A 912,468-nucleotide genomic window follows, 5' to 3' on the forward strand; every position below is an offset into this window, starting at 1 on the left:
AGTTGAATCTAAAAAACAAAAATCCAAACTTGCATGATGTCATGATGTGTGTCCTTTTTTTTTTTTTTTTTTTTTTTGGAGACAGAGTCTCACTGTATTACCCAGGCTGGAGTGCAGTGGTGCGATCTCGGCTCACTGCAGCCTCAAGCGATCCTCCCACTTCAGCCTCCAGAATAGCCGGAACTACAGGCTGCACCACCACACCTGGCTAATTTTTTGTTTTGTAGATACGGGGGTCTCACTTTGTTGCCTAGGCTGATTTTGAACTCCTGGCCTCAAGCGATGCACCTACCTCCGCCTCCCAAAGTGTTGAGATTATGGGCGTCAGCCACTGCACCTGGCGGTGTATGTCTTTTTAATTTCATCTTTCTAGCAATTCATTCTTAGTATATTTAACAAACATATTGGTCCGTGACATGCTGGGAAATCTAAAAACAAATTAGTGTCTTTAAACAGAGAATGTGAGAAGCAATGGTCTGAAGCACTCTTGGGGGTCTTCATGGTGAGGACCAGTATAGGATGCTGAGTTCAATGACAGGGGAGCAACCTCTTAGTGAATCACCTCCCGCTTTGGAGGGAGCTCAGGGCCCAGGCAGGTGGTTGCTGGGGCTCTTTTAGCTTCCCGGAGAGCGTTGATCCCCAGCCCCTCATCGTTAGAAAGCCTGCCCTATCGCCTCTGCCATCACCCCTCCTTAGTTCCTCCCTTCACCTGCTCAGAGGTGCAGTTCTTTCAACCACCAGCATCCTCACGATCTCGGTTGACAGACTACAGCTAGGAGGCCACATGCAGGGCCTGTGGCTGGAGTTTTAAGCTTCTGAGTGTCACCTTGCACACTTCAGGCTAAGGTTCACCACCACCCACCTTCCCTTGGCCTCCAACCTTTCTGCTCACCCTGGCCCAAGAATTCTGGCCAGCAGACGCACTCACCTCACTCCCACCTCCAAACTTTTGCTCTTGCAGTACTGCCGGACAGGGTGCCCTCCTCCATCCACATACAGAGTCCTCTTGTTCTTTAATTCTACACCCTCCTATAAAAGCTTTCTCTTGCACCTGCAGTCTCTGACATCTCTGTATTCCTTTCAGAACCTGCAGTCTGGGAGAGTTCTTTCCCCTCCCCTCCAAATAGTTCACACAGAAGCTCTGCCTCTGGCCACTTCACCAGGGGACCCAAATTCGTTACTCTTAAAACTGCAGTGATGGTGAAACAGGTAGGAGTCAGGACTTAATGCCAGAGGTGGGGCTTGGACACCAGATTGAGGACCAAATTGAGGACTAGCTAAAACAGGGACTGGGTGGAAGCTGAGCATAAGATATGCCCACCAGTGTGTCATGTCAGTTTACCAGGGCACGCCCCCGGAGTTATCACCCACCTTCCATGGCAATGACCCAAGGCCCCAAAAGTTACTACCCTTTTCCTAGAAATGTCTGCATGAACTGCCCCTTAATCTGCATGTAACGAAAAGTGGGTATCAACATGACTGCAGAATTGCCCAGAGCTGCTGCTCTCAGCACACTGCCTGTGGGGCAGCCCTGCACTGCAGGAGCAGGCCCCCTCTGCTGCTGCTGGACACAGCCACCTCCATAAAAGTTGCTGTCTCACACCACGGGCTCTCTCTTGAATTCTTTCCTGGACAAAGCTAAAAACCCTGCTGGGCTGAGACCCAATCTGGGGTCTCACCTGCCCTGCATCAAAACTCTTCTAAAATTAGATATTGGTGATGGTTACATCACTACAACTCTGTAAATATGCCAAAACCCGTGAAATTTTACACTCTTAAAGAGTGAGTTTTATGGGTATGTGAATTATGTCTCAATAAAGTTGTTATTTTATTTATTCGTTTGTTTTTGAGATACAGTCTCACTCTGTCGCCCAGGTTGGAGTGCAATGGCGCAATCTCGGCTCACTGCAACCTCCGCCTCCCGGGTTCAAGTGATCCTCCTGCCTCAGCCTCCCAAGCCGCTGAAATTACAGGCACTTGCCACCACACCCGGCTAATTTTTGTATTTTTAGTGGAGATGGGGTTTCACCATGTTGGCCAGGCTGGTCTCAAACTCCTGACCTCAAGTGATTTGCCTGCCCTGGCCTCCCAAAGTACTGAGATTACAGGCGTGAACCACCATGTGTGGCCAAAGCTGTTGTTTTTTCAAAACTGCATTAAAATGGCAACCTCTTGTATCCTAATACTCTCCTACTTGGTTAATCATCCATCCAGCATTGGGCTATGAAATCTAAAATAGTGCAAGATATTTCTAAGTACAGTCTACATATGGGCAGTGTAGAAACAAATGCATCAGAGTCCAACTCAGCAGGGCAAAATTTAGACAGATTTTTACTGCTTTTGGCTAAAAGCCATTGAAAGGTTTCTGGGGCAAAAGAATGGGTATAGTGTGATCTTTAGAATAAATTATATTGTGTAAAAAATCAGAGCAAGGCTGTTGTTCTGCATAAACATCTGGAGAGTTTCCAGGTACATCAGGTAGAATGAAATAATGTGTGGGAGGCAATCTTGGATAAAAATTGTAGATCAATTCCTGATTCAACAAAAAGGAAACAACATTGCTTCTGCCAAAAATGCACAATATGGATAGAATCATGAGGAAATATTGCACAAACCCCACATTAACATTCTACAGGCTGGGCGTGGTGGCTCAGGCCTGTAATCCCAGCACTTTGGGAGGCCGAGGCAGGTGGATCACCTGAGGTCAGGAGTTTGAGACCAGCCTGAACAACTTGGAGAAACCCCATCTCTACTAAAAATACAAAATTAGCCCGGCATGGTGGTGCATGCCTGTAATCCCAGCTACTTGGGAGGCTGAGGCAGGAGAATCACTTGAACCCAGGAGGCAGAGGTTGTGGTGAGCAGAGATCATACCATTGCACTCCAGCCTGGGCAGCAAGAGCGAAACTCCATCTCGGAAAAAAAAAAAAAAAAAGGTCTACAAAATAGCTGACTTGCACTTTTCAAAAATGTCAGTGTGAAAAAAGGGCAAAGTAATGAAAGATATGGAAAGACTGAGAAGCTCTTCCTGATTCAGGGGGACAAGAGAGCTGCGAAACCTCATTGCAGTGCTCTGTTCTAGATTGGATCCTGGCCCAGAAAAAAAATTTATATAAAGAATATCGTTGGGACAATTGGGGAAATTTGAAGGAGTTCTGTAGATTCAATAATAGATTATATTAATGTTCATTAAATACCTTGAGTTTGAAAACTGAATTGTTTCTTAAGTGAATATCATTGATCTTAAAAAAATGTACACTGAAGTATTCAGTTGGTGCAAAAGTAATTGCGGTTTTGCCATTACTTTCAATGGCAAAAACCACAATTACTTTTGCACCAACCTAATATTTAAGGAATCATGTTTGAAATTTAAAATGGTTCAGTGTGTACACATATATAGGAACTGTATGTGTGTGTGTATATATATACACACACACACACACAGAGATATTGAATTAGAAAGCAAATGCAGCAAAGTGTTAACAATTAGTGTCTGGGTAAGACATGTATGGGAGTTTTGCAACTTTACTGTAAGTTTACTGCTATTAATTACCATTATCCACAGCTAATGACATTCAGAGGCCCCATAACAAAATAGCTGACTCCCTATTTGATCACCTGCCATTGAGGCCAATCAGGTTACTACCCACCACACACAGAACTTCCAACTGATGTTTTAGTGTCTCACTTCTAAATATTGAAGGATCACCAAACACTTGGGCAAAGCCTGTGACATGAAAGGCAAGGCCCAAAATAGAGAAAAACTGCTCACGGGCAACAGAGACAAGGCAAAAAGCAGAAAAATCTTCAAAGAAATCTTAATGCCCTTGAAGATATGAGAATAATTCTATGAAAAAGGGACAATAGACAATTTGAAAAAAAAGGAACATTCAGAGAATTAGATAATACTTCTTGAAATAAAAATTCTAACAGAAAAGTCAGAAGATAGAATTGAGAATTCTCCCAGAAAAACAGAACACAAATTAAAGAGATGGACAGTCGGGCGGTGGGGGGTAGGGGAAGGAAAAGAAAATCAGATGACCAATCCAGGAAGCACCCGGACTAATATGAGTTATATGAGAGAGAAAGAGAACACCAAACAAAATAAATTATTAAAGAAATAATCCAATAATATTTCCCAAACCAAAGGACAAGTGGCTCCAGATCAAAAAGGCACGCTCAAAAGTTAGAAAACCCGTACCAATGAGACATATTGTGAAATTTCAGAATGCTAAAGAAAAAGGGAAGATCCTAACAGCTTCTAGAGAGAGGGAAAGATTTTCAAAAAGGTCAACACAAAGATCATCAGACTTCTCAACAGCAACACTGGCTCTCATAAAGTAGTGCAGCAAGGCCTTGAAATGTCTATGGGAAAAGTATTTCTAACAATTCTATAATAAAATGTGGGGGCAAATTAAAGGTATTTTCAAACATTCAGGGACTAAAAACATTTTTACTTCTCATGCACCTTGTCTTGGGAACTTACTAGAGGATATACTCCAGCAAAACAAGGGAGTTAAAATATAAAAGGGGAGGCGGGTGTGGCGGCTCATGCCTGTAATCCCAGCACTTTGGGAGGCCGAGGCGGGCGGATCACTAGGTCAGGAGATGGAGACCATTCTGGCTAATACGGTGAAACCCCGTCTCTACTAAAAATACAAAAAATTAGCCAGGTGTGGTGGCAGGCGCCTGTAGTCCCAGGTACTCGGGAGGCTGAGGCAGGAGAATGGCGTGAACCCGGGAGGCAGAGCTTGCAGTGAACCGAGATTGCACCACTGCACTCCAGACTTGGTGGCAGAGCGAGACTCAAAAAAAAAAAAATATATATATATATGCACACACACATATATATACACATACATACACATATATGTGTGCGTATATATACACATATATATACGTGTGTGTGTGTGTGTATATATATATTATATATATATAAAAGGGGAAGACATGGTTTTTGGGAAACAGAGAATCTAATACAGATTATCAGCAAAGGGGAGTCTCAGCTTGACAGCTGTGCAGCAAAATTAGAGGGCAACTTGTCCAGATTAGAAGAAAAAGACAGGGAGCGGGAAGGAGAGAAAGATGAAGGGTGCTAGGAAGCAGGCCTCGGGTTGTGGGGGAGGGAATAATTAATGCATTTACTGATAACGTTTTTTTTTTTTTTTGAGATGGAGTCTCGCTCTGTCTCCCAGGCTGGAGTGCAGTAGTGCAATCTCGGTTTACTGCAAGCTCCGCCTCCCGGGTTCACGCCATTCTCCTGCTTCAGCCTCCTGAGTAGCTGGGACTACAGGCGCACGCTGCCACACCCGGCTAATTTTTTTTTTGTATTTTTAGTAGAGACGGGGTTTCACCGTGTTAGCCAGGATGGTCTCCATCTCTGACCTCGTGATCCACCCGCCTCGGCCTCCCAAAGTGCTGGGATTACAGGTGTGAGCCACCGCGCCTGGCCAACTGATAAACTTTTTGGAAAATAATATCAATGGACATTTGTCACATCCAATGGTACATTGGGGGGGGAAATTAAGACAATATATAGAAAAATAAGCAAAGGGAAAAAACTACAGGAAAAATGGGAAATTGTTTGAGAAAGAAAATGTACTAATGGCACATTGCTTGGCTCTGTAGTGGACAATATTTATATAATCATAATTTTGTAGGCATTATTGATTTAGGCCTGGTGTGTGGCTCACACCTGTAATCCCAGCACTTTGGGAGGCCGAGGCAGGTGAATTACTTGAGGCCAGGAGATTGAGACCAGCCTGGCCAACATGGTGAAACTCTGTCTCTACTAAAAATCAGCCGGGCTTGGTGGTGCGTGCCTGTAATCCCTGCTATTCGAGAGGCTGAGGTATGAGAATTGCTTGAACCCGGGAGGCGGAGGTTGCAGTGAGCTGAGATTGCGCCACTACACTCCAGCCTAAGCGACAGAGTGAGACCATCTCAAAAAAAAAAAAAAAAAGACATTATTGATTTTACAAAAAGTATAATTATTACTATATTGGGGGGATGGAGTGGGAGCAGTAGGGTTTAGTGTAAGAAAAAATGCATTATAAGCATAACATTTAAATATACAGAGACAAATACCAAAAGACTTGAAAGTAGAATAGGAGGGCCGGGGGTGGTGGCTCATGTCTGTAATCCCAGCACTTTGGGAGGCTGAGGCGGGTGGATCACCTGAGGTCAGGAGTTTGAGACCAGCCTGGCCAACATGGTGAAACCTCATCTCTACTAAAATTACAAAAATTAGCGGGGCATAGTGGTGGACCCTCATGTTAGGCAGGCTGACCACCTGGGGCCTGGGCCTGCCTCCCTCCTTGATGCTGACGATCATGGGCAGCGAGGCAGTCTCCGAGGCGTTGCACTGTCGCGGCCCCAGAAACGGCCACTTGAAGGCCAGGGCCTCCGGGGGCTGCTGGCAGGTGCCCACACACTCATAAGCCAGGAAGCCCGGGGGCTCCAGCACCCAGTTCTCGGCCCACTTCATGCCCTGCAGGTCAGTGTACATCTCCTGGCGGCAGCAGCGGGAGCCCTCGGTCACTGGTGCTTCAGGGTCACAGTCACCCTGAGCTGTGTGGGCAAGGGAGCAGGGTCAGAGGTCAGCTGGGAAAGCTGAGGTCAGAAGGCCTGGCGCATAGCTTAGTGGGCACCTGGGAGGGAGATTTATGATCCAGCTCTCACTGTGTTCTAAAAGCTCAATATTTGTGAGAAGATGAATGAATAAACATATTTGAATCATAAATAATTAAATCAGCTACTATTAATTAAAGGTCTCCTAATAGGCCAGACAATGAACTAGGTACTTCACATGCATTATCTCAGGTGATGTCTGCATTTCATCCTCAGGTAGGTTCCGGCATTAACCCCATTCCACCTGAGGCCACTGACACCCAGAGGTGTTCGGTGACGTGCCAGAGGACCTGCAGCCAGTGGAAGGCAGAGCTAGATGGAGGCCAGACCAACCGGTTCCAAGGCCTCTTCTTAACCACTGTACTATGCAGCCCCTGTCTGCTCCAGAGAGTTAACTTGTCCATGAGGAAAGAATTCATCAAAGCAGGAGGAAAGCTCATCTCCCCTAGTAACAGCTAAAGCTAGGATTTTTCAAAGATTTCATCACGGAGAAGGGTAAAGTGAAAGTAGATGATTACAATCGTGTATATGGAGTCAATGGCAATATAAAAATCCATTGAAAATTGTCAAAGATATTTTGCAATAAAATGAATAATGCAATTTCTTCCTTTTTTTGTTTTTTGAGATGAGTGTTCACTCTTCTTGGCCAGGCTGGAGTGCAATGTCTCGATCTCGGCTCACTGCAACCTCCACCTCCCAGGTTCAAGCAATTCTCATGCCTCAGCCTCCCTAGTAGCTGGGACTACAGGCATGCGCCACCGTGCCCAGCTAATTTTTGTATTTTTAGTAGAGACTGACTGGGTTTCACAATATAGGTCAGGGTGGTCTCAAACTCCTGACCTCAAGTGATCCACCTGCCTCGGCCTCCCGAAGTGCTGGGATTACAGGTGGGAGCCACCACCCTGGGTCTCTCTCTTTTTTTTTTTTTTGAGATAAGGCCTGGCTATGTTGACTAAGTTGGCCTCCAACCTCAGCCTGCCAAGGAGCTGGGACTACAGGTGTATGTCACTGTGCCCAGCTGCAAATAATTTTTTTCTAACATGTGGCTTGTCTTTTCATTCTCTGAACAGTGTCTTTAGAATAGCAGAAGATTTTAATTTTAAAGAAGTCCAGTTTATCATTTTTTTCTTTTACAGATTTTTTTTGGTGTTGTTTCTAAATCTTTGCCTAACCAAGGTCACAAAGATTTCTTCCTATCTTTTCTTCTTATAAGTTTTATGGTTTTACATTTAGAACTATGATCTATCTTGTTAATTTTTGTATATAGTACAAGGTAGAGCTCAAAGTTCGCTTTTTAAAAACATCTGGATATCTAGTTTTTCCAGCACTATTTGTTGAATAGACTTTCTTATCTCCATTAACTTGCCTTCATACCTTTTGATTTTTTTTTTTTTTTTTTTTTGAGATGGATTTCACTCTTTTGCCCAGGCTGGAGTGCAGTGGGATGATCTGAACTCACTGCAACCTCCGCCCTCCAGGTTCAAGTGATTTTCCTGCCTCAGCCTCCCGAGTAGCTGGGATTCCAGGCGCATGCCACCACACCTGGCTAATTTTTTTGTATTTTTAGTAGAGATGGGGTTTCACCATGTTGGCCAGGTTGGTCCCGAACTCTTGACCTCAGGTGATTCACCTGCCTCTGCCTCCCAAAGTGCTAGGATTATAGATGTGAGCCACTATGCCTGGCCACCTTTGACATCTTTATTTATTTATTATTTATTATTATTATTATTTTTAGATGGAGTCTTGCTTTATCACCCAGACTGGAGCACAGAGGCATGATCTTGGCTCACTGCAACCTCCATCTCCTGGGTTCATGCAATTCTCCTGTCCCAGCCTCCTGAGTAGCTGGGATTATAGGCATGCACCACCACGCCTGGCCAATCTATCACTGGTCCCCTGGACCCACTTTATGCACTCTAACTTGTCTTTTCTCATTCCTTTGACCCCGCTGGACTTTGTAGCCCCCACAGCCTGGTGTTGGGTCTGATCACCCCAACATTTCTGGCACCCAATGTGGGGCTATGAAGACCCCAGTGAAGGAACGCTAGAGCGTGTGGAAGCAGAGGACGCCTCATCAAAGGAAACCTGAGGACGACTGAAAAGAGCTTGGTGGGTAAGCTGGACGCTTGGAAGAACCAGGGTAACAATGGGACAAAATGAAAGTAAACATTCTGCTTATTTAAAGTTTCTTTTTTTTTTTTTTTGAGATGGAGTTTCGCTCTGTTGCCCAGGCTGGAGTGCAGTGGCGCGATCTTGGCTCACTGCAAGCTCTGCCTCCCTGGTTACGCCATTCTCCTGCCTCAGCCTCCTGAGTAGCTGGGACTACAGGCACCCGCCACCACACATGACTAATTTTTTTGTATTTTTAGTAGACAGGGTTTCGCCTTGTTAGCCAGATGGTCTCGATCTCCTGACCTCGTGATCCGCCTGCCTCAGCCTCCCAAAGTGCTGGGACTATAGGCATGAGCCACCATGCCCGGCCTATTTAAATTTTCTAAGGCATTTATTTTTAGTAGAGACAGGGTTTCACCATACTGGTCAGTCTGGCCTTGAACTCCTTACCTCAAGTGATCCAACCACCTCAGCCTCCCAAAGTGTTTGGATTACAAGTGTGAGCCACTACATCTGGCCCTTTTGATATATTTAATAAATCCGTTATCCATATATATGTGGGTCTGTTTTTGGGTTCTGTTCTTTTCCATTGATCTACTTGATTTCCTTGATGCTGTCTTGAATAACCGTAGCTGTGTAATAAGACCTGAAGGAAGGTAGTGTTAGTCCTTCAACTTTTTGCAAAAGTGTTCTTTTGCAAAGTTGTTTTAGCTATTCGTGGTCCTTTACTTTCCCACATGAATTTAGAATCAGCATGTCAATTTCTACAAAAAAAAAAAAAAAAAAAAAAGCCTGCTAGGCCAGGCGTGGTGGCTCACACCTGTAATCCCAGCACTTTGGGAAGCCAAGGCAGGTGGATCACTGGAGGCCAGGAGTTGGAGACCAGCCTGGCCAAGATGGCAAAATCCTCTTTACTAAAAATACAAAGATTAGCTGGGTGTGGTAGTGTGCCTGTAGTCCCAGCTACTTGGGAGGCTGAGGCATGAGAATTCCTTGAACTCGGGAGGTGGAGGCTGCAGTGAACCAAGATCACGTGAGTGCACTGCAGCCTGAGTGACAGAGTGAGACTCCATCTCAAAAAAAAAAAAAAGTATAATTTATTGATCTTTACTATATTCCAGGCACTGTGCTAAAAGCTTAAAATGGATCTTTTTTTTTTTTTTTTTTTTGAGACAGTGTCTCGCTCAGTCACCCAGGCTGGAGTGCAGTGGTGTGATCTTGGCTCACTGCAATCTCTGCCTCCCTGGTTCAAGCGATTTTCATGCCTCAGCCTCCCAAGTAGTTGGGATCAACAGGCGTGCACTGTTGGTAGGAGAGCTGAGGCAGGACTGGCTTATCTGTCATAATGTAACAGAGTCTAGGAAGATATCCGGGGTCCAGGGTTTAAAACCCCTTGTGGCCTTTGGAACACCAAGCTCTGTGCCAAAGGGTGCAAGGCTGCCCTGCCACACCGCAATCTAAGCCCAGGTCATAGGATCCCTTGTGGCTTGGATGGAACCCAGGGCTCAGGGCATAAAACCCCTTGTAGCCTCTGGAATGTGCACAGACTTGTTGGTTCCTTGCTTCTTACCTGTAAACATGTCCTCCATTATCTCAAGCAGCAGAGCATATACTATATGCGTCAAAGGAAATGCTAAACCGTCACAGCTAGGCTTAATGCACCACCTTTCTACCCCCACATCCTCACGCCCTCACCTGTTTGCCCTCACGTCCTCACCACCTGCTTCTTTGTTTGATCACCAATAAATAGTGTGGGCTCCCAGAGCTCAGGGCCTTCACAGCCTCCAATCTAGCGCTGGCCCCCTGGACCTACTTTATGCACTCTTAACTTGTCTTTTCTCATTCCTTTGATCCCGCTGGGTTTTGTAGCCCCCACGGCCTGATGTTGGGCCTGATCACCCCAACATTTCTGGCACCCAGCGTGGGGCTATGAAGACCCCAGTAGCTATAACGTGTGGAAGTGGAGGACGCATCATCAAAGGAAACCTGAGGACGACTGAAAGGAGCTCAGTGGGTAAGCTGGGTGCTCAGAAGAACCGGGGTAACAATGGGACAAAATGAAAGTAAACATTCTGCTTAAACCTTTTTTTTTTTTTTTTTTTTGAAACGGAGTCTTGCTCTGTTGCCCAGGCTGGAGTGCAGTGGCGTGATCTTGGCTCACTGCAACCTCCACCTCCCGGGTTCATGCCATTCTCCTGCCTCAGCCTCCCGAGTACCTGAGACTACAGGCGCCCGCCACAACGCCCAGCTAATTTTTTGTATTTTTAGTAGAGACGAGGTTTCACCTTGTTAGCCAGGATGGTCTCGATCTCCTGACCTTGTGATCCACCCGCCTCAGCCTCCCAAAGTGCTGGGATTATGGGCATGGGCCACCGTGCCTGGCCTATTTAAACTTTCTAAGGCATTTATTATGGAGAGGAGGAGTGAAAGTTAGTACTCAACATTTATTAACACTCTTTAGTACAGTAGAGCAGTTTTGCCCATGGTTCCCAGAACAAGGGACAATGGAGTTGGATGAATGGGAAAGAATTGGCAGAGATTTAAAAAAGGTGCATAAAGAAGGAGCCAAAATTCCAGTTTCTGTTTGGTCAGTGTGGGCGTTGATAAAGGTAGCTCTTGAGCCATTTCAAACAGATGGCGAGGCAGATTCAGATGAGAAAGAGGCAGATGAGTGTAAAAATTACCTTCAGATTCTGAATGTGAGGAACAGGAACCAGAGGAAATTAAAGAAAAGAAAGGGAAGCTGAAAAAGGTGTATTTTACTAGCCTGTCAGTTCCACCTGCTGAATTAAGTAAATGGCCACCTCCTTCCTCTCCCCATAATGGGCGAGAAGATGAATTAGCTGTAAAACTTACTGCTCTGGTAGCTGCAACATTAAAACCTGGAGCAATTGGTGGTGCCATACAAAATTTTATTCAGAAGGCTAGAGCTGAAGGAGACCTAGAAGCATGGCAATTTCCCATTACTATAACCCAACAAGGAGGACAACATATAGCTAATTGGGCCACTTTTCTTTTAAGTTATTGAAGGAATTTAAACAAGCCATTAGTCAATATGGGCCAAATTCTCCTTTTGTACAAACTTTACTAAAAAATGTGGCTCTTGATAATAGATTAATACCATATGACTGGGATACTTTAACAAAATCTGTTCTCACTCCGACCCAGTACTTACAGTTTAAAACTTGGTGGGCTGAGGCCGGGCGCGGTGGCTCACACCTGTAATCCCAGCACTTTGGGAGGCCGAGGTGGGCAGATCACGAGGTGAGGAGATCAAGACCATCCTGGCCAATAAGGTGAAACCCTGTCTCTACTAAAAATACAAAAATTAGCTGGGCGTGGTGGCGGGTGCCTGTAGTCCCACCTACTCGGGAGGCTGAGGCAGGAGAATGGCATGAACCAGGGAGGTGGAGTTTGCAGTGAGCCGGAGCTTGCAGTGAGCCGAGATTGTGCCACTGCACTCCAACCTGGGAGACAGAGCGATACTCCGTTAGAAAAAAAAAAAAAACAACAAAACTTGGTGGGCTGATGAAGCTCAAACTCAGGCAAGAGAAAACACACAAGCACAGCCGCCTGTGCCTGTTTCCTTTGAGCAGTTAATGGGGTTGGGCCCTAATTGAGGCTGATTAGATAGACAATCAAGCAGTAAAGAAAAATATTGCCATTGTTCAGTTATGCACTGTGTGCTTACGGGCATGGAAAAAAATAAATGTTACAGGGAAAAAATGTCCTTCTTTCATTAGACCTATGAGAGGGAAGGCTCATTTGGCTGAATATATTAAGGCTTGTGATGGCATTGGGGGTAATTTACGTAAGGCTACTCTTTTAGCTCAAGCTATGGCCGAATTAAAGGTGGGAAAAAATATGCCCCATTTCTCAGGGTCTTATTTTAATTGTGAGCAATTTGGACACACAAAAAAGGAATGTAGAAAAGGAAATCAAAAGGCAAAAACTATTACCATCAGTCAACAGAAAAGTCCCAGTGGATGCTCCCAGTGTAAGAAAGGCAATCACTGGGCAAATCAGTGTCATTCTAAATTTAGCAAAGATGGGTAACCTCTTTCAGGAAACAGGAAAAGGGGCCTGCCTTGGGCCCCTCAACAAACCAAGGCATATCCGGCACAGCCGGTGCCCTTATAAAGGTACAACAATCGTCCCCCGCCACAACAGGCAGTGCTGCTGTAGATCTTTGCAGCACAGTTCCCGTTTCCTTACCTCCTGGAGAGCCACCAAAGGTCCCCACAGGAGTTAGGGGCCTTTTACCCTCAGAAACAGTTGGTCTATTGCTTGGAAGGTCTAGTTTAAATTTAAGAGGTGTCACTGTACATACAGGAATAATTGATTCTGATTATACCAGAGAGATTCAATTAGTTATTAGTTCCTCAATTCCATGGTCTGCTTTCCCAGGAGAAAGAATTGCTCAGTTGTTGCTGTTACCTTATGCAAAACTGGGAAGCAGCACACTAAAAAGAATAAGAGGCTTTGGTAGTCCGAATCCAGCAGGAAAAACCTGTATATTGGGTTGATCAAGTGTCTGACAAAAGACCTATTTGTATAGTAAGTATTCAAGGAAAGGACTTTGAAGGGTTAGTAGATACTGGAGCTGATGTTTCTATTATTGGTTTAAACGAATGGCCCCAGCATTGGCCAAAAAAAAAAGGCATCCATTGGTATTATTGGGGTAGGAGCTGCCTCAGAAGTTTTCAAAGTTCTTTAATTTTGCCATGCCAAGGGCTGGATGGCCAAGAAGGGACAATTCAACCTATTATTATACCTATTCCTGCCAATCTACAGGGTAGAGACTTATTGCAACAATGGGGTGCTGAAATATCTATTCCTATGGACCAGTATAGTAATAACAGTAAATAAAACAAATGATGAGAAAAATGGGAAATCTCCTGGGGAAGGGACTGGGAAAAAATGAAAATGGCCAACCAGAACCTTTAGAACTAAAAGGACAAACAGATCGAACTGGATTAGGGTATCATTTTTAGGAGTGGCCATTGCTGAGCCTCCGGCTCCCATTCCTCTTGTTTGGTTAACTGCCAAACTGGTTTGGGTGGAGCAATGGCTGCTGAAGAAGGAAAAACTGGAGGCTTTAAAAGAATTGGTACAGAAACAATTGCAAAAGGGACACATAGAGTCTACTTTCTCTCCTTGGAATTCTCCTGTGTTTGTTATTAAGAAAAAATCAGGAAAATGGAGAATGTTAACAGATTTGAGGGCTGTTAATGCTGTAATTCAACGCATTGGTGCACTGCAACCAGGCTGCCTTCTCCAACAATGATCCCAAAATACTGGCCTCTCATACAGATAGATTTAAAAGATTGCTTCTTTACCATTCTTTTAGCTACCCAAGATTATGAAAAATTTGCTTTTACCGTTCCCGCTATAAATAACAAAGAACCAGTGGACAGATACCATTGGAAAGTACTGCCACAAGGCATGTTAAATAGCCCGACTATTTGTCAAACTTATATCAGAAAAGTTATTAAGCCAATTAAAGAACAATTTTACAAATGTTATATTATCCATTACATGGATAATTTTATGTGCAGCTGAAACTAGAGAGGAATTAATGCTATGCTACAAACAACTGGAAAAGGCTGTGACTGCAGCGGGATTAATCATAGCCCCTGATAAAATCCAAACTTCTACTCCCTTTCAGTATTTAGGAATGAAAGCAGAATAAAGTACTATTAAGCCTCAAAAGGTTCAAATTAGAAGAGATGATTTAAAAACTCTAAATGGCCTTCCTGCCTGCCTGCCTTCCTTCCTTCCTTTTGACGGTCTCCCTCTGTTGCCGAGGCTGGACTGTACTGCCGTGATCTCGGCTCGCTGCAACCTCCCTGCCTCGGGCTCCCGTGATTCTCCTGCCTTGGCCTGCCCAGTGCCTGCAGGCACGCGCCGCCACGCCTGACTGGTTTTTGTATTTTTGGTGGAGAAGGGGTTTCACCGTGTTGGCCGGGCTGGTCTCCAGCTCCTGACCTCGAGTGATGTGCCTGCCTCGGCTTCCCGAGGTGCTGAGATTGCAGACGGAGTCTCGCTCACTCAATGCTCAATGTTGCCCAGGCTGGAGTGCAGTGGCGTGATCTTGGCTTGCTACAACCTCCACCTCCCAGCTGCCTGCCTTGGCCTCCTGAAGTGCTAAGATTACAGCCTCTGCCCGACCACCACCCGGTCTAGGAAGCGCCTCTGCCTGGCCGCCCATCATCTGGGATGTGAGGAGCCCCTCTGCCTGGCCACCCCGTCTGGGAGGTGAGGAGTACCTCTGCCCGGCCACCCTGCCTGGGAGGTGAGGAGTGCCTCTGCCCAGCCGCCCATTGTCTGGGATGTGAGGAGTGCCTCTGCCCCGCTGCCCCATCTGGGAAGTGAGGAGCGCCTCTGCCCGGCCACCGTGTCTGGGATGTGAGGAGCGCCTCTGCCTGGCCGCCACCCCATCTGGGAAGTGAGGAGTGCCCCTGCCTGGCTGCTGTGCAATCTTCCAAGTGTGAAGTGACAGCCTTTCTGCAGGTGTAGCCAACAGCTCCGAAGAGACAGCGACCATCGAGATCGGGCCATGATGACGATGGCGGTTTTGTCGAAAAGAAAAGGGGGAAATGTGGGTAAAAGAAAGAGAGATCAGATTGTTACTGTGTCTGTGTAGAAAGTAGACATAGGAGACTCCGTTTTGTTCTGTACTAGGAGAAATTCTTCTGCCTTGGGATGCTGTTGATCTATGGCCTTTCCCCCAGCCCTGTGCTCTCTGAAACATGTGCTGTGTCAACTCAGGGTTAAATGGATTAAGGGTGGTGCAAGATGTGCTTTGTTAAACAGATGCTTGAAGGCAGCATGCTCTTTAAGAGTCATCACCACTCCCTAATCTCAAGTACCTAGGGACACAAACACTGTGGAAGCCCACAGGGACCTCTGTCTAGGAAAACCAGAGACCTTTGTTCACGTGTTTATCTGCTGACCTTCTCTCCACTATTATCCTATGACCCTGCCACATCCCCCTCTCCGAGAAACACCCAAGAATGATCAATAAATACTAAAAAAAAAAAAGTATGATGTTTGCAGTCATAGTATTGAAGAGTTGTAATCATGAATAGATAGATAGCGAGTGTGACCAGATTTCTCTGTATTTATTGAGGTAATCATGAGATTTTCTTCCTTATTCTGTTATTGTTGTTCATTATCAATGATGGTCACATATTAAACTAATCTTCTATTCCTCAGGAAAAAAAAACTCTAAATGATTTTCAAAAATTGTTAGGAGACATTAATTGGATTCATCCCACTTTAGGCATTCCTACTTATCCTATGTCTTACCTCTTTTCTACCTTACGATGTAATTCTAACTTAAACAGTAAATGCTTCCTGTCCAAAGAGGCATTAGAGAGACTTCAATTAATTGAAGAAAAAAATTCAACAGGCACAAGTGACTCGAATTGACCCTATGCAGCCATTAGTTTTTAGTTTTTCCTACTAAACATTCACTTACAGGAGTTACTGTTCAACAGAATTATCTGGTTGAGTGGCTTTTTCTACCTCACAATACAACTAAACGCTCACTCTATACTTAGATAAAATTGCTGTACTAGTAGGACAAGCAAGGCTGCACACAACAAAGTTAATGGGATATGATCCAAATCAAATTATAGTTCCATTAAACAAGCAACAAATTCAGTAAGCTTGTATTAATTCCCAGGAATGGCAAGTAATTTGACAGGTTTTATTGGCATTCTTGATAATCATTATCCTAAATCCAAAATATTCCAACTTCTTAAATTAACATCATGGATATTGCCTTCCATTAGTCAAAAAGCTCCTATTGAAGGGGGTCATCACTGTTTTTACTGATGGATCTAATAATGGAAAAGTCTCATTTGCAGGACCTCAACAGCAAGTTTTTCAAACTGACTTTGCTTCTGCTCAAAGGGCTGAACTTATGGCTATAATTATAGTACTAAAAACTTTTAAACAGCCAGTAAACATTGTTTCTGATTCAGCCCATGTAGTCAAGCCACACAAAATATTGAATGTGCCTTATTCAAAATGTGACTAATGACCAACTTAATCTTTTATTTCATTCTTTACAGCAAGCAGTACAACAAAGGCATTCCCCTTTTTATATTACTCATATAAAAGCACCTACTAACCTCCCTGGCCCTTTAACTAATCAAAGGGCGGATAATTACATGGGGAAGAGGATTTGCTTGTGTCTCTCCAGGTGACAATCATGTGCCTGTATGCGTGCCCACCAAACATCTGAAGATCTATCATGAACTACAGCAGGAAGAGAGGACTCTGGGAAGAGCCAAAACTCCCGATATGAGTGATGGCACAAATAAACCTCTCAGAGATGAAGGAGAAAACCAAGAATAGTCGTCAGGCAAATTCTCCAACATAGGGACAAATCAAGAAGTTGGCGCAGATGGCAAAGGACAACTTGAAAACACAGAACAAACTAAAAACAACTAGTAACCTGATGGTGGCCAGACTGGCGGTACTCACCATGGCAGCAAGCCTCCCTACTATAGGAGCAACTCAGAATTTCACTTATTGGGCATATGTCCCATTTCTTCCTTTAATTAGGTCTGTGAGTTGGATGGACCCTGTTATTGAGGTGTACACCAACAACAGTACCTGGATGTCTGAGCCCACAGATAACCAAGGGCCAATGCATCCTAATGAGGAAGGGATAAAAATAAATATATCCATAGAATATAAATATCCCCAATATGCCTGGGACCTGCTGTTGGAGGTTTACAGATTGACACACAGGCCTGGTTGGCAGTATTCCCCGAAAAAATAAATCACGGGCTGTTTTGCATATGATTTCAGGGCACAGTTTAAAATATAATCATTCCCATCCTAAAACCCTGAGGTTCCATCCGAATAAGTTCAAATATAAACAAAATAGAGTTTAGTTTAAAGGTGGGGATGCTTGAACTTGGGAAAAAATTGTATAGCAAGTTAAGGCTGAGGCGCTATAAAATAATTCCTGTGGAATCATCATTAATTAGTCCCCTAAGGGGATCTTTAAAGAAAATTGCACCAGAAGGCCTTCTTGTAGAACAAATGTAATAAACCGATAGAACCACTGGCAATTAAATAATACACAATATATTCGGACAAAAGCTGAGGTCCCTATCATATGGAGTCCTACTGGCATTGTCGCCCCTAGTCCAAAAATGGTATCTCCTGCCATAGGACAGGAACATTCTAAATTATGGAAATTAGCTATGGCTCAAAGTTCAATCCAAATTTGGGAGGGTAAATATAACAAGTATAAAGGGGAAGGAGGTAAAAATAAATATGCTCTTTCTTTTCTTTCCAACAGGACTTTTTGGATTCAAAGTTGTGTCCGGCCACCTTTTCTGCTAGCAATAGGAAATGTTACTCTTGATATAAATACATACTTTATTTCATGCCCCGAATGTCATTTGTTTACCTGTATTAGTTCAACTTTTAATAAAAATCAGACTGTCCTAATAATTAAAGCCAGGGAAGGAGTCTGGATATCTATGTCTTTAGACCGTGGGCTGCATCTCCATCCATTCATATAGTAAATGAAATCCTTAAAAAACTTTTATCCCGTTCAGAAAGATTTATAGTTGCTCTCATAGTTGCTATAATTGGCCTCATTGCTGTTACTGCTACTACTGCAATAGCTGTACATGAATGGCTCTACATTCATCTGTACAAACTGTTAAATTTGTCAATAAGTGGCAAAAGAATTCCACAAAATTATGGAACTTCCAACTCAAATAAATCAAAAAAACAAATTAATGATCTCCATCAGAAAGTGATTTGAATGGGAGAGCGTTATTGTAAGTTTAAAAAGTAAAATTCAAATGCATTGTGATTGAAATACCTCTGATTTTTACATTACTCTTCATCTGTATAATGAAACAGAGCATGAGTGGGAAAAAGTTGAGACATTTAAAAGGTCATACTGGAGCCGGGCGCAGTGGCTCACGCCTGTAATCCCAGCACTTTGGGAGGCCGAGGTGGGTGAATCACGAGGTCAGGAGATCGAGACCATCCTGGCTAACACAGTGAAACCCTGTCTCTACTGAAAATACAAAAAATTAGCCAGGTGTGGTGGCAGGCGCCTGTAGTCCCAGCTACTCGGAAGGCTGAGGCAGGAGAATGGCGTGAACCTGGGAGGCGGAGTTTGCAGTGAGCCGAGATCGTGCCACTGCACTCCAGCCTGGGCGACAGAGCAAGACTCCGCCTCAAAAAACAAACAAACAAACAAAAAGGTCATACTGGAAATTTATCTTTGGATATTGCAAAACTGAAGGAACAAGTATTTCAAGCCTCTCAGGCACATCTGACACTAATGCCAGGAAGTGAAGTGCTTGAAGGAGCTGCAGATGGATTAGCAGCTATTAACCTGCTAAAATCGATCAAGACACTTGGAGGCTCTGTGATTTCAATAATGATTGTGCTTTTAATCTGTGTTGTTTGTCTTTATACAGCCTGCAGATGCGGAAGCCGCCTCTGGAGAGAAAGCCACCGCCAAGAACAAGCAATGATAACTGTGGCGGTTTTGCAAACAAGGAAAGGGACACATGTTGGTAGAAGAGCTGAGGCAGGACTGGCTTGTCTGTCATAATGTAAGTCTTGAAAGATGTCCGGGGTCCAGGTTCTAAAACCCCTCATGGCCTTTGGAACACCAAGCTCTGTGCCAAAGGGTGGAAGGCTGCCCTGCCACACCACAATCTAAGCCCAGGGCATAGAACCCCTTGTGGCTTGGAGGGAACCCAGGGCTCAGGGCATAAGACCCCTCGTAGCCTCTGGAATGTGCAGACTTGTTTCCTTGCTTACTTGTAAGCATGTCCTCCATTAACTCAAGCAGCAGAGCATATTCTATATGCATCAAAGGAAATGCTAAACCATCACAGCTACGCTTATGTACCACTACCTTTCTACCCCACATCCTCACGCCCTCACCTGTTTACCCTCATGTCCTCACCACCTGCTTCTTTGTTTGATCACCAATAGTGTGGGCTCCCAGAGCTTGGGGCCTTCACAGCCTCCAATCTAGCACTGGCCCTCTGGATTCACTTTATGCACTTTCTTTTTTTCTTTTTGAGACCCAGTCTCACTCTGTCACCCAGGCTGGAGTGCAGTGGCGTGATCTCTGCTCACTGCAAGCTCTGCCTCCCAGGTTCACACCATTCTCCTGCCTCAGCCTCCCAAGTAGCAGGGACTACAGGTGCCCGCCACCACACCTGGCTAATTTTTTTCGTATTTTTAGTAGAGAGGGGGTTTCACAGTGTTAGGATGGTCTCGATCTCCTGACCTTGTGATCCGCCCGCCTCGGCCTCCCAAAGTGCTGGGATTACAGGCGTGAGCCACCGTGCCTGGCCCACTTTATGCACTCTTGTCTTTTCTCATTCTTTTGACCCTGCTGGACTTTGTAGCCCCCATGGCCTGGTGTTGGGCCTGATCATCCCAACAGTGTGCCACTATGTCCAGCTCATTTTTGTATTTGTAGCAGAGGTGGGGTTCCACCTTGTTGGCCAGGCTGGTTTCAAACTCCTGGCCTCAAATGAACTGCCCACCTCAGCCTCCCAAATTGCTGGGATTACAGGCATGAGCCACTGTGCCCAGCCTTGGATCATGATGTTTAATCTTAACAGTCTTACAAGGAAAGTACTATTGTTGGCCCCATTTCCAGAGATGAAAATGAAGGCTTAGAAAAGTATCTAGTCTAAGACCAGAGTTAGGAAATAGTGGAGCCAGGATTTAAAGCCAAGCAGTCTGACTTGGAATGTCTGTTCTTAACCACTCTGTTACAAGCTACCAGGACTCAAAGAACCCAAATGCCAGTCTCTCCTTTTCAGGTCATCTCGATAGTGTTAAATAAGGGGGAAAAAGGTCAAACCTCTCCCCTCCCCTGACGGTGATCCCATTAATTCTGGGGGGGAAAAAAAAACAAAAAGCCAAAATAATCCTATACTATTTGATGTTACTTTTCTAATTCAAGAAAACAAACTTGCTATTAACATATAGTGCAGAGAAAGTCATATAATATAAAGTACTGTGAAACAAAAAATTTGCTTTCAGCATTACTAGGCTCATTTTGGACTAAACGAATATAGTATATCCCAGCTCAGAAATCAACAATTTCTGAAAAGTTAAAAACTTCAGTCCCTCTCCCTCTCCCTCTCTCTCCTTCGGTCTCCCTCTCCCTCTCCCTCCTTCAGTCTCCCTCTCCCTCTCCCTCCTTCGGTCTCCCTCTCCCTCTCCCTCTCCCTCCTTCGGTCTCCCTCTCCTTCTTTTTTTGGTCTCCCTCTGTTGCCGAAGCTGGACTGTACTGCCGTGATCTCGGCTCGCTGCAACCTCCCTGCCTCGGGCTCCTGTGATTCTCCTGCCTCAGCCTGCCGAGTGCCTGGGATTGCAGGCGCGTGCCGCCACACCTGACTGGTTTTTGTGTTTTTGGTGGAGATGGGGTTTCGCCCTGTCGACTGGGCTGGTCTCCAGCTCCTGGCCTCGAGTGATCTGCCCGCCTCGGCCTCCCCAGGTGCTGGGATTGCAGACGGAGTCTCGCTCACTCAGTGCTCAATGTTGCCCAGGCTGGAGTGCAGTGGCGTGATCTCGGCTTGCTACAACCTCCACTTCCCAACCGCCTGCCTTGGCCTCCTAAAGTGCTAAGATTACAGCCTCTGCCCTGCCGCCACCCGGTCTAGGAAGTGAGGAGCATCTCTGCCCGGCCGCCCATCATCTGGGATGTGAGGAGCGCCTCTGCCCGGCTGCCCCGTCTGGGAAGTGAGGAGCGCCTCTGCCCGGCCACCCCATCTGGAAAGTGAGGAGCACCTCTGCCCGGCCGCCCCGTCTGGGAAGTGAGGAGAGCCTCTGCCTGGCCGCCCCGTCTGGGAGGTGAGGAGCGCCTCTGCCCGGCCGCCACCCCGTCTGGGAGGAAGTGAGGAGCACGTCTGCCTGGCCGCCCCGTCTGGGAAGTGAGGAGCGCCTCTACCCGGCCGCCCCATCTGGGAGGTGAGGAGCGCCTCTGCCCGGCCGCCACCCTGTCTGGGAAGCGAGGAGCGCCTCTGCCTGGTCGCCCCGTCTGGAAAGTGAGGAGCACCTCTGCCCAGCTGCCACGTCTGGGAAGTGAGGAGCACCTCTGCCTGGCCGCCCCGTCTGGGAGATGAGGAGTGCCTCTGCCCGTTCACCCAACATCTGGGAAGTGAGGAGCGCCTCTGCCCGGCCGCCCCGTGTGGGAGGTGAGGAGTGCCTCTGCCCAGCCGCCACCCCGTCTGGGAGGAAGTGAGGAGCGCCTCTGCCCGGCCGCCCCATCTGGGAGGTGAGGAGTGCCTCTGCCCGCCCGCCACCCTGTCTGGGAGGTCAGGAGCACCTCTGCCTGGCCGCCACCCCGTCTGGGAAGCGAGGAGCGCCTCTGCCTGGCCGCCCCGTCTGGGAGGTGAGGAGCGCCTCTGCCCGGCCGCCCATTGTCTGGGAGGTGAGGAGCTCCTCTGCCTGGCCGCCCCGTCTAGGAAGTGAGGAGCGCCTCTGCCCGGCCGCCACCCCGTCTGGGAGGAAATGAGGAGCGCCTCTGCCCGGCCGCCCCGTCTGGGAAGTGAGGAGCGCCTCTGCCTGGCCGCCACCCCGTCTGGGAAGCGAGGAGCGCCTCTGCCCAGCCGCCCCGTCTGGGAAGTGAGGAGCGCCTCTGCCCGGCCGCCCTGTCTGGGAGGTGAGGAGCGCCTCTGCCTGGCTGCCACCCCGTCTGGGAGGAAGTGAGGAGCACCTCTGCCCAGCCGCCCCGTCTGGGAGGAAGTGAGGAGCGCCTCTACCCGGCCGCCCCGTCTGGGAGGTGAGGAGCGCCTCTGCCCGGCCGCCCCGTCTGGAAGGCGAGGAGCGCCTCTGCCCGGCCGCCCGTCTGGGAGGCGAGGAGCGCCTCTGCCCGGCCGCCCCGTCTGGGAGGCGAGGAGCGCCTCTGCCCGGCCGCCCCGTCTGGGAGGTGAGGAGCGCCTCTGCCCGGCCGCCCCGTCTGGGAGGTGAGGAGCGCCTCTGCCCGGCCACCCTGTCTGGGAGATGTACCCAACAGCTCCAAAGAGACAGTGACCATCGGGAGTGGCCCATGAGGACGATGGCGGTTTTGTTAAAGAGAAGAGGGGGAAGTGTGGGGAAAGGAAGGAGAGATCAGATTGTTGCTGTGTCTGTGTAGAAAGAGGTGGGCATAGGAGACTCCATTTTGTTCTGTACTAGGAGAAATTCTGCCTTGGGATGCTGTTGATCTATGGCCTTTCCCCCAGCCCCGTGCTCTCTGAAACATGTGCTGTGTCAACTCAGGGTTAAATGGATTAAGGGCGGTGCAAGATGTGCCTTGTTAAACAGATGCTTGAAAGCAGCATGCTCGTTAAGAGTCATCACCACTCCCTAATCTCAAGTACCCAGGGACACAAACACTGCAGAAGGCCGCAGGGACCTCTGCCTAGGAAAACCAGAGACCTTTGTTCATGTGTTTATCTCCTGACCTTCTCTCCACTATTATCCTCTGACCCTGCCATATCCCCCTCTCCGAGAAACACCCAAGAATGATCAATAAATACTTCATAAAAATAAATAAATAAAACTTCAACACAAACAATATATATTTTATCTAATATTTTATTTACTGATCTCTCTGAAACATGCCAAAATTCATATAGCTAAGGGAACTTACCATGCTAAAATGTTGTTCAACATGACAAATTTATACAAAACATATTTCAATGTAGTGCCTTCATTTCATTCTTGAGGAATCAACATTACATTTAGGTGGTGAAATTTAGGATACAAATATAATTATCAAATATCATACTTCTAGTTTGCTGGAAAACATTAACAGTTGTGACAGTCACACCTAACACCTTGGTTAAAGAGAAAATGGGCAGGGGTGTCACAGAAGTATGCAAGGATTTGACAGTTCAACTAATCCATAGCCCTTCTGAGAAACTACAGATGGAAAATATGTAGTAAATATTTCTGTAATATGGTGGTTTCAGTACATCATAGTACAGTGATCATCATTCCATTCATGCACTCAAATAACTGCTGCTTCTGATCACTGAAAACTAGATTCAAAGTCATTGCTCAACAAGCCGATACTACAAATCCCTTATATTAAAAGGTAGTTTAAATGTGGAAATAAGGCAAAGCATACTTGTTAGTCACCATTACTTTTAGATATAATTGAGACTACACTGCTATACATAATTAGGTGCACAGTATGTATAACAATGCATACTATGGTGTGGAGTTAATTCCAATTACCATATTTTATATTTATTGGTCACAACAGCATACATTTTATGCTCCAAAAGAAATACATCGATCCGACAAAATGGTTACATTTAATGTTCTTTTAAAGAAAGATGAACTAAATTTAAGAAGAATTGGTTTTTCCTAATATCTCATTTTCAAATTACTGATACAAATTTTCCAGAAAAACAATTACATGTTTTACTTAACATCAAATAATCTCCCGTTTCCAAGACAGATGCATTTCTTGTTCAATTTCCAAAAGTAAATAAAGGCTTTCTAACTGAAAACATTTGCATCCCTAGCTCTCTAAAGTAAACATTAAAAAGAAAATTACAAAAAATGACCTCTAAGCTTCTGAATAGTCCACTTAGTTACGTAAAGTACTTTCTGTCCCAACACTTTCTCTAATTCAAAAGATATTTACTTCCTAAGTACACGACAAAGTCTTCATTTCAAACCATTCACTCAGTTTCCATGGTAACATTGCGGGCTTCCTTGGCTACCATAAGTCGCATTAGTTGACTGTGGAATTTCTCAATCTTCTTTACATCTTGAGCTTGGTCTGTTTTATACACCAAACACTGTCAGAAATTTTAGAAGTACACATTAACTATATAAAACTAGATATTGACAATGTAGAAAACATACAATTGGGTAAAATTTTGAGAGTTTTTCCTACCACTGTTTTGCTCTATTCTCCTTGGAGGGTCATACTAGGGAAATTGCACTCAAGTTTCCAAGCCTCCAGCAATTCCATGTCTTAAAGTACAGTAATTTAAATGCCACTGCTGTGGACAAAAAACTGAATGAAGTCTATTAGAAGCTTCTGAAAAATGTTAAATGTTAAATCCTGCTATGGTCTGATGAGAAGAACTCAAGGCTTAGAATTAGATATTTTCTCCCTTAGAATTAGGTATTAGATTATCTCCCTACATATTTTCTCCCAGCCATAAGTAACTGAGTTATGCTGGAAAAAAAAAAAAACACCAGAAATCTTAAGATCTCTTTTTCTACTGATGAAATTGGGGGTTTGATAATAATTTTTAGAAAAAAATCTAGAATTCTCTGTGTATAGCTGGTCAACACATAAACCAGGTAAATCTTGATTTTCTTGGCCAGGCGTGGTGGCTTACGCCTGTAATCCCAGCACTTTGGGAGGCCGAGGCAGGCGGAACACCAGGTCAGCACTTCGAGACCAGCCTGGCCAACATGGTAAAACCCCGTCTCTACTAAAAATACAAAAATTAGCTGGGCATGGCGCCTGTACTCCCAGCTACTTAGGAGGCTGAGGCAGGAGAATCGCTTGAACCCAGGAATCAGGGCTGCAGTGAGCCAAGATCATGCCACTGCACTCCAGCCTGGGCGACAGAGTGAGATTCTGTCTCAAAAAAAAAAAAAAAAAAAAAAAAAAAAAAAAAAAATCTTGATTTGCTGAAGATATGTATTTTTGAGACAGTGTCTCACTCTGTGGCCCAGGTTGGGGGTGTAGTGGCGCAATCTCAGCTCACTGCAACCTGTGTCCTGGGCTCAAGCGATCCTCAGCTTCCTGAGTAGCTGGGACTACAGGCACACACAACCACACCCAGCTAACTTTCCTATTTTTAGTAGAGACGGGGTTTCTCCATGTTGCCCAGGCTTGAAGATATTACTTTTAAATCAAACCAAATTCTTCCTTGTTAGCAGTTAAATTCTTCACCAGATACTTAAGATCTGTTTATGGTTGGTCATAAAGCCATTTGTTGTAGAATCTTCAAAAACAGCGACTTTAAGCTGGCAGCCCTTTCCTCATTTTGTAATATAGGTCCACTTTTCTTCGGCCCATCTTAAAGGTTCACATGAGTTTTAAACAACAGGAATTAATGATCCTATAATAAAAGTCAACAACTTAAATAACTTGAAGTTCAACCTCATCATGCCCAACTGATCTGAATTCATTCAGCCTTTTAAGCAACTCACTTAAAAAATTTTTTATCCACGCATTGTACAAATTTGTGCGGCAATCTTGTAAAAAGGCCGTATTAATCTTCATCATTAAAATTTTAGCGTATGTCCTATGAGAGAATGTACATACCTTCTCACTGAAGTTTCTGACAGAAAAAGATTTTAGGTCCATAGAAGACAGTATTATAAATCAATTATGGTATTAGAAAAATGATGCATACATGGGATTATAAAAAAGTCGAAGTTAACATGGATCCTTAATTATATTCAATCATTAACAGGGCAAAAAGAGCCATCAATTGGCGATAAGGCCTTTTGTATTAAAATTCGTTCTGCATTTATTCCCCTATTTTATTTTTTATTTTTTGAGACCGAGTCTAGTTCTGTTGCCCAGGCTAGAGTGCAGTGGCACAATCTTGGCTCACTGCAACCTCCGCCTCCCATGTTCAAGTGATTCTCCTGCCTCAGCCTCCCAAGTAGCTGAGATTATAGGCACCCACCACCACGCTCAGCTAATTTTTGTATTTTTAGTAGAGACGGGGTTTCACTGTGTTGGTCAGGCTGGTCTCGAACTCCTGACCTCATGACCCGCCCACCTCAGCCTCCCAAAGTACTGGGATTACAAGCATGAGCCACCGCGCCCGGCCTATTCCCCTATTTTAAAGACAGGACATAGGGGTTTTTCTTCAGCAAGTATACCTAACCACTCTGTGACAATCACAATTAAACTTTTTCTGTGTGGAATGTCAAGATTTAAGAAGTACTCAGTGGTTCACACCCATAATCCCAGTGGTTTGGGAGGCTAAGGCAGAAAGATGGCTTGAGTCCAGGAGTTCCAGATCAGCCTGGGCAATATAATGAGACCCTATCTTGACAAAAATATTTAAAAATTAGCTGAGTGTGGTGGTGCACACCTGTAGTCTCTGCTATTCAGGAGGCTGAAGCGAGAGGACCGCTTGAGCCCAGGAGGTCGAGGATGCAGTGAGCTATGATCATGCCACTGCACTGCAGCCTGAGCAATAGAGCAAGACACTGTCTCTAAAAAAAAAAAAAAGCAATCAACCAAACAACCAACAAACAAAAGAATACATGTACTCAATCTACCAAGGGTAAGCACTAATGTTAGATACTTTCATATATTTTTTTACTATCACTATGATACTTTACAGATGAGGAAATTGAGACCAGAAGGCTAAACTTTTGGCCTAAACTTTTCCAAGGCCAAAATGCTAGTAAATGACTAAGCTAGGATTCACATCTCTTCAATCTATGTCTAGTATATTACATCTCGATTCACTCTTCCTTTTTCACATGTTCAGCTACTCACTACATTCAATTGGTTCTTAGAAGACATGGTAATCACTAAAAGGTCTAACTTCATGCAATCTCATAATGGAACCCTGAACACAAATACAATATACGACCAAAGACAAAAAGTGATTTTTAAAATCACTCTATAAAATTTTTAAAAGAACTAATCTATTTTAAAAATGTTTACTGAGTGCTCTCTGGGTCAAGATATCATAGTAGGCAATGGAAATAAAACACATAAGAATATTACTGATCTACCTCTATTGTCTTGAAGGGCAGTCTATTAAAAAGACAAATGTGATAAAAGAATTGTAATACAGCACAAAAAGCCAAAATGAAAAGCAAGAGATGAAGTAATCCTCAAGTTGGGTTTTGAAAGATAAGCAGCAGTCTGGCCACATTAGGGGTGGAGGTGGGATTCAATATTGCAAAGGAGGAAACAATGTTCAAAAGCACTGAGGCCTAACACATCACAGCACATTAAAGGAGCTCTTACATAATACAGAAATGACAGAGATTAGAGGGGATGCAAGGGTGGAGTTTAAAGGTTTCTAAGTAAGGGAGTAACAATCAAATTAGCCTTTCAGAAATCACTCTGGGGCTGGGCGTGGTGGATCACACCTGTAATCCCAGCACTTTGGGAGGCCGAGGTGGGTGGATCGCTTGAGGTCAGGAGTTCAACACCAGCCTGGGCGACATGGTGAAATCTCATCTCTACTAAAAATACAAAAATTAGCTGGGTGTGGTGGTGCCCACCTGTAATCCCACCTACTTGGGAGGCTGAGGCAGGAGTATTGCTTGAACCCGGAAAGCAGAGGTTGCAGTGAGCCAAGAATGAACCATTGCACTCCAGTCTGGGTAATAGAGCCAGACTCCTTTAAAAAAAAAAAAAAAAAAAAAATCCAGGCACAGTGGCTCACGCCTGTAATCCCAACACTTTGGGAGGCCAAGGCGGGCAGATCACGAGGTCAGGAGTTCGAGACCATCCTGGCTAACAGGGTGAAACCCCGTCTCTACTAAAAATACACAAAATTAGCCGGGCAGGGTGGTGGGCGCCTGTAGTCCCAGCTACTCAGGAGGCTGAGGCAGGAGAATGGCGTGAACCCAGGAGGCAGTTTGCAGTGAGCCGAGATTGCGCCACTGCACTCCAGCCTGGGCGACGGAGTGAGACTCCATCAAACAAACAAACAAACAAATAAAAAGAAAAGGCCAGGCGCAGTGGCTCACCCCTGTAATCCCAGCACTTTGGGAGGCCAAGGTGGGCAGATCATGAGGTCAAGAGATGGAGACCATCCTGGTCAACATGGTGAAAGCCCGTCTCTACTAAAAAAAAAAAAAAAAAAAAAAATTAGTTGGGCGTGGTGGTGCGTGGCTGTAGTCCCAGCTACTCAGGAGGCTGAGGCAGGAGAATCACTTGAACCCAGCAGGTGGAGGCTGCAATGAGCAGAGACTGCCCACTGCACTCCAGCCTCGCAACAGAGCGAGACTCCGTCTAAACAGAAATCACTCTGGGCTGGGCACTGTGGCCCATGTGTGTAATCCCAGCAACATGGGAGGATTGCTTGAAGCCAGGAGTTCAAGACCAACCTGGGCAACATAGTGATATCCTGTCTCTAAAAAAAATTTTTTAATTAAAAAAAACCCCCAGATTTCTGACCACGTGGAAAATAATGCAACTAAAGGTAGGAAGGTAGGAACAGAAGAAGGAGCTAGTTTTTTTGTGTTTTTTTGAGATGGAGTCTTGCTGTGTCACCCAGGCTGGAGTGCAGTGGCACGATCTCTGCACACTGCAAGCTCCACCTCCCAGGTTCACGCAATTCTCCTGCCTCAGCCTCCTGAGTAGCTGGGACTACAGGTGCCCGCCACCACGCCTGGCTAATTTTTTTGTATTTTTAGTAGAGATGGGGTTTCACTGTGTTAGCCAGGATGGTCTCGATCTCCTGATCTTGTGATCTGCCCGCTTGACCTTCCAAAGTGCTGGGATTACAGGTGTAAGGAGGAGCTAGTTTAAGAACAGATGATAGGCCGGGCGGGGTGGCTCACGTCTGCAATCCCAGCGTTTTGGGAGGCCGAGACGGGTCAGGAGATCGAGATCATTCTGGCCAACATGGTGAAACCCTGTCTTCTACTAAAAATACAAAAAAAATTTAACCGGGCGTGGTGGCGGGTGCCTGTAGTCCCAGCTACTCAGGAGGCTGAGGCAGGAGAATGGCATGAACCCGGGAGGCAGAGCTCGCAGTGAGCCAAGATCACACCACTGCACTCCAGCCTGGGCGACAGAGCAAGACTCCATCTCAAAAAAAAAAAAAAAAAAAAAAAAAGAACAGATGATAAACTCCACTGTAGACAAGTGAATTTTGAGGGTATGTGAGATACAGATGCTAGTCAGAAAGTCAGAAGAATATGAACTAAACACACATTTGCAAGTAGACATAGGCAGATGCAGTATTAGACTCAACTAAATGAACTGCTCCAGAAGCTGTATGAAAAGACAATCAAGGACAGAATCCTAGAGAAGCACATATATATGGGGCACATAAAAAAAAAAAAACAATCAGCAAAGAAGAATGAAAGAACAGAAACACAGAATAGTAAGGCCAAGATAAAACAGAACCACAAGTGCCAAAATAATTATTTCTATGAAAAGAGTGGGCTTCTGTATCAAAAGCAGCAAGAAGGTCAAATAAGATATGAATAATAAGACCACTGGGTTTGAAAATAAAGGAGCTACTGATGTGCTCTCACAAAGAGCAGTTTCATTGGAGTACCATATGCAGAAAACAAATGGCAGAGGGTTAAGGAATGAATGTGATATGAGGAAGTAACAAGAGTGAGCGTATCAAAGACAGGAAATACAATAAAGCCTGTAACTTGTGTTCAAACACTGTCATTTAAAGGAAACTTTTACTCCCTTACATCCAATTTGGTCTCTACATTCCTGTTGCTTAAGGTCTGAAGACAGCACTTATTAAAGACACTTGACATAATGCATTAAGAAAGCAGGTTAAATTATTTCCTGAGGGTCTACAAAAGTAGCTGCTAGAATGAGGTTCTTCATCTTTGAATGAAATGCAAAATAAGCATCCTAATGGGTAATCTCCATAAACTCTAAGTAAATAATTTCAAACAAATAATTAACTCAAACAAATCTGAAAGTATGTAACAAATAAAAATGTATACTTACAACTAAATCATCTGTTACTTTAACACACAAGTTCCCATCAGAATGCCTATATTTGAGAACCACACGTGCCTGAAACAAAAATACATATTTAGAAACAGTGAAGACAGATGACATTTCTTACAAATAATTTAGTCTTCAGGTAGGCTGAAAAGGATCCTTTTAGAATAAATACTCCCAAACATCTAAAGGCATTTTTACTATAAACTAAACTGAAATGAGGTTAAAAAAAAATCAGCTATTTTAGTTCATTCCTTTGCTACCATTTATTTAAGACTTTAAAAAAGTTGGATATTTTATTTGCAGCCAGTTTGAAAAGATAGGTACTGAACATTCTCAAAACACATCCACATTCAGGGAATGTCTGTGAGACTTATAAGGTGGCATTTCTTGCCAGTAAGAATATACACCAACAGACCTAGCCACAGAGGAATGACAGGAAAAGGAGGAAAAACATTTAGCAGAAATGGCTAGTTAAAAAGTCCAAATCCATTCATTAGCAAACAGTGCTGCAGGTCAGTGCAATTCACTTTCCATTTTTCCACAGATCTTAGCAAGCGGATTCAGACTAAAATATTCAGCAAAATCAGGTCTTTATCATGAAGGTAGAACATAACGCATTATTACATAAAAGCAGAATTCTGCCTTGAAGTCCCCACCACCAACTTTTCCAAAAACAAGAATAACTCCTATACAGAAGTTTCATGTTACACAATACTTTATGTTCAATATTCTACAGATTGCCAAGGCATTTAGATATTAGCATATTCCTATAAGATATCTCCCAAGAACACTTCCATGAACATTATTTTTTTTCAGTGATGGATTCAAGCACAGTGTATCGCAGTTTTTCCCTAACCAGTATCAGTAACTCGTTTAGCTAGCTGTTTTAAAAACTGCTAAGTATTGGCCAGGCGCGGTGGCTCACGCCTGTAATCTCAGCACTTTGGGAGGCCAAGGCGGGTGGATCATAAAGTCAGGAGATTGAGACCATCCTGGCTAACACGGTGAAACTCCGTCTCTACTAAAAAATACAAAAAATTAGCCGGGCGTGGTGGCGAGTGCCTGCAGTCCCAGCTAATCGGGAGGCTGAGGCAAGAGAATGGTGTGAACTCGGGAGGTGGAGCTTGCAGTGAACCAAGATCGCACCATTGCACTCCAGCCTGGGGACAGAGCGAGACTCCATCTCAAAAAAACAAAAATAAAATAAAATAAAAACTGCTAATTATCTACAAGCCAGAACAGAAACATAATTTTAAAATGGTTACAATCTAGCACCAGAGGCCTCAAGACAATTCTGGAAACCAAATAAAATGGGCTAATGGAACTGCAACCTACAGCTTTCCCCATTATGGTCTTTGCATTCCTGAGATTGAAAAAAAAAGTTACATCACTATATGCAATTTGTCTGAGTGGAGGAGGAAAGGGAACTCATCAAGCATTTAAGCAGGTATAGATAGTAGTAACTAGGTTAATTATCTTTAGAATACCTGATTCTACTTATTGATCTAGTAAATTCAGTTTTACATATTTTAAAAATTCAGTTCTCTAGAAACGAAACACTTAAAAATATACTAAGCATGATAACTGTGTGAAGTTTTAACTCTCAGTTAAAGGAACACTCACTGGTTTCATTTAGGAGAAATGAGAGTTAAAAGGCCAATCATGGCTGGGCGCAGTGGCTCATGCCTGTAATCCCAGCACTTTGGGAGGGCAGGAGTTCACTCACAAGGTCAGGAGTTCAAGACCAGTCTGGCCAACATGGTGAAACCCCATCTCTACTAAAAATATAAAAATTAGCTGGGCATGGTGGCGGGTGTCTGTAATCCTAGCTACTCGGGAGGCTGAGGCAGGAGAATTGCTTGAATCTCGGAGGCGGAGGTTGCAGTGAGCTGAGATTGCACCACTGCACTCCAGCCTGGACAACAAAAGCAAAACTCTGTCTCAAAAACAAAAAAAAAAAAAAAGAAAAGAAAAAAGGCCAATCATGTTTATAAAGCGGTCCATTTGGTAATTTAGAGGGTGCCGAGTCACCATGTCAGATGCCATAAAGAAAGAAAAATCAAGGTTCTTTACCAAAAATAACCAAAACACAAGGACAAAATGAATTAAGTCCTATAAAGGGATATACAGATAAAATGCTAAAGAGAGAAAACAAGTAATTTAGACTGGGAAAAAGGAAAGTCTAAAAAAGGAGGTGGCTTTGAAATGCTTTTTTTTTTTTTTTTTAACCTTATAGAAGGCAGAAGAAAGGCTAAAAACCATTCTGAACAAGGATACAATTCGGTAGCTTCATGAGACTAGAGCTGAAGATCATGAAAATGGTGAGACAAAGCCAGAAAGACTGGAGATGGGTCAGACTGTGACTGGGAGTTAGGACTATATCCAGTTATCAAAGAACCAGTTTTTAAGCAGGAGATGAAGAATTCAACTTTTGTTTTTTAGACAGTTGTGGCAAGAGTGTTAAGGAACTAAAAAGACTGACAGACCAACAAAGAGGTTATTACATAATCCAGTGGTAATGCCATCTTCAATTATAGCAATGCAAGACAGAGTGGTAAAAAGATACTGGGTATAATCAACAGGTTAAATGTATTGCGGAGAGAAGACAGAGAATTTTGGAAAACAGATTCCAGAGACCTGACAAAATTTGTTCTTTAGCCCTAGCAGAAAGAGAATGGACTTGGGGTTCAAAGATCTGGGTCCAAATTTCATCTTAATCTCTTAAGAAACTAGGTAAATCACTTAACAGATCTAAAATCATTCATTTATATACTTTGATGGGTTGCTGTAATTGTTCATGTATTATGTATAAATCTATGTAAATACACATAAATATATAGTAAATGCCTGTAACATATAAACATATGTAAAATGCCTGTCACGTAGAGGCAGAGGTTGCAGTGAGCCAAGATTGCGCCATTGCCCTCCAACCTGGGCAACAAGAACAAAACTCCACCTTGGAAAACAAACAAAAAACTGTTAAGCTCTTCCTCTACGCTCATCCTTTCTCCTCTCAACATATCAATCAAGCCAGGCACCATGGCTTGTGTCTGTAATCCCAGCTACTTGGGAAGCTGAGGCAGGAGAATCACCTGAGGCAAGGATTTAAGACCAATCTGGGCAACAAAGCAAGACCCCCGTCTTTTAAAAAAAAAAAAAAAAAAAAAAAATTAGGCAGGCATGGTGGCATGTCTATAGTCTCAGCTACTCAGGAGGCTGAGGTGGGAGGATCACTCGAGCCCAGTTCAATGGTGCAGCGAACTGTGATTTGTGCCACTGCACTCCAGCCTGTGCCAACTGCAATTTTCTGACTGGGTAAGAGGTGAAATATTCTCTCTCTCGTCTATTCTAGACATACTTTGCTCACAGTGATGCTCTAATTATTTTCATTTTCCCTACCACTGCCATCACATTCTTACAGTACAGTTACTCTTGATGTGAATTTATATATTCTTTACTGTTTTTCAAGTATTTTTAGTTTATACTGTGGGTACTTCTGGATAAAAGTCCTGTGCGGTCTCAGTAGCATTGTCTGAATCAAGAAACAAATGACCCTGCCAACAAGGGAAGCTAACCAAATGAAGCAACCAGAAGTCACCAGTGTTATAAACAAATTACTCAATTTTAAAAATACAATGTTTCCATCATTTATTATTGTATCATTTTATCGTAAAAAATAGAACTAAGAATGTTTTACAGCTTGTTACTTACCTAGGTATTTCTGTGGGTCTAATACTGTTTTTAATCATAATTATCAACATTTCTTGCTGCACACTTTAAACTTATATGCACTATAAACAGTATGTGGCATTGGAGTTACAGGTTACCAGCTCACTGCATACACTTAAAACATAATTCATATTACTTAATGATCATCAATAGTTTCACACAGTAAATCCTGAGCCCCGGGCTGGGCGCAGTGGCTCACACCTGTAATCCCAACACTTTGGGAGGCCAACGCGGGTGGATCACGAGGTCAGGAGTTCCAGACCAGCCTGGCCAAGATGGTGAAACCCCGCCTCTATTAAAAATACAAAAAATTAGCCAGCTGTGATGGCAGGCGCCTGTAAACCTAGCTACTTGGGAAGCTGAGGCAGGAGAATCGTTTGAACCCAGAAAGTGGAGGTTGCAGTGAGCTGAGATTGAGCCATTGCACTCCAGTCCGGGCGACAGTGCGAGATTTCGTCTCAAAAAAAATAAAAATAAAAAAATTAAAAAAAAAAAAAAAGATCCTGAGCCCCGGTTTTCCGAGATTATCTGCTTTTAATTTTCTTTCTTCTCTGAGGGATACAGTCACAATACACTGTTATCTATAATACCCTCCAATACCACCAGCTCCTTAAGGGTTGAACGGAATCTCATTCACCTTTGTGTGTCCCACAGAACCTAATTTAACTTGGGGTCAGTAACACGAGAGTGGGAAATGAATGGAGCATAAAAGAGATGACTGAGTTACAACAAACAGAAAACAAAAGAAGCATCATACATAACCAGGTCTGAGGTTTCCAGTATAAAATCCCTTCAATATGCTGAGTTCTAAAAAGAAGTAGAACTTTTAATGAACATGAAGATGCTTCAAATAATTCTTAGACATGACAATAAAATAACCAAAACCTCAAGAGACGAAAAGTAACACCCGAATGCTAAACTCCCATCACTTGGACTCCTTTGCTTTTTAATAATGAGCTAACCTCTGACATCCACCTCCATTATAATTTTTGCGTGGGCTAAGAATGTATTTCAGAGGTCCATGAATCCCTTAAAATTGTTTGCAAACATTTACTTATACGTTCATTTTTCTGAGGAAAGGTGCAAATATTATTCTTATGTTCTCAAAGCCTGTGACTCCCAAAATACTAAGAACCAATATTCTGGGGGGTACAGATGCTTCCAAATTGGAATCTTTCAAGAATGTCTGAGCGGCAGTAGAAAAACATCATCAGTTTTATATACATGAGGTACCCTTACCGCCTAGGCGGTACAGGAAAAATGAACAAAGACAAAGGATAGGAAGCTGCAGGGGGAGGAGCCCTGGCTTCAGGGACTCGTAAAACAACCGAAGCCATAAAGGAAGTTGAGGGACTGGGGCGGGAAGACCGATTGCAGAAATGTTTAGGGCTGAGATGAACCTGGCTGTTGCCAGCTTCAGGGCCTCACTGGGCCGCTAGATCAGGGACGAAGGGGACGAGAGAGCAGAACATTTAACTTGGCAGGGTCCATTTGTGTTCATTCCCAGCACCTCCTGGGAGCGCTGGGGAAGCTCCAGGGGCCGAGTGGATGGCGGGAAGACATCCTGGGCTGGGGCCCAAAGCAGCGGCCTCGCCAGCGATTTACCTTCATAGGGTCAGCGAGGTAAAGCTTTTCGGCAGCGCGGCTGAACTCCTCCCAGGTCTGGTACTGCGGCATCGTGGCCTAGAGTGGAAAAGTAAAAAGAAGCAAGGCCTCAGCACCCGGCCCAACAAACTACCTACGTCCGGGAGTCGCCAACCGACGCGAGTCCCAGCAGCCCCAAGATGGCGGCGCCTCCTCGCACCAACGCCTCGCTCCATTGGACAGCCCCGTCCACGCTCGCCCAATGGGCAGGAGGGATGTTGTCAGGGAGTGGGCGGAGCCCAGGGCGTGTGGCTCGAGAGCTGAGCGAGACAAGTGGAGGGCACGGCAACCAATGCCGGCTGCCACAGCGCCCCCTGTAGGGCTGAATGGCTGGCGTCCGTCCCGTGGCCCTCAGGGCTGAACCGCAGCTGCCTTCGATAAAGATTAAGCGGCTCTGCGATAGGCGCTGCAGATACGAGGAAGGAGGCGACAGGGCCCAGTTGTCACAGCTTGGTGAAGAAGCCAGGAGAAATAAACACAAGAGTGCAACGGAAAACTTGATATGATAAACATTTATGTCGGGTTAGTGGAGCGCGAAGGAAGAAGGATCACTTGTGGGTGGGGGGAGACTCACAGGAGCGGTGCAAGCTCAACAGGTAGGCAAGGAAGGGCAGAACACGTAGGCGCATTTTAGATCTGCAGTGTATGTCAGATGACTGGTGTTTAGGAGATGAGGAAGAAGCCATATTATCACTTATGCGAAGATAAGAAATCTGATCCTCCAAGCAGGAGGATCTCTTGAGCCCAGGAGTCCAAGGTTGCAGTGAGCCATGATCGCGCTACGCACCCAGCCTGGGCTTCAGAGCAAGACGCTGGCGCAAAAGTAAATAAATAAAGAAGATGGCCTGAAGGGGACACCAGGTAAAGAGTATTATATTTTGAGATGGAAAGATTTTGTGCATGTTTATAACTTTTAGAGAAGGACACATAAGAGATAGAAAAATAAAAAACACAAGAGAAAGAAGAAAGCGAGGTCTCGGGAAATATGAAGGGGAAGACCAAAGGCCCAGATGAATAAAAACAGGTTCATTATTGCCTTTGATGGGGTGAGGAAGAAGGAAAAGTCGGGTGAGGGTATAGGTGAGCATGTAGATACGAGGGCAAGAAGGTATATTTTCTTGTCACCTAAGACAGGAGACCACCTTCGTAAATAGGAAGGGTGGTTTTGGATCTTTGAGGAAGCAAGGATGGGTTTGGATCCTTGAGGAGAAGGTTTGCAAAAGCCATTGTGAGAAATGAATAAGGAAGCCAATTAGAAAAAAGCAGGTGGGAAGCGGTGGCTCATACCTGCAATCCCAGCACTCTGGGAGGCTGAGATGGGCAGATCACTTGAAGTCAGGAGTTCAAGACCAGCCTGGTCAACATCGTGAAACCCCATCTCTACTAAAAATAAAAAAATTAGTTGGGCTTGGTCGTGGGTGCCTGTAATCCCACCTACTCTACTGGGGAGGCTGAGGTAGGAGAATCTCTTGAACCCAGGAGATGGAGGATGTAGTGAGCCAAGATCGCACCACTGCACTCCAGCCTGGGCAACAGAGCGAGACTCCGTCTCTAAAACAACAACAACAACAACAACAACAAAAAAGAAACTCAAAAGCAATATGTCAAGTAGAGTAAAAAGCTGAAACTGGAGATCATATCTGAGAATAGCCCCAATTAGGGTCTGTCTCCAGCAACACCCAGAAGCTTGGATTTTGGACTGGAAAAGACAGATATTAGGGATTTATAGGGTACATGAGGAAGAAGAACAAAGGGTCAAGAATGTTGAAGGTGGTACTGGCAAGAGAATGATTGAAATGATAAATTATGGGATCCACGCTAGATAGATGGTAATTAATTGGGTCAAAAGAGAGAAGTTAAGGAACCAGGATTAAAGGAAATCTGAATTCAATATAACAGGAAATAAGTTTTAGTCAGATTGGATATTGGGGTTTAACATTTTAGAGTAGCAATAGTCCCTGGTGAGGCTGGATTTATAGTTGGGTTGTCCACACAAAGTCAAAGTCTAGTATGAGTAAGAAAAGGAATAAGATGAAGGAGAAGGCTATCAGCCAGGGACCCAAATCCTCAGTTAATGAGATGTGTGTGTGTGTGTGTGTGTGTGTGTGTTGAGGGAAGCTATAAAGAGCAATGAGCAGAGGCAGAGAGGGCAGAGTTGGGCAGAATGACCCCCAGGTGTAGGAGTTTTTCCCTAAAGATGAAAACAATGGAAGTTAAGACAATGCCAACTTTGCCTTCTGTCACAAGGAACATAAGAGATCAGTTTCAATTCAATTCAGGAAAAAGTAAAACAAGTGTCCACCCTGGACAAACACCAGGAGCTGGGCTAGGCATTAGAGACCCAGCAATGAACAAGACAGGCCCAGTCCCTGCCTCATAGAGCTCACAGTTATGGAGAGAATGACAGTAAAGAACAGATCTCCATTGTGAGTGTCCCCATCACTGTGAGTTCCAGCATCTCCAAGCTTAGCCCAGCCTCAGCCCCTACAGAGGCAGAGAAATCAAGATAAGGAAGAAGTTATGGGAATTGCCCTTGATTATGCAAATGTCCTCAGTCACACTAGGATGCATTCTTTTTTAAAAAATTTAATTTTAGGTTCAGGGGGTACGTGTGCATGTTTGTTACATGGATATATTGCATACTGGTGGGCATTAGGCTTCTAGTGTATCCATCACCCAAATAGTGAACATTGTACCCAATCGGTACCTTTTTAACCCTTTCCATCTTCCCACCCTCCCCCTTTTGGAGTCCCCAGTGTCTATTATTTCCATCTTTATGTTGATGTGTACCCGTATTCGTCCATTCTCATACTGTTATAAAGAACTGCCTGAGATTGGGTAATTTATGAAGAAAAGAGGTTTAATTGAACTCACAGTTCTGCAGGCTATACAGGAGGCATGACTGGGGAGGCCTCAGGAAACTTAACAATCATGGCAGAAGGACCAAATCAAGTGTTTGGAAGCAAGCACTTCTTCACATGGCGGCAGGAGAGAGAGAGAGAGAAGGGGGAAGTGCTACACAATTTTAAACAACTAGATCTCGTTAGAACTCACTCACTATCACAAGAACAGCAAGGGGGAAATCCACCCCCATGATCCAATCACCTCCCACCAGGTCCCTCCCCCAACACTGGGAATTACAGTTCCACATGAGATTTGGGTGGGGACACAGAGCCAAGCCATATGAGTGCCCATTGTTTAGCTCCCACTTATAAGTGAGAACATGCTGTATCTGGTTTTCTGTTTCTACGTTCGTTGACAGGATAATGACCTTCAGCTCTATCCATGTTGCTACAAAGGACATGATTTCATTCTTTTTTTTTTTTTTTATGGCTGCCGGATGCATCCTTTAAACTAGGTTATTCTTTTCCTGCTGTGGCTTCTGAAAGGCTATCAGAGAGTGTCCTTTATAAATTGCTCACACATGCACAATGTCAGAAAAGGAAAAATTCCTTTCATTCCCAGTCAAGAAGATCAGGGCCTCTGTACCCTTTGTGGTTATCCTTTCTGCTTCATTTTCACACACATATCTTATTTGAGCTTTCATACAACTCTGCCAGGGTGGTCCGTGAGCCTTATTACAATTCCAAAAATCTGAAAAGCTCTGGAAAACAAAAGTATCTTGGTAACTCCATTAGTAGAAAATGACCTGACCTCAAGTAAGCTTGCTTAGTCTCTATTTGTTTCACTTGGTGTGTTTGGTTCCAGGGTGGGGCCCAGACCCTGCTGGTGGTATTATGTAATATACCACATGTGCACTGTATCACCTTTCTAGGATCCAAAAGGCTGTGAATTCTGAAATACGGGTCACCTCAAGGATTTCGGACAAGGGATTAAAGTCCTGTGCCACTCTCCTTTACAGGTGATGAAGAAACCAAACCTGAAAAATAAGTGACACTAAACAGATTGGCCCCGGACTTTGCTCCGGATTGTCCAGCAAATGGCAAAAGCCAGTGGATGTTAATCATAACCAGAAGTGACAGGATTAATTTTGATTTTTAGAAAATGTAACTAGTAGCAATACAGAAGCTAGATCGGTAGAGCAGAGCCTGGATGCAGGGTCAAAACCAAAAGCCCCTGCACTTTTCCTTATGTTCACTGCCTCCCGCGATTGTGTTCATGTCTTTGCCTCCCATTCCTGATCCCATTTCCGATCCCATTTCCACTGTATCTACCCTCTCACCCCAAAGTTGCTTTCATGGGTTCACCAGCTGACTATTATATTACCCACTCCAGCAGACATCTCTCAATCCTTTGTGACTAGATTATTCAGCTGTATTTGAGGCCACTGGCCACCCTCTAATCCGGAAAACTTCCCAGACCCCTGGCTTTTTTGGCCCCATTCTTTCTTGCTCCTCTCTGACTTCTGCTCTGGCTCTGTCCTGACCTCCTCTGCCTCCCCTGGTTCTGCAGGATTGGGATCCCAAGACACCAGTCTCTGGTTTTCACCCTCTCTAGTTCTTCCTAGACAATACCCTTTGAGTTTTAACCCCAACCTCCATGCTATGAGGCTCCTGGATTCCTACTTCGTCCAGGCTTCTTCCCTGAGCTTCAGATTCATATATCCCACTGCCTGCCAGGTCCAGAGCTAACCCCAGAGTTGAATTGTGGAAGGTGAAAACAATTTCTCACCAAATCAAAATTTCTAAGCTGTAAGTGTGATGTCTCTTTAAAAAAAAAAAAAAACAACAAAAACTTATTTTATTATTACCGTTGGCAAATTATTAGTAACATGCATATTTGACCACCAGAATTCAGTTAACTGTGTATGGCAGACCTTTTATAGGCCAGTCATTGTGCTGGGTAAGGCAATTTACAAGCTAGTGAGGTCAGGGGCAGAGATAATAAGGCAAGTTCACAAATGCCAATAGCTGAAGCTGGAGAGCGCGTCAAAGTGAGGGAGGAAGCAGTCTAATCCCTGAGGCTTGGCAGTACCTGTGTTCACTTCCCCTCCCTTTACATCCTGTTCTGTATCTTCCCAAAGGTCCGCGGAGGCATGCAAGAGGAGGAAAGTTTGGTGGTTGTTAAGATAAAGAGGAGTGACTGTTTTTGAACACTTTCTTTTGCTTAAGTTTTGGTGCCTCTTTGTTTTCCTCAGTTGTCTTCTAAAAACAATCAGCACTGTAGCTGCTTGAGACTGAGAACAAATATAGGTCCTTAAATGGATTCTTATATTAATAATCATAATACTAGTCCGAAGTGCTGCTGGCTTGCCAGGAATGTGTGTCATGTTTATTTTCACTTATTAAATATTTATTGACCCCGCTATATGCCAGGAGTGAAAGAAGACATTGTTCCTCTTGTACTTCCCAAGTTTCATGGATTCAATTCAAGGCAGACAGGGTAAAACAAACCTGGTAAGAGAAGCCAACCAAGAAACCGGTTTGCCCAGGAGGTTGTGTCCCAGATAGGGAGAGAAGGAAACCTGAGGGAGTCCTGACACCAACGTGGGCCTGGGGCAGCTTTGATTCAGTGTCCAGTGGAGGGCAGTGGTGTGCAGACAGTCACACGGAGACAGCCATCCCGGAGGGCCGACTCCAGCCTTTCTGGAAGGAAATGGTCCCCCATTCAGTACATCAGTACATACACCCAGCTTAGCTGAAAACATGTTGGTGGACTTGTTTACCTTTTGCTCAATCTCAACACTTCCTTTCACAAGGGCTCTCATTTGATTACCAGGAATCTCCAATCCAGTTTAATTTATTAATTCCTTACTGAGCACCTAATCCGGGCCTGTCACCCTACCAGGGGTGCTACAGTGACTACAAAGATATGCACAAGAAGCTTACAAGTAATGAAAGCAGGGGAGGGTGCAGGGATTAGGCGAGTTTACAAATAATCAAAACTGAAGGCAGAAATAAGCATGGATGAAGCACCTACCATAACAGGGCACAGTACACTGGGGTTTCAGAGAGGCCTAACCATTTCCTACCCTCATAGCTGTTTGGGGAAATCAGGAAGTAAACCAATTACAAGATAGAACAATATAAAGTATCACTGTATGAAATGCCAAAAAACGTTCTTCCTTGTGTATGTGTGGGAACAGCCCAGAGCTGACCCCTAGGGACCCACATTCAGTACTCCCTAGGGGATTCCGATCGGAAGCCCTGGAGCAAGGATTGCAGCCGGGGTGGGGGCTGGGGCTGAGAAAGGTGGGGAGGGAAGGGCAAAGAAGGCAGAGACAGAAGTCAACCTAAGAAGGTTGGGCATGGTGGCTCACACCTGTAATCCCAGCACTCGGGAGGCCTAGGTGGGTGGATCACTTGAGGCCAGGAGTTCAAGACCACCCTGACAAACATGGTGAAACCCCGTCTCTACTAAAAATACAAAACTTAGCCAGGTGTGGTGGCGTGCACTTGTAATCCCAGCTACTCTTGGGAGGCTGAGGCACGAAAATTGCTTGAACCTGGGGGCAGAGGTTGCAGTGAGCTGAGATCACACCACTGTATTCCAGCCTGGGTGACACAGCAAGACTCCATCTTAAAAAAAAAAAAAAAGGAAAAAGAAGTCAACCTAAGAAATATAGCCCCTCCAAGGGGGCTCAAGGGACCTCTAGACCAAAGACTGTACTAGCACCCTCATGCCACCCCTACCTACTAAGGCATCCCCCAGGGACATCTCAGAGTTCCTGGAAGCTTCTGTCACTGCCCCAGTTGCACCCCACTCCAAGAATGTGATCATTTCTATACTTTGGGTAGGTAATGATCCCTTTCAGATGAAACAGATTTCAAGCAGAACAAACACACTTCAAAAAACAACAGAGGAAAAAAAATCTTGGTTTTTTTTTCCAAGGATGTTGAGAGAGAACAGGCTCAGATTGAACCCTGGGTATCGCAAAGGCCACCCTCAATGCTGCCTCCTCTGGGGGAAGCTGGGTCAGGCCAGGTCACACACTGTCCAACCTCAGCTGCTGGCTGTTCTAGAGACCAGAGGCCAAAGGTGGGGGCACTGAGATTCCTGAGGTTCCTGGCTTGTCAGTTTCATCTGAAACTGATTAAAATGAAATGCAAACCCATATGGCTGGGAAGAAAAGGTCAAGATTTTGCCCCCACCTCCCACCTCCTCCCATCCCCTCCCCCTCCTCCCCTCCCTCCTCAGCATGCAGCTCTCTGGCTGAATCCCATCACCGCTCCAATTTCCCCTTCACCCGGGCAGCCCCGCACTGAACAGAAACTCCGCAGAATGGCCCCATTGTAGACCAGACAAACCAAAATAGCAGCATCTTCTGTTCTCCGCCTTAGAGAGATTCACTTAAAATCCCAAAGTCCCAGATGTGGACGACAATGGAAGCTGTTGTTGCAAATTAGTGATCCTGGAACAGCTGAGTGGTAGGTAGTCGGAAAGCAGCCAGTATAGTGAGTTGGGCTGTGAAGAGAGAGAGAACAATTATGCAGTCACTCCATTAACCCAATTAGCAAACACTGGCAGGAATTCTGTTAATTGACAAAGAAGCACAGTAGGGAAGGTGGGAAAGGGGGACAGCGACCTGGGTGGGGGTGCTACGGGGGAAGAGGGGTGTGATGGGGCTGGGGAGGGAAGAATTGCTGCTGGGATGAAAGGGCCAGGAATAAAACTTCAGCTAGGCTGGCATGGTGGCTCACGCCTGTAATCCCAGCACTTTGGGAGGCCAAAGCGGGCGGATTACCTGAGGTCAGGAGTTCAAGACCAGCCTGACCAACATGAAGAAACCCCATCTCTACTAAAAATACAAAAAATTAGCCGGGCGTAGTGGCACACACCTGTAATCCCAGCTACTCGGGAGGCTGAGGCAGGAGAATTGCTTGAACCTGGGAGGTGGAGGTTGCAGTGAGCCGAGATTGTGCCATTGCACTCCAACCTGGGCAACAAGAGCGAAACTCCGTCTCAAAACAAAACAAAAAAAAAACAAAAAAAACACTTCAGCTATTTCTATGCTGGCAAAAGTTATTTTTATCATTGTTTAAACGTTCTGTTTTTTTTTTTTAAACCATGCCCTGTAGCATTTGGATGAACAGTGTTTGCATTAATTAATAAATCAGATGACATCTCCACTCAGCAGAGGGCTTTGGTGTAGAAAAGCTCCCGGTGGCCTGCAGAATGGTGATTGTGGAATCTTGATTGATCACAGCTGTCATGTCATCAGTCATGCAGTCCAACATGGCGCAAGGGCTCACTTGGGTTTTGTGGAGGTTGTGGGGAGGACACAACATGAATAGGGTAATGTCTGCATATGCCACTAGCTATAATAAGCTGTGTTTACGATTGAGTCCCAAAATTCTGCTGAGCCTCTGCTCAGGTTCATTGGGACTGGTTAATTGGGGGTGGCAATTAGGGAAAGCTGCAGAGAGGAGCTGGATTTGGGAAATAAGGGTCAGATGATGACTGATGGAATGGTCAGGCTTTCAGATACAAGATGGGCATGAGAAAAGGCCCAGAAGACAAGCTTTTAGGAAGCAGATGCAGCCCTTCTTCAGGGGGAAGTTGGGGGTGGGAATACAGCAGAGATGCCTAAGATGACCGTTTGAGAAAGAAGGCGCTGGAGTGGGCAGTGAGGACTGGAACATGGTGTGGAAGGGCCTCCCACCTCCCTGTCTCAATTTTTTTTAGAGGCAACAGGGTTAGGGACTGGCCTGGGAGCTTAGTGAGGCACCCGGAGCTGCAAGAACCAGCATGCTGATAACCACAGCTTTCTTGCAGTAAGTAAAGGGAGAAAAGGGTTTGAGAACTATCAGAGCTCAGCGCCCTGAGCTGGGAACTGTGGGAGGACAGATGGAGAAGATAAGCCCAGAGAAGGGGGGTGAAATCATAACCAATTAGGCGCTTGTCCTGGATCCTTCTCGACTCAGACCTGAGAGCCATTGTTCCCAGCTCCCCTGGCTTATCACTCCATTATCACTTTCTCTACCCAATTTCTCTGCTTTGCTCTTATTCTCTTCTCACCTTATCCAGCTTTCCAGCCACTGTGAGAGAGAAAAATTGTAAAACATGTAAAGCTTTTGTTTGTAGTGCACAGATGAGGTGCACTGCATCTCGTTTGACCAGTTGCAAGCCTGGTGTGTCTGGTTGCTCAATCTCCAGCTATTTTGCTGCCTCTTATGATTGGTGCCTGTCATCAGGACGCAGGGCCCGGGAGGGCAGGCACTGGCCTTTGTGACCATAATACCTCTGACAGGACCATGCAGATAGTCCTGCTCAGTGGGTATTTACTGATGACCAAGATGACAACACATGGAGAAGATACCCACCCAAGTTTTAAGAAAATATTCTTTAATTGCTGATGGATAGAATTTCTGTATCCCCAGAGATGTTGTCTCAGGGCATACGTGTTGAGATCTGTGGAACTGTCTGTGCGTAGGGGTGAGGGCTGGCTTGGCTTCTGGGCCTCCTCCTGGGTATGGGTCACCAACAGCCTCATGGGCACTACCTTTCTCCTCACATTCCAGTTTGAAACCACCCAGGCCCCTGGAAGCCCCTTTCTCTGCACAAGGCTGGGATCGTGTTTGTGCATAAACTGTTGGGTATTCTATACCCACTCTGCGCCTCATCACACAATACCTCCCTGTTCTCAAAGCACCAGCCCAAAGTCACTGCAGCTTCTCAAGTTTCAAAACTGCCCAGCAAACTGCACCTGGCCCTTCTTCCCCTGGGGCTGCGAGGTTGGAGGCCGAGTGGATGGCCGCCTGGTTTTCCCCACTCCCTGCTCACACAAGTCCAGGCCCCCCAGGTGACTGGGGTTTTGGAGACTCATTCTTGTGCAAGTCAGAGAGAGCTTCTGCGACTCAGGACATCTTTCAGGAGGAAGCTACCTCTTGTTCTGTGCAGGAAGAAGCTAACCAGGTCTCAGGCTCACCTGTGGGCAGAAGTAGGAAAGCTACTTTGGAGTGCAAGGAAGTAGGGATCAGCAGTGGCATGGTGCCCTGAGAGCCCCCCAGCCCCGACCTAGAGAATTCCTGACCTACCTCCCAGCTACGCTCAGCTGTGAGGCACACGCTGAGCTCTAGGCCAGCCCTGACCTTGGAGCTTCCACCACAAGCACAAACAAGGCCTTTAAAAAGCTTCCTAACTTCCTGGGGCGGGGGTGGTTGGGGCCAGTGTGTTGATTGCCGTTGTGTCATTTTCTGGTGTGGTTCCAGGTGGCTGGCGCCACTGCTTCTCCTCCATCCAGATGCTGAGGCCAAGGGGGCTCAAGGGGGCAAGTTGCTTTGAAGCTCCCAGCGCTGACCTCTTGTGCCCCGTCTTGGTGTTGGGAAGCCTCACAGCTGTTCTGGGCCTGCAGAGCCTTCTCCTCGTTGACTTGGGGCTTTTTGGATCAGGATGTTGGTGAAGCAGAGTTTTGGCAAGAGCCTTGGCAGCTGCTGCCAGTAAAGAGGCTGAAGGAAGATAATTAGACCTGGTAATTGGTTGCTTTTTAGCGACTGTGGCTGGGAGAAGACACTGAAAAGCTGTCCTCTAGGACCAAGGCTAAACTGGCCCCATGCTAGGGGGAAATGCTGGACCCCAGCTAGTCCTGCATGTCTCGTCACATCTTACCTGACACATCTATCTGGCTGTGAAATGATTCTTGAATCCCATCCCACCCCCACAAAGCAATGTGGGTTTACCTCGCCTGTGTTCATGCTCTGTTACACCCAAGCCTGGGACCAGGCATCTGAAAACTTTGAATCCAGAGGTAACCTTTAGATGGAGTTCCTTAACTCTAGCTGCTCCAGAAAGATTCTGTCGGGCTTACTGCAAAGGACTTCATTAAAGGCTTTTGTTTTTGGACAGAGCTGACTCATCATTTCCCCCAGATAAGTTTGCTTCTGGGCAGTTTCCAGGCTCCCATCCCTCCAGTTGGCCATTTTGCCAGACCAGATGGCTCATATTAGATCTCAATTTACAACTTGCCACCCCTTGTGGGCATGTGTTCTGGATTTGTCCCAGCCTGAGCAGCTGATTCACTCGGATGTTCTGGGAAGCCCTTACCGTTTGATTCCACCTCACCATAGATGCCGTCCGTGGGTCTGATTTCCAGTTTCTGTGTGAATCCTGTTGACCTAAACCCCGACACAGAAGTGTAGCCCTGCGAGCCTAAAGATGGACCTCAGGCGGGGTCCCCAGCAGCTCTGTGTTGGGTCCTTGAGAGGGGCACTGCCTTAGGGAGGGCTGATCACTCAAAGTCTGTCAAAGGATGGACTAGATTGGAATCAAGAATCTGCTTTTGTGGCTATGTAATATCTTAGAGAAAAGCAGAAGAAAGAATGGAGGACCAGTCTGAGTTCTGTGATTTTAGGTTTAAACAGGTGGCTTTTCTGCTGGCGTCCCCTCCTGACCAGTTATCCATGCATTTGTTCAGATGCATGAATAGATGGTTATTGAGCATATACTCTGTGCCAAATGTAATGCCTAGGGCTCAGGAATAAGGATCAAAGGACAGTTCTTGCCTTCAAGGGACTTACTGACTGATGTCTGAGATAGGCAGGTGCTCACAACAAAGTGAAAGTTGGTATAGTGCAGCGATCAAGAATGCAGACTCTGGAACCAGACTGGCTGGATTCATATTCCTGCTCTGCCGCTTATGAGCAGTGTACCTTTGGGCATATTTCCTAACTGCTACATGCACCAGTTTCCTCATCTAGAGAATGGGAATAATATTGATACCTACCTCAGTAGACTTCAATTACTTAGAACTGTGCCTGGGAATAGTGAGGATGGTATACACTGGGGAAATTTTTAAAGCTATAGGCCAGGCACAGTGGCTCATGCCTATAATCCCAGCACTTTAGGAGGCTGAAGCAGGAGGACTGCTTGAGCCCAGGAGTTTGAGACCAGCCTGGGCAACATAGCAAGACCCCATCTTTACAAAAAATAAAAATTAACCTGACATGGTGGCATTTGCCTGTAGTCCTAGCTGTTTGGGAGGTTGAGGTGGGAGGATCGTTTAAGCCCAGGAAATAGAGGCTGCAATGAGCTGTGATTGTGCCACTGGACTCCAACATGGTCAATAGCGAGAACTATCTCAATAAAGTAAAATTGCCTTGGTGTGGTGGATCACACCTGTAATCTTAACACTTTGAGAGGCTAATGTGGGAGGATTGCTTGAGCCCAGGAGTTCGAGACCAGCCTGGGCAACATAATGAGACCCTGTCTCTACAAAAAATAAAATAATAAGCCAGGCGCGGTGGCTCACGCCTGTAATCCCAGCACTTTGGGAGGCTGAGGCGGGCGGATCACGAGGTCAGCAGATCAAGACTATACTGGCTAACACGGTGAAACCCCATCTCTACTAAAAATACAAAAAATTAGCCAGGCGTGGTGGCAGGCGTCTGTAGTCCCAGCTACTAGGGAGACTGAGGAGGGAGAATGGCGTGAACCCGGAAGGTGGAGCTTGCAGTGAGCCGAGATTGCGCCACTGCACTCCAGCCTGGGCAACAGAGTGCAACTCCATCTCAAAAATAATAATAATAAAATAAAATAATTATCCAGGCATGGTGGCGCACACCTGTGGTCTCAGTTCTTCGGGAGGCCGAGGTGGGAGAATTGCTTGAGCCTGGCAGGTAGAGGCTGCAGTGAGCCAGGATCGCGCTGTGCACTGGTCTCACAGAGTAAGACCCTGTCTCTAAAATAAAATAAAATAAAATAAAACAAAACAAAGCTACAGCTCCACAGGGAGCAAAGGACTTAAGAGGAAGGAAGGGGTCATACAGAAATCCCAGGAATCTGGGATTCTGGCATTTATAACCAGGAAAGCTGAATTTGAGTTTAGAGTCCATTACAATATATTTATTTGATTTTGAATAATTACAACCTTGATTTGCTCCTTGGTAAGGTAGAAATAGTAATATCTTCCTTTCCAACCTCAGTGGGAAAAAAGAGAGAAACCAAAATTTGTATCTATTATGTACCATATGGTTTCATTCTGAGAACTGAGAGAAATAACATATTTTAAGTGTATGTAAATTTTTTTTTTTTTTGAGATGGAGTCTCACTCTGTTGCCCAGGCTGGAGTGCAGTGGCGGGCGTGATCTTGGCTCACTGCAAGCTCTGCCTCCCGGGTTACGCCATTCTCCTGCCTCAGCCTCCTGAGTAGCTGGGACTGTAAGCACCCACCACCACGCCAGGCTAATTTTTTTGTATTTTTAGTAGAGATGGGGTTTCACTGTGTTAGCCGGGATGGTCTCGATCTCCTGACCTAGTGATCCACCCACCTCAGCCTCCTAAAATGCTGGGACTACAGGCGTGAGCCACCGTGCCCAGCCAAGTGTATGTAAATTTTAAAAATGCATTGTAAACAAGTGAACCACAGGATAATCATGATTTTCTCCCTGTTCTCTCCTGTCCCCCAGGTCGAGCATGTGGATAACTGAGAGATGATGAAAAAGGCAGGCACTCTGGGCTGACTTTCATTATAAATAGTAGGTACAGCTGTGGTACTGTTTTGCCTCCATGCGATTCTCCATGTTTTCCATGTTATTTAGTTCCTGATTACTAAAGCTTTGAGGTACCAGAGGAGGCTGGTGATTTCCTTTAGAAAGAGGAACTGGGAGCAGCAAGAATCACAGTGAGATGTGCTGAGCTTTTCAGAGGAAAAGTTCATGGATGATGCATCTGACGTGATGAGCACAAACATTTCTCAGCGCAGACCCGGGTCCTTCCAGGTCAGAAGGAGCTGAGTTCCTAGCTCCTGTGAGCCTCACTGTGTCTCAGGACTTCTGCAAGGCAGGTCCTGCATCTAGTGCAAGCTTATAAATGGAAGTGAGTGAGGGGGATGGCAGGCGTGATGGGGGATGCCAGCCTTGCTGTTTGCTCACAATCACAAGGAGCTTTCACTTGTCTGGGAGACTTCTTGGCAAGGCTGCAGAGCTCACCACCAAGATTAAAGTCCAGCTGGCCAGGCAATGGTAGAGGGGAGGAGGAAGTCTGCAACAGGACGAGCAGGCAGCATTTGGGCCTGTTTGGGAGACTGGCCAACAATAACGGGATTACCATCCACTGCCCTGATATCTGCCAGGAAATTGTGAAATGAAATTTCAAGGACCTTACCACAGAGTCAGAGAGTGTGTGGGATGACTTGGCTAAAAGCAAGAATCCTTGGGGAAAAAGGTCCAGTTTCCTGGTGTTCCATTTGTCTGTTTGCAGAACAGAAGCTCTGCCAATTCCCTGGCTCTCTTCTCAGTCTCTCCCAGGCCTCTGACAACCCTAGACTCTAAGGTCGAGAAGGGAACTACCTCGGAGACTTTTATCCAACTCTCAATAAATGGAGGAAAACAGCCATGACCCTGCCTGATGACTTAACCAATCTGAGCCTCAATATTCTCAGCTCATCTTACAAGGCTCTTATGAGGAGCAGTTGAAACAATGCATGTGGAAATTCTTTGTAAACTGTAAACTGCTTTAAATGGGGCTGGGGGCGTTGGCTCACGCCTGTAATCCCAGTTTTGGGAGGCCAAGGCAGGCAGATCACCTGAGGTCAGCAGTTTGAAACCAGCCTGGCCAATATGGTTAAACCCCATCTCTATTAAAACTGCAAAAATTAGCTGGCCTGTGGTGGCACATGCCTGTAATCCCAGCTACTCAGGAGGCTGAGGCGGGAGAATCGCTTGAACCTGGGAGGTGGAGATTGCAGTGAGCCAAGATCACGCCACTGCACTCCAGCCTGGGCCACAGAGGGAGACCATGTCTCAAAAAATAATTTTAAAAAAAGGCCAGGCATGGTGGGCTCACGCCTGTAATCCCAGCACTTTGGGAGGCCGAGGTGGGTGGATCACCTGAGGTTAGGAGTTCAAGACCAGCCTGGCCGACATGGTAAAACCCCCATCTCTACTAAAAATACAAAAACTAGCTGGGCGTGGTGGTGTGGGCCTGTAATCCCAGCTTCTCGGGAGGCTGAGGCAGGAGAATCACTTGAACTTGGGAGTCAGAGGTTGCAGTGAGCTGAGATCATGCCATTGCATTCCAACCTGGGCTTTGTAAGACTTTGTCTCAAAAAAAAAAAAAAAAAAAAAAGTGCTTTAAATGAAAGGAATTGCTCCAGGTATAGAATCAAAGGCCCCGAGGGTAAGAGGAGCCAGTGGAGCCTTTGGACCTGGCTGTCCAGTTCTGCCAAGTTCTACTGAAGACAGAGAAAAGGGATCTTTCCCATGGAACTTCTTTCTGGCTCTGTCAAATACGAGCCTCCTAGGGTCTCATTGGTGTTCTGGGTTCCTTAACAAAAAGGGGTTTGCAAAGATCACAGAGCTGACTGGTTTTCTTCTCTGGACAATGTTTACTGTGACTGCCTCTCTCTCCCGCCCCCACCACTGAACAGCATGGCAGCTTCCCAGTCCAGGGACCCGTGGGGGCCCTGTTTGCAGCAGGATTTGTGTTAATAGCACGACAGTGTCTTTACCTTTTATCTAGCAAGAGTGAGTAATCTGTTTGGGATATTTAACAAAAACCAGACATTACCTCACTGGTGTCTTATCCAGAGCTGCTCTAGTCTTCCCATTAATTCCAGCAATTCGGGGTCTTTTGCCACGTTAAGCAGTATAGGGAGAAATCCATGGACTCTTTTTCTCTGGATAAAGGGAGCCACAGAAGGCACACATTTGAAAAGCCCTATTCTAGTATTTGTATTCAGAGCTGTTCTTTTTCTCAGTAAATGTCTGTTTTCTTCATTCTGAGAACACGGTAGAGGGATTAACCTCAGACCATCCCCCAAACCATCCTGACTCGAATCGAGTTTCTCTGGCTGCCTCTTCCCTAAAGGTTATGAAGACTTTTATGTGTGAATTTCCAGACCTCAGAGGGAAGCACCGGTGTGGTTCCTGGGAACTATTGGCAGCAGACAGACCACCTCCTCTGAGGTAGATGGCTATTTTCCAACAGAAGTGTCAGAGACAATGACTTAAGTGGTCATATGCTTTGTAAGCAGCTGCCAGGGGTACAGACTGAAGCAGGCGTTGCCTGTCTCTCCCAGGTGCAGAAAAGCCTTCCTGCTTCCTGAAGAAGGACCTGCTGATCAGTCAGTAGTGGAATCACCCATGGGTCATCATCACGTAGGAAGGACAGCAATTGTAATCCCAGGCCAGGCAATGCAATATCTGTGTTTTGCAGCAGAAAAATTGCAGCCTCATTAAAAACTTCCAGGTATCCCAAATCACCATCTATTAGGTGATATGAAAGAATAGTTGTTAATTTTGATAGAAATCATCATGATTGGCACATGGTGACTATATAAGAAAATGTCCTTAGTTGTATAGGTGTTTAATGAAGTATGTAGGAGTGAAATGACATGCAATCTGGGATTACTTTAAAATATGTTAGCAGTAATATAAGAAAGAAAAAGAGAGATAAGGCAAGTATAGCAAAATCTTGTTACTTTTTGAGTCTCGGTAACAGACAATGTAGTTTCAATATATTGTTTTCTCAACTTTTGTGAGCAATTGAACATTTTCATAATTAAAAAAACTTGGCCTGGCGTGGTGGCTCATGCCTGTAATCCCAGCACTTTGGGAGGCTGAGATGGGCAGATCACAAGGTCAGGAGTTCGAGAACAGCCTGGCCAACATGGTGAAACCCTGTCTCTACTAAAAATGCAAAAATTAGCTGGGCATGGTGGCGGGCACCTGTAGTCCCAGCTACTTGGGAGGCTGAGGCAGGGGAATCACTTGAACCCAGGAGGGATTGCCGTGAGCTGAGATCACACCACTGCACTCCAGCCTGGGCAACAGAGCAAGACTCCGTCTCAAAAAAATGAAAACAAAAAAACCCTAAAGGCACAATAAATTGTGTTAGAAGGCAAGCCATAGACTGGGAGAAGACATTTAGAACACATGCAACTCACAAAAGATTCCTATCCAAAATACATAAAGAACTCCTATAACTCAGTAAAAGAAAGAAAAAGAAAGAAAAGAAAAAAGACCCTCAACCTCATAGAAACTAAGGACAAAGATTACAGTAAGCAATTTCATTCCTAGAAGAAGGGGCCCAAATGAAAATGTCCACACTCAGTGGTGATCAGAAAAATGCAAATTAGAGGACAAGACAATAATTTATGCCTGTTGGATTAGCAAAAATTAGAAATCTGGCAATATAAGTATTCATGGAGATGTAGAGTAGAATTCATGCACTTAGAAACCAATTTGGTATTATCTGTTAGAAATGTGTATATCCAGGCCAGATGGGGTAGCTCACACCTGTAATCCTAGCACTTTGGGAGGCCGAGGCAGGCAGGTCACTTGAGCTCAGGAGTTCGAGACCAGCCTGGGCAACAAGGCGAAATGTGGTGACATATGCCTGTAGTTCCAGCTGCTAGGGAGCCCGAGGCATGAGGATCACTTGAGCTGGGGGGTTGAGGCTGTAGTGAGCCATGATGGCACCACTGCACTCCAGCCTGGGTGACAGAGTGAGACCCCGGCTCAAAAGAAAGAGAAGAAATGTGGACTCTATACCCCCTCAGAAACTCTTGGGCAAGTGTGCACATATGCTTGGAATATACACTTGGCTGTCCGTTACAACATTGTTTATAAAAGCTAAAACTAGAAAAAATGGAGAAATATTTCATGACATATTCATGTAATGGCATACTATATAGAAGTTAAAATGAATGTACTTCACATATTCCTGTATATATACACATATATAATTGTGGATGAATTTCTAAAATATATGAATATTGAATAAAAGAAAAGTAAATTTAAAAAGAATATGGACATATATCATGTACATACTTTTTTTTTTTTTTTTTTTTTTGAGACAGGGTCTCACTCTGTTGCCCATGCTGGAGTGTAGTGGTGTGAACATAGCTCACTGCAGCCTCGACCTCCTGGGCTCAAGCCATCCTCCCACCTCAGGCTCCAGAGTAGTTGGGACCACAGGTGGATACCCCCACATCTGGCTAATTTTTAATTTTTTTATAGAGACAGTGTCTCGCCATGTTGCCCAGTCTTGTCTCGAACTCCTGGGCTCAAGCAATCTTCCTGCCTTGGCCTGCCAAAGTGCTAGGATTATAGGCGTGAGCCACGGCACCGAGCCCATACCTAATTTATACCTAGCATAATATTTTGGCTCTCTCTATGTCATAAGAGTACAAAAATAATTAGAAGGGTCACAGAGCAATAGAAGGATGGTACATATCTGTAGTGAAGGAGAGAAGGGAATGGAGATGGCCTTAATTGTATCTGTAATGTTTGTTGTTCCTTTAGGAAAAAAATATAAAAAAGAATCTGAAGCAAATATATCAAAAGAATGACATTTGAATATCTGGGTGGTAGGTATGGAGTGTTATTTATTATTGTTCTCTGTACTATTCTGCATATGTGAAATATTTTGTAATTAAAAATTTTGTTCTTAATTGAGGTCCTAAAGTTTCTTCTTGCTAAATCTCATCTTTTTTTTTTTTTTCTTTGCGACAGAGTCTTGCTCTGTGACCCAGGCTGGAGTGCAGTAGCGTGATCTCGGCTCACTGCAACCTCTGCCTCCTGGGTTCAAGTAATTCTTCTGCCTCAGCCTCCTGAGTAGCTGGAATAACAGGCTCATGCCACCACACCTGGCTAATTTTTGTATTTTCGGTAGACATGGGGTTTCACCACATCAGTCAGGGTGGTCTCGAACTCTTGATCTCAGGTGATCTGCCTGCCTCGGCCTCCCAAAGTGCTAGGATTACAGGCATGAGCCACTGCACCCGGCCTGTTCTTTTTTTGTTTTAGAGGTGGGGTTTTGCTATGTTGCTCGGGCTAGAGTGCAATGACTATTCACGGGCGTGATCATTATGCAGTGCAACCTCAAACTTCTGGGCTCACATGATCTTCTCACTTCACCCTCCCTAGTAGCTGGGAACAGCAGGTGTGCACCACCATGCCAGGCTAAATCTCATCTTTTTTCATGACTTTAGAACCCCTCGACTCAAGTTCACCTCTATGAAAATGATTCCTAAATCTGATTTTCTATCCTTTTTTTCCCAGCAGCATTTCTGTATCTCCACCCACTTAATGGCTATTTCTTCTATTTTGTCAAATTTATCTTCTAAGTTGATTATCTCTAGCACTGCTATCTCAAAACAGCTCTTTTAATTTTCTGTTTCTTGGCCAGGAGCCATGGCAACATGTCTGTATTCCCAGCACTTTGGGAGGCCGAGCAGGGCAGGCAACTTGAGGCCAGGAGTTTGAGACCAGCCTGGCCAACATGATGAAACCCCATATCTACTAAAAATACAAAAATTAGCCAGGTGTGGTGGCGCACGCCTCTAGCCCCAGCTACTTGGGAGGCTGAGACTGGAGAGGCTGAGGCTCACTTGAGCACAGGAGGTGCAGGCTGCAGTGAGCAGAGATCATGCCACTGCACTCCAGCCTAGGCGATGGAGCCAGACTCTGTCTCAAGGAAAAAAAAAAAAAAAAAAATTCTATTTCTGTCAATAGCACACTCAATAAATGGTAGTTTTTATTTTCATTAGTCCCTTCAACTTTTGCCTCTTCTCACTGAGTTCACTATATACAGAACTGCCAATTTATCTTCTGGAAATTCTGGTTTTCATTTTTTTCTGAAATGCTGTTGTGTTTTTTTTCCCCCTGAAATACTGTTTTGCATCAATTATTCCCACGCTTGAAAAACTTATGGTGGCCCACTGCCAGCATAAGATGGCCCAAAATCCTTAACCATTTGTGTACAACCTCAAAGTCTGGCCCAGCTTTGTTGCCCACTGCCCGCTGTCACTAAAGAGGCAGTCATCACCGCCCCCTCAGGCTGCTTGTTTTCCTGTCTTCTTGCATTTGTTCCATCCCGAGATGATTTGCCTTCCCACCCTTCACACTCAGGTCAAATCTCTTCTGAGTGAAACCTTTGCCCAGACCACTGCTGGAAGCATTTCCATGGCACCGTCGATGTGCTGCTGCAGGTGTGGACTATGGCACCTCTCCCTGTAATCTTGCCCTGATTCCTCTCCATTGATAATGAGCTGAATGATTCAGCAGACCCAGGAAGCAGAGGTGTGATGAATAGACACGGTTACCCATAAAGTATCTCATACATCTGCACACTAAACCCATCTCACTCCTTGCTTTGCTTTGCCTTTCTCTTTTCTTTTCTTTTTTCTCCTCTCCTCTCCCGTGCCCTCCCCTCCCCTCCCCTCTTCTCCTCTCTTCTCTCCTCTCCTTTCCTTTCTCTTTTCCTCTTTTTTTTTTTTTTTTTTTGAGACAGTCTTGCTTTGTCACCCAGGCTGGAGTGCAGTGGCGCAAACATGGCTCACTACAGCCTTAACTTCCTGGGCTTAAGAGATCCTCCTGCATCAGCCTCCTGTGTAGCTGGGACCACAGGCACATGCCACCACACCTGGCTATTTTTTTTTTTATTTTTTGTAGAGACTAGGTCTCCCTTTGTTGCCCAGGCTGGTTTCGAACTCCTGGGCTCAATGATCCTCCCGCCTTGGCCTCCCAAAGTGCTGGGAGTACAGGCATGAGCCACCGCATCTGGCCCCTTGCTTTTCTTTCTCCTAATTTTGTTTCTGTGATATCAGCTCTAAAGGAGGCTGCCTTACATCAGACTTGGAGAGACATAGGGTGGTGTTCTCTGATTTATGGCAAGAACTTGAGGAAAATGAGATTCCTTTCAGCATAATTTTGATAAATTCTAAGGTGTGCATTTTTCCCACTTTAAATAATCTCTGAAATCAGGGTGTATCTTACAACCAATGGAAGTTTGTTTTTCTTGATGGAATACAAAAGTAAAAAGTACCACTTATATTGGCGCTATCTCAAATTCGATAAAATAAGGTATATAGGAAAGTATTTAAAACGTATATAAATGCAAATAAACAGCTTTTATTATTTGATGTGAATATTAAATATCAGTGTTAAACATTAGATTTTGAAACATTGTTCTAGGGTGGCATAAGAACATAGTTCCAGGACAACATTCTAGCACATTCCCTTACAAAATCAGCACTGTGTGTATCTCTTCTCTATTCTGCCATATTTTGTAAGACGTTAGAAGTCAGAGATCCAGGGAAAGATACCTCTTGATATTCTCTACAAAAAGAGCAATAAAGAGCAGTCAGAAAGCCCTGCAAGTGAAATAATGAGCAAAAAGTTTGTATGAAAAAAGGAACTGGGCCAGGTGCAGTGGCTCACGCCTGTAATTCCAGCACTTTGGGAGGCCGAGTTGGGCAGATCACCTGAGGTCAGTAGTTAAAGACCAGCCTGACCAACATGGCGAAACCCCGTCTCTACTAAAAATACAAAAATTCACCAGGCATGATGGCGGGTTCCTATAATCCCAGCGACTTGAGAGGCTGAGGTGGGAGAATCTCTTGAACCCAGAAGGCAGAGGTTGCAGTGAGCCGAGATTGCCCCACTGCACTCCAGCCTGGGTGACAGAGGAAGACTCCATCTCAAAAAAAAAAAAAAAAAATTGAAGAAGAAGGAAGTGGCCAGTGGTGCTGGAGGTAATAAGTGGGTAATGAAGGATAGAATCCCTAGGCTTGGGGTCTCAGCCCTGGATAGACTGCTAGCCATCATCTACCTAGGCATGCTGCTCACCATGAGCAGAGAGCTGAACATTTTGGTTTCCCAGTAGTCACTCCAGGCCTGTGTTGTGACAACAGAGGTTATCTGACAGTTTGGTCAGGAATTCATTGTTTCTTTTATATTTTCATTATATTTTTCCCACCTGCTTCCATATCGCTACCACTAGGGATTTAGGAAGACCAGACTCTCCCTTTGTCGTCTGTCACCTCCTCATACCACTTCTCCCAACCAGTCATAGAGCCAGGGAGCCCCAACTTATGTCACTGTCACTTACTTGCCACCTTATGCCTCATTCACCCATTCTCTCCGAATGACTCAGGCAGTAAATTCCCCAGGGTGGTCACAATCTGCATGATCATGGGAGACCCTGAGTGCAGTATGTTACTCCATAAATAATTCACTGTTCTCATTTTGAAAGCAAGGAGATCTGAGTAACTGGAGAGGGAAGGCAGAGGGGTGATTGAAAACACACACGTGTGTACACACCAGAATGGGTCTTCTCAGTCGCTTTGTTACATGGCTTTCTGTACTTGACTGCTTTGGAAGCTGTAAATAGGACTGTGGCCAACGTGGTCCCTGGATGCTGGGGCAGGGGGCCGACTGCAGAGAACTTGTTCCTTCCAGGAAACTGTGGGTTCTGTCCAAGGCAGAGCCTAGGAGCTGGTGTGACTGCAGTAGTAGGAACGTAGGGATGAGAAGGATGTGAGGATGCAAACACGTCCAAGGGCAGGGAGTCACTTTGTGTGTGAAAGCCTTTCTTTGGCATCTCAGATGCATCTGCGTTGCCCTCCTTGGCATCTCCTGGATGAAGGGAGGTCAAGGAATACTATTTTGAGGGGCTTAGAGAGGGACAGGAGGCTGCTGGATATACAAGCATGCTTGTGGGAGGATGAGGGGAAAAAAGGCCTCATCAAGGCTGTGCTAAACCCAGATGCTGTTCTTTAACCTTCACTCCAGTTGCTGCATCACTCCTGGGTGTTTTGTCTTTGCCAAAACCACATAGGGAGGAAGTTACTAAGACAAAGGGGTGACTGCAGAGCCAATTTCTATTCCTAGCTTGTGGTTGACCCTGGCAAGTAACCTTGAGCAGGTCATTAACCCCTCCCTAGGGTGACTATAATGGATTCCAACCTTTGTCAGGAAAGTCCTGTGAAAATTGATAAGTTGAGACTTTTAAGTGCCTTGAGATCTTAGAAGAGATAAACAAACAATATCCCTGTGTTTTGTGAGTGTGTTATGGGCTGCCCTTGAAATCTGATTCTCCATGCACTGGCCATGCTCTGTTCTTTGCTTGGTGACCAGGTGTAGAACACACTTAGGAGTAGCAATAAAAACAGCTAACATCTATTAAACTGTTACTGTGTGCTGGGCACTGCAGTTTAACGCTCACAGCAACGTTCTAAGGTACAAATGATGAAACAGAGAGGTTAAGTAACTTCCCAAAGTTGCACAGTTAATAAGCCAGAGCCAGTATCTGCACTCCGGGCTCCAGAGTCCAGGCTCTGCTCTTACCCGAGATAAGAAGCAGATAAGCCGGGTGCGTTGGCTCACGCCTGTAATCCCAACACTTTGGGATCACGAGGTCAGGAGATCGAGACCATCCTGGCTAAAGTGGTGAAACCCCGTCTCTACTAAAAATACAAAAAAAAAAAAAAAAAAAGCCAGGCACGGTGGCAGGTGCCTGTACTCCCAGCTACTTTGGAGGCTGAGGCAGGAGAATGGCGCAAACCCAGGAGGCGGAGCTTGCAGTGAGCCGAGATTGCACCACTGCACTCCAGCCTGGGCGACAGAGCAAGGCTCCATCTCAAAAAAAAAAAAAAAAAAAAAAGAAGCAGATAAGAACCACATTTAGGCCCCATGTGGCAGCTCATGCCTGTAATCCCAGCACTTTGGGAGGCTAAGGAGGGCAGATCACCTGAGGTCAGGAGTTCAAGACCAGCCTGACCAACATGGTGAAACCCTCTCTCTACTAAAATACAAAAATTAGCCGGGCGTGGTAGTGCGCGCCTGTAATCTCAGCTACTAAGGAGGCTAAGGCAGGAGAATCGCTTGAACCTGGGAGGTGGAGGTGACAGTGAGCCAAAATCGTGCTACTGCACTCCAGCCTGGGTGACAGAGCTAGACTCTGTCTCAAAATAAATAAATAAATAAATATTTAAAAAAGCATATTTAATAACTATGTAATTTGTCATTAGTGAGCACTTGCTATATGTTCTGCACCAAGCTGGGGTGGTATGAGTGACATGGAACTATATAAACAAGCAGAAGACAGACGGGAGTTGGGTGCTAAATTGACGATACCAAAGTTCTTTTGAAAATCTAAGGAAAAGAGATCCACTATGGGCTGGACCTTTGGGGAAAATGTTGGAGAAAGTGAGGCTTGAGCACCCTTTTTTTTTTTTTTGCCATCTAAGCAGACTATTTAGACTCTCTGGGACTACAATTCTAGAAAGATGCTAATTTGTATTGCTTATGAGAAAAAGGGCATGGAGGAGGGGCTATTTCATGGTTAAATCTGGAATCTGCTGCATACATTCATAGTCTTGTGCAGATTCACAATGCACTTTGGCTCTCGGAGGCTCTGCAACATTGTGTGATAAAGAAATCTGCTTTTCTTGGCCGGGTGCGGTGGCTCACGCCTGTAATCCCAGCACTTTGGAAGGCCGAGGTGGGCAGATCATGAGGTCAGGAGATCGAGACCATCCTGGCTAACATGGTGAAACCCCGCCTCTACTAAAAATACAAAAAATTAGCAGGGTGTGGTGGCAGGCGCCTGTAGTTCCAGCTACTCAGGAGGCTGAGGCAGGAGAATGGTGTGAACAGGGAGGCGGAGCCTGCAATGAGCCGAGATCGTGCCATTTCACTCCAGCCTGGGTGACAGAGCGAGACTCGCTTCAAAAAAAAAAAAAAAAAAAAAAGAAAAGAAATCTGTCTTTTTTTTTTTTTCACTCTGGTTGGAGTACAGTGGAGTGTAGTGGCACAAACATGGCTCACTGCAAGCCTCAAATTGCTGGGCTCAAGTGATCATCTCATCTCAGCCTCCCAAGTAGCTGGGACCACATGTGTGCACCACCATACCTGGCTAGTTTTTTACATTTTTGTAGAGAGAGTCTTACTGTGTTGCCCAGGCTGATCTCCTGGATTCAACTCCTGGGCTCCAGCCACTATCCTGCTTTGGCCTCCCAAAGTGCTGGAAATACAGGCATGAGCCACCTCACCTGGCCAGAACATTTTTTTCATAGAACTCGTATCAACATTTTATAGATGAGTGCAGTGTCTCATGTCTGTAATCCCAGCACTTCAGAAGGCTGAGGCAGGAGGATCACTTGAGCCCAGAAGGTCAAGGCCAGCCTGGGCAACATGGTGAAACCCCATCTATACAAAAAATACAAAAATTACCTGGGTGTGGTGGCGAGTGCCTATATTGCCAGCTACTCAAGAAGCTGTGGTTGGAGGATCACTTGAACCCAGGAGGTGGAGGTTGCAGTGAGCCAAGATTGTGCCACTGCACTTCAACCTGAGCAACAGAGCGAGACCCTGTCTCAAAAAACAAAAACAAAAACAAAAACAAAAAAAACTGCTGGGTGCAGTGGCTCTCGCCTGTAATCCCAGCACTTTGGGAGGCCAAGGCGGGTGGATCACGGGGTCAGGAGTTCGAGACCAGCCTGGCCAATATGGTGAAACTCTGTCTCTACTAAAAATACAAAAAAATTAGCTGGGTATGGTGGCAGGTGCCTGTAATCCCAGCTATTTCGGGAGGCTGAGGCAAGAGAATCACTTGAACCCAGGAGGCAGAGGTTGCAGTGAGCTGAGATCGTGCCATTGCACCCTAGCCTGGGCGACTAGAGTGAAACTCTGTCTCAAAAAAAAAAAAAATCATTTTATAGACTTTTATGTTTGGGAAGCACTGGTAGAGGAAAACACCTTACTGGAAAGTAGTTTACAACCCTCAGGCAACTTAAAATCAAGTTCCCTGAACATTCTATGTAACTTTCACTTTTACAGAGTTGACATTCATCACCTATCAGTCTTTTGACATTTGGTTATTTTCCTCATGTGTACCATGTTACCACCCGAGCCAGACTATGAATATCTCACATGCAAATACTTGGCAGCCGCATCTTTTTATCTCTCAAGGCCCCTAGCTCACACCTTGTCTAAAAGAAGGTTGATAAATATTTGTTGGTTTAAAAACAGAGACAGAACAGGGGGAAGAAAATGAGGAGGGGAAAAACTCACACTTGAAGTGATAGCAATTATTGGTAATTTGCAACGATTACTTCATTGTAAATTGCTATTCACCAATCAGTACCCTTTGAAAGACTAGTAAGTTGTTTAAAATGCAAAATAATGTTGATTTTTGGCTTGGCTTTAGTTGGAGCTGGATCTGCAGTCAGAAATAGCTGGCTTTATGGCATGACCTCTAAATTATATCTTCCTTTATTAGCTCAGGGTGCTTTCTGCTGAGCTGGAAGTGCCTGGGGTAGGTCCCTCTGTCAGAAGATTGATGCTTAGACTGAGAATCTGATGAAGACCAAGTACCCCTGGGTCAGCATGACTGCAAAGGCCAACTGAATGGCTGCTTGTGACACCACTGCTTAGGGAAAAACTCACTCAGGGTGGTGGGAGCTTGCAGTTAAAAATACAAGAGACACATTTGGTTTGGTATCAGGGGCTGGTCTCAGATGCAGCCCCCTGTCCAAATATGCCTCCATCCCCTGCTCATCGGACCCAGTGCCCAGGGTTGGAGAGGGCACCATTTGAGCGATTTGTGGCTTTGAGGCTCTAAAAGCCTGACATTCTTAAAGGTTCTTCCCATGCTGACACCCTAACCCATTCCGTTTTGAAGCTAACCCAGCCTGGGAGAAGTAATTCATAAATCATTTGAAGCTGACACCTCAGAGGTGTTTTGATGGGAGTGGGACTTCGTCTCTTTTTTCAGGAGGAGGTGAGACAGGAGAGGAGGTAGAGTTCCTGCAAGAGATAAAGATGTCTCTGAACATTCGTAGAGACTTAGGAAAATTCTGGCTCCTGTGGGCAAGAAATTGATCTTGTTTGTTCTTTTCTTTCTTCTTGGTTGAGTTCCCAGTGTGGATCTTGCAGGCGTTTTGTTCTTGGTGTCAGAACCACCCAGGCTTGGTCGTCGCTGGGTCTGGAACCTCCTACAGATTCCACTGTCTCCCTGCCACAGAGGAAAGTCATGATTGCCCCTTGTGCAGACAGCAGGAGCTGGGTGTGGGGCTCAGGGAGATTCCTGCAGAGCCCTGCTGGGTGTTTGCTTCCCACCTCCCTTCTTCGGGGTCCCAGTTAATGCCGCTATTGAGAAAAGACTGGAAGGAGGGGTTGGTGAGACTCAAAGCCTTGAAATTGGATCTGTGGTTGTTTTTCTCTAAAACCAAATGTATACCCACCCACTACCCGGCCAGCTGGTGCCCTTTCAGTCAGGGCCTAGTGACCCTGTAAGGAGTTGCTGCCAGTGGTGGAGCTGGCTGAGGACATCCAGGCTCCATCCTGTTTGCCTGGCAAGTGTTCGGGAGCCAGTCTCATGTTTAGGCTCCACACGAGCCCTCCATGGGCATGTGGAGCCTGGTCCTCAATTTCCCATTTAACTCCCTCCTGATTGTACAGGCTTTGCACACAGTGGGCCTTCCATAAATGCTGCTGACAGACCAGGGAGGACTTGGGGGCTGGGAGGCTTCCTTTCATTTCCAGTGTTGAGGGGAGAGTATCAGAATCCTCATCTCTATCCTTGATTTCTCCAACGTCTGGCAAGGAGCCAGGGTGAGCACAGCTGTCAGTCTGTTTCTAGCCATGTTGCCAACTGTCACACCCATCGGGGCAAAGAAGAACGTCCCTCAGCAAGACGTTTGTGGACAGCAGGTGACTGTCCTGCTCAGGGGCTGGCTTCAGCACCTCCGATCTAGCCACAGGCTCTCTTTCTTGTGGCTTCCCTTGTCATCCGCCCCTCCTGACCATCTGGCCACCCTGACTTCTCCTGCCTGGTGGGAACGCTATCTGGTGGGTGGCAGCCTCTCCCTGCATGGAAGCTCCAGGCCAAGGGGCAGGGGGAGCAGCGGGCTGAATTGTCAGGGTTCAAACAGTTGAGCTAATACCAGTTTGCTCAGGGATTTCTGGCTGCCTACCCGGGAGCCCCAGGGCAAGGGGACCAAGCAATGTGCAATCTGCTCTTACAGCCCCCATGCTTCCAGAGGCTTTCCAGGCTGAGAAAACACATTTGAATGTAACCTCATCTTGGAGTTCCAGCAGCTTCAACCTTGATGGTGTCTTCCTCGGGATTCCTTCATTCCTGATCCGTGTAGAGGCTAACATTTACTGTGATCTTCCCATGTGCCTGACACCGTACCAAGAGCTTTCTGTGCACTATCTCATTTAATCTTCATAGTAACTCTATAAGGGAGCTTCAATTATCAATCCAGTTTCACTGACAAGCTAACTGAGGGCTGGAGAGGTTAAGTAACTTGTCCAGGATTGTATAGCCAGTCTGTGGCAGAGCTAGGAGTCTAACAGAGGCATTATACTACTGTCTCATGTGCATGAAGACTGCTTTGTCCTGGATTAAAGTGTTTACATTTTACCAAATCTGGATCTTGTATCTATTCATCTAGCAGATGGGTCAGCCAACTATGCCCACAAGCCAAATCTAGCCATGGTGTGGTCTGTTTTTTTTTTTTTTTGAGACAGAGTCTTGCTCTGTCACCAGGCTGGAGTGCAGTTGGCGCAATCTCGGCCTACTGCAACCTCCGCCTCCTGGGTTCAAGTGATTCTCCTGCCTCAACCTCATGAGTAGCTGGGACTACAGGCATGCGACCCCATGCCCAGCTAATTTTTGTATTTTTAGTAGAGACAGGGTTTCACCATGTCAACCAGGATGGTCTCAATCTCTTGACCTAGTGATCCGCCCACCCCAGCCTCCCAAAGTGCTGAGATTACAGGTGTGAGCCACTGCATCTGGCCCAGCTTTTTTTGGTTTTTGTTTGTTTTAGAATCAGGGTCTCACTTTGTTGATCAGGCTAGAGTACAGTGGTGTGATCATTGCTCACTGCAGCTTAAAATTCCTGTGCTCAAACAATCCTCCTATCTCAGCCTCCCAAGTAGGTGGGACTACAGGCACCAACCACCATGCCCAGCTATACCATAGTTAAAAAAACAAAAAACAAAAAACAAACAAACAAAAAAACGCCAGGTGCGGTGGCCCACACTTGTAATCTCAGCACTTTGGGAGGTCGAGGTGGGCAGATCACGAGGTCAGGAGATCGAGACCATCCTGGCTAACACGGTGAAATGCCTTCTCTACTAAAAATACAAAAAATTAGCGGGGCGTGGTGGTGGGCGCCTGTAGTCCCAGTTACTTGGGAGGCTAAGGCAGGAGAATGGCGTGAACCCAGGAGGTGGAGCTTGCAGTGAGCTGAGATGGCACCACTGCACTCCAGCCTGGGCGACAGAGTGAGACTCCATCTCAAAAACAAACAAACCAAAAACAAAGAAGAAAACGTGACAGAGACAGTATTTGGCCTATAAAGCCTAAAATACCAACTATTTACTATCTGGGCCCTTACAAAAAGAGTTTGCTGACTGCTGAGTTAGCATGCCACAGTATCCTGTCCCACCAATACGATCCAGAGTAAGCCCCAGCACCGTGTCTGCCAGCCTCCAATTCTCTTTGGACTCGGCCGCTTCCAAGAGTGCTCTGAACAATTAAAAACTCAATGAATACATTCAGTGCATGAAGACGGATGTGCCAGGGGAATTTTTAAATCTTCGGCTGCACCTTTGAGTGTGTGTAAACCTCGGGCCAGTTGCCTTGCAGGCCAGCCTGCGGCATGGGTCTTGACTTTCCCGATTGTGAAATGAGGATGAGAAATCTTGGCCTTGGAATGGAGGGAAATCAAAGAGGGGCATCTGATCGACTCTCAGAAAGACACAGGCAGGGAGCTCTGGAGGCTTCTTAGAAGGAAGAACCAGCCGGGCGCAGTGGCTCACGCCTGTAATCCCAGCACTATGGGAGGCTGAGGCAGGTGGATCACCTGAGGTCAGAAGTTTGAGATTAGCCTGACCAACATGGAGAAACCCTGTCTCTACTGAAAATATAAAATTAGCTGGGCGTGGTGGAAGGCGCCTGTAATCCCAGCTACTTGGGAGTCTGAGGCAGGGGAATCGCTTGAACCCGGGAAGCGGAGGTTGCGGTGAGCCGCGACTGCACCACTGCGCTCCAGCCTGGGCAACAAGAGCGAAACTCTGTCTCAAAAAAAAAAAGAAGGAAGAACCAATATGAATCACAAGCAACATTATTACCTTAGCAAGTGTTTGAGCCCCCAGTCTAAATGTGTAAAGTAATCTGCTCAGGCTCAAGAAAATCTCTTTTCCCCTATCACACTGGATGTATGAACACATGACCAGCAGAGGCCATCTAACTGAATGGGTTTTCATGTCTCCCCTCTCTGCTCAGGTGGTGAGTTCCCTGAGGCCTGGTCTGGATCTTATGTTTTACTTGTGTCTTCTCTGAGCTCTCAGTACCACACTTAGCAGCACACAGTGAGCAGCTCCGCATAGTGATCTGCCTGACTTACATGTTACAAAAAGGCCCTGAATGGAAACAGGCCTCCAGGAAGAGTGTCTAGAAAAGTAAGGGTCAGGCAGGGTGCCGGTGGCTCACGCCTATAATCCCAGCACTTTGGGAGGCTGAGGTGGATGGATCACTTGAGCCCAGAAGTGCGAGACCAGCCTGGGCAACATAGCAAGAACTTGTCTCTACAGAAAAAAGAAAAAAAATACTAGCTGGGTGTGGCAGCTCATGACTGTAATCACAGCGCTTTGGGAGGTTGAGGCAAGAGGATAGCTTGAGCCTGGGAGATTGAGGCTGTGGTGAGCCATGTTCATGCTACTGCACTCCAGCCTGGGCAACCTAAGAGACACTGTCTCAAAAAAATAAATAAAAAATAAAAAGCTAGGCATGGTGGCTCACATCTATAATCCCAGCACTTTCGAAGGCTGAGGCAGGCGGATCACTTGAGTCCAAGAGTTCGAGACCAGCCTGGGCAATATGACGAGACCCTGTCTCTACAAAAAGTACAAAAATTAGCTGGACATGGTGGTGTGTGTGTGTAGTCCCAGCTACTTGGGAGGCTGAGGTGGGAGGATCACTTGAGCCCAGGAGGCTGAGGCTGCAGTGAGCTATGATTGCACCACTACGCTCCAGCTTGGGTGACAGCCAGACCCTGTCTCAAAAAAAAAAGAAGAAAAGTAAGAGTCTTCTCTCTGCCCTCCCCCAGAACAATCTTGAGGCCCAGAGAGCAGGTGCGAGCTAGCTGGGGGGTCCTGGCACCTCAGGTGAGGGTGCTGGAGGCCCAGGCCCGAAGGCCCAGGCGCGCCCTCCCCTTTAGAAGCCCAGCTCTTCAGGCCCTCCCTGTATCCTCCACACCCAACCCTCTTCAGTCCTCCAGGAAACATCATGAGGGTTAATTATTTCTCAGGGCTGACTCAGACAGCAGTTTTCTGCCAAAGCATTCTGTCAGCCAAGCACGGTCCTGCTGTTACCCCCATGAGGGAGCCTTTGTAAGCTGTGTCAGGAGGAAACTCCACAGCAGGGAAGCCCAAAGCCCCGTAGCCTGGGGTGGGGTCCTGCCTGATCCCGTCGGGTGGGGCTGGTTGCTGGGAGGGCGCCCTCCCCAGTGTGAGAAGCCAGCTCCAGAATGCTCTCACCGCCAGGCTGCCTTTCAGCCAGTCCCTGTGGGGCAACGCTCGCCTTTCGTTTTGTTGATTGGACATTGTGTCTCTGAATAGAGCTTAATGTCCTTTTGAAATTGTCTGTTCTTTTTTATTCTTTTTTTGTTTTTTTGAGATAGAGTCGTGCTCTGTTACCCAGGCTGGAGTGCAGTGGCTCCATCCCAGGGCTCACTGCAACCTCCGCCTCCTAGGTTCAAGCGATTCTCCTGCCTCAGCCTCTGGAGTAGCTGGGATTACAGGCGCCTGCCACCATGCCTGGCTAATTTTTGTATTTTAGTAGAGAAGGGTTTCGCCATGTTGGCCAGGCTGGTCTCAAACTCCTGACCTCAAGCAATCCACCCACTTTGGCATCCGAAAGTGCCGAGATTACAGATGTGAGCCACTGCACCTGGCCTTTTTTTTCTTTCTTTTAAAAATTTCTCCTGCTTTCTCCATTTGGTTTAGATTGCTGCTGTGTTCCTAAATGCTGAAGGTGAATGATGGGGCGTCCGGAGGAGAGGGATGACACTCAAACAAAAACCGTCTGCCTAGGAGGCCAAACTGGGGGAGAGTGGGGGGGACAGAGGGGGTCTCTTGGAGGAAGGAGGCCTGGGAGATCTTCTTTCTCATATCAGAGAACCTGAGGGACTGGGATGGCCCTGAATGGAGATTCAAAGACGCTGAACTGTGCTTGAGACACCTGGGACCAGAAGCCAGGAGGAAGGAGGTAGAGAGAATTAGAACAAGGTAGCCCCGTGAATTCACTGCATGGCAGCCATTAGCTTCACCTGCCCTCTGACCAGGCCGACACCAGCATCCCGGGCACCCCATGTGGGTAGGAAGGTGTGTGGTGCTGTGCAAACCTGATTATCCCCCGAGTAACCCATGCCGCATCTACAGCTTCCTGCTGCTGCGCCAGAAGCTGTGCCCTCTTATGGAAAGAAGAGCACTTCCTTCATATAAAAGCAGCCAGGTGAAGGCAAGGCTATTCTTGCATGAGAAATGATGATTATACAGATCAATTCCATCTTCTGGAGGAACCCCAGACAGTGGTAAATTACACAGTTACAATTGTACCTTAAGCCCCGTCTCCCCACACCTCCCCCCCGCCTCCACAAAACAACAGAAAACCCAACAACCATGTTTTGCAGCAAAAATATTTACAGGACAGTTACTATGCACAAGGAAGTATTTTATATATTATGTCATTTAATCTTCTCAAGAACCCTGTGATGTATTTACCAATGAATGAACAGAGAGAGAAGCTAACAGCTAGCCAGAAATCACAGGGCCAGAAGGGTATGAAAGCTAGGCCTGGCAAGGCTGAGAATACAGCAGGACTTGGCATCTGGTAAGTGTTCCATAAATCCTTGTTGAAGGAATAAATGGGTCTGCCAGACTCCATGATCAGGGCTTGCCTACTGCTCCCTAAGCCATAATTCCCGTTCCAAGGATCTGGGTAAGTCAGGGCCTACAAATATGCCCCAGGGAAGTTTTCTAAGATTCTGTTCTCATCTTTCTTCTGTGCTCTCCTCTCCCCAGCTGCCATCCTGTATCCCTTCCAAGCAGGCATAGAATGGAGGAGTTAATTTGTTATTTGATGTACCAAGTATAGTATTTGAGTGCCTACCAATGGTGCCAAGCATTGTTCTAGATGCTGGGTCATAGGAGTGAACAAAACAGGTTAGGATCACATTCTGAAGATCACATTCTAGCCAGGGTACAGACTTGGCTGAGAGATCAGTTCTGGCTGAACTGATCAGGGAGGATTGAGGTAAGAGCTCTGTGACTCCTCAGCTATGGGCTGCTGTGTGCACATGGGGGCAGGCACCAGCCCTCCCTCACCAATGAGGTGCACTCTCGTCCTTGTGGTTGCAGAAGTGGTTTCAGCAGCTCTGCCTCTCTGTTGTGGCCTCTGCCCTGGCCATGGTTTTCATCCCAGGATGAGCCTCAAAGTGTCTTTGCCACACGACCTAGAATTGAGACTAAGAGATTCAGTCTGGGCTGAGCTCATGTTAAAACCCAGGAGGCCCAGTGCGGTGGCTCACGCCTATAAATCTCAGCACTTTGGGAGGCCGAGGCAGGCAGATCACAAGGTCAAGATATTGAGACCATCCTGGCCAACATGGTGAAACCCCGTCTCTACTAAAAATACAAAAATTAGCCGGGCGTGGTGGTAGGCACCTGTAGTCCTAGCTACTTGGGAGGCTGAGGCAGGAGAATCGCTTGAACCCAGGAGGTGGAGGTTGAAGTGAGCCGAGATTGCGTCAGCTGCACTCCAGCCTGGCCACAGAGTGAGACTCTGTCTCAAAAAACAAACAAACAAAACCAGGAGCTAAGGCATGGCCCTTATTTTTTACTTTTATTTATTTATTTATTTATTTATTTATTTTAAGTTCCTCAGTACATGTACAGGATGTACAGGTTTGTTACACAGGTAAACGTGTGCCATGGTGGTTTGCTGCACCTATCAACCCATCACCAGGTGTTAAGCCCAGCATGCATTAGCTCTTTTCCCTAATGCTCTCCGTTCCCCTGCCCACCCCCAACAGGCCCCAGTGAGTGCTGATCCCCCCGCTGTGTCCATGTGTTTTCACTGTTCAGCTCCCACTTACTAGTGAGAACATACAGTGTTTGGTTTTCTATTCCTGCATTAGTTTGCTGAGGATAATGGCTTCTAGCTACATCCATATACCTGCAAAGACATGATCTTGTTCCTTTTTATGGCTGCATAGTATTCCATGGTGTATATGTACCACATTTTATTTCTTTCCTTTTTCTTTTCTTTTTTTTGAGATGGAGTCTTGCTCTGTTGCCCAGGCTGGAGTGCAGTGGCATAATTTCAGCTCACTGCAATCTTCACCTCCCAGGTTCAAGCAATTCCCCTCCCTCTCAGCCTCCAGAGTAGCTGGGACTACAGGCATGCACCACCACACTCGGCTAATTTTTGTATTTTTAGTAGAGATGGGTTTCACCATGTTGGCCGGGCTGGTCTCGAATTCCTGACCTCAGGTGATCCGCCTGCCTCAGCCTCCCAAAGCGCTGGGATTAAAGGCATGAGCCACCACGCCCGGCCGCCACATTTTCTTTATCCAGTCTATCATTGATGGGCGTTTGGGTTGATTCCATGTCCTTGCTATTGTGAATAGTGCTGCAATGAACATATGTGTGTATGTATCTTTATAACAAAGTGATTTATATTCCTTTGGGTATATACCCAGTAATGGGATTGCTGGGTCAAATGGTATTTCTGGTTCTAAATCTTTGAGGAATCGCCACACTGTCTTCCACAATGGTTGAACTAATTTACATTCCCACCAACAGTGTAAAAGCCTTCTTATTTCTTCACAGCCTCGCCAGCAGCTCTTGTTTCTTTTTTAAATTTCATTTTATTGAGACAGAGTCTCACTCTGTCACCCAGGCTGGAGTGCAGTGGCGCAATCTTGGTTCACTGCACACTCTGCCTCCCAGGTTCAAGCAATTCACCTGCCTCAGCCTCCTGAGTAGCTGGGATTACAGGTGTGCGCCATGGTGCCCGGCTAATTTTTGTATTTTTAGTGGAGACAGGGTTTCACCATGTTAGCCAGGCTGGCCTCAAACTCCTGACCTCAAGTGATCTGCCCACCTTGGCCTCCCAAAGTGCTGGGATTACAGGTGTGAGCCACCATGCCCGGCCTATCTGTTGTCTCTTGACTTTTTAATAATCGCCATTCTGACTGGCGTGAGATGGTATCTCATTGTGGTTTTCATTTGCATCTCTCTCTCTCTCTCTTTTTTTTGAGATGGAGTCTCGCTTTGTTGCCCAGGCTGGAGTGCAGCGGCGTGATCTCAGCTCACTGCAAGCTCCACCTCCCGGGTTCATGCCATTCTCCTGCCTCAGCCTCCCGAGTAGCTGGGACTGCAGGCGCCCACCACCACGCCCGGCTAATTTTTTGTATTTTCAGTAGAGATGGGGTTTCACTGTGTTAGCCAGGATGGTCTCGATCTCCTGACCTCGTGATCCACCCACCTCGGCCTCCCAGAGTGCTGGGATTACAGGCGTCAGCCACCGCGCCCAGCCTTTTTTTTTTTTTTTTGAGACGGAGTTTCACTCTTGTTGCCCAGGCTGGAGTGCAATGGCATGATCTCAGCTCACCACAACCTCCGCCTCCCAGGTTCAAGTGATTCTCCTGTCTCAGCCTCCCGAGCAGGTGGGATTACAGGCGCCTGCCACCATGCCCAGCTAATTTTGTATTTTTAGTAGAGACGGGGTTTCTCCATGTTGGTCAGGCTGGTCTTGAACTCCCGACCTTAGGTGATCAGCATGCCTCAGCCTCCCAAAGTGCTGGGATTACAGGCATGAGCCACCGTGCCCGGACTTTCATTTGCATTTCTCTAATGATCAGCGATGTTGAGATTTTTTCCACATTTGTTGGTCATGTGTATATCTTTTTTTGAGAAGTTATTTTTATTTATTTTTTAGGGACACAGTCTCCCTCTGTCTCCCAGGCTGGAGTGCAGTGGCGCCATCATGGCTTGCTACAGCCTCGAGCTTCAGGACTCAAGCGATTCTCCCACCTTTGCCTCCTGAGTAGCTAGGGCTACAGGCATGTGGCACCACGCGGGGGTAACTTTTCTAGTTTTTGGTAGAGATAGGATCTTACTATGTTACCCAGGCTGGCCTGAAGTGATCATCCTACCTCAGTCTCTCAACATGCTGGGATAACATATGAGCCACTGTACCTGGCCTTTTACAAATTATTTATTTATCTTTTTTAAATTAAAATTTTTTTTTATTGGCCGGGCATGGTGGCTGACACCTGTAATCCCAGCACTTTGGGAGGCCGAGGTGGGCAGATCATGAGGTCGAGAGATCAAGACCATCCTGGCCAACATGGTGAAACCCATCTCTATTAAAAATACAAAAATTAGCTGGGCTTGGTGGCGGGCACCTGTAGTCCCAACTACTCGGGAGGCTGAGGCAGGAGAATCGCTTGAACCCAGGAGGCGGAGGTTGCAGTGAGCTGAGATTGCACCACTGCACTCCAGCCTGGCGACAAAGCAAGACTCTGTTTCAAAAAAAACAAAACAAAACAAAACAAAAAAACCACACACACATAAAAAACTTATTTTATGCAGGGACCATGCTAATCTTCTCTGTATTGTTCCAATTTTAGTGTATGTGCTGCCAAAGCGAGCACTATTTATTTATCTATCTATGTATTTATTTATTGAGACAGAGTCTCATTCTGTCACTCAGGCTGGAGTGCAATGGCACAATCTCAGCTCACTGCAACCTCCACCTCCCAGGTTCAAGCGATTCTCCTGCCTCAGCCTCCCAAGTAGCTGGGATTACAGACACCCGCCACCACACCTGGCTAATTTTGTATTTTTAGTAGAGACAGGGTTTCACCATGTTGGCCAGGCTGGTCTCGAACTCCTGACCTCAGGTGATCTGCCTGCCTCAGCCGCCCATAGTGCTGAGATTACAGGCGTGAGCCACTGCATCTGGTCGCGAGCACTATTTATTCATTATCATGTGGATTGGGGACTCCTGATACCTTCTAGTTTATGACTTTGATATCTTCATTCGACATTGCTGCTTTCCTGCCACTGGATGAAAAAAGAAAATCCTTACCTGTCCTCTGACTTATCCTTTTGTGCTTAAGCTGGCTTTAGTTGGTTTCTGTTACTTATAATCAAATACAGTCTCATCTTTTTTTTTTTTTTTCCTGAGACGGAGTCTCGTTCTGTCGCCCAGGATGGAGTGCAGTGGCGTAATCTCGGCTCACTGCAACCTCCGCCTCCCAGGTTCAAGCGATTCTCCTGCCTTAGCCTCCAGAGTAGCTGGGACTACAGGCACGTGCCACCACGCCCAGCTAATTTTTAGTAATTTTAGTAGATATGGTGGTTTCACCATGTTAACCAGGCTGGTCTTGATCTCCTGACCTTGTGATCCACTCGCCTCAGCCTCCCAAAGTGCTGGGATTACAGGCGTGAGCCACCGTGCCCAGCCAGTCTCATCTTGAATATAAACAAAAACTTAGAACTTGGGTTCAGGGCAGAAGCAGCAGACCTGGAGCTGCCTGGATCTGATCAGGTCTGAGAGTGACAAAGTCAAACGGGTTCCCTAGAGACCACTGATCACTGGGGAAGCTCCCTTGCCCTGCACTGCCTCTCTGCCAAGACCAAGGCCTAGGACCACATACTGACTGTGCAAACCCATCTGGATACAACCAGTCTGAATTTTCCCCAAATCTACTCTTGGTACGTAATCAGACTTCCTGATCTACACACTTTTTTTTTTTCCTTACTCTAGACCCTAGGACGGAGTAAAGTTTGTGGTAAAAGAAAAAGAAGGAAAAATACAAACTACCTTCTAAACCGTGGGTACGGTAACGGAGTGGCTACCAGTATTGATCACTGCAAGATCATTGCAAGCTTAGCAAGAATCAGCTGCTGGGTCATAGCCTGTTTGGAAAGACAACTGTAGCCCATTAAAAGGGATTGTGTATCATCCACAGAAAGCTCTTCATTTGGTTACTTTACATCTGACTGGCTCCTACTTGCCCTACAGGCTCCAGTTTTTTCTTGCAAGCCTTCTACAAGACTAGGTTAGGGAACTCCTCTGTTAGAGTACTTCCTTACAGTGCACATCTCACTTTGTTGTTTGTTTTGGAGATAGGGTCTCACTCAGTTGCCCAAGGTGGAGTGCAGTGGTGTGATCATAGTTCACTGCAGCCTTGAACTTCTGGGCTCCAGTGATCCTCTTGCCTCAGCCTCCCAAGTGGCTGGGACTCCAGGCACATGCCACTGAGCTTGGCTAACTTTTAAAAAAAAAATTTCTTGTAGAGACGGGATCTCACTATGTTGCCTGGGTTGGTCTCAAACTCCTGGACTCAAGCAATCTGCCTGCCTCGGCCTTCCAAAGTGTTGGGATTACAGGTGTGAGCCACTGCACCCAGCCATCTCACTCTATTAAAATACTCTATTTAAGTGTCCTGAGAGTAGACCCGAGGGTATCTAGCATGGTACTTCGTGTGTGGTAGGTGCTCAATATACATGTTCCACAAAAAATAGAATTCAGGCATTCATTTAGTATTACCTAAAAAGTCTCCACACCTACCCTTCTACAGGTGATCTATAACTTGTGCACAGACTATCAGGAAGACTTAGGTATGCGCCTTTAGGAGGTAGATAGAGCAGACAGGGCTCAGGTGACCTTGACTAGCTAGAAATTCCAGGTGCCTCTATCAAACAGAATCTGTCAGTTAGGATTAAGTTAGACTTTATACAACAGAAAACAAGGTTTATCCTCTTATGTAAAAGAATTCCAGGGGACTTCAGTTCTGGGCAGGAATAGTGGCTCCATGAAGTTAGCAGGAACCCAAGCTGCTTCTGGCTTTCTGCAGCACCATCCTAAGCACTGACTTCCAACCACAAGGCTACCTCATGGTTTAAGAGGGCAGTGGCATGCCAGCCATCATGTCTACATTCCAGGCAGCAGGACAAAGGGAGAGGGACAAGCGAAGCTACAAAAGGTTGGCCCTCTGAGTCAGCTCCCTCTCAGCAGACTTCTTGAAATTTTTACATATAATATTCCCTTATATCACAGTGGCCAGGAACACTTGGAAATGTAGATGTTAGCTGGGTACTTTGCTCCATATAAACTTGGAGTTTTATAATTAAGAGGGAAACAGATATTATGCAATAAGCTGCAGTCTCTCCCCCAGTCCCCAAGCAAAACTGTCAGGAAGGACCCTCCCTTATTTTGGTAAAAAATCAGTTGATCTATAGGCAGCTCCGCTTTGCTCTACATCTCAGTTTTCATTGATACAAGGACTAGTCATCAGTACTTTTTTCTCTGTATAAAGAACTACAATGGCTGGGCGCAGTGGCTCACGCCTGTAATCCCAGCACTTTGGGAGGCCAAGGTGGGCAGATCGCTTGAGGTCAGGAGTTCGAGACCAGCTTGGCCAACATGCTGAAACCCCATCTCTACTGAATATACAAAAATTAGCCAGGCGTGGTGGCGCATGCCTGTAGTCACAGCTACTCGGGAGGCTGAGGCAGGAGAATCGCTTGAATTCAGGAGGCAAAGGTTGCAGTGAGCCGAGATTGCACCACTGCACTCCAGCCTAGGTGACAGAGAGAGATGCTATCTCAAAAAAAAAAAAAAAAAAAAAAAAAAAGAAAAAAGAACTACAAGAGAAGGGTCCTCTCCCTTTCTCTGTTTCTTGCACTTACCACTCGCACTCATTACTAGATGGGACCACATGAAGAGTTCAATGCAGAACTGCAGAAAGGCTCTTCAGCATGTAGGCGTCTCTCACAAGGCCGGATTGAGCTGAAATGAGTTGACAATCATGTTGACTCTAAGGCAGTGCATTAGGGGCCCTGCTGTAGCAGTGACAGCCTGGGTGCTCTGCATTTCAGATGGGCAGGAAACGCTCTGAGAACACATAGGCCTGGGCACTGGTCTTCAGGACCAGGTAAAGGAGGAAGGACCCCATTCCCTTCACCCTCATCCTCCAAGGCAGGTAGCACCCAATAGCCATGCCTACAGCATATTCCCCATAGGTGTGGGCAGAAGACCCCACTCCCTTGAACTCTCTAGTTAGTGCTTTCTCAAACTGCAGTTTGATTTTCTCTTAAATAGGAAGTGTCTGAATGTAGGGCAACTGTGGGAAAGGAAGCACGGGAGAGTAATGATGAGCTTGGGTTGGAATCCTGGCTTTGCCCGTTGTTTTCTGTGTTACCTTGCTAACTTGTTTCACTCCCCCCAAGTGTCTATTTCTTGAGGTAAAATAAGAATGGTAATGACACCCCCCTTGCCGAGCTGCTCAGAGGATTAAACAAGATAATGTAGGTGAATGCATTTAGCACAGCGCCTGGGGTACAATAGGTACTCGATAAAAGAGAAAATAAAATGGAGATAGATGGCAAAAGCCATTGTGAAGACTCAACCCCTAAACAAAGCTTCCTCTGAAATTAGAGAAATTTGCAACCCTGGCATCTTGGCTGGAATCCCAGGATAAGATGGGCACTTACAGCAGTAAAGCCAGCCACACCCTGGACACCAGGCCCCAGAGGGCAGGGGCTACTCCCCATCCGAGGGCTGCCGAGCTCAGGAAACTGATTCACATTTTGTCCTGGGGACACTGCACTTGGAAAAACATTATTGCTTCCATGCTTCAGGTTGCAAAGGGAGGAAGAAAGATTGAATTTCATCACATAAAGCACTTATGCCTACTGTCCTTTCTCTTTAGAGAGGCACTTGACAATCATTTTCATTAGTGTCTCTTCTTAAAACAACCTCAGAGATAGCTTATCCCCATTTTATAAAGGCAGAACATACGAGAAATAACTGGCTGAAGAGCATGTGGCAAGGTGGCAAAAGTCAGAGTTCATGATCTCCAAATTTCTAGCATATTGCTTAACTAACCAAGCTTCAGCAATCCACTCCACAGATGCCTGGCGAGGGCCTCTCAGTCATATACTTACTGCTCAGATCAGTCACTCATGATCACCAAAAAAGGCAAACATGTAAATCTAGGCTACATGATTCTTTTTTCTTAGCAGCTTAGGACAGGAGATGAAAAGTGACTTTTCTAACCATATCACAAGTGGGTCTGCTCCAGCAAGTCCTGGAACAGAGATGTTGGAACTATTCCAGGATATATGTTACACCATAGAGCTCTGGATGCCTAGAAGCAATGAAGATGGGATGGGGGCAGTGAAATAGCCAGCTCCTACGCTAAGTGCAGCCCTCCCCACCAGGGCTGTAGCCGGGCTGCCCCCTCACCTGAGGAACTCACGCCTTTGATCACGGCAGCATCACAACCTGTCTCTGATACCAAAAGGAGAAACACTCTTGGCCTGTGCCCTCTTGGATGGATCGTTTTTCAGAGAACAGGACGTTTAGTGAGTTTGTCTCAAACTGCACGGAGAACATGGTGAACCTGCTAGGGCTGATTGCTGAGGGAAATTAAGAAGACAGGGATAATGGCTTTTCCTCTGTTGCTAAAGCCAGTATGTACCTGAAATGAGCCCCAAAGCTCAGGCCTGACTTCATGCCTTTCTTGTCCTGGGAAGAGGGTTTATCAGATTCCAAAGAATGCATTTCAGTTATCTTTGTTTCCAATACTGAAGCAGCTCCCTCTGCTCACCAAGGCAGAGCCCTTTCTATCTCTTTTTCAGAAAAATCCCAAGGAACAATTGTTTTGGATTACTTAGTGGACTTAGCGTGGAAACTGCTTGTGTGGCCCAGCTAGGTAGGGGTGTTCACAAGGAGACCTGACCTGGAGCCTCTGGGATGATTCCAAGGTATTGCATGCATGTGTCTGCTGTGTGTTCATTAACTGCTGGGGAAGAATCTCTGGGTAGTCACAGCCATCTACTGTCAGTTTTCAAGACAGGCTTCAGCAGGCAAGCAGCTTGGTGGGAGGCGTCCTTAGTCAGCTGGGAAAGTAAGGCTGACGCGCTGTCCGACCTCAGCGAGGCATGTGTCATACTCTTTCCATTCTCTGGCACTCTCTGGCTCTTCCTAAGGCCTTTTCTCAACCAGGCACGTTATGTGATGTAGACAGCAAGCAGGATGGGAGGCTGGCAGTCCCCAGAGCGGAGCTGGCAGTGGCCACTTAGACTCCCTCATATCACACCGTTGGCTTCCAAGCCCAGATGTAGGTGCCTGCCCCTCCCGTTGGGACCTTGCCAAATCTTTTGTAACATTTTAAAACAGCCATTGAAGTGCCAGATGATAAAATTTCCCTTGGAGATTGAGAAATTCTGATTGGGATGATGACAGCATTCTGGAATTTATGTCAGATTTGCTTCCCAGGGGCCGGAAGCAAGGAGGTCAAGACTCCAGGTCCCCATCCCAGCTTAACCAAAGAACCACTACTTTTTTTCTTTTCTTTCTTTCTTTTTTTTTTTTTTTTTTCTCAGACAGAGTCTTGCTCTGTCAACCATGCTGGAGTGCAGTGGTGCGATCTTGGCTCCTGCAACATCCACCTTCCAGGTTCAAGCGATTCTTTTGCCTCAGCTTCCGGAGTGGCTAGGATTACAGGTGTGCGCCACAACACCCAGCTAATTTTTGTAATTTTAGTAGAGATGGGGTTTTACCATGTTGGCGAGGGTGGTCTTGAACTCCTGGCCTCAAGTGAACTGCCTACCTTGGCCTTCTAAAGTGCTGGAACTACAGGCGCTTGAGCCACTGCACCCAGCCCCCTACTTTTTTTTTTTTTTTTTGAGATGGGGTCTTGTTCTGTTGCTCAGGCTGGAGTGCAGTGGCATGATCATAGCTCATTGCAGCCTCAAACTCCTGGGCTTGAGATCCTCCAGGGCCGGGCGCGGTGGCTCATGCCTGTAATCCCAGCACTTTGGGAGGCCGAGGCGGGCGGATCACGAGGTCAGGAGATCGAGACCATCCTGGCTAACACGGTGAAACCCCATCTCTACTAAAATACAAAAAAATTAGCCGGGTGTGGTGGTGGGTGCCTGTAGTCCCAGCTACTCTGGAGGCTGAGGCAGGAGAATGGCATGAACCCGGGAGATAGAGCTTGCAGTGAGCCGAGATTGCGCCACTGCACTCCAGCCTGGGTGACAGAGCGAGACTCCGTCTCAAAAAAAAAAAAAAAAAAGAGATCCTCCTAATGGCTGGGTGCAGTGGCTTACACCTGTAATCCCAGCACTTTGGGAGGCCAAGGTGGGCAGATCACTTGAAGTCAGGAGTTCGAGACCAGCCTGGCCAACATGGTGAAACCCCGTCTCTACTAAAAACAGAAAAATTAGCTTGGTGTGGTAGTGCATGTCTGTAATCCCAGCTACTTGAGAGGCTGAGGCAGGAGAATTGCTTGAACCTGGGAGGCGGAAGTTGCAGTGAGCCGAGATCACGTCACTGCCCTCCAGTCTGGGCGAAAGAGTGAGACTCCATCTCAAAAAACAAGAGATCCTCCTGGCTCAGCCTCCTGAGTAGCTGGGACTACAGGTGTGTGCACCACAACACCCAGCTAATTTTTGTATTTTTTGTAGAGACAGAGTCTTGCTATATTATCCAGGTTGGTCTTGAACTCCTAACCTCCCAAAACGCTAGGATTACAGGCATGGGCTACTACACCTGGCCTTTCTTTTTGGTTTTACATACTGAAGTTAGGCACAGATTTCAATTGAAAGAGGGTTTCGTTGCTTTAAAAGTGTTTTAAAAGCCCTGCCCTGCATTATCCTTATCCCCTCCATTAGTAACTATACAGAATTTTAAAAGAGGAAAAATCAGAGAGGGAAAGGTAAGTTACTTCTTGGGTATGAAGAAAAGCCACAGATGTTGTTTGGGCCTCAGCAGGGCATCTGTGCAGGTGTCTGCGCATTAGCAACACCATCTGCTTGGTTGTCTCTCAAAGGAAGAAGAATCCTGGTCTAATGAACTCCTCAAGCTCTCTTCTTTGGGAAATAGGAAGATCACAATTTGAAATCTTAATACAAGGTAATAATTGAATATATAAGCACCCTACATAATCCAGAGCTAAAAAATGTGAAATTACGTCATGAATTGCTTTCAAACGTAGCAGGAATCTTCTAGCCTCTTCCAGTCCTAAAAGGCACCACCAAATGCTGCCTCAGAGTCAAGCCCCCAAATAAATACATGCCAATAAGGCTGATTTTCCCTTTTCACTCTTCTCCTGGGCAGTATGGACCTTTGACTAGAGAGAGCCAGAAAGGAGCATCTCAACCCACTTAGGTGGTGGCCTCTTTTAAAGTGAAATGTGAAGCCAGGGCTCCAAACCGTCATTGTCCTGAGAGTTCCCAGGAAGGCTTTTGTGTGGTGACCTGGATGCCTGTCCAAATGGCCTTGGCTGGTCCCATCCCTCACTCTAGCTCCCTAAGGGTCCTGCTGCTATCAATTGACTGTGAACATTTCCTTTCAATGCCTTTTGCAAACTGCTGGGTGAGTGCCAAGTAGTAGCTTTGCAGGGTTCATTCACCTCAGGGCTGGGAGCTTTTCAGCAGTGTAGGCAGGTTATGTGTTTCAAATCAGCATAGTAGGGCAGAGTGATTTGGAAGCCATTTCATTTTTCAGTTCATCAAACTCCTACTCGCCGGGAATCTCTAAACCAGCGATATGAAACCTTTCTGGAGTTGTGACACCCTGTTGTCACTCATTTTATTTCATCAAACACCCACCCCTCTTAAAAATACCATGAGGCATGTATTTATTTTTAAGATGAAAGTGAATTAAAATTGGAAAATTACCTAAGAATTTTCTGGCACTCTAGCAAAAAGGGAGATCTACCAGAGGTGTTTGGAAGTCAGGATCTTCATTAAGAATCATCACTCTACACAGTGAAGACACTTGACGGAATTGAGAAGTAGGAAGAATTTGTCCTTGCTCCTTCCCTCTCCCACGATCTAATTCCCTCTCCATCTGCACATCCCTCCCCAGGCATCCGGGCACTCGCACTACCCAATACCTCCCTCCGTGGTACCTTGTGCAGAACTGGCCCTTACCACCCACCCCCCCAGCCCTGCTCTGCAACTGTTTCCTCTCAGTGCTCCTGTTAACATACCCAATGCCCACTCCTTCTGCAGGTAGTCCCTGTAGGTTAGTTGTTTCTTTAGAAAGGAGTAACAACTTCTATTCTTTTTTTTTTTTTTTTGAGATGGAGTCTCTCTCTGTTGCCCAGGCTGGAGTGCAATGGCGCGATCTTGGCTCACTGCAACCTCTGCCTTCTGGGTTCAAGCAATTCTCCTGCCTCAGCCTCCCGAGTAGCTGGGATTATAGGTGTGAGCCACCATGCTTGGCTAATTTTTTTGTATTTTTAGTAGAGACGGGGTTTCACCATGTTGGCCAGGCTGGTCTCAAACTCCTGACCTCAAGTGATCCACCCACCTCGGCCTCCCAACGTGCTGGGATTACAGGTGTGAGCCACTGCGCCCAGCCTAGGAGTAACAACTTCTAAGTTCATTTTCAGCACAAAAATGTTAGTGGAGTTAACCTTGATGATAATGCCTTGAAATCTTAATCCCTCCCAGGGATATCTGTAATTTTTTTATCCCTAGAATGCTCAGCAGAAGGGATATTTGTAATGTAACTAGAGACAATATCATACACAAAAGAATTAATTTCCAGTGGAATTTCAACGGGTAACAGAAAGGAACAGGAAGAGTGGGAGATTGGTCCATTCTGCCTTCTGGTAACAATGGCCCCCTCGCAGTGCAAGCATTCACTTTGGGATAATATAAAAGACACTGGGACTGGGCGTGGTGGCTCACACCTGTAATCCCAGCATTTTGGGAGGTTGAAGCGGGCGGATCACCTGAAGTCAGGAGTTCAAGACCAGCCTGGCCAATGTGGTGAAACCACGTCTCTACTAAAAATACAAAAATTAGCCAGGTGTGGTGGCATGCACCGGTAATCCCAGTGACTCAGGAGGCTGAGGCAGGACAATAGCTTGAACCTGGGAGGCGGAGGCTGCAGTGAACCGAGATTGCGCCACTGTTCTCCAGCCTAGGCAACAGAGCAAGACTCTGTCTAAAAAAAAAAAAAAAAAAAGACATTGGATAAGAGTGAGTGACCTGGATGTATTTCTGACTTAATCCAATTCAACCAATATTTACTAAGCCCCTCCTATATGCCTGGAATTTGGCTATGCCATTGGTATCCAAGATGAATATGACACATTCCATGTCCTCAGTGAAATCCCAGTCTATCAGGAGGCATCTGATACCATGCTAAATGCTTCTCTAGCAGTTAGACAAAATGCTATGGGAACACCATACAGAGGATGATTGATTCTGTCTGGAGAAAGCTGCAGAGAATTAATATTTGCATTGGCCTTTGAGGACGAGAACGAGTTCAGGAGGCTGGGAAAGGGAGGAGAAGAGGAGTGAGGTCAGTGGGGAAAAAACCACCAGAACAAAAGCACAGGGAGGCGATTGCTGGGGAAGTCCAAGTATCTGGAGCACAATAAGGGAAGTAGCGGGGATGAAGCTGAAAAGCAAGGCTAGGGTCAGATTTTGGAAAAGCTTTTACTGTCTTACTGAGGAGTGGAAGCATCAGCTGCAGACGATGGAGCCATCAGAAGGTTTTGAAACCTCCATAGACACATTCTGGAAACCGCCACCTTCTCTGAGGCAAAAGACAATGCAGGCTCCATCCAGGGCTATAAGGAGAATGGAAAGAAAAGACCCTGAGGATAGGATACATGCAAATAGTTGGATCCTTCGATGTTGGGGCTAAAGGAGAAGGAGAAGTCATAGGTTTTTTGCTTAGGCTTGCTAAGTAATGGCGATGCCACTAATTGAAGATAGGGATGATAGGAGCAAGAGTCCATGGAAAAGAACAATGAGCTCAATTTTAGGCCTGTTGGCTTAAGAGACCAAGGGCTAGTGTGAAGATGGTTGTTGATGTTGCTACAGAGGATTCTTCTCTTGTTTATGTGTTTGGTCTTCTTAACAGGACACTAAGTGCCTATCTTAGGCACATGTCCATCTCTAAGATGGCTCTTCTTCCAGTTCTGTCATTTCTTCCATCAGACAGGATGGTGTGAGTGTAGATAGAGTTTAAACAAGAGGCCTGGGACTGCTGCTGCTATTAAGCAGAGGCCAAGTCACATGGAAGCTTCTGGAAGCTCAGGTTCTCACTTGCATACAGATCTGCTTCTTTGCATTCCAAATGTTAAACTCCTCACCTTCCATTCATCTTTTGTTTTCAATTTATCTTTCTCAAATAATATCCTTGCTTGCAGAACTAATCATTGTCCCAAAGAGAACCTATGACTTCTTTCTTGCTCATTTCAGCATGAACATCATTGAGTGAAAACCTATAACTAGAACGCTGTTGTGGAGATAAAGTAGTTCAGGAAATGTTTGGATCATTAGGAGTTCATCTCAGAAACCCTAAAAATGTACATGCTCTTTGAGCTAGTAACCCTACTTTTTGGGATTTATCCTAGAGGAATACTGGACAAGTGGACAAATATGTATGTACAATATTGGCACTCTTTTTTCGAGACAGGGTCTCACTGTGTCGTCAGGGTGGAATCCAGTGGCATGATCATGGCTCACTGCAGACTTGACTTCCTGGGCTCAAGCGATCCTCCCACCTCAGCCTCCTGAGTAGCTGTGCTTACAGGTGTACACCACCACACAAGGCTAATTTTAAAACTTTTTGTAAAGATGGGGTCTCAGTACATTGCCCAGGCTGGGCTCAAACTCCTGAGCTCAAGCAATCTTCCTGCCTTGGCCTCCCAAAGTGTTGGGATTATAAGCATGAGCCACTGCACCTAGCCTCAATATTGTCACTCTTGCTTATTGTAGTAAAAAACTAAGCAATAAAAGTCCACAAATAAAAGATTAACTAAATTACTTAAAATGATCCATATAATGAAATTTAATAAAAATTAACTCATTAAAAATGACAGTGTAAGCTGGGCACAGTGGCTCATGCCTGTAATCCCAGCACTTTGGGAGGCCAAGGAGGGAGGATCACCTGAGGCTGGAGTTCAAGACCAGCCTGGGCAGTATAGCAAGACCCTGTCTCTACAAAAGTTGTTTTTAAAAAAATGACAATGTAGATTAACATTGATTGACAATTGGAAAGTTAGAAAGACATTCAAGATTTATTACTGGAAAAGAATAGATTATGTGAATTTATTATCAAAATGTTTAATGAAAAGATCTGAAAACCAAAATTGGCAAAACGTAAATAACAATTATCTGAGAGGACAGTGGAAGGAATTTCTATTGGTTTAATTATTTTTCTTTCTGCTGTCATTACCTCCTAATTTTTTTTTTTTTTTTTTTTTTTTTTGAGATGGAGGTTCACTCTTGTTGCCCAGGCTAGAGTGCAATTGTGCAATCTCAGCTCACTGCAACCTCTGCCTCCCAGGATCAAGCGATTCTTCTGCCTCAGCCTCCCAAGTAGCTGGGATTACAGGCATGTGCCATCATGCCCGGCTAATTTTGTATTTTTAGTAAAGACGGGGTTTCTCCATGTTGGTCGGGCTGGTCTCAAACTCCCAACCTCAGGTGATCCACCCGCCTCAGCCTCCCAAGGCGCTGGGATTACAGGTGTGAGCCGTTGCACCCAGCCTCCTAATCTTTTTTTTTTTTGAGATGGAGATGGGTGAGTGGAGAGGGGGTATCTCTATGTTGCCCAGGCTGGCCTTGAACTCCTGGGCTCAAGCAATCCTCCTGCGTAACTGGGACTACAGACATGCCCCACTGTACTGGCTTATTTCCTAATCTTTTTACAACAACTATGTATTACTGGTATAAAGAAATATCTGGCCAGGCGCAGTGGCTCATGCCTGTAATCCCAGCTACTCCGAAGGCTGAGGCAGGAGAATTGCTTGAACCCGGGAGGCGGAGGTTGCAGTGAGCCAAAATCACGCCATTGCACTCCAGCCTGGGCGACAAGAGTGAAACTCTGTCTCAAAAAAAAAAAAAAAAAAAAAAAAGAAAATCACGCCATTGCACTCCAGCCTGGGCGACAAGAGTGAAACTCTGTCTCAAAAAAAAAAAAAAAAAAAAAAAAAGAAAAAAGAAAAGAAATATCAGGCTGCGCGCAGTGGCTCACGCCTGTAATCCCAGCACTTTGGGAGGCCAAGGCGGGTGGATTACTTGAGGTCAGGAGTTTGAGACCAGCCTGGCTAACATGGTGAAACCCAGTCTTTACTAAAAATACAAAAATTGGCCGGGTGTGGTGGCACATGCCTGTAGTCCCAGCTACTCGAGGCACGAGAATCGCTTGAACCCAGGAGGCAGAGGTTGCAGTGAGCTGGGATCACACCACTGCACTCCAGCCTGGGCAAGACAGCGAGACTCCATCAAAAAAAAAAAAAAAAAAGAAAAAGAAAAGAAACAAAAGAAAAGAAATGTCTATGCTTCTTTCAAATGTGCTGGGGCCAACTTATCAGCTGTGCTCCCAGACAGGGCTAGGTTGAGGAGCAAAGGAAGAGCAGGAAAGCCCTCCAACAGTGGCTAAATTGAAAATTATGGCCCTGGAAGTATATTTCATGAAGGGACCTCCCTCCCCTTTCAATGCACACTCTGGGGGGTTCTTTGGAACGAGACACTCTTTGGTCATAGCTACGTGGAGAGTCACACAGAAGGTCCAGTTACCACACCTTCCTATGTTTCCCCTAGCTTTTCTAAAATCTTAGCTCTTCCACAATCTCTCAGATAGGAAAATCACCCAAGATCTAATTTCTTACCCTAAAATTATTGTTATTTTAAAATTCAACCTAGTTCTGTGCAGTTTACCTTCTAAACTGGGTCTGTTGCAGCAAGAGATAAATATTCCTGATGAGAGGGGTCAGGTGAAGGCGATCAGGTCTGAGAGTGATAAACACCAGCAGAAGCCAAAGGGGTGGCTGGAAGATAGACCTGTACAACATGGTCAAATCTAACTGGTAATCGTACATATGGAAAATAAAATGGTATCATTCTCACTATGCAGTGGGACACGGTTGGGAGAGAAAGATAAGACCCAGGGCTGGTAATGATGCAGGAAATGGACCTTCTCCTGTGTTGCTGACAAAAGTGGGAACGACTACAACCTTTCCGTAGAGTGTTGGCAAGAGGCATCCAAAGCTATACGCATGTGCATACCTTTTGACCCAGGAATTCTACGTCCAGAAATTCATCTTAAGGAAATAATCAGAAATGTGGATTATATGTTTACCTGTAAGAATATTCATCTGGGCCAGGTGCAGTGGCTCACGCCTGTAATCCCAACACTCTGGGAGACCGAGGTGGGCAGATTACCTGAGGTCAGGAGTTTGAGACTAGCCTGGCCAATATTAAAAAAAAAAAAAAAAAGAATATTCATCTGTTTTGTAACTGACATTTTTAACAATAGAAATAAGTCAATGTAATAGAAAAATCTGAGAAAAACTTAGTTCCATCAATAGGGAATTGGTGAAAAAAAAAAAAAGTAAGAGCTCAGCTTCTAGATTCTGAGCTCAAATCACAACTTGCTATCTGAATGAACCTAAGCAAATTCCCTGACTTTTTTTTTCAAGACAAGGTTTTGTTTTGTCACCCAGGCTGCAGTGCAGCGGTGCGATCACAGCTCACTGCAGCCTTGACCTCCTGAGTGAAGCAATCCTCCCACCTCAGTTTCCCTCGTAGCTGGGACTACAGGCGTGCACCGCCATGCCTGGATATTTTTTGTAGAGACAGGGTTTCGTCATGTTTCTCAGGCTGGTCTCGAATTCCTGGGCTCAAGCAATTCTGCCTTGGCTTCCGAAAGTGCTGGGGTTACAGGCGTGAGCCACTGTGCCTGGCCCTCGACTTTTTTAAGCCTAATTTTCCTCATGTGTAAAATGGATCACAATAATAATACCTTCTCCTAACCACTTTCTCCGCCACTACCTACCATTTCTCTGCTTTTCTTTGCAATAAAACTTCTCAAAAGAATAGGTGATATGCACTGATATGCACTCTCTTTGAAATCCACTCCAGCCAGGCTCTTGTCCTTGCTACTCCAGTAAAACTGATGTTATCAAAGTTGCTAACATTGACCAAGTTCAAGGAACAGTCCTTAGCTGTCATCATACTTGGTTTTTGGGCATAATTTGACCCAGTTGGGCCCCCCTTCTTCTCTGACACAATTGGTTCTCTTGGCTTCTAGGACCCTATTTTCTCTTAATTTCCCTCCTACCCCGCACTGGTCACTCCTCTATCTCCCTCCTCCCTGCCTTCTTAAGGATACAGCACCTGGGACATGGTCCTTGGTTTTCTCTTCTTCATCTATACCCCTTACCTTGGTGGTCTCTTCCAGTCTCAAGACTTTCTTTTTTTTTTGAGACGGAGATTTGCTCTGTCACCCAGGCTGGAGTGCAGTGGCACAGTCTTGGCTCACTGCAAGCTCCGCCTCCCGGGTTCATGCCATTCTCCTGCCTCAGCCTCCCGAGTTGCTGGGACTACAGGCACCCGCCACCATGCCCGGCTAATTTTTTGTATTTTTAGTAGAGGCGGGGTTTCACCATGTTAGCCAGGATGGTCTTGATCTCCTGACCTCGTGATCCGCCCGCCTCGGCCTCCCAAAGTGCTGGGATTACAGGCATGAGCCACTGCGCCCGGCCCAGTCTCAAGACTTTCAACCATGTCCGTGTGCAGATGATTCCAATTTATATCTCCAGTCCAGACCTCTCCCCTGAAATCCAGACTGGTACATCCCGCTGACTACTTGACATCTTTATTTGGATGTCTAATAGGCATCTTGAAATTCACATCCAAAATGAAATTAAACTCCTTATTTTCTATTCCCCCGTTCGCTCCATCCATAGCATTCCCCATCTCAATTCCATTCCTCAGGTGGTTCAGAACAAAAAACCCTAGAATCATCCTTGACTGCTTTCTTTCTGTCACAGACTACACCCAATGGCTCAGGAAATCTGTTGGTTCTAGCTTCGCGCTATATCCAGAATCAGATCAGTTTTTGCTGTCTTCTCCACTGCCACCATGGTCTGGGCCACTGTCCCATCTCAATGGATGACTGAAATAGAGTCCCTGCTAGTCTCCCTGTGACCATGCTTCCCCTTCCTACTCTTTTCTCAAGACAGCAGTCAGAATGATGCTTTCCATTTCAAGTTAGAGTGTATCACTTTTCCTTCTTTTTTTCTTTTTCTTTTTTCAGATGGAGTCTCCCTCTGTCACCCAGGCTGGAGTGCAGTGGCGTGATCTTTGCTCACTGCAACCTCCACCTCCTGGGTTCAAGCGATTCTCTTGCCTCAGCCTCGCTGAGTAGCTGGGACTACAGGCACGCGCCACCACACCCAGCTAATTTTTTTTTGTATTTTTAGTAGAGACGAGGTTTCACCATGTTGGCCAGGCTGGTCTCGAACTCTTGACCTCAGGTGATCTGCCTGCCTTGGCTTCCCAGAGTGCTGGGATTATAGGCGTGAGCCACCGTGCCTGGCCGTGTCACTTTCCTTATCAAAACCCTGCCATGGGGCCCACTCATAGTAAAAAGCCAAATCCAACAACGGTCTTTGGGGCACTCCATGATCTGGTCCTATTGTTGCTCCGATCTCATCTTCCTCCACGGTCTCCATTCCCTCCTTCCACTACGGCCACTCTGGCTTCTTGTGCTGTTTTTTGAATGTCCACACGGACATTCCTGCCTTAGAGATTTTGGATTAGCTGCCCTTTTACCTGGAATAATCTTCCTTCTTACTTCCTTCAAGTCTTTGCTCAAGTATCACTGTCACAGGTTGAGTTCTCCAGAAGCAGTCTCTAGACGGAGACTGAGTGGGAAGTTTATTGGGGAGTGCTCTTGGGGTCAACTCCTGTGGAAGGGAAGAGGAGGAAGCAGAACTGGACCGTGCAGTAGTCTCAACAGAGTCTTCAGCCAATCCCAAGAGGAGCTCCGAGGCTGGCAGGCTCTTCAGAGATGTCCTGAGTTAGGGTGAGGGGGCCAGGTCACTAGATGAAGGCAGCCCTAGGAAAGCGAGTAGACTGCTCTCTGCAACAGAGACGATTTCTAAGGAGTGCTCACAGCTGAGAGCTGTCCGCTTGCAGCACTCCCAAGCAGTTGCGGAGATAAGTAGTAATCAGTACTAACGGGGGTTATGGACGGCGCATCTCAGCGTCCGTTATAATTCACCCCTTGTGCTGTTCAGATCTACTTCAAATAAGTTCAAGGAGAAGTTCCTCTGGAATTCCAGTGGGCTTCTTTCCTGGGAGAAACTTATAACAGGAAGGTTAAGGAGATGAACAACAGCCCCTGACATTGCAGCTTGTCTTGAGGCTACGATTAATATTCATTTTTCCCTTCCACATTGATAATACAATTCTAGATTTCCCCTCACCCACAAATAGACTCTGCTGGTCTAGGTGGCCTATCTGGTCCGGGGACCTAGACCCTCATCCCTGAGCGATCTAGTTGCTCCCTGGTCACCAGGCCTTTCTCAGGCCACAGCTGCTGTACTTGTCCATTAGCTGTCAACACTGGGTGAGGACCGAGTCACCCAAGTGGATCACCTGGGTGCCAAACATGTTCTTCCTTGCCCCCAGTGTGTAGCAGTAGAGCTCCCTTCCCTTGCTGATCACAGTCAATTGCCTCTGTCAAGATGGTGACTCTTCTTCTTGTCTGCTGGTCCTGCTTAGCACAAATAGCTTAGCACCAAAGTGGCAGCCATAGTTTATAGTTCAATGAGATTTTTTCTGGGTCCCCCGGTGGAAGCTTCTTCTTGTCTGCGGGTCCTGCTTAGCACAAATAGCTTAGCACAAAGTGGCAGCCATAGTTTATAGTTCAATGAGATTTTTTCTGGGTCCCCCGGTGGAAGCTTTTTTTTTTGAGACCTTTTGTCACTCAGGCTGGTGTACAGTAGCACAATTGTGGCGGACTGCAGCATCAACCTCCCCATCTTAAGTGATCCTCCCATCTCAGCCTCTCAAGTAGCCGGGACTACAGGCATGTGCCACCATATCCAGCTAACTTTTAATTTTTTGTAGAGATGGGAATCTCAATATGTTGCCCAGACTGGTCTCAAACTCCTGAGCTCAAGCAACCCTTCTGCCTTGGCCTCCTGAAGTATGGGGATTACAGGCATGAGCCACCATGCCTGGCCAGCATTTCTCCATTTGAATGCCAGGACCTCTAACCCTGCAGAGCCCCATACAGAGAAAGGAAGCACAAATTCCCCAAGAAGGTGATTGAGAATGGTGAATAAATGGAGTCATTCTTGCTTCTGCCTCTTGGTTTCCAGATTGAAAGTTTGTTGCCATCTTTGCAATGCCTCCCAGCTGATGCTTCAACAGGCTACTCCACCATTCTCTCAGACTGGGTAGTATTATACTGTTATCGAAACACCAGGGGTTTGGTCTAGATCCTGCTGCTCGCTGCACAGAAAGCCAGTGATTGAGACGAGTATTACCAAGGAATAAGGAAAAAGGAAGAAGAAGAAGGCGTGCTATAGCCTTCTGTAGCTACAGATTGGGTGCTACAGCCGAGGAGATGGGAGCTTAGTCTCAAATCCATCTCCCTGCTGTACTAAAACTAGAGGTTTATATAGCAGGGAAGAAGTGTAACAATGTATAATAAAATAGGAACTAGGGAGGGGCAAGGAAGCAATCATGATGAATGAGGGATCCAGCATGTCATTGTCCATTGTCTGGATGTGGTGATCTGGTGAGTTTCAGTTCTTTTTTTGTTTTTGAGACAGAGTCTTGCTCTGTCGCCCAGGCTGGAGTGCAATGGCACCATCTTGGCTCACTGTAATTGCTGCCTCCTGGGTTGAAGTGGTTCTCCTGCCTCAGCCTCCCGAGTAGCTGGGAATACAGGGACACACCACCACGCCTGGCTAATTTTTTTGTATTTTTATTTATTTTATTTTATTATTATTATTATTATTTTGAGATGAAGTCTTGCTTTGTTGCCCAGGCTGGAGTGCAGTGGCACCATCTCGGCTCCCTGCAACCTCTGCCTCCTGGGTTCAAGCAATTCTCCTTCTCAGCCTCCTGAGTAGCTGGGATTACAGGGGCCCACCACCACGCCCGGCCAATTTGTTTTGTGTTTTTAGTAGAGATGGGGTTTCACCATGTAGGCCAGGCTGGTCTTGAACCCCTGACCTTGTGATCTGCCTGCCTCGGCCTCCCAAAGTGCTGGGATTACAGACGTGAGCCACTGTACCTGGCCATTTTTTTGTATTTTTAGTAGAGACGGGGTTTCACCATGTAGGCCAGGCTAGTTTCAAACTCCTGACCTCAATCCTCCTGCCTCAGCCTCCCAAAGTGCTAGGATTACAGACGTGAGCTACTGTGCCTGGCTGAATTTCAGTTCTTTGATAGTTTTTCTTCTTTTTTTTTTTTTTCCTTTGAGACAGAGTCTTGCTCTGTTGCCCAGGCTGGAGTGTGCAGTGGTGTGAACTTGCTTCACTGCAACCTCCGCCTCCTGGGTTTAAGCAATTCTCCTGCCTCAGCCTCCTGAGTAGCTGGGATTACAGGCGCACACCACCATGCCCATCTAATTTTTGTATTTTTAGTAGAGATGGGGTTTCACCATTTTGGTCAGGCTGGTCTCGAACTCCTGACCTCGTGATCTGCCCACCTTGGCCTCCCAAAGTGCTGGGATTACAGACGTGAGCCACTGTGCCTGGCCTGATAGTTTTTTGAGAGGCCTGAAGATTGCTTCCTGTAGAAGGAATGCAGATGAAACAAATATAAGGTTCAAGCTTTAAGACCAGAAGCATCAATTCCGGTGGTTTATCCAAAAAACTATGGGACTATTGGGTTGGTTTCAATATGTGATATGATGGGCATGGACCTACTCTTGCACCTCCTTTGTTGTAAAGTGGGTCTGTTGGTCTAATGCAATGCTATGTAGGATCCTGTGCTGGTGGATTCAACACTCTATAAGCCTTGTGATAGTGGTGCTGGTTGAGACACCGGATGGAGGAAAGCTGAAACCATCCCCAGAATGTCTATTTCCATCTAAGTTAATTGCTACTCCTTGCAAGGTGGCTGGTCAGTCCCCTCAAGGGATGATACCAAAGAAAGGACTCAGTGCTGGTAACTGTTGCTGGCAGATTGGACATGTAGTAGCAGGAGCTAGTGCAACCTTGGTGAGCCTCTGCTATTGGGCCCATGCCTAGCCTCCAACCCTTCCACCATGGCTGCTCCACGCATGTGTTGTGAGTGCTGTCGCATAGGCACTAACGTGCTAATCAATGATCTTTGCACTGCGCGTCCACTCCTGCATGTCATCCAAGTGCCTCTACCACATACTTCTTTGTCCCGATCTTCATATCTTTCTCTTTGAACGCCATTGACCAAGCCATTATCACTACCCACGAGTCCTAGTTTGTTCTAAACTCAAACCATTTGTTTTTGCATGTAAACCTGATGACAGATTCAGTGCCCATTGAGAAGATTTCTGCTCACCATTGTCTTTCAAGGTCATCCCTGAATGGCACTGTAGTGCAGCCATCACCCATTTTCAGTTCGTACCCATGTGTCGAACCAACTCATCCATCAACCACACTCAGTTTTTTTCCTTCTCTGTTAACTAATCACAATCAGGGATCCACATGGAACCATAGGTGTGAGCTGAGAGAGATGCTGGTATAACAGTGATGAGTGACTTGTGTGTCTGGGCTACCAGCTCATGCAGATCACATGTGCTGTTCAGCCTGCACCTGGTTGATCCTGGATATAACATTTCCGCCTTAGGATGGACTTCTGCTGGGATTGGGCCTCCCTCACCTTATGACTCCATGGCTCTGATAGAACCCAGCTCATGTTGAGCACTTATGGCTGCCTAGTTACTTGGTGTCCAATGGTCAGGTGCTCTGTGTCTAACAGGGCCTAATAGCATTCCAGGAGCTTTCTAGAAAGGCATTTAATTCTCTGTTACAGATAGCATAGCCCTGTTCCAGAACCTTGCAAATCTGCACTGTGATTCTCCCTTTGGGACTTGTCATAAATTTTCAACACTGATACCTCTAATAACATAGAGTCTGCTGGATCATCTGGCCCAAGCAGCAGGACTGCTTGCATTGTAGCCTGGACATGCTACGGGGCCCTTTCCTGCTGTTGGCCCTACTTAAAATTGACAGGCTTTCATGTCATCTGGAGTATGAGTTAAAGCGATAGTCCCATTTTTGGAATATGTTGCCTCTGGAACTCAAAGAGGCCTACTAGGTATTAGGCTTCCTACTTTGTGATGGGAAGTACAAGATCCAATAATGTATTCTTTCCTTTGAGGAGTAGTCTCAGCATGTCCCAGGCCCCTGGACCCCTAAAAATGTCACTGAGATGTTAGACCTCTGATGTCTAACATAGGGTTTTTCTCCTGTGCTCTGGAATGCATGTTACAGAGGTCTCTGATGCACTAGTCAATTCTCGCTTAGCTGGTTCGATTAGCATGATGTCATCAGTATCCAGCCAGCCCGTGTCTCTCAGGACTATATTATGCCAAGAGCAGGAGCATTATTAACACAGCCCTGGGGCAAGACTGTAAGTGTACATTTTCTTTTTTTTTTTGAGACAGAGTCTCGCTCTGTCACCCAGGCTGGAGTGCAGTGGCGTTATCTCGGCTCACTGCAAGCTCTGCCTCCCAGGTTCACATCATTCTTCTGCCTCAGCCTCCAGAGTAGCTGGGACTACAGGCGCCCACCACCATGCCTGGCTAATTTTTTTGTATTTTTAGTAGAGATGGGGTTTCACTGTGTTAGCCAGGATGGACTCAATCTCCTGATCTGTCCGTCTCAGCCTCCTAAAGTGCTAGGAGTACAGGCATGAGCCACTGCCCCCGGCCTGTAAATGTACATGTTGTCTGTTCCAAGCGAATCAACTGTTCTGATCCTCTTTTTGGTAGGATAGAAAAGAATGCACTCACCGGTTCAGTGGCCACTTATTATGTACCTGAGAATATGTTAATTTGCACTAGCAAAGATATCACATCTGGCACAGCAGCTACAGATAGGACTACTACTTGGTTGACTACAGTAACCTATTGTCATCCTCCAGGATCTGCCTGACTTTCGCAGTTTGGACGGGTAATTAAATGGATATGTGGTGGAGACCACCTACCTTGTATCCTTTGGGTCTTTCCCAGTTACTTTTTTTTTTTTTTTTGAGACAGAGTCTCACTCTGTCACCCAGGCTGGAGTATAGTGGCTCGATCTTGGCTTACTGCAACTTCCTCCTCCCAAGTTCAAGTGAGTCTCCTGCCTCAGCCTCCCAAGTAGCTGGGATTACAGGCGCCCACCACCATGCTTGGCTAATTTTTCGATTTTTAGTAGAGATGAGGTTTCACCATGTTGGCCAGGCTGGTCTTAAACTCCTGACCTCATGATCCATCTGCCTCAGCCTCCCAAAGTGCTGGGATTACAGGCGTGAGCCACCGTGCCCAGCCCCCATTACTTTTTTTATGAATGGCTGTCATCCCCAGCTGGGATGCATTATTTGATTTACTGTCTTGGCTCATGGGGGAAGGAGGGTGCCGGAAATGCAGTTTCAGAAGCTTCCACTTGACCTTCCCATTATAATAGCTCTTATTCCACAGGCCAAGAAACCAAGGTATGTCCATTCTAATGATATATTCACGGACTAGAAAAATGACCACTTGCTGAATCTGTGGACTTGGTGGGCACATGGTGGGCCACACCTAGGCCAGCCTCCATTTACTACCTGGCCCCCATGTGTACTTCAAACGTGTCTCATGATGATGTTTCCAGTCTCAGGGTCTCAACTAGGACCTCATGCCTAACAGTGTTTAAAAGAGTATTCCTGGCCGGGCATGGTGGCTCACACCACTTTGGGAGGCAGAGGAGGGCGGATCACTTTAGGCCAGGAGTTCAAGACCAGCCTGGCCAACATGGTGAAACCCTGTCTCTACTAAAAATACAAAATTTAGCTGGTGTGGTGGTGGTGGACTCCTGTAATCTCAGCTACTCAAGAGGCTGAGGCACGAGAATCGCCTGAACCCAGGAGGCCGAGGCTGCAGCAAGCCGAGATCATGCCACTGTACATCAGCCTGGGCAAAAGAGCGGGATTCCGTCTCAAAAAAAAGAGTATTCCCTTTTCTCAGAGTATGACTACCCAAATAAGTGGCCAGAGTTCCCTTTGGGGAAGAACCTGGGAAATGTCCACCATGTACATCAGTGTACATGATCTGACAGGGTACTTACTGGGTACTTACCATGTACATCATTGTACATGATCTGACAGGGGTACTTACTGGGGACCTGGTTTCTCTTTTCATCTATGGGTTCTGGGTCTGAAAACTAGTTCCTGTCTGAAACTGAGCAAATGATTGTGACTTTTTATTGGGGGCAGCTGCCGTTGGCTTGCTGATCAACTGTTCTTGATTTCTCTTTGTTGTACAGATTGAGCAGAACCCTTTTGTTTTGTTTTGTTTTTGAGACGGAGTCTCACTCTGTCGCCCAGGCTGGAGTACAGTGGCGGGATCTCAGCTCACTGCAAGCTCCACCTCCCAGGTTCACACCATTCTCCTCAGCCTCCCAAGTAGCTGGGACTACAGGGTGCCTGCCACCACGCCTGGCTAACTTTTTGTATTTTTAGTAGAGACGGGGTTTCACCATATTAGCCAGGATGGTCTTGATCTCCTGACCTCGTGATCCGCCTGCCTCGACCTCCCAAAGTGATAGGATTACAGGCGTGAGCCACTGTGCCCAGCGAGGAGAACCCTTTTGCCCAATTAGTTTTGCTATGTTCTAGTAACTATCGCCACAACTCTCTGAGGGTCAGGGTCCCCCAGCTGCCACCCCAAACTTGCTGCTCATTATGATAATTGCATCCACCTGGCTACTGAGGGCTAACAGCTTCTATTGTTTCAGGGTCCCATCATCCCCACTGCCATGCGTGAGTCTAGTTCTGTCTGATCATTAGCCCTGGCCTAGAGACTCTTGGTGATACTGGTGCCCTCTTATGTCTCTCCCAGCAGTGCATTTCTTATTGCTTTGGGATATCTTCTGGGTCTCCTGTGGGATATAGTCACCTTGCAGGCTTTCCTGCTGCATGCAGTATAGCAGTTCTAGCATGGCCATTTTTCTGAGCCTTTTCCGCTCTTCCATCTTCTGCTATGGCAATTCTGGCATTCCTACCTTAGTTGGTGTGGGCCATAATTTTCTTCAGGCTTCTAAGAGCCATTCCAGCAGTATGTTCCCACTGTCATCCCACGATCATGCCAAGGCATTCCCAAATTGATCATCTTTCGTTTTTAGAAATGTTTTGCCCCTGTTGATCCTGTGCCTTCTGAACATAGTCTCAGGCATACTCTTCCAGTCTCAGGGTCTCCCCTAGGACCCATGCCCAGCAGTCTGTCAACAGCTCCTGGTACATGTTGGTAGGTTCTGCAGCTCCTTCGCAGTAGAAGTCCTTCCTTCTCTTATGAGACCCAGCTTGTCTCTGGCCAAGTCATGCTGTGACTTTACCCTAGTTACTGGGTTAGTGGTCAGGAGGGCAGATGGTGGCAGATTCTACACGAGGTGCATATTGTCCTGCAGAAGAGAGTCCTCTGCATCATCTTTTAGCAAACCGGGAGTGCCAGCCCTTAGAGAAAGGTGGGCCACTTCTGCAGGCTCAGAGCAATCTGGGAATTCAAAATCTTTGGGTACATCCACTCAGATATTCACATCTCATGTATCAGAGTCCCATTCTTTCCCAACCAGGAACCTGTCCTTGAACTTTTTTTGGCACTCTGCTACTCTTTGTTTGTTTGTTTGTTTGAGACGGACTCTCAGTCTATCGCCCAGGCTGCAGTGCAATGGTGCAATCTCGGCTCACTGCAACCTCTGCCGCCCGGGTTCAAGTGATTTTCCTGCCTCAGCCTCCCGAGTAGCTGGGATTACAGGCACCTGCCACTGCGCCCAGCTAATTTTTGTTTGTTTTTTTTTTGTGTGTGTATTTTTGTATTATTTATTTATTTTTGAGACGAAGTCTCAGTCGGTCACCGAAGCTGGAGTGCAGTGGTACAATCTCAGCTCACTGCAACCTCCACGTTCCAGGTCAAGCAATTATCCTGTCTCAGCTTCCCGAGTAGTTGGGACTGCAGGCCTGTGCCATGATGCCCAGCTAATTTTTTTGTGTTTTTAGTAGAGACAGGGTTTTACCATACTGGTCAGGCTGGTCTCAATCTCCTGACCTCAGGTGACCTGCCTGCCTCAGCCTCACAGAGTGCTGGGATTACAGGCGTGAGCCACCGTGCCCAGCCGTTTGTATTTTTAGTAGAGATGATGTTTCGTCATCTTGGCCAGGCTGGTCTTGAACTCCTGACCTCGTGATCTACCCGCCTCGGCCTCCCAGAGTGCTGGGATTATAGGCATGAGCCACTGCACCCGGCCTGCACTCTGCTACTATTAGGATTACACCATGTACCTGGTCCTCAGCTTTCCCTTTCCTCCAGGTGCAGGGGATGAGAGTATCCCTATGAGCTCCACTCAGTTTTCAATTGCTGATGAATCCTTTTCAACATTTCATTATTTTTTTCAAAGTGTTAATTATCCTTAGCGAAAGCCACCTAATTGCATTGTCCTTGTGATAATTCCCCCCATATTTCTCAACCACCTGTTAGGTCACACCCTCTGGTGCATTTCCTTCCATGGGAATACCATTCTAGTTTACCACTGGCAAAAGTTTTAACAATTTCACTGCTATCTTGTGCTAGGGACTATATGTACTTCTTCTACTGCCACTGATGGGGCCTGCACTGCCAGCTGGATGGTAGGTGATCCAATTCCAAAATCTCATGTTGACTTCTCTTTCTTGGATCACTGCTGGTATAAACAATCTTGGGTTGAGTTCCCAGGGAAGGAGACACCGAGAGATATTAGCACAGAAGAAGTTTGTTATTAGCACAGAAGTTTGATATTAACACAGAAGAAGTGCTGGGAGGGAAGTGAAGGAGTCAGGACTGTGTATGGGAAGAGGTTGGTTGGACCACAATGAAGTCTAAAAGTCTCAGCCATGGGAAGCTCTGAAGCTGGGTGATCCTTCAGAGTAGTCTCAAGTTGGGGAAGGGGGACCAGGCCTTTGGGTCCCCATATTGGCCAATCATTGGATGTGGGTCCCAGGAGTTGGAGTGATTTTGGGTGAGGTGACTTTTTTATCCAATGCAATTCCCAAAGAGGACTGACAACTGAGGGCTGACCACACCATCAGCAACTGGGGAAACAGTCTCCAGTCCTGAAAGGCACCTAGACAGAACCAGAGCATCCACTATGATCACGGTAAACAGACAAATAGACCTGACTATCCTATTTACTACTCAATGAGGCAACCCATACCACCTCCTTTCCACCCCCATCCCTGTCTACGGCACTTAACATCTTCTAACGTAGTATATAATTAACCTATTTATCATACTGTTTAGTAGCAATTTCCCCTGCTAGAATGTAAAATCAAAGAAGACAGAGATTTTTATTCATTTGATTTACTAATGCATGCTAAGCACATAGCTAAGGACCGAACACATAATAGGGACTGAAAAACATGTTCTGAATAAGTGAACAAATAAATAAATAAATACCTAACTTGTTGGTTTTTCGTGAGGATTAAACTGAATTGATGAATGTAAAATATTTAAACAGGCCAGACACACACTCACCACTATGTTATCTATTATTATTATAGAGTTTAAAGTCTTAGACCAATATGTTAATAACGACTGTCTCTGATTTATGGGATTATAGGTAATCTTCATTTTGTTCTTTGGAATTTTTGTATCTTTTAAATTTTCTGTGATAGATAATCAGGAAAGGAAAAATAGTAAATTGTTAAGTTAAAAGAAAATTTGGTTGGTATACATTGGATAGCAGAGAGAATGAAAATTCCTGATGGACATCACCTCTCTTAGAAAGAGCAATTGATTTGACAGCAAGTTTTTTTGTTTTTTGTTTTTTTGAGACAGAGTCTTGCTTTGTCGTCCAAGCTGGAGTGCAGTGGCACGATCCCGGCTCACTGCAACCTCTGCCTCTCGGATTCAAATGATTCTCCTGCCTCAGCCTCCCGAGTAGCTGAGATTACAGGCATCCGCCATCAAGCCTGGCTAATTGTTGTATTTTTAGTAGAGCCGGGGTTTCACCCTGTTGGCCAGGCTGGTCTCGAACTCCTGACCTCAAGTGATCCACCCACCTCGGCCTCCCAAAGTGCTGGGATTACAGGCGTGAGCCACCACACTCGGCCTGACAGCAAGTTTTATATGGTTCTTTCTCAAGCTTGACCTCTACATTGTTGAGGGCCTGGAACTGTGCCTGGCACAGAGCAAACACTCAGGAAATACTTGCTTCTAATAAGGACAGAAGGAAATTGGCATCATGGGATTTGGGAGATACCTGTTCTACTGTTGAAAGCAGCACCATCAGGCTGAGGAAGTTTTAAAATTCACTGTTTGTGTCTCAGTTTTCCTGTCAAATAGATAATAAATAGTTGTTTCCCACTCTGACCTGTTAGTGGCCTCATGCAACTACTTCAATAATAAATGATTTCAACAATATCCCTATCAAAATTTTAGCTACCCTTTTGTACTTTTTTGCAGAAATTGACAAACTGATCCTAAAATTTATATGAATATATAAGGGACTCAGAATAGCCAAAACAATCTTGGAAAAGAAGAACAAAGTTGGAGGACTCACACCTCCCGATTTCAAAACTTACTGCAAAGCTACAATAGTCAAGACAGCAGGGTACTGTAATAAGGATAGAGATTAATGGCATATAATTGAGAGTCCAGAAATACACTGTCAAATATGGTTAACTGATTTTCAACAAGAGTGGCAAGACAATTCAATGAGGAAAAATAATCTTTTCAACAAATAGTGTGGGGGTAACTGGATTTCCTCATGCAAAACAATGAAATTGAACCCCCTACATCATATCATATCATATCATATCATATCATATCATATCATATAAAAATTAATTTAAGGCTGGGTGTGGTGGCTTATACCTGTAATCCCAGCACTTTGGGAGGCCGAGGCAGGAAGATCCTAGGAGTTCGAGACCAGCCTGAGCAACACAGCAAAACCCTATGTCTACAAAAAAATATATATTTTTTAATTAGCCTGGCATGGTGGTACAATCTGTGGGCCCTGCTACTGGGGAGGCTGGGGCAGGAGGATCACTTGAGCCCAGGAGGCTGAGACTGCAGTGAGCCATATTCATGCCACCTCATTCCAGCTGGGGTGCCAGAGAGAGACCTTCTCTATCTCTCAAAAAAAAAAATATTAATTCAAAGTGGATTGTAGGCCGGTACAGTTGTTCACACCTGTAATCCCAGAAATTTGGGAGGCTGAAGCGGGCAGATCACCTGAGGTCAGGAGTTTGAAACCAGCCTGGCCAACATGGCAAAACCCCGTCTCTACTAAAAATACAAAAATTAGCCGGGCGTAGTGGTGCACACCTGTAATCCCAGCTACTCAGGAGGCTAAGACAGGAAAATCTCTTGAACTCGGGAGGCAGAGGTTGCAGTGAGCCGAGATTGTGCCACAACACTCCAGCCTGGGCAACAGAGCAAAACTCCATCTCAAAAAAAAAAAAAAAAAAAAAAATGCTGGGCACAGTGGCTCAGGCCTGTAATCCCAGCACTTTGGGAGGTCAAGGAGGACAGATCACGAGGTCAGGAGGTCGAGACCATCCTGGCCAACATGGTGAAACCCCGTCTCTACTAAAAGAAAAAAGAAAAAAAAATTAGCCAGGTGTGGTGGTGCACGCCTGTAGTGCCAGCTACTCGGGAGGCTGAGGCTGGGGAATTGCTTGAACCCGGGAGGCGGAGATTTCAGTGAGCCGAGATCGTGCCGCCACTGCATTCCAGCCTGGGCGACAGAGAAAGACTCTGTCTCAAAAAAAGAAAAAAAAAAAAGGATTGTAGACCTAAATGTAAGAGTGAAATGACAAAACTCCTAGAAAAAAACATAGGAATCAATCTTCATGACTTTGGATTATGCAATGGTTTTCAAAATATGACACCATAAGCACAAGTAACTAAGGAAAAAAATGATACATTGAATTTCCATCAAAATTTAAAACTTTTATGCTTCAAAGGACATCATAAAGAAAGTGAAAAGACAGCCTACAAACTGGGAGAGAAGATTTGCAAATCATATATCTGATAAAGGACTTATATCTGGAATATAGACATAGCTCTTGTAAGAACTCTTACAACTTGGTAGTAAAAAGACAACCCAATTTTAAAAGGGATCTAAATAGCCATTTCTATAATATACAAATGGCTGATAAGCACATGAAAAGATGCTCAACATCATTTGTCATATGAAAAATGCAGGCTGAGGCAGGAGGATTGCTTGAGCCCAGGAGTTTGAAGTTGTAATGAGCTGTAATGGTGCCACTGCATTCTAGCTTGGGTGACAGAGCAAGACCCTGACTCTAAGATAAAAGAAAGAAAGAAAAGAAATAAAGAAAAAAAATGCAAATCAAAACCACAATAAGGTACCCCTTTAAACCCACTAGAACAGCTACAAAAAAAAAAAAAACAAGGAGGGCCAGGCGCGGCGGCTCACACCCGTAATCTCAGCACTTTGGGAGGCCGATGTGGGCAGATCATGAGGTCAGGAGATTGAGACAATCCTGACTAACATGGTGAAACCCTGTCGCTACTAAAAATACAAAAAATTAGCCGGGCGTGGTGGCACGCGTCTGTAGTCCCAGCTACTCGGGAGGCAGAGGCAGGAGAATTGCTTGAACCTGGGAGGCAGAGGTTGCAGTGAGCCAAGATTGCACCACTGCACTCCAGCCTGGGTGACAGAGCAAGACTCCGTCTCAAAAAAAAAAAAAAAAAAAAGGAATAAAAACAAGTGTTGGGGCCAGGCGCAGTGGCTCACACCTGTAATCCCAGTACTTTGGGAGGATGAGGCGAGCCAGTCACCTGAGGTCAGGAGTTCGAGATCAGCCTGGCCAACATGGTGAAACCCTGTCTCTACTACAAAAACCAGCCGGGTGTGGTAGCGCACGCCTATAGTCCCAGTTACTCGGAAGGCTGAGCCAGGAGAATGGCTTGAACCAGGAATGTGGAGGTTGCAGTAAGCCGAGATTTCACCACTGCATTCCAGCCTGGGGGATAGAGCAGGGCTCTGTCTCAAAAGAAAAAAAAGTGTTGGGGAGGATATAGAGAAATCAGAACCCTCTTACATTGCTGGTGGGAACATACAACAGGGCAACTGCTTTGGAACACAACTTGGTAGTTCGTCAAAAAGTTAAATAAAATTACCATATGACCCAGAAATTTCACTCCTACATATATATCCAAGGGAATTAAAAACCTATGTTGATGTAGAAATTTGTACACAAATGTTCATAGCAGTGTTATTCCTAACAGCCAAAACGTAGAAGCAACGAAAATGTCCATCAACTGATGGATGAATAAACCAAATCCATACAATGGAGGATTATTGAGCCACCAAAAGGAATGAAGTACTGATACATACAACATGGTTGAACTTCGAAAACATGCTAATAAGTAAAAGAAGCCAAATGGCCAGGCGCGGTGGCTCACGCCTGTAATCCCAGCACTTTGGGAGGCCGAGGTGGGCGGATCACGAGGTCAGGAGATCAAGACCATCCTGGCTAACATGGTGAAACCCCATCTCTACTAAAAATACAAAAAAATTAGCCGGGCATGGTGGTGGGCACCTGTAGTCCCAGCTACTCGGGAGGCTGAGGCAGGAGAATGGCGTGAACCCGGGGGGCGGAGGTTGCAGTGAGCTGAGATCGCACCACTGCAGTCCAGCCTGGGCGACAGAGCAAGACTCTGTCTCAGGAAGAAAAAAAAAAGAAGCCAGACACCAGGCAGACTATATATTGTATTATTCTATTTACAGGAAGTATCCAGAATAGTCAAATTTATAGAGATAGAAAGTAGATTGTTGGTTGCTAGGGGATGGGGACGGGGTAGGGAAATGAGAAGTGACTTGATAGGTGCCGGTTTCTTTTTGGAGTGATGAAATGTTCTAAAATTAAATAGTGGTGATGGTTGCACAATTCTGTGAATATACTAAAAACCACTTAATTGTACGCTTTAAAAGGGTGAATTTTATGGCATGTAAAGTACATCTAAGTAAAGCCGTTATTAGAAAAAGAAAAGGGGCCAGATGTGCTGGCCTATGCCTGCAATCCCAGCTACTTCTGAAGCTGAGGCAGGAGGATTGCTTGAGCCCAGAAGTTGGAGACCAGCCTGGGCAACATAGTGAGACACCATCTCTAAAAAATAAAAAAGAGAAAGGAAAAGAAAAAGGGTAGGGGGCAAGGGGAGGGATAGCATCAGGACAAATATCTAATGTGTGTGGGGCTTAAAACCTAGATGACGGTTGGACAGGTGCAGCAAACCACCATGGCACATGTATACCTATGTAACAAACCTGCATGTTCTGCACATGTATCCCAGAACTTAAAGTATTTTTTGTCTATATATATAATATATATATATAGACAAAAAAAAGAAAAAAGGCTGGGTGTGATGGCTCGCACCGATAATCCCAGCACTTTGGGAGGCCAAGGCAGGAAGATTGCTTGAGCCCAGGAATTTGAGACCAGCCCGGTCAACATGGTAAAAACCCATATCTACAAAAAATACAAAAATGTGTGGTGGTGCATGCTTGTGGTCCCAGCTACTCGGGAGGCTGAGGTGGGAGGATAGCTTGAGCCTGGGAGGTCAAGGCTGCAGTGAGCTGTGATCACACCACTGCTCTACAGCCTGGGCAACAGAGCAAGACCATCTCAAAAAATAAAAAGAAAAGAAGCAAATGACACACGGAGGTTTCTTAAACCAGAGCATTGGAAGTTGGACTAGTGCAAAGCTTTCAGGGGACCAAAGTCCCTGCAGGGTCACAGGGGCAGTCTGAGCCTTTTCCTTCCTGCCCCACAGTGCAGGCATTCCTGCCCCTTTCCCCAACATGAAACACAGCCACCTCTGTGGTCTCTATCAGGTTGCTAAATGATTTTCAGAACCTGAGTTAGCCAGCGGCCCTGTGAGCGGCCAGTCATGCTGAGTGACTGTTCTAAAAGGGCCTGAGCTCCTTCAAACAGCCCATGTAGAAGGTTCTTGTTCCCCTTGCCTGGAGTCTCCTCTGCCTACCTGTGCCTTAGCCCCTCCTTACTCTGCCTCTTCCATAGGGCGTTCTGCAGCCTCCTGTGGGCTTTTTTATCTACCCCTTCCTGCCCTGGGCCCTCTCCCCAAAATCACAAGTCACCTGCTTCACCAAATTTGGTGGATCAAAAACCCACCAGGCATGCTTTTATTTTTTAAGAGACAGATTCCTGAAATTCACCCCACTGAAATTCTGAGTCAGGAGGTTGGGGGCAGGCCTGGGACTCTCAAAGCTCCCCCAGGTGATTCTGATGATCAGCCAGATTTGGGAACCTTTGATCCGGTTCACCCTCCCACCCAGTGCTCCAGCATCCCTGCCAAGAGGTTGACTCAGCTTTTCCAAGAAGCATTCCCTGACTTGCCTTGCCAAGGTGGGAGCTCCACCCAAGTGCTTCGAAAATGCTGTGCTCATCATCAACCCCAATCTTAGTGTGAATCATGGATTGTCATCGCCTGTTTAAATGTCTCACTCCCCCACTAGACTCTTTGAAGAAGGGGACTGTGTCTTAGTTAATGTATTACCCCCAATACCTGACTTGTAGTAAGGACTTCGTGTATTTATCAAGTGAGTGAGTGAGTAAATGAACACCACTAGAAATCTACGAATATAATACAGTCATTATCTAAGGTATAATGATTTTGCTTGTACAGCATTTGGTGTGAAGAATTTGCCAGTGAAAATATTTATTTGGCTATTCTGTAAAAGGAATTAGATTTTGATGTATCAGCTCTGAAAATCGGGCTGGAAGCTAGCTGTCCTTTAGACAGGTAGGTCCAGCTGTTCTCACAAGTACGTCATTTAGGAAGACATACCATTCACTGGAAGGATTTGACATATTTCCTAGGTCCAAGAACAAGCTTTGACTTAGGCTCTGTAGTCTGTAAATGTGAGAGAAAATAAAGTATGAGCTGATTTAGGTTTATCCATATCCAGTCAAAGGCAGAGTCACATTTTGAGGGGCCTGAAGCTTGGACAATTTTGGAGGCTTTCTTTTAAAAAAGCTCTTGTTTCTCTACCACCCCCAAACTTCTAGTGCCAGGAGCCCAGGACAGGCTTATTTTGTGACATCACATCTGACTCTGTACCTTTATGACATGCCAGGTGGGTCTTTACAGTGAGTAAAGGAGTATTCCTGGACGTCATCCCTATACTGATAAAGCTAGCAATAACTTCATATCTACCTAAGTGACAGCATACCACATACGTCTCCCACATCCCATAAATATGTCCCCAACATCCCATACTAAATGTAGTCCCAATGCAACTTCCTCTTAGCTGGATATCCAGAATGCCCATGGCCTCTCCAGTGTCATTGACATCAGCGGAAAGTGGTAGAGGGGAAGTTAGGGTAGAGACAGAGAACTAGTTAAAGTATCTTACCTTTGAAATTTTTATAAAAACAGATTACCATGAGAGCACACAGTAGTCCCCTCCCAGAGCCACGAAAGAGGGCGTGCAATTGAGGGGCTATGAAGCTTAAACTCTGTTTAGTTTCATGATAAATGCACCTCTGCAAACATTTATTGAGCATCCCTTACATGCCAGGCACTGTTTCAGGCACTCAGAATGAAGTGGTGAATAAAATAATCAAAGCCCATGACCTCATGGGACGCACATCTAGTCTAGTTAAAATAGGTATGTTTTCCTGGTTTGTGAGGACAGGAACCTTGGATGTATTGGCCACCACTGCCTGACTCTCAATAAATATTTGTGGAATGAATAAATGAAAGATGGAATGAATGAAACATTTCAGAACTAAAAAGTATTGTGCTGTTGAGATTTGGTATGTCAATGAAATTCAGCACAAATTACAAAGTTGCTACAAAGCCTATGAAAAATTATAAGGATGATAATGACATGGGTGTTGCACCACAATTTTCCAGGACCCAAGCAGGACTATTGTTCTGACATGTATTAACATTGGCAGGTAACCAGAGATTCCACTTCCTTTCTGGAACTAAATTGGCACTCCAGCTAGTACACCTCTAAGGCAGGTCCTCCCTCAGGTTTGGAAGGTTAAGAACAGGGAGAGACAAGTGAGAACCAGTCCCAGTCCTGTGTCACCGACTCCTTCTTCTGCCCGCTGGCTGCCGGAGCTACTGGAGATGTGGCCCTCACAGCTGCTCATCTGTCACAGCATTCACTACAGGTGATTGGGTAACCTCTCCCTCCCATTGACCCCTCCACCACCCCCCCCACCTCCTACTTCACAGGAGATAGAGGTAATCAGAGGACAATGCCCACAGTCACCAAACCTGCAACATTACTGCACCTGAGTCCATCTTCCCCTTTACTTCTCTGTAAAGGATGGAACGAGCCCCAGCTGCATCATTTATTAGCTCTGTGACATGGAGCAATTGTGAGGGCCTCAGTTAAAGATTGTCCCCCACTTTTTTTTTTTTTTGAGGCAGAGTCTAGATCGAGGCTGCAGTGAGCCATGATTGCACCACTGCACTCCAGCCTGGGGAACTGAGCAAGACCTTGTCTCAAACAAACAAACAAACACAGATAATGGAAAAGGTACATGGTGCCTTGCACAAGAAACTTTCTTTAATTATTAATATTGCTGTTACTATTCTTATCATTTCTGTCCAAGGCCAATGCCTTCCATGGTATCTTGCCTTTTCAGAAACTCCACTCTTATCAGTTATTCACTCACCCTGTTCCTTCAGCCTTTCTTCTATAGCCTCCTACCCATCACCATATAAACAAATACAATTTACTTCAATCTTTAAAAATGACAACGTAATTAAGAACTTTCCTTGACCTCACCTGCCCCTCCATCTGTCATTCTTTCTCAACTGCAATCTTTGGAGAGTAGCTCGCATTCGCTGTCTCTGTGATACTGTTTTCCTCCCTTCCTTTCTGCATCCACCCAGCACTCCTCGGAGTCAGTCTTAGCAAGGTTACTAAAACCTCTCTGTGGCTTGATCCAGTGACTGCCTTGAGTCTTTTCTTCCTTGACCTCTCAGTAGCTTCCCAAGTTGCTTATTGTTCCCCCTTTAATGTGCTTTTCATCCCTTGACTTCAGGACGTCCGGCTCTTTAACTCTTTTAACTCCTACTTTCCCAGCCCCTCCTCCCAGTGTCCTGTGTGGGCTCCTCTCCCTTTGTGAGTTCTTCGGCTTCTGCTCATCCCTAAGTGGCTGTATTCTCTGCTGGTCTAGCCCTCGTTTTGTTCTTTTCTTGCTCTTTCCTCTCCTCTGGTTCATCCCAATGATTCTGAGGCTTCCATTATCATCCAAAGCTGGAGATCAATCATCCAGTGCCGCCAGTCCAGACCTCTCTTCCAGGCTCCAGACACATAAATCCAGCTGTCTGCTGCCATTCCCCATTTACATTCCCCACAGGCCCCTCAACATCCACATGCTCAAAATAAGCTCTTCATCTTCCCCCATAAACTAGTCCTTCCTCCTGTTTCCTATTTCAGTGAACAGCATCTCCCTTGACCCAGTTGCCCACGCTAGAAACTTGAGAGTCTCCTTTTACTTCTTCTTTATCCCATCAATTAACAAGGCCTGCCCATTATCCCGCCTATAAATCTCTCAACTCCATTTGTTTCTTTTCACTTACACAGTCACTACTCTCTTGTAACTGGCCTTCTTGTTTCCAACTCCCTCCCTTCTGCAGGATAAAACGCAGACTCTAGGCAGGTTGGGTGGGACTGGAGGGGCAGGCTCTGCTCCCTGTGATCAGCCCTTGCGTACCTCTCCGACCTCAGGTCTTTTCTCTTCTTTGCCACCTACCCTTTGCTCCAGCCACACAGCTCCACTTTTACTTTCCAAAAAGCCAGGCTCCTTCTTGTCTTTGGGCCTTTGATTCTGCCACTCACTCTAAATAGATTAATCTTTGCAGCCTTAAGTTTTTATTACCACTGGGGCCATCCCCCCAACAGCTCCCCTTATTTACCCTACTGTAGCATTCCCCACACTGTGCCCCAATTGCCTGTTTGCCTGTCTTCTCATCTAGTCTATGAACTCCTTGATGAAGGGACTCAGCCTCTTTTGTTCACTGCTGAACAAGGCTCTAAGTAGCACCTGGCTCGAGGTAGGTGCTGGACATGTGATTGCTGGGTGAATGAATGGAGGACACGTGATTGCTGGGTAAATAAATGGAGGACACGTGATTGCTGGGTGAATAAATGGAGGACACGTGATTGCTGGGTGAATGAATGGAGGACACGTGATTGCTGGGTGAATAAATGGAGGACACGTGATTGTTGGGTGAATGAATGGAGGACACGTGATTGTTGGGTGAATAAATGGAGGACACGTGATTGTTGGGTGAATAAATGGAGGACACGTGATTGTTGGGTGAATAAATGGAGGACACGTGATTGCTGGGTGAATGAATGGAGGACACGTGATTGCTGGGTGAATGAATGGAGGACACGTGATTGTTGGGTGACTGAATGGAGGACAGGTGATTGTTGGGTGAATAAATGGAGGACACGTGAATGCTGGGTACATAAATGGAGGACACGTGATTGCTGGGTGAATGAATGGTTCTTCTACATATCCATGTAGCCAGTAGAAACCTGGTCCTTGGAGGTTACTGCGTAAGCTTTTTAAGCACCTCTTTTCTGAAAGCTCATCACTGACCCACACATTCTTTCCACTGCCAAGCCTCAAACTCTGAGCCCAGGGGTGGAGGAGAGAAGAGGTGGGGTGACCTTCCTTTGGAAGAGAGGAACGTGGGTTCTGTCTCTTCTGAGGTCAAGTCTACCAGCTCCCTCCCTCATTCATTTCTTCTCCACCCCTCAGCATCAGTGTATCATCACTTACCCACCTTGCCTCCCTTTCTACGTCAGAAGAGGAGGGGTGCCTCCTTCCAGCCAAGGTTAGCCCTTCTATGAGAATCCTTGGTGTTATGCCTCTTAGGAACCATCATGCACCCATTGTCCCCTTCTCTTCCCATTTCACAGCATCCTCTCTGTGGTCTCCTTCCTTTCTACAGATATACAAGCTGAATGAAGTCTCTTCTATCTTGAAAACATTGTGAGTTTTTCTTTTCTTTTTCTTTTTTTTTTTTTTTTGATACAGGTTCTCACTCCTGTCACCCAGGCCAGAGTGCAGCAATGTGATCAAAGCTCACTGCAATCCCTACCTGCTGGGCCCAAGTGATCCTCCTGCCTCAGCTTCCCAAGTAGCTGGGACCACAGGCATGTGCCAGCATGCCTGGATAATTTTTGTATTTTTTGCAGAGACAGGGTTTCACTATGTTGCCCAGGCTGGTCTCGGATTCCTGGGTTTGAGTGATCCGCCCACCCTGGCCTCCCCAAGTGCTGGGATTACAGGTGTGAGCCACTGCACCTGGCCAACAAATTATTTCAAAAGGGATCTTCCACTATACTTTCTGCCTCCATCATTGTTTTCACCCTCTCGCTCTTTCCTCCTGGCCCCCTCTCCTTCCCGTCTATATTGAACACACTTTCTCTCTCTCTTTTTTTTTTTTTTTTTTTTTTTTTGTTGTTGTTGTTGAGATGGAACCTCGCTCTGTTGCCCAGGCTGGAGTGCAGTGGCATGATCTCGGCTCACTGCAACCTCTGCCTCCTGGGTTCACACCATTCTCCTGCCTCAGCCTCCCAAGTAGCTGGGACTACAGGCGCCCGCCACCATGCCTGGCTAATTTTTTGTATTTTTAGTAGAGATGGGGTTTCACCGTGTTAGCCAGGATGGTCTCAATCTCCTGACCTCGTGATCTGCCCGCCTCGGCCTCCCAAAGTGCTGGGATTACAGGCGTTAGCTACCGCTCCCAGCCGAACACGCTTTCTTTAAGGTCACAAATGACTTAGTCCAGCTCATGTTCGAGGCTTGCCCCTACTCTCTACTGACACATATGCCCTAGGTTTCTGCCTCACCTTCCCCATCGTCCAACAAGGGTTTATTGAGCACCTGTTCTGTGTGCAGCCCGGTGGTGGGGAAGGAAAAGTTATCAAAAAGTGGCCTCTGAACTCAGAGGTGTGACTAAGATACACGCATGGAACTCTACTGAACAGTGGATGGCAGAATATAAGTGCCAAGTTATGTGGCACAGACTGTGCTTCCTACCAGGGAAGAGAGAGAACAGCCAGGCTGGAACAGGCAAAGAAATCTTGAAGCTTAAGGTACGAGCTAAGCTAAACTCTATGATGGGCGGGATTTTGCGGAGTTGGGGTGGAGTTGGGGAGCAAGTGCCAGGTTACAGTAAGACAGGAGCAAGGCCTCTACCATCTAAGATGCCTTCAGAGGTTTTCTTCATATTAAAGTATAAATGACTGAGAAGGACTAAAAATGTAACCTATTTAAGTTGTACTTGCATTTTACATTAAAGACTTCAACTAAGAAGATGCAGTTTTTTGTTTTTTGTTTTTTATGTTTTTTTTTTTTGAGATGGAGTTTCACTCTTGTTGCCCAGGCTGGAGTGTAGTGGGGTGATCCTGGCTCACTGCAACCTCCACCTCCCGGGTTCAAGCGATTCTCCTGCCTCAGCCTCCCGAGTAGCTGGGGTTACAGGCACATGCCACCATGCCCAGCTAATTTTGTATTTTTAGTAGAGACTACCATGTTGGCCAAGCTGGTTTCCAACTCCTGACCTCAGGTGATCCTCCCGCCTCGGCCTCCCAAAAGTGCTGGGATGGCGTGAGCCACTGCACCCAGCCTGCAGTCTTAATGATAGAATTTCAGCCATTTCCTGAGTTAGAAAAAAATATAATAGTAATGAAAAAACAAAAAAAGAGTCATCCCTCTCTCTCTCTGTTCAGTTTGCAAGTTTTCCCCTATAAGAATTATGCATGAAGCTGGGCTCAGTGGCTTATGCCTGTAATCCCAGCACTTTGGGAGGCTGAGGAGAGTGGATCACCTGAGGTCAGGAGTTCGAAACCAGTCTGGCCAACAAGGTGAAACCCTGTCTCTACTGAAAATACAAAAAATTAGCCGGGCATGGTGCTGTGTGCCTGTAATCCCAGCTACTCCAGAGGCTAAGACAGGAGACTCACTTGAACCCAGGAGGCGGAGGTTGCAGTCAGCCAAGGTCACACCATTGCACTCCAGCCTGGGCAACAAGAGCGAAACTCCATCCCCCCCCCAAAAAAAAAAGAGGCCGGGTGTGGCGGCTCACATCTGTAATCCCAGCACTTTGGGAGGCCAAGGCAGGCGGATCATGAGGTCAGGAGATCGAGACCATCCTGGCTAACACGGTAAAACCCCGTCTCTACTGAAAAAACACAAAAAATTAGCCAGGTATGGTGGCGGGCGCCTGTAGTCCCAGCTACTTGGGAGGCTGAGGCAGGAGAATGGCGGGAACCCGGGAGGCGGAGCTTTCAGTGAGCAGAGATCGCGCCACTGCACTCCAGCCTGGGCGACAGAGCAAGACTCTGTCTCAAAAAAAAAAAAAAAAGAAAAGAAAAGAAAAAAGAATCACACATGAATATAACAGCTCTGCCGTGCAAATATTTTCCTTGATATGAGGTCAGAGCCAGGCCTCAGACACACACAACTGCATACCCTCCCAGCAAGCACTTTGCTCTCAGTGTAGGCTTGATACCATCTCTGTTCAGTGTGCTGTTATATTTGAGGTGTTATTTTAATCAAAACTGTTTTTTTTTTAAATCTTCTTTTATTTTTTGCAAAATGGTTTGCAAGTAATAATAATAGCAGACGCTTAGCTAGTGTATACTGGAGACAGATTCTGCACTAAACGCTTTGCATATAGTTGCCCCCACGTAATCTTTCAAAATAACACTGTGAAGAAAGTTCTTTTGTAATCCCCATTTACACATGAGGAAACTGAGGCAGCTGGGTTAAATAACTTGCTGGGAAGTTAAGGAGTTAGGATTCCACTCAGGAAGTGGGGGGTGTGGGGGCTATATGGTTTCCCTCTTGCAGGAGGTTGTTGTTGACCTGCCAGCTTCCCATGCTGCTGACAGTGGCTTCTGAGCTCCTGAAGCTTCAAAAATGTTCACATTTTATTAGTGTAATGATAGTTTGCAGTATCTAACCCATAGCAGTGTTTCTCAAACTGTGCGAAGGACTAATTTGATTTTTTTTCTTTTTTGAGACGGAGTCTCGCTCTGTCACCCAGGCTGGAGTGCAGTGGCGTGATCTCGGCTCACTGCAAGCTCTGCCTCCCGGGTTCCCGCCATTCTCCTGCCTCAGCCTCCCAAGTAGCTGGGACTACAGGTGCCCGCCACCACGCCTGGCTAATTTTTTGTATTTTTAGTAGAGACAGGGTTTCACCTTGTTAGCCAGGATGGTCTCAATCTCCTGACCTCGTGATCTGCCCGCCTTGGCCTCCCAAAGTGCTGGGATTACAGGGGCAAGCTACCACGCCCAGCCAATTTGATTTTATTTTTAAAAATTTCTGGGGGTCGGGCGTGGTGGTTCATGCCTGTAATCCCAGCACTTTGAGAGGTTGAGGTGGGTAAATCACCTGAGGTCAGGAGTCCAAGACCAGCCTGGCCAACATGGTGAAACCCCGTCTCTATTAAAAATACAAAAAAATAGCTGGGCGTGGTGGCGGACACCTGTAATCCCAGCTACTCGGGAGGCTGAGGCAGGAGAATTGCTTGAACCCGGGTGGCAGCGGTTGCAGTGAAATGAGATTGTGCTATTGCACTCCAGCCTGGGCGACAAGGGCAAAACTCCATCTAAACAAAACAAAACAAAACAAACAAAAAAAAAAATCTGGCTAGGCACAATGGCTTACACTTGTAAATCCAGCATTTTGGGAGGCTGAGGTGGGAGAATCCCTTGAGCCCAGGAGTTCAAGACCAGCCTGGGCAACATGAGACCCCCATCTCTTAAAAAAAAAAAAAAAAGAATTAGCTGGGTGTGGTGGCTCACACCTATAGTCCCAGCTGCTATTCAGAAGGATGAGGCAAGAGGATCACTTGAGCCCAGGAGTTCAAGATTGCAGTGAGCTTTGATCGTGCCACTGCACCCCAGCCTGGGTGACAGAGCAGGACCCTGTCTCAAAAAAGAAAAAATCTCCTAATCATTGCATACAATTTGATAATTGTTATAAGAGTTTCTAAATCCTCTCAATTTCTGACTTATCTTGTTGCAGATGAATAGTGAAGAGTTTGCAGGCCAACACCAGTTCGAGGACAGTATTTTGATGGGCACCAACATGTGGTATCAACAAAGCAGCTTCATACTTTTAAAATTTCATTTCATTCATTCAATACACGTTTTTTAAGTGCTTACTACATAGCAGGCACCCAACTAGGTGCTACAAATCAAGTAGGAAAAAAGAACAACGGGGCCTTCATAAAGTTAACATTCTAGCAGGGAAAGAGAATTGAAACAATTTACTGAAAATTAATTAATTTTTATAATTAATTATAAAAATAAATAACACTGGGCATGGTGGCTCATGCCTGTAATCCCAGCACTTTGGGAAGCCAAGGCAGGTGGATCACCTGACGTCAGGAGTTCAAGACCAGGCTGGCCAACATGGTGAAACCCCATCTCTACTAAAAATACAAAAAAATTAGCCGGGCATGGTGGCGGGCACCTGTAATCCCAGCTACTCAGGAGGCTGAGGCAGAGAATTGCTTGAACCCGGGAGGCGGAGGTTGCAGTGAGCTGAGATCGTGCCACTGCACTCTAGCCTGGGCAACAAAAGTGAAATTCCATCTCAAAAATAAAATAAAATAAATAAAAATTAAAAATTAATGCTAAGGAGACGATTGGAATACTCAGCGCTCCTATTGGAGTGCCCAAAGCTAGGCTGATGGGTAAGGGAATGCTTCTCTAAGGAACCCTTCATCTTTGAGCTGAAGAATAAGCAGGGGCTACAGGGCCCCAAATGGGGAAAGAGGGTTCTAGGGAAAAGGAGGGACAGAGAGAGAGAGCCCTGGAGCAGAGAGACACACAGGAGGCTGCTGAAATAGTGTCCTGCAGGTCTCTAGAGCCCATGCCAAGGATGGTGCATTTTATCTCAAGAGCTATGGAAATCTCCTGAAGGATTTTAAGCCAGGGATGGGCAAAATGGTCAGATTTACCTTTTAAAAATCATACTTTTACTTTCCCAATAATTTAAACACAGCAGATTTTCATAATAATTGTAACAGGGAACTAACAATTCATTACAGAGATTTTCGCATGCGAACAAAAGGTTTGGGGCTGCTAATCTATCCCAAGAGTTATTTGTGATTCCCATGGCTCTACAAACACATGATGTAGACAGTCACTTACATCTCCAAAGAGGTCACTATGCTCTTTCTGCCTCCTCCTCTCAGTCCCTACCATCCTCTAAGTAGCATCTTAAGAAGAGCGGCTGTGTGAGGTATGTGACCAAACTCCACCCACTCCTCTTCTTTTGCACTAACAGAACCACAATTTAGTTCAAGCCAGCAATATTTCCAGGAAAAACTCATTTTTAAACCTATTTTAAAATGTGACCATGTGACACAGTTCTGGCCAATGGGAAGACAGCAGAAATCTGCTGAGGATTCAGGGAAACCTTTTGCTTTCCAGATGAAAGGAAGCCGTCTGGCTAGTACAGTCCTGTCGCCTTCTTCCTACCTTAAAAATCAGTCGTGAGTCCCAGAGGTGCTGCAGCTATCTTGCCACCATGAGGCAACAAGCACAAAGATGACAATCCAACATGGTAAGGTTGATGGGACAGAAAGAAACTGAGTCCTTGAGAACTCGGCCTCTGTCCACTTCTGTTCTTCTTGTTACATGAGAAAAACCCCTATAGGCTGAAGCTGCTGTATGTCTGGTTTTCTGATGCTTCAAGTTGAAAGTAAGTGAGCTTCCCAATTGGAAATGGATGGTCCACAAAATCAGATCAACTTGCACAGCACAGTATTCTCCCCCCTGCGGCTGTTCCCATCTTTGAACGTTTAGATATTTCAAAGGAAAAAGCCTTTTCTATTATTTCTGACATCGCTTTGCCCTTCTCACCAGGAGCTGTAACGGGATAAGTAGGCTCTGTCACGGGTCCTTTGTTTCCTAAAAGGGGAAGGCCGGCGACGAGGCTTCGTGGAAAATGCTGAAATACTACACCACATCAGAATGTGCTGTTCTCATTTATTTTTTAATACAAACCCATCTTTGCATGTGGGCACTGGCAAAGAGTTGATGGTTATGAAATGTTGGGCGACAGTGGTAATATGGGAGGTGACACACAGCAAAGGAATCTCGTCTTCAAATTACACAGAACACAAAACCATTGTGGTTCATGACATAGCTCCCACATTCTTTCCGTATTTATCCAACGGGGCTCCAGTGAATTGGATGGTGCCTTCTGTTTGTTTAGTGAGTGTGTAAAACTCCTGGACGGGGTTGTGTGAAACAATGTGTAAAAGCCACAGTCGCCAGCCTGCTACCGCTACCTGATGTCCGTTTTCCTCTGTGCCACGAGCTCTGCGGAGAACCAATGAGAACAGTTGGTACAAAATTCAGGGAAGAAGTTCAGGAAGTAGTTGTCAGAAATGATGCACGCTACAGTTACTATATTCAGTGCCAAAGCAATTCATTTATCTTTACAGACACACACAAGCAGAAAGGGTGAATTCAAAGGTAGTCCTCTGGGCAGAGAAAACATTGCAATTCTAACACACACTGTCAAGAAGCCCATATGTCTGCAATGTAAAGGGCTTTTCTAAGATTATAAGCTGTCTTTCAAACACAGCAGCTTCTTCTAAAAATAATTCCATTTGATCAGACAAAGTGGGAAGAATGCTACTGGTTGGTATCTCAGGGGCAAAGATAGAATCAAAACAGAGTATAATCTCTCATGCCTACAAAAGGGCCCCAGGAAGGACTATTCATCAAAGAGGAGATGTTTTAAAGGAACACATACACTATGAGAGTGGCCAAAGGAAAATAGAAAATGCTGAAATATATGCGAAATGAAGCCTCTGTGGTTTATAATGAGGCTGAAATCTCACCGATGGGGTCTGGCTTAACTCTGAATTAAGAGAATGAAGCTGAAATCCCCATGACCTTGAGGCAGCAGCTGAAGATTTTAATGTATGTACATTTTCGGTCCCTCAACTTTTGTAACATCTGGAGCATGATTAATGCTGTAAGGGGTTTAAGAACTTTTATTGGCACTAATAGTCATTGGTTGCCACTAAAAAGTGGTCCTGCTGCCAGCAAAACAAATGGTTAGGGATTTAAAGCCCCTATCAGGGTGGAAAAGGGCATTTTGCCAATTCTAGTTTCCTCTTGGAAACCGTGTGGTCAATTTTCCAAACTATGTTTGAACTTCAAAAGTCCGTACTTGCTTCACTGGGTTAGATGGGCTTCCTGGTATTTCAAAGAAGTTTAAAAACTCTTTGGAAAGTCTAAAAGTTTTAAGATCACAATTTGGAGAAAAAAGAAATATTATCAATATATGTGCAGAAAAATACCTTAGGAAAATTTAAAATATTAACAGCAGTTATATGTGGAGTAGTAGAATCACTACTTCTTTACACATTTTGCATTTTCCAAAATTTCTGTTATAAACATACATTATTTTTATAATCAAAAGACTTTATAAAATACTTTTAAGAAGAAAAAAAATGTTTCAAGACTTCCTTCAAAAACAAGGCAGCTTTCTATAAAGAAAAAGGTGAGTTAGGCCAGGCACAGTGTCTCACACCTGTAATCTCAGAATTTTGAGAGGCTGAGGCCAGCGGATCCCTTGAGGTCAGTAGTTCAAGACCAGCCTGGCCAACATGGTGATACCTCGTCTCTACTAAAAATACAAAAATTAGCTGGGCCTGGTGGCACACACTTGTAATCCCAGCTACTCGGGAGGCTGAGGCAAGAGAGTCATTTGAACCCAAGAGGCAAACTTTGCAGTGAACCAAACTTGTGCCACTACACTCCAGCCTGGGTGGCAGAGTGAGACACCACTGCAAAAAAAAAAAAAAAGAAAAGAAAAAGGTGAGTTGGATTCCACCTCTGGCACTCACTAGTATGTAACGTTGGTATTAGAGATAAGCGTTATAAGATTAAATTAAATAGATATAAAGTGCCTGCAGGGGGTGCAAGACATATTGTAAATGCTTAATAAATGTGAGTTAGCATCATTATTTCACCTCAAACGATGTTCAACATTCAAAACAGTATTCAAAGGGCCCCAGGTATAGAATTCTATTCTGATGAGAAATTTATCTGAAATTTTTTTTTTTTTGAGATGGAGTCTCGCTTTTTCACCCAGGCTGGAGTGCAGTGGTGTGATCTCGGCTCACTGCAAGCTCTGCCTCCTGGGTTCAAGCAATTCTCTGCCTCAACTGGGATTACAGGCACCCACCACCAAGCCCGGCTAATTTTTTTGTATTTTTAGTAGAGACGGGGTTTCACCATCTTGACCAGGCTGGTCTTGAACTCCTGATCTCATGATCCACCCACCTTGGCCTCCCAGAGTGATGGGATTACAGGCGGATTTTTTTTTTTTTTTGAGATGGAGTCTCTCTGTGTCACCCAGGCTGGAGTGCAGTGGTGCAATCTCGGCTCAATGCAAGCTCCGCCTCCCGAGTTCATGCCATTCTCCTGCCTCAGCCTCCCAAGTAGCTGGGACTACAGGTACCCACCACCACGCCCGGCTAATTTTTTGTATTTTTTAGTAGAGACGGGGTTTCACAGACCTGTCTTGATCTCCTGACCTCGTGATCCGCCTACCTTGGCCTCCCAAAGTGCTAGGATTACAGGCATGAGCCACCAAGCCCAGCCAACCTGAATTTTTAAAAGGAAGGAAAACTGTCCTGAGAATAGAATTACAGAATAGTCCTTTCATATTGCCAAAGTATGGGAATTCTCCCTTTCTCTCCAACTCCATGGTAAGGAAGAAGGGATCATGATGAGAAATCTATGCAAATTGATTGGATGCCACTGTTTGGGATCAGAATCTGGCTTCCTTACACCTCCCATTGGCTTCCAGACAGATTAAAAATGTGAGACTCTCATGACCACTTGTCAGGGATCCCCATGCCTGGGTCAGGTGCAGTGACGTGGGTCACAGCAGCTGCCATTCCCACAGCTGTTGGCCATCAGCCCTGGCAGGGGCTATTTCAGGTTTTATTGGGTATTTCTTGCCCCACTAGCAAAGCTTTGAGAAATGCTTTGAACTATCCAAAGACCAAAAGGCCCTCCCAGCCTCCATTCTTAAGAGACCAGCCTTCTGCTAACTTAGCCTCAGTGACGGTAGGGTTTCTCTCCTGCTGGGCAGAGACTGTCCCCCCGCTAGGCCATAGCTTTCAGGGAACAGAACCATAAACCTCCTTTCTCCAAGTCAAAACTTTTTGGAAAGATTTTCTGCTCAATTTTTCTAGTCGTTCCAGCTAAATACGTCTAGTTTTAACTCTTTCCCTGCAGTGAGGGTAGTGAATCAGTGTCTGAAGAGTTGAGGAAGAATAATACTAGCTAGCATTGATTACCACTTACTCTGTGCCTGACATTGTGCTAAGCAACTTCTGTATTGCTGTAGATATGTCTCACAACAACCTCATGAGGTAGATACAGTTATTATTACTATTTTGTAGAGGACTGGCCCCAAATTACTATGACTCCACGGCCAACTTGTTGTATGTACAGGCCTAGGAGCATCCTTTGCTTTCTCTCTCTCTCTCTCATAAAATTTCTGAAATGATTACCAGTTAAAAATAAGCAAGTTTGAGCCAGACAGGTGCAGTGGTTCAGGGTTGTAATCCTGGTGCTTTGGGAGGCCAAGATGGGAGGATCACTTGAGCTCAGGACTTCAAGAGCAGCCCAAGCACCTATTGGGACTCTGCCTCTAAAAAAAAATTTTTTTTATAATTAGCTAAGCCTGGTGGCATGCACTTGTAGTTCCAGCTATTCTAGAAGCTGAGGCAGGAAGATCTCTTGAGCTCAGGAATTTGAAACTATCATTATCATGCCACTGCACTCCAACCTGGGCAACAGTGAGACTCTGTCTCAAAAAATAAATAAAATAAAATAAGTAAGTTTGGGTCTTTATGTATTCAAGGGAGCAACCTTTGTTAAATTATTTTCCTTTATTTCCACTCTCCCACCCCATTGATCCTGGGTACTTTTCTAGATGATCTTGCATCCAGGTTTCAAATATGATTTGTTTATGTCATGTCCCTAAAGACTGATGCTCTGAATTGTTGGCCTCAATTTTCCCTAAAAGCTATAATATTCTCTTTTATGGCCCAGGGAACAAATGTACCTTCCAGAATGACCAAAAGACAGGATGGGATAGAAAACTGGCCAGAACCATAAGTGCTGAATTTTTTAGTGTAAGGGGAGCCCTGTGGAGCCCATTATTCATTTATCACACAGGCATCCCTGGGCAACAGCTGACAAGCGCAAAACAATGCTCTGCACATTACCAGACTGTCAGGGCACTCGACGCAGGCCAGCCATGGCAGCCCCTTCCTCCATTCTCCCCTCCACCCCCATCCCTTGAAGCCTGCTCATGGCAAACATATGGGAGCCATTCAGGCTTACTCCTTCCTTTCCAATGTCCGAGTTATGTTGACAACAGGGGATTTACAACTGCCCAAAATGGAGCGTTGTGTTTCTTTTGGATTATTCCAAGTTTGGGGCCCGTTAAAAGTTTTGTAACTACATAAATATTTATCCAGAGTTTTTGGTTACTATATAAACATAGCAAACATGACATTGGACCTAAATGCTGTAAGTCACTTAAAAGTCTTCCAGTTAAGAAAGGGGGCAAACTAATAAAGGGCTTCAGAAATGATTATTTTTATTGTGAAATATTTTTACTGCTATTTTTATGCTGGGTTTTAAAAAGTCCAAAATATGTTTATCCTTGACTCTATGTAACTCTTCAGATCATCAGCCAACTTGCTTAAGCATGCTCCTGGCCTACAGAGACATGGGAGAGAATGTGGATGGTGCAGTACAAGGCTTCACCTTTGTGAATATGCTCAGGCCAACAGCTGGAAGCTTAGGATGAGAAATGCTACTCTGAGCTTTGTCACCTTTGAAGGCCAGAGATATTACTTTATGTTCAAATGTTGTATGTTCACATTTGTTAGTAGGTTCTGGTTGACGCTTACACATGCTAGGTACAAAGAGCTGAAATTTTTAATGCCCAGATATTAATTATTAAGGACAGACACCAAAGTACTCAGACCTAGGAAGGCTCATGTTGTTAATGAAAAACTGCGGGGGGAAATACTATGGTGCGTTATTTTCGTAACCCCTATGTTTGCCATGAAGTTAACCCTCCAGATATAAGGGGTGAAATTCATGAAGTGTGTGTGTGTGTGTGTGTGTGTGTGTGTGTGTGTGTGTGAAGTTTGTGTCCTTCAGAGCTGTTGGGGTTGTCTTTTTTTTCTTTCTTTTTTAAGACGAGATCTCGCTCTGTTACCCAGGCTGGAGTGCAGTGACACGATCACGGCTCCCTGCAGCCTCAAACTCTTGGGCTCAAGCAATCCTCCAACCTTAGCCTCCTGAGTAGCTGGGACTACAGGAGCATGCCACCACACCTGGTGATATGGTTTGGCTGTGTCCCCACCCAAATCTCATCTTGAATTCCTACGTGTTGTGGGAGGGACCCATTGGGAGGTAATTGAGTCATAGTGAGAGGTGACAGCGTGCTGGCAGTCCTCACAGCCCTCGCTCGCTCTCGGCGCCTCCTCTGCTTGGGCTCCCACTTTGGCAGCACTTGAGGAGCCCTTCAGCCCACCGCTGCACTGTGGGAGCCCTTTTCTGGGCTGGCCAAGGCCGGAGCCCGCTCCCTCAGCTTGCAGGGAGGTGTGGAGGGAGAAGCGCGAGCGGGAACCCGGGCTGCGCGGGGCGCTTGCGGGCCAGCTGGAGTTCCGGGTGCGTGTGGGCTTGGCGGGCCCTGCACTCGGAGCAGCCGGCCGACCCTGCCCGCCCCGGGCAATGAGGGGCTTAGCACCCGGGCCAGGGGCTGCGGAGAGTGTACTGGGTCCCCCAGCAGTGCCAGCCCACCGGCGCTGCGCTGGATTTCTTGCAGGGCCTTAGCCCTTCCCGTGGGGCAGGGCTCGGGACCTGCAGCCCGCCATGCCTGAGCCTCCCACCCCCTCCGTGGGCTCCTATGCCGCCTGAGCCTCCTCCACGAGCACCACCCCCTGCTCCACAGCGCCCAGTCCCATCAACCACCCAAGGGCTGAGGAGTGTGGGCGCACGGCGCCGGACTGGCAGGCAGCTCCATCTGCAGCCACAGTGCGGGATCCACTGGGTGAAGCCAGCTGGGCTCCTGTCTGGTGGGGAGGTGGCGAACCTTTATGTCTAGCTCAGGGATTGTAAATACACCAATTGGCACTCTGTATCTAGCTCAAGGTTTGTAAACACACCAATCAGCACCCTGTGTCTAGCTCAGGGTTTGGGAATGCACCAATGGACACTCTGTATCTAGCTGCTCTGGTGGGGCCTTGGAGAACCTCTGTGTGGACACTCTGTATCTAGCTAATCTGGTGGGGACGTGGAGAACCTTTGTGTCTAGCTCAGGGATTGTAAACGCACCAATCAGCACCCTGTCAAAACAGACCACTCGGTTCTACCAATCAGCAGGATGTGGGTGGGGCCAGATAAGAGAATAAAAGCAGGCTGCCCGAGCCAGCAGTGGCAACCCGCTGGGGGTCCCCTTCCACACTGTGGAAGCTTTGTTCTTTCGCTCTTTGCAATAAATCTTGCTACTGCTCACTTTTTGGGTCCACACTGCTTTTATGAGCTGTAATGCTCACCACGAAGGTCTGCAGCTTCACTCCTGATGCCAGCGAGACCACGAGCCCACTGAGAGGAACGAACAACTCCAGACGTGCTGCCTTAAGAGCTGTAACACTCACCGCGAAGGTCTGCAGCTTCACTCCTAAGCCAGTGAGACTATGAACCCACCAGAAGGAAGAAACTCGGAACACATCTGAACATCAGAAGGAACAAACTCCAGACGTGCCACCTTAAGAGCTGTAACACTCACTGCGAGGGTCCGCGGCTTCATTCTTGAAGTCAGTGAGACCAAGAACCGACCAATTCCGGACAGAATAGGGGCAGGTCTTTCCCGTGCTGTTCTCATGACAGTAAGTCTCACGAAATCTGATGGTTGTTATAAGGGGGAGTTTTGCTTCAGAAGTTCTCTCTTTGCTTGCTGTCATCCATGTAAGATGTGACTTGCTTCTCCTTGCCTTCTGCCATGATTGTGAGGCTTCCCCAGCCACGTGGAACTGTAAGTCCAATTAAACCTCTTTCTTTTGTAAATTGCTCAGTCTCAGGTATGTCTTTATCAGCAGCGTGAAAATGAACTAATAGACTGGCTTTTTTTTTTTTTTTTTGTAATTCTAAGGTCTCACTATGTTGCCCAAGCAGGTCTTGAATTTCTGGCCTCCAGTGATCCTCCTACCTTGGCCTCCCAAAGTACTGGACTTACAGGTGTGAGCTGCTGTGTCTGGCCTGTTTTTCTAATTAAGGAGGCACACACATAACCCTGGTCTTGGAGGAGGTTTCTGGCCGAACTCTCTGACCCTCTGTAGAAAGCAGTAGGTCCAGGGAGAAAGCAAATTCCTGGGTTCTGTCCTGCTTCCTCAACCCTGGCCTGGCACCATCTCCTACATCGTTTTTTGGCTCCCCGTTCCCTTTATCCAGTGGATAAGGTAAGGCGGGCCCTTCTTTGTTCTTTGCAGCAGATCAGACTGGAACCAGGAAACTGATTATTTTTCTATGTTTGCTGGTACTTGGTAAAAGGAAGCAAACCCTGTAGTGTTGACTTAAGGTTAAATGGGGCGAGTGCTGACGTTATGTGCTCTGGCATGATGTTATCTGTTGGAGATAACAGAGGCAAGCCCTGGAGTCTAGTAGAACACAGCAGGGCTGAAGCTTATACAGCTCTGCAGGGCCTTGATGCAACAAATGCTGGAGACTTCATTTCTTTAAAGGACTTAGCTAATGGTCAATTACTATTGTTAGAATATTATTAATCCCATTCTGTATATAAGTAAATGTTGACAGAAAATGGTTTAATGACTTGCTCCAAATTTCATAGCACACCAAGATTATAGTTACAGGAAAAAATAGCTAGATTTTCTCATTTTCTTTTTTTTTGGAGATGGAGTGTCACTCTTGTTGACCAGGCAGGAATGCAGTGGTGCGATCTCAGCTCACTGCAACCTCTGCCTCCTGGGTTCAAGTGATTCTCCTGCCTCAGCCTCCTGAGTAGCTGGGATTACAGGCGCCCACCACCATGCCGGCTAATTTTGTATTTTTTTAGTAGAGATGGGGTTTCACCATGTGGGCCAGGCTGGTCTTGAACTCCTGATCTCAGATGATCCACCTGCCTCAGCCTCCCAAAGTGCTGGGATTATAGGTGTAAGCCACTACGCCTGGCCTAGAATTTCTCATTTTCAAACCCATGCTTTAGCAGGGAGACTCAGCTGTAAATAAACATGCTTTACATGCACAGTAGGAAAATCAGAGAAAATAACATTGCAGAATCTAGCATCTTTTAGAACCTTTGGATGGAAGTTTCTTTTTTTTCCCCTGTGTACTGTTTGACAGTTTCACTGCTAACATTTTAACTCCTCCACTTCTGTATGCACCCTCTAAGAGGTGATGAGTCATCATTTTCTTTCCCTAAGGACCTGAGGGGCAGAGAGGTTAACAATTTAGCCCAGGACACATTTTTAGAGGTAGAACTATGACCGGAAATCCTAGATATCCTGACTTTAGATCAGGGCTTTTCTCACAATGCTAGAAACTGACTGCTTGAGTTCTGAGCAACTAGTACATACCTGCATGGATTTTGGACTGTGCTGGGTCGACTTGCTTTAACTGGAATGGTTTTCTCAAGTTCCTTTCTTTGTATGCCTCTGGGTGAGAGCTGGCCAAAAGAGAAATTTGTCCAAGATTAGGAAGGTGGAAGTAAAGCAACAGCCACTACTCTCTGAAGGTCATTGTGGTTTGATGCTCTGGCTGGCAGGTGCAGGGGTGCTGGTGGGTTCCAGTTTGTTCAGTTTCCCGTTCCACATCTAGCAACTCTTCCTAAGACCATTAATGGGGCTGGCTCACCATCAGAAACATAGGCTTTTCTACCAGCTCTACTTTCATGGTCCCACTTCAGCAACTGGATGTGCCTAGCTGCCTATTAGATTCCTTGGCAAACTTTGTTCCATCCACACCAGTGCTTCAGGAAGGCTGGTTTGTGACTGATCCTTTAACTCCTTGTCATGCACCATTCCTTAGCTTCTCCCACCATTGCCTAATATATTCTTCAAAATTTACACATGGTTCCGCTTCCCTGTTTGGGTCCTGACAGAGAGAATACCAACATGGGCTGGGCGTGATGTCCCACGCCTGTAATCCCAAAACTTCGGGAAGCCAAGGTGGGAGGATGTCTTAAGGCCAGGAGTTCTAGACCAGCCTGGGCAACATAGCAGGACCCCATCTCTAAAAATAAATAAATTTAAAAAGGGAAAAAAAGAATAAGCAACATGGTGCACCATGAGAGCTGCAGAAGAAACATAAAAGAGTTCCTGCCTTCAAGGGACACATGGCTATTGGGAAGATGGAGCATTTTAACACAGCCAGCTGGGGACTCATGCAGCTTATGGTAAAGTGACAAATGCACAATGCAGTCATTGCAGCCCAAGGTGTCTAGTGTCTCTTAGTGCCAGGCATGAGGAGCTGATTGGGAATGGTCATAGTCAGCATTTTCCATGACTGATGACCACATTTAGACCCAAGTGGAGACCAACTTTTCCTTTCTCTGTTCCAGGCTTTTAGGCTCCTTATCAACACAAGAATGGAAATCAAGTTACTTACATATTGGGCCAAAATATTGAGTACAGATGAAAATAAATGCTGACTTTGAAGATTTCCCATCCAGCCCGCAGAAATTCCCCTGGCCTGCCACACTTGGGTAACTTGAATTCTGGAATTCCAGACTTGCTTAACCCCAATCCACAAATTTGCTGGAGTTATGGAGCCGAGTGAGAGTACTGCTTTTCTATTATGCATTCCCAATATGTTCTGTTCTGAGCTGATACCACAGAATTTACTTCTCCCACAAGTTTAACCCACTGCATGGAGTGATCATGGCTCACTGTTATTTGGTAAATACCAAAATACAGATAACAGTTTTTCACAGTACAAATTTTATATCTGACTTGGCTGGAAACTTCCCCAGTCACTCCATCTAGTCGCCTCATTTTGTTGGGCCTTGGTTTCCTTCAGTTTCCTACTAAAACTTACCTCTTTGGGGAGGTGTGAGTATCAATGCTGGCTACCAATCCAGGTAAGGCCTCTGAATGAAAGGTGATATGGAAGGGCACAAACGATCTGGATACCTATCCCCTGGGAAAGTCCAGGCCTCAGGCCACAGCAATGCCACAGCTTCTGGAAGCTGCCTGGGAACTGAGGTTTTATTCTCCTGTGTGTGTCTACATGCCTGGAGTGTTGACTCTGAAGACCTATGAATACAGTAAATGACATCATAGGTAGCTCAGTACAATGAAGATTTATTTTTAGCTATGACCCTTGTCTGTTAAATGATCTGAATTTAAAAAGAAAGAGGACAGGGAAGAAGGAAAAGAAATGTGGAAGGCAATGAAAGAATATAAGATTACTGCTTGATCTTAAAAAGCACCAGAGCGAAAGTCAAGCACAGCTTTCTTATTTCTTTTCAACCAGAAAGGTGTTACAGGAGAAATGTATGAAGGGCGGAGGATATGCCCTCTTGTGAGAATTCTGTCTCTTCTCTGTAGTTACTCATTTTGAGAATGTGGCTCCCAGTGTCTACAGTGGAGGTGGGCTCATTTGTCCCTGGGCTTCTTTTTTATTTTATTTATTTTTTGAGATAAAATCTTGTTCTGTCGCCCAGGTTAGAGTGCAGTGGCGCCATCTTGGCTCACTGAAACCTCTGCTTCCCGGGTTCAAGCAATTCTCCTGCCTCAGCCTCCCGAGTAGCTGGGATTACAGGCGCCTGCCACCACACCCAGCTAATTTCTGTGTTTTAATAGAGATGAGGTTTCACCATGTTGGCCAGGCTGGTCTCAAACTCCCGGCCTCAAGTGATCCACCTGGGATTACAGTCATGAGCCACTGCGATCCCAGTGATCCTGCGGGGATTACAGGCATGAGCCACCGCGCCTGGCCTGGACTTCTTTAGATTGTGCTTTTCAGTAATCTGTCCCTGTTTGTCTTGGTGTCTTATGGGCTGACGTCTGAGGGATCCCTGGTTACTCCGCATTTTTATGCTGTACTGAGATAGGACAAAGAGAGAAAAGAAGTTGTGGAACTTCGGGAGGCCAAGGCAGGAGGATTGCTTGAGCACAGGAGTGTGAGGCCATCCTGGGCAACATAGTGAGACCCTGTCTCTACAAAAAAAATTTTAAGCATTAGCCAGGCATGGTGGTGGGCACCTGTAGTCCCAGCTACTCAGGAAGCTGAGTGGGGAGGATTGCTTGAGCCTGGCAGGTTGAGGCTACAGTGAGCTGTGATTGCACCACTACACTCTAGCCTGGATGACAGAGTGAGACCCCGTCTCAAAAGAAAAAAATATATATAAAAAAAGCAAGAGGCCAGGGAGTAGGATCAATCAGAAAGCTGGGTCTGCTAAGTAGAGGGAGGGAATGCAGAGAGTGCCAAAAGATGGAGAAGGGGGCCACCCAGCTAAGAGCAGTGCTCTAGGGAAGAAACTCCAGAAGGATTGTAAAATGTGGTCAAACATTTTGTCATGGTTGAAACAGAGAGGGCCCAAGGCTCTGGCCACCCACACATCCTCCTTGCTTTCATTGTCTTGGTATCTTAGGGAATGACACTGAGGGGCTCAATGTCAACTCAAAAGTTTTCCTCCAGAAGAGTTGGGTTCCAAGGAACCCAATTTGAGATATGGGAAGTAGAGCCCAATGCTACCACCAAGGATGATTCGTCAAAGCAAAACTAACGCCACCTATGAACACTACAATGATGAAATCATGCTCCAGATCATACCAGTGTCAGATATGAGCTGTACTCCTAATCTGGGTCATAATTATTACAGAGGCTTGTGTGTCACTTGATTTTTATTTTTATGATATTGGATTGGCTTTATATTATGATTGATTTAGTTAATAACACAAACCCCAATTATAACATGGTTACCCTGGAAAAATATCTGCTTTGTGAAGCGGTTGCATGGAATGCACTGCTACCAAAAGCACTGGTGGGAAAAGGCCCACCCTGGCCCAGAGACGGTCACAGAACAGCACTGCAGGGACCTGGACAAAAGGCATGAACAGGGGCTCTCTGGTCAGAGCATGGCTACCACCAGCACCCAGTGACCAGCATTTTTCTCTCTACTTATAGTGAAATATGCAGGAAGAATGAGGTGTGTGAACCAAAAGACCCAGAATTGCAGCTCAAGATTAAATTATGAATGACATTAAAAGGAGCTCCGGAGCATTCAGGAGCCCATAATCCCAGTGCCAGATGGGCAAAGGAGTAAGATACTCAGTTGAGGTCAAGGAGAAATGAGGCGGGAAATGGGGAGCGGGCCGCTGTTCATATTGAAGCAGCATCAATGAAGAATGGTTGACACTCTCCTTGCTACTGTCTTCAGCAGCTATTATACCCTCAAAAAAGAAAAAAAAAAAGGTACCAGGCCTAGCTAAGAGAGGGGAGTATTTCTGACACAGATTGATTCCTGACAAGAGGAAATACAAGGCTAAAACAAAAAATGGGGCCACAGTTTTCCTCTTACACCCGGTCAGACCAAATAAAGTTTCTTGACTCTTAATCCCTCCCCAAAGGAATAATCTTCCAATTTATGCCTGGATTAAATACACAAAATGCCATAGAATGTGATGCAAATTCTCCAACAGGTGCCTTGTAAAAATTCCAACAGAGCCAGGCACAGTGGCTCACGCCTATAATCCCAGCACTTTGAAAGGCTGAGGTGGGTGGATCACTTGAGGTCAGGAAATCGAGACCAGCCTGGCCAACATGGTGAAACCCCGTCTCTACTAAAAAGACAAAAACTAGTCAGTTGTGGTGGTGGGTGTCTGTAATCCCAGCTACTCGGAAGGCTGAGGCAGGAGAATCGCTTGAACCCAGGAGGCGGAGGTTGCAGTAAGCCAAGATCGTGCCATTGCACTCCAGCCTGGGCAACAGAATGAGACTTCGTCTGAAAAAAAAAAAAAATTCCAATAGAAAAAGTGAGCAAAAAACATGAATAGGCATTTCACAAAGTGGGTGAATAGATCCAAAACATATTCAAGCTGACTGGGCATAGTGGCTCACACCTGTAATCTCAGCACTTTGAGAGGTCAAGACCAGAGGGTTGCTTGAGGCCAGGAGTTTGACTCCAGCCGAAAAACATAGCAAGACCTTGTCTCTATAAAAAAAATTTAAAAAATAGCCAGGTGTGGTGGCATTTACCTGTAGTCCTAGCTACTGGGGAAGCTGAGGTAGGAGGATTTTTTGGGCTCAGGAAGTCAAGGCTGCAGTGAGCTGAGAAGGAAGTCAAGGCTGAGTGAGCCACTGCACTCCAGCTGGGTGACAGAGTGAGACCCTGTTTCAAACAGGGAAAAAAAAAAAAAAAAAAAAAAAAAAGATCTGCCAGCTAATTATTCCTCAGGTAATTGCAAATGCAGATGCAGCAAGATATTCTTTTACATCTACCAGATTAGCAAAAATTAAGAACGCTGATGATACCAAGTGTGGGAGAGGATGTGAAACTACAGGAATTGTTTCACATTCCTAATGGGCATGTAAATTCTTATAAACAGTTTGGTATAAACGATGTGTCATTTTGTTGTAAAGGCAAACATGCATATAACCAGGACCTAGCAGTTTCACTCCTGGGTATAGTATTCTAGATCTGGGTTTTTTGAAACATCTACAATTTGGTGGTACAAACAACCTTTTTTTTTTTTTTCTCTTCAGAGACAGAGTCTTGCTCTATCACCCAGACTGGAGTGCAGTGGTGCAATCATAGCTCACTGCAGCTTCCAACTCCTGGGCTCAAGCAATCCTCCTACCTCAGCCTCCTAAGTAGCTGGAACTACAGGCACACACCATTAAGCCGAGCCTAGCTAACTTTTTTTTTATTTTTGTGGAGATGGGGTTTCCCTATGTTGCCCAGGCTGGTCTTTTTTTTGTGTGTGTGACGGTGTCTCGGTGGGTCGCCCAGGCTGGAGTGCAGTGGTGCGATCTTGGCTCACTGCAAGCTCCGCCTCCAGATTCACGCCATTCTCCTGCCTCAGCCTCCCGAGCAGCTGGGACTACAGGTGCCCACCACCATGCCCGGCTAATTTTTTGTATTTTTTAGTAGAGACGGGGTTTCACTGTGTTAGCCAGGATGGTCTCGATGGTCTCGATCTCCTGACCTCGTGATCCCCCCACCTCGGCCTCCCAAAGTGCTGGGATTACAGGCGTGAGCCACTGCGCCCAGCCCAGGCTGGTCTTGAACTTCTGGCCTCAAGTGATACTCCTGCCTCGGCCTCCCGAAGCACTAGGATTGTAGATGTGAACTGCTGCTTCTGGCCTCAACCAACTTTTTTTTTTAAACAAGCAAAATAAAATTCAATAGAGTGGAAAAACTTAGTATAGTAAGAGTAAGTTTTACCAGCCTGGGCAACATGGTGAAACCTTGTCTCTACAAAAAATACAAAACTTAGCTGGGCATGGTGATGCATGCCTGTAGTTCCAGCTACTTGGGAGGCTGAGATGGTAGGATCACGTAAGTCTGGGAGGTGGAGGCTGCTGTGAGCCTTGTGATTGTACCACTGCACTCCAACTTGAGTGCTGGAGTGAAAAAAAAGAAAAAAGAGTAAGTTTTGTTTCATAAATTGTTGGTTTCACATATGTATGCACCATGTGTGTACAGCTTGTGATGTAAAGTATTTATAGTACTTGTAAAATATGTGTGTATAAAACATATTACAGTTTTTTAAAGTTTGGAAACCAATGTCCTATAGTGTAACTCTTTGACATACATACCTGGAGAAATGTAGAATGTTCATAATTCACAAGAGCAAAAAACTGCAGACAACTCAAATGCCCATTGCCAGGAATATGGATAAATAAATTGTGGAGCATTAACACAATTGTCTATTACACAACAATGAAAAGGAATGAACTATATTGCTACATGCAACAATGTGAGTGAATCCCAGAAACACAATACTGAGAGAAAAGAGCTGGTCACAGAAGACTAAAATAGTATGTTATTTTTACAAAACCCCCAACCAGCAAAACTAAACAAAACAACATACTCCATATGTGGCAAAACTTTTTTTTTTTTTTTTTTTTTTTGAGATGGAGTTTCACTCTTGTTGCCCAGGCTGGAGTGCAATGGTGTGGTCTTGGCTCACTGCAACCTCTGCCTCCCAGGTACAAGCGATTCTCCTGCCTCAGCCTCCTGAGTAGCTGGAATTACAGGCACCTGCCACCACGCCCGGCTAATTGTTTGTATTTTTAGTAGAGATAGGGTTTCATCATGTTGGCCAGGCTGGCTTCGAACTCCTGACCTCAGGTGATTCGCCCGCATTAGCCTCCCAAAGTGCTGGGATTACAGGCATGAGCCACTGTGCCCAGCCAACTTTTTTTATACCACATTTACTCCAAAAAATGTACAACTATGATATATCGATTAAAAAAGATAAAACTTTTTAAAGGCAAAGAAGTCACAAATTTAGGAGAGTGATTAACCCCTGGGGGAAAGAAGAGAGTTACTGGTAATATTCTGATTCTTAAGGTGTCGAAAGTGGTTTTCCCATATGTTTATTCTATTATTAGTTTATAATTTACAGATAGATTTCATATGTATATATACATGTATGTAATACTTAAATCTATTTGATATTACATAAAACTAAAATTGATATAACCATGAAAATGTCTAATGCACTGGCTCAAAAAACATCTGATTACAGTAAGCAAATATATTTCTTTCCCTCAAAATAGAGATTTCCATCAAAATCAACAAAAATGGACTAAAAAGGAGAGGAAGAAAAAGAACAGCCTGTCTAGGCTGTTGTCACTGGTTTTTTTTAAAGCATTGGCTACATGGATCAGTACTTACTGTCATAGTTGGTAAATGAATCAGGCGAGACCCGTGTTGAGGAGTAGAATGTTTTCTCCTGGGATCAACCTTTGAATGTTAAAGCAGAAAAGGTTCCAGAATAAATTCACCCAAGTTAGTAACAGACCATGTTCCCTGTCTACTTTTGTAGACTAAAACACATCATTTTCTTCAAGCTATATTTTTACACAAACCCATCTTTACCAGTAGGAGTGTAGCATGTAGCATGCACCAGACCGGACCAGGTTCTTTTGCAGACACAATTTTTTTTTGAGACAGGGTCTTGTTCTGTTACCCAGGCTGGAGTGCAATGGTGCAATCTCAGCTCACTGCAGCCTTGACCTCTTGAGCTCAAGTGATCCTCCCACCTTGGCCTCCTGAGTAGCTGGGACTACAGGTGTGTGCTGCCATACCCAGCTAATTTTTAAATTTTTTGTAGAGATGGGATCTTGCTATATTACCCAGGCTGGTATAGAACTCCTGGCCTCAAGTGATCCTCCTGCCTCAGCCTCCCAAAGCGCTGGGATTACAGGTGTGAGTCACCAGTAGACACAATTTATTTACTGCTATCACTCAAAATTCAGTTGAAATGGACCTATTCTTTAAACCAAATACAAGCAGTGGCTTTCAGGCATGCATTTTGCTCAATAATTCATGAAGTATTCATGATTACTTATTAGTGAGAATAAAATTAGCCACATAGCAGCCCAGGATATTTATCTGCCTAAGGTAATAAGCATTACTGCACTAAAGCAAATTTTCCTGTCTTAAAAGCCATCCCTGGTCCCAAGGATTTACTGGAATACAAGGATCAGTTATGAACTGTTGGGCTTGCAGAGATGGACCAAACTTTCATTATCTTTGTGCTGTGGGTTGAATTGCATGTTCCCCCTACCCACCCCAGCTCACATGTTGAAGTCCTAAGCCCAGTACCTTAAATTTCCTTATTTGAAAATAGGGTCATTGTGTAATGCTTAGCATCGGGGCTCTGAAAATAGGGTCATTGCAGAGGTAATTAGTTAAAGTATGATGAGGTCATACTAGAGTAGGCTGGGCCCTGAATCCAATATAACTGGTGTCTTTATAAAAAGGGGAAATGTGGCTGAGTGCAGTGGCTCATGCCTATCATTCCAGCACTTTGGGAGGTGGAGGCAGGAGGATCACTTGAGCCTAAGAGTTTGAGACCACCCTGGGCAACAAAACGTGACCCCGCTTATACAAAAAATAAGAAATTAGCCATGTGTAGTGATGCACGCCTGTAGTCCCAGCTATTCAAGAGGCTGATGCGGGAGGATCGCTTGAGTCTGGGAGGTCAAGTCTCCAGAGAGCTATCGTTGTGCCACTGCACTCCAGCCTGGGTGACAGAGGGAGACCTAGTCTCAAAAAAAAAAAAAAAAAAAAAAGAGCTGGGGGAACACAGACACACACACAAGCAGAATACCACGTGACAATGGAGGCAGAGACCAGGTGATGCGACAGAAGCCAAGGAGCACCAAAGATTGCCAGCAAACCAGCAAACCACCAGAAGTGAGAAGAGAGGCCTGAAACAGATTCTCCTTCTCAGCCCTCGGAAAGACCCAACCCTGCCAACACCCTCCTCTTGGACTTCTCGTCTCCAGAACTGTGAGACAACAAATTTTGGTTGTTCTAATGTCACCGGCCAGGTCCAGGTCCGTTCTGCCTGTGCACAGTAAATCAATCACTGTGACACAGGTTTTGCAAAAGAGAAAAGATTTGTGAGGCTGCCAAGCAAGGAGGTGGGAGAACAGTTCTCAAATCTGCCTCCCCAAAGATAAAGCTTAGGCATATTGATGGGTTAGGGGAGTGGGGTTGTCTAAGGTGCAGGGAGAGGTGATTGGCGGTGGGGAAAAATGAAGTAATGGGTTCATGTTGTGCAAACATAGTTGGGGTTTGTGGCATTTTATAGGACATATGCACAGAAAATGGTGCTGTTAGCATGATCAGGAGGGTGGAGTTTTGGGCCCTCCAACACCAAAAGGCCACCTCTCAGGCACTCGTGCGGGCCCGGTGCCTGCATCCTTCAATCTGAATTGAAGACTCCTCAAAATAAAACAGCTCTATTTGGGGGCATGAGCAATCTGTAATGAGAAGGAAAAATGAGGTTTTGGATGAGGACAAGAGACAGTTTTCGCACAGAGAGCAAGTTAGAATGAGGAGAGGACTGGCCGGGTGCGGTGGCTCACGCCTGTAATCCCAGCACTTTGGGAGGCCGAGGTAGGCGGAAGGGGCAGTCAGTGGTCTCAACTAGTTTGAACTGAACAGGAGCTGGCCCAAGTTCCTGAAAAACAACCGAAGCAGCCATTACCATGGTAATGTATGAATGTTATATATAAAGTAGCCAGTGAAGGGTAAGTTTCAGAGTTCAGTGGCAAGACCTTCAACTACCACGGCCTTCTGCTTCATGGAAAAAGGAAAAAAGAAAAAGCTAGTGAGCAAAAGCAAGCAGGGCAGGCAGACCTGATCAAATTAACCCCTCGATGCCACAAAGTCACCCCATTTGTGGGACTTTGTTCAGAAGCCCTACCAAACAAATACACTTTGGTTCTTTAAGATTTAAGAAAGTGCTTCATCTCTTAATGTAAATACTAAATATTGCCGTTAGGACTTCCGTAAGTTAACAGTCAATATTTAAAATCGGGAGACCTAGAATAAAGATTCTACTCTGGCTTTTAATTGGTCCGTTCAGCCTCAGATAAGTCATGTCCCGTCTTTGGGCTGTGTTCTCATGTGTGACTTGGTCATGATACTGATATTTACCCCTCACCTCTCACAGTGCACTGTAAGTGAGCCCAGTGAAGTCACCCATGGGAAAGCCTTTAAATTGTAAAGCCCTACAATACTATGTCAAATATTCTATTTTTCATCTATTGAAGTGCCGGCAATGATTATCAATTAACCTTCTAATATACTGTACATATTAGGATGTTGAATGCTGGATCCCCAAATACTACCAGCACAGCCTGTTGATAAGACATAGCCGAGTTTATTGCTTACTGTGGTTAGGGAGAACACCTCATCCATAGAGCTTTGATAGGGTCTTGGAGGGGGAAAGGTAAGGTTGGAATTTGTCGAGAATTTGAAATTTGGTTTAGTGCAGGTCTTTCGATGTGGCTTTGGTAGGATTAGGTAAGAATTACCCAATTCTTAATTTTTTGAAAGGGTGGTTTAGTGTTGGTGGCAACAGTTGGCTGAGGATTTTGAGACAGGGTTTCAAAGAATCTTAGGACATAAACTGTTGATGCTTTTTATTAAAAGAGTTGGAAGTTTCTGTAATAAACAATAAAGTTATTTGCCTGGGAAATCCCCTGAAATAGAAAAGCAATTCTGATAAACACGATAGAATCATAAAGTTGGGTTAATGTAGACAGCATGTGGTTTTGGTCCTCATGTCCAAACTGTATGGCTGGAAATGGAAGGAGATGGTTTCCTTTCTCATGTATAAAATGTGGGTACAGTGCTTGAGTTATTGGCTGGTGCCTGCCCATTCCTTCTCTTGTGAGCAGGCTTAGCTTGAGATGGAGTCTCACTCTGTCACCCAGGCTCGAGTGCAGTGTCACAATCTCAGCTCACTGCAACCTCCACCTCTTGGGCTCAAGCGATTCTCCTGTTTCAGCCTCCCGAGTAGCTGGGATTAGAGGTGCGGGCCACCGCACCCAGCCAATTTTTGTATTTTTAGTAGAGACAGGGTTTCACCATGTTGGCCAGGCTGGTCTCGAACTGCTGACCTCAAGAGATCCGCCTGCCTCGGCCCCCCAAAGGGCTGGGATTACCCGTGTGAGCCACCGCACCTGGCCAGTCCTCTCCTCATTCTAACTGGCTCTTTGTGCCAGAACTGTCTCTTGTCCTCATCCAAAACCTCATTTTTCTTCCTCATTACAAATTCCTCATGCCCCCAAATAGAGCTGTTTTATTTTGAGGAGTCTTCAATTCAGATGAAGGATGCTACGTAGACAATTCTGGAGGAACAACTGTCCTCTGAAGAGGATGAGAACGTGTTCTCCTTCTTTCACTGCCTCAGCCATGGCTTCGAGACAGAGGGGCAGAAGGTCACTTGGCCCCCTTAGCTTTTGCTTCTTCTGCTGGGGAGACCAGCTAAAGTGTTCATGAGTGTCAGTTGTGTTCAGTGTGATAGAGGTTTATTTATATTAAAAGCAGGAATAGGGCTGAGTGCAATGGTATACATCTATAATCCCAGCACTTTTGGAGGCTGAGGTGGGAGGATTGCTTGAGCCCAGGAGGTCAAGGCGCAGTGAGCTATGATCATGCCAGTCTGGGTGACAGGGTGAGAAAACAACAACAACAATGAAACATAGGAATAGGGTCCCTAGTTTAGAATTCAGATAATTTGAGTTTGGGAACTGGCTTCCAAGTCCCAGGTGGTCTAGGTCCAATTATTCTAGATCTGATTTCCTAACCTTTACCTGTTTCTAGCCCTCCTCACCCCAAAAGGTTAATTTCTTGCTTTAAAAAGCGATTTTGAAGAACCAGTAATTCTCTCCTTCTGGTGCTATCACAAGTGAATGAATGGCTCATTGTTAAAGAAGTCATTCCACTGAACAAAGCAATCTCTCCTTTAAACCAGGCTAGGAGTATTGGACCAAACATTATAATTAAATCAAGTATTCGTCTGCATTCCTTGTTATACAGCCCAGTGTATTCAGGCCTTTCAAAGTACTGAATGTTGGGATTCCTATCAACATTATTTGCCTTTAATACAAATGAATTTATAAATGAGCAGGTAGTAAAGTACCACAATACTGTCTTAATTTTTTGAAAGGGTACTAAGACACCTGAGATTTTTGAAAACTGAGACATTTTATAGGGAAAAGTAGCTAGCAGTTTCCTGCATTGCTAAGAGTATTTGCTAGAGTTTAGGTTACCAGCACAATTATATTTTCAGTATCTGACTAAATCCTACTTATCCACTTATAATTCCTGCTGATTGGTGAGTGAGAAATAAAGATATAATTTACTGGCTAAGCCAGTCCTATAATAAGTGGAACAAAGCAAGATATTCTAGAGAAGTAATAAGCACTTATCTTTAATTTCTAACACTTTGGTCAGGGAACTTGAATTGGTCCTGAGTTTCATCTTTTGGTGGGAGAAAAAAAGCACGTCACTGGGTGTCCTTAAACTTTCTGCTAAGAGATGTTACGTTAAAAAAAAACTATGGTAAAATATATCTAACATAAAATTTACCATGGTTATTTTTAAGTGTACAATTCAGTGACATTAAGTATATTCACATTGTCATGCAACCATCACTACCATTCATCTCTAGAACTTTTTCATCTGGCGAAAACTGCAGCTATACTCCTTAGACAATAATTTCCCATTCCCATCTCCCCCAACTTCTAGCAAAAATCACTCTACTTTCTGTCTCTATGAATTTGACTATTCTAGGTACCTCATATAAGTGGAAAGTGGAATCATGCAATATTTGTTCTTTTGTGTCTGGCTGATTTCACTTAGCATAGCGTCTTCACAGTTCATCTGTGTTGTAACGTGCGTCAGAATTTAATTCCTTTTTAAGACTGAAGAATATTCCACTGCATGTATAGACCACATGTGTTTATCTATTAATCCATTAATAGACACAGGTTGTTTTCACCTAAGATGTTACTTTCCATACCTTTTCATTTTCTGACGTCTCCCATTTCCAGATCGCTAGACAGAGCTGGACACAACTGGGGAGTCGGAGTAGGGAACGTGTTGGAGGTGAGGCAGGTGAGGAGAGAAAGAGGAGGCAGTGTGGGCGACCACATGTCTATGCTATGCGGAGTGAGGCAGGGAGGACCATGCTCGATTCAGGCTCCGTTACCCTGAGAGGCCAGGTAGGCAGCAGCAAGATCTGCCAGAAAAGTTCTACCAGCAGCAGTTTATCATAGGTATCCTTTTACCCCCATGTTTAGAACCCCTGGTTTAAAGAGATTCAGGGCCAGACACAATGGCTCACGTTTGTAATCCTAGCACTTTGGGAGCTGAGGTTAGAGGGTTGCTTGAGCCCAGGAGTTCAAGATTAGCCTGGGCAAAATAGTCAGACCCTGTCTCTTAAAAAAAAAAAAAAAATAGGCCGGGCGCTGTGGCTCACGCCTGTAATCCCAGCACTTTGGGATGCCAAGGCGGGCGGATCACGAGGTCAGGAGATCGAGACCATCCCGGCTAACACGGTGAAACCCCATCTCTACTAAAAATACAAAAAATTAGCCGGGCGTGGTGGCGGGCTCCTGTAGTCCCAGCTACTGTGGAGGCTGAGGCAGGAGAATGACGTGAACCTGGGAGGCGGAGCTTGCAGTGAGCCGAGATGGCGCCACTGCACTCCAGCCTGGGTGACAGAGCAAGACTCCATCTCAAAAAAAAGAAAAGAAAAGAAAAAATAGCTGAGCATGAGTACTTGTAGTCCCAGCTACTCCAAAGTCTGAAGTGGGAGGATTGCTTGAGGCTGCAATGGGTGGCGATTGCACCACCACGCTCCAGCCTCAGCAACAGAGTGGTACACTGTCTTAAGAAAAAGAAAAAAAGAGAGAGAGATTGAGAGATTTAGATGTCTTTAGAATTACATTAATATTTCTGGCTGGACATGGTGGCTCACACCTGTAATCCCAGCACTTTGGGAGGCTGAGGTGGGCGGATCACCTGAGGTAGGAGTTCGAGACCAGCCTGACCAACATGAAGAAACCTCGTCTGTACTAAAAATACAAAATTAGCCAGGCGTAGTGGCGCATGCCTGTAATCCCAGCTACTCGGGAGGCTGAGGCAGGAGAATCATTTGAACCTGGGAGGCACAGGTTGCAGTGAGCCGAAGTCATGCCACTGCACTCCGGCCTGGACAACAAGAGCGAAACTCCTTCTCAAAAAAAAAAAAAAAAATTACGTTAATATTTCTAACTAATAAAATTCCACAGAAGCCTACCAGAAAAACCTTTAACAGAACTAATAAAGCCAGTGTGACAATTTTAAAGCGAAAGATTTATACCATTTGAAGAGAAACCAGAGTATAGTGTGACCATTTTAATCTTGTCCAGATGAGCAATTAGGGAATGCAAGTTCCAATCCCCCATTACCTCTGAACAGCAATGTTTTAAACCTGAGTTTTCAATTTGACTGAAATGGGATTATGTTACAAGTTCTTCATGAATTAAAAAAAAAAAAAAAAAAAAGCAGGCAGTTCATAACATCAGGCCTTGGGCAAATTATGCTGTAAGACATTCTGTAAGTAAAAATATTGACAATTTCAGTACATTAACACATTCAACATGAATATTTTTACATCAATTTAAACACGAAAGCTTAAGTGTTGCTTCATTTGGTTTTCACAATAACCCTATGTGGAGGATAAGGCAGGTATTAACAAACATTTTACAAGTAAGGAAACTACATTTAAGAAGAGCTAGATGACATATCTAAGATTATGTACCTAACATATGGCAGCATTGGGGCTGGGCGCGGTGACTCTTGCCTGTAATCCCAGCACTTTGGGAGGCTGAGGCAGGCGGATCACTAGAGGTCAGGAGTTCGAGACCAGCAAGGCTGGGTGTTTCTGATCCCGGGAGAAGTGACAGAGGTAGGCTGAATACCGCTATGGACTGGGTGAAGTATTACTAGCTTGCAAGCTGTTTTCATGTTATCTCATGTGAGATAAATAACATCATTTCCACCTCTCATCCTTGGAAACTAGGGCTCAAGTAGCTGATTTGCCTGGGGACTAGTGAGCATAGAATGTAACCCAAACTTCCAACTGAAGTGTCCTCAACTTTTACCTACATTCCAGAAGCAGAAACTTTTTTTTTTTAAGTTTTGTTTATGGTTTTTCAAAGACAAGAGTATTCAGAATTTAAAACTAACAAAGGCAAAACTGCTCTGATCCAAGGGGCTAAGGACTCCAGAAACTTCCCCTAGGGGGGTGCTGTCCACAGGTTGACCTAAGGGATCCTAGGTGGAATCAACTGCTTGTTAGTTTGACCAGAACTTCCCAAGCCTTTATAAGCCTTAGGGAAGCTCACTTTGGCGCCCTCTCTCCCCTCAAGCCATCAGGGTGGCATTTACCTTTTGTGCGGCAAAGCTGGTTATTTCCCACCTCCCCGCTCCACGGCCCCCGCGAATCCTTCAAAACTGCTTGCTCTAAGAAAGTCACCCAACTCCAAATGGGGTTGTATCTCTCTGTTTCTGATGATCGCCCTGGGACCAGCCTTAAGTGGTCGTCGAGCACTTAAAATACTAAGCGCTACACGTATTAAATGGTTTGTCATCCAGAGGGAAAGAAAGGAGAAACAAGGGACTCCCTTTCGATGAGCAGGTGGAGTGGAAAGTAACGTGTGCAACTTGTGATTTCAACGAGTTCATCAATTCTCTTCCTAAGGGCCGGCGGCGGCTCCCGGGAAGGCCCCAGGGTCCGAGGAACCAACCCTCGGATAGCGGCTGTGGCTGCGCCTGCCCCCTCCAGCCCTCCGGAGAGGCTGGGCTGCTGTGGGGGTCAGTCCGGGCCCAGTCTGGAGGGCCGAAGCACCTGCCCGAGAGAAGGCAGCATCCCCGGAGCCGGCGCGACTGAATGAAGCCTTGCGGGAAAGGCTGTGACCGAGGCGCTAGCGAGGCTCGCCTCCGTGTGGGGTGGCTCAAATGGCTGCGAGCGATGGACAAATCACATCTCCTTTGTCTAGCACTAGGGGTGGAGAAAAAACTTCTCGGTATTGGTGAATTTTGATGAATCTTCCGGGTAACTGCAACTTCTTTCTTTAAGAACCGAAGCTGCAAATTTTTAAAACATTTTTGTTTTTGAAATATGTATTCCTTTCATTTACCCTGATGTGGCAGGCTCTTGGTCCTCGTTCCTGAGGCTCTTTCACTGTTCCAGCTCAGAACCTCTCAGGTGTGCGGGGCTCCTCTGCTACCACCATCTGCCCCACCCACCCTCTCCACCTGTTTGTAGGCGCCGGCTCGCTCTGCTATCGCACCCATTGCTACCTCTTGAGGCCTTTTTCTCTATTTTGCTGTCTTTAATTTGTATAGGGCCAGGGAGCCAGTGTCAAACTTCTCAGAATTGATTAATAAGTAACACTAATAAATAGCCCTGGAAGGCCGGGCACGGTAGCTCACACCTGTAATCCCAGCACTTTGGGAGGCTAAGGTGAGTGGATCACCTGAGGTCAGGAGTTCAAGACCAGCCTGGCCAACATGGTGAAACCCCGTCTCTACTAAAAATACAAAAATTAGCCGGGCATGGTGGCAGGTGCCTGTAATCCCAGCTACTCGGGAGGCTGAGGCAGGAGAATTGCTTGAACCTGGGAGGCAGAGGTAGCAGTGAACGGAGATCGTGCCACTGCACTCCAGCCTGGGTGACAGAGCGTGACTCTGTCTCAAATAAATAAATAAATAAATAGCCCAAGAAGTCCTCATATGAATATGTCAAGGCTGAGCTCTTGTACATCGATTTTTAAAACCATTCAAATGCCTTTTTAAAATTATCATTCTTTTAAATGATTGTGGCAAAATACACATAACATAAAATTTACCATCTTGGTTTTTTTTTTTTTCTTTGAGACAGAGACTCTGTCTCCCAGGATGGAGTACAGTGGCGTGATCTCTGCAGTCTTGGCTCACTGCAACCTCCACCTCCCAGGTTCAAGCAATTCTCCTGCCTCAGCCTCTCAAGTAGCTGGGACTACAGGCACACGCCACCACGGCTAGCTAATTTTTGTATTTTTTTAGTAGAGATGGGGTTTCACCATGTTGACTAGGCTGGTCTTGAACTCCTGACCTCAAGTGATCCACCTGCCTCGGCTCCCCAAAGTGCTGAGATTAGAGGTGTGAGCCACCATGCCCAGCCAAATTTTGTATTTTTAGTAGAGACGGGTTTCACCATGTTGTCCAGGCTGGTCTCGAACTCCTGACCTCAAGTGGTCCACCCACCTCGGCCTCCCAAAGTGCTGGAATTACAGTCGTGAGCCACCGCATCTGGCCAGTCTTGACCATTTTTAAGTATACAGTTCAGTGGCATTAAGACAGTTCACATTGTTGTGCAATAGTCACCACCATCCATCTCTGGAACTTTCATCTTGCAAAACTGAAACCCCACGCCCATTAAACACCTTTCTATTCTCTTCTCCCCGGAGTCCCTGCCAATCACCATTCTACTTCATGTCTCTATGAATTTGACAACTCTATGTACCTCATGTAAGTAGAATCATACAGTTTTTGACTTTTTGTGACTGGCTTATTTCATTTAACATACTGTTCTAAAAATTCATGCATATTGTAGCACGTGTCAGAATTTCCTTCTATTTTAAGACTGAAGAATATTCCATTGTATTAATAGACCACATTTTCTTTGTCCATTAATCCATCAAGGAACACTTGGGTTTTGGCTTTTGTGAATAATGCTGCTATGAAAATGTGTGTGCAGATATCTTTCTAAGACCCTGCTTTCAGTCCTTTTGGGTATACACTCAGAAGTAGAATTGCAGAATCACATGGTAATTCTATTTATAATTTTTTTTTAGGAGCTGCCATACTGTTTTCTATAGTGGCTGCACTATTTTATATTCCCACCAACAGTGCATAAGGTCTCCAGTTTCTCTAAATCCTCACCCACATTTGTTATTTTTCTCACAGATGCCTTTTTTGCTAATTTATTGGTTCTCAGTTGTCTTTTAGATAGTGAAAATTACTGGCTTTCAGATCTCTAGATTGGTGGGGGTGTTTCCAACATGAATCAGTAAGTTAGGTAGATATGTCTCACTTTGCATAGTAGTTGTGATAATAAAAATCACACACACACACATACACACACACACACACACATATATATATATATAGAGAGAGAAAGAGTCTTGTTCTGTCGCCCAGGCTGGAGTGCAGTGGTGTGATCTTGGCTCACTGCAACCCCCGCCTTCCTGGTTCAAGAGATTCTCCTGCCTCAGAGCCTCCCAAGTAGCTGGGATTACAGGCACCCACCATCATGCCCAGCTAATTTTTGTATTTTTTGTAGAGACGGGGTTTCACCATGTTGGCCAGGCTGGTCTTGAACTCCTGACCTCAGGTGATCCGCCCGCCTCGGCCTCCCAAAGTGCTGGGATTACAGGAGTGAGCCACTGTGCCTGGCCAAAAATCATATTTTAAATGTACAGAGTATCTAGCTATTTAAAAGAAGCCTATAATGGATTCTTTAAAAATATCTTTTGAAAATTAACTTATTACAAAATAATAGGTGTTCATTGTAGAAAATTTGGAAATTACAGAAAAGTAAATAAAAGAAGAGTCACCAATAATCCCACTGTTCAGAGATCATTTTAATGAACGTGTTGGTGCATCCCCTGCATTCTATATATGTATATATACACACATACATTCACACACACATCCATCTACGTGTGCACACACCGTGGTTTCTAAAAATTGTCGTCATTCCATTCTTACAGTTTGGTAGCCTGGTTTTCTCATTTCATAATACATTAAGAGCATTTCCTATGTCATCATATCTTCACATAATCTTCAGATACATACCATTTGTATCTGTGATTACCATTTGTATCTGTGGTGTGATTAATAGCTATATAGTAAGAATCCTTAAAATATAATCACTCATCATCTGTTTGGGAGGTTTTCACATACTTGACTTTCTTGGGGATACTACAGAGTTAAAAAAAAAAATTAAGACAGGTTCTGTGGCTCCTGCCTATAATCCAGGTACTCAGGAGGCTGAGATGGGAGGATCGCTTGAGGCCAAGAGTTTGAGACCAGCTTAGACAACATAATAAGACCACCTGGCTCAAAAAAAAAAAAAGTAAATTAATAAACCTGTTTTTAGTTTTTACAGGAGCGTTGCTAGGTAGACTCTTTTGCAAGAGTGTTACCTCCATTTCGCAGATGTGAAAGACACCCACAGAGGATCTCTAGATCCTGGATTCTAAATGGCAGGACTATTGGGCTACAATATTCGTATGGGAAAGAGATGTGCAGAATAGGTTAATTCAATGCAGCATTCAAACTGTCAGAGGAGGAAGAAAATCCGTAATTTGGACAAAAACTCTTTAAATATATGAAGGAGACCTGGAGGTTTATTAATTGTCCTATAATTCCATGAGCAGCTTTTGCTTCAGAATTAAATGACAGTTAACAGTAATCCCAGTGATGTTTTGACATTGTCAGACCTTTTGGGGCTCATGCCTTCATGTGTGTCTTTTTATAGAGCAATTAATAAATGTTGGCAGTGTGCTTGTGATGCTTCTGAAATGCTTGGGGAGGATATTGTCACTGCTGCAGCTTTGTGTGTCTTGGGTCTTACAAATGATTTACCACTTACTAAATCTGAAATCCAAATTGTAGATTTGGCTCTGGTTGTTGCCAGCTAACAGAAGCTATAATACTGGAAAGAAGTTAAGAAGCTATCACAGACTGCCTCAATGTCTAACTTTATCCAGGATAATCACGTAGAAAAGAAACTCCTGGATTTATAGGACAAAAAAAATTATAGAATGTTTGCATAATTTAAAAATAAAATGGAATATTTGTTATATTTTATATGAAAATAAGTCTTCATCATATATTTTATTATTTATTTATTTATTTATTTTTTTGAGATGGAGTCTCACTCTGTCACCCAGGCTGGAGTATAGTGGTGAGATCTCAGCCCACTACAACCTCCGCTTCCTGGGTTCAAGTGATTCTCCTGCCTCATCCTCCCGAGTAGCTGGGACTACAGGTGCCCACCACCATGCCTGGCTAATTTTTGTATTTTTAATAGAGATGGGGTTTCACTATGTTGGCCAGGCTGGTCTTGAATTTGCCTTGGCCTCCCAAAATGCTGGGATTACAGGCGTGAGCCACCGTGCCCGGCCTTCATTATATATTTTAAACTTGATATACTTGAGTAAACAACTTTTTTCCATTATAAATACTATAAATTACAATTTAAGTAATAATTCCTTATAAAACTAAACGGTAGATTACAGCTTTTAAGTATTATCATTCTTCTTCCTTTTGTCTTCTCCCAGACAATAAAAGAAGAAAAAAACCACAATATATAGACATATATAAAGGCATAAACTTATAGGAATGTGTGAGAATGTGCTGTTGCTGCTGCATTGTAGATTCAGACTAAAAATAGTGACAAATCATAATTCTTCATGATCACATCTGCTAGCAAAGTTAACTGAGGAAGGTCTCACTATTTTCATCTTATACTTCACAGGGAATAAGATGTGGCCCCTCAAAGTGTCACTGATAATCCAGCATTATCTAATTAGCACATTTGATCCATCATCCAGTTTTGGGATACATTCAAATATACTATTTTACTGGATTTGAAAATATAAACATAGAATTTAAAATACATTAGAAACAAAATAAAATAAATCAAATATATTAGAACTGGAAAGAGGCTGGGTATGGTGGCTCACACCTATAACCCAGCACTTTGAGTGGCTGAGGCAGGAGGATCACTTGAGGCTAGGAGTTCAAGTCCAGGGTGGGCAACAAAGCAAAGACCCTGTCTCTATGAAAAACAAAAAAAATTTAAAAATTAGCTAGATGTGGTGGTGCACACTTGTAGTCCCAGCTACTCGGGAGGCTGAGGTGGGAGGATTGCTTGAGCCAGGTGCTGGAGTCTGCAGAGCTATGACCACAGCCTGGGTGACAGAGCAAGATCCTGTCTCAAAAAAAGAAAAGAAAAGAAAAGGACTGGAAAGGTATTATAAATCAACGATTCTAGCTCTCTCAAATTACAGATAAGGAAATGGAGGTCTAGAGAGGGTAAACAATTTGCTTAAAGGCAGATTTCTTTCTTTCTTTCTTTTTTTTTGAGACGGAGTCACCCAAGCTGGAGTGCAGTGGCGAAATCTCAGCTCGCTGCAACCTCCGCCTCCCGGGTTCAAGCGATTCTCCTGCCTCAACATACCAGGTAGCTAGGATCACAAGCTTGCGCCACCACACCCAGCTAATTTTGTATTTTTAGTAGAGACGGGGTTTTACCATGTTGACCAGGCTGGTCTCGAACTACTGACCTCAGGTGACCCACCCACCTCGGCCTCCCAAAGCGTTGTGATTACAGGCGTGAGCCACCATGCCCGGCCAAGGCAGATTTCTTTTCATTTATTTCCTCGGTTATTCTTCCACACATTCAGTCAAGCATGTTACTAAGCAGGAGTTAATGTGAAGCCCTCGGGATGTAAAAAGAGTAAGATACCACCGTTGTTCTTAAGGAGTTAAGCTCTAGCAAAGAGAGACAGGAGCCCCTCAACCAGCTAATACAGTAAGGAGTCTGTGGTGAGGAGCTTGTGAGCATTACAGACTAAGAGCTACCAAAGAGCACAAATAGTTGTTGATTCTACTTCATGAGGCTGAGACGGCTTCACAGAAGAGCAGACCTATGAGCTGAGCCTTAAAGAATGAACATGCCATCATGTAGAAAAGAGCAAAGGGTAGCAGGTAGGATAAATAGCATGAGCAAAGCCACAACCCCATGAGCATGTGTGAGAAAATTAGGGAACAGTCAACAGTCCAATGTGCAAGTGTGGAGGGTGTGGGGTCAAGCAGAAAAGGTGAGGAAGAAAAATTACCCTACCCAAATTACCCCAATTAAAGGAAATTGGTCTTTTAGTCTTTCGTGGCTAATTTGGTAAAAGCCTTGAATGTCATTCTAAGAAGTGTGGACTTTATTCTGAGAAAATAGGGCTCCAGGGAAGGCTTATAAGTAGGGCTAGGACACAATCAGACCTTGGTTTATGCTGGAGATGAATTAGAATTTTACATTTTAGACAGGAGATGATGAGAGGCTTGTATTAGTCAGGGTTCTCTAAAGGGACAGAACTAATAGGATAGATGAACATATGAATGGGGAGTTTATTAGGAGAATTGACTCACAGGATCACAAGGTGAAGTCCCACAATAGGCCGTCTGCAAGCTGAGGAGCCAGGAAGCCAGTTCAAGTCCCAAAACCTCAAAAGTACGGAAGCTGATAGCACAGCATTCAGTCTTTGGCCAAAGGCCCAATAGCCCCTGGCAAATCACTGGTGTAAGTCCAAGAGTCTAAAAGCTGAAGAACTTGGAGCCTGATGTTAGAGGGCAGTAAGCATCCAGCATGGGAGAAAGATGGAGTCCAGAAGACTCAGGAAGTCTGCTCTTTCCATGCTTGCTTTTATGCTGGCAGCTGATTAGATGGTGCCCACCCAGACTGAGGGTAAGTCTGCCTCTCCCAGTCCACTGACTCAATTGTTTATCTCCTTTGGCAACATCCTCACAGACACACCCAGGAACAATACTGTGCATCCTTCGATCCAATCAAGTTGACACACAATATTAACCATCACAAGCCTAAATGTGGAAGAGTGGCAATAACGAGGAACAGAAAAGGTATATGGATGGCCAGTAAGCAGATCAAAAGATGCTCAACACCATTAGTCATCAGAAAAATGCAAATTAAAACCACAATGAGGGCTGGCGCAGTGGCTCACGCCTGTAATCCCAGCAGTTTGGGAGGCCAAGGCAGGTGAATCACATGAGGTTAGGAGTTCGAAACCAGCCTGACCAACATGGTGAAACCCCATCTCTACTAAAAATAGAAAAATTGGCCGGGCACAGTGGCTCACGCCTGTAATTCCAGCACTTTGGGAGACCGAGGGGGGCAGATCATGAGGTCAGGAGATTGAGACCATCCTGGCTAACACAGTGAAACCCCATCTCTATTAAAAATACAAAAAATCAGCCAGGTGTGGCGGCACGTGCCTGTAGTCCCAGCTACTCGGGAGGCTAAGGCGGGAGAATGGCGTGAACCCAGGTGGCACAGCTTGCAGTGAGCCGAGATGGCGCCCCTGCATTCCAGCCTGGGCAACAGAGCAAGACTCCAGCTCAAAAAAAAAAAAAAAAGAAAGAAAGAAAGAAAAATTAGACAGCCATGGTGTGCACCTGTTATTCCAGCTACTTGGTTGGCTGAGACATGAGAATTGCTTGAACCTGGGAGGTGGAGGTTGTAGTGAGCTGAGATAGCGCCACTGAACTCCAGCCTGGGAGACAGAGGAAGACTCTGTTTAAAAAAAAAACCCAAAAACAAACAAACAAACAAAAACCAAGTAAATAAAATAAATATAAATAAATAAATAGGCCAGGCACGGTGGCTCATGCCTGTGATCCCAGCACTTTGGGAGGCTGAGGCAGGCGGATCAGGAGATCAAGAGATGGAGACCATCCTGGCCAGCATGGTGAAACCCCATCTCTACTAAAAATACAAAAATAGCTGGGCATAGTGGCGCACGCCTGTAGTACCAGCTACTTGGGAGGCTGAGGCAGGAGAATCACTTGAACCCTGGAGGTGGAGGTTGCAGTGAGCTGAGATCGCGCCACTGCACTCCAGCCTGGTGACAGAGTGAGACTCTGTCTCAAAACAAAACAAAAAATAAATACATAAATAAAAATAAACCACAGTGAGATACCACTACATATCCACCAGAATGGTCAAAATTTTAAAAACTGATCATAGCAAGCGTTGGCCAGGATGTGAAGCAAATGAAACTCATATATTGCTGGTGGGAATGTGAAATGACACAACAATTTTGGAAAACAGCTTGGCAGTTTTCTTTAAATATACACTTACCATGTGATCTAGCCATTCCAATCCTAATTATTTACCCAAGGTATATGAAAATATATGCCCAAAGACTTGTATATGTATGTACATACCAACTGTATACATAATAGTCCCCAAACTGGAAACAAGCCAAATGTCCAACAATACACAAATGGATCAACAAATTTAAACAAATTGTAGGATATCCATACAATGGAATACTACTTAGCAGTAAAGAGGAATGATCTGCTGATACCCATGGTAACATGGGGAATCACAAATCCATTATGCTGAGTGAAAGAAACTGACACAAGAGTACATACTACGTGATTACATTTGTATGAAACTCTAGAACAGACAAATGTAATCTATAGTAACAGAAAGCAGACCAGGCTGACGGTGAGAGAAAGATTAACTAGGAAGGATTACAGGAAATTTTGGGGGGTAATGGGGTTGTTCTCTACCGTGATTGTGATGGTGGTCACATGATCATATACATTTGTCAAAACTGATAATGTACATTTAACAGGAACGTTTTATTATATATAAGTTATATCACAATACGTTTCATTAAAAATAATTGAATTTAGATGGTTAACGGAATAAACTGACAACACGGTAGTTAATCTGATTTTATAGGCTTTTCCCTTTTCTATGTAATTATGGATTGATGTCTTAATGCAGTCCAAACAGATGGAAACAAACTTAGAAAGGATTCTCACTCCCTTCAGCTAATCAAGGGGAGGGACTTATGCAGTAAAATTCAGTAGCCAATACGATACAGAGCTCCAGTTCCAATGTTAGCAAAAAACAACTCAACTAAATGTTAATGTGATATTAATAAGCTCCCCTAAAACTGGAAAGAATTTATTTTAAGGGCTTCTTGTACCCCCTTCCACTCCTTAGAAAAGTTTTTTAAAAATATTTTTCTGCATTTATTTATTTTTTCCCTCAATGTTGATGATGTCATTTTTTCTACATTCAAGTGCATCTCTGCTGCTTTATTCATGTATTTAGGCCTAATACAATGACCGGGTTATCTTTAATACTGCTGATTTCAAAAAATTATTTATTCTTTTTTATTTTCATTCTTCTTTTCACAATTTTTATTACACATCTGGGGAAAAGTAAAATGGGGTGATAAAGTGAAAAAAGAGAATGACATTGCTCAGAAAAGTAATCTAGGGAAAAAGTAAAATAGGGTGATAAAGTGAAAGAAAGAGAATGACATCGCTCAGAACTTATTATGCCATTATTTTAGGTTTTTCTCTATTATTTTCCATCTTACTCCTTAATGTGTGATCCACTGGGAAGCAGCAGAACCTGGTAAGAAAATCAGAACTTAGCATTGTTTTACTTCTTTTTTCTTTTTTTTTTTTTGAGACGGAATCTCACTCTGTCACCCAGGCTGGAGTGCAGTGGCGCAATTTCAGCTCACAATTTTTTGTATTTTTAGTAGAGACGGGGTTTCACAGTATTAGCCAGGATGGTCTCGATCTCCTGACCTCATGATCCGCCCGCCTCGGCCTCCCAAAGTGCTGGATTACAGGCATGAGCCACCGCACCTGGCCACATTGTTTTATTTCTATCTTCAGAGAGTAATCCCTCCCTTCTCTGAAGGAGAGTCTCTCTTCCCTGCCTCCAGGGGTATGATTTTAGGAGTGCTCTGAAGCTGGGCACGTGACCCAAGAAGAATCAGTGAAAGTACTTCACCTTCTGACCAGTGTTTGGGTGGATATGGGCACATGACCCAAGTAAGTCAATCAGAGCCTTTCCCCAGTTTCCCCCTGCCTACAGTTTATTGGGGGAAGAGTCCATCCTTCTCTGGTGGCCAAGGAAGAGGTGAGCCAGGAGCTGCTGGCTGCTGTGGTTACAGCTTTGTGAAGAAGCCAACCTGAGAGAAAGAAGGTAATACTCACAGAGAAGTAAAAAATGAAAGACAGAAAGAGTTCTGACCTGTTTGAGATGCTGTTCATCCCTGCCTTTCCTGAGAGTTCATTACATGAGAAAGAATTCTCTTAGTTCAAGCTGGCTGTCATTGAAATCTTTTTTAAAATGAGTAATTAATATAGGTTTCTTGGGCTGGGTGCGGTGGCTCATGCCTGTAATCCCAGCACTTTGGGGGGCCGAGGTGGGTGGATAACCTGAGGTCAGGAGTTCAAGACCAGCCTGGCCAACATGGCGAAACCCCATCTCTACTAAAAATACAAAAATTAGCTGAGTGTGGTGGCGGGTGCCTGTAATCCCAGCTACTCGGGAGGCTGAGGCAGGAAGAATTGCTTAAACCCAGGAGGTAGAGGTTGCAGTGAGCCAAGGTCATGCCACTGCATTCCAGGCTGGACTCTGTCTCAAAAAACAAACAAACAAACAAAAACATATATATATGTGTGTGTGTGTGTGTGTGTGTGTGTCTGTGTGTGTGTGTGTGTCTGTGTGTATATGTATATATAGTCCTCTGGCATAGATTATAATATAGTCAATCTTTCCAAAGCAGCAAAGGGTGGCTTGCTTCCCTAGTGAAAAAAACTGAGGGCTCCTCCTGTGAGGTTGGGTTTATATTGATATGCAATATAGTTGGTTCCCAGAACCCCTTCCAGATGGCTGCATACCATGGATTAGTAAAGAATTTCCCTCCCCCTCCTATTAGCCTTGATTCTTTCCTCTTCCTGACCCAGATATCAGCTTCTATTGAGATATAAGTGTCTTGAGCTCTCCGTTCCCTTATTACAGCCTTCTTGGATCTCAAATAATCTAACTTCACTGCAGTTACTCCACTGGACTGCTGCCTAGTAAGTCTGGAGGCCAAGATCTAAAATACTCTTCTGAGACCTCCAGGAATATCAGCTTCCTTCCTTCTTCCCCCGTTCGAGAGAAATGGCCTCATTGAACTCTTCTGAGGGATGACCTCAGTGTCTTTTTCAAATTGGAAAGAAACATGAGTTTCATCCCAACTCATGCCCGTCTCCTTAGCCATGACATATAGACAATGGACTCTCACTGAGAACTCTGCCAAGCATACCTGAGTAGGAGCTGATTCCTAAGTGTTTATTCCTAAGGAATTTATTAGGTGGACTAGAGAGAATATCTTCCTCTGCCATCAACCTGATAGCATGAGAGGGGTGCTGTTCTCCTTAGAAACTTGAACTTGAGCATGGACAAAGACTCTTCCTTTACTACCTTGTGGACCAGCTGAGAGCAATTTGGAACATTCCAACAAGACTTTACCAAAGATTTCTGGAAAACAAAAGGAAAATAAGCAGAGAGGGAAATAAGAATCTAGATCACCTGATATCAAGTTACAGCTCTTGCTCATGGTCTCAAGAACTCCTGTCTTCAACCTGGGTGACAGAGTGAGACCCTGTCTCAAAAATAAACAGGATTGGGCACAGTGGCTCAGGCCTGTAATCCCAGCATTTTAGTAGGCTGAGGGGGGCGGATCATGAGGTCAGGAATTCAAGACCAGCCTGTCCAACGTGGTGAAACCCTGTCTCTACTAAAAATACAAAAATTAGCCGGGCATGGTAGCGCACACCTGTAATTCCAGCTACTTGGGAGGCTAAGGCACGACAATCGCTTGAACTAGGGAGATGGAGGCTGTGGTGAGCTGAGATCGCGCCACTGCACTCCAGCCTGGGTGACTGAGTGGGACTCTGTCTCGACAAAAATAAAATAATAAATAAATAAATAAATAAATAGGGCCGGGCACGGTGACTCCTGCCTGTAATCCTAGCAATTTGGGAGGCCGAGGGGGTGGATCACCTGAGGTCAGGCATTCGAGACCATCCTGGCCAACGTGGTGAAACCCTGTCTCTACTAAAAATACAAAAATTAGCTGGGTGTGGTGGTGGGCGCCTGTAGTTCCAGCAACTCAGGAGGCTGAGGCAGGAGAATCACTTGAACCCGGGAGGCGGAAGTTGCAGTGAGCTGAGATCACGCCACTGCATGATGCCTGGGTGACAGAGAGAGATTCTGTCTCAAAATAAATAAATAAAATAAATAAATAAATAACAACTCCTGCCTTAACTGCATGTAATCTGGTGTCCTCAGTGGTTCCACCTTTTTATTATTCTCATCCTTCCCATCTTGGATTTCCTGCCCCCTTCTGGAGGAAGAACTCCAAAGAATATCAGCCAACGAACCAGTGGTGAGTAGTTGTGGTACATCAAGGCTCATGGACTCTGCGACATCTTAAGAATATGCCTGGATATGAGATCTTGGGCAAAAGTGAATATTTTTCTTTTTTTCTTTGCGTTTTGAGACAGAGTTTCGTTCCTGTTGCCCAGGCTGGAGTGCAATGGTGTGATGTCGGCTCACTGCAACCTCCACCTCCCGGGTTCAAGTGATTCTCCTGCCTCAGCCTCCCAAGTATCTGGGATTACAGGCATGCACCACCACACCCAGCTAATTTTGTATTTTTGTAGAGATGGTGTTTCTTCATGTTGGTCAGGCTAGTCTCGAACTCCCGATCTCAGGTGATCCACCTGCCTCGGCCTCCCAAAGTGCTGGGATTACAGGTGTGAGCCACCACACCCAGCTGAAAGTGAACATCCTTCAGTTGGAGCAAGAGCTTCAACCACAAATACTTCTCTCAGTGCAGGAGCCATTGCTCTATTCAAGGACTTATGGGAAGTTGTTGAAGAAGAGAATGGGTCTATCAGTTAGCTTTTATTGTAAAACAAACTGCTCCACAACTTTAGTGGCCTTAAAACAATGGGTTGACTGGGCAGTTATTTTGGTCTAGATGAGCTCACCTGGGGCTGGATGGTCTAGAATGGTCTCATGCAGTCTTTCAGTTGGCAGGCTATTGGTCCAGGGCCTCAGCTTGAACAACTTGATTCTACTCCATGAAGTCTCTCATTCTTCAATAAACCCGTCCAGGCTTCTTCACATGGCCATCATAGGTTTCCAGAGAGCAGCAAGAAAGGGTGGGCCCTGATGCAAAAAGCCCTTTACAAGTCTCTGCTTGTGGCACATTTGCTATTGTACCACTGTCCAAAGCAAGTCACAGGGCCAAGCTCAGGGTTAGTGAGGGAGAGGCCAACCAAAAGCATGGATATTGACAGTGTAATGATTGTGACAATTTTTGTAAAAAATCTTCCACAGTTAAGAAGAAGGGAAGGATAAGGGAAGGAAGAAAATGAGGGAGATCCAGGGACTTTGTGGTGCTGCGCCCTCTATTACTCTGGTCTATCATTCTGTTGAGGTGAGCAGGCTGTTGGCACAAGCTTAACTTCAAAGGAGCCCAGGGCATCTGTGGAAGCACCTATGGCTATGTTTGAACCTGTGGAAATATTACCCTCAGAGGTTTCTGCTTTCTGGGTTTGTTTGTTTGTTTTTGAGACAGAGTCTCACTCTGTCGCCCAGGCTGGAGTACAGTGGTGTGATCTCAGCCCACTACAATCTCCACCTCCCGGGTTCAAGTGATTTTCCTGCCTCAGCTTCCCAAGTAGTTGAGACTACAGGTGCGCACCACCACAGCCAGCTAATTTTTTTGTATTTTTAGTAGAGATGGGGTTTCACCATGTTAGACGGTATGGGATGGTCTCCATCTCCTGACTGTGTGATCCGCCCTCCTCAGCCTCCCAAAATGCTGGGATTACAGGCCTGAGCCACCGTGCCCAGTCTGTTTGTTTGTTTTTTGAGACAGAGTCTTGCTCTGTCTCCCAGGCTGGAGTGCAGTGGTGCGATCTCAGCTCACTGCAACTTTCATCTCCTGGGTTCAGGCGATTCTCCTGCCTCAGCCTTCTGAGTAGCTGGGACTATAGGCATGTGCCACCACACCCGGCTAACTTTAGTATTTTTAGTAGAGACGGGGTTTCACCATGTTGGTCAGGCTGGTCTCGAACTCCTGACCTCAGGAGATCTGCCCGCCTTGACCTCCCAAAGAGTTGGGATTACACAGGCGTGAGCCACCTGGCCCGGCCGGGTATCTGTTCTTTGTAAATTAACTCCTACCACCAAAGAAAAATCATTCCCTCACCCATTCCTCCTACCCGACTCAAGAATGTTGTTCTTGTTTAGTTAAACCCACGCTCCCTAGCTGGAGGCACTTTGAGTAGTTTTGGATTTGGTTGCCCAATATACTATTTTATGTCCCACCCCTTCCAGTAAGAGAGCTGTCTTCCTGACCAAGGGTGGGCCCATGATTTGGTTCTGGCCAATAAGAGAACCTCTTCACCCTGGTTGCAGCCAGTGGTTCAGGATGACCATGTGACTTCTGGTCCAATCAGAGAGAACTTGCAACTTGGACAGATTGTCCAGCTTTGGGATCACAGTACTGGTAGAAAGTGAAGTTGGGACTATATATAGGAGGAGAAAATAGGTCAAAACACAAAGAAAGGCAAAGATAGGCAGAACTAAGAGATGGAGAGGATGCCATTGTTTGAGCCCCTGGATCTAGCTAGCCGGAAGAGCATACTGAAAATATACAGTAACATTAAGCTACTTTGAATTGGATTTCTATCACCGGCAACCAGAATTCTAACAAAAAGACCAGATAGAAGGTAAAAGCAGAAAAGCTCTTTTTCTTTGATGGGGGTGGTGTAATGGTGGCAGTAGTTAAGTTGGCATCAGGTCCCCTTGTTATTATACTTCACTGACTGTTCTCTCTTGGAGCCCCATCATTGAGAGCCAGTTAAGGGCCTTATAGTTTTTTTTTTTTTTTTTTTTTTTTTTTTGAGACAGAGTCTAGCTCTGTCGCCCAGGCTGGAGTGCAGCGGCCCATCTCGGCTCACTGCAACCTCTGCCTCCTGGGTTCAAGCGATTCTTCTGCCTCAGCCTCCTGAGTAGCTGGGATAACAGGTACCTGCTACCACGAAGGGCCTTATATTCTATTGGTTGATGCCAAATGAATAGAACTTAACCAAGAGAGCAAATTGCCTCACTAACTTTATTTATTTATTTATTTATTGAGACACGATCTGGCTCTGTAGCCCAGGTTGGTGTGCAGCGGCACGATCTCAGCTCACTGAAACCTCTGCCTCCTGGGCTCAAGCCATCCTCCCAACTCAGCCTCCTGAGTAGCTGGATCTACAAGGCATGCACCACCAAGCCCGGCTAATTTTTGTATTTTTTATAGAGGCAAGGTTTTTCAATGTTGCCCAGGCTGGTCTTGAACTCTTGGACTCAAGCAATTGCCTGCCTTAGCCTCCCAAAGTGCTGGGATTACAGGTGTGAGCCACCTCTACCTAGACTGCTTTAATTCTTCCTTCCCTACTCTATCTCCTCATCTAGTTTTGGAACAGAGTTACTCTGGAAAGCAACTCTTGAATCAAACCTGACATAAACTATTAACTTAGCTAGTTACATCAACTTTCAAAATTAAACAGACTGTCCGATGCTTGGGATACCAGAAGACCATGAAGAATCACAGGCCAGCTTTCTTAGAAATTGCTTCTTAACTTAATTTGGGCATCATTCAGTAGGAAAAGAATGCCAAGCCAGACTTGATATTAAACAGAGGCCGGAAGATATAAATAACTCAAATAAAGCAAATCAAGAATCACCATCTCACTAGTAGGACGAGAGAAAATAAAGTGAAAAATAAGAAGGAAAAGACCAGACTGTGAACTTTTGAAGGGAAATATTATTTGCAAGTGAGAGACACTGAATAAAATCAAGTACAATGAGTTGCTCAGTGAACATTACAAAAAAACGCACAAAACAGGACCTATTTAATGACTAATTATGAGATGTTGACAGATATAAAATGCCACCTGAGTTAGACAAGAAAACCTGAATGGGAAGCTAGGATAGTGGTTTTCTATTCAGGGCCTTTCCCTGAAATATAAGCACCCTCATTGGTGATAAATTTTAAATGAGCAAGTCCTAAAAAAAAGTTTTTCACAAGAATATAAATGAAAAAATAGATGAGTTATTGTCAAAGATTTTGGTACATCTCATCCTAGAGTAAGACTTTTATGGCAAATTGCTTTGCAGACAACCAAAGCTAAATATAGCATCAGGTTACTTTTGGGGTACAGTATCCCTTAGCTACTCTCTGAATCTAATCAGAACGTTAATAAAGAGAATGCTAGGCATTCTCAGAACACCTTTAAAAACACACTGGTGCCGGGTGCGGTGGCTCACGCCTGTAATCCCAGCACTTTGGGAGGCCGAGGTGAGTGGATCACGAGGTCAGGAGATCGAGACCATCCTGGCTACCACGGTGAAAACCCATCTCTACTAAAAATACAAAAAATTAGCCAGGCGTGGTGGCGGGCATAGTCCCAGCTGCTCGGGAGGCTGAGGCAGGAGAATGGCGTGAACGCGGGAGGCAGAGCTTGCAGTGAGCCAAGATCACGCCACTGCACTCCAGCCTGGGCAACAGAGTGACACTCCATCTCAAAAAAAACCCAATAAAAACAAAAACAAAAACATTGGCTTACAGGTATATGCATATATCCAAACTCAGCAAATTGTATACATTAAATATAGGCAGTTATTTTTTTAAAAAATACAAAAACACAAGAGACAACACACACACACGCACAGGCTTGGCTTTATTTTGTTTATCACCCTGTGTTCAACAAAAACTGTTAGCATTTCTATGAGTTTTTTGTTTACTGAGTTGGTTTAAGTAACTCTACCCCTATAAGCTTTATAAAACCTCCACTAGTTGTATGCCTGAAATATCTAAGTTGAAGGAGTGGTGAGTGAATGAATGGCTACTGGCTACTTCTCAGTAGCATTACTGTTCTGGAAATGAAGTCCTAACATTAATTTGGAGTTGTAATTTGGAGGCTCATTTAACTCATTTATTGAGCCCCTACAGTGCACAAAGCCACAAGCCTAAGCACTAGGAATCAAATCTGTGCCTAAGGGAAGGCCTTATTTATTGCTTGGGAGATAGAAGTGTCATGATTTACCAGATAGGATATCTCTGTAGTTTCTAGTGGCAGAATGAGGAAGTTAAGGAATTGAGAGTATTTTGTTTGTTTTATTTTTACCTTCCATTTCCTAAGTGGGCCTTGAGGCTTTTTCTTCTTTTCTTTTTTTAATCAGAGGAAGTAAAGTGAAATAGAAGAGATCCTGTGGTGCAGAGGTTAAGAGTGTGGGCTATGAAACTGGCCTTTCTGGCTTTCTCATTTACTAGCTGTGTGACTTTGGGCAAGTCTCTTAACCTTTCTGTGTCTCACTTTCATGAGTTGTATAGCAGGCATGACTATAATGATACCCTTCATAGGAATATTGTGAAGATTAATGGAGTTAATATAAGTAAGTGCCTAGCAGGTGAGTAAATATGACTGTTGGTCAACCAATCACTTAGCTACATTCATCTCTTACATTCCTGCCACTCAAATAACATTATTTTTCTTAAATATAAAGCTTGTTTGTGTCAGACTCCATCTAAGGTAGGTATTCCCACAGAGAGGGGCCTGAAATAAGAGGCTAAATTTAAATTTTTCCCTCAATGGCTTTAATTATTGATTTGCAGTTCAATTCATTTACTACCAAATAGAGTATTCAATCACTGGCTACTTTGATCAAAGAACCCAACAGCTTCATATACGAAATAAGTACAATATCAACATTTTACTTCATTAAAAGTTGGTACTCATGATAAATGAGTTAAGGGTATTAGAATGTTTGGAGGCCAAATGAAAGTATTATAACTAGTGACACATAATGACATTATTTATCTGATTATTTCCTGCCTTTCAATTTTAGAAAGACTTGACTAGAGGCTGAATTTGGACATTAAACCCAAGAAAATGAACATTTGAAGATAATTTCTCAAAGTAGAATTTGGCCAGGTCACCATGCTTAGCAACTGTTTCAAAGAGAAAGATAATTGAGATTTTTAATGAGCTTTGAAACTTACCTGAAAGGTGGGATAAAAGTGTGGTGTTAAGCAGTGTGAATTAATTTTTTTTTTTTTTTTTTTGAGGCAGAGTCTCACTCTGTTGCCCAGGCTGGAGTGCAATGGCACGATCTCGGCTCACTGCAACCTCCCCCTCCCAGGTTTAAGCAATTCTCCTGCCTCAGCCTCCCAAGTAGCTGGGATTACAGGCGTACACCACCATGCTCAGCTAATTTCTGTATTCTTAATAGAGATGGGGTTTCACCACATTGGCCAGGATGGTCTCGATCTCCTGACCTCGTGATCTGCCCACCTCAGCCTCTTAAAGTGCTGGGATTACAGGTGTGAGCCACCGCACCCGGCCTGTGAATTAATTTTAGACAGCTTGTTTAGGATACATCCTAGTGGTAATATCTTTCTTCTTACTGTAATTAGCCAGAAAATAATCTTTTATTTAATAACATTTTTTCTGATCTCCTTTGAGGAAATACTCTAAGGTCAGTTGTCACCTGATCGTATTGTCTGTGAAAATTGAGTGGTATTCTCTAGTTTTATTACAATAAATCACTTCAATGAGAGAAAGAGGGTACCAATCTTTTTTTTTTCCTAGCTACCAGCTAGATTTTATAAAATAGGAGCTAAGAGTTCAGAATTAGATTATGATGATCGTTTCTCTTTCTCTCTCTCTCTCTCTCTGTCCTTCTTCCTTTCTTTCTTTCTTGACGGACTTTTGCTCTTGTTGCCCAGGCTGGAGTGCAATGGCGTGGCCTCGGCTCACTGCAACCTCCGCCTCCCAGGTTCAAGCGATTCTCCTGCCTCAGCCTCCCGAGTAGCTGGGATTACAGGCATGCGCCACCACTCCCAGCTAATATTTTTGTATTTTTAGTAGAGACAGGGTTTCTCCATGTTGATCAGGCTGGTCTCGAACTCCCGACCTTAGGTGGTCCGACTGCCTCGGCCTCCTAAAGTGCTGGGATTACAAGTGTGAGCCACCACGCCCGGATGGTGATGGTTCTTTTCTATTTTCTTTTTATTTTTTGGGACAGGGTCTTGCTCTGTCACCCAGGCTGGAGTGCGGTGGTGTGATTATGGCTCACTGCAGCCTCAACCTCCTGGCTCAAGCCATCCTCCACCCTCAGCTTCCTATGTAGTTGGGTCTACAGGTGCATGCCACCATGCCTAGCTAGAATTTTATTTTTTAGAGAGATGGAGTCTCACTATATTGCCCAGCCTGGTCTCGAACTCCTGGGCTTAAGTGATCCTCCTGCCTCAGCCTTCCAAAGGGCCAAGATTACAAGCATGAGCCACTGCACCAGGCTCGATACTTATTTTCAATCCAATTTCTATAGCACTATAATTTGATTGTTATCTAGATATGGGGCCCACCTGCCATATTCTTTAAATGGTGGCCATAGCTGAATTTTGTGGGAAAAAACGCATTGCATTTTATAGAATATGGCCTCTATAGACTAATGTTACTCCAAAACCATTCAGGCTATGGGAATCTTCTGCCAAATCTAAACACTGTAGAGCTAAGAAAAGAAAGAGACTCTGGGGAAGACGAAATGAAATTAACTGAATAAATCCTAATTTGGAAGGGAGAAAAATGACAAATGGAAGAAAAATGCAAAAGGCAGAGAGGCAAATAGTTTCCTCTAATGTCTGTGTCTCCTGATAATATTTTAGAGCCGACATTATATATGGGCAGCTAAAGCTGAAAGAGGAGAAATAAAAATATCTTGAATCCTACCGGAATATCATGTTCTACGTTATTTTTTTTTTTCCATTCTTGGGGACACAAACAAAAATTACACTGTGAACTAACTGTCACAAAAGAAAACAAAATACTGTTAGGTGTAAGCAGAAAGTGTACAATCAAGTTCACTCCAAACTACCTTCTCTTCCTCACCCATCTGTAAAGTAACTTAATTTTTCGAGGGAGAGCCTTTTTTTTGGGTGATGGGGGAGATGGTGCCTACAATCCTTAGCATTGATTTCCTAACTGCTGAGTAGCATTAGTCATGCATCCTCCTCATGCCCATAAATGGAGGACAAGCCTACACTGATGCTATCAGATGAATTTAAACAAGGCATGTTCCAAGTGAACCCTCAGAGCCAGACTGACAACACTCCTGCAGCAAACTCATCTTCAACAGAAGCAAATTTTATTTCCTTTTCTGAGTACACACTGCTAACAAATGTATAGGCCAGTGTGATGGCCCTGTACTGTACACCTAGGGCTTGGAGCAGGCCTCCTACTGTGATATTAAGCAGGGGTGGCTGGGCACGGTGGCCCATGCCTGTAATTCCAGCACTTTGGGAGGCTGTAGCGGGTAGATCACCTGAGGTGAGGAGTTCGAGACCCGCCTGGCCAACATGTTAAAACCTGTCTCTACTAAAAATATGAAAATTAGCTGGGTGTGGTGGCGGGCACCTGTAATCCCAGCTACTGGGGAGGCTGAGGCAGGAGAATCGCTGGAACCTGGGAGGAGGCTGCAGTGAGCAGGGCTCTGACCACTGCACTCCAGCCTGGGCAACAGAGCAAGAGTCCGTCTAAAAAAAAAAAGAAGCATGGGTGAAAGTTTATCTGAGAGAAAGTTGAGGTCTATATACTTGATGTTAACAACAGAGTATTTTTTTTTTTAATGAATAGTTTTCTCTTTAATTAGAGAAGTCATTCACTCATTTATTCATTCACCTTTTAAATACCTAGGTGCCTACATGATGGGCCAGCCATTGGGCCTTGGGCCAGCAACCCTTATGACAGAAGAGTTCAAATGATTTCCACTATTCAGCCAAGCCAACACAACCTCAGCTAATTTTTAGTTTTTAATTTTAATTGTTTAGAGACAGGTTCTGTCTCTCAGGTTGGAGTGCAGTGGCCAGATCATAGCTCACTGCAGCCTCGAATCCCTGGGCTCAAACAATCTTCTTGCCTCAGCCTCCTGAGTAGCTGAGACCACAGGGGCGTGCTACGATACCTGGCTCACATTGAGATGGAGTCTCGCTCTGTCTCCCAGGCTGGAGTACAGTGGCACAATCTCGGCTCACTGCAACCTTTGCCTCCTGGGTTCAAGTGATTCTCCTGCCTCAGCCTCCTGAGTAGCTGGGATTATAGGCACCCACCACCATACCTGGCTAATTTTTTGTATTTTTAACAGAGATGGGGTTTCACCATGTTGGCCAGGCTGGTCTCAAACTCCTGACCTAGTGATCCGCCTGCCTTGGCCTCCCAAAGTGCTGGGATTACAGGTATGAGCCACCGCACCCAGCTACCTGGCTAATTTTTAAAAAATTTTGTAGAAACGGCGTCTTGCCATGTTGCCCAGGCTGGTCTTGAACTCCTGGGCTCAAGTGATCTGCCTGCTTCAGCCTCCCAAAGTGCTGGGTTTACAAGCCTGAGCCATCATGCCAGGCCCAGACCTAATTTTTAAGCAGAGTTTATGAGAAGAGAATCAGCTTTAATTTTTATTGCCTTAGTGCACTCTCATCCCATAGGAAGGTAGTTTGATATAGTCGAAGGAACAATGGACCAAGAATTGGAAATCCTGAGTTTAAGTTGTGGGCAAGTTACTTAACCTCTCTGGGTCTCACGTTTCTTTTCTGAAAAATGAGTGGGCTGGACCTAAGATTCCTTCCATCTCTAAAATTCTTTTATTCTATATGGTAACACATTCCACAGCATTTCCTTTGTGATCAAAATTAGTCTGTGACTTCCTACCTCAAGTATCCCTTTGCCCTCTTTGAATGTTAAACCAAATATGAAGAAGAAGCAATAACATTTTGTCACAGCCAACAAATTGCCCTTCCACAGAATGACCTTTGGGGGTTAGGCCACCCATTGCAATATCTAAATCCAAAAGGCAATGCTATGACCAACTTGTGAGCTGGCAGGCTGCCATCCAAAAGGATGGAAATGGTTGTAGGCAGCCAAAATTCTTGGCTGGTACATTTTTAATAAACATAGAAAATAAGAACAGCATTTTCCACTTGGATTGCTTAATTTGGTGCCCATACCATTGGAACATTTGCTGTTAGAATAAAGATGATGTGATATATCACTTATTTAGCGCAGGATGGATTAACTTTTACAAATGAGAAGTAGGTTATGGAGTCATCTGTAAGGAATTTTTATCCTTGTTTCTTGTGTCTGGCAGGAGATAGCTTGAGTCATTACAGCACTCTCTCCACCCCTTTTGGCCCTTTGTAACAGTTTTCCCTGAAACATAAGCTCTGTCGGATTTACTGTATTGCTATGAATGGACTAAGGCAAATTGGTGTAACTTCTTTGTGGTCGAATATGTTTTATTAATACTTTTCCAAGATGGTTCAATATGTTTTAATTTTTCCAAGAAAAAAGTCTCCACAGCACATGTTCAAATACTTGAGGTATGTGTTTCAAACTACAGGGAGAAACTTACGTAAGACAATGACCCTCATAGTTGGTAGCCATGATTTTTAATCATGCCTTTTGCACTAATTGATCCAGTTACTTGAGCTCTATGTTTCCCCGTCTCTACTTGCAATATGGCAACTAGGACATTTGACTGGCAAGTTTGTTTTCTCTCCAGTGGTTGGAGATCCTTGAATAAAATGCCCTCTGTAATGGTAAGCTGTAATTAGATATGTGGGTGGAAATTAGCGTTCTTCAAGTACACCATGTTTAAGGCAGAGGCATCACGCTTTCTACTACCTGAGGCCACCTTGATTCTGTGCCATAGCTCCAGGTCACTGCTTCTATAGGGCTGTTGGTCTAAGGCTGCCGGTTCCAAAAAGAAAATAACTCGGTATTGAGCTCTGAAACCAGGAAGTTTTTTTTTCTTTTTTTTTTAGATGGAGTCTCGCTCTGTCACCTAGGCTGGAGTGCAGTGGTGTGATCTGAGCTCACTACAACCTCCTCTCCCCGGGTTCAAGCGATTCTCTTGACTCAGCCTCCCTAGTAGCTGGGATTACAGGCGTGCACCACCACGCCCAGCCATTTTTTTTTTAGTAGAGACAGGGTTTCGCCATGTTGGCCAGGCTGGTCTGGAACTCCTGACCTCAGATGATTCGCCTGCCTCAGCCTCCCGAAGTGCTGGGATTACAGGCGTGAGCCACCGCACCCGGCTGAAACCAGGAAGCTTTTTTTATGGTTAAAAATGGGCTACACAGTTCTATTATAGACAAATCAGGCATTGACCACGGATCACTATAACTTGTCTTTTCATTTGGAAGTGTACATTATCCCAACCTTCCTAACTATCTTTTGAATAGTACCTGCATCTTAAAACAAAACACCAAAACTTTTGAATGGATTCCTGGAGTCATGGTAGGTCCTCCATTTTGGATGAGATCCTTCAGCAATAGGATCCCTGTAGCAACAACCCTTTTCCATCCTCCTCATCTTTTACACAGAAAGTACATCCCTGTCTTCTGGACTAAAAGGGGGCCGTAATTCGTACAGTTAAACATTTTATTATTGGATTTGTTTTTAGATTAAAAAAAAACCGAAAACAAAACCTTCAACAACGATCAATTCTGGCTTCCTGGATGCCCTCCTCCCGGACTTGACTTGAAATGAAATTGCTTCGCCAGTATTTTATATCTACTTTTTAAGGGAGGTGACTTCAAGACCATTGGGAATGACGAAAAATTTAAAATTATCATTAGTTCCTCTCTCTCCCCGCCCCCTGCCCGGGATTCCCTCTTTGCTAATGACGCTGGAAAGCGGCTCCACTGGCTGCGTTTCTCTTCTTCCACTCTTGCGGCAACACACTGTTCCGCGCGCGTCTCCCGGCGACTGCGTTTCCCCGAGAGTCGGCTGCGTTCGTTTGGGGATGAAGTCATCCCTAGACCTAGTGTGCACATCAACTCGTTCCATCGGCGCAGCACGCTGGGATTCCTCGGGAAGAAAAGGAGCGAAGGGAACAATGATGACCATATTTTCCATTTATATGCCCCTCCTCAACTCCGCAGGAATCGCTGGGCGCAGCCGCGGCGAGGGCGGGCAGTTGGGCTGACCGGGATGCCCCCCGATTCCCTCATACCCGTCCTGAGACCGCAACAGGGCGGGCTGAGCACTCGCCCCGCGCGAGGGCACCCGGCCGCGAGCCGACCCGGAGTCTCCTGGCCCGGCCCTGTGCCCAGTCACGCGTCCAAGCTCCCCACGCCGGTGCCTACGGGTCCGGCGCCCAGGAGGTCTCGGCGCCTCGGTCTCCGCACCGCGGCCGTGGGGGAGGCCTCGGAGCTCCCCAAGTCTCTGGGGAGCGGGAGGCGACGGGGAGGGGGCCGACGGTCAAGGACAACCACGGGCGAGGAACCCCGGCCGACAACTGGCGGGAGGTGTTGGGCGGGGGGGGGGGGGGGGGGTGGCCCGCCCGAATCCCAGGGGGGTGCAGGGGGCGGGGTAGGGAGGCAACAAAGAGCCTCTCTCCGCCGCCGCCGCCGCCGTCTCGCTCGCTCCCTCCCAGCCTCGCTCTCCGCAGTCCGGCGGGGGCCCGGCCGCCGGCGCGGGGGAGCGCGCTCGGCCCCCTGCCTCCCCTTCCCTCCCCTCCCCCCGTGCCGCCCCCTCGCCCCCGGGGGAAGGAGGGGAGGAGGGCGGCGCCTGCGTGTTCCTCCGCCGCGCGCCCCGCCTCCTCCCGGGCTCCTCGCGGCGATCCCGACTCTCCTCCCGCGGCTGCAGCAGCTGCCGGTTGCACACGGCCTCGGCGGCGGCGCGGTGAGCGCGGGCCTGTGGAGCGGCGGCCGGGCGCGCGGCCCCGGCGGGCACCCCTCCGAGGGCGGCCGAGGAAGCTCCGGGAGGAGGAGCAGGACCACGAGGAGGTGGGAGGCGGCGGCCGCCTGGGGACCAGCTCGGCGCCTCGGCCTCTCCGCCCCTTCCCCAGCCTTTCTCTCGCCCTCTTCTCCCACACTCCCGGCCGGCGCCTCGGCTTTGTGCGAGGAGATGGTGTAGCCCCCTGGCCGCCGAAGGAGGAGCCGGACACTTGTCTCCCGTCTCCGAGCTGCTCCCCACCCCTGGAGGAGAGACCCCCCTCGGCTCGGCGCCTTCTGCGTCTCCCGGCTGGTGGGGAAGCCTCTGCGCCGCCGGCACCATGAGGTGAGGGGCGCGCGGGGCGGGGGCCGGGCGGGCCATTGTGCCGCGGGAGCCGCGACCCCCGTTCTCCTCGGACCCCGCCTTCCCTCTCCCGGCCCGGCGCGTCTTCCCTGGTCTCCGGTCTGTTCCTCCCCCCTCCCCCTTTTGTCCCTTCCAATTTCTCTTTCTTTCTTGGAAACCTCCCCAACCCGTGTGGTTTGGGGGTCTCGCTTCATCGTTCTCTCATTTTTCCTCAAATGCTCTTCTTTCACCCAGGATTTCCCTTCCTAAATTTAATTTGCGCCTGGCTCCCTCCCCCAAGCCTTTGCAAGCGAAACCCGGGAGATGGGGAGGGGTTCGAGAATCGAAGCGTGCGTGTTGCTGGGAAACAGGTATTTTTTCGTATATATGTAAAAATTTCATGCACTTTTGCCTCCGAACTCTCGTCTTTAATTAAAAAAGGAAGAAAAGTTTGAAAGGTCTGAAATCTCTGCGGGTAATAAAGTGCCTCTGGTAGGGGTAAGTGAAGGAGCTGTGAAAGGTGCAATTTCACGATGGTGGGGGAAGGGAAAGAATTGATTAGGTTCACGTGGTGGGGGCAGTAAAAGACTGGGATAAGTAAGTTGGTAGGGGTGTGTAAGCGGGGGCGGGGAAGGGATCTGTTTGGAAAAGCCTTTTCTCCCCTTTCTCTGTAGCAGCCTGTGTTGCATTGCAGCAGCTGCTTTTTCCCTTTGCTCTGTAATCAATAAAACAGGAGCTAAATTATTTTTGCGGCCCCGAAGAAGAGAATTGAATGTACTGTCGTAAAATATTTTTTTAATTGATACGATGAAACATATGGTGTGATATTTTTCTTTATTGTTTCTCAAATTGTGCAGGAGAATAAACCATGATGTGGTGTGTCATTCATTGGAGATTTTTTTTCCAGCCTTTCCTAAACCTGTTTTGTGTCCATAACCTTCTCATTTCGGATTGGTGCAAGACTTCGTGAGAAATGGGACTTGGTAGACTGAAGGCTGATCCATTCTGCGTTATCATCCTTAAAGGCCTTCCTTTTGGGTTAAACAATTGTGGATAAAGTAAATTACTCCATTTCTGTCTCCTGGAAGAGATAGTCTTACAGTTCATTTGGATTTGAATCTCCTTTGTGTTAAAGATTAATAGCCAACCGTTGCTAAGACCTTTATAATGTAATACAATGAGATTTGAATGATATAATCTACAAATTCCTTCGCTTTGGCAAGAAAATGTCATGTCATTGGAATTCTTTCTCAATTTCGGTAGTTTCCATTTTAAACTTTGCTTTTCATTTTTTTTTCTATCAAGGTTAAACGTGTTTCCATTTTGCTTTTATATATATATTGTGATATATCTTTGTTGAATTTTTACTTAGGCTTACTGTGAATTTGAATTTTTTTCTCTGATTCCAAGTTACCTGTATTTATGATGGCCTTAAAGAGTGAGTTTAATGTGGTGTCTCTAGGCGACTGACCCCTTTTCCCTTGATGATTTCACACAAGTTATTTTCAAATATAAGCGATCAGTTTAAATAGTAATTATAGCATACAAACCAAAAAACACAATCTTTGTAAAATATGGCTTGAAAACTTTGAGTCATATGTTTGAGCATGACTTTTTTTTTTTTTTAATCAAGTTACTGATGTCCTTGAAAACTCAGGAACTATAATATACATACTGTTATATCTTGTAATATTATATGTTGTTGGTTTCTGTTTTAGAGATCTAATGCCGTAGGGATCTTGCAGACCAGAAGTTATCAGTTGTTTCAAACTTTGGATAAACTTATCTTAACATTGAGAAATATAAAACAGGGAAAGTTTTTTTTTTTTTAAAGATGCAGTCTTGCTCTCTTGCCCAGGCTGGAGTGCAGTGGCGCGATCTCGGCTCACTGCAACCTCCGCCTCCTGGGTTCAAGCGATTCTCCTGCCTCAGCCTCCCGAGTAGCTGGGATTACAGGTGCGTGTCACCACGCCCGGCTAGTTTTTTGTATTTTTAGTAGAGACGGGGTTTCACCATGTTAGCCAGGATGGTCTCCATCTCCGGACCTCGTGATCCACCAGCTTCGGCCTCCCAAAGTGCTGGGATTACAGGCGTGAGCCACCGTGCCTGGCCAAAAGTGGGTTATTTTTAAATAAAAACAGGAATAGTCTAATTCAAAGATTGTGAACTAAAAAAAAGTTACCGTTTTGGGTATTCAGTAAAGTTTAATCACTGTCATGTATAGATGTCAGTCTGTCACAGGTAAATTATGTCTTCACTTGAAAGTTCCTTTTCTAATAAAAAGTAACTTCTGTTTTTCAAGCTCTTTTCTTGCTCTGTTCCTTATGAAGTGTAGAGAGAGAGGAACCACACTGATGTTTTCCAGTAACGTAAATATAGAACTTGGTACGCAGGTCTGAAAAGTTAAAGCAGTCTACAGCAATTCTTTGTAGGCTAATTTTGAATAAGAGCAGGAAAGAGGGTCAGCTTTTCACTTTGGAAGGAACTGGATTATTTGGTAGGTGGTTAGGTAGTACTTAGATTTGCTTAGATACCTATAAAAGTGAGATTGGTATGGGACAAAACGTTCTTGTGCTGCTTGCAAAAGTCTTTGGAATATTCTTTGGGATATTTTGGTGCTTAAGAAAGTGCTTTTCAGGTTATATTAATATATGCTTAGTCTTCATGCTTTCAAGTCCTGTGGGACATTAATGTTAGTCTTTTAAGTTGAGTCCTTTTTGGTTATATTAAGAGGTAGTTCTGATGTTTCAAAGGCCATCCAGAAATAGGAATGCCTGAACAGGAATTTCCAATTAAGTGGGTCAGAATCCTGAACAGAGGATATGATGAATATATTATGGTATAAATATTAGTGATATCTGTCAGATGACTGTAATTTTAGGGATAGCATGATCACTGTGTATAATCTTATACAGAAGAGAACTGAATGATAGTTTATGTTCCTGAAACAGTCATAGGCATTTGAGTAAAATGCAGTATATAGATTTACTTGTTAATATTTTGCTTAAAGATGAATATTTAAAAAATGAAAAAGCTTATTACTTATACAGGACAGCGGAAAGGTTGAGACCAAAAAGCTGGTACTTTTAGTGTCCTGTCTGACTGTTTAGTTCTATTCTTATTTTTCATTTATGCAGTGTTTCAAAAGTGTAAGATGCTATGTGATTAAAGTGTGCATGTATGTATGTGAATGCGTTTGTATGCATGTACAGTGTGTGCCTTTTAAGTGCATTTTTAAAATTAGTTGGTTTGTTACTTAAGGTTTTTTTTTTTTTTTTTTTAACTGAAAGAGGAGCTTGTTTGATCTAAAATAGTTGCATGTAGCCTAGTGGCTAAGGAGAACTCAGAAGATTTTGTATTTACATTCTTGGATCCGTATTAAAATAGTCCAGGCTTCCACTAGCTACTCTGACTTTCTCATATAAAAAGGTGTAATAGGGTTATGAGGATTTGTCCAAGCCATTTACTAGCTGGGTGACCTTGAACTAATCACATTATTTCACTGATGCATTTTTTAAAAATATGTAAAAATAGAGATAATTCTTAACTGAGTAGTGAGGATCAAATGATAATAGAAGGTACTTTATACACTAGTAAGCCTTAAATTTATGTTACTCCTCCTGTTTCCAGGCCTATTTCTGTATTAGACTATTTGGGTAAAACTTCTGGGCGGTTGGCTCCACCTTGAGACCTTATTTAGCTCAAGAATGTCAAAAAGACCACATTTTTATTATTTTATAGGTGAGGAAGCTGTTTCCTTCTTGTGTGTTTCCTTCCTTAGGGTCTTTGAAGTATCTTCATTTGTGGTAATCATAAATTTTATATACATTTTAGAGTGTGGTACAATCAAGGGTCAGAAGATCCAGGTTTTATATGCTGACCTGTTAATTGAGTAAACTGGTAAAAAAAAAAAAAAAAAAGGAGATAATCTTACATTTCACAGGATTGTTTTGTGAAGTGTCAAGTGAGATATCCATGAAAGGATACAAATAGTAGTCTCTTTGTTCCCATGGGTCTTCATTTATACTCGTAGCTGTTGGATGTGTGACTTTCCCACAGAGGTTTATTTTAGGAGCAAGAGCCAAATCTTCATTTTTTGAATGTCAGTATTGTAGGAATTTACTAAGTGAATAAATCTTGAATAAGAGTGTGGATTAATAGAGAAAATTCACTAAAGTTTATTCAGTATTCAAGGTGTTGGATACCTTGTTGGCCCAGTTGGATTGAGCAGAATAACTATGGAGGCACCATTTGGCTGGTATAGAAGAAATTACATACTGAATAGGTTTTGGTGATTTATCTTACAGAAGGCTTAAAATGGGTGATTGTATAACTTGTAAAACATCTCGTCTTTATCATGAGTGTAAGAAAGGTTTGAAAAAATGTGATTTCAATTTTTATATGGTTGTAGGGGAGTAAAAGGGTATTTAAACCCTACTTGTGCCAACTTAAAGTTGTCTTTTCCTCTTTTTTCTCCTCGTTTGAAATTGATGAATGGAATTGAGTGGAAGTAAAAGTTAGAGAATATGAGCTGAGGCTGTACTTCAGTGGATGCCTCTTCAGATAAGGGTTTACGAAATTTTCCTGACTAGAAACAAGAAGGGGATTCCTTGTCAGACCTGGGATATAGTCCTTGACTTGCCCCTAACATGCTCCCCCAATCCCCTCGTCCCCCACTATTCCTGTGTGTTCCAGTGCACTTTACATGTTTTTTTGCTATTGCATTTATTCTGTTTTATAATTATGTGGTTCTTTTTGTCCCTCTTCATTGTAAGTTCCTTGAAGACAGGGACTGCATTTTTATATTCATGGTACTAGCAAAATACTTGGCAAATAGTGGGTGGCCTGTGTAAGTGTTTGACTTTGTGTTGCTCTTTTATAGAATCTACTCACTAGCAATCCCATTTTTGGAATACCTGTAGTGTTCTAGAAGCTCTACTGGATATTGTAGGGTGTAGTGTAGTATTTGGTGGATACTAAATGTTAATAACATAATTTAATTAAGCAAGCAAAAACTCACATCCTGACTCCAGGAATAGGTGTAGAATTTGGTTTTCTTTTGTTCTTTTTTTAATTTTAATTTAATTTTTATTTTGTAGAGATGTGGTCTTGCTATGTTGACCAGTCAGGTTTTGAACTCACCTGGCCAGAATTTATTTCTTATTCTAACACAGAGCTCAGAAGTTGGTACAAGTGTCAGGATTGTCTAAATTCTAAGCCCTTTGGAGGATACCATGTTTACTTGACTTCATGATTAAATTCTGAATTACTGAAAGGACCATCAATCTGTTTTTAAGTCTCTTTGACAAAAGTACTTGAAAATATTTTCAAGTAACAAGCATATGCATCTCTATTGATTTAATTTATTTTTACCCCATTTAGTGCTTGCTTTGTTTTGATTCTTTTTCTGTTTTTGTTTTTTGAGATGGAGTTTCACTCTTGCCCAGGCTGGAGTGCAGTGGTGTGATCTCCGTTCACTGCAACTTCTGCCTCCCAGGTTCAAGCAATTCTCCATCGTCAGCCTCCCGAGTAGCTGGGACTACAGGTGCGTGCCACCACGCCCAGCTAATTTTTTGTATTTTTAGTAGAGATGGGGTTTCACCATGTTAGCCAGGATGGTCTCCATCTCCTGACCTCGTGATGCGCCCGCCTCAGCCTCCCAAAGTGCTGGGATTACAGGCATGAGCCACCGTGCCCAGCCCCACTTTGTTTTGATTCTTATCGGTGCTTCAAATACCAATCATTGGGTAGTGCATGATACTCTTGAAGTATTAGTTAGTGTGGGCTGCCATAACAAAATACCATAGACCAAACAACAGAAATTTATTTTTTATTTTTATTTATTTATTTTTTTGAGACAGAGTCTCGCTCTGTTTCCCAGGCCGGAGTGCAGTGGCGCGATCTTGGCTCATTGCAAGCTCCGCCTCCTGGGTTCACGCCATTCTCCTGCCTCAGCCTCCTGAGCAGCTGGGACCACAGGCGCCTGCCACCACGCCCGGCTAATTTTTTTGTATTTTTTAGTAGAGACGGGGTTTCACTGTGTTAGCCAGGATGGTCTCGATCTCCTGACCTCATGGGATTACAGGTGGGAGCCATGGCGCCCGGCCTGGAAATTTATTTTAAGGTTCTGGAGGCTGGAGGTCAGAGATCAGGTTGCCAGTGTGGATGGGTTTTGGTGAGGGTTCTTTTCCTGGCTTGCAGAAGATATCTATCTTTCTCTCTGTGTCCTCACATGGTAGGGTGGGTATAGGAATCCTGGGGTCGGGGAAATGGGGGGGGATCTCTCTCTTCTCATTTCATAAGGCCATTAATCCTATTAAATTAGGGCCCTACGCTTATAACTTAATTTAACATTAGTTACCTCCTAAAAGCCCTTTTTCCAAATATAGTCACATTGAGGGTTAGGGTATTAAACATATAAATTTTAGGGGAACACAGTTCAGTCTATAGCAGAAGATAACTACTTTTTTTTTTTTTGGTCAGTGTGTACAACTTTGGAAGAAAATAATTTGTTTAATGTTTAGGTGAATTTTAGATAAGTTTTAAGTAACCAAAAATCATTTACTAAAGAAGATAAATTAGGGGAGTTGATTATTTATACAAGATATCTGTTAAATTTTCTAGAACTATCTTTACATTGGGAAACTTCTATTTTACAATGATTTAAGTAAGTTTTATTAAGAGGCAACTTTCCCAAAGACTACTTTGGGTATGAGGCAATGTACGTATATCTAAGTGTAGAGATTGAATGGTGTAGGGTAAAGAGGACAGGCTTTGAAGTTAACTCTGGGTTTGACTCTAGTTTGACATTTACTAAATAATTTATTTTTGAGTGGGTTATAAACATTTTTTGGGATCAAATTTGTTATGTAAAATAGAGATACTTTGTGAATTATAGAGTTGTTGGGAAAATTAAATAAAATTCTGGCATAACACTTGGCACACAAAATGAGCTTGATAAGAGTAAATCCCCTACTTCTATGAAAGTCTGACATCTCAAGTTTATGTTAAGAATGTGAAAAACCATGTAAAATGGTGCAGCTGCTTTAGAAAACAGTTTGGCAGTTCCTCAAAAAGTTAAACATAGAGTTATCATATGACCCAGCAATTCCATTCCTAGAAATGAAAACATTTGTCCACAGAAAAACTTGTACACAAATGTCTCTAGTATCGTTATTCGTAATAGCCAAAAAGCAGAAATAACCCAGATGTGTCTCATTTCATGAATAGATCATCAAAATGTGGTATGTCTATACAACAGAATAATATTTGGCCATCAAAAGGAATGGAGTTCTGATACATGCCACAGCATAGATGGAAGCATTATGCTAAGTGAAATAAGCCAGACACAAAAGGCGATATATGCCATGATTCCATTTATATGAAATGTCCAGCATAGGCAGATCTATATGATAACACCAGAAGAAGATCTCATTTGCTTTTTACATGAGTTGTTTCTGACATTTTTATTACTTTGGATTAATATTTTAAATTGACATCTTCGTGCTATTTAAAGAAGAGAGATTGAAGATAGAACCACTGGACATTTCTCTGTAGGGAAACAAGCAGGTGGGAGTGCTGAGGTGGAAAGCTTGGTAGTGGTGCCTTTGAAAGGCCTGAACAAATTTTGGAGCTGTATCTTCGTGTTAAGGAGACAGCCAGCCATCTCTTTGGTAGGCCTGTTGTAAGTAAGGATGACTAAAGTCACCAGTAAAATGTGGTGAAGCAAATCCATCAGAATCTTCAGAAAACTTAAATCTGGGTGGTGATTTTCTGGGATTTGTTTACAGTAGTCTCAAATACCAAAAGTTTTGTCTTTGGGGAATGAGGTAATCATGATATTTTTAAATAAACTGAGCCCTTTTCCAGTGGTAAAGGCCTTATAGAACATCTGGTCGTGGTAAGAATACATCTGATGATGTGAAATCAAAATGACTACGTTTAACTGTGCCTTAGAGGTCCTCAGTCTTCTGTCCTTTTTGGTATCTGTTATATTTGCAACTTGGCGGGGGGGAACTTTATAAAGAACCAGGAACTTAAGTAAAATAAAATGAATAGCTCTTTAGGTCAAATCTCAAGGGAGTCCAAATTGCTCCTTTTACAGTTCAGTGAAGGGATCTTTTTATGCAGGCTTAATAATTATTAAATACTGGTTATTTGAAAATCTGCTTTGTTCTGCAGTCTTTCTCCTCCTCCCCCGAATTCTCATGTTAGACTGATATTGCAAGCAAAATTGTGACTGTTCAGTTTTTAACAATTTAAGATTTATGTATCTTAAGTTTTCATTTAAAACTTTTACTTACTGTCTACTTAATTGTGGTCTTTGCAGTATTTTTAGAAAAATAAATCAATTACTGTTGTCCATATGTCTGGTCAGTATTTTTTTAAATTACTTTTTTCCTTCCATTGTAAAGTAGTACAGATTTTGAACAGATTTTAGAAGGCATGGAAAGTATAAAACATTTATTTATGAAATGTTAAATCTAAGCCATCTAGTATTTTAATGTTTTAATGTGTAGATTTCTAAACTTTTTGTAGTGCATTTGCAGCCATCATTGTACATGTGCATATGATTATATATAAAAGTAAGATTATACTATTTAAAAATGGAATTATACTATATTTGTATTGTGTATTTTGTAACTCGTCCCTTTCCATATATAATATCTATACTTTTTACATTTTATTATTTTTATTTTTTAAATAGGGTCTTAAACTGTCACCTAGGCTGGAATGCAGTGGTGCAGTCATAGCTTACTGCAGCCTCGAACTCCTGGGCTCAAGCAATCCTCCCATCTCAGCCTCCTGAGTAGCTGAGACTACAGATGTGCGCCATCACGCCCTCTAATTGTTAAGATTTTTATGTAGAGACAGGGTCTCCCTATGTTACCCAGGCTGGTCTTGAACTCCTGGCCTCAAGTCATCCTCCCACTTCAGCCTCCCAAAGCACTCAGATTACAGGCATGAGCTGCTGTGTCCAGCCAGTAATTCTTGTTCCTAACTATATAGCTACATAACTTTAAGTGACTGCATAATATTCCATTGCTTTGGATGGATGACTTTGTCTACTTAAATCTTAAAGATGGACTTTTAGATTTGTTCCATTATTTTTGTTATAAAAAACACTGCTGTGAACATCTTTGGTTATATGTCTTTGTGTGCATATCTGATACTGTTTTAGGATACATTCCTAGAAGTAAAATCAAGAAGTAGTGCTGTTTTTTTTTTTTTAATTATTTTTTGTTTCTTTACTTTTCTGTATCCAGTCTATCATTGTCCTACCAGGTCACCTTCACTTGCTTCTGTCCATCTCACTGCCTCAAGTCCAGGCCACTGTTATCTCTTACCTGAACTATTAGTGTTTCCTCATTTCCATTCGTGTCCCCTATTCTTCATGCATCACTCAGAATACTCTTAAAGTGGAAATCAGATATTGTTATTTCCCACGTAAAGCCTTTGGCAGCATCTTAGGCTAAAACCCAAATTAGTCATAAAACCAAAATTATTAAGGTCTTGCATGACCTGGCTCTGCATTCCAAGTTGCCAGCACAGGCCTCTGTGAGTATGCAGTAAGTATTTGAGTGAATAATAAACAAAATGACTAAAGGGAATTGTATCCGTTTTTGATACACATTACCAGATAAGCAAGAGTAGATGAGATTTCTAGTTACCCCACATTCTGGCCAGCTCAGGCCATTATCGGTCTTTTAATCTTTGCCAATGTGATTGGCAAAAGGTGTTACCTCATTGGTTTAATTTGTATTTCTTTGATTACTTGTAGGGCTCTTTATTTGTTTATTGGACATCTTTATTTTTGTGTGGCTGTCTGTTCATGTGCTTTTTCTATTTTCCCAATGAGATGTGTAGTTTTTCTTCTAATGGTTTATAATAATGAGGATATTAACTCTTCATAGTGCATATACATATATCGTATCCGACATCTACTGCTGTTTAACAAAGCATCTCAAAGCCTAGTAAAGCTGTCACCCGGGCTGGAGTGCAGTGGTACAATCATAGCTTACTGCAGCCTTGAACTCCTGGGCTCAAGTGATCCTCCCACCTCAGCTTCCTGAGTAGCTGAGACTACAGATGTGCTACGGATTGGCTGGGCAGCTCTTCTTACCTGGACTCATTCGTGTGTTTTCCTTCACATAGGTTCATCTGGTGTGTCTATCCCATCCCTCTGCCTCATCGCTCCTCATGACAGCATGCCCTAGTATGAAAGCTCTTAACAAACCTCAGCTTTTATCCTGTTTGCTTATGTTTCTTTGCCCAAAACAAGTCATGGTAAAGCCCAAAGTCAGTGGGGGAGGCGATTACACAAGGACAGATCAAGAGGTGCTATTCATTGGTGGTCATAATGTAAACTTTACTATATGTATCTTCTTTTTTTTTTTTTGAGATGGAGTCTCACTCTTTCTCACCTAGGCTGGAGTGTGTGCAGTCATGCGATCTCGGCTCACTGCAACCTCTGCCTCCTGGGTTCAAACAGTCCTCCCATCTCAATCTCCTGAGTAGCTAGGATTACAGGCGTGCGTCACCATGCCTGGCTAATTTTTTTTGTATTTGTTCTTATTTTTATTTTTGAGATGAAGTCTTGCTGTGTCCCCCAGGCCGGAGTGCAGTGGTGCTGCAGTCTTGGCTCACTGCAGCCTCTGCTTCCTGGGTTCAAGTGATTCTCCTGCCTCAGCCTCCTGAGTAGCTGTAATTACAGATGCATGAGACCACGCTCAGGTAATTTTTGTATTTTTAGTAGAGACAGGGTTTCACCATGTTGGCCAGGCTGGTCTCGAACTCCTGACCTCAAGTGATCTGCCTGCCTCGGCCTCCCAAAGTGCTGGGATTACAGGTGTGAGCCATGGCGTCCAGCTTTTTTTGTGTTTTTAGTAGAGATGAGGTTTCATCATGTTGGCCAGGCTGGTCTCGAACTCCTGACCTCACGTGATCTGCCCGCCTCAGCCTCCCAAAGTGCTAGGATTACAGACATGAGCCACCATGTTCAGCCTTGTATCTTCTGTAATACCGAGTTTTCCATTCTTTTTTTCCTCCATATATTAAGATTTAAAACTTTATCTTTAGTGAAGTGTACGGCAACTCATTGATTTCTTTTTTTTAATTAAAAACTTTTTTTTTTTTAGAGATGGAGTCTTGCTGTGTTGCTCAGGTTAGTCTTCAACTCTTGGCCTTGAGTGATCTGTTTGCCTTGACCTTACAAAGTGCTGGGATTACTGAACCACAGTGCTTGGCTTAGTTTCTAGGTTTGACATGGTACCTTTAAAAAAATTGTTACATGTTTAGAAGTAAAATGCATAATTTTTTACTATATAGACATCATATAAAAGCATATGTAATATACTTTTAGCTTTTTTTTATCATAAGTACATTTGTTCTCATTTTTCTTTGTCTTAATTTTATTTAAAATGTATGTACTTGTATTTGGCCGGGCGCGGTGGCTCACGCCTGTAATCCCAGCACTTTGGGAGGCTGAGGTGGGCAGATCACGAGGTCAGGAGATTGAGACCATCCTGGCTAACACAGTGAAACCCCGTCTCTACTAAAAATACAAAAAATTAGTCAGGCGTGGTGGCGGGCGCCTGTAGTCCCAGCTACTCGGGAGGCTGAGGCAGGAGAATGGCGTGAACCCGGGAGGCAGAGCTTGCAGTGAGCCGAGATCGCGCCATTGCACTCCAGCCTGGGCAACAGAGCGAGACTCTGTCTCAAAAAAAAAAAGCATGTACTTGTATTTATACCATAAAACTTGTGTTTTTAAAAATGTTTTTCCTTTGCTAATTAACTTAATTTCAGTGTTGGCATTTATATTCTTCAGTTTTCTTAGAGTTTAAAAAAAAATGTAATCGCTGTTATTGAGTACTTACTGTATGAAACCTTTATTAACTCATTTAACACTGATAGAACTGTTATCTCCATTTTATAGATGAGGAAATTAAGCCACAGAGAGTTAAGTGACTTGCCCAGGGTCACCCAGTCAGTAGAGAGTGGAACTGGGATTCCATCTCAGGCAGTCTGGTTCCAGAGCCCATGGTTTTTAACCAGTAAGCTCTTATACATAACTCTTTGTAATGGTTAACTTTTGAACTGAAGCTTATATTTGAATTTTCCAAATGTTAACGTGTGAGTGAGTAATTTATTTTTCCTTGTGATTTCATTGTTTAGGGGGTCTTTACTTTCTGAAAATGATTGGCATAAGAACAAGATCTTGTAGGATGAATTGACCTAGAACATTTCAGAGATAATAGTACATAGTTGGGGTCGGGAGAAAAGGCTTTATTTGGGTTTAATCTTGAAAAATGAAACAAAATTATGAAAACATTCATGTTATGGTTGCAACTATGTGTTAAATTATTAGAACGAAAGAAGAATGAATCAAGTGTTGGTTGCTTAAAAAATCTTACCTAATTTTTCTGAGAAAATTGTAAGATCACATGAAACTATCCATGTTATGGTGGACTTTTGCAGTATGATCATAAAGACAGTCCTTTTTGCCAAAATATTCAAGGGCTTCATTAGTTTTCCTAACTTTACTTTGATTCTCAGATTTTCTTTTGACGTCCTGGTAATGTCATCTTTGTTAGTTCTCCAGTTATTAATTTACAATCTGTTAAAATGCTTTCAGCTCCAAGTAACTGTTTAAGACTTAGAGTGCTTAAATATTGAGAAAATTTGTCTCATGTAATTAGAGGTCCAGAGGTAGGGTAGGCTCCACACATACTACAGTCAGTGGGTCACTGATGTCTTTGAGGACACAGGTACATTTTGCCATCTTTGGTGTTCACTCATCTTTATATTGGTAACAAGTAGACGATAGGGCTTCCAGGATTCACATTGAGACCCAGTAATTCTTGGAGGAAGTAGGACCATCCTTCTTGTGTGTGTGTGTGTGTGTGTGTGTTTTAATCCCGCCATAGTCCATTTTGTGCTGCTATAACAGATACCACAGTCTGGGTAATTTATAAAGGAAAGAGATTTATGTGGTTCACAGTTCTGGAGGCTGAGAAGTCCAAGATCAAGGGGTTGCATCTGGTGAGGGCCTTCTTGCTGTCTCATAACATGGTGGAAGGCGTCACAGAGCAAGATGGTGTATGCTCAAAACAGAAAAAAGGGGTTGAATTCCTGTGGTAACTAACCCACTACCGTCATAATGTTATTAATCGATTGATGGGGGTGGAATGCCCATGGCCGAATCACTTAGTACTGTTACAGTTAAATTTCAACATGAGTTTCAAAGATTCAAACCATAGCAACTCTCTTAAGGTATCATTTACATAAAGCTAAATGCATAAATCATGTATACATATAGCTTGGTAAGTTTTTACTATGTATACATACCTGTGTAGCCACCAACCAGGTCTGGATATAGAACACACTTAGGCCATTAAGTTCCCTCATGCCCCTTCCCAGTCAGTATCTTTCCAAATACTCATTTTTTTCAGTTGCTTTGTAAAGAGTTTTCATCATTTTCAGTGACTTCATAAAGGCCTGCATCTTTTGGAATGTTTGCACTTTCACTTTGTAGATGATATGCATTGTGTTGCTTTGTAATTGAAATAACCTGTCAATCATTGAGAGACAGGGCAAAGGTGAAATGGCCTGACGTAGAGGCTAATGCTGCTTTGGGAGGGATGTTTAATGGGGACTGATATTATAAATGTTTAGTTCATTAGTGGATATTTTTGTGTTAAGAATACTTTCGCTTCCCTGGCAGCTTCTGTGTCTGATAATGAACTTTCATTTTAAGACCCTTGTACCTATTTTGTTCTGTATTACATTTTTACATATATGTTTTTCTAGATTCTCTAATTTATTGCATTGGTCTATTACTCCTATGCAATCTGTTAGCTGTGAGCCGTTAGATCTTTATGAAATTTAGATTTGATCAGCTCAGCCTTGAGTCTGAGCTACTTCAGTGCCTTCCCATTGCTCTTGGAATTAAGACCAAGCTCCACCAACTTCCTCCTCCTTATGGCCTAAGTCCTGCATGATTTTACTTTCTCAGTGATTCCAAAGTAAGTAAAATGACCCAATAAGAAAAATCCTCAACAATAACTTACAAAAAAGTAAAAATGTACGTAGAAATGACCCATTGCCTTAGACTTACAGTTTAGTGGGGGAGGAGACATTAATTTTCAAGAGCTGGCAGAGCACAGTGGCTCATGCCCATAATCCCAGCAGTTTGGGAGGCCAAGGTGGGTGGATCAGTTGAGCCCAGGAGTTCAAGACCAGCTTAGGCAACATGGTCTATCTCTACAAAAAATACAAAAAATAATATTAGCTGGGTGTGGTGGCGCACACCTGTAGTCCCAGCTATACTCAGGAGGTTGAGGTTAGGAGGATCACTTGAGCCTGGAAGGTTGAGGCTGCTTTTTTTTCAAGGTGTTTGCATTTTGGGGTTAGTCAAGTTTAATAGAATCAGCACTGACTTCAGAGCCATTCTGCTATTTACTGGCTGTGAAACCTTGACTTTCCCAAACCTTAATTTCTTTTTCTGCAAAATGGGATTAATAATTCATTGCCTTGTTTTGAGATTTGCCATAATGTAGTTAGAGTTTTTATGGATTGGGCATATTCTGTTTATTGTTTTCTTTGTGTTGTATGATGAGATTAAAACAAAAAATAAAGTTCAAGCTTCTGAATGTTGTTTTGCCTTTTTTCTTGCTTGCTTGCTTGCTTTTTCTTGTTTTGAGACAGGGCCTGACTGTTACACAGGCTGAAATGCAGTGGTGCGATCATAGCTCACTGCAACCTGGAACTCCTGGGCTCAAGCCATCCTTGCACCTTGGCTTCCTAAGTAGCTGGGACTGTAGGCACCTGCCATCACACCCACTGTTGCCTTTTTTTAACTTTTAATGTGAAAGTTTTTTTAACTTTTAATATGAAAGTTTCTGTTTTTTAGGCACTCTGAAAGCAAATAGCCAGTTAAATTCTTAGAGTACCTGTATTTTAAAATGTTTATGATTTAAGATGAATATTTAAATTAAAAACCAGCACCCAGACATAGAATGGTTATTTGCATTACTTAGAACAAGTTCTCCCCCTAGATCTGTCACCCTACCTTCCCTTCATAATGTGTGGTTCCCGTGTGGTCAGCCATCCTATCTAAACTTTCTCCTGAAAAAAAGGCCATGCACGGTGGCTCACGCCTGTAATCCCAGCACTTTGGGAGGCTGAGGCGGGTGGATCATTCGAGGCCAGGAGTTCTAGACCAGCCTGGCTAATTGGTGAAACCCCGTCTCTACTAAAAATACAAAAATTAGCTGGGCATTGATGGTGCATGCCTATAATCCCAGCTACTCGGGAGGCTGAGGTATGAGACTAGTTAGAACCCGGGAGGCAGAGGTTGCAGTGAGCAGAGATTGCACCACTTCACTCCAGCCTGGGCGACAGAGTGAGACCCTGTCTCACAACCAAGCAACAACAACAGAAAACAAAAAACAAAAAACCATCTACTGAAAAAAACCTTCCCCTGCACCCTGGGGCACACAGAAGAGATGTCTTAACTTGGCATTCAGGGCCCTCGAGAAACAGTTCAGTGCCTTTCAATACTCCCCATGTGAATTCACTTCAGAATGGTCGTTTATTGTTTTCCAAAGGTACCCGTGAAGTTTCAGTTTCATTACTTTTATTCTCTCTGTCTTCTGGAAAGCTGCCTTCTTTGTGCTCACCTCAATCCCATTCTTGCTTTAGTTTTCTCTTCTGGTGTGTCTTTAGTGATCGTTCCAGGCTGAGTCTCTCTGTTTTCATAGTCTTTGTTGACTAGCTCTTTTGGTATGTCATACATACATTTTTCCCTTAAAAAAATGGAGTATAAGCTCATGACACATTTCTCTGACTGCTTTATATCATGCTGGGTTCAATGAGACACTATTAATAACTTTTTTGAATAAATTAAAAAACTAAACTCTTGACTATTGATTGTTTTTGGCCTTCTCATTTTATTCTTTATTTATTGTAGAGATGAGGGTCTTGCTGTGTTGCCCAGGTTGGTCTCAAATTCCTGGCTTCTAGCAATCCTCCCACCTCAGTCTTCCAAAGTGCTGGAATTATGGCTGTGAGCCACTGCACCCTCATTTTATTCTTTAGCTAAATCATCTGATTTTTAATAAAGGTATTGGGACAGTACTTTAAACAATTTTATATTGTACATAGGATGTTTTGGTAAGTGACAAAGTGAAGATGTCATGGTGTATAACATTTTAACCAAAATTTTCAATATGCACTTGAAAATGTAAAGACAAGACATCAGAAATATTTGGTTTTATTTTTCCTGCCTGGAAATATTATACAAAATAAGAATCTTGTCACCCAATCAGCAGTTCTGTTTCCCTTTAACATATTGACTGTTAGTTTTTTCTGAGTCTGTAAAAAGTTACTAAATTAGAAACTAATATAGTAAGGGCTTTACAAAAACTTTACATAAATTTATGCAGATCTTGGGTACACTTCTGAGGTAGGCAGTTAATTTTTTGTGACCTCCACATCTACTCTTACCCTGTTTTCATAAATGCTCCCATCATTATCAGCTAGGGTTCTCCAGAGAAACAGAACCATTATTTGTTTATTTAAAGGAATTGGCTTACATGATTATGGGAGCTGGTAAGTCTGAAAATTGTAAGGCCAACAGGCAGGCTGGAAACTCAGGCAAGAATTGATGTTGCATCTTGAGTCTGAAATTTGCAGAGCAGGTCAGTAAGCTGGAAACTCAAACAGGAGGATTTCTGTGTTACAGTTTTGAGACAGAATTGCTTTCTCTGGCTTGGGTTTGCTGGCAGTCTTTGGCATTCCTGGGCTTCTAGGTCCATCACTTCAGTCTCATGCTTCTGCAGTCACATGGCTGTCTTTTCCTGTCTGTCTTCAGTTGATGTTTTCTTCCTCTTATGAAGACACCAGCCATATTGGATTAAGGGGTCCGGTGTGACCTCATCTTAACTAATTACATCTGCAAAGACCCTGCTTGTAAAAGAGGTCACATCGTGATGTACTGAGGGTTAGGACTTCAACATCAACCTCTTGCCTGAGTTTCCTCTTTGGGTATGGACCACAATGATCTCATTCATCTCTCTCATTAGTCAGATGAACTAATTGTCTCAGATGTCAGATACAGAGGGAGACATGCATGCACACATTAAAAATAAATATATGCAAAGATTCCACAGTAAAGCAGCTAGAGCTAATGAACGAATTCAGCAAAATTGCAGGGTACAAGATCGTCACACAAAAATCAGTTATTTCTATACACCTACGATGAACAACTGAAAAAAATTAAACCAATTTCAGGCTAGGTGTGGTGGCTTGTGCCTGTAATTCTCAGCACTTTGGGAGGCTATGATGGGAGGATCACTTGAGGCCAGGAATTTGAGACCAGCCTGGGCAACATAGACTGTCTCTTTAAAAATAAATTTTATATAAAAACAAGTTCATTTACAGTAGCATCTAAAGAAATAAACACCTAGGAATAAATTTAACCAAGGAAGTAAAAAACTTATACACTGAAACTATAAAATATTGCTGAAAGAAAAGGCTTCAATAAATAGACTTTGTCTTCATGAATTTGATATTGACTTGATAATTGTTAAGACATGATATTTGATAAGACTTGATATTGTTAAGGTGACAGTACTACTTAAATTGATATGCAGACACAATGTAATCCTTATCAAAATCCCAATGGCATTTTTTGCAAAAATAATTCATACGGAATTTGAAGGGACCCCAAATAGCCAAAATAATCTTGAGAAAGAACAAAGTTGGAGGAGACACTTCCCGATTTCAGTTACACTAATCAACTGCACTTCCCGATTTGCAGTTACACTAATCAAAACAAGTAAAGGCATAGTAAGGACAGACCTATAGACCAGTGAATAGAATAGAGAGCCCAGTAAACCCTCACATTCAATAGATTTTTGATGATGGTGACAAGAACTTTCTCCTGAGAGAATGGATAATCTTTTCAGATGACGCTAGGGAAATGATATTCCCAGGTCTTTTCAAAGAGAGTTTAGTGTTTTTTTCTTAAAACATCAGTGCCTACTTTCAGAGTTTCTCAACCTCAACACTATTGATGTTTGGGGCCAGATAATTCCCTGTTACAGGGTTGTACTGTGAATTGTGGGATGTTTAGCAGTATCCCTAGTTTGTACCCACCAAATACCAGTAGCACACCCCTTAACCTTTCTCTCCCAGAAGAGACAACCAGAATGTCTCTACATACTGCCAGATGTTTATGAGGGCTAAAATCACTCTTGGAGAACCTCTTTAAATTCTGTAAAATGTCAGCAACTACTATATAAGTTACACATTTAAAAAAATATGTTCAACATATTTTAAACTCTTAAATGCTTTATGTTTAAGTTAGATGAGGTGGCATTCATGCCGTTTCCTACTTTTATTACAAAATGCACATATCTGTTTGGTTGCTTAGACTTTAACAGGCTAGCCTAGTACCCCAACCACAATTTATAAGCAGTTTCAAGAAAGAAAATCAGTTTGTATCCTAAATATCATAAGCTCATTTATAAATTGGAACTGACTGAAGAAAAAAAAAATCAGCTTTTGAATTTTAACGTAAGTGAAATGGAAAAAATAAAACACTTTTAAAGAAGTTGAGGTACTTCATTGTTAATTTATTGCAAGTACTTAAAATAAACTTATTTTTAAAGATTAGCTTTTGAGTTCCAAAGACCTGATATTAAATGTCCTTACTGATCCAGAGGCCTGATAGCGGAATATCCAAAACATGCCTGCCACAGGGTATAAGTCCTTCGCCACAGACCAGAGTATCTCTGAGGCTAACCTTTGGGTAATGTTTGTTGACATCTGGTGCAAATTAAGTGGTCTAACCAATTACATATGATAACTTTGATAAGTAATATTAATAGATATTATTTGTTGAATATTTAAAGATAGGCCAGGCAACTTCACATGGATCATTTCATTTAATGGATTCGAATAAGCCATGAGATTCATGTCATCATTGCTATTTTACAGTGTAGAAAACCAAGGCTTAGGATACTTAAGTGACTTGGCTGAAGTCATACAGTAGATAAATGACAGCTGAAGTTCAGATCTAAGTCCTGCATAACTCCAAAGTCCTTGCTCTTAATACTTTCTATAGCCTCTTATTATTTTACCTTTCAATGCTGTTTCTCAAATTTCATTTTTCATCCTTAAGATCACATCCAGCGCTGTCTCAAGTCTCATGTTGGAGTTTGTGTTGGAAGCAGTAGGAAATATGGCAGTTGGGCTGGGGTGTTAAAGATTTTGAGTGACAGTTGGCCGGGCGCGGTGGCTCACGCCTGTAATCCCAGCACTTCGGGAGGCAGAGGCAGGCGGATCACGAGGTCAGGAGATCAAGACCATCCTGGCTAACATGGTGAAACCCCGTCTCTACTAAAAATACAAAAAAAAAAAAAAAAAATTAGCCAGGTGTGGTGGCAGGTGCCTGTAGTCCCAGCTATTCAGGAGGCTGAGGCAGGGGAATGGCGTGAACCTGGGAGGCGGAGCTTACAGTGAGCCAAGCTTGCGCCACTGCACTTCAGCCTGGGTGCTGGGCGAAAGAGCGAGACTCCATCTCAAATAGAAAAAAAAAAAAAAAAAAGACTTTGAGTGACAGTTTAAGGAACAGAACTAACATGCCACATACTTCCTGTACATTATGTCTTCCGGTCCACAAGCCACCATACAGGGGACATGTCTTCATTAATGTCAAGCCTGCATGGTTAGTAAGTAGTGGCACCTAGACCTGAACCCAGCTTTGTCTCATTTCCAAGCCTATATGCACCTTACCCTAAGTGTTTTATTCAAAATAATTTGAACTTTTCCAGTGGATTAATGACTTCCAGTTTGTGAGCCCTGGGGGGCATCTGCGCCATTCCTTTAAAGAATAGTTGAACCCCGAGTTATAGCAAGATTTGTCTGTAATCCAAAGATGCCAGCCTTTACATGCATTATATTTCAAGTATATGTAGATGCTTTTCTGATAATGTATAGATTCATTTAAAAGCTTGCAAATTTAATGTGCTTTTAAATCACATTTTTTTCAGTCAACATATACAGTATTAAAAGTAGAGCAATTATTCATGAAGTTGAAGGGTCTTTTCATCTTTGGAAATGTTGAAAACCACTTTTTTTTTTTTGAGACGGAGTCTCGCTGTGTCACCCAAGTTGGAGTGCAATGGCGCGATCTTGGCTCTCTGCAGCCTCTGCCTCCTGGGTTCAAGAGATTCTCTTGCCTTAGTCTCCTGAGTAGCTGAGATTACAGGCACCTGCCACCATGCCCAACTAATTTTTGTATTTTCAGTAGAGATGGGATTTCTCCACTTGGCCAGGCTGGTCTTGAATTCCTGACCTCAGATGATCTGCCCGCTTTGGCCTCCCAAAGTGCTGGGCTTACAGGTGTGAGCCCCTGCACCCAGCTGAGAACCAGTGTTCTACATAGATTTTTTCTCTATTTAATCTGTTTCTTAGGCGGATATTGGCAGCCATTTAACATTCTCAAAATAAAGGAGGAAACCTCTAAACAATGAAAGTATTTAAAGCTACGGCAAGAATAACTGCAATCTTGTTTTTTGTTCTCTAGGTGAAGTAGAATTTTGTGAAAAAACCAAAATGTTTTGTGAATTGTTACTAGTTACCTACAAAGGCAATCCATAAAAATAGTACAAACAAATTGTGAGTAGGAGAAAAACTTAAACTGTTAGGACATTATAGTCTTTTCTTATAAATTATAATTTTTAGAAAATAAACTGAAAGGATCAAATGATGTCTTTAAAATTAGGAAACAAAATCTGTGGGTATGCTATTACCTAGGATTAAAAAAACAAAACAACTAACTCTTGCTAGATGATGCTTTCAAAAGAAATGTAGTCGAAAAATGAGCACTGGCACTTTTTGCTGGTACATGGAGAAACTTTGAGAGTGAAGGCATATTAATACTTTCAAGTTGTAAATAGGCTGGAATTTGGGCTTGTGATTTTATAGTTTTAGAATTTATATCATTAGACTTTTAATATTAGATATTAGTTTATGCAATTTTTTTTTTTTTTTTTTTGAGAGACGGCATCTTGCTCTGTCACTCAGGCTGGAGTGTAGTGGTGCGATCTCGGCTCACTGCAACCTCCGCCTACGGATTTCAAGTGATTCTCTTGCCTCAGCTTCCCAAGTAGCTGGGACTACAGGCGTGTGCCACCACACCCAGCTAATTTTTTTTTTTTTATAGTAGAGACAGAGTTTCACTATATGTTGGTCAGGCTGGTGTCAAACTCCTGACCTCAGGTAATCCACGCGCCTCCCAGAGTGCTGGGATTACAGGCATAAGCCAAAGTGTCTGGCCTTTATACAGATTTGTTTTGCATACTTCTCAGCCTTGGTGGGGTTAATTGTGGCTTGGCAAATCAAGAAAAGGAGTTCTGTGCTGTTTTCAGACTGCAGAATCTTGTTGCTATGCAACAAAAATTGTCAGTCAGTATAGGGTATAGTAAATTGGTATTCTCTGTCCCTTTTCACCACATGCTCATTTTGTAATCTGAGAGAAGTGGTTTGGGGCTAGTTTGCAAGGTTTTATTTTAAAACAAGCATTTAAAAAATTTTGTTGCTATTTGTAATTGGTTATATTTAAGGTCTGTGAAGTCTTTCTGTACTTATTAGAAGATACAATAAAATGCTAGTGTTCAAAGGGTTTATAGATCTGTTTCCAAGTTGTTTCAGGTTAGAGCAGTATATTTTTGTTTTGTTGCTGTAACGGGTAATATTGCCAACTTCCAAAGAGTAAATTTTAGCTTGAGAATTCAAGTTGTATAATTTGAACATCAGAAGTTTATTGTAAGCACATCATATTATTTTAAAATTTATTTTTGAAAAACATGAACCCAAAGAAACGCTTTTAGTGATAAAGTTTTTTTAATAGGAACCCTAAACTTGTATGAAGTCTCATGTATGATAATTTATTTTCTGCCAGGAGAAATTAAAATGCCCTTATAGCAAATGGGTGATAGCTAATAGCCTTTTAAAAATGAGATAAAATATATATAACACAAAATTTACCATTTTAACCATTTCGAGTGTTTCACATAGTTGTGCGTATATCACCTGTTCACCTCCTGGATAACAATCTTCTGCATCCCATTTAGTAACTTAGTCCAGACTGTCTTCTAAATCCTTTAATTCATTTAATTTTCATAAGAACCCTATATGTATGATAAGTACTTTTGTTCCAAATGAGAAGAGTGAGGCACAAAAAGGAACACAAAAGTAGTAATTAGTGGAGTCGGAATTCAAACACCAACAGTCCAACTCTTCTGTGCTCTCAACTATTATGCGATGTTACCCTCTTTTGGAATTACTTTCTGTTTTGTTTAGTGGGTAAGAGCATTGATTTAAAAAAAATTACTTTCTGTAGCTTTTCCAAGTAAAGTTAATACAGTTTAACAGCATTTTGGACTGTTAACGAATTTAGTTTGGCTATAAACCTCTGCAATCTTCTAGACATTTTTTTTTCTAAATAGTTCAAAAGGATGCAGTTTATATTATTTTATATTGTGTTATTTGTATATGAAATTATACATATTATGGTTAATTATATAGAAAGGACTTACTTTCCTTTTTCAGTTTGTTTCTGGACCATTTTTCATGCCATTCCTTCCAATAGAGAATGCAAATCATTTTCTGGTCATTTAATATAAATAGGAAGGTACACTTGTTGTTAGAGAATTTTAATATTATGCCATCCAAAGACTAAAGCCAGTTGGCATTGCATCATCTACTTAGTATTCTCTAAATTTATGATCTTCTTTTTCATGAATAATCTGGAGTTAATTGTAGTATTGGCAGTTTAGAATAAAGAGCAATAGGGAGGAGTAAAAAGGGAGAAAAACATTGCAAGGAGTCATTTAACTTCCAATTGATGAATAGGGATGAGTTTTTGCAGACTCTGCTTTTTTTCTGCCATGTAATATCTCTACTACCATTCTTAAGCATCCTTAAGGAGCTTACCTTCCCTTCTTTGATTTTTTTTTCCCCACCTTCTACTTTTTTTTTTGGGACAGGTTCTCACTCTGTCGCCCAGGCTGGAGTGCAGTGGCATGATCTCGGCTCACCGCAACCTCTGCTTCCCGGATTCAAGCAATTCTCCTGCCTCAGCCTCCTGAGTAGCTGGTATTATAGGTGCACTCCACTACCACCTGGCTAATTTTTGCATTTTTAGTAGAGATGGGGTTTCACCATGTTGGCCAGGCTGGTCACGATTTCCTGACCTCAAATGATCCACCTGCCTTGGCCTCCCAAAGTGCTGGGATTACAGGCGTGAGCCACAGCGCCCAGCCTTTCCCTGCCTTCTTTTTTTTCTTCCGAGATGGAGTCTTGCTCTGTCACCCAGGCTGAAGTGCAGTGGCGTGAGCTCAGCTCACTGCAACCTCTGCCTCCCGGATTCAAGCGATTTTCCTGCCTTAGCCTCCCAAGTAGCTGGTATTACAGGCACTGTCCACCACGCCCATCTAATTTTTGTATTCTTAGTAGAGATGACGTTTTACCATGTTGGCCAGGCTGGTCTCGAACTCTTGACCTCGTTATCTGTCCGCCTTGGCCTCCCAAAGTCCTGGGATTACAGTTGTAAGCCACTGCGCCTGGCCCATATTTCTGTCTTGCTCAACCAGACTTACTCTCTAGTCAGTTTGCTTTTCATATCTGTTCACAGTTGCACCATCTTTTTTTTTTTTTGAGACGGAGTTTCGCTCTTGTTGCCCAGGTTGGAGTGCAATGACGCGATCTCCACTCGCCACAACCTCCGCCTCCCAGGTTCCAGCAATTCTCCTGCTTCAGCCTCCCGAGTAGCTGGGATTACAGGCATGCACCACCATGCCTGGCTAATTTTGTATTTTTAGTAGAGACGGGGTTTCTCCATGTTGAGGCTGGTCTCGAACTCCTGACCTCAGGTGATCTGCCCACCTTGGCCTCCCGAAGTGCTGGGATTACAGGCGTGAGCCACTGTGCCCGGCCTAGTTGCAGCATCTTTTAAAAAAATTTTCTTCTTTTATTTTTGTGCGTTTATATATGTGTGATTATACTTGATACATTTTTTGCCTTGTTCATTTGATATGTTTTGCATTTTCTATGTTTTTAAAAAACTTAGAATTTTATTAGTTGTATATTTCACTGTAATTTACCTACTTCCTTTAAAATGGCTATTTATGTGGTTTGCAGTGATTTTGTGTAATGAATAATGCTTTTATGAACCCAAAGGTTTTTTTCCCCTCCTAATTGCAGACTAATTCCTTAAGATGGATTTCCAGAAATAGTATTAGATCCCTGAAGAAATAGAAACGGTTTTAAAAGCTCTTGAATCCTATTGCCAAAATGCTTTCCAAAAGTGTTGTACCAGTTTTCATGCCAGCCAGCAAATATATGGAGTGTCCATTTCACCTCAGCCAGCAATAGGAGGGAATGTTTTGATGCTGACCTTTAAATCTAAGAATTGATTTACAGCTCTGCTGGGCTTCTATCCTGAATTACACCCAGAATTATAATCGTGGTTGAGATTGGATTAGAAAGAAGGAAAGCCTGGTTTACCAGTTTCTGCCCCTTCAGCTGCTTATATTCTGTTTTGCCCAGTTAAGGTGAATTCTTTTGGAAACATGAAGTAACTGCCTTTTTCTGCTTTTCAGTCCCCTTAATAATTTTGATAAGTTGGTAGGGGACAAAACAGTGTATGTTTATAGGTTGGTAGGGGACAAAACAGTGTATGTTTCACATGACATTTCCCTTGATTGCTGGGGTAGGTTTGGCTCTCTTCTCCACTCCACCACTGGGCTTGGTGTGTCTGGGGGCGTCTGAAAGTTACATTCAGTAGCCACCTTGTCCAGGGGTGCTAATTAGATGTAGCCTGAGTCACTGCTACTTCTTTAGCTAGAAAATCATTAACAACTCTGGAGGTAAAGTAGCTTTTCCCTAAGAACTTGTTAGATAATTTAGTATTAAGTATGGATGGAAAATTTTCTCCCTGAATAGGAGGGTCAGGGGACACCATTCCTACTGAAAGTTGATAACAGGAAGGTCTTATCTGGTCTCCTTTGGCCTCATAACAGCATTCAGCACCGTTGACCATTCTGGCCTCGAGCCACTTTGCAGTGATTTTAAGCTCCCTTGGTTCTCTCCTTATCTCATTGGCTGTATCTCTTGTTCCTTTCCTCCCTTTTCATTTTCTTCTCCCCATCAGTCTTCCCCTCCTCCACAATGTTACTCATTCCCTGGGCTTTACAGCCTGTGTGCTGCTTATTCCTAGATTTATTTTTTACCTAGCTCTTGCTCCTGAGCCCTAGATAAATAAGCTGGCACCTTAATTTTCTTTGTATAACTAATAGGCACCTTAAATACCAGGTGTCCAAATCAGGATGTTGTGATATTTTCATACATGCTTATACTTAGATAGGTGTTTGAGTAACATTTTTCCCAAAGTTTCAACCATAAAAATAACGTAGGGGGCTAAATTATAGATAATATCAATTTAAGACATATTGTATTAAAACCATCTTTCTCATTTTGTAAACTGTAGAGCCCACAATTTTTCTTCTGATAGGCCAGAAGAAAGTTTACCTATTTCTTTCCCAATGACTGAGAACAAAAATTCTCAGAGGATTTTATTTATGTGTTTTTCTCATATGATATGTACTTGTGTCATGAAATGCCATTCCTCTTTCTCAGTTTAGCGTTTCATATGTCAGCTGACAATGATTTGAACTGTATTGCATGGTGATACAATTTGCCCACTCAGCTCATTTTCACTAGTATCAATGCCTTTGTAGTGTATTTATTTGGATGCTATTGTGGTTTTGCCTTTATAAAAAAGAGTAGAGAATAGAAGAAAGGAAATGTTAATGCTAACACAGTTGAGATAAAGATGGAAGTCACTTGGTTTTCCAAAGTGGTAATGCTTCGGTGTTTTAGTCTGTTCTTGCTGCTATAACACAACATCCTAGACTAGGTAATTTATAAACACAAATTTATTTCTCACAGTTTTGGAGCCTGGGAAGCCCAATATTAAGTTGCCAAGAGATTCGGTGTTTGATTGAATGCTGCTCTCTGCTTCATAGATGGCGCCTTGTTGCTGCATTCTCACATGGTAGAAGGCGCAAAGGCAGGAGGGCCTAGCTCTTTTTTAAGGGCATAAATGCCATTCACGAGGTTGGAGGCCTTGTGACCTATTCACCTCCCAAAGGCCCCACCTTGCAATATCATCACCTTGGTGATTAGTTTCAACATAGGGATTTTGGAGAGACACATACATTCAAACTGTAGCATTTAATCTCAGTAGAATGATACCCAGTTTGTACTTAAGCTGACTGTTTATCAGACAAGATTTTTTTGTTGGCACTGATAGAAACTCAAGTTAGTTCTCCTGGTAGAGTCAAAGTGAGAGTTGCTGGAGCTAGGGCAGCTTGAGGACCTCAAGGATGAGAACAGAGCTGACCATTTTGGTTAAGTAGGAGTTACTTTCTCATATTTGCTTAGCTTTATTTTTTTTTTCCCTGCAGTCTTTCTTCATGGTTTTTCTAGATTGCCATTATTCCAGCTTTCATAAGTGGAGAGTCAAAGGATGTTTCCTGTAATCTTCAGGGAGGAAAATCCTGAAGAAGACTGGTAAGGTCCGACTTGCATCTTTGTCCCTTCTTCTCTAATGGAAGATGAGGTACTGTGATGGGCACCAATGAGTAGAAGGAACAGAGTTCTAAAATGGAAGAAGGAATGCTGGCAATGGATATCTATTATGATAATTCAACTAAAGAGGACAATAGCAAAATTAAGTTATATTTTAAAAATACAGGAGGCCAGGTGTGGTGGCTCATGCCTGTAATCCCAGCACTTTGGGAGGCCGAGGTGGGTGGATCACCTGGGGTCAGGAGTTTGAGACCAGTCTGACCAACATGGTAAAACCCTGTCTCTCTAAAAATACAAACAATTAGCTGGGCATGTTGGCACATGCCTGTAATCCTAGCTAGTTGGGAGGCCGAGAATCGCTTGAACCCAGGAGGTGGAGGTTGGGGTGAGCTGAGATCATGTCATTACACTGCAGCCTGGGCAACAAGAGCGAAATTCCATCTCAAAAAATAAACAAAAATACAGGAAACGTGTTGACTGTTTTAGTAATCTTTTATATTGACAGGACCATAGAGTTTGTGGAGGAATGTAGCTTGCAAGACTTCTTTTTTTAAAAAGAAGAAAAAGCGGGAGTTCAACTATGTCTTAAGATATTTCTTAAAGAAAATTGATAAGACAACGTCTCATTTCTTGCAAAGTGTCTGAGCAGTTTTTAAAAATTATTTTTGTCTGCTAAATATTGCTTGAGGTGTGCCAAGAAGACTAGAATTTGAGCTAAGAATTTAAGAAAATTAACTTTATCTGCATTTCATGTTTACTTTATCTTGTTTTAAGTGATCGCTTATACCGTAGCTTTTAAAACTAAACATTCATAGCCTAACTAAGGATTTTTCATATCTTTTGACTCTTGGAATGAAAACCCATTTTGAAAATAAGCCTATTGCTCAGCTCTTCTGCTTTCACATTCTTTTCAGGAACAGGTTATGTGTGAGAATAGGGACACTGGAATTCCGAACATCCAACATCCCCATTGTTGACCACAGTTCTTCACCATGAGCTGTCTGTCACATTAGGGGGTGAGCCATTTCACATCCCACCAGGTTAGGTGAGCACTTAGTCCTTAGCTTTCCCGTTTATTTGGTGATGCAGTCATGTAGAAACCATGTAAGATTGTGACCTGGGAAGAATCAACCCTGTGACAGATAACACAAGCAGAATCCTGGGGTATTTTCCTTTTAGGGGACCTTAATCTCGGCTTCTTCATCCCTGGTGGATAGAGTCCAGTGTTGAGATCAGAGCATCCTTTCATTGTCTAGGACAGGTTGTAGCTAAGATTACAGACCTGCACCACCATACCTGGGGAATTTTAATTTATTTTTAAAATATCTATTTATTTATTTATTTGTCGATTGATTTAGTGGCAGGGTCTTACTCTGTTGCCCAGGTTGGAATGCAGTGGTGTGATCTCAGCTCACTGCAATTTCTGCCTCCCAGGTTCAAGCGATTCTCCTTCCTCAGCCTCCCAAGTAGCTGGTATTACAGGCGCCCACCACCCCGCCCAGCTAATTTTTGTATTTTTAGTATAGACGCGGTTTCACCATGTTGGCCAGGCTGGTCTCAAACTTCTGACCTCAAGTGATCTGCCTGCCTCAGCCTCCCGAAATGCTGGGATTACAGGTGTGAGGCACCATGCCTGGCCATATTTATTTTAAAAATATTTCTTTGTCCTTTTCTTCCTCTATCAACTAATCTTAAAATTGTTTTTTCTGAAGACAGGGTCTTGCTGTGTTGCCCAGGCTGGTCTTGAACTCGTGGCCTTAAGCAGTTCTCCTGCCTTGGCCTCCCAAAGTGCTGGAATTATAGGCATGAGCCACTGTACCCAACCTATGAAGCTTTTAGTATTTAAAGTTTTTGTGTTTTTCAAGAGATTTGCTGCAGCCATAAAAAAAGAACAAAATCATGTTCTTTGCAGCTGGAGGCCATTAGCCTAAGCAAATTAATATAGAAACAAAAAACCAAATACCGCATGTTCTCACTTATAAGTAGGAGCTAAACATTGGGTACACACAGACACAAAGATGGGAACAATAAACACTGGGGATTCCAAAAGCAGGGGAGGAAGTCAAGAGTGAAAAACTACTTATCGGGTACTGGCTGGGCACAGTGGCTCACGCCTGTAATCCCAGCACTTTGGGAGGCCGAGGTGGGTGGATCACAAGGTCAGGAGATCGAGACCATCCTGGCTAACACAGTGAAACCCCATCTCTACTAAAAATACAAGAAAAAAATTAGCCGGGCATGGTGGCAGGCGCCTGTAATCCCAGCTACTTGGGAGGCTGAGGCAGGAGAATGGTGTGAACCCGGGAGGCAGAGCTTGCAGTGAGCCGAGATTGCGCCACTGCACTCTAGCCTGGGCGACAGAGCGAGACTCCGTCCCCCCCAAAAAAAAAAAACCCAACAAAAAACCCTACTATGTTCACAACTTGGGGGGCAGGAAGCCCAAACCTCAGCATCATGCAATGTACCTGTGTAACAAACCTGCATAACCCTGAATCTAAAAAAAAGAAAAATTTGTTAATGGAAGTATTATCATATTTTTGAATATACAGGTGAAATTATGAGTCTTTGCTGATAAAGACTTAATTTCTTTTTTTCTTTTCTCAGTCACCAGGTTAGTACTGGTGAGCTCAACAACATAAATGAGATAGCCTGTAATCTAACAGCCTTAGGGGAAGCATTTTTACGAATATTAAGCCAAACAGAAAAATTGGGAAATATAATTTAGAAAAACAAAGGAATGAATTTACTTTGCTAATTATAGACAAAATTAAAACCACCTTTATTTTTCTCTAAGCCTATTTTTTCGGAGATCTCTTAAATCCACAGTAAGAACTCTAGTGTCTTGAAAAATTCTAGCTGCCTTTCTTTTGCATTTTAGCATAATCCAGAACCTTTTCTGTAATAAAAAGTTCCCCTACTTTTAAAGCCTTAACTTGCAAGTTTTTCTGCTTCAAGTTGAGAAGGTTCTGTAAACTTGGCCATGGTGGGGGTGGTGGGGTGCAGGATTTCTCTTTATGTCTTATCCCTGTGCCCCTCACTGTTTCTAGTTTTTTCCTTTTGAAATCCATCCTTCGAGTTACTTCCTGGTGCAAATTACTCTCTCTGATGATCCCCTATCCCCCAGCTCTTACAAGCCGCCCTTAAATGCTGAAGGCTTGTGGTTATGTCATTCTGCCATAGTGCTATGGTCTGAATACGTGTATGCTCCCAAGATTCTTAGGTTGAAACCTAACCCCCAAGGTGATGGTATTAAGAGGGTAGGGGCTTTGGGAGGTGATTAGGTCGGGGGAGCTTGCCCCTTTTGCCCTTCTGCCATATTAGGACAAATAGAAGGTGCCATCCATGAACAGCGTGCCCTCACCAAACACCATATCTGTTGGCAATTTGATCTTGGACTTCCCCAGCCTCTAGAGCTGTGAGCAGTACACTCATGTTGTTTATAAATTACTCAGTCTAAGGTATTTTGTTGTAGCAGCAGGAATAACTAAGACACATAGCTTATCAAATATTTAATACAATTTATAACATTTTAACAGCTTTAAAAAAAAAAATAGAGATGGGGTCTTGCCATGTTGCCCAGACTGGTCTCGAACTCCTGCGCTCAGAGGATCCTCCTGCCTCAGCCTCCCAAAGTGCTGGATTATAGGCTTGAGTCACAGTGCCTGGCCAACAGCTTTATTGAGGTATAATGGACATACAATAAATGTCACATATTTAAGGTGTACAATCAAGATAGCAAACATATCTATCACTCCTAATATATAAACATATGAACACAAATTTGAAGGGACATCACCCCATAAGCCTAACACTCAATATGCATAATAACCTTCGGTGTCCTTTTTCAATGAACATAACCCATGGACACTTTTCCATGTTGTTACATGGTCTTAATAATAGTATGACTTTTTAAAGAGTTGAGCAGTGGCATGTTAAAAACATGTTCTTTACACATCTAAGATGATAGTACATAGTTTCATGTTAGAAGTAGAAACATTTTCAGCTTCTTTTGAAGTGAGAGATATGAAGAGAGAGGCTATGAGAGAATCAAAGAGAGCACAGAGAGTTCTCAATGGTCTCCCCTCTTCCAAGGCAAATACTCCTGTTTCCAAGGACTGAGTAGAGCTTTGAGAAGGCGGTTAGGTATGTCACAGAGAGCAACTAATTTCTGATTAGGTGAAACTGAAGCTGTGTACTGAGGTAAATGGTAAATTTAAGAGTGACTGCTTGGGATTTATTCAGTTAGAGGTCCATGTAGCAGGTGGGAAATGTTTGTATTTGATGTATGCAGTTAACAAAAGCCAATGAAGAATTTGGGAGATTGAGTGACTGGGCCCTTATGGTGTATATGTAAAATAATCTTAGTGGTTGATTAAGAGATAGAGTTAAAGAAGTAATTCCCATGGCCATACTGAGTCAGAAGGGTGGTAAGTATAATGAGAATGGTTGGTGTGAAAGGTCACACCAAGGTTCTGGAATTTGGTAATAGGATGATAGCATTTTCACTCTTAAAAAGATGATTAGGCAAATGGACATGGGCGAGGATTTTCCGAAGGAGATTTGTTTTAATTCGGGATACATTTTATCAAATGATAGTATATCACCATAAAGAAGGGGGCTTTCAAAGACTACAAAGGACTATCTCCACACTTTTTTTTCTTTTTTTTGACGGAGTCTAGCTCTGTCACCCAGGCCGGAGTGCAGTGGCGAGATGGCGGCTGACTGCCATCTCTGCCTCCCAGGTTCAAACGATTCTCTTGCCTCAGCCTCCTGAGTAGCTGGGAATACAGGCACCCACCACCATGCCCAGCTAATTTTTGAATTTTTAGTAGAGACGGGGTTTCATCATGTTGGCCAGGCTGGTCTTGAACTCCTGACCTCAGGTGATCCGCCCACCTTGGCCTCCCAAAGTGCTGGGATTACAGGTGTGAGCCACTGCGCCTGGCCCTATCTCCACATTAAGGAACTTATGATCTGATTGAAGTGAACATACCTTCAGAAAATAAGATAGATCTGATAGAAAGTAGCAGGCTGAGATTGAGGCTCCAGATTTGGTAATTGTGTGAAAACAAGAATGAATCAAGTATCCCAAGTTGCATGGAAAAGTAGTGGGTTGTATTAGAGGCCTGGGACCTTTTTTTTTTTTTTTTTTGAGACAGAGTTTTGTTCTTGTTACCCAGGCTGGAGTGCAGTGGCTGATCTGGGCTCACTGCAACCTCCGCCCCCTGGGTACAAGCGATTTTTCTGCCTCAGCTTCCCAAGTAGCTGGGACTACAGGCACGCGGCACCACGCCCAGCTAATTTTTGTATTTTTGGTAGATACGGGGTTTCACCATGTTGGCCAGGCTGGTCTCGATCTCCTGACCTTGTGATCTACCCGCCTCAGCCTCCCAAAGTGCTGGGATTACAGGCGTGAGCCACCACGAGAGGCCTGGGACTTTTCTAGTGATGAAGTGTTGAAACCAGTAGTGGTCACATTGAAAAGCATTCAGAGATACTAGATCACATTACATCTTAATTGCAGATAGTTCCAGCTTTCAAATCAGATTTTTGGTAGGAGCTTAGCACATATCTTTCTGTGGGAACCGTGTTATAATGAGGGCTAGTAGGTTCTCAGGTAGTACACACAAGGCCATTTAATGCATCGTATCCTTCAAGTATGTGTTACACTATTAGGCTAAACTATAAGAAATTACTGTTTTTGGAAGTCGCAAATCACCAGATGTTGGCAGTTTCACATGGTTCAATCCACTACATTTAATTATCACCAGACTTTTTTTTTAGTTTAGTGAATTTTTAAAATTTATTATCATTTATGTACTTTTTATTTCAATACTTTTAGGGTACAAGTAGTTTTTGGTATCACCAGACATTTGATGTCTATAATTTATTTGACAAAACACTGAGACTGCAGAATTGACCTGATAGCTGTGTTTTAAAAGCATTTCTCTGAGACCATTCAGGGTTTTAAATTGGGATGTCTGAGATTGAAGGCCCTTCTGCCCCAGGGATTCTCCTTAATCCCAAGGTTCTGATGGGTTTTCTCTCTATAGTCATCCTCCTTCCCCTGATCCCCAAAATAAGACTAGGGAGGTGGGAGTATTTTAGGGTGGTGTTTTTCTTTTCTTTTTTTGAGAGATGGGGTCTCACTCTGTTGCCCAGGCAGGAGTACAGTGGTAGGATCTCGGCTCACTGCAACCTCTGCCTCTCGGTTTCAAGTGATTCTCCTGCCTCAGCCTCCCAAGTAACTGGGACTACAGGCGCTTGCCACCATGCCCAGCTAATTTTAGTATTTTTTCGTAGAGACAGGGTTTTACCATGTTGGCCAGGCTGGTCTCAAACTCCTGACCTCAAGTGATCTGCCTGCCTCAGCCTCCCAAAGTGCTGGGATTACAGGCGTGAGCCACCGCACCTGGCAAGGGTGGTGATTTTCTAACTGTAGGTTAGTTTTTCTAACTGTAGGTTATTAACAGGATTTATCACAAATGAAAGAATAGAAAATATTCAAGAAACATTGCACATGGTAATGGCAAGTGTTGTTTCATGAAACATTTAGTCCCTGTGCATTTGTGTGTGTGTGTATGTGTATATACTGGGTTGTATATGCAGTGTATTTATTTATCACAGGCCTTAAACATTTGAGTAATGCTGGTTTGGGAGATGAATTGATGTAGGTTTGGCATCTTGGGGATTGAAGGTAAGCCATTGTAGGGGTCCTCGGACTTCTTTAACCTTCTGCCTTCCTATTGTGGGCCAGAAAGTAGGCCTTCTCTCTCTCCACTGGTGCCATCAAACTCCTCTGAACTCTGGCTCATGTCTTTCCTTTACCTGCACGTAACGCAGTGTAATTTAGTATAGAGTAGAATCCTTTGGAATTTTTTTAAAGGTGATTCCTGGTAGTTGCTGGTATAAAGGTGGTTAAAAACAGAAAACCTAAAGCACAGAGATAGTGTTCTCATTTAAGTGTTTTAAGTAGAACATGAAACTTTCTAAGTTGAGTTTTTGTAGAGTGATCACTGAGAATTCATCTATATTTCAGAGGAAAACAAGAAAGACTGGTAGGTAGGCACTTGATAGATTTGTGGAATGGATGGAGACAGTCCTGAGCACCTGTCTAGGATCAGTGAACTACGTATTAGTGAATATGAAGCAGAAGTGATAGTGGGAACAGAGAGGTGATTATCTTCCCCTTTTTTTCTGTGCTGTACTGTCTTGGAGAGGTGAGGAGAAAAAGCTTCCAAATTGGCCACTGGATGATTGAAAGAAGTCCCTGCGGCCAATTTTGTATCTGGATGACCATTCTTTTTTAAGAGAGATGCGTGAGCCTTTCATATAAAGAGCTGCTGGCAGGATATTGTTTTATTAGGTTTTAGGGATATTGGTCCATGGTTCACTTTTTCTTTCTTCCCAGTTTTTGGAAAAGTTGATTGCTAGTAAGGCTGATTGCTTTCAGGGAATTGTCATTTTCCTCCAGGGGGATGTTTGGATGAGAATGGAGACCAGTTTGGCAAGGGCAACAGCTGCTGAACAATCTGTTTAGGATTAGGTGCAAGTTGGTATGTAGTGGAAATCTGCCTCCTGGTTCCTGAAATTATGTTCCTTTGCCTCAAGGATAAATGTTTTCCTGCTCATTCCAGTTATATTCACTTAGTTCTGGCTGGTAATGCTTCTAACTGATAACTTTTCTCTTTTAAGAGAGCTTCCTTGAAAGAATAATTGATAGCTACGATGAACAATTAAAAATGTTATGCCTTCCCTTAAGATTTTGCTCAGGATTTAATCATAGGTTGGTGGTAACAGAACGTTTCAGTTCAAAATTAACTGTATATTATCTAACCATTTTGGTAATGAGAGAGACTTAAGGTGCTTTCTGATGGTTTAGATGGCAGTATCACATGAGATTTATTCATATTGTGTGTTGGAATGTAAATTCTAATAACCTTTGGAAGCATTAGTAGTAAAATTTACTTAGCTGGCTATTCTTAAGCTTACTAGTAAGTTGGAGTTGCATGGGTGAATCATACCTCTGACCAGTTATGATAATACAAATTAAGTCGAGTTTAAGGAAGAGACTAAATTAATTGCCGTCCTGTGACCACACTGTCCGCTTAGCACTGTACAGCTAAGATCCTTTCAGTTTTTTAAGTTTTAAGTTTTTTTAAAAAATACCTTTTTAATACCACAGATATAAGAACCTGCAATGGGTGCTTTTAATTTGGGTTTACGCCTGACCTTTATGTATCAGATAATGTGTCTAAATCCTGAGCCGGGATCCTAATAACCCCAGTTTCTATCTAAGCATAGCCTAAAAGCTGTCACTCAGTACTAGAACGTCTTTTGTGGTATGGAAGGATAATGTACAGGGCCTGGAAGTACATTTACATATTTGCTTATTTGGTTAGGTTGTTACTTTGTGAATAGAATTTAAATTCACTTTTAGAAATAATGTCATAGTTGTCAGTGTACATGTATATTTCAGCTAACTATAAGGATGACAGATGGAAATGTCCTTTTCTTTTTCATGTCTGAGAATGCATTTGCATTTGTTGGTCTGAGGTCAGCACTTAAGTTGGACATCTTCAAATCTTTTTTTTTTTTTTTATTGAGATGGAGCCTTGCTCTGTTGCCCAGGCTGGAGTGCAGTGGCATGATCTCTGCTCACTGCAACCTCCACCTCCCAGGTTCAAGCGATTCTCCTGCCTCAGCCTCCCGAGTAGCTGGGATTACAGGTGCCTGCCACCACCTCTGGCTAGTTTTTGTATTTTTAGTAGAGACAGGATTTCTCCACTTGGCCAGGCTGGTCTTGAACTCCTGACCTCAGGTGATCTGCCCTCCTCGGCCTCGCAAAGTGTTGAGATTACAGGCCTGAGCCACCATGCCTGGTTTCAAATCTTAATTTAATGGGTGGAGTTAGTTTTCCAATCACTAATAGAAACTCAGTAACCATAAGTTTTGAATGCTTGTATTTTATTGGAGTCTAGAATTACCACCTCCAGAGATATTTAGATTGACTTTGTAGTTGTGACTGGTGGTATCACTTTTGATTTTTGAGCATCTCAATTAGCTTATCTTTTCATAGAAGAATATTTTATCTTCAATTTTTATATATAGATGCAATATATAATTATAAATATATAACATGTACTTGTGAATCCGCATTTCAACCATACATCAACATAGAGTAGTTGTAGTTAGGTTCCTTTTTAAATGTATTTTAATTTGAAATTTACTTGTATGAATAAACTCATTCATTAAAATTTTTTTCTCAACATTATTTAATATTGGCATATTGTCACCAGTGAGTCTGAAATAATTCTCATGCCTTAAATGTGACTGTTTCAAAGTATTACTCTTAAGGATTTATTTGTATATGGAGAAGGGTATTGAGGTTGTGGAATAGAGGTAGGATTGGTGTTGGAGGAAGGGTTACTTACCTTATGGAATCGGAAATTTGAGACAGGTTTCTGAGTGTCTGAAAATAGGTAAATGTGGTATTGTAATATAATAAGAAATACGTATTTGGTCTCTGTTCCTGGTTCCTGGCACACAGCTCTTAAAACCCTTGGACTGACCAAAGTATTGTAATAAATGTCTTTTTGTATGCTAGTGAGATGACTGGTGGCTGGGGCTCCTGGATAGCTTCAGGGTGGGGGAGCTGGTTGCTAGGGGAACCAACCAACCTATCTCCTGGGAGGGGAAGGGGAGGAGCCTGAAGGATGAGTTGATAACCAGTGGCCAGTGATTTAATCAGTCATGTCTACATAATGAAACCTCTGTACAAACCCAAAGGATAGAGCCTGGAGAGCTTCCAGATGGATGAGCAAGAACACATCCAAGTGCAGGGATTGGGGGTACATCCCAGCTACAGGAGATCAGAAGCTCTTGCTCTTAGGACCCTTCCAGACCTTCCCCATCTATCTCTTCTCTGGCTATTCATTTGTATCCTTTAAAATATTAGTATTGGCTGGGCACAGTGGCTCACATCTGTAATCCCAGCACTTTGGGAGGCTGAGGTGGGTGGATCACCTGAGGTCAGGAGTTTGAGACCATCCTCGCCAACATGGTGAAACCCCATCTCTACTAAAAATACAAAAATTAGCCATGCATGGTGGTGGGCACCTGTAATCCCAGCTACTTAGGAGGCTGAGGTAGGAGAATCACTTGAACCCAGTAGGTGGAGGTTGCAGTGAGCAGAGATCGTGCCATTGCACTCCAGCCTGGGCGACAGAATGAGACTCCATCTCAAAAAAAAAAAAAAAAAAAAAATCTTTCTAATAAATGGGTAAACATAAGTAAAGTGTTTTCCTGAGTTCTGTGAGCTGCTCTAGCAAATTAAACTCTGGGGAGAGCTTATGGGAACCCTGATTTAGAGCTATTGGGCCAGAAGCACAGGTCACAACCCGGGGCATGAAACTGGCATTAGAAGTTGGGGTGGTCTTCTGGGACTGATCCCTTAACCTATGGGATGTGATGTTGTTTCCACATAGTGTCAGAATTGAATTAAATCATAACTCACTTGGTGTCTGCCAGAGAATCTGGTGTCAGAAGTGTGTTGTGTGAGAGTAGAAAAAACACTGTTTTTTTCCCCTATCTTTAATAATAAAATATGCTATAAGGTGTAGTAGAGCATTATCCCTTATTAGGAAGAGTTTATAATTAGTTATTTTTGTTGTTATGGCTGAACCAGACCTTTGCTTTGTTCTTAGAAAATATCTAGCAAAGTTATACATTTTCTTTAGTTCAATGTGTTGTTTGTTGATCTAGTTGTATATTTAAAAATAGTATTAAAAATAAAATATGTGCTTATTACACGTAAAATTGACAAACTGAAAAAGTAGAAGGAACAAGTTAATCAACAAATATTTATTATCTTCACAAATATTTATTATTACCGCCAGGCACTGTTCTCTGCCCTGGGGAAATGGAGTTAAACAAGTCATGTACCCAGGGGGCTTACATTCTGGTAGCTGAATGGAGGAGAAGGATGTACCAATAAGTCCGTTATTCTCAGTAAGTGTGAAGAAGATAAAATGTGTAGTGAGAAAAGATGGGTGGTGAAGGCAAGGCCTAACTTGGTTGGGGTGGTCACGGAAGGCTTCTTAGGGAGGGACATTTGAGTTGCTCTGAAAGATGAGGAGGCAGTCATTGGAGAGCAGGGAGGAGACTACTCTAAGCAGAAGAGGTCCAAAGGCCTTGCAATGAAAATGAGCTTGCTTTGTTCAAGGGACAGAAAGTAGGAAGAAAATAGTGTCCGTAGCAAAACCATAGGACACATACTTTGAGTCTTTGTAGATGTATACTTTGGCTTGTATTTATAGAATTTGCATTCTGCTATTTTAATATTTGCTTCATAATATGAACATTCTTCATTTCATATCTTAGTAAACATTTTTAGTGTTGACACAGTTAATTTTGTAAATGTATCGTGGTTGACTTACCCATTCCCCAATAGTTTGGCATTTAGATCCCTCCCCCCCTTTTTTTTTTGCATTATTATAAGTATTACAGTGAGCACTTTGGATATAAAACTTTTTTGCTTCTTACGGTTGGTCCTCAGAAGGCAAAATATAAACTGGGGCAAAGATATGAATTATTTAGTATTTATTGCCAGAATATTTGGCAAAAGCTTTAGTTTATGTTCCAATTACCAAAGTGTAGAGAGTGTTTACTGTATCCTGGCCGGCATTAAGTATTATTTTTGTTTTGAAAATTTTTTTTGCTGTGGGAAAATGCAGATAACATAAAATTTACCATGGTAGCCATTTAAAAGTGTACAATTCTGTGGCATTAAATAAATCCACAGTGTTGTGCAACCATTGCCACTATCTACTTCCAGAACTTTTTCATTACCCTAAGTGGAAAACCTTGTACCCACCAAGCAATCATTTCCCAATCCCTGTTCCCCATCAACTCCTGGCAGCCATGAATCTGCTTTCTCTCTCCATGGATTTGTCTATTCCGGACATTCCATGTAAATGGAATTATATATAGTACATGGCCTTTTGTGTCTGGCTACTGCTGTGACTAAGCATAAAGTTTTCAGGGTTCATCTGTGTCATAGCAGTGTCAGTACGTCTTCCCTTTTAGTGGCTAATATTCCATTGTTTGGATATACCACATTTTGATTATTTATTCATCTCTTGATGGACATTGGGTCATTTCCACCATTTAGCTCTTGTGAATAGAGCTGCTATGAAGATTTATGTACAAGTATTTGAATAACTGTTTTCAGTTTTTTCGGACATATATCTAGGAGTGGAATTGGCCGGGTTACATGATAGGTAATTTTCCATTTAGCTCATTGAGGACTGGCCAAACTGGTTTCCCCCTTGGCTGCGTGATTTCACATTCTCACCAGCAGTGGATGAGGGTTTTAATTTCTCCATATCCTCACAAATATGTTATTTTTAAATTTTTTGTGTTTTGTTTTTAATGATAGCCATCCTAGTGAGTGTGATTTTTGATTTCATTGTGGTTTTTTATTTTCATTTCCCTAATGACTAAAAATGTTCAGCATCTCTTCATGTGCTTGTTGGCCATTGAGTATTATCTTTCTGTCACTCTGTCACCCGTGCTGGAGTGCAATGGTGTGAACACAGCTCACTGCAGCCTTGACCTCCTGGGCTCAACTGATCCTCCCACCTCAGCCTCCTGAGTAGCCAGGACCAAAGGTGTGGGCCACCACACCTGGCTAATTAAAAACTTTTTTTTTGTCTGGGCATGGTAGCTCACACCTGTAATCCCAGCACTTTGGGAGGCTCGAGGCAGGTGGATCACCTGAGGTCAGGAGTTCAAGACCAGCCTGGCCAACATAGTGAAACCCCATCTCTACAAAATAAATAAAAATTAGCTGGGCGTGGTGATGCACGCTTGTAGTCCCAGCTACTCGAGAGGCTGAGGGAGGAGAATCGCTTGAATCTGGGAGGCAGAGGTTGCAGTGACCCGAGATCACGCCACTGCACCCCAGCCTGGGCAACAGAGCAAGACTGTGTCTCAATAAATAAATAAATACGTAAATAAATAAATAAATTTTTTTTTTTTTCTGTAGAGACAAGGTTGCCCAGGCTGGTCTAGAACTCCCAGGCTCATGCAGTCCTTCCACCTTTGGCTCCCAAAGTGCTGGGATTATAGGGACTATTATCTTTTTTCAACTTGAAATTTTTATTGAAGTATAAGATGTACAGAAAAGGGCACATAGCACCAACTCAGTACACCCATGTAACCATCACTTTATGCCCTCTTCCAGTCACAGTCTTTCACCAAAGAGTAACCCCACCTGACCCAGAAGAGCGTCGATTAGTTTTGCCTGCTTTTGTACTCATGTGAATAGAATCACATAGTACATATTCTGTATCTGCCTTTTGCGGCCTAATGTTAGATTTGTGCCTTTCGTCTGTGTCATTCATTTTATTCTATTGTGTGAAATACTAGTTTATTCATTCTAAGGCTGATGGACATTTGGATTGGTTGCAGTTTTTGGATCTTATGATGTCATGAATATTCTGCTATTTGTTTTTTCTTGAGCGTGTATGTGGGCCAAATACAGCTTTTGGAGTGGTTGATTGTACTAGCGTTAAAATGTCGCCATTGGTGTAAATAATTCCTCTACTTTGTTGGCTGTTTCTTTTTTTTCTTTTAATTTTAGTTCTGTTTAGGCACGGAGAAGTTGTAAGTGGTTTTCTTTTGTTCATTTATTTGGTTAGTTTTATGTTTGGATTGTGACCCCTTCATCCAGAGTTTTAAAATTGGAAGTCAGCTCTCTGAGTCACATAATCTTGGTATGAAGTTTAAGATGAATGAAATGCAAGCATACTTGGAAAAAAAGAGAATTTTTTTTTTTACTGGGGACCTATCATTCTTTTCTTACCAAATGTTAAGAGTATCCCCCAATATTTTTATAGTAATTATAAAATCACAAATTTATTATAACCCCACAGTAGGTCCTAGACACTAATTGGAACAGAAAGCAATATTGTTTTAATTGTTTGGTCTTTGAGCTCTAGTAACCTTCTATATCTTTTCTTATTTTCTTTTAAAATTACAAAATAATGCATACACATTATAAAAAATTTGAAAAACGTAAGAAAATCAAAATAATGCCACTACTTGAGAGAAAACCACTTTAGTATGTACACTTCCTGTTTGTTTTTAGGTAATACTAGCTTTTTTTATTGAACATAATGTTCTATAATGTGATTTCCTCTAAATATACTGTGAATACTTTTCCTCTGTAATTAAATATTATTCTAAAGCATGGGTTTAAAAAATTAGAGCATGATTCAAAAATTTAATTTTTATCAAAGTGGTATACATGTATATATTAATAATTTATAAAGTCATGTAGTTTTACAAGGCTAATAAAAAAAGTAGGCCGGGGGTGGTGGCTCATGCCTGTAATCCCAGCACTTTGGGAGGCTGAGGCAGGTGGATCACTTGAGGCCAGGAGTTCAGACCAGCCTGGCCAACATAGCAAAACCCTGTCTCTACTAAAAATATAAAAAATTAGCTGGGCATGGTGGCGCATGCCTATACTCCCAGATACTCAGGAGGCTGAGGCATGAGAACCACTTGAACCTGAGAAGTGGATGTTGCAGTGAGCCGAGATCGTGCCACTGCATTCCAGCCTGGGCGACAGAGAGACTCCATTTCAAAAAAAAAAAAAAATCGATTCCCTTTCCTGCTAGTATCCAGCTCTCAAGAGGAACCACTATCAACATTGACATGTTTCTTTGGTAGTTTTTTATTTCCAGATAACATGTTTAAACTAACCTTTTTTGACTCTTTCAATTTTAGATTTATCTTTTGACTTGCCGTGATGGAAGATAGTGGTTTAGCTGTTTTACATTTTCTCCTCCCCACGATGCATACTTTCCATCTTCTCTATATGGTTATATAACCAATTTTGGTTAATCAAAGTTTATATAACTATTCACATTGGAGCCATGCTGTGTACTGTTTTAATATGGTTACTTTTTTTTTTTTGAAACAGCTTTTTGTTTTAGCTGGATTTAATGAATCTTTGTGTTTATTTGTTTTGCATGCATTCATCACTTACTCAGCTCAGACTGTCCTACTAAAGTTTAACTCTCCTTTTAATATAATAAACACATCAGGTAATCTTTCAGTTTCTTTTTATTTTTTATTTTGGATATCTCTAACTTTGTGTTCCAGTTGAACTGATTGCCTTCTTGGCTTGCTTCCTGGAGTGGGATTTTTACCATTTTCATGGGAATTCTTTCAGCCTTATTCTGTTGCTTTTCATTGTAGCTCCCTTAGAAATGAAGCATGGGAAGCAAATTCTTTGAGACCTAAAATATTTAAGAATATCTATTAGAGGCTACTCTTGGTAGATAACTTGGCTGTATTTACAAGTCAAGGTTGGAAATTATTTTTCTTCAAAATTTTGAAGGCATTACTCAAGTGACTTGTTTCTAGAGTTGCTCTCAAAAGTCTGATGTTATTTTGATTCCAAGACCCCCCTCCCTTTTTTTTTTTTTTGAGACAGAGTCTTGCTCTGTCGCCCAGGCTGGAGTGCAGTGGTGTGATCTGTGCTCACTGCAACCTCCACCTCCTGGGTTCAAGCGATTTTCCTGCCTCAGCCTCCTGAGTAGTTGGGATTACAGGTGCCTGCCACCACGCCTGGCCAATTTTTGTATTTTTAGTAGAGACGGGGTTTCGCCATGTTGATGAGGCCGGTCTCGAGCTCCTGACCTCAGGTAATCCTCCCGCCTCTGCCTTCCAAAGTGCTCGGATTACAGGTGTGAGCCACGGTGCCTGGCCTCCAAGACCTTTATTAAGAAAGCTGTTTTTTTCTTTCTGGAAACCTTTAGGATCTTCTCTTATTCCTGGTGTTCTGCAATTTTATAATGATATTTCTTAATGTGAGTCTTTGTTAAAAAAAAAAAAAAAAAAAGTCCGTTGTGCTGTGCCCTTGATGGATCTTTTTATTCTAGAAACATATGCCCTTCAATGCTTAGAAAGTTGTTTCTTTGGTAATGGACTCTGAAAAGGGAGAACTCCTTGTTAGGGGGTTTTTGGGTCTTCTGAATTCTTTTATCTACTCTTTGCTGTCTGATTTTTTTTTTTTTTCCTGTTCTTTATATTCCAACTCCTTTATTGGATTTAAAGTTTCCGCTGTCTTTAATTTGAAAAGCTTTTCTTTTGTTTTATGAATGTTTCTTTTAATCATTCTTATTTCACGGATGCGTATCTTTTTTTCGACCCTTTGAGGATATTATGATTCTGTTCCTTGCGTTGTTTCTTTTTTACCCTTGCTCTGTTTTGATTCCTATCTTTCAAATTAAAGGTTTTCTTAAATGTTTGATGTTCCTTGCCTATCTGTTCAGACTTAAGCCTGAGGCTTTTAAAAAAGTTTTTATTTTTAAAGCAAGTTGGGAAGTCTTTCCATGGTATGGGCTTGTGACATGGTCTTCCTCTCTGAGGGATGAACTGGTGAATCTGGCTTTCCGTGGGGACCCTCAGCTGTCAGTGTCTTCAGGTCTCTCTTTTTTAGGCTGTTTTGTTTTCCTGTCTAAGCTTGACTGCTAGAATTCTGTGGTGAATTGGGGAAAAGGAGGGGGGTGGGTGGGTGGTTAGTTATCATTCAGTATTTAGGTTGGCATTTAATTCCCATCATACCTCCCTCAGAATGCCTTTGTTTACAGTCTCTCCTGTGTAAACTTCCGAGAGTAATGGGCTGAGTGTCTGATGGCATTGTTTGGGTTATGATATCTGGGATTTCGATGAATGGCTCCTTATCTAGAGTTTCAACCAGGTTTTTTTTTTTTTTTTGGCCCCCCCCCCCCGATTCCTGAACTTTTCTAGGCTTTATTCTTGGTACATTCCTTCAGTAATTCTGCTAGACAGTTTCTGTTTTCTTCAGTCTACTAAGTCAGTTACCTCTAATCCATCTGCTTTTCAGCTTTCAAAATTGTGCTTATATCTAGAGCAAGCTTGTCCAACCCATGGCCTGTGGGCCACATGTGGCCCAGGATGGCTTTGAATGTGGCCCAACACAAATTCGTAAACTTTCTTAAAACATGAGATTTTTGTTTTGCAATTTGTTTTTTTTAAGCTCATCAGCTGTCATTGGTGTTAGTGTATTTTATGTGTTGCCCAAGTCACTTCTTCCAGTGTGGCCCAGGGAAGCCAAAAGATTGCACACTCCTGATCTAGAGTCTGCTGTAGTGTCCTCTTCTGTTTGTTTGTAGTCTCTGCATTTATAAATTATTTATTATTTAGTGTTGGACTTGTAAGAAACACTCTGCTCCACTCTGCCGAGGAAAGGGTGAGCTGTTGTGGTGAGGCCTTCCCAGGTCTGTGTGCCTGGCACTCTCAGCTGCATTATTCAGGACCTTGGGGTGTGCATAGTTGTTTTATTGGATTTGTGTGAGAAGGGCTAGTTTTGTGATTGGTTAAGTTTATTGAAAATTGACTTTTTTTTTTTTTTTTTTTTTGAGACAGAGTCTTGCACTGTTGTCCAGGATGGAGTGTAGTGGTGTTATGTTGACTGACTGCAATCCCTGCCTCCTGGGTTCAAGGGATTCTCCTGCCTCAGCCTCCTGAGTAGCTGGGACTACAGGTGCACGCCACCATGTCCAGCTAGTTTCTGTATTTTTAGTAGAGATGAGGTTTTGCCATGTTGGCTAGGCTGGTCTCCAGGCCTCAACTGATCTGCCTGCCTTGGCCTCCCAAAGTGTTAGAATTATAGGCGGGAACCACTGCATCTGGCCAAAAGTTGACTTATTTTGAATGGACTACATTATAGCTTAACTAGATTCTACGAGTGCTTATCAACTAATATGTTAAAATATGGCAATTCCTTTTTTTTTTTTTTTTTTTGAGATGGAGTCTCGCTCTGTGTTGCCCAGGCTGGAGTGCAGTGGTACGTTCTCAGCTCACTGCAACCTCTGCCTCCTGGGTTCAAGCAATTCTTCTGCCTCAGCCTCCCGAGTAGCTGGGATTACAGGTACCTGCCACCACGCATGGCTAATTTTTATATTTTTAGTAGAGATGGGGTTTTGCTGTGTTGGCCAGGCTGGTCTCGAACTCCTGAACTCAGATGATCCACCTGCCTTGGCCTTCCAAAGTGCTGGGATTACAGACATGAGCCACTGCACCCGGCCAAAATATGGTAATTTTAATAGGTCACATTCAGGTGTATTTTTTTAAATGGTCTAACATTAAAAGTATTTGTGAAAAATTCCATTTTGGTATTTTAAGCATAATCTATCCAAAAGGAACATTAAAAAATAATAATAAAAGTGGAATGTGAGGTTTAGGTTTTTAAGATGTTCAGTATTTTTAGGTGAGAGTGTTGTAGTAGTTTGCTAGGGCTGCTGTGACAAAATACCACAGACCGGGTGGCTTAAACAGTACTTTCCTCACAATTCTGAAGGCTAGAAGGTCAAGGTGTTGGCAGGGTTGGTTCCTTCTGAGGCCTCTTTCTTGGCTTGCAGATGGCTCTCCTCTCTCTGTCCACAGTGATCTTCCCTCTGTGTGTGTCTGTCCTAATCTTGTCTTCTTATAAGGGCACCATTCATATTGGATTAGGGCCCACCTGTATACTCAGTTTACCTCAGTTACCTCTTTAAGGCCCTGTCTTCAAATACAGTCACATTCTGAGGTAATGGGGGTAAGCATTTTCACATGTGAATTTGGTGGTGGTTGGAGGGGCACAGCTCAGCACATAACAAATATTTTTATTATCTCATGCATTTAAAGGAGTGTCATTTCTGATACACTTCAGAAAGGAATGTATTAGTGTGATGAAGTGGAAATAGCTCGGACATTGTAGTCAGATAGGTAGGCCTGGTTTGAACTCTAGCCTTGCCTCTTAATAGTTCCCTAAATTTTTGTAACTTCTCTGAGACTTGCTTCCAAATCTATGAACTGGGAGTAACTGTACATCACAGAGTGATGGTAAGAAATTAAGGACGATGTATGTTAAAAGTGCCTGACATCGAGTTGACTTCTAAATATTATGTTCTTACTGGTCTTTTCTCTCCCCCACCCCCCAAAGTAGTGTTTTGTATCCTTCCCCCTTATTTAATATCAGAAGGTGTCAATTTTGAGTGTAGATATATATCATTTTAAAATTGCTTAGTCTTTCTATTCACAAGTGGTTGAAATGAGCAGTTTCTTAAGATTCAATCTACAAATGTATTTACCCAGTCGCTTGTCAGAATTTCCAATCATCATGTAGTTCGGTTTAACATTTTACATACTTTAAGTGAAACCTACAGAAGTGTAATCTGCTGAGTCAGTGGATATTCACGTTTCAAAGGTTCTTGATGCATAAGGACAAGAGCCTTTACTTTTTTATCAACAAGGTATAAGGATGCCCTTTTCCCACTCTAACATTACTGTTTTCTCCTAAGTATCAAAGTCTAAAAGGATATCTTGTTTTATTTAACTTGCATTTCTTTACTAGCTAGCTTTAATGTTTTTCATATCTTTATCAGCCCTCTCTAAATCTTTTATCAATTGTCCTTTTTTTGTTTGTTTGTTTTTGTTTGAGACAGGGTCTTGCTGTGTCGCCCAGGCTGGAGTGCAGTTGCGCAGTCTCGGCTTACTGCAACCCCTGCCTCATGGGCTTAAGCGATTCTCCTGCCTCAGCCTCCCAAGTAGCTGGGACTACAGGTGTCTACCACCATGCCTGGCTAATTTTTTTTTTTTTGGTAGAGACGGAGTTTTACCATGTTGGCCAGGCTGGTCTCGAACTCCTGACCTCAAGTGATCTGCCCGCCTCGGCCTCCTAAAGTGCTGGGATTACAGGCGTGAGCCACTGTGCCTGGCCACATTTGTACAATTTTAAAATATTGTTTTTTTCTAGTGAATAAGGCACACAATAGTAGTCTCCCTTTGTTTAATAGCTGTCTGGGGCATATTTTCCCACCTATTTATTTACCCCCATTTATATTAAGCCCTCATTTTCCTCCTTTAGCTCTGCCTGCCTCTTCTCCCTCAGCAAGTCATTGACATTTTCCAAAGTTAGGAGAAACAGTAATAACTTCACTGAATAAAAATAGTGAGAGAGCCTGGACTTTAATTATGCCTAGAATACCTCCTAAGAGTGTTATTTTCAAAGTCAAAGTGATAAGGAATTTTGGTTTTTATGTCTGCCACTGAAAGTAGCTTGTTTAAATTTGAGTTTAATTAGTAGAATGGCAGTGTTATTACTTATAGCGTGTACTGTTATTAAAGATTCTTTGGCATGCATGCAAGTTTTTGCTTATTAGAAGTTTCTAGTTGAAATTATAGCACTCACAAAAAGTTTTGAATAAATAAGATTTAGAATGAGTGACCCCTGAAAACCTGGTATGCAAAAGGCTACTGGGTAATAATTTCATTAATTTTATACAACACGTGTGATTTCACCATACTCTTTTTGTTCCTTATGGTTGATTCTAAGTGATCAGCAATTTTTATTTTGACCATTTAAACCCATAGCCATTAGCTACTTAAATTTGTGAAATTCTTTTTAGTGATTTCAGTTTTACAGGTTTGTATCTTGGCTGATGCTCCAATTTTGAAAACTTTACATTTGGTAGATACCAATGTTTTTCTTAATGTACTTTTTCACAGTCCTTCTGATTGATTTCAAAGTGTTGTCTTTGAAAATAAACATGACTCATAGCACTTGGGTAGCCAGAGCATGCCTGTAATGAATGCCTCTGTACATTTTGAGGCTGTGGTAGAATAAACATAGCAGTTCCTTTCCTTTTTGAAATGGAAGTTTGATACTAGTGCTGAATTTAAAGATGAACAGAGCTTAGTTTTGGAGAAAGAGAAAAGCACAGTTATATTTGCAGGTACACTTTTTTCTAACTTTCATTGACTATTTTTGAGTGTTAATGTGTAATTATTAAATTAATAAAAGTAATTTTATAGAAGCTGCAAATTACCATATTTCAATTTATTTCAGGGGTTATTCTTTTAATAATTTAGGAGCTTTAAAATATGTATCTCAAACTCTATATAATAAAGAGCCATCTGTGTAGTTAAACTTTTGAGCTTTTAAGAAGTTATACATATAATTCTAAATATTTGCTTAATTATTTATTTTTACTTAGGGAGAATGACTGTTTAAAGGTTGAGTCTTCACATTTTGGATAGCCGAGAACCATTAACAAATTTCTATTGTTTTTGCCATTGATTTGTGGGTACCTTTTAATCCTTTATTATCATTTAGTTCTTTGTGTCCCAGAATAAGTTCTTATTTAGTTCTATTTGGGCATTTGTTTTTGTGCTCATCTCTCTTACTGTTGGCTATACTTCATAGTATGTTTTAATATCTGGTCAAGCAAGTTTATGTATTTTTTTGAGGTTGATTTAGCTGTTGGTTAGCCTTTATTTTAGCATGAACATTTTAGGCTGTTTACTGAATTCTTTAAAGAATCAAACTGGCAGTTTGAGATTGCATTACATTTATAGATTAATTTTGGTGGAGAAATGTTATTCTATTTGTGGATTGTTTTGGTTCTTCTAGATAGATGATGATGTCATCGGCAGCAGTGACAGTTTTACCTCTTTCTTTTCAAATGTTACACTCTAATTTTTTACAGTGTTGGCCAGTCTGGCACTGTGCTAGACAGCATGGTCATATTTGTTGACTCAGGGAAAGACTTTTGAAGTTTCTCTATTTTATATTTGTTACAGGTTTATATATATATATCCTTTGCTAAATTAAGGAAACTCCCTTCTATTCCAGGTTTGCATAGATTAAAAAAATTATTAAGTAGGTTCTTCTTTTGTCCAGTTTTTTCCTGCTTCTATCAAGATAACCACCTGAGTTTTTTCTTTTAGCCTTTAATAATTAACAACAAAAAAACACTGTTGGATTTGATTAGTCAGTATTTTATTTAGGCTATAACTTTATAGTATTGTTATCTGGTTTTAGATTCACTACTAGCCTGATAAAAATGACCTAGGTAGCTTTTGTTCTTTTTAACTTTCGGAAACAACGTGTATAAGATAAGAATAGAATGTTTCTTAAAAGCTTAGTGGAATCCACCTATTAAAAAAAGTCTCATCGCGGAGTTGGTTTTGTTTTACTTTGTTTGGACAAGAGCATTGCCATTTCAGTTGCTTTAATCTTTTGATCTATTTTTCAACCTATTTTCTTTCTCTATTCAAATCCTCTTTATATCTTGTGATAATTTTGTCATTTCTTTTGGATCTTCTTTGTCTTTTTCTTGATGAATCTTACTAGAGTTTTATTTATCTAGGCTATTAATACTTACCAAGAAACAGCTTTTGGTTTTGTTATCTTCTTAATTGTTCATTTGGACAAGATTTTCATTGATTTCTGTTCTTTATTATTTCTTTCCTTTTTATTTATTTGGCTTTTCTTTGTTAGGCTTTTCTTTTTTTTCACCTTCTTATTTCTGGTAAATGTTTAAAGCCATATATTTCCTCTTAAGTTCTTCCTTGGCTCTAACATATATTTTCTAAATGTTTCCTGATTTTTATTGATTTCCTTTTTAACGTAAGGGTTATTAAGTTATATTTTTTTAGTTTCCAAATTTGAAGATTTAAAAAAATTATTGATTCCTGAGTTCATTGTATTATATCAGAACATAGTCTGTATGCCCTTGTGCCTAGTACATGGTTTAGTAATATAAATGTTTAGGGTATGTGAGAAAAAAAATGTATTCCCGTCCATTGGGATGTATTTCTTTGACCTAAGGAAGTGTAGGTCATTGCTTTTAGGCCTTTCTTTTTTAATGTAAGTATTTTGTAATTGGAACCTTCTCTTTTTTTTTTTTGGGAGGTGGAGTCTCACTCTGTCACCCAGGCTGGAGTGCAGTGGCGCCATCGTGGCTCACTGCAAGCCCCGCCTCCCAGGTTCACGCCATTCTCCTGCCTCAGCCTCCCAAGTAGCTGGGACTACATGCGTCCGCCACCACGCCCGGCTAATTTTTTGTGTTTTTAGTAGAGACGGGGTTTGACTGTGTTAGCCAGGATGGTCTCAATCTCCTGACCTTGTGATCCGCCCACCTCGGCCTCCCAAAGTGCTGGGATTACAGGCGTGAGCCACCACGCCTGGCAGTAGTTGGAATCTTCTCTTTGTACTGTTGAGGACTTGAATTTTTTTGCTTATATTTTGTCTGCTTGATTCAGTAGTCTGAACAGAGTTGATTAAGAGTAATTGTTGATTTTTCTCTGACAGTTCTGTTAATTGTTGAATATATTTTAAGACCTGTTGTTTGTAGTGGGTAGATATATTCTCTTGTCATTTTCCTCAGTATATAGCCTCTTCTTCATGTATTTTTAAATCCCTTTTAATTTGCTTTTTTTGGGGAAAAATTTCAGACCTTTAAGAATGTTGTAAGAATGTTACAAAGAAAATTATTTTGCTCATCATATAGATTTACCAATTAATATTCTTTCTTTTTCTTTTTTTTAGTCTTTTTTATTTCCTGGTAAATGTTTAAAGCTATATATTTTCCTCTTAAATCTCCCAGGCTGCAGTGCAGTGTTGTGATCATAGCTTACTGCAGTTTTGAGCCCAAATGATCCTCCCACCTCATTTCCCCCAGTAGCTGGGACTACAGGCGCACACCACATGCCTGGCTAATTTTTTAATTTTTTTGTAGAAATAGAGTCTCACCTTGTTGCCCAGGCTGGTCTTGAACCCTTGGGCTCAAGCAATCCTCCCACCTCAGCTTCTCAAAGTGCTCAGATCACAGGCATGAGCTACTATGCTCAGCCTTCTCTAACTTAAGAAGGAAGTTTACTTAGGTCGTTGCTTTTAGGCCTTTGTATTAGGTTGGTGGAAAAGTAATTGCGTTTTTTGCCATTAAATGTGGCAAAACCACAATTACTTTTGCACCAACCTAACATAAGGATTTAAAACTACAAATTTCCCAGTAAACATTACTTTAGCTGCATCTATTTTTTATTTATTTATTATTATTTTTTAGACAAGAGTCTGACTGTTGCCCAGGCTGGAGTGCAGTGGCACCAACATGGCTCAATGCAGCCTTGACCTCCTGGGCTCAAGTGATCCTCCTGCCTCAGTCTCCCGAATAGCGGTCTTACTCATTTTCTACGTGTGTGCTGAGTGCACCATTTGAGAGTTAGTCACAGTGTTTGTCCATTTTGTGTGGCTCTAAAGAAATAGCTGAGACTAGGTAATTTATAAAGAGAAGAGGTTTAATTGGCTCATGGTTCTGCAGGCTTTACAGGAAGTATGGTGCTGGTATCTGGTTGGTTTCTTGTGAGGCCTCAGGGAGATTTTACTCATGGCAGAAAGTGAAGTGGGAGTAGGCATGTCACATGGGGAGGGAGAAGAGGAGGACCCAGGCTCCCTTAAATAACCAGCATTCCTAGCTCTCAAGTGAGCTGACAGACCAAGAACTTACTTTATTTCTACAGGGAGGGCGCCAAGCCATTCCTAGGGATCCTCCTCCCCCATGATCCAGACAGCTTCCTCCAGGCCCCACCTCCAATAAAGGGGGTCACTTTTTTTTTTAGACGGAGTCTCGGCCCTGTCGCCCAGGCTGGAGTGCAGTGGTGCAATCTTGGCTCACGGCAACCTCTGCCTCCGGGGTTCAAGCGATTCTCCTGCCTCAGCCTTCCGAGTAGCTGGGATTATAGGCGCCTGGCTAATTTTTTTGAATTTTTAGTAGAGACGGGGTTTCACTGTGTTGGTCAGGCTGGTCTTGAACTCCTGACCTCAGGTGATCTCCCTGCCGTGGCCTCCCAAACTGCAAGGATTACAGGTGTGAGCCACTGTACCCAGCCGGCAATCACATTTTAACTTGAGATTTGGAGGGGACAAACATCCAAATCATTTAAGTCACAGCACTTTACTCCGCAGTGTGAATAACACAGGCATTCTCCTACGTAATCACAGTACAGTTATCATACTCTGGAAATTGAATATCATCTAATATACTTTCCATACCCAGATTTTCTTAGATTTCCCAATGATATTTCTTACTGTCCTTCTCCCTTTAGCCTTCCTCTTTCTCCATTCAGGATTCTACCATTACATTTCATTTTCATGTCTCTTCAGTCTCTCTTCAGCTTTGTTTTTCTTTCTTGATGTTGCCACTTTTAGGAGGCCAGGCCCGTTGTTTTGTAAAAGATCTATTGTCTTTGATATGTTTCGTTTTGGATTTGTTTCGTTGTTTTTGCATGAATGGATTCAGGCTAAACATTTTTGGGCAGGACTGTTTATTTTATTACCTAGTGATGTGTGCTTTTCAGTCCATCATCTGGAGGCCCCTGATGGCAGTTTTCCCAATATTGGGAAATTAAGTTTGATTATTTTGTTAAGGTAGTGTCCACCAGATCTCTCCATTTTAAAGACATCCTTTTCTCTAATTACTCAGTGGACTGTAGAGTGATGCTTTGAAACTGAATAACTAACACTCCCTAACTCAGTGATTTAGCACCCATTGATTTTTTTTTTTTGCCTGAATCAAATATTATTATAGTAGTTTTAAATGGTGATTTTCCATTTCTATTCTTTTGTTAGCTGCCATTCTTCTATAATTTTGTCTTTATATTTTACTGGGTGTTAAGATTGCTATTCCAGCTTTCCTTTGTCTTTTATACCTTTTTCCATTCTTTTATTTTTTGTCCATCCCTTTTTGTTCTGTTTTCCAATAGATGGATAGAATTTTCTTTCTCTGGTTTAAAGGTTATACATTTTTTTTGTGTGTGTGTATTCTTAGCCATTTGCCCTTAAAACATAGAGATGTTTATTCCTGTTTATTAAAAAAAACTCAATAATGTTACTATCTTCTCTTTAATAAGATAAGTACTTTATTTCATTCTGTGTTCTTGGGCAAGGTCTCCCCTCACCCAGTCAAGTTGATGTTAATCTAGAATTTTTAGTTTTTTAAATTATGGATATACTTTTTGTCTTTTCCTTTTTCACTCTCTCTGTATTTGTGCTTCCCCCCTTTACTCTCTTTCCCTTCATTCCTTCTTTCTCACTTTCCTGTTGTATTTTTCACTCTTGGGTAGATTATCTTTTAGAAAACAGCAAGATATTATATAATTTACTTTATATTCTCTTTCCAAATGATTAAAGTAATAATTAAAAATTTTTGATATGTGTGTATGCAAGGATAGGAATCCTCTTGTAAGTGGAAGAACTCTACCACGTGCATGAGTCATTAGTGTTAAACACTGGGAAGTGGCTGTAGGTCCAGCTGGGTGCTCTGAAGAAGGTAGGTTTCTTCAGTTCTTTACGTTAACTGTCTCGTTATCTTAAAAAAGGAGTGAAGAATACTGACTGCAGAGGTTTTGTGAGGATTCCGGTAACACAGAAGCATAGAACTAGAAAAGAATATTAATATTTGCAAAAAAAAGTAGAGAGAAACTTAAAATGTCATTGATTAGAAAGTAAGGATTTAAATAAAAAGTTAAACAGGTTGATTTCAGATCTAGCTCTCAGTAGAATATGATCTTAGAATGGACCTTCGGTAGGCCTTATGCATCATCTATTAATATTTTGTTCAGTTTCAGTGTAGCAAAAGAAGAAAAATACTCTTTTTTGTTTTTCTGGCCCAGGATTCAATTCACATGGCACATTGGGTTTCATTGTCACATCTCTTTAGTGTCTTTTTTTTTTTTTTTTTTTTTTTTTTTTGTGAGATGCTCTTGCACTGTTGCCCAGGCTGGAGGGCAGTGGCGCAGTCATGGCTCACTGCAGCCTCTACCTCCCAGGGGTCAAGTGATCCTCCTGTCTCGGGCTCCTGAGTAGCTGGGACTACAGGTGTGTACCACCATGCCCAGCTAATCTTTAAATTTGTAGAAACAGAGTCTTTCTATATTACTCAAGCTGGTCTTGAACTCCTGGGCCCAAGAGATCCTCTTGCCTCGGCCTCTCAAGATGTTGAGATTATAGGTGTGAGCCACCATGCCTGGCCTTCTTTGTGTCTTTTAATGTAGAACAGTTCCTCAGTCTTAACATAGACATTTTTGATGAATAACGACTATTTTGTCTAACATCTCCCACTTTAGGTTATATTTTATTTCAGTATTGACCTTGTTCCAAGGCACTACCATTATGAAACATGGAGACTCATGATTTAATATGGTATTAATGTTTAAATTCTTATATTTTACCATGGGTAGAATACTTGGTTCACGGCGGAATGGAAACATAAATAATAGGCTATTTTGGGTATACGTCCTACATGTAGGATTGATGTTTGGTATTTGACTTGAAGGCTTTTGTTGTCTTTTTAAAAAGTATGGGCAAAAGAAGGGGAGAGGTGGGAAGGGGATTTGGAAGTCTTCTATCCTAGATCTCATCAGAATGACAGAAACAGTACACCTAACAGCTGTGGCCACTTGTTCAATTTATTTGCCATTTTTATCCCACTGGTCAGATGTTTTAATTTTCATTTGAACATTTAAAGAAAGGTTGAAGTCTTAAGATGTCAGCTGTGTGTAAGGAGTAGGCTGTCCAACTGCAGATAAACAGTAGTTTTTAACCCTTCACTGCCCAAGTTGTACCTGTATTGCATGATTATGATGTTTTTATTTTGTGGCTATCTGTAAAATCAAGTTTTCAAAGTGTATTTCTAGAATAAATAAAACTTCATAGAAACGTTACAATGGATTTAGAGCAATGTATATATGCTAAATCACTTTTCAGGCTTAATAATTGGAGAAGAATATTTCTAGTCTTTTATTGTTGTTGCATAATTTAAATGCTATTTGAGGAGTACAGTTAAAATTGAATAGAGTACTTTGGAAGTCAGTTTTTTTCCCTTCCTCCTTCTTAATCAGAAGCTGTTTAGTTTTACTATGGCTGTATGTGGTCCTCCTAGTTTTGTAATGAGGCCAGTGTAATTTCAGGAACGCTTTTGTTTAAGAGATCAGGACATTGAAAACCAGAGAGGGCTAAACTCAACTTGAGTCCTGACTCTTCGCTGATTAAGTGCTAGTTCTGACTCGTAGAAGGATCAGTCAGGTGGGTTTGCCTGGCAGGCTTACCCTAAGTAAAATATAAATTCCTGGTTATCACTAAGGGGGTAAAATATCTGAAAATTCCGTTTTTCAATGAGGAGTACTTTGTGTTAGACATAGCTGTCTGTCTCACTAGCAATGGGATTTCCAGGGTAGAGTATTAAAGATATCATGAGTCTTTTGCAGCTAAGCAGCTTATGAGGTCAGTCAAGGAATAAAAAAATAAGCCAGCTTCAGAAGAGTGTTTCTTTGTTATTAGAAAAATTGTGGGAGGCTATAGAATTATGTCAAGATGTTGAGAAAACTATAGTTTCTAAATTTTTAACCAAAAGGGTATCCTCTTTAGTAGTAAGGAAATAATAATAAGAAAAAATGCTTAAGTTCAGTTGCAGACATTGCATATCTTGAAAAAAGAGGACACTTCTAAAATTAAAATATAGCCCATAACATTTTTATTTTTTATGAATTGGATTACTCATCATTTTGAATGTTGCCTTCTGCTAAATTACTCCTTTAGCATGAATTAACTGTATTCTTTTTCAGTCATATTCCTAAATGTTAGATGAAATTCATTTAATGTTTTGAACTTTATATTTTTAGCTATACTATAAAGATTACACAGCTGTTGCTTGGAGATGTATGTGAATTACTTGGAGCAGTAGGATCATGATTTGGGTCCTATGCCAGCTGAAAGTCAGCTGCTACAAATGAAGAGATCCTAACACATGGGAATAAAAATTCTTAAAGGGTATGAATATCATATTTTAAAATGTTCTGGGTAGTGCCTGCCCTTGTTTTAGGCACCTAACTATTTGTCATGACATACCACATTTCATGATTAGGAGACTGGCTTTAGGTTTTCTGTTGGAGAGCTGAGAGTATTCTCCCCTCATTTTGATAGCAGTTAGAGTAACTGGGACCAGCTACTCCTGTCAAGATAAATTGCATTACCAACTTCAGCTTTTGTATTTCATTTGATAATTTTTTTTTTTTTTTTGAGACAGAGTCTCGCTCTGTCGCCCAGGCTAGAGTGCAATGGCGTAATCTCAGCTCACTGCAACGTCCGCCTCCCGTGTTCAAGCGATTCTCCTGCCTCAGCCTCCTGAGTAGCTGGGATTACAGGTGTGTGCCACCACGCCTGGCTAATTTTTGTATTTTTAGTAGAGCCGGGGTTTCACCATGTTGGTCAGGCTGGTCTCGAACTCCTGACCTTGTGATCCACCTGCCTTGGCCTCCCAAAGTGTTGGGATTGCAGGCTTGAGCCACCGCGCCTGAGCTGATTAAAATTTACCTAAATACTTAGATTCTTCATGCCATGGTTGATTTAGTAGTGTTAAGATTGAGTTGCTCCCAAGCTACAATTAAATAGCTCTGATACTGTATGTGTTTTCCGTATACCTATTTTTTTCTTGATTGTATTAATTCTGCATTTATTGAGAGCATATGTAGTTTCTAACCTTCATTGATTATGCTCTGAGCAAAGCTGTCTGTAAAGTATTTTGTGCTTATAGCAAAGATGTCATAAAGAGAAACTTCAAATGCAGAATTGCGTTATTTTCATTGAAAGTGATCTCTACTAAAGAAAGTTTAAAAAGATTAAAATAGTGGTTATCCGTGGTTCCTGCTGGGCATTGTGTTCCATTTACTAATTTGACATTCAGCAGATGCTTGAATATGCTTCAGATATTAATATTGATGCAGTTCTCTACACTGGTAAGTGTATAGTCTCATCAACAAATCATCGTAATAGAGCGAGGATCATGCTATGGTAGGAGTATCCCTGCAGTTCTGTGGCGCTTGGAGACCTCCTGGAGGGATGTTTTTGGAAGAAGGCAGTCTGAGTAGACTACTTGGATGTGAACTGGGAGATACAATTGAGCAGTAACAATTAAGAAGGTGATGGAGGAAAGGAAGGATTTTCTTATTTGACAATCAGGAATAGCATGATTAAATGAGTGAAGAGAAGAGAGACTGTTGCCCCAGTAGGAATGATAGGATTTAATAGATTGTTGTAATGATGTAATTTCATTGAAATTTCCCCAAAACTGAGACTCTGCGCAGTGTTTGAAGATGTCCTTACTCAAATTAGAAGTAAAATATATTGCATGTGCCTGTCACTTTCACATCCATTTAAGAACAGTTTGTCCTTAAACTTTGAATCTAGCAGTGTTCCAGAGAAGCAATGTGATTGGTTCTCAAGATAACAAGATCATCTCTGAATTTCTAGCCTCATGCCAACATTTATGGCAGGCACACTCATTTCACCTTCTTCCTAAGGCAGATTGAAAAGGGAATTTTTATAGCTGAAAATCATGTAAGAATACCAAGTGTAATCTCAAGGCACATCAATTTGGTTACTTCTTCAGTAGGTTCCAGTAGTCTTTGCAAGCAACTGTTGATTGTTAATAACTACACTTTATTGATATTATCAGAAAAGCACAACATTAAGGCCTTCTTCTAGTCAAGCAGCTTTAAAAAATTGTAATAATTACTATTCTACCTTGTTTTAACCTTTTGTAGAAGCACAGGACAATAAGTTCCAGAATCTTTTGAATGTCATGCAGTTCGTAATTAGCTGAAGACAAATGATAAAAGTGGGCTGCTGTTTTTCAGATTACGGCCAGTAATTCTCTTTGGTTATGCCTGTGCTAAAATTACTTTCTGAACACATTGCCAAAGTGTGTGAACAAAACATCATATGCTAGTGATTCCCAAATCACTCTTAGCTTTCATCATATTTGTTCTGTTGGTAGTGTCAACTGCGTGACACTGCATTCTATGCTTATTCTTCCACCCCTCTCAAAGCATAAAGTTTTGGTCTTTACCTTAACATTCAGTCTTCTTCTTGTCACAAACACTCTTTGGTACTTCTGGGTTCTCATACTAGGGCACCCCCCCCCCCCACACACACACACACACAGGGGCAGGCTGCAGTGTGCAAGCATATGGAGCACACTGTAGATGACAAAAGTGGCATATCTACCTGGAAGATCAATTCTACTGAAAGATTTATGGAGAGAACATTATATTAAGATAGGCAGTGTAATGGGGTGAATTATAAAATACTCATTCAATTTTAATGTGAACTATGAAACTCCTGAGAAATCCGTTTGCTCTTCAGGGTGGCTAGACGTCTCTAGTCTGTGCGTGTGTGGAAGGTCTACTATGTGCTATCTCTTATCAAATAATCTTTTCTGGCATTTTTGTTATATGGTAGTTATAGCTAGTCTAGTCCTTGGAACTAAAGTATTTTGAACTTCGTTTGATATAGCAAATTTGTACCAGGGGTCATCTGGCATGTCATGTTTAGGGGCTGTATTCCTCATCTGTGTGGAGGAACTAGATGTGGAGAGAGCAAGAGAAATAAATACGTTTCCCCAGCTGTAGTGGACAGGCTGTTTTTCAGGACAGAATTTTACAACTTTCATAAAGTAGTTGTGAGCAGGAGTTGGCAGCTGGCAAATGTTGTATGTATTTGCCAAACTATAAATATCTGGTCTGCAGCCACAAATGTCCAAGAAAGGCTCTTGGAAAATTAAGGGTTTCCTTAGGATAATAGTAAAACCAGGCTTTCCTCAAGTTGTTATATTTAAGCATAAGAAGCAGCAGTTCATAATTGATTGTTATATTCATTTATGTTTTATTTCAAGTTGACTTTTAATCCAAATAGTAAAATATAACAAAAGACAATTTCTTAGGACTTGAAAAGTACATAAACCTTAAGTCACGTATAGTAGCAGTTAACTTAAATTGAAGCAAGAAGTTAGAATTGTATTTCAGTTCATAGAGATGTGCTAAACATCGCGGATTCCCAGATTGACAGATAACCACTGTAGCCTAGAATACCCACCACATAAAATGAGTATCCAGGGAAGAGTAAAAATGAAGAGAGCCTCATTGGGATGCACTTCATAGGAAGTTCACCAAGCTCATTTGCTGGATAGGGAATTGGTCACGTTCACTCCCCACGTATCAGACTGGCAGAATGGGAAGTTTAGATTCTTGTATTGGTCAGAGGATGGCTCAAGGCATGTGGGTCTTTGGGCTTGTTTGTTAACAAATCAAATGTTAAAGGTGTACTGTTTGATAGTGTTGAGCTCACTTGTGGTTCTAGCAAATAGCTAGATTTATTTATTTGCAGTCTCCATTTACCAAAATACTGTTGCTGCTGATAGTAATAGTAATGAGTAACATCGCTGAGTACCTAACATGTGCCAGATACTTGAATGCTTCATGTATATGGCTTTATTCTCACAACAGATCCATGAGGTATTACTGTTATTATTATACTTTAGAAATCAGGGAACAGAGGCTTAAGGAGGCTAAATAAAAACTTGTTTAAGGTCACGCAACTAGGAAATGACAGAGCTGGGATTGTAATTCACTTAGGTTTAACTCCATATTGCCTCCTCTTAATCCCCACGCTCTGGTGCTTCTAAAGAGACTAACACTCTGCCCTGAAGAATTTAGTACTGATGTTAAACATTTCAGAAAGACTTTTGAAGCCTTTTTTTTAGACGGAGTCTCGCTCTGTCGCCCAGGCTGGAGTCCAGTGACACGATCTCGGCTTACTGCAGCCTCCGCCTCCCATGTTCAGGCAGTTCTCCTGCCTCAGCCTCCCAAGTAGCTGGGACTACAGGCGCCCGCCATCATGCCTGGCTAATTTTTGTATTTTTAGTAGAGACAGGGTTTCACCATGTTGGCCAGGATGGTCTTGATCTCCTGACCTCGTGATCTGCCCACCTTGGACTCCCAAAGTGCTGGGATTACAGGCATGAGCCACCATACCCGGCTGTTGTTTTTTTTTTTTTTTTTTTTTAAACGGAATTTCGCTCTTGTCGCCCAGGCTGGAGTGCAATGGTGCAGTCTCTGCTCACTGCAACCTCCACCTCTGGGGTTCAAGCGATTCTCCTGCCTCAGCCTCCTGAGTAGCTGGGATTACAGGCATCACCACCACGCCCTTCTAATTTTTGTATTTTTAGTTAGAGACAGGTTTCACCATGTTAGCCAGACTGGTCTCGAACTCCTGACCTCAGGTGATCCCCCTGCCTTGGCCTCCCAAAGGGCTGGGATTACAGGCATGAGCCACCGCGCCTGGCCTGAAGCTTTGTTGAGGTATAGAATGTGTGAGAAAAAAATGTATAGTCCATGTGCCAATGATTCTGATAACACAAAATATGCTTAGCAACAATTCTATAATAAAATCATCATTGTCATCTGGTCTTAACTTAAAAAGTGTTATAGCATTAATAAGCTGTCTTTAATGGTTTACCTGAAAATAAGACCAATGAAGCCAACGGAAATGTAAATGTATTTTGTAAAATGTCCTAATTGAACTCTTCCTAACTAGATTCTCCTATGCAGAAATTGTAGGATGTTATATTTTCTAGGTAATATTTAGATGCTTATTCTTGCTCAGGAAGTAGATTATGGGGCTTCTAGGTGGAGAGGCTGGCAGTAGAAAGGCTGTTTTGGAGGCTGTTGTAATCTAGGAAAGAAAGAATTCATTAATGTAGTGGCACAGTGGAACAGAGTGGAGGAGGTGTTAGTAGAGATGTTTGGGTGGTGGAATTGACAGGGCTGGAGACTGACATAGGGATGTTGGCAGAGGAGTCATCTAGGGCACTCCAGTTTCTAGCTCGGGCCAGACAGTATGGTTTTGGTATCCTTCATCTGGGAAAGGGAATGGAGGGGAGAAAAATAGGTTGTATTTTGAGGTATGTATGATATCTAAGTAGAAACACATAATAGGCAGCTGTTTATGTGAGTTTGTTGCTCAGGAGAGAAGTATGGACTGTAAATACCTATTTGCATTTTTTCTTTTTTCTTTTTTTGAGACAGGCTAGAGTGCAGTGGTGCGATCTCAGCTCACTGGAACCTCCACCTCCCGGGCTCAAGTGATTCTTGAGCCTCAGCCTCCTGAGTAGGTGTGCGCCACCATGCCCGGGTAATTTTTGTATTTTTTAGTTGAGACAGTGTCTCACCGTGTTGGCCAAGCAGGTGTTGAACTCCTGGCCTCAAGTGATTCGGCCTCCCAAAGTGCTGGGATTACAGGCGTGAGCCACCACGCCTGGCCCCTGTTTGGCACTTTTTAACAGGTATTAGTTGAAATGGTGAATTTGGAATCTGTGTTTAAACCATGGCGGGGTGTGTGTGTGTGTGTGTGTGTGTGTGTGTGTGTGTGTGTGTGTGTGTGTGTGTGTGTGTGTGTGTTGAGTGATGAAAACCATGGCGGGGTGTGTGTGTGTGTGTGTGTGTGTGTGTGTGTGTGTGTGTGTGTGTGTGTTGAGTGATGAAGGGAGGCGATTAGTCACCACAGCATCTACCAAATTTTATTATCATTTATATGTTGTTTCTCAACCCATTTGATTTAAAATTCTTAGAATACTTACTTGAATGAATATGGGGAAACAAAACATGCCATTCTTTTCCCCTCTAATGAAGTCTGTGCGTAATTAGTTCTTTTATTAGAAAAAGCTGCACGGGGAGTGCACACATGCTTAATTTTCCCTTCAACATTTTATTATGAAAAATTTCAAGAATACAGAGTGGTTGAATTTTTCTGTTTACATGTATACCCACAATCTAGAGCCTACTATTAATATTAACATTTTACTATATTTGCTTTATCACACATCTGTCTCTCCATCCTTCTCTGTATACAGTTGGCCCTCTATGGGTTTCATATCCATGGATAAAAACTATTAAAAAACAATGCAACAATAATACACATAAAAATACAATGCAGTGTAACAACTATTTACATTGTGTTAGGTATTATAAGTAATCCAGAGATTTAAAGTATACCAGAGGATGTATATAGGTTATATGTAAATACTATACCATTTAATGTAAGGGACTTGAGTATTTGCAGATTTTAGTATCTGTGGGAGTCCTGTAGCCAATTCCTCCGAGGATACTGAGGGCTGACTGTAATTTATTTATTTATTTATTTAGATGCATTTCTAAATAAAAAGTAAGTTGTAGTCATCAGCACACTATTGCCTAAGTATGTCAGTATTTATATCGTTACCTAGGGTTCAATAATGCTTATATATATTTTTTCTTTTTGTGATATATATATAGCAGAATGCACAGATTATTGGGAAAGTTTTGACAGATGCAAACATGTGTAACTCAAACTTCTTTCAAGATTACAGAATGTTCTGGGGGTGATGGCAAAATTCCCTGAAGCTCCTTCCCATGTCACTCCTCGCTTTGCCTCCCCTGCTGCCCATACTGTTTTGTTTCTACTATAGATTAGCTTTTTTTTTCCTGTTCCAGAATTCATCTAGGAACCGTAAAATATATACTTTTGTGTAAGGCTTTCTTCACAGCATAATGTTTTTGCAATTTATCATGTCATGTATATCAGTTGTTTGCTTTTCTTGTTTTCTGATGAATCTTTGGGTGAATACACCACAATTTATCCATCCTCTTGTTGATGGATACCTGGGCTGTTTCCAGTTTTGAGCAATACCTAACATTGAAATTGACTTGGCAGAGGGTAGGTGTTTGTTTAATTCTGTAAGAAACTGCCAACTTTTTTCCTTTTTTTTTTTTTTTTTTTTTGAGACAGACTCTTGCTCTATTGCCAGGCTGGAGTGCAGTGGCACGACCTTGGCTCATTGCAACCTCTGCCTCCCATGTTCAGGCGATTCTGCCTCAGCCTCCTGAGTAGCTGGGACTACAGGCATGCGCCGCCAAGCCCAGCTAATTTTTGTATTTTTAGTCGAGACGGCGTTTCACCGTGTTGGCCAGGCTGGTCTCAATCTCCTGCCTTCATGATCCACCCACCGTGGCCTCCCAAAGTGTTGGGATTACAGGCGTGAGCCACTATGCCCGGCCCCAACTTTTCTTTCAAAGTTTGTTGAACCATTTTATACTCTCACCATTGCTGTGTGGGAGTTAAGGTTAAACCATGTTTTAGCCATCCTGCTGGTTATGTAGTGGCATCTTATTGTGATTTTAACTGGTGTTTCCCTGATGATTAATGATTTAACACAAATTTACTGAGCATTTATATATCATGTTTTGTGACATCTGTTCAACTTATTTGCCCAATGTTTTATTGGTTGTCAGAGTTTCAGAAATGTTGGATTCATGTCAGATTTATGTTTTGTAGATTTTTTTCTTCATCTGTGTCTTGCCTGTGTTTGCATTCTCTCCTTTTTTCCCTCCTCCCTCTCTTTCTTCCTGTAACAGCTTTATTGAGAGAAAATTTATATACTCTGTGCATTTTCTTAAAGGTGTCTTTTTATGGGAGAAAATTTTAATTTGCCTTTTTTCCTATGATTATTGAGAAGAACTTTTGCCTACCCGCGATGATTTTTCTCCTAGGTTTCCTTCTCCAAGTTTATGTGTCTAGCTTTTAGTTTTAAATCGATACATCTTGAATAATTTTTTTGTATGGTGTGAGGTATGCATTGAGATTTTTTTTCTGCATGCGTATCCAGTTGTTCCAGCACCATTTATTGAAGACTATCTTTTCTCCACTGATGTCTTTTTAAAAAATTAGTTGTCTTTATATGTGTTGATTTCTCTGTCCTGTTTCATTGATATATTTGTCTATTTTTGAGGCCACTACCATACCCTCTTAATTGCTGTAGCTTTGTAATCTTGAAATCAGATACTATTAGCCTTCTATCATTATTCTTTTTTTTTAAGTTGTTTTGGATATTCTGTGCTCTTTGAATTTCCATATGAATATTATAATTAGTTTGTCAATTTCTACAAAAATGGCTTGATGGGATTTTCATTGTGATTGCATTTAACTTGTAGATTAATTTAGGAGAGACTTGACATATTAACAATATTGAGGCTTCCAATCCGTGAACATTGTATATGTTTAAGTTTTTTAAAATTTCTCTTACCAGTGTTTTTTAGTTTTCAGCGTAAAGATTTTACACATGATATTATGAAGATTTTCTTTTTTGGGTGCTATTGCAAATGCAGTTTTTAAAACTTTATTTTTCCTGTTTGTTGTTGCTACTATATAAAAAATGCAACTGATTTTTTAAATTAAACTTGAATCCTGTGACCTTGCTAAATTCACTTACTAAATTTGCTGCTTTGTAGATTCCTTAGGATTTTCCATAACCAACAATTCGTCATCTGCATGTAGAGGCTATTTTCCCTTTCTGTCCTTTCTTTTTTTTTCTTTTCTTTCTTTGCCTTAGTGCAAAGGCTAGGACCACTGATACAATGTTGAATGGAAATGGTTAATCCTTGCCTTCTACCTGACCTTAGGGGGAAAGGAGTTCAGTATTTCAAAATTAAGTATGATGTTCTAGATATTTTTGTATATGATCTTTATAACATTAGGGGAAATCACTTCTCTTCCTACTTTTCTGAGAGTTTTTGTCAAGACAGACGTTGCATTTTATCCCTGCTTTTTCTGCCCCCCAGCCACCCACACCCCCACCTTTTTTTTTTTTTGAGATGGTCAGCCTCCTGAGTAGCTGGGTCTACAGGCATGTGCCACCACACCCGACTACTTTTTGTATTTTTAGTAGAGACAGGGTTTCACCATGTTGGCCAGGCTGGTCTCGAACTCCTGTCCTCAAGTGGTTGGCCTGCCTCGGCTTCCCAAAGTGCTGGGATAACGGGTGAGCCACCATGCCCGGCCTTTTTCTGCCTCTTTTGCATTACGTTGTTCTCCTTTATTCTGTTACGGTGAATTACCTTGATTTTCAGATGTTAAACCAATCTTGCATTCCTGGAATAAACCCTACTTTGTCATGATGTGTTAGTATTTTAATATTGCCAACTTTGATACTATTTTGTTAAGAAATTTCGTGTATTATTGAAGGATAATACAATTTTCTTTATTTGTAATATCTTTGTGTGGCTTTCATGTTGGGATCACGCTGGTCTCATGAATAAAGCTGGAAATGTTTTCTTCTTTATTTTTTTGAGAGTTTATATAATATCAGGGCTGTTTTGTCCTGAGCTATTTGACACAATTCACTAGTGAAACCATGTGCCTGGAGTTTTGTTTGTGAGGAGCTTCATACATCAATTTATTTCTTCTTTTTCCCTCTACTTTTTCCTTTTCCTTCCCCCTCCTCTCCCCTCTTTTCTTCCCCCTCCTTCTCCTCTTTTTCTTCCCTTTTTTTTTTTTTTTTTTTTTTTTTTGAGAGACGGTCTCACTCTTGTCTCCCAGGCTGGAGTGCAGTGGTGCGACCTCGGCTCACTGCAGCCTCCGCCTTCCGGGTTCAAACGATTCTTATGCCTCAGCCTTGAGTTCCTTGGCTCAGGTGATCCTCCCACCTCATCTTCCCAAGTAGCTGGGACTACAGGTGCACGCAGCCATGCCTGGCCAATTTTTAAATTTTTTTTATAGAGTTAGAGTATGACTTTGTTGCCCAGGCTGGTCTCAAGCTCCTGGGCTTAAACAGTTCTTCCACCTTGGCCTCCCAAAATGCTGAGATTACAGGCGTGAGCCGCCATGCCTATTCTTTTCTAATTTAAGAACGAAGGTTAAGTCTTTGCTTTTAGGCATTTCTTTTTCTCATATATGCATTCAGAACTATAAATTTCCCATTCGTCACTGCTTTAGCTGCATCTCATGATATTTTTCTTATTTATTTATTATTATTTTTTACACAGGGTCTCACTCTGTCTCCTAGGCTGGAGTGCAGTGGTACAGACATGCCTCGCTGCAGCCTTAGCCTCCTGGGCTCAAGCAATTCTCCCACCTCAGCTTTCTGGGTAGCTAGGACTACAGGTACACACCATCACGCCTGGCTAATTTTGTATTTTTTTAGTAGAGACAGGATTTCTCCATGTTGGTCAGGTTGGTCTCAAACTCCCGACCTCAGGTGATCCAACTGCCTCGGCCTCGCAAAGTGCTGGGATTATAGACATGAGCCACTGCACCTGGCCAATTTATTCAATATTTTTTTTATGACCCAGCATATCATCTATCTTAGTGATTATAGGTGTACTTGAAAAGAATGTGTATTCTGCAGTTGTTATGTATAGTGTCTTTGAAATATCAAATGAGTCAAAGTGGTTAATAACCTTCATTTATTCTAAGTGCTTGCAAATTTTTTTGTGTACTTCTATTGTCTAGTTTTATCAGTTTAAGGGGGTGTTAAAATTTACAACTAATACTGTGAAAATGTCTTTTTCTCTCTGTTTTTTTTTTGAGACAGGGTATCACTCCGTCACCCAGATGGGAGTGCAGTGGCATGAGCTCAGCTCGCTGCAACCTCTGCCTCTCAGGCTCAAGCGATTCTCCTGCTTCAGCCTCCTGAGTAGCTGGGATTATAGGCACACGCCACTACTGCCTGGCTAATTTTTGTATTTTTAGTAGAGATATGATTTCACCATGTTGGCCAGGATGGTCTTGAACTCCTGACCTCAAACGATCCACCCGCCTCAGCCTCTCAAAGTGCTGAGATTTTTCCCTTTAATTCTGTCAACTTTTGCTTTATGTATTTAGAGATGGTGATTAGGTGGCTGCACATTCAGGATTGTTACTTGTTTCTGATGAATTGACCATTTTATAATTTTGAAAAATTCCTCTGCTTAAAAGTCTACTTTATCTGATACTAATGTATTAATTCTGATATTACTATATGCGTACTGTTTTCATGGCATATAATATTTTGTTTGTTTACTTTGTTCCTTTTTTTATGTTACTTTGAAGATCTTGTTGCTTACCAATGTTTATTTACTTTGAACCTACCTGCTTTCTGTATATTTAAAGTGCATCTCTGTGGGCAGCATGTAATTGATTCTTTATTATCTAATGTCTGCCTTTTAATGAGAGTGTTTAGTCATTAACATTTAATGTAATTATGGAGAGGTTGGACTTCAGTCTACCATTTTAATATTTGTATTCTGTTTGTCCCTTCTGTTTTCAGTCCTTTGTTATTCCTTTTGTGCCTTTTTGGGAGATAAATTGAATACCTTTAGAATTCTATTTTAATTTTTCTACCGACTTTTTTGCTATACCTCTTTGCATTTTCTCTCCCCTGTTAGCTATTGCTTTCACTTTTACCATTTACTTAGAGTTAATGTTGTAGCACTTTGCATAAAACGTAGAAACCTTGCAACTCCCTAGGTTTGTTCCCCCCAGTTTGTTTTGCTATATTTGTCTGATATATCCTATCTGCATAATTTGAAACTTCTTAAGATAACGTTACAAGTTTTACCTTAAAAGAACACAATCTAATTTATATTTACCCTGTATTTACCTTTTTTGTTTTTGAAACAGAGTCTTGCTCTGTCGCCCAGGCTTGTGTGCAGTGGCACAATCTTGGCTCACTGCAACGTCCACCTCCCGGGTTCAAGCAATGCTTGTGTCTCAGCCTCCCAAATAGCTGGGATTACAGGTGTGCACCACCACACCTGGCTAATTTTTGTATTTTTAGTAGAGATGGGGTTTCACCATGTTTGCCAGGCTGGTCTTGAACCCCTGGCCTCAAGTGATCTGCCTGCCTCGGCCTCCCAAAGTGCTGGGATTACAGGTGCGAGCCACTGTGCCCGGCCTATATTTACCATTTTTGATGCTCTTCATTTCTTTTCTTTCTTTTTTTTTTTTTTTTGAGATGGAGGTTTGCTCTTGTTGCCCAGGCTGGAGTGCAATGGCGCAATCTGGGCTCACTGCAACCTCCACCTCCCAGGTACAAGTGATTCTCCTGACTTAGCCTCCCAGGTAGCTCAGATTACAGACATGCACCACTAAGCCCAGCCAATTTTTTTGTATTTAGTAGAGACAGGGTTTCACCATGTTAGGCTGGTCATGAACTCCTGACCTCAGGTGATCCACCTGCCTCTGCCTCCCAAAGTGCTGGGATTACAGGCGTGTGCCACCGTGCCCAGCCTAATGCTCTTCATTTCTTACAGACTATTTGAGTGTCTGGTACCATTTTCTTTCAACTTGAATAATTCTCTCTCTTTTTTTTTTTTTTGGATACAGGGTCTTCTCTGTCGCCCAGTCTGGAGTGCAATGGCACGATCTTGGCTCACTGCAACTCCACCTCCCGGGTTCAAGCGATTCTCCCACCTCAGCCTCCTGAGTAGCTGGGATTACAGGCACCCGCCATCATGCCTGGCTAGTTTTTGTATTTTTGTAGAGACGAGGTTTCACCATGTTGGCCAGGCTAGTCTTGAACTTCTGACCTCAGGTGATCTGCCCGCCTTGGCCTCCCAAAGTGCTGAGATTACAGGTGTGAGCCACCTCGCCTGGCCTCTTTTTTCTTAAAATATCTTTATTTGCCTTCATTTTTAAAGAATATTTTCCCTGGATGTGGAATTCTGGATTGGCAGCTTTGTATTTGAGCTCTTTAAAGATGTCGTTTTATTGTCTCTGTTCTCTTTTGTTTCTGCAGTACAATATGAAGATGTCTGTGGTCATCCAATTTATTGTTCTTCTGTATGTAAAGTTTCATTTTTCTCTAGCCATTTCAAGTATCTTCGTCTTCAACTGTGATATACCTACTTGTGGTTGTTTTTAGATTGAATATGCTTTGCTCTTTTTTGCGGAGAGTGGGTAGTTGTCCCAGACTGTTACACATATTAATATGTTAGCCCCAGTGATCCTGTCCCACAGATCTGTATAACTTGGTTGGACTCAAAACAGCAAATTCTGTCTTTTAGGCAGTAGGTCATATTTTGGTTCAGCTCTTCTAGTTACTTGGAAACTGCCCTACACATGAGTAGATCAGGGATCATCCAGAGATTTAGGCAGAGTTTATATACAGAATTTCGGGTTCCTTCCTGCCCACTGGCTCATTTTCCTCCCAGGAATTTCCTCTCATTTTGCAGCAGCTGTGGATTGCCCTGAACTCTATCCTTTTATCTTTAAGCTAGAAAGTCTGTGGGGGTTTCTGTTGGAGTTTTAGCTCTCCCATGTAGCACAGACCAGGACCAGTTGTCAGGCTAAAAGCTGTAAACATCAGAGAACTCTCCCCATATTATTCCTTTCTTAAAAGAGTTGACTCCCTTATTCTCGTTCTCCAGTGCCTTCCTGCATTAGTCCGTTCTTTCACTGCTATAAATAAATACCTGAGCTTGGGTAATTTATAAAGAACGGAAGTTTAATTGGCTTACGGTTCCATAGGCTTTATAGGAATCATGATGCTGGCTTCCGGGGAGACCTCAGGAAACTTACAGTCATGGCGGAAGGCAAAGGGGGAGCTGGCACTTACTGTGGCTGGAGCAGGAGCGAGAGAGAGAGAGAGAGAGAGAGAGGGGGAAGACAACCAGATCTCATGAGAACTTACTATCAAAGGAATAGCACCAAGGGGATGTTGCTAAACCATTCAGGAAGGACGACCCTCATTATCCTGTCACCTTGCACCAGGCCCCACCTCCAACATTGGGGATTACAGTGACATGACATTTGGGCAGGGACACAGATCCAAACCATACATTTCATATAGTTGTTCTATAAATTTTATCCAGAGATGAGGATTGCTTGAGCTCAGGAGTTAGAGACCAGCCTGGGCAAGATAGGGAGATCCTGTCTCTACTAAAAATTAAAAAAAAAAAAAAAAAAAATTAGCTGGGTGTGGTGGTGCGTGCCTGTGGTTGGTCCCAGCTACTTGGGAGGCTGAGGTAGGAGGATTGCTTGGGCCTGGGAGGTAGAGGATGCAGTGAGCACCACTGCATTCCAGTGTGGGTGATGGAGTGAAACCCTGTCTCAGAAAAAAATTCTTTTTAATTTTAATCCAGAGTTCATAGTTTTATCTATGGGAGGGTCATTTGGAAAGTTGGCCATTACTTGGCCAGAAGCAGAACCCTCCCTGCTTACATATTGAGAAAAATAGATTGAGATTCTATAGTATTCTGCTTTAGTTTTTCTTTCTTGATCTCATATGGTACTTGTCTTTGCTGACACTATTCATTCATTGAAATTAATAACCTTGCAAAATAAGAATATAAAAAGTCAGTGTGGCTCACCCTCCACCCGCACCCCATCTTTCATCCCGTTTTTATTTCCACGTCTGTCCTAACTTGGCTCTGCCTGGTGCCTTTATAGCTAAAATTAGCCACACTTGATATTTTTAACTCTACAGTGCTTGGAAAGTATTTTGAGAGGCTTTGCCATATAACTTCATGAAAATAATGTGAGGAAAAGAAGAACTACAGGAAACAGGTGAAATAATCTATTCAGTTACTGAGAAAAGTTTCTTATTAATGGGAGAATTTATTAAGATAGGGAAGTATGTGTTGCCAGGTGAAGTGTTTTCCCACATTTTTCTTTTTTTTCTGTGACCATTTCTAGATGTCTGTACTTTTTGTGAACTCTCATGCTGTAAATGACGGTTTAGGTTTGCTGGTGCACTGGGAATTGATCTTTGAAAATTATAAGTCCAGTTAAAAAAAGATGGGTGGCCAGACGAAGAATCTGAGCCCTGTGTGCCTATACGTGTGCTAAAAGTCATGGAGCTTATGAAATCTGAGGTAATCTTGGCTTTTGTTTTGTTTTTTTTTTTGTTTTTGGTTTTTTTCTTGAGACAAAGTCTCGCCCTGTTGCCCAGGCTGGAGTACAGTGATGCGATCTCGGCTCACTGCAACTTCCACCTCCCAGGCTTCAGCCTCCCAAGTAGCTGGGATTACGGCACGAGACACCATGCCTGGCTAACTTTTGTATTTTTAATAGAGACAGGGTTTCACCATGTTGGCCAGGCTGGTCTCGAAGTCCTGATCTCAAGTGATCCACCCACCTTGGCCTCCCAAAGTGCTGGGATTACAGGCGTGAACTGCACGCGGCCCAATCTTGGCTTTTAAGTAGTTTAAGGTCTTGGGGTCAGGCACGAGGGAGTGAAGGGGTAGTGTGTTATTTATAGCCACACAATAAATTACACTAAAAGTTTTAGTGGCTTAAAATGTCACATATTTATTACACAGTTTCTGAGGGTCAGGATTCTGGGTTTGGCTTAGGTGGATCCTCTAGCTCAGGGTCTTTCATAAATGCCGTCAAAATGTTGGCCAGGGCTGCAGTCTCAACTAAAGTCATCACGGGGCGAGGAGGATCTGCTTCTAAGCTCATTCACATTAATGGGTTGGATTTAGTTGCATGCCAGCTGTTAGACTGAGGGCCTCATTTTATTCCTGATAATTGTCTCTTGTGGGCCTCTCCATAAGGTGGTGGCAAGCTAGATGGAAGCTAGAGTCACTTCATAATTTAACCTTGAAAGTGACATTCCATATATATATATATATATATATATGTATTTTTTTTTCCATATTCTGTTCAGTAGAGGTAAGTCTCTGGGCATGAATACTAGGAGGTGTGGAGATTATTAATAGCTATTTTTTTTGTTGATGAGTTGAGGGTGTGGGGAAGAAGAAGGTGGTATAAATTTTTATTTCTTACAGTGTATACTTAGAGTAGGAACCAGAATCACACAGCAGGGTGAGAAATTTTAAAAGCAAAGTTTACCACTAGGAAGCTATGTGATGTCTTACATAGGAAGAACAGCAAAGCATCTCAAATAAAGGAACATAACAAAACTTTAAACATTGAAAGGGTCTTTTTCTGTAGTTTTAGGTTGAAGTTTTATCTTAATTTTCTAGTCAATATTTTTCTACACTGACTTGGATGAAAATATTTATAACTGAAAGTATATTATTTCTTTTTACCTATTCTTTTTGAAAGATGGAAAGACATATTCTTCTAATTGGCTAATAGATTTCAAAGTTCATGTGCTTCCTGTGCTTGCTGTAATGTGCTAAACTCATACATTGTGTAGCAACAAAATTGGAGTAGTTTAAATAAAATAATGGAACGATAGCTGCTATTCTATTCTTCATGTTTCTGTGTGCATGTCTGTGTGAATCTCTGTCTGTATCTATAGTTTGATGTCTAAAATGTTTCCCACAGATTTTGTCTTTCATGAATTCTTTGAAGAAAGTTGAGATTCTGTTTGAGGGAAACTTTCCCTGGAGTATTAATTTTATGAATAAGTTTCTTCCTACTGCCTTAAAAAAATCTGATATTCTAGACATGTTTTTGTTATAGGTTAACATTATATCTTCAGTAATGAAATCTTGTAAAGTAAATCTTGGTTATTTCTAAAAAGAACATAAATTTCGGCAAATAAATTATTTCCTCTTAGCTTCAAATTAAATATAACATGAAGTATAATGTGGAAATAATAGAAAATATATGAAGAGGTAATTTTGTGGAACTAATATAGTTTATAGTCAGAATCTTTCTTTTTTTAGTAGAGTGGTTGCAAGTCCAGACCTGGAAGCAGACTGGCTGCTTTAAGGTCCCATTTCTGCCTCTCCCTACAGTATGTCTTTAGTCAAGTTAATTCACTTCTTGTGTCTCCATTTCCTATCTGTAAAATGGGGATATTAATGGTACCTACCAAATAAGGTTGTTGAAGAGATAAGTGAATTAATAAAGGCTAAGCACGTAGAACCATATGTGGCACTTAGTAAGTACTATATACATATCCTTATTTTTTACTGTTATTAGTAGTATTTATTATTAGTATCAACACTGGCTCAGTAACTGCTTATGTCAATTGTCTCTGGGATTTAGGTCTTTCATAACATAAACCAAGAGATTTGGATTCTTTATAACTGCCTAACTGGGGAGCTGTTAGTCTCTATTAGATAGTAATTCACTGATAACATTTTTCCTCATTGATAGGATTTTTTTGTGCCTACAGTTAAATAATACTCTGAAATATGGGCTCTGAAATATTTATAGACAGTTGTAGAGTGCATTCTTCTGAAACTGTTGGTTTTAATTTTTCCAAGTAACGTTTGCTTTATCTTTGTTAATTAGTCTTTCATATTACAAGAAAGAGAGCATTGCTTGAATTTTTTCTGTGCTCCTTAGCAGCAGGCTGTCTTCGTCATTATGTGGCCAGCTAGAGTTGCACACACAGAGCAGGTTCCCACCCTAGATACTCTCAATCTTACTAGTTTGTTAATATTTCTTTCTTTTCTTCCTTTTTTAAGAGAGTGTCTCGCTCTGTTGCCCAAGCTGGAATGCAGTGGCTCAATAATAGCTCACTGTAACCTTGAACTCCTGGGCTGAAGTGATCCTTCTACCTCAGCCTCCCAAGTAGCTGGGACTACAGGTGCACACCATTGTGCCTGGCTAATTTATTTTATTTTTCATATCTTGTGGAGACAGAGTCTCATTTTGTTTTGTCCAGGCTGATCTCTAACTCCTGGGCTCAGGTAATCTTCCTGCCTTGGCTTCTCAGAGTGCTGGGATTGCAGGCCTGAGCCACTGTATCCAGCCTGTTAATGTTTCTTTTTATGTTTTTTGGTCTCCAGAGCTTTTGTAAGTTTTACAAGTTTCTCTGTCTCTCTTGTGGTTCTAAGAATATGGAAACTGTGCATTCTCATTGTCTTTATTATTCTCTGTCTCCAGGTATGTTGCAGATAGGGACAGGTTCTTTTTACTGCCTGAGTCACATTTATTGAATTTTGCAGATTCTGTGCTTAAGTAAGAGGAATTCATGATTGAAGTCAAATAGTACCATAAGAATTATTGAGAAAAGATTACTCCCTAAAAAGATTACTCCCTATTGAAAAAAAGATTACTCCTAAGCACACGTGACTACATGTGGTAGGCAGATTTTCTAAAGTACTTTTTCTACATATCATTTTATTTAACCTTAACGTTTTCGCCTATTTTAAGAGGTTTTTTCATCCTACAGAATGACCCAATAGGTTTGCTGAAATGTTTTCTTTTAAATCACGCCATCTTGCTTTCGATGATCATTTAGACTGACCATTTTCTTTGGTGAATCTGGATCAGTTATACTAGACTGCATTTGTACTTTGCACATGAATATAGGTGTTGTAGAACAAAGAGTTTAATAGTGCCATATTGATGTTTTTACCTTTTATTTATTATTCTATTTCTCAGAAAGATGAATGAAACATAAGTGTGGTCTTTAGAGGAAGTTTTGCCTTTCTGCATATTTGGTGCTGCTGCATTCCAGATGGTTTTCTTGCCTTGCAGAAAATAACTTTGTAGGCTGCCGTTATTTGCATCTGCTGTTTGTCAGTGGCATTCACAGTGTTTTTGTTGTATTCCTCAATCTCTCAGCCATTGTGGCAGAACCGAATTGTAACTAGCAAGCAAATTTTTTCCCCTGATTCTTAGCAAGATTTCTTTCTTTCTTTTTTTAACGGAATGGCAAAGGAGATAAGTTTCTAATTTGGTCTACTGGTGATAGTGGTTAGTTAGTTGAAATAAAGTTTGGTATCCTTAAAAATGACATATAACTTTAAATATTTATTTTTCATTTATTTTTGGAAGCTTAAACAGATTTTTAAGTTTTTTAAGAAGTTTTTTGAGATAGGGTCTTAACTCTGTCACCCAGGTTGGAGTGCAGTGGCACAATCTTGGCCCAAGGCTCCAGTAATCCTCCCACCTCAGCCTCCTGAATAGCTGGGATCACACATGCCTGCCATCCTGCCCGGCTAAGTTTTGTCCTTTTTGTAGAGATGGGGTTTTGTTATGTTGCCCAGACTGGTCTTGAACTCCTGGGCCCCAGCAATCCACCTGCCTCAGCCTCCCAAAGTGCTGGGATTCCAGGCGTGAGCTACTGCGCCTGGCCCAGAAATTTACTTTCTCACAGCTCTGAAAAGTCTGAGCTTGATGTGCTGGCAGGGCTGGTTTCCTCTGAGGCCTCTCTCCTTGGCTTGCAGATGGCCGCCCTCTTGCTGCCTCTTCATATGGCTGTTCCTCTGTGTGCTTGCTCCTGTGGTGCCTCTCACTCTTTAAATACTCTAGTCTCTGTTATATCATATGTGTTAATTCTCTAGTCTTTTGCTGTAAAGCTTTTTCTTTAGTGTTAGTCTGGTGATGAGAACTCTATATTGTTTTTCTTCCTAAAGCATGCCCCAGCAGATAATGACGTTTCAGCTTTGGTTTCTTTGAAGTGGAGAGAGAACTTAGACATATGCAAAGCATTCTGAATACAGAATTCTATTAGACTTGTATGATCCTTTTAGTGACCCACCTTGATAAAGATTTTTCAAAACATTTAACTTAATTTTTATAGTATTTCTGTATACTCACATATCAATTTATATAATATTTAGATTGCAGACTTACAAGTACAATTATAATGAATACATTTGGTCACAGACACAGCTGATTCTTTTTGTTTTTTGGGGGTTTTCTTTTTTCTTTTTTTTTTTTTGAGACAGAGTCTTAGGCTGGAGTCATGTCACCCAGGCTGGAGTGCAGTGACATGATCATGACTCACTGTGGCCTCGAACTCCTGGCTCAAGTGATCCTCCCATCTCAGCCTCCCAAGTACTTAAGACTACAGGCATGTGCCACGGTGCCCAGCTGATTTTTAAATTTTTCATTTCTGTAGAGGTGGGGGTCTTGCTATGTTGCCCAGGCTGCATAGCTGATTCTCAAGTGCAGTCTAACCTCTGGGAACAGAACAGTGCAGAGTGATGAGTTGAGGAGCTCTGAGCATTTAGAGTGCTAGTGGTATGGTTTGTGGATGGGAAGGGGAGGAGTGGAGAGATTGTCCATTTGGGCACTGGAGGTCAGAAAAGGAAGCTTTCACTGTCGTATTTCAGGGCTCTTACTCCAAGTTTACAGATTTGTACTTTTTACACTTAGTATCTCTCACCACTTTTCAGGCCCCTTCTCTCACAAATCTTTAATTAGGAGAGATACAGTGCCAGTCCTTCATGGGTTTAACATCAGATATTGGCAGAGATGATAAGCACAATATATTGTGAGAGCACAGGAAATAAGTTCTTGTTTTGGGGGAGTGTAAAAGCTTTCAAGAAGAGGTGATTTTCTGAATTCTCAAGGACAGATCAGAATTAGAAGGTATCTGGGAAGATGAAAATGGGGCAGATAGGAAGAGGGGAAGGCGTGTTATTGCTGTAGTTTTAGACTATTTTGAACACCAATGTGCTCCCAGTACTAGGATGGTAGAATAATGTCTGGCACACATTACATGCTTAATAAGTATTTTAAAGAAAAAATAAATGTTGAGGAAGACAGAGGCCCAATTATAGTGGACCCTGTACGTGATGCTGTGAAGCCAGAGTTTATCCTGAAATGAGTCTTTGAGGTGTCTTAACCAGAAGAGTGGCATGATCAGATTTTATTTATAAAAATATCCCTCTGGAAGCATTGGGAGGGGAGAATAAGATTGCAGTGAGAGATACAGGTAAGGAGATTTTTGAAATAATCCAGTTGAGGAACTAGGGAGGGCCCAAATTAAAGCTTTTGAGCATTGTGAACAAAGGGTACTGATGCATTGTAGGAGTCTTTTGGAAAGAGAATTGACAGGGCTTGGTGACTGTGTGTGTGTGGAGCAGTGAGGGTCACGGAGGATTCTGGAGTGAACCCTACATTTGTAGGATGGTGTGATTTCAGAGTGGTGGTGTTGGTGCTATGGACTAGGAAAAAGCTCGTCTAGTGCTTAACACAATGTATAGCACATGCTATTTATTGTTCACTTTACTATTTGAGAAAACTATGTTTATTATTCGTATCTGAGTGCACAATCTTTATTTTTTTATTTTTTATATTTTTTGGAGACAGAGTCTGACTTTGTCACCCAGGCTGGAGTGCAGTGGCGTACTGTTGGCTCACGGCAACCTCTGCCTCCCGGGTTCAAGCGAATCCCATGTCTCAGCCTCCCAAGTAGCTGGGACTACAGGCACAAGGCACCATGCCCGGCTAATTTTTTGTATTCTTAGTAGAGATGGGGTTTTGCCATGTTGGCCAGGCTGGTCTCGAACTCCTGACCTCAGGTGATCCACTCACCTCAGCCTCCCAATGTGCTGGGATTACAGGCGTGAGCCACCGCGCCCGGCCCACAATCTTATATAACTGAGATGGTCTCGCCCACTTTTACTATATGCCAGGACCTGTGTTATAAATGTGAACAATATTTGTGGAATTGAGTTGAAACCTAACACAATTGTGTTTACTGTGAGCCTCTTTAATCTTTGAAATGTCATAATATTGTAGACTTAGCCCAATAAATTGACATCAGAGAATAAGATGGAAATCCTGTCTTTAAAATTACAAAGTTTTTAGTGTTATTTCTTAGTATTTTACCTTCTGAATAAATGACATCTTAGTTCATAGAATGACTCAGTATCATAACAGACGTGAAGCTAATTCTCTTTCTTTAGGATATATTCTCTTAAGAGGCTGATAGTATAGTAGAGGTTATTGTGCACATGTTGATAACTCACTACAGACTAGGCTCTGTGCTGCACATAGGGGATTCAAGAAGGGATGACATATTTTCCATTTTCAAAGATGATGAAGACATGTTTCTAAATAAGTGAGTTGGGCCATGACTTTCAGTGGTGGTACATTTTAATACTTTACAGCATATCACATACTAACTGGGAGTATCATTAAAATGCTAGGTGCATCCATAATTTTTTTCCTCCTTTTGATTGCCTCTTCCTTTGCATCCTATCTATCTACAGATCCTTTCTGCTGTACTTGCAACATACATCCCCAGTGCTTTCCTCTCCCTCCTTTTTTTCTCATCCGGTATTTGTGCTTCTGTTCTTGATTTTGCTGCCACTTTCTTGAATTCTTTCTCTACATTGTAGCTACAGTTACCTTTAAAATGTAGGCCACGTTCTGCTTAAAGCCTTTCAGTGGCTTCCTGGTATACACTTGGAGTAAAACTCAAGTCTTTCTCATGGCTTAAATATTGCCTCCTCAGAGAGTCTTGTTTGTTGAGAGATTAGTGAATACTCTGAGAACTCGGAGGAAGGAGCAATTAGTTCTGGCTTTGGGAACCGCAGAAGGAATTAATAAGAGGAATAGTATTTGATCCAGGTCTTGATGAGTAGGATTTTGTTAGATTACAGTATGTGCTGAAAAAGCACTTAAAGAGTGCCTACTATGTGCTACATATTGTCATATTCATGCTTTCTTTGACAAGTAATGATTAATAAGTGATATCTTTGAAAAGAAATTGATATTTGTTAACAACTTGGTTTTACTGCAGTCTCAACAAATAGTATATACAAGACTAGCCTAGCAATCCTTAGTCTGCTTAAATACCAGGAAGTGCTTCATTCACTGGTACCTGTGAGAATAGAACTTGGCAAGTGTTCTCATCACATATACCTGCTCAGTCAACTTGACTATATTCAGAAATGAACTACCTGACAAAACTACAAAATTTTAATTTGGAGTCTTGGTTTTTAGACCTTTTTTCTTCTCTTTTAAACCAGCTGTCTCTAGCCTTTTAATGCCATATTTTATTTTAAAATACCAAAATTAACATTAGAAGATGAAGTATAATTAACTATATATACCAATTGCATTGGGTCATAAAAATGAAGTTTTTGTTTATAACTAATTTACTGCCTGATCTTCACAAAAGTACAGCTTGGTAATTTACTAATTTAATCTTTTGCGTAGTTGCTTCACTGACTCAGAATCTCGAAGACTTTGACTGGGTATTCATTTTGAGGCTTGTCATGATGCAGATAGGATGGTAGTAAAATGATGCGCATTGCTCTATTATTTGTTCACCAGTGTCCATGCAGCAGTACTGTCTCTTGTGGCTAAGGCCAGCCATATTTTAAAGCAGGCCCTTGGCTAAGCATTTCACTGGACCAGGGAGAAACGGGGGGAAAACAAAATCTACAGATAATAGAGGGAATTGTCTAGAAAGCTCAAGTTATTGCATTTAATGATTTGTCTTTGTTTTGAAATATTCCTATTTTTAGATTCCAAAAATATCATTTTAAATAAGTTATGTTGGTCCCCACCACCGCCCCATCGCATACCTGTCAAGTAGGGCAAAATATTGGCAGCCAGTTCTGTATTATCTAGTCTGCTTTTGATGTTCATGGCTCCATGAAGTCTAAAACTGCTTACCGCCAATTTATTTTGTGTATCACACTTGTAATCGGAGTTAGTATGTGAGTAGCTTTTTTCCTTACTTCAGCAGTCTCTTCTCCTTCACCAGCTAGGTGTCCAACAATTAGTTCACTCTGACACTATGCAGAGTTAACATAGACCTCACAGGTTAAGGGCTCAGTTCCATAAGGCTGCTCCTACTTCAGATACTAGCTGCAAATGGAGTGCCCAGGCTACCCACATCTGCTTAGCCAACTGCAAATACCGAGGTTCCTGAAACCATCCAACCCACATTTGATAATTTGCTAGAATGATTCCCAGAACTCAGGAAAGCGCTTCACTATTACCCATTTATTATAGAGGATATAATTTAGGAATAGCCAAATGGAAGAGAGGCACAGGGCAAGGCGTGAGGGTGCGGGGGTTGAGTCTTTTCCTGCCCTTTTCCAAGTGCAACTCTCCCAGCACCTTCGTATGTTGATCAACCTGGAAGCCCTCTGACCGCTGTCATTCAGGGTTTTTATGGAAGTTTCATTACATAGGCATGATCGATGAAATCATTGGCCATTGTGATTGAACTCGATCTCTAGTCCATCTCCCTTCCCCAGTTGTTGGCGGGGGGCAGTAATGAGGTGGGAAGTGTGGGCCTGAGTTCCAGCCTTCCAATCATGCCGTGATATTTCTGGCCGCTTGGCCCCATCTGAAGCCATCTAGAAGCCCCTTCAGCCAAGAATCATCTCAGTATACCAAAGACACTTTGAGGAGCCCTGTACTAGGAACCCAGGACCCCAGACCAAATACAGTTGACCCTTGAACAGTAGAGTTATAAAAGGTGAGTAGAGGGGTGCAGGAGGTTAGGGACTCTGGCCCCCAAGTGCAACTTTTCTTTTCTTTCTTTCTTTCTTTTTTTTTGAGACAGAGTCTCACTCTGTCGCCCAGGCTGGAGTGTAGCGGCGTGATCTCGGCTCACGGCAACCTCCGTCTCCTGGGTTCAAGCGATCTCGTGTTTCAGCCACTCAAGTAGCTGGGACCACAGGTGCATGCCACCATGCCTGGCTAATTTTTGTATCTTTAGTAAAGATGCGGTTTCACCATATTGGCCGGGCTGGTCTTCTGATCTCAAATGATCTGCCTGCCTTGGCCTCCCAAAGTGCTGGGTTTACAGGCATGAGCCACTGTGCCTGGCGCAAGTGCAACTTTTGAGTCCCCAAAAACTTAACTACTAATAGCTTACTGTTGAGTAGAAGCCTTATGGATATCCGTAAACAGTTGGTCAACACGTTTTGTTATGTCATGTGTATTTTATACCATATTCTTTTTGAGACGGAGTTTTGCTCTTGTTGCCTGGGCCGGAGTGTCGTGGCGCGATCTCAGCTCACCGTAACCTCTGCCTCCCAGGTTCAAGCGATTCTCTTGCCTCAGCCTCCCGAGTAGCTAGGATTACAGGCGCCCGCCACCACACCTGGTTAACTTTTTTTTGCATTTTTAGTAGAGATGGGGTTTCTCTATGTTGGTCAGGCTTGTCTCCAACTCCTCACCTCAGGTGATCTGCCCTGCCCGCCTCGGCCTCCCAAAGTGCTAGGATTACAGGCTTGAGCCACCACACCCGGCCTGTATTCTTAAAGTAATCTAGAGAAAAGAAAATGTTATTTAAAAAAAATTAAAAAACCACAAGAAGGAGAAAATATATTTACTATTCATGAAGTGGACATGGATCATTATAGAGATCTTCATCCTTGTCTTCATGTTGAGCAGGCTGAGGAGGGCAGGAAAGAGGAGGGCTTGGCCTTGCTGTCTTAGGAAGGATAAGGTGGGAGAGGAGAAGGAGATGGAAGGGGAGGCAGGCACAGTTTTTCCAGTGTAACACTGGAAAAAATACTGAAAAACACACTGGAAAAAAAAATCCATGTATAAGTGGACCTGCGCAGTTCCCATGTTGTTCAGTGGTCAGCTGTATTTTTTATTACATGACAGGATGTCTCTAGTGAGAAGAGGTCCTCAGATGCTGTGGAAAGGAATAAGAGGACTGAGTTGCATTTGTTGCTAAACCCCAGCAGGCAGTGCCGTCCTTTCCTGGCTGGGCCTTGATGGGGCTTCTCTGAGTGCCTAATGACTTTTTTTTTTTTTGAGATGGAGCCTTGCTCTGTCACCCAGGCTGGAGTCCAGTGGTGTGATTATGATTCTTCTGCTTCAGCCTGTGCCTGCCACCACACCCAGCTAATTTTTGTATTTTTAGTAGAGATGGGGTTTCCCCATGTTGGCCAGGCGGGTCTCGAATTCCTAAACTGAGGTGATCCACCTGCCTTGGCCTCCCAAAGTACTGGGATTACAGGTGTGAGCCACTGTGCCCCACCAGTGCCTGGTATCTTCTAGGACTACACAGTTATTTGGGTTTAGCCAATCCCTTCACAGTGTGCCACATACCCACGTGGCTATTACTACCTCTCCAATAACACCTCAGCTCTTACCCATAGCTTATTTTTTCTTCTCTTTATTCTCAGCTTTGTTTAGAATTGGAAATGTTTAACATTTCATTTTATTTCTTTTCATCTTCATCAGAAAACCAATTAATTTTTTGCATTTTTGACTTTTCTTGGCTACTTGGATATGTTCATTTGGAGAAAAAAAGTAGAGGAAAACTTTGGGGCCATTAAAGCTAACTTTTCTTGTTTTAGATTTCTTATACTTAAAAAAATTTTTTTGAGGCATGAAGTGACCTATTTACAAAACGAGGTATTGCTTTAGCTTATATGATCTTACTGACACTTAAAGAGACATGATTTAATTTTTTTTTTTATTATTTAAGTTCTAGGGTACATGTGCACAACGTGCAGATTTGTTACATAGGTATACATGTGCCATGTTGGTTTGCTGCACCCATCAACACGTCATTTACATTAGGTATTTCTCCTAAGCCCAGCTCCCCACATCCCAAGACATTATCTCTTGAATCTTTGGAATCTTAGAAACAATGTAGCTGCAAAAATATTATTTGAAAACTGGAAACTACTATCCTGTATTATTCTAGATTTGTTTATTGAATTATTTACATTTAGCAGTAAATTTGTTGCTTGAATTGTAAGCGGTAAGAGGCACTTTGCCTTAGCTTGTTTTGTGTAATCTTTCCATAGGGTTATGTAAATGTCATCACATAAAAAATATTTCTGCTGTGAATGATGGAGAGATTTTTCAACTGCTACTGACAAATGCCCTTTAATCTATCTTTTAAAAATAATTCAAGTTTTAGTCATTGGCTTGTTTTCATTCCCAGAAGTATTTTACCAAAAATGTCAGTGCAGCATAAAAATTTAGACATTACCATTGGGTTTGCTGCACAAATACTGTTACAAGTTAGTTTTTGTAAACATTTTTCTAATGGAAAATTACAAATAATTATAACCCTGTTGTTCTGAAGCAATTTTATTACTCAGTGCTGTGACCTCTTTAGGCCTTCAGTGATCTTCTGTCATCAAGGACAAGAATAAAACACATGGTATCTCCTGCAAAGTTGCATTTCATTATCCCTCTTGGATGGGTTAAGAGGTGGGGCACGAGCAAGAGGGGAGAGTGTGAGGGTGACTTTCTGTTTCTGAGAATTTTTAGGAAAGAACCCACATGATTTATTGTTTAAATTTTTTGAGATAAAATTGGTAGAATAAGCAGTGCTTTTGTGAAGGATGTGGTTGCATGAACTGCTTCAGAGGATTTCCATTAACGACTGTTAAGTCATCAGGAGTATCAGAAGGCTTGTCTGTATTGAGGTTGAGTTATTTTAATTGGGTTAATAGCATAGAGTTGATGTGCCTATTCTAATATCCTAAAATATTTGAAAGATGAACCCATTGCTTAAGATGAAATTGAGATTATATTTTATTTTAAATACAGAGACGGGGTCTTGATATATTGCCCAGGCTGGTCTTGAACTCCTGGCCTCAGGTTATTCTCCCACCTTGGCTTCCCAAAGTGCTGGGATTACAGGCATTGAGCCACCGTGCCTGGCGTCTCTATTTTATTTATTTGTGTATCTCAGTCTCGCTTGGTAACAAATAATTGAGATAGATGAAGCTAATATTTAAAGATTCTATGACAGAATTGGCCTTTTCCCCTTTAATATTTATCTGTGGAGGCTAGAATTTAAAATCTAGTGGGGTCTTTAGAAATTATCTCATTTTACATTTTCATTTTTAAATGAAGAAATTTGAAGCACAGGATGTTATCTTGCCCAAGGGGAATGAGGAATTTAGTTACACTGCCATCCATTGGTTGTTAGCGGCCACTCCATGTCTCAAGGGGCAGATGGTTGATATCAGACTTTGTTACAGACTTTAAGGCAAGCCTGAGGATAAAAATAATTTTCTCAGTAAAGAAGGTGTTATCACAGACAGGTCATCAATATACTAAACATGTATGCAATTAAGCAAATAATGATTAATTTACACTTGTATTAGGTTGGTGCAAAAGTAATTGCGGTTTTTGCCATTAAAATAGCAAAAAGTGCAATTACTTTTGAACCAACGTAATAGTTCTGTTCAGTTTAGTGAATGAATTAGATACTCAGATTCAGAAGAACCACTTCTTGTGTTGCTTATCTAAGTGTTCTTCGTGGATCCTGCTCTCCTTTTGGTCTTTTAATTATACTTTATTTTTTTTGGTTCGTCTTCACCATTAGACTCTACGCATAAAGACAGGAAGCCTCTGTCTTGTCCATTGTTGTTTCCAGCACCCAGTAACAACACTGATTGTTGACTGACTCCTAGGTTTATGTGGCTATGTGAAACACTTAGCATATTTTAAATATTGTAAGTTTGAATATTTTATTTTATTTTTACAGTGAACAGAGTATCTGTCAGGCAAGAGCTGCTGTGATGGTTTATGACGATGCCAATAAGAAGTGGGTGCCAGCTGGTGGCTCAACTGGATTCAGCAGAGTTCATATCTATCACCATACAGGCAACAACACGTTCAGAGTGGTGGGCAGGAAGATTCAGGACCATCAGGTAAGGCTTTACTACAATTCTTGTTAAAAATGATTTAGTATTACAGAAGGACTTGGTATATTCCGTAAAATAAAGTAGTTTTAAAACTCTAATCAAAATAGTCTCTCTGGGAAAAATGGAATATAAAACTGTCTCTCCACCCTTTCTACCTTTTATGAAGCCTGAACTTAAACGAAGATTTAGAACAAATTGTACAAAAAGAGAAATACGAGTTCTTTGATGATGAATTTTCATTAGATTTTCTGGCCTTCAATTAGTTTTTGAAATCTAAAGCACATTAAGGACAAACAGAAACAAAACTCTACTTAAGTGGCAGATTGTATGTTTATGGAATTCATTTCCTGCCAAAGTTTGGGATGTGGGGTTAGAGGAGGGAGTTGAAAGTATAGATAGTTTCAGAAAATACTGTTAAATTCACATATGGTAGAAAAATAGTAGGTATTGAGGTTGCTGGAATAGTTCAGCTTTTGCAGTTCATGTCTGGGGCGACAGCTAAGCTTTTACTAATTCTTCGCTCCGGATTTCTTAGAAAGTAGCTGGATTATCTGATTACTTGATTTCTTGGGCCTTAACAGATCAAGAGCAGTAGAGAGGAAAAGGCAGATAAGCTCTTACTAGCATTAACTATATACTAATAGTAAGAACTTTTATAAAGAGTAGATTTACAAAATACTTTGAGAAAAAATATTTACCAAAGATGTTGGAATCAACTGACTTTAAAAATCATCCTGCTACACATGCAGAAAGAATGTAACAAATTTTCTTCTTCATTGCCCAGCTGAGCTCTTATAAAGAAAGGTAGGTTCCTAGGTTCCCCTACATTGTGTGGTAGTGTGATGTAAACAGATGCTGCATTAGCCCTGGGTTTTAGGATGGTGATTATGGATTGGTAAGATTTGTCATGTATGCATATAGGGGCTGTGGGCCTACAAGAGGTTGGGCTGTGAAACTGGTATTTTGGCAAAAAAAACAAAACAAACAAAAAAAAAACAACCACACAAAAAACTAGCACTCTTAGAGGGGCTACACCCCGTAGAAAGCGGACTAAGAGAAATCCTCCTATCAGCACAGGGAAGCAAAGGAGTTTGTTGCTTTCTTAGCTGGCTTAGAAGCTCCCCCGAGAAATGAGAAACTCCTTTACTTAAGCAACTTAAGCCAAGAAATTAGGAAACACTGGTTGTAGAGCACTGAAACTGTTGGGGCACGTGGTAAAAACAAATGTGGTGCCTGCGTGGAGATGAACTTTCACAGCTCTGAGTCAATCTGTGGAAAGAGCAATTCTCTGAATTTACCAGATGTATCCATTTATACAAACGGTTTCGGCCTGCCCCTCTTTCTGCCCTCTCCGACTCCCTTCTGTCTGTCTCTCCCCTGTGCCCCGCCCTCTTACCCTCTTCTTTTCCCTCCGTAGTCTTCCTGCCTTTTCCTCTAGGCTCCAGTTTCCTTGTTGTGTTGCACAGCCTTTTTCTGGTCTCCCAGGCTTTTTACCAAGAGCCTCCTCTGTCCCATTTGTAGTCCAGGTTCTGGGGAGCACTCTCTCATCTTTGTCTTTGTTCCAGCAGCGACTTAGGCCAGAGATAAATCAAATACACCCCAAGATGTTATTATGGGGGGAAAAAAAGAAAACTAGACAACTAAAATTTTTAGAAATTGTTGAACCTTCTTAATACAACATTCCAAACTAATAGCTGTAAAGAAACTACATTTTTGGTAAATTTAGTGAATTGGTTATTTGAAAGTACTGATGAACAATCCTACATTTAGAGAAATGAAAAAGAATATTTGAAGATAATCAGAAAGAAATTCTTTTTTTTTATTATTTGAGGCGGAGTTTTGCTCTTGTCACCCAGGCTGGAGTGCAATGGCGCGATCTCAGCTCACTGCAACCTCTGCCTCCTGGGTTCCAGCCATTCTCCTACCTCAGCCTCCAGAGTAGCTGGGATTACAGGCATGTGCCACCCTGCCTGGCTAATTTTGTATTTTTAGTAGAGATGGGGTTTCTTCATGTTGGTCAGGCTGGTTTCGAACTCCTGGCCTCAGGTGATCTGCCTGCCTCAGCCTCCCAAAGTGCAAGGATTACAGGCGTGAGCCACCGTGCCAGGCCCGGAAAGAAATTTAAGCTAGGAAATTTGCATATGAAATACCAAAATTTTTATTTCTAGGAGAAGTAAACTATCCTGTGACTCTTAGATTTTGGCAAATAGAATGTTTCTTAAAACATTTAAAAATTTAAAACTGTGCTTCTAAATTGTGACATTAAGAGGAAATTATTATGAATATTAGAAAATATTTAGAAAATAAGAAAACACTGAGACCTGAGTGATATTACATATAGAAACCTGTAGGACATCTAAGCTGTCCTTAGATGGACAAGTCTTAATTGCATGTAGTAGGAAAAAAAGGGAAACTCAAAAAGAATGAGCTTAACCCAAAGAAAGCAGAAGAAAATATTAAAAAGATATTAATTAAATAAAAATAAATAGTATTTGTTAATACAAAAGCTGCTTCATTGAAAAGATAAACTAGCTCGCTCGGTGGCTCATACACACTGTAATCCCAGCTCTTTGGGAGGCCAAGGCAGGAAGATTGCTTGCCCGAGTTCAAGACCAGCCTGGTCAACATAATGAGACGCTGTCTCTACAAAACTATTTTTTAAAACTCAAACAGGCCAGGCGTGGTGGTGCTTGTCTGTAATCCCAGCACTTTGGGAGGCCAAGGCGGGTGGATCACCTGAGGTCAGGAGTTCGCAACCAGCCTGACTAACATGGTGAAACCCTGTCTCTACTAAAAAAAAAAAAAAAAAAAAAAAAAAAAAGTCGGGTGCGGTGGCACATGCCTGTAATTCGAGTTGCTTGGGGGCTGAGGCAGGAGAATCGCTTGTACCTGGGAAGCGGAGGTTGCAGTGAGCCAATATTGCGCCATTGCACTCCAGCCTGGGCAACGAGTGAAACGCCATCTCAAAAAAAAAAAAAAAAACAAAAAACAAAAACAAAAAAAACCCCAAACAACCAGCCGGGTGTGATGTGTGTGCCTGTAGTCCCAGCTACTCGAGAGGCTGAGGTGGAAGAATCACTTAAGCCTGGAAGGTGGAGACTGTAGTGAGTGTGATTGTGCCACTGCACGCCAACCTGGGAGACAGAACAAGACCATGTCTCAAAAAAAAAAAAAAAAAAAAACCTTGCAGAATCAAACAAAAAAAAGGAACAGTACAAATAACCAATTTTAGGAATGAAAAAAAGAATACCACTATAGTTACTGAAGGAAATACAATATTATAAAAAACTTTATGCCAATAAGTGGGCCATTTTGTAGAAAAACGTAACTTTTTAAAACTGAATAGGAAAACATGATAGACCTACAATCATGAAATAAATCAATAGTAAACAATCTGCCCCCCAAATTTTAAAAAGCTGCAGGAGAGTACAGAGCATTTTCAAATGAAATCTAAAATGTCATGATATTTTCTGTTTTATGCAACCATTGTAGAGAATGATATTTTATAAGGCTTGTATAATTTTGAAATCCAAAACATAGAACACGTTTAGGAGAGGAGCCAGTCTTCAGTTATGAATATATACCTAGATATAATAGTGCTCAATAAGATATTAGCAGACCAAATGTAGTAATGAGTAAAAAACAAAACCGCTTCTTGATCAAATAGGGCTTATCATTGTTTGCCTTAGTAATATAAGAATGGTTAACATTAGATAACTTACTAATGTTATTTCCCAGGAGAAGACCTACAAAAGCAAGAGGTTCTGGAAAAAGCATTTGATAAAATTTGAATCAATACATAACAATTCTCATCACATTAGGCATAAAATTAATCTTCTTAAGCTGATATGGGTGGATAATAGAAGCATACAGCAGGTATCTTACAGGATTGTACAGTGTCGAGAGCATTTCCATTAAACTTGTGAATAAATTGAGCATTTCAGCTCTAATCACTTTCATTTAGTGATACAGAGGAGGTACTAGATAACCTAGCCATACAAATTTAAGAAATAGAAGCAGTAAGAATTGATAAGAAAGAAACAGCTTGTTACTCACCAATGATGTAATTGTCTGCATAAAAATCTCCCAGGAGTATCTGCAGATAAACTATTAGAACTAACAAGATTTTCAGTGAGGTTGCTGGTTACATGATCAGTATGTAAAAGCCACTTGCATTTTTGTATAAGCAATAAACAATTAGAAAATATAATTTTATTAATATAATGATACTTAAGGAAACACCATCCCTAAGAATAAATCTCTAATAAATAATTGGTTTTCTGTCTTTCATTCTTGCTTTTTTTTTTTTTTTTTTTTTGACACAGAGTTTTGCTCTGTTGCCCAGGCTGGAATGCAATGGTGTGACCATAGCTCACTGCAGCCTTGACCTCCTGAGCTCAAGTGATCCTTCTGCCTCAGTCTCCTGAGTAGCTGAGATTATAGGCATGAGCCACTGTGGCTGGCCATCATTCTTACGTATCTTAATGGTTATCAGTCTGTTGTAAGTGGGCACATGTTGTTATAATTTACTAAACATCTAAACTTTCTATAGTAAGAGCTGTTAAAACCACCCACCATTTACTTATAAAATTGAATATGTACAATTATATAAATATGTTATATAAAAAAATACTTCATTTTCCAGCCTAACATTTATTAAGTGCTTATGGGTACTATGCTTGGGTGTGTTTTCTTGTTGTTGTTGTTTTTTTTTTGTTTTGTTTTTTTTGAGACGGAGTCTCGCTCTGTCGCCCAGGCTGGAGTGCAGTGGCTCGATCTCAGCTCACTGCAGGCTCCGCCTCCCGGGTTCACACCATTCTCCTGCCTCAGCCTCCTGAGCAGCTGGGACTACAGGCACGCACCACCACGCCTGGCTAATTTTTTGTATCTTTAGTAGAGACGGGGTTTCACCGTGATAGCCAGGATGGTCTCGATCTCCTGACCTCATGATCTGCCCGCCTCAGCCTCCCAAAGTGCTGGGATTACAGGTGTGAGCCGCTGCGCCCGGCCTATGCTTGGGTTTTATATAGAATATTGTTCCTGACCTTGAATCAAAGATGCAGTGAAGAATGGGGATGTTGGCTGGGCGCAGTGGCTTACGCCTTTAATCCCAGTACTTTGGGAGGCTGAGGTGAGTGGATCACAAGGTCAGGAGTTTGAGAAGAGCCTGACCAACATGGTGAAACCCAGTCCCTACTAAAAATACAAAAATTAGCCAGGTGTAGTGGCGCACGCCTGTAATCCCAGCTACTCAGGAGGCTGAGGCAGGATGGAGATGTTAAGCACATAAGCAAAGAACCACAGTAAAATGCTGCAGTTGTGATAAGTGTAAAATAGAGCACAGTGAGGGCATAAAAGCATCATCAGTTTGTTGGGAAGATAGGAGAAAGGGTCATGGATGACCTCATAGACAGGATAAGATAGTGAGCCAGGTCACAAGGAAGTGTGGGTGTTTACTGCACTGTTTATTCTGTTATGGTCAGGCTAAAAATGGATAGGCATGTGTGAAATGGAACATCACAACCAGTCTAGACTCAAGCTCACTGGATCTGAAGCACAGAATTTAGGATTATGATGTAGTCCAAACCTGACAGCATGCTCAGTGGACACCCAATAAGTAGTTATTAAGTGAAAATACTTATTTTTTTTTGAGACGGAATCTCACTCTGTCGCCAGGCTGGAGTGCAGTGGTGCCATCTCAGCTCACTGCAACCTTCAACTCCCTGGTTCAAGCGATTCTCCTGCCTCAGCCTCCCAAGCAGCTGGGATTACAGGCATGTGCCACCACGCCTGGCTAGTTTTTATATTTTTAGTAGAGACAGGGTTTCACCATGTTGGCCAGGTTGGTTTTGATTTCCTGACCTCATGATCCCCTCGCCTCCACCTCCCAAAGTGCTGGGATTACAGGCATGAGCCACTGCGCCCAGCCTGAAAATATTTAATTTTAATACTTTTAAAGATTATTTGCAGTACTGTCTATCCTCAATGGTTAGATGAGTGAAAGAATTAATTCAGATGAAAAAAATTGGTTTTTGTTTTTGTTTTTGAGACTGAGTTTCACTGTCGCCAGGCTGGAGTGCAGCGGTGCGATCTCTGCTCACTGAAACCTGACTCCCTGGTTCAAGCTATTCTCCTGCCTCAGCCTCCCGAGTAGCAGGGATTACAGGCATGCACCACCAAGCCCAGCTCATTTTTGTATTTTTAGTAGAGACAGGGTTTCACCATGTTGGCCAGGATGGTCTCAATCTCCTGACATGGTGATCTGCCCGCCTTGGCCTCCCAAAGTACTGGGATTACAGGCATGAGCCACTGCGCCCAGCCCCAGATTTCAAATTTTTATATTGGAAAAAGGAAATAGTAGTTTATATAATTTTGATCCTAGTAATATTTTCCACAACTTTTTCTAGCATTCTGTTATGAACAATTGAAAAAGTAAATGTAACACATCTTTTCTCGTTTGCCATTTTAAGCTATTTGCCAAGCAGGGATATTGATTTGCCTTAAAATGGGTCTTCTCATTTTCTGATAATGTTAAAATTTAGTAGCTTTGGGTTCTAGTGTCTTCTAAGGAATTGTGACAACCTCACCCCAATATTTCTAAAAACATCAGGAGGGTGGGCACAGTGGCTTGTGCCTATAGTCCCAGCTATTCGGGAGGCTGAGGCACGATAACTGCCTAGGGCCAGGAGTTCAAGACTGTCATATCCTATGATTGTGCCTGTGAATAGCCAGTGCACTCCAGCCTTATGGTAAAATGTGCATAACATTTTATTTTATTTTATTTTATTTTATTTTTTTTGAGACAGAGTCTCACTCTGTCACCCAGGCTGCAGTGCAGTGGCGTGATCTTGGCTCACTGCAACCTTTGCCTCCCGGGTTCAAGTGATTCTCCTGCCTTAGTCTCCCAAGTAGCTGGATTACAGGCATGTGCCACCACGCCTGGCTAATTTTTGTATTTTTAGTAGAGACAGGGTTTTGCCGTGTTGGCCAGGCTGGTCTCGAACTCCTGACCTCAAGTGATCCACCTGCCTCAGCCTCCCAAAGTGCTGGAATTACCATGAGCTACCTCCAGCCTTGGGGGACAACAGGAAGCCCCTGTCTCAAAAAAAAAAAAAAAAAAAAAAGTTCAGATTTGCCTAGGTTCTAGTAAACAGAGTGCTACCCATCCCAAATTGAGGAAGTCCCAGTGGGGATGTCCTGGTAGTGTGGGAAGGCTGGCTATGGTGCTGCTGAACAGCCACTTTGACTCAGTGTCTCCTTTGGCCAAGTTACAGAGCAGACTTTCTGGGCCAGTCCTGCTTCCCGACTTTGTCTCTGGCTGTTCTCAGGGATATTTCTCCCTTCTGGCACTCCCAATGCTTCCCATGGTTTGAGATGACAGATGGGTCTTTTGCCATGAACCCAGGATGGTGGAGAAGTTTGTTGTTTACCTTGATCTCACTTTTTCCAGTGTAGAAGGCGTGAGTTGGGGGAGATTTTCTGCGTGCTTGGTGCCAGCAGGCTGTGGGGAGGGCCATTGTGGATATGGAGGTTTGATTCTCTTACTGTCTGCTGAGAGTTTTTTTATTTCTCTGTGTCTCCAGGAACTGTCTGCTGCTCCTATTTGAGTTGTGGGATATTGCTGGTGCTGTATACTTGATTTTGTTTTGTTGGGGGGGCAGGGAGAGTAGGGAACTATTAGATTGGTGCAAAAGTGATGGCTGTTTTTGCCATAGGTTGCTTCTGCGCTGCCATTTTGGAACCAGACATCTCACAGTTCCTCTTGTTCTGGTTACAAATTTATGAGTCATAGCAGGAGACTTTAACTTACTTCTGTTAGTAACTGATGGAACAGGCAGTCAGAAAAAAAGGTCTATAAGAATGTATAGAAGGTTTGAACAATACAATTACCTCCCTAGCCTAATTGACATACATACCACATACCTTGGAAATGTACATGTCACAATTTCAAAATTGTATATATGCTTGGCCCTAAAGAAAGTGTCAACAAATTTCAAAGGATTAAAATCATACAAAGTGTATGGTCACCTCAGAATTAATCTAGAAATAAGATAATAGAGAATCCCATAGGTGTAGGTGTTAAGAAATACCTTTCTGAATAGTCTATGAGTCAGAGAAGAAATCACAATGAAATAAGAAAAATTGGTTGAGCTGAATAATGATGAACATGCCACATATTAACACCAATAGAATGCAACTAAACTTGTGATTAAAGTGAAATTTAGAGGCTAAAATGTTTATCTTGAAAAAGAAGTATTGTTGACTTTTCAGCCAGACTCAGGATGCTTCTCAAGAAATTAAATAATAGGCCATTAAAGACATATAGAATATTAATAGAAAGAGGGTAACAATAAAGATAAGAGCAGAAACAGGCCGGGCGCGGTGGCTTACGCCTGTAATCCCACCACTTGGGGAGGCCGAGGCGGGCGGATCACGAGGTCAGGAGATCAAGACCATCCTGGTTAACACGGTGAAACTCTGTCTCTACAAAAAATACAAAAATTAGCCGGGTGTGGTGGCGGGCGCCTGTAGTCCCAGCTACTCGGGAGGCTGAGGCAGGAGAATGGCGTGAACCCGGGAGGCAGAGCTTGCAGTGAGCCGAGATCGCGCCACTGCACTCCAGCCTGGGCAACAGAGTGAGACTCCATCTCAAAAAAAAAAAAAAAAAAATAGCGGAAATTAATGCAGTAGAAAGCAAACACACTAAGGAGGAGAGGTTTGTCTCTAAAGTCCTTGTGAAGGACAGCTCTTGAAAAAAAAAAATGGTTTAACCATTATGAAGAAAGAAGGGACATCACTGTGAATCTTACAGACATTTAAATGATTAAGGAGATATTTTGAGCTACTTTATTTTAGTAATTTTGAAAATGTAGATGTAGAAATTCCTACGAAAACACTTTAAAGAAATTAAGACTATCATTAAAAGAAGTAAAAGGAAGAAAACTTCGTTTAGCTGGCTCTACTGGTGGTGTCCTTTTCAACCAAACCTTTAACAACTAAAGAATATCAATATTACGTACTTTTTTCCAGAGAATACAAAAAGAGGATGCCTATCTTTTTGTCAACTCTACAGTGCCAATTCATTTTAAGTCCAGCATTACTTTGGTATCAAAACCTGGTATGAATACAATAAAGAGGAAATTACAGGTTAATCTCACTCATAAAAGTACATGTAAAAATTTCAAACAGCAATATCAAACAAAAATCCAGAGATTTATAAAAATTGATATGTGAGGACCAAGATTGTTTATCCTAGGAATGTAAGGTTGGTTTAATACTAGAAAATCATCAGTATAATTTACTGCATAAAAACAGAAAAACCAGTCACCTCAAGAGATGTTGGGGAGGACTTGATAAAATGCAGTATTCAATCATGATGGAAACCCTTAGCTATTAAGTAATAGGGTTTTCCCCCAGATAAAATATATCAATAAAATTATTACATGAAAGGTCATTTATTTATTTATGTATTTATTTATTTTTTGAGACAGAGTGTCACTCTGTTGCCAGGCTGAGGTGCAGTGGCAGAGTCTCAGCTCACTGCAACCTCTGCTTCCTGGGTTCAAGTGATTCTTCTGCCTCAACCTCCCAAGTAGCTGGGATTACAGGCACATGCCACCACGCCTGGCTAAGTTCTGTATTTTTAGTAGAGACGGGGTTTCACTATGTTGGCCAGGCTGGTCTCGAACTCCCGACGTCAAGTGATCCACCTGCCTTGGCTTCCCAAAGTGCTGGAATTACAGGCATGATCCACCTCGCCTGGTGTGAAAGATCATACTTTTAACAGTTTAATTGAGAAAGCTTTCCCTCTAAAATCAGAAAATAAAGATACTTGTTATGAACACTTTTTTTCAGCATTGTATTGTTATTTCTAGCCAGTGTATGAAGGTAAATACATTGTGAATGGATTGGAAAGGAAGAAATAAAGCTGTCCATTGCAGATCACATGGTTGTGTATTTAGAGGAAAAAACCTAAATGTAAATTATTAGGATTATTAGAAGATTCTAATACTTAGAACTCAATTAATAATAGAAAATAATAAATCTAATGAAAGATACTCAAGACCCCTATAAAGATACTTAAGAGCCTCCTCAGATTGATATGTTAGCTTTTATGCAACCTCAAAGTCCCCAAAATTTCTTTGGTAGAAACTGATAATCAGAATGTAAAACTAGCTGCACACAAAGGACTGAGAAGAGCCAAAGCAATTTTGAAGAATGAAACAGGAAGACACACTCTAATAGTCATCTAGATTTCATATAAAGCTACAACAATTAAGACATTGTAGAGTTGGCAAAAAGGCATATTGATCTGTAGGAGAAAATAGAGCCATATAGACACTTGATTTATGTGCTGCAGGCAAACCTGCAGCACAGTGATAGTGCTGGATCATTTGGACAGCCATATTGAAACAAACAGCAAACTTGATGCCTACCTCACACCATAGGCATAGATCAATTCCAGTTGGATTGGGGATAGAAATGTGAAAGGTAAAATAATAAAGCTTCTACAAGATAATATGGGACAATATTTTCATGACCTTGTGATTGAGAAACATTTGTTAAGCAGGGCACTAAAGCAGTAACTATAAAGGAAAAGATTGCTAATTTGAACAGAATCAAAGTGAAGAACTTACATCCATCGAGACACCGTTAAGAGTGAAACGGCGATTCATAGAATGGTGTGAGATATATGCAACACAGATAACCAACAATGATATCATATGTAGAATATATAAAGGGCTTAGAAATCAAAGAAGAAAAAAATTGACAACTCAGGGGAAAAATGGACAAGAGACTTAATTCAAGCAGATATTCATAAAAAGAGACATCTAGATAGCTAATAAAAATTGGAGAAATGCAAACTAAAACTGCAGTGATAAAGCATTCATACCCACCAGAATTGCTAAAATAAAGACTGACAGTACCAGTTGTAATGTTGCATAGTATGTGGAAGTAGCACAAGCTCTTGTATACTCTTGTGGAAGTGTAAATTACTAGAAGCAATTTGGAAAGCTACTTGGAATTTTCTACTAAAGCTGAACATATAACACATGTCCTGTGATATTTCCACTCCTGGGTACATGCCCAACAAAAATGAATGCTTGTTTGTACCAAAAGACATGCAGTAGAAAGTTCATAACATCGCAATTTTTAATAGCCCAAACTGCAAGTAATCCAATTGTTCATTAATGGGAGAATGGTTAAATAAATATGATTTATACAAAGGACTACCATAGAGCAATGAAAATGAATAAACCACAGCTGCATGCAACAAGTGGATGGCTCTTATAATTTTGAGGATAAGAGAGCAGATATATTATAATACATGTTGTATAACTCCATTTATATAAAATCCAAAAACCTACAAAACTCGATTAATAATAGGAAATAAATCTAATGAAAGATATGTAAGACCCCTATATAGATACTCAAGACCCTCCTCAGATTGATATGTTAGTTTTTGGATTTCATATAAATGTAGTAATTTATGATGTTAGAAGTGTGGCTAGTACCTTTTGGGAGGTGGAAGGAATTAAGAAGAGGGGCTTCTGGTGTTGCTGTTTGATTTCTTAATCAGGGTACTGACTTCATGTGAACATTCACGGAGATACACTCTTAGGTTGTGTATACTTTTTTGTATTTGTAAAACTTCAGCAAACAAGTTAAAATATATTTAATGAGGAAATTTTTTTTTTGTTTTGCTGATTTACTTTTTTTTTTTTTTTTTTGAGACGGAGTCTTGCTCTATCGCCCAGGCTGGAGTGCAATGGCACGATCTTGGCTCACTGCAAACTCCGCCTCCTCGGTTCACGCCATTTTCCTTCCTCAGCCTCCTGAGTAGCTGGGACTACAGGCACCCGCCACCGCGCCTGGCTAATTTTTTGTATTTTTAGTAGAGATGGGGTTTTACCATGTTAGCCAGGATGGTCTCGATCTCCCGACCTCGTGATCCCCCTGCCTTGGCCTCCCAAAGTGCTGGGATTACAGGCGTGAGCCACCGTGCCTGGCTGATCTACTGTTTTATGGCAGACCTTTGTAATCAGCAAAAAGCTTAACTTCTATCAGACTGATATTTCTGTAGATTTTACCCAGATAATTGTTTAAGCGATTTTTGCCAAGGGCTGTTAGGAACACATTTGAATGAATATATAGAATCAGCATTTGTTGACATCCTTGATTTTGCCAATTATTGGTTTGACTTTATAAAGAATTATTATTTTTTAGGTCGTGATAAATTGTGCCATTCCTAAAGGGTTGAAGTACAATCAAGCTACACAGACCTTCCACCAGTGGCGAGATGCTAGACAAGTGTATGGTCTCAACTTTGGCAGCAAAGAGGATGCCAATGTCTTCGCAAGTGCCATGATGCATGCCTTAGAAGTGTTAAATTCACAGGAAACAGGTAAGGTGCCCATGGTTTACTTGTATTTTCTTTCTTTTTCCAGAGACAAAGCAAAGCTGAAGGTTTACTTGTATTCTTGAACTGAAGTGCTATGTATATGTTAAAACAAACCTGTTTGTTAACTTTTAGATCTTGTATATATTTGAAGTAGTTCTTGAATTTTTATTTTCTATAGAAATGTGAACTTTTTATTGATGATAAATGTATAATCTAGAAAGATAATCCTGTGAGTTTAGTTCTCTTTAATTCTGTAACCCTTTTATTTGAAGTATTTAGATGTGTTTCATCCTGCTTTAGAAACACTTTTGTTGCAAGTACATGAAGCCCAGAGAATATGCAGTGGATAGGAATTATGCTTATTTATCATCTTTGTGTAAAGAAACACGTTTTCTGAAAGACATTTTTCAAACCATGAACTTGAAGTAGGACTGGGTCTCCTTCCCAGTAGGTAAAAATGTGATTCTCGGTTTTTTTTAAGATTTTAGGAGTGCCCTCAGGTGGTACCAGTCATGAATTGCATCTCCTCTGATAGTGCATATTGGTTAGAAATATATATAGAAATCACTTTTTAAAAAATCCCAATTTTTAAAAACTGTGTATATGTCAAGGATAAGCTCAGTTTTGTCTTGGTTTAAAAAACAAAAAAATGTACCAGTTTGTGGTTATTTCTTCGAAGAGATAGATTTTATAATCAGGAAATAATTGTTATACATAAAAACACAAATACGATTACTCTTGCCTATATTGTATATTTAGTAATGATTTTAATGATATAAATGTACTGTAAACAATATATATTTTAAGAGGAAAGAGTTGCAGTCAGATGAAAATTTGATACTTTGTTGAAAGTATAGAATATCAAAATCTGTTCAAAATGTGTTATAAATACATTAAAGATGTATATATTGCCTTATACTAAAAAGGATTGAAGCATATAGCTTGTGTGTTAGTCTGTCAAATACTAATTTCAGAGCAAGAAGACATTTTGGGATCTTGCAGAAACTTACAGTTGTTATGCCTTTAGATGTTTTGTATCAGATCTTCTTTTGAGGAAATTAATATCAATACATAACTTATACATAGGTTGCATATTTTGTCTAGTTTGAGAAAATAAACCACTAGAACTTGGCCTGGTGTGTCTCTTAAGTCCAGAAAATAGCATAGGAAAGTCTGTATAGTCTTGTATGTAGGTCATTTCTCTAAGTCTCTGTACTTCTCTTGTAGGTGTCAGTATTTTATTGGCATGCTATCATAGATAGAGAATTGCTTTTCATTTACTGTAGTTTTACCATAGGGAAGAAGCTAGAATTGTGATTCTTTTTTTTTTTTTCTTAATATCTGGTTGGATAGGTCAGTTATGTGATAAATAATTAAGGTACCAAAGTTTGGAGAGTAGACATTTGACTATCCCGTATTTTAGAACAAACTAGCATTACTTTTATTTCTAAACTTTCAAAAGTGTATCCGTTGATATTAGAAACTAAATGTTACTGATATTAAGAACTTATATTGGGAACTAAATGTTCCTTTTTTAAAAGTAGTTAAAATTATTATTCCTCATCATTGACTTTTGATTTTTAGTTTTTAGCCAAATGGAAAAGATTGTTTCTCTCAATGAGTAGTCGTATGGTTTGATTTCAAAGTGAAAATGCTAATTAATGGGTTTTTTTTTTTCTGATTTATTTATTTATTTATTTTTTGAGACGGAGCCTAGCTCTGTTGCCCAGGCTGGAGTACAGTGACGTGATCTTGGCTCACTGCAACCTCTGCCTCCCGGGTTCAAGTGATTCTCCCTCCTTAGCCTCCCAAGTAGCTGGGATTGCCGGTGCGCACCACCATGCCCAGCTAATTTTTGTATTTTTAATAGAAATGGCGTTTCACCATATTGGCCAGGCTGGTCGCAAACTTCTGACCTCAAGTGATCTGCCCACCTCGGCCTCCCAAAGTGCTGGGATTACAGGCATGAGCCACCGTGCACAGCCTTTTTTTTATCTTGATCTTTTCAAATTAATGAATCTTAATGTGGAGAGACTCAATTACATTCTCTATTGTAAAGTAATAAGCATTAAGAAACAATGTTCCACATTATAGAAAGTTTGGCAAATAGGAAAATCGGCCATCATTTTACAAAGTACACAAGCATTTTAGCGTGGGAAAAAGGCTTCTTGTTAGATGATTTTGATACTTTATTCTCTTCTCAGTCACAATCTCAACCACTCATACTAGGGGCTGAGGAAAGAGAGATAATGGTGGAAGAAATGAGTCCATCACAGCTGCCTCCTGGCATTGTGGATCAGGTCACTGGCAAGGAAGCTTTTAGTTCTGTAGTTTTTCATCATGGAAAAAAAACCATATAGAATGGCTAAGTTCTAAATAGTGTGATTTACTTAGAAAATGTCTGTTTTCATAAATTACTGTAGTTAAGTACTATTTCTTATTTTTGATGGCCTTAATTAGTGTGGAAGTAGAAGCATGGGAGAGAGTATGATGTTAAGAATCAGGGCCGGGCACGGTGGCTCACGCCTGTAATCCCAGCACTTTGGGAGGCCGAGGTGGGTGGATCACGAGGTCAGGAGATTGAGACCATCCTGGCTAACATGGTGAAACCCTGTCTCTACTAAAAAATACAAAAAAATTAGCCGGGCGTGGTGGTGGGCACCTGTAGTCCCAGCTACTCGGGAGGCTGAGGCAGGAGAATGGCGTGAACCTGGGAGGCGGAGCTTGCAGTGAGCTGAGATCGTGTCACTGCACTCCAGCCTGGGCAACTGAGCAAGACTCTGTCTCAAAAAAAAAAAAAAAAGAATCAGGAGTGTTCTTGGGAATAGATATAATTTCTTACGTAGATTCTCCAGTGTAGAAAAGGTATGTACCCTACCCCAACATTATATGGGCCACCTCCTCTTTGTCTAAACAAACATACCCAATAATGTCACCTCTCAGCTTGATCACACCCTGCCAAAAATCTTTGCTTTGGGTTCACAGCCAATTCGCTGCTGAAATCATCTACTGTCTTTCTTCCAAAACCAAATTGAAAAAGCTTAACTTACATTTCCCTTCCCTTTACAAACTGTAGCCTGATAAAACTGATGAGAAGCAGAACAAACTTATTGATAAAGCAACTACAAATATTAGTCTTGCCTGTTTCTTAATGTTTTACCACTTTTTAAAACATTTTTCCATATTAAACATTTCTGTTTGTATTTTTATTTATTAGGTGCTAATATCAATATTATCCACTGTTGTCATTGGCTAATCCTTCTCAGTGATTTTCAGACTTTTAAAAGTTATGGACATTTTTGTGCCATAACTTTGGTAGTTCTTTGTAGTTCAGTGTATAAATGGACAAAAAATATGGAGCTTCTCTGATTGATGTAGGGTTCCGGATCCGCAACCACTGAGATGCCTCCGTGGTTCTCTAGAACTGAATTTGAAAATTACTAGCTCACGTTTTGTGCTAAAACCAATAATCACATAATTTTCCTTTCCTCTTCTCCCATGTCCCCTAAGTCCTCAAATTTTTTAAATTTATAAAAAACAGCTTTCTGGGGGGCTAGTCATACCAACCTTTACAAGGTGCTCTGTGTGTTTGTGTAATATTTCCTTTTTTTAATGAAAATGGTGGGTGGCAGAAATGTTTTCCTTTATTTTGTTTTTAACTTGGTATGCAATTATCTAATATACTGGAAAGTACAGAAGGTGCTAAATACAGTGAGTTATATTTGGAAGTTAAAAAAACACAAATCACATGTTCCAACATTTTTGAAGAAGAGCTGAATTAGTGCTCTTCCTTTTATACCAAATGCTACAGTGTATTTTTTCCTTTCTCCATGGAAATGGATTCAATTTTAAATGGGTGTATTACCTAAAGTTATATTTTTGATTTCTCTATTATTTATCCAGTACATTTATAGATTTTTATAGGTAATAGTTATGGATTATATAAACTACAAAGTTAATTTTTGTGATAATTGGTGGAGGCAAATTTGCCCAACTGTTTTATTTTTTTAAAAGGTTTAAATCATTTGAAAATAGGAAATAATTTTTAAATCCAAAAAAAAGAAAATTATATGCATAACCAGTAAGATTATCCCACTGCTTTTGTTCTCAGCTAAGATGAAGCATGCCTTTTCAAAAAGAACACCCCAAAATAAGTATTTTACCATTATCTAAAAGACTACTTTTGCTGGGTTTTATTTTTTAATCTATTGAACATGAGAACATGATCAAAAGTCATACCTTTATTATGGTTGAAATTTTCTAGGGGTTTTATAATATTGAGATTTCACTTTTTTAATGATAATTTGGCCTGACATACCTTCCAGTATGTGCATTTGTATGAGTTTTATCACAGCATTTAAAAATCTCTTTATGTTTGGAATTAATAGGATTAAAAAAATCTCAATAGTTTCTAGAAATACTTTATAGTGACAGTTTTGTTTTTTAGTCTTCCAGATTGTTGATATTAATGCAAACAATATTAAGCTTATATCACAAAAATATTTTCAGTAAAGCGTATTTTTTACAAACTGTGTTAGGCACTGGGAATAATACAAAAATGATAAATAAAGCCTGTCCCTTGCCTGATGTCACAGTCGGGCTACAGCTGCCAGAAACAAGGCCAGCAAAATGAGGATACAGCTTGCGAATGTAGTGTGAAGAAAGGCCTTCGGAATACCAAAGAAAATTCTAGGGTCAGGGAAAGCTTTGAAGAGAAGGTGATATTTCAGCTATGTTTTGAAGAATGGGGAGGGTTCATCAGTGATAGAACATTCTAGATAGGTTTGGAAGCATGAGAGCATGGAGCAATTGGGAAATAACAAATATGCCATGATGTGGCTTGGACATGAGAATTTATGTGGTGGGGGTCAGGAGCAGGGCATCCCAAGAGATAAGGTTGGGAAGGGCCTGGTGCTGATGAGTGTGCATTTTATCATGGAGGTGGTGAAGAGTCATTGAAGGATGCTAAATAAAGGATTGATGTGATCGAGTTTGTGCTTTAGGACAAGTGTGGTGAGCATGCAAGTTTACAAGCATGAAGATCAATTCAGGACACTGTTGTAATAATACCAGTGAGAAAGATGAGGCCTGAACTGACAAAGAGAGAGGAGAGGAGCAGAATGAAGAGGTGACGACCAGCTTTCATTTAGTGCTGGCTGTACCTGCCACGGCAGTGTTCTAGCTTTCTACCTTTGTCCTCACATAGAAATTAAAGCCATTCTGAGGCAGAAATAATGATCTATTTATTGGTCACCTTCTGTGTGCCTGGTCTTAATCTGGCATATACATAACCAGTCATCTTTATAACAACCCTACAAGGTTGGTGGTATTATCCTTGTTTTAGAAATGAGATTGGCACTTACAGAAGGTCACTGTAGTGACGCGAGGACCCACAGCTAGACAGTGGCATTAGTGGCTTTTGTACCGAGATCTTAGAACTCAGCCTGTTTTCTCTTTGTCAGTAAGATGTAACGGGTAGGCTGGGAAGGAGAGAACAGTGTTTTAAAATGATGACCAGGTGTGTCAGTTTGGGCCCCCAGTAAAGATGGTACTGTTAACCAGAGACAGAGTGGAAGAGGATGGAAGAGGAAATACTGTGCTGTAGATAACATATTTGGTTCTGGATATACTGCATTTGGGGTTCTTTATTAATGCTTTCCTGAAATCTTAAAAATTTGGACCTGAGCAGAATCCCAAAGATAAACCTGGACAAAGTTTTTAGTTTAGCTTTCCGAAACAACAAATCTTATTGGAGAATTAACATTTTGAACCCTATAAAACCTATCTGTTCGGTCGGGTGCGGTGGCGCACACCTGTAATCCCAGCACTTTGGGAGGCCAAGGTGGGTGCATCACTTGAGACCAGGAGTTTGAGACCAGCCTGGCCAATATGGTGAAACCCCATCTCTACTAAAAACACAAAAATTAGCTGGGCGTGGTGGTGAGCACCTGTAGTCCCAGTTACTCGGAAGGCTGAGGCAGGAGAATTGCTTGAACCCGGGAGGCAGAGGTTGCAGTGAGCTGAGATCGTGCCACTGCACTCCAGCCTGGGTGACAAGAGCAAAAACTCTGCCTCAAAAAAAAAAAAAAAAAATCTGTTCACTAAGTATTCAGTGAGTAACAGGTTTGGGGATTGGGTAGGTGGGGACAGTCTTTTCGTAGGTCTGCCTGCTCTACTTTCTTCTCATACTTACCTATCACAGTCCTCGCTTTTGTGAATCACAGTAATGTGAGGTTAATATGTCTGTTGTCACTCCCAGTTTCCAATTAGAAAGATTGACATGGAAAGCTGGGATTTCCCCAGGCTGTCCATACCTAGAAAGGGAGGCACAAAGGGGATTGGGTTTTCGAGCCTTCAGGCCATTTCTTTTTACTGCGTTTGTCTGGCCTTCAATTCAGGATCTTCAAAGCATTTTTTAAAGTGCCTTTGAGGGAAGTCAGTTTAGAGTGAGAAATTAGGAAAGAGAAAATTTGAATTTACTTTTAGTTTTGTATTTTTAAGTAAAATGTTAAGGTCTTTATTGTGATTTAGTAGAAAGAACTTGAGTTTAGAGTCAAAAGAGTCTTGTTCTGTCTCTCTCTGGTGGCAGGTTGCCTTCTCTAAAGCTATTTCCTAATTTATAAAATGTGAGTCATGAGAATATTTATGTCAGGATATCGTGGGAATTAAACAAGGCAAAGGCATAGTATTAAACTAGAAAATGTTATTTTGAATGCTAATGTCCAAAAAAAAAAAAAGAAAGAAAATTCTATGTAGATTAACTTAGAGGTAAAAAAAAAGGTAGACTTTCAAATTTTCTCCAACATCTGCTTTGTCTTAACTGCCCAGTAAAGACATATCTTTTGGGTGGTTGTTTTTTTTTTCCTATAGAAAAATTAATTCATCCATCATTTGAGTGCATCTATATGCCAGGGCAAATTAGACACAAGTCTTGTCCTCACAGATCTTTCTCCTCTTACAGGGGAGATAAGGCACAACCATAACACACAAGAGAAACCCTGTCTGAGGACAGATAACATACTGTATTGGGTGTGTGAAGGGGATGAGGCTTCTTCTCACTGGAGCAGCCGGGAACATATTAGTGACAAGCTGACTTTCAGGTCTGGATTTTGAAAGTTGGACATACTGTAGGCATGGGAAGATGAGGGGGAAAGACATATCAGGCCTGAGGAATAGCATACATGTACAAAAAGCGGGAAGAATGAGCTGTGTTTGTAGAGCAGGGAATTGTTTGGCCTGGTGAGAATAAATTCAGAAAGGTAGGTGATCAAGAAGGGAGTTTGAGACCTTTGGGTGATAGAGATTCAGTGTAAGTTTTCAAGCAAGAGTGATAATGTGAGTAAAGCTGTACTCCAGAAAGCTAGCTGTGGTTTGAAAAGGGAGCTACTGGAGGCTGTAAGTCAAGCATTCAGTTCCTGAGTGGAGGCAGAAATAGAGAAGAAAATTCAAACAGTGGTAGAATGAGGTGAATTTAAACAGGAAACCAATATGATTCTGATTGTACTTCACTTAGGTAACTTCTTCATTAAAAAAGAATTCTGGCTACCCATTCTCACATGTTAATAGTAGAGGTCTTGGCCGGGTGCAGTGGCTCACGTCTGTAATCCCAGCACTTCGGGAGGCCGAGGCAGGTGGATCACGAGGTCAGGAGTTCGAGACCAGCCTGACCAACATGGTGAAGCCCCATCTCTACTAAAAATACGAAAATAAGCTGGGCATGGTGGTGTGCACTTGTAATCCCGGCTACTCAGGAGGCTGAGGCAGGAGAATCACTTGAACCCAGGAGGCAGAGGTTGCAGTGAGCCGAGATCGCGTCACTGCACTCCAGCCTGGGCAACAGAGTGAGACTCAGTCTCAAAAAAAAAAAAAAAAAAAGCAACAACAAATAATAGATGTCTCCGGGAAAGTATCATATATGTTTGAATATAATGTGTGTGACACCTAAAATTATTTCTACTATATGAAGAAAATCAGTACTTTGGGAGAAACAGGTAAAAATGAAAATGTAATTCAGCATCAGTTTGAGTTTCACTGTGAGCCCCAGTCCAGGTTTTAGAAAGAAAGGTACGTAGACACAATTCTGGCTTTAAATAGTTCACAATGTGGCAAAAGAAACTTCATTAATTTCTTAAGATTAATGATAAATACAGTTTCTTTGGGCAGATTCACTCTAAATATTGAGTTCAAGGGGGTTAATTACAGTATAAAAGGATTTCTAGCTGTTGAAAAGATTGGGAGCTACTGAATTAGGCCTCCAGATCATGTGGCCTACCTGTTATACCTCAAAGCCTCAATTTTCAGCCCCTTCCTTAGCCTTTCTCAACCAGGGTTGTGAGACAGTTAAGCTGTAAGGAAAATTGTTTGAGTAACTAAATCATTTCTCCCGAGGACTGTATTTAGGTATTCTTTACCTACCATGGATGTGTTAGGGCCAGGCTCTCTTGGAAAGATGCCTCTCTTCTGTTCTCTTTCCTTGCCCTCCCTTTGTGCTTCTGTTTTATGATCCTCCATTTACACACAAGAACAACCTTGAAGTTCTGGGTTGGAATTGGGACCAGAAAATGACTATAGCTTTATCTTCTAATATTTGTGTTGATTAATGCTTGAAATTATATCTAATAATTCATAGTCACTAAAAGGAAAGTTTGAATGAATATTTGATAGTAGCTTATCCTCTTAAAGTTTACAGACCTCAGGCCAGGCTGATTCTCTTCTCATTAGGGCCAGGCATGGTGGCTCAGGCCTGTAATCTCAGTGCTTTGGGAAGATCTCTTGAGGCCAGGAGTTTCAGACCACCCTGGGCAACATAGTGAGATCCTGTCTTTAAAAATACATATATTAAAAATTAGGTGGGCATGATGGCGTAAATCTATAGCCCTAGCTTCTTAGAGGCTGAGGCAGGAGGATCACTTGAGCCTGGGAGTTTGAGGTTACAGTGAGCTATGATCATGCCACTGTACCACTCCAGCTTGGGCTACAGTGAGGCCCTGTGTCTTTAAAAAAAAAAAAAGGTTTACAGATGTCCTAATCATTAGAGCTAATAAGGCCTAAATTACTATGTACTTGGTGCTTCTCCGTGTTTTAATTTTCCTTTGGGCTAAATCAGGTGTAAAATTGGGAATCTTGAATTTAAACCTCTAACTCAGGGATTCAAAAAGTGTGGTCCATGGCAACTCTTGAGAGTCCTCCTCTGGACCGTTTCAAGGGATCTTCTTCATTATACTTCAGCCAGAACAGCATGCCACAGCACACTGAATACAAAAGCAAATGAAATAATCTGTCTGGATTATTATTTAATATTTAGTGTTAAATGCTTAAAGAGATTCGTAAAACCATGGCATTCTAATCACTTAATATTTTTTGTTCTGAGAAATATTTTTCATTAAAATGTTATTTATTTTAAATATAACTGCTTTTTAGTTATTTTAAAAGTGACTTCCTAAAAGTTAAAACATGTAATTTAGTTATTTAGTACAGTAAATAATGATAGATGTAACCCACATAAGCAAAAGCTCTTTAAGGTCTTTAATAATTGTTAGGAGTATAAGTGGATCCTAGGAACAAGACCTTTGAAAACTACTGTCATAACTTAGCAGGGACAGCATTGACTAAGAATGGAATTTCTATAGTCTTTTTATCTTTTCCAAACAGACTAGCAAAGCAAAAAAATCTTAAAGGCTGTCTGTCAGATGGGCTTGATTATTCCGTATTTTCTGTCCCTTCAATGTAGGTGGACATGCCTAGCTTTGCCTGTAACACAGAACTCTTTCTTCCTGTCTTTTTCCTTTCTGTATTTCATCTTCTCTCCTCCCCCATGAAGACATCATGGAGGGCTGGCCAGAAGTGGGACTTTGCAAGTCACAGAAGTGGCAAAAATTATTCCTAATTGCTGTCATCATCTGTCAACGAAAGGGAAAATATAGGTCTGATGGCCTTTTTGATGCTTAATATATAAAAATTGCCCAGCAATTAGCTTTGTAACCACCATCTATTTAATAGCAGTAACTGTTGTTACTAGCTGTTTCTAGCTCTCAGTCAGTACATTTGTGATTTTTCTTTTTGTGATTTTTTTGTGATTTTTCATAATTATATCTGAATTACATATTCATATATGTGGATTTATAAATTGTTTATACTAAATTACAATAAATACATTTTAATATATTAACTTCTATGACTTTTAAGTTCTTGTTCACTAACTGTCTGGGAAAGCTGCTTTAGCTTATGAAGCCTCATTTTTCATGAGCACAGCTTTTAGTCTTACGTTGTGGGACTTAAGACATCTTGTCCTGCTCCAAGGTGGGAATGATTAAATGGCTAAAAAGAGGCAGTTACTATTTTTGTGATAAATATGGGTTTCATGTCTTATAGCAAGTTATTTTAGCCTGGAGTTTGTTGTCATACAGACACTGTATTCTGTCTGCCTTTCATTCCCTTTTCTCTGCTTCCTTGTTTCTCTGCCAGTTAGGCACCTTATAATCTATTGTCTGATGCATGTCCAGCTAGTGACTTCAGTTCTTCCAGGCTTATTTTACAATAGGCTTGATCTTTATTCAGTGGTGCTACAATGACCTGAGGATGTCATCTGTGATTATTTGCATGCTTTCCTACATGAGGATAGTAATTTGCATGTAATTACTTTATCTTTATTCATGAATTTTTATCCTTTATTGCTCATAAATTGAAGAAGTATTTTGCTGGATGTTAAATAGTCAAAAATTTTGATACCTCTGTATGGAACGTTTTCCTCTTAAAACAAGAATAAAGAGAGGCTTTAATAGTCTGTCTTGTTTTCCATTGATGATAAGAGATGAATTGCAGGAACCATTTCCACTCTGATGAGACCATTCACAACACACAGCAGCAGCCAAATCTGTTCCACGATTTTTACAGCTTAATCTTGGCTGTGCTTTCGTGCATTTGGAAGCGTGATGGTGCCCTGTCAGGTTGCCCATGTGCATATTTTGGGGCATTGCCTCTGAGTTAACATTGGGCATTCCTGTTTTCATAATCTAGGCAAGGTAGAAAAATTCTAAGGAGTCTTTCGAAGATGGTGTTGAATAGCAGTATCTTTGAAGTTAGTTGGTATTTCATATATGAAAAATATTGTGACATTATTTCATTAATACATAAAAAATTCCTAAGAGGTAGATGCTGTTCTAATCTAAGAGAAGAAATGCTGTAGTTAACTGGAATTATTTGTACTCCTGTTAAGGTACTATGTTACATGAGATGAGAGAAACAAATAATTTAAAATTTTTGATCTTAAGGGGGCTGTTAATTGTGTAGAGAGGATAAGTCATGGTCAAAAATATCCATAAGGCAGTGTAAGTAACATGAATGGTGCAGAATGGTAGTTAGGAAACAAATATAGAATGCTACTCATGTAAAGGTACCAAAAATAATTCTTACAAGGTAGACCTGCTATTTCTGTGAGCTTTTGTAATTTCTGAAATGATTCACATGAGAAAACAAATGACTTCTGTTTTCTGGAAAATTTCAAGAGTATTTGGCTATTACATTGTCATTCATGTAGGAAGAAATACATTTTTTATGAAGGAGTTTATTTTGCAAATATTATCCTGCTCTTTGCTGTGGTAATATTGTAACAAAGAGAATTACTTTTTCTTATTCAGAAATACTCACTGGTTTCCCATTGATTTAAAGTTTTCCTCAAGCCTTGAAATCAGTCTCACTTTGAAGACTGGATGAATGATATGGGTGCCTAGGAAATGTGTCTCCAGTCTCTTCTGCAGATAACTAATGGAATTAGCCTTATATTGCTAGGAAGATGGTAGAGTGGGTTTTTGCATAACTATTGTAGTATGCAGCGATAACCCTGCAATGGCTTCCTATCAATCTTAGAATAACGGACAGAACTTTTTTATTTTTTAAGAGAGAGTCTTGCTCTCTTGCCCAATCTGGAGTGCAGTGGTGCGATCATAACTCACTGTAACCTCGAATTCCTGCACTCAAAGGATCCTCCTGCCTCAGCCTCCTGAGTAGCTGGGACTACAGGTGCATGCCACCACACCCAGCTCATTTTTAATTTTTTTGTAGAGATGAGACCTTGCTACTACGTTACTCAGGCTGCTCTTGAACTCCTGGCCTCAATGTCCTGCCTCAGTCTCCCAAAGTGTTGGGATTACAGGCATGAGCCACCGCTCCTGGCCATCTTTAATTCTATTTAGTAAATCCCATGTGAGACAAACCCAGTTTATTTAATTTTTATGTATTCAACCAAACTATTTTAATAGAATTTTACATATTTTTGAATTTCAAAAAGTAAATGTGGACAATTTTGTCATTTAAATATTAGCTGTCCTGTGTTGTTTTAGATAGAGGTTGCTTCTTGGTAAGCAGCTTCTTGAAATACCAGGAATTATCGTGCAGAGAGATGGAGAAGGGCAAGGGCAGTAGGATTCTCATGGAAAAGGAGACAGCTGTCTTTATTTAACTAGGACAGTCCTGGTTTTTGATGAACCATCCTGAATGGATATGTACTGAGAGAGTCATGACCTAAAAAATGCCTTTGGGTTTGATTCCTCCTGGAAAGTAGTGTGATGGCAGAACAGCCACTGTATGCCTTCTCTCAGCCAGCTCTGGTGTTTGGAAAGGGTATTCAGGTCCTGGCTTTGCAGTCTTTCCAAACATTTGGGGTCATGTTGGTGTTATTCATAGAGTCACTTCATTCTTTATGTCCAGTTCTCCTGTTAGAAACTAGAGCTAGGCAGGCGCAGTGGCTCATGCCCGTAATCCCAGCAGTTCGGGAGGCCAAGGTGAAAGGATCACTTGAGGCCAAGATTTTAAGACCAGCTTGGGCAACATAGTGAGGCCTTGTCTCTTCCAAAAAATTAAAAAGTTACCTGGTTGTGGTGGCATGCACCTGTAGTCCCAGCTACTCAAGAGACTGAGGTGGGAAGGTCACTTGAGCCTGGGAGTTTGAGGTTCCACTGCACTGGAACTCACCATTGCACTTCAGTCTGGGCAATCAAAGTAAGACCTTGCCTCAAAACAAAACAAAAAACAACTAGAGCCAGTTAGAGCTCTGTCCATCTAGAACCACTCTTGTTAACAGAACTGTAATTTCCATAGCATTTTGTTTTTCAAGTGAAAATTTCTTTTCTTCTGATGATAAAGTCATGTGCTATTTATAAAAATTTAAGCAGTACAGGAAAGCATGAAGAAGAAAATAAAAATGCCGAAAATTCCACCAATCACCTCTAATACTTTTCAAAATGGAAAAAGCAGTAGGCATTGGGATATTTTTAAACTTTGTGTTATAAACAATTGTGAGATGAAGAACAGATGCACAGCATGGCACTTGTTATTTTCCGTAACAGCTTTATTGAGCTTTACTTCACATACCATACGGTTTACCCATTTAAAGGGTACAATTCATTGGTTTTAGTATATTCACAGGGTTGTGCAACCTTTGCCACAATTTTAGAACATTTTTTTTGTTTGTTTGTTTTTGAGACTGAGTCTCACTCTGTCACCCGGGCTGGAGTACAGTGGCGCGATCTTGGCTCACTGCAACCTCCGCCTCCCAGGTTCAAGCAATTCTCCTGCCTCAGCCTCCTGAGTAGCTGGGATTACAGGCGCATTGCCACCACGCCTGGCTAATGTTTTGTATTTTTAGTAGAGACAGAGTTTCACCGTGTTAGCCAGGGTGGTCTCGATCTCCTGACAGCGTGATCCGCACGCCTTGGCCTCCCAAAGTGCTGGCATTACAGGCGTGAGCCACCATGCACAGCCAGTTTTAGAACATTTTTAATCACACCAGAAAGAAATCCTCTACCCTTAAGTCATTGTCCCTTTACCCCAATTCCTCCATACCTCCCAGCATCTGGCAACTACTAACATAATTTCTATCACTGAAGATTTGCCAGTTCTGGACGTTTTATATAAATGGAATCATAAAATATGTGGGTTTTTTTTTGTGACTGGCTTTCAATTAGTGTACTGTTTTCAGGGCTCATACATCTTGTAGCATTTATCATGCATGGCATTTTGAAAAGCAAATCTTAGTTAAAAAGCATGTATTTATGTATCTAGGCATGCTTTCTTAGTTTTAGTTATTGGCTCTTATTTTAATTATGTGAGTGTGGTGTATAGTGAAAAGTAATGGCTAAATCTTAAGAATTTTTTAAAGCAAAGATTAAAATCAAAGCAAGAAGCCTTCCTCAGATTCTTTAGTTGTTGTTTTTTTTTTTAATAAATGTTTTAAAGCTTGGTAAATTGTGTAAAGGAGAACTATGTAGCATTTTCAATGCCAGATTGAATGTAAACAGGGATGAATTCTTGAAGTCTTTTAAAATTACTTATAAAGAATAAAAACACCTATCTTGGTTAAAGGAGATTCAGTTTTTTACATGTGGATAAGAGAGTGAAATTGTGTTTCCTTAAAATGATGTGAGATATCCTCTTATCTTGAACGCTATGGAATTGGGTGCTTTTATCATTTTCCCCTGAAACTTTAAGCTTTTAGGCTATTTCAGGTTTATTTTCTCTCTGTTGCCCACTCGCATCCAGAGTGAAAGAAACCAAAACAAACCCTCTTTCTTTTGTACCCAAATATAAGTTTGAACCTTTTTGCTTAATTTTAATATCATTCTAAAACTTTTCTCCTGAGAGTCTTTAGACAGATTTCTCATATTTCCTAGGAAATTTGATATTATCTAATTTTATGTTTATACTTCTCTCCTTTCGAATCTCTTGAAGTGGCTAATCAGAAAAAAGCGTATACAATAAAACCTGAAGTAGGAAGTGAGATTCCAAGTGAAAGAAGAACTAATTATTTTAGTTTTATGAGGGCTAATAGTAACTCTGAGTGTTGACTGCCAGAAAGTTCTAGTCGGTAAAAAAAAGAGGCATGCCAGTTGAGCAAGAGAATAATATTAGAAGTAGAAGGCACATGCACGTGTCAGAAAGGCTCTGCGGAGGAAAGCCAATACAGCATATTTGAGAAATTGAGAGACGAGTGTACCTGGAGCCTAGAGAACAATAGAGTAGGAATTGGATGAGATATGTGGCAATCACATCATGGGGGGGCGAGCACTGGATTTTGGTATTTATCTTAAGAGCAGTGGGCAGCAATTGAAGAGCTTTTACTAAGAGCAGTGATTTGATCTGGTTAATTATTAAAGTATCACTGGCTACTGTGGGGAGGGGGACAGATACCAAGATTGGAATGGGCAACTTAATTAGATGATGCTAATGTAATTGTCTAGGTTGGTGGTCCCTCAGTTTTTGAGCTTATCCCCTGATACATGTGTGTTTATCATTTATATATATGTACTTTGTTGTTGACATGTTGAGTACATTATAAGACATTAAAAAACAGTAAAATGGATGAGAAAAATTAATGAATGGAAGTGCTACTATTTTCTACCCTGTGCCAACTGATGTATGTTAAGCTTCTGGGATACATGTTGCCCCACCCTGAACATGACTAAGCAAGAGATCATGGAACAGGAACAGTGGCAATGGAGATAGTTTGGAGAGAGAAATTAGGAGATTGTATTAACAGGACTTGAAAACTGGTTAAATAGGAGTAAAAGAAAAGGTAGTAGATTTCTGGTTTGTGTAACTGAATAGATAAGAGCACTGATTAAAGAGTCAGCAAACACTCTGATAGACGCTAATTGTGTTAAAGTAGCGTTCTACCAGAATGTGGTGGTTTCTCTGAGCATATACTCAATAATGCCCTTAGTAACAAATGGTAGGAGGGCATTTGATGGGCAAGTCTTGATCTGTGTTCAGGAAGAGGAAGCAGAGCAATGAACCTGAGGACACAGGTTACTCTTGCCTTTGGAGGCATTAGGGTATGACAGGATTGGTAAATGATAGGCCCCTCAATTTCCAGTTGCCTCTTCAAGTGTCTTTAGCTAGAGGCAGGGCCATTCATTTCACAATTAAAAATAAACGGCTTACAAAACACGGTGGACTGAGGAACATATTAAGACTATTGCCAGTGCAGACGAATAATTTTTCAGCAAGTTATCAACTGTTAGCAGTGATTTTCATATTGGCTTAGAAGAGAATAAAATGCATTCGGGTCATAAGTTGGGAGAGGATTACAAGAAATAAAGGATGGGAAAAAACCCAATCATATATACAGTTTTGCCTTAAGGTTGAGTAAAAAAAAAAAAAAAAAAAGATGTTTATGATGGTACATTTTCATGTATACCTATATATGGATGACACTCCATTTCCTGAGATACAGAAAAGTTTATCCCATTTTAAAACAAAATTCAAAATAATATTTTTGAAAATGTTTCAAAATGCCACTTTAAAAATGCATTGCTTTGAATAAAATTTACTGTTTGTAATCCTTATGCCTCCTAGCACAGTGTCCTGCAATGTGGTAACTTTTTTTTTTTAATGCAGCAACTGTACCACTGCAGTATCTGCCTCCCTTCTATTCTAGATACCTTTGAGCAAACGTAAACACATTTGCTTTCATTCTGTCTCAAAAATGTAGTTCGTAGAACATTGCAACATGAGAGAAATACCTGGGGGCATTACTGATGGTCCGAAGTGTGAACACCACTAATTTAGATGCTGATGTTGTGCTCACTCACCCACTCAACTGACCAGCCTTCCAGAGAATGCAAATCAGATTCAAGCCAGTCTTTAAGCAAACATTATCTCATTTAATCGTAAGAAACAATGCTGAGATGGGTCATATCCGTATTACCAATTGCCTTGGAACTAATTGTTAATAGGAGAAACTGCTGGTTGTGAAAATCATGAATGCAGAGTCTACTATAGTAATTATATACAGTAATAAAATACAGTCATGCCAATCAAATCTAAACAGCCTGTCATTTTCCACTACTGCTAACTCACCCAGCGTTTCTACATTTCCCTGCTCGTACAGAACACCTAATGGTAAAGTATGTTAAAGGCAGGGGTAAGCCTGCAGGATGGCTGTTTGACAACTGCATTAGCAATAAAGGGACAGCCATGGAAAAAAAAAAAAGTCAATATGCCTAACTTAAAGAGAAATGTCCTTTCATAGGTAAAATGTAAGGTTTATGTAACATCAGTGCTAGTGTTAAAAACTGTGCTGAAAACATCGTATTACTGAATTTACTTAACCTGGACAATAAGTGTTCTTTCCCTTATTCTGCTCTGTTGCCCTGACTGAATGAAGAAAGAGTTAACGGTATCAGTATTAAGCAGGAAGTTCTGTTAGGCTTATGCATATGATGGAATGAATAATTTAGCATCTTCAGGAAATGCAAACTGCAGTAGAATTTAAGCAACCTATCAGAATTTAGATCAATATTTTACATGATAGTATGAAATTAAAGTCAGTGGAAAGAAGATGCTTAAAGATACCAAGTGAAGAATGTTAATAGTTTAAACTGTGAGAAAGACTGGGAATTTTTTATTGGAAATGTTTTGTCTTACGCAGCAATAATGGTTTACCTGCATTCTGACACTTGTCAGATGACTTTTTGCCAACATGATTGGTAATGGGATGTGGCAGTTTCTTTGCTGTCAAAGAAGAGATAATTTCTCAGGTTTTTCTTGTAAGTTTTAAAAATTGTCCTTATGGGTTTTTTCTTTAAATATGGAATAAAGGAACTGAAGGGTAAAACCTGAAGACTAGGCATGTTTCTTTAATAAAGGTTTTATAGAAGTAGCCATTTGCAAACATCGGTAAGACAGATTTTTAAAAAACAGTTTAAACTTATAATTATTGAAAATATTCTAAATTGTTTATCTCCTGTGGAATAATCTCATTAGCTTGGTAGACATTTTATATGTACGCCTGTGGTCTTTCTATATCTTATGTCATTACTGTAAATAAATATTGTGCATGCAACTTTAATAGATTGGGTGGTTGGAAGTACTTAGCAAAGGTGACATTTATCAATCTTATTTTGTGTTTGCAAAATACAGTGTATGTAATATTTTCAAAGCAAGTCTTAATTGGATTATGTTAAATCTAATTTCTAAAAATGATGAAAAATTCTCTTATTTAAGACATTACCATTTTTAGATGTGTGTTATTTAAATATAAATTGGTTTGGTTCTGATTTTTCTAAAACTTTTAGTTAGCATGAGTTGTATGTTTTAAATAATACAGTCTTAGGGGAGATCTAAAACACTGTCTTGTTTGCCTTTATGTGGGCTTTCTTAAGCCCCAGTGCATTTTAACCACTAATTGTTTCTTGGTTAATACCAACGGAAAAAGAAAATCTTTCCCATGCTGAAAATAATTTCTTTAGGATTTTACAGAAAATTATTGATGTAAAGTTTTGGATGTCACTAAAGTAATAGTAAAAAAAAAATTTGTTTGTCTCATCCCAATTTTGAGTGTCACTTTGATTTCAGATAAACCCTTCCCCTTTTCATAGATCATCACCTTCTCATTGAGTTTTTTCTCCTAAAGAGAATTTACTTCATTGACACTTAAGCTAAAATTTAATGTAAATAGCCTAAATAAATGGCTGTTTGATCTGGCCACACATTTTTAATATGACATTTTGTCAAGCATGTATATATATATTGAGAAAAAAATAGTAACGTGGCTTGGTAAAAAATGAATAGCTGATTTTTAGCAAACCAAAGATATTCTTATTTTGTATCAATGAATATAAAACTCTTTATTGCAGTGTGCCGTTTATAATGGCTTTGGTCTCTTTCCAACTAGTAGGAATGAGTTAATCTTAAGCACTTCCAAGCTTAAATTTTTTTTTGGATTCAGTTCTCCTAAATGAGAGTATAGATCTTGTGAAATTAACACTAATAGCCATAGATCTTGACTTCCTCTACCTTATCTTCATTGACTTTAAAAATATATAACCCTAAAATGCTGGTTGCACTCTTTGACCGTATAACTTAGGAAATAACTAAGTTATAAGTGCATCATTTGATCTATGGCTGCTTACAGGGTTTTTCCACAAAAAAACGATTGCATAAATTTTTTTAAGAGCCTATGTTAAAGAGGATGCGTTTTTATTAAATTACAGAGCTTCCAGGATGAGGATCTAGATAGGACGTATGTATAAATACATTTTGAACATTTCAAAGCACCTTTTAGTTTATGTGAAGTTCTTCAGATGGCCCCGTTGTCCTTCGAAGCTTCTAACACCAAGGTGTCTGTTGCAGCCCAGAGCAAGGTTACTGCTACCCAGGACAGCACTAATTTGCGATGTATTTTCTGTGGTAAGCAACATTATGTTTACATTACTTTTTCAAGCTGTGGTACATGCTACTTGCGCATTTCCATAACTTTTGTTTTCTTAGGCCATAGTCTGGTTTGTGATATTTGGGATATATAGCAAGCTATTGTTTTTATGTTGTGATATTCGTTGTGGTTCATGTAGGTGATTTGGTCAGCTTTGAGTTGGCTTGTTAGTGAGGATTAGAATTAGTTAGAATTAGGATCTTAAAACTATTCTTGTCCACCTCTTCCAACACAAATGAGAGGGGTTTTTGTTTGTTTGTACTTTTTTGTTTTTAATTATTTTGTTTGGGAGCAAATTTTTGATTTAGAATTTAAGGAAAAAATTTATGTCCATCTTAATATGATTTGAGGAATGTAAATGTGCCTTGTGCAAAGGAAACTTTTGCTTAACTTGAATTAATTTTAGGTGTGCATGTTGTGAGGCAGATGTAAGCTATTACTTGCTTTAATAGGTTGATTTCTGATTGACAGCCTCCTTTATTCAGTAGGTTAGAAATCTGTGACTTAAGAGTGAATTTAGGCTTATTGAGTGTTTTCTTTCACTCTCACTCTCATATACACACGTGTGCACATATATGTATTGTTTGCATGGACAAACCAGGTATGTCACGTAGCCACCCCAAATTAGAGATAATAAGATATATACCTAAGGATACGTATCTATCTATAAACACAGATAGATACATATCCTTGTCTAAATTCTTTTTATTTCCATTTGTTTCTGAAACTTTGTTTTAAAAACCCAAGTTCCAAAGAGTTACTTTTAATTACTTGAGCTTTGAAAAGAAACCTCATATATACCTTTTTGATTCATGTGTACCTTGCTAGCCAGATTATTTATGAGAGAGATAAAGTTATTAAATGATAAACAGTATTGCTCCAATTTTACATAAAGTGTTCAGCTCTGTGTATGTACTTTATGTGACTCATAATTTTTACCGTGACTCCTCAATACTAATGATATTGTTTTTTTACCTATGAAGAGAATTATTTTAAAATGTATGTACTTTCTGGTTTAGGCAAAGAAGTACGTGTTGCAAATTTCTTTAAAATAAAAAAAGAAAAAAGGAAAGAAAAGAAAGGGCTAATGTATTTGTTAGTCACTTAAAGTTATATTTTAGGATTGTTCCAGAGGACACAGTTACAGCAGTGAGCCTATTGTGTGGCTGTTCATAAATCCCTCCTCTCCCTCCCAGATCCCACAATGAAACACTGCAGATTAAGTGTGTAATCAGTAACTTTTTCTCCTCATTTTTCTGCCTCCTCCTGGGGGTTTTTCCGGGCTATCTTTTGAACTAGTCATGAGTGATTATTGATATTTGTGTTATTAGGACTCTCTTTAGCTCATTTTGAAAACCCATCCAATGTTGTATACCTTTCTATTTAATATGTTGAGGTCCATATGCAGAATAATGGATACTTTACCCAATTGCAGAGAAAATATTGATTTGACCTAAGTGAAGGTGAATCTTTAAAGTTGTAAAATAACGTGTTAAAAAACAGATTTCCCCCCATTATTACCTTTAATTTAACTGTGTGCAAACAATATAATTACCACGTTGCTAAGTTTAAACTTGATTGTATTGTGTATATAATAACACCGATTTGTCTTTTAGTCCTGTGTTTTTAAATAGTCTGTGGCTAATTGTGAAAACAGATTTGTGAAAATTAAAATGTGACAGTAAGTGGAATGTGCTTTAACCAAAACTCAATATTGAAGGCAAGACTGACATGCAGTTCCTATTATAGAGTCTCCTGATCTGATTTTAATCACTTATAGGGTACTGTATCAGTGACATTGCCACATTTCTCTGTTACAAACAGTAACTCACACACTTTGCTATATACCTTCTTGTAGCCAGGACAAATTAAGATCAGCCACTATCTTTGGCTGTGAGGGAGAGAACAAACTCTCAAACAGCTGCTATTCTTTATGATAACATAGAAAGAGCAAAGCAGGTTCACTAGTTTCTTAACCTTCGTTGTTCTTCCCTCTTTTTCCCCTCCCCAAAGGGCTGTTAACCACCACATGATGCTCATAAAATATTGTCATTTGCCCACTGAAATGGTTATGAAAGTACCTATTTTGCATTTTATGAGAACACACTCATTTGGGAATGTGACCTGTGTAAAGTAATGTTTATATTCCTGAACATACAGCGGCAGCTGACAGACTTTGCCTGATCCTAGTTGCTGCTTCATGTCATGTGGGGTGCCTTTGGTATTACTTACCAATTTTATAGCCCATTAGAATGTTTGACAAGAAGGAAAAATGTAATTGTGTACCTTAAATTTATATTTACCTGGAACTTTTAATGTTTATAGTATGTTTGTATTAATTTTTAAATGCACATAAATTTCAGTGTGCTAGTTACTGCAACCTGACAATTTGAAGAAGAAACAAACAGAACAACCAGATTAAATGTAGATGTGAAAAAGTGCCAAGGGGAGTGATTCCGTGCACGGACACACACACACACACACACACACACACACACACACCCCACCCCATTTAAAGGATGTCTGGAAAGACAAAAAGCCCAAAAATCCATTATCATCACAAAGAACCACGTAGAAAAGAATTGTTAAGAGTTGTTCTAGGATCAAAATTCTCCCCATTTTAAAAGGATCTTCCTTGAAGCTTTTCATCTCAGCTGCAGGAATAAACTGTAGTAAATTTTTTTTATAATTATGATAACAGCCACAAAATATTACCCACATTTTAAAAATCTCCTTTCTGAACAGATTTGCTTAGTAAGCTTTTAAAAGCTTTAAAAAAAATATTCCAAAGCAGGTTCTGTAAATTGCTAAAAGATTTTCTTTTCTCAGCTTTTGTGAGTTAAATTAAACTTGTGTTAGTTTTTTAAAAACCTGTTAAATAAAATAAATAGGATTGAGTTGAAATTTTGACGTCTTTTTTGAATCTATATATTTGAATTAAAACTGAGATTTTAATTGGCAAATTTAATCCATTAATATTACCTTTGATATATAACACCTGTCCTAGGTGTGTGACTGGTGTAATTGCATTCTTCTTTGAGGTAGATGCCAAACAGGTCTAACCTACTCACATTCAGCTGTTTCATTATTTAAGCAGCCTGAGGGTTTCAACTTAAATACTCAAGTAAACATTATTTTAAAAAATAGTTAAAACATAATGGTCTTGTGAGTTGCCCATGCTAAATGCTCACATTTAGTACTTTGGATATATAAAGTACATTCCCTAAATAATTTCATGCTACCTCAGATTCACCCGCCCCTCCCCGCGCTTGTGTGTCCCCAGAAGAGAGGTCTTTTCCCTGTAAAGTATTAAACGTTTGTGTATAGCCTAATAGGAGAGTCTGTTTTTACATCATTATTTTAATTTCCCAAGAAAAGAATTCTAGTCTGTTTACTAGACAGCAATCATGTATTTTCATTTATACAAACATTTACGTGTGTATTTAATTTCAAAAGTTTTGGTTTTTTTTTTGTTATTGATTACATGGGATTAATTTTTTTTATATTTGCTTTATTTGGTTCTCAAAATAGCAGACTCTTAGGAAATCTAATGAAATATATCACTGCAGTTGTCATCAGTTTGTCTTTAGAGGACAAATAAAGTGATTAATCTAAAAACATTTGTAAAGAGGTGAGAAAAAAAGTTAGTAGGTAAGTTCAGATCAAATTAATTCTGTTTTTCCACACTTGGGATACACCAGTACTGCATTACATCCTCATAAATCTTTACTTCCGGTTGTGAAATCTACTCCACTAGTATAAAATACTTTGCACTATTAGCCCATAGATTACAAGAATTCAGTACACAGAAGCACTTATTTCGTAACTTTTAAATAAGTTGTCTACAAATCTTTCAGAATATCTGTTAGGAGCATTTGCTGGTACACTAGAATTCACAAATATATGCAGTATGTCATTACTCATATATTCTTCTCCAAGAGTGGAAGATAACTACTGTTTCTTTACTTTCTTGTTTACTGGATTAGACTTTAAGATTGTTCTATTTTAACCCTAGGTATTATATATTAGCTCCAGTATTTATCTCATTTTGTGACAGATTTGATTTTTATATCCAATGACATTAAGATGTCCCATAATTCAGTGGCATTCTATCTAAGATGCAAAAAACAGGTCTGCATTGTACATGGTATGTGGGAATGGATGGTCATTAGTGTCTCATGACAGAACCATGTTGTATGAATGCAAGTTTTTTTTTTCCTTCTTACCCTAAATGAAAACTTAAAATTACCTGTTAAGTTAAAAATTCAGTTCAGTAGGTTAATTACTATATGAAAGTTTAGCAAATGTTTGTTTTCACCAGTGCTGGAAATGCTAGGCCATTAGACAAAAATGGCAGCTTAAATTGGGCAGATTTGATAAATGCTTTAGCATACTGGAGTCTAGTAGTAAGGTTCTCATGCTCTCTCTCTCTCTCCTGTTTTTCATTTCCAGTGTTCTATTTAGGTGAGTTTTTGAATTCTGATTTTTCATTTAAGTTCTCCCTCTCCACTTCATGAATAACTACCCCAAAGAGAATGTCTCATTGTCTTAGAAAATGTCAAGCTTAGGTGCCTCTTCAGATGCTCATCGAACACTTGTTTTACTCAAGCTCTTCATATATAAATGTTTCTTTTTCCTTATTGTTGATGTTTTCCATTTGTTTCAAGTAAGCCTTCTGGAGATGATGACAGTATTATGTTGCAGTCTTTCATTTGCTCTGTGTTATGTAAAGCTTATATTTTATTTTGCTAGACAAAAAGAAGACACGTTTGTAAATATGTGATGGTTTTATGTTATTCTCATGATTTTATCTCCTCTCTCCAGCTAGATATGAAGATAATGTTCATCTGTAATGTTTTCTCCCTCTGTAGGGCCAACATTGCCTAGACAAAACTCACAACTACCTGCTCAAGTTCAAAATGGCCCATCCCAAGAAGAATTGGAAATTCAAAGAAGGTAAATTTTCAAGTTATTGTTTGTACTTTTTCTTTATGCTTCAGAAGACAAAACTGAACATCCTGTGTTTAAAGTAGATTATGTCTTATCAGCTGTTTAAGAGTCACAACTTTTATTCTTATATTAGTAAGTTTTGTGACTATCATTAGTAAGTTACCGGATACTTGTTATGCTGGACATGAGATGTTATAAAATTTCATACGTGTTTTTTTTTTGTAAAAATTATATTCAAGGTACGTTTAAAATATTGTAAATACACTTAACAGAATTCAAAATCTTCTTATGGTTCAAGAAGTCTTACTTTTGTAATTATAAAGTGATCTGTGACTACTATGATTTTCATGTGACGAATTTAACTAAAAAGTTGAAATAGTGTTGGCTGTTTCTGTAACACATTGATCTTCAGATATTACTATAGGGTTTAGTAGTAGAATACAAAATCATTCTCTACTGGGCAGCATTCTTCCATGACTGGGAGTTCTCTGAAAGTGGGCAGAGTATGTAGGCTGACAGGCTAACCTTTGGAGTACCAGGATGGCGAGCAGGCAGGCCTCAGAACCGCAGAAATGCTGAGCTACTTAAAGTTCCACCGGAAGCCCCAACTCATCTGAGGCAGCTTGTTCAGTTTCTTTAGAGAACAGTCTTCTGTGGTAAATGCCATTCCATCCATTGAGCTGGGGTTGGGGAGGACAGGGGAGGAGCTGGTACAGCTGTTCTTCGGACAGTGTATATACTTATTAATCAGCGTGATTATTGTGGCACTGCTCATTCCCATTCTCTCTGCCTGCTGACCTCAAGTTAGAACTTTCCCAGGTTCCTCTTCCCATGTCTGCTTTGACCGTCTTCAGTATGTGTTCTGGGTTATGGATGCCTGCGCTGCTCCATTTATTTATGTCACAGGCATTTTTTGTTCTAAGTGCTTAAGTTATATTGGGAAGGGTGGGGAGAGTGGAGGGAACAAAAAGCATGAAACTCATCAGACAATAAACGTGACATGATAGAGTAGAAGATGGTAAGTGCTATGGGGAAAAATGCTTCAGAGTAAGGAGGATTATATGTTGTGAAGGGGCAGAGGGAAGTGCTGGTTGTAATTTTATTTTATTTTTCCGTCCATTACTTACCAGTCTCAGTACTTGTGAGTTTAAATAGAGTGGTCAGGGTAGATCTCATTGAGATGAAAAGAAGGAATTAACCAAGCAGATACCTATGTAAGTGCATTCTGTGCAGAGGCCTTAAGGAAGGTTGGTGCTTGTGTGTACAAGGGAAAACAAGGAGGCCGTGGAGGCTGGAGCACAAGAGAGTATTAGGAGATGAGGTCAAAGGTAATAGAGGTCAGATCATGCAGGACCTTGCAGGCTACTGTGAAGAATTTAACCTTTACTCTGAGAGAAAGGAGAACCATTGTACAGTTTTGAACATAGGCATGATCTGACTTAAAATTTTAGCAGAATCAGTCAGGCTGCTCTATTGAGCCTACACTATTGAGAGACAACTTGAGGCAGGTGCAGGGTTGTGACAGCAGCTCAACAAGAAATCCAGTTAAGAGGCTGTTGCAGTGAACTAGGCAGGAGATAATGGTGGCTTCTCCCAGATAATAGAAGTGGTTGTTGAGAAGTCAGATCCTTATATGTCTTGGTGGATTGTATGGTGGGGTATGAGGGAAGGAGAAGGGTTGAGGTTTTTAGGCTAAGCTAGTGGGAAGGATGGAGTTGCCATTAATAGTTGTGAAAGACTGTGTAGAGCAGGTCTTGTTGGGGGATGTCAGAATTGAATTTTGAGGATGTTCGGTTGAGCTTTTTACTGGACATGTAAGTAGAGATGTTGAACATTAGTCTCTAGGAGACTAAGGAAGAATTCTAAACATAGAACTCTTTCCTACCCTTTCTGTCTTCCGGAAATCTCATGATAAATTTGCCCTACTAATGACCACCACCTTCAGTTTTCTACTTGGTCATGGGTTTATTCATATGCATTTTAATGATGTTTCTGGAATTTTAGTAGAATTTTGGGGAAGATTACAGGACTCCTCAATCTACCAACCTGAATAAGAGTCCAGACACTCCTGTCTTGTCATCTCCCTGCTCAGCATTCCTTATGGCTGCCTCTGCTCACATCAGTTTACTTCTTTGGCCTGGCATTTAGGAACTCACCCCATGTTTGTGTTTCACCCCCCATGACTGTCTCTGTGTACACCATACTCATCTTTCCCTCATGTTTGTGTGTAGCATTCACCTCTTCTGACGTGTCCTTCTCATATCCTTTCTACGTTGTCATTTTCTGTAGACTCTTCTCCAGGCACACTGATGTTCTTCTTTTCTGAATTCCTGTAACTTAATCACACAGTGTTTTGTATTTTCTTCCTACTTGTTTATTTTACATTTGAGTATTACCTCCACAGTGAACATTATGGGCTAATTTGAGAGTAGAAACCTCAATAAAATTTCTAATAAAAAGTTAAGAAGTTTCTGGTACTGAATTAATTTATATGCAGGTTTTGGGGTATAAGACAGAAAGTATATATTTGACCTTTAATGTAGTAATTTTCTTCACTTTTGCCTAATTTTTTCCCCACTCTAAACCGATGGTTTGGAGGAGAAATTACTGATGTTTAGCTGGTAAATGCCTTTTAGAGACTTCCCAGGTGCTAGGGAAGACATTACCTAGGAAGGTTGTTGAGTTGATTAAGATAACACACTCTTTTCTTGCTGCCTAGGATTTTCTGTGTTTTTTGGGAGTTGGTGGGAGGTTCACGGAGGAGGTGCTCTTTGAGCTGTGCCTAAAGAGGCAATAAAGTAGGAGTTTCCAGTCATAGAAGAGAAAGGCATTCCAGGAAGAAAGAGTAGGCGTGTAAAGGCAAGGCGATGCAAACACACGTGCAATGTGAGTACGCTTCCTCCTTCCCCCTCCAGGACCAATGGTACGGTTAGATGAGGTTGCGTCCACCTTGTAAGGGCCTTATATACAATTATAAAAAGGGTATTTGTCATTTTTCTTTGACATATATCCCGTACAATCTGTTTTTGCCTGTGGTTAAACCATACTTGGAAAAAGATACTACAAAACTCTAAATATCTACTAAATATTTATATAGACACTTAGTACTGGTTTTCACTTTCTCTCAGCTGACAGTAGTGCATGGTTGGATCTGGTTGTGTAGGCTAGCAAACGGGAAGGATGTATAGCACAGTCTAGTGTGAAGTTTGGTTCCCAGTAGAAATTATATTTCCAAAATTTATTTCATGTGGTTATTTATATGAAAATCATTTTTTAAAACTTGATTTAATCTTCAGAGGCAAAATAAAATACCCTCAGGCCAACTTTATATTTCATAAGCTGAGTGAAATTGTCCTATTAACTTTGGCTGTTTAACTGACCTTTTTCTATACTATTACTGGAACGTGTAATGAAAAACATTATCAGTTTGCATTATAAATTCACAGCTGTGAGGATGTGGGTGAGGTGCCAAATGGAAAGAGGGATTAGGTGAAAGTTGGCCAACTTGGTTTCTTTCCCTTGCTCAGCTCCTAGACACTGGCAGCCAGACCTGTAGAGCCCAGCAAGAAACTAAGATTCCTCTGTGGGAAAATTGCCATGGCCAAGAGAAGACAGAGATGTTGACAACTCGTCCTTGCCAGCGAAGCTCATTTACTTAAGGGGCTCTGATCAACTTTGGTGCTGCTTATAAATATGAACAGACAGCCAAGGATCATCAAACCTTTCAGGCCAACTTCTATAAAAGAAGGACCAAAACAAAGAGTTGAAATTGTATGAAATAGATGTAATGCAGGGAGCGGAAGAAAACCTAAAAATATACTACAATAGCTTCAGAGAACTAGGAGAATATATTTCATTGATGAAATAAAAATTGGTAGTTATTTTAAATGGATCATTCAGAGAACAAGAAAGTAAACTTGGAAACTTTTTTAAAAAACCACCTTTTTTTTCCCCCCCCCCGAGAAATAGAAGGGCCTGTGCTGTGGCTTACATAATCCCAGCACTTTGGGAGGCTCAGGTGGGCGGATCACGAGGTCAGGAGTTAAAGACCAACCTGGCCAATATGGTGAAACCCAGTCTCTACTAAAAATGCAAAAATTAGCCAGGCCTGGTGGCATGCATCTGTAGTTCCAGCTACTTGAGAGGCTGAGGCAGAAGAATCGCTTGAACCCGGGAGGCCGAGGTCACAATGAGTTGAGATCGTGCCATTGCACCCCAGCCTGGCGACAGAGCAAGATTCCGTCTCAAAAAAAAAAAAAAAAAAAGAAAGAAAGAAATAGAAGTTTTGAGAACTAAGGTTGAGGAATTTATTCTCTGAAAATAGTCCTAAAACAAAGAGGTGGCACATGAGAAAGAAAGTAAAGTAAGAAGATCAGATTAGAAGATTCAGCATCCAAATAATAGAATTTCTGGGGGAGTGGGAAGGAGAACAAATACGTGAAGAAATTGAATTTGCAAATAAATAACAAGAAAACTTGCTGGAACTCATCGATTGTCTAGATCAAAGGTCCGCAAACTTTTTCTGGGAAAGGCTATCTGTGTCATTTGCTATACTCTTCCTTTGTAGCTCGCCATAGACAAAATGGAAATAAATGGTTGTAGCCAGATTTGGCCCTAGGGCTGTGTACAGTTTGCTAGCTTCTGGTCTAGGTCAAAAAAGCTCGCCCAAAGTCCAGCCCAGTAAGTGGGAAAAACACAAAGACCTCCCACCAAGGCCTCTCACTATGGTATTTTAGAATGCTGTCCTAGAATAAGTAAGATTTCAAATGCTTGGTAAGGGGTGGTGGGAGCGACAAGGTGGGGGAGCTTCAAAATCCTAAGAGAATCTCTTTCCAGTCTAAAATCTCCTCTTCAGCACAACTTCCTAAGAAGCTATTGGAAGATGTGTTCTGTTAAGATGAGGGAGTAAAGCAAGAATGATGAACCCATGACAGCATCCAGCAGACAAGGAATCCAACTTAGGAAAGAGATAGGTAATTCCCGCATGACTAAGGTCAAAGCAAAACCTAGGGAGCAGCCCGTCTGGTTGGTGCCGGGAGGGCTGAAGGCTCCCAACAGGTTGTTTCTGAGGGAAAGCAAAACAAAAGAATAGAAAAAGCTGACCATGGTTCTGCTATGTTGGACCATGTTGATAGGGATTACAGTTCTAATGGAGAGTTTGGGGTGAAGTAGGGACAGGTATATAGAAAAAGAATCAAATTTTAAAAAGTACTACTTTTTAGCACCAAAGTAAGAAAAAAATTGTTCTAGAAAGTAAATGTGATCAGCAGTGAATTATGTGATACGTGAATATTGGTGTATCCAAAGTGGTGTTATGAGTTTATTGGGAAAATGGAGAAGAAAAAGTTTTGGGGAGCTAGAGATATAGGAATTAAATCATTTGTATAGTAGGAAGTCAGTAGATAACATCTAAATATGAAAAGTCTAGACGTAATAGTTCTAAATGAATTACTGTATTTAGAAACATGTAATAAGTACCAGAGTATTGAAAATAATTGCTTCTGGGGAGCAAAATCAGAAGTGGTGAGCGTTAGTAAGAGGATTACTGTTCTAAGTCTTATAATTTGGCTTTTTAAGTTATTACTACTGTTATGTTTAATTTTTTATTTTTAATAAATGTAGAGTCAATAGAGCAAATGTCTAAGCGTTCATTCTTATTAGTCCAATACCCTTTATTATTATGTCATTTATTAAATAGTTTTTGGTTCCTACTCATATAATTAATATTTGACTTGGCCATGATGAGGAAACATATTCTAAGAAACATGAGTCAGTCCTATGTTAGTCTCCACATAGAACCTTAATATAGTTAATATCTATAAATAGTTCGCAAACCACCAGTACTATCTGAAAGTTATAAAAGGGGAATAATAATTGCAGCACAGAACTGAGCAGTTGGAACAATGAGAGTGTATAGCCCTCGTATTGGCCTTCAGAGGCAGGATGGACCAAAAGTTGACCGCCTTCTCTTGTGAGTATCAACTCTTGCCTCAGCAGCTTTGTAATATTAAAACTTAGCTGTCTGATCACATTTTATCCATTTTTTATTTGTTTACTGATAGTGAAGTGAAATGCTCATGTTATACAATCAAACTATATCTGTGTAGTTTTATTTTCTGAGAAATGTCAATAATAACAGTGTTACTAAATATTACCAACTCAGAACATTTTTCCTAGACTGTTCCTACTTCATTTTGTTAAAATCGAAATCATTCTTATTTACCTAGTAACACTATTCATTATAGGTAAAGCTGGGTGAAATGTATTTTGAACTGATGTTACTTACATTTTACTTGCTTCAAGAAATGTCTTTGAGTCAACATAAACTAAATAATGAATATATATTTAAAAAGCTATTAATCTCAATGTGGGCTGGTGCTTTGTGCATCTATTTACATTTGGGGATAGCTGTTTTGGAGAGAAATAGGTATTTGGGTGGTGGAGGAACTGTGTCTGATATTTTTTAAATGCTTAAAAAATAATATTGGTCATTTGCACTATAATTGTTTCTGAAAAAAATTTATATTCTCAGAAACTTTCAAATTATTGTAGAATATATATGCCTAGCTTAAAAGAAAAATTAAAGTAGTCCGTCAGGATTTTTCATGGTTCAGAATTAAGGCACTCTTTCTTTGAAAAAAGTCCTCAGACGATTCTATTAATGACTGAAGAGAACAGTTGGAGAGAGAACTCTAGGAAGAGGAGCCATGTGCATTTCCAGTATGTGAATTGGCAGTGATAATTCTGAGGAAAAGCAAAGTTTATAAATTTGGAAACTCCTCCTAGAAAGCTACACAAATGTCTTGCTTTAGAGGTCAAAACATGAGAGTCAAATTTATAAACCATCCAATTTAGGTGGGAATTATTCATGCCACACAAGATTCGGAAGCCAGAGATTTTCTGCTTGAATCACTATTTTGGGAACTCCGTTTAGATGGGCATCTTTTCAGCAAGCAGGCTAAAAATTAGCTTAAAGTGTTCAACATTTTCTTTTCTTACCTTCAGAACAAGAAAATAGTAAGAATCTCCTGCAGCTATATGAATTGCCTGCTTGAATCATCTGTCTGTGAACTTAGAAATATTCTCCAGCATTGTGTCCTTTTCCTATATCAGTAGACACTCCTTATCTTTTATAGCCTGAAAACCCTGGACTATGATGACATGTGGAACAAACTTCTTAAGTCAATACACCCTAGCTGTAAATGCTGTTACCAATAATTCTTTCAGATTCACCTCACCGATGCCTGGCCTTCTGCTTGTGACTTAAGCTTACTTTTTGTGTGTTAAAAGCATTGTATTGCTTAGAGAAACAGCCATTAACTTGGTGGTTTAAAAAAAAACCTACCTACTAAGAACTTGAATGAGAAATGAAATGTAGTCATAGAATACTATTTGGTTCAGCTGTGAGCAGTATTTACATTATCATGTTAATAATGTAAGCCCTGAATATTGATTTTCCATATTGGGAGAGGCATGAGTGTAGTGAGGGAGTTGTAGAAGGCATCTTCCTGTTAGAAAGTAGATAACGAAAGCTAAAATGTAAGAAACAGCTACAAGAGTAGGAAACGGGTGGGAGGATTGGGGCAGTGAACTACTGATTTTTGTTATAAGCTTTAAAAACTATGTATTTATGTTGTTTTGATAAAATAGAAGAAGTAACAGAAATGCTCAAAGATCTAAAAACTTAGATCTTTTTGTCAGATTTCTTGGGACAGCTACTGTGCTCTTAAATATTTTTCTTTAGCTTCTGTATTTAAATTTGTTTTAATTAGAATAATATGGGTGTATCTTTTGCCCTTTGGGCCCAACAGATTTCTTAGAGCATTATATTTAAAATGGCCCATATTTTTTGATGTATGTTGAATATCTGAAATTTAATACAGGCTCCAGCTGAGTTTATTAACTGCAGGTTACTGGAAAAACAGCAACAACAACCAACCCTGACTTTTCTCTGTTTATTATTAAAAACATTCTTTTGAATACATCTACTTTCTTCCCCTCATCCCTGCAGGGATATTGTTATCCCTCAAAAACTTTGGCAGCTAGTGATTTATCAAATAGCATAATGAAGTCAGTACTAGATCCTGAAAATCTGATCTTATTAGTAGTCAGTATCTCAAACAACTACTCATAAATAAATAACTACTCATAAATAAAGTCAGTTTCTTGTGTTTTTCTCTTGCAGTCATTGTTAAGTGTGATGGTATGTCCAGGAGAGGGTGTGTGTTTTGTGAGAGCAGTGGGGTTGATGTATTTGTCAAATGGGCCTTTTCTTTTGTTGTATAGCCAGCTTAGGAAACATGAAGGAGAGCGCTTTTTGGAAAGATCTTACTGGTGCGTTGGTACTGCTGGAAGGAACAAAGGGATAGCATGCATGTGCTGTCATTTAGCTTTGTCTCTAACTAGACCCACCTAGTTTATTAGCCAGTCCAGAAAGTCCCAATTTGAAATTTCCAAATAATAACTATTGTTAGGCCGGGCGCGGTGGCTCACATCTGTAATCCCAGCACTTTGGGAGGCCGAGGCGGGTGGATCATGAGGTCAGGAGATCGAGACCATCCTGGCTAACACTGTGAAACCCCGTCTCTACTAAAAATACAAAAAATTAGCCGGGCATGGTGGCGGGCACCTGTAGTCCCAGCTACTTGGGAGGCTGAGGCAAGAGAATGGTGTGAACCTGGGAGGTGGAACTTGCAGTGAGCCAAGATTGTGTGGCTGTACTCCAGCCTGGGCGACAGAGCAAGACTGTGTCTCGGGGAAAACAAAACAAAACAAAACAAAAAAACTGTTATAGCCCACATTGAGCATTCTTATGTTTCAAGTACTTCTTAAAGAGCTTTTAGGTATTACTTCATTTAATCTTCCCCACAGTGCTATGAAATATATATGTGTAAGATAAAGATACTTTTTTTTTTTTTTGGAGACAGGGTCTTACTCTGTCACCCAGGCTGGGGTACAGAGGCACAGTCTCAGCTCACAGCCACCTCCATTCCCCAGGTTCAAGTGATCCTCCTGCCTCAGTCTCCCAAGTAGCTGGGATTACAGGTGCACACCACCATGCCCAGCTAATTTTTGTAATTTTAGTAGAGACAGGGTTCCACCATGTTGGCAAAGCTAGTCTCAAACTCCTGACCTCGGCCTCCCAAAGTGCTGGGATTACAGGCATGAGCCACTGTGCCCGGCAAAGATAACTTTTTTTTTTTAGGGAAGGTTAATTGACACAACTTTTCCTAAAGACAGTTTGGAACCATGTGTCAAAAATCTTAAATTCATACCTTTTCACCTAGCAAAATTTATGTCGTTATTGATCCTATAGAAACAGAAAAAGATTCAAAGATGAAGACAAATGTTATTGCAGTGTTGCCAATAGTGTTAGGATAACTAACTGTGTGTGTGTGTGTGTGTGTGTCCAGCCAGAGTTGTACACACAGGCAGGTTCTCATCCTAGATATCCTCAGTTTTACTAACTTATGTCTCCCTCCCTCCCTCCCTTCCTTCCCTTCCTTCCCTTCTTTTTCTTCCTTCCCTTCTTTTTCTTCCTTCCCTGCTTCCTCCTTTCTTATTCTTTCATTGTTTTTGGAGACAAGGTGTCGTTCTGTTGCCTGGGCTGATGTGTGATGATGCAATCTTATCTTACTGTAGCCTCAGACTCCTAGGCCAAAGCGATCCTTCACCCTCAGCCTCCCAAGTAGCTGGGAATACAGGTGCATGGCACCATGCCTGGCTGATTTTAAAATTTTTTGTAGAGATGGGTCTTGCTTCATTGTCCAGGCCCATCTTGAACTCTTGGGTTCAAACAATCCTCCCACTCAGCCTCCCAAAGTGCTAGGATTACAGGCCTGAGCCACTTCTCCCAGACCAACTTTCACAATATATTAAGTGAGAGAAAGGAAAGCAGATTTCACAGTAGTGGGAAATGGTTACATTTTATTTTGTTTTTAAAGTTTATATGTGTATTTTTACACAAGGAGAAGTCTAGAGGTATATAGGGGTATGTGTGTGTGCGTATGTGTATGTATATGTGTATATATAGATGTGTGTGTCTTTATATACATATGTTGATGATAGTTGCCTCTGGATATGAGATTTCAATCATTTAAAGTTTATTTCTTCTTTCTTGACTCTTTTTCATTCAGTAAACTTTTTTTTTTTTTTTTTTTGAGGTGGAGTCTTGCTCTGTCACCCAGGCTGGAGTGCAGTGGCACGATCTCGGCTCACTGCAGCCTCTGCCTCCCAGGTTCAAGCAATTCTCCTGCCTCAGCCTCCCAAGTAGCTGGGATTATAGGTGCACACCATCACGCCCGGATAATTTTTTATATTTTTGGTAGAGATGGGGTTTCACCGTGTTGGCCAGGCCGGTCTCGAACTCCTGACCTCAAGTGATACACCTGCCTCGGCCTCCCAAAGTGCTGGGATTACAGGTGTGAGTCACTATACCCGGCCCATTCAGTAAATATTTATTGAGCTATTGCTGTGGCCAGTCATTGTATTTTGTGAAATAATTATTATTTGTACAATTAAATTTGATATTAAGGATATTACAATTTTACAAATGTTTTCACTAAATAATTAAAATAATGACTTGGTTATTAAAGTGATATGTTATTTGGAAAATTCATTTACTTGCAACACTACTCATAAAAAGTACAGAATAAAATGAAATGTTAGTGTAATGTGCTGAAGCATTCAGCCAATATGATGCTAATAGGAGAAATGATTTTTATTTGTATGAAACAGTCTCTATCCAAGGTAGCCTTCATGTGGGAGGAGAGATGTTTGCATGCTCTACATTGCTTTTATTTGACTCAGAAATAGTTTACATAGGTGAAAAGAATCGCTTTTTCATGATGAGTAGCCATAGATGCATGTTTTTACCTTTTTTTTTTTTTTTTTTTTTTTGTCAGACAACTACAAGAACAGCAACGGCAAAAGGAGCTGGAGCGGGAAAGGCTGGAGCGAGAAAGAATGGAAAGAGAAAGGTTGGAGAGAGAGAGGTTAGAAAGGGAAAGGCTGGAGAGGGAGCGACTGGAACAAGAACAGCTGGAGAGAGAGAGACAAGAACGGGAACGGCAGGAACGCCTGGAGCGGCAGGAACGCCTGGATCGGGAGAGGCAAGAAAGACAAGAACGAGAGAGGCTGGAGAGACTGGAACGGGAGAGGCAAGAAAGGGAACGACAAGAGCAGTTAGAAAGGGAACAGCTGGAATGGGAGAGAGAGCGCAGAATATCAAGTGCTGGTAAGAAGTTTACAAACTCTTCTGTGTTCTTGTATCTGAGCTTGGATGATGTCTCTTGTGCAGTCGTGTTAAAATATTTCACATTTGAGATGTTTGGGATTAAGCCATACAATTTGAAATTATGAAAAAGTATGCAGCAATTACTACTTTAACATTTTCTTTTTATTTCTGTCTGTATTGCTTTTATTGCTTGGAGACTTAAAGAAAGCTCTTGGAAATTTTTATTCTGCCATTCTAATTCTTCTAACTCCCTATAAAATGGCTATAAAGTGTAAGTGTTTTTATGGGAAATTTTTTATACTGGATGAACTTCAAATATATTTCCCTCATGAGATCACTTAAATTGTCTCAAATACTATAGTACTGTAGTACCATTCAGCAAGAAATTTGCTTGATTGCATTCTAAAGATTTTGGAGGAAGAATTATTTTAGAGAAATATTCTCTAAGACTAGTTATTTAAATATGCTTTCTAGTATTATGAAAAATTAGTGAAAATTATGGAATCTGGAATTTACTGAAAGACATAAGGGTTAATATATGACTGAAAGTTTGAGGTATTTTAACGTTTATTAAAATTAACATTCATTATAGGATTTAGGAATATTCCTTATGGCCTATATAAAAAGTCTCAATGTGGTTTGATTAAATAGTGGTTGGTTGGTTGGTTTATTAAGTTAATTTATGTATTTTTAGCTACCTAATTATTTTCTGGAGTTATGGCCAACAAAACAAAACTTTTCCACAAATTAGCATTGAATAGGAGCATTGAGCCCTTCGTATTAAATGTTTTGCCAGCTTTACTAGTTTTGCTATTTGTTGTTTTTAAAAAAACAACTAAATTTATTCTTCTGTTTATGGTCCTATTCATGTGATTTTAATGTCCTTTTTCTTGTGAACTAAATAAAAATTAAGACTAATACTAGCTTTTTCTTGTAAAAGAAATTAGTCGATTAAATTTATTAATCCACTTATTAGATAAAAGGAAACATTTCATCCCCTTCTGAATCTCAAAATGTATTTACAAGTTAAAATATTCTTGGGTGAAAATAGTTATTTGCGTTTGTGCCTAATTCTCTGATACTAACTGTAGTCTACATTTATACATTGTGTCTGAATGCTGGTTTTGTGGCTTCACTAGCTCCCTTTTTCTCTCTCCTTTTTTATCCTGTCTTTTGCTGCTGCTTTCCACCTTCTGTCCAGCTCCATCTTCAGACAGCTCCCTGTATAACGCTCCACTTCCTGAGTATTCCAGTTGCCAGCCTCCTTCAGCACCTCCTCCATCATACGCTAAAGTCATCTCAGCTCCAGTGTCAGATGCCACTCCTGATTATGCTGTAGTGACTGCTTTGCCACCTACTTCCACACCCCCTACACCACCACTGCGACACTCAGCGACACGTTTTGCAACATCTTTAGGTTCAGCCTTCCACCCTGTTCTTCCCCATTACGCTACAGTTCCTCGTCCTCTGAACAAAAACTCTCGACCTTCTTCTCCTGTGAACACACCCTCTTCTCAGCCTCCAGCTATGAAGCCCTGTGCCTGGTCTACTTCCAATTTTTCGCCCCTCCCTCCATCTCCTCCAATAATGATTAGCAGCCCCCCAGGCAAAGCTACTGGTCCAAGGCCTGTCCTCCCTGTTTGTGTTTCTTCTCCTGTGCCCCAAATGCCTCCATCACCGACAGCACCCAATGGGCTGGTTGACTCTGTAACATATCCAGTGTCTCCACCGCCTACCTCAGGGCCAGCAGCTCCTCCGCCGCCGCCTCCACTGCCTTCCCTCGCATCACTCTCACACTGTGGATCTCAAGGTTCTCCTCCTCCAAGCACCCCTATTGCCTCAACTCCCTCATCCAAGCCTAGTGTTCTCCCTTCTCCCTCTGCAGCTGCCCCTGCCTCTGTTGAGACTCCTCTAAACTCTGTGCTGGGAGACTCTTCTGCTTCTGAGCCAGGCTTGCAGGCAGCCTCTCAGCCGGCCGAGACTCCAGCCCAACAGGGTAAGGCTTTCATTATTGCTACTAACAGCTAATCACTTGAAAATGTTATATAGCAGCGACTTTAATTGCCTGAATGGATGGGTAGGATGGTTTTGATCCTTGAACATTTATATGCCATAATGCCATGCTTTTTTTTTTTTAGTTAAAAAAAATTAAAGTAGAAAAATGTTTTTCCTGTTGGATTAATTGCATTTGGAGGAATTTCCATATTGAACTAGGTTTTTATATCTTTTATAGTATTGCAGTTAAAGATGTTTTCTAGTATTTAAGAGCCCCTCATAATACATTTCTTTCTTTTTTTCTTTTTTTTTTGTTTTTTTGAGACAGAGTCTTGCTGTGTTGCCCAGGCTGGAGTAGAGTGGCACGATCTCAGCTGACTGCAACCTCCGCCTCCCGGGTTCCAGCGATTCTCCTGCCTCAGCCAGCTGAGTAGCTGGAGTTACAGGCACATGCCACCACGCCTGGCTCATTTTTGTATTTTTAGTAGAGACAGGGTTTTGTCATGTTGGCCAGGCTGGTCTTGAACTCCTGACCTCATGTGATCTGCCCTGTCGGCTTCCCAAAGTTGCTAGGATTACAAGTGTGAGCCACCGCACCCAGCTAATAACATTTCTTTCACTAGGAAAACTTTGCTTGACACGTTGATCTACCACACAATAAATACATGATCTAAATTGTTTTCCTTCATTTTCTGGGAGACTTAGAGAGAGATATTTAGTGCCCAACTGTAGTCATTAGATACGTCATCCCAGAGTTTCCTTTGGAGCAGTTCTGGTCTTGGGCCCTGTTTCCTTCTTGCCTTTCCTATATTAGATGCCCCATGTTGGACTTTCAGGATAGTTGTCACCCTAACCCTTGGAGCATTATGACTTTGCAGGAGGAGTAGAGAGGATGGCAGGGTTCGTATATGCCCTAAAGGGTTCCAAGGTCCAAAATTACAATAAGTAGTGGCTTGAAGGGGTAATCGAGAGAGAATAGCATCCTCTGTAGTTATTCTCCGTGTCCCCCACCTTATTGTTACGGTAACAGGGAAGGGAAGATGTAATCTCTAAGTGGATTATTTGTAAGTAGAAAAGGACCCGGTTCTGTAAGTAAATAAGAAGATGCTTGGCAACCCTAGTTTTTAAAATGTGATTTAAGGAGGACTACAGAAAGAAAACTGAAAACAAATTTGTACTTAAACATTGCAAGGCTTGTTATTGCTGTATATATATATTTTTGTTGTTGACTAACAAATTTGCTTAAAAGGTTAGTCAGAATTCTAAGATGTTCAGTTTGGCTTCACCATGACAGTTATACTGTACCAAATGGGCACAGCCAGCCTGACAAAGTGACCTGCTGTACCCTCAGAACTCTTAACAACCCCTTCAGAAGGGACAGACTATTTCTAGATGCTTCTTTTAACAATTTATGTTTTCTGCTTGTGTAACTGTTCAAGCTGAAAAAGTTAGCAGTTACTACCCAGTGTGCAAAATAGCATTTTATTCGTTCTGAAAACACCCCTCTTAAACCTTAACTAAAGGAGCACCTACTGTTTCAGGATTCTGTTATTAAATAAATTCTTGTTCACTCCCTTTGTGATTTTATAACATTTGAACATTTCTCTTCTTGCCCCCCATTTTGCGGGATAAAAACAACTCTACTTCAAATCCTATGGTATTTAATTATTTCCAAGCGTTATTTTGAGGTTTTACTTTGTACTAGTAAATTCCTTTACTTCAGTGATTCTCAGCCTTGGCTATCCATTGCATTTAAATGTGAAGTATTTTTTTAAATGCTGAAGCTGGGACTTACTCCTCCTTCATGTTTTTAATACAGCCACTTTGTAAACAACTAAATGTATGTGTTCACTGTTACTGAATTTACTGTCTCAACACTTAAGGTTAAATGTGGATTATTTCGGGTCTGTTATTTCAAGTAGTACTAACTGCCATCCTATATACTAGTTTGTTTTTTCAGGGATGCTTACCTCTCTTCCAAATTTTATAAGTATTTATTTTGCTTATTTACCAAATCCCCATGAAAAAAAAGTCTTAATTAGATGATCTGTTGCATAGTTCTATTACTAAAGCTCTAACCTAAAGTAAGTAGTTATATATACTTGGACCTTACATTTCAGTATCTTTCAAAAACTGATCTAGACTTTTACAACTATGATAAATTGGACTCATTAAGTAAATACATGAGTCAGTTTAATTTAGCATGGCATTCTGAGTACCTTCCCACATAAAATAATATCACTCAGCTCTATTGTTGATGGTCTTACTTAACATTTCTCTCTCTCAGGCATTGTCTTGGGACCACTTGCACCTCCACCTCCTCCACCACTCCCACCAGGGCCTGCACAGGCTTCAGTAGCCCTCCCTCCTCCCCCAGGGCCCCCTCCACCTCCTCCACTCCCATCCACTGGGCCTCCACCGCCCCCTCCTCCCCCTCCTCTCCCTAATCAAGTACCCCCTCCTCCTCCACCACCTCCTGCCCCACCCCTCCCTGCATCTGGATTCTTTTTGGCATCCATGTCAGAAGACAATCGCCCTTTAACTGGACTTGCAGCTGCAATTGCCGGAGCAAAACTTAGGAAAGTGTCACGGGTAAATACCATTCTGAAAAATTTTTTTAATATATCTTATTCTTCCTAAATATCTAAAATGTTGAATTTATTGTATTCTAATTTTATGAATTGTTATGAACTTCATTGATTTAAAAAATTGAAATAATTTACCCTGGCTCGATGGCTCATACCTGTATAATCCCTGCACTTTGGGAGGCTGGGGTGGGCGGATCACCTGAGGTCAGGAGTTCGAGACCAGGCTGGCCAACATGGTAAAACCCTATCTCACTAAAAATACAAAACTTAGCCAGGTGTGTGACACATGCCTATAATCCCAGCTGCTCGGGAGGCTAAGGCAGAAGAATTGCTTGAACCCGGGAGGTGGAGGTTGCAGTGAGCCGAGATCGTGGCACTGCACTCTAGCCTGGGTGACAGAGTGAGACTTCGTCTCAAAAAATAAAATAAATAAAAATTAAAAATTGATAGAATTTAAATTTTTATAGTGAAGTTGTAAGAATAGTATAAATAATTTCTATAAATTCATCACCTACATTCACCCATTAACATTTTACCAGTATTTGCTTTTTTATCCCTTCAGATATGTTTCCTTCTTTGCACATGCACTTTTTTTTTTTTTCTTTTGAGACGGAGTTTCACTCTTGTTATCCAGACTGGAGTGCAATGGCGCGATCTCAGCTCACTGCAGCCTCCACCTCCCAGGTTCAAGCGATTTTGCCTCAGCCTCCTGAGTAGCTGGGATTACAGGCACCCACCACCATGCTCAGCTAATTTTTGTATTTTTAGTAGAGGTAGGGTTTCGCGATGTTGACCAGACTGGTCCTGAAATCCTGACCTGATCCACCCGCCTCAGCCTCCCACAGTGCCGGGATTACAGGTGTGAGCCATCGCACCCGGCCTACACATGCACTTTTGTTTGAATGATTTGAGAGTAACTCAGAGACACAAGCTTCTATTTTCCTAAGTACCTCAGTGTGAATTTTAAAAGAACAAGGACATTTACCGGCATAATCAGTAGTATAATTATCAAAATCAGGAAAGTTAACATTGATAGAATACTGTAATCTACAAATGTATTATTCAAATTTCATCTATAGTCCAATGACATCTTTAGTGACAGTTTTTTTCCTGGTGCAAGATCATTTATTGCATTTAGTTATAATGTCTCTTTGATATACTTTATGACAGTTCCTCAGTCTTTCATAATACTGGCATGTTTGAAGACTGTAGGACAATTATTTTGCCTGTTATCCTTCACTTTGGCTTATCTGATTTTTCCTCAAGATTAGATTCTAGTTATGCCGGGGTTGTTTTAGCAGGAATATTATCAAAGCAAAGTCATGCCCTTTTCATGGCAGCACAGGAAGAGATAAATGATACTGTTTCATTGCATTCTTGGTGATAGTAGTTTTGATAAACTCTTGTTGATATATAAAGTCATGCTAAGAATCTATTGGTTCTTAAAGCTTAAAAAATAATATTTAGGTTTTTAAAAATTAATGCTGATGTTTCCTTCTGTTTTAGATGTAATATATTAATAAAAATATGGTTGTCTAACATAGGAGTTGATTATGTCTGTATATTCTCATTAAGATGGAGGATACCTCTTTCCCAAGTGGAGGGAATGCTATTGGTGTGAACTCGGCTTCATCTAAAACAGATACAGGCCGTGGAAATGGACCCCTTCCTTTAGGGGGTAGTGGTTTAATGGAAGAAATGAGTGCCCTGCTGGCCAGGAGGTGAGGAATTTCATTATAATGGACATGCCCAGAATTGAGAGGATTTTAATTTTATTCCAAATACAACTAACTAGATGCACTTCTTTCCTTGTAGAGAAGTGGTTTTTATACTGAATCAGATAATATTTTTAAAAATTGGATTTGCCTTCTTTGTAGGAGAAGAATTGCTGAAAAGGGGTCAACAATAGAAACAGAACAAAAAGAGGACAAAGGTGTAAGTTAATAAAGATAGTCTACCATACCTTAAAATATGGAATTCAGGCACAGCTCATTCAGGAAATAGTGTCAGCATTTATTTAATTTGGGCTTAATTAGTTTGAACTTATATTTGCTAATTTTTAACTATGCATGTGAAGTGGCTTGTTCTGACTTATTTATAAATTTTTAACGGCAGTCTTAGTAAAATGAGTTGAATATGTGGAATTATGGGAAAAGCATTGAAGTTCAAACCTGTGGAGTTTAATCCTGTTCCTTAAATGAGTGAATGACATTTCACTACTGTTTTCATCTCTTAGAATCTCAGTTCCCTTGCATTAATTTAAAAGGAAGGAATTCGCCTAAATTCATATGTTTCCCTTAGGAGCTTGATGGTTATTGGCTGTGCCCCTTAAGAGTGTAACCTTCATGCCCTCCTCCCTGATTCAGCTGGGCAAACTCTGCTTTGTCTGTGCTGTATATTGGTGTGCAACAAATAATATGTTCCCCCTGCTCCATCTGGCCACCTTAGATGCCGTTCCTCAAATCTGTCTCTCATGTCTGGCTTTGTAGCATTGGCTAGTGAAAGTTCTCAGGGAGAACACATGAGGAAAGGAGCTGTGGGGGAGGGTCGAAGGGAAGGTGGTTGAATACAGGAGAAGAAAGTCTAAGCTGAAATGAAAGGGAGAGAAGACCGATGAAAGAGAAAGTGGGGAGTGGCAGAAAGAATATTAGAAGTGGACATGTAAAACACTAAATGTATATAGCAACAGGGGACTGGTAGATGTGATATTAATATATATATGTATATTTAGGAAGATTCAGAGCCTGTAACTTCTAAGGCCTCTTCAACAAGTACACCTGGTAAGTTCAAGATAAATATTTTAACCTTTATAAACTTTCTCTAAATATTAATACTCCCCAGTTAAAAATTCCCCCTTTCCCCATGTTTGGACCAAGTGACTGGACACTAAAATGCCAGAGTTCTTTGTTCCCACCCGAAAGCATTAACTTTTTTCCTCCTGGAAGCTGCTGTTACTTTCTTGAGGTTACTTACTAAAACAAGGAAAATATTAATGTACTATTAGATGACGAGAGTATTTTTCATAATTGTTTTTGTAGAGGTAAAAATAAAGTGAGCATGTTAGTTAGTACTGCAGTCTGCTTCAGAACATTCTCAAATTGAGAAGGATGTCCTAGCCATTCATTTGGGTGATATTGATAATTAAGAGAATAAAGTTTCTGATTTGTAAACTTAAAAAGTCCCCTTAAAATTTTGGGGAAGTGTTCTTGAATTCAGTGAAATTTCTGACATTGAGAATTCTTGAGCATCTGATAAATCACCTAGAATATTAACAAAGTATATTTCACTAGAGGTACTTGATGAGTACTGTATCCAAGATGAGAATACGAACTCATTACATATTCACATGTTATTTCTTCATATTTGATTAAAGACTAAGGGCTGGACTATCTATTGAACTCCTTATCTATTCTGGAATGAAATAACATAAATAAACTTGATGAGTTAATATCTAGAGTGGTCCATAGGAAACCATTATAGAGAAATGCTTATATTCCTACAGTTTTGATTTAAAGACAACCAGCTGCATCTACAAATTCCCTTTTGAATTTTCATTTTTTTAATTTTTTTGAGATGGGGTCTTGTGCTGTTGCCCAGGCTGGAGTGCAATGGTGCAATCTTGGCTCACTGCAACCTCCACCGCCTGGGCTCAAGTGATCCTCCCACCTTAGCCTCCCAACCCCCTAAGTAGCTGGGGCCACAGGCACATGGCACCACTCCTGGCTAATTGTTTGGATTTTTGGTAGAGACAGGGTTTCACCATGTTGCCCAGGCTGGTCTCAAACTCCTGAACTCAAGTGATCCACCTGTCTCAGTCTTCCAAAGTGCTAGGATTACAGGTGTGAGCCACAGTGCACCACCTGGAATTCCTTTTTTTTTTTTTTTTTAAGTACCTCTGAAGTTTTTGTTTTTGTGATTGTAATCCATCTTTTCACCACTCCCCCCATTCCTCATTATTAAATAGTGACTCTTCAGTAGGTTGATTGCTATACCATAATTAACATCATGGCTTTGTTTTCCCTCTGAATAGGACTCAGTTTATGTTATTTTCATTAAAAATTCACTGGTTTGTGACCCACTTATTTTAGCTTTATCCTTCTTTCTGTAAGCCAAAATTAATTATATATACTCTCATTAGTACCGCATAGATGTTGTAAATCTGAACCATATTTTGGGCTCACAGAACCTTTAGAATATGATGAGAGCTATAGATCCTCTTTCCAGGGAGGAAAATTGTATTTTTATTCAGATTTGTTCATAATTTCAGAATATTCATGAATTTCTTGAAGGTTATCCATGGACTCCAAGTTAAAAATTCCTTATCTAATATATAACCCCTTATATAAAATATGAAAAACTAAGGCACAGGTTTTGTGTGTGTGTCATATATATAAAATCAAAAAGGGCAGGGCCTCTTTTGTCACTTGTTTCATTCCGTTTTTAAACTGACATTCTGTCAGGCACCTGAAGTGAAAGGTACATGTCCTAAGCCCAAAAAAACTCATGGTACAGCTGGGAAGATGAGACACACAGGTGTGAAGTTAACCTTTTTACAGCCACTTGTTGAATAGTAAGTAGTGTGTCAAAGAGGGAGGAAATGACACATACGAGTCACCTGAGTCATCTTTGTAGAGAAAAGTGACATCTTAGTATTCCTTGAAGAGTATTTAGTTTGGCTGAAAGTGAGGGAAGGTGTGATATTTCAGGATGTAAGTATAGCATGAGCAAGGTATGGAGTTGGAGATGAGCAAGAAGAGATTAGGAAATAGGAAATAGACTAGAATGGGGAATTCTTTTTGAGGAGTATTGTAGGGAAAAGGTTGAAAATACGAGTTAGAAACAAAAATGTTGAGAGCCTTTTATAAAATTATTAAGAGTTTAGACTTTATCCTGCAAGTACTGAGTTCAGTGGACATTTAATCCACTAAAACTGTTTGAGGCACATTAAAATGGCACTTGTGGTTTTCCCATTGAAACTAGGGAGGATTGAGATAGGCAGACCAGTTAGGAAGCTCTATACGCATGCCAGTGAAGATCCTCTGAAGGGAACCCAGCCTTGCCCCTCCTGAAACACACCCGAGCTCCTTAGAGAGAAGAGGCCCTTGCTTCTCAGCTTCCGCAGGGCCAGCTGAACCAGATGAGCCCTTTTAAGACTAAAAGATAGTTCTGGTTTGGCTGATTGAGGAAGGACCTCAGCCAGCTGTTAAAAGGTAGCACTTGCTACATCTTAAGCACTTTGGAATTACTCCCTCATCCTTCCACTTGCCTCCTCTTTAGTGACAGTGTCCGATGACCATTCCCTTCCCTGTCCAGGTGTCCCTCAGTTTCATTCAGGACTTCCCTTTTTTCACCTGCTTGGGCTGGTGTCAGTTGGGTATGTTTCTGATTCGGCCTGTCCCAAACCCCATCTGATTATTTGATCTTCCTGGTCAAGTGTGGAACTTGCCACCACTGTGGCGGTCATTGAGAGACTGTGTTAGCTGTTAGAATACAAAAGAAGGAATATAAAAAAGAAGGAATTTGGTTGATGAGGAGTAAAGCAAGATCAATAATGACTTTAAGGTTTCACACCTAATGCCTTCATGCAACAAGAAATCCAGAACCAAAAGCAGGGCTTCATGGAAGAGTGTGAGTTTATTTTTGCGTTAAGTGTACTTTGAAGAGACCGTAAGCTACCTGAGAATGTGCAAAAGCCAGTTGAGGAGCTGCATTGGAACTCAGAGCAGTTTTAGTTAAAACTATACAATGACATCACAATTCATGAATAGACTTCATTCTCCTGTGGCCCAAATTCTTTCCTCCATGAGAAGATTCCACTTCTGATTTTGCCCAGTCATGTAGTGAGGCCAGTGACAGCATCAGTGAGTCAGCCCAGATTAGAAAAACAATTCAAGCACAATAGACAGCCAACTAGTGAGTCACTGACTACATAGTGTCTTTTGTAATAAGAGCTTAGAGCGAGCTTGTTTATATTTAACTGGAATAATCGGCTAAGGCCCAAGAATTAATTGTTTAAGAATCAGGGAAGTACAATAGAATTTCAGGATTCTGATATTTATTTTGAGTTGTTCCTATTTTTTTCCCCAAGAGGGACTACTTGGATTTAGATTAAATGTTGAAATACATGAACATATTATAAGTTATACTTACTGTTTTTATCATTGGCACTAAAAAATAATTTAAAACAGTGTCGGTAATACTATTCCATTTTAATTAATTGAACTATCCTAATTTTAAAATTATCCTACTTTATCTTACTGTCCTTTCTTTATTAGAGAAACTCCTTACTATCCAGGTTATAGAATCATAATATTTTAGACTTAACAATGTAAGTTTTCCTTGGAAACTTACTGTACTAGCTTATAATTTCTTCTTATTTTAAGGTCTGGCATTGTGCAAATTAGAGTCCTTACAGATTTCAATTAAAGTTTAGAATTTAAATATTTATATTACTACTATGTAAACAGGTATAATGAGATTTAGTATTTTGTTATTTGTTTTATAATAACTCTGGAAGCATATATTTAATAGCTTTTGTTTTTTATTTTTAAAGAACCGGCAAGAAAACCTTGGGAAAGAACAAATACAATGAATGGCAGCAAGTCACCTGTTATCTCCAGGTATCAATTTTTTTCTCTAAGTTTTATATTTTATTTGTATAAAAAAAGAAATTAATGCATTCTTAGTGTAGAAAAAAATTGAATGGTAAGAAATTATACAGAGGAGCCCATAAAACTCTTGTGATCCTCCTAGTATTGGACAACCACCAGGCCTTATTATATATTACTCATCTACATTACTAGTGATTGATAAATTCTCCCCTACGTTTATTAACCAGATGATCTGAGATTTTAAGATAGCTTTGTCTTTCCCAATTTGTATTTTGAAAAATTCAAACTACAGAAAAATTAAAAGGATAGTACAGTGAATATGCATATACCCATTTCCTAGGTTTAACAGTTGTCAACATTTTGCCCCACCTAACTATCTACATATCCACACTTTTTTCCCCTCTGATTAGTTTGAAAGCAATTCACAAATAAGAACTGTTTCACCCTAAATACTTCAGTGTTTTTTTGGAAGAACCAGGACATCTGCTATGTAACCAGAATACCATTATTACTTTCAAGAAATTTAACATTGAACAATAATATTATCTACTATAGTATATAATCACATTTCCCCATGAGTCCCAATGACATACATTGTATATATATATATAAATAATTTTTGAAGCCTTTTTTAAACCTGAATATCAGCTGGAGAGAAAAGAGAGCGAAATAAAACATACATCTTTGAATTTGTAAAGTAGAAACATGTATTTCCCTATCTCATTTGAAACTTGTAAGTGTAATCAAGTTAGAAAAGATAGTATCCAGAAACAAGGCTAGTTAATACTTGTTTCTACAAGTACATGTGGGCATATTTAGGCAAATTTGTTCTTCCTTTAGCTAGTCATACTTTATTTTCATGACTAAATTTGTGTCACAGCTCCTGAACATAGATGAAACCTTTTCTTGGTTTATGAGACAGTTTAAAGGACTTGTATTTTTCCCAGAAAGAAAAAAAAAGTATGCATTTAGAAACTAAAAGGTATTTTGTCTTTTCTTTCTGAGGTATTTGCCTTATTTTTGTCTCGTAAAAAGTAACTTGACTCTAATTATAGAAACCTAATAAAGATAAGTACAGGGATAGACTTTATATTATCACAGACCCGTTCTGTGTTAGTCTAAGTCTGAATTTGGATTTGGCTTTCTATGTGGTTCTTTCTGCTAGTAGGAAAGAAGATTTGGTAATGACACAATTGTTTAAGCTCCACAAAGAAACTAGGCCTTTTGGAATGTATAAAAGCTTTTAGTTTCTAAGTGATTGAAAGATGATCATATTTTACTTTAGAAGAAAGGAGGAATTGCTTTTGGTGGACATGTGTTTTCAGTAGAGTAGAAAAATTGCACATTTATGTTTCTCAGACTCCTAACTGAGATGGCCTTCTAACACATCTCTACTAGTTATGGATTTTCTTCAGTAGCACATTATGAAGTGCTGATTTATTAAGCCCATAACAAGGAGCTGGCCAGGCGTGGTGGCTCATGCCTGTAATCCCGGCACTTTGGGAAACTGAGGTGGGTAGATCACTTGAGGTCACGAATTCGAGACCAGCTTGGCTAACATGATGAAACCCCATCTCTACTAAAAATAAATTAGCTGGGCATGGTGGCGCACACCTGCGATGCCAGCTACTTGGGAGGCTGAGACACAAGAATCACTTGAACCTGGGAGACGGAGGTTGCAGTGAGCTGATATCGCGCTATTGCACTCCACTCTGCAGACCTGTCATGTGTCATTTGTCCTTTCTGTTCATCATACTTCATTGATCTGCATTCCACAGTGAACTAAAAGCTAAGCCTACGTTGATGGCAGAAGTCGTGTCTTAGAAGGGACATGGACGAGGTTCTCCAAGTGGAATACATTCTTTGATGTATTTGGTCCATTTAGTAAAGGAAAAGTTGTTCTTTGAAAGATTTTTTTATTTTTCCTAATTCCAGGGTAGGGAAAAAAAGATTTTTTTTTCAGACTTGGAAATTTAATAAGTTATCTAAAGGTCACCATTTTGAAAATAATTTTATATAGATGAGTTGAATCTTGATTCTTAATATCCAGTAGTGCACCATAATCATGTTCCAATTCTGTTAGGTGGTTTTCCTTCCCTTTCCCAAAATAGAAATTCTGAAACTCCTGATTATTTCCTGACCACTCATATATCTTTTGATAGATTTGATCCAATTACTGATATAAAGGTTTTAAAATTTCACCAAAAGCTGTTTTAAACCATAAAGGATTTTAAAAATATGTTTAAAAGAGTAAGAACTATATTGCTTTTCTTCGTAAGTTATCTCTTCGGAATAACTTTTCCTTCGGAAAGCAAGTGTATTAGCTGCTTTAAGTATGTCTTATCCTTGCGTTGTAGTGAAGGTGCCCGTTTCTCTTTGGAATAGCTTTGTCAAAATTATGTTAGTGGTAAGATGGATTAATGTCCCATAATATGCATGAGATATTGCATATTGCTGTATTTGTTAAGTGAAGATGTCAGAGTAAAAGCAAGACTGTTTGGTTAAAAATGCTTTAAACTATGACTGGATTATAACATTTGGGAAGTTGGTGCATTTATCTGTGGTTATTAAGACCTTACAGATCTTGTATTCAAGATGGGAAAACTAGTCCTTTACATGCCTCCTGAGAAGAGTTGATTTTGTATACTTTTATATACTTACTGTGCCTACAACCTATATAAAAAGTAGCCATTGTGTAATGATTTTTAAAATTTTCTGTAACTGGTATCTTCACATAACTAAAAGTGTCTTAAAATATCTTTTTTGTTGGGGAAAAATTGGTTATTTTAAGGTTAATAGACTCAATTCTTGTTTTGTTTGCTATTAACAACATATAAAACAGTAACATAATGAGAATTATTTTTTAAAGTTCTATTGTGTATCCCTTTCAATGGTTTTCCCCTTCATAGACGGGATTCTCCAAGGAAAAATCAGATTGTTTTTGACAACAGGTCCTATGATTCATTACACAGGTATCATCCTGCTGTGACGTTGTGATTTGAGACTTTTAAATAACATGTTCAGGATAGGGCTGAGCTTTTTCTACCTGGATTGGTAATCACCACAAGGGAGATTTTTTTTCTTTATTTTGAATACCTTTTAAAAATTCTGCCATCACTTCACAGTTGGATTCAAGGATAAATACAAATGGTAAACATATTAGAAATAGTAGACTGGGAATCTAAGGCCACATGTATTATCTAGGCCATTTGTAGCTTAAGCATTTTCTTTTAAAGGCTGTTTGCCTTATGATTATAAGACAAGATTTCAAAAAAGTTGAATAGAAGATCCTTTTCCATCTGTTACTGGAACATGGACTAATATTAAAGCCATGGTTGTGGATAATTGATTATTTGAGGAAAATCTCTGTTTCCTAGATACTTTGTAGTGAATTATCTTGGATAATTTAACATTTAACACCCTGAGTAGATTGTTTTCTAGGATGAGCCCTATTATACCATTTTTTAATTAAGAAGACTTAAGAACTAGTTTTTTCTTAATTAAAAAAATTGACAACTAAAAATAATCCTCCAATGCTTTTCAGTTACTTACACAATTAATTTGACAGAATAGGGACTTAAATATAGTAGTACAGTCATTTTATAGGCAGATGTTTAAAGGCAACGCTCTCATCATAAAATAATAAAAACTGACCCAGCACCTGGTGGTTCACACCTATAGTTTCAGCACCTTGGGAGGCCAAGGCTGGAGGATCATTTGGGGCCCGGAGTTTAAGACCAGCCTGGGAAACATAGCGAGACCCCATCTTTACAAAAAATAAAAAAAGTTAACTGGGCCTGGTGGCTTGTGCCTATAGTCCCAGCTACTCAGGAGGCTAAGACAGGAGGATATCTTGTGCATAGGCGTTAGAGGCTGCAGTGAGCCATGATCACACCACTGCACCCTAGCCTGGGTGACAGAGTGAGACCCTCTCTTAGGAAAAAAAAAAAAAGTAAAATAAAAACCTGAGAAACCCTCATTTTGTGATCAATTATGATGAAAACCCATAGGTTAGAAATAACTGAAATATATTTATGTTATTTTACACATCTATTTTTTTAAAAAATATACATCAAGTTCACTGGGAATATGAATTAAATGGTGTTCATAGTGCATGTCTATTGCTGTGAGTTGGGAGTTCTGTAAGCAGACTCTGGCCAAATTCTTACTTGCTAAAATTATTTTTATGCTATTAATGATCAAAATACTTGACAAGTTAATTTTGTCAGCCAGTTAAATCTTCGCAAAATGTTTATATTCCAGTAGTGAAATAGTTTTTTCTGCCTTTTTTTTTTTTTTTTTTTTTTTTTGAGGTGGTTTGTTTTGGCCAAAAGATTTCTTTAGAAAATTTGCTAGTACATAGAAAAATAGCATTTAACAATGAGATTTTTAAGTCTGGGTGCCATGGCTCATGCCTATAATCCAGCACTTTGGGAGGCTGAGGCAGGAGGATCATTTGAGTCCAGGAGTTTGAGACTAGCCTAGGCAATGTGGTTAAACCCTGTCTCTACAAAACATACAAAAATTAGCTGGGCATGGTTGCATGTGCCTGTGGGAGGCTGAGGTGGGAAGAAGACTTGAGCCCAGGAGGTCAAGGCTGCAGTGAGCTGACTGAGATCATGCACACTGCAGCCTGGGTGACAGAATGAGACCCTGTTTCCAAAAATATATATATATTTTAAATGTAGTAAATCTGCTCAGTTATCTTGCTGCTTTCACATATAGTACCCCCGGGATAATGTTATTGATAAACTTTTTTGGTAAAAGTTAAGAAAAAAAGTGGTGATTACATCTTTCCTTCAGTATGAAAAGTTCCCCCCTTTAGTTAATTATCACGGTGGTGGTGGTGATGGATTGCATGTTAGCATGAATTAAATTTTTAAACATTTGCATGTTTCCACAATTGTTTATTACATAACAATAATTTTTTGCATTGCCTAGTAAATATGGATATATTCATAACATACTTGCCCAATTAAATAGCAGACTGTAGTTCATGTGAATTTCAGAGGTATTCATTATATAACTTGAGAAAATAACTAGCTAAATGGGCCACTTAAATGGGAAATGTAAAAGAAAAGCAGAGTATGAATTATAGTTTAATTCTAGAGAACAGGAATAGGTAGCATGAGTGAGTATATGAAATAACATCCTAAACTTTAAGAATATTTGCCAGACGTGACTGCATTTTATGGATCTAAGTAAATCTTAAGTGACCTTGGAATTTAGTAGTCTTCCCTAGCAAAGTAAGAAGGTATAGCCTCACAAGAGGAAAGGAAATATTTAATATAAATATTATTCCCTACAGTGCCTAGCTCAGTGCTTATTGAATGAAATTTTCTGGAAGTTATTATTTCCCCCTATTCATATAAGCAGATACCTAATAAAGTAAAATTGGACGACTTGCTTCCTAACAGTCTTTTAAGCAGTAATACGTTTTGATAGTAAAGCAGATTAACAGGTCAGGCGTGGTGGCTCACAACTACACCCAGCAATTTGGGAGGCTGAAGTGGGCAAATCATGAAGTCAGGAGTTTGAGACCAGCCTGGCCAACATGGTGAAACCCCATCTCTACTCAAGATACAAAAAAATTAGCCAGGCGTTGTGGTGCACCTGTAATCCCAGCTACTCCAGAGGCTGAGGCAGGAGAATCACTTGAACCCGGGAGGCGGAGGTTGCAGTGAGCCAAGATTGCACCACTGCACTCCAGCCTGGGAGACACAGCAAGACTGCATCTCATAAACAGCAGCAACAACAACAACAAAAAGCAGATTAACTCAGTGTTTAATCTTCAGGAACCATGCCTATGGGTTTAAAGTATTTTATGTCTTATAAGAATTATAAATTATAACTTTGAAAAAATTTATTATGCCTTTTGGGTCTTGCTTCAGATTGCTAACACTGGTACTCTGCAAAATTGGGAATATATGATTTGCCTGATGGTTTTAAATTGCATTTATTTGTGGCTCATAAAGGAGGGCACTTACTAGACTAAACCAGAACCCAGAGGAGTGCCCGATTCCTAAACTCTAGGTTTTCCTCTGAGGATTCTTTTATTGCCAGACTTGGAGAGGGCGCCATGACTGGTTTATTTGGTGTTGAAACTTGTTTAAAATATACCTAATCATTGACTTATTAAGAATTATAATAGAAACTAAACTTTTGAAAGTGCAATAATAATTGACAATCTGCTTCTGTCTGGCATTTCCTTGTTATTTAATAAAATAAATTTATGGAAGTAGTTAGCCTGAAACACACCATTCAAATGACGTCTCCATAAAAATTTCACAAGGAAATAGTCACATAGTCTAATCTAATAAACATTTTTAAAACATTTTTTATTTTGATGCTTGAAATGGAATAATATGTATAAAGCAAATCATGCTCACTAAAAATGTTTTCTTCCTGCAATCCAAGGCATCAACTTTGTAAGCTGATTTATGTTAGTGTAAAACATTCAAGTCTTTATGCTTCTCCTTTCACTGGTTTGCCCAGGTATTTAAGTAGATAATGTAAAAGTTCAAAAGAAAGACAAAACAAGATTGTGTTATTTGAGCCTCAGATGTTTCAGCTGGCCTCTTCATCACTGTCTTGGTCAACGTGCCACGTTACCTGGTTACCTCATGCCCAAAGAATACCGTCTTCTACTCTTTTCTGAAGAAGTCTCACCATCTTGTCACCTTTTTCTAGTTCCTTTATAAATAAGATATACTGAGAGAAGTGAAAAAATTTTGTTTTATGTTCTAATCAGCCCTACAATTTTGATAATTTTTTAAGAAAATGGCTTTTTTAAAGAAATCTATTTAAATCTGGTGCTGGGTTGGTAAATTTGCAATTATTTATGAACTCATTAAGTATTAAGAATGTTGTTTACCTGTCCTGGAAATCTCATTTATACAGACCAAAATCCACACCCTTATCACAGCCTAGTGCCAATGGAGTCCAGACGGAAGGATTTGACTATGACAGGCTGAAGCAGGTGGGTGCTCAGTGGCAGCTTTCCTTTATTTGTACTTGTTTCTTTTTAAAAAATACCCCATATGCATATCTTTGATATGGATCCTGAATGTACTTAGAAAGACGATAGAGCTATTGTTATACAAATTAAACAGTGGCATTAGTAGTACTGTATTTTTTCAAATCTACACTTCCGGTTCATTGAGTTAGCCTGAAGGTCCAGAGGTAGTGGAGGGTGGGGCTGTGGTTCAGTGATAACAGCATAAGGTGTAAATGTAAGTGCATGGTACGCAGTTGTAAAGAAAACAATGGGCTTTTACTTTTCAGTGACTGTATTGGCAAAATTGAACCCAACAAATCTGATTTTGGCAAGAGTGCAAGGAAATAGGCACTCTTCTATACTTCTGCTTTCTAAAAAGCAGTTTGGGAAAACAGAATCAAAAGCCTGAAAAATAAATGTCTTACCTTGAACTCAGTGATATGAATTCCAGGAATTTATTTAAAGAAAATATTGTGGAAGTATACGAATATATAGTGGGTGGAGTAGAGGCTCTGTAGGCTTCAGGGGATCATAATTTAGTATGCTTAATAGTAAATTGTGAACAGTTGCCTGTGTTAGGTAACAAAACAAATGTGTACAGTTATCTCAATTTTATAAAAAAGAAAAAGATACTGTCCACATTTGGATTCATATGCCTTATAGCTAATACCTATGTACTCAGGAAAAGTAGTAAGTGATAAGATTGTGATTTAAAATACCTTATTCACAGAAGAGGTGAAATACATTTTTTAGATAAACTGAATTTTCATACTGCAAAGCTATTTGAAAAGTTAAATTGAGTTATATAATTTTAAAGGGGAGCACGTGGTCATTGAAAATCAAGCCCTTGTTTTGCTGTGTATTGAATATGGCTTTCTTGAAAAATATTTTAAAATAGAGCACTTCCACACACTTCAAAACATGGTCAATTCTTGGTCATCTGAAGAATTGGAGGATAACAGAGGAATAGATTTTATTTTGGGGATGAGATGTAAAGAGTAATTTGGATCAGGGCATCTGTGAGTCTATTTAATAACTTCTGTGTCTCAGTCTTTTCCATTGTTAAAATGAAGACAAACTGATATTTTTATTTTAAACATGAGAAGCTTTTCAAAAGGTAAACTTTTACAGAGCAATTTAATTTTTCCTGGGGTATTCAGTGTTAAAGTCACACAATTCAAAACTAATTCTTCCAAAGGACAGCTGTTACTTTTCACCCATTAAAATTGTGTCACTTTGTCATGGGACCTCTAATCTTGAATCTGCAGGGGTTTTTTTATTTCTTTGTTTCTTGTTTTTGAGACAGAGTCTCACTCTGCTGCCCAGGCTGGAGTGCAGTAGTGTGATCTCTGCTCACTGCAGCCTCCACCTCCCCGGCTTCAAGTGATTCTCCTGCCTCAGCCTCCTGAGTAGCTGGGATTACAGGTGTGCACCACCACACCCGGCTAACTTTTGTAGTTTTTGTAGAGACACGGTTTCACCATGTTGGCCAGGCTGGTCTCAAATTCCCAGCCTCAAGTGATCCTCCTGCCCCGGCCTCCCAAAGTGCTGGGATTACAGGTGTGAGCCACCACACCCGGCCAAATCTGCAGTTCTTGAAGGAGGGCCCAGAGCACCACAGTTAAATAGAAGTATAATGTGGGCTACGTATATATTTTAAAATTTTTCTAGTAGCTGCATTATTTATTTATTTATTTATTTTTTGAGACAGAGTCTCGCTTTGTCGCCGAGGCTGGAGTGCAGTGGCGTGAGCCGCTGCACCTGGCTGTAGCTGCATTTTAAAAATACAAAACAAAGAAAAGGACAACATTAATTTTAAAACTTTACTTAATTATTTATGTTTTAATATGTAGTCAATTTTTATAAATTACTAACGAGTTATTTTACATTATTTTCATCATACTAAATCTTTGAAATCTGGTGTGTGTTTTACACTTAACAGTACATCTCATTTCAGATTAGCCTCATTTCAGGGGCTCAGCAGCTGCATATGGCTGGTGCCTGCAGTATTGGACAGCACAGGTCAACCAGGGCCTCATCCACCTTCCTGCCTACCCATTTAGGGCAATCCCTGAGGTCCCTTCAGGGAAATCCTAGACTCCTTGAAATATGGTTTGGCAGCTATGGTGATTGCTAAGAAATCTCCATACATACTTCAGACAAAAGGACAGATTTGCCAAGAGCCAATTGTTCAGTTTACTGTAATATCTTCCTCCTCTAAACTTCCTTTGCATCACCTCTCAGACTGTTCCCAGAGGACTAGATTAAAAGCACAGCTGTTATCATTTCTAGAAACTATCTGACTCATACGTTTCACTGGATGACAGAGTAATTATCTTAATTTTAGGAAGCATTCTATTTCACATATTGCTAGGCTAGAATAAGCCACGATTGGGAAGGGCAGAATATTAAAACAAAATTCACCAAGGCTAGTCTTCCAAGAAATAGAATTGTGGCTCTGGAAACCAAAAAAACTACACATCATATTTCATGACATTCTTAAAATTTTATATGAGTAAGAATCTCTTTAGTGGTAATTTTGTTCTGTATTTCTGATATTTTTCTCTAATATTTTAGGACATTTTAGATGAAATGAGAAAGGAATTAACAAAGCTAAAAGAAGAGCTCATTGATGGTAAGTGTCTGGACAAATTTACTATTCCTATAAAACAATGTTTAAGATTCACCATTTTTAAGAAAATGCAAATAAGGAAATACCCAGCTGATTAGTTGAGGGCAATGACTTCCATAGTCCTGCCCTTTTAGGATTAGGGTTTTGGGGAGGAGGTTTCTCCTTCATATAATGGAAATTATTTTTATAAATAGGGATTAAACAATATCCCTAAATTTCAGGTGTTGTCTTTTCTTAGATGGAAAACCACATGAACAGATCTTTCTCTAGGTTACCTCTACTCACCTATCCCAGTGCCCTCTTGTTTTTGAGCCCACATAATCAGTGTTTCATTTTATATATGAAAGGAGAAAATAAATATATAGAAATTAGTATCATCTTTCTAATATTAAAGATGTGTGCAATGAAAGATGCAAAGTTAATCTTTTTATTATTGTGAGTTTGAGCACAATCCTTAAAGTTTCTTAAGAATGAATCACTCATTTATCTTACTTTATCATTATATTTATTTTCAATACTTGTTCTTTTCCATTCAGCAATCAGGCAGGAACTGAGCAAGTCAAATACTGCATAGAGGAACAGACTAAGGAGAGATAGGACTTTAATCTGGAGGAAAAATATCCTACAAACAACACCTGTTCACAACAGCAAACCCCTACATTTTATGAGCTGTAAGAAGAAAATGGAGACAAACAGAAGGAGGGAAAAACCAACCTACTCTGAAAGCCTTCAGACATTATGACTCTGGTGATAAGCTCTTTCCCTCTCCGTTTGCTGCTTTTTTCTGGCCTTTACAACAGAATGGAAGAGAATCATATAAGAGTTCCTGTAACAGTTATGCAGAAAATACTAAAACCCATCAGGCAAGATCACCACGCATTGAAATATTTTCATATCAAGATAAAGTCGCACATTTTCCACAATACATTGCTAAAATAAAGAGGAGAAAGGCTTAGGAAGTTTTTTTGCAGAGAGTGCTGGTAAAGAATTGAGCAAGTTTGCTATTGTATTGTAATGTTTCTCTCAGGTTTGTTCTTCCTATCATGTTTGATATTCCATGAATAATTGAGATCAGCCCTGTGTAAGTTAAGATCATAATATGTGGAACAAATGGCATTGTAAGTGCTTTCAAAGGGTAATATTTATAAGAAAATGTCCGAAAAATGTTTCTTCAGCTTGAGGAATTTTAGAATGATAGGAAGTTTCTTGAGTTAGCCTTCATGCAATTTTGTAGATTCAAACATAAAATTTGTCCAGAACCTAAAGATTTAGATGCCTTCCTAAATTGTTACAACGCTTTACCAAATCTATGACTTCTACATAACACAAACCAGTGGTCAAATGTAAACACTATATTGTAGATTTACTGTAGGTTTTCAACCTTTTTTAGATTTATGCATGTGGACATTTTTATAATGTAATTACAATCACCACAAGGTTAGCTTTTTTAATTGCAGACAGTAATGCATGTCACACTAATACGTAGTGGCCTTTTCAAGGCCTAGTCCCAGGGAAAACATTTTGTAGAATATAGGGGAGTGGGAGGAAGGGGAGGAATAATTTTTTATTTAAAGTTGATTTCTGCACTATCTTTTTCTCAGTTACCTGCATGAATAATAACGAGGAATATTTTGTGACTTTAATTGGTAAATATGTTACAAAACCAAGTACTTAATCTTTTACATCATGACTTCAGAAGCTATTTGTATTTTAACCAGTAATTTCAATGGTCTGAAACATGATTCTGAGCTTCACATAATATCTTAACTGTGGAACTCAAAAGTTTGATCACTGAATTTGGCAGTTATTATTACCTAGGTACCCCTGCTGTTAACACAAGTGTTTAGATACATGTTCCTGAATGAAGCTGCTTTTGAATTTTGTTATGTTGAAATGCAAGAAATAACAATGATGGCAGCAATTAAGGTCACAGAAATCATTAGGTAAAGGAAAACCAATGAGGAGTTCTGCAGTTTTCTTTTAATAAGTAAAGTGAGACTTGGGTGGTGGGAAGAAGGAATTAGACACTCTGCCTGCCATCCTGCGTGTGTGTGCTCTCGGGCACGTGCTGTCTATATGGAAGCCACTCCCTTTTCTTTCCTTTGAAACTGGTAAGGTTAAAATAGGGGAGAAATCCCATATGTTGCAACGATAGCTTTTTGGAAAATTTAAGAAATCAAACTTTCCAGGCTCTCCATCTTGATTTATGCTTGAGTTGTTATGTGCCATATTTGCTTTGAACTCTGATTATCAGAAGTTTTACTAAAATTTTGAAATAATTCACTTTCATCTGCTTTCTAGATTTTGTACATCTCAGTCCATAAAGCAAAGCTTGTTGATAGTGTAGTTTTCTAAACGCTGCAAATTTGCAGCCTTTACCACTACAAAGAAGTTTGGATGAGGGATTTTTTTTTTCTTTGTCAAAATAGTTCCTGTTTCTGTAGAAATTTCATTTTTAGATTAAACTGTGATGGATGAGCTATCATAATTAAGTATACATTTCTTTTTTCTATCAGATATTCATTGTCATGCAGTAGTAGTAAAAACATCAAAGATGCAGCAAGCTTGTTAAGTATTATTTTCTAAAAGAAATAGGAGGCATTTTCATCTTTATTATTGTACTTTTGGTTATGCAAACACTTTGATAATATAAACAGTTATGTCCCCTTTAAATCTGGTCAGCAACCTCTTTTGATTTTGTTGGGTAGGTACAAATAGTTTTAAATAGTCTATAGTAGGTAGAGTACTGGGTACAAGTGGTCCAAACTAAGATAAGAGACTAAAATAAAATGCTAAATCTTAAAAGAAACTGGGTTTATGCACTAAACGTTTTGTGCCTTGGTCTAATATTAACATGATGTCTGTGTAAAATGACAAAAAAACAAAACAAAACAGTGTTGAATCATGCTATATTTTCCATCATCCCAGATTGCTAAATGTGTTCTTTCCAAGAAGTCTGAATGAATTATTACATACATTTGCTATCATACATGACAGTTGTGTCATTATTAGAGATTTCAGTAATTAAAACGGGAAACAGAAGCCTAAGTTATTTACCTTATCAAAACTTTCTTCCTTGGAACCACATTATTATGATGGTTTTTGTGCTCTTGTACATTGGATGTCTTAAGCTGAGTACAGTTTAGGGGATCCTTTCTAATGACAGGAAGGTACTGCTTTCCTCAACACTGTGATCTGACCTGTGACAAATCTGTACTATCCACTATGTAAATGGCTCACAAGTCAATTGCAAACAAACTGAATGTACAAATCTTAGTGCTGGTGCTGAAATCTCTTCAGAATAGTCATCATGATTTAAAAGTTTGTTTAAAAATTTGCAAGCATCAAGTGTCAGTCAAAACTGAAGATGAAACACTAATGAATGTTGAATTCTCATGCTTTTAGGTGTACTTCCTTTTTAGAATTTTCAGTTTTCTGCTATTTTTACCGTAACTATTTCGTTTAAATGTTTCATTTAAGTTTCCTACACGCTAACTTCGTTTGTGCGATTGAAATAAAATTGCAGTATATATATGTTGCTTGTTTGTGACACTTAGATAATCTTCTGAAATAATTTGTTTTAAAGTAAGTTACATTGGATATGAAAAACACCTTTTAAAGTCCAAGACTTTACTACTTAAAAGTTTACATGTCACGTCACTATTCTTTAAAGATTTCATAGAAGTCGTAAATACTAAGTAATGTATACAAAAGAAATAATATGTGATGATGTGTCTACTTTTTGTTTGAAATAACTGTTGGGTGTTTCCTCTTCTTTTCTCTCTGCTCACCTTGACACAGTAACTTCCTCTTACAGTCAAGATGATGCTAAGTGTTTGATTTTTATTCCATTTTGTTCTGCAACACGTTCAGATACTTAAAACTCATTCATGCAGGTAGAATTTTCCTTTATGTAGTTTGCATGGTAAAGGACATTGTGTGGTAAAGGGCATTATCGAGCAATGAATTTTAAGTACAGCAAAATGTGTATAGTGTTTATACATGATGCTGATTTCTTAAAACCTACATATAAGCAGTAGTACTTTTTCTCTATTATAAAGTATTAATTTTGAGTTCTATTTTATAATTCTGATGTCTTCATTAGAAATACAAAAATACAATCCTTGTATTTTTTTCTTTGACCAGACCCAAATTTTCCCCCTTTCCCCCCTCCATTCTCCTCTCCACTTCTCGTGGACCGCGTGTCCCAATATTCATTAACATATGCAGCCATTACAGAGTTCACAGTTGTAACATTTTCAGCTGATTTTTTTTTTTTTTTGGCTCTAGCCTGTCTCATATTCTTGCTTCTCTTCATATGTAAGTCAGTATTTTTGTCTACAAATTAAAAGTCACTTGTCATTCAAAAATGAGTTAAGTAACATGATAATCTTTTAAATTTGCCTAGCTACAACATTTATGTCTCTTCTAAATTTATATATACTTTCAGTGCCATTGTGGAGAATTGGCCTTTTAATTCTAAGTAGTGTTACCCTATGAAGCACAGTGTGCAAAGGTATGCTACAGGGTCTCTTTAATTCCTGTGTAGCCATTATAACTTTATAACACCATTACCCTTTAAATTCTACTGACTATAAGCAGCGTAAAAGTAACTATATAAAGCAAACATCGCAAAGGAACTCTGCAGGAGCTCTTAATTCCTTTATGTAGCTATCATAAAATTCACTTTCCTGAAGACTTTTACTCTATCATTCACTTCCAAACGCCAAACCTTTTTCTGGTAGCACCACTTTTGTTTTTAATAGATGAGTTCATACCTGTACATCTCTCCAAAGCTCTAAGGAATGAGAAAAGGATCCTAGTGTATTGAAATTACTGATGTTTAATACCTCTGCCTTTTCACTGAAAGCCATTTAATATTTTTAAAGTCAAAACTTGACATACAGGTATTTATAAGGAATCTCCATGACTGAAGGAATGAAATTGATGTAGGTAGCTTTGGCTATGTAAAGACATAGTAGAAGACAATTACTTTTAAAAGAAGAGTTTTCTTCTGAGGATTTGTAGATTTGACTAAGCAGCTGAAGTCAGTAACCCCTCAAGAAAGGCCGTTTATAGGAGCCAAGAACTGTTGGAGGTCTGTGATGCAGGTTTTTCTGTTCCCAACATCAAAAGCTGTGGATTATTAGGTGTGTTCCCCTTTATGTTATCTCTCGATAATTTTTGAGACATCAAGATTTTTTAAAATATCAATACTGGAAAGATGAAACCTTCAAATTAAAACCTAAAATTGATTAGAAAGAAAAGTAAAATACTACTGCAGTAAATTTAGGATGGTTACAGATACTCACCATCAACATAAATAAATGGAGTTCTAGGATAAATTATTTGTGGAATACTAATGGTCAAGTCACATAAGAGTAAAATTAAATCTTTTGGTGAGGAGACACATTTGACAACTGCTAAAGAATTCACTGTAAATTTGTCTTTCTAAATAGTTTTCTTTATAAAGTAACAGAAGCATTGTAAAAGGGTAAATAAATGACCGTCATAATGACTTAGGATGTTGTAAGAATGTCTGCCACATTTATTGGTTATTTCTGTTGAAATCTGAAGGAATCGATACATCTGGAAATTGAGAAAGGGAAATAGGACTGTCTCCATTACAGATATTCGGTGGTGCACACAACCTTCTAAATGGAAGTGTTAGTATCATTTAAAGCACATAATAGGCCTTGAGTATTTGCAGATTAACATACAGAAAAAATCGAAGATGAAGCCCCAATGAAGTGAACCAAAGAATCACAGTCACTGAGCTGCACCCCAGTTCTGTGAAGCATGTTAAATACTCATAAAGAGCAGAGAGCAGGGCCCGTAGACACTTCTGGTGTAGGACACAGGAATTCTAGGCAGAGGGAGAAAATTAGGGGCCCCAGTTGGTGGCTGAGAGTAAAAAGAATATACTATTTGAGTAGTGCTGTTCTTTTTCCTCAGTTTTAAAAGACACATAATTCCTAGTAGTTAGGACATCTAAATAGCTCAGTAAACTGGTCAGAGGCAGGAGGATTGCTTGAGGCCAGAAGTTTTGAGATCAGCCTAGGTAACAGGGAGACTCGTTTCTACAAAAAAAATTTAAAAATTTGGGCCAGGCATGGTGGTGCACACCTGTAATTCCAGCTACTCAGGAGACTGAGGCGGGAGGATCACCTGAGCCCAGGGAGGACAAGGCTGCAGTGAGCCGTGATCACGCCACTGTACTCCAGCCTGGGTGACAGCGAGAACCTGTCTCTCAAAAAAAAATTCTAAGAGAATATAGCTTTTCATAGAAATTATTAGAAAAGCTTACATATTTCATTAGAGAGCCCAGTTGGTTGGACTACATTTATTCCGTAAAAGTTCTATATAAAAATGACAACCTCATAGTTTATCATGTTGTAAATCTGATTTAACTGTTCCCCTTCAACTCCAAGAAAGATTTCTTCAGCAGTAGATGACAATTCTAAAAGCATGAAGAAATAACTAATAAAGGAGATGGATGATGTTATAGGTTGGTTTGGTTGGGTTTTAGTAAATAGTTATTCTTCTAAGAAGGCTTAGAAAATAGAGAAAATTGAATAGTTGGTACTTTGAATTCAATAGGAAAAAGCACTCAAGAAAAAGTCTACATTGACTAGTGTTTAGATTGAGAGAGAGTTAATTTTCCCATCAAGTCCAAAAGTTTCCATCCAAGTCTATAGAAACTGAGAGAAAAGGTTCTTGGCTTACACTTAAAATATACATTGTTGTAACCACACAAGAGAAATACATTATAGAAAGCTTTAAAAATTTGGTCTCTTAAGCGCCTAACATTCCATGCTTTAGTCACATCTGTGAAACTTCTTTTCTTTTTTTAAAGATTAAAGGCATTTTAAAAATAAATGTTTCATGGCCGGGCATGGTGGCTCACGCCTGTAATCCCAGCACTTTGGGAGGCGGAGGTGGGCAGATCTCCTGAGGTCAGGAGTTCGAGACCAGCCTGGCCAACATGATGAAACCCCGTCTCTACTAAAAATACAAAAAAATTGGCTGGGCATAGTGGTGGGCACCTGTAATCCCAGCTCTTCGGGAGGCTGAGACAGAAGAGTCGCTTGAATCCGGGAGGTGGAGGTTGCAGTGAGCTGAGACCGCGCCACTGTACTCCAGCCTGGGCGACAGAGCGAGATTCTATCTCTAAATAAATAAATGTTTTTCAACGTGTTTTATGTGAGAAATACCAGCTTTTCATTGTTACTACCAGTTGATCTCAGGTGTCACTTGGTTGGTTCTGCTGACCGAGGCACTGGGCGTTTTAAATACGGAGTTTTCCTCCACCCTTTGATCAAGTCTGAGGTTTGTCCATCCTTGGTGGTGGGCTAGCTTAACCATGTAATCAAATCACAAACCCCATTTGATTGTCGTAAGTCATGAGGCCACCCCAGTGCCAGTGGTTGGGCATCACAGTGAGTCTGAGGTGATGAATTTGAGTTAGCTGTAGGCTAGTTCCGCAACTCAGCAACAGCCCATGGATGGTTGGTAATAGACGTTGACTTTGCCACTTAAATTTCCAGGAGAAGAATAGCTTGTAGTTTATCTGAGGAAAGTAATTGGGAAGGCTTAGGTATTGAGAAGAAAGCCCTGTTAAAATCTAGGTAGCATTTCCTTTCTTCTTTATTACTAGAGGGATGGGAGGTTCAGGCCTGAGTCAGGACTTTACAATTTGGTGTCCTTCCCAGAGGTACTTTGGGCCTGATCATTTTAAGTTTCAATTGCAAAAAAAATTTTTTGACGGAGTCTTGCTCTGTCACTCAGGTTGGAGTGCAGTGGTGCGATCTTGGCTCACTGCAACTTCCGCCCCCTGGGTTCAAAGGGATTTTCCTGCCTCAGCCTCCCGAGTAGCTGGGACTACAGGCTCATGCCACCATGCCCAACTAATTTTTGTATTTTTAGTACAGATGGGGTTTCACCATGTTGCCCAGGCTGGTCTTGAACTCCTGAGCTCAGGTGATCTGCCCGCCTTGGCCTTCAATTGCAGAAGTTTTTGAAGGGAGAATATTTGATCCTCACATAAAATGTCCTTGTTTCTGAAAGAAAACATGATAAAAAGATTGTCATCGAGTCCATCTCTTTGCCACCTTGTTGGACTTGATTTCCCTTTCTCTGTGTTCCTCCCGCCCTCAGTCTCTCTCAGTCTGTCCTTTTTGCTTGTGGAGTTGTGGGCAGGTCATTGGACTGGGACTGACTTCACCAGTTTTCAGGCTGTGGGGCTAGTCAGTCATTCTCTCTGAGCCTTCTACCTCTAAAGTTTAGTTCTTTTTTTAAATTCTTTTTTTATTTTTTCCTTGCCACTATACAAGCAAGGATAGATAAAGCTTTTTATTATTATTGTTATTATTTTGAGACAGTCTCGCTCTGTCATCCAGGCTGGAGTGCAGTGGTGTGATTTCAGCTCACTGCAACCTCTGCCTCCCGGGTTCAAGCGATTCTCCTACCTCAGCCTCCTTAGTAGCTGGGACTACAGGCATGCGCCACCACACCCGGCTAATTTTTGTATTTTCAGTGGAGACAGGGTTTCACCGTGTTGGCCAGGCTGGTCTCGAACTCCTGACCTCAGGTGATCCACCCACCTTGGCCTCCCAAAGTGTTGGGATTACAGGTGTAAGCGACCGTGCCCGTCCCCAGTAAAGTTTAGTTCTGAATTTCCTCTTTCAGTGTATTCTCGGCAGCTACTGGTTGGTTTATTCTTTTTTTATCTTTTTCGGTTTATTCTTCTTTTGATCTTTGAAGAGAAGGAGAAAAAAGACCTGAGTTTGGCTCTCCCATCTTAAGTGCAGCTTTTAGTTGTTTTATAGTCATAGACTCTATTGCACTGGACGGCATGCATCCTGGATGTAAACAAAGCGGAAAAATCAATGGAGTGACCATCTTGAGGTCAGTGATGTTGCATAAAGCACCAGTGGTGTTCTGTGTCAGTTTCCTCTGCACCACGTGCTTTCACAGTTTGAATTACAGGCATCTCTGTGGTGACTTCAGTACATTCTCCAGTGTGCTTCAACCTGGAAGCACATTCTGCCATTCAGAAAGACTGATTCCAGTCATGTAATGGGACCACACGAGATCCATGCTCCAATTATATGAATAACAGAAGGTCCATTTGACTCTTCAAGAGCTGTTTCTAAGTAAACATTTCCAGAGCTCGACAAAGTGAAGAAGCCCTTCTTTCAATTCCTGGGCAGAATTCCGTGGTTTTCATATCATCTGAACCTGCTGTGCTGCTGTTTATTCTATCACTGTCATCCTCGAAAGGAAAAAAGGAATAATCTTACCCTCCTGCCCTTCTTATTTTATATCTTCCATCTTATCCATCTATATCCATGTAGTCATTCCTTCCGAGTTACCTGGTTTTAATCCAAAAGACTCTGTTTGACAGCAATGTCTTGGCAGACCGGGTGCCGCTTCCGTGCCATTTGAGGGCTCTGAGTCTTCGCTTCGTCTTAGGAAGATAAAGATAATTTGGCAGAAAGTCAGAGATGGAAATAGCAGTTTGGGATGATAAAAGATGGGTCCTGTTTTGCTGACATTCTTTTACTTTGGTTCTTGGTGCGTGTCCTTTGTGATTCATTTCTTGCTAGCATGAATAGGACATGCTTTCCGTTAGGTGCTTTTCTTTTTTGGAGAACATGAAGTGTTTCTAACAAAACTGAATGAGCTAGAAAGAATTCTATTTTGAGACATCTGTAGTTGATGCAAAGTATTTCTGTAATCCTCAATTACAGTACTTACATATTTGCATAGAATTTTTTTTTAATTTTTGAGGAAGCCTCTCTGGAGTCTGTATTTATAGGAGCATCCTGAAAGTCCCTATTATGTAGCTGGTGGGAGAGAGAGAGGGACAGCCACACTCGTGCTGTGAGCAGAGCACAACTTCAGGCAGAGTGAATGCCTTCTGAGTTCTCATTGGAAGCTTTCTGTTGCTCAGCCTCTGGCAGATTTCAGAACCTTCTACTTAAGCCAGGTGTGGTGGTGTGTGCTCCTAGGCACAGCGACTCGCGGGGCTGAGGCAGAAGGATCACTTGAGCCCAAAGTTGGAGGCCAGCCTGGGCAACATAGCGAGGCCTGTCTCCTTAAAAAATAAATAAATAAATAAATAAATACAAACCTTGTCCTTGACCATTGTGCTTTCTGCTGCCCCTTTGTAGGGATGGGGTTGGGGTCAGAATAAGCATGTGCATGAATGGCGGAAAGCTTTGGTGGTGTTTGTTTGTTTGTTTTTTGAGAGATGGGGGAGTCAGCAGTGAACCTTTCTGGTTAAAGAACAACATACATAATTTCTATTATGAGATTTAGAAGGTTAAATACATTTTTTTCATGCCTACCAAGTTGACAGACCAAAAGTATATAGTAGAACAGCACAGTAGAAAAAAAAGTGAATTTCTTATGGTCCAAAAGGATGGATAGTCACAGTCAATAACCTTTCATAGTATATGCTGGAATTGGAATCTCTTGTCATCTTGCTTTGCTCTGAATTTTAGAACTAGAAATGTGCATGTATGTCAAAAGATTATGCAGAGCTATTTTCTTTGCTAACGATGTAAACATTTGCACCCCACGAATGGGACTTGATAATCTGGAAGTGAGCCTAAGGTTGCGTATACTGAAATCACGTTTTAAAAGTTAAGGTTGACTTAAGCATATACAAGGCTGTATTTTAATTGTGACTAGAAATCATTTACTATGCATACAGAACCTCATGTATCTTATCGTGGAATTTGTGAATTAATGGGCCTTGCCGAATTCAAGGGTAAGGGAAACTGGTAACAACTTGTTTTAAATCAACATACTATAAGCTCCTGCTTGCTTGACTCAAGTTGTTTGAAAATCTGAATTAAACAGGATCTCATTGTCAGGAAACATCTTCTAAGCTTGACATCTACGTTTAAGAAGGGAACGTGGAAGAGAGGGCGAGACATGAAACTAAAACAGCTGGCAGGGTAGGATCAGACCGCACCTGATTTTTGGACCAAAGTTTCATATAGGAATAAATAAAAAGGAGGACCACTTGTGAGCCAACCTAGGAAGGACTTGCCAGAAAGTAGCAGCTCCTGCTGCAAAATACAGTGCCTTCAAAATGATTCTCTGTGTGAATTGCATGCAATTTCATGTAACCATAAAGTGTAACCTGTATGTGCATGACGTGTCTAGAATGTGTAAAGTTAGGATTCAGCAGGAAGGGGCCTAGCCCTGTCACTGTGGTGGATCAGTGGACCTGCTGAAGTCACTGGACTTATGTGACTTAGGTTGGCAGCATCAGACCCCTGTGTTTGCATTAAGTGGCCATATCGTTGAAATCGGATCCATCTCTCCCTCAGCTTTCTTTCCTACTTTGCAGCTTTGCTGGTTTTAACTGCTTCATTCTTCTGCTTCTTGGTATCCTTTTTTCTTTTGAAATAAAAACATGGAATACTTAATTCAAAGGAGACTTGTATTTATTTTACCAGTTGCTCTTAATTTACCAAAGGCATACGACATGAAAAGAGTTGCATTCCGTTGTCTTGGTTGTGATTCTGACCTTAAAATACACTCAGTTCTAAAAGCTTGAGGAGCGTTCTATACTGGTCCTTCTGCATTTCAACCTGTCACCAAGGGGAATGTTTTGCGATCTGCCATCCTTTCCCTGAATGCTGCTGCTCCTCTATGACGGAAAGCTTGGTGACCTCTTCATTGGAGGCGTCCAAGGCCAGTGAACAGCCTGTTGGTAAATGAACGAGCTGCATGCACGTGCCATTTTCCTCCAGGACCAAATGCCCTGTGCATTTTAGTATTAAGCGTACTTACTGCAGGAACCAGTACTGGTACCACTGCAAAACTACACAATGGTGCAAGTGCTTTGGGGCTTTGAAGAGCTGAAGACATACATAAGACTTAGTGTTCTCAGGCCAGGCACGGTGGCTCATGTCTGTAATCCCAGCATTTTGGGAGGGGTGGGCGGATTGCTTGAGTCCAGGAGTTCAAGACCAGCCTGGGTGACATGATGAAATCCCGTCTCTACAAAAAAAAAAAAAAAAAAAAAAAGGACTCGGTGTTCTCACTTTGTGACCATCCTGCCCCTCACTGGAGGTCCCTAGAGGCAGGTGCCTTTCAGCTAAGAACATCTGGGAGTCTGTGGTTTGTGAGGAGCTTGCTGGCACATTAGCGTAAAGGGTGTGATCCTTTTAATGGCCACACTTTTCTGTATGATGTCTTTGTTTTCATTCTCTGATGTCGGGGAGGTAAAAAGAAGGCTCAGGTGAAAAGAAGGTTCATCAACTGAACCAGAGTAACTTGTCACCTCCTTTTTTGCCAGCCTCATTTCTAAATAGACTGAATGTCTGTTACCTCTCCTCTCCTTTTCAACTGAGAAGCCCTTGGCGTACAGCGGAAAGGGGCTGTAGGGGAATGCATTTTGCCACTGCAGTCATGAGCTGACCCAGCTCTTGGATGTTTTCATTCTAGGCTGAATCCCATTGTGTTATGGCAAAGAGGCCAGACGCTAAGAGACTATATGCTGAAAAGATCTGTGAAGCCCCTCAGTTCCCAGTAACTTTTGGCGCTTATTGTCATGAGATTGCTACCCTAGCCCTGGGCAGTGTGGGCAAGGACACCGTGGTGCCTGGGCACTGAGTCCGGGAGTTGTATTTTAGCCTTCTCTCCTCTCAGCTGTCAAGTGAGGTGTTTAGGTCTTCAAAGGTCATTCCAGCTCCAGCTTCTATGGTTTCAATATGCTGGGGGTATCTGGCTGAGGCTCCCCACCCAGGTGGCCCAGCTGACAGTGACAGTATCATAGAGTGCGAGATAGCCTCTGTCACCACACTGACAGCTGCAGACACCAGTATGGAGGGGTTATGTGGGTGAAGTTCAAGGCTTCTCTCTGTGAACAAGCTAGAAAGAACCACTCATTTGTCATTTCTCCTTGGCCACAGGCTATCATGGCAAAGGCCTCTGGCTGAGGAGTAACACAGCGTTGAACCAATTTTAATACTGTAAAGCCACTCCTGTGGGTAAAGGCATTGGAGATGTATGCTTCAAAGCATTTTTAAAAGTCACCTGGGATATGACAGTGATCTCTATCCTTCTTGGATGATTATAGCTGTAAGTCATCACTCCCAACCCCCAAGACAAAAACGAGTCTGAGAAGCCAGGAAGCTGGTTTGCAAAAAATGTGTCGCATTGAGTTGGGCCTTTCCTGCCACAGCTCCTGCCGCTGGGTGAAGTGTTGGAACCCTACAGACAGGTCCTGTCGCAGCCAGCTGGGAAGCCAAGGTGAGCAGGCCTCCTAGGACAGATGGGGTCCCACTGATGAGGCCACTCAAACCCCACAAAAGGGCTGCTGTCAGGAGCCTCCACAGATGGGATTGCCCACCACGTTTTGGCTTTTTTAAAAAAACTTTTTTTTTTTTAAATTTTAGAGATGGGGTCTGGCCATGTTGCCCAGGCTGGTCTCACTCCTGGGCTCAATCCTCCCACCTCAGCCTCCCAAAATGCAGGGATTACAGGTATGAGCCACCATGCTCGGCCTTAAAAAAAACTCTATTGAAGTAAAACATATGGACAGAAAAGTGTACGTATGCATACAGCTCACTGTCTTGACAAACTACACCCATTTGCACAGCACCGAAAGCGAGAAACGACGTTGTCAAGACCCCAGAAGCCCCCTCGTGTTTCCTTCCAGCCACTCCCTCCCAGCATCACCCCTCTCCTGACTTCTGACCCCCAAGGTTGCTGTGTTTGTGCTTGATGTGAAGGAATCCTGCTATTTTGTGCTTGGTTCCTTTCTCCCAATATTGCATGTGAGATCATCCGTAGTGTGTGTAGTGGTGGATTGTCTGTCCTCGTGATATTGTAGTTCCCAGCTTAGGGCTATTATGGGTAGTCCTGCTATGAATATTCTAGCATGTGTCTTTGGTGAACATATGGATGTGTTTCTTCTGGGTGTGTGACTAGGAATAGCGTTGGTGGGTCACAGCGTATGCCTGCGTTCAGCTTCAGTAGATCCTGACCCACTTCTAAACGTGCCTAGCAGTGCTGGAGCCATTTATGGGCATGTCAGCTGGCAGGGCTGCGAGCCTCCCTCCATCGTAGCTCCCTTCTGTGAATGGCCCCACGGGCAGCAACAATCCAATGAAAGAACCGAACCTGCCTTGGACGGCTAACTAACTGTGGTCTCATTCTGTTTCCCTGAAAGATGGAATTAAGTTTCGAATACAACTTTCCTTCCCTCTTAACAACAATATTATTCATGTCTACATTTATTGTAAGCATTTACTTAGAAGATAAGGCCTATTTTCCTCCAATAAGGTGAGTTTATACTCAATGAAATTAATTTTTTTTCGTTCATTTAGAATTGCTTCTTAACAAGTTGCCGATTGATGGATCAGACATTTCTTCCTGACCTGCAGATTATAAAATGGTCTCACTCTCAGGGCACAAGAAACAAGCGCACATACCCAAAGGCCAAGGAAGTGGCTGCCTTCTTAGTTTTTCCCTAAACGATGTCCTCTAGAGAAATCCCCACAGCCCCATTATGAGACAGGAATTTGCTTGATTAAAGGAGATGATTCCACTTTCTGTCTAGTAATCTAGGGCATGAAGTGGATGGTTAGATACAAATCTCCAGTGTTAAGTACCAATAATTTTTGGCAGTATGAAAAAAGTGGCTGGGTGCAGTGGCTCATGCCTGTAATCCCAGCACTTTGGGAGGCCAAGGTGGACGGATCACCTGAGGTCAGGAGTTTGAGACTAGCCTAGCCAACATGGTGAAACCCCATGGACGGATCACCTGAGGTCAGGAGTTTGAGACTATCCTGGCCAACATGGTGAAACCCCATCTCTGCTAAAAACACAAAAATTACCAGGGCATGGTGGTGGGCGCTTGTAATCCCAGCTACTCAGGAGGCTGAGGCAGGAGAATCGCTTGAGCCCGGGAGGCGGAGGTTGCAATGAGCTGAGATTATGCCACTGCACTCCAGCCTGGGCAACAGAGCGAGATTCTATCTCAAAAAAAAAAAAAAAAAAAAAGTGCTTTTCTTTTTAAAAATGTAATTAGAGATGTAGTCTTGCTATGTTGTCCAGGCTGGTCTCAAGCAATCCTCCTGTTCTGGCTTCCCAAAGTGTTGGGATTACAGGCATGAGCCACTGCCAAAGATTATTTATTATTATTATTACTTAACTGGGAGCTGTTCAAGTCCCAAAGCCCTCTAGCTCTCCTAGGTTTTCAAAAAAAGGGAAAATACTTTTTCCACATAATATCAATCCCATGTGTCAGATTATCTTGTGAACGTTGAGACGTGTTGGTCAGCAAGGGTCCAGAAGCTGTGAGTGTGCACAGCGGGTGGAACTGGAAGGGGAATTTGTTTTTGCCTTGCAGATCTCCTGTCCTGACTCAACACTTAATGGCACAGTGTCTCGGGTGCTTTCTTGAAACCTGGTGATGTGAACAAAGAATAAAAATAGCTGCTTGAAATGCCTCCAAATGAGCAAATGCAGGCATTGTTGGAATTCCAAATTTCAGAGCTGCTTTCCGGAATCCTCGTGGATTAACGTAGCAGGAGTGGGTACTGAACAGCAAGGATGGGGCTGGAACTGTAAACTCAAAAAGCATGATTATAAAAGGGGCATGTCAAAGGGCCAAGGATTGAGAACGATCAGAGTTCATAATTTGGGGTAACCATAGAAATCTTTAGCTCCAGCCCTGCCAGACAGCGACAGCTCAAAGAGGCAGCTTGTCAGAGTTGGTGCCTCATTCCCCCACCAGTCCCCTCACCCTGCCAGATCTCACTTAGAGGAAGCTCTAAGTGTGGGGAGGATGGAGGGTAATTGGAATTCAGACAGGAGCCAGTGCCAAGTAATTTGTAAATTATGTGAATGAGCTTGAAAAGATTTTACCCAAGAAGGTAGATCAGCTTAACGTTCTCTTCCCATAATAACCCCCATCACAAATACACAAGGGCCTCAACACCCAGATACGAATGGAATGACACACTTCTTTCCCTAGAATTGTAAGGCAAGGGAGAGGGAGAAGCATTTACTTGCCTCTAAAATATAGCCTTGGTCCCTAAGTCCACATGTGTTTAGTGGGAGGCAGACAAGTAGATCAGTGAACAATTTGGCTTAAATTGGTTTACAAAACAAAAATTACAATGTGAGTGTAATAAATTATACAGAATGGTATAGAAACAGATGAGGAAATAATGTCAGCTGCTTGGTGGTGATGGATAAGTCAATTCACCTGGAATTAACAGACGAGCTGTTAAGAATGAGCAGGTGTTCTTGGGCATCAAAGGGGCAAGGGTATTTCTGGCAGAGCAACCAGCAGTGTTTGCAGGTGTGAGAGTGCATGGGCCATTCTGCAACAGGCCCTGTAAATGGGCGAGGTTGGAGATGAGCCGTGGAGTGGAGGCAAGGCGGGAGGTGAGCTGGAAAGGTTAGGAAAGAATTGGAAGCATTTTGCTCTGTCCTCTGAAATCCGGCACATGCTACATTAGACTGCATGGTTTCTAGGGCGCTTCAGAGGTCCTAATGAGTGTTTTAGTCTGATTTTAAAAAGAAAACGATTTTAACGTTCTGGCATAGAAGATATAAAAATGTGTGACATACTCCCTGTCTGCCAGAAAGCACGTTCTTCTGCACATTTAGAATGTAGAAAATATAAGCCTTTTAAAAACCACCAGTATAAATTGTTTTTAAGTATTCCAGAGGGAAAGTAAAAATAATATATTGGCCCCTTTAGGAAACAGAATGGCCTCTCATTTCCTGGACAGTGGTTGAGAGTAGCCGTGCCAGTGCTACCTGGATTCATGGATGTGCCACATGGTAATCAAGTTCTGTGATCTGTCACGCTATGGGTGCAGGAAATAAACCCACTGGCTTGATGCCTTCCTGAGGCCATGTCAAGCGAGTACAAGTGGGAGACCTTCAGTGTAGGAGTAACTGGTATGATGGGAGCACCTGGGCTTAGATGACAGGTTGCGTCCAACCATAAATAACACCTGACTTAAAGCAGCTTATGTAAATAACAGTTTTAATTTCCTCCTATCCACCTGTTAATGAGGGAAGGATTCCTGCCCTGGGATCGTAGCAATGGCCAAACACACAGCACCTGATACTGGACAGGTGTGAGTGACAGCGGGTTATTAGTAACCTGAACTCACAGCTCAGGGGAGGAGGACAGTGCCCCACACAGGGCCCCATGGGAACTGCACTCAGGAACAGAGGGAGCCAGCCGAGGCTGTGGGAGGCAGGCTTGGTAGTAGCAAGAGGGTGGGGTGACCCCTGGTTCCCACCGGAGAATATGATTGACTTGTTTAAGTAATTCCACAGGCTGGTAAGGAAGTGAAACCCACAACTGGTGGGTGAGCAGGAGCGCTGCCTGGTCCCCTGGGTAAGGAGGGATGTTTGGCTGGGGGGCCTTATCTGCGAGAACAGAGTGAGGAGGGGAACTTGCAGCTCGGTCACACCTGGCCCTTCCGATTGGAGCCGAGGTCAAGGCAGCACATAGTGTTCGGTTTGAATTTTAGGTCTTACCCTACAGGTTTATTAGCACACGTGACACTCAACCCTGAGGTAGGAGGGCCCAGGTTGGTTAATTCTACAGTTTTGGATGCCACCGCTAGGTTCCTGCCTTTCCTCAGGGCCACTGTCACTGCCTCAGCTCCCGGGAGGAGGTTTCCTCCTTGCGCATCCCTTCCGTTCTTCTCAGGCAGGAAACTTTTCTGTGGCCCCTGGTGACTTTCAGATCTCAGGCAGAGCTGGCCCCATCCCACTACTCTTCATCTGCAAAGAGGAGAGATTCCCTTAATCGGTTCAGACGAATTACCATGCACCTCTCAGGACCCAGCCTGTTTTCCTGAGCTCCTTGCTGCCCAGCAAGGAGCAGTGGATGTGGCTGTGAGGCAGGCACCCCAGGGCCTCATCTTCACCCCAAAGCAAGGCTAGGGAAAGTGGAGTTCTGGAAAGCCACACTGATGTGTATCACACCTCTGTGCTAAAACTTGGATCCATGGTCTGGTAGGCAGTAATAAATATATTTATACCTCTTTGTTTTTTGAGACGGAGGAGTTTTGCTCTTGTTGCCCAGGCTGGAGTGCAATGGCGCGATCTCGGCTCACCACAACCGCCGCCTCCCGGGTTCAAGTGATTCTCCCACCTCAGCCTCCCGAGTACCTGGGATTACAGGCATGCGCCACCACACCCGGCTAATTTCGTATTTTTAGTAGAGATGGGGTTTCTCTATGTTGGCCAGGCTGGTCTTAAACTCCCAACCTCAGGTGATCTGCCTGCTTCAGCCTCCCAAAGTGCTGGGATTATAGGCATGAGCCACCGCACCCGGCCACTTTTTTTTTTTTGAGACATAGTCTCGCTCTGTCACCAAGGCTGGAGTGCAGTGGTCAATACTGCCTCACCGCAACCCCCGCCTCCCAGGTTCAAGCGATTCTCCTGCCTCAGCCTCCTGAGTAGCTGTGATTATAGGCACACACCAACACACTCAGTTAATTTTTGTATTTGTAGAGACAGGGTTTCACCATGTTGGCCAGGCTGGTCTTGAAATCTTGACCTCAAGTGATCTGCCCTCTTCAGCCTCCCAAAGTGCTGGGATTACAGGTGTGAACCATCATGCCCAGCCATACATTTATACTTTTGAGACAGGGTCTCGCTCTGTCTCCCTGGCTGGTGTGCAGTAGTGCAATCTCAGATCACTGTAGCCTCAACCTCCCAGGCTCAAGCGATCCTCCAGCCTCAGCCTCTCGAATAGCTGGGACTACAGGGGCACACCACCATGCCTGGCTAATTTATCTTTACTTTGTAGAAATGGGTTCTCACTATGTTGCACTAGCTAGTCTCAAACTCCTGGGCTCAAGCGATCCTCTTGCCTTAGGCTCCCAGAGTGCTGGGATTACAGGCGTGAGCCAACATGCCTGGCTGGCAGAATATATTAATATTTGCATGAACCACAAATCAAAATGTTTTAATCCAAAAACTGATTAGCTGTGTCTGTTGGCTTGTGTATGTAAAAGATTTGTGAAATAGTCTCAGGTGAGGAACCTAAGGAACTGGGGATGGTTCTTACAACACTGAAAGAAGGTAGATACCGAGATTAGTTGCTTATCTCCAAAGACTGAGTGACTGTTGAAAAGGCTCAAGCGTGCACCACACTGACGACTGTGGTTCAGGAGAAGCAGCTGAAATATTTCCTTTTAGAGCTAAGTTCTATCCGTAGAGCTGAACTTACAGTGAAGTTCAGTAAATTTTGGATTTACTGTAGGTTCTTGGAGACCAGAATTAGAGGAATGAGAACGCTGTGAGTTATAAAGTCCAAGCTGTGTCAGCCCTTTTCCTGGGAGCTGTCCTGCCCTGCCATCTCCTCTCTTTTTGAGGGGGCTCCTTCTCAGTCTCCTTGTTGGAGCTGTCACCCACTATTGGTGCTTTTTTTTTTTTTTTTTTTTTTTTTGATGGAGTCTCGCTCTGTTGCCCAGGCTGGAGTGCAGTGGTACGATCTTAGCTCACTGCAGCCTCCACCTCCCAGGTTAAAGTGATTCTCCTGCCTCAGCCACCCTAGTAGCTGGGATTACAGGTGTCCGCCGCCACGCCCAAATAATTTTTGTATTTTTAGTAGATACGGGGTTTCACCATTTTGGCCAGGCTGGTCTCGAACTCCTGACCTCAATGATCCACCCGCCTCAGCCTCCCAAAGTGCTGGGATTACAGGCGTGAGCCACTGCGCCCGGCCGCTATTGGTGCTTTTGAAGGCTTTGTTCCTCACCCACCTCTCAGCCTCCCTGGGAAAGCCTGTCCTCTCCCGTGTCTTCTCTTGCCTTTTCTCCATCAACATACCAGTGACTCCAAGGAGTGTCTCAGCCCTGTCCTCTCTCCCGAGCACCAGAGCCACTGTCCTGCCCACTGGAGACAAGACTCCAGGACAGCCCTGCAGCATCTGAAATCCAAGATGACCCAAACCAAACTCTTGACACTCCTCCTCTGTTCTAATCCCCAGGCAGTTTTTACTCTTTCCTGGGCTCCCCTGGCCATAAGTGAGTGGGCCCCGTGGATCTGTTTCCCCTATGGTCCTCCCGGAGCTCCACTTGTTTCCAGCCTTGCTGCCAAGTCCTGTCAACCTCCCTCCACCTCTCACTGGACCTCCGCAGCAGCCTCCCGCTTCCTCCTCTCTCGCCCTGCATACAGCCCACTGTGGCCGGAGGGAGCCGTGTGAACCGCATGTCAGAACACGCCTCTTCCTGCTCAAGGCCTTTTGAGGCTCACAGACTGTAATCAAAATGAAGTCTGAATGTTTTAAGTGCCTTTTATGGTCAGCCCCGTGATCTACAGCGGGAGGTAGGAAAGGGACAGCTGGCAATGTGGGAGAAGCTGCCTCCTCAAAAGCCTCCCCCTCCCTTCTTCCCTGCTGCCAGAACCCCATTCCGTGTAGGCCTCGGTGGAGCTCCCTTGATCTCAGGAATGCAGATCCATCCTCGGTCTGTGATGGGGGCCTTGTGGCCTAGTTCTGGGCACATCTGTTGGAAGCTCCTGGGAAGGTTTTTTTTTCTCCCAGATAAGAGGAAGGCAAATGAGAACGCTCTCCCCTGCTCCACCCCCTCACTTCTCTTCCTTGAACTTGATGGGAGTGTATGATGTTCCGGGCAGCTGCAGCCATCTTGTAATCATGAGGGCAAGGTCAAGAATCTCGGAGAGCCAGACCTGGCATCTCTGAGCTACCACACTCATGTTGGCAACCACCTACCCCCGTGCTCATTTAAGGAAAAATAAACCACTCTTTGTTTAAGTCACTGCTAGTCAGAGGTTCTGTTGCTTGCAGCCAGAAGGATTCCTAATAGACACAAGCAGGGTGTGTGGGAGTGCAGAGGAAGACTTCATGCGGGAGGTGGCATCTGAGTGCAACCCTGGGGGTGAATGGTGAAGGGCGCCCCAGGCAGAGAGTACTGTAGGAGCACCAAAATCAGGGAATAGGAATGGAAAATTCCCATTTAGTTGGAACATAGGAGGGATAGAGAACAATACAAGACATTTTGCCATGAACACTTTGACACAGTCATTTCAACCTCAGGGACAATTTTAAGTAGACTTTCTTCTCTCTCTCTCTCTCTTTCTCTTTTTTTCAGGGTCTCACTCTGTCACCCAGGCTGGAGTACAGTGGCGCAATCTCAGCTCACTGCAACCTCTGCCTCTCAGGTTCAAGCAATTCTTGTGCCTTAGCCTCCAGAGTAACTGGGATTACAGGTGTGTGCCACCACGCCTGGCTAATTTTTTGTATTTTGGTGGAGACAGGGTTTCATTATATTGCCCAGGCTGGTCTTGAACTCCTACACTCAAGCAACACGCCTGGCCTCAGCCTCCCGAAGTGCTGGGATTACAGGCGTGAGCCACCGCACCCGGCCTCTCGTGTTGCTCTTTTGGTTTGGATGTTTAGTCTGGGCTTTCCAGAGAAGCAGAACGAAGAGGATGTGGTATGCATATGTTTTTCGTAACAGCACTAATCCCATTCACATGGGCTTTACCCTCACGACCTCACCTCCTAGAGGCCCCGTTTCTGGATACCATCACCTTGGGAGTTAGGATTTCAACATGTGAACTTTGGGGGAAAATAAACATTCAGACATATACATACAAGTATATTCAGACACACACACCCACACACGCACTTGTGATAAGGAATTGACTCACTTGATGATGGAGGCTGCGGTGTGAGTTGGCAAGCTGGAGACCTGGACAGCCAATTGTGTAGCTCAAGTCGAAAAACCAGCAGGCTTGGCCGGGCGTGGTGGCTCATGCCTGTAATCCCAGCACTTTGGGAGGCCGAGGCGGGCGGATCATGAGGTCAGGAGATCGAGACCATCCTGGCTAACACGGTGAAACCCCGTCTCTACTAAAAATACAAAAAATTAGCCGGGCTTGGTGGCAGGCGCCTGTAGTCTCAGCTACTCGGAAGGCTGAGACAGGAGAATGGCGTGAACCCCGGAGGCGGAGCTTGCAGTGAGCCCAGATGGCGCCACTGCACTCCAGCCTGGGCGACAGAGCAAGATTCCATCTCAAAAAAAAAAAACAAAAAAAAAAACACCAAAAACCAGCAGGCTCAAGATGTGAGATGAGCTGAAGTCTCAGTGCAAGTCTGAAGGCAAGAAAAAAAGATGTCCCAGCACAAGCAGTCAGGCAGGTAATGTCCTTTTACCTGTGGGAGCGTCAGCCTTTTTGCTCTATCAAGCCTTCAACTGATTGGACGAGGCCCACCCACACCAGGGAGGACGATCTGCTGTTCTCCGTCTGCCCATTCAAATGCAAATTGCATCCAGAAACACCCTCACAGCCATGCCAGAATCATGTCTGACCAAATGCCTGGGCATCCCATGGCCAAGTCGACACTGAAAATGAACCTTCATGGATATGTGATGGTCTTCCCTTGGCTGACAAGGACCCAGCAGGCACTTTGGAAATGGGAGTTTCCTCGACTTTAGGCCCAATCAAAATGCTTCCTTGGCCACCAAGAGGAAGGGGAAATGTGACCATTTACTGCCATTTAACATCTGGCCAGAAAGAGGTGTCATCTCCATTTCCTCACCAAGGGGAAGGAGAATTATTTTTATTTTTATTTTTTGAGATGGAGTTTTGCTCTTGTCACCCAGGCTAACAATTAGTGCAATGGCCCGATCTTGGCTCACTGCAACCTCTGCCTCCAGGGTTCAAGCGATTCTCCTACCTCAGCCTCCTGAGTAGCTGGGATTACAGGTGCGCACCGCCACGCCCGACTAATTTTTGTATTTTTAATAGAGACGAGGTTTCGCCATGTTGGCCAGGCTGGTCACCTGACCCCAGGTGATTCTCCCAGCCTCGGCCTCCCCAAGTGCTGGGATTACAGGGGTGAGCCACTGCGCCCAGGGGAGGAGAATTCTAACATCGGCTCTGGATCCGTCTGTTTGTTCTGCAGTTCCCGCTAAAGCCAGCCTGCCTCCTTGACCCTCCACAGAGGGGCAGTCCTGGGAGTTCGCAGGCTCCCGGGCGGGGCATTTAATGGAGCAGAGGGCGCCCCGGGCAGGGTGGATGGTACAGGCATCTGGCCAGGAGGAGCACATGAGGTCCTGGGCCAGGACAGGCCTCAGGAGCAGCTGACGAGAAGACACTGCTGGGGAGAGGAGCTAGCCTCGACCCCATTGAGTCCTTGGAGGTGGTGGGTCTGCTGTACTCTGTGCAGTGTCATTTCCATCCTTTCCAAGGCTGGCATCACTGCTTACACCATCCCACCACTCTCACCCAGCCTGCCCACCTGCCCTCGTCCACCGCAGCCGGGCTGGTGTGGGGATTTGCAGGGAACCACTCGGATCCTCCCAGGGGAGCGGGGAGAGTGAGGAGCAGGGAAGGGCGGCAAGACCCAAGGCCCCAGGCGTGCAGGTCCACTGGGCGCCTAAGGCCAGCCGGGTTCTGCCGGCGCCCGGGGCCTGGACGGCGGCGCTCGAGCGACCCCTGGCGGTCATGCTCGGCAGCGCGTCCCGTCCAACACGGGTGCACAGCGCCCTCTGCCGGCCGACGGGCGTCCTTGCCTTTTCCCGGCCTCTCAGTTTGGGATTGGAGGGTACTGGTAGGATCCTATTTCACAGCTGAGAGACGGAGGCACAGAAGTGAAGTAATGCATCCGAGGCGAAGCTGACTGAGAAAATATATGAATGCAGGTATTCTGACTGAAGAGTCTGCATGAAGTCCAGGGTAACGAATATGACTTTTGGTTATGTCAACAAATGTGTCCACAGAGCCTTTTTTCTCCACTCAGCTGATCGGCTGCTTCCAGGGAGCTGTGTTGAGCCCTGGGTACCCCACTTTTGAAGTTCATCAGCAAACTACAACATGTTCCGGCGGCACCACCTGCAGTTTGGTGTGATCGGCAGGCAAAGCTCAGAGTGGAAGTGGCCGGAAAAAGGCCACCTGCCTCTCTCAGGGTGACAGTGTCAGACCTGAGCTTCTTGTTCACCTCCAGACCTGGTCCTTGGCCCCCGCCTGGGCCCAGCGTGCTGGTCGCCTGTGGGTTGCAAGGTCTCTTCCCCTTCTGGTGCCGGTCCACATGTCTCCCTTCACGCCCATTACACCCAGCAGTAGGGGCTGACCGGAGGCACTGCCTCCTGTGGAGATGCTCACCCCCGCCACCTGCACTCGTTCCCACCTCCCTCAGGGCCAGGGGTCTTGCCCTGCCTAGGGAGGGGCCCGCCCACTTACTGGTGTTGACAGGAGGACTGGGTGCAGGATGACCACCTGTGCACCCTCGGTTCAGTCAGGGGTTACCTCTGAAGCTCCTTCCCCTCCACGCCTTCCTCCTACCCCTCACTGCTCTGTCCTGAGGCAGGTGCAAGGCAGACAGTCACTCAAACTATTCATCTCCCCAAAATGCTAAAGACGAGCCCAGGTGGCCCGCGTGTCATCCGCACCCCCAGGAACCCTGATGCGGTTGGTGGGGGTGTCATCCCTGTCACTCTTCACTGCAGCCTCTGAGAGCTCAGACCTCCCACAGTGGGTCTCTGAGCAATGGAGACGGCTGGAAGGTCGGGGGAGTGCCCCGGAGTGGCTGGCAGGTGGGAGCCAAGGGGCTTCCTTCCTGCTTTGCACCAGGCTCCATTCACCAAGCCCGAAACTCTGTCCCCTTAGGGATGGAGGCTCTTCCATTTCACAGAGGACACGAGACACAGAATACTGGACGAGACGTCATCTGAGGTCAGCTGGCGTTGTTGTCTGCTCCAGAATCTGGGGTCCCTGATGCCTGGTCTGGGTCCTGAAGACAGCGGCTCAAATTGCCCACCACCGAGTGGATGACTCCCGAGTGCCCAGTGATCTCCGTTCTCTGCTGCTAGGACGTGTATGTTTGAATTTAGGAAGTCCTTAGCACTTTCTGAGCACCTACCGTATGCCAGGTGCTGGGAACATGGAAAGAAAGAAAAACAGCCTGCCACTGGCTCACATGCTGCCCCACTGAGGCCTGTCCTGAGAGTACAGGCAGACTCTGGAGAGCAGAAAGTCTGTCTTCCTTAACCCTGGCTGGTCCAAATTTCTTTCATTCAGCTATAAGATCTGACAATCCTATTTTTTACTTCCAGTGAGGTTTTGGCAGCCAGTGGCCAAATTTCCCCAGCAAGGCTGTTATGAAAGTGTGTGTGTTCTCTGCAGGGTGGCCTCCCCCCCGGGAGCTAGGCTGTCAAGCTGGTTGGCACTGAGCGGCTTTCCTGAGCCAAGCCTGTTGCTTAGATGACAGTTTATAGATCCAGGAAGCCAGGTGACCTGAGGCTTCATCCCAAACTTGTCCTTGTGCAGACCCCCACCTGGGAATAGGCTGCAGGTCCCCACCTGATGGGAGGTGCCAGGAGAGAGAGGGTGGAGCCAACCTGAACTCTGAGGCCAGGTACAGTGGATCAGATTTCTGGGGCAGCTGTCACAAAGTTCCCCAGCCTGGGCACCTTCAACAACCCCCACTCATCATCTCGAAGTTCTGGATGCTGGAGTCCAAGACCAAGGCATTGGCAGGGTGGCCTCCTTCTGAGGTCCCTGTCTGGCTTGGAGATGGCCACCTTCTGCCCGTGTCTTCCCACGGTCTTCCAATGGCATGCATTTGTGTCCAAGTTTCTTCCTTTTTCTCTTTTTTTTTTTGAGACGGAGTCTCGCTCTGTTACCCAGGCTGGAGTGCAGTGGCACAATCTCAGCTCACTGCAACCTCCACCTCCCGGGTTCAAGCGATTCTCCTGCCTCAGCCTCCCGAGTAGCTGGGATTACAGGTGCACACCACCACGCCAGGTGAATTTTTTGTATTTAGTGGAGACGGGGTTTTGCCATATTGGTCAGACTGGTCTTGAACTCCTGACCTCAGGTGATCCATCCGCCTTGGCCTCCCAAAGTGCTGGGATTACAGGCGTGAGCCCCAGGTTTCTTTCTGTATAAGAACACCAGTCATATTGGATTAGGGCCCACTCTAATGACCTCATGCCCTCTTGATTTACCTTTGTAAAGACCCTATCTCCCAATAGGGTTACATTTTGAGGTCCTGGGGGTTAGGATTTCAGCATATGAAGTTTGAGGGGACACACCATTTAACCTATAACACATCCCAATTCCAGGTTGCCATGCTTACTGGCAGGAGCCTCACCTTCTATTTATATGTCTGAACTATGGTGCCTGTTACCTATGGCAGGGGCTCTCACATGCAGCAGTTGCCTGATTGTAGTGTGTACGGCTATGTACAGCTGGCTAGGGTGTGTGATCATCTGGGGACTCAAGGCACCTTAAACATGTGGGGTAGGAGGTGGGGAGGGGAGAATGGGAGGAGAAAGCCCTGAGGTCTTGTTCTTGGCCCAGAAACTCCTGTGCACACCTCTGCAGTTACACTCCTCTGCAGGTATGCAGGACTGCCCAGAAGACAATCGCCTTAATTGCCTAGGCCACCCCGGGCATTTATGCATCTTTCTGGGAGGGGAGCAGAGGGGAAGGGCTGGGCAGGGGTAGCAGCTGCAGCCCTGTCTGCCGCCCCTGGAGACTCAAGCTCACAAATGGCCTATAGTCTGGGGGCTGGGGCGCAGAGTCCCTGTTGCTAGAGTTGCTGGATTTAGCAAATAATAATACCAGATGTCCAGTTACATTTCAATTTCAGATCAATTACAAATAATGTTTTAGTATCGGTATTTTCCAAACATTGCATGGGACATACCTACATTAAAAAATTACTTGTTTACCTGTTAGAGGAGGCAGTTAGGAAAGACCTCTCTGAAGAGGACATTGGGCAGTGATCTGAGTGAAATCAGGGACACAGCAGTGCAGATCTAGGGGAAATAATGGAGACAGAGAGAACAGCAGGTGCAAAAACGTGGCTGAGGAGCCCCACAAAGGCCAGCGTGGCACGGTCTCCCATTTTAGTGTGAGCTTGTTGAAGTGTGGATTCCAGGCCCTGCTTCTAGTGCAGTAGATATGGGGCAGGTACGGGACCCCATCAAGAAGTTCAGTTCGCATCTGTCCTATTCCCTACTCCTTCTCAAGTTTTCAGACACAGTCCAGGGGGTGAAATGCACCATCGTGGGCTCAGAGATGGGGAGCCCCTCAAGGACCACCTGGTGCAAACCTCTCCAGTTACTGATGAGGATACTGAGCTCCAGGGGGTCTTTAAGGACCTCATCCAAGGGATCTGGTCAGAGGAGAGCATGGTGCTTTTGTGCACAGCCAGGTCCAGGTCTTCTGGGGCGCTTCTAAAAGGAGTTTGGGGAGCAGTGTGTGATTTTTGGGGAGCCCCACCCACTCCCCACTGCCTGTAGCTTTGAAGCTAGGGCTTCCTGCGTGGCCCTGTTGGGCCCTGCTGATCCTAGAGGTCTCACAGCTCATGGCCCAGGGTCCCTAAGATTGTGTCCCCCTTCTGGCTTTCTGGCCCCTTAACCTTTGGCAAATACTTGCAGGTCTAACTTGAGTTCCTTGCTAGAGCTTGTTTCTTTCTTCATGTTTGAAAGAACATAAAAGAGAGAGAAAGGACAGTTAGAGCTATTTATGGAGCCGCAGCCCTAGAAAGCTCCTATCTGTTCTTTCTCCAAGCAGGAAAACCAATTGTAGGCCTCTGACCTCCTCCATCTCCAGCTCCCAGTGGCCTCTGAGAGCCCCTTGAGCTGCAGAGAGACGCGGACTCTGCAGGCCCCTCACTGCCGGCACCTTCATCACCGAGAAACTCCACCTGGGTCGGTGGTGGGGGTGAAGAGAATCGAGGAGCAGGAAGAGAGGTGAAGGGACACTGCCGAGGAGCCCCCTGCTCTGTTGTTCGTCCTAGACACAGGGAGCACCGGCTTCTCCGCAGCCTTGCCTGGCGCTGCCCTGCAGCCACCCACCCCCCTTCTGAAGGATGCACCCGGCACAGAGAGAGGGAAGTGAGACAGGAAGTGACCTCAATTTCCCCGGCCACAGAAAGGGCAGCTCCCACTGCCTCTGCAGCTGGGTGTGAGTCCCCGGAGCTGAGAGCCTTGCCCCCTGCTCCATCCTCCTCTTTTGGGGGACTCTGCAGTGTCAGGACTTGGAGAGCCTGGGCGCGGGACTTGATCAGAGAGGCCTTGAGTGCAGTGGGTGCTTATCTGGTGTCTGTGGCCCTGAGGTCTGGGACAGACACTGCCAGTCTTTCTGGGCCACATCCACGGGGCCTGCCAGCCCCCCTGGGCTTGGCACAGTGGAGGGGAGCCTCCACCACAGTAGAGGAGAGACACACCCAAGGCCCTGGATGTGCCCGGCTCTCTGCAGCTGCGGGTGCCTCAGGCCGGCCGCTGATGGGTCTCAGTTTCTGAGGGGGTGGCAGTGAAGTTGCAGAGAAGAAACCTACGAAGGTGCCCTGTCAACTGCCACGTGCCTAGATGCACATTGACAGCCCATCACCACCTCTTGCCTGTCCTCCCCGGGGACCGGCAGATCATGGGAGGTGACTTGTCAAGGGGAGACACATTTGGGTGACACCAAGCCGAGCTTCCTGTCTTGAGACTCTTTCTGCTTTCTCTTCTTCCTGCTAATGAGTTGCCTTTTGTGTGTGTAAGTTCAGAGGGTCTCTGTCACTGGTGTAACTGCTCCAGAACATTTGAACATGAAACAAACATCATTTCCCTAAATTAAATTAAATCCCAGCCGTATTTCCTGAGAGGAATCATCCACTGGGTTCCTGGGCGGGGAGGGGTCCTCACTGCATGTGTCAGAGGCATGTGAACCAGAGCAACTCCATCTTGCATAGGGGCTGGGGAAAATGAGGCTGAGACCTACTGGGCTGCATTCCTAGATGGTTAAGGAAGTCACAGGATGAGATAGGAAGTCGGCACAAGATACAGGTCATAAAGACCTTGCTGATAAAACAGGTTGCAGTAAAGAAACTGGCCAAAACCCACCAAAACCAAGATGGCCATGAGAGTGACCTCTGGTCGTCCTCACTGCTGCACTCCCACCAGCGCCATGACAGTTTACAAATGCCATGGCAGCATCAGGAAGTTACCCTATATGGTCTAAAAAGGGGAGGCATGAATAATCCACCCCTGGTTTAGCATATCATCAAGAAATAACCATAAAAGTGGGCAACCAGCAGCCCTCAGGGCTGCCCTGTCTATGGGGTAGCCATTCTTTTCTTCCTTCACTTTCTTTTTTCTTTTTTTTTTTTTTTGATAGAGTTTCACTCTTGTTGCCCAGGCTGGAGTGCAGTGGTGGGATCTCGGCTCACTGCAACCTCCTCCTCCTGGGTTCAAGCGATTCTCCTGCCTCAGCCTCCTGAATAGCTGGGATTACAGGTGCCCATCACCATGCCTGGCTAATTTTTTGTATTTTTGGTAGAGACAGGGTTTCACCATGTTGGGCAGGCTGGTCTTGAACTCCTGACCTCAGGTGATCCACCCGCCTCAGCCTCCCAAAGTGCTGGGATGCCAGGCATGAGCCACCATGCCCGGCCCCTTCACTTTCTTAATAAACTTGCTTTCACTTTACTGTACGGACTCGCCCTGAATTCTTTCTTGCGAGAGATCCTAGAATCCTCTCTTAGGGTCTGGATCCGGACCCCTTTCTGGTAACACATGGGCTTATGTGGGAGTCCTGAAGCTTTTGGGGGAACAGGAGCACAGCGCCGGCCTTGGCTTAATCCTGGGCACTCACTGCGGCTCCTCTGTTCCCTGAACAGTGTCCCCACCTCCAGGGGCTCAGAGATGTCCCCACGGGGTCCTCCTGGGTGGCCAGACTGTGCCCAGGGACCCCTTCAGGGCTCTTGAGACGGGGGAGCTCTGTGGCTCTTCCAGGGCCCACGTCACGGCCCGTGGGCAGTCTGGCTGCCTGGGCAGGAGGCAGGCCTTTCCTATCGGAGGACCCCAAGCCCAAGGCCCCCTTCCTGCTGGGCCTCGGGCAACTCAAGTGATTCCTCTCTGGTCTGGCTGTGGGAGGTGGTTCCTTCTTGCCTGGGCAGCCCCTGAAGCACAGAGAATCAGCTCCCAAGCCCATCTTTCCTTCCCACTCTGGGAGCCTGGTGGAGGAGCACAAAGTCCTGTCTGTCCTTCCAGGTTGGGGGAAGGCGCATTCCTCTCACCTCGTTTCTTGTGCACAGACAGCTCATTTCATAGCCATCTGGCAGGTGCTCAACCAAAGACGTCTCATGGCACTGTGGATCAGGAAAAGACATCCGATGCTGGAGTCCTACGTGGTAGCCCCAGGCCCCAGCCCATAGCCCTGCCTGCATCACCAGGCTCTCAATGGACAGGAGCACCCTGCTGTCCCCATTTTGCTCACCCAGAAAAAAACTTTGTAAAAGGCTTTGTATTTCCTTCCCTAGCCCTGGCTAACTGTGCATGGTCACACTGTTCTTTTAGATCCCACTTCCTGTCCCACCCAGCCCCAAATGTCCATGGAACCGGCCCCACTAACCTGCACCCAGCTGCCTCTTCCACCTGGGCCCTGCTCTCAGATGGAAATGTCACCAAACACCCAGATCGCCGTGCTCCTGCTTCTCTGGGTGAGCCCTTCCAGAGGCTACACAGGCGCTTGCCAAGTTCCTTGGGCTTACTTTAGGCTGTGCCTTCTTTCCTTGTGGCCCATGCACAGGCGTCTGGCCACCTCTGTCCAGGTGGCGGCTCTCCTGGGGTCCGGCAAGCTTCCTCTGCTCGGACTCTGCTCTTCCTCTGCTCGGACTCTGCCAGTCAAAGCCCTGGCTCCTGGAGTCTGTAGCGCAAGTGGCCTCAGAAGCCCAGCCTCCCTCTGCAGCTGAACCCTGCAGCCCTTGTGTGAGGTCAGACCCCAGCGCCCCTCCTTTCCTTCTTTGGAATGCAGGACTGACTTGCAGACAGAGGCCTTTGTCTGCGTATAAGCCCAGACAAGCCTCCCAGGTCCTGCCATTAAGAGTCTCCAGGGGATTCTAGAGATTTCAGACGTGAGCAAATCCTAAGATGAATTTTTAAAGTATCTTTCAGCAGAGGAGAAACCCCAGTGGCCAAGCTTTAGTTCTCAATGAAACGGAAATAGATATTTTAAATTGGGGAAAAATTACGTGGTCTTGTGCTACCCGCTCCTGGTCCCTTTTCCATGTGACGTTAATGATGCAGTGAACTCATTGCTGAGCCAAGCTGCATGCTCGGGGTTTTTCTCAACCCAGTACTTCAGGTAGCCAGTGCTAACCAAAGTTTATTTATTTATTTATTGAGACAGAGTCTTGCTCTTGTTGCCTAGGCTGAAGTGGAGTGGCGTGATCTTGGCTTACTGTAACCTCCGCCCCCCAGGTTCAAGCTATTCTCCTGCCTCAGCCTCCTGAGTAGCTGGAATTACAGGTGTCCGCCACCATGCCTGGCTAATTTTTGTATTTTTAGCAGAGACAGGGTTTCACCATGTTGGCCAGGCTGATCTTGAACTTCTGACCTCAGGTGATCTGCCCGCCTCGGCCTCCCAAAGTGCTGGGATTACAGGCATGAGCCACCACACCTGGCCTAACCAAAGGATTTTATTTACTCTCCCTGGAACGTGAAGTGCCCTCAATCCTGACTGGCTGAATTCAGGTTGGCATCAGCTGTCACCAGGATGAGAGCCATGCTGGGTCCCTGGCCCCCTGCCTCCAGCCTCCTGCCCTCCAGCGCTGCCTCCACTGCAGCCAGTGAAGTCTGATCTTCTCGTTCACTTCTCAGAGTGGCTCAGTGGTGAAACGTTGTCTACAGCAGGAGCAGGCAAACCTTCTCTTTAAAGGGCCACTTATAAATGTTTTCAGGCCATAAGGTCATCATGGGGTGAAAAGAGCCACAGGCAGTATGCAAATGAACAGGCAGGGCTGTGTTCCAATAAAACTTTATCCACAAAAACAGGTGTCAGGCCAGATTTGGCCCCAGGGCTGCGGTTCTGGTCTACAGAATAAGGTGTGCTCTGCTCAGCAGTGCAGTGAGTATTTTGAGTGTGGTTCTTTTTTACCTCTTCAGTGTCTCACCTGCCACACCCACTACCACTCCCCACCACCACACCCTGTGCCAACTCCTTGTCCCTGGAAGTTGCCCAGAGGCATTCTGCTTCCTTGGGGTCTTTGCACAGGATGCGTTCTCATCCTGCAGACCTGGCTGCCTGATTCTCCACCTGAAAATCTCCCACTTGCTCCTACAGATTCAGCCCACCCCTCTCAGGGGCCTTTCTGAGAACTGCTCCTTCAGCCCTGTCCCCTCACAGGCTTTATCCTGCTTGGCCTCTGAGCAGCACCAGGCCCTGTGCACCTCTCCCCTCCCCTCCCCTCCCTCCTCTTCCCTGGGAGGCTGTTTTGCCTGTTTTCCTCCGCCTCCCTGACTGCTCCTGCTCTGCCCCCTTCCACTGTGTTCTCAGCTGCTGATGCTTCTTTCTGCCTCTTCTTCAGCCCCTTCATCTCTCTTCCTCGGGGTGACCTGCACCCCCATGACCTCACTCCCCACCTGGTTACTGATGGCTCCCAGATCCATGCCTCCAGCTGGGCCTCTGCAGAGCATGATCCCACCAGACACTCCACGCGGCGGGGGCTGTTCAGACTCACTGCTTTTCTCCCCACGCCTGCGCCTTCTCCTGAAATCTCCCTCTGTAAGATGGCATTGCTCTAGGACTGACAGGTTTGCACACCCGCTGTGCAGTAAAATGGCATTGCTCTAGGACTGACAGCTTTGCACACCCGCTGTGCAGTAACAGGCCAATTACATCAAGGCAGCAGGGAAATAATAGCAGGGCACCAAGCCAGGAGATCGGAGGAAGCCCTGAAATTCATCTCCCTGAGGAGTTCTGGGCTGGGATTTTTAAGGGGATCATGGAGGGTAAGGGGTTGGGAGACTGGGGTCTTTGATTGGTTGGAGTGAGGGGAATGAAGCCACCAGGAGGTGGAAACTCCATTCTTTGTGAGTCTGTTCCCGTGGGGTCCTTGAGACCAGCTGACATCAGTAGTGTCACTGGTATGCAAGGACCTGAAAGAATATCTCAAATGGAAAAACTTACCATTTTGTAGTGTTCAAGTTGTTATCTATAGAACAGTGATGGGGAACTTTAATCTTGTCACAGGGTCTACGTGATTCTAGGGCAATAGGCAAACACCTCTGAAAAAGCGGGTCTGGGAGCAGGCTGGCCTCGTGCCGAACGCTGGATGTGCTGCCAGCTGGGTTTATTTTCCTTCCCCCGCTCCCTACTTCCCAGGTTCATTTTATAAAGCCTATAGGGATGGTTGGAGCATCTGAGGTGAACACATTTTGGGAGCATCTTTCTAGTCCACAGCAAACCCCTTAGCCAGAGCAGTCCTCCACCATTGCCCAGTGAGACCCTCCCTCACTGGTCTGTGTCACTGCCCTGGGTTCAATGAGACCCTCCACCCAGATGAGCATGAGCCCAGCCAGGGTGGGCTGTTCAGTTTCTTCCCTGGGAATCTGGAGCTGGATTGAGCTGGCCTGCAGGTAAATGGGCTTTTATTGCATGAGGGGGATATGGGAGAGGCCATTCCCACCACCACGGGGCCTGAGACAGCAGCGGCTATGGGTTGGAAGAGAGCGGGGAAGGCGAGCTGTGCAGGCAGGGTCAGAAGTGGGAGGTGGCCCCGGGCTCCAGGCCCCCTGGGGCAGGCCATGGGGTGGCAGGGCAGGGGCAGTGCTCCTGTTGTCTGGATGTTGAAGGAGGTCCTGGGAGATGAGTGATGTGGCCCCATGGCCAGTCATCCAGGCTTTCCAGCCCCAGCCACCTTGACCCTCCTTCCCTCAACACCTTCTCGTGCCCTTGAGCTGCTGCTCCCGACAAGTAGGTGGGTCCCCAAGTCACCAGATATTCTGTCATGCTTTGGGTGACTGAACCCCCACATCCCAGCAGCTGTGCTCCTTGGCTGCCCCTGAAGAGTTGCCAGCCCCCTCCCTGGCCCTCACCAGTCCTGACAAAGGGGCTGAGGGGACAGGGGCAGGACTGGTCTGCTGGGTCCAGGGTGGCTTGGGGCCAGGCCGTTCTGTATCCTGGTTTTATAAAATGAAGCTGTGCTGCTTCTGCAGGCGATGGGGTGGGGCAGAGGGGGCACAGACGCCTCCTGACATCTCTGGCTTTGGGACAAAACAATTTACCCAGTGGACTCTTCTAGCCTGGTCTGAGAGCCCAGCAGGCTCGAGACACTGCAACCTGGCCTGGCCGTGGGCAGGCAGGGAGTGGAGATTGCAGCATCGTCTGGGCAGAGGAGCTGGGGCGTTTGCCAGAAGTCTCCAACAGGCCATCTGGTCCCAGAGAGCAGAGCACACAGCCTCAAGAAATACGAGAAAGGCGGCAAGGGCAGGTGAGCTACAAAGAGGGCTCCCCTGGGCAGTTTCATTTTTAGGGGATTGTTTCATATATTTTTGGACCTTCAGGGTTTTAATGTGTTTGAAGCTGTGCAGCGAAGCCCAGGGTCCTCTATGTGACCTTGCAACCCCTCTGGGCCTTGGCCGGCTGCCGCTGTGCCCCTTGCCTGCCCTCCAGACTCCGGTAAACATCAGCAAACCTGGAAGGAGAGGAACCGTGGATGAGGATGAAGTGGAGAGTAGGTCCTCCAAGTCCTTCCAAAGCCACCTTATCCTTCCAGCTAGCTCCAGGCAGGAGCAGCAAGCTCCCTGTGCTGTCCCGCATCAAACAGGCAAGGACAGCTGGACATGGAGAGAAGAGGCTGCAGGAGAAGTGAAATCACCTCCACAGCCCAGGCAAGGCAGCAGCCAGGGGTGCCTGTGGCCAGCTGTGCAGGAAAGACCCCTTCCCCACTGTCCCCCGCTGGTCGGAGAGAGCCACACTTGGTTTTACTTATACTCAGTAGGTGTGATTAGCAATGCGAGTCCGGGAGGTTTTGTTTCTCGAACTAGAAACCTTGGGTGGCACCCTTGTTGGGGTAACAGTGAGAGGTGTGGGTGACAGAGGGGAGGGGCCTTGTCGCTTCCTTGCTGTTGGCAGGGGGAGCTGGCTGGTGGATGAGTCATTCATTCAGCAATTGTTTATCTAGAAGAAATGATGGGCAAAGGCCCTGTGGGGTGGGTAGTGTCATATGAGGTGTCAAGAGGTGGCTGCAAAGGAAAGGAGCTTGCAGGGGTTAAGTCAGCTGAGGGACCTTAACCCAAGGTGGCACCTGGCTTAGCTCTCATAGCTGTGGTTGCTGCTTTTACGGTAGATTAGATTTTCCTGAAGCATGGCAAGAAAGAATAGTTGGGACAGGCTAGGTTTCTGAGCAGAATGCAACCTTTGGCAAAACCCCGTAAAATACTCTGTAGCTTAAAAAATCCCCAGACCTCAGCCAGCTATAGTTTATGCTCCTAAACCAGTTCAACAGAAGCCCTTGACACGACTGCTGATCTGGGTGGCAGGTGGTGGCTGTCCGCACCCTAGGCTGCGGGGAGGATGGCCCCAGGAGCCCCCAGACCATAGACACCGACAGAGGCCTGGGGCGGCAGGGGGGGGTGGGGGGGGGTGGGGGGGGGTGGGCGGTACCAGAGGCAGCTGCCGAGGACTCTTGGAGATGCTCCCTCTGCTCCTCCTTTCGCCACCAGGGGCCTGAAAAGGGATTTCCTTCCGTGGGAAAATCCAGATCGGCCTCCCTGTCACCTCTTCCTCACCCTCATTCGTTCCTCCCCCTGGGATAATCTGACTGTGCCTGTTTAGCTCTGTGGCTAAACAGAGTGGATCCTGTCAGTCCTCATCCTACGGATCGCTGAGGTCCTGCACCTTTCGCTTGGCCATGCTCAGCTCCGGGGCTCCCTCCCGCCTTGCCTTTACCCCGGGACTGCTCTCCGCCTCCGCGTCTGGGTCCTCTCCTCGGGCTCCCTTCTTCAGTAGCAAGGACCTTAGGTCCTCATCCTTGAGCCTCTTCTCTCCCAACCAGACCCTTGTACCTGAGCTTGTCCACTCCCGAGGAGAACAGACATGTGCCCAGGCCTCGGAAATCTGTTGTTTCTAGGCTTCCTCTCTGTAAAGTTCCTGATTCATATAACTCATTGTAGGAATTGCGACTGGACATCCAGAGGCATCTCAACTCCGTTGTGTCCCAAACTGAACTGGTCCCCTTTCTCCCACATCCCTGCCTCTCCTTCAGTATCCTCTACTCGGAGAGTAATGTCACCTCCTAAACATCCAGCCCAGAAGCCCTGGGGTCAGAGGAATGCAGGCTTTGGAGTCAACCACCGGACTCAAATCCCGGCTCTACCACCTCCTGTGTGATCCTAGCAAGTTCCTGAGCCTCTCTGTGCCTCAGTTTCCCAGATAGTATCAGTGCTCCTCTTATAGACTTCTAGTGAGGAAACAATGAGATATTCCATTAGAAGTGGCCATACAGATAGCGCTCAGTAAAAATGACCTGTTATTAATCCCCTTCCCCCAACACACACACATACAAACACACACACACACACACACAAACACACACACACACACACACACACACACACACACACTCAGCCAGTGACTCAGTCCTGTGGGCTCCTCCGCATCTCCAGATCCAGGTCCCATTCACTGCCACGGTGCTGGCTCCGACCTTCCCCATTCCCACCCTCAGCAGCTGCAGTCGCCTCCTTACTGGTCTTTCTTCCGCCGTGGTCTCCCTACTCCCATCTCGGTGAATAATTCCTTTTTAATAACAACAACAATAAAAAGCTTTATTGAGATATAATTCACATACCATACAAGTCAATCATTTAAAATGTAGAAATCAATGGCTTTTAGCACATTCACTGAGTTATGTGATCACCTCCACAACCGATTTTGTTTTTCTTTTTTCTTTTGAGACAGAGTCTCGCTCTGTCACCCAGGCTGGAGTGCAGTGGCACGATCTCAGCTCACTGCAAGCTCCGCCTCCCAGGTTCACGCCATTCTCCTGCCTCAGCCTCCCATGTAGCTGGGACTACAGTTGCCCACCACCATGCCCAGCTAATTTTTGTATTTTTAGTAGAGACGGGGTTTCTCCATGTTGGTCAGGATGGTCTCAATCTCTTAACCTCATGATCCACCCGCCTTAGCCTCCCAAAGTGCTGGGATTACAGGTGTGAGCCACCGTGCCCAGCCTTACAACCAATTTTGTAGCACATTTTCATCACTTCAAAAAGAAACCCTGTGTGCATTACCACTCACTCCTCATTCCTGCCTCCTGACCCTCTCCCACCCCTAGGCAGCCACGAATCTGCTGTCTGCCTCTACAGATTTGCCTATTCTGGACATTTCATATTAAGGGAACCCTATACTGTGTGGTCTTTTGTGGCTAGCTTTTTTCACTTAGCATATTTCAAGGCTCATTCTTGTTGTAACAAGTAGCATTCCTTCTTACGGTCAGATAACATTCCATTGTGTGGATATACTAGGCCACATTTTGTGTATCCATTTACCAGCTGCTCAACTGAATAATACATGGGTTGTTTTCATTTCTTAACTATTACACACAGTCCATACAAAATGCTGCTATGAAATTCCTATACAGGTTTCTGTGTGGACATATGTTTTTGTTGCTCAATATACCTAGCAGTCATATTAGTCATATGGTAACTCTATGTCACTTTTGGAGGAACTGGCAAACTGTTTTCCAAAGTGGCTGTGCTGTTTCACAATCCTCCCTGTAAAGTGTGAGGGTTCCACTTTCTCCACGTCCTCACCCACACTCATTACTATCTGTCTTTTTGACTGTGGCCATCCTAATGCCTGTGAAGTGGTATCTCATGGTTTTGATTTGCATTTGCCTGATGGCTAATGGTGTTCAGCAGCTTTTCATGTACTCATTGACCATTTGTGTATCTTCCTTGAGAAATGTCTATTCAGATCCCTTGCCCATTTTAAATTAGAATATTTATATTTTTATTATTGGTTTGTGAGAGTTCTTCATATATGCTAGAGACAAGTCTCTTAGGCGTGTGATTTACAAAACTTTTCTCCATTCTGTGGGTTGTTTTTTCACTGGCTTAATAGTGTCTTTTAAAACACAAAAGTTTTTAATTTGAATGAACCCCAATTTATCCATGTTTTTCCTTTGGTTACTTGTACTTTCGGTGTCATATTTTAAAAACCATTGCCTACCTTGATGTCAAAATTTATGTCTATAGTGTGGAGAAAAGAGAACTCTTAGATGCTATTGGTGGGGAAATAAATTAGTTTAGCCATTCTGGGAAACAGTATGGGAGTTTCTATTTTTAGAATTACCATACAATCCAACAATCCCACTATTGGGTATTTATTCAAAGGAAAGGAAATCAATATATTAAAGGAATACCTGCACCACCCTTGTCTATTCACAATAGCCAAGATACGGAATCAAGCTAAAAGTCCATCAACAGATGAATGAATTAAAAACTGTGGTATATATATACACAATGGAATACTAGTTAGCCATAAAAAAGAATAAAATTCTGTTATTTGCAGCAACATGGAGGGACCTAGAGATCATTGTGTTAGTGAAATAAACCAGACACAGAACTACAAATGTCCTCTCACTCATATGTGGGAGCTAAAGAAGTTGATCTCATGTCTCATGGAGGTAGAGAGTAGAATGATAGTTACCAGAGGCTGGGAAAGGGGGTGGGATGAAGAGAGGTTGAGCTATTGGGTACAAACATACAGTTAGACAGAAGGAATAAGTTCTAATGTTCGATAGCACAGCAGGGTGACTATAGTTAATAATTTATTATACATTTCAAAATAGACAGGGATATGTGAAAAGTTCCCAACACAAAGAATCGATGAACCTTTGAGGTGATGGATATTCCAGTTACTCTGATTTGATCATTACACATTGTAGGCATGTGTCAAAATATCATATGTACCCCATAAATATGTACAATTATTATGTATCAGTAAAAAAAGTATGACTATATTTTCTGCAAAGAAGTTGTATTAGTCGGAGTTCTCTAGAGGGACAGAACTAATAGGAGATATATATATATAGAGAGAGAGAGAGAGAGGAGCTTATTAAGTATTAACTCACACGATCATAAGGTCCCACCATAGGCCATCTGCAAGCTGAGGAGCAAGGAGAGCTGGTCCAAGTCCCCAAACTGAAGAACTTGGAGTCCAGTGTTCCAGGGCAGGAAGCATCCAGCATGGGAGAAAGATGTAGGCTGGGAGGCTAGGCCTCTCTAGTATTTTCACCTTTTTCTGCCTGCTTTATATCCTAGCCACACTGGCAGCTGACTAGATGGTGTGCACTCAGATTGAGGGTGGGTCTGCCTCTCCCAGCCCACTGACTCAAATGTTCATCTCCTTTGGCAACACCCACACAGACACACCCAGGATCAATACTTTGCATCCTTCAATCCAATCAAGTTGACACTCAGTATTAACCATCACAGAAGTGTATAATTTTACTTTTTATATTTAAGTCTTTGATCCATTTTAAGTTAATTTTTGTGTATGAGGTGAGGCAGTGTTCCAACTTCATTCTTTTACACTTGGATGTCTAAGTTGTTCCAGCGCCATTTATTGAAAATTGTCTTGGCATCCTTGTCAAGAATTAATTGGCTGTAAATGTGAGAATGTGCTTCTGAACTCTCAGTTCCATTCCATTGATCTATATATCTCTATTTTTTTTTTTTTTTTTGAGACGGAGTCTCGCTGTCGCCCAGGTTGGAGTGCAGTGGTGCGATCTCGGCTCACTGCCGGCTCCGCCTCCCGGGGTTCACACCATTCTCCTGCCTCAGCCTCCGGAGTAGGTGGGACTACAGGTGCCTGCCACCTCGCCCGGCTAATTTTTTGTATTTTTAGTAGAGACGGGGTTTCATCGTGTTAGCCAGGATGGTCTGGATCTCCTGACCTCGTGATCCGCCCGCCTCAGCCTCCCAAAGTGCTGGGACTACAGGCGTGAGCCACCGCGCCCAGCCTATATCTCTATTCTAATGCTAGTATCACACAGTCTTGATTACTGTAGCTTTGTAGTAAGTTTTGAAATCAGAAATTGTGAGTCCTCCAACTTCGTTCTTTTTCAGGATTGTTCTGGCTATCCTGCGTCCCTTGAACATCTACATGAATGGGCAATTCCTTTTAAGATGCTTTATTTATTTATTTTTTTTGGAGATAGAGTCTTGCTCTGTCACCTAGGCTGGAGTGCAGTGGTGTGACCATGGCTCACTGCAGCCTCAACCTTCCGGGCTCAAGTGATCCTTCCACCTCAGCCTTCTGAGTAGCTAGGACTATAGATGTGCTAATTTTTATTTTTCTATTTTTTCGTATGTATGAGGTATCACTATGTTACCTAGGCTGGTCTTGTACCCCTGGGCTTAAGCCATTCTCCCATCCCAAATTGCTGGGATTACAGGTGTGAGCCACTGCTCCTGACCCTTTTAAGATACTTTAACTCCTCCTCCCTTTCCCTGTCATCATCCATCTACAAATGGATTGATTACCTTTAATGGAGAAACACACGTCTTCCCTTTCTTGTGTTTTAGAACAACACTCAAAATTAACAATCATTCTGAGTGATTTTTTTGTTTAAAGAGCTCTTCTGTTTCCTGTGGACTCTGGGGGCAATTGTCACCCTGGTTCTGGTTTTCTGAGACTAGACATAAGGGGTGGGTGGCGTGGGAGAGGTGACAGGAGCAGCCAGCCTGTGTTGAACAACAATCCTGGCGTTTCTCTGACTTCTCCATCACCCTGGTCGAATGGGCGGCTGAGTCACCAGTGTGTGAATCACAAGTGGAGAAATGTCAGGTAGTTGACAGACTGGAGCCTGAATGCAAGTGCCTTTCTGAATCTCTGTGGGCATTTATTAAATGCAGATTCCTGGAGCTCATCATTCAGGCATCCTGAGCTCCTATGAGATGCTAAGTCCTCTCTCTGTAGAGTTTTCACTCTAGTGGAGAAAAGGCCAGTAATAAGCAAGCAAACATCAGATGCCAATGTTAATTGCAGAAAACAACGGTAATGTCCAGAGAGTACCAGGAGGGCTACTTCAGATCAGGTGCCGAGGGAAGATCTCTTAGGAGATGACATTTCAGCTCAGATCTGAATGACCAGAGGGAGCCTCCACTGAGAAGGCTTTTGTGGCTATGAGAGTCCCCTGCCCAGCCAACCTCAGGATGGCTTGCTGCTAAGGGTATCTGTGCTAAGCTGACTTGAGCCACATTCTCTTCCAGGAATGACCATCTTTATGTTTTAGCTGTGTTCTTGTCACATTCTCTCCCGTTTGTGGATATTTTTGTGATGCAACCTTGTTTGCTTATTACTCACTAATGGAGAGAGGTGAGGAGTTGTTCACTTTTTGTTTGATCTCTGTTTTCTCCCACGAGGACACACATTCCCAGAGGGCAGGGGTGCTCTGTCTTGTTCCATCTGTGTTCTCATACCCAGCACAGGTTCTCAGTAAATATATGTTGAATCAACTAATGGTGCAGCATCAACTGCTACCAAATTTAGCTACTGATCCTGGCACCTGTTATAGCAAATAAACATGACTGTGTGTGATGGAGCATTGCCAACTTCTGATGGGTGTTCTGTTTAATCCAAATGTTAGACTGTGAGGCACATTTTCAAGAGTGCAGGTTTTAGTAACTGCTCTTTCTGTAGAGTGCTGTGTTCTTTTGTGCATAATATATAATAGTTAGTGAGCATTAACATTTGTTGTGAGATTTGCTACATGTCAGAAGCCATGCCCAGTGCTTAATGCATTATTCCTATTTACCTCTAACAAGTCATATTCATGAAGGTGCTATCATTATTCTCATTTTATGGATGAGGACACTGTGGCAGCTAGAAGCACTCACTTGCCCAAAGTCGCACTGTTGCCAGATGAGAATCTGGGATTCTCAATCCGGAGATATGTCTCTGATATGGTTTGGCTATGTCCCTACCCAAATCTCACCTTGAATTGTAATAATCCCCACGTGTCAAGGGCAGGGCCAGGTGGAGATAATTGAATCATGGGGGCATTTTCCCCCATACTGTTCTCATGGTAGTGAACAAGGCTCATGAGATCTGATGGTTTTATAAATGGGAGTTCCCCTGCACAAGATCTCTCTTGCCTGCCACCATGTAAGACGTGACTTTGCTCCTCATTTGCCTTCCGCCATGATTGTGAGACCTCCCCAGCCATGTGGAACTGTGAGTCAATTAAACCTCTTTCCTTTATAAATTATCCAGTCTCAGGTATGTCTTTATTAGCAGCATGAGAACAGATTAATACAGTCTCCAAAACTGATGCTCTTGATCATGATGCTATGCCCCTTCCTCCAAATGAATATCTAGAAGTGTCCAGCCCAGTGGATTATTCTGCAGATAAGATGCACCCAAACACTTTTTTTCCTAAGCACCTGAAATGAGTTTTTTTCATTTTTATTGTGGTAAATATACACAAAATTTATTATTTTAACAATTTTTAAGTGTACAGTTCAGTGGCATTAAGTACATTCACACTGTTGTGTAAACATCACCACCATCCCTCTCCAGAATGTTTTCTTTTTTTCTTTTTTTTTTGAGACGGAGTCTTATTCTGTCACCCAGGCTGGAGTGAGTGGCGCGATCTCCACTCACTACAAGCTCCACCTCCTGGGTTCAAGCGATTCTCCTGTCTCAGCCTCCCGAGTAGCTGGGACTACAGGCGCCCGCCGCCATGCCTGGCTTTTTTTTTTTTTTTTTTTTTTTTTTTTTTGTATTTTTAGTAGAGACGGGGTTTCACCGTGTTAGCCAGGATGGCCTCCATCTTCTGACCTCGCGATCCACCAGCTTTGGCCTCCCAAAGTGCTGGGATTACAGGCGTGAGCCACCGCGTCCAGCTCCAGAACGTTTTCATCTTCACAGACAGAAACTCTGTATCTGTTAAATAGTAACGCCCCATTCCCTTACCCCAGGCCCTGGCAACTCCCATTTTACTTTCTGTCTTGATGATTTTGACCAGTCTAAGAACCTCGTTTAAGTGGAATTCTACAGTATTTGTCTTTCGTGTCTGGTTTCTTTTACTTGATTATGCTCTCAAAGTTTGTGCATGTTGTGGTAGGTGGGGGCATGGTCTTCCTTTAATGGCTGAGTGATATTCCATTGTATGTAAATACAACGTTTTGTTCATCCATTCACCCACTGAGGGACACGTGGGTGGCTTCTCCCTTTTGGCTATTGTGAATAATGCTGCTATGAACATGGGTGTAAGAAGCATGTTCTATGTATTAATTAAGGAAATCAAGGCCTCACCCAGAATGTGTCCTGGGGCTCGAAGGGCAGTTGGGGTCCTGAGGGTGACCTGTCTGCCGGTGGCCCCCGAGCTGGTGGGGAGAAGGCGCCATAATTTTCATGTCCTGTACCCTCCTCACTTACCACCGCCCTTAGCCATAGCTACACCGCTGCCTTTCCCACCAGACAGTGAGGCCCCAGGACAGAGACTGGGGTTTTTTGTTGCTGCTTCACCGCCCCCGCTGCTGGCCCCTGCAAGCTCCAGTTCTTGTGGTGCACGAGTTCCCCAGGAGAGGGGCCTCAGCACTACTGCCGAACGGAGCCCGGCACAGGTAAATAGCGCCAAGATTTAGGGAGAGCACCCCGAAGCGGGGTGGGCGCGGGCGTGGACAGCGGGCAGACACTTGCAGCCCGCTTGGCACTGGGAAGCACCCACTCCCAGGCTGCTTTAGGGGGCGCTGCTGCTCCTGGACTCCAGAATGGCTGGACCGAGCGTCCCTAACCCAGCTGGGTGCCACTTTCAGAAGGCGCTATGGCGCTGACACGCAGGAATCCAGGCAGGCCCCCGCGCTGCCCCCGCAGCCTGACCCTGTTTCCCTTCCCGGTGTCTTTTTTTGTCTTCTTCCCAGACCATCTCTGACAAGTGGGGACAAAGTGAAGGGCAGTCTGAAGTTTTCTGAAGGCCTGGTTCTTAGAAACTTTTTTTTTTTTTAATTTAAATAAAGATTCCAGGAGATACTGTTCTGTCCTAACAAAGGAGTCTCGCAAGGTGTGTCTCTAAAAGGCCACCGCGTCAATGACTCAGCCCTCCAGAGCAGGGAGCTGAACCACAGGGGCCTGCAGATGGCTACCATTGCCCACAGGGAGATGCTTCTTTACCCACATTAGCTGTTCAGAGGGTATCTTACCAAACCACAACCGCCTCTGTCCGTGTGGAGGAAGGACAGCAAGCTGCCCAGGGCCACTCTGTGGCATAGCCTGTGGAGTCAACTCAGCTCTCAGCCAGTCCCTGAGCACTTAGCGAGCACCTGCTAGGCCCCACAAGCATTGCTCTAGGACTGGGAATGCAGCTGTGAACAAAACAGACACAAACCCATGTCCCGCAGGAGCTATTCTTCCAGCCCAGACAGACTGATGGGAGTACAAGGAGTGACATACGTGTGTGGTGGAAAGTGCTCTGCGGGGAAGGAAAGAGACTGGGTCTGGTAATGGGCTGCAGTTTTCAGCAGAGCAGTCAGGAAAGGCCTCACTGCAAAGGCAAGACCTGAAGAAGAGAGGGAGAGAGCCTCAGGAGTGTTGGGGAAGTGTTCCAGTCATGAGGGCAGCATGTGCAAAGGCCCTGAGGTGGAATCCAACAGCACAGAGGCCACTGTGGCTAGAGCTGAGTGAGCAGAAGGAAGAGGGTCAGAAGAGGAGGCTAGTGAAGGGGAGGTGGATTCTGAAGGGCTGTGTGCACCTTGGTAAAAGATGGTGATATGGTTTGGCTGTGTCCTCGAGCTGCTGTGGCCTGACAATGAAACCAAGCTTCCAGCAGAAGTGGAGGCAAGGGCTAGGAGACTGTGGCTCCAGTGATATCATATGAGTCCCTTGGTCAAGTTGAGCCGGAAGCACCAGATCTGTCCCTAGACTTTTTGGTTATGTGCCAGGAAAGCAATTTCCTTTTTTCCCTTTTCTCTTGGCAGTTTACTTATTGTTTGTTATATACATTGCAGTTCGGAGAGTGCCCCTGCTCACAACTGTGTGAGCAGAGTGAGGGTTTACACGGGCCACTGTGACCTTCCCCTTGACAGGAAGCCCCAGGGCTGCAACACCATGACGATGAGCTGGCAGAGCTTCACATAGGCTCCCTGGAAACTGGCACAGCTGCATTCATCAGAAGAAACAGTTGCAGCCAGGTGCGGTGGCTCACGCCTGTAATCCCAACCCTTTGAGAGGCCGAGGCCGGCAGATCACTTGAAGTCAGGAGTTCAGACCAGCCTGGCCAACATGGTGAAACCCCATCTTTACTAAAAATACAAAAAAATTAGCCGGGTGTGGTGGTGCTTGCCTGTAGTCCCAGCTACTCGGGAGGCTGAGGCAGGAGGACTGCTTGAACCTGGGAGGTGGAGGTTGCAGTGAGCTGTGATCGCGCAATTGCGCTCCAGCCTGGGCAACAGAGCGAGACTCTGTCTCAAAAAAAAAAAAAAAAAAAGAAGAAGAAACAGTGGCTTATGCTTATACATATTTTATTTATCTCACAGTGTGGTACAATGTCATAGCCCTAGATAACTGGAAAAGACGCCCCCTGGAATTCTGGAGAATCATGAGAAATGTGTCAGGAGCTTGTTATGCCTTGGAGGGGGCCTGGAGGTGTGAGGCATAGGGGCCGCCCCTGGGTAACCTGGATCATCAGCTGCTGCGGGGCATGGCCTGCACCATCCTGCCTCCCCGACTTGGCTCTCTCTGTGCCCCCTGCCAGGTCAACCTTCCCATCTTTTCTACTGTCTTCTAAACTCCTGCCCATACTCCAAGGCCCTTCTGGAATGCCACCTCCTCCTGTCACCCTTGCTTGCTAGTCCCCGACACGTGAGCTCTGTTGCTCCTTTGCCATCAAAGCTTGGCAGTGGTTGAGGGAGGCAGTGCTCTCCAATGAGCAGAGCACAGGCTTCCCTTCCAGGCGGCAGAGATCTGGCTCTGCCATCTTCCCACTGTGCGACTGTGGACATGTCATCTGACCTATTTGAATCTGATTGTCCTCATCTGTAAAATGGGAATAACACTCTCTACCTCGACATTGCAGGGTCCAGAGAGAGGGAGGGGCCGGGTAGAGGAGACCAAATCAACCGCTTGCAGACTCCTGTGCTCTATCATGGAAGGTTCCTAGGGGCTCCTCCTCCGCCCCAGGTGCTCCTCAGGGGCCAGGAGGACAGAGCAGAGGCAGGTCTGGGCAAGAAGGGTGTGACTACGCTGAGATATGCACCCGTATGGTTGGCGGTCGGCGCCTGCCTTTCCTTGTTCCCAACCCAATCTAGAGTTCAGGCTCTGGGAGAGCAAGGATGGGTTCTGACTCATCCTGTAAGCTCAACGGGTGAATGCCCAGCCTACGAGGTGGCATAGAGGATACAGGTGGCCCTATGATTGAATTGAGGTAGTGAAGAGTGGGCATTTTTTTTTTTTTTAATAACAAATTGTGGCTGGGCGCAGTGGCTCATGCCTGTAATCCCAGCACTTTGGGAGGCCGAGGTGGGCGGATCACTTGAGGTCAGGAGTTCTAGACCAGCCTGAGCAACATGGCAAAACCCCATCTCTACTAAAAATACAAAAATTAGCCAGTTGTGGTGGCACACGTCTGTAGTCCCAGCTACTTGGGAGGCTGAGGCAGGAGAATCGCTTGAACTCGGAAGGCGGAGGTTGCAGTGAGCTGAGATGGCGCCACAGACCTCCAGCCTGGGCGACAGAGCAAGACTCCGTCTCAGAAAAACAAAACAAAACAAGAAAAAAGAAACCCAAAATTGTGTTAAGCTGAGATCCAAGCTGAGATCCAAGCAAACAGAGAGGCTGAAAAGAGCACAGTTATGTGGGGTTTTCCCCAAGCACAGCTCCTCAATCTCAGCTTTCCACCCTTTGCTGGGTCCTTCCCTCATTCAGCTTTATGGGAGTCTTTATAAAATTCCTACTCTGAAGGTGGCACCTGGGTCACCAAGCAAGACACAGAATTTGCCCTTGGGGTGCAGAAATAGTGGGCACCCAAGGCAGGATGCCCCAGGCACCATGAAGACATCCAGACAGGGGGGTCAGCAGCCTGGGACTCAATGAGAGGGAGGCGCTGAAACCCAGAGGCCACCCCAAAGTTCAGACCCTGAGAGGGTTAACCTTTGCCTGCCCCCACCAAGCCGGACACTTTTCTCACCAGAGTGGACACAACCTGAAAACCAACTTGACTGAGCATCCTTCTCCTAAAATCTCAGCCAGAAGCCAGGATGGAGGGTCCTGGGAAGGGAAGAGATGTGAAGATTTCTGTGATTCTGAAACCTTGGGTCTGCCTGCAAACTTCTCTCTGATCCCAGCCGAGAGCTATGCACATGCTAGCTAGCCCTGTCAGACAATAGCCCAGTGTTCCCGTCACAGTGCCTGGGAATGAGAGGCTTTTGAGGCCACAGAGCTATGACAAGTCCCCAGGTTGAATTTACTCTGGGGGGACAAATTTCTGAGAGACTCACGGGACCCTTATCCAGGACAACCTCATAAAGATCCCTGAAACTTAACTTCCTCTGCTTCGTGCATAGTTTGAGGTATAAACTTTCCTTGTGTCTCGGTTAGATGAAGCGAAGGATGAATATTATCCCAGGCTAAAGTAACGAAAAGTCCAGAAGCCAGCGATGACACAGATGTGTGTGGAAGAAGGCTGTGAGCATTTCCATCAAACCCTGTGGGTTTCCGAAGATCTTATCCCGAAGATATGTGTTTGGCCAATAAAACACTGAATAAAAATCCATCATGTTTCCAGAGCCAAGTCGAATTCTGCGGGGCTGGGGTGAGGCAGAGGCAGAATCAGACCTTATAAAGATGTTTTGAATAGTGGCTGTTCTGGGATCGCAGCCCGATGACAGTGAATGCTTTCCGAGTCCTCAGATGAGAAGGAACAGAGGGACAGACTGACCATAACTGGCCACTGTGGTGTGTGCTCAGTTCCAGACCAGCACCTTATTTGGGGAGGGAGAGGGTTCAAGGCCCCAGTGAGACAGTGAGTCCTGGGAGGGAAGGAACTTTGGCCAAGCTGAAGGCTGTGCAGTGGAGTGGGTTAGGAGGGGCCCTCGGGGAGGGAAGAACAACGAGAGAGGGAAGTGAGAGGAAAGGAGGTTTCTCCTTCATCTACATCCCAAGTATACATCCTTCTAAGGTCTGTTCTGGCCCTTCTCTAGGGAGTGCCTTCCCCTCTACCTGCCAGGTCCCATAGATAAGGATGTCCTCCCCTGCAGGCCCCTGGCCTCCACCACAGCACACCCACTCTGTGCCCGCTGCAACCTCCTCTGACTCTCCCACTAGACTGGTGGCTGGCACACATGCTCACGAATGCATGAACATCGGCCAGCTATGGGTCCTCAAGATGACAAAACCCCCTGCTCCTGTGTCCTCACAGGGATCTGCACCAGCATTGGGCTGAACACTCTCCCTGCAATCCCTCAGTCATGTCTTCTGTAGCATTTTCTTTCTGGCAACAACATTTGGGGTCATTAAAAGTGTCTTTGAAATGCAACCTTTTCATTACAGGAGGAATACTGCCCCTGGGAAGGGGCCTTTCCTCAAATGCTCCAGGAATTCCTTGGCTGATACACTCCAGGGGAACACAGCCCAAAATGGGCCTGTGGCTGTGATCAGACCCAGGCATCCTGTCAAAACAGGAGCCTGGGAAGGGGAAGCTCAGGGAAGGAAGGGGGCTCCTCTTGGGAAGAGCAGGGGTGCTGGAGGAAGAAACCCGCCCAGTCCCCTTTGGGCCTAACTTAAGATATGCTCACCGGCTCTCTAGCACGCAGTTTTCCCCAGGAGGTCCCTTGGCCATGACCCAAAGTTAGGAACTAGGGGTCTGCGGACACCTCCTCCTCCCATATCAGAATATGCTCTCCATCGCATGCACGGTGGCAGTGTCTTTCCGGAGCTTTAGGGCCAGCAGGGGCAGTAACCATCTTCCCACGTGTCTCAGGCTGACTGCACACAGCTCTTCTCTTTGTTTTCAGAAGCCAAAAAGAGCCAGGCAGGTCAAAGCGGGAAAAGGGCGGGGGGCTTCTAGGAAACACCTGGGGTGGCTGGGCAGAGGTGAGATGTGACCCTGGCTAGCCTAAGGGCTCCCTGTGGCCTTCGATGGCCAGCCTGTGACAAAGCCCTGAGAACTCCATCTCCTGTGATTTTCCTGGGGTACTGATTTCCCCCTCCCTGGGAGTCTAGGTGTTTATTTATAATATCCAAGAATGCTAATTGAGATCAAAGTGACTCTGAAGTTCACCCTGGGGGTGCTGCAGTCTGAACGGTGTTTTGCAAAGACACAATCTTGGTTAGCCCTTCCCTGGCGCTAGGCTGCAGGAAGCTTCTCACAGAGAATAGTCCACACTGTAATCTACCTCGGGCAGGTGTGCTGCTGGGAAACTCAGTTAATGATGTCTAATCTTTAAGAGCCATGGGAAACTCAGGAAGACCTAGCTGGACAGATACTACTCAGACATTTTCTCAAATAAGTGTGGCAGAGCCACTCCTCATCTGGTTCTTCCAGTCTTAGCTACCTGCCCAGCCAGGTGTGGCAGGTGTCAGGTACAGGGATCTGGGAGCTCAGAGGGCAGTAGCAGGAGCTTTAGGCTTCAGTTTTTTCTCCCACTTGGTGGCCCCAGATGCCTTGGTGAAGTGAAATTCTCCCTGCCTGGGGCTCCAGGATGCCTTCGATGTGACTGTGTTAAGGTTATTGTGTTTTCTTGTGGCTATGCCAGGATGTTCTGCTTCATTTCTAGCCTCAATCGTCATGTCCCTACTGAAACTCTGTGTTCTCTTCTCAAGCAATTTTCTGGTAAAAACATTTTCCTGGCTAACCTGTAAGCATTGCTGTCTAGCTTTTGTGTTAGCACTGATTCAGATGGCCACTACCACTCTGTGCAGCAGACTTTCAAGACCAAGCGGACTGACAGGCAGGCAGGAGGGCAGAGTTCTCTACATGCTGGAATGCCCTGAGGCCCAGAGAAGGGATGGACAGGGCATCAGTGTCTCTCCCATGTCTCTCTTGCCTTCAACCACTGACTCACCCATGTTGTTTCTCACTTAAGTTAAAACACACAGAGGGGCTGTTCTTACAGAAAGTCTAACTCGGCTGGGCGTAGTGGCTCACGCTTACAATCCAGCACTTTGGGAGGCCGAGGCAGGCAGGTCATCTGAGGTCAGGAGTTTCAGACCAGCCTGGCCAACATGGTGAAACCCCATCTCTACTAAAAATACAAAATTTAGCTAGGCATGGTGGCGCACACCTGTAGTCCCAGCTATTCAGGAGGCTGAGGCAGAGAATCGCTTGAACCTGGCAGGCAGAGGTTGCAGTGAGCAGAGATCGCCATTGCACTCTAGCCTGGGTGACAAGATCGAAACTCCGTCTTAAAAAAAAAAAAAAGTCTAACTCTACTTTTGATCAAATTGTATTCTTGCAAACAATTTTGCAAGAAATTGATTGTCTCATTTTGATGCCATGATGACATTTTGGGAAATATTTCCAAGTTGTTATAGTTTTCTAGCTGCCAGGACCTGGGTGCTTCCTGTGGCAGACAAAGGGTGACTCCCCGCATAGGGTGCCAAGAGGGAGGGCTCCACTCCGTTCTGAACTTTTACACATCAGCCTCCTGCAAGATAAGCTTCCTGGTTTTCATATTACAACATGAACCAAACCGCAGAGGTTATGACTTCTCTGTGTTTTAAGCCCTGCCCACTTCCTGCTCACGTGCCTGGTCTGCAACGACCATTTATTTCAGGATGTGAAGTCAAAAGCAAAGCCCAAACAATAGTGAGCGGCTCCTGAGCCAAGCTCGCCAGCCTGCTAACCCACTCAGAACTGCCCCATCTTCAACACGAACAAGTGCTTCTGGAACAAATACCAGCAAATTTCACACAGTCCAGGCCTTTGACATGAACTACGGATCAGCTCTACATTTATGCACGACAATTTCGATTTGTTTTCTGTTGGAGTGATTGTATACCTTCGGTGGTAGAACTGAGGTTCCCAGGGGAGCTATTAAGAAAAAAGCTTTTCTGGCACGGGTGCGGTGGCTCACGCCTGTAATCCCAGCACTTTGGGAGGCCAAGGCTGGTAGATCACCTGAGGTCAGGAGTTCGAGGCCAGCCTGGCCGACATGGTGAAACCCCATCTCTACTAAAAATACAAAAATTAGTTGGGCGTGGTGGTTCATGCCTGTAATCCCAGCTACTTGGGAGGCTGAGGCAGGAGAATCTCTTGAACCTGAGAGGCAGAGGTTGCAGTGAGCCAAGATCGAGCCACTGCACTCCAGCCTGGGTGACAGAGCAAGACTCTGTCTCAAAAAAAAAAAAAAAAAAAAGAAAGAAAGAAAGAAAGAAAAAGCTTTTCTGGCTGGGTGTGGTGGCTTATGTCTGTAGTCTCAGCTACTTGGGAGGCTGAGGTGGGAGGATTGCTTGAGCTGGGGGAATTTGAGGCTGCAGTGAGCTGAGATCACACCACTGCACTCCAGCATGGGTGACAGAGCAAGACCCTGTCTCAGGGGGAGAAAAAAAAACAAACAAAAAAAGCAAATGCTTTCCTGATAGAACTAAGAGAGTTTGGAACTAGGGTTCTATAAAGTCAGCCCTGGTGTGGGACTTCTGTTATTACAGAGGGTACAGAAAGTGTCCTAAAAGGACAGCTGGGTGGCCAGGCATGGTGGCTCACACCTGTAATCCCAGCACTTTGGGAGGCAGAGGTGGGCGGATCATCTGAGGTCAGGAGTTTGAGACCAGCCTGGCCAACATGGTGAAACCCTATCTCTACTAAAAATACAAAATTAGCCTGGCATGGAGGTGCATGCCTGTAATCCCATCTGCTTGGGAGGCCGAGGCAGAAGAATCATTTGAACCCAGGAGGCGGAGGTTGCAGTGAGCTGAGATTGCACCATGGCCTTCCAACCTGGCCAACAAGAGCGAAACTCTGTCTCAGAAAAAAAAAAAAAAAAAAAAGACAGCTGGCCAAACAGCAATAGGCTGATCATGTGTATTTAGCGCACATGGGCACAGCCCATGGCACCAAGGGGGACATCGAGGTCACAGATATGACAAGACTTGCTCTCGTAGTGCTTACAGTTTATGAGCCAACAGCCACGTTAAGCAACCACCATCACTGGATATATAATTAGGGGTGGGGTAGACACTTTCTACACCAAAGACAACTCTTCGGGCTCCAGGTGGGATTCCAGCTGCTCCTGACTGGTCTCTCTTAGTCCTTCATACATCACACACCATGGGCTCTGAGTTACACGTCCTTGGTCTCTCTTCCCAGCTCAGCCACTCACTCCCTGTGTCAGCCGGAGCAGGTCATTCAATCATTCTTTCAGTTTCTTCACCTGCGGAATGGGGGTGAATGGACCTACCTCACAGGGGCATTGAAAGGATTAATAGAGTGATTGCATGCAAAATGCTGGCACCTAGTGGAGTTGTAATCAGAGTAGAAAGGCACTATCGTGTGTCTCTGCATTCCCAGATACTGGCTGGCCTGCAGCGAGCCACAGCGTTACCGTGGGTGGGCCCGTGGGAAGGGGCAAGTAATGACCTAACTCCTCACATTTCCTTATTTTTCTCTTGCCTCTGTTATATCCTTTCTAAATAGTCATTCCAGGATATACAACTCCCTGCCCCTGAACACTTCTGTGGGGTGGCCTGGCTGAGAACCCAGATTCCCAGGAGAGCCCTGCACTCAGCCAGCTCTCTGTCACCCCCACACTCAGGAGAGGCAGGTAGGTAGACCGAAACCTGACAGTCCTGAAACGCGCTGAGCATGTCCACGTTACCACAGCAGCCAGGTCACTTCTCCAGGGTGGCATCTTTTCTGCCTCCATTCTTCTCCTTCTTCCTTACCATTTTTTTTTTTTTGGCCCTCCGTGTGTGTGTGTGTGTGTGTGTGTGTGTGTGTTTTGAGATAGAGTCTTGCTCTGTTGCCCAGGCTGGAATGCAGTGGTGCGATCTCAGCTCACTGCAACATCTGCCTCCCGGGTTCACATGATTCTTCTGCCTCAGCCTCCTGAGTAGCTGGGATTACAGGTGCCTGCTACCATGCCTGGCTAATTTTTTGTATTTTTAGTACAGACCAGATTTCACTATGTTGGCCAGACAGGTCTTGACTCCTGACCTCGTGATCTGCCCGTCTCGGCCTCCCAAAGTCCTGGAATTACAGGTGTGAGCCAGCTCATGTGTTTGTTTTATGCATCCAATAAATCATGAGAAGGACAAAAAGACCACTATGGTGGGGAAATAGTGCCTGTCTTCAGTTAGCAGAGAGGCCAGCAGGTAGGTGAGCATGTTTTGAATGGGGACATGTAACACAAGTCTTTGTTAGCCAGGATAAGTCCTTCTGCTATGATGGGCCTCACCTGCACCGGGAAGCTCTCACAGGGCTCTGGCATCCAGCAGGGTGCTCTGTGCAGGTGTTTTGGAGAGCATCATGGTGGAGGGCGTTCCTTCTTCTCCAGAGGAGAAGGCACTCACTCCCTGTGTCAACCGGAGCAGGTCATTCAACCATTCTTTCAGTTTCTTCACCTGCAGAATGGCGATGAATGGCTCAGAGGAACCTCAGGATAAAGTGCCTCCTGATCCTGTCATGCCTGGAGTGATTCCCATACGAATCAGTTTTCTGTTGTTGTTGTTGTTCTTTCTGTTTAGACACTTGAAACAGAAAAAAAAAAATGGCCCAGATATTGTTTTATTCTCTCTGAACTCCTTCAGGTGCAGAACAAACGGAAAGGGTTCCAGCCCCTTTGCTTTCGGTTTTATCTGCACACAGTAATGACGTTCTAGAAGGGTTCCTGAGTTGTGCACCATCTGCCCAGGCCAAGAGCAGGACACGTAACCCAGACTTCTGCCTTGGAAGTGTAAAGCCTACCCGGGAGTGTCCACCAACTTCCAACTACTTAAAAAAATCCTCCATTTTTTATGTCTTTGCCTTATCATCCCTGCTTGTGGATTATAAATTATTCTTTTCTTGAAAGAAATATAAACAGAAATACCCCCTGCTGTAGTTGGCTGAGGCAGAGCCAGTAGAGGGAGCTCAGGGACGTCATCAATTATTAATTCATGGTATTCAGAGTTTCTAACGTTTGCAAACATTCAAAAATGACCCAGGTCTTACCAACAGGGAGCGAAATTGTCATGAAACATGCCTGAGTCAATGGCCTGACAAAGCAAGTTGATTTCAACATGGGCATGGGTGGCAATGTGACCCTCAGGAGCCATAAGTCCAATTGCTGAACGTGGATGCACCCATCTCCCATCCCCTCGCCATCTGAGGTGAGCACTTTCTTCCCATAGCCTCAGATCCATCCTTAGTTGTTACTGACCTGTGGGTGAGGTCTTAAAGGCCCTGGTGTGAATTCAGGGAGTTCTTACTGCTAACTGTATTTAAAAGGTGGGACGGAGAGGAGGCCAGGGTGTGTACATGGAGGAGCAAAGAGCATGTTCAAGTAGTCTAAGAGACTTCCTGCCAACTGGTCCCTTGTATTTTACAATATCATGTGGCTCAAGCACTACAAATAGATTTAGGGAAAATGGTGGTTTTGGTTTTGAGCTATTTCCAAACTCTAGGAAAGACATTTTTCCAATTTAGGGATGTCAAAGAACTCATCTAGCTATAACTATATACTCAGTCCATTGCTCCAGGGATCAGGCATAGTGTGGTGATTTTCCAGCCAAAGTACTAATTCAGAGAACTGGGAAATGGTCTCCTGCTGTGGGAGGCCGTGTTCTGAGCAACACCCAGCTGGCTTACTGGACTTTCTAGGCATCTAAATGTCCTACAGCCATGTAGATCCTCTTGGAAAAGCTTTTAAATAATTCCTCAAGAACAGTGCACTTCATTTCTTCACTCTCCCTCATTAACCTGAATGCCGTTTGACAGATATAAAAATCCCAGGCAGTCCTGGAATTTGTTTTAAATTTCTTCCACTGTAAGAGTTTGACACATATTTGCTGAATGAATGAATGGTTAAAGCAATGAATCAGAACTATTTATTGATTGCTTATTGTAAAATTTAAGCCCCACAATAGCCCTGTGAAAGGCAGGTATTATTAGTTTTCTCATTTTACAGATAAGGAAACAGTCTGAAAATAAAATGTAAGTACCTTGCCTAAGATCAAAGGCAGGTGCTTCTGACTCCAAAGTCCATGTGCTTTCTGTTACTGAGTTCTGCTAGTTAGGATTCCTCTAAGTCTTTCAATCATGGGCTCTCATTGGAAAAAAGCCATCCTCCACCTGAGTTATTTTCTTGGTAGATGTAGCATTATACTTTTTAAAAATGCAGTCCCAGCTACTCTGGAGGCTGAGGCGGGAGCATCCCCTGAGCCCAGGAGTTCAAGGCTGCAGTGAGCTATAATTGCCACTGCACTCCAGCCTGAGTAACACAGCAAGACCCCTAAAAAAAAAAAAAAAGCTTATGTGTCTTATGTGTCCAAAGTACTTGCCCTGAAAAACTGTGTACAGTAAACATGGTTTGAAACTTCACTTTCCTCCTTGGCAACCCAGATCACTTAATTATAGCTTCACTGGCATTTACTAACACATTCACCATTGGAAAAATGTTTTCTTGCTTTGCAAAGGACAATCTATGGAAGAGAAAAGACTCTGAAGCTCAATTCTTTTCCACCTTGAATTATGCTGAGATGAAAGCAACTTGAGGTAACAGCTCGCTTCTATGTTAATTAACTCCTGTTAATATTTTATGTTTAAGCCATCCTCAAACCGTATTTTCCCTAGGAAATCGGAAGAGTTCTTCATTTGCTTGCATGTTCCTTGGCCTGAAGAAATTAACAACATTTTGAAGTATATTATATATGAAGCCATTTTGTATTGTACTGAAAAAAATGCATGATGCAAATACCATTTAGACTCCTGGAGCAATAATTCTTAATCTAATGGACACATGCTAAATCAAAATTTCAATGGGGTTCTACATGCTTTGGCTAAGCATATCTGATATAACTCAGTTGATTAAAAAATTTAGAAATCATAATATTTATTTTAGTAAAAGAAGATTGGTTAGTATCAAAGATAAACAAGGCTGGATACTCGGTAAAGTGGAAGGACAGACTTTAATCAGTAATATACTATTATTATTGCAATAGGGAAAAAAGTCCAGTGTGCTCCAAACTCAACTTCAATGTGTACAGAGGTGATGGCATTTTAAAGGGAGGATGGGCCGGGTGCGGTGGCTCATACCTGTAATCCCAGCACTTTGGGAGGCTGAGGCAGGCAGATCACGAGTTCAGGAGTTCGAGACCAGCCTGGCCAACATAGTGAAACCCTGTCTCTACTAAAAATAAAAAAATTAGCCGGGTATGGTGGCATGCACCTGTGGTCCCAGCTACTTGGGAGGCTGAGGCAGGAGAATCGCTTGAACCCGGGAGGCAGAAGTTGCAGTGAGCTGAGATGGCGCTATTGCACCCCAGCCTGGGTGACAGAACAAGACTCTGTCTCAGAAAAAAAAGGGAGGATGAGGGAATAGGGAGTGGGTGAGCAGGGGCTCAAGAGGGTCTGCGAAAAAAATTATAAAATGCAGGAAGTGGGGGTTGGTCCATGTGCAACCCACCTGTGTTTACTTACTGGTGCTTATGGAAGTTAGGCTCCTACCCTCCCACAGAGGCAGGGAGATGGGGGCCTTGTCTTCAGGTGTTGGCTGGAACCAACAGTAAATTCCCTGGGCAGCCTCGAGTTTTCTCAGGCAGGCACTCTAAGAGGAGCTAGGGCCATCCTAGGGAAGGGTCCTTGAGCTGTTAGAAACTATGCTAGCATTTGATCAAGTCTTTTTTTTGAGACAGAGTCTCGCTCTGGCAGTTGCCCAGGCTGGAGTGCAGTGGCATGATCTCAGCTCACTACAATCTCCGCCTCCCAGGTTCAAGCAATTCTCATGCCTTAGCCTCCAAGTAGCTGGGAATACAGGCACGCTCCACCAGGCCTGGCTAATTTTTGTATTTTTAGTAGAGACGAGGTTTCACTATGTTGGTCAGGCTGGTCTCGAACTCCTGACCTCAGGTGATCCACTTACCTTGGCCTCCCAAAGTGCTGGGATTAGGGCGTGAGCCATCACACCTGGCCTGATCAAGTCTTTATAGACCAGGGATAGCACTTAGTTGAGAAGAGGGCTGAGAGGAGCCTGGGTGGAGTTTCGTTAAGGAGAGAATTTTTGTAAGTAGTATTTATCGTTGAGTTGAGTAGGTATTAATAAGCAAAGTATTTTCAAAGTAACTGACAGGAATTTATGTTGTCCTTTTGAGTGTAATAAAGAAGACTAATTATTAATGGGAATCCCTAATCTGACTTTATGATTTGAAAACCTTAAGAAGGGAGCGATATCCTGTTAAATTCATGTTCAGTGCTGCAGAATTTTTTCCAGAAGCTCATACATTATCCAGCAGGCACAAGGACAGCCGAAGTGTGTTTAAGGATATGGCACTTCTTTTCAAAAATGAACACAAAGGGATCTGAGTAGCCTGCCATGGCCAGGGAGAGGAGCCCCCTTCTGGCAGGACTAGCAAAGGAGATGTGGGAACTGGGCATCTTTCCTTCTGGTCAGGTTGGGAGTTCTGGCCTTCACTTATGGAGCAATAGGAGTTCTCTATAGGACCAGGAAGATGAATACACAAAACATCAGTAAAAGTAAAATAGAAAAAAGAAGTAGAACTCTTTTTTAAAAAGGGAGGAACTATATATTTGCAGAAATGACGTTTTTGAATAACAGAATAACACAGACCAGGTAATTTATAATGAACAGCACTAAACTGGCTCACAGTTCTGGAGGCTGGGAAGTTCAATATCTAGGTGCCTGCCTCTGGTGAGGGCCTTCTTGGTGTGTCACTCCATTGCCAGAAGGTGGAAGGGCTAAGAGATGAAAGGGGGCTGACCCTGCCCTTTTATAATGGCAATAATGCCACCCATGAGGGTGCAGCCCTCATGGCCTGATCACCTCTTAAAGGTCCCACCTCTCAACATTGTTACGATGCCAACTAAATTTCAAATGAATTTTGGCAAAGACAAACATTCAAACCATAGGACTAAGTAAATAAAAACCATATCTGTATAGTCAAATAGGATTAAAGTAGACCTAAAAATGGCATTGTGTTTGGCAATATGACTTACCGTGGAGAATGACTGGGAACTGTCAATTCAGAGTAACATGACTTGCTTTGCTACAGCAGTGAAATTTCTGGGATCCTAGCCTCTTGTATCTAAAGTAAGCAAGCAAAATATCTTCAGCAACTTAGTATGAATATATAGTTTTTTTCTGCTGCAATACTCATGCCAATTAATACTTGATAGTTATTGTTGAATAACTATCAAGCCAACTCTGTACAACTTTCAAATAAATCTACATTGCAATTATATGTCATCTGTTTAAAAGGATAAAATATTGATATTTTTAGTCATTTATGTAGGTGTGTGTTATGACTAAAATGATTCAATACACTACTGTGCTCCAAATAGGTTTTATGTTGTGCCATCAATTAGGATCCTCTTGCTCAAGTAAAATGAAAAAATTTAAAACAATTATGCAAATTTGGTTTTAAATATTCATCTAAAATATTTTATATTTTATTCCCCTTAAATGTGTTTTAAACAGATTTAATTGCATTGGGTACTGTACTAAGTGTAGTACAAAGATTACAGTGATCCTGCCCTTGATATAATACCTACAAGTGAATATTCTAAGATAGTCCCTGGAAAGGAAGACTATCCTACAGAATCCGGAATAGGTATCGGAATTAAAACAGACCAACCATGGAAGAAAGAATCAAAGGGTGAGAGACAAGGACAAGTTCACATGCATGGTGCTCTTTGAGAGAGCAGGGATGAGTGTTCTTTGCCCCAGAAATGTAGACAAAACGTCCACAAGCTATATTCTCATTAGCCTGGGATGTCTCCAGCTGACAATGACAGTGGGATCATGTAATATGAATTGTGTGTGGCGACCGGAAGTCAATGGCTAAGGGAACTAAGAGGCTGCTTGGGGACCCTAATGGGTTTGGAGGGTAGAAAGAACGTATGCTTTGGAATCCAGAGAACTGGGTTAGAATTTCTTTTCCAGCCCCTATTTGGTGGGTGTGCCGTACTGCAACTTTGCTGACCTGAGTCTCAGTTTCCTTGTCCTGAAAGAGGGGGCGATGCCTATTTCGTTGAGTTGATTTGAGCCATAAATAAGGTAAGGACTGGTAAGTGACACAGAACAGGGCCTCATTAGAAATGAGTCCCCTTCCCTTTCCTTCTCTTTCTCCATTGTTCTGATGCCAACTGTAGTTGCTACACACTTTTCCTAAAGGGTAGGGTGTAGTTTTGTTGATAGAGTGGGAGCAATTGCTGAACGGACATGAAGTGCTAAACATTAACACTGATGGGCTGAACCTTATCTTGTCCAGAAGGGAAGCAACATGGTAATTACATGTTACCTAGATGGTACTTTCTGTTCCACAATTGAGCCCCCGTCTGCCTCTGAATGTAGACTTTGGGTGGGAGGTGGGGAAGAAGGCTGCCCTCTGGGACTGGCAGTTTTAGCAACCATGCCAAAACAAGCCGTGCACCTGTGTTCCCTGTAGGTTTTAAAAAGAAACATTTAGTTACATATTCTGAATTAAGAGAGATGGTGGCAACCCAGGTGGAGAGAAGGGTATTTAAGCACAGCCGAGTCCCCACCATGGGGCTGTGAGCCTGTGGCAGACAGCAAGAGAGACACCGAAGATAGGCTTCCGCACCTCTCCAGCCAGTGGGAACAGTCAGTGCCAGCGGAGGCTTTATCTCTTCTTGCCTCATTCCAGCCTGTGGCAGCTCAGTAACTGAAACAAGAGAGTTTACTACCTTCTGACCTTTAGGAGAACATATATGACACAGTGTCATGATTAACACATTCATTTACTTAATGGGGAGAGATACAAGGAGAAATTAAATATACTTCTTGCCTTCGAGGAGTGCAGATGCCCATAACATGGGAAGGCAGTGACAGATGTATGTGGGGACTGCCCTAGGAAGTTTTGCTGGGGATGAGCAAGAATAGGCCACTCTCAAAAGAAGGGGGAGGCATTCCAAGCAACAAGAGAGGAAAAGGCTTATCTGAGGACTCATCAGAAATTTAGTAGAACTGAGGGTGGAGAGGGTGGGAAAGAGAAGGCAGGTGTAGGAAAGAGAAAAGGATGTTGAGCCAACCAGAAATCCATTAGGGTGAGTTTCTGAAGGCCTTGTCTGTGTCACGTTACTAAGTTTGATTTTTTTTTCCTGCAGATAAATATTTCAGGACTCCATACATATCCAAACACATTTTAGGCTAATTTTAAAAAACAGTTATTAATTAGCAAACATTAAAATAAATGTGAATAATATTCACTTCCTGAACAGTCCAAGGATCTTTAAGTTTTAAGATTAATCCAGTAGGTTAGATTTTGCAGTTAGAATAGCATGGAAGAAAAGACGAAGGTACGTCTTTTATGTTTAAGTGTGCACTACGGGATGATTCAAAGGATTTAGGAGGTTAGAGAAAAAACAACAAACACATTAACAAATTATTGACATATCTACTATTGAACACTCTTTCATCTATTTATAGTTGACTAAAAATGGTGACTTAATGAACTTGAAATAAAGTGATTACACTAAGGGTTATGATTGCCTGATATGTTCTAACATGTATATAGCATTTAATCCTCACAATTACCTAGTGTACCTCGTGCAGAATGGGTACACTTTTTTTTTTGAGACAGAGTTTCACTCTTGTCGTCCAGGCTGGAGTGCAGTGGAGGGATCTTGGCTCACTGCAACCTCTGCTTCCTGGGTTCAAGCAATTCTCCTGCTTCAGTCTCCCGAGTAGCTGGTTTTACAGGCATGTACGACCACACCTAGCTAATTTTTGTATTTTTAGTAGAGACGGGGTTTCGCCATGTTAGCCAGGCTGGCCAATCTCCTGACCTCAAGTGATCTGCCCGCTTTGGCCTCCCAAAGTGCTGGGATTACAGGTGTGAGCCACCGCACCTGGCCAGAATGGGTACTTTTTATCCCCATTTTACACATGAGGAAATCAGGACCTAGACAACTTGCTGGATAAGGGCTGAGTGGCAGCCCTGGAGCTTCAGACACTGCATTCCTGGCCCAGTGTCACTTCCACGGTCACTCTATGCCCTTTAGTTAAGGCAGGAGGATCTTTTGATAGATTGATATTGAAATCATTCTCATAGTTTTTTCCTATTATGAGCTGTTACTCCACCCCAGCCAGGCTGGTTCACTAATTTCTCCTTGTACTGAGTGTTGGAACAATCTTAGAATTGTCTGCCTCCTTCTCTCCACCTAATCAATCGATCACCAAATCAATCAATTAATTCAACAAATAGTCACCTATTATGTGCCAAGAACTATCAACAAAAGCAACATAGACCTGGTTTCACTAGAATTATAATCTAGTAAATTCTGGTACTGAACTGTGTTCCTCTTTCTGGCTGGCAATAAGTAACGTAAATCAAGGTTGCATGTGCTTATGCATCTGACCTTCTTGCTAACGCAGGTGCCTGCTCTAGAACCTATGATGAGAACATATGCTTTGGAGCCCGGAAAAACTTGGTTTGAAGCACAGCTTGCCACACACTGTGTGATCTTTCTGATTCTCAGTGTCCTCATTCAGTTTAAACGTCCTTTACCCTTAGTTTTAATTCTTTATTATTATTTTTTTAAAAAGTAAATTTCCTTAGAAGTTTTCAGAATACATTAATTCTACAGCCAGTGAAGAAATAGTTTTCCGAAACAAGAGAGCACACTTTGCCAGAGCAGTTAATCTCATGATGCTCTGGCCAGAGTGGAGGAGAAGGCTGTATGGTGGCAGCCACTCCCATCCCTGACAGCCCCCTCTCTCTACCCCCCCTACCTCTTGGCCAGTCTCTTCAGCCTGGCCAGTAGGTATGGACCCTTAATCTAAGGCTCAACGTATCATCAGTCCTTTGAGAAGACACTTGGGTGCTGCACAAGCTTCAGAACAGCTTTCTAGTATTTCTTTCTATAAATCAAGTAAGTGGTTTAAAGCCTCAGACAGGAAACCGTGAAGGAAAATAAATCATTAAGGTCACCATGACCTATCTTTTCACCAGAGGTTCTCCAACTGGAGCCTGCTTCTATCAGAACCCTCTGGATAGCTGGATGGCTGAGCCCACCCCAAGCTTCAAGCTTCAGGAGCGGACCTGAGAAGCTGCATTTCTTTCTTTCTTTTTCTTCCTTTCTTTCAAATGGAGTTTTGCTCTATCGCCTAGGCTGGAGGGCAGCAGCACAATCTTGGCTTACTGCAACCTCCGCCTCCTGGGTTTAAGTGATTCTTCTGCCTCAGCCTCCTGAGTAGCTGGGATTACAGGCGTGCACCACCATGCCCGGCTAATTTTTGTATTTTTATTAGAGATGGGGTTTTGTCTTGTTGGCCAGGCTGGTCTCGAACTTCTGACCTTAAGTGATCCACCCACTTCGGCCGCCCAAAGTGCTGGGATTACAGGCATGAGCCACCACACCCAGCCAGAAGCTGCATTTCTAACAAGCCCCCAGGAGAAGCTGTGCTGCCGAGCAGGGACCATACCTTGAGAACTCCTGCACTTTGCTAATTGGTTTGGGAGACAATGGAATCAGACTGCCTTGGGTAAGTCTGGGGAAGTATTAACCTCCCCGTACCTCCTCAGTTTCTTCAGCTATAAGATCACCTACCTGGGACAGCTTTTATGAGGGTAAATCAGTTAGAACACAGGGAGCACTTTGAGCAACAGCTGGAGGCGAAGTAAAAACTGAACAAAGATTATTTATCATTATTACATCATATCCTGCTGCTGTTTTCCCTCTATCAACGAGTCATTAAAGCACACATATCCCATGTCTTCTAAGTTCCTCCACTGAAGCAGTATACTTTCCCCTTCTAATTTATGTATTAACAAATAAATATTTAATATTGAGAATGTTTAAATAGGCTTGGGCATGGTGGCTCATGCCTGTAAGCCCAGTGTGTCCGGAATTGGTGGTTTCTTGGTCTCACTGACTTCACGAATGAAGCCGCGGACCCTCACGGTGAGTGTTACAGTTCTTAAAGGTGGCATGTCCAGAATTTATTCCTTCAGATGTTCGGATGTGTTCAGAGTTTTCTTCCTTCTGGTGGGTATCTGGTCTCATTGGCTCAGGAGTGAAGCTGCAGACCTTCGCAGTGAGCGTTACAGCTCATAAATGCAGTGCACACGCAAACAGTTAGCAGCAACAAGACTTACTGCAAACGGCAAAAGAACAAAGCTTCCACGAAGTGTAAAGAGACCTGAGCAGGGTGCCACTGCTGAGTTGGGCAGCCTGCCTTTATTCCCTTATCTGGCCCCACCCACATCCTGCTGATTGGTCCATTTTTACAGAGAGCTGATTAGTCTGTTTTACAGAGAGCTGATTGGTCTGTTTTGACAGGGTGCTGATTGGTATGTTTACAATCCCTGAGCTGGACACAAAAGTTCTCAAAGTCCCCACTAGATTAGCTAGACACAGAGCACTGATTGGTGCATTCACAAACCCTGAGCTAGACACAGGGTGCTGATTGGTGCATTTACAAACCTTGAGCTAGACACAGAGTGCTGATTGGTGTATTTACAATCCCTTAGCTAGACATAAAGGTTCTCCAAGTCCCCGCTAGATTAGCTAGACACAGAGCACTGATTGGTGCACTTACAAACCTTGAGCTAGACACCAGGTGCTGATTGGTGTGTTCACAAACCCTGAGCTAGACACAGAGTGCTGACTGGTGTATTTACAATCCCTTAGCTAGACATAAAGTTTCTCCAAGTCCCCACCAGATTAGCTAGATACACAGTGCTGATTGGTGCATTTACAAGCCTTGAGCTAGACACAGAGTGCTGATTGGTGTATTTACAATCCCTTAGCTAGGCATAAAAATTCTCCAAGTCCCCGCTAGACTCGAACCCAGCTGGCTTCACCTAGCGGATCCCGCATCAGGGAGCCCACCAGTCCCACGCCCTGTGCCCGCACCCCTCAGCCCTTGGGCGGTCGGGATGGGACTGGGCGCCGCGGAGCAGGGGGCGGAGCTCGTCTGGGAGGCCCAGGCCGCTCAGGAGCCCACGGTGTGGGGGAGGCTCAGGCATGGAGGCTGCAGGTCCTGAGCTCTTCCCCGCGGGGAGTCAGCTGAGGTCCAGCGAGAATTTGAGCACAGCCCCGGTGGGCCGGGCCAGCACTGCTGGGGGACCCAGCGCATCCTCCGCAGCTGCTGGCCTGGGTACTAAGCCCCTCACTACCCGGGGGCCGCCGAACCGGCCAGCCGCTCGGAGTGCGGGGCCTGCCGAGCCCACGCCCACCCGGAACTCCCGCTGGCCCGCAAGCCCCGTGCTCAGCCCTGCTTCCCACCCACGCCTCTCCCTCCACACCTCCCCGCAAGGTGAGGGAGCCGGCTCCGGCCTCGGCCAGCCCAGAGAGGGGCTCCCACAGTGCAGCGGCGGGCTGCAGGGCTCCTCAAGAGCGGCCGGAGTGGGCGCCGAGGCAGAGGAGGCCCCAAGAGCGAGTGAGGGCTGCTAGGGCTGCCAGCACGCTGTCACCTCTCACCAGCACTTTGGGAGGCCGAGGTGGGTAGATCACTGCAGTCAGGAGTTGGAGACTAGCCTGGCCAACACGGCCAAACCCCATCTCTTCTAAAAATACAAAAATTAGCTGGACATGGTGGCGCGCACCTGTAATCCCAGCTACTCGGTGCTGAGGTGAGAGGATTGCTTGAACCCAGGAGGCACAGGCAGTAGTGACCCAAGATCGTGTCATTGTGCTCCAGCCTGGGTGACAGAGGGAGACACCATCTCAAAAAAAAAAAAGAGGATAAGTGCTGCAAATATACATATAGTATGTAGAAGAAGTTTCAAATAATTTTTAAATTGCTATTGAGATGGACATAATGCATCATGTTAATTGTGAGCTCCATTTCTGTGTGAATAGAAACCATATCAAACATCATCAATAGAAATGTGTTTTTATCAGACAGCTTTTGAGGTACCTCTACCTTATGAATAAAGGCTTTCTGCAGTTTGCGGCATACAGAAGTTTGTTCTTTATGTAACAGTACCAAAAGAATCCAACTGGATCTCATGCCGCGTGAAATTTTACCTACACCTCTTTCCTGAAAGAGATGTTTCAATCCTGGGAACCGAGATCCTCTGGAGACCAGAGCCAAATAATTGCCACATTGGAATGCATTCCACTGGGGGTTCCTGTATTTTATATATGAAAGCTTCTTGGCCGCATGTGTGTTTTGGTTGGCTTTAGTGGCAGGACTGAAGGGTTTTGCTTTGCTTTTGTTATGTAAATGGGGAAAGGGGCTTCGCCACTCATGGCCTCATTAACAACAATGGTGCCAAGATGCGGACCTTTAAGTGACTTTTACTTTATAGATTCTGAAAACGCACAACTTGCTAGTTGTGGGTGACAAGCATCTTTCTGAGAACTTTCTGAAAATTCCCCACTTCCAAGTTTACACAGCCTTTAGTAGTCTTAAAAAAGAAGAGAAAAATACCAAACAGTTCCTTTGTTGAGAAAGCAGCCTACATATAGATCTGATTGTTCATGGTATGTTTGAGTCCACGAAGTAGAAATGAACAAAAATTATTCCTTAGTTTCCCTGATATCAAATCAGTTTTGTTTTAAAAATGTCTTTAGTAATTTATTAGGTAAAATGTTAGGTAAGCTAACTCTAGTTAATTTACAAAGTTTTGGCTTCATTTTGTTATGATGAGACTTTATAAACCTGATCTTTAAAATAAGGTTTTTAAAATTTTTAAAAATTTATTTTATTTATTTTTTGAGACAGAGTTTTGCTCTTCTTGCCCAGGCTGGGTGGCAGTGGCATGATCTCAGCTCATTGCAACCTTCACCTCCCGGGTTCAAGCGATTCTTCTGCTTCAGCCTCCCGAGTAGCTGGGACTACAGGTGCTCGCCACCGTGCCCAGCTAATTTTTGTATTTTTAGTAGAGATGGGGTTTCACCATGTTGGCCAAGTTGGTCTCGAACTCCTGACCTCAGGTGATCCAACCGCCTCGGCCTCCCAAAGTGCTGGGATTATAGGTGTGAGCCATGGCGCCTGGCCAGGTGTTTTTTTTTTTTTTTTTTTTGAAACGAATCTTCTTCTATTTCACAAGTGGAAATCATCCAGGAAATGGGCACCTCAAGGGAAATCCAATGAAATCTTGATTCTGGGTAGAACATATGAGAAAAGAATAGTGTAGCACTGCTTGGCTATTTGGGATAGTATCTGTCTTAGGTCCCCATAAGCGCTTTTATTTCTGTGTAATTTACTGCAAAACTCTGTGAGGTAGGACTAATATTATCTTATGTTAAGGGTTAAGACAATTGAGACTTAGGGGTTTGTCAAAAATAAAAGATTTTCTGACTTTGGAGTGCAATGTGCATTTCTGTTGCACAGATCTCCACCAAGGGCAAATTCGATGGCAATGACAATTCGATGTCAGAACTTGTTCTCGGGAAAGGCTCTGATGAACTCATTCACACTGCATGTGAATGACTGAAAAAACTCGATGTATTTTCACTTTTTTTTTTTTTTAAAGAAGTAAACCTGGGTGTTTTGTAGTTCTATGAGAAAATGAAAGCTGAAGGTAGGCTATAGATGAAAAGTTCTATTCATTATTACAATTTAACAGATAGTGCTTCCAAAATAGCAATTCACTTAAATATACCTAGTTAGGGTGTTAAGAAATACTTTGATTAAAACCACACTGCAAAATAGGGAACTTCAAGGGACTGCTTTAAACTCTCGACCTCAAAGGAAGGAAATCAACTAACCGATAATGAAAACTAGCAGAAAAAAAAAAGTTTAGGATCCGTAACAGATTCGGAGTCAACAATGACATGATTCAGCATTTTGGGGTTCAATTAAAACCAGGCTTGTAGGTTGCAGGTCAAGTTGTGTTTCAGTGTGTAAGGCATAAAACTTCTTGTTCCACGCTCCGCGGTGCTGGGGATTTTCTACTGCATCTCGACAGCACCTCGGTTAACAACCGAGCCCCTCCTCGCAGCGTGAGTCGTAGGAGCCCTCGGCCATTCTTCCCCCTCCCTCCCGCCGCCGGTCCCAGCACCGGTCCGGGTTCGCTTCTACGCAGGTTCAGCGGCCGCGGAGACAAAAGCGCCCCTGCTCGCCTTCGATGCCGCTGCTTGGTCCAGGGGCTTCTGTGGGATTTTAACACGCTAAGGAGGGCACTCATAGTGTTTCACCGAGAAACGCTTTCGAGCTCGGATCTTTGGTGATCACTTTAAGAATGTATTAGTTTTCTTTGTAGCTTAAAAAAAAAATCTCGTTCGCCAAGCCACTTGGCACCCCAAACACTCTGCTGCGAGCGCCGGGAGGGAAAGGGCGGGAGCGCGCGGGTTCCGTGTGCTGCGAGGACGCCTGGGCGGCTGAGATAAGGCGGTGGCAAACGTCGGGCTCCGGGCCGTCCCGCCAGACTCGGTTTCCCCCGCTCACCGGCCTCCCCCCCTCCCCAAGGCAGGGTGGGGCGGGGAGGACGCGCCACGGCCCGGGACCAATCGACAGCGCCGGGAATGATTCAAAAGGCCGAGGAGCCAATGGGAGCCCCGGGCGGCCTCGCCGGAGGGGAGGGGAGGCGAGGGGAGGGGAGAAGCGCCGCGAGGCGGGGCCGGGGAGGCGCGCGCCCGGCTTGCGGGACTGCGGGGCGCGAGAGCGCGGCCGGATAGCGTCGCGCGCGCGGAACTGCAGCTGGGTTGCTGTGCGACTGTTCTCCGGGAGCCGTCCGTGTCACCGCCGGAGCCTGGCGCAGGTGAGCGCTTCCACTCCCGCCCTGCTCCCAGCTCCCCGCGGCGCGTTCTTCGAGGGGCCGCTGAGGGAGGAGGCCCGAGGCCGGCGCAGCGGCCGGGCCGGGGTCCCTGGGCGCGGGGCCTGGCGCGGCGGCCTTCCCCTCCTTTCCTCGCCTCCTCGTCTCCTCCCCTCCTCGCCCCCTCGCCTTTTCTGGCCCAGTCGGGTGGTCGGGGCGGCGGCGGGCGAGGCTGGAGGTCGCCCGAGCCGGGCCCGCTGCGGAAATGGAGCTGGGGGTTTTAAACTGCGGACGTTTCCCTCCATGTTGGCGGCGCAGCGCGGCGCGGCTGTGGCGCGGCGGCGACAGGGAGGGTTCGTGGGCGCCTTTGTCCTGTCCCGCCGCAGCCTGGCTCCCGGCCCCTCTGAGCGCCGGTCTGACAGATGAGCAGGCGGCCCCGCGGTCCTGCAGTAGGAGGCTGACAGGGCGCGGCGGCCTGGCGGGACGGGGAAGGGGCTGCGGCCGAGGTGGGCTTAGATTCGCGCTGCTTGTCACTGGCTTTGAGGGTCGTGGTCGTCGCGGTTTGGTGATTGTCCAGGCACATTGCAGGGCTGCTCGATCCGATGCGTTGAATTCCTTCGCCCGGACAGTCTCAAAAATCGGGTATTTAGGCGGGTGTGCGTGTTCCTGCTAAAGCACGGTCCTGCTTTTTCACCTTTTTGAGGGTTCAGGAAAATGTTCTAGTGACAGCCAGCCTCGCACTGCCAGTAGCCTCAAGGGGCACTTAGTAAGCACTTGCTTGCGGAGGGCTTTGTTGAAGGCGCTTTCCCCGAGTGATTACGGGGCCCGGTCGGGTGTTCACACGAGGGCGCGGTAGATACCGTGGTCCGCGCGTGGACACCTGCAGCGCGAGGCGCGGCGCCTGGGCAGTGCCAGGGTGAACAGGCCCCCGGGGACCTTGCACGTAAACACGTGTAGATCTGTAGTTACGCATTGTAGTAACTGCTGTGTAGGAGAAGATGGAGCTACGGAGAAGAGCAGAGGGATCCTAATTTAGACTAGGCAACAAGTCCAGTTTAAGTTTTGTTTCTCAGGCTGCCTGGGAAGAGGGAGAAGAACGAGTAGGAGGGGAACGATGAGCTGCCCAAGGATGTTTATGGGGAAGAAGGCGCTTCTGCCTTTACAGCCAGGAAGGTGGCCTTTCTGTTGCTTCATGAAGCAAAGGGCGCGGAGCAAGGCCCGGGGTTCCTGTTTGCATTTTGCCTAGTAGGGCTACCGGGGCTGAGGTGTGAAAAGGAAGCTGTCGAACTTCATTCGAGCGTCTTGCTCTATGCCACATTTAGATGAATTTGGAGAAGTGAAGGAAAGATGGCTGGACACCTTGTAATGCTAATGAGCAGATAATTGTTGTGTTCATAAACAGTAACATACCGAAGCTGGAATGTGTGAGGATTGCAGTGCCAGTTGACTCTGAAGTTAGCGGGCATCTGGCTTAATAGAGAAAAGCCTGAGGGTCTCCGTGTTTTTCCTGTTTATGGCGAATGAGGACATTGTGTGCAGTGAACAAAATTTTTCTTTACAAACACACTTGCCTAAAACATCTCTTGTAAGAAAAGCCTGTGTGTATCTTGACTCCTGTAGGTGAGTGCATAGTGACATGAACAAATGTGGGGCTTTTGTGTGCCATCCTGGCTATTTCACTCCTGTGGGGGAGTATATTAGGATGTGATTGCACTGTATCCTCACGTTTGACAATTGTGTGTGGATCTTGTGTAAAGTGGGGGTGCACATCATGTTGCTGGCTTCATCTTTTGGAACATTTGTGTATAAGATAATGGTCTTCTAAGAAGAATGCTGGTTCATTTTGTTTGTTTTCCAAGCAAATCTTAATTCTTCTTTTAAAAAATAAGCTTTAGAGACCTAACAGGTATCCACCATATGCGTTAACTTTTTTAACCCAGAATAATTGATAAGAATCTTTTTGGTACTGGCCTGCGTTTATATTACACAGATACTGTGTATGTGGTGTGTAAGTGCAGTGGAAAGATGCCAGTAAATAAGTTTTTAAGAACACGCAGAAACTGTTCAAGGGTCTTTTAAAACCTCAAGTAGCCCCTGCGTCCTAAAGGGCTTGTGTTTCAAAAGTTTATAAAGAGTTTTTTGCAACTTGAGTATCTTCCTGTAGGAAGACATAATTGCCTTCTTTTAACTCTGGCTGACCAGTGTAGGAGAGCTAGTACTAGTAAGAGTGGTTTGATTTTGGGGGGCCTAGGGAGGAGGAGGGGGCTCAAGAGAAGAGAGAAGGAGGGTACATTTCCTTCCTCTTTCTTTGTACTTGGAGGCTCTGAGCTAAATGTTGAAATAGGCAAAGCTGGATGTTGTCACCTTCCGTTTTTATGCCCCTGCTCATGCAGAGGTGTTCACTGCCCCCCTGCTTCCTAAGTGCCCCTCAGGTGACTCAGCCAGGCCTGACTTCATCCTGAAAACTTGTGGGCTCCTCCCCACTACTCCAAGCCTAAACCCATTCATTACCCCAGTGATGCCCAGTCTCAGATATGTGTAGGGAAGAAAGCTGGCTTTCTTACCTAATGTGTTAATTGACTGACATCCTCTAATCACCAGATAAGTACTTGTGTTTTCTTTCATCTACCAACCTAGCTGCCGTCTCTGTAAACTAGTAGAGCTTGTTAAGTTTTTTCACAGACGATTAACAGTGAAAAAATGTGGTTAACAAAGGCCTCCCTCACCCCGCCTCCCCCCCACCCTCCCACTGCTCCCTTGGGGTAGGTAATTCAACTTTCTCCTTAATTCCAGAGTCTTCAAAGGTTCCTAAATGTTGCTTTTATTGTATCATCAGCTCTTAACAACAGCCAGTGAGGAATGTACATTGATATGCTTGGATAATACATCAAGAAGTGCTTAGTTGGTGAAATGAAGGTGATTTGGGGGACAGCTCATATCTGTCCTACTGGCTCCCCCTTGGACGTGGCACCAGCTAGTTCATGTGGTACTGGGGAAGGTCGTCAGCCCTAGTTTTGTTGTGTGGAAATGTGATTCCGCTGGTCAGCCGGTGGAGCGGCATTACTGTCTGGCAGCTGGAAGTACCCAGCTATCAATTGATATTTCAAATTGATATTTCAAAAAGGGTGGCAGGCAGGCCTCACGTAAGTGGCAGTTCTTGCAGATTGCTTGTGGATTCTTGGAGTATTGTGGGGCTTTGTGGGCTATGTTTTGAATCAGAGAAAAATAATGTTATAATTGGGGGTCGATGTCTGCTGTAGGCTTGAGAGAGGTGAACTTGGATGAAGGCAACCACCCTGGCTTAGGTGGGTGGTTGGCAGAGTCACTTGGTATGCGTTTGTACTTTAGCTGTAAGAGTTGAAAGCTAAACCCCCAAATTTATTCATTACAGACTTGGAATTATTTTTCTTCCTGTTGTTGGGTTATAGTCATGTTAATTGTACATCCTTGATTTTCCCAGTCTGGTTTATAGTTTGCTGTTTTTAATAAAGGCAATTTGTTAAAAATACAATTAAATGCATTTTTAAAGCCGTTGTAAGTTGATATGCAAATTTACAAATGAGAAAATGTGTCCTTTGTGAGATTGTGCCTCATTTTTTGATTAGCAAGAACTATGATCACGGTAGGTGGGTAACATTTTACATAGTGTAAACTTATGGCGCCTATATACATTGTTATAATTAATCTTTAGTGTCACTTACATAGATAACACAGTGGCTAAATCATCCTCTAAAATTATTCCAAATGAGATTGAATGTAGCCTTTCTGGCCCTAAAATCCTGACCAGTCAATTCTGGAAAGTTGTATTTTAGTGATCAGCCTGTGGAAAAAGACAAATACATAAATGTGTATGTATTGACTCAACTTTTTTTCTTTAAAACTATTCAGGTTAATTATAGAAAATGCCAAGTAGGAAATTTGCGGATGGTGAAGTGGTAAGAGGTCGATGGCCTGGGAGTTCACTTTATTATGAAGTAGAAATTCTGAGCCATGACAGCGCCTCCCAGCTTTACACTGTAAAGTATAAAGATGGAACAGAGCTTGAATTGAAAGAGAATGATATTAAGGTAAGAGCTCCTTTGGTTTATCAGAGTATGTTTACAGTAAGTGGGAAATAACTCTTAAGTATGGTTTCTAAGCTCAGGATAGTTCAGCTCGGTTTGAAGGCAGAGGATTGAGGTCTTGCTTTGGGTCACATACTGTTTTTGGCTCTGGGAATGTATGAATGAGGCATAGTGCCTTGTTCCCAAGAAGCTCACACTTACTGGGAAAGACAGCCATTTGCATCTGTTGGTCCCCTGGGTTTACTACGTTCTGTGTCTGGAGTTTGCCGTGGGTGGTGTTGAGTGTATCAAGGGTAGAGAAGAGCCCTGGGCTTCAGGGCAGGCTTTCAGAGGCAGTGACACCTAGCCAAGTGCTGAGAACAAACAGGAAAAACAGCAGTTGATGGGGCTGCTTCTGCAGAGAGGGCAGTATGGCAAAGTTGGGGGTCTGGGGGACACAGTCAGCCAAGTGCTGGAAGGGGGTGGTAGGGGAGGGCTAAGCAGGAGCCAGGCTGGAGGGGCTTTTATATTCCATGCCCAAGGGTTTGGGCTTCATCCTGAACACTAAGGATTTAATCAGGAGAGTGACATTAATTAGATTCGAGTCTAGCCCAGGGCTTTTCAACCTGTCTGGTGAGGGCCTGGGTTTTAAGATATCTGATCCGTAGTATACAAACATTTATATAAAATGCCATAAAAATGAATTACTAGAAAAATAAAGACATACAAAATAAACGACTTACAGTTTTACTATCAGATTCAATAGATAGGAGATTACTTTGTCAAAATGCTATAAACGTTTCCATACACCTATTTCTCAATTTTGGTACTTGCACAGATTAGTAACGAGCATTTCTAGGACCCATGGCTGAGGATGACACTTTGAGTGCTCTAGACCAGGAATAAAGCACAGAAAGTAAATATGTTAGACTTTATGGGAGCAGCTCCAGGCAGTATGGAAGGGAGCAGACATGGCAGTGTTCCAGTACAACTTTATGGACAGTGAAATTTGAATTTTGGATAATTTTCACACTTCAGGAAATACTATTCTTTTGATTTTGTTTGTAATCATTTAAGAATGTAAAAGCCATTCTTAGTAGGAAGACCACACAAAAACTGGGGTGAAGGACTTGGCCTGGGGCATAATTTATCTACATCCTTAGAAGCAACATAAGGAGATTCGGAGTAGGTGGGGACACGGTGAAACAGTTCCCAGTCATCCAAGCTCATGTTTTATTTTCAAGATCTGCTTATGTGTTTTGTTCAGAGTGAAACTGTGGTACTGTTTTGTTTTGTTTTTTGGTCTGTGTGCTAATTTATTTTGTCCTATCGTCTCAGTTTTAATCCATGTTAATTATTACCCTTCTTGCATATGGTGTTGGAAATAAGTACAGCTAATTGGTTTCGATACATTCATTTCATGGAAATACCTTCAAAGAACAGGAATGGAAAGGCTGCATTTGTCTCATGAAAGATGGATCATTATGAAAGCATTTTCCGTTGGCTTCATCTGATCCATTCTCAGATCCTAACATTTCCCGTGCTGATTTTAGTGTTAATGGTAGCAGTTCCTGCCTTTGTTATCCTCTTCTAGTTTGGGTCTGTCTGTATGTGTTATGATTTGTGGTAAAGCTCTTTGCCTTCTTCCCCCTTTCTAGCCTTTAACTTCCTTTAGGCAAAGGAAAGGTGGCTCAACTTCCAGTTCCCCTTCCAGACGCCGAGGGAGTCGATCAAGGTCACGCTCCCGATCCCCTGGTCGACCACCTAAAAGTGCCCGTCGATCCGCTTCTGCTTCCCACCAGGCCGACATTAAGGAAGCAAGGAGGGAAGTGGAAGTTAAATTGACTCCGCTGATTCTGGTACTTGTGTTTATCCTTATACAGCCTTTTGTCTTCCCCTTTATGTATATATTTACTCAAGTTACTTGCAGTTAATAATATTAAAATGTCACTGAAACATCAAATCTAAGGTGATGACTTTGGAAGTTTTCATAAAAAACAAATGTTTGGAATAGAAAGTTTTAAATATCAGTGGAAAAGAATGTCCTTCAGTTACCAGAAATGCTATTTAATGTTTTAGTTTTTAAAAAAGCAGTGTTCAAATTTGCAATAGATGTAGCTTGTAGATTGAACTGAGTAAGGTTTTTACAGTGTATGAAAGTTCATATCATGTATGAAATGGTAAGACAAACCCGTATTACAGAAACATTCTTACTCTTAGCATCATTATACTTTATCACTTTACCTATTCAAAGATGATGATTTTAGTGGAATTACTTTCAAGATGTAAGCTTTGAAATATCAGGGTGCATGGAGCCTGTAGATCTTGTACAAATAGTATTTTAGATAGTAGACCAAAGACAAAGTATGTTAAGTAAAAAGAATAAAAGTAAACTTCTATTCACTTAATGTTAACCTCTTTTCTAGATAGAAGGCACACAGACTTTGAGACAGAGTCTTGCTGTGTCGCCCAGGCTGGAGTGCAGTGGCTCAGTCTCAGCTCACTGCAAGCTCCGCCTCCTGGGTTCATGCCATTCTCCTGCCTCAGCCTCCCTAGTAGCTGGGATTACAGGCGCCCGCCACCATGCCCGGCTAATTTTTTGTATTTTTAGTAGAGACAGGGTTTCACCGTGTTAGCCAGGATGGTCTTGATTTCCTGACCTCGTGATCCACTCGCCTCGGCCTCCCAAAGTGCTGGGATTACAGGCGTGAGCCACTGTGCCTGGCAACAGACTTTTAATAAACTTTAAAAACTGGATTATATACATACTGCTCTGAAGTCAGCTTTAAGAGATTTTAAAATATTGGGATAACCTTTCAGAGTGTATTTTTCTACATCATTTTTGTTGTTGTATTCTAAGTGTGGATATATGGTAAATTATATAGCTGTAACTTAATTGTTAAAGTCAGCTCCGTCAATGATAGACATTTAGTGTTTTTCCTTCCATATTTTCACTATTACAAACAAGTATTTTTATCTAACATCTGATTATTTCCTTAGGATGAATTCTTACAAGTGGAACTGCTAGGTCAGCTGTATGGTGCAGATTTGAGGCTTTTAATACTTATTGCCAGATTGCATCAAGAAAGTTTATAGTAGTATCAGTGTATGAATGCTCAGTTTCTCATTCCGAGTATTATATATATATATTTTTTTTTGGAGAATGTGGCTGTCAGACATTTTCAACTTACTGTTCTAACTAACATTTTGAATTCGAACATTTTAACTATTAGTGGCTCTCTTTACCACCCAGGGACTCCAGGAACAGATGCTGTGTGATACTTTGTTATTCTTTCATTTTTAATATTTAGTGACTGCCGTATTTTTACAGTGTAATCTTACAGTCCTGGTGTCACAAGAACCACAGAAGCTTTGCTTCTTACTAGTAGAGCCTTGGGCCTACTGTGTATTGCATAAGTACCCACTATTTCTTAGTTTTCCATTATTGGCTGTTTTGGAGCAGTGAATGTCTTTTTGAATGTCTTTTGTTTTTTATCCAGTTAATGAACTAATTTACCAATTTTTACTTTCTCTGCCTTTCATAGTAAATACCCCTAAAATCTATCAATGAAATGATAACATTCAGTCTGATTACGTGAAAGATGAAAGTTTTTTTTTTTTTTTTTGAGGCGGAGTTTCATTCTTGTTGCCCAGGCTGGAGTGCAATGGCGCGGTCTTGGCTCAATGCAACCTCCGTCTCCAGGTTCAAGAGATTTTCCTGCCTCAGCCTCCGAAGTAGCTGGAATTACAGGTGCCTGCTACCATGTGTGGTTAATTTTTTTGTATTTTTAGTAGAGACAGGGTTTCACCATGTTGGCCAGGCTGGTCTTGAATTCCTGACCTCAGGTGATCTACCCGCCTTGGCCTCCCAAAGTGCTGGGATTACAGGTGTGAGCCACCGTGCCTGGCCAGATGAAAGATTTTATGTAGAAATCTATCCAATATTTCAGAGACTGGAAAATTCTAGTCAGTTTTATTCCTTTTCATTTTTAACAAAGTGAGGGTTAAATTCTTCAGAATTAAGGCTGTGAAAAATCTGTTTTATTGCTTGATTCCAAAATAGTAAGTTTTTACCATCATGTTTCTTTTTAATAAGTTACAGTTCTTTTGATTAAATGTTTATATTCTTCAATTTAGAAGCCATTTGGAAATAGCATCAGCAGATATAATGGGGAGCCTGAACACATTGAGAGAAATGACGTACCTCATAAAAATACACAGGTGGGAAAGTGTTCACTTTCATCTTGGTTTTTTTTTTCTTTTTTTTTGGTTAAAAGTGACTCTCCCTTGAGAAGCACATTGAAAATTGTAATATTTTATAACCTGTTCTAAAATTCTGTCCCTAAATTAAGACTGAATATAATTTCACAAATTTATTCTTATTAGTGTATAGCTGTGTTGAGATGCTGAAATAGTTAATGCAGTAGCATTAGTGGTAATTGTTCACTGCAGATATTTAATTTTTAAATTTTTCATTTAGGAAAAATTCAATTTGTCACAAGAAAGCAGTTACATAGCTACACAGTATAGCCTTCGTCCAAAAAGAGAAGAAGTCAAATTAAAAGAAATAGATTCTAAGGAAGAAAAATTCGTTGCAAAAGAACTGGCAGTGAGAACCTTTGAAGTGACCCCCATCCGGGCAAAGGACTTGGAGTTTGGAGGAGTACCTGGTAGGCCTCAGAGCTGGGCCCAGAGAGGGCAGGTAGGGGTGGTTGCCACAAGGTGAACTAGAAAGGCCTCTCTGAAGACATCTGAGGCAGGCAAGGTAATGAGCCTGGTGGGAACCTGCGGAAGAGCCTTCCAAAGAAGGAACAGTGGGTGCAAAGGCTTGAGGTGGGAGCATTTTGGGGGATTATGGAGTAGAAAGGATGCCATTGTAGTTGTGTTTAAAACTTTTAGCAGTCTGTTCAGAGGTTTTGAGCACAGAAGTACAAAGAAGTGATAAAGGAAGGTTGATCTGGGAGTTTGTATAGCACAGATGGTTACTTATCAGGGACAGAGAGCTCTGCTAATAATCAGACCTGAGGCAGCAGGGGCTAGCAGTGGGCCTCAGCTGCCTGCATAAAATGGGATCCCGGAGGCTGCCCTACCTGCTAGGCAGGTTGATTGTGAGGGTCAAAGATCTGAAGTATGCAGAGTTTTGGAGTTATTAAGTGGGTGGAACTGATGAAATTTTATGAGCTAGTAAAAGAAAAGACTTCTTGTCTAAATGGCTCAAAATCCTGCATGGCTTAATTGCTTTGTGTTTTGTTATAACCCTTGACTAGCTGGTCTGTTACAGATGCTGTCCAGCATCACTTAAAATCTGCACACATTACATGAACGTGACACTATTTTAATTGTTAGAAACTGGGGAATATAAAGTTTTTTGTTAAGATTAGGCTGATAATTTTTAGATGTTCTGATCATCAGTTTGCTGGAGTTTCAGCACATTTGCTTCTTAGTGGTTGGAGGTCAAATGTTTTAGAGCTTGGTTTCTGAGGTGGGTGTAGCTATTCAGTGTTGGACCTCTTTCTTTTTTTTTAATTTTTATTTATTTATTTATTTTACTACTTTGATGCCCGTGGTTGCCAGGCCACCAGAGGTGACAGGTAGAAATGGGAGTTTTTGATGGTACATTAGAAATTGGTTTCAGACAGCTAGCCAGATACGAGTTCTGATCTTAAAAAATCTAACATGATTCTTAAATAAATAAACCAGATTGAAATTTGAGCCTCGAATGTTCATGAATTGTTTGCAGGTGTGTTTCTCATCATGTTTGGCCTGCCTGTGTTCCTCTTCCTGTTGCTGTTGATGTGTAAACAGAAAGATCCCAGTCTTCTGAATTTCCCTCCTCCTTTGCCAGCTTTGTATGAGTTATGGGAAACCAGAGTATTTGGGGTCTACCTCCTGTGGTTTTTGATTCAAGTCGTGTTCTACCTGCTGCCAATTGGAAAGGTACGTTTATGGTAATTCTGTTTTGTTTTAATAAGATGAGGTCTCACTATATTGCCCAGGCGAGTCTCCAACTTCTGGGCTCAAGTGATCCTCTTGCCACAGCCTCCTGAGTCGCTGGGACCACAGGCCTGTGCCATGCTGCCCAGCCTTAGAGTAGTTTAAAGGTTAGAGGCTGTTGTTGGTCATAACTCCCAAAACTTAGTTCATGAAGCCATTTCTCTTGTGCTGTCTGTATAACACTTGCCTATTAAGAGGAACTTAAAAAAAATCTGAGATTTCTTGTGTAACTTTTCAAACCAAATAGAAAAGAATAGGCTATTTTGTAAAGTAGCTGACTCTCAGTGGAGGTTGCTGTGGAAAAAAAATTCACTCTTAGTATGTGTCATTTCAGATGCAGCATTTTAAATGATTAATTGATAGGCTACTGGGCTCGATGGACTTCAGTCTACATCTTTTACTTTAAAAAAGTATGAAAAGTTTCTAATTTTCATCTCTTTCAGAAGCTTGTTGTCAAGAACATTTTACGTTGTTTTCAGATTCCTGCAATATCTTTAACATTTGTCTCTCCATTGCTAAGTGTAGTTTTTTCTTCTTTCAGTAGAATCCTTTACTTGGATATATTTAAAGAAACATGAGATTCCCTAAGTAATAAATAATTTATTTAAAGATCTTATTCTTAGGACTTTGCAAGTTTGCCAACTGTCTGTAAACCAAAGGATTGGTTTTACTGGTGAATGCCAGTGATAGGAGGGTAGAGCTGCAGGCTTAATACTGTAGAGTGAGACCGTAACTTTAGTGGCTCTAGCAAGGATTTTTGTGATAAAGACCTTCAGTCATTTTTATGGTAAGGCTCTACAGTTAAATTCAGATTCATTTAGGGTAAGGTGATTTCAGAGTGTCAAGGAAAGCAGTTTTGGTGTTTAAAGTCATATATGTATATACTCATAGACTAAAGTGACTAAAAGCATATATATTAAAATATATATTAATATTATGCAGTCATCCCTTGATATCCTTGGGGAGTGGTTTCAGGACCTCCTGTACATACCAAAATCTGAGGATGCTCAAGTCCCTGATAAGAAATAGTGTAGTATTTGCATATAACCTGTGTACATCCTCCTTGTATACTTTGTTACCTTTAGGTTGCTTATAATACATAATACAACATAAGTGCCATGTAAATAGTTATCATACTGTATTAGAGAATAATGACAAGAAAAAGAAGTCTGTACATATTCAGCTCAGATGCAATTTTTTCTGAAATATTTTGGATCTGGTTGGTTGAATCCATGGATGTGGATCCCGTCGATACGGAGAGCTGACTGTATATTTGGATCTGTATATTCACAGATTAAAGCCTAACACAGCATTTACTAGACTCCTTTAATAGATAAGGATCATCTGAAATTAGCATGTGGGATTTTACTAATCCTGTGATCTCAAACAGCTTTTACATTTCTCCTGGGAGAGGAGGAATGCTAGCTAATGAAATCTGTCGCTAATGATAGGATAAAGTAGTTTAGCCCAGAGCAAATGATACTATATTTATAGTTCTGTTGGGTGCCATGCCTGTGGGTATCTCTGTGCTGAATGCTGTGGGTGATGCCAAATGAAGAGAGGAGGTGGTTCTGATGCATGATGCGTGCTCACAGTCTCTCTCTCTCTCTTTTTTTTTTTTTTCTTGAGACAGGGTCTTGCTCTGTTGCCCAGGCTGGAGTGCGGTGGCACAATCTGCAACCTCCTCCTCCTGGGCTGAAGTCATCTTCCCACCTCAGCCTCCCGAGTAGCTGGGACCACAGGCGCGTGCCACCAGGCTTGGCTAACTTTTGTATTTTGTATTTTTGTAGAGAGGGGATTTCACCATGTTGCCCAGGCTGGTCTCCAACTCCTGGACTCAAGTGATCCTCCCACCTTGACCTCTCAAAGTGCTGGGATTACAGGCGTGAGTCACCAACCTGCTTTCTCACAGCCTCTTATTGCAGAGAAAAGAATCACATGAAATGCTTCAATAACTGGATGGGCAATATATATATAATATATAGCAGAGCAAGTAAGCATATGAGTATGCGTCATCAAATAGCCCTTGAGTCATAGTAGAGTGGATAAACAGGGTAGAGCCCAACTGAAAAGGACCCCACAAATGGAAGACAATGGAATCGTACTGTTACTTTGTAAGCAGTGGGCAGCCATCGGTAGATGTTTGAGCTAGGGATCCACTAGATATAAAGGTATTTAAGCACATTTAGTCTTGAGGTGGTACACAGGAGTGTGGCAGGGAGTGTGGCTGTTGCAGTTGCTTGGTCCTACACTGGGAAGTCATTACTGAATTTGTATTTAAGATAAATTCCTGAAGGTGGGATTGCATCATTAAAGGGCTTGCCACTAGGGTTTTTGAAACATTACTAAATTTCCCTATTACAAGATATCTTCCTTCTTGGGCGTGTTGAAAATTAAGTGATAGTAGAATATATATATATGTGTGCGTATATATGTATATGTGATGGTGATGTGCTTTGTAAATTTGTAAATTTTTTTTCTTTTAAGGTTGTAGAAGGAACGCCTCTTATTGATGGAAGAAGACTCAAGTATAGATTAAATGGTGATTTTCTTTTTTTAAGACTCAAATTGATGATTTGATAGCTTAAACTTCTAAGTGTTAAACTCTTTGTTAAAGCTGATTAGACCAGAGTAGTAAGTGGTAAATTATCTCTTAGTAGTCGGAAGGGCAACTGTTTATACCTGTAGCCAACTTGTGTAAATTATGCCATGTAAAGTAACATAGCCTCTTCGTCACTCTTGTCCACTCTCCAGTTTTATTTTCTTAATAGTGTTCATCACTGTTAGAAATCATTGTGCTTGTCTAGGATTTTATCACCTGAGGTGTTACCCGGATGCGGGCATCCAGGCCACTCCTGCTGCATGAGCTGCTCTTGTCCTTGCTCATGTCCTCTGGGCTGTCCCTTGAATATTCGTCACACACACTTCCTGGGCCTTTGCCTGGAAAACTTACCCCCAAATGTCTGACACCTGCATCTTCACCTCCATCTCGTCTCTGCTGAGAGAAACCTTCAGGTCCCTTTCTCTCTCCTGCTCTGTTTTATTTTTCTGTCTGACATTTGTGCCTCCACACATCAGTGTATTTGTCTCTTCATTAGGGTCTCTCCACTAGAATGTGGCTTCATGGGCAAGGACTTGGCTGTGTTCATTGTGACGCCCTTGCTGCCAGGAAAATGGGCACATAGTAGGTGCTCATTCATATGGGAGTGCTGGATGGATGAGTTGTGAACTTGCTGTGCAGCTCAATAAATGGGTAGACGTTGCTCCCTCTGGGTCCGGCACCTCGCACTATAAGAGCATGTGCTGAGTGCGTCAGTCCAGCTTTGTCATTTGAAGACTTTGGCAAAGTACAGATCTATTTTGTAGTCATCCTTGAATGATTTTCCATTTAACAAGATGGAATAGAGTGTTTTCCTTTTCTTGAGAATTACATTGTATATTTTAATGGTTGAACTTTTTATCCTTTCAATTCTTCATTTTCTAACTTTGGATACTTTGTTTCAAGACTTACCCAGCATCTACTCTGTCTGCAATCACTCTGCTGGGTTCTAAAGGGGAAGCCAAAGATAGTTTAGACACCTTCTGCCTTTTAGTGCCAGTCGTGTCATAAGGCGTCTCCCCTAGCTCCAGATGGTGGGTGCTTAATACTTGTCGTTGGTATTGTCAGACTTTTTGTTGCTTTTACCAAATTCTTTGCTGATGGAGCAAGTTTTAGAACCTTTGGCAGCCTCCCTCCCTCTGGTGGTTCACTTGCCACACCAGGGAAGGTGAGTCTGGGGTGAGGTGGGTTGTTGACTTTGCCACCAGGTCCTTTGATTTCAGTGTTTTGTGTGTTTCCCTGTAGGCACCGATTCTTTTCTAAGTATTCTTGTGTTATATTTTCACTTCCCTCCGAGGGGTGTGGTACATTCAGAGACTGAGCACAGTACTTGGACATAGAGCTCTTGGAGCCAGTGGGGGAGTGGCTGGCCAAGTTGCTTGATCCTTTTTAAAAATTTCCTCATCTAATTACTCTGGTTCAAGTATTGAGATTTCTTTTCGAGATTTTACGATTATTAACTAAGGAGGTTCCTAAGACATTTTGGATGATTATTTTTAATCCATATAGGCTAGAGAGAAAAGACTGCTTTATCTAACCATTCTTTTTAAAAATATACATTTTATGAAAGGTAAATGAGTATTTTTAAAAGTCAGAATTTAAAATTAGAAGTTATTGTTTGGAGTATTTGTGGAAAATGTGGATTCAGATAATTTGAGACAACTATTTTACTTTACAAAAAGTTTGTTTTTAGAATTCTCATATAAATAACAGCTACCTCTTTTTTGCTTTTGACCATTTATCCAAATGTGATTTGATGACTTTTTAGGAGCACAGCTCTTTGAGGCACTCACCTCCCTTGAAAGCAAAACTATTTCTTTAGCCAAAAGAAAAAATTGGATCTTCCAGTGAGCCTTTCTGTGTGGCTGCAGGACTAGCCCGGAACGAGAGTTCTGTGGAGCCTCACAGGGCGGGTGCTTTTTAACTTGGCAATGCACATGGATGTCCCCACCTGCTGTCCCTACCCCCCAGGTGCTCGCAGTCCCCTGCCTGGCCTCGGGCATTTGTGTTGTGGCATCTTTTCTGTGGGTGGCATGTTAAGATCTCTGTTCTGGATGATAGAGTTTTACTAGAATCTTTTGAAACCATTATTGACAACTTGGTTAAGTATAAATATTTATAATTTTGTAACTACCAACCTAGCTCGGTGCCTGACCCCTGGTGGGTGCATAATACCCTCCCCTTAGGTAATGGCATTAGACTTTAAAATGTGTGTTTGGCCCAGCTCTGTTAATAATTAGCCATTTGACTTTGTGCCTGAGAGTTTGGATTGTGGGAATTTTCAGGTTGCACTTCTTGTCAGTTTTCCCTTAATTAAAAGCAAATAATGACCATTTGAACTGAAAAAGAATCAATATGTTAAACTATTTGGAAAGTTCTACAAGAGATAATGGTATGTATATTGAAAATTATACCTTAGGACATTGCTTATTTGCATATTTGTGTGTATTTAGTCTGAATAATGAAAGTAAGACTTTAAAAATGAACGTTGCATTGTTTCATAGTGGCGTATAAGTTTCATGTGAGCCTTGGGTTAACACTAATTTTCCCCTTCCTTTTTTTTTTTTAAAGGATTCTATGCTTTTATCCTGACATCTGCAGTCATCGGAACATCTCTCTTCCAGGGCGTAGAGTTTCATTACGTGTACAGTCATTTTCTTCAGTTTGCACTTGCGGCCACTGTTTTTTGTGTGGTCTTGAGTGTGTATCTCTACATACGCTCTTTGAAAGCGCCCCGGAATGACCTGTCGCCTGCCAGCTCTGGTGAGCAGCGATGAATCACGTGTTGGATGAATGTGTCCCAGAGCCCTCCAGCAGCCATTTCCAGATTTGAGTAGATTGCTTTTTTTCTAACTTCATTTTTTGGGAAATGAAAAGAAGTAAGAAAAAATGAAAAGATGAAGAAAAAAGTTAGATATGAATTTAAAGGAAGAAAATGTTTTTGTTTTTCCTTCATACTTTCTTATTCATTTCTTTTTTTTTGCAGTTGCTTGATGACAGTAAGACGTTTAGTAAACTTACAGGCATTTTGACTTATGACAAATATTATTTCTTTGTCCAAAATAGTAAACACTCTTTAAAAGACAAAAACAAAACAACAGAGGTTACTGGCTGGGCGAGGTGGCTCATGCCTGTAATCCCAGCACTTTGGGAGGCCAAGGCGGGCAGATCACCTGAGGTCAGGAGTTTGAGACCAGCCTGGCCAATATGGTGAAACCTCGTCTCTACTAAAAATACAAAAATCAGCTGGGTGTGGTGGTGCACACCTATAATCCTAGCTACTCGGGAGGCTGAGGCAAGAGAATCGCTTGAGCGTGGGTGGTGGAGGTTGCAGTGAGCCGAGACTGTGCCACTGCACTCTAGCCTGGGCCACAGAGCGAGGCTCCATCTCAAAACAAAACAAACAAAAAACAAAAGAAAAACAAAAAAGAGGTTACAAATTGGTTGATGCTGACCTAAAGTATTTCAATATAAAAAAAATGTCGCCTATCTAAAAAAATGGAGTGTGAAGTCCTTTGGGGGGGCCCCCATGATTTTAGTTAACTTTTTAAAGAAACCTGGGGTATCTGGGCCCCTGGCTCCCCCAAAGGCTGTAGCAACTGCCCTTTCAGTTGGGCAGGCGTCTCCTGGCTTCCTTCGTCTGTGCCGTCCTGTCTGCCTCTCAACACCAGAGCCCTGCTCAGGCTCTTGCGGGCAGTTGAATTGTGAGCCTGGATAGTGGGCAGCAGTGCCATTTTAAAGCCTGCTGACTGGGTTTGGAACGCTGTTTGGGTAAACACTTTTCCTTTCTCAGGAAATGCTGTCTATGATTTCTTCATTGGCCGTGAATTAAACCCTCGAATTGGTACTTTTGATCTCAAATACTTTTGTGAATTGCGCCCTGGATTGATTGGATGGGTATGTCTGTTTTTTTTTCTTTCTAAATTTCAATTCAATAGGTCTAATTAATTGCTAGAAAGAAATGTAGACCATTCAAAAATAAGCAGTGGGTGGTATATTTTTAGGGATAATTATGGCTTTCCATAAATCTGTCAAAATATTTTGTTGTAAGTATTTTCCAGAGGTTTAAGATGCCCTGTTACAGGTTATGACAAATTAAGTAACTTTTCTTTGCTTTATTTTTATTATATCAGTTTATATTTATGTAGGAAAGTGATAGTGTAGATGAAGTGATGTAAGAAAAAATGCATTTTCCTCCTTTTTAAATTTTACCTGGTTTTAGGCTTGGAGTTGCAGATATAGAGCAAAGAGTTCCCTTCCACCCTTCATTCTGTTTCTCACAACGTTAACCTTGGAGGAAACCATAGTGTAATGATGAAGAACAGCAGATTAACATGGCGACAGCATTAGTTACCAAGTCCACAGGCCTCAGTCGAGTTCACCAGTTTTTCCGCTGTTGTCCTTTTTCTGTTCCAGGAACCTCGACAGGACTCCACGATGCATTTAGTTGTTATTTCTTCTTAGTCTTCTCTAGTCTAATAGTTGTTTAGGCTTTTCTTGTCTCTCATGACCTTGATACTTTTTAGAAAGTACTGGTTGTTTATTTTGTAAGAGTGTCCCTCAGTTTGGGTCATTTCAGTGTTCTCTTTGATTGGGGTGAAGTTACCCACTGTGACAGGAACACAGAAATGATAGCTGTGTCCTTCTCAGTGCGTTGGGTCCAGGGGCCTGTGGTGCTGAGATGTCTTATTCCTGGTGGCGGGTAGGAGTTAAGGTGGCGTCTGCCAGGTGTCTCAGCTGTGAAGCTCACTCATGCCTTTGTAGTGCTAAGGTCTCTGGGGAGGTGCTTTGAGGCTATATACTTTCCCCTTTTATTTCAGGTGGTTATTAACTTGGTGATGCTTTTGGCTGAAATGAAAATACAGGACCGCGCTGTTCCATCCTTGGCCATGATTTTAGTTAATAGTTTCCAGCTTCTCTATGTGGTGGATGCTCTCTGGAATGAGGTAATTAATTTTAAGAGCTGAGGCCTTGGAGTCAGATGGCTTTGAGTGGGTGAGTGACCTGTCAGAGCCTCGGCTTCTTGCACACAGAGTGAGGGGAGCACGGCCTGCCTCCAAGGCTGCCTGTGAGGAGGACGAGGCCATCCATGCGAAGCTGACGAGGGAGTGCTGACAGGTGGGAAGTTTCTAGGCATTTGGGAGTGCTTTGGTGTTTATCAGCTGTTCTTGTGTTTCAAAGTAATATTCTAAATATTTAAGATTGGTGGATCTTGGTTTTGTTTTTGTGGGTGGTGGTAATTATGGTATCACATGAAAATGGATGGATGATTACTAAATTAGAATGGTGTTTCTCGGATTGTCAAGAGTCACCTAGTTTTTAAATAATCGGGGAGACGTTTTATTGTTAAGGTTTTAAAATACAAAGGCTAGCTCTAATTAGATGAATGTAAAATCAGAAATCAAGATGCATTGAGGAAACCACTTGAAATAAGGCTAAGTTTCCATCTCGAGTCTTTTTTCATACATTGATTGGTCTTTCTACTAGTTGAAGACTGGTCAATGTTTTGATTGTTTTCTCTCTCAGCCAGCATATTCCTTTTAAAAATTTTGTCTTCCTCAGGCTTATTTTACAAGTATTTTATCATATTTACTATTATCTTTGTAATTATCTCCAAATTCCAAGTCTAGTTTTCTTTCCATATTAAAAACAAATCTGGCAGCTGTACATCATAATGTTCCAAAACAAGTTTTAATGACAGTCGGTTGAGACAATCTGCTGACATTTTGAGAGAAGACCTTTTCTCTTTAAGCCTGGAACATTTAAAAAAATTGTATTATTTTGTCATCAATACTATGTATCTCCCCCACCCCTGCCGGCTGGTCTTTAATTTTGTCCTTCTATGCAAAATCGCAGAGAATGGTTAGTCAGAACAACTTCTCAAGTTTGATATTGGTGTTTCGATGATCTCCTTGTTATTTAGGAGGATTAGGGCCACTTTGAGGTAAACCTCAATTACAAGCGGTGGGATTAGTGCTATCCGCTAATTACGGGTTCCTGTTGCGCTCCTGCCACTTCACAGACCCTGGCTCAGAGCTTGGGAAGCTGTGAAGGTGGTGATAGCACTTCAGATTGACTTGAAAAATTCCAAGTCGACCCAAGATTAAACATGTTTTTGAAATTAAAAAACAACTGTTTTGTAAATGCACTATTACCAGTGTAGCTTTGTTTGCTGTTATAGAATGAGTTGCCAAAAGAGCATATAGATTACAGTTTGCAAATCAAATGATATTTCACAGTTTTGCTCACCTCAGAGGCTTCTTTAAACCTTCCTTTCTAGTAGCTTTCCGTTGATGAGTGATTATTTCTTCTGATTTCTTCTATTAATAGCTTTCTGCCACGTTGTGGTCGTCACTTTTTAATTGGCTTAGAAGTTCATATTTTCTATAGATTTAGCCAAACATTGACTTCTGTTAAAAGAAAGTTTTTTGCATCTTAAGGCAAAACGCTTAAAGCAATATTAACATAGCCCCAGGGGTAGAGAACTAGAGTTAGGAAATTGTTTTCTGTCTGTTCTCAGTATCTCAGCCAGATGATAATAAGCTTCTTGAGGAAAGATTGTATTTTATGATTTCTTCAGCATTCTGGCATGCCACGGGGCAATTAGCAGATGCTTAATAACTTTTGTCAGGTCACTTGATAGAAATCCCTCTGTATTCAAGAATGTGCTATACCTTAAGAAAACTGAGACTACCAGTTTAAATATGTATGACCCTTCCTCTGAGCCGTCCTGTGAAAGCCTTGGGGCTCAGGAGCTGGTGGGGCTAAGGTCCTCCCCCGACCCAGCACTGGGTGCTTACCCTTTGCCCTCTCACTGCCACTCACCACACCTGCTTTTATCTGCTCCCACCAATTTGTCGCCTTTATCCTCTTTTGGACCAGGAATCAGATCACAGGCCTTGAGAGATAAGAATAAGACACTCTTGGGGACAGAAAGTTAAAATACCGCGTGTCCTCACTTATATGTGGGCGCTAAAAAAGTTGATGTCATAGAAGTATAAAGTAGAACAGAGGATATGGGAAGGTGGGAAGGGTAGGGGGAAGGGAAGGATAGGGAGAGGTTTGTTAAAGGATACAAAATTACCACTCGATAGGAGGAGTAAGTTCTAAGTTCTAGTATTCTATACCACTGTAGGATGACTATAGTTAACAGTGATACATAGTTTCAAATAGCTAGAAGGATATTGAATATTCCTAACACAAAGAAATAATGTGTTTGAGATGATGGATATGCTAATTACCCTGATTGGATTACTATATATTACATGTATTGCAACATCACTGTGTACCCCATAAATATGTACGATTATTACATGTCAATTTTTTTTTTTAAAGAGAATAAAGTACTGTGGTAACTAAAGAGTATAAGCCTAAGGAGCTAGATTTTGTGAGATTGGTTTTTCTGTTCCATGTGACATCTGTTTTTCTGTTCCATGGCCTATTTGCTTTCTTTTCTGGAAAAAAAGTGCTATTTGGAGGTACCACTCTTTTTCTTTAACCTAGAGCTTTGATTCTCCAACAGAGCTTATACTGGCTAATATTTCTACATCAGTGGTCTGTACTGAGGTTCCGGGTAGTTTAGAGCTTCCCTCAGGCCAGACCTTCAGAGTGTTGACCTTGGTGGTGTCTCGGTATTCTAGAGTCTGGCCTGCCTGTATCCTGGTCCAGAGGCGATCTGGCTCATGGTAACCAAATCACCAGGGAGTAATGCACTTTCATTAATTTACATGAGAAGCGAAGCTGTCAGTTCACCATGTTGCCAGGCAGCTTAATTTCTTCTGTGGAAAATCTACATGAAATGCCACATTATGAACAGAAATTAGATTGGTCCATGTGGAATTGAAGCAAAAAGAGTTGGTGATCTTATTCCTTCAGCAAGCATATTTTGAACACTTCTCTCCATGGCTGGCACTGTGCTAGGTACTGGGGTGGCAAAGGTGAAAACACACAGCCTCTGTCTTTTAGAGGCTTTTAGTGTAGTGGAGAGTGACTAGACAAATACAGTAACCCAATTACTGCAGCCTGCTGGTGGGTGGTGACATCTGAGAAGTTCCCAGGTCTGAGCAGCAGGTCAGGAGGGCAGCAGAGGGTGTAGGGCCTGTGTGGAGGTTGGAGGAGGGGTTGCCAGCAGAGGGGAGGGCCTGGGCATGGGGGCATGGGAAACGCTTTAGAGATCTGTTATCGGGAGCATGAGCGAGAGGCTGGCGTGACAGGAGAATGTGACGGCAGAAAGACCTAGCAGGCCAGGGGAGCCAGATCTCTCTCCCCTTTAACAAAAAAATGTTGGTTGTGGACCCGCCCATAGCACTTTATACATTTGCCTGTAAACTAGTACTTTATTTGAATACTTTAAACATAGAAGCTCTTTCTCCCTTTCCCCGTCTGTATCCTTATAGGAAGCGTTGTTGACAACCATGGACATCATCCACGATGGATTTGGATTTATGCTGGCTTTTGGAGACTTGGTGTGGGTTCCGTTTATTTACAGCTTCCAAGCCTTTTACTTAGTCAGTCATCCAAATGAAGTGTCTTGGCCAATGGCTTCTCTAATTATTGTTCTGAAATGTGAGTATTAAGTTTAGTCTCAGTTTAATTTATTAAATATTATGTACTGAGGCTTTTATGCTCTGCTGTCTACATACTTGAAACATGCCATTTTGAATGGCCAGCATTAGCTCAATTTGAGGCCATTTATGATGAGTAATAAAAAGTCTGCATTTTGCAAAGAGAATGGATGGTTCGTACTTGGGTTCTCAGTAGTACTTGAAACAGATTATTTTAAACCATCTTTTAAATTTAATTTAAGTTGTTTTAATTTGTTTTGGTAACCATACGTCTTTTCTCTTGAGTGCCTGCTTTTTCTGGTAGGCATCTTATAAAGTAGGAAGATTTGTCTTGCCCTCATAGAGCTCACATTCTAACAGGAGAAATAAGACATTCCTGCCTTGCTGTGAGGTGTGTGAGTGAGCACTAAGAGGGGCTTAGATGACGGGTGTTAAAGGTAGAGAGAGAGAACTTCTCTCTGGGGAGCGTTAGTGTGAACTTATCGGAGGATATGGTGTTCGATTTGAGTTTTAGAGGGTAAAATGGGATGGGGAGATTGAAAAGTCAGGCACTGGGAACAGCTCAGCAAGGGTGTGTGGTGGAGAAGTGTGAGATGAGGTTGGGAAAGACTGAGAAGTCCAGTTTGGCTGCAGCTGCGGTCCACCAGGGTCAGTCATGGATTTTACTTTAGGATGAATTTTCATTGTCTTTACACTGTTCATTGAACACTTCTACTAGAGGTTGAGCAGGGAAAATTAGCAGTGAACTGCAAATACAGATAGTTTTGCTACACTAGTTAGTATCTGTGGTAGAAGAAGTTCAAACCGTTGGTTAAAATTAAGATTTAGTTTCACCAGTGGTTTGGTTGTCCGTGTCATCCATTTTATTATTCAAGACAGTGTATTTATAGTTCAGCTAAAAATGGGGAATGTCTTAGTTTGTTTTGTGCTGCTCGAACAGAATAGCTGAGACTGGGTAATTTGTCATGAAATTTATTTGGCTCATGGTTCTGGAGGCCAGGAAGTCAAAGAGCATGGTGCTGGAATCTGGCAAGGCCCCTTCCACTGCAGCATCCCAGGGTGGAAGGTGGAAGGACGAGAGAGAGTGAGGAAGAGCAAGAAGGGCTGAACATACTTTTATAACAAACCCACTCGAGATACTGAGCCCACTCCTGTGATAGCCACATTAATCTGTCCATGAGGGCAGAACCCTCATGACCTAATCATCTCTTAAAGGTGCTCTCTCTCCACACTTGCATTGAGGATTAAGTTTCCAACACATGAACTTTGGAGGACACATTCAAACCAAAGCAGGAAGTAAAGTGATTCTCTTACTAGTTTATTGAGGATCGACTATATAATAGTTAAATGTCAGTGATAAATTGATTTTTGACATTCTGAAATTTGGATAAAATTAGGAACTTATAGACTTACAGTGGGATTCAGCATGTATTTAAAGTGCAGGATGTTCTGGTGCTGATTCTAAGCTAGTGTTTGATAATAAAATGTTTGTGCCATGGCCAGTAGGTATAACTAACAGATGATATAGTTTGTAATTTTGATTATACTGAACTCTAGTATTGATTTTATTGTAATGTAGGCTGTCTTAGATTTTATCTCTTTCATGGATGTAACTACATTTGTTTTGCCTTCAGAATGTTTCCTAGGTGGATGATTAAAGTAGTATGATAGATTTCGGAAGGGTTACCATCTTTTTACATAGTGGGATTTAGAGTTTTTGAGTTGTTCTTAAGAATCAGGCCAGGTGCGGTGGCTCATGCCTATAATCCCAGCACTTTGGGAGGCTGAAGCAGGAGGATCTCTTGAGCCTCGGAGTCTGCTTTGGAAATTTCCTCAGAGCATAGAAATCATTTTTAAGAGAAATTACAGATGCTATTAAGCATTAGAGTATAACTAAGTTATTAACATAGGAAAATATTTTAAAATTGCAGTTTGTGGTTATGTAATCTTCCGAGGTGCAAATTCTCAGAAAAATGCATTCCGGAAAAATCCCAGTGATCCAAAGCTTGCACGTAAGTATTGATTTATGTTTATATTATATATATTACATGAAGGTTTTATTTTTCTTTTTGTCTCGACATCATTAAAAATGTACTTTTATTTTTATATAGATTTAAAAACCATTCATACTTCAACGGGAAAAAATCTTCTAGTTTCTGGATGGTGGGGCTTTGTTCGCCACCCCAATTACTTGGGTGACCTCATCATGGCCTTGGCGTGGTCCCTCGCATGTGGTAAGCGTTTCAGAAGAGTGCTAGTTTGACCCTTCTTTTAGCCGCCGGAAAGATGTGTGTGTGTCCTTTGTGTGGGACAGTGTGGCCAAGGTGGGTGTGAGTCTTTTTGTCGCCGTTTTCTACTGTGAGGTTGGCCTCTGTAGAAGCTCCTCTGGCTTCTGAGGGGAATTGGGAATTCACAGAGCCTGAAGTTTTACTTTAAGCCTAAAAGCAATATTTTAAGTTTTCAACTGTGCCTGATAGCTTTTTTCTAAGTAGAATATATAGAAATTAATTCAGCTTCTTAATTCATGATTCAGTGTACATAGATTGGGAAAAACTTTGGTTTTTAAGAAGAGAAGGAGATTCTCTTTTTGTGTGTCTGGCCTCGTGGGGAGCTGGGGAAGCAGGGGAGCAGGGGGAGCTGTGGGAGCTGGAGGTGCTTGGGGAGCTGGGGTGTCAGGGGGAGCTGGAGGTACTGGTGGAGCCGGGGGAGCTGGGGGAACTAGGGGAGCAGGGGGATCTTGGGAAGCTGGGGGAGCTGGGGGAGCTGGTGGAGCTGGGGGAGCTGGGGGAACTGGGGGAACTGGGGGAGCAGGGGGATCCAGGGGAGCTGGTGGAGGTGGGGGAGCTGGCCCGTGCGTGCTGCCTGTTTGGTGGCCCGGCCTGTGGTGGAGGACAGCAGTTTTTCTTCTTCGCTGGGGGAAGAAGGGCGAGAAATGGAGAGATGTATATTAACTATGAGGACAGATGTTTTGATTGTGATGGATTGTTAGAATGGATTCATCAGTCTTTGAGTAGCTTCTAATTTAGATACGACCTTCTGCCACTTACCAGTGGGATTTTACAGACTGGTTTAATTATTCTCCTCATTATTGGAGAAAATGAAGTACCTTGTGGTTCATTTTTAGAGAATTTAGGGGAAAGCAGGAAAAAATACATTGTAGTGATAATAAAAATATCTAATACTATGTACTGTTATTATCCCCAGGTTTTAACCACATTCTGCCTTATTTCTACATAATTTATTTCACCATGTTGCTTGTCCACCGAGAAGCTCGTGACGAGTACCACTGTAAGAAGAAATACGGCGTGGCTTGGGAAAAGTACTGTCAGCGTGTGCCCTACCGTATATTTCCATACATCTACTAATGCTCTTCTGGCTTATTTACAAAATACTCCTGCAATTCCAGCTGCCATTTGCAAAAACAAGGAAGAAAATCCGAAATTTTCTTTTGTTGCACTGACAGGATCTGTAAATTTTTTTTTCTTTTTGAGTCAGGACTATAGAGCCGAGTAGTTGATCTTTTAATATAGCCGTGTTTACTTTTATTAAATTACAGTTAACATAGGAAAAATACAAGTAAGGATGTGAGAATTTGCATTTTAATGGGAAATTTTCAACCCTTAAAAATCTGAAAACAGAAGACAGTCTTAATATAAATGTACTGTGAAGAATACTATTGATGTTAATGGTTTCTGATTACTTTTCAAATTTTGATGTTTTTTTGCCAGTTGGCTTTTCTTAAATGAAAACACTGTTCCATTTAAAGTACATTTATGTTTTATTCAGTAAGAGAATAGAATTTTCATTTGTTTTTCTTTAAATCCTTTACTAATTATATAATTTGAAAGCAAAAAGAAGGGCCTATATTAAATGCTGAAAGTGAAAAGCGATGAGATTATTAGCAGACACTGCTTAAGGGAGACCATTTGTAGCAGTTGGCTTAACCTCAACTTCTAAAACTACATTTGAAAATGTAAATACATAGCTTAGTTTTTTGTAATATATGGTGACTTCAGATTTTTTTGTACAGTATTTTGAATGTGAGGTGATTGTCAGGACTAACTGTCTTTTTAACAAAACATTTTCAGTATTTTAAATAAAGTTTTGTAAAGTAATGTGAATTAAAAATTTTGGAACAATTAGAATTCATTCACTGTTGTATAGAAGATGCTGTTAAAACATAGGAAGGTTATTTTTCTTGATCCAAAGTTTGTGAATTTGGCTTTGCTACCTCAATTGCAGGTGTTTGTTAGCCTTTATAAACTGTTGCAAATAGAAAAAAAAATAGAATAAGTATATATTTTTGGAGTAACATCAATATTTAAACATTTTTACACAGATCGGTGTTTGAAAATTTGCCATTTCAGGCTAATATTTTTATATATTTTTGACTTTTTAAAAGTTCATCAGTGTTTTTGCTACTGTTAAGCTTATGCAGTTTATACTGTATTTTTTATATATCCTTTATATTTACAAAACTGTACTCCCTGTAAAGGAGTGCTATCTTAAAAACAACTTAAGGGGTTAAAGTCGTTTCTTTTAGTTTAATAGATGTGCATAAGGTAGCTTTAGCAATTAAATTCTAGTGAAGTTGATATAGTCTCATTTTTAATTGTCCTGTAATGGAACAGTAGCAAATTCACTAAACTTTTGTGTTCAGAGTTAAATTGTTCTCAGTACTTTAAATATAGGGGAATGTAATAAACATAGTGTGTATGTTTGGGTTTTAATTACACATTTTATATATGAGCCATTTAGATATATGCAGTGTTAATTCTATACTGCATTTGAAGTGTATGTAACTTAGCTTATGTTAATGCAGTCATGAAGTTGGTTTGCTCTAGCATCCTGTAGTCTTTAAACATTCTTTTAGTGAAATTGTCATTGTTTTATCAGTGCTAATGTGTGCAAGCAGTTTTTTTATTTTGCTTTTCTCCTGGCATCAGAAAGTGGTGTCCCAGCGTTTTCTGTACTGGATTGCACCAAGGAAGCTTTTGGGGAGGAAGGAAGGACATTAAATTCTTTCCCTGGTAATGAAAAGAGCCCGTTACCAATACAGGGCTGCAATTTCTGGATATCAGCTACACTTTGTTTTTAATTTTGTTTTTGACATGTTTATTTGGCAAATTTTATAATGAAGTTTTAAGTTGAGAATAAAATGTAGCAACATTTTGATCACTTTGGAGCCTTTTTTTTTTTTTTTTTTCCCTTTCTTGCTTGAAACACTGGGATTTTTGGGACCAAGACAGGAGCCCTTAGATTCCCACCCCTACCCAGCCTCCTGTTTTCCTAGGATCATCTGTTTGGGACCACTGGCCAACTGCTGTTTATTTTAAGACTCTCAGAATGTTGGAACTCAAAGGGGTTAGTTGGGAATCCTAACTCCCAGAAAATGGTCATATGTTTAGTATTTGCTGTTCGAGAAAATACAGAAATGCTAAAACTATTGTAGATCCAGTCATACTTTCAAATGCATTTGTGTGAATCACAGAAGCATCTGTGCATTTGAAAGACAGTACATGTGTGAGAGACACACACATGTACTGTGCCTGCTGATTGTGCTTTAGTGCTCGTTTGGATTTCCAGTTAACTCTAAGCCTGAATTGTGAGATGAGATGAGATCAGACAGCTTCATCTCTCATTTCTTCCTGCTGTGACGTTACATTGTGACATTACGTTGCAAAATGTAGGTGTGTCAGAATATGCACCAATACCAAGTATATGATTTATATTTTGGTGTTTAGTTTTGCACTGTTTGGAGCAAATGATGAAATATGGGATTTTAACAAAAGATACAAGGTGGAGTGTTTCTGGGTGCAATTTACTTAAATATAGATGGTACAGTTTCCTAGACACAATTAAATACATGTTTTGTTCATGGCTGTTAAAAGAGTCTAGTGCTGGGTACAAGTCTCACCTTTCTACCTCCCCTTACTATGGAGAGAAGGGACTATTGGGATCTTCATTTGTGTACACGTGGGTTATGCTTTCTGCCCATGGACCATTGCCACGATAAAGTGACAGTGAGATGTGGCTTCAAATGCTAGCTGTGTTCCCTCTTAGCAATGTGTGTGTGGGCAATTAATCTCTCTGAGCACTGGTTTCCTCATGTATAAAATCTGGCTGATACGTCCACATAGCATAGAGGGGCCTGAGGATGATATAGGAGTTATTAGTGTTCAACATAGTGCTCAGTTATGATAGCCATTATTAGTAGAATAACATTCTTCCTATAGGAACATTGAATTTACCAAATTCTCAGGATTTGGCTTTTAGTGGTCAGAGAGGTCTAGTGAAGTCAGAACCATATTGCACTTTTTTTTTTTTTTTTTTTTTTTTTTAAAGAGATGGGGTCTTGCTTTGTTGCCCAGGCTGGGGTGTGGTGGCATGATCATAGCTCAATGCAGCCTCAACCTCCTGGGCTCAAGCCATCCTCCTACCTCAGACTCTGAGTAGCTGGGACTAAAGATGCCTCATCATGCCTGGCTAAAATTTTTTAAACAATTTTTTTGTAAAGACAGGGTCTCATTATGTTGTCAAGGCTGGTCTTGAATTCCTGGCCTCAAGTGATCCTCTTGCCTTGGCCTCCCCAAGTGCTGGGATTATAGACATGAGCCACTGTACCCAGCCAGACCGCAATTTTTTTTCCTTTTTTTTTTTTTTTTTTTTTTTTTTGAGACAGAGTCTTGCTCTGTCACCTAGGCTAGAGTGCAGTGGCGCAGTCTCAGCTGACAGCAACCTCTGCCTTCCTCCCAGGCTCAAGTGATTCTCATGCCTCAGCCTCCTGAGCTGGGATTACAGACCTACGCCACCACACCCAGCCAATTTGTGTATTTTTAGTAGAGATGGGTTTCGTCGTGTTGTCTAGGCTGGTTTCGAAGTCCTGACCTCAGGTGATCCGCCTGCCTTGGCCTCCCAAAGTGCTGGGATTACAGGTGTGAGCCACCACGCCTGGCCCAGACTGACTGCATTTCTTTAAAGGCCCTTTTGTTTCAGAAGTCTGCAGCTAGGTCAGCAGTGTAGTATTCTGTGTTTACTTAGAGAAGCCAGGGGAAGTATTCCAAAGATCTAGTCTACATGTGTATATTTAGTTTATTGTATATACTTTTATAAATCACTTTTACCAAAACGTTCATAAAGGCATGCCCTGATATCCTGCCAGGTGCTGTGGTTTTTACTGTTAGGAGAGTCAAATTTGCTGTATTCCGGGTTGTGCTGACCTGTACTAGAGCCCAACCACAGGGACATGGCACGGTCAGGTCTCATGTACTTAGAATAAAATGCAGCTGCAAGATTCCCCTCTGTGTTGAAGCTTTCATGTACAAATGAAATAGACTGCACCTGCCCAGTCTGGCTGAACACACAAATATTTTATAAAGGGTGTTGACTACACGTGAATGTCTTGAAACATGTAAGTCTGATTAGAGTCAAAAATTAAAATGGTTTGGTATGGACATTTATTTTTCATTCTTCTCACAAAGCAATGCAACCCGCATTGTGATCCAGTGACTAGGAGGCTTCCTCGTTGATAAATACACTGATGTTAAAAAGTTTGTTGGTAAACCGGTAGTTGCCAAAATTCTTGACCTCTCAGGTGTCTGGTAAACTGGGCATTCAAAAGTATAGAGTTCTGAATCTGTCTGGTTGGAAGCATTTGGTGTTTCGGTAGAAATCTTTAAAAAAAAAAAATCCAGTAGTCAAATTGCATAGTTCAAGTGAATCAGTAGCTCACATTTTCTATATGCTAGGCTTGAGGGATTTGTTATGAGTTAGATACATTTAAGGTTAAATGGTTAATGTAACAGCATGTGGAAATTATACCTGGAGAATTTAAAGAGTATTATGGCTTTATAGTACATATTGAGAACATGGGATGTAAGTATAGCATGTACTTTAGATTTTAGTAATATTTTGGGAGATTTAAAATCTTTGTTGTCTGAGTATATTATCACATCTCCCTTGTGAAATTGTAGGGAATGGGAAGAAGAGTGGTTTGTATATTACTGAAGGAACGCTTAGAGGTTTAGGACTTCAGGATAATAGCAGGGTGGTTACCTTTGTTGGCAAAAAGTATATGTCGGGAAAATCACAGCACATCTCGAGAGGCAGCGAGTCTTCCAGTATTTTTTGTTCGCGATTCCATCTTGCTCCCTCGATGAATAAACCAAAAATGTAAACTCCAGTGTGAGAGGAAGCTGAGCCCTAAGATGGAAGAGAGGTGGTGTCAGGGGTCCCCAGGAGAAGCAGCGACCAACTGGAGGCTCTGTCCGGAATTGAGCCGACTGATCCAGAGGGGCTCATCCTGCCTAAGGCATGTTGGCCCAAGTTCTAAGGTGAATACTTATTTTTTTTTTCTATTCTGAGCACTTTAAAAACGTCATAGGCTTAGGTGTATCTATATAATCATCCTGAACTGAAATATATGTATTTTTTCCATGACACCCTTCCTCAGCATGAAGACAAAGACCTTCAAACACAATAAATATGCAAATTTCTACAACTGTAATCGTGTAGCTGAGCTTTTTAGGACAGAACAAGAACAGTTACAAAAGGTGACAGAGTACACTGTGCTCAAACTTTGTCACCTACCTTTACCATAGTGGCCATAACTACTGTTTTAGGCTCTAGAAATGTAAAAAAGGCAGAGGAGGGTTTTTTTTTTTTTTTTTTTTTTTTGACATGGAGTCTTGCTCTGTTGCCCAGGCTGGAGTACAGTGGCGTGATCTTAGCTCACTGCAACCTCCACCTCCTGGGTTCCAGCGGTTCTCCCACCTCAGCTTCCCGAGTAGCTGGGATTACAGGAGCACACCACCACACCCGCCTAAATTTTTGTATTTTTAGTAGAGATGGGGTTTCACCATGTTGTCCAGGCTGGTCTCGAACTCCTGACCTCAAGTGATCCGTCTCCCTTGGCCTCCCAAAGTGCTGGGATTACAGGTGTGAGCCACCATGCCCAGCCGGGTTCCATATATTTTTGAATGATGTAGGTTAAATAGAGGATTGCATTTTAATGATAAAGGGTTAAGTAAAATGAGTTTCTGATGAGGTCTGTGAAGTAGAAAATTTAGTTGCCTGCAGCTCCAATTCTAGGTGACTCCAGGTGTGCCTGAGGTAGGCCTGTGAAGCCACATGCTCTCCTGCAGGTGTGCTAGAGGGATGTCCAGCCCGGAGGAGCTGGTGGCCAACTACCAGGCCACCCGGGAGGGCTCTGCCATCTCCTCTGATGGGGCAGGTCTCTGAAGAGAAGGGGTGGGCACCGCTGTCCCGAGCTCTTCTTTGATGCAGCCTGGGCCAGCTTGTTGACACAGGGGCAGCCGTGTGGAACAGCCTGTGCTGTGCCTGGTGACGCCTTCTGTGTTGTCCACTCTGGAATGTGACTACCTGGAGGTGCAAGCTGAACTCATATTAAGCACTTCCTGTTTTGGCTTATTCTATAAAAGAATTTTGGCCGGGCGCGGTGGCTCACACCTGTAATCCCAGCACTTTGGGAGGCTGAGGCGGGCAGATCACGAGGTCAGGAGATCGAGACCATCCTGGTTAACATGGTGATACCCCGTCTCTACTAAAAATACAAAAAATTAGCCGGGCTTGGGAGGCTGAGGCAGGAGAATGGCGTGAACCCGGGAGGTGGAGGTTGCAGTGAGCTGAGATCATGCCACTGCACTCCAGCCTGGGCGACAGAGCAAGACTCCGTCTCAAAAAAAAAATAGTAATTTTACTGGGAATTGCTTTGTATAATGATTTTTACTTCTCTTCCCCTTAACTTATATAAATGCAAATTTTCCTGTACTGCATTTGTTCTAGTGTTGTCCTTTCCTAACAATCTTGGAATAAGTTTAATGCATTTGACAATGTCACTTCCATTTATACTTGTGTAACTTGGTCATAGCTTACATGGGTTTTTCCTCTGAAAAATCTAAACTGTAGGTAATTTGTAAACAGCCCCTTTTGGAGTGATTTAACTCTTCAAAGAGCCACTCAGAATAAATGGAAGTAATCTTCAACTCAGTGGAAGCTGGTTGTTTGTATAAAGCAGAAATAAGTGAGAACATCTGATTAGATGGATAGAGGCAAAAAGCAAACTTAGGCGGGCAGTCCATACCCCTGCGCTCCCTCTGTGAGTCATAAGAAAAGGCCCTGGTGCACATCTGCCTCTCGGTAGTCTTTTCATGTCTAATGGGTTATGTAGGAAGAGGTTAGGCTATGGGTGTAGAGTCAGCTAGTCTTGGGCTCAAAGCTTATGATCTGCCTCTATGAACCTTAGTTTCCTGACCTACAGAATGAGGCTAATTTGTGAGGATTAAATAATGCAGGTGAAGAGCTTAGCACATAGTACTCGGTCAGTGTTGGCTAGCAAGCATCAGTGCCATCATTATCAGGTAGATTGGGATCCTCCAGAGGGCAGAGGCCTTATTTTGTTCATCTCGATACTTCCAACAGCCAGAGCGGTTCTGGACCCATATTTTTAATAAACAGTTGAATAAACCTCCAGTCGAAAACACATCTGAACCTGAGCTTTCTTCCACGTCAGTACTCTTGCCAAGCGGCCACCTGATTTCTCCTAAAGCCGCAGTGACAGGCACTCCCGGTCTATAGAAGGACGCGCCGCCATCTCCTAAAGCCGCAGTGACAGGCACTCCCGGTCCATAGAAGGACGCGCCGCCATCTCCTAAAGCCGCAGTGAGAGGGACCCCCGGTCTATAGAAGGACGCGCCGCCATCTCCTAAAGCCGCAGTGACAGGCACTCCCGGTCCATAGAAGGACGCGCGGCCATCTCCTAAAGCCGCAGTGACAGGCACTCCCGGTCCATAGAAGGACGCGCCGCCATCTCCTAAAGCCGCAGTGACAGGCACTCCCGGTCCATAGAAGGACGCGCCGCCATCTCCTAAAGCCGCAGTGACAGGCACTCCCGGTCCATAGAAGGACGCGCCGCCATCTCCTAAAGCCGCAGTGACAGGCACTCCCGGTCCATAGAAGGACGCGCCGCCATCTCCTAAAGCCGCAGTGAGAGGGACCCCCGGTCTATAGAAGGACGCGCCGCCATCTCCTAAAGCCGCAGTGACAGGCACTCCCGGTCCATAGAAGGACGCGCCGCCATCTCCTAAAGCCGCAGTGAGAGGGACCCCCGGTCTATAGAAGGACGCGCGGCCATCTCCTAAAGCCGCAGTGACAGGCACTCCCGGTCCATAGAAGGACGCGCCGCCATCTCCTAAAGCCGCAGTGACAGGCACTCCCGGTCCATAGAAGGACGCGCCGCCATCTCCTAAAGCCGCAGTGACAGGCACTCCCGGTCCATAGAAGGACGCGCCGCCATCTCCTAAAGCCGCAGTGAGAGGGACCCCCGGTCTATAGAAGGACGCGCCGCCATCTCCTAAAGCCGCAGTGACAGGCACTCCCGGTCCATAGAAGGACGCGCCGCCATCTCCTAAAGCCGCAGTGAGAGGGACCCCCGGTCTATAGAAGGACGCGCGGCCATCTCCTAAAGCCGCAGTGACAGGCACTCCCGGTCCATAGAAGGACGCGCCGCCATCTCCTAAAGCCGCAGTGACAGGCACTCCCGGTCCATAGAAGGACGCGCCGCCATCTCCTAAAGCCGCAGTGACAGGCACTCCCGGTCCATAGAAGGACGCGCCGCCATCTCCTAAAGCCGCAGTGACAGGCACTCCCGGTCCATAGAAGGACGCGCCGCCATCTCCTAAAGCCGCAGTGACAGGGACTCCCGGTCCATAAAAGAAGGACGCGCCGCCATCTCCTAAAGCCGCAGTGACAGGCACTCCCGGTCCATAGAAGGACGCGCCGCCATCTCCTAAAGCCGCAGTGACAGGCACTCCCGGTCCATAGAAGGACGCGACGCGCCGCCATCTCCTAAAGCCGCAGTGACAGGCACTCCCGGTCCATAGAAGGACGCGCCGCCATCTCCTAAAGCCGCAGTGACAGGCACTCCCGGTCCATAGAAGGACGCGCCGCCGTCTCCTAAAGCCGCAGTGAGAGGGACTCCCGGTCCATAGAAGGACGCGCCGCCATCTCCTAAAGCCGCAGTGACAGGGACTCCCGGTCTATAGAAGGACGCGCCGCCATCTCCTAAAGCCGCAGTGAGAGGGACCCCCGGTCTATAGAAGGACGCGCCGCCATCTCCTAAAGCCGCAGTGACAGGCACTCCCGGTCCATAAAAGAAGGACGCGCCGCCATCTCCTAAAGCCGCAGTGACAGGCACTCCCGGTCCATAGAAGGACGCGCCGCCGTCTCCTAAAGCCGCAGTGACAGGGACTCCCGGTCTATAGAAGGACGCGCCGCCATCTCCTAAAGCCGCAGTGAGAGGGACCCCCGGTCTATAGAAGGACGCGCCGCCATCTCCTAAAGCCGCAGTGACAGGCACTCCCGGTCCATAGAAGGACGCGCCGCCATCTCCTAAAGCCGCAGTGAGAGGGACCCCCGGTCTATAGAAGGACGCGCGGCCATCTCCTAAAGCCGCAGTGACAGGCACTCCCGGTCCATAGAAGGACGCGCCGCCATCTCCTAAAGCCGCAGTGACAGGCACTCCCGGTCCATAGAAGGACGCGCCGCCGTCTCCTAAAGCCGCAGTGACAGGGACTCCCGGTCTATAGAAGGACGCGCCGCCATCTCCTAAAGCCGCAGTGACAGGCACTCCCGGTCCATAGAAGGACGCGCCGCCATCTCCTAAAGCCGCAGTGACAGGGACTCCCGGTCCATAGAAGGACGCGCCGCCGTCTCCTAAAGCCGCAGTGAGAGGGACCCCCGGTCTATAGAAGGACGCGCCGCCATCTCCTAAAGCCGCAGTGACAGGCACTCCCGGTCCATAGAAGGACGCGCCGCCGTCTCCTAAAGCCGCAGTGAGAGGGACCCCCGGTCTATAGAAGGACGCGCCGCCATCTCCTAAAGCCGCAGTGACAGGCACTCCCGGTCCATAAAAGAAGGACGCGCCGCCATCTCCTAAAGCCGCAGTGACAGGCACTCCCGGTCCATAGAAGGACGCGCCGCCATCTCCTAAAGCCGCAGTGACAGGCACTCCCGGTCCATAGAAGGACGCGCCGCCATCTCCTAAAGCCGCAGTGACAGGGACTCCCGGTCCATAAAAGAAGGACGCGCCGCCATCTCCTAAAGCCGCAGTGACAGGCACTCCCGGTCCATAGAAGGACGCGCCGCCGTCTCCTAAAGCCGCAGTGACAGGGACTCCCGGTCCATAGAAGGACGCGCCGCCGTCTCCTAAAGCCGCAGTGACAGGGACTCCCGGTCCATAGAAGGACGCGCCGCCGTCTCCTAAAGCCGCAGTGACAGGGACTCCCGGTCCATAGAAGGACGCGCCGCCGTCTCCTAAAGCCGCAGTGACAGGGACTCCCGGTCTATAGAAGGACGCGCCGCCGTCTCCTAAAGCCGCAGTGACAGGCACTCCCGGTCCATAGAAGGACGCGCCGCCGTCTCCTAAAGCCGCAGTGACAGGGACTCCCGGTCCATAGAAGGACGCGCCGCCATCTCCTAAAGCCGCAGTGACAGGCACTCCCGGTCCATAGAAGGACGCGCCGCCGTCTCCTAAAGCCGCAGTGACAGGCACTCCCGGTCCATAGAAGGACGCGCCGCCATCTCCTAAAGCCGCAGTGAGAGGGACCCCCGGTCTATAGAAGGACGCGCCGCCATCTCCTAAAGCTGCAGTGACAGGCACTCCCGGTCCATAGAAGGACGCGCCGCCGTCTCCTAAAGCTGCAGTGACAGGCACTCCCGGTCCATAGAAGGACGCGCCGCCGTCTCCTAAAGCTGCAGTGACAGGCACTCCCGGTCTATAGAAGGACGCGCCGCCATCTCCTAAAGCTGCAGTGACAGGCACTCCTGGTCTATAAAAGGATGCACCATCATCATCATCGATTTAGATCAACTGCGTGTGTCTTCCCCTTGGAGGACCGCTGGTTGGAGTTCCAGCAGAATTAGAGTCTAGTTCTTCGTGTATCACCATTTTCAATATTTCTTTTTCTCCTCAGAGTCTTTTGCCTTGTAGGACAAACTCTCCCCGTTCCATCCTTCTTCTGACATGTTCCTAACGTTCACTAATTCTGGGTAGTCTCGGAATCATCTTAGTGCAGTCTGATGAGTGCTGAGGAGAGGAAGACCAGGACCCAGAGGCCAAACAGCATGAGTGTCCACCACCTCCTCCCACTCCAAATCCCAGAATGCAACTATGAAAGCACTGGAAAACAAGAAGTATCCCCAGTGGACCAGAAACTGTGAGAACCCTAAAGACAGAAGGCAGACAGGATTAGAATAAGGAAACCACCGTCAATAATATGCACAATAAAAATTAAAAACATCACCCTCTCTCTCCAAGCCCCCCCACTCCAATCCTACAGAATAATTTTTTTTTTTTTTGAGACAGAGCCTGCGCTCTGTCGACCAGGCTGGAGTGCAGTGGCGCAATCTCTGCTCACTGCAAGCTCCGCCTCCTGGGTTCACGCCATTCTCCTGCCTCAGCCTCTCGAGTAGCTGGGACTACAGGTGCCTGCCACTACGCCCGGCTAACTTTTGTATTTTTAGTAGAGACCGGGTTTCACTGTGTTAGCCAGGATGGTCTCGATCTCATGACCTCATGATCCGCCCGCCTCAGCCTCCCAAAGTGCTGGGATTACAGGCGTGAGCCACCGCGCCCGGCCTAATCCTACAGAATAATATCAAATAAAATATTGATACAAAAATCTTGAATAAAATATTACAATTAAGATGATTCAAACTTAGGATCTTTTAATAAATCATATTGATAAAAGTGATAAATTATGTGATAATCTCCATAAACCCTGAAAAGCTCTCTCATCACATTTAGCTTCCATTCTTCATTAAAAAATTCCTAATATAGGAATCATACCTTATAACAAACTACACTCCAGATAGTTCTATGTAATCCACCATGTTAATGAGATAAAGGATAAAAACTATCTGATTATTTCAATAGAAACAGGCCCAGGCATGTAGAATTATTTGATCTATGACAAAGTTGAAGTAGGGAAAGGGCCATTTCAATGAAAAAGAAATGGTGCTGAGTCAGTTGGGTACCCATATGGAACCAAAAGAACTTTGATCTCACCTCACACCATACACAACTCAATTCTCCTTTTTTTTTTTTTTTTTTTTAGACGGAGTCTCTCTCTGTCACCCAGGCTGGAGTGCAGTGGCACAATCTCTGCTCACTGCAACCTCCACCTCCCAAGTTCAAGCAATACTCCTGCCTCAGCCTCCCAAGTAGCTGGGATTACACATGCGCACCACCCAACCTGGCTAATTTTTTGTATTTTTAGTAGAGAAGGGGTTTTGCCATGTTGGCCAGGCTGGTCTCGAACTCCTGATCTCAGGTGATCCGCCCACCTCGACCTCCCAAAGTGCTGGGATTACAGGTGTGAGCCACCGTGCCTGGCCTTCAATTATATATAGATCATAGAAAATGAAAGGTAAAGCAATATAGTTTCTAGAAGATAACAGGAGAATATTTTCATGAACTTAGTTTAGGGTAGGCAAAGATTTCTTAAACAGAACATAAAAAAGCATTAACCCTAAATAAAAGATGGATACACTGGACTTTGTTACAACAAAAAAATTTTTGTTCATCAAAAGACACCATTAAGAAAGTGATTTGGAAAGTCACACACTGGGAGAAGATGCTTTCAATACATGTACCTGACAGCTTATATTCAGAATACACAAGAACTTCTATAAATCAATAAGACAAAAACAGTCCACAGTCTTGAACAGAAACTTCACAAAAGAGGAAATCCAAATATCAATAATCATTTTAAAAAGTGCCCAACTTCATTAATCATCAAGGAAATGCAAATTAAAATCATAAAGATACATCACTGCGCCGGGCGTGGTGGCTCACGCCTGTAATCCCAGCACTTTGGGAGGCCGAGGTGGGTGGATCACGAGGTCAGGAGATCGAGACCATCCTGGCTAACATGGTGAAACCTCGTCTCTACTAAAAATACAAAAAAAATTAGCCGGGCGTGGTGGTGGGCGCCTGTAGTCCCAGCTACTTGGGAGGCTGAGGCAGGAGAATGGCGTGAACCTGGGAGGCAGAGCTTGCAGTGAGCCGAGATCGCGCCACTGCACTCCAGCCTGGGCAACAGAGTGAGACTCTGTCTCAAAAAAAAAAAAAAAAAAAAAAGATATATCACTGCATGTCCACTAGAATGACTAAAATTAAAACACTAAAAATACCGAGTGTTGGCAGGGATGTGAAGCAATCTTCTACATTACTGGTGGGCCTGTGGATTGGTACAACCACATTGAAAAACCATTTGGCAGTATCCTCACCAAAGCTAAACATATGGCCATGTATGACCCTCAGTGTATTTAATCATGAGCTCCATAACAACATTTGTGCCAATGACAGACCACATATACCAAGCTGGTCCTGTAAGATTATGATGGAGCTGAAAAATTCCTATCGCCTAGTGATGATGTAAAGGAATGCATCTATGCATTTCTATGTATAGATGTGTTTGGGTACACAAATTACCTTTGTGTTACACTGCCTGCAGTGTTCAATACAGTAACATGCTGTACAGGTCTGTAGCCTGGCAGCAATAGGCTATCCCATCTAGCCTAGGTGAGCAGTAGGCTATGCCATGTAGGTTTGTGGAAGTACACTCTTAACGATGCATTTCTCAGAATGTATCCCCATCGTTAAGTGGTACATGATTGTATTTATTTATTTATTACCATTTTTTCAATTCTTTTGGTTATAGCCAACCTACTGGGTATAAAATGGTATTTCATTATCATTTTGATTTGCATTTCTCTGACTAAAGATATTGAGCATCCTTTCACATTCTTTTTTTTTTTTTTAAAATCTTTAAACCAATGTCTCCCAACCCTGTCTCCCCTTCCTTGCCAGCATTAGTCCTGGAGCAGAAAAATAGATTCCCAGAACAAACTGGAATTTAGAAAATGACAACTGTGGCCCTTCAAATCAGTGGGGACAGTGGCATGGGAGTGGCAGGGCTGGGGTGCGCGGTGCATCTGGCTGGCTGGTGCTCTGTGCTCTGCTCCAGCCCAAGCCGCCTTCATGGGGCCCCCTCACTGCACTGCTGAGGGCCGGGTAGGTGTAGGTTTCCACTTAGCACCTGGCTGAGCTCTGGAATAAGCTGGTTGCTGGGGGCAGGAATTTCAGCCAAGAGCAGCTGGGACAGGTCTGCCCACTGATTTAAAATATCACCTTTTGATGCTGACCTCAGCAGCATTCTGTCTTCATTTATAATAGGGGATACTTATAAAGTCTGTTGATTATATTGACTTAAATCTTTTATTCATGATTTATAATCTTTTTTTTCCCCCCAGAAAGAGAGTGGGAGACATGAAGTCTGAGGGCATTTGGACTTGAAGCAGCGCTTGTTGATCTGCTTGTCTAGTGCCTGGCATGTGGTGAATGCTGAGTAAAGGTTTGTAGAGGGCATAATTGATTGAATGAATGAATGAATGAATGATCACCCTTTCTAATCCTTGAAGTATTCCAGTACCTTAAACGCTCTCCTGACTATGTTGAGTTTCTTTGGCATAAATATGGAGAACTTCTCATCCTTGTCAGTGGTGTCGGAAATCACATGGTGGGTGAAGGTGAGGGCATCCACAGAGATTCCTCGGGACCTCCCATAGTCTTGAAGCACAGCAGCAAGAAAGGCTTTGGAGAAGAACACACACCATCAAGTTCCTTGTGAGTCTCAGGGCCTCCTGCTGGGTTTAGCAACAATGATGTCTCATGGAGAAGAAAGAGAAGAATGGAGGGAAAAGAGAGAACAAAAGAGATGGGCTGGGTGGGAGCAGAGGACCAGTTCGCCCACCCTCTCAGGCCTTGGTGACTTTGGTCTGGCCAGCTGCAGGAGCCTCCTGGTGAACGTGGGTTGTTTTTCAAGGCCAGCACCCCTCCTGTATTCATTGTGGGGATAGAGGGGCTGTAAATTCTGAGACCCTCTCCATTTCTGAGCTAATCTTGGCTCTCGGCAACAAAGATGGGACCCAGGGGCAAGTACAAGACCAAGTGTGTCAGAGTCTTCCTCAAGAAATGACATGGACACTGGGAAAAGGAAGGCTCTGTTGCTTCTAGGGTTGCTGAGGTGCTTGTGGCCATGTTTCCTCTTGGGTGCACGGGGAAAGGCTACGTGCAGTAGGAAAAGAATGAGAACATCTCGAACTCATCATGCCTGTCACTATGATCCCCATCAGCCTGCTCCTCTCCCTGTGCTCCGTATTTCAGTGAATGACGCCAGCAGCCACCCAGTTTCCAAGCCAGAGACCCAGGAGTCATGCTTAACCTCCTTCTCCCCCAACCCCTGTCTTTCCAAACACGGAGTCCAGTTGGTTCTGCTTCCTAAATGCCCCCTACTCCCTGCTTCTGCCCACTACCACTGCCCTACTGTGATCACCACAAGCTCTTGCCTGGAGAATAAAGCAGACTCCTTATTTTGTTTATTTATTGATAAGACAGGGTCTTGCTCTGTTGCCCAGGCTGGAGTACAGTGGCACGATCATGGCTTACTGCAGCCTCGACCTCCTGGGTTCAAGCAATCCTCCTGCCTCAGCCTCCTGAGTAGCTGGGACTACAGGTGTGCACCACCACACCTGGCTAATTTGCAGACTCCTTAAATGACCAGGACCCAGTCTTGTTCTTCTCCAATGTACCCCTGCCCTTCTTCCTTCCTATAGCTGCTGGATCATGACCTCTCTGGCCTGGAACACTTCAGTGGTTTCTGCTGCCACAGGATGGAGTCACCTCCCTCAGTGTGTCTTACACAGCCCCGGGGGCCAGCCGTGCCCAACTTTGCAGCTGCATCATTCTCCCTTTTGGGGTCTTTTGTTTTGGCCATAATGAACATTTGGTTTCTCCTAGTGTGAATGGTGTTTTCTCTAGTAAGAATGCTGTCCCTGCTTAGTCCAGTCATTGAAACACTTAACTTTTTAAGTCAGGCTGATTTCAAATCTTGACTCAGTCACCTATTAGTTTTTTCCTCCTGCCAAGAATCATTCCACTTAGTAGTGGAGTGACCTTGGATGAGACTCTCAACTTTTTGCTAGTGATATGACTTGGGGCAAATTTCTTAACTTCTCTGTGCTAAGGTTTTCTCTCTGAAAACAGGGATAGTTACAGTAACAACCTCGTAAGATTGTCATGAGAATTAAATGACTTAATTTATACAAAATCCTCAGAACAGTGCATGGCACCCAGTAAGTACCATGTAAGCTCCACGAATTATTCTCTTCTTCCTCTGTCTGCACCTGGATAATACCTAATTGGTAGCAAGCTTCAAGACTCATTCTAGACGTTATTTCCTTAGTGGGCCTGCCTGGTTCTTAGTGAAGGTCCCCCTGTTTTATGCTCCACAAGTACTGATCCATTCATATATTCTATTCGGAATACCACTCATTCATTCTTCAAATATTTATTGAGAGCTTTTTGTGTGTGTGTGCTGGGGCCTGTATCAGGTGGTAGGGACACCACAGAAGTTAAAACAGACCTGGTTCTTGCCTTCATGGAGCTCACAGCCCAGTGTTGCCCCTTTACAACACTCTTTCCACCCCACGACTACACATCGTTGGAATGCACTCCAGTTCATGTCTGCCTTCCCTGCTGGACATTTGTGCTGAGCAGGTAGGGCCTAGGCCCCAGCATTCAGTCATCAAGTCTTGTTACAGAAATAAATGAATGAATGGCTGAAGCTCAGAGTCAACCTTGCGAAGTTGCCCATCTCCACTCCTTTGTCACGGCCTTTGGAGGGGCTGGGTGCAGTGTTGACCTTTGACATCATAGAAGCAATGGCAGAGAGATGATAACAGTGACCTGCCAAGGCGCAGGTGAAATCTGATAGGGGTGGGTGGATTTGGCATGTGAGGAGGTTGGGGTGACGGACGGAAGTGGGTGGGGAGGGAGGAGAGACTGCTCTAGTGCACACTAGAGACCCAGGCACCTGTGGAGGTGCAGGTGTTGTCATCCTAAAGGGGAGGAGGAAAGGGTGAGTGACGGAGGGACTGAGTGCAAATTTGCCTGGGCCAGGGCTGGAGCTGACCTTGGTTCTAATGCTCACCTTGTGGAAAGAAGAAAGCTGGGAGCCAGTATCTTGAAGGAAACCCTTCAAAGAAATTGTTCTCTGAATCCTCAGGGTGTTTGCATTTTTGGCTAGATGATGGAATAGACTGCTTCCAAACTGTGACAAATCTCATATACCTAGTGGAAGGCAGACCACAGGTTGGGGGTTAAGGGCATAATAATTGCACACCTTTGGGTGATGTGGGCCATTTCCTCCAGTCCCTCCCCTCCCAGGGCACTTCTTTTACTTTTCATTTCAATTCCCCCAATGCAGGACTTTTATCAGGCCCTTGAATGGAAGCCAGCTATGAGTTTAAGCTCATGAGGGAAAAGGGGGACCACAAAGGCTGGAAGGTAACAGATTTGGGTAACAAGAGATGTCATTATTATAGTGGGAATCCTGCCTGCGCCTCGCAGAATCTTGTCCATTGTTTTTGAGGCACAGACTTCTCCCAAAGGATATAAAGAAATGTGGGTCAGATGTCTGCAGTGCTGTTGCTACACTTATAGTTAAACGGTATAGGAGGTAGCCTGGCACAGACTTTGGAACCAGTTCTGGGTTTGAATCTCAATACTTCCATGTTCTAGTTGTGAAGCCTTGGGCACTTCATGTCCTTGGACTCAGTTTCCTCATCTCTAAAATGGGGATGATGCTAATGATAGCACCTACTTCACATCACAGGGCTGCTGTGAGAACTGAGTGGGCTGCTGTGAGTAAAGCTCCTAGAGAAATGCTCCACATCCTGTGAGGCACTTGCTAGATGTCGCTACTCTAACGCTTCTCCAGCTATTTTTATTATAACTAAAAACACATTTAAAAATTACATGTGGCTGGGCGCGGTGGCTCATGCCTGTAATCCCTGCACTTTGGGAGGCCAAGGCAGATGGATCACTTGAGGTCAGGAGTTCAAAACCAGCCTGGCCAATATGGTGAAACCCCTTCTCTACTAAAAATACAAAAAATGAGCTGGGCATGGTGGCAGGTGCCTGTAATCCCAGCTACTAGGGAGGCTGAGGCAGGAGAATTGCTTGAACCCAGGAGGCAGAGGTTGCAGTGAGCCGAGATCGTGCCACTGCACTCCAGCCTGGGTGATAGAGTGAGACTCTTGTCTCAAAAAAAAAATTACATGTAACAAATTATTTCCTTTCACACTTCACCCTTTGCATTTCTTAGGAAAGAGAAATGTACTATGTTGTAGTTGTAACTGTCTCTTGGAGTGGAGGGAGCTTACTCAGGACTCAACATCTTAGGTCCTCACTTTCTCAGCTCAAACAGAAGATAAGAATCCCTACCTTGCTTAACTCACACATTACTGTGAGAACCCAAGGAGACCAAGCATAGGAAATGATGTCATAAACCTTTGGGCTTTAAGCAAAAATGAGGAAGAAATGCAAAGCAGCTTTTATCCATACCGACGCTGTATTGCAGTATAAGCCACTTTGGCCCAAGTATTGAAGAAATTCAGTCGCTGGATGAGATCATCAATCCAGGAACTCAGTGGCTTACAAGATCTGTAGGCATGTTTCTGTTGGGATTTAAAGACAGTCACATCATTTTTTTTCCTTGTCTTTGGGGTCATTAGGAACATTTCTGCAAACCTTGGTAATAGACTCAATTGCCAGGGAGAAATAACTTGGCAGGAGGATGTCATTTTCCAACTGAAAGCATATAATGAAAAGTCTAAACCTTATTACCAGGGCAAAACAACATTATCTTAACAGTGCTTTGGATAAAATGCTTGGACGCTTCCATCCTGGCTGGAGGCTTTTATCACTCTTCTCAAATCATTTCCTCACTTCCTTTCCTCCTCTCTGGGGAGATTACCTTCACATGCTATTAGGTGTGAGCAATTTCAGCTTCCTGACCTTCCCCTATACAAAGTTCTATAAATCCCACCCACTGTCTACTCCCTTACCTACCTTTGCCTTCCAGTTCTGAGCCCAGCTGCCCCTGCCCCTGCCCCTTGTGGATTCAGCTTTCCATTCTCCAGCCCTGTTTATTAACGCTCCCTTCCATCTTAACTACACAAACCACCCAACACTCAATCCTACCTGTTTGTTGCAAGTGGGGAGGAGGAGACCCTTGCAGCCCTCTAGCCCCTTTCTCCTTTTGTTTACTGTCCCCTCTTCTGGAGTCTTCATTAGAAATCACAAGCGACCTTCTATTTTCCATATTCAAGCCTCACCCCCTGCACCTGTATCCTCTTCAGCTTTTGATGGAGCTCATTGCTTCCTCCTGCTTTCTCCCCTAGGCTTCTGTGATCCATCCTGGTTTTCTCTTGAATTCTCCATCCTGGCTTTCTCTTGAATTCTCCAACTACTTCTTTTTAGGTCTCATTCATTGGCACCTCTTCTTCCCTCCCTCGAGGCTGGTGTTGCCTGGAATCCCTTCAGCCCTCTTCTCTTGCTACTTTATATTCCTTCTCCCAGATTTAATCCATGGCTCTGTCTAGGCTGATGACACCAAGCGCTTGCTTTGCAGCCCGTGCTCATGTCCCATTGCTTTTCTTATTTATTTATTTATTTATTATTATACTTTAAATTCTAGGGTACATGTGCACAACGTGCATATTTGTTACATATGCATACATGTGCAATGTTGGTGAGCTGCACCCGTTAACTCATCATTTACATTATGTATATCTCCTAATGTTATCCCTCCCATCTCCCCACCGCCCACGACAGGCCCCGGTGTGTGATGTTCCCCACCCTGTGTCCAAGTGTTCTCATTGTTCAGTTCCCACCTGTGAGTGAGAACATGCAGTGTTTGATTTTCTGTCCTTGCAATAGTTTGCTCAGAATGATGGTTTCCAGCTTCATCCATGTCCCTACAAAGGACATGAACTCATCCTTTTTTATGGTTGCATAGTATTCCATGGTGTATATGTGCCACATTTTCTTAATCCAGTCTATCATTGATGGACATTTGGGTTGGTTCCAAGTCTTTGCTATTGTGAATAGTGCTGCAATAAACATACGTGTGCATGTGTCTTTATATTATAGCAGCATGCTTTATAATCCTTTGGATATATGCCCAGTAATGGGATGGCTGGGTCAAATGGAATTTCTAGTTCTAGATACCTGAGGAATTGCCACACTGTCTTCCATAATGGTTGAACTAGTTTACAGTCCCACCAACAGTGTAAAAGTGTTTCTATTTCTCCACATCCTCTCCAGCACCTGTTGTTTCCTGACTTTTTAATGATCGCCATTCTAACTGGCATGAGATGGTATCTCATTGTGGTTTTGATTTGCATTTCTCTGATGGCCAGTGATGATGAGCATTTTTTCATGTGTCTGTTGGCTGCATAAATGTCTTCTTTTGAGAAGTGTCTGTTCATATCCTTTGCCCACTTTTTAATAGGGTTGTTTGATTTTTTCTTGTAAATTTGTTTACATTCTTTGTAGATTCTGGATATTAGACCTTTGTCAGATGGGTAGATTGTAAAAATTTTCTCCCATTCTGTAGGTTGCCTGTTCGCTCTGATGGTAATTTCTTTTGCTGTGCAGAAGCTCTTTCGTTTAATTAGATCCCATTTGTCAATTTTGGCTTTTGTTGCCATCACTTTTGGTGTTTTAGTCATGAAGTCCTTGTCCATGCCTATGTCCTGAATGGTATTGCCTAGGTTTTCTTCTAGGGTTTTCATGGTTTTAGGTCTAACATTTAAGTCTTTAATCCATCTTGAATTAGTTTTTATATAAGGTGTAAGGAAGGGATCCAGTTTCAGCTTTCTACATATAGCTAGCCAGTTTTCCCAGCACCATTTATTAAATAGGGAATCCTTTCCCCATTTCTTGTTTTTGTCAGGTTTCTCAAAGATCAGATGGTTGTAGATATGTGGCATTATTTTCTGAGGGCTCTGTTCTGTTCCATTGGTCTATATCTCTGTTTTGGTACCAGTACCACGCTGTTTTGGTTACTGTAGCCTTGTAGTATAGTTTGAAGTCAGGTAGCGTGATGCCTCCAGCTTTGTTCTTTTGGCTTAGGATTGTCTTGGCAATGTGGGCTCTTTTTTGGTTCCATTTGAACTTTAAAGTAGTTTTTTCTAATTCTGTGAAGAAAGTCATTGGTAGCTTGATGGGGATGGTATTGAATCTATAAATTACCTTGGGCAGTATGGCCATTTTCACAATATTGATTCTTCCTATCCATGAGCATGGAATGTTCTTGCATTTTTTTGTGTCCTCTTTTATGTTGTTAAGCAGTGGTTTGTAGTTCTCCTTGAAGAGGTCCTTCACATCCCTTGTAAGATGGATTCCTAAGTATTTTATTCTGTTTGAAGCAATTGTGAATGGGAGTTCACTCATGATTTGGCTGTTTGTCTGTTATTGGTGTATAGGAATGCTTGTGATTTTTGCACATTGATTTGGTATCCTGAGACTTTGCTGAAGTTGCTTATCAGCTTAAGGAGATTTTGGGCTGAGACAATGGGGTTTTCTAAATATACAATCATGTCATCTGCAAACAGGGACAATTTGACTTCCTCTTTTCCTAATTGAATACCCTTTATTTCTTTCCCCTGCCTGATTGCCCTGGCCAGAACTTCCAACACTATGTTGAATAGGAATGGTTAGAGAGGGCATCCCTGTCTTGTGCCAGTTTTGTAAGGGAATGCTTCCAGTTTCTGCCCATTCAGTATGCTATTGGTTGTGGGTTTGTCATAAATAGCTCTTATTATTTTGAGATACGTCCCATCAATACCTAGTTTATTGAGATTTTTTAGCATAAAGGGTTGTTGAATTTTGTCGAAGGACTTTTCTGCATCTATTGAGATAATCATGTGGTTTTTGTCTTTGGTTCTGTTTACATGATGGATTATGTTTATTGATTTGTGTATGTTGAACCAGCCTTGCATCCCAGGGATGAAGCCAACTTGATCATAGTGGATAACCTTTTTGATGTGCTGCTGGATTCGGTTTGCCAGTATTTTATTGAGGATTTTTGCATCTATGTTCATCAGGGATATTGGTCTAAAATTCTCTTTTTTTGTTGTGTCTCTGCCAGGCTTTGGTATCAGGATGATGCTGGCCTCATAAAATGAATTAGGGAGGATTCCCTCTTTTTCTATTGATTGGAATAGTTTCAGAAGGAATGGTACCAGCTCCTCTTTGTACCTCTGGTAGAATTCGGCTGTGAATCTGTCTGGTCCTGGACTTTTTTTGGTTGGTAGGCTATTAATTATTGCCTCAATTTCAGAACCTGTTATTGGTCTATTCAGGGATTCAACTTCTTCCTGGTTTAGTCTTGGGAGGGTGTATCTGTCCAGGAATTTATCCATTTCTTCTAGATTTTTTAGTGTATTTGCATGGAGGTGTTTATGGTATTCTCTGATGGTAGTTTGTATTTCTGTGGGATCGGTGGTCATATCCCTTTATCATTTTTTATTGCATCTATTTGATTCTTCTCTCTTTTCTTTTTTATTAGTCTTGCTAGCAGTCTATCAATTTTGTTGATCTTTTCAAAAAACCAGCTCCTGGATTCATTGATTTTTTGAACTTTTTTTGTGTCTCTATCTCCTTCAGTTCTGCTCTGATCTTAGTTCCCACACAATAATAATGGGAGACTTTAACACCCCACTGTCTACATTAGACAGATCAACAAGTCAGAAAGTTAACACGGATATCCAGGAATTGAACTCAGCTCTGCACCAAGCGGACCTAATAGACATCTACAGAACTCCCCACCACAAATCAACAGAATATACATTCTTCTCAGCACCACATCGCACTTATTCCAAAATTGACCACATAGTTGGAAGTAAAGCACTCCTCAGCAAAAGTAAAAGAACAGAAATTGTAACAAACTGTTTCTCAGACCACAGTGCAATCAAACTAGAGCTCAGGATTAAGAAACTCACTAAAACCGCTCAACCACATGGAAACTGAACAACCTGCTCCTGAATGACTACTGGGTACATAACGAAATGAAGGCAGAAATAAAGATATTCTTTGAAACCAATGAAAACAAAGACACAACATACCAGAATCTCTGGGACAAATTTAAAGCAGTGTGTAGGGGAAATTTATACCACTAAATGCCCACAAGAGAAAGCAGGAAAGATCTAAATTTGACACTCTAACATCACAATTAAAAGAACTAGAGAAGCAAGAGCAATCACATTCAAAAGCTAGCAGAAGGCAAGAAATAACTAAGATCGGTCCCATTGCCTTTCAATAGCTCCACTTTAGAGCCCCTCTAGCTCCTCACACTTTCCATGTCCAAAACAGGATGTCTTCATCTGTTTCTCACACAGCACGTCTTTCTGCTCACCTTGTCTCTGAATGCACTGGTTCCTACCCATTTGTCCAAGCCAGACATTTCTACCTGACTCATCTCACCTCTTGTCACTCTGTCAAGTGAGCAACGGTCTCAGCCACATGTAACTGTACTTAGAGTGTACCAACTCAGCCATGTTCTTTCAGCCTAACTTTGCACTTGTAGAGTCCTAGCTGTTTCACCACAGGGCTTGCTAAGAATGTAATAAGGCCTCTCTGCTTTTTAGTTTCCATATCTGTAAAATAAGGTCATTGGAGTGGGGGTTTCCTAAGATCCTTTCAAGCTCTGAAGTCCTATGATTCTGGATGTGTCTCCACATCTCAATTTTTCATCACAGCTTGTATTCAATTTTAAGGAATTATAATTGTTATTATTTCCTCTCATCTGTCTTCATGTTTTCTACATAGGTTTAAAAAATCACTTCATTGAGATATAACTCATATGCCATACAACTTACTTATTTAAAGTGTACAAATTAATGGTTTTTTGTGTAATCACTGAGTTGTGCAACTACCACTGTAGTCAATTGTAGAATGTTTTCATGAGTCCAAAAGAAAACCCTCTCAGCATCCATTCTCCAATTCTCTGTCACCCACAAACTGAGGCAACCAATAATCTATTTTCTGTCACTATGGATTTGTCTATTCTGGACATTTCCTGTAAATGAAATCATACAATATACGGTCTTTTGTGATGGCCTTCCTACACTTAGCACAGAAGAACTACTGTTTTCAAGGTTTATCCATGTGGTAGCCCGTATCAGTACTTCATTCATTTTGCTGGCTGAATAATATTTCATTACAGGGACATACCATATTTTATCCATTAATCAGTCAATGGACATTTGAGTTGTTTTCACCTTTTGAGTATTATAAATAGTGCTGCCATGAACATTCATGTGCAAGTTTTTGTGTGGACTTTTTTTTTTTTTTTTTTTTTTGAGATGGAGTCTCCCTCTGTTGCCCAGGCTGGAGTGCAATGGCATGATCTTGGTTCACTGCAACCTCTGCCTTCTGGGTTCAAGCAATTCTCCTCCCTTAGCCTCACAAGTAGCTGGGATTACAGGCACCCACCACCATGCCTGGCCATTTTATTATTATTATTATTTTTAGTAGAGACAGGGTTTCACCATGTTGGCCAGGCTAGTCTCAAACTCCTGACCTCAGGTGATCCGCCACCTTGGCCTCCCAAAGTGCTGGGATTACAAGCATGAGGCCCCGTGCCCGGCCTGGATTTATGCTTTAATTTCTCTTGGATATATTCTTAGGAGTGAAATTGCTGGGTCAAATGTAAATCTGTTTAACTTTTTGAGGAACTACTGGACTATTTCCAAAGTAGCTGCACCATTTTTCATTCCCATGAGTGGTGCATGAGGGTTCCAATTTCTCCCAATGCTTGTTTTTATGTATTTTTAATTCTCTCCGTCTTAGTAGGAGTGAAGTTGTATCTCATTGTGGTTTTGATTTGCATTTCCCCCAAAGCAAATGCTGTTGAACATCTTTTCACGTGTCTACACAGGTTTTCAATCTGGTATAGGATTCAGGGCTCTGGAAAAGGCCAGTGCTAATCCTAAGGGGAGAAGTTCATTTCTGGAGAAACAGTGTTTGTGTCCAACATCAAGCTTGTTAATTTCCTACTCTGTGCTGCCAGATCTTCTATGGCTTATTTTATTCCTGGTCTAATACATTTTGTGTTTTTACAATTTGGTCTTCTGTTTAAGACCATGACCCAGTAATTTCTTCATCATCTTGTTTAGCTTTGTTTTTATTTTAAAAGCAATTAAACTCAACACTTATAGTAATACCAAGAGTGCACCTACTTTGACATGAACTGCCATGATACATAGTTCACACACACAGATAGTGAGAACTAAGTGATGGTGCCGCCTGGCTAACAGTGACCATTAAGAGGCATTCCAACTTCAGAGATGTGAAAATATGAAAAAGTACGTCAGCATCTTTTAAGAGTTACATATTTCATCACACAGATGCACCATTTAACTTCACCATTCCCTTGAACTTGGACATTTATTTCAAGCAAGCAAGAAAATAGGAAATAATAATAATTTCTTACCTGCCACAATGTAGGCACTCTCATATTAAGAAAAGAGTTAAATATTTCCTCCAATTCTTGGGTGAGGATGATCTCTCCTTTTATAGCAAGTTGAAGATCTTTTAAGGATTTATGTATAACAAATAATAACTTATCAAATCGTTTAATTTCTTGCTTCAAAAAGGTTAGCAAGACACAATGGATAAGGGGGTCGTGATCTGGATTTTAAAAAGAGATAAAATTTTTATATTTTACAGATTAAAAAGAGGCTTTACATGGAGGGACTTAGGCTTTGAAAGATAAGGGAATTTTGTGTGTCTTGACCAGGGATTGATAAACATTTTCTGTAGAAGGTCAGATAGCAAACATTTTAGGGTATGGGGACCACACCACCTCTGTGAAAGCTACTCAGCTCTCCCCTTGTAGTGTGGGTGCGGCCACACTATGTACTGGTATAGCCACACTATCTACTATGTGTGGATGCATAGACAATATGTCACGAGTAAGTGTGGCTGTGTTCCAATAAAGCTTTACTTATGGCACTCAAATTGGAATTTCATATAACATTTATGTGTCACAAACTATATTCCTTCTTTTGATTTTTTTCAACCATTAAAAAATGCAAAAGCCATTTTAGTTCACAGGCTGTACAAAAACAAATGGGCTGGATTTGGCCTGCGGGCCCTAATTTGCTGACCTTTGATTGAGACTCAACAATGACACTGTTTTGATAGACTATTGCTCAATATTTGATTCCCAAATAAACTTCTGCAAAGGGATAAAATATGAGTATTAAAATTTAACTGGGAAAATTATCATAGTCCAGCAATTTAGCCGCTTAGAGCTGGGTTTGGAGCCATCTCTGGGCAATCAGGCTTCCTCTGTCTTCCTGGGCCTGCCCTGATTCCCCTTAGCTTCTTGGAGTCAAGTGGTCTCAGCAGAAGGTCCATCTAAACTTCCGCTGTTCCAGAAGGCAGAGAGGCAGAGAACAGGCACCTAGGAACTCTTGAGAATCTCCAAAGCAGAGTTGCTGCTTTATGGTTTGCTACACTTGTTATTTCTTCACTTTTGATTTCAGTGCCACATGCTACCCACCCCCAAACTAAAGCGTGCTTTAGTTTGTGCTCTTCTGTGCTCTCTGTCTTTCAACTTGGAGAGAGGAGGCAGAGACTGAGTTTTCCATCTTATCTCAGTCTTTTCACTTCTACAGAATTTTTGTCCTATCTTTACCTTACTCCTGATGCCAGAGTCCTTTCTTGAGGAGAGTGAGGTAAGGGGAAAAAGCTCCTGTCCCATGCTCACCTTTGAGATTTTTAGAAAGAGACTCCCAAATGGAGCTTGACATCATGCTCTTCAATGTGCTTGGAGTTCCAATAGCACTTTCTTCTTTCTCCACTGTCAGTGGCAGCCGCTTTAGCAAGTCGGATAGAATTTCCATCACCAGTTCATCCCTACTCTGCTCAGGTCTGCAAAAAAAAACCAAGAGAAGAATGAGACACAGAACAGGAAGGGGGGAGATGGGGAGATGGGGAGAGATTTGTTAAAGGATTCAAGATTACTGGTAGACAGGAGGAATATGTTTAGTGTTCTATACCACTGTAGGATGAGTATAGTTAACAAAAATAGATTATATATCTTCAAATAGCTAGAAGAGAGGATACTGAAAGTTCCCAACACAAAGGATAAATGTTTGAGATGATGGACCTATGAATTGCCCTGATCTGATCACTATACATTGTATGTATTGAAACATTACTATGTACCCCAGAAATATGTACAATTATTATGTCAATTAAAAAAATAAAAATTGGCTGGGCACAGTGGCTCATGCCTGTAATCCCTGCACTTTGGGAGGCCGAGGCAGGCAGATCACTTGAGGTCAGGAGTTTGAGACCAGCCTGGCCAACAAGGTTAAACCCCGTCTCTACTAAAGATACAAAAGTTAGCCAGGCGTGGTGGGCGCCTGTAGTCTGAGCTACTCAGGAGGCTGAGGCATGAGAATCACTTGAACCCGGGAGGCAGAGGTTGCAGTGAGCCAAGATCGTGCCACTGCACTCCAGCCTGGGTGACAGAGCGAGACTCTATCTCAAAAAAAAAAAAATTAAAAAAAGAAAAGGAAAGGAAAATAAAATAAAAGAAATCAAGAGAAAAACAAGCTACAGATCTATCTAATGTTAGAGGGCCCTCTGCTTAAGTTCCATCTGAAGATAAACGTATCTTCACAGAACCACAAAATTATGCTATGGATGATCTTACAGAGACCATGGAATTCATTCCATTTTATTTTATTTATTTTTTATTTTTATTTTTTTCTTTTTATTTTTTTCATTCCATTTTATAGATGAGAAACTGTCCAATGTACTTTAGACATTTGCAAGGAAATATGTATTATAAAAGCTTTTTTAGGATTTCTTTGTAAAATAATCATCTGCATGCATCTGCAAGACAATAAAAAAGAGGAGGCAACTAAACAGAGCATGAGGAAGCAGCCGCATGGAACATTCCACTGCTTGCCTCATTCCTGTGTTGACACGAAGGGCTTCTTAATCACACACTCCGCGGGTGGTGACGGGAGGAGTGTGTGTCCAGGCCTAGGTGAGGCTGCGATACTATGCAAAACCACTAAACACTAGAGCTGGAAGAGCTCTTTGGAATCCTTTTAAAGATGATGAAACCAGGGCCCCGGGAGGTGGGAGGACCTCCTTAGACAGTTAGTGGATGAGTAGGAAATGGGGCACATCTCTTTTGAGTTCTGTTGCTCTAATTTACTAGTAGGGACTGATTTTTCTTTTTCTTTTCTTTTTTTTTTTTTTGGGATGGAGTTTTGCTCTGTCGCCCCAGCTGGAGTGCAGTGTTACGATCTCGGCTCACTGCAACCTCCCCCTCCCGGGTTCAAGCAATTCTCTGCCTCAGCCTCCCGAGTAGCTGGGATTACAGGTGCTCACCACCATGCTGGCTAATTTTTTGTATTTTTAGTAGAGACGGGGTTTCACCATCTTGGCCAGGCTGATCTTGAACTCCTGACCTCGTGACCCACCTGCCTCGGCCTCCCAAAGTGCTGGGATTACAGGCGTGAGCCCACCGCGCCCAGCCAGGACTGATTTTTCAACAAACACTCCAGGTTTCACAGTCAAATGAATATTATCCTTCAAGGTAAGCAATAACCTTAAAGCTGCCAAGAAGTATTTAGTCCAACAGTGCTGCTTCCGAACCAGTTTACAGATCACCTGAGGTCACATGGCTCCTTACTTTGTCATCACACTGTTTTGACTTTAAAGTTGATTTTCTCCATAGAATTCAACCCAGGTAGCTTCAAATAATTCAAAAGGTCAAAGGTGTCAAAAATCAAACTTACCTTCAGAGGGCAAAGATTTGCTACCACTAAGGAAATTACATTGAATATGATAGATGTTTGGATTAAGTCCCACAGACAAGTCTCTAATAAGCAAAGGCAGCAAGACTGGGATAATTACAGCCTCTCAAAGTGACCAAAGGGACATTAATAAACATATCTAGTATGTTTATTAAAAGCATTTCCTTATAATATGTTGGTATCTTAAATATTTGTAATGTTTAAGAGAATTGGGCCTCGTAATACCTTGTGTTAGATTGGGGTCAGTCTTGTGACCCCAATTAAAAGAGATAATTGAGAAACTGATTTATGATTTTAGGTTGAAATCTTGTTAGATTGATATAAAATATTAGGGAACAAGAAAATTTAAGATTCACCATATTTATTTGATTATTAGATTTATAAAAGTTACTCAAAGATTTGAGAAGGTCTGGAAGACAAATTGAAGTACATTAACTTTATAATGAATATTAATATATTTGAAAATGTTTAAGTTTATAAATGGGGTCAAACATTCAAATATCTTTTAAAAGTGTTAAAATTTGTTAGACGTACAAATTGAAAAATTAGAACTTAAATACATAAGGAACTTATTGAAGTAGAATTTAGTTTCTTTACCATGTAGACTATGCTTTTCTATATATCTCTTCAAATGAATTTTTTTTTTGAGACAGGGTCTCAGCCTTGCAAATTACTGGGATTACAGGTGCTCACCACTACACTCAGCTAATTTTTGTATTATTTGTAGAGACAGGGTTTCACCATGTTGCTCAGGGTGGTCTCGAACTCCTGAGCTCAAGCAATCCGTCCACCTCAGCCTCCCAAGGTGCTGGGATTACAGGCGTGAGCCGCCAGACCCAGCCTGATAATTTTTGACCAACAATTTTTCCTAGTGAGTTCTTACCCGATCATGAAGTTGGCAGTGGTAGTTTTTGGTTGCATGGCAATCAGATTTTCAATAAACTTTTCGCCCTGGGTCTCCCAGCAGCTCCTGATGACCTCTGGGTGTATTCCTAAGACCTCGGGAGGGTCATCATCAGGTAAGGACTGGATAATGTGTATGTAGTCCTTTATGCTTGCAGATCCTGGAACTGGCTGACATATCTGAAAATTTAACCATTTTGTTAGCTTTTTTCTTCAATCCGGTTACTTCTGAACACTTTGTTGGTTTTTGCCAGAGTAAGATACCTACTTTCAGTAATGCTTGAAGACAATATTTTCCCATGAAATTTTATACCGAAGGCTTTCTTATTTGCATGTGGTATATTCTAGACGCTGTCAAAAGCAACATCTGGGACTACTGTATTGTAATGTGCATATGATATGTATGTATAACTTTCTTTTTGGGAAAAGAGAGAAAGAAAAACAAACACTTTAAAGGTGAGGGTGATTCTGACCACCCATTGATAATGAATGCAATAAGGCTTGAACAATCATTTTACTTTAGTAAAACCTACAGAAGGAATGTGAGAATGATCTTAAGAATAATTGACCACTGACCAAGAAGAGAAATGCATTGTTCATAAGGTCAGGAAAGTGGGTGATGGTGGCTTTCTTGATATCATTAAGGAAAATGTTGAAGAATTAATGAAGGTCAGAGGGAAAAATCAAATAACAGTCACTGATAAAAAAAATTACCTGCAGAAGAAGCAAGATTATGACAAAAAACAGGAAGAGCTGGCAAGCTGGAACTGTCATAAAATTCCTAGTGTTTTAAAGCAACTGAACAATTGAAATATAAATTTCAGAATACCCTTCTGTCATCTGATATAATTCTGCCAATGCAATTGTATGCTGTATGTTACAGTATACCTTATTCTCTTAGTGCATACTTAATGTAATACTCTGTACAAAACCATGCACACTGTATTCTCTGGGCAATTTAAAATACCCGAAACTTTTTTTTCTTTTTTGAGATGGAGTCTTGCTCTGTTGCCCAGGCTGGAGTGCACTGGCATGATATCGGTTCACTTCAACCTCTGCTTCCCGGGTTCAAGTGATTCTCATGCCTCAGCCTCCCGTGTAGCTGGGATTACAGGCATGAGCCACCACGCCTGGCTAATTTTTGTATTCTTAGTACAGATAAGGTCTCATCATGTTGGCCAGGCTGGTCTCGAACTCCTGACTTCAAGTGATCTACTCTCCTCGGCCTCCCAAAGTGCTAGGATTATAGGCATGAGCCATGACACTTGGCCAAAGAACCCTAAATTTAACTAAAATGTTATTTGAAACAGTTTTTTTTCCTTCTTTTTCAGACAGGATCTTGCTCTGTTGCCCAGGATGGAATGCAGTGGTGTGATCTCGGCTCACTGAAATCTCCACCTCCTGGGTTCAGGTGATTCTCAGGCCTCAGCCTCTTGAGTAGCTGGGACTACAGGTGCACACCATCACGCCTGGCTAATTTTTGTATTTTTAGTAGAGATGAGGGTTTCACCATGTTGGCCAGGCTGCTCTCAAACTCTTGGCTTCAAGTGGTCCACCTGCCTCGGTTTCCCAAAGTGCTGGGATTACAGGCATGAGCCACCACACTCGGCCTTAAGACAGTTTTTTTTTTTTTTGATGGAAATCTTAAAAAAAAAAAAAAGCCCTCATAGCTTTTTCTGCCTTAGCAAATAGTACATAAAGGATATAATTTAATGCCTTCTTATTGACTCAGGGTCATCAACATAGACCATTGCTATCCATTCTATAGATGCCTTACAAATATAGATGCCCTAAAATGTTTTTACCATTTTATTTATCTATCCATATCCTCAAGACCCCAGACAGACAACCTGGATATGATCTCTCTTTCTCTTGATTATACCAGGCCCACTCCCAGCTCACAATGATCACCCACAGCTGTCGTCTTCCTTTTCATCTTCCATTCACCTCTCTTATCCAAATTCCCACCCATCAAAGTTTATGTCAAGTCCAACCCTCCACAGTCTAAGGTCAGAGGTCTGTAGGATTCTTTCCTCTGCTAGCAGCCACTCAACAGGCACACACAGCTGCTGGTGTCTAACACGGAGTTTTCTGCTCCACAAATGTGAAGGCTTGGATAGAGGATAGAAACTGAGGGGGAGAAGAGGGGATAAAGAACAAGAGATGTGGGATTTCTGAAAACTGATAACAGCATCTATTCCCCATGGTTATTTTGAGCATTAAATGAGAAACATATATCAAGTGACTGGCATGGAATTGTTGATTTATAAATGTTAGCTTCCTTGTGCTTTGCATCTTACACTCTACGTTCTTGGAGGACATGAACGATTTTTAAATCATTCTTTTTGTTTACTGCCCTGCATAATGTTGTATTTAATAGAGTCATGGGTAAATTACTTTTATAATACTGAAAGCTAATAAAACCCTTTAAAAATGAACATCAAAATTTATTTAAATATGTATTTTAAATAATGCAACAATGTTTACTTTAAAATTATTGAGAAATGCAAGAAGACTAATTCTTTTCCTACCCCATCACTGGAGAAACTGAAGTCATCTTTCAGCACTTCAGGATTACAAAATTTGTAGAGTAGGGTCTTCAAGCATCGCTTATCCCAATTATCAATCACCCGGCCACCGTAAATCACTTCTCCAATCAGGTAGCGCAGTGCTTGCCACGAAATGCTGGGCTGTCCTCTCAGGGAATTTTCCAACACCTTAATGGCGACCTTTAGAAAACCCATGAGTCTTTATTATTTCAGTATGTGTTTCCAGCTTACTCACTCTGACTTTTTAACATAAAATCAACTCTCAAACAGCTACATATATTTTCTCTTTAAAAAATATATAGAAATAGGCCAGGCCCAGTGGCTCACGCCTGTAATCCCAGAACTTTGGGAGGCCAAGGCGGGCAGATCATTTGAGGTCAGGAGTTCGAGACCAGCCTGACCGACATAGTGAAACCCCGTCTCTACTAAAAATACAAAAATTAGCCGGGCATGGTGGCATGTGCCCGTAATCTCAGCTATTGGGAGGCTGAGGCAGGAGAATAACTTGAACCCAGGGTGCGGGGATCACAGTGAGCTGAGATCACGCCACTGTACTCCAGCCTGGGTGACAGAGTGAGACTCCGTCTCCAAAAAAAAAAAAATATATATATATATATATATAATATAGACAAATATATATTATATATATTTCATTTGTCTTACTAGAATAGTTTATATTTACTAGAATAGTATATATATATATAGTAAGACACAAATATTGGGACATACACCTTTTTTTTTGAGACAGGGTCTCACTCTGTTGCCCAGGCTGGAGTGCAGTGGCGTGATCTTGGCTCACTGCATCCTTGACCTCTCCAGCTAAGGCGATCCTCTCACCTCAGCTTTTTTCCTCAGCCTCCCTGTCTGGCTAATTTTTGTATTTTTTTGTAGAGTTGGGCTTTCGCCATGTTGCCCAGGCTGGTCTTGAACTCCTGGGCTCAAGCGATCTGCCTGCCTTGGCCTCCCAAAGTGCTGAGATTACAGGCGTGAGGCACCGTGCCTGCCCTGGGACATACACTTTTATCCACTAGTTCTTCTTTTTTGTTATTGTTGAACAGGCACTGAGCTATTTAATTGCTGTTGTTTGAATAGGCAAAGCAGGCACGTGGTACTTAATTCAAAAAGCACAAAAAGATAAACAAGAGAAAGTAAGTTTTCTTCCACTCCCGACTTTAGCCATCAGATCCTCTCCCTTGAGGCCGCCATTGACAGAATTCTTGTGTATCCTTACAGAGACATTCTATTTGCACATAGGTTGACTTCTTTTCTCTCTCCTTCCTTCGCTTCTCCTCTCCCTTCTTTCTATCCTCCCTGTGCTCTTCAACTATTTCTCACCTCCGCCTCCCTCTTCCTATTCCCCTTCCTTCCCTCCCTCCCTTCCTCCCTCCCTTCCTTTCTTGACGGAGTCTTGCTCTGTCGCCCAGCTGGAGTGCAGTGGCGCGATCTCGGCTCACTGCAACCTCCACCTCCCGGATTCAAGTGATTCTCCTGCCTCGGCCTCCCGAGTAGCTGGGACTATAGGCGCCCACCACCACGCTCGGACAGGGTTTCACTGTGTTAACCAGCATGGTCTCGATCTCCTGACCTCGTGATCTGGCAGCCTCGGCCTCCCAAAGTGCTGGGATTACCGGCGTGAGCCACCGCGCCCGGCCCTTCTCTCCCCCTTTCTTTCTGTTTTCCTGTCTTTTTTTTTTTCCCACAAATGCTAGTTTAGCATACACACTGTGCTGCAACTGGACAATACATTTCGGCTATCAAGGTTCAGTGGCTGTAAGAATTCATATTTACACTAACAGTGTGTGAAGGAATTTTTTTGTCACTATTCTGTCATCCCTGCCACTAACAGGAAATGTTGGTTTATTTAATTTTTGCCAGTCTCATGGGCGGCACATTTGCTGTTAGTTTAATTTGTATTTCACCTACTAGTACTGGTTATTTTGAGCATCTTTTCTTATGTCCGTTGGTCATTTAAGTACAATCCTCTATACACCGCCTGTTTTTCCTTTGGCTTGTTGGTCTTTTTCTTGTTAATAGATAAGAGCTCTTTGTATGTCACAGATATTAACTCTCTGTCAGTCATTTGCATTATCCTAAATCTGGCATTTGTCCATCGATTTTATTTTGCCACCATTTGCCATATAAAAGTTTTTTGTAATCAAATATGCCTATCTTTTCTTTCATGGTTCTGGATTTTCAATTCGGGTTACTTGTTCCCAACTCCAAGATTGCACATGTAATCTCCTAGACTTATTTTGGTTATTTGTATTGTTACACATTTAAATTTTATTCCATTCCGGAATTTATTTTTATATAGGATATAAGATAAAGGAACTAGTAATTTTCTTCCAGCTGGATGGCCAGTCGTGCCAGTATCATTTACTTTTTGAAAATCCCTTTTTCCTCAGTTGAAATATTACCTGTGTCAAATATTAAAATCTCATAAAAACTTAGATTTTTCACTCTCAACTATGTCCCACCGATTTATTGTCTACTTCTCTGCCAAACAATATTGATTTTAGTATAGTGGATTTTTACCATGTTTTGATATCTGGTGAAGGAAGACCCTTTCAGGATTTTTCTTTTTTGTACATTTCTAGCTTATTCTTCAGCATCTGTTCTTCCATATGAATTTTATTAATTCCCAAACTTCTCTAATAGGATTTTAATTGGAACTGCATTATATCTGATTATTAATTTTGGAAGAATTGATAGTTATGATATGGGAAGCCTTCCCATAAAGAACATGGATGCATTTATTTAGGGAAGGCAGGATTAAAAAAATGAACTGTGGAATAGGACCTCCACTTATTACCTATGTAACCTGTGCAAGTTTCTTAGGTGTACTGTGCCTCTATTTCCCTATCTGTAAAATGAGGATAATTAGTGTTCTTACCTCATAATGTTGTTGTGGGAATTAAATAATTTAGATAAAGCAATCGAAATATTTTAAGCTCTCAACAAATGTTATGCCTCTTTTCTCCCTAATTTATGCTATTCTTTGTTTAGGACCCATATGTTTCTTGTTAAATTTGTTCCTGAGTATTTAAATTTTTTCATCACTGCTGTGAAAGTACGGTTTTGCCTACTTCCATTCCCAGGTGTTTATTACCAGGGAGCCTTTATTGATCTTTACATCTTTACATTTTTACCCAGTTACTTTACGAAATTCTCTAATTACTAGATTTTGTTTTACTAGTAACTTAGGTTTTCTAGACATACAATTATATAATCAACAAAAAGATAGTTTTTTCTCTTTTTACAATGTTAATATGAATTATTATAATTTTCTTATCTCATTGCATTTACTAGAAATTCTAAGACACTGTTGAATGACAGTGGTGATAATGGGCATCCTTATCTAATTCTTGATTTTATTTGAAACAATTTCAGTGTTTGACTATGTGGAATAATATTCATTGTTATTTTTAGATAGTCTTTTTCATATTTAAGTGGTTCCTTTTAATCCTATTACTTTAGGTTTTTACTAGAAATGGCTCCAAAATTCATAACAAATGCCTCTTCTACATCTATTGAGATGATCATATACATTAGGATTATAAATTTCCAGTTACTGGGTCATTCTTGCATTACTGGAATAAACTCAACTTGGTTACAGTGTATTATTCTTTTGTTTCATTGCTGAGATCGATTTATATTTTATGTAGAATTTTTACATCTCAAGTCCTGAGTAAAATTAATCTATAGTTCTTATGTATATTATTAATATCTTTATCAGGTATTCATATTAAAACTATGCTGGTTTCATAAAATAAACTAGGGAGATTGTGATCTTTTACTAAGGTCTAGAATATATAATATTAATACTATCTGTGTCTTAACATTCAGAGTGAATTAAGCTGTAAAACCATCTCATTCTGGTGTCATTTGCAATGCCTTTTGTGGCAATTGGCCTAACCAAAATTTCCATTTCTCTTCGAGTCAATTTTGATAATTCATATTTTCTAAGAAATCATTGGCTTCATCTAGATTTTCAAATTTTATTTGTCTTATCAAAATCCAATTTTTTATAGCTGTAAGCTTTAAAAAATATATGAAAAGAATTTTAAAAATCCAATTTTAAAATGTATTTTTCCTTTTACTGTTTTTTGTATATTTAATTAATATTAGCTTTTGTATTATTACTCCAGCTAATAAAGAATTCCTTTATTAGCTTTTATTTTCTTTTGTTTTCTAATTTCTTAAGATGGATATTTATTTCCTGTATGTTTTCTTTAATAGTGGAGACATTTAAGGCCATTCTTTTTTTTTCTTAAGTATAGCTTTTGTTCTGTCTTGTAATTTTTGGTATGAAGTAGTCTCATTTCCATTGTGTTTGAGATATTTGTAATTTTATTTATTTTTATTTTTTGAGACAGGGTGTCGCTCTGTCACCCAGGCTGGAGTGCAGTGGCCCAAGCACAGCTTACTGCAGCCTCAACCTCCTGGGGTCAAGTGATCCTCCTGCCTCAGCCTCCCGAGTGGCTGGGAGTACAGGTGTGCCACCTGGCCATATATATATATATATATTTTTTTTTTTTTACTTTTTTTACAGACAGGGATTTCTATATTGCACAGGCTGTGATTTCCCGGTTTTTTTTGTTTTTTGTTTTTGAGACGGAGTTTCATTCTGTCGCCCAGGCTGGAGTGCAGTGCTGCCATCTCAGCTCACCGCAACCTCCACCTCCCAGGTTCAAGTGACTCTCCTGCCTCCTGAGTAGCTGAGATTACAGGCATGTGCCACCACGCCCGGCTAATTTTTGTTTTCAGTAGAGATGGGGTTACTCCATGTTGGTCAGGCTAGTCTCTAACTCCTGACCTTAGGTGATCCAACCGCCTCAGCCTCCCAAAGTGCTGGGATTATGGGTGTGAGCCACTGTGCAGGTTTCATCATGTAGGCCAGGCTGGTCTTGAACTCTTGACCTCAGGTGATCCGCCCACCTTACCCTCCCAAAGTGCTGAGATTACAGCTGTGAGCCACCGAGCCTGGCTGATTTCCTTTTTAATATCCTATTTGATAAAAGGTTATCTAGAGTTATGTTTCTTAATATCCAAGTTGTTAAGATTTTTAGGGGTCAAATTTTTATTATATTAAATTGTGTTCAGATAACGTGGCCCATAAAATCATTAAAGGTTTTTCTTTGTGGCCATGCTCATGACTGAGTTGTGTAACAGCTCCTTGGATACCTGAAAAAATATGTACTTTTTATTAGAGGGATGTTAGTCTCTCGATCTATCTGTTAATCAAATTTGTTGACTATGTTATTCTATTCTTTGTCTTATGTTTTGTTTATTAGAGCTGTCCAATCCTGATGGAGGTTTTTTGAAATTTCCCACAATAATTGCATATACATATATACATATATATGTACATGTATGCCAGTGTATATATACATATGTGTGTATATATATATGCTACAATATGCTGTTGTCTGAAGAATATAGCACTCTCAGTCATTACATTCTAATATTAATATTGCCATTTCTGCTTTCTTCTTTTTTATTTTCTTGATAGTTTCAAAATTTCTTCATTAATTTCACTTTTTCTTATAAATTGCATATTTCTGGGTTTTGTTTTGTAACCCAATTTAATAGTCTTGCCTTTTATTGAGAAAATGCATCCATTTACACTTAATAAATGACTGATAACATTCCTTCCATATTGCTTTATGTTATTATTTATTTTGCTTTGTTTTTTCTCTCCCTTTTATTTTGATATCTTGATCAAATTGTTATTTATTTTCCTTTTTTTCTTTGTTGATTTAGACATTATACTGTTTCTATTAAAGGTGACTTATTTTCTTTGAATTCATTTTCTGATTTAAATAAAAATACCAATTATTTACATTAGACACCAACATGTCTAATATATGGTTCAAATATTTCCCCCTAATATATTATCTGCCTTTTGATTGAGCTTTGAATAAGGCCTTGACAGAAGCATGCTTGAGCTTATACTTTTAAATAAATATCCCAAATGCAGTGTTTTATGTTATGTTCCTGGTTAGGTACAGAAGTATTACGTCTGATAGGCAGTTGAGCTTGCAGTAAGTATGACAGCCTCTTTTCAAAACTGGAAAGCCTAATGGGAACATATAGAAGACATAGAAGGCTACCCATCTAGAGGGGGCCTAGGTTATAGATACCCCGAAGCAGAATCAAGATTTTCCTCAGAAAGTATTTTTTTTTTAAATTGTTGTAATATATAAATGAATGGGTAATCAAGGGTGTAATGTTGTATGCTGGAAGCACAATTGCAAGAAAATTAACCCGGGAAAAACTTAAGCAGATGCTACCACGTGTTTAATTTAGCAATAAATAAAACACCCTGCAATAAAGCACAAATAGAAAGTTCTATACAGAGAATAGTAAAGGAAGACCATTGAGCTAAACTTTTCCCCACACAATGGGTCAATGGAATCTCTCTTGCTTTAAATGAATAAGTCATACCAACAAACAAACATTTTTATAGTAAATTATGTCTGTCAGGCACTCTTCTAAGTGGTTTACTTACAGTAACAAGTTTGCCTATAATTACATAATGATCCTCTGGAGTCAGTACTGACATTTGGTCTCCCTCAGTTTGCTTTCTTTGGCCAAGGAAACTAACACTCTGAGAGGTTAGTTTGCCCAATAGATCACATATTTGTACAGCTATAAGTGGTGGAGCTGCAAATTGATTCCAGAAAAGCTGGCATCAAAGACCATGTTTCTAAAAGTTAGCCCTTATTGCCTAGTTATAGAGTTCATTTTCTTACCACCATGTAAAACACTTAGTATTTGTGTAGGCACATAGTAGGCTCTCAATTTGTATCTTATTGTTACTTATTTGTTGTTTGTTTTGAAGAGACTACACTTACCCCCAAGTCTGAAGAATTAAATTTGTAAGCAATATTCCAGCCCAATATTCCGTAATTTTTTCTTTCATTGATTACAGCATTGAAAAAACATAGGCTAAATAAAAGTCTTTTCCACCATTGTCCACAGTCAGGATTTTCAAATATCTCTTCTGTTACCTCTCCACTCCCAGTACATCCAAATGTCTGAAGTAAGTTACTTTTCAATCCCTGGGGAGATTCCATGGCAATCTTGAAAACAGATGTGAGTAAAATGGCATGTGAGGACAGATGCAGGCACTGGTCTTCAGGGCACTTGTCTTTCTACAACACTGGTAAAAGAACTGGGCAAGAATGTAACTATTTTCAAGATTCAGTGGCAAATCCAAAATCTCGTGTTATTCTTTTGCCATGTAAAAACGTCTCTAAAAGGATTGTCCCAGATTTTCTATTGTTCCAATTCATATTTTGAAATGGGAAGTATAATGTTGTGATTAAAAGCACTCTTATTTGCTCGGAACATAGGGCTTGGGATTTTAGGAACTTTGACAATGAAGAGTTATGGGAGCCTAAACTTAGGGTCAATGGCAGTTATGAGGCTGTAACAGGACCCAGGTTGCATGGCCTCTGCGAGGTAGCAGATACAGAGGGTCCCAAATCACGGGAAACAGCACGAACTGAATCAACAGCAGCTTCAGCACTAACTGAACCATCAGAAGGAGAACAATTAACTGGGTGTGTTACTAAATTTCTTTGATTGCATTGAAAGTCCATTTGGTTGACTTCTTAACTAGAATAATGGAAATGATGCGAGACTGAGGGTAAGGTGGGGATGGAATCAACTGGAGGGCTTTTTTGAGAGTGTGGCTGTTAAGTCTGAAATTGTGAAGGGTCTGAAATGTTACCCTCCTTGCACAGTTTATAAACACACACACATACACACGTAAGTTGTGTGGGTATCTATATATGATATATAAATGTATGTATATATGTATATATGGCATAGAGCTGTGTGTGTGTGTGTGTGTGTGTGTGTGTATGAACATGAGACTTTTGGACCAGGGATCAGATTCCCATGTCCTGTGTGTGTATAGTGTGATTTGTAACATAAGAGGAGGACTCAAATTATGAAACTTGGAGCTTACAGAATGGCTGGCAAAGCAGCCTTTCCTCTTTTCAGAGATAGAGAAAGAGAGACAGACTTTTGCTTTGGAATGTAAACAAATCTTCTCGGGGAAAGAGGAGGTCTCTAGGTTTTTACATCCCCTGGAGTGTAAGCAAATGGCTTTAAGTTTTATCACCCTGAGAAGGTAAGTAGCTCCAGGAGATGGAAGATGAGCTTCTCTGACTCTATCACCCTTAGAATGTGAGCAAATGGCTCTGTGCACAGTAGAGGAGATATTCTCTATTTTCCAAGGCATGTCTGCCTTTCAAACATCCTTTAATTCAGGTTGCCAGCAATTGTTACTTAGCCCTAATTGTGCAGAAATGAGAAAATATTTATAGAGCTCTGTTTCCCGACTGCTATGACTGATTGTTTAAAGAACTCATTTTCATATCTCTAGAAGTAGGTGTCTGTCCACCTTCAGAACTATATCCGAAGGGGAAAGTGAGTGGAAGGAGGGCAGAGAGAGAGAGAAGAGAGAAAGAGAGAGAGAGTGTGTTAATTTTGATTTTTAGTGACAGCATACTATTTTATCACACAAATGCATCATAATTTATTTGGCCTTTTCGTAGAAGTGGGCCATGATCAGATCGTATGAAATTTATAAACACTATCTCTATACTGTGAAATTACCTTCCTTTCTGGATTAATATCTCCCTGGTATTACCTTGTCAGCCTTATGTGAGAGTAGTTATTTCATCATATCCTTAATAGCACTAACTATATCATAGTTATAGTCTTAGCCAATTTAATGCAATTTTTGACTTGTATTTTTCTGATATCTAGAGGCTGAACTTTTATTTTTAAAATATGTTTATTGACCTCTTGTGTCCTTTGCCCATTTTGTATGGAATGTTAATGTTTTTCTGACTTCTTTGTAGGTGCTCTTTTAATATATCAAGAAAATTATCATCTCTGTCTGTATAAATAATGGCATATGAAAAACTCCCATAAAGTTTTATGTATGCACTAATTATAGCCACATTTAAAATGCTGATGGAGACTTAAAGTGGAGGTGGAGCGATGGACTACTTAAGATGAAATATTCCCTGAAGCGCTATCTCTGTCCCTCTCTGACACCCTTCATTCCCCTACCTCCACTACCTCCACCCCCCAATTCCCCTCTCCTGACCAAAGATAAAAGGCTGTCTGATAGCATGGTCTGCTGCTCTCTGAGAGATAAGTGGAATCTTTCAAGTCTCAGACTAAGAGCTGTGGGTTTCTCCAGTCCCTGTTCTGTCTGCCCCAGGAACCGAGTTGTTGGGAAGTGGCTCAGTACTGTCAGTTTGGGTAGATACAAACAGGAGACGGGCAGAGCTGGGAAGCAGTGTGGCAGGAAGTTTCTTAGGCTGGATTGGGGCTCTATCTGGAAAGTGCCTCATCCACCTGATTTTCTCCATGCCCACGCACTTCTGTGAAAGCTGGTAGTGTGCACGTGCTTGGGAGTCTGGGTACCCCCTTCTGCCTATGCCATCGGTCAGGTCAGTTTTCTCTGTTATTAGGACTCCACCTTTTGCTCAACTGGACCCTGGTCTAATAGAATTGCCTGTCTTACTATTTATTCAGCCTCAATAGTGGATATGAGAAGTCCCAGATAATCTTTAATGAGGACTTTTTAGTAAACAGTTTTAGCCTGCTTTCTGTCAGACCCTTTCTAGAGAATTAATGATAAAACGGTTAAGGAGGGCAGAAATAAGAAATGCTAGAGAAGTAAAGGGCAGGAAAACAACACAAATTGTAAATTTTGCTTTATAATAATTGGAGGTCTAACATCCTTGTTTGAGAAAATAACATATAAATTGTGAATTCCTTGCAAGTAGGAATCTACTTTAGTGTTCTTCCTGATCCCCAGTATAGGGCTGAGCACAAAGCAGAAATTCAGCATTTCAGAATTTATCAGAATTAGCTCTCTCTTTTAAACTCAGAGTTTTGAATGTAAGATGACTTACATTCAAACAGTGCTCCTCAGTCAATATTAAATCTGTTATACTTTGTTCTTACCTTTAAACCCTTTTTAAGAATAGGAATTGGAAAAGAACTGTATGGTTTTGAGCTTAACCATAGCCGAAACTCAGGGCTTATTGTCACGTCTGGACTATTAAAACTGCAAAATAAAAAATTTATAAATATTTTAATGTGAAAAATGTAAACCAACATGTTTTCAGAATCATAGCATTTCACTGTTTGAAGTGGCCTTACGAATCATTTTAATACCGAAGATCCTACCATATTATCAGAAGAGCCTTCATGTTGTGCAAGAATTTGCACACGACCCATCAGTTACCATTTTAAAAGAGTAGCTTTCTTTCCCCTAAGTACAAAAAGTGATCATATACTCATGGCAAAAAATCTGGAAATAATTACAAATTAAGAACAAAATGAAGAGTTCCACTGATTGAATTTGGGACAATCGAATGTCAAAATAAATGATGATGGTAACCAATTATAATCCTTGAATAAAATAGAAATCCATGAGACCATACTGATATAAATAAATAAACAGAGGGAAGAGAAAGAAGAGCTCTTCCTGTATAGGAGAACATCATTAAATAAATTTAGAAGAAGTTGTGGAGTTAGAAAGCTACCTTGTGGTAAACAATATAGTAGTAATTCAGTCAAAAATTATCAATGAACTTTAAAAACCAGTAGGTGAAAGTTTAATGTATGTACATGGTCTGAAAGTTCCCACAAGTGGCAGAAACCACTTTAACCAAGTGACCAAAGTTAGTATCACCAGTAATGAGACAGATTGATATCACAGGCCTCTTGATATGATGTACCAAGAATGAGATAACATTACCTCTATGATATTACTACAATACTGCATAGCCTTAATTAATCTAACCATAAGAAAATATCAGCTAAATCCCAATTGAGGGACACTTTACAAAATACAGTCAGCCCTCTAGATCCATGGGTTCCACATCCATGGATTCAACCAGCCTCACATTGAAAATATTCAGGAAAAAAAATTTCAGAAAATGTTAAGGTATTGCTGACCTGTACTATGTAGTTAGGCCTACAATGTCTGCATCTGTACTGAACCTATACAGACTTTTTTTCTTTGTAATTATTTCCTAAACAATACAGATTAATAACAATTTACACAGCATTTACTATGTATTAGGTATTATAAGTAATCTAGACATAATTTAAATTATACAGCAGGATGTGTGCAGATTATAGGCAAATATTACACCATTTGATATAAGGACTTGAATATCCAAGAATTCCAGTATCCACAGGGGGTCCTGGAACCAATCCCCTGTGGATAGTCAGGGACCACTGTAACTAGCTTGTACTTTTCAAAAACATCAAAGTTATGAAAGACAAAGGCAGACTGAGGAACTATTATAGATTAAAGGAGATTTAGGGTATGGTGGCATGCACCCATAGTTCCAGCTACCTGGGTGGTTAGGGCAAGGGGATCACTTGAGCCCAGGAATTCAAGTTCAGCCAGGGCAACATAGCGAGACCTCACCTCTAAACAAACAGACAAACAAACAAATAAAATACTTATTAGGAGACTTAAGAGACATGAAAACTTAATACAATGAGAAATCTTGAATTGAAACTTTGACCAAAACTTTTATTCTATTTTGATATAAAAGATATTATTGGAACAATAAACTAAACATGAGTAAATAATCAACAATGCACACTGAAATATTTAGGGGTCAAGTGGCAACATGTCTGCAATTTACTTCCAAATGATTCAGAAAAACATTACATATATATATGAGAGAAATGAGAGGGTAAATGTTAAGAATTTGGAAATAGAGAGGAAGGGTATAAGGGAGTTTCTGTACTGTTCTTGCAACTTCTTTGCAAGTGTGAAATTATTTTAAAAAAATTTGCAAAACAAACCAAATCATTACAAGGAAAAAAAAAAAAAACAATGCAAAATGAAACAGAAAACAAATATGGCCTGTAATCCCGCTAAATGAGTTTAGGTACACTTTTCTCTTTTTTTTTCCTCCTTCTTCCTCTCTGTGTCTCTCATTTTAAAAATAATTATACTGGATATTTTGTTTGTAGTTTTTTATTTTTTCTCCTAGCAATATGTTGTAAACATATTTCTCTAACTCTTAAGTTTAAGAAATGTTTTTTTCTTCACATTTTCCTCTCCTACTGTGGGCTGGTAGAGTGGTCATCTTAAATATCTAAAGGCTTGATTTAATAAAGAAGTATGAATTTCTTTTTTTTTTGATAGTAGCCTTTTGGAAGTGATATTTCATTTTGTTTTTTAATAGGCTGGACTTTGGCTAGATCACTATGGTTTTAATTTGCATTTCCCTAATGATTAGTGATGCTAAGCATTTTTTTTTTTTTTTTTTCGAGACTGAGTCTTCCTCAGTTGCCCAGGCTGGAGTGCAGTGGCGCGATCTCAGCTCACTGCAACCTCCGCCTCCCGGGATCAAGCGATTCTCCTGCCTCAGCCTCCTGAGTAGCTGGGACTACAGGCGTGTTGCCACCATGCCTGGCTAATTTTTGTATTTTTAGTAGAGATGGGATTTCCCAATGTTGGCCAGGCTGGTCTCAGACTCCTGACTGCAGGTGATCTGCCTGCCTTGGCCTCCCAAAGTGCTGGGATTACAAGCGTGAGCCACCGCGCCCGGCCCGGAAGTATGAATTTCTTTTAATAATACTCTGATTATGTTGAATATTTTTAATGTATCATTAATTACTCTTATTAAGACTGAAATTCTGTTCTGAGGAACCTTTCTCTAATTTCTTTTTTTTTTATTAGCACAGTGCTACGTGCCATACTATTGTCTCTTTGTACCTTAGTGTCCTCTGGAAAGCTGCTACAGTGTTTGCCTGGTCCATGGTGTGTCACCTGTGCCTAGCACAATACTTGACAAATAGCAGATGCCCTATAAATAGTTTTTGGATGAATAATGAATGAAAGACATGGTAGAAATAATAATTTCAAGGTTTATATCTATTAAAGTCATGTAACTAAGCAATCTTTGTCTTCTAATTCTCTTAAGTCATGAAATAAATGTGAAAAAGAGAAATTATTTAATAGTATTGATTGATTGATTGATTGATTGTTGTAGAGATGGGGTCCGCTATGTTGCCCAGGCTGGTCTTGAACTCCTGGCCCCAAACAATGATCTTCCCTCGGCTTCCCAAAGCACTGGGACTATAGGCATGAGCCACCGCGCCCCGCTGGTATAGTTTTTAAACTGCTAAAAGAATAACAATCTGATAACTCATGAGTGATATCAGGAAAGTTTTTAGAAATTTAAGTCATGCAGTTGCTTTTTGGTTTTATAATTTCCGTGTGCATGCTCAAAGTATAAAAATAAAAATAACAGCATGAAGAGACAGACCCTCATTTAAAGAATTTTAGCACAGGAGAGTGGCCATGCAAAGTAAAGGAGAAAGAAAACCAAGGCTGGAGAAAAACTATAGAATGTAATTGGTCGAAACATTATTGATTCAAAACATTGCTAATTCTTCACTCAAATTACAGCAATAAACTTTCAAATACTTCCACTGCAAACAAGAAAGCTGAACGTATAAAAATTTCTGCAGGAGTGACTAGGTGCTTTGGGAGGTACAGCCTAGAAAAGTATTTTGAGCTAGAGAAAGTCAGAATAGATACTAAGCAAAGGCCATAAAATGAATCATCACCGAAAGGATAGATATGAGTTATTATGCTCTGCTGTTTGGAATCACATCGAATATTAAAAACTATGTATCCATCAGTACATATAATGTGTGTGTATGCTTGTACATCTATTGAGAGTAAGAGTTTGAGGAAAGAAACTGATAAACAAGACAGAGAACAAAAACTAAAGAGGCCTTAAAAAAATAAAAACTGATGTATTCTTAGTGTAGTTTTCAAGTTCCTGGAGAAAAGAAAACCAATATAAGATAGGTTAAATTTCACCTGAGTGGCTCAGCACATTATTTTGCTATTGTTTACACACAGTATACATTGCCATTTCCAGTTTTACTTTATAGTTTTGGTAACCAATCTGATCCCTTACAGATAAATGTAAAACTCTTACGATTCTATAATTGTGCAAAGCCTTGGCATAAACGATGCTGCAAGATGGCAGTTCTGGAGGAAGACCCATTGTTGTGTTTTTGTTAGTGCCTTTAAAATGAGGTCTTCAGCTTTAGCTGCCTGGTCACGGCCCAGAGAAATTATGGTCACATGATGTGTTGTTCCTTTTAACTCTTGTGCAAATCTCAGGAGGATGTTGGTAAGGTCGATCCCTGTATAACAACGTGGAGAGGTATATAAAACTGTAAGCTCATTTAATTTCCTTTTAAAAATCACAACCCAGCATTTATTGAGTAGTGGTGGGAAAAGGTATAGTCATAGCAGAAAGACTACAGGTTTTGAAATTAGAGCCCAGAGTTTAAATTTTGGCCCTGCCACTTACTAGCCTAACACACGAGGATGATAACAATATCTAACGACAGCAGCACCTGCTGGTTGTCTTCTCCGACATTTACCTGTCCTTTCCTCCTCTGTAGCTCTACCTCAGTGTTGTTCGAGATGGCTGTATACTCAGCTAAAATAATACATTTTTAACTTCTGTGGGCATCTAGGTTTTGTGATAGATTTTGGAAGCAAAATTTTGTTAGCAAAAGTGTTGTGTAATACTCAATAGCAAAGACATGGAATCAACCCAAATGCCCATCAATGATAGACTGGATAAAGAAAATGTGGTGCATATATACCATTGAACACTATGTAGTCATAGAAAGGAATGAGATAATTTCCTTTGCAGAGACATGGATGGAGATGGAAGCCACTATCTCAGCCAACTAACACAGGAACAGAAAACCAAACACTATGTGTTCTCACCTATAAGTGGGAACTGAGCAATGAGAACACATGGACAAATGTGGGGGGAATAACACATACTGGGGCCTGTTGGAGGTTGTAGGGAGGGAGAGCATCAGGATAAATGCTAACGCATGTGGGGCTTAATACCTAGGTGATGGATTGACAGGTGCAGCGAATCACCATGACACACATTTACCTATGTAACAAACCTGCATGTCCTGCACATGTATCCTGGAACTTAAAATGAAACAAAATTAAATTAAAATAAAAGTGTTGTATAATACTTTGGATATCTCCTTAAAGGGAGGATGTGTGCCTTTCTTCCTTGCTTCCATTCTGTTGTTTGGAACGTGAATATGATGGCTAGAGCCCTAGCCACCATTATGGGCTAAGTCTTCAAGAAATGGATAGTACCTACTATGAGTGTGTCAGGCATCTAGCCGAGTGCTTTACATGGAAACATTCTAGGTGAGAAGCCTCCAGGTGGAGGCACTCCAGACAAGGTTTTATGTAATAAAATCAAAGTTTGAAATGATGAATTCTAAAGACACATTTGATTTTTGGAACAAAAATATTTGCTTGGGAGAAAATATTTTACTTTGGATCTGCAGTGCAAAGACAAGAAAAACAAAAAAAAGCATTTGGAATTTTGAGGAATACAAGGGCTGGAGAGCAGGGCCAATTTTTGATAGTTTATTTTGTAAACTATCAAATATTTATTAAACATGTGCATAGACATAAGGGCGATTCCAACTTCCAGAGCAACAGTATGTGTTTGCAAGGTATTTTCTGTGCAGAAAATCACCATTGATAAATTTTTCATTTGTGAATCTGAGAGGTTTTATTCCTCTTTGTTGTCTCTTTAAGAGAGGTTTATTCTTAGTATAAAGTTGTAATTAGCTCCTTTTCCAAAAATTTTAAATAGGACTAGGAAAATATTTTAAACACAGAATAATCTGACACAGAACCTACTTCTCCATATCTCTTGGCTGATATTGTATCATCATTGTATTAGTCTGTTCTCACAGTGCTATGAAGAAATACCTGAGACTGAGTAATTTAAAAAGTAAGTAGGTTTAATTCACTCACAGTTCTGCATGGATCTTTACAAACTTCAGGAAACTTACAATCATGGCAGAAGGCAAAGGAGAAGCAGGCACCTTCTTCGCAGAGTGGCAGGACGTAGTGAGTGCCAGGAGGGGAATGCCAGGTGCTTATAAAATCATCAGATCTCAAGAGACTCACTCACTATCATGAGAACAGCATGGGGGGAACCATCCCCATGATCCAATTACCTCCACCTGGTCTCGCCCTTGACACATGGGGATTATGGGGATTACAACTCAAGGTAAGATTTGGGTGGGGACACAGAGCCAAACCATATCGATCATCTTAACTATTCACAAATAGCTTACCATGAGACTGAATAAGTATCAGCGGAGTTCTGGCATTGGATCCTTTATATACATCTTTCAAATTAACTCCAGTTCTTTGAAGATACTTATTTCCCATTTTTTCAGTTATAAACTTTCTCACTGAATTGTTTAAACTTTCTGGTCTAAGAATTTTTACCTAAAAAAGAAAACATGGACGATAAGGTAAAATTAAAAACCACCCAGGGAGATATTCCCTATGGTAAAATGAAACAAAAATAAGAAGTATTCATTTTTTAGCTTTTCAGCCAGAGTTTTCCTGTTGGGGAAGCTTAATGGGAGAGTCTATGCATGGAGGGGAAACTGCCACCATGTTCCTGTGGCCATCATGTGGCCCTTCCTAGATACCAGGGCTACCTGTGCCTCTATCTCGTTCACACTCTGAGTGAGCTCTTGCTTTGTTTGTAAAGATCCAAGTTATACTCCCTAATTCTGCAAAAAGAAATTTTTTCCCCTCGGTTTTCTTCCTGCTCTGCTCTGCATGTCTAGAGCAAGAAAACCCCATGGTGTTGGAGGGATGAAAATCCAGGATGACACAACTGGAAGAGTATTAATTCTTCCATTAATAAAATGAAAACAAATGGCACAATCTTTATATGTTTAAGCAATTAGAATACAAATCTGAAAAGAATGCTAGATGGACTAAAAGATTTTGGAAACAGTATAAACGTGTAGTAAACAGAGGTTCAGGGTATACTGAAAATCATTGAAAATTTCAGAGGAAAGACCTTTCCCATAAAAACTGTTTTATACAAATCACTTACATGATATTTCTCTACACAATGACCATAAAATATGTCCTGAACATGTTCAACATCTGGTACTCCATCATTTAAAGGAAAACTGAAGCTACACATGTCAGTGTGCCTGTGTGATGTACCGGGTTGGACCATGGGAAGTTGCCATTTTTACCTTTCAAAAACTGTCAAATATTGGCAATTTTATATGTTTAACACAGCACATTTAATCATTATGCTGAATTCTGCTCTTTTCTGTTATGTTTTGGAAAAATTATTCTTAAAATTTTCTTTTAATTATATGCATCACATATTTTTAAAAATGAAAAGAGGCAGCACACAAAGACTCTAGGTCTAATAGCAGAGTTCACTCAGAATATCCAGTTAGTGAGACGGTGTTAGAATTGTTGAGTGAAACAAATGAGTAGGTGTTTCCCCGATACCATCACTGCAGAGAATCTATGCTCCCAAATGGTCATCATAATTTTTTTGTCACCAACATGCCATTAGCTCCTCTTTTATTCTATTGATCAATCAAGATTTTGTTACATTTCTCCACTGTTGTAAATTTTAACCTTGAGGACTTTTTTTTTTTTTTTTAGAGGTACGAGAGAAAGGGAAGGTAGAAGAAACAGAGTTCTGTTGAATTCAATTTCACTAGCTCCTTTGTAAGCAACCACAAATCATTCTGATAATTTTCTGCATGTCTATATTCCCTCATTGTCCTCTTTCACCCCCTCTTTTCAGTCCAATAGGCTATAGCAGTGGCGAGGGGTGAAAAAGCTAGGCAAAGTCCTTGCCCTCATGGAACTCTGAGAAATTCTCCTTCTCTAGGGCAAGCTTCTTTCTAATATATTTTAACTTAATCTTTTATGTGACAATCTCAATTTCTAACTCTTACAGGTCAGGCTCAGTTTTAAATATCTAACTTAGTTTTCCTATATGTACACTCAACACTTGATCAGACCATGTCTTCCAACTTCTGGTTTGGAAGATAGGATCACTATACTCATAAAATTTCTAGTTCATAAACTAAAATCACCGGGAACTTATTGGGGGAAGGTAATGTGGCATGGGTTTAAAGTCTAGTTATTTTTGTTGTTCAGGTAATTCATCCTTGCTACATAAAATTCAAGCAATGCAAAAAGGTAAAAATGAAAAGTGAAGGTCTTACTCCCCAGATACATTGTTTCTTGTATTGTTACTCCCCAGATATACTGTTTCTTGTGGCTCCTTCTAGATATTTTCAACACATATACAGGCATATCTCCATGTCCCTCCCTTTCTCCACAAATGAAGTTGTTCTATACAGATTGTTCAGTATTTTGTATTTGTCAATTAATATAGCTTAAATATATTTTCATGTCACTACTATGTCAATAATCCACATGTAGAGTTGAGGTATCAATCTGTCTAAAGTTGTCAGATAGATAACAAAAATTAGAGAAGTGGGTTGGATAGAAGAAGAAAATCCTCTTCTAAAAGAAAAATAAAGATGCAAATATGATGACAAATGGCAGCTAACATTCAACTGCAGTGTCAGGAAGTAGCAGGGAGCAGTGAAGACCGTAGTGCACTGGGCCAAAGGGACAGACACTACTCAGCTCTAGCTATTGCTGCCATTGAGGAATGTGGGCTCAGTGTTGCCTAAGGCCAGAAATCTGGATTTTTATTTGAAATCTATCAATTTTCAAATTTTGGCTCAAAAATAAAAAATAACCCAAACTCAAACCAAAACAAAAAACAAATGTGTGTATCAATGTTCATAGCCGCATTGTTCACAATAGCCAAAAGGTAGAAACAAACCTTTGTTGTCTATCAATGGATTAACGGCTAAATGAAACATGATATATACACACAATGGGATATTATTCAGCCTTAAAATGGGAGGAAATTCTGACACATGCTACAATATGGACGAACTTTGAAAACATCATGCTATGTGAGATAAGCCAGACATAAGCATGATGGGAGGCAGAAGGTAGAATTGTGGTTGCCAGCAACCGTGAGGAGGAGAGACTGGGGAGTTATTATTTAACAGGTACAGAATTTCTATTTAAGATGATGACAAAGTTTTGGAAATGGATGGGGATGATAGTTACACAACATTGTGAATATACTAAATATCACTGAACTGCATGCTTAAAGGTTTAAAAGGGATTATTATGAAGATTAAATGAAATAATGTATCTATATTTTATCACAATAAAACCCAGAAAACAACTCACTTCAAGATATGTATACATATTTTTTTTTAAAAATCTGATATCTATTTTAGTTATTTTTGCTTAAAAACTTGGAAGTTGCTATGGTCTGAATGCTGGTATCTCCTCTAAATTTATATGGTGAAACCTAATCTCCAAGTGTTAGTATTAAGAGGTGGAGCCTTAGGAGAGGATTAGGTCATGAGGGCTCTGCCCTCGGGGTGAGATTAGGTCCCTTATAAAGAAGTCTTGAGGAACCTGGGCAACATAGTGAGATTTCATCTCTTAAAAAATTAGCCTGTCATGGTGATGCACAGTCTGTAGTCTCAGCTACTCAGGTGGCTGAGGCAGGAGTTTCAGGCTGCAGTGAGCTATGATCACACCACTGCACTACAGCCTGGATGACAGAGTGAGATGAGTGAGACATAATTAAAAAAATAAAATAAAAAAAAAGAAAGAAAAGAGAAAGACTTTCTTGTTGTGAGGACACAGCAAGATGATGCCACTCATGAAGTAAACCCTCACCAGCCACTGAATCTGCTGGGTCCTTGACGTCAGACTCCCAGCTTCCAGAGCGGTGAGCAGTACATTTCCGTTGTTTATAAATTACCCAATCTATTGGGTTTTAGCAATCTATTTTGTTACAGCAACCCAAATGAATTAAGACAGAAGTCTTCTAAGCAAGATCATAGGTTCAAATCCATTTGATTAGTAACAAATTGCACCTGAAAAGTTGTAAAAAACCCAACAAAACTTCAGGCCAAATAAAACATGTTTATAAGCCAGATGCAGTCATATTTTGCAATCTCGACATAGAGAGAATTTTTAAAGTGTTGCAAAAATAAAGTTTAAGGCAGAAATCAAAAGGATTACTGGTTGTCCAGGTTAGCATTTTCAAGAATTTCAGGAAATTAAAAATTTAAGGAATTTAAATGAGATGAGAGATTTTCCCCTAACTAAATTGGGGAGCAAATGTCAAAATAAAGATTTTTTTAAGACAATAAGGATGAATTTAGGATGATCTACCCTGGAAAGTATAATATAGTATGACTACCAAGAACACAGATATGAGAGCCAAGCTGTGTGAGATTCATCCTGGCTCTATTAGGCAATTTACAAGCCTTGGTTCCCTAATCTGTAAAACGAGGGAAATAATTGTGCCCACCTTCCAAGACTATTGTAAGTATTAAATAGAAGAACATATGTAAAGTGCTTAACACATACTAAACTTTTCCTGTGTTAGGGGTGCTCACAAATGACACCCATGCATACCCACAATCCACCAACCTCTACCCTCAGCCAGTTTCTGAAACAATTGAGAAATAGAGGTGCTGGGCAAAAATATCATTTTATTAATAAAGGTCATGTTGGTGGATGTGGTTTAGGTGTGAGGCAACAATGTGCTTCCTCATACAGAACCTAGAATTAGACAGACTTACCTGTCACAAGCAATGCTAGTCAGCCATTGGCCTCTCCCTACAGGACCAAGGTCTGTTCCTGTATGGTTTATGGCATGGAGAAGCAGGCAGAAAGTATGCTCTTTGTAGGCAGACAAATCCCAAAAGGGACAGGGCTATGAGTCCTCCTCTCTGGGGAAGAATAAATGAGGGGACAGAGGGACTCCAGGAATGTTACTCACACTGGACTCTCCACATGAAAGAAGCATTAAGGGGAGGCGTAGGTGCTTCCTCTCACATTAACGTTCATGAAATGTACTTCAAAAATACATTTTGCTTGTAAAATTTTAATTTTGAAGGGTTTAAGTTACTAATAAAACACTCAAAATATTTAGAATATTAATATTTCATCATAAGATGTCTTACCAAAATAAGTCTTTGAAATGAAGTGAGTTTCTCCCAGGGAAAATTTATAGGATTACACGTTTCTTTATTTTCATTCAAAAGTTCAGCTAGATATAATTTAGAGAAAGAAACTGCGATTAACAGTCAAATACTTTTTATCATTAAAAGATATCACAATGAAAATTTCTGTCATAAAATTGTGAAGTTTTTTTTTTTCTAAACATGGCTGACTTTTAAAGCCAGCTTTATTTCCATAAGCTTTGAGGCATCACTAGCTACACTTCACACCTCAAAAGACAGAGACGTTAAGATAGATTTAAGTTTCAACTTGGACCAATTGAAGTGGTGAATAAATAGTAATATAACAAGATGATGGACTGATGAAGAAATAAAATGAGAAGCCAAAGGCATAGCCAGCCAACACATTATAACCTGTTCCTGTGTATGTGGTGTTTTTCTGATGAATGTAAACTAGTAAGTGTAGAGGCTGGAGATTTCTATTCATAATCCAGCTATAACAGATATGGGAAATGAGAATCAAATGGAAATGCAACCAGATTATAAAATTTTTGAAAAATTAAATATGATATCTATCTACATATATTTAATACTGACCCCTCTTATTGCCACAATAGAGTCCTACTGGATTACAATGTTTTGCAAGGTGGGAAGCCTTCTAGTCTTCATTTCCAGCTGTCCCAGATACAGTTATCATTTCTACTTACCTCTTATTTCTATGGTATTTTCCCAATGTCTAACTTTAAATACAAATTAGGTTATAGAAATGGCTTTTTTGAATGCAGATAATATTGAGGTGTTGATCTTAAAAAAATTTCATGATACATGAAGGTATAGTTATAAATGGATAATTTGGGGTTATTTGCAAAATAAAAAGATCTTCACTTTACAAAAAGGGTCAATAAAGAATTCTTTTAAATAAAAGTAACTGACTCTTACAGTATAATAAATTATGGGTCCCAAATATATTAGTGATAAATGCAACAAAATAAAATGATAATGACTCAAAGAGAGAAAACTCTATGGGAGGAGGAGACCTTCTTAATAAGAACTTGAAATCAAGAATGTATAAAAGAAGAAAATAGGCATAATTGACTATACAAACATTTAAACGCATATAGCATAGGTACTATAAAAACAAATTCAATAGACAATAAAAATTCAGAAAAATATTTGAATATAGATGTTAATAATATAATAAGACGAAAGCGAATTATCTATAACACTAATGGGAGTTTAAACTTTTCAGATGGGCAAAATTAAAAAAAAATCAATACTATGGAAAATGGGCGTTCATATTGCTGGTGGAAATATAAATTATCATAGACTTTTAAAGAAAGCAACTTGGCAGCAACTGTTAACATAAAAATAATTTCCTTTTGTTCCAGCAATTCCACTTCAGATTATCTTATAGAAATAAAAGCAAAGGAAAAATGTATAAGGATGTTTATGTTATTGCATAATATAATTGTCTATTTTGGCAAAAATCAGGAAGTGAAGTAGGGAAAAATGTGGAAGGAAACAAATTAGGTTGTATTCTGAGTGGGGGTGTTATGAGTGAAGGTAGTAGGGAAAACGGAGGGGAGTTCGAAGTGGAAAGAGAAAAAGAAAAAGATGTGCTAAAAATAGTAAGTCATTTGAATTTAAGGTAAGATCCTTTCCCATGTAATTTTAAAAACACACATTTGTTAAAATGAACGATATATGTAGGTTTGTTCAGATTCAAGATTCAAAACTAGCATGGTGTAATGAAACTACTGTGGTATATTCAATCTCTCTGAAATTCTGATTTCTAATCAGATTTTCTCATGAAGTTCATTATCATCCTTTCAGGGATTGTTATGAGGATTATATTGAATAACAGGTGCATGCTTAAAATGTAGTTATAGTCCTCCCTTCAATTTTTTCATAATGTAAGATATTGTACGACATTTACAAATTGAAAATCCATACACATACACACGTACTTAAGTTAGGTTAAAACATTGAATGCTTTCTTACTTTCCTCTGGTGGTTTTGTATTTTCCTCCAATGAAGCATTTTCTGAAGAAAAAGGTGTGCTGATCAGAGAATAAACTGCTTTACTGTTCTTAAAAGTATCCCATTGTGGTACGTTTGATAAAAGGGATTTGCACAGAAGTGAAAATGGTTCCAGGTGAGTGCTGACATATTGGCACTGCCTCCACCTGGAATCTGACAGCCACTGAAGATGTTGACTTTCATCTATTTCAAAGGTGCCTGATAAAAAAAGAAAAATGATCACATTAGAAGAGATAAACTTTTACCTTTTAGTTATTCATTACAAAGTAGATACTTGACAAAGATGTGCTGTTAAGGCTATTTCATATAAAAATTACTTTATAGAAATAAAAATATATTTTACAAAAATAAAATATAAAAAGCTACTTTATATAAAAATTACGTAAGAGGTAATTGTTTTTATTGTGGTAAAAATATAAGTAAATTTATCATCTAAACCTTTTTTTATTTTTGTTTTTTGAGACACAGTCTCATTCTGTCACCCAGGCTGGAGTGCAGTGGCGCCATCACTGCTCACTGCAATATTTGCTTCCCGGTTTCAAGTGATTATTGTGCCTCAGCCTCACAAGTAGCTGGGATTACAGGTGTGTGCCACAACGCCCAGCTATTTTTTGTATTTTTTGCCATGTTGGCCAGGCTGGTCTCAAACTCCTGGCCTAAAGTGATCTGCTCCCAATCTTGACCTCCCAAAGTGTTGGGATTACAGGCATGAGCCACTGCACCCAGGCCATCTTAACCATTCTTAAGTGGACAGTTCAGTAGTGTTAAATATATTCATACTGTTGTGAAACTGAGAATAAACCCCAGTTGGTTATGGTGTACAATGCTCTTAATGTGCTGTTGAATTTGGTTTGTTAGTATTTTGCTGAGGATTTTTGCATCAATGTTATTCAGAAATATTGGTCTGTAGTTTACTTCTAATATCTTTGTCTGGCTTTGGTATCAGAATAATGCTGGCCTCACAGAATGAGTTAGGAAGTGTTTCTGTCTCTTCAATTTTTTGAAAGAGCTTCAGGAAAATTTATGTTAATTTTTAAATGTTTGGTAGAATTCAATGAAGCCATCTGGTCCTAAAATTTTCTTTTTTTTTGACAGTTTTTGATTGCCAGTTAAATCTCCTTGTTATTGGTGTGTTCAGATTTGCAATTTCTTCATGATTCAGTCTCGGCAGACTACAAGGAATTTATCCATTACTTCTAGGTTATCCAATTCATTGGCATACAATTGTTCATGGTAGTCTTTTAGAAATTTTTTTATTTCTCTGCATCTACTTTAATGTCGTCCCTTTCTTTCCTGATTTTTATTATTTACATCTTCTCTCTTTTTTCTTAGTTAACTGAGCTCAAGGTTTGCAAATTCTGTTGATCTTTTCCAAACACCAACCGTTAGTTTTGTTTATTTTTTTCTATTCTCTATTTTGTTTATCACTGCTTTAGTCTTTATTATTTCAATCCTTTTGCTAGCATTGGGTTTAATATGTTGTTTTTCTAGTTTCTTGAGGTAAAAGTTAAGTACACTTTCTTCTTTTTTAATGCAGGTATTTACAGTTATAAACTTTCATCTTAGCACTGCTTTCAATGTATCCCCTAAGTTTTAATATGTCGCATTTTCATTTGTCTCTAAATATTTTCTAATTTCCCTTGTGATTTAGTCTTTGACCTACTGGGTGTTTAAGAGTGTGTTAATTTCTACATGTTTGTGGATTTTTCAGTTTTCATTCTGTTGATTTCTAGTATCATTCCATTGTGTTTGGCAAATACACTTGGTATGACTTCTTCTTGAATTTGTTAAGACTTGTTTTATGGTCTAACATGTGGTCTATCTGGGGAATGTTTTTGTGCACTTAAGAAGAATGTATACCCTGCTGTTATTGGGAAGACAGTTCTGTGTATGTCTGTTTGATCCAGTTGATCTATAGTGTTGTGCAAGTCCTCTATTTCCTTATGACCTTCTGTTTCATTGTTTTATTCGCTATTGAAAATGGGGTACTGAAGTCTCCTACTATTATTGGGTCGCTGTCTTATTTCTCCCTTCAATTTGTTAAAGTTTGCTTCATGTATTTGGGAGCTCTGAGGTTTAGTGAATAAGCATTTATTACTACATATCTTCTTGGTGAATTGACCCTTTTATCATTATCTCATGTCTTTCTTTGTCTTTTGTAACAGTTTTTATTTCAAGTTTACTTCATCTGATATTAGTACAACTACTCCTACTCTCTTTGGTTACCACTTGCATGGAATATTTTTCTCCATTCTTTCATCGTCAGCCTATATGTTTCTTTAGATGTGAGTCTCCTGTAGACAGCATATAGTTGGATACTGTTTATTAAGTTAATTCAGCCAATCTATGCCTTTTTATTGAAGATTTTAATCCATTTAAATTTAAAGTAATTACTCCTAGGGAAGGAATCACTATTGCCATTTGTTGTTTTCTGTATGTCTTGGAACTTTCTCCCTTCCTGTCCCCTTTTATTGCCTTTTTCAGTATTTTGTTGATTTTTGTAGTGATATACTTTGATTCCCTTCTCATTTTGTTTTGTGCATATTCTATAGATATTTTCTTTGTGGTTACTATTGCAATTACATAATTTAATCTTAATTTTATAGCATTCTATTTTAAACTGACAACAACTTAACTTCAGTCCCATACAAAAATTCTACTGCCAGCCTGGGCAACATAGTGAGACCTCGTCTCTACCAAAAATTTTAAAAAATTAGCTGGGTATGGTGGCATGTGCCTGCAGTCCCAGCTACTTGGGAGGTGAGGTGAGAGGATCACTTAAGCCCAGAAGTTGGAGGCTACAGTGAGCTATGATCCCATCACTGTATTCTAGCCTGGGTGACAGTGAGACTATGTCTCAAAATAAACCCCAAATCTACTAATTTAGGGCTTTAGCACCCCACCTTATGTTATTGATGTCACATGTTACATTTTTATATATTGCATATCCATTAACATAATTATAGATTAAAAAATGTTTTTTGTAATTTAAGTTACATTCACCAAAATTACAATAGTACAGGTTACTATCTTTATCCACATATTTACCTTTTCTGAAGAACCTTACATTTTTCATATGGTTTCATGTTACTGTGTATTATCTTTTTGCTTCAACTTAAAGGAGTTTCTTTAACATTTCTTGTAGAGCAGTTCTAGTGGTAATAAACTCCCTCAATGTTTGTTTATCTGAGAAACCTTAATTTTTCTTTCATTTTTGAAGGGCAGTTTTGACACATACAGTATTATTGGTTGAGAGTTTTTTCTTTTAGCACTTTGAATATATATCTCACTCCCTCTAGTTTGCAAAGTTTTTCCTGAGAAATCATTGGTAATCATATAGAAGCTCCCTTGTATGTATAAATAACTTTTCTCTTGCTGCTTTCAAGATTCTGTCATTGTCTTTGACTTTAGACAGTTTGATTATAATGTGTCTTGGTGTGTTTCTTTTTGAATTTATCCTAGTGGAGTTCTTTGAACTTCTTGAACCTGTATGTTTTTTTCTTTCCTTAGATTTGGGAAGTTTTTAGCGATTGTTTCTTCAAAGAATTTCTCTACCCCTTTCTCTCTTTTTTTCTTCTTCTGGGAGTGCCATATTGCATATATTGGTCAACTTAATAGCAACCTGTAAGTCCCTTAGGATCTCTTTGCTTTTTAATTTTTTATTTTTTTTTGCTCTTCTGACTTGATAATTTCAAATGACCTGTCTTCAAGTTTGCTGATTCTTTGTTCTGTCTGATTAAGTCTGCTGTTGAATCCCTGTAATAATTTTTCAGTTCAGTTTTTGCATTTTTCAGCTTCAGAATTTGTTTCATTCTTTTTTATAGTTTTTATGTCTTTGCTGATATTCTCATTTTGTTCATGCATCATTTAACTGACTTTATTTAGTTCTCTGTTATTTATTTATTTATTTTAGCTCATTGAGCAACTTTATGACAGTTATTTTAAATTCCTTGTCAGGCAGCTCATAGATCTGCATTTCTGTGGGACTGGTTTCTGGAGTTTCATTTTGTTCCTTTGATTGGGCCATTTTCCCCTGTTTCTTTGTTTGCCTTATGTATCTTTTTTTCCAGGATTGGCATTTGAAAAAATGACCACTTTTCCTAGTCTTTGGTACTGGCTTTGTGCAGGGGAAAACCCTCACCAATCAGCCTAGTCGGAGGTTCTAAGACCTTTTTAACCTTTTCTAATCCCTTGCTCCTCCTAATTTCTCCCTGTGAAACTGCAGGTCTAATGTGCTGCTTGCGTCTGGATTTTAGTGGCTTCCAAACTCTGATGTCAATATTCTGAGTCAGGCAAGACAAAAACTAGTCCCTTGGGAGGCCCCTATACAAGCCACAACACTGGATGCAGTCTACTCTTTTGTTTCTATCTGAGGGAGGAGCTCTGATATGTGGGGATTTCCTGTCAGTTGTTCCACATTATACCACAAAGAGGGAGGGGCATGAATAGGCATGTGTCAAATGATGCAAAATTTCCTACCCCTTTCACTGGAATCTCTTCTTGGTTTTACAATAGCCTGGATGCTGTAGCTTCTCAACTGATCTCTAGAGTTCTTGCAGAGGTATTCTGATCTGCATATTGTTGTTAACTTGGTATCTCTGTGAAGGAAGGGAGCCTATAGCATCCTAGTCTGCCATCTTGCAGACTTAAAACTTACAACACAGCATAACAACGTGAATGTATTTAATGTCACTTAAAAATTGAGATGATAAATTCTATATATATTTGACCACAGTTTAGATAATAAACATATTAAAAATACAACACAGAAACATTTAAAAGATTCAATAATTAAATAATTGTGTCTAACCTTTTTGGATAAACATGCTTTTTGTGTTTCAAATTTTCAACCAGGTTTTCATAAGAAAGTGAAGGCAACTGTAATTGGGGTGTGGGGGAAGGTTTAACTCCTGAAGGTATCCAATTAATGTTTATGTTTGGGTGTGTTCCTGTTGACTACCATTAGATATTCTGCTTTCTAGATTAGGATTATAATAATCATAGTAATTATCATTTATGTATTCATTCATTCATTAAAAAATTATTGAGTAACAGTGGAGGTGCTTGACCTCAAGCTACTTTTACTTTAATCAATTATAGAGACATTGACTTGGAGAACCTTAGAGGAAGGAAACACACTTTTAATGGACTTTTACTGAATCCGGAATAGTAACTTTTACTTACTAGTAAGTCTAGACTGGGATAATGCACTTTTAATATTTATCAATATGCCAGAATATAAAAAGATGTTCCATTCTTCTTCTGGTAGGAATCCAATGTCATCCTGTATTAGATTTCCATTAGCATTATTTTGCATGATTGCAGTGCAAAGCCGAAAAGAGAAGCAAAGTTTATCTTCATTAAATAGAGATGAAGAAACCACCTATAGGGAAAATATAACATATTAATCCAGTGAGATTAAACAAGCATGTAAAATTCACACTAAAGTATATCTCACCTTAAAAATACTTTTTGTCAACACGTCTATTGCACTTTTAATATGCTTATCTAAGAGATTTTTCTCATTTTCCAAGTTGGGTTCTTTTGAAATATTTATAAACTCATGAACTTCTTTTGGAGACACTTTCTCCCTTTTAAAACTATGTTCTTGTTCTTTGCTTTTGGAAACTACTGATGAAACAAAAACCTGATGAAACCAGTCTAGGGAGAACTGGTACATGTAGTTAATTTGCGTGAGATCAGCTACTAGGAAGTAGAGCAGGGCGCCTCGGGTCGCAATGGGGAGATAGTTTTTACGTATTGCTTGGATTTCACTTTCAGCTTTTTTTGTTGCTTCGATGCGCTTTGAAATTTCATTTGATGTTATTTTGGATTTTCTTAAGGTATCTATAATTTCTTCATCATCTAATACGGATCCTAAAGACAAACAAAAAGTGAAGTTAAATAAAGACTATTGTAACAGTAAACGGCTATTTCCTCACTCTGCACTCTGTGTAAGGGTTTTTACTGTTGGCTTCTTATTGGCTTTATGTCGGAGATGGGTTCTTAAATGAAGTTAGGTAATATTTCTAATAAGAATTTGATTAATAAATTTGATTAGTAGTACGTACACCTCACTTCCCACTCCCTCATCTCTTCTTCGTATTACTTTAGTATTGGTGGATCCTATTTTTATTACAGGCATATAATAAGTAACCATTCCATGATAAGGAATACATTTACAGTATGACCCACTATACACATAGAATATTAAAATCAATTTTCAAAAAATAACAAGTGTGCCATTATTTCATGTGATGTGTTCTGATATTTTGTATTGTATTCTATTTTATTAAACATATGAAACTGATCATGACCAATGACATTTATTTCTCAACCCACTAATAGATTGCAACTCACCTTTTGAAAAAGCACTTCTCTAGAAAGTACAGATAATAAATCTATTCCCTTCAAATATTTAAGGGAGCTCTCAGGTTTCCATTATAAACTCTTCTGTTTTATGGGCTAAACATTACCATTTTCCTCAACTGCTTTTTTCTTATGATATGATTTTTAGAGCCCTCGCTGTCTTTGATTCTTGCCCTTGGACACATTTTAGTTTGAAACAAGCCTTTTAAAAATGTGGCATCTAGAACTAAACACAGTATTTCAGCTTGATATGACCATTGCTGGGAATAATGAAATTAGTATATTCCACAATCTGTGTACCATATTCTTACTGATGCAGGTGAAGCTTTTGCAGTAATGTTTGGACCTAAGTCATGGACCATCTCTCACAGTACTCACCCTACCACACCAATTCCCACAGAGTTTGGGCAATCACACCAAAGACAAAATAAGAGGCAACAAGAATGGCTACTAAGGCCAGGTGTGGTGGCTCACATCTGTAATCTCAGCACTTTGGGAGGCCCAGGCAGGCGGATCATGAGGTCAAGAGATCGAGACCATCCTGGCCAACATGGTGAAAACCCTTCTTTACTAAAAATACAAAAATTAGCTGGGTGTGGTGGTGCACACCTGTAGTCCCAGCTACTTGGGAGGCTGAGGCAGGAGAATCACTTGAACCTGGGAGGTGGAGGTTGCAGTGAGCCGAGATTGTGCCACTGCACTCCAGCCTGGCGATGGAGTGAAACAGTCTCAATAAATAAATAAATAAATAAATAAATAAATAAGAGAATGGCTAGTTTTCACTATTCACAATAGCAAAGGCATGTAATCAACCTAAATGCCCATCAATGATAGACTGGATGAAGAAAATGTGGTACATACACACCATGGAATACGATGCAGCCATAAAAAAGAACAAGATCATGTCCTTTGCAGGCACATGGATTGAGCTTGAGGCCATTATCCTTAGCAAAGTAACACAGAAACACAAAACTAAACACTGCATATTTTCATTTATAAGTGGGAGCTAAATGATGAGAACACATGGACACATAGAGGGGAACAACAGATACGGGAACCTATTAGAGGGTAGTGAGTAGGAGGAGGGAGAGAATCAGGAAAATAACTAATGGGTACTGGGCTTAATACCTGAGTGATGACATAATCTGTACAACAAACCCCCATGACACAAGTTTACCTACGTAACAAACCTGCACTTGTAGCCCTGAACTTAAAAGTTAAAAAAAAAAAAAAAAACCTAGTGTTACCAAATCCTAGAAAGGAGGAGGAAAAATTATGTATATAATCAAGGCATCTTTTAATTTAGTTTTTTTCAAGAACAATTTTTACTGAAACCACTATTACTCAAAGATCACAGTCTTTAAAAAATACCCCAGACTCTACTACAAGGAGCAAATGGTAGAGAATAAACAGCAAAGGCACAATAAAAGCATATAGTGCCCTAATGTTCGCTATCTTAAACACCTTTTCACTTATCTCATCAAATCCATCTTTTGTTCAATTCAGGTGAAGCTTATAGCAAAATATGACTTGTTATAAGAGTGGTTCATAAAATGGGAGTGGCTGTGCTTCTGAATCTTGATTGTCACCTTCTATGTATATTACATAATACTTAGATGTTTTGCTCCCTAAGAAATTACCAGCCGATGGCTCCAGTCTTACAAAAAAAAAAACAGATACAGAAGCCTTGTCCATGTAATTAGCCTTATTACTAGAAGCACAATTTATTCATGTGTTATAAAGAAACAGCTTATTAGGTATAATTAACATTGAAAAGGAATAAAGTCAGGTCCTCCAGGCATAAATGTGTATTTAAAATTTCATAATAAAAAATATGCTTCTAAGTGAGGATTTGCCTGTATTTCTAATATAAAATATAATTAAATTTGAGCTCTTTTTTTGGTAAACATGGTTGCAAAAATTGAGTTACAGACTTTATTTCTCTTAAAAATTCTCCATTTAACACATATCTCTTTTTGGAATTGGGTCAAGACAATGGCACGCTAAGGCAACAACACTCAGGAGGATCCTAGGAGGAAAGGCACGCCCTCCCCACTACTTTCCCTACTTAAGTTTGTGTTTGTTTGAGGTTTTAAACAAAATGTAAAGTCTCGTAAGGTCTTAATCATTTCCCCAAACTAAGGCAGTTGTATGCCATAAAAACGTAAGTTCTTTGTCAAAGGTTAAGAACATGCTGAACAAGTCAGTGTTTTCTGCACATCTTAGCAGACCTTAAAGAGGCAATACTGGAACTCCCCATCACAGTTATTCTTGTTTTGGCCACAGGTCTCAGCAAAGTGCTGTTACTTGCAGCAATTTGTTAGGGAAGAAATGTCAACATTAAGGTCAATGTCTAACAGTGGGGACCCACATCCTTTCGGTGGGGAAAAGTTTGTAACCACAATGTGGGAACGGCTTAAATTCATCACTGCACTGATACAAGACATTGCACTGATACAAGACAGGCAGATCTGTTTTGCTTCTGGGAAGTCCAAGGCAGCGCGGTGAATGTGGTTCCAGCTCTGGATGATAAGGAATGGGCTACCACCTAGTAGCACCTGTGAGCGCCAGCCAAGAGGAGGGGCAAGAGGGCAAGTGTGGACCCAGGCTGTGAGGGGTGGGGGTGGGACCCATGGCATTCCCGCCCCAAAAGTTCCAGTGTTAACACATAGGTAACATCATCCAAAGTATCTCTCTATATACATATGTGCAGATAGAAGGGTAAGTGAATAGATTGATAAATAGAATGTGTGTGTGTGTGTGTGTGTGTGTGTGTGTTTATGAGAAATGGATCTTACTATAAATACTGTGTTTTAAGTGACTAGTAAATTTACCTTTACTGGCATTAAGAAAAAGAATCAATGGAATTGCTGAATCTCAGATAAACATTTCTTGAATATAATATATATTAGTTTCTAAAACATTATTCAAAGGTTATAAGAAAAGATGATGAAAGCAATTAAAGAATTCAATCTTTACTTTAAAAAATAAAAATATATATTTAATTTTAAACAGGATGGATTGACTTCTCTGCATGAACTGTGAGGTGACTGCACTCAGGTTTCCTTCCACTTTCTGATTTTGATTGCTTATTCAGTGAGACCTCATTAGCAAGTAGTTTTTGTTTGTTTTGTTTTTAATTCCCTGGGTTCTTTTATGTTTGAAATGGTCAATATTGCTCCCAGGATATGGGTGCTTCATGCCCTATCAAACTTGGTTTCCTCCCCTTTCAAAAATTATATTCTTAATTATTACTATTGGTAAAATTTTGCCTTTTTAAAAAAACTAGCTTTTAATTTGTTTTACTACAGTATCTGGTAACAATGGACTTGCATTTCAGACCATTTAGATTAGACAAATAATATGTAATCAGAAGTGGACATTATAATTATATAGAGAGCTTCAAAAATAAATATAAGCCAGGGCCCGATGTGCAGAAGTTCAGATTCAGTAAGTCTGTGGTGGTACCCACTGGGCATTTGTATTTTTTAAAAAGAAAGAAAAGTAATAAACTCTACAGATGATTTCTATACATACTCTTGAGGACTAAAGTGTTTGAGAAACCTTCAAGTTTCAATGAGTCACAAGTTAAAATAGAAAGGCAGTCCATTGTTAGATAAACTGTATTTTATCACAGTTGACTTAGGGGCATACATCAGTGTGACTCAGGAATTTATGTTTCTTTAGGTTTAGACGCAGTAAAGATTGTGGTTTCTTAGATATTTTTTGTGCTGAAAAAGAAAATAATTTCTACTGCTACTTTAATTAAAAGCCTTTTTTGTTTGTTTGTTTGAAGGAGTTTTGCTCTTCTTAACCCAAGCTGGAGTGCAATGGCACCATCTTGACTCACCACAACCTCCACCTCCTGGGTTCAAGCAATTCTCCTGTCTCAGCCTCCCAAGTGGCTGGGATTACAGGCATACACCACCAAGCCTGGTTAATTTTGTATTTTTAGTAGAGACGGGGTTTCTCCATGTTGGTCAGGCTGGTGTATTTTTAGTAGAGATGGGGTTTCTCCATGTTGGTCAGGCTGGTCTCAAACTCCTGACCGCGGGTGATCCGCCTGCTTCAGCCTCCCAAAGTGTTGGGGTTATAGGCGTGAGCCACTGTGCCCGGCCAACAGCATGTTTTAATGGGATACATAAAAGTCACTGGATTATTTTCTTTAAAAATATCTTTTAGTTATTAAGTCAGGTGTGGTGGCATGCGCTGGTAATCCCAGGTACTCAGGAAGTTGAGGCTGGAGAATTGCTGGAATCCAGGGGGCGGAGGCTGCAGTGAGCCGAGATTGCGCCACTGCACTCCAGACTGGGTGATGGAGTAAGACTGTCTAAAAAAAATAAAAAATAAAGAAAAAAATAAAATATCTTTTCATTATTAATACTTGGGGAAAACCCAATCATTCAGTCTCTGTAATCTAACTTGAGACATATAACAGATGTCTGTACCTGAAGTACAGGCATAGAGCCTTGGAGGGAACTAATTAGATTCCGTAAGATTTGTCTTACAACTTATACCAGTTACAGGGTGGCAAATGTTCTACAACACAATGAGCTAAAGCAAAAGTGAAACTGAGGGACACCAAAATTCACAATGTTTAAGTTTAGAAATGGGGTGATTCACCTACCTTTATCAGTTATCTGGTGGAAATGGAGATTTGGTATTTTTGGCTCGAATTCAAAATTTGGTTCTTATAACTTTTTATTCTATCCTTTGCAAAGATCTCTTACTATCACTAAATATCTTGACTTACCTAGTGCTTTCTGCAGTAAATTTAATGTTTTTTCCTCTAGTTCTTCAAGAGTTACGGCATCAAGGGAAATACTCTCCAGTAACTTGGAATGTTGATCTTCTAAATGAGGAACTTCATGAGTTACCACAGTAGACAAGAGTTGATCTTGCAAACCTTGGAATGTTACAGTGAAATTGATCATAGTAACAAAGTTATAAACTGATGGAAGAAAATGGGGGTTGTCTATTTCTGTAGATAAGTATAACCTGAACATGAGAAAGGCACCAGTTATTCAAAGAACATGTAGAAGAAAAAAATGAAACCAATTTATTTAAAAATACACAAAGCATTTTTCCTGGAAGTACACAAGATTTTTAGTGTTTTTCAGCTTTGTATACAAAGTACACTTTCAATTTATACTATATGAATACATTTGCATTGAAGTCTTAAAAAAATACAAGCACAGACTGTGTACATACTATGTTTAGTTTACACATAAGGACAGAGTACAGAAAAATGTTAAATAGTAGAAGTTTTGACTTGCCACTAGATCATTGTGAAAACCAGGTTTTTTACCCTGAGTGAGTGAGAAGCCAATGGAGGGATTTGAGGAGTGACGTGGTCTTTTTAAATCAGACTTCTCTAGCAGCTATCATTTTTTAAAAAAATTTCAATAGCTTTAGGGGTAAAGCTACATGGATGAATTGTATGGTGGTGAAGTCTGAAATTTCCGTGCACACATAACCTGAGCAGTGTACATTGTACCCAACATGTAGCAGCCATCTTGAGAATAGCCTGGGAGGAGAGGCAGAGGAGGAAGACGGAAGCTGGCAGACTGGGTTACATGTGAGAAATGATGGTGGCGTGGAGCAGGGTGGTGTCAGCAGCAGTCATAGTGAAGAGTGGGCAGATTAATAAAGCAGAGACAATTCTTCATTCCACTTTATGAAGGGTGAAAATGAAGCTTAATGATATTAAACAAATTGCCCATATCACATGGCCAGAAAGTGACAGAGTGAGGTCTATCACTGAAGCCTGCCCTCTACAACAGTGCCCTCCAGCACCTTCTCAACACACATTCCTAACATGGGGACCAGGTTGTCTATTCAGGAAAATGTAACTTCATTAGCATTTTTAGCACTGTTACTTAATCAAGCAAATTATATCTAGCAAGAAAAAAGAATGGGTTAATGCAGTGTTTTCCAAAGTGTAGTCTATACAACACTATTTTCTGGAGAGGGTTTGGTGAATAAAGGGGTTTTAAAGTCCTGTAGGACTGTTACCTTTAGCCCACTTTAAAAAGCCATGGGATCCCTTTTTTGAGTGATACCTATTAAAGCATGGAAATGTTTTGAGGAACATACTTTGGAAACTGTTTTATTAATGGAAGAGAGAATTATTATTATTATTTTTTCAGACAGAGTTTCACTCTTGTCACCCAGGCTGGAGTGCAATGGTGCGATCATGGCTCACTGCAACCTCTGCCTCCCAGGTTCAAGCAATTCTCCTGCCTCAGCCTCCCATGTAGCTGGGATTACAGGCATGCGCCACCACACCTGGCTAATTTTTTTTTTTTTTGTATTTCGTTGAGACAGGAGTTTCACCGTGTTGGTCAGGCTTGTCTCGAACTCCTGACCTCAGGTGATCCACCCACCTCAGCTTCCCAAAGTGCTGGGATTATAGGCGTGCGCCACCACGCCCGGCCACAGAAGAGAGAATTCTAAGAAGTAATAATTTGATGAGAGACTCTTCAGCCCTGCACAGGGGGGAGGACACACTGACCAACAGGTTTAAGAGTCAGCACCGCTTGGTAAGGAGGCAGTCCGTCAGAATTCCTGGTAAGAAGTTAAAAGCACCAGCCTAAGGATGGCTAAGGTCTTCTAGTTTCCTTTGCCAATTACTTGCTTACCCAGCAAGGCTCTTACTATAAGTGGCCTTTCCTGTAGCTTTGCGTACAAGGAGAGAATGCACATTAACAATTCAAACATCTTATTTCTTGGGAATCACATTTTTGTGGTAATCAAATCTATGTAACAGTGCTGTGTGAAATTGGCTAGTACAAGTGGATTTCCTGGAGTCCCTTTACTGCTGGGAACGTGGATATAAAGCTTTTTATCTTCCTAGGCAAAAATCTCTTTTCGCTCTAGATATTAAATATGGATTTTGTGTGTGTGTGTTTTTTAAAGAGGCAGAAACTTTTCTCGCCCAAATGAAATGTTAGGCAAAAGAACAAACAGAGCTTCTCCAGATGAAGCAGAGCCAGGCTTCTCGCTTGCTCCCCTCTGCATAGCTTCTGAAGACTCCTCATAAAACCCACAGATTTCATCATGCACAATTTGAAAGTGTTGGTTTGGAGTGACTTGATAAAAATCGGTTATCTTTTCTGTATACTGATGAATACTACTGCCAACACAAAAACAAAAAGAATATCCAAAGACAATCTTACTTTTTCCTCCACGTAGAAGCTTAGCAGAACTGAAATACAAGGCATTCAATATTATTTATCTTAAAAAGCATAGACATTTGACTCAATTTAGCTGTGGCACATTACCTAAAATTTGAATTGTATTCGATCTCAGCATCACCAACCCTTATGAAATAGTGTCCTTTTTTCTGATAGATATCCTTTTTCAGAATTGCCTTTAAGCCTGGAGCTAATGTCTCAAGGAGATTCTGAAAAACCCAATAGACAAAAATAAGAAAAATCATCTTAAAACAAATTGGTTGAAAAAAAAAGCAGCATTGAAACATTTAAATGTTGAGTTAGAAAGAATGAATAAGACCTAGTATTTCATAGCACAACAGGGTGACTATAGTCAATAATAACTTAATTGTACATTGAAAAATAACTAAGAGTATAATTGGATTGTTTGTAATAAAAGATAATGCTCGAGGGGATGGATACCCCATTCTCCATGATGTGATTATTACACATTGTATGCCTGTTTCAAAAACATCTCATGTACCCCATAACTATATACACCTACTATGTACCCACAAAAATTAAAATTTAAATAAATTTAAGTTTTATTAAATATCTGGACTCCAGTGAAAGACAGCTGTAAGAGAACTGAGCATTGAAAACTCACTCTCTGTCTGTAAGTATATATGTGTGTATGTCTGTTATTGTTTTTTCCCTGACAGTTATGTGTCACTGAAAACTTTTGGCCTTTATGCTCAGTGCATACAACATACGTATCAGCCGCAAGGGAAATTAGGCCATACTGCCCGCTTACCTGCAGGAGGACACTCCCTCCTGTCTTCATAGCATTTTCAATTTTTTTGGTATAATTGCTGTCTTCAATGGAGAGCTTCTGCAGCCTGGATCCTTCCATCTGACGGATCCATTTGTGAGCTTGCCTATGTGGGTCAATCAGCAGTGGCCACTGCTGGCCATTCTTGATCAAGATGGCATTCTCTACTGAATACTGACCATGAGGTAGTCCCTGATTATGCCATCGGCTGATCTGCAATGAAATTATTAGTACTTTCACTATTTTGTAAATGTCTTCACATCTTTAGTATCCTACAGGGTACTAAAAGATCCTACAGAATCACTGCCTTTAGAAAAAGAAATACTGTTTAAAAGTGCTAAGGAAATGAACAGTTTAAAGCAACTTAGATATGAAATTTTTGGGAAGGTAATTATTCACTAAATTACACTTTTGTGTTCAACAATAAGGGCATTATGATGCCCATCACAACAAAGATGCCATGGGGGACACAAAGGAAATAAGATACAGCACCTGCTTCCAAGGCTCGTAGACTCTAATGCATATAATATAGAATTACACAGATAGGATATACAAATATACAAAATATACAAATATAATAACAGCTATAGTCTATTTTGCACCTACCAACTGCCAACCACACATACATATATACCACGTAGTGAAATTACTATAATAACCCTTATTTCTTGGATGGAGGAACTGAGGCTAAAAGACATTAGCCTAAGGTTATACTACCAGAATAAGAAGCAGAGCTACCATTTGGTGAAACTTGATTTGTGGCCTGTCATATGGCCAATTTTGGCAATGTTCTATATGTGTTTGCATATAACGTGTCAGCTGCAGGCATAGGCTACAGTGCTGTATATATTCTCATTAAGTCCGTTTGTTGATCATGTTGTTCAAAGCTTCTCTATTCTTACTGATTTTTGTGTGCTTGTTCTGAGTTACAGAAGGTGTTAAAATCTTTAACTACGATTGTAGATTTGTCTATTTTTTCCCTATAGTTCTTTTAATATTTGCTTTATATTATTTGAGGTCATGTTATTAGGTACAAATTTAGAACTGTTAACATTTGCTTGGAGAATTAAACCAATTCCTATAGTAAAATGAGCTTAAGTCTAGTAATCCTTTTATGCCTTAACATCTGTTTTGTCCTTTTGCTTTTGTAATCTATGGTAAATTCTCTCCCATTTCTGACTCTCAATTTTTATGTTTTAGATGTGTCTTTTAGAAATAACGTATGTTTTATTTTATAAATAATGTATGTTTTCTGTTTTGTGCTTTGGTTTATACTGTTGTATATAGTCTTATAACTTTATATATATATATGAGGATTGCTTGAGGTCAGACTACATATATACATATACATGTGTAGTCTTATACATATATGTATAAGCATATATGTATATATAAGTATGTATGTATACATATATGCATATATGTATGTGTATATATACGCACATGTGCATATACATATATACACATATATGCACGTGCATATGTGTATATATATGCGTATATATACACATATGTGTGTATATGCATACACATATATGTACATATGTGTATATATACTTATATATGTACATATGCATGTATATATGTACATATGTGTATATACATACATGTACATATACACGTATATACATATATGTACATGTGTATATACGTGTATATGTACATGTGTATATGTGTATATATGTACATATGTATATATGTGTATATATGTGTATATGTATATATGTGTATATATACATATATGTACATATGTACATATGTATATATGTGTATATATGTATGTATGTGTATATATACATGTAAGTATGTATGTGTATATATACATATAAGTATATTTGTGTATATATAGTATATATGTTTAGTCTTATAACTTTATATATGAGGATTGCTTGAGGTCTGTCTACATATATCGTATACATATATGCTATACATATACATATATATATATACACACACACATACATATATATATGTAGAGAGAGAGACAGAGACTTGGCTTGTCTCTCATGCTGGAGTGTAATGGCATGATCATGCCTCACTGCAGCCTTGACCTCGTGGGCTCAAGCGATCCTCCCACCTCAGCCTCCTAAGTAGTTAGGACTATAGACACGTGCCACCATTGTGTATGTGCAATCATTGCAATGATTGTGATCTATCATTGCAACTACTACTGCTGTTCTCAAACTGTGGCTGTATAAAAGTTAATAATGGATAATACTGAAAAATAAACTGCTTTCTGAGAGGAAAATTAATCTTATTCTTGGGTTTGCTAATAGTGTCATATTTGCTAAGATAGATACATAGCCATTTAAAATCCTTTGTGTAACAAAGCAAGACAATTTTTTTTTTCTTTTAGAGACAGGGTCTTCTCTCAATAGCCTAGGCTGGAATGTAGTGGCACCATCATAGCTCACTGCAGCCTTGATCTCTTGGGCTCATGTGATCCTCCCACCTCAGCCTTCCAAGTGGCTTAGGCTTAGGATGACAGGCATGTGGCATCATGCTCAGTAATTTTTTCATTTTTTTTTAGACAGGGTCTTGCTACATTGCCCAGGTTGGCTAATTTTTTATTTTTTGTAGAGACAGAGCCTCACTATGTTGCCCAGGCTGGTCTTGAATTCCTAAGCTCATGGGTTCCTCCTACCTGGGCATCCCAAAGTTCTGGCATTACAGGCATGAACCACTGCACCTGGCCACAATCTTAGACTTGTTACTGGAACATTTAGTCCATTTACACCTAATGTAATAACTGTTATATTTGAGTTTAAATTGGTTAGTAGCATTATGAAAATGTGAAGACAGTATTTGTTTCTAAGATTTTGTAGGTTGCATGGTCAATTTAAGTGAAATTATCAGTGGGGATCCAATCTAAAATTATTCTCAGAGGATTAACAAAAGCTAGGTGCATTTATCTTTTATCCTTTAAACATCAGCATAGGATTTACAAAAACAGACAATAAGTATCTAAGTTAATAAATGTAGTTCTATATTTTTGGCTGTGTCTAAGAATACTCCCTGTGATTCAATAAGTTCATCAATTGTATTAAATGAAAGAGGTTTCAGGGAGAGAAACTGCCTATATTCATTGAGACAGGATAGTAGGATTACAATGGGAAAAGGGATATTTTGTGACTTTTGCTCAGTATGAGAAACAGGAGAGATATAACTTACTGAGGCATTAGGGCTACAAATAAAAAAATTAAGGTCTGCAACAAACTATTAACAAAATATTTTCATTTATCAAAATAATTTTGGGACAACATCCAAGTCCAAAACTACACATACAGCTAAAATCCAAATAAACAATAATAGCCACTTAACTGGATAATAGAAATATGTTATTACCTCATATTTTTGTGCCATAACTTTAATTAAAGAGAAGTTGGAAGACAAAGAAATGCCATTTTCAATGCAGAATGTCTCCCATTTATTCACAATCAACTGGCGAAATTCTGGTGTTAAAATTCCACTGTAGACAATGCATGCTGCTGAAAGAAGTATGTCACCCAAAATTCCTTCTAATTTGTTATCTATTTGATTGATTGTTTCTTGCCATCGAGTCTAAATGTTAAAACAGAAATGAGTTATTCTATATAAAATATATTATCATTAGATATTTTAAAATTAATGATTTCCAGTTGGATCTATCATTGCAATTACTACTGCTGTTCTCAAGCTGTGGCTGTATCAAAGTTAATAATGGATAATATTGAAAAATAAACTGTTTTCTGAGGGGAAAATTAGTCTTATTCTTGGGTTTGCTAATAGTGTCATCTTTGCTAAGATAGATACACAGCCATTTAAAATCCTTTGTGTAATAAAGCAGGACAATTTTTTTTTTTTCTTTTAGAGACAGGGTCTTCTCTCAGTAGCCTAGGCTGGAGTGCAGTGGCACCATCATAGCTCACTGCAGCCTTGATCTCGGGCTCATGTGATCCTCCTCACACCTCAGCCTTCTGAGTGGCTTAGGATGACTGGCATGTGCCACCATGCTCAGTTAATTTTTTTTTTTTTTGTAGAGACAGGATCTTGCTACATTGCCCAGGTTGGTCTTAAACTCTTGACCTCAAGCAATCCTCCAGCCTTGGCCTCCCAAAGAGCTGGGATTACAGACATGAGCCACCATGCCCAGGCAAAGCAGGACAGTTTATAAAGTATCAATTTATTATAATATACTATTAATAGTATTCAACAACAACAATAATAACAACAACCCATATTTACTGAATCTTTACTTATCTGCCAGACATTTTACTTTGAAAACTTCATTTGACACCGCCTTTGGAGTTTAGAGAAGTTAAACAACTTGGTCAAGATCACTAAGCTTCTAAGGGGTGTAGCTGGGATCTGAACCCATATTCTCTGGCTGTATATGGCCTCTTTGATCACGTATGTGCTTGATTGATCGATAAATAAAGCATGTTAAGCAAGAGCCCTCTCTTTTGGTGCTCACCATCTGGGATATGCTGATGTTCCACTGCCTCTCCATCTATACACTTGACTCTCAGGGACATCCATCTGCTTTTGAGAGCTATCACCTCCCTTTGATTGGTCTGTTTTCATAAAATCCTTCCCCTTGACTTTCTATGATATGTATTTAAAAAATTAAACTAAATTAAAATTATTTTGAGAATTTTATAACATCCCTTGAGATAGCTGAAGTGTAACTAAACTGAGATTCTAGTTAGCTTACTAGAGATTCAACCATGGAGAAGCCAGATGAACCAGAGGAGAAATAAAAAGGTGAGCTAAAAGGGTTCAGAAGGCTGACAGAACAAAAGAAAATGTTCTTTATCGGCTGCTCTGCCTATGGAGTAGCCATTCTTTATTCCTTTACTTTCTTAATGAACTTACTTTCACTTAAAAAAAAAAAGGGAGAATTTTCTTTTTCTTTACTAATGACATCTCTCCTTTGTGGTTCCACCCATGTTTTATATGTTCAGCTTAGGTTGTCCCAGTGCTAGAAAAGGAAAACTAACGACATTTTCATTGAAAGGTTTACTTTGGGCCTCATCAGACAAAAGCGTGCTGATGTCTTCAGAACAGGAAATAATGTCAGATACTTGTAGTCTGTTACTTCTGTTTTGAGACGACTCAAACAGGATTTCTTTATGTGAATAGGATGTCTACTGATCACAATAAGAAACTGGATAGTAAGATAGTTTTAGAAGGTATATGATACAGCCTGCAGTGAAAATAACATCTTGGGGGTTGTTGGGCCCAGTAGGAATTATGGAGGAGATATAAGACCAAAGAAAGTCATGCCTTCTCATCTTCCAGGACAGTTAGTAAGACTGACGCACACTGAAAGCGCCTGCTGGCCATTGTTTTCCGATTTGCTAATAGTTGTTTTTCAGCAATGGTATCTTTGTAAGCTGCCTGTAAAAACAGCAAATGTTCTTCAACCTGAAAGATAATTCATTATTGAGAAAAATATCTTACTCTCATTTTGCTTCAAGACTTTAGCTGTCATTTATATAAATATAGTGTTACCATTTCATTTTCACATCCTGGAAAATCTTTCTGGAGGGATTATATTACCAATGAAAATAGACATTGTAGAAATGAAATGATTCATTGATATTGAAATTTGTATATTTTTAAATGCCATCTTGCTTCCTTAATAGGCTTTTTTTTTTTTTTTTTACAATCCTAGCGTTTGTAGATTCATCAATTTCTGATTTATTTTTTGCAAATGAAATTTTATATCTTATTTAGATTCTTTTTCTAAGAAAATGGTTGAACTTTTTTTCACTTCAGATGTACTGAACAGACCAGAGGACTGAATGAATTTTTAAATTTAAGCTGTATGATGAATCAACTGTTAAACCTTCCTTACAGTGTTAGTGGAAAACATATTTTCATGAATAGCTGACAAAATAATTTTTTATTTTTATTTTTGGTTACATAGTAGGTATATATATATATTTGGGGGCACATGAGATGTTTTGATACAGGCATGCAATATGTAATCATCACATCATGGAGAATGGGGTATCCATCCCCTCAAGCATTTGTCCTTTGTGTCACAAACAATCAAATTATACTCTTTAAGTTATTTTAAGTGTACAATGAAATTATTATTGACTACAATCACCCTGTTGTGCTATCACATACTAGGTCTTATTCATTCTTTCTATTTTTCTTTTCTTTTTTTTTTATGAAGTATTTATTGATCATTCTTGGGTGTTTCTCGGAGAGGGGGATATGGCAGGGTCATAGGATAATAGTGGAGAGAAGGTCAGGAGATAAACACATGAACAAAGGTCTCTGGTTTTCCTAGGCAGAGGTCCCTGCGGCCTTCTGCAGTGTTTGTGCCCCTGGGTACTTGAGATTAGGGAGTGGTGATGACTCTTAAAGAGCATGCTGCCTTCAAGCATCTGTTTAACAAAGCACATCTTGCACCGTCCTTAATCCATTTAACCCTGAGTTGACACAGCACATGTTTCAGAGAGCACGGGGCTGGGGGGAAGGCCATAGATCAACAGCATCCCAAGGCAGAAGAATTTCTCCTAGTCAGAACAAAATGGAGTCTCCTATGCCCACCTCTTTCTACACAGACACAGCAACAATCTGATCTCTCCTTCCTTTCCCCACACTTCCCCCTCTTCTTTTCAACAAAACCGCCATCGTCCTCATGGCCCACTCCCGATGGTCGCTGTCTCTTCGGAGCTGTTGGGTACACCTCCCAGACAGGGCGGCCGGGCAGAGGCGCTCCTCACCTCCCAGACGGGGCGGCCGGGCAGAGGCGCTCCTCACTTCCCAGACGGGGCGGCCGGGCAGAGGCACTCCTCACATCCCAGACGATGGGCGGCCAGGCAGAGGCGCTCCCCACATCCCAGACAATGGGCAGCCGGGCAGAGGCGCTCCTCACTTCCCAGACGTTGGGCGGCCGGGCAGAGGCGCTCCTCACTTTCCAGACGGGGTGGCCAGGTAGAGGCGCTCCTCACTTTCCAGACGGGGCGGCCGGGCAGAGGCGCTCCTCACCTCCCAGACGGGGCGGTCGGGCAGAGGCGCTCCTCACATCCCAGAAGATGGGCGGCCAGGCAGAGACACTCCTTACTTCCTATATGGGATGGCGGCCGGGCAGAGGCGCTCCTCACTTCCCAGACGGGGCGTCCAGGCAGAGGGTCTCCTCACATCCCAGACGATGGGCGGCCAGGCAGAGACGCTCCTCACTTCCTAGACAGGGTGGCGGTGGGGCAGAGGCTGTAATCTTAGCACTTTAGGAGGCCAAGGCAGGCGACTGGGAGGTGGAGGTTGTAGCCAGCCGAGATCACGCCACTGCACTCCAGCCTGAGCAACATTGAGCATTGAGTGAGCGAGACTCCGTCTGCAATCCCAGCACCTCGGGAGGCCGAGGCGGGCAGATCACTCAAGGCCAGGAGCTGGAGACCAGCCTGGTCAACACGGCAAAACCCCATCTCCACCAAAAACACAAAAACCAGTCAGGCATGGTGGCGTGCACCTGCGATCCCAGGCACCTGGCAGGCCGAGGCAGGAGAATCACAGGAGCCGGAGGCAGTGAGGTCGCAGCGAGCCGAGATCACGGCAGTACAGTCCAGCTTCAGCAACAGAGGGAGACCGAAAAAAGAAGGAGAGGGAGACCGAAGAAAGGGGAGAGGGAGGGGGAGGGGGAGGGGGAGGGGAGAGGGAGAGGGAGAGGGAGCCATTCTTTCTATTTTTCATATCCATTAACCATCCTTACCTCCCTCATACCTTCCCACTATCCTTCCCAGCCTCTGGTAACCATCTTTCTGCCCTCTATCTCCATGAGTTCAATTGTTTTGATTTTTAGATCCCACAAATAAGTGAGAACATGCCATGTTTGTCTTTCTGTGCCTGGCTTATTTCACTTAGCATAATGGCCTCCAGTTCCATCAATGTTGTTGCAAATGACAGGACCTCATTCTTTTTAATGGTTGAATAATACTCCATTGTGTATAAGTACAACATTTTCATTATCCATTCTTCTGTTGATGGACACTTAGGTTACTTCCAAATTTTGGCTATTTGAACAGAGCTGCAACAAACATGGAAATGCAGTTATCTCTTCAATATACTGAGTTCCTTTCTTTTGGGTATATACCCAGCAGTAGAATTGCTGGATCATATGGTAGCTCTATTTTTAGTTTTTTGAGGAACCTCCAAACTGTTCTCCATAGTGGTTGTACTAATTTACGTTCCCACCAGCAGTGTGTAAGGGTTCCCTTTTCTCCACATCCCTGTCAGCATTTGGTTATTGCCTGTCTTTTGGATAAAAGCCATTTTAATTAGGGTGAGATGATATCTCATTGTAGTTTTTATTTGCATTTGTCTGATGATCAATGATATTGAGCACCTTTTTATATGCCTTTTTGCCATTGGTATGTCTTCTTTTGAGAAGTATCCATTCAAGCCTTTTACTCATTTTCAAATTGGATTATTAGATTTTTTTCTATAGAGATGTTTGAGCTCTGTATATATTCTGGTTATTCATCCCTTGTCAGATGGGTAGTTTGCAAATAATTTCTCCTATTCTGTGGGCCGTCTCTTCACTTTGTTGAGCGTTTCCTTTACTGTGCAGAAGCTTTTTAACTCGATGTGATCCCATTAGCCCGTGTTTGCTTTGGTTAACTGTGGTTGTGGGGTGTTACTCAAGACATTTTTGCCCAGACCAATGTCCTGGAGATTTTCCCCAATGTTTTCTCAAGAAGTTTCATAGTTTGAGGTCTTAGATTTAAGTCTGTAACTCATTTTGATGTGATTTTTGTGTATGGTGAGAGATAGGGGTCTAGTTTCATTCTTCTGGATATAGATATCCAGTACCATTTATTGAAGAGATGGTCTTTTCCCCAAAATAATTTTCTTAAATTATCACTTATCTTGATTACACCCCTGCTCAAAAGCATTTGGTGAATTCTTACAGAAATAATGGATTAAGGATATAGTCCAGAGTTTTGGCTATCAAATAATGCCTCCACAACCTGACCCCAACCTTCCTTCCCAATTTCATCTCCTTTATTACTCCTTTCCAATTGTATTACTCTTTATCCAAATTGGTTTATTCCTTATCTCCCCAACATTCCTTAAGCTTCTTGTCTCTGGGATTTGGCTCACATCCTTTGTACCTTGGCCCTTCCCTTAAAGGGGTATAAATCCTAGGCATTGTGTAATATCCTGATCAACTTCCAGCTGTCATGAAGTCTCAGCCTTGTCAAATCTACACTGATGTTTGTTTATAACAGTTGTTTGAGAAGTAATTTTAAGTTTCCTGATATCATCTCTTGGATTGTGGTCTTACAGTCTTATTAACCTTTAAGTTGAGAGTTTAGCAGGGAGACTTGAACATGGTATGTACAACACAATTATAAAGACAAAATTGTGCTTATTATGATTGGTAATTTCTCTTTTTTTAAGATGCTATCCTGGTGAAAATATATACCTAATTTATATGTGTATATATATGCTACTTTTGGCATGTTTAATGATTTAGAATTTATTCCTGGCTCACCCATAACAATTATGGGTTGTTTGCACTTTCATATGTTATGTTGTTTTTGTCTGCTTGCTCATTCACCCATTTCGATTCCTTTGAGAAAACTCCTCTCGTGTTACTTACGACCTAGTGAGTTATTTAAATATTAACGCATGGGGCCTATTGATTAACTTAAACATATGAAATGTCTATTATATGATGAGCATTGCAGTCCCCAAAGGTAATGTTTTTGATGAATGTTCATGTGATTTGATAAGTTCTGGCATTGTTTTTTTCCCCAAAGTTCCTTAGATTTTCCAGAAATATTTTTTATATTAGGGTCCAGGCAAATAAAAGACCTATTTTTAACTGGAAGGAAGTATGTAGCTGAGTGAGGAGAAAATTTCCACGAAGGGCTTAAAACTGATGGAGTTAACTAGTAAGCTAAATTTTAAAATATTAAGCGTAAAAAATATACATTTTAAGTATATTAATTGGATTTTAATGAGTTCAAATACTAGAAACTTCTCATGAAGCCTGTGGTTGAGAGATGGAAGGTAATGTGGCTCTGGCTGGAATGTACAGTTTGTCTTTTTCTCCCTACCATTTGAAAATATTGTAATTAAAAACAAATGATAGTGTTATAAATACACATTCTCCGTTGGCCTGTAAAATTTCTGCTGAGAAATCTGCTGTTGGTCTGATGGAGATTCCCTTATATGTAACATAATGCTTTTGCTGTTTTTGGAATTTTCTCTTTGTCTTTGACTTTTGACAGTTTGACTATAATGTATCTCAGAGAGAAACTGGGTTAAATCTCTTTGGGGATTTATGAGCTTCCTGATCTGAATGTCTACCTCTCTCTCAAGACTTGGGAAGTTTTCAGAAATTATTTTATTAAATAGGTTTTGATGCCGTTTCTCATCTCTTCTCTTGGAACTCCCAAAATCTGAATATTTTTTCACTTGATAGTGTCCCATATGTGAGGAAGGCTTTTCTCATTCTTTTAAATTATTTCTTCTTTTTCTTTTTTATCTGACTGGGTCATTTAAAAAGACCTGTCTTGAAGTCTAGAAATTCTTTCTTCTCTCTCTCTCTCTCTTTTTGTTTCCCCTAGAGGTTTGTTCATTTTGATGATCTTTTCAAGGAACCAACTTTTGGTTTCATTGATTTTCGCTATTTTTTTTTCTATTCTCTATTTTGTTTATCTTTAATCTTTATTATTTCTTTTCTTCTGCTAGCTTTGGGTTTGGTTCGTTCTTCGTTGTTTAGTTCCTTCAGGTGTGAAGTTAGGTTATTGATTTTATATTTTTCTTTTTAAATGCAGGCATTTACAACTATAAATTTCTCTGAGAATTTCTTTTGCTGTATCCCATTTGTTTTGGTTGTTGCATTTGATTTGTCTCTAAGTATTTTCTGATTTCTCTTGTGATTTCTTCTGTGACCCACTGGTTGTTTAAGAATGAGTTAGTCGGCCGGGCGCGGTGGCTCACGCCTGTAATCCCAGCACTTTGCTAGGCCGAGGCGGGCAGATCAAAAGGTCAGGAGATCGAGACCATCCTGGCTAACACGGTGAAACCCTGTCTCTACTAAAAATACAAAAAAATAAATTAGCCGGGCATGGTGGCGGGTGCCTGTAGTCCCAGGAGGGGACTACAGCCTCCTGTAGTACTCGGGAGGCTGAGGCAGGAGAATGGCGTGAACCCGGGAGGCGGAGCTTTCAGTGAGCCGAGATTGCGCCTCTGCACTTCAGCCTGGGTGAGAGTGTAAGATTCCGTCTCAAAAAAAAAAAGTTACTAATTTCAACCTTCATGTTATTATTGCTAGACAAGATGCTTTTATGGCATATGTCTTTTAAAATCTATTGAGACTTATTTTGTGGCCAAACATATGGTCTACCCTGGTGAATATCTCAGGTGCAACTGAGAAGAATGTGTATTCTGTTGTTGCTGGGTGGAGTATTCTGAATATGTCTGTTAGGTCTAGTTGGTTTACTGAGTTGTTCAGGTTCTCTGTTTCCTTGTCTTCCTTCTGGTTGTTCTATCTATGACTTCTTTTTTAAATCCATGATTTTTGGACTATTTAAGCTTTCAAGTTTGTTTGTTTTTTTTTTAAATGGACTTTCAGTGACTAAAAATGTCCTAGAAAACAGGGCATATCCTTCAGGTTTTTAAATTTGTTTACATAGAGTTTCTAGTAATTGTTGCAAAAAAGGAACAAACACTTTCATTAAACTAAAAATTATTTCTTCTTGAATGCCCTGTTTTTCCAAATTGTATAATGTTTAAATGTATTATTCTTAAAGTTTTGAAGAAATTGTTTTTTTCTTTCTTGGGTTTCTTCCATTCTGAGACAGAAATAGGGCTGATATTCAGTGGTATATACTACACAGGCACAACAACTGTGAAAATGTTGACGTATTTCTGTAGTGATTGCTAAAGGGTCCTGCTCCATGTCCCAGGAAGCACCTCTATAGCCACACATTGCCTACCCTGGCCCCATACCTTCTCTTCAAACTCAGCTGGAGGCCTCCAAGACTCTGCTTCTACCCGCACGACAAATGTCCATTCTGATCAGTTTGGTGCCTATGCCACACTGGTTGCTAGATATTTTGGATATCACTTCTGGATATAAATATTTTAAAATGTAGCAGTTTAAAAGCCTGTTAAGTGTGTGGGCTTTAGAGTTAGACAGACCTAGGTTAGAACATGGGCACCATCACTTATTAGCTTAACATCTTGAACAAATTTACTAAATCTTTAAAATTTAGTTTTCTCATTTATAAACATCTACTTTGAAATGTTGTTGTGAGGATTACATGAGGATTAAATGACCACAGTGCTTGGAACACAGTAAGTGCTAAATAAACATTAACTATTATCAGCATCCATCCAAACAAAACTCTATAGACTATAAGCTACAACAAATATCAGCAAGAAATGATATATCTATATAAATTCAGTTCAAATTTGTTTTTTTCCTTCAAAAATATCCAATCCTTTTTAATATATCTCAGTTTGCCAGAAATGCCTATGGGGCCAAACAGGTAGCAGAAACGCTTGAAGTGAGTGGGGGCTGCCTACAGACAAGTGGGAATGCTAGCCCAGAGTTGCCAGCTATCTGAGTTTTCAGGAAAAGACAGAAAATCGGATATTAAGTAAAATCTCCATATTTTAAAATGTTGATTATATCAAAATGAGGTGAGGGGTGGGAAGACTGTAATAAGTCAAAAGATGTCAACGGACTGAATTTGCCTGTTTGCCGTCTCTGAAATGTATTACTTTGCTCACTCTCAAAATGTATGTGAGCTAAATAGGTAACAGGGATATCAATTCTAGTTCCAGTTCTCATAATGATAATGTTACTGTATTTTAATTTAAAATCAAGACATTTAAGGAATAATCATGCCTTTACAAAGCAACAGGGTAATGATATAAACAGGTTAAGTGCAGTTGGATTTTTTTTTTTTTTTGAGACGGAGTTTTGCTCTTGTTGCCCAGGCTGGAGTGTAATGGTTCAATCTCGGCTCACTGCAACCTCCTTCTCCTGGGTTCAAGAGATTCTCCTGCCTCAGCCTCCCAAGTAGCTGGGATTACAGGCGCCTGCCACCATGCCCAGCTAATTTTTGTATTTTTAGTAGAGATGGGGTTTCACCATGTTGGCCAGGCTGGTCTCAAACTCCTGACCTCAGGTGATCCACCTGCCTCAGCCTCCCAAAGTGCTGGGATTACAGGCGTGAGACACTGTGCCCAGTAAAGTACAGTTTTTTTAAAGAACACAGACTGGAAAAAAAAAAAAAAAAGAACACAGATTGATACTGTTTAAGGCTTTGGTAAACTGAAGTTGTAAAGATCTCCTGAGAGAAATTTGGTGAAATAGTAAATTAAAATATTATAAAGACAATAATAATGAACTCTATAGAGTGTTTTATTATGTGGTAGGCACTACAAGTTTTATATATATTATTAATAATATTACCAATAATATTATTTACTTAATCCTCACAATCTTTTCACTACCTATATTATTATTTCCATCTTATCTGAAACTGATAAGCTCTCCTGAGATAATTACATTGTCCTGGTGTTTTGTCTTATTTTGAGAACTGAACTGTATTTCTTACCAGCTGTAAACCTCTTTGTTTCTCAGCAAGTCTTTGTCGCGCAATTTTAAGGACGTTTTGAGCTTCAGCTACTTGGATTTGTTTAGGGCCCACAACCTTAAAGAGAATGTCAGAACATTTAAGTGTCAAAAACGTCAGGTTTACTGTAAAAAATGCCATTTATATTTGAAAGACATTTACAGATGTCAATTGTTACAATTAAACTTTCCTAGGACTATATGTATATGTGGGGTACAAAGTAGCCTATTATGGTGAAACAATAAAATGAAATACACAAATACTAGCATAGTTGTCAATAAATAACAAATTTAATGGGAGCACTTGACATCTGTGTGAGTTAGAATAACATACTTGATTAAAGTGTTTCTCCTTAGGTATCCTTTCCACTCAAGTTCATTTGAGTATTGCTAAATAAAAATTATTTCTGGGACATTGATGTGCCACTTCCAAATCATGACAGATGTTTAGGAGGAAAAGCATACCTTCTGTACTTCATGGTAGTTATTCAAAGCTATAACCCACTGGCACAGGGAGCAACAAGCAACAGAAACCAGCGCAATCTTGTTTGGGTTGAAATCAGGTAAGGTTACAATTTTTTTTAGCTTCACAAAAACCTAGAGAGAACACAGTTAATGTATTACATGAGAAAGAAATATTATTCACCTGAAGTTTTCCCCAGTCTACACTAGATTGAAATTTTATTTCATATTAAAATATTCAGGCCGGGGGCAGTGGCTCATGCCTATAAACCCAGCACTTTGGGAGGCTGAGGTGGGTGGGTCACCAGAGGTCAGGAGTTCGAGACCAGCTTGGCCAACATGGTGAAATCCCGTCTCTACTAAAAATACAAAAATTAGCGGGGCATGGTGGCACACGCCTGTAATCCTAGCTACTAGGGAAGCTGAGGCACGAGAATCACTTGAACCCAGGAGGGAGAGGTTGCAGTGAGCCAAGATCATGCTGCTGCACTCCAGCGAGTGCACAGAGTGAGACTCTGTCTAAAAAAACATAAAAATTAACTTATCTTTAATAGTAGAATCAAAGACACATGCCTGGGTACAAAAATGACCCTAGTGGCTGGGCAAGGTGGCTCCTGCCTGTAATCCCAGCACTTTGGGATGCCAAGGGGGGGGGGGGGGCAGATCACAAGGTCAGGAGTTCGAGACCAGCCTGACCAACATGGTGAAACCATGTATCCACTAAAAATACAAAATTAGCTGGGCATGGTGGCAGGCACCTGTAGCCCCAGCTACTCGGGAGGCTGAGGCAGGAGAATCGCTTGAACCCAGGAGGTGGAGGTTGCAGTGAGCTGAGATCTCCAGCCTGGGTGACAGAGTGAGACTCCGTCTCAAAACAGAAAACAAAAAACAAACAAAAAACAAAACAAAACAAAACAACAACAACAAAACCTAGTATCAGGAGAGAAAAAGCCTTTGTTAACATCCTGCTATTGCTACTGTTGTTGCAGTAGCTTTGCTATACTTTTTAAAAAGAAACTTTTAAAACAAAAACAAAACAGGTTAACTTTCTCCAGCTTCAGGAATTTGATATCTAAAAATTCTGAAGTCTCCTTGTGCACTTCAGGTGTGAGGTGACTAGGAATACCATCCTCTTCCTTCTGTCCCCCAGGCGGCATATTGGCAAGGCACAGTCCCTATTCAAAGGTCGGTCTGGTCAGTAATGGTGGTATGGCCTGGGGCATGCTGGGGCTCACTGAGGATGTTCTCTACCTTAGCTGTGTCACATGCCCACAGGTCCACCTCTATTTCTAAATGGTATCACACAGTTTGGAGTTAGATATACAGTATTTCTCATCTACTTTTGGGAGCCATAATCAGAATGAAATTTTTCTCAGACTGGGATTTCTTTTCCCTATCCAACTAGGCAACTCCTCTCTTGACTGGAAGAATAGAGCTATTTTCCTAGAAAATAGTTTCTCCATCTAAGAATAGAACAATTTAGATGGCAGGTGGTCTGTTTGATCCCACAGACTGTAAATATGAGATGCATCAATTAGAGATCAACTTTTTACCTTATCAGGTATGCTGTCCTTGTCAAGGTTAATCAATTTTTTCAGGAAACCAGTTTCTGAAAGAAGTAACTTTGCCGTTGCCCAGTTAGGTTTCTTTTGCAGAAGAATACACACTGCATTCATGACAGTCAGTACAAGGAAGGGAGGCCGTGTGTATACTCTGTAATAGATGATGAAAATCTCACCAACTTCACAATTAAAAATGAAATGCACCCTGTAAATATCTCAGAAGACAATATACACAGATTTTTAACACACATTTGGATAAGGAAAACTATTTGTCAACATATAGCTATTTAATTACTTAGGTATCTTTTAAAAATTGGGTATCTTAAATATAAGGATATTATAGTTTTAGGAAGATGAAATGCATAAAACTTAAATAAGTACTACATCTGAGTTAGAGGCTAATTAGTTTTATTATAAAAAGTCTTGGGCTGGGCATGGTGGCTCATGCCTGTAATCCCTGCACTTTGGGAGGCTGAGGCAGGCGGATCACTTGGGGTCAGGAGTTCGAGACCAGCCTGGCCAACATGGCAAAACCCGGCCTCTACAAAAATAAAAAAATTAGCTGGGTATGGTGGCGGGTGCCTGTAGTCCCAGCTACTTGGAGACTGAAGCAGGAGAATTGCTTGAACCCAGGAGGCAGAGGCTGGACTGAGCCAAGATCACTCCACTGTTCTCCAGCCTGGGCGACAAAGTGAGACACTGTCTCAAAAAAAAAAAAAAAAAAAAAAAGTCTTCACTGTATAGAAACCCCTCTCTTATTTCAGTCCAGGGCTGATTTCCTGATGACTGCTTCACAGAGACACTGTACATGTGTACGCGTTGGGAGTCAGCCGTATTCTTGTGACTTAAGAAGTGGTATAACAGCCAACTCCCCTTAAACACATGCTCTCATTTCTTCTTCCTGATCTAAGATTCCCACTGTAAAAATCACAGATAAAACAGAGTCAGGGGAGGAAGGGTGGATGGGAATTTGTCTTTCAAGTCATTAATAATGTATTTGTTATTGGAACATTGGAGGCGGTCTCTTCACTATGTCTTAATCAGTTGACGTGCCACTGGACTGTTAGGTAAGAAGTTGATGCTTTGGAAAGTCAGGTTCAGAATAACATTTATAAGAAGCAAGTTTCAAAGAGAAATCACAAGGGGGTGATGGTTGCTGTGCACCAGCATTCGGAACTTGGAACAAGGCAGGGTAGGTCCACACATGGGTAATGAGCCTCCCCAAGTGAAAACCGCACAGACTTCCCAAAGAAGGAAGGCAACCAAGCCAACTTTATATGCATGACATTATCCACAGGGCTTACCAAGAAGGTCCCCTGCCTTGAATTTCACAACCAGAATTTTTTTTCAACTTTTATTTTAGTTTCAGGAGTACATGTGCAGGTTGGTTATATAGGTAAACTTGTGTCATGGGAGTTTGTTGTACAGGTTATTTCATCACCCAGGTGCTAAGCCCAGTACGCAATAGTTATTTTTTCTGACTGTCTCCCTCCTCCCGTCCTTCAGCCTCAGGCAGGCCCCAGTGTCTGTACAACTAGAAATTCTAACCTATGTGTTCATTTGATTTAATCTTTAGTCTCTTTAACAGTCTAATTTTAAAATGAAGATCATCTTCACATTTGAATAATTCAAGCATTAGCACCTTATTCTGAAATAATTTTTTCAGGTTGCTTTTCTGAGATTATCAGCTTGGCCTTTTTGAAATAATGGGAAAGATAACAGAGGAACTAGAAAAAGAGAAAAGGTCCACAAAGGAGAAGTGAGAGCTCCAATAAGGAACCTTTCCTCAATTTTACCCAGGTTTGACTCTATTTAAAACAAATATGATGTGAATATAATACTAGGATAAAATGTATTATCTAGGAAATTTAATTTAAATTAAAGGGGAAACAGGATTAAACCGATTGTAGTTCAATCTTTGTGCCACTTTCCAGGAATAAATATTTGATTCAAAGTGAGACGTGTCTACTGGAAATTTGCTTTAAAATTCTTTATTACTTCACAGAATTAGTCTGTCTTGGATCTTTCCTCATTTTCTCCAGTCTGCATTTTCTACTATCTGCTTTCTGCTTCTAGTGGTTCATGTTGCAAAATGGCAAAGGATGAAAGTATAATGGGGCAATTGTTGGCATTCTGATGATAGAAATAGCAGCTTGGAAAGAGAATGGACTAAGCTGTGCATCTGCTAGATGTCTCTGCTGCATGTCCAAGAATAGCAGTGGAGATCAGGTTATAAGGCATCCTCATTTGTGTGGCATTTTGGAGTGAGCAAAGTGAAATACACATTAGCAATATAACAAAGGAGGATCTTTAAAAACAAACAAACAACAAACAAGACATACTCAAAGAGTTCAAAGACAAGGCTGGTTTTCTTAGCTTTTGTAGTACTACTAGGGCAGGGAAAAGGGCCTACTTGATCAGAGGAAATCTCTTATCATGAAAGTAACCTTTATTGAGCATTTGCCTTATGCCAGCCTCTGTTACAAGCATTTTACCTGTATTAACTCATTCAGTCCTTTCAACATCTGCAATCACTATTGCACAAAAGGGAAGCTCAGGCACAGAGAGCTTATACAGCTAGAAAGTGGCAGTGCCAGGATCCCAAGCCAGGAAGCTTGGTATCAGAGCCCATGAGCTTAACCACTATGAAACACTGCCCCTCAGAAATTAGGCTAAAGGGAATTTGAACTGATCACTCTCTAGGGAATATCTGCTAGAAAAAAAAGCTAAGAGGATAGAACCTTCTGGAACAAAGTCATGAGGTACATGAGGGGCTGTGTTGGGGAAGAACTGGCCCCTGTTACTTCTCTAATGTCATCTCCTGACATTCCCTCTTGCTCACTGAACTTTAGTCATCTTGGTCTTTTGCAGTTCCTGAAACCCAAGAAGCACATTTCTGTCTTCAGACTTTTGTGCTTTCCATTTCCTCTGCTTGGAACACTCTTCCACTGGATACCTGCCTAGTTTACTTCCAAATTTCATTCAGTTCTCTGCTCCAATATCACCTCATCAGAAACAGTTTCCACAACCGTTAACTGCTACAACCTCAGTGCCCAGAACAGGGCCTGGCACTTAGTGTGTGCTCAAGATATTTGCTGAATTGATAAATAAATAAATGAGTGCATAAGAATGAGTGCATATGAATGAAAGGAAAAGAAGTCAAGAATTCTCCCTCCTTCTCTTGCTTGTTTCTCTTTTGCATTTTTTCAGTTTCAGGGGTATTAACTTCAGCATTGTAATATGATCTGTTCATCATAAAAATATATTGATCAAAAAAATTCTGCTATTTTCTATTCTTATCACAAAAGCTAATAATATGTTATAAATATCATGGTAGGTTTGCTCCAAATTTCCACATCTTTTATTAAAATACTATTTTCTACAAATAGTGGAAAACTCAACACATTCCAAGATGTTATAGGCAGGTTCCCATTGTTTGTTGAGTTGGGGAGCTCAAGCTAAAAATTATCTCACCCAAAGATTCAAATTAGCACTAATAGGCTCAGATCTTTGTAGCCTAAAATGTTTCATTTCTTCCTGTATTTTCTTATGTATTCTCTTTAATCATTAACCCCTAGCCCTAACCCGGATCAAGTTTGGGACAGGGCACGGCAAGGGGAAGCACTTCCTGCACTTCCTGTAGTGACACCTTGTGGTAATGTCCAACTTTGCAGTCTCAGATATGTGTTAGTACATTCCCAAAAGCTGTAGCTAAACTGGTACAAGCAGCCGTTTATAATGTGTAAACATTGTCCTTTTATTTTTGGAACTGCAGGCCAGGTAATATTGTATTTTGTCAATTTTAAGATGCACATTTTTACATCAAAGAGATTGAGATTCAGTTTATAACAAACAGCACATCACAGTTTAACTGGCAGCATTTTTTCTTTTTTTAAAATTATTATTATACTTTAAGTTTTAGGGTACATGTGCACAATGTGCAGGTTAGTTACATATGTATACATGTGCCATGCTGGTGTGCTGCACCCATTAACTTGCCATTTAGCATTAGGTATATCTCCTAATGCTATCCCTCCCCGCTCCTCCCACCCCACAACAGTCCCCAGAGTGTGATGTTCCCCTTCCTGTGTCCATGTGTTCTCATTGTTCAGTTCCCATCTATGAATGTGAACATGCGGTGTTTGGTTTTTTGTCCTTGTGATAGTTTACTGAGAATGATGATTTCCAATTTCATCCATGTCCCTACAAAGGACATGAACTCATCCTTTTTTATGGCTGCATAGTATTCCATGGTGTACATGTGCCACATTTTCTTAATCCAGTCTATGATTGTTGGACATTTGGGTTGGTTCCAAGTCTTTGCTATTGTGAATAGTGCCACAATAAACATACGTGTGCATGTGTCTTTATAGCAGCATGATTTATAGTCCTTTGGGTATATACCCAGTAATGGGATGGCTGGGTCAAATGGTATTTCTAGTTCTAGATCCCTGAGGAATCGCCACACTGACTTCCACAATGGTTGAACTAGTTTACAGTCCCACCAACAGTGTAAAAGTGTTCCTATTTCTCCACATCCTCTCCAGCACCTGTTGTTTCCTGACTTTTTAATGATTGCCATTCTAACTGGTGTGAGATGGTATCTCATTGTGGTTTTGATTTGCATTTCTCTGATGGCCAGTGATGATGAGCATTTTTTCATGTGTCTTTTGGCTGCATAAATGTCTTCTTTTGAGAAGTGTCTGTTCATATCCTTCGCCCACTTTTTGATGGGGTTGTTTGTTTTTTTCTTGTAAATTTGTTTGAGTTCATTGTAGATTCTGGATATTAGCCCTCTGTCAGATGAGTAGGTTGCGAACGTTTTCTCCCATTGTTTAGGTTGCCTGTTCACTCTGATGGTAGTTTCTTTTGCTGTGCAGGAGCTCTTTAGTTTAATTAGATCACATTTGTCCATTTTGGCTTTTTTTTTTTTTTTTTTTTTTTTTTTGACAATGGAATGGCATCTTTAATGTGCTAAAAGAAAATACACGTATTTAGTTCAACATTCCTTAATATTTTAGGCAATAAGATTTATTGAGAACACAGAAATGGTGCAGACTTCTGCTTTTTTTTTTTTTTATTTTAAAATGAAATTTTTATTGAGATATTTGTAGATTCTCATGCAGTTGTAAGAAATAATAGCGTTTCCTTTTACACTTTGCCTAGTTTCCCCCAGTGGTAACATTTTGCAAATGCTAATGTTACAACTGGGATTTTTATTTTATTTTATTTTTTTAATTTATGAAGTATTTATTGATGATTCTTGGATGTTTCTCGGAGAGGGGGATGTGGCAGGGTCATAGGATAATAGTGGAGAGAAGGTCAGGAGATAGACACATGAACAAAGGTCTCTGGTTTTCCTAGGCAGAGGTCCCTGCGGCCTTCTGCAGTGTTTGTGCCCCTGGGTACTTGAGATTAGGGAGTGGTGATGACTCTTAAAGAGCATGCTGCCTTCAAGCATCTGTTTAACAAAGCACATTTTGCACCGCCCTTAATCCATTTAACCCTGAGTTGACACAGCATATGTTTCAGAGAGCATGGGGCTGGGGGAAAGGCCATAGATCAACAGCATCCCAAGGCAGAAGAATTTCTCCTAGTCAGAACAAAATGGAGTCTCCTATGCCCACCTCTTTCTACACAGACACAGCAACAATCTGATCTCTCCTTCCTTTCCCCACACTTCCCCCCTCTTCTTTTCAACAAAACCGCCATCGTCCTCATGGCCCGCTCCTGATGGTCGCTGTCTCTTCGGAGCTGTTGGGTACACCTCCCAGACAGGGTAGCCGGGCAGAGGCGCTCCTCACCTCCCAGACAGGGCGGCCGGGCAGAGGCGCTCCTCGCTTCCCAGACGGGGCCGCCCGGGCAGAGGTGCTCCTCGCTTCCCAGACGGGGCCGCCCGGGCAGAGGCGCTCCTCGCTTCCCAGACGGGGCCGCCCGGGCAGAGGCGCTCCTCACTTCCTCCCAGACCGGGTGGCAGCCGGGCAGAGGCGCTCCTCACCTCCCAGACGGGGCGGCCGGGCAGAGGCGCTCCTCACTTCCCAGACGGGGCGGCCGAGCAGAGGCGTTCCTCACTTCCCAGAGGGGGCGGCCGGGCAGAGGAGCTCCTCACTTCCCAGACGGGGCGGCCGGGCAGAGACGCTCCTCACTTCCTCCCAGACAGGGTAGCGGCCAGGCAGAGGCACTCCTTACCTCTCAGACAGGGCGGCCGGGCAGAGGTGCTCCTCACTTCCCAGACTGGGCGGCCGGGCAGAGGTGCTCCTCACTTCCCAGACTGGGCGGCCGGGCAGAGGCGCTCCTCACCTCCTAGACGGGGTGGCCAGGCAGAGGCGCTCCTCACTTCCCAGACGGTGTGGCGGCTGGGCAGAGGTGCTCCTCCCTTCCCAGATGGGGCAGCCAGGCAGAGGCGCTCCTCACTTCCTCCCAGACGGGGTGGCGGCCAGGCAGAGGCGCTCCTCACTTCCCAGAGGGGGCGGCCGGGCAGAGGTGCTCCTCACTTCCTCCCAGACGGGGTGGCGGCCGGGCAGAGGCACTCCTCACCTCCCAGACGGGGCGGCCGGGCAGAGGTGCTCCTCATCTCCCAGACGGGGCAGCCAGGCAGAGGTGCTGCTCACTTCCTCCCAGACGGGGTGACGGCCGGGCAGAGGCACTCCTCACCTCCCAGACGGGGCGGCCGGGCAGAGGCGCTCCTCACCTCCCAGACGGAGTGGCCAGGCAGAGGCGCTCCTCACTTCCCATATGGGGTGGCGGCCGGGCAGAGGCGCTCCTCACTTCCCAGATTGGGCAGCTGGGCAGAGGCACTCCTCTCTTCCTCCCAGACGAGGTGGCGGCCAGGCAGAGGCGCTCCTCACTTCCCAGACGGGGCGGCCGGGCAGAGGTGCTCCTCATCTCCCAGACGGGGCGGCCGGGCAGAGGTGCTCCTCATCTCCCAGACGGGGCAGCCGGGCAGAGGTGCTCCTCACTTCCTCCCAGACGGGGTGACGGCTGGGCAGAGGCGCTCCTCACCTCCCAGACGGAGTGGTCAGGTAGAGGCGCTCCTCACTTCCCATATGGGGTGGCGGCCGGGCAGAGGCGCTCCTCACTTCCCAGATGGGGCAGCCGGGCAGAGGCGCTCCTCACTTCCTCCCAGACGGGGTGGCGGCCAGGCAGAGGCACTCCTCACTTCCCAGACGGGGCGGCCAGGCAGAGGCACTCCTCACCTCCCAGACGGGGTGGCCGGGCAGAGGTGCTCCTCATCTCCCAGATGGGGCAGCCGGGCATAGGTGCTCCTCACTTCCTCCCAGACGGGGTGGCAGCCGGGCAGAGGCACTTCTCACCTCCCAGACAGGGCGGCCGGGCAGAGGCGCTCCTCACTTCCCACACGGGGTGGCGGCCGGGCAGAGGCGCTCCTCACTTCCTCCCAGACGGGGTGGTGGCCAGGCAGAGGCGCTCCTCACTTCCCAGACGGGGTGGCCGGGCAGAGGCGCTCCTCACTTCCCAGACGGGGTGGCCAGGCAGAGGCACTCCTCACCTCCCAGACGGGGTGGCCGGGCAGAGGCGCTCCTCACTTCCCATACGGGGTGGCCGCCGGGCAGAGGCGCTCCTCACTTCCCAGATGGGGCAGCCGGGCAGAGGTGCTCCTCACTTCCTCCCAGACGGGGTGGCGGCCGGGCAGAGGCACCCCTCACTTCCCAGACGGGGCGGCCAGGCAGAGGTGCTCCTCACTTCCTCCCAGACGGGGTGGCGGCTGGGCAGAGGCGCTCCTCACCTCCCAGACGGGGTGACCGGGCAGAGGCGCTCCTCCCTTCCCAGACGGAGTGGCCAGGCAGAGGCGCTCCTCACCTCCCAGAGTGGGCGGCCAGGCAGAGGCGCTCCTCACTTCCCAGAGTGGGCGGCCGGGCAGAGGCGCTCCTCACTTCCCATACGGGGTGGCAGCTGGGTAGAGGCGCTCCTCACTTCCCAGATGGGGCAGCCGGGCAGAGGCGCTCCTCACTTCCTCCCAGACGGGGTGGCGGCCAGGCAGAGGCGCTCCTCACCTCCCAGACGGGGTGGCGGCCAGGCAGAGGCGCTCCTCACCTCCCAGACGGGGCAGCCGGGCAGAGGCACTCCTCACCTCCCAGACGAGGCGGCTGGGCAGAGGCGCTCCTCACCTCCCAGAAGGGGTGGCTGGGCAGAGGCGCTCCTCACTTCCCATATGGGGTGGCAGCCGGGCAGAGGCGCTCCTCACTTCCCAGACGGGGTGGCGGCCAGGCAGAGGCGCTCCTCACTTCCCAGATGGGGCAACCGGGCAGAGGCGCTCCTCACTTCCTCCCAGACGGGGTGGCGGCCAGGCAGAGGCGCTCCTCACATCCCAGACGATGGGCGGCCGGGCAGAGGCGCTCCTCACTTCCCAGATAGGGCGGCCGGGCAGAGGGGCTCCTCACATCCCAGACGATGGGCGGCCAGGCAGAGATGCTCCTCACTTCCTAGACGGGGTGGCGGCGGGGCAGAGGCTGTAATCTTAGCACTTTAAGAGGCCAAGGCAGGAGGCTGGTAGGTGGAGGTTGCAGCGAGCTGAGATCACACCACTGCACTCCAGCCTGAGCACCATTGAGCACTGAGTTAGCGAGACTCCGTCTGCAATCCCAGCACCTCGGGAGGCCGAGGCAGGCAGATCACTTGAGGCCAGGAGCTGGAGACCAGCCCGGTCAACACGGGGAAACCCCGTCTCCACCAAAAATACAAAAACCATTCAGGCGTGGTGGCGCGCGCCTGCAATCCCAGGCACTCGGCAGGCCGAGGCAGGAGAGTCACAGGAGCCCGAGGCAGGGAGGTTGCAGCGAGCCGAGATCACGGCAGTACAGTCCAGCTTCAATAACAGCGGGAGACCGAAAAAAGAAGGAGAGGGAGACCGAAGAAAGAGGGGAGAGGGAGAGGGAGAGGGAGAGGGAGAGGGAGAGGGAGAGGGAGAGGGAGAGGGAGAGGGAGAGGGAGAGGGAGAGGGAGAGGGAGAGGGAGAGGGAGAGGGAGAGGGAGAGGGAGAGGGAGAGGGAGAGGCATTTTGGCTTTTGTTGCCATTGCTTTTGGTGTTTTAGACATGAAGTCCTTGGCCATGCCTATGTCCTGAATGGTAATGCCTAGGTTTACTTCTAGGGTTTTTATGGTTTTAGGTCTAACGTTTAAGTCTTTAATCCATCTTGAATTCATTTTTGTATAAGGAGTAAGGAAGGGATGCAGTTTCAGCTTTCTACATATGGCTAGCCAGTTTTCCCAGCACCGTGTATTAAATAGGGAATCCTTTCCCCATTGCTTGTTTTTCTCAGGTTTCTCAAAGATCAGATAGTTGTAGCTATGCGGTGTTATTTCTGAGGGCTCTGTTCTGTTCCATTGATCTATATCTCTGTTTTGGTACCAGTACCATGCTGTTTTGGTTGCTGTAGCCTTGTAGTATAGTTTGAAGTCAGGTAGCGTGACGCATCCAGCTTTGTTCTTTTGGCTTGGGATTGACTTGGCAATGCGGGCTCTTTTTTGGTTCTGTATGAACTTTAAAGTAGTTTTTTCCAATTCTGTGAAGACAGTCATCGGTAGCTTGATGGGGATGGCATTGAATCTATAAATTAGCTTGGGCAGTATGGCCATTTGCACGATATTGATTCTTCCTACCCATGAGCATGGAATGTTCTTCCATTTGTTTGTACCCTCTTTTGTTTCATTGAGCAGTGGTTTATAGTTCTCCTTGAAGATGTCCTTCACGTCCCTTGTAAGTTGGATTCCTAAGTATTTTATTCTCTTTGAAGCAATTGTGAATGGGAGTTCACTCATGATTTGGCTCTCTGTTTGTCTGTTATTGGTGTATAAGAATGCTTGTGATTTTTGTACATTGATTTTGTATCCTGATACTTTGCTGAAGTTGCTTATCAGCTTAAGGAGATTTTGGGCTGAGACTGGGGTTTTCTAGATATACAATCATGTCGTCTGCAAACAGGGACAATTTGACTTCCTCTTTTCCTAATTGAATACCCATTATTTCCTTCTCCTGCCTAATTGCCCTGGCCAGAACTTCCAACACTATGTTGAATAGGAGTGGTGAGAGAGGGCATCCCTGTCTTGTGCCGGTTTTCAAAGGGAATGCTTCCAGTTTTTGCCCATTCAGTATGATATTGGCTGTGGGTTTGTCATAGATAGCTCTTATTATTTTGAGATATGTCCCATCAATACCTAATTTATTGAGAGTTTTTAGCATGAAGCGTTGTTGAATTTTGTCAAAGGCCTTTCCTGCATCTATTGAGATAATCATGTGGTTTTTGTCTTTGGTTCTGTTTATATGCTGGATTACATTTATTGATTTGCATATATTGAACCAGCCTTGCATCCCAGGGATGAAGCCCACTTGATCATGGTGGATAAGCTTTTTGATGTGCTGCTGGATTCGGTTTGCCAGTATTTTATTGAGGATTTTTGCATCAATGTTCATCAAGGATATTGGTCTAAAATTCTCTTTTTTGGTTGTGTCTCTGCCCAGCTTTGGTATCAGGATGATGCTGGCCTCATAAAATGAGTTAGGGAGGATTCCCTCTTTTTCTATTGATTGGAATAGTTTCAGAAGGAATGGTATCAGTTCCTCCTTGTACCTCTGGTAGAATTTGGCTGTGAATCCATCTGGTCCTGGACTCTTTTTGGTTGGTAAGCTATTGATTATTGCCACAATTTCAGATCCTGTTATTGGTCTATTCAGAGATTCAACTTCTTTCTGGTTTAGTCTTGGGAGAGTGTATGTGTCGAGGAATTTATCCATTTCTTCTAGATTTTCTAGTTTATTTTTGTAGAGGTGTTTGTAGTATTCTCTGATGGTAGTTTGTATTTCTGTGGGATTGGTGGTGATATCCCCTTTATCATTTTTTATTGCATCTATTTGATTCTTCTCTCTTTTTTTCTTTATTAATCTTGCTAGCGGTCTATCAATTTTGTTGATCCTTTCAAAAAACCAGCTCCTGGATTCATTAATTTTTTGAAGGGTTTTTTGTGTCTCTATTTCCTTCAGTTCTGCTCTGATTTTAGTTATTTCTTGCTTTCTGCTAGCTTTTGAATGTGTTTGCTCTTGCTTTTCTAGTTCTTTTAATTGTGATGTTAGGGTGTCAATTTTGGATCTTTCCTGCTTTCTCTTGTGGGCATTTAGTGGTATAAATTTCCCTCTACACACTGCTTTGAATGTGTCCCAGAGATTCTGGTACGTTGTGTCTTTGTTCTCGTTGGTTTCAAAGAACATCTTTATTTCTGCCTTCATTTCGTTATGTACCCAGTAGTCATTCAGGAGCAGGTTGTTCAGTTTCCATGTAGTTGAGCGGTTTTGAGTGAGTTTCTTAATCCTGAGTTCTAGTTTGATTGCACTGTCATCTGGGAGACAGTTTGTTATAATTTCTGTTCTTTTACATTTGCTGAGGAGAGCTTTACTTCCAACTATGTGGTCAATTTTGGAATAGGTGTGGTGTGGTGCTGAAAAAAATGTATATTCTGTTGATTTTGGGTGGAGAGTTCTGTAGACGTCTATTAGGTCCATTTGGTGCACAGCTGAGTTCAATTCCTGGGTATCCTTGTTAACTTTCTGTCTTGTTGATCTGTCTAATGTTGACAGTGGGGTGTTAAAGTCTCCCATTATTATTGTGTGGGAGTTTAAGTCTCTTTGTAGGTCACTCAGGACTTGCTTTATGAATCTGGGTGCTCCTATATTGGGTGCATATATATTTAGGATAGTTAGCTCTTCTTGTTGAATTGATCTCTTTACCATTATGTAATGGCCTTCTTTGTCTCTTTTGATCTTTGTTGGTTTAAAGTCTGTTTTATCAGAGACTAGGATTGTAACCCCTGCCTTTTTTTGTTTTCCATTTGCTTGGTAGATCTTCCTCCATCCTTTTATTTTGAGCCTATGTGTGTCTCTGCACGTGAGATGGGTCTCCTGAATACAGCACACTGATGGGTCTTGACTCTTTATCCAATTTGCCAGTCTGTGTCTTTTAATTGGAGCATTTAGTCCATTTACATTTAAAGTTAATATTGTTATGTGTGAACTTGATCCTGTCATTATGATGTTAGCTGGTTATTTTGCTCATTAGTTGATGCAGTCTCTTCCTAGTCTTGATGGTCTTTACATTTTGGCATGATTTTGCAGCGGCTGGTACCGGTTGTGCCTTTCCATGTTTAGCGCTTCCTTCAGGAGCTCTTTTAGGGCAGGACTGGTGGTGACAAAATCTCTCAGCATTTACTTGTCTGTAAAGTATTTTATTTCTCCTTCACTTATGAAGCTTAGTTTGGCTGGATATGAAATTTGGGTTGAAAATTCTTTTCTTTAAGAATGTTGAATATTGGCCCCCACTCTCTTCTGGCTTGTAGAGTTTCTGCCGAGAGATCTGCTGTTAGGCTGATGGGCTTCCCTTTGTGGGTAACCCGACCTTTCTCTCTGGCTGCTGTTAACATTTTTTCCTTCATTTCAACTTTGGTGAATTTGACAATTATGTGTCTTGGAGTTGCTCTTCTCGAGGAGTATCTTTGTGGCATTCTCTGTATTTCCTGAATCTGAATGTTGGTGTCCCTTGCTAGATTGGGGATGTTCTCCTGAAAAATATTCTGCAGAGTGTTTTCCAACTTGGTTCCATTTTCCCCGTCACTTTCAGGTACACCAATCAGACGCAGATTTGGTCTTTTCACATAGTCCCATATTTCTTGGAGGCTTTGCTCTTTTCTTTTTATTCTTTTTTCTCTAAACTTTCCTTCTCACTTCATTTCATTCATTTTATCTTCCATCACTGATACCCTTTCTTCCAGTTGGTCGCATCAGCTCCTGAGGCTTCTGCATTCTTCACTTAGTTCTCGAGCCTTGGCTTTCAGCTCCATCAGCTCCTTTAAGCACTTCTCTGTATTGGTTATTCTAGTTATACATTCGTCTAAAGTTTTTTCAAAGTTTTCAACTTCTTTGCCTTTGGTTTGAATTTCCTCCTGTAGCTCAGAGTAGTCTGATCGTCTGAAGCCTTCTTCTCTCAACTCGTCAAAGTCATTCTCCGTCCAGCTTTGTTCCGTTGCTGGTGAGGAACTGCGTTCCTTTGGAGGAGGAGAGGCGCTCTGCTTTTTAGAGTTTCCAGTTTTTCTGCTCTGTTTTTTCCCGATCTTTGTGGTTTTAACTACTTTTGGTCTTTGATGATGGTGTTGTACAGATGGGTTTTTGGTGTGGATGTCATTTCTGTTTGCTAGTTTTCCTTCTAACAGACAGGACCCTCAGCTGCAGGTCTGTAGGAGTTTGCTAGAGGTCCACTCCAGACCCTGTTTGCCTGGGTATCAGCAGCGGTGTCTGCAGAACCACGGATTTTCGTGATCTGCAAATGCTGCTGTCTGATCGTTCCTCTGGAAGTTTTGTCTCAGAGGAGTACCCGGCTGTGTGAGGTGTCAGTCTGCCCCTACTGGGGGGTGCCTCCCAGTTAGGCTGCTCGGGGGTCAGGGGTCAGGGACCCACTTGAGGAGACAGTCTGCCTGTTCTCAGATCTCCAGCTGCGTACTGGGAGAAGCATTGCTCTCCTCAAAGCTGTCAGACAGGGACATTTAAGTCTGCAGAGGTTACTGCTGTCTTTTTGTTTGCCCTGCCCCCAGAGGTGGAGCCTACAGAGGCAGGCAGGCCTCCTTGAGCTGTGGTGGGCTCCACCCAGTTCGAGCTTCCCGGCTGCTTTGTTTACCTAAGCGAGCCTGGGCAATGGCAGGCGCCCCTCTCCTAGCCTCGCTGCTGCCTTGCAGTTTGATCTCAGACTGCTGTGCTAGCAGTCAGTGAGACTCCGTGGGCGTAGGACCCTCCAAGCCAGGTGCGGGATATAATCTCCTGGTGCGCTGTTTCCTAAGCCCATCGGAAAAGCGCAGTATTGGGGTGGGAGTGGCCTGATTTTCCAGGTGCCGTCTGTCATCCCTTTCGTTGACCAGGAAAGGGAACTCCCTGACCCCTTGCACTTCCTGAGTGAGGCAATGCCTCGCCCTGCTTCGGCTGGCGCATGGTGTGCTGCACCCACTGTCCTGCGCCCACTGTCTGGCACTCCCTAGTGAGATGAACCCAGTACCTCAGATGGAAATGCAGAAATCACCCGTCTTCTGCATTGCTCACGCTGGGAGCTGTAGACCAGAGCTGTTCCTATTCGGCCATCTTGGCTCCTCCCCCCAGCATTTTTTCTTAAGGATAGAAAAAACACTGGTATGCCTTACAATTGAAGGCATCATAAAATTGATAAGATACAGTATATACCATACAGAATGAACACTTAAAGTAACCAAGATGGGTAAAAAATCTTAAACCAAGATTAAGAAATGGAATATAGGCTTAGTATATAGGCTAAAAATGGAATATGGGCTTAGTAAACATGAATTTACGTTTTTTTCTGAGCTTTTCCAACTCAAAAGAAACTTAGGAGAGTTACCTTAATTCAGCGACATCAGCTTTATCCAGGGCATTCAGAGCCACAATTGCCTTGTCTAAGGCTGGCAGCACACTTTTTAGTTCATTGGCAGTTTTCTGCAATAAAAATATAGGTCCCCAAATACATATGAATCAATATAGTTGCATATTTAAAATTTTTGTATGCTGAACTTGGAAAATATAATTTGATATTTTTACAATGCCCATAAGTTATGCATCTTGTATGACTTAGATATGTGCACACATGCTTGTACTGTTGGAAAGATGTATCATAGTCCTAAAATGTGTATGATTCAATCCTTGATGAGAAGGTATACACGGGAAGCAAAAACACGGAGTGATTTCTGCCTTACCTCTTAGACTCAGTGTAGAATTAACAATGCCCTTTTGAGGAATGGCCCAGTTGAGGGTAGAATTACTGTGAAGCCATGAAGCTTAAACTTCAGCCTCTCACTTGCACACACCCCTTCCAAGGCCGTGCAAGCAGCCCTGCCATTATGTTTGCAGGGTCATATGTTTTCATTTTGCAAAAGTAAGACGTTTGAACTGCAATCAATTAGGAATGATTTCTCGAAGTGTGATGATCCCCTTCCTGTGTCCATGTGTTCTCATTGTTCAATTCCCACCTATGAGTGAGAATATGCGGTGTTTGGTTTTTTGTTCTTGCGATAGTTTACTGAGAATGATGATTTCCAGTTTCATCCATGTCCCTACAAAGGACATGAACTCATCATTTTTTATGGCTGCATAGTATTCCATGGTGTACCATAAAACCTAAAGTATAATAATAATAATAAAAAAATAAATAAAAAAATAAAAAAAAATTAGGAATGATTTCTCTTTGCATTTTGCCTAACTCTTTGTCAGGTTTCCTATCACATCAGGTGCTGGAGTGGCTGTGGACATTTTGCGATCTGGCTAAAAAGTTGAGTTGGGAATTATATTTATATTGCTCACAGTTACTTCCCTGTATAATAAAACTACTGTAAGCTGTCTGAAATAGAAATGACTTCCAGAAATACTTTTGTTTTCTGCTGGTCCAACTTTCCCGGTGGGGTGACATTAAGCCCAGAGGTCATATTGTAATAGAAACTTGTCCTATAGGATCTGGTGCCAGAAGTTTGTGGGTTAGTATAGGAGAGATGAGGTTTACAATGTATGGATCTAGAAGCTACTCTGTGTAAATATTTCCACTTATTAGATGTATAAAATTGTAAGTGGAGGGTTAGATTTTCACTGATACCTTTGCAAAATGAAACTTCATTTTGAGTATACTTGATAAGCAGTATATACTATTCTAAATCTGCTATACTTTTTTTTTCTTTTTTACTGGGAGTTGTATAAAATCAAATTCATCGGAATTCCTGGGTTTTGAAGAAATAGTTACTGCATTTGGCAAGATGTTTTGGAGTGTTTCAATGAAGTAAGTGAGAAATTACAGATTTCTTATATAGATATATGAGAGGTGCTTTATTTTAGAATTTAAAAATTTTATTTACATATATATAATTAAGATAAAAACATGTGAAATATGAAATAAAGGTGAGTGCTAAAATCAGTAGAGGTTATTCTGATATTGAGGAGCAAATCATAATGAAAAATTTCAGGTCACTACCAAAAGCAAAAATTTATTAAAATGAAAAAATAAATTTAGAACATAAGTAATGAAGTGGCTCTTGTTTTGTCTAATTATCCAAGTAATAAAGAAGAATGAATCATATGATCACATTGGAAGAATTTAAATTTCTTGCTGCATTTTCAAGAAATATTGACATTAATGAAAATAACATAAATATCAGAAAACACTGTTATAATGAGGACATTGATGGAAAACTGGTTAATGAATGTCATTGATTCAAACAGTATTTGAAATTAATCACTGCACAAGAACTCTTGAAAAGCCATTGCTGCTTATGCCAAATGTAATAGCAGTCCTATAAAATATTCATGTCATTGTCAATAATAACTTACAAAGTTGAAAGAAACTTCTAAACTATCAAAAATGAAAAATACATTTGATCAATTCTGCTAAAGATTTTTTAGGGAATGATATTACAAAATCACTATAATATGAAGAAATGATCACAGAGTATGCAGTGAGAAAATGTAGAAAAAAGTATTATAGGAGTGTGGCATGATTGGGCCAAGATGGCCAAATAGGAACAGCTCCGGTCTGCAGCTCCCAGCGAGATCAACACAGAAGGTGGGTGATTTCTGCATTTCCAACTGAGGTACCCAGTTCATCTCATTGGGACTGGTTAGACAGTGGGTGCAGCCCATGGAGGGAGAACTGAAGCAGGGTGGGGCATTGCCTCACCCGGGAAGCACAAGGGGTCAGGGAACTCCCTCCAGTAGCCAAGGGAAGCCATGAGGGACTGTGCCAAGAAGGACGGTGCATTCTGGCCCAGATACTACACTTTTCCCACAGTCTTCACAACCTGCAGACCAGGAGATTCCCTTGGGTGCCTACACCACAAGGGCCCTGGGTTTCAAGCACAAAACTGGGTGGCCATTTGGGCAGACACCGAGCTAGCTGCAGGAGTTTTTTTTCATACCCCAGTGGTGCCTGGAATGCCAGCAAGACAGAACCGTTCACTCCCCTGGAAAGGGAGCTGAAGCCAGAAGTCCAAGTGGTCTTGCTCAGTGGATCCCACCCCAATGGAGCCCAGCAAGCTAAGATTCACTCGCTTGAAATTCTCGCTGCCAGCACAGCAGTCTGAAGATGATCTGGGACTCATGAGCTTGGTGGGGGAGGGGCATCCGCCATTACTGAGGCTTCAGTAGGCAGTTTTCCCCTCACAGTGTAAACAAAGCCACCCCAAATTTCGGACTGGGCAGAGCCGACCTCAGTGCTGCAAAGCCGCTGTAGCCAGATTCTTTCTCTAGATACCTCCTGTCTGGGCAGGGCATCTCTGAAAGAAAGGCAGCAGCCCCCTCAGGGGCTTATGGATAAAACTCCCATCTGCCTGGGACAGAGCACCTGAAGGAGGGGGTGGCTGTGGTTGCAGCTTCAGCAGACTTGAATGTTCCTGCCTGCTGGCTCTGAAGAGAGCAGTGGATCTCCCAGCACAGCACTTGAGCTCTGCGAAGGGACAGACTGCCTCAAGTGGGTCCCTGATCCACATGCCTCTTGATGGGGAGACACTTCCCAGCAGGGATCGACAAGACAGGAGAGTTCCAGCTGGCATCTGGTGGGTGCCCCTCTTGGATGAAGCTTCCAGAGGAAGGAGCAGCAGCAATCTTTGCTGTTCTGCAGCCTTCGCTGGTGATACCCAGACAAAGAGGATCTGGAGTGGATCCCCAGCAAATTCCAGCAGACCTGCAGAAGAGGGGCCTGACTGTTAGAAGAAAAACTAACAAACAGAAAGCAATAGCATCAACATCAACAAAAAGGACAACCACACAAAAACTCCATCTGAAGGTCACCAAGAACAAAGACCATAGGTAGATAAATCCACAAAGATAAGGAAAAACCAGCACAAAAATGCTGAAAATTCCAAAACCCAGAATGCCTCTTCTCCTCTGAAGGATCACAATTCCTTGCTAGCAAGGGAACAAAACTGGACAGAGAATGAGTTTGATGAGTTGACGAAAGTAGGCTTCAGAAGGTGGGTAATAACAAACTCCTCTGAGTTAAAGGAGCACGTTCTAACCCAATGCAAGGAAGCTAAGAACCTTGATAAAAGATTAGAGGAACTGCTAACTAGAATAACTAGTTTAGAGAAGAACATAAATGACCTGATGGAGCTGAAAAACCCAGCACAAGAACTTCATGAAGCATACCCAAATATCAATAGCCGAATCAATCAAGCAGAAGAAAGGCTATCAGAGATTGAAAATCAGCTTAATGAAATAAAGCATGAAGGCAAGATTAGAGAAAAAAGAATGAAAAAGAATGAACGAAGCCTCCAAGAAATATGTGACCATGTGAAAAGACTAAACCAACATTTGATTGGTGTACTTGAAAGTGATGGAGAGAATGGAACCAAGTTGGAAAACACTCTGCAGGATATTATCCAGGAGAACTTACCCAACCTAGCAAGAGAGGCCAACATTCAAATCCAGGAAATACAGAGAACACTACAAAGATACTCCTTCAGAAGAGCAACCCTAAGATGCATAATCCTCAGATTTACCAAGGTTGAAATGAAGGAAAAAATGTTAAAGGCAGCCAGAGAGAAAGGTCGGGTTGCCCACAAAGGGAAGCCCATCAGACTAACAGTGGATCTCTCTGCAGAAACCCTACAAACCAGAAGAGAGTAAGGGCCAATATTCAGCCTTCTTAAAGAAAATAATTTTCAACCAAGAATTTCATAGCCAGCCAAACTAAGCTTCATAACTGAAGGAGAAATAAAATCCTTTACAGACAAGCAAATGCTGAGGGATTTTGTTACCATCAGGCCTACCTTATAAGAGCTCCTGAAGGAAGCACTAAATATGGAAGGGAAAAACTGGTACCAGCCACTGCAAAAACATACCAAAATGTAAAGACCATCAACACTATGAAGAAACTGCATCAACTAATGGGCAAAAAACCCCCAGCTAGCATCATAATGACAGGATCAAATTCACACATAACTATATTAACTTTAAACGTAAATGGGCTAAATGCCCCAATTAAAAGACACAGACTGGTAAATTGGATAAAGTCAAGACCCATTGGTGTGCTGTATTCAGGAGACCCATCTCATGTGCAAAGACACACATAGGGTCAAAATAAAGGGCTGGAGGAAGATTTACCAAGCAAATGGAAAGCAAAAAAAGCAGGGATTGCAATCTTCATCTCTGATAAAACAGACTTTAAACCAACAAAGATCAAAAGAGACAAAAAAGAGCATTACATAATGGTAAAGGAATCAATGCAACAAGAAGAGCTAACTATCCTAAATACATAGGCACCCAATACAGGAGCACCCAGATTCATAAAGCAAATTCTTAGAGACCTACAGAGAGACTTAGACTCCCACACAATAATAGTGCAAGATTTTAACATCCCACTGTCAATATTAGACAGATCAATGAAACAGAAAATTAACAAGGATATTCAGGAATTGAACTCAGCTCAGAACCAAGCAGACCTAACAGACATCTACAGAACTCTCCACCCCAAATCAACAGAATATACATTTTTCTCAGCACCATATAGCACTTACTCTAAAATCAATTACATAATTGGAAGTAAAACACTCCTCAGCAAATTCAAAAGAATGGAAATCATAACAAACAGTCTCTCAGACCACAGTGCCATCAAACTAGAACTCAAGATTAAGAAACTCACTCAAAACCGCACAACTACATGGAAACTGAACAATCTGCTCCAGAATGACTACTGGGTAAATAATGAAATGAAGGCAGAAATAAATAAGTTATTTGAAACCAATGAGAACAAAGACACAACGTACTGGAATCTCTGGGACACAGCTATAGCAGTGTTTAGAGGGAAAGTTATGGCACTAAATGCCCACAGGAGAAAGCGAGAAAGATCTAAAGCCAACACCCTAACATCACAATTAAAAGAACTAGAGAAGCAAGAGCAAACAAATTCAAAAGCTAGCAGAAGACAAGAAATAACTAAGATCAGAGCAGAACCGAAGGAGATAGAGACACAAGAAAACCTTCAAAACATCTATGAATCCATGAGCTGAGTTTTTGAAAAGATTAACAAAATAGACCACTAGCCAGACTAATAAAGAAGAAAAGACAGAAGAATCAAAGAGACACAATAAAAAATGATAAAGGGGAGCTCACCACTGATCTCACAGAAATACAAACTACCATCAGAGAATACTATAAACACCTCTACACAAATAAACTAGAAAATCTAGAAGAAATGGATACATTCCTGGACACATACACCCTCCCAAGACTAAACCAGGAAGAAGTCGAATCCCTGAATAGACAAATAACAGGCTCTGAAATTGAGGCAATAATTAATAGCCTACCAACCAAAAAAAGTCTAGGAGCAGACGGATTCACAGCCGAATTCTACAAGAGGTACAAAGAGGAGCTGGTACCATTCCTTCTGAAACTATTTCGAACAATAGAAAAAGAGGGATTCCTCCCTAACTCATTTTATGAGGCCAGCATCATCCTGATACCAAAACCTGGCAGAGACACCATAAAAAAATAAAATCTCAGGCCAATATCCCTGATGAACATTGATGTGAAAATCCTCAAAAAATACTGGCAAAGCAAATCCAGCAGCACATTAAAAAGCTTATCCACCACGATCAAGTCGGCTTCATCCCTGGATGCAAGGTTGGTTGAACATATGCAAATCAATAAACATAATCCATCACATTAACAGAACCAATAACAAAAAACATATGATTATCTCAATAGATGCAGAAAAGGCCTTTGATAAAATTCAACACCCTTTCATGTTAAAAACACTCAATAAACTAGGTATTGATGGAACATATCTTAAAATAATAAGAGCTACTTATGACAAACCTACAGCCAATATCATACTGAATGGGCAAAAGCTGGAAGCATTCCCTTTGAAAACCGGCACAAGACAAGGATGCCCTCTCACCACTCCTATTCAATATAATATTGGAAGTTCTGCCCAGGACAATCAGGCGAGAGAAAGAAATAAATTGTATTCAAATAGGAAGAAAGGGAGTCAAATTGTCTCTGTTTGCAGATGACATGATTGTATATTTAGAATACCCCATCGTCTCAGCCCCAAAACTCCTTAAGCTGATAAGCAACTTCAGCAGTCTCAGGATACAAAATCAATGTGCAAAAATCACAAGCATTCATATATACTAATAATAGACAAACAGAGAGCCAAATCATGAGCAAACTCCCATTCACCATTGCTACAAAGAGAATAAAATACCTAGGAATACAACTTACAAGGGATATGAAGGACCTCTTCAAGGAGGACTACTAACCACAGCTCAAGGAAATAAGAGAGGACACAAACAAATGGAAAAACATTCCATGCTCATGGATAGGAAGAATCAATATCAGGAAAATGGCCAGACTGCTCAAAGTAATTTATAGATTCAATGCTATTCCCATCAAGTTACCATTGACTTTTTTTCACAGAATTAGAAAAAAACTACTTTAAATTTCATACGGAACCAAAAAACAGCCTGTATATCCAAGACAATCCTAAGCAAAAAGAACAAAGCTGGAGGCATCACGCTACCTGACTTCAAAGTATACTACAAGGCCACAATAACCAAAACAGCATGGTACTGGTACTAAAACAGATATATAGACCAATGGAACAGAACAGAGGCCTCAGAAATAACCCTACACATCTACAACCATCTGATCTTTGACAAACTGGACAAAACCAGCAATGGGGAAAGGATTCCCTATTTAATAGTGTTGGGAAAATTGGCTAGCTATATGCAGAAAACTGAAACTGGACCCCTTCGTTACACCTTATACAAAAATTAACTTAAGGTGGATTAAAGATTTAAATGTAAGACCCCAAACCATAAAAACCCTAGAAGAAAACCTAGGCATTACCATTCAGGACATAGGCATGGGCAAAGACTTCATGACTAAAACACCAAAAGCAATGGCAACAAAAGCCAAAATTGACAAACGGGATCTAATTAAACTAAAGAGCTTCTGCACAGCAAAAGAAACTATCGTCAGAGTGAACAGGCAGCCTACAGAATGGGAGAAAATTTTTGCAATCTATCTGTTTGACAAAGAGCTAATATCCAGAATCTGGAAGGAACTTAAAGAAATTTACAAGAAAAAAACAAACGACCTCATCAAAAAGTGGGCAAAGGATACGAACAGACACTTTTCAAAAGAAGACATTTATGTGGCCAACAAACATATGAAAAAAAAGCTTATCGTTACTGGTCATTAGAGAAATACAAATCAAAACCACAATGAGATACCATCTCATGCCAGTTAGAATGGTGATCATTAATAAGTTAGGAAATAATAGATGCTGGAGAGGATGTGGAGAAACAGGAACGCTTTTACCCTGTTGGTGGGAGTGTATTAAATTAGTTCAACCATTGTGGAAGACAGTGTGGCAATTCCTCAAGGATCTAGAACAAGAAATACCATTTGACCCAGCAATCCCATTACTGAGTATATACCAAAAGGATTATAAATCATTCTACTATAAAGACACATGCACAAGTGTGTTTATTGCGGGAGTGTTCACAATAGTAAAGACTTGGAACCAACCCAAATGCCCATCAGTGATAGACTGGATAAAGAAAATGTGGCACATATACACCATGGAATACTATGCAGCCATAAAAAAGGATGAGTTCATGTCCTTTGCAGGGACATGGTTATGGCTGGAAACCATCACTCTCAGCAAACTAACACAAGAACAGAAAACCAAACACTGCATATTCTCACTCATAAGTGGGAGTTGAACAAGAACGTATGGGCACAGGGAGGAGACATCACACACCGGGGCCTGTCGGGGGGTGAGGGTCTAGGGGAGAGATAGCATTAGGAGAAATGCTTAATGTGGATGACGGGTTAATGGGTGCAGCAAACCACCATGGCACGTATATACCTATGTAACAAACTTGCACATTCTGCACATGTATCCCAGAACTTAAAGTATAATAAAAAAAATTAAAAAAGAGTATTATAGGAGTGTGTGAGGTAATTTTCTAGATTTTGTGATGTTTGTGATAATTATCAGCTTTAAACATTTTTATATTTTGTTGTGATTTCTTTACTTATTCTAAGTACATATTTAGTTTCATATCTAATTGTGTACTGTAATTTTGTATTCTTTTTAAAAATATGGCCCCAGGCCCTAATGTGCTTTGTGCTGAAGCCAGGGAGAAAAAAAGATTATCCTTTGTGGTATGGCAAAAAACAAAACAAAACAAAACAATGCAAAACAAAAAGCAAAAACAAACCCCATGAATTTCTCTGTATCAATTTTTATTTGGCATAAAATATTAAATACTGAAATTAAGCTGTACTCTTATTTATTTATTTAGACGGAGTCTTGCTCTCTCACCAGGCTGGAGTGCAGTGGCGCCATCTTGGCTCACTGCAATCTCCGCCTCCTAGGTTCAAGTGATTCTCCTGCCTCAGCCTCCTAAGTAGCTGGGATTACAGGTGTGCACCACCACACTCAGCTAATTTTTGTGTTTTTAGTAGAGACGGGGTTTCACCATGTTGGCCAGGATGGTCATGATCTCCTCACCTCGTCATCTGCCCGCCTTGGCCTCCCAAAGTGCTGGGATTACAGGCATAAGCCACCCTGCTCGGCCCCATACTCATATTTAATATATTGATCAACTGTGGCACCTTCAGGTGGTTGGCATCGCAGAAGTTCTGGATCACTCAGTGAGATAGGTGGCATCTTAATAGAAGAGGGGAAGCTCCCCATCTGAGAAGGCTCAGGAGTGGGGCCTCCCCTATTTGCTTAACACTCAGGACACGAGGAAGCCTTGCAGCTTACTTGTATCCAAGTGAGGGATTTGCCTATTCTGTTATCTAGTTTGAAATGTTAGCTCCTAAAACATGGGCAGGTAGCTTAAAAAGATGTCTGAAAGAAACACTGGATTGAAGGCAATGCTAATAATGGAAGCACAAGTGAACCACAAGCAAAAGGCAGGCTGACACTTCTTTTATTCTTGATATAAATTTTTCTTCAACCATGTTATAAGGTAAAAAACAATGATGAGCTAATTAGGTATGACAAGAGGCCAACGAGAAAATTTTGGAATGACTGAAAGGACTATTTGCAATCTGTATTTATATTCACTGTTATTCATAATAAACCTTGTCCTAGGTATTTGTTGAGCTTTGGGCTATTAGCTAATGGTAGTAGCCCAGAGATATAATTTATCTATAAATAATTTACACACATACTAGAGTATAGGCTCACATATGTATTTTAATTGATAGAGTTGCTTGATTAAAAACCTTTGTACATGGAAGACAAGCTCTCCTCTCGACTTGCTCTGAGCAGGAATAGCTACTGATCAGACCAGAGTTGAGCATTCAGTGATTTGCTAAACCACACTGGCTCCTGCTAAGAACCCGACTGGAATGTATGGAGGAGAATGATCAATTTAAAAAGAGAGGATTATTCAGTCAGCAACAGAAGTGACACACACCAAATACCCAGTCCCTTGAGCTGCCTCGTTTCTTGCAGATGTTACTCTTGAAGGCCAAACGTGCTTTTGGTATAGCCTGCATGAGTTTCTGTTCATTGTAATCAGAAAAGCTTCCTAGGATTGTGGGTTTCTCAAGGACAGGGACCATGCATGTTTGGACTTCATACTTTCATTTAATGTTATCCTGTGTGTAGTAGGGACTCAATAAATAGTTGTTGGAATTACAATGAAAAGTAACCATAGTTGGGGCACTATATATTTAAGACTAGTCAGACTTTTAAACTTGAAGGTTAGGGAATACTTTTTCAAATCTCCAAATTATTTTTATTGACAATATTTTAATTTTACCTGAGCATAATCTTCCACAATTCTTACTTCTTCTGCCACAATTTCTTCATCCTGTTTAACAAGCATCTGAACTTTCTCAACTACTTGTGAATCTTTCTGTAATTTTTCCATTAGAGTTTCTGTTTCCTAATGAAGCACATAATTGTTCTTAGAATGAATTTTAAGAGACATGATCTCTTTTCTAAAAGAGCAATTCAAATATCTCATTTCACTATGGTAAAGTTTATTAAAATAAGCCTGAAATATATTTAATAGATGCATAAAATGAGAGACAGCAAGAGATGAATAAAACGGAGAGAGCAAGAGCTCTCACCATTTGGCCAGCTCTCAGCTGCGTCCCCTCTTAGAAGCTCTGTCATCCACCATCCTTGATGGTAGCTCTCTGCCACTGGTGCTCTCAACCATTGGTCTGCTATTGGGATATTGCCTAGGATGACTACAGTAAATATTTCATGCATTACACACAAAGAGTGATGATGAATGATGGTTTTTAGAATAGTTGATAGACTGCAAGTTACCACAGCATATTGCAGATGGATTTAACTAATTGACTAGGGAATCTTTCTACATAAGCTTCTACAGTTAGCTATATACCTACTATTACACTTAATTATCAAAATGTAATAATGTTACTATTTTGCTGTTATTGCTTTTTTATTCTTCTCATTTTACAGATAAACTAAGACTAAAAAAAAAAAGCCATTTTTTTCATGTGTACACAACTATAGGGTAACAAAGCTGGAATTCTAGCCTGTCTTTGTCAGGTATCAGAGCCTTTGCTTTCAAACACTGTTCTATATTAGACTATAAAATCTTTAAAAGAGATTTCAAAGCAAACATACCTTTGTTTTTTGTTCTACTTGAGGGCCAAGAATCAAGAGCTCTTCTTGCATTTCTGTAACTAGAGTGGTTGCTTCCAGGATTGTGGATAGACCCATATGGAAGCGATCCCTGAAGGAAGAAAAAGTATTAAGAAGGTGTAAGATATAACACAATTTAGCAAATATAATTTGATAATATATAAAAAGAATTACACCAAATTATGGCCAAATGGAGTTTATTCTAGAGATGCAAGACTGGCTCACTATTTGAAAGTCAATCAATATAATCCACCATATTAACAAGCTATAAAGAAGAAAATTCACTGCTGCATCAGTATCCATTGATGCAGAAAAAACATTTGATAAAATTCATGATAACTAGGAATAGAGGGGAAATTTCTCAACTTGATGAAGAACAGATGCTGTTAAAATAAAACGGACTCAAAGGAAAAACTAATAATGAGAACTGGGCATCTGAGGTTCAGCTCCCACTGGAGCACACTTAAGACAGGCAAATTGGGCTTTAAATGTACTAATTCCCCATAAGGGTACCTCTCATTTAAACAGAATATTTAATTATAAGTTTCGGGGTGGGAAAGAGAACCAGATAGGCTGTAAGAGACCCAAACCATATAATTAACCCTTCTCACTTTTTCTCCCCCCACATCTACCCCTGGGAAACTGGACTGCTGAAATTTCCAAGTAGCAAAGAAGAGCCAGGCAGTGGTGGACTGTAACCTGTCTTTTGCCACCGAGATATGCTTGCTGGATATAAGCAGTTATGGATGTTGATAATAATGATTATGCATATAAGGTGATAGCTCTTAAGATTGTCCTGGCATGGCCCACGCATTAGGGGGTGGGAGATGTTCTAGGATAGTACAAGGTATGTAAGGAAGAAACTACTGAGTGATCTAGAGCTGTGTTGTGGGTAAGACATGAGGAGGAATGGAAAAGGGGTGAATGACTGTGGGAGGGACTGGTCATACTGATTACATGGCTGTGAATGGAGAGCAACAACCCTGGATGAAGGGGAGGGGACACCTTAGATCCCAGGAGGTTAGGAGTGAGAGGAAGGTTCATTAAACTCTCTTGCCTCTTGCCTGTAGGGCATCTGGCCAATTTTCTCAGACTGTTGACATCATCCTTAATTTAACTGCTGACCAACAAAAATCTCAATCTAAGGACTCTCAGGAACCTCCTAGGATCTGCTGACCCCAGGAGTGAACAGCCTCTCCTTGAAACAGAACAAGATTAGCTTTCTGAGCACTGATATGATTCTCTTTAGCCTCATTATTATATTCACAGACTACCTCAACTGCTCTAAAATGAACTGTTATTGGATCTATCATGCCCCACCTGACCTTGTTAACGAAAACTTAATAAAATTAGACCCTGACCCCACATTAGCAAAATGCTGCTATTGAGGTTGCTGCTCCTTATGTAAATGTCAGGCCTATACTTGCCTGCGGCACACAAATTAGTTCACACTCTCCAGCATGAGTGCTGATGAAAAATCACATTGCCCTGGACTTCCTGCTGGCCAGTTGAGACAGAGAAGGTGCAATGGCCAATACCTCTTGATGCACTTGGATTAATAACATTTTTAACTGGCTTGGCTCCAGACACGGAGCTTGGCTGTGGTCTATCCTCCAAGTGGGAGTCATAGTCATGATCACTCTCATGCAGTGTTCCCTATGGCAAATGGAATGGATCTGGCCCAGGCCCCAGTCAGTGTAATTAGTTACAGTATCTGATGGAGTGGGCTATTTTTAAAAAATAATTATTAGCTGGATACATGACAGGTTTAGGAGATGGACTTGGAGAGGAATAGTTCCACCATGGTGCCTTGGCAGCCTTTCATGTCTCCATATAGGTTATATAGACAAGGCTTGGCTGCAGCTGATCTAAGTGTTGGCAGGACACCCCTGATCTTTCTAGAACATGAAAATGTGGGGCACTTGTGAGTAGATGCTACCAGGCCATTTCCCACTCATTTCCCCAACTTCCTGGAAGATTGTCATAAGATAGTTTCTCAATGTCTCCTGTATTCTGATTAGGGGTGAGGCCTTCTGCTTCATGTTTCTTCCCATGCCTCCTCAGGTACCACTGCTGGCTATAAAACTGCTTAGTAGGTGTTCCACTATCTGTGTTGTAGTCATCTGAAGCCTTTTATTTTGGTGTCATCCCATGAGACAAAGGACATGGGGAGTGGCACTGTTCGTTACTCTTGCTTTCATTGCCCATGTAAGAAATAAACTGTCGGAATCCAACAGGGACTAATTGTTTATTTACTGGCCAAGTCTGTCAAGCCTTGCCTTGACAGGGGCGGCCTTTGAAGGCACACAGGGGGAATGTCAACCTTATCTCTTTTAAGATCTTCTGCAGCTTCTGGCTTTTTGTCCCACCAAAAAGGCAGATTTGGCTCACCACTTTGCATTTGTGTCTCTTTTTGCAAACAAAAACACCAATATAAAATATATTTATGATTTGTTCTCAAAGTCTTACCTCTTTGTTTGCATCTCTTCCTCTCGTGCCCTCAAAATGTGTGCAAATGTTTCTATAAATTGCAAGTAGCTATTGGGAGTGGTATAATAAAATCTTCCAGTATCTTCAAAGTATTTTCTGTTCAAGTCTTTCATGCTTTTGTGGATTTGGACACACGTTGGGGCAAGTTTTTCTTTCAAGTTCTGAAGAATAATAATTTTTAAGAATTAAGAGAAAGCAATCCAAATATACACAAAAAGAGAAAGTTGAACACTTAGAATTAATTAAAATAGCTTATTATTTCTGAGATGTGGAGATGTAGAGATAGCTCCTGGATGAGCAGGACAAAGAAAATATGAGTTTTGATGGTTGGGATGGTGGTGGGGCAACAGTAGAGCTAACTATGAATGGCATGCCACACTCATTCTTCTAGGCTTTACCCGTATGTTACTCTCACTTTTGCTATAGTCATCCAAAGATTTGGGCATCAGTATCAATGGCCAAGGGTTATAATGTTTTCTTTATCTTGAAATTTTTTATTTATTTTTTATTTTGAGACTGGATCTTGCTCTTTTGCCCAGGCCAAAGTACAGTGGTGTAGTAACAGCTCACTGTAGCCTCAAACTCTTGGGCTCAAGAGATCCTCCTGCCTCAGCCTCCCATGTAGCTGGGACTACAGATGTGTGCCACCACACCTGGCTAATTTTCTAAATTTTTTGTAGAGACAGGGTCTCACTATTTTGCCCAGGCTGGTCTTGAACTCCTGGCCTCAAGCAATCCTCCTGCCTTGCCTCCCAAACTGCTGAGATTATAGGTGTGAGCCACCATGCCCAGCCTTCTTTATCTTTTATATTTTTTTCTTAAAGTGGTCATCAATAGCAAGATACTCAAGGAAATTTCCTTGAGTAAAATAAAGCTACAAAAATGTAAGGACCCAAAGGATGTGCAGATGAGCAAAACCAGACTGCGAAGAATATTCTCTTTGCCTGGATTGGGAGATAATTCTGATTTAGACATAACCTAGTCCTGATGATTCATCTCCAGTCCACCAAGTCTAACCAGTCACTGGTCACTTTTAACTCAGTGGCATTTTTTTTTCTTCTGGTTCTACTCTGTCTCTGTCCTCCTTGGCCTTTGCTTTCCTTGATCACTTAGACAAGTAAGGATGCAATCTCATTGGTCCTGTAGGACCTAGAAATGTCCTATGTTGAGTTTCAGTTCTCTATGCATTTAATGCTCCTTTGGTCAACACTTCTTACCCCCTTTGCTGTCAGCTAGGTCCTATGGGATGTTCAGTTTAGTCACTCCAGAATAGGTTCTTTCTTACTGTTGGCTCATAAATTCTGAGTTAATTTTGTGTTGTGGCTTGTGCTCTCACTGCTTTGCTGACTTGCTATTTGTAGCCAAGCCAGCGCAATTTACAAGGAATACACATAAGGTTGCAGCATCCTTACCATAGAATCTGGTATGCAGAATGGAGACTGTTTTCCTTCACGGAAATCTGCTGTTCCACCATGTGGACAGCATAGTGAAGAGACACAGGCATTGCAGAATCTGAATCTGCGCATCTTTGAAATAGGGTGAATTCAGGGGTACAAGAGATGGGGAATTAATAGGGAGTCAATGTAAACACTTGATCCATTTTATTATAAATGAACTTAGAAATGCCTATTTTTGTCCATCTAGGGTTTGTTGCTCGTCAGAGGCATAATACCATCAGATGCTGTCAATAAACTGAAACCTTCACTTGCATTAGATATTTACCTCTCTGTTCTCAAAATTGACCTTTTCTTTTAAGAATGAGTTAGCTACAATAAGAAGAGCTTCTTCTGGCCACCTCTCGTACCAATCGATCGTGCAGGAGCTAATCATAGAAGGATATACTCTACAATTTTGGCGGAAGCTAGGTCCTTCAGGACTCATGATCACAAAAATATGAAGATTTTTATATATTCTCTGAAAATTAATGAAAATATAAATTGTTAAAATGTAATCCACTGTTCTGAAAAAATATTATATTAAAAATTCCATGGAAAACATATTTCAGATCTTTCCTTAGTGGGTAGATCAGGGACTGATCATTTGTGCATGGAGTGCCTGCCATAAACAGAGCCCTTCCAAGGGAAACTAACAGTAGGGGAGGCACTGGACCAAGAACACCCCTTGCATAAACCAACTCTTATGACAGGGGCTGGTGCTAGAGTTCTGTTCAGTAGGGGACTTTATATCAGATGGTGCTGGGTCTGACTATTTAACTCTTTCCTCTGGGGTGGTGTGCATTTAAGACCCACAGAAACTCAAAGTGAGAAAATGGTCAGATGAATTAGAGCTGAAAGAAACAGACTGACAATAAGGGTAGAGCACCAGAGGTAGTAATAAAACTCCTACAGCTAAAGGATTACAGCTAAGCAACATGGGACCTACATAATTTTACAGGCCCTAGGCTAAGTGCTAGTTTCTTTGCAATTTGCCTTCAGCTCTTTTCCTTATAAGACCTGGCTGTGCTGCTGCTGTTGCTGGGTTCTTGGCAAGACTGGCAACAGGGCACAGATTCCTTCTTCCTTATTTCCAGATATCACTTTGCAATAAGTCCGCATTACTGAAAATAGCCTCAGTGAGTTAGTGTTCCCTTTAACTCAGAGTCTAATTGTACAAAATGATAATAAGTATCAAGCAACTTATTTTGTCAAATAAATATGGTAAAGCTGAAAGAAGACTAAAAGGCAAGATTTTTTTTCCTGTCTTTTTTTTGTCTTTAACCAATTTATAAAGGCAAATAAAACTGCTCAGTGCAAAATTCATATAATGTAGAAATGTTTAAAGTAAAAATGAAAATACCTCTCTTTGTTTTACACATTCCCAAAACTTCTACCTAGATATATCAAATGTTAGCAGTTTAAAGTGTGCCTTTATTATTTGTTATTATTGTAGGACACGTCAAATTACTTTTGGAAGCATAGTATTATATATATTATACATATATAATATATATAATTAAAATTGACTTCTAACTGAGATTCTTGGTTTATTTATTTATTTTCTGGAGTACTATTCTCTGCACTCCAAATTGAAATTTCTTTTTTCTTCTTTATTATTCAAATCTAATGAATAAACCAAATATAGTAACAAGGCACGAGAGTGTCACAATTGTCAGGATAAATGCTATCCTTCTTTCTACCATGGTATTAAAAAATATAACTAAATCTAAGGATACCCACTCATATTACCTGGTTCTCTATCAACTGTGGAGTCATTTTTGGAACTTTTTAAACATCTTCTTGTGACAGATTACTAAGTATCTGTTTGATACTTAGTAATGTTGTTACTAAGTTGAGAAATGGTGGATGGCCAGATTCAATTTTTAAATTGCCCTATGATAGACAAAAACTAGCACCAGAAATAAATCCACCTGTGGTCCTCCCCCAGTGAATATTCTAGTTTGGGTAATCATGTCCATATATTCACTAAGCCACTGGTCATTCGTCATGTCTCAAAGACACAGAAAGTTGAGTTCATTTTGACTAATCTATATCTCTCATCAAACCAGTTCGTTCACAGCTCCTCTGCTGCAGAGTTCATTCTGAATAGCGCCTGCTCTATCCAGTCAATTTCTTTTTTTATCCATCACCTCTTGGTCAATTCTAGGACTATTCAAAAGGATGAAATGATTCTTGTTTCTTGCCTTTCCAGATTTGTTACCAAAAAGATGAAATAAGAACATCATTATCTAGGAAAGAATCTTTGTGTAAGAAATACTCTTGGGATTTTACTTTTCATTTTATTGCCTCCAGCTGGTATTATTTTTTAAAACCACTGATAGCCAGACAGGCTCAGATTCTTGTTAGTTTTTGACCTACCTAAGGGTATGGTATTGTCTGAAGGTAGGGTACTCATTATTTTACCTTAAAAACTCATATAAAGATCTAAATAAATTATATCAACTTGAAAATCATGTACAGAATTATAAACATGGTCTACTTTTAACATGACAATTTGATAAAGCCAAGTCACAAAAAAGTACCTTTTGAAAGAATGAAAGTAAAGATTGCCTATTATCCATATGACCAGATTGTTCAGTAAGAGATCTGATTTTCATTGCAATAGAATCCAGCTCAACATTTTCAAACAGGTCAGGTATTCTTCCTAAATTGATGATGTAGTTCAAATCTTCTAAAAATGAATCCTTAGGCAAAACACATATTTAATGAGCAAGAGTAAATTATTCATATATTCTACCCTAACCACATCAATTTGAGGAAGCAAGAAAGCAACAGTGATTAAGGAGAACTGAGGCTAAGTGTTTTTTTTTTTTTAAAGCTAATCTCCCCCACCCCCCACCTTTTTTTTTTTGAGACAAAGTCTCACCCTGTTGCCCAGTCGGGAGTACAGTGGCATAGTCATGGCTCACTGCAGCCTTGAACTACTGGGCTTAAGCCATCCTTCCACCTCAGCCTCCCAAATAGCTAGGATGAAAGGTGCATGCCACCATGCTTGGCTAATTTTTAAAATATTCTTATAGTGATTGGGTCTCTCTATGTTGTCCGGGCTGGTCCATCTTCCCACTTTGGTCTCTCAAAGTGCTGGGATTACAGGCATGAGCCACTGTGCCTGTCCTAAAACTAACGTTTTCATTCAAACCCATCAGAATATTTTTTTCTGAGTCAAAATAAGCTTCATTCATCCATTCGTACATTTAAACATTAGAGAAACATATACTTGGTACGGAGAGTATGCCAAATAGCTGTGACAGGCACTGAGAAAAGAGGTATGGAGGAGTGGGTACAATAATGAATTGGGCAGGAACCCTGCTCAGGCAGTTCACAGAAGCCCTCAATACATCTACATTTGTGTTTGAATAGTAGTAGACGAACTAGAAATAACATTGCTGAAGGATTATTTTAATTTAACTGAATTCATGTCTATATAGGGCCTCAAATTCAATGGAAAAGGTAACAGATGAGAAAAAGTAGGGAAACAAACTCTTCCAGGAGAGTTATTATAAATGTAAGGACATTTTGCTTTTGAGAATAAATCCAAGATTTCTTTTTAAAAAAAGCATTTAAAAAAGTAGGTAGCATTAGTGACTCTCTTCAGGAGACTCAGACACTGATAGGTTCATGGTATTTCAGTTCAGGTGGGGAAGGGCAGAGAGCTTGTGGGGAGTTCTCCAGTAGAGGCCAACAGAGGTGACACAGAGCTAACGTATTTCCTGTCTCACCTCATATGTGATGGAGAACTGCCAAAGCTTGTTACACACTGATAGTTACCCACTCTTTTTGAGTCACATGAAAAGCAATGATATGGCCAGAAGAAGCCTGGAAAGTGTGGGAAACAGATCCAATGATCTTGAAGTCCTGATTAACATGAGAGTAGAGGAGCCATGTTCATTTCAACTTTGGCCTGAAACGATTTTCTGAAACTGATTTATTAAATTAGAACAATGGGCTCCTGGCATGGGAGAAACTATATCTTCTAAAATCCAGAAAGAAATTGTGTGGCAGAAACCTCAACTGGATCAACAGAACTGGATATTTAAGTTTGGTGAAGGAAGAATATACAGATATAGCAGAAACCCTGGATATTACAGAGTTTAGTAGATATGATATGGCACTTGGATTTGCCCTCAAAAATATGACATGAAAAAAAAACTCAATGGAGAAAGGCCCAGCATTAAGAGAAAAAACAGGATGAGGGGTTGAAACAATACTCAACAACTATATATGTCTGGATCATAAACAATAAACAATGTTCCCTTGAAATTTTGTCACAAAAGAGTAAATACAATCTGAGGTGGCATTCCTGATTTTGTCTTGGACATGGAAGGGTATAGTTTGTGAAGAATAACAAAACTGAAAAAAGTGAGTGATTAGCAATTTTTGCTTGTACGTAAATATAGTATATTCTGGGCCTGGCGACTGGCCAGATGGCTGGCTGGAAGTACGTGGAAGTAGTCGTCCCCATTAGAAAGGACCAATGTAACAACTAAACAGCTAAGATTTGACTAGAGTGTCAATAGGAGAGTGCATGAGTACAGTGAGAGGATGGAGAGGTACCTGTGGTGACTGGAAGCCCAGGAGGGCAATGTGGAGTCATCCTGCCTCTGCAGCCCTGTCTCCCCTGTCCAGATCAACTGGGAGTCAAGAGGGACTTCTTGTGGAGAAAAGGTAAGCAGAAGAACCCCACCAGCCCCACTGCCACTGAAACACCTACAGTCATTATACAGGACAATCCCAGAGTCCTTTCTAGCCCTGGGCCCATTTTAGGGAGCTGCTGGAAATTCATGCAGCTGCATTGCTCTGGATTGGGAGCACAAGGTGTGTACTTCCCACCCACCCTCATTCCCCCTGCGAGCCAAGCTACAGTAGCATGGCACCATCTTGAGACCAGAGCTACCTCTGGAGTGTGCCCCGCTCTAGGGGCCAGTAGCCATGCACCTCTCCAGCACTGGGAGTTCATCTTCATTCTTCCACCAAGTCTACATGGCTGGCTCTATGCCACAACCCCAGCTGTGCAGAGCCTGGGCCCAGGATTGGCTGTGATTGTGGTCCTGCCAGCAGGGAAACCAATCCCCAATGCCTGTACTTTTAGCCAGAGGAACAATCTGGCAGTCCCATTTAGGGTGACCCTAACCTTGAGCTGGCCAAACTGCTGTGTACCCTTCTTGAAGCAGGAGGGGTCCCAGAGCCATTGAACAGCTGACACTTTCTTGGGCTGGCAGAGTGCTACATGCCCATGCCCAGGACCTGAGAAATAGCCCCACAAGTGCCTCCACTAAGGACATGCCCCCTGGCCTGCCCAACAGCTCTGTGCCCATAATCAGGTCCTGAGAAACAGCCTTACAGGTCACCCCTGGAAGACATACCCCCAGGCTAGCCAAGCAAACCTTTGCCTGCAACCTAGGCCTGAAAAATAGCTCCATGGGTTGCCCCTGGCAGACACACTCCCTTCAGGTCAGCTGAGCAGCCATGCACCCATATCTCAGGCTTGAGAAATAGCCTTATGGGCCACCCCTGGTGGTGGGAGGTGGGCACACTCCCAGGCTGGCCAAGAAGTATTGTGCTTACCTCTTGGACCTAAGAAACAGCCCTGTGGCGTATCCCACATGCTGCAGACATGCCCCAGGCCTGCCTGATGAATCTGTGCTTGTGCTAAGGGCCTAAGAAACAACCCCGTGGGCAACTCTGGCAGACACACAACCAGGCCAGCCAAGTAACTGTATGCCCATGCCCCCAGACAGAGCAATAGCCCTATGGCCCCAAACTAAGTGAGCCAGATCCCAAATTGGCTGATTCACTGCATGCATGCACATGCCTTTGACATGAGAAACAGCCTGGTGAGCCCACCTCCAGCAAAGTTGCACCATTGCCTCCACAAACTCTCACAGCCTAGGCTGCTGAGACATTTGCAAATGTCACCAGCATGGATTACAACTGAAGAAACTACATGGAGACTACACTACTATATCCATCTAGAATCAAGGCCATGCACCCAATGACTGACACTGTAAAACCCATACCTATGAATAAGTCTTTCCTTATGAAAGCTACTCCATAAAGTTGGAAAGGTGATTGTTTTTCCAGATGCATAGAAATCAATGAAGGGACACATCAAACATGAACAAGCAAGGAAACATGAAATCTCCAAAGGAACACAATAGCTCACCAGTAACAGGTCGCAATCATAAGGAAATATACAAAATGCCAGAAAAAAATGTAAAATAATAATCTTAAAGAAATGCAGTAAGATACAAGATAAAGATAGACAACTCAACAAAATCAGGAAGATAGTTCATGGTTTGAATGAGAAATTCAATAGGGAGACATATATCATAAAATGAATCAAAAACACATCCCAGAGCTACAGATTTCAAGGAAAAATATATATAATTGAGAGCTTCTACGATAGATAAGACCAAGCAGAAGAAAGAATTTCTGAACTTAAGGGCATTCCAGAAGGAGAAGAGAAGGGAAAAGGTGTAGAAAGCATTTAATTAAATAATAACTGAAAACAATCCCAAGTCTTCAGAGAGTGTTAGTCATACAGATCCACGAAGCTCCAATGTCCCCAAGTAGATTCAACCCCAAAAAAGCCTATCTGAGGAGTATTACAGTCAAACTGTTAAAATTCAAAGACAAAGAGAAGATTCTAAAAATGGCAAGAGAAAAATGTCATCATATAAATGGGAAACCCCAGCAGAACAACAGCAGATTTCTCAGCAGAAACCTTATAGGACAGGAGAGAATAGGATGGGATATTCAAAGAACTGAAGGAAACTGCCAGCCAAGAAAATTATATCTAACAAAGCTATCCTTCAGAAATGAATGAGAAATAAAATCTTCCCAAGACAAGCAAAACCTGAGGGAATTCATCACCCCTAGCATAGCCTTACAAGAAATGCTCAAGGGAGTTTTATAAGTGGAAGTGAAAAGATGATAACCACCATTATGAAAACATGCAAAACTATAACACTCACTGGTAGAGCCAATACACAAAGGGGGAAAAAGAAAGGAATCAAATCCTATCACTACAAAAAAAAAAAAAAACAAACAAAAAAAACAACCACCCACCACAAAAATAAATGATAAGAGAGGAAGGATATACAAAACAACCAGAAAACAATCAACAAAATGAGATAAATAGTTCCTCACCAAACTATTATAACTTTGAATTTAAATGGATTAAATTCCCCATTTAAAAGATATAGATTTGGCCAGGTGCAGTGTTTGACCCCTATAATCCCAGCACTTTGGGAGGCCAAGGCAGGAGGATCTCTTGAGCCCAGGAGTTCCATACCAGCCTGGGCAACATAGTGAGACCTTGTCTCTATTTTTAAGAAAAGATATAGACTGGCTGAATTGATAAAAAACAAGACTGGTTGAATGGATGAAAAACAAGACCCAGCTATATGCTGCCTACAAGAAATTCACCACACTTGTAAAGACAGACATAGAGTGACGGTGAAGGGATAGAAAAAGATATTCCATGCAAACAGAAACCAAACACAAGCAGGAGTAGCTATATTTATATCAGGTAAAACAGATTTCTAGTCAAGCTATAAAAAGAGACAAAGGACATTATATAATAATAAAGGAATCAATTCCACAAGAGAATATAACTATCATAAATATATATGTACCCAACACTGGAGCACCCAGATATATAAATCAACTATTATATCTAAAGGAAGAGATGGACCCCAATACAATAATGGTTGGGGATTTCAACACCCCATTCTCAGCATTAAATAGTTCATCTAGACAGAAAATCAGCAAACATCAGATTTAAATTGCACCATAGACCAAGTGGACCTAACAGACACTTAAAGAACATTTCACTCAACAGCCACAGAATACACATTCTTTTCATTAGTACATGGAACATTCTGCATGACTGACTATATGTTAGAACACAAACAAGTCTCAACAAATTTTTAAAAATCAAAATCATATCAAGTATCTTATCTGAGTACAATGGAATATGACTAGAAATCAATAACAAGAGCAACATTCAAAACTGTAACATTCATGGACATTAAACAGTATGCTCCTGAACAACAAATGAATGAAGGAAGAAATTAAGAATGAAAGTTAAGAATTCCTTGAAACAAATGATAATGGAAACACAACATAACAAAACCTAGGGGTCCAGGAAAAGCAGTATTAAGAGGCAAGTTTATAACAATAAATGCCTATATAAAAAAGAAAGATTTCAAATAAATAACCCAACAATGCATCTCAGGGAACTAGAAAAAGCAAGAACAAACGAACCCAAAATTAGTAGAAGGAAATAAGTAATAAAAATCACAGCAAAATAAATGAAATTGATAATAAAAAAAATCAAAGATCAACACTACCAAAAGGTTTTTGCAAAGAAAAACAAAACTGAACAACTATTAGTTAGACAAACTAACAACAGAAAAAATCCAAATAAATAAAATCAGAAGTGAAAAAGAATACAACACAATGGATACCATAGAAATACACAGGATTATTAGAGACTATTATGAACAGCAACACATCAATAAGTTCAAAAACCTAGAGGGAATGATTAAATTCACATGTAATCTATCAAGATTGAGCCAAGAAGAAATAGAAAACCTGAGCAGACTAATAATAAGTAACAAGATTGATCAGTAATAAAAACTCTCCCAAAAACAAACAAACAATAACAACAAAAAATCCACTACTGGATGGCCTCACTGCTGAATTCTACCAACTATTTTTTTTTTTTTTTTTAAGATGGAGTCTCACTCTGTCACCCAGGCTGGAGTGCAGTGATGCCACCTCGGCTCATGGCAACCTCTGTCTCTGGGTTCAAGCAATTCTCCTGCCTCAGTATCCTAAGTAGCTGGGATTACAGGCACCTGCTACCACACCTGGCTAATTTTTTTTGTACTTTTAGTAGAGATTGGGTTTCACCATGTTGGCCAGGCCGGTCTTGAACTTTTGACCTCAGGTGATCTGCCTGCCTTGGCCTCCCAAAGTGCTGGGATTACAGGCATGAGCCACTACTCTCGGTCTCTACCAAACTATTAAAGACAAATTAATATTAATTATTCTCAAGCTATTCCAGAATATTAAAGAGGAAATTATTCCTTACTCATTCTATGAGGTCAGCATAACGCTGATACCAAAACCAGACAAGGACATGATGAAAAAGGAAAACTACAGGCCAATATTCCTGATGAATCTAGATACAAAAATCCTCAACAAAATACTAGCAAACTGAATCCAACAACACAGCAAAAAGATAATACACCATTATCAACTGAGATTTATGTCAGGAATGCAAGGATGGTTCAACATATGCAAATCAATAAACATGATACACTGCATAAACAGAATATAGAAAAAAAACCACAATTATCTCAATAGATACTGAAAAGGCATTAAATAAAATCCAACATCCCTTCATGATAAAAACTCTCAATAAATTAGCTATTGAAGGAAAGTACCTTAACACAATAAAGGCCATATGTGACAAACCCACAACTAACATCATACTGAATAGGGAAAAGCTCAAAGCTTTTCCTCTGAGAGCTAAAACAAGAAAAGAATGCCCACTCTCACCACTCTTATTCAACATAGCACTGGAAATTCTAGCCAAAGCAATTAGATAAAAGAAAGAAACTAAGGGCATCCAAGTTAAAAAGGAGGAAGTCAAATTGCCCCATTTCCAGATGACATGGTCTTATAAATATGTAGACTCTACCAAGAAACTCTTTTTTGTTAAAAAAACCGTTTATTTTAAGTTCAGTAGTAGAAGTGCAAATTTTTTACCTAGGTAAACTTGTGTCATGGGGGTTTGTTGTACAGATAATTTCATCAGCCAGGTATAAAGCCTAGTACTCATTAGTTTTTTTTCCTGATTCTCTCCCTCCTCCCACCCTTCACACTCTGAAAGGCCCCAGTGTGTATGGTTCCTCTCTGTGTCCATATGTTCTCATCATTTAACTCCCACTTGTAAGTGAAAACATGCAGTATTTGGTTTTCTGTTCCTGTGTTAGTTTGCTAATGACCTCCAGCTCCATCCATGTCACAGCAAAGGATATGGTCTTGTTTTTTTAATGGCTGCATAGTATTCCATGGTGTATATGTCCACATATTCTTTATCCAGCCTATCACTGATGAACATTTAGGTTGATTTCATGTCTTTGCTATTGTGAATAGTGCTGCAGTGACATACACATGCATGTATCTTTATAATAGAATAATTTATATTCCTCTAAGTATATACCCACTAATGGGGTTTCTGGGTTGAATGGTATTTCTGTCTTTAGGTCTTTGAGGAACTGACACACTGTCTTCCACAATGGCTGAACCAATTTACACACCCACCAACTGTGTATAAGCATTCCTTTTCTCCACGACCTCATCAGCGTTTGTTATTTTTTGACTTTTTAATAGTGGCCATTCTGACTGGTGTTAGATGGTATCTCAGATTTGCATTTCTCTAACTATCAGTGATGTTGAGCTTTTTAAAATATAATTGTTGGCTCCATGTATGTCTTCTTTTGAAAAGTGTCTGTTCATGTCTTTTGCCCACTTTTCTATGGGGTTGACGAAAATCTCTTAAAACTGATAAATGAATGCAGCAAAGTTGCAGGACACAAAAATCAGTAATGCTTCTATATATGAACAGCAAACTAGGTGAAAAAGAAATTAAAAAGGCAATCCCATTTAGAATAGCTACAATAAATAAAATAAAATACCTGGGAATAAATTTGAACCAAGGAGATGAAAGAACTCTACAAGGAAAACCACAAAACACTGATAGAAGAAACTGAAAAGGGTACAAACAAATGGAAAAACATCCCATGTTCATGAATCAAAAAAACTAATATTGTTAAGATGACCATACTACCCAAAGCAATCTACAGATTTGTTGCAATCTCTGAAAAATGCCAATGATATTCTTCACAGAAATAGAAAAAAATTCCTAAAATTCAAATAGAACCACAAAATATCTCAAAAATCCAAAGCAATTCTGAGCAAAAAGAACAAAGTTGGAGGCATCACACTACCAGAGTTCAAAATACATTATAAAGCTATAGTAACCAAAACAGCATGGTATGGGAACAAAAACAGACACATAGACCAATGGAATAGAATAGAGTACCCAGAAACTAATCCATGTATCAATGGCCAACTCATTTTTGACAAATGCACTGAGAACATACAATGGAAAAAAGTCAGTCTTCAATAAATGGTGCTGAGAAAGTTGAATATCCATATACAGAAGAATGAAAGTAGACCCCCACCTCTCACCCCATACAAGAATCAACTCAAAATTAATTGAAGAGCTAAATGTAAGACCTGAAACTATAAAACTACTGGAAGAAAACATAAGGGAAATGCTTCAGGACACTGGTCTTGGAAAAGAATTTATAAACAAGACCTCAAAAGCACAGGCAACAAAAGCAAAAATAAACAAATGGAATTATATCAAACTAAAAAGCATGGTAAATTTCCTTCTATACAGCAAAGGAAACAATAGAATGAAAGGACAAACTACAGAATAGGAGAAAATATTTGCAAATGAGTCATCCAATAGAGGATTCATATCTAGAATATACAAGGAACTCAAAATTCACAGCAAAAACAAAAAATAAAGAACAAAAAACAAAATGAAACCCGATTAAAAAATGGGCAAAAGATATGAACAGATATTTCTCAAAAGAAGACATACAAATGGCCAAAAAAAATGAATAAATGCTCAATATCACTAATCATCAGGGAAATGCAAATCAAAACCACGATAAGCTATCATCTCGCCCCAGTCAGGATGGCTACCATCAAATAGACAAAAAATAGCAAATGATGGTGAAGATGTGGAGAAAGAAAAACTCTTGTACACTGTCGGTGGGAATGTAATCTAGTACAGCCATTATGGCAAATAGTATGGAGGTTCCTCAAAAAACTACATATGAGTCTGGGCAACACAGTGAGACCCCACCTCTATAAAAAAATTAGCTGGGTGTGGTGGTGCAGTCTTGTAGTCTCAGCTACTTGGGAGGCTAAGGTGGGAGAATCACTTGAGCCTCGAAGGTCAGGGCTTCAGTGAGCCACGATCGCACCACTGCACTCCAGCCTGGGTGACAGAGGAAAACTCTGTCTCAAAACAAAACAAAACAAAACAAAAACTACAAATAAAATGATCATAAGATCCAGCAGTCCCACTTCTGGGCATTTAACCAAAGAAAAGGAAATAAGTATATCGAGGAAACATCTGCACCCTTATGTTTATAACAGCTCTTTTCACAATAGCCAAGACACAGAATCTACCTAAGTGTCCACCAATGAATGAATGACTAAAGAAAATATGGTATATATACTTCATAGAATACGATTCAGCCATAAAAGAGAATAAAATCCTGTCACTGTGGTAATGTGATTATGTTAAGTGTAGTAAGCCAGGAACAGAAAGTTAAACGCCACATCCTCTCACTCATATATAAAAGTTAAAAACAAGTGGATCTCATGGGAGTAAAAAGTGGAACAGAAGATACTAGAGGCTGAGAAAGGTAGGGGAAAGGGAGAGAAGGATAGGGAGGGATTTTTTAAGGGATACAAAATTACAGCTAGAGAGGAGGAGTAAGTTCTACTAACCTATAGCATTGTAGGATAACCATACATAACAATAATATATTATATAGTGTCAAATGGCTAGAAGGAGGATATTGAATGCTCCTAACACAAAAATGATAAATGTTTGAGATAATGAATATGCTAGTTACGGTAATCTGCTCTTACATGTATTGAAATATCACTATACCCCATAAACACATGTACAATTATAATGTCAATTTAAAACATTTAATTGAATTTAATTTGAAAAGAAAATAGACAAGCCACAGACTTGGAGGAAATATATATATATATATATATATATATATATATATATATGTACACACACACATATATACACACACACACATATATATACACACTATATATATATACACACACACACACATACACATATATGACAAAAATAACATATTCTGTAAGGAAAGTCCTGCATCTGACAGTGAAAATAGAGCAGAAGAAGAGTAATGGAGAGAAACAGAAGCCTGGATGCTGTAAGCGCAGATTGTAGATTACATACCTAACTGTAGATACAGATACTGGATATAGATGAAAGGTTTTTAAAATATAGATTATAAAGCTAGTTCTGATATAAGACAGATGACTTCAGCTACATAGATAAATTACTTCCAATCTGTCAATTAAAATGAACATGATAATGACATAGAAAATACCTTTATTGAAATATTTATTCATAACTACCTATGGCATCATTACAAATATATAAACTCTGTGGGCTATGACTAGGTGAGAACAGAGAATACTGCAAGAAAACTGATATTGTAGGCTAATAGAACCATTCATAAATATTTTCTTGTTTTCTTTTCAAATATTAAATTTTTGGGGAGGGGGTAGCCACATAGATATCAAACTTAAGCAAATAACAAAGACAAAAAGTACTTACTTGTTCTATGTTTAAATTGGGAACCATCAGAACAGTGGGTTTCCCTTTTAATCCTGCGTGAATAAACACCTTTTTAAAGACTTCTTTGAATTCAATGTAGGCACATCTGTGAGATATAGGCACTCGGTATAATTTGTTATCTGTCAAATAACAGGCCAAGGTTGCACATGTTTTTTTCCCACATCCATCTATTCCAATCTTTGGGAGAAAAGAAATCCAACATATGACATATATTTTCTGGGAATCTTTCAACATATAGTTTTCTGTTTATTATTTGTGCTAGAAATTTTGACAGTAAAAATACCCCAGACTATTTTTATTTATAACCTTTTGGGAGTCATATTAAACATAATTTAAATATTTTATCAAAATTTTTATAAGGCACTCATCCACATTCAATATTTTCATCTTCCCATAGCCTCTTGAAATATATGAGAAAATTTCACTGGAAAGAGAACATAATCTTGAAAAATAGCACAAATAGGCTTATAAACTATCTTTATGTCACTGCCAATATTTGATTCTTCATTTATAAGTAACTAGATAGATCTTTTCCTTTTTATTTTGAGCAACAGGTACTTAATAAATGCTTTTGGGGAATAATGGCAAAGTAAGTATTGTTTTAAAAACAGCTTTATTTAGGTATAATTTACAGATTATACCTGTTTTAAGTGGATAATTCAATGCTTTTTAGTACATTTACAGACTTAAGCAATCCTTGTCACAATTCAGTTTTGGAACCATTTCCTTCACCCCAAAAAGATCTTTCAAGCCCCCTGGCAGTCAATCCCCATCCAACTCTCAGGCCCAATCACTAATACGTTTTCATCTCTATTGATTTGCCTATTTTTGGCATTTCATGTAAGTGAAATTATATACCATGAAGTCTAATGTATCTGATTTATTTTACTTAGCATAATAAGTTATTTCATGTTGTATGTGTATCAGTAGTTTGTTCCTTTTTATTGCTGAATGGTATTCTATTGTATGGACATATCACATTTTATTTATCCATTGACGAACATTTGGGTTGTTTCTACTTCTTGATTATGAATAATGCTGCTATGAACATTTCCATACAAGTCTTTGAGTGGACACTTGTTTTATTTTCCCTTGTGTAGAGACAGAGAAATGGAATTGCTCAATTATGTGGTAAATCTATGTTAAACTTTATAAGAAATAGCCAAACCATTTTCCAAAGTAGTTGTACTATTTTACACTCCCACAAGCAGTGTATGAAAGTTCAGTTTATACACAATCTTGTCAATGCTTGTTATTAGCTATCTTTTTGATTATAGCCATTCAAGTGGGTGTTCAGTGTTACTGTGGTTTTAATTTGCATTTCCCTAATAACTAATGAAGCCGAACATCTTTTCATGGGCTGATTAACCATTCATGTATCGTCTTTGGTGAAACATCTATTCAAATCTTTGTCTATTTTAAAAAATAAACTTATTTTAGAAGAGTTTTAGACTCACAGAAAAATTGCCAAGATAGTATGGGGAACTGTCATATATCCCACATCCAATTTCCCCTATTAGCATCTAACCTTAGTATATTACATTTGTTACCATTAATGAACCAATATTTGATAAGTTATTATTAACTGAAGTCCATACTTTTTTCAGATCTCCTTAGTTTTTAACCTAAGGTTTTTTTCTCTCCTTCGGAATTTCCTCCAGCATACTATATTACATTTAGTAGCCAAATCTCCTTAAGCTACTCTTGGCTGTGACGGTTTTTCACACTTTCCTTATTTTCGATAGCCTTAAGCGTTTCAAGGAGTTCTGATCAGGTATTTTACGGAATGTCACTCAACTAGGATTTTCGTGCTGTTTTTCTCAAGATTATACTCACCATGATTTATCATTTTTGATGGTGAACTTGATCACCTAGATAAGGTGGTGTTTGTCAGGTTTCTCCACTGTGAAGTTACTCTTTTTTTCCCCCTTTCTGTACTGTACTCTTTGGGAGAAAGTCACTATGTGCAGCCCTCAGTGAAGGAGTGAGGAGTTATGCTCCAGCTTCTTGAGGGTAGACTACCTACGTACATTATGTGAATATCTTCTGAATGGGAGATTTGTCTATTCTCCCTCATTTACTTTTTTATTTAGTCATTTATTTATATAAGTATGGGCCCATGGATATTTATTATACACTTTAGATTATAATTTAATACCACTTTATTTCTTTGTTTTCTTGCTCCAGCTTTGGCCACTGTGAACTCTTTAGTTGGCTCTTGTGTCCCTCTGACATAACGCCATGATTATTTTAGCACTTCACTTGTAGCACTACAGGATTCTCCAGGCTCATATTGTACATTTCCTGTCCCAGTCCTGTAATCAGCAATTTTCCCAAGGAGTCCTGGTTCCTTTTATTGGAGAATGATATTAGAAACCAAGATCTGGAAGCTAGGTGTACTCATTGCTACTGGAGATCACTGCCTGTAAGCCCTCCCAGCTGACACAGCAAATAAATAAATGTTTGTATACTAACCCTTATAGACACACATTCCTATAAAATTTCTATATCCAATCACCTATATTGAGCTAAACATAAGTTCAACTTATATCTCCAACTCTGTTACTACATGATCATTCTAGCCTCTTTCCCTTGTTTAGCTCTGCCCTCCAATAGTGAGAAAACTGGTTTCCAACATCTGCCATTCATTTACTTCATTATTCAATTCCAGTATATGTGTATTGTGGTATTGGAATGGTTAACTTTACCCCCAAACTGCTTTTTATACTGGCTCCTTTTCCCCTAATCCTCTTCAGTGAGTTTGTGTTACACACTTGCAACATGGTTTGATTGTTCTTTCAAATTCTGCATTTCATCCTGGGATTACCAGAACTCCAAAATCATTTTTTTCTAAATTTGTATACATTAAGGCTCATTTTTTGTGTCGTCAATTTCTATGGGCTTTGACAAATATATAGTGTCATGTGTTCACCATTATAGTATACAGAATTTTCACCATCCTAAAAATCTTGTGTTTCACTTTACTTTCTTTCCACCAAACCCTTAGGCAACAAATATTTTTACCATTTCCATAGTTTTGCCTTTTCCAGAATGTCATATAAGTGGAATCATATAATATGTTGCCTTTCCAGACTGACTTCTTTCACTTAGCAATATACCTTTGAAATTCACCTATGTCTTTTTGTGGCTTGAGAGCTCATTTCTTTTTATCTCTGAATAATATTCCATTGTATCAATGTACTACTACAGTGTGTTTATTCATTTGCTTTATTGAAGGAATCTTGGTTGCTTCCAGTTTTTGGTGATTATGAATAAAGTTGCTATAATCATTCCTGTGCAGGTTTTTATGTGGGCGTACATTTTCAAATCAGTTAGGTAAATATGTAGGAGCATGATTACTGGCTCATACGACAAGACTATGTTTAGCTTTGTAGGAAACTGCTAAGCTGTCTTCCAAAGTGGCTGTGCTATTTTCAATTCCCACCAGCGATGAATGAGAGTTCCTATTGCTCTGTATCCTAGTCAGTAATTGCTATTATCAGTTCTCTGGATTTTGGTCATTTTAATAGGGATGTTGTGGTATCTCATTATTGTTTCCCCTAATGACAACTGATATTGAGCACCTTTTCATATGCTTTTGTAAGGTATTTATTTTTTCCTTTTATTTTTTAGTTGACATGTGATAATTGTACATATTTATGGGATACAGAGTGATAATTCCATATGAACATATAAGTATAATGACCAAACTGGAGTAAATACATTCATCACCTCAAACATTGTCCTTTCTTTGTGTTGTGAACATTCAAAATCCTCTCCTCTAGCATTTTGAAAACATTCAATAAATTATAGTAAACCATATTCAGCCTACAGTGCTGCAAAACACCAGAATTCATTCCTCCTATGTAGCTACAATTTTGTATTAATTAACTAAACTCTCCCATTCTCCCCTCCTCTCCCCTTCCTGGCCTCTAATACCCATAATTCTACTCTCTACTTCTGTGAGTTCAAATTTTGTTTCTCAGTTTTCACACGAGTGAGAACATGCAGTAGTTCTCTTTCTGTGCCTAACTTATTTTGCTTAACATGAGGCCTTCCAGGCTCTTCCATGTTGCCACTTACTGTAGCACTATTCACAAGAGCTAATAAGCCAAATGTCCATCAACAGAAGAATAGATAGAGGGAATGTGGTATATATGTACAATAAAATGCCATTCAGCCATAAAAAGTACCTGTTTCTTCATTTATTAATTTAATTTATTTTTTTGAGACAGGGTCTCACTTTGTCACCTAGGCTGGAGTGCAGTGGTGCTATCATGGCTTACTGCAGCCTTGAACTCCTGGGCTTAAGTGATCCCCCTGCCTCAGCCTCCTGAGTAGCTGGGACTACAGGTACATGCCACCATACCTGGCTTTTTATTTTTTTTTGTAAGAAAGGGTCTCATTATGTGGCCCAGGCTGGTCTTGAACTCCTGGCCTCAAGCAATCCTCCTGTGTTGCCCTCCCAAAGTGCTGGGATTATAGGCATGAGCCACCACACGGGGCCAGCATCTGTTTATTTTTATTTTTATTTTTTGAGACAAGAGTCTCGCTCTATCACCCAGGCTGGAGTGCAGTGGCGCATCTTGGCTCACTGTAACCTCCGCCTCCTGGGTTCAAGCAATTCTCCTGCGTCACCCTCCTGAGTAGCTGAGATTACAGGTGCGCGCCACCATGCCCAGCTAATTTTTGTATTTTTGTAGAGATGGAGTTTCACCCTGTTGGCCAGGCTGGTCTCAGACTCCTGGCCTCAAGTGATCCACCCACCTTGGCCTCCCAAAGTTCTGGGATTACAGGCGTGAGCCACTGCACCTGGCCTGTTTATTTTTAATTGGGTTGTTTGTCCTTAGGATTTTCCACAAACAGGATCATGTGGAATGTGAATAAGAATGGGTTTGCTTCCTTTATTTTTTCTAATCTGGATGCCCTTTCCCCACTTTTTCTTACCTAACTGCACTGGGTAGAACCTCTAGTATAGTGTTGAATAGAAATTGTAAGGCAAAACATTCTTGCTTTGCTCTCAATCTTAGGGGAAAAGCATTTCGTCTTTCACTGTTAAGCATAAGGCTAGCTGTAAGTTTTTCATAAAAGCTCTTTATTAGGTTGATGAAGCTTCCTTCTTTTCCTTTTTGCTGAGAGTAAAAAAAATGGTGTTGGATTTTGTCATGCTTTTCTGCATCTCCTGAGATTATTGTGTGGTTTTTGCTTTTAATTCCATTAATAGATACATTGCATTAATGACTTTTAGAAAATATTAAACCAAATGTGCATCCCTGCAGTAAATCTCACTTGCTTATGATGTATAATACTTGCTATATGTTGCTGGTTTTCGTTTGTTAAGATTTTGTTCGGATTTTTTTCCACTATATTCATAAGGGATATTAGCCTGTAGTTTTCTTTTCTTGTGATGACTTTGTCTAGTTTTGGTATTAGGATGTTACTGACCTTATAGATGAATTGGGAAGTATTCCCTCTTCTATTATCTGGAAGAGTTTGTGAAGGAATGGTGTCAATTCTTCCTTAGATGTTTGGTAGAAATCTCTGGTGAAGCCATTCGGCTCTGGGCTTTTCTTGTGGGAAGTTGTAAAATTCCTAATTAAATCTCCTTATTTGTTATTGGTCTGTTAGATTTCCTAATTCTTCAGTTTCAGTAACTTATGTATTTCTAGGAAAGACATTTTATCTAAGTGATCTAATATGTTGGCATACAATTGTTCATAGTCTCTTATAATCTTTTTTATTTCTGTAATATTGATAGTAATATTCCCTCTTTAATTCCTGATTTTAATAATTTGAGTCTTTTCTTCCTTTTTTCTTGGTCAGTCTAGCAAAGAACTTGTCAATTTTGTTGATCTTTTCAAAGAACCAACTTTCGATTTTATTGATATTCCCTACTGGTTTTATATTCTCTACTTTCTTCTCTAATCTTTATTATTTTCTTCCATCTGCTTGTTTTGGGTTTGGTTTTCTTTCCTTTTGATATTTTCCTAAGGTGGAAGGTTAGGTTATTGATTTGAGGTTGTTCTTTTTAAATATAAGTATTTATAGCTATAGATTTCTCTTAAAGAACAGCTTTATATTATGTCTTTGTTTGTTTTCATGTATCTCAAAGTATTTTCTAATTTCTCTGCAATTTCTTCTTTCACCTATTTAGGAGTATGTTATAAAAGTTCCACATAGTTATTAATATCCCAACTTTCCTTTTGTTGGAAAATTCCTTTTGTTGTTCTAATTTAGTTCTACTGTGGTCAAAGAACATACTTTGTATGATTTCAATCCTTTGAATTTACTGAGGCTTGTTTTATGGCTTGGCATTCGGTCTCTCCTCAAGAATGTTACATGTTTGCTTCAAAAGAATATGTGTTTTGCTGTTGTTGGGTGGAGTCTTCTATCATGTCAATTAGTTCAAGTTGTTTTACTATACTGTTGAAGTCTTTGTATCCCTGCTGATTTTATGTCTAGTTTCTCTATCAATTATTAAGAGTGAAGGTATTGAAGTGTCCAACTATTATTGTTAAATTGATTGTTTCTCCCTTAAATTCTGTCAGTTTTGGTTCCACGTATTTGGCACTAAGTTTTTAGATGTGTATATGTTTCTAACTCTTATGAACCTTTCATCATTATAGCATGTCTTTTTTTTTTTTCTGGTCTCAGAACACTTAATTTTTTCCTGAAAGTCTACTTTGTCTGATATTAGTATACCCACTCCAACTTTCTTGTGGTAATTGTTTGCGTGGATTATTTTTCTCCATCCTGTCATTTTCAGCCATTTTGGATCTTTGAATCTAAAGTGTGGCTTTTGTTGATAGCATATAGTTGGATTTTGTTCTTTTAAAAAAATCTAGTTTTATAATCTCTGCATTTTTATTGGAGTTTTTAATGCATTTATATTTGGGGCTTGTCTGCCACACTGTTATTTTCCATATGTCTTATGTTTATTTTCCCCTTTGTTTCTCCATTCTTTTGTGTTAAATAAATATTTTCCAGAGCTCTATCTTCATTTTCTTGGCTTTTTTATTATATATATTTTTAGTTCTCTTCTAATTTTTTTACATTAAAAATAATAACTATTTATTGAATGATACCATAAGGTAAAAAGATGAACCATAATCTGGAAAATTATATTTGCCACATATATAATGAAGAAAATATTAGTATCTGAATATATAAATAACCCCTACCAATCAATAAGAAAAAGATAACCTAATAGAAAAATGGGCAAAGCACATGAATGGACAATTCACTGAAGAGAAGACCCGAATGACCAATAAACAAATGAACAGTTGATCAACCAGTATCTGCATCTCTATGTTTGCCCCTGCAGTAACTATCAAACTCTCCCTTAGCAACTCTCAGTAATGGCTGACTGAAATTTGCTGCATAGATAGGCCAAATACTTCAGCCCTCTCACCTTTCTGAGCCACATTTCCTACAGCATTTCCTAGAGATTCCCTTATGTAATTAACTTCCAGTTGCTAACAATAGTAACTGGCCTGATCATGTACCCTGTATTGATTACCATCTCTTCTGTGTCTCACTTTCTCACTTCTCTACCTGCTTTCTGGGACCATGTCTCAAGTTAACATTGAATAGTTTCCTTGGGGCCTTCTTATGGGAGAACCTAAACTAAGATAAAATTGTTCAAGCTTCCTTTCCAGCACTGGACAGGGTCTAAGCTCTGACACTCTATGGGAACTTTCCACAGAAAAGAAGCTAAAGATTCCCTTAAAATGCATATAGAAGAAGGGGCCCGATGGCTTTGAATCAGGCCTGATGGCTGGGGGCCCAGACCACAGCCAGGCACAAAACTTCATAGCTGTCCCAAGCCTGGAACTCTGGCTCATGGACCTCCTGCAGGTCTGCTTTCCTTCAGTTCTCTTTGAAACTTGTCTGCCATCGGTGTGTTTGGCCCTGACTTGCTTGGGTTCACAGTTAAACTATCCCTTTTCCTTGAGCATTTTAAGCATTTTTATTTAGATGATAGTGACATAAAAACTATACATATATTTAGGGTGTACAACTTGATGTTTTGATATATGTGTACATTGTTAAATCATCATCACAATCACACTACTTAAAATATCCACTACCTTCACATAGGTTGCCTATGTTCACATAGGTTGTGTGTGTGTGTGTGTGTGTATGAATATTAAGATCTACCCTCTTAACAAATTTCAAGTATATAATACAGTGTTGTTAACTATCATTACCATACTGTACATTAGTTCTGCAGAACTTGTTCATCTTGCATAACTGAATTACATTATGTATCTTATCACAATCTATTTTATTTTATTTTTATTTTTAATCACAATCTATTTTAGATTAATACTAACAATTCCAGTAAAATATAGACAGTTTTCTTCAACATAACCCCATTTCCCTCCTCTTTTGTGCTATTCATTGTTACATATATTACATCTTTATATATTATAAGCCTGACAATAGTTTTAGAATTATCATTTCATCTGATTATCTTTTAAAGTAGTTAAGAGTAAAGAAGAAAAATATATTTACATAGTCTGTGGTAGGCAGAATAATGCATTTGCCACTCCTATTCCCCACAAATATGTCCCCATCATGATCTCTGGAACCTATGAATATGTTATATTACATGGCAAGAGACTTTGCAGACATGATTAAGATTAAAGACCTTAAAATAGTGAGATCATCCTAGATTATCTGGCTGGGCCCAGTCTAAATCACATCAGTCCTTGAAAGCAGAGAACCTTTCCTGGCTTTGATCAGAAAGAGAGAGAGAGATGTTATGACTGATGAAGGGTCAAAGAGATGTGATGTTGCTGGCTTTACAGATGGATAAAGGCAGTTATAAGCCAAGGGATCCAGAAAGCCTCTAGAAGCTAGTAAAAGAAAAGGAACAGATTCTCCCTTAGAGCCTCCAGAAAGTAATGCAGTCATACCTATACCTTAATTTTGGCCCAGTGGGTTCATGTCATACTTCTGACCTGCAAAACTGTAAGATAATAATTTAAGTTGCCATATTTGCAATAATGTGTTTCATAGGCAGTGAAAAACAAACACACAGCCCTATATTTACCTATGTAATTGCTCTTATTGGTGCTTATCATTCTTCACATGGATTTAAGTCACCATTCGGTGTCTTTCACCCTCACCCTAAAATTTTACTTTAGTATTTTCTGTAACAAATTATCAGAGCTGTTTATCTGGAAATGTCTTTATTTCATTTTTAAAATAGTTTTATTGAACATAAAAGTTTTGAGGTTTTTCCTCCTTTTATCTTTGAATATGCTGCTCCAATGCCTTCTGGTCTCCATTGTGTCTGATAAAGAGTCAGCTGTAAATCTTATTGAGAATTCTAGTACATAAGAAGTTGTTTTTCTCTTGCTGCCTTCATGATTTTCTCTGTCTTTGAATGGTTGCCTATGATGTGTCTAGGTGTTAATCTACTTTAATCTACTTGTGCTTACTCTTCTTAGACTTTCTTGAGCTGTGATTGAACTTCTTTTTTCTTTTTTCTTTTTTTTTTGAGATGGACTCTCGCTCTGTCACCCAGGCTGCAGTTCAGTGGCGTGATCCCGGCTCACTGCAAGCTCCGCCTCCTGGGTTGACGTCATTCTCCTGCCTCAGCCTCCTGAGTAGCTGGGACTACAGGCACCCGCCACCATGCCCGGCTAATTTTTTGTATTTTCAGTACAGATGGGGTTTCACCATGTTAGCCAGGATGGTCTCAATCTCCTGACCTCATGATCCACCTGCCTCGGCCTCCCAAAGTGCTGGAATTACAGGTGTAAGCCACCACGTCCAGCTGTGATTAAACTTCTTGGATGTGAAGATTAATGTATTGAGGCATTATTTCTATGAAATCTTTTCTGCCCCCTTCTATTTCTTCTCTTTCTGGGAGTCCCATTAAGCATATTTTGATACACTTGATAGTGTCTTTTAGGGCTTTGATGTTCTGTTTTTTTCTTCATTTTTTTTCTTTCTCTTGTTCAGTGTGGATAAATTTTATAGATCTATTTTTAAGTTTGTGGATTCTCTTTTCTGCCATGTTAAATCTGCTGTTGAGCTTCTCTAGTGAAGTTTTCATCTCATTTATTTTAATTTTCAACCCCAGACATTCCAATTTGTAAAATAATTTATATCCCTTTATTGGTATTCTCTATTTGAAGAGTCATTTTTGTATGCTTTCCTTTAATTTATATATTAATATAAATAACAATATATATTTTCCTTTAGGCTTTTTGAGTATATTTACAAGAGCTGTATTTCGGATATCTGCCAAGCCCAACATATGGATCCCCTTCAAGACAGTTCCTATTAACTACTTTTTCTCCCCATGTATAGCTCACACTTTCCTATCTGTTTTCATGTCTTGTAACTTTTGTTGATTCCAACACAACAACAACGAAAGTTACAAGACATGAAAACAGATAGGAAAGTGTGAGCTATACATGGGGAGAAAAAGTAGTTAATAGGAACTGTCTTGAAGGGGATCCATATGTTGGGCTTGGCACCAACCCAAATGTCCAACAATGATAGACTGGATTAAGAAAATGTGGCACATATACACCATGGAATACTATGCAGCCATAAAAAATGATGAGTTCATGTCCTTTGTAGGGACATGGATGAAATTGGAAATTATCATTCTCAGTAAACTATCACAAGAACAAAAAACCAAACACCGCATATTCTCACTCATAGGTGGGAATTGAACAATGAGAACACATGGACACAGGAAGGGGAACATCACACTTCGGGGACTGTTGTGGGGTGGGGGGAGGGATAGCATTGGGAGATATACCTAATGCTAGATGACGAGTTGGTGGGTGCAGCGCACCAGCATGGCACATGTATACATATGTAACTTACCTGCACATTGGGCACATGTACCATAAAACCTAAAGTATAATAATAATAATAATAATAATAATAATAATAAAAGAAAAAAACAAACAAACAAACAAAAAAACTTTTGTTGAAAACTGAACATTTATGTGATAGATTGTATGCAATAATCTTTTAAACCAATGCCTTAAATTGAAATACTAATTAATATTAGTTTTCTTCTTTTCCTCTGGTAGTTGTGGTAGTTCAACAATGTAATCCAGTTGAACTATGTAATATTTACTTTTAAAATTCATGTATGATTTCTTCTTTTACTTTACTGAATTAAACTGATCTCATTTGAATTGTCCAATGTAGATAACCATTATTTTATTATTTATTCTCTGTCTTACATATTCTTAATTAAGTCATTACACTCCCTCCAGTTGCTTCTCCCTGCAGAAGCTCCACATGCTAGACTAGCCTTCAGTTAAATTACTGTTTTGCAAAATTGAACCCTAGTGTCAGCTTGACCCATGAAAAAGATCTATTTATAATGTTGAATTGGGCAAACATAGTAATAGGGGGCCGGGTGCGGTGGCTTACGCCTGTAATCCCAGCATTTTGGGAGGCCAAGGCTGGAGGATCACCTGAGGTCAGGAGTTCAAGACCAGCCTGCCCAACATGGTGAAAATCCATCTCTACTAAACATACAAAATATTAGCTGGGTGTGGTGGCAGGCACCTGTAATCCCTACTCGGGAGGCTACTCAGGAGACTGAAGCAGGAGAATCGCTTGAACCCGGGAGGCGGAGGTTGCAGTGAGCTGAGATTGTGCCATTGCACTCTAGCCTGAGTAACAAGAGTGAAACTTCATCTAAAAAAACAAAAACAACAAACAAACAAACAAACAAAAAAAACCCAACAGTAATAGGATCAGAGGAATCAGGAATTTGCCGTGTTTTACCTTGTATTTTTGATAGGGGCTCTGAGAGGGAAGATAGGTTCATGAGAACACATCTATAGAGAAACTATTAAGGCCAGATTCCAGTTGAGTGTAGGCTTTTGAAAACTGCTCTGAATACATTCTCAGGCATTTTAGAATTGAGAACTTGTAAATGTACCTATTGCTAGAAAAGACATGCTAAAGAGTCACTTTGTAGTAAAATAACTAAACTGAGAGCATATACACTTTAGGAATAGAAAAATAATCTGCTAATAATTGAAATAAGACAGACAAAAATCATAGCCCTTGTAGAGCTTATGTTCTAAATGTGGAGACAGATGATTATAAATGAAAAATTAATGTGTAATATTATATAAGATAATGCTAAGGACCAGGAAGAAAAATAAAGCAGAATAAGGAGACAGAGTAATAGGGACTGAGGGGAAGAAAAGAGGTGCGTTAGGGAACAGAGAAAACCACAGTGGTCCAGGTGAAGATAACAGTGGCTTAAATAGGGTGGTGGCTGTGGAGATGCAGAGAAGTATGCAGGTTTGAAATACATTTTGCAAGTTGTATCACCAGGACTTCTTGATGAATTGAATGTGACAAGTGATGAAAAAGTGACAAAACTGAGTGACTCCCAGGTTTCTGGCTAGACCAGTGGATATATGGTGATACCATTTATGAGTTAGGTTAATAAAAGAATAGTTTTGGTGTTAGAAAGATTTGCTTCATATTTTTTTCTTGATTCTATTTTCCAGTTTTTAATTCCTTTTAATTAATCTTTTTGCACATGTCTGTTTAAATAAAAGAGTGTTTAAATAAAGCTCTAGCTGTTCTGAATAAAAAAGTTCTTTTTGAGAAAAGGGCACAAATTAAATAACCAAACAGTAGTAAATAAAGTATAAAATAAACAACAAGTCATAAATAATAAATTAAAATAATTAATATGCTTTATGTAATTGGCTAAATATGTTGAATTTTAGTTAGTTTTCCAAAAGATTTTCTCTATTCAAAGGATATTTGGGAATTTTCCAAGATTTTAACTTCCACTTGTTCTCATGAGAAGCAAAACATTGTGCAAAACTCACATTTCTAAATCAATAATCAAGTAAGTGCACTATTTTTGAAGTCAGGATCCACCTGCACAGCTACTGTATTAATGGTGCGAACACTAGAAATGGTGCAGTTTTATTCACATCAAGTGCCTTCCAAAAACAAATACCATTTTTATTTGCTGACAAATTTCATATGCAAACTGTAGAGAGGACAAGAGTCCTGTCCTATGACTCAGTTATTGTGATTTTTCACAAAGTGTGGCTAAATAAAACTTCTGTAAGTACAGTAGATTTTGTTGGGATTTATTTTATTTTGCAAACTTAAAACCACTTGAAAAATTTAAATTCCTACCAGTAACATGTGACTCCCTGGTTGTCGAAGAACCCTTGTTGCTCTTATGATGTGTTCTATGGCTTCCTTGAAGAACACCATGGAATGAGAAAGCTAGCAGAGGAAATGTGACAAATAAATGGATTATAGGTACAGAAAAATCAAATGTGCATTGTGGTTTTACATACAATTTACTTACAGAAAGGAGAATAACTAGTAATTCAGAGCTCTAGATCTAGTAAGCTGGTTATCATTAACATTTAGGGAAAGTAAATTTGTGCAATAAGGATTGTCCCTATGCTAATATTCTTGTGAGGAGATTAGAAGGGTGGTGGTAGAATTGAGAGAAGAGAATGAAGAGGCGAACAATAGTATTTAGGCTCTCTTTCCCCATCCCCTTCCCCTTCCCCCTCCCCCTTTCCCCTTCCTCCTTCCCCTCCCCCCTTCCTCTTTCCCCTTCCCCCTTCCCTTCCTTCTTTCCTTCCTTTCTTTTCCTTCCCTTCCTTTCCCCTTCCTTCCTTCCTCCCTCCCTTCCTTCCTTCCTTCCTTTTTCTTCTTTTTTTTTTTTTAGACAGGGTCTTGCTCTGTCATCCACACTGGAGTGCAGTGGTACAATCACGGCTCACTGCAGCCTCAACCTCCTGGGCTCAAGCAATCCTCTTGCCTCAGCCCTGTGTAGCTGGGACTTACAAGCAGGCACTGGCACCACAATGCCTGATTAATTAAATTTTTGTGTGTGTGCGTGTGCGTGTGTGTGTGTGTGTGTGTGTGGAGACAGGGTTTCATTGTGTTGACCAGGCTGGTCTCAAACTCCTGGGCTCAAGTGATCCTCCTGCCTCAGCCTCCCAAAGTGCTAGGATTACAGGCACAAGCCACCACACCTGGCCTAGGCTGCTTTTCTATTGTTCTGTCTTGGCAGGTAGGATAAGTGGTAGGAGGAAGAGATGCAGAAAATTGGTTTACAGTGTGTGTAGTTTTGTTGGTGTCTCTGTTCTTTGCCCACAACAATGGGAAAGATGTAAAGAGCCACAAACACTTTGCTGTCCTTTGTTGCTACTTTGGACCCTGTTGCCACACTCTGTTTTGCATTTATCTTCATGAACTCTATTCATTCAACTTCCTATAACCTCAGTTGTGTTCCTTGTCTTTAAAATTATACCCTATCAAACGAGACAAATAAGATGAAATAACATAAAACTGTACTTCTAACGGTCTGCTTTAAAATATGAAGGTAAGCATTTTTCCCTGACCTCTCTCTCTCTTTTTCTCTCTTGCTCTCTCACACACAAACACACACATCCCTTAAAAATACTGATTTGATATACATACATGTTTGTATGTAAAAATAAATACATACATACATATATAGCACTCCTCAGATTTTTATATAGTATATGTGTTTACCTCCAAAGAAACTGAACCCAACTTCATTTGGAATTCATCAAGTACACTGGCAAGTCTATTATAATCACTGGTATTCTGATAGATCTTTTTTCTGTGAGTCTTGTTTATATCCAAGAAGTCCAAAAATACAGTTGAATGATTCATCAGGTTTTCTTGGGTCCACTGAATCTATTGTAAGAAAAGAATTTAACACTATCTGTTAATAGCACAATTCTACTTGTTATCAAAACTCATAGCATATATCTGTGTTGGAGAAGCTCCTGGCACAGTGGATCTAGGACTAACGTGTTCTTAACTTTTTTTGTGCTATAAACTCCTTGTGGTAGTGAAGCCTGTGGACCCTTTCTCAGAATAATATTTTAAAATGCATATAGCAAAATACAAGGGTCACCAAAAAACCCCAAATATATTAGAATATGGTTTTATTTAAGAACGCTTTGAGGGTCTGTGGATCCCAGGTTAAGAACTCCTGTTGCTAGAAATATCTTGTAGTTCCAGCAACAGTCTGAGAAAAAGAATCTTCCCTTAGTTTACCACTACAGTTCTGCAAGTTTCCACATGTCCCTTCCTGGTTTACTTGGCAAATTCTTGCTTATCTTTCACACCAAGGTCATGGGCTACCTCTTATTTGAAGTCTGACCATCTCCCTCTCCCCTAAAATCAGGTAGAATAAATTACTCCTTCCTCCTTTGTTCCACCACTATATTGTGTGCATAGGTCTGTCACAGCACTGACATCACAGCACTGACAGAAATGTATTGCACTTCTTAGGTTGTAATGTGCTTGGAGGCAGGGTCCATGCTAGTCCTAGGTAGTCCTCAGCACCTATCCCACTTGCTATCTGGCACTGGGAATTCCTGATAGGCATTCAGAAGATGGATGTTTGGCAAATGGCTAAATGAAGAATGAGGGGTGGTATGGTATGACAATTCGAAAATATATGTCATTAGGTATCTTAGGTTTGAATAATGACTCCAACACTTAACTAGCAGGGTGACCTTAGGTGAGATCTTAATCTTACTCTGCTCAGTTTCTTCATCTGTAAAATGAGGATAATAACAGGACCTATATCATAGGGTGTTATGAATTAAGATCAAAGTGAGTAATGATATGTAAAGCTCTTAACACTGTGCTTGGCACATTGTATTCATTATTAGAGTTTTTTTTTTTAAGTGAATCAACTGACCAATTAAGTGATATTGTATAAACTGAAATTCTCACAGGAATAATTTACATCCTTACATACTTAAGAAAGATTTGGTCAATATGTTCTTGAATTTGGGGTACTGTAGTTGCTTTTGCTGTCCATAGGACTGACCCCTGCTAGGGCAGAACTCAATTCCCTAAGTATTTGCTTGCTCATTTTCTAATGCCTCTGTATCTATTCCTTAGTCCGGTAAAATCTCAAAACTGAATTATGGTTGGCATTTATAGGGAGTTTGAGAACTTCTCCCAAGATAGTAATAAGCTCTCTTTAAGAAATGCAAATCAAAACCACAATTAGATACCATCTAACACCAGTTAGAATGGCTAATATTAAAAAGTCAAAAAATAACAGATGCTGTTGAGGATGCAGAGAAAAAGGAACACTTACACACTGTTGGTGGGAACTTAAATTAGTTCAACCATTGTGGAAGACAGTGTGGTGATTCCTCAAAGTTCTAGAAACAGAACTACCATTTGACCCAGCAATCCCATTAGTGGGTATATATCCAAAGGAATATAAATCGTTTTATCATAAAGACACACTCACACATATGTTCATATTTCCTGGGCTTCTGTTAATGAGAAGAATGAAGTTGGCACCACCAGAGAAGACAGAAAAAGAAAAGAGTCCACCTTTGGGAAGGAAATGTTCTCCTTAATTATCTTGAAAGGAGATGGCAAAAAATTCTAGTAATGGAGCCTAGATCACTGCTTCATTTAGTCACATTCTTTTAGTGTCATCAGTTTATTGAAACACTTTCCTTTGTGACCTAGATTGAAAGACAGCAGTAAGAAAACTAAAGTTCAAAGAGATGGAGAAGGACGAGGAGTCTTGTTGAGGTATCAAGAGAGTGGACAGTTCTGCGAGTCCTGGAGAAAAATGAACAGTTTTGAGGTTGCTAAGGGGCCAAAAGCATGGGCAAAGGCATCAATGATGATTTTATCCTCTCCAGCATATCTATAGTTTTAGACATTTTCAAGTGGAAATGGAATTGTTAATAAAATTACATTTCTTTCAGTATTACATAAATTTTTGAGGACTTTCACGAAACAACATTTTTTGTCCAATAATCCACTTAAAACAATTTTGTTTTGTTTTGTTTTGAGACAGAGTCTTGCTCTGTCGCCCAGGCTGGAGTGCAGTGGTGCGATCTCGGCTCACTGCAAGCTCCGTCTCCTGCATTCATGCCATTCTCCTGCCTCAGCCTCCTGAGTAGCTGGGACTACAGGCGCCCGCCACCATGCCCGGCTAATTTTTTTGTATTTTTAGTACAGACGGGGTTTCACGTGTTAGCCAGGATGGTCTCGATCTCCTTACCTCGTGATCTGCCCGCTTCGGCCTCCCAAAGTGCGGGGATTACAGGTGTAAGCCACCACACCCGGCCAATAATTTTTAAAATATAAATTTACCTGAAAATAGTTCTCAAGTTCCTTTGAAAGCAACCGATAGAAAAGGCTTTTATCAGTGAAATCCATTAAGCGATCGTGAAATACTCGGGTGGCTTCATGAACAAAGAGCAGAGCAGCCATCTCTTTGGAGTTAATAACAGTCCTGTCAGCTTGCAGCAATCCTAGGAGAAGCTGTTAGGGATTTAAAAATAACGTTTCTTTTTAAAAATTAGCAGGGTAGTATGTGAAGCAAAGGCTCAGTTTTTGCAGGTTTATGATCCATAAAAATAGAAGCAATTATCCAAAGTAAGAATTGTGAATTTCTACAAGTGATAATCTGAAGTTTTGATGAGATGTGAAAGTGATAAGATAGGGAAAATTGGTATGGAATCACTCTTAGAGGGAGGGGGACTTGGGGACTCCTCAGCCACATCTAATGGAGGCCTTGCTAGGATGGGAGTCTCGACTACAGTGCTGACATGGAGGCAGGGTGTTGCACGTGATATCGAGGTACTTCCTAATGTTTATATGTTTTAACATTCTAAATTTGGATTAAAAATGTTATAGCCCATTTCACAGATTACATGTGCTATTTAGGGCTAAAGTCCCACAGTTAGGGGAGAAAGATATCAAATTCAAGAATTGATTTTCAATTTTGAAAATTATTTGGCCATGGCTGATAACTAAGTCAGCACTGTTGGCAAAATCTGTTAAAATTCAAGCATGTTTATGAAATGCATACATGCTTTCATTTTCTGACAGCCACAATAAAATCTCAGAAATAAAGCAAACCCCAAATCTATGTTATAACCTTGTCACTTATTTCTCTGCTGAGGATCTTAGCCAATATTCTAACACTCTTAGGGATTTCATCATTGAATTATTTGCACGGAATTATTTTAACAATTTTCTTCAACTAACTCATGACATAAGCTGCTAATAAATAGCAAAACTAACCAACATTCATTTCCCTTTTTTCCCCTTCTAACAATCTAATGTTGACAGTATGAGAGAGAGCGACTTATATTTAAAAAATAAACTAGAGAATGAACAATAAAACAAACCTTAAACATATCTCGAAGATTAAACATGTAGTGACATTTTGTTGGAGTTGGTAACATATTCTGACGTACTTGATGGTATATAGCTAGGGAACAAGATATTATCTGATCCTTACTTTTCTGAACTTCAGGTGTGAAGTTATTGATGGAGAAATACATTCCCAAATGAACCTTTAGAAAGAAATGTTATAATTTAGTTTGCCAAAAATTTTAGGTATAGACTACTTCTGGCTACCTTCCACTAAAAAGCAGACTTGTGTATTATAATGGAGGATTAATTTCATTACATGTTAAAATTAAAATCCATTTAACATAGGATGGTAGATTAGTAAAAACAAAACACTCTAGGGGTTGCAAACTGGAGAAAATTCCATTTGGTCCTAGTATGTTGAATGGTCTAAAAGGATGTGATACGTTTTCTCTGGGGACAATTTATGCTTCACCTCTGTATACACCAGGTGTGCTGGGAATTCTTCCATCTCCTTGCTCTCCAGGAGATGTTACGGGAAGTGTAAACTGACAAAACTATTGCCTCAGTCTGGATTGACGATACAGGTATACATTCTTCGAAAAATTCTGAAATATCTTACTGGAAAGATGACTCAACTTGAAATCTAGTGTGACTAGAAAAATAAATCTTAAGCAAGATTAGGAAATTCATCAACATGAATCTTATTTTCTTCTTTAATATAAAATTTAAAGATTCATTTTTAAACTCGTTTTCAAAAAGCACTTGGTAATTCTGATACAGTTGGTAAATAGTTCACACCTGAAAAAAAAATCCTGTTTTAGAAGAAAGTCTACCTGTATGCCAATTGGGACCAAGGTAATAGTTTGTGTAGCATTTTTTTATTCCATAAGAAAATGAAAAGAGCAAATCAATTCTGGCAAAAATCAGGGTATGTGTGTTAAAAATGCAGATTCCTGCATGCCAGGCCAGATATACTGGATCAGAATCTCTGAGGATAAAGTCCTAAAATCTACATTTTAACGTGCATTGGACATGCACCACAAGTGTTTATTTTACACACAATAACTTATGCTTTTGATATGTAGAACCAAATTATAATAGGCCAGAAAACATAGGGGGAAATAAAATCTATCCCCTTAAAGTAATTTTCTTTCAATATTAGTGGATTTAAGTTTTCGTATTTTTCCTTATTCTAGGGAATTAATTTTTTTCAGTAGAAAATGAACTAGATGTGTTACCTGGAAAATAGTATATAAGATGTCTTGTGAAGGATGAGGTAATACCAGCATGGAAAAGTGTTTGAGAAGACGTGGGCTGATATCATTCACAACTGGAACACAAGCTGCAACTATAGACAGATCTTGAATATTCTGTGATAAGGATAAAAAGGAAGAGTAACTGAATGTATCTGTAGGAAGTGAAGTATGTATCTACGTCTCTGTCCCAAATTGGACAAAACACTTAAAAACATTTAGACAAAAAGATTTAATTACTATGTATTGCAAAAACAAAGATTACAGTGGTAATAGAAATTTATCTTAGAAATAACCCATCCTAAAATATAATTTCAAGATACATTATTTCTTGAAGACTTTCTAAATGTCATCAGGAAATGGTCCTTTTAAAAAATTATTATACTTTAAATTCTAGGGTACATGTGCACAATGTGCAGGTTTGTTATATATGTATACATGTGCCATGTTGGTGTGCTGCACCCATTAACTCATCATTTACATTAGGTATATCTCCTAATGCTATCCCTCCCCCCTCCCCCCATCCCACAACAGGCCCCAGTGTGTGATGTTCCCTTTCCTGTGTCCAAGTGTTCTCATTGTTCAATTCCAACCTATGAGTAAGAACATGCAGTGTTTGGTTTTCTGTCCTTGTGATAATTTGCTCAGAATGATGGTTTCCAGCTTCATCCATGTCCCTACAAAGGACATGAACTCATCCTTTTTTACGGCTGCATAATATTCCATGGTGTATATGTGCCATATTTTCTTAATCCAGTCTATCATTGATGGACATTTGGGTTCATTCCAAGTCTTTGCTATTGTGAATAGTGCCACAATAAACATACGTGCGCATGTGTCTTTATAGCAGCATGATTTATAATCCTTTGGGTATATAGCCAGTAATGGGATGGCTGAGTCAAATGGTATTTCTAGTTCTAGATCCTTGAGGAATTGCCACACTGTCTTCCACAATGGCTGAAATAGTTTACGTCCCACCAACAGTGTAAAAGTGTTCCTATTTGTCCACATCCTCTCCAGCACCTGTTGTTTCCTGACTTTTTAATGATCGCCATTCTAACTGGTGTGAGATGGTATCTCATTGTGGTTTGCATTTCTCTGATGGCCAGTGATGATGAGCATTTTTTCATGTGTCTGTTGGCTGCATAAATGTCTTCTTTTGAGAAGTGTCTGTTCATATCCTTTGCCCACTTTTTGATGGGGTTGTTTGATTTTTTCTTGTAAATTTGTTTGAGTTCACTGTAGATTCTGGATATTAGTCCTTTGTCAGATGGGTAGATTGTAAAAATTTTCTCCCATTCTGTAGGTTGCCTGTTCACTCTGATGGTAGTTTCTTTTGCTGTGCAGTAGCTCTTTAGTTTAATTAGATCCCATTTGTCAATTTTGGCTTTTGTTGCCATTGCTTTTGGTGTTTTAGACATGAAGTCCTTGCCCATGCCTATGTCCTGAATGGTATTGCCTAGGTTTTCCTCTAGGGTTTTTATCGTTTTAGGTCTAACATTTAAGTCTTTAATCCATCTTGAATTAATTTTTATATAAGGTGTAAGGAAGGAGTCCAGTTTCAGCTTTCTACATATGGCTAGCCAGTTTTCCCAGCACCATTTATTAAATAGGGAATCCGTTCCCCATTTCTTGTTTTTGTCAGGTTTCTCAAATATCAGATGGTTGTAGACGTGTGGCATTATTTCTGAGGGCTCTGTTCTGTTCCATTGGTCTATATCTCTGTCATGGTACCAGCATCATGCTGTTTTGGTTACGCTAGCCTTGTAGTATAGTTTGAAGTCAGGTAGCGTGATGCTTCCAGCTTTGTTCTTTTGGCTTAGGATTGTCTTGGCAATGCGGGCTCTTTTTTGGTTCCATATGAACTTTAAAGTAGTTTTTTCCAATTCTGTGAAGAAAGTCATTGGTAGTTTGATGGGGATGGCATTGAACCTATAAATTACCTTGGGCAGTATGACCATTTTCACAATATTGATTCTTCCTATCCATGAGCATGGAATATTCTTCCATTTGTTTGTGTCCTCTTATTTCGTTGAGCTGCGCTTTGGAGTTCTCCTTGAAGAGGTCCTTCACATCCCTTGTAAGTTGGATTCCTAGGTATTTTATTCCTTTGAAGCAATTGTGAATGGGAGTTCACTCATGATTTGGCTGTTTGTCTGTTATTGGCATATAAGAATGCTTGTGATTTTTGCACATTGATTTTGTATCCTGAGACTTTGCTGAAGTTGCTTATCAGCTTAAGGAGATTTTGGGCTGAGACGATGGGTTTTCTAAATATACAGTCATGTCATCTGCAAACAAGGACAATTTGACTTCCTAATTTAATACCCTTTATTTAATACCCTTCCTAATTTAATACCCTTTATTTATTTCTCCTGCCTGATTGCCCTGGCCAGAACTTCCAACACTATGTTGAATAGGAGTGGTGAGAGAGGGCATCCCTGTCTTGTGCCAGTTTTCAAAGGGAATGCTTCCAGTTTTTGCCCATTCAGTATGATATTGGCTGTGAGTTTGTCATAAATAGCTCTTATTATTTTGAGATATGTCCCATCAATACCTAATTTATTGAGAGTGTTTAGCATGAAGGGTTGTTGAATTTTGTCAAAGGCCTTTTCTGTATCTATTGAGATAATCATGTGGTTTTTGTCTTTGGCTCTCTTTATATGATGGATTACATTTATTGACTTAAAAACAAAATAAAACAAATAACAAAAAGAGCAATCATTTAAAAATAATCAATATGTTATTGAGGTTAGCAAAGAGGCTTCTGGTTATAAGTGAGAAATCAGAAGAGCCAATTGAGTGTGTCTCTAGAATGGCCAGGCTTTGTTCCTGCTTATACCCAGGCTCAAGGCCACAGCAATCCCATAAAAGGCCTGCTGTGACTATTTTCTGGTCAGTTCAGGGAACTTGTCCAGGCTGGGCATTCCAGATCCTATTTCCTGCCTTCTCTTTTTTCTAGTCTCCTGGATTATCCCTGGTGGGCTGCACCTGGATTCTTCCCCTCTGCCTTGGCTTGAGGGTTGTTTCAGTCTGACTGACGTCTGACCTGATAGCGCTCACATGCTAGTTTGCCTTATTCAGGATCCTGGGCCCAAGTTTGTCTGAGACATGAAACCATTTGTAATGCAACCACTTAATTTTATAGATGAGGAATTTGAGGCCTAGAAAGTTTAAGTGGCAGTCAGTTCTGAAATATAGGGCTTATGATTTCCAGAGAAGGACCCGAACAGAGAGAAAAGTGCATTTGAATTTCTATATTTGTTTAAAAAGTAAGCCATTCTGGCCGGGCGTGGTGGCTCAGGCCTGTAATCCCAGCACTTTGGGGGGCCGAGGAGGGCGGATCACGAGGTCAGATCAAGACCATCCTGGCTAACATGGTGAAACCTCGTTTCTACTAAAAATACAAAAAATTAGCTGGGCGTGGTGGTGGGCGCCTGTAGTCCCAGCTACTCGGGAGGCTGAGGCAGGAGAATGGTGTGAACCTGGGAGGCGGAGTTTGCAGTGAGCCGAGATCGCGCCACTGCACTCCAGCCTGGTGACAGAGTGAGATTCCATCTCAAAAAAAAAAAAAAAAAAAGTAAGCCATTCTGATTTAGGTTCAATGTAACAAAAATAATTGCACAGAAATACCACCTTGGGAATTTTTTTTTGACTGTGATATTCCTTAAAATGCTGTAACTGTGATCTTAAGATAAAGATGTAGAGTAATCTTATATAGACATTAAGGATGTATCTGGTGGGCCACATTTTCACTGGCTTTTCTCATAACTAACTAAAATTTGATGCATTGAAAAATTTGATTAACTACTGATGCAGTTAACAATAATGAGCATTATTTGACTCGGAAACCAAATCTTGAGGATATACATGCAATTTTTACTAAGATTTAAACCTATTAAAAGTAGGATTTCTATAAACCCATGGACCTACATTGCAAATATATGATTAATATAGTTAGTTTAGGGTCTCAACTTTGCTTAACACGTCTATATGGCCAGAATTTCTAACTTTCTCAAGGAATTCACTCAACATTGTTATAAACATTTAATTTCATGTAAGAAATAATACTTAATGTGAACAAAATCTTAGTATATACTGTACCTTCCATGTGTTTTTTTTAGTATCATAAACTCCTCCCAAATCTAACAATTGTCTTATCAATTCCAGGGGTGGCTGTGCTCCATACGTATCTGATACTGGCATATTCATATCATCAATAAATATTAGAATCTTAAGGAAGACAAAAGGTTTTAAACATATACATTAGTACACCTTTCTTTAAATTATGAATTAGGAATATTATGGTTAGGGGTAAGCACAAATTAGGAATATTATGCTATGGAGTAAGCACAAAATCATATGTAATAACATGTCTGATTTCCTATTTAAAAATAGCAGAATGAATTCTATTTGGAAGATATGATTTTTAAAAACAGTAAGTTTTCAAAATAGCAGACACTCTATTCACCTTCTATAGATCTATAATAATTATGTCTGACAATAGTTAGAAATGTATTTGATGCTGGATAAAGCAATATAATTATGGCTATTACACAGGAACATGGCTATTTTTCATTCAAGATTTACTTACTGAGTGCCTACTATTGGCAAGGCACTATTGTAGTATTTAGCTGTTTATTCCATATGCACCCTGGTTTAGGAATAAGGCTATCATCTGGAACTAGACTTAAAAAATTCTGCTGCAAATGCTGTTGTCATGAACAACAAGCAGAAAATTCAGACCCATTTCCAAATTTTAAACCTGTGTTAATGTCCACCTTTGAAAATATTGTGCATTGAAGTGTACTGATTGTAATCTCTGTGTGCACTAGCTCCTTTAGACCGTGTTTATTTTTGCAAAAGCAATGTAAAAAGCCCACAAATAGACATATGTTTGGAATTACATAATTACCTAATCTGTAACTGTCAATATATGTATATATATATTTAGTAAGACACTCAGTTTCTCCCCTTTTGTATCACAAACTATCTGAAATTTCTCTTGCTTGCATTTTCTATTGGTATGATTAGGTTGCTCAGTTATTCACCTTTTCAAAATCCCTAAAGTTTACCCATGTAGGCAAAGACCAAGTTTATCTGTGTCTTCATTTAAAATCAAGGAAATGTGAAGCAAACCCTTAAAAGCTCCTGAAATTGAATTGAAACTCTTAGAGTCCCAAGCCGTGGTCACAGGAAGAAAGTGTGGTAGAATATGTAGTAACAAAGCAGTTGGCATCTAACCCATCCTCCAGTCTACTTATCTTAGCAAGATTTCAGTACCTTCTTTTGGCCTTAATAATTCTGAATCAGTATAATTCAACATATTGGAAATAAAATAATATTGATCTGAAAACCAAAGTTTCTGTTATACACTGCATCTTCTAGGATGTTCAAAAGTGTGTGTTACACAAATATTTTTCTTCTGATTAGTATTAATTAAAATAAACTATCACTTGAATAGCCTAAGCAGATTATTGAACAGGTATGAGAGGTGTTTTACCCTGTTGTTTTTTGGTGCTCCAAGAGTATCTTTAGTTCTTCTTATTAACTTCTTAAGAATCATCTCCTTGGTTTTGGCAGCTGTTATATTGGTGCTAAAATTTATCGTAGAGACTACAACTCCTTTATGATCATTATTTTTAAGTAACTTTTTATCAGTTCTAACTTCTGGCTTTTTAGTGGGATTATCTGTGATGCCAAATATGGAAAGAAAAAACAAATTTAGGACACTTTAAGAACATTTTTGCTTTATTTTAATGTGTCATGAAATTTGAAAATTACATAATTTTACTATTTTGTTGTCATTTTCAAGAAATTACTCCAATAGAACCTTGGAATATTTCTTTGCTGTTTTGTGGTAAACAGCGTCTTTTTGCAACCAAGTGCAACAGTACAAAAGCTCAAAGAGTCCTCCATACATTTATGCATGATAGACACATATAACTTCTTAAGATCTAAAAGCAGCATGCAGCTGTCTGCACTAATGGCATTAAAATTAGGGTATATTCCCTGAGTGAGAATCATCCAGACGCTATAGCTACAGCAACTTAAAAGTGAAAACAAAACCAAAACCTCTTCTGGCAAGATTTGGTGGTCTGGCATCCTTCCCCTTTCTACAGCTATCTCTAGGCCATCCCATCTTTTCCTCTTGAGAAATGGAGTTGCTGTTCCCAAAACTAGTGAGTCAGAATTTTCAAGGATGAGCCTCCTGAAACTCCACATATGTTTCTATTGCATGGTCTGATTTGAGAAGTCCTACAGAATCATACTTTTTCTATTGCAGTATGTCTAAAAGCATCAAACAGTAGAATAGACAGATATTGCCTTTAGTTACCTCTAGACTTAGTCTACTCTTCCACTGATATATCCACCAAGTATCAGGTAATATACCTAGTATATCAGCAGATGTAATACTCCTCTACCAGAACCATTCTAACTTTTGAGTAGGACAGAACAGTTTGAGAGGGTGTGGGATAGTTTTTGAGTCTTTTTATTTTAAATTACCAATTGAAATTATTATTCTGAGATCCATGAATGTAAGAAATAATATACACATGGTTGTGAAGTTTTGAAACATAGCATAGCTTTGAAACTGTACTACAATACATACCTGAACTTCCAGTTGCTGTCTTATGAGTTTCAGGAATCAAGATGGTGATATTTTGCTTTAGGCTACTGGAATGAAATATTTTAAGGATTCAAAATTAGTTTGTTTACCATAATCTGTATATTAAACAACAACAAAAAAGTAACAGCATATTGTGAATTTTACTTCTAACTCTTACAAGAAATTTTTTTTTTCTGTTTCCACCTTTTCAGATGAAATTAGTGTCACCATTAGAACTTACACCAAACTGAACAAAACATAAGCTAACTTTATAAAACAAACTGGGCAAATTCCTAGGATGCCAGACGGTTGGATATTTTCTCTGGATAGTAAGACATTACCTCAATTACCCCTTTATAAAATGTGATTTGCCTTATGGATCACTCAGCAAAGACCCATTCATCTTATTTTGGTCTTGTTTCTAGGTGTTTGTTTTTCTTATGTTTGATAGAAAATAGTTGTCTTTCTCTATTGTTAAAACTCACTTCAGCTTAAATATTGAGTATACAGTAAAACTTACTTTTTTCCAGTCTCCATTATTTATGATACTTAAAGAATGATTTTTATTGTATTAAATATTTCAAAATTATTTCTCAGATGTTTAAGGCCTTATTTAAGTGTAGTAGGATTCTATTCCAAAATCATTAGTGTAAGACATAGATGATGGTGGCTTGGACTAAAAGAGGCATTGGAAAAGAAGTAGAGGAAATCACGATATATGTGAAGATAGAACAGACGTGACTAGTAGAATATTAGATGTAGTGCAGGGCAAAAATGGGGACCTAGGGGTTGGGAGGAATCCGACTGGCTATAAGAGATAGATTGGTGAGAGGAAAGGGGGAAATTCCAAGATGATTCCTAGGTCTCAGGCTTGCATAACTGGGTCCCATTTATTGAGATAAGAAGCACTAGAGGAAGGATAGGTTTGGAAGAGAAATCAAGAGTTATGTTTTGGTTATGTTAAGGTTGAAATGTTTATAAGATATCCAAGTATTATATATATATATGTATATACATATATATATATGTGTGTGTATATATATATGTGTATATATATATACGTATATACATATATATATATCTCACATAGTAGGATATATGTGTCTAATGATTAGAGGAAAAGTCTGATATGTGCATTTCCACAATTCCATCTTCTTATGTAATTCAAACAATACTAGGCTTCTCTAATATTTTAACAGACTTGGGAACTTAAAACATTTTTAGTTGTATTTGCATGAGGTAGATTTATTGTTTGTTCTTTTCTTTTCTTCAGGAAGAAACAGATAGAATGACAGAGACAAAGTTATTTGTCAAGAGCATTTTAACATTTGATGACCATACTGCCCAAGCAATCTACAGATTTAATGCAATTCTTATAAAAAATATCAATGTCATTTTTCACAGGATTAAAAAAATACTAAAATTTATATGGAATCAAAGACAGACTGAATAGCCAAAGCAATCCTAAGCAAAAAGAACAAACTTAGAGGCATCACATTACCCAACTTCAGATTATACTACAAGGCTAGAGTAATCAAAACAGGATGGTACTGGTATAAAAGTAGACACATAGATCAGTAGAACAAAACAGAGAACCCAGAAATAAAGCCAAATACTTACAACCAACTGATCTTTGACAAATCAGACAAAAACATACACTGGGGAAATACACGCTATTCAAAAATGGTGCTGGGAAAATTGGATAGCCACATATAGAAGAATGTAACTGGATTCCTATCTCTTACTGTGTGCAAAAATGATCTCAAGATGGATTAAAGACTTAAATGTAAGACCTGAAACCATAAGAATTCTAGGAAAAAACCTAGGAAAAACTCTTCTGGACATTGGCCTAGGCAAAGAATTTATGACTAAGACACCAAAGGCAAATGCGAGAAAAACTAAAATAAATAAATGGAACCTAATTAAACTAAGAAGCTTCTGCACAGCAAAAGAAATAATAAACAGAGTACACAGACAACCTACAGAATGGGAGAAAATATTTGCGAACTATGCATCTGACAAAGGACTAATATCCAGAATCTACAAGGAACTCAAACAAATTAGCAAGAAAAAAAAAACCCATTAAAAGGTGGGCAAATGACATGAACAGCCACTTCTCAAAAGAAGAATAGAGTATTTTTACATTTGATAAGGACATATATTTCTAAGGCAACAAAAACCAATATTATGCAAAGCTTTATTTGTATGTTTTAGATGCATTTTTCCAGAAGGAAAATAGTTTATAGCTGCCCTTTATATAAAAAAAATCAACTTAAAATTTGGTTATTTAAAAAATAAATGTAAGAATTTCTCATTTAGACAAGATTGGGCACTTTCAGGGTGGTATGGCCATGGGTAGAATTTCTCATTTAAAGAAATGAATCTAGTTGTTAATACTTTTGAAAAGTAAATATTTTCTTCTAAATAGAAAATAGGAATGGCCAATCATAGTAAAGAAATTGAATCAGTAATAAAGTGTCCCATTAAAGAAAAGCCCAGAATTGGTTTATGCTGAATTCTACCAATCATTTAAAGGGGAACTAATATCACTCTTTCTCCAACTCTTCCAAAACATTGAAGTGGAGGGAATACTGCCAAACTCATTTCACAAGGCCAGCATTATCCTAACACCAAAGCCAGAAAAGAACATTACAAGAACAGACAATTACAGACCAATATCCCTGATGAACATAGATGCAAAAATCCTCAAAAGACTAATAAAACCAAATTCAATAGTATATTAAAAGGATTATTCACCATGATCAAGTGGGAATTTATCCCTAAGATAATTTCATGTATGATTCAACATGCACAAATCAATAAATGTGATATCCCATATTAACAGAATGAAAAACAAAAACTATAAGGTCATCTTAATAAATACAGATGAAGCATTTGACAAAATTGAATACCTTTTCATAAAAAATTCTCAACAACTTAGGTACAGAAGGAATGTACTTCAACACAATAAAGGGCCAAGTCTGATACATCACAGCTAACATCACACTCAGTGGGCAAAAGCTGAAAGCTATTCCTCTATGATCAGGAACCAGACAAGGATACCCACTCTCACTACTTCTTTTCAACATAGAACTGGAAGTCCCAGCCAGAGCAATTAGGCAAGGAAAGAAATAAAAGGCATCCAAATAGGAAAAGAAGAAGTGAAATTATCTGCTTGCTGATGACATGATCTTAATAATAGAGACCCTAAAGATGCCACCAAAAAACTGTTAGAACTGATCAATAAATGCAATAAAGTTGCAAGCTACAAACTCAACATACAAAAATTAGTCACATTTCTACAAGCCAACAATGAACTACCTGAAAAAGAAAGAAAACAATTCCATTTACAATACTGTTAAAAAAGACCATTAAAAGAGTACTTAGGAGTAAATATAACCAGAAGGTGAAAATTCTGTATATTGAAAACTATAAAACATTGATGAAACAAATTTAAGAAAACACAAATAAGTGGAAAGATATCCTGTGTTCATGGATTGAAAGAATTAATATTGTTAAAATATCCATACTACCCAAAGTGAGCTACAGATTCAATGCAATCTCTACCAACATCATTTTTCATTTTTCCAATGGAACCACAAAAGATACCGAATAGCCAAAGCAATCTTGAGGGGGAAAAAAAAGCTTGTGGCATCAGCCTACCTGATTTCAAAATGTACTACAAAGCTATAGTAATCAAAACAACATGGCATTGGCATAATAACCAACATATAGACCAATGAAACAGGAGAGAGGGCCCAGAAATAAACCCACACATTTACAATCAATTGCTTTGGCTATTCCGCACTCCTGTGTTCATTGCAGCATTATTCACAACAGACAAGATATGGGCTCACCCTAAGTGTTCAATGGCTGAATGGATTTTTTTTTTTTTTCGAGATGGAGTCTTGCTCTGTTGCCCAGGCTGGAGTGCAATGGCGCAATCTTGGCTCACTGCAACCTCCACCTCCTGAGTTCAAGCGACTCTCCTGCCTCACTCTTCCGAGTAGCTGGGATTACAGGCACCTGCCACCATGCCCAGCTAATCATTTGTATTTTTAGTGGAGACGGGGTTTCACCATGTTGGCCAGGCTGGTCTCAAACTCCTGACCTCAGGTGATCCACCTGCCTCTGCCTCCTAAAGTGCTGGGATTACAGGTGTGAAACACTGCACCCGGCCTGAATGGATTTTTAAAATGTGGTGTGTGTGTGTGTGTATATATATATATATATATATATATATATATATATATATATATATAATGGAATACTATTCAGTCTTTTAAAGGAAGGCAATCCTGTCATTTAAATGGATTTTTAAAATGTGGTGCATATATATACATATTCCGTTATATGTATAATGAAATACTATCAGTCTCTAAAAAGAAGGAAATTCTGTCATTTGTAACAACATGGATGAACCTGGAGGACATTATGCTAGTGAAATAAGCCAGGCACAGAAAGACAAATACTATATAATCTCACTTATCTAAACAAGTCTAACTCATAGAAGCAGAGAGTAGACTAGCGGTTGCCAGGGGCAACAGGTGAGGTGGGAAGGAATGGGGAGATGTTGGTCAAAGGGTACAAAGTTTCAGTTAGACAAGCAGAATAAGAATTCCGCATCCATTGCACAGCATGGTGACCATAGTTAATAATGTGTTGTATATTTCAAAATTCCTAAAAAATAGATTTTAATTGTTCTCACTAAAAAATCATAAGTATGTGAGGTAATGGTATGTGAATTACATAATATAATCATTCCTCAATATGTATATACATCAAAGCATCACATTGTACCCCATAAATACATACAATCACCGTTTGTCAATTAAAAATAAAAGTTTAAATGGAAAAAATAAAAGAGAAATCAGGAAAAATGGATTTTCTTCTTATCTCCTCTTTTGAACGATTCTGCATTTTTATATAACAGATTTGCTTTTTTTAAAAATAGGCACATTTATATATTAAAGCACACTTTTTAAAATCAGACAAATCTAATTTAGAAGTTAGTATATACAACCTTGATTTTTTTGTTTCACTATATAATAGGGTGTCTCCTAAAATTGAACCATGTTTTATGTCAAATGCTCCTGGACCCTCTATCTTTTCAAGCATTTGATTAATGGCAGCAGTTTTCCCAACACCAGATTCTCCTAAGGAAAAAAATACATAAGGTTAGATGTATATGCAAGAAAATGATACATGTTAAAACATTAAAATGAACCAATAACATTCTCCCTCAATTGAAAATTGCATAAAAAGTGTGTTTTTGTTCTTCCCTTTTAAAAAAATGTGGTTAAGAGTGGTTAAATGAGGAAGTTAATATAAAACCCTCTCAAATTGTTTGATTTACACCTCTTACAAAAGAATAGATTAAGAGTTAACTATTATTTTTATCTAATGTTCACGCTAATCCTTTAGCACAGAACTACATGAAACATAATTCCTTAAAAATTTCTGCCAACCCAATTTGAGGAAGAAATTTGATGATAAACTTTTTGTTGAATCAGAGTAGGGACTCTGTAATGATTTTACAATTCATTAAGTATTAAAGTAAAGATAAGTATTTTCTTAGACAAAATTAGAGGTAAGGTATGTGTTATCTGAGAGTTACATTGCCTTAATTCTCTGAATATGGAACTGGGAAAATCATACTATTGCCTCTGGTGCTATGCAACACAAGTCAGATAATTGGAAAAGGTAATTGATGGGTTGAAATACGCATTAAAATAGAGTAGGAGCTGTATTGAATTACTATTTTGATAATGGTAAAAGATAGAAAAATCTTAATATTGGATTGGGGAATCTCACTGAGTGTGTACATGTAAGTAAACCAATCAATGTTACTAATAAGAACCTCAGCCCCCAGGCTACAGAGGCCAAACATATATTATTAATACAATAGCTCTACTTCTGGAATTTCTCCTGCAGGTAATGAAAAGATGAAAAAGATTTATAATGTCCTATTTCAGCAAATATGTGGAAAAATGGGTGTTCATAAACTGCTGGTAAGAAAATCAATTAATATAGTAACCAAAACTTTTCAGCGTATATTTTTTTCCCACTTACAAAGTAAGATAGTTAGACCAAATATCTGTAAATCATTTCTAACTCCGAAATTCTCCTTCTATTAAATATTTGTAATACCTGTGAGAAGTACAGGGCAGGAATTCTTTAAAAGAAGGCTCATGAGAAAAGAAAGGCATGTTGTGTCTCTGGTAGCAGTATAATTAATGCATTCTCCACATTCTGTTATCTTCAAGAAGTTTTCGCCAGATCTTTGAAGATTAGTTAGTAATGAAGTTCCTAAGTTAAAATTTAAAAAAAAGTTTCAAATGACCTAGAAAGTACTATTCACCTAATCTTTTTTTTTTTAAGTCATTAGGATTATTTTATTTTCATTAATTGTACATATGAAAAGTACATAGCTGGCTGGGCGCGGTGGCTCACGCCTGTAATCCCAGCACTTTGGGAGGCCAAGGCTGGCGGACACGAGTTCAGGAGATCGAGACCATCCTGGCTAACATGGTGAAATCCTATCTCTACTGAAAATACAAAAAATTAGGTGGCGGGCGCCTGCAGTCCCAGCTACTCGGGGGGCTGAGGCAGAAGAATGGCCTGAATCCAGGAGGCGGAGCTTGCAGTGAGCCAAGATTGTGCCACTGCACTGCAGCCTGGGTGACAGAGTGAGACTCTGTCTCAAAAAAAAAAGAAAGAAAAAAAAGAAAAGAAAAGTACATGGCTATGCAGAAATAAAATATGTTAAGATTTGTTTCAGGAAAATGTAATCATGTCACAATATAGTCAATCATAAAAGTTATTAGTTCATTACTCTTAAAAGTCTTCCTATTCCTGAGAAAACTCCATTGATTATGTCCAGGAGTTCCTAACTGTTGCATGTATTGGAGAAGCAATCATTTCCACTAAATTAAAGTCATTCTGCAAGTCACTTTCATCATCACTTTCATCACCACAGAGGACACTAGAGGCACTTTTAGCTGCTCGACAGAAATTCATGCATTTCCACATTACAGCAGTTCTCCAGTGGTGGATGCCCTAATCCTGGAGAGGTCAAAGCAGTGACGCAGTCTACGGTGGATTGGATGTATTCACCTAATCTTTTAGGTCCTCAATACGTAAAAATTTCTGGAAAAGTCTGCACATTACAAAACAATTTAAACATACATAAATAAGCCAAAATTGTTACAAGTGCCTGGGGGGTCTCTGCTGATCTCAGAAATTATCCCTCACTCACACTCTTTCTGACTTTTTGATGTGGACAGTTAGTGCTATCAATTTTCCTCTTAAAATGCTTTAGTTATGTCCCAGAGATTCTGTCTTTATCTACTTTTTTTTTTAAATAGCAAATGGGCTCCTGGTCTTTTACTTTGATTTGTAAAGGCCCTTTATATATTAAGGAAATTAGCTCTTGTAATCTGCTTGGTGTTTTATGTAAGTACTCTGATTATTATATTTGACTGAGCTGATCTGTCCTCATCATTTCCTGGCTACTCTTACTCTCTTACTTGTTTAACATTTCTGTATGGAATTTGGAATCAGCTTCTCTAGTCCTCACCACACCCATAATGTGGTATGTTTATTGGAATTATCTTTACCTCACGGATTAATTTAGGAAAATTAACCCATTTAGGACGATAGCTTTTGTCCAAGAACATGGCATGCTTTTTTATTTCTATGTCTCAGGAGTGTTTCCAAGTCTTCTTCATATTGATTTTTGCATATTTCTTGTTAAGCTTAGTTTTCTGTATTTCATCTTTTTAAAAATTTTGCTTTTGCCATTTTATTTTATTTATTTTCTTACCCAATCCTGCTGCAGTTGACCCCAAATCCATCCCACAGAAGCAAAGCCAATCTTGCAATGTTTACTTCCGGCTTTCTACCTTACTCCAGCCACCACTGTGATAACTTCTGGATGACCAACATGTGCGGACTAATTCTCTCTGTTTTTGCCACTTTAAATAATATCTTATCTTTTATTATTTACCTTGTAACTGGTTGTTGTTTGTATATATGTGGAAGATTATTTTTATATATTGTTTTGTAATTAGACTAAAACTAAATTCTCTTATTGCTTATAGTAGTTTTAAGTTGATCCTTTGGTTTTCCAGATATTTTATAACTTCTGCAAATAATTAAAATTTAACCACTTATTTTCCAAATTTCTATCTCTAATTCCTCTTTTTAATTGCATTGGCTTGTATATACAAAACAGTATTGAGTTAAAAATTGGATTTTAATGGTAATGCTTCAAGTATTTCCCCTTAAGTAGACTCTGTTGTTGTTATTGTTATCGAACTTTTAACTTCTGTTGCATTTTTCATTTCCAGAAGGTCTACTTGGTTCTTTTTCAAATTGTGTCAGCTTTTAATAGTTTCTCATGCATTTCAGGTATTTTCTATCTTTCTTTTTATTTCTTTAAAAATGGTAAGCATGGCTGTCTGAGAATATATACCTTTATTCCAGTCATCCAAGTCTCATTAATTTGTGGCTGCAATCTTGTTTCTGCTAATTATCTTTAAAGGGGTATTAAATTTGAAAATATTATTTGTAGGAATAATATAAAGTATAGGATAATAGTTCCACTCTATAGAAAGTATGTCCATTGGCTTCTAACTGGATGCTGGGAGACTACTGAGGGATTCCCTTAATCCCAGTTCAAGACTGGAGATTCCTTAGATGATGTAGGATAATGTATCTGGCCTCAGATTATGGGTACCTGGATATGTAAGGGCTGGTTTAATCCAGTTCACCTTCACATAGAGAGTGTAGCTCTTCATTAGCCCAGATTAAATTATACGTGTATGTGTATGTGAGAAAGAGTGGAGGGAAGGAAGCTTTGATTTCTGTCATCCTTAATCCTTGAATAGCCAACCTAATGATACAATGACTTGATTGATTCAATCAAAATCACATGTAATTCTTTAAATGGATATTGTAGCCTCAATAATTTCTATAAAGGAGAATTTTCAGCACTCTTAGTTGTGGATTGAACATTACTACAAAATTCACATTTAAACTCCTCAAACATTAGTAGAAATCAAAATAAAACACACAACTCTTAATCTGCAAGCAAATGTTTCCTTCCAATAAGTACCCCCACCCCCCCACCCCCGCCGCCATGATAGCAAGAAAGAGAATTCTGTGTCATGGTCTGTCACATCAGTACTCAATATTGGGATTTATATATCAATATCTTATAAACCCTTAGAGTACAGATTCCAGAAGAGAGAGCCTCAATTTTTTTCCCTTTTCAGTTAGTTCCCTGTGCAAACAACCACACCAAAAGATCTTGTCTAAACATAGTTCTGACTATTTTATTCTTTGTTTTCTATACTCAGTAGTCGCTACCATGAGGCCATTTGAAACAATAGGTTTGGGTGGGTAGGCAATACCTCAATATGACCTTTGCTGTTGAGCTGGCTGCTACCTAGTAGACAGCATCTAATGTGAGGCTCTGGAGAAAAACTTAGGTCCACAGTCTTCCTTTTGATGTTTGGGGGATAGAAACAGTTAACATTTTTGAAACTATGAAAGCCCAATATACTGGACTCTCAGTTTTAGATTGTATGCTTCAGGTAGAGAGAGTCTCCCTTGCCTGAACTCTATTATCTTTCATCTTTGCTTAAAAACTAGTTAGCTTTTATCTAAATTCATCCCTCTCTTATTGAACTTCAGTAAAAGTGACAAAAAGTAGCCAGTTCACACCAACGTTTTGATCTTCCAGCCACTTTCCCTAGAGTTACAGCACATGATCTGTCTCCCAGATACCACAGCTAACAATGTTGCCAATTTTTTGGCCATGGCATATAAAGGATCACCTGTATTCATCTGCAACATTGTGTCTTCATTGCCCAGCATCTGACTTTTAAGTCAATGTCAGGTATTTCAGGATTTTTTATGTGATTGTGTCATTTCTAGCTACTGAAATGTGTATTAATTATGATACAAGTTCCATCTGCTTTAACAAAGATCCAAATATAACCATGGCTTTTAAAGGTGGAATTTGATTCCTCTCTCATGTAACAGCCCATGGTCTATATGTCAGCTCCACAGTGTTAGGAATCCAGGATTCTATTATCTTTTTTCCTGCCATCCTTAGCCTGCACTTTCCATATCTAGGTTCTTGGTGGTTGCTTTAGGTTTCATCACCACATCTCAGGAGCAAGAAGGGGGAGAAAAAAATAGAAGAACATGTGTACATTCCTTTCTTTTTAATTGAACAATCTAGAATTTGCATGATTCACCTCTAGTCATATCCTGCTCTCTAGATCTAATCTGGTCACATAACCACCCTGCTCTACAAGGGAGGTTTAGCTGGATGATGAAGTGCCTAGATGAATCTTCCAATGATAGAGAAACAGGAAAGAATAGAGACGGGAGTGACAAGCAGCAGTGAATGCCACACAGGGTATTGATGCAAGAAGTAACATTAATATTTAATTTTTCATCATTTTCCTTTATATTTTCCCACCTTGTTATTAAAGAAAGAACCACTTATATGTTTCTCTATAATCCCACACAAGAAACAGGGTAAGCACATTAGAAAATAGCTTGATTAATACGTGTGGGATGAATAAAGAAATTAATGAATGTTGGGTGACCTTCAAAACACATCTTCTGATAATAACAGATTAGGATTACTCTTTTTAAGTAAAGAAGTATAAGAAAAAATATCCTACTCAACCATAAAAGGAGACTTTTGAAGCACATCTAGGATGTCCAAACAATTTATCATATTGTGATTTACCATGAAAAAAATTACATGGTGACATTTAAATTCTTGTTACAGGTTTGGGTTTGAAAGCCAGGGAATGTTTTAGTTATTTCTAAGCTCTTTGCCTGCAATTAGAGTAAGTGGCAGCCAGAGGAAGTAATGTTCTAGATTTGGAGAAAACAGCTTTGGTTTCCCATGTGAGTGGTATACTAAGATGTGGAGTCACATGCAAATGATATTCAGTTATACTTTTCTACATAGTGGTAAAAAGCTAAGGCTCTGAGTCAATATCAGCACTAACGTGTGAAATACAATTCAGAGCTTGTAAACAAATATGATTGCCCACTAATATTTATTGTAACAAAATATTGAATAAAATAGTCTTGGCATTTCCAACGAAAACAAATGCAGAGTTAAAACTCTCTGGATGCTTTAGCATTCTGATAGCTCTGGTTGTTTGCTGTCAAAAGCTCTTACAACCAACTCTGAAATTCTTTTATGAGAGAAATCTGACTTCAAGGCAATTCGATTTGTATTTATTAAATTTCTAATATTTGCAGGAACTCTAAAGAAGCTTGATTATTAGATTCCTGCCTCTGCCTCAAATTTCTACCAAGCTTTCAAAGTGCAGCAAGTTTCTTTTTTCTGCTATGTGTAGATGCAGAAGATTGGGAATAAAAATAATTTAGCATATATGGATATTTGTGAAACTATGATTATTCTTTTCTAATTAGCATTTTCATTTACAATTAAGTAAATTGTATATATACCTTTATACAATTGTATATATACCTTTATACAATTTATATAACATATATGTTTTTCACATTTTACAAGTAGTCCTTTCCATTTTCTTGTCCCAATAATTACAGCTAATTGAAATAAATAGTGCTCTTAGGAAGACTTTCAATGTGCTACAGTTTTACAATGTGCATTTAATTCAATAAAATGTACTCTAAATTTCTCAGAAAGTAATATTCAAAGGTTATGTTTTTAAAGATATGTTTTGTAAACATAGATCTAAACTGGTCTCTACACAAACTTATATTAGTCCTCAAAGTTGCAGATATAATTACTTTTATAAATAGAGTAGATATAATTACTTTTATAAATAGACTATTCCCAATATTCTAACGTTACAAGTATGATTCTTATAATTATTCTTACCTCTTTGAATTAGTGTCTGATCATTAGGAACTAAATCTGACCAAGGTATGAATTCACATTGCTCTATATCCACAAAATATCCAAAGATGGAACATTCACCAGTTGGTAGGTTGATGCCTACAACCGAAAATAATAAATTCAACTAAGAAAGGGGTTCAGTTATGGAATGTTTCACTAACCATGTAAACTCTCTCTGAAAGATCTAATTGTTGAACAAGAAATAATAAGTATTTAGCCAGGGTATATCCAACTGTATAGGCCTGTTTTCCCCTCAATCTTCAATGTGTAAAAATGAAGTTTTATTAACTTCTTGTCCTCTTTATATCCAGAAAGCAAGGTGAAGTATGATCTGATATTCCTTGAAATCTTACCCCAAAGTTTTGATTATTACCATGTGTTTGGATGCAGTTAAATGCCAGTAACGTATTGATTGTGGTCAAACCAATATATCAGAGAACTTTGTTATTTGTAAATCACACTTATCTTTCTATTATAAAAGTAATACATTTTCTTAGCACAAAATTCTGAAAATATAGAATAAAAGTAAACTAATTTAGCCATGGATTCACCATAAGGTAATAACAGTATTAGTATTTCATATATTCTTATTTATCACTTGAATGGTAAACAAATCTTTGGAAAAGTGTGTGTGCAAATTTTTTTACCATTCTAAAAATTGTGTTTTCTTATTGTTGTGTTTTCAGAGTTCTTTATCTATTCTGGATATATCTTTGTTTGATATGTAATTTATATATATTCTTTGAATCTGTGGCTTGTCTTACTATTATTGTTATTCTCTTAATGGTATGTTCTTCAGAGCAAATGTTTTAATTAAATTTTTTTCTCTTATGGATTATGCTTTTAGTGTTGTACATAAGAACTCTTTGTCTAACTGAAGGACACAAAGGATTTTTTCTTGTCGTTCTTAAGAATTTTATAATTTAGACCAGGCGTGGTGGCTTATGCCTGTAATCCCTGCACTTTGGGAGGCCAAGGTGGGCAGATCACTTGAGGTCAGGAGTTTGAGACCAGCCTGGCCAACATGGTGCAACCCCGTCTCTACTAAAAATACAAAAATTAGCCGAGCGTGGTGACAGGTGCCTGTAATTCCAGCTATTTGGGAAGCTGAGGCAGGAAAATCACTTGAACCTGGGAGGCGGAGGCTGCAGTGAGCTGAGATCACGCTATTGCACTATAGCCTGGGTGACAACAGCAAGACTCCATCTCAAAAAAAAAAAAAAAAAGTTTATAGCTTTACAATTTATATTTAGGCCTAGCATCCATTTTAGTGTATAATCTTAGTCTGTCAAATTCCTTTTTTTAAACATATAAATGTTCAGTTGGTCCAGTACCATTTGCTGAAAAGACTATTCTATTAGTTAGCTTGGGCTGCCATAACAAAATACCATAGACTGGGTGGCTTGCACAACAGAAATTTATTTTCTGTTGTTTTTTGTGTGTTCAAATTTCCTTTTCTTCTAAGGATGCCAGTCAGATGGGATTAAGGCCACACTTCCAGGCATCTCCCTTATGGAGCTCTCACACTCCCTGGCAATGATATACCTACCCTAATCACACCAAGGCCAGGTACCAGATAGCCAGGGACAGCCCTGTTCACCAGAACTTGCTGAAATTATTCAAACTAGCCAATCCCAAGCCCATTTACACTGCTTTGCCCATTCCTTCCTGCAGAAACCACAATAAAGGTACTTGCCCACAGTTCCCCTTTCTCCCTCTGCCCTGTGACTGACCCCAGTGCTTCCATCCTGAATGGCCCAATGTGTCATGTTCTTTCTCTTCAGGAATCTGTGAGTATAACAAAACTGTAAAACCATTTCCAGTTCCCTTTTCTTCATCTGAGTCTGGCCTCACCATACCTCACCCAAGGGAATATGGTTAAAACAGCACGCCACATACGATTTCTGTTGTATATTCTTCTTTGTTTTCCTTTACAAATCCCTTACAAATATAAAAATCATCCTTAGCTTACAGTCTGTACAGAAGTAGGCTACAAGCTGGAATTGTCTTACAGGCTGTAGTATGCTAATCCCTGGTTTAATTAAGTGTCCCTTTATTATACATCATTAGTTATTAGAGAAATGCAGATTAAAACCACAGTGAGATACATTTCACACCCACTGGAATGGCTATAATAAATGAGAAAGACAATGACAAATTGCCTCCAAATGTTAGGGAGGATTTGGAGAACAAGAACCCTAATATATTGTTGGTGGGAATGTAGAATAGTGTAGACATTTTGGAAAACAGTTTGGCAGTTGCTCAAAAGTTAAACCTAAAACTACCACAATATGACCCAGCAATTCTTGCCTTAGGCATCTACCCAAGAGAAATGAAAACATATGTCTACAGAAAGACTTGCATATGATGCATAAAAGCATTATCCATCATAGTCTCAAACTTTAAACAATCTAAATGTCTACCAATGGGTAAATGGATAGACAAGATGTGATATATTCATAGAATGGAATACTATTCAGCAAATTAACTACTGATAAATGATACATTATTGATGAGCCTCAAAAACATTATGATACATGAAATAAACCAGACCCAACAGACCATATATTGTAGGAGTTGATTTCTTAAAATGCTTATTGAGGCTTAATTTACTAAGAAGCAAATTTATTGCCAATGGTTGGGGATGGGAATAAGGATTAACTGTAAATGGGAACGGAGATCATAATGGAAAGACGAAAATATTCTAAAACTGATGTATGGTGATGGTTGCACCACTCAGTAAAGTTACTAAAAAATCACTGATACATATACTTGAAGTGGGTGAATTTGATGGTATGTAAAATATACCTCTATCAAGCTCTGTCTTCTCAGTTCAGCAAGGCCATTATGCTCTTCTTAGGTTCCCTTCCCTGGGCCACCACCTGGAAAGCTCCTCCAGGTGGAGGGCTGGGGAAATCATAGGGCTCATCTCATTTACTCCCTGGGGCAAGGCCATGATTTATTACTGTCCATCCCAAATAAATGAGGATACTTCTTGTTTTCCTTCTTGATAGGGATTGAAAATGTATTCACCAGGTCAAGAACACATACCAAATGCCAGAGATTGTCCCTACTGGTAAAAACAGTAGCCAATGTGACTGGGATTACTATTTGTTTAAGATTATTATTTTTTTTTTTTCTTTTTTTTTTTCTTTTATTATTATTATTATTATTATTATTATTATACTTTAGGTTTTATGGTACATGTGCACAATGTGCAGGTAAGTTACATATGTATACATGTGCCATGCTGGTGCGCTGCACCCACCAACTCGTCATCTAGCATTAGGTATATCTCCCAATGCTATCCCTCCCCCCTCCCCCCACCCCACAACAGTCCCCAGCGTGTAATGTTCCCCTTCCTGTGTCCATGTGTTCTCATTGTTCAATTCCCACCTATGAGTGAGAATATGCGGTGTTTGGTTTTTTGTTCTTGCGATAGTTTACTGAGAATGATGATTTCCAATTTCATCCATGTCCCTACAAAGGACGTGAACTCATCATTTTTTATGGCTGCATAGTATTCCATGGTGTATATGTGCCACATTTTCTTAATCCAGTCTATCATTGTTGGACATTTGGGTTGGTTCCAAGTCTTTGCTATTGTGAATAATGCCGCAATAAACATACGTGTGCATGTGTCTTTATAGCAGCATGATTTATAGTCCTTTGGGTATATACCCAGTAATGGGATGGCTGGGTCGAATGGAATTTCTAGTTCTAGATCCCTGAGGAATCGCCACACTGACTTCCACAAGGGTTGAACTAGTTTACAGTCCCACCAACAGTGTAAAAGTGTTCCTATTTCTCCACATCCTCTCCAGCACCTGTTGTTTCCTGACTTTTTAATGATTGCCATTCTAACTGGTGTGAGATGGTATCTCATTGTGGTTTTGATTTGCATTTCTCTGATGGCCAGTGATGGTGAGCATTTTTTCATGTGTTTTTTGGCTGCATAAATGTCTTCTTTTGAGAAGTGTCTGTTCATGTCCTTCGCCCACTTTTTGATGGGGTTGTTTGTTTTTTTCTTGTAAATTTGTTGGAGTTCATTGTAGATTCTGGATATTAGCCCTTTGTCAGATGAGTAGGTTGCGAAAATTTTCTCCCATTTTGTAGGTTGCCTGTTCACTCTGATGGTGGTTTCTTTTGCTGTGCAGAAGCTCTTGAGTTTAATTAGATCCCATTTGTCAATTTTGGCTTTTGTTGCCATTGCTTTTGGTGTTTTAGACATGAAGTCCTTGCCCATGCCTATGTCCTGAATGGTAATGCCTAGGTTTTCTTCTAGGGTTTTTATGGTTTTAGGTCTAACATTTAAGTCTTTAATCCATCTTGAATTGATTTTTGTATAAGGTGTAAGGAAGGGATCCAGTTTCAGCTTTCTACATATGGCTAGCCAGTTTTCCCAGCACCATTTATTAAATAGGGAATCCTTTCCCCATTTCTTGTTTTTGTCAGGTTTGTCAAAGATCAGATACTTGTAGATATGTGGCATTATTTCTGACGGCTCTGTTCTGTTCCATTGATCTATATCTCTGTTTTGGTACCAGTACCATGCTGTTTTGGTTACTGTAGCCTTGTAATATAGTTTGAAGTCAGGTAGCGTGATGCCTCCAGCTTTGTTCTTTTGGCTTAGGACTGACTTGGCGATGCGGGCTCTTTTTTGGTTCCATATGAACTTTAAAGTAGTTTTTTCCAATTCTGAGAAGAAAGTCATTGGTAGCTTGATGGGGATGGCATTGAATCTGTAAATTACCTTGGGAAGGATGGCCATTTTCATGATATTGATTCTTCCTACCCATGAGCATGGAATGTTCTTCCATTTGTTTGTATCCTCTTTTATTTCCTTGAGCAGTGGTTTGTAGTTCTCCTTGAAGAGGTCTTTCACATCCCTTGTAAGTTGGATTCCTAGGTATTTTATTCTCTTTGAAGCAATTGTGAATGGGAGTTCACTCATGATTTGGCTCTCTGTTTGTCTGTTATTGATGTATAAGAATGCTTGTGATTTTTGCACGTTGATTTTGTATCCTGAGACTTTGCTGAAGTTGCTTATCAGCTTAAGGAGATTTTGGGCTGAGACAATGGGGTTTTCTAGATATACTATCATGTCATCTGCAAACAGGGACAATTTGATTTCCTCTTTTCCTAATTGAATACCCTTGATTTCCTTCTCCTGCCTAATTGCCCTGGCCAGAACTTCCAACAAGATTATTATAGTCCACCATCACCCACCTTGATCCATCTTTTTTATTTCAAAAGATCAGGTTAGTGAATTAAGTAGGAATATAATGGATAACTCATACCTGCATCTTTGAAGCCCTGAGGATGTCATTGATATCTGCCATTTCTTCCAGGATGCAGTATTGGTTTGAGGTCTGTGGACTGAGGATTGGCTCTGGGAGAGGCTTTCATTTGGCTTCTTATGCCATTATAAATCTTATTTCACAGGTCAGGAAATTAAGGTGAAGGTGTTTGCCAGTGCTAAGTATATCCATTCTGATTATGCACCCAAGTGCTGGGGAAATGAGCACTGGATGAGTCCATGAACAAACTGCAATGGAGTTGTACCAGGACCTTATCACCTTTCCTCTATAAGCCCCCACTCTAATAGAGGGACCATGATGTTCTTTTGGTTCTACAGGTGTAACTATTAGCTCAAATCCTGTATCCAACTATTCTTCAAAGAACTGGCGTTCCCCTTTTCCCTAGTTATAGTAACTCTAATAAATGACTTTAGGTTCTTATTTGTTATGTCATTGCAGGTCCTTCCTCAAGTTGAACTGCCTTTTCCTTCCTGAGATCTGAGTGCTAAGGGTGCTCATTGTTATTAGTTGTCACTCTTCTAGGCTCTCTCAGCAGACAGAGCTAAGAAATATATGTACATATACTGACCTGGGTATATACTCTGTTTTCGTTTGGTTTGTATTTGCATTACATGTAATTATTAATTACTCATTCTAAACTTTTCTGTGTGCTTCAAATTAACTTATTAGATTTATACATTTTTCTAACAAATCTAAAGTTATCTGATCTTTCTACACTATTCTCAAACACAACAAAGATCTTAGCACACTTCCACCACCTATTGAACACCCCCCCTTCCATCTTATTTTGTGTATAATTTTGATTTTGTCTTTTTAATAAAAAGTTAGTTTATAATCAATAGTTTTATCAGTCTATTGATCTATATTACCAAGTTCTATGCTCATCATTATTCTTATATTGGTCACCATCCCACTGTGTGTATTAGTCTTCTTGCTGAAGCACATCCTTTAATACTTCTTTTATACATGAGTTACAGGTGTTTGACGATTTCAGTCTTCATATGTCTGAATGGATCTTTATTTTGGTGTTATCTTAAATGATAATTTCTGAGGATAAAAATTTAGGTTCCTTCATCCATTTGAAGACATTACTACATTATCTTCTAATCTCTATTGTTGCTAATAACAATTTGTCTAATTATTATTATTATTATTTGAGACAGAGTCTTGCTCTGTCACCCAGACTGGAGTGCAGTGGCGCGATCTCGGCTCACTGCAAGCTCCACCTCCCAGGTTCACACCATTTTCCTGCCTCAGCCTCCCAAGTAGCTGGGACTACAGGCGCCCGCCACCATGCCTGGCTAGTTTTTTGTATTTTTAGTAGAGATGGGGTTTCACTGTGTTAGCCAGGAGGTCTCCTGACTTCGTGATCTGCCTGCCTCGGCCTCCCAAAGTGCTGGGATTACAGGCGTGAGCCACCACACCTGGCCAAAAATTTGTCTAATTATTATTCCTTTGTAGATATTGTCTTTTCTCTATAAAAACTTTAAATATTTTTTATTGACATTTTGCAGTTTCACTATAAATTGTTTAAATGTGTTTAATATCAGTATTCATGTCAATCTGGCAAATTCTCTGATATTATATCGTCGAATGTTTCTTCTCTGACATTCCCCTCCAGAATGAGAGATTCTTCTGAAATGTCTTGGCAGATCCTCTCGCTCATCACTGTTCTTCCATATCTTTTTCTTCTCTAGGTTTCAACTTACTAATTCTTTCTTTGATGGTGACCAGAGTGGAGTTTATCCTATTGAATTTCTCTTTTTATTTACTTATTTATTTTATTTTTTTATTATTCTTTAAGTTCTGGAATACATCTGTGAATGTGCAGGTTTGTTACATAAGTATACATGAGCCATGGTGGTTTGCTGCTTCCATCAACCCATCATCTAGGTTTTCAGCCCCGCATGCATTAGGTGTTTGTCCTAATGCTCTCCCTCCCCTTGCCCCCACCCCCCAACAGGTCCCAGTGTGTGATGTTCCCCTCTCTGTGTCCATTTGTTCTCATTATTCAGCTCCCACTTATGAATGAGAACATGCAGTATTTGGTTTTCTGTTCCTGTGTTAGTTTGCTGAGAATGATGGCTTCCAGCCTCAACCATGTGCCTGCAAAGGACATGAACTCATTCTTTTTTATGGCTGCATAGTATTCCATGGTGTATATGTGCCACATTTTCCTTATCCAGTCTATCATTAATGGGCATTTGGGTTCATTCCAAGTCTTTGCTATTGTGAATAGTGTTGCAATAAACATACATGTGCATGTTTCTTTATAGTAGAATGATTATATTCCTTTGGGTATATACCCAGTAATGGGATTGCTGGGTCAAATGGTATCTGGTTCTAGATCCTTGAGGAATTGCCACATTGTCTTCCACAATGATTGAGCTAATTTACACTCCCACCAACAGTGTAAAAGTGTTCCTATTTCTCCACATCCTCTCCAGCATCTGTTGTTTCCTGACTTTTTAATGATTGCCATTCTAACTGGAGCGAGATGGCATCTCATTGTGGTTTCGATTTGTATTCCTCTAATGACCAGTGATGAAGAACCTTTTTTCATATGTTTGTTGGCCACATAAATGTCTTGTTTTGAGAAGTGTCTGTTCATATCCTTTACCTACTTTTTGATGGGGTTGTTTGTTTTTTTCTGGTAAATTTGTTTAAGTTCCTTGTAGATTCTGGATGTTAGCCCCTTATCAGATGGATAGATTGCAAAATTTTCTCCTGTTCTGTAGGTTGCCTGTTCACTCTGATGATAGTTTCTTTTGCTGTGCAGAAGCTCTTTAGTTTAATTAGATCCCATTTGTCAAATCTGGCTTTTTTTGCAATTGCTTTTGGTGTCATAGTCATGAAGTCTTTGTCCATGCCTATGTCCTGAATGGTATTGCCTCGGTTTTCTTCTAGAGTTTTTATGGTTTTGGGTCTTACATTTACATCTTTAATCCATCTTGAGTTAATTTTTGTATAAGGTGTAAGGAAGGGGTCCAGTTTCAGTTTTCTGCATATGGCTAGCCAGTTTTCCCAACACCATTTATTAAATAGGGAATCCTTATCCCATTGTTTATTTTTTTTTTGCCAGGTTTGTCAAAGATCAGATGGTTGTATATGTGTGGTGTTATTTCTAAGGTCTCTGTTCTGTTTCAGTAGTCTATATATCTGTTTTGGTAACAGTATCATGCTGTTTTGGTTACTGTAGCCTTGTAGTACAGTTTGAAGTCAGGTAGTGTGATGCCTCCAGCTTTGTTCTTTTAGCTTACGATTGTCTTAGCTATATGAGTTCTTTTTTGGTTCCATATGAAATTTAAAGTAGTTTTTTCTAATTCTGTGAAGAAAGTAAATGGTAGCTTGATGGGAATAGCATTGAATCTACAAATTACTTGGGGCAGTATGGCCATTTTCACGATATTGATTCTTCCTATCCATGAGTGTGGAATATTTTTCCATTTGTTTGTTCTCTCTTATTTCCTTGAGCAGCAGTTTGTAGTTCTCCTTGAAGAGGTCCTTCATGTCCCTTGTAAGTTGTATTCCTAGGTATTTTATTTTCTTTGTAGCAAATGTAAATGGGAGTTCACTCATGATTTGGCTGTTTGTCCTATTATATTATTGTCTATTATTGTCAATATATTGCCTATATTGGTGTATAGGAATGCTTGTGATTTTGCACATTGATTTTGTGTCTGGAGACTTTGCAGAAGAGACTCAGACTCCCACACAATAATGGTGGGAAACTGTAACACCCCACTGTGAATATTAGACAGATCAACAAGACAGAAAATTAACAAGGATATTCAGGACTTGAACTCAGCTCTGGACCAAACGAACCTAATAGACATCCACAGAACTCTCCACCCCAAATCTGCAGAATATACATTCTTCTCAGCACCACACAGCACTTATTCTAAAAGTGATCACATAAGTGGAAGTAAAATACTCTCAGCAAATGCAAAAGAAAGGAAATCATGACAGTCTCTCAGACCACATTGCAATCAAATTAGAACTCAGGATTAAGAAACTCACTCAAAACCACAAAACTACATGGAAACTGAGCAACCTGCTCTGGAATGACTGCTGGGTAAATAATCAAATTAAGGCAGAAATAAATAAATTTTTTGAAACCAATGAGAACAAAGGCACATGTACCAGAATCTCTGGGACAGAGCTAAAGCAGTATTAAGAGGGAAATTTATAGCACTAAGTGCCCACATCAGAAAGTGGGAAAGATCTAAAATCGACACCCTAACATCACAATTAAAAGAACTAGAGAAGCAAGAGCAAACAAATTCAAAAGCTAGCAGAAGACAAGAAATAACTAAGATCAGAGCAGAACTGAAGGAGATAGAGACATGAAAAACCCTTCATAAGATCAACCATCCAAGAGCTGGTTTTTTGAAAAGATTAGCAAAATAGATAGACCACTAGCCAGACTAATAAAGAAGAAAATAGATGACTCAAATAGATACAATAAAAAATGATAAAGGGGATATCACCACTGATCCCACAGAAATACAAACTACCATCAGAGATTAATATAAAAACCTCTATGCAAATAAACTAGAAAATCTAGAAGAAAAGGATAAATTCCTAGACACATACACCCTCCCAAGACTAAACCAGGAAGAAGATGAATCCCTGAATAGACCAATAACAAGCTCTGAAATTGAGGCAATAATTAATAACCTACCAACCAAAAAAAGCCCAGGACCAGATGGATTCACATCCGAATTCTACCAGAGGTACAAAGAGGAGCTGGTACTATTCCTTCTGAAACTATTCCAAACACTAGAAAAAGAGGGACTCCTCCTTAGCTCATTTTATGAGGCCAGCATCATCCTGATGCCAAAACCTGGCAGAGACACAACAAAAAAAGAAAATTTCAGGCCAATATCCCTGATGAACATCGATGAAAAATTCTCAATAAAATACTGGCAAAATGAATCCAGCAGCACATTAAAAATCTTACCCACGACAATCAAGTTGGCTTCATCCCTGAGATGCAAGGCTGGTTCAACATACGCAAATCAACAATCAATAAATGTAATCCATCACATAAACAGAACCAGTAACAAAAACCATATGATTATCTCAATAGATACAGAAAAGGCCCTTTGATAAATTCAACACTCCTTCATGCTAAAAAACACTCAATAAACTAGGTATTGATTGAACACATCTCAAAATAATAAGAGCTATTTATGACAAACCCATAGCCAATATCATACTGACTGGGCAAAAGCTGGAAACATTCCCTTTGAAAACCGGCACAAGACAAGAATGCCCTCTTCACCACTCCTATTTAACATAATATTGGAAATTCTGGCCAGGGCAATCAGGCAGGAGAAAGAAATAAAGGGTATGCAGATAGGGAGAGAAGATGTCAAATTGTCTCTGTTTGCAGATGACATGATTGTATATTTAGAAAACCCCATCGACTCAGCCCAAAAACTCCTTAAGCTGATAAGACTTTCTCTTTGTAAATGACTAAATTTTTCATTTCCAGATGTCTATTTCATTCTTTTTCATAGCTATATGTTCTTTTAAAATTTCTACTTGTTTCTACTTGTTGTTCCATAATTCATCATTTATTAAAAATGGATGCCATTCATTTATCTTTTTAGAACCCTAAACACTTACATTCAAATCTGTGTTAGGTCATAATAATTTTCCCTGAGATGAATTCATATGATGGGCCATTTTGGTGGTATACTTCCTTAACAGATTAGGTTTTCTTTATGTGTTTTACAATTTTTTCTTGCAATGTAATTATAATTTTTTTTGGCTCTCCCCCTTTTTTTCTTTTTCCTCATTTCTACTTTGGTGGTTTTATAGTTCTATAATTGCTTCTACTTGCCTTTCCTTCCCTTTTTACCCTTCTATTCTAACCTAATTTTATACTGATATTTCAGATGACAAAGCAAAATTTCATATTCATTGTTTTAAGATAAGCATTCAAATATAATGAATAATTTGTTAACTTGCCTTTTAGTTTACAGGAAGAGCAAACACAATTTTAGGTATTTCTGCCTAACAAATAAATTAAGGCAATTTATTTATCTATAGGAGTTAGAGGCATGGAGTTGAATCATTCATTTCAACAACAAATTAACGTGCAATGCTTTTGGATTAAAGGTTAATTTCCACAGGAAATAACATAGAATCTTTGCCATCCAGATGTCTTAAATAGAATTTTTAACAAATACAGTAATGTGCCACACAATGATGTTTTAGTCAATCATGGACTGGATATATAATGAAGTTACCATAAGATTATAATGGAGCTGAAAAATTCCTATCACCTAGTGACATCATAGTCATCATAACATCGTAGCTGTCATAATGTCACAGCACAATGCACTAATTCTCTTTGTGGTGATGTTGGTGTAAACAAACCTACTGTGGTGCCAGTTGCATATACAATTATCTACAGTACATAATATTTGATAATGATGATAAATGACTACGTTACTGGTTTATGTATTTACAATATACTTTTTATCATTATTTTAGACTGCACTCCTTCTATTTATATATAAAATTAACTGTAAAACAGCTTCAGGCAGGTCCTTCATGCGGTATTCCAGAAGAAGGCATTGTTGTCCTAGGAGATGACAGTTCTGTGTGTATTATTGCCCTGAAGACCTTCCGGTGGGACAATATATGGAGGCGGAAGACAGTGATATTGATGAACCTGATCCCACGTAGGCCTAGGCTAATGTGTGTGTGTCTTAGTTTTTAACAAAAAAGTTCAAAAAGTAAAGAAATAAAATAAAATATAAAAATAGAATAAAGATATCAAGAAAATATTTTTACACAATGTGCTTTTGCTTTAAGCTAAGTGTTGTTTCAAAGGAGTCAAAAGTGAAAAAAATTAAAATCTTATAAAGTAAAAAAAATTATAGTAAGCTAAGGTTATTATTGAAGAAAAAAATTTTTTTTTTTGAGGCTGGGTGTTCATCTGTTGTCCAGGCTGGAGTACAGGAGCACGATTATGGCTCACTGCAGCCTCCAACTCTTGGGCTCAAGCGATCCTCTCATCTCAGCCTTCCAAGTAGCTGAAATTACAGGAGCATACCACCATGCCTGGCTCTTTATTTATTCACTCATTTGTTTTTAGAGATGGATGGGTCTCACTATGTTGCCCAAGCTAGTCTTGAACTCCTGGCTCAAGCAATCCTCCTGCCTTGGCCTCCCAAAGTGCTGGGATTACAGGCATGGGCTACTGCACACAGCCTGAAGAAAGAAAAATTTACAAATAAATTTAGTGTAGCCTAAGTGTACAGTATTTATAAAGTCTACAGTAATGTGCAGTAATGTCTGAGGCCTTCACAGTCACTCACCACTCACTCACTAACTCAGAACAACTTCCAGTCCTGCAAGTTCCATTCATGGTAAGTGCCCTATTCAGGTTTGCCATATTTTAAATCTTTTATACTGAATTTTTACTGTACCTTTTCTATGGTTAGATATGTTTAGATGCACAAATACTAGTTTGTTATAGTTGCCTACGGTATTCAGTACAGTAACATGCTGTACATATTTGTAGCCTTAGAGCAATAGGTTATGCCATATAGCCTAGGTGTGTAGTAGGCTACACTATCTAGGTTTGTGTAAGTTCACTCTTTGACATTCACACCATGAAAAAAATCCCCCAACAGCACATTTCTCAGAACACATCCCAGTTGTTCAGCAATGTATGACTGTAACCTCAAACAAGTACATCAGACAAATCAGTAGGATTTGTATTTTTGGTATAATGTTGCTAGCATTCATCTTTATTTAACAAAGTTCTTCTAAATATATTTATGCTTAATATTTTGTCTCTTTTTGGTACCTGCATCAACAATCACTTTACCTACTCAAAGTTCTTTTAGTCAACAACAGCTAATTGCAAATGTTTACTGTTTCAAAGTAATAGGATGGATTCCATTTGTTAGATTCAAAAAGCACAAGTACTAAAGAAATCTAAGGCTTTATAAAATAATTTGGATTTTTAAAAAAAAAATATATATAAGACTATAATATTATGATCCTACAGAACTTCTTGCTACATGGTGGTATGGATAATACAGATCCAGAAACACAGCAAATGAGCTCAGAGTAACTGAATTCATAGTTTTATGGCTTTACCTTCTGCTTTACTAGCATTATAGGTTTTTGTAGAACCTAAAATCAAACAGGAATGTAATTTTCTTCAGCTTCTTTCACTACAATGAGGGTATTGGGTATATTATAAACCTTCTTTTTCCTTTAATCTTAACATTTTAAAAGATGAACCTAATCATTATAAGCCAAGCATTGCTTTAATATTTCAAAATAAGTATAGTTATGATTTTTCCCACAGAACTTACCTACTTGTGAACTGTTTCCAAATAATTCATGAACAAGTTTGTCAAAATCGTATGTTACTTTTGCAAGAGAATCAGATTCAAGACTTGGACAAAATGGTATATTTTCTCTGGGTTCATCTTCACGGTTTAAAGCTCCTCCAAATGCCCAAGTAAAAGCAAACACAAAAAGCTTTTGAATAATTTTTGTTAATTTATCAGGATTTTTCTCTGGATACCATGTATTTTCATCCCTGGGGTAGACAGGTATGGAAGAATGAAGGTTAACATTTTTAGAAAGCAGTTTAGGAATAGAAATTTACTTTAATATAATGTTAAAGTTTCATTATTAAAAATTGTAATGCAGTTAGGTATTAACATAAAAGTTTCAGAGTTTATGTAAATTTTTTCCTTTGATAATTATCATGTAAATGATACAATCACTATTTTTTTAAAGTACCATATGTATAAAACTTGTGTAGTCAAACTTTATTTCAAATATACCTTTAATATGTTTTTATTTAACTTATGTATATATGTTTTTATTTATAATATACTTTAATATATGTTTAGTATGTTATTTAATATACATACATATGCTTAATATATGTATATATTTTAATTTATGTAAAAATGTTTCATTTTTATTTTAGGTCAGTTTATTAGCTGACAGTTTATCTGTATTTTGGAAGAGGAAATTATAATTCTTAATTTTATGTGGAAAGACATAAGTGAATAGTCATTCACCCTGTATTCGTCTCAGCCAAGTCCTAGAGGTTGATTTAGTTCAACCTGGCTAAAGCCAGGCAGTCTGAATCTGGAGAGTCTTCTCCACTCTGGATTAACCTAGATCATCCATGGTTGGTAGGATCATGAAATTCTATGGTGATGGTGATGGGGCTGAACATGAGATTTGAGCCTGATTTAAAGACATTTCATATAGTTCAGAATTCAGTATTATCATAAAACTATTTATAAATTATGAAAAACCTAAAATATGTCACTAAACTGGAATTTATTAGCAATCATTAATGTACAGTTCATTTGTACAATTCTATCTGAAATTTCTAGCCATATGTTATAGTTCACTTAGCAAATATCTGAGTGGTTATTATGTATTGATTTTTCTGAACAAAACAGATATGATCCCTTTTTTACAGAAGAGCAAAATTAATGCTAAACAATGGTAAGTGTAAAGAAAAAAGTCAGTCAAGGGGCCAAGATGGTCGATTAGAAGCAGCGGCCACCCTTGGCACTCACGAAGAGGAATGAAAGCAGTGAGAGAAGTCAGCACCTTCAACTGAAATATCCAGGTTCTCTCACTGGGACTGACTAGGCAAACAACTCGACCCATGGAGAATGAAGAAAAGCAGAGGCAGGTGATGGTCCACCTGCGAGTGGCATATAGCCAAAGGAACCCCCTTCCACCCCCAGCCAAGGGAAGCAGTGAGGGAGTGTGCAACCCCACTCCCTCACTGCTTCTCCCATGGATCTTTGCAACCCACAGATCAGGAGATCCCCCGTGAGCCCATGCCACCAGGGGCTTGGGTCCCACACACAGAACTGTGGGGAATCTTGGCAGAGCAGCCACTCAGGCACACACAGAGACCTAGGAGTTTTACGTACTCTGGCCCCAGGAATCCCAGAAAGACAGGAGATCTATCCATACTTTCTGATAGGAAAAGGGCTGGATCCAGGGAGCCAAACAGCATCATTCTCTGGGCCCCACTTCCAAGGCACCTCACAAGTTAAGACCCACTGACTTGGAATTCCAGCCAGCCAATGGCAATAGGCTGGAGGCTGTGTGAGATGGGACCAAATTCCCAGGGGGCAGGGCAGCTGCCATCTCTTGGTTGACTCAGTTGTTCCAGCCTGCTGGCTCCGGAGAGTCCAGGTGGTCAGGACAAGGAGGGTTTCCCCACAACACAGTACAGCTACTTTGCCAGATTGTGGCCAGACTGCTTCTTTAAGAGGGAACCCCAATCCATTCCTCCTCACTGGGTGTGGCCTCCCTGCAGAGGTTTCAGCCACTCCACCCAGAGTTATATGGACAGAACTCTGATCTCTCCCTGGGATGAAGCTCCTGGAGGTGGGGCTGGCTGCTGTCTCTGTGGTTTGATTGACTCAGCTGTTCCAGCCTGCCAGCTACGGAGAGTCCAGGTGGTCTGGGAAAGAAGGGGCCACTCCCAATGCAGCACACTTGCTCTACCAAGAAGCAGCCAGACTGCTTCTTTAAGGGAGTTCCTGATCCTGTTCCTCTTGACTGGGTGAGACCTCCCAACAGGGGTCTCCAGACACCTCCTATAGGAGCGTTCAGGCCGGAAACAGGTCAGTACTCCCTTGGGACAGAGCTTCCAGAGGAAGGAGTAGGCTACCATCTTTGCTGTTTCAAAGCCTTCACTGGTAATACCTCCAGGTAAGGAAAAAACTGAGGCAAGTAGGGTCTGAAGTGGACCTCCAATAAACTGCAGCTGCCCTATGGAAAAGTGGTCTGACTCTAAAAGAAAAAGAGACAGAAAACGACAATAATAACATCAACAAAAATACCCCACAAAAACCCCACTCAAAGGTCAGCAAGATCAAAGATTTAAGATAGATAAGCCCACAAAGATGAGAAAGAATCAATGCAAAAATGCTGAAAACTCAAAAGCCGGAGTGCCTCTTCTCCAAATGACTGAAACACCTGTCCAGCAAAGGCACAAAACTAGACTGAGGATGAGATGGCTGAATTAACAGAAGTAAGCTTCAGAATGTGGGTAATAATGAACTTTGCTGACTTAAAGGAGCATGTTGTAACCCAATGCAAAGAAGCTAAGATCATACAAAAAAAATACAAGAGCTGATAACCAGAATAGTCAGTTTAGAGAGGAACATAACCGACCTGATAAAGCCAGAAAACACAATACTAGAATTTCTCAATGCAATCACAAGTATCAATAGCAGAATAGACCAAGCAGAGGAGAGAATCTCAGAGCTTGAAGACTATCTTTCTGAAATAAGACAGGCAGACAAGAATAAGACAGGCAAAAAAGAATGAAATGAAATGAACAAAAACCACTGAGAATTATGGGATTATGTAAAGATACCGAACTTATGACTGATTGGGGTTCTTGAAAGAGATGGGGAGAATGGAACCAAGTTGGAAAACATACTTCAGGATATCATCCAGGAGAAGTTCCCCAACCTAGCAAGACAGGCCAACCTTCAAATTCAGGAAATGCAGAGAAACCCAGTAAGATGCTCTATGAAGAAATCAACCCCAAGACATAAACATCAGATTCTCCAAGGTTGAAATGAGAGAAAAAATGTTAAGGGCAGCCAGAGAGAAAGGCCAGGTCACCTACAAAGTGAAGCTCATCAGACTAACAGTAGACTTCTCAGAGAAAGCCCTATAAGCCAGAAGACATTGGGGGCCAATATTCAACATTCCTAGAGTTTACAACCTAGAATTTCATATCCAGTCAAACTAAGCTTCATAGGCAAAGAAGAAATAATAACTTTTTCAGACAAGCAAATGCTGAGGGTATTCATCACCACCAGGCCTGCCTTGCAAGAACTCCTGAAGGAAGCACTAAATCTGGAAAAAAAAAAATCCTTTATGAGCCTCCATAAAAATGCACTGAAGTACACAGGCCAGTGACACTATGAAGCAACCACATAAAGAAGTCTGCAAAATAACCAGATAGCATCATGATGACAGGATTAAATTCACACAAGACCCATTGGTATGCTGTCTTCAAGAAACTCATCTCATGTGCAAAGACACACACAGGCTGAAAATAAAGGGATGGGGGAAAATTTACCAAGCAAATAGAAAACAAACAAACAAAAAAAGCGGGGTAGCAATCCTAGTTTCTGACAAAACAGATTTTAAGCCAACAAAGATAAAAAAAAGACAAAGAAGGGCATTACATATGATTATGTACATGATTACATATGATTATGAAATCACAAAAGGAAAGTGAAGGACTTCTTCAAAGGGAACTACAAACCACTGCTCAAGGAAATCAGAGAGGACACAAAGAAATGGAAAAACATTCTATGCTCATAGATAAGAAGAATCAACATTGTGAAAATGACCATGCTGCCCAAAGCAATTTATAGATTCAATGCTATTCCTATTAAACTACCACTGACATTCTTCACAGGTATAGGGTTCAATCTGACAAGAAGAGCTAACTATCCTAAATATATGTGCACCCAATACAGGAGCACCCAGATAACACCCCCACTGACAATATTAGACAGATCATTGAGACAGAAAATTAACAAAGATATTCAGGATGTGAACTCAGCTCTGGATTAAGTGGACCTGGTAGATATTTACAGAACTCTTCACCCAAAAACTACACAATATACATTCTTCTCATTGCCACATGGTGCTTACTCTAAAATTGATCACATAATCAGAAGTAAAACACTCCTCAGCTGAAATCATAACAGTCTCTCAGATGACAGCACAATCAAATTAGAGCTCAAGATTAAGAAATTCACTCAAAACCACACAACTACTGTAAATTGAACAACCTGCTCCTGAATGACTCTTGGGTAAATAATGAAATTAAGGCAGAAATCAAGAAGGTCTTTGAAACTAATGCAAACAAACAGATAATGTACCAGAATCTCTGGGATGCAGCTAAAGTGGTGGTAAGAGGGATGTTTATAGCACTAAATGCCCACATCAAAAAGCTAGAAAGATCTCAACACATTACCATCACAACTAAAAGAACTAGAGAATCAAGAGCAAACAAACCCCAAAGCTAGAAGAAAAGAAATAACCAAGATCAGAGCTGAACTGAAGGAGATAGAGACATGAAAAATCCTTCAAAACTCAATGAATGCAGCAGCTGATTTTTTGAAAAAAATTAATAAAATAGATAGACTGCTTAGACTAATAAAAAAGAAAACATAAGAATCAAATAGCCACAATCAGAAATGATAAGGGGAATATCACCAATGACTCCATAGAAATACAACCAACCAATGGAGAATACTACAAACACCTCTATGAACATAAACTAGAAAATCTAGAAGAAATGGATAGATTCCTGGACACATACAGTCTCCCAAGACTGAACCAGGAAGAAATCAAATCCTTGAATAGGCCAATAATCAGTTCTGAAATCGAGGCATTAATAAATAGCCTACCAACCAAAAAAAGCCCAGGACCAGGCAGATTCACAGCTGAATTCTGCTAGAGGTACAAAGAAGATCTGGTACCATTTCTAATGAAACTATTACAAACAATTGAAAATGAGGGACTCCTCCCTAGCTCCTTTACTGAGGCCATCATTATTCTGATACCAAAACTTGGCAGAGATATAACAAAAAAGAAAACTTCAGGCCATCCCTAATGAACATCAGGGCAAAAATCCTTGCAAAAAAAATACTGGCAAACCAAATCCAGCAGTACATCAAAAAGCTTATCCACCACAATCAAGTTGGCTTCATCCCCAAGATGTAAGGTTGGTTCAAAATATGCAAATCAATAAATGTAATTCATCGCATAAACAGAACTAAAGACAAAAATCACATGATTATCTCAATAGATGCAGAAAAGGCTTTTGATATAATTCAACATCCTTTCATGTTTAAAACTCTCAATAAACTAGGTATTGAAGGAACCTCAAAATAATAAGAACCATATATAACAAACCCACAGCCAATATCATACTGAATGGGCAAAAGCTGGAGGGATTCTTCTTGAAAACTGGCACAAGACAAGGATGCTCTCTTTCACCACTCCTATTCAACATAGTATTGGAAGTTTAGGCCAGGGCAATTAGGCAAGAGAAAGAAATAAAGTGTATTCATATAGGAAGAGAAGAAGTCAAATTATCTTTTTTTTTAGATGACATGATCCTATATCTAGAAAACCCCATCATCTCAGCCCAAAAGCTTCTTAAGCTGATAAGTAACTTCAGCAAAGTCTGAGAATACAAAATCAATGTGCAAAAGTCACTAGCATTCTTATACACCAACAACAGGCAAGCAGAGAGCCAAATCATGAATAAACTCCTGTTCACAATAGCTACAAAAAGAACAAAATACCTAGGAATACAGCTAACAAGGGAAGTGAAGGACCTATTCAAAGGGAACTACAAACCACTGCTCAAGGAAATCAGAGAGGACACAAATAAATGGAAAAACATTCTATGCTCATGGATAAGAAGAATCAATACCGTGAAAAGGACCATACTGCCCAAAGCAATTTAGAGATTCAATGCTATTCTTATTAAACTACCATTGACATTCCTCACAGAACTAGAAAAAAATACTTTAAAATTCATATGGAACCAAAAAAGAGCCTGAATAGCCAAACCAATCCTATGAAAAAAGAACAAAGCTGGCCAGGCCCAGTGGCTCACACCTGTAATCCCAGCACTTTGGGAGGCTGAGGCGGGCAGATCACGAGGTCAGGAGATGGAGACCATCCTGGCTAACATGGTGAAACCCCGTCTTTACTAAAAATACAAAAAATTAGCCAGGTGTGGTGGCGGACACCTGTAATCCCAGCTACTCAGGAGGCTGAGGCAGGAGAATGGCGTGGACCTGGGAGGCGGAGCTTGCAGTGAGCCGAGATCCTGCCACTGCACTCCAGCCTGGGCAGCATCACACTGTCCAACTTCAAACTATACTACAAAGCTACAGTAACCAAAACAACAAGGTACTGGCACAAAAACAGACACAGAGACCAATGGAATAGAATAGAGAACTCAGAAATAAGACTGTATATCTACAACCATCTGATCTTTGACAAATGTGACAAAAACAAATGGGGAAAGGATTCCCTATTTAATAAATGGTGCTGGGAGAATTGGCTAGCCATATGCAGAAAACTGAAACTGGACCCCTTCCTTACACCTTATACAAAAATTAACTCAAGATAGATTAAAGACTTAAATGTAAAACCCAAAACTATAAAAACCCTAGAAGAAAATCTAGGCAAATACCATTCAGAATATAGGCATGGGAAAAAATTTTATGACAAAAATTCGAAAAGCAATTGCAACAAAAGCAAAAATTGACAAATGGGATCTAATCAAACTAAAGAGCATCTGCACAGCAAAATAAACTATCATTAGAGTGAACAGACAACCTACAGAATGGGAGAAAGTTTTTGCAGTCTATCCATCTGACAAAGGTCTAATATCCAGAATCTACAAGGAAGTTAGGCTGATTTAAGAGAAAAAAAAGACATTAAAAAATGGGCAAAAGACATGAACAGATACTTCTTAAAAATGGCCAACAAACATGAAAGAAAGCTCAACATCACTGATCATTAGAGACATGCAAATCAAAACCACAATGAGCTACCATCACATGCCAGTCAGAATGGTGATTATTAAAAAGTCAAAAAACAACAGATGCTGTCAAGGTTGCAAAGAAAAAGGAATGCTTTTACACTGTTGGTGGGAGCGTAAATTAGTTCAACCATTGTGGAAGACTGTGTAGTGATTCCTCAAAGACCTAGAGGCAGAAATACCATTTGACCCAGCAATCCCATTACTGGGTACATACCCAAAGGAATATAAATCATTCTATTATAAAGGTACATGCACACATATGTTCACTGCAGCACAATTCACAATAGCAAAGATATGGAATCAACCTAAATGCCCATCAATGATAGACTGGATAGAGAAAATGTGGTACATATACACCATGGAATACTATGCAGACATAAAAAGGAATGAGATCATGTCCTTTGCAGGGACATGGTTGGAGCTGGAAGCCATTATCCTCAGCAAACTAATGCAGGAACAGAAAACCAAACACTACATGTTCTCACTTACAAGTTGGAGCTGAAGGATGAGAACACATGGACACATGGGCAGGGGAACAACGCACACTGGGGCCTGTCAGGGTGGTGGTCAGGGGAGGAAGCGCATCAGGAAAAATAGCTAATGAATGCTGGGCTTAATACCTAGGTGATGGTAGGATCTGTGCAGCAAACCACCATGGCACACATTTACCTATGTAACAAACCTGCACATCCTGCGCATGTACCCCTGAACTTAAAATAAGAATCAAGCACTGCATGAAGAATAATAGTAGGGAAAACTAGTTTAGATGTGGGAGTCAGGGAAGGTATCTTTGAAGAAGTAACCATTTAATTGAGACCAAAGAATCAGTGATATTCGGCAAAATATAGGAGAAAGAACATCTTGGGCAGAAGGAATACATGCGCCAAGACCATAAGGTCAAAGGATCATGGCTTGTTTGAGAAACTGAAGAAAAGGCAAGTGTCACTGAAGCACAATCAGAGCAAGAGATTAGGAGATGAATCTGGAAAGGTAGGCAGGACCTTTTTAGGCTGTACCAAGATTTTTTTCTTCCACTTTGAGAGTAATGGGAAGTCTTAAATCACTACAAAAGAGAAAAGAAATATTTTAAATTATGTTTTAAAAAGATTGACTCTTGCATATAAGTACCAAGAGACATGTACAAGCATATTAATCATATTACTATTGTTAATAACAAATTGAAAATCTAAATGTTTACCAATCGATAAATAACCTGTGATACACGTGTGTGTGTATGTATATATATATATATATATATCACAGTTTATATATATAATGACAACGGACTAGTAGGTAGCAGTGAAAAGAAATAAGAATAGCTATATGCACAATGGACTAAACATGTAATGTTGAACAAAAGATGCAAGTGGCAGAAGATCATACAGGATGATTTCATTTATTTAAAGTTAAAAACACACAAAGCTAAAAAATATTATTTTGAAATATATTAATAAGTACAAAATCCAGAATAGTAGTTATCTCAGATGATGGGATACCCTGAGATCTAGGAGAGAATACAGAGGACTTCAAAAATAAAATAATATGCTTTTTCTATGGCTGAGTAGTATATATATGAGTCATTATGGTATTGTTATTTATGTACTATACACATTTTATAAATGCTCTTTTTGGTTATTCACTATTTAATAAAAATTTAATTTCTTGTTGTTACATTGAGAATGAGCAGGAAAAATTGGGGAAACGAATTAGGAAGCTATTACAAACAGTATAGGCAAGAAATGATGGAGGTTTGGGTTAGAATGCCATAATCGAGACGTAGATAAGTCAGTGGATTTTAAGACAGAACTGACAGGCAGAGTAGAAACCACAAGTGAATGTTTTATCATTCGAAAGCAAATGTGACATGAATGTTTTAAGGACTCATAATAAGATGCCCAACAGTGACTCTTCTATCCTACAAAATGGCTGAAGAGATGTACAACAAATAATTTACATTGCTCTTACTATGTGCTAGGCTCTATTCTGGATACCTAACATATCACATTATTATTCCAGTTTTATAAATGAAAAAAATTAAAGCTTAAAAACACTTAGCAACTAATTCGACATTTCACAGTTCATAAATGGCAGATTCATGCAATAAATTCATGTCAATTTTATTCCTTTCTCAAATATGTATAGAGGCTGGACAAATGTATTCCTATAATGCATATTACTTCAAAATGCAGCATAAAATCTGGTGATCTTATATTAGCTATACAAAGAACTCTAAGTTGGAATAAAATAAACTTAAGTGGATTCTGATACTATGAAAATACAAAAGTATTGATTTATTGAGAAGTAATCTTGTGCATATTTGAGGATCTGGCACCTAATGGTTATTAAAACATGTTTTCTGAAGGAATGTAACTGACCTCTTTTCTATATCCTTGAATGTGACAGACTCTCTTCGAGAATTTGCCTCCTTAGATGACGTGTCATTCAAATCATCACCTTAAAAAGGAAAGAGTATGTTTCCATAATTAACAACAGACGTAAAATTTATCTGGTAAACTAATGAGGTTTAACCTTTAACATTGTTTAGTTTGTGAATTATCATAGAATATCTTTATTTAACATACAATATCTGAGAACTAACTTATCAAAACAAAGTGGGAATTAGAGGAGCAGAGAATGTTCTTACATTGTCAGAACTGATTTTTATTTATTTGAAGCATAAAGCTGCATACATTTGTTCTTTATTCTATTCTATCCTTTTTTAAAGAAGATTGATTGTTCCAAAATGTAAACTTTCAAACATTCAAGTGACTATGACCAAATATGGTACTCATTACAAGCTAAACAATAAATGGGCCCTCATAAAGTGGGGCAATAAAAAAAGAAGCTGCATGCTTTCAAGTAACAAATTTATTAAAATAAACATTCAGCTGGGGCATATTAGGCAGATTGTAGTCATCCCCCTCTCACTACCATTACCCACCTTTTTTGTCCAACTAATTCATTCCACAGGGAAACACAAAGAGTAATTATTCATTCTTCCTTGTAGCTTATTTTTATAATATTTGTTTTCTTAATATTAAAAAAATGCTTCTTTTAGTGTACAGAAGAAAACAATCACCCATAATTCCACCACCTAAATATAACAACTAGTAATATGTTGATGCATTTCTTTATGGGCTTTTATCTAAAGATATAAATTATATAAAAACATAATATTTTAAAATTTGAACCTGTCATTATGATGTTAGCTGGTTATTTTGCTCGTTAGTTGATGCAGTCTCTTCCTAGTCTCGATGGTCTTTACATTTTGGCATGATTTTGCAGTCGCTGGTACCGGTTGTGCCTTTCCATGTTTAGAGCTTCCTTCAAGAGCTCTTTTAGGGCAGGCCTGGTGGTGACAAAATCTCTCAGCATTTGCTTGTCTGTAAAGGATTTTATTTCTCCTTCACTTATGAAGCTTAGTTTGGCTGGATATGAAATTCTGGGTTGAAAATTCTTTTCTTTAAGAATGTTGAATATTGGCCCCCACTCTCTTCTGGCTTGTAGGGTTTCTGCCGGGAGATCCACTGTTAGTCTGATGGGCTTCCCTTTGATGGTAACCCGGCCTTTCTCTCTGGCTGCCCTTAACATTTTTTCCTTCATTTCAACTTTGGTGAATCTGACAATTATGTGTCTTGGAGTTGCTCTTCTCGAGGAGTATCTTTGTGGCGTTCTCTGTATTTCCTGAATCTGAATGTTGGCCTGCCTTGCTAGATTGGGGAAGTTCTCCTGGATAATATCCTGCAGAGTGTTTTCCAACTTGTTTCCATTCTCCCCTTCACTTTCAGGTACACCAATCAGACGTAGATTTGGTCTTTTCACATAGTCCCACATTTCTTGGAGGCTTTGCTCGTTTCTTTTTATTCTTTTTTCTCTAAACTTCCCTTCTCGCTTCATTTCATTCATTTCATCTTCCAGGGCTGACACCCTTTCTTCCATTTGATCGCATCGGCTCCTGAGGCTTCTGCATTCTTCACGTAGTTCTCGAGCCTTGGTTTTCAGCTCCATCAGCTCCTTTAAGCACTTCTCTGTATTGGTTATTCTAGTTATACAATCTTCTAAATTTTTTTTCAAAGTTTTCAACTTCTTTGCCTTTGGTTTGAATATCCTCCCGTAGCTCAGAGTAATTTGATCGTCTGAAGCCTTCTTCTCTCAGCTCGTCAAAGTCATTCTCCATCCAGCTTTGTTCCGTTGCTGGTAAGGAACTGCTTTCCTTTGGAGGAGGAGAGGTACTCTGCTTTTTAGAGTTTCCAGTTTTTCTGCTCTGTTTTTTCCCCATCTTTGTGGTTTTATCTACTTTTGGTCTTTGATGATGGTGATGTACAGATGGGTTTTTGGTGTGGATGTCCTTTCTGTTAGTTTTCCTTCTAACAGACAGGACCTTCAGCTGCAAGTCTGTTGGAGTACCTGGCCGGCCGTGTGAGGTGTCAGTCTGCCCCTGCTGGGGGATGCCTCCTAGTTAGGCTGCTCGGGGGTCAGGGGTCAGGGACCCAATTGAGGCAGTCTGCCCGTTCTCAGATCTCCAGCTGCGTGCTGGGAGAACCACTGCTCTCCTCAAAGCTGTCAGACAGGGACATTTAAGTCTGCAGAGGTTACTGCTGTCTTTTTGTTTGTCTGTGCCCTGCCCCCAGAGGTGGAGCCTACAGAGGCAGGCAGGCCTCCTTGAGCTGTGGTGGGCTCCACCCAGTTCAAGCTTCCAGGCTGCTTTGTTTACCTAAGTGAGCCTGGGCAATGGCGGGCGCCCCTCCCCCAGCCTCACTGCCGACTTGCTGTTTGATCTCAGACTGCTGTGCTAGCACACAGCGAGACTCCGTGGGCGTAGGACCCTCTGAGCCAGGTGCGGGCTATAATCTCCTGGGGCACCGTTTCCTAAGCCCGTCGGAAAAGCACAGTATTCGGGTGGGAGTGGCCCGATTTTCCAGGTGCCATCTGTCACCCCTGGAAAGAGAACTCCCTGACCCCTTGCACTTCCCGAGTGAGGCAATGCCTCGCCCCTGCTTCGGCTGGCGCACGGTGCGCTCACCCACTGACCTGCGCCCACTGTCTGGTACTCCCTAGTGAGATGAACACGGTACCTCAGATGGAAATGCAGAAATCACCCATCTTCTGCGTCGCTCACGCTGGGAGCTGTAGACCGGAGCTGTTCCTATTCGGCCATCTTGGCTCCTCCCCCTTCAATAAGTTTTATGTTTTGAGGGGCTTTAGTAAAATGCTTTTTTATGGTTGATTGAAATTTATCATCTAAATTTTAAAAATTAAGGGTAAATAAGACTTGTGCTAGTAGTGTTGAAGGGTTTTTACTCATATTCCCCGCTTTTTTTTTCTGAGCATATTTTTAAGAATGGAATGGACACGTTCTACTATGGCCTACCCTTGGGTATTACATGGGATGCCTGTGGAATGTTGGATGTTCTACGTGGGACAGAATTGTTGAAATTGTGAGCTGGCATAAGCTGGACCATTATCAGTTTTAATTTTTGTGGGCCACCCCATAAACACAAAAGTTAAAAGAAGATGTTTAATAACATATTGGGTGGACTCTCCAGGAAGAGCATGAGCACTAATTAAGTGAGAATTGGTATCAATGGATACACGTACATATCTTAGTTTTCCAAATTCAGGGATGTGTTTAACATCTGTTTGCCATAACTAATTAGGTGCTAGTCCTCTAGGGTTAACACCTGTTGAAGGAGGGAACGTATCTGTGAGCTGGCAATCTGGGGATTGCAGGATAATTTGTTTAGCTAGTCTCTGGGTAAGTTGAAATTGTTTAGGTACATTTCTCCAATTTTGGTGGAAAAATAGATGCGATTGGGTGGTTTGGTCAAGCAGTGATGTCGTAACTTGCAGGTTTGCTTGATCATTGCCAAAAGTCCATGGGCCAAGCAGTGAGCTGTGGGGTCGAATATGTGTGATAAAAATAGGATGTGTACATTGATCCAGCAATTGCTGAAGTCGAAGAAAAAGTGCACACAGGGTGGGCTTGAGAGTGGACTTAATGAGGGCTGTTTCAAGGTTCTGCAATAAATAGAGTAAGCAGAGTCACTAACAATATTGATGGGCTAAGCAGAACAGGCCTCCAGGGCCAATATTAAGGCTCCAACCTCGGCTCTCTGAGTGCCAGTAAATCCAGAATGAGTGAGGAAATTATGCAGTCTCCACCAAATAGCCGCTTTTCTATTTTTACCAGAGCCATCAGTAAAAACCGTTAAAGCATTAAGTATGGGGGAGTGAACTAGTTTTGTAGGCACAACTACAGGAGTATGAGATAAGAACTGAATTAGTTTATCAGCAGGAAGGGCATGTTCTGTATGGCCTGCATAATCAGAGAGTGCTATCTGAAGATCTAGAGATAGGGGCAGTATGCTTTGAATTGCCTTTTACTCAAAGGAATTCTGATGACATCAGGGTCATAACCTAGCAACTGACTGCATCATCTGTGGCCTGTATAGATGACTTTACTAACTAGCTGGATATAGGGAGATAATGTTTTAGTCCTGGTATGTGAGTAAAAAAACCCATTTTAGAAAGTGCAGCCCGGGGGCTATCTGTCCTACTAATCCTGTTGGGGAATGCTTAGTAGGGAAAACAAACAATTGAACTGAATATTGCGGGTCTATGCAATCTAGTTGCCTCTGAGAAATAGCTTGCTCTATTTCCTCAATTTCCCTTTTTGCTGGAGTTAAATACGTGGGAGAGTCTAGGGCTGTATTGCCCTTTAGGATAGGAAACAGGATTTGTAACTTATCAATTATGCCCAAGGTGGGGTAAAGCCAATTAATATCACCCAGTAATGTTTGATAATCATTTAAGGTGTATAAGTTGCTAGTATTTAATTTAACCTTTTGAGGTCTTATTGACCGGGAAGTTAGTATGTATCCAAGATATTTCCAAGGAGAGGAAAATTGAAAATTGTACTTTTTCAGGTGCTATGATTAAACCTCTTAACTGTGTATTCTTTAGGATGGAAGCATATAAACTTAAAAGTACTGGCTCTGTTGGGGCTGCTAGTAAAATATCATCCATAAAATGAAAAATTTTGCAATTAGGAAATTCTTTTCTACTTGGGAGCAAAGCCTGATTTACATGATACTGACACATAGTAGGACTGTTCAGCATCCCTTGAGAAAGCACTTTCCAATGAAGTTGGTGAGCTGGCCTTTCATTATTGACAGCTGGTATGGTAAATGCAAGTTTTGCTCTGTCCTGTTCTGCAAGGGGAATAGTATAGAAGTCGTCCTTTAAGTCAATAACGACTAGAGGCCAATCTTCAAGAATCGCCATGGGGGAAGGGAGGCCCTGTTGAAGAGGCCCCATAGGTTGCAAATTAGCATTCATAGCCTGTAAATCATGCAAAAGTCTCCATTTGCCAGATCTTTCGGGAATGACAAAAATGGGCGAATTCCAAGGGGTGTTTGATGGTTCTATATGGCCGACTTTTAATTGCTCCTCAACTAATTCATGGGCTCTTTGTAACTTCTCTCCCTTTAAAGGTCACTGTTCTACCCAAATAGGATTTTGAGAGCGCTACATCAGGGGTAGAGGAGGAATGACAGTGGCCATTACTAGAAAGAGTTCTGCAAAGTGACCTCAATTAACCCTTTTGTAAATGGGCTAGTGGCTCCATTTTCTTTAATACTTTTTCTTATCTCTTTATAAGTGTCAGAAGAAATGTGTTCGTATACCTGATTGTCTTGTCAATCTTGCATTACCGGGCAGGCTAAGAGCTCCCCTTCTAATGCCGCTTGCCTAAGACAGAGTCCCATAGCTGTAGTGTATCCCTTGTCTTTTTTCCAATTTACAGGAGGAGGGGGCTCAGGCAAAACCTCTGTTTTCTTTCTTATTTTTTGCCCGGTAATGGCTGGGCTGGAGAAGGAGGAGGTGGTAAGGTAGGTGATGGCTCCTGCTCCCTTCCCTTTTTAGGCTCTTCTGTGTAGAGTGGACCAAAGCAGCCCTAATTAAAGCCCATAATATTAGAGATGTTACTGGGACCCACTGCCCTTGTGCATGATGTTTTTTAAAATTTCTCCCCACTTGTTCCCAGAGCTCTACGTCTAGTGTACCCTCTTCTGGGATCCATGGGTTATGGGACACAACAGTTTGCATTAGGTCCCTTAATTGAGCCTGCGAAACAGAGGCTCTGCCAGCTTTAAGCAGCTGTGAGAGGCAAAGCCAGCTGGATTTCTGGGTCGGGTGGGGACTTGATGAACTTTTCTGTGGCTAGCTAGAAGTTTGTAAAATGCAACAGTGTTCTGTAAAAATGCACCAATCAGTGCTCTGTGGCTACCTAGAGGTATGTAAAATGGACCAATTAGCATTCTGTAAAAATGCACCAATCAGTGCTCTGTGGCTAGCTACAGGTTTGTAAAATGGACTAATCAGCACACTGTAAAATGGACCAATCAGTGCTCTGTAAAACGGACGCTCTGTAAAATGGACCAATCAGCAGGACATGGGTGGGGACAAATAAGGGACTAAAAGCTGGCAACCCCAGCCAGCAGCGGCAACCTGCTTGGGTCCTCTTCCATGTTGTGGAAGCTTTCACTCTTCAAAATAAATCTTGCTGCTGGTCACTCTTTGGGTCTGTGCCACCTTTAAGGGCTGTAACACTCACTGCGAAGGTCTGCGACTTCATTCTTGAAGTCAGTGAGACCACGAACCCACTGGAAGGAACCAACTCCAGACACAGCTGTTTCAATATTTTATATACTGTTGCTGTTGAGCTGATAACTGTTGTCCCATGATAAAAGCCTGAACAATTTCCTCAAACTTGGATATCCCAAGCAAGCACCAATGACTTACTGACTTACTGACAGTGCAGTCTCTTTACCTTCATTTTTGAGGGTTCCAACATGATCCATTGCAGTGCTCCTCACACGAGGCACCACCTGCCAAGTCTGTCCTGCAGACTCTGGCTGAGTGACAGATGAAAGAAATATGCTGACACAGGTTGCCTGACAGCATGGCTAGGGGATCACAAAGCTCAACACCACCACCAAGAGTCCACTAGCCGAGAGAGTGCAGCCCCGATAAGCTGGCAATACTCACATTTATTCAGTACAGATTTAATGACAAAGGCTTGGAGAAAAACAATTTGTGGGTAATAAACATAGTTGACCACCTGAATTGAGAGCAGTCCTGTGTGTGAACAATCAAAGGTGTGTTTTAGGACAACATGAGTAAAAAACCTATTTAGATAAACTCCTCTGCATTCCTTTGTACCTATGCCCTTTGACCCTGGGTAAGAACAGCTGCCTTCAGTTCATTCTTCCCTGAAGCTTTGCAAAACCTCCCAGCCTTCCAAGAAGGTTTGCATCTTTCCTTATAATTTCTCCCATCACCCTGACTGATCTCCTACACAGCATCTGTTGTTTCCTGGCTTTTTAATGGTCACTATTCTAACTGGCATGAGATGGTATCTCATTGTGGTTTTGATTTGCATTTCTCTAATGACCAGTGATGATGAGCTTTTTTTTACGTTTGTTGGCTGCATAAATGTCTTCTTTTGAGAAGGGTCTGTTCATATCCTTTACCCGCTTTTTGATGGTTTTTTTTTTCTTGTAAATTTGTTTAAGTTCCTTGTGGATTCTGGATATTAGCCCTTTGTCAGAGGCACAGATTGCAAATGTTTTCTCCCAATCTCTAGGTTGCCTGTTCACTCTGATAATAGTTTCTTTTGCTGTGCAGAAGCTCTTTGGTTTAATTAGATACTATTTGTCAATTTTGGCTTTTGTTGCCATTGCTTTTGGTGTCTTAGTTGTGAAGTCTTTCCCCATGCCTATGTCCTGAATGGTATTGCCTAGGTTTTCTTCCAGGGCATTTATGGTTTTTAGGTCTGACGTTTAAGTTTTTAATCCAACTTGAGTTAATTTTTGTATAAGGTGTAAGGTATGGGTCCAGTTTCAGTTTTCTGCATATCGGTAGCCAGTTTTCCCAACATCATTTATTAAATAGAGAGTCCTTTCCCCATTGCTTGTTTTTGTCAGGTTTCTCGAAGATCAGCTGGTTGTAGATGTGTGGTGTTATTTCTGAGGCTTCTGTTCTGTCCCATTGGTCTATATATCTGTTTTGGTACCAGTACTATGCTGTTTTGGTTACTGTAAGCCTTGTAGTACAGTTTGAAGTCAGGCAGTGTGATGCCTCGAGCTTTGTTCTTTTTGCTTATGACTGTCTTGGCTATACAGGCTCTTTTTTGGTTTCATATGAAATTTGAAGTAGTTTTTTTTTTCTAATTTTGTGAAGAAAATCAATGGTAGCTTGATGGGAATAGCATTGAATCTATAAATTATTTTGGGCAGTATGGCCATTTTCATGATATTGATTCTTCCTATCCATGAGCATGGAATGTTTTCCCATTTGTTTATGTCCTCTCTTATTTCCTTGAGCAGTGGTGTGTAGTTCTCCTTGAAGAGGTCCATCATATCCCTTGTAAGTTGTATTCCTAGGTATTTTATTTTCTTTGTAGCAACTGTTGATGAGAATTCACTCATGATTTGGCTGTTTGTCTATTATTGGTGTATAAGAATGCTTGTGATTTTTACACATTGATTTTGTATCCTGAGACTTTGCTGAAGTTGCTTATCAGCTTAAGGAGTTTTAGGGCTGAGACAATGGGTTTTCCAAATGTAAAATAACGTCATTTGCAAATAGAGGCAATTTGACATCCTCTCTTCCTATTTGAATATGGTTTATTTCTTTCTCTTGCCTGACTGCCCTGGCCAGAACTTCCAATACTATGTTGATTAGGAGTGGTGAGACTGGGCATTCTTGTCTTGTGCCAGTTTTCAAGGGGAATGCTTCCAGCTTTTGCTCATTCAGTATGACATTGGCTGTGGGTTTGTCATAAATAGCTCTTATTATTTTGAGATATGTTCCATCAATACCTAGTTTATTGAGTGTTTTTAGCATAAAGGTGTGTTGAATTATATCGAAGGCCTTTTCTGCATCTATTGAGATAATCATATGATTTTTGACATTGGTTCTGCTTATGTGATGTATTGTGTTTATTGATTTACATATGTTGAACCAGCCTTGCAGCCCAGGGATGAAGCTGACTTGTTCATTGTGGATAAGCTTTCTGATGTGCTGCTGGATTCAGTTTTCCAGTATTTTATTGAGGATTTTCACATTGATGTTCATCAGGGATACTGGCCTGAAATTTTCCTTTTTTTTGCATCTCTGCTGGGTTTTGGTATCAGGATGACGCTGGCTTCATAAAATGAGTTAAAGAGGAGTCCCTGTTTTCTACTGTTTGGAATAATTTCAGAAAAAATGGTACTAGCTCCTCTTTGTACCTCTGGTAGAATTGAGATGCCAATCTGTCTGGTCCTGAGCTTTTTTTGGTTGGTAGGCTATTGATTACTGTCTCAATTTCAGAACTTTTTATTGGTCTCTTCAGGGATTCAACTTCTTCCTGGTTTAGTCTTGGAAGAGCATATGTCTCCAGGAATTTATCCATTTCTTTTAGATTTTCTAGTTTATTTGCATAGAGGTGTTTATAGTATTCTCTGATGGTAGTTTGTATTACTGTGGGATCAGGGGTGATCTCTCCTTTATCATTTTTTATTGTGTCTATTTGATCTATTTGATTCTTCTCTCTTTTCTTCTATATTATTCTGGCTAGCTATCTGTTTTTTTTTTTTCTTTTCCAAAACCAGCTCCTGGATTCACCGATTTTTTTGAAGGGTTTTTCGTGTCTCTATTTCCTTCAGTTCTGCTCTGATCTTAGTTATTTCTTGTCTTCTGATAGCTTTTGAATTTGTTTGCTCTTGTTTCTCTAGTTCTTTTAATTGTAATGTTAGGGTGATGATTTTAGATCTTTCCTGCTTTCTGACATGGGCATTTAGTGCTATACATTTCCCTCTAAACACTGCTTTAGCTGTGTCCCAGTGATTCTGGTAGGTTGTGTCTTTGTTCGCATTCATTTTAAAAACTTAGTCATTTCTGTTATTTACCCAGCTAATAATTTCGTTATTTACCCAGTAGTCATTCAGAAGCAGGTTGTTCAGTTTCCATGTAGTTGTGTGGTTTTGAGTGAGTTTGTTAATCCTGAGTTCTAACTTGATTGCACTGTGGTCCAAGAGACTGTTATGGTTTCCATTCTTTTGCATTTGCTGAGGGGTGCTTTACTTCGAATTATGTGGTCAATTTTAGAATAAGTGTGATGTGGTGCTGAGAAGAATGTATATTCTGTAGATTTGGGGTGGAGAGTTCTGTAGATGTGTATTAGCCCTACTTGGTCCAGAGCTGAGTTCAAGTCCTGAATATCCTTGTGAATTTTCTGTCTTGTTGATCTAATATTGACTGTGGGGTGTTAAAGTCTCCCATTATCATTGCGTGGGAGTCTAAGTCTCTTTGTAGGTCTCTAAGAACTTGCTTTATGAATCTGTGTTCTCCTGTATTGGATGCATACATATTTCAGATAGATAGCTCTTCTTGTTGCATTGATCCCTTTACCATTATGTAATGCCCTTCTTTGTCTCTTTGGAGCTTTGTTGGTTTAAAGTCTGTTTTACCAGAGACAAGGATTGCAACCCGTTTTTTTTTTTTTTTTTTTTTTTGCTTTCCATTTGCTTGGTAGATCTTCCTCTATCCCTTTATTTTGAGCCTATGTGTGTCTTTGTACATGAGATGGGTCTCCTGAATACAGCACACTGATGGGTCTTGACTCTTTATCCAATGTGCCAGTTTGTGTCTTTTAATCGGGGCATATAGCCCATTTACATTTAAGGTTAATATTGTTATGTGTAAATTTGATCCTGTCATTATAATGCTAGCTGGTTATTTTGTCCACTAGTTGATGTAATTTCTTCATAGTGTTGATGGTCTTTACAATTTGGTATGTTTTTGGAGTGGCTGGTACTAGTTTTCCCTTTCCATATTTAGTGCTTCCTTCAGGAGCTCTTGTAAAGCAGTCCTGGTGATGACCAAATCTCTCAGGATTTGCTTGTCTATAAAGGATTTTATTTCTCCTTCGCTTATGAAGCTTAGTTTGGCTGGATATTAAATTCTGGGTTGGGACTAGGAGGTTCCAAGATGGACAAATAGGAACAGCTCTAATCTGCAGCTCCAAGTGTGACCAATGCAGAAGACGGGTGATTTCTGCATGTCCAACTGAGGTACCAGGTTCATCTCACTGGGGCTTGTCAGATAGCAGGTGCAGCCCATGGAGCAGGGCGGGGCATCGCCTCACCCAGGAAGCCAAGGGGTCAGGGAATTCCCTTTCCTAGCAATGGGAAGCCGTGACAGACAGTACCTGGAAAATTGGGACACTCCTACCCTAATACTGCGCTTTTCCAATGGTGTTAGCAAACAGCACACCACAGATTATATCCAGCGCCTGGCTTGGAGGGTCCCACACCCATGGAGCCTCACACAATGCTAGCACAGCAGTCTGAGATTGAACTGCAAGGCGGCAGTGAGGCTGGGGAAGGGGCATCTGCCATTGCTGAGGCTTGAAAAGGTAAACAAAGCAGCCTGGAAGCTCCAATTGGGTGGAGCCCACCGCAGCTCAAGGAGGCCTGCCTGCCTCTGTAGACTCCACCTCCGGGGGCAGGGCATAGCTGAACAAAAGGCAGCATAAACTTCTGCAGACTTAAATGTCCCTGTCTGACAGCTTTGAAGACAGTAGTGCTTCTCCCAGCATGGAGTTTGACATCTGAGAATGAAAGACTGCCTCCTCAAGTGAGTCCCTGACCCCCGAGTAGCCTAATTGGGAGACACCTCCCAGTAGGGGCCGACTGACACCTCATAGGGCAGTGCCCCTCTGAGACGAAGCTGCCAGAAGAAGGATCAGAGAGCAACATTTGCCGTTCTGCAATATTTGCTGTTCTGCAGCCTCCACTGGTGATACCCAGGCAAACAGGGTCCGGAGTGGACCTCCAGCAAACTCCAACAGACCTGTAGTTGAGGGTCCTGACTGTTAGAAGGAAAACTAACAAACAGAAAGGACATCCACACCAAAACCCCATCTGTACATCAACATCATCAAAGACTAAAGGTAGATAAAACCACAAAGGAGGGGAGAAACCAGAGCAGAAAAGCTGAAAATTCTAAAAATCAGAGCACCTTTTCTCCTCCAAAGGAATGCAGCACCTCGCCAGCAATGGACCAAAGCTGGACAGAGAATGACTTTGATGAGTTGATAGAAGAAGGCTTCAGATGATCAGTAATAACAAACTTCTCCGAGCTAATGCAGGATGTTCGAACCCATTGCAAAGAAGCTAAAAACCTTGAAAAAAGATTAGACGAATGGCTAACTAGAATAAACAGTGTAGAGAAGTCCTTAAAGGACCTGATGGAGCTGAAAACCATGGCACAAGAACTACATGATGGATGCACAAGCTTCAGTAGCCAATTTGATCAAGTGGAAGAAAGGGTATAACTGATTGAAGATCAAATGAATGAAATGAAGTGAGAAGAGAAGTTTAGAGAAAAAAGAGTAACAAGAAATGAACAAAACCTCCAAGAAATATGGGATTATGTGAAAAGACCAAATCTATGTCTGATTGGTGTACCTGAAAGTGACAGGGAGAATGGAACCAAGTTGGAAAACAGTCTGCAGGATATTATCCACGACAACTTCCCCAACCTAGCAAGGCAGGCCAACATTCAAATTCAGGAAATACAGAGAATGCTACAAAGATACTCCTCGAGAAGAGCAACTCCAAGACACATATTGTCAGATTCACCAAAGTTGAAATGAAGGAAAAAATGTTAAGGGCACCCAGAGAGAAAGGTCACGTTACCCACAAATGGAAGCCCATCAGATTAACAGTGGATCTCTTGGCAGAAACTCTGCAAGCCAGAAGAGAGTGGGGGCCGATATTCAACATTCTTAAACGAAAGAATTTTCAACCCAGAATTTCATAACCAGCCAAACTAAGCTTCATAAGTGAAGGACAAATAAAATCCTTTACAGACAAGCAAATGCTGAGAGATTTTGTCACCACCAGCCCTGCACTAAAAGAGCTCCTGAAGGAAGCACTAAACATGGAAAGGAATAACCAGTACCAGCCACTGCAAAAACATGCCAAATTGTAAAGACCATTGAGGCTAGGAAGAAACTGCATCAACTAACGAGCAAAATAACCAGCTAACATCATAATGACAGGAACAAATTCACACATAACAATATTAACCTGAAATGTAAATGGGCTAAATGCTCCAATTAAAAGACACAGACTGGCAAATTGGATAAAGAGTCAAGACCCATCAGAGTGCGGTATTCAGGAGACCCATCTCATGTGCAGAGACACACATAGGCTCAAAATAAAGGGATGGAGGAAGATCTACCAAGCAAATGGAAAACAAAATAAGGCAGGGGTTGCAATCCTAGTCTGTGATAAAACAGACTTTAAACCAACAAAGATCAAAAGAGACAAAGAAGGCCATTACATAATGGTAAAGGGATCAATTCAACAAGAAGAGCTAACTATCCTAAATATATATGCACCCAATACAGGAGCACCCAGATTCATAAAGCAAGTCCTGAGTGACCTACAAAGAGACTTAGACTCCCACATAATAATAATGGGAGACTTTAACACCCCACTGTCAACATTAGACAGATCAATGAGACAGAAAGTTAACAAGGACATCCAGGAATTGAACTCAGCTCTGCATCAAGTAGACCTAATAGAAATCTACAGAACTCTCTACCCCAAATCAACAGAATATACATTCTTCTCAGCACCACACCACACCTATTCCAAAATTGACCACATAGTTGGAAGTAAAGCACTCCTCAGCAAATGTAAAAGAACAGAAATTACAACGAACTGTCTCTCAGACCACGGTGCAATCAAATTACAACTCAGGATTAACAAACTCACTAAAACCGCTCAAATACATGGAAATTAAACAACCTGCTCCTGAATGACTACTGGGTAGATAACGAAATGAAGGCAGAAATAAAGATGTTCTTTGAAACCAATGAGAACAAAGACTCAACATACCAGAATTTCTGGGACACATTTAAAGCAGTGTGTAGAGGGAAATTTATAGCACTAAATCACCACAAGAGAAAGCAGGAAAGATCTAAAATTGACACCCTAACATCACAATTAAAAGAGCTAGAGAAGCAGGAGCAAACATATTCAAAAGCTATCAGAAGGCAAGAAAAAACTAAAATCAGAGCAGAACTGAAGGAGATAGAGACACAAAAAACCCTTCAAAAAATCAATGAATCCAGGATCTGGTTTTTTGAAAAGATCAACAAAATAGATAGACTGCTAGCAAGACTAATAAAGAATAAAAGAGATAAGAATCAAATAGATGCAATAAAATGATAAAGGGGATATCACCACCGATCCCACAGAAATACAAACTACCATCAGAAAATATTATAAACACCTCTATGCAAATAAACTAGAAAATCTAGAAGAAATGGATAAATTCCTGGACACATACACCCTCCCAAGACTAAACCAGGAAGAAGTAGAATCCCTGAATAGATCAATAACAGGCTCTGAAATTGAGGCAGTAATTAATAGCCTACCAACCAAAAAAAGTCTAGGAGCAGATGGATTCACAGCCGAATTCTACCAGAGGTACAAGAAGGAGCTGGTACCATTCCTTCTGAAACTATTCCAATCAACAGAAAAAGAGGGAATCCTCCCTAATTCATTTTATGAAGCCAGCATCATCTTGATACCAAAGCCTGGCACAGACACAACAAAAAAAGAGAATTTTAGACCAATATCCCTGATGAACATTGATGCAAAAATCCTCAATAAAATACTGGCAAACTGAATCCACCAGCACATCAAAAAGCTTATCCACCATGATCAAGTGGGCTTCATCCCTGGGATGCAAGGCTGGTTCAACATACACAAATCAATATACGTAATCCATCATGTAAACAGAACCAAAGACAAAAACCATATGATTATCTCAATAGATGCAGAAAAGGCCTTTGACAAAATTCAACAACGCTTCATGCTAAAAACTCTCAATAAATTAGGTATTGATGGGACATATCTCAAAATAATAAGAACTATATATGACAAACCCACAGCCAATATCATACTGAATGGGCAAAAACTGGAAGCATTCCCTTTGAAAATTGCCACAAGACAGGGATGCCCTCTCTAACCACTCCTATTCAACATAGTGTTGGAAGTTCTGGCCAGGGCAATCAGGCAGGAGAAGGAAATGAACAGCATTCAATTAGGAAAAGAGGAAGTCAAATTTTCCCTGTTTGTAGATGACATGAATGTATATCTAGGAAACTCCACTGTCTCAGCCCAAAATCTCCTTAAGCTGATAGGCAACTTCAGTCAAGTCTCAGGATACAAAATCAATGTGCAAAAATCACAAGCATTCTTATACACCAATAACAGACAAACAGAGAGCCAAATCATGAGTAAACTCCCATTCACAACTGCTTCAAAGAGAATAAAATACCTAGGAATCCAACTTACAAGGGATGTGAAGGACCACTTCAAGGAGAATTAGAAACCACTGCTCAATGAAATAAAAGAGGATACAAACAAATGGAAGAACATCCCATGCTCATGGATAGGAAGAATCAACATTGTGAAAATGGCCATACTGCCCGAGGTAATTTATAGATTCAATGCCATCCCCATCAAGCTACCAGTGACTTTCTTCACAGAATTGGAAAAAACTACTTTAAAGTTCATATGGAACCAAAAAAGAGCCCACATTGCCAAGTCAATCCTAAGCCAAGAACAAAGCTGGAGGCATCATGCTACCTGACTTCAAACTATACTACAAGGCTACAGTAACCAAAACAGCATGGTACTGGTACCACAACAGAGATATAGACCAATGGAACAGAATAGAGCCCCCAGAAATAATACCACACATCTACAACCATCTGATCTTTGACAAATCTGACAAAAACAAGAAATGGGGAAATGATTCCCTATTTAATTAATGGTGATGGGAAAAGTGGCTAGCCATATGTTGAAAGCTAAAACTGGATCCCTTCCTTACACCTTATACATAAATTAATTCAAGATGGATTAAAGACTTAAATGTCAGACCTAAAACCATAAAAACCCTAGAAGAAAACGTAGGCAATACCATCCAGGACATAGGCATGGGCAAGGACTTCATGACTAAAACACCAAAAGCAATGGCAACAAAAGCCAAAATGGACAAATGGGATCTAATTAAACTAAAGAGCTTCTGCACAGCAAAAGAAACTACCATCAGAGTGAACAGGCAACCTACATAATGGGAGAAAATTTTTACAATTTATCCATCTGACAAAGGGCTAATATCCAGAATCTACAAAGAACTCAAACGAATTTACAAGAAAAAAAAATCAAACAACCCCATCAAAAAGTGGGTGAAGGATATGAACAGACACTTCTCAAAAGAAGACATTTATGCAGCCAAAAGACACATGAGAAAATGCTCATCATCACTGGCCATCAGAGAAATGCAAATCAAAACCACAATGAGATACCACCTCACACCAGTTAGAATGGCAATCATTAAAAAGTCAGGAAATAACAGGTGCTGGAGAGGATGTGGACAAACAGAAACACTTTTACACTGTTGGTGGGACTGTAAACTAGTTCAACCATTGTGGAAGTGAGTGTGGCGATTCCTCAGGGATCTAGAACTAGAAATATTGTTTGACCCAGCCATCCCATTACTGGGTATATACCCAAAGGATTATAAATCATGCTGCTATAAAGACACATGCACACGTGTGTTTACTGCAGCACTATTCACAATAGGAAAGACTTGGAACCAACCCAAATGTCCAACAATGATAGACTGGATTAAGAAAATGTGGCACATATACACCATGGAATACTATGCAGCCATAAAAATGATGAGTTCATGTCCTTTGTCCTTTGTAGGGACATGGATGAAGCTGGAAACCATAATTCTCAGCAAACTATCACAAGGACAAAAAACCAAACACTGCATGTTCTCACTCATAGGTGGTAATTGAACAATGAGAACACATGGACACAAGAAGGGGAACATCACACACCAGGGTCTGTCATGGGGTAGGGGGAGTGGGGAGGGAGAGCATTAGGAGATATGCCTAATGTTAAATGATGAGTTAATGGGTGCAGCACACCAACATGGCACATGTATACATACGTAAGAAACCTGCACATTGTGCACATGTACCCTAGAACTTAAAGTATAATAAAAATAAATAAATAAATAAATTCGGGGTTGAAAATTCTTTTCTTTAAGAATGTTGAATATTGGCCCCCACTCTCTTCTGGCTTGTAGTGTTTCTGCAGAGAGATCCACTGTTAGTCTGAGGGGCTTCCCTTTGTGGGTAACCCAACCTTTCTCTCTGGTTGCCCTTAACATTTTTTTCATTCCAACCTTGGTGAATCTGACAATTATGTGTCTTGGGGTTTCTCTTCTTGAGGAGTGTCTTTTTATTGTTCTCTGTATTTCCTGAATTTGAGTTTTGGCCTGTCTTGCTAGGTTGTGGAAGTTCTTCTGGATAATATCTTGGATAGTGTTTTCCAACTTGGTTCCATTCTCCCCACCACTTTCAGGTCACCAATCAAATGTAGGTTTGGTCTTTTCACATAGTTCCATATTTCTTGGAGGCTTTGTTTGTTCCTTTTCATTCTTTTTTATCTAATCTTAATGCATTATTTTATTCAATTGATCTTTAATCTCTGATATTCTTTCTTCCGCTTGATCTATTCAGTTACTGATACTTGCGTATGCTTCATGAAGTTCTCTTGCTGTGTTTTTCAGCTCCATCAGGTCATTTATTTTCTTCTCTAAACTGGTTAGACTACTTATCAATTCCTCTAACCACTTTTCAAGGTTCTTAGCTTACTGGCATTGGGTTGGAACATGCTCCTTTAGCTCAGAGGAGTTTGTTATTACCCACCTTCTGAAGCCTACTTCTGTCAGTTCATCAAACTCATTCTCCGTTCAGTTTTGTTGCCTTCCTTGCAAGGAACTGTAATCCTTTGGAGGAGAAGAGGCATTCTGGTTTTTGGAATTTTCAGCCTTGGTGTGCTGGTTTTTCCTCATCTTCATGGATTTATCTACCTTTGGTCTTTGATGCTGGTGACCTTCAGATGAGGCTTCTGTGTGGACTTACTTTCTGTTGATGTTGATGCTCTTCCTTTCTGTTTGTTAGGTAGTTTTCCTTCTAACAGTCAGGACTCTTTGCTGCAGGTCTGTTGGAGTTTGCTGGAGGTCCTCTCCAGATCCTGTTTGTCTGGATATCAGCAGTGGAGGTTGCAGAACAGCAAAGATTGCTGCCTGCTCCTTCCTCTGTAAGCTTCATCCCAGAGGTGCACCCACCAGATGCCGGCCGGGGCTCTCCTGGATGAGGTGTTTGTTGGCCCCTGCTGGGAGGTTTATCCCAGTCAGGAGGCTCGGGGGTCAGGGATCCACTTGAGGAGGCAGTCTGTCCTTTAGCAGAGCTCGAGCACTGTGCTGGGAGATCCACTGCTCTCTTCTGAGCCAGCAGGAAGGAATGTTTAAGTCTGCTGAAGCAGCAGCCACCCCTTACCCCAGGTGCTCTGTCCCAGGCAGATGGGAGTTTTATCTATAAGCCCCTGACTTGGGCTGCTGCCTTTCTTTCAGAAATGCCCTGCCCAGAGAGGAGGAATCTAGAGAGGCAGTGTGGATACAGTGGCTTTGCGGTGCTGTGGTGGGCTCCACCTAGTTTGAACTTCCCAGTTCCTTTGTTTACGCAGTGACGGGAAAACTGCCTAGTCAAACCTCTGTAATGGTGGATACCCCTCCCCATACCAAGCTCGAGAGTCCCAGGTCAACTTCAGACTGCTGTGCTGGCAGCAAGAATTTCAAGCCAGTGGATCTTAGCTTGCTGGGCTCCCTGGGGTTGGGATCTGCTGAACTAGACCATGTGGCTTTCTGGTTTCAGCCTCCTTTCCAGGGCAGTGAACGATTCTGTCTTACTGGAGTTACAGGCCAGTAAGTACCCCACTGGGGTATGAAGAAAAACTCCTGCAGCTAGCTCGGTGTCTGCCATAATAGCCACCCAGTTTGGTGCTTGAAACCCAAGGCCCTTGTGGTGTAGGCACCCAAGGGAATCTCCTGGTCTGCAGGTTGCGAAGACTGTGGGAAAAGCATAGTATCTGGGCCAGAATGCACTGTTCCTCATGGCACTGTCCCTCATGGCACTGTCCCTCACAACTTCTCTTGGCTAGGGGAGGGAGTTCCCTGACCCATTGTACTTCCCTTGTGAGGTGATGCCCCATCCTGCTTCTGCTCGCCCTTTGTGGGCTGCACTCACTGTCTAACCAGTCCCAATGAGATAAGCTGGGTACCTCAGTTGGAAATGCAGAAGTCACCCACCTTCTGCATTGATCTCGCTGGGACCTGCAGACTGGCACTTCTCACGCTTAAATCATATATTAGCTAAATATAAAACACTTTAAAAATACTACCTCATTTCTTCTTGAACCATATTGATATTAACAAATCTTCTGTTCATCTTCTCTTGTTATTGTTGTCTTTCTCACTCTGAAATTCTTTAGAATTGTTCTTTAATCTTAGGTATTATTCATGTATTGATATTGAACATAGCTATTCACAATAAATTGTTTCTTTGCTGAGAAATGCCATGCCTGAGGCTCAGGTGCACAGACCCTGCCTTAAAATGAGGCTATAACATGAGAACGTGTAAATCTCCCCTGTTCCCACCATGAGCCTTGAACCAAGTAACAAACAACAGCAATCTATTGCCAGGAAAGGTACAGGCACATGGAAAATTTAAAGTCTGTGGTGCACTGAAGGTAACTATAGTAACACTAACAGCCAAATCTAGGTCAATATTGACTCAACCTACCATGCCACTACCTGAACAATGTGGCTGAAGAAAAAGTATGCTAATTTCCAGGTATAACTACTATATACCTCAGTCTCTAATTTCTTTTATACACATATCTGGTATTCAATTAAAAATTATGAGACATAAAAATAAGCAAGATTAAGAAAAGTCATGTTGCCAAGAGATAAAGCAGTCAAAAGAACAGACCCAGAGATGGCCAGATGTTGAAATTATCAGACAGGAATTTTTTTTTTAAAAGTATGATTAAAATGTAAAAGATCTAATGTTGAAGGAAGAAACCATTCATGGACAAAGAGGGAATTCCAGCAGAGAGATGAAAACTATAAAAAGGTCAATGGAAATGCTGGAAATAAAAACCACAATATCAAATATGGGAATTCTTTCAATGGGCTTACAGCAGACTGCATGCAGCAGAGCAAGGAATCAGTAAATTGGAAGACAAGTCAATAGAAATCAACCAAACAGAAACACAAAAAGAAAAAAGAAAACAAACAAAAAAGAACAGAACATCCAAAAGGTGTAGGAAAATATATCTATCTAACATTTCTAGATGTGGGTTTTCACTTTTTGTCATGTTTAATACTCAAGGATCCTATTCAATCTTAGGTCTCATATTTTCTCTAATTCTCTGAACTCCTAGGCAATTATTTCCTGAAAGATTTCTTCCCCTCTATTTTTACTGTATCTTTCTGGAGGTTCTGTTATATGAACGTTAACCTTTCAATTTTTATTCATCTTTCAACTATATACACACATTTCTGTATTATAGAAACATATTTGTTGTATATTTAAAATACATAATATTTAACCTCTTTAGCTCTTCCTGATGCATTCTGAGAGTTCCTTGACTGTTGTTATGGCTCTCACTAATCTGTTATACAGCTAACCAATCCAGCATTCAACCCATCTATTATGTTATTTTAACTAATACATTTTTTTTTTTTTTACTTCTGACCTCCAGTTGTTGTTTTTTTAACTGATTCTTTTTGCTTTGTTTCCAGTACTGCAACTTTACTGGGTTGCACTTCTGATGAATTTAGAAGTGTGAATCTGCAGAGGGAGTAGTCACTCTTCAAAGCAGGTCACTTGTGTGTTAACAACTTATATCTACTCTGGCACTGTTCTTTTTCTAAGTGTGGTCTCTCTTTTTTTAATCATCTTGGTTTAAGATTTGAAGGGGGGTGGCAGTAGGAGAAAATATGTTTTTACCTACTCCCTAACCTAGTTAGGCTTCCCTGCCAATGGGACATTTTGTTGTTGCCCCTGGCTGTGCTGTGGTGTGCTAACTGGCAAAGGATGGACAATAGCCCATTCAGAGTTGAGTTGATGGGGAATGTACACACCTAAATATTTTCTTCCACTTTATCTCCTATTCATGGCATCCAGGGTTGTTCAGGGTTGCTGCTTCCTCTTGTTGGGATCTAACCATCTTACGTCACACCTCAGGGATTTATAACGATTTCTATATTGGTTTGATGAATTCGAGATTGGTTTCAGAGAGAGAATTGGGAGCCTGTGCTAATCTGCCATCTTACCAAAAACTGCATAAAACTAGTATTTGAATGTAGGGATTCTGACTTCAGAGACAATTCCAATACCTTATCTATAATACTATATGATTTTCTGAATTTGTTTATCCCTCCTTAACATATGTTTTACTACTTTTCATGATTATGCCTTTGTGTGATTATAACTTACACCTGGAATTCTGAACAGGTTTTTTTTCACTATTTCTAACTCTAAGAATCTTTAAAATACAGTGAAAACATTGTTCTTTAATAGAGACCCTCTAGTGGTTCTTTACAATCATTTTTCCTGTGATCCTTCAACAGTTGTACGATACTAATTTACTTCTGATATGTTCCTCTATAAATGGTTTTTAATTTGTTCCATGTGCAGATCTGTTGTTGGTCCAAATAGACTAAAAATGCCTCCTCTTTGAGAAATTTTCTAAAATCTAATAGAAGGTGATAAATTGGCATTGACTAGCTAAGATGTATCATTGATACGACTTAGAGAAAAAAACTCACTTTGTTCAAATCCTCCATTTTTACCCATGAAGTCAAAGAAAGCATCAAGAATTCTGCAGAGGGTCATGACGATTGTTATGTCCTCCATAGGATATGGCTGAAATTTCTGACGATTCTTTATAAATTGTAGTCCGTCTGGGACACTATTTTTAATCATGAATTCAAGACAATCCACTCCTGATTGACTTATAATTTTAGAAGTTTTCAGAAGCCATGACTTAACATAAGGCTCCCATCCCAGATCAACAGGATCCTAATAATAAAAAGCAAAATATAATCTTATGTAAATAAATAAAAATATGGTATCCTCCTACTTTCTTACTCTCTTTTTACTTCACCACTGTCCTCTGATAAATATGACTTAGAATTGTCATTCATTAAAGGGCAAATGATCAAAGTAGCTTAAGGAATTAACATTCTCTGGAATGATTTGTGATTTCTAACTATGGTCTTACAAGAAAACAGTTGGGGGATTATGTGTAGGAAGGTGTATTGAGGCTATGTGTATGTGGTGAGGGGTACTGCTTACCCAGAAGTAAGCCCTATACTTATATTTATTCATAACATTCAGTTAAGTAGATTAGAGCATAGGGCTAATTATAGCTAATAACTTCATGTATAGAGAACAGAGACTATAGCTAATAACTTCATGTTATATTTTGTACTTCCCTCCCACTGTCTTCATAGTGTGTTTCCCAAGTTCTTAAGAGTCAGAGTGAATATGAAAAGGCCTCAGGATGATTTTCCTCTACTGAAAAAATAATTCATATCAGCAGCCTAACCTGTCTATTTGTTTACTCACAGTTGTGGAAAATACTAACACTCTAATTACTAAGAGTAGTATTAAAACAGTAATAATTAAATTCACATTCAATTCTGGATTATGAGGCTTTGGGAGACACAAAGGTTTGGAACTATTGGGTTCATGCTGCTGGATACAAAGGTAAAAATAAAATAAACATAAAATGCTGTAAATAATAAATAGTTACTATCATAAACAGCATTTCTGCTTTGTTAAAACATTTGTTTTTGAAAGCTTACCATATAGACCATGGCACATCGGCTGACAGTAGCAGGACTGGCCTGAGAGAGACTGTCCACTTCAAAAATCACTCTTATTTTATTAGTTAAAGCTATTCTCTCACTGTTTGCTAGGCACAATGTTCTAGTATCATCTAGCACAGAGTTCAGATTTTCTACCCAAAAGGTGTCCACTGGGCCATCTAGGATAATCCACTGCCAATCAAAATCTGGAGATAAAAATATTTTTATGTAACTAATGTCAGTAATCTTTCATTACAATCTTGCAAATTTTCTATTTTACTTAGAAAATATTTTCTAAGAGGAAAGATATCCTAGAAAACACTAGAGTGAATGTGTTTATATGTAGTCCCTGGTATAACTGAATATGAATAAATATTCATACAGTATACTTAATAATGCTTTAAGCACTGTTTAGACATTCTTAGATTGTTGAATTAGATAATTAACCCTTACAATTTTCTTAGGAGAAACAGCTATAATTTTACCTTTTGCATAATAATATGATTTGTAAGTTTGCCCTTCTACCCCAGAATATTTTTTAGATATATTGCCCTTGGGGAATAGCAAAGGGAAATAGATGTTCTTTGAAGAAATAATCAAACAGAGTTTAAAGTATACTATACTTGGAACCCATTTACTCCTCTTTCCACAGGGTGTTAGTCTATTTGGGCTGCTGTAACAAAAAGCCTTAGACTGGCTAGCTTATAAACTATAGACATTTATTTCTCACAGTTCTGGAGGTTTGGAAGTCCAAGATCATGGCACTAGCAGATTCCTTGTCTGGGGGTGCTATCTTCGTGGTTGACAGAAGGGCACATTCTTCCACATGGTGGAAGGGGTGAGGAATTTCTCTTGAGCTCCTTTTTCAGGGCACTAATGCCATTAATGAGGGCTCTACCCTCATGACCTAATCAACTCCCCAAGGCCCCCTGCCTCCTAATACCATCACCTTGGGAGTTAGAATTTCAACACATGGATTTTGGAGGGACACAAACCTTTAGACCATAGCACACATGGTACACCCACCACTGTGCTCCACAGTTTTAGGAAATCCACTGGTCAGGGTAGGGGAGGTATGAATAGGTCACTATGAAGACAGAAAATAGATAACCACTGAAAAGATATTAAAATATCCCAGAAGAATCCAAGAGTAGGGTTAGGATCCATATAGCCACTACTGCTAAGAGGTGCTCTGACAAATACCTGCCCTAGGAACAGCCTTAAAGTCCCACGAAGGAAACTAATGGTGCCTAATCACTGTACTCTCCCCAAAATAACACACAAATATTCAGTAAAGTAGAAGCAGAAGCAGAAATCTCTTTTAAAGTCTGGATCATATATGTACTAATGGTGGATGTGTTGACATGAGGTGCAACCTGGAGTGGGGAAAGCAATGGTCAGTGCTCCTCCAGTAGACTGACAAGGTCATATACATATTTTGTCCCAATGGCACATAGTAAAGTGTCTGGCATATTACAGGTGGCAGTTCACTTTAGATAAATCTACTTGGGTTGTATGCTTTGGCCTGGAAATGTACAAATTGTCTGGAGTCCCATTTCAGAGGCAATATCAGTGGCAAATTGTAGATTGCCGCTGGTGCTTATCACATCATTATTTATTTCTACCTTTAATATCCACTTGGTTCTTTTATAAACTGAAGGACTATTTAAGCCATAGTGCTTATATAATGTAATTATATATATATATATATGTATACATTGTAATATAATATGTAGTAACACTACCCAAATTTTAAATAAACATACGAACAAATAAATGGTACAGGAACAAAATATTACCAGTCAAAAAACATGTTTAAACATATAAATATAGCTCATATTGGTTCAGAGTTTGTCTTCTATATTAGTTAATCATCTTTCTTGAATTTAGTAACACTTACTGTGATTTTCTGGAATTTTAACAACTTTCTCTATCTCCTCCAAAATATTATCATCAGTCTCTGTTGCATCAGAGGAATCAAGTTTGAAAACCTAAAATATGTAATCAATAATGTTTAAATTTTTATTTAATAACACTTTTCAACTACAATGGATTATATGTCAATATGCTTTCTTGAGTGATAAAAATATAAAAGGCAGAGGGTTCTGTAACGGAAAAGACCAACATATAACCAGCATAGTCTAATGTAACTGACTTGTGACGATAGCTTATTTACTTTGGAAAACTATTTTACTTTGGTTTCTTTTTCCCCCCTGCAAAGACAGTACATGCTTATTGTAGGATGTCAAATAAAACAGAAAAACACAAAGAAGAAAGCAAAAGTTCTTTGAATTTCCATTACCCACAGACAATCACCATATATATTTTGGTGTATTTTTTTTTCCTAGACTTTCCTTCATATCAGTTCTCAAGTTTCAGAATACGTAGAATTACCTGCAGTTTGTTAAATTACAGATTGTAACACCTCATCCTTGGAGATTCTAATTGAATAGGTTTGGGATGAAGCCCAGAATTTTTCACTTTTAATGAAAATTAAATCATCCTGAGTTATTCTAATACATGTCATTTTTACGCCAACCTTTGAGAAATTCCGATGTATGTATATTAACGTATTAACTCCTTATTATCTTGAGATGGGGAGGCTTAATTATTCATCTCTGTAAAAGAGCTGAGTAATACATCATCAGCTTATTGGCACTGGTTTCCTTAACCATCAATAGTAGTCAGGGAGAAAACTGAACAATAGAGCTATGCTGGGGGCACAGTGTAGGTTCTAAAAGAGACAAAGGTGCTCATGTTTCAACTAGGTCCCAGCAAATAGTAACCAATTCCTACTAATTCCCAGCCTCATCACAAAGTAAGCAAGTCCTAGGCTATTTCCAACTATTATTCCTATTACAAAAGTAATTATTATGCTTGGATATACATCATTATGCTCTAGTGCATTTCTTTCTCTAAATAGATTGTTTTGACTTGCAGAGATCATGGCAGATGGAGGCAGGACTAGATTCAGCTCCTACTTGGATGGACAGAGAAGCATGTGGAGGCTCACATCATGAACTTTTGCTCCAGAATGACTGCAAGAATAAATCAGGAAAGCCGAGAGAACCCACAGACCCTCTAAATAAAGTGGATTGCTCCTGCAGGACTGGGGAGACAGCCGAAATACTGAGAGTGCCCAAACTGTGGAAGTGGCAAAGGGGGATCATCCGCCCCTGAACACACACCCTCACTAGGGAACATGAAGGTCTAGATCATGAAAGAAGATCTGCATGAGTTGTGTGACCTTACCTGGAGCTTAGTCAACTTAGAGAGCTGGGCAAAATACAGGGGTAGAGGAAGCAGCAGGAAAAGCCCTGTGGGCTCACTGGGTCCCCTAGCAAGCCATTTCTGCCTTGCCTCACAGGGGTCTTTGTGGGGGGCTGACAGAGGCATTGAGAAAAGGCCACAGGGAGAAGAAAACCTCTAGCTCAACTTTGTAGCAATTTGAACTGATCGAGAAGTCTCCTGGTCAGAACTCAGGGAAGGGCATGAATCCAGTGTGCAGACTCCATAGGCGGAGGAAGCACGAAAGCCCTACTTGCTTTTGCAGCTGGGAGATGGGTAGCCGGGGCAAGTTCTCAGCCCTGCTCACCCTCTGCCTGGAAACAGACCCGGTGCTATGGGGGGACACAGTGGGAGTGAGACTAGCCCTTTGGGTTGTGTGGGAGCTGGGTGAGGCCTGTGACTGCTGGCTTTCCCCCACTTCCCTGACAACCTGCATGACACAGTAGAGCAGCTATAATCCTCCTAGGAACATAACTCCATTGATCTGGGAACCATACCCCTATCCCCCACAGCAGCCACAGCAAGACCCGCTCAAGGAGAGTCTGAGCTCAGACACGCCTAGCCTCGTCCCCACCTAATGGTCCTTCCCTACCCACCCTGGTAGCTGAAGATAAAGGGTATATACTCGTGGGAGTTCTAGGGCCCGCCCACTGCCTGTTCCTCCCCATACTACCACAGCTGAGGCTTTCTTGAAAGTGCCACCTCCTGGGCCAGGTACAGTGACTCACGCCTGTAATCCCAGCACTTTGGGAGGCCAAGGCAGGTGGATCACCTGAGGCCAGGAGTTTGAGATCAGCCTGGCCAACATGGTGAAACCCCGTCTCTACTAAAAATACAAAAATTAGCCAGGCATCGTGGCAGACGCCTGTAATCCCAGCTACTGGGGAGGCTGAGGCAGGAGAATCGCTTGAACCTGGGAGGCAGAGGTTGCAGTGAGCTGAGATTGCACCATTGCACTCCAGCCTGGGGGACAACAGCAAGACTTCATCTCCAAAAAAAAAAAAAAAAAAGGAAGAAAGAAAGTGCTACCTCCTGGCAGGAGGCCAACAAGCACAAAAATAGTGCATTAAACAATGAAAGCTAAGGACCCTTACAGAGTCCATTTTATCCCCCTGCCACTTCCACTGAAGCAGGTGCTGCTATCCATGGCTGAGAGACCCATAGATGGTTCACAACATAGGACTCTGTGCAGACAACCCCCAGTACAAGCCTGGAGCCTGGTAGACTTGCTGGGTGGCTAGACTCAGAAAAGAGATAAAAATCTCTACAGCTTGGCTCTCAGCAAGCCACATCCCTAGGAAAAGGGGGAGAGTACTACATCAAGGGAATACTCTGTGGGACAAAAGAATCTGAACAACAGTCTTGAGTCCTAGACCTTCCCTCTGACAGAGCCTACCCAAATGAGAAGGAACCAGAAAACCAACTCTGTTAGTATGAGAAAACAAGGTACTTTAGCAGCCCCCCAAAACCACACTAGCTCACCAGCAATGAATCTAAACCAAGATGAAATCTCTGATTTACCTGAAAAAGAATTCAGAAGGTTAGTTGTTTAGCTAATCGGGGAGGCACCAGAGAAAGGTGAGGCCCAATTTAAGGAAGTCAAAAAATAATACAAGAAATGAGGGGATACATTTTTAATGAAATAGCATAAATAAAAAACAATCGAAACTTCAGGAAACAGTGGATGCACTTATAGAAATGCAAAATTCTCTGGAAAGTCTCAGCAATAGAATTGAACAAGCAGAAGGGAGAACTTCACACCTCGAAGACAAGGTTTTCAAATTAACCCAATCCAACAAAGACAAAATAATAATAATAAGAAGAAGAAAATATAAACAAAGCCTCTAAGAAGTCTGGGATTATGTTAAATGACCAAACCTAAGAATAATTGGTGTTCTTGAGGAAGAAAAGAAATCTAAAAGTTTGGATAACATATTTGGCGGAATAATCGAGGAAAACTTCACCAGCCTTACTAGAGACCTAGACATCTAAATACAAGAAGCTCAATGAACACCTGGGAAATTCATTGCAAAAAGATCATCACGTAGGCACATTGTCATCAGGATATCTAAAGTTAAGACAAAGGAAAGGATCTTAAGAGCTGTGAGGCAAAAGAACCAGGTAACCTATAAAGGAAAACCTATCAGATTAACAGCAGATTTCTCAGCAGAAACCCTACTAGCAAGAAGGAATTGGGGCCCTAGTTTCAGCCTCCTTAAACAAAACAATTATCAGCCAAGAATTTTGTATCCAGTAAAACTAAGCTTCATAAATGAAGGAAAGATACAGTCTTTTTCAGACAAACAAATGCTGAGAGAATTCACCATTACCAAGCCAGCACTAAAAGAACTGCTAAAAGGAGCTCTAAATCTTGAAAGAAATCCTGGGAACACATCAAAACAGAACCTTTAAAGCATAAATCTCACAGGACCTATAAAAAATACAATTTAAAAAACCAAAAAAAATGAAAAACCAAGTATATAGGCAACAAATAGCATGATGACTTGAATGGTACCTCATAACTCAATACTAACATTGAATGTAAACGGCCTAAATGCTCCACTTAAAAGACACAGAATTGCAGAATGGATAAGAATTCACCAACCATCTGCTGCCTTCAAGAGACTCACCTAACACATAATGACTCACATAAACTTAAGACAAAGGGGTGGAAAAAGACATTCCAACCAAATGGACACCCAAAATGAGCAGGAGTAGCTATTCTTATATCAGGCAAACAAACTTTAAAGCAACAGCAGTTAAAAAAGACAGAGAGACATTATATAATGATAAAAGGCCTTGTCCAACAGGAAAATATCACAATCCTAAATATATATGTGCCCAACACTGGAGCTCCCAAATTTATAAAATGATTACAAATAGACCTAAGAAATGAGATAGACAGCAACACAATAATAACGGGGGACTTCAATACTCCACTGACAGCACTAGACAGGTCATCAGACAGAAAGTCAACAAAGAAACAATGAATTTAAACTATACCCTGTAATAAATGGACTTAACAGATATTTACAGCACATTCTACTCAACAACTGCAGAATATACATTCTATTAATCAGTGCGTGGACATTTCTCCAAGATAGACAATATGAGAGGCCACAAAACAAGTCTCAATAGATTTAAGAAAATTGAAATTTTATCAAGCACTCTCTCAGACCGCAGTGGAATAAAACTGGAAATCAACTCCAAAAGGAACCTTAAAAACCATGCAAATACATGGAAATTAAATAACCTGCTCCTGAATGATAACTGGGTCAAAATGAAATCAAGATGGAAATTTAAAAATTCTTTGAACTGAACGACAGTAGTGACACAACCTATTGAAACCTCTGGGATACAGCAAAGGCAGTGCTAAGAGGAAAGTTCATAGCCCTAAACACTTACATCAAAAAGACTGAAAGAGCACAAACTGACTTTCTAAGGTCACACTTCAAGGAACTAGAGAAACAAGAACAAACCAAACCCAAATCTAGCAGAAGAAAGAAAATAACCAAGATCAGAGCAGAACTAAATGAAATTGAAACAAAAAATATACAAAAGATAAATAAAACAAAAAGCTGGTTCTCTGAAAAAATAAAATTGATAGGCCATTAAAAGATTAACCAAGAAAAGAACACAGAAAATCCAAATAAGCTCAATTGGAAATGAAACAGTAGATATTACAACTGACACCACAGAAACACAAAAGATCATTTAAGGTTACTGTGAACACTTTTATGTGCATAAACTAGAAAACCTAGAGGAGATGGATAAATTCCTGGAAAGATACAACCCTCTTAGCTTAAATAAGGAAGAATTAGATACCCTGTACAGACCAATAACAAACAGTGAGAATAAAATGGTAACAGAAAAAATTACCAACAAAAAAAGTCCAAGACCAGACAGATTCACGGCAGAATTCTACCAGATGTTCAAAGAAGAATTGGTACCAATCTTATTACACTATTCCACAAGATAGAGAAAGAGGGAATCCTCCCTAAATCATTCTATGAAGCCAGTATCACCCTAATACCAAAACCAGGAAAGGACATAACCAAAAAAGAAAACTACAGACCAATATTCCTGATGAACATAGATGCAAGAAACCTTAACAAAATACTAGCTAACTGAATCCAACAACATATCAAAAAGGTAATCCACCATGATCAGTGGGTTTCAGGGATGCAGGGATGATTTAACATATGCAAGTCAATAAGTGTGATACACCACATAAAGGGAATTAAAAACAAAAATCACAAGATCATCTCAATAGATGCAGAAAAAGCACTAAACAAAATCCAGCATTGCTTTATGATTAAAAGTCTCAGCTAAATTGGCGTACAAGGGGCTGGGCGCAGTGGCTCGTGCCTGTAATCCCAGCACTTTGGGAGGCTGAGGTGGGCGGATCACGAGGTCAGGAGATTGAGACCATCCTGGCTAACACGGTGAAACCCCGTCTCTACTAAAAAATACAAAAAATTAGCCATGTGTGGTGGTGGGTGCCTGTAGTCCCAGCTACTTGGGAGGCTGAGGCAGGAGAATGGTGTGAACCCAGAACGCGGAGCTTGCAGTGAGCCAAGATCGCGCCACTGCACTCCAGCCTGGGCAACAGAGTGAGACTCCATCTCAAAAAAAAAAAAAAAAAAAAAAAGGCATACAAGGGACATATCTCAATGTAATAAAAGCCATCTAAGAAAAACCTGCAGCCAATATAATACTGAGTGGGAAAAAGGTGAAAACATTCCTTCTGAGAACTGGAACTAGACAAGGATGCCCACTCTTACCACTTCTCTTCAACATAGTACTGGAAATCCTTGCCAGAGCAATCAGACAAGAGAAAGAAATAAAAGGCATCCAAATCAGTAAAGAGGAAGTCAAACTGTCACTGTTTGCTGATGACAGGATTGTTTACCTAGAAAACCTAAAGACTCCTCCAGAACACTCCTAGAAATGATAAAAGTATTCAGCAAAGTTTCTAAATACAGAATTAATGCACGCAAATCAGTAGCTCTTCTATACACCAACAGTGACCAAGCTAAGAATCAAATCAAGAACTCAATACCTTTTACAATAGCTGCAAAAAAATAAAATACTTAGGAATATACCTAACGAAGGAGGTGAAAGACAAGGAAAACTACAAAATCCTGCAGAAAGAAATCACAGAAAACACAAACAAATGGAAACACATTCCATGCTCATGGATGGGTAGAACCAATATTGTAAAAATGACCATACTGCCAAAAAAAGCAATCTACAAATTCAACACAATTTCCATCAAAATACCACTATCATTCTTCACAGAACTAGAAAAAACAATCCTAAAATTCATATGGAACCAAAAAAGAACCCACATAGCCAAAGCAAGACTAAGCAAAAAGAACAAATCTGGAGGCACCGTATTACTTGATTTCAGACTATACTATAAGGCCATAGTCACCAAAACAGCATGGTACTGGTATAAAAATAGGCACATAGACCAATGGAAAAGAATAGAGAATCCAGAAATAAAGCCAAATACTTACAGTCAACTGATATTTGACAAAGCAAATAGAGACATAAAGTGGGGAAAGGACACCCTACTCAACAAATGGTGCTGGGATAATTGGCAAGCCACATATAGGAGAATGAAACTGGATCCTTATCTCTCACCTTATATAAAAATCAACCCAAGATGAATCAAGGACTTAAATCTGAGACCTGAAACCATAAAAATTCTACAAAATATCATTGGAAAAACCCTTCTAGACACTGGCTTAGGCAAGGATTTCATGATCAAGAACCCAAAAGCAAATGCAACAAAAACAAAGATAAATAGCTGGGACTTAATTAAAGAGCTTTTGCACAGCAAAAGGTACAGTCAGCAGAGTAAACAGACAACCCACAGAGTGGGAGAAAATCTTCACAATCTATACATTTGATGAAGGACTAATATCCAGAATCTACAACAAACTCAAGTGAATTAGCAAGAAAAAAAATAAACAATACCATCAAATTAGCAAGAAAAAAACAATCCCATCAAAAAGTGGGCTAAAGACATGAATAGACAATTCTCAAAAGAAGATATACAAATGGCCAACAAACATGAAAAAATGCTCAACATCACTAATTATCAGGGTAATGCAAATCAAAACCACAATACAATACCACCTTACTCCTGCAAGAATGGCCATAATCAAAAATCAAAAATAAGATGTTGGTGTAGATGTGGTGAACAGGGAACACTTTTACACTGCTGGTGGGAATGTAAACTGGTACAACCACTATGGAAAACAGTGTGGAGATTTCTTAAAGAACTAAAAGTAGAACTACCACTTGATCCAGCAATCCCACCACTGGGTATCTACGCAGAGGAAAAGAAGTCATTACATGAAAACGGTACTTGCACACACATGTTCATGGCAGCCCAATTCACAATTGCAAAAACATGAAACCAACCCAAATGCCCATCAATCAACAAGTGGATAATGAAACTGTTGTATATATATGTATACTATGGAATACCACAGCCATAAAAATGAATTAATGGCATTTGCAGAGCTCTGCATGAGATTGGAGACTATTATTCTTTTTTTTCTTTTTTTTTATTATTATTATACTTTAAGTTTTAGGGTACATGTGCACAATGTGCAGGTTAGTTACATATGTATACATGTGCCATGCTGGTGTGCTGTACCCATTAACTCGCCATTTAGCATTAGGTATATCTCCTAATGCTATCCCTCCCCCTCCCCCCACCCCATAACAGTCCCCAGAGTGTGATGTTCCCCTTCCTGTGTCCATGTGTTCTCATTGTTCAATTCCCATCTATGAGTGAGAACATGCGGTGTTTGGTTTTTTGTCCTTGCGATAGTTTACTGAGAATGATGATTTCCAATTTCATCCATGTCCCTACAAAGGACATGAACTCATCCTTTTTTATGGCTGCATAGTATTCCATGGTGTATATATGCCACATTTTCTTAATCCAGTCTATCATTGTTGGACATGTGGGTTGGTTCCAAGTCTTTGCTATTGTGAATAGTGCCACAATAAACATACATGTGCATGTGTCTTTATAGCAGTATGATTTATAGTCCTTTGGGTATATACCCAGTAATGGGATGGCTGGATGAAATGGTATTTCTAGTTCTAGATCCCTGAGGAATCGCCACACTCACTTCCACAATGGTTGAACTAGTTTACAGTCCCACCAACAGTGTAAAAGTGTTCCTATTTCTCCACATCCTCTCCAGCACCTGTTGTTTCCTGACTTTTTAATGATTGCCATTCTAACTGGTGTGAGATAGTACCTCATTGTGGTTTTGATTTGCATTTCTCTGATGGCCAGTGATGATGAGCATTTTTCATGTGTCTTTTGGCTGCATAAATGTCTTCTTTTGAGAAGTGTCTGTTCATATCCTTTGCCCACTTTTTGATGGGTTGTTTGTTTTTTTCTTGTAAATTTGTTTGAGTTCATTGTAGATTCTGGATATTAGCCCTTTGTCAGATGAGTAGGTTGCGAAAATTTTCTCCCATTTTGTAGGTTGCCTGTTCACTCTGATGGTAGTTTCTTTTGCTGTGCAGAAGCTCTTTAGTTTAATTAGATCCCATTTGTCAATTTTGGCTTTTGTTGCCATTGCTTTTGATTGGAGACTATTATTCTAAGTGAAGTAACTCAGTAATGGAAAACCAAACATCATATGCTCTCACTCATAAGGGGGAGCTAAGCTATGAGGATGCAAAGGCATAAGAATGACACAATGGACTTTGGGGATCCAGGGGGAATGGGTAGGAAGGGGGTGAGGGATAAAAGACTACAAACTGTGTGCAGTGTATACTGCTCAGGTGATGGGTTCAGCAAAATCTCACAAATCACCATTAAGGAACTTACTCATGTAACCAAACACCACCCGTTCCCTAATAACCTATGGAAATAAAAATAAATAAATAAATAAATAAACAAATAAATAAGTTTTTTAAAAACGTGAGACTGTGGGTCAAAAGTTATACATATTTTATTTTTTAATAAATTCCATTAGATTACTTTACAAAAGTTTGTGGCAATAACACTCCTACCATCATTCTACATATCCTTGCTAACACTGAAAATATTCACTATCAATATTGTTAAGTTTTGAACACCTGATGAGAAAAAAAAAGTGCCTATCATTGTTATAACTTTTTTTTTGAATAATAGCTGGGCTGAGCATTTTTTCATATATTCATATATTTAATGACAACTGTAATTTTTCTATCGATTTTCTATTTATAGCTTTTCCTCATTTACTTAGTTGATAGTTCCTTATTTATTTTTTCTAACTTTTATTTTAGGTTCAGGGGTACATGTGCAGGTTTGTTATATAGATAAATTGTGTGTCTCGGGGGTTTGGTATACAGAGTTTTACCCAGGTAATAAGCATAGTATCCAATAGGTAGTTTTTTGATCCTCTCCATCCTCCCATCCTCCACCCTCAAGTAAGCCCCAGTGTCTATTGTTCCCATCTTTGTATCCATGTGTAGTCAGTGTTTAGCTCTCACTTATAAGCAATAACATGTAGTATTTGACTTTCTGTTCCTGAGTTAGTTTGTTTAGGATAATGGCCTCCAGGTCCATCCATATTGCTGCAAAGGACATGATCTCATTCTTACGGCTTTGTAGTATTCTACGCTGTATATGTACCACATTTTCTTTATCCAATCTACCATTGATTGGCATCTAGGTTAATTCCATGTCTTTGCTATTCTGTATAGCGCTCTAATGAACATATGTATGCACGTGTCTTTATGGTAGAATGATTTATGTTAATTTGGGTATATATGCCCAATAATGGGATTGCTGGATTGAATGGTAGTTCTAAATTCTTTGAGAAATCACCAAATCACTGTGCTTTCCACAGTGGCTGAACTAATTTACATTCCCACAAGCAGTGTATAAATGTCCCCTTTTCTCCATACCCTTGCTAGCATCTGTTATTTTTTAACTTTTTGTAATAGCCATTCTGACTGGTGTGAGATGGTATCTCATTGTGATTTTCATTTGCATTTTTCTAACAATTAGTGATGATGAGCATTTTTTCATATGCTTATTGGCTCAATGAATATCTTCTTTGGTGAAGTGTCTGTTCATATCCTTTGCCCACTTTTTAGTGGGGATGTTTTTTTCTTGCCAATTTGTTTAAGTTTCTTATGGATTCCAGATATTAGACCTTTATCGGATACACAGTTTGCAAATATTTTCTCCAATTCTATAGATTATCTGTTTATTCTGTTGACAGCCTTTTTTTTTTTTTTCTGTGCAGCAGCTCTTTAATTAGGTCCCAATTATCAATTTTTGTTTCATTGCAATTGCTTTTGGTGTCTTCATCATGAAATCTTTGCCCGGGCACATGTACAGAATGGTTTTATATAGAAGAAACGTTATATATATAGAAGAAACGTTTCTTCTATAGTTTCAAGTTTTACATGTAAATCATTAATCTATCTTGAGTTGATTTTTGTATATCGTGAAAGGAAGGGGTCCAGTTTCAATCTTCTGCATACATCTAGCCAGGTATCCCAACATCATGTATTGAACAGGAATTCCTTTCGCCACTACTTATTTTTTCAAACTTTGGCAACTTTTTGTCAACTTTGTCAAAGATCAGATGGTTGCAGGTGTGCAGTATTATTTCTGGGCTATTCTGCTCTACTTGCCTATGTGTCTGCATTTGTATAAGTATCATGTTGTTTTGGTTACTGTAGCCTTATAGTAGAGTTTGACATTGGGTAACATGATGCCTTCAGCTTCATTCAGGCTCTTTTTTGTTTCCTAAGAATTTTATAATAGTTTTTTCTAATTCTGTGAAAAATGTCACTGGTAGTTGATAGGAATAGCATTAAGTCTGTAATTGCTTTGGGGAGTATGGCCATTTTAACAACACCGAATCTTCCAATCCATGACCATGGAATGTTTTTCCATTTGTTTGTGTCATCTCTGATTTCTTTCAGTATTGTTTTGTTATTCTCATTATAGACATCTTTCACCTCCTTGGTTAGATGTATTCCTGGGTATTTTACTTTTTTGTGGCTATGGTGAATGAGACTGTGTTCTTGATTTGGCTCTCAGCTTGGACATTATTGGTGTATAGAAGTGCTACTAATTTTTGTGCCTTGATTTTATATCCTGAAACTTTGCTGAAGTTGTTTATGAGATTTAGGAGGTCTTGGGCAGAGACTATGGGGTTTTCTAGATATAGAATCATATCGTCTGCAAACAGAGATAGTTTAACTTCCTCTCTTCTTATCTGGATGTCATTTATTTCCTTCTATTGTCTGATTGCTCTGGCTAGGAACTGCAATACTATGCTGAATAGGAGTGGTGATAGTGGGCATCCTTGTGTTGTTCTGGTTCTCAAGGGGAATGCTTCCAGCTTTTCCCCATTCAGTATGATGTTGGCTGTGGGTATGTCATAGATGGCTCTTATTATTTTAAGGTATGTTCCTTCAATGCCTAGCTTGTTAAGGGTGTTTAGCATGAAGGGATGTTGAATTTTCTCAAAAGCCTTTTCTGCATTTATTGAAATAATCACGTGGTATTTGTTTTAAATTTGGTTTATGTGATAAATCACATTTACTAATTTGTGTATTTTGAACCAGACTTGCATGCCAGGGATAAAGCCTACTTGATCATGGCGGATTAGCTTTTTGATGTGCTGCTGAATTTAGTTTGCTATTATTTTATTGAGAATTTCTGCATCTATGGTCATTGAGAATATTGGCCTTAAGTTTTCCATCTTTTGTGCCTCTGCCAGATTTTGATATCAGAATGATGCCGGCCTCATGGAATGAGTTAGGAGGAGTCTCTCTTCCTCAAATTTTTGGAATAGTTTCAACAGAATTGGTACCAGCTCATCTTCATACATCTGGTAGAATTCAACTGTGAATCCATCTGGTCCACAGCCTTTTCTGGTTGGTAGGCTTTTTATTACTGATTCAATTTTGGAACTCATTATTGGTCTCTTGAGGGATTCAATTTCTTCCTGGGTCAATCTTGGGAGGTTGTATGTTTCCAGGAATGTATCCATTTCTTCTAGGTTTTCTAGTTTGTGTGCATAGAAGTGTTCATAATAGTCTCTGATGGATTTTTGTATTTCTGAGGGGTGAGGTATAATGTTCCTGTTGTCATTTCTGATTGTGTTTACTTGGATCTTCTCTCTTTCTTCTTTATTAGTCTAGCCAGTGGTCTTTCAATCTTATTGTTTCAAAGAATCAGCCCCCTGGTTTTATTGTTTTTTTTCTCATCTCAATTTCATTCAGCTCAGCTCTGATTTTGGTTATTTCTTTTCTTCTGCTGGCCTTGGGGTTGGTGTGCTCTTGTGTTTCTAGTTCCTCTAGGAATAACGTTAGTTTGTTAATTTGAGAGCTTTCTGACTTTTTTATGTTGGTGTTTAGTGCTATGAACTTTCCTCTTAACACTGCTTTTATCTGTGTCCCAGAGATTTTGGTATGTCTTATCTTTGTTCTCATTAGTTTAAAAAATTTATTGATTTCTGCCTTAGTTTAATTGTTATTCTGGAGCAGGTTGTTTAATTTCCTTGTAATTGTATAGCTTGGAGGAATCTTCTTAGTATTGGTTTCTATTTTTATTTTGCTGTGGTCCAAGAGTGTGGTTATTATTTCAGTTTTGTTGAATTTGCAGAGAATAAATTTGTGGCTGATTTTGTGGTTGATTTTAGCTTTTTGTGGCATAAGCAGATGAGAATAATGTATACTCTGTTTCTTTTGAGTGGAGAGTTCTGCAGATATCCATTAGATGTATTTGGTCAAGTGTCAAGTTACAGCTCCAAATATCTTTGTTAGTTTTCTGCATGAATAATCTGTCTAATACTGTCAGTGCATTGTTGAAGTCTCCCACTATTATTGTGTGGTTATCTAACTCTCCTCATAGGTCTCTAAGAACTTGTTTTAGAAATCTGGGTGCTCCTGTGTTGGGTGCATATACATTTAGGATACTTAAGTCTTCTTGTTGAATTGAACCCTTTACCATTATGTAATATTCTTCTTTTTTTGGATCATTGTTGTTTTAAAGTTGGTTTTGTCTGAAACTAGAATAGCAATCCCTGGTTTTTCTTGTTTTCCATTTCTTGGTAGATTTCTCTCCATCTCTTTACTTTTGGCATATGGGTGTCATTGCTTGTGAGATGGGTCTCTTGAAGACAGCCTGTTCAACTCACCTCTTACACAGTGGACACTAAGACCAGTCTCAGTGCTCAGCTGCCCCATGCAGGGTTCCCAGCTTCCTCCCCCTTCAGCCCACAGTCTGTGCCCTTCCCCTGTCCACCCTCAATGTCTTCTCTCTGAAGAGATGCTCAGAGTGTACTCTATGTTCTTTTCTCTCAGTGGGAGATGTTCCTCCTTGCGGCGTCTAGTCAGCCATCTTGGCTCTCTCCTCCTTATTCATTTTTGAAGTTCTTTTTTCATATTAGGGACATTAACTCATGGTCTGTCAGTTTTGCAAATATTTTATTCTTGATTGTGGTTTGCTTTAACTTTGTTTGTTCTAACTATTGCAAAAAATTTCATATATATTTATAGTCAAATTCTTTTATTTTTTATGATTTCTGGGTGTCCAGTCTTAGATAAGGATTTCCTAACTGAGAATATGTCCTTAATTATTATGGTATGTCTATAATTTTAGTGGTATATTTAGATTGTTAACTCATCTGGAAGTTTACTTCTGCCTAAGGAAGAGATAGAGGTCTATGTTTTAACATAGGAAAATAGCAAACTTTACAGAGGATTAAATATGCAAAGCTTTTCCTTACTGATTAGAAATATTACTTTAGTTGTATTATCATTTTTTTTATGTTTGCATATGTTTCTGGACTCTATTCTGTGTCAGTACCTGTTGTGATTACAGTTTGGATTTGTTCTAAAGTTTGTTTAAAATATTTTAGAACTCTAAAGTACTATGATTTTCTGCCCAGATTTTCTCAAACCCTTGGACACTTATACTTACAAATAAATCTTAAAATAATATCACCCAATTAAAAAGAAAAAAAAAACACATCTTAATAGTCAATTGGTCTTCAACAAAGGTGCCAAGAACACACAATGAGGAAAGGATAGCCTCTTCAATAAATGATATGGGAAAACTGTATATCTACATGCAGAAGAATGAAATTGAACTCATCTAACATCTATACAAAAACCATCTGAAAAGAGATTAAAGACTTAAATATAATTCCTGACTCTATAAAACTGCCAGATGAAAACATACAGGAAAAGCTCCATGACATTGGTCTGGGCAATTTTTTGGATGTGACCCCAAAAGCATAGGCAACAAAAGCAGAAATAGACAAATGAGATTACATAATTAAAAAGCTTCTGCACAGCAAAAGAAACAACAGAGTGAAGAGGCAACCTATGAAATGAGAGAAAGTATTTCCAAACCATATGTCTAATAAGGAGTTAGTATTCAAAATCTATAAGGAACCCAAACAACTTGACAGCAAGAAAACAAATAACCCAATTAAAAATTGGACAAAGGATCTGAATAAATATTTCTCATAGAAGATGTACAGATAGCCAACAGGTATATGATAAAATGCTCATAAGGAAATGTAAATTAAAACTACAATGATCTATCATCTCACAGCTTTTAGAATGGCTATTATCAAAAAGACAAAAGATAACAAATGTTGGTGAGGATGTGGAGACAGGGAACCTTTGTTATGATGTTGGTGGGAATGTAAATTAGATGTTATAAAAAACAATTTGGAAGTTCCTCGAGAAATTAAAAACAGAAATGCCAAATGACCTGGTAATCCATTTATGGCTATATACCCAAAGGAATAAAATTAGTATGTCAAAGAGAAATCTATACTCCTATGTGCATTGAAGCACTATTCACAATAGCCAAGATATGGAATCAACCTACATGTCCATCAGTGGATGAATGGATAGGAAATGTGGTATATATATATGAAAATCCTGTGAATTGTGACAGCATGGATGAACCTGGAGGTCATTATGTTAAGTGATAGAAGCCAAGCACAGAAAGACAAACAGTGCATAATTTTGCTTGTATGTGGAACCTAAGAAAATTAAATTAATTGAAGCAGAGAGTAGAATGGTGGTTAACAGGGGCTGGGGGTGAGGTGAGAGGAAATGGGGGATGTTGGTCAAAGAATATAAAGTTTCATTTAGACAGGCTAAATAAGTTCTGGAGATCTAGAGCATAGTGACTACAGTTAACAATAAAGTATTACATACTTGAAAATTGCTAAGAGTAGATCTTAAATATTCTCACTAAAAAGATAACTATGTAAGGTGATGGATGTCAATTTCTCAATTGTGGTAATCACTCCACAGTGTAAACATTTATCAAAATATCATGTTGTATACTGTAAATATATACAATTTTATTTGTTAATTGTATTTATTTGTTTGTTTACTTATGCTGGTGGAGCTGGCTTTTAATTTTCTCTTTTTGCATTTAAATTTTTTTATTTTTAATTTTTGTGGGTACATAGTAGGTGTATATATTTATCAGATGCATGAGATATTTGAATACAGGCATACAATGTGTAATAATCACATCAAGGTAAATGGGACTTCCATCACATCATGGATTTATCCCTTGTGTTACAAACAATCCAATTATATTCTTAGTTACTAAAAATGTACACTTAATTATTATCAACTATAGTAACCCTGTCATGCTAATAAATACTGGGTCTTATTCATTGTATCCAACTATATCTTTGTATCCACTAGCCAATTCCCCACCCCACTACACTACCCTTCCCAGCCTGAGGTAACCATCATTCTACTCTCTAGCTCCATGAGTTCAATTTCTTAATTTTTAGCTCCTACGAATAATTGAGAACATATAAAGTTTGTCTTTCTGTACCTGGTTTATTTCACCTAACATAATGACCTCCAGTTCGATCCATGTTGTTGCAAAGGACAGGATCTCATTTCTATTTTGGCTGGTTGGTACGCCCTTGTGTGAGTACCATATTGTCTTTATCCATTCGTCTGTTGATGGATACTTAAGTTATTTCAATTCATGACTATTGTGAATAGTGCTGCAATAAACATAAAAGTTCAGGTATCTCTTGATTATACTGATTTCCTTTCTTTTGGGTATATACCCAGCAGTGGGATTGCTGGGTCACATGGTAGCTCTGTTTGTAGTTTTTTAGGGAACCTCCACAATGTTTTCCACAGTGGTTGTACTAATTTACATTCCCAGCAACAATGTACAAGCATTCCCTTTTCTCCACATCCTCTCCAGCATTTGTTATTGCCTCTCTTTAGATAAACACCATTTTAACTGCAGTGAGATCATCTCTCCTTGTAGTTTCGATTTGTATTTCTCTGATGATCAATGATGTTGAACACCTTTCAAAATACCTGTTTGCCATTTGTATGTCTTCTTTTGAGAAATGTCTATTCAGATCATTTGCCCATTTTTAAATCAGATAATTTGATTTTTTTTCCTACAGAGTTGTTTGAGCTCCTTATATATCTTGGTTACTAATTCCATGTCAGATGCATAGTTTGCAAACATTTTCTCCCATTCAGTGGGTTGTCTCTTTACTTTGTTAATTGTTTCCTTTGCTGTGCAAAAGCTTTTTAACTTGATGTGATCTAATTTTTTTTCTTTGGTTTTCTGTGCTTGTGGGATATTCAAGAAATCTTTGCCAGTCCAATGTTCTGGAGTTTCCTCAATGTTTTCTTTTAGTAATTTCATAGGTTGAGATCTTAGATTTAAGTCTTTAATCTCTTTTTACTTGATTTTTGTATATGGCAAGAGATAGGGTTTAGTTTCATTTTTCTGCATATAGATATCTAGTTTTCTCAGCAAAATTTATGGAAGTGAACATCTTTTCCCAAGTATGCTGTTGGTGCCTTTATCAAAATGAGTTCACTATAGATCTATATGAATTTGTTTTTAGGTTTTCTATTCTATTGCATGAGTCAATGTCTGTTTCTATGCCAGTACCATGCTGTTTTGGTTACTATAGCTCTGTGGTATGATTTAAGTCAGGTAATGTGATTCTTCCAGTTTTGTTCTTTTTGCTTAGGATAGCTTTGGCTATTCTGGGTCTTTTGTAGCTCCATATAAATTTTAGAATTGTTTTTTCTATTTCTGTATATAATGTCATTGGTATTTTAATAAAGACTGTAATGAATGTGTAGATTGCTTTGGGTAGTACGGACATTGTAACAATATTGATTCTTGCAATCCATAAACATGGAACATCTTTCCATTTTTGTGTCCTATTTGATTCTTTCATCAATGTTTCATAGGCTTCATTGTAAAAATCTTTCACTTCTGTGGTTAAATTAATTCCTAGGTATTTCATTTCATGTGTGGCTATTATAAAAGGTATTACCTTTTAAATTTTTTTTTCAGATTATTCACTGTTGGCATGTAGAGATCCTACTGATTTTAGTGTATTGATCTTATCCCACAACTTTAGTGATATTGTTTATCAGTTTTCATAGTTTTTGATGGGGTCTTTAAGTTTTTCCAAGTATATGATAATATCATCTACAAACAAAAATAACTTGACTTCTTTCTTTCCACTTTGGAGGGGCTTTATTTCCTTCACTTTCTGATTGCTCTTGATAGGAGCTGAATAACAGTGAGTAACAGTGGTTGAATAACAGTGGTAGAAAAGGGCTTCTTTTTTTTGTTCCAGATCTTAGAGAAAAAGCTTTCAGTTTTTCCCCATTCAGTGTGATACTAGCTGTGGGTCTTTCATATGTGGCTTTTATTGTGTTGGAGTATGTTCCAGTATTTAGACAGTTTTTTATGATAAAGCAATGTTAATTTTATCAAATCCTTTTTCAGCATTAATTGAAATGACCATGTTTTTTGTCTTTCATTCTGTTGATGTGATGTATCAGAATCAATCAGTATCACACTGATTGATTTGCATATGTAGAACCATTCTTGTATCCCTGGGATAAATTCCACTTCGTCATGATGAGTGATCTTCTTTATGTGTTGTTGAGTTAGGTTTGCAAATATTTTATTGAGGGTTTTTGCATCAATTTTCACCAGGGATATGGGCCTGCAGTCTTCTTTTGTGATGTGTCTTTGTCTGCTTTTAGTATTAGGGTAATACTGGCCTTAGAGTTTGGAAGCATTCCTTCCTCCTATATTTTTTGGAATAGTTTGAGCAGGACTGGTACTGGTTCTTTAAATGTCTGATAAAATTCAGCAGTGAAGTCATCAGTTCTTGGGCTTCTCTTTACTGGGAGACTTTATATTATGGCTTTGATAATTTTACTTGTTTTTGGTTTGTTCAGGTTTTGTCATGATCCAGTCTTGGTAGATTGTCTGTGCATGGGAATTTATCCATTTCTTCTAGGGTTTCCAACTTACTGGCATATAGTTGCACATAGTAGCCTCTAATGATCCTTTGATTTTCTGCAGTATTGATTGTTGTGTCTTCTTTTTCATCTCTGATTTTAAGTATTTGGGTCCTGTTTTTTTCTTAGAGTAAATGTCCATTCTCTTTTCAAAAAATCAACTTTTCATTTTGTTGATCTTTTGTATAGTTTCCTTCAGTTCAATTTTATTTATTTCTGCTCTGATCTTTATTACTTCTACCAATTTCGGGTTTGGCTCACTCTTGCTTTTCTAGTTCTTTAAGATGTATCATTAGGTTATTTATTCTGTATTTTTCTCTTTTAAAAATTTTTTTTTAACTTCTTTTTTCTACTGCTGTTCTTTATTTAGGGCCCAAGGGATCTTTAGTCAGTAGGTAATGAATCCTGCCAGGACTGGGTCCTTGCCTTCAAGGCAGTGGGTTCTCTTCTGTCCTAGGGTGTGCCTAGATATGTCATCCAGCAGTTAGGGACTGGTGCCCTATCCTACTGTGACTGAGTTGGTATTCAAGTTGCAAGACAAAGTTCTCTTTACTCTTCCCTCTCTTCTCAAGCACGATGAAGGAATCACATTTGGAGCTGTGAGCTGCACAGCCTGGGGTTGGAGAAGGTGTGGTGCAGGCACTCCCTTTGCCACCCCAGTTAGTGTCTCACTAGGCTTCATGCCCCCCAAGTCCACTGGCTCTAAGCCCATCATAGCACTAGGTCTTGCCTACGAGTTGCAGTCCTTTATGGCCTACACTGTCTGTCCAGTTAATTTAGGATGTCAGAGCCCTGTAGCCTACAGCGACAAGGCTTGCTGAAATTCAAGTCCTGGCCACTGGGATGGGCAATTCCCCTCTGGCTGGGGCAAGTCTCAGTACTCCTTTCATGGGCATTGGCTGAGTTCTGCCTGGTGCTGGCAGCATTGAGTTTCAGTGCAAAATCCCATAGTCACTATGCTCTCCCTCTCCCAAGTGCACAGATTTCTTCTCCATACCACACGGCTGCTGCCAGAGGATGGCTGACTGATGACATTGGCAATTCAAGACTGTCTCTCTTACCCTCTTCAGTGCCTTTTTCAGTGATACGAAATTAAAGCCAGGTACTTTAATCACATACCTCATTTTTGGTTCTTATGAAGGTGAATTTTTGTGTAGATATTTCTTAAATTTTGTGTTCCTGTGAGGAAGTGGGGATGATCTATGGAGGCTTCTATTTGGCCATGTTGCTCTGCCTCCCTTATCAGTTTTTTTAAAAAATTGGGATTTTGGTTAGAAAGATATTATTGTATACACTAATTTGGTAGGGATTGGTATTTTTATGATGGAAGTCTTCCATATGGGAATGTGGTGCATCTTTCATTTATTTGAGTTTTCTCAATTATATAGGTTTCCCTGCCCCACTCTCCATAGGACAAGCTCCTTTCTTCTACATTTATCAGAATGTATTTTATAGATTTGTACCACTTTTAGTATAATTTTTCCTATTTCAATTTCTAACTCAAAATTATTAGTACAAAGAATTTTATCACAGCCACTGTGTCATATTGCTTATCAATTGCTGAGAAAGATGTAATAAAATCTATGATTGCAAATTTGTCAATTTCTCCATTATATTCTGTCAACTTTTTCTCTGTATATTTTCACATTATGTCATAGGCACATACTATTTTATAATTGCCATCTTTTTCTGCAACAATATCACATTGCTTTATTCTAATTTTATAATACCTTTTGATATGTGGTATGTCTTACCACCCTAATCCTTTCTCTTATTGAGGAGTGTCATGGACCAAGTATGTTCCACATAAATTTTGGAAACAGTTTGTCAAGGTCTTAAAAAAATCATCTCACTTCCCTATTTCAAAACTTACCACAAAGCTATAGCAATCAAGCGTAGTATTTACAGAAACACAGACATATAGATCAATGGTACAGAACAGAAAATCCAGAAATAAATCCTTACATTTATGATCAACTGATTTTTACAAGGGTGTCAAGATAATTTGATGGAGGGAAAGAACAGTATTTTCAACGAATATTGCTGGAACACCTGGATATCCTCATGCAAAAGAATGAGGGGGGTCCCTGATTTACACCCCACACAAAAATTGATTCAAAATGGACCAAAGACCTACATATCAGTTGAAACAATAAAACTCCTAAAATAAAACACAGAAATAAATTTTTGTGACTGTCAATTATGCAAGCTTTTTAATGATATGATATTAAGACAAATGAAAAAAAAAGAAAAAAGTTATAGACTTTTGTCCTGTAAAAAATTCCATCAAAGAAAGCAATGATGACCTACAGAATGAGAGAAAATATTTGCAAATCTTATATCTGAATAGGGATGTGTATTGAAAAATAACTCTTACAACTCAATAATTAAACGGTAAGTAAGCAATTAAAAACGGGCAAGGTTCTGAACAGACATTCTCCAAAGGAAATATACAAATGGCCAACAGTAACATAAAAATACAGTCAACATCATTAGCCATCAGGAAAACGCAAATCAAATACACACTAAAGGATATGACTTACCACTGCACAACCACTAACTGGCTATAATTTAAAAACAGACAATCACAATTGTTTTGAGGCTGTAGAGAAACGGGAGAAGGCAGTCTCTACGGAAAACAGTTCGGCAATTCCTTAAGCATAAAGTGACCATGTGACCCAGTAATTCTACTCTGATGTGTATATATATAAGAAATGAAAGCCTATGTCCACACAAGAACTGGTATGCAAATGTTCATAACAACACTATTTATAATAGCAAAAATAGAAACCACCCATGTATCCATCAACTGAATGTTAGTTGTATCAATACAATGTCAAAGCAACTAAGTACAAAGTCAAAGAAGCTTATCGCAAAGACTACATATTATATAACTTAATTTATATGAAATGTCCAGAATAAAAAATTTATAGAGATAGAAAGTAGATTAATGGTTTCCTAAGGTTGGTGTTGGGGAGGCGGGAGAAGATGGTGATTTGGGAATGGGCAGTGAATGCCAGTGATTAGAAAGTTTACTTTTGAGTTAATGAGAATGTTCTAAAATTAGGTCATGGTGATGGTTGTTCAACTCTGGGAATATACTAAAAAACTGTTGAATTGTATATTTCGAATGTGTGAATTTTTTAACATGTGAATTATATCTCAACAAGGCTGTTTTGACAAAACCTGATAAAATTTTGATTAAAATTGCATTGCATTTATAGCACAATATATGAAGAATTATTATTTCTATAATAATGAGTCTTTATTTCCAAAAACATGGCTATTGTGAAGAATGCAGATGTAATCTGTCACAATGATACAATAGTGTATCTAGTAATAAAGTCAGATGTGGAAAAAAGGTGAGAAGTCACTTTCTTATGTCAATATTTTCATCTAAAAGCAGGGTGCTGGTGATTCCAAGTAATTATTTAAAATTGAAAAATGAAATAATATAATCATAAGCCCATTTATAGTTAAAACAATGAACAAAAGAAAAAGTAAGAATAAAGTAATAACAATATAATTTGCCAAAATCAGGTGGTAGAAAAATCAAAAAGGAAGTGGCAAGAGGTGAAAGTATACTAATTTCATGATTACATACATGATAAAAGTGTCATCGATACCATCTAAATGGAAAATTAATGGTATTATGTAAAATCATAGCTATAAAAGTAACACCAAGAAAAACAAAATAGACTATGGATCTTCCAAATTATCAGAGGGAATAAAGAAATCAAAGCAAAGAAAACACACACTGGATAATTAAAAATAATCATAATATAAAACAAATGACAAGAATAAGCCCAAACATATGTTACAACCAATAAATGTAAATGGAATAAACCTGCCTATAAAAATGCAAATATTATTTCATATTATTAAGCAAATGCTAAACTATTCTAAAAATAAGAGAAACATCAGAGACAATATTCTCTAATTACAATGCAATAAAAGACAATGTAATAATAAAATCAGCAACAACGTAAAGATTCTACTACCTGAGAACTTAAAAAAAACTCAAGCATTTCTTGCAAAGGGGAAACAAATATAAGTTGCAGAACAACTATGAAATAAATCTTGAAAAAGAAGGCTGATAAAGACAGACTATTATTCTAGATAGTAAAACCTATAATAAAGTCAGTATAATTTGTTTCTTTTTGCTTGTCACAGACAGGCAGAGTAAAGAATGTAGAAACAGACCCAAATATAAGTATCTAGTATCATTTTATGTTAGTGGGAAAAAGATGAGTTACTCAATTGTGTCAGAACAATTTTCCATTTGAGAAAAAAAATCACACTAAAATAAATTACACACAGATCAAAGGTTTAAATAGGTTTACTGTATGTTTGTTATTATGCAACTATCAATTTACCAGAATAATCTTAGACTAAGAATAGCCTTTTCAGGGTTTGAATGAAAAGTTATAATCTACCAAGGAATATACTGATAAACATTTTCATAGATTGGAGAAAATATGTGTAGCACATATGACAGATAAATGATTAATTACTTTTTAATGTAGAAAGGATTCTCATACCAATATAAAAATAGCAACAACCCACTAAAATTTTATTTCCTTCATATAAATTATTAGGAGTGAACTTCTAAATAAAAGGAATGTCTGGTTTTAAATCTCAATACATATTTCCGATATTATCTCCAGACACATATGAATTTCTACTTCACAATCTATTAAATGTGAAATATTGTTTTCCCATTTTAAAAATCTTTATTAATCTATTTAGTTTTAATATTTATTCTTATTCTTTGAGATGGAGTCTTGTGATATTGACCAGGCTAGTATTGAACTGCCAGGCTTAAGTGACCCTACTGCCTCAGCCTCCAGAGGAGCCGGGATTACAGGTGTATGCCACCACACCTGGCTTCTCTGTTTGGTTTTAAACATCATCTTTTTGTTAATGTGTTTTATCTAATGATATTTACCAGCAATCTCTAGTTATTGCTAATGAGAATAAAAATTTTCCTTTTTGCCACTTGTATTTATTCTGTGATGAATTTTGTATCAAATACTTTATTCACTTTTCTAACAAAGGGTTTTTTAGTCTCGTTAATTTGTAAGGTATTTTGGTGGTGCTGGAATCACTAGATCATTTTCCATTCAAACTTAATTCACTTTGTGCTCCTTTAAAAGCAAATATCTTTAATTTCATTCTATCATTTACTGACCATTTAAAAATTCAATGGGAGATTTTCCATTTTTTAATAACTTATAATTTTTCTCTTTTTAAAAACTATTCATAACACTTTTAAATTTACTTTTACACTAATAGATGTCTAATGATGTTTTAATATCAGTCTTTGCATAAGCGATTAAATAATCCACATTAGTTAAATAAAAATATCCATTCAATACTAAACTTACATTGGATAAATCTGAGATTCTTGACTTTAGTCTGAGATCAATGTCTTTCTTTGGGTTCTTTGGTGTGTTAAAATATACATAACTTCGAATTGTTGCTGATAATAATCCATCAGTCCATTCCATAGTATTAGGATCCAGTTGTCCATATAGTTCACTGAGAGTGATACACTTTGGATTTAAAACACAAATGTCTACTTTTCCTTTTCTTCCTGAAATCTGGGAAAAATCCAGTGTAGTTTTAAAAGACATTAACTATGGAACAATTATTTAGTTTACTTGCATTCTTATTATTAAAAGGTTATAGGAGAACTCTTTCACACCAAAAAAAGATTTTATATAAAGGTAGCAATTTGCAAGGAACAGTAAATATTGACTTCTTAAAATTAGCCATAATATACAAATCATTCTTTTAAAAAAATTGTAATACTACAAAAAGTACCCCCAGAAAAAGTGGAAAAAAATCTGTGCCTAATCCAGGAACACAGTATATAAACTGGCATGTAATGTATCTGGGGACAGAGTTGAGTATAGAAGTGAGAGACAATAGAATACACTTTTAAGCTTAAGGTCAGAATTGACACTGAAATTAACCTTATTTGCAATATTTTAACCTGTCTTGCCAGAATATCTGGTCTCGTTTTATGTATCTTAGATGTCAGGCAGAAAAATTGGCAGGCACTTCTTCAGAGAGATTACAGACCTGTGGAAGCCCAGGGCAAGAGATTACAGGTAGAAACATATGACAGACCACATAAGGCCTCAGGGAGAAGTTTGGGTAAAATCTTTGAGAAATTAAGACATTCATATGGGGGAATTCTGAAACCCATATGCATCAAGATGTATGCACAAAGACCTGAGGTGAATTGAAATTTTCATCTTAAGCTTGATCACTAGACTCAGAGCAGGCCCAGCTAATCAGTCAAAAACTACCCCAGCAAAGATCAAGTCTGAGGAAACTGGAAAACGGTGTAAGAACAAGTAGGAACTATTATTAAGGATACAGAAATTATAAAAGGGAACCAAATAGAGTTTATAGAGCTGAAAAATAAAATAGTTGAAATAAAAATCAACAGTGGCATTCAATAGCAGATTTGAGCAGACAGAAAAAAGAATGAGCAAACCTGAAGACAGGGAAGCCAAAATTACTCATTTGAAGAGAAGAAAGAAAAAAGAATAAAACAAATAAACAGAGTCCAAGAGACCTACGGAATACCATAAAGCATATCAATCCATACATTATGGTAATTCCAGAAGAAGAAAAGAGAGAAAAAGTAAAAAAAAAAGTTGGTAGAAATACTGGCCCCAAATTTTCCAATTAAAGATATAAAATACAAATCCAAAAACTCATGAAACACAAAGAAAAATAAACACAAAGAGATCCACATATTATAATCAAACTATTAATGTCCAAAGGCAAAATCTTGAAAGTAGTAGGAGAGAGGCAATACAAGGGATCCTAGCAAAATTAAAAGTCAATTCTCATCAGAAAGCACAAAGGCCAGAAGGCATGGGATGATACAAAGTGCTAAAACAAACAAACTAAAAACCAAAACTGTCAACCAAGAATTCTATATGCAGCAAAACCATCTTATGAAAGTGAGGGAGAAACTAAGGCATTCTCAGATAAACAGAAGCTAAATAGTTCATCCCTGGGAAACCTACCCTACTGAAAATGCTGAAGGGATGAATAAAGGGATAAATGCTTCAGGCTCAAATGAAAAAAACAATAAATAGTAACTCAGAGCCATTTGAAGAAATAAAGATCTCTGGTTAAAGTAAATATAAAAGCCACTATTATTTTATTTTTGATTTGTAACTCCTCTTTTTTTCCTATATAATTAAAAAAATAAATGCATAAACAATAACAATGAATCTATATTAATGGGTACACAATATATAAAGATATAGTTTGTGACACTAACAACATAAAGCAGGGAACAGAGCTGGGAAGGAGCAGAATTAATGTCTGCTATTGAAGTTAAGTTGGTATCAGTTCTACTGGATTGGTAGTTATGTGTTTGCTAGGGCTGCCACAACAAAATACCACAGTCTGGGTAACTTAAACAACAAATTTATTTTCTCTTTTACTCTGAAGAGTAAAAGTCTAAGATCAAGTTGTTAGCAGGTTTGATTTCTTCAAGGCCTCAATCCTTGACTTGCTGATAACTGCCTTCTCACTGTGTCTTCATGTGGTCTTTTCTCTGTGCATACACACACCTCTGATGTCACTTTGTGTTTGTAAATTTCCTTTTCTTATAAGTACACAAGTCAAATTGGATTAGGGCCTGCTGTAATAGCCTAATTTTAACTTAATCACCTCTTTAAAGGCTATATCTCCAAATATACTGTAATCCTCCCTTCTCTATAGTTTCACATTCTGCAGTTGCATTTACCTGTGGTCAACTGCAGTCCAGAAATATTAAATGGAAAATTCTAGAAATAAACAATTTGTAAGTTTTAAATTTCATGCTATTTTGAGTAGTTTCATGAAATCTTGCACCATCTGGTTCTGTCCCACCTGGGACATAAATCTACCTGCTAATCAGTCACTCAGTAACAACTCAGTTATCAGATTGACAGACACAAGAAGAAGGGTGAGTACAGTATAATAAGATATTTTGAGAGATAGAGATCGCATTCACGTAATTTTTATTACATCATATTTTTAATAATTGTTCTATTTCATTATTAGTTTTCATTGTTCATCTTTTACTGTGTCAAATATATAAATTAAAATTCATCATAGATATGTATGTATGGGAAAAAACATAGTATATATAGGGTTCAGTACTATCTGTGGCCCCGGGCATCCACTTGGGGTCATGGAATGTATTCCCCATGAATAAGGGGAGATACAAGCTGAGGTACTGTGGGTTGGAGATTTAACACATGAATTTTGGGTAGGGGGACACAATTCAGACCCTAACAGATGTTAACTGCAATCTCCCAGGTAGCTATTTTAAAAATGAGTAAGAAATGAAGAAGGAATCCAAATGTTACACTAGAAAAAAATCAAACACAAAAGGCAATTTTGGAGGAATTGAGAAACAAAAATGATATAAGACATAGAATAAAATCGCAAAAAGGCAAAAGTCCATCATCAGTAATCAAAATAAAATAGATTAAGTTTGCCAATTAAAAGAAGAAATTGGCATAGCGAAGAAACAAAAACATGATCCAAATATGTGTTGCATACAAGAGACTGACTTTAGACCCAAAGACAATAGTTCAAATACACAATTTGAAAGTAAAACAAAGTTTTTTTCAAGAAAGATGACATGGACAAGTTCCTAAAAACACACAAATTACCAAAACCAACTGAAGAAGAAATAGAAAATCTCAAAAGACCCATAACAAATAGTTTGACTCAATAATCAAAAACTTCCAACAAAGAACAGTCCAACTACAAATGGTAGATAAATTCCACCAAACACTTAAAGAAGAATTAACACTAATCCTACTCAAACTCTTGCAAAAAAAAAAGAAAGAAAACTAGGAAACACTTTCTAATACATTCTATGAGGTCAGCATTACTACGATAGCATACCCAAAGATGGCACAAGAAAAAGAAACTACAGACCAATAACCCTTAAGAATATATATGCAAAAATCCTCAAAAAGATGCTAACAAACTGAATCCAACAGCACATTTAAAAGATTATGCACCATGACCAAGCACAATTTCTGGTCATACACCATGACCAGGAATGCAAGGGTAGTTCAACGTAAGAAAATCAATCAATGTAACCCACTACAATAGTAAAACGAAGGAAAGAAACCACACGATCATATCAAAAGGCACAGAAAAAGCATTTGACAAAATTTCACACCTTTTCATGGTAAAAAACGCTCAGAAAACTAGGAAGAGAAGTAAACTTCCTTAACATGATAAGGAATATTTATGAAACTCACAGTTAGCACCATACTCAATTGGTGAAAGACTGAAATCAGGAATAAGACAAGGATTCCAAAGAATAAAATGCCTAGGAATAAATTTAATGATAGGAGAAAGATTTGTATATTGAAAACTAGAAAACTTTGCAGAAGAAATCAAAGATATAAAAATGGAAAGACATCTGTGTTCACCAATCAGAAAACTTTATTATTAAGATGGTAGTGTTCACCAAAATGATCTACAGGATCAACGTAATTCCTATCAAAATTCCAATGGCCTTTTCTGCAGAAATGGAAAAGCCAATCCTTACATTCATATGGAATTGCACAGAGCCCCAAATAACCAAATGTCCAAAAAACAAAAAACAAAGTTGGAGAACTGGCACTTCCCAGTTTCAAAACTTACTACAATAATCTGCCTTTATCCCCAGGGGATACATTCCAAGGCAACTAGTGGATGCCTGAAACCACAGATATTACAGAACCCTTTATATATTATGTTTTTCCCTATAGATACATACTTGTGATAAAGTTTTAGAAATTAGGCACAGTAAGATGTTAACAATAATTAATAGAACAATTAAAACAATATGATGTAATAACTTAAAACTGAATTACATCAGTTTCCCTCAAAATGTCATCTCTGTTTCCCTCAAAATGTCTTATTGTACTGTGCTCACTCTTCTTGTGATGATGATATGATAAAATGCCAATTTAAGAGATGAACTAAGGTGAATGATGTAGGCATTGTAGTGTAGTGTTTAAAGCTTATGAACTGTTTGCTTCTGAAATTTTCCATTTAATGTTTTTGGACCACAGTTGACCATGAGTAACTGAAACTGTGCAAAGTAAAACCATGGATACAGGGAGACTACTATATAAAACTATATAGCAATCACAACCTATCTATTCTGGTATAAGGAAAGACATATAGAACAATGAAATAGAACTGTAAGACCAGAAACAAACCCAAACATCTGTGGCCAACTGATTTTCAACAAAAAATGCCAAGACCATTTATGGGGAAAATAATAGACTTTAACAAATGGTGCAGGAAGAGCTGGATATCCCTATGTAAAAGAATGAAGTTGGACCCCTACACTTCACATCAAGAAAGGGAAAAGACAACTCACAAAACAGGAAAAAAAATTTGCAGATCACAATCTGATAAGAGTTTTGTGTCCAGAATATATAAAGAACTCTCAAAACTGAACAACAAAAAGACAACAATTTAAAAATGGAAAAAGACATGAACAGACATGTCTCCAGAGAAGATACACAAATGGCCAATAAGCATATGAAAAGGTATTCAACACCAAAACTACAATGAGATAGTACTTCACATCCACTAGAATGGGAAATAATAAATGTTGGTGAGGATATGGAGAAACAGAAAGCCTCATACATTGCTAATGGCAATTTAAAATGATGTAGTTACTGTGGAAAACACTTTGGTGGTTCCTCAAAAAGCTAAACACAGAATTACCATATGACCCAACAATTCTATTCCTAGGTATATATCCAAGAGAAATGAAATCATATGTCTACTCAACTTGTACACAAATGTTTACAACAGTAATATTCATTACATCCGAAAAGTAGAAACAACCCAGATATATATCTATATACACATCTCTGCCAAAAGAGGCAAATCTACAGAAACAGAAAGCCAATTAGTGGCTTCCAGGGAATGGGAAGATAGGAGAATAGGGGGTAATTTCTTAATGAGAAAGGGGTGTTCTCCTGGGGTGATAAAAATATTTGGAAATTAGAGGGAGGTAGTAATTGCATAACATTGTGAATACATTAAATGTCACCAAAATGTACACTTTAAAATGGTTTATCTCACGTGTGTGAATTTTACCTGGCAGTACATGGTGAAGTTATACCATGCCAATCAGCAATTACATTATTGGGTATAAAATTTTTAAGGACACACATATATCTAAAGGCATATAGCAAGGAGTGTTCCTATGATGAGGAGGAAAAAGAAAGATAAGGAAATAAGGTAAATAAATTAAACAAAACTAAACTAAAATAAAGAGAAGGCCTCGAACAGACCAGTAAGAAGAAAGTCATAAACTAAGGATGACCAAAATAATTCCATCACCTCAGGTCCTACTACCATTCCTAAGTATGTTTATTACAATTATATCTTTAAAAAACAAAAATTTAAAACTATTAAACATGTGAGAATCATTAAATAAATTATAGTATAGTCATATATACAGAATACAGTAATGGGGATATTTGTCAGAAATGTTTAATGTCATGAGGTTAATTCTCAGCATATAACATTACGTGAAAATTCCAAGGTTGGAAAAACTAAGATTTCTTATACATGGTACTATCTCAGTTATTTCAAAATATATTTAGTGTAGAATAAATAATCAAAGCTAATACAGTAACATGTTTTCACATTTTACTGTATTATTATTCTAGGCGATTATTATTTCTTCACATTTTATTTTCCAAATTTCTCACAATTATATATACTACTTTTGTACTTAAAAAACTGTTTTTAATAAAGCAAATTACTGTCTTCACAGTTGTTGTGAGAATTAAATAAGATAATTCAAGCAAAGTGTTTTAGCACCCTGCTTGGACCTTTTTAGGTAGTCCATACATATTAGTTATTATTATTATTGCTGTGATAATTCACCTCTTATTAGTTATAATAACTGTGTAAGAACTAATTGAGATCTTTCAGGAAGGAAAATTTGCATGAAGGGAAAAGCAAAAAGATTACGAACTCCTACATGTATAATCTTGAAGCAGGATATTTCCCACTAACAGAAAAAAAATCCACATAACCAAGAATCTGAATTTGTAAATTTTTGGAATATGTTACCAACAATAAATCATTAACTAAGTAATTGAAGTACATATTATTTAGTGGAGTCTGACTTTATATTGAATAAAAATATATCATGACTAAGTAGGCACTATGCAAGGAATTCAAAGACAAATTAACATTAATAAATCAACATAGTTTATTACATTAATCAGTTAAAAGATTTAAAAAATAGATGCTGAAAACAATTTAATAAATTCTAACAGCCAAAAAAAAAAAAAAACAACGTGTAATGGGAATAGAAAATTCCAAAGTGTGAAAAGGAATATTTATCAGTGACCAAGATCAAATATCATATTAAATGAATAAATATTAAATACATTCCAGATAAAGTAAGGAATATTACAGTTAACATTGTATTAATGTTAACTTAGAAATTAATTAAAATTAACTTGGAAAATTAATTCATTAAGAAGAGAAGTTATATAAGTATTCAAAAAAAGACAAAATTATTTTCATTTGAAGATGATTCAATTGACACCTAAAAACAATAAGAAATTAAAAGTTCACTTATTAAGATGCCTAGATACAAAATAAATATACAATAGTTTCTTTAAATTAGTAACAATCAGTTTGAGATTTAAGTTAAAAATCCCACTCATGATTCTTAACTACAAAATTCCTAGCAATAAGTTTAATAAGTAATGAAAATACCAATATAAAGAGCACATAAAATATTAAAGTGTAAAATAAGATATGAACAAATAGAGAAACATTTTATTTAACAGAACATTTACCTTTGAAGCAGATTTTCTTTCTGCAACTGATAAGAAGTCTGCAATTGGTAATAGTGTTAATGCTTTTGCCAAAATTCTTCTGACTGTTGTCTTTCCTCCACCTGTTGGGCCCACTAACATCACACCAACACAAACCTAAAACAAAATTTACAGATTTATTCATTCATTAATGATTTTAAGTTTATTTACCAATATATCTATATCCATTGACTATTTTATTTTTTTGTGGCTATAATAAATGAGTTTGTGTTCTTTATTTGGCTCTCAGCATGAATGTTATTGGTGTATAGAAATGCTACTGATTTTTTTTTTTACATTGATTCTGTGTCCTGAAACTTTGCTGAAGTTGTTTACCAGATTTAGGAGCCTCTTGGCTATGATTTTTAAATTTTTATTTATTTTTTATTTTAATAACAGGTACAGAGTCATACCATCAGTGAAGAGGCATAATTTAACTTCCTCTTTTCCTATTTGGATGTCTTTTATTTCTTTCTTTTACCTGGTTGTTCCGGCTAGGACTTCCCATACTATGTTGCATAAGAGTGGTGTGAGTGGGCATCCTTGTCTTATTCCAATTCTTAAGGGGAATGCTTTTAGCTTCCACCTATTCAGTATGACTTCTTTCTTTTTTTCTTCTTTCTTTTTTTTTAGATCTGTTCCTTTGATGCCTAGTTTGTTGAGACTTTTTATCAAAAAGGGATGTTGGATTTTATCAAATGCTTTTTCTACATCTACTGAGACAATCATATGTTTTGTTTTTGTTTTTTTTTCTTTGAGACAGTCTTGCTCTGTTGCCCAGGCTGGTGTGCAGTGGTACAATCTGGGCTCACTGCAACCTCTGCCTCCCAGGTTCAAGCGATTCTCGTGCCTCAGCCTCCTGAGTATGTGGGACTACAGGTGCGTGCCACCATGGCTGGCTAATTATTGTATTTTTAGTAGAGATGGGGTTTCTCCATGTTGGCCAGGTTGGTCTTGAACTCCTAGCCTCAAGAGATCCACTCACCTCTGCCTCCCAAAGTCTTGGAATTGCAGGTGTGAGCCACTGTGCCCAGCCAATCATATGGTTTTTAATTCTGTTTATGTGGTGAATCACATTCATTAATTTGCATATGTTGAACCAACTTTGCATCCCAGGAATCAAGGCTTCTTGATCATGGTGAATTCACTGTTTTTGATGTCCTGCTGGATTTAGTCTGCTAGTATTTTGTTGAGGATTTTTGCATCTATGTCTATTAAAGATGTTGGTCTGTAGTTTTCTTTTTTCATTGTGATATAGCGTGTTTTGGCCTGATTTTGATATTAGGATAATACTGATTTTATATAATGAGTTTGGGAGTAATCCCTACTTGATTTTTTATTTGAATAATTTCATTACCATTGGTATTAACTCTTCATTGTACATCTGGTAGAATTTGACTGTGAGTCTTTCTGGTCCAGGGTTTTTTTTCGTTTGGTAGGTTTTTTGTTACTGACTCAATTTTGGAACGTGTTGTGGGTCTTTTCAGGGTTTCAGTTTCCTCCTGATTGAATCTTGGGAGGTTGTTTGTTTCTAGGAATTCAACCATTTCCTCTAGATTTTCTATTTTGTGTAAATAGATGTGTTCATAATAGTCTTTGAGGATCTTTTGTATTTCTGTAGGGTAGCTTATAACATCATCTTTGTTGTTTCTGATTGTACTTACTTGGATCTTCCTTTTTTTTTTGTTAATATAGCTAGTGGTCTATTGATCTTGTTTGTCCTTTCAAAAAACCAACTTTTGGTTTCATTGATCCTTTGTATAGATTTTTGGGTCTCAATCTCTCAATTTTCTTCAGTTCTGCTCTGATTTTAGTTATTTCTTTTCTTCTGCTAGCTTCGGGATTAGTTTGTTCTTGTTTTTATAGTACAGTTGGGTGCAACGCTAGATTGCTAATTTGAGATCTTTCTAACTTCTTAATGTAGGCATTCAGTGCTATAAACTTTCCTCTTAGTACTGTTTTTGTCACATCCTAGAGCAGGTACCACACTGCCCATGGCCTCTAGACCTTTGCAGCACTGGGGCTTGCCCAAGGCCTGCAGCCACCACTACCTACCTGCCATTGATATTTATTCATGGCCTGAGGCCACTTTAGTTAGCCAGTAATGATGCTGGCCAGGACTTTGATCCATCCTGCCAAGGCAGCTGATTCCCTTCTTGCCTGGGTTAGGTCTAGAAGTACTGTTCAGGAGTATCTGCCTGGAATCAGGGTCCACAAGGCTCTTCTGGTACTCTAGTTTACAATGGCAGAGCTGGTACTAGGTTCCAAGGCAAAGTCCCCTGCATACTTTCCTCTCCTAAGTGGAAGGAGTCTCTCTTCACACTGCACTGCCTGGAGCTGGGAAAAGAGTGACATGGGCTCTGCATAGCTGCTGTAGCTGATCTCATGCAGGGCCACACCCAAATCCCCCAGCCTGCCAGATTAGCACAGCATTGGCATCACCCAAGGACTGTTGTACTATGGCCTGCCTACCACAGAATTTTATTTGGGACCTGAGCCCACTTTAGTCAGCCAATGGTGAACTGGGTCAGGACTTGAGTTTCTCCCACTGGGATGACAGATTCCTTTCTGGTCCACAGTGAGTCTAAATACTGTGTTTGAGGTCACCAGCCTGGAATCAGGGGCCATGGTGTTATGCCTGGTGTCGTCTTTTATCGTGGCAGGGCCAGTACTAAATGCAAAGTCTCACACACTTTCCTCTCCCTCTCTCAAGTGGACAGAATCTTTCCCTGGGCTCTGTGCTGCCTGGGGTTGGGGTAGGGCTAGTGTAGGCAGTGTGAGACTGTTCTTTCTACTTTTTTCAATGTGTCTTTTCTGTTATTATGGTAAAATTAGGTACTCTGATCTCTCACCTAATTATTTAGCTCTTGTGAAGGTGTTTTCTTGTGTGGATAGTTGTTCAATTTGATGCTCTTTCAAGGGTATGATTCTTTGAAGGTTCTATTCCACCATCTTGCTCTACCTCATCCTCCCTAAAAGTTTTAGATATTCACATTTTCCATTTTTAAATTGTCTGGAATTTTTTTAAGGTGCCAGTTGAGGATCTATTTTTCCCTATGTGAATAATCATTTTTCCAAGACTCTTCCTTACTGGTTTGCTACTTCTATCATATATGAAGTGTCCACATTTAATAAGGTTAATTTCTTAATTAAGTCCTCTTTATTTTATTTTATGAGATGAAGTCTCACCCTCTTGCCCAGGCTGGAGTGCAATGATGCGATCTTGGTTCACTGCAACCTCTGCCTCCAGGGTTCAAGTGATTCTCCTACCTCAGCTCTCAAATAGCTGGGATTACAGGTGCATGCCATCATGCCCCGCTAATTTTTTTTGGTATTTTTATTTTTTAGTAAAGACAGGGTTTCACCATGTTGGCCAGGCTGGTCTCAAACTACTGACCTCAAGTGATCCACCTGTCTCGGCCTCCCAAAGTGCTGGGGTTTCAGGCATGAGCCACTGCACCCAGACTGATTTACTCTATATTTTATTCTTTTGGTTTATTTATCTGAATGACAGGACAGAATAGAAAATCCAGAAATAAAGCCATATACCTACAACCATCTGGTCTTCAACAAAACTGACAAAAATAAACAGTGGGGAGAAGATATTTGCAAACTATGCATCTGACAAAGGTCCAGTATCCAAAATCTATAAGCAACTTAAAGAATTCAACAAGCAAGCAAACAAACAAACAAATAAATAAATAAATAAATAACTCCATTAAAAAGTGGGCAAAGGAGATGAACAGACACTTCTCAAAAGAAGACATATAAGAGGCCAATAAACATGTGAAAAAATGCTCATATCACTAATTATCAGAGAAAAGAAATGAAAACCACAATGAATTGGTTTCACATCAATTTGAATGGCTGCTACTAAAACGTAAAATAAAAACATATGCTGGTGATGCTGTAGAGAAAAGGGCATACTTATACACTGTTGGTGGGAATATAAATTAGTTCAGTCACTGTGGAGAGCAGTTTGGAGATGTCTCAAAGAATTAAAAATAGAACTACCATTTGCCCCAGCAATCCTATTACAGGGTATGTACCCAAAGAAAAATTAATCATTATACCAAAAGGTATCTACATTCATATGTTCATTGCAGCACTATTCATAGTAGCAAAGACATGAAATCAACCTAGGTGCCCATTAACGGTGGATTGGATCAAGAAAATGTCACAAATATACACCATAAAATACTATGCATCCATAAAAAAGAACGAAATCAGGTCCTTTATAGTAACATGGATGCAGATGGAGGCTATTATACAAATTAGCACTGAAATGGAAAATCAAATATCACAAGTTCTCACTTATAAGTAACAGGTAAATCTTAAGTACACATGGGCAGAAATTTGGGAACAACAGACATTGGGGACTCCAGAAGGAGGGAGGAAAGGAAGGGAGCAAGGGTTGAAAAAATTCCTATTGTGTACTATGCTCACCATCTGGATAATGGAATAAATAGAAGCCCAAACCTCAGCATCACACAATATAACCATGTCACAAACCTGTACATGTACCCTGTTTAGTCTAATATAAAAACTTCATTTAAAATAATGCATTACAGGGTCTTAACAGCAGATCCATCAGAACAACCAGTGAGCTCAAAGACAGGCTATTTGAAAGTACTCAGTGGTACAGTTTGAATATTTGTCACCTTCATAAATCATGTTGAAATTTGATGTCTGATGGAGATGGGGCCTAATGAGAAGTGTTTATATCTTGTGGGGGATCCTTCATGAATAGATTAATGCCTTCCCTCAGGGGTGAATGTGTTCTCACTCTAATAGTTCCTTCAACAACTGGTTATTAAAAAAAGCCTGGCATCTTGCCCATCTCTCTCTTGTTTCCTATCTTACCATGTTACATCTACACAAGGCAGCTCCCTTTCACTTTCTGCCATGCTTGGAAGCAGCCAGAGGACCTCACCAGGTGCCAAATCTTGAACTTTTCAGCCATCAGAATTATGAACCAAATACACCTCTTTTCTTTATAATTTACTCAGCCTCAGATATTTCTTTATAGCAACACAAAACAGACCAAGACACACAGTGAAAGTAGAATAACAGACAATGAAATTGAATGAAGGATGCTCATGATGTCTGTGGAATAGCATCAAAAGAGCATATATAAAAGTCACTAGCCTTCGAGAGAGAGTGAGAAAGAAAAAGGGGTAGAATGCTTATATCAAGAAATAATAACAGAAAACTTTACAAATGTAGAGAATGATATAAATATCCAGGTACAGAAAGGTCAAAGATCACCTAGCAGATTTAACTCAAATAGGACTATCCCAAGGCATATAATAAACTCTGAAAGATCAAGGACAGGAGAGGATCCTAAAAGCAGAAAGAGAAAGAAGCAAATTACACTTAAAGGGGTTCTGATACATCTGGCAGCAAACTTTTCATTGGAAACCTTACAGGCCAGAGGCAGTGGGATCATATATTTGAAGTCCTGACAGAAAAAAAAAAAAAAAAAACCTGTCAACTGAGAATACTGTAGCCAGAAAACCCATTCTTCTAACATGAAGGAGAGTTAAAAACTTTCTCAGACATGAAACAGCTGAGGGGATTCATCGCCATCAGACTTGTCTTACAAGAAATGCTAAAAGGAGTTCTTCAATCTGAAGGAAAATTATGATAACATGTAACAAGAAAATATTTGAAGGTATAAAGCTCACTGATAAAAGCAGGTATCCCAAAATTCAGATTACTCTAATACTGTAATTGTGGTGTGTAAAATACTCATATCTTTAATATGAAGACTAAAAGAGAAAAATGTCAAAAATAATAACTAAAACAATTTGTTGTGAGATAGACAATATAAAAAGATGTAAATGGAGATATCCATAAGTTGGAAGGTGGGGAAGATGGAGTTATAATGTGGAGTTTTTTAGTTTGTTTCTTTTCGTTGTGATTAAAGTTATGTTGTTATGAGTTTAACTTATTACGTTTTTTCAGAACCACAAAGCAAAAACCTATCATACATATACTATAAATAAAAAGCAAGGAACTAAAGCATACTCCCTGAGAAAATCACTTAAGTACAAAGGTAGAAAGTAAGAAAAGAAGAAAGGAAAAGAGGAGTTACAAAAACAACCAGAAAATAAGTAACAAAATGGCAGTAGCAAGTTCTTACACATCAATAATAACCTCGAATGTAAATGAACTAAATTCTCCAATTGAAAGACAGAGGGGCTGAATAGATTAAATAAAACAAGTCTCAACTACAAGCTGCCTGTAAGAAACTCGTGTCCCCTATAAAGACACAAATAGACTGAAAGTCAATGCATAGAAAAAGATATTCCATGCAAATGGAAACCCAAAACAGCAGGAATAGCTATACTTATATAGACAAAATAGATTTTAAGTCAAAAACTGTAAAAAGAGACAAAAGACATTATATAATGATAAAAGTATCAACACAACAAGATAACAAAATAATTGTAAATATATATGCACTCAACACTGGATCATTTAATTATATAAAGCAAATATTAACAGATCTAAAGGGAGAGATTGACTGCAATATGATGTATTAGTCCGTTTTCACACTGCTAATAAGGACACATCCAAGATTGGGCAATTTACAAAAGGAAGAGGTTTAATTGGACTTACAGTTCCACGTGGCTGGGGAAGCCTCACAATCATGGCAGAAGGCAAGGAGAAGCAAGTCACACCTTATATTGATGGCAGCAAGCAAAAAGAGTTTTGCAGGAAAACTTCCTCTTGTAATAACCATAAGATCTCATGAGACTTACTATCATAAGAACAGCATGAGAAAGACTTGATCCATAATTCAATTACCTCCTACTGGGTCCCTCCCACAACACATGGGAATTCAAGATGAGATATGGGTGGGGACACAGCCAAACCATATCATTCCACCCCTGGTCCCTCCGAAATCTCATGTCCTCAAATTTCAAAACCAGTCATGCCTTCCCAACACCCCCAAAGTCTTAACTCATTTCAGTATTAACTCAAAAATCCACAGTCCAAAGTCTCATCTGAGACGAGGCAAGTCTCTTCTGCCTATGGGCTTGTAAAATCAAAAGCAAGTTAGTTACTGCCTAGATACAAATGGGGGTACAGGCATTGGATAAACATAGCCTGATATAGTTTGGCCGTGTCCCCACCCAAATCTCAACTTGAATTCTATCTCCCAGAAGTCCCATGTGTTACGGGAGGGACCCAGAGGAGGCAATTGAATCATGGAGGCTGGTCTTTCCCCTGCTATTCCTGTGATAGTGAATAAAGTCTCATGAGATCTGATGGGTTCATCAGGGGTTTCTGCCTTTGCCTCCTCATTTTGCTCTTGCTGCCACCATGCAAGAAGTGCCTTTTGCCTCTCCCCATGATTCTGAGGCCACCCCAGCTATGTGGAACTGTAAATCCAATTAAATCTCTTTTTCTTCCCAGTCTTGGGTATGTCTTTTATCAGCAGCATGAAAACAGATTAATACATAGCCATTCCAAATGGGAGACATTGGCCAAAACAAAGGAGCTACAGGCCTCATGTAAGTCTGAAATGCAGTGGGGCAGTCAAATCTTAAAGCTCCAAAATGATCTCCTTTGACTTCAGTCTCACATCAAGATCACACTGATGCAAAAGGTGGGTTCCGCTGGTCTTGGACAGCTCTGCCCCTGTGGCTTTGCAGGGTACAGCCTGTTTCCTGGCTGTTTTCATGGGCTGGCATTGAGTGTTTGTGGCTTTTCCAGGTGCACAGTGCAAGCTGTCAGTGGATCTACCATCCTAGGTTCTGGAGGATGGTGGCCCTCTTCTAACAGCTCCACTAGATGGTGCTCCAGTAGACTCTGTGTGGGGGCTTCAACCCCACATTTCCCTTCTGTACCACCCTAGCAGAGGTTCTCCATGAGAGCTCCACCACTGCAGCAAAATTCTGCCTGGACATCCAGGCATTTCCATACATCTTCTGAAATCTAAGCAGAGGCTCCCAAACCCCAGTTCTGGACTTCTGTGCACTTGCAGGCTCAACACCACATAGAAGCTGCCAAGGCTTGAGGCTTGCACCCTCTGAAGCCATGGCCAGAGCTCTATGTTGTCCCCTTTCAGGCTGCATACAGCACAGAGACCCTGGGTCTGGCCCATGAAACCATTTTTAATTCCTAGGCCTCCAGGCCCATGATGGGAAGGGCTGCCATGAAGACCTCTGACATGCCCTGGAGACATTTTCCACAGTGTCTTGGGGATTAACATTTGGATCCTCATTACTTATGCAAATTTCTGCAGCTGGCTTAGATTTCTCCTTAGAAAATGAGATTTTCTTTTCTATCGCATTGTCAGGCTGCAAATTTTCCAAACTTTTATGCTCTGCTTCCCTTATAAAATGGAATGCCTTTTAACAGTACCCAAATCACCTCTTGAATGCTTTGCTGCCTAGAAATTTCTTCCACCAGATACCCTAAATCATTTCTCTCAAGTTCAAAGTTCCACAAATATCTAGGGCAGGGGCAAAATGCCACCAGTCTCTTTGTTAAAACAACAAGAGTCACCTTTACTCCAGTTCCCAACAAGTTCCTCATCTCTGTTTGAAACCACCTCAGCCTGGACCTTATTTTTCATATTGCTATCAGGCTTTTGATCAAAGCCATTCAACAAGTCTCTAGGAAGTTCCAAACTTTCCCACATTTTCCTGTCTTCTTCTGAGCCCTCCAAACTGTTCCAACCTCTGCCTGTTACCCAGATCAAAAGTCACTTCCGCATTTTCGGGTATCTTTTCAGCAACACCCCACTCTACTGGTACCAGTTTACTGCATTTGTCCGTTTTCATACTGCTGATAGAGACATATCCAAGACTGGGCAATTTATAAAAGAAAGATGATTAATTGAACTTACAGTTCCACATGGCTGGGGAAGCCTCACAATAATGGCAGAAGGCAAGGAAGAGCAAGTTACCTCTTACATGGAATGGCAGTAAGCAAAAAGAGCTTGTGCAGGAAAACTCCCCCTTATAATAACCATCAGATCCCATGAGACTTACTATCACGAGAACAGCACGGGAAAGACCTGCCCCATAATTCAATTACCTCCCACAACACGGAATTCAAGATGAGATTTGGGTGGGGACACAGCCAAACCATATCATACAATAATAGTAGGATATTTCAACACCCTACTGTCATCAATGGATAACTCATATAGACAGAAAATAAAGAAACAGAAGAGTTAAACTGCAATCTAGACCAAGTGAACCTAATAGAATATTTCCCCCAATAGATGTAACATAGACATTATTTTTAACAGCGCATGGAACATTTTCAAAGACAAACCGTATATTAAGCCATAAAACAAGTCTTCACTATTTTTTAAAAATGGAAATCCAATCAAATATCTTTTCTGAGAACAATGAAATAAAACTAAGAATCAGTAACAGGTGGAACTTTGGAAATTGTACAAATATGTGGAAATTAAACAATGTGCTCATGTACAAGCAATGGGTCAATGAAAAAAATTAAAAAATAATTTAAAAAATTCCTTGAGACAAATGAAAATGGAAACACCACATACCAAAACCAATAGGATATAGCAAAAGCAAGGAAGGAAGGAAGTTGGATAAACATAATGCATTTCCTTTAAGAAGGAAGTTTGGCCGGGTGTGGTGGCTCACACCTATAATCCCAGCACTTTGGGAGTCTGAGGTGGGTGGATCACGAGGTCAAGAGTTCAAGACCAGTATGGGCAACATAGTGAAGCCCTGTCTCTACTAAAAATACAAAAATTAGCCGGGCATGGTGGGTGCCTGTAGTCCCAGCTACTCAGGAGGCTGAGGCAGGAGAATCACTTGAACCCTGGAGTTGCAGAGCTTGTGCAGGAAAATAAAAACCATCAGATCCTGTGAGACATACTAAGTCTCAGCAGTGAGCTGAGATCGCACCACTGCACTCTAGTTAGGGGGACAGAGCGATACTCCATCTCAAAAGAAAAAAAAAGAAGTAACTTTATAGCAATAAACATCTACATCAAAAAAGTAAAACGATCCAAAATAAACAGCAAAAGGGAGTAAAAAATACAAAAGATCAATAAAACAAACACCTTGTTTATTGAAAAGATTTTTAAAAATCAACAAATCTTTCACTAGACTAACAATAAAAGACTCACATACATAAAATCAGAGAAGAAAAAGGAGACATTATAGCTGATACCACAGAAATATAAAGGATCATAAAAGACTACTATGAACAACTATATGCCAACAAATTAGAAAACCTAGAAGAAATTGATATATTCCTGGACACATACAACTTATCAAGATTGAATTATGAAGAAAAGAAAATCTACGCAGGTCAATAATGAGTAATAAAGAGTTTTCCATCAAAGAAAAGCCCAGGATGTGATGGCTTCACTGCTGAATTCTACCAAACTTTTAAAAAACAACTAATACCAATTCTACTCAGATTCTTCAAGAAAATTATTCCCAATGTGTTCTATGAAGCTGGCATTACTCTGATATCAACACCAGACAAGAACACAACAAAAAAGGAAGCCACTGACTAATATCCTTGATGAACATAGATGTAAAAATTCTGAATGTAATACCAGCAAACTTAATTTAACAAGACATTAAAAAGATCATTAACCATGATCAAGTGGGATTCATCCCAGCAATGAAAGGATTGTTCAACATATGCAAAACAGTAAACATGATATATCTCATTAATAAAATCTGGGACAAATACCACCTTATCATTACTATTGATGCTGAAAAAGCATTTATAAAAATCAGCATACCTTTATAATAAAAAAACCTTAAACAAACTGGGCATAGAAGGGACACACATCAACACAATAAAGTGAATATATGACAAACCCACAGCTAATATCATCCTGAACAGGGAAAAGTTGAAAGCCTTTCTTCTAAGATCTGGGACAAGATGAAGATGCTCACTTTCACCACATTTCCTCAAAATGTTACTGGAAGTTCTAGGCAGAGCAATTAGGCACCAGAAAGGAATAAAAGACATCCAAATTAGAAAGGAGAAATTTAAGCTGTCCTGTTTGCAGATGACATGATCATCTATACAGAAAGTACTAACGACTCCACCAAAAAGCTTTTAAAACTAATAAATGAATTTAATAAGGTTGCAGAATACAAAATCAACATACAAAAATCAGTAGCATTTCTATATGCCAGTAGCAACACTGACTGAGAAAGAAATTAAGAAAGCATTCCATTTATAATAGCTACAAAAATATGAAATACCTAGAAGGTGAAAGATCTCTACAAAACATATATCATCATCTATAAAACACTTATTAAAGAAAGTAAAGAGGACACAAATAAATGGAAAGATATCCTGTGTTCATGGATTGCAAGAATTCATATTGTTTTTTTAAAATTTTTTTTAAATTTATTACACTTTAAGTTTTAGGGTACATGTGCACAACGTGCAGGTTAGTTACATAAGTATACATGTGCCATGTTGCTGTGCTGCACCAATCAACTCGTCATTTAACATTAGGTATATCTCCTAATGCTATCCCTCCCCCCAAACCCCGACCCCACAACAGGCCCCAGTGTGTGATGTTCCCCTTCCTGTGTCCATGTGTTCTCATTGTTCAATTCCCACCTATGAGTGAGAACATGCGGTGTTTGGTTTTTTGTACTTGCGATAGTTTGCTGAGAATGATGGTTTCCAGCTTCGTCTATGTCCCCACAAAGGACATGAACTCATCATTTTTTATGGCTGCATAGTATTCCATGGTGTATATGTGCCACATTTTCTTAATCCAGTCTATCATTGTTGGACATCTGGTTTGGTTCCAAGTCTTCGCTATTGTGAATAGTACCGCAATTAACATACGTGTGCATGTATCTTTATAGAAGCATGATTTATAATCCTTTGGGTATATACCCAGTAATGGGATTACTGGGTCAAATGTTATTTCTAGTTCAAGATCCTTGAGGAATCACCACACTGACTTCCACAATGGTTGAATTAGTTTACAGTCCCACCAACAGTGTAAAAGTGTTCCTATTTCTCCACATCCTCTCCAGCACCTGTTGTTTCCTGACTTTTTGATGATCGCCATTCTAACTGGTGTGAGATGGTATCTCATTGTGGTTTTGATTTGCTTTTCTCTGATGGCCAGTGATGATGAGCATTTTCTCATGTGTCTTTTAGCTGCACAAATGTCTTCTTTTGAGAAGTGTCTGTTCATATCCTTTGCCCATTTTTTGATGGGGTTGTATGTTTTTTTCTTGTAGATTTGTTTGAGTTCATTGTAGATTCTGGATATTACCCCTTGGTCAGATGAGAAGACTGCAAAAATTTTCTCCCATTTTGTAGGTTGCCTGTTCACTCTGATGGTAGTTTCTTTTGCTGTGCAGAAGCTCTTTAGTTTAATTAGATCCCATTTGTCAATTTTGGCTTTTGTTGCCATCGCTTTTGGTGTTTTAGACATGAAGTCCTTGCCCATGCCTATGTCCTGAATGGTAATGCCTAGGTTTTCTTCTACGGTTTTTATGGTTTTAGCTCTAACATTTAAGTCTTTAATCCATCTTGAATTAATTTTTGTATAAGGTGTAAGGAAGGGATCCAGTTTCAGCTTTCTACATATGGCTAGCCAGTTTTCCCAGCACCATTTATTAAATAGGGAATCCTTTCCCCATTGCTTGTTTTTCTCAGGTTTGTCAAAGATCAGATGGTTGTAGATAAGTGGCATTATTTCTGAGGCCTCTGTTCTGTTCCATTGATCTATATCTCTGCTTTGGTAGCAGTACCATGCTTCTTTGGTTACTGTAGTCTTGTAGTATAGTTTGAAGTCAGGTAGTGTGATGCCTCCAGCTTTGTCCTTTTGGCTTACGATTGACTTGGCCATGCAGGCTCTTTTTTGGTTCCATATGAACTTTAGTTTTTTCCAATTCTGTGAAGAAAGTCATTGGTAGCTTGATGGGGATGGCATTGAACCTATAAATTACCTTGGGCAGTATGGCCATTTGCACGATATTGATTCTTTTCTACCCATGAGCATGGAATGTTCTTCCATTTGTTTGTATCCTCTTTTATTTCATTGAGCAGTGGTTTGTAGTTCTCCTTGAAGAGGTCCTTCACATCCCTTGTAAGTTGGATTCCTAGGTATTTTATTCTCTTTGAAGCAATTGTGAATGGGAGTTCACTCATGATTTGGCTCTCTGTCTGTTATTGGTGTATAAGAATGCTTGTGATTTTTGCACATTGATTTTATATCCTGAGACTTTTCTGAATTTGCTTATCAGCTTGAGGAGATTTTGGGCTGAGATGATGGGGTTTTCTAGATATACAATCATGTCATCTGCAAACAGGGAAAATTTGACTTCCTCTTTTCCTAATTGAATACCCTTTATTTCTTTTTCCTGCCTGATTGCCCTGGCCAGAACTGCCAACACTATGTTGAATAGGAGTGGTTAGAGAGGGCATCCCTGTCTTGTGGCAGTTTTCAAAGGGAATGCTTCCAGTTTTTGCCCATTCAGTATGATAGTGGATGTGGGTTTGTCATAGATAGCTCTTATTATTTTGAGATATGTCCCATCAATACCTAATTTATTGAGAGTTTTTAGCATAAAGGGTTGTTGAATTTTCTCAAAGGCCTTTTCTGCATCTATTGAAATAATCATATGGTTTTTGTCATTGGTTCTGTTTATATGCTGGATTACATTTATTGGTTTGTGTATGTTGAAACAGCCTTGCATCCCAGGGATGAAGCCCACTTGATCATGGTGGATAAGCTTCTTGATGTGCTGCTGGATTGGTTTGCCAGTATTTTATTGAGGATTTTTGCATCGATGTTCATCAGGGATATTGGTCTAAAATTCTCTTTTTTTGTTGTGTCTCTGTCAGGCTTTGGTCTTTTATGATGCTGGCCTCAAAAAACAAGTTAGGGAGGATTCCATCTTTTTCTATTGATTGGAATAGTTTCAGAAGGAATGGTACCAGTTCTTCCTTGTACCTCTGACAGAAGTCGGCTGTGAATCCATCTGGTCCTGGACTTTTTTGGTTGGTAAGCTATTAATTATTGCCTCAATTTCAGAGCCTGTTATTGGTCTATTCAGAGATTCAACTTCTTCCTGGTTTAGTCTTGGGAGGGTGTATGTGTTGAGGAATTTATCCATTTCTTCTAGATTTTCTAGTTATTTGCATAGAGGTGTTTATAGCATTCTCTGATGGTAGTTTGTATTTCTGTGGGATCTGTGGTGATATCTCCTTTATCATTTTTTATTGCATCTATTTGATTCTTCTCTCTTTTCTTCTTTATTAGTCTTGCTAGCAGAACATCAATTTTGTTGATCTTTTCAAAAAACCAGTTCCTGGATTCATTGATTTTTTTGAAGGGTGTTTTGTGTCTCTATTTCCTTCAGTTCCACTCTGATCTTAGTTATTTCTTGCCTTCTGCAAGCTTTTGAATGTGTTTTCTCTTGCTCCTCTAGCTCTTTTAATTGTGATGTTAGGGTGTCAATTTTAGATCCTTCCTGCTTTCTCTTTTGGGCATTGAGTGCTATAAATTTCCCTCTACACACTGCTTTGAATGTGTCCCAGAGATTCTGGTATGTTGTGTCTTTGTTCTCATTGGTTTCAAAGAACATCTTTATTTCTGCCTTCATTTTGTTATCTACCCAGTAGTCATTCAGGAGCCGGTTGTTCAGTTTCCATGTAGTTGAGTGGTTTTGAGTGAGTTTCTTAATCCTGAGTTCTAGTTTGATGGCACTGTCGTCTGAGAGACAGTTTGTTATAATTTCTGTTCTTCTACACTTGCTGAGGACTGCTTTACTTCCAACTAAGTGGTCAATGTTGGAATAAGTGCGGTGTGGTGCTGAAAAGAATGTATATTCTGTTGATTTGGGGTGGAGAGTTCTGTAGATGTGTATTAGGTCCGCTTGGTGCAGAGCTGAGTTCAATTCCTGGATATCCTTGTTGACTTTCTGTCTCGTTGATCTGTCTAATGTTTACAGTGGGGTGTTAAAGTCTCCCATTATTATTGTGTGGGAGTCTAAGTCTCTTTGTAGGTCTCTAAGGACTTGCTTTATGAATCTGGGTGCTCCTGTATTGGGTGCATATATATTTAGGATAGTTAGCTCTTCTTATTGAATTGATCCCTTTACCACTATGTAATGGCCTTCTTTGTCTCCTTTGATCTTTGTTGGTTTAAAGTCTGTTTTATCAGAGACTAGGATTGCAACCCCTCCCTTTTTCTGTTGTCCATTTGCTGGGTAGATCTTCCTCCACCCCTTTATTTTGAACCTATGTGTGTCTCTGCACGTGAGATGGGTTTCCTGTACACAGCACGCTGATGGGTCTTGACTCTTTATCCAATTTGCCAGTCTGTGTCTTTTAATTGGAGCATTTTGCCGATTTACATTTCAGGTTAATATTGTTATGTGTGAATTTGATCCTGTCATTATGATGTTTGCTGGTTATTTTGCTCGTTAGTTGAGGCAGTTTCTTCCTAGCCTTGATGGTCTTTACAATTTGGCATGTTTTTGCAGTGGCTGGTACCGGTTGTTCCTTTCCGTGTTTAGTGCTTCCTTCAGGAGCTCTTTTAGGGCAGGCCTGGTAGTGACAAAATCTCTCAGCATTTGCTTGTCTGTAAAGGATTTTATTTGTCCTTCACTTATGAAGCTTAGTTTGGCTGGATATGAAATTCTGGGTTGAAAATTCTTTTCTTTAAGAATGTTGAATATTGGCCCCCACTCTCTTCTGGCTTGTAGAGTTTTTGCCGAGACATCAGCTGTTAGTCTGATGGGCTTCCCTTTGTGGGTAACCCGACCTTTCTCTCTGGCTGCCCTTAACATTTTTTCCTTCATTTCAACTTGGTGAATCTGAGAATTATGTGTCTTGGTGTTGCTCTTCTTGAGGAGTATCTTTGTGGCATTCTCTGTATTTGCTGAATTTGAATGTTGGCCTGCCTTGCTAGATTGGGGAAGTTCTCCTGGAAAATATCCTGCAGTGTTTTCCAACTTGGTTCCATTCACCCTGTCACTTTCAGGCACACCAATCAGACATAGATTTGGTCTTTTCACATAGTCCCATATTTCTTGGAGGCTTTGTTTCTTTTTATTCTTTTTTCTCTAAACTTCTCTTCTCGCTTCATTTCATTCATTTCATCTTCCATCACTGATACCCTTTCTTCCAGTTGATCGAATTGGCTACTGAGGCTTCTGCATTAGTCACATAGTTCTCGTACCTTGGTTTTCAGCTCCTTCAGGTCCTTTAAGGACTTCTCTGCATTGGTTATTCTAGTTAGCCATTCGGCTAATTTTTTTTCAAGGTTTTTAACTTCTTTGCCATGGGTTCAAACTTCCTCCTTTAGCTCAGAATAGTTTGACCGTCTGAAGCCTTCTTCTCTCAACTCCTCAAAGTCATTCTCTGTCCAGCTGTGTTCTATTGCTGGTGAGGAGCTGCGTTCCTTTGGAGGAGGAGAGGCACTCTGATTTTTAGAGTTTCCAGTTTTTCTGCTCTGTTTTTTCCCCGTCTTTGTGGTTTTATCTATCTTTGGTTTTTGATGATGGTGACATACAGATGGGGTTCTGGTATGGATGTCCTTTCTGTTTGTTAGTTTTCCTTCTAACAGTCAGGACCCTCAGCTGCAGATCTGTTGGGAGTTTGCTGGAGGTCCACTCGAGATCTGATTGCCTGGGTATCCACAGCAGAGGCTGCAGAACAGCAGATATTGGTGAACAGCAAGTGTTGCTGCCTGATCATTTCTCTGGAAGTTTTGTCTCAGAGGAGTACCCGGCCGTGTGAGATGTCAGTCTGCCCCTACTGGGGGTGCCTCCCAGTTAGGCTACTCGGGGGTCAGGGACCCACTTGAGGAGGCAGTCTGTCCATTCTCAGATGTCCAGCTGCATGTTGGGAGAACCACTACTCTCTTCAAGGCTGTCAGACAGGCACATTTAAGTCTGCAGAGGATTCTGCTGCCTTTTGTTTGGCTCTCCCTGCCCCCAGAGGTGGAGTCTACAGAGGCTGGCAGGCCTCCTTGAGCTGTGGTGGGCTCCACCCAGTTTGAGCTTCCAGGCCGCTTTACCTACTGAAGCCTTGGCAATGGCGGGCGCCCCTCCCCCAGCCTCGCTGCCACCTTGCAGTTTGATCTCTGACTGCTGTGCTAGCAATGAGTGAGGCTCTGTGGGCGTAGGACCCTCCGAGCCAGGCACTGGATATAATCTCCTGGTGTGTGGTTTGCTAAGAACATCGGAAAAGTGCAGTATTAGGGTGGGAGTGACCCGATTTTCCAGGTGCCGTCTCTCACCCCTTTCCTTGGCTAGGAAAGGGAATTCCCTGACCCCTTGCGCTTCCTGGGTGAGGCGATGCCTCGCCCTGCTTCGGCTCACGCTCGCTGTCCTGCACCCACTGTGCTGCACCCACTGTCTAACATTCCCCAGTGAGATGAACCCGTTACCTCAGTTGGAAATGCAGAAATCATTCATCTTCTGCGTCGCTCATGCTGGGAGCTGTAGACTGGAGCTGTTCCTATTCGGCCATCTTGGAACCCAAATAATAAAGCCTTGACTAACAATTAATAAATGACTTTAATTCAAAAAATATTATACCTGTAACATCTCTCTTTTATTATTATTTTTGTCCTTTATTTTATTAATTCCTATTGAAACACAGGCAAAGGATTGCTAACATGCCATTTTATACTTACCTGAAGTTGATTATAAAACTGTATAATCTTCTCTTTCTGAGATGACCAGTTTTGTAAACCCAATTGCTGAGTTGCAGTATATATTACTTTCTAAAAGGAAATAAATACATAAATTTAAAATGCATTGCAAATTGAACTCTTAAATTTTTATCTTCCAAAATCTCTCTTAACTAGGTACCAATTACCACTCTTTAAGATAGTAATTCTTTATTTTTTAGTTCACCAACCTCTGTCTCTGAGAATAGTAAAAACTATTACTACTATCTGCAGAAAAATACAGTGAACACAAAATTTTATGTTCACAGACACCTGATAGCAAATTCATAGATCCTTCCCTAGATTAAGAACCCATTGTTTAACATTTAAAAACCAGAGGTTATAAGAGATTACCAGTGTATAAACATCTAATTATCCTACACTAAAAGAAAACATAGAAGGTTGCAGACCTTTTTGTAATTCTAATCATTATTAAGATAGGTTTTCAATTTTGTAATGATTATTTTAGTGTTTCAATGTTAAGAATATTTTAAGACAGTAAATAAAATTTACAAGATTAAAGACATGATGTGGTTATAAATTAAAATACTCCAAAGAGCAGCTGCAGCTTGGAAAGATACTTAATATTTTAACCAAGGTATTATAAGGGAAACCATGCTTCCTTCTCAAGGAGGGTTTATTTCACTGTACATAGAATTGGTAACTATGTCTACAGAAAAAAGTTGGATTTATCTTTTCTTTCTCACTGATCTCTTCCATTCCATTTTTCATTCCTTGCAACCCTACATCGAGACAGAACAAAGCAGGTGAAGGAAATACTCAGTAGGACTGTACAATGGAGAAAAAGGCAACTTCTATGGCAGTAACTGGAGGTAGGCAATCAGTTGACAGAATTTTTTAAAAGATCAAATGGAATTGCTCTCTTAAGTGGAAATGATGAGACTGCCCACTTTAGGCCTGAACTTATGAATCCTCTGCCATTAATAACATAAGCCTAGATACCTACCTGAATATAAGCAAGAAGTCACATAAGTGTAGAATAAGAATAGCATTGTATGCACAGATCGTAGGGTTGGGATAATTAAAGAGATACTCAGACAGGTTATCCCACCTGGCTAATGAGTTTCACAAATTTCTTACTTTGGAATGTTTTGAAATAAAATCATAATCCTACTATAAAATATTCGTGGCTGTATATGATGTTCCTTAGAATCAGCTGGATGGCAAACTGTATGTAGTTCTTATTCAATGATGCGGTTTCAATAATTCTCAGTTAATCTTTTAGTTACTTGGAGATAATGACTCATACACTTTGGATATGTTAGAGACAGATATGTAAATAAGTCAGACAGATCACAATTGCCTATTAAATGTGATTCAGATTCTTGTATCTCAAGTGAGCAAACAGTATAAATAGCACAACTACAGAATATTTTTAAATAGGATATATTCCTATGTGGGTTTGTTACACATGGCTGGTCACTGTGTAAGCCATCAAAAACGCAACCTTAAATAAAAAATTGGATTACTCCAAATTTAATATTAAAACGATCATAATTTTAAATTATGATCTTTGTGACATTTCTATATTTCTAAGAATCATATATTACAATTTGGTGAGTAACAATTTATTAAACAGTTGACAGCTTGCATAGTTATTAATGTAAAAATTATACAAATGTGGGTATAATACAAATGGGGTAGCTGAATAAACTGGTGTGTTTATATAGAAAACTTTTCCATAAGCTCAGACTGCCACATATAAAGACTTGTAAAGCTGATGAAAAGATGAATATATAATAAGGCTCAAAAGTAAAACCATTGACGGGCATGTGGGAATTGTTGAAAAATGTTAAAACTAACACAAGAGGCACCCAAAACTTATAACTGGAGAAGAGCGGAAAGTTTGTAGGCCCTGCCAGAAAGAGATGGAAGAATGCTTATAAAAGGGAGAGAAAGCAAAACTTGCCAACTGATATTTTTATTTTCTTAAAAAAAAAAAACAAAATGAAAATTCTCAAAATATAAATATAAATCAAAATCTTCAAAATATGGGCACCAGTTTAAAGACAAGTATCTATTGTACTTCTGAAAATCTCACAGAGCAACAAGGAAAAAAATATCAAATTGCATTTTCATTAAAATAGAAAAATATGAGGTCATGCGCGGTGTCTCACTACTGTAACCCCAGCACTTTGGGAGGCTGAGGCAGATGGACAGCTTGAGCCCAGGAGTTCGAGACCAGCCTGAGCAACATGGCAAAACCTTGTCTCTACAAAAAATATAAAAAATTAGCTGGGCATGGTGGTGGGTACCTGTAGTCCTAGCTACTTGTGGGGCTGAGGCAGGAGGATTGCTTGAGCCCGAGGTCGAGGCTGCAGTGAGCTGAGATCAGGTCACTGCACTCAAGCCTAGGTGACAGACTGAAACCCTGTCTCAAAAACCAACCAACCAACCAACCAACCAAACAAACAAACAAAGTAAAAACAAAACAAAACAAAACAAAGAAAATCTATAAAATCCAGAACACATGGAAGTACTAAGAAAATAACTAAGCTTAGTTTTATTAGAGCTTGGATGCTGCAAACTCTTGAAACAGAGAAGTTCAACTCATTCAATCATGTGAAACAGGATCTCACAGTTTAAGACTCCTATTAATTTAGAGAACTAAAAATAAAAGAGTATATATTAAAACGGCTAATAGAGTACCAACACTCACAACTAGAGAATTTATAGTGATATTATGAACATTAAAGGCAAAGTGAAAATTTTAAGGGCATACGAAGAGAAAGAGTAGATACACTATAAAATAATAAATATTGAAGTGACATTGACCTTCTTCGGAGTGACCCTGGAGCAACAGGAAAATGGAATAATATTTTTAAGGAATTAGAGATTTTAATATAATAAAGGAAAATAACTTTAAAGTTAGAATTTTATAATGAATTTGCCATTCAGATATGAGGGTATATCAAAAACAGACTCAAATATTAAAGTTCTCAGAAGGTTTGCTACACAAAAACCTACTCTGAAAACTCTCTTGGAAGAAGTACTCAGAGGAATAAATTGAAGATAAGCCTATAATAGATATAAAAAGTAAGTTTGAAACAATTTCTTATGAGTTTACTATTTTCTATGACAGAGAGAGAGAGCACAAGCATGAATGTGCAGAAGTCCAAGGAAAAAAGAGAGATATAACATTTCTATAACAACCAGGAATTATAATTCTACATAGCATCAACATAATGAGAGTGGAAGTGTGGGGAAGACCAAAGAGTGTACTAAAGTACTTATCTTGAAAGGGACAAATATAGATATGAAAACATTTTGATCCTAGGGGCAAATAATGATGAACGTCAGTCTTCAGCTAAAAGAGGCATCAGCTAAAAGAGGCATGAATGTCAGTCTTCAGCTAAAAGGGAATAAACATAACAAACAAAGAAGAAAACTCGATCTACCCCATAGTGAGCAGGAAAAGAGACAAAATACTGAAGCAAAAATAAATTTAATAATAACAGTAATGTATCTTAAGACAACAGGATACATTGTATAGAAAAAGTTAAAAATCATAGTGGGAGCTTCCAAATGCTTTATAGACCTTAGATTTTTACCTAAGAGACACATGACTGAAGTTACAACCTAGAGCAACATCGTTTGTTGGGTGACTGGTTCTCATTTGTGACAACCTGAATAAGGGGGAACTTGTTTTTCCTCACTTCTTCTAGGCAAAGTCAAAAACAGTAGTTAAAATACTAATGAAAGGAGTTTTAAAATTGAAATTGACTAGTTTCAGAAAAGAGTCTGGGATAAATGTCCTCAAGCTTTCTGCCTTCATTACGCCCCGAATTGTCTTGTTTAGGCTTCTAATGCCTTTGCTTAAATAGATATACCATAAAGGGAAAATAGTATTCTAATTAGAAATAAAGCATTGATCTTTCTCATGCTGAAAACGACGGCATTCAAATTCTGTTGTAGCCGGGCTTGATGGCTCATGCCTGTAATCCTAGCACTTTGAGAGGCTGAGGCTGGTGGATCACCTGAAGTCAGTTCAAGACCAGCCTAGCCAACATGGTGAAACCCCGTCTCTACTAAAAATACAAAAATTATCCGGGCGTGGTGGCGCATGCCTGTAATCCCAGCTACCCGGAAGGCTGAAGCAAGAGAATCGCTGGAACCTGGGAGGCGGAGGCTGCAGTGAGCTGAGATCGCGCCACTGCACGCCAGTCTGGGCGACAGAGGAAATCTCCTTCTCAAAAAAAAAGACTGATTATGTTGCCATAAAGGGTCCCTTTAAAAAAAAAAAACCAAAACGCTCTATCCAACGAAAACTAAGAAGAAATAAATCTCCTTCCCGAAAGCGATAAAATACTAAAGAATGAGAAACTGAGTTTACTGAGTTTGTAAGGAAGGTCTAATCAGTAGTTCTGAATTTGCCCTTGTACTGTTTCCTCAGAAGCATGTGATCTTTGTTCTCCTTTTGCCCTTTGAAGCATGTGATCTTGTGACCTACTCTCTGTTCTTGTACCCCCTCCCCTTTTGAAATCTTAATAAAACTTGCTGGCTTTAAGGCTCAGGTAGGCATTACGGTCCTACCGATATGTGATGTCACCCCTAGAGGCCCAGCTGTAAAATTCCAAAAAAAAAAAAAAAAAAAAAAAAAAAAAAAGAAAAAGTTAAAAATCAGTAAATACAGGACAGATAATCACAGATTTGATTATAAGAAAACAAAGGCCACCAATATATGTCCTATAAGATAGACAGTTCAAACAAAGATATAGAAAGTTTGAAAAACAAAAGGATGGAAAAAGAACTTCTGAAGATAAACCTTGCATCAAAAAGTTGGATAAAATTTTAATATCTGACTGAATAGATCTTAAGGCAAGAAATCACCAGTGGGCCAAAGAGGGATATAGGATGATGGTAAAAGAGTGAGAAGATAGGAATACATATACAACTTACAACTTTAAAGTATATACAACAACAATTGACAGATGTGCAGAAGAAATAGCTATCTCAGTGATTTAGTTAAAATCTTAACATACCTCCTGCAGAAACAGATGGATAAATAATTAGAGACATTAAAGCTCTGAAAAATACAATTAATAGGCTATATATACTCGTTTATAACTTTATACCCAATAGGCACAGAACATATTATTTTTTTAGCATACATTAAACACTAAAAAAAGACCATTTATTAGGTAATGTAGGAAACCTGATACATGCAAAAGGCTAAATATATAAATTGCAGGATATAGAGGAGGAGATAATACTTCCAAACCAATTCCACAAGGCCAGTGTTACTCTGATACCCAAACCAGACAAAGACACATCAAAAAAAGAAGAGTATAGGCCAATATTCCAGATGGACATTGACATGAAAATTCTCAATGAAATACTAGCAAACCAAATTCAACAACACATTTAAAAATCATTCATTATGACCAAGTCAGATTTATCCCAGGGATACAAAAATAGTTCAACATATTACAAATCAATCAATGGGATACACCATATCAAAAGAATGAAGGACAAAAACCATATAATCATTTCAATCGATGCTGAAAATGCACTTGATAAAATTCAACATCCTTCTGGATAAAAACCCTCAAATAACTGTGTATAGAAGGAACATATCTCAACACAATAAAACCACATGACAGACCCACAGCTACTATCACAATTAAATTGGGAAAAACAGAAAGCCTTTTCTCTGAGATCTGGCACACAACAAGTATGCCCATTTTCACCACTGTTATTCAACATAGCACTAGAAGTCTTAGCTGGAGCAATCAGACAAGAGAAAGAAATAAACAGCATCCAAACTGGAAAGGAAGAAGTCAAATTAGCATTGTTTGCAGATGATATGATCTTATATTTCGAAAAACCTAAAGACGCTACCAAAAAAACAATTGGAACTGATAAACAAATTCAGTTAAGCTGCAGGATACAAAAGCAATGCACAAAAATAAAAAAATTAGTAGAATTTCTTTTTCCTTTTTTTTTTTTTTTTTTTTGAGATAGGGTCTCATACTGTCTCCCAGGCTAGAGTGTAGTGGTGCAATCTTGGCTCACTGCAACCTCTGTCTCCCACGTTCAAGTGATTCTCCTGCCTCATCCTCCCCAGTAGCTGGGATTACACGCATGTGCCACCACGCCCTGCTAATTTTTTGTATTTTTAGTATAGACAAGGTTTCACCATGTTGACTAGGCTTGTCTCGAACTCCTGTCCTCAAGTGATCCATTTGGCTCGGCCTCCCAAAGTGCTGGGATTACAGGTGTGAGCCACTGCACCTGGCCAATCAGTAGCATTTCTATATGCCAACAGAGAACGACCTGAAAAAGAACTAAAAGTAATCCCACTTATAGTAGCTACACATAAAATTAAATACCTAGGAATTAACTCAAGAAGTGAAAGATCTCTATAATGAAAACTATAAAACACTGAAATTGAAGAAGACAACAAAAAATGGAAAGATATTCCATGTTCACGGATTGCAAGAATCAATATTGTTAAAATGTTCATACTACCCAAAACAATCTACAGATTCAATGCAGTCTTATCAAAATACCAATGACATTCTTCACAGAAATAGAAAAAACAATTCTAAAATTTACGTGGACTCACAAACAACCCAGAATAGCCAAAGCTATCCTGAACAAAAAGAACAAACTAGAGGAATCACATTACCTGACTTCAAATTATACCTCAGAGCTATAGCAACCCAAACAGCATGGTCTTGGCAGAGAAATAGACACACAGACCAATGGAAAAGACCAGAAAATAGACACACAGACCAATATCCATACAGACGAATGGAACAAAACAGAAAATCCAGAAACAAATACACACACCTGTGGTGAACTCATTTTCAACAAAGGTGTCAGGAACGTACTTCAATAAATGGTGCTGGGAAAACTGGATATCCATATGCAGAAGAATGAAACTAGACCCCTATCTCTTGTCATATATAAAAATCAAACAAAAATGGATTAAAGGCTTAAATCTAGGACCTCAAATTATGAAACTATTAACAAGAGAACACTGGGGAAAATGTCTAGGACATTGGTCTGGGCAAAAATTTCTTGAGTAATAACCCACAAGCACAGGCAACCAAAGCAAAAATGGGTAAATGGAATCACATTAAGTTAAAAAGCTTCTGCACAGCAAAGGATGCAATCAACAAAGTGAAGAGACAACCCACAGAATGGGAGAAAATATTTACAAACTACCCATCTGACGTGGAATTAGTAACCAGAATATATAAGGAGCTCAAACAATTCTACAGGAGCAAATCTAATAATCTAATAAAAAGTGGACAAAAGATTTGAATAGAGATTCCTCAAAAGAAGACTTAGAAATGGCAAATGGGTAATGAAAAGGTGCTCAAAATTATTGATCATCAGAGAAATACAAATCAAACTACAATGAGATATCATCTCACCCCAGTTAGATGGCTTATATCCAAAGAGAGGCAATAACAAATGCTGGTGAGGATGTGGAGAAAAGGGAACCCCCATACATTGTGGTTGAAAATGTAAATTAGTACAACCACTATGGAGAACAGTTTGGAGGTTGGTCAAAAAACTAAAAACAGAGCTACCATATTATCCAGCAATCCTACTGCTGGGTATATACCCCGAAGAAAGAAAATCAGATATTGAAGACATATCTGCATGTTTGCTGCAGTACTGTTCACAATAGCCAAGATTTGGAAGCAACCTAAGTGTTCATCAACAAATGACCGGATAAAGAAAATGTGGTAATTACACACAAAAACACTATTCACCCATACAAAACAATGAGATCCTGTTATTTGCAACAACATAGATGGAAGTGGTCATTATGTTAAGTGAAATAAGCCAGGCACAGAAAGACAAACATTGCATGTTCTCACTTATCTGTGCAACCTCAAAATAAAAACAATTAAACTTACGGAGATACAGAGTAGAAGAACGGTTACCAGAGGCTGGGCAGGGTAGTGAGGGAGTGGGAGGAAAGTGGGGATTGTTAATGTGCACAAAAAAATAGAATGAATAAGACCTAGTATTTGATATCACAACAGGATGAATATGAATATGAAAATGACTATGAAATTCCTACATATCTGAACTTACAGTATACATAACTAAAGCAGCACTTAGAGGGAATCTGAAAATCTTATAAGCTTATATTAGTAAAAAGAAGAAGAAAACAAATGAATTAGACTTCTTACTAAAAAAGCTGGAAACAGAATAAAAACACAAAACCCAGAAGAATAAGGATATTTTAAAAGTTTAAAACAGATACCAAAGAGTTTGGAAACAGAAAAATATATATTAAATGAACAGAAAGAAGGCTAGTTTTTTGAGAAAAAAATAATATATCAGATAAACTGTTAGATAATGTAATCAAGGAAGAAGACACAAATTAGGAAAATAAGAAATGACTGGGAAAATAATCTCAGAAACATGAAACTGAAAGAATCTTAAGATAGTGGTTTGTTCAACTCTATATTTTAAAACTTGAATGAAATGGGAGTATCTGTCTTGTTTAACAAAATTGATACTAGAAGAGATGTAAATTTTAAATTCATAAATTTTAGATTTAATTTCAAGGATTAGAACCATGAAAGAGCCATCCTCTCATAATTCCTGGTCCAGATGGTTTTCAAGGGAGTCTTTCAAACTTTCCTACATCACCTAATAAATGGTCTTTCTGTGTGTGTAAGGTTTTCATGTGTGCTCAGAAATATATGAATTCTGTGCTTGTTGTGTATAAAGTTATGTACATAGCCTATTAGTTATATTTAAAGAACAAATAATTATGAAGTGGTTTGTTTTCTAAACAAATTTTAAAAGTATTTTTTTGAAGACAGGTTGGGTTTCAGGGAAAGAAATCAACATGTTTAATGGCCTGACACCTGATAAAATCCTGGAAATGTCAGAGAACAGAAGCTCAAGGTAGAAGGAACAGGGAAGAAAGGAAGAGACAGAGGAAGGAAGAACAGGATATATTGAAAAGACAACCTGGTCCAGCCAGATTGTGAAGGGCATTATATGTCAAAATACTTAATTTCAATTTTGTACTGCAGACAACATTAATCCAACAGTTGCTTTGTTAACGTGGACCAATGTATATTTTAGGAAAACAACTCTGGTGGCCATATGGGAAAATATTGGAATGCAGGGTGTGGTAGGAAGCTATGTAAAAATATTAACAAGAGACATTGAGTTCTTACCTAGACTAAGGCAATGACTGTAAGGCTACAGATGTAAGAGAAACAATAAAGGAATTTGTCATTATAATATGTAATTTTAATAATTACAGAATACTTACAATTTAAGTTTTTTCATAACACTGATCTAATTTGATTCTCTAGGCACCCTTTCAAAGTGGGAAGAACAGACACTATTATCCTCATTTCAAAAAATGAAAAAATTGAGAAACAAAATATATAATGATCATCCTTGCCTAAAGGTACACGGTTCATTCTTATTTCCATTAGGACATAATATACTGAAAGCTCTTTTTTCCCCCAAGGGGCACTATATATCTCCAAGTATTTTCATCCCCTCAATTATAACATGAATAAAGAATTTAGGAAGAACTGTAAAATTTTTAATCCACATCTAGTTTCTTAATTGATATTCCACATCCAAATAATTGGTGATGATTTTCAAAGGTCTTTTTACCTCCAAGGCAAGTTGATTTACTTTTAAAACTGTCACTTCTGGAAAAATATCTCCTATAATATTTTCAAAAAGTGGGACATCTTCAGGAGGACATTTTGGCAAACTAGCTTCTCTTATAGCCTCGATAACAATCAAGGTTTCATTTGCTTCAGAAAGATTGTCACTGGTATCACTTTAATGGTAGAAGAAAACAAACACAGAGAACAAATTAGCGAGTCTGCTTTGCAGACATTAAAGACCATTAACATTCTGTTTTAGGGGTGGCTATCCCAATGTCCTTCCCTCCTCTCTCTCACTGGATAGCAGCCATATGGTTTGGGTGGAATTAATCAGATCCCCAGCTCCAGAAATAGGCTCTGACTGGTCTAGAACAATAAGAGCAACACCAATCCCCAGACATTGAATCAGAGAAAGGTACTGTATCAGTAAAGGTTTTTAGCTGCAAATAACAGAAATGAATTTAGGCTAATGTAAAATAAAAAATAACATACTGATTTATTTAAAAATCTCTAGGAGGGCCAGAACTAGGCTTGCAAGCTATCCAGCTGGGAACAATGGCCGAAATCATCTACAGAACTGGTCTTATGAAAACATGTCTGCCATCATCAATGGATCCAGATAGCAGTGACTGTCATACCAATACATGACTGATGCTGGCACTGGAACTGCTCACTGCCTCTGCTATTTCTGGTAAATGGCTATAGCTACTGCCACTGCTGTCACCCTCAGCAGAATGGACTCTGTGTATATCCATTTCTTTTTTCACTAGCTTCAGGTTCAGATTCTAATGCAGCTGTGTCTGACTTGCCAAGGTTGTGTGTCAAAGCCACAGTCACAAGAGAGTTTGGAAAATCAAGTATATGGCATAACAAATATTCACTAAAGTAACATAACCTCAGCTCTAGTCAATCAGTGTATGGCAGTCACTTGGACATGGTGACTCAAGGGTAGACAAGTGACGAGTCCATTCAGAGTAAAGTTCAGGCCTTTAGTTCAGTAATATGGACAGCCCAGTTATTATTAGAAGGTGTCCTGACACCAAAAACGAAGCCAGCCTGAAAGCAAGCCAGTGTATGGAGGACTGCAGTACTGAGAATATCTCAGACAAATTAAACCGAAACCTTAGTCAAAGCGATCATACCCTGCCCCATCTCTGGATTTTCTGATTGGATAAAACAACAGTTCCCTCTACTATTTAAGCCAAATTGAATTTTCTGTTAATTTTAACAAAAGCATACTGATGTAAGTTATACTACATGTGTTACTCTATAATAACAATATTTCAAATACTAAACACTTCAGTATATATTGTATATATTAAACATGAAATCAAAAGAAAAATAAGTAACTACACATGCTATGATACCATATTAGAGATAGAAAAGAAGAAAACTGTTCCCTGCAAAGGTATCCAAACATTTATCATTTCTTTGTTGAGGAGAACATTCAAAATCTTCTCTTCAGGTTATTTTGAAATATACCATACTGTTAACTATATATAGTCACCTTACACAGCAATAGAACTGAAAACATTCCGCCTATCTGTGATTTTGTACTCATTGTATTCCTATAACCACTCCATTATTATAATGGGAGAGTTATATTGGGTTGGAATTGACTTGAGTCATTTACATTTCCCTGAGAATACCTCGCTGAGTCTTTCTTCTGAATGTATTTTGGCTAAGAGAGGGCAAGAGTCCACTTGAAGTCAAAAGGAGGGGGCCACATCAGAGCGGAAAAGGGTTCCAGACTTTATTGCTGGGGTCCTAGGGAATGACAATGGCCTTTTAATATATTTTTTTCAAGACAGATCTTGCTTTATCTTAAAGGAAAATGAAAAAAATCAGGGGTGACCAATATGTCTGGTAGTAGGGCAAGTGTTAAATATAGACATGGAGAGAAAATAGCTTAAATGAAATATTATAATATTGTTACAATATTCTGTTATTGGACAAAGGTAACAGTTCATTAAAATATTACAGAAGAGTAATTTTGGAAATGGCATGCAAAATTACCAATAGGTCTATCTGTCATAATTTAAGAATAAATAATGAAAGCTTCAGATTAATGTCAATATCTAACTAAAATTTAAGAATAAGATAGCTAATGTAACCTTGTTGTACCCATTATGATTGTCTTCATGATACCACTTTTTTGGAATTAGTTGAGATCCACTTTGTGGACCAATATTGTGGTAAGGACCATAAATCTTTTAAGTGTATACTTGAAGAGATGTTAATTCTCTAGACGTTGCCAAGAAAATCTTTCCTACCACGAGGGTCCTAGGACTTCAGCTGTTGGATAATTAGTTTGTTTTCTAAACAAAAAGATTTGGAAACCTATTTTAAAGGAAAGAGGGAGAAAACTCCCTCTTTCCCTTAAAAGAAAAAAAAATGCCCCCTACAAAGACATATTCACTTTTTAATCTCCAGAATCTGAATACTATTTAATATGGCAAAAGAGGTGATTAAGAATTTTAAGAGGAGTTTATCCTAGAGTATCCAGATGTAAATAAAATCACATGTATCCTAATAAGAGACAGAGAGATGCAGGGACACACAGAGGAGTAGGTGATGTGACAGTGTGTCTACCTTTGAGTCATTGTGTCCAAGCGACTGCCATACACTGATTGACTAGAGCTGAGGTTATGTTACTTCAGTGACTATTTGAAAACGTTACCTTTCCTGTAATTTGAAGGAACAATAACAGATTAGAGTGCTGTGGTCATAAGCCAGGAAATGCAGGCAACCACCAGAAGCTGGAGGGGGCAAGAAATGGAATCTGCCCAAGAGTCTCTGGAGAGAAAGCAGCCCTGCCCACAACCTGGATGCCAGACTTCTGGCCGCAGGTCCTGTGAGGAAATTCATTTCTGTTTTTTTAAGACACAACTTTGTCATAATTTTATAAGGCAGCCCAAGGAAATTAATACACTGCTTTCCATTTTAATTTAAACACCCTGAAAGTATATCTGACAACTAACATTAGGTTCTTCCAACATGATTTAGAAAGAGAAAGTAGAAAAAAAAGGGAGGGATGAATTACTATGCCAGGGAAATGAGACAAATTTGTAGTATTCTTGGGTGGCTAAGAAATAAGGTCAGAGGCCTTAGGAAGAATAGCGTGGGATAGAAGGAAAGGAAGGCACAGGGAAGAGAGGAGGAAACAGGCAAGAACAATAATTATTATTTTGGTGTCAAGAAGGTCAAAGAAACTTTTAAAAAGCAAAATTGTCTAATATTAATTTTTTGGTTGTTCACTGTGCTTTACTCTGATAACAAAAAATTCATCAACCCTCTTAAAATATAGTCATCTTCATACAATCACATGGCTTCTGTGGTGCTTTAAAGGAATCAAAGAAATGGGGCTGTCACATTTAGGGCAGCACAGACTGGAGAGAAGGGAGCTGCTTTCGGTGGCAGGAGACGTTTCCTGTATACTGGAAATGGAAACTCTCATTGAAGGGTGCCCATGAGAACTTTAGATTTCCTGTCATTTGAAGACAATCAAGTGCTTTGAATGGAGAGCAGTACTACTTTCATTGGAATACTTGTGTAAAGAACTAGGTGACTATAGGACTATAAAATCCAGAGGACTTGAGGATATCAGGGAGCTATACTTGGGTTTCATATATGAGTGCTATTTATCTTTGTTAATATACCTAATGTTAAATGACGAGTTAATGGGTGCAGCACACCAACATGGCACATGTATACGTATGTAACTAACCTGCATGTTGTGTACATGTACCCTAAAACTTAAAGTATAATAATAAAAAAAATTACCAAAAAAAAATCATAAAACATTTAACAACAGACACCTATTTACATGCCATCAATATTATACAGGCCATTTTGCAATATATGCCTCAGTTCTTTTATTTTTAAGAAATAAATTATTTAAGCTTTATCCCCTATCCTTTGCTCCCTTTTTATACTTATTACATGTGTATGTATCTGTCAGCAATCCATATTATTATGCTTTAAAAGGGAAACAGTTATCATGTTGATAGAGCCTTTTGCAACATATTCATCTTTTTTTTCATTTTTAAATAAGCAGTACATTAATATAGCCCCAATCATACCAATATGAAAAGGTATATCTTGTCCCTTTCTACCCAGAAAGGAAAAAGCATGTCTGCTTCCCTATAGTTTCAGCAAGGTTTTGCCCAACTTTATATTTTTGCCCATCTGTTAAGTGAAACACAGAATTTCAGTGTCATTTTAATTTGCATTCTTTCATTACGAGTGGGGTTGAGTGTATTTTCATATATTTAAGGCACTTTCATATTTCTTTTTCCAAGAACTATCTGTTGATGTCCTTTGCCCATTTTCCTGTTGATCTTTTCCCCAAATGTCTAGAAAATCTTTATATATTAAGAGGATAAGCTATGTGTAATATGAGTTACAATTTTTTCCCTAGTTTATCAATTGTCTTTGGACTTCAAAAAATGTATTTTTGACCATTTATAAATCTTTTCTTTTGTGGCTTCTAGATTTAGAGTCTTAGTTTTAAAGATCTTCTGTACTCCAAGAACAAAGGACATTTGTTTCTTCAAATACATTTACATTTTTTACATTTAAATTATTTTATCCTTTTAGAGTTTATCCTAGTAAATGATGTGGACAATGGTTCCAACTTGATCTTTATCTTGATGGCTGTTTAGTTTTCCCAAAAGCATTCATTAAAAAGTCCATTCTTCCCCATGGATTTATGATATAATAAATGCCCAAAGCATATAGTTCTATTTTTGGACTTTCTATACTGTTCCAATGGTTTGCTTTTCTACTCATAAGCCAGTACCACAGTGTTTTAATTATTGAAGCTTTGTTATATGTCTTAATACATAAAGGGATATCTCTCCTTCATTGCTCTTGCTTTTTAATATTTTTCTAGCTAGTCTCATTTTTCCATGTGAACTTTAGGACTAGCTTGCCTAAAAAAAAACAAGCAAAATAACAAACTAAATATCCTTTTAATATTTTACTGAGATTGCATTTCCATTCATAAATTAATGTTTAGAGTATTTAATCATTATGATGTTAAGTCCTTTAAGATGTTATGATTTTATTAATGTGGTATATTATTTCATTTAAATACATTTTCATTTCTTTCAATCCTGCTTTAAAGTTTTCCTCATTTGAGTTTTACACATCTGTCACATAGGTATATTCATATAGTCTTTACATTTCTCATTGAGTTATTGTTCTTCTAAATGAGGTCTTTTGTTCCATTATATCTTTTATTATGTAAAACACTTTTTTTTTTAAAAGAATAGGCTCTCTATTGGGGAAAAGTACCCCGATTTTGTGCATTTTTTTCTTACTCTTCTTTCATATTCTTAAATAATCTATGCCTTACTTTACTATGACAGTCTGGGGGGCTCCCTGTTTTAACCTGGCATCATCACCTGTAATTCTACAAATTATTTTCCCAGCAGTATATAACTCCCTTTGACCTAACAATTCAAAATTCAACTGACCATTTAAACTCCCGTTTCTTCATTCCAGCCATTATTAAAACTATCTTCAGAGATCTCAAGCCAAAATTATAATGATCCTATCAAACATTAAAATATTTGAATTATTAAAGTTTCTAAAGAAAAAATGTGAAAACAAATGCATACAGTATATAGGTAAATTACAGGTAATCTATGCTATGCAGGGAAACAGTGATATGAATCCAAAAAACCCTTGGTTATACTGCTAATGTTCTCATTTATCTCCCAAAGTGATGCTCCTAAAGTCTCACTCTTAAAGACTAACAAGTATTAAAGGTGTTAAGAAATACCAGTATCTGAATTAAGTTTTCCCTGAACTAGAATGAGATAAATTGAAAGAAAATTAAAAGAGGAGGACTTTTGGAGAAAATGTGGTTAGCTGTCCAAACCATTTTGCATTAGCAACAAATACTCTGGCATATGCTAGAACAATAATTGTCAAAGTGTAGAACCCAGATCAGCAGCATCAGTAACAGTTTAGAACTTGTTAGAAACACAAATTCTCCAACCCCACACCAGAAGTACAGAATTAGAAACTCAGGAGTAAGGCCCAGCACTTTGTGTTTTAACAAATCCTCCAAATGATTCTGGTATACAATAAAGTTTGAGAATGATTGCTCTAGATATTAACTTCCTTGTATGGAAAAAAATAGTCCATAATTTAAAATAACAAATGCTCAATTACTCTTTCCAGATCTTGGCGGAAAGACTTAGAATCTTGACTGATTTTACAGTTTGCCTTATACGAAGCTCATACATAGACTTTATATGTTGATGGAAATTCTAGCTCCATTATTTTGATGTGTTGATAGGAATTCTAGCTCCATTCTTTGGTACAGTCCCAGGTCATCCCTGGACCAATACCAGAAAAGTATCACTTAAAGTTATTTTTATATAATCATCTTTAAATATTTTGAGAAAAGTAGCTATTTACCTGTTGTGAGAGCTGTTTGCGCGCTAATTCATAAACGTTAGTTAGCTTTCCAGAGAGTGAATTTGCAGATTTGAAACCAAATGAAAACAATATTATTTCAGCAATCATTTGATAATGGGGCACCATCATTGCCACTGGGCGAAACAGAGATTTTAAGTTATCTGGGAGCTCTACTCCACCTCCGTATCTGAAGAGGAAAAGAAAAACAAACAATAAAAACACCACTTCTCAATTTTTCAAATAAGGAATCACATACTTTTCCCCAAAATAATTATATTGGTGTTCTGTGTGACCTTTATCTGAAAATTAGTTTACAAGATAGTTTTTATTGTACCTTTCATCTTACAGAGCTTCCTGGTTTATCATATTTTCTTCCTGTTCCTCCTCCCACAATTGACCTCATATTAGTTCCCTCTGATTCCCTGACTATTACAGCATTCAATCAGATATTTATTGAATCTGCTCAACCTCCACTCCCTGCAACCACTATTGTCTTATTCCTCCTGCCACTCTCATCAGCTTTTCTGCCTGTGTCCTCTTTGTGAAAAACTGCTGACCCTTTTTCCTTTCTCTCTGGGTGTTCATGAAGTAAAAATATGTCTTGATCAGTAGCTTAATGAATGTGAGATTATCCTTATCCATATGAACAGGTGCAGAGTGCAGCTGTTCATAAACGTGTGGGGAGTGGAAGTGTTCAGAGGATGGTGGAGGCAGATATATGGATAGATGCAAATGTCAAGCAACTCCATCTGTAGATAAGATTAAAGAAAATGATTTTTGTCTGTGTCTATTCCCACTAGATTCACTGATACTTACCTGGGATTCATGGTGATAAATACTGCACAAGACATATTGATACGAATTTCTTTTCCTTCCAGTACAAACCTAAAAGACATTACAGTATTCATCACTAGCACTGTTTTCTCTAGTCCAAAGTATGTTAAAACTATAAGTGAGTTTGGAAACTTTATTAAGGCTGTGTTACATTTAAATGCAAACAGAGCACACTGGAAAAAACAATGGTGAGAGAAAAAAGAAGAAATAAGAGACTCATGCTGAGCCAAAGTTGTCACCCCTGCTGGGATTCAGATGTATTTGATTATGTCCAAAGATGTGTCTGGGACCTGAGGCTGGAAGATACCTAGCTGAATGAGTTGACTTACAAAGTAAAAGGAACCTGGGGAGACACTTAGGGAATAAAAGAGCTCTGCCTGGAAGATATAGTAGAACACAAAATGGGGAGAGATCCTGCTTCAGCATGGAACACAGCCTGTCTCCCAAGTGTCGCTAGCCCCAGTTTAAAAACTTTGGGATCACTATGAGATAGAATGCTTGGCATGAATATCAGTGTCTTACAATCAGCATCAGTGGTAGAGACAATGGGAGAAATCCTACAGTGATTTCTTGGACAGCTGATACCAAAGAGGGTGGTCAAAACACGAAAACAATTGGGACAAAACCTGGGGAACTCGCTGGACATAAATGGGGAAAACCTTGCAGAGGCTGAGGTGTAGAAGAGTCAGTGAAATGTTACTGTGACCCCCCCACCCCCAACTATATCCACAGATTTATGAGTCCTGTAATACTAGCTTTAACAGTTTGGACAAAATCCATAAGAGGAAAGCCACAAGTTAGTATCCATTAGCTTGCATTAGAAATATTAGATTATAATACAATTTTATATGTCCATAAATCATATGAGTACTAAAATTACCTAAAGAGAAAAAATTTTTGCTTTTATTACTAAACATTAGTAATACTAATAAATACTGTTATTACAGAGCTTTTCAATAAAAGCACACTAATTCAGAGTAATAAGACAAGAGGGCTCTTCAGGTATGTGGCCAGTATACCCACTTTGCTTTTTATCTCACTGGGCATGGTGGCTCATGCCTGTAATTCCAGCACTTCGGGAGGCTGAGGCAGGCAGATCACACTGAGGTCAAGATTTCGAGACCAGCCTGGCCAACATGGTAAAACCCCACCTCTACTAAAAATACAAAAATTAGCCAGGCATGGTGGCGCCACCTGTAATACCAGCATGAGAATTGCTTGAACCTGGGAGGCAGAGGTTGCAGTAAGCCGAGATCATGCCACTGCACTCCAGCTTGGGCAACAGAGTGAGATGTCTGCCTTAAAAAAAAAATGTATGTGGAAACAAATACAAATAACCATCAGATAATATTATGAACACCTCTAGGTACACAAACTAGAAAATCTGGAAGAAATGGACAAATTCCTAAACACACACACCCTCCCAAGGCTGAACCAGAAAGAAGTTGAAGCCCTGAACAGACCAATAATGGACTCCAAAATTTAATCAGTAATAAATAGCCTACCAAACAAAAAAAGCCCAGGACCGAACAGATTCACAGCCAAATTCTACCAGATATACAAAGAAGAGCTGGGTGGTACTATTCCTACTGAAAATTTTCCAAAAATTGAGGAGGAGAGACTCCTCTGTAACTCATTCTATGGGAACAGCATCATCCTAACACTAAAACGTGGCAAAGACACAACAACAACAAGAAACTTCAGGCCAATATCCTTCATGAACATCAATGAAAGAATCCTCAACAAAATACTGGCAAATTGAATCCAGCAGCACATCAAAAAGCTTATCCACCACGATCAACTAGGCTTTATGCCTGGGGTGCAAGGTTGGTTCAATATATGCAAATCAATAAATATATTCATTACATAAACAAAACTAAAGACAAAAAAATGATAATCTCAATAGATGCAGAAAAGGCTTTTGATATAATTCAACATCCTTCATGTTAAAAACTCTCAATAAACTAGGTATTAAAGGAACATACCTCAAAATAATGAGTCATTTATGACAAACTCACAGCCAACATCATACTGAATGGGCAAAAACTGGAAGCATTTCCCTTGAAAACTGACACAAGACAAATATGCCCTCTCTCACCACTCCTATTCAACATAGTCTTGGAAGTCCTGGCCAGAGCAATCAGGCAAGAGAAAGAAATAAAGGGCATCCAAATAGGAAGAGAAGAAGTCAAACTATCCCTGTTTGCAGATGCCATGATTCTATATCTAGAAAAACCCATCATCATGGCCCAAAAGCTTCTTTCAGTGAAGTCTCAGGATACCAAATCGATGCACAAAAATCACTAGCATTCCTACACACCAACAACAGCCATGCCAAGAGCCAAATCAGGAACACAATCCCATTCACTGTTGCCACAAAAACAATAAAATACCTAGGAATACAGCTAACCAGGGAGGTGAAAGATCTCTCCTAAGGAAAACTACAAAACACTGATCAAATAGAAAATGGAAAAACATTCCATTCTTATGGATAGGAAGAATCAATATTGCTAAAATGACCATACTGTCCAGTGCAATTTATAGATTCAATGCTGTTCCTATCAAATTACCAGTGACATTTTAATTCACAGAATTAGAAAAACACTATTTTACGATTCATATGAAACCAAAATGAGTCTGAAAAGCCAAGGCAATCCTAACCAAAAAGAATAAGGCTGGAAGCATCACATTACCCAACTTCAAACTATATTACAAGGCTACAGTTATCAAAACAGCATGGTACTGGTACAAAAAACAGGCACATAGACCAATGGAACAGTACAGAGAGCCCCAAAATAAGGCTGCACATATACAACCATCTGATCTTTGACAAACATGACAAAAGCAATGGAGAAAAGACTCCCTATTCAACAAATGATGCAGAAGATTGAAACTGGGCCCCTTCTTTCACCATATACAAAAATCAACTCAAGATGGATTAAAGACTTAAATGTAAAACCCAAAACTATAAAAACCCTGGAAGACAACCTAGGCAGTACCATTTTGGACAAAGGAATGGGCAAAGATTTCATGATGAAATCTTTCAATTGACAAAAGCAATTGCAACAAAAGCAAAAATTGACAAATGGTATCTAGTTAAACTAAAGAGTTTCTGCAAAGCAAAAGAAACTATCAACAGAGTAAACAGACAACCCACAGAACGGAAGAAAATTTTTGCAAACTATGCATCTGACAAAGGCCTAATATCCAGAATCTATAAGCAACTTTAACGAATTTACAAGCAAAAACAAACAACTCTATTAAAAAGTGGGCAAAGGACATGAAGGGACACTTTTCAAAAGAAGACATATATGCAGCAACAAGCATACAAAAAAGAAAGCTCAGGCTAGGCGCAGTGGCTCACGCCTGTAATCCCAGCACTTTGAGAGGCCAAGGAGGGCACATCACAAGGTCAGGAGTTTGAGACCAGCCTGACCAACATGGTGAAACCCTATCTCTACTAAAAATACAAAAATTAGCTGGGCATGCTGGCGCATGCCTGTAATCCCAGCTACTCAGGAGGCTGAGGCAGGAGAATTGCTTGAACCTGGGAGGCGGAGGCTGCAGTGAGCTGAGATTGTGCCATTGCACTCCAGCCTGGGCAACAGAATGAGACTCCGTCTCAAAAAAAAAAAAAAAAAAAAAAAAAGCTCAACATTACTGATCATTAGAGAAAAGCAAATCAAAACCACAATGAGATACCATCTCACATCAGTCAGAATGGCTATCACTAAAAAGTCAAAAAATAACAGGTGCTCACAAGGTTGTAGAGAAAAAGGAACACTTATACAGTGTTAGTGGGAGTGTAAATTAGTTCCATTATTGTGAGAGACAGTGTGGCAATTCCTCAAAGACCTAAAAACAGAACTACCATTTGACCCAGCAATCCCATTACTGGCTATATACCCAAAGGACTACAAATTGTTCTCTCATAATGACACATGCCTGAGTATGTTCATTGCAGCATTATTCACAATAGCAAAGACATGGAATCAACACAAATGCCCATCCATGGTAGACTGGATAAAGAAAATGTGGTATATATACACCATGGAATACTATGCAGCCATAAAAAGGAATGAGATCATGTCCTTTGCAGGAACATGGATGGAACTGGAGACCATTATCCAAAGCAGATTAATGCAGTAGAAAACCAAATACCTCATGTTCTCACTTGTATGTGGGAGCTAAGTGATGAGAACACATGGACTTATAGTGAGGAACAACTGATACTATAGGGCCTACTGGAGGGTGGAAGGGGGGAGGAGGGAGACAATCAGAAAAATTTACTAATGGGTAATAGTTCATACCTGGGTGATTAAATAATCTGTACAACAAATCCCCATAATACCAGTTTACCTATATAACAAATCTGCACATGTGCCCCTGAACTTAAAATAAAGGTTTAAAAAATGTGGAAATAAAAAAAAGCAGCATTTGTTTGGGTTCTTCAAATGCAATATTCTAAGATAAAAAGATAATATGAGAATTTAAGCTGAAAAAATAATTAAAATATATTTGCATCAGAGTCCTGGTAGCTCAGGAGACTGTTCCAAAGCTTGGGCAAGAATTTGGGTACCTCTAAGTTGGCCTGAAAGTTAGAGTTATAAATATATTCACATTACTTGCCAAGTAATGGAAACATTCAAGATAACTGCCATTCCTTTTGGTATGTGCTTCAAAAAAAAAAAAAAAAAAAAAACACCCCAAAGACCTAAACACTTATTGGGGAAAAATATTTAACAATAATTAACTAAACATTAAGTGTGTATCAGATTTCAGTTCAAAAGGTATAAAGACATTCGACAAATACCTGGCAGAATAGTTGTCTTTAGCAGCTTTAATTGTTAGGATCTGTGAGGCAATGACAGAGAGAACTTCCAAATCAATTAGATTGAATTCATCAAAACAACTCCATGCTCCTGACTGAACTAGTCCAAAGAAGAATTTTCTCACTATCTTTAAAAAAAAAAAGATTGATTACTAAAATTATTATAATGGTGAGAAAATTTACTGGGATATTAATTTGTATGTGTTCTCCCCATGCTACCCAAACCAAGCAAAGGCCTTTTGCATTTCCCCCTCCTAGGCATTTTTATAGGGTTGAAAGCAGCAGCTGCTTAGACGCTAGACAAGTCAACTATTCTGCCCTTTGCTTCTAAAAGCCCAAACACTCAGCAGAGCAAACTCTGATGCTCACAGGGACCGTGAAGACAGGGCCACAGCTTCTGAGGGATTGCACAGAGATGCACCAGATCCCTCCCTGGACAGCCATTTCCCTCACAGAGCTGCACCCTGGGGCAGAGTCTTCAGGACAACTTTCCGGCAGATGGGCGTAAAGTGTGTGAATCTGGGGCTGCCTTTTCTGGATCAGGCAAAGATGTCTTATGGCTTAGTGGCAGGCAGCTGATGGGCAATGCAAAAGACTGAACCACAGGCCCAGATAAGGCAAGACTGCAGTGGGTGCAGCGAAAGCACGCAGCTGCTGCTGGGCTTCTGCCACTTGCCAGAGTGCAGGCCCAGGCTGGCCAGGTGCACCAGTGTCCTGTGAGAGGCTGAAAGTCTGGGATTGAAATCTATTGGTTTGTAAATGTTAGCAACTAAAACAAAACAAGAAAACAAACAAAAATATTGACAGGCCTAACTTCTGTGGGCTGAATGCAAGTTGAGGGGTGCCTGAATTCTATTGCTAGGTATGGCAAGGAGAAAAGGAAGTGGGAATCGGAACGAGTAAGTGAGAGCCTCAGACCGAGAAGGATGTAGAAGATTGTTCCTTCCACTGAGCAGCAGGAATCAGATCTTGTCTTAATTTAAAATTTTGGTATTTTGTTCATGGGACGTTTGGGGGCGTTAATTTTGACTTTTAAAATATTGCATTAAATATTATTTATCTTAATTAGCAGGCTTTTTGGCCTCACTCATGTGGAGCCCTCATAGGCCCCACTGGTGGTTTTCAGGAAGGAGGCAAGAGAGTCTATTTGGTAAGTATCTTAAAAATAATAATTGATCAGCTTATTTCTGTTGATATTTTTAATGTAGTAAGTGAGCACAAGTTGGAAATGCAGGATCTCAGAGGTAATATGCTTTGAACACAAATAAAATGACAGCAATAAAATGTATAATGTTTGGACTTAACATGCAAAACAAATTGCAGTATTTTGAACTTTGAGTAGATTTGTAAGAGACATATTTCAGAATGTTATGAGATATGTCAGATAATGTGCAAACGAAACAAGACTGACATAAACTTGTAATCATCATCTATATAAACTCTCAAATATTTGTGTTAATCATAATCTTGTCTTAATGATTACCTTTTCAGTAAATAAATGTTTGGGGTTAGGACTTAAAATAAATGTATGTTAATAAAGCAGTACTCTTAATTGTCTTATATATTCATGTTCCATGTAAGTTTTTTTATTGAAAAGAATCCAACTGTTGAAAAAAGTTTGAAAACCACTGTCTTAAGAAGTAGTTCACCTGAATAAAAGCATCGTATATAATGTTTAAAATTTCTATTACATTCTAGGTTTCTAGTCCATTAGTTTAAAAGAAGTAATAGCATTTAAAGTTCTGTTAATACTTGATGTTTGTCTCAGATAAATATTTTTCTTGTTCTTTTATTCTTCAATGAATTGTTTTATGTTTTATGTGTACAATATTTCTTCCTGACACATATGTTTAAGGTTTACCTTATAATCCAAATCCTCAAAACAGTTGAAGACCACACAATGTTTGCCTAAGGACTGGGAAACGAAAATATTTTAGTATCTTTCTTGAATTATGACACAAAATACTAATGTTAAAACTGCTAGAGTAATAAAATGTCTTTATGCTTTTGAGAAAACTTTGCGATATGGAGATGAATTAAAAATCAAATTTACAGATTCACAAAACTCAATATAATAGTATAAATGTACATATACTGTTACAGTTCAGTTGATTAGTTTATAGAGCATTAAGGTCATGTTTTTACATAAATCTATGAATAAAAAACTATGAAAAAATTCTAGGTCACTAACTATATCCTTTGCTTTCATCAGTAACTACTACTGCTTTTCTCCATCTCTCTCTCTCTCTCTGTCTCTCTCTTTCTGTCTCTCTCTGTCCCTCTCTTTTGGTCTCACTTTCTGTCTCTCTTACACACACACACACACACACACACACACACAATGATATTAATCATTCACATGTTAGTCAGTAAAGTAGTATTCCAACTAAATAAAAAGCATATGTTGGCTTATTGAGATTCTAAGCTCCAGCACACAATAGGCATTCAAAACATCACTGATGAATTAATTATATGTGAATTAATGAATGTGCTTGTTAATGCAATGAACATCTTAATAGCAGGAATAGTGTAAATTTAAGATACCATCAAAGTTTGTGTGACAGAAAAAGAAAAAAAGTTTTTATTCTGGATACAGAAACCACTTACTTTTGCTAGATCTTTGACAGTCTCAGTTTTTCCTGTACCAGCTGGACCGGCAGGACAGCCTCCTAGATTCAAGTGTAGTGCTTCCATGAGAGTTAGCCAGCATCGGTCTGTGAGAGGCGTAATAACCAATCTTGAGGTACAGCCCAAGTACTCATAGCCATAAGTAAAGCTGGCATTTCCTTGAGACACATAGCACAACTTTTGTTTTTCATTCCATTTATATTGCAAATGTCTGAAAACCAAATTTTAAATGTTCATGTTATTTGGTTAAATTATTTTTATTTATTTTCACATGCAGAAAAAGAATCAGGATTAAAAATGGAGCACTGATTAAAAAAACAAATAGAAGTCAAAAAATTAAAATCAAATGAGTGTTATATAAAACTCATCAATGACTGATCATATGAGGTATGAAATAGTAGAACTGAAGAATACAAACATGTGAACATGCTTCCCTCTGAGGCTAATGGCCTTGCTGAATCATGCTGCTTTGGTGTGATGTCAGCCCAAATGGAGGATTTATATAAGAATCAGCCCTCTGAAGTTTATTATGGTTTCCAATAAGACTGTGATTGAAGATGATGTTTATCATAATCTGGATCCTTATTATGAGTGTACTTAAGAGAAATGCTATTTGTTCTATGTATCAAAACAAATTGAACTTTGTAGAAATTGATTTGTATTTATATCATGAGCACTGTGAATTGTGTAGCTAACCATAAATGTTCACCTCTAGAAGGTTTTGAGTTACATTTATGAACTATTTGTAGCTTTGTGGTATGAATTCTTGACTCTATTTTATATCCCAGTTAGTGCTAACTCAATTCTCAAAATAAACACATTTGAGCACTATCAATGAAAAACTATCAAACAATATTTTGTACAGAATTTTACGTTTTTTTTAAATATTAAAACATTGTCAAGCGAAAACTCATTCCTACTAAACAATTTTAATTGTTTAGTGCTGTTTTGATTTTGAATTACAAATGGAGGCAGGTAAAATATCTTCTCAGAATTTAGTCATTAAAGCTCTTACACAGGCACTAGTTTTTGCCTTTGTTTGCCTTTCTTCACTCATTCCACTCACTCTCAACATATGCTATCATGTACTAGTGTGTATATCTTTGTGAGCCCTTTTAAATCCTTTCTGGAACAACAGGGTATATTATAAAGAAATCTGGAAAAGTGAGTAAATTTTAAAAATAAACTTAATTAGAAATAAAAGAAAAATTTAAAATTATAAGCTACTACCTTGCAAAGTCTCAGATGAGAGAGCATATATCCACTAGAGAGAAAAGTATAATACTTGTGGAAGAAAATGTTTTTTTAAAGAAGAAATTTTGTTATCCTAAGAACCAGTATTTGTTTTATGATTCAAGTAGACTGCTAAATCATTATTTTGATAGAAAATCAATTTCCAGAGCCTTTGCCTTTCCATTAGTATTCCCTTAGAACACAGCTTCTCAAATTTTCTCAGTTCACTGCACCCTTAGTAACTCAGTAATTTTTTCATGATGACCCGAGACCAAAAGGAATATCTAATAGTTTCTTTTATTAATTTTAGGTCCAAAACAGTTTAGAAAGTATTTTTGTCTTAATGATTTAGTAGGTTGCTTGAAACAAGGTACACAAATGAATTGAAAGAAAAAAAAATTTTATTTCATTAATTTTTTTAAAAAATTAAATTAATTAACTTATTTGAGATGGAGTCTTGCTCTGTCACCCAGGCTGGAATGCAGTGGCACGATCTCAGCTCACTGCAATCTCCACCTCCTGGGTTCAAGTGCTTCTCCTGCCTTAGCCTCCTGAGTAACTGGGATTACAGGTGTGCACCATCACGGCCAGCTAATTTTTATTTTTAGTAGAGATGGGGTTTCACCATGTTGGCCAGACTGGTCTCCAACTCTGGACCTCAAGTGATCCACTGGCCTCCCTTCCAAAGTGCTGGGATTACAGGTGTGAGCCACCATGCCTGGCCTTATTTCATTTTTAAATAACCAGTTACTTAATGAGATATGCCTATTGTGTACTGCACCACTTACCAAACCTTGGGATCAGATTGGATACTTCCAATCGTGTTTGCTACATTGATTTTCATGGGATACTTGCTTTTTATGAGAGCAACTGCCAAAACCTAGCTTTGCAAGGATAAGAAGTCACTGAAAGGTATGTAACATGATCTGATGTTAAAATGGAACTATTTTGAGCTGCTAGTATGTTTGGTGTCTGATAGATGTTGTACATTGCTGTGATTCCCTCAAAAGGTTAAAATATCTTGCAGTGCCCTTGTGAATTCTCCATGGTGGCTTAGGGTACCTTGACACACAATTTGGGAACTATAGCCCTAAACTCATAGACACTTACAGAGTCTTATTAGAATCTTCTCTTTTCTAGTTTTCCTTTCTATATATGCTCTTCCTCTTTTTCACTCTCATTTTTAAAAAGAGTTAATAAAAAGTAATAATGACACACTAGACTTTTTCCAGAGTAACGGTTCATTAACACAATATATCCTCTTTGGCAATTAAGAAAGTATACATTTATGCTTTAATGAACATATGAATATATATCAGATATAAAGTATTCAGATAAAATATAGTCAACAGTGGCCTCAGTTACATACTTAAGCCTCTGTCTGCTTCATTTTTCTAGAGTTTAAAGGAAACTGTCATACCTAAAATAAGGACTTTTATGCTAACTGCAGAATTTATGCTATCCGTACATTTATTATCAGAGCTTGATGCTCAATCTCTTCTCACCAAAGGTGAGAACGGCTCTATTTTTCTATACTTTCATATTTTACTAATTGACTCCAGGTAGGAGGAAGGCAGTTTTGAGTCAGGGAGCTGGCTGGAAATGTTCTTCAGTTTGTTTCCCCTCAGTCTGTTCCAGAATCAACAGCACAGCGGAAAGAAGAGGCTGGAGGTAGAGCTCTGAATGCCCATGGAAAGATACTGCCCTCTGTCTAGATGGAAATGGGAGAATGTAACTACCAAAAGGGCCTAATGAGGTCAGGAAGACAAAGCAGAAAGAAGTAAAAATGAGGTGGAGGGACAGTAGAAAAGAGAAAGAAGGAAAAGCAGTAGTAGGGTGCAGTAATCTCCCCTTATCTGCATGGGATATGTTTCAGGACCGCCCCCGCCCAAACAGAGGATACCTATAGTTCAAACCACATATAGTTCCAGACCCTCTATAAACCATACTATGCCTTTTCCTATACATAAATAACTATAATAAAGCTTAATTTATAAATGAGGCACAGTAAGAGATGAACAACAATGACATAATAAAATAGAACAGTAGAAAAATACACTCATATTCACGTTATGTGAATGTGATCTGTCTCTCTAAATATCTTATTGTAATATACTCACTTATTTTTGGGCCACAATTGACCACAGTAACTGAAACTGGAAAGCAAAACTGCAGATAAAGGGGAACTATTGTACTCAGATTGGTACAGTTTGCTTAGAATTTTGGTAAAGCCCCCAAAATTAAAACTCAAGTTTGACTAAGTGTGAGGTAGAGAATCAATTTACCTAAAGACATATTTATGAGAAGTTATTGTATGTAGTTATAATTTAGATCCACCTACCTTGTCCACTCAAAATCCTCTGCATTGAAGATATTTTTAAGTAGTAAATTTATCACTATATCTCTGCAGTGAACATAAAGGGTAAGCAGTGCCCCTAGTACAGCTCTTGTTCGAGAATTCCTAGTATCCAGCACTACCAGGTCTGCAACCTCTTCTAGATGACATATCAGACCAGCGTGGACTTTTTCCAATTTTTCTCTTGAATAAGAACTCACAAAACTTTTAACACAATCATTATAAAACATGATCTGGCTCTGAAAAAGTAAGATAATGTTATATATATATCTCTATACATATAATTGAAATTAAAGTGGATGTTTTCATAAAGTTTATGTGGTGTGTATATAAGTGTTTGTGTAAGAGACCTTACACATTTGTGTGTATTTGAGGGCTAAAGATTGAATTTTGATTGATGCTTATGGGGGCCTTATCCATTTGTACTTCCTAAATCTTGTATTCTTAAATCTTCCTAACTCTTATACCAGCAACCTTAAGTAATAACCCGAGGACAGTAAAAATGGTGGAAAACTCCAAGATGAAATTAGTGCTACTTTCTCTGCTGAACTCAGAAGTAATATACCTAGAACACAGTAAGTATGTAGTCATAGTTTTCAGAAAGTTTACAGACCTCTGTTATTTGGCCCATCTTTTGACACTCACTCTTGTCATACATAACAGAGCTGCTTTAAGAAGTCTACTGGATTAAGGTCAGATTGACTCTGAAAGTTAAAAGAGGGGGATACATCAGGGCAGCTTATAGGTTTCTGGGCTTTACATTGGGTAAATTGTGATTCCAGTAACTCACTAAGATAGTACCTGTTGATGCTGTGGGCAAGGGGGCACAGTGAATTCATTCAGGGATATATTAAATTTGAAGTGCTCAAGAAACATAAGAGCTATCAAGACATGAATGTGGGAATAATTAGCATTAAGTTAATAGAGTGAGATTTTTCCAGATCGAGATAGGAACATACAGGATGAGAAAACTGTTATAGCAACAGCATTCTTGGTTACATGCAACAGAAATGAACTGGCTTTCTTAAAGGATGTTGCAAGCTCATAATGAGCAGATCAAAAGGAGGCTAGAGACTGAGAGTTAGAAAGTGGGCAGGACCAAGAGTCTGGGAAGACAAGAGGAATCACAGTCAAGGCCATGTCACGGCAGAGTCTGGTCAGATGCCAGTAGTGCTGTCCTTGAGACATTTATTCAAGATTTGCAGCCTCAGGAGAGAACACCCAACAGGTGGAGACCCCTCCCTAGGCTGCATCAGTGTAGGGTAAAGGAGGACTTGGTTCTGGCGAGCAAGATTGTGAACCAGTTTTTAATTATTGTTTGTTATTTATTTATAAAGGAATTTTTAATTACTATATCTTTATTAATTCCATGTTCAAATTCCCTCAGTGGCCAATGCATGCGGACATCTAATTATCCCCATTCCCCCATATGTGTCTTTTTATATCCATTCAGAGACAACTCCTAGTCATGTGACATATGTAGAAGTGCAAGAGAAAGGGGAGTTGTAAAGTGCATCAATGGAAAATGAGCAGCAGGTAAGGCAGATGTGGGAAAAACTTTGGCAAAAGAACATTCAATGATTGAAGCTGAAGTCTATCATAAAGTATTTCTAGAAACAGAATACAGGCTGCTTATCATTAAGCATGTTTGGAAGACCAGGGATCCAGGAAACATCTTATCTTAGGAGAGCAGATCTGATTATTTGAATTCCTGTTAAACTACAGAAGTGTGCAGATTGATTCATTACAATTTTGTCACCTTTGTAAGGAACAGTTTAGGTAAGTTCATCAGCTTAAGATCTGTGGATATTTTCAATATTCAGTCAAGTGAAGAACAAAAGGGACAAAGAAGATTTGATAATAATAACTTGTGTCCACAATCCAAGGTTATTTTAACAAAAGACTTGAAAATTGTGAGTCAAGGCAAAGTAAAAGGATATGATGTTAATTTTAAATTGAATAGAGAACTACAAGTATGCCTTAAAAATACTTGATTATGGAGGGTTAAGATGACCGATTAGAAGCAGCTGCAGTCCATGACACTCACGGAGAGGCATTAAAAGGGGCGAGTGAATTCAACACCTTTAACTGAAATATCCAGGTTCTCACATTGGCAATGAATGGGCAAGCAGCTCGGATTCAAGGAGAGTGAGGAGAAGCAGTGGGGTTGGGGAGGGGGCACAACAGCTGAGCGGGGAATAGCATGGAGCCAAAGGAACCCCCACCCCCAGCCAGGGGAGGCAGTGAGTGATTGTGCAACCCCACCCGGGAAACCATGCTTTTCCCACGAATCTTTGCAGCCTGTGGAGCAGGAGATCCCCTTGTAAGCCCATGCCACCAGGGCTGTGGGTCCAGTACACAGAGCTGTGTGGAGTCTGCAAAAGAGCCACTCAGGTGCACACAGTGACCCAGGAGTTTTGCATGCTCCAGCCCCAGGATCCCCACCAAGGTGGAAAATCTGCCCATACATATCCATAGGAAGGGGGCTGAATATAGGGAGCCAAGCAGCGTCCTTCTGTAGGCCTCACTTCCATGGCACCTCACAGGTTAAGACCCACTGGCTTGGAATCCCAGTCAGCCAATGGCAGAGGGCTGAAGTCCACCAGGGATAGAACTGAGATCCAATGGGGAGAGTGGCTGCCATCTCTGTGGTTTGGGGGAAACAGCTGTTCCAGCTGGCAGGCTGTGAAGAGTGCAGATGGTCCAGACAAGGAGGGGCCCCCCACAGTGCAATGCTGTGGCCTTGCCAGATTGGGGCCAGGCTGCTTCTTTAACCAGGGCCCTGACATACTACTTCTCACTGGGCAGGTCCTTGGTTCCATGGACAGAGCTCTGATCTCTCCCTAGCAGAGAACTCCCACGGGGAGGGGCAGCTGCCATATCCGCAGTTCCCTAGTCTCAGCTGTGGAGATGAAGAGGGGCCCTCCCACAGTGCAGTGCAGCTGCCTTGCCAGATCATGGCCAGACTGCTTCTTTAACTGGGGCCCAACTCACTCCTCCTCACTAGTGGGGTCTTCAGTTCTGTGGACAGAGATCTCTTCCCGGGAGGGAGATCCCCGGGTGAGAGGCAGCGCTCTCTCTGAGGTTCTGTAAACTCAGCCATTCTACCTGGCTGGCTGCGGAAAATACAGGCGGTCTACAAAGAATGGTCACTCCCCAGTGAAACACGCCTGCTCTACCAAGAAGCAACCAGACTGCTTCATTGGGTGGGTTCCTGATCCTCTTTCTCCTGACTGGGTGACATCTTCCACCGGGGGGCCCTAGCCTCCACAGCAGCCCTATGGTAGAGTGGCCTGTTAAAAGAAAGACAAACAGAGGCTAGGCAGTGGCTCATGCCTGTAATCCCAGCACTCTGGGAGGCTGAGGTGGGTGGATCACCTGAGGTCAGGAGTTTAAGACCAGCCTGGCCAACATGGTGAAATGCTGTCTCTACTGAAAATACAAAAATTAGCTGGGTGTAGTGGTGCAAGCCCGTAATCTCAGCTACTCAGGAGGCTGAGGCAGGAGAATGACTAGCACCTGGGAGATGGAGGTTGCAGTGAGCTGAGATTGTGCCACTGCACTCAAGCCTGGGTGTCAGAGCAAGACTCTATCTTAAAACAAAACAAAACAAAAAACAAACAGAAAACAACAACAACATTAATGAAAAAAGACCCCACAAAAACCCCACTCAAAGGTCAGCAACCTCAAAGATCAAAGGTAGATAAGCCCACAAAGACGAGAAGGAATAAATGCAAAAACACTGAAAACTCAAAAAGCCAGTGTGCTTCTCCTCTTCCAAATGATTTCAACAGAACTGGGCTGAGGCTGAGACGGATGAATTGGCAGAAATAAGGCTTCAGAAGGTGGGTAATAACTAACTTCGCTGAGTTAAATGAGCATGTGCTAACTCAATATAAAGAAGCTAAGAATCATAATAACACAATGCAGGAGCTGATAGCCAGAATAGCCAATTTAGAGAGGAACATAACTGACCTAATGGAGATAAAAAACACAACAAGAGAAATTCACAATGCAATCACAAGTATCAATAGCAGAATAGACCAAGTGGAGGAAAGAATCTCAGAACTTGAAGACTATCTTTCTGAAATAAGAGAGGTAGAAAATAATAATGAAAAAAGAATGATAAGGAATGAACAAAACCTTTGAGAATTATGGGATTATGGAAAGAGAACGAACCTATGACTGACTGGGGTACCTGAAACAGATGGGAAGAATGGAACCAAGTTGGAAAATGTACTTCAGCATATCATCCAGGAGAACTTCCCCAACCTAGCAAGACAGGCCAACATTCAAATTCAGCAACTGCAGAGAACCCCAGTAAGATACTCCATAAGAACATCAACTCTGAGACACATGATCATGAGATTCTCCATGGTCAAAATGAAAGAAAAAATTAAGGCAATCAGAGAGAAAAGCTAGATCCCCTACAAGGGAAAACCCATCAGACTAATAGTGGACCTCTCACTGGAAACCCTGCAAGCCAGAAGAGATTGGGGGCCAATATTCAACTTCTTAAAGAAAAGAATTTCCAGTCCAGAATTTCATATCCGGCCAAACTAAGCTTCATAAACAAAGGAGAAAGAAGATCCTTTTCAGAAAAGCAAATGCTCAGGGAATTCATCATCACCAGATCCGCCTTGCAAGAGCTCCTGAAAGAAGCACTAAATATTGAAAGAAAAACCATTATCAGCTGCAACAAAACACACTGATGTACACAGACTAGTGACACTATGAAGCAACCACACAAACAAGTCTGCAAAATAACTAGCTAGCATCATGATGTCAGGATACAATTTACACATAACAATACTAATCTTAAATGTAAATAGGCTAAATGCCCCCAATTAAAAGACACAGAATGACAAGCTGGATAAAGAGTCAAGCCTCATCAGTATACTGTCTTCAAGAGCCCCATCTCACGTGCAAAGACACACACAGGCTCAAAATAAAGGGATAAGGTAAAATTTACCAAGCAAATGGAAAACAGAAAAAAGCAGGAGTAGCAACCCTAGTTTCTAAAAAGCAGACTTTAAACCAACAAAGATAAACAAAGACAAAGAAGGGCATTACATAATGGTGAGGGGTTCAATTCAACAAGTGATAACTACCCTAAATATATATGCACCCAAAACAGGAGCACCCAGCTTCAGAAAGCAAGTTCTTAGAGACCTACAAAGAGATTTAGTCTCCCACACAGTAATAGTGGGAGACTTTAACATCCCTCTGACAATATTAGACAGATCACTGAGACAGAAAATAAACAAAGATATTTAGAACCTGAACTTGACTAAATGGACCTAATAGACATATATAGAACTCTTTACCCCAAAACAACAGAATATAGACTCTTCTCATACCCACACAACACTTACTTTAAAATTGGTCACATAATAGGATCACATAATAGAAAGTGATCACACTCCTCTGCAAATGCAGAAGACCTGAAATCATAATGGTCTTTCAGACCACAGTACAATCAAATTAGAACTCAAGATTAAGAAATCCACTCAAAACCATACAACTACATAGAAATTGAACAACCTGCTCCTGAATGACTCTTGGGTAAATAATAAAATAAAGGCAAAAATTAAGAAGTTCTTTCAAACGAATGAGAACAAAGAGACAACATACCAGAATCTCTGGGACACAGCTAAAGCAGTGTTAAGAGGGAAATTTATAGCACTAAATGCCCACGTCAAAAAGCTAGAAAGACCTCAAGTTAACAACGTAACATCTCAATTAAAAGGACTAGAGAATCAAGAGCAAACAAACCCCAAAGCTAGCAGAAGACAAGAAATAACCAAGATCAGAGTTGAAGGAGATAGAGACACGGGAAACCCTTTAAAAAATTAGAAAATCCAGGAGCTGTTAAAAAAATAGATACACCATTTGCTAGGCTAATAAAGATGAAAAGACAGAAGAATCAAACACAATAAGAAATGATAAGGGGGATATCATCACTGACCCCACAGAAATACAAACAAGAAATAGACAATTTCCTGGACAAATACACCTCCCAAGACTGAACCAGGAAAAAATCAAATCCCTGAATAGACCAATAATGAGTTGTGAAATTGAAGCAGTAATAAATAGGCTACCAACCAAAAAACTCCCAAGACCAGATGGATTCACATCTGAATACTATCAGAGGTACAAAGAGAAGCTGGTACTATTTCTACTGAAACCATTCCAAAAAATTGAAGAGGAAGGACTCTTTCCTAACTCATTCTATGAGGCCAGCATCATCCTGATACCAAAACCTGGCAGAGATACAACAAAAAAAGAAAACTTCAGGTCAATATCCTTGATGAACATTGATGCGAAAATCCTCAATAAAATACTGGCAAACCAAATCCAGCAGCGCATCAAAAAGCTTATTCACCACGAACAAGTTGGCTTTATACCCAGAATGCAAGGTTGGTTCAACATATGCAAATCAATAAATGTCATTCATCACATAAAGAGAACTAAAGACAAAAACCACATGTTATCTCAATAGATACAGAAAAGGCCTTTGAAAAAATTCAACATCTCTTCACGTTAAAAACTCTCAATAAATTAGGTATTAGAGGAACATTCCTCAAAATAATAAGAGTTATATATGACAAACCCACAGCCAATATCATACTAAATGGGCAAAAGCTGGAAGCATTCCCTTTGAAAACTGGCATAAAACAAGGATGCCCTCTCTCACCACTCCTATTCAACATAGTATTCGAAGTTCCAGCCAGGGCAATCAGGCAAGAGGAAGAAATAAAGGATATTCAAATAGGAAGAGAGGAGGTCAAATTATCTTTGTTTGCAGATGGCATGATCCTGTATCTAGAAAACCCCATCATCTTAGCCCAAAAGCTTCTTAAGCTGATAAGCAACTTCAGCAAAGTCTCAGGATATAAAATCAATGTGCCAAAATTGTTAGCATTCCTATATATACCACCAAGCAAGCAGAGAGCCAAATCATGAATGAACTCCCATTCACAATTGCTACAAAAAGAAAAAGAATAAAATACCTAGGAATTACAGCTAACAAGGGAAATGAAGGACCTCTTCAAGAAGAACTACAAACCATTGCTCAGGGAAATCAGAGAGGATACAAACAAATGGAGAAACATTCCATGCTCATGGATAGGAAGAATCAGTATCATAAAAATAGCCATAGTGCCCAAAGTAATTTATAGATTCAATGCTATTCCCATTAAACTACCACTGACATTCTCCATATAATTAGAAAAACTACTTTAAAATTCATATGGAACCAAAAAAGAGCCCAAATAGCCAAGTCAATACTAAGCAAAAAGAACGAATCTGGAGGCATCACACTACCTGACTTCAAACTATACTACAAGGCTACAGTGACCAAAACAGTATGGTACTGGTACAAAAACAGACACACAGACCAACGTAACAGAACAGAGAACCCAGAAATAGAACCTCACACCTACAGCCATTTGATCTTCCACAAACATGATCAAAACAAGCAATGCGGAAAGGATTTCCTATTTAATAAATGATGCTGGCAGAATGGCTAGCCATATCTAGAAAAGTGAGAGTGGAACCCTTCCTTACACCATATACAAAAATTAACTCAAGGTGGAGTAAAGGCTTAAATCTAAAAACCAAAACTATAAAAACCCTAGAAGAAAATCTAGGCAATACCAGTCAGGATATAGGCATGGGCAAAGACTTCATGACAAAAATTCCAAAAGCAATTGCAACAAAAGCAAAACTTGACAAATGAGATCTAACCGAACTAAAGAGCTTCTGCACAGCACAGCAAAAGAAACTATCATCAGAGTGAACAGACAACCTACAGAATGGGAGAAAATTTTTGCAATCTCTCCATCTGACAAAGGGCTAATATCCAGAATTTACAAGGAACTTAAACACATTTACAAGAGAAAAAAAACTCCATTAAAATGTGGGCAAAGGACATGAACAGATACTTCTAAAAAAAAAGACATACATGCGCCCAACAAACATTTGAAAAAAACCTCAACATTACTAATCGTTAGAGAAATGCAAATCAAAACTACAATGAGATACCATCTCACGCTAATCAGAATGGCTATTGTTAAAAAGTCAAAAAATAGATGCTGGTGAGGTTGTGGAGAAAAGGGAACATCTATATGCTGCTACACTGCTGGTGGGAGTGTAAATCAGTTTAACATTGTGGAAGATAGTGTGGCGATTCCTCAAAGACCTAGAGGCAGAAATACCATTTGATCCAGCAATCCCATTACTGGGTACATACTCAAAAAACATAAATCATTCTATTATAAAGATACATGCCCACATGTATGTTCATTGCAGCACTATTCACAATAGCAAAGACATGGAATCAACAAAAATGCCCATCAATAATAGAGTGGATAAAGAAAATGTGGTACACATACATCATGAAATACTACAAAGCCATAAAAAGAATGAGATCATGTCCTTTGCAGGGACATGGATGGATCTGGAAGCCGTTATCCTCAGCAAACTAATGCAGGAACAGAAAACCAAACACCGTATTTTCTCACTTATAAATGGGAGCTGAATGATGAGAAAACAGACACATGGGGTGGGGGGTGGCAGGAACAACACACATTGGGGCCTGCTGTAGGGGCAGAGGGAGGGAGAGCATCAGGAAGAACAGCTAATGGGTGCTGGGCTTAATACCTAGGTGATGGGATGATCTGTGCAGCAAACCAGCATGGCACACCTTTACCTTTGTAACAAACCTGAACATCCTGCACATGTACCCCTGAACTTAAAATAAAAGTTGATGAAAAAAAAAACAACAACTTGATAATGGTACCTCCTGGCAATATGGCTTCTATCTTCGTCACTCCAGAAAACTACTGTTGACAGATATAATATAGTTTACAGATCTCTGTAGTCTCTAAAAATGATGACCACTCACTTTTTTAACTGATTACTCAGTTTTTCTAGAGAAAAATCAACAAAACCAACAAAAACCTACCTTTCTTCCTCTTTAGCTTCCATGACAACTCTTATAAATTTTTTTTCTGTTTTGGCCACTCTTTTTCAGTCCTTTTCTTTTGCCTATTCCTTAGCTGTTCATGTTTCTTGGAGTCTTTCCTTGTCCCTCTTCTCTTATTCTACACATGCTGTTAGGGGAAACTTTATCACTCCCCTGGCTCCAACCACACTTCTCAAAAGAACTGCCAATTTTTGTTTTATTGACATCACAACTTCCTAGTTTTCCCTCTCTCTTATGAGACCCAGAAAAACAATAATTAGCTCTAGCAAATATGCATGTAGTAGGCAGAATGGCTCTCTACAAAGATATTCATTTCCTAATTCCCAGAACCTGTGAATATGTCACCTTAAATGGCAAAAAGGACTTTTCAGATGGAATTGAATTAAGAAAATTGAGCTAGAGAGATTATTCTGGATTATCTGGGTGGGTCAAATGTACCCATAAAACACACGTAATCATAAAACTGGGTAACTTTTCCGCCTCTGAGCAGAGGGAGCTAGGACTACTGAAGAATAGTCAGAGAGATGCACATTGCTGACTTTGAAAATGGAGGAATGGGCTGTGAGCCAAGGAATGCCAATGGCCTCCAGAAGCTGAAAAGGCAAAGAAACAGATTTTCCCCGAGAGCCTCTAGAAAGGAGCACAGCTTTGCTGACACCTTGATCTTAGCCCACAGAAACCTGTGGGTTGGCCTTCTAACCTACTGAATTGTAAAATAATAAAGCTGTGTTGTTTTAAGGCACCAAGTTTTTAGTAACTTTTTAATAACAGCAGTAGAAAACTAATGCAATACAATATAGTGATGTCCTTAAGAAAATAGTTCTACTTTCATTCAAAATTATAAAGATTTTCAAAACTATAGTGAAGTTGAAGGAATTATACAATGAATACTTATATATTCACCACCTACATTCTACCATTAACTTTTTGCTATATTTGCCATGAATCTATACATCTACCCATCTTATGCATTTCAAAGTAAGCTACAGACACCAGTACCCTTCATAATGATTTATTTTCCAAATCATTTCTTTCTTGGCAATGTAGCCACAAACTAAATACTTATACAGGCATACCTTGTTGTATTGTGCTTCATTTTATTGTACTTCACAGATATTGCATTTTTTTCAAATTGAAGATTTGTGGCAACCCTGCATTGAGCAAGTCTATCAGTGTCATTTTTTCCAATAGTATGTGTTCACTCCATGTCTCTGCGTCACATTTTGGTAATTCTCAGAATATTTCCAACCTTTTCATTATTATATCTGTTATGGTGATCTGTGATTAATGATCTTGGATGTTACTATTGTAATTGTTTGAGAGGACCACAAATGATGCCCATGTAAGACAGCAAACTTAATTGATAAATGCTGTTTGTGTCTTATCTTCTTCACCAAATAGCCATTCCCCCATCACTGTCCTTCTTCTTGGGTCTCCCTAATCCCTGAGACACAATAATGTTGAATTTAGTCCAGCTAATAACCTTACAATGGCCTCTAAGTGTTCAAGTAAAAAGAACTGTTGCACATCCTTCTCTTAAAATTAAAAGCTAGAGATGATTAAGCTTAATAAGGAAGGCATGCCAAAAGCCAAAACAGGCTGAAAGCTAGGCCTCTTCTGCCAAACAGTCAAGTTGTGGATGCAAAGGAAAAAAATTCTTGAAGAAAATTAAAAGTGCTACTCCTGTGAACACACTAATGATAAGAAAGCAAAACAGCCTTACTGCTGTTTTGGAGAAAATTTTAGTGTCTGGATAGAAGATCAAACCAGCCATAACATTTCCTTAAGAAAAAGCCTAATCCAGAGCAAGGCTCTAACTCTTTTCAATTCTGTGAAGACTGAGAGAGATAAGGAACGCTGCAGAAGAGAAGTCTGAAGCTAGCAGAAGTTGGCTCATGAGATTTAAGGAAAGAAGCTGTCTCAGTAACGTAAAAGTGCAAAGGTAAGTAGCAAGTGCTGATGTGGAAGCTGCAGTAAGTTATCCAGAAGAACTAGGTTAACATAATTGATGAAAGTGGATACACTGAACAACGGATTTTCAAGGTAGATGAGATAGCCTTCTATTGGAAGAAGAGGCCATCCAAGACTTTTGTAGTTGGAGAGAAGTCAATACCTGGCTTCAAAGCTTCAAATGACAGGCTGATTCTCTTGTTAGGCTAATGCAACCTGTGACTCTAAATTGAAGCCAATGCTCACTTACCGTTTTGAAAATCCTAGGACCCTCAAGAATTAAGTATGCTTAATCTACTCTGCCCCTGCTCTATAAATGGAACAACAAGGCCTGGATGACAGCACATCTGTTTTCAGCATGGTTTACTGAATATTTTAAGCCCACTGTTGGGACCTACTGTTAAGAAAAAAAGATTCCTTTCAAAATATTACTGCTCACTAACAACACATCCAGTCACCCAAGAGTTCTGATGGAGATGTACAAGGAGATTAATGTTGTTTTCATGCCTGATAACAAAACATCCATTCTGTAGCCCATGGGTCAAGGAGTACTTTTGACTTTCAAGTCTTATTATTTAAGAAATACATTTCATAAGGCTATAGCTTCCATAGATAGTGATTCCTCTGATGGATCTAGGCAAAGTAAATAGAAAACCTTCTGGAAAGGATTCACCATCCTAGATGCCATTAAGAATATTCATGATTCATGGAAGAAGGTCAAAATAGCCACATTAATGGGACTTTGAAAGAAGTTGATTTCAACTCTCATGGACAACTTTCAGGAGTTCAAGACTTCAGTGGAAGTAACTGTAGATGTGGTGGAAATAGCAAGAGAACTAGAATTAAAAGTGGAGCCTGAAGATGTGACGGAATTGCTACAATCTCATGAAAAAACTTGAATGGAAGACAAGTTGCCTCTTATGGATGTGCAAAGAAAGTTGTTTCTTGAGATGGAATCTACTCCTGATGAAGTTGCTGTGAACATTATTGAAATGACAAAAAAGGATTTAGTATATTACATAAACCTAGTTGATAAAGCAGTGGCAGAGTTTGAGAGAATTGACTCCAATTTTGAAAGAATTTCCATTGTGGGCAAAGTGCTAGCAGAAATCATCGCATGCTACAAAGAAATCTTTTGGGAAAGGAAGAGTCAAGCCATGTGGCAAACTTCATTGTTATCTAATTTTAAGAAATTGCCACAGCCATCCTAACCTTCAGCAACCACCACCCTGATCGGTCAGCAACCATCAAAATCTAGGCAATACCCTCCACCAGCAACAAGATTATGACTTGCTGAAGGCTCAGATGATTGTTAGCATTTTTTAGTAATAAAGCATTTTTAATTAAGGCATGCACATTTTTTAGACATAACTCTATTGTACAGTTAACAGACTACAGGAGGCCAGGCATGGTGGCTCACTCCTGTAATCCTAGCACTTTGGGAGGCTGAGGTGGGCAGATCACCTGAGGTCAGGAGTTCAAGACCAGCCTGGCCAACATTACAAAACCCCATCTCTACTAAAAATACAAAAATTAGCCAGGCGTGGTGGTGCACACCTGTAGTCCCAGCTACTCAGGAGGCTGAGGCAGCAGAATCACTTGAACCTGGGAGGCGGAGGTTGCAGTGAGCTGAGATTGTACCACTGCACTCCAGCCTGGGTGACAGAAAAAAAAAAAAAAAGACTACAGGACAGTGTAAACATAACTGTTATAGGCCCTAGGGAAAAAAAATTCATGTGACTCACTTTATTGGAATATCCTCTTTATTACAGTGGTCTGAAATTGAACCTGCAATATCTCCAAGGTGTCCCTGTATACATACATCAAAGCAGCATTAACTTACCACAGTAAGTACCACTTGTCCTGGATGAGATAATACCCATTGGGAAAACATCTGGCAGTTCCAGTCTTCAATCCCTTGACTTAAAAATCTATAAATTAAAAAATTTATTTATGTTATTTATACTTAATCATTGATTGTGGCCATTTAATGACCAAACATGACAAGGTCACAGGGGAGTTTTCCTTTAAGATCTCTGATTTCTTTGTTCTAATGTAGAAATCAGACCAAATAAAGGTAACAGAGCCTTAATGAAGCATAATGCATACTCCTTAAATTCCTTTTTGAGATTATCTGTACTTTTCTAATAAGGTCAATGAGTTTCTGAGATGGTAAAAATATATACAAAGAGATGACGCATATTAGCTCTGAATTGCTAATAGTATTTATGACAAAATCTATATTTGAAATAATTTCTACAAAATGGAATACTGGGCTGAAACTACCAGATGAGTAACAGTAAAGCCCTGCATGTAGCTTTTAAAATTAATTATAATGGACAGAATAGGATTCATGAAAAATATCCAGACAATTTTATTTAAGACAACAGTTAATGTGCACCAACAGTATAGGTTTCAATGTTGTCATTTTTTTCCATATGGAGTTTTAAGTTTCCTTATAGTCAAATCGGTCAATGATACATTTTTTTTTAATCATTGATACTATATCTCTTAGAAATTCTCAACACTAAATTTCATTTTATTTTCTTCTAATTTGGCTTTCTTTCTTATGTATCACTTTAAAATTCATTTAGAATGTATTTGAATATTTGAAATGAAGTACTGAACCTTTTAATTTTTGTTGTGCTTACAAATGGTATCTATTTTTGTTTTCTTATTTATCATTGCTGATGAGGAGAAATATGTCAATAACAACTTTTATACATTTCAAAGCAGTATCAGTGTGAAATGTCTCTTCCATCAATTACAAATGATTCTTTATTTTATTTAATACCTTTGGCACTTCATTTTATTTTTAAACACTTTTTGTTGGCAGTTCCATGAAAAATCCTTATGACTTTTATTCATAACTTTTTTGTCACATTGCTATACATCTCTCAAACAAAATATAGTTACATTTCTCTTTTGACAAAATCTTTTAATGAAGATCTTACTGCACACTCACATTGATATACTATAAGTATATGGAATATTTAAAACATGCTGACCTAGAGCCCCAGTAGAGTATCACAAGTAGTTTGTGACCTCCAGGAGAAATGGGAAGGAACTTCATGCACTAAAAGGCAAGTTACTCACAGACTAGGTCCTTCCACATACCCTGCTTGTCAGCTGCAACCACAACATATAGGTTGTTGTAGTTAGAAACTAGTATTTGCTTTTAGAAGAGGGACTCACCAGTACAAATATGAAAAGATAACCAAGAATGACCAGATATTTTAGAAAAACTAGTACCATCAAAAAGAACACAAGTCTATAGCCCCAAACTAAAATAAAGCAGTACTAACTTTAAAATAAAAGGAGAAGGAAGAAAACGTTAAAATAATTATGTCATCAATTCTAAGACAGAACTTTTTTTCTACATTTTAATCTTTTTGAAATCAGAAAGCATCTTATAATTAATGATGTCTGACAATCACTCAGCCAGGTGAGACCTATGACTTAGGAGTATAAAAATCTTCTATTGATGTTTTCTGGTAAGATAAAGTACTGCCAACGATCTGTTACATTTGATGAATGTACTTGTACATTCTCTTTAGAAAAAAAATTATTTATTTATTATTTATTTCTATTTATTTATTTATTTGAGATGGAGTCTCACTCTGTCACCCAGGCTGGAGTGCAGTGGCACAATCTCAGCTCACTGCAACCTCCGCCTCCCGGGTTCAAGGGATTCTCCTGCCTCAGCCTCCCAAGTAGCTGGGACTACAGGTGTGCATCACCATGCCTGGCTAAATTTTGTATTTTTAGTAGAGACAGGGTTTCACCATGTTGGCCAGGCTGGTCTCAAACTCCTGATCTCAGGGGATCCACCCACCTCAGCATCCCAAAAAAGAGGTAAATTCTATCACTTGTGACAACATGAATAACCCTGGAGGACATTATGTATGTTAAGTGAAATAAGCCAGGCCAAGAAAGATGAATATTATATGATCTCATTTATATGGAGAATCTAAAAAACATTCTCTATTCACAGAAGTAGAAAGTAGAATGGTGTTAATCAGAGGGTGAAAGTGGGGAGGGATGAAGAAAGGGGAGAAGTTAGTCTAAGGATACAAAGTTTCAGTTAGACTAGGAATAAATTTTAGCGATCTACTGCACAGCAGGTCACTATAGTTAATAATGTATTTTATGTTTCACAATAGCTAAAAGTGAACTTGAAATGTTTTCATCACAAAAAGTAAGCATGTGAGGTGATGAGTATTTTAATTAGCTTGAATCAATCATTTTACATTGTATACATGTATCAAAACATCACAATGTATGCCATAATAGATACAATTATTATTTCTCAATTACAAGTTAAAAATAAATTAAATCCCTTTAAAATTCTGCAAACTATGAATAGGATGAAATATCTTTAGTTTGATAAGGCGTATATTCCAGAAACCTATGCATTATGGTCAAACACTAGAAGCTTTTCCAATAAAATTAAGAACAAAAAAAGGATGCTGTCAGTTGTACTTTTCGATGTTAAATAAAATTTGCATCTAAAACAACATGAAAAAATGGCATTTTAAAAAGAATTGCAAAGGAAGAGATAGGACTATCATTATTAGCAAATGATATAATTGTCTAACCAGAAAAATCCCAGGACAACAATTGAAAAACTGCTTGTCTTTTTTGTTTAAATGCCCAGATTCATTTTTTCAGGGTTTCTTGCCTACAGAAATCTCTCTTTACATACAAGATAACTCTGGTTCTTATCACATCACCCCAGGGGTAAGACTGAAACTGCATTTGCAAAAATTTTAACTTAGGACATTATGACACTGAAAGAGATCAGACGCAACTAACTTCATCTTGCTCCTAACTTTTAAACTGTCCTTTTTCATTCCTGGGTGTAGGCTGAACCAACCTTGGGAAGGAATTTAGTTTACAATTTGACTCAAACAAAACTGGCAATAGCCCTTTCCTGAAAAGACTCCTGTCTTGCCTGGGCACCAGTCTGCCTTTGCAGGATTAACAAATTATCTACAAGATTAGAAATTACGGTTTAGGGGTCATGCAGTCTCTTGCTGCAAGAGTCTGAACCTCCCAAAATATCACTAGTGGGAATAATATCACTATTGTAAAGCCTAAGATCAGTGCTTGAGATATTTTGCCAGCCCTGCACTTGATGGATCAGCTGACACCACCCAGTCCGGTAATATGGCTCAGTCAGTTCTGGGATCCCATCCAGGAACAGAAGACAGCAAGAAAAGCTCACTTTGACCCCCTCTATGATTCCATCTCCAACCTGACCAATCAGTACTCCCCACTTCTGGAGCCCCTACCTGCCAAATTATCCTTAAAAACTCTGATCCCCGAATTCTCCGGGATACTGATTTGAGTAATAAAACAACTCTGGTTTCCTACACAGCTGGCTTGTGTGAATTAGTCTTTCTCCACTGCATTTCCCCTGTCTTGATAAATTGGCTCTGTCTAGACAGCAGGCAAGGTGAACCCACTGGGTGGTTACAAGAATTGAAGAAAAGGAGAGCCAGAATGGTTATTTATGTAAGTAAATCATAATCTTCTCTGCTCTGGAAACCTTGTATTGGCTTTCAGAATAATATTAACAACTATAGATATAAAAACCTAAAAGTCAATAGCCTTTCTATTACCAACAATGAATAATTAGAAATACAATATAACAGTTCTAGTCAAGTCAGTTTTGAAAGTTCACACTCTGAGGTTTTTTCCTTCATTCTAAACAGATGCAATGATAGACTTAAATATGAAAAGGAGAACGTTAGAAAGAGTAAGCCAAGTAAACAGTCCTAGGAAGTAAAAGTAGAACCAAAATGCAAAGTAGTGAGGTGTGCTCAAACGGGAGCCCTACTGAGCACAGTTCAGATCCTGAACAGTTTTCTGATACAGCTGAATCTCAACGTACACAAAAGCTATCTGAAGGTTGTTCATGTAAACACTCTCAAACTGACAGTTACACTGTAAAAGTGATTATTTTCCATTTAGTCATCATGTGCCATCATGTTCCATCAAAACCCATTTCATAAGAGATTTGACTCCATATTCTTTTCTGGATATTTCTCACTTAGATTAGTAGATAAGTGAGTTTTTAAAAATGCGTGTGTGTGTATATATATATATGTATGTATATATATATATGTATGTATATATATATGTATATATATAAAATATATAATTTTAGGATTTGAAAATTGTACTTACTTTTTTAGCACATCGAACATGCTTTTTTCTACATTTACCAGCCACTGTTCTACAGCACTTCTTACACGGATTTTCCTAAAATTAGTTTCAAAAATAATGTCATGAAGAATTATTTTTTAATTCATGTTTCAGTCCTTTGACAAGCCTGTAGACTAAATTTTCTACATACTTTAATAATATTATGGGCCAAAGGATTACTACTGCCTTTTGGTTTTTCCAAATCTTAATTTGGAAAACTATGCAGAAAAACATGAACATGCTTTAGGAAATTCTGATATCAAAATATGAATTTACAAAATAAATAAGTTTCATGTAAAATGGTATTTACAAGATAAACAAATTGTGTTATAAAACAGTTCTGGATTCCTCACTGGAATTTTTCTTTTCTTTTCTTTTTTTTTTTTTGAGACAGAGAGAGTCTCGTTCTGTCACCCAGGCTGGAGTGCAATGGTGCCACCTTGGGTCACTGCAACCTCCGCCTCCTGGGTTCAAGTGATTCTCCTGTCCCAGCCCCCCAAGTAGCTGGGATTACAGGTGCCTGCCACCACGATCAGCTAATTTTTGTATTTTTAGTAGAGATAGGGTTTCACCATGTTAGTCAGGCTGGTCTCAAATTCCTGACCTCGGGTAATTCACCTGCCTCGGCCTCCCAAAGTGTTGGGATTACAGGCGTGAGCCACTGCACCCAGCCTTCCTCACTGGATCTTTTAAACAGCAGGGTTGGAATAGGGATTTTGGTAGATAAGAAGGGTTGGGCACAGCATTTTTTAAAAAATCAACTTACATCAGGATCACTTGCCAAAGGTTAGAGAGCCCTTGCTGGGGCTGGCAAATTGAACCAGTGTAATGGAAGGACCTAGTTTGTCATTATTGCCTGGGAGCAAACCACAGTGAAACCAGAGATCAGCAGAAGCAGTAGTGGGAGTAGCATCGACAACTCCAAATAGCCAATTTTCTTCTTATCTATATTCATATAATAAAACCAAAAAGGGAAAAAGCACTAAAAAGAGAGTAGGAAACTTAAGGCAGAATTTAATGACAGAACAAAATGTAAGCGCAAATTAGAATGCACCCAGGAGTTTGAAGACTGCTTTCTCAACTTTTAATTAGAGCAAAGGTGAGATTATGTATTGTAGGGAATATGGAAAGGCAAAAGTATATTTACGTAAGGATATAATCTTTGAAGAAATAGTTTGCTTAGCGTACTTTTATAATATATCAAAAATTTCAAAGCAGAGATTTTAAATAATGAGGTTGTACAGAATCTAAACAGTTTGTAACATTTATCATACTTTGGCAGCACGAGACCTTCCCCTTCAGCAGATATTAGCATTTTTACAGCAGGAGGGCCAATGTCTTGTTTCCATATCAATAATTGTTTTATATTTTCAAAGCATTTCACAAGATGAGGCTGTGAACCAGAAACAAATGTCAGTAATATTATTGAATTGTGATCTGAATATTGCTAATATAATATTGCTGAGCAGAGAAAGATGTTATTACCTGTACAGACTCAGGATTTCTGCTATCAGCTAGAATATCAAGAAGCTCGGCATTGCTAAGAAAGTAAAATCTTGGGAAAATTAATCTTTTAACTTCAAGGTAATCCTGTCCAGAATCAAAAGAAATGCAATTCAGAATATATGCTTAATTATGATATGAATTACATCCTCATTTTGACCTATACTTAAAAACAAAAGCCACAATATTAGTTATAGTATATATAGTAGTATCAGTCAAAATAACTTTCCATCCTTAATGAAAGTGATACTTAAATTGCTAAAAAAAGTTTAATAAAGCTAAACTAAAACAAATGAAACCAAAATCAAAATAAACAAGAAAGCCCCACCCTTAGACACACATATACCATTTTATTCTAGTTTGTCATTATTGCCTGGGAGCAGGCAATATAATAATAATTATTATTATTATTGATCAAAACAATAAAGTATTGTATTTTGGTATTATCAACATTGCTTTCCCATACTTCTGACTTTCTGCTCTTATTTCCCTATAGGTGGAGTTATCACTTTATAGACTAAGTTACCATATCACAGATAACTTTACATTCACTGTATAGAGAATTTCTATATTTCTCACTCCTTTCTATAACTTAGAGGCATTAACACTAGTCTCAATCCTTTCCTTTTCTTCAGAGGAAGAGATACCCATTAACTTATGCCAGACTAAGATACTCTTGATTTATTTATTACTCTCTTGTAACTTCAATCTCTCCCTTGCAATAGGCCTCCCCCTAAATTGCTCTCATTATAACAATATAAGAAGCCCTCCATCTGTCTTTGTTCTCCTTTAGCTACTGTCTACTTGCTTGTCTTCTCTCCACGAAGTTCTTGAAAAGAACTTGTGAAGTCAGATTCTTTGTATCTCTCAGTTGTCTTGTGCTCTGCCACCTGGCCCTGACTATTACCAAATTTACCGAGAGCTTTTCAGTCTTTGTGTTACATGATATTTTCATAGCATTTGATACTGTTGACTCTGCCCTTCATTTTGACTTCTAAAATTTCACTCTCTTCCATCCCTAAGCTACATCTTATTATTTTCCATCAAAAGTCCCTCTTTGACCCATACATCTTAATGCTGACATCTGTTAAGTTCCAACCTCATCACTTTTCCTACTCATTATGCTCTTCTTGAGCTATTCGATACAGACATACTTGCTCTTCAGCTCAGATCACTTCTCTCTGCCCTGGATCTACATACCCAATTGCTAATTGAAGATGTTTACTTGAATGTCCTGTAAGTATTAGATTTTCAATATGAACCAAACATATCTAGGCATAACCTGGGACCTCTTTCTTTTATTCTCTACTTCCTATCTGATGCTCCAAGCTCTACCTTCTCTCATCTTCCTCATGGCCTTACTTTAGCCTCCAATATTTCTAGTCTTTTAACTGATTTTTAAATATCTATTCTCATTGCCTCCAATCCACTCTATGCTTCTTTCCAGAGAGATATTTCTGATTTAATTATTTCACTCTCTTATTTAAAATCCTTCAGTGGCTACTTATAAAAGTAAAAACTCATTGTGATATTCAAGGCCCTTCACCCTCTGTCCTCTGCCTGACTGGAGAATCTCATCTCTCACCACTTTCCCATCTGCAAACTGTTTTATCTGTACCATCTTGCTTACAAATCCAGAATGTGCCATACCTGCTCATGGCTCCATGTCTTTGTACTTTTTACCTTTGCCTAAAATACTCTTCCCACCTACCCATCCTTCTCTAATCTAACTCTTTTATCTATCTAACACCTACATTTCTTTCAAGACCAGTTATCATTGCCAGTTATCATTGCCCACAGGCTGGGTTAATTTCTCCTCTTTTATATGGCCATACCATCCAACCCATCATAGCATACATCACATTGTAATATCTCCTTACTCTTTTTGTCTCCTAAAATAGATTTTGAGTTCTGTAATAGCAGGGAATATGTCTTTTATCTTTGTAGTACCAACACATAGCAGCAATGCCTGATAAAAAATGGTGCTCAATACATGAATAAATGGAAAGCTATTGGTTTGTAATGATCCTCAGTAATAGTCTAAAGATGTGCTGGAAATATTTGGAAGCCTTATCTCAATGATGACTTGGTAAACCAGCTATTATTAACCAGAATCAATCTGGCTGCAGCCCCTTATGCTTGCTCCAGAGTGCAGATTTCAATAGAAGAGGGCCTATATGGGCAGATAATTTTGTATAGGCTGTGATTGCCTATAGTTGTTTTGGAGGGCTCATCACAACCACTGTTACTTGTGTTCAGTAAGCAAAAGCAATTAATGCCTGAATAAAAATCTTGGTTCATGAGGTAAAGTGAATACGTACACCACAAATCTCAAAAATTAAAATGTAGTATTTTAGGATACATGTCTAGCTTATACTTTAATGTTCTGAGAATGTATAAATATATGGAATCAGTAATTTAATTTATAGACTCATAAAAACATTGTTTCAACTTTTGCAGAATTTGTCAACTTAATAGTGCTAATAAAAATAGTTAACCTGCACAAGACTCAGTGCTGTGCTGGCTTCAGGTCTGACCCACCACAGCTCCAGTGATGGTGGCCACAGGGTGCTTTTGTCACCCTTCCGCCAGCTCTAGGCAGCTTAGCACACAGAGAGAGTCTCCATTGTTAGGGAAAAAGCAATTATTTTTGTCAGCACTTGTGCTTTAAATGCATCATCTCAGTGACAAAACCCCTCAAGGTAGCACTATCATTATTCTCAACTTTAAGATAAGGAAGGCAAGATGGCTGAATAGACTCCTCCACTGATTGTGCTCCCCACAGATATAACAAATTTAACAACTATCTCTATGAAAAAAGCATCTTCATACAAAGGTAAGCATTCATAGTACCTGGTTTTAACTTTATATTGCTGAAAGAGACACTTAAGAGAGTAGGAAAAACAGTCTTGAATTGCTGAAGCCACCCTTCCCCCACCCCCCGTGGTGGACTTGTGGCACAGAGAGAGAATGAGTGTGCTTGGGGGAGAGAGAGCACAGTGACTGTGGGATTTTGCATTGAAACTCAGTGCTGCCAACACTGGACATAACTCAGCTGAAGCCCACAGACGGAACATTTAGACCAGCCCTAGCCAGAGGGTAATCATCCATTCCAGCAGTCAGAACTTTAGTTTTGGTAAGCCTTGCCTCTGTGGGCTAAAGTGGTCTAGGGTTCTAAACAAACTTGAAAGGCAGGATAGGCCATAAAGACTGCAAGTCCTAGGCAAGTCCTAGTGCCGTGCTGGGCTCAGAGCCAGTGGACTGGGGGGACACATGATCTATTGAGACACCAGCTGAAGCAGCTAAAGGAGAGCTTGCATCGCCTCTCCCCCAACCCCAGGCAGCACAGCTCCCAGCTCCAAAAGAGACTTGTTACCTCCACTTCAGGACAGGAGAGGGAAGACTAAAGAGGACTTTTTCTTCCAACTTGGATACTGGCTCAGCCATAGTAGGATAGGGCACCTGGCAGAGTCATGAGGCTCCCATTCTAGGCCCTAGATCTTGGATGACATTTCTAGACACACTCTGGGTCAGAAGGGAACCTGCTGCCTTGAACAGAAGGATCCAGTACTAGCAGGATTCATCACCTGCTAACTAAACAGCCCTTGGGCCCTGAATAATCAGCAACAGTAGCCAGGTAGTACATGCCATGGGCCTTGGGTGAGACTCTGAGACATTTTGGCTTCACATGTGACCCACCATGTTCCCAGCTGTTTTGGCTATGAGGGAAGACTTCTTCTGCTTGAGAAAAGCACAGTGTAAAGTGTAAAGTGGACTTTCCCTTACAGCTTAGGTACCAGCTTGGCTACAATGGGGTAGGGCACCAAGCAGGCGCTTGGGGTCTCTGATTCCAGGCCTTGCCTCTTGGATGGCATTTCGGGACCTGCCCTGGGCTAGAATGGAGTCCACTACCCTGAAGGGTGAGTCCAAAGCCTGGCAGCATTTACTACAAAGTAACTAAAGAGCCCTTGGGCTTTAGTGAACATCAGCGGTACCCCGGCAGTACTCCCTATGGACTTGTGGTGGTGAGGGCCATGGAGAAAGACTCGTCTGCCTGTGGAAAGGGAAGGGAAGAGTGAGAAGGACTGTGTCGTGTGGTTTGAGTGCCAGCTGAGGTGTAGTAGAATAGAGAAGTATATTTCTAAGGTTTCTGACTATAGATACTGGTTCCCAGACGGCATCTCTGGAACTGCCCGGGGCCCAGGGGGAACTCATTACTCTTAAGGGAACAACACAAGCCTGGCTGGCTTCACCACCTGCTGATTATGCAGCTCTAGGGCCTTGAACAAACATAGGCAGTAGCCAGGTAGTGATTATAGTGGGCCTTGCACAAGACTCAGTCAGTGCTGGCTTCAGGTCTGACCCACCACAGCTCCAGTGATGGTGGCCACATGCATGCTTGTGTCACCCCTCCACCAGTTCCAGGCAGCTCAGCACACAGAGAATGACTCAATTGTTTGGGAAAAAGTAAGGGAAGAGAACAAGATTGGTAATCTGGAGAATTCTTCTGAATCTTATCCAAGACCACCAAGGTGGTACCTTGTCTGCAAGAACCACAGCATTACTGAGCTTTGGATACTCCCTAATGAAAATACAGCTGCAGTGAGCAATAACATAGATAGTAACAGCCAAGTTTCTTAAAATACCTGGAAGACCTGCCCAAGAATGATAAGTTCAAACAAGCCCAGACTGCAAAACTACAATAAATACATAACTCTTCAATGCCAACACCAACAAAGCCTCAAGACCACCCAGGAAAACATAACCTTACCAAATAAACTAAATAAGGCTCCAGGGAGCAACCCCAAAGTGACAGAGATATGTGACTTTTCAGATAGAGAATTCAATACCTATGTTAAGAAAACTCAAAGAAATTAAAGATAACAAAGAAAAGGAATTCAGAATCCTTTCAGACAAATTTAACAAAGAAATTGATATGACTGAAAAGAATCAAGCAGAAATTCTGGATTTGAAAAATGCAATTGACATACTGAAGACTGCATCAGAGTCTCTTAGTAGCAGAATTGATCAAGCAGAAGAGAGAATTAGTGAGCTTCGAGACAGCCTATTTGAAAATACAGACGAGGCATCAGAAAAAAAGAATAAAAAAGAATAAAGCATGCCTACAAGATCTATAAAATAGCAGCTAGAAAAATAAAACATAGCCTAAAAATAGAAAAGCTAAGTTACTGGCCTTAAAGAGAAGGTAGAGATGAAGACAGGGGTTGAAATGGATAATAACAGAAAACTTCTCAAACCTAGAGAAAGAGATCAGTATTGAAGTACAAGAAGGTTATAGAACACCAAACAGATTTAACCCAAAGAAGGCTTCCTCAAGGCATTTAATATTCAAACTTCCAAAATTCAAGGATAAAGAAAGGATCCTAAAAGTAGCAAGAGGAAAGAAACAAATAAAACACAATGGAACTCCAATATATCTGGCAGTAGACTTTTCAGTGGAAACCTTACAGGCCAAGAGAGAGTGGCATGACTTACTTCAAGTGCAGAAGGAAAAAAAGCTTTTACCCTAGTATAGTATATCTGTCCAAAATATCCTTCAAACAGGAAGGGGACATAAAGATTTTCAAAACAAACAAAAGCTGAGGGATTTCACCAAGATGACACATGTTATACAAGAAATGTTGAAGAGAGTCCATCAATCAGAAAAACACAAAATATTGTAATGCTATAATTGTGGTGTGTAAATTACTCATATCTTAAGTAGAAAGGCTAAAAGACAAAGTAATAAAAAAATAACTAGAACAACTTTTCAAGACATAGATCACACAATATGGTATAAATAGAAAAAACCAAAAAGTTAAAAAGGGGGACAAAGTTAAACTGTAGAGTTTTTATTAGCTTTGTTTTTGCTCATTTGTTTGTTTATGCAATCAATGTTGTCACCAATTTAAAATAACAGTTATATGATATTATTTGCAAGCCTCATGGTAACCTCAGATCCAAAAAGATAAAATAGATACATAAAAAAGAAAAAGCAATACATTACAAAATGCCACCAAAGAAAATCACCTTCACTAAAAAGAAGACAGGAGGGAAGGAAAGAAGGAAGAGAAGACCACAAAACAACCAGAAAACAAATTTTAAAAATGGCAAGCGTAAGTCCTTACTTATGAATGATAACACTGAATGTAAATGGACCAAACTCTCCAATAGGACATAAAGTGGCTGAATAGATTTAAAAAAAAGACTCAACAACCTGCTCCCGATAAGAAACACACTTCACCTATAAAGGCACACATAGACTGAAACTAAAAGGGTGGAAAAAGATATTCCATGCAAATGGAAACCAAAAAAGAGCAAGAATAGCTCTATTTATATCACACAAATTAGATTTCATGACAAAAACCATAAAAAGACAAAGAAAGTCATTACATAATGATAAAAGGGTCAATTCAGCAAGAGGATATAACAATTATAAATATAAATGCACCCAACCCTGAAGGGCCCACACATATAAAGCAAATATTATTCAAGCTAAAGAGAGAGATAGACCACAATCCAATAGCTGGAGACTTCAATACTCCACTTTCAGCACTGGACAGATCATCCAGACAGAAAATCAACAAAGAAACATTGGAATTAATCTGCACAATAGACCAAATGGACCTAATAGATAATTACAGAACATTTCATCCAATGGTTGCAGGATGCACATTCTAACTCAGCCCATGGATCATTTTCAAGGAATGATATGTTAGGCCATAAAACAAGTCTTAAAACATTCAAAAACACTGAAATAATACCAAGTATCTTTTCTGACCACAATGGAATAAAACTAGAATTCAATTACAAGAGGAATTATGGAAATTATATAAACACATGGAATTTAAACCATATGCTCCTGAATGACCATGTCAGTGTCAATGAAGACATTAAGAAGAAAATTGGAAAATAATAACAGAAACACAACATACCAAAACCTATGGGATATACCAAAAGGGGAGTTTATAGCTGTGTCTATGTCAAAAAAGTAGAAAAACTTCAAATAACCTAAAAACGCACCTGAAAGAATTAGAAAAGAGCAAACTAAACTCAAAATTAGTAGAGGAAAACAAAGATCAGAACTGAAATAAATGAAATTAAACTATAGAAAAGATAAATAAAATGAAAAGTTGTTTAAAAAAAAAAAGAAAACTGACAAACCTTTAGCCAGACTAAGAAAAAAAAAAGAAAGAAGACCCAAATAAATACAATCAGAGATAAAAAAGGAGACATGACAACCAGTACCACAGAAATTCAAAGGATCACTAGAGACTACTATGAGCAACTATATGCCAATAAATTGGAAGATCTAGTAGGAATGGATAAATTCCTAAACATATACAACCTACCAATATTGAATCATGAAGAAATATAAAACCTGAACAGACTAATAACAAGTAATGAGATCAAAGCTGTAAAAAAGTCTCCCAGCAAAGAAAAGCCTAGGACCTGATGCTTCACTGCTGAATTTTGCCAAACATTTAAAGAAGAACTAATACCAATCCTCACAGAGTCTTCCAAAAAATAGAGAAAGGAATAATTCCAAACTCATTCTGTGATGCCAGTATTATCCTGATACTAAAAGCAGACAAAGACACATTAAAAAAGAAAACTACAGGTCCATATCCCTGGTGAAAATTGATGCAAAAATCCTCAACAAAATGCATGCAAACCAAAGTCAACAACACATTTAAAAGGTGATTTATCATGACCAAGTGGGATTCATCCCAGTGATGCAATGATGGTTCAAAATATGCAAATAAACCAGTGTGAAACATCATATCAACAGAATAAAGAACAAAAACCATATGATCATTTCAACTGATGCTGAAAAAGCATTTGATTAAATTCAACACTGAATATAGAAGAAACATATCCAACAAAATAAAAGCCACATATGACAGACTCACAGCTAGTATCACACTAAATGGGGAGAAAATGAAAGCCTTTCCTCTAAGATCTGGAAGGTCATAGAGGCCAAGGGTGCCCAGTTTCCCCACTGTTATTCAATGTTAACACTGAAGTCCTAGCTGGAGCAATCAGAAAAGAGAAAGAAACAAAGAGCATCCAAGTTGGAAAAGCAGAAGTCAAACTCTCCTTGTTTGCAGATGATATGATCTTATATAGAGGAAAACCTAAAGACTCCACCAAAAAACTACTAGAACTGATAAACAAGTAAAGTTACAGGATACAAAATCAACATACAAAAATCAGTAGCATTTCTATATGCCAAGAGTGAACAATATGACAAAAAAAATCAAGAAAGTAATCTCATTTACAATAGCTACACATAAAATTAAGTACCTAGGAATCAACCTAAGAAGTGAAAGATCTCTATAATAAAAAATATAAAACATTGATGCAAGGAATTGATGAGGACACCAAAAAATGGAAAGATATTCCATATTACATGAATTGCAAGAATCAATATTGTTAAAATGTCCCCACTACTCAAAGCAATGTACAGAGTCAATGCAGTCCCTATCAGAGTACCAATGACATTCTTCACAGAAATAGAAAAACTATCCTAAAATTTATACTGAGCCACAAAAGACCCAGAATATCCAAAGCTATCCTGGGCAAAAAGAACAAAGCTGGAAGAATCACATTACCTGACTTTAAACTGTATCACAGAACTACAGTAACCAAAATAGCAAAGTAGTCACATAAAAACAGACACATAGACCAGTGGAACAGAATGAGAAATCCAGAAAAAATCCGTACATCTACAGTGAACTCATTTTTGACCAAGGTGCCAAGAACATACATTGGAAAAAGGGCAGGTTCCTCAACAAATGGTGCAGGAAAAATTGGATATCTATATGCAGAAGAATAAAACTAGACTCCTATCTTTCGCCATATACAAAAATCAAATTAAAATGGATTTAACACTTAAATCTGAGACCTCAAATTATTAAACTACTAAAAGAAAACGCTGTGGAAATTCTCTAGTTTATTAGACTGGGCAAAGACTTCTTGAGTAGTACCTCATGAGCACAGACAACCACAGGAAAAATGGACAAATGGTATCATATCAAGTTAAAAAGCTTTGCACAACAAAGGAATCAACAAAATAATGAAGAGACAACCCACAGAATGGGAGAAAATATTTTTAAACTATCCATCTGACAAGGGATTAATAACTATTAATAGAATATACATGGAGTTCAAACAGCTCTATAGGAAAAAATGTAATAATAATTTAATAATCTGATTTTAAAATGGGCAAAAGATCTGAACAGACATTTCTCAAAAGAAGACATACAAATGGCAACCAGGTTGTATTAGTCAGGGTTCTCTAGAGGGACAGGACTAATAGGACAGATGTATATATGAAAGGGAGTTTATTAAGGAGTATTGACTTACACGGTCACAAGGTGAAGTCCCACAATAGGCCTTCTGCAAGCTGAGAAGAAAGGAAGCCAGTTAGAATCCCAAAACCTCAAAGGTAGGGAAGCCAACAGTGCAGCCTTCAGTCTGTGGCTGAAGGCCTGAGAGCCCCTGGCAAACCACTGGTGTAAGTCCAAGAGTCCAAAAGCTGAAGAACTTGGAGTCTGATGTTCAAGGGCAGGAAGCATCCAGCAAGGGAGAAAGATAAAGGCCAGAAGACTCAGCCAGTCTAGTCCTTCCACGTTCCTCTGCCAGTTTTTATCCTAGCGGCACTGGCAGCTGATTAGATGGTGTCTACCCAGATTGAGGGTGGGTCTGGCTGTCCCAGTCCACTGACTCAAATGTTAATCTCCTTCGGCAACAACCTTACAGACACACCCAAGAACAATACTTTGCATCCTTTAATCCAGTAAAGTTGACACTCAATACTAACCATCACACAGGTATATGAAAAAGTGTTTATTATCACTGATCATCAAGGAAATGCAAATCAAAGTGACGATGAGATATCATCTCACTTCAGTTAAAATGGCTTTTTTCCAAAAGACAGGCAATAAAAAATGTTGGCAAGGATATAGAGAAAAGGGAACCCTTGTACACTGTTTGTGGGAATGTAAATTAGTACAACCACTATGGAGAACAGTTCGGAAGTTCCTCAAAAAACTAAAAATACAGATACCATAAGATTCAGCAATTCAGGTATCCATGGCAGGTGGGGTTCTCGTTCTGTGCTTTGGAGAGCCTCTGCCTCTGTCTCCATACAGAGGAGCTTCTTCCTTCTTTCTTCCCACTTCTATCTTGCCTACTAAACTCTGGGCTCCTTAAAACCACTCCACGTATGTCCGTGGCGTTTTGTCTAAGCCGGCATGAGGACAAAGAACCTTGGTGTTCCTCCACTCATCGGAGCCATATCAGTAAGTTTTTGTTGAAAGCCAGGTGTCAGGTAAAAGGAACTCAGTTTCAGTCACATGTTGAAAAAGACTAAAGCAGCACGCAGCTGGACATCTGAGAACGGACAGACTGCCTCCTCAAGTAGGTCCCTGACCCCCAAGTAGCCTAACTCGGAGGCACCCCCTAGTAGGGGCAGACGGAGACCTCACACGGCCGGGTACTCCTCTGAGACAAAACTTCCAGAGGAACGATCAGGCAGCAACATTTGCTGCTCACTAATATCCGCTGTTCTGCAGCCTCCGCTGCTGATACCCAGGCAAACAGGGTCTGGAGTGGACGTCCAGCAAACTCCAACAGACCTGCAGCTGAGGGTCCTGACTGTTAGAAGGAAAACTAACAAACAGAAAGGACATCCACACCAAAACCCCATCTGTACGTCACCATCATCAAAGACCAAAGGTAGATAAAACCACAAAGACGGGGAAAAAACAGAGCAGAAAAACTGGAAACTCTAAAAATCAGAGCGCCTCTCCTCCTCCAAAGGAACGCAGCTCCTCCCCAGCAATGGAACAAAGCTGGATGGAGAATGACTTTGACGAGTTGAGAGAAGGCTTCAGACGATCAAACTACTCTGAGCTAAAGGAGGAAGTTTGAACCCATGGCAAAGAAGTTAAAAACCTTGACAAAAAATTAGACAAATGGCTAACTAGAATAACCAACACAGAGAAGTCCTTAAAGGACATGATGGAGCTGAAAACCAAGGCACGAGAACTACGTAACAAATGCACAAGCCTCAGCAGCCGATTTGATCAACTTCATTGATCAAGCCGATGAAGAAAGGGTATCAGCAATGGAAGATCAAGTGAATGAAATGAAGTGAGAAGAAAAGTTTAGAGAAAAAAGAATAAAAAGAAACCAACAAAGCCTCCAAGAAACATGAGACTATGTGAAAAGACCAAATCTACATCTGATTGATGTAACCTGAAAGTGACGGGGAGAATGGAAACAAGTTGGAAAACACTCTGCAGGATATTATCCAGGAGAACTTCCCCAATCTAGCAAGGCAGGCCAACATTCAAATTCAGGAAATACAGAGAACGCCACAAAGATACTCCTTGAGAAGAGCAACTCCAAGACACATAATTGTCAGATTCACCAAAGTTGACACGAAGGAAAAAATGTTAAGGGCAGCCAGAGAGAAAGGTCGGGTTACCCACAAAGGGAAGCCCATCACACTAACAGCTGATCTCTTGGCAGAAACTCTGAAAGCCAGAAGAGAGTGGGGGCCAATATTCAACATTCTTAAAGAAAAGAATTTTCAACCCAGAATTTCATATCCAGCCAAACTAAGCTCCATAAGTGAAGGAGAAATAAAATCCTTTACAGACAAGCAAATGCTGAGAGATTTTGTCACCACCAGGCCTGCCCTACAAGAGCTCCTGAAGGTAGCACTAAACATGGAAAGGAACAACTGGTACCAGCCACTGCAAAAACATGCCAAATTGTAAAGACCATTGAGGCTAGGAAGAAACTGCATCAACTAATGAGCAAAATAACCAGCTAACATCATAATGACAGGATGAAATTCACACATAACAATGGTAACCTGAAATGTAAATGGGCTAAATGCTCCAATTAAAAGACACAGACTGGGAAATTGGATAAAGAGTCAAGACCCATCAGTGTGCTGTATTCAGGAAACCCATCTCATATGCAGAGACACACATAGTCTCAAAATAAAGGGATGGAGGAAGATCTACCAAGCAAATGGAAAACAAAAAAAGGCAAGGGTTGCAATCCTAGTCTCCGATAAAACAGACTTTAAACCAACAAAGATCAAAGGAGACAAAGAAGGCCATTACATAATGGTAAATGGATCAATTCAACAAGAAGAGCTAACTATCCTAAATATATATGCACCCAATACAGGAGCACCCAGATTCAGAAAACAAGTCTTTAGGACCTACAAAGAGACTTAGACTCCCACACAGTAATACTGGAGACTTTAGCACCCCACTGTCAACATTAGACAGATCAACAAGACAGAAAGTTAACAAGGATATCCAGGAATTGAACTCAGCTCTGCACCAAGCGGACCTAATAGACATCTACAGAACTCTCCACCACAAATCAACAGAATATACATTCTTCTCAGCACTACACCGCACTTATTCCAAAATTGACCACATAGTTGGAAGTAAAGCACTCCTCAGCAAATGTAAAAGAACGGAAATTATAACAAACTGTCTCTCAGACCACACTGCAATCAAACTAGAATTCAGGATTAAGAAACTCACTCAAAACTGCTCAACTACACGGAAACTGAACAACCTGCTCTTGAATGACTACTGGGTACATAACGAAATGAAGGCAGAAATAATGATGTTCTTTGAAACCAATGAGAACAAAGACACAACATACCAGAATCTCTGGGACACATTCAAAGCAGTGTGTAGAGGGAAATTTATAGCACTCAATGCCCATAAGTGAAAGCAAAAAAGATCGAAAATTGACACCCTAACATCACAATTAAAAGAACTAGAGGAGCAAGAGCAAACACATTCAAAAGCTTGCAGAAGGCAAGAAATAACTAAGATCACAGCAGAACAGAAGGAAATAGAGACACAAAACACCCTTCAAAAAATCAATGAATCCAGGTTTTTTGAAAAGATCAACAAAATTGATACACTGCTAGCAAGACTAATAAAGAAGAAAAAGATACATGTGCACAATGTGCAGGCAAGTTACATATGTATACACGTGCCATGCTGGTGCGCTGCACCCACCAACTTGTCATCTAGCATTAGGTATATCTCCCAATGCTACCCCTCCCCCCTCCCCCCACCCCACAACAGTCCCCGAAGTGTGATGTTCCCCTTCCTGTGTCCATGTGTTCTCATTGTTCAATTCCCACCTATGAGTGAGAATATGCGCTGTTTGGTTTTTTGTTCTTGCGATAGTTTACTGAGAATGATGATTTCCAATTTCATCCATGTCCCTACAAAGGACGTGAACTCATCATTTTTTATGGCTGCATAGTATTCCATGGTGTATATGTGCCACATTTTCTTAATCCAGTCTATCATTGTTGGACATTTGGGTTGGTTCCAAGTCTTTGCTATTGTGAATAATGCGGCAATAAACCCTAAAGTATAATAATTATAATAATAATAATAATAATAATAAAAGAAAAAAAAAAATTTAAAATTAGCCCAACACAGCAGTGCACACCTGCAGTCCCAGCTACTTGGAAGGCTGAGGCAGGAGGATCGCTTGGGCCCAGGAATTCAAGGCTGAGGTGAACTGTGATAGCAACACTGCACTCCAGCCAGGGCAACAGAGTAAGACTTCGCCTCTACAAAAGAAAAAGAAAAACGCAGGCTCCAACTCTGGAGTTACTGAATCAGGATCTCAGAATGTAGAGATCTGCCATTTCAAAAAAACTTCCCCTAGAGATTCTGATCAGCCAGGTGTGGGCCACATGAACTCTAAGCTCCCTTAAACTTTTGATATTTTATGAGCCTATTAAATCAAAGTGCAAAAAATGTGAGTCCAAACTGAGCAAACAAATCCCATCTCCCCATGCCCAGCCTCCCTGGATTGAGAAAGCCACACTGCCTGGTGAGTAAGCAGGGAGAGAATTCTCATTAACCCAAAGACCATCTTTGAAAACAGACTGGCTGTGGCCAGGTGTGGTGGCCCACGCCTGTAACCCCATACCTTTGGGAGGCCGAGGCAGGAGGATCGCTTGAACCCAGGAGTTGGAGACCAGCATGGGCAACATGGCGAGACCCTGTCTCCATCTTTTAAAGTAAGAAAACAAAATAAAAAAACCCAGACTGGCAAAAAAAAAAAAAAAAAAAAAAAAAAAAAAAAAAAAAGAATGTATATGTGTTCCAATACAGTAGATATTGCCAAACAGTTTTCCAAAGGCGTTGTACCAGTTTATATCCCCACCAAAAACATACAAAAATGTTGATTGTTCCATACTTTGTCATATCATATTAGATAATGTTTTAAAGTTTAGCTATCCTAATGGATGTGTAGTCATATTTCCTTATGGTATTGATTTGCATTTTTACAAATATATGATGAAATTGAAAAAAAAAAAAAAAAAGAAGAAAAAGAGAAGAATCAAATAGACACAATACAAAATGATAAAGGGGACATCACAACCAATCCCACAGAAATACAAACTACCATCAGAGAATACTATCAACACCTCTATGCAAATAAACTAGAAAATCTAGAAGAAATGGATAAATTCCTCAACACATACACCTTCCCAAGACTAAACCAGGAAGAAGTTGGATCCCTGAATAGACCAATAACAGGCTCTGAAATTGAGGCAATAATTAATAGCTTACCAACCAAAAAAAGTCCAGGACCAGATGGATTCACAGCCGAATTCTACCAGAGGTGCAAGGAAGAGCTGGTACCATTCCTTCTGAAGCTATTCCAAACAATAGAAAAAGAGGGAATCCTCCCTAACTCATTTTATGAGGCCAGCATCATCCTGATACCAAAGCCTGGCAGAGACACAACAAAAAAAGAGAATTTTAGACCAATATCCCTGATGAACATCGATGCAAAAATCCTCAATAAAATACTGGCAAACCAAATCCAGCAGCACATCAAAAAGCTTATCCACCATGATCAAGTGGGCTTCATCCCTGGGATGCAAGGCTGGTTCAACATACACAAATCAATAAATGTAATCCAGCATATAAACAGAACCAATGACAAAAACCAAATGATTATCTCAACAGATGCAGAAAAGGCCTTTGACAAAATTCAACAACGCTTCATGCTAAAAACTCTCAATAAATTAGGTATTGATGGGACGTATCTCAAAATAATAAGAGCTATCTATGACAAACCCACAGCCAATATCATACTGAATGGGCAAAAACTGGAAGCATTCCCTTTGAAAAGTGGCAAAAGACAGGGATGCCCTCCCTCACCACTCCTATCCAACATAGTGTTGGAAGTTCCGGCCAGGGCAATTAGGCAGGAGAAGGAAATAAAGGGTATTCAATTAGGAAAAGAGGAAGTCAAATTGTCCCTGTTTGTAGATGACATGATTGTATATCTAGAAAACCCCATCGTCTCAGCCCAAAATCTCCTTAAGCTGATAGGCAACTTCAGCCAAGTCTCAGGATACAAAATCGATGGGCAAAAATCACAAGCATTCTTATACACCAATAACAGACAAACAGAGAGCCAAATCATGAGTGAACTCCCATTCACAATTGCTTCAAAGAGAATAAAATACTTAGGAATCAAACTTACAAGGGACGTGAAGGACCTCTTCAAGGAGAACTACAAACCACTGCTCAATGAAATAAAAGAGGATACAAACAAATGGAAGAACATTCCATGCTCATGGGTAGAAAGAATCAATATCGTGCAAATGGCCATACCATACTGCCCAAGGTAATTTACAGATTCAATGCCATCCCCATCAAGCTACCAGTGACTTTCTTCACAGAATTGGAAAAAACTACTTTAAAGTTCATATGGAACCAAAAAAGAGCCCACATTGCCAAGTCAATCCTAAGCCGAAAGAACAAAGCTGGAGGCATCACACTACCTGACTTCAAACTATACTACTAGGCTACAGTAACCAAAACAGCATGGTACTGGCACCAAAACAGAGATATAGGCCAATGGAACAGAACAGAGGCCTCAGAAATAATGTCGCATATCTACAACTATCTGATCTTTGACAAACCTGACAAAAAGAAGAAATGGGGAAAGGATTCCCTGTTTAATAAATGGTGCTGGGAAAACTGGCTGGCCATATGTAGAAAGCTGAAACTGGATCCCTTTCTTACACCTTATACAAAAATGAATTCAAGATGGATTAAAGACTTAAATGTTAGCCCTAAAACCATAAAAACCCTAGAAGAAAACCTAGGCAATACCATTCAGGACATAGGCATGGGCAAGGACTTCATGTCTAAAACACCAAAAGCAATGGCAACAAAAGCCAAAATTGACAAATGGGATCTAATTAAACTAAAGAGCTTTGCATAGCAAAAGAAATACCATCAGAGTGAACAGGCAACCTACAGAATGGGAGAAAATTTTTGCAATCTACTCATCTGACAAAGGGCTAATATCCAGAATCTACAATGAACTCCAACAAATTTACAAGAAAAAAACAAACAACTCCATCAAAAAGTGGGCGAAGGATATGAACAGACACTTCTCAAAAGAAGACATTTATGCAGCCAAAGACACATGAAAAAATGCTCATCATCACTGGCCATCAGAGAAATGCAAATCAAAACCACAATGAGATCCCATCTCACACCAGTTAGAATGGCAATCATTAAAAAGTCAGGAAACAACAGGTGCTGGAGAGGATGTGGAGAAATAGGAACACTTTTACACTGTTAGTGGGACTGTAAACTAGTTTAATCATTCTGGAAGTGAGTGTGGTGATTCCTCAGGGATCTAGAAGTAGAAATACCATTTGACCCAGCCATCCCATTACTGGGTATATACCCAAAGGATTATAAATCATGCTGCTATAAAGACACATGCACACATATGTTTATTGCGGCACTATTCACAATAGCAAAGACTTGGAACCAACCCAAATGTCCAACAATGATACACTGGATTAAGAAAATGTGGCACATATACACCATGGAATACTATGCAGCCATAAAAAATGATGAGTTCATGTACTTTGTGGGCACATGGATGAAGCTGGAAACCATCATTCTCAGCAAACTATCGCAAGGACAGAAAACCAAACACCGCATGTTCTCACTCATAGGTGGGAAGTGAACAATGAGAACACATGGACACAGGAAGGGGAACATCACACACTGGGTCTGTTGTGGGGTGGGGGGAGGCGGAAGGGATAGCATTAGGAGATATACCTAATGTTAAATGATGAGTTAATGGGTGCAGCACACCAACATGGCACATGTATACATATGTAACTAACCTGCATGTTGTGCACATGTACCCTAAAACTTAAAGTATTAAAAAAAAAAGATTCAGCAATTCCACTGTTAGGTATATACCCAAAAGAAAGGAAATCAGTATATTGAAGACATATCTGCACTCTGTGTTTATTGAAGCACTATTCACAATAACCAAAATTTGGAAGCATCCGAAGTGTCTGTAAACAGATGAATGGATAAAGAAAATGTGATATATATACAAAATGGAGTACTATTCGGCCATAAAAAAGAATGAGCTCTTGTCATCTGCAACAACATGGATGGAACTGGAGGTCATTATGTTAAGTAAAAAAAGCCAGGCACAAAAACACAAACTTCATATGTTCTCATTTATTTGTGGGAGGTAACATTTGAAGCAACTGAAATCATGGAGATAGACAGTAGAAGGATAATAACCAGAGGATAGGAGGAGTAGTGGAGAGAATGAGGGAGAGAGAAGAAGAAGTGGTTAATGGGTACAAAAAACAGAATGAATAAGGTCTAGTATTTGATAGCTGAATGGGGTGACCATACCTAACCATGATTTAATTTTATATTTAAAAATAACTAAAAGATTAACATTGGATAATTTTTAACACAAAGCGTAAGTGCTTGAGGCTATGGATACCCCGTTTACCTTGATGTGATTATTTTATATTGTATGCCTGCATTAAAACATCTCATGTACTCCATAAATATATACACCTACTATGTATCTACAAAAATTAAAAACTAACAATATTTTTAAAAAGTATTAACCTCCTGAAGGAAGTAATGTCTTATATTTAAAAAAAGATAGGATATCTCTTTTAAAAAATAAAAGGTAAGGGAACCTGGGCACTCAAAAGTTTGATAATTTACCAATGGTCATTTAGATTAGTCCATACAGTTTTCCTTTTGATAATAATATTTTTATTAACTCTATAGGTAGTGAGAGTTTAAAAAATTGTTGGCAGCTAGAATAAAGAAAATCTGCACTAGAATTAGCTTCTGCAGTAGATTACATTATGTAACTTTTACTTCACTTTTGTTAAATGATTCACCGCTTTACAATTGCTATAGTTTTACCTCAAGGCTTTTCTTTATATGTTCAAGATGTATATTACAATTTTGCAGAATTTCAAGGACTCCTGCAGAAGTGGTTATCTGCAAAGCATTCTGTTTGTTTTGTATTTTTAACATTATTTTTTTCCACATGGAAATCACTTGAGAGAAAAGTTCTGTTTCTGCTGGGAGTTGCCTTTAAAACAAAATTAGATGTCATTTTATTTTTTTGAAGGCACTATAATTAAAATCTATAATGTAATGCATTGCCACGGAATACTGTTTGAGTTATAAAACATTTGATGTTAAATTTTCTTGATAAATCATCAAAGATACTTTTTAAGTGCCTATTATGTACAAGTGATGTACATGGTAAGAAATGGATAAATTAGACACAACAACCATCATTTAACAAGATTATACTTAGTATACAGTGGAAGACAGATATATAGAAATTCTACATAAGGTAAGTAGAAATAATCTGTGTCCTAAGAAATGTAATAAAACAAAGGGTTACTGACACCCTAGAGCAGAAATGGGATCGTCAAGAGCTTCTTGGAGAAGACATTATTTAATCTGTGTTTTAAAGGAGTAGAGCTTTGATGTGAATAGAAGACAGAGAGGGCATTCAGCTTAGAAGCAAGAGTATAGAGGTATGTATAAAAACACTGAAGCTCTATTAATGGTTATCTCATCTTAGAGGATAAGAAAATGTAAGGGCCATGTCAGCCTTGGTACATAAATTTTCCTTTACAGAATATTATTATTATTTTCTTCCTTTGGAAAAGGGAAGCAAAACCCACATGTGATGTGATAAGCCATTAATATATTAATTTTAGTTTTGTTTCTGTTGTTGTTGGAATTGAATGAGAGAAATATTTTCTATAATTATATAGTTGCATTCTTTCTTTTTTTTCTGTTCACCTATATTTCCCACCCCTCTCCCACCCTAGCCTCAACCTGATTCAAACTCCTCTTGGGTCTGAAGTTGAAGAGGGGAGGAATTTAGAGGGACTTTTTTTCTTCACTCAGCTAGTGTTACTTTGAATCCTCTTTTGCCTCTTACATGCTCTCTGTCATGGCAGGTATCCATAAAGTATATTGCTGGAGATTTCAGAGTACCCCAACAGGAACCTCTATATTGCACCATTCATTGGCTCTTGCCAGCTGACCTCTTACAACCATTCCTCAAGCTCCTGCTCTAAGTAGTATACTTCTGGGATTCCCTTGTTCTGCCATTTTTGGGTGGAGATCTTTCAAGATGGCTCTAGCTTGGAAACCCCTGCTATGTCTGTCAGCATTTCTCAGTTTCTGCACTGTTGACATTTTGGACTACATAATTCTGGTTGGTGTGGGGGGCTGGGGGTAGGGAGAGGTTCTGGTGCATTGTAGAATGTTTAACAATATCCTGGCCTATACCCACTAGATGCCAGTAGTATCCCCTCAGTTGTGACAAGTAAAAATGTTTCCAGACTTTGTGAAATGTCCCCCAGAGGTCAAAAAATCACCTCTGGTTGAAAACCACTGGTCTAAGATAACCATGTATTCCTGCACTTCTTCCTTGCCCTGTTATTAAAGGCTGCTTTAGAATTCTCCAGAGACGAGGCAAGTGCTAGTTTCTAATGTCCCTACACTCTAGGGAAATACATGTCAAGATTTCCCAAGAACCCTTCCACTATTATCTCATTCTCTATCTTGCCTGATGGACCTAAAAGTTTTCTGTAGCTCAACAAAAATCCTATCAAGGAGGAGACTTCAGTCTCACTTTCTCTTAAGCACCCTTCCAATATCTCTGGGATGTCCTAGCACAGCCCTCATAGTTAGTTTGGAGCTCTGGTAAATGGCACTGCATTCTATACTCTCACATATTCCCATTAGAGAGTCTGCCCCTTTAATGAATCTCTTGTCCCATTCTTCTTCTTCATGCTTTCTCCCTGGTATCAGGGCTCATCATCCTGCTCCATTACTCACAGGCAGATCCACTATAGACACACTTTTTCTTTTCTTTAGACCTATTAGATAGATGCCTTCAGAATCCATAGTTGAAAACATCTTTTTCAACTTCAGAAAATCCTATAAAGGAACCATTTAGTGACACTTTGAACTCTCTTGCCTGGAATTCTAATCTTTAGTAAAAGGTAGTATTAAAGTTTAAACTTAAGGGTCAAAGTTGTTGTATCCATAAGGACATACACCTTAGATATGTGGTTTCACCTTTGAGAACTTTCAGAATAACTACTGATCAATCAAATAGAATAATCCCAAGCATTCATATGATAAGAAATATACATGTATAACAAAATGGATATTGTTCCTCACAAAGCAATACTCAAATTTAAACAGTTCCCTTTTGCAATCTTCTAACGGCTTCCCTTTGTCTCCAAAATAAAATACAAAATACTTGACATATTATTCAAGATTTTCCATTGCTATAATAGGCCTTTCAAATACACACCCAATGTTTTCCTACCTTATTTCGGAATGGCTCCTAAACTAGCTTGTATGATTTGCTGTCAATAGTTTAAATTCTGCCTAATTTATTTGTCTCAACTTGAGTACCCTTAAGACCAATCACTTTACAAAGTTAGAGGTCAATGAATTTGAATGGTATGCTGTTCTTTAAAGGTAGAATTTTTAACAACTGCCCAGGCCCTCTATTCTTCCATCTGGCTCAAAGTAATAGTAATAAATTGTTTTTTTTGTTTGTTTGTTTGTTTTCTTGAAACAGTCTCTCTCTGTGGTATGGATCTGGCTGGAGTGCCATCGTGCAGTCACGGCTCATTGCAGCCATGGCCTTCTGGATCCAAGCCATCCTCTCACCTCGACCTCCCAAGTAGCTGGGTGGGACCACAGGCATGTGCTAACAAACCTGGCTGTTTTGTTTGTTTGTTTGTTTTTAAGACATGGGTTTCCCTACGTTGTCCAAGATGTCCTCAAATTCCTGTGCTCAGGTGATCTTGGCCTCCCAAAGTGTTGGGATTACAGGCATGAGCCATCACACTCAGCCTAAGAAATTCTTATTAATGTATGAATGCTACTAAAAACATGTTTATTATTCACATCAAAACCACATTAATATTCCAGAATGAAAGAGACACATAATATTGTAGTTCTGGGATTATAATGATGTATTTGACACTTTTTTTTTTTATACAGAGTCTCGCTCTGTCACCCAGGCTGGAGTGCAGTGGCACAATCTTGGCTTAGTGCATCCTCTACCTCCCAAGTTCAAGTGATTCTCCTGCCTCAGCCTCCTGAATAGCTGGGATTGCAGATGCCCACCACCATGCCCACCTGATTTTTTTATGTTTAGTAAAGACAGGGTTTTACCATGTTGGCCAGGCTGGTCTTGAACTCCTGCCCTCAAGTGATCCACCTGCCTCGGCCTCCCAAAATGCTGAGATTACAGGCATGAGTGAACATGCCCAGCCAATAATGATGTATTAACACTTCTTTCTAAAGCTCTTTATATTTTTATACCAATAGTCAAGTAATAAGGCTTACAGAAATGATGCTTATAATCTCTTATGAAAGAAAAATAATAATGATTCAGCAAATTATACTCCTATGTCTGTAGGTAGGATAGGATAGTTTGTTCATTGAAGAAATGATTTCTCAAAAATTAAAGAAAATAAATTACTCACAATGTATTTTTAACCTGTATATGGTATATTTTAGGTATTTTACCTTCGTATTTCTGAAGAATGAAAGACTGGTTCAAGGTAAAGCCAATTTCTTTGACAATTCATCCATTCCTCAAGGGTGTAAGAAAAGAGAGTCAAGTTTTGATCCCATTCATTCACAAGATCCTACAATGATAAAAACATACACACATACAAATCTAAATATATAAAATTATTCTTTAAGAGTTACATAACAGAAACAGATCAAAGGTGATTATCAGTCATTGACATACAGAAAATAATTAATAGAAGGTCACATAAATGAATACAGATCTAATTATATTTAGTTTTAGGAGAGGTTTAAGATGTCCTGTTCATCCATTTTCTGTCATATTTATTATACAACATGCAAATCTTTTTGTAAAAGATTTGAGTAACACACATACATATGTAGAAATTAACATGAATGTCTAGCACTCAACACTTATTTCCTACTTCTTATCACAGACGAAACATAACCAGGAATGTGATATGCATATTACTTCAGTCCTTTCTTTAAGCATAATTTCACATATAGATGCACATATAATATCCTGAATGTATTACATAAATATAAATACAACCATATTATATACATTGTTTTATAACTTGCATTTCATAACAAATAATGTCTTCTAGAGAGGTTTTATGTCAGTACTTATACGTTTTCTTCAGTATTTTAATGATTTCAGGAAATTCCATTGTATGCCTATAATGTCTTTTTCCAACTGCTATGTTTATTAAAGTAATAGGAAAATGGTCAAAAATAAATTAATACTAAAAGGCTTATTTGCAAACCAGTGGACTTGCCCATCCCCTAACTCTCTGGCTCCTCATGGGGAACCATTTATAACTCATTTATATTTGACTTCTGGTACTTACCTCCATATTTCTTACTTTTTAACTTTATTTTATATTTCAATAGCTTTATTAAGGTATCACTGATACACAAGAAACTGCACATATTTAAAGTATACAATTTTGGCCGGGCACGGTGGCTCACATCTGTAATCCCAGCACTCTGGGAGGCTGAGGTGCGCAGGTCACTTGAGGTCAGGAGTTTGAGACCAGCCTGGCCAACATGGTGAAACCCCGTCTCTACTAAAAATACAACAACAACAACAATAACAACAACAAATTAGCCAGGCATGGTGGCGGGTGCTGGTAATCCCAGATACTCGGGAGGCAGAGGCAGGCGAAATGCCTGAACCCAGGAGGTGGAGTTTGCAGTGGGCGGAGACTGCACCACGGCACTCCAGCCTGGGTGACAAAGCAAGACTCCATCTCAAAAATAAATAATTAAAGTATACAATTTTATGAATTTTAACATGTTCTTCTACCTGTGAAATGATCACTACAATCAAGATAACAAACATATCCATTACCCTGAAAGCATTCTTTGTGTCCTGTTGGAATTCCTTCCTCCTATCCCTGCCTACCCTAACACCAGGCAACCACTGATCTACTTTCTGAAACTATAGTTTGTATTTTCCAGAATTTTATATAAACAGGATCATACAACATGTATTCGCTTTGCTCTGACTTCTTTCACTTAGCATAATTATTTTGAGATTGATCCATATTGTTACACATATCAATAGTTCATTCCCTTTTTCTGTATAACTTTTAGGTTCAGGAGTACATGTACAGGTTATACAAGTAAATTGCATGTCACGGGGATTTGGTATACAGATTATTTTGTTACCCAGGTAATAACATAGCACACAATAGGTAGCTTTTTAATCCTCACCCTTCTCCCACCCTCCACCTTCAAGTAGGCCCCAGTGTCTGTTGTTCCATTCTTCGTGTCCATGTATACTCAATGTTTAGCTCCCATTTATGAGTGAGAACATGTGATATTTGGTTTACTGTTCCTGTCTTAGTTTGCTTAGGAAAATGACCTCCATCTCCATCCAAGATGTTACAAAGAATATGATCTCATTCTTCTTTTATGGCTGCATAGTATCCCTTGGGGTATATGTACCACATTTTCTTTATCCAGTCTACTGTTGATGGGCATTTAGGTTAATTCCACGTCTTTGCTATTGTGAATAGTGCTGTGATGAACATAAGCGTGCATGTGTCTTTATGATAGAACAATTTTATATTCCTTTGGGTACATACTCAATAATGGGATTGCTAGGTTGAATGGTAGTTCTGTTTTAGGTACTTGGAGAAATCACCACACTAATTTACATCCCCATCAGCAATGTATAAGTATTCCCTTTTCTCTGCAACCTCACCGGCATCTGTTATTTTTTGACCTTTTAATAATGGCCATTCTGACTGGTGTGAGACGGTATCTTATTATGGTTTTGATTTGTATTTCTCTCATGATTAGTGATGAGAAATTTTTCATATGCTTGTTGGCCATGTGTATGTCTTCTTTTGAAAAGTGTTTGTTCGTGTCCTTTACCCACTTTTTAATGGGGTTGTTGTTTGGTTTTTTTGGCCTGTAAATGTGTTTAAGTTCCTTATAGATTCTGGATATTATACCTTCATCAGATGCATAGTTTGCAAAAATTTTCTCCCATGCTATAGGTTGTCTGTTTACTCTGTTGATAGTGTTGTGTTTTTTGTTTTTTTTTGTTTTTTGTTTTTTTTTTTTTTTTTTGCTGTGCAGAAGCTCTCTAGTTTAATTAGGTCCCATTTGTCAATTTTTGTTTGTATTGCAACTGCTTTTGGTGACTTTGTTATGAAATCTTTGCCTTGGCCCCTAGAATGGTATTTCCTAGGTTATTTCCTAGGAAATGGTATTTCCTAGGTTATTTCCTAGGAAATGGTATTTCCTAGGTTATTTCCTAGGAAATGGTATTTCCTAGGTTATTTCCTAGGAAATGGTATTTCCTAGGTTATTTCCTAGGAAATGGTATTTCCTAGGTTATTTCCTAGGAAATGGTATTTCCTAGGTTATTTTCCGGGGCTTTTACAGATTTAGGTTTTACAGTTAAGTCTTTAATCCATGTTTAGTTGATTTTTGTATATGCCGAAAGGAAGGGTTCCAGTTTCAATCTTCTGCATATGGCTAGCCAGTTATTCCACTTATTCCATAGAATATAAAATTCTTCCCCTATGCCTTGTTTTTGTTAACTTTGTCAAAGATCAGATGGTCGTAGGTATGCGGCTTTATTTCTGGGCTCTCTATTCTGTTCACTGTTCTATGTGTCTGCTTTTGTACCAGTACCATGCTGTTGTGGTTACTATAGCCTTGAAGTATAGTTTGAAGTTAGGTGATGTAATGCCTCCAGCTTTGTTCTTTTGCTTAGTATTGACTTGGCTATTTGGGCTCTTTTTTGGTTCCATATGAATTTTAAAACATTTTTCTAATTCTGTGAAGAATGTCACTGGTAGCATGATAAGAACAGCACTGAATCTGTAAAACGCTTTGGGCAGTATGGCCATTTTAGTAATATTGATTCTTCCTATCCATGAGCATGGAATGGTTTCCTCTTTTGTGTCATCTCTGATTTCTTTGAGCAATGCTTTGTAATTCTTGTAAAGATGTTTCACTTTCCTGGTTTGCTGTATTCCTGGTATCATATTCTTTTTGTGACTATTGTGAATGGGACTGCATTCTTGATTTGGCTCTCAGGTTGGATGTTGTTGGTGTATAGAAATGCTACTGATTTTTGTACATTAATTTTGTATCCTGAAACTTTGCTGAAGTTGTTTATCAGATCTAGGAGCTTTTGTGCAGAAATTGTGGCATTTTCTAGGTATAGAATCACATGGTCTACAAACAGAGACAATTTGACTTCCTTTTTTCCTATTTGGATGTCTTTCATTTCTTTCTCTTCCCTAATTGCCCTGGCTAGAACTTCTAGCACCATGTTGAATAGGAGTGATGAGAGATAGCATCCTTTTCTTCTAGTCTTCAAGGGGAATGCTTCCAGCTTTTGCTTATACAGTATGATGTTGGCTGTGGGTTTGTCATATATGGCTTTTATCATTTTGTAGTATGTTCCTTGAAAGCCTAGCTTGTTGAGGGTTTTTAACATAAAGGAATGTTGAATTTTATCGAAAGCTTTTTCTGCATCTATTGAGATAATCATGTGATTTTTGTTTTTAGTTCTGTTTATGTAATGAATCACATTTATTCATTTGTGTATGCTGAACCAACTTTGCATCCCAGGATAAAGTCTGCTTCATCAGAGTGGCTTAGATTTTTTGATGTGCTGCTGGGTTCAGTTTGCTAGTATTTTTATGTGCATGTTTGTCAAGGATATTGGCCTGAAGTATTTTTTCATTGTGTTCTGCCAGGTTTTGGTATCAGGATGATTCTGGCATCACAGAATGAGTCAGGGAGGAGTCCCTCCTCCTGAACTTTTCGGAATCATTTCAGTAGGAATGGTACCAGCTCCTTTATACATGTGGTAGAATTTGGCTGTGATCTATTCTTGAGCTTTTTATTACAGATTCAATTTTGGAACTCATTACTGGTCTGTTCAATTATTCAATTTCTTCCTGGATCAGTCTTTGGAGGTTGTATGCACCCAGAAATTCATCTTTCTTCTAGTGTTTCCAGTCTGTGTGCATAGCGGTGTTCATAGTAGTATCTAAAGGTTTCTTCTATTTCTGTCAGATCAGTGGTAATGTCCCCTTTGTCATTTATAATTGTGTTTATTTGGATCTTCTCTATTTTTTCTTATGATTGTAGCTAGACGTCTATGTATCTTAATTTTTTCAAATTACCAACTCCTCAACTCAGTCTTTTGGATGGCTTTCCACATCTCAATTTCCTTCAGTTCAGCTCTGGTTTTGGTCATTTATTATCTTCTCCTAGCTTTGGGGTTGGTTTGCTCTTGTTTCTCTAATTCCTCTAGTTGTGTTGTTAGGTTGTTAATTTGAGCTCTTTCTTTTTCATGTGGGAGTTTAGTGCTATAAACTTCCCTGTTAACACTACATTAGCTGTATCCCAGAGATTCTGGTATGTTGTATATTTGTTCTCATTAGTTTCAAAGAATTTCTTTTCTTAAATTTTATTTTATTATTATTATACTTTAAGTTTTAGGGTACATGTACACAATGTGCAGGTTAGTTACATATGTATACATGTGCCATGCTGGTGTGCTGCACCCATTAACTCGTCATTTAGCATTAGGTATATCTCCTAATGCTATCCCTCCCCCCTCCCCCCACCCCACAACAGTCCCCAGAGTGTGATGTTCCCCTTCCTGTGTCCATGTGTTCTTATTGTTCAATTCCCACCTATGAGTGAGAACATGCGGTGTTTGGTTTTTTGTCCTTACGATAGTTTACTGAGAATGATGATTTCCAGTTTCATCCATGTCCTTACAAAGGACGTGAACTCATCATTTTTTATGGCTGCATAGTATTCCATGGTGTATATGTGCCACATTTTCTTAATCCAGTCTATGGTTGTTGGACATCTGGGTTAGTTCCAAGTCTGCTATTGTGAATAGTGCCACAATAAACATACGTGTGCATGTGTCTTTACAGCAGCATGATTTATAGTCCTTTGGGTATATACCCAGTAATGGGATGGCTGGGTCAAATGGTATTTCTAGTTCTAGATCCCTGAGGAATCGTCACACTGACTTCCACAATGGTTGAACTAGTTTACAGCCCCACCAACAGTGTAAAAGTGTTCCTATTTCTCCACATCCTCTCTAGCACCTGTTGTTTCCTGACTTTTTAATGATCGCCATTCTAACTGGTGTGAGATGGTATCTCACTGTGGTTTTGATTTGCATTTCTCCGATGGCCAGTGATGGTGAGCATTTTTTCATGTGTTTTTTTGGCTGCATAAATGTCTTCTTTTGAGAAGTGTCTGTTCATGTCCTCCGCCCACTTTTTGATGGGGTTGTTTGTTTTTTTCTTGTAAATTTGTTGGAGTTCATTGTAGATTCTGGATATTAGCCCTTTGTCAGATGAGTAGGTTGTGAAAATTTTCTCCCATTCTGTATGTTGCCTGTTCACTCTGATGGTAGTTTCTTTTGCTGTGCAGAAGCTCTTTAGTTTAATTAGATCCCATTTGTCAATTTTGGCTTTTGTTGCCATTGCTTTTGGTGTTTTAGACATGAAGTCCTTGCCCATGCCTATGTCCTGAATGGTAATGCCTAGGTTTTCTTCTAGGGTTTTTATGGTTTTAGATCTAACGTTTAAGTCTTTAATCCATCTTGAATTCATTTTTGTATAAGGTGTAAGGAAGGGATCCAGTTTCAGCTTTCTACATATGGCTAGCCAGTTTTCCCAGCACCATTTATTAAATAGGGAATCCTTTCCCCATTGCTTGTTTTTCTCAGGTTTGTCAAAGATCAGATGATTTCTCTCTTAATTTCATTATTTACCCAATAGTCATTCAGGATCAGGTTATTCAATTTCCACGTAATTGTATGGTTTTGAGAAATTTTCTTAGTATTGATTTCTATTTTTATTGCACTGTGGACTGAGTGTGGTTGGTATGATTTAACTATTTTAAATTTGCTGAGAATTGTTTTATGTGCCATGTACATATGAGAAGATTCTGTTGTTTTGGGGTGAAAAGTTCTGCAGATTTCTATTAGGTCCATTTGATCAAGTGCAAAGTTCAGGTCCTGAATATCTTTGTTAATTTTCTGCCTCAATAATCTAATACTGTCAGCAGGGCATTGAATTCTCTCACTATTATTGTGTCAATATCTAAGTCTCTTCCTAGGTCTTTAAGAACTTGCTTTATAAATCTGGGTGCTCCTGTGTTGGGTGCACATATATTTAGAATAGTTAGGTCTTCCTGTTGAATTGAACCCTTTACCATTATGTAAAGCCCTTCTTTGTCTTTTTTGATCTTTGTTGGTTTTAAAAGTTGCTTTTGTCTGAAATTAGAATACCAACCCCTGCTTTTTTGTTTACTGTTTTCTTGGTAGATTTTTCTCCATCCTTTTCTTTGACCCTATAATGTCATTGCAGTTAAGATGGGTCTCTTGAAGACAGTACGTTATTGGGTCTTATTTATCCAACTTACCACTCTTTGCCTTTTAATAGGGGTAGACTGTTTACATTCAAGGTTAGTAGTGATATGTGTACATTTGATTCTGTCATTGTGTTGTTAGCTGGGTATTATTCAGACTTGATTGTGTAGTTGCTTTATAGTGGCAATGGTCTATGTATTTAAGTGTGTATTTTAATGATCAGTAGTAGTCTTTCCTTTTCTTATTTAGCACTCCCTTCAGGACCTCTTTTAAGGCAGGTTTAGTGGTAACAAATTCCCTCAGCATTTGCTTGTCTGAAAATGATCTTATTTCTCCTTTGCTTATGAAATCTAATTTGGCTGGATATGCAAATATTGGTTGGAATTTCTATTTTGTAAGAATTCTGAATATAGGCCTCAATCTCTTTTGGCTTGTAGGGTTTCTACTGAAAGGTCTGCTCTTAACCTGATAGGGTTTCCTTTGTAGAGCTGCCCCTTCTCTCTAGCTGCCTTTATTTTTTCTTTTTTCCAACTTGGAGAATCTGACGATTATGTGTCTTGGAAATGGTCATCTTGTATTGTATCTCACAGGGGTTCTCTGTGTTTCCTGAATTTGAGTGTTGGCCTCTAGTAAAGTTGAAGAAATTTTCATGAACAATATACTGAAATATGTTTTCTAAGTTGTTTTCTTTCTCTCCCTCTCAGGAACACCAATGAATCATAGATTTGATTTCTTTACATAATCCTATATTTCTTGAAGGTTTTGTTCACTCTTAATCTTTTTTGGTTATTTTTAATTTCCTTTTTAATGCTAAGTAGTATTCTAAAGTATATGTATACATGTATGATAATGCTTATCACTTACCTGTTGTACACTTGGGCTGTTTCCAGTTTTTACTGTTACTAATAAAGCTGTTATGAACATTCCATTTACAAGTCTTTCTATAAACCTAGCTTTCCTTTCTCTTGGGTAAATATCTAGGAGTGAAATAACTGGATCATAAGACAGATGTATTTTTAACTTTTTAAGTGCTTGTAACATTTTACATTCTGTACAGCAGTGTGTGAGAGTTCTAATTCCTGAACATCCACACCAACACTTGGGATGATCTTTCATTAGTCATTTCTTAAGGCGTGTAGTGGTATCTCATGATAGTACCATCTCCCTAATGCAGTTAAGCATCTTTTAATGTGTTTCTTTTCCATTCATATATCCACTTTGGTAAAGTCTCTATTTTAATATTTTGCCCATCTCTTTACAGGATTGTTTTGTTTTCTTATCACTGAATTTTGAGAGTTCTTTATATATTCTGGATACAAGTCCTTTATCAGATGTATGCTTTACAAATATTTTCTCCCAGTTTCTGGTTTATATTTTTATTCACTTAAAAGTGTCTTTATAGGAGCATAAATTTTTAATTTTGATGAAATCTAATACATAAATTTTCCTTCTATGGATAGTGCTTTTGGCGCCATATTGAAGAAATCTGCCTAAAGCAAGGTCACAAAAATATCTCTTATGTTTTTCTCAAAGTTTTATAGTTTTAGGTTTTGCATTTAGGTCCATAATCCTTTTATGTGTTAAATGTTGTGTATGTTGTAAGATGTGGCTTAAGGGTTTTTTGTTTGTTTTGCATATGATTGTTCAATTATGCTAGCACAATTCCTTTAAAAATTGGCTGTTTTTTCTCTGAATTATCTTTGCATATTTGTTGAAAATCAGTTGTCCATATGCATGTGGGTCTATTTCTGTACTCTCTCTTTCTTGTCTATCTTTAAACCAAAAAATACTGTTTTGATAACTGTGGCCTTATAATGAGCCTCTGAATAGGTAGTTTTAATCCTCCAACTTTGTTCTTCTTTTGTAAAATTGTTTACACTATTCTAGGACCTTTACATTTCCACAAGAATTGTAGAATCAGCTTGTCAATTTCTACAAGTAGTCTGCTAGGATTCTGATTAGGATTATATTGAATCTAGAGATCCATTTGGTGATATTTGACATCTTTATTAGGTCTTTCAATGGATGAACACAATGTATCTTCCATTTTTTTAAGTCTTCTTTCTCTCTGCAGGGTTTTGAAGCTTTTTTTGTGCAGATCTTATACATTTTTCTCAGGTTTATATATCTTATTTTTATGCTATTTCTCAATGCCAGTATACACAAAGAATTTGACTTTGTATACTAATCACGTATCCTGCAAACTTGCTAAAATAAGTTTTATTTAGTTTGTAAATTTTGTTTGATTTTTTTACATAGGTAATCATGTCATCTGAATACAAATAATATTTTACTTCTTCTTTTTCAATCTGGACATCTTTTATTTCTCTTTCTTACTTCAGTACACTGGCTGGAAACTCCAGTAAAATGCAGAATAGAATTGGTAAGGGAGAACATCCTTATTTCATCTTAGGGGAAAAGTGTTCAGTCTTTCACCATTAAGGACAATATGTTTTTCATAGATGTTCTTTATTCAGGATGTTATCTTCTATTCTTAATTTGTTGAGAGATATTTCAATCAGGAATGAATGTTGAATTCTGTAAAATTTTTTTTAACATGTACTGAGAATATCACCTGGTTTTTCTGTTTATGTTTAATATGGCAAATTATAGATTGATTTTTGAATGTTAAACCAACCTTGCATTTCTCAAATTAATCTCTCTTGTTAATAATACAACATTCTCTATATATTGATGGACTTGATTTGGAAATTTTTTTTAGAATGTTTGCATCTATATTTAAGAGGGCTATTGATTTCTAGTTTTTAAAAATTTTTTAAATATCTCCTTTCTAAATCTGTTTTCTTTTTCTTTTCTTTTCTTTTCTTTCTCTCTCTTTCTTTTTTTTTTTTTTTTTTTTTTTTTTTTGACGGAGTTTTGCTCTTGTTGCCCAGGCTGGAGGGCAAAGACACGATCTTGGCTCACTGCAACCTCTGCCTCCTGGGTTCAAGCGATTCTCCTGCCTCAGCCTTCCAAGTAGCTGGGATCACAGGCACCTGCCACCACACCCAGCTAATTTTTGTATTTTTAGTAGAGACAAGGTTTCACCATGTTGGCCAGGTTGGTCTCAAACTCCTGACTTCAGGTGATCCGCCCGCCTCGGCCTCCCACAGTGCTGGAATTACAGGCATGAGCCATCACACCCAGCCTGTTTTCTTATAATATCTTTGTCTTGCTTTGGTATCAGGGTAATACTGGCCTCATAGAATGTGTTAGGGAGGATTCCTTTCTCTACACTTTTCTGAAAAAGTTGGTGCATAACCGGTATTATTTTTTCCTTAAATGAAATTAAATTCCTTAAAAAGAAATAGCACAAGCCATCTGGGTCAAGACTATTCCTTGTAGGAAAGTTTTAAACTGTTTTTAACTACCAATTAAATATCTTTAGTACATATTATGGTTATTCCAGTTATCCATTTCTTCTTGAGCAAGCTTTAGTAATTTGCGTATTTTAAGGAATTTGTCCATTTCATCTAAGTAACTTAAATTTATTAACTTAAAAGTTGTTTTTAATATTTCAGTTTACCTTTTATATCTTCAGAATCCGTAGTAACGTCACCTCTTCTATTCCTAGTATTGGTCATTTGTCTATTTTCCCCACTGGTTTTGAGAAATTATGATGTTTCTTGTGCTTAGAATTTATTGAGTGTAAATCTATGTCTTTATGGTTTTCAAAACATTTGGAAAATTTCTGGTCATTATTTTCTCAGTATTTTTTTCTGTTTCTCCCTCTCACTCCTCCTCTTGGGGAACTCCAATTATTTGTCTAGTAGGTTGCCTGAAGCTTTCCCACAGCTCACTGATGCTCTTTTCATTTTTAACATTTCTCTTTCTCCCTATGTTTCATATGGAATCATTTCCAATGTTATATTTTTAAATTCACCAATCTTTTCTTCTGTCCTGTTTAATCTGTGTTAATTTCATCCAATGTATTTTTCACTTCAGACATTGTAGTTTTCATCTCCAGAAGTTTAATTTTGGTCCTTTTTATATTTTTACCTCTCTACTTGACTTTTTAACATATGGAATAAATTTATAACCATTTTAATGTCCTTTTCTCTATTTTAATAACTGTGTCAGTTCAGATTCAATTTCCATTGGTTAAGTTTTCATCATGAGTTCTATTTTTGGTTCTTTTTTGCATGTCTACTAATCCTTGATGGCATTCTAGAAATTGTACATTTTATCTTATTGGGTACTGGATATTATTATATTCCTATAGTCTTGAGCTTTGTTCTGGGTGCAGTTAAATTACTTACAGTTTCATCATTTTAGGTCTTGCTTTTAAGATCTGTTAGGGAGGACAGGAGCAACATTTAATTCAGGACTAGTTATTCCATATTACTGTGGCAAGACTCTTTGAGTGCTTATGAATTATGAGGTTTTCTGTTGACCATGCATATAGGCACTATTCCCAGCCTTGTGTGAGCACCACGCATTGTTCCCTCTAATTTTCTCAAGTAGTTGTTTCCCTGACCTCTGGCAGTTTCACGTATCATTGATTGGGTCTGCTGAATGCTTGTGTAGGGGCCTGCCACAAATCTATGAAGATCCTGTCTCCGCAGCTTTATCTTTCCTGGTGGTTTATCCTAAATACTGTAGCCTCCATTGGTTCTCCAGACCTTCAACATCATCTCCTCATATCAGAAGTCTGCTAGGCTCTGCCTGTACTCCTCCCCATCTCCCTTCTCCAAGGTCTGGAAACTCAAGGAAATAAGTTGGTAGAATTACAGGGCTTACCTTGTTTGTTTCTCATCTCTCAGGGATCCTTGTCCTTCACCGCCTGATGTCCAGTGTCCCGAAGACCATTGTTCCATATATTTTGTCTAGTCTGATTTGGCTACTTCAGGCAAGCTGGTGCTGTGGTTTGAATGTCCCCTCCAAAACCCATATTGAAACTCAATTGCCATTGTAACAGTGGTGACATGTGGGGCCTTTAAGAGGTTATTAGATCATGAGGGCTCTGCCCTAACGAATAGATTAGTGCCATGATCACAGGGGTGGATTAGTTATTGTGGGAATTCAGCCCCCTTTCTCTATCCATCTTGTGCTTTCACTTGCCCTTCTGCCTGTACCATAGGATAATAATGTAGCACAAAGGCCCTGTCCAGATGCCAGCCCCATGCTCTTGGACTTCCCGGCCTCCAGAACCATAAGCCAAATACATTTCTTTTCTTCATAAATCATCCAGTGTGTGGTATTGTTAAGGCAACACTAAGTGGACTAAGACAGATGGTAAATCTGGTCCTTATACTCCATCTCGCTTAGAAGCAGAAGGCTGTGTGTGTTTGTGTGTGTGTGTGTGTGTGGTGTTCTTTTCAGCTTCTTGAGTGTGCTTAATTTATCATTTATTAAATTCACTTTTCATTTTTAATGAAGGCATTTAATGCTTAAATATTCATTTTCATAGGGCTCTAGCCAATTGTGACAGGTTTGAAATGTGATTTTCTCCCGTTCCTTACTTTTAAGTTAAAAAAAGTTAGATTACATTTTCTGTATATTCTGATAGTTGCTTTTCAATTTCTATTGTGGGTGTGTTTTGTTTTGTCTGCCTTTTTTGCTGTTTTTCTGCCGTTCATTTTTTTTGTACTGCATGTGATGAAAGAATAAAGTCCATTTGGTTTTTTTTTTCTGTAATTTATTGAGTTTTCTCCCTCAAAGTTTCAATTAACTGACATTTTCCCTAAATATTACAAATAATGTGAGTTCCCTTGGTTGTGTATATACTCTCTCTCTCCCCATCTATTTATATAGATGCATGTATATATATGTGTGTGTATATGATTATGTTAATTTTGCTACTTACTATCTCTATATTATTACATGTCATGTTGAGTTTCTTGACATTTTAAAATAATTATTAGGGGCCAGGCGCGGTGGCTCACGCCTGTAATCCCAGCACTTTGGGAGGCCGAGGCGGGCAGATCATGAGGTCAGGAGACAAGACCATCCTGGCTAACACAGTGAAACCCCGCCTCTACTAAAAAAATACAAAAAATTATCTGGGCGTGGTGGCAGGCACCTGTAGTCCCAGCTACTCGGGAGGCTGAGGCAGGAGAATGGCGTGAACCCAGGAGGGGGAGCTTGCAGTGAGCCGAGACGGCACCACTGCACTCCAGCCTGGGCAACGGAGTGAGACTCTGTCTCAAAAAAAATAATAATAATAATAATAATTATTAGGTATATTACCACATGTAGGGTTGTACAGTGAGGGACTATTAGGGAACACTGTACACTGGTGATAAGTCATGGTTATAAGGTCATATTTTTCTATGATCTAAATTTATCTTTTCTGCCAAAATTAAACTTTGACATTTTCTCATGAACCATTAAGGCTTCCACAAAAAGCTATTTTTGGTATTCAAACTAGTAAATATTCAATGTAATTTTTATATAAGTATATGAATGATTTATACAATGCAAAGGCAAATTGTAGACTGCAAAAGATTGAAATAATAAATAAAACTACAGAAAAAGAAAACATTTTTCCTTTGCCATAATACTTACCTTAATGGGCCCAATGTGGGGAGATCCTTTAATTGTTGCAAGTATGACTTGAGACTCTTCTAACTGAGCTGATATGTCATCTATAGATGGAATTATGAAGATAGAGTAAATCTCTGTGTGGTGAAGAACTAAATGCAAAGGAGTAGTGTTCCAAAAATCAATAATCTTAAATAGCATTTTTTCAAGAGCAGCTTCATTAGTTGCTGAGGTTGACATATCATTTATTTCATTTTCATACTGAAACATCTAAAATGAACAAATTATTCTTTAGTATCCAGTATAGCAAATAATTCCTGATATGTCTAAAATGGAAATTTTAAATGCATGTTTTGAAAGGCACATCAAAAATATTGAAGACCTAATTCCAGTCAGGTTTATATACTTACCAGCAACTTCATGGTCTAACCTTCATGACATATCCCTTTGCACTTTAAAATCATCCTGTTTCACGTTTTTCATAATCAGTGAAAATTTCCAACTTTCCTCTGATTCTAGCCAGTTATAAAGAGTATATACCTTCTGTATACGGGTAGGTGGTATTATTTCCTTCAGCATTCTTTCCTCTGCCCTAATGCCAACTGCTCAATTACTTTGTGACACGCTTTTACTTATTGTTTTATCCCTGGTAGATAAAACTCTACCACCATTCCTATATGTCATCTCTATGGTGTTAAAGAATAATGCCCAATCCCTATGTTTTAGTAATGCAACTCAGTGGGGATTATGAATAGATATGACTAGTTTTCATCATTTCTCTTATATGCTTGCCAAAGATGAATTATAAGGATGGTGGGATCAGTTACTTCTTATGGCCTTAAGTAACAGCTTTGGGAAAGAAGCCTACCTTTTGACATAGATTATTCAGCCAAAGTCAGATAAGGAACTACAGAACCATCAAAGTTCGTGCCTAATGCTAACATTCTGAGATTGCTAAAAACTAAATCCAGCAGACACTGATAATGTGTCAAGCAAAATTTCAGTGAAGTGAATCTAGCCTTGTCAAGTCTTATGGTCAAAGTATGGGACCTGACTGACAAATAGTCAGATCTTCCAACTGACTTGATAATAGCTGAGTGGTTTCAGCTGAATCTTGATGATTGTAATTAATCATCTAACTTTATTATAAAGCATATGGCTTTCCAAAGTGAAAATTATCAACCATAAAATGATAGTGTTCATCATATGCATACCATTGAGCTCTTGCTCTTAATTTACTTCATGAAATGCTTTTCATGTGATAGGTTTTTCAGAGCCCGCACAACATCTTGGACAAAATGGTTGTCATATAACTGCAAGCCATCATACTTTATTCATTTAATAGAACTTCTAATATGACCTATCTTGGAAAGTTTTGCAGCATGACCACCACCTCTGGGTCAATTCTCCAAAATACAAGTTTTAATAAATGAAGGCTGAGTTTCTGGGCCAAATCCTGTCCATTTTGGCATCTACATTATACTGGATACATTGTCAAATTTCTACAGGATGGCCAAAACCATCCAGGAACTCTTAGAGTTCACTTGAAATTACCAGCTGATTGCCTCCTTGTCCCTTCTATTATTATAATTATCTTCAAGAAGAAGAAGGGGTTCCTCTAACTCCTCACTACAGTATTTCAAAGGCTGAAGACCTTGTTCACTTTTGTTCATATGTCAAACTGTCCTAATTGGGAACCTCTAAAAAATGCATGGGACTTCCTTTTTAAACTGTCTGTTCATATTAGACATGTAATAGCTCATTGGAACCCTTTGAGTTATTACAGGCCACCATCCCCATGTAGGCCACCAGCTGCTATCATATGTACCTATCTACCCTAACTTTTATAGCTTGCTGCTACATTTAGTCTGCAAAATTCTCACCCTTTATCTAACTTATCCAAGAATAGTTCCAATAACCCAAGACTGGATATAAAAATATCACTAAAATTGTGCTAGATTTTATGCATGCTGATTTGAAATAAATTCATCTGTTGGTATTTGCTCTTATGCTCTGACATCATCTAGCTATCTTGCTGAATTCCTCTTGGGCATGTATATCAGTTGGGCATGTATATCAGTTAGGAGGCTGTAAGATGAGATATTTAGATATGATGAGGATTATGAAAGAGAAGATTCAGAATTATTTCATGATTTTTAGTGTAAACTATTGGAAGAATGGAGCTACCATCAACTGAGATAAGAAACACAGAGGAAGAGCAGAATTTGGGAGATGGAGAATGAAAGGTGAATGTTTTTGACATGTTAATTTCGAGGTATTTCTTAGACATATAAGTGGAGATATTGAATAGGAGATTGCATATGTGAATTTGGAGTTCAGGAGAAAGTTGAGATTAGGGCTGGCGATATAAAATAATCTAATTTTTAAAAACAAAAGTTGTTTTTTAAAAAATTCTTCTTTTTAAATTCTTAAAAAAGGTGCCCATGTTCCTCATTACAACAGATCATTTAGTAGAGAATTATAGGTATAAAATATGTGTTTTGATTATATGTTGTCAGCCATGAAACACTAAACATAAATGAAGCTTATTGTAAGTTAGACATAAAAATAGAAAGTTTTTAATCATGGAAAAATTGAAAAAAGTATGTGTTTATAATAAAACTTGCATGGAAAGTCAAATAGTTGTTTATTATGCATTTTAAATATAATGTCAAGTTATATATATATGTTAAGGTAGGGCAATTCTTACATGCTCTTAATATATTTTCATTTTACATATAATGAATACAATAGTTTTGATATTTCCATTCCTATAAAATGTATTCTGTATAAATAGCACTGTTAAATAATAAAACACTAATTTTGTCATACATGAAAACCAGTATTACTGTTTTATAATCACCTAAATAATAATGGAATAATTAATAGCTTACCCAATATCTCCAATTAAACAATTTCCTGTCACCTATTATTCTACAAATGTACTACTATTTTCCCAGGCACTCTTATAAACTTCCTTTCCTAATTCCTATTCATTGTATATTTACTTGCCTATTTAAAATTGGCCCATCTGGTATTTCAACCTAATTTTTTTTAAAACCATTTTTATTTACCTTGAGAGCTAGAAGATTCTCTACTTTACAGTTTTTATCAAGCGGAACTGACTTCCCAATAATCTCCTGGAGAGTCTCCCAATGCCTTGGCTTGAGACAGGGATTTCCCAGAGCTATAATGATAGGCAGCTCTTGTTTAAACTCTGTTACCACTTGCTTAAGATGTGTTACCATATCGCTTTTAGGTAAACCTATAAATAACAATGGGTCAGTAGGCTTATAATATGTTCATTATATATATATATATATATATATAATTTTTATTGTTCATTATATTTTTTAACTAAATTGAGGAAATAAGATTTTTTCTTTAAAATTTGTTAAACACTACTTTATCAGTTATTAAACTATATTAAAATAACATGAAGTGGTGAGCTTTATTAACATCACCCTTCCATGAGAATCAACTATACATTAAAATAAAGAGAAATAGTTATAAGGACAGGTGACTAAAGCCCAACTATTGCAACCAAATTATCTTAGAAAATTTGATACCAGGAGTGGCCAGCTACCACAGGTTTCCCAGATTTTCACTGACATGATAAATATACAGACAAATGGGTACATATGCATGTGCACACACATACACACACACACACACACCACAAACATTCAGAAGACTGTCATAGATTCTGGGTATTTATTTATTTAATTAACATCTTAACATAGCAAGATGAGGTCTTGCTATGTTGCCCAGGCTGGTCTTAAACTCCTGGCCTCGAATGATCCACCCACCTCAGCCTCCCCAAGTGCTGTGATTACAGGCATGAGACACTGTACTCAGCTGGTTTGGGTTTTTTAAATTTTGGTAAATATGGAAGAACATCAAGGGAAAAAATATACCATCACTACAATTTCATTAAAAAATTCTTTAAAACCAAAATGTAGGAAATGTAGGTGACAGCTTTGCCACAGACCAGCACTAGTCTGTCCTCTGGCATTGACAAACCACTGAAGTACAGGATTCAAAACCTATGGAGTGGAAGGTTCAACTCTTACAACCTTTTTACTCAACTTATAAAATAAAGAGGAGGGGCCAAAGTTAGGGACTCAGGAGAACTGAAAACTTCACCCATACACTCAAAAAACCAATTTGTATATATGGGGCTTCTTTTATAAAGCCATATTAAATAGTAATATGTTTTTAAGACCTGATTAATAGAAGGTCAACAGTGTAACTTTAGTTTTTGCCAGTTTAGACTTTGGCAAACAGCAAGATTTTATCTGGGGAACCATGTAAAAGAAGGTGCCATCTAGTTGTTACTTTACTGTTCTCCGAAGCATGTATATAACAAAATATTGAGAGGGGATGCACACAATGAGTGTTATGTTAAAGCCTTGAGACTATGATTTGCCCCCAATTGTTCTCTTTTCTAAACTTTTGTGCTATTGTTATATTTCTTATGTAATTTTAAAACAAGTGAAATAAAGTGTTTTTCTGGCTTTTCTGGAGAAGAAATTTTAGCTTAAGGTATAGCTGAGCGATAGGGGAGGAGTCTTTAAAAAAAGCAAAGACATTCTCTTGGCCAGGTGAAACAAAATATCCCTTTTGGAAAGGATATGATCTTATAGAAATGCTCTCACAAAAACAGTATCTTTGTATTGGCAAGATTTCAAATTTGATAATTAAAATAAAATAAACCTCTAAAAATTACTCTTTAAGCTGTTTACCCACTGCCCAAAAGATAATGATTATGCAGATGGTCCTTTATCATCAAAACATCTCTGACCAGTGCCCTAAGAAGGGCCCTACTCAGGGTGAGGTAGCTGGGGTTCTATGCAGGGAACCAACTTTTAAAGGACATAAAAATTGTTAATTAGTTAATAAAACTTTTTTGACAAGGACTTAATCTCTTTTTTGCCTGAGTAAAATTCCTGCCTATACTCCTGTATTGTAGCTCTAGCCATAATGGTCAACCTGAGAATGGGTAAAGAAACAAGCCAAGGACAATGCTCTTGATGTCCAAAGGCCATTTGGTATATAGACCTAGGTAGGAAAATTTGAGAAACACATTTTTACCTTTTTCTAGTACCGAGATTATGTGCATCAGTTTTGAAACATCTCTCTGTACCGATTCTACATCAATACTTTGAAGAGAACTATTCCTCCATTCCCAAGAGGCTTGCCTCCACTCCTCTTGTGCTTCCCATAGTTTTTTCCTCAAAGTCAAGTCACATTCAATGTCAGAGATCTCTGAAAGCACAATCTGTGTAATTTCTTCCACATTAACAGAATGCATATGAGATTGAGAATCACTGAAACAATCCTGATAGCTTGAATATGCTTTAGCTTTGTTAGTTAAACTTGCAGCTTCCCCTGAGAGAGTCTGGATCATTTCCATTGCTGTTGACACTTGAGTACCAGCAGATAACAGAAGAGGAGTTCTTATCTAAAAAATAAGAGTAGGACTTTCTAAGAGAAATCAGTATGTCTAGAACATACTGTTTTACTGGCAGTGAAAGCATTTTAGTATATAATCTAGGCTTTTACCTGATAAGTGAGTGAAACCGGAACTACATTACCATTTGGCCCAGACAAAGATAAAGATTGGCCCAGAAAGATTTCAGGGGGTTTCAGTCCCTTTTATGCCATGAGCCCCATTTGGCAGTCTCTTGAAGCCTATGGTAAAAGTCACCAGCCATGCTGCTGTTTGTTGCCTACATTCATTCATAGTTGAGAAAATGCTAAGTTCCAGTTAGAAATTAGTGAAAACAGAGATGTAATTTTACTTCCCATTCAAGTTCACAAATCACCAAAATTCTGTCTGTGAATCCCAGTTTAAGAATACTTGTATTAAATTATTTAGCCAAAATTCCACTGAAAGCAAATACCCAAATGCCTGGACTTACGAGACTAAGATCAAGTTTTTAATAAAAAAAAATCCAAAAAAAACCTAAAAACTTACCTTGGCTTTTAAATTGCCAACATCAACACGCAGACCACTGATACATGCTTCCAAGTTATCTCTGAATTTAGTTATAGCAGTGTCTTTATTTATTTTATTTAACTTCATAGATGATTTTAGTTGATTAAACTTAAGAAGAAGAACTTGGAATATGGCAATTTGCTCTTCTGAAATATGGATCTGGTGATGCTTTACAACAGAATATAACTGAGAAATTGTTAAGAACTCTTTTTCTAATTTAGATATTTTTGAGGAAATTGCATTCAAAAAAATAAAATGCTCCACAAATTCTTCTATTTCAGTGGGATCACATTCCAGCTGCTGCAGTGATGATTCCACAACCTGAAATCAACATGTCAATTATAATTGCGTAATGACTTTTCACCATTTTGGAAGACTAATTACTCTTTTTAATTTCTCTGACTTATATAAGTCTAATTTCAGAAAATAATTAAAACATCATGTATTAGTCTGTTCTCACACTGCTATAAAGAACTACTTGAGACCGGGTAATTTGTGAAGAAAAGAGGTTTAATTGACTCACAGTTCCATAGGCTGCACAAGAAGCATGGCTGGGAGGCCTCAGGAAATCTACAATCATGGCAGAAGGTGAAAGGGAAGCAAGCACATCTTACCAAGGCAGAAAAGGGGGGAGAGAGAGAGAGAGAGAGAGACAGAGAGAGAGAATGGGGGGGTGCTACACACTTTCAAACAACTGGACCTCCTGAGAACTCTATCACGAGAACAGCAAGGGGGAAGTCCACCCCCATGATTCAATCACCTCTCACCAGTGCCCCCCCTCTTCAACATGTGGGGATTACAATTTGACATGAGATTTGGTTGGGGACACACAGCCAAACCATATCACATAATCTAGACATAATTCTAAGTGTTATTTAAGTACTGGGGCATTAACATGACCAAATCCTTCTATTGTTAACAAAAGGCACTTGAATGTATCCCACATATAAAATAGATGCTATTAAGACATAAAATAAGTAAGTTATGAATAACAAGTTTCAAGAAATGTAATACAAATGGCAAATTATGACTGAAATGTGAACGGTGCATAATAAATGCTACAACTTTTTGGGCATGTATGTGATAGGTTCTTTAGGTACATGATCATACTTTATTCAGATAGTATATTTGCGAATTAGGTATTTTTTCTAATTGCACAGGAGGAAACTGAGTCTCAGAGGGTTTATTATACAAGATCAGAAATGTAGTACATTACAGAACTGTGATTCAAACCCAAATTGATTCCAAATCCCATTATTTTCCACCATACTTACATCTATTATATTTATAACCATACTTTTCAAAAGTGTATATAAATTACTCCATAAAATGCTTGAAGTAATTGCATTTCTGTGCTGGAACTACAATTTTTTCATGTTTCAAGGGCTCTTAAGGAGTATGCCTGCATAATTTTATGTAATTTTGGTATGAAAGTCAGTTCAATTTTTAATCTTTACAGCCCTGAATTAATTTCACATATGTGTGTGTCTAATTTGATATTAAAATAAATGTTCATGCAAAAATCACAATACAAAAAAGTTTATAAGATGGAAAAGTTTATCAGATGGTCAACTATTATTCCATTACCCAGAGATTACCATTGTTAACCCATCAGAAATTTTATTATGGGGCATGTGTGTGTCTCTTTGCTGCAGAGTTTATATTAAGAGGCCTTAAAATCAGAGAAACTTATTTTCGAACCCAGCCTCAGTATTTACTAACTGCGTGAACCTAAGCAAATAGCTTTATTCTAATAAACTTATTGTCCTCATCTGTACTTTGGAGATCAAATAAAATAATTTAGTAATGGACTTACAGTGTACCTGGCATATGGAAAGTGCACCAAGAATGATCATGTCAGTAGACTGAGTAAGCATAACTATTTAGACTCCAATACAAATACTAATTAAATGCCCAAAAAATTTTAAAATACACATTTATATCACAAATAACCAAATAATTCCAATCTCATACAAACCAAGAGAATATAAAAAGGTAAAATATACCCAAACTTCATTTATGACACTAGTAACATATTGACACCAAAACCAGATAAGGATGGTAAAAGAAAATTATAGACCATTTTCAGTTATAAACATAAACACAAAAATCTTACAAATAATATGTAAGCTTGTGTATGCACATGCTGGTAAGGTAAATCTATCAATTTGGATGTGAGATTACCCTTAGAAAGTCAATTAATATAACTCCCCACAGAAAAAGATTAAAGGAAAACAACTGCAAGATTATCTCAATAGATGTAATGAATAAGCATTTGATAAAATTCATTTATAATAAAAACTCTTATCAAACTAAAAACAGAAAGTACTTTCTTATTGTTCAATTCCCACCTACGAGTGAGAATACGTGGTGTTTGGTTTTCTGTCCTTTTGATAGTTTGCTGAGAATGATGGTTTCCAGCTTGGACACAGGGCAGGGAACATCACACACCGGGGCCTGTTAGAGGGTGGGGAGCTGGGGGAGGGATAGCATTAGGAGAAATATTTAATGTAAATGATGAGTTTATGGGTGCAGCAAACCAACATGGCACATTTATACCTATGTATCAAACCTGCACGTTGTGCACATGTACCCTAGAACTTAAAAAAAAGAAAGTATTTTATTTAACTATACAAAGGGAAGCTACCAAAACCCTCAGGAAATATAAATACACCCAGGACAAGGAGCAGCCAGAAAGAGGATGAATAAACACAACTTTCAGAACAGATTATTTGAAAAACAGCTCAGAAACAATCTTCTGGAACCAAAACCTATCATTTTTCTTACCACAGAAATTTGGTTCATAGTGTCACTATGTGGGTCAGGAACTGTTTAAGTGCTTTGCAGATAATAATAGGGAGCAAGAAGGTGGAATAGTACTCTCCAGCAATCATACCCCTGTAGAAACATCAATTATAACAATTATCCATGTACAAAAGTACCTTCACAAGTGCTAAGGAAATCAAGTGAGAGATGACAATATCTGCATGTAGCATAGAAATAAGAAAAGGCACACTGAAGACAGTAGGAAGGACAATTTTATTCCAATACCAGGCCCATCACAGTAAAATTCAGCACCAGGCAGGGACCTATAACCCAGCTCCAAGCTGGTCCTCACAGATTGAGCCTCCAGACCCACCCTGGCACCAGACTATACCCCACAGTCCCATGTTTTGAAGCCTACATGTTGGACTCAATCTCTGGTTCTCCCCACTACCATGCCACCTTCAGTGGCCTTGGGTTCCAGACAGCCCTCCGTGGAAGACTAAGCCCAGTGACCCCAGCCTTTAAGCCCACCTAGCACCATACTACCCTTGGTAGTCACAAGCATTAGGCTGGCCCCCAGTCACAAGCTCAAGGCACATGCCAGCAGACCCAGTCAACAGGTTCACCCAAGTGGATCCAGGCCCCAGGCCTTCCCATCTGTTGACCCAGGCTGCAGACCAGCCAGCCTAAGTGCTCTAGCAGCAAACTGGCCCATGAACTATACCAGATGGCCTCACCAGAATCTCTGGATAGGCTGACTAGTAAAGGGCTTTCCCAGACAAAGCCAGTCTGCAAAGTATGTAATTAATAATTACCTGCTTCTTCAAATGCACAGACACCAAAGCATGGCCACAAGGATAAAAAATAATTAGGAAAACATGACATCACCAAAGGAACAAAATAAAGCACCCATCCCTGACCCTAAAGAAATAGAGTTGTATGAACTGACTGAGAAATAATTCACAATAACTTTTTTTTTTAGAGGTAGGGTCCCACTATGTTGCCTCTGAACTCCTAGACTCAATAACAACACCTTAATTTCCTGAGTAGCTGGGACTACAGGTAAACAACACCACACCCAGGTTAAAAATAATTATTTTAAGGAAGCTTAGCAAACTTCATAAGAATACACAGGAACAACTCAACAACATATGGAAAACAATAAATGACTAAATTTAGAAATTTAACAAAGAGATTTAAATAATTTTTAAGAATTTGGAGGGAGTGGCCAAGATGGCTGACTAGAAGGAGCTAGAGTGCGTGGCTCTCACAGAGAGGTATGAAAAGGGTGAGTAAATACAGTACCTTCAACTGAAACATCCAGGTACTTGCATTGGGACTAATAAAGGAAACAACTTGACCCACGGAGAACAGAGAAAAGCAAGGAAGGACAATGGTCCACCCAGGAGTGACACAGAGCCAAGTGAACCTCCCCCACCCAAGGAAGTGGTGAGTGAATGTGTGACCACAGGAAACCACACTTCTCCCATGGATCTTTGCAACCCTTGGGTCAGGAGATCCCCTTGTGAACCCACTTCACCAGGGCCTTCAGTCTGACACACAGAGCTACATGGAGTCTTGGCAGAGTAGTCACTCAGGTATGCACAGAAACGCAGGAGCTTTAGATATTCCAGCTCCAGGCTTTCCAGCAAAAGTAACTGCAATGCTGGCAAAGTGGGAGGTTAGACCCCCATATATACCCCTAGGAAAGAGGCTGAATCCAGGGCCCCAAGCAGTGATAGTCTGGGGGTCCTACTTTCACAATGCCTCACAGGATAAGATCCAGTGGCTTGGAATTCCAGCCAGCCACAGGTAGCAGTGTTGCACCTGAGATGAAGCTCTTGGATGGAGGGGCAGGCCACTATGTTTGCTGTTTGGGAAACTTAGCCACTATAGCCTGCAGGCTTTGGAGATTCCAAACTGACTGGAGGTGGAAGGGGTTCCCCAGCACAGCACAACTACCCTACCAAAGGGTGGCCAGACTGCTTAAGCAGGTCCCTTATCTGTTCCTGCTCATTTGGCAAGACCTCCAAACTGGGGCCTCCAGCCACCCCGCTGGTGTTCTCCACGTGATAGAGATTCGAAAACGCCCTGGGAGAGAGCTCACAAAGGGAAGGGTGGGCCACCATCTTTGCTGTTTGGGCCCCTTAGCCATTCCAGCCTACTGGCTTTGGAGAGCCCAAGCCAATCGGGGGCAGAAGCAGAACCACAGCACAGCACGGCTTCTCTACAAAAGCATGACCAGACTTATTCATTAAGTAGGTCCCATATCTGTTCCTCCTCACTGGGTGGAATCTCCAAACCGGGTTCTCCAGCCAATCCCACCAGTGTTCTCCAGCGGACAGAGGTTTAAAAACTTCCTAAGACAGCTGAGTGCAGTCCTCATGCCTGTAATCCCAGTACTTTGGGAGGCTGAGGCAGGCGGATCACAAGGTCAAGAGATTGAGACCATTTTGGCCAACATGGTAAAACCCCGTCTCTACTAAAAATACAAAAATCAGTTGGGCATGGTGGCACACTGTAGTCCCAGCTACTCGGGAGGCCGAGGCAGGAGAGTTGCTTGAACCTAGGAGGTGGAGGTTGTAGTGAGCCGAGATTGCGCCACTGCACTCCAGCCTGGTGGCAGAGCAACACTCTGTCAAAAAACAAAAAACAAAAACAAAAACAAACAACAAAAAACAACAACAACAAAAAACCAAAACCAACAACAGCAACAACAAAACTTCCTAAGACAGAGCTCCCAGAGGGAGGAGTGGGTCACCATCTTTGCTGTTTGGGTGACTTAGTCATTCCATCCTCTGGGCTCTGGATAGCCCAAGCTGACCAGGGGCAGAGGCGGCACCCCAGCACAACACATCTGCTCTACAAAACCATGGCCAGACTGCTTCTTTAAGTGGGTTCCCAATCCTGTTCCTTGTCATTGGGTGGAACCTCCCAACCAGGGCCTCCAGCCACCCCCATCAGTGTTCTCTGGCCTATACAGATTTGAAAACTCCCTGAGATGGAACTCCCAGAGGGAGGGGCAGGCTGCCATCTTTGCTGCTTGGGCAACTTAGCAGTACCAGCCTTCGGGCTTTAGAGAGCCCCAGCTGACTGGGGGTAAAAGTGGTACCCCAGCACAGCACAACACCCCCACAAAAACATGGTCAGACTGCTTTTTTAAGCATGTCCCCAACCCCATTCCTATTCATCCTGTGGGGCCTCCCAACTGGGGTCTCTGGCTACCACCACTGGTGTTCTCTGGCTGACAGAGGTTTTGGCAACTTAGCCTTGCCAGGCTTCAGGCTTTAGTGTCTGAGGCAACAAGGGGCTGAAGTGGACTCCCCAGCACAGGATGGCTACTGTATGAAAACATGGCCAGACTACTTTGTTAAGGGGGTTCCCAATCCCATTCCTCATGACTGGATGAGACCACCAAATTAGGGTCTCCAGCCATGTCCTGCAGGTGCATTCAGGCTGGCAGCTGGTCCTTACCTCCCTGGGATGGCACTCCCAGGGGAAGGGGCAGGTTGTCATCTTAGCTGCTTCACAGACTTCACTGATGATAACTCCAAATACTGGAAAATCCAAGGCAACTAGAAACTGCAGTGGAACCCCAGCATACCACAAGCAGACCTACAGAAAAGTGGCCAGACTGTTAAAGAAAAATAAAAACCATCCAAAGGTCAGCAACCTCAAAAACTGAACATAGATAAGCACACAAAGATGAGAAAGCATCAGTTAAATGATGGTTCTAGAATGCTAAAAACTCAAGAAGCCAGAATGTGCTCTTTCTTCCAAATGACTGCAATACCTGTCCAGCAAGACTCTGGAACCAGACTGAGGCTGAGATGGCTGAAGTAGAATTCAGAATATGGACAGGAACAAAGATCACTGAGCTAAAGAAGTACATTGTAACCCAACGAAAGGAAGCTAAAAATCATCATAAAACATTGCAGGAGCTGACAGACAAAATAGCCAGTAAAGAGAAGAATGTAACGACCTGATAGAGTTGAAAGACACACTAGAAGAATTTCATAATGCAACCACAAGTATTAATAGTAGAATAAACCAAGCAGAGAAAAAAATCTCAGAGCTTGAAGACTGCCTTTCTGAAATAAAACAAGCAGACAAGAATAAAGAGAATTAAAGAAAGAACAAAATATCTGAGAAATATGGGATTATGTAAAGAGACTGAATCTATGACTGATTGGTGTACCTGAAAGAGATGGAGAGAATGGAGCCAACTTGGAAAACATATTTCAGAATATCATCCATGAGAACTTCCCCAACCTAGCTAGAGAAGCCAACATTAAAATTCAGGAAATTCAGAGAACCCTAGTAAGATCCATGAGAAGATCATCCCCAAGACACATCATCAGATTCTTCAAGGTAAAAATGAAAGAAAAAATGTTAAAGGCAGTGATATGATTTGGCTGTGTCCCCACCCAAATCTCACCTTGAATTATAGTTCCCATAATCCCCACATGTCGTGGGAAGTGATTGAATCATGGGGACAGTTACCCCTATGCTGCTGTTCTTGTGGTAGTCAGTAAGTTCTCACGAGATTTGATGGTTTCATAAGGGGCTTTCCTGCCTTTTGTTTGGCACTTCTCCTTCCTGTCATCATGTGAATACGAACATGCTTGCTTCCCCTTCTACCATGATTGTAAGTTTCCTGAGGCCTCCACAGTCATGCTGAACTGTGAGTGAATTAAATCTCTTTCCTTTATAAATTATGCAATCTTAGGTATGTCTTTATTAGCAGTGTGAGAATGAACTCATACAGGTAGCTAGAAAGGCCAGGTCACCCACAAAGGGAAACCCATCAGATTAACAGTGGAGCTCTCAGTGGAAACCCTACAAATCAAAAGACATTGGGGGCCAATATTCAACATACTTGAAGAAAAAAAGTTCCAACCCAGAATTTCCTATCTGGCCAAACTAAGCTTCCTAGGTGAAGGAGAAATAGATCCTTTTCAGACAAGCAAATGCTCAGAGAATTTGTTACCACCAGACCTGCCTTATAGGAGCTCCTAAAGGAAGCAGTAATATAAAAATGAAAGACCATTACCAACTACTGTAAAAACACACTGAAGTACACAGACCAGTGACACTATACAGCAACCACATTAACAAGTCTGCAAAATAACCAGCTAACATCATGATGACAGGTTCAAATCCACAAATACCAATACTAACCTTAAATGTAAATGGACTAAGTGTCCCTATTAAAAAACACAGAGTGGCAAGCTGGATAAAGAATCAAGACTCATTGGTATGCTGTCTTCAAGAGACCCATCTCACATGCAATGACACACACAGGCTAAAAATAAAAGGATAAAAGAAAATCTACCAAGCAAATGGAAAATGGAAAACAGCAGGGGTTGCAATCCTAGCTTCTGACAAAACAGACTTTAAACCAACAAAGATAAAAAAGACAAAGAAGGACATTACATAATGTTAAAGGGTTCAATTCAACAAGAAGACCTAACTATCCTAAATATATGTGCACCCAAGACTGGAGCACCTAGATTTATAAAGAAAGTTTCTAGAGACCTGGCCACAATAATAGTGGGAAACTTTAACACCCCACTGACAATATGTCTAATAGACAGAAAGTTAACAAAGATATTCAAAACCTGAGCCCAGCACTGGATCAAATGGACCTGAGACATATCCACAGAACTCTCCACACAAAAACAATAGAATATACTTCTTTTCATCACCCTATGGCACTTACTCTAAAATAGATCACATAATCAGGAGTAAAACACTCCTCAGCAAATGCAAGAGACCTGAAATCATAAGAAACTGTCTTTCACAACACAGCAAAATGAAATCCACAATCAAAACCAAGAAATTCACTCAAATCCATACAATGATATTGAAATGGAATAAGCTGCTCCTGGATGACTTTTGGGTAAATAATGAAATTAAGGCAGAAATCAACAAGTTTTTTGAAACTAATGAGGACAAATATACAATGTACCAGAATCTCTGAGACATACCTAGGGCAGTATTAAGAGGAAAATTTATAGCACTAAATGCCCACATCAAAAAGCTAGAAAGATTTCAAGTTAACAACCTAATATCACAACTAAAAGACCTAGAGAACTAAGAGTAAACAAATCCCAAAGTTAGCAGAAGACAAGAAATAACCAAAATCAGAGTGAACTGAAGGAGAAAGAGACATGAAAAACCATTCAAAAGACCAATGAATCCAGGAGCTGGGTTTTTTGAAAAAATTAATAAAAGAGACACTGCCAGCTAGACTAATAAAGTAGAAAAGGGAGAGTATTCAAATAAATGCAATCAGAAATAACAGGTGGGATATTATCACTGACCCCACAGAAATACAAATAACTATCAGAAAACATTACGAATACCTCTACAGACATAAGCTAGAAAATCTAGAAGAAATGGATACATTCCTGGACATACACACCCTCCCAAGACTAAACCAGGAAGAAATTGAATCCCTGAACAGACCAAAAATGAGTTCTAAAATTGAGGTAGTAATAGTCTATCATCCAAAAAAACCCTAGGACCAGATGGATTCACAGTTGAATTCTACTAGATGAACAAAGAAGGGCTGGTACCATTCCTGCTGAAACTAATCCAAAAACTTAAAAATGAAGGACTCCTCCCTAAGTCATTCTATGAGGCCAGCATCATCCTGATACCAAAGCCTGGCAGAGATACAACAAAAAAAGGAAACTTCAGGCCAGTATCCTTGATGAACATCAGTGCAAAAGTCTGCCACAAAATACCAGGAAACTGAATTCAGCAGCGCTGGGCTGAAAAGGCTTATCCACCATGATCAAGTAGGCTTCATCCCCAAGATGCAAAGTTGGTTCAACATACACAAATCAATATATGTGACTCATCACATAAACAGAACTAAAGACAAAAACCACAGGATTATCTCAAGAGATGCAGAAAATGCCTTTAATGAGATTCAACATCCTTCATGTTAAAAACTGTCAATAAATTAGGTATTGAAGGAACATACCTCAAAATAATAAGAGCCATCTCTGACAAACCCACAGCCAACATTATACTGAATGGGCAAAAGCAGGAAGCAGTCCCCTTAAAAACTGGCAGAAGAAAAGGATGTACTCTTTCACTACTTCTATTCAACACAGTATTGCAAGTTCTGACCAGGGCAACTGAGCAAGAGAAAAAAAAAAAAAAAAGGGCATCCACATATGAAGTCAAAGTATCCCTGTTTGCAGATGGCATGATCCTATATTTAGAAAACTCCACTGTCTTGGCCCAAAAGCTTCTTAAGCTGATAATTTCAGCAAAGTCTCAGAATAGAAAATCAACGTGCAAAAATAACTAGCATTCCTATACACCAACAACAATCAAGCTGATAGCCAAATCATAAATGAACTACCATTCACAATTGCCACAAAAGGAATAAAATACCTAGCAATACAGTTAACTAGGGAGGTAAAAGATCTCTACAAGGAGAACTACAAACCACTGCTCAGGGAAATCAGAGAGGATACAAACAAATGGAGAAACATTCCATGCTCATAGATAGGAAGAATCAGTATTGTGAAAATGGCTATACTGCCCAAAGCAATTTTAGATTCAATGCTATTTCCATTAAACTACCATTGACATTCTTCACAGAACTAGAGAAAACTATTTAAAGATTCAAGTAAATCCAAAAAAAGAACCCAAATAGCCAAGGCAATCCAACTCAAAGAGACCAAAGCTGGAGGCATCACACTACCCATCTTCATACTACACTACAGGGCTACACTAACCAAAACAGCAAGGTACTGGTACAAGAAAAGGCACATAGACCAAGGGAACAGAACAGAAAACCCAGAAATAGGACCATACACCTACAACTATCAGATCTTCAACAAACCTGACAAAGACAAGCAATGGGGAAAGGAATCCCTATTCAATAAATGGTGCTGGCATAACTGGCTAGCCATATGCTGAAGATTGAAATTGAACCCCTTCCTTATACCATATACAAAAATTTTCTCAAGATGAATTAGAGACTTAAATGTAAAACCCCAAACTATAAAAACCCTGGAAGATGACCTAGGCAATACCATTCAGGACATAGGCACGGGCAAAGATTTCATGATGAAGATGCCAAAAGCAATTGCAATAAAAGCAAAAATTGAGAAATGGAATCTAATTAAACTAAAGAGCTTCTGCACAGCAAAAGAGACTATCAACAGAGTAAACAGCCCACAGAATGGGAGACAATTTTTGCAAACTAGTCATCTAACAGAGATCTAATATCCAGCATCTATAAAGAATGTAAACAAATTTACAAGAAAAATCAAACAACTCAATAAAAAAGTGGGTAAAGGACATGAACAGTCACTACATGCAGCCGACAATCACATGAAAAAAAAGCTCAACATCACTGATCATTAGAGAAATGCAAATCAAAACCACAATGAGCTACCATCTAACACCAGTCAGGATGGCTATTACTAAAGAGTCAAAAAATAACTGATGCTGGTGAGGTTGTGGAGAAAAAGGAACACTTATACACTGTTGATGAGAGTGTAAATTAGTTCAGCCATTGTAGAAGACAGCGTGGCGATTCCTCTAAGACCTAAAGACGAAACTACCATTTGACCCAGCAATGCCATTACTGAGTACACATGCAAAGGAATATAAATCGTTCTATTATAAAGACACATGCATACATATATCCACTGCAGCACTGTTCACAATAGTAAAGACATGGAATCAACCTAAATGTCCATCAATGATAGATTAGATAAAGAAAATATGGTATGTATACACTATGGAATATTATGCAGCCATAAAAAGAATGAGATCATGTTCTGTGCAGGGACATGGATGAAGCTGGAGGCCACTGTCCTTAGCAAACTAATGCAGGAATAGAAAACCAAATACCACATGTTCTCACTTATAAGCAGGAGCTAAATGATGAGAGCACATGGACACATAGAGAATACACACTGGGGCCTACTGGAGGGTGGAGAGTGGGAGGAGGGAGAGAGGAAAAATAACTAATGGATTAATACCTGGCTGAGGAAATAATCTGTATAACAAACTCCTTTGACACATGTTTACCTATGTAACAAACCTGCACATTCTGCACATGTTCCCCTGAACTTAAAATAAAAGTAAAAAAAGCCACAAGTACACACGTTTATAGCAGCACATTTTACAATTGCAGAAATATGGAAACAATCTAAGTGCCCATCAGCCAATGAGTGGGTAAATTAAATGTGGTATATACACACCATGGAATACTACTCAACCATAAAAAGCAACAAAATAATGTCTTTTGCAGAAACTTGGATGGAACTGGAGGCCATTATTCTAAGTGAAGTAACCCAGGAATGGAAAACCAAATATCATATGTTCTCACTTATAAGTGGGAGCTAAGCTATAAGGATGCAAAGGCATAAGAACAATATAATAAACTTTGGGGACTCAGGTGGGAAGGGTGGGAGGCGGGTGTGAGATAAAAGACTACATATTGGATACAGTGTATACAGCTCAGTTGACAGGTGCACCAAAATTTCAGAAATCACCACTAAAGAACTTATCCATGTAACCAATAACCACTTGTACCCCCAAAACTACTGAAATAAAAATACATAATAAAAATAAATTAAAAATTAAAAAATGAAGACTGAAAATTGTAAAACTTCTAGAAGAAGACAGGGGCAAAGCTCCATGATGTTGGCCTAAGCAATGATTTCTTGGATATGACCCTGAAAACACAAGCAACAAAAGCAAAATGAGATGAATAGGATTACATCAAACTAAAAATCTTCTGCAAACCAAAGGAAACAATTCACAGACTGAAGGGACAACCTATGAATGTGGAGAAAATATTTTGCAAGCTATACATCTGATAAGGGGATAATTTATAAGCAACTCAAATACCTTTACAGAAAGAAAACAAACAATCCAATAAAAAGTAGATATGTCTCAAAAGAAGACATACAAATGGCCAACAGATATATGAAAAAAATGCTCAATATCACTAATCACTAGGGAAATTCAAGTTAAAATCACAGTGAGTCATCACCTCATACCTGTCAGAATAGCTATTATCAAAATGATGAAAGTACATGTGGCAAGGATTTGGAGAAAGAAGGACAGCTGAACACTGTTGTTTGGAATATAATTTCATACTGCCCTTCTGGAAAACTGTATGGAGGTTCCTCAAAAAACTAAAAATAGAATTACCACATGATCCAACAATCTCACTTCTGGGTATTTACCCAAAAGATCTGAAATAAGTATGTCAGAGATGTCTGCACTTCCATGTTCCTTTTAGCACTATTCACTTATGGACAATTGTGGACACTACGTGTCTATCAACAGATGAATGGACAAATAAAATGTAGTATATGTACACAATAAAATACTATTCAGCTTTAAAAAAGAAATTCATTCTGTCATTTGTGTCAATATGGATGGAACTGGAAGACATGCTAAATAAAATAAGCTAGGCACAGCAAGGCACAGAAAGACAAATATCACATGTTCTCAATTATATGTAGAATCTCAAACAGTGGAATTCATAAAAGAAGAGAGTAGAATGGTGTTTACTAAAGGCTATGGGTGGCGGAAATGGAACGATGGTCAAATGGTGCAAAGCCTCAGATGGGAGGAGTGTGTTGTTGTTGTTTTTTTTTGAGATGCATTGCACAGCATGGTGAATATATTTAATAATAGTGTATTGTGCATTTCAAAATCACCAAGAGAATAAATTTCAAATGTCTTTATCATAAAAATGATAAGTATTTGAGATGATGGATATGTTAATTAGTTTAATTATTCCTTATGTTCAAAAATCATTAAATCACTTTGTACCCTATAAATATATACAACAATCTAAATATATACAACAATGTAAAACCCCAAACTATAAAAACCGTGGAAGATGACCTAGGCAATACCATTCAGGACATAGGCATGGGCAAAGATTTCATGATGAATTTGTTCATTTGCAATAAAACTTTTCAAAAAGACAAAAAATAAAATTAAGAAACAGCTTTGCAATCATTAACTTAATTCCACAACCATTCCAGGTGAGGTAATAATATTATCCCCAATTTACCTTTGAGGAAACTGTGGTACAGACAGGATATCTATATTAATACCTTCCTTCAAATAGCAAACAGAACAGCTAGGTTTTTAAAAAAATCATTTGTGCTGAAATATAATTTTTATATAGAAAAATGCTAATTTGTTCATTTTGATGAGTTTTAACACACTCATACATATTTGTAACTACCTCCATAAACAAAATATAGAAAACTTCACTGTCCTAGAAAGATGCCTTGTGACCCATCCCAATCTCCTCCCATCCCTGGCTTCAGAAAACAATCTGTCTAGCTATTGTTGCTATAGATTAAATTTGTCTTTTCATACCTGAGTACATGGAATCACACAGTAGGTACTCCTTTGTGTCTGGCTTCTTTTGTTCAACGTTTTTGATATTCATCCAAGTTGTTGCATGTAGTAGTTTGTTCTTTTTTTTTTGTTTAATGCTGCATACTATTCTAATACGTGAATATATCAAATTTTTCTTATCTGTTCACCTATTGATATAAACTTGGATTGTTTTCAGGTTTTGGCAATTGCAAATAAAGCTTCTCTGACCACTTGGGTGCAAGTCTTTGTGTGGACTTGTTTTCATTTTTAATGGGTGAATAATGTGGAATGGAACTGATGGATTAAATGGTAGGTGAGTATTTGACTTTAAAAGTAATTGCCAGTTTTCCAAAGTGACTGTACCATTTTGCATTATCACCTGCAATGTATGAAAATTCTAGTTTCTCCATACCCTTTTTAACATCTGATATTGTAAGTATTTTAATTTTAGCCATTCCAATGGCTATATACTGAATCGTCATTGGAGTTTTAAAGTACATATCCTTGATGACTATGATGTTTAGCATAGGTTGTATCTATTTGTCATCTGCTTTTATTAAATGTCTGATCAAATACTTTGCCCACTTTTTATTGGGTTGTTTGTCTTGTTATTTTTATTGGTACTTTGTCTGGTAAGAGTTCTTCCTTATGTATGCTGGATACAAGTCCTTTGTTAGATACACAAAATCCAAAGAGATTTTTCTCATTCTAAATATGTTATTCCATTGCCTTCTTGTTTACATAATTTCTCACCAGAAGTCTGTGAAATTTCTTTTTTGTTTGTTTGTTTTTTATTCTTTATCTTTTTTGGGGAGGAGGTCTTGCTGCATTTACAATTTTCTCCTTTTCACTGGTTTTCAGTAATTTTATTACGTTTTGGGCATTGTTTTCTTTTTTCGTTTTCATTGGATTTCACTGAGCTCCTCAAATCTATTGGTTTATACTTTTCATCAAATCTGGAAACTATTTCATCATTTTTCAGATATCTTTTGTCTCTCCACCTTCTCATTTCCCATAGAACTATAATTACACATATGACAGATCACTTGGTATTATCCCACAGGCAACTGAGTCTCTGTTTTTGTTTCTTAGTCTTCTTTCATCCCTGTGCTTCCTTTGCAATTGATTCTATTTCAATTATTTCAAGTTCAGATTTTTTTCTGCAGTGTCTAATCAATTAATCTCATCAAGTGAAATTTTCATTTAAGATACAGTCAGCCCTCCATGTCTGTGGGTTTCGCATCCACAGATTCAACCAACCACAAATAGAAAGTGTTTTTAAAAAACAATAAAAAAAATTATAACAATAAAAAATAATACAAGTAAAAACAATACCATATAAAAATTAGTTACATAGCATTTACATTATATTTGGTATTATAAGTAATCTAGAGGTGATTTAAAGTATACAGGAGAATGTGGGTAGGTTATACGCAAATAAATGATTTACATAAGGGACTTGAGTATCTGTGGATTTTGGTATCCTTGGAGCCCTGAAACAAATCCTCCACAAATACAAAAGGATGACTGTATTGTATTTTTCATCTCTTTAAGTTTTGCTATTTTGCTTTTTTTAAATATCTTTCATTTGTCTGTTATGTTCATGTTTTCATTTAAATACTTGTTCATAAATATATAATCTGTTTTAGTGTCTTTTTCTGATAGCCCCATCTTGTCATTTCTGTCTCCATTGATTTTTTTTCTCTTAGTTGTAGGACACATTTTACTGCTTCTGGGCATATTTAGTAACTTCTGGTTGACAACCAGGCATTGTCAGTGTTACATGTTATATATCTGATTTTTGCTGTTTTCATTTAAAGAGTGTTGTTTTTCATTTTTTCAGGTAATTAAATGCAGAACAATTTGATCTCTTTGAGGTCTATCTTTAATCTTTGGAAGAGTAGGTATAAAATGGACTTTCCTTTAGGGATAGTTAGCTCTATTGCTAAGGTTTACCCATTTGGGGTTCACACTGAAAGCCCTGTATAATTGTTGAGACCCTCTACTCTGGGCAGTCAGAACTTGGTGATTTCGAAAGATAATTCTGCTTTCAACTATTGGTTCCAATTCATCTTTGTGAACTTTCACTCTATGAACATTCTGCCTACTAAGCAGAGTCACAGGACCCCAGGGCAGATTTCTGGGGCTTTTTTTTTTTTGTCATAGCTTCCTTCTTTATAGGACACTGCCCTAAAAATTTCAGCCATCTCCTCAACTTATTGAGGCCAGTTCCTCCTCCCTGTACATATTTGTAGTCCAAAAACTATCCCCAGGCAGAAATCCTCTCTCTCACTTGTTTCCCTGATTTTGAGAATCATAATCCTGTACTACCTGTTAATCAGACACTAATCAGTGTCTGAAGGTATTTATTTATTTATTTGTCTTTCTTTCTCTCTGTCTTTCTTTTTGAGACACAGTCTGTTGACCATGCTGGAGTGCAGTGGCACGATCCACTCACAGCAGCCTCAACTTCCTGGGATCAAGCCATCCTCCCACCTCAGTCATCTGAGTAGCTGGGGCCACAGGTGTGCACCACCATGGCTGACTAATTTTTTTGCATTTTTTGTAGAGATGAGTTTTCACCACATTGCCCAGGCTAGTCTCGAACTCTTCAGCTCAAGCATTCCACCCACCTCAGCCTCCTAAATTGCTGGCATTACCGAGGCATGAGCCAATGTACTCAGCCAGTATTTCTTTCCTTTATTTTATTTAGTTGTTTATAGAAGGAGGTTAAGTCCAGTCTTTGTTTCTCCATCATGGCTAGATCAGAGATTCTGAACATAGGCAGTCTCACATCATAATCAATGTTCTAAACATTACATTTTCATTCCTGTCTACATAGCTAAATGGATGAAAATGAACTTTCTGGGCGTATGTAATTTAAGGGTTATATAAGGACTTTCAAAATAGAAAATACAGCCAGGTGTGGTGGCTTGTGCCTATAATCCCAGCTATTCAGGAGGCTGAAAGAATCACTTGAGGCCAGGAGTTAGAGATCAGCCTGGGCAACATAACAAGACCACATTTAAAAAAAAAAAAAATCTAGGAGCCAAGATGGCCAAATAGGAACAGCTCCAGTCTACAGCTCCCAGCGTGAGCGACGCAGAAGACAGGTGATTTCTGCATTTCCAACTGAGGTAACGGGTTCATCTCACTGGGCAGTGTCGGAAAGTGGGTGCAGGACAGTGGGTGCAGTGCACTGAGCGTGAGCTGAAGCAGGGCGAGGCACTGCCTCACCCAGGAGGTGCAAGGGGTCAGGGAATTCCCTTTTCTAGTCAAAGAAAGGGGTGACACACGACACCTGGAAAATCAGGTCACTCCGACCCTAATACTGTGCTTTTCCAATGGACTTAGCAAACGGCACACGAGGAGATTATATCCTGCGCCTGGCTTGGAGGGTCCTACGCCCACGGAGCCTTGCTCATTGCTAGCACAGCAGTCTGAGATCAAACTGCAAGGTGGCAGCGAGGCTAGGGGAGGGGCACCTGCCATTGCCTAGGCTTGAGTAGGTAAACAAAAGCAGCTGGGAAGCTCGAACAGGGTGGAGCCCACCACAGCTCAAGGAGGGCTGCCTGCCTCTGTGTACTCCACCTCTGGGGGCACAGCATAGCCAACAAAAGGCAGCAGAATCCTCTGCAGACTTAAATGTCCCTGTCTGACAGCTTTGAAGAGAGTAGTGGTTCTCCTAGCACGCAGCTGGAGATCTGAGAATGGACAGATTGCCTCCTCAAGCAGTTCCCTGACCCCCGAGTAGCCTAACTGGGAGGCACCCCCAGTAGGGGCAGACTGACACCTCACACGGCCAGGTACTCCTCTGAGACAAAACTTCCAGAGGAACGATCAGGCAGCAACACTTGCTGTTCACCAATATCCGCTGTTCTGCAGCCTCCGCTGCTGATACCCAGGCAAACAGCGTCTGGAATGGACCTCTGGCAAACTCCAACGGACCTGCAGCTGAGGGTCCTGTCTGTTAGAAGGAAAACTAACAAACAGAAAGTACATCCACACTAAAACCCCATCTGTACATCACCATCATCAAAGACCAAAGGTAGATAAAACCACAGAGATGGGGAAAAAACAGAGCAGAAAAACTGGAAACTCTAAAAGTGAGAGCGCCTCTTCTCCAAAGGAACGCAGCTCCTCACCAGCAATGGAACAAAGCTCAATGGAGAATGACTTTGACGAGTTGAGAGAAGAAGGCTTCAGACGATCAAACCACTCTGAGCTAAAGGAGGAAGTTCGAACCCATGGCAAAGAAGTTAAAAACCTTGACAAAAAATTAGACGAATGGCTAACTAGTATAACCAATGCAGAGAAGTCCTTAAAGGACATGATGGAGCTGAAAACCAAGGCATGAGAACTATGTGACGAATGCACAAGCCTCAATCGTCGATTTGATCAACTGGAAGAAAGGGTATCAGTGATGGAAGATCAAATGAATGAAATGAAGTGAGAAGAGAAGTTTAGAGAAAAAAAGAATAAAAAGAAACGAACAAAGCCTCCAAGAAATATGGGACTATGTGAAAAGACCAAATCTTTGGTGTACCTGAAAGTGACAGGGAGAATGGAACCAAGTTGGAAAACACTCTGCAGGATATTATCCAGGAGAACTTCCCAATCTAGCAAGGCAGGCTAACATTCAAATTCAGGAAATACAGAGAATGTCACAAAGATACTCCTCGAGAAGAGCAACTCCAAGAGCAATTATGTGACAACACATAATTGTCAGATTCACAAAGTTGACATGAAGGAAAAAATGTTAAGGGCAGCCAGAGAGAAAGGTTGCATTACCCACAAAGGGAAGCCCATCACACTAACAGCTTGTCTCTTGGCAGAAACCCTACAAGCCAGAAAAGAGTGGGGGCCAATATTCAACATTCTTAAAAGAAAAGAATTTTCAACCCAGAATTTCATATCCAGCCAAACTAAGCTCCATAAGTCAAGGAGAAATAAAATCCTTTACAGACAAGCAAATGCTGAGAGATTTTGTCACCACCAGGCCTGCCCTACAAGAGCTCCTGAAGGAAGCACTAAACATGGAAAGGAACAACTGGTACCAGCCACTGCAAAAACATGCCAAATTGTAAAGACCATCGAGGCTAGGAAGAAACTGCAACAACTAATGAGCAAAATAAGCAGCTACCATCAGAATGACAGGATCAAATTCACACATAACCATATTAACCTGAAATGTAAATGGACTAAATGCTCCAATTAAAAGACACAGACTGGGAAATTGGATAGAGTCAAGACCCATCAGTGTGCTGTATTCAAGAAACCCATCTCACATGCAGAGACACACATAGGCTCAAAATAAAGGGATGGAGGAAGATCTACCAAGCAAATGGAAAACAAAAAAAGGCAGGGGTTGCAATCCTAGTCTCTGATAAAACAGACTTTAAACCAACAAAGATCAAAAGAGACAAAGAAGGCCATTACATAATGGTAAAGGGATCAATTCAACAAGAAGAGCTAACTATCCTAAATATATATGCACCCAATACAGGAGCACCCAGATTCATAAAGCAAGTCCTGAGTGACCTACAAAGAGACTTAGACTCCCACACAATAATAATGGGAGACTTTAACACCCCACTGTCAACATTAGACAGATCAATGAGACAGAAAGTTAACAAGGATATCCAGGAATTGAACTCAGCTCTGCACCAAGTGGACCTAATAGACATCTACAGAACTCTCCACCACAAATCAACAGAATATACATTCTTCTCAGCACCACACCACACCTATTCCAAAATTGACCACATAGTTGGAAGTAAAGCACTCCTCAGCAAATGTAAAAGAACAGAAATTATAACAAACTGTCTCTCAGACCACACTGCAATCAAACTAGAACTCAGGATTAAGAAACTCACTCAAAACTGCTCAACTACATGGAAACTGAACAACCGGCTCCTGAATGACTACTGGGTACATAACGAAATGAAGGCAGAAATAAAGATGTTCTTTGAAACCAACGAGAACAAAGACACAACATACCAGAATCTCTGGGACACATTCAAAGCAGTGTGTAGAGGGAAATTTATAGCACTCAATGCCCACAAGAGAAAGCAGGAAAGATCTAAAATTGACACCCTAACATCACAATTAAAAGAACTAGAGGAGCAAGAGCAAACACATTCAAAAGCTTGCAGAAGGCAAGAAATAACTAAGATCAGAGCAGAACTAAAGGAAATAGAGACACAAAACACCCTTCAAAAAAATCAATGAATCCAGGAGCTGGTTTTTTGAAAAGATCAACAAAATTGATAGACTGCTAGCAAGACTAATAAAGAGGAAAAGAGAGAAGAATCAAATAGACGCAATAAAAAATGAGAAAGGGGATATCACCACCGATCCCACAGAAATACAAACTACAATCAGAGAATACTATCAACACTTCTACACAAATAAACTAGAAAATCTAGAAGAAATGGATAAATTCCTCAACACATACAGCCTCCCAAAACTAAACCAGGAAGAAGTTGAATCTCTGAATAGACCAGTAACAGGCTCTGAAATTGAGGCAATAATTAATAGCTTACCAACCAAAAAAAGTCCAGGACCAGATGGATTCACAGCCAAATTCTACCAGAGGTACAAGGAGGAGCTGGTGCCATTCCTTCTGAAACTATTCCAATCAATAGAAAAAGAGGGAATCCTTCCTAACTCATTTTATGAGGCCAGCATCATCCTGATACCAAAGCCGGGCAGAGACACAACAAAAAAAGAGAATTTTAGACCAATATCCCTGACGAACATCGGTGCAAAAATCCTCAATAAAATACTGGCAAATCGAATCCAGCAGCATATCAAAAAGCTTATCCACCATGATCAAGTGGGCTTCATCCCTGGGATGCAGGGCTGGTTCAACATACACAAATCAATAAACGTAATCCAGCATATAAACAGAACCAATGACAAAAACCATATGATTATCTCAATAGATGCAGAAAAGGCCTTTGACAAAATTCAACAACCCTTCATGCTAAAAACTCTCAATAAATTAGGTATTGATGGGACGTATCTCAAAATAATAAGAGCTATCTATGACAAACCCACAGCCAATATCATACTGAATGGGCAAAAACTGGAAGCATTCCCTTTGAAAAGTGGCAAAAGATAGGGATGCCCTCTCTCACCACTCCTATTCAACATGGTGTTGGAAGTTCTGGCCAGGGCAATTAGGCAGGAGAAGGAAATAAAGGGTATTCAATTTGGAAAAGAGGAAGTCAAATTGTCCCTGTTTGTAGATGACACGATTGTACATCTAGAAAACCCCATCGTCTCAGCCCAAAATCTCCTTAAGCTGAAAGGCAACTTCAGCCAAGTCTCAGGATACAAAATCAATGTGCAAAAATCACAAGCATTCTTATACACCAATAACAGACAAACACAGAGCCAAATCATGAGTGAACTCCCATTCACAATTGCTTCAAAGAGAATAAAATACCTAGGAATCCAACTTACAAGGGACGTGAAGGACATCTTCAAGGAGAACTACAAACCACTGCTCAATGAAATAAAAGAGGATACAAACAAATGGAAGAACATTCCATGCTCATAGGTAGGAAGAATCAATATCATGCAAATGGCCATACTGCCCAAGGTAATTTATAGATTCAGTGCCATCCCCATCAAGCTACCAATGACTTTCTTCACAGAATTGGAAAAAACTACCTTAAAGTTCATATGGAACCAAAAAAGAACCCACATTGCCAAGTCAATCCTAAGCCAAAAGAACAAAACTGGAGGCATTACGCTACCTGACTTCAAACTATACTACAAGGCTACAGTAACCAAAGCAGCATGGTACTGGTACCAAAACAGAGATATAGATCAATGGAACAGAACAGAGCCCTCAGAAATAATGTCGCATATCTACAACCATCTGATCTTTGACAAACCTGAGAAAAACAAGCAATGGGGAAAGGATTCCCTATTTAATAAATGGTGCTGGGAAAACTGGCTAGCCATATGTAGAAAGCTGAAACTGGATCCCTTTCTTACACCTTATACAAAAATTAATTCAAGATGGATTAAAGACTTACATGTTAGACCTAAAACCATAAAAACCCTAGAAGAAAACCTAGGCATTACCATTCAGGACATAGGCATGGCCAAGGACTTCATGTCTAAAACACCAAAAGTGATGGCAAGAAAAGCCAAAATTGACAAATAGGATCTAATTAAACTAAAGAGCTTCTGCACAGCAAAAGAAACCACCATCAGAGTGAACAGGCAACCTACAAAATGGGAGAAAATTTTTGCAATCTACTCATCTAACAAAGGGCTAATATCCAGCATCTACAATGAACTCAAACAAATTTACAAGAAAAAAATAAACAACCCCATCAAAAAGTGGGCGAAGGATATGAACAGACACTTCTCAAAAGAAGACATATTTATGCAGCCAAAAGACACATGAAAAAATGCTCATCAACATTGGCCATCAGAGAAATGCAAATCAAAACCACAATGAGATACCATCTCACACCAGTTAGAATGGCGATCATTAAAAAGTCAGGAAACAACAGGTGCTGGAGAGGATGTGGAGAAATAGGAACACTTTTACACCATTGGTGGGACTGTAAACTAGTTCAATCATTGTGGAAGTCAGTGTGGTGATTCCTCAGGGATCTAGAACTAGAAATACCATTTGACCCAGCCATCCCATTACTGGGTATATACCCAAAGGATTATAAATCATGCTGCTATAAAGACACATGAACACGTATGTTTATTGCGGCACTATTCACAATAGCAAAGACTTGGAACCAACCCAAATATCCAACAATCATAGACTGGATTAAGAAAATGTGGCACAAAGATACCATGGAATACTATGCAGCCATAAAAAATGATGAGTTCATGTCCTTTGTGGGGACATGGATGAAGCTGGAAACCATCATTCTCAGCAAACTATTGCCAAGGACAAGAAACCAAACACTACATGTTCTCACTCATAGGTGGGAATTGAACAGTGAGAACACATGGACACAGGAAGGGGAACATCACACACCGGGGCCTATTGTGTGGTGCGGGGAGGGGGGAGGGGTAGCATTAGGAGATATACCTAATGTTAAATGACGAGTTAATGGGTGCAGCACACCAACATGGCACATGTATACGTATGTAACAAACTTGCACATTGTGCACATGTACCCTAAAACTCAAAGCATAATAAAAAAATAAAAATAAAAATAAAAATAAAAAAATAATTTAGCTATGGTGGTACATGCCTGTAGTCCCAGCTATTCTGGAGGCTCAGGTGGGAGGATCACTTGAGTTTGAGGTTACAGTAAGCTATGATCACCACTGCACTATAGCCCCCATCACTGCAAATAAAGAAAAGACACACTTCTATTCCAGTAATAGTCTAGAACTGAAAGTACTAAGCTATCTCAGTGAAGAATAACTGTTGGGTAAGGGAGTGGGAGTTAGGTTGTTCCAACATCTCATTTTTGGAGAAGGGGAGAATTAGAAAATGACACCATTCTTGAGATCTCATTTTATTGGCATGAGGAAATGCTATGGAGGAATACGGCATCTTAGAGGATAAACATTTTGTTTCCTCTTAATAGCAGATAAATACATTTTATTATGAGAATCAGGAGAGGGAAGATTATCATCAAAGAAATTTAAAAGTAGAATAAAACTCCCAAAATGAATATAGTAAAAAAAAAAGAGGGAGGTCACTGAAGATCAACTGATCAATAGAGCAAAAATAAGGACAAAACCTTTAAGAAAAAAGTAAAATATAAGGTGAAATGGAAAAAAAGTGCATTAAATGTTATAAGTTAACAGACTGATTTCTCTTTTTAAAAGATAATTATTAACTGAGTTATAAAACAAAATTCAGAATTACACTATTTATAAGAAGCACACTTAAAAAGAATATAAAAAATAAAGCAATGGGCAAAAATTAACTTGGCAAATATACATACACAAAAGAAATAGAAGTAGTTTTTATCAGGCAAGTTAAAAGTACTTTAAAGATTCCTATAATGTTTTGATACATGACACGCTTTGTGAAGATGATTTAACAGTCATAAACCATACTGTATAGAAGCTAACTATATATAGGAAAAACCACCAGAAATGCAAGAAGAAATTCATTTAAAGCATAATTATAATGAGAAGTTTTCAACAGATTTTCAGGATTTATATATGTCTGATACACCAAAAATAAATAAGGATATAGAGGAAATATATAATATACTAAAACCATTAATTTGAAAGAGTAGAACTTTATAGACAGTATTATAATGAAATAACTTAATTTTTCCTCCCACTTTTTGCGGTTTAAATGAAGAACGGACATTTGGATAAAATATACATCAATACCCAAGACTTTTCTGGTCACAAACAGATAATAAAAGTCCTCTGGTCACTTTTAATTTTAAAAATCCATAATTTAAATGTCAAGTCCCTATGTATTAATAGTCAAGCCTCCAAAATTTATTTAAAATTAATGTCTGTGGTAGAGAAGGTGGGTATGTAATTGGCTGCTTTTATATTTCTATATCTTTTATTTATTCAATTACTTCCAGTTCCTACCCACACCTTCTGAACCCTCCAGGGGTATAGTAGGAGACAGGAGGAGAGAGGAGGCAGAAAATGTCTTTACTGCCTGCCACTGTCTGACCCGGCATTAACGTCTCTGAGCTGGGCAGATGTTTAGAGCTGACTCTGTCTCATGGGGAGCACTCACAGATTCTCAGTGATTCTCCACTGGGAACCCGACAACTGTAATTTCCTGGTTCTTTAGGCTTCTATTGTAGGTTCTCTTCTAGTCTCACTACACACATAAACAAGGGCATTGTCATTCACTCTATTGATTTCAACAACCACTTGTTTCTGATCATTTAAATATATATATTTCCAGTGTAGACACTTTCTTGATACCCAGACATGTATATCTGGTTATCCGTACTTGAATATTATTATGCAATTTAACAAGTACTATGTTCCTCCTCCCAATAATTTGCATCACTGCCCACCCTGTTGCCCAACCCAAAACCTGAAAACATAATTAACTTTATCTTATTCCTCACATTCAGTCAATGCCATATCCTGTTGATTCATCTCCTAGATGTATCTCATATCTATATATTGCTCAGAGTTCTCATTGTTACTACACTGAATCAGACTATCATCACCTCTCCCCTAGATGATGGAAACAGCTTTCCTCCTGTTTTACCCAACTTCAATCTATTCTTCACACTGCAGCCAGAGGGTCCACACAAAAATGCAAATTACATCAGTCACTTCTCTGCTTAAAACCTTGCAATAATTCCTATAGTCTTAAGAATAATGTTCCAAGTCCCTGACATGGCTTACAAGGCCCTTTTCTCCATTTCTTAGCTTCACCTCTTGCCAATGCCTTTTCACAGACTATATTCCCACCTAACTGGATCGATTCAGGTCTTCTTCATGTATGCCTTGTTCTCTTTTGACCTTTCACTTGCTGTCCCCATTTTGTGATGTCAGTTTCTGCTTGATGCCTACCCCAAACTTCATTTTCCTTCACCACTTTAGTAACAAATCCTGAATTTGTGTGGGGTACCATGCTCCCAGTTAAAAGACTACTGTTCTCAGTCAGTCTTGCAGCTAGGTGAGGGCACATAACTGAGTTCTAGTAAATAAAATAAAAGCAAAAGTGTGGGGGTACCTCTGGGAAATATCCTTAAAAGTGGAATTCAGAGATTTTCTTTGCTGCCTTCTTCCATCCAGCTACCTGGAATGAGGATATGATAACCAGTGCATGAGGATCATGCTCCAGGGAAGGCAGAGTGGTTAGCTAGAAGCATCCTATGTCCCTGACGGCTTCGTGAAGCCAACCATACTAGCCCTATGTTGTCTCTTTCTCCACTCATTTTACCTGAGAGAAAAATTAGTTTCAAACTTGTATAAGCCACTGTTACCTTTGGCTTTCTGTTGTATGCAACTGAATCTAAGTTAAATCAACCTATTCCTGCAATATTCTAACCTTTCTTTCCAGTGTTTCCATGACATCCCCCATTGGCTACACAACTCCCACTCCTCCTTTAGATGGTATTACTTTTCCTAGCAAATTGTCTGTGATTGTTCACCTGGGTTATGTTAGGTATTTCAGCTAGCATTTTCTTCTAGATTAGACTCTATTGAATCTATCCCCTCTCATGGTTATATTTCAGGGGCCTAGTACAATGCCTGGCATATAATCAATGCTCAACAAATATCTGTGCTCTGATTTAATAAATGAACAAATAGTAGGTATTATTATAAATTCATATCCTTAAACAGGTCTGAGGTACAACTGAGGGTGCTTGTGTGGACAATGGCTGGTCTATTAGGATGTAAGCTGTCCTAGAAACTTGTATAGATGATAGGTAGGAATAATTAATGAAGGGGCAGGTTATCTTGCTCCCAGATCTTCATACTTTCTCGGCTTGGGAATCTCCATAGAGTCTCCAAACCACTGTGGTCCCAGAGGAGATCTGCCCACCCAGAATACTTCCTTAAAGAGGTCAGCCCTAATATACAGTGAAACTCCAATATTCATCTGTATTCAAAGATTTATCTTAGATACTCCATAGCTTGATGAAACTTACATTCTAATGGAATAGACGACCAACAAACAAACAAATAACATAATGTCAGGTAGTAATGTATGTCATAAAGATAAAACAGGGAAAGAAGCAGGAAAGTGATATGGAATGCAATAGATGTGATCAGAGAAGGTTTTCTGAGGAAGTGATATTTTATCAAAGATACAAACAAATGTAATACACATTAAAATTTTCTGAGTATAATATTTATGTATATCTTCATTTTTTCACTTTTATCATACTCTGCATGTGACATCTGATACCATATATTCTCTAAGTATATATTTTAAATTTAAAATTTACTAATCTGAAACATTCTTACACAACAAGAATTTTCAAAATACTTACTTCCAATAAATTTTTGTTCTTTTTTTCAATTACAGATCGTATGAGGGTGTGGCTCATATGTATGACGTTTTCAATATACAGTAAGCATTCTGATTGATAATCAAGACTTACAACGTTGAAAATACCAATACGCTTCTCAATGGCCATATTCATAATATGTCTAAAATAGTTTCTGAATCTATTTAGAATAGCTTCAAATTCTTTTGAAGTTAATTCTCCCATAGATGATATTTTCATACTCATGATTTTGGCCTTTTCTATCATGGTACAATACTTTATAAACTTGTTGCTGTAAGCATTAACTAGGCCCACTGAATTACCAATAATAGTCAGGAGATTCACAATCTGTAAAGAAGAATGTTAAGATGTTAGTCAGAATTTTTATTTTAAGAGTGAAAAATGGTTTGACATGCTAATAGTTTCTGAGAAAATAAAATAATAGTGCTATGTGGAGTTTATTTTAAGAACCTCTATTAAAAATCAAAATATGTTGGAAACACAAGACTAAGAAATTTAGATGGCTTTCTAATATTTAGCTTTTACCTGAAGACTTATTAGGCTATTTAACTTTATAAATAACATGTTATTTTGAGCCATGTACTGGAAACACCAATCATTTATCCTCTTGCTTGTTACCCTGTTTTAGAGTATACTATGCTTAGCCCTAGAAAAGGCCAGTCCCCAACCCCCAGGCTAGAGAGCAGTGCCAGTCCATGGCCTGTTAGGAACTATGCCACACAGCAGGAGGTGAGTGGTGGGTGAGCGAGCATTACTGCCTCAGCCCCACCTCCTGCCAGATCAGAAGTGGCATTAGATTCTCATAGGAGCTTGAATCCTATTGTGAACTGCACATGTGAGGGATCTAGGTTGTGCATCCCTTATGACAATCTAACTAATGCCTGATGAACTGAGGTGGAACAGTTTCATCCAGAAACCACCCCTCAGCTGCCATCCATGGACTAACTGTATTCCACAAAACCAGTCCCTGGTGCCAAAAGGGTTAAGGGCCACTGGTATATAGTATGTGACTTCACCCAATTCACCAAAGACATAACTATTTAGATAGGGTAGAATCCTAAATCAATCTAAGCCAATTAGATTCTCTTGTAAATTTGTATAAAAATACCCAGTTGATGCTAATGGAAAGAGTTGAGGCATGGCAAATCAACAATTGACGAGCCCACATTATGAGGGAGCCATAAAAGAGAAAGCTTATTTTCACAGAAGTTGGAAAAATCACACAGAGGTGAGCAGCGATGACACATCATGGGAAAAACAAATGGGGAGATAAGCTGGGAATGATTTTCCAATTGCTATGAATAGGACACACTAATTTTTCAATAAATTCATTTCATTTAAGAATTCAGTGGGTTTCTGCTCCTTAAACATTCCCTAAAATGAAGTGTTTTAAAACTTACTATATTTTGGTAGGCAGGATCTGTTTCAAAAAGGATGTGACAATCTGGCCATCTGGTCTGCTCTGTATAATGTATTATGCTTCCTGTCTTATTAGGTAAATCCATTATTGAAACCAAATCAATGAAGATAGACAGCTGGGGATCTTGGCAAAGAGGAGTAATTGTGGCTAAAATATATAATTTAAAAGTCAGTACTTCAGAAATGCCATTGAAAGCAACACTTCAAAATTATCCATGACATCTAGAACTATTGAAAATGGGGGCTGATTTATTATGAGGGTTAGACAATATTCTATACTTACAACTGGAATTTAAAAATAGGTGTAAGGATTTAGATTTAATACTATAGAAACAAAGAGCCACTCACAGGTAACTGAGTGGAGGTGATGAGAGGCATGATTGAAACATAAACTGAAAATAAGTCACTCAGTTTACAAATATTTGACATGTATCTGTTATGTGGAGTGTATTATACCATTACAAGGATACAAAAATCAGGAGACACAGCCTCAAGAGTTCAGTCTAGCTGAACAACTAACTGGATGTCCACAGGCATAGATAGATGATAGATAGATAGATAGATAGATAGATAAACAAACCTCAACCTATACTTCACACTTTATAAAAAATTTCAATTCAAGATGAGTCATATACCTAAATATAAAACACAAATCCATAAATCTTCAAGGAGAAAATATAGGAGAGAAAAATCTGTGTGATCTTGAGTTAGGTAAAAAGTTTTTAGAAACAAAACCAAAAGTATAACCCATAAAAGAAAAAAACTGATGAGCTGTACTTTATCAAAAGTAAGTAGTTTAGCTCTGTGAAAGACAATGAAAAGATAAGGCACAGATTGGGAGAAAATCTCACAAAGATTGCTTGCAAGTCATATGTATGATAGAACAATTGTATTCAGAGTATGCATAAAGACCTCTCACAAACCAACAATAAGAAAACAAAAACCCCAATTAAAAAAAAATAGGTTCTGGGTGTGGTGGCCCCTGCCTGCAATCCCAGCACTTTGGGAGGCCGAGGTGGGTTGATCACGAGGTCAGGAGTTCAAGACCAACATAGCCAAGATGGTGAAACCCCGTCTCTACTAAAAATACAAAAAAAATTAGCTGGGCGTAGTGGTGGGCACCTGTAATCCCAGCTACTCAGGAGGTTGAAGCAGAGAATTGCTTGAACCTGGGAGATGGAGGTTGCAGTGAGCTGAGATTGCGCCAGTGCACTCCAGCCTGGGTGATAGAGCAAGACTCCATCTCAAAAAAAAAAAAAAAAGGCAAAAGATCTAAAAAGACATTTGGCAAAATAAGATATGCAGATGGAAAACTAGCATAATAAAAGATGAACAATATCATTTGTTACTAGTGAAATGAAAATTACCACAATAAGATATCATTACACACCTATTAGAAGGCTAAAAGCTTTTTGTTTTTGTTTTTAATCTGGCAATTATCAAGTGCTGGCAAAGACACAGAGCAACTGGAATTCATACATTGCTGGTAGGAATGCAAAATGATACAACCACTTTGCAAAAGTTTGGCCATTCTCATAAAGTTAAATATATAACTACCGGGAGGAGGAGCCAAGATGGCCGAATACGAACAGCTCAGGTCTACAGCTCCCAGCGTGAGTGACGCAGAAGACGGGTGATTTCTGCATTTCCATCTGAGGTACCCAGTTCATCTCACTAGGGAGTGCCAGACAGTGGACGCAGGACAGTGGGGGCAGTGCACCGTGTGCCAGCCGAAGCAGGGCGAGGCATTGCCTCACTCGGGAAGTGCAAGGGGTCAGGGAATTCCCTTTCCTGGACAAGGAAAGGGGCGACAGACGGCACCTGGAAAACTGGGCCACTCCCACCCGAATACTGCGCTTTTCCAATGGGCTTAGGAAACAGCACACCAGGAGATTATATCCTGCACCTGGCTCGGAGGGTCCTACGCCCACGGAGTCTCACTGATTGCTATCACAGCAGTCTGAGATCAAACTGCAAGGCGGCAGCGAGGCTGGGGGAGGGGCGCCCGCCACTGCCCAGGCTTGCTTAGGTAAACAAAGCAGCCAGGAAGCTCCAACTGGGTGGAGCCCACCACAGCTCAAGGAGGCCTGCCTGCCTCTATAGGCTCCACCTCTGGGGGCAGGGCACAGACAAACAAAAAGACAGCAGTAACCTCTGCAGACTTAATGTCTGACAGCTTTGAGGAGAGAAGTGGTTCTCCCAGCACGCAGCTGGAGATCTGAGAACGGGCAGACTGCCTCCTCAAGTGGGTCCCTGACCCTTGACCCCCGAGCAACCTAACTAGGAGGCACCCCCAAGTAGGGGCAGACTGACACCTCACATGGCTGGGTACTCATCTGAGACAAAAATTCCAGAGGAACGATCAGATAGCAGCATTCGCAGATCACAAAAATCCGCAGTTCTGCAGACACCGCTGCTGATACCCAGGCAAACAGCGTCTGGAGTGGACCTCTAGCAAACTCCATCAGACCTGCAGCTGAGGGTCCTGTCTGTTAGAAGGAAAACTAACAAACAGAAAGGACATCAACACCAAAAACCCACCTGTACAACACCATCATCAAGGACCAAAGGTAGATAAAACCACAAAGATGGGGAAAAAACACAGCAGAAAAACTGGAAACTCTAAAAAGCAGAGTGCCTCTCCTCCTCCAAAGGAACGCAGTTCCTCAACAGCAACGGAACAAAGCTGGTCGGAGAATGACTGACGAGTTGAGAGAAGAAGGCTTCAGACAATCAAACTACTCCGAGCTACAGGAGGAAATTCAAACCAAAGGCAAAGAAGTTGAAAACTTTGAAAAACTTTAGATGAATGTATAACAAGAATAACCAATACAGAGAAGTGCTTAAAGGAGCTGATGGAGCTGAAAGCCAAGGCTTGAGAACTACGTGAAGAATGCAGAAGCCTCAGGAGCCGATGCGACCAACTGGAAGAAAGGGTATCAGTGATGGAAGATGAAATGAATGAAATGAAGCGAGAAGGGAAGTTTAGAGAAAAAAGAACAAAAAGAAACAAACAAAGCCTCCAAGAAATGTGGGACTATGTGAAAAGACCAAATCTACGTCTGATTGGTGTACCTGAAAGTGACGGGGAGAATGGAACCAAGTTGGAAAACACTCTGCAGGATATTATCCAGGAGAACTTCCCCAATCTAACAAGGCAGGCCAATATTCAGATTCAGGAAATACAGAGAATGCCAAAAAGATACTCCTCGAGAAGAGCAACTCCAAGACACATAATTGTCAGATTCACCAAAGTTGACATGAAGGAACAAATGTTAAGGGCAGCCAGAGAGAAAGGTCGGATTACCCACAAAGGGAAGTCCATCAGACTAACAGCAGATCCCTCGGCAGAAACTCTACAAGCCAGAAGAGAGTGGTGGCCCATATTCAACATTCTTAAAGAAAAGAATTTTCAACCCAGAATTTCATATCCAGCCAAACTAAGCTTCATAAGTGAAGGAGAAATAAAATCCTTTACAGACAAGCAAATGCTGAGAGATTTTGTCACTACCAGGCCTGCCCTAAAAGAGCTCCTGAAGGAAGCACTAAACATGGAAAGGCACAACCAGTACCAGCTGCTGCAAAATCATGCCAAAATGTAAAGACCATCGAGAATAGGAAGAAACTGCATCAACTAACGAGCAAAATAAGGAGCTACCATCAGAATGACAGGATCGAATTCATACATAACAATATTAACCTGAAATGTAAATGGACTAAATGCTCCAATTAAAAGACACACTGGCAAACTGGATGAAGAGTCAAGATCCATCAGTGTGCTGTATTCAGGAAACCCATCTCACGTGCAGAGACACACATAGGCTCAAAATAAAAGGATGGAGGAAGATCTACCAAGCAAATGGAAAACAAAAAAAATGCAGGGTTTGCAATCCTAGTCTCTGATAAAACAGACTTTAAACCAACAAAGATCAAAAGAGACAAAGAAGGCCATTACATAATGGTAAAGGGATCAACTCAACAAGAAGAGCTAACTATCCTAAATATATATGCACCCAATACAGGAGCACCCAGATTCATAAAGCAAGTCCTGAGTGACCTACAAAGAGACTTAGACTCCCACACAATAATAATGGGAGACTTTAACACCCCACTGTCAACATCAGACAGATCAACGAGGCAGAAAGTTAACAAGGATACCCAGGAATTGAACTCAGCTCTGCACCAAGCAGACCTAATAGACATCTACAGAACTCTCCACCCCAAATCAACAGAATATACATTCTTCTCAGCACCACACCACACCTATTCCAAAATTGACCACATAGTTGGAAGCTCTCCTCAGCAAATGTAAAAGAAAAGAAATTATAATAAACTGTCTCTCAGATCACAGTGCATTCAAACTAGAACTCAGGATTAAGAAACTCACTGAAAACCGCTCAACTACATGGAAACTGAACAACCTGCTCCTGAATGACTACTGGGTACATAAGGAAATGAAGGCAGAAATAAAGATGTTCTTTGAAACCAACGAGAACAAAGACACAACGTACCAGAATCTCTGGGACGCATTCAAAGCAGTGTGTAGAGGGAAATTTATAGCACTAAATGCCCACAAGGGAAAGCAGGAAAGATCCAAAATTGACACCCTAACATCACAATTAAAAGAACTAGAAAAGCAAGAGCAAACACATTCAAAAGCTAGCAGAAGGCAAGAAATAACTAAAATCAGAGCAGAACTGAAGGAAATAGAGACATAAGAAACCCTTCAAAAATTAATGAATCCAGGAGCTGGTTTTTTGAAAGGATCAACAAAATTGATAGACCGCTAGCAAGACTAATAAAAAAAGAAGAATCAAATAGTTGCAATAAAAAATGATGAAGGAGATTTCACCACCAATCCCACAGAAATACAGACTACCATCAGAGAATACTACAAACACCTCTACTCAAATAAACTAGAAAATCTAGAAGAAATGGATAAATTCCTGGACACATACACTCTCCCAAGACTAAACCAGGAAGAAGTTGAATCTCTGAATAGACCAATAACAGGAGCTGAAATTGTGGCAATAATCAATAGCTTACCAACTAAAAAGAGTCCAGGACCAGATGGATTCACAGCCAAATTCTACCAGAGGTACAAGGAGGAACTGGTACCATTCCTTCTGAAACTATTCCAATCAACAGAAAAAGAGGGAATCCTCTCTAACTCATTTTATGAGGCCAGCATCATCCTGATACCAAAGACGGGCAGAGACACAACCAAAAAAGAGAATTTTAGACCAATATCCTTGATGAACATTGATGCAAAAATCCTCAACAGAATACTGGCAAACTGAATCCAGCAGCACATCAAAAAGCTTATCCACCATGATCAAGTGGGCTTCATCCCTGGGATGCAAGGCTGGTTCAATATATGCAAATCAATAAATGTAATCCAGCATTTAAACAGAACCAAAGACAAAAACCACATGATTATCTCAATAGATGCAGAAAAGGCCTTTGACAAAATTCAACAACCCTTCATGCTAAAAACTCTCAATGAATTAAGTATTGATGGGATGTATCTCAAAATAATAAGAGCTATCTATGACAAACCCACAGCCAATATCATACTGAATGGGCAAAAACTGGAAGCATTACCTTTGAAAAGTGGCACAAGACAGGGATGCCCTCTCTCACCACTCCTATTCAACATAGTGTTGGAAGTTCTGGCCAGGGCAATTAGGCAGGAGAAGGAAATAAAGGTATTCAATTAGGAAAAGAGGAAGTCAAATTGTCCCTGTTTGCAGATGACATGATTGTATATCTAGAAAACCCCACTGTCTCAGCCCAAAATCTCCTTAAGCTGATAAGCAACTTCAGCAAAGTCTCAGGATACAAAATCAATGTACAAAACCCACAAGCATTCTTATACACCAATAGCAGAAAAGGCCTTTGACAAAATTCAACAACCCTTCATGCTAAAAACTCTCAATGAATTAGGTATTGATGGGATGTATCTCAAAATAATAAGAGCTATCTATGACAAACCCACAGCCAATATCATACTGAATGGGCAAAAACTGGAAGCATTACCTTTGAAAAGTGGCACAAGACAGGGATGCCCTCTCTCACCACTCCTATTCAACATAGTGTTGGAAGTTCTGGCCAGGGCAATTAGGCAGGAGAAGGAAATAAAGGTATTCAATTAGGAAAAGAGGAAGTCAAATTGTCCCTGTTTGCAGATGACATGATTGTATATCTAGAAAACCCCACTGTCTCAGCCCAAAATCTCCTTAAGCTGATAAGCAACTTCAGCAAAGTCTCAGGATACAAAATCAATGTACAAAACCCACAAGCATTCTTATACACCAATAGCAGACAAACAGAGAGCCAAATCATGAGTGAACTCCCATTCACAATTGCTTCAAAGAGAATAAAATACCTAGGAATCCAACTTACAAGGGACGTGAAGGACCTCTTCAAGGAAAACTACAAACCACTGCTCAATGAAATAAAAGAGGATACAAACAAATGGAAGAACATTCCATGCTCATGGGTAGGAAGAATCAATATCGTGAAAATGGCCATACTGCCCAAGGTAATTTATGGATTCAATGCCATCCCCATCAAGCTAGCAATGACTTTCTTCACAGAATTGGAAAAAACTACCTTAAAGTTCATATGGAACCAAAAAAGAGCCTGCATCGCCAAGTCAATCCTAAGCCAAAAGAACAAAACTGGAGGCATCACACTACTTGACTTCAAACTATACTACAAGGCTACAGTAACCAAAACAGCATGGTACTGGTACCAAAACAGAGATATAGATCAATGGAACAGAACAGAGCCCTCAGAAATAATGCCGCATATCTACAACTATCTGATCTTTGACAAACCTGAGAAAAACAAGCAATGGGGAAAGGATTCCCTATTTAATAAATGGTGCTGGGAAAACTGGCTAGCCATATGTAGAAAGCTGAAACTGGATCCCTTCCTTACACCTTATACAAAAATTAATTCAAGATGGATTAAAGACTTAAATGTTAGACCTAAAACCATAAAAACCCTAGAAGAAAACCTAGGCATTACCATTCAGGACATAGGCATGGCCAAGGACTTCATGTCTAAAACACCAAAAGCAATGGCAACAAAAGCCAAAATTGACAAATGGGATCTAATTAAACTAGAGAGCTTCTGCACAGCAAAAGAAACTACCATCAGAGTGAACAGGCAACCTACACAATGGGAGAAAATTTTCGCAACCTACTCTTCAAAGGGCTAATATCCAGAATCTACAATGAACTCAAACAAATTTACAAGAAAAAAACAAACAACCCCATCAAAAAGTGGGCGAAGGATATGAACAGACACTTCTCAAAAGAAGACATTTATGCAGCCAAAAGACACATGAAAAAATGCTCATCATCACTGGCCATCAGAGAAATGCAAATCAAAACCACAATGAGATCCCATCTCACACCAGTTAGAATGGCAATCATTAAAAAGTCAGGAAACAACAGGTGCTGGAGAGGATGTGGAGAAATAGGAACACTTTTACACTGTTGGTGGGATTGTAAACTAGTTCAACCATTGTGGAAGTCAGTGTGGCGATTCCTCAGGGATCTAGAACTAGAAATACCATTTGACCCAGCCATCTCATTACTGGGTATATACCCAAAGGTCTATAAATCATGCTTCTATAAAGACACATGCACACGTATGTTTATTGTGGCATGATTCACAATAGCAAAGACTTGGAAGAAACCCAAATGTCCAACAATGATAGACTGGATTAAGAAAATGTGGCACATATACACCATGGAATACTATGCAGCCATAAAAAATGATGAGTTCATGTCCTTTGTAGGGACATGGATGAAATTGGAAATCATCATTCTCAGTAAACTATCGCAAGGACAAAAAGCGAACACCGCATGTTCTCACTCATAGATGGGAATTGAACAATGAGAACACACGGACACAGGAAGGGGAACATCATACTCTGGGGACTGTTGTGGGGTGGGGGGAGGGGGGAGGGATAGCATTAGGAGATATACCTAATGCTAAATGGCAAGTTAATGGGTGCAGCACGCCAGCATGGCACATGTATACATATGTAACTAACCTGCACATTGTGCACATGTACCCTAAAACTTAAAGTATAATAATAATAAAAAAAAGAAAAAAATATATATATATAACTACCATATGACCCAGCAATCCTACCCCTAGATATTTGTCCAAGAAAAAAGAAAACTTGGATTAATCCAAAAGCCTATATGTGAATGTGTATAGCAACTTTATATATAATTTCCCCAAACTGGAGACAACCTAGATGTGAATGGATAAGCAATCTGTGATACATCCAGACAGCTGAATATAGCACAGCAATTAAAAAAAAGACTATTGAATCATGTAACAACATAGATAATTTTTTTTATTTTTTGAGACAGGGTCTTGCACTGTCACTGAGGCTGGAGTACAGTGGTACAATTTTGGCTCACTGCGCCTTGACCTCCTGGGCTCAGGCCGTCCTCCTGCCTCAGCCTCCCAAGTAGCTGGGATTACAGGTGCGTGCCGCAATGCCTGGCTAATTTTTTGTATATTTTGTAGAGACAGGGTTTCACCATCTTGCCTAGGCTGGTCTTGAACTCCTGAGCTCAAGTGATCCACCCATCTGGGCCTCCCAAAGTGCTGGGATTACAGGCGTGAACCTCTGTACACGGCCAACATTGCTGAATTTTAAATGCATTTTTCTAAGTGAAAGAAGCCAGATCCAAAAAGCTACATGTGCATTTATATGACATTATGCAAATGCCATAACAATAGGGACAGAAAACAGATGAGTGGTTGCCACAGATAAGGGAATGGAGAGAGTGTGACTATAAAAGGGCTGCACAAGGGAACTGGGGGATGATGGAACTGTTTTGTATGGAATTGTGATGATGGATATCTACCCGTGCACTTGTCAAAACCCTTACCACCACCCACAAAGAGAAAATTGTGCTTTATATATATTTTAAAACGTCAACCAGGTTACCAAGGGAATCCAAGTTGGAATGGAGACTGTGACAAATTAATCTAACTGTATTACAAACAAACGACATAACCTCACTGAAGAGGGTGGGAAAGTAAAGGGTTGACCTAAGCAACTTTAGAAAACAAGTTTGGACTGGAAACTGTAAGGTTACATTTTTAAAAAACTGTACATAAACACAAACACTGTATTTTAATTGATACATTTGTTTTTTGCAGAAGCAAGGAGTAGCAATTCTGAAATTACATGTACAGTAATGCAATTAAAGACAGGGATACATTCTGAGAAGTGTGTCCTTAGGCAATTTCATAATTGTGTGACTATCATGGATTGTACTTACACAAAGCTAGATGGTATAGCCTACTACACACCTAGGCTATATGGTATACCCTGTTGCCCTAGCTACAAACTTGTACCGCATATTACTATACTAAATATTGTAGGCAATTGTAAAATAGTGGTAAGGATTATATATTGAAACATAGAAATGATACAGCAAAAGTATGGTATTATAATCTTATGGGACTACCATGTGGTCTGTCATTGATTGAACCATCTTTATGCAGTGCATGACTGTATAACAAACGAGTAACTACGTTGTTGATTATGTCAGCCAGATTTCTCATAGCCAGAGAAAAAAGTTATATATAAGGAAAAGGAAAAGGCTAGAATGAACCCTGAAGTGTTGGATTGGGGTCTGAGGTATCAGTATGAATTCACAGTTTAAAATGGACAAACAAAAAGATCTAGGAATAAATGCAGTTGTGTGTGTATGCATGAGCTAGTATACATACATATATTTTCTAGATATTTTCTCCGATAGGCCAGGAAGTAGTGACACTCCTGTAGCAATGAGCACATCTAGTGCATAGATCTTTGTTCCTAAATTTCCTTCTCTAATCCAGGGTTCCTTGGAGAAACAGTTAATTTCAGGGCTGGGGCAGAGAAAATACAAGATGAGCCTGAAGTATCTTGAGGTGACGGAAACTAAGGAAGTAGTCACAAGACAAGGACGGAGGTACACTGAAGGGCACAGGAACCAACTGAGGAGAATTACTCTTCCAAAACTAAGCCAGAACAACTTGAGCAACAAAATAAATAACAGTAATACTGTATTATAGTCTAAAGACCAAAATAAATATCAATGAACCCAGGAAATTTCCAGGGAAAAAAGAGTGAAAAAGGAGACGGCTAATAGATGCTAGAAATAGTACAAAGCTACATAATAACTAACGCAGTATAATACTGGTACATAAGTTACAGACATATCATCTGCACAGCCCAGAAATACAATGGAAAACATTCTGGAAAATAAAAAATGATAAATGTGGCATTTCAAATCAGTGGGGATAAGGAATGGATTATTCAATTCACGATGCTAGGACAGACAGATCATTAGTCATTTGAGAAAAAATTAAAAGTGAAGTCCTACTTCATAACATACGCCAAATAAATCTCAGAGTGAACAAATATTTAAATATAAAAATGAAATAATAGAATTAGAAAATAAGTGAGAGAATGTTTTTATAATATGATCATTGGGAAGGCCTCTCTAACTATGATACCATATCCTGAAGCCTTTTAGAAAAGGTTCTAAATACCTTTGTAATGTCTATGATATAATGCTAAGTGATCATATAACATTTAAAATATACATTTGACTAGTGTATGAATATGAATGTAAATTGCAAAAGGAAATAGTTGTTATATATGGGTAGTTGAAATGGGGTGATTTAAATGACTATTTGTAAGGTAAATATATAAACACACATATATAATACATATGTATATTTATATACATATATACATATTATCATATATATGCAAATATTAGTGAATCCATATTCATATAAATAAATGACTGAAAAATTCAATAAATGGAAAAGGAATAGCTACTCCTTACAGAAGAATTCTAATTCATGAATGTATACGGGATGAAAGAAATAGAAAATCACCATTAAGAACACCACAGTAATAACTGTTGCAGGCAAGGCAAGGTCCACTGATAAATGTTAGAATTAGTGGGCAAAATTTTCAGGAGAAACAAGATATCTGTATAATCTCAAAATCTCTCCTCCCACCCCAAGTTTATTAGCTACAGGAGGAAATATGGTAACTTCATCATGGAGAAACCTGGCAGACATGACTTTAACTAAGTGGTCATGGTGAGCATCACCAGTAAAAAGGTATATCAATGTCATGTACTACTAGGTTGATGTACTGAAAAGGGCACACACCCAGTATGGTATTCTCCCCCAAGATGTATATCCTCAAACTCATCATGAGACAACATCAGACAATCCAAAATTGATGGACAATCTGTAGAGTAAATTACCAGTATCTCAAGGTCATAAAAGACAAGGAAAGACTGAGTAACTGGTACACACTGGAAAAGACTTAGCAGACAAAACAACTATTAATATATGCAATGTGTGATCTGGGATTAGATCCTGGCACAGAAAATGAACATTAGGGAAACAACTGGGAAAATCCAAATAAAATCTATCATTTCATCAATACTATTATACTAATATTAATTTCTTCATTTTCATAACTATACTGTGGTTAGATTAAAGCATATAAAGAGTATACAGAAACTCTGTACTATGCTTCCAACTTATAGAAGTCTCAAATTATCTCATCATAGAAACTTAAAGAGTAGAAACATTTCATAACAAAGAAAAAAGAAATAGAAATAATCAGATGTTTAGACCCAGGAAATCTTAGATGAAAAACAAAAAAATCCAAAGGGAAAGAAGGAACATATGGAAAGATTGGTAAGAACTTAGTTCTTTAGACTGAAGAGCCTCACTGGATTTTAAGAAAGATCAACATAGAATTGTATATATGGCTTTATTATAGAAAAGTTCCTAACTCCAAATGATAAATTACTAGACAGAAATCACAAGTATACAAAGGAAGGAAAATCACAGTAGCATCAGACTTCTTATTTACATTATTAAAAGCTAGAAGGCAGCAGAACAAATCTATGGGCTACTGAATAAAATGAGTATGGGAGGGGTCATCCTAACAAGAGAGCATAGTTGTTTATAATGTCTGTAAGTGTATAATGTTGCAAGATACTAATATCTCTGGATTTTACTCAGCAAGAAACCCTTACCAAACTGATTCAAAATGGACTGGGTAAAAAACTATAACAACTTTGTGATAATTCTTGATTTTAAAACAAACCCATGTTCTTATGCACATTTCATCTTCATAATACAAAGCAAACTTTAAAATAAATATGAGATGTCAAGGGACATACTGACTACCTTTCAGCCAGTTTGGGGGAATGGAGTAACTTAATATGTGGTGGTAGTTCCAAAGCATAGTGAAAAAGACTGAATTACTGGGACTTGCATAAACAAAATCAAACAATGCATTAGACACCAGTTTAGCTTGGAAATAGGGGCCCTCTGAACTCAGCAAACTATAGTGACATGACTGGAGAATGATGCAACTTTTAAGAAGTTGCCAACACTCCGCTGTTTTAAGATCTTTGTAAAACTTATTGTGAGAAAAGAATAAATTCTTTGGTCAGGCTAGTAATTGCCTGCAATTTCAGATTGTGTACATACAGCTGCAAAATAATTAAAATCTCTTTAAGGTAGAAACAACATCTTTGTTACACATAAAAGAGCTTGCTCATTTGTATTAAGTGTCATAACACTGTATAGAACATAACTGAAAAAATCCAAACCTTGAAAATTTTCCTAATTCCCATCTTTTATGCACTCTAAGGCTATGTGTAAAATTCACAAATCCTCAAATAATTCCAAATTCAGTGTTTGATCCCAAAAACTGTGCATTTATGATATACTAATATTCTGTAACATCTGCCACATCCCTGGGTAAAGGCATCAGATGCCTAAATTTAAGAAAATATTGCCAAATAAGACAACGCATTTCACTAAGCTTTAAAAACACTTACTTATACATTTTTCCATATTAGTCAACATATTTTGAATTTTTACTGAAAACTCCAATCTGTTGGGATCTATGAAGAGATTTGTAGCAAATTCTGGAAATCTAACAGACAAAACAATAAAAGCATATTTCAGAGGAATATAATAACTACCATATAAAATACAATTACTTGTAATTTTTAAAATGTCTAATACTTACTCATAATACATGTATTTATTCTCAAACTCAGTCTCAATTTCTGTGTCTATTAGAATCCATTGAAAGAAAGAGAAAATACAAAATTGATTGACATTTATGTCAGGTAAATGACAAATTAATATATGCCAGTGCTTTACACATATCCTAAGAATAAACTCAAGAGGTCATTTGAAACACAATACTGAAGCAGTACACCCCATTCCAAGGTTCTGATTAAAGAGATCTGAGAACAAACATCCTAGATGTTGTTCCCTTTGATGAACAGGGCCCTCGGCTCTGCTTCAGTGAGAAACTCTTTGGGTTTTGAGATGAAAATGAATAATGGTGTCATTACTTATATGCACAACAATGATCTGTAAGTTTATCCTTACTTTTAGCAGTATTTACCTTAAGATTTATAAAATCATAATCTATAAATTAGAATACACAGACTATTAAAATGATCTCTCATTTGTTATTTTCCAATTGTTAAGATATTTCCCTTCATTCTTTTTTTTTTTCCCCCAAGAGACAAGGTCTCACTGTGTTGCCCAGGCTGGTCTCAAACTTCTGGCCTCAAGTGATCCTCCCACCTCGGCCTCCCAGAGTGCCGGGATTGCAGGCATGAGCCACCACACCTGGCAACCCTTCATTCTTTATAGTCTCAATTGTCTTACCTGAAATAATATCTTCAAGATTATAACTAATTTCTTTTGGTTTCTTGGCTTTTGGGAGCAATTCTTCACTTGAGTGTTTTTTGACACAATTGTCTTTATTTTCTGACATTTCATCTTCAAACATCACATACTCTTCAGGGCACTGGTCAGACTCATCAAAGTTCTCTTTAGAATTTTCTGAAGAATCACTCTCAGCAGGAATTCTCAAGCATAGATTTACTTCAAATATTGGTGCATACGTTTTTCTCAAATCCTTCCCCACTTCAACACTATTCAAAATCTAATTTTTAAACAGATAATGTGAGGGTGCCAGTGACAACATATAACTTACAGAACATTTAATTTAGAATAATACAGATCAAAATTTTAAATGAGAAATCATAACTCCAGTATAACTGAGTAACACTGTATTATCAAATACCTGATACTTGCATGTTAAAATAAGTAAATTGCATGTGAAACAAATGACATTGTAATGAAGGAGTTCCCCCCAAAGACTGTAAACTGATGCCAGAGTCAGTATATCATTAGTCCTAGTCACTGTGTGCCCATTTAAAATACAAATTCTTAGGTCCTATCCCCAGAGATTTTGAGTTGAAAAGTCAGAGGCAGAGCCCAGGACTCTTAATCATCTACAAGCTGAACAGGTGACTCTATTTTGCACCTGGGTTTAAGAACTACAAATCAAGAAAACACACTTTAAATCCACTAGAGTAAGTCCTAGCTCTTCACTTTAATATACTTATACTAATATGGACATCTCCAGTGAAAAACACTAAGGGATAAATATCTCATTTATATAACATAATTGTTCTTAGGCTCTGTCTGGGCTTGGGTTCTCAGTTAATCTATTGCTCCTTCCTACCTCATAAATAATCCGTTATGCTTAAGTTACCTACTGCATAATGACTCCTCTGTGTTTCTCAGGGTGATCACTTGAATAATCTGCTGGGACCTTAACCTCTAATTCCAGTCATTAACAAATTAGGGCAGTTAACGTTATAAATAAACCTCATAGCACCTTATTAAGCTGCCGGGGAAAGAGCATGAGCAGATATTGAAGGTGATTTGCAAATCTTAAATGTTCACACAAATGGGTATAGTGTTTGTTCAGGATGATGAAAAAGCTGTAGAAATGGAAAGTGGTGATGGTTGCCTAACACTGAATGTACCTCATACCACCAAACTGTACACCTAAAAATTGTTAAATGGAAAATTTTATGTTATGTATGTTTTATCACAATAAAAGAAAGTCCACTGAGACAATTCTTAATAAATATATAATGTGCTGCTTAGCTTATTCTGGAAAATAACCTCTAATTAACTCTGGGAATACTGGACCTCAAGCTATATATACCTTCTAACATTACTGCACTTAAATATTTTGCATTAAATCATTCTTTAAATGTAATTATGGTTACAGTGAATGAGTATCACTATAGTAAACAAGTTACTACCTTCACCTAATCCTCATAAAAACCCTGAGAGACAGAAATTATTACTCTCATTGCACATACAAAAAAAAAAAACCTGGAAGCTTAATTTGTCAAAGGCTATATTGCTAGCATGTGGTAAGGCTGAATGAAGTTCACTCATGGGTCTGTTTACATCATTATAATATGAACTAACTGGGGCCTGAAAATATTTTTGTAGTGAAGAAATCTCTTAGCTGTTAATGCTTTTTGTGACAACAAGAATGAACCAGTCAATAGTTTTATTTCCTCTAGATTGTAAACTACAAGAGAGGAATAGCCACAGTTAAATGAAACTATAAATTTTACAGATTACAACGGGGATTAGGAAGGGAAGGAGGAGGCAGCACCAATGATTACCATATCCACAACTTTAGCTCTTATCTCTCGCTTGAGATTCAGATCTATATTTTCAACATTTTGAGCTCTGTACAGTAAAAAAGAGGAGCAAACCAAGGTCAGATACTAGAGGGCAAAGTAGGGGCAAGATGCCCAAACTTGGGCTATGGGACAAAAGTGGACATAAATTTAGGCCACCTTAGTGGCAGTCTGCTCATTCATGCAGCCTGTGTCCAAATCTCCACTCTGTCAGCCTGCACTGAACCCATACATGTATATATACATATATAAAATAGATGTGTGTATCTTATTGGTTCTGTCCCTCAGGAGAATCCTGACTAATACAAGTTACATGAAAAAATGCTTAACCAAACTAGTAATAAGGGAAATTCAAATTAAAACTTTGGCAAAATGCCATTTCACACCTATCTGATTGACATTAAATATTGATGAGGATTAGTAAGCTTATGGAGCAATAAAAATGTATGAATTGCTAAAGGTCATTGAAATTGGTACAAGCATTTTAGAAAAACAATTTTATATTACTCAATACAGCTGAAAATAACATATGCTTTCACCCAGAAATTTCACTCCTTAGCAATAAATAAATAAATAGTAACTCTTGCTCATATACACCAAAGGAGAAATATACAGGAATGTGCGAGGCAGAATTATAGGTGATAGCAAAAACAAAAACTGAAAATAACCCAGATGTCTATCAACAGTAGAATGGTAAGTGAACTGTTTCATCAGTAAAGAATGAATACGAGACACTGAATACTTTAAAGTTGGATGAAGCCTACATGAGTGTTTGCTTATTTTTGCAGGTATCGTATACTTACTAAAAAACATTATAAACATAATACATATGCAGTGTACAAAATTTAGACTATCTAGAAATATATATATACAAAAGTAAAATTACTCAAGATTCCTACCACCCATAGATAACCATTGTTAATATTTTGATGCATATATTTTCAGACTTCAAACCACATAGTGTGTATGTGTATATGTTTGCTTTCACTAACACATGTGAATATTTTCCCTTGTCATCAAATCTACCTAAATACTTTAAAAAGAAAAGATACAGCCGGGCACAGTGGCTCATGCCTGTAATCCCAGCACTTTGGGAGGCCAAGGCGGGCAGATCACAAGGTCAGAAGATCAAGACCATTCTGGCTAACACGGCGAAACCCTGTCTCTACTAAGAATACAAAAAAAAATTAGCCAGGCGTGGTGATGGGCTCCTGTAGTCCCAGCTACTCGGGAGGCTGAGGCAGGAGAATGGCGTGAACCCGGGAGGCAGAGCTTGCAGTGAGCCGAGATCGCACCACGCCACTCCAGCCTGGGCAACAGAGCGAGACTCCGTCTCAAGAAAAAAAAAAAAAAGAAAAGATATATATAAAGGCCATATTATACAAGGCTACTTTTACCAAATAGGATAAGCACTTAACATATAAAGTTTAAATCTCAAGAAAATAATACCAATGGAGAGAGAAACAATTCTGGCAAGAAAAGATTTCTTAATGAAAGTTTATCTAGGATTCTTTCAAGGTTTCCTATTTTGCTTCTCCCATTTTTAAGTTAAGAACACAACAAAAATCCTTTGAACAAAAACAAAGACAGAGTAGTGTAGCAGTGGGAGGAGGGGGTAGATGCTACTTTAGATAGGGTGGCTTTCCCTTAACATTCCTATGTAAAATAGCATACAACATCACTCCTGCATTCCCTTCTTTTCCATTATTTTTCTTCACAGTACTCATCACTTCATTTGTCTGTCTCCCCTGGTAAAATATAAGCTCCAAGAGGTCAGAGAATTTGTTATGCCCACTGCCGTTATTTCAGTGCCTACCTAGTTCAGTGCCTGGAAGACAGTAAGTACTCAATAAACCATGTGGTGAATGAATGAACGAATGAACTAAATGAGATAAGTGTCATTATGGCTTTTTACAGTGGGACCAGGTAAGAGTGTGTGTGTGTGTGTGTGTGTGTGTGTGTGTGTGTGTGTGTTGGGGAGGGTATGTTGGGTAAGGGGTTGTGGGTAATTAATCATAAATCACATTTTAAATTTCAAAATGTATTCATTTTATAGCAAAACATCTATGTTTATATTTTTCAAAGATCATTTTACCTCATTAATATCAGTGTCTGTTTTTACTTCTGACTTTTGAACAGAAATAGCATGTGACTTTGAATTATCAACAAGTTCTTCACAATCATTTATTGTCTTTCCAGTAGGAAAAGAGTTGTCCTTGAATGTTCTGGATTAAGAAATGGGAAGAAAAAAAATCATTTAAAAGTCATTTATATCTACATACATAAAGAACACCTCAACAACAAAAAGCAACCCAATTAAAAAACAGGCAAAGGACCTGACTAGACCTTTCTCCAAAGAAGATACACAAATGGACAATAAGCACAAGAAAAGATGCTTAATATCACTAATCATTAGGGAAATGCAATTCATAACACACTGAGATACTGTATCACCTCATAACCCATTAGGATGGCTATTAAAAAAAAAACAGAAAATAATAAATAATAAATGTTGGCTAGGGTTGGAAGTACAAGGAGAGTATAGACCACCAAGCAGATTTAACCTAAAGAAGACTACCCCAAAGCACTTAATAATCAAACTCCCAAAGATCAAGCCAGAGTGACACCATGTCTCAAACACATAAATAAAGTACAGAAGAAAAACAAAACCGTTCAACCACAGAATGGTACATCTGGCAAAAATATCTTTCAAACACAAAGCAAAAATAAAAACCTTCCCAGACAAACAAAACCTGAGGGTTTTGCCAGACACTTATCATCAATACCAGATCTATCCTACAAGAAACGCTAAAGGAAGTGCTTCAATCTGAAAGAAAATAACACTAATGAGCAATAAGAAATCATCTGAAGGCACAAAACTCACTGGTAACAGTAAGTGCACATAAAAACACAGAATATTGGTCGGGCATGGTGGCTCATGCCTGTAATCCCAGCACTTTGGGAGGCTGAGGCGGGCAGATCACCTGAGGTCAGGAGTTTGAGACCAGCCTGACCAACATGGAGAAACCCTGTCTCTACTAAAAATACAAAATCAGCCAGGCATGGTGGCACACTCCTGTAATCTCAGCTACTCGGGAGGCTGAGGCAGGAGAATTGCTTGAACCCAGGAGGCGGAGATTGCGGTGAGCCAGGATCGTGCCATTGCACTCCAGCCTGGGCAATAAGAGCGAAACTCTGTCTCAGAAAACAAACAAACAAACACAGAATATTATAACACTGTAACTGTGATGTGTAAACTATTCATATTTTAAGTAGAAAGATGAAGAACTGATCAAAAAGAACTACAATTTTTCAAGACACAGATTGTACAATAAGATATAAAAAGAAACAATAAAAGTTAAGAAGCAAAGAGATTACGTATAGAGATTTTATAACTCTCCTTATCTTGTTTGTTTGTATGTTTGTTTATGCAATCAACATTAAGTTGTCATGAGGTTAAAATAATGGGTTATATTATTTGCAAGACTCATGGTAACCTAAAATCTATAAACATACAACAGATACACAAAAAATAAGAAGCAAGAAATTAAAACATCACCAGAGAAAATCACCTTCACTAAAAGGAAGACAGGAAGGAAGAAAAGAAGGAAGGGGCCACCACAAAAGAATCAAAAATAAACAACAAAATGGCAGGAGTAAGTCCTTATTTAATAATAAGAATGGATGTAAATGGACTAAATTCTCTAATCAAAAGATATAAAGTGGCAGAATGAATGGAAAACCAAGAATCAATCTTCTGTTGCCTACAAGAAACACTCTTCACCTTGACAAACATAGACCGAAAATAAAGCTACGAGAAAAGATATTCCATGCAAATGGAAACCATAAAAGAAAAGTAGTTATACTTTCATCAGACAACATAGATTATACAACAAAAAGTATAAAAAGAGACAAAGAGGGTCATTATATAATGATAAAGTGGTCAATTCAGCAAGAGGATAGAACACTTGTAAATATACACGTACCCAACACTGGAGCACACAGATATAAAAAGCAAGCATTATTGACAGAGCAGGAGCACTGTCATCTTCGACAAACACTGCCACTTTAAGTTCCAGCTCCCTTTCTAGCCTTATGCATTTCACGGAAATCACTTCTCTTCTAATTACAAGCAGCCAGAAAGAGCAGACAGTAAAACACAGACAAGACAGCTCAGGCACAGAGGGAGGTGAGGGGAAAGTCTCTTGGGTAACTGCCAAACTTCACCCTCATACAATGGACCCCAGTAAAACAGTAGGCCTTAATAAGCATATTCCTTTCCCTTCAGGTGCACTAAGATAGGGAAGCTAAAAGCAGACTCTGAGGGTATGCCTTGCAGCTGCAGAAAGATGTATCAGAACAGACACACAACTCTCCCTCCCAGATAAGCTCAACAAAGAGACACAGAAGCAGTCCAAGCCTCTAATAAACTCTCCCACCCTGAATCCTTAAAAACTCTTAGTCTGGGCGGGGCGTGGTGGCTCAGGCCTGTAATCCCAGCACTTTGGGAGGCTGAGGCGGGCGGATCACGATGTCAGGAGTTTGAGACCAGTCTGGCCAACACAGTGAAACCCCATGCCTACTAAAAATACAAAAAATTAGCCAGGTGTGGTGATGTGCACCTGTAATCCCAGCTATTTGGGAGGCTGAGGCAGGAGAATCGTGTGAACCTGGAAGGCGGAGGTTGCAAGATCTCGCCATTGCACTCCAGCCTGGGTGAAAGTGTGGGACTCTGTCTCAAAACAAAACAGAACAAAACAAAAAACAAAAACAAAAACAACAACCAAAAAAACCTCTTAAAAAAATTCTCTGTAAGAGAGTGGGTCTCTGACCTAACTCAGCCAGAAGGCTCCTCTCAGATTTGTTTTCTTTAAAATAAATCTGTCTTGACTGGTGAGCCACCTTTTATGTTTCTTTCCTCTTTCTTTAATTCTTACAATTATTAGATCTAAAGGGAAAGATAAATCCCAATACAATAATAGCTAGAGACTTCAACACCACACTTTCAGCCTTGGACAGATCATCCAGACTAAAAATCAACAAAGAAACATCAGACAATATGCACGAAAAACCAAATGGGCCTAATATCTACAGAACATTTCATCCAATGGCTACAGAATACACATTCTTCCCAGCACACGGATAATTCTCAAGGATAGACCATATGTCAGGTCAAAAAACAAGTCTTAAAACATTCAATAACATCAAAATAATATCAAGCATCTTCTCTGACCACAAACAAAACAAAACAAGACAAAAACCCTACAAATCAATCACAGAAGGAATTCTGGGAACTACACAAACACATGGAAATTAACTAACATAACATACCCAAACCTATGGGATACTGCAAAAGCAGTACTAACAGGGAAGTATATAGGTGTAAGTTTCTACCTCAAAAAAAACAAAAAAACAAAAAAAACAAAAAAAACTTTAAATAAACAATCTAATGATAAATCTTAAAGAATGAGAAAAGCAAGAGGAAACCAAATCCAAAGTTAGTAGAAGAAAAGAAACAATAAAGATCAGAGCAAGAAAACTACAGAAAAGATCAATGAAACAAAGAGTTGGTTTTTGAAGATATCGGAAACTGATAAACCTTTAGCCACACTAAGTAAAAAAACAAAGAGAGCAAAGACCCAAATAAACAAAATCAGAGATTAAAAAGGAGACATTACAACTGACACTGCAGAAATTCAAAGGATCACTAGAGGCTACTATGAGCAATGATATGCCACAAATTGGAAACCCTAGAAAAAAGGGATCAATTGCTAGACACATACAACCTACCTGCCACTAAGCTAGCAGAAGACAAGAAATAACCAAAATCAGAGCCAAACAGAAGGAAATTGAGAGACACACACACACACACACACACAAAAACATTTTAAAGATCAAAGAATCCAGGAGCTGTTGTTTTTGAAAAAATTAATAAAATAGAGAGGCTACTAGCTACACTAATTAAGAAGAAAAGAGAGATGATCCAAATAAACACAATTAGAAACAATGAAGGGAATGTTATTACTGACCCCACAGAAATGAAAACAACCATCAGAAACTACTACAAACACCTCTGTGCACACAAACTAGAAGATCTAAAAGAGATGGATAAATCCTTAGACACATACACCCTCACAAGACTGAGCCAGGAAGAAATTGATTCCCTGAACAGGCCAATAATAAGCTCTAAAGCTGAATCGGTGATAACAGCCTACCAAGCAAAAAAGCTCAGGACCTGATGAAATCGCAGTCAAGTTCTAGCAGATGTACAAAGAAGAGCTGGTACCATTCCTACAGAAATTAAGCTAAAACAATTGAGGAGGAAGAACTTCTCTCCCCAAATCATTGTATGAGGCCAGCATCATCTTGATACCAAAACCTGGCAGACACACACACACAGACACACACACACACATACACACACAAATTCAAGCCAATATCCTTGATGAATATTGATGCAAAAATCCTCAACAAAATACCTGCAAACCGAATACGGCAGCACATCAAAAAACTAATCCACTAAGATCTAGTAGGCTTCTTCATCCCCAGGATCCAAGGTTGGCTCAACATACACAAATCAATAAATGTGATTCATCACATAAACAGAACTAAAGACAAAAACCGTATGATTATCTCAATAGATGCAAAAAAGGCTTTCAATAAATTTCAATATCCTTCATGTTAAAAACTCTCAGTAAACCAGGTGTTGAAGGAACATACCTCAAAATAATAAGAGTCATCTAGGACAAACCCACAGCTAACACTATACTGAATGGGCAAAAGCTGGAAGCATTCCCCTTGAAAAACGGCAAAAGACAAGGACGCCCTCTCTCACCACTCCTGTTCAACATAGTACTGGAAGTCCTGGCCAGAGCAATCAGGCAAGAGAAAGAAATAAAGTGCATCCAAATAGGAAGAGAGAAGTCAAACTATCTCTGTTTGCATACAACATGATTCTTTACCTATAGTTTCAGGCCCAAAGCTGCTCCTTCAGCTGATAAACAGCTTTAGCAAAGTTGCAGGATACAAAATCAACGTACAAAAATCACTAGCATTCCTATATACTAACAACAATCAAGCCAAGAGCCAAATTGTGAATGAATTCCCATTCACAATTGCCACAAAAAGAATAAAATACTTAGAAATACAACTAACAGGGAGGTGAAAGATCTCTACAATGAGAATTATAAAACACTGCTCAAAAAATCAGAGAAGACACAGAGAAATAGAAAAGCATCCCATGTTCATAGAATCAATATCATTAAAATGGCTATACTGACCAAAGCAATTTACAGATTCAATGCTATTCCTATCAAATTAGAAAAAATTATTTTAAAATTTATGTGGATCCAAAAAAGAGCCCAAATATCCAAGGCAATCCTAAGCAAAAAAAAAAAAAATGAAGCTGGAGGAATCACATTACCCAACTTCAAACTACACTACAAGGCTACAGTGACCAAAAGAGAATGGTACTGGTGCAAAAACAGGCACATAGACCAATGGAACAGAATAGAGAGCCCAGAAATAAGGCCCCATATCTATGACCATCTGATCTTTGACAAAGCTAACAAAAACAAGCAATGAGGGAAACACTCCCTATTCAATAAACAGTGCTGAGATAACTGGCTCGCCATATGCAGAAGATTGAAGCTGGACTCCTTCCTTACACCATATATAAGCATCAATTCAAGATGGATTAAAGACTTAAATGTAAAACCCAAAACTCTAAAAACCCTGGAAGACAACTTGGCAGTACCATTTTGGACACAAGAATGGGCAAAGACTTAATGATGAAGACACAAAAAGCCATTGTAACAAAAGCAAAAATTGACAAACAGGATCTAATCAAACTTAAGAGCTTCTGCACAGGAAAAGAAACTATCAACAGAGTAAACAGACAACCTACATAATGGGGGAAAATATTTGCAAACTTTGTATCTGACAAAGGTCTAATATCCAGCATATATAAGGAACTTAAACAAATTTACAAGAAAAACACAACCCCACTAAAAAGTGGGCAAAGGACATGAACAAACACTTCTCAAAAGAAGACATACAGCAGCCAATAAGCATATGAAAAAGAGCTCAATATCGCTGATCATTAGAAAAATGCAAATCAAAACCACGATAAGATACCATCTCACACCAGTCAGAATGGTTATTATTAAAGTAAAAAAATAACGGATGCTGGTGAGGTTGCAGAGAAAAGGGAACCCTTATACACTGCTGGTGGGAGTGTAAATTAGTTCAACCATTGTGGAAAACAGTATGGCGATTACTCAAAGAGCTAAAAGGAGAACTACCATTCGACCCAGCAGTCCTGTTATTGGGTACATACCCAAAGGGATAAAAAGCATTCTACCATAAAGACACATGAACACCAATGTTCACTGCAGCACTGTTCACAATAGCAAAGATATAGAATCAACCTATATGCCCATCAATGACAGACTGGATAAAGAAAATGTGGTACATATACACCATGGAATATGATGCAGCCATATAAAAGAACGAGTTCATGTGTTTTACAGGAACATGGATGGAGCTAGAGGTGATCATCCTTAGCAAACTAACGCAAGAACACAAAACCAAACACTGTATGTTCTCACTTTTAAGTGGGAGCGAAATGATAAGAACTTATGAACACAAATAAGGAAACAACAGACACTGGGGTCTACTTGAGCCAGGAAGGTGGAAGGAGGGAGAGGGGCAGAAAAGATCATTATTGGGTACTGAGCTTAATGCCTGGGTAATGTAATAATATGTACAACAAACCCCCACGACCCATGTTTATTTATGTAAAAACCGTCACATGTACCCCCAAACCTAAAATAAAAATTTAAAAAAAATTAAACTGAGAAGTCTTTCAAAAGAGTCTCACATTATCTAGAACTCTACACCCAGCGAAAATATCCTTTATAAACGATGGTGACATAAAGTTCCTTTTCAACAATCAAAAACCGAGGGAACTCTTTCCCAGCATTACTGCACTGAAAGAAATACTAGATTGTTTTTCAGGAAGAAGGAAAATGACCCCACACAAACAGAAACAAGCAAAAGGAAACAACACAAGAAATGGTAATCATATGGATAAAGATAAATGGATATTGACCATTCAAAACAATACTTTTAACATCTTCTGGAGTTAAAATATATGAACAACTAAAAATGTATTTAAAATATAGTAAAAGAATGCTGTAAAAGGCAAGAGGAAAATAAATGGAGTTGAAGAGTTCTAAAGTTTTAGCAGTACCATATAAGTGATAAAAGTAACAAAAATAATTTGTATTAGCCTGTAAGAATAGCTAGTTTTAGATTAATCAATTTTTATATTCTTTTAATATTTTTCCTTTTAGCTTTTTAGACATCCTATCACTATCTTTTAGTGGTTACTCTAGAGCATGGGACAGCAAACCTTTTCTGTAAGGGGCCAGATAGGAAATATTTTACGTTTTGTGGACCATATATGGTGGTCTGTCACAACAACTGAATTTTGCCTTTGTAGTGCAAAAGTAGCCACAGACAATGGGTAAACAAATGGGCGTGGCTATAGTCCAACAAAACTAATTTATAAAAACTGGCTGCCACAGGATTTGGCCTATGGGCTATATTTTGTTGACACTTGGTCTAAGTAGAAATTCTTAAATTGTCTACCAAAGAAAAGTTATTACAAATGATAAGTGAGCTTAGTAAGGTTACAGATACAAGGTCAATATGCAAAATCAGTCGCATTTCTTTTACTAGCAATGAATAATTAGAAACTGTATTTAAAATAGGGTACCATTTCTAATACCATCAAAATATGCAATAGGTAGTTTAAAACAAAAATGTGCAATATTTGCACACTGAGTTCTATAAAACACTGATGAGATAAATCAAAGAAGATCTAAATAAAGGAAAAAGTCTACCATGTTCAGGGCTTCAAAAGACTGAATATTGTTAAGATGTCGATTCTCCCCAGATTGATCTATATATTCAATGCAATCTCAATCAAAATCTCAGTAGGCCTTTTGAATAAATCTGCTAGTTAATTATAAGATATATATGAAAAAGTAAATGAATTAAAATAGTTAAAACAATTTTGAAAAAGAAGAACAAAGCTGAAGAATACATACTAACTGATTTCAAGACTTATTATAAAATTATAGTTATGCAGACTGTGAGATATTGGTGGAAGGACAGATTCACAGATCACTGGACTAGAAAAAAGCATTCAGAAATAGACTCATGAATATATTTAATTAATCAATTTTCTACCAGATGTTAGGGTAACTGTCTGAAGATTAGTCTTTTCAACAAACTACTGGAGTGATTAAATACCTACATATAACAATATATACCTCAAACCACACCTGACACCATTTGCAAAAATTAACTCAAAAAGGATCACAGATATAATATAATATCCAGAAGTATAAAACTTCTAAAAGAAAATTTTAGAAAAATTCATCATGCTGTTGCATTAAGAAACAATGCTTTAGATCAGAAACCAAAAGCCCAAACCTTTAAAAGAAAAAACAGATAAATTGGACTTCATAAAAATTAAAAACTCTTGTTTATCAAAAGCCACTTAAGAAAATTAAGACAATTTATGGACTGGGATAAAATATTTGTAGAACACAGATATCATGTAGTTTTTACATGTATAAATTCCCTCTAAGCACTGCCTTTGCTGCCTATAGTAAGTTTTGGTATGTTGTGTTTTCATTTTCATTCATTTATAAAACTGCATTTTATTCTAATTTCCCTTGTGATTTCTGCTTTGACTCATTGGTTATTTAGGAGTATGTTATTTAATTTCCATATATTTGTGACCTTTCCCAAACTTTCTTCTGTTATTGATTTCTAATTCTAATTTATGTTGGTTGGAGAACATACTTTGTATTTTAATCATTTTAAGTTTATTGAAATCTGTTTTATCACCTAACATATGAAGACTTTTACTTTCTGAAACACTCTCCACTTGGTATGCATAGGTTGCAATGATGATTTAGGATTAGTTGATTTTATAACAAAATTCTTCAGAAACTTTTAGGATGGTAGAAAAGACATTTATTATTTATAAGTTTGACCAATCACATTATGTCTTATGCTATTTTCTTATCACTTCACTGTTGTCATACTGTCTTCTTCTCACTTTTTCAAATATGCTTCTTGTTCTGTAGGATATATGATATACTTTTCAGGGATCACTTGACCACCCTTTCTTCTTGATTTCCTCATTAACTCCTATCAATGAATCTTCTCCCACACCAGATTCAGTCTAATAATACCCCAAACATCTTCTTTGTGGCATTTATTGTAATGTTAAATATATTTGTGTGGTCACGAGATTAATCTCTCTCCCTTCCTCTACACTGTAAACTACATTAGAGCAAAAACTGTCTATTTTGCTCAGCACTGTATGTCCAGGATCTAACAAAGTATCTGACAAGTGATATGTGCTAAATAAATAATACTTTATTTTTAATGTCAGGTTTATTGAGGTATAATTTATATCCAGTAAAATTCATGCTTCTCAGGTATGCAGTTCTAATGAATTTTGACAATCACACACAGTTATCAACCACTACAATCACAATGACTAAATGTAGTACATTTCTGTCATCTAAAAAATTGTATCAGGCCCCTTTATAGAAGGTTCCTCTCACCCCCACCTAGCCCATGGCAATCACTGACTTGATTTCTGCCCTTCCAGTTTTGGTTTTCCAAAATGTCATATAAATGGAATCATATAATATATAGTGTTTTGAGTCTGGCTTCCTTCACTTAACATTTGAGATTTATTCGTGTTGCATAAGTAAGTATAATATTTCACTCATTTTTATTGCTGAGAAGTACTGCACTTCATGGCTATCCACTTATAGATATTTAAATTATTTCCAAAGTTGAACAATTATGAATAAAGCCATTATAAATATTTACATATGGTTTTTTTCCATAGAAAAATGTTTTCTGTTTTTTGCGGTAAATGGCTAGGAGGAGGCTTGCTAGATTATAGGGTAAGTTTATGTTTATCTTTATAAGAAATTGCCCAATTGTTATCCAGAGCATCTGTATCCTTTTGCATTCCCACCAGCCTTGTACTAGAGTTCCAGTTGCTCCTCATCCTCATGAGCACTTTGTATTGTTAGTATTGTTTTAGCCATTCTAGTAGGTATGTAAAAGTGTCTCACTGTGATTTTAATTTGCATTTCTCTAATGTCTAATGATTTATAGCATCTTTAAAACACTTATTTGCTATCTGTTTATTCTTTGATGAAATGTCTGCTTAGATCTTTCACCCATTTTAAAATTAACTTGTTTGGGATTTTTTTAGTTGACAAGAAAATCAATAAAACCAAAAGTTGGTTTTTAAAAAGATCAACAAAATTAACAAATGTTTAACTAGACTAAGAAAATAAGAGAAAAGCCTCAAATTACTAAAATCTGTAATGAAAGAGAAGATATCACTATTGACCTTACAGAAATCAAAACAATTATGTGAATACTATAAACAACTGTATACCAACAGTTTAAATAAGTTAGATAAAATGGACAAAATCCTAGAAAGACATAAATTACCAAAATTTTATCAAGAATAAATAGAAAATCTAAACAAATCTATAACAAGTAAAGAGATTTAATTAGTAATTTTAATACATCCCACACACACACAAAAGCTGAGGCCCAGACTTCACAGATGAATCTTTTAAACATCTCAGGAAGAATTAGCACCAATCCTTCATAAAATTTTCAGAAGATAAGTGGTAATAACGCTACCCAATTCATTCTATGAGGTGAGTATTATCCTGAATCCAAAACCAGACAAACACATCACAAGAAAACTACAGACCAATGTCCTTTACGAATATAGATGTGAACATTTTCAACAAAATAATACCAGACTGAATCCAGCAGCATATACAAAGGATAATAAACTAAAATTAAGTGGGATTTATCTCAAGAATGCAAGATTGGTTCCATTTATGAAAATGTATGTATGTAATGTAATATGCTACATTAATAAAGTAAAAGACACATGGTCATCTCAACAGACAGAAAAAAAAAGTATTTGACAAAATCCAACACTATTTCATGACAAAAACATTCAAGAAAGATAGATGGTGATATGGTTTGGATTTGTGTCCTCAACCAAATCTCATGCCAAATTGTAATCCCCAGTGTTGAAGGAGGGGTCTGGTGGAAGGTGACTGGATTAAGGGGAAAGATTTCCTCTGTGCTGTTTTCATGATAGTAAGTTCTCAGGAGACCTGGTTGTTTTAAAGAGTGTGTAGCACCTCCCCCTACATCTCTTCCTCCTGATCCAGCCATGTAAAACATGCCTGCTTCCCTCTTCACCTTCTGCCATGATTATAAGTTTCCTGAGGTCTCCCAGACATGCTTCCTGTACAGACTGTGTAACCATGAGCCAATCAGACCTCTTCTCATTATAAATTACCTAGTCTCAGGTAGTTTTTTATGACAATATGACAACAAACTAACACAGATGGGAACTTCCTCAACCTTGTAGGAAGCATCTGTGAAAAACCCACAGGCACATCATACTTAATGATGAAAGACTGTATGTTTTCCTCCTGAGCTCTGGAACAAGACAGGGATGTTTGCTTTCACCATTCCTAATCAACACTGTATTGAAGTACTTACTAGCCAGAGGAATTAGGCAATAAAAAGAAATAAAAGGTATCAGATTGGTAAAGAAGTAAAATTATCTCTATTTGCAGATGACATGATTTTGCATATAGAAAATTCTAAACAATTAGTTTTAAAAACCTATCAGGGATAATAAAAAAAGTTCAACAAAGTAGCAGGATATAAGATCAATATACAAAAATCATTTGTATTTCAATATGCTGGCAATGAACAACCGAAAAATAAAATTTAAAAATAATTCCATTCACAACAGCATAAAAAATGATAAAATATCTACAAAAAATTTTAACAAAAAAAATGCATGACTCATACACTGAAAACCACAAAATATTGAAAGAAATTAAAGAATGCCTACATAAATGGAAAGACAGACCATGTTCATGGATTGGAAGACTATACTATTAGAATGAAAATACTCCCCATATTTATCTCCAGTTTTAATGCTGTCTCTATCAAAATTCTAGCTGAATATTTGCAGAAATTGTCAAGCTGATTCTAAAATTCATATGAAAATGCAAGGGACCCACAATAGCCAAAACAATGTTGAAAAAGAAGAGCAATGTTAGAAAATTCCCAATTCCCAATTTCAAAACTTACTACAAAGCTATAGTAATCAAGACAGTATGGTACTGGCATAAGGACAGACATGGAGCAATGAAATGAAATTGAGAGTCTGAAAATAAACCCATACATTTTTGGTCAGCTGACTGTCAATGAGGGTGCCAAGACAATTCAATAGAGAGAGAAATAGTGTTATTCTTTTCAACAAATAGTACTGGGACAACCGGATATTCATATACAAAAGAAGAAATTTGGACCCTATCTCATACCATCTACAAAAGTTAACTCAAAATGCATCAAAGCCTAAATGCAAGAGCTAAAGTTATAAGATCTTACATAAAAACAAGAGTAAATCTTCAAGACTTTGGATTAGGCAATGATTCTTAGATACACTTAAAGCACAATCAATCAAATAAAAGTTAAATTAAATAAAAATTAAATTAAAAATTAAATAAAAATTAGAAATTAAAAACTTTTTTACTCCAAAGGATACTATTAAAAAAAGATGACCCACAGAATCTAATAAATAAAGAACTCTTAGAACTCAGCAATCAAAAGACAAATAACTTAGCTGGGCATGATGGCATGAACCTGTAGTCCCCGCTATGTGGGAGGCTGAGGTGAGAGTATCACTTGAGCCCAGGAGTTCAAGACAAGTCTGAGAAACACAAGACCCCATCTAAATGAATTAATTAATTAACTAACACAATTTTAAAATGAACAAAGATTTTGAATAGATATTTCCTCAAAGAACATATATAAATGGTCAAAAAGCACATGCAAAGATATTCAACATCATTAGTCGTTATGGAAATATTATACTAATCAATACTGTTAAGAGGTCAGTGGAAACAGATTCAACAATGATTGATGCTTTTTATCAGACATTTACTGTGTTTATTCTCAAACAACATTATGGCATAGGTATTACTGTTATCTTCATTTTATAGATGAGAAAATTGAAGTCTAAATAATTTATTTATTATTTATTTATATATTTAGTGATCATGGCTCATTGCAGTCTCAACCTCCTGGACTCAAGCGATCCTCCCACCTCAGCCTCCCAAGTAGCTAGGACTACAGGCATGCAGCATCATGCCTAGCTAATTTTCTTAGGTTTTTTTTGTTGTTGTTGTTGTTTTGTAGAGACAGGGTTTCACTTTGTTGCCCAGACTGGTCTTGAACTCCTGGATTCAAGTGATCCTCCCACCTCAGCCTCCCAAAGTGTTGGGATTACAGGTGTGAACCACCATGCCCAGCCAAATTTATTCAACCTCTGCTGGGTTAATAGCTCAACTAAGTAAAACTAGCAAGAGTCAAATCAGAGATTAAAACCCATGTGGTCTGACTCCACGAAAAGATGTGCTTAAACCTACATATATATATATTTGAGATAAGATCTCACTCTGTTGCGCAGGCTGGAGTGGAGTGGCATGATCACAGCTCACTGAAGCCTCAACCTCCCAGGCTCAAGTGATCCTCCCACATCAGCCTCCCAAGTAGCTGGGACCACAGGTATAAGCCAGTGCCATTGTGCACAGCTAATTTTTGTTATTTTTTGTGGAGACAGGGTCTCGCCATGTTGCCTAGGCGGATCTTAAACTCCTGGACTCAAGTAATACATCCTCATTGGTCTCCCAAAGTGTTGTGATTACAGGCGTGAGCCACTGTGCCTGACCTATATATATTCTTCCTGTAACATAAAAAATGCATACAGGAGACAGTGTGTTTAAAAAACAAGCTATAAGTTAGTATACTAGGATTACAACAATGGAAAAACATTTAGGAAAAGACTATAAAAATCATATAAAAATGATAAGATGTTGTAATTAAGTGACAGAATTAAGGATATTTGTTTTCTAAATTTGCTATATGACGAATTAATTATAATAATATCTTTCAAAAACTATGTTAAGAATATAAAGACCTTTCCTAAACACACACACACATTGTTTTAAAGGAAATAAAATTATAATGCACTATCACTAAATAGTTGTGTTCTTACATAGGTTAAAATCCTGGCACTGACTCAAACCAGTTATAAGTACTTAGATAAGTGATGTTAGCTATGTAGATTCAGTAATAATTAGAAAAACAAAATATTATCTTGAATAATCTTCAAAATTTTTTGAATTGATATATTTTCAGCTACCTAGTTATAAAACTTTAATTAGCCTAAAATGATATTATTAAATTTTGATAAATAGAAATTAAAGTATGCCAACATTTCAATTCATAGTCCTGTTTACCAGCTACAAAGTATGCCATCATTTCAATTAATATTCCTGTTTCACCAGTTACAGTAGATATATCCAGTTGTGGAAAATAAGAAAAATGCTTTGTTTTTAACAGTAGTGTTTAGAAGGTAAAAATGTTTTTCAGATAGTTTTCTCATTGGGAAAATATTCAACAGATATTTCTTGGAATTGACTCAAATTACAATTGGACTTTGTAGCTCCTTCCAGAATTCTCACATATCTTTAAAAACTAACTCTGAACTTGGAAGACAGAGTATACTTAGGCACAGAATTGCCAGATATAACAAATAAAAAATATATTTGCTAAATTATCAGAGAAATCTGAATTTCAGATAAACAATAATTTTAACACAGGTAATACTTGAAGTATACTAAAATTATGTATCATTTATGTGAAATTCAAATTTTACTGGGCATCCTATAGCACCAATATTAAGTAAGGTATTACCAAATAATAAGTTCTGTTAATAGCAAAAATGTGTACATGTACACTACCACAAGGAGAATTTTCAAACTCTAGCTTAAATTATTGAATATTTCCTCCATATGTGGGAATATGTTAAAATATTATAATTGTAAGTTACTTTTTGAGTTCAAAAAAGTAATTTACCTGATGAGATTTTCATTCTTTTTTTCCACTGAAAATGGCATTCCAGCAGAACCATTAAATAATTCCAAAAGTAGTGTGACTGCAGTGTTCATAAGTTGACAAATGAGTTCCTGAAATATGTAGTCAACCAGCATTACAAACTTGAAAAATGTTTCTAATAAACGTCTATATTTAGGCAGCTTGAAATGTGTTGTGTCATCTTCAGAGAGTTTTGACTCAAAATACTCTTTGATTTCATTCTTTTCTGCAACCTACAATTTAAAAAACAATTGAGAAACAAGTATTGATTTTCTGTGTTAATATAGCATGATTTCTAGTTTACAGTTTTTTTTTTTTTTTACCAATATTAACTTTAATTAGATGTTAATGTTAAGAATTGATATTTTAATACCTCGAGCAAAAAATGATTTAAAGGGTAGGCCTAAAAAGCAACAGATAAATTAAAATAGAATTCTAAAAATTCTTCAAGTAATACTAAAGAAGCCAGAAGAGGAAGGACAGAGGAAAAAAAAAAAGACAGAGGAGGCAAAACAAAAACAAGTAATAGTAGATCTAAATTTAACAATATGAAAATTACATTGTGTTTTTACTTGTTTGTTTTGTTTTTATTTGTTTGTTTTTTCTTCTACTTTTATTTTACGTTCTGAGGGTACATATGCAGGTTTGTTACACGGTTAAACTGTGTATTGTTGAGGCTTGGGGTATGAATTATCGCATCACATGGGTAGTGAGCATAGTCAACGATAGGTTGCCTTCTAACCCATACCTTCCCCTCACCCTCCTCCCTCAAGCAGTCTCCAGTGTCTATTGTTCCCATCTTCCTGCCCATGTGTAACAATGTTTATCTCCCACTTATATGTGAAGATATGTGGTATTTGGTTTCTGTTCCTGTGTCAGTTTGCTTAAAATAATGACCTCCAACTGCATCATACTGCTGCAAAGGATATGATATCATTCTTTTCATGGCTGGGTGGTATTCCATAGTGTATATGTACCACATTTTCTTTATCCAGTCCACCAATGATGGGCATCTAGGTTGATTCCATGTCTTTGCTATTGTGAATAGTGCTGCAATGAACATAAGCATGCATGTGTCTTTTTGGTAGAACAATTTATTTTCCTTTGGGTATATACCCAGTAGAGGGATTGCTGAGTTGAATGGTAGTTCTCTTTTAAGTTCTTTGAGAAATCTCCACACTGCTTTCCAAAGTGGCTGAACTAATTTACATTGCTACAAGCAGGGTGTTTCCTTTTTGCCACATCCTCACCAGCATCTATTGTTTTTTGACTTTTTAATAACAGCCATTAGATTGGTTTAAGATGTTAACTCATTTCGGTTTTGATTTGGATTTCTCTAATGATTGGTAGTCATATTTTTGATATATTCGTTGGCTACATGTATGTCTTCTTTTGAGAAGTATTTGTTCATATCCTTTGCCCATTTTTTAGTGGAGTTATTTGTTTTTTTGTTTGTTGGGGTGTTTAAGATCCTTATAGACTCTGGATGTTAGAACTTTGTCAGATGCACAGATTGTGAATATTTTCTCTCATTCTGTAAGTTGTCTGTTTACTCTGTTGATAATTTTGCTTGCCATGCAGAAGCTCTTTAGTTTCATTAGGTCCCACTTGTCAATTTTGTTTTTGTTGCAATTGCATTTGGGGACTAGGTCATAAATTCTTTGTCAAGGTTGATGTCCAGAATGGTATTTCCTAGGTTTTCTTCTAGGGTTTCTACTGATTTAGGTCTTACATTTAAGTCTTTAATCCATCTTGAGTTAATTTTTCTATATAGTGACAGGAAGGGATCCAGTTTCAATCTTCTGAATATGGCTAGCAGTTATCCCAGAACCATTTATTGAAAAGGGAGTTCTTTCTCCATTGTTGTCATTGTAGACTGTGTGGCTTTATTTCTGAGTTCTCTACTTTGTTCCATTGGTCTATGTATCTGTTTTTGTACCCTTACCATGCTGTTTGGTTACTGTAGCCTTGTATAGTTTGAAGTCGGGTAGTGTGATGCCTCCAGCTTTGCTCTTTTTGCTTTGGATTGCTTTGGCAATTCAGGTTCTTTGGTTCAACACAAATTTTAGAATAGTTTTTTCTTTTTGAATTGTGAAAAATGATGTTGGTAATTTGATAGGAATAGCATTAAGTCTGTAAACTGCTTCCGGCAGTATGGCCATTTTAACAATATTGATTCTTCCTAGTCATCAGCATGGAATGTTTTTCCATTTGTTTGTGTCATCTCTAATTTCTTTCAGCAGTGCTTTGTAATTCTCATTGTAGATATCTATCACCACCTTGGTTAACTGTATTCCTAGATATTTTATTCTTATTGTGGCTATTGTGAATGGCATTGATTTGGCTCTCAGTTTGGATGTTTTTGGTGTATAGAAATGCTACTGATTTTTGTACATTGATTTTATATGCTGAAACTTTCCTAAGTTATTTTATCAGATGTAGGAGCCTTTGGACAGAAACTATAAGGTTTCCTAGATAGAGAATCATATCATCTACAAACATATAGTTTGACCTCTTCCTATCTGGATGCTTTATGTTTCTTTCTCTTGCATAATTGCTCTGGCCAGAATTTCCAGTACTGTGTTTAACAGGAGTGGTAAGATTTGGCATCCTTCTCTTGTTCCAGTTATCAGTGGGAATGGTTCCAGTTCAGTATGATGTTCAGTATGATGTTCACTGTGTGCCTGCCATATATGGCTCTGATTATTTTGAGGTATGTGGCTTCAATGCCTAGCTTGTTGAGAGTTTTTAACATGCAGGGATGTTGAATTTTATCAAAAGCATTTCCTGCATCTGTTGAGATGATCATGTGGTATTTGTTTTTAATTCTGATCACATAATAAATCACACTTATTGATTTGCATATGTTAAACCAACCTTGCATCCCAGGAATAAAGCCTACTTCTCCATGGTAAATTAACTTTTTGATGTGCTGCTCGCTGGATTCAGTTTGCTGTACTAAGTTGATGATTTGTGTGTCTGTGTTCATTAGGGATATTGGCCTGAAGTTTTCTTTTCTTGTTGTGTCTCTGCCTGGTTTTGGTATCAGAATGATGCTGGCCTCATAAAATAAGTTACGGAGGAGTCCTTCCTCCTTGATTTTTGGAAATAATTTCAGTAGGATTGGTACTAGCTCTTTGCACATGTGGTAGAATCAAATCCATATGGTCCAGGGCTGTTATTGGTTTTTAGGTGTTTTATTACTGATTCAATTGGTCTGTTATTACTCTTTATTGGTCTGTTCAGGATTTCAATTTCTTCCTGGTTTAATCTTGGGAGGCTATGTGTTTCCAGGAATTTACCCATTTCTTGTAGGTTTTCTAGTTTGTATGCAGAGAGGTGTTTATAGTAGTCTTTGAGATTTTTTTTTTTTTTTTTTTTTTTTTTTTTAGACAGAGCCTTGCTCTGTCGCCCAGGCTGGATTCCAGTGGTGCAATCTTGGCTCACTGCAACCTCTGCCTCCCAGATTCAAGCAATTCTCCTGCCTCAGCCTCCTGAATAGCTGAAACTACAGACACATGCCACCACACCCGGCTAATTTTTGTATTTTTAATAGAGATGAGGTTTCACCATGTTGGCCAGGCTGGTCTCAAACTCCTGACCTCAGGTGATCCGCCCTCCTCGGCCTCCCAAAGTGCTGGGATTACAAGCATGAGCCACCTTGCCCGACTGAGATTTTTTCTGCATTTCTCTGGGGTCAGTTATGATGCCACCTTTGTCATTTCTGATTGGGTGTATTTGGGTCTTCTTTATTTTTTTCTTTATAAATCTAGCCACCAGGCTATCGAACTTGTTTAATCTTCTGAAGAACCAACTTTTGGTTTTGCTGATCTTTTGTATGGATTTTCATGCCTCAATTTTGTTCAGTTCTGCTCTAATTTTTGTAATTTCTTTTTTTCTGTTGGCTTTGGGGTTTGTTCTCTCTTGTTTTTCTGGTTCCTCTAGGTGCAATCATTAGAGTCTTAATTTGAGATCTTTCTAACTTCTTGAGGTAGGCGTACAGCACTATAAACTTTCCTCTTAATCCTTCTTTAGTTGTGTCCTGAAGATTCTGGTATGTTGTGTCTGTTATTAGTTTCAAAGAATTTTTTTAAATTTCTCCCTTAATTTCATTCTCTAACCAAAAGTCACTCAGAAGCTGGTTGTGCTTGAGCTGTGGTCCAACAGTGTGGTTGTTATGGTTTTGATTTTTGTGATTTAGTTGAGACTTACTTTATGGACAAATATGTGGTCAATCTTAGAGTATGTGCCATGTGCTGATGAGAAGAATGTATATTCTGTTGTTAGGCATAGTGTTCTGTAGGTGCCTGTTAGATCCAATTGGTCAAGTATCAAGTTTAAGTCCTGAATAGTTTTGTAGTTTTCTGCCTCAACAATGTGTCTAATGCTGTCATTGGGGTGTTGAAGTCCACCACTATTATTGTGTGGTTGTCTAAAACTCTTTGTAGGACTCTCAGTACTTGTTTAATGAATCTAGGTGCTCCAATATTGGGTGTGCATATATTTAGAATAGTTAAGTCTTTTAGTACTGAACTCTTTATTGTTATGTAATGGCCTTCTTTGTCCTTTTTGATCATTGTTTAAAGTCTGTTTTAGCTGATATAAGAATAGCAACCTCTGCTCTTTTTTTTTTTTGTTTTCCATTTGCCAGACAGGTCTTTCTCTAACCCTTTACTTTGAGTTTATGGGTGTTGTTACTTGTGAGATGGGTCTCTTAAAGACAGCAGACAGTTGGGTCTTGCTTCTTTATCCAGTTTGTCACAGTTGGCCTTTAAAATGGGGCATTTAGCCCATTTACATTCAAGGTCAATATTAACATGTGAGGATTTGATCTTGTCACTGTGTTATTAGCTTGTTGTTATGTAGACCTAATTTTACAGTTGTGTTATAATGTCAATGGCTTATGTACTTAAGTGTGCTTATGTACTTAAGCGTGTTTTTGTGGTGGCAGGGAATCTTCTTTCATTTCCATGTTTAGCACTCCCTTTAGGACCTCTTGTAAGGTAGGTCTAGTGGCAACAAATTTCCTTACCATTTGCTTCTCTGACAAGGATTTCATTTCTCCTTTGCTTATGAAGCTTAGTTTGGTGGGATATGACATTTTTGGTTGGAATTTCTTTTCTTTAAGGATGTTAAAAATAGGCCTCTAATCTCTGTAGACTTGTAAGGTTTCTGCTAAAAGGACTGCTGTTAGCCTGAAGGGGCTCCCTTTGCAAGTGATCTGCCCTTCTCTCTAACTCCCTTTAAGATTTTTTCTTTCATGTTGACCTTGGAGAATTTGATGACTACATGTCTTGGGGATGATTAACTTGGGGATGATCAATTCCTTCACACAGGAGTTCTCTGAATTTCTTGAATTTGCATGTTGACCTCTCTAGCAAGATTTCAAAATTGTCATGGACTATATCCTCAAATATGTTTCCAAAGTGACTTGCTCTCCTCTTTAAGGAAACTCAATCTGGTTAAGAACCTTTGCTGTTTGATCTCTTTACAGAATCCCATATTTCTCAACTGTTGTGTTCATTTTTAAATTTCTTTTTTCTTTATTTTTCATTGCTTCAAGTGAGCAATCTTCCAGCTCTGAGATTCTTTCCTCAGCTTGGTCTAATGCCTCCAATTATATTTTGAAATTCTTGTAGTGAATTTTTCATATCCCGAAGTTCAGTTTGGTTCTTTCTTAAAATGGTTAGGTTGTCCTTCAACTCTTGGATTGTTTTACTGTTTTCCTTGGATTTGGTTTTGACCTTCTCTTGTACCTCGATGAGCTTCCTTGCCATCCAGATTCTGAATTAAATGTGTGACATTACAGCAATTTCAACTTGGTTAAGAACCTTTCCTGCAGAGCTAGTGTGATTATTTGGAGGTAAGAAGACACTCTGGCTTTTAGAGTTGCAGAGTTCTTACGCTGTCTGTTTCTGATCTGTGAAGGCTGATGTTCTTTTATCCTTTGAAGTTGTTGTTCTTTGGACTGGGCTTTGTTTTTTTGTTCTTTATTGCCCTCAAGGATTTGGCTGTGGTGCAAGTTGGGTAAAGTTGAAAGGCTTTGTTTCTGAATGCTTTCAGTGTGCCAACTGTCACTTCAACACTCCTGGGCAGCATGCTTTAACCTTGGGTGGCTAGGACTGGGCCCATAGCTTTGTGCTCTGATCACTCACGGGCAAGCCCCAGCTGGGCTGGAGAGGCCAAGGTGCTCCCAGACTGCAGGCAATAGCACTGCTTGGAAACACTCCAATGTGGCAGTGGTGGAGTCCTTAGTGACCATGCTCTGGTGGGAGGCTGTCAGCAAAAGTGTTCCAATGGGGGAAGCATGAGCACCACAGGTGGGAAGTACTCTGGTGGGGGCAGCAGGGGTGCCATGAGTGAACACATTCTGGCAGGAGACTGCCAGCAAAAGTGCTCCAGTGGGGTAGCAGGGGCCTCATGAGAAAGTACAATGGCAGTGGCTGCTGGCAACAGCAGTCCAGCAAAGTCTACAGTATTTTTATTAGCCTGATTAATATATATTGGAATTTAACTTTATCAACAACTTTCATTACAACTTTTACTACATGCTCGTACTGTATTTAAACATTAGACAAAAAGAAGACTATTTATATGTGCTGAAGCCTATAAAGTTTGGTGTCTCACTTATAAGCAGATAACTTAAGTTTTGGAAATCAAACAAGGAAGTATATACTAATAAACATCTGTGTGTTCCTACATAAAGGGATCATCCTCCAACATACTGAATGTCATCTTGAAAAACAAGAAACTATGTCACCTCCAAATGAAAACAATGATACTGTAGTAACAGGCCCCAGTCATAAAGAAATGTATAAGATGCCAGAAAAATAATTCAAAATAATAATCTTAGGGAAACTCAGCGAAATATATGAGAATACAAATAGACAATTCAGTGAGACCAGGAAAACAATTCATAAATTGAATGAAAAATTGAATAAAGATACATATCATAGAAAAGAACCAAATAGAAATCCTAGAGCTGAAGAATTTAATGAAGGAAATTTAAAAATGCAACTGAGACCTTCAGCAACAGGCTAGACCAAGCAGAAGAAAATTTCTGAACCTGACGACCAAGCATTTGAAATAACACAGGCAGACAAAAAAAGAAAAGAAAAAGAAAAAAAACAGTGAAGAAAACCCACAGGATTTATGGAACACCATTAAGTGACAAATATTCAGATTATGCTTGTTGCAGAAAGAGAAGAGAGAAGAAAAGCAAGAAAAATATGTTTAATGAAATAATAGCTGAAAATTTCCCATGTCTTGCAAGAGAAATGAACATTCAGGTCTAATAAGCTAAACAAACCCAAAGAGATTAAACTCAAACATGTCCTCTCTGGGGCACATTATAGTCAAATTGACAAAGTCAAAGAGAAAGAAAGAATTTTAAAAGCATCAAGAACGTCAAGTCACATATAAGGGAATTTCCATTAGATAAGCAGATTTCTCAGCAGAAACTTTACAGGCCAGGAGACATTGGAATGATATATACAAAATATTGAAAGAAATAAACTATCAGCCAAGAATATTATTCCCAGCAGAGAAATTCTTCTGAAATGAAGAATAAATAGAATCTTTTACAGACAAGCAAAAACTGAGGGAATTCTGAGGAGGAAAAGTTAGTTAAATATTAAATTTGAACTCAACTGAACATGGACACCAAGGGACAATGGTCACCAAGTCCCAGAACAGGTTGTGTGAACCCCTTGAGGTGTTCATCCAGCACTGTTTCAGAGCCTATACATTAGTTATTGAAAAACAATAGACAATCACCAAAAAAAGTTGACCTTTCTGTGTTCCTTAAGCCCTGTCACGAAGGGCCCTCGTGAGTGGACATCATGCCAAAAAACTCGTTACAATAAAAGCTACAGTCCCAGACTGCATCAAAGCTACATGAGACCTCTCCTTGTCTGCACAGATGAGTGGCTGACTCTGGAACCCAGGCTGTTGCTTCCCACTCTGGTGGTAAACCCTCCATAGTCTGGTGAGTGCAGTATCCAACTCTGGAGCCCAGGCTGTTGCTTCCCAGTCTGGTGGTGAATCCTCCATAGTCTGGTGAGTGTAAATATCTTTTCCTTCTCCTCTTCCCATTGCAATTTGCTTATTATATCAATCTGCTTATTATATCATTTGATTATTATTATATCATTTGCTTATTACATCTGCATTGCCATTTACATGGGGTAAAGGTTGTTTACCCTTAAAGGTATTGTGTGTGTGTCTTTTTTCTCCCCTCACACATTTCCCAAACAGAATAAATTCTTCACCTCTAGAATGGACTTAAGAGAAATACTCAGGACAGTCTTAAAGCTGGAAATGAAAAGATGATAACCACTATCGTGCAAACATGCAAAACTATAAAACTCACTAGTAGAGCTGATATACACAGGAGAGAGGCAAATGAATCAAACCTTATCACTATGGAAAACCACCTAACTGCAAAAATAACAATAAGAGAGGAAGAAACAAAGAATATTAAAGAACAACCAGAAAACAATCTAAAATTACAGGAGTTAGTCTACATCTATCAAGAATAACCTTGAAAGTAAATGGATTACATTTCTCATTTAAAAGACATGGACTGGCTGAGTGATTAAAATACAAGACTCAACTATATGCTGCCTACAAGAAACCTACCACACCTGTAAAGACATGCACAGACTGAAAGTGAAGGGATAAAAAAGATATTCCATGCAAACAAAAACCGAAATCAAGCAGAAGTGTCTATGCTTATATCAACAAAACAGATTTAAAGTGAAAACCTATAAAAATAGACATGGAGGACATTATATAATAATAAAGGAAAATTATCAGCAAGATAATACAACAATTGTAAATATATATGCACACATCACCAGACTATCCAGATATATAAAGCAAATATTGTCAGATCTAAAGGAAGAGATAGACCCTAATATAATAATACTTTGGGACTTCAACATTCCACTCTCAGCATCAAACAGATGATCTAGACAGAAGCCCAACAAAGAAACAACAGATTTGAACTGAACAATAGACTAAATGGACCTCACAAACATTTACAAAACATTTTGCCCAACAGCTGCAGAATACACATTATTTTCATCAGCACACAGAACATTCTCCATGATTGACCATATTTTAGAACACAAGTCTCAACACATTTCAGAAATTAAAATCATATCAAGTATCTTACCCGAGCACAAGGGAATAGAGCTAGACATCAATAACAAGAGAAACAGCTGAAGCTATACAAATACATAAAAATTAAACATGTTCCTGAACAACAAATGGGTGAAGAAACTAAGAATGAAATTTTGAAATTCTTTGAACAAATGAAAATTGAAACATAATATATCAAAACCTATAGGACACAGCAAAAGCAATACTAAGAGGCAAATTTATAGCAATAAGTGCCTACATTAAAAAAAAAATAAACAAAAACACTAGTGAGGAAAGATGGCCAAATAGAAACAGCTCCAGTCTGCAGCTCCCAGAAAGACCAACACAGGAAGCAGGTGATTTCTGCATTTCCAACTGAGGTACCTGGTTCATCTCATTGGGACTGGTTAGACAGTGGGTGCAGCCCACAGAGGGCAAGTCAAAGTAGGGTGGGGCATCACCTCACCCAGGAAGTGCAAGGGGTCAGGGAACTCCCTCCACTAGCCAAGGGAAGCCATGAGGGACTATGCCATGAGGGACAAGACTTTCCAGCCCAGATGCTACACTTTTCCCATGGTCTTGGCAACCCACAGACCAGGAAATTCCCTCAGGTGCCTACACCATAAGGGTCCTGGGTTTCAAACACAAAACTGGATGGCTGGTATGGCAAAAATCCGAGCTAGCTGCAGGAGTTTTTTTCATACCCCAGTGGTAACTGGAACACCAGCGAGACAGAACCATTCACTCCCCTAGAAAGGGGGATGAAGTCAGGAAGCCAAGTGGTCTTGCTCAACAGATCCCACCCACAAGGAGCCCAGCAAGCTAAGATCCACTGGGTTGAAATTCTTGCTACCAGCACAGCAGTCTGAAGTCGACCTGGGATGCTCAAGCTTGGTGGGGGAAGGGGCATCCACCATTACTGAGGCTTGAGTAGACAATTTTCCCCTCACAGTGTAAACAAAGTCCCTGGGAAGTTTGGACTGGGCAGAGCCTACCACAGCACCTGAAAGCCACTGTAGCTAGACTGCCTCTCTAGATTCCTCCTCTCTAGGTAGGGCATCTCTGAAAGAAAGGCAGCAGCCCCAGTCAGGGGCTTACAGATAAAACTCCCATTTCCTTAGCACAGAGCACCTGGGGGAAGGGGTGGCTGTGGGCGAGCTTCAGCAGACTTAAACATTCCTGCCTGCCAGGTCTGAAGAGAGCAATGGATCTCCCAGCACAGTGCTCAAGCTTTGCTAAGGGATAGACTGTCTCCTCAAGTGGGTCCCTGACCCCTGTGCCTCCTGACTGGGAAACACCTCCCAGTAGAGGTCGACAGACACCTCATACAGGAGAGCTCCAGCTGGTATCTGGTGGGTCCCCCTGAGACAAAGCTTCCAGAGGATGGAGCAGGCAGCAGTCTTTGCTGTTCTGCAGCCTCCATTGGTGATACCCAGGCAAACAGGGGCTACAGTGGACCCCCAGCAAACTCCAGGAGACCTACAGATGAGGGGCCTAACTGGTAGAAGAAAAACCAACAAACAGAAAGCAATGGCATCAACATCAACAACAACAAAAAAAAAGACCACGCAAAAACTCCATCTGAAGGTCACCAACAGCAAAGACCAAAGGTAGATAAATCCATGAAGATGAGGAAAATACAGTGCACCAAGGCTGAAAATTCCAAAAACCAGAATGCCTCTTCTCCTCCAAAGAATCACAACTCCTCACCAGCAAGGGAACAAAACTGGATGGAGAATGAGTCTGATGAACTGACAGAAGTAGGCTTCAGAAGGTGGGTAATAACAAACTCCTCCAAGCTAAAGCAGCATGTTCTAACCCAATGCAAGGAAGGTAAGAACCTTGATAAAAGGCTGGAGGAATTGCTAACTAGAATAACCAGTTTACAGAAGAACATGAATGACCTGACGGAGCTGAAAAACACAGCACGAGAACTTTGTGAAGCATACACAAGCATCAATAGCCAAAGCAATCAAGTGGAAAAAAAGGATATCAGAGATTGAAGATCAACTTAATGAAATAAAGTGTGAAGACAAGCCTAGAGAAAAAAGAATGAAAAGGAATGAACGAAGCCTCAAAGAAATATGAGACTATGTGAAAAGACCAAACCTATGTTTGACTGGTGTACCTGAAAGTGATGGGGAGAACGGAACCCAGTGGGAAAACACACTTCAGGATATTATCCAGGAGAACTTCCCCAATCTAGCAAGACAGGCCAACATTCAAATTCAGAGAACATCACAGAGATACTCCTTGAGAAGAGCAACCCCAAGACATATAATCATCAGATTCACCAAGGTTAAAATGAAAAAAAAAAAAGTAAAGGTCAGCCAGAGAGAAAGGTTGAGTTACCTGAAAAGGGAAGCCCATCAGACTAACAGTGGATCTCTCTGCAGAAACTCTACATGCCAGAATAGAGTGGGGGCCAATATTCAACATTCTTAAAGAAAAGAATTTTCAATCCAGAATTTCATATCCAGCCAAATTAACCTTCATAAGTGAAGGAGAAATAATATCCTTTAAAGACAAGCAAATGCTGAGGGATTTTGTCACCACCAGGCCTGCTTTATAAGAGCTCCTGAAAGAAGCACTAAATATGGAAAGGAAAAACCAGTACTAGCCACTGCAAAAACATGCCAAATTGTAAAGACCATTGATACTATGAAGAAACTGCATCAACTAATGGGCAAAATAACCAGCTAGCATCATAATGACAGGATGAAATTCACACATAACAATATTAACCTTAAATGTAAACAGGCTAAATGCTCCAATTAAAAGACACAGACTGGCAAATCGGATAAAGAGTCAAGATCCATCGGTGTGCTGTATTCAGGAGATACATCTCACGTACAAAGACACACATAGGCTCAAAATAAGGGGATGGAGGAAGATTTACCAAGCAAATGGAAAGCGAAAAAAAAAAAAAAAAAAGCAGAGGTTGCATTCCTAGCATCTGATAAAACAGTCTTTAAACCAACAAAGATTTAAAAAAGACAAAGAAGGGCATTACATAATGGTAAAGGGATCAATGCAACAAGAAGAGCTAACTATCCTAAATATATATGCACCCAACACAGGAGCACCCAGATTCATAAAGAAAGTTCTTAGAGACCTACAAAGAGGCTTAGACTCACACACAATAATAGTGGGAGACTTTAACACCTCACTGCCAACATTAGACAGATCAATGAGACAGAAAATTAACAAGGATATTTAGGACTTGAACTCAGCTCTGGACCAAGCAAACCTAATAGACATCTACACAACACTCCACCCCAAATCAACAGAATATACATTCTTCTCAGCACCATATAGTACTTGCTTCTGAATGACTACTGGGTAAATGACAAAATTAAAGCAGAAATGATTAAGTTCTTTGAAACCAATGAGAACAAAGACATAATGTACCAGAATCACTGGGACACAGCTAAAGTAGTGTTTAGAGGGAAGTTTATAGCAATAGATGCCCACAGGAGAAAGTGGGAAAGATCTAAAATCGACACCCTAACATCACAATTAAAAGAACTAGAGAAGCAAGAGCAAACAAATTCAAAAGTTAGCAGAAGACAAGAAATAACTAAGATCAGAGTAAACTGAAGGAGATAGAGACACAAAAACAAAGTTCAAAAAAATCAATGAATCCAGGAGCTGTTTTTTTTTCAAGAGATTAACAAAATGGATAGACCACTAGCCAGACTAATAAAGAAGAAAAGAGAGAAGAAACTAGTAGACACAATAAAAAATGATAAAGGGGAGACAACTACTCATCCCACAGAAATACAAACTACCATCAGAGAATACTATAAATACCTCTATACAAATAAAATAGAAAATCTAGAGGAAATGGATAAATTCCTGGACACATACAACTTCCCAAGACTAAACCAGGAAGAAGATGAAACCCTGAATGGACCAATAACAAGTTCTGAAATTGAGGGAGTAATTAATAGCCTACCAACCAAAAAAAGTCCAGGACCAGATGGAATCACAGCTGAATTCTACCAGAGGTACAAAGAGGAGCTGGTACCATTCTGTCTGAAACTATTCCAAACAATAGAAAAGGAGGGACTCGTCCCTGACTCATTTTCTGAGGCCAGCATCATCCTGATACCAAAACCTGGTAGAGACACAACAAAAAAGGAAAATTTCAGGCCAATATCCCTGATGAACATCGATGCAAAAATCCTCAATAAAATATTGGCAAACCGAATCCAGCAGCACATTAAAAAGCTTATCCACCAAGATTAAGTCGGGTTCATCCCTAGGATGCAAGGCTGGTTCAACATACACAAATCAATACACGTAGTCCATCACACAAACAGAACCAATGATGAAATCCACATGATTATCTCAATAGATGCAGAAAAGGCTTTCAATAAAATTCAACACCCCTTCATGCTAAAAACTCTCAATAAACTAGGTATTAATGGAACAGATCTCAAAATAATAAGAGCTATTTATGACAAACCCACAGTCAATATTATACTGAACAAGCAAAAGTTGGAAGCATTCCCTTTGAAAACTGGCACAAGACAAGGATGCCCTCTCTCACCACTCCTATTCAACATAATATTGGAAGTTCTGGCTAGGGCAATCAGGAAAAAGAAAGAAAGAAAGGTATTCAAATAGGAAGAGAGGAAGTCAAATTATCTCTCTTTGCAGATGACATGATCATATATTTAGAAAACCCCATCGTCTCAGCCCAAAAACTCCTTAACCTGATAAGCAACTTCAGCAAAGTCTCAGGATACAAAACCAATGTGCAAAAATCACAAGCGTTCCTATACACCAATAATAGACAAACAAAGAGCCTAATCATGAGCAAACTCCCATTCACAATTGCAACAAAAGATAATAAAATACAACTTACAAGAGATGTGAAGGACCTCTTCAAGGAGAACTACCAACAACTGTTCAAGGAAATAAGAGAGGACACAAACAAATGGAAAAACATTACATGCTCATGGATAGGAAGAATCAATATTGTGAAAATGGTCATACTTCCCAAAGTAATTTATAGATTCAATGCTATTCCCATCAAGCTACCATTGACTTTCTTCACATAATTAGAAAAAACTACTTTAAATTTAATATGGAACCAAAAAAGAGCCTTTATAGCCAAGACAATCCTAAGCAAAAAGAACAAAGCTGGAGGCATTATGTTACCTGACTTCAAACTATATTACAAGGCTGCAGTAACCAAAACAGCATGGTACTGGTACCAAAACAGATATACAGACCAATGGAACAGAACAGAGGCCTCAGAAATAACACCACACATCTACAACCATCTGATCTTTGAAAAACCTGACAAAAACAAGAAATGGGGAAAGGATTCCCTATTTAATTAAAAGTGTTGGGAAAACTGGCTAGCCATATGCAGAAAACTGAAACTGGACCACTTCCTTACACCTTATACAAAAATTAACTCAAGATAGATTAAAGGCTTAAATGTAAGACCTAAAACCATAAAAACCCTAGAAGAAAACCTAGGTAATACCAGGACAGAGGCATGGGCAAAGACTTCATGACTAAAACACCAAAAGCAATGGCAACAAAAGCCAAAATTGACAAATAGGATCTAATTAAACTAAAGAGCTTCTGCACAGCAAAAGAAACTACCATCAGAGTGAACAGGCAACCTACAGAATGGGAGAAAATTTTTGCAATCTATCCATCTGACAAAGGGCTAATATCCAGAATCTACAAAGAACTTAAACAAATTTACAAGAAAAAATAACCCCATTAAAAAGTAGGCAAAGGATATGAACAGACACTTTTCAAAAGAAGACATTCATGTGGCCAACAAACATATAAAAAAAACCCTCATCATCACTGGTCATTAAAGAAATGCAAATCAAAACCACAATGTGATACCATCTCATGCCAGTTAGAAGGGCGATCATTAAAAAGTCAGGAAACAGCCGGGTGCGGTGGCTCACGCCTGTAATCCCAGCACTTTGGGAGGCCAAGGCGGGTGGATCACGAGGTCAGGAGATCAAGACAATCCCGGCTAACACAGTGAAACCCTGTCTCTACTAAAAATACAAAAAAAAAAAAAAAAAAGTCAGGAAACAACAGATGCTATAGAGAAACAGGAAAGCTTCTATACTGTTGGTGGGGTGTAAATTAGTTTGATCATTGTGGAAGACAGTGTGGTGATTCTTCAAGGATCTAGAACTAGAAATACCATTTGACCCAACAATCCCATTACTGTGTATATACCCAAAGGATTATAAATCATTCTACTATAAAGACTCATGCACACGTATGTTTATTGCAGCACTATTCACAATAGCAAATACTTGGAACCAATCCAAATGCCCATTAATGTTAGACTGGATAAAGAAAATGTGGCACATATACACCATGGAATACTACGCAACCATAAAAAAGAATGAGTTCATGTCCTTTGCAGGGATGCCGATGAAGCTGGAAACCATCATTCTCAGCAAACTAACACAGGAACAGAAAAACAAACACTGCATGTTCTCACTCATAAGTTGGAGTTGAACAATGAGAACATATGGGCACAGGGAGGGGAACATCATATACTGGGGCATGTCACGGGGTTGGGGGCAAGGGGACAGATAGCATTAGGAGAAATACCTAATGTAAATGATGGGTTGATGGGTGCAGCAAACCACCATAGCACATGTATACCTATGTAACAAACCTGTACGTTCTGCACATGTATCCCAGAACTTAAAAGTATAAAAAAAAAAAAAGAAAAAGAAATGTACATCCTCAGGCTGTGCCTACTGAAACAGAAATCTCTTGTTTTATCAGGCCTTCTAGGTGATTCTCTTGGCCACTGAAGTTTGAGAGTCATCATCCTTAGCATTTAAATATATTAAATTTCATGAGTTGTATATAGATATACACATATATGCATTCATATATATAAAAATATATATTTATTTGCATTTTATATCATACCTGGAAAAATTCTTGTATATAGTAAATACATAGTACCAGTTAGTTGGTTAATTAATCACCTTTGTTCCTTACCTTTCCATTTCAGATACTTTTTCCAGGGATGCAATTTGGATCAACTGCTTCAGCCAGTAAATTGCAACTTTGATAAATATGATACAATTAAAGAATTACCTTTAGAAAAGTACTTTTCATCTCTGAAATTGCTTTATTCCTGATGTCCTCAAGTTGTTTCAATGCCTGGGTAGCTTGCTGTAACTGCTCTTCACAAAATTCATCTAGAGAATATGTTCGAGAACTATCCAGCTAATTAGATGATAGTAAATGTTCAGTGTTAGAAAGTCAAAATTCATATTTAAAAAAGAGAAAATATTTGGTCTTTTCATGTCATAAAGAAGACTCCATATTTTTCATTTTCTTCTGTATATCCCATATGACTTACATGTTTTTCAAATTTAAACACTTGTTAATCTAACTAAATCTTGATTAAAATACAGAAAAATACATTGCTGTTTTAAATAATAATTAAGATTAAATCGAAGCAGAAAATTCAAGAGCTGATGTGTTGTTGAAACATTTATGCATGCAGAGAATCCACCAATCCCAGAAACTACTTTTACTTTTGAAGTCACCATTATCTGTAACAATTTAAAACACAAAGATAAAATACAGCATTATTGCGGAAACCAGCACCCAATATTTCAAAGTATGTTCTTTTCTATTTTCCCTAAGTGTCAGCTGGTCTGAGAAATAAAGAGAAAGAGTACAAAAGAGAGAAATTTTACAGCTGGGCCTCTGGGGGTGACATCACATATCGGCAGGTTCCGTGATGCCCCTGAGCCACAAAACCAGCAAGTTTTTATTAGGAATTTCAAAAGAGGAGGGAGTGTACGAATAGAGATCACATGCTTCAAAAGGCAATAAAATATCACAAGGCAAATGGGAGAGCAAGATCACAAGGCCAGGGCGAAATTAGAATTACTGATGAGGTTCCATGTCCCACTGGGCATGCATTGGCATCGATAAACGTCTTAACAGGAAACAGGGTTTGAGAGCAGAAAACCGATCTGACTAGAATTCGCTAGGCTGGAATTTCCTAATCCTAGCAAGCCTGAGGGCGCTGCAGGAGACCAGGGCATATTTCATCCCTTATCTTCTACTGCAATAGACAGACACTCCCAGAGCGGCCATTTTAGAGACCTTCCCCTGGGAATGCATTCCCTTCCCAGGGTTATTCCTTGCTGGGAAAAGAATTCAGCAATATTTCTCCTATTCGCTTTCTGCAAGAAGAGAATGACTCTATTCTGCCCGGCCCTGCAGGCAGTCAGACCTTATGGTTATCTCCCTTGTTTCCTGAAAATCGTTGTTATCTTGTTCTTTTTCAAGGTGCCCAGATTTCATATTGTTCAAACACACGTTTTAAAAACAATTTGTACAGATAACGCAATCATAACAGGGTCCTGAGGCGACATACATCCTCAGCTTACAAAGATGACAGGATTAAGAGATTAAAGTAAAGACAGGCATAGGAAATTATAAGAGTATTGATTGGGGAAGTGATAAATGCCCATGAAATCTTCACAATTTATGTTCAAAGATTGCAGTAAAGACAGGCACAAGAAATTATAAAAGTATTTATCTGGGGAACTAATAAATGTCCATGAAATCTTCACAATTTATGTTCTTCTGCCATGGCTTCAGCCGGTCCCTCTGTTTGGGGTCCCCAACTTCCCACAACACAGCATAAAGAGGGTAAAATTAAATAATTCAAATAAGGTTAATTTTATTCAGAATTCATTCAGAATCTACAAGGAAGAAATCTCTATCAACTATGCTATGAATTAATCTCTGGTAATACAAAATCATAATGTTCCATACATGCATGTATATTACATCATTCTTCCTTCTTTCAGTATTGTTTTTCCACTACTGTGTTTATTAACAAAATACATTTTCATTAATAAATATACAGATATCTTTATCTTTTATCATATAGTTATATTATAAAAATTAATAAATGTATCTTCCCACAACAAAAAAGATTGAAAAGTACTGCTCTTGCTTAAAATTTTGGATTTATTCTTTAAGTTTCCATTCTCCTGGTCCCATATCTGACTACCAGGTCCAAATTTTTCAAAATTTCCCTGCCTTTCTGGTCTTACTGACGACATCCTAATTACAGTCTTTATTGCTTATACCTGCATTTATCCAGTACTATAATAATTGATCTCTATTACCCAAGTATCTCTCCACTACCAATTTTTCCCAAAAACCAATATCACAATAATTTTCCTAAAATACCATGTTCAAAAACTTTGAATAGTTGTTCTTTAAGAGTAGTTCTCAAAATTTATCCTGCCTAACAGTTAACTGAGGAACCGATTTAAAATGTAGATTACCAGCACCACTCACTGCCCTCTCTTGCAAAAGGAGTGGGACACAAATATTTACATTTTTATTAAGCACCCAAATACTGCTCAATAAAACAAACTTCACTCGAATATGAAACATGATCCAAAGTCTCAACTCTACATGATTCTGTCAACTTGGATAAGTGGCAATCTCTCTAGAACTAAGTTTTGTCCAAATAGGTGAATTTTATTCAAAATTCATTCAGAATCTAGCTGGGAGAAATCTCCATCAACTAAGCTAAGAATTAATCTCTGGTAATACAAAAACATAATATTCCATCCATTTGAAAGTGAAGATTTGAACAAAGAACATATGTTCTTTACCTTCCAGTTCGAGAAATTCCACCCTCTTCAAAGGTATGCTTTCATCCCAGCAGAGTACACGTATGACCACCATTAATGGCATTAACTTCTGAACAATCCCATTCTTCACATTGATAACCTTGCTTCATTCTCCTTACATCCTCGTTGTCAGTCTTCATTGGCGTCTGCATCCCTGGGCTATGCACAGCCTTCCGATTCTAATGCACAACTGGCCACCCCGACTCCTGACCCCAGCTTGGTTCTCCAGGATACCAATCTCTGCTCTTCCTCCATCTAAACCTGGCTTTTCCACATACAGTATCAGAAATTCCCATTCTTGTAAATTGCCCTCATAACAGTCACCACTAGGAGTGCCCCTGCCCTATGGGCAGGTTGAAATCCTACTTTTCCCCTACTGTGTTATTCTTGGCCTGACATTCAAGAGCCAATCTAACTTTCAAATCAAATACATATTGAATGCCTTACTCACATTTATATTATTTACTTAAAAGCCTTATCTCCTCTTCTATGGCTATTCAAATCCAGCACAGCCTAGCTCAAAATATGAGGCATGACCTAACTTTAATTCCAAATAAGGCTAATCTCTGCCTCCTCTGGATTTCTGTAACATGACTGTTTTACAAGTATTATTTGCCAGTAAACATTCCTTACCTTATACTTTGCTAATGGGTTAGGTAGAATGATTAGCACAACAAAGAAACTAGAATTAGTTTTCATTTTTATATATAAAGAATTATTTCTTCCCATGAACTGTAAGCAGATTGAAAACAGCAAAGCTTTGTTTTTCACTTTGTATTCATCTCCTTTGCACAGCATTTTGCATATAATAGATAATAAATACTTACATATTGTCTGGAAAAGTCTGTTCTCTTCCTCCTGATGTTCTATATTAAAGCTGACATGGCCTAAGGTCTCTAGGAAAGAGCCCTAACACTTCTTCTCTATCACTGGTAATGTTCTCTATCATTTGGTAGCATTTAAGGCACAGACTTCAAAGGTATTTTAAAGTCTTTTATGCCTTCCCACCCATCATTAAAAATTAATAAATTTTGTCACTCAGCCATTTACAAAATAATCTGATATCACAGATTATTTTATTTCCTTCTACATGAAAACCATATCCTATTTCCTTCTACATAAAAACCAAATCAAAAAGATTCCTCTGTGAAATGTCTCCTACTTAAGGTGAATTTAATCCTTTTGAAACATAAACATTCTCTATATAAGTATAAAAAATATACATCTATGTGATAATTCCTCCTCCTTCATTAGTTTATTCTTTTATTCACTCAAAGACTTGTTGAGCAACTACTATGTATCAGTCATTACACATAATCAATTCTAAACATACGATGTTGATTTACAAGTATTGATCTTGTTACATGTAGTCAACACAACTGATTTTCGAGCTAATTATCAAATATTTAACTTGTCCAAGCCCCTTAACAATTCCTCTTTCTTAGTCTAGATAACTCTATCAATTTTACTTTTCTCCCCATACATTGAGTGAGTGAAGTAAAATCCACTAGAATCTTGTTCAATTGTAGACTTAATTAGTTCTAGGTACTTAACCACTCAAAAGAGCTATCTTATATAAATTAAATTATTCCATTAAGAGGCTCACTTTTTCTAGAATCTTGAAATAGGAGAATTCATAAATTTAACCAAAACTTCTCAGTTGAAGCTTATGAAAATATCTTGACATGCTATACTAGAGGAAGAATATCAATTATGTATAAGAGATAACTGATTATTTTAAATAATATTACACATTCAGAAATACATTTGAAAATAAAGGGACTTATAGACTTAGGTTAGGCATAAGGAAGAAATTACAAGAAATGTTAACTATTAAAATTTATTGCAAGGAACCCACATTCTTTGCAGATATTTTAGAACAGTAGTAATCGAAAGAGATGGTTTATTTATGAATTTAGAAATCTGTTTTTAATTCAAAATGCTATTTTTCTTCCTAGTTTCTATATACCAATATTAGCTTATAGTAGTATACTTCTACTCACCTTTACAAGGCATATGGCAGATAGATTATTTTCATGGTCATTATAATTTTTGAGATTAATTGCATCTTCACAAAGTCCTCTTATATAAAGCAAACAGGTTTGAAATAAGTCATCAGCCAAAAAAAGATGGTGGTACAAAAATGACCTGAAAGTTAAAAAATTTCTACAGATTTATCTCTCATTCAAAATGAATAAAATTAATTTAGAGGTTAGTAGTATGGTTTAGTTAATATCCTCATAGTCAAAATGTTTTACATCTACCCCATTTTAAATGATAATGATTAGTAAGCATTAGGGGTTGTGTTTGGATGATAATGTTGTAGGCAAGGTTCTGGGGCTAGGTGTGTTGAATAAGAACAAAATAGGAGGGGGAAACAAGTAATGACATTCTGTTATGCCACTGAGTTCTAATAATTTTGAAATATGAGGAAATATTATATAAAATGAATTATATGTCCTCGATGTATTAAATTCACTAAATCTAAATAAATTCCTTCAATGTACTTTTCTCCCAATTATAGGAAAAAATACTAACTGGAATAGGGACCACTGGGAGAATGTTTCTTAAAATTTCCAACTACCTATATCCTAAAATAAAGAAGATGGGCCCTTTTCTTTTCTCTGTCTTTTTCTACTAGTCTAAATAATGATCACAAAGGTGAGACAAATCACTACTAACTGCATTGGAAATAACAGAAAGACAGAACTCGGGGAGAAAAGGGCAGAGTAGAAGAGATGAGGTTCCTTAAAAATTGGATCAAGTAAAGCAAACTTCCCTGTGCAACGTGGAGAAGAGGGGGCCTTCTGCCCTGAATCATCCCTTTGGAGTGGCTGATTTTTAAGGGTTATCAAGCTCATAATATACAGAAAATATAAAAATCAGAAATTATCTCTTCCCTCTTTCTATTTTACAGTTGAGGGCTTTATATATTATAAAGGTAGTGAAGTTTAAGCTTCATGGGTTCATCATTTACACTGCCTATTCCAAAGCCTTGTACTATTTATCTTAAAGAACCCTCCCCAATTATATAAGCCTCACATAACATAAAACTACTCCTAGACATAGAAGAATTTGATGACATCCCTCTAAGTATCTGATACAGAAAAAGAGATTATGCTAAAGACATGTGGTACATCATAGAAAGTAAAATATCACAAAAAGCAAACACAATCTCAGTATTTATTAACAAGACAGTGACTATCAAAATTTAGGTAATAATAAACTCACATTATTCAGCATTTGTTTAAAGTTTTCTTTTTTTCTTTTAAAAATGTATTAAATTTTGGTTTGCATATTTCAACATAGATATGAAAATGGGGAGGGTGCACATAAAAATAATTATAGACATGGAAAACATGAAAAAATTTATAGCTGTAATGCATGATCTAACAAGAGAAAAATAACACATCGACTGATGACTGTCTTCAAGTATTATAAGGAATTCACCACAGATTTCTATTTTATTACAAAAGAAAACAAAATACATTATCCACAACATAACTCACACACAAACTAGAACTGCTGGGTATTAGGGAACATATCACAAAAGACTATTACTACTCAGGTACTGGATTCCAGGAAAAATGAAATAGACATACTTTTCACTGTTCTTCCTGCTCAGTACAACTAAAAACTCTGGACATTACATTAAAGCAAACATAAAAAAAACATTGAAGGGTGGGGAAGAAAAAGCAAGGTGGCTAGAAATGACATGCTGGTAAGTTCCCTGGGTTTCCTTTTTGCCCAATATATCCCAGACTTGAAGCTGAAGAAACCAGTAACCTAGAAACACCAATGGGTACAGATTAAAAAAAAAAAAAAACCATTGCCTAGCTAAAGGACCGGGAAAGGGGCAGCCTACCATGACAGAAACTTTTATTCGATAACTGTTCTATTCCAGCCAAATACCACAGGGAAAAAAGGGTGAGTGGGAAGCCTAGAGTTCTACTCTTGGTGAATTGTTATAAAGCACCCTTAATGCCTCCATGGAGGGTTTTCAGGGAAACTGAAGTAGGGAGCTTGGACATTTGTCCCCATTGGGTGGTAATATGTAAAGAAATAGCAGACATAAAGAAGAACCAAATGGAAATTTTAGAATTAAAAAATACAATGACAGACATACAAAAAAACTCAATGGATGAACTCAATGACAGCATGAAGCAGACAGAGAAACAAATCAGTGAACTGACAGAAAAACAGAAATTATCCAGTCCAAACAACAGGAAAAAAATGAGGGAAGTGAATCGTTTGAACCCAGGAGGTAGAGGCTGCAGTGAGCTGAGATCATGTCACTGCACTCCATCCAGCCTGGGCAACAGAGTGAGATTCCATCTCAGAAAAAAGAAAAAAAAAAAAAAAAAGAACAAATCTTCATTCACCTGTGGGATTACAAAATCGATCTAGCATTTGTGTCTGAAGTCTCAGAAGGAGAGCTTAAAGAAGACAGGGCTAAAAAAAAAAAAAATACTTGAAGAAATAATGGCTGAAACATTCCAAATTTGTCAAAAGAAACGCAAACCTAGAGATTCAAGAAGCTAAGGGAACTCAAAACAGGATAAAGACAAAGTAATCCACACCAAAAACATGTCAAAGTCAAACTTCTGAAAACTAAACACAAAGAAAAAACCTTGAAATGAGCAAGAGGAAAAATACTTTATCTATCGGAGAAAAACAATTCAAATGACCATGGAGGTCAGAAGAAAGTGACACAATGTTTTTCAAGTGCTGAAAGAAAGGAACTGTCAACCCAGAATCCTATATCTAGCAAAAATGTTCATGAATGAAGAGGAAATTAAGACATTCTGAGACAAAGGAAAAGTAGAAGAACTTGTGTACTAACAGACCTACACTAAAAATATGGCTAGAGAAAGTTCTTTAAACAGAAATCAAACAACCAAACAATAAAAGAGGGAACACTGCAACATTAAAAAGGAAGAAAGTACATGATAAAAAAAAAAAGCAAATAGAATATTCCTCTCATGAGCTTTCTAAATTCCATTTGATGACAGAAGCAAAAATTATAACATTGTTTGATAAAGTTTCAAATGTATGCATAAAAACTATTTAAGACAATATATTACAAACAGGAAGGTAAAGAAACATGAAAGTTTCTACATATCATTCAAACTGATAACATTATAACATCAGTAGACTGTAATATATACATAATCTTATACTATAGCAACCACTAAAAAAGCTACACAAAGAGACACATTGAAAAATACTATAGATAAAAAAATGGAATTCTTAAAAATGTTCAAGGCAGGAAAAATAAAACATAGAAACAAACAGCAGAGAGAAGGAACAGAATAAAAAAAATGGCTTACAACTTAAAGCCCATATAAATAATCAGATTAAATTTAAATAGTCTAAATATGGCAATTAAAAGACAGAGATTGGTAGAATGGATTTTAAAATATGGCATATGCTAGGCAACAGTGGCTTATGCCTGTAATCCCAGCACTCTGGGAGGCTGAGGCGGGCAGCTCACCTGAGGTTGGGAGTTCGAGACCAGCCTGACCAACATGGAGAAACCCCATCTCTACTAAAAATACAAAATTAGCCGGGCGTGGTGGTGCGCGTCTGTAATCCCAGCTACTTGGGAGGCTAAGGCAGGAGAATGGCTTGAACCCGGGAGGCGGAAGTTGTGGTGAGTTGAAATCTTACCATTGCACTCCGGCCTAGGCAACAAGAGTGAAATTCCATCTCAAAAAAAACAAAACAAAAAACCAAAAAAAAACCCATGGCACAACTATATGCTGTCTATAAGAAACTCACTTCAAATATAGGCATATCAAAAGTAAAAGGATGGAAAAGATATATTGTGTAAACATTAATCAAAAGAAAACATAGTGGCTATATTAATACCAAATAAAGAAACTACCAGAACAAAGAACAAAGCAAACTACCAGAAATACTGAGGGACACTATACAATGTTAAAAGCATCAATCCACCAAGAAGACAGAATAATTCTAAAAGTGTATGCACCAAACAGTAGGGCTGCAAAACGTCAAACAAAAACTGAACTGAAAGGAAAAAGAGACAAATCCACAATTACAGCTGGAGACTTCAGCACTCTCTCAACAACTGACAGAACAACTAGGCAGAAGATCAGCAAAGATACAGAAAGCTAAACAACTTTTCAACCAAGTGGATCTAAGCAGTGTTATAGAATATGCCACCCAACAATAGAAGAATACACATTCTTTTCAAGTTCCCATGGAACATATATCAATAAAGACCATATCCTGGAAACAACAACAACAACAACAACAACTCAACAAATTTTTTAAAAATCATACAGACCAATTTCTCACCACAATGAAATCAAACTAGAAATTAGTAATAGGAAAAAAACAATAAAATATCTAAACACTGGAAATTGAACGAAAACACTGCAAAATGGGTCAAAGAGAAAGACTCGAGGAAAATTAAAAATTCAGTGAACTGAATGAAAATACAACATATCAAAATATGTGGTATACAGCTAAACCAGTGCTGACAGAAATTTGTAGCACTGAATGCTTACATTAAAGAGGCACTGCGATATCAATAATCTAGGCTCTCACTTTAAGAACTTAGAAAACAAAGAACAAACGAAACCCAAAGCAAACAGAGAAAAGAAATTATAATGATAGGAGCAGAAATCAATGAAATGGAGAAAAGAACAACAATAGAGAATGGGCAAGGACTTCATGTCTAAAACACCAAAAGCAATGGCAACAAAAGCCAAAATTGACAAATGGGATCTAATTAAACTAAAGAGCTTCTGCACAGCAAAGGAAACTACCATCAGAGTGAACAGGCAACCTACAAAATGGGAGAAAATTTTCGCAACCTACTCATATGACAAAGGGCTAATATCCAGAATCTACAATGAACTCCAACAAATTTACAAGAAAAAAACAAACAACCCCATCAAAAAGTGGGCGAAGGACATGAACAGACACTTCTCAAAAGAAGACATTTATGCAGCCAAAAAACACATGAAAAAATGCTCACCATCACTGGCCATCAGAGAAATGCAAATCAAAACCACAATGAGATACCATCTCACACCAGTTAGAATGGCAATCATTAAAAAGTCAGGAAACAACAGGTGCTGGAGAGGATGTGGAGAAATAGGAACACTTTTACACTGTTGGTGGGACTGTAAACTAGTTCAACCCTTGTGGAAGTCAGTGTGGCGATTCCTCAGGGATCTAGAAGTAGAAATACCATTTGACCCAGCCATCCCATTACTGGGTATATACCCAAAGGACTATAAATCATGCTGCTATAAAGACACATGCACACGTATGTTTATTGCAGCATTATTCATAATAGCAAAGACTTGGAACCAACCCAAATGTCCAACAATGATAGACTGGATTAAGAAAATGTGGCACATATACACCATGGAATACTATGCAGCCATAAAAAATGATGAGTTCATGTCCTTTGTAGGGACATGGATGAAATTGGAAATCATCATTCTCAGTAAACTATCGCAAGAACAAAAAACCAAACACTGCATATTCTCACTCATAGGTGGGAATTGAACAATGAGAACACATGGACACAGGAAGGGGAACATCACACTTCGGGGACTGTTGTGGGGTGGGGGGGAGGGGGGAGGGATAGCATTGGGAGATATACCTAATGCTAGATGACGAGTTGGTGGGTGCAGCGCACCAGCATGGCACATGTATACATATGTAACTTACATGCACGTTGTGCACATGTACCATAGAGCCTAAAGTATAATAATAATAAGAAGAAGAAGAAGAAGAAGAAGAAGAAGAAGAAGAAGAAGAAAAAAAATTGTAAAAAAAAAAAAACAGAAACAAAACCCTAAAAAAAAAAAAAAAGAAAGAAACAAAGAGCTGATTCTTTAAAAACATCAATAAAGCAAACTTCAAATAAGACTGAAAAAAAGTGAAAAGGCACAAAGGATCAGGAACAGGAATGAAATAGGGGATATCAAGATTGATTCTGTAGACATCGAAGGTATCATAAGGAAATATTATGAATAATTCTATACATAAATCTGACAACTTAGATGAAACGTACCAATTCCTCAAAAAACACAAACTACAACAACTCACCCAATGTGAAACAGATAATCTCAGCAGCCCTATACCTATCAAGAAAATTGAATTCATAATTTAAAAACTTCCAAAGAAGCAATCTCCAGGCCCAGATTATTTCACTGGACATTTCTATCAAATGTTTAAAGAAGAATTAACACAGATCGATATCAGTAAAAGGGCAAAATACAGGGTCTCAGGCCTTTATTACCTCCCACAGAAAGTTCAACTAGCAGCTATTCACAGACAAGAACACCCTTGTGTTCCCAAAACTTGGAAAGGCCTGAGAAAGCTGCAGGGACCACAGAACACAGAACCAAAAGCAAAAACAAAAACAAAAACAAACAAACAACAAAAAAAAACCCTGCCTTTGAAGGAGAAGAGAAATTATCTCACTTTGATCCCACTGCCCCTCCTTTCCCCAAGATGGCTCAGTGCAACAAAGAAAAAATTTCCCAGGTTCCACAGTTTCTACAGTGGGAAAATAGAATAGAAAACAGACATCCAGTTTCCCTGGCATTCTGATATGCTTCCCAAGAAGTCCACTCCAGTCTCACTTCATAAGGAACACAGAGAGTAACAGCATGGCTAGACCACCCGGGTTCAGGTAGAGATAAAGCAAGGAGACAGAGCCCATGGCAACCAGCCTACAGATCTTGGTGGCAGCTCTGTGTACCTGCCAGCGGTAGTATGCAATCTGAGGTACCAGCTAACAGCATAGCTCCCTCACAAATCCTAGCTGGTCACTCCCAGAAGTGGTGGGAAATTCTACCTGGCTTATATCCCTAGATGGCTCAGCCTCCAGTCCAGCCTCAGACCCTGCCCCAACGCCCCATACAGAGAGAGAAATACCCACCACAGCACAATATAACAAAGGACAGGAGCTAGTTCTTCTACACCCAGCAGGTTAAACAGCACTCAGTTCAGGTTCAAAGCCCACCCCAAGGCCCTGCATAAGCAGGAAGGCAAACCTCATCTGTGTATTTCTACTAAGCATAGCAGCTGGTCCCCTCCATCCTAAGCAGTGCCCATCCAACTGCAGAACTCAATCAGTGGTACCATTAGGCCAGGGGAATATATGTTGTGGCTCAGCCAGATAAAAGACAATTGCAGTGTCCAGCCAGCAGTTCTGCTTGATTGCAGAGCTCAGTCGGGGTCTCACCAGAGACTAGAGCCCAGCCAGCTTCCCTACCCTAACTCAGATCAAAGACAGCAGCTCAGCAACCTTGAGAACCCAAAAGCAAGTTCTGCCTCACCAAGGTCATTACCAGCTGGCCCACTCAGAATAACAAGGTAAACAGTGAAAGGTGTATCTCTGCCAAAGAAAATCTATGACCAAGCACAGTGACTCATGCCTCTAATCCCAACACTTTGGAAGGCTGAAGCAGGTAGATCCCTTGAGCCCAGGAGTTCAAGACCAGCCTGGGCAACACAGTGAGGGACTGTTTCCACACACACACAAAAAATAATAATTCAGTGGATGTGGTGGCATGCACCTGTGGTCTCAGCTACTCAGGAAGGTGAGGAGGATTGCTTGAGCCCAGGAGGTTGAGACTGTAGTGAACCACAATCATGCCTGGGCCACAGAGCAAGACTCTGTCTCAAAAAAGAAAAAAAATAATAACTATAAAAGCTGAAAGAGGTGTCTGTCTCCTTACAGGCACAGACATCAACACAAGAACATGGGATTACAAAGACTCAGGAAATCATGACACCTCCCAAAGAAACTAACAAAGCCCCATCACTTGGCCCTAAAGAAGTGGAAACCTATTAAATAGCAGACAAATAATTCAGCAATATCCTCTTAAAGAAGCTCAGTAAACTACAAAAAGATATGTGTAAGAAATTAACTCAGAAAACTATATACAAAATTAGAAGTCTAAGAAATAAAAAGAATAAAAGAAGCAAAATACAAATCCTAAAAATAAAGATACAATGACTGAACTAAATAATGCAATAGAGAGTTTCAACAGCAGGCTCAGTCAGACTGAAGAAAGAATAAATAAGGTCAAAGACAGTACATGTGAAATTATCCAGTCAGAAAAGCAAAAGGAAAAGAATAAAAAAGAATGAAAAAATCCTACATGAATTATAGAACACTGTCAAGAGATCCAAGAGTCTCAAAATAGAAGTTACAAAGTAGAAAAATGAGAAGACAGGTCAGAAATAATTAAAGAAATAATGGCTAAAATCTTCCCTAATCTAGGGAAAAATACCAACATCCAGGAAGTGCAGAGATCTCCAATTAAATTTAACCCAGAGTTCAACAACACACATAATAATTAAACTACCAAAATCAAAGACAAAAATTTCTGAGAGCAGCAAGAGATAAGAAACAGATCATATACAAAAAATATACATATACAGATCATATACAAAAAAAAAATCCCAATATAACAATCAGCAGATTTGTCAGCAGAAACTCTGTAGGCCAGGGAAGAATGGGATGATATATTAAAAATGCTAAGGGGGTAAAAACAACCCCTGCAAGCCAAAAATATTTTCCCCAGCAAAGCTGTCATTCAGAAATGAGGCAGAAATAAAAACTTTCCCAGACAAATAAATGCTAAGCAACTTAATCAGTACCAGGCCTGCTTTACAGGAATTGTAAAAGAGAGTTATTTAAGCTGAAAAAAGCCACTAAATGATAACATGAATCAAGAGTACAAAATTCAATGCTATAAATAATACTGAACCATATTCAGAATACTGTAGGACTATAATGGTAACATGTAAAGCAATTCCTATTACAAGGATTAAGACAAAACTATTAAAATAACTATAGCTAAAATAATTTGTCAGTGGATACATATTACAAAATGATGCAAATTCTGGCATCGAAAACATAAAACGTGTTTCAGGAAGAATAAAAGTGTAGAATTGTTGTATGCAATCAAAGTTAAGTTGCTATCAGTTTGAAATAGTCTGTTACAGGCATAAGATGTTTTACGTAAGCCTCATGGTAACCACCAAGCAAAAATCTCTACTAGACACAACACACAAAAAAAGAACAAATTCAAAGAATGCCACTACAGAAAACTATCAAAACACAAAGGAAGACAGCAAGAAAGAAACAAAGTATCTATAAAACAACCAGAAAACAATGAACAAAACAGCAGTTTTAAGTCCTTACCTGTCCATAATTATCTTGCATACAAATTGATTAAATTCTTCAATAAAAAGACTTAGAGTGACTAAATAGATTTAAAAAACAAAGACTGAACTATAGGCTGCCTGCAAGACACTCATTTACTGCACTTTTAAGGACACACATAGATTGAAAGTGAAGGGATGGAAAAGACATTCCACACAAATGGAAAGAAAAAGAACACGGGTGGTTATAGTTATATCAGATAAAATAGACTTTAAGTCAAAAACTATAAAAAGAGATGAAAAATGACATTAAATAATGATAAAGGAGTCAACTTATCAAGATGATATAACAGTCATAACTATATACACACCCAACATTTGAGACCTTAAATATATCAAGCAAATATTAAAGAATTTAAAGGGAGAGATAGATTACAATACAATAATAGTAGGGGATATCAATAACCAATTTTCAACAATGGACAGATCATTCAGACAGAAAATTCATAAAAAAAATTGAACTTAACACTTTAGACCAAATGGACTTAATAGGTAAATACAGAATATTGCATCTAACAGCAACAGAATACACATTGTTCTCAAGTGCACACAAAACATCCTCCAGGATACATCACGTTAGGCCACAAAACAAGTCTCAGCAATTTTAGGAGGACTGAAATAGTATCAATTACTTTTTCTAACTACTGTGGTATGAAAATAGAAATCAATAACAGGAGGAATTTTTGGTAATTCACAAATACATAGAAATCAAACAACATGTTCTTGCACAACGAATAAGCCAATGAAGAAATTAAAAATGAAACTTAAAAATATCTTGAGACAAACAAAAACAGAAATGCAACAGACCAAAACTTATGGGATGCAGTAAAAGGAGTTCAAAGAAGGAAGTTTATAGCAATAAATGCTTACATCAAAAAAGTATAAAGATCTCAAATAAACAACTTAATGTTATGCCTTCAGAAGCTACAAAGAAAAGAAACTAAGCCAAAATTAGCAGAAGGAAAGAAATAATAAAGACCAGAGCAGCAACAAATAAAATAGAGTCTAGAAAAAATAATTTAAAAGATCAACAAAACTAAGAGTTAGGTTTTTTTAAAGATAAAATTGACAAATCTTTAGCTAGACTAAGAAAAATGGAGAGAAAACTCAAAATCAAAAATGAGAGAGAAAACATTACAACTGATACCACAGAAATACAAAGGATCCTAAGAGGCTGTTATGAACAATTATGCACCAACAAATTGGATTACCTAGGAGAAATAAATAAATCCTAGACACATATCACCTACCCAGACTTAATCATGAAGAAACAGAAAATCTGAACAGACCAAAAATAAGAAAGACAACTGAATCAGTAACTAAATCTCCCATCAAAAAAAAAAGTGCAGGACCTGGTTGCTTCACAGCAGAACACTACCAAAAATTTTATGAACTAATACCAATACCTCATAAACCCTTCCAAAAACTGGAAAGAAGGGAATGCCTCCAAACTCTTTTTATGAGGCCCAGCACTACCATGATGCAAAAGCCAAACAAAAATATTACAGGAAAGAAAATTACAGGCCAGGACAATATCCTTAAACATGGACGTAAATATCTTAAACCAAATTCTAGCAAACCAAATTCAACAACGCATTACAAGGATTATTTACCTAAGTTAACTAGGATTTATCCCTGGGATGCAAGAATGGTTCAACATACACAAATCAATAAATGTGATACATCACGTTAACAGAATGAAGGACAAAAACCGTATGATCATCTCATTAGGTGCAGAAAAAGCATTTAATAAAATTCAACATTCTTTCATGATAAAATCCTCAACAAATTAAGGATAGAAGGATTGTACCTCAACACATTGAAGGCCATATATAATGAGGCTGCAGCTAACACTATGCTTGTTGGTAAGCATAGTAAAAAATTGAAAGTACTTTCTAAGACCCAAAACAAGGATGTCCACTCTCACCACTTCTATTCAACATAGTAGCAGAACTCTCACCACTTCTATTCAACATAGTAGTAGAAGTCCTTGTGTGAGCAGTTAAGTAAGGAAAAGAAATAAAAGACATCCTAATAAGAAAGAAAAAACTAAAATTTTTGCTGTTTCCTGACAACATGTTCTTAAATAAAGAAAAACCTAGAGATTCCATGAAGAAAATGTTAGAATAAACAAATATGGTAAAGTTGCAGAACACAAAATCACACATAAAAATCAGTAGTGCTTCTATACTCTAATAATAAACCATCTAAAAACACTCAAGGGAACAACTGCATTTAAATAGCCACACAAAAAATAATAAAATACTTAGGAATAAATTTAATCAACGAGGAGAAAGATCTATACACTGAAAACTATAAAATGTTAATAAAAGAAATGGAAGAAGACACAAATACATTAAAAAAATCCTATGTTCATGGATTGGAAGAACTAATGTTGTTAAAATGTTTACAGATTCAATGCAATTGTCATCAAAATACTAATGTTATTTTTATAGAAATTTTTTTAAATCTTAAAATTCGTATGAAACCACAAAACCTTGAATAGTCAAGGCAATCATGGGCAAAAAGAACAAAGCAGGAGACATCAAACTACCTAATTTTAAACTAATCTTAAATCTATAGCAATTAAAACAGCATGATCTTGGCCAGAAAAAAAAATCAGACATATATACCAATAAAACAGAAAGGGGAACCCATAAATGAACCTATGCATGTACAAACTGATTTTTGACAAAGTTGTCAAGAATACACAATGGATAAAGGATAGTCTCTTCAATAAATAGTGTTGGGGAAACTGGACATCCATATGCATAAGAATTAAACTGCAACCATGTCAAACCATCTCATTGTAGTTTTGATTTGCATTTCTCTAAAGATCAGTGATGTTGACCTTTTTTGCATATGTTCATTGCAGCACTATTCACAATAGCAAAGACATGGAATCAACCCAAATGTCCATCAATGATAGACTGGATAAAGAAAATGTGGTACATATACACCATGGAATACTATGCAGCCATAAAAAGGAACAAGATCATGCCCTTTGCAGGGACATGGATGGTGCACATAGATAACTGTCTCTATTGGGGAAAAAAAAAAAAAAAAAAAAAACAAAGGAAAGAAAAATACAAAAATTAGCCAGGTGTTGTCACAGATACCTGTAATCCCAGCTACTCAGGCGGCTGAGGCAGGAGAATCACTTGACCCTGGGAGGCAGAGGTTGTAGTGAGCCGAGATCACACCACTGCACTCCAGCCTGGGTGACAAAGCAAGATTCCCATCTCAAAAATAAAAACAAAAACAAACAAGCCAATTAGAAAATGGGCCAAAAGCCTGTATAGACATTTCTCAAAAGAAGACATACAAATGGCCAAAAGATGTATGAAAAAATGCTCAGCCAGGCACCTGTAATCCCAGCACTTTGGGAGGCCGAGGCAGGCAGATCACAAGGTCAGGAGATCGAGACCATTCTGGCTAACACAGTGAAAGCCCATCTGTACTAACAATACAAAAAAAAAAAAAAAAAAAAATTAGCTGGGCGTGGTGGCACATGCCTGTAGTCCCTGCTACTTCGGAGGCTGAGGCAGGAGAATCACTTGAACCCGAGAGGCAGAGGTTGCAGGGAGCTGAAATTGCACCACTGCACTCCAGCCTGGGCAACAGAGGATGACTCCATCTCAAAAAAAAAAAAAAAAAAAAAATGCTCAACATCACTAATCATTAGGGAAATGCAAATTAAAACTATAATGATCTAGCCAAAGTCCAGCCTATTAAAAAACACAATGAAATATCACCTCTGAAAGTCTACTATCAAAAAAATGAAAAATAAACGAGTGTTGGCAAGGATGTGGAGAAAAGGGAAAGTTTATACAATGTTGTGAGAATATAAATTAGTTCAGCCATATGGAAAACTGTATGGAGGTTCCTCAAAAAACTAAAAATAAAGTTACCATATGATTCAACAATCCCACTTCTAAATATTTACCCAAAGATTTGAAATAAGTATGTCAAAGAGATATCTGCACTCCCATGTTCACTGCAGCACTATTCACAACAGCCAGGTTATGGAATCAACCCAAGTGCCCATTAACAGATGGACAGATAAAGAAAATGTGGTACCTATACGCAATGGAATACTATTCAGAAAGAAATTCTGTCATATGACACAACATGGATAGAATCGAAGAATATGCTAAGTTAAATAAGTCAGGCACAAAAAAAAATGACACACGTTCTCATAAGCAAAATCTCAGGCAATCAAACTGAAAAAAGCAGGGAGTAGGATAGTGTTTACCACAGGCTGAGGGTAGGGGAAATGGAGGAGATTATGGTCAAAAGATACAAAGCCTCAGATGGGAAGAATAAGTTGTTGTTTTGAGGTCTACAGCACAGTGTGGTGAATATAGTTAATAATGGTGTGTACGGCACATTTCAAAAGTGCTAAAAGTAAATTTCAAATGTTTTCAGCCAAAAATATAAGTGTTTGAGGTGATAAATATGTTAACTAGCTTGATTTAATTATTCCACATTGTATTCATAAACTTTAACATCATTTTGTATCCCATAAATATATACAACTATAATCTGTCAATGTAAAATAAAAGTAAATAAATATATAATATCATTTAAGTCAGAAAAAAATAAAAATTAACACCAATCTACAACAATCTCTCCTGGAAAACAGGAGGAAGAAGAAACACTTCCTAGTTCATTTTATGAAGCTAGTAATATCCTGATATCAAAACCAGGTAAAGTTAAAAAAAAAAAAAAAAAAAAAAACTACAGACCATCATTCCTCATGCAAAGATCCATAGCAAAATATTATCCAAGAAAATTCTCTAAACTATGTACAAAGAATTATGCATCATGACCAATAGGGATTTATTCCAGGGATGCAAAGCTGGTTTTGTATTCAAAAATCTATCAATGTACTTTACCATTGTTAACAGGCAAAAGAAGAAAAAAATCACATGATCAAATAAATTTATACAGAAAAAAGCATGTGACAAAATTCAGCACACTTTTAGGATAAAAACTCTCAGAAAAATAGGAATAGAGAGAAACTGCCTCAACTTGACAAAGAGCATTGTCTTTGTCAAGAGCATTGACAAAAGTCTACAGCTAACATTTTAATAGTGAAAGACTCAATCTTTTCCTTTAAGATAGGGAAAAAGTCAACAATGTCTATTCTTCACCACTTATTCGACATAATGCTGGAAGTTCCATCCATTATGTAAGGCAAGAAGAGGAAATAAAGCCATATAGATCAGAAAGGAAATAAATTGTCCCTATTTACAGATAACCAATATTCTATGTAGAATATCCCAAAAAATATATTAAAAAACTCCTAGAACTATTAAGTGAGTTCAACAAGGTTACAGCATATAAGATCAATATATGAAAATCAATTGTGTTTCTATATACTAGCAATGAACGCATGAACATGTAAATTAAATACTCAACCCTATTTATAATTACTCAAAATAAAATGAAATAGACATAAATCTAACAAAACATTTCTGGTGATTAATTTTATGTGTCGACTTGAGTGGGCCGGCAGTTGCCCAGATTTTTATTTAAACATTATTTTGGGTGTTTCTGTGAGGTATTCCTGGATGAGATTAATATTTGAGTAGGTAAACTGAGTAAAACAGATTGCCCTCTCCAGAGGGGTTGGACCTTAATATGGTTTGAATGTTCCCTCTAAAATTCATGTTGTAATTTAATTACCATTGTGAAGATATTAAAAGGTAGGACTATTAAGAGTGATTAGGTCAATTAAGGCTCTGCCCTCATGAATGGATTAATGCCATTATTCTGGGAATGCATTATTACTGCTGGAGTAGGCTCCTGATAAAAAAGAAGAGTTCAGGCTGGGCACAGTGGATCACACCTCTAATCCCAGTAATGGAAGGCTGAGGCAGAAGGATCAGGAATTTCAGATGAGCCTGTGAAATATAGTGAGACCCTATCTCTAAAAATGTTTTTAAAAATCAGCCAGGCATGGTGGCACATGCCTGTAGTCCCAGCTACTTGGGAAGCTGAGGTGGGAGGAGTGCTTGCATACAGGAGCTTGAGGCTGCAGTGAGCTATGATCACAACACTGCACTCCAGCCTGGCTGACAGAGTGAGATTCTCTTAAAAAATATACTTGTAACAGAATGATTTATATTCCTTTGGGTATACACCCAATAATGGAATTGCTGGGTCAAATGGTATTTCTGGTTCTACAGCTTTGAGGACTTACCACACCATCTTCCACAATGGTTGAACTAATTCACATTCCCACCAACAGTATAAAAGTGTTATTTCCCCACAGCCTTTCCAGCATCTGTTGTTTCTTGACTAATAATCACCATTCTAACTGGCATGAGATCGTATTTCATTGTGGTTTTGATTTGCATTTCTCTAACGTTCAGTGATGTTGAGCTTTTTCATGAATGTTCACTGCAGCACTATTCACAATAGCAAAGACATGGAATCAACCCAAATGTCCCTTAATGATAGACTGGATAAAGGAAATGTGGTACATATACACCACAGAATACTATGCAGCCATTAAAAGGAACAAGATCCTATCTTTTGCAGGGACATGGATGGAGCTGGAAACCATTATCTTCAGCAAACTAACGCAGGAAAAAAACTAAACACCGCATGTTCTCACTTATAAGTGGGAGCTGAACAATGAGAACGCATGGACACAGAGAGGGAAACAACTCACACTGGGGCCTGCTTGGAGGTAGAGTTGGGGGAGGAAGAGCATTAGGAAAAATAGCTAATGCATGCTGGGCTTAATACCTAGGTGGTGGGTTGATAGGTGCAGCAAACCACCATGGCACACATTTACCTATGTAACAAACCTGCACGTCCTGCACATGTACCCCAGAACTTAGCTCACACCTGTAATCCTAGCACTTTGGGAAGCCAAGGGAGGTGGATCACAAGGTCAGGAGTTCGAGACCAGCCTGGCCAACATAGTGAAACCTCATCTCTACTAAAAATACAAAAAATTAGCCGGGCATGGTGGTGGGCGCCTGTAATCCTAGCTATTCAGGAAGCTGATGCAGGGGAATCGCTTGAACCCGGGAGGCAGAGGTTGCAGCAAGCCGGGATTGCACCACTGCACACCAGCCTGGGTGACAGTGCAAGACTCCATCTCAATAACTAAAATAAAAGAATTCACAACCTGATTTCCTCTGTCTCACAAGCTTGCTTGCTTGCCCTTCTGCCTTCTACCTTCTTCCATGGAACGACCCAGTGCAAAGGCCCTAACCAGATGCCAGCTGTCAAGTTCTTAAACTTCCCAGCCCTCCAGACCCATAAGACAAATATGCTTCTTTTTCTCCATAAATGATCCAGTCTGTAGTATTTGCTATAGCAATGCAAAATGAACTGAGACAGGCCTCATCCAATCCATTGAGGCCTGAATAAAACAAAAATGCAGAGTAAGAGACAATTCTGTCTCTCTCTTCCTGTCCTCAAGCTGAGACACTGGCTTTCTCCTGTTGTTGGATTTGAACTTGGACTGGAACTTAAATCACTGTCTCTCTTGGTTTTTAGGCCTTTGGACTCAGACTAGAAGGGGAACTATACTATACTATCAGATCTCCTGGGACTCTAATTTACCAACTACAGGTCTCAGGTCTATCTCTGTCTCTCTCTCTCCTCTCTCTCTCCACATATACTTGTAGCTATTGTAAATGGGACTACTTTCTTGATTTCTTTTTCAGATTATTTGCTGTTGGCATATAGAAATACTACTGATTTTTGTATGTTCATTTTGTATCCTGTAACATTACTGAATTTGTTTATCAATTCAAATAGATTTTTAGTGGAGTCCTTAGGTTTTTCCAAATACAAGATCATATCATCTGCAAACAAGGATCATTTGATTTTTTACTTTCCAATTTGGATGGCCTTTATTTCTTTCTCTTGTCTGAGTACTCCAGCTAGGACTTCCAGTACTAGTTTGAATAACAGTGGTGAAAATGGGCATCTTTGTTGTATTCCATATCTTAGAGGAAAGACTTCCAGCTTTTCCACATTCAGTACAACAATGCTAGCTGTGAATCTGTCATACATGGCTTTTATTATGTTGAGGTATGTTCCATTTTATAGCCAGTTTTTAGGAATTTTGGTCATGAAAGGATGTTGGATTTTATCAAATGCTTTTTCAGCATCAACTGAAATGATCATATGGTTTTTGTCCTTCATTCTGTTGATATAATGTTTCACATTGATTGCTTTGCATATCAATCAATATGCAAATGTTGCAAATGCAAATGTTGATATGTTGAACTATCCTTGCATCCCTGGGATAGATTCCATTTGGGTCATGATGAATAAACTTTTTAATATGCTGTTGAATTTAGTTTGCTAGTACTTTGTTGAGGATTTTTGCATCTTTTTTTTAAGGGATATTGGCCTGTAGTTTTCTCTTTTTTTTTTTTTTAAATAAGCCTTTGTCTGGTTTTGGTATCAGGGTAATACTGTCCTCACACAATGAGTCTGGAAATATTCCCAACTACTCTATTTTTCAGAATAGTTTGAGTAGGATTGCTATGGTTCTTCCTTAAATGTTTGCAAAATTCAGAAGAAGCCATCAGGTCCTAAGGTTTTCTTTGCTGGGAGACTTTTTTTTGTTACAGCTTTGATCTTGTTACTTGTTACTGGTATTTTCAGGTGTGCTTTGGGTTTTATCTCTTTGGTGTTCTACAACCTTCTTGTACTTGAATATTGATATCTTTCCCTAGGTTTGGGAAGTTCTCTGTTATTATTCCTTTGAATAAACTTTTTACCCCTAACTCTTTTTTAACTCTTTTTTAAGGCCAATAACTCTTAGATTCACCCTTTTGAGGCTATTTTCTAGATCTTGTAGGCATACTTCATTTTTTTTATTCTTTTTTATCTTCTCTGTGTATTTTCAAATAGCCTGTCTTCAAGCTCGCCAATTCTTTCTTCTGCTTGATTAATTCTATTAAGAGACTCATGCATTCTTCAGTAGATCAACTGCATTTTTCATCTCCAGAATTTCTGCTTCTTTTTGATTATTTCAATTTGTTGTTAAATTTATCTGATTGCTTAATTCCTTCTCTGTGTTATCTTGAATTTCTTTGAGCTTCCTCAATACAGCTATTTTTTTTTTATTCTATGTTTCGATAAGTTATTGGGGTACAGGTGGTATCTGGTTACGAGTAAATTCTTTAGTGGAGATCTGTGAGAACCTGGTGCACCCATCGCCTAAGCAGTATACACTGCACCATATTTGTTGTCTTTTACCCCTCACCCCCACCCAGCTCTTCCCCCACAAGTCCCCAAAGTCCGTTGTATCATTCTTATGCTTTTGTGTCCTCATAGCTTAGCTCCCATATATCAGTGAGAACATACCATGTTTAGTTTTCCATTCCTGAGTTACTTCACTTAGAATAATAGTCTCTAATCTCATCCAGGTCACTGCAAATGCTGTTAATTCATTCCTCTTTATGGCTGTGTAGTATTCCATCATATATATACCAGGGTTTCTTTACATGCATATTTTTTGATGGGCATTTGGGCTGGTTCCACGATTTTGCTATTGTGAATTGTGCTGCTATAAACATGCATGTGCAAGTATCTTTTTCGAATAATAACTTCTTTTCCTCTAGGTAGATACCCAGTAGTGGGATTGCTGGATCAAATTCGTAGTTCTACTTTTAGTTCTTTAAGGAATCTCCACGCTGTTTTCCATAGCAGCTCTACTAGTTTACATTCCCACCAGCAGTGTCAAAGTGTTCCCTGATTGCTGCATCCATGCCAGCATCTATTATTTTCTGATTTTTTTATTGTGGCCATTCTTACAGGAGTAAGGTATCGCATTGTGGTTTTGATTTGCATTTCCCTGATCATTAGTGATTTTGAGCATTTTTTCATATGTTTGTTAGCCATTTGTATACCTTATTTTGAGAATTTTCTATTTATGTCCTTAGCCCACTTTTTTATGGGATTGTTTTTTCTCTTACTGATTTGTTGGAATTCATTGTAGATTCTGGATATTAGTCCTTTGTCAGCCCACTTTTTCATGGGATTGTTTTTTTCTTACTGATTTGTTTGAGTTCATTGTAGATTCTGGATATTAGTCCTTTCTCAGATGTATAGATTGTAAAGATTTTCTCCCACTCTGTGGATTGTCTGTTTACTCTGCTGACTATTCCTTTTGCCGTGCAAGAGCTCTTTAGTTTAATTAAGTCCCCCCTATTTATCTTTGTTTTTATTGCAATTGTTTTTGCGTTTTTGGTCACGAAATCCTTGCCTAAGCCAGTGTCTAGAAAGGTTTTTCCAATGTTATCTTCTGGCATTTTTATAGTTTCAGGTATTAGGTTTAAGTCCTTAATCCATCTTGAGTTGATTTTTGTATAAGGTGAGAGGTGAGGATCTAGTTTCATTCTCCTACATGTGGCTAGCCAATTATCCCAGCACCATTTGTTAAAAAGGGAGTCCTTTCCCCACTTTATGTTTTTGTTTGCTTTGTCAAAGATCAGTTGGCTGTAAGTATTCAGGTTTATTTCTGGGTTCTCTCTTCTGCTTCATTGCTCTACGTGCCTATTTTTATACCAGTACCATGCTGTTTTGGGGACTATGGCCTTGTGGTATAGTTTGAAATCAGACAGTGTGATGCCTCCAGATTTGTTCTTTTTGCTTAGTCTTGCTTTGGCTATGCAGACTCTTTTTTGGTTCCATATGAATTTTAGAATTGTTTTTCCTAACTGTGAAGAATTATGGTGGTATTTTGGTGGGGATTGTGTTGAATTTGTAGATTGCTTTTGGCAGTATGGTCATTTTCACAATATTGATTCTACCCATCCATGAGCATGGGATGTGTTTCCATTTGTTTGTGTCATCTGTGATTTGTTTTAGCAGTGTTTTGTAGTCTTCCTTGTAGGGGTCTTTTGACTCCTTTGTTAGGTATATTCATAAGTATTTTTTTTCAGCTATTGTAAAAGGGGTTGAGTCCTTGATTTGATTCTCTGCTTGTTCACTACTGGTGTACAGAAGAGCTACTGATTTGTGCACATTAATATTGTATCTGGAAACTTTGCTGAATACTTTTAACAGTTCTAGGAGCTTTCTGGAGGAGTACTAATGGTTTTCAAGGTAAACGGTCATATTGTCAGCAAACAGGGACAGTTGGACTTCCTCTTTACCAATTTGGATGCCCTTTATCTCCTTCTCTTGTTGGACTGCTCTGGCTAAGACTTCCAGTACTATGTTGGAGAGGAGTGATGAGAGTGGGCATCCTTGTCTTGTTCCCGTTCTCAGTGCTTTCAACTTATCCCCATTCAGTATTATGTTGGCTGTGGGTTTGTCATAGATGGCTTTTATTACATTAAGGTATATCCCTGTATGCTGATTTAGCTGAGGGTTTTGATCATAACCTCACCTAACACATAAGGACTGACATAAACTTAAAGTAAAGGGGTGGAAAAAGGCATTTCATGCAAATGGTCACCAAAAGCGAGCAGGGGTAGCTATTCTTATATCAGACAAAACAAACTTTAAAGCAACAATGGTTAAAAGAGACAAAGAGAGACATTATATAATGGTAAAAGGCCTTGTCTAACAGGAAAATATCACAGTCCTAAACATATATGCACCTAACACTGGAGCTTGCAAGTTTATAAAACAATCACTAATAGACCTAAGAAATGAGATAGACAGCAACACAATAATAGTGGGGGACTTCAATACTCCACTGACAGCACTAGACAGGTAATCAAAACAGAAAGTCAACAAAGAAATAATGGATTTAAACTATATCTTGGAACAAATGGACTTATCAGATATATACAGAATATTTCATTCAACAACTGCAGAACACACATTCTATTCAACAGCCCATGGAACTTTCTCCAAGATAGACCATATGATAGGCCATAAAACAAGCCTCAATAAATTTAAGAAAACTGAAATTGTATCAACCACTTTCTCAGACCACAGTGGAATAAAACTGGAAATCAACTCCAAAATCATGCAAATACATGGAAAATCATGCAAATACATGGAAATTAAATAACCTGGTCTTGAATGAGCATTGGATCAAAAACGAAATCAAGATGGAAATTTAAAAATTCTTCAAACTGAATGACAATAATAACACAACCTATCAAAACCTCTGGGATACAGCTAAGGTGGTACTAAGAGGAAGGTTTGTAGCCCTAAATGACTATATCAAAAAGTCTGAAAGAGCACAAACAGACCGTCTAAGGTCACACCTCAAGGAACTAGAGAAACAAGAACAAACCAAACCCAAACCCAGCATGTTGTAATTTTCCTCACACGGAGCACCAGTTGTTGTATTTTTCCTCACACGTGGCACCAGTTGGGTATTGCTCCTCACAAGAGTGCATTAGCAGACCCTGACCCAAATGACGGATGAATAAAACGTACACTGACACACAGATATTCTGCGTTGCCAGTCCAGCTGAGTGTCAGACTGTCTGTACACCAAGAGAGGTTTGACACTGCAGCCAGCCCTGAGCAGCTTGCACTCCAGGCATTTACTTAGTATACAAATAACAACAGAAGCTCTGAGTCAATACACTTGTGGATAATTAACATGGTTAAGAGAGTAGTTCTACGAATGATTAAAGCTCAGGTACTGGTGGTCTAAAGTAAATACAAGTAGGGGGCAATATCCCTAGTTGACCTCCCCCCCGAGAGGGCCATTTGTCTCAAAGGTTAGTTAATGGAGGTAGGGTAAACAGACTTAACTGGGGAAGCCTCTATTGTCCCTAGTATTTACCCTATGGCCTAATGCTCTAAGGTAAAAACCGACTGCCTTCAGCCTGTTCAATTATTACAAGTTATGTAACCTTTCGGCCTTCCAAAAGGTTTGTAACTATTCCCTATAACTTTCCCTAATATTTCCCTTTAATATTTCTGCCACAATCCTGCGTGAATCCCAACACCAGCAGAAGAAAGGAAAAACCAAGATCACAGCAGAACTAAACGAAATTGAAACAAACCAACCAAAAATACAAAAGATAAATGAAACAAAAAGCTGGTTCTTTGAAAAGATAAATAAGATTGATAGACCATTAGCAAGTTTAACCAAGAAAAGAAGAGAGAAAATCCAAATAACCTCATTGAGAAATGAAACAGGAGATATTACAACTGACACCACCGAAATACAAAAGATCATTCAAGGCTACTACGAATACCTTTACGCACATAAACTAGAAAACCTAGAAGAGATGGATAAATTCCTGGAAAAATACAACCCTCCTAGCTTAAATCAGGAAGAATTAGATACCCTGAACAGACCAATAACAAGCAGCGAGATTGAAATGGTAATTTAAAAATTACCAGCTAAAAAAAGTCCAGGACCAGACAGATTCACAGCAGAATGCTACCAGACATTCAAAGAATAACTGATACCAATCCTTTTGACACTATTCCACAAGACAGGGAAAGAAGGAACCCTCCCTAATTCATTCTATGAAGCCAGCATCACCCTAATACCAAAACCAAGAAAGGACACAACCAAAAAAGAAAACTACAGACTGATATCCTTGATGAACATAGATGCTAGAATCCTTAACAATATACTAGCTAACTGAATCCAACAACATATCAAACAGATAATCCACCATGATCAAGTGGGTTTCATACCAGGGATGCAGAGATGGTTTAACATACGCAAGTCAATAAATGTGATTCACCACATAAACAGAATTAAAAACAAAATACACATGATCATCTCAATAGATGCAGAAAAAGCATTAGACAAAATCCAATACAGCTATTTTATTTTATTTTTTAATTATACTTTAAGTTCTGGGATACATGTGCAGAACGTGCAGGTTTGTTACATAGGTATACACGTGCCATGGTGGTTTGCTGCACCCATCAACCCGTCATCTACATGAGGTATTTCTCCTAATGCTATCCCTCCTGTAGCCCCCTACATGGAGCTGGGGGTGGGGTGACACAAGCCCCACTGTGGCCACCACCACTGTGATTGCACTGGGTCAGATGTATGTTCACTCAAGGACCTAAGACTCTTCAATCAGTAGTTGGCAAAGCCAGCCAGGCTTGTGTCCTTCTGGTTAAACCTGAAGCCAACAGGCCTGAGTCTCACCAAAGCCTTGTAACCACTACCTGGCTACTGCCTATGTTCACTCAAGAACCTAGGGCTCCACAATCAGCAGGTGGCAAAGCCTGCCAGGCTTGCGTCCTTCCCTTAATGGCAGTGAGTTCCCTCAGGCCCTGGATAGGTCCAGAGATGCTGTCTGGGAGCCACGGACTGGAGTCCAAAACCTTAGAAATTGATGTGACGCTCTATACTACCGCAACTGAGCTGGCTCTCAAACCACAAGACAAAGTCCTTCCCATTCTTCCTTCTTCTTTCCACAGGCAGAGGAAATCCCTGTGGCCACCACCACCACAGGCCCATAGGGAGTACTTCCAGGCTACCACTGATGTTCACCAAGGGCCTTTCAGTCAGCTTGTGGTGAATGTTGCCAAGCTTGGGACTCACCCTTCAGGGCAGTGTGCTCTTCTCTGCCCCAGTGCAGGTCCAGAAATGCCATCCAAGAACCAAGGCTTGGAATCGGGGACACCAAGAGTCCACTTGGTATTCCATCCCACTGTGGCCAAGATAGTACCTAAGGTGCAAGACAAAAGCCCCTTTACTTTTCCCTCTGCTTTTCTTAAGCAGAAGGAGTTTCACTATAGCCACCACAGCTGTGAATGTGCTGGGTCTCACCTGAAGCCAGCATGTTTCAGAGTCTCACCCAAGGCCACAGTGTACTACCTGGTTAACACTGCTGGACATTCAGGGCCCAGGGGCTCTTTAGTCAGCAGATTATGAATCTTGCCAGAACTGGGTCCTTCCCTTCACAGCAGTGGATTCCCTTCTAGGCCAGGGTATGTCTATAAATGTCTGGGATCTAGGACCTGGAATGGAGACCTCATGACTCTGCCTAGTACCCTCTCCTACTGTGGCTGAGTTGGTCTCCAAGATGCAAGACAAAGTCAAAGTCCTCTTTAGTCTTACTTTTCCTCTCCTCAACAGAAGGAAGGAGCCACTTTCTTTGCTGTGAGGTGTGCTGCCTGGGGTTAGGGGAGGTAGGTGCAAGCACTCTCTCAGCCTTTCCAGCTGATGTCTCACTAGGTTGGGTGCCCTCCACATCCATTGGTTCCAAGCCCAAAACAGCACTAGGACTTGTTCAAGAATTGTGGTCCTTGTGGCCTACACTGCCTTTCAAGTTTATTTAGGACCACATAGCACTTTAGTCTGCAGTGGCAAGGCTTGCTGGAACTCAAGTTACAACCACTGGGATGGGCGATTCCAATCTGGCTAGAACTGGTCTAAATTCTCCCTCTGTGGGTGGCTGTCAGTTGAGTTCAGCTGGGTTTTGATTTCTGCTGTGACAGGGCAGCACTGAGTTCAATGAACAGTCCCACAAGCACTGCACTCTCCCTCCTCTAAGTGCTCAGATTATCTCTCCACACCACACAGCCACTGCCAGGCATGGGGGAAAGACGCCATCAGTGATTCAAGACTGTTTCCTTCCCTCTTTAGTGCCTCTTTCAGCAATATGAAGTTAAAACCAGGTACTGTGGTTGCTCACCTGAGTTTTGGTTATGAAGATGCTTTTTTTATGAAGGAACATTTGGTGTTCCTGCAGGAGGTATGATCAGTGAAGGATTCTATTCTGCCATCTTGCCCCACCCTTAATCCAAATAATTGTGATATTTTAATAAATGTACACAATGTGTTAGTAAATCAGGGTAATTAGCATATTCATCACCTCAAACCTTTATCATTTCTTTGACTTGGTAACATTCAATATCCTCTTTTTTAAGGGCCAGCCACAGTGACCATTGCCTGTAATCCCAGTACTTCGGGAGGCTAAAGTGGGAGGACTACTTGAAGCCAGGAGTTGGTGACCAGCCTGGGCAACATAATGAGTCCCCATCTCTACAAAATAAAAATAAAAAATAGCTGGGCATGGTGGTGCATGCCTGTAGCCCCAGGTATTCGGGAGGCTGAGGAGGGAGGACTGCTTGAGCGCAGGAGTTTGAGGCTGTAGTGAGCTATGATCACACAACTGTACTGCAGCCTAGGCAAGAGTGAGACTCTATCTCTAAAAAAAGGAAATAACAATAAAATGCAAAATCTTCTCTTCTAACTATTTGAAAAAATGTAATGATTATTGTTTACTACAAAGCTATAGAACACTAGAACTTATTCCTTCTATCTAGCTGTTAACCAACCTCTCTCTATCCTCCCCTCCCCAACACCCTTCTCATCATCTAATAACCACAATTCTACTCTCTACTTCTATGAGTTCAAATATTTGAGCTCCCACATATTAGTGAGAACAAGAATATTTATCTTTCCATGCCTGACTTATTTAACTTAACATGATGTCCTCCAAGCTCATCCATGTTGCCATAAATGACAGAATTTAATCTTTTTTTTCTGGTTGAATAGTTTTCTATTTTGTGTATATATACATTGTCTTCATTCATCTGTTGATGGACTTTTAGATTGATTCCTATCTTGGCTGTTGTGAACAGTGCTGCACTAAACATGGGGATGCAGGTGTCTCTTCAATATACGGATTTCCTTTCTTCACATAAATACCCAGTAGTGAGATTGTCGGCTTGTATGGTAGCTCTATTTTTATTTTTTTGAGAAACCTCCGTACTGTTTTTCCATATGGTTGTGCTAATTTACATTCCCACCAACAGTGTATAAGAGTTATCTTTTCTCCATATCCTCATCAGCATTTATTTTTTGTCTTTTTGATGATAGCCATTCTATCTGGAGTGAGGTGATATCTCATTGTGGTTTTGACTTGCATTGCCCTGATGATTGGGAATGTTGAGCATCTTTTCATATACCTGTTGGCCATTTGTATTCCTTCTTTTGAGAAACATCTATTCCAATCCTTTGCCCATTTTTAAATCAGATTATTTTTTTTTTACTGTTGTTTGAGTTCCCTGTATATTCTGCATACTAATCCCTTATAGAATGAACAGTTGGCAAATATTTTCTCCCATTCTGCAGGCTGTCTCTTCACCCTGTGGATTATTTGCTTTGCTGTGCAGATACAGCATTCTTTTTTTGAAAACCATTTAATTGAGGTATGACTGACAGGCAAAAAGCTGTACCTATTTAATGTATACAACTTGGTGCATGTGGAGATAAGTATACATCTGTGAACAATCTATGCCATAAACTGTCACCTCCAAAAGTTTCCTTTCCTCCTCTTGATTTATTGTTATCATAAGAACATTCTTGAAAAGATAAAATTACAGAAATGGCAAACAGATTAGTGGTTGCCAAAGGTCAAGGAGAGAGTAGGAATAGGAGGGAGGTGGGTATAGCTATAAAAGGCCAACACAAGGGATCCTGTGGTGATAGAAGGGTTCTATATCTTGATTATATATCATTGTCAATGCCCTGGCTGTCATAATAGACTGTAGTTTTGCAACATTTGGGAGGGAAACTGGGTAAAAGGTACATGGGATATCTCTATTATTTCTTACAACTGCATCTCAATCCATGATTATCTCAAAATAAAAAGTTTAATAAAAACAATTTTAAAAAACATTTGGCTGATGGAGATCTTACAAAATAAGATTACTGTCGTCTACTTTAAATGAACTTTAAATGACTTAATTATTCTTCTTCCTGGAAGCAAGAAGTTAGATAAAGTGACCAAGGGAACTCATCAAGGTTTTCCACAGCTCTATGACCATAGAATGGTATACTGTGAAATACAGTGTTAAATAGTCTTTAAAAAATAAAAATGGGTTAAGTTTAATCATAAAGCAATGGAATGTGACTTTCTAATCACTGAATGAAAATGAAATTATATCTGCTTCCATAGCACATGTAAAACATACAGCTTCCTTTTGAAATTTTTATAAATATATTGCATATCAAAACTTACCTGCTCTTCTCTGTCTTAATTCTTTTAACATTCAATTTCCAGGTGACAAATGCTTTATTCATTCTGAAAGGAAAAATGCTTCTTATATTCCATATCCATAAACCATGTATTTATATGGAATAAATTTAATAAAAGCTTAGTAATATCAGAATATTCTCTAGAACATATTTCATTCATCCTGAGTTACCTAAAGTAAATGCTAAGCCATATAAATTTTCTCCCAAACTATCAACAGAATATAGAGCAAAAGGTAAATGAAAGTCCTTATAATTCTCATAGATACAGGATTCACTTAGCTGCAACATTCCAATAAATATTAAAAATTATTTTTAAAATACTGTTTTCCTTTATGTTTATTGGCTTACTTTGAAAAGAGACTTCATATTTCAAGAACAGTCTAGATTCAATTTTCAGTGATAATGAAAAGGTACATTGATAAAAAGTCTGTATAGTGGTAAGTAAAAAATTAAGGTAATGTATGTCATTTTGATATTATATAATACTTATGTAAAAAATGCACTTGTAATTTTTAAAACTCAAAGAACTTACGTGAGAAGGAATTGGAAAGTTTCCCTGGTTATTATTCATCATCAATAATTGTCATGCATTCCAAAAAAGACAGGCCAACTGTTTCTGCAAAGCTCTCTCAACTCTAAATGAATATTGCCACCTATATTATGCATGTGTGGGACTAGTCTAATGCAGTATCACAATCACTCCCTTGGTAGCCTTTGCATCTAGAGGAAAACAACCACCTTTAAATAAACACTGAGATGTGATACTTGTTTGCCAATGTGAGATTACTTATGCAGCTAGTGAGAGCTAGGGGGTAGTAGAAAATAGTGGGGATAGGGGTGTGTCTGAGAAGCCAACCAAACAACCAATCTTAGTGATGACGTTGGCTAATTTTGAATCAAAGAAGGCTGAAAGAGGCCTGGAGCCATCCAAGCAGTTCAAAGAGAATCCCACGATATCCTTCAAACAGGCCCACCTGAGGCCTTGGAAATCAAGACTGCCTCAATCAAAATCTAGTAACTTGACCTTAAATCCGGCTCCAAAGAAGCACTCCACATAAGTTACTATTTCACTTTAATCCAAATCCATAGAATCACGGTATCTCAGAACCCTAGAAGATCCCTGAAAATCCATAAGAATCAGAGGGGAACCCAGTGATAGTGTAAGGAGTATCTGCACCAGGTCACAAAAACTAATATACCAGAAAAGTTTCATGCGGTAAAACGATGATGCTGATGGTCTAATCACCCCTGTACTGGCATCACCAGCTTAAGTTGTTAACACTTCATCTTTATCTCATTTTTCTATTTGAAATATTACCTTTTACAATATAGTGATCTAAGAAAAACTATAAAGATATTAAAAATAAAATTGGCCGGGCGCGGTGGCTCACGCCTGTAATCCCAGCACTTTGGGAGGCTGAGGCGGGCGGATCACAAGGTCAGAAGATCGAGACCATCCTGGCTAACACAGTGAAACCCCGTCTCTACTAAAAATAAAAAAAAAATTAGCCGGGTGTGGTGGCAGGTGCCTGTAGTCCCAGCTTCTCGGGAAGCTGAGACAGGAGAATGGCGTGAACCCAGGAAGCGGGGCTTGCAGTAAGCCGAGATCACGCCACTGCACTCCAGCCTGGGTGACAGAGCAAGACTCCATCTCAAAAAAAAAAATTAGCCGGGTGTGGTGGTGGGCGCCTGTAGTCCCAGCTACCTAGGAGGCTGAGGCAGGAGAATGGCCTGAACCCAGGAGGCGGAGCTTGCAGTGAGCCGAGATTGCGCCATTGCACCCCAGCCTGGGCGACACAGCAAGACTTCGTCTCAAAAAATAAATAAATAAATAATAAAATTTAAAAATTAAGTAAGTCTATATTAATTGCACAACTTAAGTAAATATAAAATTAAGTACAAATTAAGTAAATATAAAATTTAATTTGTATTTTTAACATGAATAAAGAAAATGAATCATTTTGACTATAGACTTTGATGCCAAATGTAAAAAGATGATTCTTGTCCCATCTGCAGTTGAACTTAAAAAGTTTAATAAATGATAATTATTTAGAGCAGAGCAGACCCTGAGGATTTATCAGAAGGCAAGGACAACAGTGGAAAGTCTGACACTGACAGAGTTTCAAATAAAAAGATACAGAAAATAGTACTTTAGATAATATCTTAAATTGATAATCCAGAATCAAAAACCTATCTAGCTCCAATTCTAGTTCCTAAATTACAGGGATGCAACTATCACCTATCTTTGATGAGAAACTTTTCAGAACTGTTACTCAGTCACCTACACTACATGTGACAGGTCCCAGAAAATAACAGAACCAGCTTCATTTCCTACCAACTTCATTCCAGGAATACCACTTCTACTGTCAAATCCATACTAAACTTGTTCCTGCTTCACAACTTTGAAACTTGCTATATTCTCCTTCTGGCACCCCCACATGGCTGTCTCTTCTTCATCATTTAGGTCTCTGCTTCAGTGCCACATCTCTGACCATCCTATCTAAAGAAGCAATGCACACACATGTCTCTATTTCTCTGTTTTATTATAATTCTAGGCTTCATCACTATCTGAAATTATTTATTTACCTATTATTATCTATCTCCCTCCATTAGAATATAAGTTCTATAGGAACGGAAACCTGTATATTTTTTCACAGTTCTATCTCCAGTTCTTACACCAGTGAAACAAAATAGGTACATGATAACATTTATTCAGTAATTAATTTCTCTGTCACAAAATCCTTCTTCTCTTACAAAAAAAAAAGTTTCTCACGTCCTTAGTTATTTAAGCTATTTACATATTAAATAAACAATTTAAAATATTTTTTATCTGTTTTCCTAGTCCCCAATGGACAACAACATATCACAAGAAAACGCAGACATTAGAGAAGAAACCAGAAAATTATAGAAGTAGATACATACTAAAAGAACAACAATCTGGAACTACTTTGTGAAGAATCAGAGTCTTGGGAATCCTAATGTGATGTGATATAACATAATGTAACATAATGTACCTTAAAACTAGATAAATTTTTAATCATGAACTTGAATCAACAAGCTGCCCCCAGCTCCCTTACTCTGTTTTATTTTCCTTCAACTACATTTAGTCTCCACTCAATATTTTACATATTTGCATGTTTTCTATTATCTCTCACCTACTATGATATAAATATTTGAGTGCAGGATAATTGTTTGGTTTGTTCAATACAATATCCCTGGCATCTAGAATAATGCCTGGTTCTTAACAGACTCTCAATAAATATTCATATAAATAAATAGATGCACAGAAAAAAAGGCAAACCCAAGTCAACAGAGTTGACTCTTGAACAACATGGGTTTGAATGGCACAGGTCCATTTATATGTACATTTTCTTCCACATCTGCCACCCCTGAGACAGCAAAACCTATCGGGGGAAATTCAGCCAGATATCGGGCGAAATTCACCCCGCTATTTCATGTAGGTTCGTTTCTATATTCCCTAAGTGTCGGCCAGTCTGAGAAATAAAGGGACAGAGTACAAAAGAGAGAAATTTTAAAGCTGGTTGTCTGGGGGAGACATCACACGTCGGCAGGTTCCATGATGCCCTCTGAGCCATAAAACCAGCAAGTTTTTATTAGTGATTTTCAAAAGGGGAGGGAGTGTACGAATAGGGTGTGGGTCACAGAGATCATATGCTTCACAAGGTAATAAGATATCACAAGGCAAATGGAGGCAGGGCGAGATCACAGGACCACAGGACCGGGGCGAAATTAAAATTGCTAATGAAGTTTCGGGCACACATTGTCATTGATAACATCTTATCAGGAGACAGGGTTTGAGAGCAGACAACCGGTCTGATCAAAATTTATTAAGCAGGAATTTCCTCATCCTAATAAGCCTGGGAGTGCTACAGGAGACTGAGGCTTATTTCATCCCTACAGCTTCAACCATAAAATACAGCCGCCCCCCCGAAGCAGCCATTTCAGAGGCCTACCCTCAGGGATGCATTCTCTTTCTCATGGATGTTCCTTGCTGAGAAAAAGAATTCAGCGATATTTCTCCCATTTGCTTTTGAAAGAAGAGAAATATGGCTCTGTTCCAGCTCACCAGTGGTCAGAGTTTAAGGTTATCTCTCTTATTCCCTGAACATTGCTGTTATCCTGTTCTTTTTTCAAGGTGCCCACATTTCACACTGTTCAAACACACATGCTCTACAAACAATTTGTGCAGTTAACACAATCAACACAGGGTCCTGAGGCGACATACATCCTCCTCAGCTTATGAAGATGACGGGATTAAGAGATTAAAGTAAAGACAGGCATAGGAAATCACAAGGGTATTGATTGGGGAAGTGATAAGCATCCATGAAATCTTCACAATTTATGTTCAGAGACTGCAGTAAAGACAGGTGTAAGAAATTATAAAAGTATTAATTTGGGGAACTAATAAATGTTCATGAAATCTTCACAACCCACGTTCTTCTGCCATGGCTTCAGCCAGTCCCTCCGTTCAGGGTCCCTGACTTCCCGCAACAAAAACCAACCTCTACTTTTCCTCCTCCTCCTCAGCCTACTTAATGTGAAAATGATGAGGATGAAGAACTTTATTATGATCTACTTCCATTTAATGAGTAGTAAATTTATTTTCTCTCTCTTATGATTTTCCTTTTTCTTTCCTCTAACTTACTTTATTGTAAGAATACAGTATATATCTACTAGACAAAATATGTTAATTGATTGTTTATGTTACTGATAAAGCTTCTTGTCAACAGTAGACTATTAGTATTAATAGCAAAGTTTGGGTAGAGTCAAAAGTTATACTCAAATTTTCAACTGTGTAGGGGGTCAGGGCCCCTAACCCTTGCGTTGTTCCAGAGTCAACTGTAGGGTGTATTTAAGTTTGCTTGACTATAAAATATTTTTATAATATTTATCCAAAAAGACTAAAATTAAGAGTTTTAATACTGAAAAGAGTAAACTTTCTTTATCTAAAGAAATTTTATGGAACATCCCATTCCTCTGTAACTTATGGCATTTCCTCGTAAGTTACAGGTAACAAATGCTTTATTAATTCTGAAAGGAAAAATGCTTCTTAAATGCCAAAATTATTGGCATTTCTTCATAAGTTACAGAGGAAATGGGGTGTTCCATAAAAATTTTTTAGATAAAGGAATTAGTACTATCTTCTACTGGTATTACACTGTAGTAGAACCCAGATGTCACTCAGGCAACTGCTCCTTCAACAGGATCAAACTACAAAGAATTGGTTTCATTTTTTTTCACCTCACCGGAAATCAGAAAATATCTTGAATTGCCGTAATAAATAGTAATGTCTTCTTTCTGATAGCCATTCCAAAGTAGGTATGAGTTCTACTGCCTTTACACTACCAACTATATTAATAACCTACAAAATAAAGCACAAAAGCATTATTTTATTTCTTTAAAAAATATGTACCATTTTCAAGAAATTAAGAAAGCCTGTATTTGGCTGATAACTTCTTGTAACTTCTTGCCTTTATAATTAAGCTTTTTCTATGTATCAATCCTCAGCCACTTTATCTATATCCAAATTTGATTTCCCTCAACACACTGCTTCTATACTTGCCATTTTCTAATGCTATTTCTAGTGCTCCAACAGAGAGAAGAGAAACTTCCTCCTCACCCTGAGATACTTTTCACAAATAGCTGTTCAGATTTGAGTCTCATAATTTTTACATTTTCTATAAAAGTAGTATTTGTGAACTTAATTTTAGCTACAGAGATGTGGTAGTCCAAAGTGGCTTATAATCTCACTACCCACATACCCTATATTGACATTCAAAAACTATATGCCCTTCATCAAGGAGTTCTCTCTCTTCCCATGAGTGCCCCTCCCCTATCTGAATGTCACCATGTAAAAAAATTTATTCCAGAGAGAAAAGTATACATATTTTTATCAGCACATATGTATCTATGTGTATATTCATATATCTATAGAAGTTTTTCCTCCATTCTCACTTGATACTGCATATTAGAGATATTTCTTTATCTGCACATACAGATCTACCTCATGCAAAGATGTGGTCTTGCCCACGCATAAAGTTTATTTTAGTTGGGAGGCTGGGAGGGCAGAAAAAGACAGACAGACATTAAACAAATAATTAAAACAAGTAATTGTATATTTTCAACTAGTGATAAATATCAAAATGCTATATAAGAGTGTAAAAGGGGGATTTCTACATCTGGCAATAAAGTTTCTGAGAAATGTGCCAATAAAGAATATTCTTTCCTTTATTATTATAGTTCTCATTATGCTAGCAAATGCTTGTTTTGTAGTTCTTCCTTTAAAAATTTACACCAAGTATTAACAAAGTATTTGATAGATGAAAAAATTTATTAAAGTTGAATCTTCAAACCTAAATCTCTACACAAAAGGAAAAACTTCACTATTAAATAACATTCTCCCAAGGAGATACTTATATATAAACTGTTCCACAAATGACCAAGTATCTCTGAAACACAAAGATAAATGTATGTAATTAAATTCTACATTGGATAATATTTTTGTAATATAATTCTGAAAGCTTAAAACATCCATTAAACATTACCTTTGAGATAAATGAAGCAGTAATAACCCAAAATTCTTTGCAATGTTTAGCGGTATGAGCCGATACTACCTGAAGATCATACGGATTGTAAAGGGCTTTAGGACTTTTCCGAGGAAGGCAATATACAAATTCTCCATCATCTTCCAAAGGTTTCTGAGATTTAAAAGAATAAAAATAAACAAATTTAATTAATTTGACTAAATTAACAAAATTAATACAATGGCTGAACAGATTACCCACTAAATTGAAACAATTTTAATACAGATTAAAAATAGGAATACTATATTTGGAGAAAGCTAACATCAAACTGTGTCTAAACAATGTTCAACAAGATTGATCTTATGAAAGATTTAATATATTTAATTTTCAAAAAAGGATCTTTAATTCAGAAAAAATTATCTATGTACTTAATAATACATGCTTACTAATCCAAAGAACTTGATGACATACCTTTTACATATATGCCATCTTCTAGTATTTGTCTGCCAACACCAGAAATCTTTTGGGCATATTAAATTTGTCATTTATTTTGATAATGATGGTGGTTTGGTATAAGATAAAAATAGCTATTATTTGTTAAATAATAAATATTTAATGAGTAATAACTCTTTCATATACATTATTTTTACAACCATAAGAGTTTAATCTATTAACTTTCATCTCTCAAATTTAAAGAAACTAAGGCTTGATATTTTTAACCTCATTAAACAATTGCAGAAATTAATACTTTGATGGAGCTGAGTGAGGTGGTTCACGTCTGTAATCTCAACTACTCAGGAGGCTGAGGTGAGATCACTTGAGCCCAGGAGTTTGAGGTTGCAGGGAGCTTTACTCACACCATTGTGGCTTCAGCCTGGGTGACAGAGAAAGACCCTGTTTTTCAAATTTTAAAAAATTAATATTTTGATAAGTTAGATAATTTGAGAAAAGTCACAAATTCAGGAAATGGTGAAGTAGGGATGTGAATCCAAGTCTGACTCTAAACTCATATTCTGAGCTATTGCAATAAACTATAATGCCTCTCCCACACTTGGCATTGAAAAATCAGCCACTCCACATTAAGGAAAATTTTAAGTAAAATTTATTTATTTTAGCTTTAAAATAAAAGTTTCTTGAAACTTTTATTGATAAAAAAATTCTAAAATCATAAGAAAACTTTAGTCTTTTCTGGATAATTAAATTTTACCACAAAAAAGCATTTAGTATTTAGTGATGTCCTCAGACGCTACTGTGTAACTAAATGGTTTCCAAGCACTGTAGTTTTAAATTTTGGATCCAGTTTTACACTTTTTAAAATTCTGTCTTCCTTGAAGATTACTTGTTTCTTCTCAATTATTTTAGCTGTTTCACTTTCTTATTTCAGCTTCTAATATAATCAATATTAAACCCTCAAAAACAAGTTTAAAAACTGCAAATAACAGGAAATAAATGAGCTCTAAATGTTGACTTGTATAATGTATGACCTTTTTAATAGTTATTTGGCTATTTGAGTCATTTATATTCTAAATTAGGTTTCAAAACATTACTAAGAAACAAGGTAGATATAAATCTTCCAAATAGATCATATATATAATTAAAAATCCAATTATAAAAGCATAAGAATATGTTCCAATTAAATTATTTTTTCAATTAAAAACAAGTGTTTAATCATATTCTCAATCCTTTCTTCACACACAAATGAAATTCACTTTATTTGAGAGTCCAAGGAACCCATGTACAGCTATGGTTTTGTTTTGTTTTTAAACTACTGTGCCCACTACCTGCCAGGCACCATGGCATATATTTAATTTTCACAGTCCTCAACGGTAACTATAATTATCTCCATTTCAAGGTCAAAAAACGAAAGCTCAAGAGGTTAGGAACTTGATAACACGGTGAGTGTATAGGTTCAAAACTAGGTGAATCTGATTCGATTATACATGTACTTTCCTTCACATTGTTGCCTCTGAAAAATGATTAAAAGATGATTTATCTTCATGGTAACAGTGTAGACCAGGGCCAGGTGCCTGTTTTTGTAAATAAAGTTTTATTGGAACACAGTCACATCCATTTATGTATGTATTATCTATCAATGCCTTGGTACTACAGTGACAGAGTTGAGTAGTTTCAAAATCTAAAATATTTATTACCTGGTCCTCTTCAGAAAAAAATCTACTGATCCTTGGTTGGGAGCAGTGGTTCTTAATTGTGCATTAGAATCATGTAGATTGCTGAATAAAATATAGATTGCAAGGCTCTGCCTCTCAAGGTTTCTGATTCAGTGGGTCTAGGGTGCAGATGAGAATATGTATGGCTAGTAAGTTCTAAGGTGATTCCAGTGTTGCTTGCCTGGGGACCACATTTTGAGAATTCCCTATCTAATAGTAGGGAGAGATGATCCTGTTCAATCTTAGAGCACCTGTAATAAATGAGGTCTCAGGACACACACCTTAGTTCTTACCACAGCTTCCACCCTCTGGTCATGTGACCTTGGACAAGCTAAAATTCCTCTGAAGAAAGAGGCTCATGGGTAAGAAAAAAATGAACAGCATAAGGAAATACAGACCAGACGAGATAGAAAATCAGGTACCAGGGAGTTAGAGTGTGAGAAGAATAGAATATTACATTACCTAACAATTTCTTCTTAAATCACAGAAAAAGTGATATCCAGAAACCAAACAGTAGATTCAAGTTTCAGGCAGATGACACCCCTTTCCTTGGGGGCTCACTCAGAGAAAGTGATGAGAGGGGACAGACACAAACATTTTGATGTGTTATAGACTTAAATTTTATATGCTTTATCTATTCTCTATTTCTTAAGTAAAATGAAATGATGTCAAATACTTTTGCATTTACCATGAAATAATTGTAACTTGGTATTAATGTAATGTTTGACTTTGACATATCTGAAATGAAATAAAAATTAAAATATAATTTCAATATTGATTTTTAAAGATCAAAATTAAATAAAATAGAACAATACCTTTAAAGTAATCTTCTGAACTGCAATTTTGGAGCTTCCGTATTTCAAACTGTGCTGCGGTAATACAGTTTGCCAACCAAGCTTTTCTCGTAGCCTGATAATATTTCTTATCACATCATCATCTTTTGGTGCTGGTATAGAACAATTTAAAAATCCAATATAAGTGCAAATGTGGGCATCACTTAAGGATAATGCATAATATTCCAAATATTTCTATATAGCGAAAAATTTAAATGGTAACTTAAAGTATACATAACGATTATTAGAGGAGAAAAAATAGCTCAAAATTCAGTTTTAACAGAAGTTGGAAAGAGGGAATAATATTTATCAATTTAAGAAAGATGTCACGAAAGACCTAATTCATAATTACCCAGGTAGTAACAAGAGAAGAGACTAGGAATAGGAACTGGTTATATGGCTTTTCTTAATAAATGCCTAAGCTGGGGTAGTAGCAGTTGGATCAGAAAAGTAGGGATGACAGTGTGGGATGGAAATATTTTTCCTAAGGATGCTCATCCCACAGACACCTTTCAGAACATCTCTCGCTTAATCTCTTAGCCGACAATTGACAACCTTCTCCTTCTTGAAAGAGTCTCTTTTCTTGGCTTTTATTCACCATGCTATACAGGTTATCCTGTTGGCCCTTAAACTTCCTTTCCTGATAGAACAAATCATGGGAAGAGAAGCATACAAAAAGCCATGCTAAGAGTTATATTTCTGGCCCTCTAGAACTTACAAACAGCATTGGACTAAAACAACTTCTTTGCTAAGGATTAAATGAGACTTGAGCTCTTGTACAAGACACTATTATAACTAGGATGAAGCACTTGCATGACTCTAAGAGTGAGTCCCTCTTTACATTTTGTGCCCTAGGTGAGGTACTGAAAATTAGTATTAAGGATATGGTACAAACTGTGTATGTCTGACAAGAGGATAAGTAACATCATAGACCCAGATATAAAAATATATACCTTCTAGAAATCAAAATAGTGTGGTATTGACATAGAAGAGCAGAGAAGTAGAACAAATTAGAGTCTTGAAATATAACTATGTATATAAGCCAATCTAATAAATGAAAAAGATAATTCAAATCAACAGAACGATTATTCAATAAATCATAATGCAAAAGTGGTTTGCCATTTGAAATAAATATGCGGTTATATGCAAGTATAAATTATAGATGGATTAGAGCTATAAATGTGGAAAAACAAATTATAGAAATACTAGAAGAAAATATGGGAGTATATGTTTATAAACCTGGGGTAGTGAAGGCCTCTTGAAAAAGAATCAAAGCATGTTAAAAGGAAAACAATGATAAATTTGACTTGCTCAAACTTAGCAACTTATACACAAGAAAAGCTATCATACATAAAGTTAAAATATAATTAACAAATTTTTAAAAGACGTTTATAACCTATATAACAGGCTAGAGATTACTATACCAAATATTTCAAGAATTCTTAATGATTAAAAAATAAAGATTTTGATAGAATGATGAACAAAAAATTTACAGGAAAAGATAAATGGCCCATAAACATATGGAAAAGTATTCAACCTCATTAGTAATCAGGGAATTGCAAACTAAAATAAAAATGAAAACACATATCTCACTCAGACTGGCAAAAAACTTAAAATTGGAAAATATCAACTATTGGCAAGGGTATTCCCCTTGTATAATATCGTGAAAGTATCATAAATTAGCATTTCCATTTTTTAGTGTGATTTGGCAGATTCAATAGATCTGACAAAGACTGTTCGAAAATGGAGGCAATTTCAGCAAATAAAATAAAGAACGCTTTTTCAGAATAAATAGTAAAATATAAGGAACACATAACTTCCAAAAGCTGGAAAGAAAACATTTTTCTAAAAAAGAGTTAGGTTAGTTCATGACAGAATCAAGAATGCTTACTAAAAAGAAACAAGGTCAGGAGTCTGGCAAATTTTGGCTGGGTCCTCTGCTCAGGTTCTCACAGGGCTGAAATCAAAGTGTCAGCTGACCATGCCCTTATCTAGAGGCTGGGCTAGTGAAAGACTTGCCTCCAAGCCCCTCAGGTTTGAGGTGGAATTCGTTTCCTTATGGCTGTATGACTGAGGTTCCCATTTTCTTGGTAGTTGGCTGGGTACAGTTCTCAGCTAACTTTAGGGTTCTTGCCATGTGGCCCTCTCTACAACATGGCAGTTTGCTCCTCAAAGGCAGTGACACGGCCTCTGCTACTGCTTCTGGTCTCTTAAGGGTTTATCTGATTAGGTCAGGCATGCCCCTAATAGTCTCCTTTGATAAATTTAAAGTCAACTGATTAAGGGCCTTAAATACATCTGAAAATCCCTTTGCCATATAAAATAACATAAAAGCATGGGAGTGACAATCCATCATATTCACAGGTTCTGCTTCCACTTAGGGGGAGGCAATTATACAAAGCATGTACACCAGAGGGTAGGAATACCGGAGGGCATATTAGAATTCTGTCTACAACTTTCTTTTTTAACAAAATGACAAAATGTTGTTAAATTCTGGTAATGAGTACATGAATACTAAATTATTTTCTCTATATTGTATATTTCAAATATTTAATAATTGTTTTAAAATCTAAACAAAATGCTACTTAGGTCTTTATCAGTTTACATATTCATGAATTTATAGAAGCTAAATGAGGGAAGCAAATTAAAGATGTGCAATCAGTAAAGAATTAGAATTTTATTTATCTGGCAGCCATTAAGCCTAAATTTTTGGCCTTTCTTACACTAGATACCAATTTCAAAACACTAAAGGACAATGCAACAAAATACTAAGAATTCTTAATGTACAGCAACATTTGTTGCAATAAAGCCACTGTATCAGTTTCCTGGATGCATGATATGGTTTGGCTCTGTGTCCTCACCCAAATGTCACCTTGAATTGTAATTCTCATAAACCCCATGTGTCAAGTATGGGACCAGGTGGAGTAAGTGGATCATGGGGGTAGTTTCCCCCATGTTGTTCTCATGATAATGAGTGAGTTTCATGAGATCTGATTGTTTTATAAGCATCTGGCGTTTCCCCTGTTTGCACTCACTCCATCCTGCCATACTGTGAAGAAGGTGCCTGCTTCTCCTTTGCCTTCCACCATGATTGTAAGTTTTCTGAGGCCTCCCCAGGAATGCAGAACTGCGAGTGAATTAAACCCCTTTCCTTTATAAAATATCCTGTCTCAGGTATTTCTTCATAGCAGTGTGAGAAAGGACTAATACAATGCATAACAAATTACTGCAAATTTAGTGGCTTCAAACAACATACATTTACTATCTCACAGTTTCTGTGGGTCAGGAGTCTGGATACAGCTTAACTGGATCCTCTGCTTAAAGTCTCAAAGGCTGTAATCGAGGTGTTGCTTGGGAATGGATTCTCATTTGGAGGCTCTATTGGGAAAAGATCTGCTTCCAAGCTCCCTCAGGTTGTAAGAAGAATTCATTTCTTTGTGATTGGAATCATAGCAGCTTGCCTCTTCGAAGCCAGCGAAGGGGAGAGACTCTAGAACAAGTCCACCAGCAAGATGGAGTATTGGATAATGTAATATGATCACAGCAGTGACAGCCCATCACCTATTAGTTAGAAGCAGTCACAGGTCCTTTCCACATTCAAGGGGAGAGAATTATACAAGGGCATGAACACCACCACGTCTGTGCAGGTTTTGTGCTATATGAGGTACTTATAATTTTGAGGATATTTATTTGAAGAAAGGATGAAGGGATGAAGCCTGTGTGAGTGAGGGGCCCTGAAGCTTAGGCTTCAATAGCTTTATGATAAATCCACCTCTGTACCATGGTGTTTCAGTGAAAATAGAAAAGTTTCCTTTCTTTTATAAAATTAAAATATTAATACTAAGAAGAATTTCAGTTATAGAGAAAACACAAACTAGAAGATGTTAGTGGAAGAAAATCTATTTAAATAAACTATTTATTTGGGGATTTAAACTCAAAGGCATAAAATTGTTAAATAAAATGAAATCATCAAGTTTTACTACAGTTGTATGTAAAAAACCATACAGTTTATATTATAGTTCTAAAATCATAGCCTTCAGATATTGTTCTTAATTAAGAATAGTCATTAAACAGTCTGTCAATTTTTCAATATAATATTTTAGATTTTCAAAAAGAATTTAAAAAGCATTGTAATAATCCTTAAGCAACCAAACACATAAAATTCAGTAAGACTGTTTTTTCTAAAGTCAGTGTCCAATATAAGCACACAAACCACAGAATAATCTGAAAAAGTATAGTGATTTCTAAGCAATTGGTTCAGTGATACCACATACCTGTTCTATCATAGGACACAGGCCTGGCTTTACCAACATTTGGACAAGCATGAGTTTGATCCTTTTTTCTCCTTGACTTCCCTTTCTCCTTAAGGGAAGCTGGCTCTGGAGAAACCATATGTTGTTGAGTTATACTTTCTCTAAGGTAATCTGAAAATAAAACCATTATTAACTGAATAACTAGTGTGAGCTATAAATAATACCATAGTAATTCCACATACCCAGCAATACAGTTAATGATTATATAAGGCAGTATAGCATGGTAGTTAAGAGCACAGGCTGAATCCCACTGCCTGGGTTCCAAGCTCATATACAATCCTTAACACTCATAGTCACATGATTTACTTTGTAAGTTACCTATCTGCCTTGCTTTCCTCACCTTTGAAATGAGAATTGTCACAGTAAGAACCTCATAGGTTGTTACAAGAATTAAATTAGTTAATACATTTAAAGCATACAGTAAGTGCTTACTAAGGTGAATGTTATGTAACTTTATTATTAGGTTGATACAAAAGTAACTGTGGTTTTTGAATATTATACTAAATCTTTAAAGTGTGAATCCTCACATGAAATAAATACAGAAGAGGACCCTGTTTATTAACTGTAATTTGATAACTGAGCACAGAAAATATTTAGATATAAATACAGAAAAGTAACAAAAGGTCTATTTCTTATTTTGTCTATGGCTTACCTAATTGGTAGACTTAACACATAGAAGAATGGGGAAAATATTAAAAACAGAGCTTTGAAGAAAGAAATACATTTTCTTGTTCTCGTTCATTGAACAAATATTTCTGTAGTGCAAGGCATTGTGCTACAATTTAGTAAGGCAAAAGACACGATAATTACAAACAAAACAAAGGGGTACAAATGAAATAAACAGTAAGTTTTATTTCAACCAATAGTCCTAATTCAGAAGAGAGAGAGATAATTTCCCACTTATATAATCAGGAGACCACAGACCTCTGACCTGTTCCAAAGATCAAATGTTGAATGATGGTAAGGCTTTCAATTGTGGGGTAGCGAGGAGGAGGGTGGCTGGGGATGAGAGAAAGATAAGAAAACAAGAGGACTGTTCAGGAGATCACAATGAAAAAAATGTGGGCATTAGTGGAAAGATTGGTGAGGTAGTTGTGAAAACTTTCTTCTATCTTTAAGCTCTTTTCCAAGAATTTCTCTAACCTCTCTACCTTAGTTGAAACCTAGTTATTCCCTATGGCACTACTGACATGCGACCCTCTGGTTAGAGGCTGTTTATATTCCCACACTCCATTTACCTCAAGATTGGAAAGTGAGCTTGTTTTAACACTCCTCTCCATTCACCACTTCCAAATCATTACAACTCGCCCTCTTTCTTTAATAAATAAAAAAAATCCTATTCCTTAGAAGCTCATGCCTTTTGATTCCACTATATTCTTCCACTCTTCATTGATAAGTACCAACTGCCTAGTCACTCAATCTGGAACTCTGGCTCAAGGGAAAGCCAACTTTCTCCATACTAAATCTGCCATCACATGGATGACTTCAGTGTTCATGAATTAAGACCTGTCTAAAGCTGTGCTCTCCTCCCCCATTTTCTAGATGTCCTCCCATCACTAACTCTACATCAACCAACCACATTCACAATTCGTAATAGTGCTTGTCATCACTTGCCCTCCACCCTCTCAGCTTGTTTAATTCTCCCAACATGACCATTTTTTAAGCTCATCAGGAACTCCAGTCCATTGCCCCATGACTTTCTTACAATCCATCATCCCTCTATTTGATTTCACCTTTCTCTTTATCCAGCTTAGATTATGTCTTTCCACACAGCACTCTTGCCAACATCCTAAACTCCCTCTTTCTGTTGGCCTCACCTGTATGGCAAAACACTGCCCCTGGATAAAACCAACTCTATGTGTTCTTTGTGCCTACATCTGCACATCCTAGTGCTATTTGAAAGAGGCCCTATGTGGATTGGTAACCCCCAAAATTCATTTTAATTAACCACAAATGGACCCTGAACACAAACCAAAAATCCTATTGTCTGTCCAGTTAACTTGCTCTTCTTCCTTTTCAATGACTATTTCAGATTTTCCCCATGCTCCTCAAATCTCTAAACCTTTACCTTTCAGTCTCTCTCCTCTAAATGATCTCAATGCCTACTTCCCAGGGAACAAAAAAAGCATCAGTGGGAATTCCTTCAACTTGCCATTTTCAAACAAACGAAGCAACCCACATGTGCACCCATCTTTCCCTCCTGTCCTCCTGACTTAGTAAAGGAGGTGTCTGGTTTTCCTCTCATCCAAGACCAATCCTTTCCACATTTTGTTTAGATCATGTCTCTTCATGCCTACACTATTAACTACTACTTTTTTCTTTTGCATATCCAAGCACCTCCTGCCTCAAATAAAACCACAGCTCCTCTGGTTATCAGTCTATATCCTGCCTTTCTTCACAGCTAAATTTTTCTAAAGAGTTGCATATAGTCACTAACTCTATTTCCTCATTTACTATGCATTTCTTACTCTACTCTGGTCTGGCTTTGGAACACCACAAAAACAGCACTCACGTGCCATATTCTTGAGGTCAGTAAATTCAACGGACATTTTCTAGTCCTCATATTACTTACCAGTGTTATTTGATACTTTAGACCACTCCTTCTCCTTTTGGATACAATTGTTTCCTTTGGGTGAGTCCTGTGACACCTCACTCTTTCTTGTCATCCTATTCAGCTTAACTCTGACCAATCCCATGTCCTTTGCAGCTGTCCTTTTCCTGGCTCGTAATTGCTACTTTTCCTTGGCCCTGTTTTAGTCTCACTTTATACATTCTCCCTGGTCAATCTCATCCATGACTATGGCTTAAACATCCACACACATGATTACTCCCAAATACAACACCTCAGCCCTAACTTCTCTGAGCTCCTGACACATATATTCAACTGCCTCCTAGACATCACTGGCATGTGTCAAAGGTACTCCAAATTCAACATGTCCAAAATTGAACTCATGATCCTTCCTCTAAACTCCTGACCTTTTTTTAGGACTTCCTGTCTTAGTGAATGGAACCACTATTCATTATTTTAAGCAAGCCCAAAGTGTAGGTATCATCTTTGACACCTGCTTCTCTTTCACCAACCCATCACCGTAACTGATAATTCTACCTTCAGAATATCTACAGCCTCCTAAATGGTCCCCCTATATCGATTCTTGTTCTCTTCCAATCTGTTCTTCAATATACAGCCAGAGTGATCTTTACAAAACGGAAACCCTCATATTAACTCCTTGCTTAGAACCTTTCCATGGCTCTTATCTTCAAAGTATTATGACAAAATTCCTTAACATGGCCAAATCTTTGCTTTACCCACCACTTGTATCCCTATCTAGCCTTATATTTCTTTCGTCTTTCCTAAGAAAAATAGCAAAAGGCTCAGAGTACTCCTACTTTTCACTCTGTTGGAGGGGAAGCTTTGTCCAGCCTGCAAACACAGCTATCTGTAAGGTCTAGGCACTCCACAGATTAAAACATTCTGGCCCAATGAAGGCCAGAATTCCGGAAGCTCAGGACCCTTCCAGAAATCAAATATATCCATCTTCAGGCAGAGGATGAAGACAACTAAAGGTATACCTAAATATTGTTTGTGGTATGCATTTAATAGGTAAAATAGGAAGAAATACAGTCACGTATTGCTTAATGACAGGGATACATTCTGAAAAATGCATCATTAGGCAATTCTGTCACACAAACATCTAAGAGTGCACTTACGCAAACCTAGGTGGTATGGCCTAGTACACACCAAGGCTATATGGAATAGACTATTATTCCTAGGCTACAAATCTGTACAGCACGTTTCTGTATGGAATATCATTGGCAACTGTAACACTATAGTATGTATTTGTGTATCTAAACACATCTCAACATAGAAAAGGTACAGTGAAAATACAGTATTATTATCTTCTGGGACCATCATCATATATTCAGTCCATCATTGACCAAAATGTCGTTATGCAGTACATGACTATATATTATTACTAAAACCAAAGTATAGTCTAGTCCAGAGAGAATAGGAAACACTAATTTTGGCAGACCCTAAAACACCTCAGAAACAATAACATTTAAAGGGAACACAGAGAAGTAAAAACCCATAAAAGAGACTGAAAATGAGCAGATAGAAAAGTATAAAGAAAGCCAGGTGAGTAAATTTCCTTAAAAGTCAAGGGGGAAAAATGGAAATAAGTGGTCAAATAATAAACTATTGCAGAATGGTGCAGTAAAATACAAATTATTTTATTTATAAATTAATTTTTATAAAGATTAGCCACGAGGAGGTATCTGGCGACCTTGAAAGAGTCTTATCAGTAGAATGAAGGAGGTAGAATCCAGGTTGAGGAATGAATTAGAGGTAAGGAAGTCTAGGCTACTCTTTCAAGAGGACTGATAACTGTGAAAAGCTAATACAGAACTAAAGATGCTTCTGGGTTGTTTTGTTTAAGGTGTTTAAGCATGTAGCATGTTTATGTGCTGACAGAAAAAGAGCCAGGAGAAAAAAAGACATAAGAGAATATATCTGATGGACCCCAGCTTCCTATGGAAATGGCAGAAGCAGAGCTCCAGAAGCGGTGGGATTTACTTTAAAGGAGAGGAGGTACAGTTTTCCCCACACAAGCACCATAAATGGGGCTGGAAGCTTATAAAAGTGAGGACATAAGAGTGCTGGATGAGAAAGGAAGTTGTGGTAAAAAATAAAATCAAATCTTGAAAATGGTAGAATTTGAGTGAAGAAGGAAAGAAGACTTAAAAAATGGAAGTATGTGAGGGAGCAATTAGACACTAGTAGGTAAGAGCAACAAAGGAGGTCACAAAACAGCTAGAGGCACTGGGGACTTAGGAGAACTGTGACCCACCTGTAAGGTCTGTACCTCAAAAAAAATGACATGATATGCATGAAAAAGTGATGGAAACTGTAAAGTGCTATAGACATATCAGATATTCTGACATTTCACTGGTATTAGTAATATTCCTGTTACTTTTATTATTATTATGAGTAGTTAGATTATGTTCCCGTTATTTGAAGACACTGCTAACTGCTATAACTAATGAAGTTAGTAAAATAGACACTAATATTTCAATATGTTTCACTTGTTTCCTTAATTTAATGCTATGAAAAATTTCTTTCAATTTCCATAAACTAAAATATAAATCAACATGCCAGAATAGTAATCTCGATAAATACCTTCTGTTTTCTCTGACTTCAAAGATTCAGAGAATGTGCTAACTGTTTTATATTCCAATGTTTCCTTTTCTGCTATTTCAGCTGGTTGAGTCTCTAATGGTTTCACATCTTTATATTTTTTCTCTTCATATTTTAAAAGTCTAAATGACAAAGCAAACAATTCTAAGAAAATAAATGGAAAATCACACCAATAAAATACTGAGCTATTAGCATATTACCTAAAATTTCACATTTATAATTAAAACAGCTTCTTAGGTTTAATAAATGCTATGGTTAACATGCTCCATAATTGAAAGATTAAATATTTATTCTGTACAATACAATATAATATCTATTCACTCAAGTAATTTTTGATAGGCACTTTGAAAAAGATCTGCAACATTTACATGGAGAGTCTAGTTAAATTTTAAATAGGTCTAACTGGTGTTACCATTAAAAAATAAATATAAATTATCATTGAAAATTTAAAGTTAGAAGGGCTTTATGAATCTTGATCTCATTTTAGGAGATGAAGAATTGTTACCCAATTAAGCAGAGTGAAGTCAGAACACAATTTTCTGAAATTTCATACTCATACACTGCCTTCCTTTTTTTTCACAGGACATTGGCCAACTGTCTACTGCTGGAAAAACTTTTTCATAAGAACAGGATCCAAAATTACTGCCTACAATAGACTTATATGGTAGATCACAGTTTTACAAAGCAGAGAAAATTCTAGGTTCTGTAAAGTCTTATATGTAGTGTTAAGGGGAAAAAAGCACTTTATTGGTATATTAAAGAAAAATACTTAATCATATCATTAAGAAAGTAATATTTCTTTTCTAGGACAAAGAAAGCACAATGTCTTTGAACTTATTTATAGATCATTTATTAGGTATTATTCTTAAATCTTTTTCCTTTGAGCACTTTAAGTTCCCTCTTTGTTTATAAACATCTTGAAAATTTTCCCCTTCATTAAAATGTCTATCCATATCTGTTGTCCTCCCCACCTCTTTTTTTTTTTTTTTTTGGTACTGAATTTTTTGCCATTTTCTTAACAATGTGTAATAGTTATTTACACATTTTGAGCAGTAATCTTTTGTCACTTTGTATCTCTGATTTGGAATTATCTTTTCACTTTCTTGATGTCTTTATAAACAGAAGTTACTAATTTTAATATAATTTATCTACCTTTTCCTTTATGGTTTGTATTGTTTACGGCTTCTTAAGAAATCTTTCCTTAGTCCAAGGTAATGACAAAATGAGCTTATATGTTTTCCTAACATAAAGTTTTACCTTTTACAAGTCTTTTAATTAATACATAAGTCTTTAAATCCTTGACTTTTCGGTATAGTGTAAGAGACAGACTCCATTTCTTCCTCTGCCCCCACCCAATAAGGAACAATTGTCACAGCACCATTATTGAACATGCCCACTCAATCCTCACTAACCTATAACGCCAGGTCTATGTTCACTTAAAATGAATACAATTGTCTGTTCTTGGGTTCTTTATTTTTTATTTGTGTATCCTTGTTTCTACAGCACAATTCTTAGTTAAGATAGCTTTATAATAAGTTTTTATAGTTGTAGGTCAAGATTATCAGATTTTCTTTTTCAGGAGTGTTTTATATATTCTTGGCCCTTTGCTCTTCTATATAAATTTTGTTGAGTTCTCCATTAAACTTTATAATTTTCTCATAAAGGTCATAATTACATCATTTTAAAAAATAGTATTTATTTGGGAGGCCGAGGCGGGTGGATCACGAGGTCAGGAGTTCAAGACCAGCCTGGCCAAAATGGTGAAACCCCATCTCTACTAAAAATACAAAAAAAAATTATCCAGGTGTGGTGGTGGTCACCTGTAATCCCAGCTACTCGGGGGGCTGAGGTTGGAGAATTGCTTGAACCTGGGAGGCGGAGGTTGCAGTGAGCCAAGATCGTGCCACTGCATTCCAGTCTGGGTGACAGAGCAAGACTCTGCCTCAAAAAAAAAAAAAAAAAGTATTTCTATGTATCTAATGTACCTATTTTTTGATACTATTACAAATGATACCTTTTGCTTTCCTAGGATTTCTCAGTTGTTGGTTAATTTCTCATATCCAACAATCTCCTTCTCACTTTTTTGGCATATCCAAGGTTGGTCTGGGGGAAGGAGCCAACAACCAGGGTTAATTTGCCTGTCTTGTCAGAACACACTCCCTGAGAAACTAAGGTTTTCTAAACTCTAGAATCATCAATAAATTCTGATAAGATATTTTAAGTCTTTCACTGTCAGAATGGCTTACTACCAGCCACACACTGCTGAAATCTTACTTTAGAAAAAAAACTCATTATATTTTATCTTACTTTTACCTTGGTTTTGTCTTGGTTTCCTCCTTGTCCATCTCTTGATTTTCAGTTGTCAAATCAATGGGTATAAATGTCTCCATATGTTTTTCTGAACGAAACTATAAAGGAACTGGCTGTAACAAAATTCACGTTATTATATTTAATATACAATACAATCTGACAACTATGACAATTGGTATTCAAAATGGCATATATAGTTCCCAGCTTCTCAACAGGCTTAATATAATATCCTGACTGCCTTTCTTTCTTATACACAGTATAATTTCCAAACCCTTCACTAAGCTAGTAAGCCTTCTCAGGGCAATCTCTATATTGTCTAACTTCCTCTCTATGGCAATTTTTTTCCATCTTACATGCATTGGTTTATGTACATACAATTTTAGCTTACATTAAATAGCATGCTAAAGATAATGATAAGTTTTAAGATTATTTTCTTAGGGGAAATTATCAAAAAGAACTTAGGAAAGTCATCAGAAGTGGTAGCTGAAGCTGATGAACTAATTTCATCATTCACTAAGCACTAAAAGGCCACATCCATATACTACCAGCATTCTTCAGATAGAATAGAATAGAACAAAAGGGAGTGGGTTATGAAATATAAAAAGGGGAGTTTCTTTCTGATGACTGAGGGAAATCTAACAAGATACAGAAAGTCTCTAAATAAAGGTGATGTGCTACATGGCCGTGTACTGTAACTGAAGAATTAAAGGCAAAAATTTAAGACTGGAATCAATGAAGAATAGAAAAAGTTTTAGCTGGCAAGTGAATATGCTTCAGATAAATCAAGTAAGATAGACTGAAATAAGCCAGGGGTAAGAGTAGTTCTTACTAGAATAGAAATGCCAGCCGGGCATGGTGGCTCACGCCTGTAATCCCAGCACTTTGGAAGGCTAAGGCTGGTGGATCACGAGGTCAGGAGATTGAGACCACGGTGAAACCCCGTCTCTACTAAAAATACAAAAAATTAGCCGGGCGTTGGTGGTGGGTGCCTGTAGTCCCAGCTACTCAGGAGGCTGAGGCAGGAGAATGGTGTGAACCCGGGAGGCGGAGCTTGCAGTGAGCCAAGATTGCGCCACTGCACTCCAGCCTGGGTAACAGAGCGAGACTCCGTCTCAATAAAAAAAAGAGCCAGAAATCTACACAGTTGGTATGAAGCTGACAACTATAACATCAATGTAGGACAGTCTACCTATTGACGAGACTCAGGGTGCAGAAAGAGTCCTAGTCATGACCCAAAGAATACCAAGAAAGGCCACAGAAGGATCATTCACTGCAGCCAATAACTGAAGGATACAACTTTGACCATAACTGGAGATAAGATGAAGAAACAGAGCCTAAGGGAAGTAGATTGCACTGGATTAAAAAAAAAAAAATCCCTAAATCAAATCCATTCTGGACTTGCAATAAAGCAAGAGTCAGTAAACCTTTTTTGAAAAAGAGCCAACGAGTCCGGGTGCAGTAGCTCACATCTGTAATCCCAGCACTTTGGAAGACCAAGGTGGGTGGATCACTTGATGCCAGGAGTTCGAGACCAGCTTAGGCAAGATGACAAAACCCCACCTCTACTAAAAATACAAAAATTAGCCAGGAGCAGTGGTGCATGCCTGTAATCCCAGCTACTTGAGAGGCTGAGGCAGGCGAATCGCTAGAACCCAGGAGGCAGAGGTTGCAGTGAGCTGAGATCGTGCCACTGCACTCCAGCCTGGGCAATAGAGCAAGACTCCGTCTCAAAAAATAAAATAAAAAGAGCCAAAGAGTAAATATTTCAGACTTTGTGAGTCAAAAGGCAAAATTGAGGCTATTACATAGGTACCATACAACAAAAGAGAAAACAAATTGCCACAAATGTTTTATTGATGAAATTCAATAAGTGGTAATAATAATTAAGTATTTTTTTTGTAATACAGTAGGCCTATGAGAAAAATAGTGTTCTTTTGGGGAAGATAACATTTCACTTAACTGGGATTCGAAGTTAGTGTTACCTATCACTAAAGTGGTTGTGAATTGTCATGTGTAAAAATCATTCTTAGCTTGTAGACATACAAAAACAGGTGGCAGGCCAGATTTGGCCAATAGGCCATCATTTGCCAACTCCTTCAAGAGAGTATATGCTAACCCCAACCTCAGCATTGACTTTGGAGTGACTTACATATTCATGCTCTCATCATTACCAACAAACATCCAATAAACAAGAAAGGTTGCTCAAACTCATTACTAATCAAACTGTAAAAAAAAATTAAACGAGCTACTTTTTTCATATCAGACAAGTAAAAAACATCAAGTTAACCTCACACTTCTCCACAGAAACATTCAAATGCCAGAAAATTTCCTAAGGGAAATAAAAAGAATAGCTTAAGAATTTTATACAGAGTCAAGTTTTCATTTAAGCATGAAGATAATAAACATTTCAAAACATGTAAAATTCATGAAAAATATCACCCATAATACCTTCTTATAAAAGGCACATGGCAATAAATCCCACCAACACAGACATAAAAAAAGGACAACTTGTAAATAAAGAAAATAATAATAACAGCATTAAACTCATTTAAATACAGAACTAAGTCAAAACAACGAAGAGACTTATGAACACAGAACAAAATTTTATTTCTATACTTATATTTAGATAGTAAATAAAATCTAAATATGAGTATCAAAGTAATAGTGCAAGTACTAAAAAAAAATCAAGATGGGAGGAAAGGGAGGTAGATGGAATGTAGGTAGCATAAGTGATTTGCTTTCCTCATCTTTCTGATACAGAGGTCAACAGACACTGGTTAAGGCTGATAAATAAAATAACAGAAGTGTAAATATATTATTAAAAAGTATAAAATTATCCATAAGAAGAACAAAAATTATAACATAAACAATGGAAATCTGGGAGTAGGAGACATCAGATAAAAGGTAAATTCATGAATTATATTCTAATATCTTCATTTTGCAATGGAGAGTCAATAGATGCTATCTAAAATACACAGCTCACAAGCTACAGGTTGAAATATAATGTATTAAGTCTTGAAGAAATATAATAATGCATGAACCTTCCAAAGTATCAGAGGCAAAACAAATTATGTGTTTATACAAGAGAGGGATTAAAAACATGAGAAAAAGTTTAAAATAAAGGATAGTTGTGGTTGACTTTAATAGGTTGCCCATACAATATTCATTTCCTCCTTCACTTTCCCAAACAGTAATCTTATTTTTATTCAGGTAGATCTGAAAAAATAAAAGACAGGTTAACTATTACAAAGAATAAAGTAATAAATCAGACAAAACAAATCAAGAGTCTGGAAGAAGAGAGAAATAGGGACCATAATGACTGAGAATAATTTTCCAGACATAAATCTTCAGTTTCATAAAGTCCAACAAATTCTAAGCAGAATGAACATATGTTCATATATATATATATATATATACATATGAGCAGCCACATGTGGATACACACACACCCAACACAGTGAAACTGCAGAATGCCAAAGACAAGGAGGAGATCCTAATGGTACTAGAGATAGATTACTTAAGCTGGAAAATCACTGGACTAAGAATGGGCTTCTTGACAGTAAAATCTAAACCAAGAAAACGATACAATATTTTCAATGTGCTAAGGAAAAATAACCATCAACTTGGAATTCTATATCTGGTAAAAATACGTTTCAAGAATAAAGGCAAGATAAAGACATTGCTAGGCAAATAAAATCAATAAACACAAATAAAAATTATCCTAAAGGACTTCAAAAAAGAAGTACTATGATCCCAAGTGAAAGGTCTCAGATGAAAGAAAAAATTATGAGCAAAAAATGTGAGTAAAGCTAAACAAACACTGCATAAAACAATAATTATTTCTTATGGGATTAAAAGTGAGATGGAACTAAATTACCCAACGATAACAGCGTAGAGGTCAGGAGGGGGAATGACCAGAACTAAAGTGTTTTAAGATACTTGCATTTTATGGGGGAAGAAAAACAGATGGATTAAACTTATGCTTTGATAAATATGCATCTTAAAATTTTTATGGTAATGACTAAAGTATATATAGAATGCATAATTTCAAGCTAACAGTTGAGAGTGGGGGTGAAATAAAAATAAATATATAAGCAACCCGTCTAAGAGGAGACGGAAAGATAAATAGAAAAGTCAGAACAAAAGAGAAAGTACAAAATAAAGTGGCAGAAATAAATAGAAACATATTACTAATTATAATCAATATAAATGAACTAAATTATCTAAAAGGACAATGATAGCAAAATTGGGAAGAAATTTCAGTTATACCCTGTTCAAAAGACAAATTTCCGAAACATAAGGATACAACAAGGATGCAACTACAGGAAAGAGATATACCAGGCAACTGTTAAAGAAAATAAAAATACTATAGCTATATTTACATCAGAAAAAAGATACTCAAGCAGAAAGAGTCACTAGATAGAAAGATAATCACTACATAGTGACTAAATTTTCATTTTGCCAGGAAAATAAAACAGAAGAGTTTGGAATTTGGACTTAACAACATGGTTTCTAAATATAGAATGCAAATGTGTAAACATATAATATATATTGCAAAAACTGAAAGAACCATAGGGAGAAAAAATAAATCTAGTATGATAATGAGGCATTTTAACAAACTTATTTCAGTTAATCAGGCCAAATTTTTCCTACCAAAACTAGCAAACAAACATACAAAAACATTAAGGATACAGATTTTAACAACCCAATTTAAAAGTTTGATTTAACATATATATTATATAAAACTCAAGCAGTGCAGAATACATATAATTTTAAGCACATATGGCATGGTTTGAAAATCAACCACCTACTGGATCATAATGTAAGTCAACAAATTTGAAATGATTTATCATCATATAGCCCAAATTCTATGACCACAATACAATTAGAGTAGAAATAGATGAATCATGAAACCCCATAAATTTGGAAATTAAGAAATATATGTCTAAATAACTCATATTTCAAAAAAAGAAATGATAGAAAATTTAAAATATTAAGAAATAAATGTTAAGATATTAAAATTAAAACTTGTGAGATGCAGCTAAAGAGGTACTCATACGTAAATATACAGCCATAAAATGCTTATACTAGAAAACAAGAAATATTATCTAAATTAAGTATTCAAATTAAGAAGTTAGAAAAAGTAAAACTTTATAAATCCAAAGTAGAATAATACTAAAGATTAGAGCAGAAATGTTTAAAAATAGAAAATAAACCTACAATCAAGAGGATCAAAAGAGCAAAACATTACTGAGTAGAAAAAACAAAGATATCAATTCTTTACAGTCAACTCCAATCAGAATCTCAACAGTTTTTTTGTTTGTTTGATAGACTTTGTCAAGGTGATTAAAAATTTATATAGAAGAATAAAAGGTCAGGAATAGCCAAGACATTTCTGAGAAAAAAATAACATGAAGGAGAGTCTAATAGTAGAATTAATAATAAATCTTTAGTAACTGAGGCAGCATAGTACTGGAACATAGAAATTCACAGATAACATTATGGAAATCACAGAAACAGTACCAAATGTAGACGAGGCTGGGCGCGGTGATTCACGCCTGTAATCCCAGCACTTTGGGAGGCCAAGGCGAGCAAATCACCTGAGGTCAGGAGTCTAGACCAGCCTGACTAACATGGTAAAACCCCGTCTCTACTCAAAATACAAAAATTAGCCAAGCGTGGTGGTGCATGCCTGTAATCCCAGCTACTCGGAAGGCTGAGGCAGGAGAATCACTTCAACCTGGGAGGCAGGGGTTGCACTGAGCCGAGATCAGGCCACTGCACTCCAGCCTGGGCAACAGAGTGAGACTCTGTCTCAAACAAACAAAAAAACAAAACAAAAAGTAGATGAAACGTTGATATACAACAAGTAACATATCAAATCAGTTGGAAAAATAATACAGCTAGGAAAAAAAAAAGCCATAAGGGGAAGAAAATGAAATTAGATTCATTTCCTGACTCACACCAAATATACAAACAAAACAAGGACAAAAAAAGTTTTTCAAAGTGACTGAAATGTGAGAAGTAAAACTTGAAAACTGAACAATTTTCGGATCCAGAGATAGTGAATAACTTACAAACAAGAATATAATATAAAATTCCAAAAACTACATTGTATTAAAATTAGGAATTTAGATAGGTGGAGCCAAGATGGCCAAATAGGAACATCTCCAGTCTACAGCTCCCAGCGTGAGCAATGCAGAAGACGGGTGATTTCTACATTTCCAACTGAGGTACCAGGTTCATCTCACTGGGGAGTGTCAGAAACTGGGAGCAGGACAGTGGGTGCAGCACACCAAGCGTGAGCCGAAGAAAGGGAAGCTCAAGAGGTCAAGGAATTCCCTTTCCTAGTCAAAGAAAGGGGTGACACACGGCACCTGGAAAATCGGGTCACTCCCACCCTAATACTGCGCTTTTCCAACGGTCTTAGCAAACGGCACACCAGGAGATTATATCCCACGTCTGGCTTGGAGGGTCCTACGCCCACGGAGCCTCGCTCATTGCTAGCACAGCAGTCCGAGATCAAAGGGCAAGGCAGCAGTGAGGCTGGGGGAGGGGCACTCATAATTGCCAAGGCTTGAGTAGGTAAACAAAGCAGCCAGGAAGCTCCCACTGGGTGGAGCCCACCACAGCTCAAGGAGGCCTGCCTGCCTGCCTCTGTAGACTCCATCTCTGGGGCAGGGCATAGCCAAACAAAAGGCAGCAGAAACCTCTGCAGACTTAAATGTCCCCGTCTGACAGCTTTGAAGAGAGTAGTGGTTCTCCCAGCATGCAACTGGAGATTTGAGAACAGACAGACTGCCTCCTCAAGTGGGTCCCTGACCCCCGAGTAGCCTAACTGGGAGGCAGCCCCCAGTAGGAGCAGACTGACACCTCACATGGCCGGGTACACCTCTGAGACAAAACTTCCAGAGGAACGATCAGGCAGCAACATTTGCTGTTCACCAATATCCGCTGTTCTGCAGCCTCTGCTGCTGATACCCAGGCAAACAGGGTCTGGAGTGGACCTCCGTCAAACTCCAACAGACCTGCAGCTCAGGGTCCTGACAGTTAGAAGGAAAACTAACAAACAGAAAGGACATCCACACCAAAACCCCATCTGTACGTCACCATCATCAAAGACCAAAGGTAGATAAAACAACAAAAATGGGGAAAAAACAGAGCAGAAAAACTAGAAACTCTAAAAATCAGAGTGACTCTCCTCCTCCAAAGGAACACAGCTCCTCACCAGCAACGGAACAAAGCTGGATGGAGAATGACTTTGATGAGTTGAGAGAAGGCTTCAGACGATCAAACTACTCTGAGCTAAAAGAGGAAGTTTGAACCCATGGCAAAGAAGTTAAAAACCTTGAAAAAATATTAGACGAATGGCTAACTAGAATAACCAATGCAGAGAAGTCCTTAAAAGACATGATGGAGCTGAAAACCACGGCACAAGAACTACGTGATGAATGCACAAGCCTCAGTAGCTGATTTGATCAACTGGAAGAAAGGGTATCCGTGATGGAAGATCAAATGAATGAAATGAAGAGAGAAGAGAAGTTTAGAGAAACAAGAAACTGTATCAACTAACGAGCAAAATAACCAGCTAACATCATAATGACAGGATCAAATTCACATATAACAATGTTAACCTGAAACGTAAATGGGCTAAATGCTCCAATTGAAAGACACAGATGGCAAATGGGATAAAGAGTCAAGACCCATCAGTGTGCTGTATTCAGGAAACCCATCTCACATGCAGAGACAGACATAGGCTCAAAATAAAGGCATGGAGGAAGATCTACCAAGCAAATGGAAAACAAAAAAGGGCAGGGGTTGCAATCCTAGTCTTGGATAAAACAGACTTTAAACCAACAAAGATCAAAAGAGACAAAGAAGGCCATTACATAATGGTAAAGGGATCAATTCAACAAGAAGAGCTAACTATCCTAAATATATATGCAGCCAATGCAGGAGCACCCAGATTCATAAAGCAAGTCCTTAGAGACCTACAAAGAGACTTATACTCCCACACAATAATAATGGGAGACTTTAACACCCCACTGTCAACATTAGACAGATCAACAAGACAGAAAGTTAACAAGGATATCCAGGAATTGAACTCAGCTCTGCACCAAGCGGACCTAATAGACATCTACAGAACTCTCCACCCCAAATCAACAGAATATACATTCTTCTCAGCACCACACTGCACTTATTCCAAAATTGACCACATAATTGGAAGTAAAGCACTCCTCAGCAAATGTAAAAGAACAGTAATTATAACAAACTGTCTCTCAGACCACACTGCAATCAAACTAGAACTCAGGATTAAGAAACTCACTCAAAACCGCTCAACTACATGGAAACTGAACAACTTGCTCCTGAATGACTACTGGGTACATAACGAAATGAAGGCAGAAATAAAGATGTTCTTTGACACCAATGAGAACAAAGACACAACATACCAGAATCTCTGGGAAGCATTCACAGCAGTGTGTAGAGGGAAATTTATAGCACTCAATGCCCACAAGAGAAAGCAGGAAAGATCTAAAATTGACACCCTAACATCTCAATTAAAAGAACTAGAGGAGCAAGAGCAAACACATTCAAAAGCTAGCAGAAGGCAAGAAATAACTAAGATCAGAGCGGAACTGAAGGAAATAGAGACACAAAAAAACCCTTCAAAAAATCAATGAATCCAGGAGCTGGTTTTTTGAAAAGATCAACAAAATTGATAGACCACTAGCAAGACTAATAAAGAAGAAAAGAGAGAAGAATTAAATAGATGCAATAAAAAATGAGAAAGGGGTTATCACCACTGATCCCACAGAAATACAAACTACCATCAGAGAATACTACAAACACCTCTACGCAAATAAACTAGAAAATCTAGAAGAAATGGATAAATTCCTTGACACATACACCCTCCCAAGACTAAACCAGGAAGAAGTTGAATCTCTGAATAGACCAATAACAGGAGCTGAAATTGAGGCAATCATTAATAGCTTACCAACCAAAAAAAGTCCAGGACCACGTGGATTCACAGCCGAATTCTACCCAGAGGTACAAGGAAGAGCTGGTACCATTCCTTCTGAAACTATTCCAATCAATTGAAAAAGAGGGAACCCTCCCTAACTCATTTTATGAGGCCAGCATCATCCTGATACCAAAGCCAGGCAGAGACACAACAAAAAAAGAGAATTTCAGACCAATATCCTTGATAAACATCGATGCAAAAATCCTCAATAAAATACTAGCAAACCGAATCCAGCAGCACATCAAAAAGCTTATCCACCATGATCAAGTGGGCTTCATCCCTGGGATGCAGGGCTGGTTCAACATACACAAATCAATAAACGTAATCCAGCATATAAACAGAACCAATGACAAAAACCACATGATTATCTCAACAGACGCAGAAAAGGTCTCTGACAAAATTCAACAACGCTTCATGCTAAAAACTCTCAATAAATTAGGTATTGATGGGACATATCTCAAAATAATAAGAGCTATCTATGACAAACCCACAGCCAATATCATACTGAATGGGCAAAAACTGGAAGCATTCCCTTTGAAAACTGGCACAAGACAGGGATGCCCTCTCTCACCACTCCTATTCAACATGGTGTTGGAAGTTCTGGCCAGGGCAATCAGGCAGGAGAAGGAAATAAAGGGTATTCAATTAGGAAAAGAGGAAATCTAATTGTCCCTGTTTGCAGATGACACGATTGTATGTCTAGAAAACCCCATCATCTCAGTCCAAAATCTCCTTAAGCTGACAGGCAACTTCAGCAAAGTCCCAGGATACAAAATCAATGTGCAAAAATCACAAGCATTCTTATACACCAATAACAGACAAACACAGAGCCAAATCATGAGTGAACTCTCATTCACAACTGCTTTAAAGAGAATAAAATACCTAGGAATCCAACTTACAAGGGATGTGAAGGACCTCTTCAAGGAGAACTACAAACCACTGCTCAATGAAATAAAAGAGGATACAAACAAATGGAAGAACATTCCATGCTCATAGGTAGGAAGAATCAATATCGTGAAAATGGCCATACTGCCCAAGGTAATTTATAGATTCAATGCCATCACCATCAAGCTACCAATGACTTTCTTCACAGAATTAGAAAAAACTACTTTAAAGTTCATATGGAACCAAAAAAGAGCCCACATTGCCAAGTCAATCCTAAGCCAAAAGAACAAAGTTGGAGGCATCATGCTACCTGACTTCAAACTATACTACAAGGCTACAGTAACCAAAACAGCATGGTACTGGTACCAAAACAGAGATACAGACCAATGGAACAGAACAGAGCCGTCAGAAATAATGCCACATATCTACAACCATCTGATCTTTGACAAACCTGACAAAAACAAGAAATGGGGAAAGGATTCCCTATTTAATAAATGGTGCTGGGAAAACTGGCTAGCCATATGTAGAAAGCTGAAACTGGATCCCTTCCTTACACCTTATACAAAAATTAATTCAAGATGGATTAAAGACTTAAATGTTAGAGCTAAAACCATAAAAACCCTAGAAGAAAACCTAGGCAATACCATTCAGGATGTAGACATGGGCAAGGTCTTCATGTCTAAAACACCAAAAGCGATGGCAACAAAAGCCAAAATTGACAAATGGGATCTATTTAAACTAAAGAACTTCTGCACAGCAAAAGAAACTACCATCAGAGTGAACAGGCAACCTACAGAATGAGAGAAAATTTTTGCAATCTACTCATCTGACAAAGGGCTAATATCCAGAATCTACAATGAACTCAAACAAATCTACAAGAAGAAAACAAACCACCCCATCAAAAAGTGGGCGAAGTATATGAACAGACACTTCTCAAAAGAAGACATTTATGCAGCCAAAAGACACATGAAAAAATGCTCATCATCACTGGACATCAGAGAAATGCAAATCAAAACCACAATGAGATACCATCTTATACCACTTAGAATGGCGATCATTAAAAAATCAGGAAACAACAGGTGCTGGAGAGGATGTGGAGAAATAGGAACACTTTTACACTGTTGGTGGGACTGTAAACTAGTTCAACCATTGTGGAAGTCAGTGTGGCAATTCCTCAGGGATCTTGAACTAGAAATACCATTTGACCCAGCCATCCCATTACTGGGTATATACCCAAAGGATTATAAAACATGCTGCTATAAAGACACATGAACACGTATGTTTATGGCGGCACTATTCACAATAGCAAAGACTTGGAACCAACCCAAATATCCAACAATCATAGACTGGATTAAGAAAATGTGGCACATATACACCATGGACTACTACGCAGCCATAAAAAAGGATGAGTTCATGTCCTTTGTAGGGACATGGATGAAGGTGGATACCATAATTCTCAGCAAACTATCACAAGGACAAAAAACCAAACACCACATGTTCTCACTCATAGGTGAGAATTGAACAATGAGAACACATGGACACAGGAAAGGGAACATCACACACCAGGGCCTGTTATGGGGTGGGGGGAAGGGGGAGGGATAGCATTAGGAGATATACCTAGTGTTAAATGACGAGTTAATGGGTGCAGCACACCAACATGGCACATGTATACATATGTAACTAACCTGCATGTTGTGCACATGTACCCTAAAACTGAAAGTATAATAAAAAATAAATAAATAAAATAAAATTAAGAATTTATTAAACCTCACTCTAAAGAAAATAAAAAGACAAGCTGCATACTGTGAGATATTTACAAAAGACATGTAATACACAGTATCCAAAGATAACCACCATTAATTGATTGATATACACGGATGCTACTCCACTCATCAAAAAGTGGGGTCTATTTCTCCTCTTTTTGAATCTGGGCTGGTCTTAGTGAATTCCTTTGACCAACAGAATACTGTGAAAATAATATTAGCCAGTTCCAGGCCCAGCCCTTAAGAGACCTGCCAGGTTCCACTTTCCCTTTTAAAGCTATCCACTATGTGGGAAATCTGACTACCCTGAGATGACCATGACCACCCAAATCAGCCACATGGAATAGTATGTGGGAAAGCACTAAAGCACCACACACATAAGTGAAGCTTTCTTCACTTCAGCCCAGCTCAGCCATCAAATGAATGCAGCCAGCTGAATGAGTGACCCAATGCCACATAGAGCAGCAGAACTACTCAGCTCAGTCTAGAATCAAGAGAGAGTAAATTGTTGTTGATTGAAGCTACTAGAGTTTAAGGTGGTTTGTCACACAGCAGTAGATAAGTGAAATAACATTTAACATATATGTGACAAAGGATTCATCTGCCTCCATGATTCAGTCACCTCCCACCAGGACCCTCCTCCAACACTGGGAATTACAATTCTACAAGAGATGTGGGTGGGGACACTGAGCCAAACCATATCAAAGAGGTTCACAGATAAAAATTATTGTTCAATATTCTAAGTCTTGTCTTATACAGTGGGTTTGCAGATGTTTATTATTTGAACATGTTTTTTGATTAGTTTTTTTTTTTTTTTTTTGAGACGGAGTCTCGCTCTGTTGCCCAGGCTGGAGGGCAGTGGCGCAATCTCGGCTCACTGCAAGCTCCACCTCCCAGGTTCACACCATTCTCTTGCCTCAGCCTCCCGAGTAGCTGGGACAACAGATGCCCACCACCACACCCAGCTAATTTTTCGTGGTTTTTTTTGTATTTTTAGTAGAAACGGGGTTTCACCATGTTAGCCAGGATGGTCTCGATCTCCTGACCTTGTGATCCACCCGCCTGGGCCTCCCAAAGTGCTGGGATTACAGGCGTGAGCCACCACGCCCGGCCGTTTTTTGATTAGTTTTTAAAGGGCCATGCCAAGATCAATGATGACCAGGTATAGGGGAAAAGGATTAGAGTACAATCCAGTGCATCTGAGGGTTCTACTTACTCTCTCAAAATAAAAAGACAAAAAGTGTATTGTTTAACTGGTTTATTAGACAACAGAAGCCAGAAGACAATAAATTAAGATCCTCAAAATGCTGAGAAGAAAATAACTGTCAATCAAGTATTATATTTTTAAAATTGTTAGTTCTCTTTTTTAATGAGGTAAAATATACATATATAATTTGCCATCTTTCACATTTTTACAAGTATAGTTCAGTGGTAATAAATACATATTTTTTTCCATTCATCCCCCTCCCCTTCCCGGCCTCTGGTAACTACCATTCTACTCTATTTGCATGAGAGCCACTTTTTTTGCTCCCACATATGAGTGAGAACATGTGATATCTGTCTTTCTGTGCTTGGCTTATTTCACTTAGCATAATAGTCTCTAGTTCCACTCACATTGCCGTAAACAACAGGGTTCTTTTTTATGGCTGAATAGTATTCCACTTTGTATATATATCACATTTTATTTATTTATCCATTGATGGGAACTTAGGTTGATTCCATATTTTGGCTACTATGAATAGTGCTGCAATAACATGCAAATACAGATATCTCTTTGATATACTAATTTCCTGTCTTTTGGATATATAATCAGTAGTGGAATTGCTGGATCACATGGTAGGTCTATTTTTAGTTTTTTGAGGAACTTCCATATTGTTCTCCATAGTAGTTGTACTAACTTACATTCCCACCAACAGTGTATGAGGATTCTCCTTACTCCACATTCTCACTAGCATCTGTTATTGCCTGTCTTTTTGATACAAGTCATTTTAACTGAAGTGAGATGATGTTGCACTATGGTTTTGATTTACATTTATTTGATTATTAGCAATGTCAAACATGTTTTCATATGCCTTTTGGCCATTTGTATGACTTCTTTTGAGAAATGTCTGTTCATATCTTTTGTCTATTTTTAATCCTTGTTTTTTCGCTATTGAGTTGTTTGAGCTCCTTATATATTCTGGCTATTAATCCCTTGTCATATGGATAGGTTGCAAATACGTTCTCCCTTTCTGTAGATTGTCTATTCACTTTGTTGATTGTTTCTTTTGCTGTGTGGAAGCTTATGGCTTGATGTAATCCAATTATCTCTTTTTGCTTTGGTTGTCAGTGCTTTTGAAGACTTACACAAAAAAATCTTTGCCAAATACTTGGATCATTTTCCCAACATTTTCTTTTAGTAGTTTCATAGTTTCAGTTCTTAGATTTAGGTCTTTAATCCATTTTGATTTCATTTTTGTGTATGGTGATAGGGGTCCAGTTTTATTATTCTGCATAGAGTTATCCAGCTTTCCCAACACCATGCATTGAAGAGACTTGCCTTTCCCCACTGAATGTTCTTGGTGACTTTGTCAAAGATCAGTTGGTTGTAAATGTGTGAATTTATACTGGGGTTCTCTCTTCTGTTCCATTGGTCTATGGATCTGTTTTTATGCCAGTATCATACTGTTTTGGTTACTATAGTTTGGGAGTACATTTTAAAGTCTGGTAGTGTGATGCCTCTAGCTTTGTTCATTTTGCTCAGGAGGGCTTTGGCTATTCAGAATCTTTTGTGGTTCCATACAAATTTTAGAATTGTTTTTTCTATTTCTGTGCAGGATATCATTGGTATTTAGCTAGGGACTGCATTGAATATGTAAATTGCTTTGGGTAGTATTGTCATTTTAATAATATTAATTCTTCTGATCCATGAGCATGGAATATATTTCATTGTGTCCTCTTCAATTACTTTTATCAAATTTTCATAGTTTTCTTGTAAAGAACTTTCATTTCTTTGATTAGATTGATTTCTAGGTATTTTATATTTTTGTAGCTACTGTAAATGAGATTCCTTTCTTGATTTCTTTTTCAGATTGTTTGCTTTTGGTGTATATAAATGCTACTGATTTTCATATGTTGATTTTGTAACTTGCAACTTTACTGAATTCATTTATCAGTTCTAACAGTTTTTTTGGTCGCACCCTTATATTTTTCTAGATATAAGATCATGACATTTGCAAACAAGGTTAATTTGATTTCTTCCTTTCCAATTTGGATGACCTTTCTTTCTCTTGCTTAGTTGCTCTGGCCAAGACTTCCAGAAGTATGTTAAATAAAAGTGGCAAAAGTGGGTATATTTGTCTTGTTCTACTTCTTAGTGGAAAAGCCTTCAATATTTCCCTGATGTCGGCTGTTGGTTTGTCATATATGGCCTTTATTATTTTGTGGTATGTTCCTTCTATACCCATTTTGATGAGGATGTTTATCATAAAAGGATGTTTAATTTTATAAAATGCTTTTTGATAACTAATCAAATAATCATATGATTTTTGTTCCTGGTTCTGTTAATGTGATGTATCACATTTACTGATTTGTGTATGTTGAACCATCTTTACATCCCTGGAAAGAATCTCAATTGATCATGGAGAATAATTTTTTTAATGTGTTGTTGAATTCATTTTGCTAGAATTTTGTTGAGAATTTCTGCATCTATCTTCATCAGTGATACTTGCATATAGTTTTCCTTTTTTGTGTGTTCTTCTCTGGTTTGGGCTTCAGGTTAATGCCAGCCTTGTAGGATGAGGTTGGAAGTATTCCCTCCTCTTCACTTTTCTTGAAGGATTTGAGTAGGATTAGTATTATTCTTTAAATGTTTGGTAGAATTCAGCAGTGAAGGCATCAGGTCCCAGGCTTTTCTTTGATGGGAGACTTTTTATTACAGCTTTGAACTTGTTACTACCTATTGGTTTGTTGATGTTCCCTGTTTCTTCATGGTTCAATCTTAATAGGTTGTAAATGTCCAGGGATTTATCCGTTTCTTCTAGGTTTTCCTATTTTTTTGGCATACAGTTATTCATAATAATCTCTAATGATTCTTTATATTTCTTTGGTATCAGTTGTAGTGTCTCTTTTTCATTTCTGATTTCGTTTATTTAGGTCTTCTTTTCTGGTTTGTCTTGCTGGTGGTTGTGGTTTATCAGTTATCAATTTTGTTTCTTTTCAAATAATCAGTTTTTCATTTCATTGATCCTCTTTATGTTTTTTAGTCACTATTTCATTTAGATCTGATCTTTATTATTTCTTTTCTTCTACTAATTTGGGGTTTGGTTTGTTCTTGCTTTTCTAGTTCCTTGAGGTACATCATTAGATTGTTCATTAGTAATCTTTCTTTTTTTCATGTAGGTATTCATTGCTATAAAATTCCCCATTAGCACTTACTTTGATATATTCCAAAGGTTTTGGTATGTTATGTTTCCATTTTCATTTGTTTCAAAAATTTTTTTTGTTTCTGTCTTAATTTCTTCATTGACTCACTGGTCATTCAGGAGCATGTTGTTACACTTCCATGTATTTTTATGGTTTCCAGAGTTGTTCTTATTACTTTCTAGTTTTATTCCAATGTGGCCAAAAAACATACTTGATTTTGATTTTTAAAAATGTGTTGAGACTTGTTTTGTGGCCTAATATCTAATCTGTCCTAGAGAACATTTCACGTGCTAATGAGAATATACATTCTGCAGTCGTTGGACACAACATTCTGTAAATGTTTGTTAAGTTCATTTGGTCTCAAGTCCAGTTCAAATCTAATGTTTCTTTTTTGATTTTCTGTCTAGACAATCTGTCTAATACTGAGAGTGGGGTATTGAAGTCCCCTACTATTATTGTATGGCAGTCTTTATAGCTAGTAACATTTGCTTTATTAATATGGGTGCTCCAGTGTTGGTTGCATATATTTAGAACTGTTGTATCTTCCTACTGGATTAATTCCTTTATCATTATATAACGACCTTGTCTTTTTTTATTATTCTTGACTTAAAGTCTGTTTTATCTAAGTATGGCTACTCCTACTCCCTTTTGGCTTCCATTTGCATGGAATATCTTTTTCTATCCCTTTACTTTCAATCTATATGTGTTGTTACTGATAAGGTGAGTTTCTTGTAAGCAGCATATAGCTGAATCTTTTTAAAATCCATTCAGCTATTCTATATCTTTTAAGTGAATAATTTAATCCATTTATGTTGAAGGTTATTATTGACATGTGAGGCTTTGTTCCTGTCATATTGTGAATTGTTTTTTGGTTGTTTTATATATTCTTTGTTCCTTTACTTTTCTCTTTTTGTTGTTGTGGTTTGGTGAATTTCTGCAGTGGTATCATTTGAGTGCTTTCCTTTCCTCCTTTGTGTGACTGCTTTACCACTGAGTTTTATACTTTCATGTGTGTTCATGATGATAAATGTCATCCTTTTACTTCCAGGTTTAGGACTCCCTTGAGCACTTCTTAGGGGACCAATTTTGTGATCCTGAATTCCTTCAGCATTTGTCTAGGAATGACTTCATTTCTTCTTCACTTCACTTTAGCTGATAATATATTCTCGGTTGGCATTTTTTTTCTTTTGGTATTTTGAATACATCATTCATTCTTTTCTAGCCTGTAAGGTTTCTGCAGAGAAATCTATAGTAGTCTAATGGGGTTTCCTTTATAGGTGACAAGGATCTTTTCTCTTGGTGTTTTTAAGATTCTCTCTATCTTTGACTTTAGACAGTCTGATCATAATGTGCCGTGGGGATCTTTTCACATTGTTTCTGCCTGAGGATCACTGAGCCTCTAGTGTCTGAATGTCTAAATCTCTTGCTAGACTTGGGAAGTTTTTATCTAGTATTTTGTAAAACAGGTTTTCTAATCCTTTCTCTCTTTGCCCTTGGGGATATCAATAATTCATAACTTTTCTCACTTTTTGTTGTCCCAAATGTCACGAAGACTTTTCTCATTCTTTTTTATACTTTTTTCTTTATTTTTTCCGAGTGAATTATTTCAAAACACTTATCGTTAAGTTCCGAGATTCTTTTTTCTACCTGATTTAATCAATTGTTGAGGCTTTCAAATGTATTTTGTATTTCCTTCAATAAATTCTTCAGTTCCAGAATTTTTATTTGGTTCTTTTCAAAAGAATCTTATCTCTTTAGGAAATTTCTCATTCATGTCCTAAATTATTCTTCTGATTTATTTGTATTTTTTAACAATCCTCTTGTATGTCACTGAGATTCTTTAAAATCAATATTTTGAGTTCTATATCTGAGATTTTGAAAATTATTTTTATTAAGATCTACTGACGGAGGATTACTGTGTTCCTTCGGAGGTGTCATATTTCCTTGCTTTTTCATGTTTTTTATGTTTTTATGCTGATATCTGTGCATCTGGTGTAACAGTCACTTCTTCCTATTTTTTAATTTACTTTCATAGGGAAGGACTTTTCCCTGAAGATGTATCTATGGTACTGGCTGGTACGGTACTTTGACTTTGAATCTGTGTGTGTGTATTAGTGTAGTCTCCACATGATTTCTTTGGCTGTAAACAATGTTAGTGGTATCTGTAATACACAAGAACACAACAACAACAAAAAAGAAGACAACAGGTCAATATCCCTCATGAACATAGTTGCAAAACTCCTCAGCAAAATACTAGGAAACCAAATCCAACAGCACATCAAAAAAATAATACACCATGATCAAGTGGGATTTATACCAGGAGTGAAAGGATGGTTCAATATATGCAAATCAATAAGCATGATACATCACATCAACAGAATGAAGGACAAAAGCCATTTGATAATCTCAATAAATGCAGAACAAGCATTTGACAAAATTCATCATTGCTTCATGATAAAAACTCTCAACAAACCAGGCATAAAAGGAACATACCTCAAAGTAACAAAGGCCACGTAGGATAGACCCACAGCTAACATCATACTGAACGGATTAAAGTTGAAAGCCTTTCCTATAACAACTGAAACAAGATAAGGATGTCCCCTTTCACCACTCTCATTCAGCCTCATACTGGAAGTCCTAGCCAGAACATTCAGGCCAGAGCAAGAAATAAAAGGCATCAAATTGGAAAAAAAAGAAAATCAAATGGTCCCTCTCTGTTGATCATATGATTTTATATCTAGAAATACCTAAAAACTCCACCAAACAATTCTTAGATTTTACAGATGAATTCAGTAAAGCTGCAGGATACAAAATCAATGTACAAAAATCAGTAGCATTTCTATACACTAATAATGACCTAGCCAAGAAATAAATCAAGCAGGCAATCTAATTTACAATAGCCACAAAAGAAAAATACCTAAAAATAAATTTAACCAAGGAGGTAAAAGATCTTTACATAGAAAACTATAAAACACTAATGAAAGAAATTGAATACGACACAAACTAATAAAAAAGCATCCCATGCTCATGGATAGGAAGAATTAATATCACTTAAATGACCATATTGCCAAAAGCAATTTACAGATTCAATGCAATTCCTATCAAAATACCAATATCATTCTTCACCGAATTAGAAAAAAAATCCCCCAAATTCATATGGAATAAAAAAAGAGCCTGAATAGCCAAAGAAATCCTGAACAAAAAGAACAAAGTTGGAGGCATCACATTACCTGACTTCGAAATATACTACAAAGCTATAACAACCCAAACTGCATGGCAATGGTATAAAAAGAGACACACAGACCAATTGTACCAAATAAAGAACCAAGAATTAAAGCCACATATTTATAGCCAACTGACTTACAACAAAACTGACAAGAACCTACATTGGAGAAAGCATACCCTTTTCAATAAATGATGCTTGGAAAACTGGCCAGCCACATGCAGAAGAATGAAACTGGACCACTATCTCTCACCATATACAAAAATCATCTCAAAATGGATTAAAGACTTAAATGTAAGATCCAAAACTAGGGAAAACTCTCCTGGACATTGGTCTAGGCAAATAACTTGTGACTAACACCTCAAAAGCACAGGCAATAAAAATAAAAATAGACAAATGGGATTTAAACTAGAAAGTTTCTGCACAGCAAAACAAATAATCAACAGAGTGAAAAAACAGCCTGTTGAATGGGAGAAAAAAATTGCAAACTATTCATTTGACAGGGAACCAAGACCCATAATATACAAGGAACTGAAACAACTCGAGGAAAAGCACAAACAATGCCATTAAAAAGTATGCAAAGGACATGCATAGACATTTCTCAAAAGAAGACACGTAACCAACCAATAGGTATTTGAAAAAAATGCTCAACACCACCAGAGAAATGCAAATCAAAAACCAGAATGAGATACCATCCTACCCCAGTCAGAATGGCTATTAATAAAAAGTCAAAGTCAAAAAATAACAGATGTTGGTAAGGATGTGGAGAAAACGGAACTCTTATACACTGTTACTGGGTATGTAAACTAGTACAGCCACTATGGAAAGCAGTAGGGAGATTTCTTAAAAAACTAAAAATACAATTACCATTCAATTCAGCAATTCACTACTGAGTATCTAACCAAAGTAAAAGAAATCAATATATAAAAGGAATACCTGCACTCACATTTATTGCAGCAGTATTCACAAAAGCAAAGATACCGAATTAATCTAAGTGCCCATCGATGGATGAATGGATAAAAAATGTGGTACATATATACAAAATGAAATATTATTCAGCCATAAAAAAGAATGAAATCATATCATTTGCAGTAACATAGATGGAACTGGAAGTTATTATCTTAAGTGAAATAAGCCAGGCACAAAAAGATAAATATCATGTTCTCACTTATATGTGCGAGCTACAAAATTTGAGTAAAATTTAAGTTTAAAATTTGAATACTATATGGAGGTAGAGAGTGGACAAATAGATAACAGACTGAGAAGGGTGAATGGCAAGAAGTGGGAGGATGAACAGAAGTGGGCTTAAGGGTACAAAGACTCAGTAAGATATAAGGAATAAATTCAGTGTTTGATAGTGGAGTAAAATGTACTTAACAAAAATATATTGTACTCAGGTCATGGACAACCTAAGTACCGTAATTTGGTCACTACACATTAGATACATGTACCAAAATTTCTCACGTACCTCATAATCTGGTACAAATAAAAACATTTAAATATAAAAATAAATTTTTTCAATAATAAATCATAGCTTCTTGTAACTTTTACTTTACAAACTTTATTTCTTACTTTTTTGTAATAACACTTAGCTTAAAACACACATTGTACAGCTCTACAGAAATATTTCCTTTATATCCTTATTCTATTAATATGAGCATTTTTCTATTTTAAAATTTTATTTTACTTTTTAAACTTTTTAATTATAAACTAAGATACAAACACATTATTAGCCTAGGCATAGACAGGATCAGTATCACCAATATCAATGTCTTTCAACTCCACATCTTGTCCCACTAGGTCTCTGGGGTAATAACACATGGAGCTGTCATCTCCTATGATAACAATGCCTTCTTCTGGAATATCTCCTAAAGGACCAGCCTAAGGCTGTTTTACAGGTAACATTTTTTTAATAAAGAGGAGTACACTAAAATAATCATTAAAAAGTATGGTATAGAGGCCGGGCGCGGTGGCTCACGCCTGTAATCCCAGCACTTTGGGAAGCCGAGGTGGGCAGATCATGAGGTCAGGAAATCGAGATCATCCTGGCTAACACGGTGAAGCCCCGTCTCTACTAAAAATATAAAAAAAATTAGCCGAGCATGGTGGAGGACGCCTGTAGTCCCAGTTACTCCGGAGGCTGAGGCACTCAAGAGAATGGCGTGAACCCGGGAGGCGGAGCTTGCAGTGAGCCGAGATGGCGCCACTGCACTCCAGCCTGGGCGACAGAGCCAGGCTCCGTCTCAAAAAAAAAAAAAAAAAGTATGGTATAGTAAATACATAAGCAAGTAACATACTCATCTATTATTATCAAGTACTATGTACTGTACATAAATTGTATGTGCTACTCTTTTATGACTGGCAGCACAGTTTACAATAGCATCACCACAAACACATAATGCCTTGACTATGACATCACTAGGCGACAGGAATTTTTCAGCTTCATTATAATCTTATGGGACTACCGCTGTTATGAGGCACATGACTGTATATATACATATATTTCCTAGCGTAGTCTATCCCACAAATGCAAGTAAAATATCCATTAGTGTCCCTAATGTAATTCATCAACTTCTTAAAAAAGTTATATCTCTACATAAAAAATCACTTACAATCATCCATATATATTTGTGTTGAGAGTGTATACGTATATATTATACAATAAGTGATGGCAAGGTTTTTCAAAGAGCTCATTATTCGTTTATAAATGGAAAATTTTTAAAAAACTTCAGAAATATAGGAATAGAAGGGAACGCGGCCTGCCTGAGGGAGAGCAACTAAGAGACCCTCGCGGTGAGAGCTCCTGCGGTCGGGGCTCCCGGCGTGGCAGCGCCGGCACCTGGTGGATGAGCCAGCATCTGCCTGGTGAGGGTTCCGCGCGGAGACTCGGAGGCGCTCCCACAACAGCTGGGGAGCGCCCAGGCCCTCCGCGCCCACGCAGCCCTCCCAGTGCGACACCGGCGGCCCCACGCGCCGCCCCGCCCGCCGAGGCTCCGCCGACAGCTGGCAGGAAGACGCGGACGACCTTACCCGCCGCGCCGTGGTCGGACGGCCGTGGTGGCCCTTCCTGGAAGCGGCGAAGGTCCGGCCCGCCCACGCCGGAGAGCGCCAGAAGAGGGTGAATGGGAAGGACCGCGCAGCACAGCCCTACCACGCCAGGCTCCGACGCCTCCTGGCCGTAACCGCCTGACCAAGCGCCACGCCTGCGCCCGAGCGAAGAGGCCAGAATGGGGGTGGGGTCCCGAACGCGGCGCAAGGGATCCTGGGTGCCGGGCAGGTGAGGAGGGGCCCCGGCTCTTGCGAGATTCCACCGCGGGTACGCGGTGGCCTCCGATGTGACACCAATGGTGCTGGGGGTAAGGGGGGTGTTGGGGGTGCAGAGCGTGCCTACCTAGGTATGGCCTAAAGGCGGGAGAAATGTGTGCCTTTGCAGAACAGGTGGCTCTGAGACCTTTGAAAGAGGTGACTTACACTTAAGATTTTCACAACTCGTGGGCGTG

The 912,468-nt window shown here is 40.0% G+C and overlaps 4 protein-coding genes, 1 long non-coding RNA gene and 1 other non-coding gene across 33 annotated transcripts; 2 read left to right on the top strand and 4 right to left on the bottom strand.

The window, feature by feature from the left end:
* Positions 1-23,328: 23,328 nt before the first annotated feature.
* Positions 23,329-36,041, bottom strand: SRP9 (signal recognition particle 9). Of its 2 annotated transcripts, XM_054502142.2 has the most exons (4): positions 35,753-35,956; positions 30,419-30,487; positions 26,838-26,961; positions 23,329-24,563 (listed from the first exon to the last, which is right to left on the bottom strand). In XM_054502142.2, the coding sequence occupies exons 1-3, from the start codon at positions 35,822-35,824 to the stop codon at positions 26,854-26,856; spliced, it is 249 nt and encodes an 82-aa protein (XP_054358117.1). In that variant the 5' UTR covers positions 35,825-35,956; the 3' UTR covers positions 23,329-24,563; positions 26,838-26,853. The 2 variants fall into 2 exon arrangements, with proteins under 2 accessions (XP_054358117.1, XP_054358113.1); XM_054502138.2 differs by lacking the exon at positions 26,838-26,961 and having other exon boundaries at positions 35,753-36,041.
* A 20,484-nt stretch (positions 36,042-56,525) lies between these two features.
* On the bottom strand, positions 56,526-183,174 carry LOC129044386 (uncharacterized). The gene is made up of 7 exons (XR_008504664.2): positions 183,067-183,174; positions 130,472-130,540; positions 124,660-124,877; positions 123,201-123,289; positions 114,028-114,873; positions 75,199-75,298; positions 56,526-58,050 (listed from the first exon to the last, which is right to left on the bottom strand). It is a non-coding gene; the product is annotated as an uncharacterized LOC129044386 (long non-coding RNA).
* LOC129023264 (U6 spliceosomal RNA) lies at positions 72,045-72,152 on the bottom strand. Its single transcript, XR_008496746.1, has one exon. It is a non-coding gene; the product is annotated as a U6 spliceosomal RNA (small nuclear RNA).
* On the top strand, positions 163,794-319,484 carry ENAH (ENAH actin regulator). 25 transcript variants are annotated; one of them, XM_063671654.1, is made up of 17 exons: positions 163,804-163,924; positions 164,177-164,292; positions 247,174-247,339; positions 259,562-259,739; positions 278,865-278,921; positions 283,815-283,899; positions 294,798-295,129; positions 296,331-297,125; positions 299,412-299,716; positions 301,288-301,433; positions 301,590-301,647; positions 302,444-302,492; positions 306,266-306,332; positions 309,233-309,295; positions 313,224-313,302; positions 315,898-315,955; positions 316,489-319,484. In XM_063671654.1, the coding sequence occupies exons 2-17, from the start codon at positions 164,246-164,248 to the stop codon at positions 316,524-316,526; spliced, it is 2,523 nt and encodes an 840-aa protein (XP_063527724.1). In that variant the 5' UTR covers positions 163,804-163,924; positions 164,177-164,245; the 3' UTR covers positions 316,527-319,484. The 25 variants fall into 25 exon arrangements, with proteins under 25 accessions (XP_063527759.1, XP_054358144.1, XP_063528089.1 ...); XM_063671900.1 differs by having other exon boundaries at positions 297,015-297,125; XM_063671667.1 differs by lacking the exon at positions 164,177-164,292 and adding an exon at positions 190,459-190,564 and having other exon boundaries at positions 163,811-163,924.
* Positions 319,485-383,377: 63,893 nt separating this feature from the next.
* On the top strand, positions 383,378-409,914 carry LBR (lamin B receptor). Of its 2 annotated transcripts, XM_054474267.2 has the most exons (14): positions 383,378-383,542; positions 387,425-387,603; positions 389,238-389,438; positions 391,717-391,800; positions 392,060-392,249; positions 393,320-393,516; positions 396,061-396,115; positions 398,744-398,935; positions 399,966-400,069; positions 400,993-401,118; positions 404,569-404,737; positions 406,668-406,748; positions 406,848-406,970; positions 407,941-409,914. In XM_054474267.2, exons 2-14 carry the CDS (start codon positions 387,439-387,441, stop codon positions 408,099-408,101), a joined length of 1,848 nt encoding a protein of 615 aa, XP_054330242.1. In that variant the 5' UTR covers positions 383,378-383,542; positions 387,425-387,438; the 3' UTR covers positions 408,102-409,914. The 2 variants fall into 2 exon arrangements, with proteins under 2 accessions (XP_054330242.1, XP_054330265.1); XM_054474290.2 differs by lacking the exon at positions 400,993-401,118.
* Positions 401,592-912,203, bottom strand: DNAH14 (dynein axonemal heavy chain 14). Of its 2 annotated transcripts, XM_063672417.1 has the most exons (88): positions 911,999-912,182; positions 889,675-889,784; positions 887,344-887,483; positions 882,129-882,278; positions 877,837-877,967; positions 874,875-875,027; positions 873,576-873,691; positions 868,292-868,354; positions 841,163-841,307; positions 836,581-836,712; positions 820,306-820,556; positions 805,319-805,448; positions 801,374-801,653; positions 800,718-800,763; positions 800,524-800,621; positions 787,588-787,754; positions 786,170-786,514; positions 759,051-759,392; positions 758,165-758,534; positions 756,145-756,335; positions 753,095-753,340; positions 739,702-739,823; positions 736,039-736,210; positions 717,707-717,811; positions 717,496-717,614; positions 716,204-716,278; positions 711,855-711,942; positions 699,058-699,311; positions 695,463-695,694; positions 694,717-694,770; positions 692,838-692,983; positions 688,007-688,075; positions 687,191-687,377; positions 686,239-686,315; positions 680,760-680,931; positions 671,088-671,177; positions 653,423-653,557; positions 645,938-646,153; positions 621,814-621,904; positions 619,911-620,119; positions 618,870-619,122; positions 597,422-597,500; positions 587,764-587,993; positions 574,077-574,193; positions 568,322-568,480; positions 567,195-567,327; positions 562,175-562,239; positions 561,065-561,252; positions 559,666-559,794; positions 555,547-555,678; positions 554,341-554,508; positions 553,298-553,468; positions 550,682-550,849; positions 549,299-549,391; positions 536,114-536,311; positions 525,144-525,305; positions 522,887-523,078; positions 521,144-521,325; positions 518,657-518,765; positions 517,815-517,940; positions 507,386-507,480; positions 492,978-493,137; positions 491,428-491,559; positions 490,946-491,041; positions 482,631-482,771; positions 480,711-480,926; positions 477,348-477,578; positions 476,663-476,784; positions 474,133-474,377; positions 468,469-468,887; positions 468,195-468,393; positions 462,972-463,208; positions 460,974-461,059; positions 456,192-456,348; positions 453,986-454,196; positions 449,964-450,066; positions 446,822-447,049; positions 439,947-440,144; positions 437,396-437,595; positions 434,442-434,605; positions 433,161-433,357; positions 426,224-426,336; positions 424,809-424,948; positions 422,250-422,410; positions 412,792-412,938; positions 402,998-403,070; positions 402,422-402,582; positions 401,592-401,925 (listed from the first exon to the last, which is right to left on the bottom strand). In XM_063672417.1, the coding sequence occupies exons 2-87, from the start codon at positions 889,749-889,751 to the stop codon at positions 402,557-402,559; spliced, it is 13,737 nt and encodes a 4,578-aa protein (XP_063528487.1). In that variant the 5' UTR covers positions 889,752-889,784; positions 911,999-912,182; the 3' UTR covers positions 401,592-401,925; positions 402,422-402,556. The 2 variants fall into 2 exon arrangements, with proteins under 2 accessions (XP_063528487.1, XP_054330343.1); XM_054474368.2 differs by lacking the exons at positions 401,592-401,925; positions 402,422-402,582; positions 402,998-403,070 and adding an exon at positions 411,954-412,409 and having other exon boundaries at positions 911,999-912,203.
* Between the last annotated feature and the right edge of the window lie 265 nt (positions 912,204-912,468).

This window comes from Pongo pygmaeus, chromosome 1 (genome assembly GCF_028885625.2).
Source record: "Pongo pygmaeus isolate AG05252 chromosome 1, NHGRI_mPonPyg2-v2.0_pri, whole genome shotgun sequence".
NCBI lineage: Eukaryota > Metazoa > Chordata > Mammalia > Primates > Hominidae > Pongo > Pongo pygmaeus.

Bases quoted from the DNA above. Each gene is read 5' to 3' on its own strand.
- ENAH (XM_063671654.1), top strand. From the start codon at position 164,246: ATGGGGAGGGGTTCGAGAATCGAAGCGTGCGTGTTGCTGGGAAACAG. The intron at 301,648-302,443 runs GTAAGTTAATAA...ATGTATATTTAG, and splicing joins AACAAAAAGAGGACAAAGGT to GAAGATTCAGAGCCTGTAAC. The intron at 309,296-313,223 runs GTATCATCCTGC...TCATTTATACAG, and splicing joins TCCTATGATTCATTACACAG to ACCAAAATCCACACCCTTAT.
- LBR (XM_054474267.2), top strand. From the start codon at position 387,439: ATGCCAAGTAGGAAATTTGCGGATGGTGAAGTGGTAAGAGGTCGATGG. The intron at 387,604-389,237 runs GTAAGAGCTCCT...CCCCCTTTCTAG, and splicing joins TGAAAGAGAATGATATTAAG to CCTTTAACTTCCTTTAGGCA. The intron at 392,250-393,319 runs GTAGGCCTCAGA...AATTGTTTGCAG, and splicing joins GGAGTTTGGAGGAGTACCTG to GTGTGTTTCTCATCATGTTT.
- DNAH14 (XM_054474368.2), bottom strand. From the start codon at position 889,751: ATGGAGACATTTATACCCATTGATTTGACAACTGAAAATCAAGAGATG. The intron at 711,943-716,203 runs GTAAGTACAATT...TTTAATTTATAG, and splicing joins ATGTTCGATGTGCTAAAAAA to ATTTTTAAGTCAAGGGATTG. The intron at 491,560-492,977 runs GTAAAAAGTTGA...TGTTCTCTCTAG, and splicing joins AGGACAGCATACCTGATAAG to GTTTTTGTGAAGCTAAAAAA.
- SRP9 (XM_054502138.2), bottom strand. From the start codon at position 35,824: ATGCCGCAGTACCAGACCTGGGAGGAGTTCAGCCGCGCTGCCGAAAAG. The intron at 30,488-35,752 runs GTAAATCGCTGG...TTTTTGTTTCAG, and splicing joins ACCTCGCTGACCCTATGAAG to GCACGTGTGGTTCTCAAATA. The intron at 24,564-30,418 runs GTAAGTATACAT...AATTTCTGACAG, and splicing joins AAGTAACAGATGATTTAGTT to TGTTTGGTGTATAAAACAGA.